The 1153433-nt window shown below is 47.6% G+C and overlaps 1 protein-coding gene and 2 long non-coding RNA genes across 8 annotated transcripts; 1 reads left to right on the top strand and 2 right to left on the bottom strand.

Annotated features, from left to right (window-relative positions):
- Window positions 1-209754: 209754 nt before the first annotated feature.
- On the bottom strand, window positions 209755-218126 carry LOC147712532 (uncharacterized). Of its 2 annotated transcripts, none has more exons than XR_015296003.1 (4): window positions 217993-218126; window positions 215845-216041; window positions 212725-215355; window positions 209755-209896 (listed from the first exon to the last, which is right to left on the bottom strand). It is a non-coding gene; the product is annotated as an uncharacterized LOC147712532 (long non-coding RNA). The 2 variants fall into 2 exon arrangements; XR_015296002.1 differs by having other exon boundaries at window positions 215845-216044; window positions 217993-218119.
- On the top strand, window positions 213530-790525 carry TCP11 (t-complex 11). 5 transcript variants are annotated; one of them, XM_086923232.1, is made up of 10 exons: window positions 213530-213597; window positions 224477-224601; window positions 304754-304886; window positions 374960-375080; window positions 437508-437728; window positions 502923-503059; window positions 531392-531594; window positions 531712-531893; window positions 722556-722728; window positions 786103-786677. In XM_086923232.1, exons 1-10 carry the CDS (start codon window positions 213530-213532, stop codon window positions 786333-786335), a joined length of 1596 nt encoding a protein of 531 aa, XP_086779358.1. In that variant the 3' UTR covers window positions 786336-786677. The 5 variants fall into 5 exon arrangements, with proteins under 5 accessions (XP_086779358.1, XP_086779356.1, XP_086779353.1 ...); XM_086923230.1 differs by lacking the exon at window positions 213530-213597 and adding an exon at window positions 218148-218196 and having other exon boundaries at window positions 786103-790525; XM_086923227.1 differs by lacking the exon at window positions 213530-213597 and adding an exon at window positions 218167-218255 and having other exon boundaries at window positions 786103-790525.
- Window positions 790526-997334: 206809 nt separating this feature from the next.
- LOC147712530 (uncharacterized) lies at window positions 997335-1150863 on the bottom strand. The gene is made up of 3 exons (XR_015295753.1): window positions 1150749-1150863; window positions 1137077-1137209; window positions 997335-997558 (listed from the first exon to the last, which is right to left on the bottom strand). It is a non-coding gene; the product is annotated as an uncharacterized LOC147712530 (long non-coding RNA).
- Between the last annotated feature and the right edge of the window lie 2570 nt (window positions 1150864-1153433).

Here is a 1153433-nt window from a genome sequence, read left to right as displayed (position 1 = left end):
CACCACCACCACCCCATCCACCACCACCACTGCATCCACCACCACCACCGCATCCACCACCACCACATCCACCGCATCCACCACCACATCCACCATCACCACCACATCCACCACCACATCCACCACCACATCCACCACCACATCCACTATCACATCCACTATCACCTCCACATCCACCATGACATCCACCGCCACATCCACCACCACATCCACCGCCACATCCACCACCACATCCACCACCACATCCATCACATCCACATCCACCGCATGCACCACCACCACATCCACCGCATTCACCACCACCACATCCACCACCACCACCACATCCACCACCACACCCACCACCACCACACCCACCACCACCACATCCACCACCACATCCACCACCACATCCACCACCACCGCATCCACCACCACTTCCACCACCACCACACCAACCACCGCATCCACCACCACCACATCCACCATCACCTCAACATCCACCATGACATCCACCGCCACATCCACCACCACATCCACCACATCCACATCCACCGCATCCACCACCACCACATCCACCACCACCACCACATCCACCACCACTTTCACCACATCCACCATCACATCCACCACCACACCCAACACATCCACCACCACTTCCACCACCACAGCATCCACCACCACCACATCCACCACCACCACCGCATCCACTAACACCACATCCACCACCACCACCACACCCACCACCACCACATCCACCACCACATCCACCACCACATCCACCCCCACATCCACCCCACATCCACCCCACATCCACCAACACATCCACCAACACTTCCACCACCACCACATCCACCACTGCATCCACCACCACCACATCCACCACCGCATCCACCACCACTGCATCCACCAACACCACATCCATGACCACCACCACATCCACCACCGCATCCACCACCACATCCACCATCACCATATCCCCCAGATCCACCACCACCACATCTATATATGTGTGTGTGTGTGTGTGTGTGTGGCTCTGTGTGTGTGTAGGTGCAAATGCAATGTTCTTGGATTTTCGTCACAATAAAATACACTGAACATAATCTTCACAAAAGTTATTTACAAACGTTTAAGGTATTGTAATTATAAATTACAATAACTTTTATTTAAGTATTAATTATTTACAAAATTAAAAGCCATTGTTATTTGTAATATCAATACATGTAAGTCACGTAAATACAACACACATTGCATTACAAATGCTATAGGTGTCACATTTGCAAAAGTTAAAACTATTGACATTGTAACTGACAAAGCTATTAATTTTGCTATTTTCAAAACCAACACATAAATAAAAAAGTGTCATTTACAATACCAATCGCTCAAACTTTCCTAATGCGAGACCTATTGCATTTCCAATGCTTGTTCTGTTTTAAGGCCATGTGAAAACAAAGGGCCAGGAGGGCGATGGTTTTTTACCTTCTCAGTAGAAAGTGGGAGGCAGGTATTCACAGATTTAGAGATCCAGTTATTAATCAGCTCCAGGTCTGTCATGGAGACCTGGTTGATGGAAGGGATGGTATTAACTAAAAGAGTATTAAAAAACTCCATGTCTAATTTCCCCCAATTCTTGGAGTTGAACTTATTACCTACAGCAGAATTAAAAAGGTTATTTAAATCTATTGTAACCTTAAAATCAACTAAAAAGTGGTCAGACCAAAGGACAGGGATAGCAGAGGAGCAGCATACGTTATGAAGGGTTGAAAAAATGGAATCTAATAAATGGCCAGCCACATGATTGGGACCATTATTATGAAGCGAGATATTCATAGCAGCTAGATCAGTGATTAAAGTAGTACTAACCGAGCATGTATGGTCATCAAAGTGAAGGTTAAGGTCCCCCACAATCGTAAAATTAGCTGCTCTTAACAAATAAGGGGCGATTAGATCTTGCAGAGAGGCGACCGAAAGGGCAGCCGGTCCAGGTGGGTGGTAAATTAACACCCCTGAAAGGGTGAAATGGGGGGTTAAGGCTAATTGAAAAGACATAGCCTCACATCCCTTAAAAATTATTTTGACAGATTTACATGTATACCGGTTATTAAAAATAATAGCAAGCCCACTACCCATTCGGTCTTCACGATCACATCTTAAAATGGAATAATCAGCAGGTAGCGCGGCCGCTACATCGGGGCCAGAACTCCCCTGAAGCCAGGTTTATTTATTTATTTATTTTGCGGGTTTATAGAGCGCTAGAATAAACTCCCGAGGGAGTATCTCCTCGCTATCTGACTGCTGAACCTGCAGGAGATCGAATTCCATGGCTCCAATCTAGTTCTTAAACTGTGTGGTTAGACCTGGAACAAGAACGTCTTCAGCTTTTTTCTGAAGGCCAGATGATTTTCAAGCTGCCTAAGCTGGAGAGGGAGACCGTTCCAAATCCTCGGTCCCCTCACAGACAGAGCCTTACCCCCTTGCCTAATCTTCTTGATGAAAATAGCGTCTGGTTGTGCGCTAGCCAATAAATCAAATATATATGCTCTGTGATTTGGAAGTGAACGACAATTCACGTTATAAAAGTTAAAAACAGAGCTAATAGAATTCAGACTACTAGAATACCGAGTTTTAGTATAATGCAGTGGGTCACAGAGGATTTGTTGAATCTTTTGGGGTTCAAAGTTCAAACTCAGGCTACACTTATCGCAACTATTCGGCATAGAATCAGCCATATCAAAATGCACTTGTACGCAGTCATCGTGCTGACAATTGCGGAGATCTAAGAGTTGGTTAAAGGAGTAAGTAAGCCGGCCGGTCTGAAAATGAACAGGGGCTGTGGCCCCTGGTCTTGGTTGGGCACGAACGGGCGCAGATGGGCTTGCCTTTGGCGCGCCATTGGCGCGCCCGCTGCGCGCGTCCGATCATTGGCCATTAAATAGGGATTATGACGGTACGGCGTGCAGCGACTGGAGCACTGACCACAATCAGCGTGTGGCTGAGCAAAGATGGCCGCCCTGACTCAGATGAGTCCCTTTTAGAACTAAGGAGTATAACACACTCCAATCGCACAAAGATTAATCAGCAAGAACAACGTTTTTTTAGTTGCGAGCCCCCCGAAAATGCTCATATAATAATTCCCACAGTACACAATTTTAAAACAAGGCCCCCAGTGGTCCTAGAACCATTTCCCACAAGCAATAATACAGAAATAAAATCTTTAAAGTTTCAAAAGTCGGAACCTCCTTGGTAGTAAGAGTTACATCTTGTGAAGTTACGGGAATAGACTATTTTTTAAATGAACGCGATGGATTAACAAAGCGGCTGTAATATGTTGCAAAGACACACTATACTAATTCCACCACAATAACACTGTGCAAAGAAAGGAGGGACTCTCCTATACTTCAACTCTTTATGATGATAAGCACAAAACCACAGAAATATTTTCAATACCTCTGACTTTCAATCAAATAAAAACATCTGAACTCATGTGGGACATGACTGAACATGCGAGGTATGACTAATGGCTCTATAGGAGATAATGCATATTTTTGAGCATGTCTCCTAAAAAACCCAAAATGAGGTGATTAAAAAATGCTAGGCAAGACGCAACCCACACTAAATTAAATAGATCCCTTTACTTCAAAAACCTAGCAATTTAACTGTAGATGTAAAAGCACAAAAAGCTCTCATTACCATGAACAGGCTCTGACTTGTGCTTTAATTAAATCGTGTGTGTTCTTAATGAGTGTGATTTCCTACTGTACAACAATTTGTCTCTATGATACCTAAACAACAGGTTCATCCTTTCCAAAAGTGTGATGAAAGTAATTTCCTGTTGAACTGCAGGTGAAGCAATCCACTATGTAGACTGCAGAGTCTACTGTTGTAAATAGGATGGTAAGTGATGACAGGATACTTCTAGTTGATTACATGTAGATTTATTGTAGGACACAGCTGAGCACACAACCTCGCCAGCTGACCAGACCATCAACTCACACTGATAGAACACACTGGTCAGGTTAGAACACACACAGGTATACAGGAAGGCTGAGAAGGTGAAAACACTAAGGAAGGACTAAAGACTACAGTCAGCCATATTACAAAAGAATCAATGTACAACACATCTCCCTCCTTACAGAAAAGAAATGAAACGAACATAAAAATAAAGCTAGATGCATGAGAGACAACAACAATAATAATAACAACAACAGAAAGGAGGTCTAAGACGACTTGAACTAATTTCTTAGTTCATGAAGGCAAAAGAGCATATTGGGGCAAAGAGTGTAAAAGTGAAGTGTGAGGCGAGACACAACACTTAAAACAACTAATAGGCATCACCACTACCTACTCCCCTTAGACTGACAAAACAGGAAAAAGATAGTGCTCTCCCTCCAAACTGTCTTTGACCAGCAAAACAGGAAGAGACAGTCCACTCTCTAAAAATCTGTTTCCGTCCAGCAACACTTTACGCTCTGAGTTGAAGTTAGAGAGTTTAACAAACGCCTTCATGCTTTATAGATACCACAATCTTACATAAACTTAGAAGATTCCAAACGTAGGTACTCCTGAAGATCACTAAGAGCTGTATCACAAGCGATGTAAAGAAAATCATTTTCCTTCTTGAAGCTTTCACTCCAAAAGATGGATTTGTCCATCCTTGCTGTAAATCTTGGAACCTTTGTCCCAAGTACGGGCTTACTGACTTTGTGTCCGTTGTGGACTTCATGTCCAAACTCGGACCTAGGACCACAGTTCCCGTTGTGGACTTTCTGTCCAGACACTCACTTGGAACTTTTGTCCCCGTTGTGGACTTACCGTCCAGAGTCACACGTGGATCCTCTGTCCCCATTGTGAACTCACTGTCCCGAGTCTCACCTGGAAACTCTGTCCCCGTTGTGGACTTACCGTCCAGAGTCTCACGTGGGACCGCTGTCCCCGTAATGAACCTATCACCGAGACTCTCACCTGGGATCACTGTCCCCATTATGGACTTACCGTCCAGAGACTCACATGGGACCAGGACCTTTGTCCCCGTTGTGAACTTACTATCCAGAGTCTCACTTGGGACCTCTGTCCCCGATGAGGACCTTCCGTCGAGACTCTCACCTGGGACCTTTGTCCCGGTTGTGAACATTATGTTCATCTTGCAAACTTGACTCTACTTGCAAGACCATTGTCCATGCTCTATTTCCATACTTTGCTTTCTTTTACTTCTGTCACCTCGCTTCCTTGGCTCAGATATGGACTAATTTTGCTGTGCTATGCCTTTGCCCCTTAATTGATTTGTGCTTCTCTTTCTTGTTCCTGGACGCTCTGTACCTTTTAATTAAAGGCTAGATCTGGCATTATCTTTACTCTGGTAATTTTCTGCACATTGATGTTAGACTAATTTTGATTCCCAGTTAGTAGTGAACAGCATAGGCATGGTGATCAAAATAACATTTGCTTCACGAAACACAGTATATTCTTTTATGCTTTCTCACTGACACGTTTCTTGTTTTCTGCCAGAATAGTAATAAATACAGAAAATATCCACTAGATGGCACACTTGTCCGGAATATATACACTGAGTATAGTATTTTATCACTCGTGAAGATCTACGCTGTATAAAAGATACACCTTAAATAACAGTCACGTCATGCTTTCAATGACATGTTTCATCCTCTGCAGACAGCATGAAACTAACATCACTCACCAAGCCGAAAATCGCCATATTACAAAAGAATCAATGTACAACATCTACTTTATGTCCACCACCTACATACACCTCTCACAGCCTAACGAAGTAAGGGCCGTCAGAAATTTGGCCCGGTATTTGCTCATTTTATTTAGATTGGGCGAACACACACATGACCAGTTTTCTTCATAAAGACAGTGAAAACTGTATATTGACCCCCCCACGCCATGTGAGAAAACTCTCATGGCAAGGGGCCATTGACTATTTTATTTTCAAAAACATTTATTGTTGAAAAAAAAGTTGACATATGGCTCTATTGTGTTGGCAGAGCGATCCGTCAAATTTTCAAAGTATTTACAGGACAGTGGTTCCTGTAAATGAAAGAGATATCCGCACAGCCGGCGAACATCTCTGAATTTGGCAGGTGGGTTCCCTCTCAGGATGACAAAGTACTTGCCTCCATTGCTCTAATGGAGTAAATTCCTGTCCGCCAAAATCTAAACAGGCCCAAAGTCACTTGAGCCACATGAAACTCTGTAAATATTTTTTAAAAAGGAATGCGCTTTCAGCCCATAGAACCACCCTGGCCTATCATAAATATAAAAAAAAGGGTAATGGGGAGGCGTGGCCGAGGCGCCTGTGTAGATGCCCGCCTAGAGTGGTTCCTCCGTCGCACCGAGACGAGTTTTGCTTTTTATATGCGCTTTCCGACATTCTTCCAGGCTCCTGTCACCTGTAACGCGCATCGGAATGTGTGGAGCATCCGGTGAGCCCTTTTTATGAGGATGAACGTCTGCCTGCTTTCACCCTGCCACAGCGGTCCGTTTTCCTCACAACGGTGACAGCAGCCACCATTTCAGACGCGCGCCGTCTGCATTCTTCCGTCTTTAGTATTGTCATGCTGCCGCCTGCTGTCTAATGTTTCTAGACTCCCGACGTTGTTGTCCTCATCAGGAATTGTGGCAATTGTCTTGGAGGAGCTTGCCACTAGCTCCATGTAGTTGTATTTGCTCTCATGTGGTTTCTACAATGGTTTCCTCATAACTCCACTATTTTAGAGGTACATCGACCTTTTCTTCATGATTAATGTGTCCTTACAGGGCTGCTTTCCTGCCTTATAGACAATTTTTGTGACACACAACTGCTGGAATGCTGACGTTTAATATCTCCCTCACTGGTGGTCTATTTGGAGGTTTCTTCTCTATCATCTGCTTCAGTTGCTTTGAAGTATTTCAGCACTACTTCTCATTGCCTGCCTTTGTCTCTCCAAGACTGCACCTTGCCATATACTAGACTGGATGTTGCTGTGCTTATGCTTATGATTTATATTCGCGCATATTGCCTTTCTCCTTGTGGTACGTCTTTCCCATACCGGATGCCAAATCAGATGTGCACATCTACAGTCTCTACAGCCTTGTGGATTTTATGCATATATGACATTGCCTTTCACAGTTTCTGAGGTTTCTGCTCATGGTTAAGCTTCCAACTTACCTTCTCTATAATTTTAGCACCGCTTACGGTTCTAGCCTACTGCCCACCGAATTGGACATACTTTCTTTCCTATGGTCAAGTTGCACATGCCAAAATTTGTTTTTGTGTCCTCTACAAGTGTTTCTTTAACAAAAGAGAGGGACCCAAACAATCCAAAGGGGTAGGGTACCAGAAGACAAACTGTCAATAAAGTTTCCCCTTTGGGTGAGCTTATAGGTTAACCACAGTTTTAAACTAAGCATACATACATACAGTTAATTCAATACCACAGACTAGGAGCAGCAAATGATAAACATGATAGTCATACAAAAAAAAATGTACATTTTATTTTGGTGTATTAAAAACAATATAAAAAGCAGTACATTATGATACACCATAAATTAATAACAGAAAAAATGGGACAATAAACAAGGAAAATAATTTGAATTAAAAACAGGAGAGTGGAAAGGGGCGACCACTCGGTCCCCCCGAACGTATGGCGGAGTACCTCGATCCCCCCGGGAAGCCATTTTTTGGCGGGAGGCGCGTCTCGGCTGGTATGCCCGTAGCGGCGTAGCCGGGGCGCGCCTTTTCCCGCCCTAGAGTGGGCTGGCCTAGACACCGACGCAGCCAGCCACGCCCTCGGGACAGGCAGGGGCGGGTTTACGCCCGCCCTGAAGACGGATAAAAAGGGATCCAAGATCAGAAGACGTCCTCTTGTTCTTGTGCTCTGAAGCTGCACCTCCTCGCTACACGTGAGCTCGGGACAGAACGAAGAGCCAATTTTGAGCGTTTTGATCTTTTTCTTTGTCTTCTAGATACTTCGTCGGAGAGATGCCCAAGAAAGGCGCAAAGAGAATGACGACCGACCAGATGGTGCGGGCCCTTTTCAAAGAGATGTCCGACATAAAGAAACGGTTGGCGGAGCGAGACGGGGAGGAGGGTTCGGGCCCTGCGCCGGCTGGAGGGAGACCTAAGAGGCCGAGAAGGGTTCCAGCCGGTGGAGACGTCCCGGTTCCCTCTGCCCCGCTCGAGGCGCCGACCCCAGTACCGATGGAGGGGAATCCAATCCCCGTTGTCGTCACCCCGACATCCAATGAAGATATGCCCCCCGAGCTGGCAGCACAGCTAGCAGCATGGTTGGGGGATAGTAGTGAGGGCGCCACGGCTGCCGAGGCACAGGCGCTGATAAAAGGGCTGCGTGAGAAGAGAGATGCAGCTAAAGTGACCGCGCCGTTGGCGGGGATAGACAAGCCGCAAGCGGCGGAAGCAGCGTCCGGTTCAGGTAAGCGGCCATTGCCGATCGCAAGGGACGAGTCAGCACCCTCTCGTAGAGAGAGATTGGGACAACATGTGCCTTTAGCAATAAAGGAAAAGATCTGGGCGGGGGAGTATGTGAATATTTTCTCCTTGCTTGTTGATCATTATGAGGTGGAGCATGTTAAGAGTCAGAAGGACCTAATGCATCCGAGTGTTTGGCGCGCAAAAATGGCCGCCTTTAAGGTAAATGAGAATATTGGCAACTGGGGCAATGCGTGGGGTATTTTTACATCCATTTTGGGGGAACGTAGGCCCGAGTTGCTTCCTGAGTTTCCCATTTATCAGTCACGAATTATGAGTTACTCGACAGCGTATCAGGGTAACCATTGGTTCTGTTATGACAACTTGTTTAGGAAAGAAAAGGAACATAACAAAGGTTTAACGTGGGATTGTTACGATTCTGTGACATGGGACAAAAATGAAAGAGTCAGGAATGTTGAAAATGCCGTTAGTGGGGAGCAATGTTGTTGATTACTCCCGCCAAAATGTGGGGACGCCCTTTCGGTCAGGTACGAGCACCGACGATTACCCGAGACCTGCCGGCAACACGGGGAAAAGGGGTTTCTGCTTCAATTTCAACAAGGGAAAATGTACCAGGCCTCCGGGATCGTGTAAATTCAAACACGAATGCAGCAACTGCGGGTCGTCCCATCCTGAGTCCTTGTGTAGAGCCAAAACGAGTGAGAATGGGGGTAAGGGAGGCGCCAAACAAGCCTAATATAGGCCGAGGGGCGCCTTTACCGACCCCGATTGATACTTTGGCGATGACTCCTTGGCTCAGCGAGTACCCAGATCGTATCTCTGCTGGGGTGCTGCGGAACGGTTTTTCATATGGTTTCCGCATCCCGGTGGGGGACTTTCAGGGTACCGGGACGTGCAGAAATCAACTTTCCGTCTTGCATCATACATCTGTAGTACAGGATAAGATCCAGAAAGAGGTTAGCAAGGGAAGGGTCGCCGGGCCGTTTATTGTACCCCCGGTACCGTATTTTGTCTGTTCTCCGTTAGGGGTGGTCCCCAAGAAGGACCCAGGTGAGTTTCGACTAATCCATAATCTGTCAGCCCCACGGGGTATTTCGGTAAACGATGCAATTGATCCAGAAGTATGTTCGGTGCGGTACGCATCATTCGATGAGGCAGTAGCCATTTTGAATCGCCTGGGGCCCGGGACGTTGATGGCAAAATCAGATATCGAGTCAGCTTTCCGGTTGCTCCCGGTACACCCTGATGACCAGCGTTTTCTGGGATTCATGTTTCAGGGATCATATTACATGGATAGATGTATGCCAATGGGATGCTCTATATCGTGTGCATATTTTGAAAAGTTTAGCACTTTTTTGCAATGGGTGTTCACGAAGAAAACGGGTTTCCGAAATGTGATGCATTACCTTGATGATTTTCTGTTTCTTGGACCCGCCGGAAATCCCGAATGTGCCCAGGCCTTGGCTGAATTCTGTGTGTTGATGGGTCAATTTGGCGTGCCATTGGCACCAGGAAAAACTGTGGGTCCCACGACTTGCCTCGAGTTTTTGGGGATCGAGTTGGACTCTAGTGAGGGCTGTTTCCGTCTACCAGCTAGCAAGGTGTCGAAATTCAGGGCAGCCCTGCAAGTATGTTTAAATGCATCTAAGGTTACACTGCATCAGTTGCAGCAATTGGTGGGGAAGTTGAACTTTGCCTTGAGGGTGATCCCAATGGCTCGCCCTTTTTCCCGTTCAATTGCCCAAGCGATGGTTGGCCTAAAGGAGGGTCATCATCGCACGAGGTTATCGGCTGAGGTCCGCCAGGACATGCGTATTTGGTTAGCATTTTTGGCGGACTTCAATGGTCGAGTCGTCTGGAACAAACCAGCCGTGTCCTCTGAAGAGCTTGGTCTATGGACAGATTCAGCGGGAAGCATAGGTTTTGGCGCCATCTTCGGCACACAATGGTCGGCACAAAGGTGGCCCCCATGGTGGCATGAGGAGGGGCTGACGAGTAATATTGCTTTCCTTGAACTGTTTCCCATTCTGGTGGCCCTGAGAACCTGGCCCGAAGGGTTCAAAGATCATTCTGTCGTGTTCTGGTCTGACAATATGACCGTTGTAGAATGCATCAATAGTCAGGCGGCCCGTTGTAAATTAATTTTGAGGCTGCTCAAAGAAATTGTCTTACTGTGTATGCAACTGAACGTGATATTCAGAGCAAAACATGTCCCAGGGGTGATGAATCAGGCTGCTGATGCACTATCTCATTTTCACATGCAGGCTTTCTCGGGTTTCCTTCCCTCAGCGGACCCAGAGCCGGCACCCTTCCCCGAAGCTCTCTGGTCTCTCGGTGCCCCGAACTTCGTCACCTCGTGGGAGAGAGTCTAGCACCCAGGACGAGGAAGGCATATGAAGGGGCGTTTCGGGCCTATTTAGCCTTTTTGGGGACTGAGAGAGGGGGACTTTGGGGTCAGGAGGAGTGGGTAGTACATTTTCTGATGTTCTTACGAAGGGCTGGGAAGTCGGTGGCTACGGCCCAAAGGCATCGTGCCGCCATTTCCTTTGTTGCCAGGGCCCATAATATCCAGGACCCGACGGCGTCTTTTGTAGTACAGAAGGCGCTGCGTGGGTGGCAACGCCTGGAGGGTCGCAGAGTAGATGAGAGACGACCGATAGGTCTGGATAGGTTGTCCCAGTTGATGGCCACACTCCCTACCACATGCTCGTCTCCTTTCGAGGCGTGTTTGTTCCGGGCTGCATTTACGCTGGCATTTCACGGGGCAATGAGGATAAGTGAGCTGGTTGCAAGGAACAAACGGGATGTGGTGGGGGGTTTGTGCCGGGAACACGTTCAGATAAGGGGTGAAAAGATGATTGTCTCCTTTGCCAGGTCCAAGACCGACCAAGATGGGATGGGAGACTGCACGATCATTCGAAGGATCCCCGGGTCCTCCATGTGTCCGGTACGGTGTTTAGAGGATTATCTAGCACGAAGGGTGGCATCATGGGGGGGGACATTGTTGAGACACGCAGACGCCACCCCACTGACGAAGTTTCAGTTTCAGCGGGTGCTTGCAATGTCCATTACCGCAGCGGGCTTGGACCCGGGCGAATTCGGGACCCATTCCTTTCGAATTGGGGCTGCCACCGAAGCTACAGCCGGGGGTCTTACTGTTGAACAAGTGAAACGAGTGGGGCGGTGGTCCTCCAATTGTTATAAGAGATATGTGCGATTGCACATGTTGTGAAGCTGTAATAATGTACTCACGCTTCTTGTCTTTTGTTTGGTTTTCAGTTGCGCAAGCCTACGAGGCGAGGCGGACTATGCAGTCGACCCAACACCAGGCCAGCGGTCAGACGTCACCGGCTGTGAGACAGGAGGTGTGGGTCGTGGGCCACTCATACGTGAGGCGTGCCGCAGACGTATTCGAAGCAGGTGACATGATTCACGTACCTGGGGAATACGGGTACAGAGTGTCCTTCTACGGAAGAGGCGGTCTCTGTATTGACCAGTTTCAAACATTCTTTGAGGGTTTGTTAGGGCGGACGAGGTCACCGCCGTCTGTAGTCATAGTACATTTAGGGGGCAATGATTTGGTCACCATCGGTAGACGACTTCTCCTAGAGGCAGTGCTTTCCACGGTAAGTTGGTTAGCAAGGAGAGTTCCGGGGTGCATAATCGCGTGGTCTCATATGATCCCACGTAAAGTGTGGCGGGGGGCTGTCTCGATTCCTGCTTTGAATCATTCTGTTAGAAAACTTAATAACAAAGTGAGTAGGTTGTTCCGTTCCAAGACACTGCATTCTATCTCGCATAGTTGTATTAACGATGACAGTATGTTTTTGGGGGATGGTGTGCATTTGTCACGGGTGGGGAATGAGTTACTCATAGGAGACTTCTTGGCTTGGTTAAAAACGTTGAAACATGACCTTTAGGTAGGAGTTTTGTGGGGGGTCCGGATAGCCGGTCAACTATCCGGACCTGTGGCGGTAAGGTCATGATCGGTGAGCACTAATTGGTAGATCCCTATGAGTGGGCGTCACCCAACACGGATGGGAGCGCTCGGGAGAGGTGGCCATTGGCCCCTCAATGGGGAGGCGGTCCCGTCTAAGGATGGGTCGCCGGAAGTAAAGGAAAGGCGGTCAAGGCCCCTTCCTTTGTAGGAGGGGTTACAGCCCCCTCCTGGTGAATTTCCCGGGGCCAGTGACATCTGCGACGGCAGATGCTGTAAGTTGTGTGGGGTGGGGGGAGGTCCACGATACCTTCTAGATACCTCACACGAGTTTTCGAACGACCTTTAAATGGCGTCGAGTTCTTAAGTGCCCCCGTCAAGTCAAGGGAAATTGTTAGTAGTTGCACTTGAGGTAAGCCTCTGTGCTGTCGCCCCTCCCAAGTGGGAGGGGTAAGTCTGGTTAGGGATCTTGACACCGGTTATGACCTTGCCGTTGGCCCTTAAACGTTAGGATGTACAATTTCAGTCATTTCAGAGAATGTTTTGTAGGATGCTAGTTCGGCTAGGAGAACCTCTGTATTAGAGAATATGTTAAGGTTAGCCAAACATCGCAATGTGGTAATGAAATTGTACATAACATGAAACGTTTAATGTTTTTAATTTGTTTTAATAAATACGGCCGGGAGGGTCACTCCCTCCCACTTCCAAAAACTTCAAGAACTGTTTCCGGTTTCCCTCCTTCCGGGTATTGTGTTGAGAGGGGGTGGCGGGTATCTCAGCCATATGGAAAGGGGCGACCACTCGGTCCCCCCGAACGTATGGCGGAGTACCTCGATCCCCCCGGGAAGCCATTTTTTGGCGGGAGGCGCGTCTCGGCTGGTATGCCCGTAGCGGCGTAGCCGGGGCGCGCCTTTTCCCGCCCTAGAGTGGGCTGGCCTAGACACCGACGCAGCCAGCCACGCCCTCGGGACAGGCAGGGGCGGGTTTACGCCCGCCCTGAAGACGGATAAAAAGGGATCCAAGATCAGAAGACGTCCTCTTGTTCTTGTGCTCTGAAGCTGCACCTCCTCGCTACACGTGAGCTCGGGACAGAACGAAGAGCCAATTTTGACCCACCCACCAGCCCCTGAGGACAGCAAGTTGTTTTTGTAATAAAGAGGATCTATGATTATGTTTTGCTGTTTTCGTTTACAGGTTGTGATGGTATCATGTTTGGGATTGACCATAATGAAGAATAGTGTATGTTGGGAAGGTTTTTCAATAAAATGATTCGATATAGTGTTGAAAATTTTAAGCATGCCTTTCGGTCGTAGCGACCAATGTTTTGTATGTTTGAGTAGCATTGTCGTATTTATTTTTGGTAGGCGGTAAGGTCATGATCGGTGAGCACTAATTGGTAGATCCCTATGAGTGGGCGTCACCCAACACGGATGGGAGCGCTCGGGAGAGGTGGCCATTGGCCCCTCAATGGGGAGGCGGTCCCGTCTAAGGATGGGTCGCCGGAAGTAAAGGAAAGGCGGTCAAGGCCCCTTCCTTTGTAGGAGGGGTTACAGCCCCCTCCTGGTGAATTTCCCGGGGCCAGTGACATCTGCGACGGCAGATGCTGTAAGTTGTGTGGGGTGGGGGGAGGTCCACGATACCTTCTAGATACCTCACACGAGTTTTCGAACGACCTTTAAATGGCGTCGAGTTCTTAAGTGCCCCCGTCAAGTCAAGGGAAATTGTTAGTAGTTGCACTTGAGGTAAGCCTCTGTGCTGTCGCCCCTCCCAAGTGGGAGGGGTAAGTCTGGTTAGGGATCTTGACACCGGTTATGACCTTGCCGTTGGCCCTTAAACGTTAGGATGTACAATTTCAGTCATTTCAGAGAATGTTTTGTAGGATGCTAGTTCGGCTAGGAGAACCTCTGTATTAGAGAATATGTTAAGGTTAGCCAAACATCGCAATGTGGTAATGAAATTGTACATAACATGAAACGTTTAATGTTTTTAATTTGTTTTAATAAATACGGCCGGGAGGGTCACTCCCTCCCACTTCCAAAAACTTCAAGAACTGTTTCCGGTTTCCCTCCTTCCGGGTATTGTGTTGAGAGGGGGTGGCGGGTATCTCAGCCATATACACTAGTTCAGACAAATTGTTGAATCCTACTCCAAGTTGTATATTTAAGTTCACAATCAGAGGAGTTTCTTTGTTCAATGGCTTAGTGTATCTCCACCCAACATTGCATCGACACGTTTCGGTTATGGCATATAGTTATTCAAAGCCAAAAACCTTCCTCAGGATTAAAAATAATAATATCCCACTTTACCAAAGAATCTGAAATAAAAAATACACAATATAAGATATACATCGCATAACCGCATAGACTGGGGCGGTCTGGCTGCTACGAGAACAGAAGGATCATTTCTGTCTCTGAAAAAATACGGCGTGGTCACAACGTTGGCGATTACGAAGTGCAGTGTATATTTACACGCATATCAAGCAATATATGAGGTGAATATAAAATCGAGAATGCCCCTCTTTTTTCCATAACTAGATGTATGAACAGATGGGCGGCTTTAGATTTATAGGTCGGGGAATGCGAGTTTCTTTTCATGTACATAAGAGTTCAATCCTTTTATAATGCAAGCTTAAGAGCCAATGTGGGCAGTGGCTAGTCTTATTAAATTGACTGCACACCTCCAAATCGTAAGTTTAATAGCTGATGTAGGTTTGATGTAGCCCTATAAAATTGGCTGCATCTTTATAAATTAATAGTGAGGCGGCTATTGAGCCCACAATATATTTAATATGAAGCATTATTACTGCAAGCCTAAGAGCGATTGTGGGTAGGCTCATTGCAAGCCTAAGAGCTATTGTGGGTAGACTTATTAAATCGGCTGCAGACCTTTATATCATAAGCTTAATAGCGGATTCAGGTATGATGCAGGTAGTATGTAGCCCCATATAATTGGCTGCATATTTATAATTCAATAGTGAGGCAGTTGTTGAGCCCACAATGTACCTAATATGAAGCATTACTATTATCATTAATTTTGGCTCACCTTTATAGGTACTGCCTGAAGGTAGCTGATCATAGCAGCACCGTCGAAACTGTTTACTCGTTGATCTAAAAGGTAAATACAATATGAACCTCTTTGTGAATCTAGTAGTGGTAAAAAAAAAATTCCCCAAATTACGAGTTCCCTAGATACTGGCTGATTTTATAACGGCCTTCTGTGGCTATACATTGTTAATTAGAAACTGTTTAGCTTTAAGATCTCTGTGTTTTTCTATTTGAGATTTTTTCGCCACTTAAACAGGTTGTGGGCGAGTTTGTGACAATGCCTTGCACATTATATATGTTGTTATTTTAGCAACATTTGACTAAATAAACCGCAGAAGAGTGTTGTAAATGAGTTGTGTGTGTAGGAGCAGAATTGTGTAATATGAAGATTGTATATTCTTTCTATGCGGTCATGCGATGTATATCTTATATTGTGTATTTTTTTATTTCAGATTCTTTGTTAAAGTGGGATATTATTATTTTTAATCCTGAGGAAGGTTTTTGGCTTTGAATAACTATATGCCATAACCGAAACGCGTTGATGCAATGTTGGGTGGAGATACACTAAGCCACTGAACAAAGAAACTCCTCTGCTTGTGAACTTAAATATACAACTTGGAGTAGGATTCAACAATTTGTCTGAACTAGTGTACTCTCCTCTTTTTAATTGGAATTATTTTCCTTGTGTATTGTCCCATTTTTTCTGTTATTAATTAATGGTGTATCATAATGTACTGTTTTTTATATTGTTTTTAATATACAAAAATGAAATGTACATTTTTTGTATGACTGTATCATGTTTATCATTTGCTGCTCCCAGTCTGTGGTATTGAAATAACTGTATGTATGTATGCTTAGTTTAAAACTGTGGTTAACCTATAAGTTCACCCAAAGAGGAAACTTTATTGACAGTTTGTCCTCTACAAGTGTTCAGGTGGCTACCTCCTCAACTTTACACACCTCTACTTCTGTGTTAGCAATGGCTGGAGCGGCACCTCACCGTTCTTCTGCTACGCAGTCTACTTCTAACAAATCCTCTCCTCCTACTACTTCAACTAAATGCCTAAAGCATGATCCTCCTTCTCCTGACAAGACTCCATCTCCTATTTCTATGTAGTTAATCTTGGAGGAAATACGCGCATTACGTCCATTTATAGAGGAAACTAACAAGGACATGCAACTCTTGAAAGAAAAATGGTCGACTATGGATACCCGGATTACTTCTGTTAAACAACAGGTCTCGGAGATACAAACCAATTCCCAGCGCATCTTCTCTTTAGAAAAATCAGTTCTCTCTCTTCAGCAACATACTGAGGACTTAGAAAATAGAAATAGAAGGAATAACCTCCAATTTGTGGTTTGCCAGAATCCCTGCAAGGTGATAACCCAGTGACTTTCTTCACATCTTTCCTGTCGCAGCTTTTGGACATGTCGCCGACCACCTCTATCAGTATCCAAAGAGCCCACAGACTTGGTCCTCGCTTAGCTGCTTTAACAAAACCACACAGAGTCATCATTCTCTTCTTGAAGTTTACGGATCTGCTCTCAGTCCTCTCCGCAGCTCGATACAAACAACAAGTTTACTGGCTTGGCCAAAGAGTATTCCTCTCTCAAGATGTTTCAGATGCCACTGCATCAAGAAGTAAAGAATTTCTGTCTCTTTGCCCCTCTTTGCGTTCCCTTGGGGCTCGATATGTTTTGTTTCATCCATGTATCTTCAAGGTCACTTACCAAAATCGAACATGGACTTTTCAGGATCCTGGAGAACTTAAGAACTTCATCCATCTTCAATCCAATAGTGGCATGGATACCGCCACTTCTCCTAGTGGCTGAATAAGTTGTCATTAATATTTGTCTGTTTTCTTGTTGTCTCTCTTCACAGCATTCCTGTTGGTTTTTCCGTATTCAAATTTATCTTATGTATTTTTGTATATGTTGCTATATGTATTAGTTTGTTACATTCCTTACATTGTATTCCTTATGTTACTTCTTTGTTCACATCTTTTTTCATTCCCTTCCATAGATTCGTGATGTTTGTTTCCTCCATCTTGTGGCTCCCTTCCTGTGGTTTTTGATGTCCTGGTGCGGTTGGATTCCTACTCTTCGAGCGGTCCATCTTGTTAAGTGTCGCCATTACCCCACTTCCCACTTGTATCTCCCCTTCAGGTATGCTTTTTGCAGTCGTCCTTTTGGATATGTACTGTCTCTTCTTTTTTCTCCTACTTTGCATTTATGCAATTTTCTCTTTTCTCCCTCTTTCAACTCTCCCCTCTATTTGAAGCTGTTTGCTACCTTTCCTTCCCTTTCTCTTTATTCGGCTATATGTTATATACATACTTTTTTGCACTTTTTGTTGTTATTACACTTATATCATTAAAAAATTTAGAGTTGTTTCCTGGAATGTAAAAGGTTTTATTAACCCCATTAAACGGCAGAGAGTACTTTCTCATTTATCTTCCTATACTCCTGATGTAGTCCTTCAACAGGAGACTCACCTTACTGAAATTGAATCCCTTAAATTGAAAAGAAACTGGGTCGGTACAGTCTTATTTTCCCCTTCTAACAACAAAAAAATGGAGTTGCCATTTTAGTTAATAAAAAATTGAAGTGTAAAGTTTTATCAGAAGAAAAAGATACTGATGGTAGATGGATTTTGGCTAAGCTACTAATTAATTTGATTCCTTTAACTGTTTTTAATATCCATGGTCCTACTCAACCTGATTGTTCATTTTGGCCCTTAATTACGAGCAAATGTACTCAACACAAAGATGACTTATTCCTTAATCTCCTTATGGAGATTGCAATCAGATTATGGATCCATTCCTTGACCGCAAATCCACAGTTCGCTTTATCCCTCACGAACCACATAAACAATTTTTGGATACCATTTTACAATCACGTCTTGCTGACTCTTGGAGACTCTTACACCCAGACACTTTGGATTATTCCTTTTTCTCTCCTCATGCTTCTTTCTCTCGACTAGACTATATTTTCTCTCTAAATCCTTATTTCAAAATGTACTGTCTTCTTCTTCAATCGAACCTATAGTTATTTCGGACCATGCCCCCATTGTAACGGATCTTGATTTACTTCCACCGCATCCCAAGCCTTCTCGTTGGCGCTTTAACTGTGCACTTCTCACTGATTCTAACTTGTCTTCTTCTTTTCCCTCTTTTACTAATGATTTATTTCAATTTAATTCCGATCCTAGTACTCCTTCTCATATCCTCTGGGCTTCCTTCAACGCTACTGCAAGGGGATTCATTATCGATTTTGTCTCTAAAAAAAACAAGCAATTTCTTCAGAAAAGTAAATTCTCCCGTGCACATATAAAAAATTGGAGTATCAATTTTACACCTCTTCAGATAAGTGTATGTCACCAGAGCTTTTGCAAGCAAAAATTGCTTTCAATAAACTCACCACTGATAATGCATCTTCAATTCTCAATTCGGAGTAGTGCACGTTATTATGGTGGTCATAACAAATCTGGAAAACTCTTAGCTAACTATCTTAAGTCTCGTAAAGAAAGCACTCTTATTGAATCCATTTATTCTTCTGACGATACCCTTCTTCATACAGATATAGACATACTTGATCAATTTCAATTGTTTTACCGACAGCTGTATACTCCAGAATCTCCTTCAACTCCCTCTCTTGGTCAGTCTTATTTTGAAAAATTGCCCAGACCCTCTACTTCTCATCTCAATTTTCCAGACCTTGAACTTGATCTCTCATTACATGAACTCTCTACGGCTTTCTCTTCCCTTACTAAAGGTAAAACACCTGGCCCGGATGGTTTTCCGGTTGAATTATACTTACATTTCTCTGATCTCTTATTGCCCAAACTTCTGTCGCTTTTCCAATCATTTTATTCTTCTGGTAAAGCGGATGGTTCCTTTCAGGATGCCACCATTTGCCTTATCCCAAAAGATGGTCATGACCCCAAATTTTGTAAAAATTATCATCCAATTTCATTAGTTAATGTACATTATAAGCTCTTTGCTAAACTAATTGCTTTACGTTGGGACCCATTTATGCCTCATCTTATTGGAAAGGAGCAGTGTGGTTTTGTTAAGGGTAGACTTACCTCCGACAATTCTCGGTTCTTTCTTAATGTCTTGAATAAAGCCTCATCTCTCTCAATTCCTTTGGCCGCTATCTCTGTGGATGCGGAGAAGGCCTTTGATAGAGTAGATTGGTCTTTTTTGTTTGCTTCACTACGATGGCATGGCTTTGGTCCCAAATTTATTTCTCGTATATCTTTGTTATACTCCGCGCCCAAGGCCCCAGTTCTCGTGAATGGTCAACTTTCCTCATCCTTTACCCTTCAAAGGGGAGTACGTCAAGGCTGCCCTCTTTCCCCACTTCTTTTTGTCTTAGCTCTTGAACCATTTCTATCCTCCATCCGTAGCAATACTTCCATCTCTGGTTTCCCATATGGTAATAATCAACTAAAACTTTCTGCATATGCAGACAATATCCTTTTGTTTATCTCCAACCCAGACCTGTCTATCTCCCCTTTACTTTCTGAATTTGACGCATTTTCCCTAGTCTCAGGATATAAGATTAACTCTGATAAAACAGAAATTCTTCCTTTGACCAAAACTTGTCTTTCTCATCTTTTTTCCTCGACTGGCTTTGCCTGGAACAGCACAAAGATCAAATATCTTGGTATTTGGTTTTCAAACTCTATTTCCTCTTCTATTAAATTAAATTAAATATGTCCGCAGTTTTGTCTCGAATTGATCAATTGTTTTTCCTCCTGGAATCCCCTTTTACTCTCCTGGTGGGGTCATCTCGACTCTATCAAAATTATGATTGCCCCTATTCTTATTTATATTTTTTCCATGTTACCTGTTCATGTTCCTGTCCTTTATTTCAAACGTATTGATTCTTCTCTCTCAAAATTCCTTTGGAAAAATAAAAAATCTAGAATTTCTCTTATAGCTCTTCGCAAAGCTAAATCGAATGGTGGCGTCAATTTTCCAGATTTTCGCCTATATCATAAATCCTTCTCTCTACATTAAGCATCACAATGGCTTTCGTCACAACCTTCCCCCTTTTCTCTTTGGCTCTGCATTGAACAATCTTTATTACTACCCTTTTCCTTTGAGGAGGTATTACGCTTTTCCACCAAATCTCCTTATACTTCTCTTCCTTTATTTAAATACACTCCTTCTCTTCTAAAGCCTTTGATCTTTCCGTCGGACAGTTCGTGGGATTAATTTCTACATACACCCATTTGGTATAATTCACTTATTCTTTTAAATAACAGACCCATTTGTTGGAGGTCTTGGAGGCTAAAATGTATTGTGTGGAAGCGCCACTGTGGTATCGTAGCGCTGAATATCGACTTGCATTATCTTCTATTTTGGCATTCTCAGTCATTTCTGATAAGCGCCCAGTTCCCTGCGTAGCGCTCCGCATTTGCCTAGTCAATTGCAGTAATTGTGTCCTACGTGCATTGCGCTATTACTGCAGCTGTCCCTTTCAGGCTTGATAATAATTGTTGCTGACCTGTGTGCATAGCGCTGCTGCTTTGAAACCTTGCATTTGCTTATCGTATTTAGTTTACCTTCGCATAGCGTCCTGCTGATTGTTTGTAAGCCCACCATTTTGTTGTGCCTGCAGACCGTCCCTCCCCCTTCGCTAACGCCTCCCAGCTCACCCTCCCACCCACGAAGGACTAGAAACTACTCTGCTCAGGAGCCCCTGTGACCAGCTGATCCCAGCTCACCCTCCCACGCTCCGCCCCCCTCCACTTCCCTACTTATGTCAGTAGGACCTACGCGCAGCGTTACCACGCAGCGATCGTGCCCAATCCGCCCGCCGAAGGTGCGCCAAAGGTAAGCCCGTCTACGCCCGTCCGCGCCTGGACCGCGCCCAGCGCCAGACCCCCTGTTCCTCGTACCTCCCACCTCCCCCGCATTACTTACGATGCCACCAGCCTCCTAGCCCTTAACCCCGGCCGTTCCCCCAACTGCGTCCAAGCCGCTCCTGGACACACCCATGGACCCTTCTCATGCAACTCCTGCAAGTTCGACGGCACCAAAACCAACTCCTCATCCACCGACACCAAGCAGAGACCTGACACCAACCACCTAAAATGTATCCTGCTCAACACCCGCTCGGTACACAGACACGCCATCGAACTTTGGAATCTACTAGACACCATCTCTCCCGACGTCGCCTTCCTGACAGAAACATGGATGAACGCCTCATCAGCCCCTGACATCACCATTGCCATCCCGGAAGGATACAAGATCATCCGTAAGGATCACATCGACCAAACAGGAGGAGGCATCGCTATCGTCCATAAGAACTCCATCCGCATCTCAACCAGTTCAGACGTCAACCTCGCTAGCGCCGAACACCTTCACTTCCAGATCCACACCGTCCCCAAGACCACACTCAGAGGCACTCTCCTCTACAGGCCTCCAGGACCACGTGCAAAATTCAGCGACGTTATCACCGACTTCATCACCCCACACGCCCTCCCCTCCGAGGAATACATCCTACTGGGAGACCTCAACTTTCACCTGGAAAAGAGCAATGATAGCAACACCACCTCCCTTCGGGACAACCTCGCCAACCTCGGACTCAAACAACTTGTCTCTACGCCCACCCACATCGCAGGTCACACAATCGACCCCATCTTCACCTCCAGCAAACATGTCTCCTTCTGTCACACCACTACCCTCCAGTGGACGGACCACAGCTGCGTACACTTTTTCTACAATAAAACCACCACTCACAACCGACCTCAACCCACCCTACGAAGAAACTGGAACAAAATCACCATCGACCAGATCTCCTCATCGCTTCTTCAAAACCCACCTGCCCACTCCTCAAACCCCGACCAAGCAGCGTTTAACCTCACCCAATGGCTATCCAACAGCGCCGACGTCCTAGCACCGCCGAAAAAACGTCAAATCAAACTTGGCAGCAAAAACGCCTCCTGGTTCAATGATGATCTTAAGAAATCCAAGAAACTCTGTCGCTCCCTGGAGAAGGCCTGGAAAAAAGACCCAAACGCCAGCACCAGGGACGCCTTCAAAAACGCCACCCGCATACACCACCAACTGATCCGGACTGCCAAGAAAGCCGCATTCAAAGACCAACTAGACAACAACGCCCACAACAGCAAGGAACTATTCAACATCGTCAAAGAATTCACCAACCCCTCAGCCAACTCCAAAGACATCACCCCCTCTCAAGCCCTCTGCGACTCCCTAGCCTCATTCTTCCACAACAAAATTGCAGACATCCACAACAGCTTTGACATCCAACCCGGAGACCATCCCACCCAATCTTCTGCCGTACCTGCACCCCCCTCGAACATCCTTAATAACTGGAACCCAATCTCCACCGAGGACACCATCCGCCTGATGAACTCCATCCAGTCAGGATCCCCCACAGACCCATGTCCTCACCACATTTTCAACAAAGCAGACTCCATCATAGCACCACACCTCCGAGACGTCATTAACTGCTCCCTCAACTCCGCCACCTTCCCGGAAAGCTGGAAACACGCCGAACTCAGCGCCCTTCTGAAAAAACCCACAGCGGACCCCACCAAACTCAAAAACTACCGCCCCATCTCGCTCCTACCATTCCCGGCCAAAGTCATCGAAAAAGCCGTCAACAACCAGCTCGCCGCCTTCCTCGAAAGCAACAAATCCCTCGACTCTTCACAGTCCGGCTTCCGAGCCAAACACAGCACGGAGACCGCTCTCATCGCAGCAACAGACGACATTCGAACTCTACTAGACAACGGAGACACAGTCGCCCTCATCCTCCTCGACCTCTCCGCAGCCTTCGACACAGTCTGCCATAGCACTCTCCTACAGCGCCTCAATAACACCGGGATCCAAGGAAAAGCTCTGGAATGGATCACCTCATTCCTTACCGGAAGAACCCAGAGAGTCCGCCTCCCACCATTCAAGTCCGAGGCCACTGAAGTCATCTGCGATGTACCCCAAGGCTCCTCACTCAGCCCCACCCTCTTCAACGTATACATGAGCCCCCTCGCGACCATCGCTCGCCAACACAACCTCAACATCATCTCCTATGCAGACGACACCCAACTGATCCTATCACTCACCAAAGACCCCAACACCGCCAAAACCAACCTACATGAAGGCATGAAAGAAGTAGCAGAGTGGATGAAGCACAGCCGTCTGAAACTGAACTCAGACAAAACAGAAGTCCTTATCTTAGGCACCTCCCCCTCCGCTTGGGATGACTCTTGGTGGCCAGAGGCCCTTGGAAAAGCACCCATCCCGACAGACCACGCACGAAACCTGGGCATCATCCTGAACTCCTCTCTCTCGATGAACAGACAAGTCAACGCAGTCTCATCTTCATGCTTCAACATCCTCCGCATGCTCAAAAACACATTTCGCTGGATCCCCACCGAAACCAGAAAGACAGTCACCCATGCACTGGTTACAAGTCGCCTGGACTACGGAAACACCCTATACGCCGGTATCACCGCAAAACTCCAGAAAAAACTCCAACGCATCCAGAACGCATCAGCCAGACTCATACTAGACATCCCACGCAAAGACCATATCTCTAGCCACCTGAAAAACCTCCACTGGCTCCCCGTCAATAAGAGGATTACTTTCCGACTCCTAACCCACGCTCACAAAGCACTCTACGAACTTGGACCCGAATGCCTCAACACACGACTTTCCTTCTACACCCCCCCTCGCCAGCTACGATCTTCCAACCAAGCCCTTGCTACCATTCCTCGCATCAATAAAACCACCATGGGAGGTAGATCCTTCTCCTACCTCACAGCTAAAACCTGGAACTCACTCCCCATCCACCTACGTCTCACACAGAACCACCTAGCATTCAGAAAGCAACTTAAAACCTGGTTATTCGACAAGTAACTCCCTTCCCCTCCTCAAGCACCTTGAGACCCTCTGGGTATGTAGCGCGCTATATACATTTTCTGACTTGACTTGACTTGACTTTGATGGCGTGTCGCCTCACTCTTTTCCCAATTGCAGCTTCAGTTCCGCTGTCCTCGCTCTTTTCTACAGAAATTTACTATTCTTCTGGAAATAATTCTTGACCGTTATTACTCTCTTCCTTCCTCGACTTCACTAACCTCCCCACCTCCTCTCCTTGCGGTACGCTCTACTCTTCCTAATTCCTTATTTATAAATTCTTCTCCTCTCCTAACCTTAACCCAGATCGTGTCAAGACTAAATTGGAGCTTTCTTGGGAAATGAATTTGGATTGTACTTGGTCCATTGCTCTCTGGGACAAGCTCTGGTCCAAAATTTTGAAAGTTTCTCGTTCTGCCTCTCTTACTCAATCTTTATTTTTTCTATATCATAAACTTTACCTTTCACCTCTTACTTTATCTCGCTTCACATCCTCTTCTGACTCTAAATGTTGGACTTGTGGTGCTTCCAATGCTGATCTTCTACATATGTTCTTCCTCTGTTCTGCTGTATCTGCTTTCTGGAAAAAAGTTTGGTCTTGTATTTCTCGTATTTTCACACTTTCCATTCCATGCTCAATCACTCTTCTTTTTCTGGGCAGTCTTTCAGATTCTTTAGATTTGCCTCCACATTCACATGGTCTTTATGATCTCATGCTTGCACTCGCCTTCCAGCACATTTCTTCTAATTGGAAATCCCTTACGAATATTTCCATACAAGGTTGGTGGAACTCTTTATGTCATTTTCACAGGCTTGATGTTGCCTTTGCCTCTTCCTGTAAACCAAGTCGTAATGTAGATCTTTACTGGCTGCCTCTTACCACATACCTAGACCAATTAGTTCAAAAGAAACCTATTCATAGCAATTCAGAAAATTTGAAACCTCCTTGAAGGATTTATACTCTCTCCTTCCTGTTTATTATTTGATATTGTTTGCAGTTTCCGATATTGCAAAGCTTTCACATACTGTATACTTTGTATTGTTGCTTGTACCATTTATTTATTTGCCGTTATTCTCTATAGTATTATTCTGTTCACTCTCCAAAAAGAAAAATTCTGGCACTCCGCTTGGTAATTTGAATCAGTTTATTCCACACACTGTGATCGCCTACGCGTTTCGAACATAACGTTCCTTCTCACGGCAGTGTCACACAGTTGTTTCTTTTCACTTTCCATATATATATACATTGGACATAGGTGATGCATTTCGGGACTTGTAGTTTATACATTTCATTATCGCTAACTTGCTAGCATACGTTTACCACTTCAATTGTATAGCATTTCACAATTGCGCTTTACTTGTTTTCATGCGGTTCACTGTGTTTACGTGATAGTCGCATTAGCAAACTAACATATTCTGTTATAGCATTATTTCTCATCCCTGTCCTCCCTCCCTTCCCTACTGCATTAAAACTTCCATAAAATGCTTTCATTTTTTAGTTACGACATTAGCAATGTTATTACTTCAGAAGAGGTTTGTTACATTTTTATCTTTTTGCTGATGTCTTATAAAGCTTCCAAACTTTAAAAAAAAAAGGGTAATGGTGGTAGGACTTGCAGTTCACTCACTGTTTTAGTTGATTAATGGTAGAATGGAAATGCCCCTTGCATGATTATTTTATGAGTTAATGCACTGTAAGTATCCACTGTATTTTAAGTTTTGCTGCCTAGCGCATGACAATCATGCAAGTATGCTGAGGGCTGTTAAGTGTAAAGGTGCTGAAAAAAGATATGGGCCGGGATGCCCGCCACCCCTTCCAACACCAATCCCCATGGGAGGAGACAGACACAGTTTTGAACTTTTGGAAGGCGGGGGGGGGCCTCACGACCCCACCGGCCGTATTTATTAAAATATGAAACAAAATGTAAAACTTTAAATTAAAACGTTTCATGTATCATGTACAAATTCAACTTCAATTGCATTTGATGAAGACAGGTATTCAGGCTAACCTTAACAAATCTCTAATACAAAGATTTCCTAGCCGAGTCTAACATCATGACAAATGCATTACATTCGAATTTGTACATCCTAACATTAAGGGCCAACGGCAAGGTCTTAACCGGTGTCAGATCCCTATCACCAAATTCCCGCCCTCACGTGTGAGTGGCGCATGCGCAGAGGACTTTACCCTCGCAGCCAACTGTAACTTCCCTTGTCGTGGGGGCCCCCTTTCACTCGACGCCATCTTAAGGTCGTCCGAGTTCCCGCGCGAGGTATCCGTAAGAAGGACAGCGTGGACTCCCCCCCCCCCCCCCCCCCCCTTCCCCGCACTCTCTTCCGCCGGAGCGGATATCCGGCCCCCGGGAAATTCTGGGGAGGGTCATATAGCCGTCTCCCCCTGGGAGGGGCCTATGGCCGTCTCCCCCTGGGCGACCCATCCGTAGTGGGTGCCGCCCCCCCCCCCCCGTGGGAGGGGCCAATGGCCGCCTCCCCCCCGGGCGCTCCCATCCATAGTGGGTGGCGCCCCCCTAGGGACCTTGAAATCACTGCTCACCGATCATGACCTTACCGCCCGACCGAAGACTAAATAAATACGACAATTAGTTACCTACTATGGGAAAGAAAAACTATGCTTACTCTTGTAAACAGCTTGATAAATCCACTGACTTCAACATTGCTACAAAGGAAAAAAGGTCCTAAAGCACAGAACAATCTTTATTGCATCCATTACTTAATATTTCTACGAAGGACAAAAAGGCCTATTAGCAAGTATTCAATTACATGCATACTTTTGTCATCAATTCGCGATGAAAGCAACGATTCCAATAAACATGTTTTATTACAATCAAATAGCAACATACGAGTTTATTCATTTCAAATATTTTGCAACAGGGGCTGGTGGGTGGGTCAAAAAACTGCAGCTTGTTCCCTTGAGGGCTCACGAGCGACGAGTGGTGCAGCCTTCAGAGCGCAGGAACAAGAGGACGCTTCCTTGGATTCCCGCGCCTTTTATCCAGCACCGGGAAGGCGGGGCCGCGCCCCCATCACGCCCATCGGTGCACGGACTTCCGGGCGGGTGTTTAGGACAACCCTTTTTTGGGCGGTAGGGGCGTGCTCCGGCCACACCGCTATGGGCATACCAGCCGGGACACGCCCCCCGCCCGCAACGGTTTCCCGGGGGATCGGGGCACCCATCCATACATTCGGGGTGACCGAGTAGTCTCCCCTTTCCATATGGGCCGGGATGCCCGCCACCCCTTCCAACACCAATCCCCATGGGAGGAGACAGACACAGTTTTGAACTTTTGGAAGCCGGGGGGGGGCCTCACGACCCCCCCGGCCGTATTTATTAAAATATGAAACAAAATTTAAAACTTTAAATTAAAACGTTTGATGTATCATGTACAAATTCAACTTCAATTACATTTGATGAAGACAGGTATTCAGGCTAACTTTAACAAATCTCTAATACAAAGATTTATTAGCCGAGTCTAACATCATGATAAATGCATTACATTCGACTTTGTACATCCTAACATTAAGGGCCAACGGCAAGGTCTTAACCGGTGTAAGATCCCTATCACCAAATTCCCGCCCTCACATGTGAGTGGCGCATGCGCAGAGCACTTTACCCTCGCAGCCAACTGTAACTTCCCTTGTCGTGGGGGCCCCCTTTCACTCGACGCCATCTTAAGGTCGTCCGAGTTCCCGTGCGAGGTATCCGTAAGAAGGACAGCGTGGACTCCCCCCCCCTCCCCCCCCCTTTCCCCGCACTCTCTTCCGCCGGAGCGGATATCCGCCCTCCGGGAAATTTTGGGGAGGGGCATATAGCTGTCTCCCCCTGGGAGGGGCCTATGGCCGTCTCCCCCTGGGCGACCCATCCGTAGTGGGTGCCGCCCCCCCGTGGGAGGGGCCAATGGCTGCCTCCCCCCGGGTGCTCCCATCTATAGGGGGGGGGGGGGCGCCCGCCCTAGGGACCTTGAAATCACTGCTCACCGATCATGACCTTACCGCCACAGGCCAGATAGTTGGCCGACTATCTGGCCCCCCCACACCTCCTATAGGTCATGTCTCCTCAAACCCACTAGCCAAGCTATCATGTCTCCTATCAGTAAGTCATTACCCACCCTGGACAGGTGTACCCCATCTTCAGAATAACAGTGATCGCCCCAGATGCACCCATGAGATATGCTTTGGAGATGAGCAGAGCGAATACATTTCTCCATTTTATTGTTGACCCTCTTTACCGAATGGTTCAACGCTGTCGTGGACAAACCACCCCGCCATACCCTCCTGGGAATCATGTGAGACCAGGCAATCGTACATCCCGGGAGACTTTTTGCTAACCAGCTAACTACAGAAAGTATGTGCTCCACTAAAGCTCGTCTGCCCAGTCTTACCAAGTCATTGCCCCCAATGTGCACTATGACTACAGATGGCGGTGACCTGTGCCGCCCTAATAATTCCTCCACAAAACTTTGCAGTCGGTCAATACACAGGCCGCCCTTCCCATGGAAGGACACCCTGAACCCATATTCCTCAGATGTGTGGATCGCATCACCTGTCTTGAATATGTCCCCGGCACGCCTCACGTATGAGTGGCCCACGACCCAGACCACCCGTCTTCCATTCTGTAATCCTGATGCGGTGGTTAGTTGATACTGGGCCAGTCCCAATTTCCGCCCTGCGTCACAGGCTCGTGAAACTGTAATCCAAACAAAAGACAACAAGCGTGAGTGCACTTCATCAGTAATTTACAACATGTGCAGTCGCACGTACCTCTTGAAACAATTCAAAGACCAACGGCCTAACTGCTTCACCTCGTCTGCCTGCAGACCTAGAGCCGTAGATTCTGTAGCGGCCCCTATCCTAAATGAATGAGTCCCAAAATCACTTGGGTTCAAGCCCGCTGCTGCAATCGTAATTGCCAGCACCCTCTGAAACTGAAAGCTTGTCAACAGGGTGCCGTCCGTATGTCGCAGCAAGGGCCCCCCCCCACGTTGTCAACCTTTGTTTTAGGTAGGCCTCAACATGCCTCACTGGACAACCGGGACTACCTGGAGCGCGCTGCAACACAACACTATTCCCCTGGGCCTCCTGGTCCGTCTTTGACCTGGCTATCGAGATCAGCAGAGAATCCCCCCTTACTTGGATGTGATCCCTGCGCCGACCTCCTTCCGTATGTCTTTTATTAGCCGCCACTAGTTCGCTCACCCGCAGGGCCCCATAGAACGCCAATGCGAACGCTGCCCGGAATAGTATTACCTCGCTAGGCGAGGAGCATGTCTCTTCTAGTTTAGCCAGCAAGGTGGTCAACTTATCAAATCCTATCGGGTGCCTGTTATCTTTTCTGCACCCTTCCAAGCGCCGCCAGCCGCGCAGAGCCTTCCTGACTAGAAAGGAGTCCGTCAGGTCCCTGATCCTATGGAGCTGTGCCATAAATGATATGGCGACCTTATACCGAATTGCGGTTGCCGCCGACCGGCCTTCTCCATGAAGTGCCACTAAAAATTGGACAAAGGACTCCTCCTGCCCCCATCTATGCTCCCCTGCTGGACCCAAAAAGGCGCAGTACGAGCGGAACGCCCCTTCATAAGCTTTCCTTGTCCTGGGCGCTAAACTGGCTGCCACGAGGTTTTGTAGTCCGGGGCACCGATTTGCCATAGTGCTTCGGGAAATGGTGCCGCCACTAGCTCCGCTGGGGGTAAACAATCCCTGAAAGCCTGCATTTTGAAACGAGAGAGCGCATTAGCTGCATTATTCAGTACCCCCGGCACATGTTTTGCCCTGAAATGTACGTTTAATCTCAAGCATCGTAACACAATTTCTTTCAACAATCTCAATATCCATTTGCAGCGTGCTGCCTGCTGATTAATGCACTCTACGACAGTCATGTTATCGGACTAAAATACCACCGAGCGGTCTCTGAAATCCCTCGGCCATGCCGACAGAGCCACCCAGATGGGGAAGAGTTCTAGAAAGCCAATGTTACTTGTCAAGCCGTTTGTTTGCCACCATGCCGGCCATCTTTGTGCCGACAAACGGTTTCCGAGGATTGCACCAAACCCCACGCTACCCGCCGAGTCGGTCCATAAGCCGAGTTCCGCCGATGAGGCTGGGGGTTTGTTCCAGACCACTCGGCCGTTGAAGTCCGCCAGGAATGCCAGCCAAATGAGCATGTCCTGGCGAACCTCCGCCGACAGTCTCGTGCGGTGGTGCCCTTCCCTGAGGCCTACCATGGACTGGGCAATGGATCGAGAGAAAGGGCGAGCCATCGGAATCACCCTTAATGCAAAGTTAAGCTGACCCACTGTCTGCTGTAATTGGTGCAATGTCACTTTCTCGGTCCGGAGACACTGCAACAAGGAAGCCCTAAATTTGGCGATCTTCTCCGCCGGCAGGCGGAAGCACCCCTCCACGGAGTCTAGTTCTATGCCCAAAAACTCCAGAGAGGTAGTCGGCCCCACTGTCTTACCTGGCGCCAATGGAACCCCGAAACCCCGCATGAGCACGCAGAAGTCCTGCAATGCCCGTGCACAGTCCCAAGTGCCCGCTGGGCCGAGAAAGAGGAAATCATCAAGATAATGCATCACATGTTGGTGCCCTGTGGCCTTTGCGAACACCCACTCCAGAAATGAGCTAAACATTTCAAAATAGGCACACGAAATTGAACAACCCATTGGCATGCACATATCCATGTAGTATTTCCCCTGAAACGTAAAACCCAACAAGCGCTGATCTTGGGGATGCACCGGAAGCAACCTGAATGCAGATTCAATGTCTGACTTTGCTAACAATGCACCGGGGCCTAAGCGATTCAACAGCACCACTGCGTCATCGAAAGATGCATACTTTACACTGCAAATCTCCGGGTCGATCGCCTCATTGACAGAAGCCCCCTTTGGTGCCGACAAATTATGAATGATACTGTACTCCCCCGGGTCCCTTTTTGGCACCACCCCTAATGGGGAGCATACAAAATCATCCGTTGGTGGGTCACAAAAAGGCCCTGCCACTCGCCCCAAGCTAACCTCCTTGACGATCTTTTTGGCGGCAACCGCCGGGTTGTGCTGAATGGACAGCTCGTTCTTACAAGAGGCGCTCCCTCGAAAATCACCCGCTGGGATCCTGAAGCCATATGAGAAGCCATCTCGCAGAATCCCGGCGGACGCATGATCAGGGTATCTGTTCAGCCAAGGGGTCAAAGCCAAGATATCTACGGGCGAAGATGTGGACTTCCGGGGCACCGTATCAATCCTGCTTGGTATCCCCTTTGCCTCCGGTGCCATTGGCCCTGGACCGGCAGCTAGTTTCAGGGTGTGAGGTGTTACCACAACCGGAGCACGCGTGCCTGAACCTACACGTTCCTTGCGGCCTGCTACACGTTCCCTTATTGAAACCCCAACACACCCCTCGCTTATTTCCGTTCCCGCCCGATCTAGGCTGAGACTCCCCCCGTAGTTCTGACGAAAGGGCTGTGACTGCCTCTGTGGAAATGCCCGGGGGCCATTCGTGCTTGACCCCGAATCCCCCGCTGCTCCTGGCAAGAGCTGCGCATGCCATTATACCGTAGCCAAACAATCCCAAGTCAATGCTTCGTTAAACTCTTTTGCTTTTCTAAAAGCCACGTCATACCCTTTCCACTCCTCACCTCCATACTTCTCATGGAAGTTCGTGATCCTGCTCTGATAACAAGCCAAGTCACTCAACTGTTCTGGTGTACGTTCAGCGATAATCGCCACAAAGATAGAAAAGGCCCTGATCCAGTTCATCAACGACTCCTCGACCCTGAATTCCGCCATTTTTGCCCGCCATACACTGGGGTGCCATAAATCTTTCTTGGTCTTGGCATATTCTAACTCTCGATGATCAGTCAACAGTGAAAACATATTAATGTATTTGTTGGCCCACACCATCTCTTTAGTAACCATGGGAACATGTTGCACCAAGCTTTCCCGCCTTGAGGGTACCGCGCCCTCCCCCATCATCGGTAGCGATCTCTTACCGGCTCCCGCCGCACTTCCAGCCGTGTCCGTCGCCTTATTCTGGTTATCTGCCGGGACCACCTTCGCCACCTGTGGGGAAATAGAAGGCACATTCGCTGCCCCAGCATCCCTTGTCTGCCGTAACTGTTCAATAATCAGTCTAGCTTCCTCGGCCGGGTCTTCCACAGCCGCGGATCCCCCCAGCTCCCTTTTTCAACCAGGGTAACACAGCCGCTAACTGAAGCGCTAATTCAGGAGGCATTTGATCGTCCTCCAGCGGTGTGATTACCACAGGGATTGGCAAACCCCCATTCGGTGTGGGTACCGGGCTGGCCGCTGGCGCTACTGGGATCGGTGGTACCTTCATCGGGACTGGGGCCTCGCTAGGACCCGCTTTCACCCTCCTCTTTTTCCCCGGGGTAACGTTTGGCAAAGCCGGCCCCATGACTCTTAGGTTGCCCTGAGGGGCCATCTTGAGCCTCAACTTGTTTCCTGAGGGCCGCTAAGCCGCGACCAAGCTGGTCTACTTTACCGAACTTTCGGTCCATCGCCGAAACCTGGTTCACCAATGTACGCAGCATACGTTCCATCTCGGAGCTCTTTCCAAACTTCTTGCCAGGCATGTCCACGTTCAACGTTGGCTCAGCCTGTCTTCCCGAAGTGACTCGAACTCCAGCTACGCCTTGATGACTGAAACAGAAAAACAACGATTACAAGTTCAAAAAACTGCAGCTTGTTCCCTTGAGGGCTCACGAGCGACGAGTGGTGCAGCCTTCAGAGCGCAGGAACAAGAGGACGCTTCCTTGGATTCCCGCGCCTTTTATCCAGCAGCGGGAAGGCGGAGCCGCGCCCCCATCACGCCCATCGGTGCACAGACTTCCGGGCGGGTGTTTAGGACAACCCTTTTTTGGGCGGTAGGGGTGTGCTCCGGCCACGCCGCTATGGGCATACCAGCCGGGACACGCCCCCCGCCCGCAACGGTTTCCCGGGGGATCGGGGCACCCATCCATACGTTCGGGGTGACCGAGTGGTCTCCCCTTTCCAGTATGGGGTCCTGGGGTGTGTGTGGAGGGGGCACTATGTTTGCCTTCCTTTTTACTTAGTACTACTGATCATGTACTGGCTCACCAACGCCTAGTGGTGGAGGAAACCTACAGTTTTTTTTTAATTCAGCACCAGGTAGACATTTTTCCTGAGGTTTGGACCAGCCTTGTACTCCAAGGTTGAGCTAAAGTAACATTCTAGCAGCCAGAGTGAATGAAACGTCTGCAAGCAGTGGCTGGTGACGTGTACAGTGAATTTGTATGGCATGCAAATGAGTGGTTATGAGACCAGTGGGGTCCATTTTGGCTTTATGCTAGTAAAGCATGCCATAAAATGGAAGCTGGTAACACGCCTCTCATAGGAGCAAACTGAACCTTTTATGAAGCACCATACATTAAGGTGTTGACAATGAAGGCAGGGCTCCATATAGAAATACGAAAAAGACCTTTCAGAAGTAGCCTACCTGACTGTTCCTTCCTGAGAACTCCCACTAGGGAAGGGGGAGCAGCATCCTTTCTAACTACAGGATTAACCACTCAGTTTTTAGGTCTCCACCAGGCACACACACCACTAGCCATCAGTACAAGCTTCCACCAGGCACACACACCACCAGCCATCAGTGCACGCTTCCGCTAGGCACACACACCACCAGCCGTCAGTGCACGCTTCGACCAGGCACACACACCACCAGCCGTCAGTGCACGCTTCCACCAGGCACACACCACCAGCTGTCAGTGCACGCTTCCACCAAGCAAGCACACCACCAGCTGTAAGTGCACGCTTCCACCAGGCACACATACAACCAGCCGCCAGTGCACACTTCCACCAGGCACACACAACCCAAGCCGGCAGTGCACGCTTCCACCAAGCAAGCACACCACCAGCTGTAAGTGCACGCTTCCACCAGGCACACATACAACCAGCCGCCAGTGCACACTTCCACCAGGCACACACAACCCAAGCCGGCAGTGCACGCTTCCACCAGGCACACACACCAGTAGCCATAAGTGCACGCTTCCACCAGGCATACGCACCACCAGTCGTCAGTGCACACTTTCACCAGGCACACACACTACCAGACGTCACACACTACCAGCCGTCGATGCACGCTTCCACCAGGCACACATCACCAGCCATCAGTGAACGCTTTCACCTGGCACATAAACCACCAGCCGTCGGTGCACACTTTCACTGGGCACACGCACCACCAGCCGCAAGTGCACGCTTTCACAAGGCACACACACCCCCAGCTGTCAGTGCACGCTTTCACCAGGCACATACACACCACTAGCCATCAGTGCACGCTTCCACGGGGCACACACACCACCAACCGTCAGTGCACAGTTCCTCCAGGCTCAAACACCACCAGCCATCAGTGCACGCTTTCACCAGGCACACACACCGCCACCCTTCAGTGCACACTTCCACCAGGCACACACACCATTAGCCATCAGTGCACGTTTTCACTAGGCACACACACCACCAGCCTTCAGTGCACGATTCCACCAGGCACACACACCACCAGCCATCAGTGCATGCTTCCACCAGGAACACACACCATCAGCCTTAAGTGCATGCGACGAAGCAGACATTTATATGATACCAAATACATATGTTTTCAGGCCTATAGTCTTCTTTGAACTACTAAAGAAAGACACCAGCAGAAATCCACAGAATGGTCGCACGCTCCATTCTGTGTGTCAAGCCAGTCTCAGTCAGCTGCAACATGCAGAGCAAACGCAAGGCTTCCGAGAAATGACATGCCAGCTTCCAGCTTTTAGCTTGCTATTGCTAAACCTCATATCTCCAGTAAAAGATGTCGACATGACCTGACCTAGCTGGTCAAGTACGTGCCAAAATCCACGTACACTAGAAACGCAGATTTCACCTTTAGGGAAAAACCCAAATCTGCTCTTGTAGATGACACGTGGGTAACAATATTAGGGTGTAGGCACACTTCAAGCCTTAAAAGGGTATCACACCATATGTGCACTTCACTGATTGGTCTAGCAGGTCATAGCCTGATCCAGATTACGTATGCTATGATGCCCATCCTGTGAGGGCTTATACCTATAAAATGTCTCTGCACGGTCATACCAATTGGGCACTCAGTGAGCTTTGCTGAGGCCTTCAGTGCACGATTCCACCAGGCACACACACCACCAGCCATCAGTGCATGCTTCCACCAGGAACACACACCATCAGCCTTAAGTGCATGCTTCCACCAGGCATACACACCACCAGCTGTCAGTGCACGCTTCCACCAGGCAAACACACCACCAGCCGTCAGTGCGCGCTTCCACCAGGCACACACACAACCAGCCGTCACACACTACCAGTCGTCTGTACACACTTCCACCAGGCACACACCACCAGCTGTCAGTGCACGCTTCCACCAGGGTCATACACCACCAGCCATCAGTGCACGCTTCCACCAGGCACACACACCACCAGCCGTCAGTGCACACTTCCACCAGGAACACACCATCAGCCTTAAGTGCATGCTTCCACCAGGCATACACACCACCAGCTGTCAGTGCACGCTTCTACAGGCAAACACACCCCCAGCTGTCAGTGCACGCTTCCACCAGGCACACATACCACCAGCCATCAGTGCACGCTTCCACCAGGCACACACACTACCAGTCGTCTGTGCACACTTCCACCAGGCACACACCACCAGCTGTCAGTGCACGCTTCCACCAGGCACATACACACCACTAGCAATCAGTGCACGCTTCCACCGGGCACACACACCACCAACCGTCAATACACGCTTTCACCAGGCACACACACCACCAGCCCTCAGTGCATGCTTCCAACAGGCACACACACCACTAGCCGTCAGTGCACACTTCCACCAAGCAAACACACCACCAGCAGTCAGTGCACAGTTCCACCAGGCTCAAACACCACCAGCCATCAGTGCACGCTTCCACCAGGCACACCCACCACCAGCCGTCAGTGCACGTTTCTACCAGACACACACACCACCAGCCTTCAGTGCACGCTTCCACCAGGCACACACACCACCAGCTGTCAGTGCACGCTTCCACCAAAAACACACACCATCAGCCTTAAGTGCATGCTTCCACCAGGCATACACACCGCCACCCTTCAGTGCACGCTTCCACCAGGCACACACACCACCAGCCGTCAGTGCACGTTTCCACCAGACACACACACCACCAGCCTTCAGTGCACGCTTCCACCAGGCACACACACCACCAGCTGTCAGTGCACGCTTCCACCAAAAACCCACACCATCAGCCTTAAGTGCATGCTTTCACCAGGCATACACACCACCAGCTGTCAGTGCATGCTTCCACCAGGCAAACACACCACCAGCTGTCAGTGCACGCTTCCACCAGGCACACATACCACCAGCCATCAGTGCACGCTTCCACCAGGCACACACAACCCCAGCCGACAGTGCACGCTTCCAACAGGCACACACACCACTAGCCGTCAGTGCACACTTCCACCAAGCAAACACACCACCAGCAGTCAGTGCACAGTTCCACCAGGCACACCCACCACCAGCTGTCAGTGCATGCTTCCACCAGGCACACAAGCTGCCAGAAGTCATACACTACCAGGCGTCGGTGCACGCTTCCACCAGGCACACACCACCAGCCATCAGTGCACGCTTTAACCAGGCACACACACTACCAGCCGTCGGTGCACGCTTTCACCGGGCACAGGCACCACCAGCTATCTGTGGACACTTTCACCTGGCACACACACCACCAGCCGTCAGTGCACACTTTCTGTTAGAAATGGGATCCCTGGCTGGCCAGGGCTTGCGCCAAAGTAAGTCAGAGACCACCACTCCTAAGTCAGGGCAAGGGAGTTACACGCCAAGATAACCCCTGCTCACCCTCTAGGTAACGTGGCGCGAGCAGCAAGGCTAAACTTGGAGGCGATGTGAGTTAAGTATTTGCGCACGCACCCCAGCAACAACACCCAAGGCCCACCACAAAGGAAACTCCACACAAGGTTATATGTAAAAATAGCCTTTGTATTACACCAAAACACACACTTTACAATGTGCCAACAGGCACTGGCAGAATTTACAGGGGATATATACAAGACAGGGCCACCTGGACCACTGTCAGGAATCAGCACTTTTAGAACTTAGCACTAGGTAGATTTAGCACTTGGAACATGGAATATAAATCACTGTAGCACAAAATAGAACATAAAGCACACAACCAGTAACTACTGGTAACCGGTAGGTACCACCTACGCAATCCTAACCACCTTAGGAACAGGTCACGCAGGGAACTAGGACCTCACTAGCACCACCTGTACTAGCAAGAACAACCACCTAAGTATCACAATACCTGTAGGGGTATAAGCACATAACACATTATGCATAACCTACATTCAGTGGTGTAAGGAAGGAAAACACATGATGGCTAAAAACATTCAGAGGTGTAGGAAATATCACAATTGCTCAAAAATCACATTAGTCACCACCTGTGACTGTCCCTAGGCCAACTGGCCTCTCTAGGGCTAGGACGCCCTGTGTCCCAAAGTCAGGGGCCTAAACGTGGCAGTTGCCCACAAAGTGCTGGGCAACTGGTGCAGACAATGATGGGGCCAATGTGGGTGCCTCCCAGGCTCTGAACAATTACACTGTCCCCCTGAGCCTCGCTGGGCTCGTAACAAAATGGGCCACGTGGAGCCTCTCAGGGCTCAAAACACTAAGCAATGGCCCTGAGCCTCGCAGGCTCTGAATCAAAGGAAATGCCCCCTAAAGCCTCTGGTAGATGGAGTCCCCCATCCAGGGACTCTGGAGAAATGTGCGCTTCGTTCCGAGTCCCTCTCATGGACTCAGTGACCAAATGGGGGGCTGGAGCTTCTCGGGGCTCTGAGGACAACTGTGCCGCCCGTTGGAGTCCTTCGCCTGGGACTCTAAATAACAAAAAATGTGCCCGGGGCCTTGGAGCCTCATGGGCTCTGCACCACTGAGGAAAGGGCCCCCTTGGGAGATCGCGCTACTGGGGTCTGGGGGGGCGGACACCGGCAATGTGTCCCGACGCCCCCCTCTCTTCTTTGAGCTCCCCCTGCACTCACCGGCTTGCTGTGCGGCGGCGGCTCTCTCGAGAGCTCCCGCTCCTCTGGGGCTCTCCGATGCTGCGGCCGGACTCCTCTCTCCTCGGGGCTCTCCCTTCACATGGGAGCCCCGGCAGGCAGCTTCCAGCTTCCTGGTCGTGGCAGGCCTGGTCCCGTCACGCTGCAATCTACCTGACTTTCTGTGCGGGGGCAGCCTATGGCAGCGCGGCGATTCTCCTCTGGGGCCGCCAATGGCAGCGTGGCCCTGGGGGTGGGGGGAGGCAGGACAGCGCCTCACAGAGGATCCCCTGGGCCGGCGGCGGTGATCTTCACGGCCGCAACACAATTTAAATATAAAGAGAGGTGGGCACTCGCTAGAGGGGCATGAAAATCGGCAAAATAGCGGAGTGGGCTCCCGCGCCGCTCCTCACGCAAAATGCGGGCCAAATAAATGCCGGGTGGGCACCGGCTCCAAAGAACAGCAAAGCGCTCCAGGCGCTATAAATTTGAATTTGAATTTAAAATATTTATATAGCGCAACGTTCACCGTGCGGTTTCTTGGCGCTATAAGCAGAAAAAAGCGCTATCAAGCGCCATGGGCCCCCAAAAAAGCGCTCCCAGCGCTGGACAGGCAATCTCAGCGCTCCCCAGTGCTGAAGGACAGGAGAGAGCGCCCTCGAGCACTCCAAGCAACAAAGTCCAGCAAGAGTCTGTAGGCAGGCAGGGGGGCAAGGCTGGGCCCAGAGCCAGCTCACTGGGTCTCCAGGCAGTGAGACAGTCCAAGTGGCGGTCCTCCGGCCCAGCAACAGCAGCAGCCCCCTCAGGATCCTGGAAGAGAACATTTTGTAAATTCCTTTGTCTGTAGGTGCAGCGTGGGGGAGGAACCAGTCGCAGCTGGTTTTGGAGCACCCTTGATGGCTCAACCACCCCTTTCATTCACTGGCAGGGCTAGGGTCATCAGTCGCACCACAGGGGGCGGAGCCAGCATTGTGTGGGGAAAACCCAGCCTCATTCAGGACATAGGTGCACTCCTCCCCTCATATCAGCATGCTAATCTCAGCACTCACCACTGGGTAGACCCATCCAGACATCCTGGAGCCTGGCATCCCAGCCAGCTCCAGCCAATCACACTCCAGCACCCTCACAGCACACGTACAGCCATGTCTAGAAGTGGCACTTCCCCACTAGACACATACACGCCGCACATACCATTGCGCAGCATTCACTCTCACGAGTTCGCACATACCAAACTTGAGCATGCACACCTCACACATCAGGAACTACCAGGGACACAGACATTCCCCATGCATTCCTATGGGAGGGCAGGCCAACCTCACGCCACGCACTCAGAGTGCGCACGCACTTTCCACTGGGACACAGTGAAAGTGCGCAGAAACCAAAAATCACTACCACCAGGTCACCATTAAAAGCAAAAAGTTCAGGGGTGAACCTGACAGAAGGGCCAAGTCCAACACTTTCACCAGGCATACACACTACCAGACATCACACACTACCAGCCGTCGACGCATGCTTCCACCAGGCACACACCACCAGCCATTAGTGCACGCTTTCACCAGGCACACGCACCACCAGCTTTTGGTGCAGACGCACCACCAGCCGCAAGTGCACGCTTTCACAAGGCACACACACCCCAAGCTGTCAGTGCATGCTTCCACCAGGCACATACACACCACTAGCAATCAGTGCATGATTCCACCCGGCACACACACCACCAACCGTCAGTGCACGCTTTCACCGGGCACAAACACCACCAGCCGTCAGTGCACGCTTCCACCAGGCACACACCCCACCAGCCCTCAGGGCATGCTTCCAACAGGCACACACACCACTAGCCGTCAGTGCACACTTCCACCAAGCACCCCCCCCCACCAGTCAGTGCACAGTTCCACCAGGCTCAAACACCACCAGCTGTCAGTGCATGCTTCCACAAGGCGCACACACCGCCACCCTTCAGTGCACGCTTCCACCAGGCACACACACCACCAGCCATCAGTGCACGTTTCCATCAGGCACACACACCAGCAGCCTTCAATGCACGCTTCCACCAGGCACACACACCACCAGCCGTCAGTGCACGCTTCCACAAGGAACACACACCATCAGCCTTAAGTGCATGCTTCCACCAGGCATACACACCACCAGCTGTCAGTGCCCGCTTCCACCAGGCAAACACACCAATAGCTGTCAGTGCACGCTTCCACCAGGCACACATACCACCAGCAATCATTGCACGCTTCCACCAGGCACACACAACCCCAGCCGACAGTGCAGGCTTCCACCAGGCACACTGTTGGAAGGCGGTGACCCCAGGGGTCAAGAGGACTCTCCTAACCACCCGGGACCTCCTCTCCCACAATTACTGCCGAGTCTTATCGAGGGGGAGTCCCCGCCGGGGAGGACTGATCGTATACACGGACGACACACCACACTTACGAACGGACACCACACCATGATTCTTTATCAAGTATGAACTTTATCAAGATAAAAGTAAGGAGCAATACAAAGCGATCTAGGGATCGCGAAAGTCTTGTAGCAACGGGGAACGGGGAAGCGGGACAGTCTTAGAGGGCCAGCTGGCACGCCATGTACCCTGCGCACAGTTCTCAATCCTCGAACTGGGGGGTACGGGGACTGGCGATGGGACTTGCTGTCCTACTCACTAAAAGTTCAGGTGGTCGTGAGGGTAGCGTTGCTGGCTCAGCCGGACCAGAGAGTTCTTCAAGCCGCGACGAGGTCAGCAGGGCTTGGTCAGGAGTACTTCGTCGTACTCGTAGGCAGGTGGAGCCGCGACAGCGTCCGCAGGGCTCTGGATGGTAACAAGTATCTCTTCTTCTTAAGAGTGGGCCGCAACGAGGTCAGCAGGGCTCCGGTGGTTCAGATCTTACTCTCAAGAGGGAGCCGTGACAGCGTCAGCAGGGCTCCGGTGGTACAGGTCTTTTTCTTCGAGAGAGAGAGCCGCGACAGCGTCAGCAGGGCTCGGTGGGTCAGAGTCTGTTCTCCTCAAGGTCAGCCCCGATCAGATCAGCAGGGCTTTCTTGTCCAAGATATAACTGCTGGCTAGATGGAAGGCAGGCTGTCTTATAGTCCAGGAGCTCTTTGATGTCCGGACCCTCGGAGGCAGGAGGCCGGAGGTCCGAGGGCCAGGCGCCTGCTTGTCTGGGCGGCGGTGTCTTTGGTGCTTTTGGACCATGCGTCCAAGGAATCCCAGACGCCCATCAAGGCCTGGAGCCAGCTCACTAGGGAGCCCAAAGGTGTGATCGAAACCAGCCCCCAGGGATGGCTCGGAGGTGTGAGGACAACCAGCTCCTCAGGGGGGGGCTGGAGGTGTGATGGAAGCCTTGGTTTCGGGTACTTGGGGAGTCGTTCACCCCCCTGGGCGAGTCGGGGCGCGCCGGACGCGCATGCCTGCTGCAGCCGGGAGCGGCCAGAGGCTGCCGAAAGGGAAGAAGGCGGCCGGCTGGCCGGGGTGGCCAAACATGGAGTCTGCCGGTCACGTGCATGGGTGAAGGCACGCGGTCTGGAGGTCGCTTCAGGTCCAATGTAGGAGTCTCGGGTATAGTTCTGGGTGGACGGGAATTAGTTCTGTCCGTTGTCCTGGGTTATGAGGGTCAGCGAGGGCCACGCCACGAGGCCGGGTCCAACATGCGTCCCCTCCAGCTGAAAGACGAGGAGAACTACCCATCTTCTTGGGGGTTCTCTTCGCTGAGGCGGAAGAAGCGGGACAGGCCATCGGCGTTGGCGGTGTCGGCACCAGGCCTGTGTTCCACAGTAAAATCCATCCCTTGGAGGGAGATGGACCAGCGTAGCAGTTTCAGGGTTCTCTCCTCTCATCTGCATGAGCCACCGGAGAGGACGGTGGTCGGTCTGGACCCGGAAGTGGGTACTGAACAGGTAGGGCCTCAGCTTCTTTAAGGCCCATACTACGGCGAAGGCCTCTTGCTCGATGTTGCTCCATCTCTGCTCCCGGGGTAGTAGCCTCCGGCTGATAAAGGCTACCGGATGATCAATCCCCTGGTCGTCCACCTGGGAGAGCACGGCTCTGATGCCATGTTCGGAGGTGTCTGTCTGGACCACAAACTCTCTGGAGTAGTCAGGGGCCTGTTGGACTGGAGCGGTGCACATGGACTGTTTCAATTCCTCGAACGCCTTCTGACAGGCGGGGGTCCAATTAACCTTCTTGGGGTTGGCCTTGGCTGTCAAATCGGTGAGGGGGCCTACAATACTCCCGTACCCCTTGATGAATCGACGGTAGTACCCTGTGAGTCCCAGGAAGGCCCGCACCTCGGTCTGGGTCGTGAGGTCTCCCAGGCATTGATAGCGTCTATCTTGGGTTGGAGGGGGGCTACGAGGCCACTTCCGACCTGGTGTCCGAGGTATACCACGGAGCTTTGTCCTATTTGGCACTTGCTAGCTTTAATGGTGAGCCCGGCTCGACGCAGGGCGTCCAACACCTCCCAGAGGTGGTGCAGGTGCTCGGACCAGTGGGCACTGAACACCGCAATATCGTCGAGATAGGCTGCGCTGAAACTTTCCAACCCGGCCAGGACCTGATTGACCAGTCGCTGGAAGGTGGCGGGGGCGTTTTTCATGCCGAAGGGCAATACTCTGAAGTGGAAATGGCCATCCGGAGTGGAGAAAGCAGACCTTTCTCGGGCCCTCTCCGTAAGGCCGATCTGCCAGTAGCCACTGGTAAGGTCGAAGGTACTGAGCCGACCCTAGGCGGTCAACGAGTTTGTCGGCTCGGGGGATGGGGTGAGCGTCGGTTCGGGTGACTGCGTTGAGTCCGCGGTAGTCTACGCAGAACCGCAGCTCAGGAACGATGCCGGGGCGGCTGCCTTCGGAACCAGGACCACGGGGCTAGCCCATGGGCTGTCGGAAGCTTCTACCACTCCGAGGTCCAACATTTTGTCGACTTCGGCCTTGATGCAGGCTTGAACTCGGTCAGGGACTCGGTAGGCTCTGTGCCGTACCGGAGGGCTGTCCCCGGTGTCCACATCGTGGACGCACCAACTGGTGACGCCGGGGGTGAGGGAGAAGAGGTCTGAGAATTGTCCCAACAAGTGGCAACATTCTTCACGCTGCACGGGGGTGAGGGCGGAGGAGAGACTCACTCCCTCTACGGAGCCATCTTGTTCCTTTGCACACAGGAGGTCTGGTAGAGGGTCCGTTTCCTCTTCCTCTCCGTCGTCGGCGGCAAGGATTAATCCCAACTCAGAACGAACAAAGTGGGGTTTGAGTCGGTTCACGAGTAAGACTTTCAGGGCAATCCTGGCTGATTGGGTATCAACGAGGTAGGTGACCTGGCTCTTGCGCTCTATCATCTTAAAGGGTCCAGTCCACTTGTCCTGGAAGGCACAAGGTTCCACTGGGGACATGACCCAAACCTGTTGGCCTGGTTGAAACTCGACCAGAGTGGCATTCTGGTCGTACCAGCGTTTCATTTCCTCTTGACTGGCCTCCAGGTTGGCCTCGGCCAGCTCGCGAAACTTCCGCGTCTGGTTCCGGAGGGCCAGGACGTAGAACACATCGGGGGGTGTGCTCGGGGGGGCTGTCTCCCAGCCTTCATTGACCAGGCTGAGGGGACCCCGGACGGGGTGCCCATAGAGCAGTTCGAAAGGGCTGAACCCCAAGGATTTCTGGGGAACTTCTCGGTATGCGAACAGGAGGCAGGGCAGGAGGACGTCCCACTTGCGTCGCAGGGGCTCCTCGAGCCCCATGATCATCCCTTTCAGGGTGCGGTTGAACCGCTCAACCAAGCCGTTACCCTGGGGATGGTATGGGGTGGTGAACCTGTACAACACCCCACACTGTTGCCAAAGGGATTTCATGTACCGGGAGAAAAAGTTTGTGCCTCGGTCGCTTACCACTTCTCGTGGAAATCCCACCCGAGAAAAGATCCCCATGAGGGCCCGGCCCACGACCGGGGCCGTCACGGTCCGGAGGGGGATGGCTTCGGGTATCGGGTGGCATGATCGACCAGAACCAAAATGAACCGGTGACCTAAGGAGGTCCGGGGGTCCAGGGGTCCGACGATGTCGATCCCCACCCTCTCAAAGGGGGTACTGACAACTGGAAAGGGCTGGAGGGGAGCCTTTCGCTTGCCTCCGCTTTTGCCGCTAGCCTGACACGTGGGGCAGGACTTACAGTGGTGTTCCACATCGGCCCGCATGCGGGGCCAGTAGAAATGTGTTACTAACCGTTGGAAGGTTTTATCTTGGCCCAGGTGTCCCGCATGGGGCACATCGTGGGCCAGGTTGAGGAGGAGGCCGCGGAAACGTAGGGGGTACCACCAGCACGCGGGCTGACCCTAGTTCGGCGGTCTTCTGTTCACTATAAAGTAGGCCGTTTTCCCAGTAAAGGTAATGGGAGCAGGACTGGTCTCCAGCGGCCTGGGCTGCGGCCTGTTGCCGGAGCCCCTCAAGGGCAGGGCAGGAGGTCTGCTCTTGGCAGAACTCCTCTCGGGACGGTCCTCCTTCTTGGCGCCACTGGGCCAACTCGGGGATTTCTGCTAGGGTGGGGTCTGGTCCAACGGCGGGTCCGAGGGGATCTTCGTCAGATTCGCTTCCTTCGATGGAGGGCTGGTCGAGGACCGTGGGGTGCTCGCTCCCCTCGGGGACATCAGGGACTGCACTGGTGAACTCTGGCTCTTCGGTCCCGGGGTTGGACGTTCTGGCGGTCATGGCTCGGGTGCTCACACAGGCCCATTGGGGTAGGCCCAACATTTCTAAATGTGTCCTTCTCTCTACCTCTTTCCACTGGCAACTCTCTAAGTCAATCCCCTGGAGGCAATCCACAGGCATGTCCGTGCGGACTGCTACCCGTAGATCGACCGAGACTCCCTCCCACTCAAACGGGACCTGTGCTATCCTGCAGGTGCGGACGGAATTATCAGCTGCTATCACTCTACAGGAAGTGTGGGGGATGATCATGGACTCGGGGACTAGCGTGTATCTAACAGACGTGATGCTGGCTCCGGTGTCCCTAAGGGCCCCTACGCTGCGCCCGTTAACCTTAACTGTTTGGCGATACTTTTCTGTGTTGTCGGGCAGGTAATCTCCGGGGATCATCTCGCTATTCCCCAGGGAGGCTAAGACCATGGCTGCGGGCTCCCATTCCCCCTGTTCTTCGATCTCTTCCTCTTCTAGGGCCACTGAGGATATCTGTCTGGTGTAGGGGCCAGTGGGAGTGGATTTCGGGGTCATGGGACATCGGGGATCACCGGCATAGTGTCCGGGTTGCTGACACTTGTAGCATGTGGAGCGGGGGCGGAGCCCCGGGGGTCCTGCACTCGGGGCGGCTCTCGTCGCGGGATGAGAGCGTGGAGCCTGGTTTCTGGGGGGACTACGCTGGGGCCCGGACTGGGATCCTTGCCGTTTGCCTCGACCTCCCCCACCTAGCTGGCGGGAAGATCCTTGGTCGTTCCGTGGGGGGTCTCCCCGGGCCCCTTCTAGACTCGGGTGGCCACCCAGCGATCGGCTTCGACAGCCAGTTTCCGGGGGTTGGCGAGCTTGCTGTCCCGGAGATGCTGTCTTAGTTCCACAAAGCAATTGGCGGACAGGTGCTCGTAAGCGACTAGGTCGACTAGGCCTTCGAAGGTGGTCACATTGCTGCCCTTGATCCACCCATCTAGGGCCCGGTTGTAGTAGTTAACATAGTCCACCCAGGTGGTGCCAGGAATCTTCTTGCACTCCCTAAACCGCTGGCGATACATTTCTGGCGTTAGGCCGTAGCGGAATAGGAGAGCGTCTTTCATGTGGGGATAGGCGTTCCTGTGTGCGGTCGGTAGGTCCAGCAGGGTGTCTCTTCCCTCGCTGAGGAAGCGGCTCCACAGGCCGGCCACCCAATCCTTCTCGGGGACCCGGTGGGCGGACATCGCAACCTCGTAGGCCTTGAACCACTGCTGGATGTCGTCCCCTTTGTAAAACTCCTTCACGACGTCTTTGGGGATGTGCACCTTTGTGTCTTTGGGGACCACCTGCTCTCCAAGTCCCAGTGATCCGGTTGCTTCTGATCTGGCTTTCAACTCTAGTTCTTTGAGGCTGCGCTCGTGCTCGTGCTCGAGCTGAAGTTTCCGACCTTCATGCTCCCTCTGGAGCTTCTTCTCCTCTAGCTCTCCCTGGAGCCGCAACTGCTCAACCGCCAAATTCTTCTCTGCAAGTTTGAGTTCGCCCTCCAATTTGAGGCGCGCCAGTTCGAGCTCATGGCTTCGGTCACGTTCTCGGTCAGCCATCTCTTCCGATTACCGATATCTCCCGGTTGCTTGGCTCCGGGTCGGTTGCTGGATTCTTTCACCGGCCGGTGTACCGGGTTCAGTCTGTGGCCTCCCTCCCTCGTCTTCGGTCGGGGGGAGAGGTGCTCCGGACTCTACCCAAGCGGTTAGCGCTTTCTGGAAATCTTCCTTAGTACTTAGTCCGGTACTCGGGATACTCAGTTCTCTGCAGAACTGCTTTAGCTCTCTATGGGTGTAGTCTTCCAAGAGGTCTTTGTCGAATGTGGTCTTCACACCAGATTCTGTGGTCGTCATTATTGCTCTTTCTTTCTCGTGCGTTTGCTGCGTGTGAGTTCAGGTAGTGGTCAGTGGTACGATCTTTAGATGTAGGTTCGTATCGCGTCGCTGCCACCAATGTTGGAAGCCGGTGACCCCAGGGGTCAAGAGGACTCTCCTAACCACCCGGGACCTCCTCTCCCACAATTACTGCCGAGTCTTATCGAGGGGGAGTCCCCGCCGGGGAGGACTGATCGTATACACGGACGACACACCACACTTACGAACGGACACCACACCGTGATTCTTTATCAAGTATGAACTTTATCAAGATAAAAGTAAGGAGCAATACAAAGCGATCGAGGGATCGCGAAAGTCTTGTAGCAACGGGGAACCGGGAAGCGGGACAGTCTTAGAGGGCCAGCTGGCACGCCACATACCCTGTGCACAGTTCTCAATCCTCGAACTGGGGTGTACGGGGACTGGCGATGGGACTTCCTGTCCTACTCACTTCAAGTTCAGGTGGTCGTGAGGGTAGCGTTGCTGGTTCAGCCGGACCAGAGAGTTCTTCAAGCAGCGACGAGGTCAGCAGGGCTTGGTCAGGAGTACTTTCTCGTACTCGTAGGCAGGTGGAGCCGCGACAGCGTCCGCAGGGCTCTGGATGGTAACAAGTGTCTCTTCTTCTTAAGAGTGGGCCGCAACGAGGAAAGCAAGGCTCCGGTGGTTCAGATCTTACTCTCGAGAGGGAGCCGCGACAGCGTCAGCAGGGCTCCGGTGGTACAGGTCTTTTTCTTCGAGAGAGAGAGAGAGCCGCGACAGCAGGGCTCGGTGGGTCAGAGTCTGTTCTCCTCAAGGTCAGCCGCGATCAGATCAGCAGGGCTTTCTTGTCCAAGATACAACTGCCGGCTAGATGGAAGGCAGGCTGTCTTATAGTCCAGGAGCTCTTTGATGTCCGGACCCTCAGAGGCAGGAGGCCGGAGGTCCGAGGGCCAGGCGCCTGCTTGTCTGGGCGGCGGTGTCTTTGGTGATTTTGGACCATGCGTCCAAGGAATCCCAGACGCCCATCAAGGCCTGGAGCCAGCTCACTAGGGAGCCCAAAGGTGTGATCGAAACCAGCCCCCAGGGATGGCTCGGAGGTGTGAGGACAACCAGCTCCTCGGGGGGGCCGGAGGTGTGATGGAAGCCTTGGTTTCGGGTACTTGGGGAGTCGTTCACCCCCCTGGGCAAGTCGGGGCGCGACGGACGCGCACGCCTGTTGCAGCTGGGAGCGGCCAGAGGCTGCCAAAAGGGAAGAAGGTGGCCGGCTGGCCGGGGTGGCCAAACATGGAGTCTGCCGGTCACGTGCATGGGTGCAGGCACGCAGTCTGGAGGTCGCTTCAGGTCCGATGTAGGAGTCTCGGGTATAGTTCTGGGTGGACGGGAATTAGTTCTGTCCGTTGTCCTGGGTTATGAGGGTCAGCGAGGGCCACGCCACGAGGCCGGGTCCAACACACACACACCACCAGTCGTCAGTGTACACTTTCACCAGGCAAACACACCACCAGCTGTCTGTGCACGCTTCCACCAGGCACACACACCACCAGATGTCAGTGCACGCTTTCACCAGGCACATACACACAACCAATGTGTATGTATCAAGGACCCCCTGAATTAACAAATTTTACAATTCCTAGGCCAGGGAAATAAGCACGAATGAAAAGTAACAACCTAGGACATTTGGCGGTACAAATCACATATAGATCAAAAAAATGTAAAAGTAAACTACAGCTAGCTAAAATAAAGGCTTTTATTAAACAATTAACACAATTAAAAAATTATTCATATAACATCAAATGAAAATTATAAAATCACATTATATACTTGACAATTACACATAATAAATTCATAAACAGTTTTTTTATATAAAATATAGGGATAAGTGGCATGAAAATTCGGTCTCTACGCGCGTTTCGGCGGCCAGCGCCTTCTTCCTGGAGCAGCCACACAATATCTATAAAGTCAAGACGCATAAAATATAAATTATATCAATTCCAACTCACAGATTAAAAACAAGTTTCTAAACATTCTCATTAAATAAAAAGAGGAGCTTTAAATTTTTAGCAGCTGTAGAGAAAAGAAAGGACAACTTAATAGTTTACATATGTCTTGTCATTTCCTTAAAGAATTAGTTCTGTCTATTTGTAGGTTGAAGAGTTTAGAGAAAAAGGTAAATGCTATTGATGGGCATTTGTGTAAAAATGTTTTCTCTGTAAGTTATCATTTATCATTGGCACATTCTGTATTAGTCTATGTTGGGATTTCTAGAGGTATTCAGGAGGTACAGAGTGGGGTAACCAATATCCAATATTACACAATAGATACAAGAAATTTTAATTTGATTAATGGTATTCCTATGTCTCAGACTGCAGGGGTAAGCTTTTATATTAGATGGTCTGATACTTACTAATGGTTCGTTTTATCAAAGAGCTGCTTTAAGATAAATTTTCGTTCTCTTATTCCACTACCAAAGTTTCCACCCTCGGACTCAGAAAAATAGCATCCCCTTTTCACAGTTCTTACGTGTTAGGTGTAATTGTACAAATATAAAAGACTTCGATAAACAAGCAGCAGTGATGAGAACTAAATTTATTGAGAGAGGCTACCCACACCGACTAATAAGAGAATCATATAAACGAGCCCGGTATTACGATAGGGACTGCTTACTCAGAACAAAAACCACTAAACCCAATGACCAAATAGTATGCATAACAAGGCATTCAACAATAAACGAAAAAATAAGACATGTCATAAATTCAAATTGGCATATATTAAATAGTAACTGTACAAATGATCAGAAACTGATTAAACCGATTTTTGCTCACAAAAGAAACAAAAATCTAAAAGAATTCATTGTTCACTCTCGCTTTGTGAATAGCTCCCAAAAAGATGCCCTAAACCAACGTTCAATTCTAACTAACCACCCATTAAAAGGAACTTTTCCATGCTCATCGTGCAACTCATGTAATAGCATCTTGTTAGGTGAAGAATTTGAGCACAATGGCCACAGAACCAAGGCAAAGGAAATGTGGAATTGTAAAACAAATAACGTAGTCTACTTCATACAATGTCCATGTCTCCAAGGATACATAGGTGAGACCTCGAGAGCTATTCAAACACGCCTAAATGAACATCGTTCGGCGATAAGAACCGGAAAAACTGTATGCCCAATGGTCAAACACTTCCTAGATAAAGGGCACAGCGCTATTGATTTTAAATGGAGAATTTTAGAGAAGATCCACGTTCCAGACTCAAAAGGAGGCACATCTATCCGCAAGAAACGAGAAGTTTTCTGGATTTTTGTCTTCAACACCTTTAGACAAGGCCTAAACAGCGAAATCCCGTGGGAACACGCAATTCTTTAAAGTAAATAACCCAAATATATAAGTGACACACATTTATGTCCATATAACTATAAGATAGTGCTCCGTTAGTTTAGTCACATAGGTTAAACAGTAGACCCCATATCCACCACATATTCATCATTTTTTCTTGAATCTCCTACATAGATTAACAACCATAGTCCCCCGAAAATATAACATACACCGGACTAATTTAGAAATCAAAACTGTAAATCATAATTACTAAGATAGAAGTAATCTAACCTTATTACCACAGTCTAAGTCAATATCTATGTGTAAGACTGAAATGTGGACAAAGACTTCCTTTATTGCATACTCCCACCATCTGAAAAGAAAAACAGCCCCGCTTTAACGCGACTTAGTACTAAGATCGAAAGGAAGACCTTACGCGAAATCACCCATTGTCGTCTAGTAGTGGTTTAATGTACATATATCTTTGTAACGCAACATAGATATCACATCTTCCACGATAGTTTTTAAAAAAAAAATTCTAAACAAAATCAGATATACCACATATAATTTAATATCGATATGTTAAAATAAGACATTGACAACAACTTCATCCAGTTCCCTAACCGACCACCCCGATAACAAAATAGTTCCACTTTAAACGCGAGCTTTGAAAAAGAATTGAAAATAGGATCTCACGCTGAACTATCGAGTCAACCATTAGTTCTTTAAAGCATATATCTCTTCACTGCCATCAATGTACCATACTTTCATGTTAGAGATATAAACCATAAAAACATTCACTAAAAGGAGCCATTCCGAACGCTCCTTTTGCAGATGCTTAGAAAAACAGCGCATATTATAACTTTGACAAAAATGTAAACATTGCTGTGCCTCTCAAACATGAGAATAACCAATTACAAGTACTGAACGAGCGTACGCCAATCAAATGCGAGTATACGAAACACCGCTTCCTTAGCAGACCCAATCAAATAAGAACTCTCTAAACTCCGCTACTTCTAAATTAAAACTCCGCAACTCCGCACCCTCACGTTCTGGCTACGTGATTGAGGTGCAAACAATTTAGAGTACTTAATGACTATATAAATACTAGCGATGTACCATACTTTCATGTTAGAGATATAAACCATAAAAACATTCACTAAAAGGAGCCATTCCGAACGCTCCTTCTTGCAGATGCTTAGAAAAACAGCGCATATTATAACTTTGACAAAAATGTAAACATTGCCGTGCCTCTCAAACATGAGAATAACCAATTACAAGTACTGAACGAGCGTACGCCAATCAAATGCGAGTATACGAAACTCCGCTTCCTTAGTAGACCCAATCAAATAAGAACTCTCTAAACTCCGCTACTTCTAAATTAAAACTCCGCAACTCCGCACCCTCACGTTCTGGCTACGTGATTGCAGGTGCAAACAATTTAGAGTACTTAATGACTATATAAATACTAGCGCTGGGAAACAGGCCACTGACCTTCATTTTTTCCCGCGCTTGCCGCTCATCAAGACGTCTCATCCCGCCACCGGACATAGGGAGCCTTGCCGACCAGTTACAGGTATGATCCTCACCACAAGCCCCTAAAAATAGATCACTTAAGAGAGGAGTAACAGTAGATGTTAGTAATTAACTTCTAGTGACACCTTTCTCCCTTTATTTTATTTTTTAAATCCATAGGCAGGGAGATCTTTTAAACTTTGCTCTGAACACACCTAAGGACTAACATCCTTCCTACACCTGAAACCTGAAAAAGACAAGCATCCTTCTTCTTTTTAGGTAAGACATGGTGTATTATTAGAAGGAACGTAGTTACCTCTATAGATACAACATATGTTTAACCACTGATCATAATATTCATGTACCTCCCCAGGTTATCAGATCCTTAAGAAAAATATACCAACAATAGACCAACTATCAATTTGAAGTCTATTTGACCAAACCCAAAGTAAACTAGATAAAGTCTAGGAGGTAAGAATAATAGCGTTAATCTATGCATTACAAATAATTATGTTAAACAATGAGATGGATCTTCTTTATATAAGAAAAGAAGCTGATAATAAATAAAACGCCTAAGCGTCCATTATGTTTATTCTCCCAACCATGACATCAATTGGGAATCCAGAAATACCCAAGAACGAATTTTATCCAAGACCATCATAAAAGGGTTCCGGTTGGCGGGATTAACTATCTAATCATCGAAAAAATCAGCTAAAATTATCACCGAAATACACACCTAATTTGGATTGCGAATTATAATTATCAGATAAACATAGTATTGTCCTTTCTATCCTCAGTTTTAATCTATTTACCATCAAAAGATTTCGAATAAGAGAACGAAAATGTATCTTAAAGCAACTCTTTGATAAAACGAACCATTAGTAAGTATCAGACCATCTAATATAAAAGCTTACCCCTGCAGTCTGAGACATAGGAATACCATTAATCAAATTAAAATTTCTTGTATCTATTGTGTAATATTGGATATTGGTTACCCCACTCTGTACCTCCTGAATACCTCTAGAAATCCCAACATAGACTAATACAGAATGTGCCAATGATAAATGATAACTTACAGAGAAAACATTTTTACACAAATGCCCATCAATAGCATTTACCTTTTTTTCTCTAAACTCTTCAACCTACAAATAGACAGAACTAATTCTTTAAGGAAATGACAAGACATATGTAAACTATTAAGTTGTCCTTTCTTTTCTCTACAGCTGCTAAAAATTTAAAGCTCCTCTTTTTATTTAATGAGAATGTTTAGAAACTTGTTTTTAATCTGTGAGTTGGAATTGATATAATTTATATTTTATGCATCTTGACTTTATAGATATTGTGTGGCTGCTCCAGGAAGAAGGCGCTGGCCGCCGAAACGCGCGTAGAGACCGAATTTTCATGCCACTTATCCCTATATTTTATATAAAAAAACTGTTTATGAATTTATTATGTGTAATTGTCAAGTATATAATGTGATTTTATAATTTTCATTTGATGTTATATGAATGATTTTTTAATTGTGTTAATTGTTTAATAAAAGCCTGTATTTTAGCTAGCTGTAGTTTACTTTTACTTCTTTTTTGATCTATATGTGATTTGTACCGCCAAATGTCCTAGGTTGTTACTTTTCATTCGTGCTTATTTCCCTGGCCTAGGAATTGTAAAATTCGTTAATTCAGGGGGTCCTTGATACATACACATTGATTTTCCCACAGCTTGTCTGTGCAGGGCGATTCCTCAGTATTATCTTAATACATCATATCCTTCTTCTTGTCATTTCCTTACTTAATCGCTGTCATTCAAATTTATTACTTATCAGATCCTAATTCGACATCAGTATGGCACTTCAAAAAACCTTCGGCTTTACAGACGAAGAATTTGAAACACTCGTAGGTATATCCTCTACGTTTGGAACTTCAACCTCAAACTCCAATCTACACAACGATGATACTAAAAAACTATTAGACCTAAAAAAGAAACTTAAAAGAATTGAAGCACATGGGGAATTTATGCTGGCCTATCTCAGGCTAGGCATTATCCCCATGGGCCTCAGGCTGAGAAACATCCCAGGTCTATTTGTCCATTATAAAGCCTTTTTAGATAAATGGAGCAGAATCGCTAGTAGATGCTCAAGGGACCTTATGATGCTCATCGTTGAGACCGCAAAAGAATTAGCAGCAGAAGTAAGGTCCGAGGTAGAAGAATTGGAAACCAAGCTCAAACAAATAGGTAACATAGAAGAAGCCAAAAAGAAAATAGAGGAATGTAATAAAGAAATAGAATCATTTACGAGCTATCTAGAAAAAAGAAAAAATGATAAATTGTTGAAGGACAAGAGATATGCCACCATTGAAAACACATACCCCTATTTAAGAACTGATTTCTACCAACAGAATCATTACACCACTGAAAATAATGAACACCAACAACAGAACCAACGGGTAAACACCTTTTCAGAAACTTCTGATTCTGAAAATGAAAGCAATGAAGGTTACTATGATTCTGATTTACTCTATAATCAAACATCCAATAGAGGGAATCGCAGGCAGCCTTTTTTAGGGAACCGCGGGGGACGTCGGGGACGCCCCAGAGTTCATTTCCAGGGTCAACCGAGAGGCAACTACCAACCGCAGCACCACCACCAACAGGAAGAACCCCAATTTGTCCGAGAAACCAGAAGCAGACAGTATTGGAAGCAGGGCATATAATTCCTATCTTTAACCTAGCCAAATTAGAGCTAGATGTACACAGTACAAATTTACTATCTAAAGGATTATCTTATGTCCCACACTCTACAGTCAATTTGTTTGAACTGTACTGCGATATTATTTCCTTCTTTCGTAAAATTCGCCTAAAAAAATTCTTTGCCTCAAATACTGCATTAGACGAGGAAAACTCCCCCGTCAAACCGCTTTGCCTCCCATCCACCTTCTGTCCAGGTCTTGAACAACTGGGGCCAGAAGTAGCCACCTTCGAATTAGTAGTCCTAAAAAAATTAGATCAAGCACTTAGATTCATTCCCAAACCTATTTACAACCTAGGGAAAGAAGAACATCAGGCTTTAATATCCCTTTCTAACAACAAAGACCTTACCATTAAAGGATGTGATAAAGGTGGAGGGATAGTAATTGTAGATACCCTAGAATACGAAGCCAATATGTTAAAAATGCTGAATGACCCCACATTCTATGTTCCTCTCAAATCTCACTCCACAATTAAAATATCTAAAAGAATTATGTCTCTAACCAAAACTGCTCAGGAAGATGGCTTAATCAGTGCGAAAGAATATGACTATCTGAACCATCACCAAGGAAAAATTGCCTGCATTTATGGTCTACTAAAGATCCATAAAGATGCTAACAATCCCCCATATAGACCCATAGTTTCTACAATAGGAACACCAACTGAGCCACTTTCCAAATACGTGGATAACTATTTACGTCCTTTTGTCCCCAAGATCGAATCCTACATTCGAGACACAGGACATATAATCCAAAAAATCGAAGGAATTCCCTTCAATTCAAATAACGAATTATTGGTCACAATGGACGTCGAGTCCCTGTATAGCAATATTCCCTTGACAGACGCACTAACAACCACAAGTTGGTTCATTGATCTTCACCAAATACCATGCCCAAAAGAATTCCTACTTAAATGTCTAGAAATTGTATTGACGGAGAATGTTTTCGAATTAGGCAATCATTTATACCGCCAAGTCAAGGGCGTAAGCATGGGGGCTTCAGTAGCCCCATCAGTAGCCAACATCTTTATGGCAGCATTTGAGAAAGAATTTATCCATAATGAAGTTGCCCCTTTCTATGAGTCTATCTCCCATTGGTCCAGATATATTGATGACATCTTTTTTGTCTGGACTGATGGGAGAGAGAATCTCCACGAATTCCTGCAATGGATAAATGGAGCGAATCCTAACTTAAACTTCACTTCTCATGTTAGCAACAAGAAAGTCGAATTTCTGGATATAGAAATTTTAGACAATGAAGGAACCCTGGAAGTAGACCTCCACATAAAGCCTACGGCAAGAAACACCCTACTCCACTACCAAAGTTTCCACCCTCGGACTCAGAAAAATAGCATCCCCTTTTCACAGTTCTTAGGTGTTAGGCGTAATTGTACAAATATAAAAGACTTCGATAAACAAGCAGCAGTGATGAGAACTAAATTTATTGAGAGAGGCTACCCACACCGACTAATAAGAGAATCATATAAACGAGCCCGGTATTACGATAGGGACTGCTTACTCAGAACAAAAACCACTAAACCCAATGACCAAATAGTATGCATAACAAGGCATTCAACAATAAACGAAAAAATAAGACATGTCATAAATTCAAATTGGCATATATTAAATAGTAACTGTACAAATGATCAGAAACTGATGAAACCGATTTTTGCTCACAAAAGAAACAAAAATCTAAAAGAATTCATTGTTCACTCTCGCTTTGTGAATAGCTCCCAAAAAGATGCCCTAAACCAACGTTCAATTCTAACTAACCACCCATTAAAAGGAACTTTTCCATGCTCATCGTGCAACTCATGTAATAGCATCTTGTTAGGTGAAGAATTTGAGCACAATGGCCACAGAACCAAGGCAAAGGAAATGTGGAATTGTAAAACAAATAACGTAGTCTACTTCATACAATGTCCATGTCTCCAAGGATACATAGGTGAGACCTCGAGAGCTATTCAAACACGCCTAAATGAACATCGTTCGGCGATAAGAACCGGAAAAACTGTATGCCCAATGGTCAAACACTTCCTAGATAAAGGGCACAGCGCTATTGATTTTAAATGGAGAATTTTAGAGAAGATCCACGTTCCAGACTCAAAAGGAGGCACATCTATCCGCAAGAAACGAGAAGTTTTCTGGATTTTTGTCTTCAACACCTTTAGACAAGGCCTAAACAGCGAAATCCCGTGGGAACACGCAATTCTTTAAAGTAAATAACCCAAATATATAAGTGACACACATTTATGTCCATATAACTATAAGATAGTGCTCCGTTAGTTTAGTCACATAGGTTAAACAGTAGACCCCATATCCACCACATATTCATCATTTTTTCTTGAATCTCCTACATAGATTAACAACCATAGTCCCCCGAAAATATAACATACACCGGACTAATTTAGAAATCAAAACTGTAAATCATAAATACTAAGATAGAAGTAATCTAACCTTATTACCACAGTCTAAGTCAATATCTATGTGTAAGACTGAAATGTTGACAAAGACTTCCTTTATTGCATACTCCCACCATCTGAAAAGAAAAACAGCCCCGCTTTAACGCGACTTAGTAATAAGATCGTAAGGAAGACCTTACGCGAAATCACCCATTGTCGTCTAGTAGTGGTTTAATGTACATATATCTTTGTAACGCAACATAGATATCACATCTTCCACGATAGATTTTTAAAAAAAAATTCTAAATAAAATCAGATATACCACATATAATTTAATATCGATATGTTAAAATAAGACATTGACAACAACTTCATCCAGTTCCCTAACCGACCACCCCGATAACAAAATAGTTCCACTTTAAACGCGAGCTTTGAAAAAGAATTGAAAATATGATCTCACGCTGAACTATCGAGTCAACCATTAGTTCTTTAAAGCATATATCTCTTCACTGCCATCAATGTACCATACTTTCATGTTAGAGATATAAACCATAAAAACATTCACTAAAAAGAGCCATTCCGAACGCTCCTTCTTGCAGATGCTTAGAAAAACAGCGCATATTATAACTTTGACAAAAATGTAAACATTGCCGTGCCTCTCAAACATGAGAATAACCAATTACAAGTACTGAACGAGCGTACGCCAATCAAATGCGAGTATACGAAACTCCGCTTCCTTAGTAGACCCAATCAAATAAGAACTCTCTAAACTCCGCTACTTCTAAATTAAAACTCCGCAACTCCGCACCCTCACGTTCTGGCTACGTGATTGCAGGTGCAAACAATTTAGAGTACTTAATGACTATATAAATACTAGCGCTGGGAAACAGGCCACTGACCTTCATTTTTTCCCGCGCTTGCCGCTCATCAAGACGTCTCATCCCGCCACCGGACATAGGGAGCCTTGCCGACCAGTTACAGGTATGATCCTCACCACAAGCCCCTAAAAATAGATCACTTAAGAGAGGAGTAACAGTAGATGTTAGTAATTAACTTCTAGTGACACCTTTCTCCCTTTATTTTATTTTTTAAATCCATAGGCAGGGAGATCTTTTAAACTTTGCTCTGAACACACCTAAGGACTAACATCCTTCCTACACCTGAAACCTGAAAAAGACAAGCATCCTTCTTCTTTTTAGGTAAGACATGGTGTATTATTAGAAGGAACGTAGTTACCTCTATAGATACAACATATGTTTAACCACTGATCATAATATTCATGTACCTCCCCAGGTTATCAGATCCTTAAGAAAAATATACCAACAATAGACCAACTATCAATTTGAAGTCTATTTGACCAAACCCAAAGTAAACTAGATAAAGTCTAGGAGGTAAGAATAATAGCGTTAATCTATGCATTACAAATAATTATGTTAAACAATGAGATGGATCTTCTTTATATAAGAAAAGAAGCTGATAATAAATAAAACGCCTAAGCGTCCATTATGTTTATTCTCCCAACCATGACATCAATTGGGAATCCAGAAATACCCAAGAACGAATTTTATCCAAGACCATCATAAAAGGGTTCCGGTTGGCGGGATTAACTATCTAATCATCGAAAAAATCAGGTAAAATTATCACCGAAATACACACCTAATTTGGATTGCGAATTATAATTATCAGATAAACATAGTATTGTCCTTTCTATCCTCAGTTTTAATCTATTTACCATCAAAAGATTTCGAATAAGAGAACGAAAATTTATCTTAAAGCAACTCTTTGATAAAACGAACCATTAGTAAGTATCAGACCATCTAATATAAAAGCTTACCCCTGCAGTCTGAGACATAGGAATACCATTAATCAAATTAAAATTTCTTGTATCTATTGTGTAATATTGGATATTGGTTACCCCACTCTGTACCTCCTGAATACCTCTAGAAATCCCAACATAGACTAATACAGAATGTGCCAATGATAAATGATAACTTACAGAGAAAACATTTTTACACAAATGCCCATCAATAGCATTTACCTTTTTCTCTAAACTCTTCAACCTACAAATAGACAGAACTAATTCTTTAAGGAAATGACAAGACATATGTAAACTATTAAGTTGTCCTTTCTTTTCTCTACAGCTGCTAAAAATTTAAAGCTCCTCTTTTTATTTAATGAGAATGTTTAGAAACTTGTTTTTAATCTGTGAGTTGGAATTGATATAATTTATATTTTATGCATTTTGACTTCATAGATATTGTGTGGCTGCTCCAGGAAGAAGGCGCTGGCCGCCGAAACGCGCGTAGAGACCGAATTTTCATGCCACTTATCCCTATATTTTATATAAAAAAACTGTTTATGAATTTATTATGTGTAATTGTCAAGTATATAATGTGATTTTATAATTTTCATTTGATGTTATATGAATGATTTTTTAATTGTGTTAATTGTTTAATAAAAGCCTGTATTTTAGCTAGCTGTAGTTTACTTTTACAACCTTTTTTGATCTATATGTGATTTGTACCGCCAAATGTCCTAGGTTGTTACTTTTCATACATACACACAACCAGCCATCGGTAAATGCTTTACCAGGCACACACACCACCAGCTGTCAGTACACGCTTCCACCAGGCAAACACACCACCAGCTGTCAGTGCACGCTTCCACCAGGCACACATACCACCAGCCGTCAGTGCACGCTTCCACCAGGCACACACATCCCCAACCGACAGTGCACGCTTCCACCAGACACACACACCACCAGCTGTCAGTGCACGCTTCCACCAGGCAAACACACCACCAGCTGTCAGTGCACGCTTCCACCAGGCACACATACCACCAGCCGTCAGTGCACGCTTCCACCAGGCACACACAACCCCAGCCAACAGTGCACGCTTCCACCAGGCACACACCCCCCCAGCCATCAGTGCACACTTCCACCAGGCACACACACCACCAGTCATCAGTGCACACTTTCACCAGGCACACACACTGCCAGACGTCACACACTACCAGCCGTCGATGCAAGCTTCCACCAGGCACACACCACCAGCCATCAGTGCACTCTTTCACCAGGCACACACACCACCAGCCGACGGTGCAGGCTTTCACTGGGCACACGCACCACCAGCCGCAAGTGCACGCTTTCACCAGGAACACACACCCCAAGTCATCAGTGCAGGCTTCCACCAGGCACATACACACAACTAGCCGTCAGTGCACGCTTCCACCAAGCACACACACCACCAGCCGTCAGTGCACACTTCCACCAGGCACACACACCACCAGCTGTCAGTGCACGGTTCCACCAGGCACACACAACACGAGCCATTAGTGCACGCTTCTAAATTCATGCTTCCGCCAGGCACACATACCACCAGCCATCAGTGCATGCTTCCCCAGGAACACACACTACCAGCCGTCAGTACGCGCTTCCACCAGGCACACACACAACCAGCAGTCACACACTACCAGTCGTCTGTGCACACTTCCACCAGGCACACACCACCAGCCGAGAGTGTATGCTTTCACCAGGCACACACACTACCAGATGTCACACACTACCAGCCGCCGATGCACGCTTCCACCAGGCACACACCACCAGTCATCAGTGCACGCTTTCACCAGGCACACGCACCACAAGCCATCGGTGCACACTTTCACTGGGCAAACGCACCACCAGCCGCAAGTGCACGCTTTTACAACACACACACACCCCAAGCTGTCAGTGCATGCTTCCACCAGGCGCATACACCACCAGCTGTCAGTGCACACTTTCACCAGGCACACACACTACCAGATGTCACACACTACCAGCCGCCGATGCACGCTTCCACCAGGCACACACCACCAGTCATCAGTGCACGCTTTCACCAGGCACACGCACCACAAGCCATCGGTGCACACTTTCACTGGGCAAACGCACCACCAGCCGCAAGTGCACGCTTTTACAACACACACACACCCCAAGCTGTCAGTGCATGCTTCCACCAGGCGCATACACACCACTAACCATCAGTGCACGCTTCCACCGGGCATACACACCACCAACTGTCAGTGCACGCTTTCACCGGGCACACACACCACCAGCCATCAGTACACAGTTCCACCAGGCTCAAACACCACCAGCCATCAGTGCATGCTTCCACCAGGCACACACACCACCAGCTGTCAGTGCACGAATCCACCAGGCACACACACCGCCACCCGTCAGTGCATGCTTCCACCAGGCACACACACCACCAGCTGTCAGTGCACGTTTCAACCAGGCACACACACCACCAGCCGTCACTGCATGCTACCACCAGGAACACACACCATCAGCCTTCAGTGCATGCTTCCACCAGGCACACACACCACCAGCAATCAGTGCACTCTTCCACCAGGCACACACACCACCAGCTGTCAGTGCACACTTTCACCAGGCACACACACTACCAGACGTCACACACTACCAGCCGCCGATGCACGCTTCCACCAGGCACACACCACCAGTCATCAGTGCACGCTTTCACCAGGCACACGCACCACAAGCCGTCGGTGCACACTTTCACTGGGCAAACGCACCACCAGCCGCAAGTGCACGCTTTTACAACACACACACACCCCAAGCTGTCAGTGCATGCTTCCACCAGGCCCATACACACCACTAACCATCAGTGCACGCTTCCACCGGGCACACACACCATCAACCGTCAGTGCACGCTTTCACCGGGCACACACACCACCAGCCATCAGTACACAGTTCCACCAGGCTCAAACACCACCAGCCATCAGTGCATGCTTCCACCAGGCACACACACCATCAGCTGTCAGTGCACAAATCCACCAGGCACACACACCGCCACCCGTCAGTGCATGCTTCCACCAGGCACACACACCACCAGCTGTCAGTGCACGTTTCAACCAGGCACACACACCACCAGCCATCGGTGCACACGCACCACCAGCCGCAAGTGCACGCTTTCACAAGGCACACACACCCCAAGCTGTCAGTGCACGCTTCCACCAGGCACACACCACCAGCCATTAGTGCATGCTTTCACCAGGCACACGCACCACCAGCCATCGGTGCACACGCACCACCAGCTGCAAGTGCACGCTTTCACAAGGCACACACACCCCAAGCTGTCAGTGCATGCCTCCACCAGGCACATACACACCACTAGCAATCAGTGCACGCTTCCACCGGGCACACACACAGCCAACCATCAGTGCACACTTTCACCGGGCACACACACCACCAGCCATCAGTGCACGCTTCCACTAGGCACACTCACCACCAGCCCTCAGTGCACGCTTCCATCAGGCACACACACCACCAGACGTCAGTGTACGCTTCCACCACGCACACACACCACCAGTCGTCAGTGCACGCTTCCACTAGGCACACACACCACCAGCCGTCAGTGCACGCTTCCACCTGGTACACACACCACCAGCCGTCAAACACTACCAGTCGTCTGGGCAGGGATCCAGAGCACACTATACGTATCCAAATGATATTCTCATCTTCAAGTATTCATTCATTCGGGATAGATCACACCAACCGTAAATTTTCAAACGTTTTATTCATCAACAGTGTCCACCTCTTGGGAATCACTGTACCTGTCACTCAAGCCTACACGTGTTTCATCACAGCATGTGGCTGTGACTCTTCAGGGCTATAAAGGATATAATAAAAATAAAATAAAAACATAAAAGGATAATACAGCACACGAAAAATACGTGTGACCAGAAGGGACACCAGTGAAGTGGAAACCAACACAGGAGGGGCGGGAGTAAAAACAAAGGTGACTTTTGCACTGAAATTGAAAAGAACATTTTCTCATATTTGTTATGAAATCTAAATCTGTGCAATAGAGTAATGTGTCGTGACATACGGCGCATATGAGGTTAAATAATCCTCCATTGAGTGAACCTATGTTCCTATCTTCAATAAACAAAAGGTGTGCTGTGAGGTGAATTACCAAAATTGACTGTCCTACTACAAAATATCTTGACTTGAAAAAACACACATTTTCTTCTTGAATGATATTCAGAGTATAAACAACTTAGTCCAAAAATTGTTAGCAGTATACTGTATGGTGATTCTCAATAATGCTCAAAATAGCCAAAGCAAATTATTTTAGAAGTTTTCAAAAAATGGTTCAGCGTAAATTTAAAACAATCAAAAGGTTGTTGAGCACTTGTTAAGCCACATTCCCTACTTCTAATTTCATTAGGACTATCAATGCTTCTAATTTCATTAAGACTATCAATACGGAAACTGTTTTTTGAAAATACACATAACTACCATTGATTTATAGAGAGTTAAAAATTAATTAAGTCACAAAATTCTTCGTTATCACACACACCTTGTTTACGTGAATACCCAGGTAGCCCTTGAATAATGTGCACAGTGTAAATCTAACCAAGTAATTGTCGGTTCCAAGCCTTAACTTAAGCCAACATTCTCAACATCTTCCTTCACATACAAGTCAAAAGGGTACCGCTCTACTTAATCATATGGTGAAAATGATACATCAAGCCGTGTCACTCACTGAGACAGTCCAACTGGACCAATAAATTCCGTTCGAAACATAATATCTAACCTTAATTGTGCAGGCAGCTTGGAACCGACAATTACTTGGTTAGATTTACACTGTGCACATTATTCAAGGGCTACCTGGGTATTCGCGTAAACAAGGTGTGTGTGATAACGAAGAATTTTGTGACTTAATTCATTTTTAACTCTCTATAAATCAATGGTAGTTATGTGTATTTTCAAAAAACAGTTTCCGTATTGATAGTCTTAATGAAATTAGAAGCATTGATAGTCCTAATGAAATTAGAAGTAGGGAATGTGGCTTAACAAGTGCTCAACAACCTTTTGATTGTTTTAAATTTACGCTGAACCATTTTTTGAAAACTTCTAAAATAATTTGCTTTGGCTATTTTGAGCATTATTGAGAAACACCATACAGTATACTGCTAACAATTTTTGGACTAGGTTGTTTATACTCTGAATATCATTCAAGAAGAAAATGTGTGTTTTTTCAAGTCAAGACATTTTTGTAGTAGGACAGTCAATTTTGGTAATTCACCTCACAGCACACCTTTTGTTTATTGAAGATAGGAACATAGGTTCACTCAATGGAGGATTATTTAACCTCATATGCGCCGAATACACGACACATTACTCTATTGCACAGATTTAGATTTCATAACAAATATGAGAAAATGTTCTTTTCAATTTCAGTGCAAAAGTCACCTTTGTTTTTACTCCCGCCCCTCCTGTGTTGGTTTCCACTTCACTGGTGTCCCTTCTGGTCACACGTATTTTTCGTGTGCTTGTATTATCCTTTTATGTTTTTATTTTATTTTTATTATATCCTTTATAGCCCTGAAGAGTCACAGCCACATGCTGTGATGAAACACGTGTAGGCTTGAGTGACAGGTACAGTGATTCCCAAGAGGTGGACACTGTTGATGAATAAAACTTTTGAAAATTTACGGTTGGTGTGATCTATCCCGAATGAATGAATACTTGAGGTTAAGGTTTTCCTCTGGCCAAGAAGCACCTACCTTGATACCACGACAAGCTAATACTTTACCGTGAGAAGTTGAGCGCCAAATTTCTGAACACTTAAAAAACCTACCCACAGACTTTACAACTACCAGTCGTCTGTGCACACTTCCACCAGACACACACCACCAGCTGTCAGTGCACGCTTCCACCAAGCAAACACACCACCAGCTGTAAGTGCACTCTTCCACCAGGCACACATACAACCACCTGCCAGTGCACACTTCGACCAGGCACACACAACCCCAGCCGGCAGTGCACGCTTCCACCAGGCACACACACCACTAGCCATAAGTACACGCTTCCACCAGGCATACACACCACCAGTCGTCAGTGCACACTTTCACCAGGCACACACACTACCAGACGTCACACATTACCAGCCGTCGATGCACGCTTCCACCAGGCACACACCACCAGCCATCAGTGAACGCTTTTACCAGGCACATGCACCACCAGCCGTCGGTGCACACTTTCACTGGGCACATGCACCACCAGCCGCAAGTGCACGCTTTCACAAGGCACACACACCCAAAGCTGTCAGTGCACGCTTCCACCAGGCACATACACACCACTAGCAATCAGTGCACGCTTCCACCGGGCACACACACAGCCAACCGTCAGTTCACGCTTTCACCGGGCACACACACCACCAGCCATCAGTGCACGCTTTTACCGGGCACAGACACCACTAGCCGTCAGTGCACGCTTCCACCAGGCACACACACCACCAGCCCTCAGGGCATGCTTCCAACAGGCACACACACCACTAGCCGTCAGTGTACACTTCGACCAAGCACCCCCACCCCCAACAGTCAGTGCACAGTTCCACCAGGCTCAAACACCACCAGCTGTCAGTGCACGCTTCCACCAGGCACATACACACCACTAGCCATCAGTGCACGCTTCCACCGGGCACACACACCACCAACAGTCAGTGCACGCTTTCATTGGGCACAGACACCACCAGCCGTCAGTGCACGCTTCCACCAGGCGCACACACCACCAGCCCTCGGGGCATGCTTCCAACAGGCACACACACCACTAGCCGTCAGTGCACACTTCCACCAAGCACCCCCACCCCCAACAGTCAGTGCACAGTTCCACCAGGCTCAAACACCACCAGCTGTCAGTGCATGCTTCCACCAGGCGCACACACCGCCACCCTTTAGTGCACGCTTCCACCAGGCACACACACCACCAGCCATCAGTGCAGATTTCCACCAGGCACACACACCAGCAGCCTTCAGTGCACGCTTCCACCAGGCACACACACCACCAGCCGTCAGTGCACACTTTCACCAGGAACACACATCATCACCCTTAAGTGCATGCTTCCACCAGGCATACTCACCACCAGCTGTCAGTGCACGCTTCCACCAGACAAACACACCACCAGCTGTCAGTGCACGCTTCCACCAGACACACATACCACCAGCCATCAGTGCACGCTTCCACCAGGCACACACAACTCTAGCCGACAGTGCACGCTTCCACCAGACACACACACCACCAGTCGTCAGTGCACACTTTCACCAGGCACACACTGCCAGAAGTCACACACTACCAGACGTCGGTGCACGCTTCCACCAGGCACACATCACAAGCCATCAGTGCACGCTTTAACCAGGCACACACACCACCAGCCGTCGGTGCATGATTTCACTGGGCACACACACCACAAGCCGCAAAAGCATGCTTTCACCAGGCACACACACCCCAAGCCGCCAGTGCACGCTTTGACCAGGCACACACACCACCAGCTGTCAGTGCATGCTTTCACCAGGCAAACACACCACCAGCTGTCAGTGCATGCTTCCACCAGGCACACACACCACCAGATGTCAGTGCACACTTTCACCAGGCACATACACACGACCAGCCATCGGTGCATGCTTTACCAGACACACACACCACCAGCTGTCAGTACACGCTTCCACCAGGCAAACACACCACCAGCTGTCAGTGCACGCTTCCACCAGGCACACATACCACCAGCCGTCAGTGCACGCTTCCACCAGGCACACACAACCCCAGCCGACAGTGCACGCTTCCACCAGGCACACACACCACCAGCTGTCAGTGCACGCTTCCACCAGGCAAACACACCACCAGCTGTCAGTGCACGCTTCCACCAGGCACACATACCACCAGCCGTCAGTGCACGCTTCCACCAGGCACACACAACCCCAGCCGACAATACACGCTTCCACCAGGCACACACACCACCAGCCATCAGTGCACACTTCCACCAGGCACACACACCACCAGTCATCAGTGCACACTTTCACCAGGCACACAAACTGCCAGACGTCACACACTACCAGCCGTCGATGCAAGCTTCCACCAGGCACACACCACCAGCCATCAGTGCACTCTTTCAGCAGGCACACACACCACCAGCCGACGGTGCAGGCTTTCACTGGGGGCAAGCACCACCAGCCGCAAGTGCATGCTTTCACCAGGCACACACCCCCAAGTCATCAGTGCAGGCTTCCACCAGGCACATACACACAACTAGCCGTCAGTGCACTCTTCCACCAAGCACACACACCACCAGCCGTCAGTGCACCCTTCCACCAGGCACACACACCACCAGCTGTCAGTGCACTCTTCCACCAGGCACACACAACACGAGCCATTAGTGCACGCTTCTACATTCATGCTTCCACCAGGCACACACACCACCAGCCGTCAGTGCATGCTTCCCCCAGGCACACACACCACAAGCCCTCAGTATGCGCTTCCACCAGGCACACACACAACCAGCCATCACACACTACCAGTCATCTGTGCACACTTCCACTAGGCACACACCACCAGCCGTCAGTGTATGCTTTCACCAGGCACACACACACACCACCTGCCGTCGGTGCACGCTTTCACCCGGCACACGCACCACCAGCCATCTGTGGGCACTTTCACCAGGCACACACACCACCAGCCATCAGTGCACGCTTCCACCAGGCACACACACCACCAGCTGTCAGTGCACACTTTCACCAGGCACACGCACCACCAGCCGTCGGTGCACACTTTCACTGGGCACAAGCACCACCAGCCGCAAGTGCACGCTTTCACAAGGCACACACACCCCAAGCTGTCAGTGCACGCTTCCACAAGGCGCATACACACCACTAACCATCAGTGCACGCTTCCACCGGGCACAAACACCACCAACCGTCAGTGCACGCTTTCACCGGGCACACACACCACCAGCCGTCAGTGCACAGTTCCACCCGGCTCAAACACCACCAGCCGTCAGTGCATGCTTTCACCAGGCACACACACCACCTGCCATCAGTGCACGCTTCCACCAGGCACACACACCACCAGCTGTCAGTGCACGCTTTCACCAGGCACACACACCACCAGCCGTCCGTGCATGCTTCCACCAGGCACACACACCACCAGCCTTCCGTGCACGCTTCCACCAGGCACACACACCACCAGCCGTCAGTGCACGCTTCCACCAGGCACACACATTGCCAGCCGTCAGTGCGCGCTTCAACCAGTCAAACAAACAACCAACCATCACACACTACCAGTCGTCTGTGCACAGTTCCACCAGGCACACACCACCAGCCGTCAGTGTATGGTTTCACCAGGCACACACACACCACCTGCCGTCGGTGCACGCTTTCACCGGGCACACGCACCACCAGCCATCCATGGACACTTTCACCAGGCACACACACCACCAGCCATCAGTGCACGCTTCCACCAGGCACACACACCACCAGCCGTCAGTGCACGCTTCCATCAGGCACACACACCACCAGCCCTCAGTGCATGCTTTCACCGACACACACACCACCAGCCGTCATTGAATGCTTCCACCAGGCACACACACCACCAGCCGTCAGTGCACACTTTCATCAGGCACTCACACTACCAGCCATCACACACTACCAGTTGTCGGTGCATGCTTCCACCAGGCACACACCACCAGACGTCAGTGCACGCTTTCACCAGGCACATACACACCACCAGCCATCAGTGCATGCTTTACCAGGCACACACACCACCAGCTGTCAGTGCATGCTTTCACCAGGCACACACACCACCTGCTGTCAGTGCACGCTTCCACCAGGCACCCACACCACCAGCCGTCAATGCACGCTTCCACTAGACACACAGATCACCAGCTGTCAGTCCATGCTTCCAGCAGGCACACACACCACCAGCCGTCAGTGCACGCTTCCACCAGGCACACACACCACCAGCGTCAGTGCACGCTTTCACCAAGCACACACACCATCAGCTGTCAGTGCACACTTTCACCGGGCACACACACGACCTGCCGTCAGTGCACAGTTCTACCAGGCACGCACACCACCAGCCGTCAGTGCATGCTTCCACCAGGCACACACACCACCAGCACACTTTCACCGGGCACTCACACTACCAGCCGTCATACACTACCAGTTGTTGGTGCATGCTTCCACCAGGCACACACCACCAGGCATCAGTGCATGCTTTTACCAGGCACACACACACCACCAGCCATCGGTGCATGCTTTACTGGGCACACACACCACCAGCCATCAGTGCATGCTTCCACCAGGCACACACACCACCAGCCGTCAGTGCACACTTCCACCAGGCACACACACCACCAGCTGTCAGTGCACGCTTCCACCAGGCACACACACCACGAGCCATTAGTGCACGCTTCTACATTCATGCTTCCACCAGGCACACACACCACCAGCCGTCAGTGCATGCTTCCCCCAGGCACACACACCACCAGCCGTCAGTGCATGCTTCCCCCAGGCACACACACCACCAGCTGTCAGTACGCGCTTCCACCAGGCACACACACTACCAGCCGTCACACACTACCAGTCGTCTGTGCACACTTCCACCAGGCACACACCACCAGCCCTCAGTGTATGCTTTCACCAGGCACACACACCACCTGCCGTTGGTGCACGCTTTCACCCGGCACACGCACCACCAGCCATCGGTGGACACTTTAACCAGGCACACACACCACCAGCCATCAGTGCACTCTTCCACCAAGCACACACACCACCAGCTGTCAGTGCACACTTTCACCAGGCACACACACTACCAGACGTCACACACTACCAGCCGTCGATGCACGCTTCCACCAGGCACACACCACCAGCCTCCAGTGCATGCTTCCACCAGGCATACACACCACCAGCTGTCAGTGCGCGCTTCCACCAGGCACACACCACCAGCCTCCAGTGCATGCTTCCACCAGGCACACATACCACCAGCCGTCAGTGCACGCTTCCACCAGGCACACACATCACCAGTCGTCAGTGCACACTTTCACCAGGCACATACACTGCCAGACGTCACACAATCCCAGCCGTCGGTGCACACTTCCACCAGGCACACACCACCAGCCATCAGTGCACGCTTTCACCAGGCACAAACACCACCAGCCGCCTGTGCACGATTTCACAAGGCACCCACACCCCAAGCCGTCAGTGTACGCTTCCAGCAGGCATATACACACCACTAGCCATCAGTGCACGCTTCCACCGGGCACACACATCACCAACCGTCAGTGCACGCTTTCACAAGGCACTCACACTACCAGCCGTCATACACTACCAGTTGTTGGTGCATGCTTCTACCAGGCACACACCACCAGGCGTCAGTGCATGCTTTCACCAGGCACACACACACCACTAGCCATCGGTGCATGCTTTACCGGGCACACACACCACCAGCCGTCAGTGCACGCTTCCACCAGGCACACACACCAGCAGCTGCCAATGCACGCTTCCACCAGGCACACACACCACCAGCTGTCAGTGCACGCTTTCACCAGGCACACACACCACCAGCCTTCAGTGCACGCTTCCACCAGGCACCCACACCACCAGCCGTCAGTGCATGTTTTCACTGGGCACACACACCACCAGCTGTCGGTGCACGCTTTCACCAGGCATACACACCATCAGCCTTCAGTGCATGCTTCAACCAGACACATACACCACCAGCCCTCAGTGCATGCTTCCATCAGGCACACACATCACCAGCCGTCAGTGCACGCTTTCACCAAGTACACACATCACCAGCTGTCAGTGCACCCTTTCACCGGCCACACACACGACCTGCCGTCAGTGCACGGTTCTACCAGGCACACACACCACCAGCCATCAGTGCATGCTTCAACCAGGCACACACACCACCAGCCGTCAGTGCACACTTTCACCGGGCACTCACACTGCCAGACATCACACAATCCCAGCCGTCGGTGCACACTTCCACCAGGCACACACCACCAGCCATCAGTGCACGCTTTCACCAGGCACAAACACCACCAGCCGTCGGTGCATGCTTTCACTGGGCACACGCACCACCAGCCGCCTGTGCACGATTTCACAAGGCACACACACCCCAAGCCGTCAGTGCACGCTTCCAGCAGGCACATACACACCACTAGCCATCAGTGCACGCTTCCACCGGGCACACACATCACCAACCGTCAGTGCACGCTTTCACCGGGCACTCACACTACCAGCCGTCATACACTACCAGTTGTTGGTGCATGCTTCCACCAGGCACACACCACCAGGCGTCAGTGCATGCTTTCACCAGGCACACACACACCACTAGCCATCGGTGCATGCTTTACCGGGCACACACACCACCAGCCGTCAGTGCACGCTTCCACCAGGCACACACACCAGCAGCTGCCAATGCACGCTTCCACCAGGCACACACACCACCAGCTGTCAGTGCACGCTTTCACCAGGCACACACACAACCAGCCGTCCGTGCATGCTTCCACCAGGCACACACACCACCAGCCTTCAGTGCACGCTTCCACCAGGCACACACACCACCAGCCGTCAGTGCATGTTTTCACTGGGCACACACACCACCAGCTGTCGGTGCACGCTTTCACCAGGCATACACACCACCAGCCTTCAGTGCATGCTTCAACCAGACACATACACCACCAGCCCTCAGTGCACGCTTCCATCAGGCACACACATCACCAGCCGTCAGTGCACGCTTTCACCAAGTACACACATCACCAGCTGTCAGTGCACCCTTTCACCGGCCACACACACGACCTGCCGTCAGTGCACGGTTCTACCAGGCATACACACCACCAGCCGTCAGTGCATGCTTCAACCAGGCACACACACCACCAGCCGTCAGTGCACACTTTCACCGGGCACTCACACTACCAGCCGTCATACACTACAAGTTGTTGGTGCATGCTTCCACCAGGCACACACCACCAGGTGTCAGTGCATGCTTTCACCAGGCACACACACACCACTAGCCATCGGTGCATGCTTTACCGGGCACACACACCACCAGCCATCAGTGCATGCTTCCACCAGGCACACACACCACCAGCCGTCAGTGCACGCTTCCACCAAGCACACACACACACACCACCAGCCGTTAGTGCACGCTTCCACCAGGCACACACACCACCAGTTGTCAGTGCACACTTCCACCAGGCACACACACCACCAGCCATTAGTGTACGCTTCCACATTCATGCTTCCACCAGGCACACACACCACCAGCAGTCAGTGCACGCTTCCACCAGGCACACACATTACCAGCCATCAGTGCGCGCTTCAACCAGTCACACAAACAACCAGCCATCACACACTACCAGTCGTCTGTGCACACTTCCACCAGGCACACACCACCAGCCGTCAGTGTATGGTTTCACTAGGCACACACACACTACCTGCCGTCGGTGCACGCTTTCACCGGGCACACGCACCACCAGCCATCCATGGACACTTCCACCAGGCACACACACCACCAGCTGTCAGTGCACGCTTCCACCTGGCACACACACCACCAGCCGTCAGTGCAAGCTTCCCCCAGACACACACACCACCAGCCCTCAGTGTATGCTTTCACCAGGCACACACACCACCTGCCATTGGTGCACGCTTTCACCCGGCACACGCACCACCAGCCATCTGTGGACACTTTCACCAGGCACACACACCACCAGCCATCAGTGCACTCTTCCACCAAGCACACACACCACCAGCTGTCAGTGCACACTTTCACCAGGCACACACACTACCAGACGTCACACACTACCAGCCGTCGATGCACGCTTCCACCAGGCACACACCACCAGCCATCAGTGCACTCTTTCACCAGGCACACGCACCACCAGCCGTCGGTGCACAATTTCACTGGGCACACGCACCACCAGCTGCAAGTGCACGCTTTCACAAGGCACACACACCCCAAGCTGTCAGTGCTTGCTTCCACCAGGCGCATACACACCACTAGCCATCAGTGCACCCTTCCACCGGGCACACACACCACCAACCATCAGTGCGCGCTTTCACCGGGCACACACACCACCAGCCGTTAGTGCACAGTTCCACCAGGCTCAAACACCACCAGCCATCAGTGCATGCTTCCACCAGGCACACACACCACCAGCTGTCAGTGCACGAATCCACCAGGCACACACACCGCCACACGTCAGTGCACGCTTCCACCAGGCACACACACCACCAGCCGTCAATGCACGCTTCCACCAGGAACACACACCATCAACCTTCAGTGCATGCTTCCACCAGGCATACACACCACCAGCTGTCAGTGCACGCTTCCACCAGGCAAACACACCACCAGCTGTCACTGCACGCTTCCACCAGGCACACATACCACTAGCCGTCAGTGCACGCTTCCACCAGGCACACACACCACCAGCCATTAGTGCACGCTTCCACATTCATGCTTCCACCAGGTACATACACCACCAGCCTTCAGGACACGCTTCCACCAGGCACACACACCACCAGTCGCCAGTGCGCGCTTCCACCAGGCACACACACAACCAGCCATCACACACTACCAGTCGTCTGTGCACACTTCCACCAGGCACACACCACCAGCCGTCAGTGTATGCTTGGACCAGGCACACACACACCACCTGCTGTCGGTGCACGCTTTCACAGGGAACACGCACCACCAGCCATCCATGGACACTTTCACCAGGCACACACACCACCAGCCGTCAGTGCACGCTTCCACCAGGCACACACACCACCAGCCACCAGTGCACGCTTCCACCAAGCACACATACCACCAGCCGTTAGTGCGCGCTTCCACCAGGCACACACACCACCAGCTGTCAGTGCACACTTCCACCAGGCATACACACCACCAGCCATTAGTGTACGCTTCAACATTCATGCTTCCACCAGGCACACACACCACCAGCCATCAGTGCGCGCTTCCACCAGGCACACACACCACCAGCCGTCAGTGCGCGCTTCAACCAGGCACACACACAACCAGCCATCACACACTACCAGTCGTCTGTGCACACTTCCACCAGACGCACACCACCAATCGTCAGTGTATGGTTTCACCAGGCACACACACACCACCTGCCGTCGGTGCACGCTTTCACCGGGCACACGCACCACCAGCCATCCATGGACACTTTCACCAGGCACACACACCACCAGCCATCAGTGCACGCTTCCATCAGGCACACACACCACCAGCCGTCAGTGCACTCTTCCACCAGGCACACACACCACCAGCCGTCAGTGCATGCTTTCACCGGCACACACACCACCAGCCGTCAGTGCACGCTTCCACCAGGCACACACACCACCAGCCGTCAGTGCACACTTCCATCAGGCACTCACACTACCAGCCGTCACACACTACCAGTTGTCGGTGCATGCTTCCACCAGGCACACACCACCAGACGTCAGTGCACGCTTTCACCAGCCACATACACACCACCAGCCATCGGTGCATGCTTTACAAGGCACACACACCACCAGCTGTCAGTGCATGCTTTCACCAGGCACACACCCCACCTGCTGTCAGTCCATGCTTCCAGCAGGCACACACACCACCAGCCATCAGTGCATGCTTCCACCAGGCACACACAACACCAGCCGCCAGTGCACGCTTTCACCAAGCACACACACCACCACCCATCAGTGCACACTTTCAGCGGGCACACACACAACCTGCCGTCAGTGCACGGATTTACCAGGCACACACACCACCAGCCGTCAGTGCATGCTTTCACCAGGCACACACACCACCAGCCGTCAGTGAACACTTTCACCGGGCACTCACACTACCAGTAGAACATACAGTTCTAGTTGTTGGTGCATGCTTCCACCAGGCACACACCACCAGGCGTCAGTGCATGCTTTCACCAGGCACACACACACCACCAGCCATCAGTGCATGCTTTACCGGGCACACACACCACCAGCCGTCAGTGCATGCTTTCACCAGGCACACACACCATCTGCCACCAGTGCAGGCTTCTACCAGGCACACACACCTCCAGCTGTCAATGCACGCTTCTGCCAGGCACACACACCACCAGCTGTCAGTGCACGCTTTCACCAGGCACACACACCACCAGCCACCAGTGCACCCTTCCACCAAGCATACACACCACCAGCCGTTAGTGCACGCTTCTACCAGGCACACACACCACCAGCTGTCAGTGCACACTTCCACCAGGCACACACACCACCAGCCATTAGTGTACGCTTCCACATTCATGCTTCCTCCAGGCACACACACCACCAGCCGTCAGTGCACACTTCCACCAGGCACACACACCACCAGCCGTCAGTGCGCGCTTCAACCAGGCACACACACAACCAGCCATCACTCACTACCAGTCGTCTGTGCACACTTCCACCAGGCACACACCATCAGCCGTCAGTGTATGGTTTCACCAGGCACACACACACCACCTGCCGTCGGTGCACGCTTTCACCGGGCACACGCACCACCAGCCGTCCATGGACACTTTCACCAGGCACACACACCACCAGCCGTCAGTGCACGCTTCCATCAGGTACACACGCCATCAGTGCTTGCTTCTATTAGGCACACACACCACCAGCCGTCAGTGCATGCTTTCACCGACACACACACCACCAGCCGTCAGTGCACGCTTCCACCAGGCACACACACCACCAGCCATCAGTGCACACGTCCTTCAGGCACTCACACTACCAGCCATCACACACTACCAGTTGTCGGTGCATGCTTCCACCAGGCACACACCACCAGACATCAGTGCACACTTTCACCAGGCACATACACACCACCAGCCATCGGTGCATGCTTTACAAGGCACACACACCACCAGCTGTCAGTGCATGCTTTCACCAGGCACACACACCACCTGCTGTCAGTGCACGCTTCCACCAGGCACCCACACCACCAGCCGCCAATGCACGCTTCCACTAGGCACACACACCACCAGCTGTCAGTCCATGCTTCCAGCAGGCACACACACCACCAGCCGTCAGTGCACGCTTCCACCACGCACACACACCACCAGCCGTCAGTGCATGCTTTCACCAAGCACACACACCACCAGCTGTCAGTGCACACTTTCACCGGGGACACACATGACCTGCCATCAGTGCACGGTTCTACCAGGCACACACACCACCAGCCGTCAGTGCATGCTTCCACCAGGCACACACACCACCAGCCGTCAGTGCACACTTTCACCGGGCACTCACACTACCAGCCGTCATACACTACCAGTTGTTGGTGCATGCTTCCACCAGGCACACACCACCAGGCGTCAGTGCATGCTTTCCCCAGGCACACACACACCATTTAGCCATCCGTGCATGCTTTACCGGGCACACACACCACCAGCAGTCAGTGCATGCTTTCACCAGGCAAACACACCACCTGCCATCAGTGCACGCTTCCACCAGGCACACACACCACCAGCTGTCAATACACACTTCCGCCAGGCACACACACCACCAGCCGTCAGTGCACGCTTTCACCAGGCACACACACCACCAGCCGCCAGTGCATGTTTCCACCAGGCACACACACCACCAGCCGTCAGTGCATGCTTCCACCAGGCACACTCACCACCAGCCTTCTGTGCACGCTTCCACCAGGCACACACACCACCAGCCGTCAGTGCATGTTTTTACTGGGCACACACACCACCAGCTGTCGGTGCACGCTTTCACCAGGCATACACACCACCAGCCATCAGTGCACGCTTCCACCAGTCACACACACCACCAGCCGTCAGTGCACGCTTCCACCAGGCACACACACCACCAGCCGTCAGTGCATGTTTTTACCGGGCACACACACCACCAGCAATCCGTGCACGCTTTCACCAGGCACACACACCAAAAGCCATCAGTGCAGCAGGCAGGCTCTTCTCAGAGTTTCTTGGTAAATATGTGTTCGATGCCTGGGAGGGAGTGGGGCAAGTTTCTTTAAACCATGCTGAGTATGCAGGTGCAGTGCATGAACTCCTGTGTGAGTGAGTCATGCTGTCTGGGGCTCACTCACTCCACACTTGTAAATTGCACATGCACAGGCTTTTTCTCATTTGCAAAGTTCGGTGCATGCACACAGCTAGGCAGCCCCACACCCCCGGGAATGACTGCTTCCTACAACCAGAAAGGAAACAACATTCAGAGCAATGAAAACAAGTTCATTTGATGCAAAGAACTGTTAACAAAAACCATGTCCAGCTATTGTAGATCTGGCAACTTAAACAAAACAGCAACACAAAACAAACAAACATTGGCATAGCCAATATGTCCTGTTTTTGGATCCTATAAGTATTTAGTTATGCAGCAGAATATCCTTGGTGCAACAACACCAAATGTTGCATGGCTAAACACTTATAAGGTCCCAAATGCGAGACCTATTGGCTATGCCAATGCTTGTTAATTTCTCTCCTGTGGTGCTACTCCAAAAAAGTTGATAGCAGGTAAGGCAGTTGGAAGGACGTCCCTCCTCACTGTGGTCTTGTTCTGGTGCTCCCTAGAGACTCCCCTCATCACTCCCAGCTGCAGGACTGTCACCTGAAGACAAAGACTGTCTGCTCTAGAGATGAGGGAAACACAACCTAAGCGAACTGTCTCAGTCCAATCAAGGGTCTCTCTCTCGATTAGCATTATGATTGAAAACTGAAAATTTCCTCAAATGGTTGCAGGTCCTCCCACCGAAGAGATGGAACTCCACCGAACTGGGTGTGACCCCTTCCCCAGCAGCGGAAATAAAAAACTTAGGAGTTTGGCTTGATCCGACCCTTAGCTTCATCTGCCATACCAAGAAAGTGGCCTCCTGCTATGGTATTATCAGAGGTTTAAGACCTATCATGAAATTTTTCGACGCACCCACTAGGCAACTAGTGGTTCAAGTGTCAGTGTTGTCCCGACTGGATTACGCTAGCTCGCTTTTGGCGGGGATTAATCAGTCGGAGCTCACCCGGCTGCAGCGAGTTCAAAATGCTGCAGCCAGAGTGGTGGTAGGTCTGCCTAGGCAGTGCTCGGTTTCTAATACGCTGCGCTCTCTTCACTGGCTCCCTGTGAACCAGAGGATTACATTCAAGGTTTTATGCCTTGCCTTTAAAATCCTCAAGGGTTCAGCCCCCCAAATTTTGGAGAATTTGGTGGTACCATATGTACTCTCACGAACCCTTAGATCTCTGGGCCAAAACCTGGCAGCTGTTCCGCGCTTCAGGCTGAGTAGATCCGGTGGCCGCTCTTTTCGGGTGTTAGCGGCGAAATGGTGGAACTCTCTTCCCCCTCACATTCGGGCTATGGAAGACTTGCTGCAATTTAGACGTGCCATTAAAACCATCTTATTCGTCTAGCCCTGATCTTCTGTATCCTACTGTCCCCTCCTTCTGGTTTTATTTATGTTGTGTTTTGTGTACCTTGTCTAGCGCCGGGACGCCCCTTTGCTGGGGCAGCTGTGCACGGTATAAGTTTGAATAACATAACATAACATAACACAGAATGCCTGGGAACCTCTTAAGATATAGGGCTGGCATTCGACCAGAGGTGAGTGGACATCACCCGAAAGTCTGCAATCACTTGCTGGAGGAGAGCTGTGGATCTGCCTTGCAAATTAGTTTACCTGGCCTGCTGGGAAAGGGAAGCCTACCGCATCCCTGCAGGAGTAGGCCCGCCCAGAAAAGAAGCCCAGCTGGGACCAGGAAGAGGGAACTTCTCAAACGTTCACACTAGCTGGATGGATATTGCAGTAGCTGACCCAAGTACTGGAGTGGGTATTTTTCTCATACTGTGCCCCCCACCACCCAAGAACTGTCACACATGCACACACCATGATTGAACGTTGCCCCACCCAGGACTCTGACACAATCACCAGTGACATGTGGGTGGGCTTTTATTACTGGTGAAGCAGTTGTTTTTACGTCCGACTGCACCACAAGAGAATACAGCCTCCCCTACTAAACATCAGTGGCATCTGCAGCTCCATCAGCAGCTTTGACAGAGCATGCAGGACCACAGGCAAATCGCATCGAGTGACGGGGGCCTTTTGCACAAGAAAAGGTAAACACTAACTGAACACTGCCCCAGAGATACACAGGACTTAGGAATTAAGCCAACGGTCTCAGCTCTAACCACTAAAAATCCATGTACCAGAGACCTTGCTGTGAGTCACAGACACCATAATCTGCATGCACTTCCGACTGTGAGTCTGCTCCTATACGTCTGCACCTGTGATTTACCTTCACAGATTGCTATTGTCATACCTCTTTATGGAACCATTCTTTTTATTAGGCGATCCTGGTGGTCTGATATTAGGTGCTTATCGTCTTTTTTGCAGACAAGCTACTTCTCGAAGATCGTGAGTGGGAGGCCTCTGCGTGATAACTCAGGGATGTAACCCAGTGTCTTAACTGTAGATAGTTAAAACCATCGGTCTGGGGAAGGTCATAGTGTAGTCTCAATTTCTCCGATGGAATGATTCCCTCTAGGTCAAACAATGAACCCACCCGCTTGCATCCCGACTCTCTCCGTCTCTGGAAGACCTCGGATTTGCAACCCGGGGGAAAATCAGGATTACCACTATCGGGGAAAGAAATGTCGTTAGGTCCCCCTTTCATGCTACAGCATCCCATACCTTTAAAGTAGCAGCGGTGACTGGGAAGGAGTACAGGCCCCAAGCTCTATGCTTGAGTGGGAGCCAAATCTCCTGCCAGATATTTACTCCAGCCATCGTTTGATCCATAAAGGACCAGTGCTTTTCGGAAAGCGGAGGTTCCTTTCCATTATATAGCTCGTTGCAGAGTGTGCATGGCCTTTGATGGTGGAACCAATGATAGTGTATGGAAAATATATAGAATACGCGGTAGCACCGTCATTTTTACCGCTTCTATACGACTGAACCATGCCAGCTTTAAACGTGACCACCCATCCAACGCCTTCGTTGTTTGGTCACGAGCGCTGAGTAATTTACCACAAGTGTCTTAGGCAGTGTCAGGGCTAGAAGGATGCCCAGATGTTATCAACTGCTTTGCCCATTGCAAATGGAATCTGTTCCGTAAGTTCTCTTCACACGCCAGGGTGGTGGACAGATTTAGACCCTGTGATTTGCTCAGGTTCACATTAAAGCCCAATACTTTCCCGAAGTATTCTAATTCGCCCAGGAGCGCTGGTAAGGAGGTAGGTGGGTTTGACAGCGATAAAATGTTGTCATCTGCATACAGACTGATTTTATGGACATCACCTCCGAATCGGAGACCCCCAATCTGCGGGTGGTCCCGCATCCTTTGGGCTTGTGGCTTCATATGCAAAGCAAAGAGGAGGGGAGGAAAGTGGACAATCCTGTCTCGTGGCGCGTGCTGTTGGGAACGTTTTTGATGATAACCCATTCACTCAAACAAATGCACGCGGGGCCCAGTAAATGCATCCAACCCATTTTATAAATCGATTGCCGAAGCAGCGCAGCGCATTAAAAAGTTAACTCCATCGTACTCTGTCAAACGTTTTCTCTGCGTCTATTGACAGGAACAGAGCTTCTTTGTGGGATCTGTGAACACTATCCATTAGATGGAGGAGTTGCTCAGTATTATCTCGTACCTGGCGCGTGGAAATAAATCCCGCCTGGTCGGGATCGATAAGACCCACTAATTAGTGGGTACAGTTGGACTGCAAGGATTCCGGCAAACATTTTTGCGTCTGTATTAAGCAGAGATATAGGGCGATGTGATCCACATTCGCTAGGGTCTTTAAGGGGCTTAGGAATCACAGATACTGATGCCTCCGTGTAGTAGCTTGGGTCCAGACTGAAGGTAGATTTTAGGTAGATTTATTAGCTTAAGTTACAAGCTGATACAAAGGAAGATGAAAGCCCCACCAGGAGTGCCTGGCTAGGAGCTCAGCCCAAGACCAACTGTGATCAATCCAAACATAACATTCTAAATGACATCACATTAACAGGATTGCACTGGTGGAGTCAAGGAAGAGATGTGAACATACTTATTAAGATATTACATATCCTCCTTTCTCAAAAGAACACAAAGAAAGAAACTCAGGTGAGAAAATAACACCACAGAAAAGCATAAGAGTGTACAGAACCAGAAGTAAAAACGTACAAAAAAGAATAAAAGAGAGCTGAAGAACCAGCAGTAAAAGTAAAGACAAAAGAAGAGAGATGAGGGAGCAAACTAAATACAAATAGAGATTCCATATTAAATCCCACAATAGACATATTACTCATCCTCCTCTCTAAACACGAAAAAGAAAGGAAAGTTAAAGAAAAGGCAGGAAAACCATCAATGGCAGTTCAAATCACACCTACTGGCCAGGTAAGCTAGAAAAGGACAACACAAACCAGGAGAAAACGAATAGACAGTGAAGGAAAAGAATAAACTCACTCAACCTTCACTATCACATATAAGAAGGAAAATAAACAGAAGAAAAATTCAAACTGGGCTAAAGTAGTAAACACCAAACAAGTATTAAGAATAAAACACCCAGAGTAAACTGACCCATGCAACAAGGTAAGAGAAACCATGCACCCACAGAGGGTAAAACAACTAACATGGGCAACCTCCGGAGAGATACTGACATGCGTAAAGTTAGTAACAACACAAACTCACACCAAAACCAAAAAGACGGAGGTGAGAGTAACTTAACAATACAACATGGATAAATATAGTGCACAAAATAAGAAAAAAAAATAGTACCAGGAAACAAATCTATCTCACTGGAGAGATTAAGAAAATGCACTGGATGAGACAGGACCAAGTCCACGCATACACCTCATATGGAGGTCAGACAGAATGTGCACCTTACATAGGGGCGAAAAGTCAAACAAATTATGCACATACAAAAACGTGGGAATAGTTCCACGCAACTAAAAATATAGATAATGGGGAAAACCCAAAACACACCTCGCGGAGAGGTAGCAACTTTGTGTACATGTGAGTGGGACGAAAGTCCACACAATGCTTAGTGAACTCAAGTACGAGAAAAGACAATATCCACCTCAGTAGAGGAAGAACCATAGTGCACTTGTGAGGTAAGTATGGAGTAAATGTGACTACTAAAATTGAAAACTCCACCATAAAAACAAATCCTCACTACCTTATAACAGAAAATAATGCACGCTAAACATAAGTTGCAGCATGTTGGAATGCATAGCATAACACGGCAATGATAAACAGGCGAAGTGTGAAGTTACCTTGAATACATTGAACTGAATGTCTTTCAAAATTACTAAAACTTGCAGTAGACATCATGTGTACAAAGAACATTCATAAGTTAAATAAAACGTTATACTGTCAACGTATTTAAAACCGAAGCAAATGCAAATAAAGGTGTGCCTGTCACCGGAAGGAGGCAGACAGGCAGAACTCAATTACTTGTAACACCACTACTCAAAGCAGCACCTCAAATCTTCACTTGATTCAGTTTGTGTGTCTTCACAGCGTTTCCTATTTACATGAAACAAGGAGTTGCACTTCCTTTTACAGTTACAAGTATGAGGTTTACAACATCAATCTATGAGGTTTACAACATCAATCTACAGACTTTTCAATTACCAGCTCGAGACATTTCATTTATGAACCCTGCGAACTTCAAAAGATTTTCGCACTGACATTGTGAGCAGACAGTCACTGTTATTTGATCTCCCCTGAATCAACTCTGTCCTGCTTCAGTCTTCAAAGTCAAGACCTCTATGTGTCAGGGACATAGCATCTTGCTCAATATTTTCGTGAGCCTGTGCATGTTTGGTGTCATTTTCAACATTTACTAAGAGCCTGTTTCTATCAGTGAGCAGTTTAGTTTTTTTTAAATTATTTTGAGCAAAGTCGTTTCGACTAGGCAGTTTATTCTCTGTAATTCAAAAGTCGTTTGAGCTCTACACCACGCGCACATTCTCAATGCGCGCTCCTCCCACTTTCATTTAGCTGCCTTCGTGTCTACATTTTTGCTTTGTTTTTGGACTCGGACTGATCGTGCGCTTGGAAGCGCAGTTCCCAATGTCCAAAAGTCACATCTATTTTACTCTTTTGTGTTATGCGACTGAAACTGGTTTAAACTGCCATATTTTTCTTCAAATACTTTGAAACGAGAGCGCGCTCCTCACCTTTTCTCTCGTGATGCCATTCATGACATCTTCCTTCTTGGCAAACATCACTGCTGCTGTTGGACGCCTCGCAGCTTGAGCGTGCCTCAAGCCACCCGGCATTCACGTCTAGGAGCGTGCCTCCATGTTGCCGCTGACGTTTCTTGTGTATCTTATCAGCAGCTTGTGGGCCCTGTCATCACCAGAGTTCGTTTTCTGATGTTCTAATTATATTACGATCCTGTGCAACTGTAAGTTTGGTAATCTTGATTTGCTGTTTGTTTTATTATTTATATTACTCGGGGGCATAGATCGAGCTCCAGCGTTATAATACGTGTGAAGAACATATTAGATTTAAGAACATATGACCTTGAGCCCCAGTGCTTTACTACTTTGTCTACTACATTCTATTAGTGGAATAGTGGGGTCCATTGTTGTCAAATTGAAATTTAGTTTGCCTGTATTTCTACTTAATTCATTACTGTTAGACGGGGACCCGGAGGGTCGGCCGAGTACAGGGGGAGAGGCCTCCGGTGAGGGCCGTCTCCGGCGATCGTACAGGCAAGTAACTTCCCCCCCACAAATGGACACCACACAAGGATGAGATCTGCACACTTTATATAGGGTTCTTGAGGCAAGGTTATCAACGATACAGTGGGGGCAGGACACGAGGATCCTCCAAATTCTAGTCTCTGTAGGGTAAGGGGTAGCGGGACAGTCTTGGTAACGGTCCGGTACAGGGGCGGCCAGAAGGAGCTCACAATCCTCGAGCTCAGGGGTCCGAGGCGGAAAAAGCGTGACAGGCCGTCCGCGTTGGCGTGGTCCTGGCCAGGACGATGCTCCACAGTGAAGTCCATCCCCTGCAAGGAGATGGACCATCGCAATAGTTTTGGGTTCTCCCCCCGCATTTGCATCAGCCACTGCAGGGGTCGGTGGTCTGTCTGTACCCGGAAATGGGTACCGAAGAGGTAGGGCCGGAGTTTCTTGAGGGCCCATACCACTGCGAAGGCCTCCCGCTCGATGGTGCTCCAGCGCTGTTCATCAGCCGACGCCTGCTGGCTCGAAGGCCACTGGCTGATCGACTCCCTCGGCGTTGAGTTGAGAGAGGACTGCTCCAACGCCATGATCTGAGGCGTCCGTCTGAACTATGAACTCCCGGCTGTAGTCGGGGGCCTGGAGCATAGGGGCGGTGCACATGGCGGCCTTCAACTTCTCGAAGGCCTCTTGACAGTACGGAGTCCACTTGACTGTTTTGGGTTTTTTCTTGGAAGTGAGTTCTGTGAGGGGCCCCACAATGCTGCCATAGTCCTTTACAAACCGCCGGTAGTATCCGGTGAGCCCCAGGAAGGCTCGGACCTCGGTTTGAGTGACAGGTGGTTGCCAGGACTGGATGGCAGCGATCTTGAGCTGAAGGGGGGCCACCAGACCGCTCCCCACTTGGTGTCCGAGGTAGGTCACGGATCCCTGGCCAATCTGGCATTTGCTGGCTTTGATGGTGAGGCCGGCCTGCTGGAGGGCGTGCAGGACTTCTCGGAGGTGGTGGAGGTGGTCTGCCCAGTGGCGACTGTACACAGCAATATCGTCCAGGTAGGCGACGCTGAATTCTTCGAGGCCCGCCAGTACCTGGTTCACGAGTCGTTGGAAGGTAGCTGGAGCGTTTTTCATGCCGAAGGGCATCACTTTGAAGTGGTAGTGGCCATCCGGGGTAGAGAAGGCGGATCGTTCTTGGGCCCCGGGGGTGAGGCCGATTTGCCAGTAGCCCGCTGTTAGATCGAAGATGCTCAGGTAGCGGGCGGCCCCCATGCGGTCAACTAGCTCATCTGCCCGGGGGATAGGGTGAGCGTCAGTTCTGGTAACGGCGTTCAGGCCCCGATAGTCCACACAGAACCGGAGCTCGGGGGCAACGCCCGGGGCGGCAGCCTTGGGGATCAGTACGACTGGGCTGGCCCAGGGGCTGTCAGATGGCTCGATCACTCCCAGAGCCAGCATTTTGGTGACTTCGTTCTGGATGCAGGCGCGCACCCGATCCAGCACCCGGTACGCCCTGTGTCGAATAGGTGGACTATCCCCGGTGTCCATGTCGTGAAGGCACCAGGGGGTGACCCCGGGGGTGAGGGAGAACAGGTTTGCAAATTGTAGCAGGAGAGCTCGACAGTCTTGGCGTTGCTCCGGGGACAAAGCATCGGAGAGTCTGACCCCTTCCACTGAGCCATCCTGCTCACGGGTCCTCAGTAGGTCAGGGAGGGGCTCGGAGTCTGCCTCTGTCCCACTATCTGTTGCCATCAGTAGGCTGAGTTCCGAGCGTACGAAGTGGGGTTTGAGTCTGTTGGCGTGGAGGACTCGTAGGGGGTTCCGGGAGGACTCCATGTCGATTAGGTAGGTGACGGGCCCCTTGCACTCTATCACCTTGAAGAGTCCTGTCCATTTGGCATGCTGATCGTACCATTTCTTCATGTCTTCCTGGCTGGCTTCAAGGTTGGCTTTGGCTAGCTCCCTGAATCGCCGGGTCTGGTTGCGGAGGGTCAGGAGATACTTATATACATCTGGAGGAGTCTTCTGGGAAGCCATCTCCCATCCTTCCTTGACCAGGCTGAGGGGACCCCGGACGGGGTGTCCGTACAGGAGCTCAAAGGGGCTGAAGCCTAGGGATTTCTGGGGGACTTCTCGATAGGCGAATAGGAGGCACGGGAGCAGCACGTCCCATTGGCGACGTAGGGGTTCTTCTAGGCCCATGATCATCCCCTTGAGAGTGCGGTTAAACCGCTCGACCAGTCCATTTCCTTGCGGGTGACAGGGGGTCGTGAATTTGTAGGTGACCCCGCACTGTTGCTAGAGAGACCTCATGTACTTCGAGATAAAGTTCGTGCCCCTGTCGCTGACGACTTCCCGGGGGAAGCCCACTCGAGAGAAGATCCCCATCAGGGCTCGGCCTACCACGGGCGCTGTCACGGTCCGAAGAGGAATGGCCTCGGGATAGCGGGTGGCGTGGTCCACCAGGACCAGGATGAATCGGTGCCCCTGTGCCGTTCGGGGGTCCAGGGGCCCCACAATGTCTATTCCCACCCGTTCGAACGGGGTGGTGATGACGGGAAAGGGTTGCAAGGGTGCTTTGATCTTTCGGCCGATCTTCCCGATGGCCTGGCAGGTGGGGCAGGCCCGGCAGTGGTTGGAGACATCATTTCGCATTTTGGGCCAGTAGAAATGGGTTACCAGGCGGTTGTACGTTTTGTCTTGCCCCAGGTGTCCAGCGAGAGGGACATCGTGTGCCAAGTTCAAGAAGAAGTCTCTGAAGCGGAGGGGTACCACCAGCACCCGACTGGCCCCCAGCTCAGCAATTCTTTGCTCACTGTAGAGCAGGTTATTGTCCCAATAAATCCAGTGGGCCCCTGAGGTGTCTCCTGCGCTCTGGGCGAGGGCTTGCTGCCGGAGTCCCTCGAGGGAGGGACATGTTCTCTGCTCCTGTCGGAATTGTTCCTGGGTGGGACCACCCTCTTGACGCCACTGGGCCAGTTCGGGAAGGTCCTGGAGCCGATCGGGCCCTTCTTCATTTTGTTCTGGAGGACTGGCTCCTAGGGTGGCTCCCTCTGGGACGATCGGGGGAGGAGGCTCTGGCCATTCGGGTTCTTCGGGACTGGGGATGGCGCGGGCGGCCATGGACCGGGTCGTTACGCAGGCCCATTCAGGGAGGCCCAACATCCCCAGGTGCTCTCTTCTTTCGACGGCTGCCCATGGGGAGCTTTCGAGGTCGTTCCCCAGGAGGCAGTCCACGGGTGCATCATCGCGGACAGTTACTTTCAGCATTCCGGACACTCCTCCCCACTCGAAGGGGACGCAGGCCATCCGACACAGGCTTTCTGAGTTGTCGGCTGACCGGACGGGGCAAAGGATGTTTGGCAAGATCTGGTCCGGGGTCACCAGATGACAGCGGACGGCGGTCTCACTGGCCCCGGTGTCGCGTAGGGCTTCAGCCCGGCGCCCATTAATGTTGACCCACTGGCTGTATTTCTGCGTGTTGGCGGGTAGGGGGGCCCGCGGGAGCATGTCTCTTTCCCCTAGGCAGACCAGGGACATGGCGGCTGGTTCCCACTCGGGCTGGTCGGCCTCGTACTCCTCAGGGTCTTCTGGGGTTTGTTCTTCCCCCAGGGCGGCGGCAGCGACCTGGCGGGGCATAGGGTTCTGGTTCTTCGGGCAATTGGGATCATTGGCGTAGTGGCCGGGTCGCTGGCATCGGTGGCAGGTAACGTTGGCCCGGAAGCCTGGACGCATCGGGGGGTTTCCCCTGCCGGCCGGGGGCGGGGCGTTGCTGGCGGGAGCCACCGGGACGGCGTCTCTGCCCCGACCCTGGCCTCCTCCTCCTCCTCGGGGGCGATGGGGACCTTGGGTGGTTCTGTTCGGTTCACTGGGCCCGTTTCGGGCAACTCGGGTGCTTTCCCATCGGTCAGCTTCGGAGGCAAGTTGCCGAGGTTCAGTCAATTTACTGTCGAGGAGGTGCTGCCTGAGCTCGACGAAGCAATTGTTAGAAAGGTGCTCCCACACAATAAGGTCAAAGAGTTGCTCGTAAGTGGTCACCTTGCTGCCCTTGATCCACCCCTCGAAGGCTCGGCTGAAGAAATTCACGTACTCCACCCAAGTCGTACCCGGGATCCGTTTGCAGTCGCGGAACCTCTGGCGGTACATCTCGGCGTGAGTCCGTATCGAGTGAGGAGGGCGGCTTTCATGTGGTCGTAGGAGGTCATCTGATGGTCCGGGAGTTGCAGCAGGGCGTCTCGCCCTTCATGGACGAACCTCCCCCATAACCCGGCTCCCCAGTCGCTCCGGGGAATCCGGTGGGAGGTCATGGCTACCTCATAGGCTTTGAACCATTGCTGGATATCATCGTTCCGGTAATACTCTCTGACGACATCCTTGGGGATGTGGACTTTAGGGTCTGTAGTGGCAGGAGTGTTTGGGCGCTCGGGAACCCCGAGATCTTTGTTCTGTTTCCGAAGCTCTATTTCTTTTAGGTTGCGCTCATGTTCGTAGGCTAGCTTTTTCTCTTCTAACTCTCTCTGTCTTTGTTTCTCTTCTCGCTCCTCTTGGAGCCGCAGGTGTTCTAACGTTATTTTTTGTTCTGCCAATTTAAGTTCTCCATCTAAACGAAGTCGAGCCAGTTCCAATTCATGGAGCCTGCTTTTTTCCCGTTCTCGGATCTCCTCCGGGGAGAGACCCGATCTTCTTTCTTCCGTCGGAGTGGTGCTCGTTTCCGGTGCCTCGAGGCTTTGGTTTTGGGGTATGGCCGTACCCGTCTCTGCCCAAGATTCCAGGGCCTTTTTGAAGTCTTCTTTCGTGCTCAGTCCTGTGGTAGCAATGCCTAGTTCTATGCAGAATTGTTTTAGTTCTCTGTGGTTGTACTCTTCTAGTTTCTCCATCTGGAATTTTTCTGTGGTTCCGCTCTCTTTTGTTGTCATTGTGGTTGAGTCGTGGGGTGAGTTACTCTCTGTACGATTACGCGTTGGTTCGGATCGCGCCGCTGGCCACCAATGTTAGACGGGGACCTGGAGGGTCGGCCGAGTACAGGGGGAGAGGCCTCCGGTGAGGGCCGTCTCCGGCGATCGTACAGGCAAGTAACTTCCCCCCCACAAATGGACACCACACAAGGATGAGATCTGCACACTTTATATAGGGTTCTTGAGGCAAGGTTATCAACGATACAGTGGGGGCAGGCACGAGGATCCTCCAAATTCTAGTCTCTGTAGGGTAAGGGGTAGCGGGACAGTCTTGGTACCGGTCCAGTACAGGGGCGGCCAGAAGGAGCTCACAATCCTCGAGCTCAGGGGTCCGCAAGGTCGGGCCGCGGCAGCGCCAGCAGGCTAGGATGATAGTTCTCGGCAAGGAGGGCCGCGGCAGCGCCAGCAGGCTAAGATGATAGTTCTCGGCAAGGAGGGCCGCGGCAGCGCCAGCAGGCCAGGATGAAGACTTTACGACGAGGAGGGCCGCGGCAGCGCCAGCAGGCTAAGATAATGGTTCACGTTGCAGAGGGCCGCGGCAGCGCCAGCAGGCTTCAGAGATGGTTCACAAGGCAGGGCTGCGGCAGCGCCAGCAGTCCGTCAAGTATGAGTTCTTCAAGGTGTCTCTCGACTCCAGGATACAACTGCCTTCCTGCTCTGGAGCTGCCCCAGTTATAGGTCTGGTCTCCTTTGATGTCCGGACCCTCGCTCTTGGATGTCGGGAGGTCCGGGATGAGGGAGTCCAGACACCCAGCAGGGGGGTGGAGCCAGCGCCCGGGGAGGCCGGGGGCGATCGACACCTGGCGGGGGAGAGCCATCGACACTCCTTTCTCCCATTGACCTGCCAAGTGGTCTCTTCACCTCCTGGGTGGATGGTGGTGCCTCGATGTCGGGGCCTGGCCAGGCCCAGGGTTGGGGTTGAGCCGGGGCCACGCGGCCTCGTGATGCAGTGTCCAAAGATGGCGGCTGGGCCGGGGCAATGGTGCTGACGGAGGCCCGGGCCAGCCGATACTGGGGTGTTCGGGAGCAGGCGTCCCGTTGGGGATGAGTTGCGGGTTGCCTCGGTGGGTTGCCAGGATGGTTCTTTCTGATGATACAGGGAGAGCCGGCGTCCGGGCTCTATCATGCGGGGAGGGAGCGGGCCTTTCACGAGGCCTGTCCAACAATTACTCTGTACCGTACTGCCATCTTCTGGTTCTAGTTAGTATTTTGTATTTTCAGTATGTCACTGTTTAGTATTTCATTGTATTTTATTGAGCACAATGTCTTTTGACCTTTTCAAGGCGTTTGTTGGTTTTCTCCAATTCTCTTGTGCTTATACTTTGACCTCCAGCGTACCTTCACACTGTCCAGATTGTTTTTATTCTACTCTACATAGGGTGTTGTGAGGTCTTTGTTCACAACATGGTGTACACAATGTTTTTACCTTCTCACAAGGTGTTTTTTTTTATTTGGGTACAAGTCCCATGTTTCTGTAGTGGGTGTCAGTCCCATCTACCTCGTTGTTATGGGTACAAGTCCCATGTTTCTGTAGTGGGTGTCAGTCCCATCTACCTCGTGTTATGGGTCCAAGTCCCATGTTTCTGTAGTGGGTGTCAGTCCCATCTACATTGTTCTTATGGGTACTAGTCCCATGTTTTTGTTTTAGTGGGTGTTAGTCCCATGCATTTCATGGTTCCTTTGGTCGAGGTACGTCCTCACACGGACATGACTTTACACATGCCATTTTATATTTTTCCTTTCACTACAGTGCACGTTGTAACCTTACTCAAGGTGTCTAGTGTGGGTTGTATGTTTTATTTCGACTATGCACAATAGTTTGATTCTCTCTTGTTAATACCTCTGCAAAATCATATTGTGCGTTTGTTTTTTGCAGTGGTCCATTTAAGACTGAGTGTAAGAGAGAAGTTTTGTTCACCAACACTCCCAGAGGGCTCAGTGACGTAATCAGTCACAAACAGAAGACGGCAGAAGAAGGATGGCTCCACACGGAAAATCCAACCGTCACTCAGCAGACTAACACAAGGTAAGAGAGAGAGTCCACATAGTAATCTCCTCAGCGTCCTACTCTTATTGGTCCAATGTTATCATGTAGAGAAAAGATTGATGTCAAGCTGGCATTCGGAGATCAGGTGATAATGAGTGAAAAATACGTCAAACTTGCATATGAAGATCGGGTGATAATGAGTGAAATATACGTACTCGATGTGAAGGCTGTAAGTGGATACCTAGCGTCTTGCTCTTTTCCTCTGGGGCATTTATTTTACAAAGACCACAGCGCTTCATTAGCTTTAAAACTGCTGAAAACTGGAGTGTATTGAACACAAATCGCACGCAAAATAAATTATTAAATTTGAGACCAGTAGATGGCAGTCATTCAATGAATCCCACAAAGCAGTCAAAACGATGATTGTAGAGAAACTGTCAGAAGAAACCTTGTGATCACATAGAAGCTAGGCTCAATTGATTTTTGGTACGTTGTTGACGCTGTGGATGAGTTAAAGAACCAGACGATGCGCAGCGATAAAATAGATTGACGTCAAAGTCACAATAAAGCGGTGAAATGAAAATTCAGGCAGTCTGTATATATTTAAACACAAAAAGCGCTGATACTTGAAGGTACAATAAAATGATGAAACAGGAACCAACTTGAAGTATGATGAGGGCGACCGGTGAACAGGTCACTGGTGGGGCTAATTTCTTGACAGTTGGTTCACAGCAGTGCAGGTAGATAAAGTTCCAGATAAGACCAATAGAAATAGGTAGAAGCGGGTTCTTAGGTCCAACTCGTCACCAAATAAATGTAGTAGCTTGGGTCCAGACTGAAGGTAGATTTTAGGTAGATTTATTAGCTTAAGTTACAAACTGATACAAAGGAAGATGAAAGCCCCACCAGAAGCGCCTGGCTAGGAGCTCAGCCCAAGACCAACTGTGATCAATCCAAACATAACATTCTAAATGACATCACATTAACAGGATTGCACTGGTGGAGTCAAGGAAGAGATGTGAACATACTTATTAAGATATTACACTCTGCCATGGAGTCAGTGATTGCGCCACTTTCAAGGAAGGAATTGAATAGACGCGTCAGCCATGGCGCCAACTCTTTGTAGAAGGCTTTATAGAACAGTGCTAGAAACCCGTTCGGGCCCGGGGGCTTTCTTCACCTTCAGGTGGGCAATAGCCGAGATGACTTCCTCGGGTCGTATTTGGTTATCAAGTCGGGTCGCAAGAGCATCTGGGAGGCGAGTGACCGTGCTCGACTCCAGGTAGGCAAGAGCTTTATGATGCTCCGAGTCGTCTTTGGCGTATAAAGTCTGATAAAAAGGTCTTGAAGTACTCAACTATTTGAGGATCCGTATACACTTCCTCGCCTGATGGCTGCGTGATTGAGGCGACCGCGACGGCTATAGTCTTGGCCCTGAGCCTTTGGGTGAGCATTTTCCCACATCTGTCACTGCTCAGGAAGAATTTATGGCGAAGTCTGAGCAGGGCATATTCCGCCCTATCCAGGTCTAGGCGTTTTAGAAGGAGCTGGTTCCTTTCCAGCTCCCTCCACACCTTCGGGGCTCCTGTGCGTTTGTGGATAGACTCCATCTTCTGAACCTCTCCCTCTATGCTTTCTCGTTTTTCCCAGCATTCTCAGTTTTCACCCGCCGACACTGCAATAAATTCTCCTCTCATTACGAGCTTCAACGTTTCCCAGATCGCACACAGGGGTGTGTCTTCCCTATCATTGTGCTGCAGGTAGTCTAAGAGCTTTGAGCGCATATCTAGTAAAACTTTCAGGGATTGCAAAAGGCTATCCCTTAGGCGTCATCTGGAAAGGCTAGGACGGTCATTGTGTGGTCTGAGAGGGATCTTGGCTCAATAGATGCGTTCCTCACCCAAGGGATCAGTGCTGTTGATGCTAGGAAATGGTCAGATCGTGCATATGATTTGGGTGCAGCAGAATAGTATGTATAGTCTCCTGACTCCAGATGTAGCTGACGCCAGATGTCCGCATACCGTTCTCCTCAAGCCACCGCCTGCCCTCAGGTGAAAATCCCCTAGTTTGTGTGGTCCGCTGGCAGGAACGGTCTAATGTATTGTCCATCACTAGACTAAAATCTCCCCCCACCAGTACTACTGCGTCGGAGGATGCCAAAACTTCTGTGAGGGTCCTAACAATGAAGGGTTCTTGCTGCACGTTAGGGATGTATATGTTGACTAGAGTGAAATGTGTGGAGCCCCACCAAATTTTAAGTGCGCGTAAACGGCTCTTTACTTAATAGAGTGTTTTAGCAGTGCCTGGGGACCAGTATTGGTGGGGGAAGCGCCGTGAGCGCATGCACGCTGTGTCTCTTGACAAGAGATGAGTCTCTTGCAACAGACAAATATCACAGCCAGAGTTCTCTAACAGGGAGAGAATTGCTGTACGTTTTACTGGGTGATTAAGACCACGTGCATTGAGACTTACAATCTTGGATTCTTGCCCTTGTTGTCTTGGGCAGTATTAGCACAGCAGTGTGGCGCATGTTCTGAGTGGGATGGAAATCAATAGATACCTAGAAACAGAAGGGAGACGCGTGTGTTACCCTAGCAAAAGCTGGGCATGAAACAACATAAACAAAGAGGGTTCTCCACAGGAATTGATTAACACAATACTTTAGTTAACACTAATATATTACTGGACTGGACATGCCATGATTTGTGGCACCAGAAGGTTATATATAACTGATTTGTTGGACACATATTACCTCACCCATATTACATATGCATATGTGTAAATTCGGCATTTTGCAAAAATTGTCAATCAAAATCATGAACATCAAATGTATTAATCGATATTCCATTAAAATGAAACTTGTTCGGGTATATTTCTATCAAAATCATGAACACTGAATGTATTAATCGATATTCCATTAAAATAAAACTTGTTCAGACCCTTTTTGTACAATGATTTTTTTTTTTAACAGCAGACGTCTACTATTGCTATGTCGTCAGTACTCAGACTGCACGGCCACCAGACCTCAATCAATCAGGCATTTGTTAAGTGCAACTACTCACCCATAAGGGTCTCAAGGCGCCTGGGGTGGGGTTTGGGGGGGTTAGCAGGCTCCAGTCAATCGGGGGGGGGGGGTCTGTCGAAGAGACAGGTTTTGAGTTTTCTTGCGAAGATGGGGAACGATGTTATCTGTCTGAGGTGGAGCGGAAAGGCGTTCCAGGCTCGGGCCGTGAGGAAGGAGAAGGAGCGGCCTCTTGATCTGATCTTTCCAGTGCGGGGGACCACAACGTAGGAGAGCTGGGCTGATCGTAGGGTCCTCTAGGGTGCGTGGAATTTGAGTCTGCTGTTCAGGTATGCTCGTCCGGTGTCGTGGAGGGCCTTGTGGGCGTGGGTGAGCATCTTGAAGGTGACTCTAGCTTCGATAGGGAGCCAGTGAAGTGTGCACAGGTGCTGGGAGATGTGGCAGTGTCTTGGCAGGCCGAGGACCGGTCTTGTGGCGGCGTTCTGGATGTTCTGTAGCTTGCGGTGAGGTTTTTGTTTATTCCGGCGTAGAGTGCGTTGCCATAGTCGAGTCTGCTGGTGACCAGGGCGTGAGTGACGGTCTTTCTGTGTTTGCGGGGGATCCATTTGAAGGGCTTACGTAGGAGGCGGAGGGTGTGGAAGCAGGAGGAGGAGACGGAGTTGATCTGGCGGTCCATTTTGAGCTCAGAGTCCAAGATGATTCCCAGGTTGCGTGCGTGGTCCGTGGAGGTGGGCGGGCTTCCGAGGGCGGGGGGCCACCAGGTGTTGTTCCATGAGTCGGGGTTTGGGCCTGATGCGTTTTATCTAGGACCCCGATCAATATTGTGACCTCATGCCCCTATACGGCTATAATCAATACATATCCCTATAATGGCATAAGAATCAGAGCCATATTTATGTAACTCGTCTCTGCAGCCCATGACACAGCAGAAGCCACTTCCTTAGATTCCTAGATAGCACACTGAGTTCTTTCGACATACCAAACCCCCAGCAACCTGGGAAAGCCCTGCTTGCTTTGTTTTGATTAGTAATAGAACTCCTGCGAGCACTGTAAGAACGACCAGTTCTTAGTGACCTCTTTATTGACGTCTTATGTCCAAAAACATACGTCAAACTCAGCACCTTTCAGTTATAAATATACCAACGTTGCCTTAAGCAAACACACGGTGGTGGTGAATACTGGAGAAGAACAGCTGTCCCCTTGCAGAGAGCACAGCAGATGCGAGAAGCCCACGGATGCTACCCCTCCTCCTTGACGCACTGAGAAAGACGCTGTCTTTTTTCCTGCCGAGAAAATCCAGCTCCGGCGTTTCCAGCCTACCCTTGCGGGTGACTGGGATATCGGGTCCTAAGAAGGAGATACCAGATCTCCTACATTCTATTCCAGAGGTACGGTGCTGACTAAACCCTTAGAGAGAATTCTTGAATCAAACTCTTGGCAAAACCAACTTAACTTAAACTACTACTTACTTACTCCCTCCCATGTATTAGGCTTAGGTCAGGTACATCGGGGTAGGCGTAGTTAGAAGCACCAGTTGAGGTCGTTAGCCAATGTATATATGAATATACATATTTTATTCATTTTAATTATCTTATGGCTAAGAAACCATATCAATGCTTTTACAGTATTATTTCCTAATACTCCTTTTACTGTACGCACTTTTCATAATAACAAGTCTTGCAATTGTGGCAATTCATTTCTCTTGCATGAGAAAGAAGACTGCTCAATAAATAATATCTTTTATTGAAAACGCCCGTCTCTCTATTCTCTGCACACTGGTGAAATTAAAACTACACAACTGACTGAGTGAAATAGCTGTCTATTGTTTCACACGACTCTAGAGATTGACTCTTATTCTGGGGAGCAAATTTGTCATGCTTATGCGGTTGTCGGAAGCTGAATCCCTTCTTGTCTGAGCCAGGGAAGCTAATCACTTCCTATTCAGTCAAGAAAGTTTCCAGTGACCTCTGAGCTAGCTGGCGCAAACCTACATTAAGTCTAACATAGTCAGTAGAGACCTAGAAGACCGCAGTCCTACGTCTACACTGCTGTTTATGTTATTCCAATGCGCAGGGCCTATAGGGAAAATAGGAACTACACTACAGGCCCATGATGAGTACTTCTGTTTTGTTGGTGTTTAGTTGTAGGCAGCTGATTTTCATCCATTTGGCGACGGCTTCCATGCCTTCTCGAAAATTGTGACTGGCGGTATTGGGTTCGTTGGATAGGTAGAGGATGAGTTGGGTGTCATCTGTGTATGACACAATGTTGAGTCTGTAGGTTCTGACGAGGGGGCAAGCGGAGCCATGTTGACGTTAAAGAGTGTAGGGCCGAGGGAGGACTTCGCAGGTGGTGGGTGTAGGGTCGGAGAGGAAAGGGAGGAGTCTTTCCCGCTGCGTTCTGCCAAAGAGGAAGGAGCGGATTCGGTTGAGGGCCTTGTCTTGGATCCCTGCGTCATGGAGTCTGCTTATTAGGGTGCGATAAGAGACTGTGTCGAACACAGCTGAGAGGTCGAGAAGGATGAGGGCTGCTGTTTCTCCTTTGTTCAGTAAGGTGCAGATGTCGTCTGTTGCAGCGAGGAGTGCGGTTTCCGTACTTTGTTTTTTTCTGAAGCTGGAATGGGAGGAGTCGAGGATGTTGTGCTTTTCGATGAATGTGGCGAGTTGGCTGTTGATGGCTTTCTCAATGACTTTCGCTGGGAACGGGAGCATGGAGATGGGTCTGTAGTTTTTGAGGTCGGTGGGATCCGCCTATAGGAGGGGGTTGACCTCGGCGTGTTTCCAGTCGTCGGGTAACGTTGCGGTTGCCAGGGAGCGGTTGATGGTGTGGCAGAGCATGGGTGCGATGGTGGCCCCGGATTGGATTGACTTCATTGTCTTCAGTGTGTCTTCGGTTGTGAGGGCTGTCTAGTTGTCGATCGCTGGCTTCAGGCTGTCGGTGTGGTTGGTGAGGGTTCAGTGTGTTGGTTGTCTTTGTCGAAGTTGCCGTAGATGCTCTTGATTTTGTGGTGGAAATAGGTGCTGATTTTGCCGCAGAGGTCTTGTGAGGGAGGGATGTCAGTGGACTCGCTGGTGGGTTGGGCGAACTCCTTGATGATGTTGAAAAGTTCTTTGCTGTTGTGTGCGTGAGTGGAGATTCTTTCTTCAATCACTTTTTTCCTAGTTTTTCTGATGAGTGGGTGGTGGGCGTTGGTGGTGGCTCTGAAGTTGTTGTAGGCTTCTGTGGATTTGGTGTTCCTCCAGGCCTTTTCGAGGTGGCGGTAAATGCGTCTGGACTCTCGAAGTTCTGTGGTAAACCGTCTGGCTTTCTTGGCGTGGGTGTTTTTGTTTTTATTGAATGGGGCATGTGTGTTGGCGCTGTCGGAGATCCATCTGTGCAGGGTTCGGGCTGCGGTGTTGGGGTCGTCGTTTTCCGCAATGGTTGGGGTAGAGTTGCTGAGTGATGAGGTTAGCTTGTCGTTGGTGATTCTGGTTCAGTTTCTTTGTGGGAGCAGGTGCAGGTGTTCTGAAGGTGAAGTGGACGCATTGGTTTTCAGTCCATGGGAGTTCGGTGGTGTGGCTGAAGGTGATGGAGTTACCTGTTGTGAAGAGGGGGTTGAGAGTGTGTCCTGCTGAGTGAGTGGGTTTGGTCATGATCTGGCAGAGTCCTATGTTGTGGAGGTTGTCCAGGAGGGATGTGGTGCTGGGCTCCAGTTGGTTGTCGAGGTGGAAGTTGAGGTCTCCCAGTAGGGTGTAGTTGGTGGAAGCGATGGCAAGCGGGGAGATGATGTCCGTGATGGAGTTTGCAAAAAATCAGTGGAGTCCAGGGGTGCGGTAGATGAGGGTTCCTCGGAGGGTGGTGGTAGGGCTGGGCAGTATCTTGAAGTGAAGATGTTCCATCAGATATGTGGGCTCGTCAGGGAGTGTGCTCAGGTGGAGGTTGGATTTGTGGATGATGGCGATTCCTCCTCCTGGGCGGGTGGGGCGGTCCTTCCTGGAGATCTTGTATCCTTGGGGAATGGAGTTGGCGATGTCCGGTCCTGAGGTGGTGTTGGTCTATGTTTCGGTGAAGAACGATACATTCGGGGTGGTGCTGTCGAGGAGGTCCCAGATTTCAGTGGCATGTTTGTGGAAGGTTCGTACGTTGCGGATGATGCATTGCAGGGTCTTTGGTTGGGTTGTGGCCTTGCGGGTGGGTTTCGCCGGGTCCGTGGTCCGGGACCGCCAGGAGCTGCAGGTGTCCGTGGCACACCTGCAGCTCCTGGCGGTGCTGCAGGTGTGCCGGCAGCGGTGGCAGCTGAAGGGTCCGTGGGTGTCGGCTGGTGATGCTAGCTTGCAGTCGTTGTTGCATCCTGGGTTAAGAGCGTGGAGTGCCGCTGGGTCATAGCGTTGGCGTTGCGGAAGTCCAGGGTTCCTGGCGCTGGTTGCGGACGGGTGCAAACGGGCTTGACTTTTGCGCACCTTCATTAAGTAGGGGTCGGGGAGGGCTGGACAGCTGGGAGTCGTGAGCGGGGAGGGGAGCTGGATTGGGCCGTTCACGTTGGTCGTGCTGGAGGGGGGATGGGCCACGAGGGCAGCAGCGGCAGGGAAAAACGGGCAGAAAAATGCAAAAAGAGAGTAAAGAGTGGAAATGAGGCAGTGAAAAGTGCAAGAAAAGTGGGGGAAAGACAGAGGAGAGTGAGAGGGGAAGATTAAATCAGTGAAAAACGAGTGAAAACTGAGGAAAAACACAGAAGGGGAGTGAAAGGGGAAGATTGAAACCAGTAAAAATGAGTGAAAACAGAGGAAAGACAGAAGGGGAGTGAAGGAGGAGATTAAAATCAGTAAAAGAACAAGTGAAAACGGAGGAAAGAAACAGAGGAAGTGAAAGGGGAAGATTGAAACCAGTAAAAAACAAGTGACAATGGAGGAAAGCAACAGAGGGGAAGTGAAGGGGGGGATTGAAATAAGTAAAAAAATAAGTGAAAACAGAGGAAAGATACAGAGGGGGAGTGAAAGGGGAGATTGAAATCAGTGAAAAACAAGTGAGAACGGAGGAAAGACACAGAGGGAGAGTGAAAGGGGGAGATTGAGATCAGTAAAAAGAGGGAAAATGGAGGAAAGACACAGAAGGAGAGTAAAAGGGGAGATTGAAATCAGTGAAAAACAAGTGAGAAAGGAGAGAAAGAGCAGAGCGAGAGAAAGGAGACAGAGATCTGATAGAGCGCCATGATATTTTGAAATTTGTAGGGGTGCACCATAATCACAGATAGTCAGCACCCACATATATTGAGGAATGGATTAACATGTGAGCCTTAGTAATGTGGTACTAAAAACAATATGTATTAGAGTGTATAGAAATGCAATTACGTTATTCATGTAAGATCAATGTTGTGTTTAACCGAAAATGTGTTTAGATGATGCACAATGAAGTAGTTCACGCATAAATGATGCATTAGATTTAAACGTGATTCCTATTAAGTTTGCATGTGTAGTTTTGCTTATTATGTATGCAGAGTAATGAAGTCAATGCTTAAAAGTGCTTTTAGAAATGTATGTGTAAACGTGTAAAGGCCTAGTTGATTTTCTATACTTTGCAGTGAGAAGGCCTGTCTGTGATTTCTTATGTAAGCCGAATATCGTAGGCTTGTAAGTATTTTTCCTTGGGAAGGCTCTTCTTAGTCGAATGTAGTAAATGGATTTTGTGTGCGTACAAGGCTGTTCTGTTCATATGCTTGTTTTAATGGTGCAAGGACATACATCTCGTTAGGCAGAATAACCCTTTGTTTTAGGAGTTAGGGTGGTAGGAGAAGCTGCCATGGAGTGTACAGGAATGCAGATGGGATACTTTCAGAGGAGAACGTGCCTGAGGAGTGTTCTACTGTTTTGTGATTTTGTATTAGGGACAGTGCCCCGAGGGAGGCAAGTCAGAACAAGAGAAGGAGAGACTGGGAAAAGGCAAGATAGGAGAAGGAGCATCTTAGAACAAGCTCAAGTGAGTGTACTTCTGAGGAAGTCCTCACTACTGACACCTTTTTTTACTCTCTTGTCTGGGACTAACAATGCTAAGTAGATATGTCATTTTAGCGATAGTGTAGGGACAGATTATAACTTTTCCTTTTAGGTTAATGAGTAACAGATTAGAGATCGGAGCTGTCATTGTTGCTTGATGCTTTTAGAACTGACTATTCTCCTCTTTCTGAGTCGGATGAGACTTCTGCGTAGGATTATGTTTGTATTAGTGCCCATTTATTTTCTTAACCTCGTGCTGAGGTGCCTGTATGTTCAGTTATTTTTGACTTTGTAATAAATTCCAAAAATGTATTTCGGAGTCAGTGGTTCTTGGGGTCTGGATTAATTTGGTCATATGAAAATTGCAAGAGAAATGGTTTTTCTCCCCTTTACACTTCTTAACAGATAAAAAGATCCCATTAATTGTGGATTCTTAAATTGGTAAGAACAGCATAAAGAATAGATAAGAATCCTGCTGTATCAGTTGGTAGCAGACACAGATTGTTATCTCTAGAGTAAGGGTGGATCTAGATTAGGATAAGGGGTTCCCAAGTCCACAGAGTTCAGGTGATTGTGGTCCAGCGGATCGTCGGCGGAGGACAGAGGCATTGAATGGAAACTGACGGAGAGTGACGGTGCGGCGAAGGCAGCAGTTCATGGGAGAGTGAGTATGAGCAGGGTTATGTGTTGTTATATTGAGGTGTTATTTTGATGGTGTGATGTTTTGCAGAGTTCGAGTGAGTGTTGAGTCATTGTGAGATCAGGCTGTGAGCGCGCGCAGCCCGGGAAATCTTAGACCAGATGAGTAGCTTGAGAGATTGTGGTGTAGAAGACACCCAGAGAGTAATTGTTGACCATTGATTGGGGCGTCGACCGATATCTGAGGGAGTGAATGAGTGAGAGTGTGAGTAACCAACGCTGGACGTAGGTTGCTGTATGTGGAACATCGAGCGTTTGAAACCTATCAGCTGAGGTGATTGTCCGGTTGGACGGGCAGTTACCAGATTGAGGTGACAATTACACAAGACTGTGGACGGACAGTCAGAGAAGTAACTTGTTTGGTCGTTTTGGGGACAAACAGTTATTTCAGCATATGAATGGGATGTGTGAGTGAGCACGAGTAAATTGTAAAGGAGGGGAACTGCTGCGAGCGGAGGAAAGGTGACATCAGAGGGTGCCGCGCTGCGATAGGCTGGTCGGTGTGAAGCCGGGATGGAATTGGTGGATTGTCCTCAGGAAGTAAGGTGCGCTGCGAAGGGAGGAAAGTGATTCCATCATGAAGTGTTTTAAGGTTTTACAAGACATGTGTAGAGGAGATAAAAGGGTGGTTACTCGAGGAGGAGAAGAAGCTCCGCCCGAGGATACCCCAGCTCATTAGATGGCTACGAATGAAGGGTTGCACACTATACTTTGGCTTGAGAATTGGTGCAAAATGACAGAAGGAAATAAAGAATTGACTTTTCCCCATTATGTTACCTTTAAATTGAAAGTGTTTTATCGTTTGGAAACTATTATGGCTTCTTTGCGACCTTTACCTAGACCAACCCAGTTCTAAGCATTACATGCATGGATTAGGGCAGCCCTTGAGATCAAGAGAGAGCGAAGTCAGGAAAGATTTAAAAGGTCAGTCAAGTATTTCAAGATGCAAGATGGGATGAATTGTCGAAAAGGTGGAGAGTAAAGACTATCGAGGGGGCTAAGTTGTTCCCATTGCGGGAAAAGACAGGGGATGTACAAAAGAAAAGTGTAGAGGAAAGTGATAGCAATACTGATGATAGCTTGATAGAAAGGTTGCTATCAGAGAGACCGCCTCCGTATAACCCAGCATCAGAAGAGGGAAAATCAGCCCCAACAGAGGGAGTGGGCGAATCGCAAGTTCCACCTAGTGCAGGAATAGTGGGGAAACTCAACTGGAGGGATGGGAACGCAGACCCCAGTGAGAACGGGAGTAAAGGAAGTCACAGATGTTAGGAGATTGCCGGAAAACTCTTACAGTACCGGTCACCATTGGTCCCGTAGTGTCGGTGTACGATCCAGATCAGGCAGGAAGTGGGAGTTCACCACAGTCAGTAGTAGTTGAAAGAATTAACTCTGGAGGGAATGGCATGGTGAGTAGGATGGTTCAGTCACCGAGGCCCATAGAATCGAGTACGCCATTGCCAGCTACTGAGGATTCATCAAGGGGACAGATGGAGACAAGGACGACAAGACCAAGATCCCTTGCGGATTCAAGATCAGATCTAAGAATGTGGGAGCCACCTGTGAGGAACAAGAATGACAGGATGACAGGAAGTTGGGATTGCAGAGATGAAGGGAGCAGACCAGCCCTTAGGAATGCAGTCGAAGGGTTATAGATGTAGAGAACTGAGCAGTAGAAGTGAAGAATTGAGTGATACATCTAGTCAAGGGTCTCTAAAAGCAGCTGTAAGGGCAAAGGTACTGGATGTAGTGCGACTGATGGCAGAGGTAGATGAGATAATAGAGGGAAACTTGACCCTGGAGAGAGTGGAACATTACGAACCAGATGAGCTACTGTTTGTAGCAAAGGATGTGAATCGTAAAGCAAAGTGGGCACATGAGAAACTGTCTGACTTAGCAAAGAGGTATGAGGTGGATTTGTCGGAAACGAAAATTTACAAGGGGGTCACAGGTTGCAGTACAGTGATCAGGAATTGGAAGAGAAGAGGGTCATTGGATTGAGGACTCACATTTGAGAATTGGTTGTAGGGATCCGAGCATGGAAAATGTCTAAGTGGGAAGAGAGATGGTCCAAAAGGAAGAGTGTTAAAAAGACTGTAGGAGACACACCACCTCCAGGAGGGGGAATGCTAGGAGTAGAGAACTACCCAGTGCAAGAGGTAGCTAGCGGAGGATATGTGCATGTGCCATGGAGTAGAGGTGACTTGGCAGCGTTCACAAACAACTTCCCTAAGTTGAGGGAGAAGCCGGTTAAATGGTACAAACAGGTTGATCGCTTTGTCAAGATTTCAAAGGTGTTGTGGGTTGATTTGAATACGCTGTTCGATATTGTAGTTCCAAGTGATTTGTGGGCAGCTTGTAAAGTTGTTATTGATTGGCCTACTTCTGAACCAGAAAGGGATCCTGTTACGAATGGTCCTCGACTACAGTTCAGGAACCGAAGGAGACGGTGCATGAGTACCATGAAAGACTTTTGCAAGTCTTTAAACAGTACAGTGGGCTGGATACATTGGACCCTAAGGATATGGGACAGTTTGTCTTGGGTTTGAGACTGGAGATTAGCCTCATTATTCAGCAGCATTTGATCTGTTGGCAAAACAAGCCAGTGGGTGAAATACTGAGATATGCTAGATACTGCAGTGATGAGGTAGACTCAAAACATATGAAGCTTAAAGATAAGCTGATGTTAGTCCAGATGCAAGCTACTGATAAGGGAATCCAGATACAGGCAAGTGGAGGGACGTAGACAGGGAGGAATTCAGAATGGTCAGGATCAGGGAAAGGGAAAATCGGGCGATAACAAAGCGGGAATAGATGTGGCGACACTGAAAAAGACCACAGCATGTAATCTTTGTTAACAGTTCGGGCACTGTAAACATGAGTGTCCATTGAACCCAATGAATCAGCTGCAGCAGGAGGTAGAGACAGTGCAGGTGCCTGAAATGGGTAGTACCGTGACAAGGCCAAGATCGATAAAAGGGGGGACTTTGTTCTACAAGCACAGGTTCCTCAGTCACCAAGAATCCTGCAAGGGACTCAGACGTACCAACAGATGCCTCTTTTTGACGGAACTGACGGTTTCAATCTTGACCCGTTGGTCTGACGGTGCCTGAGGGGGAGGAAAACTGCACTCTTGTGGCAGTCTTGTAGGTAGACCAGAGAGGACCGTTTGTAGAAGCAGAAGCTGACGGTCATCCTACCACTTTTCTGGTTGCTACTGGTTCTACCCGTTCTACTGTTAGATCTGCAGTAGTTCCCAACCTACCCCTCTCAGGACTATCAATACTAGTTGTAGGAGTCACGAACAAGAAAATGACAAGCCCGTTGACTGAGCCGATACCTATAAGAATAGGGACTTTCCGAGATAGACACCAGTTTGTGATATGTGACTCAAGTCCAGTCTGTTTGTAAGGAAGGGTCCTTTTGAGTAAACTCAATTGCACGATCTATTGCCTCCTAAGGGAGTGGAATTACAGACGAATGAAGATGATGCCACCTTTAAAATTGCAAATCAGCACTTGTGAATCAAAATGTACCCTGTGGTAACGGTGGAAGAGCTTCCACTTGACTTAAGAGATTCAGTCCCGTTGAAGGTGTGGGACTTCACAGGAGAGGATATCGGACTAATTAAAGGTTTTGAGCAAGTTAAGATCCAGGTTAAGCCAAATGTGGAGTTTCCAAGAACCCCCTCAGTATAACCTGTCATCAGAAACGATTGCATGGATAAAAGCTGTAATCGACTCAATGATTAAGCAGGGAATCCTGAAGGAGATAATGGGCAGTCATGTAACTCACCTATTATGGGATTACAGAAACCTAGTGGGAAATTTAGGATAGTACAAGACCTGCGAAAGGTCTTTTTTTTATTTTATTGAAGTTCATGGTGCAATGAGAATATACACAATTAACCACAAGCAAGGTATAAGAACATCTAATACAATTACATAATCACTCAGATATAAGCAGCTAAAAACACATTATTTGACGTGGGGATAAAAAAATACTACAGAGGATCTATCAATAAATATAACAATATAGTACATTTCAAGTTCTAATTCTGTCCTCCAGCCATTTCTTAACCGGGGCCCATAATCGTCTTCCCATCTCTCGTTTTTTAACACCTTTGAATTCATAAAGACAAGACTCGATATTATAAATGCCCAAAAATCTGGAGACCCACATTTGAAAAGAGGGGGCTGTAACATCCTTCCATCCGGCCGAGATTAAGATTCTAAGCACAGCGACCGACATAAAGACCAAAGCAGCCTCATCCTCTGATAAAACCAATTTAGAATCTGAGCCCAATAACATCAGTGTTGGGGATAGATCGATCTTATGACCTAGCAGCCCCTCCCAAAATTTTGTTATTCCATCCAGGACAGGGGCCAATCGCTCACAAGTAAAAAACATATGTAATAAGTCTGCTTGCCCCTTATTGCATCTCGGGCAGCAATCATCATTCCTAACACCCCAGGCAAATAGTTTGGCCGGTGTGTGATACAGATTAAAAACTGTTTTAAAATGTTGTGCCCGTTGGTTGGACGCCCGAAAGATCTTTTTATTTAACCATAATGCTAGGTCCAAATCTACATCCGGGTTTCCCAGTTTGTTTGCCCAGTCACTTTCTACTTTTCCTACATCCTCCTGTAATCTGGACACCAGCATATTATAAACCTCTTTTATCTTCCTACATCCTCTTCCAATGCCCTCAACCACAGGGAGGTCTACCAGGGGTTTACGTTTTGGCCTGCAAGCCTGTATGATGCACGAAATTTGGCCATATATAAGCCACTGATTTTCAGGGAGGCCATATCTTCTTTGCATGTCCCCAAACCCACTTATCTTGTCTCCTACCATTAGGTCTCCTATAGTCTTAACCCCTAAGCCCTTTTCAAATTTGTAGGTTCCCATCATTACTTAGCTGAGGAAAAAGACTCGAATTTTCCAAAAGAAGAGAAGGGTTAAATTTAGGGATATGAAAGAATTTTAAGATTGATTTCCATACTTGCCATGCCCCCAGTAGGGTCTTAAATCGTGCCTTCCTATAGAACCTATATTCTAGTTCCGTCAGCAATAGGCCCATTGCTTTCCCCCCCCCATCAGCATTTTAAAAATTGGAGGGGGACACTGACTGTCTACAATAGTCGCGCCAGTATCGCGTTGAAACAGAATTGGCATCTGGATCAGGAGAAAAGCCCAGTGGTACAATCTCAGGTTCGGGAGTGCCATCCCACCCCTTTCCCACGGAAGGGACATAAGGGTCATTGATCGTCTAACCTTACCATACTGCCATATGAATCTAATAAAGGCAGACTCTAATTTCTTCAGAATTTTCTCCTCAATATATAGGGGAATGGCTCTAAATAGATATAGCACCCTAGGAAACATCACCATTTTTAAGACGTTTACCCTCCCAACCAGAGAGAGATGAAGGACATCCATCCTTTTCAGTTCTATCTCTATGGATTTAATAAGGGGGGGGTAGTTCTCTTCCACTATCTTACCCACTGAAGCATTAATCTTTACCCCTAAATATATAGCAGAATCGACATACCTTAAGCCGGGTCTTGGTATATTCCTGGAGCAGATTATTTGGGTTTTGGATTCATTCAAAAGATATCCAGAGCCTTGACCGAAAACTTTAGCCATCTGTACCAATTCCGGGAGTGCCTGCTGCGGGTTTGTTGTGATTACCGCCAGGTCATCAGCGTAGGCTAAGATCTTGTTTTCGTAGCCATTATAGATCACTGGAGCTATTCTAGGGCACTCTAAGATTTCCTGAATAAGAGGGTTAATGTACAGAGCAAATAGTATGGGGGAGCAGGGGCAGCCCTGCCGTGTTGAGGAAAATTAAATTTTTAGTCATGTTATGTTCCCTAGCGCGTACCCCACCGACTCCATGTACCAGCTTAAAGTGCATGTAACTTCCCTCCTGTGCCAGCTATGAAGACGCAAATACATTTGCGTCCAACGTTAACTTGTCCTCTTTGTGGTCCGTTCCTAAGTATACTATGCCACCGTCTTTTTGTAGTACACTCTACATGTTTTTCCTGCTCTAGCAGAGTAGGCCCTGAATTTCTGCCATCGAAACCTCTTTTGTGGCTCCTGACTCTGGCAGCCTCTGCCCAGGCTACCTCTGTACCCGTGAACTCTGACTTACTTTCAGCGCGGCCCCTCGCGCTCAGCTCAGCCTGCTTTCTGCCAAGACTGACTATAACCTTCGAGTTATCTGTTCCGCTCCTCGAGAATGCATTCCTGCCTACTAGATCCTGTAAACATCCTCCCCAGCTGCAGAGCCAAAGGGCCGACCTGTCTCAATGCAAGTAATTCATAGCCTCTGTTGCCATGCTTCCACGGAAGGCCCCGTGCCCCACGCTTCACATGTAGATACTTAGGCGCTTATACACGCATCCACAGTTAGCATAGAATAGCCTCTGCCCTAGAGACCTTTCCGCCCAGATAGTATAGTTCCTAAACATCAGATATCAGATATGATAGAAGTACAAGTTGATCTGACATGCCAGACTTCTGTCTCTTTCCGTCAGTGTAAATGTCAAGTCCCCTGCACCCCGTCAATCACACGTCATGCAGCTGCGCGCGCATCCAAGCTTCCGATTTCTGCTGACACTGCAACAATTCTGTTAGCACCACCCCTTGGTGCCACCCACTTGCGTCACCTATCAGTGACGTTTCTAGCACACACCTCTGATTCACGCCTAGTTTACGCCTCTTGATCACGTACTAGTAACACGTGTATACTGTTATCTTGTCTTCTCTCAGCTGTTACGCCTCTTACATTGATTCTTATGGTATAAATCAAGTATATAAGCTATGTATTGTCAATAAACGAGAGCGCTCTATCCCTTCTGACACCCCTGTGGTGGTCAGAACATGATATCCTGATCAGACCATTCCTTTATGAGGAATAAAACCCTTAGAAACTCTAACACCACGGACTCTGTCTTTTTTCATTCCGATTGAGTTGTTATTGATTAAGTACTTACCTGCATAGAAATTAAGAGAGTAAATTAATTATTTACGTCATTTTGGCGCCCGAATAGGGACACCTCCCCCACCTCACGCGCCGGTTGGTGCGTTGCAAGCTATGTCCCCTGCCATCAGTTAGAAGGAACCTACGCGTACTGGCAGGATTTCCTGCATCTCCCTCTGACCCACGGAGGTGACGAAGACTGCGATCAGTGCCCAGACGAGGCGGTGAGGAGTGCGGAGGATCCCGACCAGAGCCTAGCCGAAAGAAGCAAGGTCCGAGGTGTTAAGAGGCCCACCAGGTTTTCGAAGTTTTCCGAAGTTTTCCGAAGTATTCCGAAGTACCGAGTCGAGTCCAGTCGAAGTTTTCCGAGGCCTTCTGTTTCCGTGCTTCCCGGTGAGTACCATTGCTGGGTCGTATCTAGACAGGTTTGGGTACGCAAGTCCGGTCTGCACTGTTTTAGGCAGTGTATCTGTACTGTTTAGCAGTATATCTAGTATTCCGAATTTCTGCACTGTTATACCAGTGTATCTGTACTGTTGAGCAGTACATCCAGTATAGGGGGGTAGTCATCTATGTCTTCAATGTTCTTATGTGATTAATGTTGTGGTATGAATGTGACTGTTTAAATGTGTATTATTGTGTTCCTCGTATAACCTAGCTGTCAAGAGTACTCAGGTATAAGGATTAAACATTCAGTAATAAGTAAGCAAAATGCCGTTTTTCAACAAGTTAAAGCAGATAGGAACTAGGAAAGGGATACTGGAGGAAGAAATTCCTATTCCCCCTAGGGACACTCCAGGCAATTTTATGTACCAGAAGCATGGCATTACGCCCCCAGATCATGTTCCGCCGGTACCGCGACAGACCTCCCCTGTTCCACCAGCTCCGCCACTTCCCGCACTCAAGACTGACCTACCGAAACAAGTCCTACCTGATCTTACTAAACGACAAATTCAAGTTCAGATACAGACTCCACGGAGAGATAATGCCCAAGCATCCGCCTCAGGAGGTGCGACTGCGGGTCCTCAGACCCCGCCACCGACACACAGATTCAATTTAAGGGACACGCAGAATCCTTTCCAGTCTCCCCACTCGTCGCGTCTTGACGCATTCAAAGAAAAGATGTCAGTTTGCAGATATGATCCAGTACCCGGAAGAAACGATCTAATGATATTGGCATCCCTACGGTTAAGATCTGCCACTGATAGCTTGCTATGCTATGTAGGAATGAAGGAACGCCTCGACAGACTATATGAGTTTATACAGACAGGGAAAGACCCTGACAGTGTCAAAGATGCCATGCATAAACAGAAAGTTGACATTCAAGCACAGATATTACGATTTTTCATAAATTGTGTAATAAGAGAACGAGACAGGCCCGAGACAGATCAAAGTGAATTAGACGCATTAAACAAGTGGGGTCAAAATATAGCCGATGGAAAACATGATAAGGGGACTTGCATAGCCAGTATGTCCCAGAAAATTAGAAAGGCAGTATTAACTGCACACCGGGAAGAGAATGATAAAGCTTCCTCCGAGGAGGAAGAAGAACTTACAGAACAAGGAAAGTCTACAGATACTATAGCGTATGTAGGTAAGGGAAACTACCTTAGGAAAGGTATCCGTCCGGAAAGCAAGAGAGTTCTTTTCTCTGCTTTAACAAATCCGAATTCTTCTGAACATCAGTTCCAGGAAACTGATAAAAGGCTTCGAGACCGAATGGGGTACCATGTACTCAATTCTATGGATGAACAGGAACTAGCCCGGTCAGCCGTGTTATGGGCCGAAAACCCAGACATATATAATGATGATACGTTAGTACAGACATTCTTGAACCTTTCCCCAGAAGAGCAGAAAATAGCAGGTGTATACATGATTCAGCACCTCCTCATCAAGTTCAGAAACCATCATTCTGATCCAGGTCCCTTACACGAAACATTAGAAGCACTACTCATGGATAGATGGAGAGGTTTCAGTACCAAATTAATACAAATAATTCTAGAACAACGACGTAAGTATAACACCTTCATAAGCTCTGAATATGTCCCCCCGCCGCCTCCAGAGAGGAAAACGTATTACATGCAATGCGGTAGTGGCATTGAAAGTCAGAACCCCTTACGAGAAGTACACCCAGTTATGGGTACGGATAACGTCCTGAAGCGTGTGTATGTTCACACACCACTGACTAAGTTAGAACTGTTAGAAATGAAGAAATTAGTTCCGTGTCATGATAAAGACCCTGCAGGTTTTCACAGAGAGCTCAAAGACATGTTACTGATGGGAGATTACACGTATGATGATATTATGAAAATGTTAAAAGTACTGTTGCCCACGGGCATCTACGAGAAATTAAAGGAAAAAGATTGGGAGGTGGGAGAGTCTAAGATAGCATGGGCAGAAATAGAAGACGAAGAAAGTAAACGGATCCCAGGGTTAGGCCTTGGGGATAGGACTAAAGCATTACCAGGTTTGATAGTACAGGTCTTGCCAAGATTATTGACAACTAGAAAGGAAGATTGGGACGCAATCTCGTCCTGTAAACAGAAACAAGATGAAGATACTAGTGACTTCTATTCCAGATTCGAGAAATGTTTCATTATAAATAGTGGCCTGCAACCTAGTAGCGAGTCATATCCACACCTTTTTGTATCCAAATTAGTCGAGAATTCCCTACCTCTAGTTAAAAATAGAGTGTACAAAGTTGAAAGTACTTGGCAGGCAAATATGCCATCCCAGATGTTACAAATGTTACAATATCATCAGAACAGAATTAGGGAAGAACAAGATCAGGAACAGAAACGTATGAAAGACACGAAAATGAAAATGCTAGTAGCTCAGACAATACCCGCTGACGGTCAAAGAAAAGGTGGGGCCCAGACCAATCATTCTGCAGCTCCCGTTAAAGGGACATGTAATTATTGCAAGCAGCCAGGTCATTACGTACATGAATGTCCAGTTCTGAAACACAACATCGCGACAGGTAAAACTAAAGAAAGACCGCATCCGCCTAGACACGATCATGGTCATCAACAGACCTCACAGAACGAACAGCCAATGCAGAATACACAGCCTATGCATGCTCCACCCCACCCAGCACAGACAGTAGCAGTACCGCAGCCACAGCCCATTGCCGCGACTCAGCAAGTCTCACAACAGATGTACCAGTACGCCCAATCTGCATATCCAGATTACCCCCGATACACATGAAACAGCCTAGAGAGGGAAAGTGGTTTGCCTCTTATTGAAATTCCCGTAGATCAAGAAGGTCCTTATGTACATAGTCACGTATTGGGAAAAGACAGAAAGTTTTTAATTGACACAGGGGCAAGTCGCACTACAATCAGTCACAATGAAGTCCCAGGGGCACCCCTCTCAGGCTCACAGAATGTATCCCTTGGTTTTTCAGGACAGCCTATTGTAAATGAAGTATCGGAACCAGTACCATTAGCTGTAGGTCCATTATCCCGAGTTACAGATTTGTTACTTACGAAATCATGTCCAGAAAATCTGTTAGGAATTAAAACACTGAAGGCTCTAGGAGCTATAATATGCTGTTCCCCGGAGGGAGTCAGACTCTTTCTACGGGATTTCAAGGGTCATTATGTTTTACGTGATTTTGATGTCAGATTGAAAAATGTACCAGATCACTTATGGGCAAAAGGCCCAGCTGATGTAGGTTGTATGCATATCACTCCATATCGTGTTACACTCAAGACAGGAGTTGTCCTACCCAGAATCAGACAATACAAGTTACCACCCGATGCTGTAGTGGCTTTACTGAAAATCATTGAAGAGCTTATTGCCCAGGGAGTGGTCGTAGAGACCGACTCCAATATCTGTAATTCACCCATCATTCCAATTCTTAAACGTACAGACTGCAATGCACCGCCAGTATATCGGCTGGTGATTGATCTTCGTGAGCTGAACAAATGCATTGTACCACAGTATCCTGTGGTCCCCGATATCTCCTCCCTATTGACTGCTATTGATTCAGAAGCAACGTTCTTTACTGTAATAGATCTCAAGAACGCTTTCTTCAGTGTACCTATTGATCCGGAGAGCCAATATCTCTTCGGATTCAGTTTAAATGGACGAAGTTTCAAATTTTCCCGCGCACCTCAAGGATTTACAGAAAGTCCCAGCATCTATAGTCAAGCACTGAAAAGACAACTAGATTGTATTCAAATGCCAGTTAATACCGCTTTACTGCAATACGTCGATGATCTGCTGGTCACCGCACGAAGTGAGCCCGAATGTGAACAAGCATCACTGACAGTTTTACATTTTCTGGCCGACAAGGGACACAAGGTGTCTCCTTCGAAGCTACAATTCTGTGTTCAGCAAGTTGTGTACTTGGGTCACTTGCTGTCCAAAGTGGGGAGACAGCTCACTCCCGATCGCATTCAGTTAATTGTAAATATGTCACGACCCCAGACACAAAAGGAAGTGCGGGCCTTCATAGGCCTCACCTCGTACTGCAGACAATGGATTCCTCAATATGCATTTCTAGCTAAACCACTCATCCAGTTAACGACGCAGGAGGCAGCGACTTCCATTGCCCTCCCTTGGACTCAGGAACACACACAAGCCTTTGAGGAATTAAAGAAAGCTTTATGCCAGGCACCAGTTTTAGCGACACCATGTTACAGCAAACCGTTTACACTTTTTGTTACAGAACGTGACGGTACAGCATTGTCTGTCCTCACTCAGGATCAATCAAGTTCACATAAGCCTTGCGCTTATTTTTCAAGTACATTGGATTCCGTAGCCCAGGCACTCCCTGCGTGCTTAAAGTCAGTAGCAGCAACAGCGTTAGCAATCAGACAAAGCGATTCAATTGTTCTAGGTCATCCGTTAACAGTACAAGTCCCACATTCTGTAGAGGTTCTGTTAAACAGAACCCAGACTCAACACTTGACTATAGCACGACTGACAGGTTACGAATTGACACTATTCCAGCCACACATAGAAATCAGACGCTGCAGTATCCTGAACCCAGCAACACTGTTACCTACAGTTATGACAGATCCAGCTCCGCATGATTGCATAGAGATCATTAATGCAGTAACAAAACCCCGACGAGATTTAACAGATGTTCCATTGACAAACCCAGACCTGACACTTTATGTGGACGGTTCATGCATGAGAACAAGTACAGGAGAATTAGTGGCCGCGTATGCAGTGACCACTGAAACTGAAGTTAAAGAAACACATCGTATTGATACACTGTCTGCTCAAGCGGCAGAGCTCATCGCTCTGACCCGAGCCTGTATTCTAGCCAAGAACAGAAATGTCAACATATACACAGATTCCCGTTATGCGTTCGGAGTCGTACACGACTTCGGCATGCTGTGGCAAGAACGAGGTTTTCTGACCTCTCATGGTGCCAAGATACAACACGGTCCTCTCATTCAAGCACTGTTAGAAGCAATACATCTGCCTTCAGCCATATCCGTCATGAAGTGTAAAGCACATACTAAAGTCACAGATTCTGTTTCCCAGGGTAACGACCTGGCAGATCAGACAGCAAAACATACAGCACTGACTCACACTGAGACAAATGATACGACAAAGACAACAGATCCGACAAACTGTATGACAGTCAGGGATCCCACACTAGATGTTATTGACATTCAGACACATGCTACTCCAGAAGAAATAAAGAAATGGATTGAACTAGGAGGGATCCAGACAGATCAAGGTTGGATGACGAAGGGAAAATCTACATGGTTTCTCCCCGACTCTATGGTTCAAGTCATAATAAATACAGCACATAGTCCTGCACATCTAGGAGAGAAAGCAATGTTAGACAGTTTGCAAAATCTCTGGAACAATAAACACTTACGAGCAGCCGCAAAACAGAAAGTGCGTACTTGCATGATCTGTTGTCAGTTCAATCCAGGTAAAAGCGTCCCTGTAGAGCAAGGTGGATTTCATCCTCCTGATCACCCTTTTGAAGTCCTCCAGATGGATTATATCCAGATGGACCGTTGTCGAGGATTTAAATATGTTCTCGTAGTTGTTTGTGCTCTGTCCCGCTGGACCGAAGCATACCCAGTCTCAGATTACACTGCTCCGACCACTGCCAAGCAGTTGGTTCGTGAATTCTTCCCACGATACGGCCTGCCTCGTGTCGTGTACTCAGATAACGGTCAGCCATTCTCATCTGCCTTAATGAAAGAAGTTTCCTTATTACTGGGATACCAGTGGAAGTTCCATTGTGTCCGCCATCCAGAAGCCGCAGGCCTTGTTGAGAGGCATAACCAGACACTAAAGATCCGCCTTGCTAAAATATGTCAGGAGAAAGGGGTCGACTGGATAGTCGCCCTGCCAGTGGCACTATTCTACATGAGAATGGTTGCCCATTCGAGATCAGGGCTATCTCCGTACGAGGTGGTCTTTGGAAGACCACCGAATATGTGGGGGACGCCCATTCCGAAAAAGATTACTGATGTTGATTCTAACATGTTGACAGATTACCTTGCCTCCTTGATGTCTGCACTCCAATCATGTCGTTCACAGGTTGCCGCAGCCTTCCCTGACAACACTGATGTAAAGCCACACGACGTCCGTCCTGGTGATACTGTACTCGTCCGAAACTTCGACAGAAAAAGTCCGCTGGAACCCCGCTGGAAGTCCCCGAAGACCGTTCTTCTAACAACGAGGACCGCAGTGAAACTGGAAGGAAGAAAGGGGTGGGTTCATTCGAGTCATATAAAAAAAAATTCTGGACTGAAACCTGAGCAAGACTCGTCCACCCCCACCAAAGACTGTGTCAAACAGAAAGACTTTACAGAATCTGAACGAGAAAAGACTCCTCAAGAACAATATCGCATGAAATTACGATCTAGCAAGTCAGACAGTTTAATTGTTTAAGTCCTCCCCTAGGTGAATCGGTTAAATAGTTTCTGACATGTATCCCCTAGATCGAGATAGAGAGAGAGAGAGAGAAGCAAAGAAACGTACATATTGTAAATGACTTCGTAGTCACTGCATAGTGACACTAATAATTATGTTTATTCTCAGTGTTTTAATTATCATTACTAGCATCCTATTGCCTATCTATCACCCTATTTTCAAGCGTGAACAATCTGCTTACAATGTATCTGCTGAACACACTTTTAGTGAGTTACCTCCTCACGAGCTTTCCTACAGACTTGCGCTGCGCAACAACACATTCATTAGTATGTTACATCATTCTCATCAAACTAACAATGCTACAAATTGCTGGATATGTGGCCGACTCCCTCCCTACCAGAATTACAAGGGAGCTCTGCCTCTCTTTCCGTACCCGTTCACTCACAATGGCTCCTGCGGAGCATGGTTTAAAATAATTAATTCTGTAGATCCTGATATTGCTGTTTTCGGTGGGGGTTGGGTTTGGGGAAACCTGAACTTGGTCCTGCTCGACGTCTGTTACCCAGATAAGGAGGGACTCCCCACTAGAATAGGAACTGATCTAGAAAATGAATTATATGGATTAGGTAATTATACAATTAGTCTTATGATTCTCACTGTCGAATCCGAAGCCACACCAGTTCTACCCATTATGTCAGTACTGCCAGTCACTGGTGAATTATGTATCAAGAAGAAAGGTTCAGTACACTTAGGTCATAGTAAATGCACTACTGTGGTCGAATTCAGTGATCATGGAAAATCGTCCTTTAAAGCTATCAGTCACTCTTACTTTGTTTGCGGTCATACCGCATACATTCGTCTACCTCCAGATTGGGATGGTACCTGTTACATTGCATTCCTTCTGCCACCTGTTTTTCTAGCTCCTCCTGATTACCATAGAAATACCAATCTAGTAAAGAATAGACCCAGAAGAGACATCCCACTTGTCGACTACACCGAAACGGCATGGGAACAGTACACCGATTTTAATAAAGGATTCTTTTTCTTTTTAGGCCCTGTCCAGAATAGTAAATTAATACGCAGATTAACTAGAACACTTGAAGCAGTAGTGAATTAAACTGCCTCCGCCTTAGGTAACCTAACAGAAGAGCAGTCCGCCATGCGGGTTGTTGTCCTTCAGAACCGTCTTGTAATTGACGTCATCTTGGCAGATAGAGGTGGAGCCTGTAAGGTCATCGGGTCAAGTTGCTGTGTTTTTATACCACAAAACGCACCATCTGTATATCAAGCTATCACCCGTCTTCATAAAATTGCAAATCAGATACATCAGAATCCAGGCACCTGGACTTGGTCCGGTTGGTTCTGGACAACATTAACAGCTTGGGGATGGAAGATCCTATCCTTCCTAGGCATTGGCCTAGTCCTAGTATTCAGTTGCTGCCTGTGCCTGCAGTGTGGGCCAGCGATTTGTGGACTGTGTGCCACTTCTTGTATTGAACACTCCAGTTTCCTCTCAAAAAGTAAACGAAAGAAAGAAGAACAAATGATGTTGCAAGAACAGACTGATCGATTCATGAGGATCGATATTTCATGAAGGGTCCGTAGGGAACAAGGAGGGAATGAGGAAAATTAAATTTTTAGTCATGTTATGTTCCCTAGCGCGTACCCCACCGACTCCATGTACCAGCTTAAAGTGCATGTAACTTCCCTCCTGTGCCAGCTATGAAGACGCAAATACATTTGCGTCCAACGTTAACTTGTCCTCTTTCAGATCCACCATGAATGGATTATGTGGTCCGTTCCTAAGTATACTATGCCACCGTCTTTTTGTAGTACACTCTACATGTTTTTCCTGCTCTAGCAGAGTAGGCCCTGAATTTCTGCCATCGAAACCTCTTTTGTGGCTCCTGACTCTGGCAGCCTCTGCCCAGGCTACCTCTGTACCCGTGAACTCTGACTTACTTTCAGCGCGGCCCCTCGCGCTCAGCTCAGCCTGCTTTCTGCCAAGACTGACTATAACCTTCGAGTTATCTGTTCCGCTCCTCGAGAATGCATTCCTGCCTACTAGATCCTGTAAACATCCTCCCCAGCTGCAGAGCCAAAGGGCCGACCTGTCTCAATGCAAGTAATTCATAGCCTCTGTTGCCATGCTTCCACGGAAGGCCCCGTGCCCCACGCTTCACATGTAGATACTTAGGCGCTTATACACGCATCCACAGTTAGCATAGAATAGCTTCTGCCCTAGAGACCTTTCCGCCCAGATAGTATAGTTCCTAAACATCAGATATCAGATATGATAGAAGTACAAGTTGATCTGACATGCCAGACTTCTGTCTCTTTCCGTCAGTGTAAATGTCAAGTCCCCTGCACCCCGTCAATCACACGTCATGCAGCTGCGCGCGCATCCAAGCTTCCGATTTCTGCTGACACTGCAACAATTCTGTTAGCACCACCCCTTGGTGCCACCCACTTGCGTCACCTATCAGTGACGTTTCTAGCACACACCTCTGATTCACGCCTAGTTTACGCCTCTTGATCACGTACTAGTAACACGTGTATACTGTTATCTTGTCTTCTCTCAGCTGTTACGCCTCTTACATTGATTCTTATGGTATAAATCAAGTATATAAGCTATGTATTGTCAATAAACGAGAGCGCTCTATCCCTTCTGACACCCCTGTGGTGGTCAGAACATGATATCCTGATCAGACCATTCCTTTATGAGGAATAAAACCCTTAGAAACTCTAACACCACGGACTCTGTCTTTTTTCATTCCGATTGAGTTGTTATTGATTAAGTACTTACCTGCATAGAAATTAAGAGAGTAAATTAATTATTTACGTCAGTGTCCCTCTACTTATCTTAAACTTATCTGATTTCTCCCCCATAATCGTAATTGTTGCCACTGGATCTATATACATAGCTTTGATAGCCCTGATGAAATTCGGACCAAAACCTCTCCCGGCCAAAATGCTCCAGAGAAAGCTCCACCCCACCCGATCAAAAGCTTTTTCTGCATCGAGCAGGATCATGGCTATCTCCCCCCCACGGCTTCCTGGGCATCAAACAAAGTTATCGCTCTACTGGTATGATCTGTCGTACCACGCCCAGCAACAAAACCATGCTGCCATGGGGAGACTAGACCGCCTATGATCCTGCCCAACCTCTTTGCCCAGATCTTTTTGTATAATTTAGTATCGCCATTCATTAAGGATATAGGCCGATATGACCCTGGTTTCTCGGCTGGTTTACCTTTCTTATGAAAGACTATAACATTAGTTTCTTTCCACGAGTCCGGGACCACCCCCGAATACAGTATCCCATTAAATAGATCTACTAAAAGAGGAACAATCACTTTTTCCATTACTTTATATACCTCCAAGGGGGGACCATCAGGGCCTGATGCTTTCCCTGCCGCTAACTCTCGCAGGGCAGATAAAACTTCATCATACGTTATATCCTTATCAAGGGTGGTTCTTGTTGAATCATCCAAACAAGGTCCATTGTCAATACATCCCTCCTCCTGATCATTATTGAAGGGATCCTCCTCATATAATTTCTGATAGTATTTTTTAAACACCAACAGAATATCCTTTATCTCTGTGTATGTTATCCCTTCCTCTTCTACACAATCACATTCTTTGATCTTTCCTGTCTAGTCCGAAGAGCAAGTGCTCTACCAGCTTGCTCCCCCGTTTCGTACCTCTTTGCCCTTGAGGATTGATATTCCCCAATTGCTTTATGTGTAACCACTTTCTGCAATGCCGCTTTTACTGCCAGCAGAACACCCTGACTAGCTTCACTATTACTGCCTGAAGCAATATCCTTTATATGTTGTTCTTCCGCCTTAACCAATTTATCCATTAATATCTCTACTGCGCTCCTATCTTCTCTTCTAAGCCTGGCGACACAGCTGATTGTTTCTCCTCTCAGCGCAGCTTTAAAAGCCTCCCAGACCCCGTTCCGAGATGTGCTGTATCTATTTGCCGCAAAAAATTCTCCAGCCCATATATTTAGTTGATCAACAAATCTACTATCTGCCAGCAGCCTTCTCTCAAAAGTCCAGTTTGTCTTAGACCGTTCTAACCCTCCCATAGCATAGTTTAGCAACAGAGGGTTATGATCTGAAATAACCCTTGGGAGTCTACATATCTTTACTTTTTCGGATTCCAAAACAGAGACAAAAAAATAATCCAATCTTGAGTATCTCTGAGCTGGATTAGAAAAGTAAGTATAGCCTGCATTTAGGCGTTCTTTAGCTCTCCATAGATCCTGAAGCCCATGAGAAGCTAACATTGCTTGTACCACCTTAAAAACTCTGGGTTTTCTCCCCTGATACGATATGCCCATCCCCCATTCAGATGAGATATTTAAATCTCCTGTGAAAACCAAAGGAGTGGGCCAATTTGCAAGCTCTGTTTCTAGAAAATCGTAAATTTCAGGGTCGTCCTCATTAGAACCATATACCGAACAGATAGTTAGACCTAATTCCATCTCGATAATCACCCACCTTCAATTGCTATCTACTTTCACTTTCCTCGCTTTCCCTAAGCTGCGAAAGGTCAACGTAATAGTTGTCCCATGTTGTCCGGTGGTACCGAATCTATCAGTAATACTGTTTCAGATTCCATGCAAAGCAGAGTGGTTCACAGTGAGTGATCTCCATGAGGAGAGCCAGTTTCTTTTTGCATTTAAGCTGCAAAATCGTGTGTTAACATGGTTAACAAGGAGTCTCCGAACAAATTACACTTCTGTCTGAGTGAGGTGCAATATTTCAGTCCCCAGATAGAGAAAGGCAAGAGAAAGGTGTCACCCGATCGAATTGAAGCCAGCATGAGAATGACTGTGCCTACCACCCAGAGGGAGGTCAGAATGTTCATAGGGGTGGTTGGCTACTGTTGCCAATGGATCCCCAACTTTTCTCTGAAGGCGAAGCCTTTGCAGAGGCTGACGCACAGGGATGTGAGTGATCCGGTACCATGGGACAATGACTGTATCACAAGGAACTAGACACACCGTATATAAGTGACCTGATTAGCGTAGTGGCCTTTGTATTGTGGCATCGAATTTGCACTAAAGAAGAAGCTCATCTTACTAAATAAATAATTTTAGATTGCCTCAAATTAGATCACCATAGGAACATACCTTGGCTGCGTTATATTAGTAGTCTCATGGCCGAGTGCAACATGGAAACTCATTTTAAAGACCCCGTGAGTATTCAAACTTATAGCAAAATTGAGCTCAAGAGAAGATTCCTTAAATGCAGAGAAACCAAGAGGTTAGCTGAACTTAGCATAAAATCAGGCATTAAATCTTACTGCGAAGGACCGCTTTTCTTTGGAACACAACCAAACCTACAGCACACATTTTACTTGACAAGATTAAGGTTGGGTACACTAAACTTCCAAGTAGCATTCCCAGAGATGGGTAACTCGAGTCGAAATTTACCTAAGTGCCCGTGTGACGGCAAAAGCCTGAGAGTATTTTGCATTTTATACTTTTTTGTAACTTTTACAGGAACATCAGAAAATTGATTTTTCGACCCCTTTTCATCACAAACAAATTGTATTTTTATAAGTCTGCTTTTTATCATGTCTGTAACTTGGAAAATTAATCAATATGTAATGCAGTGATCCTTTTTACCCAGATGGCACTTAAACAGAGAAAGGATCTCACTTATTTGGAATTGGTAAATTATGAGTCTGATTAGCCTGAATTTTCCTCATAAATTTTATTATCATATATTTCGATCTCAAGGTTTTTATAAATAATGTGCTGCTCTCGTTTTGAATTTTAAATTAAATCTGTATGTACTTTCTTGAGACCTGTGAAGCTCTATTTAACCCATATTGTGTATACTTTTAAGTTTTCAAGGATACTGTTGTCTACACTCCTGAAGAAATACTCTTCCTTGAAAATTTGCGATATTATTGCATTTTCTTCTAAATGTTATGATGGAATGCTTTTTTAATATATGTAGAATGCTTTTATGGTTATATATTTATATACCGAATAAAGCTTGTTTGTTTGTTTGTTTGACTGTATGAAGGTGTTTTTGGACTTGAGAGAGGACCTATGTTGCGTTCCGGCTCTGGGAATGCCTGACTACATTAGGCCTTTTTCATTACTCTGTTGTGACGAGAAGGTTGTGCATTATGAGTTTTGACTCAGGTTCATGGAGGTGTCCGTAGACCAGTTACCTATTTCTCAGGTACTTTAGTTCCAGTAGCTTCAGCGTTGCCCGGTTGTCTCAACGTTGCTGCAACAGGTGTCAGTATCGAAAGGTGTGAGAGCATTGTGATGGGGCATTCTTTAATTGTGTACGTTCCGCACTCTGTTGAATTGCTTATGACGAGGACCAAAACACAGCACCTGACCATCAGTAGACGTACACTCTACGAGCAAGTTATACTTGCTGCAGAGAATGTGACTCTGAGAAGGTGTTGTGTCCTAATCCCAGCTACATTGATGCCATTACTAAAACTGATTGAAGAAGATTGTGAGGACCATGACTGTCTTGATGTGACTGAACTCTGTACCAAACCGAGACCTGACATTGTTGATGAACCACTGTCTGACCCTTATGAGATTTTCCTTGTTGATGGTTCATGTTTAAGAGACAGTGTCGGTCAGTTGAGAGCAGCATGTGCTGTATGTACCATCACAGGAGTGATTAAAGCTGCTTGTATCGAAGGAGTACACTCCGCGCAGGTAGCCGAAATTGTGGCTTTGACTCGTGCCTGTCTGGCCGCTGATCAACTTCAAGTCACCATTTACACCGACAGCCAGTAGAGGTTTGGTGTTGTTCAAGACTTCAGACAGTTATGGTCACAGAGGGGCTACATGACATCGTCTGGATCTCCTATTCAGAAAGGGATTTTTGTGAGGTTACTATTGGAAACCTTGCAGCTCCCACAGGAAATAGCTGTGATGAAATGTGTTGCACATGGGAAGGTAACAAATTTTGTCTCTCTTGGAAATAAATATGCTGATGAAGTTACACGCTTTTGTGCTGAACAAGGTTGTATTTTCACTGGAGATTACACAGGAGAGAGCCAAGAATGAACCAAGTTCAACATGATGTTAGCCATGGCAGACACTTGGGATGAACTCAAGCGCCTGCAGGATGCTGTTTCTGAGCAGGAGAAGAACGTGTGGATTAAGTCTGGATACGAGAAAGGGGATGTTGACATTTGGGTGTCGAGTGATGGCCGAGCACTGTTACCTGATGATCTGTTGAACCCGATGGCAAGACAAATTCATGGTGCAGTACACATGGGTAAAGATGCAATGGTGCGAGTGTTCGGACAGACGTGGTACAATCCACGATCACGTGCAGTAGCAGAAGCTGTATGTCAGAGGTGTGTAACTTGCAAAGTGTACAGGAGCTAATGTGACTTGTAATTATTGCAAAAAGATAGAACACTTTGCAAAGGTCTGCATGAAACGTAAATATGCAAGAAAGTCTGTTGCCTGTGTTTTGGAGCCAGATCAAGAATCTGATACTGAAGTGGTTTCTGTTGTTTCTCTCCCACATGAATCTGTGTCCCGTATTGATGAGTCATGCAAATGTGTGGATCCTATTGTTGAAATTATTGTGGGAGGTAAACCATTTAATCTTCTTGTCGACTCAGGTGCAAGAATTACAATGGTTACGCATGAATTATTCTTTAAAACATGGGGAGAAAGATCACTTCAACCCCCTGATAGATCTCCAGTCTCGTATGAGGGACGGAAGATTGATCTCCTCGGGTATTTTGAAGATGATCTTATGTTTAAAAAAAAGAAAAATAAGTGGGAAAGTCTTCGTTGCTGTAAAGGGGCTGAACATTTTAGGATGGTATCATCAGGGTTTGTTCAAGATAATACTTACACTCGGGACATCTGAAGATGTTCTCATTATATCTGACGTTTAACATTTGTGTCAGTGGAATGAATGCTTTCCATCTGTCTTTGAAGGAGGGTTAGGAACCATAAAGGGTTCAAGCATAGAATTCTTGTTAAAGAGAGAGCCCTTCCGATTAAGCATAAGTTGAGAGGGGTACCTTTCAGTGTGAGAGACGATCTAGAAAGAGAGCTCAAGTCCTTGTGCGACCAAGGAATTATCAAACCCACTGAATCTTCACTGTGGCTTTCACCCTTGGGCGTTGTGCGCAAGAAATGTGGCAAACTGCGCGTCTGTGTGGACGTGAGATCTCTCAATAAGGAGATCTGGGTCGACTCTGACCCCCTACCGAAAATATGTGACCTGTTTGCAAGCGTTGGGGGGTCCAGATACTTTTCCAAGCTGGATCTAGCCAGCGCTTATCATCAGATTGAACTGGAACCTGCATCACGCTCCCTCACAGCTTTTGTGTCATCTTTAGGGACTTTTCAATACAGACAGATGCCCTTCGTGCTTGCCTCTGCAGCATCCGTTTTTCAATGTGTCATGCAAAGCATGTTGGGTGGGATTAGTGGTGTCCTTGTGTTTCAGGATGATCTGTTGATTCACTCCAAAGACATCCCAACACATAACTCCTTGCTTGAAAAAGTTCTGGGGATTTTCAAGGATCATGGGGTGGTTGTCAAGCCATAAAATGCATGATTCTCACTGAAGAGATAGAGTACCTTGGTCACCTGATCTCCCGTGAGGGAATGAAACCCAGGCAAGGACTGCTGGATGCAAACACTCAGGCGCCGGCTCCATCTGGCAAGAGTGGTGTCAAGTCTCTACTTGGTCTCCTAGAGTTTTATTCGAAATTTGTTCCCAATTATGCCACTCTTGTTCGGCCCATCAATTTTCTTCTTTGCAAGGGTTTGGTGTTCGAATGGTCTGATGAATGTGAGTCTACCTTGCAGTGTGTTAAGAGCTCCCTTTTTAATAGTGGTGCACTTAAACCGTTTAACCCGGAGTTATCTTCTTGCATAACTGTTGATGCGAGTCAAGTGGGGTAGGGGGCTGTGCTGCCACAAAATACTTCAAGAGGTGAAAACACAGTCTCATTCGCATCCCGGGTTTTGAGAAATGGGGAACTTCAGTACTCAGTCATCGAAAAGGAGCTTTTATCTTGTTTGTGGGCCATTAAAAAGTTTCAACCCTATATTTGGGCTAGGCGTTTCTTATTGAAAACTGATCATAAACCTCTCATTTCCATTCTTGGGGCTGGTACCGGGCAATGCTACCTACCTAGGATTCTACGTATGGTATCTCGCCTTATGCAGTACCAATTTGATGTTGTTCATGATTCTGGTGTCAGGAATGTCAGAGCAGATTATCTGTCACGTTTTCCCATTAATAATAACAAGGAAAGTAGGTTTCCTTCTGATGTTGGGGAGGAAGATTCTGATGATTGCATGGTGGCCTCACTCGACTTACCAGAGCATGGGCTTGATTCTGCGGACAGTTGGATTAAAGCTCTTACTGATGATGAGACCTTACAACGAGTATGTGGATTTGTTAAATCAGGATGGCCTAGGGAGCATTCCCTTCCTCATTGCATACAGCCTTTCTGAAAGGTGGAATCTGAGATTTCACTGGAAGACGGTGTATTATTACGAGGTGATAAGCTGATTGCCCCTCAGAGTATCAGAAAGAACATTATTGTCAAAGCCCATGAGGGTCATTTGGCATCCACGTTCACAAATCGACAGGTTTGCGAGTTTTTTGGGTGGCCCTCGATGGACTGTGATATTAATGATCTCGTTGATCCATGTTGTATCTGTAGTACCGCTGACAAAGGTTTAAAAGTTTCTTGTCCACCACTATTTCCTATTAAATGTCCCTCTGGGCCATGGTCCAGAGTAGGTGTCGATGTCATGGGACCTTTGGAGATTTTACCTGGAGGATGTTGTTTTGTTTTAGTGCTAATTGATTATACTTCAAAATGGCCTGAAATGAAACTTGTTAAGGAGGCTTCTACCAGTAACATCATTCTTTTTCTTAAGAATGTGTTTTTGAGGGAGGGGTTTCCTGACACTCTGGTGACGGATAATGGCACTCAATTTACGAGTGCTAAATTGGAAGCCTTTTTGAAATCTTGCAACATTCAACACGTTAAGAGTTTTTTTTATCACCCCAGTCCAATGGGCTGATTGAGCGAATGAACAGAGTTGTGGGGGACTGTATTAGGTGGGCTGGGTCTTATAACTGTGATATTATTAATTCTCTCAACAATTGCTTTGGGTCTATAGGACCAACCCTCACTCTACAACTAAAGTTTCTCCCTTTGAATTGTTGAAGGTGTGAAAGCCCAACACCAGCTTTAAGCCTGCATGGATAAACAAATGGATTACGTCTGTTCCTGATATTGACAGTTTCATGCATTTAGTTATAGAAAATGACTCCAGCTCCCAGTCCAAACAGAAGTCTTGGTTTGACAGTAAAAAAAGGGGCAAGAATGTTCCTGTTGTTGTTGGAGACCTTGTTCGTATTAAGTCTCCGGTACATGTGAAGAAGGGTATGAGCAAATTTGGCTCTCCCATTTCTGTCACCAGGGTTGGTAGAAATTCTGTACAAGTTGAAGGGGGAAATGGGTGAATGCTGGTAAGATTGTCAAAGTTAAAAATGTTTCTTCACATCCTGCTTCTGTTCCTCTTGGTCCGGAGGTTGGTGTTCCTTCAGATTTGTCTCTCAGAAGGAGTTCAAGATCTAGGATTGTTCCTAAGAGATACCACATGTAAAATGTTTAGAGTTTCTGCTTTATGCTCACTTACAAAGTATTCTTTAGTTATAATTTTTTTAGAGGTTCTTTTTTTGTTTCTGTTATCTTTATTTCTGATTTCTGTTTATTGAGCAAGGAGGATATGTTGTATTCTCATGATTTCATTGCTTGAGTGTTATATTCCATGATCCAGCTTGGGCTTCACCTTGTGGAATGTTGATGGGTTGCCTGGCTGCACTGTTGCTGGGTTCTGGGGATTCAAACTGGACTGAGAGCTGTTGGGGCTGGATGTATGCTCTCCTATCTGCTGTGTAATTTATCTACAATAAATCTCTACTGAACTCAACCCCGACTATGAGTGGTCTACTACAGTCTGGCAGCCTCAAGAAGGCAGACAGGTCGAAAGGTACACTTTAAGAGTGCCTAGAGCAGAGACCTGCTGGGCAAGATTGAAAATAAAGAGAAGGACTTGAGAGAGGGAAGAAGACAGGATCAATCGACCTTTCTGTATAACTTTTTACACCTTTTTGCCACCAGCAGGCATACTCTGTCTTTGTAGAGAGGCGCCTGGCTGCCAAAATAACATCACAGGCTTCTGGAAGAATGTTGAATGATTCAACTGCCACCGCTCAATCTCCACGTAAGAAGGCGTAGAGTTGACCGGTTCAAGTGGAAGACCCTCCCCTACTGGTGTGACAGAAGATACTCACAAAGGGGCAGCCTGATCAGGGGATCAATGCTCAGTTGGAGAAGCTTGCGATACCAGAATCTCAGTGTCCAGTCCGTAGCTACAAGATTGACTTAGGCCCGGTCGCTCCTGATCTTCTTGAGCACCCTGGACAGGAGTGTTATTGGCGGAAAGGTGCACAGGAGGTCTGAGCTCCACTCAAGACAAAATGGCCACCAAATGAGTGCCGTCTTGGAAACTCCAGCGCGCAAAACTGCTGACATTGTGCGTTCTTGGCGGAGAGTACATATCTAACCTAGGTTCTCCCCACTTCTGAAAGAGACCTTGCGCCACCTCCGGATAGAGACAGCAGTTGTGATCCTTTAGGCATCGACAGCTGAGTTAGCCCACCCTAACGTTCAGAAAATCTGCCAGGTGTTGAACTACAAGGGATATGCCCTGCTGTTCAAGCCATATCCAAAGACGCAGGCCTCTTAACAAAGGGTCCACAAGCCCTCCCTGCCCTGTTGCAGTACCACATGCGGATGTGCTGTCCGTGAACACCTGAACCGCATTCCCTTAAAGGAAGGAAGAAAAGCTTTGAAAGTCAAGTGAATTGCTCAGAGCTCCATCAAGTTGATGTGGATTCCAGATTCCGCCAGAGACCAGAGTCCTCTGATCTCGCCCTCTCCCAGATAGCTGCCCCATCCCACACATTCGTCACTACTGTGAGATCTGGTTGGGAAGGGAGAGGGGTATGCCTCTGACCCAATCACGGTCTGTTAGCCACCACTGCAGCAGTTTGCAGTTCTCTCCGAGATATGGACCATGTCAGAGAGATTCCCCTGATGCTGGGGCACTGGAGCTTCAAGTCCCACTACAGACCCCACATATGTCATGTTTCACTAGCAGGATGCAGGAGGTAATTGTAGGAAGCTGGTTCTGTATATACTATTCCAAAGTAAGGTATAGTGTGCACAGAGTCCAGGGAGTCCCCAGAAGTACAGCAGAGGCTAAATTAGGTAAGTACTAACAGCTCTCTTTGTAGTAGTGTGGCCAAGAAGTTAGGCCTATCCGGAGGATGTGTTAAACATTTATTGTATTCACTCACTCAAGGACTGATTACACACACTCATACAGAATCAAGACCAATTGAGTAAGTATAAAAAAAGATATACTTGTATTTTATTTCTAGAACCTAGCAGGACTTGGTACAGGTATGTATAATGTACTTTCAATTGTAAACCTTTACAGAGAAAAGCAATCAGTAATGGATATGCACGGTTTCACAGGTAAGTAAACGATCTTATAGATGTATGTCGTTACAACGCATGCTTTTTCCACGCATGCCTTTACAACGCAAGTCATTACAACGACTTGCACTGGGGGGCGCTGGATAGTGAATAGTTTAATTTACTATTCCAACTCCAGTCCCCGTGGATAGTAGGGAAGGTTTTGGATAGTAAATTAAACTATTCCCTATCCTACAGCGCCCTCCAACGCAAGTCGTTGTAACGACTTGTGTTGTAAATCCTGCGTTGTAAAGGTACTGCGTGGAAAAAGTTTCGTTGTAAAGGATGTTTCCCGATCTTACGAGTGGGAGTTTTGGGAGTTAGGATGAAAGTTCCCCAAGGTCCAGGTAGGCACTCAAGTTGCACCACCAGCGGTACTGGGGCGGCCGAGTGCAGAGTGCAGGGACCCAATGTTAGCCAACGGGGCTAAGGAGGCCTTCCGTCATGGACTGCTTACGAGCAGGGCACTTGGGTGTGGGAGTCAAGCTTAGCACTGCAGGGGCCAACAATCAGCACAAGAACTGCACCACCAGTGGCACAGGGGTGGCCAGGTGCAGTGTGCCTCGAAGATGTCAGGAACCCTGTGGTTTCCAATGGAGACCTTCAGTTCGGCAAAGTTGTTACAGGCTTGGGCAGGGGGACTTACTGAACGCGACCACCAGCTGGAGAGGTAAGTTGGCTTATTGGGGGGGTTGCCTGGAGACCGTCATTTGGGCCCCCCAAGGCTGTGGGTTGTCGGGTGCAGGGGTGTCTTCTGATGTCAGGTCTTCTTATCAGCTCCGGTCTTGGTCGGGGGGATCCTTCAGGTTGAGGCTGCAGGTGTCACCTTGAAGCTTGAGGCAGGTCAGGGATCACCAGATCCAAGGTCAGGATTGCTGGGGAGACCTCCTCATGGTGTTGGGCCACTCAAACTAGGGCTGTGGGCATTGGGTGCAGAATCGCTGAGACACCTGGATCCAGATTTTGGGGGTGAGTCTTTGCTTGAGCAAATCTGGTGCTCACAAGAGACAGAGTCTGTAAGATGGTTGCAGGGCAGGTCTCTGGGGGGCTGCTGGACACGCCGATTCCTTTGCTGTAGGACAGGCCGGTAGGGCTGGAGACAAAGCAGCAGGTGTCCTCTTCATCCGGTGTCAGCACAGCTTTTCTGTCCTTTTTCTTTCTTCCTCGAATCTGAGGAGGCAAGGTTCAGGGTCGCCCCTAAATTCAACATTTAGAAGCGTTAAAAAGGGGTGTGCTGGTCGGGACCAATAGGTCCCTTTCCTGGGTGGGTACACCCCATAGTATGCCACTGTCCAGTGAAAGGGGGGCATGAGCCTTTTCCTGATTGGTTGGGTCCCTTCATCTTTAAAATGGAGGGGACTGAGATGTGTGCTTCACCTCGCTTCCTCCACCTGAGGGCTGGGGTTGGCAAAGCTTGTTTTCCACGCCGATTCTCCTGCCCAAAGTGAGGAGCAGGACCAGTGGTGTCCAGCTGCTGGGGGCATCAAAAGGCAGGGACAGCTCACAAAGGCTTTGTGTATCCAGCCTATCCTGGGGGAAGGAGGCGTGACACCTCTGCCCAGGATAGGCTGTGTTTCTGGACCCAGAGAGTCCAGAAATCTGTCTGGTGGTGGCAAATGGCAGGCAGCAATCCAGGAACCGTTTTTCAGGGGGCATCTCTAAGATGCCCTCCGAGTGCATTGTACTTTCATTCCACACTGGTATCAACGTGGGTTTAATATGCTGAGAGGTTTACTACCAAACCTCCCATATTTTTGTTGAACCATTATGGAGCTGTCAAGTTCGTAATTGCCAACTCCTAGACCATATACTCGTTATGGCTTTACTACACTTACAATGTCTAAGAACGAACTTAGAAACTGTAGGGGTACAGGGCTCGTGCCACTGTACCCTTGTCTGAGGGCTAGGGCACCCTGCTAGAGGGGTGGTTTACCTAGGCCTCAGGCAGTGGGTTGCAGGTATGGCACACAGAGATGTGTACAAATGAGACTGATAGCTTGCACACCTTCTTATACTCGTTACTGTTCTGGCTGCTCGTGTCAATATTGGCCACAGGGATGTGTGCCATGTCGACTCTTCACTTTTCTCTATCCCAAAACATGCAGCCTGCAATGACAGTGTGTAGGTGTTAAGGTACAGAGCCTCTAAGGATAGCACAATAGGTGCTGCAGCCTTAGAGGCCTTCCCTGGTCACAGTGCCCTTGGTACTCAAAGTACCTTTTAACAAGGGGCTTACCTGTGGCCAGAGATGTGTAAATTGTGGGTACAGCAGTACAGCTTTGGGAAAGTACACAGGCCCTGGGAACCTGGATGGGAGAGGCCCAGAGCACACCAACTCATGTGTAAGGCAAAAGGAGGGGTGGGGGCAGGTAACCATGGAAAAAGGAACTTCAGAGTCAGTCTCACCAAAATGCAGGATAGAAGCTGAAACATTGGTATTGTATTCTGAATATCCTGGACTCGCCACTCAGGACGATAGGCCTGAAACTGCACTTTATCAAGAGCAGCTCTGATGAAAGGGAGTATCTGAGAGGGAGTCAGGTGTGACTTTGGCACGTTGATAGTGAACCCCAAGGAAAGCAGGAGGTTTGCTGTAGTCTGGAGGTGGGAGAGAACAGTCTGGGGCAAGCTTGCCTTCAACATCCAGTCGTCAAGACAGAGGAAGATTAGCTCCCTTGTTATGCGAAAATAAGCTGCGACTACCGCCATTACCTTGGTAAAAACTTGAGGGGTGCTGGTAAGGCCAAAGGGGGGCACCGTAAACTCAAAGTGCTCTTCGCCTACTATGAACCGCATGTAAAGCCAATGAGCAGGCAGGATGGGAATGTGAAAATAGGTTTCCTGCAAGCCCAATGCAACCATCCAGTTTCTGGTGTCCAGGGCAGGCAAGATTTGAGCCAGAGTGAGCATCTTGAACTTTTCCTTTTTGAGAACGTAGTTGAGGGCTTGCAGATCTAAGACAGAACGAAAGCCCTTGTCCTTTTTTGGGGCAAGAAAGTAGTGGTAATAGCAAACACAGCCTACTTCTGGTGCCTTGGCCAGCTGAGTCCTGACTTCCTCCTGAAGCAAGTTCAGGTGATCCTCCATCAGCCAGTCGTAAGATGGAGCCATGGAAGGAGGGGTAGTATCAAAGGGGAGGGGTAGCCCTTGCCAGTGGTGGAGGTGATGGCGGAACTTACTATCAACTGGACGCCCAAGATCTCGAAGGGCCAGACTAGGAAGATTTGGAACCCGCAGGAGGGAAGTGGACTGACCTCTGGCTGCCCGACTCATGGGATCGAAAGGAACAGAAGAGGTTGTTGAACCAGCCTGGTCTTGTGGTTGGGCTATGACTGGCATAGCTGAAAGCCCCTTCTGTGGCCATGACAAGGGCGAAAGGCATACAATGGAGGGGTGGCCACTGAAAGGCCAACGGACTTGGCCGTAGTCTATGAATCTTTAAAGAGCTCCAGGGCCATGTCTGCCTTGTCTCCTAAGCGAAGGGTGCTAGCAAAGGACATGTCCATAAGGGAAGCCTGGACATCCCCAGAAAAATAAGAACTTCCCAGCCAGGCGTGGCATCGAACAGCCACCGTCTATGACATCGCTCAGCAAGACGGTTGTGTCAAGCTCACAACGAATGGTGAACTTTGCTGCATCTCTCCCATCTGATACTGCTTGAGACAGAATGGCCCAGGCCTCCTCTGGGACCTGTGGCAGCATTTGTGCTACCGTTTCCCACAAGGAGTGAGAGTAACAACCCAATAGGCTAGCAGTATTCATCGAACACAATGCACAGCTAGCGGAAGAACTTTTTTCTTGCCCCAACTGTTCCACCTCTTGTATTCCCTGTCTGTTGATGTGGACAGGAACGCACCTTGTGGGGTATAGGCCTGGACCACCAAGCTCTTGAGAGTAGGGTGGTTGGTGAGACATTGAATGTTGCCCGGTGCAGGGCGATGGAGGCAGGAAATTGTTCCATTCACAGGAGCCCCTGTGTTGGGTTTGGACCAGATTCCCAGAACGACATCAGGCAAGGCCTCGTTGAAAGGCAGGAGGGGTCCAAAGGAGGAGACACCCAGCTGCAGGACCTCTGTCAAGATGTTCATCTTGACTTCCAGTAAAGGGAGTTGAAGGTCCAGGACCTCATCTGCCCTTTTCAACACCATAGCATATGAAGCTCCTTCCTCCGTAGCTATGGTAGGGGGAGAAAGCAGGCCAGAATCTGGAGAGGTATCCAATCCACTGGCCTCATCCATAACACTAGTCCATTTCATGCTCAGGCTGGTCTTGTAAAGGGTCCAGCGACCCCTCCCAATCCTTCTCTATTCCTAGCCCTTCAAAATAAGGATGAGGAACCGAACTAGGACCCAAGGGTGCTATCAGTGCCGGAATCGGCAATGGTAGGTGCCGATCCAGCTCCGGGTCGTCGGGGATAAGAATGGGGCACCCCCTGGTGGTGTTGGGAGACTCGTCATGGGGGCCAGAGAAGGTTGTAGTGGCAGAGGGCCAGTGCCCTCTGAGCCTCCAGGACCCAAAGGTGTGCCAGGATGGTCTGGTCGCCTAAATATGAGGCACATGGAGTCATAAAATTCCATAAGCTGAGTGGGGTTTGCTCTGGCTCCTGTAAAAGATAAAAAAAAGTTGGCCTATGCTGAACGACAATATTAAAGTGAACCGTAGTTTATATTAATTTCTGTCTGTAACCTGCTTGCAAATAAACAGATCCCACTAGTCTTAATGAAATGTTGCTCCATGGTGCACGGCTGGTGCACAGAGGGTTAAATTAAGTTGTCTGAAATTCAGCTGAAAACAGGAAAGAAAGGCAGGTGAGCTTGTGCGTGCCCATTCTGCTGAAGCTCCAAATTGTTTAATGATTCACTAGCCTTTACCTATGTACCAGAGGCAGTTCAGTCAGTTCAGCGAGCTTTTTCCAGGAATTGCCCGCTGACCTAGAATATGACAAATTCGGCCTGTCCTTGCCTTGTTGTCCTAAAGAGGCAAAGTGTGTGCCCAGCACAGATAGCAAGTGCGTCATTGTGTGAGAAAGCAGAAAACACGGGCCTCTGCCGATAAGTAGATCAACATTGCATATGTACATTTCAAGATAACCAACCAAGGCAAGGCTGACACGGGCCTCTGCCGATAAGTAGATCAACATTGCATATGTACATTTCAAGATAACCGGCCAAGGCAAGGCTGAAAAGTCAGGAGATGGTGGTTTAAAGATTAACCTGTAGCTGCATGGTCAGATGTGTCGCAAATAATGTAAAATGTGAACGTAGACATATTTTTGAAATGCACCTTGATACTGTAATGTACACGTGGATGTAGTTCTAGCATGGTCACACCATGATGTAATAGTTAATGAACAACCTGACAAGAGATTGTGAACATATATAAAGGCTGAACTCTCTCTGTGAAAATTAGATCACTTTGCACTTCTGCAAATTGTCTCAAGCTGCAGCTTTATTGGCAATAAAGCCACTATTCTTTTGAAAACCTTGTATGTGCCCTTCTTCATTGTCCCTATTAATAAATTGTGTGCTTTTACAGATGGTGCCAGTGACTCGTGGGGAACTGATGGTCTCTGCAGGGGATACAGAACTGCTGTCTTTGGATTCTTCAGGAGCCTTGATGTCTCGGTGTATTCTGCGCAGCTACTGAGAGGACTTGTTTCCTGACAGGCCCAGATGACAGGGCTCCCGTTGATAAGCCTTTGACAAAAGACACCACCAGCTTCCCTTGAGCCATCAGGTGATTTTGTTGCCACAGCAAAGAAGGACGCATACAACGGCATACTGAATGGTCTAATGTTCAGGTAGGCAGTGCTTAATCGCACTGAACTCAATATTGTCAATTGAAATAGTGTTTTTTCTACAATACATCAGAAAGTACAAACTGCGATCCATTAGGGGTCTCTAGGGGAGGTCTGAGGGCGCCTTTAAGATAGGTACCTGAGGAGGACTGTCCAACCTGTGAAAGATCTTAAGGATCCCAAGGACAGGAGAAAGGACCGTGGGTGGTCGCTTTTCTAAGAGGGACCATGGGTGGTCGCCTTTAGATAGAGCATGCTTCTAAAAGACGTCTGAAAATTAAAAATACATATGCATATTGTTGAAATAGGTCATACAACTGTATCTTGCACGAGTGTTGAAAAATACTATAAAAAGTGTGTAAAGTAGTGTACAATAGTGTATTTTAAGTGCATTTTAAAATAAAAAGAAATAAAAAAAGATAGAAGAGGAAAAATAATAAAATTAGTAAGTATATAAAATTCAAAATGCTTAGCAAACTATTTTTGAGCACAGCTAAAGGCCGCAGGACAGCCTTAGATGTCACTCAGCCAACACCTCCTCGTGGCACACCAGCATGGTACGTGGCACGGAAAAAAGGGTACCATACAGCTATTCACTTAGATCAATGGACTCATTATACCAGGAAAAATCCTGATCTACAGTTTCCAGAATATGGGACATTTGACAGAGATAAAATGCTTTATTTAGAAGATTGTTTAAGGGAACGTGAAAAGAAAGGGAAGAAAGTACGTTTATTACAATGGGATGCATTTCATGCATGGCGGTCATATGCCGCTAACAGATGGCCAGGGGAACCTAGGACAACGAAAGGAAAAGCTTTGGCACATGATAGGGAGAAGGCAAAAGAAAGATGTGTAACAAGTTGTAGGGAAAAAGAAATGGAAATGGATAAATGTCTTACAGTTCACAAGCCTATACCAGATGTGTACCCCACTCTACCTAATGCTCCCTTAGAACAGGAAGATACAGAAGATCCTGTAATAGAGGCTTTGTTAACAACTCCACCACCATACAGCCCACAAACAATGCAAACTACATCAGCACCACAGACACACACACCACAACATACATCATCAACTAGTAAGACAGTACCTGTAGCACTACAAGAAACACCTCTCTCTACCTCTGGTAGATCAGGGTTAAGGCCAAAAATAACAGACAAAGAACAGAAAATAATACACGAGTGGGTGATGGACGTTATGAAAAATGGTACTTCTACATGGCGTACTGCAAAAAGTAGCTTCCCCACAGATTTCACGCCTGCGCTTCAACGCAGTGCTTTGGAAAAATTAGACAAGAAAAGTTACAACTGGTTTAAAGACTGGGAAAAATATTGGCCTGAGGAAGACGGCTACCCCCAACCTGACAGATTGTCCCGTGCTCATAGCAACACAATATCAGCAGCAATAGATGATGTAGGGGCATCAAGCACAGATATATTAGAGGCTGTCCAGATATTAGCTGAATGGATAGATACTCTTCTGATGCTACAACAAAAATGTACAAAAAAGAAAAAAGGTAAACAGGAGGAAGATAGTACTCTTTCCACTTCTAGAGCCTTGCCATTAAGAGAAGTACCAGGAAATAAGGAAGGGAAGCCCACTATTAAAGTTCACACACCATGGTTAAATGTTGAATTGCATAGATTTGCACTTCAGTTTCCAGACATTAGACAAGACAGAGAAGAATGGTACAGACAGACAGAAATAATACTAAGAGTTGGCACTCTCACACTGGATGACATAGAACAAATGTTTTCTATAATCTTGCCACCAGACATTTGGGGAAAAATAAGGAGAGAGGATGATGAAGTATTAAAAATACAATGGGAAGATATTACTAAAGCAAAAAGGGAACAAGGAGAGGACATATCAGATGATGTTAGAGACTTACCAGCAAAAATAATGGCTAAAGTAAATACACTGGTCCCCAGAAAACAAATAGACTGGTCAAAATTAAATGCATGCATTCAAGACACTGAAGAAACAGTATCTGGGTTTTTTGCCAGAATACAGAAAGTCTTCACAGCTTCAAGTGGTTTAGATACTGAAAAGGAAGCAACACAAAGTGCACTTGTCTCTTGTTTTGTAAATAATTTAAAACCATCAATTAAAAAAGGGATTCTAGAGTACAACCCTACTTGGTCATGCAAACCACTAACAGAAGTTTTACAATTGGCACAGTATTACGAAATGCTAGGTAAAAAGGAGTTGGAAAGTAAAAATAACAAATTAAAAGACTTAAAAACTAAAGTTTTGATTCAGCAGGCAAACCAATATAGCGGCAGAGGACAAAGAAACAGGGGTAGAGGAAGAGGCCGTGGGGGCCCACAAAGGTCATTTTCTACTCCCCCTACACAGCATACCACCACAAATGAACAAGCACACACACAAGGATGCTTTAATTGTGGGGTCAGGATCACTGGAGAGCTCAATGCCCACACCCCGTCAAGCAGTCACAAAGAGGGGGTGGGATGGGAAGATCAAGAGGCCGGGGAAGGAGCATGGGAAGAGGTGGATATCAACAGCAAGGACGTGACTCACAGCATGGCCCTACAGAGTGTCCCCCCAACACAAATTTCTTTGATAATGAACAAATACCAAAAATGCAGGTGCATCACCCTTATGATGGAATATATCAGGAAGGGCCCCAAGGGGAATGGGACTATTATGCACAATAGGGGGGCCCGAGAGAGTTAATACAGAGGATGGTAATCCCTGTAGATCCCACTGGACCATATGTGAGGGGTAAGATTGAAGGTACACCTGTGGAATTACTAATAGATACAGGGGCCACCAATTCCTCCTTGACCAAGAAAAAGTTTCCAGATGTTCCTCTCTCGGGAAAAATAAATAAGTCAGTGGGATTCACCAACATACTTGTAGCAAGCCCAATTTCAGCACCCTTGAAATACAGCATAGGCCCAATTCAGGACACGCATTCATTCCTTATATCAGACAAATGTGCATTTAATTTGTTGGGATTGGACTTGCTAAAAAAGATGAATGCCACTATTAAGTGCACTGCAGACGGAGTTTTCTTGGAAGTAGATGGACCAATGACAGAGGAAATGGGCAACTGTTTCCTATCAATAGGAATACAAAATATTGCCGCACAAATAATGGATCAGATAGATTCAAGGATATGGGCAAAACACAAAAATGACACAGGGAAAATGAACATCACACCTGTCACTATTACAGTCAAACAGAATGTAAAATTACCAAGAATACCACAGTACAAAATTGCTCCAGAGGGTCTAAAGGGATTGCAGGATATAATAGCTGACTTACTAAAAGAAGGGATTGTTAAAGAAATATCAGGCAGTCCTTGTAACAGCCCTATTCTTCCGGTCTTAAAAAAGAGTGATGGAAATACTAATGAAAAAAGTTACAGATTCATTGTAGATCTAAGGGAAATTAATAAAATAGTGGTGCCACAGTTCCCGGTTGTCCCAAATGTAGTATCAATATTGTCAACACTGTCACCAGAAATGGCATATTTCTCTGTAGTGGATTTGAAGAATGCCTTCTTCTCAATTCCAATAGATGAGGGTAGTATGTACCTCTTTTCATTCTCTATAGGCGGGAGAAGCTTCTGCTTTTGTAGGATCCCTCAAGGGTTCACAGAAAGCCCGAGCATTTACAACCAGGCCTTGAAAAGAGAACTAGACACATTCAATTTATCACCTAACTCTGTGCTAATACAATATATTGATGACCTGCTACTTGGTAGCATCTCTGAGGCACAATGTACAACTGACACTATTAATTTGTTAAATTTCTTAGCTGAACGTGGTCACAAAGTTTCACCAGAAAAGATTCAATTTGTTCAACAGGAAGTATCCTACCTAGGACACATCCTGTCGAAAGGGCAGAGAAGATTGGATGATAAGCGCATTAAATTGATTCTACAGACACCAGTGCCACGCACCCAAAAACAGGTGCGAGCCTTTTTAGGTATGGCCAGTTATTGTCGACATTGGATTGCTAACTTCTCCTTGATTTCAAAACCTTTATTGGCCCTGACCCACAAGGACACGCCCGAACCCCTCCAGTGGTTGCCAGAACATGAACAAAGCTTCCTTGCCATTCGGCAAGCTCTCTGCTCTGCTCCTGCTTTAGGCCTACCAGACTATTCTAAGTGTTTCCAACTCTATGTTCATGAGTCTGACGGGAGTGCTCTTGGGCTTCTATGCCAGCAGTTTGGTGACCACAAAAGACCATGCGCATATTTCTCTGCCACCTTGGATACTGTAGCCAAGGCTTTACCTTCTTGTATACGTTCTGTTGCAGCAACCGCCTTAGCACTACAACGTGCAGAAAGCATAATAATGGGACATGAAGTTGATGTCTATGTTCCACATGCTGTAGAGCTAATACTAAATAAGACACGCACGCAGCACCTCACAAATGCCAGGCTCACACAGTATGAGATCTGTTTATTTGCAGCACATGTGACACTCCACAAATGCAATGTGCTTAACCCTGCCACTCTGTTACCTATTCCCACTGATGATCTAGTGGACACAGACCATGATTGTATTTTGTTAACTGAAGAGCAAACAAAAGGGAGAATAGATATGACTGACTTAGCCTATGCAGATGCAGAGGGAGAATTGTGGGTGGATGGTTCCTGCCTTAGAACAGAGGATGGAAATACATCAGCAGCCTATGCAGTTGTAACAAATAAAACTGTAGTTGAGTCCTGTAAGATACCCGAGTTGTCTGCACAAGCAGCAGAACTTGTGGCACTCACACGAGCTTGTGAATTATCTGAAGGAAGGTGTGTTAACATATATACAGACAGCCAATATGCCTTTAATGTGGCACATTCCTTTGGAAGACTCTGGAAGGAAAGAGGTTTCATTACCTCACAAGGCACAAAGATACAGCACGGAGTGCTTATCACCAAATTACTTAACTCCCTGGCACTTCCAAAGAAATTGGCCATAGTTAAATGCAGCGCCCACAGAAAAGTAACAGACAAGGTAGGCCAGGGAAATGCATTTGCTGACATAACAGCAAAAAAGAGAGCAAGAAATAATTCAGCACTAGTACTAACTGTCCAAGAATTACCAGATGAAGTGAAGTCACTAGATCTAACAAGTGAAGGTATAAGACTAATGCAACAAGGAGCAACCACAGAAGAACAGATGAGTTGGTCAAAGAATGGGTCATTTGTTCAAGGATGTTGGATGAATGACGCCAAGGATAAATATATGTTACCAGACAGGATGGTCTACTCTATGTGTTTGGCCATGCATGGCCCAGCACATATATGTAGAGATGCAATTGTAAATTGCATGGACAAGTTCTGGGTGAACAAGAACATAAGAAAAATAGCACAGGAGATATGTCAAACATGTATGGTATGTGCACAGTACAATGTGGGTAAGACTGCTCCAGTACCCAAAGGCCACTTTCAGAAACCAACAATGCCATTTGAAGCCCTGCAAATAGACTATGTGGAGATGCCCCCTACAAATAAGTATAGGTATATCCTGGTGGTGGTGTGCATGTATTCAAAGTGGATAGAGGCATATCCGGTGAAACACAATGATGCCATCTCAACAGCCAAGTGCTTGATAAAGGAACTGATCCCACGTTTTGGGGTCCCAAAAACAATATTTTCAGACAATGGCAGTCACTTCTGTAATGAACTAATAAAGCTGACATGCAAAGCCTTGGGAATACAGCAGAAGCTTCACTGCGCCTATCATCCAGAGGCCGCTGGTGCAGTAGAAAGAAAAAATGGCGTGCTCAAGGCCAAGATAGCAAAAATATGTGCTGACACAAAATTGACCTGGATGGATGCTTTACCTATTGCCCTAATGAGCATGAGGAGCACACCAGATGCCAAGACCAAACTCAGTGCACATGAAATTGTCACTGGGTTGCCAATGGTAGCTTGGGGAGTTCCAGACAAAAATGCTCTGCCTATGATGACGAATGAACTGTTGAATGATTACTGCATGTCACTTACACGTACTCTTGCTTCTATCAACCAGCACGTGAAGGGAGCCCTTCCAGAGCCGCTGCAGGTCGAGGGGCACAAGTTCAAGCCCGGTGACTGGGTGCTCATCAAAGCATTCCAGAGGTCCAACTGTCTCCAAGCTCGCTGGAAGGGACCACAACAGGTGCTGCTCGCAACAAAGACAGCAGTGAAGTGCACCAACAACAAATCTTGGATCCACGCCAGCCATATAAAACTGGCACCTCCTGAGACTGCATCCAGCCAAGACCCAGGTCAGCAGCACATGCCAACACCAGAACTGATCAAAGAAGAAAAAAGGTACAATTTGAGATCTACAAAGAAGAAGGAGATGAAATGTCAGTAATTCTGGTACCTGATCTTCTGCAGGAAATAGATGAAGTACTACTATTAGATATTATCCTGACAGATATCTTGACAACAATTTTTGACTTTGAGAATAGCAGTGAAGAAGACAACGAAGACGCACTTAGTTACCTTGAGGAAGTATTTAGTCAGCTAGAATACCAACTAATGCAAGATTTGAATAGTCTAGCATTACAAGAAGCCTTGAATAGAGTACTTGCTGACTGAGAAAAATAAACTAGGGTATATTGCACACTACCACCAGGAATAACAGCCTGTCTGCATAACAGGAAGAGACTACAACAATTCATCAGGGAAGTTCTTAGTAAAAAGTGGGCCAGTACAACGTTGAGTAGATGAACTGATCCAGGAGGTATTTGCGAGTCCTCCTGTAACTGCATAGTGCCCGTGCCACTGCAGTAATTAGTAGATGAACTGATCCAGAAGGTATTTGCGAGTCCTTCTGTCACTGCGAGCACCCGTGCTGCTGCAGCAACCAGCAAAGAACTTTTTTTCCAGATCATCAGGACAACCAGCTTCAGAAAGATACATTTGGAGTGAGGTATAGTGGACACTCCTGTAAATGTAAATGTGGTTGCACTAACAAGTGATATCTATGATCAAAGGGTCGTGTTTTACAAGAATTACATGCATATCTTTGGGAGGAGAGAAGTACAAAGAAATACTCAGAGACCATCTGAAATATTAATGAATAGCTGTTCGCAATATATTTTATACTACAGCCTCACCTTATATGTGTTTATGCTTTTTGTGTGTTTAGCCTATATTATAGTGAAGATTCATAGTGATAATTCACAACATAGTATCATCAATAGCACTACATCCAATTAAAGAAAGTATAAGAATAGATAGATAGATATGGATAGGGAAGATACAGTTGAAGACAAAATGGTACAAGTCTAAAATGTGCATATCTGGGGTGATATTCTGTCTGTTATTATTAGCATTAATTACTGTATATCTATTAGATGTGTTCTATCCCATGGAAAAGTTGATCTCAACGCCAACAACACCTGCTACAATACCTGCATACACTTTGTCACCTGAAGAAATAGCCCACAGAGAAGATATGCACCACAATTCCTTTGTGACTTTGATGCATCATACCAATAAGATATTAACAAGGGGAGATTGCTGGATATGTTTGCAATTCCCAGCTTCTGTAGACCAAAGTTTGCCCCTGGTTCAAGTCCCACTACCGTTTGCAGCATCCTGTTATGCCATTTACATAACAATAGTAAAAATAGAACTGATAGCTGTTTTGCAGAACTTAAAGAAAAGTACTGCTGGTGCAGGGGCAACTATGGCCCCACCAGCAGGAACATTATATAACAAATATATGGCAGATATTCTGACACTAGGGAACTGCACGGAAGTGGTAGAACCAAATGCAACATTTCCCCTGTCTGACATCTTTACCCCGCTCTTTCCAAATAAGAACTCAAGCATTAGGATAGCAGGCCCATCAAAAGAAGCAAATAAGAATATACCATTTTTAAAGTTAAAATTAAGAAAACACAACGCAATAGGGAGTATATGTATTAAGAGTAATGGGACCTATCAGGTAGGAAATAGTACAAATTGTAACATGACATTTGAAATGACGGCCGGAAATATATGCATTCCACTTTACGTAGGTGACTCAATTTATTTCATTTGTGGAGAGAAGGCTTATACATGGCTTCCAACAAATTGGGGTGGTTGTTGTCACCTAGGTTTTGTATTACCTGCTATAGCAATAAAAGACACAAAAGAAGTTCGAAGGGACATGCAAAGACATGCACCACGGCGAGGCAGGAGAAGTGTGGATGTGGATCAAAGAGATACAGCATCACAGATAGCGGGTGACATATTTAAAGGAGTGATACCATGGATTGGTCCAGCTATCAACTCCAGAGATATACGTAGATTATCCAGGCTACTAGAAGCAACAATAAATGAAACAACAAGTATACTTGAAAATATTACAGTAGAGCTTCAAGCTGTGAGATTAGTTTCATTACAAAATAGAATGATTCTCGACATGATGCTAGCAGAAAGGGGAGGAGTCTGTGCAATTATAGGGGCGTCCTGTTGCACCTATGTCCCGGACTCCTCTGTTACTGTCAGGGAAGCAATAAAAAGATTGCATCATATAGGTGTAGAAGCACATCAGGATTCTGGTACATGGGATATAGGAGGTTCACTTTGGAGTTGGTTGAGCGCATGGGGTTGGAAGATAGGAATGGTGTTCATAACAATTTTCCTACTAATAATAGGCTGTTGTCTATTAGTTAATTGCCTGCCAATGTGCTGTCAACTATTGGGACAGCTGACAAAATGCCAAGTGAGGAAATTAAAGGAAAAAGAAAGAATGCTGATGCAAACAGTCACTACAGAGTTAATGAACATAGACATTTCTGACGATGATAAGAATGAACAATATAATTATTAAATTGTGATATGCTGCGTGATGAAATTATTTTAAACTGAGGTTCAAAGGGTCGGTTTGTAAAAGATAAAAAAAAGTTGGCCTATGCTGAACGACAATATTAAAGTGAACCGTAGTTTATATTAATTTCTGTCTGTAACATGCTTGCAAATAAACAGATCCCACTAGTCTTAATGAAATGTTGCTCCATGGTGCACGGCTGGTGCACAGAGGGTTAAATTAAGTTGTCTGAAATTCAGCTGAAACCAGGAAAGAAAGGCCGGTGAGCTTGTGCGTGCCCATTCTGCTGAAGCTCCAAATTGTTTAATGATTCACTAGCCTTTACCTATGTACCAGAGGCAGTTCAGTCAGTTCAGCTAGCTTTTTCCAGGAATTGCTCGCTGACCTAGAATATGACAAATTCGGCCTGTCCTTGCCTTGTTGTCCTAAAGAGGCAAAGTGTGTGCCCAGCACAGATAGCAAGTGCGTCATTGTGTGAGAAAGCAGAAAACACGGGCCACTGCCGATAAGTAGATCAACATTGCATATGTACATTTCAAGATAACCGACCAAGGCAAGGCTGACACGGGCCTCTGCCGATAAGTAGATCAACATTGCATATGTACATTTCAAGATAACCGGCCAAGGCAAGGCTGAAAAGTCAGGAGATGGTGGTTTAAAGATTAACCTATAGCTGCATGGCCAGATGTGTCGCAAATAATGTAAAATGTGAACGTAGACATATTTTTGAAATGCACCTTGATACTGTAATGTACACGTGGATGTAGTTCTAGCATGGTCACACCATGATGTAATAGTTAATGAACAACCTGACAAGAGATTGTGAACATATATAAAGGCTGAACTCTCTCTGTGAAAATTAGATCACTTTGCACTCCTGCAAATTGTCTCAAGCTGCAGCTTTATTGGCAATAAAGCCACTATTCTTTTGAAAACCTTGTATGTGCCCTTCTTCATTGTCCCTATTAATAAATTGTGTGCTTTTACACTCCTGGAAAGGCAGGGAAGACCGGAGCTGACCCAGGTGTGGGTTCGGCAGAACGAGGCTTAGGGTGTGGAGACTCCGTCAAGTCGGCCAATGGACGGGTAGAAGTTGAAGCATGCTATGACTTCTTGTGTTTCTTATGCCTCTTATCGGACTGACCCAAAGATTTTGAGTGGGAGGATGAGGACTTAGGACTTATGGAGCGATGCCTGGATCTTCCTCTCAACCGGGACCGAGAACAAGACCTCCAGGACGATCGGCGTGGTGACGAGCGCTAGGTCACAAGCAAATTCGGAACTGCTCCCTCACAGCTTTCGGAGCCATGGCCCAGGCAGTCGGAGCACAACTTCAAGTCATGGCCGGGCTCCAGGCACTAGAGAAAAATTAAGTGTGGATCAGTCACTGACATGGCACGATGGCAGGTGCCACACAGTTTGAAACCAGAAGTATTCTTCTTCCCCCTGTTTGGAAAAAACCTACCCACCAAAATATTGTCGACAAAACGTCACGAAAATCCTGTCAAAAAGTGACAGATGGTAGCTGTCTTTACGGATCTGCGTTAGCTGGCGCGGAAAGAAAATAACTGACGTTAGCGTGCCAGGATGGTGCCTATATAGGTGGCGAAGACATCACTTCTGCCGCGGACGATGTGGACACCACGCAGAGAGCCAACTACTGGCACATAAGGGTATTGCTAAAAAGAAAAGTCTTTTGGCTCCCCTGATGGCTGGGAAATTCTAAAGTAAGGAATCTGAGGCTAGATATCCCTATCAGATTCAGCCTGTTTCCAACCTGCTTCATTCCTCACCCACTGTTCTGCCACCCTTCCAGCCTTCTAGAATTCAGAGACTACATATAACCTAGTATCCAGTCTTGTCCTAGTCTCATCCAGCAAGTCCTCTAACCCATATCCCTGCTAGTTCCCTGCTAGACCTGACAGATTGCAAAGCACATCCCGACAGATGGTGTCTCCCAGAAGGAGTTCCTGAGGAGGAAAAAGCCAGCACGCAAAAACCTCCTAATGGCAGATGAATGACTCCAGCAAATGGTACCAGAATATGGACCCAAGGCAGAGAGAAACACAGGAAAATCCGAGAAGTGGAGGAGCATTGAACAGGATTCACAGGAACATGAGTGGGGAACACACCCAAAGAAAGAAGTGATGCGACACACAAAGCAAAAGGAAAAACTGCCCTTTATACTGGTGAAACAGGAATTGCCCTAGAGGAATGTACAGCTGCCTTGATGGATGGTGAAGGACACTAATGGCATGGAGCCCCCATCTTTGATTGGATCATGTAAATACTCAGGAGTGAGGGTTCCGTGAAGAAGAAGAACTTGGAACAATATGGAGACGCTGACTGCATTCTTCCAACCAATTTCCCCAAGGAAAGGAATGGACTTGCGGGAGATGGTACTGGCGGGGCAGCAGCCATTAGCTAAGTGTGCAGGAGGAGTGATGCGGTGGCCCGCTGGTCTCTCCACCACAGCTCAGAAGCCACGTGTCCCACCTGCTCAGGACAAGAGTGGACAGAGCTGCCGGATAGGACGCCAACACAACAGTATGCCCCCCTTCTCAAGGCCCTGGGCTTGTATGGAAACTGTGAAGAAAGTGTCGAACTAGGGCATAGGCATGGATGGTAGCCTTTCCAGTGGATTAAAAACTGAAGCTTGTTCCTGAAAAGGCGTGAGTTACATATTTCCTGAAACCTCAGCTCAGGAGTACAATTCACAAAAATTGGTGGGAGTTGAATAAATAGGCGATGAAATGGATTACTGCAATAAGGTTGCAAATGTGAGGATTGAAATACTGGAGGGCCTTCCAAGACAAAGGCAACTGAACCTTGTAGGGAACAGGATGGTAATCCTGAACAGGCCATAAAAATGCAGTTTGAATTTATTTCGAGAAAGATGATCAGGTAAAAATCCAGAAGAGAGCCATGCTTTGTCCCTAGGATGGTAAGCAGGAGAAGGACACTGAAGGGCATCTGCAACAGACTCCATTTTCTGTTTAGCCTCACGTAGATTACAGAGAATCTGCCTACAATCCATCTGAAGGTGGCAAATAAAATTAGCAGATGCAGGAACAGAGAGAGGCACAGGGACTAGAAGGAAGGGATCTAGGATAAAGACATTACAGACAAAAGAAAGGTGTGAAATTAGTAGCACTACGGAGAGGGTTTTCGTAGGAAAACTCAGCCAAGAGCAGAAACTTGGACCAATCATTCTGGGTGGAATTACAGAAACAGAGATATTGTTCAAGTATCTGGTTAGACGTTCAGGTTGCCCATTAGTCTGTGGACGAAAGCCAGAGTATAGGGCTACATCAATCTGTAAGGATTTGCAAAAGAGTTTCCAAAAATGGGAAATGTACTGAGGAGCTTTGTCTGAAATGATAGCTTGAGGCATACCATACAGACGAAAAGCTATGAAATAGGTCATTTTTTAGAAGGAATCTACCATCACCATTATGACTTGGTTGCCAGATTAGGGGGGGGGGGAGTGCAGTGATGAAATTATGAAATTACTGGATATAGTATGCCAGGGGTCATAAATGTTGAAGTAACCCAGAAGGTCGAGTTTGGGAAGGCTTAATTTGAGGACAGACTGGACAGGAGTATGCTGGCAGATGCATCAACGTAGCCTTTTGCTATTCCTAAATAGCGATTTTTAAGGAATCGCTATTTAAGAATAGCAAAAGCATATGCATGTAGGAATCGCTTTTAAAATAGCGATTCCTAAACATTCCTTAATTGCTACTCGCAAATTGCTAGTCGCAATTAAGGAATGCTTTCCCATTCATTCCTAAGGGCCTACAGGCCCATAGGAATGTATTGGAGATTGCATGAGCAATTTCAAGGGTACAAGGGTGTCAAAATGACACCCTGTTGCACCCCTAAAATTCATCTCTGCACATATGTTGCACACACAAATGCCCTAAGGCACGGGTACTCATAGTACGGCCCGCGGGCCGCCAGCGGCCCGGCAAGCCTTCTCTGGCGGCCCGCGGACCTTGCAGACATAGTACCCGTGTTTTAGAATTTTTTTTAAGAGTGTCTTTAAACACTGAGGGTTTCAGCAGCGCAAGTCTGAGAGACTCTGCTGCGGGCCGGCCGGGCCGATTCCAGTGTTAGAGCGGAGCTGCAGGGGCCTAAGAAGAGGTGAAATGCAACAAAGCCCCATTAACATGCTAATGGTCTTTTAAAGACCTGTGGAGTGCTCGGGTGCGGCTGTGTGTGTGTGTGCCCGGAAGCTGTCTCAGCCCGGGCACACACATGCAGGCGGCCGAAAACGAACTGGGCGGAGCTGCTGCAATTGCGGAAGGCAATGCCCGGCAGGCACTCAGGGTCATGGGGAACCCAGTGGGAGTCCGACCCAGGAGTGGCTGGTAGGAGAGGTCCTTCGGGAGAAGATCGCCCGAGAAGTCTGGGGACTGTACGATGCAGATCCAGACCCCCTGCTGGCTGGTGAGGTGGCCCAGTCCTCTGTGCTGCTTCGTGATGCTGTGTAAGAAGCGAGGGTCGGGGGAGAATATGGAGCTCTAGGGTGCCCCCCCACCAAGATCAGTGAGCACGGAGGATAGTGCAGGGAGGCGGGTGGTTCCGAAGCAATTCCTGGCCAGAGAGCTCAGCTCGCGGCTGCACTCCGGGGAGCTGGACGGCATCTGAGTGGCGTGTCCTCCTCTAAAGCACCATTGACTGCATACAGTGGGCCAAGCTGAGCTGTACAAAAGAGCACAGGAACCGCTCAAACATTACAGTGAGCTAGGAAATAAGGCTGCCTTGCACGCAAAAGGCCAAGGGGCCCTGGAAAGACTTACATACATCGCAACCTTGCCAATCCTCGTCCAGTTTCACTTCGTCAATATAGCAATAGCCTGAGAATAGGCGGCCTGGGGGCTTAAAGGCAGTGATTCATCGCTCGTACCTGTGAAGCATGGGAAGGGGCCACACCAGCAACCTGAGGAGTGAGGAGGAGGGGGTTGCTACCTACCCCCACTAGACCAACAACACACAGGCGGGACCAGGGTGCGCAGTGGACACAAGTCCATTCAGCTGAGACCCAGATCTGTGCAACCCCCCGCCTGGTGCTCAGTGACATCACAAGCCTTGGAACCAACACAGAGCACAGGAGGACGACAGGGTAGGCGTTGTGAGGCGGCGTGTCCCAGACGGAGGGAGACAGAGGGAGGGAGGTAGACAGAGGGTGGGAGGGGGACAGAGGGAGGGTGACAGAGGGAGGAAGGGAGGGAGACAGAGGGAGGGAGGGAGACAGAGGGAGGGGGGTGACAGAGGGAGGGAGACATAGGGACGGAGATGGAGGGAGGGAGACAGAGAAAGGGAGAGGGACGGAGACAAACAGAGTGTGACAGAGGGAGGGTGACAGAGGGAGGGTGACAGAGGGAGGGAGACACAGGAACGGAGATGGAGAGAGGGAGACAGAGGGAGACGGAGGGAGGGAAACAGAGGGACGCAGATAGAGGAGGGCGACAGACAGAGGGAGGTAGTGAGACAGAGGGAGGGCGACAGACAGAGGGAGAGAGACAGACAGAGGGAGGAGAGAGACAGAGGGAGAGAGACAGACAGAGGGAGAGAGACAGACAGAGGGAGAGAGACAGAGGGAAGGAGACAGAGAGAGGGGGAGGGAGACAGAGAGAGAGAGAGAGAGAGAGAGAGAGAGGGAGACAAAGAGAGAGAGAGGGAGGGAGACAAGAGAGAGAGGGAGAGAGCGATCAAGAAAGAAAGAAAGCGAGAGAGAGAAAGAAAGAGAAAAAGAGATGTGTGTATGCCGGGTCTGGTAGCTCAGTGGACAAAGGCGTCCGCTGCGGAAACCTGTGTTCAACATCATGGTCACAGTTTTTAGCCCCACCCCCTACCCCACTGACCCCGCCCTCACTGGTGCGGCCCTCGGACACAAACCACACTGTATATTTGGCCCCCGAGAGAAAGTTTGTGAGTACCCATGCCCTAAGGGCATGTGTGTGCGCAACATGAAACTTTGAAAAATGCACAGAAATGCTTTTTTCAAAGTTTTAGCAAATTACCATGAAGTTCAACTTCATGGTAATTTGCTACTCCTATTAGCGAATTCGCTATTTTTTTTACTTTCATGCATTGCATTTAAGGAATCTCAATTTGGGATTCCTTAAATGCAATCGCAATTTAAGGAATCTCAATTTAGAGGTTCCTTAAATTGCGATTTTTGCATTTGGGATGATGCATCCCAAATGCAACAAACACTGGCGTTGCCAATAGGTCTCGCAGTAGGAAAGTTGGAGCTATTACAATTGCAAATAACAATGCCTTTTATTTTTGTTTTCATTTTAAAAACATAAAGGGCTTTGTCATTTACAAAACCAATAACTCCAACTTCCCGACTGCGAGACCTATTGGCAACGCCAGTGCTTGTTGTGCAAGGGGGTGTGTTCCGTGACTCTGCAGCCTCCTGGGAGTCCGGCTGTCTGTCGGGGATTGTAGTTCCACCTGGCGGATTCTGGGAAGTGTAGGCCAGCTGCGGCCATGCTTTCCATAGCTCACAAAGCGGCGTGCTGCAGACTGCTGCCGGGAAGAGGGCGAAGCATACCTCTTGTGATTCCCGTATACCCCCGCCCTTCATGCGGATTGCAATGAATCAAGCCTCTCGCCTAGGGTCTCTCCGCCCCTCACGTCCCTGATCGGAGTTTAATGTGTACCACCGTGTCAGTTCACCGGTTACACATGTGGTCTCACCGAGTTCCTCCTGTTTCAAGCACATGGCAGTGGGTTGTGCACGCTTCTTGCGAGCAGATCACACAGGACATGGCTCCATACATTAGATATTTCGAGATCCTTTATCCACACCTCCTATGGGGCACAACGCTGAGGAAAATAATATTTCAGTGGAATATTTCCCAAGGGGTTGATGAAGCCCCGACCCATTTGGAAGAAATTTTTTAATGCCCAAGTGTTGCATTTTTATCTCACCCCCAGTCGTCAGCGATGTAGCATAGATACGTGAAGCATCATTCAAAAGTTGCAATTTCCCCATCGAGACTAATCTACAAGCCAAAACGAATCATACTCTTGTGACTTCTCAGATATAGGCTTTATTTGAACGTCAAATATCTACATTTTGATTGCTTGCTCACTGAATTACTTTAGTCGGTGACTTATTAAGATTACTATTTTAAAGTATGTGTTTTTATGGACATGTATAGTTTGGCATTTCTGAGGAGGAAGTTTCTGGGAGATGTTTTTTTCTTTCGTCGAAAACCCACTTCTATCTTCCGTTGACATGAGCTAGCTGTTGGTTTAGTCAAGCTTACTCAGTCTTGTTCTGGAGCATGTGCTACGGAGTGTTGATCATTTTGCTGTTTGACTGGCAGTGGTGAATCTGAACTGCATGCTGATATTTCAGGCTGGGCCAGGGTACTCTTTTTCCGGTGGAACATGGCTGTTGGGACCCTGTAGGCAAAGGGCTCACAGTTTCTGTAGATTTGGGGATAAGAACGTTGGACTTTCTATTACCGATTGGAAATGGGCTGTAAATGAAGGCACAGAGAGCGATATCAGACTTTCATCCCGTTAGAAGCAAAGGTTTTTTTTTTCAGGGAAGTTGTAGATAAGAATAACCAAGAATGAACCAGGAAATGTGAAGGGAGTTGGTGTGGAGTGTGATAAGATTTTGCATATTAGACTACTTGAGGCAGCTTCTGCAGGGTTAAATGTTTGTATGAATCGCAAGTGTGGCAGGCGGAATGCCTGTGTGCGAAAGCGCGATGCGCTTGGAGAGAGGCCGGAGGGAAGCCGGATGGGGGCGGAAGAGCCTGGTGGGGGGGCGGGAATGCGAGGGAGGAGAAGTGTGGCAGGCGGAATGCCTGTGTGCGAAAGCGCGATGCGCTTGGAGAGAGGCCGGATGGGGGCGGGAGAAACTGAAAGTACGAGTAGGAGGGTAGGCAAAGGGCTCACAGTTTCTGTAGATTTGGGGATAAGAACGTTGGACTTTCTATTACCGATTGGAAATGGGCTGTAAATGAAGGCACAGAGGGCGATATCAGACTTTCATCCCGTTAGAAGCAAAGGGTTTTTTTTCAGGGAAGTAGTAGATAAGAATAACCAAGAATGAACCAGGAAATGTGAAGGGAGTTGGTGTGGAGTGTGATAAGATTTTGCATGTTAGACTACTTGAGGCAGCTTCTGCAGGGTTAAATGTTAGAATGAATCGCAAGTGTGGCAGGCGGAATACCTGTGTGCGAAAGCGCGATGCGCTTGGAGAGAGGCCGGAGGGAAGCCGGATGGGGGCGGGAGAGCCTGGTGGGGGGGCGGGAATGCGAGGGAGGAGAAGTGTGGCAGGCTGAATGCCTGTGTGCGACAGCGCGATGCGCTTGGAGAGAGGCCGGATGGGGGCGGGAGAAACTGAAAGTACGAGTAGGAGGGAGGGAGTGAGGCTGATGCGCGCGATGCGCTTGGAGAGAGGCTGGATGGGGCGGGAGAAACTGAAAGTACGAGTAGGAGGGAGGGAGGGAGGGAGGCTGATGCGCGTGCTTGTTTGGTCACGTGATTCACGTGAACTTAAAGAAAACCGTAGCAAAAAGCCCTTGGTTTGACGAGGATTTTGAGCACTTGAATTCTCGCACCGCTCAATGCGCTTGCGCGCATTGATAGGTCGCGAGACCTAAAAATACCTGGAGCAAAGGGGCAGATTCCAAGAATCTGCCCCTTTGCTCCCGGTATTTACTTTGATGCATATGCCTGTAAGTATCTTCACTGACAGAAGTCCACCAAAAGGAGCAGGACAGTAGTTCGATGTTAGGTAGATTTAACGCCGGTGTGACCAGCAACTGGAGAATTATGACACATGTTACGTGACTCAAGTCTAAGTTATAAAAATAGTTTTTCCCTTGAACAATAAGCTTTTCTTTTTTTAGAGTTGACCTAACACAGATTTCTTGTCTTTCTTAAAAATCTTAGAGTAGTTGGTTTTTACGCTATCTAAGAAGGATTGAACTACTCCAATAATTCCTTGTGGAGTGAGGACATTCTGTTTGAAAGAAAATAGTTACTCCGGATATCTGCAAGAGAAAGTATCTGCTAAAACGTTCTTAGTGCCAAGGATGTAGGTGATCAAAAACAGTCAGATTGATTGAAAAAATAAGCCCAGCGAGCTGGACGACTATTCCTGCATTGCATGTTCCGAAAACATTTGAGATTATGGTGATCGATCCATATTTCAAAGGGTTCCCTAGTTCCTATCAGAAATTGTATCCATTTGGTGCAGGCTGCTTTCATAGCTAAAAGATCTCGTTCCAGAAAACAGTTGTTCTTTTCTGATTCAGACAAAATATGTGAGAGATAGAAGATGGGATGTCCTAGACTAACGTTATCCTGTTGTTGAAGAAGCGAGCCCCTATGACATGATCAGATACATTGGTTTCTCAATGAACTTCATTGAAATATCAGGATGATCAAGCATTGGAGCCAAGTAAAGGCTAATTTTAGTTTGACACTGAAAACCATTACGAAGCTTCTCCTTTTTAAGGAGTCAAGTGATATAATTGGTTAAGAAGGCAAATTCCCCAATTAATAAATGGTAAAAATTGGCAAAGCCAAGGAAACACTGTTTCCTTGACAATGGATGGTGTTGTCCAGTCCAGGGTTGCAGATACCTTCTAATGATCCATGGCTATCCCTGTGGCATTTATCTGGAAGCCTAGGTATTCAATTTCAGAATGATCAAATTCACATGTCTCCAATTTGTAACACAACTGATTTCCGCTGAGACTTTCAAGAATCTAACAAATGCGATGATGGTTGTCTAAAAAGATCACTACAAAAATGGTTTAATATGTATGCAAAGATGGGGTCCATGAAATGTTGAAAGATAGCTGGGCATTACTCACTTCAAACAACATGACTTGATATTCAAAGTGTACCAGAGTCCTGAAGACGGTCTTCCATTTGTCTCCTTCCTTAATTCGCAGTAGATTATATGCTCTGCGAAGATCTGGTTTGGTGAAAATGTTGCCCTCCTGGACTGATTCTAGAATGGCTTTAATAAGGGGTAATGGATATCGATCTTTGATGGTAACTTTATTCAGTCGATACAAAGTCTCAGATCTATCGTCTTGTTGGGAACAAAAAACATAGATGCCCAAGCAGGTGAAGTGGATCAAGTCATAAGACTGTTCAGCAAATTCTCCAAGTGTTGTCTCAGGGCCTCCTTTTCTGATTCTGAAAGAGAATGAATCCAACCAAAGGGAACTACTGCTCCTGGTTCTGAAGGAATGGCCCAGTCGAATTTTCGTGGTGGTAAGGGCACCTCGTTAGGCTTTTGAAAAAGAGAATGGCACGCTTGGTAAGGAGCAGGAAGCCCTTGGAGGAGGATGATTGAACTGTTATCCTTTCCGGGACTCTTTGGTACTGCCTTGGGAGTCCAATAATCTTCAGTGTACAAACAGAAGCAGTGACAAAAATTGGTGGATAAAGATATATGTGGCACATGCATCAAGCTATTTAGTTAGATGTTAACTAATTAGCTGATGTTAATTTGCAATCCTTAGAAAATGCAAACAATTTCATTTTTCTAAGTGCCATGTGGCGCATACAAGGGTATTTGTGTGCGCCGCATGTGCACACATACCATTTTTGGAGGTACATCAGGGTGGCCTTTTGGCCCCCTAGCACCCTTGAAATTGCATTCACAATTACCTAAATGGCAATCGCAATTTGCGGATGCTGTCCCATTTATTCCTATTGACCTCAATTTCAAAGGCGTGGTCATCTCCGTAACTGGGCCAGATGTGTCCCATCCACGGTTTGAACTTGTTCTTGAGTATCTGTCAGGATCCGTCCGAGCCGCGCCTGCCTTATGAGTATTGGACTACAACTCCTGTGAAGCTCAGAAGGGAGAAAGTACTTCTGGCGAGGTCGCGCTGGAACTGATGCGCGTAATTCTGATAGGTGTTTCCCATGCGGCTGGCGAGCAAGGATAGCGTCCACTGTATGTTGCATTCCCTGTTCCCGATTTTGGGCTCTCTTTCTGGGGCCGAGTGTTATCCTTCCGACTCAGTGGCAAGATGAATCGGTAAGACAAATACTTTCTTGTATGGAGCGGAACGCGGTGGTGTGATGAACCACGCATTGACGTATTTCTTCCAGTGTTCCCCGGATTGAGTGTCTGTGAAGCAGAGCGCGGTGGTGGTGTCCATAACCACGCATTACCGTGTTCATTCAGTTTCTCTCCTGAGTTTGCTTGAGAAGCGGAGCGTCGTGGTATTCCACTACACGTTGACGGGTTCTCTTTTTTCTTGGATTACTAAAGCATTAATATTGCAAATTGCCTTGCCTTTACAGCGTCATGCGGTGGTGGAATCAACCACACATTGCTGTGTTTTCTTGGAGGTTCACAATAAGGACTTCTATACTATAGCAGAGCGTGGTGGTGAGGGTAACCGCACGTTGCCGTGTTTTCTTGTTTTTCTACTGTGGAACTTTGACTGGGTGGAAGACAGTGGTCCCTAATTGCCACGCCTTACCGTATCAGTAAACGTACTAAATTCAAGACATTTGTTTTATTTTACTATTAACTTCTAATAAATCTGGGAAGGAATCCGAACTTTACTAATATTATTCTTCAAGCTATTAGGGAGGCTTCCCTTATCGGAGTTTGATATGTGACTATTATTCTTGAATGCAATTACCTTTCTTATGGTATGTGAGAATGTGCTGAGCAATCTGGGTTGTGGTTATGTTTGCAGTAAATGTGTTAATAAGTATTCATGTACATCTCATGTGATTACAGATTTGTCCCTGGAGGAGAATGGTCTTGGATGTTCTGCTACATTGAAAGGGCAATCTGATATAAGACAGGCATTGCATAGTTTAGTGAGACCACTTGAGAGTAGCCTTCTATCACATGCCTTGTTTATAACATTGTCTTTATTTTGTTTCAGATTCTTTTCCCTGCTGTCCCCTTCCCTTTCCTGTCCCTCGCTTGATGGTTCGAACACCCTGTGTTTCCTCTTCAGGGTGTTGGTAACATCAGGAGGTGGACCCCTATTAGCGACAACTGGATCCTGCGGAGCACTCCACATCATCTTTGGTGATTTGGTGAATCTTCCTTTTCTAGGCCCAGCCTCAATCCAGATACGCTATCAAGAAGAGCCAAGATTTGCTCAACCTACTCTGTAGGGAGTTCCAAGTGCATGGGCAAAAGAAATAAGGAGGCTTTCATATCTCCTGAAAAACCAAACAAAGAGCTTGTAGATGTTCCTGTCCTTTTCCCTGTTAAAAAGGTTAGCATCTGGTATGTCCAAATCCTTTTGAGGTCAGACTGGACAGGCACATATTAAATGTTCAGGGGAACCACAGTACTATTGACACAACCCAAGTTTCTGGCGATGTTCTCTTTCCAACTCTGAGAGGGGATCACAGGCAAAGCCTATTTGCATACATTCTTCACTAGCAGACTCAGATGATTCATCTGGACTAGTCTCTGGTTTTCGGATCTGGATTCGAGCTCCCCCGGAAACAGAACATGGTAAAAATTGGTGTTCTTGTAGCCAGTGTTTAATGGTTAATGTTTAGTCAATCAGTACAGACATGGATGCAGCCCAAGCCGAAGACCTCTGTGAAACAGGATGACCCACGTCCGCTCATACCACCTGGTTTCTGGTGCCAACTGACGAAATTGAGTGATATAACTTAATATGACTTCATTGCCATGCTGAATGACATAAAGGACTCAAGGTTAGGTCTTTCGAACACTTGTGTTGTCAAGGTATTTTGAGTTATCAGACAGGTACCAAATTTGTGTTGCTACTAAAGGGTTTGCCCTTGCTATCGCTGGGCCAGATAGCACAGCACACCGATTAAATATTCAACTTTCCCCATATCAGGTGAAAATTCATCTGGGCGGAATACGAAATAAACTGTCAATAAGTTCAAAAATTCCTTTACCTTACTTGAATCCCCTAAAAAGCATGGTGTAACCATGGATACTATGGGAACATCAGACACTCTGGTAGCAAGGGCTTGGCGTAGGACTGAGTTCTCTTGACAAAGTTGTGCAACTGCCTGGACTGAGGATTGTGTTGAATGTAGTTGGACAGCCTGAGCAGTACCCATGGTGTCTGAATCAGGAGTAGTATTTGGGCATCGCAAAGTGTCGAATCTTTCTGTTGCTAAACGCTCTGAAGAACGCTCTTCGGCCAGACCTAGTGCCAGAGGTAAGGGCGACCCCTTACAGAAGCCACGATGCCACCAACACTATAAAAAGCACCTAAGCAAATGGTGCCTCTCAAAAGGAGTACCTGAAGAGAAAAAAGTACATATGCAAGCAAAAAAACCTCCTAATGGCAGACAGACAACACCAGCAAATGGTACCAGAATAAGGGCCCAAGGCAGACAAGCACAGGAAAATCAGGAGCACTGCACAGGATTCACAAGAACAGGAGAAAGGAAAACTTCCACAAGAAGAAGTGTTGCGACGTAGGGAGCAAAAGGAGAAATGGCCTTTTATACTTGTGAAACAGAAAGTGCATCATAGGAAGGTACAGCTGCCATGATGGATTGGGAAGGAACACTAAAGGCGGTAAAAGCCGCCATCTTGGATTGGGTCATGTAAATACTCAGGAGAATTCTGGGAAGAAGAACTTAAAATAATATGGAGATGCTGACTGCATTATTCCAACTAACTTCCCCAAAGAAAGGAAAGGATTTGCTGACCGCCGTGAGGTATGTGTGCAGGAGGAGTGACGCGGCTTCCAGCCAGCCTCTCCTCCCACTGTTTGGAAGCTGCATGTCCCATCTACTACGGACAAGAGCAGAGAGAACTGACAGGCATAACACAGACAAAACACTGATCCCTAAAAACAGGTAGCATTGGCTAATATCTGATTGGCAATCAATCAATCAGTGGTTTGAAAAGCACAGCTACTCACCTGTGAAAGTTTCAAGGCACTGGGGGAGTGGAGGACAGCTGAGCAGTCTGGGTGTGGCAGTTCAGTCAAAGAGCCAAGTCTAGAAGTCCTTACTGAACTGTGTCATTGACTCGGATTGCCTGAGGTGGAGGGGCAGGGTGTTCCAGGTCTTGGCAGCGAGGTAGGAGAAGGAAGATCTTCCTCCGGTTCTGGTCTTGTGGATCCGTAGGATGGAGGCCAGGGCGAGTTGGGCAGAGAGGAGTTGTCTGACGGGTGTGTGGAAGGTGAGGGGGTGGTTCAGATATTCTGAGCCTGCGTCGTGGAGAGCTTTGTAGGCATGTGTGAGGAGCTTGAAGGTGATTCTTTTGTTGATCAGGAGCCAGTGCAGTTGTCGGAGGCGTTGTCATGTGGTTGAGGCATGGGATGACCAGGATAAGTCTGGCTGCGGCGTTTTGGATGTTACGTAGTTTCCTGAGCTGTTTCTGGGTGATGGGGTCATAGAGTGCATAGCCCAGTCCACTGTTGATGAGTCCGTGAATGAGCATCTTTCTGTATTCTGTGAGGAGCCATCTGACAGTCTCTCGAAGTAAGCGTAGCTTGTGGAAACAGAATGAGGATACTGCCTTGATTTGGCGGTACATTGAAAGCGAAGAGACCGGTATGATGCCAAGGGTGCGTGTGTGATCCGTTGGGATGGGAGGAGTTCCTAGTACAACAAGCCACCAGGAGTCGTCCCCGACTGAGCGGGTGGGTCCCAGGATGAGTACTTCAGTTTTGTCAGAGTTGAGCTTGAGACAGCTGTCTTGCATCCAGGTAGCGGTGTGAAAGTTGGTTCTGGGCATACTTAACTTACCTATAAGCCCCTTGTATATGGTACTCTGTGTACCCAGGGCCTGTAAGATGAATATTATTAGTGTACTGCAGCACATGTTGTGCCACTTCTAAAGTGACAATGCAAGGCTTGTCTTCAGCCCTGCTTCTGCAGCATCAGTGTGCAGTTTTAAAACTGAAAATTCAACCAGGCAATATAAACCTTTTGACCGGTCTAAGCCTTCCTTTTTAATACTTATAGGTAGGCCCTAAACGCCCATAGGGCAAGGTGCATAGAATTTAAAAAGTACGACTTCTATACCTAAATTCTACATATTCTGGCAGTGAAAAATCTCCAAGTCATTTTTCACTGTGGCAAGGCTGGCTCTCCCATAGAAAACCAAAGGGTCACATTAGAACACCTTACAATGTACAACTTCAGTTGGGAACAGCTAGAACCATGATTCAAGGACTCAAATTGATAGAAATTCAAAATCCAATCAGTTAGTCAAGTTGGACTTTAATTACTATTTTGGAGGGAAACAAAAGGGCCTTGGCTGTGAGGACCTGTGGCTTCATACTCATAGTATGTGCACACCCACTGTCCTAGCTTCAAAGAGGCATCCCCTATTATAGGTAGATGTAACTCACAGCTAAGCCTTCCCCTGATGTTGTCCAAATAGCCAGAGTGGGAGCAATATCTGTGGGGGTAAACCTGCCCTAGAGTTGATTTTCTGGGGGATTTTCTCATCTTTCTAGACACACCTCAAGGGTGTGCCCAGCGGCACGAAGATTATGCCATATTTGATTTCGGCAGAGCAGGGCACTGTGGGATTGGTTAGGGCCAAACACCAGGAAATAATGTCAATTCGGAAAGGGTTGCCTCCGGGAACTTTCCTATTGGAGAGGATATTCCCTTCACTATCAAGCTACTGTTAGGTATAAAGGTGACACATTTGGATACCTTTTTGAGAACACTGATGGACCTGAAGAAGACAGAAGCATTGCACCTGCTGAAGCATTTGGTCTTCAGAAAGCTGCAAGAAGCCCACCTTCTTGAAGAGCCCAGCTGACCAATTCCAACTGGACTTGCCTTGGACCCTGTGTGTGGCTTCTCCTTGAAGGAGTACTGACCCCCTCAAGTGGGTCCTGAGGTCCTCGGGCCCGTGCATAAGTTTGAGAATATACACCTCCTGCCTAACCCTAAAAGCTGGGACTTCGAAACTTTTTCAAGGATTTTTCCCAAGAAAACCAGAGGCTACCAATGGACCACCATTTAGCAACAGTCATCGCACCGCCAGTCAGACTCAACTTGATGGTTTGCGTCACTGAAAGGATCCAGACTTCCCAAAAAGTTTCTAAGTCTGAAGGTAGGAATCGTCACCAGGTAAAGGTGCCAAAAGTGTTCGGCCAACGAGGGACATTCCTTGTGAATTTCACCTGATCAGAGTTTTCCTGCCAAAAAAATCAACAGCTCCACCTAAACTTCGTCCAACGGATAGCTTGTCTTGTGGAACTCATCTTGGCCACAGCCTGCTGCCTTGCCCCGCTGAAGATTTTCAACTTCTATTCCGAGTCAGAAGGTAAAACTTTCTACGGGACTGAACCTGGTCCCTGTATCGGAGCCACTCACCATTGTGCTTCGCCTTAGTTTTTGACTTTGACCCAGCCTAGCGCGACCAGGTACCCTAGGTTGTCGCACTGTGCATTTTGGCACTAATAACAGCTTAAACCTTGAGAAATCATATCTCTACATCTGATTTTTGTCATTTTGGGGTTTATTTACTTATTAACATTTTCTCTTTTTTTACAAACTGTAGTGGGATTTTTATTTTGTTGTATTTTCTATTTTATATCTGTTTTGCTACTGATAAATGTTGTACACATTTCTCCTAACGTAAGCCTGTGCACTCTGTGCTACAGCTACCAAGCTTTGAGCTCATGTTTAAATTTTGAGACCTAACTGGACCTAGTGAAGTATAGTGCCATTATTACTTGAAGAGAACTACCATCCAAATTAACTAGTGGTCTGCTTTCTAAAAAATACAAATTAAGTGACAACGCAACAACAGAAACAAAAGTTAAAGTATTATGCAGTGCTTATCAGTGTACCAAAAAATTAGATTTTTGACAAAACACAGAATTCCAGTGTGCAAAAAACTTTGAAGGCAATGCAACCATTTGCAAGTAAATAACAGAATACCAAGTGGTGCATTATGAGTTCTGTGTTAAACCGGATGCAGGAATGCAACATGGTAATTTTTGTGTATGGTATTACTACACATTTACAAGTTGTACCCCTTGTAATAAGGGAGTAAACGTGGAAATGGCAATCAGCGCATTGATTTCCACACACTGTTCCCTCATTATAGGAATGTTTCCTAGGAAATACACCATCTACTTTTCACTGGCGAAATGTGTCAGAGAAAAAACAGAATGATTCCCCTAAGACCACCATGTAAGAGACAGGTTCCCGTTTGTAAAAGATTTCCCGTCCAACCTCAATCTAGGTTATCATCTAATTTCTTTTGTGCAGCCCAAATTCCTTCATTAAACAAACAGCAGGCATACATTGTACTCTTTCAATTCCACATTGCAGTTTTATTTGCCATCCAATAGCATTCTCTATAAAAAAAATAAAAAAATATTGATTTTCTGTTGAAATAACATTCAACCACAACCTCACCCGGGGTGACCCAAGAGTGCTCACAATTCCACTTAACATTCATGTGCGCACAATTACATGGGTAGATATCGAACTGGTACACCAGAACAACTATAGCCATGCTTTGGACCACAGTCTACATAATTTTCAAGTGAATGATCAAGTTCGCAGAGGAGCCAGGATTTGGTTCACTAGCTCTCCCAAGCCTTCATCGACCTTAGCTTGCAGGTCAGTCATGGTTTCTGAAGTCTTTAACGGTCCTCACCCCTTCTCATATTTCTGCAAGCAGCCACGTGCCTAGCGGACCATTTCTTTTGCCTGCATGTTCGAGTCCATATTATGCATCCATTACCTTACCATAGGCAGCATCTTGCTACCCCACAGTCGAATTAAGTGTCTCTGGGCCACCATCAGTGTGACCTTACAAAGCAGCAGGGTGTGCATTGGTAGTGTGTGCTCTCCCCAAATTCCCAAACAAATCACTTGGCTATTCAAGACCAGTTCCATGTCCAAGACATTTGAGAGATGGCACTTAATGCCCCTGCAGGCATGGGCAGAACCACAGTGCATTAATAGCGCACCTTCCTGGTGTCATCTCCTCAGGCACTTATTGTTATTCAGCTTTCCCCATATAGTCGGGTTGAGGTATAAAATGCCTATGTACGATTTTTAGCTGTACCAGTCTAAGGCCTGTCCTAATGGCTATCTCCATTGGTTATTGGCAGGTGTCTGCCCAATAGGAATCCTCAATGCATCCAAGATCCCACTCCAGCCTTTCTCTAAGGCTGCTCAGGGGACACTGCAGTGTGCCAGAAGGTACAATATTGTGGGAGGAATGAGTGGAAACAGAAGCGAGGAGGATGTATAGGTGTAATATTTAGGTACCTTTATTCTAAGTAATGAATTAAGTTGAACAAGTATGTATTCATTGTCACTTTGTGTGTCTTTTTCTTTCTCTTCCAGACGTTCCGGCTCTCTGGAGGGGGCGCCGGAAGACAGGAGGACTGGAGCAAAAAAACAAAAGAAAAGGAACAGTAAGTATAAGGGCTATCTCGCGGAGGCTTGGCACAACAACATTCACCACACCTGGGTAGAGGAAAAAGTGTCACTAATAAAAAACATAAGAGAAAAGAGAGAGAAAAAAAACAATATGCTCTTTGTTTCGTGCCCAGGTCCTATTCCTCTGTTAGAACCTAATTATTATCATTAGGTCATTTTTTCCTCCTGTAAACTTCTCCTGTGAGATGCAACACTATCCTGTGAGATTGGTGCTCTGTGGTGAGGTGAGGGGGAGAGCTTTTGCATGCAACCTACTTCTCTCTAAAACAATCAAAGAAAATGAAAAACACAAAACCCCCAAAGACTGCGGAGAAGGTGCGGCACCCGCTATTCCCCACCCTTCCTCCCAAATGCCTCACCCTTCACCCTCCTCCTTACCACATACCACCTCAGTCACAACTCTCCTGAGTTGCTGTGTTTCTTGCGCATCCTCTCCGGGTGACCCCCCCTCCTCACTCCACTCATCTGAAGTTTCTTCGGCATCACTTTCCGGTGGTCTGGTTAAGTTTGGTCCTTCGTCTCTGCCAAATGCCTCTCTTCGCTCTGGGGACAGTTCCTTCTCCTCGGTGTCTCCCACATTGGAAACATCTCATATCCTCTCTCTTTTTGGCTCCTTTTCTTCTCCTCCAGGGGTTGTTGATTGGTCCACCCGCCACATGGCCTCCTTCCTTCCTGTGTAAACAACCGGTAGTCCATTTTTAACCCCTTGCATGCACAGTGGGCGTGTGCGGAGGACGTCTGGGGGCCGTCCGAACGCCACCCACTCATTATTTCCCAAGCACCACATTGGAATTTGCGCCACGGTCAAGGGGTTAAATGATTGCTTTGTTTTCCAGCCCCTATTGTCATCATTGGAACACGGGGAGTGGAGACCATAGCAGAGAGTCAGGAGGTAAGTCGGAGTTTTGTGTGGTGGTCTGGGGGTTTCCTCACATCCCCCTCCCCCAACTTTCTGGTCTACAAAAAAAGAATCCAAGGGGTACCTAGACAGGTAATCTGCGTTTGCTTGTTCTTTTCCTTTTCTATGTAAGCTAGTGAAACGGAAAGGTTGCAATGTTAAGAACCATTGTAGTATTTAATCTGCTGTTGTGTCCTTTATTTCGTGATAGCCATTCTAATGGGGCATGGTCTGTGTACAGCAGGAACTCTCTACCCTCCAGGTAGTATCTGAGTGATTCATTTAATAGCTAACGCTTCTTTCTCTATAACTGCATACTTGATTTCTCTGGGAAAGAGCTTGCGCCTAATATATATGATAGGTCTTTCTTGGTCTTGGTCATTTGTCTGTGACAATACAGCCCCAAGTCCGCTTTCAGATGCATCAGACTGTAGTAAAAATAGTTTACTATATTTGGGGCCAGTAGGAAAGGCTTTGGGGTGATGGTCTGTTTTAGATGTTGAAAGGCTTGTACCTCTGTAAGGGACAGTTGCCAAAGATGTTTTTTAGTTTGTACATTCTGTTTGAGGAGATCAGTTAAGGGATCAGCTATGTGTGAGAAGTTTGGGATAAACCTTCTGTAGTATCCCAACAGACCCAAGAAGGCCCAGAGGTCTTTTCTGAACTTAGGGAAAGGTATTTGAGAAATAGCGGCTACTTTTTCCTCTTGGGGTTTAATGTAACCCTCCCCTAGAAGATACTCCAGGTATTTAAGTAACGCTGCAGTTAAATGACTTTTGGCAGGGTTAATTGTCAGACCATTTTCCCCTAAAAACTATTACTCTAGTCAGGTGGTCTAAATGTTCTTTCCATGAGTACCTATAGATTATTACGTTATCTAAATAAGCTGCTGCGAATGCCTCGCAGGGTTGCAGCACTACATTCATAAGTCTTCAAAATGTCTCCTGTGCCCAGTGTTATCCGAAGGGGAGAACCCTGAACTGATACAGTCCCCCTGGTGTAGAGAAGGTGTTTTTTTTCTATTATTTTATCTTAACGGCACTTGCCAGTATCCTTTACATAAATTCAACATGCTTATATACTGTGCTTTCCCCAACCTCTCTATCAGCTCATCGACTCTTGGGAGGGGGTAAGCATCAAATTGGGATATCTTATTGATCTCTCGAAAATCTATACAAAATTGAGTGGATCCATCCGGTTTTGGAACAACTATTATAGGGGAATTCTACTCATTTTTAGATGGTTCTAATGACCCCTAGCTTTAACATTTGTTGGATTTCTTTTTCTATAGCTTCTCTTTGAGATTCTGGGATACGATAAGGGCGTAAACATTCCTTATACCATAGAAGGGTGTGTATTTCGTGTTCTACAATTGATGTCTCACTGGTAGTACGGAGAACACTTCCTGAAATGGTTGTAAGTGGTCCCTTAGTTCTTGTTTTTGAGGACTAGGCAACTCTACATCGATACATTGTTGGGCTAGTGATCAGGTGGCCCCATTAAGATAGGGCTTGGCACCTCCCATATTTTTACTAAGTTAATGTGGAACACTTGAGAATTTTTTCTAACTGGGTCCATTTCTAGTCTGCAGGTTACGGAGGTCACTTTTTCTATGATTTTATAGGGTCCCTGCCATTGGCCTAACAATTTATGTTTGGAGGTGGTCATCATAAGGAGTGCCATGTCCCCTAGGTTCAGAGTCCGTTCTTTTGTCTTTTTATCATACTGTTTCTTCTGGGATGTTTGGGGCTGTTCTAAGTTAGCTCTTACAATATACCTTACTTGATTTAGATGGGTCTTTAGACTGGTTACATAGTCTAAGAGGGGTCTCAACTTGTCTCTTTCTTCTTCCCACCCCGCCATGTCTAGCAAAGTATGGGGTTGTCTCCCATATAGTAGTTCAAAGGAAGAATATTCCAGACTTTTTGTTGTCCACAACGTATAGCAAATATCGCTAGGGGAAGCATATCTTCCCAATTCCGTGCTTGTAGGTTCAGTAGCTTTTTAGGGTGGTTTTCAATCTTGCATTGTACTACTTCACCAGGCAATCTGTTTATGGATGATATGCGGTGGTGCGGATTTGCTTGATGTTAAGCTGCTGGCAGACTTGTCGCATTAGTTTGGACGTAAATGGGGTCCCATAGTCAGTGAGGACTTCTTTTGCAATTCCAACCCGGGAAAAATAGCAATCATAGCCTTAGCCACCTGTTTTGTGTTGGGGTATCTTAAGGCCACTGCCTCTGGGAATCTTGTAGCGCAGTCCACAAGAACCAGCACATACCAACATCCACTGCGGGAGGGAAGAAGGGGCCCAAGTATGTCCATCCTAACCCTGGTGAAAGGTTCATCTATTATCGGGAACGGTCTCAAGGGGGCTCGCGGTGGTATTTGTCGGCTAGTTTTCTAGCAGATGGGACATTTCTTACAATACTTTCAAACTTGTTGGTACACCCCAGGCCAATAAAACCTGTCTCGGATGACTTTCTCTGTTTTTTCGGCCCAAAAGTGTCCACCCAAGAGATGACTATGTGCTAAAAACAAGATTTTTTTCCCAGAAGGGTTGAGGGACTAACAACTGGGTCAGAATGTTCCTCCCTCCTTTCCAGTACAATAACCCTGGTTGAACATAAAACTGGGGATTTACTTGATGGGGGTCTTCTTTTTCTGTGCTCGGCACCATGCTTCTCGCAGAGGAGGGTCCTCTCGATGGACAGAATGAAAGTTCCTATTGTGTTTCCGCAGATCATATCCAGTATTGGTTAAGACAACTTGAGTCCAATCTATCTTCTGTTTTCTTCTTTGCTTTCTGCTTTTCCGGTCTTTTCCTACGGTCCAGTCATGGACCTGTACCTGTGAAAAAGGAGCAGTTTCTCCACTCGGTTCCTTATTTCCAGTTTTTACTAAGTAGGTTATTCATATGAAGGTAATCAGTACCTAGGGCCATGGGTTCGGGCAGTTTTAGGATCAGTCCTACCCGCAAGGATACAGGGGGTGGAGGGTTGGTGTGGAATGGATACTTCCCTCATGGGATAAGTCTTGCTGTTCCCGTGGACGCACTGTATGTTAACGACTCGGGTCGTATGCTGGATTTCTCCCGGAACAGCTTGGGGGTCTCATAACGCTATGTTAACATCTAGTGTCAATTAAGGCTTTTTGCAGCTCCTCTTTAACTGACTGTCACTTGTTGATGATAAGGGAGGGTGTCTCCTGTGGTTGAGAAATAGAGGGCCCTGGTGTATCCAATACATACCCTCTGAGAGAATGAGCGGGCAATGTGGCCAAAAGCCCCACACCGAAAACATTGGGGTCCTAGGTTGGGTGGTGGCCGGGGAGGTAGTGGCAAGGGACCCGTAATCAGGGTTACGGTTTAGGGTTTTCTAGTGTTGGAAAGAAGTTTGGGAGGTCTAGAGGAAGCCCCTTCTGTATGCTTCTATGATCCTTCCTCCCGTCCTTTTTGTAGTTCCTGAGCTCTGTTAAAAGCACTGGCTATCTCCATGGCCCTCTTCAGAGTAAGGTGGGTATGCTGGCGGACCCACCTTGTATGGGAGAGTGTAAGGAGGTAAGAAACTGCTCCAGATATATCTTTTCCCATATTTCTTCCTTATAAGATGTTAAGGGTTTCAAACATCTCTCTATGCCATATCGCTCATCCTATAATAAAGGGCTATGGGGGTTTCCTGCGGTCCTTCTTTGATTTGTCTTAGCCTGATCGTGTACGTTTCCTCGTCTACCCCCATGCATTTCATAATGCTCCTTTTTATTTCGTCATATGGGGTGGTTCCAAGGGGGTTGGCCACCTGATAGGCTGTCTGAAGGTTACCCGCAGGAGCGGGACCCAATAATGTCCCCACTTGTCTTCGGGACACGTGGCAGCTCTTGTCATTCTCTCGAAATTTAAGTAGAAGAAATCAGGATCTTCTGCTGGAACATATTTCTGCATTACTACAGAGGGTAGGGTTGGGTGGCTTTTTGTGGTTAGCTGAGGACATCAGCGAATTCCCCTATTACAGATTCCTGCGTTTGGCCTTGCTCCGTTAGGATCCTATGCAGTTTTTCTCGATCCTCAGCTGCGACAGCCAGAAATTTTTCATAATTTTCTCAAGCCTCTCCTGCCCTTCCATCATCTTGGTTACAACAGTCTCCATTTACCTCGATCCCACTTCTGACACCACCTGTGGGAGTGATGAGCGGAAACAGAAGTGAGGAGGTCTTATAGGTGTAATATGGAGGTATCTTTATTCCAAGTAATTAATTAAGTTGAGCAAGTATGGATTCTTTGTCACGTTGTGCTTCTTCTTCTTTGTCTTCTAGACGTTCCGGTTCTCTGGAGGGGGCCAAGGGAGGCTTGAGATGGGGAGCAGAACAACAAAAGAAAAGGAAGGGTAAGTATAAGGGCTATCTCGCGGAGGATTGGGGCAAAAACCTTCACCACACCCGGGTGGAGGAAAAAGTGTGAATAATAAACAATAAAAAAATAAGGGAAAAAACAATTAGCTTGTGCACAGTTTCTGTTCCTTTATTATGACCTAATGATTAGCATTAGGTAATTCTTTCCTCCTGTACACTTCTCCTGTGACTTTTGACACTATCCTGTGAGGTTGGTGCTCTGTGGTGAGGTGAGGGGGAAGGCTCTTGCATGCAACCTACTTCTCTCTAAAACAAACAAACAAAGAAAATGAAAAACACACAACCCCCAAAGACCGTGGGTGCGACACCCGCTATTCCCCACCCTTCCTCCCAAACTCCTCACCCTTCACCCTCCTATGTACCACGTAACACCTCAGTCGCAACTCTCCTGAGTTGCTGTGTTTCCTGCGCATCCTCTCCGGGCGACCACCACCACTCCTCACTCCACTCATCAGTAGTTTCTTCGGCATTGCTTTCCGGTGGTCCGGTTAAGTTTGGTCCTTTGTCTCTGCCGAGACAAAGGATCAAACTTCCTTCTCCTCTGTGTCTCCCACATTGGAAACATTGGAAACCTCTCATATCCTCTCTCTCTTTGGCTCCTTTTCTTCTCCTCCTGAGGTTGCTGATTGGTCCACCTGCCACATGGCCTCCTTCCTTCCAGTGTAAACAACTGGTAGTCAATTTTTAATCCCTTGCATGCACAGTGGGCGTGTGCGGAGGACGTCCGGGGGCTGTCCGAACCCCACCCACTCATTATTTCCCAAGCACCGCAGCGGAATTTGCACCACGATCAAAGGAAATGAAAAACACAAAACCCCCAAAGAAAGCGGAGAAGGTGAAACACCCATTATTCTCCACCCTTAATCCCAACCTCCCCACCTTCACCCTCCTCTGTGCCACGTACCACCTCTGCCGCAACTCTCCCTTTGTTTCAGCAGCTCCTCCACGTCCTCTCCGGGTGACCACCATTCCTCACTCAATTAATGGGGAGTTTCCTCTGCCACGCTTTCCTGTGGTCCAGGTAGGTTGGGTCCTTCATCTTTCCCGAATACCTCTCTTCGCTCTGGGGACATTCCTTCTCTTCTTCGTCTCCCACGTTGAAAACCTCTCGTTTCCTCTTTCTCTTCGGCTCCTTTTCTCCTCCTCCTTGGGTTGCTGATTGGTCCAACTACCGCACGTCCTCGCTTCCTGATTGGTCAGTCCGCTGCACGTCCTCGCTTTCTTCCTGTTTAAACAAATGGTAGTCCGTTTTTAATGGTTGCTTTGTTTTCCAGCCCCTATTGTCGTCATCGGGACACGGAAGGAGTGCAGACCATTGCGGCGAGTCAGGAGGTAAGTCGGAGTTTGGTATGGGGTCTTGGGTGCTTCCTCACAAGTACATTTGTGATATCGTCTCGGGCGATACCAGCACCATGTATTCTAGTGGGGATTCCTCCAGCAGGTCCTGCAATTGGCTGGAGAATTTATGCAGTGCGAGACTCAGTTGTTATATTTATATTAATGTGAATATGCAAGTTGATAATATTTCTGTAAGTCCAGGAACAGGAACTACCCCCTGAGGAATCTAGATGTTGCCCAAGTGGCCGATCCCTGATAGATTCATTGTTTAAACCTGTCTACTTTTTTAAGCTTTGCAAGGGCATTCACCTACCAGAGGAAGGTTTCCATAGTCAGTCTCCCACGCCACCCCTTTCAAGCATTGCTTTCTGCCATATTTTAATGGCCACATTGACGGGCCATGCATCACCCCAGCATGCCCCACTCTATATAGCTCTCTCATGTAGCCTCCGTAAAGAATCACTCTCTTTTCTGCCAGCAAAGACGTCTCAGACTGGTCTGAAAATGCCCAATTATTTAACACTTGGAGATGTGTCCCCCAGTAGTAGAGTCGCCAGTCCGGCAACCCGATGCTCCCCTTGTACTTCCCCCTACTAAGTGTTACCAGTGCAATTCTTGTCACGCCTCCAGCCCACAATAACTAGCAGGTGACTGCATTAACTGCTGCGAAAATGAGTAGGGGACCTTGAATAATGTGTTCTGCAGCATATACAGGAACTTGGGCAACGCTATCATTTTATAGAGTGATGCCTTCCCCAACAATGATTGCAGGCGTTTATTCCACAGTCCTGTAGTGTAGTTTCTATTTTCCCTATAGGCCCTGCCCATTGGAATAACATAAACAGCAGTTTAGACGTAGGACTGAGGTCTTCTAGGTCTCTACTGACTATGTTAGACTTAATTTAGGTTTGCGCCAGCTAGCTCAGAGGTCACTGGAAACTTTCTTGACTGAATAGGAAGTGATCAGCTTCCCTGGCTCAGATAAGAAGGGATTCAGCTTCCGACAACCGCATAAACATAACAACTTTGCTCCCTCAGAATAAGAGTTAATCTCTAGAGTCGTGTGAAACAATAGACAGCTATTTCACTCAGTCAGTTGTGCATATTTAATTTCACCAGGGTGCAGAGAATAGAGAGACGGGCGTTTTCAATAAAAGGTATTATTTATTGAGCAGTCTTCCTTCTCATGCAAGAGAAATGAATTGCCACAATTGCAATACTTGTTATAAAGTAAATACGTACAGTAAAAGGAGTATTATGAAATAATACTGTAAAGGCATTGATATGGTTTCTTAGCCATAAGACACTTTTTAAAATGGATAAAATATATATACATATATATACATAGGCTAACGTGCCCAACTGGTGCTTCTAAAATACGCCTACCCCGGTGTACCTGACCTAAGCCTAATACGTGGGAAGGAGTAAGTAAGTAGCAGTTTAAGTTAAGTAGGTTTGTTGCCAAGGATCTGTTCAAGAATTCTCTCTAAGGGTTTAGTCAGCACTGTACCTTGGGAATAGAATGAAGGAGGTCTGGTATCTCCCTCTCAGGACCCGATATCCCAGTCACCCGCAAGGGTAGGCTGGAAACGCCGGAGCTGGATTTTCTCGGCAGGAGAAAAGACAGCGTCTTTCTCAGCGCGTCAAAGAGGAGGCGCAGCATCCGTCGGCTTCTCGCTTCTGCTGGGCTCTCGGAAAGTAGATTAGCTGCTCTGCTCCAGAATCACCACCGTGTGTATGCTTAAGGCAACGTTGGTATATTTATACCTGAAAGGTGCCGAGTTTGATGTTAGTTTTGGACATAAGACGTCAATAAAGATGTCACTAAGAACTGGTCGTTCTTACAGTGCTCGTAGGAGTTCTATTACAAAACAAAGCAAGCGGGGCTTTCCCAGGTTGCTGGGGGTTTGGTGTGTCGAAAGAACTCGGTGTGCTCTCTACGAATCTAAGGAAGTAGCTTCTGCTGTGTCATGGACTGCAGAGGCGATTTGCTGAAATATGGCTCTGATTATTATGCCATTATAGGGATATTTATTGATTATAGCTGTATCGGGCATAAGGTCACAATATTGAATCGGGTTCCTAGATAAAACACATCACCCACTCCACGATTTTATGTCCATCAATTACAAAAAACTTAAGCAATAAAGATGCATGTGTATTCCAACCCACCCCAAAATACATTTTGCATTCGAAATGGTGTATGCGAAATACACGGAACGTTATAGGTACTGTACGTTTTTTAAGCAGTGTAATCATTCAAAAAAAATGCATATATATTGAGTTGAACGATTTGCGAAAATTACACATGAAATGTCTCTTAATTTATAGAAAAGAAGGTCGAGACTATTTCATCACAAATAAATGAAATTGCTTGTGAGTGTGCTAGAGGCTGCGGTAACATATTGTCTCTAGATTTGCTAAAAATAGAAGCTCTGTTCTTTATGAATAGTTCTACTTCAAGCAGAGTACAAGTGCCAAAAAAAGGTAAATATTTTGGAATTTTATAAAAAATAATTTCTTTTCAGGGGAAAAAAAAGTTCCAAATGTTTTCAGTAGCTTTTGTTTTTCAAAGCTGAAGGCCGAATTCACAGTTCATGGGAACGCTGTGTGCCGGTTTGCTTAAAAAAGTTATTCTTTTGGTTCAGGGGAGAACATGACTTCAGATAGATGTGCAAAAAAACAGTCTACAGCTTCAGGTGAAAGTTCGACCGAGGATGATAATGCTGTAACCGGGCAATCGTGAGAATGATTGCTATCATCGATTTCAGGATCAGCAATGCTCACAGAAGTTCGTACCTGGGTGATGTTGCTCTCATTTCTTACTTCACTGCCACCACCTAATCGTAGTGCAGAAGCCTCAACGAATGGCGTCATCAGGATTGGTAACCGCTGCGGACAACGCGATGCATGAGCCGTTACTGGACTTAGCAAAGTATCGACATCCATTGGTACTGCTGATTGTAGTGTAAGACAGGTGTCTAACACGCATTCTTCTCCGCATAGCATACATCGAAGCACAGGTAAGATGCAGTTCTGCCATATAGGTCTGAATGAAAGAAACCAGGTCATATTCAGATCTCTCAGCCGGGCTAATCCAAGGACTTTAGTTATGCGGTCCCGGTAGCGTATTGCTAGGATCGTTTCTTCCATCCTTGCCGGAGTCATGTCTGTGTTTTGGCTTGCCATATCGGAGCAGAAGTGTCAAAAATAAGATTCCTGCTACGAGTCCCAAAAGTAGTGGTAGGCCACCAAAAACCGAATGGACAAAATTGGGAAAGATGCCCAGGACTGCTTCGAAGGGTGTTAACAGTCCCGAAAAAATTGTCTTAAATACATTTGAGATACCACTGGCATCTGACATATTTAGGATTTGGCTTAGCATTTCTGCGAAATGCACGGGGCAATTAGTTGATAAAAGTGTATGTATCTCTGCCGTTGTCCTTGCAACTTGAAGATCATATGTTTCTTTTGATGACGTGATGGGCACTGTTGTCTGTAAAAGCACAGACTTCATTCTGCTTAAAGTATCAATTCGTACAGAAGAGATATTCAACTGAGGCCAAATTGTCGCCTTTGAGTCTCCAGGGCCGTTAGGATACAATGCTTGCATACAGCAAGTGACCATGGAACTAACGCTTAAGAGATATGCTTTCCCTGGCACCATGCCACAACAGCTGTTGTCCGTTATTAGAACGTAACTCCCGTTAGAAAGTTGTCTAAAGAATGGCTCTATCTGTGTTGCAGGTGTGCCGTGCTGGTGGCATGAAAAGTTATTTGAAGTCCCCTCACAGGCCCCATGTAAATGAATACCTTGACACAGAAGTATACCGCTTAGTGATTGTTTACAAATATTACCACTAAGAAATACATTCTGGTTTTTGTCACTATAACATGTGTGTGTATAAGGTAAATTCCATGTTGACTTAATGTACCCTTTACCCAACCTTTCATACTGGCCTGCTGGTATATATATTCTTGGCATTTTTTAAATTGGAAAGTTGTTATCGGAATTGTGATAATCCCATGTATTATCCATTCAATGACAGGTCTTTCTGACATTGTCAATGGTAATCTCTCAAGTTTTTCAATGCTCAGAATCGTATAGTGTGCCAAACTGATTTGTTTATCAGTAAGGTTAAAGATAGAGAACAATGACGTTGTGTTGATTAAACGCCAAGGCACATAGCCTGAACGCAGGTTTTGCAACGTCCAGCCTAGCTGTACAATAGAACGTAATTGGGACTGGCCATGTTGTAACATTAGCAAGTCCTGATCTATTATATCTATAGCAGATGATACAATACTGCCCAGTGAATATATTCTGGAGGACAGAGTCATTAACCCGTTCTCCACAACAGAAAGTGATTTTTCCAAATTAATACGATTAATTTCTCGTATTTTCTCAGCTGTCTCAATTTGAGTCACTTTCCATGCCTCGTTGTAAGCAGTGTATATACTGGCCGCTAGGAAACGTTTTTGACGCTGTTTGCGTGGTCCCATTATGAAATCGCGCAAGTCAGCGCCATCTTTAAGTAAAGACAAGTGTTGCTTAATTTGTGCCAGTGTGGATGTTTGTTGCCATTCAAGGCATAGTTTCCCTACACTGTATGTTGTTACTATCCCTGGATGTTGTCTCTGGGAGAATCTAGGGTTTGGTCTGGTCATTTTTAACCCCTGTATTTTGTTCAGGAATCTATCTTGACATTTATTTGTGTCTGTTGGCCAGATTAACCACTTTTTCCAATCAGGATGTGTTCTATTTTGATGTAAAATTCTGGATAGGTCTATCTCAATATCTGTGGTTGTGTTATCAGGTATTGGCTTTGGAATAGACGGTTTATTTAAATCTTTGATTTTGGCTAGGCCAAAACAGGAAGTTTGTTGAATGGTGTCATTCAAGAACATTATTTGTTCTGGTATCATGCAGGCTCGAAACAATGCTTCTAGGCCTTGTACCTGCCATTCTTTTGTACCCCAGATGGAGAAATCAAAACCAAATGTAATCATTTTTTCATAAAATGTTTCCGAATAGATCAATTTTGTATTTGTCAGCATGGTTTTTGTCCCTGTTTTATCTAACAGCTTATAATAAAATGTTTCTGCATCACTGGTGTTAAACCCTGAGAAGTATTGGAATTTCTAAATAGAATGTTTTGAACTGCTTTTAGGTGGAGTTGCACAATGTTCCCATTGATTATATTTAAAAACATTTCTAGGTTGAGCAGATTTATGCAAATAGTGGTCTGCATAATGGGTATAACAATACATCTGTTCATAATTCGATGAACCTTGCAAATAATCATGTTCTGTAAATTTTGCTGACATAACTAAATCTGACATCATATTATTCATGCTTTCAAAGTCCCAATCATCAGAGAATGCACTTGGTTCTACAAAGTCACTTAATGAAACCTTAAACTGATGAGGATATTTCAAGAGTTTGACCGATCCATATATTTCGTAATCTGTTTTGTCCCAAACTACCCCGCCGGGTATTGGAATGGCTGTGACATTAACTGATGATAGTTCTCTTTTCTCAATGTGAGATGACTTGTGTGGCTTCAGAACTAAGTTGATGTTCTGACTTGCTGTGTCCATTGTACTGTATTTTCCCTCAATGAATTTTCCCAAACAAAGTACCATGATGAGCCAAAGCAGGAGGAAAAATACCCCTAGCACAATCCAAAATTCTAACCATGGAGAAATAAGATAGGTTTCTTTGAGTTGATGAAAGAGTACTATTGCTTTGTCTTTAAAAGTGTTTGTTGCTGGCGTTACTTCAGGCTTGCTTTGATCTTCAGAAAAGTTATCGAAATTGATGAAGTAGCCAGATGCAGTTCTGTCAATTGGTGGAATTGTTTTTTCAATTTGCCTTTCATTAGCACATTCTGATGCTACATCATTGTAGACTGGTGTTTTTTGACGAACTGTTTCAATATGGGTTTCAAGAGGCACAAGTTCCATGGCATTTCTGCATCGTCCTTTTTTATTCACTGCAGGTTTATCAAATGTGATTAGTCTCTCAGTTTGAACCTCTTGGATTGTAGCAAATTTTGGTATTCTGCTGTTTCTTGGGAGTCCACTGGGCCTACTACTTATTATTGGCCACATAATTGTGGTTTTACCAGGTCGATGGATACAACTCGGTTCTCCTTTTTACCAGCAAGGGGCGGTAGTACAACTGATCTTGATCCGTGGATTGCTAAGACAGGTACTGCTTTTCTGTAAGAAGGCCCAAATTCCTTCTTCACCGCTTTTTTCCCTCTGACCAGATCCCCAATCTTTGGAATCCAGACAGGTCTTGCTGGGACAGGTGGTGTGTCTTCAGTGGTTGTTGGCTGCTGTTTTAACTTTATGTTGCTCAGGGCTTTTCTTGTTTCATTTAAGTCCTGTAAAACAGCCAAACGATCTTTGATGTCAAAGCATTTTTTCTTATCTTCTACCACTGAAGCATGACTATCCAAGTCCTGAACATACATTCTAGTTCCGAACAATAGTTCGTACGGGCTGAAACCTTTTAGAGAATTTCTTGGCAGGTTATTAAGACTACGTTGGACACTTGTTAAATGCTGGACCCACCCATCACCCGAACCTAATACCTTTGCCGTTATAGATTGCTTTATGTCTCCTTTTTTTCTTTCCACAACCCTGTTTCCTTTAGGATGGAAGGGACAAGAGAACAGCAACCCAATGCCCATGCTGGTCATGGCCTCCTTATAGGCTCGAGAGCTAAAAGCAGGACCCTGGTCAGAATGAAGCATGGAAATTGCGTATGTGCCGATAAAGACTCGCAAATCTTTTATAACAGTTCTGTCGTCAGCCGAGCGCTGGGGCCACATTTTTAAGTGATTTTAGTCTTAAAAGGAATTAATAGGATGCTGGATTTTACGTATAGATAGCCTTATGCTAACTACAGAAAGGGCCATCGCAATACTCCGGTTGACTTGTTACTGCGGTCTCTGTTGCAGTCTGGACACCTCTTTGCAAATTTATATTGTTGCAGGCTCATCCCCGGCCACCAGTATTCTGATTGTAATTCTGTCAGAGGTTCCTTCATCTGTTTGTGCCTTGGACCTTCACCCATGTGTGCGTTTGATATTAATAAGACTCTCCGGTTTGTGTTTGGAATTACCCTATCCCCCACTCCAGGGATTCGAGCAAAAGGAACGGAGTTTGCGACAATTATGTATGTATAATTGAGTGGATAGTTCACGGGTAGTGCTGCACAGTTGCCTTTTGAAGACGTTTTTACCGCCAGCATGGTTTCCCCGTCTATGTATTTTTTCTGAACGCTTTTTTGTGGCTACGGAGGCCAGTTTAGTTGCTTCCGCTGTCGCTGTATTAGCCAATGAATTCCCTGCAACGTGAACCCCATCACGTTGATGACTCAGAGTGTGTATCACGTGAGTCTTTTGTAGTTCTTTCTGTAAAAGAACTACTTGTTTTCAAAGCATTTTATGCTTGATTGTGGCACCTGTGTCATCTTTGTAATCATTTTGAACCCAGTTCTGCATTTTCAAGCGCCATCTTTAAAGATCTGATTTCAGCTCTCTGAGCCGAACAGTTTCTCAGTGATTCAGTTTTTGTTATTTTCGGTCTGAATTTACCGCAGAGCCAGCGACCTTTAACAATCGCGCAGGCTGCATTGTAGGATTTATCATCTACATTGTAATGCTGTACAAATCTGTCTGTATAGATTATACAAGAGTATTGTTGGAGAGGCAGAAATTCGATTGGCAGAGGATATTCTTCTTCATATTTCAAATCATTCAGTTTTTTCATGTTCGGGACATAATAGTATGTCACTTTTTCTGTATCAAGAGAATTTTCCCACTGTATCCATTTTGGATCTAGTGCCACTGTTTTTAGATTTACTGGGCTGAAAAGCGCCTCGAAGGCTGATTCTGCTGTGAAAACAGTTATTCTTTTGCCTTGGGCTAGGGCTCGTTCTCTTGCTACAGCAGTTTGAACTGCCTTTACAGTATTTTCTGTAAGACTGAATGTTGTTTCTGCTTTGGTGTACAAATGTGATTTGTAAGCTATTGGTACCATTTCTCCCTCAATTAGAGGTCAGGTACGTAAACCCGCATCTTCCTGGGATGACTCGGATTACAAGGTTGCGTGTATTATCATGTGTTTCTAATTTTGTTTTAGCTAACATATCTGTTTGCAGTGATCTCAAAATTTCTGTGTGTTTTTGAGTCCAGTTGATTGGTTTAAAATCAGGTTTTATTAATTCATAGAGAGGTTTAACCCTCTCTGCATAATTTAGAATGTAAGTTCTTCCGAAATTCAGGAAGCCTAGAATCGATTGTAAATTCTTCAGCGTTTTTGGTGCTTGGAGTACAGCGCACTTCTCTAAGAAGTTGTAAGCTAGGCTTTTGCCTTCACTTGATAATTCGTATCCTAAAAATAGGACAGTTAGATGGGCAATTCGTGACTTTTTAAAGTTGAATTTGTAACCCTCTGCTGCGAACCCAAGTATTATGGTGTTCACTCTTTTCAAGTGAGTATCCAAGTCATCGTCTGTGAGATGGATGTCATCGACATAAGATAATGCTTCATCATCATACATTTGTAGTAACTCTGTTACTCTGCCTGAGAATAATCCTGGGCTGTTCTTGAATCCCTGTGGGAGCGAACAGAAGTTTTTCTGTGACCCCATTATTGAGAAAGGGGTCAAGTACCTGCTTTTCGGTGCAATATTTTGACAAAAGAATCCATTAGAAATGTCTAATATTGTTTTGTATTTTTTGCGAACTATGTTATTCATTAGTGCCGCACTGTGAAAATGTTGTACCACAAATGTTTTGCAACATGAGTTAAGGTGTCTGTAGTCCAAGACTAGACGATATGAATCGTCTGGTTTGGAGACAGGAAACAAAGGATTGTTCATTTGAGAGGTGCATGTTTCAATCACCCCTTGATATTGAAGTTGATCTAAAATCTCCCTGACTTGTTTTTTAGCTTCTTGCTTAATCGGGTACTGCCTTTGTGCAGTAGGTTGACATTTTAACTGGATTTTGGTAGGAGGAGAGTCCTCATCCCATCCTACACGATTCTTATATAATGCAGGTGCTTGGGCTACTGCCCATTTTCTTGCATATATATATTTTCTGTGAATTGGAATAAGATTTGAGAAGGCAGGCATAATCATTTCTTCGCCATGAGGGCACTCCCTGACAAACTCTGGGGGCCAATCTTTCTCAGCTAACAGGATGTCATAGCCTTTTGAGAGGTTATCCCAAAACAGACCCCTTATTTTCCTAGTCTTATCTCCCTCTATACGCAATGTTATTTCGTATATTTTATGAGGTTCGCTAACTCTGGTATCTGCAGTTTCTACTTGAATGTATTCATTCGTGTCCACTGTCTCCAGATGATTCATTAGGATCTTGCGAGCTATGGTCACTTCTGCTGCGTTGTCTAGCATTGTCTGTGCCCACTCTCTGTTTTTCAGCTGTGTCCTCAGTATTCTCGGCATGTTTGATTACTTTAATACTGGCTACCTTCTTTCTTGGAAATTGTAATTTTTTACTTTGAGCAGGTTCCTTGTCTTTGGACTTGGCGTGCTCTTCCCTGTGTTCTGACCGTCCTCTTCTTTCCGATTTCTGCCAAAAATATCGAGAGGGACGTGTATCAATATCTTGATATCTATCAGGCTTTTTCAAATTATCCCTATTATTAAGGTTGTATCTTTTTTCAGAGGGCTCCCTTTGGGGAGGCTGGTGTTCTCGATTCGGAGTTCTTTCTCTCCGCCGAGGAGACCTTCCTCTGGACTGGAAACCTTTTTCTTTGGGAGTGGATTGTTTATTTCCATCCCAGCTCTTTTTAGGAGCGTTTAGATTCTATGTCAGGAACGGAGGCTTCGGATTATGCCATTCTTTCATCGCTTTATTCTCTACAGCAGCAAGAAAAAATATATAACACAACTACTTTTCCCATGAACATTTGGGGGAAAGAATAAAGTCAAACATGAGTCCTATTACAGTGTCCATGTACAGGTGTCTCCCATCATGCTCCACTGTACTTGTCTCCTCCTCTTTCTTCGCTGCTCGCAGCAAGTTAAGTTGGTTTTTTCCTTCTCTCCTGGGTTTTGGGTTTCTGTGTGGTGCCTTCGGCCTTTGGGGCCGGTAGTCGGGTTTCTGTTTTTTCTCCACAGATTCCCTTGATTGGTCGCGGGACGCCTAGTGCGCTCCTTACGTTATGTTATGTTATAAAATATTTCTAGAGCGCACTAACACCGGTTGGTTGCTTGGCGCTGTGATCAGCAATAACATGAACATAGAGGGAAGAGGGTTATGAAAATGCTTGTCCTTACGCAATCTTTGCCCAGTAGTGTGCGGTGTGGTGGCGCAGCCACCAGGGGCCGGTGTCTCGTTTGCTGAAGGGGCGCTCCCAGAAGCTTCTAGAGTGTTCTGGCGCGCTCCGGTCACCAGCGGACCCGTGCCTAGCCTCCCGGCTCTGACACCCTGCGGGGTCGCAATTAGGTTTCCCCTTTGCTTGTGAACGCCCTTTGGGTTGTACTTTTGACGAACACCCTCTGGGGTCGTAATTGTGCTGTGGGAACGCTTTGCCGGGGGGCGCCCCGAGACTCTGTGGGCTGCAGCGTTTTCAGGGCTTTGCCCGTTCATTGTGTGCCTCTGGCCACCCATATCGCTGGGGCTCGCCAGACTATAGAGCGCCCTGAGGAGGGTCATTGGTCTTGTCTGCCATCCCAGTTGCTAGAGCCTAATTTAACTCACTATGCAGGGGAACGTGGACAATTATCCGGAGGAGGACCCCCTGAACTATGTCCCGTTGGACGAGGACTTTTATCAGGCGGTCGACGAGTCCATCTATCGTGCGGTCGACCAGGCTATGGTCCCCATGGAACAACGTCTTTCGGCGCGCCTGGACGAGGCCTATGCCAAGTTTGCCGCCTTGCTTCCAGCGCCGGTCCCGGCCTCCGGGCCTGATTCGTCCCCTACCCCGCCTCCTCCCAAGAAGCCTTGCACTGAGGGGGTTGATTCGGCAGCTTTTGACAGGGTAAAGAGTGCCTTCAAGGCCCTGGAGGACGCAAAAGCTCCTGCTTCTCTTCCTTCGGAAGCTCCGCCGCTTTCTCCACCTGCGATGTCTCCGGGCCCGCAGCGCGATGACGACGACTCCCCGGACTCGGAGGAAGAGGCCTGTTCTTCCAGGTCATGGCTCCCTTCTCAGCCCTCATCCTCCGCATGTCCGTCGGACATGCTGGACCCGGACGATATTGTCCATCCCCGTTCCTCAGAGTGGGTCCTGTGTGACAAGGTGGCCCAGTACGTCGCTAATAGGCTACGGAAGCCGGTGGACAAGGATGCTAGGAGCCGCCTGCGCGCGGAGTGTCCCCGGCCGTCGTTGGATGGCAAGGTGGCCATGACCCCGGACATCGATCCGAAGATGGCGACCTTCCTACAGAAATTTGTCAAGGATCCGCGGAAGGGTATCGACAGATCCTGGCGCACTTGCCAGGACAAGCTTCTGGATGCCGTCGGGCCCCTTACCAAGATCCTGGATATGGCGGAGGAGGCCAAGGTGTCGGGTGACGCGATTTCCCCGGAGGTTCTCTCCAACTGGGCCCAGAGGGCCATTATTTTCCTTGGCAACGCCAACTGCGCCCTCTCTACGGAGCGGAGGCGCCCCCTGCTTATCAAGGTGGATCCCAAGCTGGGCGACCTCGCTTCGTCAGAAGTGGGTGCTGTAGCCCAGGGGGGCTTGTTTGGTGACCCGTTCATCAAAGAACTGGGAAAGTTTGTGGCGACCTTCACGTCCCTGGATCGTGCCCAGTCCAATATAAAGAAGGTTTTCGCGCCCCGGGTTTTCGACAAGGCCGGACGAGGCAGGGGCCGCTCGTTCGGCCGGGGCGCCAGCTCAGATCGAGGTCAAGGCTCCGGATGTGGCCAATACCAAGACAGGGCCAAGTTCAATAATTTCTACCCCACGAGAGGGCAGAAGTTTGGAGGTCGTGGTGGTCAACGTGGCCAACAGCAAGGCGGTGGCCGAGGTGAGTGTTCTGCCTTCCGCGACTTTGAAAGTGGGGGGGGCGCTTGGCGCAGTTCCTTCCTGCATGGGCCTCCCTTACCAGCGATGCTTGGGTGCTGCAGACGGTTCAGGGCTTCCAAATGGAGTTCCATGGCCGTCCGTGCCAGCTACAGCGTCCTCGCCCCATTACCTTTTCCCAGCGCGATGCGGCTTTGGTGAGCGAAGAGGTCGCTGCCCTCCTCCAAAAAGGGGCGATTTGTTGCGCTTGCGAGCACCCCTCAGGTTTTATAAGCAATCTTTTCTTAGTAGACAAGGTAGATGGGGGCAGTCGCCCCGTGATCAATCTGAAGGAGTTCAACGAGTGGTTGGTATATCGGCTCTTCAAAATGGAAGGGATACATCTGCTGCGCGGCGTCTTGCGACAGTCCGACTGGATGGTCAGGCTGGACTTGAAAGACGCTTATCTAACGATTCCCATTTTTCCGCCTCATCGGCGTTTCCTCCAGTTCTGGTGGGACGGCCAGGTTTACGAGTTTACTACTCTTCCTTTCGGGCTCTCCTCAGCACCGTGGTGCTTCACAAAGGTGTTGCGGCCGGTGGTGGAAGCCTTGCGGGCTTAGGGGGTCAGGATGATTGTCTATCTAGACGACATGCTGCTCATGGATCAGTGTCCCGAGAGGCTGCGGTCACAGTTGCAGTCTGCGGTCAACCTTTTGCAAGGCCTGGGGTTCGTGATCAACGAGAAGAAGTCTCTCTTGGTTCCCATGCAATGTGCTACATTCCTCGGTTTCACCATAGACTCGGTGGCGGCCACCTTGAGCCTGCCGGCCAGGAAGATGGCGAGGATCAGGCACGAGTTGAGACAAACCCTAGCGAAGCGGATGATTTCCTTGCGCCACCTGGCAAGGCTAGTGGGCCTGTTGTCCTCTTCGATTCAGGCTATCTTCCCGGGGCCCCTTCATTACCGCGCCATGCAGCGCTTGAAGGCATACCACCTGCGGAGGGGCCTGACGTACTCTCAACTGATTCCTTTGTCGGAGGACGTGAGGGACGAAATGCAGTGGTGGCTTACGCACATGGAAGCCTGGAATGGCCGTGCGATTTTTGGTTCCGCCCCAGATATCGTGATAGAGTCGGACGCCAGCCGTTCCGGCTGGGGGCGCGGTGCGGAGATTTCTCCACAGGCGGCGCCTGGTCTGCTCTCGAACAGTCCTTGCATATCAACTGCTTGGAGTTGCTAGCCGGCTCCTTCGCGGTGCAATGTTGGACCAAGGACAGGGTGCAGTCCTGCATCCTTCTGCGGATGGACAACGTGTCGGCAGTCCGTTATATCAACCACCTGGGCGGTACCAGGTCCAAGATGTTAGCGGACCTGGCCAGGGATTTCTGGCACTTTTGTCTGGACCACCAGGTGTCGGTCACGGCAGAATATTTGCCGGGTCGTCAGAACGAGGTGGCAGATTGGCACTCGAGGAATATTCTGGACGCCAGCGTTTGGAAGCTGGATCCTACCCTGTTCGCGGAGCTCTCGGATCTTTGGGGCCCGTTTTCGGTGGACCTGTTCGCGTCCCGCTTGGACCACCAGCTCCCGCGGTATTTCAGCTGGCGCCCCGACCCTCTGGCGGAGGCGACGGATGCGTTCCTCCAAGACTGGTCGGGGATACAGGGCTATGCGTTTCCACCATTCTCAATGATAACGCGGGTGTCGGCGTTGTTACGCCGCCAGTCGGCAAAGGTAGTGCTGATCACTCCGTGGTGGAGGTCGCAAGTTTGGTTTCCGGTTCTTCTGGAACTTTCTTGGGATTTTCCGATCCTACTCCCCCAGTCTCCCCACATTCTGCTGAATCCGAAGGGAGCGCCCCACAGGTTAGTCCTGGAGGGCTCGTTGCGCCTGATGGCGTGGAGGCTCTCCGGCGACGCTGGACGTTGCCTGGCCTTTCGAGAACGGCAGAAGACTTGCTCTCCAAGGCTTGGGCCGACAGCACGACCAAACGCTACAGATCGGCTTGGCTCCGGTGGAGCCGTTGGTGTGTGCGACGGGGTTTGGATCCCGTGGGGGCACCTGTAGTGCGTGTATTGAATTTCTTGGCGGAACTGTCTGATCAGGGCCTGGCCTATCGATCGATCGATCAATACGTTCCGGTTGGCGGTGTCTGCGGGGCACGACCTGGTTCAAGGGTCCCCGGTTGGCGAACATCCCTTGGTCTGTAGACTCTTGCGGGGTATACTGTCAGGCTCCACGCTGCAGGATCCGATTAAAGTACATAGGGCTCCACCTCCCGACCACACCAACACACTGACGTAAAAGCACAGTGTGTTCGAGGGATAGGGCGAGGGAAAAAATATAGAACAAGGAGGGGACGGAAGGGGACTGCAGGGAAGGGATAGCTGAAAGACAAGAAAAAGGAACACACAGGTTAACGTTATTCACTACTCAACCTACTCTCATTTCATTCTCGCTAGAAGGTCAGCCATGTTCACCTTTGAGAGTAAAGTGTTCTCCTCCTATCCCTTTTACGACATTTCACGGATATCAGTATCTCTGGTTCCTAAATAACACAAGAAAACAGGTTATACTCTGGCAACAGAAAAGAACTCCACCTGGTATTTGTTGGTCTCCTATTAGAACATACCCCTCCTTGTATATGCTGATATCCTTATGCTGCATACATAACACACCGAATTCCCCCAGGGTAAATCAAGAAGAAGTGAAAAGCCAAAAAGTTCCTTTTTTAGAACAAGCAACAAAAACTCCAAGGTAGACACGGTAAGACGTAGCCTCCAACCACTGTCCTCCGCTCTCTTAAAGTATTTTCCACAAGATTCCAATTGGTTTCATCTCCAAATACGGCAAGGTGTAGGGCCCCCACCACCTTCCGCTTTGGCACTGAAAAGGACAGGACACTAGTGACCTTCTTCTGAACGGTAGCGTGTAGGAATGTCCTCCCACTACGCTCCGCTCTACCGCTGTTCTGAAACAAGAAAACCTGCACAGCCGTGCAAGTTCAAAAACCAATGGCTTCGTCTCAAAAGAATCTAAAATGTAAACAAGGCAAGTCCCAAGACACGCGTTAACACCACGCGCTGCCTTTTAACTATCGGGATTTGTTTAGAGTCCCAACTCCGCTTTTACTCACTGTCTCAGTTTCCTCGCGGTAGGGTTTGCCAGCCCAGAGTTCTTTATAAACAATCCTATCGTCGGAGGCGTCCCCGCTCGCTCGCTCAGCTTGCGATTAGTAACGCCAGCCGCTGTCTGGGCGGCGGGTCGTTTAAATAAACAAAGACGCTACCTCTCTCACTCGCCTCTGTTTTCCAGAATATGCTGCTCTTTGATACATCCAGCACAAGAACAAGAAGCTCTGCCTAAAACGAAGGACTCTGATTCTCAATTAACACAGATAGCACAAAATCACGAGCAATGTCATGTGGTTCCGCCCTGCCTTTTATAGCGCCACTCCCACCAATAGTACTTCTGGGAAATGTAGTCATAATTTTAGGTAGGCGCATTGCTAGCTCCTGACATATACGGCTTGCCTTGCCGCCGTAGCCTCGGTATTCCGCCCTGTGGGATGTGAACAGGGTGCTGAATTTGTTCCTTTCCTGGCAACCGAACAGGTTTTTAACGCGTAAGGAGTTGACGGCTAAGCTGGCCATGTTGTTGTGCCTGGTATCCTGCAGGCGTGTCTCGGATGTGCGGGCGTTGGATATAACGGCCAGGGTTTTTTCTCCTGAAGGAGTTTCCTTCACCGTCAGCAGACGGACCAAAACGCATACTAGGGTCATTTCGTACCCGGCTTTTCAGGACTCCCCTAAGCTGTGTGTAGTGCAGTGCCTCCGTGCTTATGAGGATATGACAGAGGATACTCGCCCTCCGGGTGAGCGGCAGTTGCTTATTGCCCTGCGTAAACCGTATAAGGCAGTGACTTCACCGACGATCGCCCGTTGGGTGCGTTGGATCATGCAGGAGGCGGGGATTGATACTAAACAGTTTGGGGCACACTCTACGCGAGGTGCCATGGCGTCTAAAGCTTTTGCCCTTGGGGCTCGGTTGGAGGATCTGATGAGAGCGGCCGATTGGTCCTCGGACTCCACGTTTAAGAGGTTCTATTTCAAGGCAGTTATTGATTTTTTTTTTTTTTTAATATATTTTTATTGCAGGAATCAGTAAAAAGTTACAAAGTGGACCAGCATTATAAGTTCAATCGAAGATAATAGAACACATCCCATCCCCTCTCAATAAGATATCCCGTTACACAGCCATTCAGCCCACAACCCGAGGGTCGGGCGGCGAGTACCAGTGAGGGCCCGATAGGAGGGCAAGGCCGGTCCGGATGATCCACAGTCCGTCATCTGCTTTTCTAAACCATCCTACAAAAAGGAAGCAAAAGTAAAAACCCCCCCAAAAACTCTATGAACTAAGCAGAACCCTCCCCAACCCCGCCATCAGTGTATGGTAAGAGATGCAGAAGGGATCATGGGAGAGTCTCCCGGGAACTCTACAGACATATAAAGTATAACTGTCTATCGGGACTCGGGCGAGCTGCATCCCCACTTTCAGAGTCGCTGGAAGCGCAATAATCCCTGAGGGCCTGAACTAATGTCTCCCATTCTAGCGCTGCCTCCTGCGCCTTCTCATTGTGTTGCCTCCTAGCTAGCTGGTATTGCAGCGTGCTTTCCCCTGCCGCCCATTTCAAAAGTTCGCTGTGCCACCGGACCCACGTAGGGCCAACCCTTGCCTTCCAGTTCCTGGTCACCTCCCGCTTAGCAAGGAGAAGCCCTAGATCGATGAATTTACTAGAAATTGTATTTTTGGGGGTATGTGGAAACCAGTGCAGGAGTCCCACCGCCGCATCAACCGATAAGGACCTCCCCGTCACCCTCTTCAGGGTGTCCCCCACCTCGAGCCAATAGGAGGACAATCCCGGGCAGGACCACAGCATGTGGCGGAGGTCTGCTCCAGGCGCGCGGCACCTGGGGCAGTCCGCAGAGTCCGTGGCAAAGTATTGTTGGATTTTCGCCGGGGTCAAATATGCTCTGTGGAGTACATAGAAGTGGACCAATTGAAAGCCGGCGTGGCGCGTGCCCTTCCAGGCCCGCCTCATGAGTTGTGACCAGGTCGTCTCTGGTATCTCCTTCCTTACGTCCGCCTCCCAGCCGGTTCTTAAGGTGGTGAGGGGGGTTAACCCCTCGTTGACCAGTCTGTTATACAGGCATGTGACCGCCTTGACCGTACCCGCGGACATCATGACATACTGGCATACCGGGGATGTAGGAGGTTCCTCCACTCCGTTCTTCCAGTGCGCTTGAATCGCTCGGACCAGGGCTGTGTGCAAAAGAAAGTCGCCACGAGGAACATCGAAGCGGTCAATGAGCTCCTGAAAGGGCAGTAGCGCCCCATCCTCGTAAAGGTCACCCACCAGCTGCAGACCCGCGTCTTCCCAATCCGCTAGTCGTGACCAATCACCGCCGTGAGGCAGGGCCGTCAACATACCCAGAGGTATTTCGGGTGCGTACGGCAGCCGCAACCGTCCCCGGGCGTGGGTGCGGTTCCAGCATAGTCGAATGGTCTTTTCTTCGAGCGTCCGGTCCTGCAAGGCCAGACGTTGACGCAGCGCAATGAAGGAGATAATATGCCTAGCCATCCCTATGCCCCTCTCGGTCTCTGGGCCTCGGAATTTCCTGGCGACTTCCTGAGTGAAGGTCTGTAGCTGCGCTGCCAAGTAATATTTCTCAAAGTCCGGTACCGCAAGACCACCCTCAGCTTTCGGCCTTGTCAGGGTCTTGAGGGCCACTCTCCGGCGGCCCGAGCCCCAGAGGAATCCCACCACCATTGATCGTAGCAGACGAAAGGTGGCCGGCGGGATCCAAACCGGCAGCGCACGGAAATAGTACAGCAGCCGAGGGAGCGCCACCATTTTTAGCAGAGCGATTCGCCCCGCCACCGAGAGCGGCAGGGTAGCCCAGAAATCCATGCTACCCCGCAGTGCGCGAGTGCTGCGAGCTATGTTCCCATCCAGGAGGTCAGTCGGGTCGTGGTAGATGTACACCCCCAGGTACTTGAAGCAGTCAGGTTCCCATCTAATCTCCCTACTGATATCGGGGCTGGGCGTGCCCCTGCGAACCGGGAACAGACAGGTCTTGGCCCAATTCACCCGAAGGCCCGAGATCTCCCCAAACGCCGTGAGCGTCGATGCAGCCCCATTCAAGGCATCTATCGGGTCCTCAAGGAAGAGCAACAGGTCATCGGCGTACAGCGAGACATAATGTGGGCCCGACGGTGTCCGCAAACCGTTAAAGTGGGCCCCGGATCGGAGCAGCAGCGCCAGTGGCTCCACCGCTAGCGCGAAGAGAAGCGGGGACAGTGAGCAACCCTGCCTCGTGCCTCTCTCCACCGGGTATTGTGAGGAAATCAGCGGGCCTGCGCGTACCCTGGCCGATGCCGAGGCATACAGTACCGTAGTCCACCTGACGAAGCCCTCACCTAGGCCGAACCGCAGTAAGACACTGCGCAGGTAGTCCCATTCCAGGCTGTCAAAGGCCTTTTCCAAATCCAGCGAAAGGACCACCGGGCACGGGGCGTCAACAAGCGGTTCTCCCAGCAATCGGAACAGCCTGCGGATGTTCATGGTCGTGTTCCGCTTGGGAATGAATCCGGCCTGGTCCTCGTGCACCAGAGAGCGCATGTGACCGAGCAGCCTCGATGCCAATATGCTGCTCAGTATCTTGTAATCGACCGTCAACATGGATAAAGGACGGTAGGACGCCGGGTCGGATGAATCCCTGCCCGGTTTGAGAAGGGAAACCACTAAGGCCTCACACATCGAGCCGGGGAGTCGACCCAGCCGCCTCGCCTCTCTGTAAACTATCAGCAGCCTTGGCGCCAGGAGGTCAACATAGGCGGAATAAAATTCAATTGGAAGGCCGTCTAGGCCCGGGGTCTTATTCCTCGCCATCTTTTTAATGGCGCTGCGGATTTCACCCAGTTCGATATCGGAGCCCAGAGCTTTCGCTACGTCCGGCTCCACCGCTGGGAGCTCTAGGGGTCGCAGGTAGTCCTCAATCTGGGAGGGGTCCCTGGCTGAGCAGCTGCGGTATAAGCGTTCATAGTAGCGCAGGTAACAACTCAAGATCTCAGGCTGAGTGTGCACTTCGGCCCCTTCCGCCGTGCGCATGGACGTCGTTAGGGAAATTTGGCGTGTGGGGTTAGCTAACCACGCCAGCAATGCGCCCGATCTGTCCCCCTCCGCGAGTGACCTAGCAGTATAGGCCTTATAGTCGAAGCAACACAACCGCTCGACCTCCGATGCCACCGCCTCTTTCGCCGCCGCCGTGCGCTCCTGAAGTTCAGGACGCCCGGGGCGGAGGAGTTCCAACTCACGGAGCTTCCGATCCGCCGCAGCCAAGTCATCAAGGATGACTCGCCGCATGCCCACCTTTTTAGCGATACAGTAGCCCCTGACCACCACCTTAAAGGCGTCCCATTCCAGCGCCCTCGATCCCGCAGTACCCCCATTGGACGCGAAATATTCCGAGATTTTATCTTCTAGGTCCGCCTTAAAAACTATGTCCTCCAAGATCTCCAGGCGCATTTTCCAGGTGGGCACAGCGGGAACCCCGGGAAACCAGCGAAGGTCCAGCAAGAGAGGGTTATGGTCTGAGATAGTCCTGGTCAAATATTCAGACCGGACCGCTGCTGAAGTCAACTCCACCGAGCCCAGAAACCCGTCTAATCGGACGTGCAATTCGTGCAGGCCCGAGAAGTAGGAGTAGTCTCTAGTATCGGGGTGCTGTGCCCTCCGGATGTCCGTGAGCCCCCAGTGCGTCTGCCATTCCCTCCTACCTTTAGCCACACGGTGAACCGGAGAGTCAGGGAGGGGGGGTGCGAGCGGTCGGCCTCCACGTCCACTATTGAATTGAAATCCCCTCCGAGCAGGAGGGGCCCGGAGAAGAAGTGGGCCAACGAGCCCGATAACCTGGAGAGGAAGGCGAGTTGGTCCACATTAGGCGCATAAACACAGCAAACGTTCAGGTCCCTCCCCCCCCAGTGTGCCTGAGATGGCTACGTAGCGACCCTCCGGGTCCACCACGGATTTCGTAACCTGGAATGGGACCCCAGCCCTGATCCAAATCAGCGCCTCCCTGGCATACGCTGAATACGAAGTACAGAAGACCTGCCCCCTCCACCTACGCTGTAGCTGCGCCCCTTCCGCCTTGTTGAGATGGGTCTCCTGCAGCAGCGCCATTTGCACCCCTCTACGCACTAAATAAGCGTGGACTTTGTGGCGTCTAGACATAGTGTGAAGCCCTCGTACGTTCCAAGTAATGCATTTCACATTAGCAACATCAGCCATTGTCCCATATCGTTTGTTCCGGGTCTCTCCACCTCGGTCCCAACAAAGAAAGACCAACAATCAACCCAACACTGATGGCGGCCATTTTCCCCAACCAAAAAACAACAACCCCCGTTCGGAACAAACCCCTGCCCACCCTCCCCAGAACAGGACCCAAATAGTACCATCTAGTTCCCATCCAAACCATACCCCTAACAATCCCACAATCCCCGACTAATCCTGCGGTCGCCACCGCAGGAAGGCCTTAAGGGCTAGGTGCGGGCTGGGCGCCGGTAATGGGCCCTCGACTCTCGGGCTACCGAGACTAAAGTGAGCCCAAAACAAAAGCTATGTCAGGAGCAGGGCACCCCTCCCCTATTCACCCCGGAGTTCATGAGCAATCGCCTACCCCTGCCACCCCCGCTGCAGACCCCCACCCAAATGGAAGTAGCTCACCCCGTCACCCCTGTCCATCCAAAAGGTCTTCAACCGAGTTAGGAGTGATCACCGGCATGTGGACACTGTCGGTCACCGATTCCTCCGAGTCCGTTGGCGCCCCCTCGTCTCCAGGGTCCGTTTCCTCAATAATGGGGCCCTCTCGCGAACCAGACAGCGTAGACAACATCTCCAACACTCCCTTCCGTTCCGCCGATGTCTCCACGGTCGAAGGTCTGCCCGTCTGGCCACGGCGACTCCGAAGCCTTTTGGACCGCCGTCGCTGTCCAAGTTCTGTTGCCAGCTGAGATGACGAGCTGAAACCATCTTTACCAGCCCTATAGAGTTCGAGCCAGTTGCAGACTTCCTCCGGGGAATCGAAGAACTGAGTCTTGTCATCAACGATTATGCGGAGCCTTGCGGGAAACAGGAGCGAGTATTGGATGCCCTCGCTCCGGAGCTCGCGCTTGATCGCCAGGAAAGAGGACCGTCTGCGCTGGGTCTCATACGTGTAGTCCAGAAAAATGTTCACCTGGCTATTCTCCACCTTGTAGGGGCCATTATGTCTGGCGGCATTAAGGATGAGGTCTCTGTCCCTAAAATGCAGCAAACGTGCCACCACCGGCCGTGGGGCGCGGCCCTGCTGCGGCGGCCTCGCTGGCACCCTGTGTGCTCGCTCCAGGGTGTAGAAGGAGGACAGGCCTTCCGGAGCCACCGTGTCCCAGAGCCAGGCTTCCAAGTAGGCCACCATATCGCCATCTTCAATCTTTTCCGGCAGGCCCACCACTCGAATGTTGTTTCGCCTATTACGTCCCTCCGCATCCTCCGCTCGCCGCTCCAGGGCCTCAATCCGGGATAGGGCATCCTTCATCGTCGCCGCCAGGGTCTTCTGCGCGGGCTCCAAGGTCTTCACCGAGCCCTCTACTTCCTTGACTCTATCCGAGAGCTTGCCATGGTCCGCTCTAAGGAGGCCCAGGCTCGTCGCAACCTGGGCAATGTCCTGCTGGAGGGCCGAGCGCGTGGTCGCTATCGCCTCCAGGACCCGGTCAAATTGTTGTTGCAAGTGAGGGCCTCCAGAGCTCTCCGGGTCCCCACGATCATCCTTGTCCGGCGCCTCCGAATCCGAGGCAGCTGGAGTGGTCCCTTTGGGTCCCCTCGGTTTTCCCATGGCGCTGGAGTCCCACGGTGGAAAATCAGTCAGAGGCACCACCGAGTGCGGGCGTCGACTATGCCCCTCCCGGCAAGTTGTCGTGGAGCCGAGGGTCGTCGATCTGTCTCCAGGGCTTGTTGGTCTTCCGCATCCCCGGGCCGCGCCACCACCGTGTCGCCGGAGGGCACCGAGAAGGAGGCGGGGACAATCGGCGCCAGGTCGGGTAGGCCTGCTTGGCCGATGAGGATCTAGAACGAGAGTCACCAACGCCGCCGGACACTTTGTGGCGCCAAGGCGCCGTGCTGCCCATGGAGTTCAATCACTCGGCGGGGTGCAGCCGGGTGCGGCACAGGGGGTCGGTTCCACACACAGGGTCGCCAGACGTCCGTGTTCCAAAGTCAACGATAGTCCGGACCTCAGGCCGTCCGGGATCGGTCACCGTGCTCAGATTCTGAGTAAAGCAACACCCAGACCATCACATCATAGGGAGATAGGAGGCAGAGGGTGCGCCGTGCCCAACGATGCTTCTCCGGATTAAGGGTCCCGGCCAAGGAGTCGAGAAGGTCCGGGCGCCATCTTGGGTCGCACTCCGCAGGTCCCCAAACTTCGATTTTCCGTCGGATCAACCGGTTCTCAAGTTTCACCGGGTGTCCCAGTGGGTCCCAATCAGTCCGATCGTCGGTTTGCGGGGACTAGGGTGCCCCATGGACTCCGATCAGCAGGATCAATGCGGGCTTAGTCCCGGAGCCGAGCTCCCAGGCGACCATCGCCATCGGCATCCAAGCCACGCCCCCCTTCAAGCCAGTTATTGATGTGGCCAGATTGGTGGTCGATAAGCTTTGAACTGGCATAATCCGAAGCCTCCGGTCCTGACATAGAATGCGAATTTGCCTAGCCTTGGTGCTGGTAAGTTCCAATTCTATTAAGGACTCGGAGGCGAGGATTATCCCTCCCAGTGACTTCATGGAAGTGTACCCTTCCCGTATGCAATGTAAGTAAAGCGTTTATGTTCTTTTTCGAATGTGCGCTTATGGCTCTGCGGTGTACTGCTCTTCCTGTTTTACAGCTGATGTCCTATTGGTATAGGATGGATCTGATGGTGTGTTCTTTTGCAGGTGCAGATAATTCTAAACAAGATGCGTGAGTGGACGGATGTTCTGGCTTCGCGCGAAGAAAGAGGAGGAGACAAGTACAGTGGAGCATGATGGGAGACACCTGTACATAGACACTGTAATAGGACTCATGTTTTACTTTATTCTTTCCCCCAAATGTTCATGGGAAAAGTAGTTGTGTTATATATTTTTTCTTGCTGCTGTAGAGAATAAAGCGATGAAAGAATGGCATAATCCTCGCCTCCGAGTCCTTAATAGAATTGGAACTTACCAGCACCAAGGCTAGGCAAATTCGCAATATTTTTAATAAATAATTTTTCAGGATTTTCAAGTAGTTGGGGTTTTACTGGTTTCCCACCCAAACTATCTCTACCTAGTTCTTCATAGCATTTTTCTATGATTCTGGCAAGCTCAATTGGTTGATCTGTTATATCTGTTTCTTTCAATTTTTGGCGGATCGCCACAGATGCTGCTTCTCCTTTTATGTTGGCTAATAATATAGCCGAGACCTGCTTGAAGTCTTTCAGTAATTTCATACCAAGAGTTAAAGCAGGTTCTGGACCGTATTCATTCTGAATCTGTTTTAGCACATCAGGTATTACCGCCATGGACGGAACACCATGTGTTTTTGTGTAAATGGAAGCAAAGACTGTTCCCCAAGTGTCACAGTCCTCCACATGTGGTGCGACCCCCATTGGAAGGCAGATAGTCAGAATTCTGTGTTTCTCAATAGGGGTAGTATTTGGGAATACTGCCTCTATCTGAGTTATTTTCTGTGCCAGCCAGAATGGAAATTGTTCCCGTTTTGCAGGTGTTTTTCCCAGACATGATTGCATGTTCTGTGGTGTAATTTTATTTGTGTTCCCCTGATGAGGGGTCAGCTGTGGAATATTAACAGCTGTTTGGACTGTTGCAGTCCGCATTACATATTGAACTAACTGTCTGTGTATTTTAATTAATAATTTTAGCTGTGCTAAAATGTTCTTCTCTTGACATTTTTTCAATGTCTGGATGTGGTGTGTAGCTGGCTAGAACAAGCCACGTTGCTCCTGGTCTACCTAGTGGACCGAGCCTGGTGATGTGATCATTATGTTTTAGGGCGCCTTTAAACCAGAGCAGGTTCTCTTGGTAATTTAATGGTATTTCAATATCCTCAAAAGGAGTATATTCTTCCGGTGGTTCCTCTATTTTGTAATAGTGGAATTCGTGTGTTGTGGCGTTTGCCGCTGGAAAGTTTATCCATGAATAGAATACCTCTGTCTGCCGATATTCGTGTGCCTCTATCACGAAAATGACTGTACCACCTCGTGATGACAGTCCGTTTTCTATAAGTTTTAAAGTTATAGTTTTTCTTATGTTGACCGGAATGAGGATAGCATTCCGGTCATTCTGTAGGAGACTCGTGTCATCCTCTAGGAGTTGATTTGCTAATCTTGCTGCCTCCCTTTCATCTTCACTGTCTGGCATTTTACTGTCAGAAAGGTTTTTTTGTTGCAGATCAGGTTTCAAGGAAACAAAAGATTGGGTGCACAATATTTTGGAACACTGTATCCTTCAACGTTGACTAAACCAGAAACTCTACATAGGAATCTCTTCCTACTAAGTTCCGGCGGATTTTAACCTTTCACCCACTCCAGACGTCTATTGGAGTATTTACGGGAGAAAGGGTCTGTGTGAAAAAGCACGACTGAGTTACTCTAACGTCTTGCGTTAGTTTTATCGCCTTACCAAACGTTGGGCGCCATGTAGTGTAGTTCCTATTTTCCCTATAGGCCCTGCGCATTGGAATAACATAAACAGCAGTTTAGACGTAGGACTGAGGTCTTCTAGGTCTCTACTGACTATGTTAGACTTAATTTAGGTTTGCGCCCGCTAGCTCAGAGGTCACTGGAAAAACTTTCTTGACTGAATAGGAAGTGATCAGCTTCCCTGGCTCAGACAAGAAGGGATTCAGCTTCCGACAACCGCATAAACATGACAACTTTGCTCCCTCAGAATAAGAGTCAATCTCTAGAGTCGAGTGAAACAATAGACAGCTATTTCACTCAGTCAGTTGTGCATATTTAATTTCACCAGTATGCAGAGAATAGAGAGACGGGCGTTTTCAATAAAAGGTATTATTTATTGAGCAGTCTTCCTTCTCATGCAAGAGAAATGAATTGCCACAATTGCAATACTTGTTATAAAGTAAAGTACGTACAGTAAAAGGAGTATTATGAAGTAATACTGTAAAAGCATTGATATGGTTTCTTAGCCATAAGACACTTTTTAAAATGGATAAAATATATATACATATATATACATAGGCTAACGTGCTCAACTGGTGCTTCTAAAATACGCCTACCCCGGTGTACCTGACCTAAGCCTAATACGTGGGAAGGAGTAAGTAAGTAGCAGTTTAAGTTAAGTAGGTTTGTTGCCAAGGATCTGTTCAAGAATTCTCTCTAAGGGTTTAGTCAGCACTGTACCTTGGGAATCGAATGTAGGAGGTCTGGTATCTCCCTCTCAGGACCCGATATCCCAGTCACCCGCAAGGGTAGGCTGGAAACGTCGGAGCTGGATTTTCTCGGCAGGAGAAAAGACAGCGTCTTTCTCAGCGTGTCAAAGAGGAAGGGCAGCGTCCGCGGGCTTCTCGCTTCTGCGGGGCTCTCGGAAAGTAGATTAGCTGCTTTGCTCCAGAATCACCACCGTGTGTTTGCTTAAGGCGACGTTGGTATATCTATACCTGAAAGGTGCTGAGTTTGACGTAAGATTTGGACATAAGACGTCAATAAAGATGTCACTAAGAACTGGTCGTTCTTACAGTGCTCGCAGGAGTTCTATTACAAATCAAAACAAAGCAAGCGGGCTTTCCCAGGTTGCTGGGGGTTTGGTGTGTCGAAAGAACTCGGTGTGCTCTCTAGGAATCTAAGGAAGTAGCTTCTGCTGTGTCATGGACTGCAGAGGCGATTTACTGAAATATGGCTCTGATTATTATGCCATTATAGGGATATTTATTGATTATAGCCGTATAGGGGCATAAGGTCACAATATTGAATCGGGTTCCTAGATAAAACACATCAGTCCGACATCAAATTTGTATTCGTCGAGGACACACCATACGTTGCACTGGAAGTCCTTGGGGATCTATATGTACATATATAATGACGAAACCCTAGTATTTAAACCCCTGTGTCAACCATTCCAGGTGTACTACCAGGCCCGCAGAGGGTTTCCATGCTGTGGGGAGTATGCCACCTATTTGTGCCAGTTGCTATGCACATCGGCATACTTTGCAAATGTGTTGAGTATGTGAATGATTCGTGGAGTAGAGCTCTCTGGGTCTGCCAGGTATAACAACATGTTAACTACATATAGTAAGGTTCTATCGTCCCAGCCTGTGTCCCAGCAGGGGCCTGCACCAGAGCATCTCTCCTCACTCATTAGCCTGTGGTTCAACCGCTAGGGCAAAGAGGAGGTGGAATAACATGCATCCCTGTAGTGTTCCTCGTCCCAGCCCACATTCCCGGGAGACGTTGCTATTAACTTACACCCTTGCCGTAGGGCAAGTACCCACATGCATACTCAAATGCTCAATCTAGGGTCACATTTATTTTCTTCAATTTATGAGAGAATGCCATTGATTGGTCAATCCCATAAATTATGTGCAGTGTCCCAATTCTCTGCCACTATATCTTGTTGAATGCAGAATTAAATCAAATTTATGACATCTGAGGCAGTGCACGCCTAGATGTTACATTGGCATCAAACCTTCTGACTTGCAAAACACATTTGATTAGAATGCAAGCTGAATCAAACTGTTCCAAAAAAAAGAATTATTGGCAAAGTCAATATGGCTTCGGGTACAAAATTAGACCTGTTGGTTTTAACAGCAAGTTGTGCACCAGGGTGTAAGCCACTCTCCTGGTGAGCTGTATTGAAACTAGCAGCCCGGGTTGAACCAGGGTCAAGAACTCAGTCTTACACTGTGTCGATCAGCCTGTGACTGTGCTTCTCTGACAAGGCACTTCCTGAATCTAGGCCAATCTGAGGATGACATCTACTGGACGATCATGGACAGGCCGAGATATGTAAAGGATATGGGCTCACATAAATCGGTTCTGTTCCGCAGGGAACAAAAGGTGGATATACAGCTTTAGATGCGACACCCAGGATCTTAATGAGATTCCCTGGCATAGTCTTGGTAGATGACTCCAGTCTGCTTGATGAAAATTAACCCCCCCCCCCCCCCCCCCCATTGTACATGCTTTTCACTTTTCCAACACATTCCAGTTATTCCACATTCACCTTTCAGGCGGATGACTGGACTCAGTTCCTGTTCCCCCCATGCTTCCAGTTCTCACTGTACATTATCAAGCACTTACCCTTGCTCTTCTGGTTTGTGTGTGCCTATTATGGTAGTTGCACAACAAACCCCTCCCACCATCCCCCCCTTTTTAATGGATTTACATCGCTGACAGTTCCTCTTGGCTGTATTCACATGGCCCCACCTAAAGTGCATCACCTTGTGCTTGACCACATAATTCGGCACCTCTATGGGGTTGTAGGGTAATGATGTAAACAATGTGGCTTCTAATCTGATACAAGGGACATACTTTCTTTTCCAGCCTGTCCTTCTGTAAGGATTGATAGAGATACAGGTGGTCTGTGAGACACTTTGGTTTTAACGGAGAGGGCCTTGAAGGATTTTATATTGAGATATTATTCTATGCATTTCCAGATATAAGTCGTTGCCCTATAAAGACTGGCTACATACATGACTATAGGAGATAGCGATCATTTATATGAAAGGCAAAGGACTGTTCTCTTCTTTTGTACAATCTAAATACCCATTTCTTGTTAATATATTGGCCACACAACAAATTGGAGACTGTTGAGAATGAAGCAGAACTAAAACTTGTGGTACAGTGGAGCATATCAAAAAGGTGTCAGTGGAGAAACATTGTGAGTTCCTCTGGGTTGAGCGATTGTGGTCGGATATCTGGCAAGTCCTGAGGAAGGTGGTGTCTATTTACACTTCAAGACACCGAAACGCGTCGACCTATGCTATTCTGATCCTGCTATATGCAGTAGCTTTTAATGGTCGTGGAGACCAAAAAACAATCTATTGTCTCCTATTTTCCAGATGTATGCAGTGATGAGTGTGGTGTGAATGCAGCGGAAGGGTTGTGCTGGAATGAAAGGTTGTTTGTTGTCTCTCTACCTGGGGTTATTTAATGTTCATATATGACAATGTTATTAGCTTGTAAGAATATGTGTACATATTGATTATAATAATTTTATGTGTAAAGTGGATAAAAGAAATGACAAAAATAATTTTGATAAAAGAAATGAAATAATAAAAAATTAATGTTAAGACGGATGAATATGTTGCTGTTTCTGCATTTTGTTTAAAAAAAATAGTTTAGCCCATTTTTGAATTTGTTCTGATTCTGAAAAAAGAAATTTAGGTCTTGAGGGAGGTTCCTTTTCTGCATTGATGTTTTCGCCCCTCTTCTCCCTGACCTTGTAAGTACTTTCTTAGAGGGGGTCCCCTTATTGATGCATAACTTCCTGAATCTAGACCACTTTTAGGATGACATCTACTGGACGATCATTGACAGGCCAAGATATGTAAAGGATATGGGCACACACGAATCGGTTATGTTCCGCAGGGAACAAAGGTGGATATACCGGTTTAGATGCGACACCCAGGATCTTAAACATGAGATTTCCTGGCATAGTCTAGGTAGACTCCAGCCTGCTTAATGAACATTAAAATTCCCCCCGAACCCCCCCCCCCCCCTGCTCAATTGTACATGCTTTTCACTTTTCCAACACATTCCAGTTATTCAACATTTACCTTTCAGGCGGACGACTGGACTCAGTGTCTGTTCCCCCGATGCTTCCACTTCTCGCTATACATTATCAAGCACTTACCCTTGCTCTTCTGGTTGGTATGCCCATTATCGCAGCTGCACAACAAACCCCTTCCACAATCCCACTCCCTTTTTAATGGGTTTATATCGCTGACAGCTCCTCTGGGTCGTATTTACATGGCCTACCTAAAGTGCATCACCCTGTGCTTGACCACATAGACCGGCACCTCTATCAGGTTGTAGGGTAATGATGTAAACCATGTGGCTTCAAGTCTGATACAAGGGGCACACTGTCTTTACCAGCCTGCCCTTCTGTAAGGGCTCACACCTCTATGTATATGCGATCGCTTCGCCCTTTACTCCTACAATGTTACCAGAGGTCCAGTCAAGACACAGCACAATTCCTTTGAATGGCTCATGTTTATTGTGGGATCTGTCTGAGGATTGGTTTTTACTATACAATATTCTTTTGTGTTTCATATCTATATTCATCAATTCCCTTTCTGCGCATCATTTTTGGAACCATCCCCCCTTTTCTTGTTTCTTTTTATCTCCATCCTTGAATTTCATGATTCTTTTGGTGGGTCTTTTCCATCATGCCAAATTTGTTGAGACACATCGAGCAATTTCATGCTCGAACATTGCTATATTTGCCTCGTTTTGAATATGACAATGGTGAACTCGGTGTATTTCAAATATTCGTACTATTCGGATTTGCTTTTTTTATTTCTAAGATTTCGATATCCCAAGATTATTCTTGTTATTCTATATATTTTATACATTTGAATTAATCGCACCAATACCTGAGTAGGCTGGAAGGCTTTGTTGTACTATTCTGAGCGACAATTGCTTTGCTATACCTTTTAAGATTTTTAGGTTCTTACCCACGTGATCTTCACCTGCCGGCTATTTAAATACCTCGCCGGATGTGAACTCGTTTGATATATGTGCACCATAGCCGTGAGGCGCCAACAGCTATCTCCTGTTTTGGCGTCTTTTTCCGTTAGACTCCGCCGTAAGCGAGGTGAGAGGTTTTTATTGAAATAACGAATAGTTCGTCAGAAACCGACTCCGATCTTGTTAATATTATTTAAATGTTTTTATTTTTAATATCTCTGGTTATTTATTTTTATTTTTATTCATTAGATCGGTGTTTATGACGCCAGCAGCTATCCTCTTTGTAACCGTTAGAGAGTGTCCTTAGCCGTTAGAATGGGCGTTCATGTTTAGTCGACTGGATGGCGTGGTAGATTTAAACAAACCATATATTTGTTTTACTCTCCTTGATTCGAATTCTTGTTTGCTCCATATTTATGTAGACTCGTGTGCCTGAAATCAATCAACGTTACAGCTTTTAAAGCAACACGATAAAACAATTTTATAAACGCAAGTCCCTCAACTCATACGGCGTTAATTTGGTAAGCGCTGGCGAATTACAGAATGTTTTTTTTGCTATCAAGCCTTTTCTGTAATTAGTATTTAGTATGTTTATTTATGATTTTTTCAGGAGTTTCTGGATATCGAATCCTTTACTTTGGGATCTTTTGGAAACAACATGGCATTAGGTGTGATCGTATCGCTTTGAATTTGTGAAACATTCCACTTTATTTTAAATATATCGAACAACCAACGCTTATCTTGTGCGGGAATGTTCCCATATATTTCTTCGTAAGTTGTCCTAGGCCAAGAATGAATTAAAATAGTATAGTAGGCTTGCCACTGGTATTGTAGCATGTTTATATAGAAACATATGTTCTATGATATATATTTCTCGTAGATATACTACGTGTGCAACTTTTGGAAATACGGTCCATTGAGATTCGAAATAGACACAAACAATATTATATTGCAATTGCTTGCTTAAAGATCACATTCCTACAAAGGGTGAACAGATTTGGTCACCTGACTAACGTTTAACTGTAGATTTGCAGTTGGTCTTCAGTGGTAAGACGTCTTGTATTTTACAAAGACAATTCTGAATGTGTTTTTTTTCTATCTTGCTAAATTTCCACTATTAAGGTGACCACTACCTGAGAAATTGTTAACGGTTTGTCCTCTAGATTGTGAGAACATGCATCATTAATTTGGGAATATTTGTTTTCTTTTACTATTAATATTTTTCTTGTCTCCTATATTTTTTAATAGGGAATACGACTGCTCTAATATTGTATTTTATTTAAATGTTATGTCAAATGTTCATTGGACACTTATTATTTGCACTGAAATAGGGTAAGGTTGGCAATTTAAAGTGGTTCCAAGTATTATACATGTAAATTGAATGAATTTTATGAAATGGTTTTAGTTTGTAATCAAATTTACATACATTGATATAATGAATTTTTGATTTGTTTTGTTATATTTCAGAACTGTTTGTGGCTCCTGATGAAGGTGTTTTCCTAACACCGAAACGTGCGTCGACTGTACCAATTGCCACTTTTTTAATTACATGTTTTAAGTTGATTTTCTGTATCTTTGTTGTTTGGTACAATAATGGTTTTAATCTAACTGTATAATTACAATATGTGTCAATAAATTGTATAGTTTATGAATGTAATATGAAGATGTATTAAAATACAAAACAAGGTTTTTAATAAAGTGTCCTCGCTTGTCTTACCTTATCCCCCCTCCCCCCCGCTTTTTTGCAACCTTTATCCCTAATTATTGTTATAATTGCCTAGGATTGTTATTTACAAACTGTTTGTGGGATCCCACCACCCCCGCAAACACCCACCCCCCCCCAGCCGCCTTTCTCTTGATGTACAGCCAGATGTACTGAACCCAGCATGATGGGTTCCCTGCGTGCTGACGTTTCCGGTAACCCCTTACCAGCTACTGGGGTTTCAATGATATAATAACATATTTACCAATTTGATAGAGCTCTACATCATCCACGATGCCGTACCTTAGGGTTATATGTCGGGCTAGATGCCCGCTACTGGGGTTTCACTGTGATACTAATACATTTACCGGATTCGTGGTGGACTACATCTCCCATGATGCTGTGCTTGGGAGCTATACGCGAGGCATCATGATATGCCCTCTGGCTCAAGTCCCTTATTACCTTGACAACAACCGTTGGGTGTGGGTGGGAGTTCCCTGAGATGTGCCTAAGTCTGCTGTACTCTTGTGACACGAGTTCCGTGTCACCATCACATGCGCCAAACTACAGTTCCCTTGATGCTGGGCGTTGGTTACGGATGTGATGTAATCTGTCATTTCCGCTTATTGTTCTTCCGTCTTTTTAAAAATGACAGCTTTACGGGACTTCTCCCTCTCGCCAGGACCCTGCTTTGCTCAGTACACTCAGCTGAGGACTGTGGTAGGTTAGCGAGCACTCTAGCTTTGTCACTCTCAATATTAGTATCTCGTGCCCGTGCTGGGGGACTAAATACCAGATCCCACTCACAGTTCACGTGTGCCACCGGAGGTAGATACGATTTCTTCCTCCGTGGTCACGATGCGCACATGAGCCATGCTCACACTTGGGCTTTGATTTAGCTCTGAGCTACCGACGCTGACTGAGGCATGCATTTTGCCCTATTTTCCACAAGGTTTTAAGAAATATGAAAGGGAGGATGACTGTGTCCCCCTTGTACATAATACTGTATTATAGCTGACTCTGGATGTGATAATTAGTGGAAGCTCACACAAGATGGAGGGGGCTATGTGGTTTGCACAGTTACTTTTTGGTATGTTAATATTGCCCCCCTTTTTCCTTGCTCTTCGGTCTTTTTGTGATGTCCAGTAGTTGGGTGTCAATTTGGTCTTGTTGTTCTGCATTTTTACACTTAATAGGAAATGATTATGAATGCCTCTCATTTCACTGCCATTGGTTTTCAATTAATTTTTCTTTTAGTTTTATGAGCCAAATCGGCCGCGGGGTACCTTGTGATTGTAAAGAGGCTAAGTGCATCTCCTCTAACAGGTAAACTGCATACCGATTTTTTGGCTTACAATACACCCTATGTTTTATGAAATGTCAATAGGGGGGATTGTGAATGTGCCTCGGAACAAGCCTTGTGCGACATAACTACTTAAGGCAATGTTTATTATGTTTTTTTTCTTTTGTTACAGATGGAGATGGTGTATTAAATACCCATAGATCATCAAATGGCTTACCCCACTTAACAGGGGATTCCTGTACTACAGGTACGGAGCAATCACTCCCAGTCTCAATCGATGGCGCCTGCGCCACTTGCTCATGTAATGATGCCACACCTTTCGGTCCCACACGTGTCCTGTCTTGGATGTACCATTTCCACTTAATCACGCTCGCCTCTTGAGCATGTCCAATTGGATGAGTTTTCGGCGAACTCAAAACCCACTGCATTATAGGAATCTCAGGTCTCAAAATCACATCATGCCCCAAAGTCAATTGCTCGGTATCCACCAGAGCCCAATAACATGCAAGCAATTGTTTCTCAAAAGGTGTATAACGCTCACCAGCATCGGGTAACTTCTTAGTCCAAAAACCTAATGGTACTTTATTTCTGCCTTGTTTTTGCCACAAACTCCAATTTGCATAAAGACCTTGCACGGACACATTCAAATCCACATCACCATCGCGCACAGGCCACAAATCCAAAGCATACTGAATTGCTTCTTTCGCCAAATCAAATGCATCCTGCTGCAGTTTACTCCATTCAAACACATTCTTTTTACGAGTAACTTTGTACAAAGGGGCCAATATCTGACTCAAATGTGGGATATGCTGACGCCAAAAGCCAAATAAGCCAATAGAGCTTGGAGCTTCTTTCCTGTTTCTTGGAACTGCAAAATCGAGAATTTTCTGTTTTACTTGTGGAATCACCTCTCTATGACCTTCATGCCAATTAATGCCTAAGAATTTCACACTTTGTGATGGACCTTGCAATTTTTCGGGATTGATTTCCCAACCTTTTTCACGTAAATGATCAATAACTTGGTCTAACTGGGTTTGAACTTGTCTCACCTTGAATCAAAATATCATCAATATAATGACACATCTGAATTTGTGGATTTACAGGTACTTCAGACAAATGTTCCGCCACCAGCCGGTGACAAATCGTAGGACTATGTACATAGCCTTGGGGAAGACTTCTAAACGTCATTTGACGTCCATTCCATGTAAAACTGAATTGTTCCTGACCCTCAGGGGCAATTGGGATTGAAAAGAAAGCATTGGCAATGTCAATAGACGCATACCATGTTCCTGGATGCTTTTGAATTCTTTCAATTAAAGTAATTATATCTGGTACTGCAACAGTCAAAGGGGGTGTGTGTTTATTCAATTCGCTGTAATCAACAGTCATACGCCAAGAATAATCACTCTTACGTACGGGCCAAACGGGATTGTTCCAAGCAGAAGTAACCGGAGTTATAACTCCTGCATCCACTAAATCTTGAATTGTAGCACTAATTTCTTCATGGCCACCTGGGATAAGATATTGCTTTTGGGAAACAACCTGCGTAGCCTGGGGAATTTTTATGGGGGGCATTCTTAAGCGACCAACTCGTACAGGTTTGGATGATATATAATTTATACTTCCAAATTGATAACAGCCGTCATCTAAATGCAATGTCATTCCTTTCAAAATGTCAATTCCGATTATGTATTCCAAAAGTAGCACAACTAAAACAGAATATTCTTTTCAGGGAATTCTACCTATTTTCATTTCAAGTGTAGTTTGCACTGCAGGAGTTTCCTTTCCACCTAAACCAGTAATTGTGAAAAATTGGCCTTTAAATTTCTTTGATTTTCCATGAATAAGAGTGGCCTCCGCTCCTGTATCTACCAATGCTCGGGCCCTTTGGATATTACGATGTTTCCAAAAAATTTCAATATCTACATAGGGTCTATTGTCTTTGTGAGCCCACCTGCGTACTGGAGCTTGACCTATTTCCTAGTAATTTTTATTGCGTTCTGATAACCAGGACAAATCAGGGTAAATGCTCTCAAGTTTTTTGGACGAAATAATGTAATGTTCATATCCATCCCTATTACGAAATGGATTCTTGTCGTCTGCATGGTATTGTGAATTTCGATCAGAAAATCTGTGTCGATCCTCCCTTCTCATCTCGGGGGACTGATCCCTTTCATCTCAATGTCTGCTGTTGACATGGTCATCTCTCCCCCTTTCTCTTTCCCCCTCACGCCCCCTCTCACTTTCACGCCGAGGGGACACATCACGATCATACCGTCGTCCATCACGACGATCAGAATCATCACGACGACTATCATCCCCACTATCATCAGAATGTAAACGATCACAGTCATTCTTTCGCACACGTCGAGCACCCTCCTTCCGATCCAAACCACGTTTGCGAAACATGTCCCACAAGCGATTATTGGGCTCACCATCAATATCCTCACTCTTCACACCATAAAAGCAGTAAAGCAAGAAACATATCACGTCGAGTGAACTTATAATTTCCAGCAGTACGACCCTCAGGTCTAGACTGCCTCTCAGGTTTAAGCCATTCGCCCAGCTCACCAAGCTGACGCACAGATTCAACCACCATAGACAAAGCATTGCCAGTCTGATTGATCAACAAAGTCATCATAACCTGCTTATAAGCAACAGGGGAAGAACGGATAATACGATTACGCACAGAAGATGTTAACAAACCATCCAACAATCTGTCAGATGTACTCAGAAAAATCGCAGTTTTCATCACCTCCTCTTTCAGCCGTTGCGCCGCATCGCGTAAGGTGTACCACGGCTTGTCATTCACGGGCCAATCAGATTCAGTAGGGTATTTGTGATTACAGCCATCAGTCGCTAATTGGAGCAGACTAATTTGACCGACAGCATTATAATTACGGAAATGATCTTGTACAGTGGAATCGGAACTCAGAGAACAAAATTTCAAGGCATCTCCTGCATCTAACATGACACCGGCAGCGCCTAACTCATAAAGGCGCACCATCCACGTAAGCAAGGCCTCACCAGGCCGTTGCCGAAATCGTTGCAAAATGTCACTAACTTCCTGCTGCGTAAAATCTTCCAAACTATCCAAAGGAATACCATTTGGATTACCAGGAGCTTGTTGTAATTTTCGTCGAAAAAACGGATGCGCAGAACCCTCAGGACGAGCAGCAGAAGAAGCCCGATCCTTAGATTTAGAGGCACAATCAGAACGAGAAATGTCATCAGATTTATTAGAAGAATTAGATTTACAATCACGTCCGGAGCGAGAAGACTTGCATCTGTCAGACTCCTCAGCCGAGGAACCAGAATCATTTGAGTCCCAGATATTACCATCCCATTCATCAGGATTCCAATCCAGTCCGGCTTTCTCCACGAGCAGACGCACTTTCCGATTACAAACACGACCACGACGATTCTTATATTTGTATTTTGCGATTCGAACAGCAGCCCTTTCGGCAACAGTCTGATAAGTTTCAAGTTTGTCGGCAAGCAATTTATTTTGACAACGCAAAAGAGTATGAGCATTTTGCACTTCAACAAACTTTTCTTCCATATCCACATATTGTTTCTGCAATTTTAAAACTCATGTACAATCCTGTACGCAGTTAAAACAATCCAACCTCTGCGTCCCAAAATAGGAAGCTCCTCACCCTTCACTACTGGCACTTTCTGCAAACAAGCAATCACATTAGCCGGCTCCGCCAGCTCCAAACAAGAACTCCAATTTTCACTCAAACCAGTAGAATCGGCCCACTCACGGGCCAAAGCCTCGTAAGTCGTTGATTCCCAGCCGGGGATTTCAACAGACAATTTAAAAGTAGATTTCGACTTTCGCAAAAACATTTTGACAAACCAAAAAGATATATGTAACTATAAACAAATAATATACAAAATAAACTTCGTACGAGCCGAGCGCAAACCAACAAGATAAAAACAATACAGCGCACACAGGCTTCGTCAACAGTTCGTGACGCCAGATGTAATGACCGGATTTTTGGATCAGATAGAATCAGCTTACCAAGATACCACTAACCCAGCCGAAACTTAACCACCTGCCGCCTTAGGACCTTTCTACAACAGGTATCTATGTTTCCTACCCAAGGATGGGGAATTAGCAATATACATGCTTGGATCTTCTATAATACCTTACTCATACAATATAGTCTCACGGCCACACGGACCCAGACTAATCTACCCTAGGGCAGTTCTGATAACTTACCATTACACACGGGCTACAACCAGTGCGCTTGCAAGCCACAATCCTGTGGGTATACGCACCAGTATCACCCCTGATGCTCTCACTTTCCTACAAGCCACAATCCTGTGGGTATATACACCAGTCTGCTCCCTGGTGCTCTCATTTTAACCTCCAAGCCACAATCCTGTGGGTATACGCACCAGTATCCCCCCTGGTGCTCTCATTAACGCCGCCTTACAACGACGATCACTTTCCTATGAATACCATTAGCTCTTCATGTTGGGGAATCTCTCACTATTCACTAGAGGTACAATACTACAATATTATGGATCACACAGGAAGGGCCGAATTACACGGTGTACAACTTATTCTCTAGTTCAAGGGCTCCTCTCTCCCTCATTATTCAGTTACCATTTACCTGATCGGGGGTAGCATCCGTTCATATAATAGTACCCGACTAGAAGAAAAGGTTAACTTTACTATATACGAACAAGATATACACACACACTGGTTCACTAAGAACTGGGGTATCTTTATTAATATAATAACAATATAATACTATACTATAACATATAGCCTGAAAAGGAAAGTGAAAGGTTAGAATGTGTGCACGCTAATAAGAAAGGGTCGACGTCACCGTATTAATATGAAGTCTGGACTCAGCAGTCATCTGGGTTCCCTTCCCGTCTGTGCCTTGGCTCGTCTTAGGGTCACACCTCTGCAGTCACAGATACACGTCTGCACCGCTATGCTCTGTCTCCTTTGCTTCTCTCCAAGTCACTGGAACCTTCCTCTCATCAGCTGCTTTCTCTCTGGCTGTTCTGCACTACTCAGCTTCGATCTTATAACTCAGTTTCTATCACTCCAATATTCGTTCCCTCAACTAACTGCTTCACTCCGTATGCTCTGATCTGATCTGATGTCAAAGCTCGCCAGTTATTCCAACTAAAATAACTTCAGTCTTTCTAAGAGAGTATCAGCTTCTCGGTCTTCCTTGAACTTCAAAATGGCGACTGTCTGCCTTATAATAATTAATTGCATTGATGCTAACGACTAGCTGCCGCCTACCAACTGACTCATTCACTGCCTCATACCTTCGCTAATATGGAAGCTTGTCCCTTCATGGAAAGTTACGGCCAGTAACCTGCCGCCCACCAAATTCTTGTACCTCCCCGTACCAAGGACACGTTCTCAGCCGGCCGGCCTGATGTTATGTCTTCGACACAGAGAAAAATACAGTCTTTCGATAAGGGCCAGCCTGAGCCGGTTCTCTCCAAGCAAACAACACCTCGTAACTAAAACATTACATTTGACCTAGAAGCATCTCAAGCTGCCGGGGCAGAAAGAAAGATGGAGTGTCTCCCGTTTGAGGCCTACAAGGCCCGAAATAAGCATAACTCCATCGAAAGTATACTAACACTCTTATAAAAGGACGGATTATCACTAATACTAATGAATCTATCCCTTAACATAGATTTATAAGCCCTGATCTAAGGAAAAGGGTACGGGATGGTGTCAAAACGCCTTGTGAATAGGCTCTATTTACGGTTCTGATCCTTCTATTAGAATGATAGCAGACTAAAGTCACCTCCAATCACCTTCCCTCAAGGAAGGGCCGAAAAAGTCGGTCAGAACAGCACCCCAGTCCGGAGCCTCGGGTGTTGCTCTTTCGTTCCAACGGTCCCCCGATCTTCGGCAGTGCTTCCCAGTTTCATACGGCTCACAGCACCCTCCGTAGAGGCACCGCTGCTTCTTCAGTGGCTCACATGCAGCAATGGTGCCAGCCCGCTCCGCTCTCCTACTGCCAACACTCGTGCCAAAACCGCCTATGCCCCCAGTGTTGACGGCAGTGCTAGAGTAGGGCTAGTCCTCACTTCGTGCTCTGAAAACCCCGGGGCCAGCGTCGGTCAAGTTGTGGGCCTCCTTGGAGCGCCCCAGCCAGGGCGTGGACTGCAGCTGAAGCAATCTCAGTAGTCCGAGTGAACAGCCTCCACTCCCCAGGTCGTGCCGGAGGGCACAGCTCCCAGAGTCCAGCTCTGAGAGGCACCAAAGATTCCCCTCCACTGTACAGTAGTCACCCAGCCAGCGGCAGGGAGTCTCAGAACCCCCCGGCCGTATGATTTTGGAGAAGTGATCGGCTGATGCGGAGCTCTCTACTCACGTGTCCGCCATCTTTCCCAGTCAAGCCACGCCCCCTCTACAGTGTTTGATATGGTGGGCGACAGGTCCTTTTTAGGTCTCGCCTAGCTATTGCTTGAGCGATCACTATGAGAGAGATTTAGTAAGGGGCACAAAGACCTTTGGAATGCAGTTTATGGCCAGTGCATGTGAGGCATTCAAAGCTGGCATCTGGCATCGGACTTGAAAGCAGCAGACTGCTTTCGCCAGCGTGAGCTCGGCCTCACTTCCTGCTCCCCCTCTTACAACAATTAACTTTAGTTATCCCTCACACCCCATATACTTGTTCCCTCCTACCCTTTCTTTGATGCCCGCTTTTCTTGTTGTATTCTTCTTCTGCCAAAAAAGAAAAATCTCCTCAAAAAGTGTTACTAAAGACACAAGCGATAGGTATAAATAAAAGTACCTGACCAGATTCAATGAATTTTTTTTTATTTGGTCTATGGAATAATTGTATCACAAACAGAGAGTGTGGGCACCTGTGGTTTTTGCTTTACTCTAGTATCAAAGCACTTACACTGCTGCACGCCTCACACTGCTGCATTACTCACACTGCTGCATTACTCACACTGCTGCATTACTCACACTGCTGCATGCTGCACACTGCTGCATGCTGCACACTGCTGCATGCCGCACAATGCTACATTACTCACACTGCTGCACGACACTGCTGCAAGCCACACACTGCTGCAAGCCACACACTGCTGCACGCCACACACTGCTGCACGCCACACACCGCTGCACGACACACACCGCACTGCTGCACGCCACACACCGCTGCACGACACACACCGCACTGCTGCACGACACACACCGCACTGCTGCACGACACACACCGCTGCACGACACACACCGCTGCACGACACACACCGCTGCACGACGCACACCGCTGCACGACGCACACCGCTGCACGACGCACACCGCTGCACGCCGCACACCGCACACCGCTGCACGCCGCACACCGCTGCACGCCGCACACCGCTGCACGACGCACACCGCTGCACGCCTCACACTGCTGCACGCCTCACACTGCTGCACGCCTCACACTGCTGCACGCCTCACACTGCTGCACGCCTCACACTGCTGCATGCCTCACACTGCTGCACGCCTAACGCCTCACACTGCTGCACGCCTAACGCCTCACACTGCTGCACGCCTCACAACACCACCACATCACTCTGGGACACCACATCACTCTGGGACACCACCACATCACTCTAGGACACCACCACATCACTCTAGGACACCACCACATCACTACTCAGCACCACAACCGCATCACTCAGCACCACAACAGCACTGTCCTTGCTTGCTACCAGCAAGCATTGCCATAGCTAATAGGACTCGCATTAGGAAAGTGTAAGCTATTGGCTTTGTGAATAACAATGCTATTAATTTATATATTTTCAAAGCCAACACATATTAAAAAGTATTGTCATTTACAATACCAATAGCTCACACTTTCCTAATGCGAGACCTATTGCATTGCAAATGCTTGTTTATTGGCCTGCTCGCCTCTGGAGAACAGTTTGGAGGAGAAGCTGTGCTGGTGAGTGTGTGGGTTGGTTTATTTTGGCTGTTTGTAGGCCTGTTTGGTCTAGTGTTCCTGATTGTACTGCTGATTTCCAGATATTACAACAAACGTTGCCTGAAGGATCATTAAATACAGTAATGGCACAAATGGAGGATACCACCTGAATTTTACTAAGGTTTCTGCTTGGTGATTGGCGTTCGTGATTGAGGGGGTCTTCGAAAGGTTAAAACCTCTCATAACAGTTGCAGAGAAAATAAAAGCAAGCTTTAGAAACTGAATTATTTTTGAATCTCTAATTCCTGCTCTGACAATATTCAAAGAAAACATGCTTGCAGCAGTGCAAACCAAATAAATTGCTTTGCCTGTATTACAGTATTGATGAGATATCGATTTGAATGTGTAATGACAAAAAACTTGTCAGTATTTTTGAAATAGAGTCTCATGAATTCTAAAGGAGGGAGGGGTGTAGTTTCTAATATTTATATGTTTCCCTCATCTTCATTGCTTGATTTTCCTAGCGAGAAAGTGTGACTCAGTCGTTGAAATGTCACTCGTAATTACAATGAAATTATGAAAATGTCACACATAGCTGCCAAGGTTTCAGATTGCTACGTGCTAGTTTATGAGTCAACACTGTGACTAGACAAAACAAGGATCTCTCCAGCAAGTGCATTAACCACCAGTTATCTTAACTTTATTGTTATTCCCTGAGATTTACCGGGCACACCAACTCCACACTCTAAACGGCCATCTATCTAATCCCCCAACCCATTCCATAGTCCTCTGTCCACGAAGACCAGCACAAGGACAGACCCCTCAATACTTTCATTAGAAACAGGCCCAACTACAGGAATTTTTACTTGGGTGGGCCAAGGGTGTATTCGGGTGGGCCAATGCGGCAGTCGCCGCTGGCATGACTCGGGTGGGGGAGTGGTGTGTTGGGCAGGGGATCATGCAGGGAGGTAAAGCGAGGGTGTTTAATTTAATAATATTAATTTTTTTTTTAAACAGGAAGCCAAGCTCCTCCCCTAAGACAATCACAACGCTGCAAGCAGCACTGTGATTGGTCAAGACACCGCCCAGCCAGGAGCTTATGTGTCCAAACAGTCTTTGCGCACTCAGAAGTGGGCACACCACTCCTTCTGATAGAGCGCCCAGGTCACCCGACTCAGATTACCATACTCACCTGGGTCCATAAACAACATATGATGAGATTTAATCAGATAACCTGTGCACTTACTCCAACAGTTATTTATAGATTTCATTTAGGACCTATACCATTGTCTTACCAATCTTTGTCATCGGTACCTAAAGTCCTAAGGGATAAAAGGTGTTAGAATAATAGGTAGAATAAGAACATTTGCATTCATAAAATAACCACAACTCGGGAAAGGTTTAAACTCTTTATCTAAAATCTTTAAAATGTCATAATCCAAGCATTGAACAATAGAAAATCCTCAATTAGGAAAATAACGATTAGAATGAAAATATGCAGAGTTTTTATAAAGCAGTCTTTACGCATTTGACATTAGAGGAGAAGAGAGAAGGAAACAATACAATGACATACCCACATTGAATATTTACCTAGAATGGTGTGAAGAACTAACCCTGGTCACGGGTCAGTTTAAAGGACAGAACCCCAAAAGTGCAGGCGCAATAAAGGCAAGCAGGTGCAGATCAGAACAGGTAAAGCCAAATTGGATCAGGACAGGACCACCACAGGCTAAGACCGGCACCGGCACTTAAAGTTGCAACGCCTACCTTACTCCCTCTCTGCAGCTAACAGCCAGAACCCGGTAAGAGTTATCGATTTCTCCGACAAAGTGCTTCGCCAACACTTCAGCTCTCAAACCCCGAAACGGGTTTTGAACCTTCTAACAGAGGTCTCCGCCAGCACCTCTGCTCCCGATCACCTATTGAGTGCGGTAGGTCAGCAGTTCGGACAAGTCAGACAAATTAACTAGCTACGCCTACCCTAGTTATACTATTTTCCAGGTCAGTGTACCACCCCCCAATGTTGCAAGTGTAATGATCCCCAATTTCGATTGGACAAAAGGATGAGTAGAGGTCATCACACCATACCAAAATGAAACTTTTACTTTTGAATATTCTATTAGCGTTCCCGCCCATCAAATTTTATTTTCCCATGCATCTTTATTCCACCCAACAATGGATGTTCTTATAGAAATACAAAGTTAACAATTTTTCTTCCGCTAAGGGTCAGTGGGTCAGGTTCCCAGGCGCATCTTCTAGTGTACTGTAAGCTTGGCTGTGGTTTAATGCCTAATGACTTAATCTCCTTCTGGAGTTTGACATGCACAGTGTGGGTTTTCAAAATGGAGTAATGGCACCTCCCAGGCCCAAGATTATCGCTACATGAAAAAAATAGAAACAATTTTAGAAAACAGAATAAATTAATGCACTGTATACCACCTATCTCTACTCTATTCTCATTACTATATATTTAACTATTGCGTTAGAGTTAAGCAGAACGAACAGCTTAGCAAAAGCAGCAGTGCAAGCTTCTTGCATGTGAGGACATAGAGCAGCCATCTTAGTTCTAATGCGCAGAAGCAAAAGATTCCCTCCAAAAGCAGAGTACGTCATGTCACATGAGTGTGACAGACGCATGCGCAGTAAGAAATCTCGCGTAGCAGCGGCCATATTCATGCAAGCGGATTATCGTTCGTAAAAGCACATATGCAAGCTTCACTTAGATGTCATGTAATGCAATATTAATTGGACAAACATGTTGATTAGTACATTAACGTTATGTCGAGAGGACTGAATACAAGCAAGTCGCATTACGGGCGAATACTTGCTCCATCACTTCCATACCATGCTCGCATGTACAAATGCTATTGTGCGAGACGGTATTAGAAAGGGGAAGGACATCTCTGTAGTGTGGAGGATAAACAAGTGTAGTCCAGAAGAAGTAGTTTCCAAGTTGTTTATTCAGTAATCAAGTATACAAGTAATGAACCCCACCAGGAGCAGCCTGTATCATGCTCAGCCTTTCAGTAACTGACTAAACTCCCTCACTAACATTCTAAATACAAACATTCTAGAGTGCAGTCACTATGCTGAGCATCAAATAACAAGGAAGATATAATTTAACATATTACAACATCTCCCTCCTATAAAATTGAAAAGAGAAACAACGCTAGGCAAAGTAGAAACAATGCTAGGCAAAGTACAAATGAAAATTAGAAACAAGTGAAAGCGTCAAGAGACTGATAGAGAAACATAGAATTAGAATAACAATAGAGAAAATAATACAAGAGGGCAGACAGAAAACAAAAGACAAAACAGACTCACATCAACTATCTCACACAAAAGAGTATACACACACTCCCTTTCTTCAACAACAAAAACAACTAAATACACAGTCCATGAAAACTGGCCAGGCTGACACGAATAGTGTAAAAAGTGCAAAAAGAAGAGAAAAAAATGAACAAAGTAGGTACTAAGATTTTGAGAAGAAAATGTACAGAGTATACAACAGTGTACGACAAGACTGAACAGATGTGAAACAAATGTCCACGCGAATGTAGGCAACCCACATTAGAACAGAGAAAGACCGAATGTGCTCAAAAAGAAAACTAAAATAGAGAATATACACCAAAAACAAATTCGAGTGTGAGATGTGCATAGAGGCACACGACACAGTGAACAACATGAGACTGTGAACTAATGTGTAGACAGACGTTCTCACACATGCGGGGAAAACCCACATAGAACAGAAAAAGATGTGGAGAAAGACCACATAGATATGTAGAATGACTACATGAAACAGTAAAACTGTGAAGTGGAGAAAGACCACTTGGGTATGGAGAACAACCACACGAAACATGAAGGTTCCACTCAAAACATGTTGTAATAAAACCAGTAAATACATGTGGAGAAAGACCACGTGGATGTGGGTAATAACCACATTGAAACATTCCTTAGAACATGTTTGGAAACTATGGACTAAAGTGGAAATGTACAGCAAAATACCCCCTAATATATAACAAAAATAAATATTCATTCATTCTTTTTAAATATGGCACTTAAACAATTCAAAATACAGTAGGAACATGTAAGAATAATCATGACTTTAAAGATTACTACATCTGCATAATATAACATATGCTAATGGAGCAAAGCTAACCATATCTTGAAGCTATGACGAAGTTAAGTCCCACAAAAAATAATAGAATAGTCACTATTAATTCCTATAGATGTGCAAACCAAATAAAACAACCATTAGATAGTGCTAATAGCACAATAAATTAATTGTTACACATGCTGAGGAAACACATTAGAATGCATTTTATGAGAGGGGTCATCCAAATTCAAAACACATAGGAAATAAATTAATTAGTACCTGCAAAAGATCCAACAAACCAATGCAAGGTCCCTGAGTAAAAACAAAATATAGGCATATCAAAGAACAGCAAGGTCCTGGAGTTAAAAACGAAATATAGGCACAGCAGACATTGGAAAACATGTCCATCATTGTAGAATAATAACACAGAACTGCGATAGGCAAACACAAAATAAACCGTGCCCATCGGTGTAAGAAATTGTAGTGTAATAAAGAACCGAAAAATAAAGCGTGCCTACCGCCCTGATGAAAATGCTGAAATGCATTATTTTCCCCTTGAAAAACAAACCAAAAGCTGCCTATCGCTGTAGAGAATGCTGGTCAAACAATAGGCACAATAATAACAAAGCGTGCCTATCGCTGTGGAAATTAAGTTGGAAATGGCAGCTGGAATGCCGAAGACTGCCCATGAGAAGATAAGTTGATGAAAGTCAATCAAAATGGCAGCAAGACGACGTGTGAAGTGCCGGGTGGCTCTCAGTGCCAGCGTGCCTCAAGGAACTCCGGCGGTGGCAGAAAGCTGTGGCAGAAGGCTGACTCACGTCACAGAAGATGACTGTGACACAGGAAGCAGGTAAGGAGGCATGCGCTGAGTGCGTGCGCTCGCTGTGAAGCTCGAGCGAAATTTAAATGTGGCAAGGCAGTTAAGGATTTGAATGTGGCAAGTCAGTTAATTAATTAAATGTTTAGCCATTAGGAAAGCTTGTCAAAATAAATTAAAAACGGAAATGTCACCGCAATTTGCCGTGATAACGTTGGTGCGAAGACACACACAATAGTTAGAAAACAGTGAGAGTTAAGTGGGCTCACCTGCGGTGCAGTTTAAATCAATAACTGTGCCCTACCTCCAAGTCCGATATGAAAGCGGCGGACTCCAGGCTGTCTCAAAAGAACTAAATATTCACAGGCTGCCAGCACTTCGAAAATGAAAGGTCGAGTATCTTGAAAAGCAGGAAAAGCGGCTGTCACACAATGCAGCTGACAGATCCGTAGTTCTGGGCAATGTCAGGGAACACGGATGAGAAGAGACTAGCAAGGTTAAATAAACAACACAGTCAGATATGAAAGTCGAGCGATGAGTAATCTGCTCTGTCTCAGGAACATGTAACACTCACCAGTCAGCAGAAGTAAAAGTGGAAAGAAAACAAACCGCAACTGGCAAATAAAAGTATAAGGCGATCGATGGTCGTCACTGGTGGGGTTCTTGTGCCAGTATGTTTGAATGCTTAGCAGAAAGTTTTCTTGTCCATATAAATCCTTAATTATTTTTTTTAAGATATCGTTCCGTTTCGTTTTTTGCTCCTTTTGAAAGTCTTCGAAAATCACGGGGAAGTTTACCCCACTCCTGGTACCAAATGTAGTACGGAGGATAAACGAGTGGAATCCAGAAGAAGTAGTTTCCAAGTTGTTTATTCAGTAATCAAGTATACAAGTAATGAACCCCACCAGGAGCAGCCTGTATCATGATCAGCCTTTCAGTAAGTGACTAAACTCCCTCAATAACATTCTAAATACAAACATTCTAGAGTGCAGTCACTATGCTGAGCATCAAATAACAAGGAAGATATAATTCAACATACTACAATCCCTCTTAATAGCGAGCCGCATTTGTAAGTATCATTAAAAATATAAGAAAACACCTTAAATTGCGTTCAATTAATGCCTTAACAATCACAGACTGATAATTAAAGTAAACAAAGACAGAAAAGCAATTCTGAAAATGAACACAAGCGATTTTAAATTAAGTTCTACATTCATGTCAGGTATTTTTCCCTGGGAAAGGTGGCTGGTAACCATAGTAGTGACAGCCAATACTAGTGTTATTGCTATATCTGTGGCCTACCCCGTTTTTTGGGGGGGGGGGAATGGGAATCAACAGGGTATGTGTCTTTTATTTTTTACAAAAACCTAAGTTAAAATGAAGAAATGAAATTTTAAATGTGGCCTATTAAGAGCATTTCGGATTGAATAAGGGGCTAAAATGTAGGGTCATGTGACTTTCTGCACAATAATTTAAAAAAAGTTAAATATATGGTGCTAAAAAGACACCGACCACAGGGAGTTAGAGAAGCGCAGAAATAAGGACACCAACTATTAATTTCCACAGCGTAGGATTCAGTTTATCATTAAACAGTTTTCTGTTCATGTGGTAGAAGACGGCTTTTCCGCGAATGTATTTTACCTGACATCTTGGTCAAGAAGGCACAAAATGGCGGTGACAAACTCTATCCCTGCAGTCTGTCCACACTATTAATAACGTTGTGTTCAGTCTTCTTATTACGACTTTACGTCTGACGCTCGCGCGCTTGGCAGCTGAGAAGGCCCCGCATCCTTTAGTTACCATGGAGAAAGGGGAGGTTTGTTTTCAAAACATGGCCTGCCTCTGTGGGCGGAGCAACCATTGTTTAAGGTAACTGTCAGACTGTACCATTCTATTTCATACATGGTGATTTTATTACTCCGACGTTCTTCAGTGCTCGCGAGGTGGAGGGTTAATGAAAACAGCACCCTACCTATCCTTCAAGTGCCGTTTCGTTCCGAAGCCTTCGCGCACTTAACCCACCCTTTCAAACACCCCTGTTTCGTATGACGATTAGTCGCGCCTGTGTTAAAGGGTTGTGTGGGGGTAAACAGAGCTTCGGAAGGTCCTGAATGTGAAGGCGAGTTCGAGGTTTGTGAGAGTTTAACGCAATCAGCGCGGAAGGAAAATGAAGCAGTTTTTCAGCGATTACACTAAAGTTACATGGAGAGAATGGGTTAATACTAGGGCTCAATGGACTGTTCCATTGCCACAAGTAGGGGAGTGTTTGGGACGCATGCTCTTTACATATAGTCAGTGTGGCTTAAAGGACAAGGGATAGAAGGGTTTGGAAAAAATGGGGAATATGACATACGTGGAACATGAGAATATTTAATTGTGGGAAAAGGGCAGAGGAATCCTTGGAGCATTGAGACGTTCCACTGTGGTAGACGGTCTGCGAAACGTCACCTACGAAAAATATGGGTTCTCAGTGACCTATATGAACAGGGGGCCAATTGAGTCATTTCATGTGCGCTATGGCACCTGCAAGACCAAAGTATCTGTCTCGTGATAAACAAACGAGTCTTGAAGAACAGCTGAAGTTTCTATAAATACTCTAGCATAGTGTTAGGGAGCAACTGAAAAGTCTTTATTTTGGCACGAGTGAATGAATCGCAGAGTGGTTGGGGTGCTTTTACTGGTGAGCAGGGTTGTTACCCATGTCAAAAAGGAAGATTATCCTGGAGTCATTCTGGACTCATCTGATGATTACAGTCAGGCTATTCCGGCAATTATCTGGGGAAGTCATCCCAAGCCATCCTGAAGTATGCATGTAGGACAAAAAATGTAAATGTGATGACGAACCTAGACTCATCACAAAAACTACAGTAGGATGGTGTTCTGATGACTTTTACTGGCAGGGAGTGATTACCTTTTACAACTCCACGAATACTAATTGACAACTTCCGGATGAGGGAGAATTATTCCAGGATGGGTTCTAGCTAATTTAAGGATGACTGTCAATTATTCCAGGATGATCCTATAACCACTCCAGGATGGAAGTGGATTACTCTGGAATGATCCCATGACAGCTTCAGGATGGCTATTGATTACATCAGAGTGGCCCCATTGTATTTTCAGAATGAGTGTTGATTACTCTGGGATGACGTGGTGAAAGGGGGGCATATTTTTGTCCTTGATATTTGGATTTAAGCGGGGACTCCAAGACAAGTTTATTTTCACGGTCTGATGCGTCATTTTTAGCTGTGGATTTTTGATGAAGGACACTAGCCACCCCTGCTAAAAGGGCCAGGTTTTCAAGTTTCTGCAAATTCATCAGCGAACTTGCATCACCAGGCTGAGAAGTTGTGCTTTCAGCATGAGCTTTGTTACCAACTCTTATATAATCCAGTCCACTATGCTTGGCTTTTTAGTGCTTGCATCTTTTCTCTGCAATTTCTTCCTCTTGTAGTTCGCGTAACACCCTCTTAAGTCTACCAGCGCTTCCCCGATTGCCACAGTCCATTAACATCTGCTTTTTCTCCAGTGCCCTTTGAAGTAACACCTGTTTTAGACCCTCTGTTGTGCCAGAAAAGCTTGCAATTATCTCTTGAAAAATATCCTGATTCATTAGATACTGTTTCTTCACTAAAAAAAAAAGCAAGAGAAAAAAATATATATTTACATATAAACTTCAAAACAGAAAAGAACACATTGACCACTTGCAATATATCTTCACGCTCTAGCCATAATATATAAATAAAGAGGTATTGATAATAAAGGACAAATGTACAATCTATCCATAACCAAGTAAGTAAGTTTTCCTTAATAGACAGTACACATTGTAAGACAGAACTTGAACCTCCTGAAAAAAAGTTGCCTAAATAAAAATAGTTTATCCAAAAATGGCTGCCTTATAGTAGTGCCACAAGCTAAACGTTTCAGTCCTTTTCATAAGTGTTACATTTGTCTCTGGAGAGCAATCCAAGGCATATGTGGGGACATGCATGTTCATTTTTACTGTCCATTATTGGATTAATTAATCACAAATGTAGGTTTTTACTGAAACAGGTTGGTAATTTGTACCGTTATCCTGCAGTTGCAAACTTATTATAAAGGTTTACTTATTGTGCTTACCAGATGATTGGAACAGAATCGTAGCTTTAAAATCTCTCTTCGGTGATTGGCCGACCAGCTTCATCTACATTTTCGACCAGCCATTTACAAAGAACTTCCCCGGGATTGTCCAAAAGCAGGAAGTCACCATCTTTTCGAACACACACAGAATGATCGCAAGTGAAAAACAGGACGTTGAATGAAGCCATGATTATGTTCTGCTAGATATAAAAATCAGGAATTAGTTTGTGTGTGGTTTAAGTTTCAGAGGTAAAATACAAAGCATATCAAACTGATTAACAGATTTAATTGGAGAAAAGCACCCCAAAAAGTACACTGACCTGGTGCAATTTCTAATATGCCTAGATTTTGGACTACAAAGAAGTGTTTGGGCATGCACTGAAGGCCATTGAAGAAATTACCTAATAATCAACTTTATTTTCGGAGAGCCAGAGTGTATGCTTAGGTCTTGCTGCTCAGGACAAATAGTAATAGCAAAGTAGAGGCATTATGAGAGAAATAGAAGATCAATAAGTGAACTTTCACACTGGGGTTTGTGACGGAAATCAAGTTACCTATCCCCACAGATGCATAGAGAGTCAGATGCCTGCTACCCTCTGCCCACCGGCACCCCCAACATGAAAGGACAAGCGTAAAAAATGCAATAGGTTTCACCTTTTATTAAGCTAAAGATATTAGCTTTGCTAGTAGTATTGTACGTTAATTGTGCAATATGTAATGGCTTTATAAATTAAACAAAAGGCATTACAATGGCAAACACATAAAGCATTGGCATAGCCAATAGGTCTCCCCTCTGGGACCTTATAAGTGTTTTGTCAGAGGTGTTTGGAAGTTTCGTAAGAGATGCAATTTAACATAAAGGGAGCCCATACCTCGTTGACACATGCAGTACCCGCAGTTCAAACGAGAAGAGGGCATGGGGAAACCTCTTATAAGATCTCAATCAATGGGGAAGGCACGCGTTACTGCAACTTGTGCGTGCTTTCACCTTAATGCTAGAAGCGAGAGAGCGCGCAAGGAGAGAGAGAGAAAGGAGAGAGAGAGAGAGAGAAATGTGATTTATCTCAGGGCTCGATCCCTCTGCACTTCAGCAGTAGGTCAGGTTGTAACTGGATAATATATGGCTGGGATCGATAGTGGCAGATGTAACAAGACCTGCTTCATTTTTACGGAGATCTTAGCGATCAAGGTAAATTAGCGCAAACAGGGAATACGTAATTGGCCCTGTCTCAATAATATATACAAACAAGTTAAAAACATTGTATGCACATGGAACGAAACCAGAATGATAGCCTGTTTTGCGAAAGTAGATATTGCAAGACGTTGGAATGCGTCGGACTATGTTTCCTAAATAGGGCGTAAACCTCAATTGCCACAGGCAACCAGGCCTTTCAATTACACAAATAGCAAACAAAATAAGGAACCAGCATTACAACGGCTAAGTTATTTGAAGCATTTATCCTTATGCTTTGAAACGCATCCATGAAAACTGCCAGTGTTTTAGAAGATGTGCTGCTCTGCACACTACACAGCTTGGGGAACGTGACCAGGATTCAACAATAGAGCACACATTCATTTAGTAATGAAAGCTCACTACAAGTTGCAAGGTCACAAGTAATGCTCAACAATATACATTAATCACATAAATAAATGAGTTTAGCCTTCTTTGATTGACAACTTTTCAGTAGATCGAAAACTGTTCCATTTGGTCGAGAATCTTGAATACACGCAGGTGCACCTGGAACCAACATGGGATCTACAATACACGGGCAGTAATTTATTTTTCCTTACGGCGAAGAACTTGCTGTAAAACACATTTTTTAGGCGTTTTGCAATTTTCCACAACTTACAAAAGCACGCACTACTTCACACATACACATGCTCAAACACAAAAGGTGCATATTAAACAAGCAGGCTGGCTGATACAGACAAACATCAAACACACATAATACACACACATTGCAACGCAGGCATTAACTATAACACGTACGAAGCACACACATGCAGGGAGCTGCGTCTGAATTTGCCCCCTTAATGAAAACTCGTGCTTTCCGAAAAACGAGGAAGCTGGTCTGGGACGGAAATTGAGCAGTTGGGACCGAGAGCGGAGTATCGATGCTGCTCTTTTTTAACAGCTGCAGCACTTACCTGAGTATACGCTGGGCTCGATGAAGGAAGTGGAGTTGGAAAAACAAAGAGACCGATGCCAATCCACCTGTCCCTTTAATGGCCATTGCCATTGCACTCACACTAGTCTTCGATCTTGCCGCAGAGCAATGACGTCACTTCCGGCGCTCCGGATGTGCGTAGGCTTTTGCTAGAGGAATCCACCGGCTTCCGGTATATGAAAAGGTGCGAGAGCTGCTGCGGTTCGAGTCCCAGCCAGCCGGTAGATTGATGGTTTACAGGAGGTGATTTTGTCATTGTGTCGAGGCAGCTCTGCTTTTTTAAAATGTATTTTTGTGTTGAAATTTTTTATTAAGAAGTATTGTGATGGAGTGAATTCGGCAGTCACCATGACGACAAAGCTTGTTTTCCTTTGCAAGACTCCAATCCTCGGGCCATGAGCAGGTCTGTCCGCCGTTGTTTAAAGAGTCTAACAATCGGATTCCACTAAACTATGTGTTTATGGAAATACTCTAGGAAGGAAGTGCAGCCTGGGGGTACAGAAAGTATCATATCACAGCAGCGCCTCCCGGCATTCCGCATTCATAAAAAGTTTGGGGGTTTGTAGGGCTTTTGGATTTTAGGGCGTACATGGTCATTTTAAGATTGAGGGTGGGTTTGTGTTTTGGGGGGCCAGGTGTAATTTAAGGGTTTAGAGCATGTTTGGGTTTGGGGTGCGAGGGTTCATTTTAGGGTTTAGGGTGTGTTTGGGTTTTAGGGTACAAGGGTTAATATTAGGGTTCAGGGTGTGTTTGTGTTTGGTGTGCAAGGGTTAATTTGGGGGTTCGGGGTGTGTTTGGGTTTTGGGGTGCAAGGGTTAACTTGGGGGTTCAGTTTGGGTTTTGGGGTGCCAGGGTTAGTGATGGGGTTTAGGGTGTGTTTGGGTTTTAGGGTACAAGGGTTAATATTCGGGTTTAGGGTGTGTTTGGGTTTGGTGTGCAAGGGTTAATTTGGGGGTTCAGGGTGTGTTTGGGTTTTGGGGTGTCAGGGTTAATTTTAGGGTTTAGGGGGTGTCAGGGTTAATTTGGGGGCTCAGGGTGTGTTTGGGTTTTGGGGTGCCAGGGTTAATTTTAGGGTTTAGGGTGTGTTTGGGTTTTGGGGTGCAATGGTTAATATTGGGGTTCAGGGTGTGTTTGGGTTTTGGGGTGCAAGGGTTAATTTGGGGGTTCAGGGTGTGTTTGGGTTTTGGGGTGCCATGGTTAAATTTAGGGTTTAGGGTGTGTTTGGGGTGCAAGGGTTAATTTGGGGGTTCAGGGTGTGTTTGGGTTTTGGGGTGTCAGGGTTAATTTTAGGGTATAGGGTATGTTTGGGTTTTGGGGTGCCCGGGTTAATTTTAGGGTTTAGGGTGTGTTTGGGTTTTGGGGTGCAAGGGTTAATTTGGGGGTTCAGGGTGTGTTTGGGTTTTGGGGTGCCAGGGTTAATATTGGGGTTCAGGGTGTGTTTGGGTTTTAGGGTGCAAGGGTTAATTTGGGGGTTCAGGGTGTGTTTGGGTTTTGGGGCTCCCAGCTGCAGGAGGTCAGACGTTTATCTGCAATTCATTGTGCAATCATCCAACAGTTTGCATTTTTCTGGAAAGCTGAAACCAAAGTGGTGGACTTGCTCTTTAACCTCTTCCATGCTCGTGACGGAACTGTTCCGTCACGAGCCACGGATGGGCTGTGCTGGTGACGGAACGGTTCCGTCACGGCCCTGCCGAAGCGCCTGCTCGGAGCAAATTCTGCGCCTGTGCTGACGTTCTAAAGAACGGGCGGGCCGTGACGGAACCGTTCCGTCACAAGCGCAGCTCACCCGCGAGCCGTAACGGAGCGGTTCCGTCACAAGCACGGAACCGGCTCGCGGCCGCCCCACCCCCTTAGGGCTGCGGCGGAATAGCCGCTGCAGCGACGGGGTTAAATAGACAAACAATTCCTGTTAAAATCACCAGACGCAAAAACATCTTATTGAAAACACAATAGTACCTTTGAAGTATTCAGATGCTTATTTTCAAATCACCCCAAAGTCATCAGGAACAATGTCATCTTGTAAAGTTATCGGAGAGTCGTTTACAAGTCATCCTCAGATCATCAGGAATAATGACACCTTCTGAAGTCAGTAGATACTAATTTTCAAGTCCTCCTTAACACCTTGGCTGCTAAGGCAATTTCCAGCCTGTGCTGGAAATTGCTATTTTACATTATTTATGACGAGCTCAGCTCGTCATCAGCACAGCTCCACTGTGCCTCAGGGTTAACACCTTGGCTGCTAAGGCAATTCCCCTCCTGTGCTGGAAATTGCTCTAGTCCATGCATCATGATGAGCTCAGCTCGTCATAAGCACAGCTCCAGTGTGCCTCATGACGAGCTGAGCTCGTCATGAGCAGCGATGGGGTTAAATCATCACGAATAATGACGCCTACTAGAGTCATCAGGTACTCCTTTTCAAGTCATCCTTTAATCATCACGAATGACACCTAAAGTCATCAGATACTCATTTTCAAGTCATCCTCAAATCATCAGGCTGAGCTTCTGCAGCTTGCTGATGACTTCAAGAGCTTCATGATGTCTGATGACGTGTAAATGACTTCTAAGGTAGTTGGATGATCATGCAATGACTCTGGGATGGCTTCTAAAGTAATCCTGTTTGACCTGGGTAACGAAGCTGGGAGGCCCAGTATTCTGGAGTGTAAATTGAGTTGTGCCACTTGTCTTAAGTTTAATGTGAGTCCAGGAGATGGTTGTACGTACCATGCACGCTTTGATAAATGGCTGTTCATGGAAATTGTTGTAAGTCACCTTTATTATCAGATGGTCTCGGATGCTCAAATTGAAATGTTAGGGCAAGCGAGTGGCATGTTTGCACAGAAGTCCTGAGAGGGGTTGGATGGTAAGTCAATGCAGGTTTTTCAACTCACTCGCAACATGCGAGTGTCTCTCCCAGGGGCACTGGAATTACGTGGCAGTAGAGAACCGAATTATGCGGCAGGGTTAAGTAAATTATGCCTCAAGAAAAGCCGAATAAAGGGGCTTATTTCAGTTTTAATCTCGATAAAGCTGTCTGGGCATTGATTGCACCTCATTAGTACCAGTTTAACACCCAAATGTAGCAATAAGCAAAAGAAAGGTGGCTATTCCAGTTTGGCAAAAGGCCTCCCACTGTGCAGAAACATGTGTCACTGCATTTTTAATAACTTTTGAACCTTTAGACTAGAGCAAGAAACAATATTTTTCAGCAGATGATGTATTATGTGTCAAATGCAGAACATTTATAATTATGTGAAAACTAGCCGTACAATCACATAATTCTAGTGGCCCTGGTCAATTACATTCAGGACTGTTCGCTACCATTCGATAAAGAAAACAGTGGTCCTAGACAATTGCCAAATGCACCCAATGCATGTCTGAAAAAGAGTATCCTATGCAATCAATTCATATAGGCGCAACATGTACAGTCTGAAAGCACATTAAAAAGCACATTAAAAAAACACAACACATCTTAAACTATGGGGCACCAAGATAGTTGTCATTAAATTGCAAAAGCCAGTTTTTGTCTGCTGAGTATCATTCATAAAATAATATGCATATTTAGAGGCATAAAACGCAGCATGTAATATTGACGTGGTTTAATATCGAGGGGAGAAAGGTGTGAAAGTAAGTGCTCATGTGGAGGATAGAAAATGGAGATAATCAAGAGGTATAAGGGAAAGTTTAAATATGTTGTAACAAAAGGAATCCAGCAACAATTCCTGACTGGGCCGGTATCCCTAAAGTATTGGGCCTACCCCTGCATTCAATTACAATTCCTGTTGATTGTTTAATAGTTCATATCACAGTGTGGCTTCATCTGGGATGAAGGGAGAAAATGTTGGGTGTAGGCCCTCTTTGGGAGATGTCGACATTTCAACCCTAACGCAAAAGGGTAAGTAGACTCCTCTGCTGCGGGTCTTCCTCAGGACCTGGAGTAGGGAGAGGGGGGACCAGACTGAAGGTTGTGGCGAGCTAATCTCATGAAATTACTTCATGGTCATGTAGTGAGTAATTCAAAGTATACATCTCCTGTAGATTCATCAGGGACAGGGATAACTCACCCCACAGTGCCGCCGGCTTGGAGCGGTGAGAGACCTTCTAGTCAAATACTGCAATACGAGCGTTCAAATTCTATTGTTACTGGATCTTGTCGAACAGAGAGGCGTGCCACATCCGTTGGCGCCTCAGAAGCTACTGGGATGATGCGCTCCCAGCCACTGGTTAAGAAGGCCAGCGTGCACTTTAGCTACCAATCAGCATTAAGGATTTTGGGCCTGACTCTGTTTCGTGACCTGTGTCACCGAAGAGATAGACTAAGGCAGTGGTTCTTAACCTATTGTCTGGGGACCCCTGTGGTCCGCAACGCCTACTCAGGGTGTCTGCCATGTCGTAGAAAATAATATTAGCAGACTAATACAATATATATAATGATGGACCATGTAAAATTCTTAAATGTTCTGTAAATGTTTAGGAATTTGATATTGGAGGATAAAAAATATGTCGATATCCTCAGATAGATTCATGAGAGCAGTGTACGTACATCAAACAGAGTATAGCATGGACAATAGGTAACCTCAATGGAATTTTTCTAACGCTCCTATCTTTCCATTATATTTAACATTGTTTTTTTTAAATATTTGTTTGAAAATATTTAATCATTAGTGTATTTGTGTGTATTGTTTTGTGCTGCATGTGGATGATGTCCTCTTGTTCCTTTCTAACCCTGAAACGAGCGGCTCTCGTTATTTTCAGCTCTTTGCTTAGCCATCTGGACTACATATTAACCCTGCCAAGTCAATACTGTTGGCGCTGTCACTGTTACATAGCTGTGTTGACTGGCAAACTAACATACCCATACGACAGCTGAGCTTCCGTCACCGTGGTATACAGGCGGCGCTGCGGTCCGTGATGACCTGGTCCCTTAACCTTACCCTGCTAGCACGTAGATTTAAGGCAGATCCGAAGAAATGGCCACCCCTTCTGCTTAATGTTATGGGCGGGATAGCCCTTTGTAAAATTACGGTGTTACCTAATTTTTAAACCTCTTTCAGAATTTTCTGCAAGTGATACCCCGCCAAAGTCTGTGCGATGGATTTACTTCGCTGGGGTTTAACCAGGTCATGGCCATATTATATGATGCTAGTGTCTCTAATGCCTTGCTGAAAGTGACCCGGGTGATCATTCTTGGGTGGTGGGCCGCACTACATCACACTGGGTGAAATATCAAACAGGCTCCTAACGGCAGGGCACATGGTTGAGTGCAGCGGCTGTACTGGAAGGCCTTTCCCGCTGGTATGTCATCAGCATTTCGCAATTGGGTGACGCTTGATCTGGAACACAGCTGTGCTCCTTTTAGGAACTTCAATCCACATATGCGCTGTCTTTGATGCAATTTCATAAATGCCTTCAACTTCGACACACACTGCATACAAACATTCCTCATGGCACACTTCTCCCTGAATTTAGCCCCCTAGAAGGTAAGATTTTGATGGGTGCACTGGGAAGGGGTGGTGTCTCACTGATATACCATACACTGATTATTAACGCCCCCGCCACCCAAGATCATCTGCGAGCTTGGTGGGAGGGATGGGTGGGATCGATAGAGGAGGAGGAGTACTGGCGCAATGCAATGATGGCCCCAGAGTCATCACAATCTCCTCCAGACTTCACTTGGTGCAAACGTATTATTTATATTGTGCTTATCTTACTCCAGACCACTTATATAAGGCGGGTATCCTTCCCAGTCCTACTTGTTTCTGCTGCTCTTGTGCCACTGCAGACTTCTACCACATGGTTTGGACCTGCCCTGATCTACCAAGATATTGGACTATTGTAGTTGAGGAGCTGTCAGCTGTACAGCGATGTCGAACGTTCATTGCGGATGCTGCTTTTGGGTATTCTCGAGGGTGTGGGAGGATTTAGGACTGACTGAACGCTTCAGGGGACAGCAGCCATGGTGGCTAAGCGCAACATAGTTGCCTGCTGGGAAGCTCTTGAGCCCCCAATGCTGACTCAGTGGTGCTCTGACATGGACTGGTGCGCCAAGCAGGAGAAGCCGATGTATGAGGCCAGAGGATGCCCTTCCAAACATGGCCAGATTTGGGGTAAATGGTGGGAACACTTTGGGCTGGGTCCGCCACTGTAACTGTATAAACGTATGATGGACGTCTATTTGCTCTGCTGGTTTCATTATGGATCTGTTGCCTTGTCTACACTCTGAATGTCATACTGCTGTTGTATTATACATATTGAAACTGATGTGGCTGCTGCTGTTGTATCAAAACCAATAAAAATCGTTGATCAAAATAGCGTTATAGAAGCGGCCATACCTTTGTGTTTTGGGTCTTTACTTTGGGAGAACATATGATGGTGTACTCTCCCCCCTCTCCTTTTGTGTTTTGAGTGTGTGTTTTCCCCTTAACTCTTCCTAATCTGCAATTTAATATATTTTCTTCGGTGGGTAGGATGGCAGACTCTGGAGATGAACCATCCTCATCTAATCAAAGAAGTAGTGACTGTGAACCTCTGGAAGGGGAGCAGCTTTCACACCATGATCTTCCAAGCCTCAATAAACCGGACCCACCTGCATGTGAGTCTACCTCTGCTTAGTTATCTATGTTGTTATTAGTGCTTAATTTGAGCTATTTGTGGACAATTTTAGGGCATTCAAATGTCCAAATTATTCTAAAACTAAAGCCAGGAAGTAAGGCTTCGATAGTGTGCGAAACATCCCTGCCAGATGTGAGGCTCCATATGTTTTCTAAAACTGTTTGCTGTTGCGGTGCTGTCTTTATGTAGGATATAAGAAACCTCACGGCAATTTAAAACACTAAAACGATAGTGCCCTATTTACATTTGTCAATGGATATCTATTATTGTGATCCAGCCACACAGTGATCTTAAAGTTAAGAATTTCTTGAACTTGTAAAAGGTCACCAATGTCAGATTACAAACCTTACCTGAGGTCATGTAGTCATTGTTATCAACAGCAATGTAATGGTAAAACGCAAGATTCTTAAAGCTTTGTAGTTCTGTATTAATTTTGCAATAAAGCATAACCGCCACCATCCTGAAAATAAAGTACCCCATTCTGGCGCCCTTTTATTTACTTTGGGATATTACATTTCTAAAAAATTTACATGCCATATGATTAAAGAGCAGTTTAGTCGCATAATATGGTATGTGTTGGCGGGCAGGGGGCTCGTACCTCCGTGATCTGAATGTTGGTGGAAGATGAGCAATTCCAAATGCACTTTCCACTCCAGTTGTAGTTTTTAGGTCTCGCCTAAGCCATCGCGTTAGCGATGCTTTGGCGAGATATTTAGTGGGGCTTTCAAACAGGCTCCCAAAGTCTGCAGGCGGATCGGGTACAGTGCATGGACGCCGGGCGCGCGCACCATTTGTCCGCTTGCTGGTTTTGGGAGGACTTTCGCGGCCGCTTTGATGTTCTCAGTGAGCCGCGCCGTCAATGAGAATAAACATCAAAGCGGCCGCGAAAGTGATCACCATTTGCCATCTGAAGCCCTCACTTTACTGCTTTGCTTGTTTTTATTGATATTTTGTTTATGAGATGTAACACGAGCCTGTGCGGAAAGCGATGCGAAGGGAGAGACGGCGGCCACGTGAGACAAGGTTGCTAGCAGCTCCGTTTTCATTCTCTACTAATTGCTGGCATTTTTCTAACTAAAGTCTTATAATTATGGACTGATCTTGGCTTTTTATTCAGTGCGCACAGCTGAAAACATAATGCAAGATGTTGCAGTCCTACATATGTAGATTTTACTTTTCTACTGGATGTAGCTATTTGTAGAAAGAAATTATTTATTTGCATCCGCAGCTCAGCAATCTGCATTTTTTACTGGACAGATTGCAATGGATGGTTTATGAGATGTAACACGAGCCTGTGGGAAAGTGATGCGAAGGGAGAGAAGGCGGCCACGTGAGAGAAGTTTGCTTGCAGCTCCGTTTTCATTCTCTACTAAATGCTGGCATTTTTCATAAGTAAAGTCTTATAATTATGGACAGATCTTGGCTTTTTTGTTGCTTGTAAGACACGATTCAAAGGGTTGAATATTCTTTTGTTCTTTTAAGCACCAGTAATAGCTTTGCCGTTCACAGTTCATTTGTATTGTGCGGAATATAAATGCTTCTTATTTGTATAATAGCACACATTCACCTACTATTATACAGGCTTGCGTGTAGGGCTCGCACAGACCTACCTCTATATCTGCATTCACAGCTTGATAAAGTAAAATAATTCAATGTGTAAGTTTATCTTTTGGTCACCTTGTGAAAGAGCAAGCAGAGCATATCTTTGTTGTCTCTGATTATTGGCTGAGTCTGGAGGCAATGTGTGGCAGAGGCTTTCGTTGCTCCCTTCGAAAACCAGGACACAACTCCGACTAAGGAATTCTTCAATGGAAGCTTTTGAACAGTGTTTGCTAGCCCACGGAAAATGTGGCACCAACGCTCCATGACGTAGGTAGGTTGCTGCTTGGCACAACACTGCACATGTAGAATGACCTTGAGCAACAGTAGCCACTATGCATCCTGATGTCGGCACATTGCACATGGAGACATTTAGAACAATTCACTGGGTCCGAGAACATGAATGCGTGCCAGAATCAACATTTATCCTGTGTGGGCTATTTGCCAACACTGTTATACTATAGAACAGAAAAAACAAGTTCTGGTTTACAATGGTCACGGCTGTCCGACAGAAGGTATTTATTTTCTTCCCTCTCCAGACATCTGCTGCCTGCTCCTGCTCTGTTTTCCTCCTACCCCCTCCTCGCTCATCAAGTCTGCAAAGCTACACAGTGTGTTATTCATGTAGCAGTACCCTATGGGGAGTATACCAACATCTGTTTGACTAGCTGCTGAGCTGTAAAGTATCCTGAGCACCGCATAGAAGAAGACGCTCGCGGCCAACCGAGTGTATTTATTTATCTTTGGCTTCTTTTCTTTCCTCACCAGACTTCCGCTGCTTGATCTCAGTTTCCCTCTCACCCCCTCCTCGCTCACCCCTCGCACACCATCCCTGCTCATCAGGTCTGCAAAGCTACGGCCAGCTGCTGGGCAGTAAGGTTTCCTCCCCAACCATGGGAAGACCCTCCAGTGAAAGCACCAAGGCATATAGGGGGTCAGCCCCTGATTTTCCACACTGTTCTCTATCAAAACGCCAATACTTATTGTGGGTTTTATTAACCTGCCAGCAAAATATTTGTTTTAGTAAAAGTTTCCATAACAATTATGCTGAGATTTAGTTTGTTATGCAAACACCAGGTATTAATTTCTGCCCTGTTTTCTGTGCCACAGTTTTTCTATTTTGCCACTATTTTATCTACGCCTGACCACTGCCACTGTTGCCGTGTTTCTCTTTTGCCTCTTTCTCCTTGTTCACTTTGCCCATATTTCTTTATCTTGCTTGACCAATTTCGCCAGTCTCTCATTTTTCATTTGCTGCATCTGAGTCTATAGCGTTTCTTTCACTATTGCTGCTCCCTTTTGCCTCCTCCCCACAACTCCTTACCAGCTCATTGCACCACTCGCCTTTCTGGCGCCCTTTTCCCATCCCCTGGCACCCTCTCCCTCCCATGACCTACTAATGGCAGCTGTGGCGTGGAGCAGCCATTAAGCAGTGGAACAGTCCTAGTCCTAGGACTTCCCTGTCTGCTCCCCTCTGTCAGTTCTCTATGATGTGGCATTAACCCAGGAGTTTGAGAATGGAAGAGAGGCCACACATAGGGCTAGGAAAAAGACACCTTTACATTGACTTTTTCTCTCCTATGTAGTCTGTGGCCAGTGCTTAATTTTAGCCGGTTGTTTCCAGGGCTAGGCACCAGCACCTAGATGGCAACATCGGTGGCGTGACGGTTTGCCACAAAGTGGCACTGTCTTGCTGATTTTAGAGATGAACACAACATGTAATTATTAATTCTATATACATTAAAAATGACAATTACCTGCTGCCCAAGCCATTCTAATAGCTCTGTGGGCTGAAGTAGTCCGATTTTGTCACACCTGTATCAGTGTGATGGTTAGTATTTGTGTTGTTGCTATCATTGACAGCATGGTAGGGGCAATGTGTAGTCAAGCTCGGTGTACTCCTGACGAGAGCCCTGGCACTCCTCCCAACCCCCAAAATTAATCACTGTCTGTGTCCTATTACCAGCCCCTCCCACTACCCCATAACCATCAGAAGGAAACAACCACTCAGTGACTCCTCGTATCAGACGAGTGCTCTGAGAACCTGTGCAGGTGAAGGTTTGTGTTTGCTGATGTACACCAGCATGCATTGGACACGTCATACAAAGCACTAGTAGACATGTAGAGTAGCGTTTTCTACTACTTGTTCCCCTAGATGAGTGGAGGCTATGGACTATTTCACTGCCCTATGGCTATATATAAACCCATATATATTCGTCCGGTTACAAAGGATGTTTCTGCCATATGGTGCAGAGACACACACCTAAATCAGGAGCTGAGGCTAGGTGGTGCAAGAGTGAATCTTTCACTGATGAGTATGGCAACCTCAGGGCATTTTAAAAAGTTATCCTGGCAAACAGAATGCACCACACCCTGACAGTGGTGTCCATTGGTCTGTTGTTGTGTCAGTTATGTTTTTATTCTACCCCCTACAGCTTACAACGTTGGGCAATAGTTCAGCCCACTTCAGTCATTACCTGCAGTGGCGGCTGGTGACATTTGTAAGTGGTGAGGCGTAAAAGTAGCGGGCGGCGCACTGTGGCGACCGAGCGTAACGTATCAAGGGGGGTTTGAGAAAATTTTGAAAAGAGTGGGCAAATGGTGCATTTTGTTCTAGGATATTTCAGGAAGCAAGAATGTTAATAAAGCAATTGGGAAAGTGTAGAAATTACATCAATAACGCTTTTTTTACATGTGGAAAAGTTAACCAGAATTCGATCATTCATATAATACTCTCTTTCTCTCTCTATATATAATATATATACACAAACAACATACACATTTGCAGAAAGCAGATCAACAGCTGCATATCCACTACGAGAACCCAAAAGACAAAGTAACTATTTTATGTTAAGTGCAGCATGTTCCTCGCACCTAAGAGCAGCAACACACTTTACAAAGAGGATTGTTATTGTAGCAGGGCATCTAAGCCTGCACATAGAACAGTATGGTGTGTGAGTCCAGTTGAGGCCGAGTTACAGAAAGCAAGATGTCACTGTGGTAGGGATGCTCCTGAACTATTTTACACATGTTTATAGATTCCGAGGTGGGCATTGTAACTTCTAGAGCACACCACAGAAAAATATCCAGACGTGTTTCCTATCATATGGCTCAAGAGCTGAGCATTTATTAATATTCCGCACTAGCATATATGTATTGACATGGCTAGATTTCAAGAAGTTATATATTTTGAAACAATATATAATCAATTTGTCAAAATTCACGAAGGGCGCATGCGCTGGACCGTTACTGAATTTCGACTAGAAGTGTATAATGGGACAAACAAAACTCCACGTTGTTACTAGCCAATTCAAGAATTGGGGGTGGGGGGGGGTGGAGAGGTTCGCTGGATCCACACTTCTAAGTTATCAAAGCTTTATCATACACAGCCATAGTAATAACTCCTCCTATTATAACAATAAGTTAAATGACATCCCTGAAAATTCAGTCCATGATTGCGCTGGTACGCATTCTGACTCGCATGAACATCGTACTGCCATCGGAGCCCTTAGTATGTGACTCAGAGGGTCAACTGGGGAGGAATTGCTGGACTTTCATGTCTGCTTTTCAAATTTTAGTTTGTAACTAAATAATTTTCGTACTGAGTTGTTGTCTTAATACAAAAAAACGCTACACATTCTAACAAACTTACTAAACAAGAAAAGAAGAGTCTGGCACCCAGGAGAGCACAGAAACATTTGTTAATGTGGTTTGACCGACAATCAACTTCCCAGTAATGAATGCCCAGCCTGATCCCAGTAACCTGCCATCGTAGTCTGTATATTTGGTCTTCGCAGTCAATCAATACATCACGTCAATAAAACACTTTCTCACGCAAGTTCCCAGCCTGGTCAAGAATGCTCCTCTCTGCAGTCCGCTATTCAGTGAAATTGCCGTTCTCTCCCCAGTGTCTGCCAACTGACAAACTCATGCTCTGCAAATGGTGCTATTCATTCTGAGACAACCCCTCTTAGAGGCAGAGCCCTCACGGGGGCTTCGGGTGTTCACAGCGGCGGACGGCATGCTCGAGGGAGGGGGGTCACGGATGGGGAATAATTAAAACAATTAAAATAAAACGTACCTACCTGAGTGCCGGGTACCTCACCGCCTCCGCTCCTGACCGGTCATGCTGTACTGGTGCAGCAGTGTCCTCGTGTTTCTCCAACAGGAACAGGAAGTAGCCAGCAGGCAGCTTCCCTCCCCATCGCAAGTCAATCACAACTAGGAGCAGCAGGAGAGCGCCCCAGCCGGGACATTTTCTCTGCATGGAGCCGACCAAACAGTCTGTACCCACAACAGTGGATAAGCCCCCCATTCCCCCCACTCCCCCCTGCACTCAAGCCGGACTGCCCACCCGCCCGCCCACAACCAGGCACAGAGGCACTTCTGCTTACTCGCAATGCGAGCAGGCAGGAACATAAATGGTAGTTTTTACCGTTTATGTTTCTGCCTTCTCGCACCGCGAGAAAGCAGTGGGGCAACGCCCCCACACCCAAATGGGAGAACCGCCACTGATTACCTGACACTTCACTATGATGACCATGTTTTTTTCCCTAGAAACGCATCTTAACGCAAATAACCTCCCATTATGCTGGAGGCTACAATGACAGAATGTGCTTTTTGAGTGTATATATCTATAATATGTGTATGTATATATGTATGTATATATGTATATATCACAAGAATGCCCCTCTCTGGGCCAGTAGAGAGGAGGTGCACTCTGCTGGCAGAGCTTGCCGGACAATTTAAGGAGTCCAAATGATGCAAGAAAAGCACACACTCAAGATGGTCATGATACAGTTAATTTAATGAATCTCGTAACGCGTTTAGTCTGCAGACAGTCTTGTCATTTCATCACTTCTTCTTTTCCTTTCCCTTACTCTGTTGCACAATTTGTGCTCTTGGTGGTTGGCATGACTTTTCAAGCATTTTCGCTTCAGCAGACTAGGGGAATGCACATGTGGTTTGGTACATATGTCTTTAAATTAATCTCTGTACACTATAATGTACAGGGGGCACTATTGCCATACCATCATTATGTACTACAAGACAGTGGTGTTTCATATTAACGTACATGTATATTTGTTACGCTGCATAAGTGTGTTCTTTTCCTTGATGCAAGATTTTGCATGTTACAAGACGGCCGCCATTCATAGATGGCGTGTTACGATCCACATGTAGTCCTTCATTCATGTTTAGACATGATATGTACAAGGGAATCTTTCTGTAATCTGTGTAAACAAGACAGTCCGCTGTCGAAATGCTTTCAGAGATACATTAAATTAACTGCATTGTGACCCTCCTGAGTGTGCGCTTTTATTGCATCGTTGCATAATTATTTATTTTCATAGTAACATTAACATCCCAAAGGTAATAAGTATATATACTTAAAGCCAAGGGCATGGCAATGATGGAAAATAAGAAGGGCTGGGTAAGCTAAAAGGCTGGGCCAATGCCAGACCAATTGCCTTTTCCAGTGGTTGTTTCTTTCGTGTACTCTGATTTAGGAACCCTTGTTATCAGAGGTCTTTACTTCAGGCCTCTTCCCTCGTGGGTTTCCTTTTAGATGGCAAGCCCTTCTCTCAGGAGCACATCACAACAGTAACAAGAGGGAGGATTAACATGGATGAGTCCACATAGTGTTGATATTGTAGAACTGAAATAATGCTCCATTCCCCTGACCAGGCCAGACCCTCTGGTTCACATCATGAAGTGCTGTGAACCTGGTGAAGCAGGCGGGTACCTTGCATAGAGCCAATGAGAAAAAGATGAGTAACGCTGCCTACCATGTTAGCACACAATTAGCCTAAATGCAGTGCATGATAACACTCAGATGGAAGTCTTAGTATTCAACATTTTTTGGTGCAGCCAGTGCTCAGTTCACCCCAGTGCATTTGATAAATGCAGTGCATGATAACACTTCAGTGACAGCCTTTAGTTTCTCACCCTTTTTGGTGCAGGCAGTGCTGTATATTTCTAGACACATGTTTTAGGATTGTTGTGCTTCTCAAGTATAGAGCAACACGTGGAAGTTGAGGTGCATAACCTCTTGCCATTGTAAAGATCAGGCCTTTTATTTATGTGTTTTGAAAACCTGCAAGTGGAGCATAACCATGTACTTTGTACTTATAGTCTTTGCTTATGAGAAGCACGGCTGGCAGCAACTGCGCCGCTTTTACTGCCAGCCTTGTTTCTGCTACTATAAGTACAAAGTGTGTGTTTGCGCACTGCTTGTTTCCGGTTGATGCCATGAAGATTTGGAAATAATGTGTTTCTTATTTAGTCGGAAGCTCTCACCTAAAAAATAAAAACGCGTCACCCCACGCTCTTTGTTGCCTTCTCCGGGTTATAAAATCTCTTCCGTGATTGTCTGCCCCAACGCCCCCGCCCCCAACCCCACACATACACACACATGCACGCACATTCCCTCCCTGGCCCATGTTGCTTTATCCTTCATGTGGTTCGCCCCAACCCCATGTAGATTTCCCCTTATCTGATGCTTTTACCCTACCACGCCCACTCCCTGTTGCTTCCCCACTCCCTCCTTTGTTGCTCCATCTCCATCTTCTTTTAAAAAAATAAAAATTCATCTTCACTCAAGCAAATTGTTGCGTGCACTTCTGGCTTTTGTGGAGTTTCTTTCTCATGGTTTTTAATTTACCAATCCATATCGGATCGATAAATACAACAAAAATGGTGAATGCATCATTTTGTAAAATACACTGTTTATTGGCAAATCCAATAGGTCTTAAAGGGAAAGCTTGAATTGCATGATGCTGGTGGAAAATAAAGTATTTCACATGCCCAGAGCAAAACAAGCATTTACAATGCAATAGGTCTCGCATTATTAAAGTTTGAGCTATTGACATTGTAAATGACAATGCCTTTTATTCATTTGTTTTTAAAACCTGCAATCGGTGCATAAACATGCACTTTGAACGTATAGTCCTTGCTTACGATGAGCAAGGCTGGCAGTAAAAGAGACTGCCAGCCTTGCTTCTCATAAGCATGGACTATAAGTACAAAGAGCTTGTTTACGCACTGATGCAAATGAATAAAAGGCATTGTCATTTACAATGCCAATAGCTCAAACTTTAATAATGCGGGCCTATTGCATTGTAAATGCTTGTTTTTCTTTCTTTTTGCTTGTATTTATGGTTACAACACTAACTTTGTTTTTATAGGGTCAAATGGCTATGTATGCCCTTGAAAAGTATGCTTTGTTTGGCGAGGGTGTCGTCAATACGAGCTAGTCTTTAACAAGATTTACAACGATGAAAAGCTATGCTGTCAAAATAATTTCATAAGGTTGAATCAACGGTATTTCTACCTTTCTTGCCTTTAATACAATCATTCAAACCTGTTGAGGTTATGCTCAAACCAGATCGTGGAAGCTTTTTTCTTCCCATTTAAGGGTATCAACTTGCCCTAACATTACCGTTATGTTTTGGCCATTATAATCAAGTGCAAACGGTTACTAAAGTTGATGTAGTAGGTGTCAATGGCACTTGTTACTTGATGATTTGCTAACATAGTGGAATGTTGGTGATTGTTAAATCAGGGAAGCCTTAACGGGAAGCCTTAACTGTGGGAGTAAGGCAGAGGTCTTCAAACTGTGGGGTGGGCCCCCCCTGGGGGGGGGGGGGGGGCATGGTTGCAATCCCAGGGGTGTGCGAATGCATCTCCAACTATTTGTAAACGAATTTTGTTCTATTTGCACACTTACAGGCGCTCTTCATTTACAGAAAGTGTCTGAACTGCGATCCTGAGTGTCATGGGGCAGGGTCAATAAGTGGGGTCAAAGAAGTGGCAAAAATGAGCAACATTTTCTGTAACTTTTTTTTCACTTTGTTGCAACACATAACATAACAGACACATGTTAAATGAAAAATAAATGCAAGTTAAACTAATAGATGAGAAAGTAACTATTTCAGGCTGTGAAATCTCATGTGGCTAATATGTTAAGTAATCGGACTATAGCACAGCACATTTTTATATTTCTGCATTAAAAGGACACACTGCTGAACTCACTTGGTAACACCGTTACATTACTTCTCAAGAAGTATAAATATTTGTCACCATGGATCTCGAAATGACTCCGCCAGTTAAAGTCTCTGTTGGCTCCCAACTACTCTTTATATTTAGTGATTAACCAATTGCACACTTTTACCTTTCAGTTAGTAGAGATTAAGGGCCAGATGTATCAAGATACACTTTTGCGATTCTCAAATAGCGATTTTTAAGGAATCACTATTTGAGAATTGCTAAATGGTATGTATGTAGAAATTCGCTCTTTTTTAGCGATTTCTTAAAATTCCTTGATTGCGATTAGCAAATTGCTAATCGCAATTAAGGAATAATTTCCCATTCATTTCTATGGGCCAGAAGGCCCATAGGAATGAATGTGAAATTATTCTCAATTTGCGATTTGCAATTTGCTAATCGCAAATAGAGAATAATTTCAAGGGTGCAAGGGTGTCCAAAGGACACCCTGTTGCACCCCTGAAATAAGCATGGGTGCACATGTGGTGCACATACATCCCCTAAGGGCATGTATGAGCATCACATTACACTTTGAAAAATGCAAAAATTAGCATTTTTCAAGAAATTCGCAAATTACCACCAACTTGAAGTTTGAGGTAATTTGCGATTCCTTAGGGACAATTAGCGGCGTTTGCGAACCCATTTGAGCTTCATACATCTGGCCCTAGATATTTTGTTCTACACAAAGGAACAGAAAGCCTACTTTGTGTCTCAGGCCTTTGAGTAATGGGCCCAGTGTCGTGGGCAGAGCAGCAAGGCTGCTTCGCAGAGTTGTAGGTATGATTGGTGCTGCGGTACCAGGTCCCAGAGGTATGAGGGGCCAGCTAAACCCCATGTCTGTTTAACTATTCTTTCTAATTTGCATTACGGCCCATTGGCCACTTGCTGTGGCAGTGTTGATTTGGGCCCCTGAGTAATGGTTCAGCAGTGGGGGAAATTGTAGCAGAGGAGATATCTTACTTCGGACATCAGAAAGATAACAGTAACTGGGATGGAGCAAAATGGGAGCTCATGTTTTTAACAAGCATTTACAATGCAATGGTTTCGCCTTTGGAAAAGTTAGAGTTATTGGCATTGCTCATGACATTTCTTTTTTTTTTACTTATAAATAAATGGCATTGTTATTTACATTGCCAACAGCTCTCACAGCCCACACAGCTCTCTCAGCCCACACAGCTCTCTCAGCCCAACACAGCCCACACAGCTCTCAGCCCAACACAGCCCACACAGCTCTCAGCCCAACACAGCTCTCAGCTCTCTCAGCCCACACAGCTCTCAGCTCTCTCAGCCCACACAGCCCTCACAGCCCACACAGCTCTCAGCCCAACACAGCTCTCAGCTCTCTCAGCCCACACAGCTCTCAGCTCTCTCAGCCCACACAGCTCTCAGCTCTCTCAGCCCACACAGCCCTCACAGCTCTCACAGCCCTCACCACACAGCCCACACAGCTCTCACAGCCCACACAGCTCTCACAGCCCACACAGCTCTCACAGCCCACACAGCTCTCACAGCCCACACAGCTCTCACAGCCCACACAGCTCTCACAGCTCTCACAGCCCACACAGCTCTCACAGCCCACACAGCTCTCACAGCCATCCGCCCACACAGCTGTCACAGCACAGCAGTTGCTCTCAGTGCAAGTGTGCACTGAAGCAGGTACTGTAGTAGAATTGGCCTATACCATGTACTGCACTGTGACATTTACACAGCACTTCATCCCCGGGCTGTGGAGCGCTCTGGTTTGCACGGAGATCCTAGGTGAAAAGGTTTAAGATGGCGTGGGTTCGAGCGTGACCAGTGCCTGTGATGCTGGGTGACGCGTGTGAGGTCTGGAGATGGGGACTCTGCGCAAGCGCAGATCGGCCCTCTTACGTGGCTGGTTATAATATACTACTTTGCACAAGCGCAGACATGCCCTGCCTCTTACATGGCTGCGCAGCCAAGTTTTAATGTGCTCCATTTTTTTTGCTGTTTGCAAAGTCCTCTTATTCCTGCTGGCACAGAGTGGTGCATCTTCGGCGTTTCACCCTGTGCGAGATTTGTTGAAGGAAGGAACAGATAGGAGAGGGGCTGCTCCATGACACTGTGGTTTCCTTGACAGTGGTTGCTCACTTTTTTTTGCTGGGGGAACGAACAGACAGGCTGACATTGCAGCACGCACACAGAAAGACGGACCTTAGACACTGCAGGCACACAGACAGACAGAGACTGCAGGCACACAGATAGACGGACACTGGAGGCACACAGACAGACAGACGGACCCCGGACACTGCAGACACACAGACAGGCTGACATTGCACGCACACAGACAGACGGACACTGCAGGCACACACACAGACAGACGGACCACGGACACTGCAGGCAGGCAGGCAGCCGATCACCGCAGGCACACAGATAGACGGACATTGCAATCAGACAGATGGACACTGCAGGCGCACAGACAGCGGGACACTACAGGCACACAGACAGATGGACACTACAGGCACACAGACAGACGGACACTACAGGCACACAGACAGACGGACACTACAGGCACACAGACAGATGGACACTACAGGCACACAGACAGACGGACACTACAGGCACACAGACAGATGGACACTACAGGCACACAGACAGATGGACACTACAGGCACACAGACAGGCACCGTATCCTGGCCGGTTGACATTGTAAACCTAGACACAAGGGTTGTTTCTTATTCCTGCTGGCACGGAGTGGCGCATCTTCGGCGTTTCACCCGGTGCGAGATTTGTTGAAGGAAGGAACAGATAGGAGAGGGGCTGCTCCATGACACTGTAGTTGCCTTGACAGTAGGTGCTCACTTTTTTTTGCTGGGGGAACGAACAGACAGGCTGACATTGCAGCACACACAAAGAAAGACGGACGTTAGACACTGCAGGCACACAGACAGACAGAGACTGCAGGCACACAGACAGACGGACCTCGGACACTGCACGCACACAGACAGACGGACACTGCAGGCACACACACAGACAGACGGACCACAGACACTGCAGGCAGGCAGACAGCCGATCACCGCAGGCACACAGACAGACGGACATTGCAATCTCACAATATGATTTGCATTGAATGCCCTTAGAAATCCAAGTTACTCTATACTGCTAATGCGCACCTGCAAAGCATTTCTATTCCAAATGACAAGGCTGCCAAAAATAGTAGATATAAAAAAAGCTAACTAAGAGTTTGCGCCCAATATTGCATAAAAAGGCAAGGCTAATCTACTTTAACCTGACATAATCGACGTGATGATGACTTTTACCAGTAATACTGAAGTAACACTCAATGAAATGAATGAAGTTACAACAACTCACTATGGAAATAGCCAAAGAATCTCGGGAACGCCCCCGTGTCTGGTCCGGCATTGACGGACGCCTCTCTGTTCCAATGGCTAGCCTCCATTTATGGAGCTAGCCAATGAAGCAGAGAGGCGTGTTCAAGTCACCCATACTAGAAACTACAGATTTCTCTGGAGGAGGAGCCTAACGTTAATTTTACATTATGCAGCAGCTTTCCTAACTCCCATTCCTACGCGCAATTTATGGATTTACACGCTCTCACTTGCAGCCCTTTACCCAAGCAATTTGTTTTCCAGCCAGCATTTTACAAATGTTTCCCCTCCCTCATATCCTATTTCCAATTTTCAGGTTCTCCAGCGCCACGAGGTCATAGAAATGCCAATAACACTATGCAAATATCATCACTCCACTGCATATAAAAAAAGTTTAAAAACATTGTCTTTTTCAACACCAAAAGTTGTAACTTTCACAAATGCAAGATCTATTGCATTGCTAATGCTTGTTTAATGTTACTAGTGTAAACATTCAAAGAGCTTGGACTGGCCACTGAGGTAGCCAGGTCTTTGCTCTGTAAAGAAGACTGTTGTACATTATAGGTGCGGGAAAATACCACAGGGCGTTCCTCCTTAACCGCTGCTAAGTGCTGTGTCTGTTGGTGTTTCAGTGAGGATTGTATTGAACTGGAGGTATGTGTGCTGCTGCCTGTCCTTTGCTTGACAGCCTGGAAAACTCTGAAGTTAAGGGTGAAGCTTGTGTGGAGTTGGATAGCTACTGAGACCAGATTGGAACACAGCTGTAAGTCTAAAGAAACAGACAGATCCATACATGTTTGCATGGTGCAAGACTTGGGAACAGATCCAATATGCTTGCAGTGGGTAGGAATGTGTTTTATTCTACAAAAGCCTCCGTATCAAGACTGATTTCCCTTTTGTCTCAACTGGGTAACCATCAGAGCACCGAAGGACTCTTGGTTTTAAGCAAACGAGTTACAACGGGTCTGGCACTGAACTTGCAGCCTTGTTTTTATAACTGGAAAGTGAGTGAAAAAGCTACCTTATACTCAACCGCAAAGACTGGGCTGGGAGCACAGAATATGAGAAGGAGGTTGAGGGGTTTTCCGACTGGCATAAAACAACCAGAGAGACTGTTTTCTGTGGACGTGCAAGCCAAAGATATCCCTACCTTAACAGACGCTTGGAAGCTGGAAACTGTGCTTAGCTGTACAAAACAACTGACTCCCATCTAGCCTTTCCAACATGAATGAAGGCTAAAGGCAGCTTGGAGTCGTGTTGTTTGACTGAACTGAGAAGACGCCTACAGTGCCCACTTGTGAGTACTGCACAGTAGCTTTCATCTACTGTCCATGCCGCACTGAGGAGCCATGTGGAAGCTATTTTTGCCATTTAGGCCTTATTTTAATCATAAAAGCTTTTTATTGGTCTGGGGGGCCTAACTAAGTTGTTTCTTGATGCAAATGTTGTGGCAGTACTGTTACCAATTAACACACACTCTCGGAAGTTGTCTTATGTCTAGGTCCTGCGCTACTAAGAGGTAGATGAGGCCGACTTAGAGAAGCAGTGGTTGCCTAACTAGAAGCTAATTTTGCACGTGGTGGTAGGATTTCGCCACTGGCTGGTAAATCTGGCTTCCTACAAACAGTATCTCCATGAAGACGTTAGCAAAACATTACTACCATCAAAGCAAAGGGTCCGAGTAACTATTAAAGAGAATAGGAACACATTTTAATGGCTTAATTTTAAATATGCACTCAACCATTTCTAAACTCTAGAGACTAGGTCCCAAATTACCAGATCCGTGGTGTCAGTGACTAACCATAAGACCCCACACCTCCAAGTATACTTGGTCCTAGGCAATCTTCTAGCAACACTCTCTCCCAGGTGAATGGCTGGATGTCACTTGACCACTTTAGGGTCAATGAATTTGCCATGGTCACCCCTCCCCCGTGCATAGTTCTCTAGTACGTTTTAACTCTTTAATTTGTGCTCTGACCATTAGGTGTGGGACAAACATCTTGGCTAGTTCCATTCCTACTGCAATTAGTTCGAAGTGCCTTCTGTGAGGCCCAAGAATACCTTCTCTGGTTCCTTCTCCAGCCTTCTTTATTATCGGTGTCCACTGCTCTCTTTCATATCCGCTCGATCAGGGGTGGACAGGTTGCCTCCTTCACGCCCTGCCCACCACCTCGCACCGCCGCTCTGAGCGTAGGGCATCTCTCCACACAGTGCTGTGTACATGGCTTTCCACGCACTTCGCCCTCCATCCCTGCCCCTCCCCCACCGCCGCACGCAGGGTCTGGGGCAAGGACGTCGCGCGCGGTTCGGACGCAGACTCACCATTTGTCCAGGCTGCCTCGGACTCCAGGAGCCGCACTGGCGAAGAGAGGGTCTGGGAGCGGCAGACAAGGGGACGTCTGGGGTCGGACCAGGGAGCAGAGTGGCTCAGCAGTCCTGTGTCATTGGCATTCACCAGACGGTAGAGCGGGCTCCACACACGGCTCCGAGACACCACTCTGCAGAAGAGAGCAGGCAGCGCTCAACGAAGCCCAACACCACTGCGCCCCCCACCCCCACCCCCACCCTCCGCCCCCCACCTTCCCGCTCCCGCGCAGCCCGCACCAGGCTTTAGTCTAAACTATTATATTCTGTGAGAAGGGGGGTTCACGAGACTGTTGACAGGCACTGAAGCGGGTCTACGACAGTCTTGTCTGGGCTCCCTCCCATCGCCATCGCGTCCAGGACCAGGTGATCCGTGCGCTGCAGCAGCCGTTGCACCCTGCGTGCGGAGCCACGCAACACAGCACTCACCGGGGGCGGAGGCGCGGGGCTGCAGCTGTCCTGCCCGGCAACGTCCTCCGCTTCTTCCGGGGCTCCCTCCAGGCAGGCCACGGGAGCCCCGCGTGGGCCGCCATACTTGTTGTGGGCCGCCGTCTTCCTTCTTCCCCTGGGCGGCGGGGGGCGGGCACTTCCGGCCGGCCGCGCTAGGATTGGCTGGCCGGCCGGCCGGCTGAAGAAACATCGCAGAAACCTCGGAGAGGACGAGGGGGGCGGGCGGGAGAGGACGAGGGGGGCGGGAGAGGACGAGGGGGGCGGGAAAGGACACGGACGTCGGGAGGGAGGAGGGAAACGTGGGGACGGCGGGAGGAGGGAGGACAGCAGCAAGCACGGCCGGCCGGACCAGACACGGGGGCGTTCCCGGCGTCCCGTGACGTCGGCAAAAGCCAAAGAATGTCGGGAACGCCCCCGTGTCTGGTCCGGCATTGACGGACAGGCCCCTCGTCCAATGGCTAGGCTCCGTTTATGGAGCTAGCCAATCGGACGGGGGGGCGTCTTCCATAGTGCTTACTATACTCATTAGATTTCTCTGGAGGCGGAGCCTAATCGGCTCCGCTCACCAGCGAAACCTAAAAAAAAAAGGGAAGAGGACATATCCCACTGTGCGAGGCAGTAGCTATCAACGGTGGAGCAGGTGCAGCAGCACTGGGGTCCAGATGTCTGACTGGCCCGCTGTATTACAATTATGTCTTTCTATAAAATAAACAAACATTAGCATAGCCAATAGGTCTGTCCTTTGGGATCTTGGAAGTGTTTAGCCAGAGATATTGACTTTGTCTATGTTTTAAGCTGTGCTGTACATTCGTTTGCCTGATGCTGCAAAGTTATAATAAAGAAGTTGTATGCATGTTTGTTACTTTATATATAACAGAAAGCATTACATACAAGTGGAAGACTGTATTAAAAAGTATTACCTCTAAATAATGTGTTGATTTAATTTTGTCGTTTGTACGCTGGCAACCTATTTCTGCGTGTGCCAATGTTTGCATCTTCTGTTTTTTTTGTTATGGGGGTATAAATAACAGAATGCTGAAGCTTGGGAAATAGTATGTGTGTAACAGTTAGTGAGATAGTTAGTGAGTTAATTAATTAATGAGAGAGTTAGTTATTTAGTTAGTGAGTGTAGGAGAGTAGGATCTGCTTCTTATAGTTACCCCCACTTTTTGCTGATGTTTCACTGTTTTCGACTTAGTCTGGCTGGGATCCTGCTATTCAGGACCCCAGCCTAGCTGCTTTCTTTTATAAACTGATTGCATGTATTTTAGGTACACTCCAGATTGGATTCTGGGGTACCCTTAGAAGTCCCAGGTGTATGGTATACTGTGTACCTAGGGCATAGGTACCCCAGAGGCTTCCCATGGGCTGCAGCATGTATTATGCCACCACTGAGAGGCCACTCAAATTGACACCATAGGTCTGCTACTGCAACCTGTGTAAGGTGGTGCATGCACCCCTTACTTAGATATAGGTTCACTTTATCTACCTTATTTTTTTTTTTTTTATTTATTTGCTTATATAGCGCTGGACTCGACCCCCGAAGGGGTATCTCCGCGCTTGATTCGCTGATGGTGCCAGATTCGGTGCCTTTAGTGGGTGTAAAAAGGGAGCTATGTCTCACAGAAGAGATATGTCTTGAGTGCTTTCCGGAATGATAGAAGATTAGCATTTTGTCTGATACCGATAGGGAGTTTATTCCAGATGGAGGGTCCTATGTATGAAAGTGCTCGGCCGCCCTGCCTGCTCTTCTTAATGGGGGGAATTTTTAGTAAGGATTGATTGCTTGAACGCAAGAGACGTTCCGGTTTATGGATTTGGAATTTCTGAGTCCGGTATTGGGGGCCTGATCCATAAAGGCTCTTATGTATGATGCAGCAAATCTTGAAGTTGATTCGCTGACGTATGGGCAACCAATGGAGCTGTTCCAGTAGGGGCCTAGATGGTGTTCTCGAGGGGACATTGAGGACCAGCCTAGCCGCAGTGTTTTGGGCCACTTGAAGACGGTTGAGTACGTATTCATTTGCTGGGGTGAAAAGACCATTGCAATAGTCCAATCGACTTATTACAAGGGCCTGGACAAGGGTCTTTCTATAAACGTCTGATAAGAAGGGAAAAACCCTTCTTAGGAGACCGATTGTCCGGAAACAGGATCCTGTCACTAAGTTCACATGTTCTTTTAGAACCAGGTCTTGATCCAGTCTTACTCCCAGATTTTTCACTGATTGCTTTGGGCAAGGGACGGGTCCTAGCTCTAAGGGCCACCAATCCGGTGACCATAGGAGATTGGCTTTCCCGAACAGCATGACTTCTGTCTTGCCGACATTACACTGGAGGCAGTTGGAAGCCATCCAGGTGGATACCGCTCTCATGCCCACGGCAAAGGAGTTCTTAATTTCCGAGGTAAGAGTCTTGAAGGGAAACAAGAGCTGGGTGTCGTCGGCATACGACACTGGAGTAAACCCGTATGCTCTCACAATGTCAGCAAGGGGGGCCACGTACACATTAAATAATGTGGGGCTTAGACATGAGCCCTGTGGAACCCCCTTGGTGAGCTCCCTAAAGGTGGAACAGTAGGAGCCCAGGCTGACACTTTGTGAGCGGCCAGTGAGAAAACTCTCCAACCAGGACAGAGCTACGCCTCTAATTCCAACTCTCTGCAAACGGCCGAGAAGGATCTCATGTGACACAGTGTCGAAGGCTGCAGACGGGTCTAACAGCACCAGAATCATGGAGCCTCCTCTATCCTGTGTCATCTTGATGTTATCTGCCACGGAGAGGAGCACGGATTCAGAGCTGTAGTTGGGTCTGAACCCTGATTGAGAATGGTCCAGACCCCCTGTGGCCTCGATGAATTTTGACACATGTGTGTTCACATGCTTCTCGGCCAGTTTGCTTAAGAGCGGCAATAGGGAAATGGGGCGAAGGTTGGAGCGGTCTGTCCATGGCAAGGCCGTGTTTTTACGGATAGGGTTAACTATTGCTTTTTTCCAGTCTTGTGGTATTTGTCCTTCTTTAAAGGAGAGATTAATAATTGTTTGTATCATTGGGCAAAGTAAACTGCTTAGTGAAGTCGTTATTTTGGCCGGGATAAGATCTAACGGAGAGCCTGTTTGGCTGCCTTATCACTGCACATATAAACCTATCAGTCACCCCTATGGCAGGCCTTATCAATCATGAAGGCAGGGTGCTGGGTTTTACGTGAGAGGGTGCCCATGCATGAGCAGGGCCTCTCTGCAGCCATCTGAATCTATTCTCCGGGGTTGTTCTGTGATGCAGTGTTAGACCTGTCTGGCTTTTTGGCGAAGTCCCTCCTAATTTTTATTTATTTTGTCCCCTTTTTGCCCCTCATACCCTTATTAATTTTTGTGTCTACTGGCTTTTTATAGGTGTTGGCCAGGGGGATAGGTGTTCCCTCTCCCCCTCATAGTTTTTTACCACAGGCCCAGAGGCCTGTTCTGACAGGAAAGTTGGCGCCACCTAAGATGGTGGCCACCAACTGCCCCAACTGTCACCAACAGAACCTGGCCATAGACCAGCATAGGGCATTCCAGAACCTTCTGGTCCATTCTGGACCACTGAAGGGCAGCCTATATAAGGCGGAATGCGGGGCAGCCATTTTGTCTACCTGTGAGAGTCAGCTGGAGGACAGGCTGTAGCTGAGGGTGGGAAGAGGTTGGATTTAGGATTGACCTCCTGGACTGGGAAGCTACCTTATAAGTCCAACCCACTAATCCCCTGTTGGTTACTTGTCTTGGCCCCGCTGTGGGAAGTTCCTGGAGACCCTGGGCGCCTGACTGACCCCTAGCTTCAACATAGTGGGGTGTGAACAGGAGAAGGAGACTGTGGTGCTGCGGAGCACAGTCCTCTGCCCAGTGGAAGGAATTCTGCTGTGATTCCCTAGAACTGTGGAGGGTTAATTCTGGTGGCCCCCACCCTTTTATTCAGCCCTCAAAATCATCCTGCCCTGGTTTTAGTGACTGTCCCTTCACTCAATTACCCCCATCGAGAGTTACTTCTCACCTGCTGTGGAGCTGTGGCCAGGAGAGATCGGCGCCGGATTGTGACTGGGACAGCACCGCCTCGGCCGGGTCCGGGACCCCTGGGGCACCGTTCGCGCATTAGACTAGCCCCCCCCCCGGGATCCACTGAGGCTGAGGAACCTTGCGAGGCTTCCTCTCGTGAGCGGGACCCCGGGGGCGCCTTCCGCGCTCCTGTTGTATGGCCGAGTGACAACCGGTTGTCAGGGGAAAGCCCGGTGAGACGCTTCTGGTCGGCGCCTTCGCGCATGCCTGGAAGTGGATTGTATTCCCCGGAAGGAGGGGCAGAGGAGTAGGCAGGCCCAGGAGTGAAGTGTCTGCTCTACGAGCGAGCGCAGAGAGAGAGGCGGCGCCAGCCGAGCGCTACAGCGCATGCCCGCGGAAGAAGTGTTCTTGAAGACCGGCGCTGAGGAGAGGCGCCACCGGTCTCCAGGGAGCGCCGAGTGATCTGCTCTTTCCCTCCTGCTCGAGCGCCACACTGAGGAGCTGGCCCGAGCAGGGAGGGAGTGGTTAGAGGCCCGAGAGGGGCTGGTGGAGCCTCGTGTAATTTGCCCCGGTTGTTCTCCGCTCGAGAGCCCCACTGAGGAGTCGGCCCGAGCGGGGAAGTGAGCATTGTGGAGCCTTCTGAGCTCTGAGGGCTTCTCCAGCTGCAATTCCCCGACCCCCCTTCGTTTGCTGTTCCCCTTGTGAGCCTGAAGTAGGACGAACCCAGCTTCGAGTATCAAGTAAGGAGGTAGACACGTGGGGGAGTGACTTCCACACAATTAACTGGTGCTATAAATTGAGATTCTGGCCTCTTGAGTACAGCGTCCAGGAGGAATCCCTGACAAGGTTGTATGGGAAGCTGAATTAAGTGGTATTTACCAATTTCATCTTTGATAAGATAAGGAGGAGAACTGTAAGGTTATTCATGTGAAGGACACTGTTTACCTGAGCTAAAATAAGGGCTGATCTTGCCAATGGTTAAAGTAATGCTGTAATGAGAGATGCATTAGAGGAAGCAAAGTACAGTAAATGCACCACTGAGCTATTGAGGTATAAGAATTACCTGCCAGTTTTGGTTAAAGAGATTTAACTATATATGTGATGTACTGCAAATGCTGGTTGTTAAAGTGATTGAGAACTTAAAAGTGGAGTTAATGTTTCCATGACAAACTGAAGTGCCTAAACTGTACATATTGAAACTGAAGAGAGAAGTATATTATTTTTATAAAGCAGTACTTATTTTTCCACATTTTTGGTGTAGTGTTTTTCTTTTTGAGTGCTATTGCGTGAAGTTACTTTTGGGTGGTCTGCAACCTTTACACTGTGCCTCTAAATGTTAGTCTTACCCTAGGCCAGGCTACCTTAATTCCAACATTTGGTGCCTAGCGGTGGGATTGCGGACTTGGTTGCAGCTACTTACTAGTAATTTGGCGTAATACACCCAACCTACACCAGGAGTTTTCTCCTTGCGGCCCTCCCAATTAGTCTTTTTGTTTTTTCTAAATTTATTCCTGGTGGTGGGTGGAGTTGGTTTTAGGTTACCCTCACCCCACTGAAATCTCTGGTGTGTATCCAGGTTTGCCAGACTCACAATGGAGTTTGCGGTGGAAAACCTGGAAGTCTATTCCGTGCCCCAATTGAGAATGTTCTGCCAGCAGATGGGGGTCTTCTTCAAACATGGTGCAAGGAAGGGGGAGCTCCAGACTAGCCTTAGGGCCTGGGTGGAGGCACACCAAGAGACAAAGGAGGAGGATGAAGAGGTTGACCGGGGCACAGAAGGGGGGGTGGAGGAGTTATTCCACCATGAGGGGGAAAACTTGCTCACCGGACCAGTGTCCTATTCCAGGAAGGGCAGTAGCATTTCTGGGAGAAGCCTAACAGAAGCTGAGCTCACCGACAGGAGGGAGAAAAGACAGCTAAAGTGGGAGCTGGCTAAGTTGGAACAGGAGAAAGAGGAGAGGAGGATGGTCCATGAGTTTAGGCTGAAGGAATTGGAGCTCCAAAGTCTACAGCGGGGGTCCTCTCCTGTTAGGAATGGTGGCAGCGAACCGAAAGAGTCAGCCAGGGAGGCCAAACCCTATATCCCAAAGGACCTGATAGCGAGCTTCAGTCAGGGGGATGATGTTGCTAAGTGGCTGGCCGCTTATGAGGTTTCTTTGAAAGTTCATGGTGTGCAGGAGAAGCACTGGGGGGGTAGTTTGTACAAGTACATGCCTCCTGCTGGTCGGGACACCTTGTTGGCCCTGGAGCCAGAGGAACAGACAAACTACCCCACCATGAAGCTGGCGTTATTGAGGAAGTTCGGGCTCACCCCAGAAAGGTACCGACAGAAGTTTAGGGGGAGCCACAAGATGGGAACTCAGAACTGGGTGGACTTCCTTGATTACGCCAGAAAGGCTTTAGAGGGTTGGGTCAAGGGCAGTGAGGTAAAAGATTGAGGGGCTGTATGATCTGTTTTTGAGAGAACACCTCCTCGAGAAATGTTTTCCCGAGCTGCGCCAACACCTGGTAGACAGCAAGCTGACCAATCCCCGGAAGCTTGCAGAGGAGGCGGACATCTGGACAAGTACCCGGGTGTCCACCAAGGGGACTGGAGGGGAATCTCAAAAAGCCGGACAGGGCGCCCCCCAGAAGAAAGAGGGGGGGGAGAAAAAGAAAGAGTTCTCTAAAGGTCCCCAAAATAACTTCCAAGGGAAGGGAGCAGGTTTCACCCCTAGGGCAAACCCGCCCCGGAACCCTCATCCTGGCCAGAGCCAGCAGCCCAGGGTTCTCCACTGTTTTGAATGCGGTGGCGTTGGACATTATAAGGGAGATGTCAGATGCCCAAAGAGACCACCCCCTCCCACCGGAGGAAAGTCACCGGGAGTAGCTAGTGTAGCGCTCGGGGAGGAGTTGCCCTTAGATAAGGGGGGTGAGTGGGCGGGTGTCACCTTAGTGTCCCTGGGAGAACGGGAGATGGTGCCAAAGATCCAGGTGCCCCCAAATACTACAAAGTATGGCCAATGGGTTACCATCAATGGCCAGAGAGGGGAGGCTCTGAGGGATACAGGAGCCAGCATGACTATGGTGAGAAGTCAGCTGGTGTCCCCAGAGCAGGTTGTTCCTAATGTACTCCACCCCGCCGCGATTGCTGACGGCAGAATGGGCCACTATCCAGTGGCTGAGGTTCCCTTTGAGTGGGAGGGGGTTGCAGGTTCACTTCGAGTTGCCGTAAGCCCTGCCGTGCCAGTCGATTGTCTGTTGGGTAATGACATGGAACACAATACTTGGAGAGAGGTGGAATACCGGACGCATTCTGCGATGCTGGGTACACCTGACTGGGCCTGTGTCAGCACACGGTCTGCGACTGCCCGGAGAGGGAGTTCGCCTGGGTTGGAGCCTGGAACAATGGCCCAACCCGCTGCTAAGAAGGGACAGACCCGGAGACAGAGAAAGCCTGCTCCGGCTTCCACACCCCATGAGACAGATCGGCCACCTGCGGTGGTGGACCAGGAGTCCGTGGAGGGGGAAGTAGACTCTCTGGAGGATTTGCCCATCCCTGCGGAGTGGCATGTGGAGGAAGGTCCTACCAGAGAGGAATTCTGTAAGGGGCAGAGGGAGTGCCCCACCCTTGAGGGACTGAGGCGACAGGCTGAAGCCCAAGCAGCAGGTGATGTTACGGGACATTACCATATTTACTGGGAGGATGGACTCCTCTACAGTGAACCCAAGGTACCCTCGCCTGGTTCATCGAGGGCCTTGGTAGTCCCGCAACAGTACCGAGCCTTCCTTTTGGAACTGGCTCATGCCATACCCCTGGCAGGACACTTAGGCCAGGACAAGACCTTTGCACGGCTTGTTCTCCACTTTTACTGGCCTCGAATGAAAGTGGCGTCCGACACATACTGTAGGACATGTGTAACCTGCCAGGCCAGTGGGAAAACAGGGGTGAAGCTAAAGGCTCCCCTGGAACCACTTCCAGTCGTTAGCACGCCCTTTGAGAGGGTGGGCATCGATATTGTAGGGCCTTTGGATCCACCAACAGCAGCTGGTCACAGGTTTATCCTGGTACTGGTGGATCATGCCACAAGGTACCCAGAGGCAATACCTCTGAGGACAGTCACTGCACCTGTAGTGGCAAGAGCCCTAATGGGAATCTTTACCCGAGTGGGATTTCCCAAGGAAGTTGTGTCCGACAGGGGGACCAACTTCCTGTCAGCTTACATGCGGGCAATGTGGAAGGAGTGTGGAGTGACCTACCGGTTCACCACTCCTTATCACCCCCAGTCAAATGGACTGGTGGAGAGGTTCAATAAGACCTTGAAGGGCATGATCAGAAGTCTGCCCGAGAGCCTGCGGAGGAAATGGGATGTCCTCCTACCCTGTTTACTTTTTTCCTACAGGGAAGTGCCCCAGAAGGGAGTGGGCTTCAGCCCCTTTGAGCTTCTGTATGGGCACCCTGTACGCGGTCCTCTCAGCCTGGTGAAGGATGGTTGGGAGAAATCTCCCAGGAAACCCCCCCAGGATGTGGTGAGCTACATGCTGGCCTTCAGGAGCCAAATGGCGAAGTTGTGGAAGCAAGCTTCTGACAACTTGGAGGCCAGCCAGGCAGTCATGAAGGAGTGGTACGACCACAACGCTCACCCGGTGGAACTGGAGCCTGGACAGAAAGTGTGGGTGATGGAGCCTGGAGAGCTTAGCGCCCTCCAGGATCGCTGGACAGGCCCCTTTGAGGTGTTGGAAAAGAAGGGTAAGGCCACATACCTGGTGGACCTTAAGACCCCTCGACAGCCCCTACGGGTGCTACACGCCAACAGACTCAAGCCCCACCATGAGAGGCCCGAAGTCATGCTGATGATGGTGACTGACGGGGGAGAGGAAGCGGAAAGTGAACCTCTCCCAGATCTCTTTTCATCCCAAGAGAAGGATGGGTCAGTGGAGGGAGTGAATCTCTCTCCTACTCTCACTCCTGAGCAACGGGAGGACTGCCGCCAGATACTGGAGCAGTACTCTTCGTTGTTCTCCCTTGTCCCGGGAAGGACCCACCTGTGTACCCATGATGTGGACACAGGAGACAGCCCACCAGTGAAATCCAAGACCTACCGGCTGTCTGACAAGGTGAAGGCTAGCATACATGGAGAAGTTGCCAAGATGCTAGAGCTGGGAGTAATTGAACCTTCCAACAGCCCTTGGTCCAGTCCGGTGGTGCTCGTGCCAAAAGCCGCACCACCAGGCACCACACCTGAACTGAGGTTCTGTGTGGATTACCGAGGACTGAATTCAGTGACAAGGACTGATGCTCATCCGATCCCTAGGGCGGATGAATTGATTGACCGGCTAGGAGCTGCCCAATATCTAAGTACCTTTGACCTCACTTCAGGGTACTGGCAGATCTCCTTGACAGATGGAGCAAGGGAAAGGTCAGCCTTCTCCACGCCTGAGGGACACTACCAGTTCTGTGTGATGCCCTTTGGGCTCAAGAACGCCCCTGCCACATTTCAGCGGCTGGTGAACCAGGTCCTCTCTGGATTGGAGAGTTTCTCTGCTGCCTACTTGGATGACATTGCTGTCTTCAGTAGCAGCTGGGAGGACCATCTGCAGCATTTGCAGGCCGTTCTCCAGGCCCTGAGACAAGCTGGATTGACCATCAAAGCCAGCAAATGCCAGATTGGGCAGGGGTCGGTTGTGTACCTTGGACACTTGGTGGGTAGGGGGACTGTGCAGCCCCTGCAGGCGAAGATTGAGGCAATCATGGCCTGGGAACCCCCCAAGACACAGACTGAGGTCCGAGCTTTCCTGGGCCTCACAGGTTACTACCGTCGCTTTGTGAAGGGGTATGGCACTATTGTTGCGCCCCTCACAGAGCTCACCTCCAAGAAACAACCTCGACGGGTAGTTTGGACCAAGGCTTGTCAGCAAGCCTTTGAAAAGTTGAAACAGGCAATGTGTGCGGCACCGGTCCTGAGGGCCCCAGACTTCTCCAAGGAGTTCATTGTCCAAACGGATGCATCAGAGCATGGCATTGGGGCAGTCCTATCGCAACTCAACGAAGAGGGCCTGGATCAACCTGTAGTCTTCTTATCCAGGAGGCTGCTTCCCCGGGAACAGAAGTGGAGTGCCATTGAGAGGGAAGCTTTTGCGGTGGTGTGGGCTCTGAAGAAGCTGCGGCCATACCTCTTTGGCTCGCACTTCCTGGTTCAGACCGACCACCGACCCCTTCGTTGGCTGATGCAAATGAAGGGGGAAAATCCCAAGTTGTTGAGGTGGTCCATCTCCCTACAGGGAATGGACTTCCGGGTGGAACATCAGCCTGGAGTGGACCACGCCAATGCAGATGGTCTCTCCAGGTATTTCCGCCTTAGTGATGAGGACTCCCAAGGGGTTGGGTAGTTCTCCCCACTTTCAGCTGGGGGGGACGCGTGTTAGACCTGTCTGGCTTTTTGGCGAAGTCCCTCCTAATTTTTATTTATTTTGTCCCCTTTTTGCCCCTCATACCCTTATTAATTTTTGTGTCTACTGGCTTTTTATAGGTGTTGGCCAGGGGGATAGGTGTTCCCTCTCCCCCTCATAGTTTTTTACCACAGGCCCAGAGGCCTGTTCTGACAGGAAAGTTGGCGCCACCTAAGATGGTGGCCACCAACTGCCCCAACTGTCACCAACAGAACCTGGCCATAGACCAGCATAGGGCATTCCAGAACCTTCTGGTCCATTCTGGACCACTGAAGGGCAGCCTATATAAGGCGGAATGCGGGGCAGCCATTTTGTCTACCTGTGAGAGTCAGCTGGAGGACAGGCTGTAGCTGAGGGTGGGAAGAGGTTGGATTTAGGATTGACCTCCTGGACTGGGAAGCTACCTTATAAGTCCAACCCACTAATCCCCTGTTGGTTACTTGTCTTGGCCCCGCTGTGGGAAGTTCCTGGAGACCCTGGGCGCCTGACTGACCCCTAGCTTCAACATAGTGGGGTGTGAACAGGAGAAGGAGACTGTGGTGCTGCGGAGCACAGTCCTCTGCCCAGTGGAAGGAATTCTGCTGTGATTCCCTAGAACTGTGGAGGGTTAATTCTGGTGGCCCCCACCCTTTTATTCAGCCCTCAAAATCATCCTGCCCTGGTTTTAGTGACTGTCCCTTCACTCAATTACCCCCATCGAGAGTTACTTCTCACCTGCTGTGGAGCTGTGGCCAGGAGAGATCGGCGCCGGATTGTGACTGGGACAGCACCGCCTCGGCCGGGTCCGGGACCCCTGGGGCACCGTTCGCGCATTAGACTAGCCCCCCCCCGGGATCCACTGAGGCTGAGGAACCTTGCGAGGCTTCCTCTCGTGAGCGGGACCCCGGGGGCGCCTTCCGCGCTCCTGTTGTATGGCCGAGTGACAACCGGTTGTCAGGGGAAAGCCCGGTGAGACGCTTCTGGTCGGCGCCTTCGCGCATGCCTGGAAGTGGATTGTATTCCCCGGAAGGAGGGGCAGAGGAGTAGGCAGGCCCAGGAGTGAAGTGTCTGCTCTACGAGCGAGCGCAGAGAGAGAGGCGGCGCCAGCCGAGCGCTACAGCGCATGCCCGCGGAAGAAGTGTTCTTGAAGACCGGCGCTGAGGAGAGGCGCCACCGGTCTCCAGGGAGCGCCGAGTGATCTGCTCTTTCCCTCCTGCTCGAGCGCCACACTGAGGAGCTGGCCCGAGCAGGGAGGGAGTGGTTAGAGGCCCGAGAGGGGCTGGTGGAGCCTCGTGTAATTTGCCCCGGTTGTTCTCCGCTCGAGAGCCCCACTGAGGAGTCGGCCCGAGCGGGGAAGTGAGCATTGTGGAGCCTTCTGAGCTCTGAGGGCTTCTCCAGCTGCAATTCCCCGACCCCCCTTCGTTTGCTGTTCCCCTTGTGAGCCTGAAGTAGGACGAACCCAGCTTCGAGTATCAAGTAAGGAGGTAGACACGTGGGGGAGTGACTTCCACACAATTAACTGGTGCTATAAATTGAGATTCTGGCCTCTTGAGTACAGCGTCCAGGAGGAATCCCTGACAAGGTTGTATGGGAAGCTGAATTAAGTGGTATTTACCAATTTCATCTTTGATAAGATAAGGAGGAGAACTGTAAGGTTATTCATGTGAAGGACACTGTTTACCTGAGCTAAAATAAGGGCTGATCTTGCCAATGGTTAAAGTAATGCTGTAATGAGAGATGCATTAGAGGAAGCAAAGTACAGTAAATGCACCACTGAGCTATTGAGGTATAAGAATTACCTGCCAGTTTTGGTTAAAGAGATTTAACTATATATGTGATGTACTGCAAATGCTGGTTGTTAAAGTGATTGAGAACTTAAAAGTGGAGTTAATGTTTCCATGACAAACTGAAGTGCCTAAACTGTACATATTGAAACTGAAGAGAGAAGTATATTATTTTTATAAAGCAGTACTTATTTTTCCACATTTTTGGTGTAGTGTTTTTCTTTTTGAGTGCTATTGCGTGAAGTTACTTTTGGGTGGTCTGCAACCTTTACACTGTGCCTCTAAATGTTAGTCTTACCCTAGGCCAGGCTACCTTAATTCCAACATGCAGCCATACCATATAACCTCGCAGTAAATTCTAACTTTAAAGCGGCTGCACAGAAAAATGTTGTGTTTGTGGTCAAAAGCCTTGGAATCATACCTCCACACTAGTAGCTGGTGTGGAAGGTATGATTCCACCATCCTAGAGGGAGAAATATGACCACTCCGGCACAACGGGTACCAGCTTTCTCGACCCTGGCATCACAAGATGGATGCTGCCAGCCACAGATACGCGGCTGCCCTGCTACTGGACGAAACTCCGGCAGGGGAGGCTGGACAATAGGTTTCCAGTCACAGGAAGGTGTGACCACCACCAAGACAGTCTTTAGTGTATTGGGGCTGGGTGGGCGCACTCCAAGAGTGCTTTGATGTCTGCACTTGGGCACATTTGGTGTCCCTGTGCATAGCCCAGCTCAAACCAGTTGCAGGTGTAGCTACCCCTCTGTTCTGACCCTCCTATAGGTGGGTCCCCAGATTTTATCCAACCCCTTCCTCGGGTATAAAGTAGCAACACCTGGCTACAGGACTTTAGATTTTACCTGGATGAAACTCTGCTACAGAAATCAAGTACTTTGACGATCTACTCTGTGCTAGATGACTGAAGAATCTCCCTTGGAGTAAAGGAGTTACTCCCCGACTAAGCTGGCACCAAAGGCGCATCTCACCGGTTTGCAACCCTGAAGCTCCTGAGGACTCCGAAGACTTTTGCAATAGAGAAGGTGGGTTTCCAAGTGTCCCCAAGGTCGACTAGTGGGCTCAGCAAACCTGAAACCTGTATCACTCGTGGGGACCGTGCAAACCGAACCCCTGGGCACCGTGTCCATTTGCAGAAGCATCTGCTTTCCGGTGACCCCATAAGCAGTAATTTGGGCTACTTGTAGTCCAGACCCCGAGCAGTGATTCCACCGAAGTTTACCGGCCTACACTCCACGAGTGTTCCGTGGGCTGGTATTTTGTGATTCCTCTCGAGGTCCCTTCTCGATCCCTGGTCCGTTTGCTTGTGGGTCCCTGTGAATGTAACTTTAACCTTCAGTGAGCTTACCTGATTTCTCCAGACGTGCCCTGACTCTCCATTGCTTGGGGAGTCCCCAGGACCTTGCTGGTCCTCACCAAAGCATCTTTTCTCTGATGCATGGGAGCAGTTGCCATGGCTTGGTGGTGTTCAATCCGGACACTGACCCCCCCCCCCCCCCCAGCCATCGACATCCTTCATGGGACAGCTCGCCTGCGGACTTTGGTAGTCGTCGACGTCTCATGGTTCCCGTGGCTGCAGAGTCAAGCTTCACCTCTTTGTATCTGAAACACCCGACATCGGTGGGCATTTGTCTACCGAGCCCCTGGTCAATGGCAAGTGACCCAGACTACAGACCTCTACTTTCAGGTTCTTCTCCGCTACGATCCAGGATTGGATCACACCGGACACTCTTCTACAGCACCTTGCAGCATCACGCCATTGAAAACGAGGAAGATTCCTGACACCATTTCACACCTATTCACCCGGCTTCCCTGGGTTAGGTAACACGAGTACTCCGGTGCTCACATGGGTGCTGGCCTTAGAACCTTTTAAGTCTGAAAGGGTTTGCTCAAATTCCTCTCCTAAGTGTCCTTAAACTTTAAAATTCCAACCGTGACTTTCCCATAGGATTGTATGGAACTCACAACTGTTCTCACACTGCATGCGTGCCCGTGGGTCCCCTGTGTCACTACTTTGGGTGGTTCCTTGGGGTCCCAGCGATTCTACGTACTCCAGGCACTGTGTATAGTCAAGTCGCGATTGTTCTACCACTTTCTTAGTACATGGTTCGGTCTCCCCCTGGAACCCGCTGTGTATTTTACTATTTACTGTTCTAGTACTGTAATATTGTGTGCTTTGTTCTCTAATCTCATAAAGAGATTAGTAGAGAGTGTTTAGTAATAAATACTTATATTTTCTATATATTTACCTTGTGTGGTTCTTCCTTCATTTTGTTATTCAGGAGGTTATAGACTGGTAAAACAAGCTGCTTTACATTCCTTCGAGACTTAGCCTGAAGGCTGCTCCCCATAACTACCACTAGGATAGCTTTCAATAAAGGCTGTCTTTAACCTAATCATCAATAAGGGTCGTTTGGACTGGTACAAGGTGCCCACTTTAATTAGTGTGGAGAGTCTTACAGTGGGTAAGAACTATCCCAGAGCACTCTGGATGCACAGAGTGTGCGTGGCTGGGTGTAAACTCAAGTAACTTGCGTAATCTTCAAAAGTTATTAGATAGTTTGTTTATTGCAATATTTCAGGTAGATCCAAACGATGTCAAATATAACATTTTCGCTTCATATGTTCATTGAACTTCAAATGTGGACAAATCCATTATAATCCATAACAAATATTCATCTCAAAGTGAATAGAAACCCCAATGCATTTCGTGCTGGGATTGCACTTCTTCAGGGGGATATATATCTACGAAGAAAAAATGAAACTCGATGTAGTTCGCTGATAAACAGGAGCGCGGACACATAGGCACAGCAAAATTACTGCCACTCCCCTACTTAGGAAATTGCACTGGCTCCCAGTCACTCAGCGCTGTGCCTTCAAAACTGGCTGTCTGATATTTAAATCTCTGCATTGCAAAAGCCCTAAATTCAAAGGTCTCTGGGCACCTTCCCATTGCCAATCAATGCTAAGGTGCAGGTGCTCTCTACTTCAAACATGGCTGCCACTGGCCCCTGCTACTGCAGCGTGGTCTTTTTCTAGTAGCACCCTAGTTGGCAGGAGCTGGCTGGGACTCCAAACTTTGTTGCAATGCCAGCCTTCCATCGCCTGCCCATAGATAGAGTGGGGAAGCTCCTGGAACCTTCCAGAATAGAGGCGGAGCCTATTTTTGCCACCTTAGAGAGTGGTCACCTGACCTGGGCATATATAAGGAAAGGAGGGAAACTTTTTAGTCAGTTGGGGCATCACTGACCTGGGGGACCCACGCAGGAGACTTAGGCGGTAGGGCCTAGTCAGGGACCTATGCCACTGGGAGTGACAGGGCTTAGGTGCTGCCTTCCAAGTAGAGTGAGGAATCCTGAACTAGTCCACTGATCTGGCCCGGCAGGAGGGGAACCCAGAGACCATCTGAAGTGACCTGCTGACAAGCCTTCAACTCAACACCCCCCCCCCCCCCCCCCCTGTAAGAAACCAGGAACCTGCTTCCACAGAAGGGCGCCAGAACCAACAAGCGCCGAGAAGAGACTCCCCTGCGCTAATCAGGGCTACTGGGGGATCAACCAGGTACTGGACTGTGCTGCACCTGCCCCCCCCCCCCCCTTCCTTCACCTGGGCCTGCGCTGTCCTCCCTAACCCCCCCCCTGACTGAATTGCCTGAAGTGCTGTCCTGCCGGACCTTATTTGGCTCCCCCATGGTAGCTCCCTGAGCTGACTGAACTGCCTGAGGCGCTGGGTTAATTGCCCCCTGTGAAGCGCTGAGAACCTAGAGTCTGTGGCCACCTAAAGCGCTGTGATCCTATTAATTGCCCCAAAGCGCTATACCTGCTCAGCGCTGTGTGTGTGCCTGGGAGCGCTGCCTCCTCGAAGCGCTAACTGCCCACAACTCACCGCCGCAGCCCAGGACGTCCGTGCAGCTGAGGCTGCCCTGTCAGGCGTGGTAACTCCCCACTCGGGCGGCCCTCGGTGCTAGGAGATGGCCACCGCGATCGTCTGAGCCTCCTGCCCCGTCGAGTGTCCCATTGCGGCGGCCCCCGGTGTCAGGAGAGGGCCGCCGGAATTCCTGTCAGACCGCGCTAGGCCTGACAGGGCCTGAAGGGCCTGAAGCCTTCCTCCCGCCGTCACGTGACTGGGGACGCGGCGTCCCTGGACACGCCCCCATCTGGCGCCGCTCAGCGATTGGCTGACGATGCCGCGCCTGCCTGCTGATTGGTTCCCGGGCCGCTCACGTCATCGCGAGCCCGGGAACAGGGAATCCTCTCACCGGAGGGCTCGGGGAGTGCTGAGAGCCCTCCCTCCCCCGCGAGAAGAAAGACTGAGCTGCCGCGGGGCCGGAGGGAGGCCTGAGAAGAGCGCTGGAGCAGCGCGGGCCTCCGCTGTCCGACCCCTCACCCCCCTGAGGCCTGCAAGTCACTGGAGGGCTCTCTGAAAAGAGCGAGAGCCTCCCGACCAAAGAGATCTACGCAAGGGGCCGGCGAGGCCTGAAGAAGAGAACCCTCGGGGAAGAGGGCGGGAGGCCGGAGAAGGCCCAGAGTTCGCCCCTCTCCTGGGGAAGTGTCACCGGGCCCCGTTGGTCCTAACTAACTGCCAGGAATTAAGTCAACCCCCCCCAGGGAGGCCCTGAGCTCGCCCCTCCTTGGGGAGAACTGGTGACTGGGCCCGTTGGCCCTAATTGGCCCCTGCGAGCACTCGCAACTGGGCCAAGACAGTAGTTAACCCCCGCCTGGGGTCAAGTTAAATGCCAGCTCACGTAGGCCCTGATGCCTGATTTGTTGTTGCTTAGGGAAGTGTTATTGCTGGATACATGGTTTATGTTTGCCTAATGCAAAACTCCTGGTTGCCTGATGCAGTGTTTATTCCTACAGAAATGGTGATGCATAATTAATGAAATGTTTGGTCCTGATACTGAGAGGTTCACTGCTAACAACTGAAACGCGTTACACTTACCTGATGCAATGGTTGTTGATACATGAGTTACTGAAATGCTCTAATGAAATGTGCTCATGAGTTCATGATACCCTGAATAATGAATTGCTCCCTTTGCTTCCCCCCTATGAAATATGCCCAAGAGTTATTGCTGCTGTGAACATTGATTGCCTTGATTTCAAGCCTATTTAAAAACTTATTGATTTGAATCAAACGTCATTGGTGTGGTCTAAGTCCGTGCGTGCACTTATTGTTTCAGTGGTTGTGTGTGCTGTGTAGTCTCTTAACACCTGAGCTTTCGGGTGCCTACCTGCTCGTGCCAGGCTACCCCCTTGGGAACTGGTGACCCCAGTTCCTACAGCCGCCATGAGGGGGGAAGCAGAAGAATGAGAAAGAAGAATGAAAGGGAGAGAGGGTGAACTCGGGAAGGAAAGTGATGCTTATGTGACCAAATATAGGGAGAGAGGCAGAGTCGAATTAAGAAATGGAGATAGAAAAGAAATTAGGCGCTACAAAAGAAAAGTGCTTTGCGTTTATTCTTCATGTCACAGTTTATCAGAATATATGCAGGATATGAAGGCTCTGCAATTGTCTCAATGTTTTGATAAAAGTTTATAGGGGAAGACAAAAAATAGGAGCTTTGTGAGAGCTCCTTAAATGTCTGGGGGCACTGGGGCTTGGAGCTGGCCTTATACGGGTGCATGTTGGGAGCCCTCTACAAGTATCGGTAATATGAAACCATGAAAAATGTGCAGTTTACACAATGTTACTGCTGTATTGCTCTTTCAAACAGATGGCTTACCTGCACTATTGCAGGGTATGTGTTCAACACGTATAATTGCTTGCTTACATTATTTTTGATAATCGTTCCGTCAGACACCTGTTAAAATTAAGCCCCTGAAAAGGGGGGGGGGTAGAGGCTAAGAGTGGGAGTGAAGAGAAGAGGCAGCTAGGGGAAAGAGCAGGAGAGATGGAAAGAAGGGTGAAGGGAAGCGTGGGAGAAGGAAGGCATGTGAAGAGGAGGATGGGCGTGCGACAGGAGGCAATAGACTGCTGGAGAGAAAAAGAACGGCAGAGGCAGGAAAAAAGAGGGGGATAGCGGGTGAGGAAAACAAGAGGGCATTAGAGAGGGGGCAGAACATGAACAAAGAGTGACGCAAAGGGAAGGAACGCGGAGCCACAAAACAATACAGTGGGGGAGGGGTGAGAGGAAGACAAACGGAAAGAGGAGGAATGTTATGTTATGTTATGTTATTAAGATATTTATTAAGTGCGCTATCACCGATTGGTTTCTTGGCGCTGAAGTCAACAGTAACATAAGCGTGGATGAGGGGTGGAGAGTTATTAAAGTGCTTTTCTGAAGAGCCAGGTCTTCAAGGCTTTCCGGAAGGAGAGAAGGTCTTGGCAGTTCCGAATCTCCAGAGGGAAGGTGTTCCATAGGCAACGGGCAAGTGTTGCGAACCTACTGCCTCCAGCGTGCTTAAGTTTGAAAGGAGGCGTCAGCAGGAGTCTCTCTTGGAGTGAGCGTAGGTTTCGCGGTGGTATGTATCTGGTGATTAGTTGGTCAATGAATTTAGGGCTTTTGCAATGCAGAGATTTAAATATCAGACAGCCAGTTTTGAAGGCACAGCGCTGAGTGACTGGGAGCCAGTGCAATTTCCTAAGTAGGGGAGTGGCTGCCTGCCGCCTCGGCTGATTTAGAATTAGCCTTGCGGCATAGTTCTGGACCATCTGGAGACGTTTAGATAAGTAGTTGGGAAGACCTAGATAAATGGCATTCGCATAATCCAAATGAAACAGAACGGTGGAGATCACGACCTGGGTGATTGCCTCTGGCGTGAGTAGGCGACGTACCTTCCGAATTTTTTTTAGCTGAAAAAAACACTTGGAGACCACCTGGCCTACTTGTGCTTTCAGTGAAAGTTCGCAGTCAACGATGACTCCGAGTGTTTTGGCCGATGAAGAGGGTGTTGGCGCTGGACCTAAATCCGAAGGCCAATAATATGGGCCCCAGTGCTTGACGCTGTCCCCAGTAAGAACCAACTCGATTTTTCCTGGGTACAGTTTCAGCTGGTTTTGGTCCCTCCAAGATTTGATGAATCGCATGGTTGACTGAAAATGCAGGATGGAGTTTTCAGTGTTTTTCAGTGTTGTCGATGGTGGAAAGTAGTTGTAAGTCATCGGCATAGTTGAAAACCCTCGCCTGTTCGTCTCTAAGGGTCTGAATCAGGGGAAGTATGTATAAGTTGAATAGGTGAGGTGATAAGGAGGAGCCCTGTGGCACTCCACATGTGATGGGTTGTTTGGCACCTATTAGGTCTCCAAGACGTACTGCTTGACTGTGGTTTCCAGAAAGGACCTCAACCAACGTGTCCCGTATGCCGGCCTGTCCGACACAATCGATCAAGATGTTGTGGTCGACCGTGTCGAATGCGGCCGACAATATAGAGGAGCAGTCGCGGCACGGGAGGGGCAGAGAGCAGGAGGGCAGACTGGGCTAGAGGTGCGGCGTGGCCTCAAGTTGAAAGGCCATATGCTCTAGACTATGTTTGACCTAGCCGTAGATTCACCAGTTTCACTAATACTTTTCGTCTGCACACTTACTTAACTGGCGAATGTGCACTTTGCGTATATTTCCAAGTACCAATATTTCGAGATTTCTAACACCGCATCTTTTTAGTTTGAAATTAATATTTGCAATTTACGGAGCTGGAATGAAAAAAGCTGCAAAGGACAAAAAAGAAATAATGAAAGATCAGCACAAATGAAAGAAAAACAGATGAAGAAAAAGGGAAAGGGACTCAGACTGCTAACGATTAATGAAGAGAGAAAAAGGGAGTTAAAGGGGAGCGACAATAAAAGGCGAGAGAGATAAAGAGGGCCGCCATGAGGGACGAAGCATAGAGATGAGGGAAGCAGAAGATTGAGAAAGAAGGATGAAAAGGAGAGAGAATTTGTGTTTATTCTTCATGTCACCGTTTATCAGAACATATGCAGGATATGAAGACTGCAATTGTCTCAATATTGTTTGGTCATGTGGACTGTGACTGGACAGAAAAATAAGGTTTCAGACGGGTGCGAGACTCACACAGCTTTTACCTTGCGGGAGCGAGTAGGGGCGCCATCTGTTTCGAAAACGTGAGCTCGATAATTGCAAACAGATGGCGCCGCTGCTTGCACCCGCAAGGTAAACACTGTCCATGCAGGAGTACTCATTGGAAACAGTGCAGTACATGCATGAGTTTCCAAGAAGGTACGGAGTGATTTCAAAAGATCACTCCAAAGCAACGCTTGCGCGCTACGTAGGCGAGACCTAAAAAGGTATGGAGGCTCATTTTCTTTGCTAGCATTAGGGTTGAGTACACTTTGCTGCAAAAAAGTGGGCTCCACATGGGGGCTCATTTTTTTCTGAAAGGGAGGAAATGTGGCCTAATGGTGAGAGCTGCTGATTTTGGAACTGGGGATCCAGGTTGAAGTCCCAGCGTTCACTCAACACCCTGTGATTCTTGACAAATCATCTAATATTCCTGAGCCTTAAAAAACAATCTCCCCTTGTGTAATGTAATTGGAGGAGACTCCTTGCTACTCAGGCCACCGTTCTCATTACTGCAGTTGGTGCAGTTGCATTGGGTCCAAGGAGAGTGACAGGCTCACAACATGTTTCTGTTTGGTGAATTTGCTCTTTTAGAAGTCTCACACTTATTGTCCATTATACAGCATATTCAATGGCTTTTTGAAAAATGGTAATATCTCTAGCAGTTTCCTTTTGCTCATCAGTCATGTTAAGCTCAAGTTCGGTGCATCTGTGATGAAAACCTGTTCACTGTTCCCAATAGCTATTCCGCTTATTTGAGGTCCTGATCTTTTAAGATTCAGGTGGTTATTGATCTCTCAGCAGCAGCTGGATGGTATCTATTGTGCAAATGTTTGTTGTCATGATTAATCTCGGTGACTGGAATGATGGAACTGGAGTATTCCCAGTAGTTGTATAGTCTGGTGAAATATAGCCTCATAAATTTACCATTATGTTGAAAGGAAACATCCTAATCATTTTCTCGCTGTAGGAGATCTCAGCCATATACATTTCCTGGCTGCTATATGAAGAATTTACTGTGTGGTAACCACTAAGAAGGGCTAGTTTTACAAATAGGTGGCTTGGCCCATAATCCTTGGCAAGCCCATGGTAGCAGTGACTAAACGCCTTAAGCACAAGACAGCTTCTAAGCTTGTGTTTATTTAAAAGTTTAAATTCTTTAGCTAGAAAGACCTAAAAGTCAAAATGGTATGTGTGAAAGAAAAATGTTTGGAGAAATAAACGGGACTTAAGTGTGAAAGTATTGAAAAATATTTACATTATAAGAATTCTTTCTGTTTAGTTAAAGTTGAGGAAAAATCCATGGTTGGGATAAAGATGATGGAAAACAATAGCGGTAACATTTTGGATAGAGTACGTTTTATATGCAGCATTGCTACGGTAAGGGGTGAGTGTTACAGTTATGCCTTTTCTAGTGATAGGGTGAGGGTCATGGTTAGGCTTAGGATAAGGGTCAAGGATGTGTTGGTGTTACTGCGAGGGTGTAGGAGTGAGGTATTTTACAGAAATTGGTATATTATGGGGTTAATGTTAAAAAAACTTTACAGAATGGATGAGCATCAAAACAAAACATTTGACAAAATGGAAATATGTTGGAACCTTTGACTATCAAACAGAGGCATAATCAAGGAAACCATATTCATTTTCAAACCTATGGTTCTTGCTTTCTATTTTAGAATTTTAGATTTTGAGACATTTAATTCAGAATTTTCACCACTCATACTCTGTAGCCTCCTTGTTTCTCCCTTGCAGTGGCGGCTGGTATTTAATGGCGGTGGGTGGGGGGGGGGGTGGTAGGGCAGGTCACAGGGGAAGGCAATGAAAAAATAAAATGTAAAACTTATTGTTGCCGCCACCGCCCTCATTCCTCTCCTCATAGCCAATCACAACGTTGCTGTGCAGCGTTGTGATTGGTCTGGTGTGAGTGCTGTGGTTCGGCGCTCAGCGAGAGAATGGGAGGCTGGGCATGTTCTGCACCCAGGCTGTATTCAGCCTGGGTACAGAACATGCAAAATGTGCATGACAGTTTGGGCGGCACGAGACGGCCAGCCAAAGCGCTTGCACACTTGGAGTGGACAAAACACTCCTGCCCTGCTCTGTGAGCAGAGCAGCCCCACCTGCCCCTACACAGCTGAGCAAGGATGGAAAAAAATGATAATAAGAATAAGTTAATATCACTGCATTTTTTCCTTGTTGGCCTGCTCAGTGGGGCGACGCTCCTCCTTTGGTATTGGTGGTGCAACACCAAGGGTACAGTCCAAAGGAGGGAGACCAATTAGAAGATTTGTCTAAGCTCATTTAATCATTGTGGCGGGGTGGAAGTAAGGGACCGGAGACCAGGTCTTGGTAAGTAAGGCTTTATTTTCTTAAAGATCTTTTTAGGGCGGGTACTGAGTCTTTCTCGTGTTGGCTGAGCCGGATCCGTGGCTGTAAGAGGGTCTGGGTGTCTGTTCTCCTTTTTCTAAGTCCTCATTGGGGTCCTTATAAACCTCGCTAGTGCATTCCAGAAGGAAAACAAGATGTCAGGAATGCCGTCCTCAACATCAGTTTAATTGCCCAGGGAACCGGGGAGTGCAAGGGTCACCGGTGCAAAGCTGTGCAATATGTTACAAGTGTAACTGAGTGCGAGAAATTCAGATGAGGGTTGGGGGGGGGGGGGATGGATATCGGGTCGGTGAATCGGTTTCCCGGGGTTTTTATAATCTGGAGTGAGATGCCCTAGAGCTAGCTCTACTCTGCCGGGCCTCCCCGGGCTGCAAGATGGCTGCATCTTGGTGAGGCTGTGCCAGTTGAGATTGCAATACAACATTAATCCTTGCATGAAGCCCCCAGCCCTAGTCTAAATTCATGATTACTGAGATGGTATTACACTATTCTTACAGCACTCTCGACCAACATCTCACCGATACTTTGGGAAGTCATTAAATTTGACTGTCTGACAGGGATAAACATAAACTGGGCTGAGTCGGTCATGTTCCCTCTTACAAAGATCACCAGCATGTTTTTCCCTGAATTCCTGCTGCGATGGTCGGACACCACTTTCAATTAATTAGGAATATGATTAAGTAGAGACCTAGATGATATCTGGCACAAGAATTATGGGAGGACACAGAGATGGTTGGAAGAGCGAGTGCCTGTTTGGTCCAAACCGCAGATATCAATAGCAGATAGAATCGCAATTGCCAAGATTGTAATTCTTTCTAAGTTCCTATAGCTTTTTGTTAGCATCCCTATCCCACTCACTAGATACTACTTCAACCATCTCATTAGTTTAGCGTTGTTGTGCAAGCAGCTTAGTCACTTAGGAGGTGATTATACTACAGTTTGAACAGGGACACTGTGCGCACTGGATTTGGAGTTATATTATTACTGAACTCTGTTGGCACCACCCCATGGTGTTTCCGGACTGGCCACTTTACCACTGCTAACCAGTTCTAAATTGCATGTGCTTTCTGCTTGAAACATGGTAACATTGGCTTATCCAAAATTGGCATATTTAATTTACTTGTAAGTCCCTAGTAAAGTGCACTACATGTCCCAGGGCCTGCATTACTGATTGTGCCACACACTAATAGTCCTTTAAACGTGTCAGGCCTGCCATTGCAGAGCCTGTGTGTACAGCTTAAACTGCCTTGTCGACCTGGCAAGTTAAACCTATTGTCCAGGCCCAACCCTTCCTTTTTAGGTCTCGTCTATTCTAAGTCTCCCCAAACAGCGGATTTAATACAGTTCATGTGAGCCAGGTGCGTGCACATCACATCACACACCATTTGTTAACAGCTTGTGAGCCTTTGCATCAGACTTCAAAGGATCCGCTCCCCTGCCCCCACGATCAGACTTCAAAGGAATCCACTCCTCTTCCCCCGCGTAATGCCAAGAGCTTGCTTTTCACTGCTCCGAGAGGCTTCTTTGTATCAGCCTGACTGCATGCTTGTTTAATGTGGTGGATACTCACTGCCATCTAGTGACCATGTTTTATTGTGAAAAGCTTCAGCCTCCTGCCCGTCCCCGAGCCTCGTCCTCCCCACGCGGCCTCAAGCGCCATCGCTCCAGGGCTTCTATCCAAAGTACGTCAACAAAAAAAGGGTCATATGTTTGTTTAATCACAGTGGGAAGGAGCCGCTCTCTTCCGATGCCCTCAGAGCTCAGTAGAAAGGCACCCACATCTCCAACTGGGCCATCACAATCAACACAGGTTTTAACAAGAAACGAATCTCCGCATCAACCACAACGGGACCATAAGTTTTAAAAACGCCTAGATCGGGTTTGGCGCATTCTACCCTGAAAGTATTTCTGGCAGCCATTTCCCGATTCCGTCAGGACGGATCGTACTCTTTGTATTCGTCAAGAATAGTCCAGCAATTTTTCAAGGGTTTGTTTCGCATGTTTCCTCCAATCCGTCGGCCACCTCCTGCTTGGAATTTGAATGTGGTGCTATCCCAACTCATGCGTCACCACTTTACCCGATACATAAAGTTGACCTTAAGTTTATCACTTGGAAGGTCTCCTTGTTATTGGCTTTAACATCGACTACGAGAAGGGTCAGTGACATTCAGGCTTTCACATCTAAGTCGCCTTTTTTGCCATTTACCTCTGATTCGGTGGTACTCCGTACCAATCCAAGGTACATGCCCAAGGTCCCATCAGACTTTCATTTAAATGAGCAGGTAGTCCTCAAGACATTTTTTCCAAATCCACAAACACCGGCTGAGAGAGCGTTGCACTCTCTGGACATTAAGAGGTGCCTAAAATGTTATCTTTCAAGGACATCAGCTTTACGCAAGACAGATCAGTTGTTTGTGGCCTATGGTAAATGTAAATGTAAATGTAGACGTATTTATAAAGCGCACTGATACCCCGGCAAGCAGTGTGTCCTGGCGCTGTACTCATACCGCTAGGGAACCCGTCCTGGCTTTTCCCCGTGAAATGTCCACTCCTGGGCATCCCCGGGGTGCAACCAGGCATCCCCAGCGCTGTAGGGGGCCGTTGTGGAGGCTAAGCAAGCTATTGCCCAGAGTTGCAGCGTGGGACTCCTGCTCAGAGTAGGCACCGAGGCGAGAAATCGTGTCCGAGGAATTATGAGCCCAAGAACCGCCAAGATCAGCCGAGATCAGCCTAGGCGGGATTTGAACCCTGGTCCCGACCAGACCTCTGAACCAGGGACTGCCGCTCTAAGCAGTGAGCCACACTCCTCCACTAGACTGCGTCAGGGCTGTGCAGTGTCCAAACAGACTATTGCTAGATGGGTCTCGTCAACAATTGGACTCTGTCATCAACAAGCAGGAAGACCCTTACAGGCCTTACCAAGAGCGCATTCTACAAGGGCAGTTTCCTCTTCCACTGCTCTGTTCGCTGGTGTGCCTCTTCACCAAATCTGCAGAGCTGCAACGTGGTCCAGCAGGCACACTTTTACGAGGCACTACTGTCTGGACTCAGCGAGTGATGCAGATGCTTCGGTGGGAAGAGCAGTTCTTCGCAATCTTTTCCAATAAGGTGAGCCTCTGTTCTCCCGCCTCCTCTATGCTCTTTTCTAGACGCTTTTCCATGTCTTTGCATTTTATCATTATGCATGTATACTGTGATACTGTTAGCGTCTATGAGCATTGGTTTAGGTGTACTGCTATCTATTCTGATTCAGGCATGTGAATCTATGAAAGACACCCCAAATACTGGAGAAGAACAATAGTTACTTACCTGTAATCTGTGGTTCTCCAGTATTGGTGTCTTTCATAGATTCACATGCAACCCGCCCACCTTCCCCTCAGAGGCTCCCTCAGGCAATTGTGATGGTCTCACTCCTGTGCGAGAAAATCTGAGAGCCTGAGCCTCTGGGGAGAACATTCTGGTGGGTGCTGTCGCCTGATTGGCTGCAGTTTGGTCTAACATATTGACTAGGATAGTCATGAGTGTGGGAGCTTTAGCTCCTGTAAGCTACGTCTACTTTACTTCCTGGTTGGTTATTACCAAGGTTTTTTGGTTATTACAGGCATATTATTGCTTTTTTATATACCGTAGGACTCCCACTCCGACGACGGGGAATGATTCAGGCATGTGAATCTATGAAAGACACCAATACTGGAGAACCACAGATTACAGGTAAGTAACTATTGCTCTTACTTTGTACGCTTTTGTAACCTGCACACGTAACTTTTTCCTCCTGTAATGCACCGTTTGGCTCACTTTTTTAATGCTCCGTTTGCTTCCTCTTGCTACATGCACACGTCATTTTTTCCTCCTATACCTCTATGTTTACTTTCTACGCTTTTGTAACCTGCACACGTAACTTTTTCCTCCTGTAATGCACCGTTTGGCTTACTTTTTTAATGCTCCGTTTGCTTCCTCTTGCTCACGATGTACGCTTTTGTAACCTGCACACGTAACTTTTTCCTCTTGTAATGCACCGTTTGGATCACTTTTGTAATGCTCCGTTTGTTTCCTCTTGCTCACGATTTTCATTTTTGCTTCATTTTTCCACCGCTCACCGCTCCTAAATGAATAAATAACTAACCTACCTCATCCACCGCTCACTGCTCCTTCCCGCCTGTCCGCCGCTCCTCGCCGCCTGTCCGCCGCTCTTCACCGCTCCTCCCCGCGCCATGTCAGCCGGACCTCCTCGCGCTCCTGGACGCCGCTCCTCCCCGCGCTCCTCACGTCCGGCACGCACGTCGCGGCCGGCGCTTCTTCGAAGGGACTACTTTTTTTTCGGGAAATTTTTTAAATAACGTATATTTATTACGTTTATATAGCCTATGTCCATCTGCGCACCCTGACGATTACAACAATGTATCGGGTGTGTGGATTGGCGCTGTGGCTCCCGAGTTTACCTGCCTCAAATGTTCAAAGTTCTTCCTTTATAATAGTAGTATAGATGTAACAAAAAGATGTTAATATTTCGCTTCTGTTCTTGGATTTTAGTCACAATAAAATACACTGAACATAATCTTCACAAAAGTTATTTACAAAAGTTTAAGCTATTGCCATTATAAATTACAATAACTTTTATTTAAGTATTAATTATAAAAAAATAAATAAAAGCCATTGTTATTTGTAATATCAATACATGTAAGTCATGTAAATACAAAACATATTGCATTACAAATGCTATAGGTGTCAATTTGAGAAAGTTATAACTATTGGCATTGTAAATGACATAGCTATTAATTTCGCTATTTTCAAAAACAAAACATAAATAAAAAATGTGTCATTTACAATACCAATAATTAAACAACAAGGGGTGGTGATGGACAGAGTTTCTGAATTAAGCAGAATACTCTCACCCAGTCAAGAGATCAGGGCTAGATCTAACACCGTTTTTTAGCTCACTGCACCATCCCAGCTCAGAACCTGGCTATATGAAAATTAGTCTGTTCCTGTCCCACTGCATGATGGGAACAGGGCAAACCAAACTACCAAGCCAATTCTTTCACTGGGAAGGAAACAAGCTTCCGGGGACCGGTTTCTGGCATTACAGCCGTCTTCGGCCCGGCTTGCCTGAATCCTGATGGTGCAATGAGCAAGGGACTCACATCTGAGTATACCCTTCCACGCTTATGGTGGACAAAATAATTAAACAACAAGGGGTGGTGATGGACAGAGTTTCTGAATTAAGCAGAATACTCTCACCCAGTCAAGAGATCAGGGCTAGATCCAACACCGTTTTTTAGCTCACTGCATCATCCCAGCTCAGAACCTGGCTATATGCAAATTAGTCTGTTCCTGTCCCAGTGCATGATGGGAACAGGGCAAACCAAACTACCAAGCCAATTGTTTCACTGGGAAGGAAACAAGCTTCCGGGGACCGGTTTCTGGCATTACAGCCGTCTTCGGCCCGGCTTGCCTGAATCCTGATGGTGCAATGAGCAAGGGACTCACATCTGAGTATACCCTTCCACGCTTATGGTGGACAAAAAAATTAAGATTTCAAGAGAGAGGGTACCCCACTTACACCAGGGAACAGGGCACAATGACAACAAGTCAGAGGGAAATCCCTGGAACACACTAGTTGGACTCGTATAGTAATACCATTACAGATACAATTGAACATTTTAAACAGCAGGACACTATGGGGTGAAGTTTAGTAATAATTTCCACAGAAAAGTAGGATTCGTTAACAATCTCCTTTTTAATAAAAATTTATACATTAAGCAATAAAAAAGCATAACAGTTAAAAATTTCAGAGAACTATTCCTTGAACAGTTAAAACACATGAAATCAATATCTTAAATGCACAATTGGACAATATAGCAAATAAAAATTACACGTCAAAGAAATACATGCACGACACATTTACAATTCATAAGCAGTTAGAAATACACAACACATTACAAAGTAATAAACCCCTGTTATGACTGTGGCTCTTAGATATTTTTACCACTATCGATTTTTAGATCCAAAGGCCTAGGAATGTATTCTCTATCGTAGACAGCTGTGACATAGATACATGTACATCCAGTGTGTACTAGGCTTCACTTGGATTCTTTACTTAAAGGATGCGTCGACGCGTTTCGGTGCAATACATTTAGTTCTGTGGCACTTTCCTCAGGACTTCTTGTTAGGGGTCAAAAGGATTTCAGATTTTGTTTTCTCCCCAATGAATATGGTAAGGGATCCAACAGGGCCTGTGCAGCGTGGCAATCACTTTCTGCAGACTCTTGCTGCTATGGCCTTATTATTTTCATTCGGAATTCTCATATTGGGGTTTCATTTTTCTCTTTTGCGGTCTCTTTGCTTTACCAGTGCGTATATCTTTAAAATTCATAAAAACCTCCTTGAACGGGCATAGGAAATCTGGAGTCCTCACGGGAACTGGATATGTTCTCCGTTATTGTGGCGCCGCGTCTCTGCCTCGTTCAAACCACTCTCGTGGTTTGAACGAGGCAGAGACCACACTCTGGTTTGAACGAGGCAGAGACGCGGCGCCACAATAACGGAGAACATATCCAGTTCCCGTGAGGACTCCAGATTTCCTATGCCCGTTCAAGGAGGTTTTTATGAATTTTAAAGATATACGCACTGGTAAAGCAAAGAGACCGCAAAAGAGAAAAATGAAACCCCAATATGAGAATTCCGAATGAAAATAATAAGGCCATAGCAGCAAGAGTCTGCAGAAAGTGATTGCCACGCTGCACAGGCCCTGTTGGATCCCTTACCATATTCATTGGGGAGAAAACAAAATCTGAAATCCTTTTGACCCCTAACAAGAAGTCCTGAGGAAGGTGCCACAGAACTAAATGTATTGCACCGAAACGCGTCGACGTATCCTTTAAGTAAAGAATCCAAGTGAAGCCTAGTACACACTGGATGTACATGTATCTATGTCACAGCTGTCTACGATAGAGAATACATTCCTAGGCCTTTGGATCTAAAAATCGATAGTGGTAAAAATATCTAATAGCCACAGTCATAACAGGGGTTTATTACTTTGTAATGTGTTGTGTATTTCTAACTGCTTATGAATTGTAAATGTGTCGTGCATGTATTTCTTTGACGTGTAATTTTTATTTGCTATATTGTCCAATTGTGCATTTAAGATATTGATTTTATGTGTTTTAACTGTTCAAGGAATAGTTCTTTGAAATTTTTAACTGTTATGCTTTTTTATTGCTTAATGTATAAATTTTTATTAAAAGGAGATTGTTAACGAATCCTACTTTTCTGTGGAAATTATTACTAAACTTCACCCCATAGTGTCCTGCTGTTTAAAATGTTCAATTGTATCTGTAATGGTATTGATATGAGTCCAACTAGTGTGTTCCAGGGATTTCCCTCTGACTTGTGGACAAAAAAATGAAACAACAAGGGGTGGTGATGGACAGTTTCTGAATTAAGCAGAATACTCTCACCCAGTCAAGAGATCAGGGCTAGATCCAACACCGTTTTTTAGCTCACTGCACCAGACGGCTGAAATGCCAGAAACCGGTCCCCGGTAGCTTGTCTCCTTTCAGGTGAAGAATTGGCTTGGTAGTTTAGTCTGCCCTGTTCCCATGATGCACTGGGCCAGGGACAGACTGATTTGCATATAGCCAGGTTCTGAGCTGGGATGGTGCAGTGAGATAAATAACTGTGATGGATCAAGCCGTGATCTTTGGACTGGGTAAGAGTGGTCTGCTTAATTCAGACACTATGTTCATCACCACCCCCTTTTCTGAATCGTTTTTGGCCACTATAGGTGTGGCAGGGTATACTCAGACATGAGTCCCTTTCTCACTGCACCATCCGGATTCAAGCAAGCCGGGCCGAAGACGGCTGAAATGCCAGAAACCGGTCCCCGGTAGCTTGTCTCCTTTCTGGTGAAGAATTGGCTTGGTAGTTTAGTCTGCCCTGTTCCCATGATGCACTGGGCCAGGGACAGACTGATTTGCATATAGCCAGGTTCTGAGCTGGGATGGTGCAGTGAGATAAATAACGGTGATGGATCAAGCCCTGATCTTTGGACTGGGTAAGAGTGGTCTTCTTAATTCAGACACTCTGTTCATCACCACCCCCTTTTCTGAATCATTTACAATACGAATAGCTCAAACTTTCCTAATGCATTACAAATGATTTTCAATGCATACTAGTCATCCCTAAGGTAGGCCCCGGACAGTCCAAGGTCATGGCACAGTATATTTAAAAAGTAGGACATGTACTTTTAAGTTTTACATGTCTTAGAAGTGAAAAACTCAAAAATTCATTTTTCACTACTGCAAGGCGATCTCTCCCATAGGATACACTGGGATTACCTTATTACATTTTATAAATGCAATTTCCAATTAGAAATAGATGGGACCCCCAAGTTTGGTGTCTCTTGAATCGCAATTTAAAATCACAACTAATGCTGAAGTCTGATTTTAAATTGTAATTCTGAAAATGCCCCTTTTAGAAAGTTGAAATTTTCTTACCTTAGCCATTTGGTGTCTGCTGCCTGTCTCTGAATACACCTCTGGGGTCGGTGACAACTGGGCTTTGTGCATTCCCTCTATATAACCATAAAAAGGGAGATACAGTGTGACTTGATGGGCCTTTCACACCCTGATGAACCATCCTGGGCTGGATGGGAGGGAGAAGCTGGAGACAGTCTTACACTTACACCTGAATAGGCCGTGTCCTGTCACCACACAAAGGGCAGAATGCTCCACTGTAGTGAGTGTGGAGCAAGGGCAGGGCCTCTGTGAACTTCAACTGCATCTCTTTGAAGTCTCCCCCACTTCAAATGCACTGTCTATAAGTAATAAACCACCAACGCCACCACTTCAGTACACTACTGGACCTGTGAAGAGTCTACCCGGAAGTAGAACTGCTGTGCTGCCTGCTGGAATGTTGCTTTGCCGGACTCCTGCCTTTCTCTGCTACCCTCCTGCCTGCTGTTCCCTGTCTGGGTGAGAAGGACTGGACCTGCATCACTTGAATCCAGAGTGACTCCAAAAGCTTGCTGGCTTGACTTCTGATCAAAGTCTCAGGGACAAAAAATGCTTCGATCTTACCTGCAGCTGCACCTGGACTATGAGCAGCCCTGCAAGTGGTACCACCTCAGTCCTGGACCCTTGGAAATGAGGACTAATGTGCTCCTTCAGCCAACCTACACATCCTCATCTGAGCTGGCGCATCGTCGCTGTTGCTGGGATCAGAACTGGTGCATCTTTGCTTTAGTGTGGATCAGAATCGGCACATCCTCTTCGCTGCGTGGACTGGTCCCGGCGCATCCCTATGGAACCAGCGCACCGCCCTTGGAGTCGATGCATCTTCTACTACAGGAGCAGAACGAACACAATGCATTCGGGACCTGTGCATCGCCCTCAGAACTGACGCATTGCCAACTTTGCGTGGAGAAACCCAACACATCTTCCTCTATTGCACAATTCGAATTGACGCATCGCTTCGGCTGCTCCCGCATCTTTCTCGTTGTCAATAACACGACTAAGGTACTTTTGCTGGTCCCTGTATTCGACCCCCGTTCCATCGCAGTCAGATTGAACTTTTGAATCTGACACTGTCTAGCGTGACTAGATAACCCCAGTTGGTGCTTTATGCTTTTGAGTATTACATTTCAGTTTATTCTTTCAAAATTCATAACTCTTGTTTTACTTATTGGATTTTTGTTGATTTGGTCTTGTATTCATTAAGTTAAGCTCTGTTTTTCTAACCAGGTGTGGTATCTTTTTGTGTGGTATTATTTTCACTGTTTTACTGTTTGAAGTTCTGCACAAATTCGTTACTCATTGCCTCTTGAGTTAAGTCTGTCTTCTCTGTGCCAGCTACCAGGGGGTGGGCACAGGTTAATTTAGGATGTGTTTGTGACTTATGCTGACTGGGAATGTGGTTCCTGCTTGGACAGGGTGCCAACCAGAAACCCAATTTCTAACATTTATGTATTAAAGTCAACTTTTCTGATATAATATTCAGAACTCCACTTTTAAGTAATCAAAGTATTGGCCATGGATATTTTTACTTGCAATTGAATTGTTCACAATTGCCGAATAATAAATATACTGGAGCCTAATCACAAAGGTATTTTGGAGTATCGAAAGTAATGCTCCGTTTTACTCTTTACTTACTGTTACATGCCTTCTTTATATTGACCCCAAGCATATAGAATGGGAATATTTAGGCAATATTCATATACAATGTGTACAATAGAAAGGACTGTGCCCTCTGCAATAACAGGGAGTTGGACATTTCGGGCCTATTCATAAAGGCATGTTGAAAAGTAAAGGAGCCCTTCAGTAGTACTACTTTTCGTTACCATAAAGGCTTTTGTGAGTCAGTCCCTTACTTGATACTGTACAAATTGCACTTGGTGATCAATGCCTGGATTACTTACTAGTGATTTTCATTGCACAGTCACATTCTTTCTAATTAAATGCCTTACAGGAGAAGTATTACTTGTGCACACACAAATTAACAGGCAAATAGAATGACATTTAAACATAATTCCACCCTAGTGGAGCCAGCCTATAAGATCCTATCCTCCCCTCCGCACCATCATAAACCCTTTATAAAAAGCCTGGACAGCCGTCCACCTAGAAGGTGTGGAGAAGTACATGACTGTAACAAATAGAGTAGTACTGTGTGTAATTAATTTTCTGGAACCCAGACATTCTATCCTCGCCCACTTTTCCTCGTCCCGGTTATTATAAATGAGGAATTGGCAAGCTAAGAGCAGGTACCCAGACCCCAAGATAAGAGTCGGACACAAAGTGTAGTTCTGGTTGGTACAGTAGGTCGATTCCCCTCCTACCTCCCCATATGTCCCTAGCCAAAGGAAAAACATAAATCAGTAGACTTCATAACAACTCAGTCCACGTCAAATAGACCTTCAATGCCCTGCCAACCACCAATAAATGTGAAAGTGAACAGCCTGTTTCGAATCCTCAGAAAACCAAATGGGAAAAAGAATGTCCTGAAAAAGATGAATATGAGACACAAATAATTGTTAAATTAAGAAATAGGCCATAACAACAAACCTTGCTAGGAGTCTCAGTTAGGACTGTTTATACATAAAAAAGCCTCCATCTCCACTAAACCTCTTGCAGATGTAGTAGCCCCGAAAAGATTATTTTTCAAGTCAAATATTTTATGGAATTTTTCTGAAAAGGAAGAGGAGTAGTGCTGGCTAAAGCCTTAAGTACCAAGGGAAGATCACAAGATGGAGTCACAGGCCTTACCCTGGGATGGGCCAAGTCAAAATCTTTTGAGAACTTAGGAGCATAAGCCTCAGTTGAAGACCAGGACCCCCAAGGTTTTTGAAATACTCTGACTGACAAATGGATATACAGAGAAGTGGTAGCCAATTTAAGCTCTCCTCTATTCCCCCCCCACCCCCCCCCTCCCCACAAAAATCAAAAACCCAGAAAGCTTCACACTGGTGGGTGGGCACATTGTGGACCTTGAACCTGAAACAGAAATTCTGAGATCCCAGCTCTGAGTGACTTAAAATGGAGGGGGGACTGACCGACTCTTTTCCCTGCATGAGTGGAGTCCGGCAGGGCTGCATTCTTGCCCCTTTTTTGTTCTCCCTTTATATTAACGACTTGGAGCAGCACTTGTTAGGTTTAAAGGCAGATTGCCCAAGGGTGGGGTCGCGTCAGATTCCTGTTCTGCTTTACGCAGATGACGCGGTCCTGATTGCATGCACACCCAGGAGCTTACAAATCGTGATCTATGGATTCGTTAAGTTCATGGGTGCCCTAGATCTCTCTGTCAACCTGGGCAAATCCTACGTGCTCCTGGCTGGCAAAAAAACTTCCTCTAAATTCACATACACAATAGGAAGCCATGTAGTAGAAGAGGTCAAAACGTTTCCTTATCTTGGTGTAACTTTTGATGGCGCCTTACAGTTTAATTCCCTGGCAGAGGAGCGTTGTAGTAAAATGATCGCTTCTAACGGGGCAATTGCAAGTTACGGCAGGAGGCTAGGCAGATGGAGCCCGGAACAGGTGATGAACCTGTACAGCTCCGTATCATGCTCTAAAGTAATCTATGGGGCAGAAGTATGGGGCTTTGTTAATACCATAAGAATTCAACGGGAAGAAAACAAATATCTAAAATCCATCCTGAAGGTACCCCCAAGTACTGCTGGCTTCGTAACACACAGGGAATTAGGGAGGCCACACCTAGAAGACTTGGTAAAACTCAGGCCAATTGTGGCCTGGCTAAAAATCTGGGTTAATCCTGATGCGTCTCTAAGCAGAGAAATTTTAACGGACTGTCTAGAGAGGGACAAATGTATGCGTATTCCCTGGCTCAATTATGTAAAGAACACCCTAGAGGAACTAGGCTTTGGGAATCTCTTCACTAACCCTGCAACAATTGTAGCCCAGCATAAGATGCAAGTAGGGAAAATTTCCTAGAGCTGAAAAGTCAATGCAGAGCTGAGGCTGAAGGGCTTAAAAAGACAGTGAGGGACCACAACCTGGTGAAGAGCGTGGAGGGTATGGAGCCATATTTGTACCTTATGCATAACGCACAGGATAGATTCTTGATGTGTCGTTTTAGATTGAACCTACTACCATTTATTTTGGCATCACCAGCAGGCTTCACAACATCAATTGAACAGAAGGGATCCTGCGGCTGCGACAATAGGTCTCCGCAGGATTCCCTTCACTTTGTTTTACTCTGTCCTTTTTTTACAATGCCCAGGCGCAGATTTCTTGTAAGTGTCTTAAAAAAAGCTAAAATAGAACATGCCAGGGAGGCATTAGTCTTTTTACAAAAAGCATCGGACCCCTTAACACTGTGTTGTATAATGAATTTTATCAAGGTAGCGGTCCGTTTAAGGCTAACTAGGGGAGATGAATGAAATGTTTCTGATTTTACCTTTTTAAAGTCTTATATTCTTTCCTGCTTGTGTTCAACATTAATACTAATACTTTGTATAAGGATCTTGAAAATGTTTAATGTTTTTTTTATTCATGTAAATATGTGTGTGCTTTTATGGTGTTTTTTAATCACCGAATAAAGATTCTTTGAATTGAATTGAAATTGACTTAAAATGTGTTAAACTAGGGGTTTGTAGTAAAGCCTGTCCCAGGGAACCTTAAATATGCCAGCTGCCATGTCCCTTTGGCCCTTGGGGTGGTAGGAACGCATGACCCACATAAGTAACAAAGAGTGTATCAATAATCTGCCTCTAAATTTCCACACAAATGATTGAAGTACTCTGCACAGTAACTCTGTATGACCTAGAGACCGGAGAAGAATACCTGTGTTCATCTCATGAAGTGTTAATAATATACTATGACCTCTCTTAAATTTACCCCAATAAATGCATTACCTTTCGTTTTCTTATGAGTTTGTATGTTTACCCGGACTTGAACATTGGGATCAGATGACATTACACCCTGACTTGGTTCAGGACAACTATCCTGTTGAGGCACTCCCTTTTTCAGGGCCTCTTTAAGCAGAGAATCCTTTGGCCAAGTGTTAAACTACCCTCTGGCTTTCTTAATCCACTGTCAACACTCTGGCATTGGACACAAAATCCTTCCACTCCTTCCAGAACTCAGAGGTGACCCCCAACTATTTTCCCCAGCACCCTCCCCCCAGTAGCCATGAAAACATATTCAGAACTCAGTTGAGGAGGATCATGCTGACTTTTGCACTGGCATATCTGCAATGCAGTTCTAGAATGGGAGGGGGAGGGAATACACGTGGTGGTTTGCACCAATGAGTGTAGAGGCGGGGTGGTTAACATTCATTTAAATTTGGGGGAACTAACAGGGTTGCCACTTAGAAACGATGAGCGTGTTAGAGGAGGTTTAATCACTGTGAATTCTACATGAGGTATGCACGGGGTTTGATGGGATGATAAACCTAACAGAGGGTTCTTTGGGAAGTTCTTTTAATCTGAAAGAAACACGTTAGTATTAGATTCCTTACCTTAGAATATCCCCAGGCGTCAGTCTGGATCCGGAAACTTTTGCGTAGCAGTACCCCTGCGCGTCGGTAGGCGTCGTCTGCAGGCGTCCCCTGCGGCTCCGCGTCAGTCGTTGGCGTCGTGCGCCGTGATGACGTCGCTGGAGTATATAGACGCCGCCTCCGCGCGCTGACGTCAGTTCTTCTTTTTTCCGCGCCAGTAAGCGCAGATCCGAAGAGCAGTACTCCGGTCTTTTGACCAAGTTTTTTAACTTTCTAATCTCTTTTGGTGCCTGGTAGGATGCCCGGTTTCAAGAATTGTGACGGTTGTGACCGCACGATGTCGGTCACGGACCATCACCGACTCTGTCTCCGGTGCCTGGGCCCCGACCACGACGTGGACGCCTGCGTCGACTGCCGGGCTCTCACTAACAAGGCTAGACGGGAGCGGTCCCGCAAGCTACTTGAGCTCCGGGTGTCGGCCCCGCGTCGGGAGCGGTCCCGGTCCGGTCGGAGGTCCAGGGAGCGTTCGAGGGAGCGGTCGCGGAGCCGCGCCGAGCGCTCCGGAAGTCGTCCCCATTCGTCGGGCTCTTCAGGTAAGAAACTGTAGGCGTGGGATTAGGGACGACCGTGACACCAAGCTGAGGGGTTAACGATGGCTTTATGTTTATCACCCTGGTAGGTTTAGACATTAAAGTCTTTCTGTTCCTCAGAGTCAGTCTTTCACGGGCAAACACGCTGGGGTCCGTGGCGGGGGTCTGTTTTCTCCTTTCCTTGGTCGCGGAAGGGGTTAAGGTGGTTCTGCCGTGGCTCCGGAAGATGGACGACTCTCCGTGGCTTCAGGCTCCGGTGCATGTAAGGGAACCAACAGAAAAGGGAGCCGTTAGGGTTCAATCCTCAATGAGGTCGCACCAGGGGGTCCGGGGGGTGTGAGGGAAACCCAGTGTACAGTGCCGCTTCACTCTACAGTGCTCTCGGTGCTCGTGAAGGGGAGGGGAGAATTAGGTAGAAGTAGGGGTGGGTAGGGGTGTGCGGAAGGGGAAGGAACACAAACACAGGGTAGGTACGAACTGGGGCTGTACACGATCTACACGTTCTCACTTCGCCTCCCCAGCCAAGCCGCCCAACGCCGCCGTACCTGTGACAGCCACACTCCTCCCTCGGGAGCGTGGCACGGCGGTCCGCAGGGTCGTTGGCCTCCTGGCTTCTCTCCGTCCTTTCCGGGTTGGTCGTCTGGGCTGGGCTTCTTCACGCTCTTCTCCTCACTCTGCTCCTCGCCGCCTCCGTCCTCCGTTCCGCTTACTTCCGCCTTTCTCTCCTCCTCCTCCGGGGTGCTTGCACACCCGACGAACAGGACTTCCCGGCTTTTCTCCAATCCCGTCGTCCTTACGTCACTCAGGGGCAGGTCCTCCTTATTCTCAGCATACGCCCAGTTAAAGGAGCCGCTGCTGTTGTCTTCTTCTTCCGGATAGCACCGTCCTTCGTTCCGCTGACCTGGCTGGAAAGAAGGAGTCGGTGGATGATCAGCATTGCGAGGGTCCCACCAGTCATGTAAGGTAGGCGCACCCACCACGTTACAGAAACACAAGAAGTCAGGGCGTCGTCATCGTACCCCCGACGCTCACGCGGCCTGGGGTTCGGGTGACCCCAAGCCCGCGGCTCCGCGAGAGTCGCCGGCGCGGCCTGCCCCATACCCTCCGGTCCCTGGGCAAGGTGCGACGCCTGAGGAGATTGAGGCGTTCCTCATGGCCATGAGGGCGCTCAGTTCTCCGACGGGGCCTACGGCGCCTTCGGGCCCAGTGCTACCGTCTGAGGACCCTAGCGGTTCGGGTGTCCCTGGCTCGACGCCATCGGGTGCTTCGGCCCCGGTGCCGTCGACGGCTCCGACCCCGGCGCCGCAAGGGTCTTCGGGGTTGACGCCGGCTGGTCTGCCGACCGCTCCGGCGCCGATTCCATCGGGGTTACCCCCGACGCCGTCCCCGCGCGGCACCGGGGCTCCGGCGCCGGCTCCGGGCGGCGCCGTCCCCATACCCTCCCCGAATCCGGACGCGGAGTCGGACCGACGTCGCTCGACGCCAGGCTCGACGCCGATGGGGCCTGTGAACCCCGAGGAGCCGGTCTACATCGTTGACTCCGAATATGGAGATGATGAAGAGTACGGGGAAGGTTGGGAGGGGTCTGAGGACCCTCTGTCACGTGAGTGCCAGTATGACGTGGACTGGACAGGTGAATTGGGGGATGCCAGTGGTCTGGACGACTCTCCTAACCCTGGCTTTGTCTCTCCTCCTTCCGTGGCGTCGGAGGAGGGAGCTGCTTATTCAGTGGTGCTGATGAGGGCTGGCAAGGCCTTACACCTTGAGCTCCCCGTCGCGGCCGTGAGGCTTAACATCCTCACTGAGGTCTTCAAACCGCAGTCATGCCCACAGGAGCCACTGCTGCCGTTTAACGAAGCCTTGTCAGATGTTCTGTTGGGCACGTGGTCCAGGCCCGCTTCAGGTTCGCCTGTTGATCGGAACGTGGCCAGACGCCACCGTCCTTGTCCGGACGACCCCAAGTTCCTGTCCACCCATCCCACCCCCGAGAGTCTGGTGATCCAGGCCTCAACCTCCCAGACCGCATTCCCGTCGGCCCCGCCCGACCGGGAATCTAAGAGGTATGACCAGTATGGCAAGAAGGTCTTCTCGTCCCTGAGTTTGGGACTGCGGTCTTGCAACACCGCTTGCCTCTTGGGCCGCTACACCCACTCTGTGTGGGATACGGTCGCGGAACTGCTGCCAGAATGCCCCATGGAGGTGCGGGCAAAACTCGGCAAGGCTGTGGCTGAGGGCCGAGATGCAGCAAAATATTCCATACGGTGTGGTCTTGATACGACCGAATCGCTAGGCAGAGCGATGTCCACGACGGTGGCGATTCGTCGCCACGCCTGGCTGAGATCCGCCAACTTTTCGGCAGATGTCCAGAATGCCTTGATGGACATGCCGTTCGATGGCTGTCGCCTGTTTGGTGACAAGGCGGACCACGCGCTGGAACGCTTCAAGGACTCCAGGGTCACGGCCAAGTCCTTGGGTCTCTCGACCCAGCGCCAGCAAACGGGTTCGTTTCGCTCCTTTCGTGGCCAAGGAAGGGGCGTCCCCACACGTGCTGCCAGCCACGCGCCGCAACAATCTTTTCAACGCGGTGGCGGCCGTGGAAACCGCCGTGGAGGCGGTCGGGGTCAACGGCGGGGTCAGGCCACACCTCCCCCCGCAGCATCTGCCTCCAAATCCTCCTAGTCCGTGCTTTCAGGCCCATGTGACGCCAGTGGATGGCAGGGTTCGCCATCACCACGCCCGCTGGCGCACAATCACATCGGACAGGTGGGTGCTGCAGCTCGTCCGAAGGGGCTACTCCCTCCCCTTCGAGACCACTCCTCCAGCCATGCCACCGCAGAACCACCGTGTGTCGGGGGACCACGGGACACTTCTGCAGGAGGAAGTTACGGCCCTCTTGGCCAAGGAGGCCATCGAGCGCGTTCCTGGGCCAGAAGTAGGGCGTGGTTGCTATTCCCACTACTTTCTGGTGCCCAAGAAGGACCAAGGGGGCCTACGTCCTATCTTGGATCTACGGAACGTCAACGGCTTCCTCCGGAAGGAGAAGTTCAAGATGTTGACATTAGCTCAGGTCTTGGCTGCTCTAGACCCGCAAGACTGGATGGTAGCGTTGGACTTGCAGGATGCGTATTTTCACATCCCCGTCCTGCCGGCCCACCGGCGTTACCTGCGGTTCACGGTAGGCCAGGAGCACTTTCAGTTTATCGTGCTCCCCTTCAGGCTTACCAGCGCCCCACGGGTGTTCACAAAGGTGATGGCGGTGGTCGCAGCCCATCTGCGCAGGTTAGGGGTTTCAGTCTTCCCCTACCTAGACGACTGGTTGTTGAAGGCGGGCTCGCCCCAGACAGTCGTCCACCACCTTCAGATGACGGCAGACCTCTTGCACGGCCTGGGGTTCTCCATCAATGTGCCGAAATCACACCTGTGTCCCTCTCAACAGCTCCTTTTCATCGGAGCGGTTCTGGACTCGGCGCAGTTTCGGGTTTATCCTCCGGAACGGCGGGTCCGGGATATACAGGCCTTGATTCCCATCTTTCGGCCGCTATCCCGGGTTTCGGTCAGGTTGACGCTGCGGCTGCTGGGGCTGATGGCTTCCTGCATCCTTCTGGTGCATCACGCCCGGTGGCGGATGCGGACTCTGCAGTGGGACCTGAAGTTTCAGTGGGCCCAGCATCAGGGCAACTTGTCCGACCACGTCTTGATCTCGGAGGGCACTGCGAGACAACTGCAGTGGTGGCTTACGGACCGCGATTGGGTCAGAGGCAGATCCCTCTCCCTTCCCCAACCGGAGCACGTTGTCGTGACGGACGCGTCCCTCCAGGGCTGGGGTGGCCACTTGGGAGAGGCAGAGATCAGAGGCATCTGGTCTCCGGCGGAGTCCCGGCTCCATATCAACCTGTTGGAGCTACGGGCGATTCGTCTAGCACTGAAGGCATTCCTCCCCTTTGTCAACGGGAGTGTAGTGCAGGTGTTCACAGACAACACCACCGCCATGTGGTACTGCAACAAACAGGGCGGGGTGGGGTAGTCGTGGACCCTTTGCCAGGAGGCTCTGCGCCTCTGGCAGTGGCTGGAACGTCAGGGCGTGACTTTGACGGTTCAACACCTGGCAGGTTCTCTGAACGCCAGGGCGGACGAACTCAGCCGTCGGTGCTCGATGGATCACGAATGGCGTCTGAACTCGGACGTGGCGCAAGGCCTCTTTCTGCAATGGGGAGAGCCTTGGTTAGATCTATTCGCCACAGAAGAGAACGCGCAATGTCATCAGTTCTGCGCGTTGGAGTTTCCAAGACGGCACTCGCACGGCGACGCCTTTCGGCGCGAGTGGAGTTGCGGTCTGTTATACGCCTTTCCGCCTATACCACTTCTGCCCAGAGTGCTGAAGAAGATCAGGCGCGACCGGGCCCAAGTTATCCTTGTGGCTCCGGACTGGGCTCCATGGTACTGGTATCCCGAGCTACTCAGCATGTCAGTCGGTCCCCCGATCCGCCTGCTCCTTCAGGAGGACCTTCTGTCGCAGCAGCAGGGGACGGTCCTCCACCCGAACCTGTCCAGTCTCCACCTCCATGCTTGGAGATTGAGCGGCGGCAGTTGAGGCCATTTGACTTGCCTCCTGAAGTCTGTGATGTAATTCTGGCAGCCAGGCGTCCCTCCACTAAGTCGGTATTTGCCTGTCGGTGGAACAGATTTGTGGCATGGTGCACAGCAAAGGCTGTGGATCCTCTCTCTGCCCCTCTTTCCGAGGTTCTTCTTTTTCTTCTCTCTTGCCCAGCAGGGCTCTGCTCTGGGCACTATCAAGGGCTACCTTTCGGACCTTTCAGCCTTTCTAAGGCTTCCTGATCAGCCTTCTTTGTTCAAGACCCCAATTGTAACGAGATTCTTGAAGGGCATCACACACATGTATCCACCTGTTCCGTTTGTGATGCCTCAGTGGGACTTGAACCTGGTTATAACCTTTTTGATGTGTGCTCCCTTTGAGCCCCTTCATTTTTGTCCTCTCCGTCTCCTGACTTTAAAGACGGCTTTCCTGGTTGCCATCACCTCTGCCAGGAGAGTGAGTGAGCTCCAGGCTCTGTCTGTCCAACCTCCTTTCCTGTCCATTCATCCTGACTAGGTGGTTCTAAGGACCAGACCTTCTTTCCTGCCCAAAGTAGTTTCTGCTTTTCACATCGGGCAGTCCATCACCCTCCCCTCCTTCTTCCCGCCTCCGCATCCCTCAAAGGATGAAGAGCGGCTCCATCGTCTGGACCCAAAACGTGCGCTTTCATTTTATGTGGATCGCACACGCCAGTTCCGGGTGGATGACCAACTGTTTGTTGGCTACGTGGGTGCGAAGAAGGGACGGGTTGTACATAAACGGATCATCTCTCGGTGGGTCGTTCTGTGCATCAAAGCGTGCTACTCTTTGGCTCGGAAGGAGCCTCCTGTTGGGCTGAGGGCCCATTCCACTCGGGCCACGGCCGCTACTACTGCCCTGGGCCGGGGAGTCCCCTTGCAGGACATTTGCCAGGCGGCTACGTGGGCCTCGCTGCACACCTTTGCGAGGCACTACTACCTGGACAGTCAAGTCCGGAGGGATGGCTTCTTTGGCGTTCTGTCCTCCAGGACTTTCTGGTGTAGGAATGTATTGGTTCGCAGACCCACCACCGGGGTTGGTATTGCTGGGGTATCTATTCTAAGGTAAGGAATCTAATACTAACGTGTTTCTTTCAGATGAACAAGTTACTTACCTTCGGTAACGATATATCTGTAAGAAACATTAGTTAGTATTAGATTCCTTACCGAACCCACCCATCCTCCACGTTCTGCGAACTGATACCTAGGGTTAAGGACATCCCTTTCAGGGCCCTAGTTTGAAATGGCACCAGTGTTGGTTCTCACATGGCTCTGCGTGTTCCCGGCGCGGAAAAGCTGTGTGCAAAGAACTGACGTCAGCGCGCGGAGGCGGCGTCTATATACTCCAGCGACGTCATCACGGCGCACGACGCCAACGACGGACGCGGAGCCGCAGGGGACGCCTGCAGACGACGCCTATCGACGCGCAGGGGTACTGCTACGCAAAAGTTTCCGGATCCAGACTGACGCCTGGGGATATTCTAAGGTAAGGAATCTAATACTAACTAATGTTTCTTACAGATATATCGTTACCGAAGGTAAGTAACTTGTTCGTTAAGTGGAGATGTTTTTGGGTTCACAAGGGTTGGTTGTTAGGACATTACGAAGTCAGCTGTGGTAGAGTGCACGGAGTTAGGAGTTTTTTTTAAAACTGGGATGTATATAATTTTCTTAAATCTGGATGCACGTTTACATTAGGGGGTAAATACGTCACATACACGGAATGGTTAGATCGGGGTAATGAGGTGGGAGTCACGGCACGAGGGATGGAATCGGGACATTGGCACTGTTTTTAATTAGTTGATAACAAAGCAAAATGTGAAATTATTTCATATCATGTGGGACGGTAATGCAATGTGACTGACATATACTTTTACAACTTGTAGATACTTCTGATGAAGGTTCTTTAACTGAAATGCATTGAGTAGGATGTGAAAAGAATGTGATGGAGGAAACTCGCAACATATTCATGCATAGGCCTGGATGGGCAATACATGGAACCAGCAACATGCTTAAAGTATAATATCGAATTTCACAGAAACTATGATGAAATATGAAGAAAATAAAATGGATTAAAATGGATTACTGAAGTGGAGGTAAATTAATTAATTTGAGATACCAATGTGCATACTGCTGTGCAACCTATCTTGACCTGCGAATGTGCGGGCCACCATACTTCAATATCTGCAATGCATCCATTATTCTTTTGGTAGGAAGCCTTGCAATGCCCTCTAAAATCTGATGGGAATTGTCGTTCGGAGAGAAGTTCCTGGCAGGGCTAGTTTTTGGGAGAGAAGCGCCTCCAAAAATTTTTGACTGTAGACATCTGACGAATGGGCTGATCCAGAGAACAGCAGGAACTGCTGATCTGGAGTCCTCCAGAGATAGAACAGAAAAGGGCCTTTAATGAGAGTGAAAAGAAGAATATGATGAGTGGCTGTGGACTGTGCGCCTCTTCTTAGAACGCTTGTGTTTAGACCCATGTCTCCCAGGCCTCTCAGTTTAGGCTGAGCCATGTTTGGTTATAGAACACCCTCCAGAAAACTCCGGCACTCAGCAACCCTCCAGCAGTTAGTACTTCACAGAAAAACACGACCGTAGCAGAGAGTAGAAATCAAAGGCAGCAACCCAGACATCAAAAGTAACAATAAGAGTTACAGCTGTCCAACCCCACCTTAAAGAAGCTCTTTCCTAGAAAATATAACAAATGAATGGGAAGGGGGCGTGGCCTGGCAGCTAAAGAAGATGGCCGCACACTAGGGGAGCAGCACAGCAAATCCTGTTGTAACACCCCACATCTGACATAAACAGACAGACTTGGTGGTACCTACTGCCTTGTATAGCTGGAGGGAAGCAGCGGACTGCCTCCGGTATCAGTGCAGATCTGCTGTCGGCATCCCTGGGCTGAATTGCAGGATCGCGGCCCGGGTGCCTTGCGGACTTGAAATGGCGCCCGCCGCGGCCGCGCTCTGAGGATGAGTCCTGGTGCCGCGAGGGAGACTCTGCGACGCGGCCGCTGGACGCAGTGAGCAGTGTTCTGCTTGGTTTTGCCCCCCACGGCCTGGAGCGGGTAGCGGCTCGGCTACCGTGGTGATCTGTGTTTGCGGCGGCGATCGGGCGGGGACAGGCGGCCATCCCTGAGACAGGGAGGTAAGAACCTGCTCAGCGGGAGCTGACGCGAGGCAGAGGAGGGCCGGGGGCGCTGGAAGCTGTTGCGCTGCGGCAGGCCCGCGTTGGCCCCGGGAGGAGTGGAGGACCTTGCACATATTAAGGTACAATAAGGTCGGCAAGTCCAAGGACTGAGGGGCAGTGAGCCATCACGCTGGTGTCTACCTGGGTGCCCGGAGCAGGCAGGCTGGGCCTGAGGAGCTGGGGCTCTGGTGGGACAGCACAGACCAGGGCCTGGTGCGAGCGGGAGGCGGGCTTAAGGCCCCAACATCGGCTGCAAACAGTGAGAGAGTGCACCCGCCAGTGCAGGTATGAGACAATAGTGCGGCCGGGAGCGGCAGGCTGCATCGAGCTGGGGGAGGACTGGTGCGGTTTGGCATTCTGGAAGCTGGTACCTTGGGGTGCACACAGGCCGGCCCACCTCTGAGGGGGGTCACTGAGCCAGCCGTAGGCCGCTTTTGATATCGGAGTTCAAGATCATCGCAGGGTGTCTCGTCGGCCGTGGTGGGCTCGCACGCCGGACCCTGGGCCCCCCTGGGGTCCTCGTGTAGATCAGTGAGAGACCCTACCCGGGGTACATCCGACCCCGCTCAGCTTGACAACTCCCACATGGAGTGTGAGCCGAAGAAGTAACGCCAGACGCCAGTCATCGTCGTGGAGCAGGCTGTGGACCGGTCGGGGAGTGGGGCCAAGCGAACAGCGGAGAGGGTCATACTGGACACCAACACCATAGGACGCAATTGGCCACTAACCCAGAGCCAGTCCAATCATATTGACAAATACACGGTCAATCTGGGCAGGAAGGAAGAACTGCAACGCGGACAACAGCAGGATGAGGCAACCGAGGACGGGTCTGACGCTTCGCTCAGGGACATAATGTTGGCCATACAGGAGAGGCGCGCGGTACCCTTAAGGATATGCACGCCACCATGGAACCCAAGCTGGATTCCGTTACAGAGGAAGTCAACCTACTATGCATGGACTTCTGCAAGATGTTTGACAAGGTCGCGCAGGCAGCGATCGACATCGGCAGCCTGCAATCTAAAACAAAGAGGCTTGAGGAACAAGTTGCAGCGCTTACGAAAAACCACGCTGATTTTTCCGCCTGTCTCGAGGATCAGGAGGGCCGGGCGAGGCGCAATAACATTCGTATAGTGGGGGTCCCGGAGGGCATGGAGGGCCCGTGCGCGGACTGTTTCGTGGAGGACCTCATACTCCAACATCTGAAGCCGAAGCACCTCTCCAATTTCTTTTCACTGGAACACGCCCACCGCACATTAGGGGGGAGCCAGGAGCACCCCTGCGCATGATAATCGCGCAGATTCTGAATTATCGGGACCGCAATGCTATAATGCAAGCGTCCAGGGTATCCGGTGACCTACAGATAGATAATGCCACAATTAGTTTCTTCCCGGATTTCACAATAAAGGTACAGTGCCAGCGCAGGTCATTTGACGGTGTTAAAAGAGCCCTCCGAGATCAAGGAGTCAAATACATGATGCTGTATCCTGCACGTTTGAAGGTCCTTGATGCGGAAAAGGCGTATTTCTTTGATTCACCGAAGGAAGCGAGCAATTGGATGGAGGGATGGCAGACCGCGGGCCGCCGGGGTGGATCGCGGCGGCTGACTCAACATCGCACAGGGCAAGAAAGCCAAACCAGCAGCACTCCCTCTCAAGCATCCCCACAGATAAAGAAGTCTTAGCTCAAGGGACTTTATGAGCTGTGCCGACATAGAGCGATCTGGACAAGGAAGGTAAGGCCTGGCCCCTCGGTATTTGGAGGGTTTAAGGCTGTGAGATGATGGACTAACATATTTCTGGGAGTCTCAGGCTGGAACTGTGCCCTTTGGTGAACATTTAGAGACTCCTGTACCAGTTTGCTGAAAGGTGGGGAGAGTTGAGGAGGGGGGGGGAGGGGATTGTTATTTAGGATCCCTCCAGGGGGTGTGTACTCCGTTCTTTCAGTATGGCTTCTTTTGCGGCTGCAGACTTACGTTCCCTAGTTTTGTTGCTGTTGTGATCAATGGGGCGACAGGCACTCTGCATGTTACAATGGTGGGTGGTTGGAGATCTTAGCAGGGAGGCAGGGCGGGGGGTGCGGGGAGAGGGGGGCCGGGGGAAGTTCTGGGGAAGTTCATGTTTAACTCATAGTGTCTCAGATGCACCAGCTCAAGTGCTATATATTGGATTTAAGCAGTGGCCAGGAGAAGATTGGACACAGTCCAGGCTCCTGTACTTGAATGGGTGACCAGACGCGCTTAAAGATATGGGCGTGGAATGTGAATGGGTTGGGTAGTAAAATTAAGCGAACACTTGTCCGGCAACACTTGAAACGCCATTCCCCCAACGTAGTGCTCCTTCAGGAGACCCATCTGCGAGGAAACAAATGTAGGGCTTTGGATCGGTTCGGATATAGGATGGTGGCCCAATCTGGTTTTCCACCGGTCTTCGGGGGTGGGAATACTAGTCCATAATGCCCTTCCTCTCACTGTCACAGGAACGTGGACGGAAGACTCCGGGTGTGTGGCAGCGGTGACGGCCAGGTGGGAGGGGCGCATGATAGTACTTAGCGCATGCTACATTCCACCCGGTCTACATACACAGACGTATGCGAAACTGGGGGCCCGTCTGACGGACCTTCCTCAGGGGACTCTAGTGTTTGGGGTGACACAAATGCAGTCATTGATGCTGACCTGACCGCTCTGGGGAGAGGTTGGGCAATAGAGGGGAACTGGGCCTGGAGGGTTCACAGCAGCAATGGGGCTTATGGACATATGGCGTGCACACAACCCCTCCCACAGACAGTATACCTTCTATTCTGCTAGACATGGATCCTTTTCTAGGGTAGATCATCTCTTCGTTCGAGTGGATCAGATAGGTGACTTCATGGACTCCTGTGTCATGGCCAGGGGTATTTCGAACCATTCACCGATGGGTGTCACTCTCAAGGGACCAATGAAAGTTAGGCCGGCCTTTCCTAGGATTGACCCTTGCCGTCTCAAAGACGACTCCATCGCTGATAAACAGAGGGAGAGCTCACAATTATATTTCGCTGAGAATAAGGGCTCGGTTGATTCCCCAATAATACTATGGGAAGCCTATAAAACTGTATTACGGGGACAGGCTCAGGCTTTAATTGGCGCCCTAAAAAAAGAGGAAGCACTCCAAATTAAACAGCTGGAGAGTGCAATTGAATCCCTGGAGAAAGACATTACCGGATCCCCCTCGATGGAGAGATGCCATGAGCTAGCCCTTAAGCAGAAGGAACTCCGGGCGTTGGCGGAGGGCGAGCCGCGTGCCTACTCCCTTGCCACGCAGCACAAGATTTATGATGCTGGAGACAAATGCATGAAGCTCCTGGCGTGGCTGGAACAGCGAGACAGGGAGCGGTCTTGGGTGGCTGAGGTGAAGGATAAGTCCGGGGGCTTGGCAACTACTAGCGTTGCCATAGCAGAGGCCTTTGCATCATATTACGGAGGGGTCTACACGCCTGTATATGTCAGGTCTGAATCGTACTGTGAGGAGTTTCTGCAGGATTTTACCTTGCCGACCCTGACTAGCGAACAAGCAGACATCCTAGAGGCAGAACTCACGAGGCTGGAACTAGGAGATGCCCTTAATTCCCTCCAGGTCGGGAAAGCTCAGGGGCCTAACGGGCTGCCAGTCGAAATCTAGAAGAGGCAAGCCAACGTTGTAATAGACTCCATGAGGGAGATGTTCCTCGAAGCGCAGAGGGTGGGACGGCTCCCGCCGGATCAGCGGGAAGCCACCCGTGTGGTCATCCACAAAGCCGGGAAGCCGCCTGACCAATGCTCGTCATATCGGCCTATATCACTCCTTAATGTAGAGGCCAAGGTTTTGGCCAAAGCATTGGCGTCAAGACTATTTTCGGTACTGCCAGACCTGGTGCACGTGTATCAGCCTGGGTTCATGCTGCACAGGAGCACCAGACTGAATCTGCGTTGGTTATATGGGGTCCTATATGTGACCGAGGGGGAGAATGACACCCCAACGGCATTGATGGCGCTGGACGCCTCAATGTCCTTTGACAGCATTGAATGGCCGTATCTGTTTAAGGTTCTGCAGAGCCTTGGCATCGGTCCAGTGTTTTGTAGTTGGGTGCGCCTCTTATACGAACAGCCAGTGGCTAGAGTGCGGGTGAGCGGAGCGACGTCTCGGGCATTCCCCCTGCGCAGAGGCACCAGGCAGGGATGTCCACTGCCTCCGCTTCTTTTTGCTCTGGCCCTGGAGTCGTTGGCCCACTGGATCCGGAGGGACAGGTCATTTTGGGGCCTGTCCCTCACGGATGAGTGGGAGGAGCGTATATCATTATACACCGACGATATTGTCCTCTATATGGCTCGCCCATATAACTCAATGGCACAGGCGCTCCATCTTTATGAACTTTTTGGCAGCTACTCCAGGTATACAATTAATTAGACCAAATCATTGATCTACCCCCTCTCTGTCCCCCCCCCAATTGGATCCCATCCCGATGCCCTGCCTCAATAGTCACCGAGGGATTTAAATACTTAGGGGTGTATGTTACCAGGGACAGGGCGGAGTTCTTTAACAAGAACCTGGAGCCCCACTTTGTGCGTTTGTCATCGGATGTTACCCATTGGCGAACCTTGCCTTTAACCCTGATGGTGCGCGGCACGCTTTTTAAGATGCTGGCACTGCCACGCCTGCTTTATATCCTGCAGAATTCGCCCTATCTGATCCCGGCAGGGGTGTTTAAGCGCATCGCCTCTTCACTGCGGACGCTGCTCTGGGAGGGGGGGAACCCAAGAATAGCAATACGGAAGCTCTCGAAAGGGGTATACGACCGGGGATGGCCCTCCTGGATGTGCAATTGTACTACTGGGCCTCACAGTTGTAGGTGGTTAATGACTGGGCCTACGCCTCGCGGTCAGAGGCTGCCTACAGGGTCGATAGGCATGTCATGCCTGGGGGCTGCTGTGAGACTCTATTATACGAGCGTAGGCAACGCAGAGATCTTCCGTCGCATACGCGAGTATTCTTGCAGTGCTGGAGGGACGCTAACAAATTCTTGGGTTGGGCGGGCACTCTAACGGGTAGGACTCCGCTCTGGTTCGGGGACCCCCTGGCCGAGGTCTCCAGACTAACTGGCTTCAAGGGCTGGAGGCTCATTGGGATTGACTACCTGGGCGATGTGTGGAAGGGGTACGCTCCCAGAAAGAATATCAACTGTGCGACTCCCAACGCTACCATTACCTGCGCCTCACACATGCCCTACGGACACACATACTCGCGGACTCCTCGCTCCCATAATACTCTCCCCTAGAGGACAGACTCCATCTAGACCCAATCCCTGAGAAACCCTTATCTACCATCTACCGCAAACTCATCAATAATTAGCCGGACCCCCTGACGACTCTGCAGGAATGATAGGGAGGGTGACATTGGTAGCCTTGAGGATGAGGATTGGCAGGATGCCCTGCAAAGCCCCTGTGAATAGCGATTAGAATCAGGTTCCACCTGGTGCAATTGAAAATCCTGCATCGGGTGTAATACACGCGTACCCACTTGTTCTCCTGGGGGAGGTGCCTGACTCGTTTGTGTGTGCGGGGTTGTCAGGAGGAGGGAACCTTTTTTCATATACTGTGGAGCTGTCCGTACATAGTGCCCTATTGGACGAAAGTAGCACAAACAATGGCAACTGTAGTGGGGTCGCTGGTACCGGTGGAGCCTAGGTGGCTATTGCTAATGATTAAAGGAGCCACTGACTGGTCCAGATACAACGAGATTTGGTTAGCAACAGCGGCAGGGGTGGCGAAAAAGAACAAAGCCAGTAGCAGTGACCGGCTGGGTCTAAATGATGATATACCCTGGCATGCTCAGAGCAGGTGACCTCTATGATTCATGACACTATGCGTTTACAGGAGACGTCTGCATATTTAAGCGTAATGCTGTATTCTGTTCCCTCGGAGCCTCACATATTAATGTTCCACCCACTCCACTTCCAGACCATCTAGGTTGAGTCAAGTGAGAATAATCATTATTGGGGGAGCCTCCACACAATTAATTTGAACAATAATTATGTGCACAAACCAGCTCATGTCTAGGAAGAGATACCCAGTCGCCTCAGTACATCCAGCTGGCACACAGCCGGAACTGAAACGCCTTGTGTAAACAGTACATTAACTAGCAATGGAGCATCTATGAGGTTCAGCGAAGGGTTATGAGAGTGTCCAGAAATATGATAGCGCTCTACAGGTAGTGGTTAGAGAGTAATAAAGAAAAAAAGGGGTTTGGGTGGTTGGTGCTTCTTGATCAGAGATAACCCTGGTCCCTGAGAAAGGGAGGGGTAGACAGACTCTCCCTCCTGTATAAATGTCCGCAAAGTCAAGCGCACACAACGTTGGTAAGTTCCTAGGTTAGGTTGTTGTATCATTAGATGAAAGGATAAGATCAAACTCCAACTATTTTTTGTTAGTGTTTGTTTTATTTATCCGGTGCGTATTTGTTTCATAAGAAAACCAGCCGACACTTGTTTCGTCAACAACGGGGTAGACCTGTGACTCTTCAGGGCTGTTAAGTAAGTAAGAAGACTGTATCGTGGGACCGGTGATAGTTCCAACCCGGTCCTTATCGGGTATGAATATCGGTAAGACGTGAGAGGAAAAAATTATCCATGCGTTTAAACAACTGTACGATGGCCAGGTCCGCCGCCGGTTGTGCGGTGGGTCATCAAGGGCAAGCAAATCCGCTTGTCCAAGTTAGTTGGCTTGAAGCCGTTTTGGGAGGACGGAAAGTGATCCGCAGGTTCTCCGGGTAAGCGAGACCTGCGGCTGGTTTTCTTATGAAACAAATACTCACCGGATAAATAAAACAAACACTAACAAAAAATAGTTGGAGTTTGATCTTATCCTTTCATCTAATGATACAACAACCTAACCTAGGAACTTACCAACGTTGTGTGCGCTTGACTTTGCTGACAATGGAGCATCTATACTTATTAGAGACTCTTGTTTATGGCATAGTACATTGAGAATCTTCTAAATTGTATTATTCTCTTTTCCTATTAAGTCCTGAAGGAGGTGCCAGTTATTTTGCCAAATAAATGCCTATCAATATTAATACGTTTATCCCCAGAGTAGAATATAATTGAATTGACTCATGCGGGTTAATCCATTTGGGGACTTTGTGCAGGATCGTCCTGACGGTGGCTGCGGGGCTGCTGTTGTGGGGTCCACTGATCGAGTGGGCACCGCCATGAATCTGTCAGGAAACAAAGAGTGCAGAAACTACAAATCCCGGCGGCCCGTGCATGTATTGACGTGTCCACGTGGGTACACACGTGATGGGGAGCCGGCCGGTAACAACAGACGAGATGCTTAAATGGCGCAGGGAACCTCACGCCGACATCTTCACGGCGGTTCAGGAAACGGGCACGAGTAGTGCTGGAGACACCATCAGAACAGTAAGAGGGGATTGGGGGCCCGGCTGGGTACTTTTACTCTGGCGTATTTTTGCCGGGCAAAATGCTACCCACGAAGGCTGGCTTTGGCGGTGGGGCTGTGAAAGACGAGACGGCATCTGCGACTCGCGTGTATTTGCCATTTAAGTACTTGAAATGGAGGGAGTCTTCTGAAAACGAGGGGTGCCATTTTCTGGTACAGGATATAACTCGTATACTGAGCATGTTATTTTTTCGAACACAGGTTGTGTTCTTTGGAGCTCCCCCCGCCTGACGCCAGTACGAGCCTAATTAAACAATAAACTTGGTAAGCCACTCGTGCACCAAAAAGATCCGGTCTGGGTGGTATGTACATCATGGGGCTGATAACGTTGACATGTTTCGATTGGGAATTTGGTGTTATTAAATGAGTAGGATATAGCAGCTTTCTTAAATCTTACGCTTTATCTTCTGCACATTCAGATATTCTTTTGACATGTGTCTTGTTTTAATATGAGAAGTCAAACTTTGACCAGGGGGCATTAATATACAAAAATAAATGGCTTCAGGGAATGCCCTTAAATACGAAGCTTGCATGTTTGAACCGATGGGAGAAAGGGGTTCTAAAAACTCTTAACAAAAATATGATTTGGGATACAGTTTCCCAATAAGATATGATATATTACACTATATTGCTAGAATGGCTTCTCTTCTCTCTTCCTTTTTAGGTCGAGCCTGGGAATACGCATCCGAAGGATGCGATCCAGGTGGAGAACTATAGCTAGCTGACTCGAGGGAATGAAGGACAAGAAACTGCCACGCGCTTCTCTCCGGCTGGATTTCACTGCGTGCACGCGCACCCACACTCACGCATGCGCACATACACATACACAGCCACACGCATACACAGCCACACGCATCCACAGGCCCCCCTGCCGCCGCACCTACACACACTAGCGCACCTGCACGCACACACAGAGACCCCCCCCCCCCACACACACACACCAGCTCACACACATCCCCCCCCACTCACCGGTCTCTTTCTGCGTGTTCCGTGTCTCTCTCTCCGTGTTCCGTGTCTCTCTCCCTCGGGAGCCAGTGGGCCAGTCTGAGCATGGGAGGTCCGCACTGGTATCCGCTGGTCTTCACCCGGGCCCCCTCCTGGGACCCGGGACTTCAGCTGCCACTTCGTTTTCGCTCCGGGGCTCGCTCCTAAAAAACGAAACTTTGGAACGACGCGCATGCGCAGGCAGCCCCCGCCCTCAGTTACAGCCCAGTACTGAGATGCTTTCGGTTTAGTTTCGTAGTCTTCCGTGTTCGCTGCGGTGGCTGCTGTTTTCTCCCTTTACAGTGCTTAATTTGTGCCGGTGCTTAGCACCGGCACTTAATAATCAGGGCCGGGTCTACAAGTGATTGATTTCTGATATGTTTAATTAATGGTATTTACCCCACTACTGGACTTGTCGTCCGGAGTAATGCCCGTCTGTCTCAACAATCAGAGTGAGTCCGTTCCAGCTAAGTGTGTTGTGAGCTGGGCAGCGCCTGTGCGAGTGAGCCTGTCCCTGGCTGTGCCAAGAGGAGAAAGGAGATTCTGTATGAATCTCAACATTCTCAACCTGATATTTTGAAGTTCCGGCCCAGTGTTCAGTGTTGCCAGGCCGGTGGGCGGGAGCGGGACACTGATTGGGCTGGATTTTGGTTTTGTGGGGGCTGGGGCAGCAGGCACAGTGCGCAGATTTTTCCAGACTGCATTGCCACGCCCATGCCTAGCCGCGCGCACGGCTGTTCCCCACCAACGAGTGACTCACTGTTAAAGCACTGGGTTCAACTCAGTGAGTGCCAGTGCAATCCTTCACCCGACAACGACTTTAAAGACTGGCAGGCCGCAGACAGCAGCGCAGCCGGAACTGGCGGCAGGCAACAGCTGCAGCATCAGGTGAGGCAGGCAGGCCTAATCAGTTTATGTCCGTGTTTTATAACGTGCAGAACATTTAGAAATGTCAACACATTGCGTTCAGCACGTGCCTGAATGTGTACAGTGACAAGTGGAATCATGGCCCATATAAGCGTGTGGCAGCAGCAGCGAGCGGTCAGAGCCTCGCACACAGGCCTGTACCAAGTCTGGAAGTGAGGGGGCTCGGTCATAACTGGAGCCAGAGGAGAGAAACACATTAAAACCCAGGTGGGAAAGTGGTGAACGCTCAGCCCGTGAAAAAGCGGCCTTGTTTGTCCGCCACAGAAACTGAAAGGAGTTCTAGGGGATTACTGTCCTCCCTGCCTTCTGCCCAGTTATCCCAGCGCCGCAGGGGCTGGCTGCGGGCTTCAGCTATGCACTAGATCTCATGTCTTTGGGGCGCAGTCTCAGAGACAGACTAAAACACAAATGCAATTTATATTTCATTACAAGGCAGACTGTACCAGGTATTGCACACGTGTGAGAGTGTGTGTGTGTGTGTGTACATGCATGTGTGTGAGAGTAAACATGCTGCCAGCCTTTCTCTTTCCACCCTCATCCTTTGGTAGAATGGAACGCTTCTCTGATTCTTCCTCTGGCTACAATCCCATGGAATATCGTATTCACACATCCAAAGGTTTTCAAGTGCTAAACTTTAAATTATACCAATACCTTGGACTGAGCATCACTCGAGTTGTCTTTCTGTCACCCCTTGATTCATCCAAGCTAGTCTAAGGCAGGCACCCGAGCATCAGGTGAGGGATGATGGGTTCTGATTGTTTGTCCAGCTGCTGTTTGCATTATAGAGCCTATTGTCTGTCTCTGAAATGTTTTTAGTTCAGGCATGTACTTTCGGAGAAACCAATTTGGAATTATGAGGAAAGTTTACTCCGCTCCCCAGTAAGCCAAACTTTGAGATTTGCTTTTCTGGTCCATGGTTACCAACCACTTACGTGCATGGCTCATTGAGGTCCGGAGGAATGAGTGAATGAATGAAATAATGAATTCAATCATGTTTATAGACCAAATCTCTGTTCCCTGTAGCTCTAGGGTTATGAAAAATGGTTTACACTTGTGCTTCGTGGACGGGAGCAGGCCAGGCAACTTCCCCCCCAGGGTGGTTTTGCTCTCCCGAGAAATGGGGCGAGCTGACTGTTGCCCTCTCAGAGGGGTCTCATTAAACTGCGCTTCAAAGACATGTGTTCATTGGCTCCATCTTAATTTATGTCCATAACCAAAAACATGGTATTTGTAAGTCACGTAAATACTACACATATTGCATTATAAATGCTATAGGTGTCACATTTGCAAAAGTTATAACTATTGGCATTGTAAATGACAAAGCTATTAATTTAGCTATTTTCAAAACCAACACATAAATAAAAAATTTGTCATTTACAATACCAATAGCTCAAACTTTCCTAATGCGAGACCTATTGCATTGCAAATGCTTGTTTTTTATTGTAATGACATTCCATGTTGATGGAACTACCCTCCACTTGGGTTTCCTCTATAATGCCAGATTGAGGTAGGAGGGGAATTAAGACTGGGATAGATAGATGTCCTGATGAAGACTGGCATTACCTATTAAATCGAGGGCACCTTAATACGATCGAAACATGTTGACCACCGCAGTCTAAGGAGGAGTGTTTTAGGAACTTGATTTCCTGCCTAAACACTTTTCATTCTTCGCTCATTTTAATCCTGACCTTGGAACCTACTAATAAAGGGCGAACAAGTATCCATGAGCCAGTTTTAACGAGCACTACCTAACTGCACCTTTTGTCTATTACTATACCCAGTCTTAAGGGTAACACTTTTTGTCGTGATCACGGTTAGTCACATTTGTGTGTGTCCCTGTTTATGTGTTTTGTGTCTCCCCCTCCTTATGCGGGGGCGTTTTGTAAGCAGACCCGATGACGACGCATGTCACACACATTTGTGTGTGAGTGAGGGCAGTTTTCAAAACACACATCCAGACCTGGACTGGTGCCAGAGGGGGGAGGACACTATTTATAAGTGGAGAGGATGTGTGAAGAAATCTAAAAAAGTGTGGGGCCCCTGGTGTAGATACCGGGCCGAGTGGGCAGGGGTGGGATAAGGAGGAGTGTATTAATTTCTCATTTCACTTTTGATGTGTCCTTTCAAGTAAATGCACTGTTGATTTTCTGTATGTCTTCTGATCACTGCTATGAATGGTATGAGACCTTGAGCACATTTAATAAAAAGATTTCCAAAAAAAGAAAATAATTTGAATGGGAAAACCACTTACCCTTCAATAAACCAACATAACACCAAATTAACAAGCATTTGCAATGCAATAGGTCTCGCAATTGCGAGATTTTTACTTATTGGCATTGTAAATGGCAATGCCATTTATTTATGTCTTTGAAAAACCTGCAATAATAAAAGGCACTGTCATTTACAATACCAATAGGTCATAGTTTCTAAAATGCGAGACCTCTTGCATTGCAAATGCTTGTTTCACCAAGCTCTCTAGCCCGTCCCTTTTGTGCCCATGGAAGATGGTTTCTGCAAAAGACAATACCCAAGTGGCAGTCATCTATGCATATCCCTTAGGTAAGCTGACAGAATTGCTTTGACAGAACCTATAGTTTTGTTTATTTTCATTCATCCTTATCCATCTGTTGCCATCAAGGTTAAGTATAACTTTTACTTAAATTTGGACATTGTTCTATCATCCATCTTCAGTGGCTGGAGCTCAGTTGCCATACCTCGATGGCGGTGAGGGTGTACTTGGATTGCACTGCCTCATTGCCTGGTTTCATTCTCTGTGTTTCTTATGGTCATGTGCATAATGGAGTATAACTTTCAACTACTATCCTCAGAGGGTCTGTGAAGCTGGTGATGTCCATAATGTAAAAGCAGGTCCTGATCCAACCTGTTATTGCCTATGGACATTTTATGAGTTGAGAAAAAGAAGAAAGTCTTTATTGTTGATTAATTAAAATCTTTACAAACAGCAGGTATTAAAAAAAAAGAAAAACATTAGATTGTGCGTGGACACAACAAGACATTATAACTTGAAAAGTAATATCGAAGATACACCATGTTTCAGTACAATAATCACAGCATATTTTATCAGCATTTTGAATATTTCTCCTCCAAATCCTAGTTTAAAGTGCTAATGCTAAAGTGCCCATTTATAAACGTTACGAATGTGTCAACCCTCTTGGGTTGACATTCAAATTCTAAAAGTAGAAATCAAACGTTTCGCACAAATAAATTACTACATTATATATGAATCTAATATTGAAAATATCTAAAAAAAATGTCAAAATGCCTTCACTACACCATGTTGTAAAATATACAGATTAAAAAAAAGTCAGTTAAAATGCCGTAGATGATGATCGTTGTACAAATCCTTTTCTTAAAGGAGCCTTTCACAAAGTCTTCAAGGAATTGCGTACACAGCCCCCTTTTGATTTCAGGAAATAAAGTGCCCTATATAAATACCATAGTTAAAGTGCCGCTGTACGAATCATTTAAAAGAATCCCTTCTCACGTTCGTAAAAATATAAACAGTTGTCAGATTAAGTTATAGTTGACAGTAGCATATTTAAGGCAGTATTGTTGAGCGAGCCAATTATTAATCACAAGCCCCTAACCTCTGGTGGCACTCTCAGCAGTTAACTTTTTTTCTGCAATGAAAATAAACTTTACAAACTGTGAGGTCAAATAAGCCGATTTCCCAAAGAGGCAAATTATAATTACTTGGCGACAGGTCCTCAACCCCATTTTCTTTAAATATAGATTTTAATAGCAGCTGGTGATGTCCATGGTGTAAAAGCAGGTCCTGATCCTACCTGTTATTGCATATGGACATTCTAGGAGTTTTACTGCAGATTCTTGGTTTAGTGCCATGGGGTGTCATGGAGGATATCAGTTGTACCTCATCCTATACCTTTACTTCCTCCTTCAGTATTTATGTGGAATCCTCTGCTGCCACTAGTCACCATCTACAGTGTCACCGTGGGATTAAACCTGATGCACCGGAATGCAGCCCGAGCACTTCCTAGTGTGTAAAATTAATTCAAGCATTCTTTCAATCACCTAGCTGTTTGTTACTGTACGAGCCTCGAGTGTGATGGGTATACCCAGATATGGGCCCCAAGCTCATTGTACCCCCAGACTCACCTAACATATAAGGCCTACGGAGGTGATTGCTTATTTTCCCATTAAGAGGGAAATTAGTCTGCACTGTTCCTACCGGAGCAGGACCGAGATTTACATATGACTGGTCTTTCTGCGGTGGAATTTTGGATGAAAAACAGATGATTGGAATGTGGCTCTAAGTGATTACCAGTGGTTAAAATACTTTAATCATTCATTCCTTCCTTCCTTCCATCGCCTTGTTGTTTGTTGCCACTTTTGACTGGTCGGTTAACAGGTCAGATACTTTGTCAATTCTTTGTTGCAACATTAAACATGGATGGTTGCAGCATCGTAGGATGTCCTTGTTTGTTTGTGAGAAAATTCTCGATCACTGCCTATTCAGTACTTTTATCATAAGAACTGGGACAAGGAAAAAGGATAAAGTGGTAATACCATGACTACCTATTTTCACACTTCCACTTCCTTCTTTCTTCCAGTGGCTGCCATCAAATTTTGTCGCTGGTGATACTGCAGTGGTTGATTATGCAAGTTGTGGTCATAGAAGAGGGCAGATGTTAGCCTCATCCAGGAAGGATAGGAGTTAAGGAAAAGAAAGAAAGAAAAACATAGAGTGGAAACAGTATTCAGGGTTTATTTTCTTATGTGTGAGTTTGCAACATTCTTTTCTCCAGGAGTTGGTTACCTGCAGAAAAGTTGATGAGAGGGATTTTTGCAAAAAGGGAAACCACTGCCAATCGCTCTGGATGTTACGTTTTATATATATATATATATATATATATATATATATGCTGTTTTGTAACACGCACAATTACTACCAGAGTATCCTGGCGCGGTATACCGCTGGAGAACCCGTCCTGGCTTTCCCTGTGGGATGGTCCCTACTGGGAGTCCCCAAGGTGGAGCCAGGCATCCCCGGCGTTGATGGGGCCGTTGTGGAGATTAGGCAAGCGAATGCCCAGAGTTGCCGAGTGGGACCCCTAGTTAGAGTAAGCACCGAGGCGAGAATTATCGAGTCCGCTGACCCTGGTCTTCGACCCTGCCGACCCTGCCGCGTCGGGAATTGAACCCTGGTCCCGGGCCGACTCCTGCTTCCGGGTCTGCTGCCTCTAACCAGTGAGCCACACCACTCCACTGGATAGCTTTTCAACCTTACTGAACAGCTCTAAATAGGCCAAAAAAGGTATAGAGTTGTTTGTACACCTGTTCAGATGTCACCTATTCTGTCAGTTTGGGCTGCACTGTTTCTATTGGGTCAGTAACAAAGTTGATTAGTGTACGGTCTGTGTGAGGTGGCATGCTGGGCAAAGACTGATGGATCCGATGCGGCCTGAGTAATTACAAAAGTGGTTGGGATTAATTCTAGCATTCCACTTATCAATTGTTTTGTTTTCTTTAGTGGACCGCCCGCATACAAGCGCCATTGTGAGGAGGAAGAGAAAGGAATTAGTACATTAATATGGCTTGCAGGTGTACGCTCACTCTTGAAGTCTCCTCATAAATCCAGACCTATTAATGCACCAGATTCACTGAAGCACACACCAGCATGCAGGATTGTGTAAAGCTTCACTTGCTTACTTTCTGGTGCTGCTAAGGCCATAGGCCACCCCTATAACACCAAACCACCACTAAAGCCAAAACTTTATGGCATCAAGTTCCTATGGTGATGTCGCAGCCTGGTATAAAGTCCAGCAGCGATGTACCAGTCTAATTAGAAAGTACAAACGTGGACGTCACTCATGTACAGCTGGAAATCATCCCAGGATCCTGCCGTCAGTCCTCCTGGTAGGTATGGGAGGCCATGTATAGTGGATCTAGAGATTTGCTAATGTAAGTTGCAAACAACACCTTTATCCTAAGACTGGCATTAAGCATACGTCACAACTATCTCACCCTAGAGTCTATATTTCTACTCCTGAGGTTAGCGAGCACCCGCCAATAAGATACAGACAGATCCTGACCATTTTCTGTAATGAGCCACTATCGCCACAGAAGATTCAGTGAAGAGTCCATAACACTGTGCAGATTACGAGAATACCATTTAAGAGAACGAAAAGCTAACGCCCGGTTTCAGCATAAAGACAAAATTATGCACAAAATAAACATAAACTTATATACTTACAGATATGCAAGGCTTGCACGGCAGCAGCTAAATGATGAAGCAGCAGTCTGACCCAGTAACTGGTAGATAGAAATGTCCTCACCATGGGCAGGTGCCGCACCTGCAATTGCAGTTAAGGGCGGACGTTGCACGCTCTGGTCACTGAGGGGCAGAACTCGGGTGACGGCTGCAAATGGACGAATGCAGCTCCCGAACAACAACCTTAATAATTGTGACCAATCTGTTCTTCTGTCGTGGCAGCAATCCAGGGCGTTTATCATTAGCCCTGAAACAATTCCTAGGCACATTTTGCCCGGTGGCTGGAAACACGTGTCTGGGATGCTTTGGTCTCTTGACTATTTGAGTGACAAATGCGCAGGGCAGGCGACACTACGGAGCGGTTTGTGGAGACAGATGACAGATGATTTCCTCCCTCGGTTCCGGTGTTTCAAGTTTCTGAATGCTCACTTTTCCGGGCAGCAAGTGCTTGGTTTCCAGTATATGGCACTTGGTGTCAGTGAACTTGCCCGCCTCGGAGGAAGGGCTGGCATGAAAATACCTGACACATGTTTTAACAAACTTTGGGACAGATGGGCAGAACTACCTTGAAAGAAAGAAATATACAGGAAATGAATTACTGAGTGTCATTGCGTGGATATCCATGCCCATCTGTCCATTTGGCAACCCAATGTTACACCTACAACGCTGACTCCCTGTGTGCCTGAGCAAGATTTTTCAAGTTCCTGATGTGGCTAGACGTCAGATGGTTACTGTAAATAGGGTGAGATAAGAGACTTGTTGGCAGGCACAGTTTTGAACAGGAGGGACTAGACTTGTTCCTGGCTAACCCTTGCTCATCGGCTTTAGCCCAGTACCTAATTTGTGCAGATGTTTGCAGGTGGTGGGGACCATAACTTATTTTTGCTTTTCCTGGCTTCGATCAAGAGCGGCACAGTGAAAGGCCGAAATGGGAGAAAGTAAAACACCAAAGGTAAAACAGTGACAAAACGGAACAAGGACCGCTGAGAGGGTGGCTGAAAGACTTCACAGAGTGTGATGTTAACGCGTGCGAGCGTTGGAAGCAGCTGATGTAAGCGCGCCGTGCCCTCACACCATAGGCGTGCACATCTCCTGTCTGGGCGCGTATGCTGCCGGTTACGATCTGCTGTGGAGCGGCGAGCCGTACACGAGGAGATGTGCACATCGCCTGTCCGGGCGTGTGCACATCTCCTATCCCCCTTTAGAAGCTAAACCCACAAAAATAGATCTCGCCAAGACGACCAGTGCCTGCGCTACGTCGCCAGGCGAGAACTAAAAAGCTGCCCAAATCAACAAACTCGCAGTTTTCACAATCTTACCAGTGTTGCTCCAAACAATGAATAACGCTGGCTTTTTTTCATATTGCTTCTCAGGTAAGGAAGGTAAAGCTCTTTGTGTACTGCAGCACAACCAACCGTTACACTTTTCAAAGCAGCTGTTTATAAGCTCGTAGGCAGAAGTTGCAGTTTTTGTCAAAAGTGATTTGCTACACCAGGCAGCAGCCCAGACTTGCAGGAGTCGTCTAAACACCCACTTCGAGCTAAAAGGTAATGGTTAAGTGGCATTTGCATGAATCTTCCTGTCCACCGGGGGAATCTTGACATAACACGACTCCACATCTCCGTCTGCTTTGCTCCTACAGCAACCCCGTCTTCTGACCAGTATGCCCAGAATATCCTGCACAAAGTGCAGTCAAAGTGATAAAAGTTGAAGTGCAAAGTAGAGCTAGTTAAGCTCTCAGGTCACACACAGGCAGGAGGAGGCCAACGACTTCAGATACCGTGGTTGGCCCAAGCACTCATAAAGTAAGACCAGTGGCATACACATCAAGACCTGCTTAGATAAAAAGAAAAACAACTTTAGAATAGCTAATCCTACCTGCTTGTAAGGGGCACATAATAAAATGGTAAGTGAGTAGGGGCATGTGGTCCCTTGTAGGTAGACTCTACACATGGTGACGTTATGTTTAAATCCCGTTCCATCTGCTTGTTATTTTATGTCTGTACACAAGGTAATAAATACCTCATAAGGACTGGCATAGGGAAGAGTGGACGACGGGGCAATTGCATCTGCTTTTCTGAAAGAGTAATTTGTTATTGTAATATGGTCTTGTTAAAATTCCACAACTAAAAGGAATGACCTTGTAAATGGTGGCACTAATTAGAATGCAAAATAAAAATGAAAGCTAATCTTAATATTACAAGCTAATTTGTTCAGGACAACATTTGTTGATAGACTAAGGTCCGTAGACTATTTCGTATCAGCATAACCTTATTTAAGTTACTGCCTATCCTTGCTTTACGTGCACAATTCTTTTTGTTTTCCCTTCTCACCTCATGTACTCGTTCAATTCAGTGATTTGGATCTTTTATTTTGTCTCATGTTTGGGGATGTTGGAATTATGCATGTATGAAAATGCCACGGTTTTGCCATGTTGGGGAGGCCTTGTTCTATGAAAGACCAAAGCAAAGGATCACAGTATTGATATATCGTGTTTTGAATTGTGTATACATTTTTGATTAGGTAAGAGATGGCATTTGCCCCTCTTAGGTCTGGAGAAAGCTTAATGTCAATAGAATGCAATTTGCCCTGTCCTGCTTGTGCCTGGACTCCAGCAACCACTAAAACAGAAAAGGAAACTTCAGTGCAAGGTCTTGTACTAACTCTAAAATCAAAGAAAAAAATAGACTTGGAATGCCCTGCCATTTTCCAAGATGTTGTGCTCAAATATACGGATAGTTTTCAATTAATTATTATTATTTTAATTTCCTTCCCACTATGTTACTTGCCACAGCGATGGTACTTAAGTATTTATTCGTATATGTTTTGGCCAGTTACTCAAATAAAGGACTACAACTACCATCATTTATTTCAACACCCGCCTCTGACAAAACTAGTTCGCTTTACATTCCCCTTACCTCTCATTTACACCTTTGACACGAATACCTTTTAATCGTGTAGAGTCTAAGGATCAGTAGCCCCAGCCTTTAATTGTCCACACGGTTTATTCTTTACCAGGGACATTACTTTAAGTTGCTTTGCATTGTTCCTTATCGACCATGGAAAGAATACTTGTGTTGTTGATATTTAGGCCCACTTGCTTTTGAAACAACTTAGTAGTAACGAAATAAAAAAAAACCAAGCAAATTCATTTTTGAATAGAACCAAATACACAGCGTCCCTTCCACCTCTTGCTTGCTCGTGCTCACTCTCTTTCTCCCTCTGTCTCTCATTGCCCCTCCATGTGCATACGCACTAATAATCTCTGCTATAGTTTATAATTTAACATCAAATTTTGGGATGCATTTTACAGAGCGTTTCATGGAGTCTTACAATGGACCTAATCTCAAGTTCTTGATCGAAATCGGCCCCTCTCATAATTCTATAGACACCAAGCTTCAGTACTTCACTGTCATCAGAGCTGTACAACCATGGCTGGAGCAAGACAATGTATTGAGATTGACTCACTCACCAAGCTACACTTCTCTGTGCAGTTTTTTCCCTTACTGTCTGCTCAGTAATATTCTTGCAGCTACCTCAGGCTTCAAGCATGCACATGTGCAGTTGACCATGCTCACTTACCGTATGTCTCCACCCTCTCTACATCAGCTGCATCGCCACAACCTATTTACGCCTGTCACAGCCCAGCCTGTAAGTTAACCTCTAAACAGCAGCCTTATTGGAGCATAGTAATGTAATACAACATTCTTTTGTTTCCTGCAGCGGATTCTACTCGGCTTATGTCAGCTAATGACCTAATGGAAATTGCCCAAGGAGTCTCAGATCTGACTATAGCTCATGAAATAATAATGAACCAAAACTTCCAGCTGAAAGAAATAGTCTTCCCTTCAGGCAGGTAAGTTCTAGAAACTCCATGTTCATCCTGCTTTCCAACATCTTTGTTTAGTTATTCATACATCATTTTAGAATGTGCTGTTGTCCGCTAGGTCACTTCTGAGCACCTCACTGGTCTTAACCAAGGCTTAAGTCTACATAGTCCATGGCAAAATGGAAGGTATTGAGCTTACACGGATACGATGATATAAAATAGGGATTAATAAAGAGGAAGTGTGTAGTTGGCCACAGGTGGCCTTCTTGCGACCTGTCCCAACTTTAAGTGAAGTTGAAAGAGTAAGACTTGAAACTCTTGTAAGAGAACCATATGGTGGATTTGCCCTAATAGTAGGGGGTTTGTGGAAGATGGTGGTACAGACTCCGGATGTACTCCCTGATAATGTTTGTTTAGGGTTCTTGTTTTCTCGAAGGGTGGCATTTCCAGACAGAGAATATGCTTTAGAGTTCCGCATATGATGAATTTCTGTGTTAAGTAGTTTGCTGATTTCCCATATGCATATCCTTATAGGTTATATGAAGCTACTTAAAGTGACCCTAAGGATTCTGGTGGCAGATCTTCCGACTGTGAAAAGCATGCAAGCAACACCATTGAAAGCTAATTTTTAATGAGCTAGGTTAATTTTTTCATGCCGTTCACTAGTAAGGTGTTGCCGTGAGCTAGTCTAAATTATATTTTAGAAGTCATCAGGAGGGATACAAAATGTAATTTCACTTAGGAATTTGAGGTCTTCATCTTCTTTAGTTAAAATATTGAGATGGGCGAGCAGATTCAGGCTATAGTCAAGAATGAGTCATTGGTGCAGGGCATAGCTCAGAACTGAGCGGCTATTTCCTGTCCGCTTCTCATCCACTCTGCGGATTTTGGGTGATTTCCCCTGACACTGAAGATCTTTAGCACCTCTGTGTAACATTGCTGGGTTGGTGAGGAGATTGTGGCTTCTCAGGTGTGATCCATAGTGCCAGAGATGCCTACCTCCTGATTAACGAATGATAGAAGCCATAGCTCCCCGGCATATCGGAGCCCTCTTAAGACCGCAGCTACACTCTGAACACACCATTGCTTCCCTCAAAAGAGAACTAGTCACGGGGAAGATTTGTGGTAGTGACCATGAGAAGTCAAAGCTGTGGACAATTGCCCAAGGGGAGATTCTGAGCGTCATGCATATACTTACCTGGTGGAGCAGTGAAATGCTCGAACATTTAAGGAATAGCTGGTGTGTCTAGAGTGATTCTGTGATTGATACTGCGCTCCCCACAAACTCTCTAATCCCTGGAGGCACTGTTTGGTGGAATCTGCGGAACCTCTTGGACTGCTTACTGTGAGGGACAATGCTGTGACCATAGGCACTGATGTCCATCTGAAAGTATTACTCTATACCTTTTCTTGGTTGACACTGTGAATTCTCTTGGTTGCTGATGTGTCTTATGGTGGCTACTCTTAGTATTGCTGTTTCCTTGACTTGAGTTCACTGGTCTGTGTCCTAGTCAATTCTGAGGGCATGGTTGCTATCGCCTGTCATTCATGCATGGTGTGATCTTCATAGAGCCAGACACTAATCTCCCCTTGGATGCCAGAAATGATAATCCTGCAGAAGGGCTTGCTGGGCTATTGGACACCAATGAGATAAACTAAATCAGTGGAGTGTCGTGCGAGGTCCTTTGGTACTTAGACATGTTCAGCCATATAGGAATCCATCATAGCTCTAACCAAAACAGGTCTTTGGCACTGTCAATTGAACTTTAAAAGAGCACTGCTAAAGGATCTCATCCTAGAAGGAATCTCTGAGATAGGACTTTGGATCAGGAGAGAGAATATATGAAAGAAGGACCCGAGGGTCCTGAACTAGAGTCGTTTATTGTGAGCATGTTATCGCTGTTGGAGGATGGGCAAGTGTACTATTGATTGGACCAAAGAGACAGGGTGGACTCAAAACGCCCAGTACATGACCAGGAGAGTGCGGGGATGTCTTAGTAAAATTCCATAATTACTTAAAGCAGTATTGAAAGCCATGTGAAAAGTCAGGGAGATCTCTGCCCAAGGAATTCTTGGGCATGCTCTTTGAGGACATTTCCACAGTGACCCTCCTAAGGAGAGGTTTGTAAAAGCCCATCAGACAAGCTTAAAGAGATTAAGATACAACATAAATATGCATTTCTCTTTTGAGACCACTTTTGAGGAGGATGATCAGACTCATCACTTTTGAAGTTAGAGTGGCGGCTGTCCAATTCCTGAAAACCTCACTACAGGACATTGGTCCTGCTGAAGTCTCAAGCTCATCTTGTCCCTGCCTTCTTTCACACAACCACAGTCTGTGTTCACTGCATGTGCCACGTCTTCAGGGACACAGTTTTAAGGATTCCTAAGCTCATATGCCCTCTTATTCACCAAATATCGAATGTATGTGAGATACAGTACCTCCAGATATAAAGCATAGGGATATCGTGAGTCGCAAAGCAGTTTGGAACAAGCTGGAAGTGAAACATCAGTTATCCAGTATTATGGGGGTCTTTCATAGATTCACATGCCTGAATCATTCCCCGTCGTCGAGACGGGAGTCTCCGGTATATAGAAAAGCAATGTCCTATAGACATATATAGAGAAAAGTAGGTCTAAGAGCCTTACCTTAGTAGCCTATCTATGCCATTTTGTAAAAAGGACCAAACTCTAGAAGAGAGCCAATCGGCTATCACCTCCCTCTAGAACCTTCCTGTGAGGAGCCTCAGTCCCTCAGTATTTCTACCGCACGTTGTGCTAAGGGAGTCTCCACCTGAGTTCCCCTCAGGTTTCTTTATTCAATCTTATCTCTTCACAATTTTGGATTATTTTAAGGAAAAAGTAGATATGGCTGATCCTCAGAAGAAGGCTCTATTCAGAGCATGTAGTTCTTGTGGTAAAAAGAGGTTACATGTTGAAGACCAGCACAAGACCTGCTTATATTGCCTGTATCCAGACCATTCACCAAAGGATTGCAAAATTTGTAGAACATTTTCTACAAAAACGCTTAAAGACCGAGAAGGACGTCTTTTACTCTGGCTTAGCAGGCTCAAGGACAGGGACAATTTGGAATCTTCAGAAGAAGGTGAGAATTCTTCAGTTTCCTCAAAACTGTCTTTAAAAACGCCAAGGGTGACTTCCCCTAGCCCTCCAGACACTCCTCCAAAGAAGGCTACAAAAAAGTCTTCAGAGGCCCAGTCATAAGCGTCTGACAAGGAGGTTCATACGTTCAAAAAGCCTGCGCCGTCGTCGACGACGACCTCGTCGACGCCGTCATCGGTGCAAAAGAAGGCTATGTCTCTCGTCTGCGTCTCAACATCGACGACAGTATCGACGACTACGGCTTCGTCGACGTTCACTTCATCGACGGCGGGTAAGCCCCTGTCGTCGATTATTGTTATTAAAAATCGTCGTTGACGCCCAAGATCTCGTCGACGACATCAGTGACGACGTCAGTGTCGACGACGAAGCCAGCACCGTCGATGTCTTTATCGTCGACGAGAACAACATCGTCGACGAGTGCGCCGTCGACTAAGACATCGACTATGAAGAAGGCACCGTCGATAGTAACATCATCGGCGAAGGCATCGTCGACGAAAGCGTCGACGACTAAGGACATACCGTCGACAGCCACTCCTTCGACGAAGATGTCGTCGACGACTCAGTGGAAAGAGTCGACGAGAAAGTTCCAAGAGCTACAATCTGGGGACAATATGTCGGCCACGATCCTGCCGTCGACGAGCCCTTCATTGACGACTGAAGCTGAGTCACAACCCGCTTCTCGAAGGGTAAAGATCTCAAAAATGACAGTCACACCGGAATTGACGTCCCTAAGCCGAGCGCAAGGTTTACCTCCAGCTTGTCTCCTACAAGATGAGGAGTCGGATGAGGAGGATATAATGCAGGCTCACAGCCCATCTGATCTGGTGGTCAAATGCCAGAGCTCTGACGAAGAAATTGCCCAGGAGCATACTGTTCAGATGCAGATTCAGACACAGGTTACGCCCATGGTCTGTCTACCAGCATCTATAGTGTCTGATTTGAGGTTTCTAATACAGGACTATAAACAAAGGTTCCCAGAGTCATCAGCTCCTCCAGCAACGGGGACTGTTCCGTCTCCACGGCCTAGACCACCATCCATAGTGCTCCAACGGGAAAGGGCACCATTGCCAGACCCTCAATCATCTGACGATGAGGAAGAACAACCAGAAGAGGGTGAGGTCCAGGATGACCAATCTAATCATGATGACAATGAAGATTACATAATTTCTTCTCCAGCATCCCCTGAGCCAGCTACTTCAGATTCTCCTCCTGTGTACATAGGTGGTTTCCACAATTTGGTGGAGAGGGTGGCAAAAAGGTTCCACATGACAATGGAGTCTCAGGAAAAAGACTGTTTCCTATATGACTTTAAGGAGCCGCTGAAGAAAACAGTGAGATCAATTCCGATAATCGATAATATATGGGATCAGGGTGTGCAGTTGATGCAGACTCCAGCCTCAGTCTCGGCAATTGTTCCAAGGCTGGACAAAAAATACAAGGTCCCAACAACGGCACCAGCCTGCCTTACAGGACACCCCAAACCGGACTCTGTGGTGACACAGGCGGCACAGAAAAATTCAAGGAATCCTTCCTCTCCGTTGACAGCTCCACCAGACAAGGAGGGCAGGAAACTGGACCAAGTAGGGAAGCGTTTTTCCTCCATGTCAGCAATGACAGTGAAAGTGGCAAATACTATTGCGCTTCTAGGAAGGTATAATAGGCAGCTGTGGGCAGATATTGCTCCATATTTATCTGAACTGCCAGACGCCACAAAGGGGGAAGTTCAATCTCTTCTTCTGGAGGGTCAAACTTTGTCATCTGAAATGATTGACTGTGCTATGGATGTAGCAATGACTGGATTCAAACAGCTGGCAGGAGCAGCGGTATTGCGAAGACAGGGATGGGTCAAGGCTACCTCATTTCGACAGGAGGTGCAATCTAAAGTCTTAGACATGCCGTATGATGGACAACACCTGTTTGGAGCCAAAATCGATGAAGCTCTTGAAGCAATAAAAAAGGACACGGCAAGAGCGCTGGGCACGCTACAATTTAAAAACCAGTCCTTTCGAGGGAACAGGGGCAGAGGATAATCCTCTTACAGGAGTAATTTTCAGAACAGATCCTAGTATTCTTACAACCAGGGTAAATCCCAATACCAGCAACGTCAACAACAACAAGGGCAGCAGTCCTCTTATGGGAAGTCCAACTTTAGAGGTAAAAACCAACGGAAGAACACTGGCGGACGTCAATGACCTATTCCTACAGCCAGTCCATCCCTCATCTACTTCTTTGAAAATTGTAGGAAAACTGACCCATTTCCTCAACTATTGGAGAAGAATTACAACGGACCGGTGGGTCCTTCAATTGATTCAATTTGGCCATTCCTTAGAATTCAAAAATATCCCTCCAAAAACTCCTCCTCGCCCAGTGTCACAAAAACCTGCGACTTCTTCAAGAAATCTCAATATGCGCAAGAAAGGAGCAATAGAGAGAGTACCGTCGGCTCAACAGGGGAGACGATTTTACTCCCGCTTCTTCCTGATTCAAAAGAAGGAGAAGAAATGGAGGCCCATTCTGGACCTCAGGGCGCTGAATGCATTCTTAAAGAGGCAGTCGTTCCGCATGGTCACGATTCAGGAGATCTTGGGTCTCCTAGAGGCGGGGGATTTCATGACATCTTTAGACCTACAAGACGCATACTTTCACATCCCAATCCACAGAGCTCACAGAAAATTCCTGAGATTTGCAGTGGCAGGCCAGCATTTTCAATTCTGTGTCCTACCTTTTGGCCTCAAGTCGGCGCCCCGCATCTTCACCAAGTGTCTTTCCCAGGTGGCAGCATTCCTCAGACAGCATGGCCACCAAGTCTTCCCATATTTAGACGACTGGCTGGTGAAGGCATCCTTGGCAGACGCAACCAAATCTTCCAACGCCTGTCTGAATCTCTTCAAACACTTGGGTCTTACACTCAGCAAAGAAAAATCCACTTTGCATCCCTCTCAGGTCATTACCTTTCTCGGAGCGAGACTGAATACAAAAGATGCAAAGGCCTTCCCATCTCAGGAGAGGAAACGCAAACTTGTCTCCCTGGCCGAATCAGTGGCTTCAAAGAAAACTTTGACAGTCCGTACCTTCAAATCCCTCTTGGGAATGATGTCCTTGTGCATCCTGCTCGTACCGCACTGTCGTCTTCGAATCCGTTCGCTTCAGGAGGCTTTGTCCAGACAGTAGACGCAAAGCACAGGATCGTTCGAAGATCGCATAGCGATAACAATGCAAATCACCAAGGCATTGCAGTGGTGGAGGTCAATCAAGAACCTCTTGCGGGGATTGCCGTTCCTGCTTCCAGCAGCTCCTCACGTCATTACAACGGACGCCTCCCTGGAGGGTTGGGGAGCAGTCCTACAGGAATTAAGGATCAGTGGCAGATGGCAGAAGCAGCTCCACATCAACCTGCTGGAGCTAAGGGCCGTTTTCCTAGCCTTGTAGTCCTTCTTGCCAAGGATCAAGAACTCCCTAGTGCTCGTCAGGACCGACAACACTATGACGATGCACTACCTGAACAAACAGGGAGGGACGCGTTCGCTAACACTCTCTCGTGAATCGCAAAAGATCTGGAATTGGCTCATTCTCCACAACGTACTGTTGAAAGCGGAGTACGTCCCGGGCAAGGACAATGTCATCGCAGACGCGCTGAGAAGGCAGAGGACTCTGTCGCACGAATGGGAGCTGGACCAGATGTCCATCGCTCAAATCTTTTCCAAGTGGGGATCGCCGCAAATCGATCTCTTTGTGACCAGGGAGAACGCCAAATGCCAAAACTTCGCAAGGTGGCACCCCTAGTCAGGGTCTCTCGGGAATGCATTTTCCATAGCATGGCGCAACGTCTTTGCGTACGCATTTCCGCCATTCCCAATGCTTCCCACAGTCCTCAGAAAGATGAAAGCGGAGCCTTGCACTTTAATTCTGATAGCCCCATTCTGGCCGAGACAACATGGAACTGCATCGTCTGTCGCTGAAGCCGCTGATCCATCTATGTCAACATCCATCTCTGCTCATGATGAACAACAAGCAGGTTCAACAACCGGATCTGAAATCTCTCAGGTTATCGGCCTGGCTCCTGATTAGAGAATTCAGCAGTTTAAACATTCCGCAGAATTGTAAGGATATTCTGGCCAAAGCAAGAGCGGACAGCACAAACAAGACGTCTTCCCTGAAGTGGAAGCGCTTTTGCATCTGGTGTGCGGACAGGGGTCTACGTCCTTTTTCCACCTCTCCAGAACAAATTTTACCCTACCTGCTAAATCTGGCGCAGTCAGGCCTTGCACACTCCTCCATAAAGGTACATCTGGTTCGATATCAAGATTTAAAAGATCCTCGAAAGGGCCCTCTCTCTCTCTGGTCCAGTAGACTAATAAAACAATTCCTTAAAGGTCTGTATAGATCTTTCCCTCAAGTACGGATGGTCCCTCCAACATTGCATCTCAATGTGGTTCTCAACCTACTGATGAAACACCCTTTTGAACCCATTTACAGGGCGGACATAAAGTACATCTCGTGGAAGACGGCTCTCCTCCTGGCGCTTACATCAGCAAGGAGGGTCAGTGAAATGCAGGCTTTTTCCATCCAAGATCTCTTCCTGCAGTTTAAGGACGACAGGGTGATTTTAAGAACCAATCCTAGGTTTATTCCTAAGGTCCTGTCGGACTTCCACTTAAATGAGCCTGTGATTCTCAGATCATTCTTTCCAAATCCCAGCACTGCAGCTGAGAGATCGCTGCATTCATTGGACCTTAAAAGATGTCTAAAGTTTTATATTGATAAGACCAAGAATTTCAGAAACTCTAATCAACTTTTCATAGCTTTCAGTAGACCTAGGCAGGGTCTACCCCTTACCAAACAAAGCATCTCCAGATGGATCTCTTCGGCGATTGCTTTTTGTCACGACAGAGCCAGACAGCATTTATATTCTAAAATCAGGGCTCACTCTACAAGAGCCATGTCTACATCTATGGCACTATTTGCAGGAGTGCAAGTTATCGACATCTGCAGGGCGGCAACATGGAAGTCGCCGCATACCTTCACCAGGCACTACTGCCGTGATACAGAGCTGATGAAGGATGCAGCAGTGGGACAAAGCAGTGCTATGCCATCTATTCCAGTAAGGTGAGCCTTCCTCCATCCCTCCATCCTTTTCTGGTATACACATTTCTTTGCTAATGTTTATTGTTGATGTCTATTGATGGTTCATAGTCGCACGATATGTATTATCTAAGACTGATATATACTGTTCCTTCAGAAATGTGCAAAATATATTGCTTGCTACTCTGATTCAGGAATGTGAATCTATGAAAGACACCCATAATACTGGATAAGAAATGCGTTACTTACCTGTAACTGCGTTATCCAGTATTGGTGTCTTTCATAGATTCACATGCAACCCTCCCGCCTTCCCTGGAAGGACTCACCTCTCTCTCTCTCTACCTACCAATGTCACGCCTACTTAGCTTAGTGTGTACGAAAATCTGAGGGACTGAGGCTCCTGACAGGAAGGTTCTAGAGGGAGGTGATAGCCGATTGTCTCTCTTCTAGAGTTTGGTCCTTTTTACAAAAGAACATAGATAGGCTTCTAAGGTAAGGCCCTTAGACCTACTTTTCTCTATATATGTCTATAGGACATTGCTTTTCTATATACCGGAGACTCCCGTCTCGACGACGGGGAATGATTCAGGCATGTGAATCTATGAAAGACACCAATACTGGATAACTGCAGTTACAGGTAAGTAACGCATTTCTTCTTGTCAGGCTCAAGTGGGCATAGTGGAGAGGCCGAAATAGCACTGGAGGTGGCAAGGGAAAGGAGTCTTTTTCTCAAGACAGATGATCTGTGGTTAAAACCATTCTTTTAGTTATTAGGTAGGGGTAAAACAGTTGGCTAATAGATGACATCTTGGAGTTGTTGGCGCATGAGGATTTTTGTTTTCCTTTTCTACGGCCCTAAAGTATTCTGATGTGATGCAGAGGATCTACGTCTTGTTGTATAATTGCGCTCTTTTTGCTAAGGAGGTGGGTGGGGTGTGTGGGTATGGTGAATGGCTGGACACATTGAGTCCTCTTCACCATTTCTTATGATTTTGTTGCTTTCAGACCAGCTTTGTGCAGTCTGGAATAACCATGACACTGACAGATGCAAACATTTCTTTTGCCATCTTCCTGGCCGTCCTCAGCACAATGTTGCAGTAGTTGTAATTTAAGACTTTGACAATGACGAGCTAGCCGTGGCTACTGAAGGGCTGTTTTCTCAATGATAAAACCCAATGATTGTTCCACTTTCAGCAGCCAGCTGTAGAGGCAGGACTCAACACTTGTCAAGGGTCCACACTTGTTCAGGGTTTTCATTGTCAAGATGGCTGATGCTTAGATCACTCCCCTGTGCATTCTAAACCCGCTCTTCAAGTGATTTGGACTTGGGGATATTTGCATTGCCACAGTACTCTTTTTGTTTGACCACACCTTGAAAGAAATCATCATTGCACTGTACCTTTTTGGAGTTTAACAATGTGGAGCGTCTTTAAAGGCTGCGACAACAATTATCAAGGCCCGAGCTGCCATCAACCCCACCATGAACCCCCCTCAGTGCTGGGGCTCTCCTCAGGAAGCATCTCTAACAGGAGAAATTTGCTGGTTCAAACTGCATCCTGACTAGAGACCCTGCACTTATAGTCTGGAGAAAACTTGTCCTAATGGCTAGAGCTGCCGATTTCGGAGATGGGAAACCGGGTTCGAGTCTCAGCGTGGCTAAACATCCTGTGATTATGGAGAAAATCGCTTGCCTTCCAAATAAGTGTGTCCCTATTTGGTACTTTAAGCCCTGGTGCTGAGGATTAGGTGCCGGTGCCGAGCACCGATAAGCACCAGCTGAAATTAAGCACAGCCCACCCCTCACCAAAAAGCCTCATCAACAGTCCTCTAGCAACTTGACTCTAGCCACGTGTACACACTGGTTGCTGGAGAAAGAAATACGAGTATTTCAAGAGCTGGTACGGCGGACCACCCCTTTTGGCACGACTAGAGGAACACTGGGTTTTACTGTACCAGTTCAATCCTCATTAATAAGGAATAAGGACCTTGTGTACTGAGAGTGGTTGTCAGTAAACACAAGGGTAATCTGAAATGGTTTCAATTGATATAAAATAGGATAAGTGGTAAGTTATAGGGGCTTCTTCTAAGGGACTCTCCTTTATATGTCTGAAGTATCAGCTCACCAGGCCATATCTGAAATTAATGTTCTTATAGTTTCTAACCCAAAGTATGTACTTTTTAGTTTGACTAATAAAAACTTTAGTGTAGTAATGTGAAATGTTGTTGACTTAATTTCTAATGATGTGAATCTTTTTCTGGATGGAAGACAGTCATTTTTTAAAATCTATTTTCTGCTTTTTGTATGGTGTGGGTGATCTGTGAATAATCTCAACACCTCCACTTAATTTGTCCCTCCCCTAGGTGAAAGATTAAGTTTCCCAGGGGGAAAGATTAGGTCTAGTATTGGAAAGGAGTCTATGAGCCAAGTTTCCATAAGGAAGTATGGTGTTTCAGTTTTTTGACTCTTGAGTCTGTAATTTCTAGACTGTTTAGCTGCTGACTTACAGTTGTAGAGTACACTTTCGGGAGGGAGTGTTTGTTTTGAGTAATGGGATAGAGAGAGGTAGGGACATTGTTTTTTTTGGACATTATGTATTATGTCGCTCATGATGATCGGAATCTCGGAAAGAGCTGTGAAATGTTCAGGAGACTCATGTGTTCCAAGATAAAATCTGATCATTGATGTTGTCCTCTGATAATGATTGTGGAAATCCTGAAGTGCAGTGCTCTTAATTATTTCAATCGCATGGTCATTAGATGTATCCTGGAAGAACAGCGCTGCTGGTGATATTGACACTATTTTCTAGAGAGCTCACATTTTATTGCTTTGAGGCCATGGGAGAATGCCAGGCATTTCATTTATGAAAGAAGTGTGTCTAGCTTCTTGGCAATAAAGTAGATTTCAAGTATCAAGAGTGTATTGTATTTATTGAGTTAGGTGTTGGGCTAGTGGAAAGGTTAGTTTTTGAATTCTGTTGGTGAGGAGATAAACACGTCAATTTGGCAACAACATCTGAGGCCTTATTTAGGAGGCCCAATACCGGTCAGTAACAGCCGAAATTACCGAAGTTCGGCCATTACCTACCGGTATTGGGCATTTGGAATGTAGGTGGCATGATTTTAGGATTCGGTATTTTACCGAATCGGTAACTTAAGAAATCGGTAAATTACCGAATCCTCAATGTAGGAAGCATTTAAGTGAGTGCTTTTCACATTTAGTGATTCCTTATTTACCACCAAATACAAGTTGGTGGTAAATAACGAAAACCGTTAAACAAGCATCTTTGTGCTTTTTTTAACAGTGCCATGTGGGAGACATACATACCCTAAGGGCATGTATGTGTGCCACATGTGCACCCATGCACTATTCAGGGGTGCAACAGGGTGTCAATGTGACACCCTGCCACTCTTGAAAGTCTACCCCCTATTACCGATTCGGTATTTACTGATTCAGTAATTCTCATTCATTCCTATGGGCCTCGAGGCCCATAGGAATGAATGGGGAATACCGAATTGGTAAATACCGAATTGGTATTTACCGAATTTTACCGATTCGGTAAAATGTACCCAATCATTGGCTACATACCATTTACCGATTTCTAAAATACCGAATCGGTAAAATTCAGTATTTTAGAATCGGTAAATGATATTTATCTACATCTGGCCCTTGATCCTTGAAGAATTTTTTGACTACAGGAGTTTGTCCTCTCCTCCCTTATGGGGCCTCTCACTCCTAATCTTGGGGAAATATCCTGAGACCTGGATATGTTTGAATATTATTGCATGAGGTTTGTTTTGTATGTGTTTTAAACTCGCTTGACTATCCAGTACGAGGCGAGACATATAGGGATCATCAGACTATTTCCTGTTCCAGGCACTTCCTAATTGATTTAAAATTTTTTCATCCGTCCAAGGATGCCAAGTGACAATAATCCTTTTGGAGGTGCTACAGGTCGGAGAGAACATGGCGCCTGCCGGCTGAGCAGACGCGAGCGCCGGTAACTTCTTGACTTGAGTGATACCGCGTTGACTGTATCACTCACCTTGTGATCTCTCTGTCTCCGATCTCCCTGTTTTGGCGTGCGGGCAAAGGATCACCAACTTTGTTGTTTGTTGCGGGGCACATGACTTGGAGCTTCGGCGCCCCCCGCGCTGGTGTGTTGCCGCCCTGGAGTTGAGGCTTGCTGCAGAGCGGCGGCCCGCAGCCTCCTCTGGGTCAATAGCGGCAGCGCCAACATCGGGCATTTCTTTGAAGCTGTGAGGGTGGAAACTGAAAGCAAAGACTGCGCCGAGAGTCTTTCAACAGCTTTAGCTTCCCCCACAGTCCCTCATACAGGCAATATGATTGTGTCCCAAGGGCTGGTGTTATCTTTCCTATCTGACGCCCAGACAGATCAGCATTGTCAATCTTCCTCACATTGTCAGGACGACGGCCAAGACGGTGGGAGGCTTCCAGCAAAAAGAGGCAACGCCACTACTAAGATAACAGAGAGGCAAGGTAAGAAAATTGGCAGAAGAGTGTCTGAAAGGAAAAAAAAGGGAAACCCAAGGAAAATGGAGAAGTGTGCGGTGATCAATCAGCGGGGGAGGGGGCCAAGAACATTACAACTATCCCTGCCACATCTAAGTCAACTATCCTGCTGTGTGATAATTCAGCATTTCAAACTTACCAAGTTAAAGGCAGGAGTATTAAAAGAGGGAAGAGCAAGGCCGTACCCAATATAGTAAAGGTCACCCCCTCATTAAGCTCCTTTTTAGGTATTGCACCTGCGACGCAGCGCGAAGTGCTGTCGCAATGCGAGACCTATAGTCGTCCACTATGCTTTCAAGGGCTCTCAAGGGAGACAGGATATGGGCACGGGCAGGCTACAGGCCGGACTGGGGCACGCGCAGGCTACAGGCCGGACTGGGAATGTGGACGCGCGCGCCGTGCGCATCTCCTGTCCCCCTTGAGAGGCAAGGCGCTTTCACTTTCCATGCCCAAGACGTGTCAGCCCACTGGCACGCCCCACTCACCGGGCTGCTGGGCAATGTGATGCTGAAACACACCCGCCTCTACACTTCACCCGGGCACCCTCCTGGGACCTGGGACTTCAATGGATTTCCACCGCTACTGCGGTGCTCTCCCTTCCTCATGGGAGCCCCGCATCAGCGAGCAACACCGGGCTCTTCCGACCGCGTCACAGGCCCTGCCCATATCACGGGCAAGGATGCCTTACTTCCTGGTTTCGCCCCCGCCCACAACAGTGATTTTGTGCTTGTTCTTCAATGTGGTGATCCTCGCTGCTGTGTCGATCTGTCCCTTCAATATGGCTTCTGGCCGCTCCTCAGTCTCCAAGAGCTACAGTCCCACCTAGTCCACATCACTTAAAAGTTTGACTCTTCTCGCGCTCAGGTTTGATGAAAAGTCTGCAAGGTCTTTGGTAAAGCCCGGCCTCAGTTTGTCACGCAGTTCAGTCTTGAAGGCATGGAGACTGTCCAAGAGGCCGAATTGGTGAGTGCCGTGGCAGAACCAGATTCTTTGGGCTCCAAGGTTGGGGGTTTTGGCTGAGGTCTATTCAGATATGCGAAAAGGCTGCTGCAGGAGGGCTTTGTCTGCTTGCGGGCCATGTAGATTACCCACCTCGCAGTGAGCCCAATTCGGTCTTGAGGGGGCCTGTTGGGCGCAGGGCAGTGTCCCCCACCCCGAAATATAATGTGCCTGGTGTGTGCAGCTGGCTCCCGTCTCTGCTTAACTCATAAAGAGGGGTCAACCTCCCATTGGTTCACACTGTAAAGGTTGCCTGCTGAAGTAGCGTAAAGGAAAGTGGGCGCTCTAGCATAAGTGCCACCACAAAGTTGCCGCTGTTTGCCCCATTCTATGCAGAGCATGCTGTGTTCTAAGAGGTTCATCAATCTCCAACGGCTGCCTGCATGCGGCCATTTTGGGCTCTCCAGTGTATGTTCCCTGGACCCTGCTCCTCTCAAGATGGAGTGACCTGTACTCAAAGCACCTAGGTGTCTCATCCGCGTGGGTCTGGGTTGCTAATCTGCCTACAGTCTGGGGAGCTCATAAGTACTGTTCCTGCAGGTCTGGCAGGTGCCGGCACCTCGGCAGCAATCCGTTGCCCATTTCTCCCTCCTCCACGTTCTCAGGCCCTTCTGGCATTGGGCCTCTTCAGCTGCTCTGCAGCCGTCTCTGGTGTCATCCTGTGACTTATGGCATGCAGGGTCAGGGAGAACTAGCATTGACTACCTGTTGCTCGCTTCTTCTCTAGCTGCCTTATCCTGCCTCTGTGTGGCCTGCGGCCGGGCACCACCTCCTCACTACGGGCTGAATCTAATGCGGTTCCTGGGCAAATAAGTCTGCCTCGGACTTCTGAGATGTTTCCCGTGGTCTTACATTCCTTGTTAGCAGTGGATGGACTTGCTAAAAGGTGAAATCATCTCGGCCTGCAAGAGCGACAGCAGGATATGTCTTGCCCCTCTGCCATATTGGCCAAATGGGCAGATGATCCAGAGAGGCAAATCTGGTATGTGTGGGGAACTTGCATAACTGTTTTCACATTTCCGTCCCACACTTAACATACGTGTTTCAGTATGTTGGAAGGTGGTTCTGTACCACTACCCCATCATAAGCTAGTTCTGTTATTCTATACTTTTGTACGTGTCCTGCAATTGTACATTTTGTCTATCTCTAACCATTACACTGTGTGTTGCAACTTGGTAGCCATGTAATACACTTCTTTAACTGGATGTGCTAGACCACCCATTCTCCACTCTAATCTTAGAGTCTCAAGCTTAATTCTGCTGCGTTTCCCAGGCAGTTTCAATGAGATTAGTAACTGATCTAAGATTTTGATGGTCTTCTACAGATTCGGCTAGAAGACCTGTAGAGCGCATAAGCATCGTGAGAGAAATGCCACCTTTGCTAGCAATACACAGTTTATTGCAGACAGTGATAGTATTTTCCAAGCTTCTACTGAAGCTTTCAGTCTTGTGATATCTCTGTCTATATTTAGCCTGCCTATTTTCTTGGAACTGGGCCTACTTTCATTTGTTACCCCCTTTATCCATGCGGCGGATACAATTTGATATATACTAGTTTGCTTTCAGCGCTGATGATGACCAATGAGACTAGATCTTTAAGATGTATTGGTTCATCATCTGCGTACATGGATGTAATGTTGCTGTAGCTCCTACTTTGATTCCCACAGTATTCCAGTGCTGTTCTAAGATGGCGTGCTAGTTACTGTACTTATGCATAAACTGTAGGAGGCAATAGGGGCGTTCCTGCCCTGCTCCTGGCTGTCCGAGACTATGCACCCTTTTATTTGATCATGTTGTATGTGCTAATTATAATAGTTTAATCCACTTCAGATGGATATATCCATTTGCTCCAATACCTCCCACATGCATGTCCATCCTACAGTGTCAGACACTTTCTCTATTTCTAATAGTGCTAGTGTGTAGTGGCTTTCTTTATCGTGGTTAATATAGAGCACGTATGTGAGTGAGATGCTAGTTCTCAAAGTGCTTCTTCGTGCTATAAAGCCACAGTGATAATGATACACTAGTTGCTCTAGCACATTTAATTGTCCTTTTGCCAGTACTTTGATAAATATTTTAATGTCAGCCACTGCACTTCCAAAGAGGACCGGTATATAGTTGTTGAGGCGAAGGACCGAGATTGCTGTTCAGTGTGGTTCAGGAGGGGACCTTTTGGCTTTTACAGTTGAGTTGCAGTGCATACCCCCTTCCACTGTTCCAGTGTGGTGAGCGCGCTTTGGGTATGGTGGGTCAGATGTTGGGTGGAAAGTGGTGGCTCACTCTGGGTATCTGTGAAGCATGCCTGTTGAGAGAACTGCTGACTGGCTTCAGCAGTGCCATATGCCCAATATCATGGAAGGCATCCATCACAGGGATGACCAGATGGATCCATGTGATTGCAGATTTGAGAGCATCTCTGTCAGAGCAGAGTAGGACTGTTTGTGCTGCATGTTCACCAGTGCCTGAAATACAAAGCCATGGCTGGAGAGAACAAGCATTTACAATGGAATAGGTCTCGCATTATTAAAGTTTGGGCTATTGGCATTGTAAATGACAATGCCTTTTATTCATTTTGTTTTTAAAACCTGCAATCGGTGCATCAACACGCACTTTGAACGTTTAGTCCTTGCTTATGATGAGCAAGGCTGGCAGTTAAAGAGACTGCCAGCCTTGCTTCTCATAAGCATGGACTATAAGTACAAAGTGCTTTTTTACGCACCGATGCAAAGGAGTAAAAGGCATTGTCATTTACAAGGCCAAACTCAAACTTTACTAATGCGAGACCTATTGCATTGTAAATGCTTGTTTAGGGTCCAGCCGGAGGTCTTACTGATTACAAAGCAGGGGGTTGTGCAGGCTGATATGCAGCCCACAGGTTTATCAGGGGCAGATTCTGAGCTACCCAAATTGGCTTCTATTTCTGGCACCGACTCGGTCCTAACTACAACATTTGTAATTCTCCCCCGCCATCGAAACCAACGCTGCTCTACTGCCACTGCCAGCCAGAATTTGGATGGAGCTGGGCTGGAAACCGAGTTAGATCTCAGAAGTTTAGAGCAGAGTGGGTCCCCTTCTTCTCTACTTCCTTTCTCACTGGAAGCTCTATTTGCATACCTAAAGGAAGATATAAAGCAAGGGTTTTCTTTATCAGCTGCCAATCAAGGGGAGATCAGGAGCTCCTGTGAGATTTTAAAAAAGAAAGTGGATCTCCTAAACACCAGAACAGAATCCCTTGAACATTCAGTCGCGGAGATAAAATCGGAACAGCAGAGGTAAAAATTCAAGAGCTACAAAAGGGCGAGGCGGCGTTGCGGAACAAGAATGGAAACGTTGGAAAATAACTCCCGTAGGACCAACCTCCGTATTTTTAATATCCCAGAAGGTAAAGAGGGCTCCGACTTAAGAAATGTCATGGTAAATCTACTAAAGGAAGCCCTCCCGTTTGATTCAGTAGATTCCTTGACAAAAGATATACAGAGAATCCACAGGGACCCTTTACGGTTAAATCCAAATTGGACTAAGCCCAGGAAAATTCTCATTAACTGATTTATGTTGTGAAAGAAAAATGTTGAACTTGGCACTAAAGATGAAAACAGTAACAGGCAAGGATTTCACTTTTGAAGTTTGCTCATACCTCTTTCAATTATATGGTGCACTTGAAAGACAATGGGAGCTCGGGAGAAGAATGGACAGTTTTAAGAACATCGGTGCCACGGTGCAACTTAATTTCACTGTCTTTTTGAAGGTAAGGCGAAACTATGTTCTATAGACGGAGGCGAGGGTTACTACCTTCGGCTTAAGAGTAATGGGGAAAAAAAGAAGAGTAACCAAAAATAAAAAGGGAGGAAGAGAATAAAGAGAGAGAGGGAAAAAAAGGAGATAATATTTTTATATGCACAAATAGTCAAAGGAGGAAATAAGGGAGAGAAAGAAAGGGAGAAAAGGCAAAAATAAACAATTAAATACAAATTAAAAAGGAGATTAAAGGAAAAGAAAGATTTACAAAAAAAAAGCTTTTTTAATAAAAGGGGGAAATGGGGGTATGATGCAAGGCATATTTTTTGCTTTTTTTTTCGCTTTTAGGTGGGTAAAACATGGGGGTAAATAGGTAGAGGAGAAGGAGATTACGGGCGCCACATCTGGACAACAACTAGTCTAGGTAAATAGGGGTTGGGTTCTCTAAGGGGGGTGGGGGATAGTGGATATGGGAGCACAGGGGCATAAAATATAATATTGTCTTATTTTAGGTTATGTTGACCAGAGTGTTTTAGTTAGGCTAGGATTGACTGATGGGCTAAAATCAAGGTGTTGCTGTTGCTTTTCTTCAAGGAGGGCCTGGAGGGTTGAGTATATCCCCAAATGAATTCCTTGCAGTTATCGTCCTGGAATGTTATTGGCTTGAGGGTGGGGTCGCGTAGAAGAAAAATTCTACAATATCTGAGAGACTCCCATGCCCAAATTTTGGTTATCCAGGAGACACATCTCCTTGAGGCAGAGATAAAAGATATATTAAGATCACAGAAGTGGGTGGAATCCTTTTAAAAAAATCAGCTAAAGCACAGATCTTACAATATAAAGGGGACCCAGGGGGGAGATGGTTAATAATGAAAGTCTCTGTTGGAGGGGTTCTTTTTACATTTGTCGGCTACTATGGTCCGAACTGTGACCACCCCTCTAACCTCCAAACCATCTTCTCGCATTTATTGGACTTTCCCGAGCCGTTGATATGGGCAGGGGACTTCAATATCTTTCTAGATCCTATATTGGATAAATCTTCCAATAGTAGAGCAAGCACCTACTTCGAGATCAAGGACAGCCCTCTTGACAATGACACAATTGACACAATTGGGTCTTAGTGATATCTGGAGAGAAAGGTCAGGGCAACAGATGGGTGTTTCGTTTAGGAATTTCAAGTACAAACCTAAATCACGCATTGATTACATACTGGTTAGCCATATTCTTAGTAATAAAGTAAAGGACATAACATATCTGCCATCGCATATGTCAGACCACTCCAGTATTTTATTGACGCTACAGAGCCCAGGTACTCAACAGGCCAGAGGGTGGTCCTTCGACCGTACACTCCTATTAGAAGAAAATGAGGTGAGTTTCCTTTCTCAGGAAACAAACCAATATTTAGAGATCAACTTGGGAACCGCCGACATTTCTATAGTTTGAGATGCTTTCAAGGCTTTTTTGAGGGGTACAATAACCAACAGAAATATAGAGAAGAGATCATGGGCCTGGAGGAAGATATGAGGAAGCTGGAAATAAAATTAAATGCTCAAGAGGGAATCGGATAGAAGGAAGATCGGGAATATAGTAGGAAATTGAAGGAACAAATGGAGTGGGACCTCCAGGGGATGCTTATGCGTAGGTGGGAAGCGAGCAAGATGGCCCACTTTGAGTATGGGGAAGGAGCTGGTAAATTACTTGCTGGAAAATCAAGGCAGACCAGCTCCGGAACCATATCAAGGAGATCTCAGTGGGCAATGGAGAACCCCCCCATTCTTTCAGAGGCAGGCATAAGAGAGGCTTTTCTGGACTATTTTCAGGAGATATATAAAGAGACCTCTACAGACGATAAATCTAAGGGTTGGCTGGAGAATATCGCTCTAACACCTATTAGCTTTAACAAACAACTGGATTTAGGGCAGCCCATTACGCAAGAAGTGAGGAAAGCAGTGGGAAAAGGGGTAAGGCGGCCGGTCCGGATGGGCTTCCACTAGAATTATATTGTGCACTTGGATAGAGTTTAATACCTATAATAATTCTTTTATTTAATAAAATCTTTATGAATTGAACTAGCCCTCTGGCAACGTGGAATGATGCTACTGTAGTCCTTATTTTGAAACCAGGAAAGGACCCCTCCAGCTGTGGGTCTTATCGGCCCATATCGCTCTTGAACACCAATTATAAAATGTATACAACTATTTTGGCTACTAGATTGGGGAAGTTGGTCGGAGATATTCACCCCGATCAAAAGGGGTTTGTGAAAGGGCGACAGTTAGCAGACCTCACTTATGATCTGGTTGGCGCAATAGATATCGCCTCTACATATTCGCTACCTCTTGCTGCCTTGACTCTAGACGCCACCAAGGCTTTCGATAGAGTAAATTGGATTTACCTATCGGAAGTCATGGAGAAATTCAACCTGTGCGTAACATTTTGCCGGGATATACAATCGATTTTATAAATCGCCATCGGCTAAGCTCCTGGTGAACAGTTGTCTTACAAAGCCATTTGGTATAACTAGAGGAACCCGACATAGCTGCCCTCTCTCTCCCTACATTCGATATGTATATTAAACCATTTGCTCAGAAATTAAGGGACAACCCTGATATCGAAACTTTTAGATATGGGGACCTTGGAGAGAAGGGTGACCCTGTACGCGGACGATATTTTGTTACTGTCAGCAGACCTAGACAGAACTCTCCTGGTAGTAATCAAACTGGCAGAGGAGTTCAGTAGGGTCTCTGGTTATGAGATAAACACTGGTAAGACAGAAGCTATGACTTGGAATATCCCGAAACCTGCATTCCAGACTAGTCGCGGTATGCGTTATTTTGGGATTACAATTACCCAGGAGATAAACAAATTGACAGACATCAATTCATCACGAACTCTTAGGGACTGCCACAAACAAATGAAATCATGGGTTTAACTCCCCTTATCCATTCTGGGGAGAGTTAACCTAGTCAAAATGTCTATACTGCCCAAGGTCACCTTTCTCTTTAATACAATACCTCTTCATTTCGACAAAGATATTATAGGAAAACTCCAGCGAGAAATCAACTCTTTTATCTGGGCATATCGATCTACCAGAATCGCATGGAAGAAACTAGGATATAGGAGAGAAAAAGGGGGGTTGGTGTTACCTGATTTACAATTCTATGCTTGGGCATTTCAACTCACTCACTCTCGTATGTTATTGAAAACGCCAAGTGACAAAGGGAGTGGAGCTATGTTTCTGGCCATGCTGAAAGGGGCGGGCTGCAAGTAGATGGGTTTATGTACAAGTTTGGTGACCAACATTTTTTTTTTAAATCAAGCTTAAGTTCCTGCAGTGGTTTGCCAGGATATGGGTATCATTGAGGAAGGCGACTTGTCTTAGTTATTTCTCCAAATTGGCACCACTCTGGGACTCTCCAGGTTCCCCAGAATGTCTTCGAGACAGACTGGCTACTCCACTTAGAGATGCTAGAATCAAAGTATGGGGAGATTTAGTCAGTAATAAAACTCTTATCCTATGGGAAGATCTAGAAAGGATAGTGAGTAGTGACCTTGCAAGATTCAAATGCATCCAGTTACATAGTTGGACACAATCCCAGCTCAAAAAAGGAAAAAATATAGGGGAAGGAAATAGTTTGGAGCAACAGCTCATGGAAAGGCCAGTAGGTAAAAAGGAAGTTCCCTACTGGTATTGGGCCATAGAACAGGAGATTGATGGTGAATTTAAGCTGGCCGACGAGCTGTGGGGTGGGACGTTTCCTAATGAACAGTGTGACCGTCTATGGCTGGAATCTTTTAAAATTCTTTTCAACATTGTTAAACCAGCATGGTTGAGGAGGAACCACTTATTTAAGGCCCATCATGCATACCTATCCCCTCTTAGATTATCAAGAATCAGTAAAGGTTCACAAGTTAGTTGTAAAAAAATGCGGATTGGTCGAGCCTCGGACCTTCACATGTTTAGAGACTGTCCCTACATCCAGATATTCTGGGAAGACGTACAAAGAACACTGGAGAGCATATTGGGAGTGACAATCGTAATAGACCTAAAATGAATAATCTTTGTCTTACATACACAGATACTAGGTCCAGCCAGACTCTTTCTATTTTACTCCATTCTACTGGCAAGAAGACAAATATGCAAACATTGGGTTGATTCTGCCCCCCCCGACTCACCCGGGCTGGTTGACTTCCTTGTATGAAACATCCAAAACAGACATGGCCAGAGTATGTAGCAGGAAAAAGATTGCATACTGGGACTTGTTGTTGCAGTGGAGATGAGGTTTTTTTTCTTCTTTTTTTGGGTCCTATGATTATGCCAAGTGGATACTCCCTGGACCAAATTAAATATGCCCATGGTTTATGGGGCATTGAGAGGGTCAATAGGATCTTTTGATCAATCTGGAGCGATACCTAATCTCCTCAAATCAATCGATGGGTAGTGCCCTTCTGTCTGAAAACATATACCTTCGGGCTTTGGGCTGATGGCATCGAGAGAATCCGAGGGAAGAGCCCACGTTATCCTAGCCCATCGAGAAAGTGTAATGTACAGACGGTCAGCACACTATAGATATTGACGAATGAGGACAAAAAAAAAAATCCTTTGGAGGTGTCTCCTCTAAATATGTTTAATATACTTCCAATATCCAGTGCTTTCCTTGATGCCCTTAAGAATACCAAAAGCTCCTATTCTCTTTGGTTGAGCTCATCCAGACAGGATTATGTCGGTATGTAGACTGATGTGATAATGAAGCATGCCGCAACATGTTTATGAAGGCTTTTTTAACAACTAGATTGAGCAATCAGAACATGCCCTAGTGAGAAACCCGTTCTTTGAGTTCCATAACTCAGCTTTACTGTTTTGTGAGTGAGTATAGCAGTGAGGAAAGTAAGAGCTGGTGATTGTTTCCTTACCTCTCCCTTCTTCTTTTGTGCAGCAAACATTCAGTAAGTTACCCAGGTGTGAGCGTGGGATTTTTGTGTAAGAGGTGTGAAGGATATGTGTGTCTTAACCTGGGAGAGATACAATTTCTGTATGGAACACATTTGATGCATGGGCTTGACCTTGTGCGAATTCTACTTGGAAATGAGTGGGTTGGATGAAGATATTTAGATACAGAGGGTGGGTCAGTTTGGCATTTGAAATGTGTAAGCTGGACAAGTGAGTACCTATAGTCTGGGAAACAAGAGGGATCTATACAGTCGAACTTCCAATTGGTGTAAACAAAGAGGGGCAAATTGAGATTGTGGTGCATTGGGAAGGAATAGTCAATGAGGTAAGAGGTTGAACAAGTGGGGAAATGGGAGAAGTCTGTGGTAGTTGAGGCAGAGGCGGTGTTCACCAGTGGTGAAAAGATTCTTCTGTAAAGAAGTTATATCCTACAATCCCTTTATAACCCAGGCACCAATATAATTTTCTGCTAATTGTTTTTCGCCTATCCCCTGCCCATTTAAGTTTCTAAGAATCACCTTCGTAATTATTTACTTAAGGTCTAGTCGGGATTGCCAAGGTAGTATTTGAAACTTTGGTTTAGTGAATCAGTGTTACCTGGTTTCAAAGCAGTGTCAGCCTCCAATCACAAACAGAACAGCACAGTTAGCAGTAAGTACATTCTTCCCTTGTCCTTGAGTATCTTGGAGTTCTCATATCAGAAGGGGTCAGAATGGTTAAACAATACATCAAGGATTGCTGGAGAACTAGTGGAACGGTGGGGTGAAGGCTGTGGGATCTAGATCGCTGGAAAGGGGTATGTATTACCACAGCATACTATGCATGAAACTCAATCTAAAGTTACACAGTACTAGAGACCACCCTTAGCGTATTGTGTCTAGTTCTGGAGTGTCATCTAGAGTATATGTCCATTTCTGCTGGTCATCCTTTGAGTGTTGTGTCCAGATCTGCCATATTGTATCCAGTTTCAGGGTACTCATCTAGAGAATTGTCTTCTGTTTATACCTGGACCCCACCTCTACCTTATGTCCACTTCTGAATTCCACAGCCCTAATTGTTGTGTGAAATTGTTTGTTTCAAATTTTTGGATGGATGGACGAGTGGTGGAGTGAGTAGGTGATTGATTGTATAGATGCACCAGACTGCTTCCACATGGAGCAGTATGCTAATAATGAAACGTCTTGTACAGTATCTATGCATTCACCAGCATCCGTGCAATAAAAGGAATTGAGCAAGCACAATGAAGCCAACCATATGGTAAACTCTGATAATGTCAGGTCTCATCATAATGGGTCTTACTCACAAGTACGCTATTGGTTCTAGCCCTGAGTTCTGTGCGTTTTCTCTGGATGCCGTGCTGCATATTCTGGTTGTCTTGGAAAGAGAGGGTAGACCTTAATCTATATGCAGTGGTGTATGAAGCCAACGCCTGCGCAGCGAAGTAGTTGCCACAGTTCAGATTCCATATATAAAAGTGCACACTGGACCACTAGCAACTATACACCTTCTTTCCATACTAGCTCTTTCTTCTGAGGGCAAGTGTTCAAATAATCACTGTTAAGCTCAATATACCTTGGCACATGCAGCTTGCACGAGTCCTTTTCTTCTGCCCACTTTGCAAGAAAATCTCTCCCAACCTCTGTTTTTCCACACATTATGAAATGGATGTTAACATGCAGAGGTAAAATGAGTGTGACAGATTAGGGGAGTGGGAAAAGCACCAGGAATGCATTAAACAATTTTGAGTTTTAGCCAACTGAAAGGAATTACTGGAATGTCCTGCAGAAATACATTTTGGTCATTAAATAGAAGAGGGATTACATCAGGACTGGTTTTTCAGCTGTTTTTATGTGAAACTAATGGCTTCTGCTTGCCTGTCCTGCTTCTTCCTGTGAAGCATTGATTTGCATTTATAAGCTTTTGTACACCATGCTTATAGCAGTGTGCACTACAGAGCACTCTTTGCTTGGAGGCAGAAAATGTGTTGCATGCTGTAAATTCTGATCCACTCCTTTAATACCAATTCGATTGTTTTCTCCTGACAAAGTTAAATGATCACTAAGTGAAAAAAATTTATTGTGTTTTTCAAACAACCACTATGCCCAACTTCCTGTAGAAATCAGCCACTGCTCAAACTAACCAACTAAGGAAATCAGTCCTTAACTTGTAACCTTTAGTAAGTCTACTGCTTTGGTTGAGACATAGCATGCTCTATGAACCCTAAACTCCAAACCCACATAATTTTCAGAAAATCGTAACCCTATTATAAATCCATTCTTTCAACCTTTCTCCTAAAAACCTTCTACTTCATGATAAGGAATTGTGTTGCTGATCTCTTGAGCCTTTATGTACCACAGTGTTACCCCTCAACAAAACACGGTACATTCTACCAAACCCCACTTGTAGTAAGAACTTCCACACTTTCCAAAAGACTATTGATGATTCTGACCAGTAATATATCTAGGACGTGCCAACCTTTCGACCGACCGCTGTGAGGGAAACGGGTTTATTCTGCACTCTGCACTTTTCTGCCCAGACCCTACCTGCGACACGGGGGTTAACTGCTTCGCCGTCTTACACCACACCGGCGTGAGGGAAACGGCCAGGCGGGTGCGGCCAGCGACTTCTACATCCAGCAGGCACTGCGGGGGGTCTCATTGAGGACGTCACCAGAGGGCGCCGGAGGCCCTCTGAGGCAGCGCAGCCCTCCCGTAGCGTGGGACGTGCGCGGGCGCTGCCGGGGCAAAACCCGGGCCAAGGGCAGTCCTATCCGCGCCCGTGAGAGGCCGGAAGAGGCTGGGCTGGGCAACCCGTCTGATATTTGCGATTTGGGAATTAACTGAAAGGTACTGTGGCAGTGGGCATTTTATTTATTGACATTTATGGAAGCACCTTAATGTAACTGCAGTTTGCACACTCCGACCCTCTTCTTCGCTGCTTTCCTGTCCGGACTCTGAACTAAGCACTTTGCACTCTGTAGCGTGGCATCCTGTGGCGCTCTCCAAGCGTGTACGCTTGGCCTACCTTGAATTCAACTGTATTTTATCTGGTTATACTTAAAAGGGGTTTTTAAGGGTTTAATGGACTTTCGATAAGATTGAAGGTATAATTGTTTAGCCAGGCTTAAAGGGGTGCACTTTTTAACGCAAAGGTCCTGCTAGCTATCAGGGGAGAAATATGAGGAAAAGGAAGCAGGCTGCGAGTCAGATATCTAAAGCGCCTAGCAAACCTAGTAAGATAAACATGACATTATTAAACTATCTAACTGGGGCTGTTGGAGATATTGAGTGACAGTCACCAGTGTAGAGGAAACAATAAATAATGAATCTGTAATTCCCCATTCTCCCCATCAACAAGACCAGGTGAGCGAATTGAGCACCGATACCTGTGGTATTACAGCGGTAGGGAAAGAGATATTAACACCTTGGCTGCTTGAGATATTTGTTTGCTGTGCTGGATCATAATAGAAATGGGTGTGTTCATGACGAGCTGAGCTAGTCATGAGCACACGAGCAGTGTGCCTCATGACGAGATGAGGTCGTCATGAGAACAGAAGGGGTTAATTGATGTTACTTGTACACAATCCTATAATGGATGCGTACAGGAAATCCCTTACAATATCCTAAATGCTTCCGTAGAAAATAATCAAATACCTTCTCACAAGAAAAGCTGTAATTCGCCAAAGTCCCTGGCAGTTAACAACCCCAGTAGAGACATTGCAATAGCCCAAACCCCAAGATCTTCTAAGACCCAGATAAAAAGGTCAAACGAGATCGGACAGGAGCGCAGGAGCAAAACACAAATGGACCAGGCCATTCTTTTTTGGAACATGACAGGTCTAAGGAATAAGGTTAACGACCAGGCTTGGCTGACTTTAATAAATAATTTCGACGTCCTGTGTCTCCAAGAGACCTGGGCAATAGAAAGTACCCATATAAATGGGTATAAGATGTTCCATACCCCTGCCATCCAATCATCTAGCGGTAGGCCCAAGGGAGGGCTATGTATGTACATCTCTAATCTACTGACCACACATAGGAGCAAGATGGTTAGCTCAGAAAACTTTTTTCAGACTGTCCTTTAACAGTTGGATTGTTATTGCTCCCTGTTACTTGTTAATTTTTATAATAATATTGAAACTGGGCATTTGGGCATCATATTAGAGAAGTTAAGTAAAGACATCGCCTACTCCGGGAAGTGTGGTTTAACTCTGGAAGACGATGACCCATCATTCCATTTCCAACATACCATCAAGGGAGAGTTGCTAAATGAAGTTATGTTTAAGAACGATCTGGGATTTTCAAACCGTCTGTGCATGCGCGCTGTGGATTTTGGTCATACATTTATAGGGAGAGGGACTAACACTACTATAGATTTTATTAGCACTCCAAATCGATTTGCAGGCCTCACGAAAGCCTACGCCACCCACCCAAACGATATGAGGGACCACTCGGCCCTGAGTGTGAATAGAACAGTCCCAAGCTGGTCTGTCGAAGAGAAATGGTAATAAATTAGCATGGTTACAGGATATTACACAGGGAAGGAAGAATGGGTATGCTGTGCGTTTGGATAGCAGGAACACAAAGAAATTGAGCACTGAAATAGTGGCCAAAGCATTAGATTCCATTTTGATATGCATAAGTGACAGCCCTATGCACAATGAGGTCTTAACAGCTTTTAATAATATCTCGGGTATTGTTAGAAACATTCTGTTTAAAGAATCCAAAGGCTCACCCAAAAAAATGAAAGGCTAGTTCGACAAAAATTGCACGCTAAGCTATAAAAACTTTAAAACTGTCCTACAGTGTGAGGTGAGAGACACGGTTAAAATAAGAGCTTGTAGGAAAACGTATAATGAAGCTAGGAAACACAGGATTTCAGAACTGAAAGATAAGGCATGGAAGGATCTTAGTGAAGCCGCAGAGTTCAATGATAGCGCGAAAGTTTCGGCTGCAGTAAATGCACCCTTTCTTGTGAATACAATGGACGCCCCAGCCATCGAGTTAGTGATATGTGAACAGACTTTGATCAATTTCTTCTCTAGTGTATACGCAAAGCAGAAGCCCAGCGAGGCTAATCTTGAGAGGCCAGAGCTAGTGAATGCTGACCAAACATTTATTCCAATTAAATTGGATATCTCGCTGCAGGACGTAAATGCCTCAGTTATTGCTAGCAAGAGTGGAAAGGCGGCCGGCCCTGCACGGAAACCGATTGGCATCTACAAGTCTAACTTGGAGGTTTGGGGCCCCATTTTAACGAGGGTACTGCAAGGATGCTGCGAGAGAGGATTCCTCAAATCATGGTCTGAATCTATTATAGTCCCCTTCTTCAAAAAGGTTTATCGAGATGATCCTGCCTGCTACCACCCGGTATCTTTGTTGGACTCCCTGATGAAGGTGGCAGGCAGGATTATCTTAGATCGATTGCAGGGATGGACAGAAGAACACAAGGTTTTAAGTGACGTCCAATAGGGTTTTAGGGCAAACGTACAAACGAGCAGATTTTAAATGTAAGCATTTTAATTAGCAATTATTCTAAGGCAAAAGTTGGCCGGTTTTATTTGGCCTTTGTAGACCTCTCTGCGGCTTTTGGCTGCGTTAGTCCATGAAAAGCATTGGGGGGGGGGGGGGTCCATGAAAAGCATTGGGGGGGGGGGGGGCTAAAGGAACTAAAAGTTGACCCTGTTTTAATTCAATTTTTAAGGCATCTATATACTGGAGCCACGGCGTAAGGCAGGGATGTGTGTTGGCACCACTCCTGTTCTCTCTATATACAAACGCCTTGGAGCAGGAGTTGGTGTCACACACTAGAGATCCGCCATATGTAAATTCCCGCCCTATCGCTTCCCTCCTTTATGCCGACGATGCTGTTCTTATGGCCTGCAGCCAATTGGGCCTACAGACGGCACTTTCTTTTTACTCTGTTTATATGGATAGGCTTGGCCTGAGATTGAATGCTAAGAAAAGCTATGTGATGTCCTGTGGGACAACCAAATATAAGATAAGAAAATTTCAGGCGGGGGAGCAAAGTTGAAATCACCCATTCATTTAGTTATTTGGGCGTGCTTTTTGACAGGACAGATTCCTGGGCACCAGTGGTTAAGGCCAGGAATTTATTTTGCCCAAGTATTGGAACTTTCATAGATTCCCATGCTTTTGTATCATTCCCCATCGTCGGAATGGAAGTCTCGGTATTAAAAATTAAATAGCAGTAGGTACAAAAGAGAAGAAAAAGGCCTAGGCCTCATTCCCTTTTGTAGCATATCCGCCTCTTTTTGTAAAAGAGACCAAACTAAGCATCAGCCAATCAGAAGAGCCTCACCCATAGATCCCTGCTGAAGAAACCTCAGAGCCTCAGATTTTCTACTGCACGTTATGCTTAGGGAGTCTCCTTTGAGCTCTGCTCAATCTCTACTCTTTTGAGGATTTTCTTCAGTTTTTTCTTCAGAATTGTTGGTTGTCCCTTCCAGGATGTCTGATAAGGATAGAAGAAGGCCCTTTTCAAGCCATGTTCCACCTGTTGCAAGAAAAGGTTTGTTGAGGACAGGCATAGTGTATTTATTGCATTTACCCAGATCATAAGGCTGCGGACTGCAAGATCTGCTGCACCTTTTCTACCAACACCCTCCGGGACCTGGCTCCAGAAACTGAAGTCCAGGAAAGACACAGTCTCCAGCGACAGCTTCATCTTCAAGAAGGTCAGTCAAAAGGGGTAGGGCTTCCCCTTCACCTTCTGTGGAGCGTCCATTTAAGGCCTCAAAAAAGACCCCCGCGAGTCTGAGAGCCAGGGTTCAGTCGAATCTCCTCACCACAGTGTAAAGGAGAGGGAGAGACCATCTACGCCGTCCACTGAGATGAAGACTGCTCCAGCTTTCAAAATCCATCTTCTCAGTCTTCTGAGAAGTCGTACAGGAGTTCCAAGTCGTCGACGACACAGCAGAAGGCTCCGTCGATGAAGGTGTCAGAGCCCAAGATTAAAGTGGTGCCGTCGACGGGCTCGCCGACGATCCAGTCGTGCCGACTGTACCGATCGTCGGCGTCGACTGAGTCGTCAACTGTGGTGACAACAACATTGACGAGGATGTCGATGGGAACATTGACGACGACAGCGACTACAAAGATTTCGTAGACGGTGGTGACGACGAGAGTGCTTCGACGACTACATTAACGACGGGAGGAGTGTCGATGGTCTCGTCGTCGACGGCGTCGATGACGCCCATCTCGTCGTCGACAGTTCGTCCGTTGACGGTACCTATTCCGTTGACAACGTCAACGACGGCAGGTCTACCTTTAACAGCTCCATCGTCGATGGGATCGTCGACGATACTGTCATCGACGGAGAAAATTGCTATTTCTTTGAAAATAATTACTCCAGACATGACACCTCCAGGGAGGGTTACCCCCTTGCCTCCCACTTTGTTGTTAAAGGAGGATGATGAAGATTCAGATGATGATCAGGAATCGTTTGGGTATGCACACAGTCCATCCCAACTGCTGGTGAAATGTCGGGAGACAGTTTCGGAAGGAGAATATCTTCAGGAATGTACTTAACATTCTTCTCTCCCACAGGGGATCACAAGCCAAGAGATGGTGTCTGTTCCAACTTCTCTCTTACAAGATCTCCATAGCATGTTGCAGGATTACAAATCAAGGTGCTCTCAACCTGCTGCTACTACGGCTAGTCAAGCCTTGCCTGCCCTACGACCCCTGTGATGATCTCTCCGGAGTTGCCGACTCAGGTGGTCTCTCTGGCGCAAACACCGGATCCACAGGTACCTTCAACGCCACTGGACATACAGGATGATTCCTCGGATGAGGATCAGAATCTCGATGACAGGCCTGATCATGGCTTAGAATGGGATGAGTATGTAATCCCGGATCCGGCGTCACTATGTCCAGACCCTGTGGACTCCCTGTGAGAAGGTGGCCTGATATGCAGTGCTCACTATTCTAGTGAACACTATGTATCAGTCCAGCAACCCTTATTGATGATTGGTTGTAAGTCAACCTTATAGACCAGCTATCCTAGTAGCGTGGATACGAGCAGTCTAAGGCTAAAGACTCGAGAGGGCGTGTTAAGCCAGCTGTTCACCACACATATACCCCTTGAATACCAAGTGAAAGGACACCACACAAGTGTTATGAAAATAAACAGTTATTTATTAAAGATCACAACAGCCCTGTACTCTTTATGAGGACAGGGTACTAAGCACAAACCAAAACTCTTACAAAAATACATAAGTTAGCACAGTATATACAAATGCCCGAGGGGCACGGAAAACCATATACTTGAAAAGTGGAATGCGAAATTACTAGCAGGTAAGTACAGTACTAATAGGCTTTGGAATCGCTAGGACTTGACTATAGAATCGTTAGATTACTTCTAGGAGACCCAGGGGACTCGGGTGCAGTGTGTGCACTCTCACGCGAGATGCGGGACAAAGTCTATGGTAGCTAGAAATTGCAAAGTTAGTGTTCTCGGGCGAACCCGACCTGGTAGGAGGAAAACGAAAGTAGATTCTGACCCTTGGATAGTGAGGCTAGGCTGGGGCACCGAAATGCCGAAGTTACCTAGCCCAGGGGCTGCCGCTGCATAGGACTCAAAAGACGTCGGGAATCCTCGTTGACGGACCAGGAGCCTGGAAGAAAGAAGTTGCTGGCAGGCGACCAGTGAAGAAAGTTCGGTGGATCCAAGCCTGGATCGATGGAAGATGACACCTGAAAGCAGAGGGGACCAAGTTCGAGACTACTAGCCAGTAGTCAGTGGGCACCAGGAGGGCACCGGATGGTAGCCACCTCGACTAGGTGAGTGGGTGACGCTGTGCTCGGAGATCTCACGGACCAGGAGGCGTTGTCGGCGACCAGGAAGGAGGATCGAGCTGTCCCACGAAGATAGAAGCTGTCGGCGTCGCTGGACCCAGGATTGGGCAACAAAGCCTTGGCAAATTCAAGCCCACGCGGTGGACCTAAAATGGCGTCTGGAGTGGACCAGGAGGGTCCGGGGTGCCTCTCTTGAAGAAGGAAGGAAGGGCCAGTCTGGAGCAACCAGACCAGCAGCAGTGATGTCGTCGGGCGTCGTTCAGAAGGCCACAAGCCAGCCGGCTAGTAGTCAAACAACGCGGTGCACGGCAAACAGCAGAAGGGCCCCACGCAGATCGTGGAGATGCAGGGAGGCTGATCTTGGATGCTGGAGCTGCGCAGGGTTGGGGCTTCTCGGACCCCAAAGCACTCACCAGTGGAAGACTCGGTGGGCTTGTTACAAAGAAGTCGTGCAGTCTTGGCGATCGTCGGTCCCTCGAGGTCTCGTCGCACTCACAGTTCTCAGCTTTGCTGTAGAGGTGAGTAGAGGTCAGAGGTGCCAGGGAAGCCGGGTCTCGTCGAGCTGGGTCGTCGGATTCGTGAAGAAGGACTTGCAGCAGACCGCAGTGTTCTTAGGATGGTGCCTGCGGATGCAGGGTGACTACTCCTTAGCCACAAGGGAGAATCTTGATGAAGAGATCTTGAAGTCCTTTCGCAGAAAGTCGTGTCTTGATTCCAAAGATGATCTAATTTGAACAGGGGGCCCGCTCCCGTCTTTATACTAAAAAAGGGGGCTGACCCAGTGACTAGGTCCTGCCTATAGGTGGGACCAGGAGGGGGGTGGTTACACCCCTTTGCCATGCCGGACTTCCCCAGGCCAGGGGCTGGTGTGCCCCTGGAACTGGTTCAGACCGGCCTATGCGTAGTGAGCACCGGGGTGCCACTCAGCAGTCACCTTCCTGAAAAGCCCTGCCTACCCAGGATACACAAAACCATGTCTGGGACGGTGCTAGCACCGCCCCGGACAGGAAACCCTTTGTCCAGGCCTCCCTCGCTGGAAGGACTCCCAGCAGCAGGAGGTCAGACTCGTGTCTGTGGTGGCAGCATCCATTTTGTGGAGCTGAGGCTTCAGTTAACTTTAACCGGGGTTCACAGTTACATACATGTCGTGTCCCTCTAGAAGGGTGGAATGCTAACCCCGTCGCCAGAATTGGCGAGGGGTTAGTATTCCAGTTCGTATGACACCTTACTCGACATGTTTTGATAAAGCAATACCAAAGTTAGCATTTAACCGCGAGGATTATAATGCACTTAAGAGTATATGGTATGCGATATCATGGAACAGCTATTAGGACTTGGTTCCGCAAGCTGCAGACAGGCTCAGCTCATGCCAGAGCACCATCTCACACGATTCCAAGCACTCTGCCTTCAGGATTGTCAAGGCCTGCCATAGGAGTGACTGATAGGAATCTGTGTGTCCATTTTAGGGTTAGGTATAGGTATACTACACCTACAGCAAAGGGTGATTACACGACTTTGCCCCAGCTGTCATGCAGCCAGTTGTGTCAAATTTAGGAGGCCAGCCAGGGGTGGCATAATACATGCTGCAGCCCCTAGCAGCCCTGGGTACACCTATGCCCTGAGTTACAGGGTCTGATAAGGTGGCCCAGTACCAATTGGTAAATGCACCTAGTGTACATGTTGTAATTCAGAAAGAGAACAGCCAGGCTGTGGGTCTGATTGGCAGGCCCACAGCCAGAGAAAGTCGTAAACCAGTGAAACAAAAGCAAAAAATCTGGGTGATCATAGGATTGCAGACCCTACTCTCCTACATGACCCCCCCCCCCCCCCCAAACTTTGGGACAATAAGCTAACCTTGACCAGGTGAGTCTTCTTGTTCTAAGTGGAAATATCTGGAGAGCCCATCGGCATTGCCATGATCAGTACCAGGTCTATGTTCCACTGTAAAGTCCATCCCCTGTAGGGAAATGGACCACCTAAGCAGTTTGGGGTTTTCACCCTTCATCTGATTTAGCCACAAGAGGGGCTTATGGTCGGTCTGAATCTTGAAGTGAGTGCCAAACAAGTATGGCCTCAGCTTCTTCAGGGCCCAAACCACAGTAAAGGCCTCCCTCTCAATAGCTGACCAATTCTTCTCTCTGGGGGTCAGCCTTCTGCTTATAAAAGCAATGGGCTGGTCTTGACCATCAAAATTCAGTTGAGAAAGAACAGCTCCCACACCCAACTCAGAAGCATCTGTTTGGACAATGAATGGTTTGGAGTAGTCTGGACTCTTAAGGATAGGTGCTGTGCACATGGCCTGCTTTAGGTCATCGAATGCTTTTTGACAGCCTGCTGTCCACTGAACCTTTTTTGGCATTTTCTTACTTGTCAGTTCATTTAATGGTGTCACAATTGAACCATAGTTCCTGACAAACTTTCTGTAGTATCCAGTCAGGCCCAAGAAAGCTCGAACCTGAGTCTGGGTGGTTGGAGGAGCCCAGTCCCTGATTGACTGTATTTTGCTCTCCAGTGGCTGAACCTGGCCTCCACCTACAAGGTGGCCCAGGTATACAACCTGTGTCTGCCCTATCTGGCACTTGGTGGCCTTGATAGTGAGGCCTGCTGCTTGCAGAGCCTCTAACACTTTCCTCAGGTGGACCAGGTGATCCTCCCAGGTGGAGCTAAAGACAGCAATATCATCAAGATATGCTGCACAGAAGTCATCCAGCCCAGTAAGGACTTGATTCACCAACCTTTGGAAGGTGGCAGGTGCATTTTTCGGACCAAAGGGCATTACCACAAATTGATAATGCCCACCAGGGGTTGAAAATGCTGTCTTGGGCTTAGCATCCTCAGCTAACCTGATTTGCCAATACCCAGCTGTTAAGTCAAATGTACTTAAGTAGTTGGCAGAAGCCAATCTATCTATAAGTTCATCTGCCCTTGGTATTGGGTGGGCATCAGTCTTAGTGACTGCATTGAGACCCCTGTAGTCTACGCAAAACCTCATCTCTCTCTTACCATCTTGGGTGTGAGGCTTTGGCACTAGAACTACTGGACTAGTCCAAGGGCTATCTGAGGGTTCAATGACTCCCAACTCCAACATTTTCTGCACTTCGGTTTTTATGCAGTCTCTAACATGATCAGGCTGCCTGTAGATTTTACTCTTGACAGGCAGGCTGTCACCAGTGTCAACCTCATGGGTGCACCAAGTGGTCTGACTGGGTGTCAGAGAGAACATATGTCTGAAAGACTGAAGAACCTGTTTACAGTCTTTCTGTTGATGTTCAGAGAGGCTGCCACAAAAGACAACACCATCTACTGACCCATCATCAGGATTCTGAGTGAGCAGGTCTGGGAGAGGGTCACTCTCTTCCTCCTGTCCCTCATCTATGGCCATGAGCAAGCTCATGTCCTTCCTGCCGACATATGCTTTGAGCCTGTTGACATGGAGCACCCTGTGGGGGCTCCTGGGAGTTCCAAGGTCCACCAGGTAGGTGACCTCTCCCTTTTGCTCAAGAATTGTGTGGGGCCCAGACCATTTGTCTTTGAGTGCTGCTGGGGCCACTGGCTCCAACACCCACACCTTCTGTCCAGGCTGGTAAACAGTCAGGACAGCCTTTTGGTCATGCCAAGCTTTTTGAAGTTCTTGACTGGCCTTACGGTTTTCAGATGCCTTCTCCATATACTCAGCCATCCTGGAGCGGAGACCAAGTACATAGTCCACTATGTTGGTTGCAGGCTTTTTGAGAGGTCTCTCCCATCCTTCCTTCACCAAACACAGGGGGCCTCTCACAGGATGCCCATACAAAAGTTCAAAAGGGCTGTAGCCAACCCCTTTTGTGGGACCTCTCTGTAAGCAAACAGAAGGCAGGGAATCAGGACATCCCATCTACGCCTGAGCTTTTCAGGTAGTCCATGAATCATCCCTTTTAGGGTCCTGTTGAACCTTTCAACAAGCCCATTGCATTGTGGATGATAGGGTGTAGTGAACTTGTAGTTGACACCACATTCCTTCCACATAGCAGTTAAGTAGCTTGACATGAAGTTTGCACCTCTGTCAGAGACAACCTCCTTAGGGAAGCCCACTCTGGAGAACACTCCAACTAGGGCCCTTGCCACCACAGGTGCTGTGGTGGTCCTAAGTGGAATAGCTTCAGGATACCTGGTGGCATGATCCACTACCACCAGTATAAACTTGTGCCCTGATGCTGTCTGGGGTTCCTCTTTCAAAGGGCACCCCCACCACAGGCATTGGTATAAGGGGGGCCTTTGTTGTGCCACCTGACTTACCACTGGCTTGGCAAGTGACACAGGAGCGACAAAACTCCTTGGTATCCTCATTCATGTGAGGCCAGTGAAAGTGTGAGACAAGCCTGTCCCAAGTCTTTGTCTGGCCTAAGTGACCTGCTAAGGGAATCTCATGGGCCAAGGTAAGTAGGAAACCTCTCTGAGACAAGGGTACAACCAGCCTCCTGGTCATGCCAGGCTTGGGGTCTCTTGACTCAGTGTACAGGAGTCCATCTTCCCAGTATACCTTGTGGGTACCTGTGGCGTTCCCAGCAGCCTCAGCAGCAGCCTGCTGTCTGAGGGGTTCAAGAGAAGGGCAGTCTAACTGGTCCTTCCCCAGGTCTTCCCTTGACGGTCCCCCTGAACCCAAGAATTCAACTTGATCAAGTTCAAACTCTCTAGGCTCAGTTTCCCTCAATTCCTGTAGGTCAGCCTCCTCTGAGACTTGATCCACAACCTGGGGCAAGGGGGAAGGCACAGCCTTAACCCTACTGCTCTTTTTCTTGGAAGGTGTCTGGTCCATAGTTCCAGGATCCAGCACCTGTTCAGTGGGGCATTTCCTGACCTGTGACCTGGTCACAGCAAACACATGTGCTGGCAAGCCTAACATTTCCATGTGAGTCCTCTGCTCCACTTCTGACCATTGTGATGACTCCAAATCATTGCCCAACAAACAATCCACTGGGAGGTCTGAACTAACTACAACCTTCTTTTGGCCAGTTACCCCTCCCCGGGAGAAAACTACAATTGCCATCCTGTGATTGGTAGTGACCTTGCTTGCATTGGTCACCAGGAATTCTGTACCTGGCATGATCTGTCCAGGGTCCACAAAGTTAGGTGTCACCATTGTGACACTGGCACAAGTGTCCCTATAGGCCTGAGCCATTTTTCCATTAATGAAAGGTGTCTGTCTGTATTTGCCCAAAGTATTGGGACTTATGTCAGGGGACATATCCATATTCCCTGTACTGACAAGGACAGCCTGAGTGAGTGTACCAACTAAGTTGTCACACCCCTCAGAACCCAGGGTTAACCCTACTAAACCCTTGGGAGGTGCACTACCACTGCTGGCTGTACTAGGGGGCACAGGTGCCTTAGGGGCTGCAGTGGCAGGAGTCTGCCCTCCTCCTTTCTTGGTGCACTCACTAAACCAGTGAGTTTTACTTTTGCAGTATTGGCACCACCTTTTAGATTGGCCTTCTTTCTTCTTTTGGGGAGCCTGACCCCCACCCTCTTTGGGTTGTTGGGGACCTGTCGAAGACTTCTGGTCATTTTGTTCCCCCTTAGAATCTTTACCCTTCTGGTCTGCTTTCTTCTGACCACCTTGATTCTGGCCCTGGTTCTGTTTAACTCTTGTTCTAACCCATCTGTCTGCCTTCTTTCCCAATTCTTGGGGAGAGGTCCGATCTGAGTCAACAAGATGCTGATGCAACAACTGGTTCTGACAATTGTTTAAAATTTGTTCTCTCATCATCAAATTATACAATCCTTTATAATCAGTAACCTTACTGCCCAGCAACCAGCCCTCAAAAGCCTTAGTGGCACAATCTACAAAGTCAGACCAATCTTGAGACTGAGTTTTCTGGGTATCCCTGAACAGCACCCTGTACTGTTCAGTGGTTAGGCCAAACCCTTCAACCAGTGTATTTTTCAAGATTTGGTCATTGTTAGCATCCTCTACTCTTGTAGTGAGGAGCTTATCTCTACCTTTGCCTTCAAAGGAGAGCCACAAGATAGCTGCCCACTGCGTCTGGGGAACACCCTGCACAGTGCAGGCCCTCTCCAGAGCAGTAATCCATTCGTGGATGTCATCCCCTTGTTTAAAGGGGGGCACTATCTTACCAAGGTGCTTTGTATCAAAACTCCTTTCCCTATTGCTAGGTACAATGCTGCCACCAGTGGGGACTACCCCACTTAACTGTTGCTCTCTAGCAAAGGCAAGCCTTTCTTTGGCCAGGGCAAGTTCTTCCCTTTCAATCCTCAGATTAGCTGCCCTTTCTTTAGCTTCATACACTCTCCTCTGAGGGGATGTCATCCCTCTTTGAGAAGAGTTGTGAGAGCCATTGGTTTGAAGGGATCTGCCAGAGCCTCTTGACAGAGATCTGGCTCGTCCATTCCCAATGTTGAGCTGACCTGATAGTGGCCCCAGGGGTCCCCCAGTACCACTGTCATGTTTGCTTAAGTTGGACCTGGTTAGTCTACTGACTTCTACCTGTCCCTTATCTGCCTCATCCCCAGAGGGATCCTCATCCTCATCCTCCTCTACATCTTCATTCTCAGTTGAGAGGTGGATTAGGTCAGGGTCTCCTCTGGTTCCCTCAAGGGGAGGCATGCCTCCTTCTGGATTAGAAGGGCTAAGAAGTCTCTCAGCCTTTCTGGCATCATAAGTCTCTAGGAGACCAATCAGAAAGGAGGTGTTGGGGTTAGCCCCTTGCTTAATCTTCCTAGAGGTACATACTTGTCGTAACTCATGGAAGCTAAGCACAGTATATCTTGAAGGGATGACCTGTGGAGGGTCAACTGACACAAGGGGAGACTCAGAGTTTCCTCCTTTGTCCGACATACTGTTTCTAGTGTGGTGTAGGTGATGCACCTACCTACACTATGTGTTTACCTACTGATCCCTTGCTAAGAGTTGCAGCCAAGGTGTGCTAGGCCTTGAGGAGCTGCAACAGCTGGTTCAGTAGAACTCAGAGTATTCTAAGCTTGGTTATATGTACTAACAGTACTTATGTGATCTTTCAACAAGATATTCTTAGGATACGTGTGGTAAAACAACAGCAAGCTCAAATCCCAACCGCTGCTCACCAATGTGAGAAGGTGGCCTGATATGCAGTGCTCACTATTCTAGTGAACACTATGTATCAGTCCAGCAACCCTTATTGATGATTGGTTGTAAGTCAACCTTATAGACCAGATATCCTAGTAGCGTGGATACGAGCAGTCTAAGGCTAAAGACTCGAGAGGGCGTGTTAAGCCAGCTGTTTACCACACATATACCCCTTGAATACCAAGTGAAAGGACACCACACAAGTGTTATGAAAATAAACAGTTATTTATTAAGATTCACAACAGCCCTGTACTCTTTATGAGGACAGGGTACTAAGCACAAACCAAAACTCTTACAAAAATACTTAAGTTAGCACAGTATATACAAATGCCCGAGGGGCACGGAAAACCATATACTTGAAAAGTGGAATGCGAAATTACTAGCAGGTAAGTACAGTACTAATAGGCTTTGGAATCGCTAGGACTTGACTATAGAATCGTTAGATTACTTCTAGGAGACCCAGGGGACTCGGGTGCAGTGTGTGCACTCTCACGCGAGATGCGGGACAAAGTCTATGGTAGCTAGAAATTGTAAAGTTAGTGTTCTCGGGCGAACCCGACCAGGTAGGAGGAAAACGAAAGTAGATTCTGACCCTTGGATAGTGAGGCTATGCTGGGGCACCGAAATGCCGAAGTTACCTAGCCCAGGGGTTGCAGCTGCATAGGACTCAAAAGACGTCGGGAATCCTCGTTGACGGACCAGGAGCCTGGAAGAAAGAAGTTGCTGGCAGGCGACCAGTGAAGAAAGTTCGGTGGATCCAAGCCTGGATCGATGGAAGATGACACCTGAAAGCAGAGGGGACCAAGTTCGAGACTACTAGCCAGTAGTCAGTGGGCACCAGGAGGGCACCGGATGGTAGCCACCTCGACTAGGTGAGTGGGTGACGCTGTGCTCGGAGATCTCACGGACCAGGAGGCGTTGTCGGCGACCAGGAAGGAGGATCGAGCTGTCCCACGAAGATAGAAGCTGTCGGTGTCGCTGGACCCAGGATTGGGCAACAAAGCCTTGGCAAATTCAAGCCCACGCGGTGGACCTAAAATGGCGTCTGGAGTGGACCAGGAGGGTCCGGGGTGCCTCTCTAGAAGAAGGAAGCAAGGGCCAGTCTGGAGCAACCAGACCAGCAGCAGTGATGTCGTCGGGCGTCGTTCAGAAGGCCACAAGCCAGCCGGCTAGTAGTCAAACAACGCGGTGCACGGCAAACAGCAGAAGGGCCCCACGCAGATCGTGGTGATGCAGGGAGGCTGATCTTGGATGCTGGAGCTGCGCAGGGTTGGGGCTTCTCGGACCCCAAAGCACTCACCAGTGGAAGACTCGGTGGGCTTGTTACAAAGAAGTCGTGCAGTCTTGGCGATCGTCGGTCCCTCGGTCTCGTCGCACTCACAGTTCTCAGCTTTGCTGTAGAGGTGAGTAGAGGTCAGAGGTGCCAGGGAAGCCGGGTCTCGTCGAGCTGGGTCGTCGGATTCGTGAAGAAGGACTTGCAGCAGACCGCAGTGTTCTTAGGATGGTGCCTGCGGATGCAGGGTGACTACTCCTTAGCCACAAGGGAGAATCTTGATGAAGAAATCTTGAAGTCCTTTCGCAGAAAGTCGTGTCTTGATTCCAAAGATGATCTAATTTGAACAGGGGGCCCGCTCCCGTCTTTATACTAAAAAAGGGGGCTGACCCGGTGACTAGGTCCTGCCTATGGGTGGGACCAGGAGGGGGGTGGTTACACCCCTCTGCCATGCCGGACTTCCCCAGGCCAGGGGCTGGTGTGCCCCTGGAACTGGTTCAGACCGGCCTATGCGTAGTGAGCACCGGGGTGCCACTCAGCAGTCACCTTCCTGAAAAGCCCTGCCTACCCAGGATACACAAAACCATGTCTGGGACGGTGCTAGCACCGCCCCGGACAGGAAACCCTTTGTCCAGGCCTCCCTCGCTGGAAGGACTCCCAGCAGCAGGAGGTCAGACTCGTGTCTGTGGTGGCAGCATCCATTTTGTGGAGCTGAGGCTTTAGTTAACTTTAACCGGGGTTCACAGTTACATACATGTCGTGTCCCTCTAGAAGGGTGGAATGCTAACCCCGTCACCAGAATTGGCGAGGGGTTAGTATTCCAATTCGTATGACCCCTTACTCGACATGTTTTGATAAAGCAATACCAAAGTTAGCATTTAACCGCGAGGATTATAATGCACTTAAGAGTATATGGTATGCGATATCATGGAACAGCTATTAGGACTTGGTTCCGCAAGCTGCAGACAGGCTCAGCTCATGCCAGAGCACCATCTCACACGATTCCAAGCACTCTGCCTTCAGGATTGTCAAGGCCTGCCATAGGAGTGACTGATAGGAATCTGTGTGTCCATTTTAGGGTTAGGTATAGGTATACTACACCTACAGCAAAGGGTGATTACACGACTTTGCCCCAGCTGTCATGCAGCCAGTTGTGTCAAATTTAGGAGGCCAGCCAGGGGTGGCATAATACATGCTGCAGCCCCTAGCAGCCCTGGGTACACCTATGCCCTGAGTTACAGGGTCTGATAAGGTGGCCCAGTACCAATTGGTAAATGCACCTAGGGTACATGTTGTAATTTAGAAAGAGAACAGCCAGGCTGTGGGTCTGATTGGCAGGCCCACAGCCAGAGAAAGTCGTAAACCAGTGAAACAAAAGCAAAAAATCTGGGTGATCATAGGATTGCAGACCCTACTCTCCTACACTCCCCTCCGATGGATATCGGGGGGGGGTTCCATGAGTTAATGGAAAGGGCATCTAGCAGATTCAAGCTACCTATGCCGTCTGTTGCCATGGAGTGTTTTCTATATGACTTTAAGGAGCCATATTAGAAGGTTACTAGATCTATCCCGATTGTACAACATGTATGGGAAGAAGGTCTGAAGGCTATGAAGAACCCGGCTACGGTGGTCCCTGTCCTACCGCGCCTGGAAAAGAAATATAAGGCGCCCGAGGATGGTCCGGCGGCTTTGACTGGGCACCCAAAACCAGACTCTGTGATTTCGCAGGCTGTGCAGAGGAAGTCCCGCAACCCGTCAGTTCCTTTGACTACTCCCCCTGATAAAGAAGGCAGGAGACTGGATAACGCTGGGAAAAGATTCTCTTCAATGGCTAGTCTTCTGGTGCGGGCAGCAAATGCCTTGGCGATACTGGGCAGGCAGATATGAGCGCCAGTTTTGGTGTGACATTTCGCCTTATTTAGATCAACTACCCCAGGAGGCGAAAGGTGACGCAAAGAAGATTCTACAGGAGGGGGAAGCAACATCAATGGAGATAATGGATTGTGCCGTGGACATCGCCACAACGGCTTTTCGCTCACTAGCTGGGGCAGCGGTTCTTCATCGCCAGGGATGGCTCAGAGCGACTTGGTTCAGGCCGGAGATCCAAAATAACATCTTGGATCTACCTTTCGATGGATAGATGTTGTTTGGAAAGCATATAGATGATACTCTCCAGGATATTAAGAAAGATACAGAGACGGCTAGGTCTCTTGGTACACTTGAATACCGAAAGGCTCCGTTCAAGGGTGCCAGAGGCAAGAGTACCACATACAGAGGCTCATACCAGCAGCAGCGGTACTCGTCATATGGGCCAGGTTCTCAACAATACCGACAGCCCTATCATCAGAAACCAGGTCAAACCTAGACTTTCTCAAGATCAAATACTAGAGGGAAACAGAATCGCCAGTGACGTGATACGTCCAAGAGGCAATAGCGGCGCCCTTGCTCTTCCTGCTGTGCCCACCTCCACAAGAACATCTGTAGGGGGAAGGGTATCTCAATACCTTCACAAGTGGTCCAAGATAACATCAGACCGTTGGGTGCTAAACATCATTCGAAAGGGCCATACTTTGGAATTCCCACAAATCCCACCATCCAAGCCCCCTGTTGCCATTCCGTCAAAACATCTGCGTCTCCTGCAGCTCGAGGTTCATCAGATGCTCTTAAAGGGAGCTGTGGAGCTGGTCCCCTTATCACAAAGAGGGGAGGGTTTCTATTCCAGGTTCTTCCTGGTAAAGAAGACACTGGAGAAATGGCGCCCTATTTTAGATCTCAGGGAGCTCAACACCTATCTCATTTCCCAATCCTTTTGGATGGTCTCGCTTCAAGACCTATTGCGTCTCATCAATCCAGGGGATTTCATGGCCAGCTCGATCTCGAGGATGCGTATTTTCACATACCCATTCACCCAGCACATAGGTTTCTACGGTTTACAGTAGCCAAGAGTCACTTTCAATTCAGGGTTTTACCCTTCAGACTTCGCTCGGCCCCAAGAATCTTCACCAAGGTGCTGGCACCGGTGGCAGCTTTTCTGCTAAAAAATCACTTTCAGATCTTCCCTTAACTGGACGACCGTCCAAGGAGGCTGCGAGGGAAGCAGTCAACGCATGTACAAACCTATTCCAGAATTTGGGTCTTACTCTCAACAAGGAGAAATCGTCTCTAATTCCGTCCAGGACAGCGCGCTTCTTGAGGGCCAATCAGTCTCCTCAGGTGGTGACAATGGATGCGTCACTGGACGGCTGGGGTGTAGTACTTCAGGATCTTCATGTCAGCGGGCTTTGGTCACCTGGCTCTTCAAGCATTTCTCCCTCGACTCCGAGATCGGAAGTTCTCATCCAAACGGACAAAACCACGGCCATGCATTACATAAACAAGGAAGGGGGAACCAGGTCTCTTCCCTTGTCTCAGGAAGCTCAGGAAATCTGGGCTATTCTTCACAGAATATCGCTGCAGGCGGAACATCTACCAGGGGTCCTAAACGAAAATGCTGACAGACTCAGCAGGCAATCCTCCGTCATCACGAATGGGAACTGAACCAAAGGGTTCTGGACGAAATTTTCCAACAGTGGGGCAAATCCTCAATAGATCTATTTGCCACCCCGGCCAACAAGAAATGCCGGTCTTATGCAAGTAGGCTTCACCATCGAGGGTCATTAGGGAATGCACTTTCGATAGCTTGGTCAAGAGCATTTGTATACGCCTTTCCCCCCATTCCAACGATCCTGAGGCTTCTCAGGAAGATCAAGGTGGAACAGTGCAAGATGATCTTGATAGCCCCTGCTTGGCCGAGACCGTTCTGGTTCACAGAGCTCCATCTTCTGTCTGTCGTCCCTCTTCTTCCTTTGCGGACGATTCCAGATCTTCTCACGATGTCCCACGGACAGATTTGGCATCCGGATCCAGATTCATAACACCTGACTGCATGGCTCCTGAGCAGCGAAAATCATGAACCGTCCCATCTCAAATGATATAAGAGAGGTTCTCTCCCAGCTAGAGCTCCTTCCACGAATAGGACTTACCATTTGAAATGGAAGAAATTTTGCATTTGGTGCAGGAAGGAAGGTGTTGACCCTTTCTCTTCTCAGCCTCATCAGCTTCTTCCTTATCTTTTGTCTTTGGCTAAGACAGGACTAGCTCATTCATCCATAAAGGTTTACTTGGCAGCGATTTCTCTATACAGACGTTCTGCATCTGGACCTTCTCTCTGGTCTTCAAGAATAATTAAATAGTTTCTCAAAGGATTGTTCCCCCAGTGAGGCCTCCGCCTCCTACTTGGCAGCTAAATTTGGTTCTCACACAGCTCATGAAGGACCCCTTTGAACAGATACATCGGACGGACATGAAATTTCTTTCATGGGTATTGGCTCTCCTCTTGCCCTCACATCGGCGAGATGCATTGGGGAGTTTCAGGCTCTCACTATACAGGAACCGTTTCTCCAGTTCAAGAGGAATACAGTAATCTTAAGAACAAATTTGAGGTTCATACCTAAGGTGCCTTCGGACTTTCACCTGAATGAACCAGTGATTCTTAAATCTTTCTTTCCTCACCCTTTCACACCAGCGGAAAGGCCACTGCATTCTCTGGACGTACAACGGTGCTTGAAATTTTATTTGGATCGCACCAAGGAATTTCGTAAATCTTCACAATTATTCATTGCTTTTGGTGGTCCTCGCAAGGTCCTCCCATTTTCGAAACGAAACCAAGTATTGCGAGATGGATTTCCAGTGCCATTCTGTATTGCCATTCAACAGCAGGTAAGCCTCTCACCAGTAGGATTAGAGCACATTCCACAAGATCTGTGGCTTCGTCGACAGCTCCTTTCGTGGGAGTGCACATCAGAGACTTTTGCAGGGCTGCAACTTGGAGCAGCGTGCACACCTTTACGAAGCATTACTGCTTGGAATCCTTGACGAAGGAGGACACGGCTGTGGGCCAGGCAGTCCTGAGGAACCTCTTCCACTGATTGGTGAGCTTTCCTTACTATCCCTCCTTCCTTTTCTACACATTTTGTACCGAATGTGAGTAATGGTGGCTATTGCAGTGTGTTTTTACTTATTCTCTTATGAAAGTATGCATACTGAGATATTTATATATATTTATGCCACAAAATGTGCTTTATTGCTTACTGCTAGGTACTCTGATACAAAAGCATGGGAATCTATGAAAGTTCCAATACTGGGTAAAGAAAACAAGTTACTTACCTGTAACTTTGGTTCCCCAGTATTGGTAACTTTCATAGATTCCCATGCGCCCACCCTCCTCCCCGAGGAAAGCTCAGCCTTCAACAGATGTGATTACTGTTACACAACGGCTACAAAAATCTGAGGCTCTGAGGTTCCTTCAGCAGGGTTCTATGGGGTGAGGCTCTTCTGATTGGATGATGCTTAGTTTGGTCTCTTTTACAAAAAGAGGCGGATATGCTACAAAAGGGAATGAGGCCTAGGCCTTTTTCGTCTCTTTTGTACCTACTGCTATGTTACTTTTGTTACCGAGACTCCCAGTCCGACGACGGGGAATGATACAAAAGCATGAGAATCTATGAAAGTTACCAATACTGGGGAACCAAAGTTACAGGTAAGTAACTTGTTTTCATATATGAAGTCCATAGGGGCCCTTTTTAGGTTTTGCCTGGCGAAAGCTGCGCTTTCTGCGCAGCTTTTTCGCGCAGGCGAAAACCTGATGAGAACTGTAGTGTGCTTTGGGTCGGCCCTCCTCATTCATTGGCTGGCTCCGTAAATGGAGCCTTGCCATTGGACGAGGGGCCTGTCCGTCAATGCCGGACCAGACACGGGGGCGTTCCCGACATTTTTTGGCTTTTGCCGACGTCACGCGACGCCGGGAACGCCCCCGAGTCTGGTCCGGCATTGCCGGCACTGTAGGGAACTGGACGGACATGGAGCTCTCGGCTGTTGGGGAGCGAGTGTTTGCAGCGGAGGCACTGCTCAAGCGTCTGGTGCGGAAGGTGAGCGAAATGTTTGCCGGTTCCCACCCCCTCTCCCGCTCTCCGTGTCTCCCCGGCCCTGTTCCCGCCCCCTACCGCTGCCTCGGCTCCCGTTCCCGCCCCCTACCGCTGCCTGGGCCGCCCTGTTCCCGCAGTGCCGTTTCTCCTGTGCCGTCCTCAGCTGCAGACATGGTGAAAGTGTCCTTCAACTCGGCTCTCGGCCAGAAAGACCCGCCAAAGGAGGAGAACAGCGAGGTGCTCATCATCCCCGAGCCCAAGGTGAGCCCCCGGGAGGCAGGGAGACGGAGGCAGCTGGCGGGAGGGGCAGCCTGCACTGTCCCCGGATTACAAGTGTGGGGGCAGGGAGGGTGTTTGAGGCCCTCAGCTATTTTTGGTTAATCCCAGAACAAGGACACATCTACAAAATGGCTGTTTTCGTTTTACCATGGCAGAGACCTGCAACGCGCATTTCCGTCTAATTAAATCTCTGCGCGTCTTCGCAGGAATGTACCTGGCCTCATATTCCTGAGAATGGTGTGTGTTCGAGCAGAGGATAGTGTTTACATCCGGCAATTGGGCCAGGGGCCACGGGAATACCAACCCTGTGCTTAAAATGGCTGATGCGCAGGCTCGCTTTCACTTCCGGTTTCAGTAAAAGCCAGGAGGTACTGGGGACTAGCTTCAGAGTCCAGACTGCCGACTCGCTGTTTGCCACGGCAGCGTTACTCCGAAATAAACAAACTGTCCATGTGCTGAAAGGTCCCGACTTAGTTCACATGGGCAAGAAATATGTCCTATCCCCCCAGGGTCCAGAATGTTATCCAGTCGTATTTTCCTCTTACAAGAAAGTAAAGGGAATCGGTGATAATATATTGGAACATGCAAACGGTGTGGCAGAATCACTTTTATGTAGCTAAGAACATGTACAATAACCTGCATCACCTGGTCTGGAGGAACTGACCCCTGGAGCTGGAGAAGGAGCTCAGCGCGCGGGAGCAGCTCACACGTGTGCGGCTCGGTGCCTCTGGTGGGTTTGTGCGAGTGTGGCACTGGCGGGGATGATGGCTCGATGCAAAGCAGTGGTGCGCGGGTGTCTGATGACTGCTGGTGTCCGCGGCTCCGCGCATCTTGGGAGGCACTTGCCTGGTTGGTACAGAGTTGGTCGGAGGGCCTGGGTGTGCAGCAGCAGTCTGTGAAGTGACTTACAGAGACGGGCAGTGGGGGTGCTGTGTGCAGACGTGTGTGTGTGTTAATGTGCAGCTGGCCTCGTGTGATCGACCAGCGCAGCCCTGCTCCGTGCGGCAGGGTGTGCGCTCCGCTGCTGTGTGTGTGGCAGGGGTGAGGTCTAGAGGTGCTCTGCATAGCTCAGGGAGTGGGGGTCAGATTGAGGCTTCTTTGTTTGGTGTCTGAGGCAGAGCCGCGCTGTGTTGGGACTCGGTGCACACCTGCTGCACGTGGGCGACAGGCTGCCTGGCACGCTGGTGCACAGCTGGGATGGTTGGGCGAATGGCGTCTGGTGAACAGCATGCTGCCTGCCACGCTGGTGCACAGCTGGGATGGATGGAAGGGTGGGTGTCTGACATAGAACAGTCTGGCACGCGGGGTGAACAGCTGGAGTGAGTGAGTGGGTGTCTGGTGTGGTGTACATCAGGCTGTTTGACTCACAGCTAACCCTGGGGTGGGTGTGTCCCCGGTGTAGAGCCAGCGAGAAGCCGGGTCCACAGCTGGGGTCGTGTGTGTCTAGCTTAGAGCAGTTTGAAAGAGAAGCCGGACGAACAGCTGGGAAGGGTGGGTCTCTAGTGTAGAACAGTTTGAAGGAGAGGTTGGGTGCACTCCTAGGGTGGGTGGGTGTCTGGTGTAGAGCGGGTTGTAAGAAAGGCTGGGTGCACAGTTGGGGTGGATGTCTGGTGTGGAACAGTTTGAAGGAGAGGTTGGGTGCACACCTAGGGTGGGTGGGTGTCTGGTGTAGAGCGGGTTGTAAGAAAGGCTGGGTGCACAGTTGGGGTGGATGTCTGGTGTGGAACAGTTTGAAGGAGAGGTTGGGTGCATACCTAGGGTGGGTGGGAGTCTGGTGTAGAGCGGGTTGTAAGAAAGGCTGGGTGCACAGTTGGGGTGGATGTCTGGTGTGGAACAGTTTGAAGGAGAGGTTGGGTGCACACCTAGGGTGGGTGGGTGTCTGGGGTAGAGCGGGTTGTAAGAAAGGCTGGGTGCACAGTTGGGGAGGATGTCTGGCGTAGAACAGTTTGGAAGAGGTTGGGTGCAAAGATACGGTGGTTCGTGGTTGGGTGACTGGTGTAGAGCAGTCTTGTTTGACAGGTGTCTAGTGTAGGGCAAGATGGGTGCACAGCGGATGGGGGAGGTCTGTTGTAGTTCTGCCTGTATGAGAGGCTGGGTGCTCAGCACCCTTGCCGTGTAATGCCTTGTACTACATCTGTGTTAGCAGTCGCCTCAGGCTGTTTTTTTTTATGCAGGGGACGGGATTTGATCATGCCCATTACGCCGTATTGCTTCTCAAAGGCAACTGTTGCAGAGCCAAGTGGGCTGTTGAAAATTGTGTTTTCTCCACCTGCCCCTGTTGCCTGCTTGTGCCTCCGTTTTCGTGCCTCCGTTTTCGTGCCCCTGTTGCCTGCTTGTGTCCCTGTTGCCCGCTTGTGCCTCCTTGTGCCCCTGTTGTCTGCCTGTGCCTCTGTGTGCCCCTGTTGTCTGCTTGTGCCTCTGTGTGCCCCTGTTGCCTGCTTGTGCCTCTGTGTGCCCCTGTTGCCTGCTTGTGCCTCTGTGTGCCCCTGCTTGTGCCTCTGTGTGCCCCTGTTGTCTGCTTGTGCCTCTGTGTGCCCCTGTTGTCTGCTTGTGCCTCTGTGTGCCCCTGTTGCCTGCTTGTGCCTCTGTGTGCCCCTGTTGCCTGCTTGTGCCTCTGTGTGCCCCTATTGCCTGCTTGTGCTCTGCTTGTGCCTCTGTGTGCCCCTGTTGCCTGCTTGTGCCTCTGTGTGCCCCTGTTGCCTGCTTGTGCCTCTGTGTGCCCCTGTTGCCTGCTTGTGCATCTGTGTGCCCCTGTTGCCTGCTTGTGCCTCTGTGTGCCCCTGTTGCCTGCTTGTGCCTCTGTGTGCCCCTGTTGCCTGCTTGTGCCTCCGTCTGCCCCTGTTGCCTGCTTGTGCCTCCGTCTGCCCCTGTTGCCTGCTTGTGCTGTGTTGGTGTGTGTGGAGGGCTCTGTGTGGCTGTGTGTGTAGGAAGCTTTGTGTGGCTGTGTGTGTGGAGGGCTCTGTGTGGCTGTGTGTGTGGGAGGCTCTGTGTGGCTGTGTGTGCGGGGCTCTGTGTGGGGGTGTGTGTGGGGCGGCTCTGTGTGTGAGAGAGAGAGATTTGTTTAAATACCAGGATAATTGCCGGCAGCAGCACCCTTGCCGTGTAATGCCTTATACTACATCTGTGTTAGCAGTCGCCTCAGGCTGTTGTTTTTTTTTATGCAGGGGACGGGATTTGATCATGCCCATTACGCCGTATTGCTTTTCAAAGGCAACTGTTGCAGAGCCAAGTGGGCTGTTGAAAATTGTGTTTTCTCCACCTGCCCCTGTTGCCTGCTTGTGCCTCCGTTTTCGTGCCCCTGTTGCCTGCTTGTGCCCCTGTTGCCCGCTTGTGCCTCCTTGTGCCCCTGTTGCCCGCTTGTGCCTCTGTGTGCCCCTGTTGTCTGCTTGTGCCTCTGTGTGCCCCTGTTGCCTGCTTGTGCCTCTGTGGGCCCCTGTTGCCTGCTTGTGCCTCTGTGGGCCCCTGTTGCCTGCTTGTGCCTCTGTGGGCCCCTGTTGCCTGCTTGTGCCTCTGTGGGCCCCTGTTGCCTGCTTGTGCCTCTGTGTGCCCCTGTTGCCTGCTTGTGCCTCCGTCTGCCCCTGTTGCCTGCTTGTGCCTCCGTCTGCCCCTGTTGCCTGCTTGTGCTGTGTTGGTGTGTGTGGAGGGCTCTGTGTGGCTGTGTGTGTAGGAAGCTTTGTTTGGCTGTGTGTGTGGAGGGCTCTGTGTGGCTGTGTGTGTGGGGGGCTCTGTGTGGCTGTGTGTGTGGGGGGCTGTGTGTGCGGGGCTCTGTGTGGGGGTGTGTGTGGGGCGGCTCTGTGTGTGTTTGTGTGTGTCATTTGCGATAGATAAAGCTAGTGGCATTGTAAATGACAATGCCATTTATTTATGTTAAAAAAACATAAATAAAAATAATGTCAAGAGCAATGCCAATAGCTCTAACTTTAACAAAGGCAAAACCATTGCATTGTAAATGCTTGTTAATTTTGCAAAAAAACTAGGGAAAAGCCTCTGGAAATCATGCTAAAGATCTATTGCGCGAAAAGCGTGAGCATAGCTCTTTACGGAGCGGGAATTTGGGGATTCCAAGACTGTACCCTAATCCAGCAAATGGAAAACGCTTTCTTGAGGTCCCTCTTAAGAGTCCCAAACAGTGCATCAGTGTTTAACTGTCATTCCGAGCTGGGAGTTACGCATATTTCTGACTTGATTAGCTCCCAGTCAGCTCTCCTATGGCATAGAATTTGGACTACTGACAGTGCCGCTCTTAACAGGGATATAATGAGGGATGCCATGAAATTAGATAATACCCGTAAAATTCTATGGCTGAAATATGTTGAGAACTTTATGCTGGACATTGGCCATCTCGAATATTTCTCCCTGCCTGACAGTTTGAACACCATTAAACGCAAAAAGTTCAAAGGAATCATTATGGCTCATCTAGAAGATAACCGGTTAGCTCTTGCCTTGAATAAACCTACAGTGATCTATCATGAACTGATTCTTACCACGTGTAATATGCAACCATACTTGCAATATGTCCGAGCAGATATGAAAGATAGCTCTTGACCAAATTTAGATTTGGGACTTTCCACCATTTAATTTCATACCCAAACATCAATGACTGGTTAAGAGAGTTAAATCAATGCCCGTGTGACAATGTATCACTACAAAGTACGATACATGTGGTTTTACTCTGTAAGGTTTATTCCCCAGAAAGGCAAATATGGTTAAAACCACTACTAAAAAAGGGAGGGTGGAGGCAAATCTGCCCTGCTTTTATTTATTTACAGATGTTGGACAGCTTTTACTGAATTGCCTCCATGGCGGGATTCTTAAAGAACATGATTAGGACAAGGAAAGCAAAGAACCAGTGAATTCCGGGAAGAGCCTAATAGATAATCTCTCCAAATGAAGAACTATATGATTAAAAGTACAGCATGAATTCACCAGTATAATTATAGCGGATTGTTGTATATAGATGTGTTTTTATTGTATTACTAAATGATGAACTACTTTTTATTTGTTGTATGCTTTTATGATTTTATTACTTGAAATCGAATAAAGCTTGATTGATTGATTGATCGATTGATTGATATCTAGCACCTCTGTTCTAGGTTCCAAGGCCTGGCTTCTCTTGCAGCCCAATAAGGCGTGCAGGGAGATGGCCCCACGCTAGTGCAGCTCCGCTGATCCAGGACGAAAATCCGGCAATTAAGACCGCAGACGGCACCGGCAATTATGCCATTTCTATGGAAAAAGGCATCGGAATATCGGTGCTATCGATCAAAACCTAAATGAACTAACTGATGAGCCTTTAAATGTTTAAAACCGTCTTTGCAGCCAATAGATCTGAGATCACCTCGCAAGCCAAGATGGTGTCTACCAGAGCGCTCTGAACGAGCGACAAACTCTACCAACACTGATCTGCCATCAGCTCCCCTACTGTCCGTGCTCGATGAGTGAGTGAGTGCAGCACTCTTCAGGCCCTATGGACATGCAACAACCTAATCCTGCCTCATTTTATGACCCGCATTGGTTACACACAGCGCCGAGTATACCGCGATAGAAAATGGCGACGCATATAACTTTATTAAGACACCGAGCCACAATATCGGTGATCGCTACAGAGTTGAGTTGTGGGCTGCAGAAAACACAGCCGTAAATACAATCAATCATAATTTTATTTGACAATTAAGTCATAAAAGCATTTAATAAAACATCCAATATTTACAAATAAAAACGGTAAGATAAATACCAAAGTAGATTTATATAAATATTAAAAATATGATTAAACTTCCACAAGACAACTGCCGAGTATGATCATTACGTAAACACAAGTCTATAATTTTAAAATCAAACAATTTCTCCTTTGTTATTCGATAGTTCATTCAGTTTAAGCTAATCTAGGGCGGTAAAGAAAGAGCATCATTACCTATGCAGAACTGCTGCTTGGAGCGAATAACCCAAGCCCATTTCAAAAACTTGGCTACAGCTATAGCAATAGGGGGACGTGGGTCTGTAGCTAAGATTCTCAGTGCCTCCCTATATCTGCGTGTTCCAATTAATCGGCATATAGGTTTCACCCACTTTTTTCTAGGTGCAGCATAGCTGGGACAAAAAAACAAGATCTGGCTTTCAGATTCTTGCTGGTCCCTGCACCACGGGCATTTATCGTCATCAGTTGTTCCTGCCAATTGTTCTGTAAACACCTTTATCGGGAGAGTACCTATCCTGAATTGAAAATAAAGCTTACGATCAATCGGGTTCTCTATAGCATTCCAGTATGGTTCCATCATTGGTCGAGCTTTGAGTTCAAGAAATCTACCTGTAAGGTGAGAGGAGATACCTTTTGTGAATGTTGTTGTAATAGTCATCTTTAGTAGCTGGCTTTCGAAAGCTTCTTAGAGGGAAATACTGCATTTGCGGGATCATCCCACAGTTCTCTCATTCCCAATCTTACTAACAGGTATTTAATTTCCTTCAGCCAGATTATTTTTTGGAGGGAGTCTATTTCAATAATATCTTTTAGACCCTGAGCATAATGTAAAAGTTCCTCAGTGGTCCATATTCTGCGCCAATACAATAATGGACGCAGAGTAGCTAGATCTTTAACTACTTTCCTCCCAAGATCCCACATCAGTGGTACTAATGGAGTACTTTGCGGGACACCTATGGCTTTTCTCAGGAACTCATTTTCTGCCAATGTCAGGCTTTTTAGCTTTTCGAATCCCCATAATTCGGATCCATAGAGGACCAAGCTTAATACCTTCGTACCATATATCTCGAGAAATGGACTTATAGGTTTCGTTATTGAGTTCATGAACTTTTTCAAGAGGAGACCTGACTGCTGCTGGTGCTTTAGTACAGCCAGATCGAGTTGGCTATTCCAGCGCATGTCCCGCTGCAGGGTCACCCCCAAATAAGTAAAGGCATCAACCTGCTCTAGTGGGCAATTATCCATATACATGCGTCCTTTATATAATTTAAAGGTCTTGGAGGGTTTACGATCATTGAGGGCCATAAACTTTGTTGTGCAGTGTTTATTTCCAGTCCGTGCAAACGACAAAATTCTCCAAACCGACAGAGTGCCCGCTGAAGGCCACTCTGTGTCTTGGAGACTATCAAGGTGTCGTCCGCAAACATGAGGATTGGGACACGATTACCCACCATTATAGGGGCATCGGTTGGTTCCAAGGAGAGGTAGTGCGCCACCCCGTTCACGAAGAGTGAGAACAGGGTGGGTGCCATGACACATCCCTGCCGCACTCCCCGCTCAACCGGGAAGGTTTCTTTCACCTCTCCTCTTAGCCCCAACCGGACCCGGGCGAAGTTGTCCTCGTGCCCTCGTGCAAACACACAACCAGAGTCAGCAATCCGGGGCCATCCCCAATCCCTCCAGGACTCGCCACAATTTTTGGCGCGGCATTAGGTCGAAGGCCGCCCTCAAGTCCACGAACACTGCATACAATGTCCCTTTCCCCAGGACCACCGTCCACCAATAGAGGATAACAAACCGAAATACCTGGTCAATCGTACTCGTCTTGGGGCGAAAACCGGCCTGGAGTGGGCTTAAGATGTTATTGTCCTCTATCCAGGCTTAAATGTTCCCCAAGACAAGACGGCCCATAATCTTCTGAATAGTGTCTATAAGGCTGATAGGCCTATAATTGCCTGCTTGAGCCTTGTCCCCTTTCTTATACACAGGCACAATTTGTGCTCCCTCCCAGGTGTGGGGAACAACCATCCCTTGAGCTATAGCATTTACTAAATAGAAAATGTATTTCCGCAAACGTTGCCTGTCGTTTAAGAACACGTCGGCGGGAATGCAGTCCATCCCCAGGGCTCGTCCCTCAGTTACTGAGTCTAATGCCCTATCTACGTCCCCTAGACTAAAAGCATCATCTTTATAAAAAATGAATGGGGGAATGCTTTCACTATCGCCACTGCCACTACATGCTTATTGCGGCCCAAAATAATTAACCCACGAATCTTGGGCAACATTGTTCTGCGGGCGATCCGGACACCCACCCCTATCCCATTTGAAAATGTCCCAGAAGGATTTCGAGTTTTTAACTGCGCGCGCTTCCTTGAGTTCCCTCCATTTACCCTCTTCCCATGCCTTTTTTGCAATGGCCTGAGTTTTCCTGTAGTTACCACGTGCCGCTCTTACTTTAATAGAATCCCTTGCTTTTAATGCAAGGCCCAACTTGACACGTGATTGCCTGCAGGCGGCATTATACCAGCTCTCAGGTTTCTTTATTTGTTTATTCCTAGCTGAGCCTGATTTACAAAAATATTTCCGGAGCTTAGCAAATAGATTAGTATGGGTTTCTAGAAGGGAGGGGTTCATTACCCCATTAAGTGCACCTGTCTCCAGGATTTCCAGTGCCCCATCGACATCCCTCCTAATAGCAGTCAAGGCATCTGCATTCTTGGTGACATTACACCACTTAAGGTGGCGTTCATCATTCGTCAGGGCGATTTCAGCGCCGTGTGCGCCCTGGGTTACTACTCCCCCTCCCTCTAGGCCCAACCTAAATTGAGAAGTCAAAGGATTATGGGCACTCTCAATGCGGTTTTTCACCTCCATATTCACATGAGAGTGCCACATTTGTAAATGGACAAGCAAATAATCTATTCGGCTAGACCTTGGGCCGTTATCGTAAGTTCTAGCTCCATACCTGTCCAAAGTTGTTCGGCCATTAGCTGCCCTTAGCTGATTACCAAGACATAGCCCTTTCAGTTGCATTGCGGACTCTGACCATCTATTTATGGGCTCCATCTCAAGTACAGGGACCCCCCACCTGGAGTCTTCCTCCTCCATTAGACTCAAGTTCTCGTGCCCTAGTGGCTCAAAAGTCGTATTAAACTCACCCGCTATCAGGGGCAATACATCACTAGGTAAAGCCTCAATTACAGCTTCTAAGGCTGTTACTACTTCCGATTTCTTTCCACCAGGTAGACCCCTTGCATAGACATTAAATATAGCAATGTTTTGGGTAGCAGAGAAGGTAAGGCGCACCACAAGAATGTCGCAATTTTGGACAGGAAAAGGCTGAATCCTACAGTTTAGGTTTTGTTTGACCCAAATCACCAGCCCTCCTACAGGACGGCTCTTTTGCTTCTTCACAGCCGGGACATAGAAATTAAGGTAGCCCACCCTGTGTACTGGCTCAACAGTCCAAGTCTCTTGAAAGAGACCGATATCAAAATTATCAATGAAATCTGACCAGTCTGGCGAGGCCACCTTTGACCCCATACCGTCCAGATTCCATGACATCAATGATGTCAAGCATATCTCACTGGGAGGGCTATTAATATACTCAGCCCCCTCAGTGTGGGGAACTTGACGTGGCAGTACATCCAATTCAGAATTTGGTTGGGGATTTTCCCTTCTCAGTACCTGGGGCAATAGGTCATCTTCAGCCTTCTCTGTGAGAGCTTTACTCAGACTGTCATTCTCAACCAGTGGATCTATACTCCCACAATCATGAATTTGCTGTCAGTCACAATCCTCCAACCCCGATACGACATCAAACCTATTAAATAACATTATGTTCCCCGGGGCCCTCCATTCCATTAGCCCCCCGTTTGGGAATTTTCCCCTATTCATGGGATAGGCTGGTGCATAGAAATGAGACAGTGGTAGCAAAGATTGGGGAGGCTGTATACCCTGGTGGCCAGGTACAAATGTATTCAACAGCATTTCTATCCCTAAAATTAATAACTATGCAGTCCCCTACAATGGACTTCGGCTGTTTCCCCACCCACCCAACTCTTCTAGCGAAGAGGATTTCTGCACTCATATGAGATGGTAATGAACGATTATTATTAAGCCAGAAAATACATTTATTCTTTAGGTCCATATACGTTTCCCTTTTCCCCTGATTCAGTGGAGGGACCCCTGCCAAAACTACCACATAGGGAGATGATTCTGGGGGAGCTCTATAGTTGGTAGACCAACTACAATATGGGCAGGATCTTGTTTCTAGGACACAGGTCCAGTAGGCACTGCTAGCTGTATTCTATCCTTTTGTGCTGGTTGCTCTGCCACTATCGGATTAAGTGGAATGGATGCAGAACAAGGCTCTGGGCAGGATCTTGTTTCTGGGACACAGGTCCACTAGGCACTGCTAGCTGTATTCTATCATTTTGTGCTGGTTGCTCTGCCACTATCGGATTAAGTGGAATGGATGCAGAACAAGGCTCTGGGCAGGATCTTGTTTGAGACACAGGTCCACTAGGCACTGCTAGCTGTATTCTATCCTTTTGTGCTGGTTGCTCTGCCACTATCGGATTAAGTGGAATGGATGCAGAACAAGGCTCCAAGGATTCAGACAAACCAGCATTATCACTCATTTTACAGGATGCTTTAGGGTCAATGACTACTGCACGTAGACCTGGGACACTACACTGCTTACTGTTCATCCCAATAACCCGATTTCCACCCCCCCCCTCGCCTGTACTAATGCAATTGAAAGTTCAAGGCACATTCAATGGAGTCCAGTCTGTCACACAATGGGAGGCAGGCCCTCTTAACGATACACTCTAATTTTGTCCAAAATGATGGGCCCATCTGACTTTGTATTTCATCCCTATCGCATGATGGAAAAGTATCCCCATCGGTAGCTAGTTCTGTTGTGGCGGAGGTAGAGGATTTATGGGAAGAGGCTGATATCAGAGACTCTTTAGGTAAAGCCTCATTAGGCAAAGTCTCTTTCCTTATTTTTGCTCTTCTCCCAGAAATTTGTGCTTGGGCCCCAGTGCGCTTCCTTTTGGTTGTCGGTCCCAATGACTGTTGAGGTCCGCCCGTTTAAATTTTTTTTTTTTTTTTTTTAAAGACCTTTATTAAAAATACTTGCATTGGTGTTAGACCTAGATCAGGGCCTACAACCCTCCGGGCCGGCCGTTGCATATACTTTGTCAGCATAAATGTTTGTATTTACACAGCCGTTCAGCCGACAACCCTGGGGTCCGGCGGCGTATCATGTCATTGTAACCTTTGTAATACACTCCCATTTTTGTTACAAATGTTTTGGTCTTTCATTTTATATTTTATGTCAATAACCGTAACTTGTAACTATGGTCAAGAAGGACAATCATATTCAGTTGCTAATACTGTGTCTGCGTCTTCCCGTTGGTTAGTGTTTCCTGTATATAGTGATGCGATCCTGAGTTATAACACGTGTATTTCAAGTCCTGGTTCTTCCATGAGCTACTTCCCCCACCCACGCCCTCTAGTCCTCTTCTCCCTCTTCATCTGAACCTACATCGTCATCTTCTGGCAAGGGGTCACACAACTCTCCTCTATACACATTCCAGGCTGACCACACTTTGTTCCACTTGCGGGGGCATGCCCTAAGTACATATACCGCCCTTTCCGTGAGCATTAAGTAATCCATGTTCCTACTCCACATAGACAATGCGGGTAGTTTTGAGGTGCCCCATTTCTGCGCAATGTCTCTTTTAGCCACCATTATAGCCAAGGTGGTCCATATGAGTCCATATCTAGTCGGATCATTCGGTTCCCAAATGTTCAATAGACATTTACGTGGTTCAGGTATGAGGGAGATTTGTAGTGTCTGTGAGATGGTACGTATGACTTGTCGCCAGAATTCCATTATGTGGGGGCAGTCCCAAAGTGTGTGGAACAGTGTGCCTTCCTCCCCGCAGCCGCGGAGACAAAAGGGGTGTGGCGCTCTATGTATCTTGTGTAGCATGCTTCGTGTATAATAGATGCGATGTAGGATTTTGAGTTGTATTAACCTACATTTTGCAGAAATGCCCACTTCTTTCGGGGACGCTAGGGCCTCGTTCCACTCCGAGTCATCAATATCTCCTACATCTCCTACCTATTTCTCCCGCAGTGTCAGTGTGGGGTCTTTCAAATTAGTGAGCAATTTCTTGTACGTGAGGGAGGTTGCAACTTGCTGCATATAGTCAGTAAGCAGCCTGTCTTCCAATGGCGAGGAGTCTGGTATTTCGGTGCCCAATGGTATCGCCTGCAGTAGTGCGTGCCTAATTTGTATCTATCTGTAAGTTTCGGTCGGGCCGAAACCGTATTGTTGCTGAAGTTGTGTGAATGTGACCACGTTGCCTTTCTCCCATAAATCGCCCACCGTGGAGATACCAATACTGTCCCATTGTGCAAATCCCTTACTGTGTCTTAGTCTTCCTAATGCTCTTGTGTCCCATAGTGGGGTCAGTTTGGTAATTTTTCCCTTCCGTCCTAGCCGTGCTTGTGCTGTGTGCCATAAGGTGGTTTGTGTTTTGTTGGTCCTATCATTCGTGAGACTTGTTGCTTATTGTATAGCGCGGTCAGCATGCAGTCTATCCCTAGCTGCGCCCAATCGGCTCTGTATGCTGGGTCATCTCTCGGTGCGTGGATCCATCGGTTTATAATCTTGAGTTGTGCTGCCCAATAATAGAATTGTATGTTTGGTAAGGCTATGCCTCCGTCGTACCAACTCCTGGTCAATTTGTCATGGGCGATGCGCGCCGTGACTTTAAACAAGTCACGCTGTGACTTGTTTAAAGTATCATGGCGCAATAAGATATGGCGTATTTTCCAGGTCATACAAAAATCTTGGAAGCGCCATCATTTTGTACAGAGCCGCGCGGCCAAGGAGGGTCAAAGGAAGGGTCGCCCAGTACTTCACGGTTGTCCGGAGACGTTCCAGTGGAGGTCTCAGGTTCTTATCAAAAAAATCTGGGGCGTTATTGGTGATATGTATGCCCAGATACTTAAAGGAGTCCGATGTCAGTGTGAGTGGGCAATCCGGCGCCAGCACCGGTCTCGGTCCCTTAAGTACATAAAGTACTGATTTTGACCAATTCAATGTGTAACCTGACGTTCCGTCCCGTGTGTGTCGCAGAGTGATAGGAGCGCCGGGACGCTTCTTTCGGGGTCCGTTAGGTAAATCAGCTTGTCATCTGCATAAAGGGTGTGTACTATGTCCTCCCAGCCTTCCGCCCATTCAATTCCTTTTAATAATGGTGCCATGCTTCTATGGGGCATGAAGCCCGATTGATCCGGGTGGATCAACAGTTGCAGGTGTTTCATCAGTCTGTTGGCCAGTAGTTTCGCTAATATTTTTGCTTCTACGTTGAGAAGAGATATGGGGCGATATGAGGAGCATTCTGATGGTGGTTTACCTGGTTTCGGTATCGCCACGATCGTCGCGGTACGCTGGTCCAGTAGGAGTTCTGCCTTTGCCAAGCTCTCTACGTACATTGTCAACAGGGGCTTGCTAAGGGCCTCTGACATAATTTTATACCATTCAATTGGTATCCCTTTGGGTCCTAGTGCTTTCCCGGATTGTATCGCCTGGATTGCGCCTTGAATTTCATCTCCCGTCAGATCTACCTCCAGTTCTTGGACTGCCTCCGGTGGGAGCGTGGGGATGTCTACGTTATCTAGGGAAGCTCTTGCTACCTGTGCTGTGACTTCCTGTTCTGGAGTATACACTTCCTGAAAGTGCAGATCCAGGGTGTGTACTATGTCCTCCCAGCCTTCCGCCCATTCAATTCCTTTTAATAATGGTGTCGTTCTGATCAATGTTGCTAGAGGTTCCAGCACTAAGGCAAAGAGCAAGGAGGACAAGGGGCAGCCCTGTCGTGTTCCCCGCGCCAGCGGGAAGGTCTGCGAGATGTGGCCGTTGGCGGTAACCTGGGCGACTGGGTTAGTGTAGAGGAGTCGAATCCAGGAAGTGTCTTTAGGTCCAAATCCCATACGGGCCAGGACTGCGAACAAGTATTCCCATTCCATTAAATCAAACGCCATTTTGGCATCTAAAGAGAGTATTACTGCCGCTTCCGACAGGGTGTGGGCTCGCGCTATCACCCCGTGGACCCGCCTGAGATTAAGGGCCGTGCTTCTATGGGGCATGAAGCCCGATTGATCCGGGTGGATCAACAGTTGCAGGTGTTTCATCAGTCTGTTGGCCAGTAGTTTCGCTAAAATTTTTGCTTCTACGTTGAGAAGAGATATGGGGCGATATGAGGAGTATTCTGATGGTGGTTTACCTGGTTTCGGTATCGCCACGATCGTCGCGGTACGCTGGTCCAGTGGGAGTTCTGCCTTTGCCAAGCTCTCTACGTACATTGTCAACAGGGGCTTGCTAAGGGCCTCTGACATAATTTTATACCATTCAATTGGTATCCCTTTGGGTCCTAGTGCTTTCCCGGATTGTATCGCCTGGATTGCGCCTTGAATTTCATCTCCCGTCAGATCTACCTCCAGTTCTTGGACTGCCTCCGGTGGGAGCGTGGGGATGTCTACGTTATCTAGGGAAGCTCTTGCTACCTGTGCTGTGACTTCCTGTTCTGGAGTATACACTTCCTGAAAGTGCAGATCCAGGGTGTGTACTATGTCCTCCGGATGTGACTGTAGCTGCCTCTCTTGGGTATGTATGCTGTGTATGCCTCTATTACCCCCTCCTCTCTTGTCCAGCCACGCCAGCATTTTCCCTGCCTTGTCGCCAATATCATAGATCCTATGCGTTGTGTTTGCTATGCTGTGTATAAGATTTTTTCAGATTTTGAATGGTCTTACTAACCCTGAATGTACTAAAACGTCGATTCCCCCTACGCAGACTCTCTGCGACAACCTTGCTCTGTTTTTTAAAGAAAAAATTGACACCATTATCCAAAATCTCAGAACCTCTCCCACTATGACTTGCTCCAGTAGTCCAGGAGATGGGGAGGCAGGGGATCGAGAGGGGAAACCTGGCGGGCTGTCTGCTGATCTCCTCTTGGAGTTTTCTCCTATTAAGGAGGAGGACCTAGGCAGGTAGGCTCGGGGGATCTCATCAGGCTCACCTCTTGACCCTATCCCTCATAAAATTTGGAAAGACTATGGAGAGGAACTTTTTCCTACCCTTTGTAGGATTTGCAATCAATCACTAGCGAGCGGTACTGTTCCAGCAACCTGGAAACAGGCTCTTGTATCCCCGCTATTAAAAAAACCTTCCCTTAATCCAGTGTCTTCAAAATTATAGACCAATCTCCTTGCTACCATTCCCTGCAAAAATTACTGAACGCTGGGTGAGCTCGCTTCTTTCTCAACATTTGGAGCAACATCAACTCCTGGCCGAAATCCAATTTGGTTTTCGCCCAGCCCATGGGACTGAAACGGCTCTGCTCACTGCCATGGAGGATCTCCGAATGCGTGCCAACAGAGGTCAGGCAGTGGCTTTGATCCTGCTTGGCCTGTCTGCCGCATTCGATACAGTAAATCATGGGATCCTCTTGGAAAGATTGCGTGAGGCCGGGGTAGGGGGTATCGCTCTTCAAGGGTTTTGCTCTTTCCTATTCAATAGGAAACAGGCGGTGTCCCTCCCCCCTTTTCAATCGGAGTTCACCCCGGTGTCTCAAGGGGTGCCGCAGGGCTCGGCAGTTAGTCCTATTTTATTTAACGTGTATCTGAAACCTCTGATCACGTTGATAAAATCTCATCATATCAACGCTAATAACTACGCAGATGATACCCAAATCATCTTGTCGTGGGAGGAATCAATCCCGCTGGAGACATTTCATGACTGCATGCGTGATACGGCGAGCTGGCTGCATAGTAACTCCCTGCAGTTCAACGCCAGCAAGACTGAGGTGCTGTTCTGTGCTGGGGGCCGGATTCCTCGTCCTTTCCCGGACAGTTTCTGGCCTCCAGAAACAATAACAAAAACTCAACCGATCACCACTGTTCGCAACCTGGGCGTCATGTTGGACAACAAATTGAGCATGGAAGCTCAGGTGGCGAAAACGGTGTCCACCTGCTTTGCCCTCTTTAGGCCTCTTCGAAAGATCCTACCTCTACTTCCCTTACAGGCCCGGGATTTGGTGGTCAGGTGCACCATATCGAGCAGACTCGACTATTGCAATGCCCTCCTGCTTGAGTCACCGGGTATGCTGCTAGACAGACTTCAACATTGCAGTCTGCCGCCGCCAAGCTTGCTCTGGGCTGGCCTAGAAGATCCTCTGCCTCGGTGGCGTTAGCTGAGCTTCATTGGCTCCCGCTGAGGCAGAGAATATCCTTCAAATCCCTCTGCCTTGTCTTTAAGGCTCTGCATGGACTTGGGCCTAGCTCTCTACAAGCCAAATTTGCCTGGTATATTCCTACCAGGGCACTACGCTCGGCAACTGCCTGTTTGGTGAAAGTACCCAGGTTTAAAAGGGTCAGGGCGGGGGGCAGATCTTTCGGAGTTGCTGCCGCTAAGCTCTGGAAGTCTGCCCCTGGAGATCCGTCAAACCGAGGAACTTCTTCTCTTTAGGAAATGTGTCAAAACCTGGCTGTTTCCGAAGGTTTAACCTGCTGGACCCCTTCCCCCTGCCACATTCTTGTCTGCCACTTTGGGAAGCTTAAGCGCCAGGATACCTGTAAGGTGATAGCTGCGCTCTACAAATTCTCTAAATAAATAATAAATAAATAAATAAATAACCTGTGATTTGAGGTGGTCCTGATGTCGCTGTTGGTGCAGCTTCAGCATGTGTGTAGATTCTATTGTGGGGTTCGCCATATGTGCCATGTTTGCTTCTTGGAGTGCATGTTCCAGCTCCGAGAGCTCTTGTTGATACGCTTGTTTGTGTCTTGATATTGATGCTATCGCTTGCCCCCGTAGGACCGTCTTATATGCCTCCCATAGAACCGAGGGTGAGGACACTGATGTTCCGAGGGTGAGGACACTGTTGTTGTGTTTTCTGCAAAATAATATTTGGTTGCAGACTTAAGGTCCTTTTTGATCTTGGGGATCGCCAAATAATTGGGGTATATGGGGTAAATTCTTGTGCTTCTTTTCTTTGGTGGTGAGGGAGAGTAATACAGGAGAATGGTCGGAGATTCCCCTTGGCAGTATGTCTATGCTGTCTATATCCCTCATCTCCTCCCCTAGGAGCAGAAAGTAGTCTATGCGTGACAGACTATTATGTACCAGAGAGTGATACGTGTATTGTTTCGCTGTGGGGTGGATATGGCGCCAGGCATCTGTCAGTCTCAGGGCCTCCATGAAGCCTGGTACAGCTGAGGAACCCTGCGTTCGTGTTCTAACGGGAAACGTGTCCAGCGTTGGGTCTGCTACTGCGTTGAAGTCCTTTCCTATGATCGTGTCTCCCGTCTGTAGACTCAAAAGAAACTCACCCAATGCAGGCAGTGCCATGGAGTGGAGTGCTGGAGGAATATAAACAGATACTACATTTAGGGGCTTACCCTCCCAGTGTCCATGAATAGCCGCAAAGCGGCCCTGGTCGTCCACCTTGTGCTGCAGAACAATAAAGGGGGAGGTTTTTTTGATCATTATACCCGTTCCCCGTGAGCCCGCTGTGAACTCCGCATGCGCTGCCATTTTATTATCTCGCCTATCGAGTGCCTTACTTGCTGTCCCCGTGAGGTGCGTCTCTTGCAATAACACTAGCGCTGGGCCCTGACGTTTCATTGCCTGCATAACCAACCCTCTCTTTATTTTGTCTCCCAGCCCTCTGACATTCCATGTAAGCAGTCGAAGGGGGGGTACTGGCACGGAGTGAGTCATGTCCTCAGTGGGTGCTGCGAGTGATTGTTGTGCCATCATGTGTTACTAAGAGCGTTTCTCACTGTCGTACTGATTGCGGTGACATGTGCATGCTACCCGTGGATCCGCAGGTGTAGGTCGTGACACGGTGTGTCATAGTGTGTACCTCTTGAGCCAACATCAACAAAACTACAACTAAGAGTAAGACTCCCCCCCCCCCCCTTCCCCCCTCCTGGCTTCCCTGCTCCACGGACATAACACCGCCCGCTTCCCCAACTTCGCAGAGTGCTTAATCCCAACCCAAACCACCTTACTTGCTTGTGGAGGTAAAGAGTCCCTCAGCGGCATCAGCTCCGCCCACCCTACTCAGCTTCACCCAGTCTTGGGTCCCAAGGTTCTCTTCCCGGCATCTGAAATGTTTGTGATAGTTGTCTTGGAGTATCAAAGCGTCCGGATTCCAGTGGGGTCTCATCCACTTCTGATCCTATTTCGGATGTCCTGTCTTGATCCATTGGGTCTTCTGTCTGAGCGTCTGTGTGGGATTCATTACGTTGCTTCCGATTTCCTCTGTTAGAACGGCGAGGTACCTCCGTCTGTCTCCAGCCGTCGAGCCATTCTTGCGCTACTTCAGGCGTGTCAAAGAACCATGTCTTCCCATCTGCCACCACTCGTAATTTCGCCGGGAACAACATTGAGTGTGGTAGCTCCCTCGCCCTCAGTGCTTTCTTGACCTCGAAGAAGGTTTTACGGCGCCGGCCCACTTCCGCTGTGTAGTCCCGAAAGGAGGCCAGTATTGAGTTTTGGAGTTTGATGGGGGGTGACACTCTTGCTGCTTGTAATATTACATCTCTGTCTCTGAAATTGAATAGCCGGGCCAGAACTGGTCGTGGTGCAGCACCCGGCTTCGGTGCTCCGCCGGGTACCCTATGTGCCCTCTCTACCGAAAAGAACTGCGATAGACCCTTAGGCTGCAGTTTAGTTTTGACAAGGTCTTCGACATAGAGGTCCATCGCTCTTTTCCTTTCAGTCTCTGGAATGCCCAGGATTCGCACATTGTTTCGTCGAGAGCGCCCTTCTTGATCATCCAGCTTTGCCTGCAGTTGTTTGGTTATAGTCTCCATGCGTTCCATTGCTATCTATAGTTCTGACGTGTCTTCAACGAGTGATTTCGTGACCACTTCTACTTGGGCCACTCTCTCCGTCATTTTATGGAAATCCGCACGCAGTAGGTTAATATCTGTGGAAATGGAACCCACCGTGGTCTGTACACTGGATAAGGTCTTCATGATATCCTCCAGTGTTCATTTCTTCCCTCCATCTGTCTCCTGATTCTTACCCGTGGAGGTGCGCCCCTCCGTGTGCGTTTGACTATGTTGTCCGTAGGCGTACTTGTCTAGCTTGGTCTGTGCAGTCATGTTCCTAGGTCCTCTGCCCGCCATGTCCTCCGGCGCGAGACAGTCCGTACGGCAGTGTCTGCATCAATGAGCGCGCTCTTGTTTCCGAGTCGTGTAGCGTCTTATGAGGCAAGTTTTGTGTGAGGACTGTATTCTCGCAGTTATAGGCTGTGAATAGAGTCGCTGGCCCTGGAGGCGGTGTTGTTAGCTGGTGTCAGGAGTTTTGCACAGTCTTGTTCCTAGGTCGGGTCTTCGCTTATCATTCAGTCACGCCCGGTGGGCAGACAGTCACTTCCACCCGGGGTCTGAGCACTTCGTTACACGTGGATCGCCTTGCGTTGCAGTGCACCACCTCTTAACCACTGTACCTTGGTGTCCACTTTGCAGTAGGTGTCCGCTCGGGACGGAGAGGCGGATACGGTCGCAATTGACCGGTCTGTGTTCGGCGGATTCTTTCCTCGTGTTTCCTCTGCGCGCCTCATATTGCATGTAGCCCACCGGTCCCTCCTTCAATAATGAATAGTGCTTCGCCCATCTGATCGCCACGCTGCTAAGGAAGGGAGGGGGGGTCCAGAGAGAGAGAGTCCTGCGGCAGGATTTGTCGTTAATGAACGCCCCCCCCCCCCTCCGCCACTGCTCGGCGCGGTGTCACCACTTCTGCCTTCAGAGCTCTGTACGATGTCGGGCCATACCTTCGTCTCGTGGCAACTGTGCTCGTAGTCTAGCAATTACGCCGCAGGCCTCGTACCTCAGATGGTGTGCTTGCATTCAGTTCTGTCCACGGCGTCTATACCGGTTGTCTCGGTGGATATGCGTCACCGATGGGTCGTTCTCACCTCGCTCACCGTCGCGGTCGTTCCGCCAGGCTGCTACAGTCTCTCTTTCACCAGGGGGTTTATTGCCAATTCTCTCCGCCCTTCCGGGTATCCACACCCGCAGCTATGCACGGCGCCGATGGTCGGGCTTCAGTAGGTCGCCATTTTGTGGCGTCAGCGGGCTTGAGTGTGCCTCGGTTAATTCCTCCGGTCCGCAAGTTACACAATGTCCGGATTGCCCCCCGGGCTGCCGCAGGTGCTGCCGCCGAAGTGCTATAGGATGTGGGCACTGCTCCGGTGGACCGGGAAATTTCCTGCGCTCTTTGCCAAATAGGTCGCACTTCCGCCGGGGCTCGCCAGGGACTAGAGGTCGGTGCCACAGCAGTGCAGTAGGCCGCTCTCCCGTTCCGTGTTGCTGAGCCCGTTTTCGGTTCCCGATTTTTATCAGGGTCTGACCAAACAATGCGGGTTGCTCCCAGGACTCGGGATCCGCTCCTTCAGGAGGGCTTTGGACGGATAATCAATGCGGATTAGTGAAAGAGCCGCGATGCTTAAGAGAGCTCACGCTACGCAGCCACCATGCTTGGCTGCTAGCCACGCCCCCCGAGGTCCGCCCGTTTTAACGTTACTGCTAGCTGACCGGGTCTTAATATTAGGCGAATGCACAGACCCTGCAGTAATAAGGGAGTTAGTCGCAGGTCTCATGTCCATTGAGATAGTGGGACAGTCTGTCTGGCATATTAAAGGCCCCTCAGGATGTAATGGTGTTTGACATCTCTCTCCCTCCCCCGGCGATGATGTTAAGTCATAGGTGTTAGGCTGTCGGGGGTCTGGGGACTGGGCTTTAGCCAGACTGCCCATTGAAGATCTCTTATCAAAGGCAATGTCCAGAGAAAATCTCTTTTCTGTTAACTCAATGTCCTGGGCTAAAGCTGTAGATACTCTTACCAGAAAATTATCCAGAGTACCCATTCGTGACCCTCCAGTAGATTTCCTAATATTGCCACCCGTAGTAGGTGAAGCAGACATGGTACGGCGAAAAATAGCTCAGTTGGTCAATAAATCCACAGCAGTACCAAGCAATACAAGGAAACACAGCCTCTCACTGACCTTGAATAATGATGTTAGAGGGGTGCCCCGTCCCTTCCCGTCCTTGACCGTGCTAGAACGGGCTAAAAGGGGCCCCCCTTTGGCGCGGACTTTGCCCGGCTCAACCCGCGAGCGTCCCGCGAAGCTTGGCACTGCGCTGGTTGAATGCGCCTCCTGGCGCTGCTGCGGCGTGGGTAGAGCGCGCCGCCGCAGAGGCTGCCGGGAATTGCAGTCCCGGGGCAGCGGCGCGAGTAGTGGCGTCCGATGACTCCTGCGGTGGCGGCAAAAGGTAGGGCTCTCACTCCGTACTGAAAGGCTCCCCCGCTTCGCCGGCCGCTACGCTGGCTAAATGCGCCTCCTGGCGCTGCTGCGGCTTGGGTAGAGCGCGCCACCGCAGAGGCTGCCGGGAATTGCAGTCCCGGGGAGGCGGCGCGAGTAGTGGCGTCCGATGACTCGTGGCGGCAAAAGGTAGGGCTCTCACTCCCTACTGAAAGGCTCCCCCTCTTCGCTGGCTGCTGCCTGGTTAAATGCGCCTCCTGGCGCTGCTGCGGCGTGGGTAGAGTGCGCCGCCGCAGAGGCTGCCGGGAATTGCAGTCCCGGGGCGGCGGTACGAGTAGTGGCGTCCGATGACTTCTGGCGGTGGCGGCAAAAGGTAGGGCTCTCACTCCCGACTGAAAGGCTCCCCCTCTTCGCCTGCCGCTGCGCTGGTTAAATGCCCCTTCCTGGCGCTGCTCCGGCGTGGGTAGAGTGCGCCGCCGCAGAGGCTGCCGGGAATTGCAGTCCCGGAGTGGCGGCGCGAGTAGTGGCGTCCGATGACTCGTGGCGGCAAAAGGTAGGGCTCTCACTCCCTACTGAAAGGCTCCCCCCATTTCTGAGCTGCAGTGAGTACAATAGAGTGAAACACGCTGCTCACCAGGAACAGTGAGACTGGGTGTCGTTGTTTCTCCGTTGCAGTCTCCTCCCTCGCCCTTCCTCCCGATCGGCCGAGGCAGAGAACAAAATGGCATACGGACTCACCCGGAGACCATGAAGCGACCGCGGACTTACAGCTACCAGCGGAGACGAGGCGTGTCACCGGTATATGGGGGGGTCTCTGCGGTGTCCTCATACTTGGTGGATTGCTATTGCCACATTATAAACGGGAGTGGCTCTCCAGTGGAAAAAGTGAATTGCACAATGCAACTAGGCAAGTGAAAGTGGGGAAAGCGCCTCACCTTGAGACCAGCCATAACACGAACGGTGAGAGGGGGATATGCATGAAGGGACTTTGTTGGGGGCTCTGAGGACATTTAGCGGGGGTACAATTTAAAGAAAAACTAAAATTACACAAAACAAAAAGAAGGAATAAGAAAGGACTTCACTGTCCAGAACTGTGAGTGTATAATTGTACACCCTGGGTCGATGACGATCTACCACAGAAGTGGAGTGGTTGCTGGTGAGTGGTGCATGCAGCGCATGGCGAATGAGGTGTTTCGTCACATAAATGCAGTAGATGGGAGCACTGAAACTACATCATTGTTTTGTATGCCCTTTGCTGTGGATCTAGTTATTCATGAAGTACATGAGGCGCTCCTGGTACGACATGGTTTGTGATGACGCTGGGACCCACAAATACATCAATCTGCTTGCCTCCTTGAAACCACGCACGCTGGGCTGCGCCCAAAAGTTTCAACTGGACATATGTTCAATTTGAAATAGTCTCTCGTGTATATCCTCCCTACACTCGGCCTGACTTAAAAATGGCGTCCACGCTCGAGACACAGGATAATGTTGCCTTAGGCCGAACATGAACTGTGATCATAAAAACTACTTTTTCCCATCATTCTGTCAGATTTTTACCGATTCCCCTTTTAACACCATGAATATTCAGGATACATGTCAACACTTAGTGAAAACATGAAGCGTTACCTGCACAAATGCCCAAACACTCAAACCGAGACATCCACTTCACCCCCCCCCCCCCCCCCCCCTCTTCTGACCCTTCTCAATAACCAGGTTGCACCAGCACGGTGCCGTGAGGCCGGCCCCGGGAGCTGTGGATTCCCTGCCCTTGATCTGTCTGGTTCTTTGTTGACTTTGTGACTCTATGGTGTTTAGTCGTTTTTGTTCACATGTTACAAAGCTATGTTTTTTTGTATTCTGGATACTGATGCAGTTCTGTACTATTGCTTGCTTATTGTGACTTTGCGATGTTCCCCCGATGTTCTTCCCCCCTGGCCTGTCTGCCTGACCCGATTTGCTAGGCCCTTTTATTTCCCCACCTCCCACTATGATCCATAGGACTGTTTCTATGTTTAGCTTCACCTTTGCATTCTCCACATTCAGCCTACGCTCTCTTCACCCTTTAACTCGCTGTTTACTGCTAGCTCTCCATTTTTAGACCATGAGGGTATCTGATTTCGATTAAGATATGTTCTTTTCGGCAGACTATTCATATTATTTTCTTGGCTTTTTCCTACTATCTTCTTCCCCATTCTACTGTATAGGTCCTCCCATACCGCTCTACTGTCCCTAAACGGCCTCCATGAATGTGCCCCTTGCAAAGCACTCCCTCTCCCCTTGTTGGGCAGGGATCTAGCATTTTTTCCCCAGAGTCTCGGATTCCCCTCTGAGAGATTCCACAGTGTTAAGGGATTCACACGTAGCGGAAAATGGCCTTTATTGTCCTCCTCTTAGGTGCCCCTTGCCGAAGCACTCCTTCTCCCCTTGTTGGGGAGGGACCCTGCATTTATGCCCTTGAGTCTCAGATATCCCTCTGAGAGTCCACAGTGTTAAGGGATTCACACATAGCGCTGGTTTGGGATTGTTCCATTATCGCTGGTAACTAAGCACCGCACACCGTGATAGGCGCTCTCTTTGAAACCTTTTTGATGACCTCCAGAGGCTGGTACTTTAACCCTCTGATGTACCTCGGCGACCAAGCAACCTTTGGCCGATGACCGGTGGAGTTGCCCTGCGCAACTATTGAGGAGTTTGGCTCTGGTTCCCCCCTTGCCCGGCACCTACCCTCCTGATCGTCAGACACTGTTTCTTTTCTCGTCACCCTGTTGTGTTCCCTTTCCCCTCCCTCACTCTTTATTCTTCCTCTTCTACTCCTTCCCTCTCTCCCCCAAATCTCTCTCCCCCTGCCTTATTTTTCTTCCCCACATCTGATCCATGCCTTTGTTACTCATGTATCCCCAGTAACTACGTACCTGAAACTGTTGTTATTATGGAAGCAATTCTACCTACTCATGTAAAGCGCTCATGTACCTCTAGGTGTAGCCAGCGCTATATAAAACTTTTCAAATAAAATAAATAAATGTTATTTTAACCTCCTGATTTTCCACCAAGTAAAATGAGTGCTGTGAAATCTGGGTTTGGGGAAAACCAGGGCATTGTGTATCTTCTCTGACAATTGTATTTCCTTGCCAGGGGATGTGAACATGTATTGTGTAAGATTCGAATGGTCTTTCTTTTTTCTTTTCAGTCTGGAACATAAAGTGAAGGAGATAGTGCACAAGCTATTCTGGGACAGACTTCGGGATCAGCTCTCGGCAAATCCTCCAGAGCATACTCAAGCAATCAAGCTTCTGGAAGAAATCAAGGAGGCAAGTGAAACCTGTTTGTATGTTGTGTTTCTATTTATGTGATTAAATACAGATATGTATATAATATATATATGTGGGTTTTTTTCCCACTGGTTTTGAACAAGTGAAATCTAAGCCTAACTTTAACATCCTTCTAACCTTTTGTTTTTTTCAGTGAATTTCTAAGGTTTTTTACATGTTCCTTCCAAACTGTAACATTCCATTAACCTTTGGTATTTTCAGTGAATTTCTATATTTTTTTACGTAGTAGTCACGTTCGCAGATTGTTGTTCCTGAGAGGTGGGCTTCTACCCAGCTCTCAGGAATCCTGGTGTGCTAGACTTTCTGGAGGTACCAGGAGGGCTTCTTGGCCCCAATGTCCCTCAGGAGTAAAGTGGACTTCATCCCCTAACCTGTAGTGCTCCTGGAGGCATGTTTGCAGAGTGGTGGAGAATTGAATTGAATTGAATTTGTAAAGCGCTACTGTCCCTCCCAAGGTAGCATCCTGGCGCTCAGTGGTATAGAAAAGTCAGAGGAAATAGTAACAAATAAGGCAGGGTCTAAGACTCTGGATCTGAGAATAGGCGTTTCAGCGTTCTTCAGATGACAGAATGACAGACTGGATCAGAGACCGTAAAAAGCCATTTCTTCAGCTGTTTCCGGTAGAGAGGTTCTGATGCAATATGTCTCGGCTCCGTGGGGAGTTGATTCCATGCCTTGGTCCCTAGAAACGTAAACACTCTGCCTTCTCTAGTCTTAAGCCTGAATTGAGGGGGTTTAAGGATATTCGCGGCTAAAGACCTCCGGGCCCCAGAAAGCGTATAATTGGTGAATCAAGCTGTGAGATACTTCGGACCCACGACTCTGTAGGCTCTAACAATAAACAGGATGATTTAAAAAGATACTCTCTTGTGAATTGGCAGCCAATGGTGGTCTTTTAAGGCTGCTGTGGGGGCGTGGCCCCTAAGACCTCTTGGCAATCCCACTGTGAGGGACTTACTGGAGGCAACAGGAGGGGTAGGTGCCTGAAGTACGTCCTTGGAGGTCCAACTACCCCCCATGTTGCCTCCAGTGAGTCTCACACAATAAGATTGCTGAGATGTTGTCAAAGTCCACGCCCCCTTTCTCCACCACTCTGCAAACTCGCCACCTGGCGCACCTCTACTAGTAGGGGTATGAATTCCCCATGGTTATTGAGGGTCATTAGGGGGCCAACTATCCCCCCAGTTAGCACCAGTAAACCCCACACACTGGGTTTGCTGAGAGGTTTTTTGGTGGCCACTCCCCCTTTCTCCACCACTGTAAAAATTCACCTCCTGACGCACTACTAGTTGGGTAATGAAGTCCGCTTGGCTCTTGAGGGTCCTTGAGGGGGGGGGGGCAACTACCCCTCCTGTTACCTCCAGTAAGACCCACACAGCTTAATTGCTGAGAAGTCGTCTGAGGCCACGTCCCCTTTCTCCACCACTCTGCAAACGTTCCGCCTGGCATAGTACGGGTTGAGGAAAGAAGTACACTTTAGTCCGGAGGCCCTCAGGAGCAAAGGGGAATTCATTCCCCAACCAGTAGTGTGCCAGGAAGCCCATTTGCGGAGTGGTGGAGAAAGGGGACATGGCATCCAAAGATCTCTCAGCAATTCCCCTGTGTGGGACTTACTGGAGGTAACAGCAGGACTTGTTGGACCCCCCAGGACCTTCTGGAGCCAAGGGGGCGTCACCCCCCAACCAGCAGCATGCCAGGAGGCACGTTTGCAAAGTGATGAAGAAAGGGAGGCAGGGCCTCGGAGTTGCCAGGCTTTTTACAAAATCTTTTCTTTTTTTAGAGAAGGGAAGCTACTAGACCCCCTCCCCAGGCCTATTTCGGCCCCAGGGACCCCATGCCCCGAGGCCTGGCCTTTCTTTTAAATTTTGTAAATTACTTTTTATTTTAAGGGAGGAGGGTCGCAGAGTCCCATTCCCTGGCCTTATTGGGGAACCCATCCACCAGTCCTGCCCCCTTTTTAAAAAATGTATTTATTTTAAAAAGGCTTGGGGGCCGTGCAGCCCCCCTCATAGGCTGATTTCAGCCCCGGGGCCCCATCTCCTGGTGCCAGGCCTCTACTGTGGGTGCCCTGGTCCCACTCAGGGCATCCTTTGTCCTCTGTTGGGGACCGCAGGGGAGCCTCAAGGCCCCTGCTGTCCCTGCCCGCATTTCTTTTGAACAGAGGGAGCTGCTAAACATGTAACTCTCTCTGACCAAAAGCAATTCTGCTCTGCTTCGAGTAAGCGAGAGCATTTTGCATGCTCTTGCTTACTCGAAGCAGAGCATAGTTTGCTATGGCTTGGCTGGATTGGTAATGTTCCCACCAAGCCATAGCAATCTGCAAGAGGTGACAATCGCCCTAGTATATAAATACCTTATCCAGTATTAGGGTATCTTGCATAGATTCACATGCCTGAATCATTCCCCGTTGTCGGGATGGGAGTCCCTGGTACATAAATAAAGTAATGTCTCATTAGACATATAGAGTAATAGGCCAAGGCCCTCACATTAGTAACATATTCATGTCCCTTTGTAAAAAGGACCAATCTTCGGAGAAGAGCCAATCAGCTATCACCACCCTCTGGAACCTTCCTGGAAGGAGCTCTAGTCCCTCAGATTTTCTACCGCACGTCGTGCTAAGGGAGTCTCCACTGAGCTCTACTCAGCTTTCCTTGTTTTCTTCAAAATTCCTTCATCTGTGTGGAGTTCTCAAGTTCTTCATGGCAGATAACCCTAAGAAAGGCCTTTTTAGGTCCTGCGCTTCCTGTGGTAAAAAGAAACTTCATGTGGATGACCAACACAAGGACTGTCTCTACTGCCTTTACCCAGATCACTCTTCAAAGGACTGTAAGGTATGTTGTAACTTTTCTTCAAAAACCCTTAATGATAGGGAGGGACGCCTCTTAATTTGGCTGCAGAAGCTTAAACATAAAGACCAAGCTGTGTCTTCTGGGGAGAGTGAATATTCCTCCATGTCTTCACATTCCTCTTAGAAAAGACCTAGAGTGGCCTCTCCAGGACCAGCCACCTCAAAAGAAAACGCACAAAAAGTCTTCAGAGGCACATCCTAAGGCTCTGCCGGCAAAGGTTTCTCCTCAGGAGGCTCTCCACACTTTCAAGAAGCCTGTTTCCACCTCATCGACGACAGCCTCGTCGACGGTGGCTTCAACAACGAGGAAATCTCCATCTTTGACAAACCTCGTCGACGACGACAGTCTCAACTTTTGTTGCGTCTTCAACTTTATTTACGTCGACAACTTCATCGTCGACGGCTGGTAGGTCTATCCTGTCGACGATAAAAATAAAGAAATCATCGTCTACGTCAAAACCGGCATCGACACTAAGATCCCAGACGAGCGTGTCAACACCTACGTCGATGAAGAGTATTCCGTCGACGTCTAACCAATCATCGACGAGGACTCCGTCGACGACGTCAACAGCGTCGACGACAGCTCTGTCGACGGGAGCTCCATCGCCGTTACCACCGGTGGTGCCCATCAACTTTTCGCCGTCGACGACTACTCCGTCGAAGGGCTCGTCGACGACAGCAGAACCCAAGCTACACAGTGTGTATGTCCACCTCAAGATTACAAAACGCACGCTGACACCGGCCTTGACTTCTCCTAGTAGGGTCCAACCTTTGCCACCTACTTACCTCTTGGAGGAGGAAGATTCTGACAATGGCAGTATGTTCAGAGCTGCAACAAGCCCATCTGAACTTCACGTTAATTCCCACGACAGCTCAGACTATAATGACCAAGAGCAGGAGGACCAGATGGATTATCCTGAAGCGTGCCATTCACCTCCACCTCCTATGGTTTGCCTTCCTGTGTCCCTGGTTTGCGACCTCCAATTTCTAATCACTGATTATAATCAGAGGTTTCCAACTTTGGCTACATCTCCAGCTCCTCCAGTAGCCTCTCCACCACCAAGACCACGGCCTTCGCCCCTGATTTTGCATCCTGGGCCTTCCACTTCACAGCCTCCACTTTACACTGATGATGGGGAGGAGGATCTACATGAGGAAGGGGAATTTCACGATTCCCAATCGACGCATGATGAGTGGGATGATTAAGTAATTCCCTGTGCAGCATCCCCGGGGTCTACTCAAGCTGACTCGCCTCCTGAGGATATTGGAGGTTTCCATGACATCCTAGAGAGAGCGGGACAGCAGTTCCAGATACCTATGCCTTCCCACCAAAAGGATTGCTTCCTTTATGACTTTAAGGAACCTTTCAAAAAATCTGTCAGGTCTATACCTATTATTGACTACATATGGGATCAGGGTGTAAAGATTATGCGCAACCCTTCTTCTCTACCCCCTGTGTTGCCTCGGCTGGACAAGAAATACAGGGCTCAGGACACCGCTCCATCATGCCTGACCGGACACCCCAAACCTGACTCAGTTATCACGCAAGCCTCTCAGAGGAAATCTAAAAAACCTTCAGCACTGCTGACCGCTCCTCCAGAAAAGGAAGGTAGAAGGCTTGATAATATTGAGAAACGTTTCTCGTCCATGTCAGCATTAACAGTGCATGCTTCCAACTCCTTCGCACTGTTAGGACACTATAACAGGCAGATGTGGGCAGACATTGCCCCATATCTTGGAACCTTTCCGGATGATTCAAAGGAAGAAGCAAAAAAGATCTTGCTGGAGGGCGAACGTTCGGCGTCCGAAATCATCGATTGTGCAATCGTTATCTCCTCTACTGGTTTTCACCAACTGGCCATTGCTGCGGTACTACAGCGCCAAGGTTGGCTGAAGGCCACAGCGTTCCGACCGCAAGTACAAACTAAAGTTCTTGACATGCCCTACGACGGTCAGCTTCTTTTCTGCACACATATCGCTGATGCTCTTCAGGGCATAAAAAAGGATGCCGATACAGCTACGGCTTTGAGTACCCTCCAATTCAAAAACCCTCTTTTTCGTGGCTCAAGGGGAAGGGGACAGTCTTCTACGAGAGGAGACTACCAGCACTACCGATCTTCCTATTCTTTCAATCAGCAATATCAGCCGCTGTACGAGTAGCGTCAACAGCAACAACAGTTGTCTTACTGTGAGTCCTCCTTTCGAGGAAAAGGTGGTCGACCGAAAGACGAAGTTCGGTGACAATGACTCTTCACTTCCACTGGTCTTCACTCCCTTTCCACCCTCCAGAGTTGGAGGAAGAATCTCTCATTTCTTACACAATTGGAAAAAGATAATATACCGCTGGGTCCTCCAGCTGGTTCAATTTGGACACTCGCTGGAATTCATACAAATTCCTCCTCAAACCCCTCCCCGACCTACGCTTCACAAGAACTTATGTCTTCTACTCCTAGAGCTTTCACTGATGCTCCGGAAGGGAGCTATAGAAAGATTCCTCCACGTCAATGGGGGAAGGGGTTTTACTCCCGTTGTTTTCTGGTGCGGAAAAAAGAGAAGAAATGGAGGCCAATCCTAGACTTGAGAAGACTCAACAAATTTTTTAAAAAGCAGTCGTTCCGCATGGTTACCATCCAAGAGGTGCTACAACTTCTCAACACAAACAACTGCATGGTGTCCTTAGATCTTGAAGACGCCTATTTTCACGTCCCTATCCACCGGAATCACCAAAAGTTCCTGAGGTTTGCTGTGGCGGGCAGGAACTGCCAATTTCGGGTCCTGCCTTTCGGACTCAAACCGGCGCCACACATTTTTACGAAATGCCTTTCTCCGGTACCCGCATATCTCAGACAGCAACACCATCAAGTCTTTCCATATCTGGACGACTTGCTCGTCAAAGCACCCTCTCTAGAAGGCGCAACCAGGTCTTCTGACGCCTGTCTACAGCTTTTCGATCGCTTGGGGCTCACTCTCAATCAGGACACGTCCGTCCTCCAGCCTTCCCGGCGTATAACTTTCCTGGGTGCTACTCTCGACACGACCCAGAAGAAAGTGTAGTGTAGTTCCTATATTCCCAATAGGCTCTGCGTATTGGAATAATATATCCTATAGATTAGACGTAGGACCGAGGTCGACTAGGTCTCTATCGAATATACTAGACTTAATTGTGTGTGCCAGCTAGCTCAGAGGTCACTAGAAACTTTCTCGAATTCACAAGAAGGGATTGGTCTCTGACAACCGCATAAACATGACAACTTTGTTTCCCCAAGATAAACATATCTTCAGAGTCGTGGAAACAATAGATAGATATTTCACTCAGTCAATCGTGCATGCTTCGTTTCACTAGAGGTGCAGAGAAAGTCAAAAGACGGGCGTTTTCAATAAATGGATTCATTGAACAGTCTTCTTTCTCAAGCATAAGAAATTAACTGCTACAATCGTAACACAGTTTGTAAAATATAATGCGTACAGTATAAATAGTGGAATAAAAAAATACTGTAAGAGCATTGTATGGTTCCTAAACAATATAGAAATACATACATAAATAACAGAGGCTAAAAGTGCTCAACTGGTGCTTCTAAAATACGCTTACCCCAGTGTACCTAACCTAAGCTTAGTACGAGGGAAGAAGTAATTGAGGTGTAGCATAAATGTAGTATTCTTTGCCAAGAATATGCACAAGATTTCTCTTAGGGTCTAATCAGCTCTGTACCTTAGTTTAGAATGGAGAAGGCTGGTCTCGGGACTCGATTTCCCAACAACCCGCAAGGGTAGCTTGGAAACACTGGAGCTAGATTTCTCAGCAGGAGAAAAGATAGCGTCTCTCTCAGTGCCTCTGCTGGAGGGTCGGCTTCCTTCGTCACTTGCTGTAGCAGGGCGCATCGGGCAAGTAGATAGTTCAACTGCTCCAAACCACTGTGTGTTTGCTTGGGCGAGTGTGGGCATATTTATACCTTGAAGGTGCCGAGTTTGACGTACAGATGGACATATTAACGTCATCAAAGAGTCTCAGTTCTTTGAAAACTCCATGAGTTCTTGGATAAATCAATACTCGAGTAAGGGAAAGTCCCTGACTGCTAAAGGCGGGTTTTTCCAATAATTTGTTGGATTTTCGGAACTAGTGGAAGTAGCCCTGCCATAATTGGACTGCATGAGCTATGCCTAATATGGTTATGATTTCTATGCCTATTATGTTCATCTAAGAGTAAATACTAAAACATATAATCTAGAGCATGTGTTTACAACCCCCAAAAAATCATATAAGATGCATTTGAAAATGGTTGCACACGAAAAAATTAGCATTTTTGTAGAGTACATATTTAAAGGAAATGACTTTATTGTAAGCATATGATGTGATATTAGCAAAGCGAACTGAATGAATCACGAAAATTACATTTATGAAATGGCTCTTAGTTACAGAAAAGAAAATTGTCAAGACCATCCCATAGCAGAATATACAAACTGTTTTGGTTTGTGGATTATGCTAATATTGTTTCTAGGAAGTGTTCAAAGAATTCTTGTTCTCTAAGAATAGTTCTACTTTAAGCAGATTACTTTTGTGCTAGAGTTCAAAGTTTGTAAAAAAGTCAAATCAAATCGTAGAAAAAATACAGTTCCCAAGTTAGAAGCTTTTGTTTTTGAAAAAAGTGAAGGTCAAATTTCAGAGTTCAAAAGAACGCTGTGTGCTTATTTTCAAAAGTTATTCTCAGTGTTAGGAGAAAACATTAAGTCATCAAGGCTGGCAAAGAAATTGTCTACCACAGTAGATGAAAGTTCGACTACTTCAATAAGAAGGTCAATTGTGCACATATGTGAAGCATCGCCGTCCGCGTCGGTTGCCGCGTTAGCAATGTTCATATCAGATAGTAACTGTGTGCCTGTTGATCCACGTATCTCATCTCCAGTTGGATTTGCCGGTAAGATCTCAATGAATGCTGTCATCAGGATTGGTAGCCGCTGAGGGCAACATAACACGTAAGCTGTTACCGGACCCAGTAATGCGTCAGCATCCGTTGGCATAACCGATGGTAGTGTTAGACAGACATCCAACACGCATTTCTCTCCACAAAGCAGGCATCGTAGAACAGGTAAGATGCAATCTTGCCAGATTGGTCTGAATGACAGGAACCATGTGGTATTCAGATCTCTCAAATGAGCCAAGCCAAGGATCTGTGTTATTCTGTCACTGTACTTCATAGCCTGCAGCGCATTTTCCAAGCTGACTTGGGTATCGCTGGTGGCCGGATGAGCCATAACGGAGCAGGAGGAATAAAAATAAGACCCCTGCCAAGAGTCCAAAATGAGAGGCAGGCCGCCGAACACAGAGTGCACCAAGTTAGAAAAAATGCCCAGGACTGCTTCAAAGGGTGCTAACAGTCCCGAAAAAATCGTCTTAAATACATGTGCAATACCGCTGGTATCAGACATGTTAAAGATACGACCTTACATTTCTACGAAATGTACTGGGCAGTTTGTTGATAATGCATGTATCTCTGCAGAAGTCCTTGCAAATTGCAGATCAGAAGTCTCTCTGGACGAGGTCAGTGGCACAGTTTATTTTGCAAAAGAATGGCTTTCATTCTGCTTAAAGTATCAATTCGTATAGAAGAGATGTTCAATGAAGGCCATAGTGGCGACTCCCTGTCTGTCTTGGTTTTAGGAAACAATACTTGCATACAACAAGTGACCCTGGCTGACACAGTAACGAGATAGCTTATTCCTGGCATCATTCCACAACAGCTGTGATCATTTAACATAACATAGCTACCATTGGAAAGCTGCCTGAAAATTGAATCTATCACCGCTGTGGGTGAACCCTGCAGGTGGCAAGAAAGGTTATTGGAAGAACCTTTGCAGGCTCCGTGTAAATTAATAACTTTACACAATAGTGTACCGCTTAGTGAGTTTTCACAATTTTTACCACTAAGAAATACTTCCTTTTCCAACCTCCAACATTTGTGTGTGTATGGTAAATCTCAGGTCGACTTAATGTAATCTTTACCCAAGCTTTCATACAGGCCTGCTGGTATGTGTTTTAAGCAAAACTGGAAAGTCGTCACTGTTATCGTGATGGTGCCATGTATTACCATTCAACTGATGGTTTCTCAGAAACGGTCAATGGTAATCTCTCCAGTTTTTCTATGCTCAGCAGCGTATAGTCTGCTCCCCTTTGTGCCAACGAGATTTGTTAATCTGTAAGGTTAAATTCAGTAAACAATGACTTAGGGCCAGATGTAGGTAATCCCAGATTACTGATTCTTAAATACCGAATCATACCGATTCGGTATTTAAGAACTGGCAATCGGGATGTAGGTATTTTTACCGATTTAATTAGCGAATCGGTATGATTCGGTAATTACCGAATCTGTATTTACCGATTCGGAATTGCCATTCATTCCTATGGGCTTTGAGGCCCATAGGAATGAATGTCAATTACCGAATCGGTAAATACCGATTCGGTTATTGGGGGAAACATTGAAGGGTGGCAGGGTGTCACTTTGACACCCTGTTGCACCCCTCAATTGTGCATGGGTGCACATGTTGCAGACATACATGCCTTTAGGGCATGTATGTCCGCAACATGGAACTGTTTAAAAAGCAAAAAAAATGCTTTTTAAAGAGTTTTCATTATTTACCACCAACTTCTAGTTGGTGGTAAATAACGAATTCTTAAACCCCTGTAGCACTGATTACAGTGCTACCTACATGTCAAAATACAGATTCGGTATTTTTACCGAATCAGTAAAATTACCGATTCGGTAAAAATACAGAATCTGTATTTTACCATGCCCCTACATCTCCATCTTCAAATACCGGTCGGTAACGGCCGAAATCGGCCGTTACCGACCGGTATTTGCCCTTCCTACATCTGGCCCATAGTGTTGATTAAACGCCAAGGCACATAGCCGGAACGAAGGTTTTGTAACGTCCAGCCTAGTAGCATTATAGAACGTAATTGAGACTGGCAATGTTGTAACATTAGCAAATCCTGTTCCATTATGTCTATGGCAGATGATACAATGCTGTCCAAAGAGTAAATTCTGGACGACAGAGTTGTTAACCCATTGTCAGCTACAGAGAGTGATTTCTCTAAATTAATACAAACGATTTCTTGTATTCTTTCAGCTGTTTCCATTTGCGTGACTTTCCAAGCTTGATTGTAAGCAGCGTACATACCGGCGTATATGAAACATTTATGACGTGGATTACGAGGTCCAAGTAAGAATTCTCGTAAATCAACGCCATCTTTAAGCAAAGATATGTGTTGTTTTATTTCCGGGAGTGTGGATTTCTGTAGCCATTCAAGGCATAGTTTTCCTACACTATAAGTTGTTATTATCCCTGGATGTTGTCTTTGGATATATCTTAGATCTGGCTGAGTTACTGTGAACCCTTGTGTCTTGTTCAGGAATCTATTTTGACAGTTATTCGTGTCTGTGGGCCAGATTAACCATTTTTTCCATTCAGGATTTGTTGTGTTCTGTTGTAAAATATGATTTACGTCGACCTCCTCATCTGAAGTTAAATTACTATCGGGTGCGGGCTTAGGTATGGACGGTTTGTTTAAATCTTTTATCTTAGCGATGCCAAGACAAGATGTCTGTTGAACAGGGTAATTTAGGAACATCATTTGTTCTGGGATGATGCAGGCTCTGAACAATGCTTCTAAACCTTGTACCTGCCAGTCTTTTGTGCCCCAAACTGTTTTTGTCTCAATGTTGTCTTTCCAAAATTCAAAACCTAAGGTGGACAATTGAGCATAAAAGGCAGCAGAATAAATGTGTTTAGTATTTGTCAACATACTTTTCATGCCCGTCTTATTGACATTTTTAAAGTAAAAACTTTCTGGGGTTGTAACATTAAAACCTTTGAAGAATGGAAATTTTCTAAAACGTTTTAGAACTACCTTTTGGAGGAGTCGGACAATGTTCCCATTGATTATAAGTTAAAACATTTCTAGGGTCTGCAGATTTATGCAAGTAATGATGGCCAAAATGATTAAAACAATACATTTCTTCATAATTTGATGAACCTTCTAAGTATTCATGTTATGTAAATTTTGCTGACATTTCTAAGTCTGCCATCATGTTATTAACAGTCTCAAAGTCCCAATCATCAGAAAATGTGCTAGGTGAGACGAAGTCACTCAAGGAAACCTTAAATTGATGAGGAATCTTTAGCAGCTCAACAGGGCCATAAATGTCATAATCAGTTGTATCCCATGCTATTCTACCAGGTAGAGGAACCGCTGTGATGTTCACTGATGACCGGTCTCGTTGTTCACGATGAGATGATTTATGTGGCTTCAGGAGCAAGTTGATGTTCTTACTTGCTGTGTCTATTTTAATGTGCTTTCTATCTATCAGCTTACTCAAACTTAACACAAGAATGAGACATAGCAGCAGCTAAAGTGCACCTAACACAATCCAAATTTCAACCCATGGTAAAACCAGATATGTATTTGTAAGCTCTTGAGCAAGTTCCTTTACTTTTTCCTTGAAAGTTTTGTTTGCTGGCGTAGTTTCTGGTTCACTGTGATCCTCGGAAAAGTTATAGAAGTTGATAAAATAGCCAGAGGCAGTTCTGTGAATTGTTGGTATTGCATCCGGATTCTTTGAAATTGCTGGAGTTGCTTGTTTCCTTGACATGTTTGTATAGTCAGAAGCTACATCATTATAGACGGCAGTTTCTTGACGAACTGTTATTTGGTTTTCAAGAGGCACAAGTTCCATGGCTTTATTGCATAGTCCTTCTTTTCTCACTGCAGGTTTATCAAAGTTGATAAGTCTTTAAGCTTGAACCTCTTGGATAGTAGCAGGATTTGGTCTTCTGCTACATCTTGGGAGTCCACTGGGCCTACTACTTATTATTGGCCACATGGCGTGGTTTTACCAGGACAATTGACACAGACCTGTTTTCCTTTTTTCTCCAGCAAGGGGTGGCAGTAGTACTGTTGTTGATCCGTGGATTGCTAGTACATGTACTGGTTTTCTGTAAGAAGGCCCAAATTCCTTATTGTCCGCCATTTTCTCTCTGACCAGATCCCCAATCTTTGGTATCCAGACAGGTCTTGCTGGGACAGGTGGTTTTTCTTCAGTGGTCGTTTGTTTTTCGCTGGTATTGCTTAGACTTCTTGTTTCATTTAAGTCCTGTAAAACAGCCAAACGATCTTTGATATCAAAGGGTTTTTGTTCCACCACTGAAGTTTGACGATTGAGATCTTCAACCAACAATCTAGTATGAAAAAGGATTTCATATGGAGTGATTCCACCCAGAGAATTTCTTGGCAGGTTATTAAGACTACGTTAGACATTTATTAATGTTCTCGAAGCAAGATGGCGGCTGTGTGAGGTAGCCGCGGATCAGCAGCGTGGGCGAGGCGCAGTAACCCCCCATCCCCCACAGAAGTAGCGGTTTACCTGGATGTTCTGACTGGGCGAAAGTGTGCTGATGTTGTGCACTCCCTAGCGGACCGGAGCAGTGGGCTTCGGAGCGAGGCAATTCGCGACTACAGACGGGATTTTGAGGCTGCTGGCTGCCGCTCTGGTGTTCTGGATCCGACGTCTGCAGCGCTGGGGGCGTGTCAGTAGCTAGTCGAAGCAGGCTGGGGGAGCCGAGGGAAGAGCTATGGGAGGAGCGGCTGTGCTGATCAGTTTCTTACAGCGGAGACTGCATCCAGTGGCTATCACACCGATAATGGCCCCGAAAACGGCAGCAGGAGTATCAGCAAAGGCTGCAGCAGCAGCAAAGAAGAAAACCCAGGCAGCACAAGCAGCACAGTCATCACAGGCAATGCAGGCAGCACAGGCGGCTCAAGCTTCAGCCCCAAGTTCAGAGCAAGCACAGCGCGAGCCAGCAGATATCCCTGTCCACAGGGTACCTAAATACAGGTGAACCTGGTGAAACGCCAGTACTACCCAAGAGAGGTAAACAGGTGGTACAGCGCCTACGGCAGTCCCCATGTATCTCGGAGCTGTTGGTTCGTGGAGGAAGGAGCCAGAAGAACGCTGTTGTGGAGGTGCCTCAACCCTCCGCCCAGGAGACAGCGACACAGGAAGCCAAGGAGACGAAAGAGTCAGGTACCAATCCCGCATCTACCCCCCTTCTGGACGAGGTAGAGGGGCTGGAGGATGCGACAACGTCAATTGTTGTGCTGGCAGAAGGTCTGGCTGAAACAGAAGGGCATGGGGCAGCTGAGGGATTCCTGGTTTTTACAGGTACTGATGAACAACCTGATGGGGCTGCATCTGATAGTGGGGGGACAATTGAAACCACCTCTTATCCCGTACAATCTGTAAATGTGCGTGTACAGCCAAGTAACCAGCTGGAGGCGGCTTCGGGGCGAGCTTTAGTGATTGGAGGGGATACGGGTAGAGTGAAGGAGAAAAGATTACACTATTGTGCCCTCCCTTGGCCCAGCTGACTCTTATGGATGAAAGGGATAAAGAACAAGAGAAGGAGAAAGATAGTAGTGAGTGTTTCTTCTCGTTGTCAGAGGATGCAGAATGGTCAGATGAGGAGAGGAGCTCCTCTCAGGAAGAGAGCATCTTGGGATCCGACAGTGATTTGGAACAGAACCACCCAAGCACGGCTAAAAGACCTGTCGCCCAGGGAAGCATCCTTGTACAACCCAATCGGGATTTGGCCTGGGACCACTCCTCAGCTACACCCCTTCAGGGAAGCCCCAATGCCGAGGCCCCAGTATCCTATCCTCTATTATTCGATGTCATATATCAGACCATCCTTATGCATAGGGAAGAAGCTAGACAGGACACCCGAAGTCACAGGCGGCAATGCGTAAGATGCAGGGTGTCGTTAGAAAACTGTCTAAAGCATACACTAATGTGGGGGATAGAGTCACCAACTTGGAGGAATGGATTGTGGCAACTGAAGCAGAAGCTGCTGTAGCATCATCTATGGTAGATTCCCAGAGTGCCCAGGTTGTTGACATCCAGTGGAAACTGGAGGACGTCGAAAATCGGTTAAGGCGCAATAACCTGTGAGTCCTGGGGGTTCATGAAGGGGCAGAGGGCTCAGACATCAGGGTCTTTATGATCAACTTCTTTAAGTCGGCATTCCCTGAACTATCTCAGTGGAACTGGGCGGCGGAAATGCAGAGAATACATCGCACTCCGTTTAGAGTTCGCCCGGGGGCTGGAAGCGGCGATAAGCCAAGGGCAGTTTTGATATTCTTTGGGAACTATGTCCTTCGACAGATCATTTCTGAAAAGGCTCGCCTCGATGCAAAAAGATCTAGCGAGGGAGTGACCTTTTTTGTGAGACCGGACTTTTGTCACGCAACAGTCGAGAGGCGGTGGAGACTCCGCCAACTGATCAAGCCCCTTCAGGATAAACATATCCGGGCCTACTTAGTGAACCCAGCGCAGCTTAAGATAGCCAAAGATGGAAGGACTCTCTACTTCTCGTCAGAAGTTAAGGCAAAGGAGTTTTTGGACTCTTTGTGAATCAAATAAGTTCGACTACCGGAGTGCTTAGTCTGGCGAGGGGTTTAAAACTCATAATGTGATTGCTGCTCTACTTATTTGATCTGCCTGGCTTAGTAGTATGACTTTTTCTCTTTTCCTTTTTTTGCTTATATAGCTGGTATTGGGTCCAGGTATATGGATTTAAGCTCTGTGTTGGATCTTTTCCCAGTTTAGATCTGGTCTTTCGGTTTCTTTTTTCTATCTGGGTTGTTTGAGGAGGTAATGGGGGGGTATGATATGGTTCACATGATTGTTTTGTTCTAATTAACAGCTGCGCCCATGCTCCACGCTGCTGCACTCAACCATCATAAGCCCAGACCAAGGTCTGAGTGCTTCCAGTGGGAGGGGGGTAGGAAGGGGGCAGGGTGGAGGGGAGGGGATCTCGACAGGGGGGTCACGGGCTGGGGGGATGAGGGGCGGGAAGCAAAATAAAATGAGAATTTATGGTATATTGTTTTTTTTTCTAGTTCTTGTGTTTTCAGGAAATGGTATATATGCTATGGAAAAAGTTTCTTTTCACTCTCTGATGACAAAAGTAAGGTGTTTTTTTAACAATAAGTATGGCGAGCCTTAGTGTATACTCAATAAACATAGGTGGGCTGAACGATTGGAGGAAGAGAGCAAGACTGGCACAGTTTGTCAAAACTGAACCTACCGATATTCTGTGCCTGCAGGAAACCCACCTACCATGGGCTAAGAAGCAGCTCCTCAGGGTTGGAGGGTTCAGTATTCTGGCATGTTCCTCCCAAACCTCAACAGTAAGGGGGGTAGTGATTTTGGGGAAAACTATGCTGGGGGGGGGGCGAAACGGGCCAAGTCTGATGCACTGGGTAGATGGGCCCTGGCGGAGTTGGAGTGTGGCCTTACAACCTGTGGCATTTATGGCTCAAATCGGGATGACCCAGAGGTTTTCGAAATATTGGCAGAGGAATTGGCAACATGGCCAGTTCCCATCCTGGTATGTGGGGACTTTAATATTTCCATAGATCTTTTTGCGGGAAGCCCGTATGCTGGCAGAAAACCAAGGGTATCTACGGCTCTCTGGTCTATGATGCTATCACATGGTCTAACTGATGTCTGGGGGGCAAAGGAGCCTAATGACTCAGGCTACACATACTATTCTTGCCCCCACCAGAGGTACAGCAAGTTGGACTATTTCCTTATATCGTCCACGGATATTAGCAAGATCAGCATTAGGAAACTTCCCAAGGTCCTCTCGGATCATAGCCCGCTGGCAATCACATACAATGGTATAGGATTAGTTAGGAACTGCAGGGCTTGGACATTCAATCGGAAACTCTTGACTGATGCACAGTTTGTGGGATATATGCAAAAATGGGCCCGCAAATTCTTTGATGCCAATCGTTATAGCGCATCAAGGAACTGTGTGTGGGACTCATTTAAAGCAGCATTTAGGGGGGAGGTCATTAGCTACACTGCTCAGGCCAGGACAAAGTACAAGCCAATAGGATCAAGCTTTTGGCAGATTTAGTTAAGGCAGAAGAACAGCACTGCCAAGATCTAACACAAGGAAGGGAAGGTAGAGAGAGTCAAACCAGTATCTGCCTAATTAAAGCAGAACTACAAAAACAACTGGCAGAGAAAGCGGCAGCGGAATACTGGACATATAAGAGGAGAGTGCATGAGACTGGGGAGCAGGCTGGGAAGGAACTAGTGCTAAGGGTCAGGCAAGGCTACATCAAAAACACAATAACAAGCATCCTTGAGAATGGATGTGATGTTGTGGAATCTCAGGGCATCCTCTCAGTTTTCGCAAACTTCTATCAAACCCTATATAAGGAAGAAACGGGTGGGGTGAGTCCACATGGCAGGTATCCGGATAATGGGCCCAGATTGGGATTAGCTGACAGGGCAAAATTGGAGCTGGATATAACGCTGGATGAGATCCGTGAGGCACTATCTGACCTGGCTACCGGAAAGGCCGCTGGGCCAGATAGCATTTCCCTCGAGGTGTATAAGTGTCTTTCGGCAGAGCTGGCTCCAATATTGTTGGACCTATTTAATGGCATCATCTGTATGGGCAAGATCCCGGAAACATGGAAAGACACCAACATCATAGTTTTCCATAAAAAGGGAAAGCCAAGGGAAAACCCTGGGTCCTACATGCCCATATCCTTGATCAATTCTGACAATAAGCTGTACGCAAAGATCCTGGCCGCACGGTTGGGGAGGGTCATTGGTGGGCTCGTCTCTCCCTGGCAGCATGGGTTCATCCCAGGTCGGGGAACGGCGGACCACGTTAGGAGAGCAATTTTACTGTTCGAGGCCTATGCTGCTGGGGGAGGGAGGGTCGCCATGATCCTCCTCGATGCGGAAAAGGCGTTCGATCACGTCGGGTGGCTATACCTGTGGGACGTCCTGATAGAGAGAGGTTTTGGCCCAAACATTCGGATGGCCATAGAGGCCATGTATCGCAACCCAATGGCCTGAATTCAGATGATGGGCCAGAGCTCAGATAGGATTAGGATAAGCAGGGGCACCCGCCAGGGTTGTCCCGCTCACCTATCCTGTTTGCACTGTACATCGACCCGCTGGTCAGGCAAATTCTGGGGAATGAGGGAATCCAGCCAGCATTAACTAATGGATTTGAAAGCAAAATATTGGCGTATGCCGATGAATTGGCAGTGATTACATCAGAGCCAGCTGAGACCATGCGGATATTGGTGGAAGTCACTAGGGAGTTTGATATGCACTCGGGGTATCGCCTGAATGAGTCAAAAACCCAGGTAATCTGCTCAAAGGAGGATGTTCAAGTCGATCAAAGATATGTTGATTCTGCGACTTATCTTGGGGTAGTAATTAACGCAGAAACAGGCTCTATTATTCAGGATAATTTTGCCCCACTCCTTAAAAAAAAAAAAAACGAGAATAGATACCCCAGCAATACCAACCCCGGTGGTGGGTCTGCGAACCAATAATCACACCAGAAAGTCCTGGAGGACGGAACGGCCAAAGAAGCCATCCCTCCGGATTTGAAGCGGATGGACTCATTACATCTATCTCTCATAGGGAGGACCGACGTGCTAAAGATGACTGTTACCCAAACTCCTTTACTTGTTTAGATGCATACCCTATTTAATAGAGGAAGGGATGTTAAAAAAGACCATCTGTAATAGCTTTCTCTGGCAGTATGGTAAAACCAGGCGGGCAGCAAGATATATGACTCCCACAGGAACGCGGAAGTCTAGCAGTCCCAAACATAAGATTCTACCACTGGGCCTGTTTGTTGACGCAGATGTCTATATTATTTGAACCAGTACCCAGTGGAAGATATTCATATGACCCGACCTCTGATCTATATGTTCCACCATCAATTTACGAACTATTGATGGGAAAGGAGGCCGTAGGGGCACCGCTGACAAAAACTAGCCGTAGATTTTTTTAAAAATCCCGGTATAAGGGGCCGCTTAGCGCCTGGGATCTGTGGAAAAATCTGCAGAAATTGCTTCATATCCCCAAGATCAATATGCATACCCCGCTGTGGAACTCACTTTACCAAACTTGGGTATGGATGGGGCCTGGAAATGCTGGGAACAGCTGGGTATTCGGACGGTTGGCGATGTGATGCTGAATGGTAGCATTATGAGTTTTAACTGGCTACAGGAGAAGTATGGTCTGTCCAGCGGCCAAATCTTTAAGTATCTCCAGGTTTCACAAACACTCAAAACTGTTATCTCGGATATCGTCCCCGACCCCTATTGTCCTGTGCTGGGATATTTGTTAAGAGGAGGCGATAGGATTAGGAGTATATATCAAGTTCTGATAGAAAGATTACCTGACGATCTTGAGAAGCACGAGGCTGCCTGGGCAGTCAGACTTCAAGACCCGGATACCGATCTTGATAAAGCTTTGGGTTTGGACAAGCAGGTACTACGATCCTCAAACCTGAAGGTCCAGCATTTCAAAACACTCTTCAATTTGTACTACACACTATCCAAGTTACACGATTGGGGTATGAGGATCGATAGTAACTGCCCTAGGTGCCAGAGAGGTCCTGGAGATCTCTTACATATTTTTTTTATTGCGAGAAGCTTAGCCTGATGAAAACTGAGATCAAGAAATTTTCGGAGGGACTGCTAGGCTTAAAGATCAGCCTATCCTTGACGGTGATGATCCTCGGGAGCGATAGTAAAACGGCTCTTATTAATAAGGAAACAGAGGCCTTTATTTTTCTGGCCGTCGCTGTATTAGGTATTTTACTTTCAGCCGCTTGGAAGGATCCAAATGCCCCAACCTTTCAAATGTGGCTGACCAGGCTTCTTGGTATTGATAATATCGAATCCACTTAATATCTCCATAAGGGTAAGAAAATGCGTGATTTTGGCAATAAGATATGGGACCCCCTAAAAAATTGGAGGGATGGGCAGTTATAATTAACTGGGGTTGGAGCCCCTTATATGTATATTTATATGTATGTGTAAACACCTATTTATATGTATATTTAACGAATGGATTTATCTATGTGGCTTCTCTGCTTATCGAAGTATATTACCACATAATGTTCTCCGCTAGGATTTTTGTATTTTTTGTAAAAACTTTCTATGCTGTATCTGTTTTGTATCAATGAATTCTCAAACAAAAAATAAATAAATAAAAAGACATTTATTAGAGGTTTGACCCACCCATCACCCAAACCTAATACCCTAGCTGTTATACATTGCTTTATGTCCCGTTTTTTTCTCTCCACAACCGAATTTCCCTCAGGATGGAATGGACTCGAAAATCGCAAGGCAAAGCCCAAGCTTGCCATGGCCTCCTTGTAAGCCCTAGAGCTTAAACGCAGGACCCTGGTCAGAATGTAGCATGCCGATATTGCGTATGTGCCGATAAAGACTTGCAAATCTTATATAACAGATCGGGCGTCAGCTGAGCGCTGAGGCCACATCCAAATGAATCTCGAGCATAAATGTAATTGTAAATGTATAGGCATTTATATAGCGCACTACTTACCCGGAGGGTCCCAAGGCGCTTCGACCGCTGCGAAACCCTTCCTGGCTTCCCTGAGAGATGGTCCCTTAATGGGTATCTCCAGGGTGAGACCAGGCATCCCTGGCGGTCTGGTGGGGCCGTTAGTGAAGATGAGGCAAGCTAATGCCCAGAGTTGCCGAGTGTGAACGCTGATCAGAGTGGGCACCGAGGCGAGAGAATTATCGAGTCCGCTGACCCTGGTCCAGAAACCTGCCGCGCCGGGAATCGAACCCTGGTCCCGGGCCGTCCTCTGCTCTCGGGTCTGCCGCCTCTAACCAGTGAGCCACACTACTTCACATCCACTGCGACCATGATATATTTATAGTTGCCATCCCTTTGTAAGGGACCACAGTGGTTCAGGTAAACACACGCTAGTGGTTTATCTGAAATCAGAAGGGGCATCTTTGCCGGGCGTTTTACTGTTGAAACTTTCATTTTCTGGCAGATTTCACATTCCAAAACATAGTTTCTGCGTTGTTTCCTCATGCGCGGCCACCAGTATTGCTGTTTTAATAATGATACTGTGGCCGAAACACCTGCATGTGCAGAGGGTAGCCCTTCATGTGTCGCTAAGATTAGTCCTAACGCACAAGTTACTACTTGTGTAACGATATATCTGTAAGAGACAGTTAGTGATAGATTCCTTACCTTAGAATATCCCCAGGCGTCAGACTGGATCCGGAAATTTTTGCGTAGCAATACCCCTGCGCGTCGGTAGGCGTCGTCTGCGGCTCCGCGTCTGTCGTCGGCGTCGTTAGCGCCGGAATGACGTCGTCGGAGTACTTAGACGCCGCCCATGCGCGCTGACGTCAGTTCTGATACACAGCTTTACCGCGCCAGATACGCAGAGCCATGATAGAACAAACACTGGTGCCATGAAACTAGGGCCCTGAAAGGGGATGACCTTAACCCTAGATATCGGTTCGCAAAACGTGGAGGATGGGTGGGTCGGTAAGGAATCTATCACTAACTAATGTCTCTTACAGATATATCGTTACACAAGTAGTAACTTGTGAATCTGAAAGAGACACGTTAGTGATAGATTCCTTACCTTAGAATAGATACCCCAGCAATACCAACCCCGGTGGTGGGTCTGCGAACCAATAATCACACCAGAGAGTCCTGGAGGACGGAACGGCCAAAGAAGCCATCCCTCCGGACTTGACTGTCTAGGCAGTAGTGTCTTGCGAAGGTGTGCAGCGAGGCCCACGTAGCTGCCTGGCAAATGTCCTGTAAGGGGACTCCTCGGCCCAAGGCAGTTGTTGTTGCCGTGGCTCGAGTGGAATGAGCCCGCAATCCAGCAGGGGGCTCCTTTTTGGCCATGGAGTAACATGCCTGAATACACAAGATGATCCACCGCGAAATGGTCCTCTTGTGTACCGCCTTTCCCTTCTTCGCGCCCACGTAACCAACAAAGAGTTGGTCATCCACCCGGAACTGGCGTGTGCGATCTAGGTAATAAGAGAGCGCACGTTTTGGGTCCAGACGGTGGAGCCTCTCTTCCTCTTTCGAGGGATGCGGAGGCGGAAAGAAGATGGGCAAGATAATGGACTACCCGATGTGGAAGGCCGTGACAACCTTGGGCAGAAAGGAAGGTCTTGTTCGCAACACCACCTTGTCCGGATGAACAGAGAGAAAAGGTGGAGTAGAAGAAAGAGCCTGGAGCTCACTCACTCTCCTGGCAGAGGTGATGGCAACCAGGAAAGCAGTCTTCAGGGTAAGAAGACGGAGAGGACAGTTATGGAGCGGCTCAAACGGAGCACATATTAGATAAGTGAGTACAAGATTCAAGTCCCACTGGGGCATCACGAAGGGAACAGGAGGGAACATGTGTGTGATGCCCTTTAGAAATCTGTTTACAATGGGGGACTTGAATAAGGAAGGCTGATCAGGTAGCCGTAAGAAGGCGGAAAGAGCAGAAAGGCACCCCTTAAGAGTGCCCAGAGCAGAGCCCTGCTGGGCAAGGGAAAGAAGGAAGAGTAGAACCTCAGAAAAGGGTGCAGAGAGAGGGTCCACAGCCTTTGCTGTGCACCATGCCACAAATCTGTTCCACCTGCAGGCGTATACCGACTTTGTGGAGGGACGCCTGGCTGCCAGAATGATATCACAGACTTCGGGAGGCAAGTCAAATGGCCTCAACTGCCGCCGCTCAATCTCCAAGCTTGTAGGTGGAGACTGGACAGGTTCGGGTGCAGGACCGTCCCCGGCTGCTGCGACAAAGTCCTCCCGAAGAGGCAGACGAAGCGGGGGATCGACTGACATGCTGAGTAGCTCGGGATACCAGTATCTTCGTGCCCAGTCCGGAGCCACAAGGATAACCCGGGCCCGGTCGCGCCTGATCTTCTTCAGCACTCTGGGCAGAAGTGGTATAGGCGGAAAGGCGTTCAATAGACAGCAACTCCACTCGCGACGAAAAGCGTCTCCAAACGAGTGCCGCCTTGGAAATTCCAACGCACAAAACTGATGACATTGCGCGTTCTCTTCTGTGGCGAATAGATCTAACCAAGGCTCTCCCCATTGCTGAAAGAGGCCTTGCACCACGTCCGAGTTCAGACGCCATTCGTGATCCATCATGTACCAACGGCTGAGTTTGTCCGCCCTGGCATTTAGAGAGCCTGCCAGGTTTTAAACCACCAGGGTCACACCCTGATGTTCCAGCCACTGCCAGAGGCGCAGAGCCTCCTGTCATAGGATCCACGACCCCATCCCGCCTTGTTTGTTGCAGTACCACATGGCGGTGGTGTTGTCTGTGAACACCTGCACTACACTCCCCCGGCCAGAGGGGAGGAATGCCTTCAGTGCTAGACGAATTGCCCGCAGCTCCAAAAGGTTGATATGGAGCCGGGACTCCGCCGGAGAGCAGAGGCCTCTGATCTCCGCCTCTCCCATGTGGCCTCCCCAGCCCTGGAGGGACGCGTCCGTCACAACCATGTGCTCCGGGTGGGGTAGGGAGAGGGATCTGCCACTGACCCAGTCGCGGTCCGTGAGCCACCACTGCAGTTGTCTCGCAGTGCCCTCCGAGATCAAGACATGATTGGACAGGTTGCCCTGCTGCTGGGCCCACTGAAACTTCAGGTCCCACTGCAGAGCCCGCATCCGCCACATCCGTCACCGGGCGTGATGCACCAGAAGGATGCAGGAGGCCATCGGCCCCAGAAGCCGCAGCGTCAACCTGACCGAGACTCGGGATAACGGCTGAAAGATGGGAATCAGAGCCTGTATATCCCGAACCCGCTGTTAGGGAGGGTAAACCCGAAACTGCGCCGGTGCGACTTCGGCACATTGATGGAGAACCCCAGCAAATGCAGGAGGTCGGCCGTAGTCTGGAGGTGGCTGACGACTGTCTGGGGCGAGCCCGCCTTCAACAACCAGTCGTCTACGTAGGGGAAGACTGACACCCCTAACCTGCGCAGATGAGCTGCGACCACCGCCATCATCTTCATGAACACCCGTGGGGCGCTGGTAAGGCCGAAGGGGAGCACGGTAAACTGAAAGTGCTCTTGGCCTACCGTGAACCGCAGGTAACGCCGGTGGGCCGGCAGGACGGGGTTGTGGAAATAAGCGTCCTGCAAGTCCAACTCTGCCAGCCGGTCTTCTGGGTCCAGGACAGCTAGGACCTGAGCCAAAGTCAGCATCTTGAACTTCTCCTTCCGGAGGAAGCCGTTGACGTTCCGCAGTTCCAAGATAGGGCATAGGCCCCCTTTGCCCTTCTTGGGTACCAGAAAGTAGTGGGAGTAACATCCACACCCTACTTCTGGCCCAGGAATGCACTCGATGGCCCCCTTGGCCAAGAGGGCCATGACTTCCTCTTGCAGAAGTTGCAAGTGATCCCCCGACACGTGGAGGCATTGCGGTGGCATGGATGGAGGGGTCGCCTTGAAGGGGAGGGAATAGCCCCTTCGGACGATCTGCAGCACCCACCTGTCCGACGTGATAGTGCGCCAGTGGGAGAGGTGATGGCGAACCCTGCCTCCCACAGGCATCACATGGGCCTGAAAACTCGGACTAGGAAGGTTTTGAGGCGGGTGCTGTGGAGGGAGGTGTGGACTGGCCTCGCCGTTGTCCCCGACCGCCGCCACGGCGGTTTCCACGAAAGGAGCGAAAGGCACCCGTTTGCTGGCGTGGGGCCGAGAGGCCCAAGGACTTGGCCGTAGCCCTGGAGTCCTTAAAACATTCCAGCGCATGGTCTGCCTTATCGCCGAAGAGGCGACGGCCATCGAACGGCATGTCCAGAAGTGTGGCCTGGACATCTTCCGGGAAGTTGGCGGACCTCAACCAGGCGTGGCGTCGAACTGCCACCGTCGTTGCCATTGCCCTGCCCAGTGAGTCCGTGCTATCCAGCCCACACCGGATGGAATAACGCGCTGCATCTCGGCCCTCCGCAAGGGTTTGGGCGAGTTTAGCCCGAACCTCCCCGGACATTGTGGCAGCACGTCCGCAACCTCGTCCCACAGAGTGTGGGTGTAGAGCCCTAAGCTTACAGACGAGAACACCTTCTTCCCGAACTGTTCGTATCGCTTGGATTTCCGGTCGGGCGGGGCCGACGGGAATGCGGTCTGGGAATTGGAGGCCTGGATAACCAAGCTCTCGGGGGTAGGATGGGTGGACAAAAAGCATGGGTCGCCCGGGGCAGGGCGGTAGCGTCTGGCCACGTTCCTATCCACAGGCGGACCTGTGGCGGGCTTGGACCAAGGGCCCACAAGAAAGTGACACAAGGCCTCATTGAACGGCAGCAGAGGCTCGCTGGAGCTTGACTGCGGTTTGAGGACCTCAGTGAGGAGGTTAGTCCTCACGGCCGCGACGGGGAGCTCAAGGTGTAAGGCCTTGGCCGCCCTCGTCAACACTACACTATATGTAGACCCCTCCTCCGACGCCACGGTCGGAGGGGAGACAAATGAAGTGTCAATACCACTGGCCTCCCCAAGCCCATATGCCCAGTCCTGTTGAGACTGGCACTCCAGTGCCAGAGGGTCCTCGGACCCCTCCCAATCCTCCTCGTCACCCGTTTCCTGTAAAACCGGATTAGTAGACTGGGCCTCCTCATGGAAATAAAAATCTCCAAAGGCCGTTGGAAGCGGCGCCCAGCGCCAGAGTCGGACCGTAGGGAACATTGGGGACGTCGTCCACAGTGGGCGCCGGGGGCGACACCCGTGGGGCCGGCCCCGGTGAGGTCGACCGGCGACGACCCGGATCCGGAAGCGGATCCAGTGAGGTCCTGCGGCGCCGGGACCGAAGTCGCCTGCGGCGTCGGGGACGAAGCACCCGACGGCGTCGGGCCGAAGCACCTGACCCGCTAGGGCCTCCAGTCGGGACTGTTGAGCCCGGAGACCTCACGGAACCCGACTGAGGAGGGAGGGACCTCATGGCCATGAGGTACCGCTCGATCTCCTCCGGCGTCGCGCCGTGCCCAAGGACCCGAAGGTGTGGGGCAGGCGGCGACGCTTGCGACTCCCACGGAGCCGCGTGGGCGGTGTCGCCCGAGCCCCCGGCCGCATCGTGCGAGCGTCGGGGTGGGCCGGAGGAACGATGACGTCTCTCCGACCTCTCATACCTCTTACCTGAGGACTTGGAGCCTGACGACCGGTGTCCACTCCCGGAGCTGCGATGACTCCGACCCCGCGACCTGTCCCTCGACCTCCCGTGGGACCAGGACCGGGACCTGGAGCGGCGCGGGACCGACTGCCGGAGCTCGAGCCGCTTGCGGGACCGCTCCCGCCTAGCCTTCGACGACAGGGCCCGGCAGTCGGAGCAGGTGCGGTCGTCGTGATCTAGGCCTAAGCACTTCAGGCACCGGCGATGGGGGTCTGTGACCGACATCAGTCGGTCGCACTTCGAGCAGGGTTTGAACCCGGGCATCCCTACCGGCACCAATAGAGTCGAAGACTCAAAGAAAGATAATTATCAAAAAGTTCAGTCAAAAAATGACTAGGGGTAGAGCTTCTCCGGATCTGCGCTAGCTGGCGCGGAAAAAAGAAGAACTGACGTCAGCGCGCATGGGCGGCGTCTAAGTACTCCGACGTCATTCCGGCGCTAACAACGCCGACGACGGACGCGGAGTCGCAGACGACGCCTACCGACGCGCAGGGGTATTGGTACGCAAAAAATTCCGGATCCAGTCTGACACCTGGGGATATTCTAAGCTAAGGAATCTATCACTAACGTGTCTCTTTCAGATCTGTGTTCCATGTTTGGGATTACTCTATCCCCCACTCCAGGGATTCGAGCAAAAGGAACATTATTCGTATCAGTTATATATGAGTACCTGAGTAGAAAGCCTTCTGTAGTGTTTTACCGCTGTCTTTTATTGAAGCAGTGACAGCTTGCATTATTTTGCAGTCTATTTTTGTTTTCAAGCAAGTAATTGCAGCTACGGAAGCCGTTTGCACAGCTGCCTTTGCGGCTTCATCAGCCAATGAATTCCCTTCAACATGAATGCCTTCACGCTGATGACTCAGTGTATGAATCACGTGAGTCTTTTGTAGTTCTTTCTGTAAAAGAACAACTTGTTCCCAAAGCATTTTATACTTGATTGTGCCACCTTTTGCGTCTTTAAAACCATTTTGAATCCAGGTCTGCAGATATTAATTGTAAGACTGGATGCAGTAATACGAATCGCACACTATGAGTGTGGGGAATTCGCGATCGGTATTTTCAAGCGCCATCTTGAATGCCTATAGTTCAGCTCGCTGAGCTGTACAGTCTCTGAGAGATTGAGTTTTTTGTGACCATAGGTCTAAATTTACCATTGTGCCAGCGACCTTTAACAATCGCGCACGCAGCACTATAGTCTTGTTTACCCCCAATTGCGGGCTGTGCTGATCCGTCCGTATATATTATACAGCCGTAATGTTCTAGAGGTAGAATTTCAGTAGGCAGAGGACATTCTTTTTCGTATTGGAGAAATTCTTGTGTCTTCAAGTAAGGGTCAAAAACGTATTTAACGTCTGTTGCAGCAAGAGAATTAACCCAGTGTATCCATCTTGGATGTAGAGCTTTTGCATTTGGAATGCTTGCCTTTGTCACTGCCTCTAATTTTAATGCGTTTACCCTGTGCGAGCGCTCTCTCCTTTGCTACAGCAGTCTGAACCGCTGTCAGAATTTTTTCTGTTGAAGTGAATTTCATTTCAACTTGTGTGTACAAGTGTGATTTGTATGCTATTGTTACCTTTTCTCCTTCATTAAAGGTTAGGTACATGAATCTGCATCTTCCTGGGATGATTCGGATAACAAGGTTGCGTATATTTTTGCGTGTTTGTAAGTGTGTTATTGCCAACATGTCTGTTTGTACAGAACGCAAAAATGTCTGTGTGTTTTTGAGTCCAATTAGTTGGTTTGAAATCAGGTTTGATTAGTTCGTAGAGAGGTTTAACCCTTTCTGCGTAATTCAGAACGTAAGTTCTTCCGAAGTTTAGGAATCCTAGAATTGACTGTAGGTTTTTCAGCGTTTTTGGAGTTTGGAGCAGCGCACATTTTTCTAAAAAGTTTGCTGCCAGGCTTTTGCCTTCACTCGAAAGTTCGTATCCCAAGAATAGGTTGTTGAGGTGGGCAATTCTGGTTTTTTTAAAGTTGAATTTATACCCTTCTGAGGCGAACCCAAGTATTATGGTGTTCACCCTGTTCAAGTGCCTGTCCAAATCATCATCTGTAAGATAGATGTCATGGACATAAGATAATGCCTCATCATCGTACATTTGTAGTAACTCTGTTACTCTGGTTGAAAATAATCCAGGACTGTTCTTGAATCCCTGGGGGAGACGACAGAAGTGTCGTTGTGTCCCCATTATTGAGAAAGCGTACAAATACCTGCTTTCTGGAGCAATGTTTTGCCAGAATAAACCGTTTGAAATGTCTAAAGTAGTTTTATATTTCTTCTGAACGATATTATTCATCAGTGCTGCACGGTGTGCATTTTGTACTGCAAAAGTTTTGCAACAAGAGCTTAAGTGTTTATAGTCCAAAAACTAGACGATATGTATTGTCTGGTTTGGAGACCAGAAACAAAGGATTCTTCATTGACTAGGTGCATGTTTCAATCACCCCTTGGTATTCAAGTTGATCTAAGAACTCCCTTTTATTTTTAGTTTCCTGCTTTACTGGATACTGCCTCTGAGCAGTAGGTTGATTTTTTTAACTGGATTTTATGGTGAGGAGAATCCTCATCCCATCCCACGTGATTTTTATATAATGCTGGAGCCTGGGCCACAGCCCATTTTCTAGCATAGGTGTATTTTTTATGAATAGGAATATGATTAGAAAAGGCTGGCATAATGGAAAGGGGCGACCACTCGGTCCCCCCGAACGTATGGCAGAGTGCCTCGATCCCCCCGGGAAGCCATTTTGGGCGGGAGGCGCGTCTCGGCTGGTATGCCCGAAGTGGCGTAGCCGGGGCGCGTTTTTTCCCGCCCTAGAGTGGGCTGGCCTAGACACTGACGCGGCCGGCCACGCCCTCGGGGCAGGCAGGGGCGGGTTTACGCCCGCCCTGAAGATGGATAAAAAGGGACGCAAGACCAGAAGACATCCTCTTGTTCCTGTGCTCTGAAGCTGCACCTCCTCGCTGCCCGTGAGCTCGAGACGGAACGAAGAGCCAATTTTGAGCGTTTTAATCGTTCTTGTTTGTTTTACAGTTACTCTGTTGGAGAATGCCGAAGAAGGTGGGAAAACGCATGACTACTGAACAGATGCTGCGTGTTCTCATGAAGGAGATGTCCGAACTAAAGAAGCGGGTGGATAAGAACGAGGAAGGGGGACCAAAACGTCCTTTGGCGGGAGCAGCCCCGGGAGGGAAAAACAAGAGGCCCAGGAGGGGAGCAGCGGGAGAAGACATCCCGGGTCCCAGTGCCCCGCTCGAGGCACCAACTCCCGTGCCGGAGGAGGGGAATCCGATTCCCGTTGTGGTCACCCCCGTGTCTGAGGATGATATGCCGCCCGAGCTGGCAGCACAATTGGCAGCGTGGTTGGGTAAAGGTAACGAGGGCGCCACGGCTGTCGACGCGCAGGCGCTGATAAAGCAATTGCGTGAGAAACGGGAGGCAGCCAAGGTGTCCGTGCCGGCTGCAGTAGTGGACAAGACACCAGGGGCGATTGCGACCACAGAGGCAGCGTCCGGTGCAGGTAAGCGGCCATTGCCGATTGCGAGGGATGAGTCAACACCCTCTCGTAGAGAAAAGTTGGGTCAACATGTTCCTTTGGCAATTAAGGAAAAGATTTGGGCGGGGGAGTATGTGAACATTTTCTCATTGCTTGTTGATCATTATGAGGTAGAGCATGTTAAGAGTCAGAAGGATCTAATGCATCCGAGTGTTTGGCGCGCAAAAATGGCCGCCTTTAAAGTGAATGAGAATATTGGCAATTGGGGCAATGCGTGGGGAATTTTTACGTCAATCTTGGGGGAACGTAGGCCTGAGTTGCTTTCCGAGTTTCCAATATATCAATCGCGAATCATGGGGTACTCGACATCACACCAGGGTAACCATTGGTTCTGTTACGATAATCTTTTCAGAAAGGCAAAGGAGCATAATAAAAGTTTAACCTGGGATTGTTATGATTCTTTGACTTGGGATAAAATGAAGGAGACAGGAATGTTAAAAATGCCGTTGGTAGGAAGTAATGTTGGCGAATCCTCCCGGCAATATGCGGGGACGCCCTTTCGATCAGGTACGGGTACTGACGATTACTCGAAACCTGCCGGCAATACTGGAAAAAGGGGTTTCTGCTTTAATTTCAACAGAGGTAAATGTACTAGACCCCAGGGATCGTGTAAATTCAAACATGAATGTAGTGGTTGCGGGTCGTCCCATCCTGAGTCCACGTGCAGAGCCAGAACGGGCGATAATGGGGGGAGAGGTGGCGCCAAACAGGTCTAACGTAGTCCGAGGGGCGCCTTTACCGACCCCGATTGATACCCTGGCGATGATTCCCTGGCTCAGTGAATACCCGGATCGTACTTCTGCTGGGGTGCTGCGGAACGGTTTTTCGTATGGTTTCCGCATCCCGGTAGGGGACTTTCAGGGTGTGGAGAAGTGCAAAAATCAACTTTCCGTCCTGCAGCATACGCACGTAGTACAGGATAAAATCCGTAAAGAGGTTGCCCGAGGTCGGGTCGCCGGCCCGTTTAGTGTACCCCCGGTTCAGAATTTTGTTTGTTCTCCCTTAGGGGTAGTCCCCAAGAAAGACCCAGGTGAATTCCGACTGATTCATAACTTGTCAGCTCCACGAGGTCTTTCTGTAAATGATGCAATCGATCCAGAAGTGTGTTCGGTGCGGTACGCATCCTTCGATGAGGCCGTAGCCATTTTTGATCGCCTGGGGCCCGGGGCGCTGATGGCGAAGTCAGATATCGAGTCAGCGTTCCGATTGCTCCCGGTACACCCAGACGACCAGCGTCTCCTGGGATTCATGTTTCAGGGTTGTTATTACATGGATAGGTGTATGCCGATGGGGTGCTCTATATCCTGTGCCTATTTCGAGAAATTCAGTAGTTTTCTACAATGGGTCTTCACAAAGAAAACGGGTTTCCGATATGTAATGCATTACCTTGATGACTTTCTGTTTCTTGGGGCAGCCGGGGATCTTGAATGTGGCCGGGCCTTGGCCGAATTTTGTGTGTTAATGAACCAGTTTGGTGTGCCATTGGCGCCGGGTAAAACAGTGGGTCCTACGACTTGCCTCGAGTTTCTGGGGATCGAGTTGGACTCCAGGGAGGGTTGTTTCCGTTTGCCAGCTGACAAAGTGTTGAAGTTCAGGGCTGCACTGCGAGTGTGTATAAATGCATCTAAAGTTACGCTGCAACAATTACAACAGTTGGTGGGACAGTTGAATTTTGCCCTGAGGGTGATACCAATGGCCCGCCCCTTTTCCCGTTCAATTGCCCAAGCTATGGTCGGCCTAAAAGAGGGCCATCATCGCACAAGACTATCGGCTGAGGTCCGCCAGGACATGCGTATTTGGTTAGCATTTCTGGCGGACTTTAATGGTCGAATCGTCTGGAATAAACCAGCCGTGTCCTCTGAAGAGCTGGGGCTATGGACAGATTCAGCAGGGAGCATAGGTTTTGGCGCCATCTTCGGCACAAAATGGTCGGCACAAAAATGGCCGACATGGTGGCACGAGAATGGTCTGACGAGTAATATTGCTTTCCTGGAACTGTTTCCCATCTTGGTGGCCTTGAGAACATGGCCCGATGGGTTCAAAGATCACTCTGTCATATTTTGGTCTGACAATATGACCGTGGTCGAGTGTATCAATAGTCAGGCAGCACGTTGTAAATTGATTTTAAGACTGCTCAAGGAAATTGTTTTACTGTGTATGCAATTGAACGTGCTATTCAGAGCAAAGCATGTCCCAGGGGTGATGAATCAGGCGGCTGACGCACTGTCTCGTTTTCAAATGCAGGCTTTCTCGGGTTTCCTCCCCTCAGCGGACCCAGAGCCGGCACCCTTTCCCGAAGCTCTCTGGTCTCTCGGTGCCCCGAACTTCGTCACCTCGTGGGAGAGAGTCTAGCACCAAGGACGAGGAAGGCATACGAAGGGGCGTTTCGGGCCTATTTAGCCTTTTTGGGGACTGATAGAGAGGGGCTTTGGGGCCACGAGGAATGGGTGGTGCATTTTCTGATGTCCTTGCGTAGGGCTGGGAAGTCGGTGGCTACGGCCCAGAGGCATCGTGCTGCCATTTCCTTTGTTGCCAGGGCTCATAATTTCCAGGACCCGACAGCGTCTTTCGTGGTACAGAAAGCGCTGCGAGGGTGGCAACGCCTTGAGGGTCGCAGAGTAGACGAGAGGCGCCCGATAGGTTTGGATAGGTTGGCCCAGTTGTTGGCCACACTCCCTGCCACATGCTCATCTCAGTTTCAGACAGCATTGTTCCGAGCCGCTTTTACGCTTGCATTTCACGGGGCGATGAGGGTGAGCGAACTGGTAGCAAGGAACAAAATGGATGTGGCGGGGGGTTTGTGCCAGGAACACGTTCAGATCAGAGGAGAGACGATGACTGTCTCCTTTGTCAGGTCCAAGACCGATCAAGATGGGATGGGTGACTGCATAATCATACGCAGGATTCCCGGGTCCTCCATGTGTCCGGTAACGTGTTTAGAAGACTACCTAGCACGAAGGGTGGCATCATGGGGGGGGACGTTGTTGAGACACGCGGACGCCACCCCACTGACGAAATTTCAGTTTCAGCGGGTGCTTGCGATGTCAATCGCCGCTGCGGGCTTGAACCCGGGCGAATTTGGGACCCATTCCTTTCGTATAGGGGCTGCTACAGAAGCTACAGCCAGGGGTCTTAATGTAGAACAAGTGAAACGAGTGGGGCGTTGGTCCTCTAATTGTTATAAGAGATATGTGCGGTTGCACATGTTGTGAAGCTGTCATAATGTACTCACGCTTCTTGTTTTTTCTTTGGTTTTCAGTTGCGCAAGCCTACGAGGCGGGCGGACTATGCAGTCGACCCAACACCGGGCCAGCGGTCAGACATCACCGACTGTGAAAAAGGAGGTGTGGGTCGTGGGCCACTCATACGTGAGGCGCGCCGCAGACGTATTCAAAGCAGGTGACATGATTCACGTAGCTGGGGAATACGGGTACAGGGTGTCCTTCTACGGAAGAGGCGGTCTCTGTATTGACCAGTTTAAAACATTTTTCGAGGGTTTGTTAGGGCGGACGAGGTCACCGCCGTCTATAGTTATAGTACATGTAGGGGGCAATGATTTGGTCACCACCGGTAGACGACTTCTCCTGGAGGCAATGCTTTCCACTGTAAGTTGGTTGGCGAGGAGAGTTGCGGGGTGCACAATTGCGTGGTCCCATTTGATTCCACGAAAAGTGTGGCGGGGGGCTATTTCTATTCCTGCTTTGAATCATTCTGTTAGAAAGCTTAACAACAAAGTGAGTAGGTTGTTCCGTTCCAGGACATTGCATTCTATTTTTCATGGCTGTATTAATGATGACAGTATGTATTTGGGGGATGGTGTGCATTTGTCTCGGGTGGGGAATGAGTTACTCATAGGAGACTTCTTAGCATGGTTGAAAACGTTGAAACATGACCTTTAGGTAGGAGTTTTGTGGGGGGTCCGGATAGCCGGTCAACTATCCGGCCTGTGGCGGTAAGGTCATGATCGGTGAGCACTAATTGGAAGATCCCTATGAGTGGGCGTCACCCAACACGGATGGGAGCGCTCGGGAGAGGTGGCCTTTGGCCCCTCAACGGGGAGGCGGTCCCTTCTAAGGATGGGTCGCCGAAAGAAAAGGAAAGGCGGTCAAGGCCCCTTCCTGTGTAGGAGGGGTTACAGCCCCCTCCTGGGGAATTTCCCGGGGCCAGTGACATCTGCGACGGCAGATGCGGTAAGTTGTGTGGGGTTGGGGGGAGGTCTACGATACCTTCTAGATACCTCACACGAGTCTTCGAACGACCTTTAACTGGCGTCGAGTTTATAGGTGCCCCCGTCAAGTCAAGGGAAATTGGTAGTAGTTGCACTTGAGTACGCCTCAGTGCTGTCGCCCCTCCCAAGTGGGGGGGGTATGTCTGGTTAGGGATCTTGACACCGGTTACGACCTTGCCGTTGGCCCTTAAACGTTAGGATGTACAATTTCAATATTTCAAGAAAATGTTTTGTAGGATGTTAGTTCGGCTAGGAGAACCTCTGTATTAGAGAATCTGTTAAGGTTAGCCAAACATCGCAATGTGGTAATGAAATTGTACATTAATATGAAACTGTTTAATGTTTTTAAATTTTGTTTTAATAAATACGGCCGGGAGGGTCACTCCCTCCCACTTCCAAAAAACTTCAAGAACTGTTTCCGGTTTCCCTCCTTTGGGGATTGTGTTGAGAGGGGGTGGCGGGTATCTCAGCCATATGATCTCTTCGCCATGTGGGCACTCCCTGACAAATTCTGGAGGCCAGTCTTTTTCAGTTAGAAGAATGTCATAACCCTTAGAGAGCTTCTCCCAAAAGAGCGCTTTTATTTTCCTGGGTATGTCCCCCTCCATCTGGAACGTTACTTCATGTAACTTATGGGGTACACTAACCCTAGTGTCAGCAGTTTCAACCTGAATGCATTCATTCAGATCCACTGTCTCCAGATGATCTTTCAGGATCCTGCGAGCTATCGTGACCTCTGCTGCGCTGTCCAGCATTGTCTGGGCCCACTCCCCGTTCTTGAGTTGTGTCCTCCATATCCACGGCATGTCTGATTTTAATACTTGCTACTTTCTTTTTGGAGAATTGAGTTTTCTTATTTTTTGGAACGTGTTGGTCGTCTTTGGATTTCACGCGTTCTTCTTTTTGTTCTGATCGTCCTCTTCTTTCGGATTTCTGTGAGGAAGTATGAAAGGTACGAGAGGATCGTGTATCAGTATCTTAATATCTATCATGTTTTCTTAAATTATCCCTATTTCTAAAGTTATATCTCTTTTCAGAGTGCTCCTTTTGAGGAGATCTACCTCTGGACTGAGAGTGCTTCTCTTTAGGAAGTGACTGTCTACTATTTTCCCATTTCTTTTTAGGAGTAGTTAGATTGTTTTTGATAAAAACTTTTTCAGGATTTTCTGTTTGTTTAGGCTTTACAGGTTTCCCTCCCAAACTATCTCTTCCTAGTTCTTCATAGGATTTTTCAATAATTCTAACAAGTTCATAAGATTGCTCAGTAATATCTAGTTCTTTTATTTTTTGGCGGATTGCCACTGATGCTGCTTCACCTTTAATGTTAGCTAATTAGATAGCTGAAACCTGTTTGAAATCTTTCAGTAATTTCATACCAAAATTCAAGGCCGGTTCTGGACCGTATTCATTTTGATTCTGTCTCAGAACGTCTGGTATTACCGCCATAGATGGGACACCATGTGTTTTTGTGTAGATTGAAGCAAAGACTGTACCCCAAGTGTCACAGTCCTCTACATGTGGTGCAATCCCCATTGGTAAAAAGATTGTTAAAATCCTGTGTTTCTCATGAGGTGTACTATTGGGAAATACTGCCACTATTTGAGTAATTTTGTGGGCTAACCAGAATGGAATTTGTTCCCTTTTTGCGGGCAACTTACTGATTACTGGCTGTATAGTCTGTGGTGTTATTTTGTTTGTCTTCCCCTGATGAGGGGTGTGCTGTGGAATTCTTATAGCAGGTTGGACTGTTAAAGTCCGCATGACATATTGTACCAATTGTCTATGTATTGTCATTAGTTGTTTTAGCTGAGCTAACAATTCTACATCTGACATTATTTCAATGTTAGGATGTGGTGTATAGCTGGCTAGTACCGGCCATGTAGCTCCTGGTCTACCTAGTGGACCGAGCCTGGTAATGTGATTTAGATGTTGTAGGGCGCCATTAAACCAGAGCTGATACTCTTGGTAAGTTAGTGGAATTTCAACGTCCTCGAAAGGAACGTATTCCGCTGGATGTTCCTCCATCTTGTAGAAGTGGAACACATGTGTTGTTGGATTTGCCTGTGGAAAGACAATCCATGAATAGACTACCTCGGTCTGCAGATATTCATGTGCCGCTATGACAAATAGAGTGATAGGCTATTTTCTATAATCTTTATAGCTATGGCCTTTCTCACGTTTTCCGGGATGATTATAGCATCCGGGTCATCTTGTTGGAGACCTGTAACGTCTAAAACCGGTTGGGCTGCAGTTCTTGCAGGTCCACCGCTCTCTTTGTTGCTATCTTGCATTTTGTTGCAAGTTTTGCAAAGAAGGTTTCAAGGAAATAAAGATAAGGTGCACAATATTTTGGAACACACTATCCTTCAACGTTGAACAAAACCCAAACCAATACAAAGCTTTTTCGTCCGACTCAGTTATGGCGGATATTTTATCCTTTAACCCACTCCAGACGTCTATTGGAGTTTTTTACGGGATAAAGGGGTCTCTGTGAAAAGCATGACTGAGTTACTCTAGTATCTAGCGTTAAGTAGTGCCTTACCAAATGTTGGGCGCCATGTAGTGTAGTTCCTATATTCCCAATAGGCTCTGCGCATTGGAATAATATATCCTATAGATTAGACGTAGGACTAGGGTCGACTAGGTCTTTATCGAATATACTAGACTTAATTGTGTGTGTCAGCTAGTTCAGAGGTCACTAGAAACTTTATCGAATTCACAAGAAGGGATTAATTTCTGACGCCGCATAAACATGACAAGTTTGTTTCCCCAAGATAAACGTATCTTCAGAGTCGTGGAAACAATAGATAGATATTTCACTCAGTCAATCGTGCATGCTTCGTTTCACTAGAGGTTCTTTCTCAAGCATAAGAAATGAACTGTTACAATCGTAACACAGTTTGTAAAATATAATTCGTACAGTATAAATAGTAGAAAAATAATACTGTAAGAGCATTGTATGGTTCCTAAACCATATAGAAATACATACATAAATAACAGAGGCTAAAAGTACTCCACTGGTGCTTCTAAAATACGCTTACCCCGGTGTACCTAACCTAAGCTTAGTACGAGGGAAGAAGTAAGTGAGGTCTAGCATATATGTAGTATTCTTTTGCCAAGAATCTGCACAAGATTTCTCTAAGGGTCTAATCGGCTCCGTACCTTAGTTTAGAATGGAGAAGGCTGGTCTCGGGACTAGATTTCCCAAAAACCCGCAAGGGTAGCTTGGAAACACTGGAGCTGGATTTCTCTGCAGGAGAAAAGACAGCGTCTCTCTCAGTGCTTCTGCTGGAGGGTCGGCTTCCTTCGGCACTTGCTGTAGCAGGGCGCGTCGGGCAAGTAGATAGTCGACTTGCTCCAAACCACCGTGTGTTTGCTTGGGGGAGTGTGGGCATATTTATACCTTGAAGGTGCTGAGTTTGACGTACAGTTGGACATAATAACGTCATCAAAGAGTCTCAGTTCTTTGAAAACTCAAACTCAAACTGGATTAATCAATACTCAAGCAAGGGGAAGTCCCTGACTGCTGAAGGCGGGTTTTTCCAAGAATTCGTAGTGGATTTTCGGAACTAGTGGAAGTAGCCCTGCCGTATTTGGACTGCATGAGCTATGCCTAATATGGTTATGATTTCTATGCCTATATAAGGATATGTTGATTTATACCTATATACGGGCATGAATCGGGAAACTTACAATAGGGTCCTAAAATAATACGTAACAAAAGCTTTTCCCTCAAAAGAATGACGAGACAGACTTTTTTCCTTGCAAATCGCATAAGATCCAAGAATTCTCTCACAGTGGGCCTTTTCAAATCCCTTCTCGGTTGATGTCTTCCTGCATTCTACTGGTTCCACACTGTCGCCTCCACATGTGCCCTCAGAGGCGCTATCGGCCTATGTACGGGGTCATTCGACGATGTCATCCGAGTGACCCCTCAGATGGTCAAGGCTCTAAGGTGGTGGATTCGCCCTCAGAACCGTTCTCAAGGCTTGCCTTTCTTCCTTTCAGCTTCTCTGCATACCTTCACAACAGATGCGTCCCTGAAAGGTTGGGCAGCTTTCCTCCAAGAGCTCCAGATCAGCGGAAAGTGGTCCCTTTCCGAGCAGAAACTTCACATAAATCTCCTTGAGCTGCGAGCTGTCTATCTAGCTCTTCTGGCATTCCTTCCAAGGATCAAAAATTCTCTAGTGCTTGTGCGGGCGGAAAATACCACGACAATGCGCTATCTAAACAAGCAGGGAGGGACTCGTTCTCTGACACTCTCTCAAAAAATCTGGATCTGGTTGCTTCATCACAACATTTCTCTTCGGGCAGAGTGCGTCCCAGGAACAATGTTCTTGCCGACTCATTAAGCAGACAACAAACAATGTGCCACGAATGGGAGTTGAACCAAACAGAAAGCCAAATGGCAACACTTCGCAAGCTGACGTCCCCAAAAGGGATCTCTAGGAATGCCTTTTCGATTGCATGGTTCAACGTCTTTGCGTACGGTTTTCCTCCATTTCCCCTGATTCCCAGGGTCCTCAGGAAGTTGAAAGCGGATTCTTGCACTCTCATCTTGTTAGCTCCAGCATGGCCACGCCAGCACTGGTTCACGGAGCTTCATCTTCTCTCCCTGGAACCGCCGATTCCATAGAAACCGTTTCCCTCTCTTCTCACAATGAGCCAGCAACAAGTCCAACATCCGGATCCAGCATCACTCAAATTATCAGCTTGGCTCCTGAGTTCAGCGAATTCCATGGCCTAGATATTCCTCTGGACTGCAGGGCAGTTCTGGCTCGGGCTCGAGCCGACAGTACCAACAAAACATATTCCTTAAAATGGAAGAGGTTCTGCATCTGGTGCAAGTCGAAAAAGATACACCCTCTTTCATCTTCTCTGGAACAAATATTGCCTAACCTTCTCCATCTGGCGAATTCAGGTCTTGCACATGCTTCCATTAAAGTTAACCTGGCAACAATATCCAGTTTCAGACGATCCTCTGCAGGCCCTTCTCTTTGGTCTAGTAGTTTGATTAAACAGTTTCTTTAAGGCCTATTCAGGACATTCCCTCCGGTAAAGACTTTACCTCCCACTTGGCAACTTAACACAGTTCTTGCCCAGCTTATGAAACACCCTTTTGAGCCGATACACAGAGCTGATCTTAAGTATCTCTCCTGGAAAACGGCGTTCCTTCTCGCCCTTTCCTCTGCAAGGTGAGTACGTGAATTTCATGCATTTTGAATTCAAGACCCTTTCCTTCAATTCAAACATGACAGGGTCATACTTCGCACGAATCCTAAATTTATGCCTAAGGTCCCGTCCGACTTTCATCTCAACTAGCCTATAGTATTGCGATCCTTTTGTCCAAACACTCAAATGGCGGCAGAAAGAACTCTACATTCTCCTGACCTTAAACGCTGCCTTAAATTTTACATTGACAGGACAAAGACATTTTGTAAATCCATCCAACTCTTTGTGGCTTTCAGTCGACCTAGGAAAGGTCTTCCGCTCACTAAGCAAAGTATCTCTCAATGGATCTCTGCAGCTATTATGTTCTGTCACCAGCAAGCGGGGGCAACCCCGGCATTCCAAGGTTCGAGCCCATTTCACTATGGCAATTTCTACCTTCTTGGAAGTTTTTGCAGGAGTGTCCATTACAGACATCTGTAGAGCGGCAACATGGAAGACGCCGCATATATTTACCAAGCATTACTGCTTGGATTCAGAACTCATGAAGGATGCGGCAGTGGGACAGGCTGTGCTCCGTCATCTATTTCATTAGAGGTGAGCCTTTTCTCTTCATCCCACCATCCTTTCTTCTGTACGCACATTTCTCTATTGTGTGCCTTACTATTTTCTTGCATTGCAGTTTGGTTTTTTCTATGTTTCACTTTGATATGTTATGATCTGGTGAATTTGTGATACTGTACCATCAGAAATGTGCTTATCATTGCTTACTACTCTGATTCAGGCATGTGAATCTCTGAAAGATACCCTAATACTGGATTAGGAATGCATTACTTACCTGTAACTGCAGTTATCCAGTATTGGTATCTTTCATAGATTCACAATCAACCCACCACCTCCCCTGGAAAGGCTCTCCTAGTCCTCTCAGTAATGCAACTACTTAGCACTGTGCTTACGAAAATCTTAGGGACTAGAGCTCCTTCCAGGAAGGTTCCAGAGGGTGGTGATAGCTGATTGGCTCTTCTCTGAAGTTTGGTCCTTTTTACAAAAGGACCTGGATAGGTTACTAATGTGAGGCTATTGGCCTATTACTCTATATGTCTAATGAGACATTACTTTATTTATGTACCGGGGACTCCCATCCCGACGACTGGGAATGATTCAGGCATGTGAATCTATGAAAGATACCAATACTGGATAACTGCAGTTACAGGTAAGTAACGCATTCCTTAGGAGGGGGCCCGTGTGCCTGCCATCTTTAATTATAATTTGACCATGCGCCAGGATTTGGCCCACCCAGAGGTCTCCTCATTAAGACATGTGGGAGCCCGTGCTTTGTTCTTTAACAAATATTGGCGGGAGTCTCGAATCTAGTGGGACTCCTGCTGAAAATGCTTTTCTGGCCCTGTGAGGTACCTGTGGGACCCCCCCTCACCAAGAGGCTTGGGGGTCAGGGTGTTTCTACCCAACACTCTTTTTAAATTTTTTTCAATGTTTTTTACTTTGACTCTGGTTAATTGAGCCACAAGATGGCTGCTAACACTTTCTAGTTTAAAGTGTTGGCAACAAATCAGATCTCAGCACGAGATCGGCAGGAATCATAGATCCTCCGCGTCCCTATATATACAACTGGACATTTCCTTAAATAACTCCGTAACTACAGAACGGATTTACACCGCTGAATAAAAAGGATACTTTCTGGATCAACAGCTACCTTTCTGCCAAATTTGGTGTCATTCTGTTCTTCAGTCCGGCATAACTGTGTCTAAAGTCAGTCCGACCATCCAGTGCCACCAGTTGCCAGTGGGTGGCAGGATCCGCCACACCACCCCCACTGACCAAACATCACTTTGGACAGGTGGGTTTTGCAAATTGTCCGTTCTCTTCGAGATTACCCCTCCCTTCATGCCACCATCCTTCCGTCGCATGTCAGAGGATCACTTGGCCCTTCTCCACCAGGAAGTTGCAGCTCTTCTGGCCAAGGGAGCTATCAAAAGGATCCCTGTGCCAGAAGTTGGTAGTGGTCCCACTACTTTCTGGTACCCAAGAAGGACAAAGGCCTGCATCCTATCTTGAGGTTAAGACCTCAGGGCCCTCAACCTCTTCCTCCAGAAGGAGAAGTTCAAGATGCTCACTTTGGCTCAGATCCTCTCTGCCCTCGACCCCGGAGACTGGATGTTAGCGTTGGTCTTGCAAAGGCGCCTACTTACATATCCCCTTCCTGCCTGCCCAAAGGCATTACCTACTGTTCACGGTAGTCCACGAGCTTTTTCAGTTTACCGTGCTTCCCTGCCCCTCGGGTGTTCATGAAAGTGATGGCGGTGGCTGCAGCTCATCTGCTCAGATCAGGGGTTACAGCCTTCCCCTATCTCGACGATTGGCTGTTGAAGGCTAGCTCGCCCCAGGCTGTCGTCCCTCACTTCCAGACTACAGCGGACCTCCTGCACTTGCTCGGGTTCACTATCAACGTGCCAAAGTCACACCTTACTCCCTCTCAGAAGCTCCTTTTCATCGGGGCAGTTCTAGATACAGCGTAGTTTCGGGCTTATCCTCCCGAGCAGCAAGTCGGGGATATTTGGGCTATGATACCGATGTTTCAGCCTCTATCCCGGATTTCTGTGAGAATGACACTGAGGCTGCTGGGCCTCATGGCCTCGTGCATCCAATTGGTGGATCATGCCAGATGGCATATGCAGGCTCTGCACCTGAAGTTCCAGTGGGCGCAGCATCAGGGAAATCTTTCCGATGTTCAGATCTCAGAGGGGTCTGAACGTCAATTGCAGTGGTGGCTCACGAAGCAAGATTGGGTCAGCCACAGATCCCTCTCCCTTCCCCAACCAATGCTCACAGTACTGACGGATGCATCACTCCTGGGATGGGGAGGCCCCCTAGGCGAGGCAGAGATCAGGTGTCTCTGGTCTCCTGCGGAGTCCGGTCTACATATCAACCTTTTGGCGCTCCGGGAGATCCGTCTGCACTGAATGCATTTCTTCCTTCTGTCAAGTGAAGAGTAGTGCAGGTGTTCACCGACAACACCACCGACATGTTGTACTGCAGCAAACAGGGCAGGGTCGAGTCGTGGACCCTACGTCAAGAGGCTCTTCGCCTTTGGACTTAGCTGGATCATCAGGGCATGTCTCTGGTGGTTCAACACCTGGCAGGTTGCCTGAACACCAGGGCGCACAAACTCAGCCACCGGTGCATGATGGATCGCGAATGGCATCTTCCCTCGGAGGTGGTGTAAGGTCTCTTTAGGCAGCGAGGAGAGCCTTGCTCAGATCTGTTCTCCACCAAAGACAACGCGCAATGTCAGCAATTCTGGTTGTTGGCGTTTCCAAGGCGGCACTCGCTCGCCGACCCTTTTAGTCGCGAGTGGAATTGCGGCCTCCTGTACACCTTTACGCCTGTACCACTTCTGCCTAGAGTACTGAAGAAGATCAAGCGCGACCAGGCCCAAGTCATTCTTGCGGCTCTGGACTGGGCACGGAAAGTGGTACCCCGAGCTCTTGAGCATGGTCATCGATCCTCCGATCAGTCTGCCTCTTCGGGAGGATCTCCTGTCGCAGCAGCAGGGGGTGGTCCTCTGCCCGAACCTGTCCAGCCTCCACCTCCTTGCGTGGAGTTTGAGCGGCAACAGTTGACCGCTTTTGACCTTCATCCTGAAGTCTGTAATGTCATCTTGGCAGCCAGGCGTCCCTCCACTGAAACGGCATACGCCTGTAGATTAAACAAATTTGTCACATGTTGCACAGCAATGGCTGTGGATCCCCTTTCTGCCCAGAGGTTCTCCTCTTCGTTGTCAGGGCTCTGCTCTGGGCACTCTTAAATGCTAGCTATCGGCCATCTCGGACTTTCTGCACCTTCCTGACCAGCCTTCCCTTTTCAAGTCTTCGATTGTAAATAGATTTCTAAAGGGCATTACACATCTCTTTTCTCCTTCTCCTTTCATAATGTCCCAGTGGGACTTGAATCTTGTTCTTACTTACATTGTGTGCTCCCTTCGAGCCACTACATAATTTTCCTCTTCGTCTTCTTACCTTGAAGACCGCTTTCCTGCTTGCCATCACATCTGCTCGCAGGGTGAGTGAGCTTCATACTCTTTTCTCTAAGCCTCCTTTTCTTGCAGTTCATTTAGACAAAGCGATCCTTCGCACTAGGCCCTCTTTTCTGCTCAAAGTGGTTACTTCTTTTCACATAGGTCAAACCATCACATTGCCTACCTTCTTCCTGCTCCGCACCCTTCCAAAGAGGAGGAGAGACTCCACCGTCTGGACCCAAAACGTGTGCTGTCCTTCTACCTTGACCGTACTAAAGATTTCCGGGTGGATGATCAACTCTTCGTGGGTTATGTGGGCGTTAAGAAGGGTCGAACCGTGCACAAACGTATCATCTCTCGATGGGTTGTCCTATGTATCAAAATGTGTTCTTCTTTGGCGAAAAAGCAACCTCCAGTAGGACTGCACGCCCATTTTGCTATGGCGACGGCAGCCACTACTGCTTGGAAACATGGAGTTCCGCTCATTGACATCTGCCAGGCAGCCATGTGGTCATCCTTGCACGCGTTCACCAAACATTATTTCCTGGATAGCCAAGTCTGTAGAGACGGCTATTTTGGCCGTTCTGTTCTCTAGGACTTTCTGGTGTAAACCTGGTTCTCAGACCCACCTCCTGGGTTGGCATTACTGGGGTATCTATTGTAAGGGAAGGAATCTATAACTAATGGTCCCTTTCAGATGAACAAGTTTCTTACCTTCTGTAAAAATGTACCTGTAAGAGACATACGTTAGTTATAGATTCCTTACCGTCCCACCTATCCTTCCCATTCTGCAAAATGACTTCTAGAGATAGGGACTCCCTCCCAGGCCCTAGTTTTGTGCCCCAGTGGTCAGTGTCTTGCATGGCTCTGCGCTTCTGGCGTGGTAAGTTGTGTCAGAACTGATGTCAGCGTGCAGGGGCTGCGTCCAAGTAGACACCAAGGCGTCATCACAGCGACCACGACGCGGACGATGGATGCGGTGTCGACCGACGCCACATACCAACGTGCTGGGGACCTGCTACAGAAAAATTCTCCCCATCTAGTCTTACACCTGGGGGTAATTCTAAGGTAAGGAATCTTTAACTAACGTATGTCTCTTACAGATACATTGTTACCAAAGGTAAGTAACTTGTTCATTAGTTTAGAAAATTTCTTGAGGATCCATCAAACAATGACAGTTATTGACAAATAAAAAAAATGCTCTTCCTATCGGAACTAGATCCTAACTATACCTACCTACCTATATATATCTATACTACTATTATAAAGAGAGAACACAAACCTTTGAGCCAGGTAAACTCGGGAACCACAGAGCCAATCCACATACTCGATACATCATAGAAATTGTCAGGGTGTGCAGATGGACATAGGCTATAAAAAATCTAAAATAAACGTGAATTTAAAAATATAAGTTTTTAAAAAAAGTAGTGCCCTGAAAGTAGCACTGGCCGCGACGCTGCGCTGGCCGCGACGTGCGTAATGACGAGGAGGAGCGGCGGACATGGAGCGGCAGTGAAGTGAGGAGTGCGGGGAGAAGCGGCGGCTCAGGTGCGTCATGACGAGGAGGAGCGGAGGACATTGAGCGGCAGTGAAGTGAGGAGCGCGGGGAGGAGCGGCGGCTCAGGTAAGGTAAAGGCACACATTGGAGTCAGGGCGGGAGGGGGTCGGGCGGGAGTGGGTGCGCACACAGGGATGGGCGGGAGCCCTTACTGCACGCAAGCCTCAAATGCTGACCCCAGCCCCCAACGGCGGCTAAGGTAAGGTAAAGGCACACATTGGAGTCGGGCGGGAGGAGGTCGGACGGGAGAGGGATGGCTGGGAGCCCTTAGTACACGCAAGCCTCAAATGCCGCCCCCAGCCCCGGGCAACGCTGGGGCGGGCTGCTAGTATATATATATATAAATATTAGATGCATATAGGCATAAGTAAAACACAGACTACAACAGTGTTTGGAATTGGCACTATGTTGCAAGTTCCACATAGAAATCCACAATATTGAGTATTTTTGTTTTAAAAACTTTAATTGCGATTTTGCAGGATTTGTTATGGGTTTCTAGTCTGTCCATGGCGTACGAGTAGCCTTACACAAAGTGAGATCAATCCAAAGTAATGGGTTTGTTTTGCTTCTGTGAATGAGGCGAAATAGAGACGATGTTGTAACAAGCTCCCAAGGTTAATTTTTTTTCTCTATCACTCACTTGTGACAGTATCACTTTGGTGGGGAAGTGTGAGCCACTAAAATCCACATCAGAAACTTCTTCTCCCCACCCACCTAGCAAGAGATTTGCAGGGTTGATTATCTCTGAAAAGATGTTCTAAAAATAATAATAATGTTAATCCTCATTAGCACATCAACATTGACGAACAAATGCAAAAACATGCACCCAAGCCCAATCAATTGGTAATGCATCCTAACCCTAGCTTACAAACTCTTCATCGGTTAGACTGCTCCCTCCTCTTCAAAGATAGTACTACTGCCACCTTATTCATGGATCAAACTACCATATATTTCAGTATTTACTGAGGAGGTAGAAGTTAATTTGTATAGATAACTCACTTAACTAGGATCCAAAGAGATCAGGCCTGTTATTAATGCCAGTTGTTGAACAAGAATAAAGCAAGTAAGCAAAAGAGAAGGAACACCCATAAATGACTACAATGAAAGGAAAAGCTTTCAGGTATGTTCCGTATTTTACTATCTTTTATTGCACCAAAGGTAGTGGTTTCAAAACCTTTATTTCATGGGACTAAGGTCATGTTGCCTGTAAATTGTGTTGTATATGTCACAGCAGCCACCTAATTCTTATGAATTGTAAATTCGATCCTTTGGGAGGTCCAGCTTTAGTCTGGTTTGTTCCCCCCAGCTAATTAGTCTCTAAGCATAACAATGTTTTCAGAAAGGACACTCAAGACTTTCCTGCTGAGCTTCACAAATTGTCCTTCATTAAATAAGCGTCTTTTCTGTGAATTAGTCTTAATTGTAATGAAGGCCCTTTGTTATTTGAATGTTGTAGACAGCCAAATCGTAGTTCTACACAAAGAATGTGATTTTCATCATAGCAGAGACTGAGGGGTGTAGACCGAAAGGTAGGGGCTGATCGAGCAGTGGGAGGGAGGGACAGACCAAGAGAGAGAAGCAGACTGAAAGGGACAGGCAGACTGAGAGGGGGAATGGCAACCAAGAGAGGGAAGGAGGAGCATCCCAAGAAACAAGGGGCAGAGACTCCGAGAGAAAGAAACGGGGAAGAAGCATAGAGACACAGAAACACTGAAGACTGGGTTGGGTTGAGAGAATGGCTTTGGAGGAAAGGCAGAAAGAAGTAAGAAATGCATCTTTGCTAAAAGACTAGCATATGTGTGTAAGTTCCACTTACACTTTGATAAATATATTACAGAGAAATACTATGTAAGCACTTTCCCACTGCTCATTTGTGTAGTTGTGAAAAATTTATATTTTTCAGCGTGAAGTTTTTCTGGATTCACAAGCTGTGCATTTTTCGGCCATCTAGTGGTTGGGTCTGGAACTCTCCTCTTGTAGTTTTCTTTCTCTCATTTCCTGATGACAGACTCCTGCCCTGAAAGCCCTTGTCCGTGGTCACCAAATTCATATTTTGTTTTCTGCTGTTGACTCTAGAAGCATCGCTGAAAGCTCTCCAAAATGTTGAAAGACAAAAGAAAGAAATCCATGGATCTTTGAAGCAAAATAGAAGTTCCATAGGTAAAAACATCACTGTGGCAGAATGGACGCAGTCTTGTTGAAGACATTCACAGATTTCCACCGAAAGACACCAAACTAAGGTGGCACGTGGTAAGCAGATGAGAAAAGGCTGGAGAATGTGTGAGTAGGGTGCCCTCCTGCTCTGATTGAAATGAAGGACACACCTTTCTGATTCTGCCCACACTGCCACCACATGTTTGCCAATAGAGACAGTCACCAGGTAGGTAGGTAGGTAGGTAGGTGTATGTGTGAGTGTGTGTGGGTGTGTGTGTATATGTGTGACCGACCGCTGCCTAACGGGAGACCACAATACAGAGGGCTGTGAGGCTTGGGCAGCGTTAAAGGCGAAAATGCTGAGAGTAAAGGAGAAGCAAAGGCAGGCACACTACACCATACAGGGGTAGTAGGAACTCTTTCATTAAGAGACCCCGGGCTGTTGAACAAGGAGGAGGAGGACACTATCGCCTAAGGAACTGAGGGAGAGGGCTCAGATGGCGAAAAAGAGCTCATTGACGTTAAGCAGGAGCACAAGAAAAGCAATGAAAAGCGTGGACTGGTAACGCTAATAAAACAAGGGCTAAGCGAGCCGATAACATCGGACTACAGAACCCTATATACAGTTTGGGTACTGAAAATCTTGCCGACGGAAGGCAAGTCGAGGTCATAAGAGCCCTTACTCCAGTATTGGAACTTTCATAGATTCACATGCCTGAATCATTCCCCGTCGTCGAGATGGGAGTCTCCGGTATATAAAAAAGCAGTGCTTAGTAGCATAGCAAACTGAAAAGAGGCCTAGGCCCATTTCCCTTTTGCAACCCATAGCCTTTGTTATGTAAAAAAGGCCCAAACTTTTCCCTGAACCAATCAGAGCTCCTCACCCTCTAGAACACTCCTGAGAGAACCTTCTGCCCCTCAGATTTTTCTACCGCACATTGTGCTAAAGAGTCTCCTTTGAGCTCTGCTCAAACTCATTACTTCAACAGTATTTTGACTAAGATTTGAGGTTTCTCATCATCTAATTTCATCTACTATGTCTGAGAAGGAGAAAAAGGGATTATTTAGAGCTTGTTCCTCCTGCTCTAAGAAAAGGCTTTATACAGATGACCCTCACAAAGATTGCATCTACTGCCTCTATCCAGACCATAAGGCAGCAGATTGTAAGGTATGTCGTACCTTTTCGAAAAAAACCTTGAGGGATCATGAGGGAAGGCTGCTGATCTGGCTCCAGAAGGTTAAACCCAGGAAAGAAATCCTCTCAAGTGAGAGTGAGGAGGAGTCTGTGGCGTCTAAGAGATCTCAGAAGAGAAGTAGATCTCCTCAGACACATTCCTCAGGAGAAAGACCTGAGAAGGCCCCAAAAAAGACCACCCTAGGGTCTTCAGGGTGCAGTCCCTCAAAATCCCCTTCAGTTAAAGCTAACGGGAAGAAAGGTTCTGCTTCTGAGGTGAAACAAGTGAAATCCGCCTCAGATCCACCAAAATCGTCTCAGAAAATCAAGATTACCATCAAACGGATTTCCTCTGCGCCTTCTGAGAAGAAAGGTAGTGTTTCAGCACTGTAGACGGGACCGTCAACGTAAAAGGTGTCATCGACGACGATATAAACACCTGCGTCGTCGACGAAGAAAGATGGTGTTAAAGATGGTGAGAAAACGGCGTTGACGATTTCAACGCCGATGAGGACAGCTGCGACGGTGACTACAACGTCGACGGTGGCGTCGACGACTATGACTTGGTCGACGACGTCGATGGGAATCTCGTCGACGGGCTCGTCGATGAGGGAAAAAACACCAGAGAAAAGATTGGTGCCTTGGAAAAAGCCTATAACACCAGAAGTTACATCTCCGAGCAAGGTCTCTCCATTGGTGCCATCTCACCTGCTTGAAGAGGAAGATTCGGAGGAGGAAGATGACGAGTATGGGTTTGCGAGTAGCCCATCGCAATTGCAGGTCAAGTACCAGGAGGTGGATTCTGAGGAAGAATATGGGGGTTTTCAGGAACATCCCCAAGAACAGCACCGATATCGCCAACAGCAACGTGAGGAGATGACAAATGTGCCATCCTCTTTGTTGAGGGACCTCCAGGGCATGTTGGAGGATTATAGGAGGAGATACCCAGTGACTCCAGCGACTCCGCAAGTCCCAGAGGTTAACCCGCGTCCACGGTCGGTACCAGGGACACCGGTACATAGGAGAGAGATTTTGCCGGAGCCTACTGCTAGGTCTCCACCACCGACGTCACATCGCGATACCTCGGTTAACGATCATGAGGATGGGGAGATTGCGGAACCAAGTGCAGAATGGAATGACTATCTCATCCCCTCACCTTCAACTCCTACGCCGAGGCCAGTAGATTCTCCACTAGAGGACATCGTGGTTTTCATAATTGGATGGAAAGAGCCACTAAGAGATTTGCACTGTCCATGACTGAGGAGAAAGCGGAATGCTTTTTATACGACTTCAAGGACTCGTATCGGAAATCTGTGCGATCCCTGCCTATAGTGTCTCATATTTGGGAGGAAGGATTAAAGGTCATGGAGACGCCAGCTACGGTGACGCCGGTTCTGGCCATACTAGATAAAAAGTATAAGGCAGCTACTAATGCTCCAGCTTGCCTTTTGGGTCATCCCAAACCGGATTCTGTGATTACTCAGGCGGCACAACAGAAATCCAGGAACCCATCTGCTCCGATCACAACACCTCCGGACAGAGAGGGCAGAAGGTTGGATAATGCAGGAAAACGGTTTTCCTTAATGTCGGCTCTGCTGGTGAAAGCAGCTAATGCCCTCGCTATCTTGGGAAGGTACGACAGGCCAATGTGGTGTGACCTGTCTCGAATACATTAACCAGGTGCCGGAACCAGAGAAGCAGGAGGTGAAGAAGATTCTCCTGGAAGGGGAGAGGACTTCTGCTAAAGTCATAGACTGCGCTTTGGATATAGCGACCACAGCTTTTAGATCCTTGGGAGGAGCAGCGGTCCTTCGCAGGCAAGGATGGCTGCGAGCAACGGAGTTTAGGCTGGAGGTGCAAAACAAGATTTTAGACCTCCCTTTCAATGGAGAAGATCTATTTGGGAAGCATATTGATGATACTCAGTATCAAGAAGGATACTGATACGGCAAAGGCTCTGGAGACACTGCAATACAGAAAACCTCCTTTTCGTGGCTCCAGGGGTAGAGGGCAGTCCTCGTATAGCGGAGGATATCAACAAGGGAGATATTCTTCTTATTCGGCCTCATCGCAGCCTTACCGTCAACAGTACAGTCAGCGACAATCAGGAGGATATACAAAATCAACTCCCAAGAGGACGGGGTGGCCGGGTGAAGGCAACACCCGTCGGCAATGACAACCTCCATCTTTCGCCTATGTCAGATGCTAACCTGGGTGGAAAGATTGCTCACTATCTTCACAATTGGCAGAAAATAACAACGGACCAATGGGTCCTCAAAATTGTTCAATTCGGTCACACACTAGAATTTCTTCAAACGCCCCCTTGTACGCCACCGATGCACCAGAGAGCCAACCATCTGCATCAACTCCGGCAGGAGATTCGGACAATGCTCCCAAAGGGAGCAATAGAACCAGTACCGAAAGCCCAGGAAAACAAGGGGTTTTACTCCCGGTTTTTTCTTGTCAAGAAAAACAAGCTCCATTGGCGCCCCATTCTGGATCTCCGATCCTTAAACACCTATCTCAAGAAACAATCTTTCAGGATGGTGTCTCTGCACGACATCCTTCCGTTATTGAACCCAGGAGATCATATGACTACATTAGACCTACAAGACGCGTATTTCCACGTGCCGATCCATCCTGCACACAGACAGTAGCTTCGGTTCTTAGTAGCCGGAAGACTTTACCAATTCAGGGTACTACCATTCGGCTTGAAGTCAGCGCAAGGGTATTCACGAAATGCCTGGCTCCAGTAGCGGCTGTGTTGAGGAAGCAAAAACATCAAATATTTCCTTACCTCGACGACTGGTTAGTCAAAGCACCATCAAAAGTACAGGCCAGAGCGTCCACACAGGCCTGCATAGACTTGTTCGCCGAACTGGGATTGACTCTCCACGAGGGAAAGTCAAACCTCCACCCAACAAAAGTGATCACATTTTAGGGGGCAATATTAGACACGGACTGCAACAAGGCGTTCCCCTCCGAAGAAAGGCAACTGAGGATTGTGTCCCTCTTCCAAGACTTTGTAAAAAGAAAGTATCTTTCAGTACCGCAGGTACAAATCCTTGCTGGGCATGTTGTCATCTTGTATTCCCCTGGTTTGCTGCAGGTTAAGGATGCGCCCATGGCAGGAGCAGATGGATCTCCAATGGCGTCAAGCGGAGGGATCCTTCGACGACACAATATGGGTGACACCAGTGATGGTACAGGCAGTGGAGTGGTGGACACAAAAAGGAAATGTGTCTCAAGGTCTGACGTTTCTGGCAAGAGCGGCTCCTCTACTGGTGACGACGGATGCGTCTCTAGAAGGATGGGGAGCTTTCCTTCAGGACCTTCAAGTCAGTGGTCGTTGGAAGGTGCACAAGCAGCAATTACCCATAAATCTGCTGGAGCTCAGAACGATCCGCTTGGCATTACAAGCTTTTCTACTAAGGGTAAGAGGTTTGCCGGTGTTGGTAAGAACAGACAACACTACGGCGATGCACTATGTACAAAAGCAAGGGGGAACAAGACCTCTCTCCCTGTCTCAGGAAGCCCAGGAGATATGGGAATGGGCTCTTCAGCAAGGAATATCATTGGCAGCAGAACACCTCCCGGGGGATCAAAACTTCAAGGCGGATACTCTCAGCAGGCTCAAATCCACCTGCCACGAATGGGAACTGGACCAGGGGATCCTGGACAGCATCTTTCGAAGATGGGGAACACCGATAGTGGACCTCTTCGCTACAAGGGAAAACAGGAAATGCCAGTACTTCGCAAGCTGGCTTCCCCAGAAGGGATCTTGGGGGAATTTGTTTTCAATTTCATGGTCCGGCGTCTTTGCCTACGTTTTTCCTCCAATTCCTCTTCTTCCCCGCGTACTGATGAAGATCAAGAAAGAACCGTGCAGGCTGATCCTAGTAGCCCCGTTGTGGCCCAGACAACACTGGTTCACGGAACTGCTGCTGCTGTCAGAGGACCGTCCAATTCGGTTGCATCCAATTCCATCGCTTCTGACAATGTCCAAGGGTCAGGTGCTCCATCCAGACCCGAAATCCTTGCGATTAGCAGCCTTTCTCCTGAACACTGTGAGTTTAGTCATCTGAACATCTCACACGAATATAGGGAGATCCTGTCCAAAGCCAGGGCGGAGAGTACAAACAAAACCTACTGGATGAAATGGAAGAGGTTTTGTCTGTTGTGTAAGAGACATAATGTTCACCCTCATACTGCTGCACCTCATCAAATTATACCTTACATTCTGATATTAGCAAAGTCAGGATAAGCACACGCTTCCATCAAGGTGCATTTGGCTGCGTTATCCCGCTACAGGAGGTCATCGTCAGGCCCGTCCTTATGGTCATCGAGGATCATCAAACAATTTATGAAGGGGATATTCAGGGTCTTTCCTCCAGGAAAGCCTCCACCACCACTATGGAATCTGAATATAGTACTCTCTCAATTGATGAAACCACCGTTTGAACCGATACACAGGGCGGACCTTAAGTTCTTGTCCTGGAAAGTGACGAACCCGAAGTTCATTCCTAAGGTACCAACTGATTTTCATCTGAATGAGCCGTTGGTGTTAAAACGTTTCTTTCCTCATCCGTCAACAGCAGCGGAAAGAGTGTTGCACTCACTGGACGTTCAAAGATGTATGAAGTTTTACTTGAAAGAAATTAAGGCTTTTCGCAAATCTTCTCAGTTATTCGTCGCTTTCAGCGCACCCATTAAAGGTTTCCCGCTGTCAAAGAGGGGAATTGCCAGATGGATTTCCAGTGCGATTATCTACTGTCATCAAGCCGCTGGAAAGCCTCTGAATGCACAAGTTCGTGCCCATTCCACGAGGGCAGTGGCCACATCCACTGCACGGTTTGGAGGAGTGCCAATCCAGGATATCTGCAGAGCAGCGACCTGGGCATCTACGCAAACCTTCACCAGGCACTACTGCTTGGAGGCAGCCGCAGAGTCGGATACGGCGGTGGGAGAGGCGGTACTGCGGAATATCATCCAGTAACGGTGAGCCTTTTTCCATCCCTCCATCCGTAATTTCTCTTGTTTTTACAAAGTCACATTTTCTATATGTGTATACATGTATGAGATTATGCTTCATTTTCAAATCGTATTGCATGATTATGAAATGTATCAGAGACATGTGCTTTGTATTTCACTGCTCACTATTCTGATTCAGGCATGTGAATCTATGAAATTTCCAATACTGGAGTAAGAAAACAAGTTACTTACCTGTAACTTTAGTTCTCCAGTATTGGAAGCTCACCAAGAATTTAGCACAAAAAGTGTGTTATATGCACAAGTGCGCGAACATCTGAGGGGCAGAAGGTTCTCTCAGGAGTGTTCTAGAGGGTGAGGAGCTCTGATTGGTTCAGGGAAAAGTTTGGGCCTTCTTTACATAACAAAGGCTATGGGTTGCAAAAGGGAAATGGGCCTAGGCCTCTTTTCAGTTTGCTATACTACTAAGCACTGCTTTTTTATATACCGGAGACTCCCGTCTTGACGTCGGGGAATGATTCATGCATTTGAATCTATGAAAGCTTCCAATACTGGATAACTAAAGTTACAGGTAAGTAACTTGTTTTCTTCTGGTCCCACACCAAGAACACCTAAGGAGGTTCAACCTCTGAAAAGACACTGCAGTCAAAGGACAACTGAAGTGAGAGTGGCCCAAAAAGATGGCAACTGAATTACCGGCATCCGAGACGCCGATTCTTAAAAAGAGGCCGGCGACCAATCTTGACCCCTAAGAATGCGCTCTCGAAATGAGGTGAAAAAAGAGAGGACTCCACTCTGAAATGGCAGTGACTCTTCAAAAGAAGGACTTCAGTGCCTCCCTACAGGAGTTCTATGTCCCGTCAAAACCTTAGACAGAAAACGTTTAAGAGGTGACTGACTCTGATGAATTGGAACCCCCAATGACTCCAGAGCCACAGAACTTCAAAGCCGATTTCCCAGAAGAGGGAGCAGGCACATATCCATTGACGCCTTTGCCTCTGGATGACATTGCCATGTACAACTAAATTGTCAAGAGAGCAGTAGACCGGTATAGGATCCATTTTGAGTAAGAAAAGAAGCACATATGTTGTCTGATGGAGGCACTCCTACCCTTACAAAACAAAAGCCAGAACCTGCCATTGCTTCTGAGCATTGGTGACCTGGGAAGAGAAGCCTTCAGAGAGACCGAAACCTGCAGGTTAGTTACACCCAGGGTCGGATAGAAATCTAAACATTCTTTGAAGGATCATGCTTACATATGGGGCAATCTGGCAGCAGGCTCTTATCATTGTGGCCACAGCTAGAAAAAGAGTGATTGTGCGAACTACTTCTGGGCCACTCCTGAATAAGAAAGCAAAAGAATGGAAAGGGTGGGGTGGAAGTTCGAAAGGGGGCGAGGGGGTATTTTGCAATGGCCTCTCACAAATTCTAATGATCTGCTCAACAGATATGCCCAGCAATACTGGGAAGAGATGGCAGAACAGATTAAACATCTGCCAGAGCAGTACCAAAAGAGGGCAAGCTCCCTTGTGGAGGAAGGAAAGAATGTCCCAAACACGTGCTTGGAATCGGCACTGGACGCTGCTGACAGCGAGCAGGAAACCATTATTTGGAACAACTTTGCGCTGACATTCCTGGCTGCAGGTTTCAGGGCTTCAAGCATGAATTCAGGCCAACATCATCAACACATCAATCAACAGGGAACACCTATTTGGCGGTGCAGTGGATGACACACTGCAGAACCTAAACAAGCATTAGCATAGCCAATAGGTCTCGCTTTTGGGACCTTATAAGTATTTAGTTATGCAGCACAATATCCTTGGTGCAACAACAATAACTGTTGCATGGTTAAACAAAAGGCGAGACCTATTGGCTATGCCAATGCTTTTTTTGCCAAAGTTAAAATGCCACAAAAAATCTGACCACCATTTGTAGCAAAAAAAGAATAACAGCAAATGCTGCAATAATAATAAAATACCTAATCTAACCATACAGTTATTGAGTCAAAACAGTTGTAGCACACTGTTTAGAAAGAATTTCATAGTGCAATGTTACTGTAAAAGAAAACTAGGATTGATGCTACACAATACAACCAAGCCGCCTGCTTAATAATGCAATGTGTAACCAAATGAACACAATCAGTGGTCATGTTGACAAAACATCTGTTAGGATGAAAATTTACTAATTCCTCCTACGTGAGGAAGTGAGAGAAAACTAGGGGTGTCAGTGTACTTACGTGAAATTTCAGCAAAGCTACGCAAAATCAAAATCTGATATTTCGCACTATTTTAGTACTAAATGCCTCCTTGCTTCCATTTTCGGTGCAAGGGCATTTAATAAAAGCCCTGAACAGCTGCTTGCATTCGGATCCCAGTAGAGTTTTACTGTGAATGTCAAGCAATTCAACGAAATGGCAAAATGGCGTGATTTTGAAAGTTGTATAACCAGAGCAACATGAAATTCCCAAAATTACACAGCGCAATTTACATTTTGCCCTGGCCTAGAGAATACTGACCAAATATTAAATCTGACATCACCTCTCGTCTTCAGTTTGACAATATATCCAGACATAAGGTTTGTGTGCGCTGCTATGTAAATTTTCAGAATTCAGAAAGCCACCATGCTTACGGCAACACTGTCAAATAAATAGAAGTACCCTGTATTCTTGTACGGGCTACAAACCCACCTACAATTCTCGAATCAAAAATCAGTTTACCTTAAATGAAAGATCTCCATACTCCAAATATGCCACACAATTTAGATGCTAAAGGAATCTTTGAAGTGCAGTGCTCCATGGTTTGTACCAGTTCAATTCATCCGTTGCAAGGAGCAAGTCCCTGATGGAATAAAGAGTACAACCCCTAGATTTGGGCGACTTGTGCAACTGTATAGAAACGCCCACTGCCTGAAGCAATTGAAAGACTTGTGTAGTACAAGAACGAGATAACACTATACTTCTCTACTGTTGGCATTTAGTTGGTGCTGGACTATTCTTAAGTGAAGAAGTGTGGCTTCTTCACTTCCCCTCCTCGGCGGGTCTTGGGCTCAAAAATTCCTCGGACCTGATAATTCTCGCCTCGGTGCCTGTTCCAATCATGGAGTCCAACTCTGCAACTCTGAGCAATAGCTTGCTTAATCTCCACAACGGCCCCCACAACGCTAAGGATGCCTGGCCTCCACCTTGGGGGTGCCTAGGAGTGGACGCCTCACAGGGAAAGCCAGGGTGGGTTCCACAGCGGTATTTGTACAAGCGCCTTGAGACCCTTGCGGGTGAGCAGTGCGCTGTACAAGTATCAATTTACATTTTTAAGTAGTCTGTTGAAATCTATAAAAAGAATGGGCACACTTTAATATAAACCACAAACGTATTGAGCAGAAGGGTATTTACATCCTTTAAAAAAAATCCACATTTATCAATCTTCAGATCCATTACATTGTTAACAATCTCATTTTCTGAGCACTCAGCTGAATCTTAAATGACTAGAAATAATGCTTTTTTCAAATCACCTGCCTTGACAACTCCAGACAAGAGACATTGATCATCATCTTTTGACATTAAATGTAAATGCATCTCGAAAGGTGTATGAACAGTGGGGATGTATGTTTATATGACTTAAAATAGGCAGTATCACATCAAGGAGTTTCCAATCGACCGTACTGAAGGGCCACCAGTCCTTTATTAAAACTAAAAAAAATCTGTTTGCATTTTTCAGCCACCAGGTGCATACTTCTTTGCAGGTGGAAGCACTAGGTACCATTGTTTTATACCGTACTAGACGGGCCCAAATTACACGCAATAAGATACCAGCAATCCTTTGCAAGCAGATAAAAATAAAATCCATGGATCAAAAAGTGTGTGGAAACACAGCATCACAATTCAGTGGGGTGGAGGAGGAAATGTAACAAAAAACCTCTCTGGAAATTGGTTCTACCTACGATAACAATATATGCTTACTATTCGACAAAGTACACGTGTTATACACATCCATTAGCCAACATTAAATGGCAACGTATAATACCAAGCTACCCAAAACCTAGTTTTTGGGGGGGCAGGAGGGAGTTTAAAATCAGCACAAACTATGGTTCAGAGTGGACTGACTATTCACGGATACAATTCTGGAGACAAACTATGGCAGCAAAGTGCTTATTCCTAATTACCTCCGAGGTCTTCTGTAGTGTGCTGAGCAGTGGTGGTAAGTACAGTCCAATACATTTTCTATTTGATGTCGCCAACAGGATATATTCCTCCTGATATGCTAGGTGGATCAGCATGTACAGCAGATAAGGAAGACAAGGAGTTTAAATTTACAGTCACTGAAACACATCACAGCTCAAAATCTGAGAAACTTGCCTTATCTGAAAGTTAGAAGCATGTTCCGAGCACTAATAACCATGACCTGTACATTGTTGCGCACAGATTTTGTTCCCAAAAATTGGTATAATATTACCTACTGATATACAAGACTGCACATCTAACAACGGAGGCCCAACAAACGCCTGCTATGCGGAAAAAGTGAAATCAGCAAGCCCGCGAGTTGTGCGTGCGCAAAAATGAAAAAAAAGCACGCGAGGCACGGCCGTAAAAGTAACGCCGTGGAAAAACACACACAAAAACACACACACAAAAACACACACACAAAAACACACACACAAAAACACACACACAAAAACACACACACAAAAACACACACACAAAAACACACACACACACAAACACACACACAAAAACACACACACACACCCACACACACAAAAACACACACACACACCCACACACACACACACACACACACACACACACTCACTCACTCACTCACTCACTTACACACACACACACACACTCTCTCTCACACACACACACACACACACTCACACACACTCACTCACACTCACTCACTCACACTGACTCTGTAGGCCGGCCATGATAGCACTTTTTGAAGCCAGACCAACGCATGCCCTGGGTTTGGCGAGACCTAAAAAGGGCAACACAGCAAAGTTGATGGTAGTCCTCCAGTTTAAAGGCCAACAGAGAAGGGGAGTTACCTCCACAAGAAGACCAATGAGAAGAGGGTCTTCCAAGCCGTCACACCACACCAGGCCTTTCAGCACAGAAGGCGTGCACAGTTACCAATGAAGCAATGGTAATACAAAACACCACAGAGGCGGCCTTTTTACTGACGAGTGAGGAGCAGGGAACGGCCACGTGGAGGAGTGGCACCAGCAAGCCAATTACTTGTAAAGATAGAGGTTCCCCTCCAACCACCCCCCCACCCACCCCCAGCCATACAGACACATGCACGCACGCACACAACACTTGTGGGGGGGGGGGGGGGGTGGCGGATAGGAGCATTCATTCAGGAGTGGAGGGAGGTCTCGTCGGATAGATGGATACTCAACATCATCCAATACAGCCATTGCATAGAACAAGTAAAACACATGCCAATCAGGGTCCAAGGAAAACAACCAATACAAAGTAAGAAAAACATTCCTATGGCAAGAAGTGAGAAAATTATTACAATAAAGAAAGTACCTCTGAAGGAGATCAACTAAACAACATATTTCCTAGTACCAAAACCAAATAAAACGCTACAGCCTTTGCTAGACCTCTGTTTCCTAAACAAGTTCATAAAGCCACAGAACATCAAGACAACAACGCTACAAGAGGGTATCCACAATTTTAGGATGAGGATTACATGGCAATCATAGACTAGAAAGATGCCTATTTGCACATCTCAATAAAACACATCCACAAGAAGTTTTTCTGCTTCATAGTAGACAAGACGCACTACTTAGGGTACTACCATTAAGACTAAAATAAGCCCCCAGGGTATTCACAATAAGCTTATGTGCCATAGCAGCACATCTAAGAAGGGAAATACACATGTATTCGTATCTAGACAACTCTCTGGTAAAGGTGAGTTCCTTCTACAAATGTAGAGACAGCATAAGAACAGTGATGGAATCACTCCACAGACAGGGGTTCTCCATAAACACCAAAGTTATCACCCCTACCAGAATGAGAGTAGCTCTGGGGAGCAAGAATCCATACAACGCAAGCAAGAACATTTCCCTGTGAAAAGAGTACTGGCCATAACTGTAGGAGGCTGGCTTAGTATGATGGTGAACACGTATGTAAGGGTAGCACCCTGCTTTATTCCAGACACCCCTTGTGGTGATTTTAGTGGTCTTAGACAACCTTAGAAAGCTCTCGAAGTGGTATCTTTCGCGAGGAGCCTTCAGGCTAAGTCCAGAAGGAGTGTAAAGCAGCTTGTTTCACCAGTCCTTAATCTTATGGTGTAGATTAATTGAAAAAGAACCACACAGTGTAGTTATAAAAAATATGTATTTAATATAAACACTCACTTACGCATTGCAATATCTCCTACCCAGAGATTTAATCACAATACTTTGATAATAGAACACATACGTAGCGCACATACACAGTGATCCCCAAGGGGAGACCAAACCATATACTAAAATAGTGGAATGCGAACTACGACCCAAGTCGAGACTGGACCCAGAACACTACAAGAGTCGGGGACCCAAGTAACCTCACAAGGTAAGTACCCCGGAACCCAACTGTGTGCAGAGTGGGAACACGACCGCAGACTCAATACAAGGCAATGAGTAAGTTGTGGTTGCAGTTTTAAAGAGGAAGGACCCTGGAACCAGGATACCTACACCAGGGAAGCAGAGTACATGTGTGCGAAGTGACATCGGAAACTGATGTAGACCACAGTGGAAGACTTCAGTGAAGATGCTGCTGGTGAAGAAGGTGAAAGAGTCCAGTGGAACCCAAAGGTGGTTTCAAGATGAGCGGTACCTGCAAGCAGAGGGGATGGTCTATGCCACTCAGGAGGCACGGGAGACGAATGCCCACCGATGTCGGAGACGCAGGAGAGTTGATGGTACCCTAAAAGTTGCAGCTGTGCAGACTAGGCGATGATGTGAAAGACCAGGAGCCGTTTACAAGCTGTCCCACATCGGATGTCAAGAGCCAGGGGGTTGGTGTCTGTCGGAAGCACCAACTAGCCTTGGCAACGGCAACCAACATAGTATGCGGAAAAAGGTGCAGTGTCGGGACCAGCAAGGTCCAAGTGACTTACCACGAGCAGGTAAGTCAATGCAGGCCCAACCAAGCAGGGGAGCCCACTGGAGCCAAAGCAGACCCTCAAGAGCACCCAGTGGCCGAAGCCACAGGGGTTGCAAGAGGACCTCGAGCAGCTCACCAAAGGATGAAGGACGATGTGGTGCAGGTGAAGGCTCCAGCCCCAAGCAGGAAATGCTTGGAGCTGGAGCTTCTTGGAACCTGCAGATTTGTGGTGAAGAGTCAACAAGCCTTGGCAACCCAAGTCGACTCAGTGCACAGGGGTACTGCTTCAGCAGTTCTGATGAGGGATACTGGCTTCAAACTTGCTATGAAGACCATGCAGGCCTCGCAGGAGATGCAGAACCACCAGCTGTGTTGCTGAACCATTCGGTGTCCGTAAGAGCTCAGGAACAGCAGAACTGTCCGCTTAGTTGTGGTGCCTGCAGTTGCAGGGAAGTGACTCCTTCTTTTCAAGGGAGATTCCTTTGGATGTCTTGGATGTCCACAGGCCGGGAGAAGAACATGTATGCAGCACTGGCACAGACAACGCAGAAGACTGGCAGGACGACTAGACCAGGAGCAGCAGGCGTCTTCCCAGTTGCAATCTTTGTTCCCAAAGCGAAGTCCAAAGTGCCCAGATGGTTGAAGATGAAGTGGTTTTGGATCTGAATCTTGTCCCACGACCCATCTAAGAACCCACCCATAAGTAAGCCCTTCAGTACCCTAAGGAAATGGTCGGGACGATTCAGAGGACCCTCCCACGGGAAGGGCGTGACAGTGGGGAGGATACTCCCATGTCCTTTGTCCAGTTTCACACCAGAGCGGGAGCCGATGGCTCCCTGATTTGGTTCCATCTGGAGTAATAATGGAGGGCACCAGATGTGCACTTCAAAGCAGTCTACTGGCGCTGACAAGCGCCTCACCCTGTCCCAATATACTAAGTACTGTCTGGGAGGTGGTCACACCTCCTTGTGACGGGAAACCTATTGTCCTGTCTTCCCCTACTCGAGCTTGGCTCAGTTGCAGGAGGGTAGAATTGTGTCTCTGGTCAGCAGCCATAGTATGCTGTCCGGGTCTAGAAGACTGGTACCCGGAGCACTGAGGACCTCCAGGAAGAGCTTTACAGTGCATGGAATCACACTGTTTACAGTGTTTGTGTATGATTCCAACATGTTTGATACCAAACACGACCGGGTTCGCATAAACACGCATAGCCATTCTGTTTATCATAATGGTTGACGCAATTGCAACACGGGTAGAATGCTCTCCGTAGGTTGTAGGGGTGTCCTGCTCATGCAGGTGCACCTTCATACTTAGAACCGAGCACTCTGCCTTCAGGATTGAAAGGCCTGCCTTAGGATGACTTATAGGTTTTAAGTGCAATGGCCCCAGATATAAGAAAACTTATATTTGTCTTAAGTGGTGCTAGCACCAGCCTACACAGGCTGGAATGGTAGGCCTGTAGTCACAATTTGTGTGGTCTCCCATTTGTGGCATAATACATGCTTCAGCCCATGGTGGGGACCCCTGGTGTACCTATGCCCTGATTACCTTAGTACCATACACTAGGGTCTTATAAGGATACATCAGTAGGCAATCTGGGGGGTACCTAAGTACTCACCATGTCCAATTTAGAGAAGAAGCACAGAGACTGGGGTCTTAATTTGCAGGATCCCACTCGAATTAATCAGTAAAACATAATGACACCAGCAAAAAGGGGGGGGGGGGGGTGACCATTAAAGCAGATCCCACTTTACTACAATAACACAAAAAGTTTGCCGCTAATAGAAGGATCAGCCTCTGACAGTGATGACTGATGGGAAGTTGCTGAGAATGATGGCCTCCTACTTACCACTATTCCCACATGTGAGGCTACACATGAAACTGATCTAGGACTGGATCCTGAACCAATGGTCACAAGTGATGCGGAGTTGGGTAAAACTGGTGGGTGCGATGCAAAAAGTACAGGAGAAGATGGTGTGGTGAAACAGAGAAAATATAGCAGTAGGAAGACCCTTTATGCTACCAACTCCTACAGTAAACATCACCACAGATACCTCTCACATGGGATGAAGACCACATATTGGAAGCTCAACATTAAACGACTCTGGAAGTCAGAGGATGCGGTAAAACACATAAATTACTAGAACTATGCCCAAAGGACGCCTCCTCCTACCAGTGCACCAACACCCATGTGGAACCTAAATGTGGTGCTTGCACAACTGATGAAGGAACCAGTTGAACCACTCTCCAGGTCAACATTAAAATGTATCATGCTTAAGATAGCGTTTCTAATTGCAATGTCATTGCTTCACAGGGTAAGTGAGCCACAAGTACTCAATATACAGTAGCCATGCTTCCAAAAACCAAGGACAGGGCTGTCATGAATATCAACCCACACTTCCTGCAAAAGGTCATATCTCACTTTCACATAAACCAAATAATCCAGATACCTAGTTCTTTCAAGAACCAAAAACTCATGCCAAAAGAGCTCCATTTGCACTGGACTCACGCATGGCAAAAATGTACTACCTGCAGAGAACAAAACCAATCACAAAAGGGAAACAGTTCTTTGTATCATTTGCACACAATAACAAAGGAATGGCAGTTAGTAACCACACCATCGCAAGCTCAGACACTCCAAATGTGTTACAAGAAACCTGGCATACAGTGGGAAACCAAACCAAAAAGAAGAGTTGACCAGAAAGAAGGGAGCCACCATGTCCTTTCCTGGCTAAGATCCCTCTGGACAACATGTGTATGGCAGGCTCATGGTTGTCACTTCACAAAACACTACTGCATTGAAATTCAGGCGGACGGAAGGCACCAATGGGTCAGAGAGTACTGAAGCATTTATGGGCTAGCTCAGTCTCATTTACAACCCATCCACCACAGTGAGGAAACCAGGATGAAATTCACAGCATGTGATTCAATAAAAGATTCACACTGTAAAACAAAATGATTACTTACTGGTAGAAGTAGTTTTGCAGCTTGAAAAGTTTTCTGGATTCACACACGACCCACCCACCTCACCAGGAAATAAGGTAAGAAAAAGCTAACAAGAGCAAAAGGGAGTAAAAGCCAAGAGGAAACCTATGGGGCACTAAAATACAGTCAACGAAAAAAGAATCTTAAGATGGAGTCCACTCACAGGGGCGTCCAGTGTGGGCGTCTTATGTCAGGAGAAGGTTGGACTAGGCACCAAATGGTGAAAACCGTTAACACCCAACAACAACAAAGAAGAGAAAGAAAAGAGACTATTACAAGAGGAGAGTTTGAGTCTCAACCACTAGGTGGCAGAATAAGGTACAGCATGTGAATACAGAAGCTGCAAACTACTCATACCGGTAAGTAACCATTTAGTTCTTTGCAAAGTTAGACAATTGGGAGCGGCCTCAACTTTGGTACTAGAAAAAAATTGATAGACACACCTCTAATAACAGTATGAATTGGCTTTGACACATCCTTGTGACCACGCCAATGTAGGCATTTTGCTTTTTTAAATATTAAAAGTTAAGCATTTACTTTTTTTTTCTTTCAGGCACTGCTCTCAGTTTTGCTGCCCAGTCATGGCCGTCTGAAGGCCCTTATCGAGGAAGTGCTGGATATGGAGTTGATCCACCAACGAGCTGAGCATGGGGCAATGGATGTACCTCAACTGGTGCTTTTCATCCTGGACATGATGGCAATGCTATGTGCTCCCATCCGAGATAAAGAGGTGCAGAGGCTCAGAAGTCTGACTGATACAGTGGAACTCTTCAAGTGAGTTTTAATGTATGTATGATGTAGAGATGGGTCCTTGTAAACCAGGTAGCTGTTGAAGATGTTGATGATGGTTTGAGTCTAATACACTCCTATCCAACATTGTATCTTTTATATATTCACAGGCTTGAATCATTCCCTGTCGTCAGGCTGGGAATCCCTGGTACATTAAAATAGCAGTGTACTGTCTAAAAATGTACAACATATAGTATATAATGCAAAAAAGCTATAGGCATGAATGAACCTAGTATGTTTAGTAACACATCCACCTCATCTGAATGAACCAAAACTTCAGCCAATGAGGTGGAAGATTATGCACCCCTTCTGCCCGAGAGGCCACCATAGGTCACATATCTACTGCACGTCCTGTGTGAGGGAATCCCCTGTAAGAACTCTGCTCTAACCTTTTAGTGAACCTGAAGATGTTTCCATTTTTGATCTGCCCTGGATTTGAACCAGCCCTTTCATCAGCTCTACTGTTCTGTGAGATGTTTTTAGGAAAAGATTGTTTTCCTTTTCTGGACCTGTGTGATCTTTGGTCTGACAAGCAACTGTCACCATGGCTGTAAGAAAGTTTACACTGATGACCCACACTCTGTGTATTTATTGTCTCTATCATATACATACGTCTGTGGATTGCAAGATTTGTGAGTCTTTCTCCACTAAGACTATTGAGGGCAAAGAAAGGAGGATGCATAATTTCTGATGAATAAAGAGAATTTTCCCCCTCTAAAGCAGATGCTACCTCTTCGGGGGACGATTCGCTGAGAAATGCCCCCAAGCACTTCCATGAAGGAAGTGCAAAAGAGGAGGCTTGTTCAGTTTCCTGAACATGATTTATTTAAAACAACATTTGCAGCCACCTCCTCTGCTGATAAACAAGAGTCTAAGCTCTACAGAGACTCGCCTGTAATAAAGGAGAAGAAATCTTCACAGGAAATCTCCCCAACGGCAAACTCTTTGGCTTCATAGTTGACATTGAAGATGTTGACAATGACCGCAACGACAGCACTGTCGATGTTGAGCAATCTGCCAGTGAAGGGACCGGCGGCAACGATCATTCCATCGACCCTACTGTCGACCACAATGGCCATACCATCGACGCCATTACTGTTGGGATCCACGCAATCAATGAAAAACATGGAAGGAGATGTTGTTCCACTTTTAAGGGTGAGGGATGTGCCTCCAGTGCAGATATTGCAGTCAGATCAAGTAGAGGCTAGAGATTGTGCCTCACTGACATGTTACAGCCCAACACAATTGGATGTGAGATATGTCCCAGACTCTGAAGAGGATGTAATGGATGATGAGGAGTCCTACAGTGGATGTGTGTGTCAACAGGATTGCAAGTCTGGAAATACTCAAATAGATTTAAGCTAGAAGCCGTGTGAATATTACAGAGAGGCAGATTTGGAGCAAGTGCCAATGTAATGCTAATGCAAAAAGTGATGGATACTTTTACTAAATAATTGCTGCAGCAACCATCTAATAATCCTAATATGGGGTTACCTGCTGCTCCTGCACCTCCTCCACGTGCCCCTTTACCAATTTCTCCGCTAGGCAGCCTTCACCACTACTTCCTCCTCCAACGCCAAAAGGCTCGATCCATGGAGAAGACCTTGATGATGTTTACTCTAATGGTTCTACCTATTCTAATGTAGAAGGAGCGGAAGGTGAGCTACCACCAGATTGTGATAGAAGGGATGATGATGGCTGTGATGTTATTTTCCCTAGTGGAAACGATGGGCGAATTCCAACAAGATGCTACAGATGATATCTCTAAATTTTATTTGTTGCTTGAAAGAGCTGTCAAGAAATTCAACCTACCAATGACCTCTGTAGATCAACCATGTTTTCTGTAGGAGTTTAAAGAGCAACTACATAAATATATATTAAATCTATACATATTCTTGAATATATCTGGTGAGAAGGTCTCAAATGAATGAAGACACCTGCTACTGTTCCAGCTGTGATACCTCGCCTGGAAAAGAAATACAGAGCCCCAGATTCAGTTCCACCTTGCCTCACCAGTCATACCAGACTGTATTCAGTAATTGCTTCAGCAGCTCTGAGAAGAATCAAGACCCTAATAACTCTATCATCAGCAATATGGGTCGGAGAATTTCTTCTATGGCAGCACCCTCAATTAAGACTGCCAATTGCCCTGGCGATTTTAGGTCGTAACGATCGCCAGCTGTGCCATGACATAGCTCCATTACTGGATCTTCTCCCTAAGGATATGAGGGGAACTAGGAGAGCTATTGTAAAGGAAGTAAAATTAACCTCTTCTTTCAATATTGATTCGGTGATCAATGCTTCAAAAACAGGTTTTTTCCATTAGGCAGGAGGCACTGTACTAGGGATGTAAGGCTGGTTAAAATCCACAGCTTTCCATACTGATGTCCAATCTAAAATCGTAGACACGCCCTTTGATGGGCTCACTCTTTTTAGCAAACATGTTGATGAATCTCTGCAAGGCCTTAAACCGGACACTGATACAGCAAGGGTGTTAGGACTGTTTGCAGTATTACCAATTTGGGGCATCGACTTTTTGTCACTCACGGAAATCACAACACTTTAGAGCAGGATTCAACCAGTATGGAGATCAAGGATGCCCTTATCCTCAAAGACAGGGTGGATACAATCAAGGATACTCCTTTAATGGAAAACAAAGGCAAACTTATGGAAGGGCTGCAAGAAGGAAAAGAGGTTTCTCACAAGCACAAAACAATGATAATCAGAAAAGAGCCTGAATCTCCGCTAGCAACTCCTTTTCCATCTCGTCTTCAAAAGCTGGGAGGAGAGTTTCCCTTTTTCCTCCCTCATGGAAGCATATAACATCAGTCAAATGAGTTTTACAAATAGTCCAGTCAGGCCATACATTGGAGTTCATCCAGAAATCACCAAGAAAGTAACATAATCTACATTTGAAGGTGCTGCAAATGGAAATTCTATCCTTCGTTCCAAAGGAGCCATAGCAATTGTACTCCAGTCTCAAAGGAATCAAGGCTTCTATTCCAGGTTCTTCCAAAGAAAAACCAGGTCAATGGAGGCCGATATCAGACCTCAGATAGATGAATAAGTTTCTAAAGACAGTAATCTCTGATACTTACTCTGTAAGAAGTCATCCTGATGATGCAGGAAAGTTTTTTCTTTTTTTACCTCCCTGGACCTTTGGGATGCTTACTTCCACATACCTATTCACTGAAAACACAGAAAGTACACTTGATTCTCAGTAGCGGGTTAGCACTACCAGTACAAGGTGCTCCCTTTTGGGCTCAAAGCGTCGCTGAGAATATTTAACAAATGTCTCGCTCCAGTTGCCGTTTTTCCAAGGTGAGAAGGTCGCCAGGTGTTCCCATACCTGGATGACTGGTTAGTCAGAGCGCCATTCAGAGACCAAGTAGAAGCATCCATGAATGCTTACATCAATTTCTTCCAGAGATTAAGCCTCACTTTGAATAAGGAGAAATCTAAGTAGGTGCCCCAAACAAAGTTCCAATAAAAAAAATACTCAACACTCCGTTGGAGCAAGTCTTTCCATCATCAGAAAGAATAAGAAAGTAACAGACATTGTCAAAGACTATTGCTGGTAAGCAATCAAAGTGAGGCAATGCAAGTCCAAAATGGGTATGACTGCATCATGTATAAGTCTTATTCCGTTTTGCCGGCTTCGTAAGAGACCTATTCAGCAGGTGCTGGATTTGCAATGGAAACCGGTAGATGACTCAAAGGGTGATACGGTCTGCATCACAAGGCATTTGAAAAAAGCTTTGATCTAGTGGAAAATTCCAGAAAACCTTACTGGAGGTCTTTAGGTTACTACCAGTAATAGAAAGCCTATTACTCACATCGGATTCATCCCCAGACAGATAGGGAACTCGCCTGCAAGATCTTTTAACCAGCGGTCTTTGGTCAGATGCAGAAAAGAAGCTACACATCAATGTTTTGTAACTCTGCTCCATAAGACTGAGTTTACAAGCGTTCCTTCCCCGATTAGCAGGTTAGCCGGTCCTAGTCAGAATAGACAATACAACAACTGTCTTCTACATAGTCAAGCCAGGAGGAACGTGGTTCATGATCCTTTCAGAAGAATCTCAGCTGCTGTAGAACTGGGCCATTTCTCACAGGATAGATTGCCGTGGAACATCTGCTAGGACGATCTGGCGGATGCACTCAGTGGGCAAATGACAGATTGTCACGAGTGGGAATTAGAACAGAGGCAGGTGGATTATCTCTTCAATCCTTGGCGTTGCCCTCAATGGATCCATTTGCTACTCTGAACAACAAAAAATGGCAGTGCTTAACAAGCGGGTTTTGGCATTCAGGGATGATGGCAAATGTTTTTTCGATCCGTTGGTCCAAGATATTTGCCTACATCTTTTCACCTTCTCCAGGGTGTTGAAGAAAGCGAACATAGACCATTGCAATCTGATTCTCATTGCTCCAGCGTGGCCTCGCCAGTACTGGTGCAGCGAGCTGCTGAAGTTGTCAGCACGTCTAGCCATTTCTTTGAAGGTGCTCTCCTGGATATTGTCCAGAAGACATCAAGGAGAGAATCTTCACCACAATCCCAAGTCTCTGAGCTTGACAGCATGGTATCTGACCACCTAGAATTTGGCCATCTGGATCGCCCACAATAGTGTAACAGATTCTGGTGCAAGCTCATGCTCCAACTACCAATCAGACTTACAAAGATAAGTGGAAGTGTTTCTGTGTTTGGTGAAGGAATAATGGTCAACATCCGCTTCAAACAAAGCCTTCTCGGATCTTGCCATATTTGTTACATTTGGCCTAAAGTGGTCTCAAATATTCTTCAGTTGGGGTCAAGCTTTCTGCAGTTCCAGTTTTAGAAGGACTGACTGTTTGACATCCACTCTGTTTTCCCAAGCAATCATTAAAAAATGTATGCAAGGTCTGTCCTGGCTCTGACATCTGCTAGGAGAGTGGAAGAGATTTAGGCTTTCACCATTAGAGAACCTTTTCTCTGGTTCACTGAGGACACAGTGATACTCTGAATAAATTTCAAGGACTCTACTGATTTCCATTTGAATGAGCCTGCTATTCTTAGATCCTTCTTTCCTAATCCATCTCCACCAGCCGAAAGATCATTACTCTTTAGACTTGGTTTTGTCCACATAGAACTTGGGACATCTACGCAAGGACATACAGATATCAGACCGGCTACTTGTGTCATTTTCACAACCACAAAAAGGTCAACACCTGTCCAAACCGGGGATAGAACGCTGGCTCTTAACCTGAATTGCTTTCTGTTATGCCAAAGCCGATCGTCCTCTCCAGGGAGGAGTGAGGGCGCATTCTTCCAAGGGCATGGCTTCAACTGCAGCACTCTATGCTGGGGTGTCTTTGAGAGACATCTGCCATGCAGCCACCTGGAGAACCAGGCATATGTTCATGAAGCATTACTGCATAGATGTTGTTGCAGAGGTGTGTCAGGCAGTCCTTAGAAACTTATTTAACTAAAGGTGAGGCTGCTTCTCACTTTTTTGTATTTCATAGTGTTCTGCTTGCTCATTTTGATTCAAGCAGTGGGAGGGGGCATATCCCTAGGCCTGATTGGAGGGGTCTCCCTATCTTTAAGAATTAGCAGGACTGAAAGATGTGATTCACCTCACCTCCCCCACCTTAGGGGTGGAGTTCGAAGAGGTGGGCACACCTCCTATTCTTCTTAGGTTTTCCTGCCGGTTTTCCTGCCCTAAGTGGTGCTCTCAGAAGTGCAGGACTCACTATCAAGGCAAGCAAGTGCAAGATACAACTAGGAAGGGTTGTAAGCTAGGCCACCTGGTAGGTGAAGACCATGTTCAATCACTCCAATCCAAGATCCAGACGATTCTGGACTGGGAAGCACCATAAACACAGACCCAAGCCAGGGCATTCCTTGGCTTGAGTGGGTATTGCAGGAGGTTTGTGTGGGGATATGGGTACATAGTGACCCCCCCCCCCCCCCCCCCTCACAGAACTCCCCTCAAAGAAGATGCCAAAGAAAGTTAACTTGACGGTAAGCTGTCAAAAGGCTTTTGACACTTTAAAGGATGCAGTATGCTCTGCCCCAGTCCTGAAAGCTCCAGATTACTCCAAGCAGTTCATTTTGCAGACATTGCCACGGAGCATGGGATAGGTCCAGTCCTAGCCAAAACAAATGATGAGGGACATTACCAACCTGTTTCATAAGCGGGAAACTACTCCCAGAGAGCATCTTTGTCCTGCCTTAGAGAGGGAAGCCTTTGCAGTGGTCAGGGCTCTGATGAAGTTGAGGCCATACCTGTTTGGCACTCACTTCCTAGTTCAGACAGACCACATGCCTCTCGGGTGGTTACAACAGATGAAAGGTGAAAACCAGAAACCGCTACAGTGGTCCATCTCCCTACAAGGAATGGACTTTACAGTGGAACACAGACTTGGCACTGTCCATGCCAATGCAGATGGCCTTTCTAGGTTCTTTCACTTAGAAGATGAAGACTCTCAGGAAGACTCAGGGGAAGGTTAGTTTCATCCTCTTTCATTGAGGGAAAAAGAGGGGGGGGGGTCATGTTTGACATGGCTAGCCCCCACTTTTTGCCTGGTATTTAATGTGATTTTGATAGTAGTGCACACAGTGTACCTGTCAACCAAACCTGTCCCTAAAACTATTTCACAATTGGCCTTTCAGACCCCATGTAAGTTGTAGTAAATGGTAACTGGGTACCTAGGGCATTGGGACTGAAGAGGGTCCCCTAGGGACGCTTCACTTAGGCCCTGCAGAGTGCCACTGGAGCATGCTGGGCCTGGTCCAGACAAAACAACAAAGTCGACATGGCACACTGCCTGTGGCCAGGCCAACTTGCATTGCCTAAGGTATGGGTAACCATTTGAGTGTTATTTTAAGATTAAGATCTTTATAAAAAAAGGAAGTACTTTTTTCAAGAAAAAAACTTTTGTTTTTTAAAAGTCAACAATTTTCAAATAGTTTAATGTAATCCTATGGAGAAAAACAACAATGTAAAACAACAAGGGTATGTTCGAGCCTTCATGGGTTAAGGTCAGCAGAGGGCAAAGTTTATGTAAGCACAAAGTCTGCACCATCAGTTGCACATGGGTGGCCTGGTGCAGAGGTCACATTCGGGACATAGGCAAAATGCGTTTCAATGTAGAGTGAGGGTGCTTGGAGCCACACTGCAGGTAGGTAAATCGGTTGCAGAGGCCTAGCTTAGGGTGGAGGGGGTTGGAGCAAGCACTGGGGGGGCACAAAGCAGCACCAGGCATACACCACCAGCGGCACTGGGGCGACCAGGTGCAGGGCGCAAATACAGCGTCTGGCGCACAGTGCACTTCATTGGAGAAACTCGACTGGCGTCGCACCGAAGGCTGCAGGAGGGAGACCAGCGACAGCAGAGGTAAGTAGCGGCACAGTGCATCAGTTCCGCTCACTAAGGCCCCTGGACCTTCGGGTGCAGGGTGTCCTTTGATGTCAAAATCCTGTTACCAGAGCCAGTCGCTGTCAGGGGGAGCCTCTGGATTCAGTCTGCCGGTGGCGTAATGGAGTCCAGGAGGGGTCCGTCAAAGCTGGACTTTGGGTCAGGATCGCTAGGGAACCTGTTCTGGATTGGTGGGCCACCTGGACAAGGGGCGGAGGCGTCCGGTGTAGAGTGGGCTGGGTCTATGCATCCGGAGGGTACCGGAGTCCTTTGTGTAGGTTTCCTGGGGTTAGATCTGCTGTCCTTGAGAGTCTCTGGTCTTTCTCGAAGGGCGAGCAGGCTTCCTCGTGTTCTGGAAGTCGCTGGCTGCAGGACAGGCATAGTCTTTTTTTGCTGGGTCTTTAAAACTGGATACAAGCCAGTAGGGCTGGAAGCCAAGTCTCTGGGGAGAGGATGTAGCCTTATGGCTAGAGTGGTCAACCCTCGAAGCTGGGGAACCCGGTTTGAGTCTCGGCAACGACGCTCAACATCCTGTGATTCTGAGCAAATCATTTAATCTTCCCGTGCCTAACAAAAATTAATGTGTCCTTGTTTAACGACACTGGTGCTCATGTAAAGTGCTCTGATACCCAATATCTGCAGTTCTAGTTTGCAATAAAAACATTAAACAAATACATTTAAAAAAGTAGACTTCTTCAGGCTTCACTGCACGGCGTCATCTTCATCCTTCTTAAGTCGCAGGAAACTAGTTTCATGGTCTGAGGGAGCCTTCTAAATACTAGATTTAGGGGGCATTTTAAGGGAGTAACAGGTAGGGCCAATGGGCACCAACCCTTGGGTGACAACAGCCTCTTTCATGCCACCCTCCTGTGGGAGGGGGCATAATCCTAGCCCTGGTTGGGAGAGTTCCCTCATCTTCAAGATAGAGGGGACTGAAAAGTGTGCTTAACTTCACCTCTTCCACTGGTTTTCCTGCACAAAGTGGGGATGTACTCTGGGGGCTGCCATATGCTGCTAGCAGGAGAGGCTGGGGGTCGCACTACAAAGGCGTCAGGCCTTTGAAGCTTCCCTCTCAAGCACTGTGCCCATCCTGGGTGAAGAGGTGTGACCCCCCTCCACCCAGGATTTGCATTACCTGTCTGTGACCACACCAGGTTGGTAGATTTTCAGGGGGCACCCCTGAAGTGCCCACTGAGTACACGGTTCAATAAATCCAACACTGGCATCAGTGTGGGTTTTTTGAAAGGAGTAGTTTAGTACCAAACACTCCTGGTTTCAGAGAAGCCATTATGGTGCTGAGGAAATCGAGGTGTCTGGTTTCCAGCCAATGTACTCTCTATGCTTCCCTGGCACTTATAATATCTAAGAATGGACTTAAATATTGTAGGGGCATATCTACTCCGGCAGATAAGCCCAGACATATGGTATATTGCACCCTGCCTTAGGGTTGGAAGGCCTGCTAGAGCAGTGACTTACCTGTACTTTAGGGAAAGAAAGCAAAAGAAACACAGATGATGGACAGAATGCAGAGCAAATCAATCATTCATCCCCAGTCAGTAGATCTGGGTTAAATCTACAGTTCTTTGGCTCACCATACCTCCCCAGGTTAGACCCAGCCATATGCAAATCAGTCTTGACCCTGTTGGGGCGTGGCTTGACACCGATGTAGAAGGACACAGACCTCGGAGCTCCTCCGTGGGCTCCCTCCTGTGCAATTGATCCTGGCTAGCTGTGGGGGCCCTCTACGGCTTAATCGGTGGCGGAATACCTGGTGCTGCTGTGGGGTGACTACCAGCGAGTGCAACGGCAGCGGAGCAGAGTAATTTGTTAATTCCCCCTTGGTGTTCCGACGGCGGCGACCTAAGATGGGGGCCGCGAGTTGCTGAAGCGACCTCTGCGGACTGTGGCACTGCGGATGCGGCAGCCTGCTACTGGGCAGTGGTGACGAGCTTCGGACCTGCTCACGAGCTGGAGAGTGCGCAGATTGGGGACAATACAGGCGATGGTAGGACACCCTGCGGGGACTGTGTGTCAGGACCCGGCGCTGGGAAGTGACCCCAAGATGGCGGATATGTGGACGGGGAGAGAGGCCTGGTGAGTGCGTAAACGGCCGGAGACTGTGGCGCTGAACTGGGGTTGGCTGCGGCTAAGCGGGTGACATATTGTGCCCATGGTGCTGCCTTAGACTGTTGTGGAGCGGCAGATAGAAGGCACCTGAGGCGGTGAGACTGGCTGCTACTGGGAGCTTAGATCTGCACAAACAGATTTGAATTGGAGGGGACCTCAAAATGGCGGCCCTGACCGGCGGCGAGAGAACTGGCTGAGGCGGATGGTGAGACTACTGGTGCTCTTGCTGGAGGGGCAGTAACTGGTAGGGCAGCGGCTGAGACGTGCAGGTGGTCCCGCTGTGCAAGACGATAAGAAGATGTGCGGGCGTTTGGGACTCCCCGGGCCTCATGTGTGCTGCTGCCTGACCCCAAGATGGCAGACCTGGGACACTCGCCCACGTAGTGGTGAGGCCGCGTAGCTCCGGGGCGCGCCTTCCACACGGAACGCGCACAGAGGAGTACCGGAGCTCTGCCGGAGTGCCTGGGTTGGTTGCAGGCACCCAAGGACAGTAAACTGAGGGGAGGTGGATGGTCCTGGCACCTGGAGTTGCAAGGGACTGGCTGAGCAGGGGAGCAGTGGAGCGAACGGAGTGAAGTGAGCGCTGCAGATTAGGAGTGCAGCAAGACTAGAGTGGCTTTCTGAGGAGAAGATATAAATGCAGGCACATGGAGGAGGTGCAATCGCATAGAGGCAGGGGCGGCGGATAGCTGGGGCCGCGCGCGGGGGGGGGGGGGGGGTGCTTGACTGCCCGGCACTGGGAGGACTACAGGAGTGACAAGGCATCAGGTGGCATTGGTGGACAAGGTGCAGCCCTTCCGTACCAGAACCTTGCTGCAAGGCTACACGAAAGGAGTAGTGTGAGAACTGACGTGGCAGACTACCTGGGAGTGCGATGTGGCGGACTACAAGACTGGCGCACATTCTGGATCACTGAGCCGTGAGCTTACTTACTGAGAGATACATGGGGCACAATCCCCTCTGACAAAGTTTGTATATAGGGTCGCTTGACCAGGGGACTTGAGTGGAGCAAACAGCACCAACTGGGAGAGGCTGCTGGACCAGTCAGGGGCAGGGTGTCAAAGAAAAATGGGTTTGAGGTGCTACGCTTGGACGACTCTGAGCAGCACACAGAAGACGAGGATGGTAACGTTGGGAGAAGGAGACCGGGACGATCTGGGGACCCTACACTGGGAGAAATGTTTGCGGGAGGCACTAGAGAAGAGGATGGACGCCATTGGCTCGGATCACACCCTACTAAAGGGCGATCACCGGAAGCTCAAGGAGAGATTGGCAACCCACGAAACCAATATGAAAGACATCCCGGATACCGTGGCTGCCTTGTGACAATCTTTGAATGAGGTAACGCATAGTCAAAGTGCTGGAAGTATGAGTAGAGGATAGTGAAAGACGCTCCTGGCGCAATAATCTCTGCATAGTGGGAGTCCCGGAGCGTGAGGAGGGGGCAGATGTGGTTTTTAGAAGCATGGCTGAAAACAGAGGTAGCACTGGAGGGTCTATCCCCATTTTTTGCACTGGAGCGAGCGCACAGGGTCCCGACTCGCCCGCCTAAACATGAAGCTCCACCTCAGCCAATGGTGGTGAGACTGTTACATTATTGCGACCGGGACTTTCTGCTACAGAGGGCTCGAGAGCAACAGAATTTGCAGATAGGGAACAGCAAGTGTCGATATTCCCGGATTACACCAGGGAGGTCCAGCGTCAAAGGTCATCCTTCCTGGCTGTTAAACAAAAGTTGCGTCAGCTCCATCTCCCCTACACCATGCTATTTCTGGCTCGCCTGCGGTTGACTGCAGATCAGAAAACGCACTTCTTTCTTACGCCGCAGGCGGCGTGGGACTGGCTGGAGGGCTGCGCGCACCCGTCGTGCAACCCTCGTGCACCCCTCGTGCAGCCTCGCCGCGAGAACGACTGACGGACACACTGCCGAAGCGGAGGCCTACCTCTCCAGTGGATCAGCGCCAGGAGTGAGACAGTGCAGTTCAGGCGGTGGCGGCCATCAGCCGGGGCGTAGTTAGTCCGGCCAATAATGATACGGACGTGGAGAGGAGCGGTACGAGATCAAGCTGCGCCCACGGACTCTCGGACATGGAACTGCCGGATGTCACCCCGCAGACAGCAGATGGGATGTTTGGGTGATGGGGCTGCAGAGGGTATGCAGGAAAATAGGTACAATGTCTGTTGCGCTGGCTGGGCTTAGGGGCCAGCTCAATGTGGGGCAGCATGGCGGGAGATGACTCACCACGAATGCAGGGGGCCAGAGCGGCCATACATGTTCCTAGGGAGGGGGGGGCAGGGGTTCGGGGGGCATTGTGCGCGAGTTACACGTTACCTCCTAGTTACGGTTCTTTGTGCGAATAACTTGGTTTGGATGGGGATCTGGTCTTATGTGACTGGCGTGGGAGTTGGGTAAAGGTTGCAGGTTGGGAGGGATTGGGAGCGTCAGACATGTCGCTTGGGGGATTTTAGAAGAGAGCGTGCACAAGTTGGATCCATGGGCACCTCCATAGGTCTTAAAGTTATGTCTTTGAATGTAAGGGGATCCACACTATGTCGACGACACAAAATACATGCCTACCTAGTATGGAGAGGAGTGCAAATTGCACTACTACGAGAAACTCACTTGATGAAGGCGGAGGGGATGGCACTACAGCGTCATTGGAGGGGACAGGTGTTCCACACTACCTACTCGGCCTATGACAGGGGGACCTTAATATAGGCAGGGGTTCCATTCCAATCTGTTAGGCAGGTGATTGATACGAATGGCAGATTTACGGTGGTAACGGGCGGCTTGATGGGCGGAACATCACACTAGGAAGCAATTATGCCACCAATGTTGAACAATCTACCTTTCTTGCACAGTTATGACAGAAATTGGCGGGGGAGTTAACGGGTCCTGTTCTTCTAGGGGGTGACTTTAATGGTGTGACCTACATAGATCTGGACCGCTCCCATCCTCAGCTCCCTGATGCCCCTACACACAGGGTTGCAGAGTTTAGACGGGACTGGCAACAGAGCTGGGGACTGACAGACACCTGGAGGGCTCACCATCCTGGGAACTAAGACTACTCTTATTTTTCAGCTGTACATGAGTTGCATTTCCGGCGAGAAGCTGTATTGTGCTCCCCTGATGTCCACATGATGATCACGATGAGTGAGTACCTGGCTAGGCCAACCTCTGACCATAACCCTCTCTTGGTGTCCCTGAACTGGGTTCGACTCAGAACGGCGATCCCTAACTGGCGTCTCCGAACGGAGGTATTAGAAGACCAGGTCTTCCACACCACCATAGGCACTGTCATAGAAGATTATTTTAGGCAAAACACCAACACATCCTCTAGTCTGCATAATGAGTGGGACGCATTCTAGGTGGTAATACACAGGCGGTGCATTGGGGAAGCTGTGGGAGTTCGTAGAACGCTATTGAATGAGGTACAACGGGCAGAGCGGCGGCTCAGGGAGAAAGAAAGGGAGAGACCTGGGCGGGAGGATACACAAGAAGAGCTGTTGAGGGCGAAGGAAGAATTGGCATCACAGGTAGAGAGGCTGAGATGTTTTGGTTACAGGGCCTACACGATGCGATTGCATGCTGAAAGAGATAAAGCTGGGGCGTAACTAGCTTGGTTGGCAAATCCGGCGCGCAGAGGCACACCGATTCTTGAACTACGGAATACTATACTACCTTATATTGCAGCAGGTTGGACCCCAGAGAACTGGAGGAAGGGGATTTCCTAGATATAGATTCCCCTCAGATTGAGACGGAGAGTGCGGAGAGCCTTGGGCGACCAGTGGAATTGGGCGAGGTCAGGAGAGCTATAAAGCGTACGGTCAAGAACAAAACACCGGGTACTGATGGGTTTCCATCCGAGTTCAATGTAACATATGTAGATATACTGGCCCCACACCCTGGTGACCCTTTATAATCAGTCGAAACAGAATGGATATCTACCTAGCTCAACAAGGGAGACAGTGATCGTACCTCTCCTTAAACCGGGCAGGCCGGAGTGGGACCGCACGGCGTATCTCCCCCTGGCGATGTTAAACATTGACTATAAGATCTTGAGCATTATCTTGACTGGTCGCCTGATGGCACATATGACAACTCTGGTGCATGGGTACCAGGCTGGGTTTATCCCTACCCGGAACACGGCCATGAACATCCGGAGACTGTGTCAATTGCTGCACGAGACGGCGGCAGAGGGAGATGAGGCGTGTGTCCTATCGATAGACATTGAAAAAGCTTTTAACAGCTTAGAGTGGCCATATCTGTTCTGAGGACCTTTGGCCTAGGTGAAAGGATTTGTGACCTGGACAAGGATTCTGTATAATCGCTCGACGGCCAGGGTTCTGACGGGGGTGGGGGGGTGAGTGATTTCAGCGGCTTGCGATGTAGGCCGGGGGACGAGACAGGGCTGCCAGCTGTCTCCTCTCCTGTTTGCCCTGGCAATGGAGCCTCGAGCCTCTAGCGGCGCATGCTTTATTAATGTTTCTGGCCAATGTTGCGGACGAGTTTTGAGGTGCTCGGGAATTGCTGGAGAGACTTGGGCAAGTGGCGGGCCTCAAAGCCAATTGGGCTACTACCTGTCTATTCCCGGTACGAGGGGGAAGGGGAGATCCTCCTGAGGGACTTGATGTGTGCTGGGAAGGCAGATGCTTGCCTTCTGGTCACCTGAAAACCTCCATTGGCTCCCCGTCAATAAGAGGATAACTTTCCGCCTCCTCACCCACGCACACAAAGCTCTTTACGAACTTGGACCCGAATGCCTCAATACACGTCTTTCCTTCTACCCCCCCCCCGCCAGCTGCGCTCTTCCAACCAAGCCCTCGCTGCTGTTCCCCGCGTCAACAAAACCACCATGGGAGGAAGATCATTCTCCTACCTAGCGGCCAAAACCTGGAACTCACTTCCCATGCACCTTCGCCTTACTCAAAACCACCTAGCATTCAGAAAGCAACTTAAAACCTGGATATTCGAGAAGTAATTCCCCACCCCTCTTCAAGCGCCTTGAGACCCTCTGGGTATGTAGCGCGCTATAGAAATTTATTGACTTGACTTGACTAATTTAGGGGTCCGAATTTATCATGAGGCTGCTGATTTATTTGAGGGAAACGTAGGGCGGGCCCTGCGGATTACCAAGAGTAGTCTTGATTTCTGGGGGTCTCTACCTTTATCGGTTGCAGGACGAGTGGCATTGCTAAAAATGATAACCTGCCTCGCCTGCTTTACTACTTTGGTACACTACAACTTTGGGTGCCTGGGAAATACTTTGCTCAACTAAACTCAATGGTTACGAGCTTTTTGTGGGGCTCAGGAAGGTGTAGAGTGGCTTTGAATACTATGATGCGCCCTAGACAGGAGGGGGGCTTTGCAGTACCTGATTTTTGAGGCTTATTATCATGCGGCTCAGTTCCAATTGTTCGCGCAGCAGATGGTGGGGAAACTAGGAGTAGAGGTGGACCAGAGAGCTGTGAGAACTTATAAATCGGGCGGACTGTGAAGGGACTCTCCGGCTTCAGATGGCTCGGAGAACTGACAATGATAGATTATTGGACACGGCAAGAGCCTGGGTGGCGATGGTGGATCTTCTTAAAAACCTGACTAATGACGATGACTGATCTCCCCAGGTGTGGGGGACTCCCTTCAATGAATGGGAAAACAACCACAGGCGAAAGAGTGGGAGAGTAGATGAAGGGACGACTGCAGTGGGTGCATCCTCCTAGATGGGACATTGATTACGGCCTTTGGGAATCCAACGAAAGTGATAGGAATACATTTTGTGCAACAAGTGCGCTGTTAGGGAGAGCGACATGTCTGAGGGGAGGGGAGGGGGAGGTGAGGTTAATGGGGGGAGACCAGGGGAGGGAGGGAGTGGGATGGGGGGGTTTGTGGTCTTAGTTGTTTGGTAAGGCGGATTGGTGCAGACAGTAAACGCATAATCCTGGGGCAGAATGGATCGGCCCCTCCAAAAGACGATACAAGTCGGATGAGATGTGACTCCTGCACCTGGTGAATAATTCTCCTAGTGTAGAAGGGGACAAAGACATGGAAGATCTAGTAGGTTGCGGGACTAGGATTTGTTATAGTCCCACGGGGCTGCATGGTTGTGCGAATATATATATATATATATATATATATATATATATATATATATATATATATATATATATATATATATATATATAGAAAAGCTGTGGCAGACGCGTTTCAGCATAGGCTTTCTTCAGTGCCTCGTTTCTGTTGCAGTTCTCACACCACAGGCTTTGCATCTTTTCAGAATGGTTCCGTAGCCACTCCCACGGCGAGATTGTTATCAGGTGCGCTTGGTGTTCATGTATAGACCAAGTAGCTGGATCTTTGGTCACCGACACCCCCTCTCGGTCTGGAGTGACACAGCCAACCAGCATCTCTGTGGACTGCGTACTTGGAAGGTACAGCGTGTCACCCCCCCAAGCGGAGACATAGCATAGCCACTGTGCCATGTCATCTATTTTGGGGAGAGAGCGATGTAGTTTATCTACTGGGGAAAACAACTGGCTTCAAGTTAAAAACTGTTTTCCTGGAACCCGAAGCCGAGGTGAAGAAAGTTGTAAGAATGCCACTAGGTGTTAAGGTAATACCCTTCACTGTATGGGTTGCCAAGTCGCACTACATTCACCAGAATGCAACGGGACCCAGGACAGCGCGAGAACCCATGCAGCGCACCTGATAACAATCTCGCCGTGGGAGTGGCTACGGAACCATTCTGAAAAGATGCAAAGCCCGTGGTGTGAGAACTGCAACAGAAACGAGGCACTGAAGAAAGCCTATGCTGAAACGCGTCTGCCACAGCGTTTCTAAATACCTGCAACCACGCGCTGCCAAGACTCTCTGAAATAAATCCAGTTTTGAATTTTCCTGGCGTGTCGGGCTCAGTTTTATGGAAGTGAGCGTTTGGTGTTCATATATATATATATATATATATATATAGATAGATAGATAGATAGATAGATAGCATGGTTGTGCGAATATATATATATATATATATATATATATATATATATATATATATATATATATATATATATTGCCCTACAGGTACATGACAATGAAATGTGAAAAATGAATAAAATCTGTTTTAAAAAAAAAATATCAGTCTTGGCCCTGTGCCTCAAGGGAACAGTGCAGCCCGAAACGCCAAGCCAGGTAATTCCTGGACTGGAAACAAGCACTGTGGGACCGGTTTCAGCGCATTACCCCTCATCAGACAGGTTTGCTTGAATCCAGTGGCACAATGAGCCCGGGGTCCACATCTGGGCATGCCCGGCACACAAAGGCCAAGAAAGCAAACGACACACAGATGATGGACGGAATGCAAAGCAAATCAAACATTCACCCCCAGTCCATAGATCTGGGTTAAATCCATCATTATTTTGCCCACCATGCCTCCCCAGTTTATACACAGCCGTATGCAAATCAGTCTTTACCCTGTGCCTCATGGGAACAGTCCAGCCAGAGCTGGCAAGCCAGGTCCTCCCTGGACTAGAAACAAGCATCCTGGGAATGGTTTCAGGGCATCACCCCTCATCAGCCAGGCCAGCTTGAATCCATTGGTACAGTGAGCCTGGGACATTGTTCTGCATTCTCCATCATTTGTTCTTATGACATTGTTCGACATTCTGTCCATCATTTGTTCTTTTTGCATTTGTCACCCCGAGTGAGACAGGTATGCCCAGACATGGGTCCCATGCTCTCCATGCCACTGGAGTCAAGCTATCCTGGCTGATGAGGGTGAAACCCCGAAACCGGTCCTAGGATGCTTGTTTCCAGTCCAGGGAGGATGTGGCCTGGCAGTTCGGGCTGGACTGTACCCACTGGGCTCAGGGTCAAGACTGATTTGCATATGGCTTGCTTCAAATTGGAATAGCATGGGAAGCAAAGAAACAACGGATTTAGGCCTTGGTCTCTGTACAGGGGTGAATGTATGACATTGTTCTGCATTCTGTTAATCATTTATTCTTTTTGCATTTACCTATACCTTAGACAGTGCAAGTTGGCATGGCACAACGGCATGTTGACTTTGTCATTTTGTCTGCACCAGGCCATGCATGCAGAAGTGGTACAAAAGGGGGTGGTGATGGACGGAGCATCTGAACCAATCAAACACTCCCACCCAGTCAACAGATCTGGGTTTAATCCATCACCGTTCTTTAGCCCACTCTGCCACCCCAGTTCAGACATGGCCATATGCAAATCAGTCTGACCCTGTGCCTCATAGGAACAGTCCAGCCCGAACTGCCAAGCCATGCCTTCTCTGGACCGGAAACAAGTTTCTGAGGACCGGTTTCTGGCATTTCAGCCGTCTTCAGCCCGGCTTGCTTGAATCCAGTGGCAAAGTGAGCAAGGGTCTCACGTCTGAGCATACCCTGCCAACTTATGGCGAACAAAGCGGTACAAAAGGGGGTGGTGATGGACGGAGCATCTGAACCAATCAAACACTCACACCCAGTCAACAGATCTGGGTTTAATCCATCACCGTTCTTTAGCTCACTCTGCCACCCCAGTTCAGACATGGCCATATGCAAATCAGTCTGACCCTGTGCCTCATAGGAACAGTCCAGCCCGAACTGCCAAGCCATGCCTTCCCTGGACCAGAAACTAGCTTCCGAGGACCAGTTTCTGGCATCTTCAGCCATGTTTGCTTGAATCCAGTGGCAAAGTGAGCAAGGGACTCACGTCTGAGCATACCCTGCCAACTAAGTGGGCTAAAGAACGGTGACGGATTAAACCCAGATCTGTTGACTGGGTGTGAGTGTTTGATTGGTTCAGATGCTCCGTCCATCACCACCCCCTTTTGTACCGCCATGCATGCAGAAGTGGCAGGCAGCAGGGCCTAGGTGAGGGGTCACTAGGGGGACCCTCTTCAGTCCCAATGCACTAGGGGCCAGATGTAGGTCGGTCGGTAACGGCCGAAAATCGGTATTTTCGGCCGTTACCGACCGGTATACATGATTTGGCATGTAGGGGCACAATTTTACAGAATCGGTAACTTTACCGATTGGGTAAAGTTACCGATTCTGTAAAATACCGAATCGGTATTTTTACCGATTCGGTAAATCTCTGATGTAGGTGGGACTCTTCTGAGTCCCAAAGGCCCTACAAAATCGGTATTTTACCACACAATCCTATTGTGTGGTAAAATACCGATTTCAGGTGTGCATGCACGTGTGCATGCACACCTAGCCATGTGACAGACAGACATGCCCTTAGGGCATGTCTGTGTGCCACATGGCGCACATGCCTATTTGTGGGGTGCCAGAGGGTGTCAAAGTGACACCCCCTGCACCCTTGCAAAATTCGGTATTTACCGATTCTGTAAATACAGAATCGGTATTTCCCATTGATTCCTATGGGCTTTGAAGCCCATAGGAATCAATGGTAAATACCGATTCTGTATTTACAGAATCGGTAAATACCGAATGTGACAGATTCGGTATTTACACATCTGAAAATACCTACATGTCCACCACATTGATTTACCGATTTTCAATTACCGAATCGGTAAAATTCGGTAATTGAAAATCGGTAAATCAATTTTACCTACATCGGGCCCTAGGTTCCCAGGTACCATTTACTAGGGACTTACAGGGGGGGCCTGAAGGGCCAATTGTGAAATAGTTTTTGGGATTAAGCACTGGCTTAGGTGGCCTGGTTGCAGGTACCCTGGCAATACAATCAAAACCACATCAAATACCAGGCAGAAAGTGGTTGTAACTGTGTCAAAAGAGTCACTTTCTCACAAGCAGGTCTACTGTTTTCTGCAACTATTAATTTAGACGTTGGTGTACATCGTTAGCAGCAAGAGGTTGTTTTCATAATGAAGACTATCTTAGTGCGAACGAGCAGCTTCTTGTCAGTTTTCCATCCAACTTTCTCTTCGCTGACTCTCCATTGCCAGTAGTTTTGCCAGTTCAGTCTACGGTTATCTTGTAGTTGAATATGTCCCTTCAATCTTCAGAATTAATACTACAGGATACAGTCGTTACGTAAGGTGAAAAAAAAGTTAAGAGCAGCATAAGTAGCCTATGGAGCCTTTTTGAGCTTGTGAGAAAGAAGGTGATGATAAGCAGGCTACAAGCCCAGGTCCGTTGCATTTTTAATTTTTACCATGCCCATTGTGTGAGGAGCCCACCTTTCCACACGTGAGACATGAGACTCGTTATATGCAGTTCCTATTGAGCACGAGTCATGATTATGGAAGGCCCATCTTCACCAATCTTTGCCCCAATGGTACAAGTACCCACCAACTTCCTAGCATCTCTGCAACAGGTAGTGCTGGTGTTTGATGCACATTATCCACTGCAGTGGCTACAAAATCAACCTAAAGTCGTATGCCAGTAACAGAAAAGTGCAGGATCCTGTAGGAACTGTCTGCATTCTCAAGAGGTGCAGTTATGTACTTAACCAACAAAGCACAACAGAACCAGTTTTTCAGGAAATTGAAGATATAAGGCAAGAGATGACAATGCCTATGACACTGATGATGATTCCATTGGTTACTCTGACTATGATCAGTATAAACAGGATGAGCTGGAAACAGTTGGTTTTCAGTTACCAGATGCTAGTCAAAGTTCAGAATGAGATTACTTTTATCTTCTGATGATGTAAGCTAAGAACCCGCACCAACAGAATCCCCTCTAGATTATTAGCTTCAAACTAATTCACTCTTCTGATCCCTGTGACTGAGACGGCACGCTTACTAAAGAAGTTCAAAGAGAAGTCCTCAAAAACAATTTGCCCATATTAGACCATTTACATGAGGAAGTAATGCAGCATATAAAAAAATATCAAATATTCCTCTTTGAGTAGTGCACCTTTGCAGAAAAAATATGGCACAAACCATGACACCGGCATGTATGTTGAATCACTGCTGGACAGTGGGTTATTTGTGGTGGGCAAGCGTCCACCTAAAAAGACAAAGCCACTACCTTTCTAGCTGTCAAACAAATAAAATAAAATAAAACTGTGCTCAAACCCCATTAATATGACACAAAGCAGTCAGGCTTAAATCACAGTTATTTGTAACTTATTTAAGTAGGGCATATACACAAAACACAATAAAATCAGACAAATAATTTTAAAACAAAGAGGGGAATTGTATGAGTACAATATGACTAAAACAAGAAAAAATTAAATAAGGGGGAGGCAGGGATATGAATTTTAAAAAATAAGTGAAATTAGTGCCATAAGGCGTAACGTGCTGATATTAGTATATGGATGTGGTAGACCGGGACCTTGGGACAAATTGAGACCGACCACAATGGAGCCCTGTTTGAATACACCTAGTGGATTTGTCTTGGTGAAAATTTGGAAATCAAAAAGTTTGAAAAAATTTCAAAGCCCTAACCCAACATTTTCTTTTTTGTTTAAAGAAAAAATTGTCTATCCGCTGGACAAATCTGTAATTGTGTTAGTTGCAGTGGAAACATCGGTTGGATACCTGCTGCAGGTTGGTCTTGCTAGGCCTCTGGAATCTCTTGAGGTTTTTGCCTGAAAAAGTTCTAGAACAAAAAATAATTTTCGCATTTTTTCAGAGATGCTGGAGACTTTGAGAAACAAATCTAAATTTCAATCCGATGCCATAGAATTGGAGGTTGGGTACTTTTTGCTGTAGGTCGCCATGGTCCTGGAGCAAAAGTTCCCAAACTTTTTCCTGCTGCCAAAGCAGCCACAAATGTATGCATCTAAGCTCCCGTGCTCCTTACAAGGAGGGTTGGTGACCCCTAGAGACTTACAGGGTGCCGGGCAGAGGCCACAAACACAGTCTAAGTTCCATTTACCACTGGTCAGCTGTGAATTTTGATAGGTCCTTTGGCAGCTTTTTTTGTATACCTGTAGCCAACTTCCATTTAATTCACAAGCAGGGAGGAACAAAATTGCTTATATTGTTGAGGGAGGCTCAGAAGCCATGCTGTGGGCTGTAAAGCCTAAACACTAAACACATTCTAGAAATTTACAAGAATGTGGTGGGCTGTCTGAGGAGGCAGTACTGGGAAATGGGAAATGGACAGAAAGCAATTAAATCTAGTATTCTGGTGATGGGGTGCTCTCAAGTGGGTCATATTTGCAACAGACCAAAACTCCAATTGCCCCAAGTTTGCAAATAGATGGTACTTCCCAGTGTTGAGGAGAGCCTTTCACAATGAACTAGGCCAAAAAATGTCTGTATACATTGACACCTCTTCCTCATTTCCAAGATTGCTGTGCAAAATCAAAAGAGAGCCTTGTAAGGTGATCATGGTGGGCCTGCGTGGCAGCGTAAATGTTGGTATTTGGAGTTGTGCATCAAGTCCATTTAAAGTCCATTACAGTACATACCAGACATGTGACTGCTTTCAAGAAATAAGAGACAAATGCTTCATCACTACCCTCAATTCTGTCAGCAGACAGTCTGGCTCTTCAAGCCTTAGAGTTTGGGCACTGGAACATCCCCCAAGAATGCAGACAGATTCTTAAGCGGCTAAAGTAGCATTCACTATCAAAACATGCAATATAAATGGAAATATTTTCTGTTCGAGGCATGTGAGATGCTGAATTCATATCTTGTGCATAGATCGCCGCCTAGTGTTGGGTCCGGATGATTGCACTTTCTTGTCTTGGAAGAGTCTTTGTAGTATCACGAGATAGGTGACTCCTCCCTTGGACTACAGTGTGCATGGGCATCTTCTCCATCCTCAGATTGTTTTTTTACGCCATTGGGTTCGGATGCTAACTTATATACTCCCAACTTTGGAATCAAAAACAAAACTTTTCTAAAGGCCAAAAGGCCTTCGATTCAACGGTATTGTTCTCGCTCGGTACCTCTCTACTCGATCCAGACTTCCATCTCGAATCGGTCATTGACGCAGGCCGTTGGGCCTTTTCGACGCCACTTGAATCGACCGTCGATGGAAAGAAGCCCGTGTAAAAGGTGCCCACAATGCCACTCCAAGTTCCCACATACTGATAAGCAATCAGTATGCAAGAAGTGCCTTTCCCCAGACCATAAGGAAGAAACCTGTCCAGCCTGCGCACAGTTTCGATCAAAGAAAACTATTCGAAACCGACGGGCCGCTAGGCAAGAAATGCAGCGACAGGCACCAGACCCGGACAACATCTTCGATAATGACCAGGAACTTCAGGAAGCTCCAGACTCGGACCTGGAAATCGTCACCGTTGAGGACTACTCGGACTCTGATGACGACATCCCACGGGGCAAATCGTGAGTACCCTGCCCCCGACACCAAGTACCCCGTTACCAAAGGCTCCGGTCAAGGCATCGCCAAAAGGCCTTAGCCAAGATCAGGAAAAAGTTTTGCAAGGCCCGCCATCCGGCTTGGCTCCGAAATCGAAACCGAAACCTTCAGAGACCCCAGGGCCCAGTACCATCGTCCCGAAGAAGGTTCCAGAGCCAAAGAAGGTCGTCGACCTGAAGGGCGTCGATCCGAAAACGGCTGTACAGCCAAACAGCGACGAGCCGAAAAAGACTGTCGACCCCAAAAAGGCCGCACAGCCCAAAATTGTCGAGCCAAGAGTGGTTGTCGAACCGAACAAGGGCACACAAACAAAGGGCGCCAAACCAAAAAAGGTCAACGACCCGAGCAAACCTTCGGCCCCAAAATCCGACGACCCGGCAAAAGGCGCCATACCAAAAGCCGCGCCAAGGCCAGAAAAACCTGTCGACCCGAAAACACCGGCTCCAAAAACTCCAGTCGATCCAAAAAATACCATCGACTCGACAAAAGACACTCCTCTAAAGAAGCCTACGGAGCACAAAAAACACGTCGAACCGGCAAAAGGCGCCATACCAAAAGCCGCGCCAAGGCCAGAAAAACCTGTCGACCCGAAAACACCGGATCCAAAAACTCCAGTCGATCCAAAAAATACCATCGACTCGACAAAAGACACTCCTCCAAAGAAGCCTACGGAGCACAAAAAACACGTCGACCCGAAAAAAGGCCCCGAGCCGAAAAAATCTGTTACTAAGCCAAAAGTCGTCGAAAAACCAAAGTCGAACAGTCAACCCAGGACTGTAGAGGAAGATCTCTTCCGCCCAGATCCCTCTGACGACCAGGCAAAAATATACATTAATCCAGAGACTGGTAAAGTTACCATCCTGCATGGGAAAATGAGGCCTTTGGACTTTGAACTTCAGTCCCCTATTCCATTAAAGAAAAAAGGCCTTTGGGACTTCTGCCTCTAGACCCTTCATTCTTTTTCAGCCTATCATGCCTACTACTCCTTTTATACTCTACTCTCCTTATTCTCCTTCTCAACATGGGGACAATGAAGTTAACACAGGGGATGAGCCACAGCCTCAATATGATTTCCCACAAGATCCTGAACAACAAGAGGAACCATGGGAAGAGCAAACAGACCCTTACAACACCCATCCCATCCCTGATATACCCTCTTATCCTACTAAGCCGTCACCTACTGATGACACCGTAGTCTTTAATCAACTCATAGACAGGGCAGCACAATTCCACAATGTAGATATGCATAACGACCCTGTGGAGGAAGACTTCTTGTTTGACACCTTCCCTTCATCAGACAAATGTGTCAAAACACTTCCCATGTTAAAGGGAGTTCTAAAACATGCACCTGACATATTTAAGGATACAGCCAGGGCATGGGTAATCAACCCCAGAATAGAAAAAAAGTATAGGGCAGCTCCTACAGACACTACTTACATCAGAGGGCAGTTACCACTTGACTCCCTGGTAGTGGCCAACGCACGGAAAAGAACCAACTCCCAAACAACTGGGGAAGCACCTCCCCCCGACAAGGAGTCAAAAATACTAGAAGCATCAGGCAAAAGGGTAGCAGCACAAGCCTCCAGCTCATGGAGGATCGCTAATACACAAGCCCTACTGGCTTGTTACGACAGGGCGCATTACGATCAGCTAAAAAACATAATGCAACACCTACCTGAGCCTTTCAAAGCACAAGCCCAGGATCTTATACAAGAGGGAAAATTCATAACAAATGCCTACATCAAATGCGCGCTTGATGCAGCAGATACTGCAGCTAGGTCAATCAACACTGTAAATAAATGTAAATGTATTTGAGCTTATATAGCGCACAGCTACCCACAAAGGGTTTCCCGGCGCTTGCTTAGGGAACCCGTCCTGGTATTCCCCTGTGAGATAACCCTGGCAGGGTATCCACAAGGTGAAAGCCAGGCATCCCGCCACTAGCGTCCTATTACGCAGACATGCATGGCTGCGTATTTCTGGTTTTAAAAATGAGGTCCAGTCCACCATTCTTAACCAGCCTGTTAATCAGGATTTTCTGTTTGTCCCTGCTGTCGACACCATTTTGGATAAAATGAAATAGGACACAGAGACCGCAAAATCAATGGGGGCATTGCAATTTCAGCAACATAGAGGCTCCTTTCGTCGCTCCTCATATAGAGCTACTTCACGAGGAAATACCTCACAAACATCTGCCTCATACAAAAGTAACACACAAGGTTCCTTTAACAAGAACACTACCAGAGGAGGTTACAGAGGTAACAATAATAAGGGAAGAGGACGTGGAGGCAATAACACCAGAACCTCCACTGCCACAAAACAGTGACTTCATTACGCTGCCTCCAGACCACTTGACACCGGTCGGAGGCAGACTCCTCCCTGTCTGGAACGCAATTACCACAGACAGGTGGGTGAGAGAAGTTATCCAGTCTGGCTATTGCCTAGAACTGACTTCCACACCACCAAATATACCACCCAGACACCGTCCTATGTCCAAGGAGCATATCTGCCTGCTACAACAAGAGGTAAAATGCATGCTGGAAAAGGGGGCCATAGAGCCAGTCCCTTTCCAACACCAAGGGACAGGAGTATACTCACTATACTTACTTATTCCCAAAAAGGACGGTTCCCTCAGACCAATATTGGACCTCAGACGCCTAAACCAATACATACTATCGGAGCACTTTCATATGATCACAATACAACAAGTGCTCCCGTTGCTACAACAAGGAGATTTTCTAGCAACACTAGACCTGAAAGATGCGTATTTTCACATACCCATCGACCCAGCCCACAGAAAATACCTCAGGTTTACAATAGAAGGTCAACACTACCAATTCAAGGTTTTGCCCTTCGGGGTTACCACGGCTCCAAGGGTGTTTACGAAATGCTTAGTGACATTAGCAGCACATCAGAGAAGGCAACACGTCCATGTGTACCCTATCTGGACGATTGGCTCATACAAGCAAAATCGTAGCAACAGTGTGCAGCACACACGTCTCAAACAATCCAGTTGCTACACAGCTTAGGCTTTTCAATCAACTACACAAAATCACATCTGCAACCGTCCCACACACAGCAGTATCTGGGACCCACTATAGACACCTCAGTGGCAAAGGCATATCCGAACTCAGCAAGGATAGCCAGTATGCAGACACTCATTCACAAATTCAGGCCAAAGCATGCTCTGCCAGCTCAAGTATTCATGCAGCTCATAGTCATGATGGCCTCCTGCATATTCATTGTCCCCCATGCCAGACTTCAAATGCGCCCATTACAGGAATGCCTAGCACGGCAATGGAACCAGGCTCAAGGGCAACTAAAAGACCTAGTGTTGGTAGACAGTCGCACTCCCAACACTCTGCAGTGGTGGAACCCACAAAACCTTTCCAAGGGGCGACTGTTCCAAGAGCCGGTTCCACAACTAGTACTGACAGCGGACGCATCACTAACAGGCTGGGGAGCCCATCTCCTTCAATACACAGTACAAGGGCTATGGACAAACAAACAAAGAAAGCTGCATATCACCCAACTCGAATTGCTAGCAATATTCCTAGCCCTAAAAGCATTTCAGACATACTTGTACAGCAAGACGGTGTTGATCCGGACGGACAACATGACCGCAATGTACTATATCCAAAAACAGGGAGGAACGCACTCTCCACAGCTGTCCAATCTGGCACAAAGCATATTGAAGTGGGTGATTCCGAAAAACATTTTTCTCCTAGCAGAACACCTTCTAGAGAAGGACAATCAGGTTGCCAACCTGCTCAGCAGGCACAGCCAACAACTACACGAACGGGAGATTCACCCCCAGGTTCTCCAGCCATTCTTCGAGGAGTGGGGTCGCCCAGAAATAGACCTATTCACCACAAAAGAAAACTCCAAATGCCAGTACTTTGCCGCCAGTTCCCACATCCATTGTCACAGGGCAATGCGATATGGATGAATGTATCTAGGACCCTAATTAGATATTCCCGATTTATGCCCTTGTGTGGTTATAATAAATCATATCCCTATAAAGGCATTAGAATCATATCCATATTAAGTCATAGCCAATGCAGTCCAAATACGGCAAGGCTACTCCCATAGACTCCTAGAAAGTACAACTCATTGTTAAACAAACCAAGCCTCCAGCAGCTCGGGAATTTCCCCAACTTCTGTTTTGATTTGCCCTAGAACTCCTGAGAGTCCTGAAAGAACTGCTAGTTCTTAGTGATGTCTTATGCCCAACATTACGTCAAACTTGGCACCTTCCAGGTATAAATATACCAGCATCTGCCTTAAGCAACACACAGTGGTTTGGAGCAGATCGGCTATCTACTTGCCCGACACCCTGCTGATGCGAGTGCCGAAGGAAGCCGACCCTCCCTGCTGACGCACTGAGAGAGACACTGTCTTTTCTCCTGCTGAGAAATCCGGCTCCAGTGTTTTCTGGTCACCCTTGCGGGTTTTTGGGAGATCGAGTCCTGAGAGAGAGATACAAGACCTCCTTCATTCTATACCTAAGGTACGGAGCGGATTAGACCCATAGAGAATTCTTGATTCAGATTCTTGGCTAAAAACTGTAACTCATCTACTCCTTCCCACGTACTAGGCTTAGGTTAGGTACACTGGGGTAGGCGTATCTTAGAAACACCGGTTGATTACGTTTAGTCATTATTCTATCATTGTATGTATTTTATCCATTTTAAGTATCATATGGCTTAGAAACCATATAAATGCTTTTCCAGTATTATTTCATAATACTCCTTTTACTGTACGCACTTTACTTTTGACAAGTATTGCAATTGTGGCAATTCATTTCTCTTGCATGAGAAAGAAGACTGCTCAATAAATAACCGTTTTATTGAAAACGCCTGTCTCTCTATTTCTCTGCATTTCTGGTGAAACGAAGCATGCACGATTGACTGAGTAAAATAGCTATCTATTGTTTTCGCGACTCTAGAGATATATTCCTTATTGCAGGGGGAACAAAGTTATCATGTGATATGGTTGTCAGAAGCTAATCCCTTCTTGTCTATTCAGGAAAGCTAAACGCCTTCTTGTTTACTCGAAAGTTTCTAGTGACCTCTGAGTTAGCTGGCACACACAATTAAGTCTAACATATTCAATAGAGACCTAGTCGACCTCCGTCCTACGTCTAAGCTTTCGTTTATGTTATTCCAATGCGCAGAGCCTATTGGGAATATAGGAACTACACTACATGGCTTCCAACGTTTGGTAAGGCGATAATTTAACGCTAGATACTAGAGTAACTCAGTCGTGCTTTTCACGCAGCCCCTTTTTTCCGTAAAAACTCCAATAGATGTCTGGAGTGGGTAAAAGGCTAATATCCGCCAAAACTTAGTAGGAAGAGATTCCTATGTATTTGTTTTTGATTTATTCAACGTTGAAGGATACAGTGTTCCAAAATATTGTGCACCTAATCTTTGTTTCCTTGAAACGTGCTCTGCTAACTTTCTGTCAGCAAAATGACAGAGAGTGACGACGAAAGGGATAGAGCTAGACTAGCAGTTCAACTTTTGATGGAAGACACAAGTCTCCAACAAGATCAACCGGATGCCATTTTCATCCCGGTAAATGTAAGGAAAACCTTAACTATAAAACTCATAGAAAATGCTGTATCATCAAGAGGTGGTACAGTCATATTTGTTGTCGAGGCACATGAATATCGGCAGACAGAGGTATTCTATTCATGCATAACTTTTCCAGCAGCAAATGCTGTAACACACAAGTTCCACTACTACAAAGTAGGGAACCTCCAGCGGAATACACGCCTTTCGAGGAAGTTGAAATTCCACTAACTTACCAAGAGCATGAGCTCTGGTTCAATGGCGCCCTAAAACATCAAAATCACATTACCAGGCTCGGTCCGCTAGGTAGACCAGGAGCCACATGGCCGGTTCTAGCCAGCTATACACCACATCCTGACATTGAAAAAATGTCTTGCGAAGAACTTTTAGTTCAAATAAAAGAATTAACAAAAGCATATAGACAGTTAGTTCAATTGACAATTGACGGTACAACAATCCGCAAAAACTAAAAGAAACAGATATTGTAGACCAACCTTTTGAACATGCCAGAATAATTGAAAAATCCTATGAAGAATTAGGTAGAGACAGTTTAGGTGGTAAACCACAACTAACTGAAAATCCTGAAAAAACTTTCATTAAAAATAATCTCAATTCTCAAAAGAAGAAGTGGGAGGGTAATAAGCAAACCCCTCCCAGAGAAAAAAAATTCCAGTCCAGAGGAAAGTCGCCCCAATGGAGAGATAGATTTCCAAAAGAGGGGGGGGGAGTCTCCACAACGGGAGCCCTCTGAAAAAAGATATAACCTTAGAAATAGGGACAATTCGAGAAAACCTGACAGATATCAAGATATTGAACACGTCCCTCTCAATCTTTTCAGACTTCCTCACAGAAATCGGAAAGAAGAGGACGGTCCGAGCATACAGAAGAGCGCGTCAAGTCCAAAGACAAAGAAGCTGCTCATCAAAGTAAAAAATTACATTTCCCAAAAAGAAGGTATCCAGTATTAAAGTAAAACATGCCGAGGATCCTGAGGACACAACTCAAGAATGGAGAGTGGGCCCAAACAATGCTAGACAGCGCAGCAGAAGTGACAATAACTCGCAAAATCCTGATGAATCTTCTGGAGACAGTGGACACGAATGAATACATTCAGGTGGAAACTGCAGACACAAGAGTTAGCGTGCCCCATAAACTATATGAAATAACATTACGTATATAGGGGGACAAAACTAGGAAAATAAGAGGTCTCTTCTGGGAAAACCTATCTAAAAGCTATGATATCCTTCTAGCAGAGAAAGACTGGCCACCAGAGTTTGTCAGGGAGTGCCCACATGGCGAAGAAATGATTATGCCTGCCTTCTCAAATCACATTCCAATACATAAAAAAAATACACATATGCGAGAAAATGGGCAGTGGCCCAAGCTCCTGCATTATATAAAAATCATGTAGGATGGGATGAGGATTCTCCTCACCATAAAATCCAGTTAAAAAATCAACCTACTGCAAAAAGGCAGTATCCTGTTAAGCAAGAAGTTAAAAAACAAGTCAAAGAGATCTTAGATCAACTTGAGTACCAGGGGGTGATTGAAACATGCACCTCACAAATGAACAAACCTTTGTTTCCTGTCTCCAAACCAGACGATTCATATGGTCTAGTTTTGGACTACAGACACCTAAACTCTTGTTGCAAAACATTTGCAGTACAAAACTCACACAGTACAGCACTAATGAATAATATTGTGCGCAAAAAATTTAAAACAACATTAGATATTTCAAATGGTTTTTTCTGTCAAAACATTGCACCAGAAAGCAGGTATTTGACCGCTTTCTCCAGCATGGGGGCCCAAAAGCAATTTTGTCATCTCCCACAGGGTTCCAAGAATAGCCCAGGATTATTTTCAGCCAGGGTAACAGAGTTACTACAAATATATGATGATGAGGCATTATCCTATGTCGATGACATCTATCTTACAGACAATAAACTGGAGACACACTTGAAAAGAGTGAACACCATCATAGTTGGGTTCGCATTGAAGGGTACAAATTTAACTTTAAAAAATCACGAATTGCCCACCAGACAGTCCTATTTTTAGGATATGAATTATCAAGTGAAGGCAAAAGCCTAGCAGACAACTTCTTAGAGAAGTGTGCAGTACTCCAAGCTCCAAAAACGCTGAAAAACTTACAATCAATTCTAGGTTTCTTGAACTTCGAAAGAACTTACATTCTAAATTATGCAGAGAGGGTTAAACTACTCTACGAATTAATAAAACCTGATTTCAAACCAACTAATTGGACTCAGAAACATACAGAAATGTTAAGATCATTACAAACAGACATGTTAACTAAAACAAAACTGCAAACGCACAAACAAACGCAACCTTGTAATCCAAGTCATTTACATACCTGACCTCTAATGAGGGAGAAACAGTACCAATAGCTTACAAATCACACTTGTACACACAAACTGAAATGAAATTCAGTTCTACTGAAAAAATTCTAACTGCGGTACAAACTGCTGTAGCAAAAGAAAGCGCCCTCGCACAAGGTAAACGTATAATAATTGTTACACCAGTACCTGGTTTAGAAGCAGTAACGAGCAAGCATTCCAAATGCTAAAGCATTACATCCAAGATGGATACACTCTTGCTGCACCAGACGTAGTATACGAATTTGATCCTAACCTAAAAAAGCTAGAACATCTTGAATACGAAAAAGAATGTCCTCTGTCGATCGAAATTCTGCCTCTGGAACAGTACACCTGTGTAATATACGCAGATAGATTTGCACAGCACTACGTTGTGGATAAAAAGGTTTACAATTCAGCATGTGCGATTGTTAAAGGTCGCTGGCGCTTAGGTAAATTCAGACCAATGGTCACTAAAACTGAATCAATTGGAAACTGTAAAGCTCAGCGAGCTGAACTACGAACTTTGAAGACGGTGCTTGAAAATGCAGATCGCGAATTCCCCACACTAATAGTGTGCGACTCGCATTACTGCGTCGAATCTTATAATAATTCCATGCAGACCTGTATTAAAAATGGTTACAAAGATTAAAGAGGTGGCACAATAAAGCATAAAAAACTTTGGGAACAAGTAGTTATTTTGCAGAAAGAACTACAAAAGACTCACGTGATACATACGCAGAGTCTTCAACGTGATGGCGTTCACGTTGCAGGGAATTCATTGGCTAATAAAGCCACAGCGGCAGCTGGTCACTCTGCTTCCGTAGCTACAAAAAAGCGTTCTAAAAAACAAATAGATGGTGAAACGCTGCTTGCAGTAAAAGCCTCCATGGAAGGCAATTATGCGGTGTTACCTCTGAATTATCTACTCGGAAATACATACATAATTGATGCGAACTCCGTTCCTTTTGCTCAAATCCCTGGAGTGGGGGATAGAGTAATTCCAAACACGAACCGGAGGGTCTTCTTGATTCAAGAAGCACACATGGGATTGGGTCTGAGGCACCAAGAGATCCTGAAATCTCTAATAGAATTACAATCACGATACTGGTGGCCGGGAATGAGCGTGCAAGTTTATAACTTTGCAATGGAGTGTCAGGACTGCAATAGAGATCGCAGTTATGAACCGGACCAGATATCTGACTCTATCACAATTAGACCAGCCCAGACACCCCTGTTAGACAGCATTAGACTATCTACATGCAGGCGTCCGACCGGACAAATGCGATCCCTTAAATATTAAGACGAGATTCATTTGGATGTGACCCCAGCGCTCGGCTGACGCCAGAACTGTTATAAAAGATTTGCGAGTCTTTATCGGCACATACGCAATTGGCATGCTGCATTCTGATCAGGGTCCTGCGTTTAGCTCTCGAGCTTACAAGGAGGCAATGGCCAGCATGGGCATTGCATTGCGGTACTCTAGTCCATTCCATCCTGAGGGAAATGCGGTAGTGGAGAGAAAAAAACGTGACATAAAGCAATCTATAACAGCGAGGGTATTAGGTTCGGGTGATGGGTGGGTCAAACATCTAATAAGTGTCCAACGTAGTCTTAACAATCTGCCAAGAAATTCTCTGGGTGGAATCCCTCCGTATGAACTTTTGTTTGGTACAAGAATGATAATCGAAGATCTCGATTGTCAGACTTCAGTGGTGAAACAAAAAGCTTTTGATATCAAAGATCGTTTGGCTGTTTTACAGGACTTGCATGAAACAAGAAGAAGAATTCTAAGTAACACAAAGCTAAAGCCAACTGCCACTGAAGAGATACCACCTGTCCCAGCAAGACCTGTCTGGATTCCAAAGATTGGGGATCTGGTCAGAGAAAAGATCGCGGTGAAGAAGGAATTTGGGCCTTCTTACAGAAAAGCAGTACCTGTCTTAGTTATCAGCAGAACAAGATCAGGAGTACTACCGCCCCTTGCGGGTAAAAAGGAGAACCGAGTTGTATCAATCGACCTGGTAAAACCACAACCATGTGGCCAATAATAAGTAGTAGGCCCAGTGGACTCCCAAGAAGTAGCAGAAGACCAAACCTTGTTACAATCCAAGAGGTTCAAACTGAGAGACTAATCACATTTGATAAACCTGCAGTGAATAAAAAAGGACTATGCAACAAAGCCATGGAACTTGTGCCTCTTGAAACCCAAATTGCAGAAACACCTGTCTACAATGATGTAGCCTCGGACTACTCTAATATGAAAAAGGAAGAAGCAACTGCAAAGATTAATAACAATCCTGATGCCATCCAAACAATTGACAGAACTGCATCTGGCTATTTTATCAATTTCGATGACTTTTCCCCGATGATCCAAGTGAACATGGAGACAAGCCAGCAAACAAAACTTTCAAAGACAACATTACAGAACTCTTTCATCAACTTGGAGAAACATATCTGATTACACCCTGGATTGAACTGTGGATTGTGTTAGGTGTACTTTTCCTCCTGCTCTGGCTCATCTTAGTTTTAAGCTTGGGAAGAATGATTGATGGAAAATACAGTACAATGGACACAGCAAGTCAGAACATCAACTTGGTTCTAAAACCTCACAGATCCTCTCATGTTGAAAAAAGAGAACTATCATCAGTGAACATTACAGCCATTCCTATACCTGGTGGTGTAGCATGGGACAATACTGATTACGAAATCTATGGCCCGGTTGAACTCTTGAAATATCCACATCAGTTCAAGATTTCTTTAAGTAACTTTGTATCACCAAGTACTTTCTCTGATGATTGGGACTTTGAAAATATTAATAATATGGGGTCAGATTTAGAAATGTCAGCAAAATTTCTAGAACATGATTATTTACAGGGTTCATCGAATTATGAAGAAATGTATTGCTTCAATCATTTTGGGCATCATTATTTGCATAAATCTGCTAATCCTAGAAATGTGTTAAATTATAATCAATGGGAACATTGTCCAACTAATCCAAAAGGTAGTTCGAAAACATTTTATGAGAAATGTCCATACTTCTCAGGGTTTAATGTCACTGATCCAGAAACGTTTTATTTTAAAATTATGAATAAGACAGGAATGAAAAACATGTTGACAAATACTAAACTGATTTATTCTGAAAAAGTTTATGAAAAAATGTCTACATTTGGCTTGAATTTTGGAAAAACAACATTGAGACAAAAACTGTCTGGGGTACAAAAGAATGGCAGGTACAAGGTTTAGAATCATTATTCAGAGCCTGCATGATCCCAGAACAAATAATGTCCCTGAATGACACCATTCAACAAACAACCTGTCTTGGTCTAGCCAAGATAAAAGATGTAAACAACCCGTCTATACCAAAACCTATGCCTGATAGAAATAACACTACAGATGAGGGGTTAGACGTTTCCTATATTTTAAAACAAAACAGAACAAATATAATTGGAACAAATGGTTGATCTGGCCCACAGACACTAATAACTGTCAAGATAGATTCCTGAACAAAATACAGGGGTTCAAACAGAATAGGCCGGACCCAAGATATTCCCAGAGACAACATCCAGGGATAATTACAACATACAGTGTAGAAAAACTATGCCTCGAATGGCTACAGAAATCCACACTACCCGAAATTAAGCAACACTTAACTTTACCTAAAGAAGGTGCTGACTTGCAAGATTTCTTACAGGGACCTCGCAAACAATGTCAAAAACTTTTCATTTACGCCGGTAGATACGCAGCTTACAATGAAGCGTGGAAAATAACACAAATTGACACTGCAGAAAAAATACGAGATATTGATAGTATTAATTTGGAAAAATCACTTTCTGTAGTGGACAATGGGTTAACGACTCTGTCCTCCAGAATGTATTCACTGGACAGCATTGTATCTTCTGCTATTGATATAATAGAACTGGATATGCTAATGTTACAACATGGCCAGTCCCAATTACGTTCTATTGTACAGTTAGGATGGACGTTCACAAATTTGCGTTCAGGCAACGTGCCATGGCGTCTAATCAACACAAGGTCATTATTTTCTATCTATAACCTTACTGATAGACAAATCTCTTTGGCAAAGAGAGGGGCAGACTATACGGTGCTGAGCATTGAAAAACTAGAAAAATTGCCATTGACAATGTCAGAACGACCGGTCATTGAATGGATAATACATGACACCATTACAATCCAGATAACAACGTTTCAGTTTCAATACTGCCAAAAGTATATACCAGCAGGCCTGTATGAAAGGTTGGGTAAAGGATACATCAAGTCAACCTGGAATTTGCCTTATACACATAGATGTTCGAGTGGGGGCAAGAAAGAAGTATTTCTTAGTGGTAACAACTGTAAAAAGTCACTACGCGGTACACTTCTGTGTCAAGGAATTAACTTGCATGGAGCCTGCGAAGGTTCATTAAATAACCTTTCATGTCACCTGCACGGCACCCCTGCTACACAGATAGAGCCTTTTTTCAGACAGCTTTCCAACGGCAGCTACGTTATAATAAGTGACCACAGCTGTTGTGGCATGGTGTCAGGAAAAGCCTATGTTCGAGGCATGTGGGCTGCTGAATTCATATCTGTGCATAGATCACCGCCTAGTGTTGGGTCCGGATGATTGCACATTGTTGTCCTGGAAGAGTCTTCGAAGTATCACGAGATAGGTGGCTCCTCCCCTGGACTACAGTGCGCATGGGCATCCTCTCCATCCTCATATTGTTTTTTTCCGCCATTGGGTTCGGATGTTATTATCTTAGCTCAAGTTAGGAAAACTTTCTGTAAAGGCCAAAAGGCTTTCGGTAGCGTCGGTATCGTTTCGTTCGGTATCGGTGCCTTTGCTTAGAGGACATCGAGGACTCTCCAGGTTTTTTCTTTCCACACTCTACCTGATCTTAGATCTGAAATGGAAAGGTGTCCGTTCAAGCGGTGCCCCCTTTGCAATGCAAAATACCCGCACATCGATGTCCACCCGGTGTGCAATAAGTGCCTATCCCCAGACCATAACGAAGACAACTGTATGGCCTGTGCCCGCTTCAGGTTGAAGAAAACCCTCAAGATTTGACGCGCGACTCGACTGGAGTCGAAGAAGTCAGCGCCTGTTCCCGTGAACATCTTCGGGACTGAAGACGAGGAGGTTGTTGATCTGGAGGATCAGGAACACTGCTCCGATCCGGCTTCAGGCCATGACTCCGAGTATGACGCCGAAGACGAGGAGGTACAAGACGAAGATGAGGACGTCGTCGAGAAGGTAGGAGACGACGTGGAGGCCCTTGGGGCTGTAGAAGATAGCTCAGGCGAAGAGCTAGGCCAACCCGGCCGCACAGAGGCAGAAGATGACGCACTCAGTAAGGCTCAGGACGAGGGATCGCCACTAGGCCTTACCCAAGATCCACAATCGCATTCTACAGCCCCGCATAAAGGCCCGGCTTCGAACATTTCTAAAGAGCCTGCGGTTTCGAAACCGCCATCAGTCGATACAAAGAAATCGAAACCGACAGCGTCTTTGCAGAAACCGAAAGTGCTTGTGCCTCTCGTCGGCTCCAAGGCCTCAAACCCCTCGGAGCCGAAGAAAACTAAAATGGCCGTCTATGTCGGAAAACTCAAAAAGGTCGTCGAGCCACTGGTTGGGGCGCCGAAGACCAAGGTCAAGGCCGTCGAGCCATCGAAGCCGACGCCGAAGGGTGTCGATTCTCACAAAAGACCCGCACCTAAATTCGGGACCGATCCTAGGTCGAGGCCTACGGACAAGTCAAAGACTGGCTCCAAGGACCCTGTCGAGTCGACAAAGCCCACTCCGTTCATAGCCAAAGAAGTGTCGGAGTCGCTCCAACGCATCAAGGAGAAGGGTACATCGGTCGGACCGAAGAGGGCCCCGACGCCGAAGCTTGTCGAACAAGTTCAGGCTACGTCGACACCTATCAAGTTTGGGTTACCACCATCGGTGCGCCCGAAGATGTTCGAGCCGAAAAAATCTGTCGGCGCCGCAACACATGTGTCGACGGAAATGGAGGCTACGGAAAAGCCTGAAGACCAGGACCCGAGACAATTCATCGACTCGGACACTGGGAGACTGTCCATATACAAACGAAAGTTGATGCCAGAGACTCCCATGGAATCCTATAAGATTCCCTTGAAGAAAAAGAGACTTTCCACAACTTCTCTAGCTGTTCTCCAGTGTTTTCCGGTCACCCTTGCGGGTTTCTGGGAGATAGAGTCCTGAGAGAGAGACACAAGACCTCCTTCATTCTATGCCTAAGGTACGGAGCTGATTAGACCCATAGAGAATTCTTGATTCAGATTCTTGGCTAAAAACTGTAACTCATCTACTCCTTCCCACGTACTAGGCTTAGGTTAGGTACACTGGGGTAGGCGTATCTTAGAAACACCAGTTGAGTACGTTTAATCATTATTTTATCATTGTATTTATTTTATCCATTTTAAGTATCATATTGGCTTAGAAACCATGTAAATGCTTTTACAGTATTATTTCATAATACTCCTTTTTACTGTACGCACTTTACTTTAGGACAAGTATTGCAATTGTGACAATTCATTTCTCTTGCATGAGAAAGAAGACTGCTCAATAAAAAACCCTTTTATTGAAAACGCCTGTCTCTCTATTTCTCTGCATTTCTGGTGAAACGAAGCATGCACGATTGACTGAGTAAAATAGCTATCTATTGTTTCCGCGACTCTAGAGATATATTCCTCATTTCAGGGGGAACAAAGTTGTCATGTGATATGGGTGTCGGAAGCAAATCCCTTCTTGTCTATTCAGGAAAGCTAAACACCTTCTTGTTTACTCAAGAAAGTTTCTAGTGACCTCTGAGCTAGCTGGCACACACAATTAAGTCTAACATATTCAATAGAGACCTAGTCAACCTCAGTCCTACGTCTAAGCTATCGTTTGTTATTCCAATGCACAGAGCCTATTGGGAATATAGGAACTACTCTACAAGGCAGATTTGTTTACGCTTTTCCCCCAGCACCACTGATCCCGCTGGTGGCACGCAAACTGCGGCAACACTCCCTCACACTCATCCTAGTTGCTCCCACATGGGCGAGACAACCGTGGTACACATCGTTCCTAGAACTCTCTGTAGTTCCTCATCAAAGACTGCACCTTGCACCTCATCTTCTAACTCAGAACCATGGAGAAATCAGACACCCAGATCCCAATCAAATGAACCTAGCGATCTGGCTCCTGAGGTCTTAGAGTTTGGATACCTTAACTTGCCCCCAGATTGCATGAACATCATTAGGGAGGCAAGAAAACCAACCACACGAGCGTGCTATGCAGCTAAATGGAAGAGATTTGTTATTTACTGCAACAATAATCAAATCAACCCCTTAGACGCTTCAATACAAAACATCATATGTTACCTGCTGCATCTACAAAGATGTAAAACTTGGCATATTCTTCAATATGACTACTCCTTGCTGCTATAGCAGCATACCTTCAAAACGGGCAACACCTTTCACTGTTTATAGTACCAGCAATCAAAGCCTTCATGGAGGGTTTAAAAAGGGTGATTCCTCCTAGGCACCCCCCTTCCCCAATCTGGAATCTAAATATAGTGCTTACCAAACTCCTGGGCCCTCCTTTCGAACCTCTACATTCATGCGAACTACAATTCTTAACGTGAAAGGTTGCATTCTTGGTTGCCATTACCTCACTCAGAAGAGTGAGCGAATTACAAGCACTAACAATTCAAGAACCTTTCATGCAGGTACATGCCAACAGGGTGGTTCTTAAAACAAACCCTAAAATCATGCCTAAGGTCGTATCCAATTTCTATATTAACCAATCAATAGAACTGCCAGTGTTCTTTCAAAATCCACAGTCAGTAGCTGAAAGAGCCCTGCACACATTAGACTTGAAAAGAGCTCTACTTTACTATGTGGACAGAACTAAATCCTTTAGGAAGACAAAACAACTGTTTGTTGCTTTCGCACCACAACACAAAGGGAATCCAAATTCAAAATCAGGAATAGCCAGATGGATAGTTAAGTGCATTCAAATATGCTATCAAAAGGCAAAACGCACTTTAACCGTCCCCCTAAGAGCACACTCCAAAAGAAAAATGGGGGCATCTATGGCTTTCCTAGGAAATATTCCTCTTGAAGATATCTGTAAGGCAGCCACATGGACCACCATACACACTTTCACGAAACACTACTGTGTAGACGTGCAAGCAAAACAGCAAGCTGCTGTAGTCCAGGCTGTCCTCAAAACTCTTTTTCAAACTGCTGCAGCTGGCACAGGCAGCCACCGCTAGAGGAGATACTGCTATACAGTCTATGCACAAGATATGAATTCAGCAGCCCACATGCCTCGAACGGAATATGCTACTTACCAGTATGTATCTGTTCTTGGCATGTAGAGCTGCTGACATTCATATCGCCCGCCCTCCTCCCCGGTGCCTGTAGCAGCTGCAGCATTAACTCTGGCATGGCCATCTCTAACTTTACTATCTCCATCTCTGCCACAATGGCGAAAAACAATCTGAGGATGGAGAAGATGCCCATGCGCACTGTAGTCCAAGGGAGGAGTCACCTATCTCGTGATACTTCGAAGACTCTTCCAAGACAACAAAGTGCAATCATCCGGACCCAACACTATGCGGCGATCTATGCACAAGATATGAATGTCAGCAGCCCTACATGCCAAGAACAGATGCATACTGATAAGTAGCATATTCCTTTATGGGAAAGAAAAGAAAACCTGAATCTTCATAATTTTTCGCTGTGCTAGTTTCTGCCTTACTTTCTAAAATTAGCTAATTTAGGCCTCACACTTCAATTAAAGTACACCTTGCAGAAATCTCAAGATTTCTGAGAACATTTAACAAGCCTGCCCTATTGTAAGAAAGTCTCATGAAGGATTTGATTATGTTTATTTGGATCCTTTCCCCCAAAAACTAAACTGTTGCCAGTTCATTGAGTTTCTTTTCAATATCTTTCATGGAACACTGGGTGCTTACTAGCAAAACATTTGCTAGAAGAAGTGAGTTGGAGGCTGCGTCTTGTAGGAAGCATATTTGCTTTACTTTTCAATATACGAGCAAGGAAGAAAGTGGTTGTGGTGTAGAATTGCTTAGGAGCCTCTTTCTATAAGGTAAGCCTCATTCCTACCTTAAATGCTGCTTTGATCATTTTAATCCAAACATGTTAAGCCGGGTCTGTGGCTTTGTGGCAAATACCTGTGTTTGGCCTCATGGTCACAGGTTCATATCCCGGGAAGTCCACTCCGCCTTTTATCCTTCGGAGGTTGATATAATGAGTACCATTGAATTGGGTAACCATAAACATCTGTTATTTGGCCTTAAAATAGCCTTCTGGGTGAGCATGCACTATACAAATTCCCACGTTATGTTATGAATCTATGAAACATCCAATGCTGGAAAAGAAAGTTACCCATAACTGCGGTTCGCCAGTATTTATACCTTTCATGGTTTCATACTAAACCAGACTCCTCCACTTTCATGAGCCTTTTGCTAGATCAATGACACACTGCACAAGCTAGAATATCTGGCAGCTGGAAGCCTCTGTCAGGGAAAGGGCTGTGGATCTTTGCAGCTTATTGGCTGAAGTTTAGGTTATCCAGTATTATGGCTGTCTTTCATAGATTCACATGCCTGACGGGAGTCTCCGGTATATAGAAAAGTAATGTTCTATGGACATATATAGAGTAAAGTAGGCCTAAGGGCCTCACCTTAGTAGCCTATCTGTGTCCTTATGTAAAAAGGAAAAAACTCCAGAAGAGAGCCAATCAGCTAACACCTCCCTCTAGAACCTTCCTGTCAGGAGCCTCAGTCTCTCAGATTTTCTACCGCACGTTGTGCTAGGGAGTCTCCACCTGAGTTCCCCTCACGTTTACTAGTTTTAAGCTATTTCTTCACAAATTTGGACTTTCTTCAAAGTCTGACTATGGCTGACCCTCAGAAGAGGGGTCTCTTCAGAGCTTGTGCTTCTTGTAATAAGTAGAGATTACATATTGAGGATCAGCACAAGACATGTCTATACTGTCTGTATCCGGACCATTCGCCAAAGGAATGCAAAATTTGTAGAACATTCTCTACAAAAACGCTTAAGGACAGAGAAGGACGACTTTTACTCTGGCTGAACAAACTTAAGACCAGGGACAACTTGGAGTCTTCAGAGGACGGTGAGATTGCTTCTGTCTCTTCTAAATTATCCTTGAAGAGGCCAAGGGTTGCTTCCCCTAGCCCTACAGACGCTCCTCCTAAGAAGGCTGCTAAAAAGTCTTCAGAGGCTAGATCTTCAGCGTCTGACAAGGAAGTTCCTGCCTTCAGGAAACTAGCGCCGTAGTCGACGACGCTATCGTCAGAGCAAAAGAAGGCTGTGTCTCCTGTCCATGTTTCCACTTCGACGACAGTGTCAACGACGACGGCGTCGTCGGCGTTTTCATCGTCGACGACTACTACTCCATCGTCGACGGCGGGTAAGCCTGTGTCGTCGATTATTCTCATTAAAAACGTCGACGCTTAAAATCTCTTCGACGTCTTCGACGAAGCCAAGGACGTCGACCCCTTTGCCGTCAACGAGGATTCTCTTGTCGACGGGTGTGCCGTCGACGAAGGCATCGACAATGAAGAAGACACCGTCGACGGTGGCGCCGCCGCCGAAGGTTGCATCGGGGAAGTTTTCGTCGAAGTGGACGCCGACGACGACATCGTCGACGATACTGTGGAAGCAGTCAGAGATGGTTCCACCGTCGACGGGAAGTGTGGCTACTATGCCGTTGACGACCCTGCTGTCGTCAGCTCCGGCATTGACAGATGGGGATGGTCTACAACAAACCTCTCAAAGGGTAAAGACCGTAAAAAAGGCGCTTACACCAGACTTAACATCTCTGAGTAGAGTGCAAAAATTGCCACCATCTTGTCTTCTACAGGATGAAGACTCAGATGAGGAACAGGACATGCAGGCTACGAGTCCATCTCACCTGGTGGTGAAGTGCCAAAGCACTGACGATGAGGTTGATGAGGTGGAAATTACTCAAGAACATACGGTTCAATCACAGGTCCAGACACAAATCACACCGATGGTATGTCTACCAGCGTCCATAGTATCAGACTTAAGGTTTTTGATCCAGGACTACAAACAACGATTTCCAGATTCTTCCACCCACCGGCAGCAGGACCGGTTCCATCAACAACTAGAGTGACTGCGTCTTAACGTGCTAGACCATCGCCCTTAGTGTCCCGTCACGAAAGGGAGCCAGTACAAGATCTTCCGTCATCTGACGATGAGAAGGTAGAACAAGAAGAGGGTGAGGTCCAATCCGATTACGGGGACGATGTGGACTATATAGCTTCTTCTCCAGCCTCGCCTGAACCCGCAAGCTCAGATTCACCACCTGCAGACATAGGAGGGTTTCACAATCTGGTAGAGAGAGTGGCCAAAATGTTCCATATGACTATGGAATCTCATGAAACTGACTGGTTTCTTAATGATTTTAAGGAGCCGATTAAGAAGACAACCAGATCCATTCCCATTATCAACCACATATGGGAGCAGGGTCTACAATTAATGCAGACACCAGCCTCCGTATCGGTTGTTGTACCAAGGCTGGATAAGAAGTACAAAGCCCCAACAACGGCACCAGCCTGCCTTACAAGTCACCCCAAGCCGAATTCTGTGGTCACTCAGGCGGCGCAGAAAAATTCTAGGAACCCATCCTCGCAGGTGACGGCTCCACCGGACAAGGAGGACAGGAAGCTGGACAGCATCGGAAAACGGTTCTCTACCCCCTCAGCCATGACAGTGAAAGTGGCAAACTCAATTGCACTGTTAGGGCGGTATAGTAGGCAGTTGTGGGCTGACATTGCTCCATATCTATCCGAGCTACCAGACGACACGAAAGAGGAGGTTCAATCCCTACTCAAGGAGGGTCAAACATCGGCTTCTGAACTGATCGACTGTGCTATGGATATAGCAATGACTGGTTTTAGACAGCTGGCAGGGGCAGAAGCATTGCGAAGGCAGGGGTGGCTCAAAGCTACCTAGTTTCAGCAGGAGGTACAATCTAAAGTCCTCGACATGCCTTACGATGGCCAACACCTATTTGGGGAAAAAATTGATGAGGCCCTGCAAGCGATAAAAAAGGATACAGACACGGCAAGAGCACTGGGCACACTTCAATTCAGGAATCAGTCCTTTCGAGGGAACAAGGGCAGAGGCGAATCCTTTTACAGAGGAAATTATCACAACAGGTCCTCATATTCCTATAATCACGGCCGGTCACAATTCCAGTTGCGACAGCAGCAGCAAGGTTGGCAGACCTCTTATGGAAAATCCAACTATAGAGGGAAAAACCAAAAGAAGACCACTGGCGGACGCCAATGACCTTTTCCAGCAGCCTGTCCCTCCACCATCTCATTCTTTCAAAATTTGAGAAAACCTGACCCACTACCTCCACAATTGGAAAGCAATTACAACCGACCGATGGTGGCTGCAATTGATTCATTTTGGACACTCCATAGAATTCAAAACAATTCCCCCGACAACCCCTCCTCGTATAATGCAACACAAGAACATGCGATTGCTTCTTCAAGAAATCTCCTCTATGTTAAAGAAAGGGGCAATAGAGCGAGTACCATCAGCTCACAAAGGGAAGGAATTTTACTCCTGCTTCTTCCTGATTCAAAAGAAGGAGAAGAAATGGAGGCCCATATTAGATCTCAGGGCACTAAACACATTCTTGAAGAGTCAATCGTTTCGCATGGTGACGATCCAGGAGATCTTGGGACTCTTAGAGGAGGGGGATTTCATGACGTCTTTAGATCTACAAGACGCATACTTTCACATCCCTATCCACAAACATTACAGGAAATTCCTCAGATTTGCAGTGGCAGGTCAGCGCTACCAATTCTGTGTCCAACCGTTTGGCCTCAAGTCTGCACCCAGGATTTTCACCAAATGCCTCTCCCTGGTTGCAGCATTCCTCCGGCAGCAGGGACACCAAGTCTTCCCATATTTGGACGACTGGCTGGTAAAGGCACCATCTCTGGCAGACGCAACCGCATCCTCCAACGCATGTCTGAATCTCTTGAGGCATTTGGGTCTGACTCTCAACCACGAGAAATCTACTTTGCAGCCCACTCGAGTCATTACCTTTCTCGGGGTGACATTAAATACGGAGAATGCGAAGGCATTCCCATCTCAGGAGAGGAAACACAAGCTTGTCTCTCTGGCCACATCAGTGGCTTCAAAGAAGACTTTACCAGTCTGTACCTTCAAATCACTCTTAGGGATGATGTCCTCGTGCATCCTGCTTATACCGCACTGTCGCCTCAGGATGCGTCTGCTGCAAGAGGCTCTGTCCAGTCAGTGGACTCAATGCTCGGGATCCTTCGAGGACCGCATCGCGATCCCACAGCAAATGACCAAGGCATTGCAGTGGTGGAGGTCGCTCAAGAACCTCTCACAGGGGTTGCCATTCCTGCTCCCTGCAGCTCCACACGTACTAACAACGGACGCTTCTCTGGAGGGTTGGGGAGCAGTCCTTCAGGAATTACAGATCAGTGGCAGAGAGCGGTTTTCCTAGCCCTGCAGTCTTTCATACCACGGATCAAGAACTCCCCAGTGCTCATCAGGACCGACAACACTACGACGATGCACTACTTGAACAAACCGGGAGAAACAGGTTCACTCACACTATTTTGCGAATCGCAGAAGATCTGGAATTGGCTTGTTCTCCACAACATCTCGTTAAAAGCGGAGTACGTCCCAGGCAAGGACAATGTCATAGCAGATGCACTGAGCAGGCAGAGGTCTCTGTCCCATGAATGGGAGCTTGACATGGAAACGGTAGCTCACATCTTTTCAGCGTGGGGAACACCGCAGATCGACCTGTTCGCGACCAGGGAGAACACCAAATGCTAAAACTTCGCAAGTTGGCATCCCCAGTCAAGGTCCCTCGGAAATGCATTTTCCATCGCATGGTGCAATGTATTTGCGTACGCATTTCCGCCATTTCCTATTATTCCCAGGGTCCTCAGGAAGATGAAGGCGGAGCCTTTCACTTTGATTCTGATTGCCCCATTCTGGCTGAGACAGCACTGGTTTACGGACCTTCATCGCCTCTCACTATAGCCGCCAATCCGTCTGCGTCAGCATCCTTTTTTTTTTTTTATAAAATTTTTTATTTGCAAACTGATGAGGAAGACATAACAATGTTCATATAGTAAAAAGAAAAAAAAATACATAAAATACAGAGTAAATGTAACACGATCATAACAAAAGCTAGTTTCAGTTTCCACTTGGAACACATTACAAAGTAATTCATTTTGTACATACATGAATAATGTCGGAGCCACGAGAAGAATGTGAATCAGTTTAACAGCAAAATAACTATCCGTTGAAGAAAAAGAGAAAAGAAACATGTATATCTCTTTTCTCCTTTTCTCCACCTTTAAGCAAACACACGGCTATCGATAGTCGCCCCATATTTTCTCAAATATTTTTAGTGAGCGAGCTCCTCTAAGGTTAGCTAACCCGAATGCCATAGAGCGAATTTCGTTAACTAATGATCACCATTCCCAGATGTTAGGAGGTTTGGGACAGATCCATGATCTGGCCAGTGTAAGTTTAGCACAGGATATAAGAATCGTTATCAGGGCGGATTGAGGTAGGGAAATAGGAAATAAATCAAGTAGTACAATTGATGCGGTAAGGGTAGGTAGAAATATCTTTTTGATTTTCAGAACTTTGATTATTTCCCCCCAAAAATCTTTTAGAGTTGGACAGGAGAACAGCATATGTTCTAGGTCTGCAGCGTAAGCAAGGCATTTGGGACATTTGGTGCGGTCCCCTTGAATGTTATTGAGGGACCACTTTGAGATCTTTTCCGGTGTATAATATAGCATACAAACTGTGCGAAACTGTTGTAGTCTTAGGCTAGATGAACGTACAGCATTGTTGATGTTAGATAAAGAGCATATAATTTGCTTAGACGTTATGTTTAAACCAGTTTTACTGCTCCATTTTTGAGCTAATTTTGAGCAGTCATCGACTTTAACAGCACAGAAGTATTTGTATGCCTCACTTATCACTGATTTGTTTTTAGTGGAGTATAGAAAATTCCAAATATCAGAATCTAGGATATTAAGTAGCTGTTTCTTTCTGATTAGGAAATCGTGTATTTGTATGTATTTAAACCTCATGGTTTCCGTCAGATTGTAAAGGGTTTGTAGAGTGTTAAAGTCTAGAAACCCTTGTACGCCATATAGGTCCCCAAAGTATTAATACCATGAGTTGACCATCTGCAGGCCATTCCATCGTTGAATATTCCCGGAAGACCAGGGTTGCCCCAAAGCTGGAATTTCGGGTGGTAAAAGGAGGTTTTGCAATAGGCCAGAATGTTAGCCCATTGTCTGTACTATTTTTAAGAACCTTCAGCGATCTTCTGGCTTTTTTGTATCCCCAAATGAAGCTGCTAAAAATCCCGTCAAGCTGTTTAAAAAAGGAATTATTTAGAGCAAGTGGGATAGAGCAAAATAAGTATAAGAATTTGGGAAGTATCTTCATTTTAATGAGGTTGATTCTGCCGATTAAGTTCAGAGGTAGTCTATGCCACTTTTTTAATGTAGCGATGGTAGATTTAATTAGTTCGTTGTAGTTAGGGTTGTTTATTTCTCGTATTTTTGAAGTAATTTTTACACCTAAATAAGTAGCAGTCTTACATATCTCAGGGACATTTGCAGCTGGTAAATGATTAGCTATAATTTGTGTTTTATTTGAGTTTAGTTTATAACCAGATACTTTGCCAAATTTAAGGGCCTCTATGTTAATTCCTTCTAGGGTCTGGATAATGTCAGAAGAATATATGGCAATGTCGTCGGCGTATGCCGTAATTTTCAGCACCTGTTCATTAGACTTAAAAGGTATCATTTTGGGTTGTGTTTGAAGGGAATGTAAAAATGGTTCAAGTGAAAGGGCAAATAATAACGGTGATAGAGGGCAGCCTTGACGGGTGCCCCGCGATATCAGAAAATCTGTAGAGGTCAGTCCCCCGTAGCTAATGCAGGCTGAGGGGTTATCATATAGCGCCTGTATCCACTTTTGCAAAATATCCATTAAACCCCATTTTAGTCATAACACGCCATAAGTAGTCCCACCCCACTCGTTCAAAGGCCTTCTCGGCATCCAGTAATATCATACCGAGTGGGGTGGACTCAATCTCAGCCACGTCAAACGCTGTGATAGCCATATTAACGTGTGTGGTAGTGTCCCTCCTAGTAACAAACCCGTGTTGCTGAGGGTTAACCATTTTGAGCATAAGGGGAGCCAGCCTAGTAGCTAAGATTTTTGCAAATATTTTTGCGTCTGTGTTGATCAGGGAGATGGGTCTATATGACCCTCTCTCTTCTTTTGGTTTGCCTTTTTTAAGAAAAAATATTATTTTAGCTCTGTTCCATGACTTGGGGGCCTTTCCGGTCTCCCCAATCGATTGCATTACCCGTAATAATAGAGGTGCAAGTTCCTCTAAACAGATTTTATAAATCTCTAGGGGGATGGTGTCTTCTCCTGAAGCCTTTCCTGAGGGTAGAGCAGCGATAGCTTGGCGTAATTCTTCTCCAGTAATGTTTTCCGACAAAAGATCTGTTTCTAGTTGACTAAGTAAGGCTAAAGGAAGCTCATCTAGGTAATTCTGTATTATAATTTCGTTCAGGATGGATTCTGGAGTATATAAGGTCCTATAAAAGTCTGCGAATTGTTCCAGTATGTCATAAGGTTGATCGTGTAGTAGATTATCAGACCCCCGAATGTTAGCAATTATGGTACAGGCTCTGTCCTCCGCTGCTTTATATGCCAAGATTTTTCCAATTTTATCCCTGCCCTCATATTGTTCAATCTTGTATTTGTGTATATTAATACTATTTTTTTAATAAGTATTGCTTTTATTTCTGATTTCAATTGATTTAATTTAAGACCTATTTCTACTGCTGTTGGCAGGTTTAACCGTAGTGCAGTAGACAACTGTACTTCTTGAGCAGAGATACTAAAGATCAGAGATTCGTTACGTTTTTGACGTTCAAAATTTTGTCTGAGCACATACCCCTGCGTGAATCCCCGGATGCTTGCCTTGCAAGCGTCCCAAACTGTATTACAAGTGGCAGAATTTTGGTTGATTTCTATAAAATCAATGAGATGGGTTATTAGCTGTGAGATATAAGCGAGATCTGTTATCAGATGTCTAGGAAAGGAAAATGGTCTGGGGCGAGTGTTTATATGTGAAGTGTCAAAAGTAAGCATTATAGGATTATGGTCGGATGAGATTCGGGGGCATACCTCCATTAGACAAGTGTTTAAAAAGTTAGAATTAGCGAGAGCCATGTCCAACCGGGAGCAGAGTTTATGAGGTGCGGAGTAATATGTATAGCCTGGAGAGTTTGAGTGTAAATATCGCCATGCATCTTTAATATTATGAGTGCGGCATAGATCTAAAATTGAGGCTCTAGTTTTGCGCATTCGTTGAAAACTCCCTGGCCTAGTAGTGTTTAATTGGTAATCCATGATGCAATTAAAATCCCCCATTATAATAAGTTCCCCATCCCAGTCCAAGAGTTTTATATTCAGATCATCAAAAATCCTAGGTTCATCTTGGTTCGAGGCATACACCGCGCAAATGACATGTTTATGGTTTTCAATATTCATTTGAGCTATTACCCATCTACCATCTTTGTCGTAAGCAGTTTGTAGGATTTCGGCTTTAAATCGTTTATCTTTGAGGATCGCAACCCCTCTTATTGATGCCCCAAATATAGTACAACTAACAATATCATAGCCTAATTGACAGAGTAGTTTTTAGGTCAAGGGACTGTAGGCTTGGCCGAAGGCCAAGACCGGAAGTCAGGAGAATTAATGCTACTTGGAGTGGCTCCTTTATCCCACCTCTCTTTTCGTCTCATCTCCCATTGGCTGGCTTCCTAAAAGGAGGCCAGCCATTGAAGGAGAGAGCCGTCCATCCAAAGAAGCTCCGTCTTTTTCGGATTCGGGGGCGTGATTTTTTGCATTCTTTAGCCCTGTGACGTCGTCTGTCACTCAGGGCGCAAAAACACGCCCCCGAATCCGAAAATGGCCGTGCGTTTCTCCGAGACATTGTCTACTTGCCTCGGAGAGACGTGGTCGTGTTTTCGTAGTTGCTCGCCTCCCTTCCCTGCTGCTTTTAGCAGCTGCTCGACTCCGCTCGCCTCCCCCCTCCCTCTGCCCTCCTCCGTTGTGCTCTCGCCCCCCCCCCCCCCTCTGCTGCAGCTCTTGGCCCCCACCCCTTCCTCCCCCCGCTTGTTTGATTTAGTGAGCGGAGACAGCCACATCCTGATGCGCGAAGCCGACCCGGCCTTCCTCGGAGGTCCAGCAGCAACAGGAGCCCGGGTGAGCCTGAGGATTGGGCTGTCGGGCCCTGCTGGGCCTGCCACTGCATCACAAATCGCATCAGGTAGTTGGTCCTTGATGTTGTCTGTGTTTTTGGGCTCCTGATCCAGCGCTGCTGAGACCGAACACTGACCAGCCTCGCTTCCGGGGTGGCCTAGCTGAGACTGGGCTGGGTGGCGCCATGGCTTTCCATTAGCGACCGTGCAGCGAGGAGACACAGTGAGGTTTCCCCCCCGTCAGAGACATCCTTTGCCCTGTAGTAGGGTGCGACGGGGGTTCAAGTTCAGGGCTGCGGGTGAGTTTCTCCATACCTTTAGGAGATCCCAGGCTATATTATCCTGCGGCCTTGGTCGGGCCACCACTTGCTGCCTGTGCGTTGCCTGCAGCTCTAGTGTGCTACCGCCCTAAGACCCCTGCTTCTCTCGGGGGTCTGGATACCCTGCGCTGGGCATTGCTGTTTCCCCTCTGGGGGCGCGGTGGGGGGGTGGGGGGGGTGAGCCCCCAGCCCCCAGCTGTGCTGGAGCGCTTCTAGCCACATCGTACTCGCCACTCTGGGCCCTGCTTATTGGGAGCATACTGGCCCAGCTTCCACACATTAAAACCCCTGCATCACCTGGGAGCCGGACAATAAAACAAACCTCTGCCTACCAGACCCGTCTCCCTGGTCCACGTACCTACATTCCTGAACTGCATTAGAGGCTCCTTGGGGGACAATGCGCCACACGTGCTGGATCACTCCCACTCTAACGCACTTTGCCAGCCAGTGCCTTCGTGGTGCCCCTTTTTTGACCACGATGAACTGCTGTGTGTGGGGCGCTTCAATCCAGTGCCTCGAACTGGGCCTGTACACCTCCTCCTCTGCAAAAGCCTCTGCTAATCATCCCCTATTGCCACCATGGGGAGGGGGGATCCTAAACAATGTAAGCTCCCATTTGAGAGAGACAAACAGTCTGATAAAGCGAAGATCATGTAAGACTCCTAGGAGCAAGTGTCTGATCATGGAGCTGTGAAGCAATTAACAAGGACAAATGCCATCATGGCAGAGTTGCGGGCTGGATTCTACTCAACAGATGCTATTTCAAAACATTAACCAGCCGCCTAGATCGCATGGGAGAAGGAATTGAACATCACAGCACTCACTTTATGGGGCGGAGGAGCGTATCGCAGGCCTGGAGGATAGCACTACCTTCCTTAATAAATGTCTGGATAAGGTGGAATGACTTCTCAAAGCAGTTGCTGCTAAGAACGAAAGTCTGCCTGTTGAACTTTGGGGCCAGAGATACAGTGCTCCGTCTTGCTCACGAGTGGGGCCCATTACAGTATCTGCCAGATCCTTATATCAAGATGTCAAACCTCTCCTGTGCACAAAAGGCTTCAAATATGGTATGTTATACCCTGCTTGGCTCTGGGTGGATGTAGACTTAAAGGCTAGGTTCTTTGATTCCCCAGCTGAATAACTTTCCTTCTGTTAGGACCTTCCATCTAGCAGTGCCCGGTCGCCGCTATCCACTCCATATCGTGTCTTGGCAGATTTGCAGGACTTGCAGAGTGTGGGCCTTTTCCCCCTGGCTGAGATGCTTGTACTCAGTTTCTAAATAGTGTTATTCTTGGATGATCATCTGCTGAGCAGTCTCTTACACTCACCTTCACAGTAATGTCTTAGACAGGACAATCACACATATGCCTGTCGCCATATAATGTATCACATCAGATGTTTATTCTTGTGGGCTCCGTTTCGTAGAGTTGTCCACTCTTGTGAATACCATACCATAATTTGTGTGTTTTTTATTTGCTTGTTGGTTTATTCGGGATCTACCTAGCAGTTTGGTATTCATTTTACTTGTAGATTGTTGTTGTCTTTTGTTTTTGCACTTAACAAATGCCTGGAATGAATTACTCTCGCTGTTTTATTATGCAAATCATACATATTCCATTACAACTGTGACTTCAAAAGGGCGATCTTCTTTTGCTGAGATAACATTTCTGGCTTGGAATGTCAGAGGCTTAAATAAACACCGCAAAAGCAAGCAAGTATTGGCTTATCTCAATAGACATCGGTCAAAAATTACTTTCTTGCAGGAGACACAGCTCCCTCCACAGGACTCCCCCGGATTTACAAAAACCTTGGGATCTCACAGATATTTTTCTAGCTACAGTACTTATTCACAGGGGTGAGGGGTGTACATTCATAAAAGCATCCCCTCCAGCCTTATCAATAACTTCATTGATAAGGAGGTCCGTTATGTTGTCCTTGCTGGTCATTTGGCTGACCACTGTGTACTACCAGTGAATGTGTATGTCCCTAATGTGGATACCCCTGATTTCTTTCACACGCTCTCATCCATACTGGGACATTTTGACGCTGCCCCTTTTAGACTGGGAGGACCACAACAGGGTGCAGAGCAGTGAGTGCAGGTGCAGAGTGCTGTGTGCTGTTGAGTGCTGTGTGCTGTTGAGTGCTGTGTGCTGTTGAGTGCTGTGTGCTGTTGAGTGCAGAGTGCTGTTGAGTGCAGAGTGCTGTGTATTGGCAATGTAAATGACAATGCCATTTATTTGTGATTTAAAGAAAAAAAAAGAAATGTCGTCGTCCTGCTCTGCCCCCCCCTCCCTCCGCCCGCAGCTCCGTCGTCCTGCTCTGCCCCCCCCTTCCCTCCGCCCGCAGCTCCGTCGTCCTGCTCTGCCCCCCCCTTCCCTCCCCCCGCAGCTCCGTCGTCCTGCTCTGCCCCCCTTCCCTCCGCCCGCAGCTCCGTTGTCCTGCTCTGCCCCCCCTTCCCTCCGCAGCTCCGTCGTCCTGCTCTGCCCCCCCCTTGGAGTAATGTCATGCTAGCTGCTCTCAACTAAACACGTTCAAGAAAGTAGTTGCCAACACTGAGAAGTGATTACACAAATTAAGCACTTGCTATTGACAGTTGTTGGGATTTGCAGATGGCATAATCAACTCGGCCTTTCATCCTTCCAAGGCACATAAATTAACTGCTTTAAATACTTGCGGCAATAGTAAGACGTGTCATTTACAGCTCTTGAAAATGACTCAAAACTGTGAACTAGCGCATTACATAAAAGTAAGGAGATCTTGCAAGATAGGGCAGTGGAACCTACAAAAGTGTTCCGAAGTGAGGTCAAAATATTAATTTTGTTTCATTTGGTTGCAAAAATATTGTCAAAACCAGGTGAGTACAGGGCCGGTGGTAAATTTTCCATCCACGCAAGGTTTACTAAGCTTCAAGCTCAAAATGACAAACCTCACACTCTTGGTTGATGGGTTCGCTGGAGTGCTAGGTAGTTACTGCCGGAACAGGGGAGGTTGCCCAGATCTAATGCCCCTACCTGAAATGTAAATAACCAGGAGACAACACTAAGAGGAGGAATTTTCACTATCTTTGACAACCTAAACCATACCTCATAGCACTATCTCTTAGGTATTTGTGACTTTCTAGAAACACACACGGGTCGTAAGTGGATTAAGGGGCGTGGCTACATTTTTTTACAAAATCACTTCTCTTGCCAATTGATTAGGCGTCACAAGATCAAGCGGGTCAATAGGTGACAAGCTCATGGTAGGATCTGCCCTTTACGCTTCCAAACATGTATACCTCCCATTGTCACCAGAATTTCTTGATTAGATCCTAAGATTGACATTCCAGCTCTCTTCCATACAGATCCTGCTCTCAAATACTCGGAGTATGCTAACCGTTGTAGGAGACTTCAATAATACGTTTTCACAGTCCAGCTCTGTCCTTCCCTCCGCACGCAGCTCCGTCCAGCTCTGCCCCCCTCCCCCATCACTCCGCCCGCAGCCCTTCTTCGCCCCGGTCCCGCTCCCCCCCTCCCTCCGCCCGCAGCTCCTTCGTCCTGCTCTGCCCCCCCCCCTCACTCTGCCCGCAGCTCCGTCGTCCTGCTCTGCCCCCCCCTTCCCTCCGCCCGCAGCTCCGTCGTCCTGCTCTGCCCCCCCCTTCCCTCCGCCCGCAGCTCCGTCGTCCTGCTCTGCCCCCCCTTCCCTCCCCCCGCAGCTCCGTCGTCCTGCTCTGCCCCCCTTCCCTCCGCCCGCAGCTCCGTCGTCCTGCTCTGCCCCCCCTTCCCTCCGCCCGCAGCTCCGTCGTCCTGCTCTGCCCCCCCCTTGGAGTAATGTCATGCTAGCTGCTCTCAACTAAACACGTTCAAGAAAGTAGTTGCCAACACTGAGAAGTGATTACACAAATTAAGCACTTGCTATTGACAGTTGTTGGGATTTGCAGATGGCATAATCAACTCGGCCTTTCATCCTTCCAAGGCACATAAATTAAATGCTTTAAATGCTTGCGGCAATAGTAAGACGTGTCATTTACAGCTCTTGAAAATGACTCAACTGTGAACTAGCGCATTACATAAAAGTAAGGAGATCTTGCAAGATAGGGCAGTGGAACCTACAAAAGTGTTCCGAAGTGAGGTCAAAATATCAATTTTGTGTCATTTGGTTGCAAAAATATTGTCAAAACCAGGTGAGTACAGGGCCGGTGGTAAATTTTCCATCCACGCAAGGTTTACTAAGCTTCAAGCTCAAAATGACAAACCTCACACTCTTGGTTGATGGGTTCGCTGGAGTGCTAGGTAGTTACTGCTGGAACAGGGGAGGGTGCCCAGATCTAATGCCCCTACCTGAAATGTAAATAACCAGGAGACAACACTAAGAGGAGGAATTTTCACTATCTTTGACGACCTAAACCATACCTCATAGCACTATCTCTTAGGTATTTGTGACTTTCTAGAAACACACACAGGTCGTAAGTGGATTAAGGGGCGTGGCTACGTTTTTTTACAAAATCACTTCTCTTGCCAATTGATTAGGCGTCACAAGATCAAGCGGGTCAATAGGTGACAAGCTCATGGTAGGATCTGCCCTTTACGCTTCCAAACATGTATACCTCCCATTGTCACCAGAATTTCTTGATTAGATCCTAAGATTGACATTCCAGCTCTCTTCCATACAGATCCTGCTCTCAAATACTCGGAGTATGCTAACCGTTGTAGGAGACTTCAATAATAAGTTTTCACAAGTCTAATCCTTGGAAGACTAGAGGAAATGTGACCGGTACTTGGGAACCCCACAGAGATAGTACCTTTCTCTGAGCCAGTCGACTTAAAGAATGTGTGAAATGATCACAACTAACGAAATCCTGTTTTGCTTTTGTCCAGACATACACTCAGGCTTGACCCGTTATTTCTACCAGAAACAAAACACGGGCTAGTCGGTATGCATTTCTGCAGGGAAAATGCATGCTAGTTGGTAAGGCTTATTACTTAAGGGAAAAAGTCTTGGATCATATAGTACTTGTAATGCCTACGACTTAATCGATCCACATGTATGAAAACTTCTAGGTCTTGTGGCAAGAGACGATTTCACCTCCTATGGTGTAGAGTAGACAGAGTATGGAAAGTGGTAATGACCAAGAGGGTAGAAACTGAAGCATTTCTTATAATTAGGAGCACCCTTCTTGTATTGAACACCAGAGACCTGGATGAAAGTCTAATGATTTGGGGGATCTATATATCACTAGAGGGAATTCTCACTGGAATGAAGATTATAGGAACAATTCCCCTGAAACATATGAATATCCAAGCAAGTCCAGGAATCAAATGGCATAGCTGGACAGGCACCAGACTGGCAAGGTTCACAAATGATTGAGAAATCAAATCTATTTTCGCAATATTTTATAAATCTGCATATGTTCAGAGCAGTGTGTTGAGGCATATCATGACTCTAAGAGAATTAACCCCTTATGAAAATCAGATTCCAGGACAAAGACCTAGTCAAAGCTGCAGTTTAATGTACGAAAAATGGTACCAGCTATGATATTGGTTGTTTCCCAAAAAGCAGCACTCAGATGATGGTGCCTAACTGATATTCATGGTACTTAGATAAAATGAAGCTAAGGTACATGCAAGGAAGCTATCAAATGGAATTCTGAGGTTCGTGTCTAAACTTTTTGGATGAGATTAACTGTTAGCTAGATGTTGGGTCAACTGACCCCGAGAATATCCCATTGATTACTGTTCTGATTCCAAAAGATTGGTAATTCATTGATCGTAGTATCCTTGAACTCAGAGATCGCCTCCCACTCCATTGTGTTTGGAATACATGCTGAGAAAATGTGAGCTAGATGTTCAAAACATGTCCAAAATTCCACTTAGCGTTCTAGTCTAAGCATTTCTGTGTGGTGCTCTATCAGCAGGGGGAAGAGGATGCAGTGTAGATGGAAGGCTGCATTCTTTGTTGCATTGTTTACCTGTAGGCAAAATAAACAGAGTCTACGTTTATCCTGGGATTACTAGCCTAACTGGCTGGTGCTCCAGACTATATTGTTAGTGTACATGCTGAGCTTCTTCACCACACCTGGCACGTGTCACCTGCAGGTCACAAGACGACCCCCGCAACAGGCACATCAACACTCGGAGCTGCTTCACGTTGTTTCAAACGTGGTACCAGAGCAAGTCCATTAACGCTGGACATACCTCCCCAGTACAGTGCCCGGAAGCTTACTGCAGCTAGACTAGATCTGTGCAACAGGTCCCTTAACCCTGTCATCTATCTACAAAGCAGTCTGTTGGTGACGAACAAACTGAGCCACGAATGCGTTACTATAAGTTCCCCTTTGTTTTCAGATTATTTCTGCAGAGTTTATATAAAGTCAGACAATCAGGCGGCAATACTGTGGCTCATATAGGAATGCATTACAACCACTGCATTACAACCAGGGCTGCTTTATCCCTCCCTCTTTTTGGCTCACAACTACCTCACAACTTTACTCTCTATCTCACTCTCTCTCTATCTCACTAGCTCACTCTATTTCTATCTCAATCTCACTCTCACTACCTCAGTATATCACGACTCACTCCCTCAAAAATTCACTACATCACTCCCTCACTAACTCACTCTATCTCACTACCTCACAACTTCACTCTCTCTCTATCTCACTACCTCACTCTCTCTTTCTATCTCACTAAGTCACTTTCACTTTCTTTCACTACCTCACTCTCTCTCTATCTCACTACCTCACAAACTCACTCCCTGTTTCTATCTCACTACCTCAGAACATCCCTCTACCTCACTCTTTCACTACCTCAGTCTCTGTCTCTCACTACCTCACTCTATCTACCTCTCTCTCATTACATAACTCTCTCTACCTCACTACACCACTCTATCTCACTACCTCACTATCTCACAACTTCTCTCTCTCAAAACATCACTACCTCACTCTCTTACTACCTCACTCTCTTACTACCTCACCCTCTAGCTCACAACTTCACTCTCTCTCTCTCTAACTCACTACCTCAATCACTCTCTATCTCACTACCTCACTCTTTCTATCTCACTAACTCGCCATGAAACCCCTGGGTGTCTGTGCGCTTAAAAAGTTTAGAATAACATAACTCACTTTCACTCTTTCACTACCTCTCTCTCTCTCACTACATCACTCTATGCTTATACCACTACCTCACAACATCCCTCTCCCTCCCTCACTCTTTCACTCCCTCACTCTCTATCTACCTCACTCTCTCTCACTACCTCACTCTCTCTCTATTTCAATACCTCTCTCTCTCTCTCACTACCTCACTCTCTCTCTGCTAATGCAATAGGTATCACATATGCAAAAAAAGCTAATGCCGATAGAAATGACAATGCCATTTATTTAGGGATACAAAAAAGATAAAAAAAATAATGAGCAATACCAATAGCTCTACCTATAATATTGCCGAGACCATTGCATTGTAAATGCTTGTTTATCTTTGCCAGCTATGTGCGTTTCAGAAAGCAGTATGAGATGGGGATTGTGTAGTCTTAATTCTTCAGACACAAGGCGTCGCTTATTTTTGCTATTTAGCCCCGCAACATTCCAGGCAAGACATTTTATTTTATACATTTATAAACAAAACAACCAACATAATAATAAACCAAGTGGTAATTTTCAGTTCTAAAGCCATGCATAAATGAATATTTACTTATATTTTTGTCGTTTGTTGCAAGTCTCCCTCTCAGGTTGCAAACACATTTTTTCAGTTTTTTACCCCCCCACCCCGCGGAGAGTCAAAGAACCCCTCCCTCCACCCCCCTGTCACCCACCCGCAACGGGAAGGGACCACCCTTCAAGTTCTGCTGCCGTTGGAGAGACAGCTTCTGCAGCAGACTGCCTGAAGAGCCCCACCACCACCCCCTCCGAGAAACATTATGTCTCCTAGAACTTAGTTTCCTTAGCTATAGCCTATTAAATTTGCTCTCTTTGTTCTTTTGGATTAGGGGTAAACGGTGTGCTCGTTGGATTTGGGAATCCCAGTCCCAATCTGCTAACTCCGGGAAAGCTTTTTGTAGTAGGCCAACAAGAAACGCTCTCGAGTCTGACCCTTCTGATCCTTCCGGCACCCCAAAGAGTCTCAAATTTGATCTTCTCTGCCTATTTTCTAAATCCTCAACTTTAAGTTGAAGTGCAATTATCTGAGTGTCATGCTGGTTTACTACTAAATGTGTGCGTGTTGTTACTTCTTCCACCCCTGCTACTCGGTGCTGCAGCTCTTCGATATCCTGCGAAACCCCACTAAGGTTGGAGGTTAGCTCTGATAAAGAGGACTGGAGTTTATTGTTATCTTCACGCAATTGTAAATAGTGTTCTTGTGCTTCAGCACGTTGATTAGTTAGTATTTGGAGTATTATGTCAAGTTGGGTAGAATTAGGTTCTTGCTTGTCTTCCTCTTCTGGGTCTTGAGAGGAGATATTTTTCGTAGTCGTGGAGAGGGATGCAGCGGCCGAGGTTGGGGCGGTAAGCAAAGCTAAGGTGTTATCATCGACAGTCGAGTCGGTAGTGCTACCTCTCCTCTCTCCATCTGTAGCTGGCAGCCTTGCCTTGGTTGATGTCAGAGAACCACTAGCTAATATAGTTACTGAGATAGGTTGTAACAAAGGTGGAGACGTATCTTGTTCAGCTATGACATTGGGTGATGCATTGAGTGGTTCACTTATAGTATTATTATCTGAGAGAATTGAGCTGCCTAACAGACCGGAGGTTGGGTCAGGGTCCGTAGGGCTTGTCCCAGATAGCCTTAATGACATATTTTCTACCAGCCCCTTAGCCTCTATCCATTTCCTAAGAGGGCTTTTATCGACCAGAATTTTCTTGGTGGTCGCAATGTTGTTGGTAATGGTTCGGTTTAAGGTGAAGCTAGCTTTCCCCCCTTTTTAGGTTTTGCCTGGCGAAAGCGCAGCTTTTTCGCGCAGGCGAAAACCTGATGAGAACTGTAGTGTGGCTTTGGGTCGGCCCTCGTCATTCATTGGCTGGCTCCATAAATGGAGCCTAGCCATTGGACGAGGGGCCTGTCCGTCAATGCCGGACCAGACACGGGGGCGTTCCCGACATTCTTTGGCTTTTGCCGACGTCACGCGACGCCGGGAACGCCCCCGAATCTGTCCCGGCATTGAGCCGGCACCCTTTCCTGCTTGCGTGAGTGCTTTGCCGTCCGTGTCCCCTCCCGCCCCCCGCCCCCCGTAGAGTCCGTAGCTCCCTGCTCCGGCAGGCTCCCTCTCGGCGCTTCTCCACTCGCTCCCAGCTCTCCGCCCTCTCCCTCTCTCTGCCTTCCGTCTCCCCTCCCGTCCCCTGCAGTCTCCGTCGCCGGCCTCCTCTGCTCCGGCAGGCTCCCTCTCGGCGCTTCTCCACTCGCTCCCAGCTCTCCGCCCTCTCCCTCTCTCTGCCTTCCGTCTCCCCTCCCGTCCCCTGCAGTCTCCGTCGCCGGCCTCCAGTCTCCTCCTCCCCGCAGCGCCCCCCGCGCTCCCGTCAGCCGGATGGTTGTCTCCGGGGCCGGCGGAGGCGGGCCCAGCATGTTCCAGGGATGATGCTGGGCTCCGGGCAGGCTCCGGACAGCAGCAGGTTCCCGCTGCATCACCTGGTCTGGAGGAACCGACCCCTGGAGCTGGAGAAGGAGCTCAGCGCGCGGCAGGTGGGTGAGCGCGAGGGGAGGGCGGGGCGCGGCCACAAGCCGCTCGACCTCCCGAGTATGCTACAGGACATATTACCTTGCCGCCCGTTCTTTTATTGTCCAAACGGACGCGAGTTTCGGGTCCTAAACAGGATTAGGCTGTTGGCTACGGGGTTAGAGGCTAGTACCCTCTCTGCGTAATCCCGCCCTTCCGCTCTTGCAAACGGATATAGTTATTAGTTATTCGTATGGTCACGTACTGGTCGAGTGGGATACGGTGAGGGCATGTTCTTGTGGGGGGTTTGCAGTTAAATGGGGCTTGTTTGTTTAAAACGGGGGTAAGGAATGGTGAAGGTTCCTGCATGGAAACCGACTGTGGGCATCATGGGATTTGTAGTCTGTCCTCAAGTACCTTGTTAAGACGCGGGCAGTTTGTAAAAAAAAAAAAAACTGACCTTTTCTGCTCGCGTATTTACTAAGTCCACATTGGTTACTCAATACTTTCTAGATCTTTATATTCGTCGGAAAGTAAGGCAGGACGTTTCCTAATCAACGCAGATCCCATAACTTCCGCATCACACCGGTGCGAAGTGGAAACTGGATCACGTTTTGTCCACAGGATGTTTCATACCGGGGTGAATAAACGTATATTTTATACGAATGGCGAACCTCTAGTATTTATTTGTTCTTTAAACGGCACAAAAGCAACTCTACTTCCGGGTTGATTCTTAATATTCGTGTATACTTTACGTGGATTTTTCGTGTGGAAATGGACGGGTGTCACTGGGTGGGTACTTGGGCTCAACTGTGCAGATGCAGAGCGTAATATTTCAAATCGATCCAGTATCTTTGCATTTACATAATGTCTTTTCTAGGTATGGTGACTTGAAACTAAAATAAACGTGATCCGAATTAAGGGTCTGTATACATTTTGTGGCTCAAGATAATTGGGCTGTCAGCTTGTGGGTGTCTTTTGCACGTGTGTGGCCCTGTTGTCTGCTTGTGCCTCTGTGTGCCCCTGTTGTCTGCTTGTGCCTCTGTGTGCCCCTGTTGCCTGCTTGTGCCTCTGTGTGCCCCTGTTGCCTGCTTGTGCCTCTGTGTGCCCCTGCTTGTGCCTCTGTGTGCCCCTGTTGTCTGCTTGTGCCTCTGTGTGCCCCTGTTGTCTGCTTGTGCCTCTGTGTGCCCCTGTTGTCTGCTTGTGCCTCTGTGTGCCCCTGTTGCCTGCTTGTGCCTCTGTGTGCCCCTGTTGCCTGCTTGTGCCTCTGTGTGCCCCTGCTTGTGCCTCTGTGTGCCCCTGTTGCCTGCTTGTGCCTCTGTGTGCCCCTGTTGCCTGCTTGTGCTCTGTGTGCCCCTGTTGCCTGCTTGTGCCTCCGTCTGCCCCTGTTGCCTGCTTGTGCCTCCGTCTGCCCCTGTTGCCTGCTTGTGCTGTGTTGGTGTGTGTGGAGGGCTCTGTGTGGCTGTGTGTGTAGGAAGCTTTGTGTGGCTGTGTGTGTGGAGGGCTCTGTGTGGCTGTGTGTGTGGGGGGCTCTGTGTGGCTGTGTGTGCGGGGCTCTGTGTGGGGGTGTGTGTGGGGCGGCTCTGTGTGTGAGAGAGAGAGATTTGTTTAAATACCAGGATAATTGCCGGCAGCAGCACCCTTGCCGTGTAATGCCTTGTACAACATCTGTGTTAGCAGTCGCCTCAGGCTGTTGTTTTTTTTTATGCAGGGGACGGGATTTGATCATGCCCATTACGCCGTATTGCTTTTCAAAGGCAACCGTTGCAGAGCCAAGTGGGCTGTTGAAAATTGTGTTTTCTCCACCTGCCCCGTTGCCTGCTTGTGCCTCCGTTTTCGTGCCCCTGTTGCCTGCTTGTGCCCCTGTTGCCCGCTTGTGCCTCCTTGTGCCCCTGTTGCCTGCTTGTGCCTCTGTGTGCCCCTGTTGTCTGCTTGTGCCTCTGTGTGCCCCTGTTGCCTGCTTGTGCCTCTGTGGGCCCCTGTTGCCTGCTTGTGCCTCTGTGGGCCCCTGTTGCCTGCTTGTGCCTCTGTGGGCCCCTGTTGCCTGCTTGTGCCTCTGTGTGCCCCTGTTGCCTGCTTGTGCCTCTGTCTGCCCCTGTTGCCTGCTTGTGCCTCAGTCTGCCCCTGTTGCCTGCTTGTGCCTCAGTCTGCCCCTGTTGCCTGCTTGTGCTGTGTTGGTGTGTGTGGAGGGCTCTGTGTGGCTGTGTGTGTAGGAAGCTTTGTGTGGCTGTGTGTGTGGAGGGCTCTGTGTGGCTGTGTGTGTGGGGGGCTCTGTGTGGCTGTGTGTGTGGGGGGCTGTGTGTGCGGGGCTCTGTGTGGGGGTGTGTGTGGGGCGGCTCTGTGTGTGTTTGTGTGTGTCATTTGCGATAGATAAAGCTAGTGGCATTGTAAATGACAATGCCATTTATTTATGTTAAAAAACATAAATAAAAATAATGTCAAGAGCAATGCCAATAGCTCTAACTTTAACAAAGGCAAAACCATTGCATTGTAAATGCTTGTTTAGTCATGAGTTTGCTTTTTGTTTTGCGTCTTCTAGTCGCCAAGGGTTTTGTTAAGTTTTCAGATGGGTCAGCCAATTCTTCTTCCGTTTCCATTTCATATTCATCATGGGGGCCCAAGTCTGCATTTTATTCGTCTGTCACCACTAAAGCATTATTATTCTCTTTATGTTGTGATCGTATACTGCTGAGTCCTGCATCAGCTAAGTCAGGTGCTGACCAGGAATCAAAAGTTGGTGGCAATTCAATGGATTGCGTGAAGTATGGTTGAGTGCCCTACCCTCGTCAGTAGCTCGAATATTTGAAATTATACTTTCATTTGTAGTTTCCTTTGGTGGTTTGTTTGTTGTCTCTTGATCGTTTGGTGATGTATCGTTTAGGTCACCATTTACAACTATGACTTCCGGGGTTACTTTTGCAGACACATCAGACACATCGGTTGGGCTAGCGGGGGTGTTTGTACAATAGAGAATGCATCAGTTTTGGCCCCATCGCTTCCTATCAAAGAACCCACTGGAGCCCCCATCTTAGCTTTTTGTTTGGCAGCATTTGTGGCGTTTTTTTTAGTGAGGAAGTGTTCATATCAGTCAGCACTGGGGGACATATTAAAGGCTTACCAGGAGCTGGTCTTTAAGTGCCTTTACCCGTATTCTTGTCAGCCAGCGCCGCCGTCGCCGTAGTAGAAAGATTTTCTTTGAAACTGCGCATCCCGGTCTCTCCCCCTGAAGCCTCAGGGACCGGGAGAGCTGCAAGATCCGGAGGCTTGGTTGCTGGGTCCGTAGCTCCTTTCGTCAGTGTGAGGTTGGAGATGGGAGGTGCCGAAGCTGCAGTGTTCTCCATGATTGCCGCAGTTGCTGTAATTGTGATCCCCGCCCCCGTACCTGTTGAGGTTAGGGAAGGTGCTGCCATGGCTGCCGTGGTTGTTGTGCTTGTGGTCCCCGTATCCGTGGAAGAAGAAGCGGCGGCAGCTTTGGTGTTCCGTGTAGTACGCAGCGGGTTCTTAGGAGACATTACGAGTGACCAGCAGGTGCGGCCAGGTTGAAAACCTATCCAGCCGACCTCCTATCCAGAGAACAGGCAGTGGATCTGTCTGATTGAGTGCCTAACGGTCCGGGAGAGATTCAAGAGCCAGAGCATCGGTGAGTGTTTTGAAAAAGTCGATTTACAATCCGCTGTACAATCCGTGTTTCCTACTCATACTCTGAGGGTTTCGGTTCGGAAACAACTGCCTTTCAGTCTCGTTTCGGAGGGGGTGAGAATCTCCAGGATTAGCTGCCGCTGGCTCGCGTCCTCACTCCGCCATCTTGGACCACGAGCGTCCCGTCTGCGTCAGCATCCATCTCTGCTCACGATGAGCAGCAAGCAGGTTCAACATCCGGATTCGAAATCTCTCAGGTTATCGGCTTGGCTCCTGAGTACCGAGAGTTCAGTAAGCTAAGCATTCCGCAGGAGTGTAAAGACGTCCTAGCCAAGGCAAGAGCGGACAGCCCTAACAAGACCTATTCCCTGAAGTGGAAACGCTTTTGTATATGGTGTGCGGACAATGGTCTACGTCCCTTCCACACCTCCCCGGAACAAATATTACCCTATCTGCTACATCTGGCGCAGTCGGGCTTGGCCCATGCATCCATTAGAGTTCATCTGGCTGAGTTTTCAAGATTTAAAAGAACATTGAAAGGACCCTCCCTCTGGTCTAATAGATTGATAAAACAGTTCCTCAAAGGACTTTACAGATCCTTTCCTCGACCACGAATAATTCCTCCAACATGGCATCTCAATGTGGTCCTTAACCAATTGATGAAACAGCCTTTTGAACCCAATAGGGCGGACATCAAATATATTTCGTGGAAGACACCCCTCCTACTAGCGCTTACCTCAGCAAGGAGGGTCAGTGAATTACAGGCTCTTTCCATACAAGACCCCTTCATGCAGTTTAAGGGTGACAGAGTTGTTCTCAGAACTAATCCTCGGTTTATTCCTAAAGTCCTGTCGGACTTCCACTTAAATGAGCCAGTGATCCTCAGGTCTTTTTCCCCAAATCCCAGCACTGCAGCCGAAAGATCTCTGCACTCGTTGGACCTTAGGAGGTGTCTGAAGTTTTATATTGACAAAACCAACAATTTCAGGAAATCAACTCAGCTATTCATATCCTTCAGTAGACCACAGAAGATAATGCCGCTTTCCAAACAAAGTATTTCAAGATGGATATCTTCGGCAATTGCCTTTTGTCATGACAGAGCTTCATGGCCATTTCCGGGCAAAAGTCAGGGCTCACTCTACAAGCTATGTCCACTTCTGCAGCACTATTTGCAGGGGTGCCAGTTCTTGATATCTGCAGAGCGGCAACATGGAAGTCGCCGCATACCTTCACCAGGCACTACTGCCTGGATACAGAGCTGATGAAGGATGCAGCTGTGGGACAAGCAGTGTTACGCCATCTGTTTCAGTAAGGTGAGCCTTCCTCTATCCCTCCATCCTTTGCTGGTATGCACATTTTATTATAATGCTTCTGGTTAATGGATATTGATGATTCATAGTCGCATGATATGTATTATCTGATGACTTGTATGTGATATTCCACCAGAAATGTGCACAATGTATTGCTTGCTACTCTGATTCAGGCATGTGAATCTATGAAAGACACCCATAATACTGGATAAGGAATGTGTTACTTACCTGTATCTGCAGTTATCCAGTATTGGTGTCTTTCATAGATTCACATGCAACCCTCCCGCCTCCCCTGGAAGGACTCACCTATCTCTCTATCAGTATTACGCCTATCTAGCTTGGTGCGTACGAAAATCTGAGAGACTGAGGCTCCTGACAGGAAGGTTCTAGAGGGAGGTGTTAGCTGATTGGCTCTCTTCTGGAGTTTGGTCCTTTTTACATAAGGACACAGATAGGCTACTAAGGTGAGGCCCTTAGGCCTACTTTTCTCTATATATGTCCAAAGAACATTACTTTTCTATATACCAGAGACTCCCGTCTCGACGACGGGGAAAGATTCAGGCATGTGAATCTATGAAAGACACCAATACTGGATAACTGCAGTTACAGGTAAGTAACACATTCCTCACACACAAAGATGTAGATGAGATGTATGTGTTTTATGAATATTTAGTGTTATGGGGTGTAATGGTACACTGCTGTGAAGACATTGACTACTAACTTTTTCTAGCCTGACGATGGAGAATAATTCAAACGTGAACTATGAAAGATCCAGTACTGGAGAACTAAAGTTACTAATGAGTAGGTCTTTCTGTCGGATGAACCTGAATTATGTAGTTTTTTTTGCCCTGATAAAGAGAAGCACAAGGGTTGTCTTATTTAGAAAGATGGCAAAATCTGTAGCAGGCAGTGACTACACGACAAATGTTAACTCTTGTAATGAATTGTCCATAATTTTTCTTCAAATGTTATCTGTGTTTTGTAACTTGGAAATGTTTAGAATCTGGGTGAACTAGTTCCTAGATTGAAACCAGTGGTTTGGGGAGGTTCAGCAGGAGATATAGCGCAAAACAATGGTCAAGTATTAATGGCGGTTATTTCCTGTCTCCCTGCACCCTCTCCCCGCCACTGACCCATATAGGGAGATTTTCCACGTGCTGGACCTAATGAAACTTGACATGGCCAACTTTGCTATCTTCAGTCTGCGGCCCCACCTGCAGCACCAGTCTGTGGAATTTGAGAGAGGAAAGTTCCAGGAGCTGCTTGACAGACAGCCAGGTAGGTGGTCCATAAAACATCTTAAATGGGCAAGGGAAATGCATCTTTTTTACCCAATTATTGAAGAATTCTCTTTTAGGGGATCCTTATCAAAGTCATAAGCACAGAATTGTCCAGCCCATATGCATGGAATACCATAGACTTTGTTGCCTAAAGAAGGCTAATCATTTTAAAAATATCTCCAATTACAGGAAAATATTCACTACATCTAAAGTAGCTAGAAATATCACTCACAAACCTCTTTAAATAAACAAAGGGGGGGGGGGGATAAAGGGAATGTATGTCAATGCTAGCAGAAAGGCAGCACAAGTAAAGCAGAAAAACTGGCACTGTGCCTCTAGGTCATTTAATTTGTTCTCCTTACTCGACATCCCTCAGAATGAGAGCATATTTTCCTCTAACTTCAGACTGGAATCTTTTTTTTTTTTTGAGCGAGAATGTTTTCACTTTTGTTACCTGCTCTGCTCCATGACATCTGTATTGTATGCCTTCCAGAGGATCACCATCCTTCAAGACTGGGAACATTGTAAAAACAAATTTCAGGGAGGGCCCTGAAGGATAGACAAAATATCAGGCTGTGCAACCTGCAAGAGAGATTTTAGTTGGCAAGTTCAGGATGTCTAAAGGTTTAAGGAGAAGTTTTCCCTTCTATCTTGCCCCCACCCCTCATCGCTCTTATGACTACCCAAGGGGTAAATATAAAGAGCGTATAAAGTAAGAAAAAAGACTTATCCAGTTTTGGGGTATCTTTCATAGATTCACATGCCTGAATCATTCCCCGTCGCCGAGGCGGGAGTCCCACGGTACATAAAAAAGTAGTGCCAAAGTAAATTATAGTAGAAGGCCCTAAATACAGGCCTAAGGCCTAGATTGTAGTAGCCTATCTACCTCATTATGCTGAAAAGACCCAAGTCTTTGTCACAGCCAATCAACTGTCAGAACCCTCTCTGCAGAGCCAGTTCTCCTCAGATTTTCACCGCACGTCGTGTGGAAGGGAGTCTCCCTGAGTGCCTACTCAGTTTTTCCTTCAGAATGTCAGACAAGAAGGCCTTGTTCAGACCTTGCAGGACATGCGACAAAAAGAGAGTCCATGTTGATGATCAACATAAGGACTGTATATATTGCCTCTATCCTACTCATGAGGCCCAAAATTGTAAGATTTGCCGAACCTTCCCTTCCAAAACCTTAAGGGATAGGGAGGCTAGAGTCTCTTGTTATGGCTCAAATCTTCTAAAGCTGATGAGGATGATGGAGCTTCTACATCAAGCAAAAGGGCAAGATCTCAGGAGAGTACATCAAGTGAGGGGAGAAAACAATTGAAAACCTCCCACTCCACTCCTGGTAGTATTCAAAGATCTCCTTTAGCTTCTTCAGGACCTACTGCTCCTAAAGAGTCTAAGAAGCATAAAACCGTGAGTAAAAGGTGCTCTGTCTCTTCAGCTTTCTCTATCTCTACAATATCATCCTCAGCTCCTTCGTCGACGGCTACTGTGTCTACTACACTAGGATTTCCATCGTCACTAAAAAGACCATCGTCGACGAGAACCTCGTCGTCGAAGCATTCGTCGAAGAGAACACCGTCGACGACATCTTCTTCGTCGATGATACCATCATCTATGCCGAGGACCACGACTGCCCCGTCGATGAAGAAGTCAAGCCCGTCGACGACGACCCCGTTGACGACGATCCCGTCGACGTCGAGTCCTCCGTCGACGACGAGTTCGTCGATGATGCCTCCGTCGACGAAGAAAAAGACGAGTTCAGGGACGGATGTACCATCCACAGCACTGGCATCTATACCAGCAATGCAGACTTTTTCAACACCTATTGCATCCAAGAGTTTCCAGCTCCGATCTTTCCAGAGGCAGGAATACTCGCCACTTACACCTTCTCACCTCTTGGACACTTATGATCAGGACGAAGAAGGAGACTATGAGGATGATGAAAATGAAGGAGATTTCGGAGTAGCCCGCCATCCTTCTGACTTGATTATAAAATGTCAAGATGACGATGAGGAGGATTACGTTCAACATTACTATCAAGAGAACACTATGGTTCTTCACCATGCAAGTTATCCAAGAGCAGCAGATACCAGCCATCTGCCTCCTACTCTCATTCAAGACCTGCAGGCCATGGTAGCTGATTACAGACAGCGATTTCCACTGCAACAGGTCATTTCTCCGCCTGTTTCTGCAGCAGGAACAGACCCTGTGCCTCAGCCTCAGCCTCAACCTTCAGCGCCCAGGTCTCTAATCACGGACCAGCCTGCACCATCTCCTCTCACCCCTGATACGTCCTCGGACGAAGAGGTAGAAGGAGAGCTTCCTGAGAATCCTCCTTCTGACCCGTGGGATTCATATGTTATTCCATTACCATCTCTGCCAACTCCACAACCATCTGACTCTCCACCGGAGGATATAGGTGGATTCCACAATCTCAAGCAAAGGGCTCCGAACAGATTCAAGCTTCCGGACACAGTGGAACAATCTGATTGTTTCCTACATGATTTTAAAGAAGACACTAGAAAGATTTCTAGAGCAATTCCGATAATTGATTACATCTGGAAGGAAGGCATAAAGATCATGAAGAATCCTGCTTCCACACCAGCCGGACTGCCAAGGATTGATAAGAAGTATCGAGCTCCATTTGACAGTCCATCTTGCCTTGTGGGTCACCCGAGGCCAGACTCGGTTATTTCTCAAGCGGCACAAGAGTTCAAAGAATCCAGCTACACCCATCACTACTCCTCTGGATAAGGAGGGACGTTGCCTTGACCTTATCGGGAAGAAGTTCTCGACCATGGCGGCCGCCTCTATCCGAGCAGCTAATTCATTGGCGATCATAGGGCGCTATGATCGCCAAATGTGGTCAGATATGACAGCCTTCATTAATTTGATCCCAGAAGACAACAGAGCAGAAGCTCGAAAAATGTTAAGAGAAGGAGAATGCGCAGCATCGGAAACGTTTGACTGCGCCCTGGATATTGCCAACACAAATTTCAGGCAATTGGCTGGAGCGGCCGTCCTCAGGCGTCAATGTTGGCTTAAAGCTACCACTTTCAGACCAGAAGTTCAGCTAAACATCTTAGACATGGCCTATGACGTCGAGTCTCTTTTTGGTAAGCACATTGACGAGGCCCTCCAAGCGATCAAGACGGACACTGATACCGTTTGGTAGTTAGGTTCCCTGCAATTCAAACGAGGTTCTTACAGAGGCGCTAGAGGACGTGGCTACTCTTCCAGAGGAAGTTACCATCAGCAGGGCAGACAGTACCAATCCCACTACCGCCAGGACTATAACTCATCTTACCGTCAATCAAACACGGCTGGTTTCACTCGCCATGGGGGCCGCAGACGCTCCAACAATCAACGGCGAGATACTCACAAGAACAAGTGAGTTCAACCGGGCACCATCCACATCTTGGGGAATCCAAGTTTTCCCGTACTTGGACGATTGGTTACTCAATGGCCCTTCAATAAACGGTGTACAAGACGCCTTGATAAGCTGTCGTGCTCTCTTTGCTTCTCTGGGTCTGACTGTAAATCTAAGCAAATCTCAACTACAACCAAGACAAGTCCTGCCTTTCTTAGGTGCACATCTGGGCACAATACAATGCAAAGCGTTGCTATCACAGGAGAGACAACTATGTTTGCAAAAATTGGCAATTCAAATCTCAAAAAGAAAGTCACTTTCGGTCCGACTGTTTGCTTTCCTCTTGGGAATATGTTCGTCAGCCATAAATCTCATCCCATTAGCACGCCTCAAGATGCGACCTCTGCAGGAAGAGCTGCATCATCAATGGAAGCAGGCAACAGGTTCATTCAAGGACATGATCAAGGTCACTCCGCACATGGTAAAAGCTCTGCGGTGGTGGTCACAGTTGCACAATCTGAAGCAAGGACTTTCATTCATGCAGACGCCTCCAGACTTCATACTTAAAACAAATGCGTCTATGGAGGGATGGGGAGGCCATCTCCAAGATCTGCAAGTCCAAGGCAGGTGGACTCAAGATTACAGACACAACAGTCTGGAGCTGAAGGCCATCTTCCTTTCTTTACAAGCTTTTCTCCCCTGAATAGCGGGATCCTTGGTGTTGGTACGAACCAACAATACCACCAGCATGTTCAATGTGAACAAACAGGGAGGAACAAGATCTATGACACTGTCGCAGGAAGCTCAAGAGTTATGGGACTGGGTTACAATTCATAACACAACTCTCAGAGCAGAGCATGTCAAAGGCCTCCAGAATACACTAGCGGACAAGCTAAGCAGGTCCCTGTCAGATTGCCACGAGTGCGAGTTAGATCAAACTCAACTGCACAAAGTTTTCCAGACTTGGGGCAAACCACAGTTGGATTTGTTTGCGACACAGCAGAACAAAAAATGCTGACTTTACGCCAGCAGGTATCCTCAAAAGGGGTCAAGGGGGAATGCCCTGTCCATGCGATGGTCAGGGATTTATTCTTATGCTTTTCCCCCGATTCCGTTGAACCAAGTGTGTTGCGCAAAATGAAGTTCGAGAGTTGACGATTGATACTAATTGCGCCAAGATGGCCACGCCAGTATTGGTTTCAGGAGCTCATGTTGTTATCTCAGGATCATCCAATTCGCCTCCTTCCGTCTCCAACACTACTGTCACGGAACGAGGGACAGGTTCTTCATCCAGCTCCGCAATCTCTGAAATTGCACGCATGGCTCCTGATTTCTTAGAGTTTGAGCACCTTCAAATTCCACAAGACTGCAGAGATATTTTAAGGAAATCTCAAGCTCAAAGTACTTTGAAAACTTACAGGCTAAAATGGAAAAGGTTCTGCTCCTGGTGTGTATCCAATAATGTCCACCCGATTAATGCACCGGCAGAAGAGGTTCTTCCTTACCTGCTACACTTAGCTCGGTCTGGCCTCTCCTTTTCATCAATCAAGATTCACTTGGCGGCCATGTCCAGATTCAGGAAGGTGTCTAACGTTCCTTCACTATGTTCGTCATCTTTAATCAAACAGTTCATGAGAGGACTTTTCCGAGCTTATCCTCCGATTCGGCATCCCCCACCGGAGTGGGAACTCAATACAGTTCTTTCTCGGCTTATGAAGCATCCATTTGAACCTATCCATAAGGCCGAGACCAAATACCTAACATGGAAAGTTGCCTTACTTCTAGCTTTGACATCAGCTAGAAGAGTGAGTGAGATACAAGCTTTCACCATTAAAGAACCCTTCCTACATTTTTCACAGGATTGCGTCACTCTCAGAACGAACCCTTCATTTATACCTAAGGTTCCATCTCAATCCCATTTAAATGAACCTGTCCGTCTGAAAGTCTTCTTTCCAAATCCGGCTACGCCAGCAGAAAGAACACTACATTCCTTAGACATCAAACGCTGTCTGAAGTTCTACTTACAGAGGACAAAGAACTTCAGAAAATCTGATCAACTGTTCGTAGCTTATGGACAGACCACGTTGGGAACAGCTGTCACCAAGGCTACAATTTCCAGATGGATAGTTTCAGCGATCCAATTCTGCCATACCAAATCTAACAGACCACTGACAAGAAATGTCAGGGCGTATTCTACGAGGGCTGTAACGGCATCTACAGTGTTATTCGCAGGGGTGAAGCTCGAGGACATCTGTCGTGCTGCGACATGGAAAAATGTCCACACATTCATCAGACACTACTGCCTGCAATCGATGAGCCGGCGAGATGCAGCAGTTGGACAAGCCGTCTTACGACACCTGTTTGTTTAAAGAAAACCCCAGGTAAAATATACCTGACTTGATGTTTTCATTTATGTTCTTTTGTAAATGACGTAATTTTAATGTGATTGCAAACATGTTTATATGATATATTTGCTCTAAATCTTTAAAATGCATTTATAAGCTTGTATTCATATTTGTCAGTGACAATAAGAGGTGAAGCATTTGTTAAGTGACTAATGATGGTTTAATGGGAGTGTTTTCAGTACAAGTCTCCCACCATCCGCAACCGACTATTACCTGATTTACTGCTTGCTATTCTGATTTAGGCATGTGAATCTATGAAAGATACCCCAATACTGGATAAGAAAACTTTACTTACCTGTAACTTCAGTTATCCAGTATTGGTATCTTTCATAGATTCACATGCACCCACCCTCCTCCCTGGAGAGTCAGTTCTCTAGAATTGGGATACTTATTCGCCACTTGTGCTAACGAAAATCTGAGGAGAACTGGCTCTGCCGAGAGGGTTCTGGAGGGTGCTGTCCGCTGATTGGCTGTGACAAAGGCTTGGGTCTTTTCAGCATAATGAGGTAGTTAGGCTACTACAATCTAGGCCTTAGGCCTGTATTTAAGGCCTACTACTATAATTTACTTTTGGCACTGATTTTTTTATGTACCGTGGGACTCCCGCCTCGGCGACGCGGAATGATTCAGGCATGTGAATCTATGAAAGATACCAATACTGGATAACTGAAGTTACAGGTAAGGAACTTGTTTTCATCCTCCTCATTTTGCATCGAGGACTTCAACTTGGAGAAGCGGTTCTCTGGCAACATGCTCGCGATCGAGACATGGTACATCCATAAGCTCGAGAAGTCACATTAAGTCAAGACCACCGCCTGTGACGTTGGTGCTACCTCCAATGACACTTAGGAGACCCTCTCCACCGACATTATGACCATCAACAAGATGAACTCCTGCATCTCCTCACAGAAGCCTTCTGTGGATTGGATCCGTTGCTTTAAAAGGGGACGAGTACCATGTTCTTCAGACTCTTGTGTATTCACCCACCAGAGAAGGAACAACTGAGGTCAGATTCTCCTTCAACATGAAGGTCTCCCTCTCCATATTTTTCTCCGTTACCATCTGCTATTTCTCTGCCTTTAAAGTCAGCTCAGCGACTAAAGTCACCAGTGGTTCCTCAGGTGCACCTAAACCTGCTCCCTAAGTTGACCCCACAAAAAAGGCGAACACACTCTTAATCTCCTCCTAGGCACCGTAGAAGCTGTGGTGAAAGGTCAAGTTTCATAAGCACCTTTAGAAGATGTGGCGCTCTCCTTCATGTTCCTTACACTTCAGACCACTCCTCCATCGGAAACTACTCCCCAATTTTATCTGACTCACCTCTGGTAAGAGTATCATTGATTGATTAGATCACTACTAGTGAATGGCAAAGCTAAACATACCTATCCCAACTCCTACCAATACTACGTTGGTGATCTCTGAGACACTACATCATAGTGCATCATCTAGACCCTTATTTTCCTTGGTTCCACATCTGTTGGAACCTGAAAGGCGCTTTTTTTTTTTTTACAGCTTCTGCAAGATCTGCTCCTGTTAGACTGCTGAAAAAATAGAAATCGCCATATCGAAACCCTCTCTTCCTTTGGTTTGATCCTCCTGTGCATTTTATCATTGTATCAGTGGCGAGAAAATCTCATGCCATCGCACCTTCCTTCGCTGTTCCTACAGATAGAGAGGAAGCAGATGGAGTTAGTGGGAAGAAAATTGTGTGACACAGCAGCTGCAAGCATGAAAACAGCAAGTGCCACATCCTTGCTAGGCCAGTACGATGGATCCCTTTGGGATTTATTACAGAGCTTTATAGAAAAGCTACCAGTGGAGGACAGACAGGATTTTCAGTAAATCTTTCAGGAAATAATACTGGTGTCCAATCAAGTTGCATGTAAGTTGCAAGCACTGCACAAGATTCCTCAGACGTACCTGTTCATTGGTATTGCCACAGAATGTATGTTAAGTGCAAAGCCTGGTTGTTGTTTACGGGCATAAAACCAGAAGCCACTACAGAATTCTTAACTTTACATTTTCAGGCACTTCACTTTTCAACTGTCATGCAGATTAAGAGATGGCGCTCATGAAGTAAAAAATTGAAATTTTGAAAACCTCAAGAAGAAGAAGAAGAAATTCAAGTGACACAATGGTTTATGGATATTTGCTCAAGCTTATGTTTTCACCTACTATACCATCAAACACATTTTTCCAACATTATCAAGATTTGCTTAGAAAGAAAGCGAACACCTCAGATTAAAAAAAAAAGTGGTGGAAAGTATCTTCTTACCAAAAGGGAACAGGAATTTATTGCTGTTACTTTCTGATATAGCAGAAAGGACCAAATCATGAATTAAGACCAATTCTCGATATAAGAATCTAAGGTTTAGAAAGTTGGCCTTCTTCTAGATCCCCAATTACATGAAAGTGACTACTGTTTGCAATAGGTCTACAAGATGCATATTTCCATATTCTGCTTGAAGGAATTCCAGTAAGTTACTAAGGTTCCTGGTAGGAAAAAAATGTCATTACCAATCAGACTAAAGTCAGCTCCCCACAGTAGCTGCTTACCCCTGAAATGTAAACATCATTTACCGATACCTGGACGATTGGTCAATAAAAAACATATTTTCCAGACCTAGTAATGGGGCACATGAAACCATATTGCAAAGTCGTACTTTAAAAAGCAACTTTCAGAAGTCTACAAGTCTTCCAGTGCAAAGGATCAACTATTTTGGGAGTGACATTAGACACAATTGTTGCAAAAGTGTGCTCTGGAGGAGAGCATCAAATCGATCCAACAGAAATGTTGCTGTCTGAAACAAACATTCCATCCAACTGCTTGATGGATTTCCTCATTACTAGGGTTCATGAAATAGTTCATTTTTCTAATTACAAATTCTACACTCCACATGAGGGCAATTTAGCAAGTTGGAAGACCAATGGTACCAGAAATTGGAGCGCTGAGAGAGCAGGGCAACTTCATCACAAGAGGACCAATCATTCTCTTGAAGGGAGTACCTTTTCATCAGGACATCCATGTTAGGGAAGATGGTCGGGGAGTAAGAAGTTCTACCATATCAACCTATTGGAGTCGGGAGCTTTAATCTGCCTCAGAAGTAATTCTTCCGATCATTCACGACGTGTTCCTACAGACAATAAAGCTACAATGTATTTGAGTAAGCATGTGGGAACACACTCAAGCCCATTGTCCCTCGAAACCCAAACCATTTGGAGATGGATGTTCGCCAGTGGTCTGACTATTTCAGCAGTCCATGTACCCGGGATTCAAAATGAACAAACTGATACCCTCAGTCGACTAATGCAAGAAAATCACAACTGGATCCTTATAAAGAAGTGCTGCGAGGCATCTACGAAAAATTTGATTATCCACAAGTAGACCTGTATATGCTAACAACAATAAATGCCCAAACTTGATATTACTAAATGGATTCCATTGAGAATGCTCTTTTGATCATCAACTGGTTAGGGAAGTGTCTCTACGCTTTTCCTCACATCCCACTGATCCCAGCATGGTTGATCAAGCTGAAATATTTCACAGCAAGAATGATTCTTTAAGCCCTGGAATAGCCAAGTCAGTGGTGATTCACAGACCCTCTGGCCACTGCACAGCAACATGCAGTGAATAGTGAGCTGATGCCACATAAGTTGAGCCAGGCTCCCAAACGAGGCATGAAGTAGGTCCAGGGCCCTTGTGGATTGTCTCATGGGTGAGTTAAGTGGTTTGCATCGGCCCACATATTTCTCAGTAGGAGCATATGTCACAGAGAAGAGCTTAGTGGTGGGGCTGCACCTATACTATTGGACACCACAGGGCAGCAAAGGGTGCTCTATTTCATGGGGCAGTGACTGGCAGAATTTTCTTCAAAGAAGGGACAGTGTTTCTATCAGTTCTAGAGAGAGACCAACTTCTAAATTAATATCATAGGCAACCATGACAGTCAGAAAATTCAAAGCTGTTGGACAGCATGTTGTTATGTGTACTGCTGCTTCCTCAGTTTTGCCTCTGCAGGAAAACATATAATGAGAAACTGAACGTATAATGGTAGCAAGTGAGCTGAGAATGGGATTATATGATCTTGGTTATGCTCCATATGAAGCAAGTGTTGTAGTGGTGAAATATCAGCAATAACATCAGGAGGATGTAGGAAAGTGCCCCTTTTTGACATGGTCACCCCACCTTTTGCCTGGTATTCGGTGCAATTATTGACTGGAAGTGCACTGGGTCCTTTCTAGCCGGGTTCTTGCTAGCCAGGTCCCAAGTTCCAGCACCCCCTGTAAGCCTCTAGTGAATGGTACCCCTGGTACCTAGGGCACGGAGGCTAAATAGGGTCCCTAAGGGTGGCAGCATGTATTATACTACCCTAAGGGAACCCTCACCAAGTCCATGCAAACTGACATTGCAGGCTGCACGTCTTGGTGCTGACAAAAGTGACATTGCAACATGGCACACAGCCTGTGTGCTATGCCACCAGACACAGCATGCACTATAGATACATCACCCCTACAGCAGGCCTTACAGACCTAAGAGAGGGTGTACTATACATGTGTGGACATATTTGCATGAGCAGATATGCCCCTGTGCTCGTCAGTTCAGTTACTGCCAGAACAAGTGATCAGGGAAGGCATTTTAAGTACATGTCCTGGGCACTGGTCAAAATCGAGTTCCATAGCTACATGATGGCTTCACTGAAACCATAGATGTTTGGTATCAAACATCTTATATTAATAAACACCCACTAATTCCACTGATGGATTTATTAATACGTGCACCCAGAGGGCACCTTAGAGGTGCCCCCTACCAACTACTACTGTGCTGGCTGGTTCTGACCAGCCTGCCGCCACAATCAAGTTTGTGACCCCCAGGGGTGAGAGCCCACACACTCAGGTCAGGAACAAAGTCTGTCCAGCAGAGGGTGAAGAGCCCACTGCCTTTGGTATGCAAATCTGGCTTCCCTCAGAGGTGAGGGGATGCTGATCGCCCCCCCCCCCCCCCCCCCCCAACCCAAGGCCCATTTGGCACCTGGACTGGCACCACAATTAGTAGTCAGGGAGGCGTGTTCACCCTCAGGCTAGTTCTGTCCCTAATGTGGGCTAACCTGATGTAGACATGAAAAGTCTGTCATCTTGGTGATGACAGAAGTAGGAACTCTGGGACAAGGTTATGCCTACTTCCCACAGGAAGTGGTCATATATAATGCATAGTGACCCTAGAGGTAAGTAGCCCATTGGTTGCTACCCTACACTCTCCTAATGCCCCTAAATTTGGTATTTAGGGGAGCCCCTGGCACCAGGAAATTACATCCTGCTGACCTGAAAGAAGAAAACAGACACTGAAGAGATGCAAGAACAGAAGACCAGCAACTGACTTGGCGCCATCCCTGCCGGCCTGTCTGCTGTCCTCGACAATCGCACCAATGATGACCTGTCCTGCAGCTGCCTGTGCTTCCAAAAGCCTCAGACGATTTCCTGCTTTCACCCAAGACTCAGGAACTCTTGTGGTGTAGCGCAGCTGCTCCCCTGCATCCTGCAGGCACCCCAGAAGTGCTGCGAGGACTCTGAACCACCAAAATCCCAAGGCCGGACAGCACCGATGCCCCCGTGCTCCTTAGCCCTAGTCGAAGTGGGCCAATGGTGTTGGTGTGGTCCCCATAGCTGAAGCCCACCTTGGGTTTGCCAACTGTGGACTTTCATGTGCCACATGCAGCCTATTTGTGCTGGCCTCCTCTACCCCAAGTGCCTCCGGTGTAAAAAACCTGATGCCTCAGGACACCTCTGCACTGGTCTGCCCCGGCCCAGTGAGAAGAGGACCAATGGTGTCCCCACATACCCAAACATTGTGATACCCAACCCCCCCTGTTGGTTCAACCAGACTTACCTCCACCCCTCATCCAAACCTGCAGCCTCTTTGTAACCGTACCGATCCCCATTGACTTCAACAAGGCACACAACGCTTAATTGCACTAATGCACCCAAACGTCTCAGTACTTGCTGAGGTGATCTGTTGGTGCTGCCTTGGGTCATGCCCCATACTCATCTTATGTCCATAAGCTTGGTTCTGTAAGTCGCTGTAAAGTACCTGTATGCAGTATACTCCTTTCTTCCCATTTCTAACTCAAAACATACTTACTTGATCGTGATGATTTTGGTACCTAAATGTTTATAAAGATATGTGTTATAAATTGGTGTGGATCTCCTTATTGAGTCATGTATATCATTTATTGACTATGTGTATGCAGTAGATGTCTAACAACCCTCTCTGATGAACCTAAGGCTGCTCGACCAGACTACCCCCTACAAGAGCACCTTTGAATTGCTAGAGCAAGCCCCTGTCCACTTATGAGGGATATCTGGGCTCTTTGCACAGCATACCTCTTTTTGGTAAAAGAGCCAGCTTCCTATAGATGGTGATTGAATTGCTCATACTTTCTTGCCAAGGACCATACTTGTGAGTCTTTATGGACAAGGTGAATTTAACTACTTGGGTGCATCCTAAGGCTTATAGTGTATTTCATTTAAATTGGAATATTTATTTACCAACATTCTTTCTACATCTTCACACTGGCTCACGCAAGAATGAACTGATCACTTTCTGAAATTGTTATAGAGCATCCCATGAGAAGTGTTGCTGGAGTATCCTGAAAAGAAATCTGCAGAGCAGCAATGTGAAGAACAGTCCATACTTTCATGAAGCATTACTGCATCAATGTTCAGACCAGGAATGAGTTGGTAGTGAGACTAGCAGTGTTCCAGTACATCTTTTCACTCACCCTCCACCCCTTATATGAGGTTCTAATTTCACTTATTTTTTTTGTTTTTTGGCATTTGCAAGTCTTGAAAGCAACAAATACATCACGAGATCAAGTGAAATGCACAATAGGCACGTGTAATGCGGCGATGTTGCTTGATAATACAAAAGGGATGCAATTTTCTTTTTTAACATTGCTAACAATAACATAGGTGTTCGTCAGTGTGATCATTAATGAAATCAATCTTAGCAGCAGTAGTTTGAGAAAAACATAAATACAACATTGCGCTCTGTCAGGTCCAGAATAGCAATCAGGCAGGGCCTGAGGGAGGACTGCAACTCAATTCGTGTAGTGACCACTGGTGCCACAGGGTTACGCACTAGAAATCTCGATTACCCCGGCATCTATACAAGCCGCGACATTGTTCGGCAGACACATTAAAGCATTGACAGAAGCATAACATCAGGTTAGGAGTGCACAGCCGGGCTCCCAGGAGCAGTCACTGGTGGAGACGGTCTGTCACGTGACCATTGCAGGAAGGGTTCCCAAATGTCTCTCGGGCGTGCATTGGACGGCATCAATTACCAGTAGGAGCCCAGCTATGCATGTCCGTATGTCACATCAGACAGCCAGTCGTTGAACTTCGGTTTAGTTTTACACCCCCAGGTAATGGCAACCCGCCTCTTGGCATATAGCAGCAGCAGTGCATGGAGCTTTCGGCTCCTAGGTGCAGTGTCCGCGACCCAGCCTAGAACCCCCAGTAGCGGTGATGGGGCATCAGCCCTGCCAAGGATTTGATTAATAGCATCAAATATTTCAATCCAGTACTCAAAGAGCGCCGGGCAGTGCCAGGCCACGTGTAAAAATGAAGCTCCCTCAGCACCACACTTCCAACACTTGTCATCTTCTCCGAAGCCCATGCGGTGTAGAGAGGTCGGGGTGCGGTAGAATCTATGTAGGAAGTGTACAAGTCTAAGTTTATAGTTTGGGGATAGCGCCAGCAGCTGCCCACAGCAGAAAGACCACTGCTAGTCAGTCAGAGGCAATTCTAGCTCGCCACTCCATAATTGCTGCGACCTGGGCACCACCAAGGGGGACTGCTCCTGCATGGAGTTGTACAGCCTGGACACAAGTTTTTTGCTGGAAGCTCTAGCTAGTATGTTTTGCAGCGCCAGCAACTGTGGTGGCTCCTCAGGGAAGCGACCCCAGAGTGCCCTGCATGCAGCTTTGAGCTTGTGGTGTGTAAACTTGTCAGCAAAAGACACCGGGTTTTCTACTGTCTCCGCGGGCAACTCCAGGAATGTACCTTCCGGGTATATGTCTGCAAATGTGCGCAAGGTGGTGCCAGTAATGGAGATATCGCCGCCGCTGACCTCTAAGCATGGAAACATGGGGTTCTGTTTTAGGGGGACCGCGGGCGCATACAGCAGGGTAATGGAGGACCGTTTCAATATCTCTCTCCAGGACCAGTGGAGCATATCCGCTGTGTTGATATCCTGTGATGGCCTAGGAGCTTTGTGGTATAGGGCCACATTGAGCGGAAGCGGAGAGACCATGTCAATCTCCACCGCCACATGCGGCTGGTAAGGCGTAGGGTAGGCCCAAAAATGTACGTATTGGGCCTGTGCGCAGAGTGCGTATAAATGCATGTCTGGTGCTCCCAAACCTCCCTGTCGCAGCGGAAGTGTTAGCAGTGCCCATGATACTCTGGCCTGACCCCCTGCCCAAACAAGTGCCAACAAATTGGAGCGTAAGCGCGCAAAAAAGTGTTGCGTCAGTGGAATTGGCACAACTAGCAAATAAGTAGAGGAACTTTGGCAACACAATCATTTTTGCAAGTGCAATTCTACCCGCTAAAGAGAGGGGATGCTTGGCCAAATCGCTACTTTGCCTTCCAGCCAGGTAACCGCTCTGCCAAAGTTAAGGTTCCAGATCTCCTGTATCTTTCTGCTGATCCAAACCCCCAAGTATTTCACTTTGTCTGCCTCCCATCGGAGGGGATAGTCTGAGTAGACCTCTGTGGTGTTATCAGTGAGAGGAAATATAACCGACTTAGACCAGTTTATGGAGACGCCGGATAGACCCCCAAATTTAACAAACTCTTGCAGTAGCGGATTGAGGTTCTCATTTGGGTTTTTTACATACAAGGTCACATCATCAGCGTATAGGGAGATGAGTAGGATACGCGAGCTGAATGCAATGCCCCTTGCTGTGTGGTGCTGTCTAATCCTAGCAGCAAGTGGCTCCATAGCAATGGCGTATAGGAGGGGGGACAATGGGCAGCCCTGTCTAGTCCCTCTGGAGATTGGAAATGGGTCAGAAATCATGCCATTTAGTCTTATCCTGGCTCTAGGGGCGGTATATAGTAAGCGAATCAGATTTATGAATAGTGGACTGAATCCCATGCGCGTCAGTACGGTGAACAGGAACGACGACTCAAGGGAATCAAAGGCTTTTGTTGCATCGAGAAACACCACAGCCGCCTGTGTGCCCGAGTGGAGGTAGTGTAGTGCTGAAAAAAACGTACACAAATTATGTGTGGTAGAGCGGCCCGGTATGAACCCCGACTGATCTGGCATGGCCACATGCGGGAGCAAAGGCTGGAGGCGATCAGCTATTATCTTAGCGTAGATCTTGACATCCACATTAATTAAAGATAGGGGGCGATAAGAGTCCATGCATTTATCATCTTTGTCAGGTTTAAGCAGTGTGACAATAAGGGCCTTCCTCGTCGAGTCTGGCAGTATCCCTACTTCTTGCGCTTCAACAAACACAGCGTGTAGGCGAGGAGCTAGCTCCTCTGCATATGTTTTATAAAAGGCTGCCGTTAGTCCATCCGGTCCCGGCGCCTTGTTTAGTGGTAGAGCTTTGATGGTGGTTGTGATCTCCTGCACTGTTACGGGGCGGTCCATATATTGCCTGTGTGCGTTGTTAAACCACACAAGCGCTATAGATTCCAAAAAGGCCTCAAGGGCCTCCTCTGATGAGCTATGTGTGGATTTGTACAGTGTAGCATAGTAAGTGGCGAAGGACTGAAGTATTTCCCGCTGGTCTGTCAGTGTCTTTCCTGTGCTGTCAACTACAGTGTGCACTTGTGTGGGAGGGGGGGTGGATTTAATCATCCTTGCTAGCGTGCGGCTCGGTCTATCTCCTTCGCCATATCTGCGGGCCTCAGCTTGTTTCCCCAGAAATTTCAGTTCGCGCTGCGCCTCTTCAGCAAAATCTAGTAACTTGGCCTTAATCTGCACCGCCAGTGCAGGTGTCGGAGTCTCACAAAATGACCGCTCAAGGACCTTCAGTTCACCCTCCATCGCTGCCAGTGTGTTCCTGATAGACTTCAGGACCCCAGCCCTGCGCGCCATACATTGCCCCCGTATCACCACCTTAAATGCGTCCCAGAGGACAGCATCAGTCTTGACCGAGCCAGTGTTAGTAGCAAAATAGTCAATAATGTCTTGTCTGATCTCTTCAGTGAAAGCGGCATCTTGGAATGCATCTGGTGGAAGGCGCCAAGAGAAGGCACTGCTCGGGATGCCTGGAATGTCTAGCTCTAGTAAACAGGGGGCATGGTCAGACAGGGACCGGGCCAGTATATCTACTCGTGTGGTCCAAGTGGCTACAACCGCTGAGACCAACCAATAGTCCAATCTGGACCAGGCAGCATGGTGAGCGGATATACATGTGTTCGAGGCATGTGGGCTGCTGAATTCATATCTGTGCATAGATCGCCGCCTAGTGTTGGGTCCGGATGATTGCACATTGTTGTCCTGGAAGAGTCTTCGAAGTATCACGAGATAGGTGGCTCCTCCCCTGGACTACAGTGCGCATGGGCATCGCCTCCATCCGCAGATTGTTTTTTTCCGCCATTGGGTTCGGATGTGTTTCGGTTCCCTCTGTCGGAACCAATAGTTGTTCAACTTCTACTCGAGACCAAAAGGTCTTTAGGCTGAGCGTCGGTATAGTTGCGTTCGGGTTTCTTGTCTGACTCTCAGCTCCGATCTCTGCTGCCCTTCCACGTGCTTTCGGCGCGGACGGGCCTACATTACACTTCGGCTATGGAGCGAACACCGTTTAAGAAGTGCCCGGTGTGTAACTCGAAATATTCACACCTCGACGTGCACCCTGTGTGCAATACATGCTTGTCACCGGACCACAACGAAGACAGCTGCATGGCGTGTTCGAAATTCCGGTGCAAAAAGACTCTGAAGATTCGTCGGGCCAATAGGCTCCAGGCTAAGCTATCGGCTACTGCGGCGCCCCCACCAGACGACATATTCCAGGAATCTGTTGAAGGCGAAGACGACGTGCAAGGTTCGGACTCTAGTCCCGCGTCCGAAGGGGAGACCTACGACGCGGGTGAGGAGAACTTTGATGAAGTCGCCGACGAGGTAGGGGACGACGATCGGGCTTTTGCCACTGTGGGGGATAGCTCAGAGGAGGAGCATCCCCAACCAGACTTAGGGGTTATTCCCCTTCATACGGCCCAGGTCGAGGGATCGCCTTCGGGCCTTACCCAAGATCTACTTATGAGTCCTACGTCCCCGCCTCCGGGCCCGGTCACGGACATTTATGAGAAGCCACTAACATTGAAGAAAACGAAAGTGAAGCCGTCTGGTCACGCACCCTCGGATGCGAAACCGAAAGTGAAAGTTGCGCTGGTGCAGAAGGTTCTGGAGGCGTCAACTTCCAAAAAATTCAAGATGGCCGACTTGAAGAGCCACGCCAAGATGGCCGACCTGAAGCCCTCTGGGTCGGCGCAGAAGGCGAAGTCGTCCGACGCGGCTGCGTCGGTTCCGAAAGGGGTCGTGGACCCGAAGACGGCTCCGAAGAAGCGTCAGGGCGACGACGCGCATAGGCATGGGGCGTCGGCCCCGAAGACAGTGCCTGCAGGCGATCAGGCTCTCGACGCAGAGAGGTCGCTGGAGCCGGTCAAGCCCTCTCCGGCCTTGAAGAAGAAGGTAGCGGAATCCCTGCAGCGGATTCGAAAGGACAGTGTGGTTCCCGCTCAGGACACTGACGCCTAAGCTCACGCCTAAGCCTGCGAAGGAGCAAACGCCTATCAGTTTTACCCTCCCGCCCAAGTCGGCGCCGAAGGCCTTCGCGCCGAAGCAGGGCGGACCCTCGAAGGAGGTGTTGACACCGAAAGCTGCCTTGGTGGTGTCGAAGCTTCGGCTCCAGCCGCTTGCTGATGAGGAACGTCGTGAGGTAATCATCGACGCCAACACCGGGAAACTGTCTCTCCTCAAGAGGAAAATCACTACGGAGCCGGCGTTGGAGCATTTTAAGATCCCTCTAAAAAACAAAAGGGACTCTGCGGACTCTTCGGCTCTGGTGGAACCTGTGTCCCCACAAGCCCTAGGACACTCGCCAACGCATTCCGCCGCAGGCGATGCGGACGAGGAAGACGACGAGTACAACTATCCGGCGTACTCGGATCCGGAGGAGGAGCAAGAACCTTGGTCTGCCGGAGGCGACCCAGAGGGCCCGCAGTCGGGCCAGGACGCGCTACTTTTTGCGGCCAAAACGTCCCCGACGGAGGACTCGGCGGCCTTTAACGCTCTGATCGAGAGAGCTGCGGCTAACCACGACGTCGAGCTGCACTCGGACCCCGTGGATGTGGACTTCTTATTTGACACTTTCTCAGTAGCCGAAAAGTCAGTCAAAACGCTGCCGATGCTTAAAGGGGTGCTTAAACATGCAACGGAGGTCTTCAAGGAGCCCACCCGGGCGCGTGTGGTCAACCCTCGCATCGACAGGAAATATAAGGCAGCGCCCTCGGATCCAACATATATCAAGGGACACTTGCCATTGGACTCATTGGTTGTTTCCAACGCTCGGAAGAGGGCGAACTCGCAAACTACTGGTGACGCTCCTCCCCCAGACAAAGAGTCCAAGATCTTTGAGGCCTCAGGCAAACGGATTGCTGCACAGGCAGCTAATATCTGGAGAATATCTAACACACAAGCCCTACTTGCATGCTATGATAGGGCTCATTATGACACCTTAGAGGCAATACTGCAACACTTACCTGACCAGTACAAGGAGGCAGGAGAAATGCTGATTCAGGAAGGAAAGCTCATTACAAATGCATCCATAAAATGTGCACTAGATGTGGCAGAAACAGCCTCCAGGGCGATCAATACCAGTGTGTTACTTAGACGGCATGCCTGGCTTAGAATTTCAGGGTTCAAACCCGACATCCAAACTACAATACTGAATCAAACAGTTAATCCTGACCACCTGTTTGGCCCTGAGGTGGATGCGACACTGGAAAAGATGAAAAAAGATACGGAAACTGCCAAGTCTATGGGGGCCCTACAGAGTCAGCAGTTTCGGAGTGGTTCCTTTCGCCGCTCCACTTCCAGAGGCACCTCAAGGGGTCAGGCATCGCAGTCCACTCAGTATTACAAAAGTAACACCCAGACCTCGTACAACAACAAGGGTAGAGGGGGTTACAGAGGCAATAACGTCAAGGGCAGGGGACATGGAAACAACAGCTCCAGGTCCACCACCGCCAACAAGCAGTGACGCCTTGTCACTGCCCCCCGACCATACAACACCGGTCGGGGGGAGACTCCAGCAGTTCCTGCCAGCGTGGAAATCCATCACCACGGACAGGTGGGTCAAGTCACTTATCCAGTACGGGTACTGTCTGGAACTTACTTCCATTCCACCAAACATACCCCCAAGGAGCCGTCCTATGTCCGGCGAGCACTTGACCTTGTTGCAGCAAGAAGTTCTAGTCATGCTGCAAAAAGGGGCGATAGAGCTCGTTCCATTGCAAGAGCGGGGAACAGGGGTTTACTCCCTGTATTTTCTGATCCCCAAAAAGGACGGATCCCTCAGACCCATCCTGGACCTCAGACCCTTAAACTGGTACATCCTCTCGGAGCACTTCCATATGCTCACGTTACAGCAAGTGCTTCCCCTGCTTCAGCAAGGGGTCTTCCTGGCTACGCTGGATCTGAAAGATGCCTATTTTCATATCCCCCTGCATCCTTCCCACAGGAAGTATCTCAGATTCACAATTCTAGACCAGCATTACCAGTTCAGGGTTCTGCCGTTCGGGGTCACCACGGCGCCGAGGGTATTTACAAAATGCCTAGCGACTGTGGCGGCGCATCTCCGTCGCCAGAACGTCCACGTCTACCCCTACTTGGACGACTGGCTCATTCAGGCAAAGACAGAACAGCAGTGCGTCGACCACGTGTCACGCACCATTCATCTCCTGCACGATCTGGGATTCTCTCTGAACTACCCAAAGTCCCATCTCCAGCCCGCCCACGTGCGACAGTATCTGGGCGCGACAATCAACACTCTGGCAACCACTGCGCAGCCAAATTCAGTGAGAATCGCCAGTATCCAGACGCTGATCCAACGATTCAGACCTCAGCACTCGCTTCCAGCGAAGGTGTTCATGCAGTTGATAGGCATGATGGCCTCCTGCATCTCCATTGTCCCGCACGCGAGACTACATATGCGTCCGCTTCAGGAGTGCCTAGCACGTCAGTGGACTCAGGCTCATGGGCAACTGACAGACCTAGTGTTGGTGAGCGGTCGGGCATACAACTCTCTGCATTGGTGGAATCCACAAAACCTTTGCAAGGGCCGACCATTCCAAGAGCCTGTGCCACAGATTATCCTAACGACGGACGCCTCTCTCCAGGGATGGGGAGCGCATGTACTCCAGTACACAGTGCAGGGACTATGGACACTACAGCAAAGGAAGATGCACATCAATGTGTTGGAACTGATGGCAATCTTCATGGCCTTGAAGGCGTTCAAAGTACATCTGTGCAACAAGGTCGTGTTGATCCGGACGGACAACATGACAGCCATGTACTACATTCAGAAGCAGGGAGGCACACACTCTCCGCAGCTGTCTCATCTGGCTCAGAGCATGTGGAAGTGGGCCATTCAGAGGAACATCTTCCTCATGGCAGAGCATCTCCCGGGCAAGGACAACCAGATGGCGGACCTGCTCAGCAGGCACAGCCATCAAATGCACGAGTGGGAGATACATCCATCAGTACTCCAACCGTACTTCCAAAGGTGGGGTCATCCAGAGATAGACCTGTTCGCCACAAAGGAGAACGCAAAATGCCAAAGCTTCGCCGCCAGGTTCCCACACCCGCAATCACAGGGCAATGCGATGTGGATGAACTGGTCAGGCAGATTTGCGTACGCTTTTCCCCCAGCACCTCTGATACCGCTGGTGGCACGCAAGCTCAGGCAGCACTCGATGACTCTCATCCTGGTTGCTCCAACGTGGGCTCGCCAACCGTGGTACACCACGTTTCTGGAACTCTCCGTGGTACCGCATCAAAGGCTTCATCTCACTCCCAGCCTTCTGACGCAGAGCCATGGCGACATTCAGCACCCAGATCCGCAACAGCTCAACCTGGCGATCTGGCTCCTGAAGTCCTAGAGTTTGGCTACCCCAATCTTCCTCCCGATTGCATGAACATCATTCGGGAGGCAAGGAAGCCCACCACTAGAGCTTGTTATGCGGCTAAATGGAAGAGGTTTGTCATTTACTGTGTTAACCACGATATTGACCCGCTAGATGCTTCCATTCAAAACATCATTTGTTACCTGTTCCACCTGTACCAATGCAATCTGGCGTACTCTTCCATCCGCATTCACCTGTCTGCTATGGCAGCATACCTCCAGAATAGGCAACACCTGTCACTTTTTAAGGTCCCTGCTATCAAGGCTTTTCTGGAAGGACTCAAGAGAGTCATTCCACCAAGGACCCCACCAGCTCCAGAATGGAACCTCAATGTGGTTCTTACAAGGCTGATGGGTCCTCCCTTCGAGCCACTGCACTCTTGTGAGCTTCAGTTTTTGACTTGGAAGGTTGCGTTCTTAGTAGCAATTACATCGCTACGGAGGGTTAGCGAACTGCAGGCGCTTACCATCCAAGAACCTTTCTTCCAAGTACATGCTAACAGGGTGGTGCTCCGCACTAACCCTAAATTCCTACCCAAGGTGGTATCTCAATTCCACATAAACCAGACAATTGAGTTGCCGGTGTTTTTCCAAAACCCAGAGACGCTGGCGGAGCGGATGCTCCACACCCTTGATGTTAAGAGAACCTTGATGTACTATGTAGACAGGACAAAAGATTTTCGCAAAACCAAACAGCTTTTTGTTGCTTTTGCCACACACCACAAGGGAAACGCTATCTCCAAAGCTGGGATCGCTAGGTGGATGGTGAAATGCATTCAGATCTGTTACGCTAAAGCTAAGCGCACTCTCACTATCCCCCCAAGGGCCCACTCCACCAGGAAGTTGGGGGCCTCTATGGCTTTCCTAGGTAACATTCCCTTAGAAGATATCTGTAGAGCAGCCACATGGTCTACCACACATACTTTCACTAAACACTACTGTGTAGACGTGCATTCCAAACAGCAGGCAGCTGTTGGTCAGGCTGTTCTCAAAACACTTTTTCAGACTGCTGCAGCTGGCACGGGCGGCCGCCGCTAATGGAGGGACTGCTATGTATTCTATGCACAGATATGAATTCAGCAGCCCACATGCCTCGAACTGCAAATGCTACTTACCAGTATGCATCTGTTCTTGGCATGTAGGGCTGCTGACATTCATATCGCCCACCCTCCTCCCCGGCGCCTGTAGCAGCTGCAGTATTTCATTCATATGTATATATGTATATGCTCATAGCATGGTCATCACTCACATACTTCACTCCATCTCTGCCAATGGCTAAAAACAATCTGGGGATGGAGGCGATGCCCATGCGCACTGTAGTCCAGGGGAGGAGCCACCTATCTCGTGATACTTCGAAGACTCTTCAAGGACAACAATGTGCAATCATCCGGACCCAACACTAGGCGGCGATCTATGCACAGATATGAATGTCAGCAGCCCTACATGCCAAGAACAGATGCATACTGGTAAGTAGCATTTGCAACCCACTCTTGCATCCGCGTTGCGGGCCCTCCATACATCAATAAGGGAACCCTCACATATGACATCAGTCAGTGCCCGGCACGCCTGTGGGTGCAGTTGTCTAGATGCGCCCTTTCTATCAAGTGTGTCCTCAAGCAATACGTTAGTCTCCACCCCATATGATAGTGGAACAGCCAGCAACATCAATCTTCGCCCAAACTTCTCTGAAAAACTCCGGGTCGTCAACATTTGGACCGTATATAGCAACCATCACCACCTCTTTGCCCATCAAAACCCCGTGCAGTACGACATACCTGCCCGCCTCGTCCATTAGTGCAGATTCCTCCCTCCAATCCATGCCGCGGCACAGAACAATGGCTACACCTCAGGCACAGTTGGAATAAATGACCGAATACACAGAGCCCCACCTTGAGTGTTTCAGCCTGGGAGAGCATGAGGAGTTGTTGTGCGTTTCTTGTAGGAAACAAATATCTATGTTATGTCTGAGTAGGTAGCTGTGCATGAGTCTGGATTTTCTGTGGTCACCTAGGCCCCTTATGTTCCATGTTAAGAATCTGGTCACCCCCATTGAATGCAATAACCAAGCACATGCCTTTCTACCACACGACCCTGAACGCGCATTCTGATTGTCAATATAACATGCTGAGTACAATACATCTTACGATACACCAAAGAACTCCCGGCCCAACACCACCCACCACCCACATCAACCCCCCAAACAGGTTGTGTCAAAACACCCCCTAATGCGCCAAGGGTGCACAAACAACAGAACAATGTGGATATGGGAGACACCCCTTGGAGGCGGGACATCTCGAGCGTACACCCCTGCTCACACAGGGTGACTGCATATAGGAATGTTTTTCCCAAACAGACAAAGTGCAGTCAAAATGCAGGTTAACTGTGCAACCAGGTAGTTTGTCTATTACTGCTGCGGCCCGAGGACCTCACTCAACGTCACTCATTTGATTCTCAGTTTCCGCTCCAATGATAGGTTGTTTTTTGGCCCTGGGATGACAGATGTGTTTTGCAAATTTTAAGGCCGATCTTGCATCCAGAAAGTGATGAGTCGTGCCATCATGCACAACACGCAGTTTAGCTGGGTACATGAGGGAGTATGGGATCTGAGCCTGGAGTAACAAGTAACAGTTTCTTAGCTGGCAAAAACTCCTTGCGTGCGGCTTGTACAAGCGGTGTGAAATCTGGAAAGAAGGATATGTTGTCCCCTTTGTGCGTTATCTTTCCTTTCTCCCTTGCCAATCGAAGAGCTAAATCCCTGTCTTGATAGTTGAGGAGTTTAGCAAGAATTGGTCTAGGTGGAGTGCCCAGCGGGGACTTCTTTCCCAGGGATCTGTGTGCACGCTCCACAGTGAATACTGGGGACAGGTGTGGGTTCAAGAGTTCATGTAGAACAAGCTCAGTATTACCTAGCACCCACTGAATACTTTCGGTACCTACAGATCACACACGCCCTACAGGCCGCCTTTCCGGACTTCACCTCCATACCTGCAACCTTCCCTTTGGAGGATAGGCTGTTGTCGGAACCTCTCCCTGAAAAGGCCATATCCCTGACCTACCGTAAGCTCTGCAACAACCTTCCTGACTCCTTCTTGCCGCTGCGGGCCAAGTGGGAAGCTGACCTCGGTCCTTTGGGGGACGATGAGTGGCGTTCGCCGCTAATGACCCCGAAGGAGTCGGCCATATGCCACAGGTTTCGATTAATCCAGCTCAAAGTGCTACACCGAGCGTACATGTCTGCCCTCACCCTGGCCAGAATCGGTCGGCGACCCGACACATTGTGCCTGCGGGGCTGCGGTCTCCCTGGGACCTTCTACCGTATCCTGTGGGACTGCCCCGTGATACAGCAGTTCCGGTCGGCTGCGTTGCGTAAAATGAGCAGCTCCTTGGGCAAACCACTTTCCGCATCACCCAGGGAATGTGTCCTCAATGTTTGGGGGCCGAACGACCTCACTGCCGCTGAACTGCGGTGGGCGGCACTAGGGTTCCTGCTGATCAAGCGCTCCATAGCGATGGGAGGGGGCTCCCCGTCAGGCCACTGGTGGTGAGATGGGTGGCCGCAATGGACCAATGCATGCTAGCCAAGAAAACCGTATACAAGCTGAGGGGCTGCCCCAGGGCGTGGGACCAGAGGTGGGGACACTGGAATGCTTTCCTGGGCGACCTATGTGATTCTCCGACGATAGAACTGGCGATGCCTCGTAGGGGACCCGGGAGAGAGGGTGTGGGCTGAGTTAGTTTCGACTGGTTTCTACTCCTTTCTCCCCCTATTCCCCTGGCGCAATGTGAGATGTTCTTATCATCCTGCTTTACATCATTAGGGCCTAGGACGATGTTACGTCACTGGTGTGCACTGGACCACTAGGGTGGATTGTGGGCTGTCTTGACTTTCTCTGCTGGATTTGTTTCTTTGAGCAATGTTCTGTTAAATGAAAATAGTGGTGCGACTATTTTGTTTGTGTCCTAGGCTGATATTGCTGTATTTTTTATGGCTCTGCTCTACTCTGACGCCGTCCGACCTCCGGGTTGTGGACTGAAGGGCTGTGTAATATTCCTCTACCTGTTTCATGCCCTTTATTATCGCCTGTATGGACGCAATAGTGCTTTTGCATCTACGTTTTAATGATACACCACAATAAAAAAAAGTAAAAAAAAAAAAAAAAGAGTTCATGTAGAAGATCAGTCACAAAGGCCTCCATTTTCCCCATCGCCGTTGTTTCCGGTATGCCCGTAATACGGACATTACATCTCTGGGAACGTGCTTCAAGGTCATCTGCTTTTGAACTAAGTGTCTCAATGGTTTTTTCCAGGTTGGCTATGTGGGCTTTCGTGCCCTGCTGAAACTCACAGCATTCCGTGTGTCTGTTCTCGAGGCTGTCTAGGCGGGTTTCATGGGCAGCCACCTGTGTTCTCACCCCCTCCAGCTGGGCAGCCATGTTGTCTAGTTTTGCGTCTATGCTTTTCAGGCTGGAGCGCACCTCCAGCAACAGGGCCGCTACATCAATGTCCGGAGTTACCTGCTGTTGCGTTCCGCCAGGTGCCCCGGTGTCCAGCTCGGCCTGCTTTGATGCCTTTTTTTTTTTTTATATCAAACGTGAGCCTTGGTTGGCGGGCGTCGCCTTTTCCCATGGTTAGGCGCACGCCGCCAGTCTAGGTTCAGAAGTCCCAAAACCTTCCCCTCAGATATCAGGCAAACGGGAACACTCACAAATGCACGCAGGTTTTGGGAGGAGGGACCCACTGAGCGCCCCCAGGCCCCCAACAATGGTCTATGTACAAGAAGAAATATATGTATCCTTAGGATAGCGGCACCTCAGTCTGCGACCCGGTGTAGGCTGCATGATGGGTGGAAAGTAGCCGGCGGCCCTCTCAAGCCTTGGTGCCGAAACCGCCTAACCTCGGCGATCTGGTCATGGCAGGTCAACAGGGGCCCAGTGCCTCACCCTTACTCAGCTGACCTTCAGGATGACTCTAGGCCGGGGGCGCACATCGACAGTTCATCCGAGAAGTAGGCATTAATGCAGGACGTGCAGCGGGGGGCCAGCAATGCACCGAAGCATGTCAGTGCGCCCGGGGCCACACCGAGAGATAGCCCCCTGCAGGCGCGCTCCTATCCCGGTGCTGTGCAGGAGGATATCGGACAATCTTGAGGCGGGCTCCGCCGGGTCAGCCTGTAGGGCAGTGTTCGCCCGATCCAAAATGGCGGCCGCCGACGGGATCGTTTTTGGCTGTGTATGGTCTCCACTATGCACGCGCCGTCGCCTCAAACCCCCTTATCGAGTTATTCACAGTGTTCCCTTAAGCGGCGTCTTACCCCACCAACAGCCGTGAGTGCATCGGGGCTTCTCGCACTACGTCGCACACACATGGTCGGGCCTCTGGAGCCGCGGCCTCACGTAGCTGTCATCTCCCGCCTTGCCCTCCGGCGTCGCCTGGGGACAGCTCGGGCTCCCTCCGGTCAGCAAATCCGGCTCAATTACTGTGCGAACCGAGCGTACACGGGGACCAGGATTTCGAGTGACGGTACCCCAGGACTTCCAACCCCCCCCACTTTTGTACACTTCAGTATGCTTGGAAATCTGGGAACTGGATGGCTCTGGGGGGGGGGAAGGGTTCTCAGTTGTATTACCTGAAGTTTTAGTCTCATGAGGTTGACTACTTACAGTCTACTGCTATTTTACATTTTATTGATTGTACATCTACACTTCTATTTTACGTTGACTGCTGAGTCTTCTCAGAGCCTGACAACATGAAATAATTCAAGCATGTGAATCGATGTAATATACAAATATTAGAGATTCACAGTTGCAGGTATGTAACTTTTTAATTACTTGTAATCCCTGTAATCCATTTTAGGTATTTGCATTCCTAAACCTCCCACTTTCTTACCCATCAACCAGGAAAGTAGAATAAAGTTAACGAAGCGATCCTGTCACATGTCTATCAAGTAAAAATTAAAAGGCTAAATGATCTTGCAAGGTAATATGGCACTGTGCAGGTTTTGAAATTCCTAGTGGAATGGGGACAACATTATTTTCAAGGTTTAACAAAAGCATTACCCATCGCACCTACTGCTTGTTTTTTTCTCTCTGTAGAAAAGATTATAAACAATTTTTCCACCCAAATGTTATTTATAGTATTACGTTTCATTTTGCCCCATTCTTAGCAAAAATAAATCTAAAAATAAGTTTTTTTCCCAATTGAAAACGAGATCTAGAACATTACAAGTTTGGTCCAAATATTGTAGTGCTAATGAAGCTAAAAAGAAATTAACATGATGGAGCATCCCAATTAATAACCATTTTTGTACACATGGCAGGTGAAAGTTTTACTCTTGGAAAGTAAAAAAAGCCAGATGAAAGTGTGCCTCCTATTTTATTTACTCTGTGTGAACATGTTTATCCAGCTAAATGAAAAAAAAGGTCTGAAGCAATAATCTTGAAATTCCATTGAAACAGAGAGAGGAACAGTTTTCCAACATCAGGCCCTTACATTTGCTCCTAATAGAATAATTCTCTGCTATTGGGTGGTTTCTTTATACTTGATAATGGATTATACCGAATATGTACATAAAAATACCATCCTGGTGACCCATTGTGATTAAGGGGTAGATGTATGACCATTGGAAATTGCGACTCGCAAATTGCACCAAATTGCGAGTTGCAATTTTCAATCTACAGCAGTGTCTGAGACACTGTTTGCGATTCCCAGTGGGCTCGCAAATTGCATGCATTATGCATATTGATGTAGCTATCGCAATTTGCGACCCCATTGGAAATGGCTGGCACTCCCAGGGATGGTGGCCTGCTGGGTGGGGTCAGCAGACCTCCATGTCTGGGACTTCTTTTAAATGGAGCAGTTTTTTGTAAATGCAGGCCGGTTTCCTTAAAGGAAAAAAGGATGCATTAAAAAAAAAATGAAACTTTTTTGTTAAATTTTTTAAGGGCAGTTAGTGGTCCCTGGGACCTCTGCCTGCTCTGAAAAAATGTTTGGGCACCCATTCACAAAGGGGAAGTGGTTCCTTGGGGACACCTTCCCATTTGGGAATGGCTCCCACCCTCTTGAAGAGGGTGGTAAACTGCAAATTTTTTGCGCCCGCAATTGAGGTCGCAAAACATTCTTACATATGTGTTGGACTCGCTCTTAGGAACTCCCCTTCCTAAAACCGAGTCGCTAACCCTATTTAATTAGCGACTCGCAAAATAAGGTTAGTACATGGGTCACAGGTTTTTTGCATGCGCAAACAGGTCTAAAACCCATTTGCGCGTGCCGCAAACCGTCTTACACGTGGCCCTAAGTTTCGAACTTTTGCATGTCTTCACCCTCAAGCTCTTTCTTTGCCTGGGTTTCAGGATCCCTGGATGACACTACAGTGTGGCTTCAAAAGGCGGCAGCAGAGTTGAACATTGTCAAAAACTCCACATCGACAGAAATCAATGGGTTGTCAACATCACCAGCTAAAGGGAACATGATGGTGCCAAGTCCGACTATGGTATTAAACCACGCCTACATGAATTTGCTTCGCTGGAACAGCGAAGATGACAAATATCCAGAGGTATGCAAGGAATGACAAGCTGCCTAGAGCCTAACATTTATTTTTGTACACATTTAAAATTGCTTGTAATTTTCACCATGACTTCAAGACCGGCTGTTCTCCCTCGCTGTTTTGCAGACTCTTCTACTTGACCGTGGTCGACTGCAGGAGATTCAAATCCAGCTCTCCCAGCTGGGAGTCATAGCACCTATACTCCTAGTCACTGGCAGTGTGTGTGGGAGCACAATATTCAGATGCGAGGGGTTTGTAGACCGCTTGAAGCGACTAACTAAAGTCCTTTTGGAAGGTCTTGACCTAAGGTAGGTGACAATTTTTTTTTCTACAGTTAAAGTCTGAAAATTATTGAAAATCCATGATAACGTTGTTTAAAAATAAAAACGGGACCCCAGTTGATTATAGTAGAGAGAAGATGACATAAAGTCTCTAAAAGATTCTGTTACGTTATATATTTGTAAAGGGACCCCAATGAAGCTTTTTTTATTTCAAGGACTTGCCTGTTCTCCTAGCGTAGGCTATCCCTGACCCAGTCCTGAGGCGGAAGCCGGGAGCTGGAGGTACGAATCAGACCTTGCAACCATCGTGTTTTTAAAATTGTGTGGTGTCACTGATTGATTTACTTTGTGATCATTACTGTTCCTGCCACTAACAGTAAAAGCCTCTTGTAACTTACAGCGGTGCAAACGCTGTCGCGCTATTGTTTTGATAAAGCGGCCGCCATTAGACCAGGCGCGCTCGCCGACCACGCCCATTAGAGGCCACGCCCCTTTTAAACCTACTTAAACGCTGATCGAAAGCGCAACGTTTCTATCCCTGACCCAGTCCTGAGGCGGAAGCCGGGAGCTGGAGGTACGAATCAGACCTTGCAACCATCGTGTTTTTAAAATTGTGTGGTGTCACTGATTGATTTACTTTGTGATCATTACTGTTCCTGCCACTAACAGTAAAAGCCTCTTGTAACTTACAGCGGTGCAAACGCTGTCGCGCTATTGTTTTGATAAAGCGGCCGCCATTAGACCAGGCGCGCTCGCCGACCACGCCCACTAGAGGCCACGCCCCTTTTAAACCTACTTAAACGCTGATCGAAAGCGCAAAGTTTCTATCCCTACCCAGTCCTGAGGCAGAAGCCGGGAGCTGGAGGTACGAATCAGACCTTGCAACCATCGTGTTTTTAAAATTGTGTGGTGTCACTGATTGATTTACTTTGTGATCATTACTGTTCCTGCCACTAACAGTAAAAGCCTCTTGTAACTTACAGCGGTGCAAACGCTATCGCGCTATTGTTTTGATATAGCGGCCGCCATTAGACCAGGCGCGCTCGCCGACCACGCCCACTAGAGGCCACGCCCCTTTTAAACCTACTTAAACGCTGATCGAAAGCGCAACGTTTCTATCCCTGACCCAGTCCTGAGGCGGAAGCCGGGAGCTGGAGGTACGAATCAGACCTTGCAACCATCGTGTTTTTAAAATTGTGTGGTGTCACTGATTGATTTACTTTGTGATCATTACTGTTCCTGCCACTAACAGTAAAAGCCTCTTGTAACTTACAGCGGTGCAAACGCTGTCGCGCTATTGTTTTGATAAAGCGGCCGCCATTAGACCAGGCGCGCTCGCCGACCACGCCCACTAGAGGCCACGCCCCTTTTAAACCTACTTAAACGCTGATCGAAAGCGCAACGTTTCTATCCCTGACCCAGTCCTGAGGCGGAAGCCGGGAGCTGGAGGTACGAATCAGACCTTGCAACCATCGTGTTTTTAAAATTGTGTGGTGTCACTGATTGATTTACTTTGTGATCATTACTGTTCCTGCCACTAACAGTAAAAGCCTCTTGTAACTTACAGCGGTGCAAACGCTGTCGCGCTATTGTTTTGATAAAGCGGCCGCCATTAGACCAGGCGCGCTCGCCGACCACGCCCACTAGAGGCCACGCCCCTTTTAAACCTACTTAAACGCTGATCGAAAGCGTAACGTTTCTATCCCTGACCCAGTCCTGAGGCGGAAGCCGGGAGCTGGAGGTACGAATCAGACCTTGCAACCATCGTGTTTTTAAAATTGTGTGGTGTCACTGATTGATTTACTTTGTGATCATTACTGTTCCTGCCACTAACAGTAAAAGCCTCTTGTAACTTACAGCGGTGTAAACGCTGTCGCGCTATTGTTTTGATAAAGCGGCCGCCATTAGACCAGGCGCGCTCGCCGACTACGCCCACTAGAGGCCACGCCCACCCTCCCTAGAAATGTGCATGCATAGGAAGCGCAGCGGGAGCGCCTAAGGCAAGCCCGTCTGCGCCCGTCCGCGCCAAGACCGCGCCAGGCGCAGGAACCCCTGCCCTAATTCCTCCCATAATCAGGTATGCTCCTAATGACCTCCACCAACTCCGAGGCGGACTCGGTTGTCCCTGTAAACTTGACCTATCAAAAGTACTAGGTCCCACCAGCTGTTACAAATGTCGCTGGACACTCAACTTCGATGCCGAGCGTCACACCCCCCCTAAAATCCTGCGACCTTTCTTTACAGGTGGCCTGATAAACGCCAGGTCGATGTGTAAACATAGTCAGGATATTCACGATCTCATCATTGACCATGACCTGGATTGTCTCATGATCACTGAGACTTGGCTCACTGAAGACAGTAACCCAGACATTGCCGTTGCCCTCCCCCCGGGTTATTCCTTCCACAGACAGGATAGACTGAAAGGTAGAGGAGGAGGTGTTGCATTTATCCTAAAGAACTCCTTTAGCTGCCACACCTTCTGCCTTGACCCTCTTACTGACGCAGAGGGACTAGTTTTCTGCATCAAACTCAGTCAAGCTCTCTCCTTTTCCGGTGGCCTGATCTACCGCCCACCTGGAAATGCTGCTAAATTTCTTGACTCCCTAAACGATGCTCTTGGACACTTCCTACTCCGTTACCCACATTTTACCCTCCTGGGAGATTTCAACCTACACCTCGAGACCTTAGCCGACTCTCACACCAGAAACTTCCTGCAGTCATTGGATATCTTTAATCTACAACAAAGCGTCAAGCTGCCTACCCACTCACTTGGCCATACCTTGGACGGTGTTTGCTCCAATTTCCCGTCCATCTCCACCCTGTCCCCCATTCCCCAGATCTGGACTGATCATTGTCTGATCCCCTTCAATATCTCTAGCTGTCACCCCCCTACCTGCAAGAAATGCACGCGTCAACTCGTTCACTCCATTAATTGGAAAACGGTCCAGAAAAATCTAATTCTTCATCCCTTTTCCCCTACCAATGCCCCCTCTTCCTCTGGTAACATCGATAGAGATGCAGTTTGTCTCAATAACTGGCTCTCTCAAGAAATGACAAAACGATGCCCACCCAATCAACAGGGCATTACTTTGAAGAAAACTAAAATCAAAGCCCCCTGGTACACGCCTGACCTAACTGCCGCACACCTCCTCTGCAGGAAAGCGGAACGAAAATGGCGCAGAACCTATGAAAATGGCGATCGTAGCAATTACATTCTACAGAGGAAAAACTATCTTTCAACCATCAAATCAGCTAAAAAAACTTACTATGTTAACGCTATTAAGGATGCCAGCCAAAAGCAAAAAAACCCTCTTTTCAATAGTAAAATCCTTCACCAAACCCAAAGCCCTCCAACCAGAAATCCCCCCATCTCAAGAACTATGTGACAAGATTTCCGACTACTTTGATAATAAAATTACCTCAATCCATAAAAACTCCCCCCCCCCCCTCCTGTTCACTCAATCCCGGAACTGGATCAACCGTGCCTGACTGCCAACAGACTCAAAAGCTTTACCCCAGTGACTCTGTCTCAGACCAGAGAAGCGATCCTCTCCTGCAAATCTGGCTCCCCCTCAGACCCTTGTCCACCTAAGATTCTTCACCTCATCATTGATGAAATCAACCCCGTCATCAATGAAATAATCAATCTATCCCTTAATTCTGGCTCTGTCCCCCTCTCTTGGAAAAAAGGTGTGGTGAAGCCACTCATGAAAAAGGCGAACAAACCACCTTCGGATTTGACCAACCTCCGCCCCATCACCCTGCTACCCGCGTTGGGTAAAATAACTGAACAGTTAGTCCACAAGGAGCTCAAGACCTTTCTGGATTCCCACAACCTACTTTACCCACAGCAATCCGGGTTCCGGTCTAAACATTCTACAGAAACTGCCTTGATTGAACTGACCGACACCATCAAAATCCTTCAAGATCAAAGGAAGGCCATTTTGATCCTTCTTGACCTCACGGCAGCTTTCGACACTATTTCCCACTCCATTCTGATTAATAGACTCAGGGACATCGGCGTTACCAACTCTGCCCTATATTGGATTAGTTCTTTTCTCAGCGACAGGTACCAAACTGTCACCCTTGGCCCCTTCCAATCTAATGAGAAAAAGGTGTCCTGTGGAGTTCCCCAGGGTTCCATTCTAAGTCCCCTCCTCTTCAATATCTATCTTATCCCTCTTCTTACCCTTATAGAATCGTTCGGCATAACCGTCACCTCTTATGCCGACGATACTCAGCTTATCATCCCCCTAGACGACAATTCCAATACGGCAGAGCTCAATCTGAAACGCTGCCTGACAGCAGTTTTCCAATGGATGGACGCTAACCACCTCCGCTGCAACTCGAATAAAACCGAGATCCTTCCCATCGGAAAGAATGCTTCTTTCTGCCCTGCCCTGTGGTGGCCTGACAATTCTGCTGCCCCACCTCAGACAGTTTCATCGGCCAGAAACCTCGGGGTCCTCTTCGACTCTGAGCTCTCTTTCGATCTCCACGTTTCGACCGTAGCAGGAAAATGCTTCGGCATAATTAAGTCCCTGAGAAAGTTTTTTGATTTCCTCCCGCTCGACTCCAGAAAGACTGTGGCGGTAGCCCTTATACTCTCTCGAGTAGATTACTGCAATGGTCTTCTGGCAGGGACCAAAAAGTCCACTCTTTCGAAACTTCAAAGTGTCCTGCACACTGCCGCTCGTCTTGTCCTAAAACTTCCACGCAAATCCTCTATTTCTACAGCCCTTAAAACCCTACATTGGCTCCCCTTGCACAAGAGAATACTCTTCAAAATTCTCATTGTTGCCTTCAGAGCCTTCAACAAATCCGGTCCGTCCTACTTGTCTAGACGCATCCCTCACTATACTCCGTGCCGCTCCCTCGGATCCTCTCAAGAAAACTTTATGACCCCCACTAAATTCAATCTGAAGTCCAAAGGCGGAAAAACTCTCAGCACCCTGGCTATTAGAGCCTGGAACAGCATGCCAAGGCATCTCAGACTTCAGACACTCGAGAAGCCTTTTAGGAAGCTCCTCAAAACGTGGATTTTTAATCTTTCCGATGATTGGACTAAAGCTGCCATCTAGCCCCCCCCTCCTTTCCACTCTGTGAACTGGTTACAAGATTTACAGCGCCATGATGCTCCTTCCGGAGCGAACGTCTGCGCTCTAGAAATACCCCTCCAAATATCCAAATATCCAAAAACCATCCATTTCAGACCAATTCGTGGTTTTTCTGTTAACATCAGCTGGACATAGAGAAAGTCTCCTGATGCTCTTTATAGAGCAACTCATGCATGTGTGAGTGCAGCTTTGCTGCTGGTTTCAATGGTAAACTGAGAAATACAATTTGTCATGTATTTGTTGCCTCATGGTGGGGAATATGGAAGCAAAGGTGAGTTTGAGAACAACACTAATGCTAGAAAACTATACTTGTTGGCAAGTATTTTCTCTTACTTTTAGTATTTCGTTTCTGCCTACCAGACAGCTTTTAGTTATCTGGTTTTGAAAGTCTGCTTGTAGGCCATATCAGAAACGTACAGTGGGCATAGTGTCCACCAATTGATTAACATTGGTTGGCTTTCGGTCACTGTATGTATGATATATCATAAAGAGATAGAATGTGTAAAGAGTCCAAGGGTTCCCTTATGAGTGGACAGGGGAGCTTGCTCTGGCAATCTTAAGGTGCTCTGTTAGGAGGTTGTGTGGTCGAGCAGCCTTAGGCTTAACCCCTTCCATGCTCATGACAAGCTCAGCTTGTCATGCAGTACAGTGCTCCAGTGCTCATGACGAGCTGAGCTAGTCATGACCACACCCGTTTTCATTGCTGTCCAGCACAGCAGAGGGATTTGTAAAGCAGCGATGTGGTTAACACGGAGGAGTGCAAGACATCTGAAAATGCACACGATGGTCAATAAATGAGAGACACAACTCAAGAGGAAGATCCACACCAATTTATAAAACTAGCAAGTATTGTTATTTTTGATTAGGCATCAGAAGAAAATTGTTCAGATAAGTACTTTCTTAAATATGAATTCTTTTCATTTCAAAAATTCGCACTTTCTGAGTTCTGCAAGATTAGCCTATGGGAGGAAAATCGTCTGCGGTTTACCAGTTCTTGTCAGCAATTTATGGAACCCTTCTCCAGTAGTTAAGTGAGTGGTGGGCAAGATCCAAGGCAGCACCAGCAGAACACCAGCAGCAGCACTAGGGTGCAAAATAGCATCAGGTGCTGAATGTTATCCTATGGAGAACGGTAGCGGTAGAAAGAGGCTGCAGGAGGGAACTGTGAGACCAAACCGGTGAAACCAAGAGTCTTTGGTTCTTGCAATCTTGGAGGTTGTGGGGACACCTTTGTCCTCTTCTCATTGTAACGGGGTGTCCAGGTGCAAAGGGTCTTTGAGGTGTCCGGTTTTTCCCTTTCACTCGACGTCTTTTGACTTCAAAGTGTAGTTGCTGCCTTTTTTGTGTTACAGAAAAGGTTTATTTTTTGTCAAAAATGCCTTCCCTTTTCTACCCTTGCCCTTCCTGTGGCAAGAAGAAGGCCAGGACTGATACACACCCTGTGTGTATCCTCTGTCTTCCTGAGACACATTCTTCAGACAGCTGTCATCATTGCAATAACTTGTCAAGGAGAACCCTTAAGGAAAGAGAGAGAATTCGTATTTATGGCCTCTCTGAAAGAGGTAGGTCTCCTAAAAGGCAGCAGAAGAACAGAACCCGTCTCAGTCGGGATCGGCGTCGAGGCTGCCTTTGACGACGAAAACAACATTGAAGACTTTGATGACGGCGCATCATCACTCGACGGCGAAGACTTCGCCGTCGAAGGAATCGGTTCCTCCGTTGACGTCAACCAGGCGGCGTTCAACGTCGAGAGGCAGGTCTCCGTCGCCGCCAGGTGGGCATACGACGTCGAGACAGATGACTCCGTAGTCTCCACAGCGATCGACATCGAGGCACAGCGCTCCGTCGTCACACCGCCGATCGACGTCGAGGCACAGAGGTCCGTCGACTCCTCATCGCCGGTGTTCGAGGTCGAAGCAGGTTACTCCGTCGCCGTCTCACCGGCGTTCGACGTTGAGTCACAGGTCTCCACTGAGATCAGTTCACCAGTCTTCGGCGTCAAGGCACAAGACACCTCCTTCGGCATCGAGGCAGCAGCAGCATGGTTCCTCGACCTCGAGGCAGAAGACGCCTACGAGAACGACGTTGAGATTGAGAACTCCATCACCGGCCCATTACTCGTCGATGTCGAGACAGAAATCTGGTGAAACAACGTTGAGGAAGGAGGCGGCATCGGCGTCAGAGAGGTGTTTGAAGACCAGGGGACGTTCTACGGTACGTTCAAGCCCCCCTTCTAAGAAGAGGAGGTCTTCATCGAGGCAGATGTCTCCGTCAGGATCCCAGGCAGCATATAGACGCTCCAGATCTCCGTGTGCCCTTCCGGAGAGACCTCTCTTCCAGTGAGCCTATTGTCATCGCCTTCAGGCTTTCATTATTCACACCGAGGGTCAACATCCAGATCCCCGGAGGTGGTGATCTCGTCTTCTGACAACTCAGTGTCAAGACATTCACCAGCAAGGTCATTGCATGAAGAGGTAAACCCATCCCCTCCAGCACAATCTCCTGAGAGGAGAGAAGGGGAGAAGTCGCCAACCATCAGGTTGGCACCTAGATGGTATAGACCATTGAATCACTGGCCTACTGAGAAGGACACAACAGCGCGGGAGTACTCCAGTCCCCAACACAGGTCTCCATTGGTTCGTGTGATCCTGGCAGCGGATCAGGATCAATCCCCTTCAAGAGCCAGAGAACGGACCTGCAACCCGGTGCGTTCACGCAGAGTAAGATCCAGATCAAGGAGCAGGAGGAGAGTGAACAGTTCTCCTTATCTTCTACTCACACTTCACATAGAGACTATTCTCCAACTCTGACGGACAGTCCACCGTTGAGAATCTCTCCAGTGGATGACATCTACACATTTCTGGACATTCTGGGCAGAGGGGCATATAAGCTGGGTATTCCCATGCCAGCTCGCCAAAGCAAGTCTTCAGTGATATTTGAAACCCTGCATCACAAGACAGCAGCTAAACCTCTGCTTCCCTTGGTTCTGGGCATCTTAGAACCGGTCATGGAAATCTTCCTCACCCCAGCGACTGTTAAATCCGCTCCAGCGAGGATTCTTAAAAAAAATGTTTGGGATGGTGCTCTCTTCCTCAGACAAGGAGAGCAAGACACAAGATTCCTGGGGACGGAGGGTGTGTGGCACTTCAGCCTCCTTGCAAAAAGTATCCAACGCGGAGGTGCTCCTGGGCCGCTACGATAGATCCCTGTGAGATTCTCTACAACGCTTCACTGAAAAACTTCCTCAGGAGAATCGCAGGGATTTTGAAGAAATCCTTACGGAGGGCAGCCAGGTTTCCAATCAGATCATTAGCGCTGCAGCTGACGGAGCTACCCTATTGGCACATGGATATGCTCATGGGGTATGCGCACGGAGATCATCTTGGCTGCGACTCACATCGCTCAAGCCAGAAGCGCAGTCACGCATCCTCAACCTGCCTTTCTCTGAGTCATCCTTGTTTGGTTCACATACTCACAAGGAAATGCAATGTATGAAAACGGAACTGGACACACTAAAGGCTGTTGGCCTGGAAAAGAAAAAAGAGTTCCGTAAGAGATTAGGTCCATACAATCGGCGATCTTCCCAACATAGGGTTCAAACCCCTCAGTGGCAGAAGAATCAAGATTAACAGGGGCAACAAAAGTCACAATACAGAGGCAGGTGCTCCTCAAGAGGTGGAGGAAATCAGCGTCAAAGCAACAACTCACACAAGACGCAATCCAAGCAATGAGTTCTTCCTTCCCCCAGTGCCGTTGACCACTCCAGTTGGGGGGAAGTGTCACAAATCATATCGAAGAGTGGCGAGCCATCACAAAATATCGCTGGGTGTTAGCTACACTTCAGAATGGATACTCTCTTAGTTTTCAACATTGACCTCCTTCAATCCTTCCAATGCCAACATCGGGTCACCAGTTAAAACTCCTGCAAAAAGAAGTGGCCACCCTTCTCAAAAAGTTAGCCATCAAGAGGGTACCAGTATCTCAAAGAGGGTAAGGAGTTTACTCAAGATTCTTCCTGGTCAAGAAAAAGGGCCAAAAAGCAGAGTACAGACCCATTCTGGATTTGCGGACCCTCAACCTGTACATCAAGAAGGAAAGGCTTTGCATGTTGGCGCTTCATCAAATATATCCACATCTCAGGCAGGAGGATTGGATGTGTTTTTTGGATCTACAAGATGCATACTTCCACGTCCCGATCACTCAACGTCACAGACCATTACTGAGGTTCTGGGTGGGGTCCGCTCATTACTAGTTCAAAGTCCTCCCATTCAGGTTCGAGTCAGCCCCCCCTCCCCCCTAGAGTGTTCACAAAGTGCATAGCGGTGATGGCAGCCATTCTGCGCCGCAGGGGTGTCTTTGTATACTCCTACTTGGACTACTGGCTGTTGAAGGGTCCCTCCTCGGACAGTGTAAGGAACCATTTCCTGAGATGCATCGACCTATGTCACCGGCAGGGTCTACATGTGTATTTCTGCAAGTCAACTTCAAAACCGACTCAGAAAATACGTTTCTCAGGAGCTCTGTTAGACTCCGAGGTAGGAAACGTGTTTCTTTCGGAAGAGAGACAGTGTTCCATCATTCAGAAATGCCAACTGGTTCTGCACAACAAGAAGTTGCCGTGCGACGGATTGCCTCCCAGCTAGGGTCAATGGCATCCTGCATATTCCTGGTCCCCAATGCCAGACTACGGATGCGTCCTCTCCAGCAGGATCTGGAGGACAAGTGGGACCAGCAGTCCGCTCGCTGGGACGATAAAATAACCTGGTCAAACGCAGCTCAAGAGTCCATACCTTGGTGGATAAAATACAAAATATGCAAGTCAGAATTCCGTTCCATCAACCTCCGCCTGCCCAGACACTGATCGCAGATGCCTCGCTACAAGGTTGGGGTGCACACATGGGACATCTCAAGACACAAGGACTGTGGTTGGTCTCCCAAAGAGCGTTCCTACCACATTAACATGTTGGAGCTGAGGGCAGCCCATCTAGCCCTCAAAGCTTTCTTACCCTCTATTCAAGCAACATCAGTGTTAGTACAAACGGACAACACCACCACCATGTACTACTTGAACAAACAGGGAGGAACACGTTCAGGCACCCTTTCCCTGCAGGCACAAAATCTGTGGCATTGGCTCCTGGCTCGGAATCTGTCAGTCACAGCAGTCCATCTGCCAGGAGAGCAGAACGTGAGAGCGGACGTTCTCAGCTGTAATTTTGAAGACCGAGCTGACTGGGTTCTCAACTACGAGGTCGTCTAAGACCTCTTCCAGTCATGGGGTCGTCCCACAATAGATCTCTTCGCGGATGACAAATACCAAATGCCGAGACTTCGCCTCACGGTTCTACCGATCAGGATCAAAAGGGAATGCCCTTTTGATAGACTGGTCAGTGGCATTTGTGTACGCCTTTACACCCCTTCCGCTGATCCCGAAGGTGGTGAACAAGCTAGCTCATTCATCTACGAGGATGATTCTCATTGCCCTAGACTGGCCGAGACAGTGGTGGTACCCGGACCTTCTACATCTATCAGAGTGTCCTCACAGGAAGCTGCCATGCAGGCCGGACCTGCTATCCAAGATGAACGTGAGGATTTATCATCTCAACCTTCCCTCACTGAACTTGGCTGCATGGCTCCTAAGGTCCTACAATACGGCCACCTAGGACTACCGCAGGACTGCTTGTTCATTTTGAAAGAAGCAAGAAGACCTTCCACAAGGTATTCTTATGCATGCAAGTTGAAGCGTTTTTACTTGTGGTGTATGCAGAACAATTGTAATCCTATCAAGGGTCAGGAAGAGGTAATTCTCCCTTACCTACTTGATCTGGCGAAAGCAGGGTTGAGGTTTAATTCCATTAAGGTGCATTTGGTGGCTATAACGGCTTATAGACGCTCACCCTCTCAACCTTCTTTTTAGGTCTTGCTGAGCCAATTGCGCATTGCTCCGGCGAGATTATAGTAAGGGGAAAAGAACAGTCTGCCAAAACGGTGGATTAGACACCGTTCATGTGAGACCGGCGCGTGCACTAGGCCAGCCACGTCACACACCATTCAAAGGCTGCCGCTCCCCCCAATCACACTTCAAAGGCTGCTGCTCCCCTGCCCCCGCGTGCACATCGCAAACCACCACTTCCCACGGCCGCTCTTCCCATTCACGCGCTCTGCAGGTCACCATTTGCCAGTATGCGGCCGCTAGCGCTTTAATCCCTATCACTCCCCCCTCTCCTACTTTCCCTCCCACCTCCCAAACAGCATTGAGCCGCAAAGACTTGTTTAATGTTTATTTCTATCTTCGTCCCACTTGTCTGCCCGCGGCAAGTGTAGTTCCCGTTTCACTCCACAAGGAGGCAGTGTTAGCCCACACTTTTATATTCACAAACCAGCGCCCCGCCCCTTCAGCTCCAAAATTAAAGGTAATACCAAAGACACTTGAAGAATCTGGGTATTCGGTTCATAGAAGGTGTCATTTTCACAACCAACCATATACAAGTCCCAATGAGAATACACGTTCTCGCGGGAACTTGTGACGCAAGCGTCCATAGGCCAGGGACTGATAGTACACGCCGCGCGCAGGACTCTGGTACTCACTCGTCTCTTTGTGACATTGGTGCTTTCCCGTCTCTTTGACTCGTCACCTCTTCTTTAAAACTTACTGCTGCACCTCTGAGTGTGTCTGCTTGTGCTCCATCTTGCTGTTTGACACGCCTCTTCTCTGGTTTATAAGCTTGTGACGTGCGTGTGCATGCTGTTGGAATCTGGTGTGTCACTCTTCTTTTAAAATTTTCCAACCTGTGTCTGCTCCTATTTCCATACTTGTGTTTCCGTTGCATTTAACATGTGCCTGCAGCTCCCTGTACATTAAACATGTGCCTGCATTATACATGTGCCTGCTCCTCCCTTCTCTTTGAAATGCCCCAGCTCCTTCAAACCTGTGCCTGTTCCTCCCTTCTCTATGAAATACCCCAGTTCCCTGTGCATTAAACATGTGACTGTAGCACCCTTCTCCTTAAAATGCCTCTTTCCTTGTGCATTAAATACGTGCCTTCTCCTCCCTTCTCCTTGAAATACCCCAGTTCCCTGTGCATTAAACATGTGGCTGCTTCTCCCTTCTCTTTGAAATACCCCAGCTCCATTAAACATGTGCCTGTTCCTCCCTTCTCTTTGAAATACCCCAGCTCCCTGTGCATTAAACATGTGCCTGCTGTTCCCTAGGCATTGAACACGTACCTACACATCCCTTCTCTTTGAATTACCCCAGCTCCCTGCGCATTAAACATGGGCCTGCTGTTCCCTGTGCATTAAACACGTGCCTGCTCCTCCCTTCTCTTTGGAATCCCCCAGTTTCCTGTCCATTAAACATGTGCTTGCTGCTCTGTTGAAGAACACACACCTGTAAAAAGATATTTCTTTTTTTATAAAGTCTGCTGAAAGCTTTTTATTTAACAACCTCTGTAACGATTAGCTGGATGTTAATTACAGGTTATAGGTAATCCTCCATTGATGGTGGGGGTGTCAAGCACAGTTCAAGGGCGCTCCGGGCACCACCACATCACTCAGGGACACCACCACATCACTCAGGGACACCACCACATCACTCAGGGACACCACCACGTCACTCGGGGACACCACCACGTCACTCGGGGACACCACCACGTCACTCGGGGACACCACCACGTCACTCGGGGACACCACCACGTCACTCGGGGACACCACCACGTCACTCGGGGACACCACCACATCACTCGGGGACACCACCACATCACTCGGGGACACCACCACATCACTCGGGGACACCACCACATCACTCGGGGACACCACCATATCACACGGGGACACCACCACATCACACGGGGACAACACCACATCACTCGTGGACACCACCACATCACTCGTGGACACCACCACATCACTCGTGGACACCACCACATCACTCGTGGACACCACCACATCACTCGTGGACACCATCACATCACTCGTGGACACCACCACATCACTCGTGGACACCACCACATCACTCGTGGACACCACCACATCACTCGTGGACACCACCACATCACTCGTGGACACCACCACATCACTCGTGGACACCACCACATCACTCGTGGACACCACCACATCACTCTGGGACACCACCACATCACTCTGGGACACCACCACATCACTCTGGGACACCACCACATCATTCTGGGACACCACCTCATCACACAGGGACACCACACCATAACTCGGGAACACCACCACATCACTCGGGGACACCACCACATCACTCGGGGACACCACCACATCACTCGGGGACACCACCACATCACTCGGGGACACCACCACATCACTCGGGGACACCACCACATCACTCTGGGACACCACCTCATCACACAGGGACACCACCTCATCACACAGGGACACCACACCATAACTCGGGAACACCACCACATCACTCGGGGACACCACCACATCACTCGGGGACACCACCACATCACTCGGGGACACCACCACATCACTCGGGGACACCACCACATCACTCGGGGACACCACCACATCACTCGGGGACACCACCACATCACTCGGGGACACCACCACATCACTCGGGGACACCACCACATCACTCGGGGACACCACCACATCACTCGGGGACACCACCACATCACTCAGGGGCACCACTCAGGGGCACCACCACATCACTCAGGGGCACCACCACATCACTCAGGGGCACCACCACATCACTCAGGGGCACCACCACATCACTCAGGGACACCACCACATCACTCAGGGGCACCACCACATCACTCAGGGGCACCACCACATCACTCAGGGGCACCACCACATCACTCAGGGGCACCACCACATCACTCAGGGGCACCACCACATCACTCAGGGGCACCACCACATCACTCAGGGGCACCACCACATCACTCAGGGACACCACCACATCACTCAGGGACACCACCACATCACTCAGGGACACCACCACATCACTCAGGGACACCACCACATCACTCACGGACACCACCACATCACTCACGGACACCACCACATCACTCAGGGGCACTGTTGGACAGGCCCAGTGAAAGGCTTGCTCCCTCCCCGCATGACCAGGCCCGAGCCCGGCCCTCCAGGTGTTACACGCAACAACCACCCGTTTCCCGTCCCATATGGGACCCCTGCCCCTGGACATCTCCACATCATGGGCCCGAATCACTACCGGCCCCCTCGCCCGGCCTGGGCGCCATCTTGGACACAGCACCACGAGGCCGCGTGGCCTCCGATCGACCCTAACCCTGGGCCTGGCCAGGCCCCGACATCCCGGCACCACCATCCACCCAGGAGGTGAGCGGACTACTTGGCAGGTCAATGGGAGAAAGAGGTGTCGATGGCTCTCCCCCGCCAGGTGCCGATCGCCCCCAGCTCCCCAGGCGCTGGCTCCACCCCCCTGCTGGGTGTCTGGACTCCCTCATCCCGGACCTCCCGACCTCCAAGTGCGAGGGTCCGGACATCAAAGGGCGCCAGACCTATAACTGGGTCAGCTCCAGAGCAGGAAGGCAGTTGTATCCTGGAGTCGAGAGACGCAGTGAAGAACTCATCCTTGACGGACTACTGGCGCTGCCGTAGCCCTGCCTTGCGAACTATCGTCCTGCCTGCTGGCGCTGCCGCAACCTTCTGAAACCTTCATCGTCGTCGGGACCTGCTGGCGTGGCCGCGGACCGTTTGTAACTACCACCTTCATCGGGACCTGCTGGCTTCGCCGCGGACGGTCGCTACCTTCAACCATCTCGGGACCTGCTGGCTCCGCCGCGGCCCGATCATCTAGAACGCCGAGCTCGAGGATTGTGAGCTATCCATCTATCACCGCACCTACCAGATTGGTAACAAGACTGTCCCGCTACCCCTTTTCCCAACCAAGAGACTAGAACCGAGGGGACCCCTGAGTCCAGACCTCCTTGTACCATTTCACCGTACTTAAAGAATTGCTTATAAAGAACGTTAAACCTTATCCTTGTGTGGTGTACATCTGTGGGGGGGAAGTTACTCGTCTGTACGATCGCTGGAGACGGCTCTCCCCGGAGACCTCTCCCCTTATTCTCGGCCGACCCTTCCGGTCCGTCTAACATTGGTGGCCAGCGGCGCGATTCGAATCAACGCGTAATCGTACAGAGAGTAGCTCACCCCACGACGAAACCACAATGACAACCAAAGAGAGCGGATCCACCGAGAAATTTCAGATGGAGAAATTGGAGGAGTACAGCCATCGTGAGTTGAAACAATTCTGCATTGAACTAGGTATCGCGACCACCGGTCTGAGTACTAAAGACGATTTCAAGCACGCCATTGAGTCATGGGCGGAAACCGGGGCCATCAGACCCCCGGACCAAAATGTCGCAGCAGCAGAGAAGAACACCACGGCTTCCGAGGAGCGAAGAACGGGTCTCTCGCAAGATGAGATCCAAGAACGAGAAAGAAACAGACTACATGAACTAGAAATGGCCCGGCTCAAAATGGATGGCGAACTCAAATTAGCCGAACAAAAACTGAACCTGGAACATCTGCGGCTCCGAGAAGAACGGGAAGAGAAACAGAGACAAAGAGAGCTCGAAGAGAAGAGACTGGCGTATGAACACGAGCGCAAACTAGCAGAGATAGACTTACGTAAGCAGAACAAAGAATTAGGGGTGCCCGAGCAACCGCGCACCCCGGGAGCAACAGAAAAGAAAGTACACATCCCCAAGGATGTCGTTCGAGAATATTTCCGAGATGACGACATACAACAATGGTTCAAGGCCTACGAGATCGCTATGACCTCCCACCGGATCGATCGAAGCGACTGGGGAGCCGGGTTTTGGGGGAGGTTCGTCAATGAGGGCCGCGATGCCCTGTTACAGCTCCCAGACCATCTGATGACCTTCTATGACCACATGAAAGCTACCCTCCTCACCCGCTATGGGCTCACACCCGAAATGTACCGCCAGAGGTTCCGAGACTGCACCCGGATCCCGGGTACAACTTGGGTGGAGTACGTGAACTATTTCAGCCGAGCCTTCGAGGGTTGGATCAAGGGAAGCAATGTAACGACCTACGAGCAACTCTTCAATCTCATGGTATGGGAGCATCTATCTAACAACTGCTTCGTCGAGCTCAGGCAGCACCTCCTCGACAGTAAATTGACTGATCCACGGCAGCTCGCCGCCGAGGCTGACCGGTGGGAAATTACCCGAGTGGGCCGGAAAGGGTCACATGAACAGAACCGGAACAACCAAGGTCAGCACCGTCCCCGAGGAGGAGGAGGGGGCCAGGGACGAGGAAGAGACAACGCCCCGGCCGCTCCCGCCGCCAGCACCCCACCCCCGGCCAACCGGGGCAACACCCCGGCGCGCCCGGGGTACAGAGCCAATGTCACGTGTCACCGATGCCAGCGAGTCGGCCACTACGCAAATGACCCGAATTGTCCACAGAGCCAGACTCCGAGACCCCGCCAGATGGCTGCCGCCGCCCTGGGGGAAGAACAAATCTCCGAAGAACACGAGGAATGTGAGCAAGAACACCAAGAATGGGAACCAGCCGCCATGGTTCTAGCGTGCCTAGGGGGGAAAGACATGGTCCCGCGGGCCCCCCTACCCGCCAACACCCGGAAGTACAGTCAGTGGGTGAACATTAATGGACGCAGGGCCGAAGCCCTACGTGACACCGGGGCCAGTGTAACAGCTGTCCCCTGTCACCTGGTGACCCCAGAACAGATCCTGCCGAACGTTCTCTGCCCTGTCCGTTCAGCCGACAATTCGGAGAGTCTATGTCGGATGGCCTGCGTCCCCTTCGAGTGGGGAGGAGTCTCCGGCATGTTGAAGGTGACGGTCCGAGATGATGCCCCCGTAGACTGTCTCCTGGGAAATGATCTTGAGAGTTCCCCGTGGGCCGCCGTAGAGAGAAGAGAGCACCTGGGGATGTTGGGCCTCCCGGACTGGGCGTGCGTAACCACCCGGTCCATGGCTGCCCGTACCATCCCCCGACCCGAAGAACCTGAATGGCCGGCACCTCCTCCCCCGGTCGCTCCAGTAGAAGACACCGACCGTGCCGTCCCCCCAGAGCAAACTCCTGAGGGGCTCGCTCAGCCTCAGGACCTTCCCGACCTGGCTCAGTGGCGTCAGGAGGGGGGGGCCCACCCAGGAACAGTTTCGCCACGAGCAGAAGACCTGTCCCTCCCTCGAGGGACTCCGCCAACAAGCCCTCGCCCAGAGCGCAGGGGATACCTCCGGAACCCATTGGGTCTATTGGGACAACGACCTGTTGTAATGCGAACAGAGAATCGCGGAGTCAGGGGCCAGTCGAGTGCTAGTGGTGCCCCTCCGCTTTAGAGACTTCTTGCTAAACCTGGCCCACGATGTCCCCCTGGCTGGTCACCTGGGTCAGGACAAAACCTACAGTCGCCTGGTGACCCACTTTTTCTGGCCCAAGATGAGGAACGACGTACTCCAGCACTGCCGGTCTTGCCCCACGTGCCAGGCCAGCGGGAAGAGCGGCCGCAAGCTTAAGGCACCTCTGCAACCTTTCCCAGTTGTCACCACCCCGTTCGAGAGGGTGGGGATAGATATTGTGGGGCCCCTGGACCCCCGTACAGCCCAAGGACATCGGTTCATCCTGGTACTGGTGGACCACGCCACCCGCTACCCCGAGGCTGTTCCCCTGCGAACTGTGACAGCCCCGGTAGTCGGCCGGGCCTTGATGGGGATCTTCTCCCGGGTGGGCTTCCCCCGAGAAGTCGTCAGCGACCGGGGCACGAACTTTATTTCAAAATACATGAAGTCCCTCTGGCAACAGTGTGGGGTCACCTACCGATTCACGACCCCCTATCACCCTCAAGGAAACGGACTAGTTGAGCGGTTCAACCGCACGCTCAAAGGGATGATTGGGGGGTTGGAAGAGCCCCTCCATCGCCAGTGGGATGTGCTACTGCCGTGCCTCCTCTTTGCCTATCGAGAAGTCCCCCAGAAGTCCCTCGGCTTCAGCCCGTTCAAACTCTTATATGGACACCCTGTGCGAGGGCCGCTCAGCCTAGTCAAAGAAGGTTGGGAAATGCCCCCTCTGAAGAACCCTCCAGATGTTTTCAAGTACCTCCTGACCCTATGCAACCAGACCAGACGGTTCAGAGAAATGGCAAAAGCAAACTTGGAGGCCAGTCAGGAAGACATGAAAAGGTGGTACGATCAAAATGCCTCCTCCATCGAATTTGAACCAGGCCAACAAGTGTGGGTGATGTCCCCCACCGAACCATGCGCCTTGCAAGACAAGTGGACAGGGCCCTTCAAAGTGGTCGAGCGCAAGAGCCCTGTCACCTATCTCATCGATATGGAATCTTCACGGAACCCCCTTAGGGTCCTCCACGCCAATAGACTAAAACCCCACTTTGTGCGCTCGGAACTCAGCCTCCTGATGGCAACGGACAGCGGAGCCGAGGAGGATTCCGAGCCACTCCCTGACCTCCTACGGACTCGGGAGAAGGACGGCTCCGTGGACGGGGTCCGACTCTCGGAGGCCCTCACCCCGGAACAGCGCCAAGGCTGCCGAGACCTCCTTCTGCAGTTCGCCACCCTGTTCTCCCTCACCCCAGGGGTCACCCCCTGGTGCTTGCACGACGTGGACACTGGAGACAGTCCCCCTATCCGACATCGGGCCTACCGCGTACCAGATCGGGTACGGGCCTGCATCCAAGAGGAGGTGTCAAAGATGCTCACGCTCGGGGTCCTCGAGCCCTCTGACAGCCCCTGGGCCAGCCCAGTGGTACTGGTCCCCAAAGCTGCCGCCCCCGGCACCACTCCTGAGCTCCGATTCTGCGTCGACTACCGGGGCTTGAATGCGGTCACCAGAACCGACGCACATCCCATCCCCCGAGCAGATGAACTAATCGACCGCATGGGAGCTGCCCGCTACCTCAGCATCTTCGACCTGACAGCGGGCTACTGGCAGATCGGTCTCACACCCCGGGCCCAAGAACGATCTGCCTTCTCCACCCCTGATGGCCACTACCACTTCAAGGTCATGCCATTCGGCATGAAGAATGCTCCAGCAACATTTCAGCGGCTAGTAAACCAGGTCCTGGGGGGACTCGAAGAATTCAGCGCCGCCTACCTGGTCGATATCGCTGTGTACAGCCGCCACTGGTCCGACCACCTCAACCACCTCCGAGAGGTTCTGCAGGCCCTCCAACGAGCCGGCCTCACGATCAAGGCCAGCAAATGCCAAATTGGCCAGGGGTCCGTGACCTATCTCGGGCACCAGGTGGGAAGCGGTCTGGTGGCCCCGCTGCAGCTCAAGATCGCTGCCATCCAGTCTTGGCAGCCCTCCGTCACCCAGACCGAGGTCCGCGCCTTCTTGGGACTCACAGGCTATTACCGGCGATTCGTGAGGGACTATGGCAGCATTGTGGGGCCCCTCACGGAACTCGCATCCAAAAACCAACCAAAGAAGGTCAACTGGACCCCAGACTGTCAAGCGGCCTTCGAGAAGCTGAAGGCCGCCATGTGCTCCGCCCCTGTGCTCCAGGCCCCCGACTACAGTCGGGAATTTATCGTCCAAACGGATGCCTCCGACCATGGCATTGGGGCAGTCCTCTCCCAGCTGAACCCCGAAGGACTTGACCAACCAGTGGCTTTCATCAGCAGACGTCTCCTGGCCCGAGAGCAACGCTGGAGCACCATCGAGAGGGAGGCCTTCGCAGTGGTGTGGGCCCTCAAAAAGCTCCGGCCTTATCTCTTCGGTACCCACTTCCGGGTACAGACCGATCATCGGCCCCTGCAGTGGCTAATGCAGATGCGGGGGGAAAACCCGAAACTATTGCGTTGGTCCATCTCCCTGCAGGGGATGGACTTCACTGTGGAACATCGACCCGGGCAAGACCACGCCAACGCAGATGGCCTGTCACGCTTTTTCCGCCTCGACGAAGAGAGTCCCCAAGAGGATGGGTGACTCTCCCCGCCTTCAGCTGGGGGGGACGCATGTTGGACAGGCCCCGTGAAAGGCTTGCTCCCTCCCCGCATGACCAGGCCCGAGCCCGGCCCTCCAGGTGTTACACGCAACAACCACCCGTTTCCCGTCCCATGTGGGACCCCTGCCCCTGGACATCTCCACATCATGGGCCCGAATCACTACCGGCCCCCTCGCCCGGCCTGGGCGCCATCTTGGACACAGCACCACGAGGCCGCGTGGCCTCCGATCGACCCTAACCCTGGGCCTGGCCAGGCCCCGACATCCCGGCACCACCATCCACCCAGGAGGTGAGCGGACTACTTGGCAGGTCAATGGGAGAAAGAGGTGTCGATGGCTCTCCCCCGCCAGGTGCCGATCGCCCCCAGCTCCCCCAGGCGCTGGCTCCACCCCCCTGCTGGGTGTCTGGACTCCCTCATCCCGGACCTCCCGACCTCCAAGTGCGAGGGTCCGGACATCAAAGGGCGCCAGACCTATAACTGGGGCAGCTCCAGAGCAGGAAGGCAGTTGTATCCTGGAGTCGAGAGACGCAGTGAAGAACTCATCCTTGACGGACTACTGGCGCTGCCGTAGCCCTGCCTTGCGAACTATCGTCCTGCCTGCTGGCGCTGCCGCAACCTTCTGAAACCTTCATCGTCGTCTGGACCTGCTGGCGTGGCCGCGGACCGTTTTTAACTACCACCTTCATCGGGACCTGCTGGCTTCGCCGCGGACCGTCGCTACCTTCAACCATCTCGGGACCTGCTGGCTCCGCCGCGGCCCGATCATCTAGAACGCCGAGCTCGAGGATTGTGAGCTATCCATCTATCACCGCACCTACCAGATTGGTAACAAGACTGTCCCGCTACCCCTTTTCCCAACCAAGAGACTAGAACCGAGGGGACCCCTGAGTCCAGACCTCCTTGTACCATTTCACCGTACTTAAAGAATTGCTTATAAAGAACGTTAAACCTTATCCTTGTGTGGTGTACATCTGTGGGGGGGAAGTTACTCGTCTGTACGATCGCTGGAGACGGCTCTCCCCGGAGACCTCTCCCCTTATTCTCGCCCGACCCTCCCGGTCCGTCTAACAGGCACCACTCGGGGGCACCACCACATCACTCCGGGGCACCACCACATCACTCCGGGGCACCACCACATCACTCCGGGGCCAACACCACATCACTCCTGGGACACCACCACTTCACTCGGGGACACCACCACTTCACTCGGGGACACCACCACATCACTCGGGGACACCACCACATCACTCGGGGCCAACACCACATCACTCTGGGACACTAGCACATCACTCTGGGACACTAGCACATCACTCTTGGACACTAGCACATCACTCTGGGACACCACCACATCACTCAGGGACACCACCACATCACTCAGGGGCACCACTCGGGGGCACCACCACATCACTCCGGGGCACCACCACATCACTCGGGGACACCACTCAGGGGCACCACCACATCACTCGGGGACACACCAAATCACTCAGGGACACCACCACATCACTCAGGGGCACCACCACATCACTCAGGGGCACCACTCGGGGGCACCACCACATCACTCCGGGGCACCACCACATCACTCCGGGGCACCACCACATCACTCCGGGGCACCACCACATCACTCCGGGGCACCACCACATCACTTCGGGGCACCACCACATCAGTTCGGGGCACCACCACATCACTTCGGGGCACCACCACATCACTTCGGGGCACCACCACATCACTTCGGGGCACCACCACATCACTTCGGGGCACCACCACATCACTCCGGGGCACCACCACATCACTCGGGGACACCACCACATCACTCGGGGACACCACCACATCACTCGGGGACACCACCACATCACTCTGGGGCCAACACCACATCACTCGGGGACACCACCACATCACTCGGGGCCAACACCACATCACTCTGGGACACTAGCACATCACTCTAGGACACCACCACATCACTCAGGGACACCACCACATCACTCAGGGGCACCACCACATCACTCAGGGGCACCACCACATCACTCAGGGGCACCGCCACATCACTCAGGGGCACCGCCACATCACTCGGGGGCACCACCACATCACTCGGGGGCACCACCACATCACTCGGGGGCACCACCACATCACTCGGGGGCACCACCACATCACTCGGGGGCACCACCACATCACTCGGGGGCACCACCACATCACTCGGGGGCACCACCACATCACTCGGGGGCACCACCACATCACTCGGGGGCACCACCACATCACTCGGGGGCACCACCACATCACTCGGGGACACCACCACATCACTCGGGACACCACCACATCACTCGGGACACCACCACATCACTCGGGGGCATCACTCGGGGGCATCACTCAGGGGCATCACTCAGGGGCACCACCACATCACTCAGGGGCACCACTCAGGGGCACCACCACATCACTCAGCCCAACCCCATCATCCCTCAGCACCATAACAGCACTGTCTTTGCTTGCCACCAATAACCATTGCCATAGCCAATAGGACTCGCATTAGGAAAGTGTAAGCTATTGGCTTTGTGAATAACAATGCTATTAATTTATATATTTTTATAGCCAATACATTTTTAAAAAATGTGTCATTTACAATACCAATAGCTCACACTTTCCTAATGCGAGACCTATTGCATTGCAAATGCTTGTTTCCAGTTGCAAGCTGTTAAGGATTTTCTGCAGGGTTTGAAAAAGTCTACCCTCCGGTACGACCTCCGTCGCCACCCTGGGAGCAAAACCTGGTGGTACCGAAATTGATGGGTCCACCTTTCGAGCCCATACACAAAGCAACCTTGCAACATATTTCTTGGAAGGCTGCGTTTTTGGTAGCAATCACGTCAGCTCGCAGGGTGAGCGAGATACAGGCACTCTGTTCCAAAGAGAGCCCTATACAGTTTTCCATCTAAATAGGGTGGTGTTGAGGACACATCCCTCGTTTCTTCCTAAGGTGGTGTCAGATTTTCATGTGAACCAGACCATCTCTCTACCCACCTTTTTTCCCAATCCCTCTACTCCAGCTGAGAGGCTTGGCATTCTCTGGACCTGAAAAGGGTTTTAAATTTCTATCTAGATCGGTCCAAATCTATAAGAAAATCTGATCAACTGTGTGTCAACTATGAAACGATCAGATCTAGTTGTGCAGCTTCGAAACGTTCCATTTCCCGATTGATAGTTTCATGTATCAAACTTACTTACCAATTGGCGCAAAAACCCCTGGGCTTTTCTCCCAAAACACATTCCACCAGAGGAAAAGCGGCTACTACAGCTTTTCTCCAGAATGTGCCCATTTCTGAAATCTGTAAGGCGGTCCGTCCATGAGTTTACCAGACACTATTGTCTGGAGTCAGACACCAGAGCAGACACCCAAGTAGGCCAGGGCTCCTTGCGGAATCAGTTCAACAGCTGATTTTGGCTGTTGCATTTTGTTGTGACATGGTTTTTCTAATTTACCTGCAGGTGGTTGATGGGCTTGCTAGTCTATTCAGTGCTTATGACTATTGATGAGGATTCTCTGGAAGAGAATGATAAGTTACTTACCTGTAATCCTAGTTCTCTTCCACTGTATCCTCATCAAAGTCATAAGCAACCCACCCACCTCCCCAGGTAAATGAGACACTGTCTAAGTGTTAATGGATAATGTTGAGCCCTGATCTTCTGGGTTATACAAAGAACAACTGACCTAACTGTCACCCCTGAGGCATGATGGGAAGCCCAGGGTCATGGCTGCCTTAAATGCACAGTGCCAGTTTTGTTGAAAATGCTTTCATTTTCTATGCTTTTGGTTTGCAATGCAGCCTGTAGGCTAACAATTTGTACTTTATTTGCAGTTTTCATGATATGAGTGTTTGGCTCATTAAAAAAAAACAGTTCAAGTGTTACTTGCCCTCATGTGTTTTTTATATGTTTGCAAATAATCTTTATATGGGTAATTCCATTGTTTAGCCTCCTTTGGGGAGCTGCATTGTTATGAGAAAAAAATGATATATGTACATACATATATGTAGAGCTGTTTATATATGTGATTTCCATATATAATTTTTATATTATTTCCGGGGTCCCCGCACATGGGCAGGAATATTCAGTGCTTATGACTTTGATGAGGATACCTCTGGAAGAGAACTAGGATTACAGGTAAGTAACTTATCCTTCCTGGGCGAAAGCTGGCAGGTCTGCTGGGTTTTGGGGACTCCGCAGCTGCAGGACAAGTCCACTTTTGCTGCAATAGGCGAAGTCAGCAGGCAGGGTTGGCACCAAGTCAGTTGGTGTGCCTTGTGTTCTTGCTTTGCGACTCTTATTGTCTGTCTTCTGTCTTCAGTTCATCAGGATCTGCTCTTCTGGTGCCAGGGGCACCTCTAAATACTTAATTTAGTCGTCTTAGGGGAGTGTAGGGTAGTAGCCAATGGGCTACTTATTCTTGGGGTCACTGTGCCCGCTATATGACCACTTCCTGTTGGAAGTGGGCATAACCCTGTCCCTGGGAGTGGCAAGCCTACCTCACTAGTTAATTCTCCCACCTGTCCAGGTGTCAAAGGGGCTCTGGACAAGGGGGTCGGCTTCTTCTCCTTTGAGGGGGAGCCAGAGCATCCCCTACCCAGCTTCGTACATTTTACGAAGCCTTCCACTCCATCTTTGGGCAGCCCAACTCTGCCGGCGCGCCTTCAAGCCCTGCAGACTCTGCTGGGGGCTTTCATGCAGGCTGCTCCAGTCTCGGCGCCGCAGGGCCCCCAGGGATCCAGGCCTGGATACGATCGGTGCCGGTCGACCTTGATACACCTCTGACGACGCCTCTGCCACCTCCGACGCTGGTTGTTTCCCCTGCCAGCGTCGACCCCGGCCTCCCCTTGGTACTTTTGTACCTTTGTTCTACCCTGGCATTCCTTTTCGCCCTGAGCGGCAGCCAGAGGAGGGTGTGGAGGACTGTAAGGGGTCTGTTTACTCTCTGGCAGACCAGCTTGAAGAGCCAGACTGGAGAGAGGAGTTTGGTTAGGCCATTGGTCTGGATTTCTCCCCAGAACTTTGTATGCTTTCTCCCCCTACCGTGGCCATGGAGGAGGGAGCCTCCTACACTGTGGGGTTGGGTAGGGCGGCTGAGGCCTTGGGCCTTGAGCACCTACGGTGGCAGTCAGGACTAACCTCCTGACTGAGGTGCTTCAGCCGGCAGCGGCCTCTTCGGAGCCCCTGCTGTTGTTCAATGAGGTCCTCACAGACATCTTTCTGAGCACTTGGTCCAAGCCCAGCACAGGGGCCCTCTGGATAGGATGATTGCCCAATGCCACTGCCCAGCCCTGGGCGACTCAATTTTTCTCTCCCAACACCCTACCCTCGAGGGCTTTGTGGTCCAAGCCTCAACATCCAAAGGCGCTTTCCCCACTGCTCCCTCAGATAAGGAATTCAATAAGCTGGACCATTTTGGTAAGAAGATATTTTCTTCCATCACTTTAGGATTGTGGATGTTGAACACCGCATGTCTCTTGGGCCAGTACATCCACTCTGTGTGGGACACGGTTGCGCAGATGCTGCCCCAGTGCCTGGAGGAGGCCCGGGCTGTACTCTCCCATGCGGTCGCAGCTTGTAGAGATGCAGCAAAGTTCGCCATTCAATGTGGGCTGGATAGGGTCGACTCGCTGGGTAGAACAGGTTCTAAGTATATAGCCTTGAGGCGCCATGCCAGGCTGAGGTCCACTGGCTTCACCGGGGATGTCCATCAACCCTCTTAGATATGCCCTTTAATGGGCAGAGCCTGTTTGGCGTCAAGACAGACAATGCACTTGATTGCTTCAAGGACTCTAGAGCTACGGCCAGATCCTGGGGCCTCGCTGCCACCTCTTGCCCCATTCAGTCTGCCTTTCGCCCCTTTCATTGCTACGGAAGGGGTGCTCCACCACGTTCCACAAGGGGCCACAGGCCTGCTCATACCTAGCCTCTGTGCAGCCAGGGACGTGGGACTCTGGTTTGAGGGCCAGCAGGCGGGCCAGTCACCAATGCCCCCTCTGCAGCAGCCTCCAAACCTTCATAGTCTGACCTTTCAGGGCCACCAGTTCCAAGTGGGAGTCGGGATCCGCCATCACCTCCCCCACTGGCACAACATCACGTCAGACAGGTGGGTTTTGCAGATAGTCCAAAGGGCCTACTCCCTTCCCATCGTGACCATCACTCCATCCATGCCACCAACACTCCATCGCATGTCGAGGATCACTTGGCCCCTCTCCATCAGGAAGTTTTGGTTCTCTTGGCCAAGGGAGCTATCCAGCTAGACCCTGTCCTAGAAGTAGGTTGTGGTTGTTACTCCCGCTACTTCCTGGTACCCAAGAAGGGCAAAGGCCTGCGTCCTATCTTGGATCTCAGGGACATCAACCCCTGCCTCCGGAAGTAGAAGTTCAAAATGTTAACATTAGCTCAGGTCCTGTCTGCCCTCGACTGGATGGTAGGTAGATCTCGGAGGGCACTGCACACTAATTGCAGTGGTGGCTAGCGAACTAGAATTGGGTCAACAGCAGATCCCTCTCCCTTCTCCAACCCCAGTTCACAGTGGTGACAGAATATTCACTCCTGGGACGGGGCGGCTACATGGGGGAGGCGGAGATCAGGGTCCTCTGGTCTTCGGCGGAGTTTGGACTCCACATCATTCTTCTGGAGCTCTGGACGATTCGTCTTGCACTGGCAGCATTCCTTCCTTCTGTCAGAGGAAGGGTAGTGTAGGTGTTCACGGACAACACCACAGCCATGTGATACTGCAACAAACCGAGCCGGGTAGGATCGTGGAACGTTTGTCAGGAGACTCTTCGCCTTTGGATGTGGCTGGACCTTTAGGGCATGTCCCTGGTGGTTTAAAACCTGGCAGGTTCTCTGAACGCCAGGGCGGACGAACTCAGCTGCAGGTGCATGATGGATCACGAATGGCGTCTTCACTCGGAGTTGGTGCAAGGTCTCTTTCAGCAGTGGGGAGAGCCTTGGTTATATATGTTTGCCACCAAAGACAATGCGCAATGTCAGCAGTTCTGCATGTTGGCATTTCCAAGTTGGCACTCGCTCGGCAACGCTTTTCGTCGCGAGTGGAATTACGATCTTCTATACGCCTTCCCACCTATACCACTTCTGCCCAGAGTGCTGAAGATCAAGCGCAACCGGGCCTGATTCATTCTTTTTTTTTTATAAATCTTTTTTTATTAGGTAAACAAAATAAAGGCAGCATAAACAAAGAATAATAAAGTGTGGTGCCGTGTATTCATCATTATATTTCAACAGTATCCATTGCTTTGGTACAGCAATTATTGTGGCAAGTCTGCGGAATTAGAACACGGTCACATGTTACATATATGATATCTAATCAGACATTATTCAACATCGTGGTCGGCTGACCCTGGGGGAGCGTCATTGGGCCCCAAGTCACCTTGTGGCTCCAGACTGGGCACGAAGAGTCTGTTATTCCGAGCTCTTGAACATGGCCATTGATCCTCCGATCAGACTGCCTCTTCGGGAGGATCTTCTGTCGCAGCAGTAGGGGGCGTCCTCCACCTGAACCTGTCCAGCCTCCACCCTCCCTCCGTGGAGATTGAGCTGCGACAGTTGACCGCTTTTGACCTTCCTCCCGAATTCTGTAATGTCATCTTGGCAGCCAGGCGTCCCTCCACTAAAATGGTTAACGCCTGTAGATCGAACAAAGTTGTGGCATGGTGCACACCACAGGCTGTAGCTCCCCTTTCTGTCCCTCTTTCAGAGGTTCTCCTCTTCATTCTATCTTTAGCCCAGCAGGGTTCTCCTCTGGGCACCCTTAGAGGCTATATTTCGGTATTTCTTCGCCTTCCCTATCAACCTTCTCTTTTCAAGTCCCATACTGTAAAAAGGTTTCTTAGGGGCATTACTCACCTCTTTCCTACTATTCCTTTTGTAATGCCCCAGTAGGACTTGAATCTGGTCTTAACTTACCTTATGTGTGCTCCTTTCGAGCCACTATATAATTGTCCTCTCAGACTTTAAAGACTGCTTTTCTGGTTGCCATCACCTCTGCTCCCAAAGTGAGTGAGCTTCAGGCTCTATCTTCTAAACCTCCTTTCCTTGCTGTCCATCCAGACAAGGTTGTCCTCGAACTAGACCTTCTTTTCTTCCCAAAGTGGTTACCTCTTTCCACATGGGACAGACCATCAGTTTGTCCACCTTCTTCCTGCCATGGCATCCTTCCAAGGAGGTGGAGAGACTCCACCTTCTGGATCCAAAACGTGCGTTATCATTTTATCTGGATCGTACAAAACAATTTTGGGTGGACAATCTACTCTTTGTTGGCTATGTGGGCACCAAGAAAGATTGGGCCATGCAAATACGGACAATCTCTCAATGGGTCGTCCTTTGCATTAAAATCTGCTATTCCTTGGCGAGAAAGGAGCCTCCGGTAGAACTGCGTGCCCATTCCACCAGGGAACGGTAGCCACTACTGCTTTGGGACTTGGAGTTCCCCTCAGGATAGTCCGGAGAGACGGCTTCTTTGGCCATTCAGTTCTCCAGGACTTTCTGGTGTGAACTTGGTTTGCAGACCCTCCTCCAGAGTTGGAATTTCTGAGGTATATATTCTAAGGTAAGAGATCTATAACTAAAAGTCTCTTTCAGATGAACAAGGTACTTATCCAGTATTATGGGTGTCTTTCATAGATTCACATGCCTGAATTATTTCCCGTCGTCGGGATGGGAGTCCCCCGTACATAAATAAAGTAATGTCCTATAGACCTATAGAGAAAATAGGCCCATAGGCCTTACATTAGTAACATATCCATGTCCTTTTGTAAAAAGGACCAAACTCTAGAAGAGAGCCAATCAGCTGTCACCTCCCTCTATAACCTTCCTGGAAGGAGCCACAGTCCCTCAGATTTTCTACCGCACGTTGTGCTAGGGAGTCTCCTTTGAGCTCTGCTCAAATTCTGTGTTTTTTCACTTCATTAAATAACATTGTTGTCAGGAATTCTACTGGATTCATTTCTGCTTTGGATTATCTTCAAATACATTATTTAACCGCATGCGCGCTAGCGGAATTCCGCTCGCACGCTGGGTTTTTAAAAAACGCACTTTACGTGACGAGCTGGGCTCGTCATCAGCGTGCGAGGAGGCTACGCCATGACGAGCCCAGCTCGTCATCAGCGTCGAAGGGGTTAAAGAGGAGAATAAAGGATTATTTAGAGCCTGTGCAACTTGTTCCAAGAGGTTGCTCTACACTGATGATCCTCACACTGACTGCATTTATTGTCTATACCGCAGGCCAAAGACTGCAAGGTATGTCGCACTTTCTCAAGTAAGTGTCTGAGAGGTTGTGAAGGGCGACTTTTAATATGGTGTCAAACGCTAGACCAGAAAGGGTTTTTTTTATTTTCTCCAGTGACAGTGATGGGGCGGTCCTCAACATCTAGGAGATCTCAAAAGAGAAGAAAATCTCCTCAAACTCATTCCTCAAGGGAACGTCCTGAGAAGGCCCTCAAAAAGACCACTCTTGGGTCTTCTGGGCGCAGTCCTTCAAAATCTCCTCACTCTGTGGTAAAGGAGAGTAAAGGACTTGCTTTTGGAGAAAAATCATGTGAAAAGACGACTTCTGAGCTGTCAAAATCACCTCCTCTGGTCATAGAACCCTTCAGGAAGCCGTCTTCTATACCTCCTGAGGTAAAGACTAAGAAACCAACATCGTCAACGGGATCGTCGACGAAGAAACCGTCATCATTGCCTATTACAGCCTCTCCGTCGACGACAGCCTCGTCTACGACGGCCTCATCTACTACGGCCTCATCTACGACGGCTCGTCTACGATGGCTCGCCGAAGACGGCTTGTCGACAACGGCTCGACTACGATGGCTTGTCTACGACGCCTCGTCTACGACAGTTCCTCTACGGCGTCGACGACAGCGTCGTCCACGATGGCCTCGTCTATGACGGCGTCGCCGAGGACAGCCTCGTCTATGGCTGCTCGTCTACGACGGCCTATCTATGGCGTCGACGATGGCCTCGTCTACGATGGGCTCGTCTACGACGGCTCGTCCACGATGGCTCGCCTACAATGGCTCGTCGACAACGGCGGCTCGTCTACGATGGCTCGTCTACAGCAACGGCCTCGTCTACGACTGCATCGTAGACGATGGCCTCGTCTATGACCGCTCGTCTACGATGGCCTGCCTACGCGTCGACGATGGCCTCGTCTACGATGGCCTCATCTACGATGGCCTTTTCTACGATGGCCTTGTCTATGACGGCCTCATCTTCGACGCCTCGTCTACGACGGATCGTCTACGACTGAACGTCTAAGGCGGTGTCTATGACGGCCTCGTCTACAGCTGCTCGTCTATGACGGCATAGTCTATGCCGGCGATCTCGTCGACAGGCTTGTTGACGAGGAAAATTCCAAAATTAGAAATCATCAGGAACTCACCTACTTGAAGAGTAGAATTCATAGGAAGAGGAGCAATAACTTAGGCTGACAACTCCTCAAATAATACACCACCAGAATCCGGTCACCACGGATGATAATGACCAGGAAGAGGGAGAAATAACAGATCCCAACAAAAAATAGGATGATTACTTGAATCATTCTCCAGCATCTCCCTCACCAGGACCGGTAGATTCTCTGCATTTTTCCATAATATAATGGAGAGAGCTGCGAGAGGTTCCAGCTTCCTATGGCGACAATACAAACAGAATGCTTCCTATACGATTTCAAGGAGCCATTCCAAAAATCAGTCCAGGCTATCCCCAATTGTTAACCATGTGTGGGAAGAAGGTTTCAAAGTGATGAAGACACCGGCGACAGTTACGCCTGTGCTCGCTAGGTTGGAGGAACAATATAAAGGTCCTTTAGACGCACCAGCCTGTTTACTGGGCCATCCAAAACCTGATTCCGTGTTTTCGCAAGCGGTGCAACAAAAATTTAAGAATCCCTCTGCGCCTATATCAATACCTCCTGAAGAAGGGAGATGCTTGAACAACGCAGGAAAAAGATTCTCATCCATGTGTGCTCTTTTAGTCAAAGCAGATAATGCTCTTGCTATTCTGGGCAGATAAGACAGGCATATGTGGTGCGATATGGCACCAAACATGGACCTCTTCCCAGAGGACAATAGAGAGGAGGCGAGCGGCGGTGCTAAGGCGTCAGGGGTGGTTAAGTGCCACTGCCTTTAGACTGGAAGTCCAATAAAATTGAGATCCTGAATCTCCCCTTCGATGGAGAAGTTTTATTGGGAAACAAGTGAATGAGGCATTTCAAGGTATCAAGAAAGATAGTTATCCAGTATTATTATTGAAAGATTTCCCACTTTTTACAAAATTGGAAAAAGATTACTACGGACCGTTGGGTCTTTCAATTAGTACGATTCGCCACTCTATGGAATTCATACAAATCCCTCCACAGACTCCGCCCCGCCCAATGCATCACAAAAATCTACAGTTGCTTCTACAAGAGATATTGATTATGCTGCAGAAAGGAGCAATCGAGAGAGTACCTCCATCTCAAAGGGGAAAAGGATTTTTTTCCCGCTTCTTTTTGAACCAGAAAAACAAAAGTGGAGACCAATCTTGGACCTCAGGACCCTCAACAAATTCCTAAAAAAGCAGTCGTTTCGCATGGTAACGATCCAGGAGGTCTTGCAACTACTGGAAGAACGAGATTTTATGGCGTCCCTAGACCTCCAGGACGCTTACTTCCATATCCCAATTCACAGGAATCAAAAAAAGTATTTGCGATTTGCAGTAGTGGGCAGAGACTTTCAGTTTTGCGTTCTGCCCTTCGGGCTCAAGTCTGCACCTCGCATATTCACGAAATATCTTTACCCGGTGGCGGCATATCTCATACAGTGCCATCACCGAGTCTTTCCGTATCTGGACGGCTGATCAAGGCTCTATCCTTAGAAGACACGTCCAGGTCTTCTAACGCCTGTTTGAGGCTTTTCGATTGCTTGGGTCTCACACTCCATTAGGAAAAATCGGTCCTACAACCTTCTCAGTGTATCAGTTTCCTAGGTGCAACCCTGGACAGATATTCAGCAAAAGCTTTCCCATCCGGAGAGAGGATGAACAAGCTCCTGGCACTAGCTGCTATAGTAGCCTCAAAGAAGACAGTCTGCCTCTTCAAATCCCTTCTGGGGATGATGTCATCGTGTTTCCTCCTGATTCCTCACTGTCGTCTACGGATGCGACCTCTACAGGAGGCGCTCTCGAAGCACAGGGTCATTCGAAGACCACATAAAAGTGAATCCTCGAATGGTCAAAGCCCTGCAATGGTGGATGTCATCTCGAAACCTTTCTCAAGGCTTGACATTCCTGCTCCCAGCTGCTCCTCATATTATCACAACAGACGCCTCCCTTGGAAGATTGAGTAGCTTTTCTGCAAGAGCTCCGGATAAGCGGGATGTGGTCTCCTATGGAGAAGAAACTTCATATCAATCTGCTCGAACTGCGGGCGGTCTTCCTGGCCTTCAGGCTTTCCTGCCAAAGATCAAAAATTCCCTTGTGCTCGTCCAGACAGACAATACCACGACGATGCACTACCTCAACAAGCAGGGAGGGACACGCTCGCTGACACTCTCTCGCGAGTCGCAGAGAATCTGGAACGGGCTAATCTCAAACAAGATATCGCTTAGGGCAGAGTATGTCCCAGGCATGTACAATGTACTCGCCGACTCCTTGAGCAGACCGAAAACAGCATCTCACGAGTGGGAACTGGATCAGAAGATTCTCGACCAAATCTTCTCGAGATGGGGCACTCCACATGCCAAATGCCCACACTTCGCAAGTTGGCATCCCCAGTCAGGGTCTCTAGGGAATGCATTTTCGATCGCATGGCGCAACGTCTTTGCCTACGCCTTTCCGCCATTCCCGATGCTTCCCAGAGTCCTCAGAAAAATGAAAGCGGAACCTTGTACTCTCATTTTAATAGCCCCAACTTGGCCACAACAGCATTGGTTCACAGAACTCCAACGCCTATCTCTGGAGCCACCGATCCGTTTGAAGCAGTGTCCGTCTCTACTCACAATGAGCAACCGGCAAGTCCAACATCAGAATCTACCATCTCTCAGGTTAGCCGCCTGGCTCCTGAGTTCCGAGAGCTTCGATATTTGAATATTTCAGCTGACTGTAATGCCATCCTAGCTCCAGAAGTTACTTTCTATAAACTGTATATACATGTTGCAGTTTTGTAATGTTAATCCCCTGACGAAGGGTTCAGGTTGAACCCGAAATGCATTGGGAATGATTATCATATACCTTTCAGTTGTTAAAAAAATGTCACTGGATTTAATTGCTTTAAAACATCCTTTGTGGAATTGATTTTATCTTTTCCATTAAAGAATGAACTTTTGCAGATTAACAATGATCAGTATTTTTCATATATTTGTGACATAAAAAGAAAATATGTTGAAAAAGTTATTTGAGTACGTTTGAAGTAAATATGACATAGAATTTGTCTACACTAATCGTAGGTTAATTAGGCTTACTTTCAGCCTGTGGAGCTGTGCGACACGTAGCCTTTGGTTTCCAAAGACTCATTTCACACAGGGATATGTGACATGCAGTTTTTAGGTCTCACCTGAACCAGCGCGCATGCGCTGCTCTAGGAGGCATTTTGTAATGGCTTTTAAATTCTAAACACACGCTTGTGCGTGTGCTTGGAATTTATCACTTGCTATTGGGCTTTGCGTGCTGTCTTTCTAAGAAAGACAGCACGCAATTGGCCCAAGGGGGTGCATGTCCCACCTTCACTTTTCTGTGGCTATGGTCCCCTGGAGCGAGCATGAGCGCCATATGTTTCCATTATTGCGTAGCGTCTCGCAGTCATGTTAATTGGAAACAGATGGACAAACTCAGCTCTTTAACTTTCACTGCAGCAGGCACAAGCACGCTGTTGTGATCACCACTTCCAGGCTTGTCTTGTTCCTGCTTGGAATCTGGTTGTGTGCGAGAGGGTTGAACTCGAAGGAATATGCTGTATTTTTCAGGCAGGCCGTGGCCTTTCTTTCTTTTAAGCGTCTGTGGGTATTTTGTTGACGCTTTTTATATTGACGAATGTTAAACTAATTATCCCAGGTGCGGGCGATTTTTCTAGAGAAGAAATAATAATTGCATGTTTTCAAAAGTTCCAATAGCCCAAAAAGCCTCCTAAGCAGGGCCGACTAATTTTTATCTCGCCCACCTCCCTGACACAAGGACAATGATGCCACCTCCGTGCCCATTGACGGCAACACACAACAACAGCAAAGGCTGACAAACGTATGACAGGGCAAACGAGCATCTTAGCTCAGAGGCCAGTGAGAGTCGTCAGCCATGGGCTCGCTGCCTTTTCGCCTGCTTCCTATACGTGCAGGCTCATGTTCACAAGGCTCTGCCCTGAACTCAAACAATATGCAGGCACCGCTGGCCAACAAAGCATACTGCAACACCGCAGGGAAGAAACCAAAGGTGTAGGGTGTGAGCACCCCGCCCACAACCCGGCAGATCCACCTGACTGGTCGCGTCCCTCTGGCTCTGCACTTACAGAGCAGAGTGCCTGTGCAGCGCCTCGCAGTGACCTGCTAGCGAGCCTCGCTGCCGGGCCATGGGGGACACCGAGCGAATCGTGCAGGTGAGACCCGAATAGATACGCAACAGCGCCATGTGATAAAAAGTGCAGTTTACTCTTCAGTCTCAGTCCCCTGCGCTTTGATTTATTTTGGGGAGGAGTCCTTGTGGGTATTACAATAAGACTTGCCTTTTGAAACAGTTCTGAGGTCACAAACTGCGGTCTCCCTTGCTATTTGAGTTGCGCAGTGGCTGTGGGATGGCTTAGTAGTGAGTTAAGAATTTACTATGATGCTAAAAACTTGTGTAATTAGCGGTCGCAGGCTCGTCACTGACTTGGTAAGTTTTCAGAAATGCTACGAAGTGGCAGAACTAGTACCTGGATCTACTTTAAGTTTTATTAGCAGGATGGACTTTGTTTTCTGTAGCTTGAATATAACCTAATGTTCGAGGCATATGAGCTGCAGATTGTACACTTAGCATTAGATCGCCACCTGGTGTTGGGCTCGGATGATTGCATGTTGTTGTCTTCTTGGAAGAAGTCTTTGTAGTCACGAGATAGGTGACTTCTCCTTTGGACAATAGTGCACATAGGCATCTGCTCCATCCAGTTTTTTCCACCACTAGGTTCGGATGCAACTTTTCCGCTCCGGTTAAAAAATCTACTTTTCAAAGACTTCGACGCGCAAAACTTTCTAAAAGCAAACTTCAACTTCAATATACATAGACTCCACCTCATCACTTCGATTCCGGTCGTCGACGCGGGCCGTCGGGCCTACCCATGTGGTGAGGCCTACACCTCATGGAAAGGACACCATTCAAAACATACCCCAAGTGTGAAGCAAAATTTCCACACAGCGACCATCGCGAGGTGGGTAACCTGTGTTTATCACCGGAACACGACGAGTCGAGCTGCACAGCCTGTGCGTCATTTCGATCCAAGAAGACCATTCGAGATCGGAGGGCCCGTCGACGCGACATGCAGAGATCAGCTCCGGAACCGGTGGATATCTTCGACAAAGGTCCATGTGTCCCCGAGGAAGATTCCGATGATCTCCAGATCGTATCTGAGGCAGACGACTTCGATGACTCCATACCATCAGGTCAACGTGTGAGTAAGACTGCCCCTACCCCAGCCCCAACACCTAAACCAAAGCTAAGGTCCCAGTCGAGACCGAGACATTGCTTCGAAAGCCCCGCCATCGAGCTCGGCACCGAAGAAAATATTAAAGCCTTCCGGTAGCTCCATACCGAGCAAACCGCACGTGCCGATACGACCAGCTCCCTCGGCACCGAAACCGAAAGAAGTCCCGGTTCCGAAAAAGACCCAGAAACCGTCGACTTTTAAAGACAATACGGCACCGAAACCAATGAAGCCTGTTTCCGACGCTTCCAAGCTGACCAAAACAGCTTCCAGTCCAAAATCTTCGGTGCCGAAACCTACAAAGCCTCCTACCGATGACTCCAAGCCCTCGTACCAAGCCTCGACGCCGAAAATGATACCTTCGGTGCTGAAAACTATGCCAAAGGACTATACAACAACTCCTAATGCTAAAGACAAGCAGAATCCAGGCCCGGAGCAGAAAAAATCGGCACCGAAAGCAATTTCTGAAGATGAAGAGCTTTTTAGACCTGATCCTTTGCAAAAAAAGGATATACATAGACCCAGAAACAGGACATGTTTCCACCACACCACACAGGAAGAGGAAGTCCGATACAGCACCTACGCCTCCAGTGCCTGTCAAGAAGAAGAACTCTGCCACATCTCCTATGCACCCTTCTTCTCCTGTATCTCCCTCTCCTGCTGTCCCTTTAAAATTTTCACCTCAAAATTCTCCTCTTCATTCTCCACAACATACACCTCCTCAGGATGCTGATGATGATCAGTATAGCATGGGGGGGGAGAGAAAGACCCAGTTGACCTTTTCCCTACCCAACAGGTTCACCAGACTGGGAGTATCCAAACCCACAGGATATACCAGATATTGCTGACCCACATATATATCCATCTAAACCTTCTCCTCCAGAAGACAATGTTGGGTTTGGACACTTGATTAATAGGGCTGCCATCTATCACAATGTCCCCATGCATTCAGATGAGGCAGAAGAGGACTTTTTACTAGACATTTTGAACATTCCCAAAAAATCTGTGCAAATACTGCCAATGATTAAAGGAGTTATTAAACATGCCCAGAAGTGTTTAAAGATCCTTTACTGGCTAGAATAATACCCCCAAGGATAGAAAAAAAGTACAGAGCAGCTCCTGGGGATCCTGCTTACATTAAGGGACAGCTACCCTTAGACTCCCTAGTAGTTTCAAACGCTAGGAAATGAGAAAATTCACAAACATCAGGAGAAGCACCACCTCCTGATAAAGAATCCAAAATCATAGATGCTTCAGGGAAAAGAATAGCTGTCCAAGCTAGTAATGCATGGCGCATTCTAACACACAGGCCCTCCTCGCAAGATAGGATAGGGCTCACTATGATCAGCTAGAGAAACTACTACAACATTTACCTGACCAATATAAGGCAAAAGCAGATGACCTCATACAGGAGGGTAAGCTGATATCTAACATCTCCATTAAATGCGCACTAGATGTAGCAGACACGGCATCCAGGGCAATAAACACCAGTGTCCTTCTTAGACGTCACACGTGGCTACGCATTTCAGGATTTAAGCAAGAGGTACAGAATACTATCTTAAATCAACCATTCAACCAACACCAGTTGTTTGGTCCATAAGTAGACACAGCTCTTGAAAAAATGAAAAAAGACACCGACACAGCCAAGTCTATGATAGCTTTGCAGTCCACCCAAGCAAGAGGCTCCTTTCGCCGCTCCTTTTACAAGCCAGGCTCCAAACAAGCTGGAGCAGAGAATTCAGCTTCCTTTAAAACTAATACACACGCATCCTCTAATAAAGGATACTTTAGAGGGGGCTACAGAGGCAATAACAATAAGGGAAGAGGTCGAGGTAACGACAACAATCGATCCTCTTCCACCACTAAACAGTGACTTCCTTCAGCTCCCCCAACAGCATACCACTCCTGTAGGGGGGAGATTAACACAGTTCCTACCTGTCTGGAATTCCATCACAACAGACAAGTGGGTAAGACAGATTTTTCAGTATGGTTACTGCCTCGAGCTTACAGCTACCCTTCCAAATATGCCACCCAGACAGCGTCCAATGTCCACAGAACATCTAATGCTGCTCCAACAAGAGGTCCTCTCATTGTCTCATTGCTACAAAAAGATGCAACATCAAGGAACAGGGGTCTATTCACTCTACTTCCTAATACCCAAAAAGGATGGGACACTAAGACCAATTCTAGATTTGAGGCCTCTCAATCTGTATATACACTCGGCTCATTTTCACATGATCACTTTACAACAAGTGCTCCCATTATTGCATCAAGGCGATTTCCTCACTACACTAGACCTCAAAGACGCCTACTTTCACATTCCCATACATCCTTCTCACAGCAAGTATCTCAGGTTTGTGCTAGAATGACAATACTATCAATATAACGTCCTTCCATTCGGGGTAACAACAGCACCAAGAGTGTTCACAAAGTGCTTAGCAGTAGTAGCAGCACATCTCAGAAGACAACATATCCATTCCTTCCCTTACTTAGACGAATGGCTCATAAAAGCCAAGTCATTCAACCAGTGTGTTCAAAACACATCCCAAACAATTCAGACACTGCACAACTTGGGGTTTACAATAAACCACACCAGTCACATCTACAGCCCTCTCATGTATATCAATACCTAGGGGCTACCATAAACACCAATACAGCTCTAGCTTATCCTAGTCCAGCCAGGATACAGAGCATTCAAGCCTTAGTCACAAAGTTTCAAAACCAACACTCTCTCCCAGCCAGAGTGTTTTTTTTTTTTAAAACAGATCTTTATTGACAGTAAAGCCTTCGACATCACCAGCATTATCACTGAGGCATAAATATACACCAAGATCAACATCATATACACAGAGTCAAGTAGGCGTCAGTAGTACACAGCCTTAGTGCCAGCATCCCGGAGGCCTGGCGGCAAAGTAGAATGGAAGTAGTGCAACAATGCCAATCAAGGACTCTCAGTGCAAGTGGTGTACTGTAGTGGTGTGTCAACTGGCAATCCACTTGACCGTATGCTAGACTGCGATCCAACGTCCAGGTTACCCTAAGAGATTAAACAGCCCCAACCAAACCCCCCCCCCCGTCCGCGTGTGTGTGACAGTGCGCCTGCCCAACCCATCCCGTCTATACCACCTCCCGAGTGTTCCTACCCCGTGTCCCCACTCCGTCCCCCCCATAAACCTACTCTCGTACCACTACCCATCAGCAGCTCGTCAACTGGTGCTCACAGCTACCCTCAGTCAACCAGGGGCCTCCCCCTTCCCACCTCCCCTGTGTCTCCGATTCCAGAATGGGCCTCGAGTTCCACCACTCTATCTTGCAGTTCCGCCTCCTCAGCGGAGTCAGAGTCTTCCTCTTCGCTTCTTTGCTTGTAGTCTTTGTAGAGGTCCCAGAAATTCTTGGGCCTACTTCTGGGCGGAAGAAGGTCGCTATACAGTTCCGTCTGGGTACAACAGAACTGCAGGTCTCGTAGCCATGCAGCTTTGGTGGGGAGGGGCCCCCTCATCCAGCACGCCGCCACCACTCGTCTAGCAAGGAGCAGCGCCAGGTCCACCAGACGGCGCAGTCCCGGGGCCAGCGGTTTCGAGTAACCCAGTAGCGCCAAGGCAGGGGCTCGAGACAACGGCTCCCCTAGTATTTGATCGAGTTCCGCAAAGACTTCAGCCCAGAATGCCTGCACTCCAGGGCACAGCCATGCCAGATGGAAAAAATCGGCTATCTGAGTCCGGCAGCGCTCGCACTCGGCCGATGTGCGAAGGCCATAGCGATGTAGGCGAGCAGGGGTGTAATACACTCGTTGTAAATATTTGAAATGCACCAGACGGTGCCGACCATTAAGAGAGATCTTGCGCGTGCTTGTGCAGCAGTAGCGCCACATTCCATCGTCTATGGGGGATTGCAGGTCTACCTGCCAGGCCTCTCTGGCCTTCGACGGTTGCAGACTTTGCTGTGCCACACCAAGCTTGTTAAGTTGTGTGACGAGTTTCGCCGCAGAGGTGGACTTCAAGATATAAGTCAGTTCCGGGATCTCCACAGGTTCCTCCAACTCCGGCCCCAGTAGTTCACGAAAGGCCGAGCGGAGCCTATGGTATTGGAATTTTTGTAAGAGAGTGTGTCTCTCCTCGGCCACTGGTAGCTGGTCCCATGTTTTGAGTACGCCGCTCTCAAACAGGTCTTCCATCCTATTGACGCCAAGAGAACTCAGCGCCTTGATTACTCCCTTCTCGCCAAGCGGGTCGAGCCAAAGGGCCCACCCCACCGGTAACAGTGGGGAGTAGAGTAGTGTGCAGCTCCGTGCGTGCATCAGGCAATTCCAGGCGTGGTTGGTCGCCTTCAACGAGACCATTCGGCCCGTTGCGCGGTCCGTGGGCAGGCAGACAGTGGCAGGTAGAGGGAGCGGGGCTGCGAACAGCCGTTCCAGTATAAGGTGCGGGGTCCGCGAGTCACCATGTATCCAGGAGTATAGGTGCGACGCCTGGGCGACCCTGTAGTACCGTTCTAGGTCCGGTGCTCCCAGTCCCCCCATTTCGCAGGGTAGAGTCAAAGTCTTCCAGCTAACCCGTGGTTGTTTCCCCCCCCAAGCCAGTTTCACCAGCACCGAGGTGAGTTGTCGAAAGAAGGTTTTAGATAAAACCACCGGCAAATTCAGAAAGAGGAACAGGAACCTGGGGAGTACCACCATTTTTATCAGTGCAATCCTACCCGAGAGGGAAAGTGGGAGACGAACCCACTTATCTACATCGTCCACTAGTTTGTTATAGGCCACTCCGTAGTTATCTCGAATAAGGATTTCCGGGTCCGCATGAAGTTGGATGCCCAGGTAGCGAACTGAGTCGGTGGACCATTGCAGTGGATAGTCCATGTCGAATTGCCGCGTCACCGGAGTGAGCAGGAATGCGATCGACTTGTCCCAGTTCACCTTCAGGCCCGATAGCGAGCCAAAACGGACCACTTCTCGGAGGACTGCAGGCAAATTGACTTCCGGTTCTCTAACGTACAGCAGCGTGTCGTCTGCGTAGGTTGATATCCCTATCTTATACGTGGGGAAGCTAACCCCCTCTAGGCTGTGGTACTCCCGCATGGCGCTCGCCAGGGGTTCCGCCACCAGAGCGTAGAGCAGCGGCGACAAAGGGCAGCCTTGTCGGGTGCCTCTGCTTATGTCTATCGGGTCCGTTACTCTGTCTCCCAGGCGGAGCCGAGCGAAGGGACGATGATACAGAGCGCCAACCTGCTGAAGGAACTGTTCGCCCAGACCTAACTTGCGCAACACCCGAACCATGAAGGGCCATTCAACCGAGTCGAACGCCTTCTCCATGTCTAAAAATATCGCCAAGGCGCTATTATTCTGCTTAATATGCTGCATCACGCCCAACACTGTTCTGATATTGTAGGTCAAGTTCCTGCATGGGACAAAACCTGACTGTTCCGGGGCGACCAGCTCAGGTATTAATAGGGCCAGACGAGTAGCCAGGACCTTTGCATAGATTTTGGCGTCCACATTTAGTAGACTAAGGGGTCTGTACGATCCGCATAGATCGGGGGGTTTACCGGGCTTGGGGATGGTGATGAGCAGCGCCTCGCGCATGGTGGTCGGCATTTCCCCGTACTCGCAGACGGTGTCGAACAGTGTGATGAAGTGTGGCAACAGCAGGTCCTTAAATGCCTTATAAAACTCAACCGTTAGGCCGTCCGAACCCGGTGCGCTACACGAGCGCATGCTCGCCAGCGCCTCTAATATCTCGTCTTGGTGGAAGGGGGCCATTAAGAATTCCCTGTCCGAGTTCTTGAGGAACGGCATGGCTAAATGGTCTAGGTAGTCTTCCATCTCACCCTCCACTCCCCGTGTTTTCGTACGGTATAGCTCCACGTAGTAGCTCCTGAATGTCTGGAGGATCTGCTCCTCGTCAGTCACCGTGTCCCCCTCCGGAGTCTTCAGCCCCTCTACGACTAGTGGGCGTCTGGTGTTACGGGCCATACGTGCAAGGAGCGCTCCAGGCCTCTCACCCTCCCCATATTGTCTCGCCGTGGCATATTTGCCCATGTAAAGGACCTCCGAATCCGCCAACGTTTGAAACTCAGACAGGAGTTGGGACAGGGCTCCGTTCCCTGCCTTGCCGCCCAGCCGCAGCTGTTCTGCCTCCAAAGCAGCCATCTTCGTCTCCAGAGTGGTGAGGTCCCTGCGTATGGATCGCAGCACGCCAGAATGTTTCGATATCGCCACCCCCCTGATGTACACCTTGAATGCCTCCCATACCGTGAAGAAGTCATCTACTGTGCCTATATTTTCAGTAAAGAACTGTTCTATGGCCTCCGCCAGTTCCCCCCTGAAGGCCTCGTCTAGCAGTGCAAAAGGCGGGAACCGCCATGTGAAGGCCGGGACCCCCTTCCTGGGTGTTGCGAGGTGGAGGAGAATAGGGGCGTGATCTGAGAGCGTGCGTGGGAGGACTGTACATGTGCGAATATTATTAAGTACCAGGGGAGTTGCCAGCCAGTAGTCTATCCTGGTGTGAATGTCGTGGAATGCAGAGTAGTGCGTAAACCCGCCCGCCCCCGGGTGTTTTTCCCTCCAGACATCTAGCAAGTCAGATTTGATCGTTCGAGGCATGTGGGCTGCTGAATTCATATCTGTGCATAGTCCGCCACCTAGTGTTGGGTCCGGATGATTGCACATTGTTGTCCTGGAAGAGTCTTCGAAGTATCACGAGATAGGTGGCTCCTCCCCTGGACTACAGTGCGCATGGGCATCGCCTCCATCCCCAGATTGTTTTTTTCCGCCATAGGGTTCGGATGTGTTTTCGGTTCCCTCCTTCGGAACCGATAGTTGTTAGATTTTACTTGAGACCAAAAGGTCTTTAGGCTGGGCGTCGGTATAGTTGCGTCGGGGTTTTCTTACTGACTCTCAGCTCCAATATCCTACTGCCCTTCCACGTGCTTCGACGCGGACGGGCCTACACTACGCATTTGCGATGGAGCGGACTCCATTCAAGAAGTGTCCGCTATGTCACTCGAAATATTCGCACCTTGACGTGCACCCTGTGTGCAACACATGCTTGTCACCGGATCACCGTGAAGACACCTGCATGGCTTGTTCAAAGTTTAGGAGTAAGAAAACTTTGAAAATTCGCCGGGCTAATCGACTCCAGGCACAGTTGTCGGCTTCGGCACCCCCACCTGATGACATCTTTCAGGAATCGGGCGAGGAGGAGGCCGGCGTACAAGAGTCGGACTCTGGCCCCGCGTCCGAGGAAGAGGCCTACGACGCGGACGAGGAGGCCTGCGACGAAGTCTCCGGTGAGGTAGGGGACGACGAACTGATTTGTGCCGCGATGGGAGATAGCTCAGAGGAAGAGCATCCCCAAACAGACTCCGGGGTTTCCCCCCGTCATACGGCCCAGGTCGAGGGATCGCCTTCGGGCCTTACCCGAGATCTTCCTAGAAGTCCTACGTCCCCGCCTCCGGGCCCGGTCACGGACATTTCTGGCAAGAAACCGAAAGTGAAGCCAACCGGTCCCGCACCCTCGGATGCGAAACCGAAACCGAAACTGGCGTTGGTAAAGAAGGTTCTGGAGGCGTCGACTTCCACGAAACCCAAAATGGCCGACTCGAAGAGCCACGCCAAGATGGCCGACCACAAAAGTCGCGCCAAAATGGCCGACCCGAAGTCTTCTGGATCGGCACCGAAGGTGAAGACTTCCGACGCGGCTGCGTCGGCATCGAAAGGGGTCGCGGACCCGAAGACGGCTTCGAAGAAGCGTCACGCCGACGGTGCGACAGGCCAGGGGGCGTCGGCACCGAAGAAGAGGCCTGCCGGCGACCGGGCTCTCGGAGACGAAGAGTCGCTCGAGACAGTTCAGCCCTCGGCATCCCTTACTAAGAAGGTGGGAGAATCCTTGAAGCGGATCCAACAGTCCACTGTGGTTCCCAGCCCGGACAATGTCGTGCCTAGGCCCACGCCGAAGTCTGCCAAGGAACAAACGCCCATCCGTTTTACCCTTCCTCCCAAGTCGGCGCCGAAGGCCTTCGCGCCTAAGCAGAGCGGACATTCTCAGGAGGTATTGACGCCGAAAGCTGCCTTGGTGGTATCGAAGCTTCGGCTCCAACCGCTCGCGGTGGAGGAACGTCGAGAGGTTACAATCGACGCCAACACCGGAAAGTTGTCGCTCCTCAAACGAAAGATTACGTCGGAGCCGCCATTGGAACCCTTTAGAATTCCACTTAAGAGCAAGAAGTACTCTGCGGACTCTTCGGCTCTGATGGAACCTCTCTCTCCACAAGCCATGGACCGTTCGCCGGCCCATTCCCCAGTGCCTGAGGTGGACGTGGAGCACGACGAGTACAACTATCCTGCGTACTCGGATCCGGACGAGGAGCAGGTGCCCTGGACGGCAGGAGGCGACACGGACGACCTGCAGTCAGGTCAGGACACTCAACTTTTCGCCGCAAAGACGTCCCCGACGGAGGACTCGGCGGCGTTTAATGCATTAATAGAGAGAGCTGCAGCGAACCATGACGTCGAACTGCACTCGGACCCTGTGGATGCGGACTTCTTGGTCGACACCTTCTCGGTAGCCGAAAAGCAAGTCAAGACGCTACCTATGCTCAAAGGGGTGCTGAAGCATGCACAGGAGGTATTCAAGGAGCCCACCCGGGCACGGGTGGTCAATCCTCGCATCGACAGGAAGTATAAGGCGGCGCCCTCGGATCCCACGTATATTAAGGGACATTTGCCATTGGACTCCCTGGTGGTGTCCAACGCTCGGAAGAGGGCGAATTCGCAGACTACTGGTGATGCTCCTCCCCCAGACAAAGAGTCAAAGATCTTTGAGGCATCAGGCAAACGCATTGCTGCACAGGCAGCAAACATCTGGAGGATCTCTAACACCCAAGCCCTGCTTGCACGTTATGATAGGGCCCACTATGACACATTAGAGGCCATCCTACAACACTTGCCTGACCAATACAAGGAGGCGGGGGAGATGCTCATTCAGGAGGGTAAACTAATTACTAATGCATCCATCAAATGTGCCCTAGATGTAGCAGACACTGCCTCCAGGGCTATCAATACAAGCGTGTTACTCAGACGCCATGCCTGGCTTCGGATTTCTGGGTTCAAGCCCGACATACAGACCACATTACTGGGTCAGACGGTGAACCCAGACCATCTGTTCGGCCCTGAGGTGGATGCCTCCCTCGAAAAAATGAAGAAAGATACCGAAACTGCCAAGTCTATGGGGGCTTTACAAAGTCAGCAGTTTCGGGGTGGTTCTTTTCGCCGCTCCAATTCAAGAGGCACCTCAAGAGGCCAGGCACCCCAGACCACACAATACTACAAGGGTAACACCCAGTCCTCGTATAACAACAACAAGGGCAGGGGTGGCTACAGAGGCAATAATATCAAGGGCAGAGGACGTGGAAACAATGCCTCCAGGTCCACCGCCTCCAACAAGCAGTGACGTCTTGTCACTTCCCCCCGATCACACAACACCTGTCGGGGGGAGACTACAGCAGTTCCTGCCGGTGTGGAGGTCCATCACCACGGACAGGTGGGTGAGATCTCTTATCCAGTACGGGTACTGTCTAGAACTTACGTCCATTCCACCGGACATACCGCCAAGAGGCCGTGCTATGTCCGACGAGCACTTGACCTTGTTGCAGCAAGAAGTACTAATCATGCTGCAAAAAGGGGCGATAGAGCTCGTTCCATTGCAAGAACAAGGAACAGGGGTTTACTCCCTGTATTTCCTAATCCCCAAAAAGGACGGATCACTCAGGCCGATCCTGGACCTCAGGCCCCTGAACTGGTACATCAACTCAGAGCACTTCCATATGCTCACATTGCAACAGGTGCTTCCCCTGCTTCAACGGGGGGACTTCCTAGCAACGCTGGATCTGAAGGATGCCTATTTCCATATTCCCCTGCATCCTTCACACAGGAAGTATCTCAGATTCAAGATCTTAGACCAGCATTACCAGTTCAGAGTCCTGCCGTTCGGGGTCACCACGGCACCGAGAGTTTTCACCAAATGCCTAGCGACTGTAGCAGCGCATCTCCGTCGCCAGCACGTCCATGTCTTTCCATACTTAGACGACTGGCTTATTCAGGCAAAGACGGAACAGCAGTGCGTAGACCACGTGTCACGCACCATTCACCTCCTGCACGATCTGGGATTCTCTCTGAACTACCCGAAGTCCCATCTCCAGCCCGCCCACGTGCGACAGTATCTGGGCGCGACAATCAACACTCTGGCGGCCACTGCGCAGCCGAGTTCAGTGAGAATCGCCGGTATCCAAGCGCTGATCCAACGATTCAGACCCCAGACCTCGCTTCCAGCGAGGGTGTTCATGCAGTTGATAGGCATGATGGCCTCCTGCATCTCCATTGTCCCGCACGCGAGACTACATATGCGTCCGCTTCAGGAGTGCCTGGCACGTCAGTGGACTCAGGCTCATGGGCAACTAACAGACCTAGTGTTGGTGAGCGGTCGGGCGTACAACTCTCTGCATTGGTGGAATCCACAAAACCTTTGCAAGGGCCGACCATTCCAAGAGCCTGTCCCACAGATCATCCTGACAACGGACGCCTCTCTCCAGGGATGGGGAGCTCATGTACTCCATTACACAGTGCAGGGGCTATGGACACTTCAGCAAAGGAAGATGCACATCAATGTGTTGGAACTGATGGCAATCTTCATGGCCTTAAAGGCGTTCAAAGTACATCTGTGCAACAAGGTCGTGTTGATCCGGACGGACAACATGACAGCCATGTACTACATCCAGAAGCAGGGGGGAACACACTCTCCACAGTTGTCTCATCTGGCTCAGAGCATGTGGAAGTGGGCCATTCAGAGGAACATCTTCCTCATGGCAGAACATCTCCCAGGCAAGGACAACCAGATGGCGGATCTGCTCAGCAGACACAGCCATCAGATGCACGAGTGGGAGTTACATCCATCAGTACTCCAACCGTACTTCCAAAGGTGGGGTCATCCAGACATAGACCTGTTCGCCACAAAGGAGAACGCAAAATGCCAAAGCTTCGCCGCCAGGTTCCCACACCCCCAATCACAGGGCAATGCGATGTGGATGAACTGGTCAGGCAGATTTGCGTACGCTTTTCCCCCAGCACCTCTGATACCGCTGGTGGCGCGCAAGCTCAGGCAGCACTCGATGACACTCATCCTGGTTGCTCCAACGTGGGCTCGCCAACCATGGTACACCACGTTTCTGGAACTCTCCGTGGTACCGCATCAAAGGCTTCATCTCACTCCCAGCCTTCTGACGCAGAGCCATGGCGACATTCAGCACCCAGATCCGCAACAGCTCAACCTGGCGATCTGGCTCCTGAAGTCCTAGAGTTTGGCTACCTCAATCTTCCTCCCGATTGCATGGACATCATTCGGGAAGCGAGAAAGCCCACTACTAGAGCTTGTTATGCGGCTAAATGGAAGAGGTTTGTCGTCTACTGCGTGGAGCACAGCATTGACCCGCTAGACGCTTCCATTCAAAACATCATATGTTACCTCTTTCACCTGTATAGATGTAATCTAGCGTACTCTTCCATCCGCATTCACCTGTCTGCTATGGCAGCATACCTTCAGAATAGGCAGCACCTGTCACTCTTTAAGGTCCCTGCTATCAAGGCCTTTCTGGAAGGACTCAAGAGGGTCATTCCACCAAGGACCCCACCAGCTCCGGAATGGAACCTCAATGTGGTTCTTACAAGGCTGATGGGTCCTCCCTTTGAGCCACTGCACTCCTGTGAGCTCCAGTTTCTAACTTGGAAGGTTGCGTTCTTAGTAGCTATTACATCGCTACGGAGGGTTAGCGAGCTACAGGCGCTCACCATCCAAGAACCTTTCTTCCAGGTACATGCCAACAGGGTGGTGCTCCGCACTAACCCTAAATTCTTGCCCAAAGTAGTCTCACAGTTCCACATGAACCAAACTATTGAATTGCCAGTGTTCTTCCAAAACCCAGAGACGCTGGCGGAGCGGATGCTCCACACTCTCGATGTAAAGAGGGCCTTGATGTATTATGTGGACAGGACAAAAGATTTCCGCAAAACCAAACAACTTTTTGTTGCTTTTGCCACTCAACACAAGGGAAACGCAATCTCCAAAGCAGGAATAGCTAGATGGATAGTAAAGTGCATTCAGATCTGCTACGCTAAAGCAAAGCGCACTCTCACTATACCACCGAGGGCCCACTCCACTAGGAAGTTGGGGGCCTCTATGGCGTTCTTAGGTAACATTCCCTTAGAAGACATCTGTAGAGCAGCCACATGGTCTACCACTCATACTTTCACCAAGCACTACTGTGTAGACGTGCATTCAAAACAACAGGCAGCTGTTGGTCAGGCTGTTCTAAAAACGCTTTTTCAGACTGCTGCAGCTGGCACGGGCGGCCGCCGCTAATGGAGGGACTGCTATGTATTCTATGCACAGATATGAATTCAGCAGCCCACATGCCTCGAACTGCAAATGCTACTTACCAGTATGCATCTGTTCTTGGCATGTAGGGCTGCTGACATTCATATCGCCCACCCTCCTCCCCGGCGCCTGTAGCAGCTGCAGTATGTATTCATATACAAACATATGCTCATAGCATGGTCATCACTCACTTCTTCACTCCATCTCTGCCTATGGCTAAAAACAATCTGGGGATGGAGGCGATGCCCATGCGCACTGTAGTCCAGGGGAGGAGCCACCTATCTCGTGATACTTCGAAGACTCTTCCAGGACAACAATGTGCAATCATCCGGACCCAACACTAGGTGGCGGACTATGCACAGATATGAATGTCAGCAGCCCTACATGCCAAGAACAGATGCATACTGGTAAGTAGCATTTGCAATCTCAGCCGCCATGTACGTGGCCGAGGCAACAGGTCTGCGGGCAGGACCCGCTGAGCGGTCCAGGGTTGGATCGAACACAAAGTTAAAGTCCCCGCCCCACAGTACCCAAGGCTGTGCGTGTGTCCGTACAATAGCTGCCAGGGTCTTGTAGAATTCAGGGTGGTCATAGTTCGGGCCGTAGACATTCACTACCAGCATGTCTAACCCCTTACCCACACATCTCGCCAGTACATATCTACCGTCTGGATCCGAGTGCACCAGTGTAAGCTGCAGTTGTGACTTCGGGTTGGCCCAAATTAGCACCCCTCGGGCATGTGTAGTGAAGCCCGCCGCCACAGTGTTCCCCGACAACCCCCTGGATCTAAGCATTCTGCTGGATAGTGGTAGGTGTGTCTCCTGTAGTAGAGCTATGTCAATGTGGTGCCTGTTAAGATAGTGGAGAACCTTCCGCACTTTGCGGAAGTCATTCAGACCCCGCACATTCCATGTCATTAAATTCAGCCCACTGCGGGCATGTGTATGCGAAGTCGGTGTTGTATCAGCCATTGTCAGGCGGAGTCAGAGCGTGGACCAGTAAATGGGATAAATGGGATAAAGCAGGGCACAGTAGGACACCCCCCCCCCATGAGCGCCCTCCGGCGCTCGCAGACAAGGACAGCAAGGCATTTCAATGCACACACATCACCGGCAAACCCCGTCAACAACCCCAACCAAACATTTCCCTTCCCCTCCCCGAGGACGTCTCCCACCCCAAGCACAGCGACCCACCCACAGCCGACCTCCCCCAACCTGGCCAGGCAGACCCCACACTCCCCCCCCATGAACCCCAAATCGGTGTGGTGTCAAATAGTCCGACACCCACCCCTCAGTGATCAAAAAACCAACCAAAAGCTCGAGGGCAGAGCGCACCAATGCAATTCGCCTCTAACTGTTTCAAAAGTCTGCGAGTTCTGCCCTCCCTCAGCTCCATTCAAATGTCAGTGCTCAAGGCTGGTTGAAAAGTGTCTCTCAGCACCCCTTTGACCAGCTCCCCCGGCCTAGTGTTACTGCAACGATGCGCACCCCTCCTTACCAGCACCATAGGGAACCAGGTTGTTCGTCTCTGAATCTTGGATCAGGCGCTGTGTCTAGGCCGGGGCATCACCAATGTCCGGGACCGTGTTCCGATTCATGCTTTTAGGGTCGATCCCAACCTCGGTCGCCATTCAGTCCTGTTCTTCCAGGGATACCTCCTCCTCGTCCTCTCGGCCACTCCGGTTCTCCTTCTTTTCCCGCATCCAGGTCTTCAGGGACTTGTGCAGTTCCTTCGGGTCCGTGAAGAAGTATGACTTCCCTCCAGTATTGATCCGAAGTTTGGCTGGGTACAACATGGCGTAGTCCAGGCCCAGCGTTCTGAGCTGCTTCTTGTATGGCGCGAACTGCCGCCGTTCCTCTTGCACTTTGGCTGTGAAGTCCGGGTAGAGGGAGATATTCATGCCCTCATGCTGAAGGTTGCCCTTCTCTCGCGCCACTCTCAGGGCAGTGTCCCGGTCTCGGTAGTTGAGCAATTTTGCAATTATGGGGCGAGGCGGCAAGCCAGGCTGGGGCTGCGGGCCTAGCGTGCGGTGGGCGCGTTCCACAATGAACATGGGGGAAAAAACTTCCTCTCCCAGGAGCGCTTTCAGGAGTTTCTCCACATACAGTTCCATTTTCCCCGTTTGCGTGGATTCCGCCACTACCGTGATTCGTATGTTGGATCTGCGGGAACGCGCTTCCAGGTCCTCCGTCTTGTCCCTGATGACGGTCAGGAGTCTGTCGAATTGCTTGCGCTCCTTGTCCCATTCCATCTGGGCCTCCTCGGCCTCAGTGAGCCGGCGTTCCGCCATGTCTAGGCGCTCCGCGTGTTTGTCCACACGCTCTGCCATACGGTCCATTCTGTAGGACAGAGCGTCGATTTTGGTGCCCACCGCCGCAATACTGTCCTGGATGCCTTTCTCCATGGCCGCCAACATGTCTCGGAGCTCTGTTGGGGCCTGGGCCGGCGCCGCCGCCGCACCCTTCGGCGATGAGTCCGGTGCCGGAACCTCCGAACCTTTCGGACGGCGCCGTTCAAAGGAGATCTTCCCCTGGTTCACGTCGTTCTTCCCCATCTTATTCACAGTGCGCGGCAGCGCCGTGCCAGGGAGTGCGCCGCACAGGCCGTACAGGAGTCTACCACCGTCTCCAATACCTCCGCGCTAGCAGTCAGGCGTCCGAAGCGTAGAAAATGGCGGCCACAATGGCAGGCAGCGCCTCTCCGCCCGTAGTGTCCAGAGCGGCTCAGTGCCAGGTGGGAGTTGGTCTCTTTCAGCTTTCTCAAGTGTGCAGTCTCTCCGCAGGAGGCGAAGTCTCCCGTGTACTGTGCAGGCGAGCAGGGTTGCTACGTCGGGCCCGATGCCGCCATACCACGTGGCGTGGTGCCGCAGTTTAGGTGCTCCGCCGCTCCTCTGCACCACCAGTCCCTTCACCTACCAGGGCAGCGCCGTGCAGGAATGTAGGGGGTTCCACCAGCTAGTGTTCGTGCCAGATATGTCCCGGTCTGCACAGTATGCGGCGGTCGCCGTAGTTATGGCCGCACGTACAGTGACGTCGCCCGGCCTCCTCACTAGGATAGTCCGCTGCTCTCGGCCTAGTCCGCTCCGAACGAGCCTCCAGGCACAGTGCCCCAGGGTGTGCAGGAATTCACGCTCCGCCACCAGCCGAGAGGGTCTTCAAGGGTCGCCCGGGGTGCCAGCAGATAGTCCCCGGCAAGCTATAGCCAATTCGAGCGTATTAAGGATGTTTAAGCAGGATAATTCTGGAGCTTTGCGAGGAGCCGAGGGCTCACGCGTCCGCCATCGACGCCGGCTAGCTCCGCCCCCCCTCCCAGCCAGAGTGTTCATGTTACTAATAGGCATGATGACATCTTACATTTTTATTGTACCATATGCAAGACTGCAAATGAGATTTTCCTGGCACTAATGTCCTTCCAAGTTACCATGCAGAACAAAGCTGTCTTAATCCGGAAGGACAACATGACAGCCATGTACTACATACTGAAACAAGGAGGCACACATTCCCTGCAACTGTCCCAGCTTGCACAAAACATTTGGAGATGGGCCATTCCACAAAAGATATATCTGCTTGCAGAACACCTTCCAGGAGTTCACAAGCAGATAACCGATCTGTTAAGTCGACAAACACAACAGATTCACGAATGGGAACTACATCTGCAAGTTCTTCAACCATTCTTTCACAAGTGGGGCCATCCAGACATAGACCTGTTTGCCACACACGAAAACACAAAATGCCCAACCTTTGCCACCGGGTTTCCACACCCATTGTCCAAGGGCAATGCGTTATGGATGAACTGGTCAGGCAGATTTACGTACACTTTTCCGCCAACCCCACTAATACGACTAGTGGTACGCCAGCTCAGACAACAGTCTCTCAAACTGATTCTGGTAGCTCCCACATGGGCACGCCAACCGTGGTTCACCGCACTGCTAGAACTCTCTCTAGTTCCACACCAAAAACTGTCTCTCACACAATCGATGTTAACGCAGATCCATGGAGACATCAGGCATCCAGATCCAAATCAACTGAATCTGGCGATCTGGCTCCCGAAGTCTTAGTTTGGTTACCTTAACCTGCCACCAGACTGTATGAATATCATTAAGGAAGCCAGAAGACCTACTACTAGAGCTTGCTATGCTGTTAAATGGAAAAGATTTTCCATTTACTGCAACAATAATCAAATTGATCCCTTAGATGCTTCCATCCAAAAGTTTATCTGTTACCTTCTACATTTACAAAGATGTAATCTAGCTTATTCATCTATACGTTTACATCTTGCAGCCTTTGCCGCATATCTGCAAAACAGACAACATATGTCGTTGTTTAGAGTACCAGCAATAAAAGCTCTTATGGAAGGATTAAAAAGAATGATTCCTCCTAGGTTACCACCCTCTCCAGAGTGGAACCTAAACATTGTTCTTACAAGGCTCATGGGACCCCCATTTGAACCTTTACACAAATGTGAACTACAATTTCTCACATGGAAAACAGCTGTCCTTGTTGCTATTACCTCTCTTAGAAGAGTTAGTGAAATTCAAGCTTTCGCTATCCCAAGAACCTTTCTTACAATTACACTGTAACAAAGTGGCTCTAAGAACTAATCCTAAATTCCTTCCTAAAGTAATTACTCCTTTTCATCTAAACCAATCAGTTGAGTTACCAGTTTTTTTTCAAAACTCAGACTCGGTAGCAGAAAGAGCTCTACACACACTAGATGTCAAAAGAGCTCTTCTCTATTACATCAATAGGGCCAAATCCTTTCGCAAAACAAAGCAACTATTTGTAGCCTTCTCTCCACCACATAAAGGCAATCCCATTTCCAAATCAGGCATTGCAAGGTGGATTGTTAAATGTATACAAATATGCTATCACAAAGCAAAACGCACATCAACAATTCCTCCTAGAGCGCACTCCACACGCAAACTAGGAGCCTCTATGGCTTTCTTAGGAAACATTCCTCTAAAAGACATATGCAAGGCAGCAACATGGTCTACAACACACACCTTCACTAAACACTATTGTGTTGATGTGCAAGCCAAGCAGCAAGCTGCAGTAGGCCATGCTGTCCTTAAAACTCTCTTTCAGACTACTGCAACAGACACAGGTGACCACCGCTGGGGGAGACACTGCTGCACAATCGATGCTTAGTGTACAATCTGCAGCTCATATGCCTCGAACGGAAAATGCTACTTACCAGTATGCATCTGTTCTTGGCATGTAGAGCATTTTCCTTGCTAGCAGGTGTTCGGAATGAGAGTGCCACAACTGGTTCCACTGGATGAATGGTGAACTGGAGTGTCCACTGGGAGGGAAGGGTAGACGGCGCGAGCTGTTCAGTACCTCTGATCTGTGGGATGCACCCTACCGGTGCCTGGTTACATGGGGAGGATTACTCTGAGCTCTCCAGACTGCATCTGATTTTATTGTGTGAGTGTCTATTTAGCTTTCACTATTGTTGTCCTGGAATAGTTGCCTTTTTCCAGACATTTGCATCAACTGATCACACTTTCCAGTGAATGCCTCGCTTTAGAACCTGTCGCACAGTAGACATGTTTTTTTTATAACTGATCAGTGGAAGCAAATGTTAGTGCAAACTGTATCAGCAGCAGTGAACTTATTTCATCCTGTCCAAACATGATTTTTTTTTTTTTACAGAATCTTGTTACTTCCTAGCACTGCACCTCCCATTTGTACCTTTTATCTAACTAAAAGCGACTGCTTTAGAACCTGTCACACAGTAGACATGTTGTTTTTTCACTGATCAGTGGAAGCAAATGTTAGTGTAAACGGTATCGGCAGCAGTGAATTTATTTCATCCTGTCCAAACATTATTTGTTTTTGTTTTTGTTTTTGTATTTTACAGATTTCTGTAACTTCCTAGCACTGCACTTGCAATTTGTACCTATTATTTAACTAAAAGCAACTATTTGCAGGCCCAAGCCCCCTATCACGCTGGGCCAAACCCAGGAGTGAACATTCCAGGAGACACGAGTGCCACTGGAGAGATCAGGTCCCCTCTAGAAATTCTAAAGAGATATGTTACAATAGGTTGTGATCGTAAAACAGGTAGGAAGAAGTTGCCAGCAATGCAAGTACAAGAAAAAACTAGAAGACATTTTCGAAGTTAAAATCTTTTTTCAATCCGGTTTTTTAGTTTTATATAATGTCGTCTTTGTTTGTATAAAGGTAACAAAAATACTTAACACTTTTTAGTATTACTTTTCTACATAACGCACAGCAGCCACAATGCTCTACAACACAGCCATTGCCATTTTTTAGCTTGATTCCAGTATGCTAGTGCATTATGTACCCTGCATAACCCTCAGGATTAAAGCCTTGCAGGGACTGCTGCAGGCAGATGTCTGTCAGATCCCCACTTGGTGTGTCTCTGGTGCCTTGAGTCAGGACACGACCCCCAAGGACTGCGCAGAGTGAAAGTCTGTGCACCCAAAGCCAATTTGAGAGTGGGCAATTAAGCTCATGGCAAAAGAAGGCTCCCTGCCGCTCTCGCTGAAGATCCCTCGGATGTTCCCAGAATCAATCCCTCGGTCGAATGTCTTCCTAACCAAAAATCTCATTGTCAAATTTAGGTAGCCGACATCAGGCTTTAAGATCCCACTCTTGCACATCACCAGCTGAGCCGCCGTCAGTACCCGCACCGCTTCCCTCAGTGTCCGGGTGCTGTAATAACACTCGTCCAACTCAAATCAATTTATGATGCCATCTCAGAGCCACCAACTCCCTCTGGAGCCCATTCGGGCCCCACGTCACAGAGAGATGCCCCTACTGGGTTCACCCAAGACGCCAGCTGAGCCCTCTGGATCCACCCCTAGATCTGGACCAAGACTGCCAGCTGTGCTTCCTTCCACTACTGCCCTGTCACTTCTGGTGACCTACCCAGCAGCGACACTTGACAATGAGTCTTTTATCATGCCCGACCTAGCTTTATGTAGAAGCCAGTGCCATCTTGGCCTTAACATCCCCTGGACTTTCCACCCTAAGACGGCCTTACTTTAATGAAGGGGGAGATAAGGAAGATGTAAGGTCCTATGGAGAACCCTGATGGTGACAACAGCTGGTATGAGGAGTGATGCCAGAGACCTGGAGACCTCCCCACGCCTTTTGAGAGATCCACCTGAAGGTTGTCTGAGATTGTAAACTCTTTTTAACCAAGTAATTATGTGTAAGCTTTGTTTTTATCTGCAATCCACGGTTGCCATGCTTTCTAGTAGCAGTTTATCAGCTTGGTAATAATGATAACAGTACTTTGGAGGTCAAGTTGGAAGTATACATCTTGACCTCTATTATAAAAGAGAGATAGATCTTTCCTTTAATAATCAACTTTCAACAATAAGTTCCATCCTCACAGTACTCCGATTCGGCAATATCTTATCACACTATAACCTAGGAAGGTTAGGCAGCTTTTCAAGTGCTTTCATTAAATTGCCAGCCTGTTAATTCTTAGGTTTGATTTTGTAGCATTATCAATTTATCTTGGATATATATATATATATATAAAAATACAGATGGAAAGAAATACTCCGAGTTGTATTCATGTTATGTTAGTCTGTCAGCGCCTGTGTCTACTGCCAAAGAATAGGTGAGACATGAGGAAGTGCCCACATGCTGGCAGGGAAGCAGGCCAACACCTTTCCAGCCAGATACTTCTGGATTGTATAATAGAAGGTCGACGTTCGACCTGTGGTACACAGCTGTGCTGTGGCTCACTCACAACCTCAGAACCTCCCCAGACTCTGAAATAATTACCCCTTCGGGTCATGTATTGGAGGAATTCACAACTTTTGCTTTTGTGACGCGCAGGGCGGCAGAGGTTCTCAATCTCCAGCTGCCGGCTAGCGATGTTAAGATCACTGTCTTCTGAACTAACTGATTGACCATCGGAACTGTCCCGCCCTGGAGACCACACATTTCTCTCTCAGAACCTCTCACCTGAGAGCCAGGTGGTACAGGATTCAACAGCGAAGGTAGCTGCAAGAGTGATCTCCACCACACCACTGGATAGGGAATCTAAGAGGCTGGACAACCTTCTGAAGTGCACCTTTTCTGACACCAGGCTTGCCCTGCGGTCGATGACCCCGCATGTCCCTTAGGCTGATATTTCCATACATTGTGGGATTCGGTTGCTCAGCTGTTTCTCTTACTGCCTGACGAAGGCTGACTCATCCTCAACCAGACTTTGGTAGATGGCAGAGATGCAGAGAAGTTCACAATCCGGTGCGGACTGCACACCACTCACTCTCTGGGTTGAACCATGGCTTCTACAGTTGCGCTGCTTCCCCACGTCTGGTTACGGTCCACTGGGTTCTCACGAATGTTCAATTTTAATAGATTGACATGCCCATTAATGGCTCCTGCCTATTTGGCGACAAGGTCAATGCGGCTCTCAAGCGCTTTCGCAAGAGCAGCGTCACTGCCAGATCATTTGGCCTTATCTTTTTTTTAAAACTTTTTTATTACCATTTTCCATTAATTGGTAAATATTACTGCATACTGTGGTATAAAAATAACGCATGACGTTACGAATAGTTTTATACACATTGGTTACATCTTCATGTTCTTCAACACAGTTTCCCCTCACGTTTTGTAGTAACGCTGCAATGTGAATTGACGGAGACAGCCTAGCCCTCTCTATCTGTAAAATTATTCACTAAGATCAGATACCGACTCAACCCTAGGCGGATCGCAAATGTTGCCTCTGAAGGCATTCCATTTTCTGCATACCCTTGTCAATTTCTTGAGGCATCCTCTATGTATATATACCACTTTCGCTGAAATCATTGCGCCAACCATGTCACAGCGCCACTGGTGATATATGAGAATTAGTCTCGCTCCCAAGTGTTGGGCTCTGTTCCGCTTTGCTATCGACATGCCCAACGTCACCCAATTTTGGGCCATTTGATTGAGGTCTATCGGCTCCCCGATATTTAAAAGACAGCGCTTGGGTTCCGGTTCAACAGCAGCTCCTCCCACCGACAAATGGTGCGCATGACTGCTTCCTAATATGGCAATACCAAAGGGGATGATGGACTGAGCGCTTGAGCAAATCAAACACTCACCCCAATCAACTGATCTGGGTTTAATCCATCATCATTCTTTAGCTCACTCCACCACCCCATTTCAGACATGGCCTTATGCAAATCAGTCTGACCCTGTGCCTCATGGGAACAGTCCAGGCTGAACTGCCAAGCCATGTCTTCCCTTTGGTTTCGCCCTCCTTCCTAATATGGTTTGATCTCTGGGCAATCCCACAGTATGTGGTAAAAGGTACCTAACTCCCCACACTGCCATAGACAGGATGGTGTGTCAGCGCGTCCCATGAGGCGCATAGTCGTTCGTGTGTAGTAGATGTAATGGAGAATTTTAAGTTGCACTAACTTTAATCTAGAGGGAATTGCTACCTCTTTCGGGGAGGACAGTGCCTCCTGCCAGTCTGTCTCCTCGAGTTCCCCTATGTCGGTCTGCCATCTGTCCCTGAGGATTTTTGTGGGGTCTGGTTGGTTGTTCACAATTTTACGGTGCGTTAGGGTAAATAACTTTTTTCGTCATGTGGTCTGTCAATAATCTATCCTCTAGTGGTGAGGCCTCCGGGCGATCACTGTCAGGCAGGATGAGGTTCGTAAGATCGTGGCTAACCTGCATGTAATGGAAGGTTTCCGTCTGTTCCATCCCATATGTTTCTTGGAGCTGGGTGAATGGAAGATCTTACCCCTCGTCCATAAATCCCCAACCTGAGAGATGCCAATTAAGTCCCATTGTTTATGGTTTAAATCTTTTATTGAATTTTCACAGGAAACAAAAACATGAAGGCTTTGCTTTATCCCACCTCCGTAGCATACCCAAAGATAATGTGCAATCGATACATCTGAGGAGCTCCGGTCAGGGCTGTTTAACTGCAGAAAGCGCTCAAAGTCTTAAAACAATACAAAAAAACCCTCCCCCCTCCCTCCCCCTTGTCCACCAGAAAAAACAGCTCCAGCATAATCTATAGGCAGAGGTAAGAAAACATTCATTTGGGCTTGTGTGTCCGCACTCGCTTGGGTGCCTGTGGGCCTGGTAGCGGTGTATTAGCCAACCGTAAAAGGTGGAGATATCTAGGGCAACTTAATTCACGGAATTCCCCAGTGAGTAGTGTCAAAAAGGGGCGCCACAGCTCCGGCAATTCTTTCCCCCTCCCGGCCTGCACCAGCGATAGCTTTTCCTTTCCTAGCACCATCCACAACCTGTGCAACCAACCCACGTGGGGGGGCTATGCGGTGATCTCCAGTGTGCTACAATATTTTGGGTGGCCGCCCCTAGGGCTATAGCGATGAGACGTCCCCTTCGGGACTTCAGTGGGTACATTAGGGCGTTGGGGAGGCCTAGTAGAATGTAAGCAGGCAACCGGGGCAGTTGTGTATCCAAGTGAGAGTCTACCTCATCTATAATTGTGTTCCAGTATTCTCATATGTGTTTGCAACTCCAGAGTAGATGTTCTAATGTGCCTAGTTCCCCACACCCCCTCCAACAGCGGTCACTGACGTGGGGGTCTGCTCGGTGTAGTCGCTCAGGAGTATAATACCAGTATTTAGCTACTTTGGTCAGTGTTTCAGTGAGGCCAGAGTGGTATGCGGAGGGCCGTGCCCTGTGGTAGATTCCCCTCCACTCCTTGTGTGTGAACGCCCTTCCCAGGTCCCGTTCCCTTCGGCATCTACCTGCATTGTACGTGTGCACGTTCGTAAGAAGCAAATGTTGATACAGGTCTGATATTAGCTTTTTCTCTGATGTGCGGGTGACCAGCCACTTCTCGGACGCGGTGAGGAGGCGCTGTGCTCCGGGTTTCACATCAGGGTGAAGGGCCCAGTGTCGCACTTGCAGATACGCTAACATATCCTTCTCCGCGATGGCGTAGTCCTCTCTCAGCTGCTGGAAGGAAAGGATGCCTTCCAGGTCAAATAGATGGCCAAGTGCTTTGCAGGGAGAACATCGCCAACTCGCAAAGGCTGTCGGGTCGAGACCTGGGGTAAAATCCGGATTGGCAAATAGGGGCGTCAAGGGGGAAGGGAAGGTAGTTAATTCATGCTTGATAGCTACTTTATCCCATACCTCCATGACTGTGCCAGTTATCTGGGATGCGTACAGGTTCTCATCCAGGGGATACTCATCAATAGTCATAATCTATGAATAACCCCCGCCCATGTGCGGGATCCCCGAGCATATAGAAAATACATATAAATATATATGTATATATATGTGAAAACATATATTTGCAGCCTAAAACATTTCCCAACTGGCAAAATTGCCGCAAAATTACATAAATTAGCATACATACAGTAGTACTCTCCCAACCCCTAAGGAAGAAAGAGAGCAGGAAAACATTTGTATACAACAATGCTTTATTGCCATAGGAAAAACCTGTAATTGCAGGCATTTGCCAGTAGGCTGCAGTAGAGTATAGAGCAACAAAGAAAAACTGACACCTTGCCTTTAAGGCATTAGAGTAGGGGTACCGTGCCTTTAAGACCTGAAGGCAACCCCCTGCTCCCATGATGCACCACAGGTGACAGTTGGGTCGGTTCTTTTTTCCGGCTCCTTCTGTGAGGATCCTGGAGCTTGAGCTCTTCAGTTTTCAACTGAAATTGTGTTTTTGAGAGAATTTTCTCTTATATTTCGACATTTTTTGGATTAATAAGGCATTGGATTTATTTTTCTGTGGTAACCCACAAGAATTTCCTGTCAGAATGACTGCTCTGTTCCGGAAATGTTCTTCTTGTGACAGGAAGATGGCGCTGGCTGACCCACATTCTGTGTGTATTGTGTGCCTACCATCTGCACACAACCCTGATCAGTGCCATCACTGTCAAAAGTTTACTAGCCGAACTCTTCGCGACAGGGAGAGAATTCGACTTCATGCCTTGCAGGAGATAGACAAAAGTCACCAGGTGGGTGCTTCTACAGTCCCCAGATCTTCTCCTACAAGCAAGCAAGGCCAAAAACGGCGTCATTCCACTTCTCCTGTCCCCAGGAAGAGGAAGGAAGGTCGGAGAACTCCGTCGAGGTCGCCGTCGAAGAGGACCAGATCATCTTCACGACGTCGAAGATCTCCGCCGCAGTCGAGTAAGTCGGCGTCGAGGCGCCATGCTTTGGGCTCGAAGTCCATGGCTTCTACTACATCTAAGTCTCCGTCGACGTTGAAGCTTCCGTCGACGTCGAGACACTCTCCGCCGCCCCGGAGGGGATCGGCGTCGAGAGCTAGGACGGCATCCAGGCCGCCGCCGGTTGGCGGGCTGCCGTCGAGAGGGACTGTCACATCCCATCCTTCGACGTCAAGGAGGTCCACGCCAGGAAAGGTCGCCGCGACGACGAAGGTCATCGTCCACACGACGTCGAGAGTCGTCGTCGATACGGCGTCATGGAGCATCTCCATCTGTTCGACGTCGAGGGAGATCGACGTCGAAGTCTCCGGATCGACGTCGAGATTCTCAGTCGAGCCTCTCTCTACGAGGTCGATCCGCTCTACGCCACTAGTCACCCAGACGTCTTCAACATCGAGGCTTTCGCCGTCGAGGGATCAAGTGACGGTAGTGGTGGAGTCCCCTGGTTCCGGATCTTCAGGAGGCAAGTCATCATCTCCTGGTTTAAATATTGTGGAGATCTCCCCGGAACCTTCACCCAGATCTGCGGACAGGTCACTCAGTTTGGTGCCTCACCATCCTCAAGGGGCTGTATCTGGAGGTCAGAGTAGCCCGGGCTCGGGTTACTCCCGCACATATTCTCCGTCTACGGCAAGAACGCCGGCCAGACCGTCTAGGTCTCCTTGGAGTCCCAGGATTTCACCCAGGCCAAGATCTCGGATCAGATCACGTTCTCCAGTACGGCCAAGAACACCTGTTAGGCCAAGTTCTCCAATCCGCCCAAGACCGAGGTCTCCATCAAGACATCGCTCTAGGTCCAGGGACCGTCACAGCAGGAATCGTGACAGGCCCCATAACAGACGGCGTACAAGATCTTCCACACGGTCGTCTTCGACTAGGTCGCCTTACCGAGATTACTCTCCAACCTTCTCATCTACGCCTCCTTCCTGAGTCTCTCCAATAGACGACATCGCGACTTTCTCCGATGTTCTGGGCAGGGGAGCAAAAAAGGTGAACATTACGCTGCATACTCCAGTGGTTACCACTTCTGTGATTTTTGATACCCTTCATCATCGCACAGCGCCTAGGCCTCTACTGCCCCTGGTCCCTGGCCTCCTAGAACCGGCTATGGCTACTTTCCTCACACCAGCAGTGGTGGGATCTGTTCCATCTCGGATAGCCAAGACGTTCAAGGCCCCTGCAGAGGATCCCTTGTTCCTCAGGTCTGATCCTCCTGCGGACTCCATTATTGTGGCGACTGCCATGAAGTCCCGTGCAGGCTCTACGTCTTCCTCAGTACCATCTGAAAAAGACAGTAAACTTATGGACTCTTTTGATAGGAAGGTATGCAACACCTCCTCTTCATTTATGAAGGTGGCTTGCGCCTCTGCCTTGCTTGGAAGGTACGACAGGTCCCTTTGGGACTCCCTGACTCGCTTTACAGACAAGCTCCCCAAGGAAGATAGTCAAGATTTACTGGTGATTATACAGGAGAGAGGCCTTGTAGCCAATCAGGTTATTAGCGCCACAGTGGATGCCTCTGACCTTGCTGCCCATGGCTATTCCAATGGTATTTGTTCCCGTCATTCGGCCTGGCTCTGCCTGACAGGGCTCAAGCCAGACGCCCAGAAGAAGATTTTGAATCTGCCATTCAATGGGAAATCTCTGTTTGGACCACACGCTGACAACGAAATGTCCAAAATAAAAGCGGAGATGTACACCGTCAAAGCGGTGGGATTAGAAAAGCACAAGGAATTCAAGAAACGCTTTCGCCAGGGAGACAGGAGGTCTTTTCAGCAGAGGGTTCAAACCCCTCAGTGGCAATACCAGTCTCAGCAGAAAACGCAGTTCCAGCAGCGGCTTCCTGGCAGAGGAAGAGGTGGCAATAAAAAGCAGCAGTCTTCCTCCAAGCAACCTCCTAAGCCCTGAGCCAATGCTTCTTCCACGTCTGTTCGCCACTCCGGTGGGAGGGAGTGTTTCTCATCATCTGGTAGAGTGGGAATCCATTACAAAAGACAGATGGGTGCTGACTATTGTGCAGCATGGTTACTTGCTGAGGTTCAAATCTCCTCCTCCGCAAGTCCTCCCTCAGGTGAACACCTTCCCTGTTTCCAAAGTCAATTGCTACAAGACGAAGTCTCCATGCTCCTAAAGAAGATGGCCATAGAGGAGGTTCCCTCTATTCACAGAAATCAAGGAGTGTACTCCCGGTATTTCTTGGTTCAAAAACGAGGAACTGTCAAAGAATACAGGCCCATTCTGGATCTTCGTATGCTGAACAAATTCATACGAAAAGGAAAGTTTCGCATGCTCGCCCTGCACCAGATCTTCCCGCATCTTTATCAGGGAGACTGGATGTGTGCCCTCGACTTGCAGGACGCCTACTTCCATATACCAGTGTCAGTCAAGCATCGGAAATTTCTAAGGTTTCAGATTGGACGCCGTCACTACCAGTATCGAGTGCTGCCTTTTGGCCTGAAATCTGCACCTCAGACATTCTCCAAGTGCATGGCGGTGGTGGCTGCTTTTCTTCGCAAAAGAAAGATCTTCGTCTATCCGTATCTAGACGATTGGCTGTTGAAAAGTTCCACTCCGAGGCTGCTTCAAAACCATCTGTCGTTTTGCCTCAAACTGATGGACTCGTTGGGTCTTCAAGTCAATCTGAAAAAGTCAGTTCTCAACCCTTCCCAACGGATCCACTACCTGGGTGCTTCTCTGGACTCACTACAGGCAAGCGTGTGTCCTTCGGAGGAGAGGTTGTCATCTATGCTCCTGAAGGGTCGCCTTCTTCTGGACACTCACGCCCCTACAGCCAGACAAGTGTCCTCTCTTCTGGGATCGCTGGCCTCGTGCATTTACATTGTGCCCAATGCTCGCCTTCACATGAGGCCTCTATAACAAGCCCTCGAGGATCAGTGGTCTTCGAGATCGGATCAGTGGGAAGACCGGGTCTTGCTTCCTCAAGAAGCCAGGGACTCGATCAGATGGTGGTTGAAACGGTCCAATCTCCTTCAGGGAGTTCCATTCCATCGTCCTCCTCCATCCCAGTCATTTGTCACGGATGCCTCCCTTCAAGGCTGGGGCGCTCACATGGACCGACTCCAAGTTCAAGGCCTCTGGTCCGAGGTAGAGCAATGTAATATGTAATGTAATGTAATATGCTGTTTTGTAGTGCGCTCAATTACTACCAGAGTATCCTGGCGCGGAAGACCGCTGGGGAACCCGTCCTGGCTTTCCCTGTGAGATTGTCCCTTTCTGGGTATCTCCAAGGTGAAACCAGGCATCCCCGGCGTCTGTGGGGGGGCCGTTGTAGAGATGAGGCAAGCTTAATACTCAGAGTTGCAGAGTGTGATCCCTGGTTAGAGTAGGCACCGAGGCGAGAATTATCGAGTACGTTGACCCTGGTCCACGACCCTGCCGCGTCAGGAATTGAACCCTGGTCCCGGGCCGTTCTCTGCTTCCGGGTCTGCCGCCTCTAACCAGTGAGCCACACCACTCCACCCGCCTCTAACCAGTGAGCCACACCACTCCACAGCAAGGCTACCATATCAACTTCCTGGAGCTTCAAGCAGTTCATCTGGCTCTCAAGTCTCTTTATCCTTCTCTGCGCACCAAGTACCTCCAGGTTCAGACGGACAACACGACAACTATGTTCTATCTGAACAAACAGGGAGGCACGAGGTCAAGAGTCTTGTCTCTGGAAGCTCAAGCCATCTGGCACTGGCTCCTAGCAAAGGGCCTGTCCATCGTGGCGGTTCATCTACCAAGAGTTCAAAACGTTCAAGCAGACTGCCTAAGCAGGGTCTTCGTAGAAGCGCACAATTGGGTGCTCAACGAGGAAGTCGCGCAAGAGGTTTTTCGGTGCTGGGGCGTACCGGATGTAGACCTGTTCGCAGACGCGGCCAATGCAAAATGTCCCGTCTTCGCGTCCAGGTTTCCCCAACAGGGATCTTTGGAGAACGGTCTTTTGATCAGCTGGTCGCAGACATTACTCTACGCCTTTCCTCCCCTGCCTCTGATCCCGGCGGTGATCCAGAAGTTCTACAGGACCAACACCAGGATGATCCTGATAGCACCAGAGTGGCCACGCCAGTGGTGGTACCCCGATCTTCACCAGCTGTCGGAAGTTCCGCACCAGCGCCTACCATGCCGTCCAGACTTGTTGACCAAAGACCAGGGGAAGGTGTTTCACCCCAACCTTCCTTCCCTTCGCTTGACGGCATGGCTCCTGAGGTCATCCAGTATGGACATTTAGACCTCCCAGCAGACTGCATGACTATTCTTAAAGAATCAAAACGATCCTCCACTAGGAAGTCCTATGCTTTCAAGTGGAAGAGGTTCTTCTTATGATGTCATGAGCACTCTCTTGACCCGGTACATGGCCAAGAGCAGGTGATTCTTCCATATCTATTGCATTTAGCGAGATCAGGCCTGAAATACCCCTCCATCATGGGTTCATTTAGCTGCAATCACAGCATATAGGAAGACTCCTAATCAGACATCTTTCTTCCTTATGCCTGTAGTGAAAGATTTCCTAGAAGGTCTTAAGAAAGTCTTCCCACCTGTGAGGTCCCCCTCCCCTCCCTGGGAGCTTAATATCGTCCTGACTAAGCTGATGAGTGCTCCTTTCGAGCCTATACATAAGGCCTCTTTGCAGCACTTGACCTGGAAAGCTGCTTTTTTAGTGGCGATTACCTCGGCCCGTAGGGTCAGCGAAATCCAGGCCTTGTGTTGTAAGGAACCTTACACAGTTTTTCATGCCAACAGGGTAGTCTTAAGAACGCACCCAAGTTTTCTGCCTAAGGTAGTTTCAGACTTTCACATCAACCATTCAATTACCTTACCTACCTTTTTTCCTAAACCTTCCACTCCCCCGGAGAGGTCATTACACTCTCTAGATCTCCGGAGGGTCCTGAAGTTCTACTTGTCAAAAACCCTTCCTCTTAGAAAGTCTGATCCGGCTTTTTGTTAATTATGGCAGTACTAATACTGGCCTGTCAGCTTCCAAAAGGTTCATTTTTCGCTGGATTGTCTCCTGTATAGCTGTAGCTTATCAACTAGCTAACAAGACCTTGCAGGGTAGACCACATGTACATTCTACTAGAGGGAAAGCTTCCACTACAGCTCTCCTTCGTAATGTTCCTATTTCTGAAATTTGTAATGCGGCAACTTGCCGGTCTGTCCATATCTTTACCCGCCATTATTGCCTGGACTCAGATACTGAGGCCGATGCCAGAGTAGGGCAGGCCTCTTTAAGGAACTTATTTGCATAAGATGTATTTGAAATATATGTCTTAGTCATTCTGTGAAGTTTTTTACTTCTTGCTCGTCCGCGAGACTTTGGGTATGAGCTTGCTAATCTATCCATAGATTATGACTATTGATGAGTATCCACTGGATGAGAAGGATTAGTTACTTACCTGTAATCCTAGTTCTCATCCAGGGGTATACTCATCAAAGTCATAAGCTCCCGCCCACCTCCCCGGACGAGCAGAGTTACAGAGTTGTGAGATGTTTTATTGTGGATCTCCTCAGGTGTTTTGCACCTCCAAAAAGAACTAACCCAGCTGTCACCTGTGGTGCATCATGGGAGCAGGGGATTGCCTTCAGGTCTTAAAGGCACGGTACCCCTACTCTAATGCCTTAAAGGCAAGGTGTCAGTTTTTCTTTGTTGCTTTATACTCTACTGCAGACTACTGGCAAATGCCTGCAATTACAGGTTTATCCTATGGCAATAAAGCATTGTTGTATACAAATGTTTTCCTGCTCTCTTTCTTCCTTAGGGGTTGGGAGAGTACTACTGTATGTATGCTAATTTATGTAATTTTGCGGCAATTTTGCCAGTTGGGAAATGTTTTAGGCTGCAAATATATGTTTTCACATATATATACATATATATTTATATGTATTTTCTATATGCTCCGGGATCCCGCACATGGGCGGGGATTATTCATAGCTTATGACTTTGATGAGTATACCCCTGGATGAGAACTAGGATTACAGGTAAGTAACTAATCCTTATGCGGCCTGTGTCGCTGCGGGAGGAAAGGAACACCCTGAAGGGGCATCCCTGCTGCCACCTGAACCTGGAAGAGCCAGTTCTTGCTTGATTCCAGCTGGTACCACTCCACTAGGCTCCGCAGTTGCGCCGCATAAAAGTAGAGCTGGAGGTCTGAGACCTCCACTCCACCGTGAGCAGGTGGGAGGATGGCGATGTCATGTTTGAATCGCGGGCGGCGACCCTGCCAAATGTAGCGGGCCAGGTCAGACTGCATCTGCTGTATCCAACCTTGAGGTGGGCACAGGGGAAGGGTCTGAAACAGGTAGATGATTTGTGGCAGGAGCGTCTTCTTGGTGGCTGCTATTCTCCCAGGCCAAGAGAGGGAGTGACGCTTCCACCTTCTCAGTTCCTCACGTAGCTGTGTACGGAGTCTATTGTAGTTCGCCTCTGCCGTAGCAGGGATCGTGGGGCCCAGCAGGACTCCCAGGTACGGCACCGTGGTCTCCGACCACTGTATATCATGTTCTTCTCGTATCTCCGACAGGGTCTCTGGCGTCAAAGAGATGTTGAGAGCGATCGATTTGTCCGTCTTGACTTTGAACCCTGAAGCAAGCGCAAATCTATGGAGCACTGTGAAGAGTGCACTAAGGGAGGGGACCGGATCTGTAATGGAGAGCAGGATGTAGGCTGATCTTATGAATATCGGCCCCAAATTTAATGCCTTTAATGAGAGCCTGCTGTCTAATTCTCTGCGTCAGAGGTTCCATGTAGAGGGCGAACAGGATTGGGGAGAGAGGGCCTCCCTGCCTGGTCCCTCTACCGATCTGGAAGCGGAAGGAGGTGTGACCATTAACGCGCACCGTAGCATTGGGTTGCTTATAGCAGTTTAAGATGCGGGTGCAAAGAGTGGCTCCCAAGCCAAAGTGTTGCAATACCTGCTCTAGGTATGGCCAGTGCACTCTATCGAATGCTTTCTCCGCATCGATGGTAAGCAGCATGCAGCCTGATCGCGTCCGCTACCCGGCTTCAATGAGATGTAGAACGCGTTTGGTGTTGTCGCTAGTCTGTCGCTGAGGGATAAACCCTGCCTGGTCAGGTTCCACTAGTTACTGCATGTATGGCGCGAGCCGACTGGCTAGGATACCTGTGTAAAGCTTAAAGTCAATATTCAATAAGGAAATCGGCCAGTATGAGCCACAGCGGGTTCTATCTTTGCCCGGCTTGGGGATCACCGAGATCGACGCCTCCAGAAGATCAGCGGGGATCTCGCCTGGTTGGTCAAAGGAATTGAATAGGTCCCGGAGGAGGGGGGCTAGTTGTTGGCAAAACGTCTTGTGAAAAACGGCTGGGTACCCGTCCGGGCCAGGGGATTTCCCCAACTTCAGGCGGGATATTGCCGAGATAACCTCCTCCAGAGCGATAGGCCTATCTAGGAACTCTGCTTGGGCTGTGTTTAGGGATGGTAACCGTGCTTCACCCAGGTATGCCTGACCCATCTGAAGATCGAGGGTGTCCCCCGCATAAAGGGATTGATAAAACGCCCCGAAGGTCTCCGCTACGTCGGCGTCCTCAGTGACCAACTCACCCCTCTCTGATTGCAGATCCTGTACTCCCTGTCTCACGCGTTGATCCCGTAGTTTGGACGCTAGGAGCCGCCCACAGCGATTTCCCCCCCATGTAATATGCGTGCCGGAGGCGTAGTGCTGCATATTCCGCCTCATCTTGGTCGAGAGCGGCCAGCATTTTCCGTTCAGCGCAAGGCTGACGCCAGGCTCTCCGTGCCCCGGTGCAATTGCTCCAGTTCCGCCACTCGCTGGGTGAGCTCAGCTCGTTTCTGTTCCCTCTCCTTATTGTTGACTGTGGCCACAGAGATGAACTCACCCCGTAGGACCGCCTTCAGGGCCGACCACTGAGTCGCTCGTGTGGTATCTGTATTATCATTGTGGATCAAAAATTGTGTGATGGCGTTTTTGATCAGTTCCACCGTTGCGCGAGTTCGAAGAAGGGACTCTCGGAGGTGCCAGTGCCGACGTAGGGCCGGCATTGCCTGCAGGAGGAAAGTGGCCACCACCGGTGAATGATCTGATACCGAGGCCGGGAGTACCGCAACATCTTGCGCCAACGCGACCATGGGGGATGCGCCGAGAAAGTAATCCAGCCTAGCATAGGTTCTATGGGCCCCGGAATGGTAGGTTTATGCCGTGTCCCGTGGGTGAAAGTGCCGCCATAGATCAGTGAGACCGGGTTCCTGCAGGTATGCGTGTCCTGACTCGGAAAAGGCTCCCACTTGTCCCGTGCGCTGAGCGGAGCGGTCTGCTGTATTGTGGAAAACTAAATTGAGGTCACCTCCAATAAGCAGGTGTCGGTCTGTGTTGGCTGTCGCTGCTGCTAGCGCTGTGCGAAGGAATGCTTCTTGTTTCTCATTGGGGGAGTAGACTGAGCCGATCAGTAATGTCATGCCTGCTATCAGGAAGCGGTACACCAACAGTCGCCCCTTCAGTTCCGTCTCCCGCTGAAGCACTTTTCCTCTAAATGATTTGGATACCAGTATCGCCACCCCGGCTGCTTTTTTAGATGCGGAGGAGAAAAGCTGTATAGGGAAGGCCCAAGATTTCAACCTGTGGTGGTCCCTGGGTAGGAGGTAGAAGGCAGATGTCAGCCGCGGAGTGTTCCAGCTGGGACAGGACTGCCCTGCGCTTTATGGGTTTGTTCAGTCCCCGCACATTTAAGGAAAGTACTATGAGTTTAGTGTGTGTCATCGATCAACAGGATGGGTTTCCAGGCTATGAAGCGCGCTTGTGAGGGCTAACAAAACCCTGTGTGGACAGTGGGAACCCTCCCTGAACAACTCCCCCTCCCCCCCCACCCCACCCCCCCTCTGCCTCCCCAACTGTCTCACCCGGATCCCTCCCTAACCCCAACTTGAAACCCCGCAATGAACAAAATTGTCCTGGGCCAGTCACAGCCTAGTTCAGGCCCATGGGAGAAGTCAGTAGTGGGAAACGTGGCACCGGCAACCCTCGCAGCCCCCAACCAGCCCCTGGCAGACCCGGTGAAAAAGTAGAGCTATAAAAGGGAAATCCCCTCCTCTTGTATGTAGTTTGCTGATAAGTCTCACTCTGAAGCTGCAGTGTCTCTGGATACCTCTTGAATGGCAGCCGCTTGCTCCTGTGCTACCGTGGCTGGGTCCGGCTTCGGGGGCGCTCTCGACGATCGCCTGCGTCGTATACGTTGCCATCCGTCCCCTGTGGAGCGGGAGGATCTGTCTTGCGATGGGCCATTCAGGCCGGCACTGCTTGCAGAGTCCTCCTCCAGGTCAATTCCTAGAAGAGCACACGTGTCTTTCAGGGATCGGAGCTGCTGTAAAACAAAGCGAAAGGGATGGCCCCAAGAGTACTGAATCCCCTGGTCCTGTAAGAAAGCTGTGACGGTCTTGAAGGTTCTCCTTTTCTGTAGGGTGATCGCCGAGAGGTCTTGAAACAATGCCACCGGTTGTCCTTGGTAGCAGAGCGGCTGCTTCTGGCGTGCCTCCTTCATGATGCGTTCCTTCATCGGGAAGTCGGGGAGAAACGCCAAAATGTCTGGGGGGAGGGGCAGGTTCCCTGCGAGCAAGGCCCACTCTGTGTGCTCTATCAATGCGAATGGCAAAGTCCTCACTTTCCCCCAAAACATCCCTGAAGAGGCCTTGTAGGTATCCAGTAATGTCTTCCCCTTCCGTTTTGGACGGCACTCCTTGGACCCCTTTGTTATTGCGCGGTTTTCGAGGTCTTCCGCGTGGGCCTGTAAGTCCAGTTGTTGTTCCTGCAGTCGGAGCACCTCCTGCTGCAAATGTTCCACCTCTTCACTGCGCGATTGCCCTGCCTCCTCGACCGCTGCTACTCTTTCCCCCAGGCCGTCCACATCTCGCCGCAGTTCTCAATGTTCACCCGCCATTTCCTGCTTCAGAGTCTGGATGTCCTCTCGCAGCGAGTTGAAAGAGGGCCTCCATGAAGGCTTTGGTGACTGTTGTACTTTCATCCTCGCGCTCTGTGGGGCCCTTGGCTGCTGCTGTTCCCGACGGGCTCCTCTCCCCCTTGGCGGGCCCCTTTGCCAGTGTAGGAAGGTACCTCCTGACTATGGTTGCCCCCAACTTTTTGCCCTGTGTTTTAGCTGGTTTTGGACATAGTCGACCTGGGACCCTGCCAATCAGGACCCCAGGCCTACTGCTCTCTCTGTAAAATGGATTCCATGTACCCTAGGTACATTTCCAATTGGGACTGGGCCACCTTATCAGACCCTGTAACTCAGGGCATAGGTGTACCCAGGGCTGCCAGGGGCTGAAGCATGTATTATGCCACCCCTGGCTGGCCTCCTAAATTTGACACAACTGGCTGCATGACAGCTGGGGCAAAGTCGTGTAATCACCCTTTGCTGTAGGTGTAGTATACCTATACCTAACCCTAAAATGGACACACAGATTCCTATCAGTCACTCCTATGGCAGGCCTTGACAATCTTGAAGGCAGAGTGCTTGGAATCGTGTGAGATGGTGCCCTGGCATGAGCTGAGCCTGTCTGCAGCTTGCGGAACCAAGTCCTAATAGCTGTTCCATGATATCGCATACCATATACTCTTAAGTGCATTATAAACCTCGCGGTTAAATGCTAACTTTGGTATTGCTTTATCAAAACATGTCGAGTAAGGTGTCATACGAATTGGAATACTAACCCCTCGCCAATTCTGGCGACGGGGTTAGCATTCCACCCTTCTAGAGGGACACGACATGTATGTAACTGTGAACCCCGGTTAAAGTTAACTAAAGCCTCAGCTCCACAAAATGGATGCTGCCACCACAGACACGAGTCTGACCTCCTGCTGCTGGGAGTCCTTCCAGCGAGGGAGGCTTGGACAAAGGGTTTCCTGTCCGGGGCGGTGCTAGCACCATCCCAGACATGGTTTTGTGTATCCTGGGTAGGCAGGGCTTTTCAGGAAGGTGACTGCTGAGTGGCACCCCGGTGCTCACTACGCATAGGCCGGTCTGAACCAGTTCCAGGGGCACACCAGCCCCTGGCCTGGGGAAGTCTGGCATGGCAGAGGGGTGTAACCACCCCCCTCCTGGTCCCACCCATAGGCAGGACCTAGTCACCGGGTCAGCCCCCTTTTTTAGTATAAAGATAGGAGCGGGCCCCCTGTTCAAATTAGATCATCTTTGGAATCAAGACACGACTTTCTGCGAAAGGACTTCACGATTTCTTCATCAAGATTCTCCCTTGTGGCTAAGGAGTAGTCACCCTGCATCCGCAGGCACCATCCTAAAGAACACTGCGGTCTTCTGCAAGTCCTTCATCACGAATCCGACGACCCAGCTCGACGAGACCCGGCTTCCCTGGCACCTCTGACCTCTACTCACCTCTACAGCAAAGCTGAGAACCGTGAGTGCGACGAGACCTCGAGGGACCGACGATCGCCAAGACTGCACGACATCTTTACTGCAAGCCCACCGTGTCCTCCACGGGTGAGTGCTTTGGGGTCCGAGAAGCCCCGACCCTGTGCAGCTCCAGCACCCAAGGTCAGCCTCCCTGCATCTCCACGATCTGCGTGGGGCCCTTCTGCTGTTTGCTGTGCACCGCGTTGTTTGGCTACTAGCCGGCTGGCTTGTGGCCTTCTGAACGACGCCCGACGACATCACTGCTGCTGGTCTGGTTGCTCCAGGCTGGCCCTTGCTTCCTTCTTGAAGAGAGGCACCCCGGACCCTCCTGGTCCACTCCAGACGCCATTTTAGGTCCACCGCGTGGGCTTGAATTTGCCAAGGCTTTGTTGCCCAATCCTGGGTCCAGCGACGCCGACAGCTTCTATCTTCGTGGGACAGCTCGATCCTCCTTCCTGGTCGCCGACAACGCCTCCTGGTCCGTGAGATCTTCGAGCCCAGCGTCACCCACACGCCTTGTCGAGGTGGCTACCATCCGGTGCCCTCCTGATGCCCACTGACTACTGGCTAGTAGTCTCGAACTTGGTCCCCTCTGCTTTCAGGTGTCATCTTCCATCGATCCAGGCTTGGATCCACCGAACTTTCTTCACTGGTCGCCTGCCAGCAACTTCTTTCTTCCAGGCTCCTGGTCCGTCAACGAGGATTCCCGACGTCTTTTGAGTCCTATGCAGCTGCAGCCCCTGGGCTAGGTAACTTCGGCATTTCGGTGCCCCAGCATAGCCTCACTATCCAAGGGTCAGAATCTACTTTCGTTTTCTCCCTACCAGGTCGGGTTCGCCCGAGAACACTAACTTTGCAATTTCTAGCTACCATAGACTTTGTCCCGCATCTCGCGTGAGAGTGCACACACTGCACCCGAGTCCCCTGGGTCTCCTAGAAGTAATCTAACGATTCTATAGTCAAGTCCTAGCGATTCCAAAGCCTATTAGTACTGTACTTACCTGCTAGTAATTTCGCATTCCACTTTTCAAGTATATGGTTTTCCGTGCCCCTCGGGCATTTGTATATACTGTGCTAACTTATGTATTTTTGTAAGAGTTTTGGTTTGTGCTTAGTACCCTGTCCTCATAAAGAGTACAGGGCTGTTGTGATTCTTAATAAATAGCTGTTTATTTTCATAACACTTGTGTGGTGTCCTTTCACTTGGTGTTCAAGGGGTATATGTGGTATAACAGCTGGCTTAACACTCCCTCTCGAGTCTTTAGCCTTAGACTGCTCCTATCCACGCTACTAGGATAGCTGGTCTATAAGGTTGACTTACAACCAATCATCAATAAGGGTTGCTGGACTGATACATAGTGTTCACTAGAATAGTGACCACTGCATATCAGGCCACCTTCTCACAGCCAGCATCTCCGGGATAGTGCGGCCACCCTGCCTCTGGGATCCCGACATGGCTAGGTGCAAAATGGAGGGTCTGGGTATGCAGTTGTGTGGCAGTCCCTTGGAATGAATGAGGCTTCCTCACCAGCTTTAGGATTGGGTGCACCAAGAGGCCGCAGATCCCCGCCTTCTCTTGAGACCACTCCGGTCTGCGTTGGGTCCCACCGGAGGGTCGTGCTCACGTTCTGCCGTTGTTCCCCGGCTGTTCGCTCCTCTGTTTCCTCACCCCTGGATTCACGATGACCGGGCCGTCGCCTCCAGACCGGGGGCCCTCCGGGCTATGCAGTCACCTCTGTTCTTCTGCGATCCTCTCCACCGCCTCTGACCCCCAGAGCCCAGGGTCTCTCATCTAGGGGCTAAGGCCTTGATGCTGAGGCGGGCCGACTTCAGGTCGCAGCAGGCCTCCTGCGCTTTCAGGCGCGGGCGCCGTGAGGCCCTTCCGCGGTGCGGCCCAGGCTCGGAGTGGGGTATCCTGTGGGCCCTGGCCGTGTCTCGGGGGTTGGAGCCGTGTTCCCTATGCCGGCTCCCCATGCCGTTCTCGACTATGCGTGAACACCAAACACGCCGCTCTGATTGCTCCCTCAGCAGGTGAGAGCCGCAGGGCCGGGCCTCGATTTTCGTGAGGGCCGACCGTCACTGGCTCGTCTTCAGCTCCTTGCACCACCTCCTCGCCTATCCTCCTGGCCTTCCGTGCACCACTGCACGCTTTAAGGGTCTCCCGTCCGCCTCCCAGGGGGTCCCGCCGATCGGCTGCTTTTCTGACCGCACTGCTCAGGGGGTAGGCCCCGAAGCCTGGGCCTCGATTTCGGCGCTCCCGGCAGCTGCTTCACTGTTGATCGGCAGCACGCTCCCCTCGCTCCCCTCCGTCTGCTGTGCCACTGATGCAGCCTCCCGCTGTCTCCGAGGTTCCGGAAACTCGCCGCCACTCTTTCCCCTGACTCGTTCACTCCCCGGGGCCGGGTGCGCCCCCTCCAAGGATGTGGTGCTCGGCGACCGTTGGCGCCGCCGGGAGTATGGCCGTCGTGGGGGGGTATGCTCGGCTGGGAGGTAGCTGCCAGTCTCTCTGCGTTATCAAGGCGATTGCCGCAGCCCCCGGAGTCAGGGCCCCAAAAGGCTGTTGCAGGAGAGGGGATTTGTGCTTATTTGGGGCTAGCGTCTGGAGCCTCACAGACGCACGTCTGCTCCGGTCGCCATCTTGGCCACGCACCCCCAGTCCGATTGTTTAAATCCCTTGGGTTTGCGCAGTTTGCCTAAGCGTCGGGTTTCGCACAGCGGAGTTGCTTGTGTCAGTACCCCCTCCCAACCAAGCACGCGGAGTGCAGTGAACCATATTTGTACGGTGTGCGCCGCTGGCCCTATGAGGCTAGGTCCCGATGTTTATTATACAGCGCTCCCATGCCTCTCCGAACCCCCTCCCCCCCCCCTTTCTTCCTTCTTCCTACCGAGGAAATACCGGTCCATACGGAACGCCGGTTCCTCTTGTGGAGCATAAAGCAATTGTTTTATCACGGTGAGTTGTGATGCCCAAAGTATACGTTTATGTTTGGAAGGGCGATTCCACCATCGTACCAGCTCTTCACCGATTTATGCATTGCTATACAGGCGGGCTTCCAGTCCCAAAGGAGATTGCTGACTTTGGTTTCAATGGCTTTAAAATAGTTAGAGGGAACCGCTAAGTGGGTGTTGGACAGGCCACATGAAGGGCCGCTCTCCCCCGGCCCGACCAGGCCCGAGCCCGGTCACGCAGGTACCACACACCACCATTACACGTCCTCCGTCCCCTCAGGGACCCCTACCCTCGAACATGTCGACCTCGTGGGCCCGATCCACTGCCGGCCTGCGCGCCTTCCTGGGCGCCATCTTGGACACTCCACCACGAGGCCGCCTGGCCCCCGATCGACCTCAACCCTGGGCCTGGCCAGGCCTCAGACATCCCGGCACCACCATCCACCCAGGAGGTGAGCGGGCTACTTGGCAAGTCAATGGGAGAAAGAGGTGTCGATGGCTCTCCCCCGCCAAGTGCCGCTCGCCCATCGCCTCCCCGGGCGCTGGCTCCACCCCCCTGCTGGGTGTCTGGACTCCCTCATCCCGGACCTCCCGACCTCCAAGTGCGAGGGTCCGGACATCAAAGAACACCAGCCCTATAACTGGGGCAGCTCCAGAGCAGGAAGGCAGTTGTATCTTGGAGTCGAGAGACGCAGAGAAGAACTCATCCTTGACGGACTACTGGCGCTGCCATAGCTCTGTCTCGTGCACCATCGTCTTGCCTGCTGGCGCTGCCGCAACCTTCGTAACCTTCATATCCTTCATCGTCGTCGGGACCTGCTGGCGTGGCCGCGGACCGTTTGTAACCATCATCTTCATCGGGACCTGCTGGCTCCGCCGCGGACCGTCGTTTCCTTCGTCCATCTCGGGACCTGCTGGCTCCGCCGCGGCCCGATCATCTAGAACGCCGAGCTCGAGGATTGAGAGCTATTTCCATCTTTTTGGTAACAAGACTGTCCCGCTACCCTTTTCCTAAACCAGAGACCAGAATCGAGGGGACCCCTGAGTCCAGACCTCCTTGTACCATTCTATCGTAAACTTAAAGAATTGCCTATAAAGTCTCGTTGAACTTCAACCTTGTGTGGTGTCCGTCTGTGGGGGGGAAGTTACTTGTCTGTACGAGCGCTGGAGACGGCTCTCCCCGGAGACCTCTCCCCTTATCCTCGGCCGACCCTCCCGGTCCGTCTAACAGTGGGTATTTTGCAAGGCATATAGGAACCTAGGGAGTGCCTTCATTTTTAAGAGGGCCGCTCTTCTCAGCAGCGGCAGCGGCAGAGATCGCCAGTGCTTCACATCCCGTCGGAACCTACCCAAGGGTTCCAGAAGTTTTTTTCCCAGAATTGCTTGGGGTGCGTTGTTATATGCAAGCCTAGATATTTAAACCCATTATCAGCAATCTGTATCTCAAAGTGTCTAGATAGTCGCAGAGGACGGCCGTTGAGCACTTACAGCAGTGATTTTCCACAATTAATGGTGTATCCTGAAACTGTAACATATGCAGCGCAAATGTCTAGAAGGCAATTTATGGAGCCCGCGGGGGATGCCAAGTACAATAACACATCATCCGCATATAAGGAAATATGCTCCTCCCTTCCCTCCACCCACTTGAGCCCTCTAATGACCGGATCTTGTCTTATCTAAGCCGCCAATGGCTCGAGCACCAGCGGAAACAATAGCGGCGTCAGCGGGGAGCCATGTCTGGTCCCCCTGGCCAATGGGAAGTCCGGCGAGATGCGGCCATTCACCACTACATGTGCCAAGTGTTTCGTGTAGAGTAGTTCGACCCACGCACAAAACCAGGGGCCAAACCCCAGCTGGCGGAGGACTACAAAAATAAAGGGCCATTCGACTAAATCAAATGCCATACGTGCATCCTGGGAGAAGATGACAGTGTCCTCCTTAATGAGTGGTATACAGGCAATGATGCCATGTAGTCGCCTCAGGTTAAGTGCAGTGTTACGACCTGGCATGAACCCTGATTGGTCGGGGTGCACCAATTATGTGAGCTAGGGTGGCAGTCTGGTGGCCAGCATTTTAGCCAATATTTTGGCTTCCGCGTCTAGCGATAAAAATCTGCTGGTGAGATGTACAGTCCTGTGGTGGTTTCTCTGTTTTATGTATTGCCACTATTGTCGCTAAGCATTGATCCCTGGGAAGTTCCTCTTTGTTTAAACTACCTGTATACATTTCCAGAGGGTGTGGCGCTAGTTGATTCGCAGCTTTCTTATACATTTCTATAGGTATCCCATTGGGACCCAGAGCCTTCCCAGTGTGTAGCGCACCGATTGCCAGTGTCAATTCCTCCGCCATTAAATCTGCCTCTAGGTCCTGCCTTTCATTAGGGGCAATTGTAGGCATCTGAATATCTTAGAGAAATGCGAGATTGTCATCTATTGTGGCTGTGGCGGTAGGTGTGTATACCGTCTCATAGTGGAGCGCTAACGCGTCAACTATCTGCTGTGGATCTGTCGTGTTGGTTCGGTTATCTAGTCTCAACTTTGTCACCCAATGATCAGCAGTCTCCTATTCATCCAACCAGGCTATAAGCTTGCCCGCCTTATCTCCAACCTCATAGATAGTGTGCAGTGTTTTGGTGTGCCTAATCTTCACCGCCTCCCACACGTAGTCCTTGTATTCCTTCTTGGCCAGATTCAGTTTATGTGCTGTGGTGTCAATGTCGTCCGATGCATGATCTACTTCCGCATGGCCCACCTCCCTCTATAGAGCCTCTATGTGACTTGATTGTTCCTGTTTATGGCATGTGATTAATGAGACAGCTTGACCCCTCTATACCGTCTTGTAGGCCTCCAACAGGTTCGTCGGGGATTGTTCATTTTCCTCAAAGTACTGTTTCGTGGTTGTAAGCAGACCCTTCCATATCTTAGGGTTTTGTAGGAACCCAGGGTAGACTGGAAAGATACGTCTTCGCCCCAGGGTATGAGATGTGTTTTTGAGTAGAACAAGAGAGTGATCGGAAATGCCCCATGGCAAATGGGATACCTCTAGTACCCTCTTTAGGCCTGTCGCTAATGTGAAGATGAAATCTATTCTTGATAGACTGTCGTGTACCCCTGAACGGAAGGTGTATTGTCTCTCTTGTGGAAACCGCAAATGCCAAGCATCCACTGGACCGAAAGAGTCAAGGAATTCAGATAACCGGAGGTTGATCCCTGGGGGGCCATCAATCTATGGAGGCATCCACTGTGGCATTGAAGTCACCCCCTATTACCAATTCACCCTGTGTGAGTGTAAGTAGGAATTTACCCAGGGCAGGAAAGGTCACCCAATGCAGAGCCGGTGGGATGTATACTGACACTAGATTATACGGACGTCCCTCCTACTGACACGCTACAGCTGCAAAACATCCCTGAGTGTCGGACCATGACCCTGTTATAATAATGGGAAAGCGTTTATTGATCAGGACGCCTACCTCTTTGAGAGCAGGTGTAGAATTCGGAGTGCGCCACCATTTTGAAACCCCATCTATCTAAGGCTTTGCAAGCCGAGCCCTCCAGGTGAGATTCTTGGATCAGGGCCACTGCTGGTGCCTTGCGTTTAAGATATTTTAGGACTAGCCCTCTCTTTATCTTATCTCCAAGGCCCATCACAATCCAGGATAAAATCGAGAGAGGGGGGCCGCTTCTCCTCACTCTACGCGGAACGAGCATGTCTCCGCCACCTTGCAGTCATCCGTTATTGTGCAGGTCGCACGCTGCCATGAAGAGTCTCGATCGGCCCACTTCCACCCAATCGCGCCGTCCATCTCCGCCCAAACTGCTCGTGGGTGTCTGGTTATGCAACGCCCCGGCTTTGCCGAGTGTTGCAGGCCGCGTCTCTTCCTCACAACGTCGGCTGTGCTTTTAGAATGCGCTCAGAGCTCAAGAGCCAATTACCAAGTTTCTTAATTTTTCGGACACTGTATATGGTGTATTTCAATCCTCCTGCGCCGTTGGATCTATTATCTGATAGTTGGGAGGCCGCCTCGATCGAGGATTCTCTCTGGGCGGCGGCCATTTGCTTCGGCTACTAGCCACGCCCCCCTGACCTTTCCTTCTTGACCTAGCCGCAACAGCAGTTCTTTTGCCACTCCTGCGGACGTGGAAGGGCCACTCTAGGTGTCCGTAGTGTCAACTATACCCAGTCCAACAGCTTGCCCATTCTATATGTAGAAGGGTTCGCAGATCCTAAATAGGAGGCAAGAGCCAGTGAAGACCCGCCTGACTTTTAATTTGCGGTGCTACAACTTCATATTATTTACAACTTAACTCTCTTTTACTGGTATGTTGGAGAGGTGCATTCCTGTCTTTCGTTGCCCACTCTAAGACCTTCTTTAACAATAGGTTCTTTGTTGACTTCTACATCTCTTGCTCATTTGTAAAGCTAAAACGTGTCCGCGATGCCGCCCTGCCTGGTGATTGACGACACAAGACTTCTGGCGTAACTCTCACCCAGCGTTTTAACCTCAAGATGGCGCCTGTGAAGAAAAGGACCTGCTTTCTGAATGCCTCGCAGCAGATCCATGGGAACTTTTTACCGAACTACCTACCCCCTTCCCCTCCCTACTCTACTCCTCTCCTCTTTTCTGTTACTATCCTTTGCCCCCAACTGTCCTTGCCCTAGTCCCCACCCTGTTTACCTGTGAATTTCCCGCGTCATTTGAGAGCTAGCTATTTTGTCTGATGCCCGATTGAGCTTCCTGGTTTAGCTATAGGGGAAAAAACCCTGTCTTACGGACGTAAGTTATGTCGGTAGATTTTATAACAGACCAGTCAAATAGTCCTGATCACTGTTATGCTCCCCTATATATCTTATTTTGTTTCGGGGATGTTTACTGCACTCGTCCATAGTTTTAAGAATAAAAAAGAGAGAGAACCTATTGGCCAACAGTTCTTGACAGTCACATAGAACAAAAATAGACAACTGTCTGAAACCTTAATCAATACCAAGTATCTACCACATAGGATTGAAAACAGGCAGAGTTCTACTCAAAAAATATGTGAAGAACCGAATGACACCTCACGGGAACACCACCCTCGGGGCAACTGGCATGTAATCTCCAGACTGGGCCCCTTTCTCATCATTGGTCGTCATGCAGTTCAAAAGAAAATGTGTCCAAACAACAAACCAAAAAGTGCAAGAAAACGTGGTGGCAGAAAAAATCTGCTTGTGACAACCAAAAGTGCTTAAAATCAGCAGGGCCACCACTCCGCAAATTTATTCATAGAAAATGGGTGTGTACTGTTGAATTAAAAAGGCTGGTAGCTATTCTCGCAAACCATTACCTATCACCGACATGTTTCTCTGCCGTAATGTCTTTGGCAGATTCATCAGGGCTACACACCTTGCTGCCACACCACTATTGGACACTTGTTCTATGTCAACTGCCAAAAAAGAGGCACAATAGAAATGTTAAAAACCCCGTAAGCCACACTTAGAAAATGTATGTGTGATGTTGTATTATCAGTATTTACCTTCAAGCAGCCTGCTTTGCTCATACCAGCTGCCGAGGGCTCCAGAGAATACAATGATACTCCAAAGGTGAGTTTCTGTAGTCACAACGATTGCAATCATCAATGTAGGAACCCAGAAAGATCACACATAGACAAACACACAATAATGTCAGCAGTGTTCAATTGACAAGCCCCTAGTGCTATCTAATTTAAAAGAACAGGGTCTGCCTATCTAAGGTCTGCCACTGTATATCAGCTTAAGTTTTTACTCCAACATGTAATGATCTAAAAAATCTCGTATATCCATGATGTACGGAGTGCAGGACATCGTTACTAAAATTACGATATACACAACAGCTCTCACGTGGCTTAAAGAAATCTCAAACTCTTTTTTTTTTTTTTTTTAAATATATTTTTATTGAAAAACAAAAAAGTGTTTTTTTTGGCACACATAATACAGAACACACAGTACGAAAAACAACGAATACATATAATAAATCAAATAAGACAGGATTTCTAGCGATGAAGACAGCATAATACTAAGCATACACTTCAAATCATAAAGAAGAAAAAAGGTGAAAATAAGACCAGTAATCACATTAATAATACATCAAGGAACATTGACATTTAACCTTTCCTTCCATCTGTGTACCGGTTCCCAGATTTTCCTTCCCCATCTTTTAATCCTTTTACCTTTTTTCCTGAATATACCTTTTTCAAGGTTAAAAGTCCCTAATAGTAAAGCAATCCACTGCTGTAATCCCGGAGGAAGGGGGTCCAGCCAGACTCTAGCGATCAGCAACCTGAAAACTGCCATTGCTACAAATATGAATTCGCTGTGTTCACCTTCACAGTCCCGAACTCCCAGCATAATTACTGTTGGCGTTAAATTCACATTTAAGGCAAGTGTACGGGCCAAAAAAACCTCAATGTCCTTTAATAGGGGGCTTAATTTAGGACAAGTCGCAAAGATATGTACACTATCTGCGGCAGTAGCGTTACAACGCCAACAATTAATCCCTGTAGTTGCGCCCCACTGCGCTATGCGATCTGGAGTATGGTAAAGTTGATACAGCGTTTTGTAGTGCTGCGATTGTAATGGGGCAGAATAAAATACTGAACCTCCTAACTCCAAAGACTTCATGAAGAACTCGCTCGAGATCCCTAGTTTCCCCTCCCATTTATTACCAAATCTAACAGTATCGTCCTTCTTCGTCTCAGCCAACTGAGCATAGAAATACCCAATGGAGCAGACCCCGCTTTGTGCTATAGCTTCCATGATGTTGTTTTTATTAAATCCACCTGCCCCACCTTTTTTCTTAGAGAGGAAGCTCCTAGTCTGTAAAAACTTGAAGAAGCTATGTCTTCCTATATTAAATTTGGCCATCAGATCTGAAAATTGAAGTATGTTACCGTCTGAGTTTAACATATCTCCTATATTTTTAATACCTTTGCTGTTCCAATCTGCCATAATGATATCCGCAAAGATTAAAGGTGGTAAAGACTTATTCATATATAAATTAGTATATCTATTAAATCTCCCTAGTCCGAGATTTTTTGCTACTGCAGACCATACATTATAGGCTGCGGCCACAGTCTTAAATCGTGTACGTTTGTAATACGATGAATCTGTACAATTTAGGAAGGCATTTGCGGAATCTTTACCCAGAACAATTGAATAGATCATAGTTGAGGCAGCTTTGACTTTCGGATCCCCTTCATTTGCTCCGATTAAACCTTGAATATATTGTAATACCGATGCCCAGTAGTAGAACCTGAAATCAGGAACCCCCCAACCTCCCCTGTCCCTTGGCAGAGTCATGTACTTATATGCCCGTCTTGTCTTCCCATATGACCAAATAAATCTATTAAGAATCGACTCTAACATCCCTGACAATAAAACGCACGAGGTGCTCCCCCCCCCGAGGAAGACCGCACACGACTAGCGGCGGTAGTACTCCGCCGACGACCGGAGACACGGGGAAGTGGAGCCCGGCACACCAGTGGCAGACGGAGCGGAGGCACTACAGCGCCAGCCCCATACAACACGACCCGCAATTTTAATAGGGCAAGGGAGGGGTGAACGTGGGAGCAGGAACCTGGTGGACAAGCGGGACAGCACCAGAGATCAGTGTGACCGGGCAGAGGACCTTCGAGACTGCTCTGCTAGGGCGGGATACACACGGCCAAGGTCGGACACAGACCCACGCTGACCACCATGGGGAAAAAGGACCCGCCGCCCAAACCATTGCCAAAAGGCCCCATGGATAGCTTTGCTGCACCTCGACAGGCCAAGGGAAACCAAGACACAGCGGCGGATGGGCACATAGACACCGGGGCACTGCTCGCGGCAATCCAGGCCTCGAGAGCGGATATCCAAGAATCACGGGCGGCACTGGAAGTGAAAATCGGAGAGGTGGGATCTGAAGTCACCCTCCTGCGCCAGGATTTCAGGAACCTCTCGGCCAGAGTGACGGAGACGGAATCGCGAATCGGGGAGGCAGAGGATTCGATTACAACGATTCGGAGAGACATGGCAGAACTCCAAGCGTCCCACAGGCAGCTGCTGTGGAAGGTCGATGATGCCGAAAATAGGGCGCGTCGCAACAACCTGCGTTTTGTAGGATTTCGGGAAGGAATTGAAGGAAACAACATGGCGACATTCCTGCACACGTGGCTCAAAGAGACTTTCCCGGAGGCACAATTCTCGACATGCTTTGTCATTGAGAGAGCCCACCGAGCACTGCTGGCGAAACCCCCGGAGGGTGCGAGACCTAGGCCTGTGATAGCTCGTTTCCTCAACTTCGCAGATAGGGACCTGATTCTACGCGAGGCACGGAGGCTTGGTGTCATAAGGCTAGAGAACACACACATAATGATTTTCCCGGACTATAGCCAGGAGGTGCAGAAGCAGAGACGGTCCTTCGATTCAGTGAAAACCAAGCTCAGATCTATGAACATTACCTACATGCTTCTCTTCCCGGCTAAACTTAAAGTTATATACAAGGAAAAGTCTATCTTCTTCAACCACCCGGAGGAGGCTTGGCAATGGCTCGAAGAGAGACCGATACTCAACAGCAGGGAAGGGGCGGGGCGAGAGGCAATGGACAGAACTGTGCGGGAAAAGACACAATGGAATCTCCCAAAACCACAACGGCAAAAATCCAGGAGGGTGCACTCGCGTGCCACAGGAACTCCCTATCGAACACGCACAGCGACGGGAAGTAGGAGGGGGAGGTCGGAGTCGCCAGGAACCTCCGGCGCGGCAGACCTACTTGGGCAGGGGTCACACACACATGCCTGTTCGGAAGGGGATGGTGAGGATGAGGCTGAAACTAGAGACTCGGAACCGGAGGTCGATGTAAGAGACACGCATCAGAGCTCCATCCACCCCTTAGTAAATGTGATACGTGACATGGAACAAGACCACTCAGACAGATGCAGTGGGTCAGACACGGCGACACAAGACTCACACTCTTGAACACGGCTGAAGTGGACTAGATCAGAGGTCGGCCGGAACGCACAATAGCACGCAAGTTGTCACTACCCCCAGTTTTTGTTTTCCTTTATCACTGTCTTCCTATTCTTTTTTTTTTTTTTGGGAAGTTGTTCGCAGTTTGAAATTCTCTTTAAGTTTCAAAATACCTAAATAAAGGGCGGTTGTGGGTGGGCGACAGACCGACTCCTACTGAAAGCTCGGTCCTTGGCGGGGATGAGTCTGGATGGGGAAGGAGGTGGGGAGGGGGCGGGACCGCTGGGGGGAAACAGTTTCACAAGTTGGGGTTGGGGAGGGAGGCGGGGGGGACGACAGCCACAATCGGAGGGGTTGCAGTACAGCCATTGGTGTCCAGCACAGACTCAAACAGAACATGAACTCCACCCCACACCATGGCAGGTACACTGACGACACCGCAACAAGACAGCAGGGGGGTTTCGATCCTTACGTGGAATGTGAATGGCCTGGGTTCTAGGATAAAGAGGGGTCTAGTTAATGCATATATTAGGAGGGTGGCGCCGGACTTTGCCCTCTTGCAGGAGACGCACCTCAGGGGCGAAAAATGTGACTTCATAGCCAGAGGCAGGTATGCGGTCCTAGCCCATGCGGGGTACACACAAGATTCTAGGGGAGTTGCTATACTGGTAAACAAAGCATTCCCGTTTACAACAACACGTACTTGGAGCGACCCTCAAGGGACATATGCAGGAGTACAGGGAGTATGGAGGGGGCAAAGATACACAATACTCTCAGTCTACGCCCCACCGAAACTACAGGCACGCACATACAAGGCGATAGCTACGATCCTCATGAACACTGCCGACACCATACAAATAGTGGGAGGTGACTTCAATGACGTTATGTCGGAGGAGCTAGACCGCACGGGGCCAACACGTAGGGGAGGGGCGGAGACGACGCTATCACAACACATGGCCAACCTGGGTCTTACGGATGTATGGCGCTGGCGCCACCCCACACATAGGGAGTATTCCTTTTACTCCGGGGCACATAGAGTGTTCTCGAGACTGGACTATATCTTCATGGCCAGGCAATATCTCACCACTGGGGACAAGGCGGAGTATAAGGCACGGGGGATCTCGGACCACTCCCCATTGTACGCTAAGGTGGGGGCTGACAGAGGAAGGACAGGCTCAGACTGGCGACTGGCAGCGTGGGATCTCCAGAAGCCAGACGTGATACGAGGTCTCAGGGCGGACGTCAAAGTATACATAGCAGAAAATGAAGGCACGGTTGCTTCTGGAGTGACCTTTTGGGAGGCCATGAAAGCGGTTCTGAGAGACAGGGCACAGAGTAGGCTGCGGGAGGATCGTAGGGCACAACAGGCAGTAATAGTGGAACTGGAGGCCGAAATACTACGTTTAGAGGGAGAATACCAGACACACAAGGAGGACAGCACACTACGACTCTTGATAGACAAGCAGAGGGAATACAAAGAGATTGTCTCGAACGAGGCGCGGACGCAATCACTAGCCACCCTGCACCGGCTCTATGACGTGGGCGACAAATCGGGCAAGCTACTAGCGTGGCTGAGTAGGAAGGAGAGGGCAGCCAGATGGGTGGAACGGGTTAGGCGGACAGATGACGTCATGGTGTGCACCGAACAGGAGATAGCCGATACCTTTGCGGCGCACTATGAAAGCTTCTATGCGGCAAGGGACCTCGGGACGGTAGAGGACGCACTACAATACATGGAGGGAGTAGATCTGCCGGCTCTAGACACTGAATCCAGTTCGGCTCTGGAGACAGATATCTCGCTAGACGAGATCTCCGAGGCCATCAATAAGCTCAAAACAGGGAAAACGCCGGGGCCCAATGGATTCCCTGCGGAATTTTTTAAACGTACAGCGGATTTGCTGACGCGCCACCTGAAAGCCCTCTACACTGACTCCTATCGGGTAGGACGCCTCCCACCCGACCTTTCGTTGGCCACCATTGTACCGATTCACAAAAAGGGCAAACCCGCTGACGACTGTGCTTCGTATCGCCCCATTTCACTCCTTAACATGGAAGTGAAGATCTTGGCTACGGTACTGGCGACGCGCCTGAGGTCGGTGATTCCAGATCTCATCCACACAGATCAGTCAGGTTTCCTGCCAGACAGAGCGACTAAACTAAACCTGAGACGCACACATAATTGGTTGCAGGAAGTCAAGGACAGAACGGAACCCCACTGGTTTCTTTCCCTAGATGCAGAGAAAGCGTTCGACGCTGTGCACTGGCCATTCCTCTTGGCAACACTACAGCGGTTTGGCCTTGGCCCAAAATTTCAGGGGTGGATAGAGTTACTGTATACAGCTCCGACAGCGCGTGTGCGAGTCAATGGCAGAATGTCCAGAGAATTTAGGGTATTCAGAGGCACGAGACAGGGGTGCCCACTGTCCCCCTTACTATTCACGCTCACAATCGAGGTCCTGGCCTCCAGGATTAGACAAAACCCCGGTATCCACGGCTTCTCTGGGGAGACATCCTGGGAAACACAGGAAAAAATCTCGCTGTATGCAGACGACGTGCTGCTCTACATAACGGAACCGCAGGTTTCGGTCCCGGAGTTATTCAGGGTATTGGAGGGCTTTGGCGCAAGAGCGGGTCATACCATCAATTGGAACAAATCAATACTCTATGACCCGCAAGGAGCGGATAGGTGGGGGGCCCTACCTGACCAACTGCTCACCACTACAGAGGGGTTTCAATATCTGGGGGTCTATGTTACATTGGACAGGGCGCTCTCGTTCAACAGAAATGTGGAGCGAGTCATGGCCGAGGCGGTAGTGGACATGAATAGATGGAGACAACTGCCGCTCACCCTGTTAGGAAGGGCTGCGATGTACAAAATGATTACCCTCCCCAAGTTCCTTTATGCCCTCCAAAACGAATACTACCCGCTCCCGGCCGCCACGCTACCCAAGGTACACGCGGACCTGCGCTCCTTTCTGTGGCTGGGGAAACAACCGCGTATTGCACTTCAGACGCTCCAGCGACACCAATACAGTGGGGGGATTTCCCTGCCTAACCTAGAGGCGTACTATTGGGCGGAACACCTAACGCCAATAAACGAGTGGATCCATGCCCCGGCTGACCACCCGACGTACGCACTGGAACGGCTAAAGCTGTCGCCTCACAATGTATACCACTATCTCTACGGGGGTAGGATAAGGAGGTCGCTCCTACCGGCGACACAGCTCACACTATGGGCGTGGACGCGAGCGACAAAACGGATGGGGTGGAAGGGGAGACCAACTAGACAGACGCCGTTGTGGCACTGCCATTGGCTCACAGAACTCAAAAAGCTGAAAGGTTTCCAAAGATGGGACGACATAGGTATTTCACATATTGGCGATGTCATATATAGGGGGGAACTGAAGTCGTTCGACAGGCTACAAATGGACTATGGACTACACCGCTCTCAACTTTTCAAGCACACACAATTGGCGCATGCGTGGAGAGCCCAAAACATCTCTCTCACGGATTTGCCAGAATACGCCCCGCTAGAAGGTAGGCTTCTGCAGGAACAGATAACGCATCAGGCGGTCTCGCTCACATACAAGACACTGACTAACACTATGCTGGGGGACTTAACGAAACTTAGGAGACTATGGGAGGCGGACGTAGGCGAGATGGAGGATTTGGACTGGGAGATAGTCTTGATGCACCCACGCGAGGTGGCGATTAAGTCACGGTTGAGGCTCATTCAGCTACACGTGCTACACAGGACTTACTTTGATAGGGTACGTCTCCTCAAAACGGGAAAAATAACGGACCCCCGGTGTCTCAGATGTCAACAACACCCAGGTGACTTCTACCACACAATATGGTCGTGCGATAAAATACGCATATACTGGACACACATTTTTACGGAACTGGGGGAAGTCCTGGGGATAGAGTTAGAGCAGGACCCAAAACTGGCGTTGTTGGGCATGACGAACGAAGTAGACTTACCACGCTACCAACTCATATTTTTAGTACTGGCGCTAGTAGTGGCCAAGAGGGACATCGCAAAATATTGGGGGGCCGCGGAGACACCAGACATGGAGGAATGGAGAAGGGGCCTAGATCTCTACATGGCTGCAGAAAGGGTGACGTATAAGGCGAGGGGATGCCCTAAAAAGTTTCGGAGGGTCTGGGCGAAATGGAGACACTACCATGGTTTGGAGGGAGGACAGTGAGGTACGCCAGGTCAAACACGGGGGACCTACAAATGGGAGTGGGGATCTAATTTGGAACTGCAGAGCCATGAGCGGGGTGGTATGTACTACCGAGGAGAAATTTTTGAAAGAAAAGACTGGAAAGGTACTGTTCTGGGGGGAAGTGCTGGGATGGGGGAGGAGGTCGAGGGCGAATCTGTGACCATAGGGAAGTTGCACCGAATGTTGGGGGATACGAGGAACTGATGTGGCAATGAGCTTGTTGGGGTTTGTTATTCAGTCACAATGACTATAGTTGGGGGTTGGGGGGGAGGGTGTTTTTGTATGAAAAATGCAGGATATCGACTTGACATGGATGACCCGCACTGCTGCTGACTATTTAAGGTTCGGTTGATTGACTGCAGCTGCGCCGCCCGGCCTCCGGGATGTGGGCTGATGGGCCGTGTCTACAACTGTATTCTAGATTAGTACACGATTAATAGTGTGGGAATGCAGCCCACTGACGGAGAAAATATGTGTCTCGTACCTGCAACAAAAATAAAGTTTAAAAAAAAAAAAAAAAAAAAAAGAATCGACTCTAACTTGTTAAACCAAATAGAATCAAAAAGAAGAGGGATTGTACGAAAAAAATAAAGAAATTTAGGAAGAATGAGCATTTTAATAATATTAGTACGACCCACTAACGTAAGCCTAAGATTATTTATCCTCAGCAAGTCTGAATTAACTTTCTTTAATAGAGGCGAGATGTTCTGTTCAACTATTGTTCCTAAGTTAGAAGAGATTTCAACCCCAAGATAAACTGCTGCAGGGACTACTCGTGGGTCAACACATTGGGTTGCTGTATTTTTAATAATCTGTGTTTTGGCGCTATTAAGCTTGTAACCGGAAATATTGCCAAATTTTAAAGCTTCTTGTTCTATTTCACCTATTGCCAGTTCTGGATCAGGGGTAATTATCGCGACATCGTCAGCATATGCCAATACTTTAAGCACTAACTCGTTTACGCATATAGGAGGAATACGTGGATTAAAATCAAGATTACGTAGATAGGGATCCATATACAGTGCAAACAAGAGAGGAGAGCTAGGGCAACCTTGCCTTGTTCCTCTCTTGATCTGCACTGCTAATGTTAATTCCCGATTGATTTTAATTCTAGCTATTGGGTCCCTATAGAGCACCTGGATTGCCTTTATAAAATTGTCACCAAACCCCATAATTCTCATTAACACCCACAGATATCCCCAGTCAACCCTATCAAAGGCCTTCTCGGCATCTAAAAATAAAGCCGAGACCGGGCCACCAGAGACCTCCATAGCGTCAAAACAGGTGATCACCGTTCTGACGTGTTCAGTAGTCCCTTTCCCCGGGATGAATCCATGTTGGACTGGTGCGACTAATTTTTCAACAACAGCCGACAGCCTTGTAGCCAAAATTTTCGAATAAAGCTTTACGTCAGTATTCATTAAAGCTATAGGTCTATATGACCCCGGATTTGTGGCGGATTTACCCTTTTTCAAGATGACTATAATTTCAGTCTCGCCCCATGATTTAGGAATTGAGATATCTCTCTGGGCTTGAATAAGTGTATCCAGTAGTTCCGCTCTAAAAACTGATATAAAGGTTTTATAAAATTCGATCGGTATCAGATCAGGACCCGCAGCCTTAGAGGATGGGAGGTCTGATAGAGCAAGAGACATTTCTTCAAGCGTTATAGGGGCATCAAGTATCCTTTTTTCCACCGTGTCTAATTTCCCAAGTTGAATGTCTCCTAAATATTCCCTGATTTTATCTATATCAACCTCGATCTCTGTCATATAAACCAGTATAAAATTTCCAAAATTCATTCCTTATACCGACAGAATCAGAGATCAAATTGCCTGAATCATCAGCTATACTTTTAATGTCCCCTGCGTTCGCTTTTTGTCTAGATCTAACAGCAAGAATGTGCCCAACCCGCTCGCTAAGCTCACAGGCCTGCTCCTTCTTTGCTAAATAACTGGCTACTGTCCTGTTAGTGATTCTTTCCGCTATCTCTGCTTTTAAGACCGTAATTTCCAGCAATTGTTGATCCAGTGGGACCCCCCTCATAATTAACCTGCTTAGCTCAGCCTCCCCATCCAGAAGGGAGTTAACCTGCTGATCAAACATGTCTCTTTCTTTTTTCCGCCTATGTGCTGAAAAACGAATTGTCTCTCCCCTGACGCCTGCTTTAAAAGCATCCCAAATGTAAGCACTACTAGTGCTCCCCAGATTATTGAGCCAAAACTCGCTGATCCATTTTTCCATATGAGTACAATATCCCTCATCGAGTAACAAAGCACGCTCAAATGTCCAATTATAAGGTTTCCTGCCCAGCCCAATTATACTTAATGTTAATAACAGTGGGTTATGGTCCGAAACCAACCGGGGTAACTTCTTAATCTGCGTGTTAGATATCAGCGTATTGGAGATTAAAAAATAGTCCAGCCTTACTGTTATATTGTGAGGGGCAGAAAAGAATGTATCACCATCCATCTGTGGGTGTAAATTAGCCCAAACATCTGAGAGAGCATTATGACGTGCTATATCTACTATCGCCCTGTGCACCTTTTTCTTCCTCCCCATATAGGAATCGCTCAATTGTAACTCCATATTTGCTGGCCGGCTAATATTAAAATCTCCGCAGCAAACAATTGGCTCCGCCCAGGTTGAGAGCTCGTGATCCAAGAATTGAAATATATCTGGGTCATCACATGTTGAACCATAAACTGAGACTAGTGTGAACCTAACACCTCTAAAACCTATTTCTATAATTACCCATCTTCCCCAGATATCCTCTTTGCTCCTAAGTACTGTACAATCTGCTCCTCTCCCAAGAATCGCCACCCCACGGGTTTTGGAGGCTTGTCTGGTATAAGCTAAGACTTTATAGCCAGCCTGTTCTAGCAGAAATCCTTTCCCACCCTCCACATGGGTTTCCTGTAGACAAATGAGGTCAGGAGACATTGATTTACAAAAAGCAGAAACTCGCAGCCTTTTTTGAAGATCATTAAGGCCGCAGACATTAAATGACAAAATACGACAAGTCATCAAAAAACATCAAATATTAGCGCCACCTTCGGATTCCAACTTTTACCAAACCCTGCCTCAACTTTTTCCCTCCATTCCCTCCATTCCCTCCATACCCTCCATTCCCTCCATTTGAACAAATGCAGCAGCTGCCTCAAACTGTAATTCACTGTGTATGCTGTGTATGCTGTGTGCCATTTTTCCCCCCCCGCTTCCCCCTCAACCCGCCCGCCTCCCTCACCCCCCCCAGACATCCCCTCCCCCCTCCCCCCCTACAGGCAAATAGGTCACAAATGACCTATATGTGGGCGCCAAGGAAGCAGCAGCCGCTACTCCTCCCCACCGCCAGCCACCAAGTCAGGCATATACAAAATTTAAATCCACTAATTGTTTTCCTTATATCCCAAAACTTCCACCATGTATGCCTTCACCTTAATCTCTGAGTAAAAGAATTTGAAATGGCCCTTAGTCACAATTTTCAATTTTTGCCGGGTATAACAAATAAGCTTCAGAGCCCAGAGCCTGGATAAGTGGTATCATTTGCCTCAGCCTCCACCTACGTTCGACTGTGGCGTGACAAAAGTCTGGTCTAGCAAAAAACGAGACATTATTATAGGTACGCCTTGACTCTGGCTTTGCCTTGTCCAAGATCAACTGCCTGAGAAGAAAGTTCCCGACAAATATTAGCAAAGCCCTTGGTCGACTAGCCTGAGCGCCAGTGTGAGGCTGCCCCCTTTTGAGAAAAAATGGAAAACGATGGGCCCTTTGAATTTCAGTTTCCCACTGCCAACTAGCTAACTCCGGAAAAGCCCCTTTTAGCAATTTCACCACGAACATTCTGGGGTCCTCCCCTTCAAGACCTTCCTCCACGCCTAGCAGTCTAATATTATTGCGGCGTTGCCTGTTCTCAAAATCTTCCAGCTTCCAATTAACGTCCTCAGCCACCTTTTGATGCTCTTCCTTATATGATTTCAAGAACTCGTATAGAAATCTCAAACTCTTAAGTCAGTACTTTTGTGTGTAGGTTCTGGAAAGATACTATCCAAATGCCTGTGCATTGTATAGGAACATGGCAGGGCACACGAACACGAAGCGTAATGAAATCCCGCTTCCGTCTGAACCAAACAGCCACACAAAATAGACAAACTTCAACTGCTTCTCGAATGCCCAGATATTCTACGTCTCACCGTTTGGTTTCAGGACGAGCGCCTTGCCTCTTTCTCGTATATCAACGCCATTCTGCCACAATAAAGAAGGTTTGTTGAACGTTCAGACGCTGCTGCGTGAGAAACACGTGGTACCGCGTCTACAAGCGTGGCGGCCATCTTAAGCTAGTCACAAAAAGCACTAGTGGAGCCCTTTTGGAGAAATGTGACAACAATTAACAAAAAAGCCACGATAAAGAGGTAAAATCACTTGGGAAAATAATCATAACACTGTATCCCAACATAGTTTCCTTGTCAAATTCACAATTTGAAAGAGTAAACCCCTCTGGATAACAATGATGCCACTGTGTCCCAACACAGATTCCTCAGCAACTTCACAGTCTTTAACCGCATCGCTGCGGCGGTTATTTTTCCGCTGTGCTGCTTTTTTCAAAAAGCCGCGTTATATGACGAGCTCAGCTCGTCATCAGCAGCGAAGGGGTTAAGGAAATGTCATCAAGATTATATAATCTACGCATATGACTCAGTGTGTAAAAATACACTAACGTACAGAACACCCCTCCATGCAAATTACAGTACAAGGTATATAAGGACTCAGTATTAATTAGTCTCTTTCAATAATTCAAGGAGCAGTGAGGGCCAAATATATTTCACCAGAGCCCTGGTGATACCAAAGAGCAAAGAAACGGAGACCCACCGAGTTAGAGTCTTATCCTGTTCCACACTCCAGATGGTCAGTCTTCTCTCTATAAATCCAGCGTGCTTCTTTGGATAGCAGGACATTCTCGATATTTTGTGGGGTCCCCTTCACCTTTTCTAGGACCATCCAAGTGAAGGAATGTTTTTCACTGAAACAATGCTGCACCAATTTTGTTGTCAGTTTTCCTGCCTTTATGGTGCTTAGATGTTCTTGCACCCTGACCTTGATTTTGCGTGAAGTCAGCCCAATATATTGCAGGCCACATTGACAAAGTAATCTATACACCACATGAGTTGTGTTGCAGGTGCTACATTGATTTAGAAACCATTCTTTGCCAGATGCTAACATGTCGCTGGTGCTTTTTTTTGTTGTTGTTGATAGTTTTTTTTGGGTTTTTTTGTTGATAGTTTTTGAGTGGAGGGCAACCCTGTGCCTTCTTTCCCTCTGAGCTCCTTTTTTGTGATAGTTAGCTATAGGGGAGACAGGTTGGTGATTCCCTCCTTGGACGTCACCTACCAAGTCGGTCTTTAGCCAGACTTCTTTTGGTCTCTCCTGTCGTCTCTTCCCGCTTTCCCCCTCTATTTATATCTCTACTTCTCCCCTCTCTCAATGTATTGAGACTGAACTTTTTTGTCTGATGCCCAATAGAGCTACCTGGTTTTGCTATAGGTGAGATGGGCCATGGATTCCCTCCTTGGTCGTCACCTACCCAGTCGGCCTTTAGACCGATTTCATTTCGTCTCTCCTTGTTGTCTCTTCCCATATCCTCCCTTTCTCACCTTCCCTTTTCCCTCCGTTCTACACTCCATTTATTTTTCCCTCCATGTTATTTAATGTTTCTCATTGAGACCTAGCTATTTGGCCAAAGCCCGGTGGAGCTACATGATAGCTATAGAGGAGATGGGTTTTCGGATTTCCCCCTCGACCGTCACCTACCCAGCCGGTCTCCGGACAGACTTTCCTTCGTCTTTCTGCCGTATCTTCCTCCCATCCTGTTTTTATGCGATCCTCTTCCCTCAACACTTGAGACCAAACTACTTTGTCTGATGCCCGATGGAGCTACCTGGTTTAGCTATAGGGTAGATGAGCCGTGGATTCCCTCCTTGGTTGTCACCTACCCAGTCGGTCTTTAGACAGACTTCCTCTCGTCTCTTTGGTTGTCTCTTCCCTTATCCTCACATTCTCCCCTCACCTACCCCCCACTTCCTTTCTCTCTCCTTTGTCTCCTCTCCTAATGTATTGCTGATTGTCTGATGTAATGTTGTAATTGTTGATCTTTTTCTGTTACAATGTTAAACCACATTGTTGCTCTTCCTTTCGTCCCTCCTGTCGTCTCCTCCCTCATCCTCCCTCTATTTATGTCTCTCCTTCTCCCCTCTCTCAAAGTATTGAGACAGAACTTTTTTGTCTGATGCCAGATGGAGCTTCCTGGTTTAGCTATAGGTGAGATGGGCCGTGGATTCCTCCTGGGTCCTCACCTACCCAGTCAGTCTTTACTCGGTCTTTAGACAGACTTTCTTTTCGTCTCTCCTTATTGTCTCTTCCCTTATCCTCTCTTTCTCACCTCCCCTGCCCCCTCCACTACTTTTCTCTCTCCTCTCTCACCTCTCCTAATTGTATTGCTTATTTTTCTGGGATTTATGGTGTAATTGTTGAACTTTTTCTATTATATTGTTGATTATCATGTAAAGCGCTCTGATACCTCCGGGTCTAGCCAGCGCTATATAAAACTCTTTAAATAAATAAATAAAGGGTAACTCAATCTCTGCTACCATCCCCGGAACAGTTGACTAGGGACCATCTCTAAGTCTGTCATGAGCTTCAGGCTCTTTTGGCCAAAGAAGCCATGAAGAGGGTTCCCGCGCCGGAAGTGGGGAGTGGTTGTCATTGCGGCTGCTTTCTGGTGCCGAAAAAGGACGGAGGTCTCTGCCCTATACTAGATCTGTGCCCTCTCAATGCCTTCCTGAAAAAGGAGAAACTCAATATGATCATGTTGGCTCAGGTTCTGTCTGCTCTTGATCCCCTTCCTGCTGGCTCACATGTGTTACCTGCACTTCACAGTGGGTCACAAGCATTTCCAGTTCGCTTTGCTCCATTGAGGTGAGACTGACTCTGAGGCTGATGGGCCTCCTAGCCTTCTGTATCCTGCTGGTACCACATGTCCAATGGCATATGCCGGTTCTGCAGTAGCACTTGAAGTCCCAGTTGGTGCTGTATTAGGGAATCTTTCCAACCTAGTCCAGATATCAGAGGAAGCTGCACACGAACTCCAGTGGTGACTGACTAACCGCGATTTGGGCACCTGTGTTTATCACCGGAACACGACGAGTCGAGCTGCACAGCTTGTGTGTCCTTTCAATCCAAGAAAACCATTCGAGATCTAAGGGCCCGTCGACGCGACATGCAGAGATCAGCTCCGGAACCGGTGGATATCTTCGACAAAGGTCCATGTGTCCCCGAGGAAGATTCCGATGATCTCCAGATCGTATCTGAGGCAGGCGACTCCGATGACTGCATACCATCAGGTCAACGTGTGAGTACGACTGCCCCTACCCCAGCCCCAACACCTAAACCAAAGGCTAAGGTCCCAGTCGAGACCAAGACATTGCTTCCAAAGCCCCGCCATCGAGCTCGGCTCCGAAGAAAATATTAAAGCCTTCCGGTAGCTCCATACCGAGCAAACCGCACGTGCCGATACGACCAGCTCCCTCGGCACCAAAAGCGAAAGAAGTCCTGGTTCCGAAAAAGACCCAGAAACCGTCGACTTTTAAAGACAATACGGCACCAAAACCAATGAAGCCTGTTTCCGACGCTTCCAGGCTGACCAAAACAGCTTCCAGTCCAAAATCTTCGGTGCCGAAACCTACAAAGCCTGCTACCGATGCCTCCAAGCCCTTGAACCAGGCCTCAACACCGAAAACGATACATTTGGTGCCGCAAACTACGCCAAAGGACTATACAACAACTCCTAGGGCTAAAGACGAGCAGAATTCAGGCCCGGAGCCGAAAAAATCAGCGCCGAAAGCAATTTCTGAAGAAGAAGAGCTTTTTAGACCTGATCCTTTGCAAAAAAGGATATACATAGATCCAGAAACAGGACATGTTTCCACCACACCAGGAAGAGGAAGTCAGATACAGCACCTACACCTCCAGTGCCTGTCCAGAAGAAGGACTCTGCCACATCTCCTATGCACCTTTTTTCTCCTGTATGTCCCTCTCCTGCTGTCCCTTTAAACATTTCACCTCAAAATTCTCTTCTTCATTCTCCACAACATACACCTCCTCAGGATGCTGATGATGATCAGTATAGCATGGGAGGGGGGAAAGACCCAGTTGACCCTTGAACCTACCCAACAGGTTCATTAGACTGGGAGTATCCAAACCCACAGGATATACCAGATATTCCTGACCCACATACATTTCCATCTAAACCTTCTCCTCCAGAAGACAATATTGGGTTTAGACACTTGATTAATAGGGCTGCCATCTATCACAATGTCACCATGCATTCAGATGAGGCAAAAGAGGACTTTTTACTAGACACTTTTGAACATTCCCAAAAATCTGTGCAAATAATGCCAATAATTAAAGGAGTTATTAAACATGCCCCAGAAGTGTTTAAAGACCCTGTACAGGCTAGTATAATAACCCCACGGATAGAACAAGAATTTACAATGCAATGGTTTCGCCTTTGGAAAAGTTAGTTATTGGCATTGTAAATGACAACATTTGTATTTATGTGTTGGTTTTGAAAACAGATAAATACATGGCATTGTCATTTACATTGCCATTAGCTTAACCTCTGCAGTCATTCTGCACTCTCTAGCACTCCCTACTCACTCTGCACTCTCTAGCACTCCCTACTCACTCTGCACTCCCTAGCACTCCTTAGCACTCCCTACTCACTCTGCACTCTCTAGCACTCCCTAGCACTCCCTACTCACTCTGCACTCTCTTGCACTCCCTACTCACTCTGCACTCTCTAGCACTCTCTAGCACTCCCTACTCACTCTGCACTCTGCACTCATGTTGGACAGGCCACATGAAGGGCCGCTCTCCCCCGGCCCGACCAGGTCCGAGCCCGGTCACGCAGGTACCACACACCACCATTACACGTCCTCCGTCCCCTCAGGGACCCCTACCCTCGAACATGTCGACCTCGTGGGCCCGACCCACTGCCGGCCTGCGCGCCATCCTGGGCGCCATCTTGGACACTCCACCACGAGGCCGCCTGGCCCCCGATCGACCTCAACCCTGGGCCTGGCCAGACCTCAGACATCCCGGCACCACCATCCACCAAGGAGGTGAGCGGGCTACTTGGCAAGTCAATGGGAGAAAGAGGTGTCGATGGCTCTCCCCCGCCAAGTGCCGCTCGCCCATCGCCTCCCCGGGCGCTGGCTCCACCCCCCTGCTGGGTGTCTGGACTCCCTCATCCCGGACCTCCCGACCTCCAGGTGCGAGGGTCCGGACATCAAAGAATATCAGCCCTATAACTGGGACAGCTCCAGAGCAGGAAGGCAGTTGTATCTTGGAGTCGAGAGACGCAGAGAAGAACTCATCCTTGACGGACTACTGGCGCTGCCATAGCTCTGTCTTGTGCACCATCGTCTTGCCTGCTGGCGCTGCCGCAACCTTCGTAACCTTCATATCCTTCATTGTCGTCGGGACCTGCTGGCGTGGCCGCGGACCGTTTGTAACCATCGCCTTCATCGGGACCTGCTGGCTCCGCCGCGGACCGTCGTTTCCTTCGTCCATCTCGGGACCTGCTGGCTCCGCCGCGGCCCGATCATCTAGAACGCCGAGCTCGAGGATTGAGAGCTATTTCCATCTTTTTGGTAACAAGACTGTCCCGCTACCCTTTTCCTAAACCAGAAACCAGAATCGAGGGGACCCCTGGGTCCAGACCTCCTTGTACCATTCCATCGTAAACTTAAAGAATAACCTATAAAGTCTCGTTGAACTTTAACCTTGTGTGGTGTCCGTCTGTGGGGGGGGAAGTTACTTGTCTGTACGAGCGCTGGAGACGGCTCTCCCCGGAGACCTCTCCCCTTATCCTCGGCCGACCCTCCCGGTCCGTCTAACATTGGTGGCAGCGGTGGGATCCGAATCACCGCATAACCGTACAGAGAGTAGCTCACCCCACTGCGAATCACGATGACAACTAAAGAAAGCGGATCAACGGAGAAATTCCAGATGGAGAAATTGGACGAGTACAGCCATCGTGAACTAAAGCAGTTCTGCATCGAACTAGGTATCGCTACCACCGGACTAAGTACCAAAGACGATTTTAAGCATGCCCTAGAATCTTGGGCAGAAACCGGGGCTGCCGGAACCCCCGATCAAAGCATCGCAGCAAAAACCACCACGGCCCCTGAAGAGCGAAGAACGGGTCTCTCGCAAGACGAGATCCAGGAACGAGAAAAAACCCGACTACACGAGCTGGAAATGGCCCGGCTCAAAATGGACGTTGAACTGAAGTTGGCCGAACAAAAAATCAACTTAGAGCACCTGCGTCTCCGAGAAGAAAGAGAGGAGAAACAGAGACAAAGGGAGCTCGAGGAAAAGAAACTGGCATATGAACATGAGCGGAAACTAGCTGAGATCGACCTACGCAAACAGAATAAAGAAGTAGGGGTGTCCGAGCAACCCCACACCCCAGGGGCAACAGAGAAAAAGGTACACATCCCCAAGGATGTCGTTCGAGAATACTTCCGAGAGGACGACATCCAGCAATGGTTTAAGGCCTATGAAATCGCTATGACTGCACACCGGATCGATAGAAGCGATTGGGGAGCCGGTCTATGGGGGAGATTCCTCAATGAGGGCCGCGACGCCCTGCTGCAACTCCCGGACCACCAGATGACCTCCTATGACCATATGAAAGCTGCACTCCTCACCCGCTATGGCCTCACACCCGAGATGTACCGTCAGAGGTTCCGAGACTGCACCCGCATCCCGGGTACAACTTGGGTGGACTATGTAAACTACTTTAGCCGAGCCTTCGAGGGCTGGATCAAAGGAAGCAAGGTCACAACCTACGAACAACTGTTCAATCTTATGGTATGGGAGCATCTGTCGAACAATTGCTTCATTGAACTCCGCCAACACCTCCTCGACAGCAAGTTAACGGATCCCCGGCAGCTCGCAGCCGAAGCTGACCGGTGGGAAATCACCAGAGTGGGCCGAAATGGGTCCTACGAACAGAACCGGAAGAACAATGGTCAGCACCGTCCCCGAGGAGGAGGAGGAGGCCAAGGACGCGGAAGGGACAACGCTCCGGTCGCCCCCGCTACCAGCACCACCCCCCCGGCCAACCGGGGCAGCACCCCGGCGCGACCGGGATACCGAGCCAATGTTACGTGCCATCGATGCCAACGAGTCGGCCACTATGCAAACGACCCAAGCTGCCCCCAGTACCAGAGCCCAAGACCCCGCCAAGTAGCCGCTGCTGCTCTGGGGGAGGAACAGATCTCAGAGGAACAAGAAGAATATGAACAGGAACACCAAGAATGGGAGCCAGCCGCCATGGGTCTTGCCGGCTTAGGGGGGAGAGACATGGTCCCGCGGGTCCCCCTACCCGCTAACACCCAGAAGTACAGCCAATGGGTGAGCATCAATGGACGCCGGGCCGAAGCCCTTCGTGACACCGGGGCCAGTGTAACAGCCGTCCGCTGTCACCTGGTGACCCCAGAACAATATCTACCAAACATTCTCTGCCCTGTACGTTCAGCCGATAACTCGGAAAGTCTGTGTCGGATGGCCTGCGTCCCCTTCGAATGGGGAGGGGTCTCCGGCATGCTGAAGGTAACGGTCCGAGACGATGCCCCCGTAGACTGCCTCCTGGGGAATGACCTTGAAAGCTCTCCGTGGGCAGCCGTAGAACGAAGGGAACACCTGGGGATGTTAGGCGTCCCGGATTGGGCGTGCGTCACCACCCGGTCCATGGCCGCCCGTGCCAACCCCCGCCCAGAGGAACCCGAATGGCCGGCGCCACCGCCTCCGGTCGCACCAGCCGAAACCACCGACCGTGACGTCCCCCCAGAACCAGCTCAACCTCCAGACCTCGCTAACCTCGACCAGTGGCCTCAAGAGGGGGGGCCCACGCAAGAACAATTTCGCCAAGAACAGAAGACCTGTCCCTCCCTCGAGGGACTCCGCCAGCAAGCGCTCGCCCAAAGCGCAGGGGATACCTCCGGAACTCACTGGGTCTACTGGGACAATGATCTGCTGTACAGTGAGCAAAGAATCGCGGAGCTGGGGGCCAGCCGAGTACTAGTGGTGCCCCTCCGTTTTAGAGACTTTCTGCTAAACCTGGCCCACGATGTCCCCCTGGCGGGACACCTGGGTCAAGATAAAACCTACAGTCGTCTGGTGACCCACTTCTTCTGGCCCAAAATGAGGAACGATGTACACCAGCATTGCCGATCTTGCCCCACGTGCCAAGCCAGTGGAAAGAGCGGCCGCAAACTAAAAGCCCCCCTGCAACCTTTTCCCGTGGTCACCACCCCGTTCGAGAGGGTCGGGATAGACATCGTGGGGCCCCTGGACCCGCGCACAAAACAAGGCCATCGATTCATCCTGGTGCTAGTGGACCACGCCACCCGCTACCCCGAGGCTGTTCCCCTGCGAACTGTGACAGCCCCGGTAGTCGGCCGGGCTCTAATGGGGATCTTCTCCCGCGTGGGCTTCCCCCGAGAAGTCGTCAGCGACAGAGGCACGAACTTTATTTCTAAATATATGAAGTCCCTCTGGCAACAGTGCGGGGTTACCTACCGATTCACGACCCCCTATCACCCTCAAGGAAACTGACTCGTTGAGCGGTTCAACCGCACGCTCAAAGGGATGATCGGGGGGTTGGAAGAGCCCCTCCGTCGCCAGTGGGACGTGCTGCTGCCGTGCCTCCTCTTCGCATATCGAGAGGTTCCCCAGAAGTCCCTGGGCTTCAGCCCGTTTGAACTGCTATATGGACACCCAGTGCGGGGGCCGCTCAGCCTAGTCAAAGAAGGCTGGGAGATGCCCCCTCTAAAGAACCCACCAGATGTCTTCCGGTACCTCCTAACCCTCCGCAACCAGACCCGGCGGTTCAGAGAGCTGGCAAAAGCCAACCTAGAGGCCAGTCAAGAGGACATGAAAAAGTGGTATGACCGGAATGCCTCCTCCATCGAATTTGAACCTGGGCAACAGGTATGGGTGATGTCCCCCACCGAACCCTGCGCCCTGCAAGACAAGTGGACAGGGCCCTTCAAGGTAGTCGAGCGCAAGGGTCCTGCCACCTATCTCATCGACATGGAATCTTCCCGGAACCCCCTCCGGGTCCTCCACGCTAACAGACTGAAACCCCACTTTGTGCGTTCAGAACTCAGCCTCCTGATGGCCACAGACAATGGGGCTGAAGAGGACTCCGAGCCCCTCCCTGACCTCCTACGGACTCGGGAGAAAGACGGCTCCGTGGATGGGGTCCGACTCTCGGAGGCCCTCACCCGAGAGCAACGCCAGGAGTGTCGAGTCCTCCTGTCACAGTTCGCCAGCCTGTTCTCCCTCGCCCCAGGTGTCACCTCCTGGTGTGTGCACGATGTGGACACGGGGGACAGCCCCCCTATCCGCCACCGGGCCTACCGCGTGCCAGATCGGGTACGGGCCTGCATCCAGGAAGAGGTAGCAAAAATGCTCACGCTCGGGGTCATCGAGCCCTCAGACAGCCCCTGGGCCAGTCCTGTAGTACTGGTCCCCAAAGCGGCCGCCCCTGGCACCACACCGGAACTCCGGTTCTGCGTCGACTACCGGGGCTTGAATGCGGTCACCAGAACAGACGCACATCCCATCCCCCGGGCAGATGAACTAATCGACCGCATGGGAGCTGCCCGCTACCTCAGTATTTTCGACCTGACGGCGGGCTACTGGCAAATCGGCCTCACACCCCGGGCCCAAGAACGTTCTGCCTTTTCCACCCCCGATGGCCATTACCATTTCAAGGTCATGCCCTTCGGCATGAAGAATGCCCCAGCAACATTTCAGCGGCTCGTCAATCAGGTCCTGGCGGGGCTCGAAGGGTTCAGCGCCGCCTACCTAGACGACATCGCTGTATACAGCCATCATTGGTCCGAACACCTCCACCACCTCCGAGCAGTGCTACAAGCCCTTCAGCGAGCTGGCCTCACGATCAAGGCCAGCAAATGTCAAATTGGTCAAGGGTCTGTAACCTACCTCGGGCACCAGGTGGGAAGCGGCCTGGTGGCCCCTCTGCAGCTCAAAATTGCCGCCATCCAGTCCTGGCAGCCCCCCATCACCCAGACCGCGGTACGAGCCTTCCTGGGCCTCACGGGCTACTACCGAAGGTTCGTGAAAGACTATGGTACTATAGTGGGGCCCCTCACAGAACTCACGTCAAAAAATCAACCCAAGAAAGTCAACTGGACCCCGGAGTGTCAAACAGCATTCGAGCAATTGAAAGCCGCCATGTGTTCCGCCCCTGTGCTCCAGGCCCCCGACTACAGCCGGGAGTTCGTCGTCCAGACGGATGCCTCCGACCATGGCATTGGGGCAGTCCTGTCTCAAGTGAACACCGAAGGCCTTGATCAGCCAGTGGCCTTCATCAGCAGGCGACTCCTACCAAGAGAACAACGCTGGAGCACCATCGAGAGGGAGGCCTTTGCCGTGGTATGGGCCCTCAAGAAACTCCGGCCCTACCTCTTTGGCACACACTTTCGGGTGCAGACCGACCACCGACCCCTGCAGTGGCTGATGCAGATGCGGGGGGAAAACCCGAAGTTACTACGTTGGTCCATCTCCCTTCAAGGGATGGACTTCACGGTTGAACACCGGCCTGGGCCAGATCACGCCAACGCGGATGGCCTGTCCCGGTTCTTCCGCCTCGACGAGGAGAGTCCCCAAGAGGATGGGTAACTCTCCCCGCCTTCAGCTGGGGGGGACGCATGTTGGACAGGCCACATGAAGGGCCGCTCTCCCCCGGCCCGACCAGGTCCGAGCCCGGTCACGCAGGTACCACACACCACCATTACACGTCCTCCGTCCCCTCAGGGACCCCTACCCTCGAACATGTCGACCTCGTGGGCCCGACCCACTGCCGGCCTGCGCGCCATCCTGGGCGCCATCTTGGACACTCCACCACGAGGCCGCCTGGCCCCCGATCGACCTCAACCCTGGGCCTGGCCAGGCCTCAGACATCCCGGCACCACCATCCACCCAGGAGGTGAGCGGGCTACTTGGCAAGTCAATGGGAGAAAGAGCTGTCGATGGCTCTCCCCCACCAAGTGCCGCTCGCCCATCGCCTCCCCGGGCGCTGGCTCCACCCCCCTGCTGGGTGTCTGGACTCCCTTATCCCGGACCTCCCGACCTCCAGGTGCGAGGGTCCGGACATCAAAGAATATCAGCCCTATAACTGGGGCAGCTCCAGAGCAGGAAGGCAGTTGTATCTTGGAGTCGAGAGACGCAGAGAAGAACTCATCCTTGACGGACTACTGGCGCTGCCATAGCTCTGTCTTGTGCACCATCGTCTTGCCTGCTGGCGCTGCCGCAACCTTCGTAACCTTCATATCCTTCATCGTCGTCGGGACCTGCTGGCGTGGCCGCGGACCGTTTGTAACCATCGCCTTCATCGGGACCTGCTGGCTCCGCCGCGGACCGTCGTTTCCTTCGTCCATCTCGGGACCTGCTGGCTCCGCCGCGGCCCGATCATCTAGAACGCCGAGCTCGAGGATTGAGAGCTATTTCCATCTTTTTGGTAACAAGACTGTCCCGCTACCCTTTTCCTAAACCAGAAACCAGAATCGAGGGGACCCCTGGGTCCAGACCTCCTTGAACCATTCCATCGTAAACTTAAAGAATAACCTATAAAGTCTCGTTGAACTTTAACCTTGTGTGGTGTCCGTCTGTGGGGGGGGAAGTTACTTGTCTGTACGAGCGCTGGAGACGGCTCTCCCCGGAGACCTCTCCCCTTATCCTCGGCATACCCTCCCGGTCCGTATAACAACTCCCTATGCACTCTGCACTCCCTATGCACTCTGCACTCCCTATGCACTCTGCACTCCCTATGCACTCTGCACTCCCTATGCACTCTGCACTCCCTATGCACTCTGCACTCCCTATGCACTCTGCACTCCCTATGCACTCTGCACTCCCTCTGCACTCTGCACTCCCTCTGCACTCCCTATGCACTCTGCACTCCCTATGCACTCTGCACTCCCTATGCACTCTGCACTCCCTATGCACTCTGCACTCCCTATGCACTCTGCACTCCCTATGCACTCTGCACTCCCTATGCACTCTGCACTCCCTATGCACTCTGCACTCCCTATGCACTCTGCACTCCCTATGCACTCATCACTCCCTATGCACTCCCTCTGCACTCTGCACTCCCTCTGCACTCTGCACTACCTCTGCACTCTGCACTCCCTATGCACTCTGCACTCCCTATGCACTCTGCACTCCCTCTGCACTCTGCACTCCCTCTGCACTCTGCACTCCCTCTGTACTCTGCACACCCTCTGCACTCCCTATGCACTCTGCACTCCCTATGCACTCTGCACTCCCTATGCACTCTGCACTCCCTATGCACTCTGCACTCCCTGTGCACTCTCCACTCCCTATGCACTCTCCACTCTCCACTCCCTATGCACTCTCCACTCTCCACTCCCTATGCACTCTCCACTCTCCACTCCCTATGCACTCTCCACTCTCCACTCCCTATGCACTCTGCACTCCCTATGCACTCTGCACTCCCTATGCACTCTGCACTCCCTATGCACTCTGCACTCCCTATGCACTCTGCACTCCCTATGCACTCTGCACTCCCTATGCACTCTCCACTCCCTATGCACTCTCCACTCCCTATGCACTCTCCACTCCCTATGCACTCTGCACTCCCTATGCACTCTGCACCCTGCACCCCTATGCACCCTGCACCCCTATGCACCCTGCACCCCTATGCACTCTGCACCCCTATGCACTCTGCACCCCTATGCACTCTGCACCCCTATGCACTCTGCACCCCTATGCACTCTCCACTCCCTATGTACTCTCCACTCTCCACTCCCTATGCACTCTCCACTCCCTATGCACTCTGCACTCCCTATGCACTCTGCACCCCTATGCACTCCCTATGCACTCTGCACCCCTATGCACTCCCTATGCACTCTGCACCCCTATGCACTCTCCACTCCCTATGTACTCTCCACTCTCCACTCCCTATGCACTCTCCACTCCCTATGCACTCTCCACTCCCTATGCACTCTGCACTCCCTATGCACTCTGCACTCCCTATGCACTCTACACTCCCTATGCACTCTGCACTGTTATGTTATGTTAATTTTGTGCTTCTATAGCGCACGGCCACTCCACGGAGCATCCCGGCGCTTTAACGAAGGTACCCACCAAAAGGGAGCAACATAACAACTGAAGGGAACATAAAAACAGAAAAAAGCCAGTTAAGGGAAAAGCCATGTTTTGAGGGCCTTTCGGAAGGAGAGAAGGCTGGAAACCTGTCTTAAGAAAATCTGAAGGTCATTCCAGGCACGGGGAGCTAAATAGCGAAAGGACCGGCCTCCTGCTCTGGCGCGCCTGATAGGAACGGTCATTTTGGATAAGGAGGAAGATCTAAGGGACCTAGAGGGCTGGTACCAAGAAAGTCGTTTTGCAATGTATTTAGGGCTTATGCCATGTAAGGCCTTAAAGGTCGTGGTCAAGGTTTTAAAAAGGATCCTTTTGGCGATGGGTAGCCAATGTAGAGTTGAAAGAAGATCAGCAGCTCCGGCCCTTCTTGGGAGACCAAAAATGGCTCGGGCCGCTGAGTTCTGGACAATTTGTAAGCGTCTAACCAGATATTTAGGAAGTCCCATAAATAAAACATTTGCATAGTCCAGCCTAGATCCCACTAGCGCCTGGACGATGATTTTCCTGTGCTGGATGGACACTAGGGGAAGGAATTTACGAAGCATCCGAAGGATGCCAAAGCATTTCCCGGTTAGACAAGAGATGTGTGGTCCGAAAGATAGATCACTGTCGATAATGACTCCCAGATTTTTGGCCTTCAAGGACACACTGACAGGAGGGGACATGTCCTGCGGCCACCAGGGTTTCCAGTCTGGCTCGGAGGTGCAGCCAAAGAAGAGCAACTCCGACTTGTCGGAGTTGCACTTCAGTCCATGACATCCAAACCACTCAAAGACCGCACTCAGACAGCCCCTAACCTGGGCGTCATCAAACAACCCACCCCTGTCACTCGCGAACGAGTTGGGTGTCATCGGCGTAGGAAACAATCCGAGCGCCGAATGACTCCGCCACCACCGCCAGAGGAGCCATAAAGATGTTGAAAAGGAGGGGGCTCAAGATGGAACCTTGGGGAACCCCCACTTCTAGCGGTGACATCTCGGCGGAGTAAGGAGGCGCCCAGATCGTTTGTCGGCGGTCGGCTAGAAAGGATTTGAGCCAACTCCACACCGTTCCCCGCAGACCAAAGTCCCAGAGTCTAGAAAGGAGAAGCGTGTGGGGAACGGTGTCGAATGCCGCCGACAGGTCAAGCATTACCAACATAGCTTTTCTTCCCGCGTCTAACTCCTCCCTGATGGCGTCCGTGACTTCAAGGAGGGCAGTCTCCGTGCTAAAATTAGCACGGAAACCCGATTGAGTACTGTGCAACAGGCCATTTTCCTCGATGAAATTAGAAATTGACCTGTGCACAAACCTCTCGGTCACTTTCGCCAGAGCAGGGAGTAGGGAGATAGGTCTATAGTTGGCATGGACCAAAAGGGTCGAGTGCTGGTTTCTTCAGAAGTGGCAGGATCATGGCGCTTTTCCAAGCCCAAGGAACTACCCCGGATGATAGCGACAGATTCAAAATGGGATTAATCAGGTCATTTAGAACTGGTGCCATATTTGCTAAACACTTGGCAGGACAAGGGTCAAGTGGGGATCCAGATCTAAGATTTGCCAAGATGTCTAGTGAACTCTCCCGATCAAGTGGGGGGAAGTCACACAAGAGAGGGCCATGGTGTAGTAGGGGGCACCCCAAACTCACAGTATGCTGCTGAAAAGTGGACAGGAGAGAGTCTTGAATGGTTGTGATTTTATCTACAAAATAAACAACCAATTCCCTCAGCCAGGATTCAGAATGGGCATGGATGGGGGTACAGGCAGATGGGGATGTAAAGTCTTTCACCACCCTAAAAATTTCTTTACACGAATGCTCCGCCTCATTTATTCCAAGTTCCAGATAAGATTTTTTTCCTTCCCAGATTGATTTATGGTATGCTCGGGTCAATGCCTTAAAATTCTGCCTCTCAGAATGATCAGAAGTTCGCCTCCATGCTCTTTCAGCTTTCTTGAGGTCTTGTCGTGATTTTTTTAACTGGGGGGTAAACCATGGGGCTGATGTCCTTCTTTCGGCTGAATTTTGTTTCTTAACCGGGACAAGGCTCTCCAAACAGTCTGTGAGCCATTTATGGAAGAGGGCAATGTTCTCCTCTAAATTGTCAGAAATAGGACACGGAGAGTTAGTCAGGGCGTTCGATAGCATATCTCTGGTAAGAAGATGGAAAGATTTAGAGACATGCTTCGCCGTCCCAGCAGGTTTAGTCCGTGTTGAATCAGTAACGGGAAAAGAAAAAGAAATTAAAAAGTGGACCGACCACAACACTGGCAGAGGAGAACGTACACAGATAGGAAGAGTGGAAAAAATCTGATCAAGCGTATGGCCTTTGTTGTGAGAGGGTCCTATCACATACGGAGATAATCCGAGCACGGAAGTGATATCCAAAAGTTTTTGAGTGTCCGGGTCTAAACTATTGTCCATATGGATATTTAGGTCACCCAATAGAAGGCAGCACTCCCTATGCCCTCTGCACTCCCTATGCCCTCTGCACTCCCTATGCCCTCTGCACTCCCTATGCCCTCTGCACTCCCTATGCACTCTGCACTCCCTATGCACTCTGCACTCCCTATGCACTCTCCACTCTCCACTCCCTATGCACTCTGCACCCCCTATGCACTCTCCATGCACTCTGCACTCCCTATGCACTCTCCACTCTCCACTCCCTATGCACTTTCCACTCCCTATGCACTTTCCACTCCCTATGCACTTTCCACTCCCTATGCACTTTCCACTCCCTATGCACTCTCCACTCCCTATGCACTCTCCACTCCCTATGCACTCTCCACTCCCTATGCACTCTCCACTCCCTATGCACTCTCCACTCCCTATGCACTCTCCACTCCCTATGCACTCTGCACTCCCTATGCACTCTGCACTCCCTATGCACTCTCCACTCCACTCCCTATGCACTCTCCACGCATTCTCCACTCACCACTCCCTATGCACTCTGCACTCCCTATGCACTCTCCACTCTGCACTACCTATGCACTCTGCACTCCCCATGCACTCTCCACTCTGCACTCCCCACGCACTCTCCACTCCCCACGCACTCTCCACTCCCCACGCACTCTCCACTCCCCACGCACTCTCCACTCCCCACGCACTCTCCACTCCCCACGCACTCTCCACTCCCTATGCACTCTCCACTCCCTATGCACTCTCCACTCCCTATGCACTCTGCACTCCCTATGCACTCTGCACTCCCTATGCACTCTCCACTCTGCACTCCCTATGCACTCTCCACTCTGCACTCCCTATGCACTCTGCACTCCCTATGCACTCTGCACTCCCCATGCACTCTCCAATCTGCAATCCCCACGCACTCTCCACTCCCCACGCACTCTCCACTCCCCACGCACTCTCCACTCCCCACGCACTCTCCACTCCCCACGCACTCTCCACTCCCTATGCACTCTGCACTCCCTATGCACTCTGCACTCCCTATTGTTGGACAGGCCACATGAAGGGCCGCTCCCCCCTCGGCCCGACCAGGCCCGAGCCCGGTCACACAAGGGCCACACACCACCACTGCTCGTCTTCCGTCCCCTCCGGGACCCCGGCCCCTGAACATATCGACCTCGTGGGCCCGACCCACTACTGGCCCGCGCGCCCAGCCTGGGCGCCATCTTGGACACTCCACCACGAGGCCGCCTGGCCCCCGGCCGACCTCAACCCTGGGCCTAGCCAGGCCTCAGACATCCCGGCACCACCATCCACCCAGGAGGTGAGCGGGCTACTTGGCAAGTCAATGGGAGAAAGAGGCGTCGATGGTTCTCCCCCGCCAAGTGCCGCTCGCCCATCGCCTCCCCGGGCGCTGGCTCCACCCCCCTGCTGGGTGTCTGGACTCCCTCATCCCGGACCTCCCGACCTCCAAGTGCGAGGGTCCGGACATCAAAGGGCACCAGCCCTATAACTGGGGCAGCTCCAGAGCAGGAAGGCAGTTGTATCCTGGAGTCGAGAGACGCAGAGAAGAACTCATCCTTGACGGACTACTGGCGCTGCCGTAGCTCTGCCTTGCGCATCATCGTCCTGCCTGCTGGCGCTGCCGCAACCTTCGTAACCTTCGTAATCCTTCATCGTCGTCGGGACCTGCTGGCGTGGCCGCGGACCGTTTGTAACTACCATCTTCATCGGGACCTGCTGGCTCCGCCGCGGACCGTCGCTTCCTTCGTCCATCTCGGGACCTGCTGGCTCCGCCGCGGCCCGATCATCTAGAACGCCGAGCTCGAGGATTGAGAGCTATTTCCATCTTTCGGTAACAAGACTGTCCCGCTACCCTTTTCCCAATCCAGAGACCAGAATCGAGGGGACCCCTGAGTCCAGACCTCCTTGTACCATTCATCGTACTTAAAGAATTGCCTATAAAGTATCGTTGAACTTTGCCCTTGTGTGGTGTCCGTCTGTGGGGGGGAAGTTACTTGTCTGTACGATCGTCGGAGACGGCTCTCCCCGGAGACCTCTCCCCTTATCCTCGGCCGACCCTCCCGGTCCGTCTAACACCTATGCACTCTCCACTCTGCACTCCCTATGCACTCTCCACTCTGCACTCCCTATGCACTCTGCACTCCCTATGCACTCTGCACTCCCTATGCACTCTCCACTCTGCACTCCCTATGCACACTGCACTCTCTATGCACTCTCCACTCTGCACTCCCTATGCACTCTTGTTAGACGGGGACCCGGAGGGTCGGCCGAGGACAGGGGAGAGGCCTCCGGTGAGGGCCGTCTCCAGCGATCGTACAGACGAGTAACTTCCCCCCCCACAGATGGACACCACACAAGGATGAGGTTAACACTCTTTATATACGATTCTTGAAGCAAGGTTATCAGCGATACAGTGAGATCAGGACACGAGGGTCCTCTTAATTCTAGTCTCTGAAGGGGAAAGGGTAGCGGGACAGTCTTGGTACCGGTCTGGTACGGGGTGGCAAGATGGGTAGCTCACAATCCTCGAGCTCGGAGTTCTGGAAGGTCGGGCCGCGGCAGCGCCAGCAGGCTAGGATGATAAGTCTCACTTGAGAAATGCCGCGGCAGCGCCAGCAGGCAAAGGCGATGGTTCACACAAGGATGGGCCGCGGCAGCGCCAGCAGGTCCCGACGAAGGTGTAGGTTGCAAAGGGCCGCGGCAGCGCCAGCAGGCAGGAACGATGGTTCACAAGGATGGGCCGCGGCAGCGCCAGCAGGTCCCGACGACGGTGTAGGTTGCAGAGGGCCGCGGCAGCGCCAGCAGGCAGGAACGATGATTCACAAGGCAGGGCTGTGGCAGCGCCAGCAGTCCGTCAAGGATGAGTTCTTCTAGGTGTCTCTCGACTCCAGGATACAACTGCCTTCTTGCTCTGGAGCTGCCCCAGTTATAGGTCTGGCCTCCTTTGATGTCCGGACCCTCGCTCTTGGAGGTCGGGAGGTCCGGGATGAGGGAGTCCAGACACCCAGCAGGGGGGTGGAGCCAGCGCCGGGGGAGGCTGGGGGCGATCGGCACCTGGCGGGGGAGAGCCATCGACACTCCTCTCTCCCATTGACCTGCCAAGTGGTCCGTTCACCTCCTGGGTGGATGGTGGTGCCTCGATGTCGGGGCCTGGCCAGGCCCAGGGTTGGGGTCGAGCTGAGGCCACGCGGCCTCGTGGTGCAGTGTCCAAGATGGCGGCTGGGCCGGTGCAATGCTGCTGATGGTGGCCCGGGCCGGCCGATGTGGTGTTCGGGAGCAGGCGTCCCGTTGGGGACGGGTTGCTTCTGTGGGTTGCCGGGGTGGTTCTTCTGGTGACACTGGGAGAGCCGGTGTTCGGGTTTTATTATGCGGGGAGGGAGCGGCCCCTTCACGAGGCCTGTCCAACATGCGTCCCCCCCAGCTGAAGGCAGGGAGAGTCACCCATCTTCTTGGGTACTCTCTTCGCCGAGGCGGAAAAAGCGTGACAGGCCGTCCGCGTTGGCGTGGTCTTGGCCAGGGCGATGCTCCACAGTGAAGTCCATCCCCTGCAAGGAGATGGACCATCGCAACAGTTTTGGGTTCTCCCCCCGCATCTGCATCAGCCATTGCAGGGGTCTATGGTCTGTTTGTACCCTGAAATGGGTACCGAAGAGGTAGGGCCGGAGTTTCTTGAGGGCCCATACTACTGCGAAGGCCTGCCGCTCGATGGTGCTCCAGCGCTGCTCTTGGGCCAGCAGGCGTCGGCTGATGAAGGCCACTGGTTGATCGACTCCCTCGGCGTTGAGTTGAGAGAGTACTGCCCCAATGCCATGATCTGAGGCGTCTGTCTGGACGATGAATTCCCGGCTGTAGTCGGGGGCCTGGAGCAGGGGGGCGGTGCACCTGGCGGCCTTCAACTTCTCGAAGGCCGCTTGACAGTCCGGAGTCCAGTTGACGGTTTTGGGGTTTTTCTTGGAGGTGAGTTCTGTGAGGGGCCCCACAATGCTGCCATAGTCCTTTACAAACCGCCGGTAGTATCCAGTGAGCCCTAGGAAGGCTCGGACCTCGGTTTGGGTGACAGGAGGTTGCCAGGACTGGATGGCAGCGATCTTGAGCTGAAGGGGGGCCACCAGACCGCTCCCCACTTGGTGTCCGAGATAGGTCACGGACCCCTGGCCAATCTGACATTTGCTGGCTTTGATGGTGAGGCCGGCCTGCTGGAGGGCGTGCAGGACTTCTCGGAGGTGGTGAAGGTGGTCTGCCCAGTGACGACTGTACACAGCGATATCGTCCAGGTAGGCGGCGCTGAATTCTTCGAGGCCCGCCAATACCTGGTTCACAAGTCGTTGGAAAGTAGCTGGAGGGTTTTTCATGCCGAATGGCATCACTTTGAAGTGGTAGTGGCCATCCGGGGTAGAGAAGGCGGATCCTTCTTGGGCCCTGGGGGTGAGGCCGATCTGCCAGTAGCCTGCAGTTAGATCGAAGATGCTCAGATAGCGGGCAGCCCCCATGCGGTCAACCCGCTCATCCGCCCGGGGGATGGGGTGAGCGTCGGTTCGGGTAACAGCGTTCAGGCCCCGATAGTCTACACAGAACCGGAGCTCGGGGGCGACGCCCGGGGCGGCAGCCTTGGGGACCAGTACGACTGGGCTGGCCCAGGGGCTTTCGGATGGCTCGATCACTCCTAGAGCCAGCATTTTGGAGACTTCGTCCTGGATGCAGGTGCGCACCCGATCTGGCACTCGGTACGCCCTGTGTCGAATAGGTGGACTATCCCCAGTGTCCACGTCGTGAAGGCACCAGGGGGTGACCCCTGGGGTGAGGGAGAACAGATTCGCAAATTGTAGCAGGAGAGCCCGGCAGTCTTGGCGTTGTTCCGGGGACAAGGCCTCGGAGAGTCTGACCCCTTCCACTGAGCCATCTTTTTCACGGGTCCTCAGTAGGTCAGGGAGGGGCTCGGAGTCTTCTTCCGTCCCACTATCTCTTGCCATTAGTAGGCTGAGCTCCGAGCGTACGAAGTGGGGTTTGAGTCTGTTGGCGTGGAGGACTCGGAGTGGTTTCCGGGGGGACTCCATGTCTATTAGGTAGGTGACAGGGCCCTTGCGCTCTATCACCTTGAAGGGTCCTGTCCATCTGTCCTGCAGGGCACAAGGTTCGACTGGAGACATCACCCATACTTGCTGGCCTGGTTCGAACTCGATGGAGGATGCATGTTGATCGTACCATTTCTTCATGTCCTCCTGACTGGCCTCAAGGTTGGCTTTGGCGAGTTCCCTGAATCGCCGGGTCTGGTTGCGGAGGGTCAGGAGATACTTATATACGTCCGGAGGGGTCTTCTGGGGGGCCATCTCCCATCCTTCCTTGACCAGGCTGAGGGGGCCCCGGACGGGGTGTCCGTACAGGAGCTCGAAGGGGCTGAAGCCGAGGGATTTCTGGGGAACTTCTCGATAGGCGAAGAGGAGGCACGGGAGCAGCACGTCCCATTGGCGACGTAGGGGTTCTTCCAGGCCCATGATCATTCCCTTGAGAGTACGGTTAAACCGCTCGACCAGTCCGTTTCCTTGTGGGTGATAAGGGGTCGTGAACCGGTAGGTGACCCCGCACTGCTGCCAGAGAGACCTCATGTACTTTGAGATAAAGTTCGTGCCTGTTAGACGGACCGGGAGGGTCGGCCGAGGACAAGGGGAGAGGTCTCCGGGGAGAGCCGTCTCCAGCGATCGTACAGACGAGTAACTTCCCCCCCACAGATGTACACCACACCAAGATAAGGTTTAACGTTCTTTATAAGCAATCTTTAAGTACGGTAGGATGGTACAAGGAGGTCTGGACTCAGGGGTCCCCTCGATTCTAGTCTCTTAGATGGGAAGGGGGTAGCGGGACAGTCTTGTTACCAATCTGGTAGATGCGATGATATGATGGATAGCTCTCAATCCTCGAGCTCGGCGTTCTAGATGGACGGGCCGCGGCAGCACCGGCAGGTCCCGAGATGATCGAAGGTAGCGACGGTCCGCTGCGGCGCCAGCAGGTCCCGGTGAAGGTGGTAGTTACAACGGTCCGCGGCAGCGCCAGCAGGTCCCGACGAGGATGGAGGATGCAGAAGGTTGCGGCAGCGCCAGCAGGAAAGACATTAGTTCGCAAGGCAGGGCTACGGCAGCGCCAGTAGTCCGTCAAGGATGAGTTCTTCGCGGTGTCTCTCGACTCCAGGATACAACTGCCTTCCTGCTCTGGAGCTGCCCCAGTTATAGGTCTTGTTGGACAGGCCACATGAAGGGCCGCTCTCCCCTGGCTCAACCAGGCCCGAGGCCAGTCACGCAAGAACCACACACCACCATTGCACGTCCTCCGTCCCCTCAGGGACCCCTGCCCTCGAACATGTTAACCTCGTGGGTCCGATCCTCTGCCGGCCCACGCGCCCAGCCCGGGCCGCCATCTTGGACACTTCACCACGAGGCCGCCTGGCCCCCGATCGACCTCAACCCTGGGCCTAGCCCGGCCTCAGACATTCCGGCACCACCCTCCACCCAGGAGGTGAGCGGGCTACTTGGCAAGTCAATGGGAGAAAGAGGTGCCGATGGCTCTCCCCCGCCCAGTGCCGCTCGCCCATCGCCTCCCTGGGCGCTGGCTCCACCCCCCTGCTGGGTGTCTGGACTCCCTCATCCCGGACCTCCCGACCTCCAAGTGCGAGGGTCCGGACATCAAAGCACACCAGCCCTATAACTAGGGCAGCTCCAGAGCAGGAAGGCAGTTGTATCTTGGAGTCGAGAGACGTAAAGAGGAACTCATCCTGGACGGACTACTGGCGCTGCCGTAGCTCTGTCCTGTGCACCATCGTCCTGCCTGTTGGCGCTGCCACAGCCGTCGTAACCTTCATCTTTCATCGTCGTTGGGATCTGCTGGCGTGGCCGCGGACCGTTGTAACCGTCATCTTTCACCGGGACCTGCAGGCTCCGCCGCGGACCGTCGTCCTTCCTTCATCCATCTCGGGACCTGCTTGGCTCCTCCACGGCCCGATCATCTACAACGCCGAGCTCGAGGATTGAGAGCAATTTTTTACTCATTGGTAACTAAGACTGTCCCGCTACCCTTTTCCTCAGCCCGAATTCAGAACCGAGGGGACCCCTGAGTCCAGACCTCCTTGTATCATACTATCGTAACCTAAGAATTGCATATAAAGTCTCGTTAACCTTCAACCTTGTGTGGTGTCCGTCTGTGGGGGGGAAGTTACTCGTCTGTACAGTCGTTGGAGACGGCTCTCCCTGGAGACCTCTCCCCGTAATCTCGGCCGACCCTCCCGGTCCGTCTAACATTGGTGGCAGCGGTGGGATCCGAATCACCGCATAACGTACAGAGAGTAGCTCACCCCACAACGATCCACAATGACAACTAAAGAAAGCGGATCAACTGAGAAGTTCCAAATGGAAAAACTAGAGGAGTACAGCCATCGTGAACTAAAGCAGTTCTGCATCGAACTAGGTATCGCTACCACCGGACTAAGCACCAAGGACGATTTTAAGCATGCCCTAGAATCTTGGGCAGAGACCGGGGATGTCGAAGCCCCCGAGCAAAGCACCGCGAAAAATACCAACACGGCCCCGGAGGGGCAAAGAACCAGTCTCTCGAAAGACGAGATTCAAGAGAGAGAAAAAACCCGACTACACGAACTAGAAATGGCCCGACTCAAGATGGACGTAGAACTCAAGTTGGCCGAACAAAAAATAAACTTAGAGCACCTGCGTCTCCGAGAAGAAAGAGAGGAGAAACAGAGGCAAAGGGAGCTCGAGGAAAAGAAACTGGCGTACGAGCACAAGAACGTTCTGCCTTCTCCACCCCCGATGGCCACTATCATTTTACGGTCATGCCCTTCGGCATGAAAAATGCCCCAGCAACTTTCCAACGGCTCGTCAATCAGGTCCTGGCGGGGCTCGAAGAGTTCAGCGCCGCCTACCTGGACGACATCGCTGTGTACAGCCACCATTGGACCGAGCACCTCCACCACCTCCGAGCAGTACTGCAAGCCCTTCAGCGAGCTGGCCTTACGATCAAGGCCAGCAAATGCCAAATTGGACAAGGGTCTGTGACCTACCTCGGACACCAGGTGGGAAGCGGCCTAGTGGCCCCTCTACAGCTGAAAATTGCCGCCATCCAGAACTGGCAGCCCCCTATCACCCAAACCGAGGTGCGAGCCTTCCTGGGCCTCACGGGCTACTACCGAAGGTTCGTGAAAGACTATGGTACCATAGTGGGGCCTCTCACCGAGCTCACGTCAAAGAATCAGCCCAAGAAGGTGAACTGGACCCCAGAGTGTCAAGCGGCATTCGAACAGTTGAAGGCCGCCATGTGTTCCGCTCCTGTGCTCCAGGCCCCAGACTACAGCCGGGAGTTCGTCGTCCAGACGGACGCCTCTGACCAGGGCATTGGGGCAGTGCTGTCTCAAGTGAACACCGAAGGCCTTGATCAACCGGTGGCCTTCATCAGCCGGAGACTCCTACCACGGGAGCAACGCTGGAGCACCATAGAGAGGGAAGCCTTCGCTGTGGTATGGGCCCTCAAGAAACTCCGGCCCTACCTTTTTGGTACCCACTTTCGGGTACAGACTGACCACCGACCCCTGCAGTGGTTGATGCATATGCGGGGGGAAAACCCAAAATTGCTACGCTGGTCCATCTCCTTGCAAGGTATGGACTTCACAGTCGAACACCGGCCTGGGTCAGACCACGCCAACGCGGATGGCCTGTCCCGGTTTTTCCGCCTCGACGAGGAGAGTCCCCAAGAGGATGGGTAACTCTCCCCGCCTTCAGCTGGGGGGGACGCATGTTGGACAGGCCACATGAAGGGCCGCTCTCCCCTGGCTCAACCAGGCCCGAGGCCAGTCACGCAAGAACCACACACCACCATTGCACGTCCTCCGTCCCCTCAGGGACCCCTGCCCTCGAACATGTTAACCTCGTGGGTCCGATCCTCTGCCGGCCCACGCGCCCAGCCCGGGCCGCCATCTTGGACACTTCACCACGAGGCCGCCTGGCCCCCGATCGACCTCAACCCTGGGCCTAGCCCGGCCTCAGACATTCCGGCACCACCCTCCACCCAGGAGGTGAGCGGGCTACTTGGCAAGTCAATGGGAGAAAGAGGTGCCGATGGCTCTCCCCCGCCCAGTGCCGCTCGCCCATCGCCTCCCTGGGCGCTGGCTCCACCCCCCTGCTGGGTGTCTGGACTCCCTCATCCCGGACCTCCCGACCTCCAAGTGCGAGGGTCCGGACATCAAAGCACACCAGCCCTATAACTAGGGCAGCTCCAGAGCAGGAAGGCAGTTGTATCTTGGAGTCGAGAGACGTAAAGAGGAACTCATCCTGGACGGACTACTGGCGCTGCCGTAGCTCTGTCCTGTGCACCATCGTCCTGCCTGTTGGCGCTGCCACAGCCGTCGTAACCTTCATCTTTCATCGTCGTTGGGATCTGCTGGCGTGGCCGCGGACCGTTGTAACCGTCATCTTTCACCGGGACCTGCAGGCTCCGCCGCGGACCGTCGTCCTTCCTTCATCCATCTCGGGACCTGCTTGGCTCCTCCACGGCCCGATCATCTACAACGCCGAGCTCGAGGATTGAGAGCTATTTTGTACTCATTGGTAACTAAGACTGTCCCGCTACCCTTTTCCTCAGCCCGAATTCAGAACCGAGGGGACCCCTGAGTCCAGACCTCCTTGTATCATACTATCGTAACCTAAGAATTGCATATAAAGTCTCGTTAACCTTCAACCTTGTGTGGTGTCCGTCTGTGGGGGGGAAGTTACTCGTCTGTACAGTCGTTGGAGACGGCTCTCCCTGGAGACCTCTCCCCGTAATCTCGGCCGACCCTCCCGGTCCGTCTAACAGGTCTGGTCCCCTTTGATGTCCGGCTCCTCGCACTTGGAGGTCGGGAGGTCCGGGATGAGGGAGTCCAGACACCCAGCAGGGGGGTGGAGCCAGCGCCCGGGGGAGCTGGGGGGCGATCGGCACCTGGCGGGGGAGAGCCATCGACACTTCTTTCTCCCATTGACCTGCCAAGTGGTCCGTTCACCTCCTGGGTAGATGGTGGTGCCGGGATGTCGGGGCCTGGCCAGGCCCAGGGTTAGGGTCGATCTGAGGCCACGCGGCCTCGTGGTGCAGTGTCCAAGATGGCGGCCGGGCCGGGCGAGGGAGCCGGTAGTGATTCGGCCCCATGATGCAGAGATGTCCGGGGGCAGGAGTCCCGTATGAGACGGGGTGCGGGTTGCTTCTGTGGGTAACACCTGGAGGGCCGGGGCTCGGGCCCTGTCATGCGGCGAGGAAGCAAGCCCTTCATGTGGCCTGTCCAACATGCGTCCCCCCCCAGCTGAAGGCGGGGGGAGTCACCCATCCTCTTGGGGACTCTCCTCGTCGAGGCGGAAAAAGCGTGACAGGCCATCTGCGTTGGCGTGGTCTTGGCCAGGTCGATGTTCCACAGTGAAGTCCTTCCCCTGCAGGGAGATGGACCAACGCAACAGTTTTGGGTTTTCCCCCCGCATCTGCATTAGCCACTGCAGGGGCCGATGATCTGTCTGCACCCGGAAGTGGGTACCGAAGAGATAAGGCCGGAGCTTTTTGAGGGCCCACACCACTGCGAAGGCCTCCCTCTTGATGGTGCTCCAGCGTTGTTCTCGGGCCAGGAGACGTCTGCTGATGAAGGCCACTGGTTGGTCAAGTCCTTCGGGGTTCAACTGGGAGAGGACCGCCCCAATGCCATGGTCGGAGGCATCCGTTTGTATGATGAATTCCCGACTGTTGTCGGGGGCCTGGAGCACAGGGGCAGTGAACATGGCGGCCTTCAGCTTCTCGAAGGCCGCTTGACAGTCTGGGGTCCAGTTGACCTTCTTCGGGTGGTTTTTGGATGTGAGTTCCGTGAGGGGCCCCACAATGCTGCCATAGTCCCTCACGAACTGCCGTTAGTAGCCTGTGAGCCCCAAGAAGGCTCGGACCTCGGTCTGCGTGACGGGGGGCTGCCAGGGCTGGATGGCAGCGATCTTGAGTTGAAGAGGGGCCACCAGACCGCTTCCCACCTGGTGTCCGAGATAGGTCACGGACCCCTGACTAATTTGGCATTTGCTGGCCTTGATTGTGAGGCCGGCCCGTTGGAGGGCCTGCAGGACCTCTCGGAGGTGGTGGAGGTGGTCGGACCAGTGGCGGCTGTACACAGCGATATCGTCCAGGTAGGCGGCGCTGAACTCCTCGAGTCCCGCCAAGACCTGGTTCACCAGTCGCTGAAAAGTAGCTGGAGCATTCTTCATGCCGAATGGCATGACCTTGAAGTGGTAGTGGCCATCAGGGGTGGAAAAGGCGGATCGTTCTCGAGCCCGGGGTGTGAGACCGATCTGCCAGTAGCCCGCTGTCAGGTCGAAGATGCTGAGGTAGCGGGCAGCCCCCATGCGGTCGATCAGTTCATCTGCTCGGGGGATGGGATGAGCGTCGGTTCGGGTGACAGCGTTCAAGCCCCGATAGTCGACGCAGAATCGGAGCTCAGGGGTGGTGCCGGGGGCCGCAGCTTTGGGGACCAGCACGACCGGGCTGGCCCAGGGGCTGTCCAAAGGCTCGATGACCCCGAGCGTGAGCATCTTTGACACCTCCTCTTGGATGCAGGCCCGTACCCGATCTGGTACGCGGTACGCCCGATGTCTGATAGGGGAACTGTCACCAGTGTCCACGTCGTGCAAGCACCAGGGGGTGACCCCTGGGGTGAGGGAAAACAGGGTCGCAAACTGCATCAGGAGGTCCCGGCAGCCTTGGCGCTGTTCCGGGGTGAGGGCATCTGAGAGTCGGACCCCGTCCACGGAACCATCTTTCTCCCGGGTCTTTAGGAGATCAGGGAGAGGCTCGGAGTCGTCTTCCGCTCCGCTGTCTGTAGCCATCAGGAGGCTGAGCTCCGAGCGCACAAAGTGGGGTTTGAGTCTATTGGCGTGGAGGACCCGGAGGGGGTTCCGGGAAGATTCCATATCGATGAGATAGGTGACGGGGCTCTTGCGCTCGACCACTTTGAAGGGCCCCGTCCACTTGTCCTGCAAGGCACATGGTTCGATGGGGGACATCCCCCACACTTGTTGGCCAGGTTCGAATTCGATGGAGGAGGCATTTTGATCGTACCATTTCTTCATGTCCTCCTGACTGGCCTCAAGGTTCGCTTTCGCCATTTCTCTGAATCGCCTGGTCTGATTGCGTAGGGTCAGGAGGTACTTGAAGACATCTGGAGGAGTCTTTAGGGGGGGCATCTCCCAACCTTCTTTGACTAGGCTGAGGGGCCCCCGCACAGGGTGTCCGTACAAGAGTTCGAACGGGCTGAAGCCGAGGGACTTCTGGGGGACTTCTCGATATGCGAAGAGGAGGCACGGCAGTAGCACATCCCACTGGCGACGGAGGGGCTCTTCCAACCCCCCAATCATCCCTTTGAGCGTGCGGTTGAACCGCTCGACTAGTCCGTTTCTTTGAGGGTGATAGGGGGTCGTGAATCGGTAGGTGACCCCGCACTGTTGCCAGAGGGACTTCATATATTTTGAAATAAAGTTTGTGCCTCTGTCGCTGACGACTTCTCGGGGAAAGCCCACCCGGGAGAAGATCCCCATTAAGGCCCGGCCGACCACCGGGGCTGTTACAGTTCGCAGGGGAACAGCCTCGGGGTAGCGGGTGGCGTGGTCCACCAGTACCAGGATGAACCGATGTCCTTGTGCTGTACGGGGGTCCAGGGGCCCCACAATGTCTATTTCCACCCTCTCGAACGGGGTGGTGACAACTGGGAAGGGTTGCAGAGGTGCTTTAAGTTTGCGGCCGCTCTTCCCGCTGGCCTGGCACGTGGGGCAGGACCGGCAGTGATTGAGGACGTCGTTTCTCATCTTGGGCCAGAAAAAATGGGTCACCAGGCGACTGTAGGTTTTGTCCTGACCCAGGTGTCCAGCCAGGGGGACATTGTGGGCCAAATTTAACAAGAAGTCTCTAAAGCGGAGGGGCACCACCAGCACTCGACTGGCCCCTAACTCCGCCATTCTCTGTTCACTGTACAACAGGTCGTTGTCCCAATAGATCCAATGGGCTCCGGAGGTGTCCCCTGCGCTCTGGGCGAGGGCTTGCTGGCGGAGTCCCTCGAGGGAGGGACAGGTCTTCTGCTCTTGACGGAACTGTTCCTGGGTGGGCCCCCCCTCCTGACGCCACTGAGCCAGGCCGGGAAGGTCCTGGGGCTGAGCGAGCCCTTCGGGGGTTTGCTCTGGGGGGTCGGTATGGTCGGTGTCTTCTACTGGAGCGATCGGGGGAGGAGGTGCTGGCCATTCAGGTTCTTCTGGTCGAGGAATGGTACGGGCGGCCATGGACCGGGTGGTTACGCACGCCCAGTCCGGGAGGCTCAACATCCCCAGGTGCTCTCTTCTCTCTACGGCGGCCCACGGGGAACTCTCAAGATCATTGATTATATTTAATAGATATTCATATTAAAAGCAGCATGTCTTGCAAAATCAACAAAACATAACAATCAATAAAACATACATAATTATACATAAATATCACAAAATTTATAAAATTAAACCCAAAGATTTTATCAAAAGAAGAACAAGAAGTGGCAAACAGAATATTTTTCCGACGCGCGTTTCGGCGTTTCAAAGACGCCTTCTTCAGGAGCCACAAGTATGTCTGTAAAAATATATGGGAAACAGCATATACACATAATCAGTAACATCTAATGACACATTTTAAAACGTAATCTTTTTATCACCTTTTCGATCTAAACATTTTTAAACATTATTTGTACAACCAGTATCAGGCAACAAACATTGCTTGGCAATTTCCCTGAAAAGCACAAGTTCCCTCTTTACTACAATAATGCAAGCAAATAACAGAACACATTATAGTCATGATAAAGTTATATTTGAGCAGTCGTTATCAAAAAGATTCTTTTGAAAAAGGCAGAGGATCAAAGGCCCTCCCACCATTAGGTTGACAAGAATTATGGCGGGGAGAGAGAATGGCAGGGCAGTCTAGATTGACAATTAATGTATAAATAGAAATAGGATTGTATTCATGCTAGGGCATCTTACTTCTATCATTAGATTTAGAACTGGCCATCTAATTAATCCAAATGCTTCCTATCACAGCACAATAATGTTATCAGATTCGGTGTTCCTAGCACAGGAGTGCTCTCTAGTCTAGGAATCTGTTATAGAACTGGTATATCCTTTCTTATCACAGTCTGTTAAACTGCACACTCTATAGTTAATGTTTATCTACATAAAAATGCGACTGATATTAGTAGTACAGACAGATAGGAGTAAAGGCTATTGGCCTGTTATGATAAATACCATGTATCGCTTTATAACCCCAAGATCTACTCACTTGTTAAAAACGTGAAGTGGTACAAAGTAGCAAGTGGATGCCAATTTTACATCAGTGCCGTTTTCTTTAATGTATACAGCTTCTTATTTCTGTTTGTAATTAAATAATCAGGGGAAAATAGAAGAACAACAAGTAACAAATCGATTATTCTTTATTTCTATTCTGATTATTCATGTCACTGACTATCTCATTTTCGAATTTAATAGGTCGAGAAAATGATAAACTCACGATGAATGCGCTGTTCAATAGAGTAGTCAAGTCTTATGAAATTCAAACTGGCCTTGGAAACTTGTTTTCAGTAATTATTATCTGTTTAGGCACTCAATATCTGCATGAGGAGAGAAGAGCCAATAGCGGTATTATGACAACGTATCCTCTATGATTTTAAAACTCCACCGATATGTTAGTTGATGAATTATGATCTTAACTAACTAACTAACTAACTAGCATTATCGTTTGATTAGAAACTGAAACGACACGTTTGTAAACACATGATGATCCTAGTTAACGTTTAAACCATGTTAATCGTGCCGTGTTTTATCAGCTAGAATGAAGACGCTACTATTCACAATCGAAAGCCTGTCAAGAGATCAGATACATATTATCTTTTTTACATGTAGCCTTACCGACATTCGTTTGAGTTATTTCATTAGTATTTCCAGGCTACAAATTACTGCCATACTCTATGTCAATTCCAGCTTCTTTTTAAAAGAATAAGCAGGCGGCAAATATCTAAGGAGAGGCAGAGAGAAGAATAAAGGGAAATGTAATTAATTAAAATGTGTGCCTGCAGGAAAACTTCCTTGCTGTTAGAAGGCAGGTCACAATGGTTCCATTTTATCGAGTTATATGGTCTTACCGATATATATTGCCGAAGAGTAGGTGTATAGAACACTCTGCCGTCTAAAACACACTTGGATGGAACTTCCGAAATAATTATGGAAATACCGGGTTTCTGAAAGATACATTTTGGAATAACTAAGAATGTGTACCGGCAGAAAAAACTTTCTTATTAAAAGGAGATAAATCACATTGATTTCAGTTTATCATTCACTCTTACCGATATGTGATGCCGAACAGTAGGTGTGTATAACACTCTGCCGTTTAAAGCGCACTTGGATAGGGCTTCAGATATTTTTATAAAGATATCGGGTTTCTGGAAGATACAATGTGGAAATGTTGGTTAGATACTAGGTTTATAAGAAAAAGGGTCTTGAGTAGCTCGCAGAGCTAGTCTATGGATACGCTGAATAACTCACCGGTAATAATGGATCGAAAAGAATATCGACGGCATTCGGCGCGCTGAACGATGTTGGCGTCTCACGACCGTTGGGAATCGTATCAACTGTTGAGAGGCAAGGGGCTGTCTATATGTGCTAGCCTACCGGATCACGTGGGGTTGATTTGTTATACTCAGCGATATTTAAAGGGATATCCTGATAGTCTGACAACAGCGTTGGCTACAGATGGCTAGTAAAAGCGCCGATATTGGTTGATGATTACTCATAACATTAATAACGTATTGTAGCGGATGTTGCAAAAACGGAAAGATAATTAACGCACTAAATCCGGCCTGTATGAATTACAAGAGGGATTTAAGGGCATCCCCTTCATATGTGTAATCGGGCACTTAAACAATGGCATCTAGCATCCTTATAATGACAAAAAATAGATGTTTACTAAGCTGTGATGAAATATTTTAACAAAAAGAGATGTCATTAGGTGTCAGAACTAGTGTGCTGCAAGCTGCTTGATTTGGAAATCAACACCGTGCAAGCCACTATTTGTCAGGTCTAATGTTTTGAAAAACAGTCTAATTTCGAAATCAACCGCGTACCTTGCGCGGGCAGGTGTCTCAGTAATTAGCAGCTTATGGCGTTTTCCCATGGAATTTCGCTGTTCAACCCTTTCTTGAAGGTATTGAGCACAAAAATCCAGTAGACCTCTCTTTTCTTTCTAATGGCGTGATGCAGAGATGTCCGGGGGCAGGAGTCCCGTATGAGACGAGGTGCGGGTTGCTTCTGTGGGTAACACCTGGAGGGCCGGGGCTCGGGCCCTGTCATGCGGGGAGGAAGCAAGCCCTTCATGTGGCCTGTCCAACAGTGCCCCTGTCGCTGACGACCTCCCGGGGGAAACCCACTCGAGAGAAGATCCCCATCAGGGCTCGGCCCACCACGGGTGCTGTCACGGTCCGAAGAGGAATGGCCTCGGGGTACCGGGTGGCGTGGTCCACCAGGACTAGGATGAACCGGTGCCCCTGGGCCGTTCGGGGGTCTAGGGGCCCCACAATGTCTATTCCCACCCGTTCGAACGGGGTGGTGACGACGGGAAAGGGTTGCAAGGGTGCTTTGATCTTTCGGCCGCTCTTCCCGCTGGCCTGGCAGGTGGGGCAGGCCCGGCAGTGGTTGGAGACATCATTTCGCATTTTGGGCCAGTAAAAGTGTGTTACCAGGCGGTTGTAGGTTTTGTCTTGTCCCAAGTGTCCAGCAAGGGGGACATCGTGCGCTAAGTTCAAAAGGAAGTCTCTGAAGCGGAGGGGCACCACCAGCACCCGACTGGCCCCCAGCTCAGCAATTCTTTGCTCGCTGTAGAGCAGGTCATTGTTCCAATAAATCCAGTGGGCCCCTGCGGTGTCTCCTGCGCTCTGGGCGAGGGCTTGCTGCCTGAGTCCCTCGAGGGAGGGACAGGACTTCTGTTCTTGTCGGAATTGTTCCTGGGCGGGACCACCCTCTTGACGCCACTGGGCCAGTTTGGGAATGTCCTGGAGTTGAACGGGCCATTCGTTTTGCCCTGGGGGATTGGCACTTAGGGCGTCTCCCTCCGGGACGATCGGCGGAGGAGGTTCTGGCCATTCGGGTTCTTCGGGACTGGAGATGGCGCGGGCGGCCATGGACCGGGTCGTTATGCAGGCCCATTCAGGGAGGCCCAACATCCCCAGGTGCTCTCTTCTTTCAACGGCTGCCCAGGGGGAACTTTCGAGGTCGTTTCCCAGGAGGCAGTCCACTGGGGCATCATCGCGGACAGTCACCTTCAGCATTCCGGACACTCCTCCCCACTCGAAGGGGACGCAGGCCATCCGACACAGGCTTTCTGAGTTGTCGGCTGATCGGACGGGGCAAAGGACGTTTGGCAAGATCTGCTCCGGGGTTACCAGATGACAGCGGACTGCCGTCACACTGGCCCCGGTGTCGCGTAGGGCTTCAGCCTTGCGCCCATTTATGTTTACCCACTGGCTGTATTTTCTCGTATTGGCGGGTAGGGGAGCCCGCGGAATCATGTCTCTTTCCCCTAGGCAGACCAGGGACATGGCGGCTGGTTCCCACTCGGGCTGTTCCTGCTCGTATTCTTCATAACCCTCTGGGGCTTGCTCTTCTTCCAGAGCGGCGGCAGCGACCTGGCGGGGCATAGGATTCTGGTTCTTCGGGCAATTAGGGTCGTTGGCATAGTTGCCGGTCCGTTGGCACCGGTGGCAAGTAACGTTGGCTCGGAACCCCGGACGCATCGGAGGGTTTCCCCTGCCGGCCGGGGGCGGGGTGTTGCTGGCGGGAGCCGCCGGGACGGCGTCTCTGCCCCGACCCTGGCCTCCTCCTCCTCGGGGGCGATGGGGACCTTGGTTGGTTCTGTTTGGCTCGCTGGGCCCGCTTCGAGCAACTCGAGTGCTTTCCCATCGGTCAGCTTCGGCGGCGAGTTGCCGAGGTTCAGTCAGTTTACTGTCGAGGAGGTGCTGCCTGAGCTCGACGAAGCAATTGTTGGAGAGGTGCTCCCACACAATGAGGTTAAAGAGTTGTTCGTAGGTGGTTACCTGGCTGCCCTTGATCCACCCCTCGAATGCTCTGCTGAAAAAGTTCACGTACTCCACCCAAGTTGTACCCGGGATCCGTTTGCAGTCGCGGAACCGCTGGCGGTACATCTCGGGCGTGAGTCCGTATCGAGTGAGGAGGGCGGCCTTCATGTGGTCGTAGGACGTCATCTGATGGTCCGGGAGTTGCAGCAGGGCGTCGCGCCCTTCGTTGACGAACCTCCCCCATAACCCGGCTCCCCAGTCACTTCGAGAAATCCGGTGGGAGGTCATAGCTATCTCGTAGGCCTTGAACCATTGCTGGATATCGTCGTTCCGATAATACTCTGACGACATCCTTGGGGATGTGGACTTTAGGGTCTGTAGTGCCAGGAGTGTTCGGGCGCTCGGGCACCCCGAGATCTTTATTCTGTTTCCGAAGCTCTATTTCTGCTAGATTGCGCTCATGTTCGTAGGCCAGTTTTTTCTCTTCTAACTCCCTCTGCCTTTGCTTCTCTTCTAACTCCCTCTGCCTTTGCTTCTCTTCCCGCTCCTCTCGGAGCCGCAAGTGTTCCAATGTTATCTTTTGTTCCGCCAATTTCAGTTCTCCGTCCAACCGAAGTCGTGCCAGCTCTAATTCATGGAGTCTGCTTTTCTCTCGTTCTCGGATCTCTTCTGGGAAGAGACCCGATCTCCTTCCTTCTGTCTGAGTGGTGCTCGTTTCTGGCGCCTCGAGGTTTTGGTTTTGGGGTGCGGTCGTACCCGTCTCCGCCCAAGACTCTAGGGCCTTTTTGAAGTCTTCTTTCGTGCTTAGTCCTGTGGTAGCAATGCCTAGTTCTATGCAAAATTGTTTTAGCTCTCTGTGGTTGTACTCTTCTAATTTCTCCATCTGGAATTTTTCTGTGGATCCGCTCTTTGGTTGTCATTGTGGTTGAGTCGTGGGGTGAGTTACTCTCTGTACGATTACGCGTTGGTTCGGATCCCGCCGCTGCCACCAATGTTAGACGGGGACCCGGAGGGTCGGCCGAGGACAGGGGAGAGGCCTCCGGTGAGGGCCGTCTCCAGCGATCGTACAGACGAGTAACTTCCCCCCCCCCCCCCCACAGATGGACACCACACAAGGATGAGGTTAACACTCTTTATATACGATTCTTGAAGCAAGGTTATCAGCGATACAGTGAGATCAGGACACGAGGGTCCTCTTAATTCTAGTCTCTGAAGGGGAAAGGGTAGGACAGTCTTGGTACCGGTCTGGTACGGGGTAGCAAGATGGGTAGCTCACAATCCTCGAGCTCGGAGTTCTGGAAGGTCGGGCCGCGGCAGCGCCAGCAGGCAAAGGCGATTGTTCACACAAGGATGGGCCGCGGCAGCGCCAGCAGGTCCCGACGAAGGTGTAGGTTGCAGAGGGCAGCGCCAGCAGGCAGGGACGATGGTTCACAAGGATGGGCCGCGGCAGCGCCAGCAGGTCCCAACGAAGGTGTAGGTTGCAGAGGGCAGCGCCAGCAGGCAGGGACGATGGTTCACAAGGATGGGCCGCGGCAGCGCCAGCAGGTCCCGACGAAGGTGTAGGTTGCAAAGGGCCGCGGCAGCGCCAGCAGGCAGGAACGATGGTTCACAAGGATGGGCCGCGGCAGCGCCAGCAGGTCCAGACGACGGTGTAGGTTGCACAGGGCCGCGGTAGCGCCAGCAGGCAGGAACGATGATTCACAAGGCAGGGCTGTGGCAGCGCCAGCAGTCCGTCAAGGATGAGTTCTTCTAGGTGTCTCTCGACTCCAGGATACAACTGCCTTCCTGCTCTGGAGCTGCCCCAGTTATAGGTCTGGCCTCCTTTGATGTCCGGACCCTCGCTCTTGGAGGTCGGGAGGTCCGGGATAAGGGAGTCCAGACACCCAGCAGGGGGGTGGAGCCAGCGCCTCGGGAGGCTGGGGGCGATCGGCACCTGGCGGGGGAGAGCCATCGACACTCCTCTCTCCCATTGACCTGCCAAGTGGTCCGTTCACCTCCTGGGTGGATGGTGGTGCCTCGATGTCGGGGCCTAGCCAGGCCCAGGGTTGGGGTCGAGCTGAGGCCACGCGGCCTCGTGGTGCAGTGTCCAAGATGGCGGCTGGGCCGGGGCAATGCTGCTGATGGTGGCCCGGGCCGGCCGATGTCGTGGTGTTCGGGAGCAGGCATCCCGTTGGGGACGGGTTGCGGGCTGCTTCTGTGGGTTGCCGGGGTGGTTCTTCTGGTGACACTGGGAGAGCCGGTGTTCGGGTTTTATTATGCGGGGAGGGAGCGGCCCCTTCACGAGGCCTGTCCAACAACTCTGCACTCCCTATGCACTGTTGTTGGACAGGCCACATGAAGGGCCGCTCTCCCCTGGCTCAACCAGGCCCGAGGCCAGTCACGCAAGAACCACACACCACCATTGCACGTCCTCCGTCCCCTCAGGGACCCCTGCCCTCGAACATGTTAACCTCGTGGGTCCGATCCTCTGCCGGCCCACGCGCCCAGCCCGGGCCGCCATCTTGGACACTTCACCACGAGGCCGCCTGGCCCCCGATCGACCTCAACCCTGGGCCTAGCCCGGCCTCAGACATTCCGGCACCACCCTCCACCCAGGAGGTGAGCGGGCTACTTGGCAAGTCAATGGGAGAAAGAGGTGCCGATGGCTCTCCCCCGCCCAGTGCCGCTCGCCCATCGCCTCCCTGGGCGCTGGCTCCACCCCCCTGCTGGGTGTCTGGACTCCCTCATCCCGGACCTCCCGACCTCCAAGTGCGAGGGTCCGGACATCAAAGCACACCAGCCCTATAACTAGGGCAGCTCCAGAGCAGGAAGGCAGTTGTATCTTGGAGTCGAGAGACGTAAAGAGGAACTCATCCTGGACGGACTACTGGCGCTGCCGTAGCTCTGTCCTGTGCACCATCGTCCTGCCTGTTGGCGCTGCCACAGCCGTCGTAACCTTCATCTTTCATCGTCGTTGGGATCTGCTGGCGTGGCCGCGGACCGTTGTAACCGTCATCTTTCACCGGGACCTGCAGGCTCCGCCGCGGACCGTCGTCCTTCCTTCATCCATCTCGGGACCTGCTTGGCTCCTCCACGGCCCGATCATCTACAACGCCGAGTGTTAGACGGACCGGGAGGGTCGGCCGAGATTACGGGGAGAGGTCTCCAGGGAGAGCCGTCTCCAACGACTGTACAGATAAGTAACTTCCCCCCCACAGACGGACACCACACAAGATTGAAGGTTAACGAGACTTTATATGCACTTCTTAGGTTACGTTGATATAATACAAGGAGGTCTGGACTCAGGGGTCCCCTCGGTTCTGATCTCTGGTTGAGGAAAAGGGTAGCGGGACAGTCTTAGTTACCAATGAGTTCAATAGCTCTCAATCCTCGAGCTCGGCGTGGTTGCTGATCGGGCCGTGGAGGAGCCAAGCAGGTCCCGAGATGGATGAAGGGTGGTCGGCGGGCCGTGGAGAAGCCAAGCAGGTCCCGATATGGATGAAGGATGGTCGACGGGCCGTGGAGAAGCCAAGCAGGTCCCGATGCAGATGACAGTTACAACGGTCCGCGGCCTCGCCAGCAGATCCGGACGACGGTGAAGGATGAAGGTTACGACGGCTGTGGCAGCGCCAACAGGCAGGATGATGGTGCACAGGACAGAGCTACGGCAGCGCCAGTAGTCCGTCCAGGATGAGTTCTTCTTTCGTCTCTCGACTCCAAGATACAACTGCCTTCCTGTTCTGGAGCTGCCCCAGTTATAGGGCTGGCGTGCTTTGATGTCCGGACCCTCGCACTTGGAGGTCGGGAGGTCCGGGATGAGGGAGTCCAGACACCCAGCAGGGGGGTGGAGCCAGCGCCCGGGGAGGCGATGGGCGAGCGGCACTGGCCGGGGGAGAACCATCGACACCTCTTTCTCCCATTGACTGGCCAAGTAGCTCGCTCGCCTCCTGGGTGGAGGGTGGTGCCGGAATGTCTGAGGCCGGGCTAGGCCCAGGGTTGAGGTCGATCGGGGGCCAGGCGGCCTCGTGGCGAAGTGTCCAAGATGGCGGCCCGGGCTGGGCGCGTGGGTCGGCCGTGGATCGGACCCACGAGGTTATCATGCTCGAGGGCAGGTGTCCCTGAGGGGACGTAGGACGTGCAATGGTGGTGTGTGGTGCTTGTATGACTGGCTCGGGCTTGGTCGAGCCGGGGGAGAGCGGCCCGTCATGTGGCCTGTCCAACATGCGTCCCCCCCAGCTGAAGGCGGGGAGAGTTACCCATCCTCTTGGGGACTCTCTTCGTCGAGGCGGAAAAACCGGGACAGGCCATCCGCGTTGGCGTGGTCAGACCCAGGCCGGTGTTCAACGGTAAAGTCCATACCTTGCAAGGAGATGGACCAGCGTAGCAGTTTTGGGTTTTCCCCCCGCATATGCATCAACCACTGCAGGGGTCGGTGGTCAGTCTGCACCCGGAAGTGGGTGCCAAAAAGGTAGGGTCGGAGCTTCTTGAGGGCCCATACCACAGCGAAGGCTTCCCTCTCTATGGTGCTCCAGCGTTGCTCCCGTGGTAGGAGTCTCCGGCTGATGAAGGCCACCGGTTGATCAAGGCCTTCGGTGTTCACCTGGGACAGGACCGCCCCAATGCCCTGGTCGGAGGCATCCGTCTGGACGACGAACTCCCGGCTGTAGTCTGGGGGCTGGAGTACAGGAGCGGAACACATGGCGGCCTTTAGCTGTTCGAAGGCCGCTTGACACTCTGGGGTCCAGTTCACCTTCTTGGGCTGATTTTTCGACGTGAGTTCGGTGAGAGGCCCCACGATGGTACCATAGTCTTTCACGAACCTTCGGTAGTAGCCCGTGAGGCCCAGGAAGGCTCGCACCTCAGTTTGAGTGTTAGGGGGTTGCCAGTTCTGGATGGCGGCAATTTTCAGTTGAAGAGGGGCCACTAGACCGCTTCCCACTTGGTGTCCGAGGTAGGTCACTGACCCTTGTCCAATTTGACATTTGCTGGCCTTGATCGTGAGGCCAGCTCGCTGAAGGGCTTGCAACACTGCTTGGAGGTGGTGGAGGTGCTCGGTCCAGTGGTGGCTGTACACAGCGATGTCGTCCAGGTAGGCGGCGCTGAACTCTTCGAGCCCCGCCAGGACCTGATTGACGAGCCGTTGGAACGTCGCTGGGGCATTTTTCATGCCGAAGGGCATGACCGTGAAGTGATAGTGGCCATCGGGGGTGGAGAAGGCAGAACGTTCTTGTGCTCGGGGTGTGAGGCCGATCTGCCAATATCCTGCCGTTAGATCGAAGATGCTGAGGTAGCGGGCAGCGCCCATTCGGTCGACCAGTTCATCTGCCCGGGGGATGGGGTGTGCGTCCGTTCTGGTGACTTCATTCAGGCCCCGGTAGTCGACACAGAACCGGAGTTCGGGTGTGGTTCCGGGGGCGGCTGCTTTGGGGACTAGTACGACCGGGCTGGCCCATGGACTGTCGGAGGGCTCGATGACCCCGAGCGTGAGCATCTTAGTTACTTCCGCCTGGATGCAGGCCCGTACCCGATCAGGTACGCGGTAGGCCCGGTGGCGGATAGGAGGGCTGTCTCCGGTGTCCACATCGTGCACACACCAGGAAGTGACACCTGGGGTGAGGGAGAACAGGCTGGCAAACCGTGATAGGAGGGCTTGGCACTCTTGGCGTTGTTCCTGGGAGAGGGTCTCCGAGAGTCGGACCCCATCCACGGAGCCGTCTTGCTCCTGGGTCCGCAAGAGGTCAGGGAGAGGCTCGGAGTCGTCCTCAACCCCGTTGTCTGTGGCCATCAAGAGGCTGAGTTCTGTTCGTGCAAAGTGGGGTTTCAGTCTGTTGGTGTGGAGGACTCGGAGCGGATTCCGGGCGGACTCCATATCGATCAGATAGGTGGCGGGTCCCTTGCGCTCGATTACTTTGAAGGGTCCCGTCCATTTGTCTTGGAGAGCGCACGGTTCTGTGGGGGACATTACCCAGACCTGTTGCCCCGGCTCGAATTCAATAGATGAGGCGTTCTGGTCATACCATCTCTTCATGTCCTCTTGACTGGCCTCTAGGTTGGCTTTCGCTAGGTCTCTGAACCGCTGGGACTGGTTGCGGAGGGTGAGGAGGTACCGGAAGACATCTGGAGGACTCTTGGCCGGAGGCAACTCCCAGCCTTCTTTGATCAGGCTGAGTGGCCCCCGTACTGGGTGCCCATAGAGCAGCTCGAATGGGCTGAAGCCTAGGGACTTCTGTGGGACCTCCCGGTAGGCGAAGAGGAGGCACGGCAGCAGCACGTCCCACTGGCGACGGAGGGGTTCTTCCAATCCCCCGATCATCCCTTTTAGAGTGCGATTGAACCGCTCAACAAGTCCGTTTCCTTGGGGGTGATAGGGGGTCGTGAAGCGGTAGGTGACCCCACACTGTTGCCAGAGGGACTTCATGTATTTGGAAATAAAGTTCGTGCCTCTGTCACTGACGACTTCTCGGGGGAACCCCACACGGGAGAAGATCCCCATCAGGGCCCTGCCGACCACTGGGGCTGTGACGGTCCGGAGAGGAATAGCCTCAGGGTAGCGGGTGGCGTGGTCCACTAGTACTAGGATGAAGCGATGGCCTTGTCTTGTACGTGGGTCTAGGGGTCCCACAATGTCTATTCCGACCCTCTCAAATGGGGTCGTGACTACGGGAAAGGGTTGCAGGGGGGCCTTTAATTTGCGGCCGCTCTTCCCACTGGCTTGGCACGTGGGGCAAGATCGGCAATGCTGGTGCACATCGTTTCTCATTTTTGGCCAGAAGAAGTGGGTCACTAGGCGGCTGTAGGTTTTATCTTGTCCCAGGTGCCCTGCCAGGGGGACATCGTGGGCCAGATTTAGCAGGAAGTCTCTAAAGCGGAGTGGCACCACTAGTACTCGGTTGGCCCCCAGCTCGGCGATTCGTTGCTCGCTGTACAGTAGGTCATTGTCCCAGTAGACCCAATGAGTTCCGGAGGTATCCCCTGCGCTTTGGGCGAGCGCTTGTTGTCGGAGTCCCTCAAGGGAGGGACAGGTCTTCTGCTCCTGACGAAATTGTTCTTGTGTGGGCCCCCCTTCTTGAGCCCACTGGTCGAGATTAGCAAGGTCGGAAGGTTGAGCAGGTTCGAGGGGGATGCCCTGGTCGGGGGTCTCGGCGGGGGCGACCGGAGGCGGAGGCGCCGGCCATTCTGGTTCTTCCGGGTGATGGTTGGCACGGGTGGCCATAGACCGGGTGGTGACGCACGCCCAGTCTGGGACGCCCAACATCCCCAAGTGTTCTTTTCGCTCCACGGCTGCCCACGGGGAGCTTTCCAGGTCATTTCCGAGGAGGCAGTCCACGGGGGCGTCGTCTCGGACCGTTACTTTCAACATGCCGGAGACCCCTCCCCACTCAAAGGGGACGCAGGCCATCCGACACAGACTCTCCGAGTTGTCGGCTGATCGTACAGGGCAGAGAATGTTCGGTAGATATTGTTCTGGGGTCACCAGATGACAGCGGACGGCTGTCACACTGGCCCCGGTGTCTCGAAGGGCTTCGGCCCGTTGTCCATTGATGCTCACCCATTGGCTGTACTTCTGGGTGTTAGCGGGTAGGGGGACCCGCGGGACCATGTCTCTTCCCCCTAAGCACGCGAGAGTCATGGCGGCTGGCTCCCACCCTTGATACTCTTGCTCGTCTGTTTCTGGTTCCTCGGAGATCTGTTCTTCCCCTAGTGCCGCGGCGGCCACCTGGCGGGGTCTTGGGCTCGGATACTGCGGGCAGCTTGGGTCATTTGCATAGTGGCCTACTCGTTGGCATCGGTGACATGTAACATTGGCTCTGTATCCCGGTCGCGCCGGGGTGCTGCCCCGGTTGGCCGGGGGGGTGGTGCTGGTAGTGGGGGCGGCCGGAGTGTTGTCTCTTCCTCGTCCTTGGCCCCCTCCTCCTCCTCTGGATCGGTGGTGACCATTGTTGTTCCTGTTCTGCTCGTAGGACCCATTCCGGCCCACTCGGGTGATCTCCCACCGGTCAGCTTCGGCTGCGAGCTGCCGGGGATCGGTTAACTTGCTGTCGAGGAGGTGTTGGCGTAGTTCAATGAAGCAGTTGTTGGACAGATGCTCCCATACCATCAGATTGAACAACTGCTCGTAGGTCGTGACGTTGTTCCCTCTGATCCAGCCTTCGAAGGCTCGGCTGAAGTACGTTACATAGTCCACCCAAGTTGTACCTGGAATGCGTGTGCAGTCTCGGAACCTCTGACGGTACATCTCGGGCGTGAGGCCATAGCGAGTGAGGAGGGCCGCTTTCATATGGTCGTAGGAGGTCATCTGGTGGTCTGGGAGCTGTAACAGAGTATCGCGGCCCTCATTGAGGAATTTGCCCCATAGGCCGGCTCCCCAGTCGGCTCTATCGATCCGGTGCGCAGTCATCGCGATTTCATATGCCTTAAACCATTGCTGGATGTCGTCTTCTCGAAAATATTCTCGGACCACATCCTTGGGGATGTGCACTTTTTTGTCCGTGGTCCCGGGGGTGGACGGTCTGTCGGGCACCCCTAATTCTTTATTCTGTTTGCGCAGGTTGATCTCGGCTAGGTTCCGCTCGTGCTCGTACGTTAGTCTTTTTTCCTCGAGCTCCCTTTGCCTCTGTTTCTCCTCTCTTTCTTCTCGGAGGCGAAGGTGCTCTAAGTTTATTTTTTGCTCGGCCAATTTGAGTTCTATGTCCATCTTGAGTCGGGCCATTTCAAGTTCGTGTAGTCGGGCTTTTTCTCTTTCTTGGATCTCGTCTTGCGAGAGACCCGTTCTTTGCTCTTCAGGGGCCGTGTTGGTCTTTTTCGCGGTGCTTTGCTCCGGGGCTTCGACATCCCCGGTCTCTGCCCAAGATTCTAGGGCATGCTTAAAATCGTCCTTGGTACTTAGTCCGGTGGTAGCGATACCTAGTTCGATGCAGAACTGCTTTAGTTCACGCTGGCTGTATTCCTCTAGCTTTTCCATTTGGAACTTCTCAGTTGATCCGCTCTCTTTAGTCGACATTGTTGTTCGTTGTGGGGTGAGCTACTCTCTGTACGTTATGCGGTGATTCGGATCGCGCCGCTGGCCACCAATGTTAGACGGACCGGGAGGGTCGGCCGAGATTACGGGGAGAGGTCTCCAGGGAGAGCCGTCTCCAACGACTGTACAGATAAGTAACTTCCCCCCCACAGACGGACACCACACAAGATTGAAGGTTAACGAGACTTTATATGCACTTCTTAGGTTACGTTGATATAATACAAGGAGGTCTGGACTCAGGGGTCCCCTCGGTTCTGATCTCTGGTTGAGGAAAAGGGTAGCGGGACAGTCTTAGTTACCAATGAGTTCAATAGCTCTCAATCCTCGAGCTCGGCGTGGTTGCTGATCGGGCCGTGGAGGAGCCAAGCAGGTCCCGAGATGGATGAAGGGTGGTCGGCGGGCCGTGGAGAAGCCAAGCAGGTCCCGATATGGATGAAGGATGGTCGACGGGCCGTGGAGAAGCCAAGCAGGTCCCGATGCAGATGACAGTTACAACGGTCCGCGGCCTCGCCAGCAGATCCGGACGACGGTGAAGGATGAAGGTTACGACGGCTGTGGCAGCGCCAACAGGCAGGATGATGGTGCACAGGACAGAGCTACGGCAGCGCCAGTAGTCCGTCCAGGATGAGTTCTTCTTTCGTCTCTCGACTCCAAGATACAACTGCCTTCCTGTTCTGGAGCTGCCCCAGTTATAGGGCTGGCGTGCTTTGATGTCCGGACCCTCGCACTTGGAGGTCGGGAGGTCCGGGATGAGGGAGTCCAGACACCCAGCAGGGGGGTGGAGCCAGCGCCCGGGGAGGCGATGGGCGAGCGGCACTGGCCGGGGGAGAACCATCGACACCTCTTTCTCCCATTGACTGGCCAAGTAGCTCGCTCGCCTCCTGGGTGGAGGGTGGTGCCGGAATGTCTGAGGCCGGGCTAGGCCCAGGGTTGAGGTCGATCGGGGGCCAGGCGGCCTCGTGGCGAAGTGTCCAAGATGGCGGCCCGGGCTGGGCGCGTGGGTCGGCCGTGGATCGGACCCACGAGGTTATCATGCTCGAGGGCAGGTGTCCCTGAGGGGACGTAGGACGTGCAATGGTGGTGTGTGGTGCTTGTATGACTGGCTCGGGCTTGGTCGAGCCGGGGGAGAGCGGCCCGTCATGTGGCCTGTCCAACACCGAGCTCGAGGATTGAGAGCTATTTTGTACTCATTGGTAACTAAGACTGTCCCGCTACCCTTTTCCTCAGCCCGAATTCAGAACCGAGGGGACCCCTGAGTCCAGACCTCCTTGTATCATACTATCGTAACCTAAGAATTGCATATAAAGTCTCGTTAACCTTCAACCTTGTGTGGTGTCCGTCTGTGGGGGGGAAGTTACTCGTCTGTACAGTCGTTGGAGACGGCTCTCCCTGGAGACCTCTCCCCGTAATCTCGGCCGACCCTTCCGGTCCGTCTAACATTGGTGGCCAGCGGCGCGATCCGAATCACCGCATAACGTACAGAGAGTAGCTCACCCCACAACGATCCACAATGACAACTAAAGAAAGCGGATCAACTGAGAAGTTCCAAATGGAAAAACTAGAGGAGTACAGCCATCGTGAACTAAAGCAGTTCTGCATCGAACTAGGTATCGCTACCACCGGACTAAGCACCAAGGACGATTTTAAGCATGCCCTAGAATCTTGGGCAGAGACCGGGGATGTCGAAGCCCCCGAGCAAAGCACCGCGAAAAATACCAACACGGCCCCGGAGGGGCAAAGAACCAGTCTCTCGCAAGACGAGATTCAAGAGAGAGAAAAAACCCGACTACACGAACTAGAAATGGCCCGACTCAAGATGGACGTAGAACTCAAGTTGGCCGAACAAAAAATAAACTTAGAGCACCTGCGTCTCCGAGAAGAAAGAGAGGAGAAACAGAGGCAAAGGGAGCTCGAGGAAAAGAAACTGGCGTACGAGCACGAACGGAACCTAGCCGAGATCAACCTGCGCAAGCAGAATAAAGAGTTAGGGGTGTCCGACAGACCACACACCCCAGGGACCACGGAGAAAAAAGTACACATCCCCAAGGATGTTGTCCGAGAATATTTTCGAGAAGACGACATCCAGCAATGGTTTAAGGCCTATGAAATCGCAATGACTGCGCACCGGATCGATAGAAATGATTGGGGAGCCGGCCTATGGGGCAAATTCCTCAATGAGGGTCGCGATACCCTGTTACAGCTCCCAGACCACCAGATGACCTCCTACGACCATATGAAAGCGGCCCTCCTCACCCGCTATGGCCTCACGCCCGAGATGTACCGTCAGAGGTTCCGAGACTGCACACGCATCCCGGGTACAACTTGGGTGGACTATGTAACGTACTTTAGCCGAGCCTTCGAAGGCTGGATCAGAGGGAACAACGTCACGACCTACGAGCAGCTGTTCAATCTGATGGTATGGGAGCACCTGTCCAACAATTGCTTCATTGAACTTCGCCAACACCTCCTCGACAGCAAGTTAACCGATCCCCGGCAGCTCGCAGCCGAAGCTGACCGGTGGGAGATCACCAGAGTGGGCCGGAATGGGTCCTACGAGCAGAACCGGAACAACAATGGTCACCACCGACCCAGAGGAGGAGGAGGGGGCCAAGGACGAGGAAGAGACAACACTCCGGCCGCCCCCGCTACCAGCACCACCCCCCCGGCCAACCGGGGCAGCACCCCGGCGCGACCGGGGTACAGAGCCAATGTTACATGTCACCGATGCCAACGAGTCGGCCACTATGCAAACGACCCAAGCTGCCCGCAGTATCAGAGTCCGAAACCCCGCCATGTGGCCGCCGCGGCACTAGGGGAAGAACAGATCTCCGAGGAACAAGAAACAGACGAGCAAGAGTATCAAGAGCGGGAGCCAGCCGCCATGACTCTCGCGTGCTTAGGGGGAAGAGACATGGTCCCGCGGGTCCCCCTACCCGCTAACACCCAGAAGTACAGCCAATGGGTGAGCATCAATGGACAACGGGCTGAAGCCCTTCGGGACACCGGGGCCAGCGTGACAGCCGTCCGCTGTCATCTGGTGACCCCAGAACAATATCTACCGAACATTCTCTGCCCTGTGCGATCAGCCGACAACTCGGAAAGTCTGTGTCGGATGGCCTGCGTCCCCTTTGAGTGGGGAGGGGTCTCCGGCATGTTGAAAGTGACGGTCCGAGACGACGCCCCCGTGGACTGCCTCCTCGGAAATGACCTGGAAAGCTCCCCGTGGGCAGCCGTGGAGCGAAAAGAACACTTGGGGATGTTGGGCGTCCCAGACTGGGCGTGCGTCACCACCCGGTCCATGGCCGCCCGTGCCAACCATCACCCGGAAGAACCAGAATGGCCGGCGCCACCGCCTCCGGTCGCCCCAGCCGAGACCTCCGACCATGACATCCCCCTCGAACTTGCTCAACCTTCCGACCTCGCTAACCTTGACCAGTGGGCTCAAGAAGGGGGACCCACACAAGAACAATTTCGTCAGGAACAGAAGACCTGTCCCTCCCTCGAGGGACTCCGACAACAAGCGCTCGCCCAAAGCGCAGGGGATACCTCCGGAACTCATTGGGTCTACTGGGACAATGATCTGTTGTACAGCGAGCAACGAATCGCCGAGCTGGGGGCCAACCGAGTACTAGTAGTGCCCCTCCGCTTCAGAGACTTCCTGCTGAATCTGGCCCACGATGTCCCCCTGGCAGGGCACCTGGGACAGGATAAAACCTACAGCCGCCTAGTGACCCACTTCTTCTGGCCCAAAATGAGAAACGATGTGCACCAGCATTGCCGATCTTGCCCCACGTGCCAAGCCAGTGGAAAGAGCGGCCGCAAACTAAAGGCCCCCCTGCAACCCTTTCCAGTAGTCACGACCCCATTTGAGAGGGTCGGGATAGACATTGTGGGACCCCTGGACCCGCGTACAAGACAAGGCCATCGCTTCATCCTGGTACTAGTGGACCACGCCACCCGCTACCCTGAGGCTATTCCTCTCCGGACCGTGACAGCCCCAGTGGTCGGCCGGGCCCTGATGGGGATCTTCTCCCGTGTGGGGTTCCCCCGAGAAGTCGTCAGCGACAGAGGCACGAACTTTATCTCTAAATACATGAAGTCCCTCTGGCAACAGTGTGGGGTCACCTACCGCTTCACGACCCCCTATCACCCCCAAGGAAACGGACTTGTTGAGCGGTTCAATCGCACGCTAAAAGGGATGATCGGGGGATTGGAAGAGCCCCTCCGTCGCCAGTGGGACGTGCTGCTGCCGTGCCTCCTCTTCGCCTACCGGGAGGTCCCACAGAAATCCTTAGGCTTCCGCCCCTTCGAACTGCTGTATGGGCACCCAGTGCGGGGGCCGCTCAGCCTGATCAAAGAAGGCTGGGAGATGCCTCCGGCCAAGAGTCCTCCAGATGTCTTCCGGTACCTCCTCACCCTCCGCAACCAGTCCCGGCGGTTCAGAGACCTAGCAAAAGCCAACCTCGAGGCCAGTCAAGAGGACATGAAGAAATGGTATGACCAGAACGCCTCATCCATTGAATTCGAGCCGGGGCAACAGGTATGGGTAATGTCCCCCACAGAGCCATGCGCTCTCCAAGACAAATGGACGGGACCCTTCAAAGTAATCGAGCGCAAGGGTCCTGCCACCTATCTGATCGATATGGAGTCCTCCCGGAATCCACTCCGAGTCCTCCCCACCAACAGACTGAAGCCCCACTTTGCACGAACAGAACTCAGCCTACTGATGGCCACAGACAATGGGGTTGAAGACGACTCCGAGCCTCTCCCTGACCTCTTGCGGGCCCAAGAGCAAGACGGCTCCGTGGATGGGGTCCGACTCTCGGAGACCCTCACCAGAGAACAACGCCAAGAGTGCCAAGCCCTCCTGTCACGGTTCGCCAGTCTGTTCTCCCTCACCCCAGGTGTCACTTCTTGGTGTGTGCACGATGTGGACACCGGAGACAGCCCTCCTATCCGCCACCGGGCCTACCGCGTACCTGATCGGGTACGGGCCTGCATCCAGGCGGAAGTAGCTAAGATGCTCACGCTCGGGGTCATCGAGCCCTCAGACAGTCCATGGGCCAGCCCGGTCGTACTGGTCCCCAAAGCAGCCGCCCCCGGAACCACACCAGAACTCCGGTTCTGCGTCGACTACCGGGGCCTGAATGAAGTCACCAGAACGGACGCACATCCTATCCCCCGGGCAGATGAACTGGTCGACCGAATGGGAGCTGCCCGCTACCTCAGCATCTTCGACCTGACAGCAGGTTATTGGCAGATCGGCCTCACACCCCGAGCACAAGAACGTTCTGCCTTCTCCACCCCCGATGGCCACTATCATTTTACGGTCATGCCCTTCGGCATGAAAAATGCCCCAGCAACTTTCCAACGGCTCGTCAATCAGGTCCTGGCGGGGCTCGAAGAGTTCAGCGCCGCCTACCTGGACGACATCGCTGTGTACAGCCACCATTGGACCGAGCACCTCCACCACCTCCGAGCAGTACTGCAAGCCCTTCAGCGAGCTGGCCTTACGATCAAGGCCAGCAAATGCCAAATTGGACAAGGGTCTGTGACCTACCTCGGACACCAGGTGGGAAGCGGCCTAGTGGCCCCTCTACAGCTGAAAATTGCCGCCATCCAGAACTGGCAGCCCCCTATCACCCAAACCGAGGTGCGAGCCTTCCTGGGCCTCACGGGCTACTACCGAAGGTTCGTGAAAGACTATGGTACCATAGTGGGGCCTCTCACCGAGCTCACGTCAAAGAATCAGCCCAAGAAGGTGAACTGGACCCCAGAGTGTCAAGCGGCATTCGAACAGTTGAAGGCCGCCATGTGTTCCGCTCCTGTGCTCCAGGCCCCAGACTACAGCCGGGAGTTCGTCGTCCAGACGGACGCCTCTGACCAGGGCATTGGGGCAGTGCTGTCTCAAGTGAACACCGAAGGCCTTGATCAACCGGTGGCCTTCATCAGCCGGAGACTCCTACCACGGGAGCAACGCTGGAGCACCATAGAGAGGGAAGCCTTCGCTGTGGTATGGGCCCTCAAGAAACTCCGGCCCTACCTTTTTGGTACCCACTTTCGGGTACAGACTGACCACCGACCCCTGCAGTGGTTGATGCATATGCGGGGGGAAAACCCAAAATTGCTACGCTGGTCCATCTCCTTGCAAGGTATGGACTTCACAGTCGAACACCGGCCTGGGTCAGACCACGCCAACGCGGATGGCCTGTCCCGGTTTTTCCGCCTCGACGAGGAGAGTCCCCAAGAGGATGGGTAACTCTCCCCGCCTTCAGCTGGGGGGGACGCATGTTGGACAGGCCACATGAAGGGCCGCTCTCCCCTGGCTCAACCAGGCCCGAGGCCAGTCACGCAAGAACCACACACCACCATTGCACGTCCTCCGTCCCCTCAGGGACCCCTGCCCTCGAACATGTTAACCTCGTGGGTCCGATCCTCTGCCGGCCCACGCGCCCAGCCCGGGCCGCCATCTTGGACACTTCACCACGAGGCCGCCTGGCCCCCGATCGACCTCAACCCTGGGCCTAGCCCGGCCTCAGACATTCCGGCACCACCCTCCACCCAGGAGGTGAGCGGGCTACTTGGCAAGTCAATGGGAGAAAGAGGTGCCGATGGCTCTCCCCCGCCCAGTGCCGCTCGCCCATCGCCTCCCTGGGCGCTGGCTCCACCCCCCTGCTGGGTGTCTGGACTCCCTCATCCCGGACCTCCCGACCTCCAAGTGCGAGGGTCCGGACATCAAAGCACACCAGCCCTATAACTAGGGCAGCTCCAGAGCAGGAAGGCAGTTGTATCTTGGAGTCGAGAGACGTAAAGAGGAACTCATCCTGGACGGACTACTGGCGCTGCCGTAGCTCTGTCCTGTGCACCATCGTCCTGCCTGTTGGCGCTGCCACAGCCGTCGTAACCTTCATCTTTCATCGTCGTTGGGATCTGCTGGCGTGGCCGCGGACCGTTGTAACCGTCATCTTTCACCGGGACCTGCAGGCTCCGCCGCGGACCGTCGTCCTTCCTTCATCCATCTCGGGACCTGCTTGGCTCCTCCACGGCCCGATCATCTACAACGCCGAGCTCGAGGATTGAGAGCTATTTTGTACTCATTGGTAACTAAGACTGTCCCGCTACCCTTTTCCTCAGCCCGAATTCAGAACCGAGGGGACCCCAGAGTCCAGACCTCCTTGTATCATACTATCGTAACCTAAGAATTGCATATAAAGTCTCGTTAACCTTCAACCTTGTGTGGTGTCCGTCTGTGGGGGGGAAGTTACTCGTCTGTACAGTCGTTGGAGACGGCTCTCCCTGGAGACCTCTCCCCGTAATCTCGGCCGACCCTTCCGGTCCGTCTAACAACTGTGCACTCCCTATGCACTCTGCACTCCCTATGCACTCTGCACTCCCTATGCCCTCTGCACTCCCTATGCCCTCTGCACTCCCTATGCCCTCTGCACTCCCTATGCCCTCTGCACTCCCTATGCCCTCTGCACTCCCTATGCCCTCTGCACTCCCTATGCCCTCTGCACTCCCTATGCACTCTGCACTCCCTATGCACACTGCACTCCCTATGCACTCTGCACTCCCTATGCACTCTCCACTTTATACTCCCTATGCCCTCTTCACTCCCTATGCACTCTCCACTCTGCACTCCCTATGCACTCTGCACTCCCTATGCACTCTGCACTCCCTATGCACTCTGCACTCCCTATGCACTCTGCACTCCCTATGCACTCTGCACTCCCTATGCACTCTCCACTCCCTATGCACTCTCCACTCCCTATGCACTCTGCACTCCCTATGCACTCTGCACTCCCTATGCACTCTGCACTCCCTATGCACTCTGCACTCCCTATGCACTCTCCACTCCCTATGCACTCTGCACTCCCTATGCACTCTGCACTCCCTATGCACTCCCTATGCACTCTGCACTCTCCACTCCCTATGCACTCTCCACTCTGCACTCCCTATGCACTTTCCACTCTGCACTCTGCACTCCCTATGCACTCTCCACTCTGCACTCCCTATGCACTCTACACTCTGCACTCCCTATGCACTCTCCACTCTGCACTCCCTATGCACTCTCCACTCTGCACTCCCTATGCACTCTCCACTCTGCACTCCCTATGCACTCTCCACTCCCTATGCACTCTCCACTCCCTATGCACTCCCCACTCCCTATGCACTCTCCACTCCCTATGCACTCTCCACTCCCTATGCACTCTCCACTCCCTATGCACTCTCCACTCCCTATGCACTCTCCACGCCCTATGCACTCTCCACTCCCTATGCACTCTCCACTCCCTATGCACTCTCCACTCCCTATGCACTCTCCACTCCCTATGCACTCTCCACTCCCTATGCACTCTCCACTCCCTATGCACTCTCCACTCCCTATGCACTCTCCACTCCCTATGCACTCCCTATGCACTCCCTATGCACTCCCTATGCACTCTCCACTCCCTATGCACTCTCCACTCTCTATGCACTCTCCACTCTCCACTCTGCACTCCCTATGCACTCTCCACTCTGCACTCCCTATGCACTCTGCACTCCCTATGCACTTCCTATGCACTCTGCACTCCCTATGTACTCTGCACTCCCAATGCACTCCCCACTCTGCACTCCCTATGCACTCTGCACTCCCTATGCACTCTGCACTCCCTATGCACTCTGCACTCCCTATGCACTCTGCACTCCCTATGCACTCTGCACTCCCTATGCACTCTGCACTCCCTATGCACTCTGCACTCCCTATGCACTCCCTATGCACTCTGCACTCCCTATGCACTCCCTATGCACTCTGCACTCCCTATGCACTCTCCACTCCCTATGCACTCTCCACTCCCTTTGCACTCTCCACTCCCTATGCACTCTCCACTCTCCACTCCCTATGCACTCTCCACTCCCTATGCACTCTCCACTCCCTATGCACTCTGCACTACCTATGCACTCTCCACTCTGCACTCCCTATGCACTCTGCACTCCCTATGCACTCTGCACTCCCTATGCACTCTGCACTCCCTATGCACTCTGCACTCCCTATGCACTCTGCACTCCCTATGCACACTGCACTCCCTATGCACTCTCCACTCCATATGCACTCTCCACTCCATATGCACTCTCCATGCACTCTGCACTCCCTATGCACTCTCCACTCTGCACTCCCTATGCACTCTCCACTCTCCACTCCCTATGCACTCTGCACTCCCTATGCACTCTCCACTCTGCACTCCCTATGCACTCTCCACTCTGCACTCCCTATGCACTCTCCACTCTGCACTCCCTATGCACTCTCCACTCCCTATGCACTCTGCACTCCCTATGCACTCTCCACTCCCTATGCACTCTGCACTCCCTATGCACTCCCTATGCACTCTCCACTCCCTTTGCACTCTCCACTCCCTATGCACTCTCCACTCTGCACTCCCTATGCACTCTCCACTCCCTATGTACTCTCCACTCTGCAATCCCTATGCACTCTGCACTCCCTATGCACTCCCCACTCTGCACTCCCTATGCACTCTGCACCCCCGATGCACTCTGCACCCCCGATGCACTCTGCACCCCCGATGCACTCTGCACCCCCGATGCACTCTGCACCCCCGATGCACTCTGCACTCCCTATGCACTATGCACTCTCCACTCTGCACTCCCTATGCACTCTCCACTCTGCACTCCCTATGCACTCTCCACTCTGCACTCCCTATGCACTCTCCACTCTGCACTCTGACCAGTCACAAGGCTCTATTGCGAGAATTGAGATTTTCCTTTTTAGAGATTATCCAGTCTAATGTTGCCCCCTTCGAGTGTGTTGGTTGTAGGCAAGCTTGGGATAGGTTTAGTTCGGTTAAGAAGTCTCTCAGCGTGTTGACCTGTTTGTCGTTGTTGTCGTTCCAGTGTAGATTAAAATCGCCTAAAAATATGTTATTAGCTTCGGTGTTAGTGTAAGCCGTGATTATCTCCATTAACTGTTCAATGAAGGTCGAATTGTTGTTTCCCGGAGGGTGGTATAGTGCATGTAGAATGCAATTTGGTTTGTTAGCTGATCTTATATTGAGACCTAGGTATTCGTAAGCCTCTAAAGGGTCGGATTGAATTTCGCTAATTTCTAAGTCCGATCTATGTATGCAGGCTATTCCACCTCCTATCCACTTTTGCCTGTCCAGTCTCACAATGTTGTAGTGGGGGGGTACCAAGAGGTCCATGACTGGGGACGACGATTCAGATAGCCATGTTTCCGTGAGGATTGTTATGTCTATTTCCTGGTTAATGATGATGTCGGCTATGTCAGATGCATGTTTAGCTGCAGATCGACAGTTGAGCAGAAAGCATTTGAAGGATTTTTCTGTTGTACATGAGATATTATTTTGCGATTCGGTGATCAGTTGGACTTTTTGCAGGTTGTTATGATTAGGTTTCCTTCCATTCAGCTTTGGCATTCTATTGGCATCTATCGGAACTCTTTTGATTTCCTCCCCTCTAGTGTGGTCAATATGCTCATAGTCACAGATTAAGGCTTGGGTCTCTTCTTCGGTTAAACCGTTCTGAATCCTATTTGGTCTGTTTTGTCTTTCTGAAATTGGCATTGCCTTCTTTTTGCCCTTACCTTGAGATGTATATAATAATTTTCGGATGTGCTCGACTTCTGTGTGGGTATTTCCCGTGATATCCCGCAGTCTTTCTATTCCTATGAGGGTGCTTAGTAAATCCTGTGACAGTTTGTTCATTTGTGTTTGGAGCTCTGTGATCTTTCTTCTCATGAACCCGGGAGACGTATTGGGATTGATCATCCGCTCATTTCGAGGTTCACAACTTCTGTTCCTCAGTTTACGTTTTGAGCTTTTCACTTGGTTCTTGTTCTGTATGCCCTTATGTAGTTTGTCTATTTTACCATTGTTTGCCTTGTTTGAGTCTTTATCTTTGTTCTGTGTTCCTAAGGTCTTGATTGAGGAGCTTACAGCTCTAGGAGAGCTTAGTGTAGACATATTTTGGGGTATAGAAAGGGCGGCTCTTTCCGGGTTAGCTATTTCTAGGTTTTCATTTTGTAATATGCTCCTATAATATGTTTGGTCATTGCTGTGCGGCATCATTTCTTCCCACTGGGAAATGTCTGTCAAAGACGCCTACTTTCACATTCCCATACATCCTTCCCACAGGAAGTATCTCAGGTTTGTGCTAGAAGGACAACGCTATCAATTCAAAGTCCTTCCATTCGGGGTAACAACAGCACCAAGAGTGTTCACAAAGTTCTTAGCAGTAGTAGCAGCACATCTCAGAAGACAACATATCCATGTCTTCCCTTATTTAGACGATTGGCTCATAAAGGCCAAGTCCTTCAACCAGTGTGTTCAACACACATCCCACACAATTCAGACACTGCATAACTTGGGGTTTACAATAAACCACACCAAGTCAAATCTACAGCCCTCTCATGTACATCAATACCTAGGGGCTACCATAAACACCAATGCAGCTCTAGCTTATCCCAGTCCAGTCAGGATACAGAGCATTCAAGCCTTAGTCACAAAGTTTCAAAACCAACACTCTCTCCCAGCCAGTTCATGTTACTAATAGGCATGATGGCATCTTGCAATTATATTGTACCATATGCATGACTGCAAATGCGTCCATTGCAGGAATGTCTAGCACATCAGTGGAATTAGGCACAAGGACAACTGACAGACCTGGTGTTGGTAGACAGCCGCACACTTCGCTCTCTGCAGTGGTGGAACACCAAAAACTTGTCCAGAGGGCGGCCGCTCCTCAATCCTGTTCCACAATTAGTACTGACAACAGACACATCCCTGACAGGATGGGGAGCACATCTGCTCCACCACACAACTCGGGAAAGATGGACTGCTCAACAAAAGGTGCTTCACATCAATCACCTAGAGTTGCTGGCGATTTTCCTGGCACTAATGTCCTTCCAAGTGCACATACAGAACAAAGCTGTCTTAATCCGGACGGACAACATGACAGCCATGTACTACATATAGAAACAAGCAGGCACAGATTCCCTGCAACTGTCCCAGCTTGCACAAAACATTTGGACATGGGCCATTCCACAAAAGATATATCTGCTTGCAGAACACCTTCCAGGGTTCACATTCAGATAGCCGATCTGTTAAGTCGACAAACACAACAGATTCACGAATGGGAACTACATCTGCAAGTTCAACCATTCTTTCACAAGTGGGGTCATCCAGACATAGACCTGTTTGCCACACACGAAAACGCAAAATGCCCAACCTTAGCCACCAGGTTTCCACACCTGTTGTCCAAGGGCAATGCGATAGGGATGAACTGGTCAGGCAGATTTGCGTACGCTTTTCCGCCAACCCCACTAATACCACTAGTGGTACGCAAGCTCAGACTACAGTCTCTCAAACTGATTCTGGTAGCTCCCACATGGGCAGGCCAACCGTGGTTCACCACACTGCTAGAACTCTCTAGTTCCACACCAAAAACTGTCTCTCACACCATCGATGTTAACGCAGAACCATGGAGACATCAGGCATCCAGATCCAAATCAACGGAATCTGGCGATCTGGCTCTTGAAGTCTTCGTTTGGTTACCTTAACCTGCCACCAGACTGTATGAATATCATTAACGAAGCCAGAAGACCTGCTACTAGAGCTTGCTAAGCTGCTAAATGGAAAAGATTTGCAATAATAATCAAATTGATCCCTTAGATGCTTCCATTCAAAATATTATCTGTTTCATTCTACATTTACAAAGATGTAATCTAGCTTATTCATCTATACGTTTACATCTTGCAGCCTTTGCCGGATATCTGCAAAACAGACAACATATGTCGTTGTTTAGAGTACCAGCAATAAAAGCTCTAATGGAAGGGTTAAAAAGAATTATTCCTCCTAGGTTACTACCCTCTCCAGAGTGGAACCTAAACATTGTTCTTACAAGGCTCATGGGACCCCCATTTGAACCTTTACACAAATGTGAACTACAATTTCTCACATGGAAAACAGCTTTCCTTGTTGCTATTACCTCTCTTAGAAGAGTTAGGGAATTTCAAGCTTTCACTATCCAAGAACCTTTCTTACAATTACACCGTAACTAAGTGGTCCTAATAACTAATCCTAAATTCCTTCCTAAAGTAATTACTCCTTTTCATCTAAACCAATCAGTTGAGTTACCAGTGTTTTTTCAAAACCCAGACTCGGTAGCCGAAAGAGCTCTTCACACACTAGATGTCAAGAGAGCTCTTCTCTATTACATCAATAGGGCCAAATCCTTTCGCAAAACAAAGCAACTATTTGTAGCCTTCTCTCCACCACATAAAGGCAATCCCTTTTCAAAATCAGGCATTGCACCGTGGATTGTTAAATGTATATAAATATGCTATCACAAAGCAAAACGCACATTAACAGTTCCTCCTAGAGCGCAAACTACGAGCCTCTATGACTTTCTTAGGAAACATTCCTCTAGAAGACATATGCAAGGCAGCAACATGGTCTACAACACATACCTTCACTAAACACTATTGTGTTGATGTGCAAGCCAAGCAGCAAGCTGCAGTAGGCCAAGCTGTCCTTAAAACTATCTTTCAAACTACTGCAACAGACACAGGTGACCGCCACTAGGGGAGACACTGCTGCACAATCGATGCTTAGTGTACAATCTGCAGCTCTTATGCTTTGAACAGAAAATGCTACTTACCAGTATGCATCTGTTCTTGGCATGTAGAGCTGCAGAGTTGTACATGCCCTCCTGTCTCCCCGGAACCTGTGTCTGTTCCAGTTTTATCTTGACTAGCTATACACGCATGGACATACTTTCTTCTTTCTACTAACTCCATCATTTCCCATCATGGCGGAAAACAATCTAAGGATGGAGTTGATGCCCATGCGCACCATCATCCAAATGAGGAGTCACCTATCTCGTGACTACAAAGACTTCTTCCAAGACGACAACAACATGCAATCATCCGAGCCCAACACCAGGTGGCGGTCTAATGCGAAGTGTACTACTCTGCAGCTCTACATGCCAAGAACAGATGCATACTGGTAAGTATCATTTTCCTTGCTAGCAGGTGTTCAGGAATGAGAGTGCCACAACTGGTTCCACTGGATGAATGGTGAACTGAAATGTCCACTGGGAGGGAAAGGGTAGACGGGCGAGCTGTTCAGTACCGCTGATTTGTGGGATGCACCCTACTGGTGCCTGGTTACATGGGGCGGATTACTCTAAACTCTCCAGACTGCATCGGATTTTATTGAGTGGGTGTCTATTTAGCTTTCCCTATTGTTATCCTGGAATAGGTGCCTTTTTCCAGACATTTGCATCAACTTATCACACTTTCCAGTGCCTCGCTTTAGAACCTGTCGCACAGTAGACCTGTTTTTATAACTGATCAGTGGAAGCAAATGTTAGTGCAAACTGTATCAGCAGCAGTGAATTTATTTCATGCCGTCCAAACATTATTTGTATTGTTTTTTTTACAGAATCTTGTAACTTCCTAGTATTGCACCTGCCATTTGTACCTTTTATCTAACTAAAAGCGACTGCTTTAGAACCTGTCACACAGTAGACATGTTGTTTTTGCACTGATCAGTGGAAGCAAATGTTAGTGCAAACGGTATCTGCAGCAGTGAATTTATTTAGTATTACTTTTCTACATAATGCACAGCAGCCACAATGCTCTACAACACAGCCATTGGCATTTTTTAGCTCGATTCCAGTATGCTAGTGCATCATGTACTCTGCATAACCCTCAGGATTAAAGCCTTGCAGAGACTGCTGCAGGCAGATGTCTCTGTCAGATCCCCACTTGGTGTGTCTCTGGCGCCTTGAATCAGGACACAACCCCCAAGACCTGCGCAGAGTGAAAGTTGGTGCACCCAAAGCCAATTTGAGAGTGGGCAAGTAAGCTCATGGCAGTAGAAGGCTCCCTGCAGCTCTCGCTGAAGATCCCTCGGCTGTTCCCAGAATCAATCCCTCGGTCGAATGTCTTCCTAACCAAAAACCTCATTGTCAAATTCAGGTAGCCGACATCAGGCTTAAAGGTCCCACTCTTGCACATCACCAGCTGAGCCGGCGTCGGTACCCGCACTGCTTCCCTCAGTGTCTGGGTGCTGTAATAACACTCGTCCAACTCAAATCAATTTATGATGCCATCTTAGAGCCACCAACTCCCTCTGGAGCCCATTCGGGCCCCACGTCACAGAGAGATGCCCCTACTGGGTTCACCCAAGACGCCAGCTGAGCCCTCTGGATCCACCCCTAGATCTGGACCAAGACTGCCAGCTGTGCTTCCTTCCACTACTGCTCTGTCCCTTCTGGTGACATACCCAGCAGCGACACTTGACAATGAGTCTTTTATCATGCCCGACCTAGCTTTATGTAGAAGCCAGTGCCATCTTGGCCTTCACATCCCCTGGACTTTCCACCCTATGACGGGCCTTACTTTCCTGAAGGGGGAGACAAGGAAGATGTAAGGTCCCATGGAGAATCCTCATGGTGACAACAGCTGGTATGAGGAGTGATGCCAGAGACTTGGAGACCTCCCCTCCCCTCCCGTCTGCGATTGTAAACTCTTTTTAACTAAGTAATTATGCGTAAACTTTGTTTTTATCCGCACTCCTCGGTTGCCATGCTTTCTAGTAGCAGTTTATCAGCTTGGTGAAAATTATAACAGCACTTTGGAAGTATACACTTTGGAGGTCAAGTTGGAAGTATACATCTTGACCTCTGTTATAAACAAGAGATATATCTTTCCTTTAATAATCAACTTTCGACAATAAGTTCCATCCTCACAGTACTCCGATTCGGCAATATGTTATCACACTATAACCTAAGAAGGTTAGGCAGCTTTTCAAGTGCTTTCATTAAATTCCCAGCCTGTTAATTCTTAGGTTTGATTTTGTAGCATTATCAATTTATCCATTCAGATTAGCTCAGGACGCAGTCTTGGGGATATATATATATATATATATATCTATATATCTCTCTATATATATATATATATCTATATATCCGCTCCAGGTTGTCCACCTCTTGAGTAGCACACGAGCAGCAGCTTAATTTATGTGTAGGTGAGGACGGGGATCCGCTTGTAGATGCCGCTCCGTAATGGATCTGCCCGACGCGTTTCGAAGCTCCATCTGCTTCTCTTCAGGGGCTTTAACGGAAGCGGTGTGCGCACCCGCTGACACACTTCTCCAATTTCCATGTGACACACCCGCCGATGGGAGGCTCCGATGAGACTGTGCATTATGGCAAGTGTGGTGCGGAAAGCACACAATCAAGTCCTGTATGGACCCCACAAGTGGGCCCGTCTTCGATCCCATGTACGGCTGCTGTTTCACTTCCGTGACCCCCAAGGGTAACGGGGTGGTGCATACTCCGCGGCTGGACTGCCGCGTGTAAATTGTCGCTCCAGGTTGTCCACCTCTTGACTAGCACACAAGCAGCAGCTTAATTTATGTGTAGGTGAGGACGGGGATCCGCTTGTAGATGCCGCTCCGTAATGGATCTGCCCGACGCGTTTCGAAGCTCCATCTGCTTCTCTTCAGGGGCTTTAACGGAAGCGGTGTGCGCACCCGCGGACACACTTCTCCAATTTCCTTTTTGCACACCCGCCGATGGGAGGCTCTGATGAGACTGTGCATTATGGGAAGTGTGGTGCGGAAAGCACACAATCAAGTCCTGCATGGACCCCACAAGTGGGCCCGTCCTCGATCCCATGCACGGCTGCTGTTTCACTTCCGTGACCCCCAAGGGTAATGGGGTGGTGCATACTCCGCGGCTGGACTGCCGCGTGTAAATTGTCGCTCCAGGTTGTCCACCTCTTGAGTAGCACACGAGCGGCAGCTTAATTTATGTGTAGGCGTCTGGCAGATCCCGTACGGAGCGGCGTCTACGAGTGGATCTCCACCCTCACCTATACATAAACGAAGCTGCTGTTCGCGTGCTACTCAAAGGTGGACACCTTCGAGCATTGATTTATACGCGGCCGTCCAGCCGCGGAGTATGCAACAACCCGGTACCCTGGGGTTCACTACAGTGAAGCAGCAGTCGTACTTGGAATCGAGGACGGGCCCACTTGTGGAGTCCATACAGGACTTGATTGTGTGCTTCCCGGACCACACTTCCCAGAATGCACAGTCTCATTTGAGCCTCCCATCGGTGGGTGTGTTATATATTAAATGGGGAAGTGGGTCGGCAGGTTGCGCACACAGCTTCCGTTAAAGCCCCTGAAGAGAAGCAAATGGAGCTTCGAAACGCGTCGGGCAGATCCCGTACGGAGCTGCGTCTACGAGTGGATCCCCGCCCTCACCTATACATAAACCAAACTGCTGTTCGCGTGCTACTCAAAGGTGGACACCTTCGAGCATTGATTTATACGCGGCCGTCCAGCCGCGGAGTATGCACCACCCCGGTACCCTGGGGGTCACTACAGTGAAGCAGCAGTCGTACTTGGAATCGAGGACGGGCCCACTTGTGGAGTCCATACAGGACTTGATTGTGTGCTTCCCGGACCACACTTCCCAGAATGCACAGTCTCATTTGAGCCTCCCATCGATGGGTGTGTTATATATTAAATGGGGAAGTGGGTCGGCAGGTTGCGCACACCGCTTCCGTTAAACCTGAAGATAAGCAAATGGAGCTTCGAAACGCGTCGGGCAGATCCCGTACGGAGCGGCGTCTACGAGTGGATCCCCGCCCTCACCTATACATAAACCAAGCTGCTGTTCGCGTGCTACTCAAAGGTGGATACCTTCGAGCATTGAGATATATATATATATATATATATATATATATATATATATATATATACAGATCAAAAGAAATATTCAGAGTTGTATTCATGTTATGTGAGTCTGTCAGGGCCTGTTTAAATTCAAAAATGGAATATTATCCCGGTGCACTCGTTTTTGATATGTTTCGACACAGTTCATTAACTCTTAAGGCGGTGCTCAAGTCGTCGCACGTAGTCTGAACGTGCCTTGCAAATGTCAACAATTATTGAGGATAGAACCCACTATCCTCGAGGCTGAGCACTCTTTTTACGAAGAAAACAAGTTTCTACTCCAAGTTTTTCTTTTTCAAGTTCATCAATTTTATTTGCATGATTCAAATCGTAGTCGTTGAAACGTTGTATATTTATAAGCAAAAATTCATAGCGAACATAATTCCATTCTTATGTCGTCATAAACTGATTCTCAAGGAAGTTTCCATTCACCCAATGCATTTCGGGTCCACAACAATATGACCCTTAGTCAGGGGTCTGAAAATTAAGCGCAAACAGGACCAAATTAGTCACTCTTACGGTATACTACAACATTAAACATAACACTTTGTCACAACGTGATATCGAGAACTCATCAAGTGATAACTCCATGAAAATTAAACCATGAATCACAAACATTTAAAGTCGACTAGCGGCTACATTTAACTCTGACGACTAAAACTCAAAAATTGCATTTTAAAACACTAAATCAAACACTTTATCACTTACGAGTAACGGGACGCGGCAGCGTCTTCACGGTTGGGATTCAAATTCCGCGTGTGTGAACGGAAGTTCTGATCACGAGGTTTAAATCACCTGATCGGGCCCGCGGCCAATGACGGCCCAGTGACTCCGATCATGTGAGAAACAATTCGAATATATCAGCAAAAAGGAAATAAACCAACGGTTGCACGCAACCACACTAATACATTACCACAAAAATCAAAGGATTCCCCGGGGACTCAGAATAGCCCTTAAGCCAATGCTATGCAAAAACAGCAAAAATTCCTTGAAAAATGGTATCAGATTTTAAATAAATGTTCTTTGGATCTCATTTTATTGATTGTGGAAGAACTCTCAAAAGTTTTGGTGGAACTTGAAGAAGAAATAAAAACAATCAAAGATGAACTCAACAAAATTCCCGATTTAGACAAAACTCTGGAAGAGGTCAATCAGAAACTAGACCGCTACGCAAAAGAAGTTAATGAGAGAAAAATCCGAAAGTACCGACGGCACACTTTGGATTACAAGCTCGAAGAAGTATACACGTGGGCTGAAATATATAACCAAAAGAAATGGCAGTCTCAACCCCAAAAAAAGTCTGACACGGCATCGTCGCAAGAAAGTGTTGTTTCTGATTCAGATATCTCACAAAATCGACCACCAATCACCAAAGCAGTGAAACAAGCAGCCAAACCTTCAACTAGTTCAACTAACGTTCAACAACAGTCTTTTTTAGACATAAGTCCGGCAGCAAATGCACCTCCGACGACAAGCCACGTACAAGAAGGTCAAAAAGAAAAAGAAACAGAGGAGGAAGTGGCCAGGAGGACACAGAGTCAATTACAGAAAGCAACCTAGTAATCAACATATCATCCAAACAGCTAACTAAAATGCAAATATCAGTGTTGAATAAAGGAACCACGTTCGTACCAACATATAGAACAAACGCAGGTGAAACAGAAATATCACTTTTCAAATTTTTTCACATCCTGAAACTGCGGTATTTCTTCAAGGATACGGAACCGATTCATACACCAGAACCATGGGACCATGAGTTTAAACCGCCCAGTGTATTTTGTGCGCCAACAACTCACAAAACCATTGAAGCATTTGAAAAGGCTGTATCATCTGACATACAGAAACTTGCTTTTGCCAAACCTAAGAAAAACAATTTAACTACCAAAGAATGGAACACACTGAAAAACCTCACCCAAGACAAAAGCCTCGTTTTACAAAAAGCTGATAAGGGCGGCGCCCTTATCGTGATGGATAGAGAATTCTACCAAATGAGTGTGGAGGACCACGTTCACAATCAAGACATTTATTTACCATTAGCTGGAGATCCAACTCAAGAGTATCAAAAAGTGTTACAACAAATCTTGGAACATGCACTTACCATGAAATGGATCAGTCAAAAAACATATGCGTTTTTCCAATTGCAACACCCTAGAAGGCCAAAACTGTATATGTTGCCTAAGATACATAAGGATCCTGTTAAACCGCCATTTAGACCCATTGTCTCGGCCTGCGGGTCAATCTCGGAACCTTTAGGGAAATTTGTAGACAAATTTCTGCAACCCCGAGTTCAACAGGGTGAGACATACTTCAAAGACACAACGGCTTTCTTAAACATGCTCAACCAAGTCAAGCTAAACCTTGAAGAAACTTATTTGTTATTGTTAGACGGACCGGGAGGGTCGGCCGAGGACAAGGGGAGAGGTCTCCGGGGAGAGCCGTCTCTAGCGATCGTACAGACAAGTAACTTCCCCCCCACAGACGGACACCACACCAGGATAAGGTTCAACGATACTTTATCAGCAATTCTTTAGGTACGGTAAAATTATACAAGGAGGTCTGGACTCAGGGGTCCCCTCGATTCTGGTCTCTGGATTGGGAAAAGGGTAGCGGGACAGTCTTGTTACCAATAGATGAAAATAGCTCTCAATCCTCGAGCTCGGCGTTCTAGATGATCGGGCCGCGGCGGAGCCAGGCAGGTCCCGAGATGGATGAAGGAAGCGACGGTCCGCGGCGGAGCCAGCAGGTCCCGATGAAGATGGTGGTTACAAACGGTCCGCGGCCACGCCAGCAGGTCCCGACGACGATGAAGGTTACGAAGGTTGCGGCAGCGCCAGCAGGCAGGACGATGGTTCGCAAGGCAGGGCTACGGCAGCGCCAGTAGTCCGTCAAGGATGAGTTCTTCACTGCGTCTCTCGACTCCAGGATACAACTGCCTTCCTGCTCTGGAGCTGCCCCAGTTATAGGGCTGGTGCCCTTTGATGTCCGGACCCTCGCACTTGGAGGTTGGGGGGTCCGGGATGAAGGGGTCCAGACACCCAGCAGGGGGGTGGAGCCAGCGCCCGGGGAGGTTGTGGCGAGCGGCACCTGGCGAGGGAGAACCATCGACACCTCTTTCTCCCATTGACCTGCCAAGTAGTCCGCTCACCTCCTGGGTGGATGGTGGTGCCGGGATGTCTGAGGCCTGGCCAGGCCCAGGGTTGTGGTCGATCGGGGGCCACGCGGCCTCGTGGCGGAGTGTCCAAGATGGCGCCCGGGCTGGGCGCGCGGGCCAGTAATGGATCGGGCCCACGAGGTCGATATGTTCAGAGGCAAGGGTCCCGGAGGGGACGGAAAACGTGAAGTGGTGGTGTGTGACACTTGAGGGACCGGGCTCGGGCCTGGTCGGGCAGAGGGGGAGCGGCCCTTCACGTGGCCTGTCCAACATGCGTCCCCCCCAGCTGAAGGCGGGGAGAGTCACCCATCCTCTTGGGGACTCTCCTCGTCGAGGCGGAAAAACCGGGACAGGCCATCTGCGTTGGCGTGATCTGGCCCCGGCCGGTGTTCAACAGTGAAGTCCATCCCTTGTAGGGAGATGGACCAATGTAGTAGTTTTGGGTTTTCCCCCCGCATCTGCATCAGCCACTGCAGGGGTCGATGGTCGGTCTGCACCCGGAAGTGTGTGCCAAAGAGGTAGGGCCGGAGCTTTTTTGAGGGCCCATACCACGGCGAAGGCCTCCCTCTCGATGGTGCTCCAGCGTTGTTCTCGAGGTAGGAGTCGCCTGCTGATGAAGGCCACTGGCTGATCAAGGCCTTCGGTGTTCAATTGAGACAGGACCGCCCCAATGCCGTGGTCGGAGGCATCCGTCTGGACGACGAATTCCCGGCTGTAGTCGGGGGCCTGGAGCACAGGGGCGGAGCACATGGCGGCCTTCAGTTGTTCGAAGGCTGTTTGACAATCTGGGGTCCAGTTGACCTTCTTGGGTTGATTTTTGGACGTGAGCTCTGTGAGGGGCCCCACTATGGTACCATAGTCTTTCACGAACCGTCTGTAATAGCCCGTGAGTCCCAAAAAGGCGCGGACCTCGGTCTGGGTGATGGGGGGCTGCCAGGACTGGATGGCGGCAATCTTGAGCTGCAGAGGGGCCACCAGGCCGCTTCCCACCTGGTGTCCGAGGTAGGTTACGGACCCCTGACCAATTTGGCATTTGCTGGCCTTGATCGTGAGGCCAGCTTGCTGAAGGGCCTGTAGCACCGCTCGGAGGTGGTGGAGGTGGTCGGACCAGTGGTGGCTGTACACAGCGATGTCGTCTAGGTAGGCGGCGCTGAATCCTTCGAGCCCGGCCACGACCTGGTTGACTAGCCGCTGAAATGTTGCGGGGGCATTCTTCATGCCGAAGGGCATGACCTTGAAATGGTAATGGCCATCAGGAGTGGAAAATGCAGATCGTTCTTGGGCCCGGGGTGTGAGGCCGATCTGCCAGTAGCCCGCCGTCAAGTCGAAAATGCTGAGGTAGCGGGCAGCTCCCATGCGGTCGATTAGTTCATCCGCCCGGGGGATGGGATGTGCATCTGTTCTGGTGACCGCATTCAAGCCCCGGTAGTCGACGCAGAACCGGAGTTCCGGTGTGGTGCCGGGAGCGGCTGCTTTGGGGACCAGTACTACTGGGCTGGCCCAGGGGCTGTCTGAGGGCTCAATGACCCCGAGGGTGAGCATTTTGGTTACTTCTTCCTGGATGCAAGCCCGTACCCGATCTGGTACGCGGTAGGCCCGGTGGCGGATAGGGGGGCTGTCCCCCGTGTCCACGGCGTGCACACACCAGGAAGTGACACCTGGGGTGAGGGAAAACAGGTCGGCGAACTGCAACAGAAGGTCTCGACATTCCTGGCGTTGGTCCAGGGTGAGGGCTCCCGAGAGCCGGACCCCATCCACGGAGCCATCTTTCTCCCGAGTCCGTAGGAGGTCAGGAAGGGGTTCGGAGTCTTCCTCGGCTCCATTGTCTTTGGCCATCAGGAGGCTGAGTTCTGAACGCACAAAGTGGGGTTTCAGCCTATTAGCGTGGAGGACTCGGAGGGGGTTCCGTGAAGATTCCATGTCGATGAGATAGGTGACAGGACCCTTACGCTCGACTACTTTGAAGGGCCCCGTCCACTTGTCTTGCAGGGCGCAGGGCTCGGTGGGGGACATCACCCATACCTGTTGTCCGGGTTCAAATTCGATGGAGGAGGCATTTTGGTCATACCACTTTTTCATGTCCTCTTGACTGGCCTCCAAGTTTGCTTTTGCCAGCTCTCTGAACCGTCGGGTCTGGTTGCGGAGGGTTAGGAGGTATTTGAAGACATCTGGGGGGTTCTTTAGAGGGGGCATTTCCCAGCCTTCCTTGACTAGACTGAGAGGCCCCCGTACGGGGTGTCCATACAATAACTCAAACGGGCTGAAGCCGAGGGACTTCTGGGGGACCTCCCGATATGCGAAGAGGAGGCACGGCAGCAGCACATCCCACTGGCGACGGAGGGGCTCTTCCAACCCCCCAATCATCCCTTTGAGCGTGCGGTTGAACCGCTCAACGAGTCCGTTTCCTTGAGGGTGATAGGGGGTCGTGAATCGGTAGGTGACCCCACACTGTTGCCAGAGGGACTTCATATATTTGGAAATAAAGTTTGTGCCCCTGTCGCTGACGACTTCTCTGGGGAAGCCCACACGGGAGAAGATCCCCATCAGGGCCCGGCCGACCACCGGGGCTGTCACAGTTCGCAGGGGAACAGCCTCGGGGTAGCGGGTGGCGTGGTCCACTAGTACCAGGATGAACCGATGTCCTTGTTTTGTACGGGGGTCCAGGGGCCCCACAATGTCTATCCCGACCCTCTCGAACGGGGTGGTGACCACGGGAAATGGTTGCAGGGGGGCCTTTAGTTTGCGGCCGCTCTTTCCACTGGCTTGGCACGTGGGGCAAGATCGGCAATGCTGGAGTACATCATTCCTCATTTTAGGCCAGAAGAAGTGGGTTACTAGGCGGCTGTAGGTTTTATCCTGACCCAGGTGTCCAGCCAGGGGGACATCGTGGGCCAGGTTTAGCAAGAAGTCCCTAAAACGGAGGGGCACCACTAGCACTCGGCTGGCCCCCAACTCCGCGATCCTTTGTTCACTGTATAGCAGATCATTGTCCCAGTAGATCCAATGTGTTCCGGAGGTATCTCCTGCGCTCTGGGCGAGGGCTTGTTGGCGGAGTCCCTCGAGGGAGGGACAGGTCTTTTGCTCTTGGCGAAACTGTTCCTGTGTGGGTCCCCCCTCTTGATGCCACTGGTCGAGGCCAGCGAGGTCCGGAGGTTGAGCTGGTTCTGGGGGGACGGCACGGTCGGTGTCTTCGACTGGGGCGACCGGGGGAGGAGGCGCCGGCCATTCGGGTTCCTCTTGTCGGGGATTGGCACGGGCGACCATGGACCGGGTGGTGACGCACGCCCAGTCCGGGACGCCCAACATCCCCAGGTGTTCTCTTCGTTCTACGGCTGCCCAGGGCGAGCTTTCAAGGTCATTCCCCAGGAGACAGTCTACGGGAGCATCATCTCGGACCGTTACTTTCAACATGCCGGAGACCCCTCCCCATTCGAAAGGGACGCAGGCCATCCGACACAGACTTTCCGAGTTATCGGCTGAACGGACAGGGCAGAGAATGTTTGGTATGAACTGTTCTGGGGTCACCAGGTGACAGCGGACGGCTGTTACACTGGCCCCGGTGTCACGGAGGGCTTCGGCCTGGCGTCCATTGATGCTCACCCATTGGCTGTACTTCCGGGTGTTAGCGGGTAGGGGGACCCGCGGGACCATGTCTTTCCCCCCTAAGCATGCTAAAGTCATGGCGGCTGGCTCCCATTCTTGATGCTCTTGTTCGTATTCTTCCTGCTCCTCGGAGATCTGTTCTTCCCCTAGGGCAGCAGCGGCCACTTGGCGGGGTCTTGGGCTCTGGTACTGCGGGCAATTTGGGTCGTTTGCATAGTGGCCGACTCGTTGGCATCGGTGACACGTGACATTGGCTCTGTATCCCGGTCGCGCCGGGGTGCTGCCCCGGTTGGCCGGGGGGGTGGTGCTGGTAGCGGGGGCGACCGGAGCGTTGTCTCTTCCTCGCCCTTGGCCCCCCCCTCCTCCTCGGGGACGGTGCTGACCGTTGTTGTTCCGGTTCTGTTCATAGGACCCATTTCGGCCCACTCTGGTGATTTCCCACCGGTCAGCCTCGGCTGCGAGCTGCCGTGGATCAGTCAATTTGCTGTCGAGGAGGTGCTGCCGGAGCTCAATGAAGCAATTGTTTGATAGATGCTCCCACACCATGAGGTTGAAGAGTTGTTCGTACGTTGTGACATTGCTTCCTTTGATCCAGCCCTCGAAGGCTCGGCTAAAGTAGTTCACGTAGTCCACCCAAGTTGTACCCGGGATGCGGGTGCAGTCTCGGAACCTCTGACGGTACATCTCGGGTGTGAGCCCATAGCGGGTGAGGAGGGCAGCTTTCATGTGGTCATAGGAGGTCATCTGATGGTCCGGGAGCTGTAGCAGGGCATCGCGGCCCTCATTGAGGAATCTCCCCCATAGACCGGCTCCCCAATCGCTTCGATCGATCCGGTGGGCGGTCATAGCGATTTCGTAGGCCTTGAACCATTGCTGGATGTCGTCCTCTCGGAAGTATTCTCGAACGACATCCTTGGGGATGTGTACCTTTTTTTCTGTTGCCCCTGGGTCGCGGGGTTGCTCGGGCACCCCTAATTCTCTGTTCTGCTTGCGTAAGTCTATCTCAGCTAGTTTGCGCTCGTGTTCATACGCCAGCCTCTTTTCCTCGAGCTCCCTTTGTCTCTGTTTTTCCTCTCTTTCTTCACGGAGACGCAGGTGCTCTAAGCTTATTTTTTGTTAGGCCAGTTTAAGTTCAACATCCATTTTGAGCCGGGCCATTTCTAGTTCATGTAGTCGTGTTTTTTCTCGTTCCTGGATCTCGTCTTGCGAGAGACCCGTTCTTTGCTCCTCGGGGGCCGTGGTGTTTTTTCCTACTGCTGCGATGTTTTGGTTGGTGGTTCCCACGGCCCCGGTTTCTGCCCAGGACTCTAGGGCATGCTTGAAATCGTCTTTGGTACTTAGACCGGTGGTAGCGATACCTAGTTCGATGCAGAATTGTTTTAGTTCACGATGGCTGTACTCGTCCAATTTCTCCATTTGAAATTTCTCGGTGGATCCGCTTTCTTTGGTTGTCATTGTGATTTCGTCGTGGGGTGAGCTACTCTCTGTACGATTATGCGGTGATTCGGATCGCGCCGCTGGCCACCAATGTTAGACGGACCGGGAGGGTCGGCCGAGGACAAGGGGAGAGGTCTCCGGGGAGAGCCATCTCTAGCGATCGTACAGACAAGTAACTTCCCCCCCACAGACGGACACCACACCAGGATAAGGTTCAACGATACTTTATCAGCAATTCTTTAGGTACGGTAAAATTATACAAGGAGGTCTGGACTCAGGGGTCCCCTCGATTCTGGTCTCTGGATTGGGAAAAGGGTAGCGGGACAGTCTTGTTACCAATAGATGAAAATAGCTCTCAATCCTCGAGCTCGGCGTTCTAGATGATCGGGCCGCGGCGGAGCCAGGCAGGTCCCGAGATGGATGAAGGAAGCGACGGTCCGCGGCGGAGCCAGCAGGTCCCGATGAAGATGGTGGTTACAAACGGTCCGCGGCCACGCCAGCAGGTCCCGACGACGATGAAGGTTACGAAGGTTGCGGCAGCGCCAGCAGGCAGGACGATGGTTCGCAAGGCAGGGCTACGGCAGCGCCAGTAGTCCGTCAAGGATGAGTTCTTCACTGCGTCTCTCGACTCCAGGATACAACTGCCTTCCTGCTCTGGAGCTGCCCCAGTTATAGGGCTGGTGCCCTTTGATGTCCGGACCCTCGCACTTGGAGGTTGGGGGGTCCGGGATGAAGGGGTCCAGACACCCAGCAGGGGGGTGGAGCCAGCGCCCGGGGAGGTTGTGGCGAGCGGCACCTGGCGAGGGAGAACCATCGACACCTCTTTCCCCCATTGACCTGCCAAGTAGTCCGCTCACCTCCTGGGTGGATGGTGGTGCCGGGATGTCTGAGGCCTGGCCAGGCCCAGGGTTGGGGTCGATCGGGGGCCACGCGGCCTCGTGGCGGAGTGTCCAAGATGGCGCCCGGGCTGGGCGCGCGGGCCAGTAATGGATCGGGCCCACGAGGTCGATATGTTCAGAGGCAAGGGTCCCGGAGGGGACGGAAAACATGAAGTGGTGGTGTGTGACACTTGAGGGACCGGGCTCGGGCCTGGTCGGGCAGAGGGGGAGCGGCCCTTCACGTGGCCTGTCCAACAGTTATGCACCATAGACGTGGTTGCGTTATACACTTCCATCCCACATAAAGATGGTATTGAAGCCTTAGAGTGGAGTTTGCTCAACAGCGATCTAGAGGAGCACCAACAAATCCTGATCCTACAATTGATGCAATTCGCATTATATCACAGCCATTTCGAGTGGAATGGTCAGTTTTTCAATCAATCAAACGGAACCTCGATGGGTTTTGGGGGAGCACCCTCCTATGCAACCATTTTCATGCAAAAATTTGAGAAAGATCACATTCTGAGCAATCAAACCTGGACAGATGGCTTGATTTTATTCAAGCGCTTCATCGACGATATCTTTTTGATATGGCATGGGTCTAAAGAATCTCTCGAGTCAAACATCATCAAACTCAACACTCACAATGAAAGGATCAAGTTCACCTACACAATTTCAAACGCAACCATAGCATTTTTGGATGTTCAAATCACTTTGAATAACAATGTCATCAGCACCAAAGTTTTCCATAAATCTACAGACAGAAACGCCAGTTTGCTATTTACGAGCTTTCATCCTGAACCCTTAAAGAAACATCTGCCTACCTCCCAATACATCAGATTGAAAAGAATCAATTCAGATGAACAGGAATCAAAAACAGCCATACAGAAACAAACAGAAAATTACAAGTTGAGAGGTTATCCCGTTGATATTTTGGAAAAAGCATCAACTAAAGTTGAGAAAATGAAGAGAAGTGATCTATTGGCTACCAAGATCAAACAACAACAACGGAAAACTATTTGTGTGTTAAAATATTCTTCAGATTCCCGCAAAATTCAAAACATTCTAAATAAACATTGGCATTTGATCAAAACTGAACCGGATCTTAACACCTTGTTCGACAAGAAAATCACGTTCGCCTTTCAAAGGTCAAAAAACCTGAAAGAATTGTTGAACACTCCGACCAAACCCAAAACAGCTTGGAAAGGCATGTCCAAATGTTTCAATTGCATTTATTGCAATAATGTTATTACGGGTAGAACAATCAGTCATCCGACAAAAGGTTTTCCAATCAATTTGTATCACTCCAGTACATGTGATACCGCCAACTGCATTTACCTAATGAAATGCCCATGCGGAAAAATCTACATTGGCCAAACAGAGCGTAAGATCAAGGTCCGCATCACGGAGCATAAAAGCAATATCAGACTGAGCAACGTGAAATCAGTGTTGGCAAGCCATTGGAAAGAAATGGGTCACCAAATTTCTCAATTAAAATTCATGGTTATCGAGAGCATCCAGCAACGCCTAGACATGGATCCTGTGAAACAGAGACTAAGGGCAGAATTTCATTGGATAAAAAAACTGAATTCAACCCAGCCCTTCGGGCTAAATGACCGGATTGAACATGCATGTTTTTTATGATTTGGAACTTTAGCGTTGACTTTTGACATTTTCTGATCCCCGCACATTTTCCCAGTATCTCGATGGTTGAATTGTCTGTTGATTATAACAAGCATTCCAGTAATTGTTTAGCACAACACAATGTGATATATTTAAAGTTTTGAGATTCAAATTCTGAACTTTCTTTCAACTAATGGCTCGGAAAACGGAAAAGGTTTCTCACATGATCGGAGTCACTGGGCCGTCATTGGCCGCGGGCCCGATCAGGTGATTTAAACCTCGTGATCAGAACTTCCGTTCACACACGCGGAATTTGAATCCCAACCGTGAAGACGCTGCCGCGTCCCGTTACTCGTAAGTGATAAAGTGTTTGATTTAGTGTTTTAAAATGCAATTTTTGAGTTTTAGTCGTCAGAGTTAAATGTAGCCGCTAGTCGACTTTAAATGTTTGTGATTCATGGTTTAATTTTCATGGAGTTATCACTTGATGAGTTCTCGATATCACGTTGTGACAAAGTGTTATGTTTAATGTTGTAGTATACCGTAAGAGTGACTAATTTGGTCCTGTTTGCGCTTAATTTTCAGACCCCTGACGAAGGGTCATGTTGTTGTGGACCCGAAATGCATTGGGTGAATGGAAACTTCCTTGAGAATCAGTTTATGACGACATAAGAATGGAATTATGTTCACTATGAATTTTTGCTTATAAATATACAACGTTTCAACGACTACGATTTGAATCATGCAAATAAAATTGATGAACTTGAAAAAGAAAAACTTGGAGTAGAAACTTGTTTTCTTCGTAAAAAGAGTGCTCAGCCTCGAGGATAGTGGGTTCTACCCTCAATAATTGTTGACATCTGTCAGGGCCTGTGTCAGCTGCCAAAGTGCCAAAGAATAGGTTAGACGTGAAGAAGTGCCCACATGCTGGCAGGGAACCTGGCCAACACCTGGCCAGCCAGATACTGCTGAATTGTATAATTGAAGGTCGACGTTCGACCTGTGGTACACAGCTGTGCTGTGGCTCACTCACAACCTCAGAACCTCCCCAGACTCTGGCATAATTACCTCTTTGGGTCATGTATTGGAGGAATTCACAACTTTTGCTTTTGTGACGCGCAGGGCGGCAGAGGTTCTCAATCTCCAGGTGCCGGCTAGCAATGTTAAGATCACTGTCTTCTGAACTAACTGATTGACCCTCGGAACTGTTCCGCCCTGGAGACCACACATTCCTCTCTCAGCACCTCTCACCTGAGAGCCTGGTGGTACAGGCTGACCCATCCTCAACCAGACTTTGGTAGATGGCAGAGATGCAGAGAAGTTCTCAATCAGGTGCGGACTGCACACCACTCACTCTCTGGGTAGAACCATGGCTTCTACAGTTGCGCTGCTTCCCCACGTCTGGTTGCGGTCCACTGGGTTCTCGGGGATGTTCAATTTTCATAGATTGACATGCTCATTAATGGCTCCTGCCTATTTGGCGACAAGGTCAATGCGGCTCGCAAGCGCTTTCGCAAGAGCAGCGTCACTGCCAGATAATTTGGCCTTATCTTCTTTTTTGTTTTTTTACTTTTTTATTACCATTTTCCATTAATTAGTACACATTACTGCATACTGTGGTATAGAAATACGCATGACGTTACGAATAGTCTTATACACATTGGTTACATCTACATGTTCTTCAACACAGTTTCCCCTCACGTTTCTAGTAACGCTGCAATGTGAATTGACAGAGACAGCCTAGCCCTCTCGATCTGTAAAATTATTCACTAACATCAGATACCGACTCAACCCTAGGCAGATCGCAAATGTTGCCTCTGAAGGCATTCCACTTTCTCCATTCCCTTGTCCATTTCTTGGGGCACCCTCTATGTACATATACCACTTTCGCTGCAATCATTGCATCAACCATGCCACAGCGCCGCTGGTGATATGTGGGAATTAGTGTCGCTTCCCAGTGTTGGGCTATGTTTCGGTTTGCTATCGTCATGCCCAACGTCACCCAATTTTGGGCCATTTGATTGAGATCTGTCGGCTGCCCGATATTTAAAAGACTTGGGTTCGGGTTCAACAGCAGCTCAGCCCACCAGACAGATGATGCTCATGACTGCTTCCTAATATGGCGATACCAAAGGGGATGATGGACTGAGCGCTTGAGCAAATCAAACACTCACCCCCAATCAACTGATCTGGGTTTAATCCATCATCATTCTTTAGCTCACTCCACCAGTTCAGACATGGCCATAAGCAACTCAGTCTGTACCTGTGCCTCATGGTAACAGTCCAGCCCGAACTGCCAAGGCATGTCTTCCTTGGACCGGAAACAAGCATCCTGGGACTGGTTTCTGGCTATTCAGCCTTCATCAGCCAGGCTAGCTTGAATCCAGTGGCAAAGTGAGCAAGGGACCCACGTCTGGGCATACCCTGCCAACTTAGGGCGAACAAAGCAATACCAAAGGGGATGATGGACGAAGCGCTTGAGCAAATCAAATACTCTCCCTTCCATTCAACTGATCTGGGTTTAATCCATCATCATTCTTTAGCTCACTCCACCACCCCAGTTCAGACATGGCCATATGCAAATCAGTCTGACCCTGTGCCTCATGGGAACAGTTCAGCCTGAACTGCCAAACCATGTCTTCCCTTTGGTTTCGCCCTCCCTCCTAATATGGTTTGATCTCTGGGCAATCCCACAGTATGTGGTAAAAGGTACCTAACCCCCCACACTGCCATAGACAGGATGGCGTGTCAGCGCGTCCCATGCAGCGCATAGTCGTTCATGTGTAGTAGATGTGATGGAGAATTTTAAGTTGCACTAACTTTAATCTAGAGGAAATTGCTACCTCTTTCGGGGAGGACAGTGCCTCCTGCCTGCCTGCCTGTCTGTCTGTCTCCTCGAGTTCCCCTATGTCGGTCTGCCATCTGTCCCTGAGGGTTTTTGTGGTGTCTGGTTGGTTGTTCACAATTTACGGTACGTTAGGGAAATCGCTTTTTTCGTCATGTGGTCGGTCAATAATCTATCCTCTAGTGGTGAGGCCTCCGGGAGCTCAGTGTCAGGCAGTCTGCTGCTCCGGCCCTCAAAGCGCTTCACTGGCTCCCCGTGAAGGAGCGGGTGAAATTTAAAGCGCTATGTACAGCCCACAAAATTTTACATGGCAAAGGCCCCCCCATCCTTGCTAACATGGCCCGTCCTTACAAACCCCCACGTCTGCTGCGCTCGGACCAAAAACACCTTTTGCAGTTAGCGAGAGTAAGAAGAGCTCGTTCTGGGGGCAGGCGTTTCTCTGTACAAGTGGCCTCTCTTTGGAACTCTCTGCCCTTCAAGATTCGCTCAGAGCCCAAGATCCTACCATTCAGGAAACTTCTTAAGACCCACTTGTTTCCATAGTAGTGATCAGCTTAGTCTCTCCTTCTGGTCTGTTGCGCCGGGATGCCCCCGGGTAAGCTGAGCGCATTATAAATTTCATATTATTATTATTATTATTATTAGGATGAGGTTCATAAGATCGTGGCTAACCTGCATGTAACGGAAAGTTTCCGCCTGTGCCATTCCATGTGTTTCTTGGAACAGGGTGAATGGAATGATCTTACCCCTCTTCCATAAATTTCCAACCTGAGAAATACCAATTAAGTCCCATTGTTTAAATCCCTTGGTGTTGCGCAGTTTGCCTAAGCGTCGGGTTTCCCACAGCAGAGCGGCTTGTGTCAGTACGCCTACGCCCTCCCAACCAAGCACACGGAGTGCCGTGAACCATATTTGTACGGTGTACGCTGCTGGCACTATGAGGCTAGGTCCCGATGTTTATTATATAACGCTCCCATGCCTCTCCCTCTCTCCCCTCTCCCCCCCCCCCCTTCCTTCCTACTGAGGACATATCTGCCCATACGGAACGCTGGTTCCTCTTTTAGAGCATGAAGCCATTAGTTTATCACGGTGAGTTGTGATGCCCAATAGTATACGTTTATGTTTGGAAGGGCGATTCCACCATCGTACCAGCTCTTCACCAATTTATGCATTGCTATTCAGGCGGGCGTCCAGTCCCAAAGGAGATTGCTGACTTAGGTTTCAATGGCTTTAAAATAGTTGGGGGAACCGCAAAGGTTTTTTTTTGCAGGGCATATAGGAACCTAGGGAGCGCCTTCATTTTGAAGAGGGCCGCTCTTCTCAGCCGCGTCAGCGGCAGGGATCGCCAGTGCTTCACATCCCGTCGGAACCTACCCACGGGTTCCAGGAGTTTTTTTCCCAGAATTGCTTGGGGTGCGTTGTTATATGCAATCCTAGATATTTAAACCCATTATCAGCAATCTGTATCTCACAGTGTCTAGGTAGTCGCAGAGGACGGCCCTGGAGCACATACAGCAGTGATTTTCCACAATTAATGGTGTATCCTGAAACTGTACCATATGCAGCGCAAATGTATAGAAGGCAATTTATGGAGCGCGCGGGGAATGCCAAGTACAATAACACATCATTTGCATATAAGGAAATACGCTCCTCCCATTCCTCCATCCACTTGAGCCCTCTAATGACCGGATCTTGTCTTATCTAAGCCGCCAATGTCTCATGCACCGGCGCAAACAATAGCAGAGACGGGGGGCAGCCCTGTCTGGTCCCCCTGCCCAATGGGAAGTCCGGCGAGATGCGGCCATTCACCACTACATGTGCCAAGGGTTTTGTGTAGAGTAGTTGGACTCACGCACAAAACCAGGGGCCAAAGCTCAGGTGGCGGAGGACTACAAAAAGAAAGGGCCATTCGACTAAATCAAATTCCATACGTGCATCCTGGGAGAAGATGACAGTGTCCTCCTCAATGAGTGGTATACAGGCCATGACGCCATGTAGTCGCCTCAGGTTAAGTGCCGTGTTACGACCTGGCATGAACCCTGATTGGTCCAGGTGCACCAATTATATAAGATAGGGTAGCAGTCTGGTGACCAGCATTTTAGCCAATATTCTGGCTTCCGTGTCTAGCAATGAAATCTGCCGGTGAGATGTCCAGTCCTGCGGTGGTTTCCTTGTTTTATGTTTTGCCACTATTATCGCTAAGCGTTGATCCCTGGGAAGTTCCCCTTTGTTCAAACTACCTGTATACATTTCCAGCAGGTGTGGCGCTAGTAGATTCGCTTTCTTATACATTTCTATAGGTATCCCATTGGGACCCAGAGCCTTCCCTGTGTGTAGCACGCCGATTGCCAGTGTCAATTCCACCGCCGTTAAATCTGCGTCTAGGTCCTGCCTTTCATTAGGGGCAATTGTAGGCTTCTGAATATCTTTGAGAAATGCGAGATTGTCATCTATCTTGGCTGTGGCGGTAGGTGTGTATACTGTCTCATAGTGGAGCGCTAACGCGTCATCTATCTGCTGTGGATCTGTTGTGTTGGTTCTGTTATCTAGTCTCAACTGTGTCACCCAATGATCAGCAGTCTCCTGTTCATCCAGCCAGGCTATGAGCTTGCCCGCCTTATCTCCAACCTCATAGATAGTGTGCAGTGTTTTGGTGTGCCTAATCTTCGCCTCCTCCCACACGTAGTCCTTGTATTCCTTCTTCCGCATGGCCTACCTCCCTCTACAGAGCCTCTATGTGACTCGATTGTTCCTGTTTATGGCATGCGATTAATGAGATAGCTTGACCCCTCAATACCGTCTTGTAGGCCTCCAACAGTGTCCAACAGTGTCATCGGAGATGTAACTGAGTGTTCATTTTCCTCAAAGTACTGTTTCGTGGTTGTAAGCAGACCCTTCCATATCCTAGGGTTTTGGAGGAACCCAGGGTAGACGAGAAAGATGCGTCTTCGCCCGAGGGTATGAGATGTGTATTTGAGTAGAACAAGGGAGTGATCGGAAATGCCCCTGGGCAAATATGATACCTCCAGTATCCTCTTTAGGCATTGTCGCTAATGTGAAGATGAAATCTATTCTTTTTTTTAAGTTCAAATCTTTTTTTTTATTGAGCAATAACAAAAATTATAAAGGCAATAAAGCATCAGTAGAATTACAATCGTATTGGAGTGATGCCGCAATCAAGCATGGATCAGTACATATAAAACAATACATACATACAGTAAAGGAAAGTAAAGTATATTGAAAACAAGAAATTAAACATCAGTCCGGATCTGTAAAAGAGATGAGATGAATGAACCCCTGAACGGAAGGTGTATTGTCTCTCTTGTGGAAACCGCGAATGCCAAGCATCCTCTGGACCGAAAGCGTCAAGGAGTTCAAATAACCGGGGGCCGTCGATCTATGGAGGCATCCACTGTGGCATTGAAGTCACCCCTTATTACCAATTCACCCTGTGTGAGTGTAAGTAGGAATTTACCCAGGGCAGGAAAGGTCACCCAATGCAAAGCTGGCGGGATGTATACTGACACTAGATTATACGGACGTCCCTCCCATTGACGTTAAAGCTGCAAAACATTCCTAAGTGTCGGACCATGACCCTGTTATAATAATGGGAAAGCCTTTATTGATCTGGACGCCTACCTCTTTGAGAGCCGGTGGAGAGTTCGGAGTGCGCCACCATTTTGAAACCCCATCTATCTAAGGCTTTGCAAGCCGAACCCACCAGGTGAGATTCTTGGATCAGGGCCACTGCTGGTGCCTTGCGTTTATGATGTTTTAGGACTAGCCCTCTCTTTATCTTATCTCCAAGGCCCATCACATTCCAGGATATAATCGAGAGAGGGGGGCCGCTTCTCCTCACTCTACGCAGACCGAGCAAGTCTCCGCCACCTTACAGTCATCAGTTATTGTGCAGGTCGCCCGCTGCCATGAAGTGTCTCGATCGGCTCACTTCCACCCGATCGCGCCGTCCATCTCCGCCCAAGCTGCTCGTGAGTGTCTGGTTACGCAACGCCCCGGCTTCGCCGAGTGTTGCAGGCCGCATCTCTTCCTCACGACGTCGGCAATGCTTTTAGTATGCACTCAGACTCAGGAGCCAATTACCAAGTTTCTTAATTTTTCGGACACCGTATTCGGTGTATTTCAATCGTCCTGTGCCATCGGATCTATTATCGGATCAGTGGGGAGGCCGCCTCGATCGAGGAGCCTCTCTGGGCAGCTGCCATTTGCTTCGGCTGCTAGCCACGCCCCCCCTGGCCTTTCCTTCTTGACCTAGCCGCAACAGCAGTTCTTTTGCCCCTCCTGCGGACATGGAAGGGCCACTCTAGGTGTCCGTAGTGTCAACTATACCAAGTCCAACAGCCTGCCCATTCTACATGTAGACGGGTTCGCAGATCCTAAATAGGAGGCCCAGCCTCCTGCTGCTGCAGCCTCCAAGCCCCTTTAGCATGTGCATGACATCAGACAATGGGTGCTTCAGATCACACAGAAAGGTTAACTCAATCTCTGATACCATCCCCGGAATAGCTGACTAGGGACCATCTCTTATGCTGTCATGAGCTTCAGGCTCTTTTGGCCAAAGTAGCCATGAAGAGGGTTCCCGCCCCGGAAGTAGTGAGTGGCGGTTGTTCCGGCTGCTTTCTGGTGCCGAAAAAGGATGGAGGTCTCTGCCCTATACTAGATCTGTGCCCTCTCAATGAATTCCTGAAAAAAGAGAAACTCACTATGATCATGTTGGCTCAGGTTCTGTCTGCTCTTGATCCCCTCCCTGCTGGCTCACATGTGTTACCTGCGCTTCACAGTGGGTCACTAGCATTTCCAGTTCGCTTTGCTCCATTGAGGTGAGACTGACTCTGAGGCTGATGGGCCTCCTAGCCTTCTGTATCCTGCTGGTACCACACGTCCAATGGCATATTCCGGTTCTGCAGTGGCACTTGAAATCCCAGTTGGTGCTGCATTAGGGAATCTTTCCAACCTGGTCCAGATATCAGAGGAAACGGCACAAGAACTCCAGTGGTGACTGACTAACCGCGATTTGGGCAGCGGCAGACCACTTTCTAGAGGTGGACGAGTCAACAAATTAACAGGGAGAGCTGTGCTGAGCCAGAGCAGAGCCAAAGGTCTGGATCAAATATTAGAGCCAATGCACGAGCCGAGCCCTGAACATGTTAGGTATGTAAATCACCCAATAAATATTACTTAAAATATAACAGATCCTCAAAATTGAAAAAACTTTATTTCTTTAAAATGTGGAAGCTTTGACAATATTATGTCTCCTTATAGCACTTCACTGAGTTTTTAAATATGAACCGTTAGTGAACTAAGAGGTAAGACTATTATCATGTAAACCCTGTATGTGGCCCAGATTATTATAGAGCAATGTTAGTCTATTTAATTAAACACAATAGATTTTTGTACAACTCGTATTCTGAACTCATATATTTAAGTGTTTTCTTCATACAGGGTAATGGAGAAAAAAAGAGTGTTCGATGCTGTAGATGCACATGCTCTGTATACTCCTGCCATCTAGTGTTGAGTTTGGAGTTGTACAAGTTGGTTTTTCATCAAAGAATATTTTCAAGTCATGAGGTAGAGTGACTCCTTCTTTCAGTGATAGTGCGCATGGGCATCGACTCCTTTATTAGTTTTCTCTACGTCATCTGGTTCAGATGTGTGTGTCTCTCCTCCATGTTCAACTACCATTTGGTACAACTTTTCGGTCCTATCCTGTCTGCGACGGTATAGTTCTTTCGATCAAGCTTTTTAATTTATGCGTCGCTTTAAAATCCTCGGTCCGGTTATCGACCGATCTCATCCCTGGGTGCTGCCAGTCTCTGGCCTACTCTCCGCATGCACAGTGTTGGCACTGAAAATTAGTTTCTTATGGAATGGATACCTTTTCGATTTTGCCCCCAGTGAAGTACCTGCACTCTGACCTTATGTGAAATCTCTGCCTTTCGTCCGATCATCTTTAAGCCAAGATTGAAGCCAACAAGTCTTACCGCTCGATAAAGACACTCCGGGATTGGAGGGCGCATCAGCTGGAAATGTCTTGTCACTCAGAAGACAACACTCCCAACATTTTTGGAGAAGAGCTTGCCCAGGAAAACATGCTGTAGAGGAAGAAGAACCTTTGTTTATCAGGAGACTTCCGGCTCCAACGTGGAGAACTAATTGGAGTACAACCTGCCACTCAGGCAGCTTGTGAGTACCATTGACCCTTACCCTGTCCCTCCACCTCAAAGACTTCCAAATCTTCACCATTTCCATTACTAGATGTCGCAGCCTGACACGGCCATCTGGATACGGTCGGATCCAAAAAGACACTTTGGCTACCCCACCCTTGGGTCTGGCACCAAAACTACCTACCAAGGTTAAATCCTCTGTGTCAACCTCGGATCGGGCAACAACCTTGGTGTCCTCCCAATCTTTGGAACTGACCCTGCCTCTGACTGCTTCTGCCTCAGTGCTGACCAAGAAATAGTTTTTCACTCAATCTTCGGTTCCGAAACCAGACAAAACTAAATCCTCAAACCAATCTTTGGTTTCCAAATCATCGAAGACAAAAATTTCAAAACATTCCATAGTTTATGATGTCTCCTGTTAAACCTATGCTCGAAACCATGGATATTCGACAAAGAAAAATCCAGATTCAACAAGGTCTCTACTCCACCAAACAGACAATTGACTTTTGAGGAGGATTTGAAGACTACTGTGCCACAAAAGAAGAGGTCAGTGGGCACTCCTTAGAGTCCTACTCATCATCCTCGCCAACCTCCTCCACCACTTGACCCATCTCCATCGCCGGGTATCTAGAGGGGGGTTTACCCAAAACAAGTCACTGGGACCTGGGTCATATTGTTACTAAGAGGGAAGGGGTCCCAGTGAAAATTAAATGATTATCACAAGTTAAATCAAATTAGGAAACACTTAATGAGTCTACAATGTTTTATTCACACTATAGACCAAACCAGGATATAGTATCCAACATAACTCATTTGAAAAGGTTGAATAGTGCCCCTGGGAGTAAGGAAGAAGTGATAAAGTGAGGGTAGTGCAGGTAGGGAATAGTGACAATAAAATCAGATATGTATCTGACGCATTTGTAAATCAATTCAAATGTACAAAACGGTCATGGATCCAAATGCATCACTTAAACAAACGCATGCCCCACGTAATACATTATATGTAACAATTGCGAATGGGGGGCTGGAGCAGAGAGGAGAGTTGTCGACGTTTCGACCCACAGACGATGCAGGAATCAGTGGAACCCTTGCGGCGGGGTCTTCATCAGGACAAATAGGGGACTAGCAACCTAGTTAATCGGTGCTCATCGTCATACAATCATATTGAAAAACCTCCGCATGAAGACCATGAAGTCAAATTAGTTGTAGACACTGGCGTTAAGGCAGGATTCCTAAACCGGCCCGGGGTCGCTGGGCACTGGGAATCTGACGAGTTATCAGGAAGTTTCAAATGAATTGCGGTCGTCCCCATGTAATGTTCAGGCGCTGCGTGTGAATCAAGAGTCGCCCGCAAATTTTCGTTCAACCGGCGTCTTCACGGCAGGGTCGGTGCCCAGCATCTACAACTAATTTGACTTCATGGTCTTCACGCGGAGGTTTTTCAATATGATTGTATGACGATGAGCACTGATTAACTAGGTTGCTAGTCCCCTAATTTGATTTAACTTGTGATAATCATTTAATTTTCACTGGGACCCCTTCCATCTCCATCGCCATCATCTCCAAATCATGATAAAAATTGATGCTACACTTCCAGGTTCACCTAGATCACACTTGGGGTATGGGGGACCCATTAGGAGAGCCAGACCCATCAGACACTTATGATACTGATCCCATAATACCTAATGAATGAAATACCAGATTTATATCCAGCTGGACCCTCCCCTCATGAGGATGCTGGTACCTACCAACAGGTTATTGCAGGGCAGCTGCCTTCCATGATGTTCCACTACATAAAGAATCCTTAGAGGAAGACCTCCTTTTTGACACCCTATCTTCTACACACAAGGATACAGAGTATTTACCTATGCTCCCTGGTATGCTGCACCACACTGAGCATATTTTCAAAGAACTCTCCTATGCCAAGGTCATTGCCCCACGTGTGGATAAAAAATATAAACCAGCCCCATCAGACCCTCTGATACGTGGTTAAGTTCCACAAGACTATATTTTCCATCACTACTCATAAAAGAGCTAATAGTCAAGCATCTGGAGATATGACCCCCTTGAAAAAGAGAGCACAGGTATCAAAGCAGCAGGCAAATGCGTAGCGGCTCAAGCAGCTAACCACTGGCGTATTGCCAACTCTCGGGCCCTCTTAGAGCACTATAATAGGGCCCAATGGGATGAAATGGAAGAGTTGTTACAACATCTCCTTGAGTATCATAAAAAGGGGCAGCATACTGTGACAGAGGGTCAGACCATCACTAATAACTCTATCAGATGTGCGTTAGATGCAGCAGACACAGCCACACGAGGAATATACACCAGTGTCCTCCTCAGGCGTCACACTTGGCTCAAGTGTTCCGGCTTTAAGTCAGAAGTACAACAAGCGGGCATTAATATGCCCGTTGACCAGAAACATCTTTTTGGTCCTCAGGTGGACGCCACCATAGATAAAATGTAGAAAGATACAAAGACAGCTATGGCCATGGGTGCCTTGAAGACTAATACATCCAGAGGTTCCTTCTGTCTCTGAGTACAGGAGCGGATATAAATCCTCAAAAACTGATGCCTTCACTTCCCAACAGAAGCTGCACCAATCAACCTTCTCCAAAGGTTTTCTCAAGGGCTCCTTTGTTATGTTATGGTATATGCTGTTTTATACCGCGCTCAATTACTACCGAAGTATCCTGGCGCGAATAGACCGCTGGGGAACCCGTCCTGGCTTTCCCTGTGAGATGGTCCCTACTGGGTATCTCCAAGGTGAAACCAGGCATCCCCGGCGTATGTGGGGGGCTGTTGTGGAGATGAGGCAAGCTAATGCCCAGAGTTGCCAAGTGTGATCCCTGGTTAGAGTAGGCACCGAGGTGAGAATTATCGAGTCCGCTGACCCTGGTCCACGACCCTGCCGCGTCGGGAATTGAACCCTGGTCCCGGGCCAACCTCTACTCCCGGGTCTGCCGTCTCTAACCAGTGAGCCGCACCACTCCACATGGAAAGGTGGTGGTAAGTGGTGCTTCCACCTGTGGAGCAACCTCCACTACTAAACAGTGACTGCCTCACCCTTCCCCACACAACACCTGGCAGGGGAAGACTTCAGTTTTTTCAATTGGTCTAGGAATCCGTCACCACAGACTAATAGGTACTAGCCATTATCCAACATGGTTATTTTCAGGAGCTCATTACATGCCACCCAACATCCCACCTCATACTCACAGGTTATCACAGGATCATCTAGCACTTCTCAAACAAGAAGTCCGAAGAGGCAATAGAACCAGTCCCTATTCACCAACAGGGCACAGGAGTGTACTCCTTATATTTTCTCCTTCCAAAAAAGGATTAGTCCTTAAGACCAGTCTTAAATCTCAGGCACATCAATTATTATATCCTCTCAGAACATGTTTACATGGTCACAATGCAGAATATCATTCCCTTTTTAAAACAGGGCTACTTTATGGCCACCCTGGACCTAACGTACGCTTACTTTCACATACCCATACACCCTGCTCATCACAAGTACCCTTAGGCTTGTCATAGCAGGAAAACATTACCAATTCAGATTTCTTCCATTTGGAGTCCCTACCCCTCCTTGCGTCTTCACACAGTGCTTGGCAGTATTGACAGCACTCTTAAAATAACAAAAGTTGTGTATTCCCATACCTTGAAGACTGTCTCAAAGCCATCACTCATCACCAGTGTCAGCAACACATTCAGTGGATCTACTCCACATCTTGGGGTTCACCATCACTGTCCACAAATCTCACCTTCAACTTTTTCCGATTAATTCATACTTAGGGGCAACACTAAAAACACAGTTGTGGTTAGCGTATCCCAATCCAGCTCAGATACAAAATTTTCAAACCTCTTTATCACTTCCAGCCGAATAAAACTCTCACATTTTGAACTGTCATGCGTCTACAGGATCTAGTGTTGAGACAACTGCCATGCTCACCGTTCTCTGCAATGGTGGAATACCAACAATCTATTGAAGAGGTGGCCTGTTGGGCCCAGTGCATCAAATCATTCTAACCACACATCAGAAACAGGCTGAGGTGCACATCTCCAACACCTAACAATACAAGGTCAGTGGGATGCCAGACTGCAATCCCATCACATCAATCACTTGTAACTTCAGGCTGTCTTCCTAGCACTGAAAGCTTTCCTTCCTTCCTCATCTCTCACACATGGTTGTCCTAGTCTTTAGTGACAATATTACAGCCATGTACTGTAACTGTAAAAGTGTATGTAGGCAAGACGGAAAGGAAAATAAAAATACGTATCACAGAGCACAAGTCAAACATTCGTACATGCAACATGAAATCATCAGTTGCGACTCATTCTTTGGAGGAGCACCATAACATCTCGCAACTGAAATTTATTGCATTGGAATGCATTGAAAGAAAGGAGGGGAGAGACAATGATAAATATTTACTTCAGCGTGAAAACGTTTAGATACAGAGACTGAGACTGAGTTCAAGCAGACCGAATGGTCTTAATGACCGGATAGAATTAGCCTGTTATTTGTAAATACTAAGCATAGTGGACTTGATGTTACACAGGTTGCCTGTAACCTTGGTTCATCTTCGTGCATACTGCATTTGTGGCACCAATTACTGACATGTATCATGTGTATTAATGCCATCATACATTTTGTTGATACCTTGATTGTTTACATCACACTTCACACTACACTCGTTTTTTAATTATCGCGTTATTTTCAGATTCTCATCTCCCATCTCTATTCGTATTCACCAACGCTTGTTTGTTTATGCCAGATTGTAATTTTTACGTCTGATCGTGAATTGTTTACATTTTTGAATTAGGGGCTTTCTTTTTCGCACAGGCGCGAAAGAGTCTGTTTTTCATTTTTCCATTGACACGCATCACGTGACTATTGAGATAACCAATCGCGCAAACTCTGCCCATAAAACACGGAAACGCCGAGAGCGTTCCAGTAAGCCTAATGATCGTGTCGGATATTAAGTTTGTGAAATAAGGTTAGTAATCTAGCTACCCGAATTCGGAACGTAACTTTGAGCGCATACATGTTGGGCATTGATTGTTCACACTCTGATCTTTTTCTTCAGAGACGCGAATACATGTAAAGGCAAGACATGTAAGCCTCGTTTTTTTTTTGCCGGCACCTTACCGGGTTACTTTTGTTTCACATGCACGGGCTTAATATGGATTTTTGGCACCAGCGGGCACGCGTGTCATAACACAGTCACATTTCACTACAAAAACTGTTTATACAAACAACGTTTTGTTAACACATGATACATTGATGTGATTATGTTTTTTCTGAATTATATTTTTTCTGAATTAAGAGTGATGCTCCCTGAGGAAGGGCTGTTCATTGCCCGAAATGCATAGGAGCTAACAAAGCAGCAATGTTATGAAAAAAAATGATGTTTAAACTCAATGGAATGACAAACTAATTTTATTAAGGAGAGTACTCGTGAACTCATAACTTCATTAATAAAAGAAAGATCGTAGAACTCTTTGATCTGTGTGGAGTCCTCAGTTTGTTGGAGAAACCTATGTTTTGAGTGCTCAAAGGGGATGCAACTAATGATCCATTAGGAGCATGCTTCGTTTGTTTTGAATAGGACTTCTTGGACGGAAGACGCCACCCTTGGGAGCACCACATAACTAGTTTATCCCTTTATTCAATTTTATGTTGGAACAGCAAATAATAAGGCAGTGCACTTGCATCAAATATTTTTTCCACTCAAACTCGGGCCGTAGGCAACCGGTGCAGTGGTGGTGATTTCTCAGCAGGCTCAGTCAGTCTCAGGAGTTTTCTTTTGAACAGAGCTGCTGTTCACAGGAGATCCTGTCTTTGTTGGAGGCAGTCAGTCCTCCCAGGGCTCTGGAGGTCGCTGCCTGCAGAACAAGTTGACTTTTGGCATAGGATCGCTGGAAACTGCAGACGGGCCAGTAGGGCTGTGGCCAAGACAGTTGTTCTCTGCAGTCTCCTCTGCTGGGCATTGTTTTTCCTTCTTAGGTTGCGGTAATCTGCTTTCTTGGTACAGGGCCGCCCCCTAAATACTGTATTTAGGGTGCGTTTTAGGGGTCTGGCGGTCAGTAGCCAATGGGCTACTGACCTTAGGGTGACTACACCCTTGGTGTGCTCACCCCGCGTGGGGGAGTGAGCACAATCCCTAATCCTGATTGAGGAGTGCCTGCCATCTGCAAGATAGCGGGCACTGAAGAGTGGGCTTCACCTCTCCTCCCCCACCTGAGTGGTGGGGTTGGCAGAGGTAGGCACACCTTCTGGGCTGGCTAATTTTTCCCACCTGTCTTCCTGCTGAAAAGGAAGGGAGACAGGAAGGGCGCCTGCTAATGATAGCAGGAGAGGCTGGGGGTCGCATTACACAGGCTGCAAGGCCTTTGAAGCTCCCCTGCCACGGATGGATCTTCCTGGCCTGGGGGAAGTGTGAACACCTCCACCCAGGAAAGGCTTTGTTTCTGGGCTTGGGGAGCGAAGGCTCCCACCCCAGGGTCCAAAAACATGTCTCGTGGTGGGAGGCTGGGGTGTAACAGTCAGGGAACCCACTAGAGGCTGGTCATTATTCAGGGGGCATCTATAAGATGCCCTCTGAGTGCAGTTTTCATTAAATCCCACACTGGTATCAGTGTGGGTTTAATGTGCTGAGAAGTTTGATACCAAACGTCTCCTTTTTCACAGTAGCCATTATGGTGCTGTGGAGGTCGTGATGACAACCTTCCAGCACCAAATACTCTGAATGGCAGCACTGCACTTACAATGTCTAAGAATGGACTTAGGCAATGTAGGGGTACAGGGCTCATGAACCTCTACCCTCACCACTGGTATGATGCACCAAGCTAGAGGGGTGGCTTGCTATGCCAGGGTAGTGGTTTGTATGCATGGCACATAGGGATGTGTGTCATGTCGACGCTTCACTATGTTTTGTACCAAAACATGCAGCCTGCAAAGGCAGAGTGTAAAGGTAAAGGGCCTCTAAGGATGGCACAATTAGTGCTGCAGCCCTTAGAGGCCTTCCCTGGTCACAGTGCCCTAGGTGCTTGGGGTACCATTTACCAGGGGGTGGCCAGGGTGCCAATTAGGTTTGGTACAGTTTTGGGGAAAGAACACAGGCCCTGAGAACCTGATTGGCAGGGACCCAGGGCACGTCAAGTCAAAGTGCATTAGTAGTTCTGGAAAAAAGTGTGTGTTGGGGGTGGGGGGGGGTAACTGCAACAGAAACCCAGCTTCTGACAACATTCTTGCGGATCTGCTCAGCACGACCCACCAGCAAACCCATGAGTGGGAACTCAACCGCAAGTTCTCCTTACATACTTTCAAAAGTAAGAATTTCCTCAAATACACTTATTTGCCACAGCTGGAAACGTAAAATGCCAAAACTTTACCTCACAGTTACCACATCCCCTATCCAAGGGCAACGCACTATGGATGAGTTGGTCAGGGATATTTGCCAATGCTTTTCCACCTCTCTCTTTCATTCCATTTCTGGTTCAGAAACTTGGGCAAACAGCATCCCAAATGATCCGTGTAGCTCCCACCTGGGAAAGCCAACCCTCGCTCACAGCTTTACTAGATTACTTACTAGTCCCACATGAGAAGCTCGCCAACAGGCCGGACCTTTTCACTCTGGCAGATCAGACATCCAGACCTGATGATGTTCGATCTAGTGATCTAGCACCTGAGGTCTTGAATTTGGCTACCTAAACTTGCCAACAGAAGTATGGACATTCTTGAGCAAGCACACAGACCAACAACTAGAGCTTGTTATGCTTCAAAATTGAAACATTTTGTTTATTATGGTCTTCCTAAACAAATAAATCCTCTCATAGCCACAGTACAGGATATTATTTATTTGCTTCATTTCCAGAAAGTCAATTTAGCATACACGTCTTTGGATTGTATCTAGCTGCCATAGAGGCCTATCTACAAAATAGACAGCCTCTATCTTCAGGAGTCCAGTCATTAAACCATTCATGGAAGGACTTAAACAAGTTACTCTACCTCATGTTTCTCCAGCACCCTCTTGGAACGTAAATATTGTACTTGCAAAGCTCACTGGTCCTACTTTTGAGCCTTGGCATTCATGCCCTCTTTAATTTCTAATTCCCGCTCGATGAACCTTCGACCAGCCCATCTAGCGTGTCTAGCCACTCACAAAACCCTCTAAGGTTTTCCAACACTGACCATCCTAACAACCCCAGCACGTCTCCCGGCCCTGCCAACAGAATCGTCCGTAGACCTTTGGTCTCCTCCCAACTAGCTCCCCAAGTCGACTGTGTCACTAATACGCCTCCAAAGACCTACGATATAGGTCGAGCTAGCCCTTCCAGCCCTCAAACCAACCCGCTAAGGGGCTCTAATACAGTTCATCCTAACCCCTCTATCACATCTCCCGGCCTTGCCAGCAAAAACACCCCAAGACCATTGCCCCTCCCCGCTAGCTCCCCACCTGGACTGGGAGACTGGTTCACCTCCAATGATCTACGATACAGGTCGAGCTAGGCCTTCCACCCTTTGACCTACACGTGCCGATAGAACTTCTCCTAAACCACTTCCCCCCTGCCCTTTAGCACCTCCATCTTATATGGACCTCGAATCCCTGCACTCCAGAGCTGCCAAACTAACCCAGAGCATTCATATTTCCATTCTGGACCTAATTAACCTCCTTCACCTCGCTGAACTCTTTCGCCAACCTCATGCCCTGCCAAACTCCACCACCCCGCATACCACAGAGTTCACTAAACAGCCTCTTCCGCTACCTTTGAGACATCTCGCTCCCGCATGCAACCTTACCACCTCTCAGAGGAGTAAACCTTTGCTCTTGTCCTCTCCTACAACTCTACTCTTGCCATTCCTAGTCTGCTTGACCTCACTGAAATGGAAATCCTTGCCATCCTCCAAAACTACAACTCTACCCCAGCTACCCATTATCCTCTTGCCGTGGAGGCCGAACATGCTATCCGCACGATCACTATCAACCCCAACAGACCAGCAACCCTCCACAACAGAAATGTGTTCAAAAGTAATCCAGCGACTGTTCACCTGTCTGCCCAGTCTCCTGAAACTCCCTCCAAATCTGCTGTGTCTGGTCTCTTAATCAACTGCTGATCGGCAGTTAAGCACGCTGCCGATATTGCAGGCCTTATCCTGTACAAAAATGTAGACTTAGCAATCCTAACAGAATCTTGGCTCAACGAATCCTCATCTCCATGCCTGGAGCTCCTAGTCCCTCCCAGCTACAACATTGCAAGGCTGGATAGGCAATCTAACAAGAAAGGAGGAGGCATCGCCTGCATCTACCGCTCTAACCTTCTGGTCACAGAACTTCTGGCAGAGACCACCGAATCCTGCAAATACCTCGCCCTCGATATCCGGAGCAACTCCACCCCACTGTGTAACCTCTTTTACCACTCCCCAGGCATGAACGACTCCTTCACCGACCACCTAATGGAAATCATCACAGCTAAGATCTCCACTAACACTAAAGATATTTTCCTTGGTGATTTTAACTTGCACTGGAATGATCCCAAGGATCCGCAACGCCATAAAAGACCTCCTGACTGATCAAGCCCTGACCCAAGCCTGCTCACTCCCAACTCACTCAAAAGGGAGCATTCTTGACTGGATCATCTCTAAAAAAAATCAACAGTCAAGCTTATCTCTATAGACCCATGTGACTGGTCTGACCACCACGCCATCACCTTCCTCCTACCTGGCACCAACAAGACAAGGGCACAGCAACCAATGATTCCTAAATGCTGGATCAGAGACACCAAGAACCTGAACCTCAGGGAACTTGAGACTCGCTGCAAATCACTCGCATATCACAACAGTCAGTGGCCTCAACGATCACTACTTTGCGACAATATTTAACATCCTGGATGATCTAGCCCCACTAACACTTAAAAGAGCCCAAATCAAAGTCAGAAACTCCTGGTTCCCAGGATCCCTCAACAATGAGATCCCACCGGCAATCGGAAAGAATATGGAGGCAGCACCCCTCTGCTGCACGTCTAAAACTTCTCCACGAGGCCAGAAATGTCTATAACAGGAACACCCTCAATTCAAAAAAAGAATAAGAGAAGGCCAAGAACAGACACCACAAGCTCTTCGAACTGGTCAAACACCAATCTAATAAACTGGCCAAAACATCGAAAGAAACCCCCATGTCTCTTATATCCTCCGAGGAATTCTCCTCTTTCTTCGCTGACCAAATCAAACCCCATGGAATCGAACTCCGCTCTGCCACATACTCTCAACCCCTTCCTGACCTGCCTCCTCCTGCTGTGACGCCCCTACAGGCTCCACCTAAAAAACAAGCTCTCTGGACCGACTTCTAAGTCTATGACAAAGACTCAGTCTCTAAAATCTTATCTTCCTTAAAACCGAATTACCATTTTAATGACCCGCTCCCTTCCAACTGTCTAGCTGCCGTCGCCCAATCCATTATTCCTAGCTGGACTGCAATAATTAACGCCTCTCTCCGGCAGGGTTCGATGCCTAACTCTCTAAAAGCCGGCCAAGTCCTCCCCATTTTGAAAAAGCCGTCGCTGACTCCAGCTTCCCCTGACAACTTCAGACCCATCTCCAACATCCCCCTCCTAGCCAAAGTTCTGGAGAAGGGTGTGCAACAGCAGCTAAGTCAAGACATCAACAACTTCCACCTACTCGATGACTTCCTATCCGGATTTAGACCTGGGCACAGCACTGAAACCACCATGCTCCACATCATTGATGATGCCCTCCAAGCCCTTGACCAAGGCAAAACATGCCTCCTAATCTATCCTCGGCCTTCGACACGGTCAACCATGAAAAACTACTTGAGTGCCTCAAACTCAGGATAGGATTGGATGACACTGTTCTAGAATGGTTTATGTCCTTCCTCCTAAACCAATCACAGCGATTCCTAATCAACGGCAAACTGTCTGCACCCTCCCCGGTCACGGTTGGAGTCCCTCAAGGTTCAACTCTGTCCCCCACCCTCTTAATCCTTTACCTAGAACCGCTGGCCGAAGTGCTACGCATCGCAAATATCTCCTACCATATGTATGCTGATGACACTCAGATCTACATCAGAGCCTCATCTCGAAGAGATTCTCTCCCTGAACGAAGCCCTGAAACTCACTGTCCAATGGCTCGCCTCCAATCATCTGAAACTCAACGCTAAGAAAACTGAATATCTCCTCATTTCCCCTCCTAATACCAACCGCGAGATTCAATAATGGATTAACACTATCACAGCCTTAAATTGCCCCCCGACCATCATGGACTGTGCCAAATCCCTGGGAATTACCCTTGACAGCAACCTGAACATGCGGGACCACATCAATTCGATGGGCAAATCAGCCAGATTCCACCTGAGCTACCTTCGGAAACTGAAATCCTTCCTTGAAAATGGCTGTCCAAGCACTCATCTCTAGACTGGAATATGGCTGCTCTACCCTCTCAGGTTTACCCAAAATCTCCCTGGCACCTTTAAAGGCATGTCTCAATGAGGCAGCCAGACTACTTAACGGCTCAAGGAAATTCAACCATATTTCCCCACACCTAAAGCTCTGAACTGGCTTCCCTTTGAAGCAAGAATACAGCTCAAGCTAGCATGCATCACACACAAGGCTCTATACTCAAACTCCCCTCCATATCTTGCATGGAAACTTGTAATTTCCGGAGAAATCAGAAACTCGCGGGTTGCCAGAGACCTCTTGCTCCAATCTGCACGCTTTCGGGAAAAAAAACATTCAATCAGGCTTTCTCTGGAGCCTCTCCAAGAATATGGAACTCTCTTCCACCTGACACCAGAAAAATCCCTTCTCTGGCCCACTTCAAAAAGGACGCCAAGACCTTTCTTATGAGTAAATTCCTTGTTTAAACTTTGCCCTCAACCACCGCTATGGCCCTGATCTATGTCTGTCTATTGCCTCTTCTCAGATTACCTAGTCACCTCACCCTGTAAAGCGCTCTGTTACCCTAACGGGTCAAGTGTTCGCTCTATAAAACACAGTAATAAAAACAGATTTGAACAAAACACAGTAATAAATAAATAAATAATAAATAAAATATTTGCTAAAGATTACCCAATTTAAGTGGGGAAGCCACGATTTGTCCACGTTGTCAGGTTTCACTTAGTACAAATCAGTGAGTAAATAGGTATTGATTTGTCCTACAAATGAAGAGCGGGAGGAATACGGGCAACTGCCGCAATATTAGAATCCGGGAATCCCGCATTGATTGTATAGATACTTTTTCTTAACTAGGTGTCCTATTTGATAAAGACCTATCATGGAGCCCCGCAATAAAGACTAGGACACTGCTTTTTAGAAGAGCCTATATGTCTCTGTGTAAATTCACCATAAGATTAGGTATAAACCCGCCACAAGAAATGCTTACTATTTATAGGGAAAAAGGTGTAAGCAAAGCTCTATATGGCGCTGGTATATGGGGCTATGTAAATTGCACTACAATACAATCAGTGGAAAATGAGTTCCTAAGGTACCTGCTTGCCCTACCTTAAATCTGCTTCAACCTTTGTGTGTCACGCAAAGTTGGGGGTATCTGTTCTTGTTGATCAAATTAGAATCCAACCAATTCTGCTGTGGCATAAGGTATGGTCATCAGAGCATACTGCTTTTCAACCAGCTCGTGATCAGGGATTCTCTAAGGTCAACCCTTTACTCTAAAATCCCATGGCTAAGATATATAGAATGTTTCTGTCAGGATCTGCGGCGTCCTGAATAATATACTAGTCCTGAACGTCTGGCCGAATTAAGTAGGAAAGATCTGAAGGCTAATTGCCTAATGCATCAGGAGAGTGTTAGGATCGCCGTAGAATTGTTAAAACTAACTGTTTTAAGGAACTAGCTCATTTTAACAAGTTACAATATGCAATTAGACCTGAGATCTGTACCTCATCAAAAACATAGGCATATACTAACTTGTTTTAGATTGGATATTATCCACCGTTTGGTCACTTTCCCTGAACAAAATTATTGGTCCTCTAACCAGTCAAAATGCCCTTGTGATAATGTTTCAACACAGACTACAATGCACGTGGTATTCTTTTGTAAATTTTATAAAAAGTGGAGGAAATTTTATATATTAAGCTTTTTAAAACATTGTGGATTCACTGATTATCCCCCGGCATACCTTTTTTTGCTGTCTCTGCCCACAGTAGATATCTGTATAAGAATGTCATCTTTTTTATGGAGTGTTTGTTATGCAAGGAAGACCATATTATTATAGGGTATAGATACTGTGGGAAACAACTGCTAAAGAACTTGCGAGTAATTTGACGTGTTGTGTTACTTTTATTACGGTTTTATATATAATTTTAGCAACATATACTATAGTAAACAAACAAATATAGAATTGTATGGTGACCCAGATATGAGGTTTTTATGTTCCCGTACTTTCTAATATGTTTACATTGTCAGAATCCTCCTTGTAATGGACATAAGTCAGCGCATGAAGGGACATTGAATGAACTGGTTCTACATATGATACATGATTTTAAATGTATTTGCATTCCTTCAAATATTATATGTGTACATTTTAGTGATAGTGAAATATTAATGAAACTGGATTAAAAATGTACTGTTTTCTTCTTATATGTGCTTGTTATTGCCAAATGTGCTTTTATGGTCTAATATATTTTTGACCGAATAAAGATGAAGAACGAATGATTTGTCCAACCTTATGTTAAGGCTTTGTTTTTAACTTTTGGTGCATTTTTTATCAGTTTTTATATAGCGCAAACTCTACCTGGGAGATTAAGTGCTTTACCCAGAATCACAGGATGTTGGGCAGAGTCTTGAACCTGGTTAATGAGTTCCATAAGTCAACAGCTCTGGCCATAATGCCACATCAGGCAGAAGCCACATGAAGGCTCAGCTTGTTATGGGATCGAGGTACCAACAGGACCTCAAGCTGAGCCAGAGCCAGGCTTCAGGATCAAGCCTGGCTCGAGCTTTCAGTGGCTTGCCCATTTTTAGTTCTGTGGCATCTACATCTGTGTATCTATGCGGCAGACCCTTCTCCACCCAAAGCTCACTGTGGTGACAGACGTGACCCTCCTGGGTTGGAGTGGTCATCCAGGAGAGGTGGCGATCAGAGTACTTCGGTCTCAGGAGGTAGCTCTTCTTCACATCATCTTTATGGCATTGAGAGCTATCCGCTTGGTATTGAAAGCCTTCCTCCCATCCATCAAAGGAGGTCTTTTTAAGTTGTTCACAGCCATGTGGTATTGCAACAAATAGGGTGTAGTGGGGTTTTGGATCCGGTGTCAGGAGGCTTTTCGCCTCTGCGCTTGGCTGTAGTGTCAAGACATCTTCCTGGTCGTGCAACACCTGATAGGCTCTCTGAACACCAGGGTGAACAAACTCAAGCTGTTGTCTTGTGGATCACAAATGGAGTCTACAGCCAGAGGAGGCACAAGGTTTTTTTGGTGTATGGCATGAACATTGGCTAGACTGTTTGCCTCTGCTGGGAATGCCCAATGTCAGCACTTTTGATCATTGGACTTTCTAAAGCAGTTCTCCCTCAGAGACTCATTTAGTCTTGAGTAGTGTTTAGGACTCCTGTACGCTTTTCCACCCATACCACTCCTGACCCAAGTTCTCAAAAAGATCAGGACAGACCGGGGAAATTCATCCTAGTGGCTCTGGATTGATTGAGCACGGCGAGTATGGTATCCAGAACTCCTGAGCAACTGTCTTCCTGTCACACTGTCCCTTGATGAGGGTCCCCCATGCATCAGAGCAGGGTACTGCTCCCAAACCTGTGCACACTCCACCTTTATGCATGGAAATTGAGCAGAGACGGTTGTGAGTTTTTGATCTCCCTTCTGAAGTTTGTGATGTTGTCTTGGCTGCCGGCAATCCTTCCACTAAAACTATTGATACCTGCTGTTGTGATATGTTCGTGGCTTGGTGTTTCAAAGGCCATGTAGAGCCCGTTTCTGCACCTCTTGCAGTGGTTCTGTTCATGTTTTGTTTAGCCCAAAGAGGTCTTGCTCTGGGCACCATTAATGGTTATTTGTCAGCCATTTTAGCTTTCTTGCGGCTGACTGGTCAACCCACCCTATTTAAATTACCTGTTGTAACTCTGTTCTTGAGAGGTTTACAACACTTTTTCCACCTAATTCTTTTGTGATGCCCAAATGAAATCTCAATTTGGTTCTTAACTTTCTTTTGTGTTCTCCCTTTGGACCCCTGCATAGCTGTCCTTTGCAGGTATTGACTGAACAGTGTTCCTGGTGGCTATTACATCACCCAGGAGAGCCCGTGAGCTTCAGCCTTTGTCGACCAAACCGTCATACTCCAACTTATTATCTGGCAAACTGATCCTTTGGACGCATTCCTCTTTCCTCCAGAAAATGGTCACTCCCTTTCTGATTGGCAAGAGCATCACTCTGCTGGTGTTCTGCCTCATCTGTCCAAGGAGGAGGAAAGAGCTGTGTAATTCTAGATTCATCACACCAAAGATCATCAGGTGGACGATCAGCTCTTAATTGGTTTCACTGTAGCGAAGAAGGGCAGAGCTGTGCAGAAACAAGCCATCTCCAGATGGATAGTACTCTGCATAAAAACAACACCCTGAGGTCTTTCGGGCTCACTCCACCAGGGCCAAAGCTACAACTACTTCATTGGAATGTGGGTGTACCTGTCCTGGACGTCTCTCCATATGTTTACAAAGCACTACTGCTTGGACGACTGACCATCGTGATGGCGTTTCACTTGTTCGGTCATTCAGGACTTTTTGGTCTAGGCTAGTTCGCAAACTCGCCTCCAAAAGGTATTTCTTGGGTATCTATTCTACGATGAGAAACCTGCTGTTTGAGGCCTCTATCATAAAGAACAAGTTACCTTCAGTAACACCTTTTCTGGTTGAGACTATCGAACTGCAGATTCCTCGCGCCCCTTCCTGATATACTAACTGGGCTCTTTTCACAAAATATCTCTTTAAACAGTGCACACTGGTCAAATCAGTAATGTTGCTTTTTACGTGGCTCTGTAGTTTTGGTGCTGAACTAGTCACAAAAGAAACGGATGTCTGCATGCCAGGGTGGTGTGTATATGGCACCCCAATGTCACTTTGAACACAGCTTTCACAGGGCTGAACGATGCCAGCTCCCAGTGCACATAGGTACTGCTCAAGATTTTCTGGATCCAGTCTGATGGCTGGGGAATATTCTTAGATGAGGAATCTGAAATTAGTCTCTATCAGAAAAGGTATCACCGAAGGTAACTTGTTCTTCTCAGCAATTCATGACATTGCATGTGTTTTCTAACTCTAATCCGTTCACATCTACCTCTCTACAAACACCCACCTTGTGAGCACACTTTGTTGCTCCCTCATTCCCCACCTCCTAAGCTCATCAATTGTTTTCCTCTCCCTTTCCTTGCTTTTCTATTCTTTCATTTTTTTAAACCTTTTCTCTCCAAGCATCAAATGCCTTCTTTGCTCCCTTGCGCCCCGCTCACACTCTCTTGTTTTCCCGCAACCACTCATCCATTGCCCTCCCCCACCCCCATCCCTCTCAGTCCTTTTAAAATAATTTATTTCGAATATATGATTTTTGGAGCGCCCGTTGCTGCTATTTAAAGATGAAGAACGAATGATTTGTCCAACCTTATGTTAAGGCTTTGTTTTTAACTTTTGGTGCATTTTTTATCAGTTTTTATATAGCGCAAACTCTACCTGGGAGATTAAGTGATTTACCCAGAATCACAGGATGTTGGGCAGAGTCTTGAACCTGGTTAATGAGTTCCATAAGTCAACAGCTCTGGCCATAATGCCACATTAGGCAGAAGCCACATGAAGTTTACTCAAAATAATGTTTCACCTAGAATTCAATCATATAAACTTTGTAGTTAAGCAAAGAAATGTATTCTAATAATACAGCTGATTTAGTAAAATTTCTAATATACTCTAGACTTATGGGTGCTTGGGTGCTTTTAATTAAACCAGAAAAGAATAGTAACTACATACACAGTGTAATAATTTGTAGGCCACATAGAAATTGTACAAATGTCACATGCAAGATGCACTAAGCAGACAAATGTGAATCAATGAAATGGCTAATTATTTTGAACCAGCGATAATTGGTGTGTTGCTTTGTTGTCAAAGACGTTTCGAACTCATTAGAAATGTCAATTTGTCTTCATGACAATTAAATAACAGGACACCTGATTAAAAGGTAGCGACAAGTGTGTTTTTGATTGGATGAAAGAACCAGGATGTGCAAGATTTCCATTGACACTTAGACTGTGATAGAAAAATGTGCTCACTCTGACCGGCCAGTGCAGAATCCAGGCTGCCGGAATTCTCACTGCTGTAAATAGTGGCAGTTCACTGTCCTCCCACTTCCTGCCTTTGGACTGATGTAGCCAGCGGCAGCCTAGATTATACTCTGGCCTCTCGCTGCATGTATTAATTACTAAGAGGACATTTGTTCCCTACTAGCTGACCCACAGGGTCGAAGTGCACGTCAGTTGCCCATGGTGACACCATTCGTTGCAGGCACAACCGAGAGAGTACATTTTATCTATAGCTCAGCACTTGGGACACTTCATACTTGTTGATTTGTCTGCTTATTGCACCTTGTATGTACCATTTGTATGATTTTTATGTGGTCTTCAAATTACTACACTTTTCTGGTTTAATGAAAAGCACCAATAAGGCTAGAGTGTATTAGTGGTTTTACTATATTAATTGTATACTTAAAATATATTTCTTTGCTTATCTACCAAATTTGTATGAATGATTTTCAGGTGAACCATTGTTTTGAGTACATACTGAATGTACAGGTTCTACTAACATAAGACCTGCTACTTTCATTTACTGCTGGTCACTCTGCATTTCCAAATGTGCCTTTGTGCAAGTAAAATGCAATTCTTTATATGTACTGATCCAAATGGCATCCACTATGCTGGATTAGTAAATAAAAAGCAAATGAAAATGTTGCCCATGTGATTCTGTAGACAGGTGCATACATTATCCTGCATGTGTGTGCCTGTGGAATGACACAGCCACACCATTGCAACTTTTTGTTTTCATCCCCCAAATCACTCCCCAACTCAAATAGTGTCAGAAAAAAGAATTGGCAAGTCCAGTGGGTTAAAAAGGAGAGATCTTTTGGCTTTGCCTATTATTGTTGTCATTGATCATTTTCTCACAGCTGTTTTTCTCTTACCTACTTATTTCAGTATTTCTGACCTACACTGGCTTTGACAAAAACGCTCTAGTAATAAGACTGCTCTACATAGTTAATAATTACCGTAAGGATAGGGTTTGATGGTGTCCAGAATCTGCTCCTGCGGCTTCTATTCAGAGTTTAATGCCTTGCTGTGTTGTACACCCACATGTATTGATTATGAAAATGGAAGCAAGCAGTTGCATGACAAAGCTATCAGATTTAAGTTCATTAATTTTTCCTTGAAGAACGAAACTGCGTGGCGCAAGTGAAACCATGCTTTATTTTTTGAGATTCGGGGACTTTGCTGAGATTTTTTTCTCTTTTGAAACTCTTATGTTTATAGATGTTCCAAGCTGGAAGAGGCTTTGCAGGACATTGGCGAACAAGTGCAGCAGGAAGTGGGACGTACTCTTTCTAACCTCGGCTACAGCACCTGGAGCTGTGAGAAAGCTGCTTCACTGAAAGGGCAGATAGCAGACATTGCAGAAGAGGGTAATCCAGTCCGAGCAATAACCGGTATGAATCTTGTGTAGAAAGTGCTGCAGCTATGCAATTAAAACTATAGTGGGTGTGACATAGAGAAACATTGTGAACTCGAAAAAGTATGAACTAAGTCTGCTTAGGATGAACAACAATATAGGCAAACCAAAATTGTAAAAATAACAAAAACTAATTTCAAAAGGAGTGAATATGAACAGAAGAAACCCACGGGGCAGTAGGGATGAGCACTTGGTTAGAACTGACATGCAGCAGATTATGTGTTACTTAATGTATAGGTTGTCAGCTGGGATTCTTCTTTCTTTTGTGGTTCACATATGCTAGTAATTCCTTCTCAGTAAAGCATAGCAGGTGCCATTCATTTGTCTCTCCTTGCATGGCTTCACTCATCCATGCATGACTAGTGGATCTAAATGCTGATGCCAGTCAGAACATAGGCCTTTGGCTCTATGATGGATTTTGATAACAGGCAAGAATACCTAAACGCAAAAACAACAGTTGATGGACAGAATGCAGAACAATGTCATACATTTACCCCAGTACAGAGATCTGGGCCTAAATCTATCGTTTTTTTGCACTCCACACCACCCCAGTTCAGACATGGCCATATGCAAATCAGCCTTGACCCTGTGCCTCATGGGAACAGTCCAGCCAGAACTGCCAAGCCATGTCTTTACTGGACCGGAATCAAGCATCCTAGGACCGGTTTCTGGCTATCAGCCGTCTTCAGCCAGGATAGCTTGACTCCAGTGGTGTGGAGAGCATGGGACTCACGTCTGAGCATACCCATCCCCTATAGAAGCTCTCTGTAGATTATTAGGCCCGGTGCGGGACTGGAGAATTGGAGCTTGTTTTCCTCGTTGTCCTTGAACGGAAAAAATGAAATGGGTTTGTGGGCCCTCGGGTGCGGAAGTCCGGACCCGGAACCAGATTCGCGAGCCGATTGCTGAGAAAGACGTCTCCTTTCTTCCACCTCCCCGCACCGGGGCAAGGAACACGCTGTGAGCCTCCGCACCCGAGTGCCCACAAACCCATTTCATTTTTTCCGTTCAAGGACAACGGAATTATCACCGGCCTAGCGACCTAAAACACATCATTCTAGCCTTTTTTCAGCCCTGATGAGTCCCACAATTTAACATTCCTGTGACGAAACACGTGTCGGCTGGCAATCAAGACTATATTAAATGAAGACTTAGCTACAAATACAACTGTTTCTCTGACGGCTATAATTGGTTTTCTGTGTGTCTATTAAGACTGAGAATTTCTATACTTTTGTACTCTGGGTGTGTGCAATAGGCATTCAATTTGCAACTTTGAAGTACCAAATTTAATATCAAATATTATCTCGTATTAATTAGTCAATAAAATACAGAATATAGAGGATGAGCAAGCTGATCACTTAGAAGCAGATATAACAGTAGGAGAAATACAGGCAGCTATTAACTCCCTAGCACTGGGAAAAGCTGCAGGCGAAGATTCAATCCCCCTAGAACTTTATAAAAAATGCATGGAAGAATTAATTCCTCTCCTGATTATGGTTATCAAAGCTATTGGTAAAGGAGAACAAGCTCCAAAATCCTGGAATCGCACTCAAATTATATTTTTTCTTAAGAAGGGGAAACCCCCACAAGAGAGAGGGTCTTATAGACCTATATCATTAATTAATGCTGATGCAAAGATATTTGCAAAAATACTAGCAACAAGGCTTGCGTTACTAATGCCACAGATGGTTTCACCATTTCAACACAGGTTTATCCCCAAACGGGATACTACCGCTCACATTAATACTGCTATATCGGCATTTGATGTTGCAGGACGTGTCCCACCCCACTCGGAATGATCCTTTTAGATGCGGAAAAGGCATTCGATCGCGTGGGGTGGGACTTCCTCTGGGCAGCTTTGGTTGCATTCGGCATAAAAGGTCAGTACTTGAAATGGGTTAAATCCCTATATGATCAACCAAGGGGTAAAGTATGCTACTCAGGACAATGCTCACCTATCTTTCCAATTGAACGTGGCACTCGACAAGGGTGCCCTCTGTCTCCTCTGTTATTTGCTTTAGCAATAGAACCCTTCTTGATTGCATTGCACAAGCAAGAGATGATTGTACCGTTTAAAAATGGCCTTAATGCACTAAAAATAACTGCTTATGCAGATGATGTAGCGGTTTTCTCTACAAATGTCCCTGAAGCGATATCAGGTATAGGTATCGAAGCAGATAAATATGGTATGGCATCAGGGTATAGGTTAAATATCAGCAAAACGCAAATAATTACAAATTTTACTTCACTAACACCAATAGATGGAGTATGTAATGTGGCAACATACCTCGGGGTAAAAATCTCTTCTAATCTTGATTCAATAATTGCACTCAACTATGAACCTTTATTAAAAGAAACTTCTCTTCTTCTTAAGAAATGGCACAAACTTCCAATGGGGATCTTGGGGCGAATTAACTTAATCAAAATGAAGATCTTACCTAGATTTCTATATCTTTTCCGGTCTATACCCTTAAGAGTATGTAATACTTACTTTAGCAGACTGGAGGGTATCATTAGCAGCTTCATATGGGGGTATAAGAAAGCACGACGGGCGATATCTCTGCTTAAACTCCCCTATGACCAAGGTTGACTTGGGTTACCAGACTTTAAATTATATTATTGGGCTGCTTTTTTAACTCGCTTTCGCAGCCTACTTATTTCTGACAAATGTCTTTATTTTCACAAATTCATATTAGGGGATGAGGCTATTATGTTTTTGTACAGACTCAATGACCCCAACTACTTTAAACGAGTACGGTTCAAGACGATTCGAGACACAGTAAATATCTGGCGATCTATCCTTGTTAGGAATAACATCTCCCTATTTCATGCCAAAACACCACTCTGGTATAATCCAGGGTTACCAGGTGTTTTTCACGATCCAGCTACTTTTATGCTCTCGGATAATGGCATAAATAATTTGGGAGATTTGTATGACCATACTGGATTTTCTACTTTTGAAAAGCTAAAGATGATGTATAAATTACCAGAAAGGGCTTGGTTTAAATACAATCAGATCAAGGATTATATTATCCGTAGAACAGGCCTTGATAGTATATCTGAATCCGAAATCTGGAGCTGTATGTATAGGGATTCTGACAAGGCACTGATCAGTTGTGGTTATAAGACTTTCTCTATCTTACACAAGGATGATATTAGTAAGGTGGCAGAAAAGTGGAGTACAAAGTTGGATGTGAATGTAACACCAGATATGATAACCTCCTCACTAAATAGCCTAAATAATGCAGTTCAATCGTCTAGTCTGAAACTACAGCTGTTTAGAACTTTGTTTCAACTGTATTATTCACCAGACAGGATTCTAAAATGGGCTTTTAATAATGAATTGAACGAATCGAATGATCGTACAAAATGTCCTAAATGTGCACTCAAGGGGGCAAACATTGTTCATATGTTTTTTTCATGCCCCGAGCTATCCATTTTCTGGAAGGATGTAGCTGGTGTTATCTCGACCAAATTGGCTAGGCCAATTATACTCACGCAATTGGATATTTTGATTGGAGTTGTTGGGGTAAACAATAGATCTCGTGAACTGATGAATATACTTTTTACATGTGCCAGATTAACTATTGCCAGGGCCTGGATACAAAGTCATCCCCCCACGGTCATGGAATGGTGGCTTTTGGTTAAAGACATTTATAATATAGAAAACTCTTTAGCGATGACTAAGGGACTGAGGCAAAAACGGAAGATACAAGAAATTTGGGGAGTAATTATGTCTTAATGATCTAACAGAAATATTGATTTTCAGTATTGTTTTTGATTGATGCCTTATCTTATATGAGTTGTCTGACATTGTATATATATGTATTTGATGTTACTCATGATGCTAATAAAAAAATAAAAAAAATAAAAATAATTAGTCAATAAAATTCAAGATGATCAATCTAAAAACGAATACATAAATAAAAAGTAGAGCTAACACATAAGACATTCAAATCTGTCATAAAATTGTATTAATTTCTAGGAGTCCATACAAGTGGGGTATTACTTGTAACACCCCATTCCTGAGAGCTTCGTGGTCCAAGCTTCGACTTCCAAGGGCGCAATCCCTACCGCAACACCTGATATGGAATCCAGGAAGCTGGACCACCTTGGGAAGAAGATGTTTTCTTCCTCCAGCTTGAAACTGCGTTCGGTGAACACCAACATGTATCTTGGGCTTTTACTCCCACTTGGGTGGGACTCGGTTGCACAGGTGCTGCCACAGTGCCCGGGCCGTGTTCTCCTCTGCAGTTGCCGAAGGGAGAGACGCAGCCAAGTTCACCATAAGATGTGGACTGGACACCGCCGAGTCACTAGGCAGGACGATTTCAACGTCAGTAGCCCTGAGACGCTACGCCTGGCTGAGGTCCACTGGCTTTTCAGGTGATGTCCAAGCAACACTTTAGGACATGCCCTTTGATGGTCGTCGCTTGTTTGGCGACAAGGCAGACAACGCGCTCAATCGCTTTAAGGATTCCAGGGCTACACACAGATCCTTTGGCCTTATTCCACCTCACGCCCAGGCAGTCTGCTTTATGCCCCTTTTGTGGCTACGGAAGGGGTGCCCCGTCATGTCCCACCCAGAGCCACAGGCCTGCGCAGGCTGTCCAGCCTCTGGGTGGCCGGGGACGTGGGTCCCACCGTGGTAGGTGTGGGGGCCAGCGGGGCACCAGTCCACCAGCGTCTGCAGCAGCCTCCAAGCCCTCTTAGTCCGACCTTTCAGGGCCACCATTTGCCAGTGGGTGGCAGGATTCACATCGCCTCCCCCACTTGCTCAACATCACGTCAGACAGGTGGGTTTTGCAGATAGTAATAAGGGCCTACCCCCTCCCCTTCAAGACTACCCCTCCATTTATGCCACCTCAATTCCATCGCATGTCGGAGGATCACTTGGCCCTTCTCCAACCGGAAGTTACGGCTCTCTTGGCCAAGGGAGCCATTGAGCAAGTTCCTGTCCCAGAAGTAGGTCATGGTTGTTATTCCTCCACTACTTTCTGGTGCCCAAGAAGAACAAGGGCCTAGGTCCTATTTTGGATCTCAGGAACGTCAACTGCTTCCTCCAGAAGGAGAAGTTCAAAATGTTGACACTGGCTCAGGTCCTGTCTGCCCTCGACTCTGGAGACTGGATGGCAATGTTGGACATGCAGGACGCTTATTTTCACATCCCTGTCCTGCCGGCCCATCTGCGTTACCTACAGGTCACAGTAGGCCACAAGCACTTTAGTTTATCGTGCTTCCCTTTGGCATTAGCAGCACCCCTTGGGTGTTCACGAAAGTGGTGGTGGTGGTTGCAGCTCATCTGCGCAGATCAGGTGTTCCAGTCTTCCCCTATCTCGACGACTGACTGTTGAAGGCGGGCTCGCCCCAGGCTGTCATCTCCCACCTCCAACTACGACCGACCTCGTGCATTCGCTGGGGTTCACCATCAACCTGCCAAAGTCACACCTGATTCCCTTTCCGAAGCTCCTTTTCATCGGAGCGGTTCTGGCCACAGCACAGTTTCGGGCTTATTCTCCTGAGCAGCGAGTCTGGGATATTCGGGCTATGACTCCGATCTTTCAGCATCTATCCCTTGTTGCAGTCAAAATGACCCTGAGGCTGTTGGGCCTCATGGCCTCCTGCATCTTGCTGGTGGACTATGCCAGGTGGCATATGCAGGCTCTGCAGTGGGACCTGAAGTTCCAGTGGGCACAGCATATGGGGAATCTTTCAGATTACGTCCAGATCTCGGAGGGCACTGGACACCAATTTCAGTGGTGGCTAACGAACCAGGATTGGGTCAACAGCAGATCCCTTTCCCTTCCCCAACCAGAGTTCACAGTGGTGACAGATGCATCACTTTTGGGGTGGGGCGACCACATGAGAGAGGTGGAGATCAGATGCCTCTGGTCTCTGGCTGAGTCCGGGCTCCACATCAACGTTCTGGAGCTTCGGGCGATCCATCTTGCACTGAAGGCATTTCTTCCTTCTGTCAAAGGGAGAGTAGTGCAGGTGTTCACGGACAACACCACCGCCATGGGGTACTGCAACAAACAGGGTGGGGTGGGGTTGTGGACCCTATGTCAGAAGGCACTTCATCTCTGGAAGTGGTTGGAACATCAGGACATGTCCCTGGTGGTTCAACACTGAACGCCAGGGCGGACGAACTCAGCCGCCGGTGCATGATGGATCACGAATGGCATCTTCACCCGGTAGGTGGTGCAAGGTCTCTTTCAGTCGTGGGGAGATCCTTGGTTAGATCAATTTGCCACCGAAGAGAACGCGCAATGTCAGCAATTCTGTGTGCTGGAATTTCCAAGGCGGCACACGCTAACCAATGCTTTTCATCACAAGTGGAGTTGCGGTCTTCTATACGCCTTTCCGCCTATACCACTTCTGCCCAGGGTGCTGAAGAAGATCAAGCCCAACTGGGCCCAAGTCATTCTTGTGGCCCCGGACTGGGCTTGAAGAGTATGGTATCCCGAGCTTTTACACTTGGCCATTGATCCTCCGATCAGACTGCCCCTTCGGGAGGATCTTTTGTCACAGCAGTAGGGGAGGGTCCTCCACCTGAACCTGTCCAGCCTTCACCTCCTTGGACAGTTGACAGGTTTCGACCTTCCTCCCGAAGTCTGTAATGTTATCTTGGCAGCCAGGTGTCCCTCCACCAAAACGGCATACACTGTAGATGGGACAAGTTTGTGGCATTGTGTCCAGCAAAGGCTGTGAATCCCCTTTCTGCCACCCTTTCAGAGGTTCTCCCCTTCCTCCTTTTTTTGGCACAGCAGGGCTCTGCTCTGGAGCACTTTAAAAGGCTATCTTTCGGCCATTTTGGCCTTCCTTCGGCATCCTAACCAACCTTCTCTTTTAAAGTCCCCTATTGTAAATCAATTCCTTAAGGGCGTTACTCACTTGCATCATCCCATTCCTTTTGTAATGCGCCAGTGGGACTTGAACCTATTTCTGACCTATCTTATGTGCGCTCCTTTGTAACTGCTTCATAACGGTCGTCTCCGACTACTGACACTTAAAACTGCCTTTTTGGTTGCCATCACCTCTGTTCGCAGGGTGAGTGAGCTTCAGTCTCTTTCTTCCAAACTTCCTTTTCTGGCTGTTCTTCCAGACAAAGTTGTCTTTTCGCACTAGGCCTTCTTTGCTTCCAAAAGTGGTTACCTCTTTCCACATAGGACAGACCATCACTTTGCCCACCTTTTTCCCGTACCCGCATCCTTCTAAAGAGGAGAGGATCCACCGTCTGGATCCAAAACATGCGCTTTCAATCTATCTGTATCGCACAAAACAATTCAGGGTGGATGACCAGCTCTTTGTTGGCTATGTGGGCATCAAGAAAGGTCGGGCCGTGCAAAAACGAACCATCTCCTGATTGGTCGTTCTTTGCATCAAAATCTGCTATTCCTTAGTGCAAAAGGAACCTCCAGTGGGGTTGCGGGCCCATTCCACCAGGGCGACGACAGCCACTACTGCTTTGGGATGTGTAGTCCCCCTTCATGACATCTGACAGCCAAATCCGTAGAGACGGCTTCTTTGGCAGTTCTCCAGGACTTTCTGGTGTGAACTTGGTTCACCAACCCACCTCCGGGATTGGTATTGCTGGGGTATCTATTCTAAGTTGAGGAATCCATAAATAATTGCCTCTTTCAGATGAACAAGTTACTTACCTTCGGTAACAATATATCTGCAAGAGACATAGATTAGTTATGGTTTCCTCACCACCCCACCCATCCTCGCAGGGGTGGAGTCTAAGTAGATACCGCAACGTCATACCGGCGACCACGATGCCAACAACAAACGTGGAGTCGACCAACGTGCAGGGGTACTGCTGAAGAAAAATTCTACGGATCCAGTCTGACATTTGGGGGTAATTCTAAGGTGAGGAATCCATAACTAATCTATGTCTCTTACAGATATATTGTTACCGAAGGTAAATAACTTGTTCTTCCACAGTTTTGTTCCCTCTACTGCCCTCACATCTTTCTTTTCAATTGAAAAGCTGCACTGAGTGCCAACAAGGAGGCTCCATCCTGGTGCTCCGCCGAGATCCTCGTGGTGCTAATATTGCACTATAAAGACTGTGATCTGATCTTGATAGAGGATCACAAACTAGTCGATCTGGCAGTGGCTGATGCACATGTGATAATGTTTCCTGAGTATATGCTGACAGTGCAACGTCCTTGCTTTCAAATGCAGACTTTGGGAATCTAACATTAAATGCTCTCTTCCATTCTCCGCATGGCTTCGGGTGGTGATGGATGGCTCGTTGCTTTTTTTCAGGGATTGAAAGACAACTGTGCATAGTGGCATCTGATTGCGGACTTTGTTGCATCCTAGCCACAGACGTACTTGCAGGAGGGCTCCGGTAGGAACCGCCGGCGGCAGCAGCTGTCATAATAATCACGTTTGCCCAACCTCGAGCAGGTTATACAGGAAAGACAACAGACACCGCGAGCAGCTGCAGCATTACAAGAGACTGCTCTGTCCTCGGCCCCTGCTGGAAATGGCTGCAAACATCCAGTACCGCATAATCCTCAACATCATGCTTTCTTCCACTGTGATCCATCATACCACCTACTGTGACTCCTCAAACACAATATTCTTTAAACTCTTTCTTGGGAGGAACGTCTTCAAGATTATCTCACCTTTAAGTATGCCCTCTGTGTGATGAACATTACCATTTTTCTTTCCTATCAGCAGGTCTTTCTCTCCTTCGTAAGGGATGGACCACTACATACATGTCTATCCAATTTGGTACCTGTTGCATGTGCTGAAATAGTTAGTGTTTGCAAGCCTGCCCACTAGATGGTGTGTTATGTTGCATGAAGCTTGTTCTGTAGTAGGGGATCTCTGTGTATAGTCATAATCTAGTGAAAAGTCCCGCCCATATGCGTGGACCCCGGCAATCAAAAAGAATCTCTTCACGCCAGACCTGTAGCATTCCTTACATGAATATCTTTCTCCACCGGGGAGGAGGGTGGGTGCTTATGACTATAACAGAGATACACCTACTACAGAACTGGAGTTACAGGACAGAAACTACTCCTTCTGTAGTAGGGTATCTCTGTGTATAGTCATAATCTAGTGAATAGAATGGCAAGCCCATCCCCCACACCAAAGCGGCGGTGGAGAGAAGAAAATTAACACCACTATTGTGCGAACAAATTCCGCAGCGAAGCCTGCACAACCTGAGCATCTGCCCTGGCATCAGTGTCCAGACAGTAATGCTTAGCAAAGGTATGAACCGACTTCCAAGTGGCCATCTTGCAGATCTCTGCAATCGGAACATTACGGAGTAAAGCTGTTGTGGCAGCTTTTCCCCTGGTGGAATGAGCCTTAGGTTTACCCCCTAAGGTCATATTAGCTTTTTGGTAACACAACTGTATGCAGGACACAATCCACTTAGAGATGGACTGCTTAGAGGTAGCAAGACCTGTCCTGACCGATCCATAATTGACAAATAATTGGTCTGACCTACGAATATCTTTGGTTTTATCCAGATACAATTTCAACACCCTCCTAACATCCAGGGAATGTAGAGACCTTTCCGCTGGAGATGAAGGATTCTGAAAAAAACGTATGCAACGTTATGGTCTGGTTGACATGAAAATCAGAAATAACCTTGGGAAGAAATTTAGGGTGAGTACGCATAACAACCTTAGCAGCATGAAATACAGTATAAGGTTCTTGGCAACACAACGCCTAAATTTCACTCACCCTGCGGGCCGATGTATGGCCACGAGGAACGCCGCCTTCCAGGACAGGTGCTGCAACGAAGCCTTATGAATAGGTTCAAAAGGCTCCTTCATCAATCTGGACAGCACCACATTCAATTGCCATGAAGGCGAAGGAAGCCTGACAGGAGGGAACACTTTCTTCAAGCCTTCCAAAAAATCTTTGATCACAGGGATCTGGAAGAAGAAGAAGACTCGTCTGTCTTCACTGACAGCTCTTCCGAAGCACCTCAACCCAACGCACTTCAGCACAGCCCTGGAAGGCCCCTCCCCTAAGCATGTCACTCTGAATGCCCCGTCCCCTAAGCATGTCACTCTGAAGGCCCCGCCCCCTAAGCATGTACCTGTGTGCACAATACATCAATGGCTGTGTGTGAGCCTCTTGTGAGACACAGTTATGTAATAACGTTCCCTGTCTGCAAAAACTAATACAAATAAAGTCGCGGCATCACATGTGTGTCAGGACATGATATTCCGACATAGCCTAAATAGTGTTTCCTGAATATCTTGTAGAATAATATGACCCACTGGACCTCGATTCTCTGTTATTAACTACTATGGGGCGATGTTTTTGCTAATTACACTTAGGACACGATATTTGTCAGGCGATAATCTGTGGTTTTACATCTGTTCTCTTTATGATATGGGCTCCCGGTTCTATGGTATTTTATTTTTTTGACATTTCCATCTGTATTCAGCTGTATTTATTTTTTGATCATTTTAGCTGTATTTAGCAATATTTATTTTCGATTTTGTGAACAAATGAAGCTCCAATTTTTATACATATACCTTTATTTAACAAATAAATATGCACTCATGCCTGGCCTTGCACGTTTCAGTGATAAACACACTTGGATGATAAAATATGCACTTATAGGAAAACATACAAATGTTAGTATCAAGGTTGTGCATATGCACTGTTGTTAAAGGCTCTTTGCTAAAGTTCCTTTTTAGGTCTCAGCCTCCATCGCACTGCATAAGCAGTGGGCAGAGTCAGAGATTTTTTGTTTTGGCAGTATGGGGGCTTGAACCCGCCCCTCTTCTCCATTGGCTGGCTCCCTAAATGGAGGCCAGCCATTGGAGGAGAGGGGCGTCGCTCTGTTCAAGCCCCGTCTTTTTGCGATTCGGGGTGTGTATTTTGCAGTTTTTAACCCCTTAAGTGCTGCTGACGGCCAATGGTCGTCAGCAGTGCTACCTCCCCAGTGCTGCGCACGACCATTGAACGTCCATTCAGCACTAGTTCTAATGGACAGCGCAGCACTGGGGAGGAATGTGTAATAGCAGCTATGGAGTTAAGCTGTGACGTCATCCGTCACTCAACTTCTAAAAACACGCCCCCGAATCTCAAAATGGCCGTGTGTTTCTCCGAGGCATTTCTGCCTCGATTCGGAGAAAGATGGTGGTGTCCTCTGTTCCCTGCTTGTGCGCGTATGTTCCTTAGCCCACGCACACATGCATACAGTGTGTTGTCTCTATGACATAATAAATAACTGATCATTCATTACACCTACGCCCCAAATCGCCTGGTTTGCACATCACCGCCGCTGCCCGGGACAAAGAACAGCTGAAGAACCTCACTGCCATCAGCCCCGGGGCGCTGATACCACCGAAGAGGCCGCGCTGCCATTGGTCCACCGCGAGAGGAATTCGCGCTGTGGTTGGGCCCGGCCGAAAAAAGAGTCACGTGGTCGCGGGGCTAGTCGACATTGAAATACTTTCATTTTGGTGGCCGTCGTGCTCTTCTGTGGAAGGGATAGCCATTGTGTTCTGTGCAAAGAAAGAGTCTTATCTTCCAGCGCAGCAGTTGAGCTATCTCACCCAAACGCTTATCAGCTTTTGACTCGGTGCCAGGAGAGTCACAAGGACCCAGCTTCCTCGGCCATGCAGCGGGTTTCGAAAGCGAGGGCACTAATGGGGGAGAAAAAAAAACCAATACATTTTTGTCAGTGCCTTGGTCTGTGCGCTTTCCCTCTGAAATTTAGCGTGGTTTTGTCTACATTTAGAAGGGTAGCGTGTTCCAGAACGTCCATTTGTTTGATCACGGCCGGTTGTGTTGCGAATTCCAGAACGTCTCTTTGGTTGTTCCGTGTTACAGATCGTCCATGTATGATGAAGACCGATTAAGTTGTAGAATCAAGAATGCCCCTTTGCCTTCTAATCTTACGCTGGGTTTTGGGACTCCTGAATTTCCCTTTGGTTCCTGATGCCTGGTTGGTTCTTTGATTCAAGAATGCCCTCTTCGTTTCATGACGTCTGATTCAGTTTCGAGACCTAGCCTGACAACACTTTCTCAAGCAAAACTCATTATTGGTGGTCCCTGTCAGCGCAGGAGCTCGGCCACGCCCCTCACACTTATTCACAATGTCTTCTCATCTCTACCAGAAGTCGCATCTAAGAACTCGCTCAAACCATTGTCCTGAAAAGAAGCTGTGAAACAACCAGTGCTGTGCGGTTCAAGCAGCCTCCCTGTGACAACGTGTGATCCTCGCATCCACTGTGTGTTACGGTTCGATGCAGCCTCCCCATGACAGCGTGCGCTCCTCGCATCCACTGTGTTACGGTTCGCGTCCGCCTCCCCATGACAGCGTGCGCTCCTCGCATCCACCGAGTGTTACGGTTCTATGCAGCCTCCCCATGACGGCGTGCGCTCCTCGCATCCACCGTGTGTTGCGGTTCAAGCAGCCTCCCCATGACAGCGTGCGCTCCTCGCATCCACCGTGTGTTACGGTTCTATGCAGCCTCCCCATGACAGCGTGCGCTCCTCGCATCCACCGTGTGTTGCGGTTCAAGCAGCCTCCCCGTGACAACGTGTGATCCTCGCATCCACAGTGTGTTAAGGTTCTATGCAGCCCCCCCATGACAGCGTGCGCTCCTCGCATCCACCGTGTGTTGCGGTACTATGCAGCCTCCCCATGTCAGCGTGTGCTCCTCGCATCCACCGTGTGTTACGGTTTTTCATCTGAATACAGATAGCTTCAGAGGTTGTGTAGTTTTCCTTGAGCCACATCCTCTTTTTTGTTTGCCTCAATGTTTCTGAGGCTTGGAAAGTGGCCACGGTGTAGAGGCGACGTCACTTCAATGGGTGCGCAAAGCTCTCAGACACTCTCAAGAACCAGAGACACGAGTGGGTGCACAGACCATTACTACACATACTTTCAAGGGCGCTGGTGAGAGTGAGAGGGAAATGACACAAGCCCTGTCCCCACCCAGACCTGATAATCTAGGAAGAGGGGTGGGGTGACCGCATTAATACACACCGTTTTACAAATAGTACTGATTATAGTGGACCCTGCAGCTCCCTGCTAACATCTGCTGTAGTGGTGCACATGGAGTCCTCGCCTCTTGGCACCCGGGAGAAGGCTCGAGCCAAGGACAGTGGCCAGGTAGCATATAAAGGTGCTCAGCACGAGCCTGCAGGCAGCTTGCATCACAATAGGTCTCTGTTCTAGGGATAAACTAGCCGTGCAGCTGACTGTGCACGGGGTGTGCACTGTTGTGCGTGCGAAAATATATGCATGTACATAAATGGGCAAGCGTGCGTGTAACGCATGTCCTTGCATATCCTACCTACATGAACATGTGTGTATGCGCCGCCACAAATGTATGTACTTGTGTTCACCTATGTGTACATGTACGTTTGCGCCTGGATGTATGCATGTTCATGCGTGTGCACATCTGTGTGTTTGCGGGTATGCACGTGTGATTCCTTTTGATGTCTGCACGCACATAGGTGGGAGTGAGAGAGTGCGAGTGGCGTTGACCAGTGCCCACGTTACTGATATTTTTTTACAAACAACACAATCTACTATATAAAGAGCACACACTGCACAAGACTCCACCGTCATAGGCATAGTGCAGGGTGTCCCCCCTGTGTAGTGAAGAAATTCTCACAATGCCTGTGCTGCACACTTCAGCCGCAGCACAGATCTACGCCCGGACCCTTCTTCTGCTGGCAAATGACTATTGCTGTCCTGCCTGCCTGTCTGTGTGTGGCTCTGTGTGGCTCTGTCTGTCTGTGTGTGTGTGGCTCTGTGTGGGTAGCTTTTTTTGTAGGTGGCTATGTGTGTGTGTGGGGGTGGGTGGCTCTGTGTGTGGGTGGCTCTGTGTGTGTGTGTGTGGGTGGCTCTGTATGTGTGTGGGTGGCTCTGTATGTGTGTGGGTGGCTGTGTGTGAATGACTGTGTGGGTGGCTCTGTATGTGTGAGTGGCTTTGTGTGTGTGGCTCTGTGGGTGCAAATGCAATAGGTCTCGCATTTGCGAGCAATTAAGCTATTGGCATTGTAAATGACAAAGCCATTTATTGATGTTTTTTCTAAAAAAAACATAAATAAAAATAATGTCACCAGCAATGCCAATAGCTCTAACTTTAAGAATGCCGAGACCATTGCATTGTAAATGCTTGTTTCCTAATCACCTTACATTTCAATCCGCATTGCTATTGGCCAGGTAGTTGTGATTGACGGCATTTAGAATTACTCAAAAACAACCCAATTTCCCTTTTAGCACATTTATAATTAAATACAGACAGAAAAATAAATGGCTTGCTGTCTGTATTTATCTGTAAAAAAGAAAAATTAAAACGGAAATTAGGGAGCCTTATTTATAACGCAATAGGCGGGCCAGTATTTGCCCGGACAGGGACAGTTTTTGGACGCATGTTCCGGTGTCTCGATAGCTTTCTCCAAAGTGAACAGATGTCCCGGTTTTGCACTTGAAAAGCAAAAAAATCCGATCCTCTTTTGTGAATAGTCTTATAGCACCTTCGAAAGATAAGCATCGCTTTTCCCGAAACAAGCGCTCCCTTCTGCCAACTTCATTCTGAGAGAAGGGTTTGCTGCCACATGTATGTAACATGTCACATGCCACACAGCATGCCTGAGTTTTATGTCATGTGCCATTTTAAAACGTAAGGTAAAATCAAATGTGGTTTTACTGTTACCAAGCTGCCATTTTGCACCGTACCGTCAATTAGGCCAGGGCAGTAAATTCCCTTCCACTCGCGGAATTTGGGTAATTTCGCGTTCTGCAGAGAACGCGGAATTGGCAAAAATTCCACGATCCGCGGCTTAGCAGAATTTTTTGCTTGTTCGCACTTTCAAAATAGGTGTTTGTGAGATATTTCTCCCCGAGCACCCAAACAGCGTTTCCGAACAGGAAAAACATTGTGAATGGGCAGAACAAGCAATTCCGCGTGTTTGCAGAACTTTTGCGTGCTTGCGGAGATTTTTTACCGTTTCGCGGACCTTTGCGTATCGCGCGACTATGCAAATTCCACTCACCCCTACCGTCAATGACGAGTATCCCGTGCAGTGTTATTGCATACACTTACCCTCTGCTCGGAGGGAGGGGTGATGGCCTATGTGGGCCTTTCAGGGAGAAGTTGAGGGGAGTCTTGAAGAGGAAAGGAAGCTTTTTTCTAGCAGCAAAAAAGTGTAGTGAAGCTTGGAAGCTGCAACCAAAGTGTCATGCATCATTTACTGACCAAAAGCCTCGTATTTAGCTCTCCCACACCGAGTAAAACTGGCTGGGGAAAAACAAACAATGTATAATATGGTGGAGCTAAATAAAAGCATGTGGTGATGTCACTCTGCCTAATTTATGCACACGGCCTATGCAGAAAAGGGCTGTAAGTATAGTCCTACGTCTGTCTCGATGGAATGTCTCGGTTTTTGGTTTGGAAAATCTGTTCACTCTATAACGCGGCCACTCAAGGCAGCGTAGTGCACCGAGTAGCAGGGGCCCTGCACAGAACAAGGCTGTCAGGGGGCCAAGGTATTTGGCATTAAAGGTCAGCGGTCACTAGCCTGCTGGTTAGTCTTACAAATGACGTGCCATGCACCTGTGTTAAAACCCACCCAACATCACTCTGTTTCAAGGGCATGCATTCAATGTCTCTCACCGGAGGAGTGTCCCCGGAAGTCTCAGACGCCGTGTGATATCTGTAATATTAATACATTGTTAATACCTTCAATATTAACCGCATCGCTGCGGCGGTTATTTTTCCGCTGTGCGGCTTTTTTCAAAAAGCCGCGTTAGATGACGAGCTCAGCTCGTCATCCACACACGACCACCGTGGCTGATGAGCTGAGCTCGTCATCAGCAGCGAAGGGGTTAATATATTGTTAGACTCTATAATATTAATACATGGTTGGTATCTGCAATACGAATACATTGTTGGTATCTTCAATATTAATACATTGTTAGAAGTGTGGCTCAAGTGGTTGGAGCAGCAGACTCTGATGCAGAGGTCTGGCCCGGACCAGGGTTCAATTCCCCGCCTCGGCGGCTCTTGGGCTCAAATTTCCCCGGACCTGACAATTCTCGCATCGGTGCCTATTCCAATCATAGAGTCCCACTCTGCAACTCTGGGCAATAGCTTGCTTAATCTCCACGACGGCCCCTCGCAGCGGGATGCCTGGCTTTCACCTTGGGGATGCCCAGTAATGGGTTATCTAACAGGGGAATACCAGGACGGGTTCCCTAAGCAAGCGCTTAGAAACCGGTCGGTGATACAGCGCTATATAAATGAATCTACATTTACATTTACATATTAATACATTGTTAGAATCTGTAATATTATTGAATTCTTAGCACCTGTAATATTGATGTATTGTTAGAGTTGCCGTGACTTCCACAGAGCTTTGGTCTCAACAATGGTTTGTTTTTAAACCGTGCATCTGCCGGGCTGAAAATCTGTAAATGACAAAATCCACTATCGTGACGTAATGGCGTGCACGTCATGTGTCTCAGAATTAAGGATTCTGTGGGACCCGCTGGTATTCATTCATTCATGCATGTATTTATTAACGGTACTCCTCTGCCCACCCCCTGCCCGGTGTGAGGGCCCCGGGCCGACCTGCCCTCGGCTGCAGCCGGACGGCAGAGGAGGCCCGGAACAGCAGAGCCTGGGAGCGAGGGGTGGGCACGGGATTACTGTGCACAGGGCGCCATCTCCTGGCCACTAGTTGCATTGGTATATTTATGTATCCGGTCTAATATTTTTTTCGGTTATTATCTCTCGCTATTTATTCAAAAGGGGATGTCACTTGACATTGTTGGAGTGATTAACAATTAAAACTTTCGAGAGTTCGATAGTAGTTTAAACAGAACCGCGGTAAGACAGAGCGCTGTCTAGCACGCATAGACACAGGGAATTATACAGCAAGGAAACAACAAGCATTTGCAGTGCAATAGGTCTCGCATTAGGAAAGTTTGAGCTATTGGTATTGTAAATGACAAATTTTTTATTTATGTTTTGTTTTTGAAAATAGCGAAATTAATAGCTTTGTCATTTACAATGCCAATAGTTATAACTTTTGCAAATGTGACACCTATAGCATTTGTAATGTAATATGTGTTGTATTTACGTGACTTACATGTATTTATATTACAAATAACAAAGGCTTTAAATTTTTTTTAAATAATTAATACTTAAATAAAAGTTATTGTAATTTATAATGGCAATAGCATAAAGTTTTGTTAATAACTTTTGTGAAGATTATGTTCAGTGTATTCTATTGTGACGAAAATCCAAGAACAGAAGTGAAATATTAACATCTTTTTGTTACCTTTGTAATAAAGCTTGAAACATTGAGAGAACATATTTGAACCAGGTGTTGTTGAATGGTTGCACAAATTATATAAGCAGTGCAACTCAAAAACTATGTCACAATAAAAAGGGGAAAATATTCTCTTTATCAATGACATAATATACAGAGTGCCAGAAGGAATGAGGGAAGGCCGTTTTTAGACTGCAGTGGACCTGGGGATTTCTTAGGAGGCTGGAGGCTGATCAAAGTGTTTTCAGGGCTGGAGAGACTGCCTGCCTCACAGCAGCCTTGTAGCAGTAGTTGTCTCTGCCTATGAACCCCTGCCAGCAACCCTACCTCTCATCGAGATGCAGTTCTCCATCCCCAAAGAGGCGTCCCCCATGGCTAAAGATCCAATGGTTTAAGAGGAACAGGTAAGAGGGACAGGAGCATAGGCAGGTGGTGCGCGGCACAAGGCTGTAATAATCTCTTTCCTCCCATTTCTATTGCAATTCTCTAACGAGTGCACCTAGGACAGAGCTCTGCACAAGCTCAAATGCAGATGTTCTAAAACATCATTCTTGCTGTACTTGTCAGTTTTTCTGTACCCATGCAGGCCAAAAGGGAAAAGGGAAAACCGGGAGCGATGAGGACCAAAAAGTACTGAGCAAGAAAGTGCAAAGGAGAAAGGGGTAAGAGAAAGCAATAGCAGGAAAACAAAACAGGATAAAAAAGAACGAAGAATTAAGCTAGAAATGGGGCTGGAAAATCAGGTAAAAGCAGAGGGCAGACCAAACAACAAGAAAAATAAAACAAAAAACACACAAGGTTGAAAATTGAAAGGAAATACTGCAGAGAACAGAGCACTTACATGACATGTAGAACATAAAATAAGAGTAAAAGAATGACGGGAGAAAAGAACAGAGCACTTTCATGACATGTAGAACATAAAATAAGAGTAAAAGAATGACGGGAGAAATCAGATGAACAAAAAACAGCTGAACATGAACACAGGGCAGAAAAAAGAACAAGAGTTTGAAAAGAGGAACTAAGGAAAATGAAGTGGAAAAACACAAATATGAACTATATGCACTATATGTTGTGAGCTAGAATGTGATATTACCAAACTGAAACCAAACCATTATTATAGCATAATCTTTCTCTGTCCACTCAGCACTCCCTTTCCATGACAACTAAGTTAAAGGGCGTGTGTTAAGGGTAAAGACGAGAGCTGATGTGGAAAGAAGATATCCGAGTCTTTAGACAGGTAGGTAATCTAGGCAGATCTACAGATAATGAAATCTTTCTTGAGACATAAGCAGTTGCTGGCAATGGCATTCAGGCTTGTTCAGGTTACATTCATGGATAGCTAAATGTTGTACATTCTGGGGTGATCTGTACATTTAACTTCTATTACAAACTGCTTTTTGTCTGTCTCTCAGAAGTTGACCATAGTACCTAACGTGCCTGAAGCACTATGTGAACACACAATTCATGTATCCATTTTGTCAAATCAAGCGCACGGATGCGCGTCGAAGTTAAAGGTTCATAAACTGGCCGGGGACAGCCAATTAACACATTCAGCCTTGAATGTGACATGAAGTTATGATGGGTTGTGGTGCCCACCTAATCGCGCACTGTTCACTTGGTGCTACGCACCTTATGTTTTTAGATTTTATACGTACTGTGAATCAACTCTTTCATGTGTCAACAATTTAACATTTAATCATATTTTTAATTGTCAACATTTCATGTTGTTTTTCGTTTGTATTCATGACATCATATATTCAAACTCAATCTTTGATTTATGAACATTTAAATTCCACATCATTTCAACATAGTTCAAAAAAACATTTCAACAATTTTCACGATGAAGCCCAATGCATTTCGGCACCATTGTGGCGCCTTCATCAGGGGAAGTTCTGAAAAAGTAAAAATACATGGTGTAAGTGTCTGATCTTACAATTTGAATGGGGTTTCACTGTTGTTTCTGGTGTGTAGGTTCACATACCTGAGTGTTTCTGTATTGTGACGTATGTGTTCGAGGAATCACCTCTTATCGACCTAAGTCTGTCAAAATGAAACATAAATACTGCTTTAGCCCGCTAATACCTTAAAGGCTTCAATCTAATCGGTCTCTCATAGATTAGCTACATACCTCGTGATCTTTGCCGTTGCACTCTGTAACAACAAATGTAAACAACCTTAAATCCTGCTATGCTCTCCAAGAGTCTCTAAATGAATGAAACAAACCCAAGTAATCAATCAAAAAAATCGCCACTCCATACCTTATCTTCTCTTTAACTGGCGTCTACAGGACCGGAATAAAAATAATGAAAAGTTACCGTCTGGTTATATACGCTACGGCTCGGCTAGATATCAATGTTACTCCTACCTGTGAGTTCTACTTTATCTCCTTGAACAATCACCGTCCCGCAACTACTTTCATGTCTCCTCCGCTGTGGGTTCACTAGTTATATTAACTCCGCGAACGCCGTGAGAGTTGCGTAGTTGAAAAGTAAAACTAAAAAACGGACTTGCTTATTGTTCACGATATAAAGTAATTCAAAACTGACGCCATCTTATGATGGTAAAACTATCCTTTACAAGAGCAAACCTTACCGTTGCCTGATCGATTAACCAAGAGACATCAAATGAATAAATTGTTCGTGTTGTCACTTTATGTGTGTTATTGTTGCTACTGCCTGTGTATGGATGCCTACCTGTTCTACTCTGACTTCCGGTGATGTTTAACAAATGTGTGTGGCCATGTTGGATTGTTTCCGTGTCACATTGATTTCAAGATTACTTTCCACCTTTCGGATGTTACAATAAAATACAATAGGACCTTGGTAGATACATTTTTACAATGGATCATGTGCATTGTTATTTAGCAGTGCTCTGTAAAAGTTTTTATACTTTTGTGTTAATATTGTGCATGAATCTAATCTCCACATATTAATTGGACCAATTAGCTAAAGGTAACACACTAAGTCATATTTGTCATTAAGGCCTGTGGGAACCATAGTATTAAGGTATTTAATCCAAAACAACTCTCGTTGTAGTAATTTCTGATGGTTGTTAATCCCTGGCTTTACTTGCACTTGTTCTAGGACTAGAAATCTGAGTTGCGGGATACTATGCTTCTCTAGGCTCCAGTGTTGTACTAACGGTGAGGTTAAGTTTTGATTGCGAATTCGGCTTTTATGTTCTGTAATCCGAACTTTTATTTTTCTCTCCGTTTTACCGATATACATTTTGCCACACGGGCATTTGATACCGTACACAACGTTCTGCGCATTGCAGTCACTGGTATGTTTTAATTGTATCTGTTTTCCTGAGGTTGGGTGCGTACAAACATTGCCAAGTATCACATTGTTGCAATTTGTACAGTTGAGACACTGAATTGTTCCTTTGTATGTTGCTGTCGGTGGTGGTTGATGCTTGTGACAGCTAGAGACTCTTGGAGAGCATAGCAGGATTTAAGGTTGTTTACATTTGTTGTTACATAGTGCAACGGCAAAGATCACGAGGTATGTAGCTAATCTATGAGAGACCGATTAGATTGAAGCCATTAAGGTATTAGCGGGCTAAAGCAGTATTTATGTTTCATTTTGACAGACTTAGGTCGATAAGAGGTGATTCCTCGAACACATACGTCACAATACAGAAACACTCAGGTATGTGAACCTACACACCAGAAACAACAGTGAACCCCCATTCAAATTGTAAGATCAGACACTTGCACCATGTATTTTTACTTTTTCAGAACTGCCCCTGATGAAGGCGCCACAATGGTGCCGAAATGCATTGGGCTTCATCGTGAAAATTGTTGAAATGTTTTTTTGAACTATGTTTTTGAACTATGTTGAAATGATGTGGAATTTAAATGTTCATAAATCAAATATTGAGTTTCAATATATGATGTCATGAATACAAACGAAAAACAATATGAAATGTTGACAATGAAAAATATGATTAAATGTTAAATTGTTGACACATGAAAGAGAGTTGATTCACAGTACGTATAAAATCTAAAAACATAAGGTGCGGAGCACCAAGTGAACAGTGCGCGATTAGGTGGGCACCACAACCCATCATAACTTCATACTTACCACGAGGAGTGACTATCCTCAATAATCGCGGCACCATTTGATTACAATTTAAATAAGGTTTAAAACGGAGTGCTCCTCACGAACCCAATTTACAAATTTGAATGTGACACAGACATAAACGGCGACAGGAAACCAATACGTCTGTTTGTCACAAAACTGCTTCGCCAGTCCTATGGGAAATTGGGTTTTTTAGTCTGTGTTCAGAAAATCTGTATCAAACATTTCTTCCTGTGCATCGTGTCTGTAAAACTATTAGCACAAGTGTAAGCCAGATGAAAGCCAATCAATTGGCGGAGAGGATTTGGCATAACGGCTAGGGCGGTCAACCTCAAATCTTGGAAGCAACATATTTTAACAGCTGTGATCAATGGTGCATGTTGAGGATAGCAATACAACGCTGTACGAAGTATGGTGGCTCAGCAGACTAATGTTGGACTTCATGGGAACAGGTAGATAAAATGAGCGGCATTTAGTTGGCTAACAATAAACATTGGAAATTTCACTTGCAAGAAATCCAAAGGCGAACGTACCCTGTACAAGTAAAGGTGATGTTGACATAGTATAAAATCGTTGAGTTTTCACGACAATACTAAACAAGCAAACTCACCGCCGCAGCCCGGCTTTAATAGGAAGCCAGGCAACCTTTGTTGGGACGGGGGCGGGGCCGGACACACGACCGGAGCTTCCCAGGAGGCAGGCTGCAGTGGCTGGCGCAAGGCTCCGGTGCAGAGAGAGGAGAGCCCTGCGTGCAGCCGGCGTCCGCCCGGGAAGCCAAGGAGCGGAGTGCCGGTGTCCCTGTGCCCGTTGACGCCGGAGGGAGCAGCCCCGGAGCGGGACCTGACTGGGCACGTTGTCTCCCCGGAAGAGTCCTGCGGAGTAGAGGTCCCGGTGAGTGGGGCTCCGTGCTTGCGTTTCTGGGGACAGGAGGTACTCGGAGCAGTGTGGGACTCCAACAATAGTGCCGGCATCTCTCCAGAGCCAGAGTGCTGCGGCGGCATGTGTAGGCGTGCGTGTCTGTGTGTGTGCAGGGGGGGTGGGGGCGGCAGTGTGTGTATGTGTGCGTGTGTATGTGCGTGCATGCAGAGGGGTGGGGGCTGGCTGTGTCTGTGTGTGAGCAGGGGCTGTGAGTTACTCTGCGCAAACGCGGCTCAGACGCGCGCTCCCGCGGTCAAAACTGAGACTGCAAAAGCGCACGTCTGAGTCGTGTCTTCATTCCTAAATACGGATAACAATAGGTCTAAAGCAGACACCTTCAATGCTTACGCATTGAATGTAGGTCTACTCGACCTAAAAAAAACGCGTGGTAAACCAGGCAAAATATGTGACGTGTTATGCAAATAAAAACAGCTTATATGCACATTCTATCATAAATAATATCTAGCGATTTTGGTATTTTAACACACATCGGTAGTACGGTACAAAACGATTTCCAACGCTAAAAATAATACGTAGGCTTGTTTGCCAAGAAAAAAAAAAACATTGCATGCATTCGGCAGATTTGACTCAAAATGTTGTTCGGCCACACAGAATAATTTTGACGTTAATCGAAGTGCAGAAACACCATTTTATTAGCACTGACCCCATAGAAAACAAGCACTGGAAATGCAATAGGTCTCGCATTAGAAAAGTTAGAGCTATTGGTTTTGTAAATGACAATTTTATTTTATGTGTTGGGCTTGAAAATAGTCAAGCAAAGATGCAAGCACAGTGTGAGGATGAGGGGGCAACGCAGGGGGCAGAATTACAAACGCCACGGGAGAGGGGAGAGCAATTGGAGTGCAGCGGAAGCATCAAAGGGCTGGAAATGCGTGGGGGGAATGGGGCACAACACGGTGACATGGAGCAAGCTGGCACTGCGCGCGTTCAAGCTTGCAGCCAGGGAAAACAGGGGTAGCAATTTGAAAAGCCCCTGTACAAAATGTCGAGCAAGCTCGACCTATAAAGATGAGGCAAATTAGTATGCTGCCGCCATGACTATGAAGCAGTACAAAAGGGATTGGTGATGGACGGAGCTTCTGAATCAATCAGACACTCATACCCAGTCAAGAGATCTGGGTTTAATCCATCACCGTTCTTTAGCCCACTCTGCCACCCCAGTTCAGACATGGCTATATGCAAATCAGTCTGACCCTGTGCCTCATGGGAACAGTGCAGCCCGAACTGCCAAGCCATGTCTTCCCTGGACCGGAAACAAGCTTCCGAGGACCGGTTTCTGGCATTCCAGCCGTCTTCAGCCCGGCTTGCTTGAATCCAGTGGCAAAGTGAGCAAGGGACTCACGTCTGAGTATACCCTGCCACACTTGTGGCGGCCAAAAGCGGTACATAAGGGGTTGGTGATGGACGGAGCTTCTGAATCAATCAGACACTCACACCCAGTCAAGAGATCTGGGTTTAATCCATCACCGTTCTTTAGCCCACTCTGCCACCCCAGTTCAGACATGGCTATATGCAAATCAGTCTGACCCTGTGCCTCATGGGAACAGTGCAGCCAGAACTGCCAAGCCATTTAGGCCCAGATCCTTGTACTGGGGTGAATGTAAGACATTGTTCTACATTCTGTCCATCAACTGTGTTTTTTGCAATTTTCACCCTGAGTGTGCTGGGTATACTCAGGCGTGAGTCCCAGGCTCTCCACACCACTGGAGTCAATCTATCCAGGCTGATGAAGGCTGATAGCCAGAAACCGGTCCTTGGATACTTGATTCCGGTCTGGGAAAGACATGGCTTGGTAGTTCGGACTGGACTGTTCCCATGAGGCACAGGGTCAGAGCTGATTTGCATATAGCCAGTGTCTAACCCAGGGTGGTGTGGAGTGCAAAAAACGATGGATTTAGGCCCAGATCTTTGTACTGGGGTGAATGTATGACATTGTTCTACATTCTGTCCATCAACTGTGTTTTTTGCAATTATGAAGCAGGGGCCGCCATGCTTGTGCCGGGTGCGGCTGGCTGAGTGGTGGAGAAAGTAGATATGGGTGAGCCCCGCAGAACCAAAGAAAGGCACAAGACTGCCATTGTAAAAGTTAAAACCTGGCATGGCGCTGGGAGGTCGCGGTCATATGATGTTTTTGCTGCACGCCGACTGGTGATACATCTCGGTGTACTGTGTGTGTGCGCAGTGTTTCTGCTCCTACCTGGCGTAGACACACGCTCTAAGGTGGTGGGGGATGGGGAGGTGAGGCGAGGCACCCAGAATGGCCATCACGTGCATGCAACAGCTATGAAGAGCGTGCAAGGGATAAATCCTAATCTTAATGGTGGAGAAAGTTGATTTGCGCAAGCCGGCCAGAACCAGAGAAAGGCACGCAGCCGCCATTGTAAAAGTTAAAGCCTGGCATGGCGCTGGGAGCTCGCAGGTCACATGATGTTTTCACTGCATTGCAACTGTTAATGATGTCGGGAGCAAAACAGCAGTGACCTCGGAAGGGTGGTGGGGGCTTGGAGCAGGATTGTAAAAGTTAAAGCCTGGCATGGCGCAGGGAGGCCACGGCTCACATGATGTTTTTGTCACATAGCAACTGTTAATTATGTTGGGACAAAACAGCAGTCACCGCGGTGGGGACGGAAACATGCTAGAAATGACGAGCAGTTAGAGAATAAAACAGATATGGAGAAGAGAAGGTGTTTACGCAGAAAGAGGGGAAGTAGGACGAAACAGGAGGTAATGAAAAACACACGCTGGGCGCACACAGGGCAAGTGCTTCGTTTGACAGACCACAAAGATAACCCATTAAAAAAAAAAAACAGCAAATTAGGGTTTCTGGGCCATAAAAGGTTCGAGTTCCCACCAAGGGCGTGTAGCACTGAAGCCACAAAAGGACTGCAGGAATGAAAGTCGGCGAATGTAAGAGAACATCTATGGAAAACGCAGGGCTGCTCTTGGAGGGGGAGGGGAAAGCACACTGCTGCTACAGCTCAGACCCAAAGGAAGAGAGCGAGCTTTCAAAACAAGAGACGGGCGGCAGCGACGCAGGTAGGAGGGGAGGGGAGGGCATACGCTGCTCACAGAAAGAATACAAAACAGCAGCTGGCGCAGATACCAGGGGATTTGTGGGGAAGAAGACCGCAATGCCACCAACTTAGATAAGAGTACACAATAAGAAAATGGGGAGTATAGATGTCTTCGAGCCGGAGGATGGGGCACAGCGCTCTCAGCAACCTCAAAATCTCTGGAAATATAAACATGTATTAAGGAGAGGGAAACTAATGTATACAAAACTGCAACCAAGATGCATGCAATGGGAAACAATGCATTTAGGGCCTCTGGGCATGCTAGAACATTACTCTCAGACGTCCTAAGAAGGGCTGCGACAGTGAACAATGTAAAGATCCCAAGCTGAACCACTGGTGTGATTGAGCCACAGCAGGTCAGGGGAGGGGGGCTGCTTTGAAATCTCATGGGGTGCGCCTTATGATGGGCTTCATGTGTATTTGGAGGAAGAGTAGATCAAGAACTTGTGATAACACTCAATATGCACTGAGGCAAAAATGAATCATGATGAAAACAAGCCAGCTCTTGGCATTGTTGTGGGGATGGGGGAAGGGGGAGGAGAAACGAGAGACACGGCCTGGCGGTCGTGAAAGTGAAAGTACGGCCGGCCGGCCGGCCGTGAATAATTAGGGGAGGAGAAATGCCTGTTACAAGAGGCTAATTCGGGGAGAGTGCGAGGACAAGCATGAAAAACAAGCTCTTGGCATCACAAAATGAGACAGAGGGCATTGCTGTGGGGAGGGGGGAGGAGAAATGCGACACGGCCTGGCGGCCGTGAAAAGTGCGAAATGATCCCTTTCAAGTGAAGCTGCTGGCGGCAGATGGCTGGCTTTCGTGTGCACGCGCTTTTCAGGTCAATGCGCTTGCGCATTGAGATTGCTTTTCACGGGCACAGCATGAAATCGCCCGATGGTTAAGCTCTCGTTAAGCCCCTATATTCTCGCAAGCTCAATGCGCAAGCGCATTGACAGGCGAGACCTAAAAATGCGATCTTGACCGCGCCCAGTGCCAGGGCCCCTGGCCCCCGCAGACACCAGCCCACCCGCCGGACCTACGACGCCACCGAACTCAACGCACTCAACACCTGCCGATCCCCGGGATGCCACCGAGTCACTCCGAGACGCACCCACGGACCCTTCAGCTGCCACTCCTGCAAGTTCACCTGCAACCGGACCTACACTACACCAGCACCCAACAAACCGAACTCCAGCAGCAACCACCTGAAGTGCATCCTGCTCAACACCCGCTCCGTCCACAGACACACCATCGAACTCTGGAACCTCCTCGACACCACATCTCCAGACGTTGCCTTCCTCACTGAAACCTGGATGAACGCCTCCTCAGCGCCCGACATCGCCATCCCGGACGGATACAAGATCACCCGGAGGGAACGCACCAACCAGACGGGAGGAGGCATCGCCATCATCCATAGGAACACCATCCGCATCAAGACCAACACATTCGACACCCTCACAACCGCCGAACACCTGCACTTCCAGATCCACACCGACCCCAAGACCACCCTCAGAGGCACCCTCATCTACAGACCCCCGGGACCTCGCACACAATTCAGCGAAGACATCGCCAACTTCATCAGCCCGCACGCCCTCCCCTCCGCTGACTACATCCTCCTCGGGGACCTCAACTTCCACTTGGAGAACAACAACGACCGCAACACCGCCACCCTGCTGGACAACCTCGACAACCTCGGTCTCAAGCAGCTGGTGTCCACCCCCACCCACTACGCCGGACACACACTCGACGCCGTCTTCTCATCCAGCAAGGACATCGTCTTCAGCCACGCCACCGGACTCCACTGGACGGACCACAGTTGCGTCCACTTCAGCTTCAGAAGAACCACGATCCACCACCACCAACAGGTTGCACGCAGAAGCTGGAACAAGATCACAGCCGACCAGCTCGCCGCATCCCTGAGCCAGCACCCATCCACCAGCTCAGCGAACCCCAGCCAGGCCGCCAACAACCTCACGAAGTGGATCAGCAACTGCGCAGACGACCTCGCCCCACTGAGGACCCCTCCCAGCAGACCCGGCAGCAAGAAAGCACCCTGGTTCACCGACGAACTCAAGAGCTCCAAGAAGAACTGGCGAGCCCTCGAGAAAGCATGGCGCAAAGACCCGACACCAGACAACATGACCACCCTCAAGCTCGCCACCCGAAAACACCACCAACTGATCCACGTCACCAAGAAAACTGCATTCAAGGCACGACTGGACAACAACGCACACAACAGCAAGGAACTCTTCAACATCGTCAAAGAGCTCACCAACCCCAACGCCGGAAACGACGACATCACCCCTTCTCAAGACCTCTGCAACTCCCTCGCCTCCTACTTCCACAACAAGATCGCAGACATACACAACAGCTTCAGCACACAACCGACGCACCCCACGACCGCACCAACGCCCCCCGCCACCACCGTCTGCGCCTGGACCCCGATCAGCACCGAAGACACCATCCGTACGATGAACTCCATCCACTCCGGATCTCCAACCGACCCCTGCCCTCACCACGTCTTCAACAAAGCCGACGCTGTCATCGCACCCCATCTGCAGGACATCATCAACACCTCCTTTGACACCGCCACCTTCCCAGAGCTGGAAGCCCGCCGAACTCAGCGCTCTACTGATGAAACCATCAGCGGACCCCACCGAACTCAAAAACTACCGCTCCATCTCGCTCCTCCCGTTTCCGGCCAAAGGCATCGAGAAGGCCGTCAACAAGCAGATGGCCGCCTTTCTCGAGACGAACGGATCCCTTGACCTCTCGCAGTCTGGCTTCCGGGCCAACCACAGCACCGAAACCGCCCTCATCGCAGCCACGGCCGACATCCGAGCCCTGCTGGACAACGGGGAAACAGCGGCCCTCATCCTCCTGGACCTCTCCGCGGCGTTGGACACTGTCTGCCACCGCACCCTAGTGCAGCGCCTCAGCAACGTCGGAATCCAGGAGAAGGCACTAGAATGGATCATCTCCTTCCTCGCCGGAAGGACACAGAGAGTCCGCCTACCCCGTTCAGATCAGAAGCCACCGAAGTCATCTGCGGCGTTCCTCAAGGCTCCTCGCTCAGCCCCACCCTCTTCAATGTCTACATGAGCCCCCTGGTGACCATCGCACGCCAACGCAACCTCAACATCATCTCCTACGCCACCCAGCTGATCCTCTCCCTCACCAACGACCCCGCCACCGCCAGAACCAACCTACACGAAGGGATGAAAGACGTAGCCGAGTGGATGATGAACAGCCGCCTGAAACTGAACTCAGACAAGACGGAAGTTCTCATCCTGGGCTCCTCGCCCTCCGCCTGGGACGACTCCTGGTGGCCCCCCGCCCTGGGCAGCGCACCCAAACCAACAGACCACGCACGCAACCTGGGCTTCATCCTGGACTCCTCCCTCTCCATGACCAGACAAGTCAACGCCGTCTCCTCGTCTTGCTTCAACATCCTACGCATGCTACACAAGATCTTCCGGTGGATCGCCACCGAGACCAGGAAGACGGTCACCCAGGCCCTCGTCACCAGCCGACTGGACTACGGCAACTCCCTCTACGCCGGAACTACCGCCAAGCTCCAGAAGAGACTCCAGCGGATCCAGAACGCCTCAGCAAGACTCATCCTCGACATCCCCCGACACAGCCACATCTCCGGACACCTGAGAAACCTGCACTGGCTCCCGGTCAACAAGAGAATCACCTTCCGTCTCCTCGCCCACGCACACAAAGCCCTACACAACCAAGGCCCAGGATACCTCAACAGCCACCTCAACTTCTACACTCCCACTCGCCAGCTTCGATCTACCAGCCATATCCTCGCCGCCGTCCCCCGCATCCGAAGAGCCACCACAGGAGGAAGGTCCTTCTCCTTCCTGGCCGCCAAGACCTGGAACTCCCTCCCGACCCACCTCCGCCTGACCCAAGACGACCTCGCCTTCAGGAAGCAGCTCAAGACCTGGCTGATCGAGCAGTAGCGGACCCCCCTCCCCAAGCGCCTTGAGACCCTCCGGGTGAGTAGTGCGCTATATAAATGTTTTGATTTATTGATTGATCTAATTCCTTCAGACGTTTGACAAGGACTTCCGTCATGTCACTGTGGTATATGAAAAACACTTGCTGCTCTCATTCAAGTAGAAGGAAATAGTTGGCCGGTCCAAAATTCACTTCAGTGGATGTGTGGCTCATTTCAGCACATAATTGGTCCAAGGAGTCTAGATTTTCTTGGCAACAGGTTAAGGATGTGGTCTGAGTCTATGGTAAATCTGAGCAAATTTGCATTTGTTGTAGTTGTGGCACCAACATGCCCTGACTGAAATTGTAAAGTTATTACTGGATTTAGGTATGTCAATCACTGTTGGGCGAGGATCATGGCTACATACTCATCCTGGTCGCTATAAGTTTTACACAGGCAACTTGTATTCAGGTGTGGTTAACAGGTGACCTCTGACTCAATCAACATTATGTATTAAAACTTCAGACTACAGGTGCGTGGCTAGAATAATTATAAGATAATTTCCGTTTGTATAGTGCTTACTACCCCAGACAAGAGCATTGAAATAGTCACACCCCACTCCTGAACACAATATTAGTGGTTAAACCCAGTGGTTAATTTATTAAAGTGTAGTATTGTGCTCTAGCGGAAAGCATTCCATGCATTTACTCCAATTTCGTTTGTGGCGTTATATGACATTATTAGTGGGGTCTTTCTGGCATTCTCAAATGACTGGTGGGATGAATAGAGGCTAGGAAAAGATTAGGTATTTATTTGGTTTAAGAAGAGATTGTAATCTATGAAATGATTTGTAGGAACTGCGGAAATACATAAAATAATGACTAATGGTCTATCTAGATTCTAAAGCGGCGTTGCATGGTGTTGACGATTCTTGAGTTCATGATTTGCAAAAAAAGGCTGACTGATTCCTTGTACAAGCTGAAAAACTCAGGAATATTTAAAGGTGTCTTTGGACTACCCACACGGCCATAAATTGTGGTCCTTTTGAAATGCTATCGAGAAAACTTGGCGGCAAGCAATGTGGTAAGATGGGAACAAGTTTACCTTGGTGGAAGTAATATTCACAAGTTTTAAAAGAATGTCTTAAAGCTTGGTGTTAAGCAACTTCACAGGCTTAGTGGTCTAGCACTATGTGAGGGGGGACGATGTCGCACATGTCTTCAATGAAAAGGGAGCGGTGGTTGTCTGTGCTGTAGAGTTAGCTAAGGCAGACGTACAGTTGTGCAAAATATTTGTCGCATCAACCTGCTTGTGAATGGTGAGCACCAATTCAATTTAGGTCACATCCATCACACTGCTGTTATATTTACCAATTGCAAACCAAAAACTGATCATAATGAAGTGAAGCAAACCTAAGATGCTTATATACGCTGGTGCTGATGTAAAAGCAAAGCTTGTTATTGTAACCGCACTTGCTGCCCATGCCCGATGTGGAAATTGATGTATGTGAACAGCCGCATATAACGTTTGAAAACCAATAAAGTGGTTTGAAAAAGTAAAGCAAACTACCAATAAAAAACTAATAACTGAATCAGCATTAAAATGTCATGTATGTGTTGGACGGCAAGCATGGCGGACGCAGCCTAGTTGAGCTCCGTCCCCGCCTGCCGATTATCCGTCGATATATCCTTCTCTTCCCCATTTCATCGCGGCCCGAGGGTTGCGCTTACTGCGGGGGCCGCGGAGCCCACTTCAACAAACTTTGGGCCGGTTCGGCGCCGCTGGAGACGAGCGGGGGCAGGCGGACGCGGTGCGGCCTGGGCGGCCTCCGAGAGCCAGGGAGCTCGAGTTTCGCGACCCGGATTGACACCCTGCGGAGGCGTCCGGAGCTCGGCTGACAGGCGGCGGACCGGTGGCGACTGACGGCCACGCCTGGCTTTGGACGTCTGGGGGAAGCTTCGGCTCTGCATCGGGAGGCACAGGTCTCACTCGGCGGCCCTACAGGAGGCAGCCGAGCAACGCGACCCGCTCGGAAGGCGGAAACCACGCTGGCGGAGCAGAACGGCCAGGCGAGTGCCCCTCCTCCTTCTCTGGGCCCCGGGCGGTGACGAGCAAAGTCTGGGAGTGATCCAGCGGCAGCGCAGAGGCCTGGAGCGGCAGCGGTAGACCGGGGCCTCGATTTTCATGACACCCAGCAGTGCGTCTGTGCAAGGGATCGGGCCTGGCAGTAGAGGACACCGACCGCCTGCCATCGTGGGTTCGGACGAGCTCAGCTACCAACACTGAGAGCCCCTGCGGAGCGGCTGGGAAGTGAGGAACGAACGCCCAGCCCTGAGGTAGCGGACAGGGGGGGACCCCTTGGCAGCAGCGGGACGACAAGCGCCACACATGTAGGTCTGGGGTGGCTGAGATCTGCTTGAGAGACGGGGGACCCTGGTGGCGCAGGCCGCGGCAGGACTTTGACCCTGAGTGGCCACTAGACATAGAGGTGGAGTGCCTGGCCTGACTATTTGGCGGTCAATTCGGTCCGCGGTGGGGGGACCCCCCCTGACTGGTGGCATAGGGAGTGGTAACCCGACGAGTGCCTGCTAGGCTGCCCCTGATCTAAGTGCAGCACACTCATCATGACCCGCGGGGCAGGTGGAGGCGGAGGGGGCCCTAAGCAGGGGCCCATCGACACGTTCACAGGGCCGGGCGGCAGTGCGGGGGCCTCCGGTGGATCCCAGACGACCGGGCCAGACAATGCGGCACTGATGGCAGCCATTACCCAGTCCCGAGACGCGTTGGACGCCAAAATTGGGGCAGTGGGATCAGAAGTTACACTCCTTCGCCAGGACCTGCGGAACGCGGTCTCCCGCATCACGGAAGCCGAAACTCCGATATCTGGGGTGAAGGATGATGTGGTGACTCTCAAACGCAAAGTGGCTGCCCTGGAATCCACTAAGAAGGGCCTGGCGCTCCGGGTGGAGGACGCAGAAGGGCGCGCCGGGCGCAACAACCTCCGTTTTGTAGGACTACCGGAAGGATGCGAGAAGGGAGATATGGAGGGCTTCCTGGCACAGTAGCTTGGAAGCTGGGTTTCACCCGGGGCCCTCTCCAGTTGTTTTGTGATAGAAAGGGCGCACCGGGCCCTGGTGCAAAAAGCGCCAGAGGGAGCGAGTCCGGGGCCGGTGATTGCGAAGCTTCTCAATTACCATGGCAGAGATGTGATCCTCTGGCCAGAGCGAAAGAACCACTGCGATATGAAAATCACACGATCCTGATCTTTCCTGACTACACCCGCTTAGTACAACAGCGGCGCCAGTCCTTTACGGCGGCCAAGGCACGTTTACGCGATCTGAAAATACAATATGCGCTTCTTTATCCAGCCCGCCTAAGAGTTATCTTCCAATCTCGCACTCACTTCTTTGATTCCCCGGAGGAAGTGTTTCAATGGACAGATGAAATCAGACCTGTGAAGGCGCACACTCCCCCGGGACGGGACTCAGACTCTTCACACGATGATACGCAGACACGATCCTCCCGACTTAAGGACAATTGGAGATCCCGATCCCGACAGCGGTCGGTGTCAAGCACGGCTTCGGAGACTGCGACTGGAGCGCCCGAGAAACAGAAGAAGGGCACGTGAGGGCGCTCAGACATATTGCGGACAGCTTGTCTTAATTCCCTCTTTTCTAGGGAGCGTGCATGGGGGTAGAGCGAGGTGCCTGTGCCTTGTGTGTGACCGAATGTACGGATGAGGGGCGATGGTGGATGGGGTGGGAGTATATGGGTGGGCGGGAGGGTTCCTTTCAGGCGAGGGTGGAAGGGAGTAGGTGTTGGGTGAGTTAACTGCAGTTATGGGGATCCATTGGTGGGGTGGGCTGTCTGTCTCATGTTGGGGGCCGAAGCCATGCTGCACCGCGACAGATACTTCATCGTTCCTTGAGGTATGGGGTGGGGGGGGGGGGGAGTTCTGGGAAGTTGGTGGATGTTGGATGGGGGGGGACTGCACGGTTCGGATGCGATCGAGATGGTGGCTGGAAGCAAACGCAGATGGTATGCGCCATGGATACTGGCTGCGAAGGGTCTATGATGTCGAACCTGGATAGAGAGGCCGCTGGGCCTGGGGCCACACTTCGGGTCCTTCGTTAGAACATGAGAGGGATGCTAGACAAGATCAAGCGGGGAGCGATTCTGAAACCGGCTAAAAGAGCGGGGGCGGATGTTGTTATTCTACAGGAAACACATCTTCTGGGGACTAAAACACTATGCCTTCAGCGCTTTGGTACAGTCAGGTTTTCCATGCAGGTTTTGCCAGGGGGTCCAGAGGCGTGGCCATTTTAGTACACCGCAGGGTCCCATACGTGCACTCCACTCATTGGCAAGACCCACAAAGTAGATACGTATTTATTCAAGGTACGCTTGGAGACGAAGGTGTAGTGTTTGGCTGCGTGTACGCCCCACCCCCCTTGCAGTGGTCCCTGGTTGAAAAGATCTTGACAGTGTGGGCGACTATTCCAGATGTGTTGGCTTTCATTGGGGGTGATTGGAACGATGTGATTGATCAGACGCATGACAGGTACAGGCCTGGGGGGGACAGTAGTATCCGGGCATACCAAATTGCATGATATGATCAGAAATCTGGGTTGGGTAGACACATGGAGATAAATGCATGGCACACAGCGTGAATACACCTTCCTCTCGGCAGTACACCGCTCATTCTCTAGTCTGGACTACATCTTTGTCCCCCTGGCGGCTCAGGGTAGGGTGGAGGTCGTGGATATTTTGCCATGGGAGCTGTCGGACCATTCTCCGGTGGCGGTCACTATGACATTGGACCGGAGGCAACAGCAGTTTCGTTGGCGCCTGTCAGTGTGGCACCTACAGCTTGGGGATTACCAGGCCCACATGCGGAAAGCCATAGCGCAGTACTTGGCTGAAAATACTGGGTCGGTGGCGACTAAGGCGGCGCTCTGGGAAGCCATGAAGCCCACATTGAAAGGCATAGATATAGCGTGGTGTGTGGCGGCCAAGAAACGGCGCAGGGAGACTCTTGATCAAGCAGAGGTGGCCATACGGGACTTAGAGCAGCGTAGTAGTTCGGGTGGGGAAGACCGGGTGCTGGAGCTAGCGCAACAGTCCTACGCCTCGTTGCTACTTGATGAGGCGCGGCAGATGTGGCTGGCGACCCGGAGCAGGGTGTACTAATGGGGGGACAAATCTGGGACGATGTTGCACAGGTTGTGTCAGGGCCAGTTTCAAACCCAGACTCCTCCGGGAATACAAGATGAGTCCGGCACCCTGATAACTGATCCCAGGTCGCTCTCGGAAGGCTTTGCAACCTACTATGCCGACCTATACTCCCCGCATGAATGCATCAGTGAGGCTTTGATAGACAAGTTTATAGCGGATTTACCGCCACGGGCACTATCAGATGAAGCCCGTGATCGCCTGGATAAACCTTTGACTGAGGAAAAGCTAGGAACCGCTCTTGGGGAACTTAAGACGGGGAAGGCCCCCGGTCCCAACGGCTTCCCCAGTGAATTCTTAAAGAAATTTCATCTCCAGTTAGGAACCCAGTACAGAGCGGTAGTGGAGGAGGCACAGGAACTGGGATGCATGCCCCAAGACTGGAGACATGCTGAGGTGGTCGTCTTTCATAAACCTGGTCGGCCCCCCGAGTACTACGCGTCATATCGCCCGATTTCCTTACTGAACGTGGAGGCCAAGGTGTTAGCTAAGGCTCTGGCCAATAGATTTCTGCCATACATTTTCGATCTCATACATCCGGACCAAGCCGGCTTTATGCCCAAGCGGGCGGCGCGGCACAATATCAGGCGGGCCAACGTCGCAGTCGCAGCAATTCAGTCCTCCGGGGTGCAGGCGGCGCTTTTTTTGGCGGACATGGACAGGGCGTTCGACTCACTCAGCTGGACGTACCTCTTCTCACTGCTGCCGCGGCTGAACCTGGGGCTGGTGTTCCTGTCCTATGTGAAATTGCTTTATACTAACCTTACGGCCTCGGTTCGGGTAGCGGGGGTGGCGTCCTCAACCTTTCCCATCCGGAGGGGCACCAGACAGGGTTGTCCCCTCGCGACCTTCTTATTTGCCCTAGCCATGGAACCCCTGGCTGCCTGGGTCCGCATTGACGCGCAGATGAAGGGCTTTGAGTGGACTGGTGACCTGTCTGACCGCATCGCACTTCATGCTGACGACATATTTTTTTTCCTCAAGGAACTTAATAAGTCCGGGCCCTGCCTCATGCGCATTCTACAGATCTTTGGGGAGACATCGGGCCGGTACGTGAATCCACGTAAATCCACTCTCTGGGTGTTGGGAAGGGGTCCGCCGGTCGGAGACTGGGCCGCAGAGCTCCAGCAGGCCCCAGGAGGAATTAAATATCTTGGGGTGTTTCTTACCGAGATCCCAGCGGTTGCTTGGGAGCGCAATGTGGTGCCGGTTTGGGAACGGACTCAGGCCGACATTAAGGTGTGGTCTCGTATGCCGTTGACCATCTATGGCAGGTCGGCCATATTTAAGATGGTGGCCCTGCCCAGGCTGCTATATCAATTGCAGAACCATCAATACCCGATTCCGCCCGTGTGGTTTAAGCGCGTAAACTCGGTCCTGGGACAGTTCCTCTGGGAGGGGGGCTCCGTCAGGGTGGCACTGCGCACATGTTTTCGATCCACATACGGGGGGGGGACTGGCGACCTCGGATGTACTGTCCTATTACCAGGCGTCTCATCTTCTCGCCCTAAATGACTGGTGGTATGGGGACAGGGGAGACCCGGCCTATGCGCTGGAGAGACTACTAATGGAGCCACACACATTACACACGCTGCTCCACGTGCCAAAGGTGCGCATGGCCTTGCCGACGGTGACGCAGGTTGTTTTCGACGTCTGGCGGCGGGCGCTGAGGCGGATGGGTTGGTGGCGAACCTTGACCGAGGAGGCTCCACTCTGGCACAATGGCCGCCTCCTGGGCCTTGCTACCCTGGAGGAATTTGCAGGTTGGGATGCCATCGGCATCCCTAGGTTGGGTGATGTTATGGCTGGGACGACGCTTAAATCGTTTCAGGAGTTGAGAGTGGAATGACATGCCCAGCACGCAATTTTTCCGCTACTTGCAATTTCGCCATGCCCTGACTCCGGATCTGGAGGGTCTGACTTCACTCCCTGAGTTTAGCCCGCTGGAGGCCCGAGTCTTCATTGGGGAGTTGGATACCCAAACAATTTCTCGCATATATCAATCTCTGATCATACATTGCTCCTCTGACTTATGTTCACTTAAGGAGAAATGGGAGGAGGACGTGGGGCTACTGGAGGAAGAGGATTGGAATGAGGCGCTGGCGAGTTCTCGAGGCGCGGCCATCTCGATTCACCTCCGGCTGATTTAATTTAAATACTTTCACAGAGTGTACTACACACGACAGAGGCTATGGAGGGCAGGACTCATTGCATCCCCAGTGTGTACTCGGTGTGGGAGCGAGGAAGGTACGTTCCTTCATACAGTGTGTACTCGTTGTGGGCGCCTGGAGAGGTTCTGGTGTGGTGTCTGGAGTGGTCTGGATGAGGCGCTCGGATGGGTGCTCCCGCGCTTGGGTTTACTGCATGTGCTGGAGGGAGTGGGGGCAATCTGTACAAGAGACACCTATTACTACTGGGACTAACAATAGCCAAGCGCGACATAGCTAGGGCCTGGAAGGATCCGCAGCCCCCATCACTTCTCACTTGAAAGAGAGGTCTGGACTTCTGTATGGGGATGGAGAGGCCCATATTTCTGGCCCGCGGCTGCCCTAGCAAACACTAAAAGATATGGAAGAGGTGGGACGACTACAGGGGACTTTGGCTAGAGCCCCCGGTAGTGCAGGATCCGGATCCAGATATATGAATGAGTGCGACGACCGGATGGATGTGTGTGAATGGCTTGATCGACCGAATGCCGTGCGGGGGGAGGGTCCTGGGTGGGTTAGGAGGGGGGGGGTAGTTGGGGATGGGGTTAGGGGTAACGGGTGGGGGGACTTGTTTCTTGTGATTGTTGGCAACACATCACATTTGTCCTTAGCGCACATCTAAATGGTTATCATGTATGCTAATATTAGTGATTCCACCAATGTAAAAAGAATGTGGTAGGGTCCCAACAGAAGAGCCCAATTATAAAAGTTCTTCTTCAGCTAGTCTCCACTAAATGTTGCTGCAAGCCTAACATGGTTCATACTTATAATAAAGCGCTCACCATACAGTCAGGCCATCCTAATAATAGACATCAGGATCCCAATAAAATAAAAAGCACAGAGAATAATGTCTCTGTAACTACTAAGCATTTGGTAAAACGTACACAGCCAAGATTTATAGATACTCAAGGAGTTAAGTAAAAGCGTCATGCGGATGGTTTACAACTGTTTGATAATGCTGGAAATACAACTACGTTTTGCCTAAAATACCAGGACCTAACTGCCAAGTGATTATCCACAACAGTGGGTAATATTAAAAGGATGCAAGCGTTTATTCGCAAAAAGGTTAAGCAAAATTGCTAAGAATGACAACCCTGCAGCCAACTCAAAACTCATGGCAGGAACGAGTGGATTAGTGTTGAACCAGCCAGTGACTTTCAGTACAAAGAGATTAGTGATGACCTCGTGGTCGAAACTTAACAGTTTCGAAACATGTCCCCACCAAGTTGAAATTCGACACGTGTAGTCTGTGCTGGCAAAGGATGACAGAAAATAATATAAACCACACGGAGACATTAAAAATATAAACACTACTTTATCGAAGGCATGGATTGAAGTGATGCTACATTCAGAAGGCAATTGTAGCTGGACTCCAGCTAACGCAGTTAAATAGTTTTGAGGGAAAAACGTACCTGTACGACAAATTGTCCTAGGTCAAAATTATATGGCATTTTTTTTAACCTTTAACTACAAAATGCTTAAGTATGACACGATCATGTACCCGGAGCACAACTCAAAGTATATAAGCGCCAACCTGGAAAAAAGGCGTAAAGATAGAAACAGGGACTCTTCCTAACCACTGCGACTTGAAGAATTGTCACAATAATGGGTGACAAAGGGCAAACATTAATGTCTCGATTCTACATAAAAAAAAACCTGATGGCTATGCGCACTGAACGACAAATGTTCTTAATATACTTAGAAAATATGTTCGAAGAGCCAAGAGTACACAAGAAGCCGCCAACAGGTAAATATTTTGGAAACAGAGCAAGGCTGCGTGCAAGGCCTGTTGAAAGGCTATCACAAAGGCAGGACCAAAAAAACAAGCTCTTGGCATTGCTGTGGGGAGGGGGAAGGAGAAATGTGTGTCACGGCTCCAGGCCGTGAAGTGTGAAGCAGTGGGCGGGGAAGCAGATCCCTTTGAAACTGCTGGGCAGAAATGCGAGTTAGGCCTGGCGGCCGTGAAGTGTGAAGCAGTGGGCGGGTGAGGCAGGAGCAAATGGTTAGGGGAGATTTTGAAAAGCAAGGCAGGGGGATAGAAGCGCTTTCACGAGCACGTGCACTTCTACAAATCCTCAGCTTTCTGGTTTGACTGCAATAGGTCTCTCTACGAGACCTAAAAATGGGGATCTCTTGTCTTTATGGGGCCATGTGTTTCTAACACATGGACCCATAAAGAGAAAAGAAAGTGCTTTGCGACAGACGCAAAACAGACCACCCAGTCCAGCTCGGATGCCAAAGGGCGTCCACCAAAAACCCTAATTTCCAATGGCAGGTAACCGCTTACCATAAACGGTGACGCCAGGCAATGGAAATGAGGGTCGGGGCTTAAAAGCCTTTTCTAAAACTACTCATTAATAATAACGCTTGCCGAGCGAACTGCACATGTGCGCAGCAACACTAGGCGAGACGGAAAAAGCAGACCTTGTTAGCCCATAGGCTGCATTGTAACAGAGATAACCTAGAAAATGAAAGCAAATGCAGAGCATCAAAAAATTTGCACTGTGCCGGTAAGGCAGCCATGACCCCTAGCTTCCCATCATCCCTCAGGGGTGACAGTTAGGTCAGTTGTTCTTTCCGGCTCTTTCAGTCAGTACCCTTGTTAATCAGCTCCTCAGGTTTTTGACTTTTCAGTAAGAAATTGTATTCCTTTTTCAACTAAATCTTTATACTTTGACATTTTACACCTGTTGTACTATTTCTTTACCTTTTTTTCTTCAAGAGTTTGGTGCTTTTTTACCTGAAATGCCTTCCCTGTTTGATCCATGCCCTTCCTGTGGCAAGAAGATGGCCAAAACAGAATCCCACTCTGTCTGTATTCTTTGCCTTCCGGATTCTCATGCTCCTGAGACTTGTCAACACTGCCAGTCTTTGTCAAGACGGACTCTCATGGAGAGGGAAAGGATTTGTCTTTATGGACTCTCTGAAAAAGGTAAAGCTTCTACCTCTAGAGGCTGGTCTCCCGTGAGGCAGAAAAAGAATAGACCTAGATCATCTTCCAGAAGCAAGGTAACAGCCTGCTTTTCATCGGCATCTGGCCCGGCACCGAGAATGCCTCCACCGGTGAAGAAAACGTCGACAACACTCCCATCGACGGCGAGAACATCAGTCATTGTCGAAGTCTTCCAGACATAGAAGTACGTCAACGACGGTCCCTCTGCTACCTCAACCTGGTGGCGGTCGGCGTCAAGGAGTCGTTCTCCATTGATGCGAGACCGCCTAGCATCGAGGCACCGCACTCCGTTTTCGCAGTCTATACGGCGTTCGATGTCGAGGCACAGCCCTCTGTTGCTGTCAACCAGGCAGAGGTCAACGCCGAGGCCTAGACTGTCAACGACGTCTAAGGATTCGACTGCAAAGCAGATCCCTCTGTCACAGCCATCAAGACGCTCGACGTTGAGGTCAAGATCATCAGCAACGAGAAAAGACTCGGCGTCGAGAAAGACTCCTAAGTTGCAGCCCACAAGACGGCGCTCAACGTCGAGGCCAAGATCGACTGCGTCAAGAGGGTCAATGCCGAGCAGGTTTTCTCCAACATCTACCCCACGTTTGATGCCGAGACATGGTACGTTGTTGGGTACTACTCTTCCAACGTCAAAGCACAAGTCTACAACAACGGAATGTCGGTCGACGTCGAAGCATGCACAACCGACGCCAAGGGAGAAATCTCCTTCATTGGACTCACAGGTCTTAGTGGCTCATAGTCGATCGACGTTGAGACATTTATTGTCGACGTCACACCATTTGACCTCAAGAAAATGCCATTCTTCTTCAAAAGACCGTTCAGAACCATCAGTTTCGGCTGCAGGATCACCCAAGTCATCTCAACATTGAGAAGTTCATCTTCTCCATCCCCACAGCGGAGGGTAAAGAAATCTACCCCCCAGATCACGACTCCACCTACGCAACACAAGGAAGTGCACAGATCTCCCACAGTACATTTCTCGCCTGGGTGGCTAATCCCGGTTCAGCATTGGCAGAAAGAATCTTCACAGGTTCAACAGACCTTGGACTATTCAAGCCCTCTGTATAGATCCCCTCTGGCCGGCTGGTGCAGACAATTGATCACCAACAACTCCATCCAGGGGCTGCCAGAGAGATAAATCTCCTCCACGAAGATCCTCTTCTCATCTTCATAGGAGACGAAGATCACCTTCCTGGTTTTCTTCCTCAACCCATTCCTCCAAGAGGGATTATTCTCCCACTCTGACGGACACTCCACCCTCCAGAGTTTCACCTGTTGACGACATCAACACCTTTCATGATGTTGTTTCTAGAGGGACACAAAAATTGAATAAAGAAATGTCTACACCTCAGACATCGTCATCTATTATTTTTGAGACTCTACATCAGAAATCTGCATCAAGACCTTTGCTGCCATTACTTCCTGGTCTTCTGCAACTTGTCATGGATGTTTTTCTTACTCCTGTAACAGTCAAAACAGCCACAGCAAGAATCTTAAAGAAGTACAAACCTGCAGAACAAGATCCCCTGTTTCTCAGGTCAGATGCTCCACCAGATTCTGTGATAATTGCGGCTGCTAGGAAGTCCCATGCAGTGACTTCATCTTCCACAGTCCCTCCGGATATAGAAAGCAGAGCCCAATGCGTCAGCTCTGTTGGGCCGTTATGATAGAGCGTATGGGACTCTCTGGAACGCTTCAAAGACCAGCTACCAAACGAAGACCGCCAAGACTTTGGAGAGATTGAAGGCATCCTTAGCTGCTCATTCATATTCGCATGGGGTATGCGCAAGAATACCCTTCTGGCTACGGCTTACAGCATTAAAACCGGAGGCTCAACAACGCATCCTGAACCTTATTTTTACCAGAAATTTGCTGTTCGGCTCTCACACTGACGAGGAGATGGCCCGCATGAAGCATGAACTAGACACTCTCGGTTTGGAGAAAAAGAAAGAGTTTAGACGTCGGTACAGGCCTTACGATCGTAGAGCTTACCATCGGAGAGCTCAAACCCCTCAATGATCCCAAAGTCAGTACCATCAGAACCAACCTCAGTATCAAGGACGTCGCCCTTTTAGAGGTAGAGGAACATCCCGACAGTCCTTCTCAACTGCTAAGAACACCCGCAAACAATGAGGGTTCACTTCCTCCATCGCCATTACCCACTTCAGTGGTAGGAAGTATCTATAGACATGTAAAAGAGTGGCGCGAAATAACAAACAATCAATGGATGCTAAATACACTGATGCATGGCTATGCACTATGATTTTGTGCCCCCACCAAGTACATTCCGCCAGGGAAACCAACAGTTCACCAGCTGTTACTCTTGCATTAAAATGTTGCCATAATTGCCACCACAAGTACTCACAGAAGGACCAACATTCAGTCTGCAACCTCTGCCTGCCAATCGACCACTAAAGCAAGGATTGCAATGACTGCTCGGCTTTCACCCCCAAGACCCTCAGAGTGAGGGAGAGACAGAGGATAGCGAACTACAACATGCAGGGGCAAGGATATCCCCCGTCGCTCCGGGACTTGGGCCTTGTAGGAAATGGGATCCCCGGCCGGCCAGGGCTTGCGCCACAGCCAGTCAGCGACCGCCACTCCTATGAAAAGTCGACCCCTGCTCGCCCTCTAGGTAACGCGGCGCGGGCAGCCAGGCCTATCTCGGAGGACATGTGAAGCATTTGCGCACGCACCCACCAACAACAACATCCCCGGCCTCCCACAAAAGGAACTCCACACCAAATATATATATGAAAATAGTCTTTGTATTAAGCAGGACACATAGGAACACACATTGTACAAGGTGCCAGGGGCACGGGCAGGGGCTACAGGGAAGAAGGTACAGCACAGGGCCAAGGGACCACTGCCAGGAATCACATACCGGGGACATCTGGTATTCAGGGGGGGGGGGGGAAGTAGGACAAGGTACACAACATACAGGAGCACCCGTAGAGGTGCAACATAGAATACTTGTAGGGATCACCTTAGTCTTAGTCCATAGCCATCCACAGGCCAGCGGGCCTTCCTGGGGCAAGGGGCCCAGGAGTCTCGATGTTCATGGCAGGGAGCCCGGGGCAAACCTAAACGTAGCAGTTGCCCACTAAGTGCTGGGCAACTGAGGGACATCGTGTGAGCCTCGCCGGCCCTGGGGACAAAGGGTGCCAACTGGTGGAGCCACTCGGGCTCGAGAACGAGGGGGCATTGGCACGGTGGAGCCTCTCGGGGCTCTGGGGGTAATGACACGGTGGAGCCTCTCGGGCTCTGGGGTTGAGGGGGGCCACAGGTGGAGCCTCACAGGGCTCAGACCACTGGTGGGTCAGGCGGAGTCCCTCCCGGGGGACTCGGCTTCGTGGGAGGCCTCACGGGCCTCAGGAGAGTGAGGGGCCAAAGGTGGAGCCTCACCGGGCTCGAGAGATGAAGGGGGCCCAAGGCAGAGCCTCGCCGGGCTCGGAGGTAAAGGGGGCCCAAGGGGGAGCCTCGCCGGGCTCGGAGGTAAGGGGGGGCCAAGAGGGAGCCTCTCTGGGGCTCACGGAAGGAGGAGCCGAATGCAGAGCATCGTGGGAGTCCTTCCCGGACTCTGGGACCCAGGGAGGAGGCCTCGCGGACCCATAGCACTCCCCCGGGCAGAGGAGCGTCCGCACTCACCGGCTGTTAGAGGCGGCGGCTCTACGGGGTCTCAGCTCCTCTCCTCTAGGCTCCTTGGTGCGTCGATGGCAGCGCTCCTTCCTCGGGAAGATCGATAGACTGCCGGGGGCGCCTGGGGAAGCCCTCCGGGCCGGGCCAATCCCTGCGCAGCCCAGCAATGACGTCGCCGGAGTCCCGGCGGCCGGGACCAATGAGCATGCAGCCTGCTTTCTCCGGGGCCGCCAATGGCAGCGCGGCCCTGGATAGGGAGGCGGGCGCCGTGCCTCACAGGCAGATCCGGCAGCGGCGGGGACGATCTCGGAGCAATGCCGGGTGGGCACCGGTTCGGGTAGAAGGGACGGAAATCGAGGTGGGCACTCAATGGCCACAGTGCAGAGTCCCTGTGCAGGGTAGGCACCTGTCAGGGGGGTATGATCAGCAAGTAGCGGCAGGGACCGTCGGGGAAAGAAGAATAAGGCGCTACCCCAAGCGCTAGGTCAAGATGACATGCTCCCACGCGCTCGCCGGTCCGAACCAGCGCTCCCAGTGCAGGTAGCGGGAATACAGCGTCCTTAAGCACCACAGGTCAGAGAGACAGCAAGGTCCAGCAAAGAGTCCAGGAACTCAGGGGGAGCACAGCAGCTCCTGGCAGGGAAAAGGCCATCAGCAGTCCAGGAGTAGGGCAGGGCTCAGGGAGGCAAGCCAACCCTGAGCCCAAGCAGCAGCAGCCCCTGGTAGATTCAAGTTGAGAACAAGAACAAGTCCAGAGTGTCACAGCACCCTTTTTATACACACATTCTTGGTCTGAAGGGGCAGGCAGGGGGAGAACCAGCTGGAACTGGTTATGGGGGGATTCTTTACACTGGCCAGGCTAGGAACATCAGCCGCACCCCAGGGGGTGGAGCCAGCATTGTCTGGGGAAAACCCAGCCTCATTCATGACACTCAAACCAGACAGTCAATCCACAAGCAGACCCAGGCTCACTCCTCCCCTCACATTAGTATGCTAAACACTCCATTCACCACCGGGGCAGACCCTCCCAGATCCTGGGAGCCAGGCTCACCAGCCAGCCCCGGCCAATCATACGCCAGGCACATATTCCACAAATATGCCAACTTCCAAAAGGGGGACTTCTACACTAGACACACTCATACCTCATATACCGTTGTGCAGCATTCAATCTCACGAGTTCATACATACCAGACTTGACCCTGCACACCCTACGCACCGGGAACTACCGAGGACTCATCCATTCCCCATGTATTCCTATGGAAGGTTAGGTCGCTCTCTCCTCACACTCACTCAGAGGGGGAATCACCATCCCCAGGTTACATATACCATAAAAACTTCAGGGGCGGACCTGCCAGATGGGCCACGTCCAACACATGCCCCTCCCAGCCCAAACGCAGGGTAGACCAATCACTACCGTGATGGACTTCCCTGCTGCAGGGCGATAGAACATGGACGTGGCTCGCGCTACCGAGCCACCCTCCAGTTCGACGCCTACCTGGACCGATAGACACACACAACCTAAAAATTAAGAAAAATAAAAAAAAGATAAAAAAATCATAAAGACATAGGCCCAACCAGGCTACCCCACTGGCACGCCTTAGTTGTCCGTGACTAGGACCAGGCCCTAGGCCACCCAGATACCACTGGTCCCTGCGAATCCGAAGTGGGGGGTGGTAACCCCGGGCCCACAATAGCCCTTCTCCACTCCCTTTCTTAGGGTAGCCACGACTACCACTGTTCCTTCCACCTAGGGTCCACACCCTCAGGCTTGCCAGAGGTCACGGGCAAGAATGCCCCACCCTACCTCTACTTCTGAGGTTCCGCGTTCTCCCAGGAGAAACACCCTCAGAACACACTTTCCTATCAGTCTTGGAACTTCCTCCCTCCACTGGTCTTCCACCTGGGAACTAAGTGTTCAGCTCTCCCCAAGGCAAGCTGCGGCCGCGCCAGCAGGTCTTCCTTGTCTGGGATACAACTAACATGAATTCAACAAAACGAGCCGCGGCAGCACTAGCCGGTCTCACGGTTCAGCTCTCCCCAAGGCAAGCCGCGGCCGAGCCAGCAGGTCTTCCTTGTCCGGGATACAACTACCATAACTTTAACAAAACAAGCTGCAGCAGCGCCAGCAGGTCTCAAGGTTCAGCTCTCCCCAAGGTAAGCCGCGGCCGAGCCAGCAGGTCTTCCTTGTCCGGGATACAACTACCATAACTTTAACAAAACGAGCTGCAGCAGCGCCAGCAGGTCTCAAGGTTCAGCTCTCCCCAAGGCAAGCCGCGGCAGCGCCAGCAGGTCTTCCTTGTCCGGGATACAACTTAACATAAATTCAGCCAGGGCGACACCTGACGCCTAAACCACATTCAGCGGGGTACGGAACGCATGATGCATCAAACACAATTAGCAGGGCAAAAAAGGGGGGGGGACACCTGACGCATCAAACACATTCAGCGGTGCACGGAACCCATGATGCCTCCAACACATTCATCGGGGTAAGGAAGGACAAGATTAACGTTGATTCAGCAAGCTCCCCATCCCAGAGAACTTTATAATCCATTACTCAGCATACCTCAACATTCATGCACATACCGTTCCCTAGACTGGTAGGACAGTTTTCCACCGCCCCTGATTCCTCAACCTGACCCTCGGGGCACAGGTACCATTACTCTAGGGCAGGGATAAGGACCATACATATTTGAACACAATTTTGCAACCACCACTGGATCCCACCCTTCTGGTGAATCCAGAAAACCATATTACACTAGGGAGATGATTTACCCTCCCAAGCTAGGGACACCTAACTCTCAGTTATACATGTACATTTTTTTCTACAGAACAGATATTTAAGTAACCCTTAAAACTTTCCACAGGACGGGTATTTCTAACAATCTTTAACATTTTTCACAGACATTTTTAGCAACCTGACCTGACCCTATGTGGCACAGGTACCATTATTCCAGGGAAGGGACAGGGACCATATACATTGAACATAATTATGCTGCCACCACTGGATCCCACCCTTCCGGTGAGTCCAGAAAACACATTGTACTAGGGAGTTGATCTACCCACCCTAGCTAGGGCCACCTAACCAGAACACATCTTTCACAGAACGGACATTTACGTAAACTCTTAAAACAATAATCTCCTTTCTTTGCGACCATTTACAATACAGAGTTTTGTAGGGAGGCCAGTTATCGTTGTGGTACTGCGCAACACAAGTCCGGATCCCACCGCTAGCCACCAGTGTAGGAAATGGGATCCCCGGCCGGCCAGGGCTTGCGCCACAGCCAGTCAGCGACCGCCACTCCTATGAAAAGTCGACCCCTGCTCGCCCTCTAGGTAACGCGGTGCGGGCAGCCAGGCCTATCTCGGAGGACATGTGAAGCATTTGCGCACGCACCCACCAACAACAACATCCCCGGCCTCCCACAAAAGGAACTCCACACCAAATATATATATGAAAATAGTCTTTGTATTAAGCAGGACACATAGGAACACACATTGTACAAGGTGCCAGGGGCACGGGCAGGGGCTACAGGGAAGAAGGTACAGCACAGGGCCAAGGGACCACTGCCAGGAATCCCATACCGGGGACATCTGGTATTCAGGGGGGGGGGGGGAGTAGGACAAGGTACACAACATACAGGAGCACCCGTAGAGGTGCAACATAGAATACTTGTAGGGATCACCTTAGTCTTAGTCCATAGCCATCCACAGGCCAGCGGGCCTTCCTGGGGCAAGGGGCCCAGGAGTCTCGATGTTCATGGCAGGGAGCCCGGGGCAAACCTAAACGTAGCAGTTGCCCACTAAGTGCTGGGCAACTGAGGGACATCGTGTGAGCCTCGCCGGCCCTGGGGACAAAGGGTGCCAACTGGTGGAGCCACTCGGGCTCGAGAACGAGGGGGCATTGGCACGGTGGAGCCTCTCGGGGCTCTGGGGGTAATGACACGGTGGAGCCTCTCGGGCTCTGGGGTTGAGGGGGGCCACAGGTGGAGCCTCGCAGGGCTCAGACCACTGGTGGGGCAGGCGGAGTCCCTCCCGGGGGACTCGGCTTCGTGGGAGGCCTCACGGGCCTCAGGAGAGTGAGGGGCCAAAGGTGGAGCCTCGCCGGGCTCGAGAGATGAAGGGGGCCCAAGGCGGAGCCTCGCCGGGCTCGGAGGTAAAGGGGGCCCAAGGGGGAGCCTCGCCGGGCTCGGAGGTAAGGGGGGGCCAAGAGGGAGCCTCTCTGGGGCTCACGGAAGGAGGAGCCGAAAGCAGAGCATCGTGGGAGTCCTTCCCGGACTCTGGGACCCAGGGAGGAGGCCTCGCGGACCCATAGCACTCCCCCGGGCAGAGGAGCGTCCGCACTCACCGGCTGTTAGAGGCGGCGGCTCTACGGGGTCTCAGCTCCTCTCCTCTAGGCTCCTTGGTGCGTCGATGGCAGCGCTCCTTCCTCGGGAAGATCGATAGACTGCCGGGGGCGCCTGGGGAAGCCCTCCGGGCCGGGCCAATCCCTGCGCAGCCCAGCAATCGCGTCGCCGGAGTCCCGGCGGCCGGGACCAATGAGCATGCAGCCTGCTTTCTCCGGGGCCGCCAATGGCAGCGCGGCCCTGGATAGGGAGGCGGGCGCCGTGCCTCACAGGCAGATCCGGCAGCGGCGGGGACGATCTCGGAGCAATGCCGGGTGGGCACCGGTTCGGGTAGAAGGGACGGAAATCGAGGTGGGCACTCAATGGCCACAGTGCAGAGTCCCTGTGCAGGGTAGGCACCTGTCAGGGGGGTATGATCAGCAAGTAGCGGCAGGGACCGTCGGGGAAAGAAGAATAAGGCGCTACCCCAAGCGCTAGGTCAAGATGACATGCTCCCACGCGCTCGCCGGTCCGAACCAGCGCTCCCAGTGCAGGTAGCGGGAATACAGCGTCCTTAAGCACCACAGGTCAGAGAGACAGCAAGGTCCAGCAAAGAGTCCAGGAACTCAGGGGGAGCACAGCAGGTCCTGGCAGGGAAAAGGCCATCAGCAGTCCAGGAGTAGGGCAGGGCTCAGGGAGGCAAGCCAACCCTGAGCCCAAGCAGCAGCAGCCCCTGGTAGATTCAAGTTGAGAACAAGAACAAGTCCAGAGTGTCACAGCACCCTTTTTATACACACATTCTTGGTCTGAAGGGGCAGGCAGGGGGAGAACCAGCTGGAACTGGTTATGGGGGGATTCTTTACACTGGCCAGGCTAGGAACATCAGCCGCACCCCAGGGGGTGGAGCCAGCATTGTCTGGGGAAAACCCAGCCTCATTCATGACACTCAAACCAGACAGTCAATCCACAAGCAGACCCAGGCTCACTCCTCCCCTCACATTAGTATGCTAAACACTCCATTCACCACCGGGGCAGACCCTCCCAGATCCTGGGAGCCAGGCTCACCAGCCAGCCCCGGCCAATCATACGCCAGGCACATATTCCACAAATATGCCAACTTCCAAAAGGGGGACTTCTACACTAGACACACTCATACCTCAGATACCGTTGTGCAGCATTCAATCTCACGAGTTCATACATACCAGACTTGACCCTGCACACCCTACGCACCGGGAACTACCGAGGACTCATCCATTCCCCATGTATTCCTATGGAAGGGTAGGTCGCTCTCTCCTCACACTCACTCAGAGGGGGAATCACCATCCCCAGGTTACATATACCATAAAAACTTCAGGGGCGGACCTGCCAGATGGGCCACGTCCAACAGGCCTCTCCAGTGGAGAAGGACATCGCCGAGAGACCAGAAGACTACACGGTCGCAGAGACCGATAAGAAGTCGACAGGAGGTAAGAGAGACGTCGACCCCTAAGACCCGACAGACTCTCGAAAAACTGAGCCAAAGTCCTCGAAAGGAGCACTGGCGTCTAAGCAATCGACATCCACAGCTGCGTCCACGGACAAACAGCCTAGCAGATCCTTCGAAAAGGACTCCCAGGTGGCGAAAGCTCATGAAAAATCTAGGTCGTCGAAGCACGCCCCCGAAAAGGCACGCTCGATGCCGAAGGAAAAAGACCCAAAGGCAACTTCGACGTCAACATCGACGTCATTGAAGAGAAACGCCGACATTCAAGACGCCGAACAAGCGGCCAAAATGGAGAGGAAGAAAAGAAGGCTCGAGGCCGAAATGGACAGTATCCTCCAGAGAAAGAAGGATTTCGACGAATGGATGAGCAGATACACCTTCCCTTCGAAGCAGAAGTGGAAGAGGAGTTCGACGCTGCCGACCCGCCGAAAACTCCAGAGCCAGCAGAACAACAGGACGATGAGGGCCTGTATTATTAAGAGGGAGAAGGCAAGGAAGCTCGAGAAACAAACTTTGAATCAACTTCCTCGGTGGCGCAGGACCTGGATTGGCAAGACCTTGACGCTGAAAGCCCAAAAGAAGCCGTAGAGGCATATCTGTCGAGGCCTTAGCCGCCAGACGACATTGGCATCTACAACATGGTCATCAAGAATGCTGCAGCAACTTATGGGGTACAATTGGAGGAAGAGAAACCAAAGGCTTGCTTCCTCTTAGAGACTCTGCTCCCCACTCAAACTAGGAGCCAATTCCTACCCATGCTTCTAAGTGTACTGGACCAGGGCAGGGAAGCTTTCAAGGAACCATCAACCTGCAGGTCGGTCACCCCTAGAACAGAGAAGAAATATAAGCATTCCTCAAAGGACCCAGCATATATCCAGGGATCCGTGCTAGCTGACTCTATTATTACAGCAACAGCCAGAAAGAGGGCCAACATTCCCACAAACTCAGTGCCACCTCCAGACAAAGAGAGTAAGAGGATAGACCTCACAGGGAGGAAAATAGAAAGGAATGTACCAATTCACTGGCGCATTGCAAACTCCAATGCCCTAATAAACAGACATACGTACCAACATTGGGGGAAGGTCGGACACCTGCTCAAACATCTCCCGGAACAGTACCAGCAGAGGACAACACATATGGTGGAGGAAGACAAGAACATGGCCAACACCTGCCTGGATGCGGCAGACACATCCAGCAGGCTTACGATGATTGGAGTGACAGAGAGGAGGCGTGCCTGGCTGAGGATTTCAGGTTTCAAGCCAGAAGTCCAGAACAATATTCTGAACACACCCTTCAATGGGAAACAACTGTTCGACACGCCAGTGGACGGGAAGCTAACAAAGCTCAAAAAGGATAATGAAACTGCAAGGGCCATGGGAGCCCTGCAGTTCAGAGGAATGTAAAGGAGCACCCCCTCAAGGAGGCCGAACGAACGGCAAAGGGGAAAACCAGCCAGGAACGTCGCAACAGACCTTCCAGCAAACCTACCAGGGTAACAACCAGGTGCAGCAAGGTCAGCAACCGCAAAACTGGCAGTATCAACCTTCGGCCCTGACCTTTCAAGGGTGACCGAAAGGACGGGGACAAACAAGAGGAGTGGGGCAGCAACCCACCTCCAAGTGACTCTGCTGTATCGAACGTGCACACCCACACAACATCTCTGCATGGGTGGCACAACAAAGGACCCAAAAAACAATTAGGCACACACAAAAGAAAAATCAGCGAACATGTAACACTGGTAGGAGGCAGACTAAGACACTTCTTCCAGGAGTGTAAGAAAATAACAGACAAATAGATACTGAACATCATACAGTTCGGATACTGTATAGAACTGGAAAAAAGGCCACCAAACAGGAGGCCAAACAACAAAACGTGCTCAGCAAAAGAGCGCGCGCCCCTAACGCAGGAAGCACAAGAACTCCTCCACAAGGAGGCAATAGAAAAAGTGCTGTTCAAAGAAAGAAACAAGGGAGTGTACTCCAACTCTTTCCTCGTACCAAAAGCAGACAAAACGTTAAGGCCGATCCTGGACCTACGGTTCCTAAACCCATACATAAAAACTCAAAAATTCAAGATGACGTCCCTACAAGAAGTTATACCACAAATAAGGGACACTATAGACTTCAAGGATGCCTACCTACACATTCCCATGAACCGAAAACACAAACATCTGTTGATGGCAAATCTCAGTAGAGCGCACTGCCGGGGGTCGGAGCTTTCCGCCGAGCGAGATGGGCGCGTTCTAGGCGAGCTCCTTGCTAATGCCCGAAACATCCTTCATAATCCTGCACATCGAAACTTTTTTGATTCCACAGAGGTGCACCTGAACGCCACGGACAGCCGAGTGTCTACTGGTGCAGGAATGCGGTAGTTCCAGACCCCCTGACCAAGTAATAATGGACCGAGATTCCAGTCCCTGGGGCAGTGAAACCGAAACCAACAGCGGTGGCCTGTAGCAGTGTAAAGAGCCGGGGCGCAGAGCACGTATGGCGGCCTTAACAGCAGCCTTAGCCCGGTGAGGTCGGATGGCTCGGCGGTTGAATACTGGCGGCAGCCGAAGACGTAGCGTGGTGAGCACTGCATTGTGGGGAAGCGGAGTCGGAAACTGCCCGATTTGATTGCGGTGGAGAGCCGTGACCTGCCAGACTCTCGTGGTAGGCAAAGAAGCGCGACTGTCACAGACAAGGAACTGCCAGAGAAGCGAGCGGGCGGGTGAGCAGCTGAAATCAGACCCACACAGTGAGGAGTGCTTGCGCAAGACGCTGTGCAGGCTGGACATTGCTCGGCAAAAGAGAGAGGTGAGCGCTGCACCCTTGGAAAGACCGTGTCATATAGATCTAACACTCACCACATAATCATTTACCATTAATAAATTCACATTGATACCAATAAGTCATTTTTTGAAAAAAATTTCTATGCATTTATTGGTGCATAGTCGGTATTAACGCACTAGTGTTAGTTGCGAAATATTGACTTAAATCAAATAATGTGAAACACATAGAGGTACTTTAAATGCAATTGTATAAGCATTACATTTCAGAGTGCTCTCAATAGAAAGGGAAGGGAAAGTGTGAGGGTTGTGAGGGACCGGGTAAAGGTGGTGTGACTTGTTTGGAACATCACGTTAAAATCCAAAACGCCTTTACAATCAGCATATACAAGGTTCCAACATTGCATCAAACATAGGTTAAATCAATCAATTTCTTTGTGTCCTATGGTGTGCTGGAATGGCGTAGTCTACGTTTCGACCCCCGAAGTACGCTAGAAGGCCTACCTGAACCCCAGCGGTCGGATCACAGGCGCAGCGCCCTACGCGTGCAAGGATTGACAACAGCAGGACTTATGCCTGAAGAAATGTATCCACTCGTGTAAGGAACTGTCTCCAAATTCTCTTGGAGCCCGACTCGGCCCACCAATAGACGGCACAGATGTCTACCGTCTTTTAATGCTCTCAATCCACATTGTCCTGATGAAGACCCCAACATGAGGCAGCAATCACCCTTCTAGCGTACTTCGGGGGTCGAAACGTAGACTACGCCATTCCAGCACACAGCCTATATATAGCACATGAGTTGCACATGAACTCGGACCACTGCTTTTTTGTATTGACATTTGGACCCCGGTCCTGGAGTTCTCAGGGTCTACCCCTTTATTACTCCTACCCTTGGAAAGACCAGCACTTCAATTAAGGGCACTTTTCTCCCGACGTTGAGACCCTAGTGTAAATGCATGGCACATGACTGAAAAACGCCACCTAACTGAGATCCTGAGCTTTTCACACAAATGGTAGTACCAGGGCTTGACTGGGAGCCAAAGTTAAATTCTTCACTGGCCCTGATATAACCTGTGGGGGATACCTACTAACTGCACTGGGCAGGCCTGAAACACATGGCCCAACAGCACAATCTGTTTAACGCACCCCAGAGGCGGGCATTAACAGCCCGGTCTTGCTGCCAGGACACATGTGGCCAGAGACCAGGCTTATCACCCACCTTCGCACAGTGTAGACAGGCACCCTCTATCATCTGTTTGCCTGGCAATTCCTGGACTGTCAGAACCTGGACAACAACTGAACTACTCAGACTCCAGCGGAGACAACACACTGGATGGACCTACTTACAAGTTAGTAGTGAGCCACGCCGGCCCCTAAGATAGATGCTATAAACCAGCGATATCCACCAGGCTACTAACACAGAACCCCCACACCACCTACGCATGACCGGAAAAAACAGACGTGCCATCACTACGCAAGTGAAGACGAGGATACCCATCCCAGACTCCCCCCCCCCCCCCCCCCCCCCCCCCCCCATTCACAAAGATGTTGAGACGGGAGCTGGCCAGAAGCTGGAAATATGGGCAAGCTGGACAGAACCCAGCCTAAAATAACGTTTGAACACACCAAGAAACAATTGGATCGGGGGACGGAAGAGCAACCTCACCAACAGGAGGAGACGGGAGCTAGTAGCGGAGTAACAAATGTCGAAGTGCAGGCAATGTTCACTACTCTACAGGCTGCTCTCACCAAAATAGATGGGAAAATAGACTCTCTCACATACTCGGGTGCAGATGCAATTTTTAAATGTCAAACAAAGAACTGTAAACCTGAGATGATGGGAGTATTATTGCCGAACTATGCGGAGATGTACAATTTGTTGTCCGCCTAGAATGCAGGAAACTAAAGCAATTGATCATTGTAAGTAGTATGTTCACAGCTGTCATGTGGTATACCTTGTAACAAACAACAGTCTAGTGTGTATGGCTTACATTGTTGACCAGACCAAATAAACAAATTTATAATTTTTTTTTTAAAAACAGCGCACTACTAGTTCACGGCCCTAGCCTTTGGACTAAATTCCGCACCAAGGGACTTCACAAAATGCCTAGCTGTGGTTGCGGTGCACTTACGAAGGCAGGGAGTACAGGTATATCCCTACCTAGACGACTGGTTGGTAAAGGCCAATTCCTACAACCAATGCAAACTACATGCTCAGTGGATCACGCACACGCTGACAGAACTAGGGCTCTCGATACACTGGGGGAAGTCCTCAATAGAACCAAAATACATGTATATCCCTACCTAGACGACTGGTTGGTAAAGGCCAATTCCTACAACCAATGTAAACTACATGCTCAGTGGGTCACGCACACGCTGACAGAACTAGGGCTCTCGATACACTGGGGGAAGTCCTCAATAGAACCGGAACAGGTGAAGATCTTCCTGGGCGCACAGATCAACACCATTCAGGGCAGGGTGCTTCCCAGCAAGAACCTTCGCACTGCTGAAGGAGACACATCATGACCGGGGGGGTCAACATCTGACAGTGAGGACAGTGAGCAAACTCATGGGGATGATGGCGTCCTGCATACACCTAGTCCCCAATATCCAACTCCACATGAGACCATGGCTACAGCAGCAATGGTCACAGGGAGTTGGGAGGATCTAGCGGTTGTAACGCACGCAGTACAAGAGGACATCACATGGTGGAACAAAAAGAACATAACAAAGGGGAAACCATTTACACCACCAACTCCAACAGTGACCATCACAACAGACGCATCCCAAATGGGATGGGGGGCGCACATGAGCCAGCTCAAAGTGAGGGGTTTGTGGACACAAACGGATGCGATCAGACACATCAACTACCTGGAACTAAAGACTGTGTTCCAACCCTAAAAGCCTTCCAGAGACAACTGTATGGACAGAGGGTGTTGATACAAACCGACAACACCACAAAGATGTTCTACATCAACAAGCAGGGAGGTACACAATCTGTGGCGCTATCAAGCCTAGCGCAGGAGATATGGAAGTGGGCCATCCCACTACAAATAGACCTCCTGGCGATACATCTACCAGGGAAGGAAAATGTGGAAGCAGACAGACGCAGCAGACAGACATCAGCATCCCACGAGTGGACGCTCAATACACAGGAGACGCAAAAGCTATTCAAAAAGTGGGGGACCCCACAAATGGAACTGTTTGCTACACACCAGAAAGCAACATGCCAAAACTTCGCATCCAGACAGCCAGGACAGCAATCCCAAGGAAATGCCCTATGGATAAGCTGGTCGAAGACATTTGCCTACGCTTTTCCCCCAATACCACTGATGTACAAGGTGCAGAACAAGCAAAATGACACTGATACTGGTAGCACCACAGTGGGCCAGGCAGTCCTGGTTCTCACAGATAGTGGAAATGGCGCAGGGGCCACCACACAAGTTCCCACACAAGAAGAGAATCGGAGATCCTCAGTCTAGCAGCTTGGCTCCTGAAGACTTAGAGTTTGCACACCTAAAGCTCCCATGGAGCACGCTGGCGGTGCTGCGGGAGGCAAGGAGACCTACCACACGGAAGTGTTACGTAGCAAAATGGAAAAGGTTCATCCAATGGTGCATCAAGGGAAAGCTACAGAAGAAAATCACCAGGGAATCAACAGTGCTAAGATATTTAACACACTTGCTAAAGAGCAACCTAAGCTACTCCTCGCTAATGGTACACCTAGCAGCAATAGTAGCCTACACAAGAGGGGAAACGGGAAAAGTTTCTTTACATCCCAGGTGGTTAAAAGATTTCTGGAAGGGGCCAAAAGAATCGCCCCCTAAAAAATGGTACCACCACCAGCTTGGAACCTCAATGTAGTTCTCACGCAACTTATGAAGACGCCCTTCGAACCCATTCACAAAGCCTATCTACATATGCTCACCATAAAAACAGCCTTTCTGGTAGCAATCACCTTGCTACGCAGGGTAAGTGAACTGCAAGCGCTAACACTACAAGAACCCTACATTCAAATTCACAATGAAAGGGTGGTAATGAGAAGGGACCCACACTTTATGCCAAAGGGAGTGTCTAGGTTCCACTTAAGCCAGACAATACAGATACCAAGTTTCTTCTAGAAACCATCCACAAGCGCAGAAAGAGCACTGCACACGCTGGACGCTAGAAGAGCATTGATGCATTACATTGAGAGAACTAAAGATTGTAGGAAAACAAAAGCAATTCTTTGTGTCTTTCGCAAGCAGTTTCTTGGGAAGACCGGTAACAAAAAGCACCATTGCACAATGGATCGCACAGACAATACAATTCTGCCACAAGCAGGCAGGTCAAGAATTACAAGTAGCGGCACAAGCCCACTCTACCAGGAAAAAGGGAGCAACAATAGCCTTCCTGGCAAACACACCCATCCAAGACATTTGCCTGGCGGTAACATTGGCTTCAGTGCACACGTTCACTAATCACTACTGCGTGGATAAACAGATGAACAAGGAAGTACAAGTAGGAGAACAGGTGCTTCAACATATATTCAACAACCAACGCTCATCTTCCACCCAGCCGCCCAAAACTTAGCAAACCGGTACAAAGTCTATGCAAAGCATAGTGAGTCCAGAAAGAGCCGAATAGTTTCTTACCTGTTGGTGTAGTTTTGCAGCTTGTAGACTTTCTGGATTCATTAGCGAACCCACCCACCTCCGCCAGAAAGATGACAGGAGGAGAGGGATTAAAAATGGAAAAAGACTTTGAAAAAAGAAGAGGAAAATCAAGAATAGCACAAAAGAAGAAAAAAGAAATCCGAAGATGACGCCCAAAGGTGGGAGCTTCAGGAGGAAGCACGCTGACGTCACGGAAGGACACCAAATGGCGGATGTCGACGCCCACCTGGGTCACGAAAAGAGAAAAAATACCACGATTACGGACCCAACCACTAGACTGCAGAATAATGCACAGCATAGTTAATCCAGAAAGTCTTCAAGCTGCAAAACTACACCGACAGGTAAGAAACTATTCATTATTCTTCCATCTGTGAAGTCAGACCCATTTCAGCTTCAAAAGGAATAGGAAGTGCCAGACTTTTCCCAAGTAAGTATTTTGCTCCAGATCCGGTGATAGTCTTGGGGTCAAGGAAGCCTCAAGCTGTTGCACATTACTCCAGTTTATACTGACAAGGAGACTACACACATTCATTTGGTAGGTGGGATGATGTGTAGCATTTCAGCAGCTAGCATGAAGATAGCAAGTGCCACAGTGTGTTTGGGCTGTGTGGATGGGTCTCTCTAAGCCACATTGAGATTTAGAGATAAATTACCATGAGAAGACTGACGAGGCTTCCAAGAGGTTCTTCAATAAAGGATGCTCATGTCGAACTAGGTGACAGCACAGCAGTAGTGTGTAGAACTTTCTGCTCATACGTAGTATTTGTCTTCTAAGGCAAATCTCGGTCTGAGCGTATGCTAATTTTGAGATGGCTTGTTCGAAATCTGAGATGAATACCTTGAAGGTGATGGGCCTGAAAAGGAATATAGAAGGCATTACAGACCTTATGATAGACCATTTTTTTCTAACTGAAGGTTAAAACACTCCAAGGCTACAGCAACAGCAGCTGAAACTGAGACAATGTTAGGAGCACTGACGATTTGCCAAAGGGAATGAAAGCAGCAACTTTCTACAGCTGCAGAAAAGCCACCGCCAAAGCAGTACCTCTCTCTCCCACCTGACCTCCCCCCTCGCTGTCTGTCATTTTTGTAGAGGGGAAGTATTGCAAACATCTGAAAGAGTGACAACTAATAACAAAAGACTAATCCGTCTTGACTATTTCTCAGAACAGCTATCCACTCAAATTCAAGGTTACTACACCTATTGTACCACCAAAGAAATCTTGCTAACAGCATCAAGACTAGCTTTGGGAAAATGTAAACACTATTCCAAAAGCAGGCAGTAGAGAGATCCATTATGCTCCAAAAAAAGTAACAGGAATCGATTCCCATTACTTTATGGTTTGAAAAAAAGGACAAAAGTGATAATTGAGACCCATACTGTTATTTCAGATTAAGAAACAGAGGGATAAGAAAAATAAAATTCAGAATACTGATGTTGCACCAGATTAACCCTCAATGTCCTCAGGTAGACTGGATGTTCTCCTTGATTTACAAGATGACTTTCTTACCATTCCCATCATGAGTCTCAAATGTTTCAAGCATTTGTAGCATGCAAGAACAAATTCCAATTCAAGGTTCTTTCTTTTGGCCTGGAGTTGGGTCCTCACATTTTCTCAGAGTGCATAGCAGTGGAAGTGTCTCATCTGAGAAAACAAGAAATCTTCTTCCACCCATATTCAGATGACTGGTCTCAAGGGCATGTAATAAATCATTTATATCAAGCTGCAGACATCCTGTGATGTCTAGATGTTCACCTCAATATGCAGAAGTGCAATTGATTCACTGCTTAGGAGCATCTTTTGACACCTAGTTCGTAATGCGTATACTTTCGAGTGGAGACTTGCATCTATCCGTCTGAAATGGTGCATCTTTTATGAACATCTCACCTGGCTCCTCTCCATATTTCCTCTTTACTAGTCTTGAAGGCATCATGCATCTTTCTAGTCTCACTTGCCATGCTTCACGAGACCTTTACATTAGTGTCCAGAAGACTAATGGAATCAGGCTTCTGGTAGGTGTAAGAATAAGTTGACACTGACTTGGTAAGCAATTTAATTGTTGCTTGCTGATGTCAATCAACCAGTCTCTTAAAGGGGGTTCCATTCCATCAGGAGAACGCAAAGCAGAACATAATAACATTTGCTTCCCTTAAGGGTATCTACAGATACAAGGAACATGGTCAAAGTAGTTGGAATCATACCATATTAATCTGTTGGAGCTGAAGACGGCCATCTGCCCTGAAGTCCTTCCTCCCATCATTTAAATAAAAAATCCTTCTTGTTCAGACAGACCACACAGCAACATCGTATTGTATTACCAAGCGGGGTAAGTGAGGCACACTCTAAACCTCTGTCCCTCAAACTGCAAGCAATATAGAAATGGCCATTAGCGAGGGGTCCAAGCATCACAACAGGCCACGTACCAGGTTTCCAGAACACACATGCATACTCTTGAGTATTCAGAGAAAACTACAAGTGAGTTCCCATCAACGTCGTGCTTTAGAGCATCCTTGGAGAATGGGGCTATCTACAAATAAACTAATTTGTGGACACCAACAACAACACATGTCCAAGCTTTGCCTAACAACCAGGTTCCATTAGGAAAGCCTTTTTAAAAGACTGATCAGGGAAATTTCTCTACACTTTACTCCCATTCCATTGATACCAACTGCAGTGATCCTGTGTACCACTGCAAGACCAGAATGATATTGGTAGCCTCAGAATTTTGTTGCATCTAAATTTTCTATAAAACCACCCCCCCAATCCCCGTCTCCTATGGTCTCGAATCTGGGACGGCTGGAACACTTACTGCGGAAACCATTGCGAACCCCCACTTGTTGAATCGCTATCAGAAATGAGTGACTGATGCGCCTAAATGTAAAAGACTGGCCACATGACAAACTATATGCCTCTGACACACGGGATAAAGTTGATACAATTATCACCCACTATGATGTATCTACTAATACACTGATGTATGCCTTATTGTGTCAACTATTTATACCATTGCAGGGGTGTGGAATTTAATAAAATATCTACTTGTCCATGGGGCAGGTTGGTTCATAAATCTACTTGCCCTGTAACAAAATCCACTTGTCCCTTTTGTGCCATGTAATGCGGCAACAAATTACTGCAGCAATCTCATTATATAAGAGTTATGATATTACCTCTCTTATTATGCCAGGGCACGTACCATAGTAGGATTGCATACTAGCAATTCCCTTATGCTGCCACGTTTCTGCAGGTCTGCATACTGCACTGAAGGTATTGGTAAGAAATAGTTCAAGGGTTGGAATGCCCTTTTGAGTCTGTGCAAACCTACTAACATGCGTGTTGGGTTGCACCAACTCTTTTCTAATATTTTCCTGTACTGAAAAAGGTTGGAAATTTACTCTTGACAGTCGCAGGTGTAAAACTTCTTCCAGGGTTGGGCAAAAAGTGGTTGGAGGAAAAGTGAACTTGAAACATTAAGATTTTCACATGAGACAATCTACACATGCACATGTGCTCATGCTAAAATGCAGTTCACAAATAATTTCTAGGAGTACTATTTCTTGGCCTACTTCTGTAAATTCTTGTGAATTCATGGAAACTGTATATATGCACTTAATGCAAGGATATACCATGGATACACTTTTGAGACTTTCGTTAATAATTGGGCTTCTAATTAGGCCCGGCGTTAACGATGAACTAATTTGTTTAATAAAATTCTGTCTCTCTCTCGCTCTCTTTTTCTCTCCGGCTTCACTGTCAGTGACAGTATTCTGCTCTTTGACAAGGAGCATATTGGCACACAAAGTAGTTTTGTTCAGTGCCCGGAACTGCTGTGGCAATGTGTGCTTTTTGAGACCAAAAACACATTTTGCTTTTGCCAATGCTTGTTAGAATGGTGAGGGCCCAGCAGCTCCCACACGGATACGGTTTCACAGAAACCATGCCTGAACAAGTCACGCATTGACAAAACCAAAAGGCCGACCACCAATTTCAGACCTACTGGCTTTGACAATGCTTGTTTATTTTTGTGTCCGATAATCGTATTTAAACTGGTTACACTGATTTTCCATTATGAATATGTTTCGGGAAATATAAGCATACATCAACATGTTGCTAAATGATGCAAAGATATGGTACCTAAAATCTTACAGTAGCAAAATGTTTTTTTTTCTACTTGCATTTTTTTTAAACATTTTATTTTGAAAGCAAAGAATCATCACTCTTGCTTTGAAGCTTCGGCAAATATTTGCACATAATCAGAGAGCATTCTGGGAGCATTATACCTGGCCTCAGATTACTAAACTTTGAAAACGTGTATACACATTTATACTGAAACCACCGTCAGTAGTGCTGGCAGAGTTTACAGTATTTACTTTTAGTGCTCACCCTAATAATAAAGGCTTTGCATTAATGAACCATAAATACAAGCTTGAACAGCATTTAACACATGGACACAAATATTACCTTAACAGCAGACATTGCCCTTTCCAGATCCATAAAGTGATACTGTAAACTGGCAGCCAAAGGGTTTGTGCTGTAGGGGGTTGGGCCTACTAGTCCCAAGGACAAAATACACTTGAAAACTTGTTGCCCTTGACCCCAAACAATATGTCCCGGGAGTCGGGCTGTAGGAATTCCACATCCCTGCATTGATTAATGCTAAAATGTGTCCAACTGTTTTATCACTCAAAATAACAATAAAATATTTTATTACCCCCACGCCAAGATATAGTGATTTCATACCTTCTACATCTTGCAAGGTTTAGGCTTTGAAATAAATCAATAAAGGTACAACTTGAAACGATTGCTGCTTATAGGAAATTTCCTTTACAGACCTCTTAATTTAAGGTGCCTGCATTGAAAGGTTCCTAGGAGGGAATTAAGCCGGTATTTCTTCCCATTGGAATTCCTTTTCTATCTTGGAAATTGAATATTTTGCTATCAAAATTAATAGGTTTACAATTTGAACCAATACACAAGGCAACACTACAACATTTAGTATAGAAGGCTTGTACCCCTTCTATTTACGGAATAAGCAAAATTCAGGCTCGATGTTCTCAAGAGCCACACATGTTTTTATGGGGAACAGGATGAGAATGAGAACTCATCGGAATTTCCTACAAACTGTAATATTGTATTTCCATGTAAATCAAACTATCTCTTTACCAACCTTTTTTCCTAACCCTTCCACTACAGCAAAAGAAATGGCTATTTACTAAATAGCGGAGGATTGCGCTAGCACTGTACAGTGCTAGTGTCACAAAGGGCACTGATTTCTGATGTGCTGGGTTTACCAGCAAGTTTTGAGCAATAAAGTTTTCAACAACTTCAATTTACTGTTCACTAAATAGACCTTAACATTTCTAAAATTCTGTCTGGAAAGGGTAACGGATGCAAGGCAATCTGTCCACTTACTTGTAAATGATGTTGCTGTAAGGAAAGGCTTCTTTACAAAGAAACAATCCATTGGATAGTTTGTAGGCGTTGTCAGCCAACAAATCAACTCCTTTCCAGGAGGACATATGCTTTGAAAAGGCTGCTACCTCAGCTCTAAGAAATGCCCTTGTTTCAGGAATATATAAATTTGCTAACTGGCGATCCATTGATAAGTTTACCAAATACTATAGTTTGGCTTTGGACTTCAAGGCAGAAGCTCAAGTAGGTCAAGCCTCTGAGGAATTTCTTTGGGTGAGGAAGAGTGTTGCTTTTCTTTCTTATTCACAATTTCTACTGGCTTGGGCTTGCTTCTCTATTTACTGATTACGACTATTTATGAGGATCCCTGGAAGAGAAGTTAATTAACAATAATCCTAGTTCTCTTCAAAGGGAATCCTCTTCAAATTCATGAGCTACTCCCACACCCCCCTCAACAAGAAAGTATAAAACATGTTGTCCATGCAGCCAGAATCCTCTACAGTCTGAAAAAAGTGAAATAACCTGTGAGGCATAATGGGGCACAGGAGGAGGGACACGGCCCTTAACCCCTTCCATGCGGCCGCGATTCCCCTGGTGTGCTGTAAACAACACGAACAGGGGCGGGCCGTGACGAACCCCAGCCGTCATCAGCACATGAGCACCGTAGTGCATGCCGGCTGGGGTTCGTCATCAGCATGGAAGGGGTTAAAGGAACAGTGCTATTGTTTATTGTTGTTTTTTTTTTTTTTGTTGCTTTCATGCATAGTACAGCCTATCTGCTAACATTGCTCTCCATGGCCTTTCTTTATCCTCTTAACAAAAAAGTTTAACAAAAGTGACGGAAAACGTTTTTCATAATGTAGTGACTATTCACTTAGTTTCATTTGATGCCTTTTTTAAATTAAAAAAAAATTAAAATGTGATAATTTTTAGCCTTTAATCGGCTGCAATGACATTTGCTTTTTCTACTGGAAAGCCTTGCAAAGGTGTACATATGTACATTATGATATATATTTTTAGGAAAGTGCTCTGGGATCCTGCACATGGTCAGGACAATTCAGGGCTTATGATTCTGATGAGGATTCCCGTGGAACAGAACTAGAATTACAAGTAGGTAACTTTTCCTTATGATTCAGACAAAGTGTGCTCCATCTACCTTAAATATCAAATAATGTTGTGCAGCTATCCTGACCAGTTGGCAGTGATCAGTAACAAACTGAAGAAGGGAAATAGAGTGGATGGGTGGTTGTACATGTGTGCTAGATCGAGGTGCATGGGTGACTAACCACTATTACCTTAAAGTTAATTGCCGTTTCTGGTGTTTCATCATATACAGGTCAAAGGATCATGTCTTTTCTGGAGAGCTGTCTCTCACCCCAGAACCAAAAAACTGTTCAAAATCCTGCTGGGGGCCTTGCTTTGATTCAGGAGGAGCTGAAAGACATTGGCCGGCACTTTACTGCGGTGATTCAGCATAACCGGTTGGTTTTTGGGCCTTACTACTCAAGAATTCTAAAGAAACTGCTTCTGCCTGAGATGGAGGCTGAGACAGGGATAGATTCCCGCTAGAACTTGCTCTGATGGAATCTTCCACATGGTTTTCCTTCCTAACCAAGAAAGACAACAACTTTCTGGTGTGCCCTGTGGCTGGGGACATTAAAGACGTCTTCATCAGTTTAGTGGCATTGTCAGTATTTATACAGGCCACAAAGTGATATCTCCTCACCACTCCTTGTGCCAGTGTTCCAATACCTTGCTAGTCAAATTTTGACATTTGTATCTCTTTTTAAGTGAAATTACTAAATGGGAATTGTTTTGCTTCAGAATGGATGAGTCCCTATTTGTAACTGCTGATTTATTGCTGAAGTGTTGTTTACCTGAACATATTTAAACCTTGATAATGATTCTAAATATCCCCATAATTGGATCTAATTTGTGGTAATCCTGCACCATTGAAATTCTGTATACGCTTTGTTGCTGTATTCTTGTGATCTCATTAGATGGTTTGAGATGGAAGGCCTTTTTCCCATGCTTGTTGCTGCATAGTATGGATGGTTTGCAAAAATGCAGGTACCACAGCTGTGTGGACTGGTATGATAGGAGATGTAACAGACAACCATGTATTATGACTCCACAGTAGCAATCTAGTCTACAGTGCCATAATAGCTAGTGGTGACCTAAGTCCCTAGAACCATCACCATTCCCTCCTCTAGGCCCTTCCCCAAATATGGATATATAGAACCATAGCATACATTTCCCATTATGCATTTGTTTTGTAGTACATGCTTATCATTAGTTGAAAATGCATAATTCACGAGAATGACCTTTCCATAATTGAGGTAATTGTGAGGTTTTTGTTTTGAAGACACTTTGTTAAAACACACTTGTCAAACCTCTTAATATCTATATTATCCATGGACATCCTGTTTTCACTTCTTTCCTATATTCTGAGAACCCGGTCTGCTTTTCAGGCAGGCTTGCCCTGGAGAAAAAAAGCTAGATTTTAAGTTAAAATTATCTCAGTGACAATGAGATAATTCCACTGCCATGTCCCGAGCCTAGGGCCACCCCCCCCCCCCCCGGCCTAAATACTTCTGACTCTACACACTCAAGGATCAGCTACGATACCAATTATTTAACATCGTTTAATATTAATAAAGCTTCCTGTTCCCCGATTAACTTACATACTTTAGATTATGCTCCATATACCTGTCCTTTTTGCTCTCTTCACATTATGGAACACCCTCACTTACAAAATCCTGTTGTCACCTCTCACAACAAATCCTCTCCTATTATCAAACTAGCCCTTTTAAACGCTCGATCACTCCCTAAACACAGGTATGAAATCGCTCAATTCATTGACAGTGGGCAGTTGGACATTTTATTACTCACTGAAACGTGGGGAGACCAAGCCTCGGACCCTGACTTCACTTCAGCCACTCCAGAAGGATTCTCCAATATCAGGCTTGATAGGTCACTAAATAAAAAAGGTGGGGGAGTGGCGATTATTTTTCGCGACACCTTTCGTCTACGTACGGAACCCCTAAAAATTAATACATGCGAAGCTTTGAACTTCACTTTTGTCACTCCTTATTCTACCTCCTTTCGAGGTATTTTGCTTTATCGCCCCCCTGGCCTCCGTTCCGCTTTTTTGTCCTCTTTGAGCCACATTTTAGAACCAATTCCTGGAGAAAACAATTTCACAATTCTGGGCGATTTTAATTTTCACTTGGAGAAGAAGGAAGATCCTGATACTCATTCCCTCCTTACGGAAATTAATGCAGCAGGTCTTGCGCAACTGGTTCATTCACCTACACATCTAGCGGGACATACACTGGACGGAGTCTTTTCCAATCTTGACTCCTTAACCTTAGAGCACATACTACCTCTCACATGGACAGACCATTCTGCTGTCTGTTTCAATATTCTTCCTCTGACACCGATTCTCACAAAATCCTGTAAACCAGGCACTTTTAAATCCTGGAAAAATATCAATGTTCCTGAATACACCAACAACCTAGACGCCTTGAAAGAAATTGACACTGCTGATCCAGAAGCCGCAGCCATTTACTATACCAGATGTATTAAGACCGCAATTGATACCTCTGTTCCCATTAAAAAACGCTCTTCTAACAGGTTGTCAAATTCTGCCCCATGGTTCACTGAAGCACTTAGGTTAGAAAAGCAAAGCTGTAGACGCCAGGAACGCAAGTGGCGTTCTAACTACGACCCTTACGAGAAAAGTTGTTATAAAGAGAAACTAAAAAATTACAAATTATCAATCATTAGTCAGAAAAGTATTTTCTTTAATAATCAAATCGAATCAGCTCAAGATTCAACTAAACAACTTTTTCAGGTCGTTTCTCATCTCTGGACATGATAAACCTTCCACTGCAGAAGCCTCCCAATCTATGTGCAATGCACTTTCCACCTACTTTCAAGAAAAAGTGTGCGATATCTATTCCAATTTTAACAAGTCCACTAACCATGCACATCAGACCGATTTCCACATCACGCCCAACTCGACTCCCCTTAATTCTTCTACAACTCCCAATCATTCCAATTTCTCATTTAGTCACATTTCGCCTGAGATGATCCTCAAACTAATGATGTCGACCAATTCTGGCTCACCTGATGATCCTTGCCCACCTTCAGTTTTTAAAATAGCTCCAGAGAAGATTTCTATTGCTCTCGCAAACATCTTTAATGCTATGATCTCATCTTGCATCTATCCTACTATATGGAAAAAAACAGTTACTAAGCCTCGTCTCAAGAAAACTACGTTGGGTCCTTCCAAAGTAACCAGTTACAGACCGATAGCATGTATTCCCTATCCATCCAAGATCATTGAAAAAATCATGAACATTCAATTATCCGAATATATAGACTCCAACAACTGTCTAGATGCCTCCCAATTTGGCTTCAGGAGGGGACATGGGACCGAGACAGCATTAATAAAAGCCTCAGATGAGATACGAATGATCCTTGACAAAGGAGGCGCCACGGTGCTCATACTACTGGATCTGTCCGCGGCTTTCGACACGGTCGATCACGCTATTTTGATCGACCGTGTCGGAAAAGCTGGAATATCATCTGATGCTCTCTCGCTCCTGGCATCCTTCCTGACAGACCGAGAGCAATCAGTCTCTATGGGCTCATTCTCTACTGACTCCTTTACACTACCTTGTGGAGTCCCCCAGGGATCCTCGCTAAGCCCAACGCTTTTTAACATTTATGTGACAGACTTAGCGAGGATCATCAAAGCTCATCGTCTAGCAGTTACATCGTATGCAGACGATACACAACTTGTCCTGGCCATTAATAACAATGGTATGGAGGTTGCCAATAACTTCCAAAAAGGAATGAGTGCCATATGTAATTGGATGCACTTGAATTGTCTGAAACTCAACTCGGACAAAACCGAGGTAATGGTGTTTGGGAAACTCACTCCTGCATGGTCTTCTATATGGTGGCCACAAGATCTTGGCCCCCCGCCCAATCCGGTTACTAAGGTTAGAAATCTTGGCGTTATCTTTGATAACAAACTCTCATTTAATCAGCATGCCAACTCTATAGTTTCGGCTTCATTTTTCATACTTAAAATGATAAAAAAAAATCAGCCCTATCTTCCATTAAACACCATAAATACCTTGATCTCTACCTTATTAATGTCCCGAGTTGACTACTGCAATGCTCTCATGCTTAATGCCCAAGAACAAGTAGTCAACAAACTTCAACTAGTTCAAAATGCAGCCGCTCGACTTGTCACAGGTACACCAAAATTTAAGCCAATTTCCAATACCATCCGTAATCTCCACTGGTTGCCAATTAGACAACGTATTTAATTCAAAGCCCTCTGCATTGCCTTCAAGAGCATTCATGAAAAATCACCTGCCTTTCTTAAAGACGCTCTCCATCCCTACCGACCTTCACGCAATCTTAGATCTGCTGATGCTAATCTCCTGGAAGTAATCAAAACTAGGAAAGCTACTTGGGGAGATAGATCTTTTGCAGTAGCTACAGCTAAATTATGGAACTCCATGCCAAGACATCTAAAAAATGCTCCTACATTACTATCATTCAGGAAGCAACTGAAGACGTGGTTGTTCAATTATTAATCTCCCTGACTCCTGGGCCCAACCTTCGATTTCTGTCTATCAAAGCGCCAAGACACCCTTGGGTAATCGTGCGCTCAATAAATCGCATAAAATAAATAAAATAATAAAAATGTCTGAGGACTCATGAGAGTGCCTTGCTCATTTGCCTTTTCATGATTTTAATCTTTCCTTTTCAGTATTTCCTACATTTTCTTAGCCCCTGGAAGTAAATACCAATGTAGGATAAATATGAGTCTGCTGTAATGTCTCGTTGTGAGGAGCTCTAAAAGCTCCAGGTTCTGACTAATGCAAAATCATTGTAGCAACATATTTTGTGTTGCATTGTAGAGGATTGTTTTGCTGGAAAATGTGTTCTTTTCATTTTTAATACATATATGAGGAAAGTACTTCATATCTTATATTGAGGGGGAACTGGTATCCAATAGAACCCTTTCTGTTTTTGAGTGTGGATCTCTTCTAGATTCACATATGGTGATTAGTTTTCTATCTAGTGGATGGGACCAGAAGATCAGGGGAGGGTTAGAAAATGCATTTACTGAAACTTTCAGAGCAGTTATAGGATCTTCATTGATAGTCATAAGCACTGAATAATTCCCCCGCTGCCTGTGGGGACCCCGGAACACCTTTGAAAATATAGTCTTTAAAGGAATCAACATTGCAGAATGGTCTCTATCCTAAATAATTTCTATGAAAATCTAATGTTAGAATACCAGAGATGTTATTTACTTTCTGAATGCTAGTAAATCTTGATGAAGATGAAAAAACATTTGAGTTTACATCACAAGTCGTGGAAAAAGGCTGCCTTTTGAAATACAAAGCGTAAAGATAAAATGCAGCATGATAGACTAACATTGAAATAGGAGAAAAAGGAGACTCACTGTCCCATGAAGAATTTACCAAAAATGCCTTGCACTGACAATTGCCAGTGATGGGTTTTTTTTCTGGCTCCTCCAGACAAGATTTCTGGTGCTTTTCACACATCTGAAAAATCTTTTTTTCGATTTCAAAACATTTTTGCTCTACATATTTCCAGCTCTTCCTTCAAGTAAACCTCCTCTGTCAGAATGCCTTGTCGGTTTAGCAACTGTCCTACTTGTGCAAGGAAGAAGGCATTTTGTGATGCACACTAATTCTGTGTGGTATGCCCATCATTATCGCATCTGGCAAAAGGATGTTGACAGTTGTAGCCAAATATATAAAAGGACTCTTATGGACAGAGAGGGCCTCAGATTAAGATAATGCCGGATAGGAGTGCAGAAGAAAAGAAAATAATTCCATTGGAAAGATCTGCCTTCTGCCCTTTCCTTGGTAAAATTCACAGAACTGGTAAAGAATACAGACACAAAGTAACCTTCAAGATCAAGACAACACTGTAATTCTCATCAAACTGATTGTCTGAATATTCTTAAAGAATTTTAGTGCCCTTCCAAATGATCAAGTCATGCAGCGAAGTGGAAAATATTTTTTTATCTGGTGTTAGAACAATGGGCATAATCCTATTACTGGCCAAGAATATGTCATTCTTCCATATCTACTTCATTTGGGCAAATCTAACATACGGTTCTCATCAATAAAAGTTAACTTCGTAGCCAGTACTGCATACAGGATATCACCTCAGCAACCACCCTTCTCCCAAAACCCTGTAATACAATATTTTCTCAAAGGACTTAGGAAAGTTTCCCTCCAATTAAAAGACCTTCGCTGCCATGGGTACTAAATCTAGTGCTTTTGAAACTGATGGGAGGACCTTTCGAACTGTCCATAAAGCATCCCTACAACATCCGTCATATGAAGACTGCCTTTTTGATAGCTTTTACCTCTGCGTGCAGAGTTGGTGAACAACAAGCACTTTCAGCAGTAGAACATTTTACTGTCTTTCATCAAAATAGAGTGGCATTGCTTACTCATCCCTCTTTCTTGCCAAAGGTAGTATCTGATTTTCACCTTGATCAATCTACAACATTACCTACATTCTCTAGAAATTAAAAGGTTTCTCTGTTTCTACTTCCACAAATCAAAAGATGTTAGAAAAACTCATCAACTCTTTGCAAGCTATGGCAATCTACGTCAAGGTTTAGCAACTTCAAAACAGACCATTGCAAGATGGATTGTTTCATGTACTTCATTATGCTACCAATTAGTCAAAAATTCTCTTCCTGGTAAACCTAGGGTAGCTCACAAGAGGCAAATCAGCAACATCATGACTTTGATGTGTGCTTATTCTAGACATTTGTAAATCAGCACCTGAAAGTCTATAAATACTTTTACAAGACACCACTGTGTAAGCACAAACGCTGCTCCTGAGTTACAGGAATCACGAGAAGCCCTCCAAAGGTTGGAAGAGGACGCAGCAGAGAGATTTACTATCAACCTCGGGGCAGGAGTAAGTAGTAAAGTAAGTTCAACCATGGTGGATGAACCGGGGGGTGTTTGTATGACTGGGGGGAGTCTGGTGACTCTGGAGGGCAAAACAGGTGGCAGACCTACAGGGATAAAGTCTGGGGGGCAAACTAGATATGCATTGAGAAGAGCAAGTCTTAACCCGTCTAACGTAAACTTGCAAATTTGTGACAGCATTCGAAAACAGGGGGTTTGATTTGATAAGAAACCTATTAAAGCGTCACTCTCTCAGAATAAGGTAACAACTGGGGAATGGGTCACTTTGAAAAATAGAAAGTAAAAAAAAAAACGAAACACCCCTCCCTGAAGCAACATAATCCAAAACGTACTCCCTCACTAAGGAGTAATTTTAAGGTTGCACCCTGCACCTTAATACTAAAACCAATAGGTTCTATTTCTGTTAGCAACCCCATAGAGTTATCTGAATTCTCAGAAGGCATATTAAGTCAAAATAGGTTTCAACCACTCGCAAGCCAGAATCACTAGAAGTAGAGGTCACAAGAGAATCGGTAATGGCAGACAAAAGAGCTAAAGTTTCAGATATGACAAAACTGAGTGATCTGGTTTCTCTGAGTGAGAACCGGGCAGGGCAAACTGGTGAAACTGGCTCTGAGTTAGCGGCAACCCAAAGAGGGAACGCTGCAGACCAGACTCTTTCCACGATCAATCTCGGATCTCTTGCAAATGCTGACAAAAGAAGTCAGAGACAGATTTGTGGTCTCAGAAAAAAAACAAGGCGATATTAAAGTGTTGTGGGAAAAAATGGATGACAAACTGGATTCACTAGCAGCCAGGACCACAGCTCTGGAACTTAGTGTAGCGGAGCTAGCTTCTCACTCGGAAGAAAACGCAAGAGATGTAACTTTATTGAAAGAAAGGGAAATGGGTTTCCAGGACAAGTTAGAATCTCTTGAAAATTCCCAAAAAAGGAATAACATTCGCCTGCTTACAATTCCTGAGGGGGGCTAGGGGAGCAATCTTAAGCAGTATGTAGTTGAACTAATTAAACAAGCTACTCAAATTGACACTTCAGAGCAAGCTGTTATGGCCGATATTCAGAGGGTACATAGGGACCCATTCAGGTTGAACTCAAATAATACTAGACCCCGGAAGATCCTAGTTCATTTTTTAACATACAATTTGAAGGATGAAATCTTAAACAAAGCTTTAAAGATGAGTTTGTTAAGTACAGAAGGTATCATCTTCCAAATACGATTAGACGTCTCATTAATTACAGCAACCAGGCAGTGGGAGCTGGGGAAGCTATTAGATCCCTTCAGAAAGCAGGGCGCGACAGCACAGCTTAAATTTCCTGGCACGCTGAAAGTGATGTATAACAATAAAATGCAGTCATTTAGGTGGGTTGAGGAAGCTGAATATTTTTTGCAGTCTATCTCAGGGGGTTTAGAGGGAGTGAGAAGCTAAACAGAAGCTTTGCATACCACTCAGTCTTCCCTGTCGCATTGGCTAAAGGTTTAAAGTAGAATGAGGAACATATAAAGATCACTAGATTTATCATATAAACTCTCCCAGGATAATATTCAGTAACTAGTGTTAAAACTCCTGACTCAACGAGGGCGGGGCATTGAAAGGGAAAGAGGGGGTTCTCCGGGGGAGGAATCGCGAGGGAGAAAGGGGAGGGAGAGGGTGGGGAGCACTGGGCAAAAAAAATGTCCAAGTCGCCTAAGTAGGGCTCTTAAATGTTTTTTTTTTTTTTTTGCAAATAGAGAGATTGCCCAGCCAATAGAGGATCATAATATTCTTTTAAGGGTATTGTGATGGAATCTGAATTGCTTAAGAGCAAAGTACAGGATAGAGAAGATCTTTAAATATTTGAGAGGTGCCCCAGAACACATTCTCATACTTCGGGAGACACATCTAACAAAGACCCAGTTGATAAATATGTGTAAGTCCAGGAATTGGATTCAAGATGTGGTCGGCACAACACAACAAATTTAAACAAGGGCATAGCCACAGTTATCAAAAAGAAACCCAGCTATCTCTTTAGAATACAGTAGAGCGGATAAGATGGGGAGAAGGGCCATAGCTAAAATTAGGTCATTCTGGCAGGTGACTTTAATGTGGTCTTAGACCCAGCCAGGGACAGGTCATTAAAAAGCAGAGCAATTCAGAATTCCAAAATGAGATCTACAATTAAAAACGCTATGAAGCAGTTAGCTTGGTTTGATGTTTGGAGAGACAAAATGGGGAACAGGAGAGGGTAAGCTTTTCATAACAAGAAATATGGCCATAAGTCCAGGTTAGATCTTTTTCTTAGTGAGCCTGGATTTAAAAAGGATGGGTGCAGGCTATAAAACATCTGGGGGAACATCTCTAAGATCACTCGGCAGTAAGTTTATCCTTCAAGATACCTGTAAAGCCGACCTACAGAAGATGGACCCTAGATCGTTCCATTCTCTTGGAGGAAGATGTAATTGAGAACCGAATTGTAGACACAAAAGCTTTTTTTTTAACCAATATGGAAACTGCCCCAATAGAAGTCGTGTGGGACACGTATAAAACTTTTTTGAGAGGATACATGCCGTCACTCCAAATTGCTAGACAGAAAAAATAGAGCTGAAGTGGAAGAGATAGAGCGTAAAATTCAAAAGGCAGAGCACAACCTTATTACTCATGAGAGCAATCTGTCGGACAAAAATATCTCAGCAAACCTGCAGTCTCTTAAATCAGATCTGACCGGGGTTATTGATTCTAGGTTAAAAAATAGGCGGCAAGCCAGTGAGCTTGCTCACTTTGAGTATGGGAAAGGCTGTGGAAAGCTCCTGGAGTGATAGACCAAACAAGATATTGCAAGAGGGAATATCAAAGAAGTAAATTGTGACACCTCAGAGACTCTACTTAAGAGCCCTGTAGAAATTGAAGAGGCTTTTCACAAACATTTTGAAGAGGTATATCGAGAGGACTTAATTGTCCAGGAGGAAGCAATTAGGGCCTGGTTGTGCCAAGATCTCCTAAATAAAATCACTGAGAATGAATCTCGTAACTTGAATAGTCCGATAACAAGTAATGAGGTTAAGAAAGCCTTAGCAGCAGGAAAACCTAGAAAAGCAGCATGGCTAGATAGCCTGCCGGTGGAGCTATAAAAGGTGCTAATGGAGGCTCTTATTCCTGTTATGGAGAAGCTATTTTTCTTTTTTTTTTAAAGGGCGGGAATCCTGCAATCTTGGAATGAAGCTACAGTAGCTTTGCTTCTTAAACCTTCAAAGTCTACTCGCTCTTGCGATTCATACCGACCTATCTCTCTGTTCAATCTTAACTATAAGATTTTTACCAGGATTTCAGCAGAGAGGTTGAAAGGAGTGATAGGGGGTCTATTGCATAGGGATCAAAAAGGCTTTGTCCGGGGGAGAGGAATTCAAGACCTTACTTATAACTTGATTGGGCAGTTGATTTAGCAACACTTCATAAAACACCATTGGCTGTCATTACGTTTGATGCCACAAAGGCATTCGTCAGAGTCAACTGGGACTATTTAAAGCATATATTGAGATTATGTAATCAGGGGGAAAACTTTTGTTGGACAGTTAGTTTGATCTACAAAACTCCTACAGCCAGAATTTTAGTGAACGGGAACCTGTCTGCTCCAGTTAAAATCCAAAGGAGCACAAGGCAGGGCTGCCCGCTATCTCCGTTGCTTTTTAATCTATATATTGAGCCCCTAGCTGGAAAGATTAGAAGCCATCCTAGAATACCTCCTTTTAAATAGAAGACCTGGGAAAGGAAGGTGGATTTATATGCAGATGATTTGATGGTATACACATCAGATTTAAACACTGCAATACTAATCATTTACAAGGAGGCACAATAGTTTGGTCAGGTATCTGGTTATGAAATTAATGCATCACAGACGGAGTGTATGGCCTGGAACCTAGATACAAACGCACATTTAACGAAAAAAGTGATAAGGTATCTAGGCATAATGATCACACAAATTTTTGAAGATATTATAGATATGAATTTTCAAAAAGTAGTAAAGAAATATATAATTCCCTACTGAGCTGGGCATATCTACCTTTAACACTAATATGTAGAGTTAATTCAGTAAAAATGATGGTTCTACCTAAACTTAGTGGGATTGAAAAAACTCCTGACAAAAATAAAAAGTTTTATATGGGTTTTGTATGGGTCTCTAAAGGTATTAGGATATCATGGAAGAAACTATGCAGAAAGAAAACAAGCATTTGCAATACAATAGGTCTCGCATTAGGCAAGTTTGAGCTATTGGCATTGTAAATGACATTTTTTTTATTTATGTGTTGGTTTTGAAAGTAGCGAAATTAATAGCTTTGTCATTTACAATGCCAATAGTTTTAACTTTTTGCAAATGTGACACCATAGCATTTGTAATGCAATATGTGTTGTATTTACGTGACTTAGATGTATTTATACTACAAATAACAATGGCTATATTTTTTTTAAATAATGAATACTTAAAAGTTATTGTAATTTATAATGGCAATAGTTAAAACTATTTCCAGATATGTTACAAAACCTTCTGTGTTAAATGTAATAAACTATAATGTTCATGTATAATAGAAACCTAAGCCACCCAAAGAGCTACATAACTGACATGCCTCTTAGCTCTCTATTGGCATACCTTACTAGGTGGAGCAAAAGAATGAAGGTTTAAAAATTATCACGTTAAAAAAAAATAGTTATCATTGCACTGATACAATCTGATGTACTAAGGTGAAACTGTTCTGCGTGTTAATGGAAAGCACTTTTTCAATTTTGAAAAGGCTGAAAGTGTCTTTACAAATGGAGGTATTTCAAATATTTAGCCATGCATGAAATCCTAGTTCCTTCCTTTTTTAGCTTCAATTAACCTTTAAATAAATTCTTGCTCGTTAATTTAACAATGTGTATGTTATTGTTGAGTAAACAGCATCCAAGTGGTGCTGTTGACCAGGCGGGCACATGTAAATGTTAGGAGGGCCGCACTTTGACGATCACTGGCCTAGATCTGCAGCTATGACACATTTGACCAACAGCTTCATGCTCCTCTGTAACCTGGCATTTCCAGAGACTTGCTTCTACAATGACAACATAGGAACGTGGGTAGGCTTCTCCGAGTAGCTTGTGACCTACTGGTAGCGCTCCAGCTATCTGTAAGTAGCTCTCCTGTGTGCTGCCCAGCCTACTCGATTTGAAGCTTTTGGTTGGTTGAATATGTGGAAACCAAAATTAACCTTTATTTGAGACAAAAATGTGTGTATTTTCAGAACCCATAAGCTGATAGCTGGAGTAAATGGTTGGGGTTCCAAATATAGTTAAAGCCGATGTTTGAGTGATAAATCATGGGACAATTGGGAGACATATTACTGACAGTTTTACGTTGATGATCCGACATTGCAGCTATGTCGGTTATGTATTAGCTATGTAAAAGCGTTCCAAATGGACAATTTTTTTTTATTTTTTATAATACTGCTGGCAACCCTCTTGATGCATGAAGTGATCACTGTTGGTAAGCTTGCATAGGGTGGCCCCTAAAGTAATCCTATCTGATGGGGTCACTGTGACAAAATTATTAAGAGCTCACGATGATTTTCATGTAACAAAAGTAGGTTTTGCTACAGAATAGGTTGGAGACCCCTGGAGCAAGACTTTTCTGTCTCGCCCCCGGTTCTCGCTCTGTAGAGGCGGAGAGGTGCCATGTATAAATCTTGGCATGCAATAACAGCAGCAGAGTGTAAGTAGGCCCCGCCGGGACTAAGATTCCAAGAAGGTGACGCCCTCTAAGTGACGGCGAGTTGACCGGCTGTGAGTATAAGGTTAGGGTGAGGCCTGCACAGAAGGACTGAATGAGTTCAGTTGAACGGGCCATATAGGCAGCGGCGGAATGGGTTCACCAGGGTCTAAAACAACATCACAGCGGCGCAGGGGTCAATATTACAAGTACCGTGAATTATTGAGGTTCAAGTGCCTGGAATAGACGGAGGTTAATATGAAGACATGGCCACCTCCAGTTCACAGACTCTAAGCGACGTGCCCCTCCCTTCCGAGGGGCATCACTTTTTCAACCAGAGACCGACTGAGGTCACACTTATTCGGGAAAGGGTTACGACAGCCAAAATTGAAACTTGCTTTAAAAAGAAAATCAAAAAATGGTATACGAATACGTATTTTTAAACTAAGATACCTACAGTCACTTTGGTAAGCTTTTTGCCGAAATAAAAACCGTTGGGCGACACTTCCCCTTTAATGTGTCAAGTGCCCTGTCACTCCACCGAGGGAAGTCTGCTCACCAGGAAAGCTTCAACTAGTCGCTAGAACTCCGGATTTGCATAAAATGCAGAGTAGCTGCCCAGGAATCACCAGCGGCACTCAACGTTGAAAGGGCCTGTATGCAAACACCGGACGATTCTATTCCTAAAATAAACACGAGCAGTCAGTTGAATGCATGCATTGAACTAGGAAATCCATGACCGTCTCATTGGGGGGGGGGGGGGGGGGGGGCAGAGGAGGGGGCTGGTTACATTTATCTATTTGATCAACTAGTGAAACTGGTTACACAGGTGTGGGAATGCTCCAACTGGTGAAATGGCTAAGGGGGTTCGTCGAACTGCTGCAAATCTATCAAGGGGCTAGCAGTAGAGATATACACGAGGCCTGCACTTTACGGGTTCCAAACATAGAAACAGCACTTACCACTAAGATGGATGTGTACTGCGGAGATCTGCCTTTGTATGTGAATTCATTGTAATTGCAATAAGGTAGCTCAGCTTGTCCCTGCAAAAATATGGCTTTAGTCTGCAGGTCAAAAGGTTCCACTCCCGCTAAGAACGCTCTCTGAGTGGATGTACGTGCTTCAGAGATTAGTGACCCGCAGACCTTTAACCCGCCTGCTACCTTGCTACAACGTACGTGCCCTAAGGTTCAACATATTTTCTGCAATAATTTTTTCCACGGTAATAGTCACATGTAATTAATCATTGTTAAGTTCTGACCCCAAGGTTAGAGGGAGGGGTGAAGAAGTTAGTAATGTCTCATCGATGCTGCGTGTCTCTCAGACTACATGTTATGAAGCACTGACTATAGCAGTTTCAGCAACAAATCGTCCTTAAAAACAAGGTATTCCCGTAGTAAATATTTAGCTTGACGTTTTTGTTTATGTAATTAGAGCGTTACGTTTTTTGATGTAGCGTTGCGTTTGGCGTGCGTCAGCTGGGAATTTCCCAGATCTTCCAGAATCTTCGGACGCGGAAGGCGTGTTGTGCTTCCTGTGCTGTTGCTGCGTCATTTGACATGTAAGTGACAACTTTTTTTGTGTTTCCCTATGTTTTCGGATTCTATAATTGAATATGTGTTTAATTTACTGTTAATTTTCCATAGTTTTTATGGTATTTAGACAAAAAAAAATTCGCGAGTGTTTCCGGTTTCGCATCTTTATTTGTTTTCTTATGTTTTCAATGTTTAAAATGATGATGTCCTATGTAAATGTTTTTGTGAAATGTCTCCATTGTATTTTCTTGCTTGTATGCGACGGCGTGTTGTGTTTCTAGTTCTGTTGCAGCGTCGTTTGACAGGTAACCGATCATTTTATTTGTATAATTGTACTAATGTGAATGTAGTAGTGATGGTGTGTATTTATATGGTAAATGTAGCCGCGTCGAAAAGAAGACACCAGACTATTAGGGACTGCAACATTTGGGATTTTCCATGTTAGACGGACCGGGAGGGTCGGCCGAGGAGAGAAGGAGAGGTCTCCGGGGAGAGCCGTCTCCAGCGATCGTACAGACAAGTAACTTCCCCCCCACAGACGTACACCACACAAGGATAAGGTTCAACGTTACTTTATAAGCAATTCATCTGAAAGAAACACGTTAGTGTTAGATTCCTTACCTTAGAATATCCCCAGGCGTCAGTCTGGATCCGGAAACTTTTGCGTAGCAGTACCCCTGCGCGTCGGTAGGCGTCGTCTGCAGGCGTCCCCTGCGGCTCCGCGTCCGTCGTCGGCGTCGTGCGCCGTGATGACGTCGCTGGAGTACATAGACGCCGCCTCCGCGCGCTGACGTCAGTTCTTCTTTTTTCCGCGCCAGTGGACGCAGATCTGAAGAGCAGTACTCCGGTCTTTGACCAAGTTTTTCGATTGTTTTTTCTCTATTGTGCCTGATAGGATGCCTGGGTTTAAGAATTGCGATGACTGTGAGCGCACGATGTCGGTCACAGACCATCACCGCCTCTGTCTCCGGTGTCTGGGCCCCGACCACGACGTGGACTCCTGCGTCGACTGCCGGGCCCTTACCAACAAGGCTAGGCGGGAGCGGTCCCGCAAGCTACTGGAGCTCCGGGTGTCGGCCCCACGTCGGGACCGGGAGCGGTCCCGGTCCGGCCGGAGGTCGGGAGAGCGTTCGAGGGAGCGGTCGCGGAGCCGCGCCGGGCGCTCCGGAAGTCGACACCACTCGTCAGGCTCGTCAGGTAGGAAGCACAAGAAGTCGGGGCGTCGTCATCGTACCCCCGACTCCCCCGCGATGCGGCCGGGGGCTCGGGTGACCCCAACCCCGCGGCTCCGCGAGAGTCGCCGGCGCGGCCTGCCTCATACCCTCCGGTCCCTGGGCATGGCGCGACGCCTGAGGAGATCGAGGCGTTCCTCATGGCCATGAGGGCGCTCGCTTCTCCGACGGGGCCTACGGCGCCTTCGGGCCCAGTGCTACCGTCTGGGGGCCCTGGCGGCTCGGGTGTCCCTGCCTCGGCGCCGTCGGGTGCTCCGGCCCCGGCGCCGCCGACGGCTCCGACCCCGGCGCCGCAGGGGCCTTCGGGATCGGCGCCGGCTGGTCTTCCGGCCTCCCCGGCGCCGTTGCCTTCGGGGTTACCCCCGACGCCGCCCCCGCGCGGCGCCGGTTCTCCGCTGCCGGTTCCGGCCGGCGGTGGGGTTCCGACGCCGGCTCCGGGCGGCGCCGTCCCCTTACCTTCTCCGACGCCGGATGCGGCGCCGGACGGGCGTCGCTCGACGCCGGTCCCGGCGCCGATGGGGCCCATGAACCCCGAGGAGCCGGTCTTCATCATTGACTCCGAATACGGAGAGGATGAGGAGTACGGTGAAGGTTGGGAGGGGTCCGAGGACCCTCTGGCTCGCGAGTGCCAGTATGACCCGGACTGGACAGGTGACTTGGGGGATGCCAGTGGTTTGGACGACTCTCCTAACCCTGGTTTGATCTCTCCTCCAACCGTGGCATCGGTGGAGGGAGCTGCCTATTCTGTGGTGCTGATGAGGGCTGCCAAGGCCTTAAACCTTGAGCTCCCCGTCGCGGCCGTGAGGCCTAACATCCTCACCGAGGTCTTCAAACCGCAGTCATGCCCACTGGAGCCACTGCTGCCGTTTAATGAAGCCTTGTCTGACGTTCTGTTGGGCACGTGGTCCAGGCCCGCTTCAGGTGCGCCTGTTGATCGGAACGTGGCCAGGCGCCACCGTCCTTGTCCGGACGACCCCAAGTACCTGTCTACCCACCCCACTCCTGAGAGTCTGGTGATCCAGGCCTCGACCTCCCAGTCCGCATTCCCGTCGGCCCCGCCCGACCGGGAATCCAAGAGGTATGACCAGTTTGGCAAAAAGGTCTTCTCGTCCATTAGTTTGGGCCTGCGGTCTTGCAACACCGCCTGCCTCTTGGGCCGCTACACCCACTCTGTGTGGGATACGGTCGCGGAGCTGCTGCCAGAATGCCCCATGGAGGTGCGGGCAAAGCTCGGTCAGGCTGTGGCTGAGGGCCGAGATGCAGCGAAATATTCCATTCGGTGTGGTCTTGATACGACCGACTCGCTGGGCAGAGCTATGTCTACGACGGTGGCGATTCGTCGCCACGCCTGGCTGAGATCCGCCAATTTTTCGGCTGATGTCCAGAATACCCTGATGGACATGCCGTTTGATGGCTGTCACCTGTTCGGTGACAAAGCGGACCACGCGCTGGAACGCTTCAAGGACTCCAGGGTCACGGCCAAGTCCTTGGGTCTCTCGACCCAGCGTCAGCAACCGGGTTCGTTTCGTCCCTTTCGTGGCCAAGGAAGGGGCGCCCCCACACGTGCTGCCAGCCACGCGCCGCAACAATCCTTCCAACGCGGTGGCGGCCGTGGAAACCGCCGTGGTGGCGGTCGGGGACAACGGCGGGGTCAGACCACACCTTCCACCGCAGCATCTACCCTTAAAATCCTCCTAGTCCGTGCTTTCGGCCCCATGTGACGCCAGTGGGTGGCAGGGTTCGCCATCACCACGCTCACTGGCGCACGATCACTTCGGACAGGTGGGTGCTGCAAATCGTCCGAAGGGGCTACTCCCTCCCCTTCGAGACCTCTCCTCCAGCCATGCCACCGCAGAACCACCGTGTGTCGGGGGACCACTTGACACTTCTGCAGGAGGAAGTTACGGCCCTCTTGGCCAAGGGGGCCATCGAGCGCGTTCCTGGGCCAGAAGTAGGGCGTGGTTGCTATTCCCACTACTTTCTGGTGCCCAAGAAGGACAAGGGGGGCCTACGTCCTATCTTGGATCTAAGGAACGTCAACGGCTTCCTCCGGAAGGAGAAGTTCAAGATGTTGACGTTAGCTCAGGTCTTGGCTGCTCTAGACCCACAAGACTGGATGGTAGCGTTGGACTTGCAGGACGCCTATTTTCACATTCCCGTCCTGCCGGCCCACCGGCGTTACCTGCGGTTCACGGTAGGCCTGGAGCACTTTCAGTTTATCGTGCTCCCCTTCGGCCTTACCAGCGCCCCACGGGTGTTCACAAAGGTGATGGCGGTGGTCGCAGCCCATCTGCGCAGGTTGGGGGTTTCAGTCTTCCCCTACCTAGACGATTGGTTGTTGAAGGCGGGCTCGCCCCAAACAGTCGTCCACCACCTTCAGATGACGGCAGACCTCTTGCACGACCTGGGGTTCTCCATCAACGTGCCGAAATCACACCTGTGTCCCTCTCAAAAGCTCCTTTTCATCGGAGCGGTTCTGGACTCGGCGCAGTTTCGGGTTTATCCTCCGGAACGGCGGGTTCGGGATATTCAGGCTTTGATTCCCATCTTTCAGCCGCTATCCCGAGTTTCGGTCAGGTTGACGCTGCGGCTGCTGGGACTGATGGCTTCCTGCATCCTACTGGTGCATCACGCCCGGTGGCGGATGCGGGCTCTGCAGTGGGACCTGAAGTTTCAGTGGGCCCAGCATCAGGGCAACTTGTCCGACCACGTCTTGATCTCGGAGGGCACTGCGAGACAACTGCAGTGGTGGCTTACGGACCGCGATTGGGTCAGGGGCAAGTCCCTCTCCCTTCCCCAACCGGAGCACGTTGTCGTGACGGACGCGTCCCTCCAGGGCTGGGGTGGCCACTTGGGAGAGGCAGAGATCAGAGGCATCTGGTCTCCGGCGGAGTCCCGGCTCCATATCAATCTGTTGGAGCTGCGGGCGATTCGTCTGGCACTGAAGGCATTCCTCCCCTTTGTCAACAGGAGTGTAGTGCAGGTGTTCACCGACAACACCACCGCCATGTGGTACTGCAACAAACAGGGCGGAGTGGGGTCGTGGACCCTTTGCCAGGAGGCTCTGCGCCTCTGGCAATGGCTGGAACGTCAGGGCGTGACTCTGATGGTTCAACACCTGGCAGGTTCTCTGAACGCCAGGGCGGACGAACTCAGCCGTCGGTGCTCGATGGATCACGAATGGCGTCTGAACTCGGACGTGGCGCGAGGCATCTTTCTGCAATGGGGAGAGCCTTGGTAAGATCTATTCGCCACAGAAGAGAACGCGCAATGTCATCAGTTCTGCGCGTTGGAGTTTCCAAGACGGCACTCGCACGGCGACGCCTTTCGGCGCGAGTGGAGTTGCGGTCTGTTATACGCCTTTCCGCCTATACCACTTCTGCCCAGAGTGCTGAAGAAGATCAGGCGCGACCGGGCCCAAGTTATCCTTGTGGCTCCGGACTGGGTTCGAAGGTACTGGTATCCCGAGCTACTCAGCATGTCAGTCGGTCCCCCGATCCGCCTGCCCCTTCAGGAGGACCTTCTGTCGCAGCAGCAGGGGACGGTCCTCCACCCGAACCTGTCCAGTCTCCACCTCCATGCTTGGAGATTGAGCGGCGGCAGTTGAGGCCATTTGACTTGCCTCCTGAAGTCTGTGATGTTATTCTGGCAGCCAGGCGTCCCTCCACTAAGTCGGTATACGCCTGTCGGTGGAACAGATTTGTGGCATGGTGCACAGCAAAGGCTGTGGACCCTCTTTCTGCCCCTCTTTCGGAGGTTCTTCTGTTTCTTCTTTCTCTTGCCCAGCAGGGCTCTGCTCTGGGCACTATCAAGGGCTACCTTTCTGCCCTTTCAGCCTTCTTGAGGCTTCCTGATCAGCCTTCTTTGTTCAAATCCCCGATTGTAACTCGATTCTTGAAGGGCATCACTCACATGTTTCCACCTGTTCCGTTTGTGATGCCTCAGTGGGATTTGAACCTGGTTCTGACTTTCCTGATGTGTGCGCCCTTTGAGCCCCTTCATTCTTGTCCTCTCCGTCTCCTGACTTTAAAGACGGCTTTCCTGGTTGCCATCACCTCTGCCAGGAGGGTGAGTGAGCTCCAGGCTCTTTCTGTCCAACCTCCTTTCCTGTCCATTCATCCTGACAAGGTGGTTCTGAGGACTAGACCTTCTTTCCTGCCCAAGGTTGTTTCGGCCTTTCACATCGGGCAGTCCATCACCCTCCCTTCCTTCTTCCCGCCTCCGCATCCTTCAAAGGATGAAGAGCGGCTCCATCGTCTGGACCCAAAACGTGCGCTTTCATTTTACATGGATCGCACACGCCAGTTCCGGGTGGATGACCAACTGTTTGTTGGCTACGTGGGTGCGAAGAAGGGACGGGCGGTCTGTAAACGAACCATCTCTCGATGGGTCGTCCTCTGCATCAAAGCGTGCTACTCTTTGGCTCGGAAGGAGCCTCCTGTTGGGCTGAGGGCCCATTCCACTCTGGCCACGGCGGCTACTACTGCCCTGGGCCGGGGAGTCCCCTTGCAGGACATTTGCCAAGCAGCTACGTGGGCCTCGCTGCACACCTTTGCGAGGCACTACTGCCTGGACAGTCCAGTCCGGAGGGATGGCTTCTTTGGCCGTTCTGTCCTCCAGGACTTTCTGGTGTAGTTTTGTATTGGTTCGCAGACCCGCCACCGGGGTTGGTATTGCTGGGGTATGTATTCTAAGGTAAGGAATCTAACACTAACGTGTTTCTTTCAGATGAACAAGTTACTTACCTTCGGTAACGATATATCTGTAAGAAACATTAGTTAGTGTTAGATTCCTTACCGAACCCACCCATCCTCCCCGTTCTGCGAACTGATACCTAGGGTTAAGGTCATCCCTTTCAGGGCCCTAGTTTTTACATGGCACCAGTGTTGGTTCTCTCATGGCTCTGCGTCTCCTGGCGCGGAAACGCTGTGTGCAAAGAACTGACGTCAGCGCGCGGAGGCGGCGTCTATGTACTCCAGCGACGTCATCACGGCGCACGACGCCGACGACGGACGCGGAGCCGCAGGGGACGCCTGCAGACGACGCCTACCGACGCGCAGGGGTACTGCTACGCAAAAGTTTCCGGATCCAGACTGACGCCTGGGGATATTCTAAGGTAAGGAATCTAACACTAACTAATGTTTCTTACAGATATATCGTTACCGAAGGTAAGTAACTTGTTCTTTAGGTACGGTGAAATGGTACAAGGAGGTCTGGACTCCGGGGTCCCCTCTAGTTTAGTCTCTTGGTTGGGTAAGGGGGTAGCGGGACAGTCTCGTTACCAATCTGGTGGATATGGTGGTAGATGAAATAGCTCACAATCCTCGAGCTCGGCGTTCTAGATGATCGGGCCGCGGCGGAGCCAGCAGGTCCCGATGAAGGTGGAGGTTACAAACGGTCCGCGGCCACGCCAGCAGGTCCCGACGACGATGAAGGTTTCAGAAGGTTGCGGCAGCGCCAGCAGGCAGGACGATAGTTCGCAAGGCAGGGCTACGGCAGCGCCAGTAGTCCGTCAAGGATGAGTTCTTCACTGCGTCTCTCGACTCCAGGATACAACTGCCTTCCTGCTCTGAAGCTGCCCCAGTTATAGGTCTGGCGCCCTTTGATGTCCGGACCCTCGCACTTGGAGGTCGGGAGGTCCGGGATGAGGGAGTCCAGACACCCAGCAGGGGGGTGGAGCCAGCGCCTGGGGGAGCTGGGGGCGATCGGCACTTGGCGGGGGAGAGCCATCGACACCTCTCTCTCCCATTGACCTGCCAAGTAGTCCGCTCACCTCCTGGGTGGATGGTGGTGCCGGGATGTCGGGGCCTGGCCAGGCCCAGGGTTAGGGTCGATCGGAGGCCACGCGGCCTCGTGGTGCTGTGTCCAAGATGGCGCCCAGGCCGGGCGAGAGGGCCGGTAGGGGATCGGGCCCATGAGGTGGAGATGTTCGGGGGCAGGGGTCCCATAGGAGACGGGAAACGGGTAGTGGTTGCGTGTAACACCTGAGGAGCCGGGCTCGGGCCTGGTCGTGCGGGGAGGGAGCAAGCCCTTCATGTGGCCTGTCCAACATTCCATATGTGAGTAAAACAACCTAGAAAACGGTTCTACAAACTGCTAGAGAGTTATTGGCTAGGAATGGCGTTGTTTTGCTTTGGTTTCCAGATAAACATCTTGTATTGGATGATGTTCACTCAGTTGCATGCTTGCCGACCCTTTCATAGAAGCTAGGTCGGGGAACTGCTCGGCCTGACACCTGGTCACTCCGCCATATGCATAATATGTTTTGTGGATTCTGGTTGGTGTGAATCAACTGTTGGCTGTTGAGGATGAGCAGATTTCTTTGTGGTGGCATTGAGTGTGCTTTCACTTCTCGGCCTGCCCCCTTGTTTTATCTCTCCTCTCCTCGGCTTCCCCCTCTGCTTTAATTGATATTGGTAATTGACAGTATTTTCTTACATGGTTCATACTGTAACAAACGGGCCTGCTGTTATCAAAATCTGTGCCATTTCTTCTGTGAAATTGCTCAGTAAAACCAGTTTAAATCATTAATGTATATCTCATGCATAAGAGCTAGGTGACTTTGCGACCTATGCAGTTCAAATTGTGATGTTCAGAATGTGATCTCGGGAACGATTAGAGCTTTCGCTGCACCTCTTTCTCGCCCATCACAGCCTCCCACACGCACAGTTGGTTGCAGCACTTAACTGTTGTCATGTCTTAGGCCCGGAAGCAGGGACGTGGGTTTCACATGGCAGTGAAACGGATCATGTGGGAGCGTGTTCGTGTTTTTGTGTAGAATCCAACAGCGATTCAGTTTGAAGCCTGTGGCATGCTTTCCTTCTTTTCATTTGGCTTTTGTGAAATATGTACGTGCTCGATGTGGCTGTGGATAGAATGAGTAAGCGTACCCTACTGCATATCCTCCACTTTCTCTTCAGAGTTTTGTGGTTAATTTTCTCCTACGCATGTAGATGTACTGCATAATAAGTGACAATAGCTGCTGCAAAGTAAGTACTTCAAGGCCGCCCCTCCCCGTGCAGAAGCTGTGGAGAGAGGTGCAATAGTTGGTTTAAAAGGTAGGGAGAGTGTGAGAGAGATGTTTTTTAGAAAAGAGAAATTGTTTGGCGTGATGTGAGAACATTTAAACAGCACCAAGAGTTGGGTAGGAAATGTTGTAGTAGTCTCCAAGTAGTTAGTTGGTCTGAAAAAAGCAGGGTGTGGTTGAATGGTTGTATGCCATCACTTTATATAGATCTATTTTCTAGTTATTTAGCATTAAATGACACAGGGGTCAGTTCAGATCACATTACTGGTCAAGTGGCTCTTCTAGAAATTTAAATTCTTATCCCATGACTATCAGTCTCAATTATTCCCCGCCTCAAAATCCCAGCATACAAGAACAAGGTATTCCCGTAGTAAATATTTAGCTTGACGTTTTGTTTATGTAATTAGAGCGTTACGTTTTTTGACGTAGCGTTGCATTTGGCGTGCGTCAGCTGGGAATTTCCCAGATCTTCTAGAATCTTCGGACGCGGAAGGCGTGTTGTGCTTCCTGTGCTGTTGCTGCGTCATTTGACATGTAAGTGACAACTTTTTTTGTGTTTCCCTATGTTTTCGGATTCTATAATTGAATATGTGTTTAATTTACTGTTAATTTTCCATAGTTTGTATGGTATTTAGACAAAAAAAAATTCGCGAGTGTTTCCGGTTTCGCATCTTTATTTGTTTTCTTTTGTTTTCAATGTTTAAAATGATGATGTCCTATGTAAATGTTTTTGTGAAATGTTTCCATTGTATTTTCTTGCTTGTATGCAACGGCGTGTTGTGTTTCTAGTTCTGTTGCAGCGTTGTTTGACAGGTAAGCAATCATTTTATTTGTATAATTGTAATAATGTGAATGTAGTATTGATGGTGTGTATTTATATGGTAAATGTTTATTACTGAGTTTAAGTTTTCGCGACTGTTTAATTTTTAGTATTTATCCATAATATGTATTTTTTGTAATATTTGAAATGATGACGTTGTGTGTAAATGTTTAACTGAAATGTTTAGATAATATTTTCATGCTTGTATGCGACGTTTCAACATTTCTTTCTTTTCAAAACTTTGCAAATGTACTTTGTTCCTATGTATTTTGTTTTCGATTTTTTATGCTTTAATATTTGTTGACTTTAATATATTCGAATATGTTAATTGCTTTCATTGTATTTAAAAAATATTATGACATTTATATTATGTGTGCATATACGTTTACTTTTATTTTCAAAATGTATAACGTTATTTATCCAGTATTGGGGTATCTTTCATAGATTCACATGCCTGAATCATTCCCCGTCGTCGAGGCGGGAGTCCCACGGTAAATAAAAAAGCAGTGCCAAAAGCACTTTGTAGTAGTAGGCCCTAGAAAAGGCCTGAGGCCTATATTATAGTAGCCTATCTACATCATTATGCTAAAAAGACCAAAGTCTTTGCTCCAACCAATCAGCTTACAGCACCCTCTAGAACCTTCCCTGCAGAGCCAGCTCTCCTCAGATTTTCACTGCACGTCGTGGGTGAAGGGAGTCTCGCTGAGCTCTGCTCAGTTTTTTCTTCAGTTTTACTTCTTTTTGGAGTTCCAGATCATACTTCATTTCTCTGACCCTGTTAAGGCAGTAATATGGCAGAATGGCAGTAAACAAGGTAATAGACTATATTTTATGTCTAACCTTTTCCTCAATAGCTCTCACGTTCTGAGAGATGAGGCTATTATGGGTCAGAGACTTCAACCTGCCACTTCTGATGAGGATGATGAGAGGTCAAAGGGAGAAGTCGCGCCAGGAGCCTACTGAGGGCGCGCATAAAAGCCATAAGATTCGCCTTGAGTCTTTATAGGCACTTCTCGCAGAGGATTCAACTCCCTTTTCTTCCCTGACACTGCATCAGGGAAGTCCACTTGACCTGACATTAGGAGTATATAACGTAACTCCATGTCTACTATTACTGCCTTACCTTTATAATCCTCATCTATTATGATCGTCGACGACTGCCTTATCTTCGATGGTCGTCTACGATGACCTCTTCTACGAGATGGCCTCATCTACGATGGTCGTCGACGACCGCCTCATCAACGGTGGTTGTCGACGACGGCCTCGTCTACGACGGTCGTCGACGACGGCCTCGTCTACGATGGTCGTCGACGACGGGCCTCGTCTATGACGGTCGTCGACGACGGGCCTCGTCTACGATGGTCGTCTACGATGGTCGTCGACGACGGGCCTCGTCTACGACGGTCGTCGACGACGGGCCTCGTCTACGAGGGTCGTCGAGGACGGGCCTCGTCTACGACGGTCGTCGACGACGGGCCTCGTCTACGAGGGTCGTCGACGACGGGCCTCGTCTACGACGGTCGTCGACGATGACAAAATTCGTCTATGACGGACGGTCGTTGACGAGGGCCTCATCTAAGGTGATCGTCTATGCCTGATCTTTGATAGTGTCATCTACAATGGCAATGCCTAGCTACGATGGTCGTCTATGACTGCCTTATCAAGGTAGCCTCATATACATATGACCTCATTTGTGAATGGCCTATACTACACATGGCACCATCTATGAATAGTATCACCTATGGCTGGCCATCATTTTATTGCCTCATCTATGAGTGCCTCATCTACGGATGTTATCACTTATGTTAACCTCATCTATGATGGTATCGCTATGACTGTCTTCAATGACAGCATCATTCTCTAGCAATGGCCTACTCTAACAATGGCCTACTCTAACAATGGCCTAGTCTACCACTGGCCTAGTCTACCACTGGCCTAGTCTACCACTGGCCTAGTCTACCACTGGCCTAGTCTACCACTGGCCTAGTCTACCACTGGCCTAGTCTACCAATGGCCTCATTTACCAATGGCCTCATTTACCAATGGCCTCGTTGACCAATGGCCTCGTTGACCAATGGCCTCGTTTACGGATGGCTTCGTCCATCAATGGCCTACTCTAACCATGGCATTGTATATCAATGGCCTTGTCTTTCAATGGCCTCGTCTACCAATGGCCTCATCCGCCGATGGCCTGATCTACCAATGGCCTCATCCACCGATGGCCTGATCTACCAATGGCCTCATCTACCGATGGCCTGTTCTACCAATGGTCTCACATTTGTGTTACCCTCATCTACGGATGCCCTCACTTATGATTGCCTCATCCTCGATGGCATTGTATATGGCTGTCGTTTATGACAGCCTCGTCTAGGATGGTTGCTCATGATGGTTATCTTTGACGTCGTTCTAGTCTGCATTAACCTGGCCTACATAACCATGTCTACGACAAAGTCTATGATGCGATTGGCTGCGATGGCTTCAGCGGTAACAGCATTATATATATATTTTTTAATGTAGTGGGCAGCAGCTAGAGTTTGACTGCCAGTTACAGGCGAGCAAACAGAATATCTCCTTCATGGTTTTGAGAAGGTATGCAGGAAGTTTACGAGAGTAGTACCTATTATAGACTAAGTCTATTCCAGTGTTTCTGCGCATAGAACAGAAATGATGTGTACCTACTAACAGCCCATCCGGTCTGATAGGCAACTGTTCGACCAAATTCAGTAATTTCACAGCCCGCTCAACAGCAATCTAAAATCCTGCAATGCCTATTACCACACCGCCTGACAAAGAAGGGTGTCGTCTGGACCTTATGGGGAAAAATTCTCTACTTTGGCAGCAGCCTCTAGTAGAGCTGGCAATCCTTTATCCATGATCGGTTGTTATGACTGTCGAATATGGTTGGACATAACGAGTTTCAATGACCTCATTACTGAGGACCGAAGGCGGGATGCAGGAAAGATTCTGTTGGAAGGTGAACATGCCGCATCAAAACTTTAGATTGCGCCTTGAACATCGACAACAACAACCTCCGTCATTTAGCAGGGGAGGCAGGGCTTAGACGTCAGGGATGGCTTAAAGCCGCTACCTTAAGCCCTGAGCAAAGATTCTTGGCATGGCCTATGATGAAGAGTTTTTGGTTGGGTAAACATTTTAAAGAAGCCCTTTTAGTTATAAAACCTGGCTCTGATACTGCACGATCATTAAGCACCCTTCAATATGGGCGCAGATCTTTCTGAGGAGCGAGATGAAGAGGTTTTCATCAAGAGGAGGAGCAGTATCAATCTCGGTACAGCCTTGCAGCCAGGCATCTTGCTGTAGATAGTCTGTCTAGTTTCTCCCGTCAGGGTGGTCGAAAGAGATTTAAGTATCAAGGCTGAGACGCTAACAGGAAGCCATGATCCCCACAGGGCTCCAATCATTTTACCCTTTTCTCGCGTGGGCCCGAAGATTTCAGGTTTTTGTTTACAAGTGACAAAGAACTATGTCAGACCAATGGGTTCTATACCTAGTAACCAATGGCCACTCCCTGGAAGTTATCAAACAACCATATACTACTCCGCCCAGGGGTCCCCATCGTTTTCACAACAAATAAGTTATTTAAACGAATATTTTATGGCCTCTCTGGATGGAGAGGATGCAAATTTCTACATACCTGTCCACCCCAAACAGCACAAATATTTTCGCTTTCACGTGGCTGGCGCCCATTATAGGTGCGGAGTGCTCCCGTTTGGGCTGAAATCGTCACCAAGAGCCATTCACGAAGTACTTGGTACCAGTGGCAGCAGCATTGAGATCTTGAGGAATGCAAGTATTCCCCTATCTAGAAGAATGACTGCTCAGAGGTCCTTCAGAACACGAAACCAAGATTGCCACAGTAGATGTACCCATCTCGTCTTGTATCTGGGGCGGATCCTCAACGACAGCATCAAATGTTTGCTTCGTTCCTGAAGATGTGCTCTTCAACAATACATCTCATACCCTTAGCGTGGCTCAAAATGGGACCTTTTCAGGAAGACAAACAATGGGTTCGTTCGACGATACCATCAAGGTTACGCTGTGCATGATAAATTAGGTATATTGCTGGTCGCAGACAGAGAATATAACCCAGGGTCGCACGTTCCTGCAAACCATTCCAGGGTTAGTTTTAACGACTGATGCCTCCATGAAAGGATGGGGAGGTCATCGGCAGGATTTGCAGAATTCAAGGAAAATGGTCTCAAAGACAACAGCAGATCAACAGGCTTGATCTCCACAACGCTGTTCTGTTCCCCCAAGCATTCCTTCTGAGGATTGAGAATTCCTCTGTGCTAGTCCAAACCGACAATATCATCAGCATGTATTATATCAATAAACAAGGAGGAACTGAATCGGCTACACTCTCGCAAAAGGTTCAGGAATTGTGAGAAGGTGTCGCATTTCACAAGATTTCGAGAGCTGAACACGTCAGGGCTCTCCACAATGCTCTGAGCATGTCTCAGTCGGACTGTCACGAGTGGAAGCTGGGAAAGGGACAGGTGAACCCAGTATTCCAAGTTTGGGTTAAGCCGGCACGGGATCTATTTGCGTTCAAAGAGAACAAGGAAGGCCGATATGATGCCAGCAGGTTCCCTTAACAGGGATCAAGAAGGAATGCCCTGTCCATGCAATGGTCAGAAGTTTGTGCATACGCTTTTTCCCCAATGCCATTGGTTCCGAAGGTGTTTTGCAAGATGAAGCTGAAAGGTTACCATCTGATTCCGATTGCGCCCCGTTGGCCTAAATTGGTTCTCGGAACTTCTGCTATTGTTTACAGGCAAGCCCATTCGGCTACGGCCTGAGCTTACGATGTTGTCAGGGGACGGAGGCCAAGTGGTTCGTCCGGACCCACAGTCACTACACTTGCACGCACAGCTTATCATTTGTTAGAGTTCAAGGGCATCAACGTTTCAAGGAACTATTGTGAAACTTTGGCCAAATCTCGTACCCAAGGTACAATCAGGGCTTATCGCCTCAAATGGAAGCGATTTTGCGGTTGGTGTGAGGTGAATGCCATTCCCTCAATTAGTTACTGCAGAACAAGTTCTCCATTATCTGCTCTTCTAGCCAAGTGTGGGCTTAGTTTTTTCATCGAACAAAATGCGTCTTCCAGATTTAGGAAATGTTTAAAGTTTCTTTTTTCTGCTCTTCGGCACTTGTCAAACAGTTTATGAAAGGGCTTTTCCAAGCCTTCTCTCCAGGCGAGCACCCTCCCAGAGTGGGAACTCGGCATTGCTAGTGCAGTTAATGCAGTGTACATTGGAGCTTAACCAGTAACCAGATCTCAAATTCCTCACCTAGAAAATTACCCTTTTACTGGCTCTTACCTCTGGAAAAAAGGGTTCGTGAGATCCAAGCTTTCACTATAAAGGAACACCTCAATTTTACATTTTCCTCGGAACTATGTAACCCTTTGGACAAATCCCAGGTCCATTCCTAGGGTACCAACACAATTTCAGTCTAACGAACCGGTAAGATTAAAGACATTCTTTCCGGATCCGTCTCCTCCAGCTGAAAGAGTAATACACTCGCTGGAGGTTTAACGCTGTTTAAGATTCTAACTACAGAAAACTAAGGATATCAGATGATCCAGCCAGCTGTTCGTGGCTTATGGTCAAGCTACTCTTAGAACGGCTGTAACAAAGGCAAGAATAGCCAGATGATTAGCATCTTTTCTGCCATGACAAGACTAACAAACCTTTGCAGAGGAAGGTCAAAGCTCTTTCCGACTAGAACAGTATCAACATTCACAGCTGTGTAGGCTGGAGTAATTCCAGAAGATATGTGGAACTGTGACATGGAAAAATGTCCACACGTTCACGAGACATTACTGCCTTTAGTCTACATGTCAAGAGGGTTCGGCACTTGGACAGGTGGTCCAACGCTACCTTTTTTCGTTAATACCAGTTTCTGTTACCCTTTGGCTTTTTAAATATTATCTATGCTTGCCTTTATTCATGATATGCATGAGGTTATGCGATTTTAACATATTATATTTATATGTACTTTAGTTGATATATTGGATGTGTATGAGATTTACATATCCATGTTTGGACTTTATTATGCATGTCTCTTTAGTTCGTATAAATCATGTTTTAACTTTGAAGGTTTGCATTATCAAGCCTCTGGTAACAAATAATGGATGCATCTGGGAGTTTATCAGCACACGTCTCCCACCATCCGCAACCGACTGTATACTTGGTATACTGCTTGCTATTCTGATTCAGGCATGTGAATCTATGAAAGATACCCCAATACTGGATAAGAAAACAAGTTACTTACCTGTAACTTCAGTTATCCAGTATTGGTATCTTTCATAGATTCACATGCACCCACCCTCCTCCCCGGAGAGTCAGTTCTCTAAGTTCGGGATACTTGTTCCCACTTGTGCTACGAAAATCTGAGGAGAGCTGGCTCTGCAGGGAAGGTTCTAGAGGGTGCTGTAAGCTGATTGGTTGGAGCAAAGACTTTGGTCTTTTTAGCATAATGATGTAGATAGGCTACTATAATATAGGCCTCAGGCCTTTTCTAGGGCCTACTACTACAAAGTGCTTTTGGCACTGCTTTTTTATTTACCGTGGGACTCCCGCCTCGACGACGGGGAATGATTCAGGCATGTGAATCTATGAAAGATACCAATACTGGATAACTGAAGTTACAGGTAAGTAACTTGTTTTCATATTAATGTCTTAATGAATGCACATTGTTTATATGTATGTTTATAAAAAAAAAAGAATTTTTGCGAAAGTGTTACCTATATCTATTTATGTTGTATTTAATGTTTTTGTATTTGTGATGCACCAATTTGAAACAACACAAATTGTACTAACTTTGTGTTTCCAGTATCGTTTTAGTTGTAGTGGCTGGTTATTTCCGGATATTTAGCGATGGTTTTTTCTTTTGTTAATTTAGATATGTGTTTGGGTAGCCTTCCTTAAAGGTGTGGTTTTTTGATATTGTCTCGTTTGGTTTGTGTATTTGGTGCTCGTGTATATTTATTGTATTTGGGTTTTAAATGAGTCTTTTGCATTTGTTGTTTAACCTAATGTTATTTGAGACCTTTTCTGAGGTATTTTGTTTTAGTTTTTGGTCATTTTTGCTGGTGGTGTGTTATAGCTGTATTTTTGTTAGGTCTGTGTGCACTTAGTGTGGTCTTTGTGCACTGAGTGTGGGCTGTATGCACTGAGTGAGGCCTGTGTGTAGTGTGAGTGATGGCTGTGTGCCCTGCAAGTGAGGCTTGTGTGCAGTGTGATTGAGGGGTGTGTGCACTGAGTGAGCTCCGTGTGCAGTGTGATTGAGGGCTGTGTGCACTGATTGCGGGCCATGTGCACATTGCGTGATGGCTATGTGCACTGAGTGAGGGCTGTGTGCACTGAGTGAGGGCTGTGTGCACTGAGTGAGGGCTGTGTGCACTGAGTGAGGGCTGTGTGCACTGAGTGAGGGCTGTGTGCACTGAGCGAGGGCTGTGTGCACTGAGTGAGGGCTGTGTGCACTGAGTGAGGGCTGTGTGCACTGAGTGAGGGCTGTGTGCACTGAGTGAGGGCTGTGTGCACTGAGTGAGGGCTGTGTGCACTGAGTGAGGGCTGTGTGCACTCTGATTGAGGGCTGTGTGCACTCTGATTGAGGGCTGTGTGCACTCTGATTGAGGGCTGTGTGCACTGAGTGAGGGCTGTGTGCACTGAGTGAGGGCTGTGTGCACTCTGATTGAGGGCTGTGTGCACTCTGATTGAGGGCTGTGTGCACTGAGTGAGGGCTGTGTGCACTGAGTGAGGGCTGTGTGCACTGAGTGAGGGCTGTGTGCACTCTGATTGAGGGCTGTGTGCACTCTGATTGAGGGCTGTGTGCACTCTGATTGAGGGCTGTGTGCACTGAGTGAGGGCTGTGTGCACTGAGTGAGGGCTGTGTGCACTCTGATTGAGGGCTGTGTGCACTCTGATTGAGGGCTGTGTGCACTGAGTGAGGGCTGTGTGCACTGAGTGAGGGCTGTGTGCACTGAGTGAGGGCTGTGTGCACTGAGTGAGGGCTGTGTGCACTGAGTGAGGGCTGTGTGTACTGAGTGAGGGCTGTGTGCACTCTGATTGAGGGCTGTGTGCACTCTGATTGAGGGCTGTGTGCACTCTGATTGAGGGTTGTGTGCACTGAGTGATGGCTGTGTTTACTGATTGAGGGCTGTGTTTACTGAGTGAGGGCTGTGTTTACTGAGTGAGGGCTATGTTTACTGAGTGAGGGCTGTGTGCACTCTGAGTGAGGGCTGTGTGCACTCTGAGTGAGGGCTGTGTGCACTCTGAGTGAGGGCTGTGTGCACTCTGAGTGAGGGCTGTGTGCACTCTGAGTGAGGGCTGTGTGCACTCTGAGTGAGGGCTGTGTGCACTCTGATTGAGGGCTGTGTACACTGAGTGAGGGCTGTGTGCACTGAGTGAGGGCTGTGTGCACTGAGTGAGGGCTGTGTGCACTGAGTGAGGGCTGTGTGCACTGAGTGAGGGCTGTGTGCACTGAGTGAGGGCTGTGTGCACTGAGTGAGGGCTGTGTGCACTGAGTGAGGGCTGTGTGCACTGAGTGAGGGCTGTGTGCACTGAGTGAGGGCTGTGTGCACTGAGTGAGGGCTGTGTGCACTGAGTGAGGGCTGTGTGCACTGAGTGAGGGCTGTGTGCACTGAGTGAGGGCTGTGTGCACTCTGTTTGAGGGCTGTGTGCACTGAGTGATGGCTGTGTGCACTGAGTGATGGCTGTGTGCACTGAGTGAGGGCTGTGTGCACTGAGTGAGGGCTGTGTGCACTGAGTGAGGGCTGTGTGCACTGAGTGAGGGCTGTGTGCACTGAGTGAGGGCTGTGTGCACTGAGTGAGGGCTGTGTGCACTGAGTGAGGGCTGTGTGCACTGAGTGAGGGCTGTGTGCACTGAGTGAGGGCTGTGTGCACTGAGTGAGGGCTGTGTGCACTGAGTGAGGGCTGTGTGCACTGAGTGAGGGCTGTGTGCACTGAGTGAGGGCTGTGTGCACTGAGTGAGGGCTGCGTGCACTCTGATTGAGGGCTGCGTGCACTCTGATTGAGGGCTGCGTGCACTCTGATTGAGGGCTGCGTGCACTCTGATTGAGGGCTGCGTGCACTCTGATTGAGGGCTGCGTGCACTGAGTGAGGGCTGCGTGCACTGAGTGAGGGCTGCGTGCACTGAGTGAGGGCTGCGTGCACTGAGTGAGGGCTGCGTGCACTGAGTGAGGGCTGCGTGCACTGAGTGAGGGCTGCGTGCACTGAGTGAGGGCTGCGTGCACTGAGTGAGGGCTGCGTGCACTGAGTGAGGGCTGCGTGCACTGAGTGACAGCTGTGTGCACTGATTGAGGCCTGTATGCAGTGCGAGTGAGGGCTGTCTGCACTGGAGTGAGGCCTTTGTGCAGTGTGAGTGAGGGCTGTGTGCAGTGTGATTGAGGGCTGTGTGCAGTGTGATTGAGGGCTGTGTGCACTACGTGTGTACTGTATGCACTGAGTGAGGCATGTGTGCAGTTTGAGTGAGGCCTTTCTGCAGTGCGAGTGAGGAATGTGTGCACTGTGAGTTAGGGCTGTGTGCACTGAGTGACGGCTGTATGCACTGAGTGACGGCTGTATGCAGTGCGATCGAAGACTTTGTGCAGTGTGAGTGAGGGCTGTGTGCAGTGTGAGTGAGGGCTGTGTGCAGTGTGAGTGAGGGCTGTGTAGAGTTCCACAATATTTGGAATTTGTGTTCACTATTGAGGTTTGCAAAACATGGCGATAAAAAGTGTGAGTAAGTGTTAAAGGAGCACTCGCACCACAAATATACAAATACAAAATTGTTTCGCGTAATCCTAGTACTCATTTTTGTGTCATACTAAATGTGGTATTTTTCTTAATCCGCACACTTAAAATTTCTAGGCATTTACAGTGTTGATGTGTGTGCATGGCCTATGCAGGGACTGACGGCTGGTGTTATGCGTATCTGGTGTGTAACTTTGCACTAACAAACGTAAGAATAATAAACAAGCAAGGACAGTGCTGTTGTGGTGCTGAGTGATGATGTGGTTGGGCTGAGTGATGTGGTGGTGTCCCAGAGTGATGTGGTGGTGTCCCAGAGTGATGTGGTGGTGTCCCAGAGTGATGTGGTTGTGTCCCAGAGTGATGTGGTGGTGTCCCAGAGTGATGTGGTGGTGTCCCCCAAGTGATGTGGTGGTGTCCCCGAGTGATGTGGTGGTGTCCCTGAGTGATGTGGTGGTGTTCCTGAGTGATGTGGTGGGGTCCCCGAGTGATGTGGTGGAGTGATGTGGAGGTGTCCATGATTGATGTGGAGGTGTCCCTGAGTGATGTGGTGGTGTCCCTGAGTGATGTGGTGGTGTCCCCGGGTGATGTGGTGGTGTCCCCGGGTGATATGGTGGTGTCCTCGGGTGATATGGTGGTGTCCCCAGGTGATGTGGTGGTGTCCCTGAGTGATGTGGTGGTGTCCCTGAGTGATGTGGTGGTGTCCCTGAGTGATGTGGTGGTGTCCCTGAGTGATGTGGTGGTGTCCCTGAGTGATGTGGTGGTGCCCCTGATTGATGTGGTGGTGCCCCTGATTGATGTGGTGGTGCCCCTGAGTGATGTGGTGGTGTTCCTGAGTGATGTGGTGTTGTCCCCGAGTGTTGTGGTGGTGTCCCCGAGTGATGTGGTGGTGTCCCCGAGTGATGTGGTGGTGTCCCCGAGTGATGTGGTGGTGTCCCCGAGTGATGTTTTGGTGTTCCCGAGTGATGTGGTGGTGTGCCCGAGTGATGTGATGGTGTTCCCGAGTGATGTGATGGTGTTCCCGAGTGATGTGGTGGTGTTCCTGAGTGATGTGGTGGTGTCCCTGAGTGATGTGGTGGTGTCCCTGAGTGATGTGGTGGTGCATTGGAAAGGCAGGCAGGATGGAGTGTAGTTGCTATCGCTAGTACACAATTCAACAAACGGTGAAAATAAAACCCAGGAACATAAGCAGCACGTGAATGTAGATTTAAAATGTAATTGCCGTTGTGGATTAAAAAAAACACGAAGGGAGATTGTGAAGTTTACAAAGACAGTGAGTCAGAGTGTGGGGGGCGGGCAGGTTGTGGAGAGTTACTGAAATTCTGTGATAGGGGTGTGTATTTATTTACAGTGGTCGAAGTGGGAAAAAACAGGGTGAAAAAGAGACAGAGAAAAGGAGGCAACGGAAGAGGGGAAAAGGTGGAAGAAGAAGGAGACGGAAAATCAGTATCACAGCGTGCAACGTACTTTGAGCCTGAGGTTGCTCTGTGGTGGGGGAGAGGGAGGGGCAGGTGTGAGAGGCAGGAAAAGCAGATGGCCACAAAGGAATGTAGGAAAAGCAGATGGCCGAGTGAGGCCAAGCGCGGGTGGTGGCTAAAAGAACATGAATGGAGATTTGTTGGTGGGAGTTTAGAGAAAAATAATGGCCAGGATTGGTGTTTTTTTTTAATTACAAATAACACAGATGACAAAAAGCGCCACATGCCTGGGTTGATATCAGAAGCATGTGGGAGACTGAACAGTGGAGCACATAGGGGGTAGCAAAAGAAGGACACAGTTAAAACGTAAGACAAAGGCCTGGGGTGGGGGTTTCTTGAATCTTAGTGGGGGGCTGTTTCACGATGACCACTTTGAAATGGCACAGCTTGTACCTCAAACGGAAACCAATATAAAGTGCGCAGAGTGGTTTCCAGTGTGTTGTTGGGCCCAAGTGCAATGAAGGGAATGGGCCCCTTGGTTCCTACCTAGTGTAAAATAAAGAAATTATTTGATTTCATGGATCTCTGAGGCCTGTGTCCCGGTGCCACTACACCTGCTGCACGAACGGAAAGCGTGTCTCTGAAAGAGTGGGTGCAAGGGAGGGGAGAGGCATGGTGAGCTGTGGTTGGTGTTTACTCAGAAGGACCCTGTAGGACGTTGTAGGTGACAGCGCAAGTCACCACAAAATATATATTTAAAAAAAATACGCAGTGGCATAGTCAATGTGTCATGGGCTGCATGTAGTGCAGGGAAGGAAATGGGCTCTTGTGTCTGTTTGAATTATGAAATAAAGCGGTAATCTGGATTCAGTGGATTTTTGGTGCACAGGGCCACTGCTTCTGCTGCACATAAGGAAGGTTCGGCCCAGGAAGTGCAGTTGAATAGGCTTCGGCTTAGGGATGGGGAAAGGGGAACCGGAAGTTATGTTTAGGGGGGGAAGGCTGCGAAGAACACATCTTGCCCGGGGATGTAAGGAAAGGACACAGCTGTGAAGGAGCATACTTGGTAATTTCGAACGGGTTGGAAAGGCAGGCAGGATGGAGTGTAGTTGCTATCGTTAGTACACAATTCAACAAACGGTGAAAATAAAACCCAGGAACATTAGCAGCACGTGAATGTAGATTTAAAATTTAATTGTAGTTGTGGGTTAAACAAGCTCTCGGTATTGTTGTGGCGGAAGGGGGGCGGTCGAAAAGCACGGATTTAAAAACAAGTTCTGCAGGACACTTTGCATTGTTCTATCAGATGTAGGGAGGGGGTGGGCAGGCTGATTAGCTGCGGAGCGGATCTCTTTGAAGTAGCTCACGGCCTTGAGGCCGTGAAAATTAAAGCAATTAGGGGGGAGGTGGGAGGGAGGCTGATAGGCAGAAGGCTCGGGGCAGATGCGAGATTAGAGGGAGGGGGTGGGCTGCCTGCAACTCGAGCGACCATATGGAGAGGGAGGGGGTGGGCTGCCTGCTGGGAGAAGCTTGTGTGAGGGAGACTGGGCTGCCTTTGATGATCGAATGCAAGCTCGTTCACGAGGAGCTTGTGGTCACGTGATTCACGTGAACTGTTGGAAATCCTCATTGTAAAAAGTCAGTTTTGTGGTTTGGTTGCAATAGGTCTCTCTGCGAGACCTAACAAGAGTGGGTTGTGCCTGCCAGACTTGGTTTCTTACGCGTAGATATTCTTAATGAGGGCCCGGAAAATGCTCATGAATGAACCAGACAGCTCAGACATTGGTATCATGTTCAAGGAGTTGCTGTTAGACCTAAAGGGAGGGGACCAGGGTTTCATATATACATTTGGTGACCAAGGATTTTTTTAAAAGGTTTGCTTAAAGATCTTAAATGGTTTAGCCTCTACATGGTTCAAGGTAAGGAAGTTATTGAAAATCAGCTATTACAGAGTATTGGCGCCCATTTGGGATGCTCCAGGCTCGCCCGAATGGACTAAGGACTCTCTGGTAAACCCTTTGAAAATAGCTGGAATATTACGCTGGGAACAACTTGCTCTCTGCTTTCCTGGGAATCTTTGAGCACACTTACGGACAATGAATTATCCAAATTTAAGGATTGGCAAATCAAGAGCTGGCATCAAGTGGTCGGTACGATAGTTGACTTGTCTAACGAACTGGAGAAGACCCTGAGCAATAAAGTTGCGAAAAAGAAAGAGGTGGCGAGTCTATATTGGCTTTTGGTAGACCTAGCAGAGGGCGAATTTAAACTTTCATCGGAGCTGTGGAGAGAGTGCTTGCTGGCGCCCATCAAGAAGAACTGTGGCAAGTATCTTATAACATTTTGTATACCACAGTTCAAGCAGCAAACCTAAGGAGAAATCACATCTTGCCCCAGAATTGGAACTTTCATAGATTCCCATGCTTTGTATCATTCCACCGTCGTCGGAATGGGAGCCTCGGTAAATAGAAAATACCTTAGCAGGAAGTACAAAAGAGAAAACTAGGCCTAGGCCTCATTTTGTAGCTTATCCACCTCTTTTTGTAAAAGAGACCAAACATTTTGCAACAACCAATCAGAAGAGCCTCACCCCTTAGAACCTTCCTGAGAGAGCCTCAGATTTTCTACCGCACGTTGTGCTAATGGAGTCTCCTCTGAGCTCTGCTCAGTTCTTCTTTCTACAGCTTTAGAAAACCTATTTTCTTCAAGATGTCGGATAAAGAAAAGAAAGCCTTGTTCAAGGCTTGTGCTACCTGCTCTAAGAAGCGTCTGTATGTAGATGACAAGCATGCAGATTGCATTTACTGCTTATACCCGGATTACAAGGCTACAGACTGTAAAATCTGCAGGACCTTCTCTACTAAAACTCTGAGGGACAGAGAAGGAAGACTTCTAACCTGGCTCCAAAAGATGAAGTCTAAAAAGGAGGTTGTTTCCAGCGATAGTGAAGGTTCCTCTTCGGCTTCCTCTTCAACAAGATCAAAAAAGAGGGGTAGGTCTTCCCCTTCAACATCTATTGAACCTCCTTCCAAGACCTCTCAAAAGGCCTCTGATAGGCCTGGTAGGTCTAGTCCCCTAAAATCTCCTCACCAAGGTGTAAAGGAGAAAGTGGGATTGACTTCTGAGGTAGTTTCTTCTCAGAAGGGTTTACAAGAGCCTTCTGTAACCTCTCCACCTACTGGAAAACCAAAAGGTTTAAAAAAAACGGTTTCCTTACCTCAGGAGTAAAAGACTGACAAGAAATCCCGCTCGTCAACGGCGTGAACAGCAGGTACGTCGACAACGACGACGAAAGTCAAGCAAATGATAATTTCTACCTCGTCGACGGGCTCGTCGACGACTGCGTTGACGACATCGACGACGACCGCTTCGACGTCGATGGCTGGACAGGGTTTGGCTTCTGCGTCAACGAGATTAATTTCCTCTACGTCGACGATGACGACGCCGACAGTGGTGTCGACGACGACGAAGACTACGTCGACGACGACGAGGGCAATGTCGTTGATGACTTTGATGATGACGAGCTCATCGACGATCCTGTCGACGATCCCGTCGACGGTTCCTCCGTCGACGATGGTTATCTCCCCGTCGACGGCGCTCTCGTCGACGACGACGACTGTCGACGATGATCCCGGACTCAGATGACGACTATGAGGAGGTGCGGCAACCTCCTCCCAGAGAGAGGATTCAGGAACATTCTCAACAGGGTATGGTGGCCATGTCCTCCTCTCTGATATCGGACCTGCAGTTAATGCCTAATGGACTACAGGAAAAGATTTCCATCCCAAACTCCTGATAATGTGCAAACGCCCCCTCCTACATCGGTTCCTTCCTCTGCAGCGGAGGTTCAGCCAAGGGAACAAGAACCTACTGAGGTGCGTCAGAGTATGGCATCAAGTCAAGTCTATGGGGACAATGGGGGCGTGGCTTAGCCGAGCAGCGGAATGGCCGTCTGCTGAAGCGGCTCCGCCGGCCAAAGCCCATAAATCCAAAATATATCCGTTCATTTGGCTGCTGTGCTCCTCCCCAGCCCGGGACCTGACTGCGGGCGACCTATGGCTCCTGGTCGTGCGGTTTGGTGGTCCCCCCCGGCCGCGAAATTACTGAACCCGCAACTGGCCCTGTGCCCGGAACTGAGGCCCGGCAGCAGCACTGGAGCCGGGGCCTCGGGTGATGCGAGATACGAGGGAGTGGCCCCATTGACGGACTGCTGCTGCACACGACACTGGGGGGCGAGGCGACTGGACCCTGCTGCGCCTACCTGGACATCGCGGGTGCAGCAGAGACGTCCTGCGCCCCCCCCCCCCCCGGAGAGCCGAAATTGCTGCCGTTGGCCCCGAACCGCCGCGGAGGTGGAGTGACGCGGCTACCCTGGACGGGCCTGCTCCCTGATGGTGCGGGGCCGGAGGACGATCGGAAACATAGCCCTGAGGTAGGCTGGAGACCCGACAGCTGGAAAAGGCACACTGAGGCCCGGGGTGTCCGCATTTAAGATTACTCAGAGATCAGAGCGGAGGCCCGGCTGCGCCGCCAATTTATAGGGGGACTGAGGCCTGATCACAGAGACCCAAGTCATAGTCTGCATACACGGAGATCCTGTAGGAGGCAGCAGGGGAGCTGCTAAAGCAGAGAGCCTATGGACAACTAAGCTTGTGGATCGCCTGAAGGGGGTCCCCCCTGAATGTAGGGGAATATTGCGCAGATATAGGAGGCGGCGGCCGCACAGAAACCACGACTTTGGGCCCGTGGGACAGGCAGATTCCACTTGTTTAGGCATCGGTTGGATGAGTGTGACCTGGGTGGCGGTTGACACAATTCCTGACAGGAATAGCGCATTTGGGCGGCAGGAAAGCATGCTGGCTGCTCCCTTCACTGCACTATATCGTCTGTAGGAAGCAAGAGTAGCTAAGTGGCATAGGGGCACGCACAGTTGGCCATCACTGCCTGCTACCCCTACATTCATCGAGGGTGTAATTTGCTGCGATCCCTGTCAGGGGGAGACAGGAAACCTGCCTGACCAGACAAGTTGACATTGTGGCTCCTGGATCAGAGGCGCCATGGGGAAGCCAGACACGCGCCAACCCCGCATAAACTTTGAAGGGGGAAAAAGGGGGCCAAGCCCACAGAGGCTGAAGCGGGAGATCGCCAGCAAGCTGAGGGGGACGCGGCGAGACAATTGCCAGCAGACGATGTTAAGGCAATGTTCCAAGAGCTGAAAGCCGGGTTGAAAGGGATAGACTCCAAAATGGATGTATTGGCTGACAGGATGGATAAAATCACCTAGCGATTGGATAAACAAGAGGGCCGGGTGAGTGTCCTTGAGACAAGAGTGACAGAGACTGAAGAGGGGCAGACGGAAGTGGAAAAGAAGCTCAGGGGCATGGATATGGTACTGGAGCTAATATGATTGGATACCAACAGACACACGGGCGCTCTCCAGTTTTTAGTGATGAATCTAAATTGAGTGTCCAAATGGGTGCTACAAGGAAAGAGGTGTGGATCCAACACCTACTATGTTCCACCGAAGTAGAAATTATAACAAATCAAAAATCTCTCCGAGCACTCAAAATTATCTTAATTCAAATCCTGTTAAAGTTCAATTAGGTGACATCAATACAATCAATTGGCAAGTGTCACTGTCCAAATCCGTAATTCACAAATCCAAATCCTTGGGTTCAGAGTTCATCTGTCTTTATTTTCAGTTTTCTTCATACATCATGGATTATCTGTACATCAGCCAACACGTTTTTCGTCATGTCGCTATCTAACACTTTGACTTCATCAGGGCTGCAAATAAAACAGTACCCATGAGTCATTATACTCTCCAAATATCCCACACTTTAGGAGTGTAAAGAGGTACATACACACCGTAGTGAAAAATTGTGTATAGCCGTAAGATGTTGGACTATATAGAGAAAAGTAGGAAAAAATAGTAAACCATATCCCATTCACATCACACCAATTGTGCGTGGAATTAGTGATAACCTCAAGCCAGGTAGTAAGAACTGTAGAAGAGCAGCATATCTATTCGTGCACTACAAACATAATCAAAAATCACCTATAAGTATTAGATCTGGCTCCCAATTGTTATCCTCTCAGTATCGATCCTCCATTCAATTCTGGAACAATAATCACCAACAACAATTACATATTCATATTTGAATATGTTAATCCTCAAATTCAATCTGTATCTATAGTAAAGTTAAAGGAATAATAGCTCCAGACAGTAGACACTGCCACCATGCAGTGGCCCTCAGTCTAGATAAATAAAAACATCAATTTTTAAAATGGATACTCAGACTCATTTAGAAGTACAGTTCGCAACCGCTATTTAGATCGCAAACTTACTGATGTACACTGATGTTACTTCTCTGCTCATCCTCTACTCTGTTACTGCTGAACAAACATATAATCTCTATATACACGCTTTTATCCAAACATCGACTTCCAGAAGATTCACAAGACACATATTATAGCACAACCTCGACATTACCTATATCCGGCTCAACTATCCTCAACAGAATCCGCTCACTCCGTTTATATAAGATTTCAGGTGCGGAAGTGTACTTCCTTCGTTTCAATTCCCTCTAGCTTTAGATTCTGGGAAAACAAAATAGTGTACAGATCCATATTTTTCTCATTGTCCCTTTCACTCGATTCATATTCAACTGTAATAAAAAGTTCTTTCACAGTTAACTCACCCCAGTTTTAACGTAATCCACAGTATCGGATTTTCGTTCTTCTATCTCATAGCATATCAGCTAGAATTAAAAAGGACGAGAATATATAAAATATCAACTTATTTTTGACGGGTGTGTGCAAAGTTCTAGCAAGCCCAAATCTAGCTCTCACCTCCCATCTCACAATACATTGCTCAGACTATCGTTTGGCGTTCCGCACGGCCGCCATCTTTGAACGATTATTTATACTCTATATATTTCTGCGCCATCTTGTAGTTGAGTGCCCACTACATCGCGGTAATTTAATAGAATTCATCCGACAATTAGCGGCGAATTCAATCAATCAGCAAGACAGAGTATAGTTCATGCATTAGTGCAGTCTCATCAAGTATAGAATTAAAAAGGACGAGAATATATAAAATATCATCTTATTTTTGTCGGGTGTGCGTAAAGTTCTAGCAAGCCCAAATCTAGCTCTTACCTCCCATCTCACAATACATTGCTCGGACTATCGTTTGGCGTTCCGCACGGCCGCCATCTTTGAACGACTATTTATACTCTATATATTTCGGCGCCATCTTGTAGTGGAGTCCCCACTACATCGCCGTAGTATAATTGAATTCATTCGACAGTTAGCGGCAAATTCAATCAATCAGCAAGGCAGAGAATAGATCATGCATTAGTGCGATCTCATCAAGTACAGATAAACTTACGCTTCCATCAAAGTGTAACCAGTTGTCGCGTCTATAATACACTACCCTACGATATTATCGTCGCCATTACAGAGTGGTTATCTCATTCACTCTGGAATCCTCTGTTTCTTGTTATTACAAATTAATCGTTATTATTCTTATGATGCTGGAGTCAACACGTTTCAGTTCTCAAAAAACTATTTAACCCCTTCGCTGCTGATGACGAGCTCAGCTTGTCATCAGCCACGGTGGTCGTGTGCGGAAGACGAGCTGAGCTCGTCATGTAACGCAGCTTTTTAATAATTGCCGCACACAGCGGGAAAAGCCGCCGCAGCGATGCGGTTAAACTAATCACTTTCCGCTATTCAGCGTAAATGTACGAGGTTCTTTAACTGTTCTCAAATTATATTAATCTTAAGTCCTCTATTAAATCTCCCAAAATGGTGTGGTGTTACTGCAGTTCAAGAGTTAAGATTGTAGATTATTGAGTTCAGATCTCAGAAAATATAGTTCAAGAAAAGGTATTAAGAAAATTAAGGTTAGAACTTCATTAGATCCAAATAATCAATGAATAAGAACAGTGATTATTTGGAGATTCAGATCGCATGCAGATCACATATAAAGATCTTGGCCCCTCTTTACCCTAAGTTTACCTCATAGTTTACTTATTCTATCTCATAGTTATATTACAGGAACTCATTAAATGGGCTAAGTACATAACAGTAAAGAGGTTCTTATTCATATTAATTCATAACATAAATTCATAGCCTTTAACTTACAAGTACAAGATTTTCCGGTCAATGTGCACAGTTAAACCTCGATCAGTACAAAATATCAATAATTGGACATGAATTCAATATTCATAAATCAATACCACATGTAGCAGTCAGTAATACTGGACAAATACTCTCTTATTGCTACCAGTGTTTTCTGATTACATTACTGTATCTAATCATGTCCAATTATGCATATTTTGTACTGATCGAGGTTTAACTGTGCACATTGACCCGAAAATCTTGTACTTGTAAGTTAAAGGCTATGAATTTATGTTATGAATTAGCCCCTTAAGTGCTGCGTCGGGGCGTTGGCCGACGGCAGCACTACCTCCCCAGTGCTGCGCACGACCATTGGACGTCCATTCAGCACTAGTTCCAATGGACAGCGCAGCACTGGGGAGGGATGTTTACGAGCATCTATGAGGTTAATATGAATATGAATATGAACCTCTTTACTGTTATGTACTTAGCCCATTTAATGAGTTCCTGTAATAGAACTATGAGATAGAATAAGTAAACTATGAGGTAATCTTAGGATAAAGATGGGCCAGGATCTTTATATGTGATCTGCATGCGATCTGAATCTCCAAATAATCACTGTTCTTATTCATTGATTATATGGATCTAATGAAGTTCTAACCTTAATTTTCTTCATACCTTTTCTTCAACTATATTTTCTGAGATCTGAACTCAATAATCTACTCTATCTTAACTCTTGAACTGCAGTAACACTACACCATTTTGGGAGATTTAATAGAGGACTGAAGATTAATATAATTTGAGAACAGTTAAAGAACCTCGTACATTTACTCTGAATAGCGGAAAGTGATTAGTTTAAATAGTTTTTTGAGAACTGAAAACGTGTTGACTCCAGCATCATAAGAATAATAACGATTAATTTGTAATAACAAGAAACAGAGGATTCCAGAGTGAATGAGATAACCACTCTGTAATGGCGTCAATAATATCGTAGGACTATAGAAGAGTGTATTATAGACGCGACAACTGGTTACGCTTTGATGAAAGCGTAACTTTATCTGTACTTGATGAGACCGCACTAATGCATGATCTATTCTCTGCCTTGCTGATTGATTGAATTTGCCGCTAACTGTCGAATGAATTCACTTATACTACCGCGATGTAGTGGGGACTCCACTACAAGATGGCGCCGAGATATATAGAGTATAAATAGTCGTTCAAAGATGGCGGCCGTGGGAGGAGCCAAGATGGCGATCGGCATAGAAGTGTAGGCTCCCGGCTCCGTAAGCTTCCGAGCCCCGCAAGGCAATCCTGCCCAAGATCCTGGCATTGCATGGCAGCGGGGCGACGGTGAAAGCGCGCAGATACCGATTGCGCAATCCCGGCGCCTCTACCGGCCTCACAGACGGAGATATTCGCGAAATCGATTGATGGCCTCAAACGACCCTGAGCCGAGACCTCGACTGGTAAACATGGCCGGGCGCTGACTCATCGGCGGCGGCCAGCTGGACCTGGGCGGAGTCGGCCCACCGGGACGCAGCAACTCCAGAGAGATATTTTCTGAAGGTGCCCTGGTTGTCACACGGTGCGGCTGGAGTGCATCCTCGACATGAAGGCTCGGTGGAACTGCTACTGATTGCGGAAGGTGAGCCTGTCGGCTTTGTCTTTGATCCTGCCCGGTTTTCGCGGGCCGCTCCCGAATTTGTGACTGGTGCTGAGTCGGAGAGGGGATGGCCACTGCCGTAGATTGCTTTTCAGGCTTATACTCTGGAAGCCCCCGGAATTCCAGCTGTAGTCTGCCTGAGCCGGACTTGTCCCTGCCCTGCCTTTGTTCTCCCGACCAGTTGAAAACGCCAGATGGGTGCCTGAATAAGAAGAAGTACAATACCCTGCCTACTGAAGTGCTGTGTGAGGGTGAGTGCGAATCACCGAGTAATTCAGTGATGGGGAAAATACAGCCTGTGCTGTCTCGCAGTGATCTTCTTGCTGCCTTGCGTGACTTCCACTCCACTTGGAGGGATGGCTCCCGAGCGCTTGGTGGAAAGCTGGACGATATTGCGCTCACACTGGGGCGGCTGCGCCCGGATGGCCCCCAGGCACGCGAGGAATTCCCCCCACCTCCGTTTGAGGAGGGCACTGTGGTTATACTTGGACGCGGAGGGGAATGAATGATCCCGGACGGTATGGGTGCCTGTGACAGAATGCCCACACGTCTCTATTGTGCTGAAGGATGCCTTTCCCAGCATTTGATAGTGGCCTCGTCCATTGTAGCGCCGCTGAAGACTCGGACACTGGTTCAGCTACTGTTGCCTCCTGTGACTGCTTCCTCTTTCCTCGCACCTGTACTTCTGCTGTGGACTGCGTCCCCTGAATCGGAACTGGGTGTGCTGGTCTTCAGTGAAGGAGACTCTGTCGGTGGTCGGCGACGTCCATTTTGTATTCGCAAGTTGCGCCTCTGCCGTGCGTGGACATTTTGTCTTTCTATGTCTGCTGAGACGGGATCTCCTCTGCGGGTATGCCACGGGGGACTTACAAGAACGGGCCAGGGCTAAGTGGTTCTCTCTAATATTTGATGTCTGTGTGGCTGGTGGGGAAGCGGGTTGGCGAGTTCTTAAGATACACTTAATAGCGCAATACGTGATGATTCACCCCCATTTTTATTGCACTAAGTGATTGCTGCTTTGACTGTTGCTTCTGGGGTGGAGAATACATTCATGGAAGGGGAGACCGGGAGCTTGTTGGGATGGCCCTCCTCCGGTATTATATAACTTTTTTCTTTTCCCTTTCTCCTTTCTGTACCTAAATTTCGGGCTCCTGTTTTCCGGGCGACAGGCACACTGCTAGGGGGGGGGGGGGTAGGCCGTAGCCTCTGCATGCGTGCAGGGTGGGGGTTTGGGGGGCGGGGTTTTTTGTTTTGTCATAGTTCCTATGGGCCTTATTTTTTTCTTTTCTCTTTCTTTGTTCCTTTCTCTTTTTCTTCCTTCTTTTGGGTCAGTATGGTGACTAGGTGTAGCGTTGCTTATCGTTTCTGTTGTTAGTGTTACCGCTAACATTAGTTAGGATGTTCCACGTTCATGGGGTGGGTAATGACCAGTATGTACTGTGAATACATGTTTTTTATCCTGATAAGCGTTTTTTGTGCCGATCTTCCAATTGTGACTCTTAGCTTCGTTGGTAACCTGCTGTGTTCATTGCCCACTATGTGCTTTCGGCGGATTGAATGGCGACTGATCCTTCTTATTTTATAATTTAAAAATTAACCTAATTCATCCCGTACTAGAGGTCGCTTTTCCCATATGTGATATTTCGAATACTTGCTGCTTTTCATCTCTAGGGACTGCTGAGCTGTTCTATGGTTGTTTTTGTGCTACAAACTGATTTCGAGGCCGGCCAGACTGGTTGTAGGCCCGTACCTGTATGATGCTGTTGCACAATAAAGGTTTCCAAAAAAACAAAAAAAAAGATGGCGGTCGTGCGGAACGCCAAACGATAGTCCGAGCAATGTATTGTGAGATGGGAGGTAAGAGCTAGATTTGGGCTTGCTAGAACTTTACCCACACCCGACAAAAATAAGTTGATATTTTATATATTCTCGTCCTTTTTAATTCTATACTTGATGAGACCGCACTAATGCATGAACTATTCTCTGTCTTGCTGATTGATTGAATTCGCCGCTAATTTTCGGATGATTTTCTATTATATTACCGCGATGTAGTGGGCACTCCACTACAAGATGGCGCCGAAATATATAGAGTATAAATAATCGTTCAAAGATGGCGGCCTTGCGGAACGCCAAACGATAGTCCGAGCAATGTATTGTGAGATGGGAGGTGAGAGCTAGATGTGGGCTTGCTAGAACTTTGCGCACACCCGTCAAAAATAAGTTGATATTTTATATATTCTCGTCCTTTTTAATTCTAGCTGATATGCTATGAGATAGAAGAACGAAAATCCGATACTGTGGATTACGTTAAAACTGGGGTGAGTTAACTGTGCAAGAACTTTTTATTACAGTTGAATATGAATCGAGTGAAAGGGCCAATGAGAAAAATATGGATCTGTACACTATTTATTCCCAGAATCTAAAGCTAGAGGGAATTGAAACGAAGGAAGTACACTTCCGCACCTGAAATCTTATATAAACGGAGTGAGCGGATTCTGTTGAGGATAGTTGAGCCGGATATAGGTAATGTCGAGGTTGTGCTATAATATGTGTCTTGTGAATCTTCTGGAAGTCGATGTTTGGATAAAAGCGTTTATATAGAGATTATATGTTTGTTCAGCAGTAACAGAGGAGAGGATGAGCAGAGCAGTAATATCAGTGTACATCAATAAGTTTGCGATCTAAATAGCGGTTGCGAACTGTACTTATAAATGAGTCTGAGTATCCATTTTAAAAATGGATTTATTCATTTTTCTAGACTGAGGGCCACTGCATGGTGGCAGTGTCTACTGCCTGGAGCTAATATTCCTTTAACTTTACTATAGATACAGATTGAATTTGAGGATTAACATTTTCAAATATTAATATGTAATTGTTGTTGGTGATTATTGTCCCAGAATTGAATGGAGGATCGATACTGAGAGGATAACAATTGGGAGCCAGATCTAATACTTATAGGTGATTTTTGATTATGTTTGTAGTGCACGAATAGATATGCTGTTCTTCTACAGTTCTTACTATCTGGCTTGAGGTTATCACTAATTCCACGCACAATTGTTGTGATGTGAATGGGATATGGTTTACTATTTTTCCTACTTTTCTCTATATAGTCTAACATCTTACGGATGTACACAATATTTCACTACGGTGTGTATGTACCTCTTTACACTCCTAAAGTGTGGGATATTTGGAGAGTATAATGACTCATGGGTACTGTTTTATTTGCAGCCCTGATGAAGTTGAAGTGTTAGATAGCGACATGACGAAAAACGTGTTGGCTGATGTACAGATAATCCATGATGTATGAAGAAAACTGAAAATAAAGACAGATGAACTCTGAACCCAAGGATTTGGATTTGTGAATTACGGATTTGGACAGTGACACTTGCCAATTGATTGTATTGAAGTCACCTAATTGAACTTTAACAGGATTTGAATTAAGATAATTTTGAGTGCTCTGAGACATTTTTGATAAGGTACTGGAGCTCATACATCAAAAGAATGTTACGCATAACGAGGGCTCGGTAGACTCTCCTGGGGTGCTATGGGAAGCCTTCAAGGCTCTAACGAGGGGAGACTGTATCGCCTTGAAAACTGGGGTACTAAGCGATATCCGTAATACGTTCCAGAGACTAGAGCGAGATATTGGGGAGCTTGAGATGCAGCAGATGAGCAGGCCTTCACACGACACGGCTGCTAGTATATGGACTAAACTCACTGAGTTTCAGAGTGAGGCTGAGAGAGAGAGAGACAGCATATCTGCATAAATATGCACAAGCGAGGCGCAATGGGGAAAGCGATCGGCCTGACAAGACACTGGCGAGCCTGCTTAGAACGCCTAGGGAAGCCTCCTACATATCTGAACTCCACACAGCGGAGGGAACAGTACTTTATACACCTCCTGATATATTGGAGGAATTTGCTCAATTTTATTCAGAGCTGTATACCTCCAGGGTGGCTCAGTCGCAAACGGATTTAATCAATTATTTAGATGAGATATGCCTGGCATGGTTTAATGATGGAGCTCGGCAATACATGGAGCTGCCCATCACAGTAGAAGATGTGAGACGAGTAATTAGTGCCATGCCGGGAGATAAGGCCCCAGGGGCGGACAGTCTGACAGCAGCCTTCTATAAGGAATATGTTGCCATATTAGCGCCTCGGTTGCTACAGATGTACCAGGAGGCCATGGAGACTGGGACGCTGCCGCCCATACTGCGAGAGGCAACCATTTTCACAATCTTGAAGCCAGACAAGGACCCCACCAAGAGGGACTCGTACCGTCCTCTTTCCCTCATCAATCTACCGTATTTTCCGGCGTATAAGACGACCTTTTAACCCCTTAAAATTTTCTGGAAAGTCGGGGGTCGTCTTATACGCCGGGTACAAAATTTTATGGTATTTTTTCATGCGCTTTTTCATAGCGAGAACTTCACTCGAAGGTGTCAGACCGCTTCACAATACAAAATAACAAGAAACAACACACCTTATGTTAAAAAATACAGCCACCGACCCTGGCAACGTCCAAAAATACAGCCACCGACCCTGGCAACGTCCACACCCAGGCCCCGCGCCATGAATTGTGCAAGTATCGAAAGCGAGCGTGTTTTTGTCATAGCGAGGACTTCACTCGAAGGTGTCAGACCGCTTCACAATAGGAAATAACCAGAAACAACACACCTTATGTCAAAAAATACAGCCACCGACCCTGGCAGCGTCCACACCCAGGCCCCGCGCCATGAAGTATCGAAAGCGAGCGTTTTTTTCATAGCAAGGACTTCACTCGAAGGTGTCAAACCGCTTCACAAGCGAGCAAATGGCGCCATGAGTCTTACCTCGACTGCCGCTGCCGCTGTACACGCGCCTCCAACCGCTTGCACATCCCCAGGCAGACGAGGCAGCAGGACGAGGCAGCAGGACGTCCGAAACACGGTACATGGTAATGGGCAGCCAACGCCGAAGATGGCAGCGCCCGGTGTGTTGACACGTTTGGCACGTTTGGCACGTTTTGGCACGCTCACCTCTCCCCTTGGCATGGGCGTGGCATAGAAAGGGGACTGTACAATGTTCCCAAATGTTCCCGAAGGCAGTAGAGCACTTGCCGTGATTGGCTGGTTGTTGCTAAGAGGAAAAACAGTCTCGTGACCAGATAGCGTATTTGCCGTACCGTACGTGTGGTGTTGAAGACAGTCTCTGCACCTGTCCATTCTGTACAGCACCAGTACCGTACATCGAGTGCAAATGGCTGACAGTCAAGAACCCGGCAAGGCTCCAGCAGCACATTCCGTGCAAACGGCAGACAGCGAAGAACCCGGCAAGGCTCCAGCAGCGCATCCAGAGCAAATGGCTGGCAGTCTAGAACTCAGCAAGGCTCCAGCAGTGGCAAGGAGAAGAAAATATGAAGCCAGCTACAAACTCAAAGTTGTGGCTTTTGCCACGGAACATAATAACTGTGCTGCTGCTAGGCAATATGGAGTGACAGAGAAGATGGTTCGGGCCTGGAGAGCAAATGAGCAAGCATTGCGGAGTATGCCAAGGGGCAAGTGTGCACTAAGAAGATGCACCGCACATTGGCCAGAACTGGAAAAGCATGTAGCAGACATGGTGGCCGAGCATCGGCAAAGCGGGTATGTCGTGACCCGAAATAAAATCCGCTTGGTTGCACTTCAGTGGGCCAAATCTAATCCCGATCTCAGCCACAGATTTAAGGCCACTGTGTCCTGGTGTACCAGATTCTTGGGAAGGCATAATCTGGTATTGCGGCAAAAGACAAAAATTGCCCAGAAATTACCAGCGGATCTTGATGCCAAAATGCATAGCTTCCATCGCTACGTCATTAGGCTGCGCAATGAACATGTGTATGTGCTAAGTAGCATCGGAAACATGGATGAAACTCCGATGAATTTTGATATGATCGCCAACAAAACTGTCCATCAAAAAGGCGAAAAGACAATTTTAATAAAAACAACAGGACATGAGAAGTCCAGTTTCACTGTGGTACTTGCATGCACAGCTGATGGTGGCAAACTGAGGCCAATGGTTATTTTTAAAAGGAAAACAATGCCGAAACTCAAGTTTCCTGCTGGTTGTTTTGTGCATGTTAATGAGAAAGGATGGATGGATGAAGAAGGGGTAAAGCTATGGCTTGATAACGTATGGAGCAGGCGACCAGGTGGACTTCTACAAAGGCGTAGTCTACTGGTGTGGGATATGTTCAGGGCTCATTTAACTCCCAGCACCAAGCAAAGGCTGGCAAGACTGAAAACGGATGCTGCTGTTATACCTGGAGGACTGACATCGTTGGTGCAGCCACTGGATGTGTGCCTAAACAAGCCATTTAAAGATCGCATCCGAGAACAGTGGAATGAGTGGATGGTTAGCGGTGAAAAAACATTCACAAAAGGAGGAAACATGCGTGCGCCACAGTTGGATGTTTTGTGCAACTTTGTCATAAAGGCCTGGAACGACATCGATGCAGAAACAGTCATAAAGTCTTTCAAGAAGTGTGGCATATCGAACTCATTAGATGGTATGGAGGACGACTATCTGTGGGAAGGTGAAGAGGATGCCGAAGAAGAGACCACATCATCTGATACGGAATTGGTACAAGATCCATACGATGACTGCCTTACAGATGTACCACAAGATCTCATAGACTTACTTATGAGATCAGATGACGAAGAGGAGGATTTTGAAGGTTTTTAAAGGGAACGTTATAAATCCTGTAGAAATCGCTTGGATTTATGGGAAGTTATGGAACGTTTAATGCACTTGCACTGTTTCATGCACTACGTTATTTATGTTTGCCGTTATTCAGAAGTGACAGTTTTTGATATGGTTTTAAATAAAATGTTTCCGAGTAAAGCAAGATTGTTTCTACAACCAATTTCTTTGCGTTCAGTCTTTCAGTTTGTAAAATAAACGCTTATAGGTACCCACTGCCCACTGATAAAGCCTTACTGCTCACCCACAGGGAGGAGGACTAGACTAATACGGTAAGTTCAAAATACCGGTACATACTCGGAATGGCTATGCTGCGCTGGAAGTGGGGGGTCGTCTTATACGGCGAGTATAGCACTAAACCTAAAATTTTTCTGCCAAAGTCGGGGGTCGTCTTATACGCCGGGTCGTCTTATACGCCGGAAAATACGGTAGATGTGAAGATCTATGCCAAATTGATTGCGGACAGGCTACAGCCTATGCTACCACAAATCGCACTGTCAGACCAGTTGGGTTTCATACCGGGCCGATCCACGGCCCATAATCTACGTACCATCTTTGGAGTACTCCACTATCTGGCACCGCATGTACAAGCTTCGGCAGCCCTTCTAGATGCCACAAAGGCGTTCGACTCCTTAGAGTGGAACTTCCTATTTACAATACTCTCTCGCCTAGGCCTCAGACCGCTATTTATTAAACAAATTCAGGTCCTCTACACTGGGCCAACGGCCAGAGTTCGGGTAAATGGCCAGACTTCCAAGCCTTTTTCCATCACCAGAGGCACTAGGCAGGGATGCCCATTAATTCCCTTACTGTTTGCTATTGCCACGGAGCCTCTAGCGGCAAAGCTCCGGCAACACCATGCGAGCAAGAGTATAGGATTCACCATGCGGGGAATCCTTGTCTCACTGTATGCGGACGACATCAATATTTATTTGACTAATCCCCGTGAAAATTTCGATACATTAATGAGGGAATTCATAAGGTATGGAGGGCTCACTGGAGTTCAATTAAACTGGGCTATGTCGACAATGATGCCACTGACTGACGAGACCACTCCTTTTGTGTCGGAGTTTCCGATCGAATGGGCGGAAGCTGCAGTGCGCTATCTAGGCATCCACATAAGCAGAACGTTGCAAGAGCTGTGGACGACAAACTATGGCAGGGTCATGGAATGGATAGAGGGTAAGATAGCAAGGTGGAGGTGTCTCCCCTTGTCCTTGACAGGGCGCATAGCCATCACAAAGATGATACTCCTCCCTAAATTACTGTATTTATTTGTGAACATACCCATGCCGCAAAATTCACATTTTTTCAAACGTTTACGTACCAACGTGTTAGACCTGGTATGGGCTGGCAAACAGCCCAGAGTTTTGTGGCAGAGACTGACTTTGCCCTTTTCGCAGGGGAGCCTGGGGGCCCCAGATTTTGAACTCTATGCATACAGCGCACAAGCTCAGTTTTTACATTATTGGCAACACCCTACTCTGTTTCAGCCTCACGTGGCGATAGAAATAGATAGGGTTGCGCCTCTTCCCCTAAATGCAGCTGTTTTCCAGCCGTATAAGCGCCCACGACAAGACATCGATACTGTTGAAAGTGTACGATGGGCCTGGGGAAAGATCCCGAAGAGGGCACACCTAAAGATACTCTATGCTCCATCCATGCCTTTGAGTGGAAACCCACTGCTCAAACCTCCTTTAGATGGGGCCATAGCGCGAAGGGCGCATGCACACGAGCTACACACGGGAAGCGATCTGTATCCGGCCGGAGAATTCTTAACGCTACAGGAAATGTGTGACTCACAGGCCCCCACAGCATCTGATACGCTACTTTACTACCATCTGCGAGCGGCTTGCAGAGCCACCTATAAGGACTTCCCAAGCGAACCCCCTATGTTGCCAGCTCTGGAAAACGTGCTGGCTAACCCATCGCCCCGAAAGCTTATAACACGCATCTATAGCATAACACAAAAGGAGAACCCTCTCACTGGTACCAGATCACGGGAGGCACGGGGAGAGGAAGCAGATTTGGCCATAACTGAGGAGCAATAGCTGTACTGCTGCACCCAGCTAGAATACCTGTCGCCCAACTACCGACTGCGGCTTATACATTTTAATTACTTACACCACCTATATCGCACTCCTTCACAAATGCACCGCATGGGAGTTCAGGCGGATACCAAATGTTGGCGGTGCAGTGCACAAGATGCTACATTCACACACACATGGCCTGGTCCTGTCCCCCGGTGGCACGATACTGGTTGGACATATTTAAACATATTGCACACATAACAGGAGGCACCTTAGATAGGTCGATCATGCTGGCTTTGCTGGGATTTGTGCGAGATGTTCCAGTGTTGCACCTCAGGCTTACTGCGATGCTGCTGCTGATGGCTAAGAGACAGGTGGCGATACACTGGAGGAAGCAGAGACCACCTGCAGTAGCCGACTGTATCAAGGCAGTCACGTATTGTAAAGACCAGCTAGAGATATTCTGGGAACAGATTCCCAGAGGTTCTAGACCTGTGGATATTTGGGCCCCATTTGCTGACTGGCTGAGTAAGGGAGGTGTGGACTATCAGTCAGACTAAATGTAAATGTAGTATACTTGTAAAGCGCACAGCTGCCCCAGCAACGAGGTGTCCCGGCGCTGTGGAACCCTTCCTGGCTCTCCCTGTGAGATGCCCCTCCTGGGCATCCCAGTGTTGTTGGGGCCGTTGTGAAGAGCAAGCTATTGCCCAGAGTTGCAGCGTGGGACCCATGATTAGAGTAGGCGCCGAGGCGAGAATTATCGAGTCTGCGGACATTGAGCCCAAGACCCTGCCGCGTCGGGCCTTGAACCCTGGTCCCGGGCCTGATCTCTGCTTCAGGGTCTGCCGCTCTAACCAGTGAGCCACACTTCTCCACTAATCACTTTAACATAGTATATTGATAATGTGGTTTGTGTCGAGGGAAGGAGGGATGCAGGAGGGACCTCGTGCTTCCATGTGAGTGTAATGGGACGGCAGCGTCGTGGTAACACTGTCCTGTTTGGGATTGGGCTTGCACATTTCCTTGGGACTACGTCTGAAAACTGGCGAACATCATGTCCGGACTCTGGAACGACAAGGGGGGTGGTACTGGGTGTGGGGGGGGGGGGATTGGGTTATTCTTTGTTCTTATTGAAATTCATAATGACACTTCGATAAAGTACATTGACACTATTTAACATGATCTGGCGGAGAGTAGTGCGCTGCCTGCCCCTGAGGTTGTTGGCAAATCCAGCTGTGCAAAAATTATCCTCGTCCGATAGCCGCCGGCCTCCGGGTTGTAGGCATGAGGCAGTGTACTGTTTGATTCTTCAATAAAATGCTTTAAAAACCAAAAAAAAAAAAAGTCTATGGGAACAATGATGATAATTCCTCAGATGATGGGCAGAACGTGACTGAGGTCCCCGACCCTGATAGGGAATGGGACGAATACGTTATCCCGGATCCACCTTCTCCTTCACCGGAACCGGTAGATTCACCACCAGTTGACATCGGTGGTTTCCATAATCTCATGGAAAGAGCTGCAAAGAGGTTTGGCATGCCAGTTCTGATGACCCAATCGGACTGTTTTCTGTACGATTTCAAAAAGCCATACAAGAAATCTGTCTGCTCTATTCCCATCATAGACCATGTTTGGTCCGAGGGAGTAAAAGTCATGCAATCTCCAGCAATCGTCATCCCGGTCCTACCGCGGCTGGAGAAGAAGTACAGGGCCCCTGATGGTAGTCCCGCTTGCCTGGTTGGACAACCGAAGCCGGACTCCGTGATCTCCCAGGTGGCACAAAGGAAATCGAAGAATCCTTCAGCTCCTCTGGCCTCTCCACCTGATAAAGAGGGTAGACGCTTGGATAATGTGGGGAAGAGATTCTCATCAATGTCTAGTCTCCTAGTTCGTTCCTTCAATGCTCTTGCGATCTTAGGTCGTTACGATCGCCAAATGTGGTGCGATATGTCGCCATTTGTGAACCAATTACCAGACACGGCGAAGGCGGGGACTAGGAAGATCGTAGATGAGGGGGAACGATCTTCCCCAAAAATTATTGACTGTGCCATGGATATCGCCACAACTGCTTTTAGAGCTCTAGCAGGTTCGGCGGTCCTCAGAAGACAGGGCTGGCTCAGGGCTACTTGGTTTTGCCCTGAAGTACAAAACAAAATATTGGATTTACCTTTTGATGGGCATATGCTTTTCGGAAAGCACATAGATGATGCCTTACAGGATATCAAAAAGGACACAAACAGCTAATTCCATAGGCACTCTTCAATATCGTAAAGTGCCATTCCGAGGAGCAAAGGGAAAGAGTTATGCCAACAGAGGAGGATACCAACAACGTTATTCCTCGTATTCTCAGCCGTCACAATCCTACAGACCACAATATTCACAGAGGCAAAGCCAATCTGCTTCTTTCTCTTGGCAGCAAGGGAGAGGCCGTCGACGTCGCCGGGGCAGAGAGTCATCTAAACGTCAATAGCGGCCTCCTGGCTCTTTCTACGGTTCCTACCCCTCCGATAACATCAGTGGGAGGCAGGATTTCTCATTGTCTCCGCAGCTGGAAGGTCGTTACATCAGACCAGTGGGTCTTGAATATCATTCGGTGTGGCCACACCTTGGAGTTTCAACAGCTTCCTCCTACCAGAGCTCCGGGCGCCAACGAGTCAAAACATCTTCGACTTCTACGTCTCGAAGCCAACCAACTCTTCATCAAGGGGGCTATAGAACCTGTACCTCACTCACAAAGAGGGAAATGTTTTTATTCCAGGTTCTTCCTGGTTCGCAAGACAGAGGAGAAGTGACATCCAATATTAGATCTAAGGGAGCTCAACACCTATCTCATAAAGCTATCATTCAGGATGGTCACCGTTCACGATATTCTACGTCTACTGAATCCAGGGGACTACATGGCGTCTCTGGATTTAGAGGACGCATACTTCCATGTACCGATCCACCCAGCTCACAGGCAATACCTACGCTTCACAGTAGGCAAGAGCCACTTTCAATTTAAAGTGCTTCCTTTTGGTCTCAGGTTCGCACCACGGATATTTACAAAAGTACTTGCTCCAGTGGCGGCGTTTCTCAGAAAGCAATCTCTAGAGGTCTTTCCCTACCTAGACAATTGGCTGGTAAAAGCTCCATCCTTCCAGGCAGCTTCCAGGGCGGTCACAAGCTGCATTCGACTCTTCAACCAACTGGGCCTTCAACTCAACAAGGAGAAATCGGTCCTTCTCCCATCCAGGTCAGCAAGGTTTCTAGGGTCTATCTTGGACACGAATCGCTGCAAGGCTTTTCCATCGGAGGAACGTCACAGCAAGCTTATTCTGTCAGCTTGTCTCTTGCAAAAGAGGAAATCGCTGTCGGTCCATCTCTACAAGCCCCTGCTAGGATCGATCTTTTCCTGCATACCATTGATTTCGCACTGCAGGCTTCAAATGCGTCCACTGCAAGAGCAACTGGACAAGCAGTGGTACCAGGCGGAAGGCTCTTTCGACGACAGGATAACGGTGACATCAGCAATGAAAAGGGCGAGCAACTGGTGGCTGATAAAGGACAACATCTCAAAGGGTTTAACCTTCACGCTTCCTCCATCTCCCATGGTTCTAACCAGAGACCTCTCACTAGAAGGCTGGGGAGCAGTGCTACAAGAATTGCATGTGAGCGGCCATTGGGACCCAGGTCAACGCAAGTTCCACATCAATCTATTGAAACTCAAAGCTATTCGCTTGGCCCTACAGGCCTTTCTTCCAAGGATTCAGAATCGCACAGTGCTGGTTCGCACGGACAACACAATGGCCATGCACTGTATAAACAAACAGGGCGGTACAAGATCCCGGGCTCTTTCAAAAGAAGCTCAGGAAATTTGGAACTGGGCGATTCTCCACAACATTACTCTTACGGCAGAGCACCTCGCAGGTTCGCTCAATACAACAGCGGATGCGCTGAGTCGCCAAAGATCGATCAGTCACGAGTGGGAATTAGACCAGACCATTCTCGAGGATGTCTTCTCAATTTGGGGAACCCCAACCATAGACCTGTTTGCAACCCAAGAAAACACCAAATGCCAGTTCTACGGAAGCAGGGATCACCATCTGGGGTCATTGGGGAATGCGCTTTCGATAGCTTGGTGCGGCGCATTTGTCTACGCCTTTCCTCCAATACCCCTAATCCCGAGACTGATCAGGAAACTCAAAGCGGAACCTTGCAAAATGATTTTAATTGCACCAGCGTGGCCCCGACAGTTCTGGTACACGGAACTCCTCCTGCTTTCTCAAGATCAACCAATTCACCTGCAGCCTTTTCCGTCTCTGTTGACAATGTCTCAGGGTGAAGTGCTCCATCCAGATCCGAGCTCACTCCAATTGACAGCGTGGCTCCTGAGTACAGAGAATTCCAGGATTTGAACCTCACTAAGGAGTGTAACGATATTCTGTCTCAGGCCCGAGCTCCAAGTACAAATAAGACTTACCGGGCGAAATGGAAAAGGTTCAGTCTCTGGTGTTAGAGGCAGAATCTTCATCCATACACTTCAGCTCCGCATCAGATTTTGCCATATATTCTTTCTCTGGTTAAATCAGGTTTGGCTCATTCCTCTGTCAAAGTACATCTGGCAGCCCTCTCTAGATTCAGGCGGACGTCTTCAGGTCCTTCATTTTGGTCTGCGAGGATTATCAAACAATTCCTAAAGGGCCTTTTCAGGCCGTTTCCTCCAGCCCGGCCTCCACCACCTGTCTGGCAGCTTAATTTGGTTTTGGCTCATCTGATGAGAACCCCGTTTGAGCCCATTCACAGGCCAGATCTTAAATTTCTGTCATGGAAGCTGGCTCTTCTATTAGCCTTAACATCAGCTAGGAGGATTAGTGAGCTCCAAGCGCTCACGATCGTGGAACCCTTTCTGCAGTTCAAGAAGGATGTTCTGATTCTAAGACGAATCCAAAATTCATCCCGAAGGTCCCATCCGAATTCCATCTGAATGAGCCTGTAATTTTAAAATCTTTTTTCCCACGACCTACTACACCAGCGGAAAGGTCTCTGCATTCTTTGGATGTCTCTTATAGTGCCCCGCGGAAGGGACTTCTGCTTTCAAAGCACAGTATTTCACGTTGGATCTCTAATGCAATTCAGTTTTGCCATCAAGAAGCGGGCAAACCGCTTGAAAGACGAGTTTGTGCTCATTCAACGAGATCTGTTGCATCATCGGTGGCTCTATTCTCAGGAGTCCCTATCAAGGACATCTGTAGAGCAGCTACGTGGAGCAGTACCCACACCTTCACGAAGCACTACTGCTTGGATTCTTCCATGAAGAACGATGCAGCGGTAGGACAAGCAGTCCTGAGAAATCTTTTTCAATGAGAGGTGAGCTTTCCCTACAATCCCTCCTTCCTGTATTGCACATTTTGTATCAGTTATTGTATTCCTTTCTATGGTAACATTTTATGATTTGTTTCCTGTGAGTATAACTATGTTGTTATGTAATGATATTCATGTAACAAAATGTGCTTTTATGGCTTACTGCTAGCTACTCTGATACAAAGCATGGGAATCTATGAAAGTTCCAATACTGGGGCAAGAAAACGAGTTACTTACCTGTAACTTTGGTTCCCCAGTATTGGTAACTTTAATAGATTCCCATGCGCCCATCCTCCTCTCCTGGGAAAGGTCGGCCTTTTTACTGAGATGGTTGCTGTTTCACAACAGCTACGAAAATCTGCGGCTCTAAGGCTCTCTCAGGAAGGTTCTAAGGGGTGAGGCTCTTCTGATTGGTTGTTGCTAAATTTTTGGTCTCTTTTTACAAAAAGAGGTGGATAAGCTACACAATGAGATGAGGCCTAGGCCTAGTTTTCTCTTTTGTACTTACTGCTATGGTATTTTTTATTTACAGGGGCTCCCATTCCGACGACGGGGGAATGACATAGCATGGGAATCTATGAAAGTTACCAATACTGGGGAACCAAAGTTACAGGTAAGTAACTTGTTTTCTTTTGTCTCCACGGGGTGTACTGGTCTCCCTTAAAGCTATCCAAATTCACAAAGGGTCCTACTCCAAAATGTCTGAAATGTTTCTAGGTTAAAGCTGAGGATGTCCATATGTTTTTAACTTTTCCAATGTTATACCATTTTTGGATCTCTGTAAGTAGAGGCATAGAAGCCATGTTTGGGCCTGGTATCCAGGTGAGCACAATTTTGGTATTTTTTGGGGTGTCACCATACCATAAGTCAATGTCCCTGGAGGAGAACAAGTAATTCTTTTAATTAATTTAACTTGCACGGAGAGAAATATGTAAATTTTGGGTTAAAAGTACATCTCCGACGTTTTTAGAGTAGTTAATCTCTATTAAATATACGATGAAGCTTGATAGAGCCTTACTAAAAAAGAAGGGCAAGAAAAAAGACTTTTGGGCACCATGTGAGTAATGGTTGAGCACTTTTGAACATCAGGGAGTTACTTTACCCCTCTGGTTGTTCTGCAAGCTGCCCAGAGGGAAGAACAGAACAGACCGAAATTTAGATGCAGCACTCTTCAGTCGGTGCCAATCTAGTGGGGGGCCGCGGAGCATTCTAAATTGCTCTGGGTTTATCTGATGGCGAATGAGGACAAAAAAAAGACACCATTGTGTAGACACAGATATGGAAACTAGAGCAAAAGTTGGTCAAGAAACACTCAGTAATCTTTTTAAGTGATTCTTTTATCATTCTTGGGAAACTAAGCATATTCTCTGAATTGTTTTTCTCCAATGAATATGTTTTTTTATCATATCATGGGAATGACAACCTCAAAATTAATTTCCTTTTTAGCTTGCTACTCTAGTCAGCATTTATGATTATCAGTGAAGATGCTACAGTGCAGAAGGAAAGGTTCCATACTTGTGGTCCTAGTTCTGCATTGTTGGAATCTTAATTGAAGTCCTGAATGACCCACCCTCCTCCCTGGCTGTCTATTCGCACAATTTATTCTATCCGCAAAAAAGAACTGACTCTCACAGGCAACATTCAGTACAAGGCATTGTGGGTAGAATCTTCTTAGATTCATAAAAGGGTAGTCTTTTTTTCTCCTATTTCAATGAAATTTTATCAGGCTGCAGTCTCTCTGAATGCTTTACATGTTAAAAGGTAGCCTCTTTCCATGACAGATGATGTCAACTCGAGTTTTTTCATCGTCCTCTAGATTTACCAGCATCTAGAAATAAAATAACATGTCTGACAACTTGACTTTGGATTTTCATTGGAAATTAACTTGGATTTCGAACATTATACAAAGTTAATTCCATTTAAGACTATTTAAAAAGTGTTCTTGGGTCATAGCAGGCAGCATGGAATTAATCAGAGTGTATTACTTCAATGAAGATTCCTATGATGCAGAACTTGGACAACATGTATGTGACATTTCCTTTCTACCATTCGCATTCCTGGGAGTACTCCAGGGCATCAACATGCATCTCGGTCTCACTCCCATCTCCATCGGAGCCAATTCTCAAACTAGTCCAGATGCACCCTGATTTTCCAGTACCAGTGGTGACATCATAGCGAATAGATGCCTTTAGGGAGGCTGCGCTGCATTTATTTGGCACTTTACTGGCTCCCTCTAAAGTGCCTTTAGGTCCCAAGGATCTGCTGGGGCCTCCAGTCAAACTTCCCCGTTCATGATTCAGCAGCAAATCTGGTGCTGAATCCGATTCCAATGCCATCCCTTGTGCCAATCCCGCTGCATTGAAATCAACGCCAGATGAGGATTTACAGCCTATTTTTATTTCTGACTCTGTAATAGGTCCGCCACAACCTTATGCAAAGTCACGCCTGGAAACCCATTCAATTCTGATACTTGCCCTTGCCACAAGGTGGGGCCCAGATTTTACATAATTTATTTGGTATGGATACTGACAATTACAAAAAGGGGGGGGGGCGTGATTATGTTCACTAATATGATCATGACATTTGGCATGAGGATGCCAGTGAGCTTTACACTTTTCCTGGACTTGTGTCTTCACCAGGACCACTTTCATGGTCATGATGCAAAGTGCTTTTCCACCCCTCCTCTCAAGCGTGAGTCCAAAAAAGAGATGTTTGGCAAAAGAAATAATCTCCTCCACAAGCTTTGCTCTAAAATCAGTAAGATCCAGCTGTCTTGTCAGCTGTTACCCTCGTGCCCCTTGGGGCACAGCTTAAGTTTTACCAGCAGTTCCGGACCACCTTCAGGCATGTCTTACTGAGGCGATAGCAGCTACAAAAAACATCGCCACAGATGACCCCGGCAACTAATGCTAATGATATGCAGAGTAGGTGTTCCTGTGCAAAAAGCAGCGACAACACCACGTCACAACATTCTCAACGACCAGACAGATCGGCGTTAAGATCACAAAACCGGAGAGGAGGAGCTACGCGGGCATCCAAGATGGTCGCGTGAGCAGAGAGCTCCCGAGACCCGCGCCGCCCTTCTTTATCTATCCTTCACTTATCCTGATCATTTTGACGGGCTTTTGCAGCGCTATCTTCACTGATGCTAATGATCATTTTTTGGTCGAAATCGGACCCTGGGGACCGTTTTTCTGTCATCGGCAACTTTTTGGCCTGCCCACGGGCGCGACCGGGGACTCGGCTACCTACTGTGGCCGACCCGTAATTCAACAACAGCGGCTGCCTGGCATCTGGCCCACCGGAGGTGTACAGCTTTCACTTTCGGTTTCCAGCCTCATTGTTCTTGTCTCCTCCTACTCTGCCTTCGCCTGCTGCCCTCACAGTCCGCACTTTCCTCCATAGGACTGGCAAGGAGGCCGCGATACTCCCACTTCACTGGCACGTCGGAGTTTCTGGATTTTTTCTCCTTCTCTCCGCTTCTCCTGGCTACTCGGCCAACATTGAATGCGACATGGCAACAAAATCGGAGGCCGAAAAACGCAGGAAGGCTGCGACCCGGGGGGGATCGATCCAGTCCAATATGATCGAACGCTACACCCAGCCGAGAGGCTCCCCCGGTGTCACAAGCGTGGGTGCTGAAGGACCTCAAACGGACATGCCGTCTTCTTCGGAAGTATCGCTCCAAGATCTGTTGGCTGCCATCTCTGGACTTAAGGCCGATATGAGTCAGCAATTCGAAGCCGTGGTGTCCAAAATAGACACGGTGGCTGTGGATGTAACTCTTATTCGGGCCGACTTAGCCAAAACAAATGAGCGGGTGAAGGCTCTGGATCTTAAAGCGTCGAGTCTGGTGACGGACATGGCGGAGGCGCAGTCTGAGATTGGTAATCTGCGTGCCTCGCACGATCTGCTGCTCAAGCGTATGGAGGACTATGACAACAGGGCCAGGCGGAACAACATACGCCTAGTCGGAGTGCCGGAATGTGATGGTGCTGCATCGATCGACTTGTTGGTCGAGGAACTTATTGTTGCTAAACTTGCTCCGGCCGGACTAAGTAAGTTCTTTGCCGTAGAGCGCGCCTATCGTTTTCCAGGAGGACAAGTGAAGCCGGGAAGCCCACCGAGGCCTATCATTGCAAGACTCTTTCACTACCGGGACAGGGACGCTATCCTCCAGGCCTCCCGTAAACACGGCCCGTTGAAATACGACAATAACTCTGTCTCCATCTATCCTGATTTCACTCCCCAAGTGCAGCGACAAAGATCAGGTTTCCTTGGAGTGAAGCGTCGCTTGAGAGATCGGGGACTGAAATACGCCATGCTGTTTCCGGCCCGACTACGGATTGAATTTCGAGAACGTGCCTACTTTTTTGATCAGCCTGACCGTGCTGCCGACTGGTTGGACTCGTTGCCGGCAGATGACTCTGGGAGTGGAGGCCCTGGTGGTGCGGAAGGTGGTGCAACGGCCCAGGAGTAATATGGGGCCCCGGAGGTTCTGACTGAGACTACGCACTGTACTGTGTATATTAACTTTGTGCTTTGTGGTACTGCCCGTGGCGGTGCGGGAACGGGTGATTTCTCCCTTCCTCCTCGGGGGGTTCTTTGTGTAGATAAGATGGGGCGACAGGCACACTGCAGTTGGGGGTGGCTTTTTAGTCAGCAGGGGTGCAGGGAGGGGGGTGTTGTAACGGGTTTCAGTTTTGGGGTTGGTTTCTGGGGACTGGGTTGTGTTTCGTTTAGTCTGTTCCGTCTCTGTTTTCATGGTATTTCACATTTTGCAATTATTGTGAACTGTGGGTTGTGCAGGGGGGTGGGGGTGGAATGTTTTTGTCGCAATGGGGGAGGGGGTGAAATGCGGGTTCTTTCTTGGAACGTAAACGGATTGGGTGATAGGATCAAGCGGGGCATTGTACTGCAATTCTTGAGGCGCCATACCCCAGATGTTGTATTCCTTCAGGAGACCCACTTAATTGGAAATGCTTGCAAGGCCCTAGACCGCCGGGGTTATCGCCTGGTTGCACATGCTGGTTTCACTTCGGGGTCCCGGGGCGTGGGTATCATGGTAAAGTCTTCCCTTGCTCTTGCTATTGACGAGGTTATCCTTGACGACCGTGGGCGGTATGCTGCTGTCTCTGGGAGGTGGGAGGGTAAACAGATCGTGTTTGTTGTTGTCTATATCCCCCCGGGACTGCAGGCTACCACTTATGCCGATCTTGGCAGGACTCTCCTTGGGCTTCCGGATGGATTGTTAATCCTGGGCGGGGACTTCAATTCTGTTATGTCCGGTGAATGTGATCGACTTCCCCCTAGGGTATTGTTGCCGTCCCAGATGTGGCTCAGTGAGATGGCTGATACTTTTGGCTTGGTAGATGTCTGGCGCTCACTACACCCCACACTCCAGCACTACACTTTTCACTCTGGTGCACATGGCAGCCTCTCCCGTATCGATTATTTTTTTATGTTAGCCTCCACTCTGTCCACTGTTCGGGAGGTACGGCATCTTCCCCGGGGTATCTCGGACCACTCCCCCTTGCTGCTTACGATTTCTGTGGGTGGTCTACTTGGCAACAGGGTCCCCCCGATTCCTCCCTGGCATTTCCGAAACCCCCGGCTCCGCTCAGATTTGATTAAGGCAATTGATTGCTACTTCAATGAGAATGTGGGCTCGGTCACTTCCCCCACTGTTCTTTGGGAGGCCTTCAAGACGGTTATTAGGGGCTCCGCCCTATCATTCATTGCTGCAGAGCGTAGGGTAAAGAGGGAGGCTGTTTTGGCTCTCGAAACCGAAATTACTGCGCTTGAAAGTGAGTTGGGTGGGAATGACACGCCTGCACTGCTGCACACTCTGGAATTGAAGCAAGCAGACTATAAAGCCTGTGTCACGGATGCTGCTAAACTGTTGCGAGCGAATCAACTAGGCCGACTGTATGATGTGGGTGACAAGGCTAGCAAGCTCCTTGCGTGGCTGGATAAGACTGAACGTGCGAGTCGTGTTGTACCTGCCATTGTTCGTGAATCTGGTGAGAGTGTCTCTGATCCGGGTGAAATTGTTGATTGCTTTGTGGACCACTTCCGGAAGGTTTACACGCCTGTGAGTGATCGCGATGAGGCCGATTCCAGGCTACTATTGCGAGACATTGCCCTACCCACTGTTTCGGATGAGGATGGTCCTGCCCTGGAGGCCCCTTTTACTGTTGATGAGATTGCCCTCGCTATCCGATCCTTGCGCTCGGGAAAGGCGATGGGCCCCAATGGACTCCCCATTGAGCTCTACAAACTTTGTCCGGACAAGATGGTCGCCCACCTGCGTCACATGTTTCTCGAGGCGGTTGAGGCTGGATGCCTCCCCCTTGAGCAGCGCCTCGCTACTATAGTAGTCATTTATAAGGACGGCAAACCTCGTGACCGCTGCGCCTCGTACCGCCCCATTTCTCTCCTTAACGCGGAACCTAAAATCCTTGCCAAGGTACTGGCCAATCGGTTGCTTAAGGTGATTTGCGACCTGGTCCACCCGGATCAATCCGGTTTCATCCCCCATAGGAACACTGCCCTTAATCTGCGTAGGCTCCACAGCGTTCTCGCGAGAGCTCCAATTCTCGCCGAGCCGGCAGTGGTCGCTTCCCTGGACGCCACAATGGCTTTTGACACTATCGAATGGCCCTACCTATGGGCGGCCCTCGCTAAATTTGGCTTTGGCCCTAATTTTATCGCATGGGTCAAGCTCCTTTACGAGCGGCCACTGGCCCAGGTCGCGGTAAATGGTAGATGCTCGGACCCCTTCCCCTTAGGCCGTGGCACGCGCCAGGGCTGTCCGCTCTCCCCGCTTCTATTCGCATTGGCGCTCGAGCCCCTTGCCGCATGGCTTCGCTGGGAACCCTCTATTAAAGGGATCCGATGGTCCCCAGACCTCGAGGATCGTGTCTCCTTGTACGCGGATGATATCCTCCTTTATCTCACCTCCCCTCAGAAGTCGCTTAACTTTCTCTTCGACGTTCTCACGTCCTTCGGTAAGAACTCGGGACTTATCATCAACTGGACCAAGTCCTGTGTCTACGTCATAGCTGGGACTCTGCCGCCTCTACCCCGCAGGTTTCCCATTCTGGTAGCGACCGACGGCTTTAAGTATTTGGGGATCTATGTATCCATGACCTCCTCGGTCCGCTACGAGCGAAACTTGTACGCTCCGCTTCGTAGACTTAAGCAAGACGTTCGACGGTGGCGCGATTTGCCTTTATCTCCATTGGGCCGAGCGGCACTCTTTAAAATGATGTCGCTCCCCCGATTTCTTTACGCCCTGCAAAAAGTTTTCGACCCTGTCCCAGCTCGCTACTTTCGTGAAGTTGAGAGCTTACAGCGCCAACTGATTTGGGATGGCCGTGCCCGCATTGCTTTGTCCAAGCTCACGCTCTCCTGGTATGATGGTGGTATTGCGTTGCCGAACATTAGACTGTATTACTGGGCCTCGCACCTGAGCGCTATCAACCATGCGACCTACGCTCCGGAGCCCGCTCCCGCCTTTGCCTTGGATAAACTATTGTTACCCGGTGGCAATTTCAATAGGGCTCTGTATTCAAAGGCACCCTTTCGACTCCTTACGGGCCCGACGAAATGTGCGGTGCGGGCATGGAGGGACGCTACCGTGGCCACGGGCTGGGGCGGTAGGCTGACACGTATGACGCCACTGTATGATTCGGAACGGTTGGGCAACCTGTGGAAGACGAAAGGATTTGAGAAATGGGACATGATTGGGATCAGCACGGTGGAGGATCTATGGGCACGGGGCGCGGTTAAATCCTTTGAGTTATTGAAATTGGAATACCGGCTCGATGATAGAGAGCACTTCCGGTATTTGCAGGTGAGGCATGCCTTGTCTTCCGTCTTTCCATCTGGTACCGACATTCCGCAGTCCTCCCCTTTGGAGGATCGAGTTCTAGACGGCCACGTCCCCGATAGTACCATCTCCTTAATCTACAAAAAGCTTATTAACAACAGGGCTGACCAACTTGAGAAGCTCCGGGCTTCCTGGACGGCAGACGGACTCGAATTGGACGACGAGGACTGGCAGTCAGCTGTGTCCTCCCCTAAGGAGGTGGCTATTCCGGCTCGGCTTCGCTTTGTCCAGTTGAAGATCCTCCACCGTGTGTATCTGACTGGAGTGCGTCTGGTGCGAATGGGTTTGGTTTCGGATGGACGATGCAGGCGTGGGTGTGGGATGGATGATACCTTTCTTCATGTTCTGTGGGAATGCCCGATGATTGCAGCTTATTGGTCCAGGGTGCATGATGTTATGAGTCGTGTCACTGGGATCCCACTCCTTCCCGAAGCACGACGTTGTCTGTTAAATGTGTGGGAACCGTCTGATTGTAATGCTGCCCAGACACTTTGGGTTACCCTGGGCAACATGGTCGCAAAGAGAGACATCGCGCAGCTCTGGGGCTCCCCTAGATTACCATTGCTCAGTGCCTGGAAAGAGAACATGGACTGGTCCATGTTCCGAGAGAAGACGGTGTATGAGGCTCGGGGGCGTCCAGGGAAATGGTCCAGAGTCTGGGCTCAGTGGAATACTTATCGCGGAGATATCTGTTCTCCTCCGCTTGACTATGAGGTCCCTCTCCCCTCCTCTCCATGATTTACGTTCCTCCTCCAATTTCACTACATGCATTGTTTTCCCTCTCGTGCTCACCCCCCCCCCTTGCCAGGTGTCCTTCTTTACTAAGTCACTTTCTCCCCCCACCTCCAGCGACCCTTGCCACTATGATACCATGTGTTTGTGTTTTGTTGTTCTTTTCGACAAAAACATAAAATGAAACCTTTCTTATCCTATTGTATGATGCTATGCTCTAACCGATAATGTGGACTTGAAAGTTTGCTTCAGCAACGTACTGTCTCATAATCTACTTTTCACTCAGCCTGTTTATGTCATAGCGGCCGGCCCTGCGGGGTTGTAGGCAGACGCTGTGTATTGTGCATTCGTAAATAAAGGTTTTAAAAAAAAAAAAAAAAAAAAAGATCACAAAACCGGGGACAAGGCGCGTTAGCAGCAGGGATTTAGCATCTGCTTTTACCTGGTGTAAAGTCGGACGACAACCTGCACTATAAAAAGGAGCCCATCCCTGAGCCACACCTGAAGAGCAAAAAATGCCATGGAGCCATTGATCATGCAGCCCGGACACCCAAGAAGGCCACAACACCCACTGCCGCCACCCCCAGGACCCCCCCGCATCCCACCGGACCAAGATATTGCACATCAATTTCACGAATTCATTAGAGTTTAAGAAAAACTTTATTGGGTACAAGAATGCAATGAAATAAAAAAATACAATATTGATATTCAAATAACAATGCAAGTAAAATCTATATGGAGAGGGAAGAAGAAAACGAGAAAGAAAGAGATGAAGAAAAGGAAAAAAGGGGGGAAAGAGAAGAAAAAAGGAAACTCAGCAAAGAAATTACAATATCAATATTTGAAATGCAACATGTTGAAAGAAAACTTGCAATAATCCAAAGAAAAAATTGTATAAAAATAAGGAAAAATGCATACATAGGAACAGAAGCATAGGAATAAACAAGAACACATCATGGGGGTTTGGGTACTTCCTCAGTACGGGGTGAATGAAGCGTGGAGGATTTGGCTGAGGAATCTAAGAAAGTAGTAATGGGTAACCACAACAAATCACGCTTGATAGCGATCGTAACAGGATAAACATATGCTCTATCTAATCTATGATTAAAACAAACACCATACCACCAGGCCTGAAAGGAGATGGACGACGTATCGTTCCATGCTTTAGAAATTTGTTGGAACGCTACTGCTAGGAGAAGGTCAACAATAGAAGTGTTAAACTCAGAGGAGGACCATATATCAGAAAGGCTGCCCAGGAAAATATGAGTAAAGGAAAAGGGGAAATCAGTTGGAAAGATTGTATTTAGTTGTTGCCAAACTTTAGACCAAAAAACACGAACCAGTAGGCATAAAAAGAGCATATGTTTCAAATCTGCCCGTAGTTCCGAGCAGGACCAACATTTGGAGGGAAGAGAAGAATTTATTGTGTTCAATCTGGCCGGAGTGAGCATAAGGCGATTATAAATAAAAAATAACGTTTGGGTAGTATTGGCTGCTGTAGAAGACTTCCGTATCTTATTCCATATATCTTGCCACAAAGAGACCGGAAAAGATTCTCCCAAATTCAATTCCCACGCCAGTTCCACTACCAACTTATCTCTGTCATCAGAAGATCCATGCAATTTTTTATATATCTGTGAGGCAGATGAAGAGGATGATAAAAAGGATAAGGTGAGAGTAGAAGAGGAAGAATTACAAGAGACGGAAGAAGCGAGAGAATCATAAGTGGTTTGAACAGCAGCTAACAATAAATTGTATTTGGAGAGAAAGGACAAAGGAAGAGAAAAACGAGCTTGAAGGATAGAGAAGGGATTAATAGTACAGTGAGAAAAAAGTTGTTGAACCCAAAAAAGGCCCCGAGTATACCAGGCCGCCAGAAAAGAGTTTTATTATTGATTTTGATAAGAGGATTATACCAAAGAGGAGACTGTAAGAATCGTGTAGGATCATCAAGACCAGTCAGAAACATTGGAAGGAAAAGTTTCCTAGAGTTCTGTAGAATAGGTAAAGACATCTGCTTAGGGACACGAGGTAATGAAACAAACTCCTTAAAGGAAAAAGGATGAAAAAAGGAGGATTGAATGTCAACCCATAGGGGAAAAGAAGCAGTATCTAATAGTGACTCAGACAAAAAGGAAACAGAATGAGAGAGAAAAAAGGAAGTATGATATGATGAAAAATCTGGAAAATTAACTCCTCCCAAATGTTTGGGACGTCTAAGCTTAGAGAAAGACATTCTGGCTCGTTTATTTTGCCATAAAAAACGAGATAAAATAGCATAAATAGATTTATAGCAAGACTTTGGAATATTAATAGGAAGATTAGAAAGGAAAAATAAAATAATAGGAACTAACATCATTTTAATAGAATCTAGTCTCCCCCACCAGGATAGAAACAAAGGATTCCATCTCGTTGTAGAATCTGTGAGAGTGGTGTGTAAATGTTTAATATTAAGGGCCACAGTTTCTTTGATTGAAGGAGCAAACCAGAGACCCAAATACTTGATTTTGGACGGGTTCCAATGAAAAGAAGAAACCAAAAAATCAGCATGAAAACAAAATTTATTAAGAGGAAGAATCTCACATTTATCGACATTCAATTTATAACCTGACACAACCGCAAAATCAGAAACTTCAGAAAGAAAAGCAGGGACAGAAATTTGAGGGTTAGAAATGAAGAGGAGTATGTCATCAGCATAAGCAGATAACTTTATTTGCTTTTCTCTATACGAAAACCCAGAAATATTGTTATTAAGCCGAATCTTTGTTAGAAACGGTTCTAAAGCAAGAATTAAAAGAAGGGGCGAGAGAGGACAACCCTGACGGACTCCACAAAACAAAAGGAAGGAGAGATAAGACCATTAGCAAAAATAAAGGATCTAGGAAAAGAATACAATAATGAAACATACGAAAGAAATTTAGATCCAAAACCGAACCATTTAAGAGAAGACAAAAGAAAAGGCCAATTAACCCTGTCAAAAGCCTTCTCCGCATCTAAGGCTATAGCAGCCAAAGAGTTAGGCAAAGTTTGTGACTTACTTAGGACATTGAAGAATAACCGAGTATTATCTGAGAGATGACGACCCTTGATGAAACCGCATTGTTCTTTCCCTATCAGTTGGGGCAAAATTTTGTCTAAACGTAAAGCAAGAATTTTTGCAAAAATCTTATAATCAAGATTAATCAAAGAAATAGGCCTATAATTTTTACAGAGGGTGTGGTCTTTATTGTCTTTGGGAAGAAGACAAATCAACGCCTCTTGAAAGGAGCCGTCAGATTTTTGAGAAGAAATAAAGAAAGAGAAAAGTTGATATAACTTAGGGACAGGAAAAGAAGAAAAATGAGAATAGAACTCAATAGAGAAATCATCTGGACCAGGAGCTTTTCCTTTTTTAAGAACGCGAATAGCTTCTAAAATATCTGCAGAGCTAATATCTTTGTCCAAGGAAGAGAAATCAACATCAGAAGTTGAGGGAGAAGGAATGGAAGATATTTATCGATCAATGGCTGAAGACAGAGGGGGAGATTCAGGAGTGTAAAGAGACTGGTAAAAATTGGAAAACTCACCCAAAATATCCTCATCTTTTTGAAGGATGGTATTTGAGGAGGAGACAATCGACTCAATTTTCATACGTTCTTTTTTAACCTTAAGAGATAGTTCGCCAACATATTTCCAGCTTTGTTTTGTGAGGAATAATATTTAGCACTGGATTTAAGTAAAATTAAATTAGCAGATTTGGTGGATATCTTATTGAAGGAAAGTTCGGCATTGATAAGATTATTAAGGTCAGACTGAGATTTAGATGAGTAATATACATGTTCCAGGTGTTTAATGCGGGAAGTAAGATAGGACATAGATTGCGTGGCTAAACGTCTCTTTTTGGCGACATAAAAAATAATGAAGTCTCTAGAAGCAGCTTTAAAAGTGTCCCAAACTAATTGAGGGGATGTTTGAGGGGATTCATTGTCCGTAAAGAAAAGGGAAGCAAAATTAAGAAAAGCAGCCGAGAAGGAAGTATCCAGGAGTAAGGAATTGTTGAATCTCCATCTCCTATTACCTTTACTAGGAGGAAGTAAATCAAGTTGAAGCGAAACTGCGGCATGATCTGAAATTTAAATGGAACCTATGTCGGAGTGGGTGATGAGTTGTGTAAGGGCTTTGGAAATAAAAAGATAATCTATACGGGATTGAGAAGAGTGGACTGGGGAGAAATATGTATATTCCTGCAGGGTAGGATTGCAAAGCCTCCATGAATCAACTAGGGATCTTTGAGAAATAACTGAGGTGAATAGAGCATGTGTTTGGGAAGGAGAAAATCGGGAATTGGAATTACGGTCAAGAAAAGGGTCCATAATCATGTTACAATCCCCGCCCAAAATAAAATAATCATCTGTGCATTGCATCGTGGAAGCAAGAATTTGGGGCCAGAACAATTTATCAGGAACAGTAGGAGCATAGACATTAAAAATAGTCAAAGGAATTTTGTTGACCAACAATGATACAACAACCCACCTACCCTCTGTATCATTATCTTGTTTAACAAGCTGAACATTCAAACGTTTATGACAAAGAATAGCAACACCATTGCGTTTTCCAGTCCCTGGTGAAGCAAAAACCTGAACCACCCAATTACGGCGTAGTTTAGAGACCTCAACATCTTTGATATGAATTTCTTGTAATAATACTATATCTCCTTTCAGGTGAGCTAAGTGGGAAAGAACACGTTGTCTCTTAATGGGAGAACCCAAACCTTTAACATTCCAAGAAATTACATTAATAGGCATTTAAAATTCTAAGAGAAAATCGAAACATATGAGCAATAATCAACAAAACAATCGCACAACGAGTGATAAATGGAAGAAAGGCAAGTATATAAGGAAATAGAAAAAAGAAGACATAAGAGAGAAAATATGAAGAAGTCCTGAAAAAAGTATAGAGAAATGGAAAAAAGTGAGAGCTGAGTATAAGGAAAGGGAGAAACAGGAAAATAGGGTACAGAAAGAAGACAGAAATAGAAATTCAATATAGAAACAAAACACATACCGTAACAATACAAAAGTATTGGGGATGGAGGAACCATAAAGGAAGACAGCACAACTGACTGAAGACCTCCACGAAGACGCGGCAAGGGGAGGAACCACCAGGCAATTGAGGAGGAACAAATGAAAAACAACTTCAGGGGTCACAACACCAGCAACTAAAAGAATACAAGGGAGAAAAATAACAAATACGTCAAGCAAAACATGAAATTAAGACATTGCAGCTATACAACATAACATCTGCACGAAACAATCAACATTAGGGGCAGGGCAAACAACTAGAAAGGGGATTACAATAATAGACAGTAAGACCAACAATAATCATGGCTGTGGTACTTCCATCGATTCGGCGTGACAGGAATCCAGGAACTGCTGCAAGCGAACAGGATCTTCGTAAGATGTAGTCTTGTTATTATAAGTGACCCTAAATATGCAAGGATGAAATAATCCATAGAGGGCATTTAGGGCTCGTAAGGCTGGTCTCATGTCCAAAAATCTCTTACGGCGATCTGCAGTAGCTTTGGCATAGTCTTGAGCAAAGAAAAGATTAGAGCCATTATATGAAATTTTTCCTTTCTGTTTGGCTGCATGAAGAACTCAAAGAAGATCCGTATACTCTAGAAAGTACAGAATAACACCCCTAGGTTTCATGGATGAAGTGGAAGATGACGATGATAAACGAGATGAGCACGCTGTATATTCAAAGGAGGTGAAGGTGGAAGATTGAGAAGAGTGGGAAGAAAAGATTGAAAAAACGAGATTGGATTTGACCCTTCAAGATTTTCCGCAAGGCCATAAATACGTAGGTTATTACGCCTTTTTCGATTTTCCAAACCTTCAATTTGCTGTTTGAGCAAAGCAATTTCTTTCTGCATAGCAGGAACCTGCACAATGACAGTTTGAGCTGAAGCCAAAGATCCCTCAAGATCCACCACTCTCTGCTGTGTATGAGACCAATTATCTTCAAGGCTCTGAAGACGGGAATTTGTCTCTGACATATAGGGTTTAAGAGCTCGGATCTCCTCCAATATAAGTTCCATAGAAATAGTATTCGACATGCCAGTAGGAGATGGAGGATTAGCTTTAGGTCTCTTCCCTGAATTAGCATTCGGAGACGGGGAGGAAGATTTGGAAAGGGATTTCGTAGAACGCGAACCAGGAGTAGCAGACCCTTGAAGGCAACGTTGTCCGATTGTGAATCATCGAACGAATCTTGCAGAACGCTAAAAGGGTTATTATCTTCCAAAGGCACATGAGAAACAGTGCGTTGAGGAAGGGCAGCAGAACGGTTGGTACGTGAAGTAGCCATCGTATGGAGAGATCAACTGCTAAACGTACTGCATCAAAAAGAGAAACCAGCACAAGATTTGAGGTCGAAGTGAGGAAAATATCAAAATGGCGGCCACATCCTGAGGAGAACTGAAAATATGCTATTCAATCAGCATTAGAGGCTCAGAAATAGGAAAGCGTAGCAAAAGTCGACCACATTCCAAAAGTCACTAAAGAGAAGTAAATATCCAACATGTCCAAAGTTGAGGGACTCCAGTAGAACAAAAGCGGTAGAAGACGGCAAAGGAATGTAATCAAAATGGCGGCTGCGGTTCAAACGCGAGCCGACCGAAACTTGAAAGTGCAAAATATCGGTAAGGACAGCGTCTTGTGGGCTGGAAAGCACATGTAGGTGTGCCGCGTACCTTCCGCCACACTTCAATACAGGTCCGGTAAACCAAGAAGGAAGAAGTCGCCTGGAGGAGATCCCGTCACCTCACGTCGAAACGGAGCTCTCCGGATCTGCGGCCATCTTCTTTGGCGCCGTAGCCACGCCCCAACTTCACGAATTCATGAACAAAATAATTTGCCTGATGTCGCACAATTGCAACAATTAACATTCATGTGTGGTCAGAAAAGGAAGAATCATTCATTCACCATTGAAAGTTCAAACAAAATATCACAATCAAATTCGACTCTTAACAACTATTTGGAAGAGCCATGGCAGGTCATCCCTGGACAATCTGTAAGTCACAGTCTGCAAGACAAAATTCGAGATAAAAAGGTGTGTTGTGCACTCATCAAAGGACAGAGAACGTTTTAAGTAATTGCATCCCAATATGCAAATTACACACTTTCTATAACTCCCCCCAGGGGAAAATCTCTCCTTCATTGAACAATTACTATAAATCATCTCCAGTAATGTCGATTTTGCAGTTCCCCAAATCTTCCTGGTGATTTCAACCTTCATTGGTCTAGCCCAATGACCAAGCTGCTACATGCCTTAAATCCTTTTTAGATGATCATGAGCTGACCCAATACTGCGACAGGCCAACACATAATAAAGGAGAAATCCTGGATCTCATCATCTCCAAAGGAAACACCATCTCTCTGGATAACATCTCCCCTTCTGACCATCACATCATCCTCTTTTACATTAACCGTGAGGTGTCCGCGAGTAAGCCTCAATCGAAGAAGCTAAACGTATGGAAAAGGGACCTTAAACTTATCAATACAGCTGAACTAGCAACCCAATGTAAACTTGCCCTTTCTGCCCAAGTTGTCAAGCCTGAGGTTCACTTACTCACGGACTTTTACAACTCTACTATTTCAAGTATCATGGACTCCATTGCACCGATCCAACAAAAAACGGCATCAACAAAAATCTCGAAACCATGGTTTAACGACAACTTAAACTCCGAACGACGTAAGCTAAGGGCGACTGAACGATCTTGGCAATCCAACCCTTCCTCGGAACTGCTAAAAGCCCTCAGAACAGTAAGGAGCTCCTATAACAAACAAATCAAGAGCGGCAAGGCCGACTACCTCAGATCTCAACGTAACCAAGACTCTAATCATCCCAGGAAACTTTTTGAAATTGTTAACCAACATTCGTGTGACGCACCCACTCGGTCTGACCCAGGACACAGCCCACCCTCTTGCGATGTTTTTGCTACGTTTTTCTCTGAGAAATCGAGACTCATCAATATCGAACTGGAATCTAAAAAGGCCTCTCTACCATCTTATTGCCTTGCGCACCCCTCATCCCCCTCTGAACAGCCCGATCCAGTTAGTTTGAGCACCAAAAACAATGCCTCTTGGGACACTTTCACCCCTTTTAGCGAAAGGGACATCAACAAAATTCTTCAGAATATCAACCCATCCAATCACTTTAATGACCCGCTACCACCCTCCGTTTTCAAAGAAATGAAGAAGTCCTCACCCCCCTCTGGACAAAGATTGTCAATGCCTCTCTGTCTCAAGGTATGATCCCTGACTGCCTAAAAGCAGCTCAGGTTTCCCCTATCTTAAAAAACCGAATGCTAATAGTGCAGACCTTAACAACTTCCGCCCTATCTCCAACATCACTGCTCTAGCCAAACTACTTGCAAAATGTGTCCAAACTCAACTTTGTACTCACATTAAAAATGTACAACTCCTAGACCAACACCAATCTGGTTTTCGGAGTGGACTCAGCACTAAATCAGCTCTTATTCATGTTTTCGATGACATTCTAAAAATGCTCGACCACAACAATCCTGCCTCCTGATCCTCCTTGACCTGTCTTCTGCATTTGACACTGTAAATCACCACAATCTACTATCCGTTCTGGAACACTGGATGGCCCTCTATGGTCTGGTGCTGCAATGGTTCTCGTTCTTCCTATACCACAGATTCCAAAGAATAAAGGCGAACCACTCCCTATCTCAGCCCACGCCTGTATCCATGGGGGTCCCACAAGGGTCTGCTTTATCCCCCATACTATTAAACCTATTCATGGAACCTCTTGCAAATGCACTAAACACAATGGACATTCTCTTCCGCATGTACGCAGATGACACGCAACATTACATGAAAATCTCCTCCCCTGACAATCTCACATCACTCAACACTACCCTCCTGAACACTCAAAACTGGCTACGGGGAACCACCTCCTACTCAACACTTCCAAAACCGAATTCTTGCTCATTTCTCCTCCGAATCATACCCCCAAGGTAGACCTCTGGTTGAACCATCTCACTGCTTTCAACTGCCCTCCGCCGTCATCATTGATTCAGCCAAGTCGCTCGGAATTACCCTGGACAAACACTTTTATTTGAAGAACCACATTGGGAAGGTTTGTAAGGGAGCGAATCACCAGATGAGACTACTCAGGAATCTCAAACCTTTCCTTCCACAAGCTGACTTCAAGCAGGTTGTTCAAGCACTGGTTTTGCCGAGGCTAGACTATGGCAGTGCTACACTATGTGGCCTCCCAAAATATACCTTGGCCCCGCTTAAAGCTGTATTGAATGCGGTGGCCAGACTGATTATGGGCACTAAAAGATCTGCACACATTTTCCCAGTCCCAAAATCTCTATATTGGCTGCCTTTTGAAGCAAGAAAACAGCTAAAGATCGCCTGCCTGACTCACAAAGCTCTCCATCTCAAAACCCCCAAATACCTATGCCAAAAACTAGAACTATCAGGAGGTGGTAGACCCTCAAGAAGCGCTATCACCTTCCTTATGAACCACAGATATTTCGAAAAAAGAGAACTTGTCAAAGAGCTTTCTCCGGCTCCAGCTCCACGGATCCGGAACTCTCTCCCTCCTGAAATTTGCAGTCTCACCTCCACGGTAGCCTTCAAACTTGAAGTAAAACAATCCCTTATGTGCAAGTTCTTACCTTAATTGGGCTCTGATCTTTGGCTTACTGGACTTACTCCCTCATCCATTGTACTTCCTGTGATGTGCTGCACCCTTTGTAACTGTTTACTTTATGTATTTGATGCCTGCCTAACCTTGACCATCAGTAATTGTGAAGTGCTCCGATATCCCTCGGGATCATGTTTGCGCTATATAAAACTTTATAGATAAAAATATATAAATAAAAGAGAGAGAAGGAGAGAGAGAAAGATTGTACAAGGAGCGCAAGACCAATCGGGCACTTGGCTCATACATGCCAACTGTTGTGTGTGTGTCGCTTATGGTGCACCATAAGTCTAACGCCTGGCATCAATTGCAGCGTGAAGGCCACATCACATTTAAAAAAGGCAAGCAGTAGTGAGACTAACATTAGGTATGAAAGCGCCTTTGTCTGAATACATAAGGCCGAAGGACATCTGAACCTCTGACCTAAGTCTTGAATGCGGCTGGCACCCCCTGAGAGATTTACCATACCAGATTTTGACAACTCCCACACATAAACTGCGCTAATGAGAGACCAACGTGTTCACACCCCACACACAGTTGGCCCTGCTTGAGGTACACCTGCATGGGATGCCCTTGACACATAAGTAAAAAGCAACCCATACGTCCAAACGTTGCACACACATATGACTCATTGCTCCGAGCTGTGGCATATCATCGACATAACTGCCGCTGGTCTGAAGAGTGCCGGTTCTACGAGACCAACAAACCCAAAGGCAGGCCATTCCGATACATGCACAAACCCTGTCACGTGGAACTGTACCATGCACGTATGCTGCATCTGTTGGGATCACGGCCACTGGCAGTGTTGCGCATCAGTTACCGTCTGTGCTTCCGTCTTGCGTACGTCACCTGTGTCCAGCCCTGGTTTGACTGTCGATCATGCACATTCGAGTGGCCCATGGATGTCTGCCTATCGAACACAAAGGTAGCTGAACTGGATTATGAATTGTCTGTTCGCCCTCCGTTAGCCCACGACCAGGAGTGCAACCGTTACACCTGTGCATGGGATGCCTTGATATTTGGCGTATGTGCTGGCATTTGGGGATGGGAGATTGCACAAGTCAACGTGTGCAGTGACCACATCGAGGCGCTCCCCTATTGGGCTGTGTTGCGGTTTGGTGAAACAGCGTGGATGAAGCACAGCTGTCCGGACCAGTTAATGGATTGGCTCTCCCTCGTGTTCGTTGAACTCGACAATGACGTACTCTTGGAACTGATTGCCCATGAAGCTGCGCTCGCATTTATGGACGAGTAACTACATTCCTGCAGCCACAACTGATTGTAACCCAGTGCACCGGTCCCAACAACTTATTGCATCTTGGAGGAATGGTCACATATCCCACCACAACAGTGGACATGTCTGCATTCACCTCGACTCAGAATGCATGTGGGTGCACCTACGCGTGTTGACACACACCTGTGCAAGGTGATGCTGTCCCATGGGCGGAGCTGCACAGCGTTGTTTGACAACGTTCCTAAATCTGACATACTGGTGGAGGGAGAATACACACATGGCAATGTAGTATGACATATGACATTGTTGGACCCTTTCACCTGCTCACTGTCAGCAGAGCACACAGTCGGCACAGTCTGGTGGTACAGCACTATGCAGATCCCATGGGCTGTGTGTCGTGTCCCCTGACACGGGGCAAGGAGCAGACGCCAAACATCACATGACTCATCCAGCAAGGCAAGTTGTTCTGAGCGCGTTGCCATCCGTAATGATTTGTGTTCATTTTTCCCTCCCCATTGCTTGCACCTCAAAGTGTTCCTCTGCCGCCTGTAAGGGTCTTAAGCATTTGCCTGCACGTTGTGGCCCTTGTCTTGCCCGTACTGGCAGGCACATGCTAATAAAGTCCACGCAACTTCTCTAGTGTTCAACTGTGATGAATGTTGAATAGTATGACAAATTGTGTGCCTCAATGAGCATTGTCCGTACTGACTGACGCATTTCACTTGAGGGTGAGTCCCTATTGACCGCTCCGCCTCTGTGAGCCAGACAGTGTGGTTGGGATAGTTGCTGGTTTACCTGTGCTCTTACGTGTCTTCAGCAATGTGAGTATGGTGTCCATCTTCTTGCCATGTGGATCAATGTGATCCATCAAACAGGGCTGTGTCCATGCAGATGTGTATGAGTAGGTATGCGAAGAGATGTTCTGTTGTCACCTGTGATGGGGGACACTACTTCTGGCCTGCTACCGAATTTGAAATTTTTACACACAGCCCTATTTAATACATGGACGTGGGGCTATGTACGTTGGGGGGTTGCGAGATTGTTGTTCATGTGCAATGAAGCCACAGCTCGTTCACACCTTCACAGTCATCTAATTGGCCATGTGGGTCAGGGTCAAACATGCTGATGTTATTTCCCAGGATGTATCTTTTAGTGCAATCAATGTCACTACATTCATCCGTTCTTATATACTTGATTTAACATAGATATGACACATCTGTGTGATTTGGAATGTTTTATTCACATTCTGTGAAGCGTCTGAGCTGGAGCAGTACATGGCCATGCCAAGCACACGTTACATGGTTGCCTAGTGGAGGGCCAACTATAGTCCTTGGTGGAATGAAAAGTTAATCGGAAGTGGAAGAGTTCAGTCCGCAGCCGGATTGCTGTGTCATTGGTAACCAGAGCAGATATGGCAGTCCATGTCGGGGTCCAGGTGAATGTCGCAGAGTGTTTCGGGGACAGTGGGAGGTGTTGTTGCAGGTCATGATGCATAGAGCTGAACCAGGCAGGGACAGGCCATATGGCGGGGATGGATGCTACGACCTCCTTCATCACACAGTCATTACCATCCACATTTATTTATTTAGAAGTTTGTTAAGCGCACAGCTACCTCCGGGGGTGTCCCGGCGCTGAAGACAAAATCTAGTGAGGTTCAGTGAAGTTCAGGGGGATAAAGAATGGGCTAGATCAAGGAGAAGAGCCAGGTCTTACGTTTCTTTCGAAACAGAGGCTCTGAAGTCAGAAATCTCAGTTCCAATGGCAGATGATTCCACAGTCTGGAGGTGGCCACTGCAAAGGCCCTTCCTCCCGTACTCGCTAGACGAAAACGGGGGCAGAGGATTAGGCGAAGATGGTTAGATCTGAGATTCCGAGATGCTTGTGAGATCTTCAGTCTTCTAGGCGGGGCCTCGACCATTAAGAGCTCTAAAAGCAAGGGTCAGGGATTTGAACTGAATACGTAGTCTCACTGGGAGCCAATGGAGTTTGATCAGGTGAGGTGAAATGGAATGACGGTAGGGAACATTACAGATCAACCTGGCCGCTGAATTCTGTACTGTCTGCAATCGATTAATGAGATACACCGGGGCTCCAACGTACAGACTATTTTGTAGTCCAAATGAGATGTTATGAGGGCGTGGACTACTGTCTTGCGTGAATCTAATGGTAGGAAAGGGATGATTTTTTTGATCATAACTTTGTTAATTTGGGTTTTGCAGGAGAGGGCAGTGTCAAATTGGAAGCCCAGATTGCGGGCAGCTTGGACAGGTACAGGGGGAGGATCTAATTCAGCCGGCCACCAGAGGCTAGTAGAGATGGGGGATTTCTGATTAAAAAATAAGACTTCCGTCTTATCCGTATTCAGTTTTAAATTATTTAGGACATCCAAGAGGCGATATTCACCATGCAGTGGCGAAAATTTAGCAAAGAGCTTTCAGAGTGATCTTTGAAGGAAAACACCAGCTGAGTATCGTAAGCATAAAAGATCACTCTGACGCCCCATGATTCCACCACTTTTGCCAAAGGCTTCAGGTATACGTTGAACAGGAGCGGGCTGAGGGCAGATCCCTGTGGAACCCCCCATGTCAACGGTTTCTTGGTGGAAAAGAAAGAGCCCAGCATCACTTGTTGGAATCGATCCGTAAGGAATAATTTGACCCAGGCGAGTGGGATCCCGCCAACTCCCACCTCCTGAAGGCGTGTTAGGAGAGTTTCATGGGAGATGGTGTCGAATGCTGCGGATAGGTTGAGGAGGACCAGCATGGCCTCCTCTCCCCTATCCGTGCACACGCGAATCGACTCGGACACTTCTAGTAGAGCTGATTCTGTACTGAAGTCCGGCCTGAATCCTGACTGAGAGTCATGGGGCAGCAAGTTTGACTCAAGATAGTCGGACAGTTGTTCTTGTACCGCCTTCTCGAGCACTTTGGCTGGCTTGGGTAGGAGTGAAATCGGTCGGTAGTTGCTCAAACACATTGGGTTGACACCAGCTTTTTTATTTAATAGGGATTAGCAACGCGTGTTTCCATAAGGAAGGGACAACACCTGAATATAGGGAGGAGTTCCAGATTTCAAGCAGGGGGTTAATTACTAGCGGGGCAATCTCATTCAGGATCAGTGCCGGGGCTGGATCAAGCGGTGAGCCTGATTTACATTTTAAAAATAGAGTCAGGGCTTACTCTTTAATAAGTGGTTTAAAAGAAGTAAATACTTTGGTACAGGTGGTGTCAAGATCTGAGGTTACTTCTGTACGATTCTGAAGGATTGTTGCCGTGATATTAGCAATTTTTTCAGAAAAGAAGTCAGATAGGCCTTCACTAAGTGCTTGGCTGGGGGTAACGGGAACGGACTGGGCAGTAGGATTAGTAAACTCTTTAACGATGTTGAAGAGGGCCTTAGTGGAGTTTTTTGCGTTAACTATAGTTTCTGCAAAGTATGAACTCATGGTATTACGTTTGAGTTTATGAAACTCTTTGAGGGCCTGTCTGTAAAGAGATTTGGTTGCCGGGTCATAGGTCCGGCGCCATAGGCGCTCCAGTTTTTTGCAACTGCTTCTGTTTTCCCTTAATTCGTGGGTGAACCAGGGAGCTGACGGTTTTGATCTGCGGGAGGTGAGGGTCTGTAAGGGCGCGACTTTCTCAATGGCGGTCGTGAGATCTTTATTAAATATAGATACCACATCCTACTCCTCTTCTGTGTAAGGTGTGTGTGGTGGTGTTATGGCTGCATCACTGTGTGCCAATGAAACATCAGGGGGCAAAGGTAGTAGGGCTGCATCACTGTGTGCCAATGACACATCAGGGGGCGGAGATGTGTGTGTCGAAGTTCCTGCAGCAGTCATCTGGGACAGGCTCTGTGGCAGCAATGGCAAGATGAGAATCTGCAGGTTATGGAAGATCCCAGCTACATCTCGCTGGTGTTCAGCTTTGGCCGCCATACTTCCAACCTGCATTGGCTCCATGGTCTCCATTGTCCTTCGCAGCTGTGCCAACCCAGTGCTGTCATCGCTGGAGCCTGTCTGACTACACAGTTCTTGTATCCGAGTAATGGCCCCAGCGATATCAGCCAAGGATTGTTGGAGAGCATGGAGCGGGCAGTGGGTGTCCGTTAGGGACTGTAAGTGGTCCCTGATAGGACTTAGACACTCACGTATGGCATCTAGTTTGGCCCACATGAGGTTGAACCCCACCCGCAGCTGATCAGCCATCTTCTCCTGGCACCCTAACACACGGCGTTGGAATGCCATGTGTTGGTTGTGGGGGTCCTGTGAGCCAGCCTTGGTGGTGTGTGCTTCCTGCTGTGTGGTCTGTGCTGGGAGTGGGGTCACCTCGATGCAGCTGGGCTGACCTGCTCCTGGAGGTGGGGTGCGGAGGCTGTCTAGGAGCCATTGGAGGGTGTCGTAGCAGATGGCCAGGGGGTCCCCTTCATCATCACTGAAGAGATGTCTGCTCTGCTCTGCAGGAGGTGTTGATTGTCCCTCTGCAATGTAAAGGGGAGATGCATGTTAACAGTGTGTTTCATATATGTTGACACATTGTACATGTTTACAGACAGACAGCATGACAATGTACATTGTGATTGTTTTGTAGGAGCAGGCTATTTGATAAGTATGGGTGAATTTTGCAGATCTGCGGTCAGCGAATTCGCAAAAAAGTCCGCGAATTTGCGGATTTTCCTGCGAAATCGTGGATTTTTTTGCGATTTCCATCTACTCAACTGGAGTACTTTCTACTGGCTAATCCAGCAAGTGCTACCTCGCTGGGTAAGTGTGAAGTGCTTTTCCTACACAGCAGCTGCGTAAAGGGCCAGAAGATTTGTCTCCACTGACCATGTGTGCCTGTAACTTTGCCACCGCGCCAAAAGGCGCCGAGGTCCCTTGAGTGAGCTGTCCATCATAGTTGGGAAAGGGCGGGAAGACGTTTGATACCACTAGTGTGTGGTGCGGGCCTTCTATGCGTGTCAACATGCCTCTTGTGTATAAAGGGTCAGAGAGCGAGCAGGGCAGCAGGTGAGGAGAAAGCAGCCTCCGGGTCACAGGAACTACACGGGGATTGCGCTTGAGAAACACATGGATTCAACGACCTCCCTCGAGTATTACAGATAATTTTCGACGGCCGATATGGTGTTAAAGCACACTTGCCCAGCCTCGACCGTGCTCACTAATGTTTTGGGCTGATTAAAACGTTACTGAATTTGAGCTTCAACTCGGGAACCTGCTTTATTTATATCTGTAAGTGCTTCCTGTTGAGGTTTAATTTTTGTGACAGGAGCCTCTTGCCAGAATGAATCCTGCCCTGCGTAGTTATCCACGCAGATGCCACCGTTTTGTGCAATACCTCTACTCAACTGGAGTACTTTCTACTGGCTAATCAGTAAGTGCTACCTCGTTGGGTAAATGATAGTGCTTTTCCTACACTGCAGCTGCGTTAAGAGGCAGAAGATTTGTCTCCACTGACCATGTGTACCTGTAACTTGCCACCGCGCCAAAATGCGCACAGGTCCCTTGAGTGAGCTGTCCATCATAGTTGGGATTGGGAAAGGGCGGGAAGACGTTTGATACCGCAAGTGTGTGGTGCAAGGCTTCTATGCGTGTTCACATGCCTCTTGTATAAAGGGTGTGAGAAAGCGAGCAGGGCAGCAGGTGAGGAGAAAGCAGCCTCCCGGTCACAGGAACTGGAATTGTGCTCGAGAAACTCAGGGATGCAAAGACCTCCCTCAGGTATTACAGATAATTTTCGACGGCAGATATGGGGTTAAAGCACACTTGCCCAGCCTCGACCGTGCTCACTAATGTTTTGGGCTGTATAAAACGTTACTGAATTTGAGCTTCAACTCGGGCACCTGCTTTATTTATATCTGTAAGTGCTTCCTGTAGAGGTTTAATTTTTGTGACAGGAGCCTCGTGCCAGAATGAATCCTGACCTGCATAGTTATCCACGAAGATGCCACCGTTTTGTGCAATACCTCTACTCAACTGGAGTACTTTCTACTGGCTAATCCACTAAGTGCTACTTCGTTGGGTAAATAATAATGCTTTTCCTACGCTGCAGCTGCGTAGGGCCAGAAGATTTGTCTCCACTGACCATTTGTGCCTGTAACTTTGCCACAGCTCCAAAAGGCGCCGAGGTCCCTTGAGTGAGCTGTCCATTATAGTTGGGAAAGGGCAGGAAGACGTTTGATACCGCTAGTGTGTGGTGCGGGGCTTCTATGCGTGTCAACATGCCTCTTGTATAAAGGGTGTGAGAAAGCGAGCAGGGCAGCAGGTGAGGAGAAAGCAGCCTCCCGGTCACAGGAACTGGAATTGTGCTCGAGAAACTCAGGGATGCAAAGACCTCCCTCAGGTATTACAGATAATTTTCGACGGCAGATATGGGGTTAAAGCACACTTGCCCAGCCTCGACCGTGCTCACTAATGTTTTGGGCTGTATAAAACGTTACTGAATTTGAGCTTCAACTCGGGCACCTGCTTTTTTTTATATCTGTAAGTGCTTCCTGTTGAGGTTTAATTTTTGGCTCACAGGAAGCACTTACAGAGTTAAGGCAGGTGCTAACTTTGAATGGCACCAGCAAGCACTCGGGCAGCTTGCCGGTGCCATTCTAAAATGGTTACAAAGTTAGCTTCAACTCGAGCACCTGCCTTAACTGTGCTTCCTGTGGGCCAAACAAATAAATCCGCCCGCTCGCGAATTCGCGAATTTTTCGGAAATGTCGCGAGATTGGCGGATCGCGAAATTGCAGAAAATTTGCAAATTTCGCATGCGGAGCGGATTTTACACCCATACTTACTATTTGATGGGAAACAGTGGATATTTCGACTTCATGACATATGTGAGTTTGTACTCGTACATTATCATCTCAATTTCCTGCAATGCCAGATGTGATTGGCCAGTTTCTACGCACATGCAGCACCAGTTGTGTCCTCTGTCCTGTATTGTAAGTGTTGCACTTTGTATCACATTGTCGTCAATGTTGATGTGCTGTGATTGCTACGTGTGTGTGCTGCATTGTGGGAGAGACGCCCTTGAAGCTCTGATTTAGCGGCCCCTTAACCCTTTGAGGCAGTATGCCTTTGACTTGTGTGCTTTTAGGGTGCTGAGATGTTGGCGACTTGGGTCATTTGTGCTCTTGGGTGGTTTTTGTACTCTTGTGCATTGTTTGTCTGCAAATGTGTTGTTGACGTCAGGGGTTGTATGTGCATATGGATGTGTCAGAGTGTGACCTGCTACTTTGAGGATGTAATCCACACTGGGCCATGTCATGTATTTGGCTGCTGCCATGCTATCGGTCATGTAGTGTTACTTGCATTGTCAGTGTGGCTCACTGAGCCGCTTCTTTGCTGGACTCAGCACCTGTACATGGGAAGGTTGTGGGATTGGTGATAGGGAGGGGGGCTCCTTTATGCACATAGTGGATGGGGGCCTACTTGGTGTTTCTATGTGTGCTGCAGTGTGCCAAGGGTATCAGGGACATGTTCCACATTCATTGTGCGCGTGCAGTGTGCTACACATGATTGTGCATGTGTGCCATTGTGCCTATCTCCCTCCGTCCCCCCAGTCACTGGTCGTTACTCACCCTGTTGCTGTTAGGTCAGGTCATATCGAGCTGTGTCTGGGCTCCCAAATCTTTGCACCGTCTCCACACTGATGACTGTCACCAGTATTTCCTCCAGCTCATCCAGCTCCTCATGCGGCGCAGGAGTCCCACCTCCTGTCGCCTTTGCTGCCTTCCTGTTGGTAGTGAGTTTGTGTTTGGTTTAGCTTTGCACATCATGCCAGCGCCTCTTGACCTCCTCCATTGACCTTCTCAACACTCCGACTGCATTCACGTTGTTCACAATGGACTGCCATATTTCCGTTTGTGTTGCCAGTGACGCAGTGGAGGTGATAATTGTTGTTGGTAGTGTTCTATCACCTCAGTGACGATGATCCAGTCTTCCTTCGTATTGAATCCCGTCTTCCTCTTCTTCTTGCCCTTCCCCGAACACGGGGTTCCTGGCTGGTTTTCCGTGGTGGCTTGTGGGGTTCGGGTTGTCCTCTGCACTCGATCTGGGTGCATCCATGGTGCTACGCAGTTTGATTTGCTTTTGGTGTTGTTTATTTGTTGCTTTTATAGTGCATTTTCCGCATGACGTGTGGGAATTGCAGGCCTGTCGCTAATTTATCGCTGATTTTTGTATCACGATTTGGGGCATCACAACTTTTTTCCCTTTTGCGGTTCGCATTTTTGGCTGTCGCGTTGATTTATATGCGGTCATTTGGCGCGTTATCATGATACTATTGCATGGTGCCACCTGGTTGAGAGTGTGTTAACACGGTGTTATTTTGTCACGATAGACTGCGATGTGCAAAGTTGCGTTAAGCTAATTTTGCGATAATTATCACACGTTCTTGAGAATATCCCCCTGAATGTACTAATGTGCCTCAGATACATTTAGCGATTTCCAATGGGGTCGCAAATTACCTGCCTCATAAATATTCACGAGGCAGGTCACAATTTGCGCTCTCAGTGGGAATCCCCAGCACTCACATGGAGTTTGGCATGCTAGGGTCAGCAGACCACCATGTCTGTGACTTCTTTTTAAATAAGAAGTTTTATTTTTTTTAAATGCAGTCCGTTTTCCCTAAAGCAAAATGGGCTGCATTTAAAGAAGAACAATTTAACGTCTGGTTCATTTTTTAGGAGTAGGCAGTGAACTGTGGGATCACTGCCTGCTCTTAAAAAATATTTTCGCTGCCCAACAAAAAGGGTTGCGGCTGACTATCACCTACTTATTTTTTATTTATTTTTATTTATAAAATGTTATGTATACGCAAACATGATTCAGAGGGATATCAGAGCGCTTGAAGTAGGTGGTAACTGCAATTGTTTTGTGACTGCAGAGTAGGCAGAACTCGCGGATCCAGAGGGCACCAGAGTTTTGTGTTGGTTTCTTGGTGACAGATTCGCTGTTCTCTGGAGTATCTGGACTTTGTCGAAGGGCAGGCAGTCTTCCTCAGGTTCTGGAAGGCGCTGGCTGCACAACAGGCATTGTCTTCTTTTGCAGGATCTTTGAAGCTGGAGACAGACCTGTAGGGCTTGGGCCAAGTCAGATGGCGTTTTCAGGCTTTGCTGCACGGTGTCTTCTTAGTCCCTTTTCTAAGGTCGTCAGGAACTGGTTTCCAGGTCTGGGGGAGCCACCTAAATGCTAAAGATAGGGGCGTTTTTTAGGAGAGTAGCATGTAGGGCCAATGGGTCCCTTACCTGGGGTGACTACACCCTCAATTATGCCTCCCTTCTAATGGGAGGGGGCATAGTTCTAGCCCTGATTGGAGGAGTCTCCCCATCTTCAAGATGGTGGGGACTTAAAGGTGTGCTTCACCTCCCCTACCTTAGGGGTGGAGTTTACAGAGGTGGGTACACCACCTAACCTTCTTAGACACCGGTTTTCCTGCCCTAAGTGGGGGTTTAAACTGGGGGCTGCCATCTGCTAGCATTAGAGGCTGGGGATCGCGGCAAACATCCTGAACAACGACTCCGGAACAACGATTTCCGGAGTCACGAAAGCCGAACAACGACTTGCCCGAACAACGACTCAGCCTTAACCACGCATGTGCGTGGTTAAGGCTGAGTGTTCGAAGAATGTGGGCGTCGAAGTATGTGAAGCACGCCGAGAAGTTGATGTCTGTTCGGAACAAGACACTACTGCGAGCGCCCACTGGTAGTATTAACTGACTAATAATACTCATCAGTAATAATATTAGTAATAATACTTGTTTACCTTTACACCTTGTTCCAAATGGTAATTGCTGTTAATGCTGAAATATCTATTGTTTTTATTAACATGTAACTTTCTACATAAGACTGGTCCCCGTGATACTAATATTTTAGCATAATATATGGAGACACGGGGGGGCGGAGGGGGGATGCGGAGTAAGGTTCCAGTCGTGGCGTCGGTGCAACATCATGTGATTCTGGGCAAATCACTTAATCAAATTGTGCCTACTAAAAATCAATGTGTCCTCGTGTAATGTAAATGGTGTTCGTGTAGAAGCGCTTCAATTCCTTCGTGTCGAGTTCGCGAAATATAACGAAAAACTGCAAAATGCAAAAAAACAAGGATATCCCTGACCTCTATTACATTATAGTTTACGCATCTCTGGGGTGTTGTTTGTCAGCGTCAGACACTGAGTGATGCTTGATCTAGGCACAGAACACAGAGGTCACTTTTGAAAACCTTCAGATATTTTTCAATAAAGGTACATTATTCTCTAAATCGCCAGAATGGTAATGTGTCACACGCATGAAGCATTAACCTCCTGCTTTGACTAGCTGTTTTTTTTGTGCAAGTAGGTCTGTGCACTAATTATGTGAACCCGTTTATATTTCTTCATGTGTGCTTCTTTTTTTCATGATTATAGCAAGTTATATGGACAGTGCATGCACAGCGCTTGACTTCAGATTCTGGTGGTGAGGGCCGGGTGAGCGGTTGAAAGTTACAAGGTTTAGACTGAGATAGTTGGGGGTTCGTGTGAACGGTTGTGAAATGCATTTGACGCTGCCCTCTTATTTAAAAATAGAAAACGTAGCACCGTTTGGGGGCCAGACGTGGAGGTTTTTTATCAAGTAATCTGGAGGCGAGAAGTGTGACAAAAGATCTGACTGGTTTTGTTTTAATCTCTCCATTACGCTGTCACTGTACAAAGGGTACAATGCACAACAGCGCATACGATTTATCTTGACGGATGTATTTTAATAACTGTGGTCATTTTAGGGTGGGTGTAATTACTTTTAATAGGGTGAAATAGATTGAAAGAATAGATTGAAAGAATTTTTTTAACACGCATTCTTTTACCACGAAAAAACGTGGTAAATGAATGTGTGATAAAAAAAGTCGTGGTTTAGACGAGGTCGTGGTTGCGACCTCGTTGTTAGTGAAGTCGTGGTTCTGGAACTCGTTGTTCCAACATACAACCGGGGATCGCATTACTAAGGCAGCAGGCCTTTGAAGCTTCCCTCTCAAGTAGTTTGGTACCAAACACTCCTGGGTTCAGAAAAGCTATCATGGTGCTAGGGAACTTGAGTTGTCGAGTTTCCAGCCCATACTCTCTGTGGCTTCCCTGGCGCTTATAATATCTACGAATGGACTTGGATATTGTAGGGACAGATCTGCTCATGCAGATATGCCTACACCTGTGGTATAAGGCACCCTGCCTTAGGGCTGTGAGGCCTTCTAGAGGGGTGACTTACTTATACATTAGGTAATGCTAGTTTGCATGGCACACAGGCAGTGTGCCATGTCAACTTTGTTTGCAACAGGTCAAGTATGCTGCGTGGCAATCTGCCTGGCCTAGGTGAGGGGATCTTAGTGCATTGGTTCCCAAGTACTATTTACTAGAGACTTACAGGGGACCTAAAGGGCCAACTGTGGAAAGGTTTTAGGGAAGAAGCACTAGCACAGGGGACCTGATTGGCAAGGACCCGGTGCACTACAATTGAAATCACATTAATGTCTAGGCAAAAAGTAAGAGCTAACCATGTCAAAAGAGGCCTTTTCTCACACTTCCCCGCCAGCCCAACAGGCTTTACTGCCTTTTGGAGAAAGTTCGCTGCTGTCAAAGACTCACAGGACAGCGGGAACAGTGTGTTGCTTATACCCCTGCAAAAGTGAAACAACTTGAGGATGTCCTTACCGGCACACACGTGGTGAAGGGAGGATCTGATATATTCTCCAAGGTTGACAAGCCATTGTGACAGACAAGTGGATCCTCCAAATTGGCTATCTGAGCTATGTTCTCCCATTCCTGTCTATTCCCCCCTCCCCCCCACCCACCCACCAACCCCCTACAACTCAGGGCGGCTCATAGAGGACCATCTGTCTGTCTTAATGCAGGCCCTTTTGGCCAAAGGGACCATAGAGAGGATTCCAGCCTCGAAAGTAGGAACTGGGTTTTAATCTTTTTGCTTCCTTGTGATGAAGGAGAACGGAAACCTTTGTCTTATTTCAGATCTCAGTGGACAGATCAAGAAAATCTATTAGACCATATCCAGATTTTGGAGGATGCTGAAAAAGATCTGTAAGGTTGACTGCTGTACCATATTTGGATTCAATGTCTGGCCCCTCTACATACCTCACCGAGAGCTGATGGTAGACTTAGATGAATCACTGGTGGGTTGAGTGAAGTCATTTGAGAGGGTGGAGATCAGAGGCCTTTGGTCTCCGGTTAAGGCTTGACTCCCCATCACTTTGTTGGAGTTGAGGGAGATTCACTTGTTAAAGGCCTTCCTGCCCACCATTTAAGGAAGGCTGCTGTAGGTGACCACTGACAACACCTCTGCCATGTTATACTGCAACAAACAGGGTGGGTTGATGAACCAGGAGGCCTTATACCTCCGGCAATTACTGGACCAGCAAGGTGCCTTCCTGGTGGTGAACCATCTGGTGGGCTCACTGAACTCAGCTGTCGGCACCTAGTGGATCATGAGTGACAGTTACACCAAGAGGTAAAGCAAAATCTCCCCTGCAAATAGGGAGCACCTTGGCTAGATTTATTCGCCACCGCGAAGAAAGCACAATGTTACCACTTCTTTGCGTTGGAATTTCCCAGGTGTATCTTTCTCAGAGATGAGTTCCACCTTTAGTGGAACTCTAGTCTCCTGGTTGCCTTTCCACCGATACTCCTGTCCAGAGTTCTCAAACAATCATTACAGACTGGGACAAAGTCATCCTAGTGCCTCCAAACTGGGCAGAGAGAATATGATATCCAGAACTCCTGGACATGAGCATATATCATCCGATCAGTCTGACCCTCTGGAAGGATCTGCTGTTGTGGCAGAATGGTCGGGTTCTCCTCCCCAGACTTCCCAATCACCACCGTTGTGCGTTTGACACCTTCGACCTTCTTCCGAAGGTGGTTGATGTCATCTTGGCAGCCAGGTGTCCCTCAATGAAAACTGTATATGTCTATTGCTGGGACAAAATTGTGGTTAGGTGCAGGGCTCGCCAGATTGACCCCCTTTGCAAGACCTTTTGGCCCTCTCAGCCTTCCTATGGTTGTCTGATTAGCCTTCTTTATTTAAATCACCTGTTGTAGTATTATTTTTTTAAATAGCTGGAGCATATGTTTCTCCCGTCCTCGTTTGTGATGCTCCAATGGGACCTCAGTCTTGTTCTCATGCATCTGATGGGTAATCCATTTGAACTGCTTCATAGTTGTTCTTTATGGCCTCTGATCATTAGAACCATGTTCCTAGTCACTATCACTTCAGCATTGCATATGAGTGAGCTTCAGGCTTTTGTTTATCCTCCTTACACCACCTTCTTCCATCAAAGGCTGGTTTGCATACTAGGGCATCCTTCTCCTGAAAGTTGTGATGCCGTTCCATGTTGGCCAATCCATCACTTTGCCATTATTCTATGGAGACCATGGAGCTGACTCAGGCGGAAAGAGCGGCTGCCACAGCTGCACACCAGCGAGAGGTAGCTGGGTTTCTCAGTGACCTCAGGACCATCCTCATGGCATTGCTGCCACAAGGCCTGGCGCTGATGCATGCTGCTGCTAACACTAAATGTATTTGAGCTTATGTATTTGAGCTTATATAGCGCACAGCTACCCGCAGTGGGTTTCCCGGCGCTTGCTTAGGGAACCCGTCCTGGTATTCCCCTGTGAGATAACCCCGGCAGGGTATCCACAAGGTGAAAGCCAGGCATCCCGCCACGAGGGGCCGTTGTGGAGATTAAGCAAGCTATTGCCCAGAGTCGCAAAGTGTGAACCCGTGAGTCGAGAAGGCACCGGAGTGAGAATTATCAAGTCCGTGGAATTTTTGAGCCCAAGACCCACCGAGCCGGGAATTGAACCCCGGTCCAGGGCCGATCTCAGCGTCCGGGTCTGCCGCCTCTAACCTCCACATCTCCGCCCCCTGAAGTACCAGTGCCTCACAGTGCGGCAGACATTCCACCTCCGGCCCCTGAGGTATTGTAGCAGGGTTTCCGTTCTCCCACAGAACTGTGCATAGAGATCTAGAACCTCAGTGAGTTAGGATGATCCAAAAACTCATCTCAGTGTCAGAAATCTCCTTACCTAGCTAGCTACAGTGTCTCATGGATCATTATGGAATGATCCATGTCTTAGACAAACCAGAACATGATCTTTAGAATACCTCAGGAGTCGTGGAACACATGAACACTCTTTCGTTATATAATCATTTCAAACCAAAACTGAGAGTCAAAGAACACAAGTGCAAGTTTGAAATATTTATTATTCAATGCAAAGTTCTCAAACGCAGTATCTTGTATAATACCAAAATGCAGATTATAAAAATCAGAGTCAGCAGCATAGTCACTAATCCATAGTAAGCAAAAGGTGCTAGCATGTTATAATGCAATTTCTATAGAAATCTATATCACCTATATTTCGCGCACCCTATCTAGCATATTATATTATATCTAAGAAGGTCTCATTTGGGCTTTAACAGGGCGGCCCCATACCTCTCAATGTCAGTAGGAGCAGTTCACATCAACAGCTACCAGCTCTCTTCATGCGCAGCACCAAGTGTCTACGTTCATTCCGTGTAACTCTATCTTAAACCCGCGTAGAGCCCAAAATGTTGGCATCAACATTATTTGTGTTATGTCTAATGTGGTGCGAGGATCAAGCCTCCCAGCAACCTTGTGTTAGGTTAATTTTAGAGTGTGCAGCTCTCAGTGTGCAGACAGTTGTACCAAGTGTACCAGGCAAAGCTGATAGCATAGAAATAACATATTATTCTCAAATAAACCACCTCACCGCTTCTAGGGTGAAGGCGACAACAACAAGTATGTGTCGTGTGCAAAACTGAAGCCGAAGGAAAAAAGGCTGTTTAAACATGTAATGCACTCATGCTAACTTAACGCAATATATGTAACGAAGTATCCATATGACAGTATCACTGCCACACAGAGATGGAGACAGAACACCACCACCCACACGTGAGGCACATGAAACAACAGAGGACAAAAATGTAGATGAAACCGCCTTACTGGTAAGTCGAAAACTGTTGCATTCATCTCCGCCATATGACCGGTTTCTATTTGGTTCTGTCCTCTGCATCATCACCTTCCACTGTACCCCGATACACTCTGCGACACTCACCTCCTACCTCGAAATGGACTGCCATATTCCGTTTGATCGCCAATGACACCGCAATCAGACTGCGGACTGAATTCTTCCTCTTCCTTTGGACTTGTCATTCCCTGAAGGACTCTGTCTGGCCTTCCACGGGCCAACATTGTAAAGTGGGGTTTGCATGGCCCTGTACTGCTCCAGCTGCAACACTCCACTGAATGTACATTAAATAAAATCACATAGATGTGTCATGTCTATGATCTTTCAAGTGTGGAAGTATGGATGAATGTAGGCTCAGTGATTCCTCCTTACGTCCATGTTGCGCATGTTGTCGTTGGACTTTGTGACAGGGTGACACATTACCAAATGCGGTCCGGGCGGCGCCGACACAACAACAGGGACTCACGCATTAGTTGCTTCCTTGTCCATCCCAGTATGAAACCACCCTCAGAGCCCCAAGGTCATCGTTCAAACCCTTACACTGGACTTGTATACTTTTCGCTCGGCGGAGGACGCGTGCCACGGCACAGCCTTCGGATCGGCACCACCGGGTTGGCACTCAGCTGGATAGAGTCCTTTCTTACTGGACGCACGTTCCAGGTCTGGGACGGTGAATTCCACTCGTCCACACTTCCACTTACCAGCGGGGTTCCTCAGGGCTCCTCCCTGAGCCCCACACTTTTTAATGTGTATATGGCCCCTTTGGAAGATGTGGTTTCACCATTCGGGATAAAAATCGTGAGCTACGCTGACGACACACAACTGGTCGTCTCCCTATCCCAACTAGACGACCACCCAGACAAATTACCAAACTGTCTCACCGAAATTCACGGGTGGATGTGCGAATCGTCATTGAAACTCAACGGTTCCAAAACCGAAGTGATGCTCATGGGCAAACAATGGGCGACCATCCCCCCGGCGATCTGGCCAGACGTGTTCGGGGAAATCCCCACCCCGAAACACGAAATCAAGACCCTCGGAGTCTGGCTAGAACCCGACCTCTCAATGAAGACCCAAGCAGCCAAAACGGCCGGGACCTGTCTTGGGCTTCTGCGGACTATCCGCAAAATCTTCCCCCTCCTACCGCCCGTGTCCAGGAAACTACTAGTTCAGGGCCTCATAATGTCACGGTTAGACTACAGCAATATGGTCTACCTAGGTGCGCCGGAAGCTACCTTAGCGAGACTGCAAAGAGCCCAGAATGCAGCAGCTCGCCTAATCATGAGCGTACCTCCTAGATTATCCGCCAAACCCGCTATTAAGGCTCTGCACTGGCTCCCAGTCCGCCAAAGGGTGGAATTTAAAGCCATGTGCACGGCCCATAAACTAATCAATGGATCGGGACCTGCGATTCTCAGCGGCTTGGTCACCCCCTACATAGCACCGAGAGCCCTACGGTCTGAGAACGAGCACCTGGCCAACATCCCCAAATTCAAGAGAACACGTACCGGAGGCCGACGTTTCTCTGTAAAAGCGTCCACTGGTTGGAACTCCCTCCCACGCTCCCTCAGACTGGAGCCCAACTACCTGACGTTCAGGAAAAAACTTAAAACCCTCCTGTTTCCTAAATAAACCCTTCGCCCTTATCCCCCTCAGCAGGTTTTAATCTTCACAGCGCGGGGATGCCCTCGGGTCACCAGGCGCTTTATAAGCTGCTAAAATAAAAAAAAATAAAAAAAATCGGCAATATCCTGCTGACTATCAACACCTTGCCACCGGGATTAACTTCCGTGGGATTCAACCATCACCACCTGGGTTCTGGCATCTTTCTACCCCAGTTACAGGCCCTTGAGATTTTACTAATAAGGGAGTGCATTCTACCCATAGCAGTTTATCATTTTCTGCTACCACTCTCCCCTAGAGCACTTTCTACATCGTCACATATTTATACCCACACTACCTAGGATGTACCCATTTTTCAACTGTTTGATCTAGAAGACGCCTAGAAATCAAGCATACATCGCTGAGTCATATTTTTAAGGTCACCATTGAAATTTTCAAAATCTTCATTCAGACGAATGGCATCATTGTGACTCGATATTCATTTTTTAGGTATTTTATTAGGAGTGAGGGCTGAATCCTTTACCTGCTTTTGAAGATATCACCTTTCCTGTTGTATGACTATGAAATATAGTCTCATTTATATACCATCGATTACTCCTGAAGAAGGCGTTTTCTGCCGAAACGCGCGTCAAGTTTTTCTAATGTTTCTCAGTAATTTTGGCATTGATTTTATGTACTTTTAATTAGATTATATAACCTGTGTATACATGCTGCTATTTATTTATGTATAGGTCTAATTTTGTGTATATATGTGTTATCATATAGTCTGATTTTTGTTCAGTTTCTATATGATTTTTTAATATGACTATTAAAAACATGTTTTTTATGTAACTTTGTATTCCCTTGATTGTTCCCTATACGACTGGTACAGGTTTATTGTTCACCACATTAGTTCACGGCCTAGGTTTTACTCACATATGTTATTACCCTGCCCTAGGAGTTTGGATTACTACCCAGGGGGTCCTTGTTTGCTTCATATACTTGTATACACAAGGCCAGCCCACTCCGCTCACAAGGGGGGACGAAAACGCTACATGTCCCATGTCTTCGATGTAGTGATCTGCTGATCACAGGTCTAGGTGTCAGCATGCCACAGCCACTCCCTCACAGCTGGTTTACACCCACACCACACCCATCCAGCAAACGCGTCACAGGACATATGACCCTACCAATAAAAAGGGCCGGGCGAACGTGCTCGATGCCATTTCCACTCTCTATCTGGGTGTATCCGTGTGGTGTTAATGTAAGCAAGAGGGCCTAGGGCCCTGCAACATCACATTCCTCAGGGCCAGAAGTGACATGATGGCGTCCGCACCACGATACTCAATCATAAAGGGTCCATGACTTGAGGGGCACAGACTTGGTGGCACCGGATATACGGCGGCCGGCACAGGTACACCGCCACGGGACGGTGATTTTGGGTGCACTGAGGTCGGGGAACCTTCAGTGCTGAGCAGGTGTGCAGCCGAAGATGATGCCTGGCGGTCCGGACTGGTGACGATCGTTGTAAGCCCTGCTGGACCACAGTGTGGGCCTGAGCCAGCATGCAATGCATGCCTACCACCACGTGGCGTTGCCATGTTCGCGGGCCCTGGGCTTGGGGTTTGCATGTGGTGGGCCCTCATTACAACACACCAGTGGCGGAAGGTGAGCAGTGAGGCCTGATTGCACAGGGGCGGGCATGCACCGCTGAGTGGTGGCAGGGGCTGGGGTGCAGCTGCCTGGGTGCGCAGGAGCGGACATGCACTGCTGGGCGGCAGGGGGGGCTGGGGTACAGCTGTCTGGGTGCGCAGGGGCGGACATGTGATGAAGGCATGTGCAATTGTATGTACTTTGCCATTCATGTATCTGGACTCTGTTTCAGATTAGGGATCTGTTTCAGATGAGGGACCTGGTGAACTGCAGTACGTACCGGCACATGGTTGGAGACACACCAGTGGCAGCAGGTGAGCAGTGAGGCTTGGGTGCGCAGTGTCGGCACTCTCTCTCCCTGTCCCTCTCTTCTTTTGTCTGTCTCCCTCTCCCTCTGTCTTCCTCTCCCTCCCTCTCTTTCTGTCTTCCTCTCTCTCTCTCCCTCTCTCTTTCTGTATCTCTCTCTCCTTCGCTCTCGCTCTCTCTCTGTCCTTTGATGAGCGCATGACACACCTTCTTATCTGGATTTTTGTCTTGCAGGCTGTGACCTACAGATTGTCATGAGGAGAGCCGCCATGAGTCTTCATTAATGTTCTTTTGAGTTTTTTTAAATCAATTTTCGTTTGGTAATTCGAAGGTGAATGTGTGATGCTCATTTTTGTTACGATGAGTTGGGATTGTGCGACATCAGGCAGATTCTTTGGTACATGATTTTGTGAAGTTGATGTGACATGTCTTTGCCTGGGGGGGGGGGGTTTGGGGCGGTGGGTGTTAAGGCACTGTTGGGGCTCCAAGCTGCATGATTGTTGGCTCCATGGCACCTGTTGCCCTTCAGGTGTGGCTCTGGCCTGGGCTCCCTTTTCTGGTGCAGGCTGTTATCCGACTTTACACCAGGTCAGGGCAGGTGTTGCTTTCTAGATGCTAAAGCGCCTTATCACCTGTTGTGGGTTCTTATCGCCGATCTGGCTGGTCGTTGAAAATGTTGCAGAGTGGTGTTGTCGTAGCTTTTGGCACAGGAACGCCTACTCTGAATCTCATTAGCGATAGTTGCCGGGGTGATCTGTGGTGATGTTTTTCACGGCTGCTATCGCAGGTAAACTGGTGTTATGGGCTGTTTGTACCAGCTTGTGAATGGGGTGATAAATGTATTACCTCTTAGGCTGCAATAAAGTGCTGATAACTCGGCGATAGTTCCTTGAGAATATGCCCCTATGTCTGTTAAAGGACTAATAGATCCTAAGGCAAGGCGTATGAAGCTATGTTGCCCAGAACTTTAAAAGTATTGAAAAAATGATTCTGGTCACATGCCATGGCAATGAAAAATCCGTTCTCACTGAAAAACCTAAAACTTTACGATAAAGAGAGAAGGACTAAAGACGCTCATTGCGAGTAGCTGAGCTCTGATGTCAAACATTCAACATCGTTTTTTGCAGACCGTGAGAACATTACGAGAACAGTGCTGGACAAATTGCTTATAATGCAGAGGAACCATATGTCTGCAGTCCCTCAGACACGTCATGAGTCAAAACGCTTCATAATTCTCCTCCCTTGGAGTGACTGCCTTCTTGGTTGCAATTTTTCTGAAAGCCGGCCTCCCCTGCTGTGTACGAACTGGCAGCATTGGAAGGATTTGGATCCTTTCTGGGGTGGTAGGTGTTTCTAGAAGGAAGCAGGAAACTCCTCTTCCTCCACTTGTACAAGATAGGTGTCTGCTGCCCTCTTCACCAATGCGGAGTCCAAGGAGATATATCTGTGAGGATGACCTCGATGGATAAGAGTCAACCTCTTCTTGTGGGGGAGTGTCTCTACATTTTTACCAAATGTCTTTGTCCTGGTTTTCCTTCTCTAGGGTGACCTCTTGACTCGTCTTCAAACAAATACTGCGGGCTTTGCCTTTGGCTCAGCAGTTGACGGGGCTAATTCTTCCTCTTATTCTAGCACTGTCTCTTCCCTAGGTCATTTGCTTTACTGGAAGTTTTCAATACCATAACTATCTCTTCAAAATCTTTTTTTTCTTTGTGAGCAGTGCTGACATTTCAGCCTAAAGACTTTTATTTTTCGACCTCTACTGTCTTATCTCTCTTCTTGACATTGCACGTCTGCTTAGATTTTCCCTGGCGGAAGTTGCTGTGAACCCTTCCAACTGAGGTACTAAGTTTTTACCAATGATCTTGACCTCTTTCTGGAGTCTAGTATGAGTATGAAGCTTTGTTCGAGCTAGTGTCTTTCAACTTCAGTCCAGGGGGTTTCTTGCCTTTTGGCACTGAATGAACTGCTCAGCGTTTCAACATCAATGGCTGTTTACCAGTATTTGATTACAATAGTTCCTCAGGACCCGCCATGCATAAAAATGAATGTGCTGTGCTGACAAATTCCCTGATAGTTGACACTGCTTAAAAAATAGTTGAAGCACAGTCTTCCATTGGTGCCTCCTTGAAACAGACAGCAAGTGGTTGGAGGCCGTTGGTAGAAAGATGAAGAAAACAACAGAATAGAGACTATCTACAATGCTTTACTCAGCAGGTATTTCCACAGCAGTGGTTAGAAATTGGAGAAATCATACAGAACTCCTAGAGAACTCCAAAGCAATAATATGATTTAAACTTAGCTCCGGCAACAAAGAACAAATGTGAAAATTATCTAAATACAGCCCGAAAGAATGGCCCTAGCAAAAAGGGCAGTGTAAAGAAAAGAAAGCTTTTGAGAATAACTCCAGTCCATTTAAATTGTTTTGCAAAATATATGTTATACAGAACAAATTGTAACATTTTAAATGCATAACATTCTGTCAAGTACGGATTGTAAGTGTTACACAAAAATAAAAACCTTTCTCTTGCTTTCTGTCCAAACACTTGCTTATTTGAAGTACATATACTATAATATTCTACAGGCATTAATAATTCATGTAATCTGTGCTCCAGAAATAAAATACCAACTTAAAAGTACATTGCAAAACAATCATGTTTTTGTGCCAAGTTCTTCTTGCACATATCATGCTGAAAGAAGCTCTAAATAATAGACAATGAAAACACTCACTTATGCCAACACGCTATAGCCTCTCACTTTAATTGGTAAATCTGATTTTCTACGGAAAGAAATAGAGACCAGCAATGACCAGGCAGATGATTTCTATATGACAATTTTTTTTATTTTACAGGTAATGAAACTTGTGTATATTTATGTTGTGCAGGTTTTTAAAGGCCTACAGTTAACAATACAAAAGGGATGGCAAGTAAATCTTTTTATTTCATTGGCTTTTTCTATTCTTCCTCTAATAATTATAAATGATCACATCATCACCATAACCATACAATCATACAATATTGTTATCAGCGTATCTGACCCTCTAGATTCTTTTTACATTTATCAATCTAGCATATTCTGCAGCTCTTTTTCGAACCAGTTCAATTTCTTCTTTGGTTATTCTTCTTGTTGTCTTTCTTTTCTTCGACAATGACAGGCCATTCCATACTATACCATACTTTACAAAGGTAGGCCACCCCATACTATAAAATGACGGGCCATACCTTACCATACATTGTCAGGCCATACCATACTTATACAATGACACCCCATACCAAACAATGCTATACTATATGACAGCCCATACCATACTACATAGTATTAGGCCACAGAAGAGCATTCAGTACATAACATACAGTGACAGACCATACCATAGTACACAATACCATGCTATATAATGACAGGACACTCAATACAATATAATGACAGGGTATACCTTGTCAGACCATATAATGGCAGGCCATACCATATCATTCCATTCAATGACAGGCTATACCATACCATATTATACATTGACGGGCCATGCAATACTAGGACCAGGCTATACCAAAAAATTCAATGACAGGCCATACTATACTGTGTAATTATGTACCATACCATACTATGCAATAGCAGGCCATACTATACCATAGGACTATACAATGACAGGCCATATCAAACCATACAATTGACATACCATACTATGCAATTACAGGCCATACAACAGCAGACACTACTACACTATACACGGGCAAGCCATGCCATACCATGCTACACATTGAGAGCATATTGAGAGCATATTCCTTACTATTTAGTGACATGACCTAGTATACCAGACCATATAAAGACAGGCCATACTACACCATACTATTCAATGACAGCACCATACTCAAATTACTTTCATATTTTTATCATACTAATTCACCACTAATCCTTTCTGGTTTCCGGAGGAGTGTGCAACTCGACGATAAAGCCTTGACGCCTCACCAGGGGTAGTAGGCGCTATGTAAATGAAATTACAATACAATATCATATTATACAATAACCGGTCATACCATACTATGCTATAAAATGATAGGCCCTACCATGTTATAGAATGACAACAAATACCATACCATATAGTGACAACCATATCGTAGTGTACGAGAATAGACCATACCACACCATAGTATGCAATGACAAGTAACACATACTATACAATGAGAAGCCATACCATACCGTACAATTGTATACCACACCACACTATACTATAGAATGAACAAGCCATACCATTCCATCCTATACAATAATAGTCCAGCCCATTCCATAATATACAATGATAATCCATTGCATACTACACTATGTAATAACATGCCATACCATAACATACCATACAATGACAGGCTATAATATACAATGTCATACTATACAGTCAAAGACCATACTGTACCAAACAATACAATGACATACCATACAATGAAAGAAGATACCTTACCAATCCATATTATATAATGACAGGTCATACCATATTATACAATGGCCGGGCACACCATGCTATACAATGGTAGGCCATACTATACAATGACCGACAATGCAATGTCAGGCCATGCCATACAAAGCTATACTATACAATACTGGGCCATACTAAATAGTACCATGCCATAGTATACAATCACAGGTCATACCATACAATGTTATAAATTGATAGGCTATACCATGTTATAGGATGACAGCAAATGCCATACCATACAATGACAAACCATACCATATCATAAAATACAATGATAGGCCTACCATACCACACCATGCAATGACAATCCAGAGAGCCACCGGAGGAGGCACGAGAATCAACGAGAACCACTCCTGCTAAGGGGCATCTTCCTCTCACATTTGTCTCTTTGTCAACAATGCAGTGTTTGGATAGCAAGAGTCAATGTCCCATTACTCAGGTCATTCTCTGGGATAAACATGCAGCAGGACGCACCAATCCGGGCACACACCCCTCTCACCTTCGCAGTCATTAAGTCTAATACATGCCGCAGCTGCATCACCATGAGACAAATTGCTTTCAGTTCTTTCTTGATTGAAATAAGGTCAAGCTTAGTGCTGTTCATCATTTTAAGCATTTCCCATCCAGTGATCTGAAGCCAGTGGGCATTGGCTTTTGTCTGCATGGTGAAGAAGGGTCTAGACCCTCCGCCAATACTTTTTGGCCCAAGAACAGTCTAGATTCCTGTGGAATGGCTTTGTACTGCGCCCAGCCGAAACAATCAGCAGTTCTTTTTTCATGAGCCTGATGCAGCAAGGTTTGTCTTCTTTCTTAGTCGGTGCTGGTACAAATCTGCTTGTTCTTCTCTGGAAATGACCAGGGTAGGGGTGTGTATGGGGACGAGAGAGCAAATGTCATGCTTGCCAGCTTCGATCCCGGCGAACTACAAAAATGGCTGGTCTTGCTACCGCGCATGCGCGGAAACCGGCAACAGAGCTTAAAATCTCTATGATCCCGAGCTGAGATGCTCTGCGTTCCAGCTTTGGGATTCGGAGCATTCCTTTTCCAGCTCCTTACCTTGCCTTCCGGGTCTCCAGTTTGCTGAATCCCTTATTGGGTCTCCTGCATCCTGCTTCCTTCTTGCTTCTTCGTCCTCTCCAGCTCCGACGTCCTGCTTCCTTCGTCGTTGTCTCCAGAGTCCTGCTTCCTGTGTCGTTGTCTCCAGCTCCGGCGTCCTACCTCCACGAATATCTAGTCCGTAGCGTCCTCCTCATCTTCCTCAGTCTCTTGGCCGCTTCTCCTGCTCGTGACGTCCTGCACTTCTGATACTCCTATAAAGAAATAAGAAAACAAGAACGCTGCATACATTGTTTACGGTAACAGCGCTTTTAGCGCTGAACATACTAATTATGTTTTATTTACATTAATACTTATCTGATGTGGAGCCCGTGTCCTTGAAAGTCTGTCTTTTTCTTGCGTTTTGATTACGCAAAGAAAATTCCGGAACTCAAATGAATTTCTATTAGGTATACCTGACGATAGATTTTATTTTAGTAGTTTTACAACTACCTTATGTTAACTTTACATATGAATATAGGGTTTGGAATTACAAACCCCTTCATCGCGGGCCAATAAGTGGGTTTCAGTGCTCTCTTCTATTCTTTTTTTATATTTCATGTTTTCAGAATTCTTTATTTACGCTCTTTTCTTTTTCTTTGTTTTTTAGACCACATGCATACCCCCCCACTTGAACAATTTATCAACACTAATGGAAGAATTGAACTTTTCAGGTAGTTAGAAATTCACACATGATCCTGTATAGACTTATAGGACCAGTATTTCCCTATATACTTACATTCTCTATCTTTTACTCAACAGATTTTTTTCCTGGCTGCTTGGTTCTGTCCTAGAGTGGGGGACGTTATGGGACATTGTTGCGGGGATTCTGCGCTTATACAGAACTATGCGCAGGAAACCAGGACCTCAGTAGATAGTGGTGTACCAACCTATCCCCTCAGTACCCAAAATCGACTAGCAATAGTGTCTCATTACTTCTCCGACTAACAGCGGAGCTACCAATGATTAGACAACCCAGAACACAACACTCTCGACTCTCTCCGGAATTGCGTGAGCAAAACCACTCTTTCATTCACTCACTCATACTTGTCCACAATAAGAGTAATCAGAGTCACAGTATAGTTTAAAATGTTTATTTTAACTAACGCGCTCTATGGTACAGAACACGTGCCATTACTGGCACCAAAATATTGTCAGCATTGTCAAAAATCCATAGAATACAAACGGGCATATCATTTGACGGAGGGAGCGGAAAGGGAGGCGGGGATCGGTTCCACAACTGCATGAGCTCTATTTCCACCTGGATGTCGTCCAATTGTTTAAAACTCAACTGAGGTGCTAAAATTTGGCAATAATCCCCGGGACTGGACACCGGATGGTTGCCGAAGGATCTGGGATTTTGCCCAAGACCCTTCAGGAAAGCCAAGAATTTAGGAGTCATGGTGGATACCAAACTCACTATGGGGGAACCAAGTGAATCGGGTGACTTCAGCATACTTCATGGTCCTCAGAATAATAAAAAAAATTAAGTTCTTCCTGTCGGCGAGCAACCTAAGGACGGTTGTCGCTGCACTCATTATGTCCCGCCTGGACTATTGCAACAGTCTCTATCTCAATGTTCAGAAACAACATATGAACAAGTTGCAATTGGTCCAGAACGCGGCAGCGAGAATGCTGACGAGAACACCCAGGTTTGACTCGGTCGAAGAAGAACTTAAGAAACTGCATTGGCTCTCAGTTCCACTTAGGTCACGCTTCAAGGCACTCTGTGTCGTCTTCAAGGCGGTTAATGGGATTGACCAGGAGTTTCATGAAACCAGACTTACATGGAACGTCCCAAGCAGAACCCTGCGTTCCTCTGGCTCCAAATTAGTCCAAACGTCCACCTTCAAGAAAACTAAGTGGGGAGGCAGAAGCTTTTTCCACAGTGCCTCCAAAGCATGGAATGAACTCCTGTTCCATCTCAGAAATGCTCCAGATCTCATCTCTTTTCGCAAAGGTTTAAAAACATGGTTCTTCTCTAAACAGCTCGATGCTCCCCAGGTCACCAATACTCAGCTCCAGGACACCCCAGGGTAGCAGTGCACTTTACAAGTACAAATAACCAAACACAACATTTTATAAAGACAGTGGAAAAGGCCTGCAGTGCCTAGCCACCCTCCCCATGCTAAGATATAGTTTATTATAAAAAAAGAAGACCTCTGGGCTTTGTCAGCAGACCCCATACCTCAAGACCTAGATGAAAGGTTTACATCTCAGGACAAGCACAGCTCTTCTCTCTGGAAAGGTTTCTCTCCAGGTGTGTGAACAACATGCTTAGCTTGCAATAGTAAAGCATATGATTTTCAGTAGTGCAGCTGTGTGTCTTGTTTTGCCTAGGTGCGAGGGACTGACCAGAAAAGAATAACAAGGGGCATTGTTGATCGACCTTGTACATCGTGTGCAGACTAAACCTCAGAGCACAGCACAGAACTCGAACGGCAGACAGTGCTCATGTGAAAAGGGCAGAAACAAAGTTTTTCAAAATATATGTATGTGGTGCCGTGCGCAAAAGCAGTCTAATGGCAGCGCAGCTCATGCTAACTTAGCTCTGTCGACAATGAACCCTCCCTCTGGTAAGTCCATAGTATGTAGATATAGGACGAAAACAGAGTTCAATGCAGTACGGGCTGAGTTCAAAAGTGCCCTTATTTGTAAAAGATCTATAAGCAAGAGGGGAAAGAAGGGGGGGGGGGACCGTTTATGGAGAAAAAAATATTTTGAAGACAAACATCCGAATTGTAAGAACCGGCGACTTGAATCCATCAGAGTATGAGCTAAAAAATGCAACACCCTCCAAAAGGAAATCATTGTTGTTGGTAGATGCCATCCAATTCAGCAAGCTAAATTAACAAGCATGTTACTCATAGTCTGTTGCCTCCATGAGCATTGCCGGATAACTTGCATGGAATTCGATGTAACTTTGAAAAAGGAGATTCTGTGTTGCCTCACAGATATCCTATTGAGCCAAGACTCCAAGTGCAGCCGCACATGCCATAAGGCCAATCCCAGAACAGTCCTGCTCATAAGCCACTAAGGGACCCATCAACTGGTTGAACATGATGTATTGGAGAGGCAGAAATTCAATGCCCATGTGAACAGACATCGTAAGCATGAAAAGACAGGTTGCACACAAGTGAAGTAGGCAAAGCGGAAGGACAACTGATTAGACACACTGAGAGTTGCAAATGGTAATGTACTGAAGCATCCATGCTTACGGTCACGGAGCAATTGCAGCCGGCCCGGTCTGTGCAACACCACCAGAGGAGCAGCCATTGCACAGCGGGCACAGTAGAAGCAGGATTCCAGCAGCTAATACCAGTATTAAAGAGAATCCACCAAAGGCGCTCGAAAAGATAGAATGAATGAATGCCGGTATTAGACCAAATATTGTCTTAAAAGAAGACACAAGGCTAGAGCAGACAGCTTTAAAAAAAATGTGCAAGGCCTTGAGTACTAGACGCATTAAAAATGCGGTGTATTAGCTCCCCAAAATGTAGTGGGAGGTTAGTGTTCAAAAGCGTTTGAATTTCGCGAGCAGTGCTCGCGACCTGCAGATTAAAGGTCTCACGTGCGGAAGTAAGGGGGACTTCTTGTTGGAATAAAAGCGCCTTTAGTCTGCTCAACTTGTTGAGATCTGCTTTCAAAGTTGGTATGGAAGGTCAAATTGAGCTATCGAGCTTCCCACGCGGGGGAGGAAAATGCGCATTTTTACAGCAAACAACGCGATGTGAAACTGTTACAATGCACGGTATTCCAGTGAGCAAACCGCTGCTTTCTTGATTATTTAAAATAAGATAACTACTGTTAGTAAGCCGATTGAATGTGGGAGTTATTGCAGAAATTAGAATACCTTTTAATACACAAGCACAATTCGGAGCAGACACATTACAAGCTCCGTGCAACTTTGTTTTTACAAACAAGGGAATGACCTACTGTAGAGTCACAGTCTTCCCCTGTAAGATATACCTCCTTGCCATCCAACAAGCATCTATATGTGAAAGGCAAAGACCACAATTGATGCAGAACAGCACTAACCACTGTTTTCAAAGTGGCCTAGCGGGTAATGTTTCATACAAGAGCTGAATTGAAACAAAGAGAAAGGTAAATATATAACTCCATGAATCAGCCAAAAAGCAGAGTCAGTTCCAGCCACAGAGAAGGGTAAAGGGTCTATTTTTCTATATGTAGCAGAAAGTAAATTGCATCTTTCAGGAACATAAACTGTTGTTTGTCTGTCAGGTTAAATGGCAAAAACAAAGCAGACACATTTAAATAATCCCATGGTACTTTCCCATTTTTAAAATTTGTAAAGTCCATGCAAACTGCAATCAATCAATCAATCAATCAGAGTACTTGTAGAGCTCGCTACTTACCTGTGAGGGTCTCAAGGCGCTGAGGGGAGGGGGGTGCCGCGACAGCTCGAACAGCCAGGTCTTGAGGAGTCTTCTGAAGGCGAGTAGGTCTTGGGTCTGCCGTAGGTGGGTAGGGAGGGTGTTCCAGGTCTTGGCGGCGAGGTAGGAGAAGGATCTGCCGCCGGAGGTCATTAGTTGGATGCGGGGGACAGTGACGAGGGCGAGGCTGGCGGAGCGAAGCTGATGGGTGGGGGTGTGGAACCTGAGTCTGCTGTTCAGGTAGGCTGGTCCGGCGTTGTGGAGTGCTTTGTGTGCGTGGGTGAGGAGCTTGAAGGTAATCCTCTTGTCAACGAGGAGCCAGTGTAGGTCTCTCAGGTAAGGGGTGATGTGGCTGCGGCGGGGGACGTTGACGATCAGTCGGGTAGAGGCATTTTGGATGCGTTGTAGTTGTCGTAGGTGTTTGGCTGGGATTCCTGCGTAGAGTGCGTTGCCGTAGTCCAGTCTGCTGCTGACGAGGGCCTGTGTCACCGTTCTTCTTGCCTCTATCGGGATCCACTTGTAGATCGTGCGGAGGGTGTTGTAGCAGGAGGAGAAAACGGCGTTGACCTGCTTAGACATGGAGAGGGAAGAGTCGAGGATGAATCCTAGGTTGCGTGCATGGTCGGTGGGTGTCGGTGCTGTTCCCAGTGTGGACGGCCACCAGGAGTCGTCCCAGGCTGAGGGGGTGGGTCCGAGTATGAGGACCTCCGTCTTGTCCGAGTTCAGTTTCAGCCTTCATTCCCTCGTGGAGGTTTGTTTTGGCGGTGTGTGGGTCCTTGGTGAGGGAGAGGATGAGCTGGGTTTCGTCGGCATAGGAGATGATGTTGAGATCGTGATAGCGGGCCACTTGTGTGAGCGGGGCCATGTAGGCATTGAACAGCGTTGGGCTGAGGGATGAGCCCAGGGGGACGCCGCAGATGATGTTGGTGGCTTCTGATCGGAAGGGTGGGAGGCGGACGCTCTGGGTTCTGCCGGAGAGGAAGGACGTGGTCCAGTCAAGGGCCTTCTCTTGGATTCCGTCTTCATGAAGGCGTGTCTTTAGAGTGCGATGGCAGACGGTGTCGAAGGCGGCTGACCGGTCCAGGAGGATGAGGGCTGATGTTTCGCCGTTGTCTAGTTGGCGCCTGATGTCGTCTGTGGGAGTGATGATGGCTGTCTCGGTGCAGTGGTTCCGTCTGAATCTGGACTGGGACGGGTCCAAGATGGTGCTTTCTTAGAGGATGGCCGGCCAATTGCATGTTGACGATTTTCTCGATGACCTTCGCGGGGAACGGGAGCAGGGAAATGGGCCGGAAGTTCTTGAGGTCCTTGGGGTCCGCCTTGGGCTTCTTGAGGAGGGCGTGGATTTCGGCGTGCTTCCAGCTTTCTGGGAATGTCGCTATTTTGAAGGAGATTTTGATGACCTTCCGTAGTTGGGGTGCGATGGCTGCGTCTGCTTTGTTGAATACGTCGTTTGAGCACGGGTCTGACGGAGATCCTGGGTGGATGGAGTTCATGACCTTGCGTGTCTCGTCTTCGTTGACGTTGGACCAGGTGGTCATGCGGTTGGCGCTGCTGGTGTTCGCAGGGGAGGTGGAGTCTGGCGTAGTCGGGGCGGCCGTGGTGTTGAAGCTGTCGTGGATGTCAGCGATCTTGCGGTGGAAGAAGATGGCCAGTGAGTCACACAGTTCTTGTGAGGGCGGGATGTCGTTGGCGCTGGGGTTGGAGAGTTCTTTTACGATGCTGAAGAGCTCTTTGCTGTTGTGTGCGTTGTTATCCAGGCTGTCTTTAAAGGAGGATCTCTTGGCAATTCTGATGAGGTGGTGATGTCTACGGGTGGCATCCTTGTGGGCTGCGTGGTTGTCCAGTGTGCGTTTGTGGAGCCATTTCCTCTCCAGTTTCCGGCATGCGCGTTTGGAGGTCTGGAGCTCCGCGGTAAACCAGGTGGCTCTCTTGCTGGCGTGGCTGTTGGAGGGTTTCTTGAGTGGGGCGAGGGTGTTGGTGCAGTCGTCGATCCACTGAGGTTGCGGGCTGCGGCATCTGGGTTTGTGGGGTCGGTGGGTGGGTTCTGGGTGAGTGTGGTGATCAGCTGGTCTTCTGTGACTTTGCTCCAGCAGCGGCAAGGCAGCTGTTGGGTGCGGTGGTGCTTGGTTGGTTTCTTGAAGGTGAAATGGATGCAGCGGTGGTTGGTCCAGTGGAGTTCAGTGGTGTGGTCGAAGGCGACGTGGGTGCTTGTGGAGAAGATGGGGTCCAGCGTGTGGCCGGCGGCGTGGGTGGGTGTGGTGGTGAGTTGTCTGAGGCTGAGGTTGGAGAGGTTGTCTGTCAGCGTGGCGGAGTTGGCGTTGTCGTTCTCGAGGTGGAAGTTCAGGTCATCGAGGAGGATGTAGTCCGTGGAGGCGAGTGCGTGGGTGCCTGCGAGGTCGGCGATGCAGTCGCTGAACTGAGCCCGGGGGGGGGTCTGTAGACGAGTGTTCCTCTGAGGGTGGTGTTGGGGTTGGTGTGGATCTGGAAGTGCAGGTGTTCGGCGGTGTTGAGGGTGTCGTCTGAGTGGGTGGTGATCTTGAGGGTGGACTTGTGGACGATGGCTATTCATTCTCCGATTCCGTTACTGCAATCCCTGCGGGTGATCTTGTAGCCGTCTGGGATGGCTATGGCGATGTCGGGCGCCGAGGAGCCATTCCACAACGTCTCGGTTAGGAAGACCATGTCTGGGGCGGAGGTTTCGAGCAGATCCCAGAGCTCGACTGCATGTTTGCGTGCGGAGCGGGTGTCGAGGAGTGTGCAGCGGAGGTGTTTGGGTCCAGCCCTTGGAGGTTTGGTGGCTCTGTCGCAGGTGAAGCTGCAGGTGCGGCAGGAAAAGGGTCCGTGGGTCTGTTTCGGGGCGGCCTGGAAGCCGGTGTGGTTTCATCCGGCGTTGAGTGCGTGGAGGGTGCTGGCGTAGTAGCAGAGTCTGGTGTTGCGGGGTCCAGGGGTTCTGGCGCTGGACGCGGTCCAGGCGCGAATGGGCGCAGACGGGCTTGCCGTAGGCGCGACAGCGGCGAGCCCGCTGCGCGCAGCCGCGCAGCATCCGGCATATATGGGGAGGTGGGAGGGAGGAGCAGCTGGGAGGCGGGAGCAGCTGGGAGGCGGGAGCAGCGAGTGGGCAGGGGGTGGGGAAACAGTGGGACAGAAGCAGAATGGGGCACAAAGAGGGGGAAAGCAGTGGCACAGAGGTCCTAAACGGGGCACAACAGAGGGGAAAACCAGTGGCACAGAAGCAAAAACGGGGCACACATAGGGGGAAAAACAGTTGCACAGAGTTAAAAAAACGGGGAACAGAGGGTAAAAAACGAGTGGCACAGAAGCAAAAACGTGGCACAAAGAGGGGGAAAAACAGTGGCACAGAGGTCAAGAAATGGGGCACAACAGAGGGGAAAAACGAGTGGCACAGAAGCAAAAATGGGGCACACAGAGGGGGGAAAAACAGTGGCATAGAGGGCACAAACGGGGCACAAAAACGGGGGTGGAGCACACTTACCAGCGGGTACTCGGCAGCAGGGGCGCACAGGTGGAGCTGCGTGGAGGGGGAGCAACCTACCAGGAGGGTCAGGGGTCACTGCATCACAGAATGCAATTGATTTTGACCATAATGTTGATAAAATACATCTTCAAAATTGGCAGAATTTAAATACAAATCTTCAGCATTAAAAGTAGCATAATACTTCAAATCCGAAAGCAATTATTGTATTGCATACACATCCCATTCGTCTGAACAGATGTCCAGTGTTACCACATCACCCATAGAGACACGGAAGACATATGGTATGTTAATTATTTCAGTCTGGCCATGGACCTGAAAATCCACTTTATCCCAAACAATGCTATCTGAAACTGGAAAAGTTGAAATGTTAACAAGAGTCTGGTCACGCTTCATGATGTTGGAAAATGAGTGGGGGGCCAAAATACCATCAACCAAGTTCACAGCAGAGCGTTCTGGTAAGTAGTGACCATTGCTGAGTAGGAAAAATACAGTTACAAAACCATTTGACATGAAGGATGAGGATCACCCAGATGTATTTCCAAGTAGGTACCAAATAAGTCTGTTTAAACCAGGAGACGAAAATAGTAAATTTGGTAGGGCTAATTCAGGTGGTGGAGGACGAGTCATAAGAAAAACTGCCATGGTGTAATGGACTTTCGGGCAATCTGTGCAAAGACTTACTCATGGGATAAGCATATTCCACTTCCTCGTTGCAGTAGGAAGCATGTGGGACAGGCAAATGGTCAACAATAGGGTCCATCTTGATGACAGTGTCAGTAGGTGAGTTGAATGATGCACCAACCCCAGGATTCCTCGAAATTGTGGGGCCCAAAACAACAGGCATCACACGATTCAGAATCGGCCAGATGTTGTAGCTTGATATTGTCAATTGAGATGTATCTGTTGTCTTTGCGAGCAGGAAGCGGTGGTAAAATTACTGTACCCTTCAAGCCAAGCACTGGAACCGGTGCACGATAAGAGGGACCAAATTCTTTTTTGTTCTCCAACTTCTCTCGAACGAGATCACAAACTTTCGGAAGCCAGCCGGCCACCGGAAACACCAGTGCAGCATCAGAAGCAGAGGGCAAATGTTCAGTTGCAAGACTGTCACAGGTCTCTCGTAAGTCCTGTAACATAGTAGAATGATTATCTAAGTCAAAGGTTGCGGCAGCCACTGCAACGTCTAGACCATCAAGTTCTTGCATAAACATTTTTATGCCAAATATCATCTTGTATGGGATCTGCCCACCCAGAGGTCTTCTAGGGAGATTATTTGGTGCACTTTGAACCCCATACAAATGGGCTAGCCAGTTCCTGCCAGTACCTCAATCTCTAGCTGTCAAGGATTGCTCTAAGTCACGGTTCATCCGCTCCACAACCTAATTGCCATCAGGCCTGTATGGAGATGAAAACTGCACTAGCCCCCCAAAGACTTCAATCCGTCCTTGTACACCTTAGAGGCGAACGCTGGACCTCGGACTGAATGGAAGGTGCCACCGGCAAAAATCCCTACAAAAACACGCAAATCCCTGATGACATTTCGAGCAATAAGCACTGCGTTGTGGCCATACCCAAAGGAATCTAGTGCACAAATCAACTGCAACCAAAAGATATTTATATGCAGTATCTGAAGAAAATGGACTGCAGTGATCAAGATAGACACAACCAAAAGGCCTATTAGAAATGCATAGCTGTGTTTGTGGTGGGCGTGTCACCGTAGAAGGCTTACTTTGCTGTCAGATGTCACAAAAAAGTACATAATTACGGGCCACCAGTAACGTTGCTGCAAGATAGGAAGTGTTGCAGACACGTCGGCATGGGATGAAGCCAAACCTTCATGTGCGGCTTTGATCAAAGCGCATCTGCTGTCCGCGTTGGAATCAGCCGATCACCAACGTCTGGTAGTCTTGCAATGGGAACTTGTTCGGGAGTTAGCTGTTAAGAATACTTTGGAGGGAAACCTTGCGGGTAATCAGTGCCCTTCGTTGTAGCAGCTATAGCTGCCAAAATCTCATTATAAATCTTATTCATGGACCTTGTAACAGCTGCTACTGAACACGTGGCTACTGCAGATTTTGCCGTTTTATCAGCCAATGAATTATTGAAAGCATGTGCTCCCACACGCTGATGGCCAAGAGTATGTATAATATGTGTGGGGGGCAGACGTTGTTCAAGGTCTGCCACTCGAACCCAAAGCTTTTTATGCTTAATTGTGCTGCCTTTAGAATCTCGATTTATCAAATTAAAGACTGAACACAGTAATAAGAATCACACATAATTAGAGTAGATTTATTCGGATCTGCAACCTCGAGAGCAAGAACTAGAGCGCGTAGCTGGGCCAATTGGGCGGTACTGTCTCCTAGTGCCTGTGTATGCACTGCATTAGACTTGAACTATCCATTCACCATTGTACCAGCCATAATAGCACAAGCCGCTAAATAAGCATGTTTAGAGCCGGTGGGCGGTTGCGCCGAGCCATTGGTGTAAATAATACATGTATACTCCTCCAAAGGGAGCAAAGACAGAGGAGGTCGATGAACGCGTTCATACTGCAAGAAATCCTGTGTCTGAAGAGATGGGTCAAAGATAAACATGACATTAGGAGACGTCAAAGAAGTAGCCCATTGTATCCAACGGGGATGTAATGGTTTAGAGTTTGGTACATTTGCCTTTGTCACCGCTTCTAAGTCAGGGTAAGAAGTAACCACCAAAATGCTTTTCCCCTGCGGCGTTCCTTCAGGTCCGCCATCTGCACAGCCGTTAAAACTTTTTCAACAGTGAAAAACCGGATTTCGGCTGAAGTGTACAAATGAGATTTGTATGCAATAGGTACTGTGTTGCCTTCATTGTACGTCAAGTAAGTGAAACCTACTGCGCCGGGCACTATTCGTATCACCAGGTTTGTGTGGTTGTCACATGTTAACAAGTACTTAGATTCAAGTAGATCAGACTCCAAAGATTGCGGAATAGCAGAATGTTCCGTTAGCCAGCTGGCTTTGGAAAATGTAGGTTGTATCAAAGCATAAAGAGGCATGATACGCTGGGCATAATCGGGAATGTTAGTCCTCCCTCAGCTCAGGCTTGCGCATTCCTCCAGAAAGTGGGGTGCCAAGCCCCTACCTTCATTATTGAGCTAATAAGTTATCATTGAAAGACTGAATGAATAATGTGAGACTTAGCAAAGTTAAATTTGTAACCGTACTCCGCAAACATAAGTATGATGCGGTCAACATGGCATAGATGGGGCCAACGTTCTTCATCCGTCCGATAAATATCATCATTGTACGAGTATGCATCAGGGTCAATGATGTCTAACAAAGAGACAACACGGGCAGCGAAAACCCCAGGGCTATTCTTATACCCCATAGGTAAATGCCAAATTCTTTCCTGTTTTTCTCCGGCCGTGAATGCTGTCCATTGACTGCATTCAGGGGACAGGTTATGGCTATAGAAGCCATTGGAAATGTCAAGTGTTGTTTTATATTTCTTATGAACCAGACTGTCTACAAGAACAGAGCTATGGGTATTCTGTACTGCAAAAGTACGACAATGAGAGTTCAAATGCAGGTAATCTAAAACTACGCGATAAGACCCATCAGGTTTGGATACAGTAAAAAGAGGATTATTCATTTGTGACACACACGTCTCAATCACCCCTTGATACTCCAACTCAGTTAGAACATCAGAAATGAGAATTTTAGCTGCCCGCTGGATGGGATATTGGGGTTGAACTATAGACCGCAATGGAATCTGGTGTGGTGGAGAATCTTTATACCAGCCCACTTGATTACGGTACACCGCCGGTGCAAGGGCCAGAACCCTCTCAACTGCAAAAGCCTCTGCATGCTCCTTGGGACATAACACGAAAAACTCGGAAGTATCACGTCCTCCCCTCTTGCCAGAACAAACGGTGGGAGCTAATCCGCCTCTGCCAACAAAATATCGTAAGAGTTCAGATTCTCCCAAAAAATCCCTGTGATTACACGCTTCAATTTGAAAAACTATATTACACAGTGTATCGGGGGGCAACTCGGGTGTCAGCTGTCTCTACTATAATGAAAGTTTCAGTTGCTGTCACCTCCAGACAAGGACGCAGTGCCTCCTGCACTATGGTAACTTCCGCTGCGCTGTCGAGCAGAGTCACCGCCCAAGTTCAATCCAGCAGTCCTGTTCTCACCATCTGAGGCATACCTCGCTGTTAAAGCGGCAACTTTTTTCTTTTGAAAAGGAGGTCGAAAACGAGGTTGATCGTCTTGTTTTCCTTTAACGTCGAACTGACTAGGCTGATCTAGTCTCTGTGGCGCAGGATGACTCTTGCCACCATCTTAGCGATCCCCATCACCGACTTGAGAGCCAGATGTGTCCTGTGAAGAACAAGGAGAACGCTGATCAGCGACTTGAAACCTACCAGGAGTCTTAATTTTCGCGCTGTCGCGCAAGTCATAAGTACGCTCAGAAGAGTCAGGTGTCGGTGAACCAGCACGTGAACCCTGCTTCTATTGTTGCTGCCCCTATTTTTAATTTTTCCAGTTCTTTTTAGGAAAGACTGGACGCCCGTCGTTATCAGACTGAGCTTTTGGTTGTGTTTGAGATTGAGTTTGTGTTTGAGTAAAAGGCTTAACTGCCAAACTATTGCGGCCTACGGTCTCATAAGCCTTTGCAATAATCTTTGGTAATTCATGTGGTTTGTCTGCATCAGGGACGGCCTCCAAGCAGTTTGCCACTTGAAAGCTTACTGCATCGCCCATGACATTGGCAAGGATCATATCAGCAACCACTTCGAACACCCCCACCAGCCGCATCCCCAGCTCTACAGCCGCTTCGGCTCCGTGTTCATCTTGAACACGTTTAATCACGGTGGGGAGTACAGTCATGGAGGGAGTGCCGAAGCACTTCGAATATAATGCTGCGAACACCTTACCCCAGGTGTTACAATCAGTCAACTCAGGAAGTAAGTCTTTAGGCAAACTAATAGTCAATATCCTGTGTTTCTCCACAGGAGAGGTATTAGGAAAAACAGCTTTGAGCTGGCCAAAATTTTCAGCAAGCCAATAAGGCAATTCGCTTGTCCATTACTGAATTAACCTTAATAGGACTGACCATCACACCCCCAGGTCCAGCTGATTGCACAGCAACGCCAGTTGGTCCCACCTGGATGTTCTGCATCACTTACTGAAGAACAGCTATATACACGTGCATCAAAGACATGTGCAAGATACGTAGGTCTGCAATTTGAAGAGTGAAATAACGTGGGTGTACCCAGCCAAAACGGGCCAAGTGGCCCCATCAATTTTTAAAGGCCCTAAACGGACCGGTGATACTGGGTGAGGAAGGGAGCCATTAAACCAAATATGGTGTTGCCAAGCTGAAAGTGGAACTTCCAGAGCCCTATAAGGCTGATAAATGTGAGGAAGGGCTGTGGCAGTGCATGTATGAAACAGATCATCCGTCCCATTCACCGCCGGAAAGGTGACCCAAGAATAAAATACCTCAAAGTGGTAAGCTAGGTTCGCTTCCACAACGAATATGCGCTCCACACCCTCATTAGGCACTACATAACAAGCCAGATATGTATTCAGGGCTGTACGGCTGTGAGGCGGAATATCAACCGCCAACACGGAAAACAAAAGGTAACAACTTAAAAGGTGGCATCGAAATAAAGGGTTAACAATATAGAGAAAATCCTTTTTTTAAAACCTCAAGCTTGAAAGAACCTATAAAAACATCCATATAGGGGGGGCGAAGCTAACCGGCGTTGATGGCAGACGTCTAGGAGCAGAGCTCCGTGCCATTACCCATATTAATCCTGTTTAATATCCTCTATTGCCTGAGTCACCCGGAGCCCGAAAGAGGTTTCGACCCATGGGACCTTGCTGACACCAACTGAGGCTCTTCCCGGCACCTTACGGCACCCAGAGACAAGATTTTGGCCTGACTTGGTATCACCGCGGACCAGGCCGTGATCCCGATCTCTCCTGGAGAGCAGCCCGGTTGACGTAACAGTGCGTGCGGCCGACGGGGCGGTGGCGGACCCGGCCTTACCGGGACACTTACATCAAGTAAGAAACTAAGGCCAGGCGTCGAGTGCCCTGGCTGAGGGGGGTAAGAACAATCAATGTGCAGAGCAAACCTGGACACATATGCTTCCCCGGCCACCATTCACCGAGGGATCACTAGCGAGGGCCTAGCCGTTGGCGGCACGCTAGTTTGTGATAACCCTGCTTGCCCGCCTTGAAGTTCCCCGAGGCCACGAGACTACAGGCCGGATCCGCCCCGGTGTTGCCCCGGCTCACCCTGCTTGCAGTGGAGTCCCTACACAGCGACGACGTGGGCCATTGGAAACTGCGTGTGGCAACTGCTGGGAGGCGGGGACGCTCCCGGGTGGGTGCTTTCGACCTCCAGCTTCTATAAACTCGATACAGGACAGGAGCCCAGGTGCACAGGTGTCGGAGCGGGCGCTGGCGCCCTAATAGTAGGGGCGCGAGGACCTGGGGCTGTGAAGAGTTAGCGATCCTCGTCTCTATCGGTACTGAGCCCCTCCCCCCTCGCCGCCATCCTGGGAAGCTCTCCTGGCGGAATGGCGCAGCGACCAGCAGCAGAGTGGAGTGCATACTGATCGACGAGTGTGGAGTGTTTCAGGGAGGTTTGCTGGAGTGGTATCCCTGTATTTGCCTTAGTCCAGGTGTGGCGTGGTTGGGGGTGCTCCCCTGACTTGTACGACCTGTCTGCTCAGCATGGGTAAGACCGACAAGACCCAGTCCAAGCAAACATTTGATCACCGGAGAGCAAAGGGTCCGGAGACCCAGATATCTGAAGCATCGCCCCGGGGTGGCACCCCTGAGATCTCGCTGTGTGCAGACATTAGAGAAATGCTGGTGTCCATGGAGAAGGGCCTACAGGACAGCATGGCGTCCATCGGCTCCAAACTTGATGCCCTCACGTACCGTATGGACCGTATGTCAGAGCGGCTAGACAGACACGCGGAGCGTCTTGACATGTCCGAAAGGAGTATAACTGAAGTAGAAGAAGCCCAGACGGAATGGGACAAAGACCGCAAACAGTTTGGCAGGCTCCTTCAGGTTATCCAAGACAAGTCGGAAGACTTGGAAGCCCGCTCAAGGCGCTCGAACATTCGTATAACAGGAGTTGCGGAGACGACACAAACCGGAAAAATGGAACTCTTTGTGGAAAAACTCCTCATCACTCTTTTGGGAGAAGGTGTGTTCTCACTGATGTTCATTGTGGAAAGAGCACACCGCAGGGGCACCACCAAGGCCGATAATAGCAAAACTATTGAACTACAAGGATAGAGAGTGGCCAGAGACAAAGGGAAATTACAATTTGAAGGCATGGACATTTCCCTGTACCCTGACTTCACTGCGAAAGTACAGGAGGAAAGACTGCACTTTGCCCCATACAAGACACAACTCCGTGAACTGGGTCTGGACTACGCGATGATGTACCCGGCGAAACTGCGGATCAATAGACAGGGTCACTCACATTACTTTACGGACCCCAGGGAACTTCAGAAATCCTTAAAGGAATGGTCTAAAGAACAGAGAAATCGAGAAGTATGTTTATGTTTATGTTATGGGTTTTATAGAGCGCGCAGCTGCTCCAGCAAAGGGGCGTCCCGGCGCTGATCCTAAACAAAACACAACAGACACAGAAAACCGGAATTTTTAAGGAAACAGAAAAGTTTTGATGGCCTTCCTAAATTGGTACAGATCATTAATTTCTCGCAAGTTGGAAGGGAGGGCATTCCAGAGCTTGGCTGCCAGATAACGGAAAGAGCGTCCCCCAGCTCTAGCACGATTGAAACGGGGGATTTCAACCAGATTCTGGTTGGCTGAGCAAAGGGCTCGCGTAGGCACATACATCCTTAGGAGGGGTTTTAACATTTTAGGATTAGGATGTTTTAAGATTTTAAAGGAGATGCATAGCGCTTTAAATTGTATTTGTTGGGCTACTGGGAGCCAGTGTAGCTTACGAATAGTGTTAGAGGTAGAACTAAAGCAGGGCAGGCCTACTACAGCTCTTGCAGCTGCGTTCTGGACGCGCTGGAGGCGAGCCGTTTCTGCTTTATTAGTCCCAAGGAGCAAAGAGGACGCATAGTCCAATCTAGACAATATCATTGACTGAACGATAAGTTGTCTGGTATCAGAGTTAAAAAATTTCAAAATGGTTCTTAAGCTCCGTAGAATACCGAAACATACGGCGGCCACCTTTTTAGTTTGGGTAATAAAACTAAGGGAAGGGTCTATTTAGACTCCCAGGTTTTTAACTTCAAGTTTCGGTTTAGGAGTCACTCCCAAGTTGGAGGGCCACCAATGATCTCCCCATCGTTCTGGATTTTTTCCCACCAGTAGTACCTCCGTCTTAGAGGCATTGAGCTGTAGAGAGTTGGCCGTGAGCCATGCTGCTACAGCCACCAGGCCTGAACTGAATTTGAGAGGGTCCCTTTCGTTTCCATCCGATAAGGCAACGGCTAGCTGCGTATCGTCAGCGTAGGACACAATGTTAAGGTCCCACGCTTTGGCGACAGCGGCCAGCGGCTGAACATAAAGATTGAACAGGGTGGGGCTTAGGGCAGAGCCCTGTGGAACCCCCTGTCCAATAGAGTGCGCCTTTGAAAGGAAAGGTGGAGTTGACACTCGAAAGGACCTGCCGGTTAAAAAGGAACGAAACCAGGCAAGGGCCATATCAGTAACCCCAGCTTCTTCAAGCCGGCGAAGCAGGATCTGATGAGACACGGTGTCAAACGCGGCACTCAGGTCTAATAGGATGACTGCCGCTGTTTGACCACGGGCAAGGGAGTCCCGAAGGTGCTCTATCATAGCCAGGAGCGCGGTCTCTGTGCTATGGCCAGCACGGAAGCCGTGCTGAGTGTCATTCAGAATGTTGTTGATGTTAAGGACACTGGTAAGAGTGGTGTTAACTTGGGCCTCCGCGATCTTCGTGGCCCAGGGGAGCAATGATATGTGCCTATAATTTTCGGGCTTCTGGGGATCTAAGGTGGGCTTTTTTAGTATGGGGGAAACCCATGCCTGTTTCCATTTGTCAGGCACAATTCCGGTGGAAAAGGAGGCGTTGATGATATCACGTAAAGGATCAAAACAGTGCAAGGAGGAGTCGCGGAATTGAGCTGGCTTCAGAGGGTCCATCGGGGAGCCTGATTTAATAAGTTTAGTAAGTTGGTCAAATCTTTCAGTGGATATTTCAGGGATAATAGATAGACTTGACACAGAGCAGGGAGTAACCTCTACTCCATTGCTGAGCTGGATTTCAGCATTAAAGGCTGAATAAATGGTCTGGATTTTTTCCACAAAGAAGGAGGCAATTTTCTCACATTGGACTGCTGAGGTAGTTGTGTTGCCAGAGGATTTCTTTGTACTAAGTGTAGGAGAGTAGGGTCTGCAATCCTATGATCACCCAGATTTTTTGCTTTTGTTTCACTGGTTTACGACTTTCTCTGGCTGTGGGCCTGCTAATCAGACCCACAGCCTGGCTGTTCTCTTTCTAAATTACAATATGTACCCTAGGTGCATTTACCAATTGGTACTGGGCCACCTTATCAGACCCTGTAACTCAGGGCATAGGTGTACCCAGGGCCGTCAGGGGCTGCAGCATGTATTATGCCACCCCTGGCTGGCCTCCTAAATTTGACACAACTGGCTGCATGACAGCTGGGGCGAAGTCGTGTAATCACACTTTGCTTTAGATATAGTAGCCCTATATCTAACCATACAATGGACACTCGAGTTCCTATCAGTCACTCCTATGGCAGGCCTTGACAATCCTGAAGGCAGAGTGCATGGGCTCGTGTGAACTAGGTTCTGGCCCGAGCCGAGCCCGGTTGCAGCTTGCGGAATCAAGACCCAATGGCTGTTCCATGATAACGCGTACCACATCGGTAACTTCGGTGTCGCGTTATCAAGACATGTCGAGTAAGGTGTCATACGAATCGGGATGCTGCCCTCTCACCAACTCTGGCGACGAGGTTAGCATTCCGCCCTTCTAGAGGGACACGACATGTACGTAACTGTGAACCCCGGTTAAAGTTAACTAAAGCCTCAGCTCCACAAAATGGATGCTGCCACCACAGACACGAGTCTGACCTCCTGCTGCTGGGAGTCCTTCCAGCGAGGAGAGCTTGGACAAAGGGTTTCCTGTCGAGGGCGGTGTTCGCACCGTCCCAGACAGGGTTTGTGTATTCTGGGTAGGTAGGGCTTTTGCGAGAAGGTGACTGCGGAGTGGCACCCCGGTGCTCACTACGCATCTGCCGGTCAGAACCAGTTCCAGGGGCACCAGCCCTGGCCTGGGGAAAGTCCGGCAGGGGAGAGGGGTGTAACTACCTCCCTTCCTGGTCCCACCCTTAGGGCAGGACCTAGTCATGTACCCACCCCTTTCTTTAGAATAAAGGCCGGAGCGGGGACCCTTCCAAATTAGATCATCTTTGAATCAAGAACTACTTTCTACGAAAGGACACTCAAGACTCTTCTCAAGATTTCTCCCATGTGACTAAGGAGTAGTCACCCTGCATCAGCGGGCACCATCTAAGAACTCTGCGGTTTGCTGCAAGTCCTTCCTCAAGGATCCGACGGCCCAGCTCGACGAGAACCGGCTTCCCTGGCACCTCTGACCTCTACCCGCGTCATCAGCTCAGCTGTGATCTGTGGGTGCGACGAGACCTCGAGGGACCGGCCATCATCAGAACCTGCACGCTCTTAACCAGCACGACCATCGAAGCGATTCCCTGGTGAGTGCTCTGGGGTCCGAGAAGCCCCGACCCTGAGCCGCTCCAGCACCGAAGTGCAGTCTCCCAGCATCTCCACGATCTGCGTGGGGCCCTTCTGCTCGCTGCTCAGCACGTTGTCTGGTCACTAGCCGCTGGCTTGTGCCCTTCTGTGACGACATCCGACAATCAACACTGCTGGTCTGGTTGCTCCAGACTGGCCCTTGCTTCCATCTTTGCGAGAAGCACCCCGGACCCTCCTGGTCCACTCAAGACGCCATCTTAGGCCCACCACGTGGCCCTGAGATCTGCCAAGGCTTGTTGCCCCATCCTGGGCCCAGCGACGCCGACAGCATCATCCTTCGTGGGACAGCTCGCACCTCCGCCGTGGTCGCCGACAACGCCTCCTGGTCCGTGAGACTGCAGAGCCTAGCGTCGCCCACTCACCTGGTCGAGGTGACGGCCAACCGGTGCCATCCTGGTACCCTCTGACTACTGGCTAGTAGTACGAACTTGGTCCCCTCTGCTTTCAGGTATCAACAATCTCTGATCCAGGCTTGGATCTCTACAAACTATTCATCACTGGTCGCCGGCCAGCAACTCCTTTCCTTCCGGCTCCTGGCTCGTCAGCGAAGACCCCGACGCCTGTAAGACTTGTGCAGCCGCAGCCCTCGTGGCTAGGTAACTCGGCATTTCGGTGCCTGCATAGCCTCTTTACTCTAGGGTCCCGAGTCCCTCGCTTCCGACTTGCCTTATCGGGTCCGCCCGAAACCTTAAACTTTCCGTGTCCTCGGACACTTGTTTTAATTGTGCACTTGAAGTATTTTCCTAAGAGATTTGGTTTGTGCTTAGTACCCTGTCCTCATAAAGAGTCGAGGGCTGTTGTGAATCTTAATAAATATCCTGTTTATTTTCATAACACTTGTGTGGTGTCCTTTCACTGGGTGTTCAAGGGGTACATGTGTGGTAAACAGCTGGCTTAACGCGCCCTCTCGAGTCTTTAGCCTTAGACTGCTCGTATCCACGCTACTAGGATAGCTGGTCTATAGGTTGACTTACAACCAAACACCATAAGGGTCGTTGGAACGATACATAGCGGTCGCTAGAATAGCGAACGTTGCATATCGGGCCAACTTCTCACACTAAGGTCTTTTAAAATTCTAAAAATCTCTTTCGCAGGATTGGGGTTAGTTTTTATCTCAGTGGCATAGTATGCTGCTCGAGTTCTACAGATAGCTTTGTGATAGATTTTAAGCTGTATGAGATATTCAGCTTTTTTTTCAGGGCAGTATTCTTTCCTCCAATTACGTTCATGACGTTTACAGGTCTTTTTAAGGCCTGCCAAATTAGCGTCATACCGAGGATTGGCGTCCTGAGTTCGTTTTGTACACAAAGTTTCAGGAATGAGCTTGTCAAGGGCTTGGGTAAGCCAGGAACAAAACGAGTCATATCCTGAATTAGCATCAGAAAAGGCGTTAAAAGAATCACTTTCTAGAAGGGAGTGAAATTCTGAGAGGCGAAGTTTGCGCCATGGTCTCTTGCGTATGACTGTCTGGGGTTTATGGTTATTGGAGGTAGATATGGAGAGAGATAGTGTAACCATTAGGTGGTCCGACCAGGCAATAGGCATTGGAGCAGGGCAATGGGGCGAGTCAATATTAGTAAAAATAGGGTCTAGCGTATGGCCACCAACGTGCGTGGGGCCTATCACTAGTTGAGTAAGCTGGAAGGCAGCCAGGTCCGCCAGCAGGGTGCGGATCATTGGTTCATTTTCCAACTCAAAATGGAGGTTGAGGTCACCCACTATGTTAAAATTGGCAGATCTCATAGCGCAGGCTTCCACAATCTCCAAAAGGGACGTATTAAAGCCACCCAGGGGGCCTATAAATAAGTAACCCTGAGAGAGTAAAGTGTGCATTAATAGAAATGTTAAAGTAGCCACATTCCGCCCCTTTAAGATTAAGTTTCTCGAAAGTAAAGAGGGGAACAAGGCGAAGACACTCAACTGGATGAGCAGGCCGAGTGACGCTGTAACGACGTTCTCGGACCCCCTCCACGGGCTCTGTACCTTGGACCGGATCGCGTAGAGTTGCGGATCCTAAGGGCGCTGTTGTGGAACCTGTGCTGCCATGGCCTGGTGAGTCCTATTACATAGGGGTTCCCCAAAAGTCATGTTAACCTGTCCACTGGTGAAAGACTTGGATGCAGAGTGTACTATATTGATGATACTGGGCGAACTTTAATACCAATGGGCGGAAGGTAGTGTCCAGAAGAAGACGCCCACCGTAGAACTTTGTAGGAAGGGGGTCGACGCAGGTTAATAGACACTCATAGGGTAATGGTGCAGGGGCGGCTTTGTAAAGCACAATGAGGTTGCACCTATATTTGCTTTTTCTGGTTACCTCTGCCCTTGCGCTTTTGGCCCAAATAGTCTCCAATGGGACAGGTTCAGGTTTTGTTCATGGGGAGTGTAGGGGGGGGTATGGGGGGTGTGCACAAGGACTGTCTGGCCAGGTTGGGGGTGGTCGGCTGTGGGTTGGGGGGAGTGTGTTCTGGGGAAGGGACGGGTTCTGGGGGAGGGTGTTTAAGGGTTTGCCAAGCAATGTGTTTCCTAGTTCTACCTACTGTATGCTAGCAGCGATGGATTCGGAGCTGCCGGTGATAACTTGCAGAGCTGACACAACACTGTCTGCCACCTATCAAACTCTCTGCTGGGATGGTTGATACAAGTGAAGTGACCACAGTATATGATTTGCAGACATTGAATACGCTATCATGGAATGTGAGGGGGCTAAATGATTACTGTAAGCTCAGGAAAGTGTTAAATTATTTAAACAGACATCAAGTCGATCTTGCTCTGCTTCAAGAAACCCATCTTCCACTTAACAGTAGGATGCTGTTGACTAAGGGGTTTGGGGGACATAGTGTGGTGGCGGGGTTCACAACGCACTCCAGAGGGGTGGCCACATGAGTCAATCCTAAATTCAAACTAAAACTAACGCTCCTCATGGTGGACCCGGAAGGCCGTTATGTTATTGCCAGGTGCATCGGTAAAGGGCACGATCTTGTTGTGGTGAATGTTTATGGGCCTAACTATGATAACCCTGAGTTTTATGCTGCACTGGCAGCGCATTGCAGAGCTCATGTCAATTCCAGAATGCTGTGGGGGGGTGATTTCAATTTTGTATTTGACCCGGATCTGGATAGGTCGGCTGCACCGGCCCGAAGGCCAGCGGCCTCTGCCTTACATATGCAGGCTGAACTGGTTAAATTAGATCTAGTTGACGTATGGCGATATAAGCACCCCACAAAAGGCGGATACACACATTACTCGGCCTATCATAATGTCCACACAAGAATAGACTATTGGCTAGCATCCCAGGCATTGCTTAATAGTATAAAGAGGTGCATGATACTACCCCGCACCCTCTCTGACCACTCCCCTATACTCCTGGTACTAGCGGTCCCGGCGAAAAAAATCCCCCCATTCACCTGGCGGTTCCCTCCTTACTCTCTACTAGATGATGTGTTCAGGGGAGAACTAGCGGAAGATATAGACACCTTCTTTGAAACGAACTTGGGATCCGTAGATAGCTTTTAGACAGTATGGGACACATTTAAGGTCTATATCTGCCTTGCTGGAAACACCTCAAACGAAGATTCTAACCTGTGCAGAGCGGTCATACCGCCCTGCGCGCTAAAAGAGAAGTATTGTGCTTGAATTACAAGGGTTTTTAATAATTCCTCGTTTTTTATTTATTTTAGCTTTTAATTTATTTTTCCCCTGTTTTTAAGGGCTGCTCCCCTATACTTGCATAATAATTGGTTTTGCACCGAGTTTTGCGGGTCCCTGATCCCTTTCTTTCTGCCCCTTGGCAGTTGAATTGTTTGGCGGCCATCTTTGGTGAGGGTAGCTCGACCCCCTCATAAGGAGAGTAAACTCAGAGCTCTGCCTTGCTGGAAACACCTCAAACGAAGATTCTAACCTGTGCAGAGCGGTCATACCGCCCTGCACGCTAAAAGAGAAGTATTGTGCTTGAATTACAAGGGTTTTTAATAATTCCTTGTTTTTTATTTAATTTAGCTTTTAATTTATTTTTCCCCTGTTTTTAAGGGCTGCTCCCTATACTTGCATAATAATTGGTTTTGCACCGCGTTTTGCGGGTCCCTGATCCTTTTCCTTCTGCCCCTCGGCAGTTGAATTGTTTGGCGGCCATCTTTGGTGAGGGTAGCTCGACCCCCTCATAAAGGAGATCATGCTGACGCGCAGCGGTCACTCGCAGCAGGAATGCCGGATTACTGCCGGAGTCATGCCAGAGTCCAGCCCGTCTGCGCCCGTCCGCGCTGAGGACGGGCTGCAGGACGGGCTGCCCATCGACATTTTGCATTCCAACTCAGGTCGGTTAAATCATGATCTTGTTCCCATTCGTCTAACATCCTCCGCATTTATTTTAATATCCTTGCAACCACGTACTCCTGTTTCTTGTACTATTTGTACTCTACCTATCCATTATTTTACTTGTGCAGGTTGTGGCTTCTCTACCGGTAAAATGTCGCTTTCTAAGACGCAAACTGCTAAGGCACATCACCGGGGTAAATGGAAGGCCACTAAGATTCTTCTGCCTTCCCTTCCTCTCCAATTTTGGAGTATTAACTGCAGATCGCTCCCCAAAAACAAATTAAATTTGTTTGATTTCATAAATGAAGAGTTACCAGACGCTTTGTTTTTAACCGAGACCTGGCTTCACGAAAGCTCTGGACCTGACATTGCTTTAGCCGTTCCTAATGGCTATGTGATGGTACGTCAGGACAGGGTTTCCGGGAAGGGTGGGGGGATCGCTATTATTTTTAAATCAATCTACCAATGTAAGTTGGAGTCGTTTTCCCTCCCTGGATGTGAGGCCGCTCTATTTAAATTAACGATCGGTCCTCAACTAACGCTTACTGGTCTTCTAATATATCGCCCTCCGGGCAAGACTGGCCCTTGGATATCGTCTTTGGCCGATATTATATCCCCTATATTACTTAAATCGGCTAATTTCACCATTCTTGGTGACCTCAACATCCATCTTGAGGACGCTGAAGGTACCCTCAGTCAGTCGTTACTGTCAGATCTCGAAGTCTTCAATCTTTCACTTCGAAACTCTGGGGCTACCCATTCAGCAGGTCACCTGTTAGACCCAATCATTTCTAACTTACCCTATGACTGCTCCCAAAGGGCCCGCCCACTAGAATGGACTGACCATTTTGCGGTACATCTTGGTCCAAGGATGTGGAATGCTCTTCCGCCAGCTCTGAAAGCCGAGACTGATCTCCTCTCATTTCGGAAAAAATTAAAGACTCTTTTGTTTAATTGATCCTTCTGCACTGTCTGTTCTGTTTGGGCTTTTTGTCTGTCCCTGGCGCCGGGAAACCCATTGAGGGTAGCTGTGCGCAATACAAGTTTAGATAAATAAATACAAATAAATAAATATCAGGGGTATGGCAATGTCCAAACATTCGAGTGTACTTAAAACTATACGGAAAAGACTAGCTAGAGGCCCAACTGTCGGATATGGACGGACGCTTGCAGAATGACCCTGATACTGACAATGCATCGAAAATCAAACTATCACTCGCTGAATATCACGAGGAGGCAGATAGGGAAGTACAGCATATGGGCAAGTACGCCACGGCCCGAACGTACGGTGAGGGAGAGAGGCCTGGCTCTCTTTTGGCAAGAATGATGCGTAGTCATTTGCTGCATTAGCGCAGGTCGCGCTGCCAGTGCGCTGCACTTTTTATTCAGCCTTTATTGTATTTTAGTTCTCTTAGGTTGCTGTATCCCCTGCTTTTAACTTACCGCTTTTGTGTGGCTCAGTCCCCTTACTTGCACATAATTTCTGGAACGCTCACCGCTGTTTGGCGGGTCCGGGTCCCGGGGTTGATTTCTGTGGGCGCCATTTTGGATTGGGTGAGTACTACTTCCTGCGGGCGCCATCTTGGAGCGTCCCCACGCTCGAGATGTACTTTTAGACGCCTATTTAAAGTCGTCCTCTCCCGCGCAGTGGGACGCCGTCGCTTAGCCGGAGTCGTGCCAGAGTCCTGCCCGTCTGCGCTCGTCCGCGTCGAGGTAGCGGGTGCGGGCACAGGACTCTGGCTTCCTGCTCTCATCTCACCATGGATTTCATCGCGCCGATCAGGTACAACCGCGCCAATCTCCTCTCCATTAGGGACGGTCTTTTGGCGTGTACACATGATTTGGTGTTCCCACTTTCGGGACCTTATGACTGTCCTTGTGGCAGCTTCTCTCTAGATCCCCCCATTGGGGTGCGCTCTATAGAAAAACCTACCCTAGGTACTCGTATAGACAACACTGAGCGAGCACTTAGTATATGGAGCCTTAATGTAAGATCATTGGTCAAGCACCATCAGTCCCTTCGTGACATGATTGACAAGGACTCACCTGACCTCATTTTTCTCACTGAGACATGGTTACAGGACGCCGACTCTGCCATAATAAATCTGGCTTTTCCTTCCACCTATACGGTATTTACTCTGAATCGCACTTCTAGGCGAGGAGGCATAGCCATGGCGACAAAATCTTGCTTTCCGGCGGATTGGAAAGCTCTTGATCTGCCGATGTGCGAGAGCGCCTCTTTCAATGTTACTGTCAGTCATCAGTTCACACTTAGTGGCCTGCTTATTTATCGCCCTCCAGGGAATGACACGGTTTTCAAGGCCGCTCTCGTTGACATGGTCAATTCGTTAGCTCCTAGATGTGCTAACTTTAACATCGTAGGTGATCTGAATATACATCTCGATCAGACGTCCTCCCTACCCATCAGTTCTTTGATAGCGGACATTGAAGCCATGCAACTGAACCAACTAGTCACCGCCCCCACCCATATAGGAGGTCATATCCTTGACCCCTTCTTTACCACCTTGGCTCGGGCTAGGGCATCTGACCCCATGGCGGTGGGTTGGACTGATCATCTGTTAGCTAAAGTGTCATGTCCCTTGGATGACCCTCAATTTAAACCGGTGGACAGACTGACCCTTAAAAAAAAACTGGTGTAAGCTCAAAATGGGGGAGTTCGTTAAAATCTTGGAGGCACAGCCCTTGGGCAACCTGTCGAATGTGGAACAGGGATATGAACAGTTCTGTAACTGGGTCCGTACTGCTCTTGATTCTCTTATACCAATGCGCTGGTCGAAATGTCATGCTAAAACGCGCAGCCCATGGTATAATGAGACCCTTGCCGAGCTCAAGAGAACATGCCGGCAAGCTGAGAGGGCGTGGAGGAAATCCTTCGACCCTACATTAAAATCATTGTACTTCACCCAGCTTAAGATCTATCACAGAGCTATCTGTCAAGCCCGGGCGGCATATTATGCCTCTGAGTTCTCAAACAGCCCTAACCCATCTAAATTAATATTTAAGGTGCTCAAAGATCTGATGGGAAAACGGGCCACCTCGCTAGAAATCTGCACGGACTCTCACTGTGAAAGCTTGGCATCCTTTTTCGTGGAGAAGGTGCAGGTAATCTACCGAGGGTTCATGCCTTCTGTGCCCAGTGATGAGCCCAGGGCTGATAGGGCTCTGGACTGCGAACCGCTGTCCTCCCTACCTGTTTTGTCGGTTGAGGCTTTTGATACTCTGAGCCTTAAAATTAAATCTGGTTCTCCTCTAGACCCTTTGAAGCCAGAGTTTATTACTCTTCTCCCGCCCCTATGCCGTGAGCCCATACTGGACCTGATCAATCTCTCACTCGCTGAGGGCGTGGTTCCTGCCTCCTGGAAGCAAGCAGTGGTCAGCCCCATTTTGAAGAAGCCTAATCTCGACCCTCTGCTACCCGAGAACTACCGCCCCATCTCCCTCCTGCCCTGGACCGCCAAGGTCACGGAGACACACGTGAACTCCATCGTGTCTGCCCATCTCTCTCGCAATAATATTCTTGACGAGAGCCAGAATGGTTTTCGCGCACAACACAGCACCGAAACTGCTCTGCTCTTTATGAGCGAACATCTTCGTTCGGTGCTGGATGCGGGGCAGACAGCGGCGCTCCTCTTGTTAGACCTGAGCGCCGCATTCGACACGGTGTCTCATGACATTTTGATGCGGCGGCTGGAGGAAGTGGGAATTGAGGGGAAAGCTCTTCAATGGTTCCGCTCTTTCCTCTCGGACCGGTTTTTTAAAGTGGCCATTCCACCTGGTCAGTCCTCTTTCCATCCTCTGGGTCTAGGAGTCCCTCAGGGCTCTGCGTTGAGCCCCACTTTGTTCAACTTGTATGTGAAACCGCTGGCTGCTGTCGTCAGACAAAGTGGCTTAACCATGACATCGTACGCCGATGACACGCAGCTGGCGGTGACACTCAGTGGGGACCCTGAGGTGACTGCCCCCAGGTTTCGCGCAGGGCTTTTAGCCGTGGCGAACTGGATGCGTATTAACTGCTTACAGTTAAACGCCAAGAAAACCGAAGTCCTGATCTTAGGAAAGCAAGCGGAATTGTGGGGAGATCAATGGTGGCCTCCTGAATTGGGGGTGATTCCCATCCCAGCGGCCGAAGTGAAGAACTTGGGGGTCTGGCTGGATTCTAACCTCTCTTTTACCAGCCATACAAAGAAGATTGCAGCTACCTGCTATGGTATTCTGCGAGGACTGAGACCAGTCCTCAAATTCTTCGACCCTCCTACTCGGCAACTGGTGGTCCAAGCCTCTATCCTTTCTCGGCTGGACTATGGGAGTGCTCTGCTGCTTGGTGTCAATCAGGCCGAGGCCACCAGACTGCAGAGGGTGCAGAATGCCGCTGCGCGGGCCATTGTGGGCCTCCCGAGACGGTGCTCTGTCTCTGCAGTTCTGACCTCCCTTCACTGGCTGCCGGTCAGACAGAGAATCAAATTCAAGGCTCTCTGTCTGACATTCAAGATCCTGAAATTCTCGTCACCTCCTGCCCTGACGGGCCTTGTTTCCCCGTATGTCCCCAGGCGGTCTCTTAGGTCGGAATCTCTTCATCTAGCAAGTATGCCTAGGTTCAGATTGAGTAGGATAGGAGGTCGTTCATTTCGAGTTATGGCGGCTGGATTATGGAACTCTCTTCCTGTCCATATCCGTGCCCTTAACAGCCTGACTCTCTTCAGACGTGCGATAAAAACTCATTTGTTCACCTCTGTTAACTGATCTCCTCTCTTTTCAGCGGCGATTTGTTGTGTTGTGGTACTTGATCAGGCGCCAGGACGCCCCTTCGCTGGGGCAGCTGTGCGCTGAATAAAAGTTATTAACATAACGTTATTAACATAGTGATAGGCGACCACTGGTGATTGAAGAACTGACTACACCTGCAGGGGAGATTATTTCTGACGAGGAGGAGATCCTCCAAAAGTTTAGAGAGTATTATGCTGATCACTATAAATCTAGATCGTTACAGGTTGAGGAGGAAATTGATGATTACCTCAGCTACATCAAAATGCCCTTCTTGCCCAACTCGGAGAGAGAATTTTTAATGACGCCCATACAGGAGGATGAGATCTTGGAAGCATTGGAGGGTATGCGAGCTGGTAGTGCACCGGGGGCAGACGGGCTGACTGTGGGCTTCTATAAAGCATTTAAAGACAAACTTGTCCCACACTTGATAACTTTATTCGATGACATCTGTGAGGTGGGTAGTATGCCTGCTTCTATGAGGAAGGCGCTACTTATCACCATCTTAAAACCTGGGAAACCCCCTAATGCATGTAGTTCTTATAGACCACTCTCGTTGATAAATGTGGATGCCAAAATATTTGCTAAGATTCTGGCCACGCGCCTGGCGCTGCTTGTGCCGGAACTTGTGGCGCGGGAACAGGCTGGATTTGTCCCCAATAGAAATCTAACGTACAATATTCGTTCGGTCCTGGGGACTATGCAGCATGTGCGCCAGGAAAATACTGCGTTAGCTATTTTTCTCGACATGGAGAAGGCCTTCGACTCTGTGGAGTGGCCATTCATGCTCAGAGTCCTAAGGAAGCTGGGGCTGGGTGAGCCTTTCCTCCAGATGCTGGGGGCATTGTACTACAAACCCACAGCGAGCCTGAGGATAGGAGACAAAGTCACAGACTCCTTTGACATAAGTAGGGGAACTAGACAAGGGTGCCCTCTCTCACCCCTCCTATACGCGCTTGTGACGGAACCTCTGGCATGTGCGATTAGGGAATACCATAGCCTGGAGGGTATTAGCTTTCCAACATATAAAATTGGTATCTCTTCATGCCCTGACGACACACTCCTCTACATCCGTGACCCAGAAACGAACCTCTCGTCTGTACTGAGAGAAGTTGTCCGATTTGGTGCCCTCTCAGGGCTGAAAGTGAATTGGGCCAAATCAGTTGCGTTTCCATTAACACCTGTAACTTTGCCGTTTGATATGGAATACCCATTGCAATGGACAACTGACTCGGTCAGGTATCTAGGGATACAACTTCACACTGACCCAGAAATACTAGTTAGGGAAAACTATGGGGTTGCATACACAAAACTAGTTGAGGATGTGGACGCATGGTGCAAGTTCCCATTGTCTTTAATGGGCAGGATAGCCATTATGAAGATGGTGGTCCTACCAAGATTCCTGTTCCTATTTAATAATATCCCAGTGGTTCTATCCAAGGCTTTTTTCAAACAGCTGACGCAGGTGCTTATTAAGCTGGCATGGAGGGGCAAACAACCCAGAGTTCAGTGGAAAGTCTTAATGCTTCCCTACGAAATGGGGGGTTTGGGTGCTCCAGATATGGAGAGATACTACAGAGTGGCACAAGCAGCTCACCTGCACACATGGATACATGGAGACCCTCGCATTCCTCATGTAACCCTTGAACGATTGTTTGCGGACCCCTCCCCCTTACCAGCACTACCTGTTTTCCGGTTGACCGCACCATTGGTCAACTTGACTCCATCAAGGCCACGAATAATGCTTGGCATGCGTTATTACAGGCACAGAACTGTGAGCTTCTGTACTCCCCACTAATGCAGACACACTGGGCAGTATGGCTAGCACTGTTGAAAGAAAAAGGAGTCACGAGGGCGCTGCATGCACTGGGAATCATGAACATTGAGGACTTATTCATAGATGGGGTGGTTAAAACCTGGGAACAGGTCCCCCCCTGCAGACAGAAGCTTCGCTTTTATTGCGTTTCCAATTCCACAGGGTTCGAAGTGCGTTACTAGACCTCATAGGCCCTGATATGGCGGAACCACCAGAAGTCCCTGAGCTTACATACGTAATTAAAACGTCGTCATCACACAAACTGGATACCAATCTTAATAAATTAAGTGTCAAACACAAACAGTTCCAGTACTCCAAGGCTAGGACAGAATGGCAGCGTGACCTGCAAATACAAATAGATGATGAGATGTGGAAGTATTGCTGCACTAGCACATGGAAACTGATACTTAACGGAAGACACAGATTGGTACATTTCAAATTTATGCAATGTGTTTACTACACACCAGAGAGATTACACCGGTACGGGCTTAGACGAACAGCGGAGTGTGAACGCTGTCATGTGCAGATTGCAGATTTTATTCATATGGCATGGGACTGCCCGGGTGTTAACAAGTTTTGGAACAAAGTTTTTTCGGAAATTAGTTTAATATTGGGTTCAGAGATACCTGCCAAACAGGAACTGGCGCTACTGGGATACTCCAAACCATTACCGGTTGCCCAGCGACGACTTGTAGATATGGCCCTTCTAATAGCCAGGAGGGTGGTTGCCATGTGTTGGATGAGAGGTCCGTTACCAACCAAGAGATGGGCTGGGGACCTGCTATATTGTTGTACCCAATCGGAAATATACAGTGAGCTGCTCCCACCTAAGAGTCGTCCTAAAAACTTCTGGGGTCTATATCAGACTTATGTACACTCAGGGGAAGAGGAGGAGATAGAGCAAGATGAGACATTAGATGCACTAGAATCCCTTGAGGAGCAGGCTGAGCAGGAGTAATAGGGGTCTTTGTCACAGGAATGGAATATACCTAGCGCCATGGAACTAGGAAAAGTACGGTGCCAACTTAAAGAGGAAGATAGGAGCCGGGAATACTTACATTCCTAACGACCCAGATAGGGAGATTGAACGGAGGACAGATCTGAACAGCAATGCATTTATGTCACAATAGGTTAGAACGCGAAGGAGGAGCAAGTTTTTTCCTGTTAGTAGGTTGTTGGAGGGGGTTGCTAATAGCACACTCCCAGGTACAATAGTTGGGAGCACAATAGCTGGCACGCTGTTGGGGGGGGGGGGGGGTAGTTGGGGGTAGGTTGTACTTTAGGATTAAGAACTGTATAATGATACGACTTTCGGTATGTGACTCACTGAGACTGCCATGATGATTGTACATGCATGTAAATACGTATTGGTTTAGGATATTTGAGACACGTATAATGCTTTGTACCTAAATATGAGACCTGTGGTTCCTGCTTAACATGCTAACTGATTGCCGCCGGGCCTCCGGGATGCCGGCTAAATGGCTGTGTAGGAAGTGACCACAATGTACAGATAAGCAGGATTTCACCAGATGCTTACACCAGTGCTGTGCGCTACATGGCGTGTATAATGCTTTATGAATGAATAAAGGTTTTTGGAAATTAAAAAAAAAAAAACATCAATATAGGAGGTTACACCATCACAGCTGTCTCCGGAAACAGAAGTGAGGAGATTGTGGACAAGCACAGGCACTACTCAAGCGTCTTGCAGATAAGAACCAGACCAAACGTTGGAGACGCCATGTTGCAGGGATTCTGCACATATACAGAACTATGTGCAGGAAACCATGATCTTGGAAGATAGGGGTCAACCTGTCCCCTCAGTATCCAAAAACTGACTAGCAATAGTGTCTCATTCGTTCTCCGACTAACAGCGAAGCCACCAATGATTAGACAACCCAGAACACGACACTCCAGACTCTTTCAGGAATCGCAGGAGCAAGACAACTCTTTCGCTCACTCACTCATACTTGTCCACAATAAGAGTAATCAGAGTCACGGTATAGTTTAAAATGTTTATGTTAACTAACACGCTTTATGGTAGAGTACATGCGCCATTACTAGCAGCAAAATGCATAGAAACAATATTGTTAGCATTGTCACAATTCCATTCAATTCCCAAATACAAAGGGGGATATAATTTTATAAAAACAGTGGAAAAGAGCTTCAGTTCCTAACCACCCTCCCCGTGCTAAGATATAGTTTATTATAAAAAAGAAGACCTCTGGGCTTTGTCAACAGACCCCGTACCTCAAGGCCTTGATGAAAGGTTTACAACTCAGGACAAGCACCGCTTTTCTCTCCGGAAAGGTTTCTCTCCAAGTGCTTGAACAACATGCATAGCTTGCAACATTAAAGCATACGATTTTCAGTAGTGCAGCTGTGTGTTATGTTATGTCTAGGTGAAGGGACTGACCAGAACAGAATAACAAGGGGCATTGTTGATCAACCTTGTACATCGTGTGCAGACTAAACCTCAGAGCACAGCAGAGAACGCGAAAGGCAGACAGCTCTCCTGTGAAAAGGGCACAAACAAAGTCTTGCAAAATATATGTATGTGGTGCTGTGCGCAAAAGCAGCCTAATGGCAGCAAAGCTCATGCTAACTTAGCACTGTCGACCATGAACCCGCTATCCATACTACAACATATCTTCTCTTCCTATTTTTTCCCCTTCTTCCCCTGGTCTCTGTTGACACTTTCACATTGTTGGCTGCGATACGTGATCAGGAGAGGTTGGGACCTTTCATCTTTTACATAGTGTTCCTGCAGAAACCTGAGTACAGATTCTGACAGCAAACACCACATCTTCTGTGGGTGAGCTGAGAGTATGCAAACTCACTGCACTGCTAGTACAAATCAATCAGTGCGAAGGTGCCTCATTGCATATCCGGAATGTGCAGGACTGTGCCACAGCTTTCATTCATGCCCAGTTGAAGCGGTCCTTTACCTCTGAAACATAAGGAATACAGTGTAAGTTTCTGTACAATTAAGGATTGTGCCTTCCCTTCTAGCCAAGTGTATCCACCCACCTCGGTATCCGAGATTTCCTGATATAGGGTGCCTGTGCTTTCATTCATCTGTCCCCTATGACACACGTTTTCCTTCGTATCATTGAGCTGGATGGCCCTACACAGGAACTCCATGTCAGGGGTCCATTTGTTGTTAAAGAAGACTGCCCCGGATATGCTAAGGACCTTCCTCGGACCACAAATGAAGGCAGGAGCGGTTGTTTTTGTGCACTGAGTTGGGGGTTTTGCTACCTCCAATAATCTCTTCTCTGTAAAGTCCTGGTGCCAAACAATATCCTCCCCTATGGTGGTTTTCCAGCACATCCTGTCTAGCTCAGTTTGAGGATCGCTAGGGCTGCTGAAAAGGTATAGCGCTATTGGGTTAGTCTCTTATTGGGTCAGATTCACTACTGTTCTGTGGGGTTCTACCTTGTTGGGCTGGATTTTGGCCTTGATTCTGCATAGGTATAAGTGCTAAAGGCATTTTGCTTTTTCAGGGGCTACCTTTTAGGACAAGTAAAGTCTATCTGTGCCCTAATGCATGCAGTATCAGCAAACAGACGTAACGTAACCTGGCTGATGTCTTGGACCCCACAGCGGTCATGGGCTGATACCACATGTTGTGTAAATGGGCTCACTGTAGTGCATGTGGATGATAGTTTCTGAACAGACTCCATTTGGCCAGGTGGCTCCTTGGCAGCGAATAGGTGCGGCAGCAACCAAACTAGACAGAGAGAACATAGAAGTGCAAAAATACATAACTTGCGATTGAGCATTGCAGGTTTCTGATATGGATCCTGGGGAGATGTCGGTGAACCTCTAGTTATCAGGTATTTTCGTTCATCAGTTCAATCAAAATAGTTCACAGTGCAGTTCGTAAGTTTGATCCACACACTTTTGATCCGCGTTGGGGTGATGACATGCAGCTGAAGGGTAGTGCACTTGGTGGTTCGATTGCAGACCAGTTGGATAAGACCTTGGTTCATTTGTTAAATTAGGAAAACATTGCATGTGCGCTGTTGTTAATGATTGTTTCTTCAAATTCCTGTATTTCCCTCAGGGTTGTATTCGCCACACTCCATTTACTCCACTTTTTTATGTTGTTGTGGGGCACTAGAATGTGGCCCCAGTCGTATCTTTTTGATGGTTAAGAGCTAAAAGGTGGCTTATGGGTAATAAGGGATTCATTTATTTTATGAGTCCTTGTACTTTACTGGGTCCACGGATTCATGTTTTAGAGAGTGTTATTGTGATTATAGGGATGGATCTATCATTTGTTATGTAGGGATTTATTTAGACATTGCCAGTTTCCTCGAGATCCTGTCTCTCCTGATATGTGCCTGGCGGTGCCATGAGTGTGGGTGACTTTCAACCTACACATGCACAGAACTGTACGAGGAGAGGTCATGTCATTGTTAAGTGTTGTTGATGGTTGCAACGTGCCCCAAGATCACAAATCTCTTGGCATGCGGCCTGCACAACAAACCCCTCCCTTCTGGTTCCAGATAGCTCGTTTCCACATATTCGCTAGAGGCTTCTCTTTTTGGGCTACTTGTGTTGGCATTTGCACAATTCCCTGGATCTCGCGCTATCTGCTATTTCACTTATGAGGCAGAAGGGTTTGGAAAGTCGTTCAGTGGCTCCCATGTACCGCTGATCGCTGTCTTGTGGTGATGGAGGTCTGGCTTACTGCTTTCTCTGGATGGTGTATGTTGGACCTGGTGTGTTGGTCAATTGCTAAGCCTGACAAAGGGGTGAGCGCATTCTGTGTTCTATTCTTGCTGTGATGGACTTGGCGGCCTCCCCTCTCCAAAGCACCACCCTCTACCTCGGACCACGTCTCCGCAGTTGTGCTTGAATCTGCGGTCCTGGCTTGGGGCTATGGAGTTCCAACAAGTGGGTGTACTCCTGTCGCTTATTTTGGAGGGGTGTAGCATGGTGACCAGAACCCGCCTATCGGAAAACCCAAAGTAAAGAGCAGAAAACATTGCAAAATCATAAGGACATGGGGAGCCCGGGCCAAGACTAGGAATCTTCGCCAAACTTTGCCTAGGGCTGATGACTGGACAAGAACTGTCTCGTAACTCTGGGGATGTCTGGCTAACCTGGCGAATCTTTCATCCGACACAGCACAATGCAGGTGCCTCGTACCTTGACTCTTGTGCGTGTCCTGTGGAGGTTGTGGGATCTTCACCATCCTTGGCGTACAGGAATCCCGAATCCCGCATTTTGAGGACAGCTTTGTTTTAAAACTGAAAGGAGGTGTCCGTCTGGCTGGAGGCTTCTAGTTTTTGGGGATGCTGTTGGAACTACATGCCATACAGGAAACCGGGGTCCCGGGCCGAATGCCCGAGAATGGGGACCTTTTGCCTGGTTATTGGAACCTATCCCATTTGACTTTGGACGCGGGGACCTGGGTGCCAGCTTTTTAATTCTTGGTCTGGGAGCTGCACCCTCATCCGACTGCCCTCTCTCTGAGGTGTGGTCTGCCAACACCATCCCTAGGGGATCAGCAGCAGAGTGGGCATTGACTTCCACAGGCACCCTTAATGGCAGATTTTAGTGAGGATACCCGATCGACAGAACACATGTAGCAACCCTGAATCCCCAGTTAATTTTTGGGAAATGGGTGATATTTTGTTCTGGGGTTTTAATCTTAATGCACATTTGGACTCTGTGTTTGTTTGAAGGCATTACTTCACCAGACAGTTACGCCACCCTGCCGAAGCTGTGGCCCCGGTCCCTGTTGGGCTGATTTCCCTGTCTCCGGTTGCCACATGTTTATACAATTACCTGATCGCTGTAATGGGGGTGAGGCAGCCAACTGTCCTCCCTGCCGATGAATGTTAGGTGTATTCGGATTTCCCTGTGCTTGGGTGTGTGGATTACGATTTTGTGGTGGCAGACCCTGGCTCATAGATCTCAGTTTGTAGTGTGCTTTTAACCGGCATCGGTCTGCCATGTGGCTCATCCTGTGGCAATAGTAACATTCCCTAAAGTCTGTTTGCTGCCAACCTCCCTGGCCTCTGCTGCTATGTCTGGGTCGAAACCCTCTGGAGTTTTGCAGTGGAGCTCCCTTTAAAACTGGTGTAATTTGCACATTTGTGGCCAATGCGGCTTTCTCAAAGGCAGTCTTTTTCAATTTGTGTTGGACCAATTTAGCAGTGTCTCTCCAGGGGTTGCTCCTGTTTGTGGATCATCCTTGTGGGTCGCCGAGTGGGGTGTGTGTCTGCCTGCTTGTTTCATACTCCTTTCTTTCCCTGTATTCAGTTAGGAAATGTCCTCAATGTGGGTTTTTGTCTTCCTTGTGTGCAGCATTCTTTACAATAGCTAAGTGTTCAGGTATTACATTTGTTAGCTGAGAGGGGTCCTTCAGCAGGAAGGACGCACCCCATCTTGCTAGGCAACCTTGTCTCTATTGCACCCAGGCACGTGGAGGTGACGTGGCTGCAGCATTGTCTGAGCTTGGTGTCTCTAAAAGTTCATGAGATCTAGCGATTGCAGCCATTGCCCCCCAATTGCCTTACACCCTTTTCTCGCTTGGTCCCATGGGACACAGTATTCACCTGTGTAGTGTAATCGCAACTCTCATCTACCCTATTAGTTGCAAAAGGTTTTGTCTGTTTAGCCGTCTCAACTAGGAGGTGGTGCACATGATCTGTTCTCTGCCAAGTGAGTTAGCTGACACCCAGGAGTCCTCCCATGTATGCCAAGACCGCCTCAATGAAGGTGGTCTGGTTGGTAGGTGGTATCATTGCTGGTATACTTGTGATGAGGGGGTGTTTCAATGCAGCGGATCTTAGGATGGGAGCCTCTGAGGAAGAGCAGGCCATGGTCGCATTATTGGTTAACCGGATGGTTATTTTCAGTATGGCTAGCAGATTATGTCCTAATAGATTAGTCAGGGAGGAGGGGGAATATGATAACTGTCCTCTCACTCGAATCCCTCCTACCTTTTGGTTTAGGGGTTTTGTAAAGGGTAACCTTGACATCTTACCCGGAAATCCCTGTGTAACCATGGTATCTTTCAATTGGGGGCCATCCCTTCCCTTAGGCATGACCTTGCCGCTCCTGTGTCTATTTCAAAGTTGTATGCTATATTGTTAAGTGCCATGACTACTGGTTCTTCCTCGGGTCGGCTAATGGTTGACAGCAAGCAGCGGGTGTCATTGTGTGCCCCTTCTGCCTTGAGCATCGGCTCTCATCTTTCTCCCTTGGTTGAATGGGCAAGTCCTGTGGTCTCACCATTGTCATCTGATCCTGGGGGATTGGGCCCCCTTCCTCACTCCCGCAATCACTGTGCGGGCAACACACGTTCAACAGAGGAGAACACAGCGCAGAATAAAACACAAGTCAGTGACCGATCTTGTGCACAGATACACCTCCGTCGTCTTCACAGATGGCAGCAGTGATGCACCAAAGCACATCTAAATATGAGGAAACAGTCACAGGCGAAACCACGCACAAGAATGTATACAAAACAACCAATTTGGAACTCACAACAGAACCCTGCAAAACACGATAAAGGAGAGCAAAGAAACGCTTGAGAAAACAAGCTAAATCCAACAAACAACGGAATCGGGCAAAGGAATTACAGCTGGGCCTGAGAGAACCAGATGGCCCTCAGAGCCAAAAAAATGCACGCAAAAAAGGTTCTCATATCAAAGAACTCAGAGCCACAGAAATTCTATCCGATTTTTCAAAAGGAAAGTCTTAGTGCTAGGCCAGGAAACGGCCAGCCAAACAACATAACTCCTAAAACAATTACAAATTCACATATTAATGAGAGATTGTCACACAAGATGGAAGAGCAGATCTATTTCGCACCAGAAGTGCCATCACAAACAGTCAGCACTGGTAGCTTTCCTGTGAAGCAGCACCAAGAAAGTAACAAGTGGGAAGTTCGGCCCCACGCCACGGGCAGAGAAATTACAGCCCCCCCCGCTACTGAACCACAATGAGCCCCGGGGGATCAAAGTTGCCCAGAAAGACACCAGAGCAACCATAACAAACGCACAAGACCTGGCCACATATTTCACCGACGAATGCCAAAAGGCACAAGGGCAAATGGAAGCAGAGAATAACATCACAATCTTCACTCCTGAATATACCTCACAGAGAAGTTCCGACATTTTAAACAGGTCCAATATTTTACAAATTTTTCAACACATTCCAGAGCTCGCCTCGATCGTGACCGAAGATCTCATCCAAGTTCAATTCAAGCCACTGGGTAACAATATAACAAGAGAGTCATCAATATTAAAATGGAAAAATTACGCCATACCACAATAAATCATGATAGAAAAGGATTGATTTGCAATTTGGGGCATCAAGGTACACATTCCTAAAGAGGAGAGATACCCATTCGTGTTAAAAGTCGGTACAAACATAAAAAAAACACAGAGCTTAAGAAAGTCTTTCTTAAGAGGGACAAACTACGTCGCTCTTACTACAGCATTCCCCAACTAAAGAATACAGCTTTCACCCAATTCCACTCAAACAAGGCACACGTACACAGAAAGTGTAAAAATGGACCTTGAAAGAAAAAACAATAAGGGAACAGCAATAACCTGACCATCGTCAAGAACAAATTGCTGCTAGCATACAAAGAAACGGTTGTCAGAACAATGGATTGAGTGATACTTTCTTCAGTCCGAGGGCCTGTTATGTCTTCAAGAAACTTGGCTGTTAAACTCAGCGGTCATTCAAGGCTTTACGAAATTTCAGCAGCCAGCAAAAAAGCACAACATATTCGGAAGACCGTCGGGGGGGTTTATCAATATACATACGAATCAGCAGCAACATAAAAGCTCACCCCTATTAAACAAAGACATGGCCCAAGCTACTCTTCTACAAGGCTTGAAATTGACTGATTGTCCTATAAAGATTGTACTTTTGAACATTCACTTCAACAGTTATGACTTGCCAAGATCCAGTGTCATGAGAGCTTTAGTGGACACCCTTGAAGTGCTACTAAGTAGTCAGCTAAACTGGGATTATAATCGCCAGGGATTTCAACACTCGATACCTAGGTACTGCACGAGATGAAGCACTACCAATGGACACGGCCGGAATGCTAATGAACACTTTTCTAAACACATACAGATTAAAATTGCTCTACTCTCCCAAGGCTGTTTTGAATATAGAACTAGTGGGGAAAATCGAAACCACGATTGACTACATCTTCGTGTGTAATCGCTTGCATGGACAAGTGTCAGAATCCCAAAGACATATGTTCCAGACTAGTGACCATCTCCCACTGGCCACTGATTACACTACAAATGGCCAGTCACCCGCTCATTGCCCCTGTGGGTCATACTAAGGGGGAGGAAATCCATGCTTTACGGAGGAGAATAAAGTGGAATATAATCGTCACATCAGCCTTATGTGAGTGGAAAAGCAACTGGCCCAGACTTGCCCAAGACTTTACAGCATGCAATGTTTGCGAAAATTGGACGAAACTGGCGACAGAGGTGTACGACTTTTTGATAGGCAGACCAAACACCGTTGAGCCCCAGGAGAAAGGATTTGCTGCCAACTACAACCCTGGTGTGTAAAACTGGGGTAAAGCAAGCGGGCCTTGAGAACAGCCATCTGCACCCACAAGTGAGGGAAAAGATAAAACATCTCAGGATCAACTCCTAGCAAGGAAAACTCATAGGCAAAACATATGCGACTGCAAAAGACAATAGCAAGACTACCAATGGTTGCACATTCATAACCTGCTGACTCCAAACATGCAGAATTTTGGTCCTACATCAATAGGCTTTCAGGGCTCGGCGACGATCGGCGCTAAGTGGTTGCTAGTCGCACATGGATTGCCCATGTGGCTACATTGTATTGTTGCACGCCAAGTCAGTCTCAACTGTATCAGCAATGTCTCTCTATTACCAACAGTTTGCGAAATACTCTCCCAACACCCATCGAAGGAACATCTGAACCGCCCGTTATAGGGAATCTCCCATCTAGCGAAGAAAAATCAGAGCATCACATCGCAGTTAACCGTGCAACATTAATCCTAAAAAGCATCAGAAAAGACGGGACACCGGTTCCCAATGGCCTACCAGGACACCTCTTCAAAGAAGATTGCGATTTCTGGGGTATCACACTTACAGTAAAAAAAAGGAAGAAATCCCTTGGTGGCACCACTCGAACTGATCAATTAGTGTAGTGTAGTTCCTATTTTCCCAATAGGCTCTGCGCATTGGAATAATATAAACAGCAGTGTAGACGTAGGACTGAGGTCATCTAGGTCTCTACTGACTATGTTAAACTTCATTTAGGTTTGCGCCAGCTAGCTCAGAGGTCACTGGAAACTTTCTTGAATAGGGAGGGACAAGCTCCCCTGGCTCAGACAAGAAGGGATTCAGTTTCCGACAACCGCATAAACATGACAACTTTGCTCCCTCAGAATAAAAGTATATCACTAGAGTCATGTGAAAACAATAGACAGCTATTTCACTCAGTCAGCAGTGCATACTTAGTTTCACCAGAATGCAGAGAAATAGAGAGACGGGCGTTTTCAATAAAAAAGGTGTTATATATTGAGCAGTCTTCTTTCTCATGCAAGAGAAGTGAATTGCCACAATTGCAATACTTAAAGTAAAGTAAAGTGCATACAGTAAAAGTAGTATTATGAAATAATACTGTAAAGGCATTGATACGGTTTCTTAGCCATATGATACTTTAAAATGGATAAAATATATACATACATAAATACATTGACTAAAGTACTCAACTGGTGCTTCTAACTAAGCCTACCCCGGTGTACCTGACCTAAGCCTAATACTTGGGAAGGGATGAGTAAGTAGCAGTTTTAAGTTAAGTTGGTTAAGATAATTTTGCCAAGAATCTGCATCAAGAATTCTCTTAAGGGTTTAGTCAGCTCTGTACCTTGGTAATAGAATGTGGGAGGTCTGGTATCTCTTTCCTCAGGACTCGATATCCCAGCAACCTGCAAGGGTAGGCTGGAAACACCGGAGCTGGATTTTCTCGGCTGGAGAAAAAGACAGCGTCTCTCTCAGTGCGTCAAACAGGAGGGGCGGCTTCCGTGGGCACTCGCATCAGCTGGGCTCTCGGGCAAGTAGGTGGCCGCTCTGCTCCAAACCACTGTGTGTTTGCTTAAGGCAACTGTTGGTATTTTATACCTGAAAGGTGCCGGGTTTGACATAAGACTTCACCAAGAACTAACAGTTCTTGCTGAACTTCAGGAGTTCTTGTTCAAATCAAAACAAAAGCAGGGGGGGGGTTCCGGGCTGCTGGAGGCTTGGTTTGTTTAAAGAACGCGTTGTGCTTTCTAGGAGTCTATGGGAATAGCTCTGCTGTGCTTTGGATTGCATGGGCTATTACTGAATATGAATCTGATTCTTATGCCTTTATCAGGATATTATTGATTATAACCTCACAAGGTAATAAATCGGGAATATAGAATTAGGGTCCTAGATATGAACACGACACCCACTCACCGGATTGATGTCCATCATTACTAAAAACTAAGCAATAGTAAACATTCAGTGATGCATGTGTTTTTTCCGACCCACCCCAAAATACATTTTTCGCATTTGAAATGGTATAAGGTAAATACACAAAAAATGAGTGTTTGTACTGTACGCTTTTCAAGCAGTGTCATCATTCAGATAAAAGCATATATATATCAGCATTGCGAAAATCACACATGAAATGGCTCTAAATACAGAAAAGAAGGTCGAGACCATTTCATCACATATTTATACAAATTGCTGTATATGTGCTAGAGGCTGAGGTAAGATATTGTCTCTAGTATCCTAAAATAAAAGCTCTGTTCTCTAAGAATAGTTCTACTTTAAGCAGAGTACCATGTGCCAAAAAAGGTAAATATTTTGAAAATATGGTCAAAAACAATTTCGCTTTCAGGGGAAAAGTTCCAAATATTTTCTGTAGCTTTGTTTATAAAAAACTGAAGGCTGAATTCAGAGTTCAGGGAACGCTGTGTGCTCATTGTTTTTATTTAGGAGTTATTCTCATTGATGGGAGAGAACATTATTTCAGACAGACCTGCAAAAAATTGGTCTACCACATCAGGTGAAAGTTCGGCTAAGTTCGAAAATATTGCTACTGCGCAGTTCTCTGTGTGAGTGCTATCATCGATGGTTGGATCAGCAATGCTCACAGAAGGCTGTACCTGTTCGGTGCTGCTTTCCTCTCTTACCTCACCGCCACCTACTCGTAGTGGTGAAGTCTCAACGAATGCCGTCATCAGAATCGGTAGCCGCTGGGGACAACATGATGCATGAGTCGTTACCGGACCTAGCAAATTATCGATATCCATTGGTACTGCTGATTGTAGTGTAAGACAGATATCCAGCACGCATTCTTCTCCGCATAGCAGACATCGAAGCACAGGTATGATGCAATCTTGCCAGATCGGTCTGAATGAAAGAAACCAGGTTGTACTTAGATCTCTTAGCCGGGCCAATCCGTGGTCCTTAGTGATACAGTCCCGGTATCGTACTGCTAGGATCGTTTCTTCCATCGTTGCTAGAGTCTTGCCTGTGGATTGGCTTGCCATATCGGAGCAGAAGGAGCAAATATAAAACTCCGGCCACGAGTCCCAAGATTAAGGGTAGGCCACCGAAGACAGAATGGACAAAATTCGGGAAGATGCCCAGAACTGTTTTAAAGGGTGCTAACAGTCCCGAAAAAATTGTCTTAAATACATGTGCAATGCCACTGGTATCAGACATGTTTAAGATTTGGCTCAACACTTCTACGAAATGTACGGGGCAATTTGTTGATAAAAGGGTATGTATCTCTGCTGCTGTACTTGCAACTTGTAGATCATATGTTTCTTTTGATGACGTTAGAGGCACAGTTGTTTGTAAAAGAATAGACTTCATTCTGTTTAAAGTATCAATTCGAATAGAAGAGATATTCAACCGAGGCCATAACGCAGCCCCCAGATCTGGATTGCTGTGTGGATACAATACTTGCATACAGCAAATGGCCCTGGAAGTTACGGTTGTCAGATAGCTTTTTCCTGGCAGCATGCCACAACAGCTGTGGCCACTTATTAAAATGTAACTACCGTTTGAAAGTGGTCTAAAAAATGGCTCTATCCGTTTTGCAGGCGTGCCATGCAGGTGACATGAAAGGTTGTTTGAAGACCCTTCGCAGGCTCCATGCAAATTAATTCCTTGACACAGAAGTGTACCGCTTAGTGATTTTTTACAATTTTTACCACCAAGAAATACCTCTTTGTCTCCTTCACTATAACATCTGTGTGTATAAGGAACATCCCAGGTTGATTTGATGTATTCTTTACCCAACCTTTCATACTGGCCTGCTGATATATACTCTTGACAGTATTTGAACTGGAAAGTTGTTATCGGAATTTTAATCGTTCAATGTATTATCCATTCAATGACAGGTCTCTCTGACATTGTCAATGGTAATCTCTTGAGTTTTTCAATGCTCAGAATCGTATAGTCTGCTCCTTTTTTTTTTTTTTAAAGTTTTATTTTTGTTGTTGCTAGCACAAGGTATAAAACGACAGTTATACATTCAGCTGGGCAGCCTCAACATTCAGCTGCCACCGATCAATAGAGCAACTTTTACATTTTACCCCCCCCCAACTTAAAACTTGCTACTTCAAGGGTCAAAGTTCACGATCCGGCACAGTAGTCCAGTATAACATTGGTGTGGCCATGGGGCCCTTAATAGCTCTTACATTCTTGCCTGGGTTGTGGTGCCCAAGTCTTTGTGGCAGGTCCCTTGCCTGGGTTCCCTCCCTCCCTCCCCCCCACTACTCCAGATCCACCTCGTCCCCAGAGCTGTCCTCATCCTCCTCCTCAGGAAGAGGCTCACAAATGTCCCCCCTATATGTGTTCCACGGTGTCCAAATTCTATTCCATTTGCGTGGATTAAGTCTTTGTTGATACACAGCCCTCTCTGTCACCATAAGCACATCCATGTTTCTGCACCACTGCGCCAGTGTTGGCGCCTCCCGTGCCCCCCAGTTTTTTGCAATATCACGCTTTGCCATCATTACACCAATGACCACCCAACTCTTCGCATGAAGTGACAGGTCTGTCGGGCCCCACACATTTAGGAGGCAGACTCTAGGATCGGGAGTGAACGGGTTCTGGAGGGTTTGGCCGATCGTGCGAGTTACACACCTCCAATAGTTCTGTATGGTTGGACAGGTCCAGATAGTGTGGAACAGTGTACCCTCCTCCCCACAATCTCTCAGACAGTGCGGGTGGTCTGCTCTGTGTATTTTGTGTAGTGTCGTGCGGGTGTAGTAGACCCTGTGGAGTATTTTAAATTGGACCAATCTGAATCGGGTGGAAACACCTGCCTCTCTGGGAGATGCCAGAGCTGCGTTCCAGTCTGCCTCGTCCAGGTCCCCAACCTAGTCTTCCCAATATTCCTTCAATTTTCCGAGGGGATCCGGCAGATTGTTCAGCAGTTTGCGGTAGGTGAGGGAGGTTGCGCTGGACTCCATGTAGTCCGTGAGTAACCGGTCCTCTAACGGAGCCGATTCCGGGGGTGTCATGCCTGGGTCCATCACTGACAAGAGTGCGTGTCTAATTTGTATGTATCTATATGTTTCTGTCACCTCAAGGTTGTATTGCTCCCTTAGGGTCGCAAAGGAGAGCACGCCGTCCCTCGTCCACAGGTCGCCCACCGTAGAAATCCCGATGGTGTCCCATTGTTCAAACCCTTTTGAACTGCGCAGGTTACCGAGGGCTTTAGAATCCCATAGTGGCGTAAGTTTAGTAATCACTCCCTCCCATGCCAGCCGCCTTTGCGCTTTGTGCCAGATGGCTACTGTGTGTTTGGTGGGTCCCTCCAACTTCCTTGCTATGCCTTTGTTGTAAAGTGGGGCTAGGAGGGTGGACGTACCCAGTTGGAGTCGATCTGCCTCATACGCGGGATCGTCCTGTGCTGCATGGACCCACTGGTTGATCACCTTGAGGTGTGAGGCCCAGTAGTACAGTTCGAGGTTGGGGAGGGCTATCCCCCCACTATACCAATCCCTGGTTAATTTCACCTGCGCCACCCTGGCTGGTTTGTCTCCCCACAGAAGGCCGGACAGTTGTGCCGACACCTGGCGGAAGAATGTTACGGGGATCGTCGCTGGCGTATTCTCTAAAACATAGAGGAAGCGGGGTAGCGCCATCATTTTGAAGAGCGCAGCTCTGCCTAGGAGTGTTAAGGGGAGAGTTTTCCAGTGGCGCACATCTGATTTTAGTCTGTCCAGCTGGGGCTTAAGATTTAGTTCAAGGAAGGTGGAGTGGTCCATCGTTATCCGTATCCCTAGGTATTTAAAGGAGAAACGTTCTATGAGCAGTTGGCAATCTTCCGGCAGGGCTGGAAGTTCGCCCTGTATCATATAGAGGACGGACTTGGACCAGTTGATTTTGTATCCCGAAGCCGCACCGTGGCGTTCGCACAGTGCCAATAGTACCGGGATACTGTTCACGAGGTCCGTGAGGTAGACGAGCAGGTCGTCTGCGTACAGGGATATCCTATCCTCCCATCCGCCTCCCCACTGTATGCCTTTCAGCAGCTGGGTGGTTCTGATAATCGTGGCCAGGGGTTCCAGCACTAGGGCGAACAGTAGCGGTGAGAGTGGGCATCCTTGTCTCGTGCCCCTCGCCAGCGGAAACTCTCTAGAAATATGTCCGTTCGCGGTTACCCGCGCCACGGGTTCGGTGTATAGTAGTCCGACCCACGATATGAACGTCGGGCCGAAACCCATGTGTTCCAGGACCGCAAAGAGATAGCGCCACTCCACCATGTCAAACGCCATTTTGGCGTCCAGTGACAGTACCGCTGCCGGTTCCTCCAGCTGCGGGGCGCGGGCCAGCACTCCATGCAGCCGCCTCAGGTTCAGCGCCGTGCTCCGGTGTGGCATGAAGCCTGACTGGTCAGGGTGTATTAGATGTGTTAGGTGGGACATCAACCTGGTGGCCAATAGTTTCGCAAGTATTTTACTTTCGGCGTTAAGGAGGGAAATCGGGCGGTATGATCCGCATTCCTCAGGGGGCTTGCCGGGCTTAGGTATCGCGACAATTGTGGCCGTGCGTTGGTCAGGAGGCAATCGGCCTTGCACCCGACACTCCCGGAACATATCGAGTAATGGTGCGGACAACGTTTCGGACATGGTTTTGTACCACTCTATCGGTACACCATTGGGGCCCAGCGCCTTCCCTGGGTGTAGCGCGGATATGGCCATTTGTATTTCTTCCGCCGTCAGGTCGGATTCAAGCTCATCCCGTTGGTCTGGGGAGAGGGTGCGGACCGGTACCCCTATGAGAGATCTCTCTGCCAAGTCTCGTGTGACCATATAGTCAGGGGAGTACACGGAGTGGAAATGGTCTGCCAGGAGTTCCACTATCCGCGCCGGGCTGGACTGTGTTTCACCACTAGGGTCCTTCAGTTGGAGTATGGCCCTTTGACCCCCCCGCGCCTTCTCCAGCCACGCCAGAAGCCTCCCGGCTTTGTCGCCCACATCATACACCCTGCTCGCAGTCGCTGACATATTGTCTTTCACTCTGCGACGCAGAAAGCCAGTGTGATGCTGCTGAGCCAGCTGGAGCGCATGCTTGGCATCCCCAGTCGGATTACTTTTGTGTTCCTGTGTTGCCTTGTCTAGCTGGTCCTCTAGGCCCCTCAGTTCCTGACGTTGTGTGTGTTTGTGCTGCGTGATCACTGAAATCGCCTGTCCGCGGAGTACTGTTTTGTAGGCTTCCCACAGGATTGTAGGCGAATCCACTGATCCCACATTCTCGGCGAGGTAGGATCGTGTGGTTCTTTTCAAAGCCTTAGCTATACCTGGTTCCCTGAGGTAACCCGGGTAGATGGGGTAAGCTCGCCTGTACGCCCGTTCCTGGTTGGACAGTGTCAGCGGGGAATGGTCGGAGACTCCCCGTGGTTTAATCTGGGAATCAGTGAAGGCAAGGGGACCCCCTCCCAACGTCAAGAAATAGTCAATCCGCGATAGGCTATCGTGGACTGCCGAGTAGTATGTGTACTGCCGATCGTTTGGGTGGAGTCGCCTCCATATGTCCACTAAGCCCTGTGCCTCCATGAAGTCAAGTAGTTTGGAGTGCCCCGGTGTTTGTGTACGCGTTGGGTGCCGGTCTAGGGAGTCTTGTGCCACTGCATTGAAATCATCACCCAATATCAGGTCCCCTTCTGGAAGGCCTAGTAAGAATTTCCCCAGTTCCGGGAAGGCTATGGTGTGTAACGCCGGCGGAACATACACCGACACCACGTTGAGCGGTTTTCCCTCCCACTGCCCATGTACCGCTGCGAAGCGTCCTTGTGTGTCAACTGCCGTTGATTGGGTTATAAACCTGGAGGAACGGTGAATCAATATCCCGGTGCCCCGGGATCCCTTCGTGAACTCAGAATGGACTAGCATACTATAGCCTTTCCTGTCTAGGGCCTTTGTGGCCGTGCCGGTGCGGTGCGTTTCTTGTAGCAGGACCAGGGCGGGGTTCAATCTTCTAATGCTTTGTAGGACCAGGCCTCGCTTAATTTTATCACCCAACCCCCTCACGTTCCAGGACATGAGGCGCAGTGGGGCCCCCTGTCCTATGTCAGTGCCCTCCCCCACCATGGCCGGGTATGTGGATGGATGACTTCCGTGCATGGAGGACCAGGAGGCCCGTGTATCTTAACCTCACCATTCTGTGTGTGTGTGCCCTATCGTAGCTAACATGACCCTGTGTAAAAACTAAGAACCAGAACCCCTTCCCCCCCCCAACTCCCCCCCTCCCTGCCCCCCTGCTCAACGGACTCCAAACTGCCCGCCCCCCAAACTTAGCAGAGTGCTTGATCCCAACCCATAACATAGTACTTGCTCGCTGGGGTGAAGGTTTCTCCGTGGTCAGCGGCTCCCTTCCTCAGCTGCGGAGGCCCTTCCGCCCAGTGTCCATGGCGGCCTTGCAGTTTTCCTTTCTCCATCGGTTCCACAAATAATTGCCGTGTTTCATTGTTCTCCGTCTGCACTGTCCTCTTGATGTTCGGCCATCGGGGACTGGAGTTCTGTATCTTCGTCGTTGGTTTGCGAGTCCTGTCGGGAGCCTGTAGCACGGTGTTTATTATGTCTGTTGGAGCGACGAGGGAGGCCCGCTGACCTCCATCCCTCCAGCCAGTCCCTCGCCGTTTCCGGGGAATCAAAGAACCAAGTCTTGTTGTCAGCTACGACTCGAAGCTTGGCTGGGAAAAGCATAGAGTATGGGATTTCTCTGGCTCTCAGTTCTTTTTTAACTTCAAAGAAGGTTCTCCTCCTCCGTGCAACCTCGGCCGTGAAATCAGGAAAGAATGCAAGTGTCGCTTTCTGTATCTTGATGGGGGGCGAGTTCCTCGCCGCCTGTAAGATGGCGTCTCGATCCCTGAAGTTGAAGAGTCTTGCTATTATCGGTCTGGGGTTAGCTCCAGTCTTAGGGCGCCCGCCCGGTACCCGGTGCGCCCTTTCCACCGTGAAGAAGGCAGAGAGTCCTTTGGGTTTCAGAGTCTCTTTGATTAGGTTCTCCACATAGAGGTCCATTGCCCTTGTGTCTTCCGATTCTGGCACACCTACGATACGTATGTTGTTCCGTCTCGAGCGCCCTTCTTGGTCATCGAGCTTGTCGCGCAGTTCCCTGTTTTCTTTCGAGATACGTTCCATGCTGATTTGCAGCTCCGACACGTCCTCGACCAAGGATTTGGTTACCACCTCCATATGTTCACTTTTTCCGTCATCTTGTGAAAGTCCGCCCTTATAAGTGTGATCTCGGCTGAGATTGATCCCACCGTGGCTTGTACCTGTGTGAGGGCACGCATGACGTCGTCAATGGTCGCTTTCTTGCCACCGGTCGCTTCGGCCGTCTTGCCCGATTGTGGTTTGGCTTCCTGCGAGGGTGAGCCTGGCTTTTCGTACGCGAACCGGTCCAGGCGCGTCTGCGCCGCCGCGTTTTTAGGCCCCTTGCCAGCCATCTCTACGTGACTCGGGCTGGCTGAACTGTAGGTTGGCGCCGCTCCTTCCTATCCTCCACACCCTGCCACCCGGGGGGTTTTCCTGGGGCACGCGCTGGGTGTCGGGGCGAGGTGTAGCGCCTGAGAGGTGCTTTGGTTGCTGCGTCCAGTAGTGAAATCAGGCAGGACGGGGCATTTGCTGTATGGTGGCGTGGGGTTGCCAATCAAGTCCTAGGCTGGCGTGTGGGGTATGCTACCGGGGACTACTGCCTTCCGCCCTCCTGCAGTTTCACGTGTGCCTAGTCTGCTCCTTTTTGTGCCAAACTGATTTGTTTATCAGTAAGGTTAAAGATACCGAATAATGACGTTGTGTTGATTAAACGCCATGGTACGTAGCCTGAACGCAGATTTTGCAACGTCCAGCCAAGCTGTACAATAGAACGTAATTGAGACTGACCATGTTGTAACATTAGTAAGTACTGTTCTATTATATCAAAGGCAGATGATACAATGCTGTCCAGTGAATATATTCTGGAAGACAGAGTCGTTAACCCATTGTCCACAACAGAAAGTGATTTTTCCAAATGTATACGATCAATTTCTCGGATCTTTTCTGCTGTCTCAATTTGCATTACTTTCCATGCTTCGTTGTATGCAGCGTATATACCGGCCGCTATGAAACGTTTTTGGCGCTGTTTGCGTGGTCCCATTATGAAATCACGCAAGTCAGCACCGTCTTTAAGTAAAGTCAAGTGTTGCTTAATTTCAGCCAGTGTGGATTTCTGTAGCCACTCAAGGCATAGTTTCCCTACACTGTATGTTGTAACTATCCCTGGATGTTGTCTCTGGGAATATCTAGGGTCTGGTCTGGTCATTTTGAACCCCTGTGTTTTGTTCAGGAATCTATCTTGACAGTTATTCGTGTCTGTTGGCCAGATCAACCACTTTTTCCAATCAGTATGTGTTCTGTTTTTGTTTAAAATATTAGAAACGTCTTTCTCCACATCAGTAGTGCTGTCACTATCAGGCATGGGTTTCGGAATAGACGGTGTATTCAAGTCTTTTATCTTAGCTAGGCCAAGACAAGTACTTTGTTGAATTGTGTCATTAAAGAATATCATTTGTTCTGGGATCATGCAGGCCCTAAACAGTGCTTCTAGGCCTTGTACTTGGAACCCCAGATTGTTTTTGTTTCAATGGTGCTTTTCCAAAATTCGAAACCTAATGTAGACATCTTGTCATAAAATATTTCTGAATAAATCAATTTAGTATTTGTCAACATTGTTTTCATTCCTGTTCTATTTAACATTTTAAAATAAAACGTTCTTGGATCACTGTTATTAAACCCTGAGAAGTATTGGTATTTCTCAAAAAATGTTTTCGAACTGCCTTTTGGTGGAGTTGGACAGTGTTCCCACTGGTTAAAAGATAAATCTGAAAGAGACACGTTAGTGATCGATTCCTTACCTTAGAATATCCAAAGGCGTCAGACTGGATCCGGAAATTTTTGCGCAGCAATACCCCAGCGCGTCGGTAGGCGTCGTCTGCGGCTCCGCGTCCGTCGTCGGCGTCGTTAGCGCCGGAATGACGTTGTCGGAGTACTTAGACGCCGCCCATGCGCGCTGACGTCAGTTCTTCTTTTTTCCGCGCCAGCTAGCGCAGATCCGGAGAAGCTCTACCCCCAGTCAATTTTTGACTGAACTTTTTGATCTTTTGATCACTCTTTTCTGTCGAGTCTTCGACTCTATCGGTGCCGGTAGGGATGCCCGGGTTCAAGCCCTGCTCGAAGTGCGATCGACTGATGTCGGTCACGGACCCTCATCGCCGGTGCCTGAAGTGCTTAGGCCTCGACCATGACGATCGAAACTGCTCCGACTGCCGGGTCTTGACGTCGAAGGCTAGGCGGGAGCGGTCCCGCAAGCGACTCGAGCTGAGGCAGTCGGCCCCGCGCCGCTCCAGGTCCCGGTCCCGGTCCAATGGGAGGTCGAGGGACAGGTCGCGAGGTCGGAGTCATCGAAGCTCCGGGAGTGGACACCGGTCGTCAGGTTCCAAGTCCTCAGGTAAGAGGCATGAGAGATCGGAGCGACGCCATCGGTCCTCCGACCCACCCCGACGCTCGCACGATGCGGCCGGGGGCTCGGGCGACACCGCCCACGCGGCTCCGCGGGAGTCGCTAGCGTCGCCGCCTGCCCCACACCTTCGGGTCCCTGGGCACGGCGCGACGCCGGAGGAGATCGAGCGGTACCTCATGGCCATGAGGGCCCTCCCTCCTCAGTCGGTTCCCGTGATGCCTTCGGGCCCAACAGTTCCGTCTGGAGGTCCTAACGGGTCGGGTGCTTCGGCCCGACGCCGTCGGGTGCTTCGGCGCCACCGGCGACTTCGGTCTCGGTGCCGCAGGACCTCACCGGATCCGGCTCCGGATCCGGAGCGTCGCCGGTCGACCTTACGACCTCACCGGCGCCGTCCCCACAGGTGTCGCCCCCGGCGCCCACTGCGGGTGCCGTCCCCAATGTTTCCTGCGGTCCGACTCGGGCGTGGGAACGGCGCCGCTGGGCGCCGATTCCGTCGGCCTTTGGAGATTTTTATCTCCACGAGGAGGCCCTGTCTACTAATCCTTGTTTACAGGACACAGGTGACGAGGAAGATTGGGAGGGGTCCGAGGCCCTCTGGCACTGGATTGCCAGTCTCAACAGGACTGGACATATGAGCTTGGGGAGGCCAGTGGTTTTGACACTTCGCCAGACACTGGATTTAGCTCCCCTCCGACTGTGGCTTCGGAGGCGGGCTCTACATATAGCGTAGTGTTGACGAAGGCAGCTAAGGCCTTAAACCTTAAGCTCCCCGTCACGGCCGTGAGGACTAACCTCCTCACAGAGGTCCTCAAACCGCAGTCAAGCTCCAGTGAGCCTCTGCTGCCGTTCAATGAGGCCTTGTGTGACGTTTTTGTGGGCACTTGGTCCAAGCCCGCCACAGGTCCGTCTGTGGATAGGAACGTGGCCAGACGCTACCGCCCGGCCCAGGGCGATCCATGCTTTTTGTCCACCCACCCCCCCCCCCCCGAGAGTCTGGTCATCCAGGCCTTCAACTCCCAGACCGCATTCCCGTCGGCCCCACCCGACAGGGAATCCAAGAGATACGAACAGTTCGGGAAGAAAGTGTTCTCGTCTGTTAGCTTAGGGCTGCGGTCTGTGACTACCGCCTGTCTCTTGGGTCGCTAACCCACATTCTGTGGGACACGGTTGCGGAGGTGCTGCCACAATGCCCGGAAGAGGTCCAGGCTAAACTCGGCCAAGCCCTTGCGGAGGGCCGAGATGCAGCACGTTTTTCTATCCGGTGTGGGCTGGATACAACAAACTCACTGGGCAGGGCGATGGCAACGACAGTGGCGGTTCGACGCCACGCCTGGTTGAGGTCCGCCAACTTCTCGGCCGATGTCCAGGCCACCCTCCTGGACATGCCGTTTGATGGCCGTCGCCTCTTCGGCGACAAGGCAGACCATGCGCTGGAACGTTTTAAGGACTCCAGGGCTACGGCCAAGTCCTTGGGCCTCACGGCTCCACGCCAGCAATCGGGTGCCTTTCGCTCCTTTCGTGGCCACGGAAGGGGCGCCCCCCCCCCACGTACTGCCAGCCACGCGCCGCAGAATGTTCAACAGCGCGGTGGCGGACGTGGAACCACGGCGAGGCCAGTCCACACCTCCCTCAGCAGCACCCGCCTTAAAACCTTCCTAGTCCGAGTTTTCAGGACCATGTGACGCCTGTGGGAGGCAGGGTTCGCCATCACCTCTCCCACTGGCACACAGTCACTTCGGACAGGTGGGTGCTGCAGATCGCCCGAAGGGGCTACTCCCTCCCCTTCGAGGTGTCCCCTCCATCCATGCCACTGCAATGCCACCGCATGTCGGGGGATCACTTGCAACTTATGCAAGAGGAAGTCACGGCCCTCTTGGCCAAGGGGGCCATCGAGCGCGTTCCTGGGCCAGAAGTAGGGTGTGGATGTTACTTCCACTACTTCCTGGTACCCAAGAAGGGCAAAGGGGGCCTATGCCCTATCTTGGACCTGCGGAACGTCAACGGCTTCCTCCGGAAGGAGAAGTTCAAGATGCTGACTTTGGCTCAGGTCCTGGCTGCCCTGGACCCGGAAGACTGGATGGTAGCGTTGGACCTGCAGGACGCTTATTTCCACATCCCCGTCCTGCCGGCCCACCGGCGTTACCTGCGGTTCACGATAGGCCAAGAGCACTTTCAGTTTACCGTGCTCCCCTTCGGCCTTACCAGCGCCCCACGGGTGTTCACGAAGGTGATGGCGGTGGCCGCAGCTCATCTGCGCAGGCAAGGCGTGTCAGTCTTCCCCTACCTCGACGACTGGTTGTTGAAGGCGGGCTCGCCCCAGACAGTCGTCAGCCACCTCCAGACTACGGCCGACCTCCTGCATTTGCTACGGTTTTCCATCAATGTGCCGAAGTCGCACCTGTGCCCCTCTCAGAAGCTCCTCTTCATCGGAGCGGTTCTCGACTCGGCGCAGTTTCGGGTTTACCCTCCCGAGCAGCGGGTTCGGGATATACTGGCTCTGATTCCAATCTTCCAGCCGTTATCCCGAGTCTTGGTCAGGTTGACGCTGCGGCTTCTGGGGCTGATGGCCTCCTCCATCCTTCTGGTGCATCACGCCCGGTGGCGGATGCGGGCTCTACAGTGGGACCTGAAGTTTCAGTTGGCCCAGCATCAGGGCAACCTGTCCGATCATGTCTTGATCTCGGAGGGCACTGCGAGGCAACTGCAGTGGTGGCTCACGGACCGCAACTGGGTCAGTGGCAGATCCCTCTCCCTACCCCACCCGGAGCACGTGGTTGTGACGGACGCGTCCCTCCAGGGCTGGGGAGTCCACATGGGAGAGGCGGAGATCAGAGGCCTCTGGTCTCCAGCGGAGTCCCGGCTCCATAACAACCTTTTGGAGCTGCGGGCGATTCGTCTAGCACTGAAGGCATTCCTCCCCTCTGTCCGGGGGAGTGTAGTGCAGGTGTTCACCGACAACACCACCGCCATGTGGTACTGCAACAAACAGGGCAGGGTGGGGTCGTGGACCCTATGCCAGGAGGCTCTGCGCCTCTGGCAGTGGCTGGAACATCCGGGCGTGACCCTGGTGGTTCAACACCTGGCAGGCTCTCTGAATTCCAGGGCGGACGAACTCAGCCGTCGGTGCATGATGGATCACGAATGGTGTCTGAACTCGGACGTGGCGCAAGGCCTCTTTCAGCAATGGGGAGAGCCTTGGTTAGATCTATTCGCCACAGAAGAGAACGCGCAATGTCATCAGTTCTGCGCGTTGGAATTTCCACGGCGGCACTCGCTCGGAGACGCTTTTCGTCGCGAGTGGAGTTGCGGTCTATTTTACGCCTTTCTGTCTATACCACTTCTGCCCAGAGTGCTGAAGAAGATCAGGCGCGACCGGGCCCAGGTTATCCTTGTGGCTCCGGACTGGGCACGAAGATACTGGTATCCCGAGCTACTCAGCATGTCAGTCGATCCCCCGATTCGTCTGCCTCTTCGGGAGGACCTTCTGTCGCAGCAGCAGGGGACGGTCCTGCACCCGAACCTGTCTAGTCTCCACCTACAAGCTTGGAGATTGAGTGGCGACAGTTGAGGCCATTTGACTTGCCTCCTGAAGTCTGTGATATCATTCTGGCAGCCAGGCGTCCCTCCACAAAGTCGGTATACGCCTGCAGGTGGAACAGATTTGTGGCATGGTTCACACCAAAGGCTGTGGATCCTCTCTCTGCACCCCTTTCTGAAGTTCTGCTCTTCCTTCTTTCCCTTGCCCAGTAGGGCTCTGCTCTGGGCACTCTTAAGGGGTACCTTTCTGCTCTTTCCGCCTTCTTGCGGCTACCTGATCAGCCTTCCTTATTCAAGTCCCCCATTATAAATAGATTTCTGAAGGGCATCACACACATGTTTCCTCCTGTTCCCTTCGTGATGCCCCAGTGGGACTTGAATCGTGTTCTCACTTATCTGATGTGTGCTACCTTTGAGCCGCTCCATAACTGTCCTCTCCGTCTTCTCACATTGAAGACTGCTTTCCTGGTCGCCATCACCTCTGCCAGGAGGGTGAGTGAGCTCCAGGCTCTTTCTTCTACCCCACCTTTCCTATCTGTTCATCCGGACAAGGTGGTGTTGCGTACACGACTCTGCCCAAGGTTGTCACAGCCTTCCACATCGGGCAGTCCATTACTTTGCCCACCTTCTTTCCACCTCCGCATCCTTCGAAAGAGGAAGAGATGCTCCACCGTCTGGATCCAAAACGTGCGCTCTCCTATTACCTAGATCGCACACGCCAGTTCCGGGTGGATGACCAACTCTTTGTTGGTTACGTGGGAGCGAAGAAGGGAAAGGCAGTACACAAGAGGACCATTTCGCAGTAGATCATCTTGTGTATTCAGGCATGTTACTCCATGGCGAAAAAGGAGCCCCCTGCTGGATTGCGGGCTCATTCCACTCGTGCCACGGCAACATCTACCCTGGGCCGAGGAGTCCCCTTGCAGGACATTTGCCAGGCAAGGGATGGCTTCTTTGGCTGTTCCGTCCTCCAGGACTTTCTGGTGTGATATTGGTTCGCAGACCCACCACCGGGGTTGGTATTGCTGGGGTATCTATTCTAAGGTAAGGAATCCATCACTAACGTGTCTCTTTCAGATGCACAAGTTACTACTTGTGTAACGATATATCTGTAAGAGACATTAGTTAGTGATAGATTCCTTACTGACTCACCCATCCTCCCCGTTCTGCGAACCGATATCTAGGGTTAAGGTCATCCCCTTTTAGGGCCCTAGTTTCATGGCACCAGTGTTAGTTCTATCATGGCTCTGCGTATCTGGCGCGGAAAAGCTGTGTATCAGAACTGACGTCAGCGCGCATGGGCGGCGTCTAAGTACGACGACGTCATTCCGGCGCTAACGACGCCGACGACTGACGCGGAGCCGCAGACGACGCCTACCGACGCGCAGGGGTATTGCTACGCAAAAATTTCCGGATCCAGTCTGACGCCTGGGGATATTCTAAGGTAAGGAATCTATCACTAACTAATGTCTCTTACAGATATATCGTTACACAAGTAGTAACTTGTGCAACATTTCTAGGCTGAGCAGTTTTATGCAAATAGTGATCACCATAATGGTTGTAGAAGTATAGCTCTTCAGAATTGGATGAACCCTGCAAGTAATCTTGTTCTGTAATTTTGGCTGACATTACTAAATCTGACATCATATTATTAATGTTTTCAAAGTCCCAGTCATCAGAGAAGGTACTAGGTGTCACAAAATCACTTAATGAAATCTTGAGCTGGTGAGGATACTTCAAGAGCTCGACCGGGCCAAGAATGTCATAATCAGTTCTGTCCCAAGCTACCCCACCGGGTATTGGAATGGCTGTGATGTTCACTGATGACAGTTCTCTTTTCTCGATGTGAGAGGATGTGTGTGGCTTTAGGACCAAGTGGATGTTCTGACTTGCTGTGTCCATTGTACTATATTGTCCCTCAATGAATTTTCCCAAACATAGAACCATGATGAGCCAATGCAGGAGAGTAAGTACACCTAACACAATCCAAAATTCAATCCATGGTGAAATTAGATATGTCTCTTTCAGTTGGTGAAAAAGTTCAATTACTTTGTTTTTAAAAGTTATTGTAAGAGGCATTTCTTCATGCTCGCTTGGGTCTTCAGAGAAATTGTCGAAATTGATGAAGTAGCCTGATGCAGTTCTGTCAATTGTTGGAATTGCTTCCGGATTTTCATTTGCTTTTGCATTTTTCTTTGTTTCATTAGAATACTCTGAGGCTACATCATTGTAGATTGGTGTTTCTTGACAAACTGTTACTATTTGGGTTTCAAGAGGCACAAGTTCCATGCCATTATTGCATAGTCCTTTTTTATTCATTGCAGATTTTTCAATTTTGATTAGTCTCTCAGCATGAGCCTCTCGGATTGTAGCAAACTTCGGTATTCTGCTATTCCTTGGGAGTCCACTTGGCCTACTACTCATTATTGGCCACATGATTGTGGTTTTACCAGGTCGATGGATACAACTCGGTTCTCCTTTTTACCAGCAAGGGGCGGTAGTACTACTGATCTTGTTCCGTTGATAGCTAAGACAGGTACTGCTTTTCTGTACGAAGGCCCAAATTCCTTCTTTACCGCGATCTTTTCTCTGACCAGATCCCCAATCTTTGGAATCCAGACAGGTCTTGCTGGGACAGGTAGTTTTTCTTCAGTGGCTGTCGACTGTTGTTTCAACTTTGTTACTCAGGTTTTTTCTTTTTTCATTTAAATCCTGTAAAACAGCCAAACGATCTTTGATATCAAAGGTTTTTTCTTCTACCACTGAAGTGTGACTATCAAGGTCCTGAATATGCACTCTAGTTCCGAACAATAGTTCGTATGGAGTGAGACCTTTTAGAGAGTTTCTCGGCAGATTATTAAGACTACGTTGGACACTTATTAAATGTTTGACCCACCCATCACCCGAACCTAATACCCTCGCAGTTATAGATTGCTTTATGTCCCGGTTTTTTCTTTCCACAACCACATTTCCCTCAGGATGGAAGGGAGAAGAATACCGCAATGCGATGCCCATACTGTTCATGGCCTCTTTGTAAACTCCAGAGCTAAACGCAGGACCCTCATCAGAATGTAGCATGCCAATTGCGTATGTGCCGATAAAGACTCGCAAATCTTTTATAACAGTTCTGGCGTCAGCCGAGCGCTGGGGCCACATCCAAATGAATCTCGTACAGGAATCCACTGCGACCCTGATATATTTATAGTTGCCATCGATTTGTAAGGGACCACAGTGGTTCAGGTAAACACATGCTAATGGTTTATCTGAGATTAGAAGGGGCGTCTGTGCTGGTCGTTTCACTGTTGATACTTTCATTCTTTGGCATATTTCGCATTCTAGAACATAGTTCTTAGTTTGCTTCCTAATACCCGGCCACCAATATCTCTGTTTTAATAATGATGTTGTGGCGGAAATACCAGCATGTGCAGATGCTAACCCTTCGTGTGCCGCTGAAATTATTCCTAATCTGTGTTCCATGTTTGGAATCGCTCTATCCCCCACTCCAGGGATTCGAGCAAATGGAACATTATTTGCATCAGTTATGTATGAGTACTTTACTGGAAAGCCTTTCGGGAGTGTTTTTCTGTCATCTTTTACTGACGCACTGACAGCTTGTAGTATGTTGCTGTCTATTTTTGTTTTTGACACGGTGATAGCAGCTACGGAAGCCGTTTGCACAGCTGCCTTTGCGGCTTCATCAGCCAATGAATTCCCTGCAACGTGAACGCCATCACGTTGATGACTCAGTGTATGTATCACATGAGTCTTTTGTAGTTCTTTCTGTAAAAGAACTATTTGTTCCCAAAGCATTTTATGCTTGATTGTGCCACCTTTTGCATCTTTGAAGCCATTTTGAACCCAGTTCTGCAAGTATTCATTATTAGACTGAACGCAATAATATGAATCGCACACTATGAGTGTGGGGAATTCGCGATCGGTATTTTCAAGCGCCATCTTGAATGCTAGTAGTTCAGCTCGCTGAGCTGTACAATCTCCTAGAGATTGAGTTTTAGTGACCGTTGGTCTAAATTTCCCTTCATGCCATCGCCCTTTAACGATCGCGCATGCTGCACTATATGCTTGTTTACCCCCAACTGCGGGTTGTGATGATCCGTCTGTATATATTATACATCCGTAATGATCCAGAGGCAGGACTTCAGCTGGCATAGGACATTCATATTCATATTGCAGAAATTCTTGTGTTTTTAAATTAGGATCAAATTTGTATACTACGTCTGTAGCAGCAAGAGAATTAACCCATTGTATCCATCTCGGATGTAATGCTTTGGCATTTGGTATGCTTGCTTTTGTCCCTGCTTCTAAGGTAGGTATCGGTGTAACGATTATTATTCGTTTACTTTGTGCTAGGGCTCTTTCTTTTGCTACAGCAGTTTGAACCGCAGTTAGAATTTTCTCTGTGGAGCTGAATTTCATTTCAGCTTGAGTGTACAAATGTGATTTGTAAGCTATAGGTACCGTTTCTCCCTCATTAGAGGTCAGGTATGTGAATCCGCATCTTCCTGGGATGACTCGGATAACAAGATTGCGTGTGTTCTCACGTGTTTGCAATTTTGTTTTAGTTTAATGTCTGTTTGTAGTGATCTCAAAATTTCTGTGTGTTTCTGAGTCCAATTGGTTTGTTTGAAATCTGGTTTTATTAATTCACAGAGAGGTTTAACCCTCTCCGCATAATTTAAAATGTATGTTCTTCCGAAATTCAGGAAAGCAAGTAGTGATTGTAAATTCTTCAGCGTTTTTGGTGCTTGGAGTACAGCACATTTCTCTAAGAAATTGTCTGCCAGGCTTTTGCCTTCACTTGATAATTCATATCCTAAAAATAGGACAGTTAGATGGGCAATTCGTGACTTTTTAAAGTTGAATTTGTAACCCTCTGAGGCGAGTCCAAGTATTATGGTGTTCACCCTTTTTAAGTGAGTCTCTAGGTCATCTTCTGTGAGATAGATGTCATCGACATATGATAATGCTTCATCATCATATATCTGTAGTAACTCTGTTACCCTTGCTGAGAATAATCCTGGGCTATTCTTGAATCCCTGTGGGAGTCGGCAAAATTGTTTTTGCGATCCAAATATTGAGAAAGCAGTCAAATACCTTCTTACAGGTGCAATGTTGTGACAGAAGAATCCATTAGAGATGTCTAATGCCGTTTTGTATTTCTTGCGCACAATGTTATTCATTAGTGCTGCACTATGTGAGTTTTGTACTGCAAATGTTTTACAACAGGAGTTAAGGTGTCTGTAGTCCAAAACTAGACGATATGAATCATCTGGCTTGGAGACCGGAAACAAAGGATTATTCATTTGAGAGGTGCATGTTTCGATCACCCCTTGGTATTCAAGTTGATCTAAGATCTTCCTGACTTGTTTTTTAGCTTCTTGTTTAACTGGGTACTGCCTTTGTGCAGTGGGCTGATTTTTTAACTGGATTTTGTGGTGAGGTGAGTCCTCATCCCATCCTACATGATTTTTGTATAAAGCAGGAGCTTGGGCCACTGCCCATTTTCTTGCCTATGTGTATTTTTTTATGAATCGGGATATGATTCGAGAAGGCAGGCATAAACATTTCTTCGCCATGAGGGCACTCCCTGACAAACTCTGGTGGCCAGTCTTTCTCAGCTAACAGAATGTCATAGCCTTTTGAAAGTTTTTCCAAAAGAGATTTTTTATTTTCCTGGTTTTATCTCCCTCTATACGTAATGTTATTTCATATAGCTTATGGGGCACGCTAACTCATGTGCCTGCAGTTTCCACTTGAATTTACTCATTCGTGTCCACTGTCTCCAGAAGATTCATCAGGGTCTTGTGAGCTATGGTCACTTCTGCTCCGCTGTCTAGCATTGTCTGGGCCCACTCTCCGTTTTTCAGCTGTTTCCTCAGAATTCTCAGCATGTTTAATCTTGATACTTGCTACCTTCTTTCTAGGAAATTGTAATTTTTTACTTTGATAAGCAGGTTCCTTGTCTTTGGACTTGACGTGCTCTTCTCTGTGTTCTGACCGTCCTCTTCTTTCCGATTTCTGTGAGGAAGATCGAGAAAGATTCAGCGAGAAGGATCTAGAGGGACGTGTATCAACATCTTGATATCTGTCTGGTTTTCTTATTTTATCCCTATCTCTAAGGTTGTATCTTTTTTCAGAGGGTTCCCTTTGGGGAGACTTGTCTTCTCGGCCTGGAGATCTCTCTCTACGCTGAGGAGACCTTCCTCAGGACTGGAAACATTTTTCCCTGGGAATGGTTTGTTTATTACCTTCCCAAATCTTTTTTTGGAGTCTTTAAATTATTTTTAATAATTTTTTTTTCAGGATTTTCAGTTAGTTGGGGTTTTACCGGTTTCCCACCCAAACTATCTCTTCCTAGCTCTTCATAGGATTTTTCTATGATTCTGGCAAGTTCCAAAGGTTGGTCTGCTATATCTGTTTCCTTCAATGTCTGGAGGTTCTTTATATCATCCCTTGCTAATTGAACTAATTCTCTATATGCCTTTGTTAATTCTTTTAGTTTAACTAGGAGTTGTTCGCTTGACACTATTACGTAGTCTTGGTGTGTTGCATAGTTGCATAGGACCGGCCCTGTTTCTTCTGGTCTTTCTAGTGGACCGAGCCTGGTGATGTGATTATTATGTTTTAGGGCGCCTTTAAACCAGAGCAGGTGCTCTTGGTATTTTAGTGGGATTTCAATCTCGTCGAAAGGAGCGTATTCATCCGGAGGTTCCTCTATTTTGTAATAGTGGAAGTCTTTTGTCGTAGGGTGTGCTGCTGGAAAATGTATCCATGAATAGAATACCTCTGTCTGCCGGTATTCATGTGCCTCTATCACGAATATGACTGTACCACCTCGTGCTGTCAGTCCATTTTCTATAAGTTTTAGAGTTATAGTTCTTCTTACATTGACTGGAGTGAGTATTGCATCCGGGTCGGTTTCATGAAGACTTGCGTCTTCCTCTAAGAGTCGAGCTGCTATTCTTGCTTGCTCCCTTTCTTCGTCCCTTTCTGTCATTTTAACTGACTGAAAGTTTTCTGTTGCAGATCGAGTTTCAAAGAAACAAAGATTAGGTGCACAATATTTTGGAACACTGTATCCTTCAACGTTGATCAAACCAAAAACTAATACATAGGATTCTCATCCTACTAAGTTCCGGCGGATATTAACCTTTCACCAACTCCAGACGTCTATTGGAGTTTTTACGGGGAAACCGTTCTGTGTGAAAAAGCACGACTGAGTTACTCTAGTGTCTTGCGTTAGATTATCGCCTTACCAAACGTTGGGCGCCATGTAGTGTAGTTCCTATTTTCCCAATAGGCTCTGCGTATTGGAATAACATAAACAGCAGTGTAGACGTAGGACTGAGGTCATCTAGGTCTCTACTGACTATGTTAAACTTAATTTAGGTTTGTGCCAGCTAGCTCAGAGGTCACTGCAAACTTTCTTGAATGAAATAGGGAGGGACAAGCTCCCCTGGCTCAGACAAGAAGGGATTCAGTTTCCGACAACCGCATAAACATGACAACTTTGCTCCCTCAGAATAAGAGTATATCTCTAGAGTCATGTGAAAACAATAGACAGCTATTTCACTCATACTTAGTTTCACCAGAATGCAGCAGTGCATACTTAGTTTCACCAGAATGCAGAGAAATAGAGAGACGGGAGTTTTCAATAAAAAGGTGTTATTTATTGAGCAGTCTTCTTTCTCATGCAAGAGAAGTGAATTGCCACAATTGCAATACTTAGAGTAAAGTAAAGTGCGTACAGTAAAAGTAGTATTATGAAATAATACTGTAAAAGCATTGATACGGTTTCTTAGCCATATGATACTTTAAAATGGATAAAATATATACATACATAAATACATTGACTAAAGTACTCAACTGGTGCTTCTAACTAAGCCTACCCCGGTGTACCTGACCTAAGCCTAATACTTGGGAAGGGATGAGTAAGTAGCAGTTTTAAGTTAAGTTGGTTAAGATAATTTTGCAAGAATCTGCATCAAGAATTCTCTTACGTGTTTAGTCAGCTCCGTACCTTGGTAATAGAATGTGGGAGGTCTGGTATCTCTTTCCTCAGGACTCGATATCCCAGCAACCTGCAAGGGTAGGCTGGAAACACCGGAGCTGGATTTTCTTGGCTGGAGAAAAAGACAGCATCTCTCTCAGTGCGCCAAACAGGAGGGGCGGCTTCCGTGGGCACTCGCATCAGCTGGGCTCTCGGGCAAGTAGATGGCCACTCTGCTCCAAACCACTATGTATTTGCTTAAGGCAACTGTTGGTATTTTATACCTGAAAGATGCCGGGTTTGACGTAAGCTTGGACATAAGACGTCACCAAGAACTAACAGTTCTTGCTGAACTTCAGGAGTTCTTGTTCAAATCAAAACAAAAGCAGGGGGTTTCCCAGGCTGCTGGAGGCTTGGTTTGTTTAAAGAACGTGTTGTGCTTTCTAGGAGTCAATGGGAATAGCCGTGCTGTGCTTTGGATTGCATGGGCTATTACTGAATTTGAATCTGATTCTTATGCCTTTATCAGGATATTATTGATTATAACCTCACAAGGGCATAAATCAGGAATATAGAATTAGGGTCCTAGATATGAACACGACATTAGTGTACAGTTTACACCAGTATAGCCCATGTATTAGAAGTGATCACTAGCATGAGACAATACACAATCAGTAGATTCTATAGTTTTCTTTTTTTTTGGTTTAAAACAATTCCTAGATATTACAAATTCTAAAAGCAGTACATTCCAATTGCATTGAAAACGTGTACATTAGCACCACATTTATATCTATACTTCATTAAGACAACAATAAAAATTATACTAAAAATATTTCTAAACAATATGTAATCAAAAAGAGAGACACGCAACAGACAGTCCTATTTGTCATTTATATACAAATCAGGGAACCCAATTTTTAAAAAGCTAATCCTGGACACACTCAATTTATCATGTCTACAGAAAAGACTCTGTCCCTTAATTGTGTGGATCTGGGCGTTGACGCGTTTCGATGGTTTTAATTAGAATAGACCATCTTTTTCAAGACTAATTTGATACCTCTCTCCTATAAAGGGCACTGGATGGTTGCCACTTTCAAAGGAATCCTGCAGGTAAACATATTTGTATAAGTATTGTGTAAAAATGACACAGTTATTTGATCTAGTACATTGCAATTCTATTATAATACTAGACATTCATAATCATTTGTGAACAGGTTATAAACAATCTATTAGGATTTTTTTCTTTATGCGTAGTCTCAAATCTTCATACTACTGCATTTTTTGCAATTTATATCAATCATATTATTTTATCTGTCATACGTTGTTATCTATTCATTATATTATCCAGTTTCCATTTTCATTTCTGATATATGGGCTCTGGTACTACCTTCACTCTTGCCCTCAGGCCAATTTGTGGAAAAATTATATGCATACATAAGCCTTGCCCTGATACACCTACTTTCGACCTTTATCTTGATGTGTCGAGGTTTCCCCCCGCATACCTCCCATTGGATTAGGATGCCTTAATCCATGGACTGTTTTAACCCTCTATTGTCTACCTGAATTTAGATCATGTCTAAGAAGAGGGTCCCATATACTACCTCTCCACTCAGAAGCATTTATACAGTCTAACCTGCCAAATCGTCTAGCTGTCTTTAGCCAAGCTACACAAGACGGTGGACTACTAGAAATCCAGTTAATACAGATCTCCCTGCGTGCAATAATAATAAAAATTAGTAACAGCTGCTCAAACAATTTCTTGTTCTTCCCGGTAAAACTATGATTATCCAGAGTCCCCAAAATAAGCAAAGATAAGCTTACCTCTGTTCTTTTTCAGTATATCTGTTAGTGTCTTACCCACATCTAGCCAATAAGTGTTTACACCAGGACATTGCCAAAACATAAGCACATCGTCTGCCTTTTGGAGTCCACATTTCGGGCCACATCTTATTTCCCCTCTTATTCTGGACAGCTTCTTTGGGGACCAGTAGACCCTGTGCAAAGTAAATAAATGGTTCTTCCTTAAAGGAGCGTATTTGACACAAGCAAAGTGTGTTTATTGATACTTGCCACAAAGTTGTTAAGTCAGCGTCTGGAATGGCCGCTTTCCACTTTTCCATCTGTGGCATCATATTGGAGTCTCCCTCTTGGACTAGCATCCAGTACCATTTGGCAGTTTCTTTTTTCTGTACAGGGTTACCATATAAAACTGTTTCACATTCGTTCAAGGCTCCTAGAGATGGTTGACTTTGAGCCCAGCTTGTTAGTTGCAAGTATTTAAATCTAGACAGTAGATTGTTAGTTTTTCCTGATAAGTAGTCCCACGAGATTTGATTCTGCCCATCTATTAGTTGGCCCCATTTTTCACTTTCAGCATCCATAAGTGGTATAGATAAGGAATCTTGTAAACATGAAGGTGTCCCGGGCGATTTCCAAATAGGGGCCAGTTGACTTTAGTAGGGGAACTTCAGTATTCTCCTAACCTGAATACAAAGTCTACATGCCGCGCTCAAAACCTTCAAACGAATTTTCTTGAAAAATTTGGGATGTCCATATTTAAACAAAAAATAGTTGCCTTGTTCTGCTAAATCACTAACTAGTGCTCCAAAACAAGGTTGAAGTAGCTGGACACGCTTGGTTAAAAGTGCCCTAAAGTTTTTTAACTGGAAAGCCCAGCAATACAACAAAATGTCTGGTAGGGCAAGCCCTCTGTCTGTCTTTTTTTTACAGAGTTTTTTCCAGCCAATTCTTGGGCTCTTATTAGCCCATATAAAGCTTGTCAGGTCACCTTGCAATTGTGTAAACCATTGTGGCTCAAAGTATAATGGTAAAGCATTGAATATAAACGTAAACTTTGGCAAAATCATATTTTTTTTTATCAGGTTTACCCTGCCGGTAATTGATAATGGTAAGGTAGACCAGGTTTGATGCAACCTTTTAGTTTCTTTCATAAGTTTTAAAAGGTTTACCTGCGACATTTCTTCCAGGAATTTAACTACCTGAACTCCTAGGTATCTTATATCTTTCTTAACGTTTTTCTTAAAAGTGGGGTCTGTTGTGTATTCCAGGTCATTATCTCAGTTTTTTCTTTGTTTACCTGTTACCCAGCTATCTTACCAAAGTCGTTTAGTAAGTCCATTAAAACTGTAAATGATTCTGTAGGGTTTTGTGTGTATATTATTAGGTCATCAGTGTAAAGCGCCTCTTTCTTAACCCAACTTAGATGTTGAAAGGGTTGGATCAGCTGTTCCTTCCTAATCCTCCATGCTAAGGGCTCGATGTACAGGTTAAACCGCAAAGGGGATGGGGGCAACCCTGCTGTGTACGTCTACCTATTCTTAATTGCTGAGTAAGTGAACCATTAATTAAAATCCTTGCAAATGGGCATGTATAAACGTTTTTATAGCATTAACGAAGTTTCTCACTAGCCCATTATGGGATAAATCAGTATAAAGAAAGGACCAGCTAACCCTGTCAAATGCCTTAGCGGCAATAACAGTCAGGATGGCTATGGGGAGATTTTTATCTGTGGCCAAATCTATAGCTCATACCAGGTCGTGCGTAAGATCACTTAACTCTGTTTTTCATAAACCCTTTTTGCGAAATTCCTATTAAATCTCCCAAAACTTTATCTAGCCTTTTTGCCAATATACTCATGAATATTTTGAAGTCGTTGTTGAGTAAAGATATTGAGCGATAGGACTCACATTTTTTAGCATTCTTATGGGGTTTTAATATGAGTTATTGTGGCTGCGTTCCACGATTCTGGAACGTCTTCATTATTTATGTAGACAGCGTTAAATAATGAGGTTAGTAAATGAGTGATTTCCTCCACTAATTTCATATAGAGTTTATTTATTTATTTATTTATTAATAACATTTCTAAAGCGCGAACAAAGGCCCATAGGCGTCTCGGCGCTAAGATATCTGCAATATTTAACCAGAGAGGGGAGATGTAAGTTTACTGGTTAAAAAGCCAGGTCTTGAGTTGTTTGCGAAAGGACCAGAGTGAGGGGCTTGATTTAATCGAGTGAGGAAGAGTATTCCATAACTTAGGGGCTGACACCAGGAATCTTCTATCTCCCCAGGAAACAAATTTGGTGCGAGGGACGACCAGATCGTTTTGACTGGAGGAGCGTAGTGTTCTGGATGGACAGTAAGGGGTCAGATTTTGAATGAGAAAAACTGGTCCCATGTTGTGCAAGGACTTGTACACTATACAGAGAGCTTTGAATTTTATCCTATTTCTGATGGATAACCAGTGTAACTCTCTGATAGTTTCCGAAGCAGATTGATATTTGGGGATTCTTCCCAGAAGCCTAGCGGCGGAATTTAGGATAATTTGCATTTTATTTAAGACTCCTTCTTGTGCTTTCAGAAACAGTGCATTGCAATAATCCAAGGTGGACAATACCAGGGAAGTTACCAAGGTTTTGCCAGCTGTATCGGGAAGGAAGGGAAGGATTTTCTTGATGAGTCTCAGTTTGTGGAAGGCGGAGGACGTAATCTGGTTGGCATGTGGGAGAAAAGTAAGGTGGTCATCAAAAATGACTCCCAGATTTCTCACCTTTCGAACAGGCTCAGGGGGAGGGCCTAGTGATGAGGGCCACCAACGGGAGGACCATTCCGGGGTCAGGTGACCGAAGATGACAACTTCCGTCTTGTCGGAATTTAATTTTAGGCAATTGGAAGCCATCCAGTTCCCAATTGCCAGCATGCCTAGTTTGAGATCATCAGCTATTTTATGGCCATCATTCTTGATGGCAAGGTCCAACTGAGTGTCGTCTGCATAGGAGGTAAGGCTCTTCCCATGTGCACGAATGATATTAGCTAGGTCCGACACATAGATGTTGAAAAGTGTCGGACTTAGGGATGAGCCTTGAGGAACTCCACATGGCAGAGACAGGGTGGCAGAGTGGAAAGACCCCATTGTAACCACCTGAGTCCTATCAGCCAGAAAGGAGGCCAATAGTTTCTTGGCATTGTATTGAACACCCATGTTTTCGACACGGTCGATCAAAATGGCATGATCGACGGTGTCAAAAGGCGCCGACAAATCAAGCAGTATTAGAACTGCTGTCCCCCCGGCGTCACGGATGGATCTAACGTCATCCGCGGCTTTAATCAATGCCGTCTCCGTCCCATGAAATTGGCGAAAGCCAAACTGGGATTCGTCAAGTAGACGATGATCCTCTATGAAGGCCGAGAGTTGTGAGTTCAATGCTTTTTCGGCTATTTTTGCCAGAACTGGAAGGCTAGCGATTGGACGGTAGCTCTTAAGTTATTCCATGTCAAGATGTGGCTTCTTTAACAATGGTTTAATGAGAGTCTTTTTCAGAATGACTGGGTAGACGCCTGTTCTGAACATGGAGTTGCAGATGGCAGTAATGGCAGGAAGAACCACTTCAATAACAGGTAGTAGTACTTTGAGAGGACATGGGTCAAGTGCAGAGCCCGATCTTATAGTGGGTATAATGTCCGCGATCTGGGAACTGGAAACATCTGCGAACTGAGAAAGAATAGGACCAGTCCGGGAGGTGGTCGGCGGATTAGAGGGGGTTTTGGTGTTCTTGGCAAAGGCGGAGTAGATGTTGTTAACCTTACTATAAAAGAAGTTGTCCAGGGCGTCGCAAAGAGATTGGGAGGGAGGTGGAGTCAGTTTGGGGGCGTAACCCGCTAGCTGCTTGGTGGTTTCATACAGTGCCTTGTTGGAATTTTTGGCTGATTCTATTCTATCGCTAAAGAACTTTTTCTTAGCCTCGCTAATCATGATTTTATATTTAGCTACCGATTCTTTATACTTAGTTTTGGCCTGCGAAACCCATCGGGTCCAGGTGCTTTCCCATTCTTCAAAGTTTCTTATTGCTGAAGATACCTCTTCAGATGTAATGGGTTATTGAGCAGAGATTCCTTGTCTAATGAGAGTTTTGGAGTAGGATCACCTAAAAGCCAATTAGTTAACTGTTCATTTGATAATTAAATCTCTTCCTTGTATAAGCTTTGGGAGAAGTCAGTAAAAGCGGTCCCGATGTCATTATCATGAGTGCAACTTTCATCTGACCCTTCCAAAGTTGTCTCTTTTATTGAATTCCTCACTAGGTCTCCCCTAGTTTGCCATGCCAATAACCTTCCACACCCATCACCATACTCACAGTGTTCCAACTTACTAGCAAACCACTTTTTCTGAACTATACCTTCCATATGTTCCTCAAGCTCTTTCTTCCCCTCATCAATTTATTTGAATCTTGCTCACTGCTGTTGAGTCTCCTGCAACATAAAGATCCTTTTGCAAGAGATTATTTTCTTCTCTATCATTTCAATCTTTTTGTCATTTTCTTTCTTTCTATGCATAGCATAACTGATTATTTTCCCTCTCATATAGGCTTTATATGCAACCCATATAACCCGTAATGAAGTGGAGCCCAAAATAAATTAAAAATAGTTTAATTTATCTTGTATTTTCAAATCTCCTAATAAAAACCTGTCCGTTTTCCATTTGATTTCAGGCCCCTTTCATTCTATAGATATCTCTAAGCTAACTGCTGAGTGATCAGACAAATGGGCTGAATGATGAATTACTGCTTTGATCTCATTACTTAATCTGGAGTCGATAAGATAATTGTCTATACGGGAAGCATGACCATATTTTTTATTTTGATGGGTAAATTCCTTCTTTCTACCGGCCCTTAGCCTCCAAGGGTCTATTAGTCCCAAATTCTTCATAAAGTTTTGTATAAAATCTCACATTTTTGGAGCATTACTGTTGGCCTGGTGGTCGATTTATCTAATTCAGGATGTAATAGAGCATTAAAATTCCCAGCCATTATGATAGGGTAATAGTCATTCAAGATTTGTTGAAATAGGTCATGTAATGGTGATGGGTCGTCTATATTTGGGCCATATTAGCTGATCATAGAGTAGTTCTGACTGTATATCCTTACTGTCACATTGACCCATCTTCCTTTAGGATCTGAAACTACTTTAATTATTTTTGCATGGGCTGAATTCTTAAACAGTATAGCGACCCCTTTAATATTGCGATTCTGATTGGTACATACAAACTGGTGTATCCACTTATGCCCTTTAAGTATTGGCTCCCATTCTTTTTGTTGTAGGTAAGTTTCTTGCACTATTATAATGTCACTCTTGGATTGTCTAAGAAGTTGTAAAATTCGCCTTCATCTATCTGCTACTCTGAACCCATTTATGTTCCTACTGAGTATCTTCAAGGTGGACTTATTATCTGTGTTAACCATGTTCTAAGGACTTTTCCTGTTGTCTAAAGGATTTTCGCATATGAGGACATTTTATTTTTGGGGCGGGGGGGTTTTCCCAATGCTCCCATCCCCGTCTGTAAGTTGTGAAATATATACAGTGCATTTTACCCAATTCTCATGCAGCCCCACCCACCCTCCCAGGGAAACCCTCCCTTTAACCAATGGGGGCATAAAGAAAAGAAAACTGCCCAACGTCCTTCATCTCTCCAGCTTAATACTAAATGTGTGTGCATGGACTCATTCCATTTTTATTTTAAGTTTTTATCTGCTTGATGAAGCTTTCCACTTCCTCTGGTCTCTGGGAATACCCTGCATGTAATTCCAGAAATAACTTTACAGCAACTGACCACTCTTATTAACAAAATGAAGACCGGTTCCCCCAACGACTTGATTCCTGCTAAAATGATTTCTTCCCTGACAGAATCTCTAGGCCCCTCTATTCAAAAACTAATAAATCTCTCCTTTGCCAAAGGACAACTCCCACAACATTGGAAAGAAGCGGTTGTGAACCCCATACGCAAAAATACCACCTTACCCTGGTCAGAGCTCTCCAACCTCCGCCCTATTTCCCTCCTCCCTTTCATTAGCAAACTGGCTGAGAAACACGTTAATACCATCATTTCCAGCTTTATCGAGGCGACAGGGGGTCTGGACCAATCACAATCTGGGTTCAGGCCCAACCACAGCACTGAATCAGCCCTCCTCTCGGTGACTGACAAGATCAAAATGTCACAGGATAGAGGGGGTTCCATGATTCTAGTGCTGTTGGATCTGTCTGCGGCCTTTGATACCGTGTCCCATAACATCCTTCTCAGCCGTTTGCAGGGAGTGGGGATTAGCATTATCCTGGCTGGAGAGCTTCCTTTCCGGGAGGTCGCAATCTATCAGCCTGGGCCCCTATTGTTCCATCTCGAGGGTGCTCACGAAGGGGGTGCCACAGGGCTCATGCCTTAGCCCTACATTGTTCAATGTTTATGTGGCCCACCTCGCTGAGATTGTGCGGAAGTACGGGTTCACACCGGTCTCCTACGCTGATGACACCCAGCTCCTCTACCCTTTTAGCTCCCTTGGCCCCAAAGTCAAGGAAAACTTTGCTGAGGGTATGAGGGCAGTGGCACATTGGATGGCCGCAAACTGCCTCCAATGTAACGTTGCAAAAACAGAGGTCATGCTCTTCGGCAAAGCAAGTCTTCTGTGGTCTCCTGATTGGTGGCCGCTGGATCTGGGTCCAGTTCCAACATCAAAGCCACATGTCAAAAACTTAGGGGTAAAAATTGACCAAAAACTGACCCTTAAGGAACATACCAACCATATTGCAGGACTGTGCTTCCATACCATCGGCCTCTTAAGACGAGTCTTCCCGTATCTTCCTGATACCTACAGGAAGACACTCGTACAGGCCTTGGTTACTAGCCGCCTGGACTACTGCAACGGCCTGCTGACACTTGCTAATGCAGATGCAGTGGGCCGTTTGCAGGTAGTCCAGAATACGGCGGCTAGACTGGTCATGAGTGCACCAGCTAGGACTCCCTCTAAGCCCTTGTTGGAGGAGCTGCATTGGCTCCCTATACGGCAGCGAATCAGCTTTAAAATGTGTTGCACGGTCCACAAGTGCTTATATGGCGATAGTCCTAAATATCTCTCTCAATCACTGGAGCTGTATCAACCTAGCCGGTCACTTCGCTCAAGCAATCAAGCCCTTTTGAAACCACCTGTTACAAAAAAATCCAGACAGGGAGACCGAGCATTTTCTTCAGTCGGCCCCGCTCTGTGGAACAAGCTTCCCACTGATTTGAGAATGACTACCAACCATCTATCCTTTAGAAAGTCACTAAAAACCCTCCTCTTCCGGGAAGCATTCCAACTCCACTAATCACCTTCACTGTATCTGCTAATGTTTCTGGTGAGCAAAGCGCGGAGATACCCTTACGGGATTGATTCCTGCGCGATATAAGAAATTAAAATAAAATAAATAAAATAAAAATGTGCATGTTGTTATTCCTTGAAAAACAAGGAAATGGGCTTGTGTAGTCCGAAAGGGACAGAGCACCAGTAACAATATTGTTAAAAAGAATTTACCCTTTGGACTCTATATGAATATACTCATCAACCCCAATCACTCAACTTTCATACTACTGGAACAACTTCAAAGGCCAGTCCTATGTATATAACATAAAAATTTATTCAGTGCAAAACATGTAATATTAAAAATGATTATTCAATCATGGTAAATTACAAACCACTATTAAAAATAAACAGAAACAAAATTGCTAAAGATAATCAGTAACTTCCCTTCTCATATCTTCTGAAGACATTTCTAAATTTCTAATCTCATCAGTCACATCTTTGAGTTTCTTCACGAGGTTCTCACAGGCATCACAGATTTTTACATGATTTGCTTCTTTCATAGCGAATCTGTTTTTAATTTCCTCTGACAATGTTTGCAATAATGTCTCAATATTCTCCTGCCTTGGATGTAGTGCAGTCGCTCCCTCTACCACTGAGGACTCAGGTCACGCCAATAGTACAGATGGTGCAGATGATATGGGTACATTTTCCTTCTGACTGCCTAGTAAAGTTTCCACGGGTAATGCATCCATCTCTAGGAATTGAATCTATTAACCAGGGGTAGACTAGAGATTTGCTGTAATTCTCCCACTGTTTTTTGATTCATAGTGTTAATAACACCCGGGGAATCTGACTCCCTTGTGACGAAAGTTGATGGGTTGACACTCCCTCTGACCTTGAAAAAGGATCTTAATTATTGGGTTATTTTGAGTCTAGATTTCCCCCCCCCCCCTCCACCCCTATTTAAGCAGTAATGTTAGTTTCTTGCTTTTTTTAAACAAGTTTGTTTAGGGGTGCCATTTTTACGAGGTACTGCTACTAAGGCATCTGGAAACTGGGGGGAGAGAACTGGTCGAGACACTTTTTGCCCTAAATAGGTCTCATCAACATCTATACATTTATTTCCTAGTGTGTACCTGTTAGTTTGTTGTGTTCATGACTCAATAGATGTTGTGGGTAGCTTCCCCACTTGTTTCCCCCTCTGAGATGATTTAACGTTGGAGATCTGCTTCCCTGGTATTTTCGGGTCTTTACCCAACACAGGCGCTTTTTTGGGGCTCATGTGCCAGGATAGACCAAGCTCCAGCCAGTTTAGTAAGTCTTCTGGCGCCTTTGTACAAGTGTATTGTAGGTGCACATGTATATAAATAACCCTTTTTGCCCCCGCAGAGAAATTCTTGCTGCAGCCCTTCGACAATGACTAAGTTGGAGGGCAGTTAGGCATCATGGGATCCCGCCTATGGCTGACAGCACCATACGTTACCCTTAGCAGCACCCAGCTCCACAAAAATATAGCAGTGGATCAAACAAGAAGTCTGGGTCACACCAGAAACACCAGGCACAAAAAAAAGGAGAAGTAATCCCCAACTGCCGCCGAAAGTCTCGGGTTGCGGAAAGAAGGCTTGTTAATAGCAACAGAGATCAACCAAGATCAACAGAGATCGAGACTTTGCTCAGCCCACATACCACGGTCCCCCTGAAGCGGAGGAATACAGAGATCAAGGTGCCTGAACCAGCGAGCACCCGACCGTGCTCCTGCGGTTTCACCAGATGCAGCCGCCGCCGCCGTCAATCCGCCCGACCTGTACCTGCATCTGCAGGGGAAATTGCAGCGAGGGAAACAGGAGGAATGCAGAGATCAGGGTGCCTGGGCCAGCGAGCACCCCACCACGCTCCTGTGGTTTCACCAAACGCAGCCACCGCCACAGCCGTCAATCTGCCCCACCCATGCCTGAGTCACGAGGGAGACCGAGGCCGGGAGAGAGCAAAGCAGCCCTGAGGCGTGCAGTCCAGAGGCGTGCATGTGCGGAGTTTCTACTGGTTTTTTTTTTGTAGTTATTACAGCCACCGGGAGAGTGGTTAAAGCATATCTTCAGGAGCTCACATGATTTTAAGTCCAAGTCTCAATGGAAAGTTAATGCTGGAGCGAGTTTAGGCATGCAGACGATTCACTAGCCAGTCGCCATGTTCCCCCAACCACCATCATAAAAAAAAACATTCTTTGTGAAAGGAAACAATTCGTGGACCAATGGCTTGCACACTGCCTGCACTGAACTACACCTCAACATGACCAATTGTCAGGATTTTATTTATCAGACCTATTCTCCAGCAGCAACATCAGGATACTTGCTAGCTCCTATGAAGACCGCTTAAGGCATCCATATCTTGCTGCCTCTCTAAACAAGTCAATTTTAAAGCGATAAAAGACATTAAAATACGCTGGAAATCTTTAGAGGCGGTCAGTACTTGCAGACTTTGCCAACAGTATGAGGAATCCATGGCTCGCCTGGTTTGCATATGCCATTGCCTGGTACAGGCACGTGGCACTTTACTAAAACCATTGTTTTTAAAATACGGAACACGCACATGCCAAGATGCAATAATAACTTCTTTTTAACTTGGACATTGCAATGGAGCTGGCAAGATTTGCTAAATTTGCTCCCAAGGCGAAATAACTTTTAGACAATGCCTGGCACGCCGCACTTTACTGAAATCTCTGCGGTTAAAATATTGACTATGTATCCACATAGACGCCACAAATCCTTTTTCTTGGACCTGTATAGATGAGCGAAACTTTGCCCATTAGTGAAAAATCTTTAAGCCAACGCCTTAATCAGGGATTAGAACTAATTGAAGGCTTTGATATTTGATCTTTTGCACCGCTTTTATTCATTTTGTATTTTCAAACGCAGTATTTTTAGATCTATTTTATTCATGTATCAGACAGGCGTATTCGAACGGTTAAATATGTATCTATTATAACTGAAGTAACTAAGTGCTAGAATATCTTTGTTTGATCTTCATTGTAACAATTTTAATTAATTGACACAATAACATTTATTCATTCATTCCTTCATTCCCACAAGCTGTATTACTGTCTGGAACCACTACAAACCTCCCTCTCACTCGTGTGTGCTTTCCTAAATCTGTGAGGGTGCATGTTCTCTGCGTCGCTGGGGTTCTATGTGTCGGGCACGACGGATGGGGGGGTTGAAGTTCTAGGAGCTCTTGCACTGGACTGCGGTTGCTCTGTGACTGCTTGGGTCTGCTGGCCTGTTAGTCTCTCATGTTGGGCCTAACTGCTTGTTGTTCGGTGAAGGGCCAGCCAACTTCTTCGATTCGCAGATTAGAGTATTCTAATGTATGGAGAGCAGGTTGGAGCACTTTCATACCTGCACACGGTGGGGGAAGGTGCTGACACCTTGTTTGTATTTGTAGTGCAGGACTGTCGATCTGGGCCTCCTCAAAGATGGCCCATAGTTCTAATAATGCCTCTAGCTTATCTTTCTTTTGACCAGTGTATTTTGCTTGTATGTATGTTCCCATTTGTTCAAGTATGTTAGTGTCGAAAGTTCCCTCTTTTAGCCAAGGAAATGTATGTGCCTTCTTGTTTGCATGCCATTCTTAGTAAACCTTTCTTTTAGCCTGTGTTTGGAACCAGGATTGGCATGTGTTTTTAAGGGTGCCGCCATGATAGGTTTGGTAGTTTAAGGAGACAAGATACCTTGGCTTCTTTGTTTTATGGACTCTCTGGTTTCAATCTGGATTGTGAGGAAAATATGCACAGGGTTTACTGCTTCTAATTACGTAACTACGAGCTCAGGACTATGTACAGATGCATCAACAATTCAACATGAGTATTTCATAAGGAGAAATAGCAATGCATATGAAGGGTTGGAACATATATGAAGTGTTTTTGCCAATGAAAACAGTATCTGAATGATATTGGCTTCTGGTATCAACAACAATTGGGGAAAATAGCAGTATCTTCATATGAAACAATGGGTCATCGACAAAAACACAATACTTAGGACAAAACACAGTTTGCAGTAATTTAACAGCTTCACAACATCACACATACCTCACATCAACAATTGCACCCTGTATTACACCCAGTGGCTAACCAAACCATCTGTATCACACCCGGCAGTCCAAGCGACCAACACCAAAAAAAACTGACAGAAAAAAAGATTATGACTTAGTCAAAAAGAAAATGCTTAGCCCGCTCCTAGCTCATGCCATCCTGTACCAGGGGAAGCTCTGTACATGCGACTAAGTGAGCGTGATAGTCTGTTAATATCAGCTCCGGGACAAAAATAATAACAATAGTTTGTAGGAAAAAGGATTAGCTTGAGAACCATTGGCCGCCTTTGGCCAAATCTAAGGTACACTTAATCTCCCAGGTACAAATTGTTTTCCTTGAAGGCAGAATCGCACCCTGTATCACACCCCGGGGCTAAGCTTACCAGGGGTCCAAGCATACCGACTGTATCACACCCAGCAAAAATAGTGTACTATCTGTGCTAAGCCCAGAGATCGAAGTGACCAACGCCTCTCACTTCTTTCAGATACCAAAGGCGTTGAAAAACCGGTGGCACTTTGAAACCCTTTTAGACTGAAAAATTAGATTGAGGTGCCAATTCTGACAATAAGTATTCACCTTTCCTAGTGTGCTATTGAAAAAAAGTGATTCTTGCGGGATCGTATCGGAGGCCACCTTGCAACTACTCTACTAGGACATATAAAATAGGTAATATACCAGATTTCTGTCAGTAGCAGGGAGCTCAGGTTATCTTTGTGCACTTCTCCCTAGTTTGACATAAACCACATGCTTTGCTATGGTTCTGATGTAGTCTGTGACGGCTGCTTCAGGATGGACCTCCACCACATGTATTCAGCAGAACTTCCAATGACTTGTGGTGTCTGCTCACCATCCTTGTTGTGCAAAAGTGAATCCGTCTAGGCGGGGTCCTCTTCCTTTGGCAGCAGTTGGGTTCGAGGTAACATTCCCGCTCCAATGGTGGCTCACCAAAATGTTGCTTGAACATGAATTACCTTGAAAAAACAAGAGACGAGGCATTTGCAAAACAGGAATGGTTCATTGAATTAAACAATGCAGCAGGGAACACAGTAACAGGCATAGGGTCTGAGGACGGTCTCAATTTACAATCTGTTTAACATAGACTTTTATACAGTTCGTTGAATGTAATAAAAGTTTCCAACAAACCTCTTTTGGTAAAGAATGTTTACCTCTGTCTTTGGAACCATAAATTAAGGTATTGGGTGAGGAATCCAGGTGGGCCTCTACCTTGCATGGACATAATGCGGCCAGTGGGTAACATGTCCAGATCTCCAGCATGGGGAGCACTTGATCACTGTGTATACTGTGTATGCTGTGTCTTGATTTGCTAAGTGTTCCTAACTGTGTGTGGCATCTGACTTCATGGTGTTTTTAGAACACATGCCCCCCGATGATGTATGCTTTTTTGGGACCAAACTCCCTGGATCATTGTGGTATCGCTGCACCTATCTGTTGGATCGATCTGGGATTTCCTTTTCACACGTTTGTCTGCTGGCTATGAGTTGGGGTTGACAATGGAGTTCACAATGGGCAAATTTGTCAAAGTTTCGATTTCATTTTTATGCACGAATGCATTGTTATTCGTATCCACATCGATTTTTTTCAATATTAACAATAATAACCAGCCATATCATACCATACCATTCAACGATAGGCCGTACCGTACTATACAATGAAAGGCCATGCCATACCACACTATACAATGACAAGCCATACCAAACCATACCATTGTGTACCATACAGTGACAGGCCAAACCTAAGCACAGCATACAATCCAATGATAAACAATTACATACTATACAATGACAAACTATGCTATACTATCAAATGACAGGCCATCACATACCTTACATTGAACATGCCATACCATTCCATACCAAACAATGACAGGCCAAACCATATAACACTATACACTTGCAAGGCATACAATACTATAGAATGAGTGGCCATACCATGCCATCCTATACAATGACAGACTATACCATACCATACTTTATAACGAAAGGCCATACCATAGCACACCATGCCATACTGTACCTTGACATGCCATACCATACTATATCATACCATTTAAAACGACATGCCATACAATATCATAGTATAAAATGACCGCCCATACCATACCATGCAATACAATGCAAGGGAATACCATACTACAAAATTATCGGCCATACCTTGCTATATAATGACAGGCCATACTATACAATGACAGACCATACCATACAATACTGTACAGTAACAGGCCATACCATATTATACAATGATAGACCATGCCAAACAATACAGTACTATCCCATACAATGACAGGTCATGCCATACCATGCTATATAATAACAGGGCATATTATACCATGTAGTGCCAGGACATATTATACCATGCCAAATGAGGACAGGCCTTACCATACTATTCAATGACAGGTCATACCATATTATACAATGGCAGGCCATACCATACTAAGTCATACTATACAATGACAAGCCAGATCATACCATACAGAAACAGGCCATACTGTACCATACTTTGCAATGATAGGCCATGCCATACCTTACTATAAAATGACATACCGTACCAAACTATACAATAACGGGTCATGCCAAACAATGGCAGACCATACCATTCAATGACATATCATCCCTTACCATACAATGACCGACCATACAATACAATGATGTGCTATACAATACCATATCATAACATAACAGGCCATACCATACTATACAATGACACATCATATCATACTGTTTAACGCCAGGCCATACCATACAATGAAGAGGCCATACAATACTTTACCACCCAATAACATGCCATACCATAATATACAATTACACACCATACCATACGAAACCATGCTATACAATTGCAGACCATGCCATACCATACTAAACAATGACAAGCCATATCATACAATTACAGGCCAGGCAATACCATACCATGCTATACTATTCAATGACAGGCCATACCAATACCTTTTAGCAATCTTCACTATGTGCTAGTGGGTACGTTTTCATTTTGTGCCAATTCTTAGACATAATGGCCTTGCTCATTGGTCTTGTCCACAACACAAGGCTAAAGTGACTGTAAATCCATAAAGTGAAGATAATTGCAGAATCTCACAAAGGATAGAGCCTTTCCAGACTCTACTCCACAGAAGACCATTTTTTCAGATGCATCACTGGCAGGGTGAGGTTTAAAAAAAAAGTTAGATTTTTTTGTGGGAAGATCTTCCTTGCTATATATATTTATTTAGTGTTGAGAGTTTTTTTTATAACCTATTGATAAGATGGATTTGTTTAAAACATTCGGATTCAGTGAGGACCAGTTTAACAAAATTATCAATATGAACACTAAGAGTAGTAATAAAGTAACAATACTCTCTAGTGATAGTGATAAATGGGGTAAGATTCTTAACCTAAAGAAAAAATTGATAACAACAGAATTGCACGCTGACTTTTTAGTCAAATATGTGAAGTCAGATGTGATCCTCATTGGGTTACAAGTTAAGAATGGACCTAAATTGTTATTGAGAATAATACAAATTTAGAAACCTGGACCCACATTACAAACAGGTGCAGTAGGGATTGGATATTTGACCAATACAGGGGGGAACAAGGCGGCCGGAAGCTAACGGCCGTAGGCGGAGCTCCAGAGATGTGTGGCGTCTTTGTTCCACGCTGGAAGTGCTAGCTAGCGGCTCAGAGTTCTTCATTGGATTACACCTGGCTTCTTCGTTTTTCCGTTTTCCTCGTCTTTTTTTTTCCCTTCGCCCTTCACATTTTACATTTCATCTTGAAGGCGCGTAACGGTACGGGCTACCCGGATGGTGAGAGACACCGGTAGAGCGCCGGAGGACCTGCCGGGTTGCTGCTTACTAGACGCCGCAAAAGAATGGAAGTGGCGGGTTCCTGGAGCTCCCAGACGGCTTTCTTAGCCCGGCACAATTTCGGCAGTAGCTCCCGCTCCCTGTTGTAAGGGAGGAAGAGGTACTTCGGAGTCCATTGATTCCTGGGGCAGTAAAATAGGAGCAGGGGAGGAGTGTGGGGGAAGCAACGAGTGTGGTAAGAGCCTCCATTTTTATTTTTTCAGCGTCTTCAATAGCGATTACCCCTGGAAGAGACGGGGGGCTTGGGCGTCAGGTGCTGGGGTGGTGGACTGGGAGGCTTTCAGGGAGATTTCAGAGCTTCACGATCTCGCCAGTAACAGCGACAGTAACAGTGATAGCAGTAATAACAGTAATAACTACAACAATAACCGAAGACTGCAGTGTATGGAGAATAGGGAAGATTGCGAGTTGGAGTGCAGTCTGTTAAATACTAAGGCTGCTATTTCTTCTAAAACTGCGGTCGGGCGCTATACGCTACGCAATAGAGCCCTGGTTAACCTCCCAGTCCAGTCTAAATCAAAGGAAGACCCGCCACCAATAGTGGAAGTAAAGGCCAGTATAAGGCAATCAAGAGATACCAGCACCCTGAAAGAGGCCCCACAAGATACTCCCCCAGGCAAGAGAAGGCGCAAGAGCAAACAAGCGAAGAAAGCCTGTCTTTCCTCAAAGTTAAAAATTACTCCATCGTTAAAATCTTTTTATAAGATTTTTAGTACTACCTCCACCTCTACCTCAGCCTCGGCTTCTAAACAAGGTTTGGCCGCTAAGGGGGCTCCGGCCTTGGCTGTCCTCAATCCTCTTGTTCCAAACTCTACTGGCTTGGACATTAGGGTGCAAACTACCCTCCTCTAATACTTCCTATGATATGTCGGGGCACCCTCCAGCACAAGAATGCCTAATAGAAGTGCACCCATCGGTGGAACTCTCAAATAGTTTCTCAGCCCTAGACATACAAAATTCAGGCCTGGAGGGCACGCTCGTTACTTCTTCAGAGAGGGGGGCAGAGGCAAAAGTATCAATTGAAATCGCAATTAGCCGGGCTCTTGGCTACCTCCATAACTATTCATTCTAAAACTCTTCCTGGTATATCTCAGCCACCTCATGCTCCTATCCCTGGGACGCGGGCTGATATTTTTTGAGTTTGAGGGATGACATTGGTAGGAGATTCACAACTTCAGTGGCTAATCAAGAGGCCATTCAAGCCACATGTGTTATTTTGGCGTCAAAGATCGAGGAGGTCTCACAGAGAACTGATGCGCTCGAAGCTGAGATACCAAAGATTAAGGCGTCTATAAGTGCTTCCTCCCTCACGATGAATAAGCTGATCCAGCAGAATCAGGAATTAAAAGATGATATTGAGCGGCTTGAAAATCATTCAGGAAAAATAACTTGATATTATTGAATGTTCCGGAAGATCTCGAGGGAAGCGATATTAAGAACTTTGTAGTCTCCGTTTTGAAGACACATGTATTAAAACCTTCAGATGAAGATTTGGATCTGTTTGCTGATATTCAAAGGGTCCATTGCGACCCATTTAGAAGATCTCCTGGAAGAGGCCGCCCTAGGAAAATACTTGTAAATTTTCTAACCTATTTCGTCAAAGAGGGGATTTTATCCCTTGCCCTGAAAGCTGGTCAACTGGAATGTAACTCGACCTCCACTCCATTTTTTTTTCCCCATCTGGTCTGATGTATCCCATAGTACATCTACAAGGCAGTGGGAACTGGGCAAAAGGATGGCTAAACTGAACCAACTAGGCGCCAAGACTCAATTAAGTATTCCTGCATCTCTTCGTATTATGTGGGACAACCATATGCATAATATGCGCCAATTGGATGAGGTGGATTCTTTAATAGATAAGATCAGAAAGGGAGGAGGCGGAGGGGAGGACGTAGATCGTGGCAGAGGTGGAGGAGGGGTGGTTAGTAAAGTATAACTTCGTTGGGGTACATAGACCTCTAATAGGGTAATCTAACTCTCTATTTTTATGAGCAGAGAGCTGGGGCTGGCACTCCTTAGCGTGGTTCAGTATATCATATTTTCTTTTTTCTTTGGGTGTGGCCACACACCGGGAGGGAACTCCGACCAAGGGTGTATGCCCAAGAGAAAAGGGAGGGTTCCCCAGGGGTATAGAGGGTTGAAGGGGTCACAATGGGTTACAGGGTGGGGAAGGGTTGGCGGGTGCACGGGTGGGGTTGCAGTGGGAAAGAAATGGAAAAATAATGTCCTCATATCCTGTCTGTTTCTTTGTAAAATTAAAGATGTTTGCCCTGGCCATTAGACCTGGGAAGGAGAAAGGGTAGGCAGTAAAAAATTACTCTCATAAGGACAAATTTTATCTCATGGAATGTTAACGGGCTACGATGCAGCAGAAGACGCGGCTGGTTATGAAATATCTTGAACAGTCGTCTGCAAAGGTATTTCTTTTACAAGAAACACATCTAAGTTATTTAGAGGCCAGGGATGTCTTTAGCATATATAAATGGATAGAGCACTTTCTTTGTTCACAACATACAACATACAACACATAATAAGGGGGTAGCTGTTTTGATCATAATGGGAGTTAGTAGCATCGTTAAGTCTTTTTTAACTGACTGTTATGGTACAGGGATCCTGGTATGGGCGGTCTTGGGGAGGACCGAACTTGTTTGGTATCATATAGATGATCCCACTTGCCTTCTCAAAGTACAGGCCAATCTGATAGAAGTTACAATCCCAGTAATAATCGGGGGTGATTTTAATGTACTTCTTAATCCCGCTCAAGACAGGTATAATTATAGTAAATACGTGGTTGCACCGCATACACGGCGAGTGATAATCAATATGATCCATGATCTCGGTTTGGTGGATGTTTGGGGAGTCAAGGAGGGAATGGGATATGGGTTCACCTATTTCAGTAAAAAACACGGTCATTCTTCGAGACTTGACTTTATACTCACTGACAGAGCGGGCTTGGAAAATGTGGTAGATATTTCTATTCTTCCATGTATCCTTTCGGACCATGCCCCAATAACTTTTTTTTATGTCGTTAGTAAATCTGAGCCCCCTCCTAGGTGGACGCTAAAAAGGGATATATTGCTTAATCAGGAAGTAACTAGCAGGTTTTGTTTAGATAACGTAGGCTCAACCTCTCCTGACTATGTATGGGATGCCTTTAAGGCTTACATCCGGGGGGGGGTGTTCCACAGTCTGATATCATCTAAAAACAAGGAAGACAGGTTGAATTTCCAAAAAATGGAAATTCAGATATCCAGACTGGAAAATGCAAGGATGCAAAGTCAACCCGAGGTAGTCCCTTTAATCCTTAAGGACCTAGATCAAGTTCGCTCTGAGTATAGAACTAAGCTGGATGAAAAAGTCAGGGCCCGATGGTAGGTACATAGAATGCAGAACTACGAATAGGGGGATAGAGCAAGCGCCACCTTAGCCTGGAAGATAAAAGTCAATAGAGCAAATAATAATATCAATAAGTTATATCGATGAGTCTGGTGCAACTTCAAGTAATCAGGAAGATATGCAGCAGTGTCTTCTTTCTTTATTTTCCCAATTACATAAAGAGGATGTTGTACCAGATATTGACCTTATTCAAGCGTGGTTAAAAAATAAAGCTCTACCAGTGCTGATTAAGGATTGCCAAGAGATGTTAGAAAGGCCGATCACCGAAGAAGAAATTAGGCTCCACATTAAAAAGATTAAGGACAATAAGGCTGCAGGGACGGATGCTCTACCAGGAGAAGTCTATAACATTTTGGATGAGACAATCATACCCAGATTACATGAGCTGTTCAATTACATCTATATTTCAGAGGGGGGAATCCCTCCGTCTTGGAAAGAAGCAACAATCGTGCTTATATTAAAACCTGGAAAGGACCCACTCAAGGCAGATTCCTATAGACCAATCTCCCTGCTAAATGCAGATTATAAGATCTTCACTAGCATTTTAGCAGGGAGATTGGTCAGGGTTGTACTTCAGGTAATAGGTATAGATCAAAAGGGGTTCACTCCAGGACAATATATACAAGAACAGACCCTACAATTAATAGGATTTATAGACCTAGCAGTAGCACGGGCGGAGCCCGCATACGAGGCAGCCAAGGCGTTCGATTGCGTCAGTTGGATTTTCCTTTGGGAAACCCTTAGAGCAATGGGCTTTAGCCCATTATTTATAAGAACTTTAGTTAAATGCTATGAAGGTGCTTCAGCCACTATTCTTCTTAATGGGATATTAACACAGAGGTTTAAAATTCAGAGGGGTACACGACAGGGGTGTCCTATTTCACCCCTGTTGTTTAACATATATATTGAACCCCTGGCTCAAGTTCTTAGACTCGATGCTCGAATCACCCCTTTTCGAGTTCAAGAATTTAGCATTAAACTCGCTCTGTATGCAGATGATCTGCTAGTTTATACAAGCAACCCAACAGAGGTATTTCCTAAAGTTGAAAATATCTTAAATGAGTTTAGCCTGTACTCTGGGTATGTAGTTAACCCTTCCAAAACCGAGATAATGTGTTGGGGGATTGAAGGCTGGGAGAGGAGCAGCAGTATAGAATTTAAATACCTGGGGATCACTATAGTGCAGGACCTGGCGAACATTCCCTTGATTAATCTGAGGAGAGTTTAGAAGGAAATCAACCATCTTTTTCTTAGGTGGAGGAGTTTACCACTTACAATATATGGTTGGGTAAACCTAGTTAAAGTGGTCATTTTAGGGGGCGTGGCCAAGGTAGCCAACATGGTGGACGCGGCTTAGAAGAGCTCCGCCCCGCCGTTCCACAGTCCATCAAAATATCCTGCTTCTCCCTCACCCAAAAGTGTCCAGACGAGGTGCCCAGCTGCAGAAGGTGGCCGGTGGGCCCCGACCGAATTTGGGCTCGATCCGAGGTGCGGAAGGCGGTGACATGCATCCGGAGGTGGAGCGGCCTACGCCGAGACGAGGCGCCGGGGACCTCGAGTTTGGCAGGTCCCGGCGGCAGCGATAGTTTGGCGGCGAGCGGAGGTGGGCGGCGCAGAGCAGCCGGGATCTGAATTTTGGCGACTGGATTGCCGGAGACGGAGGCAGCTTCCGTGCGGCGTGGCTGGATCACGGAGGTTCCCCCAGCAGGTGAGCCTACCTGAGGAGCGCTGGGTGGCGGCCCATTGGAGCAGCAGAAGTGGTGGGGGGATCGGCAGGACCCCAGCGGTCATATCGGACCACGGCGGGAGTGTCGGCGGCAGCTGTGGGATCCGTGGCTGCTGGCGCTGCCTGCTCTGGGTCACCCAAAAACACCCCCCTGGTCCCTCGGGGGTGTGGGAGATTCCCTGAACTGGGCTGGGATTGCATCTGGGGCCCCAACGCTGAACTCTGGGGCTACCGTGGTGGGTCTGGGACGCCTCCCATTCGGCAGTCGAGTCGGGCCACGGCGGATGCCTGCGGGAAGGCTGGCACCGGGTGTGGATGTCGCTGAAATGGGCCAGGCCTGGAAAGCCGAGGCAGTGGTGAGGCCCCTGGGCCTCGAGAAGTGGTTTCATCCTCACAGGCCTGGAGCCGAGCTTTCGTGGGGCGCAGAGATAGGCTCAGCATGATTACATGGGCGGGCGGAGCAGACGGCTTGGGAGGCCATACGATCCTTAGAGTGGGCGTTGAGCTGCAGCCGTGCCTACGCATACCGCTGGGTGAAGAAGTTGTGGCGCTGCGGGCGATAGTGGCTGCTGACCGGGACAACATCACGGGGCAGAGAGTTACTGAACGCAGTTTTGGTAGTGCGGCTGACAAGCGTTGGTGAGCGGTCATCCTCTGGTAGTCTTGCATAGAGAGTCAGGAGACACACACTGTGGGCCCCAGAGTGAGAACCCCGGCTGCAACCAAGTATGACCAGAGGCGGAAGTGGCGGAGGGGCCTCGAAGCAGGGGCCCATAGACAAGTTCACGGGCCGAGTGGGGGAGCGGGTGCCTCGGGAAGCCATCAAGCATCAGGGCCGGACAATGCGGCTCTCATGGCACCAATTACACAATCAAGGGATATGCTGGATGCGAAGATTGGGGCAGTTGGGCGGACGTCACACTACTGCGCCAGGACTTGCGGAATGCCGTGACCCGTATCACTGAAGCTAAAACCAGAATCTCAGGAGTGGAAGACGATGTGGCAATCTTGAAGAATAAGGTGGCCAGCATGGAAGGGATTCAGATGGGCCTTGCCCTCCGAGTGGAGGACGCGGAAGGGCGGGCTCGACGGAACAATCTGCGATTTGTAGGCTTCCCAGAAGGCTGCGAGAAGGGCGACATGGAGGCATTCCTGACCCGGTGGCTGGAGGGATGGCTCCCGCCGAAATCCCTCTCCCGCTACTTCGTAATTGAACTGGCACATAGAGCACTTATCCAGAAGCCGCCTGTCGGTGCTCGCCCCCGACCGGTGATAGCCAGGCTGCTAAACTATCATGACGAGGACACTATCCTGCGGCAGGCGCGAGTGAAGGAGCCCCTTATGTGCGACAATCAGAAAATCCTAATTTTCCCAGACTATACCAGGCTGGTGCAGTAACAGCTGCAATCCTTTACAGCGGCCAAGGCACGCCTACGAGACCTTAAGATCTCATATGCCTTGCTCTACCCTGCCTGCCTGCGAGTGGAATATCAGTCCCGCACCCTCTTCTTCAACACTCCAGAAGAGGTTTTCTCCTGGACCGATGAGACTGTCAGAATCAGGGCACACACCCCGCCGGGCTGAGACTCAGATTCATCCTCGGCAGCGGCGCCGCCGCGGACTTCCCGCCGCTCGCGGAGCAGGAGCAACTGAAGATCCTGTCCCCGGAGATGCTCTTCTTCCAAGGAGGTAGTGGCTGAGACGGAAGATACACCCAACGCTCCGCAGCCAGATCCGTGAAGGCTTGCTTTGTACTGATTAGAACCTTAGCGCACTGGTTCACATTGGGGGCCTGAGAGGTCAAGCGATGTCCTACTGAGAGCTGATAAAGACTTTGGGACGCACCATCATAGTAATGTGGTTGACAATGGATTTGTGGATATGGGACATGCATGGGTGGGGGAGTGCGGTGTGGAAGGCGGACGCATTCCCCGAGTTCCGAAGAGTTCATTTCTGAGGGGGGGCTGTAGGTTGGGGATTGGGTAGGTAGTTCATGGGGATCCATTGGGATAGTTGCTCTCCAGCTTCTCGTTGGGGGTCGGCGACGACTTATGCCGCGACAGGTACTTCAACGTTACTGAGGTATGGGGGGGGAGTTTTGGGGAGGGTGGGGGGGTGTGGGGACTGGAGTTTTGGGGAGGGTGGAGGGTGGGGCGAGGGGAGGGGGGTTGAGTTGTGTTGCACAATGTTGTTGCGGTTCTCATTTTTTAAAATGTATTTATTTAAAGAGTTTTATATAGCGCTGGCTAGACCCGGAGGTATCAGAGCGCTTTACATGAGAATTAACAATATAATAGAAAAAGTTCAACAATTACACCATAAATCCCAGAAAAATAAGCAATACAATTAGGAGAGGTGAGAGAGGAGAGAGAAAAGTAGTGGAGGGGGCAGGGGATGTGAGAAAGAGAGGATAAGGGAAGAGACAATAAGGAGAGACGAAAAGAAAGTCTGTCTAAAGACCGACTAAAGACTGACTGGGTAGGTGAGGACCCAGGAGGAATCCACGGCCCATCTCACCTATAGCTAAACCAGGAAGCTCCATCGGGCATCAGACAAAAAAGTTCTGTCTCAATACTTTGAGAGAGGGGAGAAGGAGAGACATAAATAGAGGGAGGATGCGGGAGGAGACGACAGGAGGGACGAAAGGAAGTGCAACAATGTGGTTTAACAGTGTAACAGAAAAAGATCAACAATTACAACATTACATCAGACAATCAGCAATACATTAGGAGAGGAGACAAAGGAGAGAGAAAGGAAGTGGCGGGTAGGTGAGGGGAGAATGTGAGGATTAGGGAAGAGACATCCGAAGAGACGAGAGGAAGTCTGTCTAAAGACCGACTTTGTAGGTGACAACCAAGGAGGGAATCCACGGTTCATCTACCCTATAGCTAAACCAGGTAGCTCCATCGGGCATCAGACAAAGTAGTTCGGTCTCAAGTGTCGAGGGAAGAGGATCGCAGAAAAACAGGATGGGAGGGAGATACGGCAGAAAGACGAAGGAAAGTCTGTCCAGAGACCGGCTGGGTAGGTAACGGTCGAGGGGGAAATCCCAAAACCCATCTCCTCTATAGCTATCATGTAGCTCCACCGGGCGTTGGCCAAATAGCTAGGTCTCAATGAGAAATATTAAATAACATGGAGGGGAAAATAAATGGAGCGTAGAACGGAGGGACAGGGAAGGTGAGAAAGGGAGGATATGGGAAGAGACAACAAGGAGAGACGAAATTAAATCTGTCTAAAGGCCGACTGGGTAGGTGACGACCAACGAGGGAATCCATGGCCCTTCTCACCTATAGCAAAACCAGGTAGCTCCATCGGGCATCAGACGTTGTGGTCATGCCCTTCATGCCCGTCACTGGGCCCTGTGATATGTTTGTGCTTGGATGGTGGTTGAAGGTCCCGGACCGATGACCCCTAGGGCCTCCTTGCGAGTTTTGAGTTGGAATGTGCGGGGGATGCTGGATAAGATTAAGAGGGGTGTCGTTTTGAGACTGGGGAAAAAGGAAAAAACAGACATTCTGTTTTTGCAGGAGACACAATTGTTAGGCAATAAAACACTTAGCCTGAAGAGATACGGATATGACCAGGTGTACCACGCTGGGTTGGTGAGGGGGTCCCGACGGGTGGCCATTTTGGTCCACCGTCGATTGTCCTATGTCCACTCGACACAATGGGTTGATCCACAAGGTAGATATGTGTTTATCAAAGGAATGATTGGTGCGGAATCGATTGTGGTTGGGAGTGTGTACGCTCTACCCCCATTGCAGTGGCCATTGGTCGAGAAGTTATTCACGGTGTGGGCAGAGATCCCGGAGGGACTGGCTGTGATTGGGGGCGATTGGAACAATGTTATGCATTGCCGAATGGATCGCTGTCGACCCGGAGGTGGACAAGTTGCAGACACGCCCACTAAGCTGGGAAACATGGTGCAGGGAATGGGTTGGGTTAATGCATGGCGTTAACTGCATACACATAGTTGGGAGTATACCGATGTTTCAGCGGTCCATAAATAATTTTCTAGACTTGACTATATATTTGTCCTTACTGCAGTGATAGGGAGAGTCGACTCGGCGTCTATTTTGCCGCGGGGGCTATCCGATAACTCACTGGTCACGGTAGACGTTACACTGGATAAAGGGAGTCAGCCATTTTGATGGCGCCTATCAACGTGTAACCTGCAACAAGACGAATACCAGACTCACATGGGGAGGCCATCGCTCATTATTGGGAGGATAACGTTGGCTCAGTGACGGATTTGGTGACGCTCTGGGTGGCCCACAAGCCCACGCTCCGCTGCGGCTCGTAGGAAGCGTAAGGAGGAGTTAGTGAAGGCTGCGGCAGCTGTGGAGTTGCTTGAGACCCAATGTGGAGTGGATCGAGATAGAAGGGAGGTGGGGCAGTGGCTCTTGGCACAGCAGTCTTATGCATCCTTGCTGCTCGACGAGGCCCGACAAGTGTGACTGGCGACACGGAGCAGAATCTATCAATGGGGCGACAAATCGAGTACAATGCTGCATAGACTCTGCCAAAACACGTTTCAGGCGCAGGCATTGCCGGGTCTCAGGGATGACCATGGAGCCTCGATCTCGGCCCCACAGAAGCAGGCGGACAGCTTCGCCAGTACTATGCGACCCAGTACGTCCCGCGGGAATGTCTCTCTTTGCTGGATATCAATAGATTTATTGCAGACCTCCCACCACGCGCAATACCGGAGGACGTGTGAGAGTGCCTCGAACTACGCTATCGGCCGAGAAGCTGGGCACGCCCTTAGGAGAGCTTAATACCAGTAAGGCCCCTGGGCCTAATGGGTTTCCGAGCAAGTTTTTCAAGAAATTCCATCTCCAGTTAGGGTTGCACTATAAGAAAGCCCTGGAGACGGCGAGGGAGACCGGGCTCCTGCCGGCAGATTGGAGGCACGCTGAAATTGTAGTATTTTGCGAACTCGGACGACACGAGTCATACAGACCGATTTCTCTTCTTAACATCGAGGCAAAGATACTAGCCAAGGCGCTCGCGAACCGGCTCCTCCCCTATATAACTGACCTGATCCACCCAGACCAGGCCGGGTTTATGCCCGGTAGGGCGACAAGGCACAACATCAGATGCGCTCATGTAGCGGTGGAGGCTAATTGGGGGTACTGGGGTTCAGGCGGCGGTGTTGCTGGCTGACATCGACAGGGCCTTTGACTCCCTGAGCTGGCTTTACCTCTTTGCACTTCTTCCTCGTCTCAACTTCGGGCCACACTTTATGTCATACTTTAAGCTGTTGTACACGGATTTGACAGCCTCTGTGAGGATGGCAGGTGCCATGTCTGCAGCCTTCCCTATAGGGCAAGGCACCCGGCAGGGGTGCCCCAACTCGCCGTATCGGTTTGCTCTTGCTATGGAGCCGCTGGCGGTGTGGGTTCGGATCGACGCACAACTACGGGGCTTTGAGTGGGATGCAGGACCGTCGGACATAATCGCACTGTATGTGGACAACGTCCTATCCTTCCTCACGGAGCTTCATAGGTCGAGCCCAAGAGTCTTGGAGATTATGAGAATATTCGGTGAGGTGTCGGGACTGTATCTAAACCCCGCGTAAATCGACCCTTTGGGTGCTGGGTGATCGAGCAGGGCTTGGTTCGTGGGCATCGACACTGCAGGTGGCGACGGGGTACTCAAGTATTTGGGTGTGTTTGTGACGGCGTCGCCCATTATATCCTGGGAGCGTAACATTGTCCCGGTCTGGGACAGAGTCCGGACGGAGATGAAAACTTGGTCCCGTATGCCCCAAATTATTTACAGCAGATCGGCTATATTCAAAATGATTGCCCTCCCGCGCCTGCTGTACCAGCTGCAGAATCACCCATACTCTATCTTGTCGCAATGGTTTTGTCAGGTTTACTCGGCTCTGGGCCAGTTCCTGTGGGTTGGAGGCGCTGTACGAGTGGCCCTGCGCACGTGTTCTTTGTCCACATACTGTGGAGGGCTGGCAACGTCGGACATTCTGTCATACTACCAGGCGTCCCACCTCCTAGTTCTGAATGAATGATGGTATGGGGATAGGGGGGACCCGGCATATGCCCTTGAGAGGTACCTCATGGACCCTGACACGATCCACACTATCTTATACTCCGCACGGTTGAGGAAGGGGTTACCCAGGGTTACCCAGGTGGTCTTCAGGATTTGGCGACAGGCGTTACATTGCATGGGTTGGTGGGGAAGGCTGACTGAGGAGACTCCGCTCTGGCAGAATGGGCGGCTGCCGGCGCTGGCGTCCCTGCAGGGCTTTCGGGGCTGGGATTCTATTGGAATTTCAACACTGGGACACGTTCGGAAGGGAACTGCACTTAAATCCTTTCAGGAGCTCAGCGAGGAGTTTTGCATGCCCCGGACACAGTTCTTTAGGTATTTGCAATTTCGTCATGCCATTCTACCGACCCTGGAGGGACTGGACTCCTTACCAGAATTTAGCACAATAGAGGCGAAAACATTCATGGGCGATTTAAAAGAGAAAAAGATTTCCCGCATCTACCAGACACTGGTCACACATTGCTGTCTTCATTACAGAACTTGCGGGACTCCTGGGAAAGGGATGTAGGGGCGCTAGAGGAAGAAGATTGGCGAGAAGCCCTCGAGGCCCCAAGAGGAGCGGCTATTGCCATGCGCCTGCGCTTCATCCAATTCAAGTATTTACATAGAGCTTACTACACCAGAGAGAGATTGTGGCAGGCTGGTTTGATTGAATCCCCTGAATGCTTGAGATGCGGTCGTGAGGTAGGCACCCTCCTACATACGGTGTGGAGTTGTAGTAACTTGGCTAGGTTTTGGATGGGGGTGTGGGCTTGCCTCTCCGAAGTATTGGGCTGAGACCTTCCTCGCACTCTCAAACTAGGGCTGCTTCACGTCCTGGAAGGGGTAGGGGGCAATATATATAAAAGGCAGCTGCTCCTGCTGGGTTTGACCGTTGCGAAGAGGGATGTGGCTCAGGCTTGGAAAGACCCCCCGGGCACCCAAGGTGGTGGGGTGGAAAAAGGGCCTTGATTTTTGTATGGGGTTGGAGCAGCCTATTTTTGAAGCCAGGGTCTGCCCTAGGAAACATTACAAAATATGGAAACGATGGGCGGACTACAGGGGTCTATGGCTGGAACCGCCAGCGCTGCTACGAGACGCCGAGGGGCTGGTGTGATGGAGCCATGGGGGCGATTTATTGAACACTGCTTCACTTTTGTAACTGTTTTTTTTGCGGGAACGACACGACATTGTGCAGGGGGACAGGGGGGATCCGGGCTGGGGGGGCGTTGGCAAGAGGGTGGGGTAGGCGGGCGGGGGGCTAGAGATGGTACATTAAGGTGGTGTATGGATCGCTGTTTATGCTATACTTGCTTGTTCGCAGTTCCTCCGGGGTATGGAGTGCTGCACCTTCTGTGCGATCTATTAATAAAAAGAGCTGTTAAAAAAAAATAATTGTAATTTTACCTAAATTGACTTACCTGTTTAGCGTTAAACAATAAGGGGGGTGTTTTAAGGGAAATTTTTATTGACCTGGCATTGCTACAATCCCTACATACAATGAAAAAACAAGTAGTGGCAATGGGTCAGGGATGACTAAAGCTATCTAAAGAAACTGTGTATTAATATCAGGATACAATCAAGGAATCCAAGGTATTCGTGGTGAAAAATTGTGTTCCCATCAGATACCCATCCTGTACCGCCCTACATCATTTGGGATCCTTCACCCGAAGGAAGTGGAAGCATGTCCACTATGGATTAGGTAGATTGTAGCCTAATCGTCTTGAAGGATACAGGGATGTGATCAAGGAAAAGTAGTATCAGGGGGTAAACTGACTAGCAGTGCAAAGAAATTATTGAAAGTGCTATGTGCAAAAAATAGGTGAATGAATTAATATTGGGTTGCGGGAATGGAAAATGAATTTTAATAGGATCCTACCCACACCCAAGGATAAAAACAGTGCAAAGTAGTGTAACAAATAACTACTTAGATGTAATCGAGGTCGACATGTTTCTGCAGTGTAATAGGGTCAAAAGATCCCTTCCTGCTTCATCAGGACCTTAACAAGGAATGCTACTGCTGGTGTGTGAATTGTAGTGATTTAAAAATTGAAATCATATCACCTGAAAAGCGCCCATGGAGATGATCCGGATGGTCATGGAATCATATTGGACGAACAAACACACAAAGAATACACAGTTAATAACGATAGCTTGTAAGGAAAGACACATGTCTCGTGAGGAATTTATAATGCCAATTAGTATTGGTCAGCGGTTGCTTAATAATCAACCTATTAAGTCAAATCCATATGTTGATATGAAAAAACGGATAACACTGTATCCACTCACCCACTATATGGGGAATTCGCTCTCCACCTCACCCGGCTACAGCTCAGGTAGAAATGGAGCACCGCTCTATTGGAAGAAAAGAAAAGAAATACTGCAGAAAGAGGAAGAACTAAAGAGCTTTAGCTAGACAAGCCCTGTCTCAGAAGGTAGAAGGGTAAAATTGCCTTCAAGGGACTTATTCAGTCTATATTTGTTAGTTGAAATTATTCTAGAAAGGATCAATGGATCATCCTTGGGGTGAATTAATCAAAACTGATCAATTTATATTATCAACATATAACATATAAACAAAGACACAAGGTGTATACGAAAAGGTTTTTATCAAATAGTTCATTAAATCAACTTCATATACAGATAAATAAACAAATAAGATTTTAGGACTGTGGGTACACATATAAATAAATTGCTAAGTGACTCAACAGAACCTAAAAAACACCTATCCCAAAACACATTGAGTAAAACAAAGAGGGGGATGAGATGTATTGTCGACGTTTCGGTTTCTTAATAATGATTTGATGAAACCATCCTCAGGACCATTATCAGTGCTGATCTGTATAGAAATATTGTAATCTAGTGGATGTGGAAAGCACTCATCAAGGCTGGATATGAAGTCAAATCTTCACTCCCATGCATGTATATATAACGCAGAAATCGCCCGGTGTCACCCGCAGCAGCTTAAATATATGCGTAGTCTGTCTCACGGCCAACCTGCTCAGAGCACGCGCTTCATAATATCAGTAGAAGGAAGGTGAATGTAATGTAAAAACGTTTCATGTTGGCATTGTATGTGAAAAAATAGTCGACAAATGAAACCTTCCCTATACTTTAAGCCACGCTGGGTAGGCGCATATGAATGTTGCAGAATGTAATGCCACATCTTCTAAAAATTAATGACCCTTCTGAGACAGGGCGTGTCTAGCTAAAGCTCTTTAGTTCTTCCTCTTTCTGCAGTATTTCTTTTCTTTTCTTCCAATAGAGCGGTGCTCCATTTCTACCTGAGCTGTAGCCGAGTGAGGTGGAGAGCGAATTCCCCATATAGTGGGTGAGTGGATACAGTGTTATCCGTTTTTTCATATCAACATATGGATTTGACTTAATAGGTTGATTATTAAGCAACCGCTGACCAATACTAATTGGCATTATAAATTCCGCACGAGACATGTGATTTTCCTTACAAGCTATCGTTATTAACTGTGTATTCTTTGTGTGTTTGTTCGTCCAATATGATTCCATGACCATCCGGATCATCTCCATGGGCGCTTTTTAGGTGATATGATTTCAATTTTTAAATCACTACAATTCACACACCAGCAGTAGCATTCCTTGTTAAGGTCCTGATGAAGCAGGAAGGGATCTTTTGACCCTATTACACTGCAGAAACATGTCGACCTCGATTACATCTAAGTAGTTATTTGTTACACTACTTTGCACTGTTTTTATCCTTGGGTGTGGGTAGGATCCTATTAAAATTCATTTTCCATTCCCGCAACCCAATATTAATTCATTCACCTATTTTTTGCACATAGCACTTTCAATAATTTCTTTGCACTGCTAGTCAGTTTACCCCCTGATACTACTTTTCCTTCATCACATCCCTGTATCCTTCAAGAAGATTAGGCTACAATCTACCTAATCCATAGTGGACATGCTTCCACTTCCTTCGGGTGAAGGATCCCAAATGATGTAGGGCGGTACAGGATGGGATAGCTTTAGTCATCCCTGACCCATTGCCACTACTTGTTTTTTCATTACCTGTTTAGCGCCATCCCCTTAGACAAAGTCAATTCTGGGGCATTTCTCCACTCACCAACTTCCTGATCTTTGCCCTGCTTCCACTGCTGGCTTCTGCAGTCTCCCTTCCGCCGCCGCAGCACCATAACATCGCGGCTGCCGAGAGGAGGGAAACTACACTCCCCAGGCTCCCTTGCGCTACTGCCGGTTTCGCGCCCGGAGGCGCTTGAAAAGAGAGCTCCGCCCCGGTGGAGCGGGCGCTGACAAAGTCACTTCTGGGGCATTTCTCCACTCACCAGCTTCCTGATCTTTGCCCTGCTTCCAACGCTGGTTCCTGCAGTCTCCCTCCCGCCGCCGCAGCACCTTAAAATCGCGGCTGCCAAGAGGAGGGAAACTACACTCCCCAGGCTCCCTTGCGCTTCTGCCGGTTTCGCGCCCGGAGGTGCTTGAAAAGAGAGCTCAGCCCCGGTGGAGCGGGCGCTGACAAAGTCACTTCTGAGGCATTTCTCCACTCACCAGCTTCCTGATCTTTGCCCTGCTTCCAACGCTGGTTCCTGCAGTCTCCCTCCCGCCGCCGCAGCACCTTAACATCGCGGCTGCCGAGAGGAGGGAAACTACACTCCCCAGGCTCCCTTGCGCTACTGCCGGTTTCGCGCCCGGAGGCGCTTGAAAAGAGAGCTCAACCCCCGCGTCACGGGATCGCGCGCGGGCAGCGCCGGGAGAAGCCCGGGACAAGGGCGGGACCGTCTGTGGCTGTCCGGGGCAAGACGAGGCTGGGCTGGGCCCCCCCCTTTTTAGTTTTGCCTACCCAGCCTGATGGACTTATAAACATTTACTTGGATAATTCAAACCTAGTGGACTTTGTGGTAAGCCAGTCGAGTGGGAGTTGGTCCTTCTTATGTGTGTTTCTGTACTGTTGTTATAAGTCCTCTTGTTAAAATGGGGAGAAAGAGAATACAGCCAATCCAGGTGGATACTAGTAACACTATAGATAACTATTTAGTGAAAGCTGTGAGTGCCCTGGTCGATGAAATTGATCGGACGGAAAGACGTCTCTCACTGGGGTTAAGTACAGCATCGAATGAGATAATGAATCCAAGCCCTATTATGAGAGTAAGCACTGTTGCCACCCCAGGTTCTGATCGAGAAGTGGGCTCGGAAGACAATAGTTCTTGCATGTCAAGGACCCCCATTTTGGTTTCAGATAACACCCCTGTTACCACGGTTGTGCCTGCCGTTATAGGAAAGCTAAAGAATCAAAAAAGAGGGGGCTCGAAAAATGCTAAAAATGCGAGAGTGAATACGGTTATTAGCAAGCCCCACCAAGGCAATATGGTGACAACTAGGTCAAAGCCCACCAGTCCGGCACCCTCAAGTACTATAGATCCAGAGGATGTCTATAGTAAATTAATTGAGTTAATGAAACCCATCCACGATAAAATTGACAATATGGCTAGGGAGGTACATAAACTTAGAAACCAGATAGAGAAATCCAATACAGCAGCCCATCTGGATGCCCTCATGCTAGCCCAAAATAGGGATATTATACCGGATATGTAGCGCAAGAATAGTACGAGTGCACCCAGTCAGGTAATTGTCCATCACCCTACCCCCAAGGAAAGCCTCCAAAAAGAAACTGCTCGTAGAGGCCAGGGACAATTCGCCCAGACTCCATCCCCAAAAAATTACCTTCTAATGATTCCACTAACGTTACAGGGCAGACAGTATTACAAGAGCGCAATAAGCAAGGTAATTTAGTACCTAAGAATGCAGCTAGACCAGAGTCTGCTGGCCGAAATCAAAATGCAATCCCTGCTGTCATCAATTTACCCCTAGAATGTGGCTCTTAAGTCGCTGTCCTTGCTAATATTCCAAATTTGAAGCCCACACAATTTGAAAGCCGTCAAATGCTTAAAAAATAAAACTCTGCACTGGCTTTCTAAGTACTGCGGGTTCCCTATGTATGGGGATAATCAGATCATTATGACCCAGAGAGTAGATTGGTTGGGCCCCCTGGAAAAGAAATTTGAGGGTGACTGTGTGATCATCAATTACAGAACACCAGATTGGGCAAGGGATTGTATTCTGAATGCACTGCCACCTTCCAAATGGGAGTATAATACAACTCCATTTCCCATTAGAATTTTTCTATGGACAGCAGCCAGGTAAACATAGTAATGTACAAACAAATGACTATCCCAGAGCTACTTACCACACTAATGCCTATACTGCATTTGCCCAACTAAAATTTCAAGATGGTTTTTCCATTCCAACTTCTAACAGATACCAGCTCTTTCGGTCAATGGAGGATAACGACTGGCTCATGGATCACATCATTCAAGAGCATACCACTAACATCGGAAAACCGATAAGGGGACCTAAAGATCAGGCGGATATAACTAACCGAGTAGAGTCATTGTTACTACCTATTATAGAAACCGACCCTAATGCGGTCACCTCTAATAGTATAGGTAGTAGACAATGTGGTGCGGCCCTAGATAATAATACACTGGAGGTTGGAGCACTGGTACAACACAACAACACGCCAGTAGCTGACATCAGTCTACCCGATAATTTAATAACATCACTTTCACAACATCCTTCATATGATAACACGGAAGAAGGACTTAATATCATTATTTGGAATATAGCGGGTATAAATGGGAAACTCACTACCCCTTTTTGGAAGGATTTTACTACACAAGGGTACGATATAATTTGTCTCCAAGAGACATGGCGTAGATACCCAATCCATGTCGAAGGTTACACATCTTTTTGTGTAGAAGCAGTGAACTCCGCTGCAGGTAGGGCAAAGGGTGGTCTGCTGACTTTGATATCTACCAGGCTAACAGAATTTAAAATAGAAAGATGCCTCAAGGTTGGGCCATACGCACAGTTATTAAGCCTGGAGCATCATAACGCCAAGGACCTGGTTATTGTTAACTTCTATAATAATATCTTCGATGCTAGCAGGGGATCTATAGTACAGGATATAGGAAGAGCAATAGATGAAACCCTTGCACAATATAAAGACTCCCCGGTTATTTTCTGGGCAGGAGACTTTAATTTACCGGCTTGTAGAGATGTCCAGAAGGGGATTTGCGGCATTTTGTCTGACCATGACGGCAGAGGTAACATTATACATAATCATTTTCCTCATGACACATATGGAACAGCGTTGAACAGTTTAGCCGCTAAATTGGATTTAGAATTACTAGACTGCACTAAAAAAAGGGGTAACATTAAGTGCCCAACCTTTAAAGGAATGGACTCTAATATTGATCACATACTTGTTTCTTGTGGTATGGCCTATTCTAATCTATGGATAGTCGAGCAGGCCGTGAGCGACCATAACAGTATTTCCTTGATAGTACTGGGCTGGGGTTGCAAATCCCAAGCTTATAGTAAACCAATTCGGGATATCACTGCAGTAAGTCCAAATGGACCGAGAATCAAGTGGGCCAAAGTTAATCCTGACAAGCTCCTAGCGGACGTTAAAGTCAAATGCGGAGCAGAAATTAGTTATTGTATAAGTGATGAGGTGACCCCGGCCACTGTTCTCTCTATGTTTAATAAGATAAACATAACAATAAAGGGTCTACTGACAGGCAGGAGCCGCAAACAGAGGACTACACAAACCGGATGGTTTGCTAAAGATTGACCCAAGCTTTGTCCACACTAAAATTGGCTTTAGCGGCAAAACTAAGAGATGTGGTACATATTAGGGAAAAGCGCCACAATTACAAGATCACCCTAGAGGCACGGAAAAAAGAACTACAAAATGAAGCTTGGTATAATTTAGATATGGCTGTGACCACAAAAAATAACAAACTATTTTGGGAGATTATTAACTGCCCGTTTTTAAAACATGATAACATACCCGTAATAACTTCCCATGTTAACTGCAATGCATGGATAGATCATTTTTCAAAGGGTTTTAATTTGGATGGGCTGATTTTAGATTCCGAAATGGACCCTAATGGTAAATGGACGATTATTCTGCTATCTATTGGTTTGGATGAGGTCCAGGAGGGTTTAGAAAAGAGCAATGGTGGCAAAGCCCCGTGCCCCGATGGTGTGCCCGTGGACTTATACAAGCATGAGATGAACCTATATGCACCCATTCTAACACGCTTTTTCAATGCTGCAATTGAAGTGAACCTTCCACTCACTTGGGGCCAATCTATTATTATAACCCTTTTTAAAATAGGCTCCAGGACAGAGGCATGCAATTATCGTCCCATCTCCCTTCTTGACTCGTTGATTAAAGTATCTGAAAGAGACACGTTAGTGATAGATTCCTTACCTTAGAATATCCCCAGGCGTCAGACTGGATCCGGAAATTTTTGCGTAGCAATACCCCTGCGCGTCGGTAGGCGTCTTCTGCGGCTCCGCGTCCGTCGTCGGCGTCGTTAGCGCTGGAATGACGTCGTCGGAGTACTTAGACGCCACCCATGCGCGCTGACGTCAGTTCTTCTTTTTTCCGCGCCAGCTAGCGCAGATCCAGAGAAGCTCTACCCCAGTCACTTTTTGACTGAACTTTTTGATCTTTTGATCACTCTTTTTCTTCGAGTCTTCGACTCTATCGGTGCCGGTAGGGATGCCCGGGTTCAAGCCCTGCTCGAAGTGCGATCGACTGATGTCGGTCACGGACCCCTATCGCCGGTGCCTGAAGTGCTTAGGCCTCGATCATGACGATCGAACCTGCTCCGACTGCCGGGCCCTGACGTCGAAGGCTAGGTGGGAGCGGTCCTGCAAGCGTCTCGAGCTGAGGCAGTCGGCCCGCGCCGCTCCAGGTCCGGGTCCCGGTCCCACGGGAGGTAGAGGGACAGGTCGCGAGGTCAGAGTCATCGAAGCTCCGGGAGTGGACACCGGCCGTCAGGTTCCAAGTCCTCAGGTAAGAGGCATGAGAGGTCGGAGCGACGTCATCGTTTCTCCGACCCACCCCGATGCTCGCACGAAGCGGCCGGGGGCTCGGGCGACACCGCCCACGCGGCTCCGCCGGAGTCGCAAGCGTCGCCGCCTGCCCCACACCTTCGGGTCCCTGTGCACGGTGCGACGCCGGAGGAGATCGAGCGGTACCTCATGGCCATGAGGACCCTCCCTCCTCAGTCGGTTCCCGTGGCGCCTTCGGGCCCAACGGTTCCGTCTGGAGGTTCTAACAGGTCGGGTGCTTCGGCCCCGACGCTGTTGGGTGCTTCGGCCCCGGCGCCGCCGGCGACTTCGGTCTCGGCGCCGCAGGACCTCACCGGATCTGGCTCCGGATCCGGGGCGTCGCCGGTCGACCTTACGACCTCACCAGCGCTGTGCCCACAGGTGTCGCCCCCGGCGCCCACTGCGGGTGCCGTCACCAATGTTTCCTGCGGTCCGACTCAGGCGTCGGAACGGCACCGCTGGGCGCCGATTCCGTCGGCCTTTGGAGATTTTTATCTCCATGAGGAGGCCCTGTCTACTAATCCTGGTTTACAGGACACAGGTGACGAGGAGGATTGGGAGGGGTCCGAGGACCCTCTGGCACAGGAGTGCCAGTCTCAACAGGACTGGACATATGAGCTTGGGGAGGCCAGTGGTATTGACACATCACCAGACACTGGATTTGTTTCCCCTCCGACTGTGGCTTCGGAGGAGGGATCAAGATATAGCGTAGTGTTGACGAAGGCAGCCAAGGCCTTAAACCTTGAGCTCCCCGTCGCGGCCGTGAGGACTAACCTCCTCACTGAGGTCCTCAAACAGCAGTCAAGCTCGGCCGAGCCTCTGCTGCCGTTCAATGAGGCCTTGTGTGACGTTCTTGTGGGCACTTGGTCCAAGCCCGCCACGGGTCGGCCTGTGGATAAGAACGTGGCCAGACGCTACCGCCCCGCCCCGGGCGACCCATGCTTTTTTGTCCACTCACCCCACCCCCGAGAGCCTGGTCATCCAGGCCTCCAATTCCCAGACCGCATTCCCGTCGGCCCCGCCCGACAGGGAATCCAAGAGATATGAACAGTTCGGGAAGAAGGTGTTCTTGTCTGTTAGCCTAGGGCTGCGGTCTGTTAATACCGCCTGTCTCTTGGGCTGCTACACCCACACTTTGTGGGACACGGTTGCGGACGTGCTGCCACAATGCCCGGAGGAGGTCCGGGCTAAACTCGCCCAAACCCTTGCGGAGGGGCGAGATGCGGCGCGTTATTCCATTCGGTGTGGGCTGGATACAACGGACTCACTGGGCAGGGCGATGGCAACGACGGTGGCGGTTCGACGCCACGCCTGGTTGAGGTCCGCCAACTTCTCGGCCGATGTCCAGGCCACTCTTCTGGACATGCCGTTCGATGGCCGTCGCCTCTTCGGCGACAAGGCAGACCATGCGCTGGAACGTTTCAAGGACTCCAGGGCTACGGCCAAGTCCTTGGGCCTCTCGGCCCCACGCCAGCAATCGGGTGCCTTTCGCTCCTTTCGTGGCCACGGAAGGGGCGCCCCCACACGTGTTGCCAGCCACGCGCCGCAGAATATCCAACAGCGCGGTGGCGGCCCTGGGAACCGCCGTGGCGGTCGAGGCCAGTCCACACCTCCCTTCACAGCACCCGCCTCAAAACCTTCCTAGTCCGAGTTTTCAGGCCCATGTGACGCCTGTGGGAGACAGGGTCGCCATCACCTCTCCCACTGGCGCACTATCACATTGGACAGGTGGGTGCTGCAGATCGTCCGGAGGGGCTACTCCCTCCCCTTCGAGGCGACCCCTCCATCCATGCCACCGCAATGCCACCGCGTGTCGGGGGATCACTTGCAACTTCTGCAAGAGGAAGTCACGGCCCTCTTGACCAAGGGGGCCATCGAGCGTGTTTCTGGGCCAGAAGTAGAGTGTGGATGTTACTCCCACTACTTTCTGGTACCTAAGAAGGGCAAAGGGGGCCTACGCCCTATCTTGGACCTGCGGAACGTCAACGGCTTCCTCCGGAAGGAGAAGTTCAAGATGCTGACTTTGGCTCAGGTCCTAGCTGCCCTGGACCCGGAAGACTGGCTGGTAGCGTTGGACTTGCAGGACGCTTATTTCCACATCCCCGTCCTGCCGGCCCACCGGCGTTACCTGCGGTTCACGGTAGGCCAAGAGCACTTTCAGTTTACCCTGCTCCCATTCGGCCTTACCAGCGCCCCACGAGTGTTCACGAAGGTGATGGCGGTGGTCGCAGCTCATCTGCGCAGGTTAGGGGTGTCAGTCTTTCCCTACCTAGACAACTGGTTGTTGAAGGCGGGCTCGCCCCAGGTAGTCGTCAACCAACTATGGCCGACCTCCTGTACTTGCTGGGGTTCTCCATCAATGTGCCAAAGTCACACCTGTGTCCCTCTCAGAAGCTCCTCTTCATCGGAGCGGTTCTCGACTCGGCGCAGTTTCGGGTTTACCCGCCCGAACAGCGGGTTCAGGATATACAGGCTCTGATTCCCATCTTCCAGCCGTTATCCCGAGTCTCGGTCAGGTTGACGCTGCGGCTTCTGGGGCTGATGGCCTCCTGCATCCTTCTGGTGCATCACGCCAGGTGGCGGATGCGGGCTCTGCAGTGGGACCTAAAGTTTCAGTGGGCCCAGCATCAGGGCAACCTGTCCGATCATGTCTTGATCTCGGAGGGCAGTGGTGGCTCACGGACCGCGACTGGATCAGTGGCAGATCCCTCTCCCTACCCCACCCGGAGCACGTGGTTGTGACGGACGCGTCCCTCCAGGGCTGGGGAGGCCATATGGGAGAGGCGGAGATCAGAGGCCTCTGGTCTCCGGCGGAGTCCCGGCTCCATATCAACATGTTGGAGCTGCGGGCGATTCGTCTAGCACTGAAGGCATTCCTCCCCTCTGTCCGGGGGAGTGTAGTGCAAGTGTTCACCGACAACACCACCGCCATGTGGTACTGCAACAAACAAGGCGGAGTGGGGTCGTGGACCCTATGCCAGGAGGCTCTGCGCCTATGGCAATGGCTGGAACATCAGGGCGTGACCCAGGTGGTTCAACACCTGGCAGGCTCTCTGAATGCCAGGGCAGACGAACTCAGCCATCGGTGCATGATGGATCACGAATGGCGTCTGAACTCGGACGTGGCGCAAGGTCTCTTTCAGCAATGGGGAGAGCCTTGGTTAGATCTATTCGCCACAGAAGAGAACGCGCAATGTCATCAGTTCTGCGCGTTGGAATTTCCAAGGCGGCACTCGCTTGGAGACGCTTTTCGTCGCGAGGAGTTGCGGTCTATTGTACGCCTTTCCGCCTATACCACTTCTGCCCAGAGTGCTGAAGAAGATCAGGCGTGACCGGGCCCAGGTTATCCTTGTGGCTCCGGACTGGGCACGAAGATACTGGTATCCCGAGCTACTCAGCATGTCAGTCGATCCCCCGATTTGTCTGCCTCTTCGGGAGGACCTTCTGTCGCAGCAGCAGGGGACGGTGCTGCACCCGAACCTGTCCAGTCTCCACCTACAAGCTTGGAGATTGAGCAGCGACAGTTGAGGCCATTTGACTTGCCTCCTGAAGTCTGTGATATCATTCTGGCAGCCAGGCGTCCCTCCACAAAGTCGGCATACGCCTGCAGGTGGAACAGATTTGTGGCATGGTGCACAGCAAAGGCTGTGGATCCTCTCTTTGCACCCCTTTCTGAAGTGCTGCTCTTCCTTCTTTCCCTTGCCCAGCAGGGCTCTGCTCTGGGCACTCTTAAAGGGTACCTTTCTGCTCTTTCCGCCTTCTTAAGGCTACTTGATCAGCCTTCCTTATTCAAGTCCCCCATTGTAAATAGATTTCTGAAGGGCATCACACACATGTTCCCTCCTGTTCCCTTTGTGATGCCCCAGTGGGACTTGAATCTTGTTCTCACTTATCTGATGTGTGCTCCCTTTGAGCCGCTCCATAACTGTCCTCTCCGTCTTCTCACATTGAAGACTGCTTTCCTGGTCGCCATCACCTCTGCCAGGAGGGTGAGTGAGCTCCAGGCTCTTTCTTCTACTCCACCTTCCTTATCTGTTCATCCAGACAAGGTGGTGTGCGTACACGACCTTCCTTTCTGCCCAAGGTTGTCACAGCCTTCCACATCGGGCAGTCCATTACTTTGCCCACCTTCTTTCCGCCTCCGCATCCCTTGAAAGAGGAAGAGAGGCTCCACCGTCTAGATCCAAAACGTGCGCTCTCCTATTACCTAGATCGCACACGCCAATTCCGGGTGGATGACCAATTCTTTATTGGTTACATGGGCGCGAAGAAGGGAAAGGCAGTACACAAGAGGACCATTTCACGGTGGATCATCTTGTGTATTCAGGCATGTTACTCCAAGGCCAAAAAGGAGCCCCCTGCTGGATTACGGGGTCATTCGCCTCGTGCCACGGCAACAACAACTGCCCTGGGCCGAGGAGTCCCCTTACAGGACATTTGCCAGGCAGCGACGTGGGCCTCGCTGCACACGTTCGCAAGACACTACTGCCTGGACAGTCAAGTCCGGAGGGATGGCTTCTTTGGTCGTTCGGTCCTCCAGGACTTTCTGGTGTGATATTGGTTCGCAGACCCACCACCGGGGTTGATATTGCTGAGGTATCTATTCTAAGGTAAGAAATCTATCACTAACGTGTCTCTTTCAGATGCACAAGTTACTACTTGTGTAACGATATATCTGTAAGAGACATTAGTTAGTGATAGATTCCTTACCGACCTACCCATCCTCCCCGTTGTGCGAACCGATATCTAGGGTTAAGGTCATCCCCTTTCAGGGCCCTAGTTTCATGGCACCAGTGTTGGTTCTATCATGGCTCTCCGTATCTGGCGCAGAAAAGCTGTGTATCAGAACGGACGTCAGCGCGCATGGGCGGCGTCTAAGTACTCCGACGACGTCATTCTGGCGCTAACGACGCCGATGACGGGCGCGGAGCCGCAGACGACGCCTACCGACGCGCAGGGGTATTGCTACGCAAACATTTCCGGATCCAGTCTGACGCCTGGGGATATTCTAAGGTAAGGAATCTAACACTAACTAATGTCTCTTACAGATATATCGTTACACAAGTAGTAACTTGTGACTAAGTAGAATCCTCTTAGATAGATTAGAAATATGGGCAGAGGAGGAAACCATTTTATCGCTGGTACAGTACGGGTTCAGAAGGGGGATGGGTACAATGGAGCAATGCATAAACCTTGATCTCATTATTAACAAATACACAATAGTAAAGGAAGGAAACCTTTGTTTATGTTTTGCGGATTTAATTTCTGCTTTTGATTTAGTTGAACATTCACTTTTATGGCCTATTTTATTGGAAATGGGTGCACCAAAGGAGGTTATATATTTCCTGGCAAGATTGTACGAAAGATTGACGTGTAAAGTGCGCTTCGGCCCTGCCGGTGAGTGCACCCCGTTTTTTAAAGTCAAAAGAGGCATTAGGCAAGGTTGCGTTTTAGCACTGCTTTTATTTTCTTTCTTTATTAATCAGATAGATTCAATTCTCAGAATGACCGCAGCGGACGCACCCCTAATTGATGACAAGCCTATCCCAATCCTGTTGTACGTAGACTATGCTGTCCTTCTATCACGCACCCAAAACGCCTCATTGATAAATTTCAGATGTTTATAGCCAGCAGGAAATTGCTAATTAACAAAGATAAAACTTTTATAATGTCATGTGGGAAGAAGACAAAGCAAAATGGGACCTTCTATTTAGAAAACGTAAAGTTAGAAACTGTTAAGAAATTCTGCTATCTTGGCATTACATTTTCTGGAGACGGGGGCTGGACAAACTAGCAAGAGAGTGTACGGCTAAAACTGGTCAGGAATACTAATATTGTTTTTAGATTTGCCACCAAATTGGGGAGTCGTAGAATAAAGGATATGCTTTATATTTATAACACAAGGTGTCTGACTTCTGCACTATATGGGGCAGGCGTATGGGGGCATCACACCCACAGCGGTAAGATGATCCAACACCAAGAGAATTTATTTTTGAACCGCCTGCTGTGCACCCCTGCATCTGCCTCCATTGAGCTCATTCACAGGGAAGTAAGCCTACATCACATCAGGGATTTAGCAGGCCTGCGTCCGCTGACTTTACGCGGTCTATATGTGTAGGAAGGTGGATATCTGACTATGGTTACCCCCAAACTTTTTGCCTGGTGTTTAGCTGGTTTTTTACTTAGTTGGCCTGGGATCCTGCTATTCAGGGCCCCAGGCTGATTGCTCTCTCCTTAAAATGGACTCCTTATGAGCCCCTGTAGTAGAGTACCATAGGTACCCAGGGCATAGGTGTAGCCAAGGCCTACCAGGGGCTGCAGCATGTATTGTGCCACCCCTGGCCTGGCCTCCATATTTGACACAACTGGCTGATCACTCAGCTGGGGTAAGTTGGTGTAATCACCTCTTACTTAGGTACAGTATGCCTGTGCCTAACCCTAAACTGGACACATATGTTCCTATCAGCCACTCCTATGGAAGGCCTCATCAATCCTGGAGGCAGAGTGCTTGGAAATATGTGAGATGGTGCTCTAGCATGAGCTGAGCCTGTCTGCAGCTGTCGGGAACCACTCCCTAAGCTGTTCCGGGATATTGCCATACCATATACTCTTAAGTGCATTATAATCCTCGCGGTTAAATGCTATCTTTGGTTTGGCTTTATCAAAACATGTCGAGTAAGGTGTCATACGAATTGGAATACTATCCCCTCGCCAGTTCTGGCGACGGGATAGCATTCCACCCTTCTAGAGGGACACGACATGTGTGTAGCCTTAACCCCGGTTAAAGTTAAACAGAGCCTCAGCATCACAAAATGGATGCTGCCACCACAGACACATGTCTGACCTCCTGCTGCTGGGAGTCCTTCCAGCGAGGAGGGCCTGGACAAAGGGTTTCCTGCCTGGGGAGGTGCGAGCACCACCCCAGACAGGGTTTTGTGTTTTGGGTAGGACAGGGCTAAATAGATTGAGACATGCCTGGGGCACACAAGGTGTCCCTGTGCATAAGCCAGCCCAAACCGGTTCTGGGGCTTTCCAGCCCCAGTCCTGGCGAGGAGCTGGACAAAGGAGAGGGGGTGTAACCACCCCCCTTCCTGGTCCCACCCATAGGGGAGGGACCTAGCAGGAGATCCACCCCTCAGATTGGAATAAGAGTGGGAGCAGTGCCATTGCACAGCAGATCATCCTGAAATCAACTTGAAACAAAGAAGAAGACTGGACTTCGACATTCTGCTGCTCAGAAGACTGAAGAGAATCTCCCTTGTGGCCTAGGAGTGGCCACCCTGTGAACACAGGTATCACCCAGCACCTCGACGTCTGCTTTGCCGCCGCCTCCCGCCGGAGCCCGAGTGCAGAGCCTGACAAGACCCAGCTTCCCAGACTTCTCTCAGCCCGATCCACAGTCCCTGCAAAGAAGGGACCCGTGGAGGCACCGAGAGACGTGGGAGTGGCCATCTTGAAAGACCCCCGAGACGCTGACTGCGCAGCACCCGAGGCACCCTCGACTCTGTGCTTTGGGGTTTAAGAAGCCCTGCAACCGGGCAGCATTTGCACCAAAGATCAGCCCTCCAGCATCTCCACGATCTGCGTGGGGCCCTTTTGTTTTGTGCCACTCGACTCGCCATCCCGGCCGCTTGTCACGTGGTTAGCGGCCATCTTGGCGACGAAACCTACGATTTACACCGTGGGTCTGGTTGCTCCAGACCTGCCCTCGCTCCTGTAGAAAGGGGTACCCGCTCTGACCTTGCTGGTCCGAGTAATAAGCCTTTTTCACTTTCCCCGTGGCTTGCATTAGCCAAGGCTTGTTTGCTTCAATCGAGTTGCCGGCACCACCATCAGCTAGAGCCTTCGAGGGACAGTTGGTGATCGACTCCTGGACGTCCTTGACCTCTTCGTGTCCACGCAGCTGCAGAGAGAAGCAACCCCTGATCACCTGTTTGCACCCGACTTTGCCTGGTTCCAATCTGGTTCCACGGTGGTCACTGGTCAGTGACTTTGAACATTGTCCCTTCTGCTTTCAGGTCTTCACCACTTCAGATCCACCCTTGGATCCACCGGACACTTCTCCTTCACATCGCCTGCAGCATCTTCAGCTTCAAGCGCCAAGAACCTGCGTGTCAAAACCCGACGCCACTTCGACCCTGTGCACCCACTTCCTGTGGGTGAGGTAACATTGCAACGCCGGTGTCCCTACACTGGTACACACCTCTAGGGTCTGTGTCTTAAGTTTTGTTCCTCTAGGTTCAGCGGAAGTGCCCTTAAACTAACTTTGTGTAACTTTTACGCACCATTGACTTTACATTGGAAAGTGCGTGCACTTTGAACACTGCACCCGAGTCCCGCGGGCCTTTCTCGACTTAGTCACTGTTAGTCTCGAATAGCTCCAGCGATTCCCGAGGCCCTAGGCCTGTTCCCTTTCCATTTGGTATCTCTTATACCACTTTCTTAGTATATGGTTTAGGTGGCCCCTAGGGCTCATCCATATTGTGCCACTTTTGTGTATTTTAAACTGTCTTGTGATTTAACGCTTGTGCTTCTGTGCTCATAAAGAGTCCAGGGGATTTTATAGTTAATAAATCAATATATATTTTCAATATATATCTGTGTGGTGTCCCTTTCATTTGGTATTCAAGGGGGTTGTGTATGGTATAACAGCTGGCTTCACATGCCTTTCAGAGTTTAGCCTAAGACTGCTTTGTCCACGTTACCACTAGGATAACTGGTCTACAAGGTTGAATTACAACCATCATCATAAGGGTTGCTTGGCATGGTACAAAGTGATCACTAAGAATTAGTGAGCATTATATACCAGGCCAACTTCTCACAATATGGTCCGAAACCAAAACTAAATTCACACAAAATGTAATTAAAGTCTGTCTAAAGCTTGAGTATTGTATGCGCATTCCATGGCTTTAGACATATTTGGTTTTGGTACAAGTTACTTTTTGATCTAGATCCCTTCCTTGGAAATGGAACAGGGTGCCCCCATATCCAAAAAAGAGCTTAAGGATTCCTTTTTAGAACATACAGGGAAGGTCAGGGCTGACGAATACGCAAAACAACGCACCTTTGTTTTCTACCGGGAGCATAATGTAAGCGAAGATTTCCAGCCATACCTGACAGAAGTCACAAGAAGCTCTCATCGCTTTGTACTGACACGGTTAAGAATAGGCACTGTGCATCATCTTGTGGCCTTCCCTTATACCAGACGGAACAGTATTTCACCTTGTCCTTGTGACGGCATATCCAAACAGAGTTGTTGTCATTTTATGCTGGTTTGTAAATTTTATATCTTTTTAAGGAAATTATATTTAAAGCCCATTCTTTTAAAGTACAAAATAAGAACAATTAAGGATGCACTGCAGATAATGTTTGAACTGAGAAGTACGGATGTATGTTTTTATGTAGCTACATATATTTTAAAATGTGTATCTGTAAGGAAATCAATCATTATATAATTATGAATTACTAGGTTCCACCTTATGATACTTTTAGTATGAGAAATGAGCCCATAGTGCTGTTTATTAGCATAAGCCACTTTAATATTGCAATTTTTTGCACATGCATTACTGCGGAAACTGCATTTTATTATTGCGAGTTTTGCACATGTGTTTTTCAGGAATTCGTATATATTCATTTTTAGGTTGGCACAAATCACTTTATTGCGAATTTTGCACATGTATTCAAATGTTTTTTTAAATTTCATACTCGCTTTTTCCCGGAAAAATTGCCTTATGCTTACGTACAGACACTGTAAGGCCTATCTTACTACTGAAAATTTTATTTTATTCTCTATATGTACTGTAATGTAAAGTTCTATGCCTTGTTTTCTATATGGTTATATATATATATACCGAATAAAGCATTTTTTAAAATTTGAATTGAATCGAAATTTGCCTAGCATAGTAACGGTAAGTTTCAATTCTAATAAGGACACGGAGGCGAGGATTATGCTTTTCCTTCTTCGCTGTTTATTATATTACCAAACACAGCAGCCCAGAAAAGCTCCACAAAAAATGCTTATATGTCCCAAACACAGGAAAAAGCATTTAATCTCAGAAATCAAACATGGTTTTAACATAACCAGACTACAAATCCCATCAGTCCATCGTATCCAGAGTAGTAACAGTCCTTTCACAGTGTTCATGGCGACTAGATAGGGTGTCCATCTTGTGTACTCTCCCTCTTTCTTCGCGCGAGTCATGCCGACTTCTCCTCAGTCCTGCTTGGAACCTTCATTCCCTAGCGGAAGAGACACAATAGCGTAAGCGTTGTAACCGAAACTACACGCTCAAACAAACGAGATTCAGTCTCACTTGAACAGTTCAAAATCAACTGCAAAATTAATGACCACCAAAAGAACGCAGCGCATTACAGAAACCAAAACCTGGTTACTTACTGCAGTACGGGCGGGAATCTTACCCCAGAAAGTTCTGGGAGGGATAATCCTTGCCTCCGTGTCCTTAATAGAATTGAAACTTACCGTTACTATGCTAGGCAAATTTCGATTCTATGTCAGGACCAGAGGCTTCAGATTATGCTAGTTCAAAGCTTACTTACGACCAAATGCGCAATGTCCACCACCGGCTTGAAATAAAACCTCTTAAAAGTAGAATCCGAGGACCAGTCTGCCGCACGCATCAGGTCCTCCAGGCGAGCACCTAAAGAAAAAGCCTTCGAAGCCATCGCTCCCCTAGCTGAGTGAGCTCCAAATTGCTTCTCGTCAATGCCTGCTTCTTGTAAGACCCAACGCACCCACCTAGCAATAGTGGGGGAGGATACAGCCTTGTGTGGCTTTCGCAAAGCAATGAGTAATTGTCTCTCGCCCGGAGGGCGAAGTTCTGTTGTCATCTCCTCATACGCCTTGAGGCATTGCACTACGCACAACTTGGGTGTATCTACAAAGGCAAGATAAGAGATCGTCCGAGATGCGGACTTAGTTCGACGGCCCACTGTAAAGGTCACACCGTCCGGAGCAAAAACTCTTGCTGAAATGTCGAGGGCCCGCACATCCGAGACCCTCCGACAAGACACCAAACACAAAAGCATGGCTAGTTTCGCCGACAATTCTTTCAAAGAAAGATACTTGTTAGGCTGAAATGAAAGGAAGAGATGTAGAACGACATTGACGCCCCAAAGAACTGAATATCGTGGTTCCGGGGGTAATGAAAGCCGAATCCCGAGGGGGGCGTGGCCAAGCACGCGATGTAGAAAGACGTGCCCGGGCTGAGCTCCGAGCGAAGCTCCCCTGCCACGGGCAATTTATCCTGAATTCCTGGCGGAACCAAGCCCAAACTCGGACCGAGTGTACCCGGACACCCGACCCACCTCCAGGGCGATTTTCGGGCGCATCGGAGCAACTGACCCTCCGACCGGCAGCGGCCCTGACGACTGGCTGCCTGGAGTGCACTTCCGGTCGGCGGCCCAACTACCTGAGGCCGGGGATCCGGCCCTGTGGGGTAGGCCGCAAAGCGAGTGCCCTGCAACGCGCGGTCCAGCGGAGGAACAGGACCGCGTCCCACAAACCGGACACCCACCTGTGACCAGGCTCTGCAGGGGCCTCGGAAAATTCAACACCCAGGCCCGCGGTAGGCCGCGAGACCAACACACCTCGCCCGCCACCGCTGGGGGCATCCCGCCGAGCTCCGAGACCACCAGGGGGTGAGTGCGCGAGCCTGGCTGGAGACCCACATTGGCGCCACTGCCCCAGGGCCCTGCCGGCCCACGACGCACACAGGGAACCCGCGACACGGTACCAGAGGTCCCCGGCGACCCGGCCACTTGAGGGCCCTCAGCGCTGCGAACACCCACACAGAGCCGGCCCGTGGCGGTCTGTGTCACCGCCCCTCCGCACCTGCCGGCACTGGAGTTACCCGAACCGGCTGAACAGACACCAGTGAGCAGCCAAGCTGGGCCACCACGAGGCCCACACAGACACCGTCACCACCAAGGCCAGCGGACCACCGCCGGAGACTGCACGGCCCTATCCTACCAGGCCTCTGCACCTGCCCGTCTCATAAAAGACGACACGGATCGGCATCGGACCCTCCTGGCGCCGAGAGGCCTAAATCTCGCCACTCGCGAACTGTGGCCGCGTTGCACCGGCCCCGCTGATACCCAGCCCAACGCTGAGAGACTCTCCCGCCCTGGCGCCACGAAGCCTGCGCAGCTCGCACGCCCCACATCCACCGGACTTGTACCAGACGATGTAGACCCACATGCGGTGCTTGATGTCGCCTAGCATCATCCGGCAGAGCGCGTCCTCCCAGGCTCAGCGGACGGACGCATCGGGGGAGACCCACCACTCCGACCTGCCGGACCGCCACGTGGCACAGACGGGAGGCGAACGGCAGCCAGGACTTCCGCGGTGCTGACCGCCACGATCGGGAGTCCTCACAACAGCCGCCACGCAACCACCCTGTCCTCCCTAGACGGCCACGTAATACGGAACCCCGGAACCCAGCGGTGGGACGGTCCTCCCCCCCGCCTACGGCCACGCGACATACACAACAGGTAACACAGAGAACCTGACCGAGAGACTCACGTGCTCTGGCCCCTCCGCCACGCATTGCGAGAATATACCCACCCGCCTGACCGGCCGCAAAGGCCTCCCACATGTCAGGGGGGACCAGGGCAAAGACTGGCACAGGAGGGACCCTCGGCAAAGGGGAAATGGTGAAAAACACAGAGGCTGACCAGACTGCTTCCAAGCTGGACACCATGCTGGCGGCCATGGAGCGCCTGGAGGATCTGACACTCCTCCAGGCAGACCACAAGAAACTGTCTGACCGCACCACAACTCTGGAGCATACGATGGCGGAGGCCACTCCTAAACTAGCGCAGACGGACAAGCACGTCCAGGACCTGCTCAACCGGGTGGAGTTCCTTGAGGATAGGGCGGAGGACGCGAAGGGACGGGCCAGAAGGAACAACGTGCGCATAGTGGGCCTGCCGGAACGTTGGGAACGGAGAGAGACAGCGGAACACATGGAGACCTGGCTCAGAGAATTATTACCAGAGGGCACACTGTCGCCACACATTGTAGTGGAGCGGGCACACAGAGTACCAACCCGCCCACCCCCGGAAGGTTCCAACCCAAGGCCGATGCTCATGCGGGTATTGAACTACCGCGACCGAGATGCCATCCTCCGCGAGACGCGGAAACTATCAAATATACAGATAGACAACGCCAAGGTGATGTTCTTCCCCGATTATACCATACAAGTTCAGCGACGACGTCAATCCTTTCTCGAGGTGAAGCACCGGCTCAGACGCTTGGCTTTCAAATACTCGCTGTTGTTTCTGGCACGCCTCAGAGTGGTGGCATTAGACAAGACCCACTTCTTCGACACCCCAGAGGCGGCAATGGCCTGGCTGGATTCGGAAGTGGACACGAACCCCGAGCCCGCGCCGAGAGAACAACGCCGGAATCGAGGCACACGCAGACGGAGGCAGCGACACACCTCGAGGGCCGGGTCGCCGACCGTGGAAACGGAAATCGGCCCAACCCCGGAGCAAATACAGAATGAACAATTGGAAGCCGTCCGCATAACAGCTGTGATCAGCGGGTCACAATCACCTCTACTGCTTTCCAACGCCAGCCCGCGTTCGCGCGGGAGCGAGGACGACGACTACATGTACGGTCTACCAGACGACTCGAACCCAGGGGGCCTGCCAGACGTCACCCCCCAAACATCAGATCTGATATCATAAGTACTCCTCCCCAACCCAGCCCTGGCTGGACCAACGCGACTCGCACAGAGGAACAGTCAGCTCCTCCCCATCGATGGCCCGATCGGGGACTCACATAGATACTTCTGGAGGCCTTGACGGCCACGGCTGCCGCCTTCTCCGAGACCTGTGCTTTGCTACCGAACCCCGCCTTCCGGATTGCCACGGAGCTACAGTGGCACCGGGTGGGGGGCCGGGGCTCTCCTGCTGGAACGTCACCGGGACCTTGACTTTGGAGGGGTGGACGGACCCCTAGAGGTGAGTGCCCCTCCCCCGGGGGAATGAAAGATGGGGCCCCGCCGTGGGACCAATTGTCTGGGTCAAGTGACACTGGGAACCCTAAACTGGCCACAGACACTATCACTGACTCTTGGCGCTCTTCTGGCCCACTGCCCGTGGAGGGGAGCCGCTTCGGCTCTTTCGGCATAACGAACTACCTTGTTTACTTTCAGTGCTGTACTTAGTCAACCCCCCATTGAACTCACGGATTGATTGAGCTCGATAGAGCGTTTGGGCGACGACTTGTTTTTGTTGTTGCCCTTTTGGTATTATGTTTATGTTCAAGTTCTTTCTTTTGAGACTAGTGTTGGTACTGACTTGCTATTGCGTGCATCCTTGGGTCTGTGGGGGGGGGCGTGAGGTAAAAATGCTCACTATTCGCCGCTGCTGTGCAAGTGTGGGCGGGGCGGGTGGGGGTCCAGGGGGGGGGGAGGTGGACACTTGGCTGCAATCAACACTGTGATGGCTACGTTTAAATTTTGTACCTGGAATGTCAGGGGCATGCACACACCCTCACGTAGATACCAGGTATATTCCTATCTTAAAAGGCATCAGATCCAGATTGCACTACTACAGGAGACACACCTAGTTGCCACTGAGGTAGCCACGCTTCGCCGTAAATGGAGGGGACAGATATTTGCCACAACCTTCTCAGCGTTTGCGAGGGGGACCCTGATCTGGGTCCGGCCCGGGGTCCCGTTTGCGCTAACACACAGCAATATTGACACTGAGGGACGCTACATCTTCATACAGGGCAGACTTGACGGGCAGCAGATTGTCATAGCCTCCATATACGCACCTAATGTAGAACAGGGGAAATTCTTCACACGACTGTCGACAGCGATAGCGACATGGCCGGACGTGCCCCTGATGGTGGGCGGGGATTATAATTGCGTGTTGAATGCCTCCCTTGATCGCTCGTCTCTCCCAGCGGCAATCGCCCCGGTACAGGCGACCTCCAAGGCCCTCCTTGACTGGGCAACGCAGTGGAACTTACAGGATGCCTGGCGCGTCAGAAACCCCACCGCCCGGGTGTATTCTTACTACTCGGGAGCCCACTCACTACATATCAGGCTGGACAGATTCATGCTGTCCCGTGACCTGCTCCCCTCTGTGTCCGACACTGACTACCTGGGTCGGACCCACTCGGACCATAACCCGCACACGCTGGTATATGGATGGAAGCGTCCACACCCGCCCGTACCAACGTGGCGCCTGCAACCGGACCTCCTGCTCGACACCCCATTCCGAGAGGAAATCTCCGGGAAGATCTTACAGTACTTCGAGGACAATGTAGACTCGACCTCCTCCCCGAGAATCGAGTGGGACGCCTTTAAGACGGTGACCCGGGGAAGTTGCCTCAGTGTACAAGCGGGCCTGCGTAGGCAAGTAGAGCGAGACCTGGTACAGGCGGAAAAGGCACTGCTGGGTAAAGAGCGGGGGGCAATGGAGGGCGATGACTCCCAACTCGTCTCGGCCAGAGCGGTCCACGTTGCTTTGATGGAGCGCCTCAAGAATATCAACTTCGCTGCGCACTCCGCGTGCACCCACAGCACGGGAGATAAGCCTGGCAGGCTCCTGTCGTGGTTGGTGCGACAAGACACGCAATCCGCATCGGTCCTATCCATCCGCACAGCCCAGGGCGTTGAGGTCTATACCCAGCAACAAATCCATGATGCGTTCACATCGCATTACAAATCCCTGTACAGCTCACGACTACGAGCCACGGTAGCGGAGATCGCGGACTACCTGGCGGCACTGCAGCTCCCGACCGCTACTGCTGCCCAACAAGCAGAGCTGGGAGCCACGCTCACTGGTGAGGAACTGCGAGAGGTGATTTTCTCCCTCTCCAATTGCAAGGCGCCGGGCCCCGACGGGCTCCCGGCGGAGTTCTACAAAGCCTACTCTCTGGTGTTAATACCGGAACTGCTGAAAATGTACAAGGCGGCGCTGGAAGACACTGAACTCCCGGCGTCCCTGAACGAAGCAAACGTGGTCTCCCTGCTGAAACCAGGTAAAGAAGCGAACGAACTCGGCTCGTACCGGCCGTTAGCGCTCCTCAATACCGATTACAAGATACTTGCAGCAGCCCTGGCCCGGAGGCTTGCACCACTGGTCCCCACTCTGGTACACTCTGATCAGAATGGCTTCGTACCCACACGGAGCACGTCCCACAACCTACGCCGGTTTTTTAGGGTCCAACGTTATGCGACCCCGGCCTGGCCACGCTCGGGATGCATCGTGCTTGACTTGGAAAAGGCATTCGACTCAGTGGAGTGGCCGTATCTCCTCCGGGTCCTTGAGAAGTACGAGCTGGGGGATACCTACGTCCAGATGGTGGGGCTCCTCTATCAAGCACCCGAGGTCCGGGTCCGGACCGGACGGTTGTTCTCGGACAGGATCCGTATTGGGAGAGGTACCAGACAGGGCTGCCCCCTGTCCCCCATCTTATTCGCCTTGGCGATGGAGCCGTTGGCGGAGATGCTCCGCACTTCCGGAGACACCTGGGGCATTCCGCTGGCGGACGGCATTCACTCGGTGTCTCTGTACGCCGACAACTTGTTATTATTTGTCAGAGACCTCACGCGCATACCAGCGGCGCTCTCGGACACCTTTCGGACGTTTGGAGACATGTCGGGGCTCCATGTCAACTGGGCCAAATCAGGGACCTACGCATTCGATGGCGAGATGCCACAGTGCGATGTGCGTATGATGGGGGAGACACTCCGATGGCACCCAACGGTATTTAGGTACCTAAGGATCTTAATATACCGAGACCCTATGGATCTCCTGGAGGGGAACCTAGTGAGGGCCATCTCCTCGCTCACGGCCCAGGTCACATTCTGGAACTCCCTCCCTTTAAATGTGCCAGCCAGAGTGGCCCTGACCAAGATGATAATGCTACCCCGGCTTCTCTATTATTATACTAATTTGCCAGTGTATGTACCGGTGCGCATATTTAAGGAGCTGGACACCCTCACCAGACGCCTCATCTGGAATAAGGGGAGACCCCGGGTTGCGCTAAAGACCCTGTATGCACCCACAGACGCTGGAGGCCTAGCGGTTCCCAATCAGGAGCTTTATTACTTAGCAGCGCAGCTGCAGTGGGTTGCCTATTGGCTGAGCGGTAAGAACCTAGCGGACACGGCCACGGCCGATACCATCCTATCCCCCGTACAGGCGCTCACACTCTTCCACCCACTGACGCTGGGCCGGCCCCCCACGCAGGTCCATGTAGCAGTGGCAAAGCGGTGCTTCGCACGGAGCCTCCGGCTCACCAGACATACGGTGCCCTATGCTCCAAACCTAACCTTGCTGGGGACACCTCTGGGCGCAGGCACACTGTCCGCGGCCGAGCTGCGCAGCTGGACTGCAGCAGACCTGGATGACCTGGGCGGCCTGTACAGCGACGGAGAGCTGCTGCCCTTCGAGACCTTGGCCGCGGACACAGAGCTACGGGTGGGTCAATTCCTGACACACGCCAGACTCCTTCATGAGCTGGCAAGGGCGTGGGGTGACCTTAGCCACGAGCCGTCCACTCACCTACTCATCCAATACCTGCATGTGATGGGAGACGGGTCCCACATTGTGCACTGGCTCGCACAAGCCTTACACAGCCATACGCAATTTTCTTCCCAGAAATTGAGGGAAAAATGGGCGACCGACCATGGCTCAGACTGGACGGACAAACAATGGAATGCTATTTTAGCAGGCGCAAGGGTCATTCCCCGTAACGCACGATTCAAGATTATCCAATACTACATCATCCACCGTGCATATCTGTCTCCGGACAAACTGAACCGCTACTTCGGGCTCACTTCATCGGCATGTCCCAGATGCGGCCTCCTGGACTCGGACTTCCTGCACGCACTCTGGAGCTGCGCTCATCTTACCTCGTACTGGTCTGCGATCACGGGTATGCTAACAGCGGCCACGGGCGAAACCCTCCCCACGACGTGGGAAGTATGCCTATTGGGACTCTACAAGAGAACCAAGCAGACCAAGCTACGGGCACGCTTCTGGGACTTGGGCCTTATTACGGCCAAGCGTCTCATTACACGATGATGGAAGAGTCCCACCCCGCCGCTCCCTGCAGACTGGCGTCGCTCTTTTGCCAACTGGGCCTGTGCGGAGAGTGTGTCGCTCCATAGAGAGGAAACCGCGGGCCTACGGAAATACCCGATCGCCCAAGACTGGGACGCTGCCCTGATTACATATCACCGCACGTGCACCCAAGCCGGCATAGAGTACCGACTCGACGCAGAACAGGGAGGGCCCACCTGATTGCTGTCCGCACCTGGCACAGACTCCACCACCCCTCTCCCCCCCCCTCCCCTCCCCCCGTCCCCCCCCGTCCCGCGCGCTTCCCTACCTCCCCTACCCCCCCGATAATTGGGGTCTTGCGCGATGGAGATGTCCCCTGCCGCTATCGCCCCCCCCGCCGCTCAGCCCCCCCCTATTGCCCTACAGCCGCGGCGACGCCGCCTCCTCCATTGTCTCTGCCCCTGCACGACCCACACAGGATGCACCACACACAGCTAGGATCCTAGATGCACTACCACACACACGAATACTAGTCTAACGGTTATTGAAATGTTCCTCCTCCCCCCCCTGTTTTCGGCTACCCAGTTTATTCTTTTGGTTGACACAGAGGCCGTTCATACTATGCTCTTGATAACGCCCGACCACCCTTCCTCGTCTGCATCTCATATAAAGCTGCTTAGATGTGCCCAGAACTAGGAAGCGGGCACCCAGCGACCCACTAGACACCGGAGGGTATGATGCCCCCTCTATCCCCTGCTACATTGACCAGGGAACTCCATTTCAAACAATGACTGTTGGCTTTTCGTTTTGAACACGCTAGTTCCTTGTTGCAGTGCTATGAACCGTAGGCACTGCACCATGTGACATTTCCTGACACCGTCATTTATGAACTGATGCACTTCCACCAGCAACTGTTTGTTTTCACTCATGTGTAACTGATATGTCGACATGTACTATCTGCTGGGTTAATGTTTGTAGCAATAATCCGTTGTTCTGACACTGTATGAATAACTACTGGCTTATTTGTGAAACTGAATAAAGTTTGGGACCGTTGGTCTTAAAAAAAAAAAAAAATGAAAGCCGAATCCCGCGCAAGAGCCTGCATATGAAAGGGTGCCCCCCAACTGGGGCCCCTTCCACCGGCTCATGAGCTGCTGAGATGGCAGAACGCATTGCATTAATGGTGCGGTATTCTAGACCGTCAGAGGCCATTTCTGCCAAAAAATTCTGAATTGGCACGATTCCCGCGACCAAGGGATCCAAGTCCCGTAGAAAACACCAACGCACCCACTTGGTCCAAGCGATCGATATCTCTTTGTGGTACTGGGTGCCCACGCCTTTGACAAGAGATCCTCAGCCGATCTCGAAAGGCCTGGGAGCGACCAACATCGCCTGAAAGCCGCCACACCATGAGGCGGAGAGTTCCCTGCGTTAGTAGGTGGTGTGGTTCCCCTTCCGGATTGAGAAGAAGGTGGGGAAACTGGGGGAGTAGGATTGGAGAATCCCAAGAAAGTTCCAGAAGAACTGGAAACCAAACTTGATATCTCCAAACGGGCGTCACCGCCACCACCTCCGCTGCCTGGCGGCGAAGTTGGGCCGCCATCTGCACGATCATTGCAAAGGGCGGGAACGCGTACGCCCTCTCTTGACTCCAATCTTGGAGAAAAGCGTCCGTGGCCTCCACGAGAGGATCCGGCCTCCAGCTGAAAAACCGCGGGATCTGATAATCCAAACGGGATGCAAAAAGGTCCGCCGAGAACGGACCCCAAAGATCGGTCAGTCGTTGGAAGATTCGAACATCCAGTTTCCAAACACTGGAGTCCAAGAGATGTCTGGAGTGCCAATCGGCCACCTGATTGGCCCGGCCCGGTAAGTATTCCGCTGTCACGGATACATGATGGGCGAGACAATAGTCCCAAAAATCTTTTGCGAGATTCGCCAATGCTCTCGACCGTGGACCGCCCAAGTGATTGACATATCGGACGGCTGAAACATTGTCCATCCGCAGGAGAACACACGAGCTCGCCAAGTCCCTGGTCCAGCAGCTCCAAGCAATTTATGTGCAACTCCTACTCTGCGAATGACCAAGCGCCGCCTGTGGAGAATTCCCCGCAGCGGGCGCCCCAGCCCAACCTGCTGGCGTCGGACTCTATCACCAGGTCCGGAGCCGAACCGAAGATCGCCTGAACGTTCCAGGCCTCCATATGAGTGAGCCACCAGGCCATTTCCCCTTTCACTTCTTCCATAAGGGGAACCAACTGATCGTAAGACACGCCTCTTCTGAGATGGTGCGCTTTGAGGCGTTGAAGGGCCCGGTAATGGAGGTGCCCCGGAAAAATCGCCTGAATGGAAGAAGACAGGAGTCCCACAACCCTTGCGATCTGACGCAGGGAAGTGTGTGATTTTGCCATTGTTTGTCGCAAGACATGCCGAATCTTGGCTACTTTCCTGGACGGAAGACTCAAGGAGGCTTTGAGCGAGTCCACGACGAGTCCGAGGAACACCATGCTCTGGGACGGAGATAACACTGATTTGTCTTTGTTGGTGACGAAACCTAGCTCCTGTAGTAAGGATACCGTTTTTGAAGCTGAAGTCTGAGCTTCTCGGGGCACTGAGCCATCAAGAGGATGTCGTCCAAATACACGATCATCCTGATACCTTGGCTCCGCAGGACCTCTACCACCGGGTGTAGGAGCTTGGTAAAACACCACGGGTGGAGGAAAGTCCGAATGGAAAGGCGGTGAACTCGAACACCTGACCGTTCCAAACGAACTGAAGAAACCGGCGGAGGATGAATAGGAACCACTAGGTAGGCGTCCTTCAGGACCATCCAATCGTTCTGGAGGAGTACATCCCGAAGAAGATGGATCCCCTCCATCTTGAAATGCCGGTACGTCAACCAGCCATTGAATTCCCTGAGGTTGATGACCGGCCGTTTGCCCCCATCCGTTTTCTCCACAAGAAAGATATTGCTGAGGTACCCCGAGGGATGACGAGTTGATCGACAAATGGCCCCCCTCGACGATCAACTGCGCATCGGCCAAAGAAAAAACTATTGGGCGAGGAGGGTTCATCTGTTGGGGTTGATCGTAGAACTCTATATGAAACCCTCGCACGGTCTGAAGGACCCATGTGTCTGCAGTAATTGCTGCCCAAGCCTCTGGGAAAGCCGCTAGCCGGCCGCCAATTTGAACCTGGTCCGTCGATATAAGACTTACCGTTGGAATTATTGTTGCCGGCGTTGTTCTTGTAACCGCCTCGCCCCCTGAAGCGATGGCCTCTCGTCGGGTAGAAGTTTGTAAAGTTGGCTGGGGTATTATATTGACCTCGTCCGGAGCCTTGCCCCTTGTTGGCAAAATTTTTACCTCCGCGGCCGGTCACGTGGCCCCTACCGCGACCGCCCCCCCGGAAAAACGTTGCTGAAATACCCGCTTGATGCTGGACTGGGCCTCATCAAGGGATGTGAAGGTTGAAACAAACTTGCCCAATTCTTTTATGAACGGATCCCCAAACAAGCCCCCTTGGGCTACTGCCCCTGCCTCCGAGGAGGCCAAATCACCAAGCTTCGAGTCCAACTTTATCAAGAGGGAACGCCGACGTTTAGTCGAGAGGGCGCAATTGGCATTCCCCAAGAAGATGACAACCCTTTGCGCCCAATTTGACAGAACGTCGGGAGATATGGCTGCCCCTGACACCTTTGCCTCCTCCGCCATGTCCAGAATCTTAGTTATAGGACCTATGGCGTCCAGCAACTTGCCCTGACAGCTGCGCCAGGACCGCTCTATGCCCTTGCGCGGATCCCTGACAAATTTAGCCATAAACGTAGCCATCTTGGCATCCAGTTCTGGTGTCAGAGCGACCTTCCCCTCTAACGTGGGCCGTGGGCACTCTCCCCGCAGACAGCTTCTTGCTTCCTTCTCTAAGGGTTTCCGGACACGCCCCGCCACAAACATCGCCACCTTGTCCCCAGGTACCCAGGCAGCCGACCGCGGATGAATAATCTCATCCGGGTCCAACATGCCCGAGCTGTCCTGGGGCAACTCGACAGCAGAGCCGGACGGCCGCCAAGACCGAACAGAACCCTCATCGTCGTCTGAATCATCCGGAGACATTTCCCCCGGGGATGAAGGAGCTGTTCCCAAAGACACCGACTGAGCTGATGCCGGTGGCGGCGCAGGGGTGGGGTTGGTTGCCTTTGCCAAAAAAGCGTCACACAGACTCTCAAAGGCATCCCTATCCACACTCTGCACCCCCCCAGAGTCCCCCTCCTTGCAAGGTCTCTTGGGAGCAGGTGGGTCACCTCCAGAGGAGCTCGGGTCAGAACCTGGGGCACCTACATGCGCTTGGGATAACTTGGCACACTCTTCCACTATACGTGTGGAGAGGCGCTCTTCCATAGGGCCTACAATGTCAGTAACGCAGCTGTAGATAGAACTATCCACTGCGTTATAGAATTCCTCATCATTAAGATACTGATGAGATACCTCCTCCTCTTCGTAGTATTCCCCCTCCATGCCTATAGATACCCTAAAGCCCTGATAGGAGATGAGGGAGGAGGGCAGTGCTGCAAACCTTAGCACCAGTGTATGGGCAGGCGGGAGGCTCGCAGATATCACAGGCTGGTTGGAAACCAGAATAGGGCAGCACCAACCCTTCAGCGCACAGACCCTCAACTAATGACTGGGTCTCGGCCGCCCCCCCCCCTTTTTGCGCTCCCCCATTGCCCCATTACTATGCCTGACACTCATGGCCCAAACCCGGTGAAAAAAAACAACGCAACTAAGTGTTTCAAATACGCCCGCAGGCGGCAGCGCGGTATTACCGCAATACAGACCCTTGCGGGCATGGAGTAAATCGGGGCAATACAGACCCCCACAGGGAGGGCGTACGGGTGAGGCAGCGGGGCAAGGCACCGAAGCGTGTCTCTCCTCAGCGCGGCTTCCGAATTGACGCAAGGGCTCCCCCTGGTGGACGAATTAAAGCACCACAGCTGTCAATGGGAGATCGCGAAAGGGACGGAGAAACGTCCCCGCGATCGTAAAGGGCTCTGAAAAGGAAAAACGGCACAAATGTCCACAACACAACACAATGTCCACAACCCACATCAGAGCCCTCCCCAGAAAGGTATTAACAAAGGTACAGCTATGAAAATACCATAAACATCAAGTATAGGCACAAAGTTATGCAGAGCGAAATAAGAAACACTTAACTGGCTGCGAAGCAGCGAAGAAAGAGGGAGACTACACAAGATGGACACCCTATCTAGTCGCCATGGACACTGTGAAAGGACTGTTACTACTCTGGATACGATGGACTGATGGGATTTGTAGTCTGGTTATGTTGAAACCATGTTTGATTTCTGAGATTAAAATGCTTTTTCCTGTGTTTGGGACATATAAGCATTTTTTGTGGAACTTTTCTGGGCTGCTGTGTTTGGTAATATAATAAACAGCGAAGTAGGAAAAGCATAATCTGAAGCCTCCGGTCCTGACATAGAATTGACTTCCCTGGTAAACTCCTCGGCAAAATCCAGAGCAAGATCGGGAGCTTTATTTGGGCCAACAAGAGCTCCAGACTTTCCTGGAAGAAGCTAAAAAGAAGGCTACTTAAGGGGGGTTTAGCTTTACCTGACATACTGTGTTACTGTCTCGCCTTTCAGTTTAAAAATATATGCTGTCTACTTGCTAGCCCCACAGATAACAACTGGGGGAAGACCCTAAATGCCATGGTCAATCAAGAGGTGGGGGGGCCTGGATTTCTGTATAAGTTTGGGGCTCCCAGGTTCTTTAAGAAAGTCCCCTTAAAGGTGATTAGATCGGCCCTTAATACTTGGCATACTCTCAAAGCAAGGTGGGGGATAAAATACTATTCCGACTTTGCCTCAATCTGGGACTCCCTGGGGCTTCCTGCTTGTTTGAAGGATAGCTTGGCTGTTCCAATCGAGCGCGCAGGAACTCTGATATGGTCTGATTTAATTTCTTCAGACGAAATTCACCCCTGGGCGGTTCTAAAAGCAAAGATTGGGGATTCCTTTTCCCGATTTAAGTTTATACAACTTTGCTCATGGTATGCGGCAGAGAAGGCAAACATAGGCGGAAATTGGGAGGTGGAACATAAGCTCCAAAACCCAACTCCCATTAAAAAGGAAGTTGGGATATGGTCTAGGAGCTTACTTGATAGGGAGGATATTGAGCTTCCTTCACGACACCTAATTTGGAATTCATCTATATTAGAAAATAGTTCTGTAGAGCTTTATTTTTTCTCTCTTAAAAACCTATATACGTTTGTTAAGTCTGCCTCCCTGAAGAAGAATCATTTTTTTACTATCAATAGGTTGTACTATACGCCTAAAAAAATCGCAAAGTTTGCCTCAGATCCACCCCCTCGATGCCCTAAATGTGGTTTGATAGAAACAGATGATCTCCACATGTTCTTTGAGTGCATTCAGCTGAAGGGCTATTGGCAGAATGTGGAGCTTGCACTGACGGGAATTTTTAATTTTATGGTCAATCTCGATCCAGCTCTAGTCATATTTGGTATAAGTGCTGATCTTGTAAATCGTATATCTAGCCTACAAACTGGTCTATTTCTATGTTTGATTGTGTTAGCCCGAAGGGAAATTTGTAAATTATGGAACGACCCTGCTTCCCCTTCTTATGAGAAGTGGGCTCGGGCTGCACTGAATATGGCCAGATTGGACCAAAGGGAGGCAACATTTGGCTACCTCTGCTATGTTGGGGCACGAAATTGTGGTTGGTTTAAGATGGTCCTATGATTACACCAAGCCTCGTACAAAAAGAAGCTGGCCTGGTGGGCCCGAAAGTGAATGCAGGAACATGGACCCAGGGTGCGTAGGATCGATGGGGTCTATTATGTTACAATTGCAGATGCTTAAGGTGGTATGAGGACTTAAAAAAAATTTAAAAAGATATTTGACCAATACAAATGCCATAATACCAGCAATATATGGTCTGCAAAAGATCCATAATAATGAAAAAAAATCCCCCTCTTAGATCTATTGTTAGCTGTATAGGTTTACCATTGGAACTGTTAAGTAAATATATTGATACTTTTTTAAAACCCCATGTGCAGATACAAAAATCATATGTGAAAGACTCAGCACATATGATCAGTATCATCGAAGGTCTCGGTTTCGATTATCAAACACAATTGCTTGTAACACTTGATATTGAAGCTTTATATACAAACATTCCCTAGGATGATACCTTAATTACCATCAAGAACATCTTGGGCCTTGGGGAATGCAGAGGGGCCAATTCAGAATTCATTATGAATTGTATCAGACTGGTATTAAAACACAATATGTTTTTATTTAAAAACAATCTATATTTACAATGTAAAGGGACCAGCATGAGGGCCACCTGTGCCCCCAGTGTGGCCTGTATCTACGTAGGCCAATTTGAAACTGCACCATTCTTTGAGAATGTCACCAAGTGGTGCAGGTTCATTGACAATATTTTTTCATCTGGAGAGGTTCCGTAGAAACTCTGCAAGAATATTTAGAATGGTTCAATCTGGGAGATGAAAATTTTAAATTCACCTCCCAGTAATGAATCTGTAAGCTTCTTGGATCTTAATATCAAAGATGTAGTTGGCCACTTCGAGGGGAATACAAGAGTGGTCCGTAACCAATACTTTGAAAGATAAATAAATTATAAATAAGATTCTGTATTGTATGTGGACTACAATACTGATAGTTAATATCAAACCAGGTGTAGCGAACATATGCACTCAATTCACAATTTAATGAGTACACATATTCAAAGTGACCACAATAGAAAAGCGCCTCGATCCATGGAGCAGTCATGAGCACTGAGAAGCTCCGTCCTTCGAATTTCACCCATAGGTATTGACCTTGGTGATGTTAAGATGTCATTGGAAACCGCACTTAACCCCTACAGCAGCACATGAGGCGACTTGGAGCCCCCAGCTGCATCTTCTTGGAATCCTCCTGTGTAGCCACTCTGGCAACAGGATTAGGTTGCCCTTTTCTCTGTCCTGAAGAAGACTCGCCGCTGAGGTTGTAATCCACCCTCTTAGCACCAGTCGAGTCGAAACGTCGACGCCTTCCCACCTTAAAGACCTGCACCACCATTCCCCAGACTGATCCATGATAATGCATTGTATGCAGGATGTTTAAATTTACAGATTACATGTAAATTAAGAAGTGTGTATTGGACAGGTCTTGTCTGACTGGATTGTAGTACCAGTTTTTGGAAAATTCCGATTGATAGTGTTTTGTATCCTTCTTTGACTCATACTTTTCCTATTTACCACCACTTTTCTTACCTTCCCCTTTTTCTTTGCAACTTTTGATGTTCTTAAATTGTGTAAAAAAATTACGTATAAGCAATGGCAGAATCGCCTTAGCGCTTTCTATTGTGGTCACTTTGAATATGTGTACTCCTTAAATTGTGAATTGAGTGCATATGTTTGCTACACCTGGTTTGATATTAACTATCAGTATTGTAGTCCACACACAATACAGACTCTTCTTTATAATTAATTTATCTTTCAAAGTATTGGTTACGGACCACTCTTGTATTTCCGTATTGCACCGAAGGTCCGGTTGACTTTTTGGGTTACCCCATCATTTGTAACGGTGGCCACTTAGAAGTAGAACTTTTCACAAAACCTACTGATAAAAATACTTTACTACATTATACAAGTTACCACCCCAAAGCCCAAAAAGACAATATCCCATTTGGTCAGTTCCTTCGGCTCCAAAGGAACTGTTCCACATTAGATGTGTTTTTATAAACCCACAGAGAACCTCAAAACAAAGTTAAAATACAGAGGCTATCCTAAAAAATTGATAAATCATTCACTGAAACATGCTCGGTTTTACGATTGGGACAGCATGTTGACAAATGCGAGCAAAAAGAAACAAGAGAAGAAGGACATGCAAAAGATAGTCTTTGTAAGTCAGTTCTCTGGGGTCAGTCATAAAAAAACATCATTAACTTCCATTGGAGTATCCTTAATGATAATGAACCAAACATTTTAGAAAAACCCTTGTTTGCGTTTAAACGCAATAATAACTTGAGGAGGGAACTAGTTCATACCTACAGAGAAAGTTCAGGTATTGGACAACACACCATCATGGGCAACAAAGCCTTGGATAATTACAAGTGTGGAAGTTGCATGATTTGCGACCAATGTATAATAGCCAAAACTATGACTTACAATAAACATACTTTAGTAGCTAAGGATTTGAATATCTGTAGGATTAGCAATCTTGTTTACTTACTCTTATGCCCATGTAACTTGGGGTATGTTGGTGAAACAGCCAGAGAGCTACGAGTTCAACTATCAGAACATAAATCAGCTATAAAAATAATAAAGAAAATGCCCCTTTAGTGGATCATTACAAACAGGTTGGGCATACTCATATGGATTTGAAATGGTTTACCATTGAAAAAATCAAGGGCAACATGAGAGGAGGCGACCTTACCACAAAGTGCAAAAATTGTGAACTGTGGTATTTATGAATTCTAGACACTGTTAAATCAGGTTTGAACACAAAAGAAGATTGGGTGCACTTAATAAAATAAAAGATAGAGGTAGTATATTTGATCTGAACTAGACTATTTAGATTTCGGATACCAATCTGCTAAAATCATTGAAGAATTCTTTACGAATCTGCATGGTTTGTCGGTTCATTTGCGCGTGTTCTAGTGATGGGTCTCGTACGGGCAGTGTCCCTATTACATTACTTGCGCAATTGAGGTTGTACACTATCAGGGGACTTCATAGACCAGACTGTAATAGGCCATGTTTTTGTGAATTGTTGCCATTATTGTTTACATTCCCAGGAATGTACTCTCTTAAAAACAACATTCCTTCAGTAATAGTTCATTGACCATTTTTCAATAGGCCATAACATCGGGTCGTTTTTACGGAAAAAAAGGGAAAAACCTTGTTTTAGAGCATGGGTACTCACAAACTTTCTCTCGGGGGCCAAATTTACAGTGTGGTTTGTGTCCAAGGGCCGCACCAGTGAGGGCGGGGTCAGTGGGGGAGGGGGTGGGGCTAGAGCAACAAAAAAAACTGTGATCATGAGGTTGATCACAGATCCCTGCAGTGGACGCCTTCGTCCACTGAGCCACCAGACCCGGAATACACACATCTCTCTCTCTCTCGTTCTTTCTCTGTCTCTCTCTCTCTCTCTCTCTCTCTCTCTGTCTCCCTCCCTCCCTCTCTCCCTCCCTCTCTCTACCTCTCTCTCCCTCTGTCTCACTCGCTCTGACTGTCTCACTCCCTCGCACTCCCTCTCTCCCTCAGTCTCACTCACTCTGACTGTCTCACTCCCTCTGTCTCACTCACTCTGACTGTCTCACTCTCTCTCTGTCTCCCTCTCTCTGTTTCCCTCTCCCTCTCTCTGTTTTCCTCTCCCTCACTCTGCTTCCCTCTCCCTCCTTCCCTCTCCCTCACTCTGAGGTCTCCCTCCCTAGCTCTTTCTCCCTCCTTTGCTCTCCCTAGCTCTCCCTCACTCTCCCTCTGTCTGCCTCTGTCTCCCTCCCTCGCTCTCCCTCGCTCTCCCTCTGTCTTCCTCTGTCTCCCTCCCTCGCTCTCCCTCGCTCTCCCTCGCTCTTCCTCGCTCTCCCTCTGTCTGCCTCTGTCTCCCTCCCTCGCTCTCCCTCTGTCTGCCTCTGTCTCCCTCCCTCGCTCTCCCTCTGTCTGCCTCTGTCTCCCTCCCTCGCTCTCCCTCGCTCTGCCTCGCTCGCCATCGCTCTCCCTCTGTCTGCCTCTGTCTCCCTCCCTCGCTCTCCCTCACTCTGCCTCTGTCTCCCTCCCTCGCTCTCCCTCCCTCACTCTCCTTCGCTCTGCCTCTGTCTCCCTCTCTCGCTCTCCCTCACTCTGCCTCTGTCTCGCTCTCCCTCGCTCTGCCTCTGTCTCCCTCCCTCGCTCTCCCTCGCTCTCCTTTGCTCTCCCTCTCTCTGTCTCCCTCCCTCCCTCTCCCTCGCTCTGCCTCTGTCTCCCTCCCTCGCTCTTCCTCGGTCTCCCTCCCTCGCTCTCCCTCGCTCTGCCTCTGTCTCCCTCCCTTGCTCTCCCTCACTCTTCCTGCCTCCCTCGCTCTCCCTCCCTCGCTCTCCCTCCCTCGCTCTCCCTCTGTCTGCCTCCCTCGCTCTGCCTCGCTCTCCCTCGCTCTCCCTCTGTCTGACTCTGTCTCCCTCCCTTTCCTTCCCTCTACCTCCCTCCCTCTTCCTCTGTCACCCTCTTCATTTTACCCTGCCTGTGTGTGCCCGGGCTGAGACAGCTTCCGGGCACACACATACACAGTCGCATCTCAGCACTTCACAGGTCTTTAAAAGACCATTCACATTTTAATGAGGCTTTGCTCACCTTTTAGAGCCCCTGCAGCCCCACTCTGACTATGGCAGGAATCGCCCGCCCCCCACAGAGCAGCAGAGTCTCTGAGTCGCGCTGACGGGGTATTTGCTGACACTCTTCAAAAAACATTTTTTTAAAACACGGGTACGATGTATGCATGGTCCGCGGGCTGCCAGGGAAGGCTTGCCGAGCCGTTGGAGGCCCGCGGGCCGTACTATAAGTACCCGTGTTTTAGAGCTACCCTTTAAGGATGCCCATGTAATATTTGCCATTCTGCTGAATCCTGATGACGTCGGGTCTATCAGTGATTGTAATACGACTTCCGGTCACTCTCTGATGATGTTGGAAGGCATGATTGGGTGATGAAGTCTTGGCGCCACCTTTGTGCACATATAAACCCACGAGAAATTGTCTTCTCTGCTTTCCGATTGCGGCGCGAAACTAATAATACCGCTGCACAGAGTTTTCCTTTTTAACGAAAGGTGAGGAATTAGAAGCATGGTGTAACATTCCATAAAATAAAGATGACTCCTTTGTTGCTGTATTCCAGATGTAGATTTATTGTTGATATGAAGTCATGGGATAAATAGACACAGCATATAATCAAGATAGTAGAAACCAGTAAAAGGCCAAGGTAAAAGGCCTCACCGGGAGCAGCTGCCCTGCTGCCCAGCCTCCAAGGTAACTGACAGTACACTCAAACATACACAGATAGAACTAAGGATCACATCATAGAGACAGGCTGAGGATCAGAGAACAGGACACTAAGAAAGGACAAAGAGGAGGGAAAGCAGGGACACAACACATGGGTTATTGGTTTTAAGTTTAAAAGGCTGGGGGAAGTTTGAGGGTTGCGGTCTTTACACTGCTTTATGATTACCAGGGTATGTTGAGCTCACTTTGACTAACGGTTTGGGTGAGGATTCTTATCTGATCAACGCTATGTAGTTTTGTGACTTACTAATAGCTATATGGTACATAAAAACAAATTCCTTAAAAAAATCTTTGTTTTTTATATATTTTTCCAGAAAGGTCTCACAATAGTGGAATTTTACCCTGTCGGGGAGAAAAGGGCTTGGGACTATTTTTTATGAATAATTGCTCCCACATTTAAATAAAATGGAGGATTATTGATCCGTTTACCTTACCGGTTCTGCCGACGCTAATTACAAGGGGAGGTAGGTTGAAGTAGGTTAAGTCTCCAACGTGAGGTACATGTTGATAAGGTTATCATATGTGAATTAAGCCTTATATCCATGATTTTTCATATAAAAATGTGTTTAGGACAACCAAGTACAACGTTCTGGTGATCCAGCCAAACCTCTTTAACCATTCATTCTATAATTACGAATAACACTGGAGATGGGTTAGATTCATGTTGTAATAAGATATCATCCCGTTATATATATTTTTTAAATTTAAATCATGATACTTATATTTCTCTTCACTAGAAAACCTCTTTATTTTATACTGATTGGAAAATTATTCAAATTCTGGAAATCTGTCAATATAATTAAAACAGCTAAATATTCAGGTACATTATATAAACTTTATGATTTTTGATGTAGTGGGATTTAATCTTTATGATCTTAGATAAAATAGGATCTAATCTATGTATGATATAAGAAGTCATAATAATGACCGCCTTAATTCTATCCCCTAATCATTAGGTGGGGTACTGAACCTGTGTGAGAGATAGCCCCTTGAAGACGGAGAGCTTTCATTTATACCTCCTTTGATGACCTATACATCAATAAGAATACAATATAAATGAGAGGATGATTTATGTGCGAGATAGTCCTTAGGGGTATGTATGGGTTGTATGAAATACGAGTGAGGCCAGAAACCGGTTATAAATTGTAACAGGGTTGTAATTTTATGTGTTTTAATAAAGAAAGAAAACATTTTCTTTAAGGAAAAGTTTTTTTAATGAGGTTTTATATGTGATTATGTATATTATGCATCTGTATAAGATAAAATGATAATGTGATAATGTTTATATATTGATACATTTTTGTTTTTCAACAGGCATTATTAATATGTGGCTACCACAAGAGAGACAATAGAAATATAAAGTCCTGAAGAAGGTGGTGTTAAATTTCTCAGTCCACCGAAATGCGTCAACGCATTGTTTTTATTGTTAAATTCAAGGAAAATTTGAGTCTAACCACTTATGGATTGATAGACATATGAATTTGATTCAATCGAATAAACTGATTTTATGATGATTTTAATTTATGTCACTTGTTGTGTCTCTTATTTATATTGAATGAAACAATCTGTTAACTCTTCTGTGGAATTTGGTAATAGTTGTGTACATTTATGAATTGTTTTTATACATTTTATGGATCACTAAACATTTTTAAATAATTTTTTTATTAAAGAAATATATTTCAGAATCACACTTGTTTGATGTTGAATTTATAATTGTTTATGGGCTTCTTGAATGTTTTCATACTTAGCAGAATGACATGTGAATGACTGTGTGATGATACCAAGAGAAAACTTCTATTTCTACATATTCTGAGGTGTAAAGCGGCATAGCATCCAAAGATATGTGCATGCTGTTGGCTAAGTTAAACCGTTTTGAATAACAGCACATGCCAGAAAACAGTGCACCAAAACAAGCTCACAGTTAAACACCTTGTTTAATGCTCACTAGTGCCTAAACAATTTGAAACATTAATAAATGCCATTCCATCTGCACCTGACAGCAGTTGTAGATTATCTTCAACATTGGAAACATTTCCATATTCAGATTGCCAATAATTAGAGTATTTATGGAAGTTTTGAAGAGACTAATCCTGCCATGTGCTGTACTAGTTTAAAATAAGCTTTTTGACGTGGTTCTTACGTACTCTAAGAGTTACCCTTTTTGATCATCTCACCTCCTTAGAGAATGTCAGTGATTCATTTTCCACCTAGTTTGCAGGACCCAGTCCACTTAAGTCAAAGTTGCATCTCATTCCAGACAAAAAGTGTGGCAGGGGGTACTGCAACAAAAATGCAGTTTACTAATACTACAAATGGCAACATGGTAGTATGTGTATGTATATGCGTGGCTGCTACAAAATGAAATAATTACTTGTATGCTAATGCAAGGAATGTGTGCTCACCATATTTATTACTTTACTCCTAATTCAGCATCTCCAATGCACTACTCTGTTTCTCACCCTATACCTCTCTCAATATACCCCTTAAATCCTCTCTCATCCCAAACCCCATTCTACTAGTATGATCCCCAAAATAATCCTTTCTAGACTCTTCCCTCTTCTAGCCCTCCTTGCATCATCTCCAACCTCTTTTATTATTCAGATCACACAAACAAGCCTTTCTAAACCCTTTGTTTTGACTCTTCCCCCCTCTATTCATCCCAAACCTTCTCCTGCTGCTATAATTTCCAAATAAATATTCTCTAGACTCTTCCCTCTACTATTCCTCCACTCTTTTTTCCAATCCACCTAACAGACTCACATGCCCACCGCTCAAATGAATTTCATATTTCCCTATATTAAGTCACCACTAATCCTGTTTGGGTTCCGGAGTAGTGTGCTACTCGCCGAAAAGCACTTTGACGCCTCATCAGGGGTACCAAGCACTCTATAAATGCAAACCCTTCCTTCCCTCTTCTATCCCTCCTCTATCCTGTTTCAATCCAAATAACTCGTCCACCACTCAAATGAATTTTTATATTTTCCAATACTAATTCACTACTAATTCTTGTTGGGCTCCCGAGTAGTGTGCTACTTGCTGAAAAGCACTTTGATGCCACGTCAAGGGTAGTAAGAGCTATATAAATGCAATTACAATGACATTATTATATCATGCTATACAATGACAGACCATACCATACCATACTACACAATGACAGGTCATACTATACAGTACTATACCATACATTGACAGGCCACATCATACTATTCTTTCCAATGAGGGGACATGCCATACTATACCATACCATACCATATAATAACAAGACATTCCAAACAATATAATGACAAGCCATACCACACCATATTGCATAATGACAGGCCATACCATACGTAGTACACAATGCATACCTTACCGTACCATACCTTACCCACTTTACTACGCAATGACAGGCCATACCATATAATACAATGACATACCATACATTACCATAGCACACTATACAATGACAGGTCATACCATACCATACAATATCATGCCATGCCATATTATAAAATCACAGGTGACACTGTACCATACCATAACATACCAAACAATGATGGACTATACAATACAGTGACAGACCATACTATACTACACAATGACAGGCCAGACTATACAATAGCAAGCTATACCATACCACACTATACAATGAAAGGACACATCATACTATACTGTACAATGACAGTCCATACAATACTATACAATATCAGGCCGTGCCATACAAAGCTATACAATGACATGCCATGCCAAACAGTACCATACCATAGTAAACAATGACAGGCCATACTATGCTATAAAATTATAGGCCATGCCATACCATGGTATAGGATGACAGAAAGTACCATACCATATTGTGACAAACCATACCATATCAGATTATACCGTGATGGAACAGACCATACCACACCACACCATACTATGCAATGACAGGTGATGCCATACCATACTATGCAATTGCATACCATATGCTATACAATGAGAAGCCATGCCATACTGTACAATGATATATCACACTATACTATACAAACGGCAGGCCATAACATACCATTCCATCCTATACAATATTAGTCCAGCCCATACTATACTATTCAATGAGAAGCCATTCCATGCCATACTATAAAATAAGGGGCCATATCATTCCATAATACACCATGACAGGCCATACCAAACCATACCATAATATACCACACGCTATAACATGCAATATCATACTATACAATGACATAACTTACTATATAATACAATTTCAGGCCAAAGAATACCATGCCACACTGTACCAAACTATGCAATGACATATCAAACACTATCATACCATACCACACCAATCCATATTATACTGGCCATGCTATACTATATTATACAATGACAGGACACACCATACTATAAATTGATGAACCACAAAATATACAAAGACAGGCCATACAATAACAGGCAATACCATACTATACAACAGTCCACACCATGCCATACCATTCTATATAATAAATGAAACTCATTCCATTGCAAACCATACTATACCATGATAGGCCAAATCATAGTCATGCCATGTTCTACATCCAAATGCCATACCATAATATACAATGGCAGGCCATACCATGCCATTCCATTCAAAACAATGACATTCAATACAATATCATAGTATATAATAATCAACCATACCATACCTTGTTATACAGTGCAAGAAAAAACCATACTATAAAATGACTGGCCATACATGCTATACAATGACAGACCATACCATACTTTACAAAGACATGCCATACTATACTGTACAATGACAGGCCATACCAAACTATGCAATGATAGGCGATGCCATACTGTACAATCAGAGTCAGTTCCATAGCATACTATACGACTGACTATACCATACTATACTACACTATACTATACTACACAATGACCGGCCAAACAATATTGCACAATGACAGGCCTTGCCATACCATACTATATAATGACCAACCATACCATACTATCCAATGGAAGGCCATACCTAGGCTGTCCGGTTTTAGGTTTAAAACTATAATAACTGATAAAACCTTATCGAAAGGGAAATAGCCCTCACCAGTGTAATCATATAAACACTGAAAAAAACCTGCACACCCACAAACTAAATGTATTTCAAAGAAAGGCAAAGGGGAGTGAAGGAGTCATTTGCATTACTTCCTGAATGGGTGAATACAATAAAACTTTATTATATAAGGTAACAGTAAAAAAAGACTAATATTATTCTGCTTGAGTTTCTTCATCCGTTTTCAGTTTTGTGGTCTTTGGTCTAAAGATACAGGGGTTAGAAGCATGTTTTAGGTATTTATTTATTTTATAAATTGTAGAGAATCAGGAAATGTCTAAATTATATTAGATTTTTTGCCTATGTTTGAGTCTTTCACTGATAGGAAAAATGTAGGTTTCATAAGAATCCCAATATGTACTATCACATTTACCCACAGAGAATGGGGGTAAAAACCCTTGATACATCAGCACCTTTTTCTAGAGAGTCGGTATTTGAGTAGGTGAATTGACAAACATTCCAGGCTTTAAACATTCAATGAAAGGTATAGTGACAGGTATATGTGATAAGAGTGCAGTCACAAAGCATCTGGGATACTGAAGAAAACATGACACCAGACATTTGGAAAACATGGAATGCAGTGTCACTTGGAATGCTGCTGCAAAAAGTTGTTACCAAGTTCAACAAAGATTGGAGTGATATTGTTTGTATTTGCAGTGATTCAGCTACGTATATGAAAAGGTTGTGGGTTGACCTGTCAAAATCGATACCTGAGCTTAAGCGCTACCCTGTAAGAGATCCTTGCCACATGATAGATGGCAATCTGAACACATCTTTACAATCTTCAGAGTTAATGAAGAATGCTATTGAATTTTTAGTCCATTCTGGTGCACTGTTTTGTTATGCGTGGGAACTAAAACATAAATATTTCTTCAACCAGGGCATTTGAAGCCAATGAAGCCTCACTGTGGTACTCTGCACAAGTTATAGATCCCTTCCATATAGGGAGATTTTTTTCCGGAGTTTCAAAAGTGCTGCCTCATTTTTGATTGCTTCAATAACTCTGTGGGCATATGCGCCCAGTTCAACGCATATGTTGCAGAACCTGTTGCAGAGAATCACAATCTTCAGGTGCACCAGTATTGGCATGGAAAGCTATGCCCGTGGCCAGAGTTAGCAAATTGTGTACTGGCTATTTTGGCGTTGCCTGTCACAAGTGCCAGTGTTGTTGAGAGGGCTTTTTCACAGATAAAAGTTTACATGAGAAGGAAAGAGTGAGCGTGCATGACCAAAGACTCACTGAAGATGTATTGTATGATGCACTATGATAAGTTTGATTGGTAATGTATTTGGATCTCATATACACTGTACGTACACTGTCTATATACCATGCACTATCAGTGCAGATGCAAGCAATAATAAAAGCAAAATGTTCCATAAACAGCGGAAAAACACTGTTTCTGTTGTTTTTAATGGGGTGAAAATGTTTAACCACTGTTTGTTTAATGGTGCCATTATTCGCAACCAATTCATATGGTGTCCGTAATCACTTGGATGTTCACAGCGTGTTCGTTCTCCCTCGGTCACAGTCTTGAGTTTTTAGTTCTACAAACTCGAGACTGTGACCGAGGTTGCGAATAATGGCACCATTCTGATGGCTCACCAACTAAGATGAACACCCAATGTGAAGAATTGAGTAGTCTCATTTAGAACAAGGCTATTATTGCCACGTATACTCGAAGCTCTGAACACAAAAAATTCTGGAGAGAAAAAAAAAACTTCTGACACATTCTCAATATTTTTCGCCCTGAAGAAGTCCTTCGGACGAAACGCGTTGGCTACGCTTTGTATGAAGATTTTGAATAAAGCAAGAAAGAAAACTTTAAGTTCTACTGAATTGATTCTTTTATATTATTGATTTGACCACTATGGTCACTATGTATTGTGTGGGGTGCTGAACCATTGTGTTTTATTGCAAAAGCGTTTTGGGCATTGTTCTTGGGAGTCTAGGGGTATATGACTTCAGGTTCTTGGCACCCACAAAAATAACTAGACCGTAAAACATTGGACTAAGTGCAGTCATGTTTTGCCCTATACCCCTGTTCTAGTGTTGTTAAAGACTGAACAGGAGTTGATATGCCCCTCTCCGGCCCTCAGAGAACCATTCTTTCAGCTAAAACACGCCCTCACTTCCCGACTGGTCCTGTTCAGTCATGATTATTCTCGGCCTTTTGTGTTGCAAACGGACGCATCGGGTGCCGGCCTGGGCGTGACGCAGTATTGTCTCAACTCGATTCACAGGGACACGAGAGACCTATTTTATACATAAGCAGGAAATTGTTTCCACAGGAAAAAAGATACGCAGTTGTGGAAAAAGAGGCCCTTGCCATCAAATGGGCAGTAAATTCCCTTAGATACTACTTGGACGGACAAGAGTTCACCTTGTATACAGATCATGCCCCCCTAGAGTGGTTGGCAAGGATTAAAGCACACAATGACAGGATACTGTGGTAGTTCTTGGCACTCCAACCCTACCGGTTCCAGACATGTCACCGAAAGGGAAAGGAACAAACAAACGCTGACTTTCTATCTTGATACCCCTACGATCCTTTTCTTGCTAGCAAGAAAGTTAGGGAAGGGGGGTGTGAGGAGGAGCCTGCTTCCACCCCCGTAGTTGATCCTTACTGTGGCTCTCGGGACGTAAGAATGGCTGACATGTCGCTTAACCCCGATAGGCAAGGGTTAATTCACCCGACCTGCTCTTCCCCGCAGGAAGGCCCAGAGGAGGGCCACAGCCAATGGGAGGATGCCCAGGACGGTAGAAAGAAGAAGCGGGCGGATGAGGGGGGGGCCGGAAGACGCCAGCAGCACGGAGGACGGAGCACGGAGACCGAACGAAAGAAACACGGAGACTCTGCACAGGAGGACTGCTGACTCTGAAGAGGATTGGAACGAGGACCATACCCAGCCCGCAGATGACAAAGACGACATTCCCGCGGAGGTCGAGACTTGGTCAGAAGACTGGTGGACGCCCCTGGAGGACGCCTGTATGCCGCCGTAACAATACCATAGTATACAATAACAGGCTATACCATATGATACTATTGAATGACAGGCCATACCATACTACAGAATGACCGGCCATACTATGCAATACAATGACATGCCATACTATACAATGACAGACCATACCATAACATTCTTAACAATGACAGGACAAGGATAGGTCATGCCATACTATACGACAGGCCATAGCATAGCACACCATATCAGACTGTACATGGACATGCTATATCATATTATACATACCATACCATTCAAAACAATAACATGCCATACAATATCGTGTAAAATGACCGACCATACCATACCATGCTATATAATGCCAGGGAATACCACACTATACTATGACCAGGTATACCATACCATACTATACAATGCAGGGGTAGCTGGTGACATTTGAAATTGGTGAGGCATAAAATGATAATCATACTGCACCGTAGCAAGCAAGCGCAGCGAGCGAGCCTTAACCCCTTAAGGAGGGTTCGGGGGGAATTCCCCCCTTGAGAAAATTTTGAAAAAAGCGTGGACAAATATGGTGCATTTTCAAGCAAATTTGAGAAAGCAGGTTTATAAAGCAATTGTGAAAGTGCAGTTATTATATTACTAGGTGTCATAACATAGGTAGCTGCTTATTCAGTATAACCACAGAGCTTCATACTATTACGCTTCTGATTTCAGACTAAAAGACTTTCATTAAAATCTCAGCTCTAAGGGTAGCAGAAGTTGCACAGCAGTTGGGAAACAGCCATACAAAGCTTTGGGAACCACGCATTACCTTTACCACTAAACCATTAAAACGCATGTGACTTTATCACGCATGTCTTTCCACACAGTTTATAGTGTTTAGGTGCTACAGAATGTACTTAATATTATGCCATTTGATCAGTAAAATCTGTTTAGTCCCCAAGTAGAACAAACACTAGAAAACTTTTAAAAACAGAGAAAACATTTCTGAGTACCTCACTCACAGTATTTTTATTTATTTTACAAACAAGTAGCAGCATTCACTTTTTGTAAAGTAAATCAGCACGTCTCTCTTTCATTGTAGCAAACTTGTCAATAACTTTTTTGTTGAAGTCCGGTATTTTTTGGACTAGCTTGCTCTCTACAGAGAGCATCGCCAAAGCATTGAGTCTTTCTTCTAGCATGGTGTTCCTGAGGAATGTCTTAATGCGCTTTAAGGCTGAAAAACATCGTTCAGCTTCGGCTGTTGTCATTGGAGTGGTAATGACAATTTTTCGTAAACACACTGTCTCTGTAAGTGACTTTTCCATATGCAGTTTATGTATTAAAGTCAGCAAAGTCAAGGCACTTTTGGCCTTCCGGTAGACAGGCATTCCGTACAGTACAGTCAACTCAGTTCTCAGCTGCTCTTTTTTGAGCATAGGATATGCTTCCACAGCCTGATTCAGAGCACGCTCCGGGAAGGATTCATCATATTGTGCAAACTCTTGACTTTGCAATAATGTGGCACTCACCAAATGTTTAGTGATTGAAAAACTTTCTTGTGCCTGCACAATTACAATGTCACATATCTCCTTTGCAATTTGAACCAAAGAGGTGATGTTTTGCCTGCGGATTGCAAAAGTAGAATGCTCCGGCAGTTTGCTCTCTAAATCGTCAACCCCATCTCTCACTTTCCTTATGCTTTGTATAACTGTAGTGGTAGAGTCTTTCACAAAGACAGAATCTATGTCTTTTCGTTGTAACTGATCGTATAACACATCAACATCACGCATTATTTCATGAAATAAAAACAGTAAGAACTGAAACTCTTTGTCTTGTAGTGTTCTAATAAAGCCATGGGCTTCATTCTGACTTGTGCGATCAAAGTCTTCACTGGCTTCTATGGCGACAAAACATTTCTCAAGGCCCTCCCAATTTTCAAAGAATAAGTTGACTGTACGAATGTGAAAGTTCCAACGAGTTGAGGATCCCATTGGAACACTTTTGTCCACAATCTTATGAAGGGCTTCTGTTCTTTTGGGGGAACGTGAGAAGAATGTTGCTATGCCTCCTATATCCTGAAAGAAAACTCGTGTCTCTCTGATCTTTGATACTGCCTGTTGCATAATAAGATTGAGTTGGTGGGCGTAACAGTGCACAAAATGAGCATTAGGGTACACATCTCGAATTTGTTTCTGTACTCCACCAAGGCTTCCACTCATTACGGACGCACCATCATAGCTTTGTGCGATATGTTTTTGTTTTTGAGGCAGGTCCGGAAAAATTAAGTTCAGTTGACACAGTATAGCTTCAGTAATGGTTGCTGCACTAGAGTCTCTTAAATGTGTGAAACCATAGAACCTCTCCACAACGTTTCTGTCACTGTCAAGGTACTGAAACACTAAGACGGACTGTGTTTTAGTGGCCACATCAGTGGTGTCATCAGCCTGAATAGCCACAAAGTCTGTGTTTCGCAACTCTTGCACAATATGGCGTCTTATAATTTCGAGCATACACTCAAGGAGTTCATTTTGTATTGTTTTAGAGATGCCCTTAAAGACTGTAGCACATGCTAAATGTGTTTCCAAATCCTTGTCTATGGTTGCCATTAAATCCACTAGATAGATAGATAGATATCCTTATTGTTTGATTAATTAATATCTTACAATAAAACAATTCATACAGTAAACAGTTATATACAATTTGGTTAGCAGCAATTCCTTAAAATTCTGTACGTCTTTTCAGTAAAATTTGTGACAGTAAAATGTAAATCAAAAAGGATAAAAAAAAGGGAAAAATATAGGGGTTTTTAGTTCGCCGTTTCTTGGACCTCTAATTTTTTCCAGACTTTTGTTAAAAATTTTACCAAAGCAGAATTCATAATTATATCATCTGAAGAAAGACATAGGATCAATGCCTGTCTGCATGTTCAAACCCCTCTTTTGTTAAATAGTCTCTTTAATACAGTTGCTCTTTCATTTCTCATTTCAGAACAGAGACACAATAGATGGATAATGTTCTCCTCCCCAGATTTACACAGCCTACATACAGTGTCCTTTTCATACCTTTTCCATGGTGGTAAATGGCATAGTCCCGGCAATATAACAAATCATGCTTTAATAAATATTTGTTTGTTGTTCAGTGACCATGGCGTATTCAAGTATTGCTGTGCTTTCTTTTTTGAGTATCCATTAATTATAGGCCAGGCATGTTTTCTTTTTGCAAACATTGATTTGTCACTTATCAACAACAAGTGATCTGTTATCTTATTAATAATTTTCTTAAATAACTCCTGAGTTATGGGAGAATCCCAAAACGACCTAGCCTCAAATTCATCTAAAGCTGCATCCAGATATTGCCAAGCTGGTGATTTGCTATTGCCATTAATTTCTTTCCATATTAACTGGGAAATTAGATTGACTTGATCATTTTTTACTCTGTTCCAGACTTTAATTGCATGTCCCTTCTGTGCGTACAGCTGGTTATTTAAACCGAATTCCAGTCTAACTTCTGCTTGTGATGCATTCATAGATAAATGGAAGAGGATTTTAAAGAACTTTGCAGTAGCGTTGTTGAGGGAAGCAGTTTAGCAGAAATCACTTTTAGGAATGGACGATAAGTTAGTTGGCTGATTGATTTTTGGATAGTCCTGAACGCGGCTGTCAAAGCATTTGCCTTCCTAAGGGCCTCAAGTTTTTGCAGAAGAAAATTTCCTTTATCATTAAATATAACACCCAAATATCTATAGGTTTCTACCGGTTCTAATTGCAAGTTCCCCAGAAACCATTTAGATTTGTATTTCCATCGTGCGTTTTTTGCTACCACCATGACTTTGGATTTTGATTAATTTATTATCATCATATTTTCCTTTGAATACTCAGATATTCGTGCTATTAGGCACTGTAGTACCACTTTTGTATTGCTTAAAAGAACAACATTATCCGCATATAGGAGGTTTGATATATGTTTATCAGCAAGTTTAGGTGGATGGGCATTTGTATCATTCAGTGCCGCCGTTAGATCTGCTAAAAACAGGTTGAATAACAATGGGGCAAGTACGTACCCTTGCTTTAGGCCTCCGGATGTCGGTATTTCCTTAGTTAATGACCGGCTGTCCCCCATCCGCACTCTGACCCAAGTATGAGTGTGGAGGAGACAAATCAACGGTAGTAGTTGGGGTGAGATGCCTTGCAGTCATAACTTTTCCCACAGTAATTCACTATCCACACAGTCGAAAGCTGATTTAAAATCAACAAAGCATAAATACAAAGGTTGTTTTATTGTAATTGCTTTGTCGATTAGTACTGATAGGGCTAAGATGTTTGTTGCTGTTCCTAGGCCTTTGGTAAAGCCTGTTTGATTAGGTGGGAGAATATTATTGTCATTTACCCATTCTGATAAATTTGACAACAAAATCCCTGCGAACAGTTTTGCGTCCGTGTCTTGCAGCGTAATTAAACGGTAGTGGTAGTGTTTTAGTGGCCACATCAGTGGTGTCATCAGCCTGAATAGCCACAAAGTCTGTATTTCGCAACTCTTGCACAATATGGCTTCTTATAATTTCGAGCATACACTCAAGGAGTTCATTTTGTATTGTTTTAGAGATGCCCTTAAAGACTGTAGCACGTGCTAAATGTGTTTCCAAATCCTTGTCTATGGTTGCCATTAAATCCACTAGATAGATAGATAGATATCCTTTATTGTTTGATTAATTAAAATCTTACAATAAAACAATTCATACAGTAAACAGTTATATACAATTTGATTAGCAGCAATTCCTTAAAATTCTGTACGTCTTTTCAGTAAAATTTGTGACAGTAAAATGTAAATCAAAAAGGATTAAAAAAAAGGGAAAAATATAGGGGTTTTTAGTTCGCCGTTTCTTTGACCTCTAATTTTTTCCAGACTTTTGTTAAAAATTTTACCAAAGCAGAATTCATAATTATATCATCTTAAGAAAGACATAGGATCAATGCCTGTCTGCATGTTCGAACCCCTCTTTCGTTAAATAGTCTCTTTAATACAGTTGCTCTTTCATTTCTCATTTCAGAACAGAGACACAATAGATGGATAATGTTCTCCTCCCCAGATTTACACAGCCTACATACAGTGTCCTTTTCATACCTTTTCCATGGTGGTAAATGGCATAGTCCCGCCAATATAACAAATGTTGCTTTAATAAATATTTGTTTGTTGTTCAGTGACCATGGCGTATTCAAGTATTGCTGTGCTTTCTTTTATGAGTATCCATTAATTATAGGCCAGGCATGTTTTTTTTGCAAACATTGATTTGTCACTTATCAACAACAAGTGATCTGTTATCTTTTTTTTTTTTTGTCCTCATATATGCCACCAGTAGATGTTAGCTCTAAATAGACATTCTTCAAGCCACTGACACAAACCTTCCTTTCCAGCCCTGATATTTGTGGATAGCCAGTGAAGATTGCCCAGAGGTAGGGTTATTTCCCATCCAACTCCCACTTGCGAAGTTTCTTGCTACATTGGGAGGACCGGACCACTTAACCTCTGGCATAATCATTGGACTATTAGTTATTATTTATCACTCCAGATTTTTAACGCAGACCACAATTTAACAGACTTCGCCTCTCCACAAAGTGTATCAAATTTACTCACCGCCATGATGTTTTTAAGACATTCTGAAAATTTTGGGGGAAGTTCCGACTTCCACTCTTTACAGATCTCTCTTCTGGCGATGATGACCACATAAAAAATAAACTGTGATATATAGCTGTTAATGTCATAATCAGATTAAAGACCAAAGAAGACTAATCTGGGGGTACATATGAATGGAAATAACAGTACCTCTTCCAAGAAACAACACACTTGTCTCCAGTAGTTAACTATTTCAGGACATTCAAGAAACATGTGAGTGTCATTAGCTTCAGGAAGCTTACATCTAGGACAAGTATATTGTACTGTTGACATTTTAGAAAGTTTCGCCGGAGTCCAATAAGCCCTGTACATTGTAAATAGGTGATTTCTTCTCAAGTTTGAAGGTTTTATGGTATTTTGAGACATTGTAAAGGAATCTATCCAAGCTTTCACTAAATTATCTGAGTTCTGAACTATGGTAGTCTCCCATAATTTGATAATTTCTGTTTCAAGGTTATCCTTACTTCCCACTAAAATGTTATACCATACCGCAGTCTCACCCTTCCTTCCCGTATTACTGCTTATTAGTTCCAACAGAGGGCTCACCTCTTCTGTACTCCACTTTTGACTCCCCCACGAGGCAGACAGTTGGTAAAACTTGAACCTCGTGAGGGTACCCCCGGTTAAACTCACTAGGGATTCCCAACTTAATAGTGTTGAGGCATTACAGAGGTCCCCCCATTTCGTAAGACCGGCTCTCCTCAATGGAAGAGCTAATTGATCCATTAAGCACTCCGGGGTGCCGGGGGAGTCCCAAATTGGGGCTTGAGAGTGGTAATAAGGAATACCTAATATTTTGCGGATCTGTTGCCAATTATCTAGGGCGGCCCTTAACAGTTTCAGGCGAATTAAAAAAAAATACATTTTGGTCACCAAACTTAAACAAAAAGAAATCTGCACTATGTGGAGGGTCTCATAACATAGCCTGAAAAAGTCTGCCATGTGAGGTAAAGTCCTGTTTATTGGCTAGAAGTCTAAAATTTTTAAATTGGAAGGCATAGCAATAGAAAAGTAAGTCTGGAAGTGCCAAACCACCAAGTTTTAATCCTCTCCTCAACTTCTTCCAGGCTATTCTGGGAGATTTTGTAGCCCAAATAAAAGAGCCTATCCTTCCTTGCAGGTTGAGAATATCTTTTTTGTTAAAGATTAAGGGAATGGAGTTGAAGAGAAACGTTACTTTTGGCAGGATTATCATTTTAATTAAATTCACCCTGCCGTAGATGTTTAAGGGCAGGGAGTTCCACCTAGTCAGGAGTCTTTTCACCTCTTTTATTACAATTGCCCAGCTGGTCTTAGGGGTATCTTCCAGGTTTTGAGTGAGTTGGATCCCAAGATATCTGATTTTAAATTTTGCTTCTGGGATAGGGACAGGATTATTCCAGCACATTATATCAGTTTTATCTCTGTTAATGCCATATCCTGATACTGTACCAAAATCCTCTGCCAGTTCAAATAATCTTGGTATTGCTTCCACTGGGTTCGATGTATAGAGGAGGAGGTCGTCTGCATATAGGGCTGTCTTAAGTATTAAATCACCAATTTTAAATGGTTTGATTACTGGATCATGTCTTAGGGAACAAAAAAAAGGTTCAATATAAATATCAAACAAGAGAGGAGATAGGGGACAGCCCTGCCTTGTCCCTCTAAAAATGTTCAACCAGTCAGACAGACTACCATTTACTAAGATCTTAGCTCTCGGGCTCCTATACAGAGTTTCAATTCCCTTAACAAAAATCTCCGGGAAGCCAAATTTTATCATTGTTTTCCATAGAAAGAGCCAGTTCACTTGGTCAAATGCTTTAGCCGCGTCTATTGCTACAATAGTGAGCGGCATCTTCTTCTCAATAGCGGTATCTATGGCTCCAGTTACTTGAAAGGTAAGTTCATTTAGTTGACGGCCTGGTATAAATCCCCTCTGGTCTGGGTGGATGATTGTTTTAATAACTTTGACAAGCCTGGACGCCAAGATACCCGAGTATATCTTTAGATCTGAGTTCAAAAGCGAGATAGGACGGTATGACTCTATTTTTTCTGGATCTTTGTTTGGTTTGGCTATCAAGGAGATTGTAGCATCTAGCCAAGAAGATGGAATTTGTTCTCCATGAATGAATATTTTGTTAAAGAGTCTGTAATGGGGCTAGAATTTGTCAACAATGTCTTTATAAACCTCAATCGGAAGTCCATCAGGGCCGGAAGCCTTATTTCTAGCCATCTTTTTCAATTGTGATCTAATCTCTCCCTCTGTTATCTCCTTAACCAAGGAGGCCTTATCTGTATCACTCAACTGAGGCAATTCTCTTAAGGTCCACCAGTTCTCCAGTTCTCCCACCGACCGATTGGTCCTCTCTTGATATAGTTCTTCATAAAAAATTCTGGCTTCCCTTTTAATCTCTATGTCTTCTGTTAAGGTTACTCCGGTCCCACGCTGTATCAATGATTTAATATTGTTCCTGCTCCTTTCCATCCTGGCCTTCCATGCTAACAACGCCCCACATTTCTCTCCATATTCAAAATTGCGTAGCTTACTTACTTCCCATTTATCTTTAAGTATTTTTTCAGTTCTTGTTCTGAAGTTTATTTGTAGTTCCAATAATTCCTTCTCAAGTTTTGGAATACTGGCTCTATCATCCAAGGCAGCAGAGTGAAGTTGCTGTTCTTTTATTTTGATTAAGACGAGCTCTTGAATATCTTTTTCTTTTTTAAGCTTTCTGTTTAGAGTCATTTGGGAGCCATATATTCCTCTTATATAAGACTTAAATGTGTCCCATACGATATAGTCTGAGGCGGTATTATCATTAAACCTAAAGAATTCCATAGAATTTTCCTTAATTTTATCCCTGAACTCTTCATTTAATAAGATGGTCCTGTCAAGTGTCCACCTATAGTCTAAGATATTATTTTTGAAATTCATTTTTAACTCAACTACAGAGTGATCGGATACACCAACTTGAATGTAAGAAATAGAAGAAATATTTGCTAAGAAAGACTGGTCTAATAAAAAGAAGTCTATTCTTGAAAACTGACGATACTTTTTACTGTAAAAGGAGTATTCTCTTTGGGTACCATGTTTAACTCTCCAGGCATCACGTAATGCATAGTCCTTCATGATATTTTTTAAGACAAGAAGGGATTTTTTGGGAGGGTTATATTTAGTTTTTGAAGTGCGATCTATTTGGGGATCTAGCAATAAATAAAGTCACCCCCCAGTATGACTGGAATTGTATGCTGTAACATATATTTTTCTAACTTTTGTAGGAAGCAAGCATTGTCTTCATTAGGACCATAATATACCCCACATAAAACTTTAACATTACCAATTGAGAGCACTGCAGCCAGCCATCTACCTGACTGATCAGTACTCCAGTCATGAACTCTAATCCCTTTATTGGCACTTATTAACAATGCTACCCCTCTAGTGACACCGGTTTGTTTTGAACACAATATTTCCTGAACCCATTTATACCTTAGAAATATTCTCTTACATTCCTCTGCTTCTAAATGTGTTTCCTGTAGAAGAAATATACATGCTCCAGTATTTTTCAAAAAGCTACAAATATTTTGTTGTTTCTTACGACTTCCCAACCCATTCAAATTCCAGGAAAGGATATTGCTACAACTAGACGAAATCATCATATAATAGAACTACCCCATCACCTACCTCTAGTTGTGACCTGTAATTACATTCAGATTTAAAAGAATAAAGATTTATGGCAATTGAGGACATTTTTATAAGTTTTTTCCCCTCACCCCTGGGTGCCCTCCCCACCCACCCCCCAAGGAACCCAACCCTCCTGTTTGGCGTAAATACGCCTTAGGAGGCCCTTTACCCTTGACACCCCGCTTATGTGCAACTAATAATTGGTCTTTTTTTTTTTTCCTTTTCCCTTCTTACTGTTTTTTCATGTATAATTCTCTCAAGCCTCTATTCCCCCCTTTTTTTTTTTTGTTCGATCACCTCACCCCCTTTTTTTCCCCCTTCCCTTCCACATTCTTTATTTGTTTATTATTTTCCCCTTGTTACTCCCCTTGTTATTTAACCATTCTTTAAGGATTTAATTCTAGAAAAAGAAGTGGTTATCTAGCCTTTCATTTTAGCTAGTATATCGTCCACTTCTTCTGGGAAGTGACAGGTAAACATTTTATTGTTCCAAATTATTTTGAGGAGGGCTGGAAATTTAATTTGTACCTGTGCCCCCATTGAACGCAATTCTGGCATCCTAGAGCCAAGTTCCCACTGTCTTTGAGCGGTTTTCCCACCTATATCTGATCTTATCTGATAGGGGTTGGCTCGAAAATGTAAAGAAGTATGTGACAGACTTCTGCTGAGGATCAATTCTTTGACACTGTAAGTCTGGAAATATACCAGAATCTTCCTGGGTGCCTTACGATCAGGGTGTAACCTGAATGGATCCCTGTGTACTCGCTGGATCTCAGCTTCCAAATTAATATCAGGTCGGTCCTTTAAGATATCCTCACGAAACAATCTGCACACGAACCCCTTTATGTCCTCCACTTCTACTCCTTCAGGAATTTTAAGGATCCTCAGATTATTACGTCGACTTTGGGTTTCCAACCTTTCCAAGTCCATTGTTAACGTACGATTTTGCACTTTTAAAGCTTCTATATCCTTAGAGTTTCCTTAAGAAGTCTCTGAGAGGGCTGTCACTTTACCCTATAGTACACTAGTTCTAGAGTTGATACCTTCAATTTTAGCCTCCGGGAGGTCAAATCTATCATGTAAACCCCTCTGATTCTTCTCAGAGATCTCAAACTTTCCCAGTAAATCGTCCCTCAAAGTGTGCAGCAGAGAGACAAGTCTATCCTCTTCTTTTTCCGCTTCATATAGTCCGCACGCCCCATCAGGGTGGGGGATTGGGCCATGTTTTCCCAGATCTGAGTAGTGAGTAGGTAGAGGTGTTTTAACAATACTGTTTATAGGAATTTCTGCAGGATTTAAAGTGACTGACTCTTCCAGAGAAGGGGGAACAATTTGTACAGTATGTGTGTCATCATTCGGTGGAATACCTGCGTCTGACACTGGATTCTGGCTTGGGGATTCCTGAACCACCACCTCCGGTCCACCCCCTGCATGGGTTAAATCCAAGATAGCGTACTTGTTACTTAAAGGAAATGTAGATGGAGCCAGGGGGCTGATGCTGTAGTAGATTTAGAAATTTCGTCCATTATGGGCTCCTCAACTACATTTGAGCTTGTGTCCACCCCCACCGTTCCTATAGCGCTCTCCTTGGAGTTCAAGGCCAGTTCCATTATCTTAAAGTAGCTTTTTAACGAGTGAGTCCATCTAGACACTTGCGTTTGCTTTACCCCTTTGGATGATCTACCTCTTTTTGCTCCCCCTTTCCTGTTTTGTTTGAGAGACGAGATGGGTATCGGGCCTCTACTCTCAGTAGGATCAATGGAATTCAGAACCCCCTTCTTCTTGAGTTCTTGTTTTGAGCGTAACTGATATCGACTCTTTACTTCACCTCGTTTCTCTTTGTCTTTGAAAGTGGTATCCTGTTTTATGGTTTGTTCTATGAGGTGATCAACAGAGGCGGCCCCCTCTGTAGTTTCCCCTTTCTTGGTGAGATCTATTACGTTGACACTCTCGTTTTGGGGGACTATTGTGAGATTGTCTGCCTCCATACAGTCTCCCCCCTTAAATGCCACTACGCCGTTTTTTGGTGCAACAGCAAAAATACCCCGGCACACTGGAACACTCGCTCGATACAAAAATGCTATTTCTGACCGCAGCCATAAATCTGCGGCGAAACGGCTTACCCGGGGCTTACTGGGTTCAGCTCCTTTTCCAAGAAACAAACAGTCGCTGCCACCGACCTGTTTCTGCGGCTCGACACCTTCGGCGTTTGAGATCAGATGCAGCTGCCCAGTTTCCAGCTCTGTCGCGTAGCGCCGCTCTTGCATCACGGCAGAGCCCAGGCGCAGGGTCCTAGTGCTCCCGTGTTTGCCGCAATTCCGCGGTTCCGACCTCCAGCTCCTGCCTCTAAACGGGGAAAACTCAGCGGCACACACCAAGAACGGTAACAACATAAAAATCCGCCTCACCAGTTGTTTAACCGCAGTTGTCCATATTTCTTGAGATGTAAAGACCGGCAAAAAGACTCGTAACGGGGGTGCTTAGGTGCAGAGCCTCGCAGCAGCCATTAGCCTGCCGCCATGTTCCTTCCAAGCTCAAGTGATCTGTTATCTTATTAATAATTTTCTTAAATGACTCCTGAGTTATGGGAGAATCCCAAAACGACCCAGCCTCAAATTCGTCTAAAGCTGCATCCAGATATTGCCAAGCTGGTGATTTGCTATTGCCATTAATTTCTTTCCATATTAACTGGGAAATTAGATTGACTTGATCATTTTTTACTCTGTTCCAGACTTTATTTGCATGTCCCTTCTGTGCGTACAGCTGGTTATTTAAACCAAATTCCAGTCTAACTTGTGCTTGTGATGCATTCATAGGTAAATGGAAGAGGATTTTAAAGAACTTTGCAGTAGCGTTGTTGAGGGAAGCAGTTTAGCAGAAATCACTTTTAGGAATGGACGATAAGTTAGTTGGCTGATTGATTTTTGGATAGTCCTGAACGCGGCTGTCAAAGCATTTGCCTTCCTAAGGGCCTCAAGTTTTTGCAGAAAAAAATTTCTGTTATCATTAAATATAACACCCAAATATCTATAGGTTTCTACCTGTTCTAATTGCGAGTTCCCCAGAAACCATTTAGATTTGTATTTCCATCGTGCGTTTTTTGCTACCATCATGACTTTGGATTTTGATTCATTTATTATCATCATATTTTCCTTTGAATACTCAGATATTCGTGCTATTAGGCACTGTAGTACCACTTTTGTATTGCTTAAAAGAACAACATTATCCGCATATAGGAGGTTTGATATATGTTTATCAGCAAGTTTAGGTGGATGGGCATTTGTATCATTCAGTGCCGCCGTTAGATCTGCTAAAAACAGGTTGAATAACAATGGGGCAAGTACGTACCCTTGCTTTAGGCCTCCGGATGTCGGTATTTCCTTAGTTAATGACCGGCTGTCCCCCATCCGCACTCTGACCCAAGTATGAGTGTGGAGGAGACAAATCAACTGTAGTAGTTGGGGTGGGATGCCTTGCAGTCATAACTTTTCCCACAGTAATTCACTATCCACACAGTCGAAAGCTGATTTAAAATCAACAAAGCATAAATACAAAGGTTGTTTTATTGTAATTGCTTTGTCGATTAGTACTGATAGGGCTAAGATGTTTGTTGCTGTTCCTAGGCCTTTGGTAAAGCCTGTTTGATTAGGTGGGAGAATATTATTGTCATTTACCCATTCTGATAAATTTGACAACAAAATCCCTGCGAACAGTTTTGCGTCCGTGTCTTGCAGCGTAATTAAACGGTAGTGGTAGTGTTTTAGTGGCCACATCAGTGGTGTCATCAGCCTGAATAGCCACAAAGTCTGTATTTCGCAACTCTTGCACAATATGGCTTCTTATAATTTCGAGCATACACTCAAGGAGTTCATTTTGTATTGTTTTAGAGATGCCCTTAAAGACTGTAGCACGTGCTAAATGTGTTTCCAAATCCTTGTCTATGGTTGCCATTAAATCCACTAGATAGATAGATAGATATCCTTTATTGTTTGATTAATTAAAATCTTACAATATAACAATTCATACAGTAAACAGTTATATACAATTTGATTAGCAGCAATTCCTTAAAATTCTGTACGTCTTTTCAGTAAAATTTGTGACAGTAAAATGTAAATCAAAAAGGATTAAAAAAAGGGAAAAATATAGGGGTTTTTAGTTCGCCGTTTCTTTGACCTCTAATTTTTTCCAGACTTTTGTTAAAAAATTTTACCAAAGCAGAATTCATAATTATATCATCTTAAGAAAGACACAGGATCAATGCCTGTCTGCATGTTCGAACCCCTCTTTCGTTAAATAGTCTCTTTAATACAGTTGCTCTTTCATTTCTCATTTCAGAACAGAGACACAATAGATGGATAATGTTCTCCTCCCCAGATTTACACAGCCTACATACAGTGTCCTTTTCATACCTTTTCCATGGTGGTAAATGGCATAGTCCCGCCAATATAACAAATGTTGCTTTAATAAATATTTGTTTGTTGTTCAGTGACCATGACGTATTCAAGTATTGCTGTGCTTTCTTTTATGAGTATCCATTAATTATAGGCCAGGCATGTTTTTTTTTTGCAAACATTGATTTGTCACTTATCAACAACAAGTGATCTGTTATCTTTTGTTTTTTTTGTCCTCATATATGCCACCAGTAGATGTTAGCTCTAAATAGACATTCTTCAAGCCACTGACACAAACCTTCCTTTCCAGCCCTGATATTTGTGGATAGCCAGTGAAGATTGCCCAGAGGTAGGGTTATTTCCCATCCAACTCCCACTTGCGAAGTTTCTTGCTACATTGGGAGGACCGGACCACTTAACCTCTGGCATAATCATTGGACTATTAGTTATTATTTATCACTCCAGATTTTTAACGCAGACCACAATTTAACAGACTTCGCCTCTCCACAAAGTGTATCAAATTTACTCACCGCCATGATGTTTTTAAGACATTCTGAAAATTTTGGGGGAAGTTCCGACTTCCACTCTTTACAGATCTCTCTTCTGGCGATGACGACCACATAAAAAATAAACTGTGATATATAACTGTTAATGTCATAATCAGATTGAAGACCAAAGAAGACTAATCTGGGGGTACATATGAATGGAAATAACAGTACCTCTTCCAAGAAACAACACACTTGTCTCCAGTAGTTAACTATTTCAGGACATTCAAGAAACATGTGAGTGTCATTAGCTTCAGGAAGCTTACATCTAGGACAAGTATATTGTACTGTTGACATTTTAGAAAGTTTCGCCGGAGTCCAATAAGCCCTGTACATTGTAAATAGGTGATTTCTTCTCAAGTTTGAAGGTTTTATGGTATTTTGAGACATTGTAAAGGAATCTATCCAAGCTTTCACTAAATTATCTGAGTTCTGAACTATGGTAGTCTCCCATAATTTGATAATTTCTGTTTCAAGGTTATCCTTACTTCCCACTAAAATTTTATACCATACCGCAGTCTCACCCTTCCTTCCCGTATTACTGCTTAATAGTTCCAACAGAGGGCTCACCTCTTCTGTACTCCACTTTTGACTCCCCCACCAGGCAGACAGTTGGTAAAACTTGAACCTCGTGAGGGTACCCCCGGTTAAACTCACTAGGGATTCCCAACTTAATAGTGTTGAGGCATTACAGAGGTCCCCCCATTTCGTAAGACCGGCTCTCCTCAATGGAAGAGCTAATTGATCCATTAAGCACTCCGGGGTGCCGGGGGAGTCCCAAATTGGGGCTTGAGAGTGGTAATAAGGAATACCTAATATTTTGCGGATCTGTTGCCAATTATCTAGGGCGGCCCTTAACAGTTTCAGGCGAATTTAAAAAAAATAAATTTTGGTCACCAAACTTAAACAAAAAGAAATCTGCACTATGTGGAGGGTCTCATAACATAGCCTGAAAAAGTCTGCCATGTGAGGTAAAGTCCTGTTTATTGGCTAGAAGTCTAAAATTTTTAAATTGGAAGGCATAGCAATAGAAAAGTAAGTCTGGAAGTGCCAAACCACCAAGTTTTAATCCTCTCCTCAACTTCTTCCAGGCTATTCTGGGAGATTTTGTAGCCCAAATAAAAGAGCCTATCCTTCCTTGCAGGTTGAGAATATCTTTTTTGTTAAAGATTAAGGGAATGGAGTTGAAGAGAAACGTTACTTTTGGCAGGATTATCATTTTAATTAAATTCACCGTGCCGTAGATGTTTAAGGGCAGGGTGTTCCACCTAGTCAGGAGTTTTTTCACCTCTTTTATTACAATTGCCCAGCTGGTCTTAGGGGTATCTTCCAGGTTTTGAGTGAGTTGGATCCCAAGATATCTGATTTTAAATTTTGCTTCTGGGATAGGGACAGGATTATTCCAGCACATTATATCAGTTTTATCTCTGTTAATGCCATATCCTGATACTGTACCAAAATCCTCTGCCAGTTCAAATAATCTTGGTATTGCTTCCACTGGGTTCGATGTATAGAGGAGGAGGTCGTCTGCATATAGGGCTGTCTTAAGTATTAAATCACCAATTTTAAATGGTTTGATTACTGGATCCTGTCTTAGGGAACAAAAAAAAGGTTCAATATAAATATCAAACAAGAGAGGAGATAGGGGACAGCCCTGCCTTGTCCCTCTAAAAATGTTCAACCAGTCAGACAGACTACCATTTACTAAGATTTTAGCTCTCGGGCTCCTATACAGAGTTTCAATTCCCTTAACAAAAATCTCCGGGAAGCCAAATTTTATCATTGTTTTCCATAGAAAGAGCCAGTTCACTTGGTCAAATGCTTTAGTCGCGTCTATTGCTACAATAGTGAGCGGCATCTTCTTCTCAATAGCGGTATCTATGGCTCCAGTTACTTGAAAGGTAAGTTCATTTAGTTGACGGCCTGGTATAAATCCCCTCTGGTCTGGGTGGATGATTGTTTTAATAACTTTGACAAGCCTGGACGCCAAGATACCTGAGTATATCTTTAGATCTGAGTTCAAAAGCGAGATAGGACGGTATGACTCTATTTTTTCTGGATCTTTGTTTGGTTTGGCTATCAAGGAGATTGTAGCATCTAGCCAAGAAGATGGAATTTGTTCTCCATGAATGAATATTTTGTTAAAGAGTCTGTAATGGGGCTAGAATTTGTCAACAATGTCTTTATAAACCTCAATCGGAAGTCCATCAGGGCCGGAAGCCTTATTTCTAGCCATCTTTTTCAATTGTGATCTAATCTCTCCCTCTGTTATCTCCTTAACCAAGGAGGCCTTATCTGTATCACTCAACTGAGGCAATTCTCTTAAGGTCCACCAGTTCTCCAGTTCTCCCACCGACCGATTGGTCCTCTCTTGATATAGTTCTTCATAAAAAATTCTGGCTTCCCTTTTAATCTCTATGTCTTCTGTTAAGGTTACTCCGGTCCCACGCTGTATCAATGATTTAATATTGTTCCTGCTCCTTTCCATCCTGGCCTTCCATGCTAACAACGCCCCACATTTCTCTCCATATTCAAAATTGCGTAGCTTACTTACTTCCCATTTATCTTTAAGTATTTTTTCAGTTCTTGTTCTGAAGTTTATTTGTAGTTCCAATAATTCCTTCTCAAGTTTTGGAATACTGGCTCTATCATCCAAGGCAGCAGAGTGAAGTTGCTGTTCTTTTATTTTGATTAAGTTGAGCTCTTGAATATCTTTTTCTTTTTTAAGCTTTCTGTTTAGAGTCATTTGGGAGCCATATATTCCTCTTATATAAGACTTAAATGTGTCCCATACGATATAGTCTGAGGCGGTATTATCATTAAACCTAAAGAATTCCATAGAATTTTCCTTAATTTTATTCCTGAACTCTTCATTTAATAAGATGGTCCTGTCAAGTGTCCACCTATAGTCTAAGATATTATTTTTGAAATTCATTTTTAACTCAACTACAGAGTGATCTGATACACCAACTGGAATGTAAGAAATAGAAGAAATATTTGCTAAGAAAGACTGGTCTAATAAAAAGAAGTCTATTCTTGAAAACTGACGATACTTTTTACTGTAAAAGGAGTATTCTCTTTGGGTACCATGTTTAACTCTCCAGGCATCACGTAATGCATAGTCCTTCATGATATTTTTTAAGACAAGAAGGGATTTTTTGGGAGGGTTATATTTAGTTTTTGAAGTGCGATCTATTTGGGGATCTAGCAATAAATAAAGTCACCCCCCAGTATGACTGGAATTGTATGCTGTAACATATATTTTTCTAACTTTTGTAGGAAGCAAGCATTGTCTTCATTAGGACCATAATATACCCCACATAAAACTTTAACATTACCAATTGAGAGCACTGCAGCCAGCCATCTACCTGACTGATCAGTACTCCAGTCATGAACTCTAATCCCTTTATTGGCACTTATTAACAATGCTACCCCTCTAGTGACACCGGTTTGTTTTGAACACAATATTTCCTGAACCCATTTATACCTTAGAAATATTCTCTTACATTCCTCTGCTTCTAAATGTGTTTCCTGTAGAAGAAATATACATGCTCCAGTATTTTTCAAAAAGCTACAAATATTTTGTTGTTTCTTACGACTTCCCAACCCATTCAAATTCCAGGAAAGGATATTGCTACAACTAGACGAAATCATCATATAATAGAACTACCCCATCACCTACCTCTAGTTGTGACCTGTAATTACATTCAGATTTAAAAGAATAAAGATTTATGGCAATTGAGGACATTTTTATAAGTTTTTTCCCCTCACCCCTGGGTGCCCTCCCCACCCACCCCCCAAGGAACCCAACCCTCCTGTTTGGCGTAAATACGCCTTAGGAGGCCCTTTACCCTTGACACCCCGCTTATGTGCAACTAATAATTGGTCTTTTTTTTTTTTCCTTTTCCCTTCTTACTGTTTTTTCATGTATAATTCTCTCAAGCCTCTATTCCCCCCTTTTTTTTTTTTGTTCGATCACCTCACCCCCTTTTTTTCCCCCTTCCCTTCCACATTCTTTATTTGTTTATTATTTTCCCCTTGTTACTCCCCTTGTTATTTAACCATTCTTTAAGGATTTAATTCTAGAAAAAGAAGTGGTTATCTAGCCTTTCATTTTAGCTAGTATATCGTCCACTTCTTCTGGGAAGTGACAGGTAAACATTTTATTGTTCCAAATTATTTTGAGGAGGGCTGGAAATTTAATTTGTACCTGTGCCCCCATTGAACGCAATTCTGGCATCCTAGAGCCAAGTTCCCACTGTCTTTGAGCGGTTTTCCCACCTATATCTGATCTTATCTGATAGGGGTTGGCTCGAAAATGTAAAGAAGTATGTGACAGACTTCTGCTGAGGATCAATTCTTTGACACTGTAAGTCTGGAAATATACCAGAATCTTCCTGGGTGCCTTACGATCAGGGTGTAACCTGAATGGATCCCTGTGTACTCGCTGGATCTCAGCTTCCAAATTAATATCAGGTCGGTCCTTTAAGATATCCTCACGAAACAATCTGCACACGAACCCCTTTATGTCCTCCACTTCTACTCCTTCAGGAATTTTAAGGATCCTCAGATTATTACGTCGACTTTGGGTTTCCAACCTTTCCAAGTCCATTGTTAACGTACGATTTTGCACTTTTAAAGCTTCTATATCCTTAGAGTTTCCTTAAGAAGTCTCTGAGAGGGCTGTCACTTTACCCTATAGTACACTAGTTCTAGAGTTGATACCTTCAATTTTAGCCTCCGGGAGGTCAAATCTATCATGTAAACCCCTCTGATTCTTCTCAGAGATCTCAAACTTTCCCAGTAAATCGTCCCTCAAAGTGTGCAGCAGAGAGACAAGTCTATCCTCTTCTTTTTCCGCTTCATATAGTCCGCACGCCCCATCAGGGTGGGGGATTGGGCCATGTTTTCCCAGATCTGAGTAGTGAGTAGGTAGAGGTGTTTTAACAATACTGTTTATAGGAATTTCTGCAGGATTTAAAGTGACTGACTCTTCCAGAGAAGGGGGAACAATTTGTACAGTATGTGTGTCATCATTCGGTGGAATACCTGCGTCTGACACTGGATTCTGGCTTGGGGATTCCTGAACCACCACCTCCGGTCCACCCCCTGCATGGGTTAAATCCAAGATAGCGTACTTGTTACTTAAAGGAAATGTAGATGGAGCCAGGGGGCTGATGCTGTAGTAGATTTAGAAATTTCGTCCATTATGGGCTCCTCAACTACATTTGAGCTTGTGTCCACCCCCACCGTTCCTATAGCGCTCTCCTTGGAGTTCAAGGCCAGTTCCATTATCTTAAAGTAGCTTTTTAACGAGTGAGTCCATCTAGACACTTGCGTTTGCTTTACCCCTTTGGATGATCTACCTCTTTTTGCTCCCCCTTTCCTGTTTTGTTTGAGAGACGAGATGGGTATCGGGCCTCTACTCTCAGTAGGATCAATGGAATTCAGAACCCCCTTCTTCTTGAGTTCTTGTTTTGAGCGTAACTGATATCGACTCTTTACTTCACCTCGTTTCTCTTTGTCTTTGAAAGTGGTATCCTGTTTTATGGTTTGTTCTATGAGGTGATCAACAGAGGCGGCCCCCTCTGTAGTTTCCCCTTTCTTGGTGAGATCTATTACGTTGACACTCTCGTTTTGGGGGACTATTGTGAGATTGTCTGCCTCCATACAGTCTCCCCCCTTAAATGCCACTACGCCGTTTTTTGGTGCAACAGCAAAAATACCCCGGCACACTGGAACACTCGCTCGATACAAAAATGCTATTTCTGACCGCAGCCATAAATCTGCGGCGAAACGGCTTACCCGGGGCTTACTGGGTTCAGCTCCTTTTCCAAGAAACAAACAGTCGCTGCCAACGACCTGTTTCTGCGGCTCGACACCTTCGGCGTTTGAGATCAGATGCAGCTGCCCAGTTTCCAGCTCCGTCGCGTAGCGCCGCTCTTGCATCACGGCAGAGCCCAGGCGCAGGGTCCTAGTGCTCCCGTGTTTGCCGCAATTCCGCGGTTCCGACCTCCAGCTCCTGCCTCTAAACGGGGAAAACTCAGCGGCACACACCAAGAACGGTAACAACATAAAAATCCGCCTCACCAGTTGTTTAACCGCAGTTGTCCATATTTCTTGAGATGTAAAGACCGGCAAAAAGACTCGTAACGGGGGTGCTTAGGTGCAGAGCCTCGCAGCAGCCATTAGCCTGCCGCCATGTTCCTTCCAAGCTCAAGTGATCTGTTATCTTATTAATAATTTTCTTAAATGACTCCTGAGTTATGGGAGAATCCCAAAACGACCCAGCCTCAAATTCGTCTAAAGCTGCATCCAGATATTGCCAAGCTGGTGATTTGCTATTGCCATTAATTTCTTTCCATATTAACTGGGAAATTAGATTGACTTGATCATTTTTTACTCTGTTCCAGACTTTATTTGCATGTCCCTTCTGTGCGTACAGCTGGTTATTTAAACCAAATTCCAGTCTAACTTGTGCTTGTGATGCATTCATAGGTAAATGGAAGAGGATTTTAAAGAACTTTGCAGTAGCGTTGTTGAGGGAAGCAGTTTAGCAGAAATCACTTTTAGGAATGGACGATAAGTTAGTTGGCTGATTGATTTTTGGATAGTCCTGAACGCGGCTGTCAAAGCATTTGCCTTCCTAAGGGCCTCAAGTTTTTGCAGAAAAAAATTTCTGTTATCATTAAATATAACACCCAAATATCTATAGGTTTCTACCTGTTCTAATTGCGAGTTCCCCAGAAACCATTTAGATTTGTATTTCCATCGTGCGTTTTTTGCTACCATCATGACTTTGGATTTTGATTCATTTATTATCATCATATTTTCCTTTGAATACTCAGATATTCGTGCTATTAGGCACTGTAGTACCACTTTTGTATTGCTTAAAAGAACAACATTATCCGCATATAGGAGGTTTGATATATGTTTATCAGCAAGTTTAGGTGGATGGGCATTTGTATCATTCAGTGCCGCCGTTAGATCTGCTAAAAACAGGTTGAATAACAATGGGGCAAGTACGTACCCTTGCTTTAGGCCTCCGGATGTCGGTATTTCCTTAGTTAATGACCGGCTGTCCCCCATCCGCACTCTGACCCAAGTATGAGTGTGGAGGAGACAAATCAACTGTAGTAGTTGGGGTGGGATGCCTTGCAGTCATAACTTTTCCCACAGTAATTCACTATCCACACAGTCGAAAGCTGATTTAAAATCAACAAAGCATAAATACAAAGGTTGTTTTATTGTAATTGCTTTGTCGATTAGTACTGATAGGGCTAAGATGTTTGTTGCTGTTCCTAGGCCTTTGGTAAAGCCTGTTTGATTAGGTGGGAGAATATTATTGTCATTTACCCATTCTGATAAATTTGACAACAAAATCCCTGCGAACAGTTTTGCGTCCGTGTCTTGCAGCGTAATTAAACGGTAGTGGTAGTGTTTTAGTGGCCACATCAGTGGTGTCATCAGCCTGAATAGCCACAAAGTCTGTATTTCGCAACTCTTGCACAATATGGCTTCTTATAATTTCGAGCATACACTCAAGGAGTTCATTTTGTATTGTTTTAGAGATGCCCTTAAAGACTGTAGCACGTGCTAAATGTGTTTCCAAATCCTTGTCTATGGTTGCCATTAAATCCACTAGATAGATAGATAGATATCCTTTATTGTTTGATTAATTAAAATCTTACAATATAACAATTCATACAGTAAACAGTTATATACAATTTGATTAGCAGCAATTCCTTAAAATTCTGTACGTCTTTTCAGTAAAATTTGTGACAGTAAAATGTAAATCAAAAAGGATTAAAAAAAGGGAAAAATATAGGGGTTTTTAGTTCGCCGTTTCTTTGACCTCTAATTTTTTCCAGACTTTTGTTAAAAAATTTTACCAAAGCAGAATTCATAATTATATCATCTTAAGAAAGACACAGGATCAATGCCTGTCTGCATGTTCGAACCCCTCTTTCGTTAAATAGTCTCTTTAATACAGTTGCTCTTTCATTTCTCATTTCAGAACAGAGACACAATAGATGGATAATGTTCTCCTCCCCAGATTTACACAGCCTACATACAGTGTCCTTTTCATACCTTTTCCATGGTGGTAAATGGCATAGTCCCGCCAATATAACAAATGTTGCTTTAATAAATATTTGTTTGTTGTTCAGTGACCATGACGTATTCAAGTATTGCTGTGCTTTCTTTTATGAGTATCCATTAATTATAGGCCAGGCATGTTTTTTTTTTGCAAACATTGATTTGTCACTTATCAACAACAAGTGATCTGTTATCTTTTGTTTTTTTTGTCCTCATATATGCCACCAGTAGATGTTAGCTCTAAATAGACATTCTTCAAGCCACTGACACAAACCTTCCTTTCCAGCCCTGATATTTGTGGATAGCCAGTGAAGATTGCCCAGAGGTAGGGTTATTTCCCATCCAACTCCCACTTGCGAAGTTTCTTGCTACATTGGGAGGACCGGACCACTTAACCTCTGGCATAATCATTGGACTATTAGTTATTATTTATCACTCCAGATTTTTAACGCAGACCACAATTTAACAGACTTCGCCTCTCCACAAAGTGTATCAAATTTACTCACCGCCATGATGTTTTTAAGACATTCTGAAAATTTTGGGGGAAGTTCCGACTTCCACTCTTTACAGATCTCTCTTCTGGCGATGACGACCACATAAAAAATAAACTGTGATATATAACTGTTAATGTCATAATCAGATTGAAGACCAAAGAAGACTAATCTGGGGGTACATATGAATGGAAATAACAGTACCTCTTCCAAGAAACAACACACTTGTCTCCAGTAGTTAACTATTTCAGGACATTCAAGAAACATGTGAGTGTCATTAGCTTCAGGAAGCTTACATCTAGGACAAGTATATTGTACTGTTGACATTTTAGAAAGTTTCGCCGGAGTCCAATAAGCCCTGTACATTGTAAATAGGTGATTTCTTCTCAAGTTTGAAGGTTTTATGGTATTTTGAGACATTGTAAAGGAATCTATCCAAGCTTTCACTAAATTATCTGAGTTCTGAACTATGGTAGTCTCCCATAATTTGATAATTTCTGTTTCAAGGTTATCCTTACTTCCCACTAAAATTTTATACCATACCGCAGTCTCACCCTTCCTTCCCGTATTACTGCTTAATAGTTCCAACAGAGGGCTCACCTCTTCTGTACTCCACTTTTGACTCCCCCACCAGGCAGACAGTTGGTAAAACTTGAACCTCGTGAGGGTACCCCCGGTTAAACTCACTAGGGATTCCCAACTTAATAGTGTTGAGGCATTACAGAGGTCCCCCCATTTCGTAAGACCGGCTCTCCTCAATGGAAGAGCTAATTGATCCATTAAGCACTCCGGGGTGCCGGGGGAGTCCCAAATTGGGGCTTGAGAGTGGTAATAAGGAATACCTAATATTTTGCGGATCTGTTGCCAATTATCTAGGGCGGCCCTTAACAGTTTCAGGCGAATTTAAAAAAAATAAATTTTGGTCACCAAACTTAAACAAAAAGAAATCTGCACTATGTGGAGGGTCTCATAACATAGCCTGAAAAAGTCTGCCATGTGAGGTAAAGTCCTGTTTATTGGCTAGAAGTCTAAAATTTTTAAATTGGAAGGCATAGCAATAGAAAAGTAAGTCTGGAAGTGCCAAACCACCAAGTTTTAATCCTCTCCTCAACTTCTTCCAGGCTATTCTGGGAGATTTTGTAGCCCAAATAAAAGAGCCTATCCTTCCTTGCAGGTTGAGAATATCTTTTTTGTTAAAGATTAAGGGAATGGAGTTGAAGAGAAACGTTACTTTTGGCAGGATTATCATTTTAATTAAATTCACCGTGCCGTAGATGTTTAAGGGCAGGGTGTTCCACCTAGTCAGGAGTTTTTTCACCTCTTTTATTACAATTGCCCAGCTGGTCTTAGGGGTATCTTCCAGGTTTTGAGTGAGTTGGATCCCAAGATATCTGATTTTAAATTTTGCTTCTGGGATAGGGACAGGATTATTCCAGCACATTATATCAGTTTTATCTCTGTTAATGCCATATCCTGATACTGTACCAAAATCCTCTGCCAGTTCAAATAATCTTGGTATTGCTTCCACTGGGTTCGATGTATAGAGGAGGAGGTCGTCTGCATATAGGGCTGTCTTAAGTATTAAATCACCAATTTTAAATGGTTTGATTACTGGATCCTGTCTTAGGGAACAAAAAAAAGGTTCAATATAAATATCAAACAAGAGAGGAGATAGGGGACAGCCCTGCCTTGTCCCTCTAAAAATGTTCAACCAGTCAGACAGACTACCATTTACTAAGATTTTAGCTCTCGGGCTCCTATACAGAGTTTCAATTCCCTTAACAAAAATCTCCGGGAAGCCAAATTTTATCATTGTTTTCCATAGAAAGAGCCAGTTCACTTGGTCAAATGCTTTAGTCGCGTCTATTGCTACAATAGTGAGCGGCATCTTCTTCTCAATAGCGGTATCTATGGCTCCAGTTACTTGAAAGGTAAGTTCATTTAGTTGACGGCCTGGTATAAATCCCCTCTGGTCTGGGTGGATGATTGTTTTAATAACTTTGACAAGCCTGGACGCCAAGATACCTGAGTATATCTTTAGATCTGAGTTCAAAAGCGAGATAGGACGGTATGACTCTATTTTTTCTGGATCTTTGTTTGGTTTGGCTATCAAGGAGATTGTAGCATCTAGCCAAGAAGATGGAATTTGTTCTCCATGAATGAATATTTTGTTAAAGAGTCTGTAATGGGGCTAGAATTTGTCAACAATGTCTTTATAAACCTCAATCGGAAGTCCATCAGGGCCGGAAGCCTTATTTCTAGCCATCTTTTTCAATTGTGATCTAATCTCTCCCTCTGTTATCTCCTTAACCAAGGAGGCCTTATCTGTATCACTCAACTGAGGCAATTCTCTTAAGGTCCACCAGTTCTCCAGTTCTCCCACCGACCGATTGGTCCTCTCTTGATATAGTTCTTCATAAAAAATTCTGGCTTCCCTTTTAATCTCTATGTCTTCTGTTAAGGTTACTCCGGTCCCACGCTGTATCAATGATTTAATATTGTTCCTGCTCCTTTCCATCCTGGCCTTCCATGCTAACAACGCCCCACATTTCTCTCCATATTCAAAATTGCGTAGCTTACTTACTTCCCATTTATCTTTAAGTATTTTTTCAGTTCTTGTTCTGAAGTTTATTTGTAGTTCCAATAATTCCTTCTCAAGTTTTGGAATACTGGCTCTATCATCCAAGGCAGCAGAGTGAAGTTGCTGTTCTTTTATTTTGATTAAGTTGAGCTCTTGAATATCTTTTTCTTTTTTAAGCTTTCTGTTTAGAGTCATTTGGGAGCCATATATTCCTCTTATATAAGACTTAAATGTGTCCCATACGATATAGTCTGAGGCGGTATTATCATTAAACCTAAAGAATTCCATAGAATTTTCCTTAATTTTATTCCTGAACTCTTCATTTAATAAGATGGTCCTGTCAAGTGTCCACCTATAGTCTAAGATATTATTTTTGAAATTCATTTTTAACTCAACTACAGAGTGATCTGATACACCAACTGGAATGTAAGAAATAGAAGAAATATTTGCTAAGAAAGACTGGTCTAATAAAAAGAAGTCTATTCTTGAAAACTGACGATACTTTTTACTGTAAAAGGAGTATTCTCTTTGGGTACCATGTTTAACTCTCCAGGCATCACGTAATGCATAGTCCTTCATGATATTTTTTAAGACAAGAAGGGATTTTTTTGGAGGGTTATATTTAGTTTTTGAAGTGCGATCTATTTGGGGATCTAGCAATAAATAAAGTCACCTCCCAGTATGACTGGAATTGTATGCTGTAACATATATTTTTCTAACTTTTGTAGGAAGCAAGCATTGTCTTCATTAGGACCATAATATACCCCACATAAAACTTTAACATTACCAATTGAGAACACTGCAGCCAGCCATCTACCTGACTGATCAGTACTCCAGTCATGAACTCTAATCCCTTTATTGGCACTTATTAACAATGCTACCCCTCTAGTGACACCGGTTTGTTTTGAACACAATATTTCCTGAACCCATTTATACCTTAGAAATATTCTCTTACATTCCTCTGCTTCTAAATGTGTTTCCTGTAGAAGAAATATACATGCTCCAGTATTTTTCAAAAACTACAAATATTTTGTTGTTTCTTACGACTTCCCAACCCATTCAAATTCCAGGAAAGGATATTGCTACAACTAGACGAAATCATCATATAATAGAACTACCCCATCACCTACCTCTAGTTGTGACCTGTAATTACATGCAGATTTAAAAGAATAAAGATTTATGGCAATTGAGGACATTTTTATAAGTTTTTTCCCCTCACCCCTGGGTGCCCTCCCCACCCACCCCCCAAGGAACCCAACCCTCCTGTTTGGCGTAAATACGCCTTAGGATGCCCTTTACCCTTGACACCCCGCTTATGTGCAACTAATAATTGGTCTTTTTTTTTTTTCCTTTTCCCTTCTTTTTTTCTTTATTTTTTTCCCTCTTTTTTTTATCCTATAGTGATTACTGTTTTTTCATATATAATTCTCTCAAGCCTCTATTCCCCCCCCCCTTTTTTTTTTGTTCGATCTCCTCACCCCCTTTTTTTTTCCCCTTCCCTCCCACATTCTTTATTTATTTATTATTTTCCCCTTGTTACTCCCCTTGTTATTTAACCATTCTTTAAGGATTTAATTCTAGAAAAAGAAGTGGTTATCTAGCCTTTCATTTTAGCTAGTATATCGTCCACTTCTTCTGGGAAGTGACAGGTAAACATTTTATTGTTCCACATTATTTTGAGGAGGGCTGGAAATTTAATTTGTACCTGTGCCCCCATTGAACGCAATTCTGGCATCCTAGAGCCAAGTTCCCACTGTCTTTGAGCGGTTTTCCCACCTATATCTGATCTTATCTGATAGGGGTTGGCTCGAAAATGTAAAGAAGTACGTGACAGACTTCTGCTGAGGATCAATTCTTTGACACTGTAAGTCTGGAAATATACCAGAATCTTCCTGGGTGCTTTACGATCAGGGTGTAACCTGAATGGATCCCTGTGTACTCGCTGGATCTCAGCTTCCAAATTAATATCAGGTCGGTCCTTTAAGATATCCTCACGAAACAATCTGCACACGAACCCCTTTATGTCCTCCACTTCTACTCCTTCAGGAATTTTAAGGATCCTCAGATTATTACGTCGACTTTGGGTTTCCAACCTTTCCAAGTCCATTGTTTTTTTTTTTTTTTTTTTTTTTTTGGTGTAAGACATTTATTCTTGACCAAGGATAGAGAAGATGTACACTGCGTCACGCCAACAACCCGGAGGCAGGCCGCTATCAGGAAGGTCATACAGAGATTACTGAGAGACAGACTGGAGGCCATCACCCAGCCGGTTGAAACATATAGATGTAATCATGAAATACAATAAAATGTTGAGCGTATGCGGTACAACTTCAGCAAGTAAACGGTCTTACTTTTCGCACAGTGCTGTCGACATTTGAAAGATATTTAAAAGCAATAATGCCGCTCCTAAGTAAGTAGCGGTCAATCACCCGCCACAGCGGTCAATGAAAAGGATGTGCCTGTCAGCACCATTTTTCTCCCAACAGACCCCCCCAACAAGCCAAACCAGAAGCAACAAACATTGGTGCAAGTACATGGAAAAAACATCCACACAACATGTCAGTCCACAAAGAGGTCATATGGGCCAGCCTCAGGTCATGTAGAGAAAGGGCTAGCGATATCCAGGGCGAGAGCGTAAAGTTACCTTGTCTGCTCACGTATAGGCGAGGGGTGGGTGGGCGGTGGGGGGGGAGGGGGGCAGGGCGAATGACTAGGTCACAAGACTACCAGTGGGGCGCGGGGGGCCAGGGATTCGATCCGGGTCAGCGTGGGCAGCAGTCGCACAATGTGCGTCCGGGCAGGGTTTGTCAGTGTTAGCGCAGGATTGCGGGATCACCTCAATTTACTTACGCATCGCGCACCTTCAGCCCATGTCGTCTGAAACACTCGTATCACGCGAGGTACCTGGGGTGTCTGAGCTCGTGCGTGCTGTGGTCCACTGTATAAACGGGCCCCATATGTCAGCGGGTCTGGAAGCGGTGGGCATGGTCTCCCAATAATGCGTCAATTGCGTGTGGCCGTAAGTCACGTCTCTGATCCAGCTCTCAAGAGAGGGGGGGGCCGGTCTGCCCCATTGCAGTGCTATCTGTCTCTTGGCGTATAAGAGGAGTAATGCATGTAGTTTCCTGTCACAGGGCTCAGTAGCCTTAACATACCCCAGCAGACCCAGCAGTGGGGAAGGTGAATCCTCCCTTCGGGTGATTTGATTTATAGCCGTGAAGATCTCTGACCAGTATGTAGTCAATTTGGGGCAGTTCCAGGCCATATGGATAAAGGACGCTTCTACACCCCCGCATCTCCAGCAAGAGGCATCCTCGCGGATGCCCATTCGGTGTAATAATGTCGGAGTGCGGTAGTATCTGTGTAGGAATTTGAAGTGGATAAGCCGCAGACGATAGTTCGGGGATAGGGCTGTGAGCTGTGTACAGCAATACTCCCATGCGTCGTCCGGCAGTTCGTCCCCTAGGTCCGCAGCCCAGGCGGTCCCGGCCGTGGCCACTGTCACTGGGGCCTGTTCCTGCATGCAATTATATAATCTGGACACCAGCTTTTTGGGGGAGGGCCGTGAAAGCAAGTTTTGGAGGGCAGCCAGTGTGCAGGGCTCTTCCGGGAAGCACGGCCCCATTTTCTTGCAGGACTCTCTAAGGGAATGATATAGCAAATTGTCAGCAAATGTGTAGGGTTGGTCTACTCCAGCGGCAGGCATCTCAAGGAAAGTACCATCTGGATATAAGTCAGCAAAGGTGAGAAGCCGATTCCCAAAGACAGTGAGGACGTCGCCTCTGGTCGTCAGACACGGCAGCATCGGGTTGCCCCTCAGGGGGACAGCTGGCGCATAAAGCAGGGAGAGACCGGCTCGCTTCTGAAGTTCGCGCCAGGACCAGCGGACCATTTCCACTGTATCTACCTCGCGCGACGGGCATGTAACCTTACCATACAATGCCACTCGTAATGGCAAGGGGGCGACCACGGCCAGTTCCACCGCCACATGTGGCTGGTAAGGGGTGGGGAACGCCCAGAAATGTAGGAACTGGGCTTGCGCACAAAGTGCGTAAAGCTTCAAGTCTGGGGCACCCAGTCCCCCTTGACGTAGCGGAAGCGTGAGTAGGTCCCAGGAGACTCTGGCCTGACCTCCAGCCCACACCAGCTTAAGCAGCAGTGAGCGGACCCGGGCGTGGAAGTGAGCTGTCATAGGCAGTGGCACATTTACGAACAAGTACAAGAATTTGGGAAGGACCACCATTTTAGCTAATGCAATTCTCGCGACCAGGGACAGCGGTAGTCTATTCCAGACCTCGACCTTCCCTTCCAACCAGTCCACCGCCCTACCAAAATTCATCGACCACAGCTCCTGCACATCTCGGCAGATCCAGATGCCCAAATATTTGACAGCTTCCGTTTCCCATCTGAGGGGGTAGTCAGGGGTAGGTCGTTCAGTGCTCTCCGTCAGGGGGAAGGCCACCGACTTCGTCCAATTAATGGATATCCCCGCCAGGCCCTCAAATCGTACAAATTCCCGGAGTAGCGGGCTCAGGTTATCTTTAGGATTCAGGACATACAGGGTGACATCGTCCGCGTATAGCGAGATTAGTAAGCTTCTAGCACTAAATCCGATGCCCCTGGCGGTGTGGTGTTGTCTGACTCTGGCCGCCAGCGGCTCCATCGCAATCGCAAAGAGGAGCGGCGACAGAGGACAGCCCTGTCTAGTGCCTCGTGAAATACTGAATGGCTTGGAGACGAGACCATTAACGCTCACCCGGGCTTTTTGTTCCATGTAAAGGAGCTTTATCAGAGTCATGAAGTTCTGACTGAATCCCATCCGCCTTAATACACTGAAGAGGTAGGGCCACTCTAATGAGTCGAAGGCTTTGGTGGCGTCCAGAAATACCACTGCCGCCTGTACTGACGGGTGTAAATAATGAAGGACCAAAAAGATCGTTCTGAGATTGTGTGATGTCGCGCGGCCAGGGATGAAGCCTGATTGATCTGGGAGCGCTATCATAGGCAACATCGGTTGTAGCCTATCTGCGATGATTTTTGCGTATATTTTAGCATCAACGTTTATAAGGGACAGGGGCCTATAGGAGTCCAGCTGCTGTTCATCTTTATCCGGCTTGAGGAGTGTAATAATTAGAGCTTCACGCATAGAGTCTGGAAGGGAATTCGATTCGAGAGCCTCGACAAATACAGAGTGTAGTCTCGGCGCTAGTTCAGTAACGTATGTTTTATAGAAGGAGGTGGTCAGGCCATCTGGGCCAGGAGCTTTATTAGCCGGCATACTCTTAATCACCTGGGCAATGTCTTGTGCTGTGACAGTGAGGTCCATGTATTGTCTATGGTTGTTGTTGAACCATACGAGTGCTATGGAGTCAAGAAAGTCTCGCAGCGATGCCGGTGCAGTGGGTTGTCGTGAGGTGTACAGGGTAGCGTAGAAGTCTGCGAAGGCGCCCAACACCGCCTCCTGGCCTATCACAAGTTGTCCGGTGGTATCATAAATAGTGTGTATATAATGTGATTGTGCGCGGGGAGCAATCAGTCTGGCAAGGGTCCTGCTCGGTCTATCCCCTTCCCCATACCTGCGCGCCTCTGCTTGTTTCCCTAGAAATTTCACCTCTCGCTCCGCCTCCTCATTAAAGGCCAGCAATTTGGCTTTTAGAGCGCCTGCAGTCACCAACGACGGGTCCGAGCTAAACGCAACATCTAGGGCTTTCAGTTCCCCCTCAATTTTAGCTAGCTCATCCCTTATGGTACGCAGTACCCCTGCTTTGCGTGCTATACATTGACCCCTGATGACAGCCTTAAATGCATCCCACACAATGGCCTCAGATGTGGCAGACCCAGCATTCTCAGCAAAGTAGTTATTTATGTCTTCTCTTATCTCTTCTACGAACACAGGGTCTGTGAGCACGTGTGGGGGGAGGCGCCATTGGAAAGCCCTATGTGTAGCTCCTGGGGGGTGCAGTTCCAACATGCATGGAGCATGGTCTGACAATGATCTAGCCATGATATCAACACTCGATACCCATGTCGCAACTTCGGGAGACACCAACCAGAAGTCTAGCCGCGACCATGCATCCTTATGGCAGGTGTAACAGGTCCCCAGTTGTGCTCCCGGGTTTCTAGCTCGCCATACATCAGACAGCAGTCCCTCACTCATGATATCAGATATCGCCTGACGCGCTCTTTCCAAGTCCATTGTTAACGTACGATTTTGCACTTTTAAAGCTTCTATATCCTTAGAGTTTCCTTAAGAAGTCTCTGAGAGGGCTGTCACTTTACCCTCTAGTACACTAGTTCTAGAGTTGATACCTTCAAGTTTAGCCTCCGGGAGGTCAAATCTATCATGTAAACCCCTCTGATTCTTCTCAGAGATCTCATACTTTCCCAGTAAATCGTCCCTCAAAGTGTGCAGCAGAGAGACAAGTCTATCCTCTTCTTTTTCCGCTTCATATAGTCCGCACGCCCCATCAGGGTGGGGGATTGGGCCATGTTTTCCCAGATCTGAGTAGTGAGTAGGTAGAGGTGTTTTAACAATACTGTTTATAGGAATTTCTGCAGGATTTAAAGTGACTGACTCTTCCAGAGAAGGGGGAACAATTTGTACAGTATGTGTGTCATCATTCGGTGGAATACCTGCGTCTGACACTGGATTCTGGCTTGGGGATTCCTGAACCACCACCTCCGGTCCACCCCCTGCATGGGTTAAATCCAAGATAGCGTACTTGTTACTTAAAGGAAATGTAGATGGAGCCAGGGGGCTGATGCTGTAGTAGATTTAGAAATTTCGTCAATTATGGGCTCCTCAACTACATTTGAGCTTGTGTCCACCCCCACTGTTCCTATAGCGCTCTCCTTGGAGTTCAAGGCCAGTTCCATTATCTTAAAGTAGCTTTTTAACGAGTGAGTCCATCTAGACACTTGCGTTTGCTTTACCCCTTTGGATGATCTACCTCTTTTTGCTCCCCCTTTCCTGTTTTGTTTGAGAGGCGAGATGGGTATCGGGCCTCTACTCTCCGTAGGATCAATGGAATTCAGAACCCCCTTCTTCTTGAGTTCTTGTTTTGAGCGTAACTGATATCGACTCTTTACTTCACCTCGTTTCTCTTTGTCTTTGAAAGTGGTATCCTGTTTTATGGTTTGTTCTATGAGGTGATCAACAGAGGCGGCCCCCTCTGTAGTTTCCCCTTTCTTGGTGAGATCTATTACGTTGACACTCTCGTTTTGGGGGACTATTGTGAGATTGTCTGCCTCCATACAGTCTCCCCCCTTAAATGCCACTACGCCGTTTTTTGGTGCAACAGCAAAAATACCCCGGCACACTGGAACACTCGCTCGATACAAAAATGCTATTTCTGACCGCAGCCATAAATCTGCGGCGAAACGGCTTACCCGGGGCTTACTGGGTTCAGCTCCTTTTCCAAGAAACAAACAGTCGCTGCCACCGACCTGTTTCTGCGGCTCGACACCTTCGGCGTTTGAGATCAGATGCAGCTGCCCAGTTTCCAGCTCCGTCGCGTAGCGCCGCTCTTGCATCACGGCAGAGCCCAGGCGCAGGGTCCTAGTGCTCCCGTGTTTGCCGCAATTCCGCGGTTCCGACCTCCAGCTCCTGCCTCTAAACGGGGAAAACTCAGCGGCACACACCAAGAACGGTAACAACATAAAAATCCGCCTCACCAGTTGTTTAACCGCAGTTGTCCATATTTCTTGAGATGTAAAGACCGGCAAAAAGACTCGTAACGGGGGTGCTTAGGTGCAGAGCCTCGCAGCAGCCATTAGCCTGCCGCCGCCATGTTCCTTCCAAGCTCAAGTGATCTGTTATCTTATTAATAATTTTCTTAAATGACTCCTGAGTTATGGGAGAATCCCAAAACGACCCAGCCTCAAATTCGTCTAAAGCTGCATCCAGATATTGCCAAGCTGGTGATTTGCTATTGCCATTAATTTCTTTCCATATTAACTGGGAAATTAGATTGACTTGATCATTTTTTACTCTGTTCCAGACTTTAATTGCATGTCCCTTCTGTGCGTACAGCTGGTTATTTAAACCAATTCCAGTCTAACTTGTGCTTGTGATGCATTCATAGGTAAATGGAAGAGGATTTTAAAGAACTTTGCAGTAGCGTTGTTGAGGGAAGCAGTTTAGCAGAAATTACTTTTAGGAATGGACGATAAGTTAGTTGGCTGATTGATTTTTGGATAGTCCTGAACGCGGCTGTCAAAGCATTTGCCTTCCTAAGGGCCTCAAGTTTTTGCAGAAGAAAATTTCTGTTATCATTAAATATAACACCCAAATATCTATAGGTTTCTACCTGTTCTAATTGCGAGTTCCCCAGAAACCATTTAGATTTGTATTTCCATTGTGCGTTTTTTGCTACCATCATGACTTTGGATTTTTATTCATTTATTATCATCATATTTTCCTTTGAATACTCAGATATTCGTGCTATTAGGCGCTGTAGTACCACTTTTGTATTGCTTAAAAGAACAACATTATCCGCATATAGGAGGTTTGATATATGTTTATCAGCAAGTTTAGGTGGATGGGCATTTGTATCATTCAGTGCCGCCGTTAGATCTGCTAAAAACAGGTTGAATAACAATGGGGCAAGAACGCACCCTTGCTTTAGGCCTCCGGATGTCGGTATTTCCTTAGTTAATGACCGGCCGTCCCCCATCCGCACTCTGACCCAAGTATGAGTGTGGAGGAGACAAATCAACTGTAGTAGTTGGGGTGGGATGCCTTGCAGTGATAACTTTTCCCACAGTAATTCCCTATCCACACAGTCGAAAGCTGATTTAAAATCAACAAAGCATAAATACAAAGGTTGTTTTATTGTAATTGCTTTGTCCATTAGTACTGATAGGGCTAAGATGTTTGTTGCTGTTCCTAGGCCTTTGGTAAAGCCTGTTTGATTAGGTGGGAGAATATTATTGTCATTTACCCATTCTGATAAATTTGACAACAAAATCCCTGCGAACAGTTTTGCGTCCGTGTCTTGCAGCGTAATTAAACGGTAGTTCTCTGGCCGGGCCCAATTTCCCTTTTTAAATGTTAAATGTCGTATACTTGTAAAGCGCACAGCTGCCCCAGCAAAGGGGCGTCCTGGCGCTGTATACTGCTGGGGAACCCGTCCTGGCTTTCCTTGTGGGAGGGTCCCTACTGGGAATTCCCAAGGTGAAGCCAGGCATCCCCGGCGTTGATGGGGCCGTTGTGGAGATTAGGCAAGCTAATGCCCAGAGTTGCCGAGTGGGACCCCAGGTTAGATTAGGCACCGAGGCGAGAATTGTGGAGTCCGCTGACCCTGGTCCACGACCCTGCCGCGTCGGGAATTGAACCCTGGTCCCGGGCCGACTTCTGCTCTCGGGTCTGCCGCCTCTAACCAGTGAGCCACACCACACCACTTTTAAAGATGGGGGATATTAATGACCCTCTCCAGAATTCAGGGATCTCCCCACTCCGTACTACTTCATTGAAGACCTGAGTTAGGTATTCTGCCCATAAGGCTGGGTCCTCCTTATACAGGGCAAAGGGGATACCGTTAGAGCCCGGGGCCCCGTCTTTTTGCTTTTTTATTAGCTTATGCACTTGATCTTGTGATATTTCGATTTCAGTATACAATTCTGGGTTTGATGTTTTCCTCCTTTTGTGGTGATATCCGTTTTTAGTTGTTTTGCGGTCCGGGTTTAGATGGTTCACCAAAAAATTAACCCATTCAGTCTCAGTTAATATAGATAACAGTTTTATCTGGTCTTGTTAAGCTGTTAACCATTTTCCAAAATTCCCTCGAGTTTGTTTGATTACTAGCATAGAAGATTTTCGCCCAAAGTTCATGATTGGCTTTGTTTTTTTCATTCCAGATTGGTTTCCTCAGGTTTTGATTTAATGTTTTTATTCTGACTATTATTTCTTTGTTGTTTGGGAGCTTAGATAGCTCTTTCCTGAGTTTATTTCGAGACTGTTTAATTTTACTGACCTTATATGACAAATTAATTTTTGTTTCCATTTTTTCTTTCCGCAATATATTTTTATTCCTAATTCCAGTCGGGGGTACTGGGATTCCACTATTTTTCGTGTAAAGCGAACCCAATGATCAATTGCGGACACAGAGGTTTTTTCTTGAAAGCATTCGATAACCACTTTTTGAGCTAGTTCACCGGTGCGATCTTTGGTGTTCGGTTTCCAGATTAGTTTCCTGTAATTTATGGTTCCGATCTGACCTGGCATTGACAAATACAATTGTGGTTTCATGTTTTTAAATGAGGTGGTAATTATTTGCTGGCTATGATCGCTCTCAGGGAGCTTCCTTAAACAAAACGAAGTAAAGTTGTTAAAAATGCTCACTGACGCCATCGTATAATCAATTCTTTTTTTTTTTTTTTAATTTTTGGAAACCTTTATTGTGCAACATAAGCTTACAGATACGGGCCCACAACCATTCAGGCCGGCCTCGAAATCAAGTGATAGCACAATAGGCAAAATCAAAACAGCCCAGCAGTCCCATAGACGAGAAGCAGCAATTATTCAAAACAGCACATATTGGAAAAGGGGGGGACCACTGGGTAAAGGATAAATGAGGTTAATTTTTAAAAAGTTTTAAGTAAGAAGGATCAGACGCATTCACTTCACCGAAAACACATGGCGGGCAGTGGTCCCAGCAGATCAGTAAAAAGCTAAGCGGTACGCATAGGATCATCAGAAAAACATCCGAGGAACATACCAAACATTGCAATACATACTGTTCAGCACCCGCCCAATGATCATGAAACATTCTGACTAGCGTTAGTGGAGAGACTAAATACAGAACAGGGAGCAACGCTACACCTAGCCACCAAGCTGACCCAAAGGAAAGGAGAAAAAGTAGGGAGAATCAAGAAAAAAGGAGAAAAATAAGGCCCATAGAACTAAAACGAAACAAAAAAACCCCACCCCCAAACCCCCCACCCCGCATGCATGCAGAGGCTATGGCCTACCCCCCCCTCTAGCAGTGTGCCTGTCGCCCAATAACCAAGTCCCGAAATATAGACTTAGAGAAGGGAAAAAGAAAGGAAAAAAAAGGAAAATGTATAAAACAGTGGAGGAGGGAGACCATCAACAAATGTAGTCCCGGCCGCCCACCCCCAACCCCGCAACCGATATGACACCAACGATCTATTCGAACAGTGTCCCGCTTATCCCACCTGGTCCCAGCAATATACGCAGTAGCGATACAAGAAGCGTCCCTAGCCCTGTCCCTCGCGATCAAGTTGGTCAATGAAGTCCAGTAACCCAGCCGGCGCCACGGATGGTTGAGGCACCCGGGATAGGCCACACAGGATGGAAGGTCGTCCACAAAAGTCAACAAAAACCACTGCTGCTTGCCCGAGGATGTTACAGTAGGGATCAAAGCAAAACAGAAGTCCAACTGAAGCAGCAGGCCAGATCAAGAGCACCAGGTCCAGGAAGGAACGAAGAGGCACGCCACCAGAACACAGAGGAGATGGAAAACATGGCGTCCGAGGACGATGCACCAACCACTGCAGGAAACCACAGTCGCCAGACCTCTTCCGACCCACTGCGGTCAGCACTTCAGCAGAATTAGATGCTTTTTCAGCCAACGCCTCCATATGCACCTGGGTAGGTAATCCACTGTGGTCAGGTGTAGGGTGTGGCGTAGTGTGCACCACTTGGGGGCAATCACGGCCAACAGGAGAAATAGCGTCGAGCCGGCTTCCCAAATCTCAGGCATTATCGTAAAAAGCAGTTCTTAGAGCCTTCAGAGCGCCCAAAACATCATAGATCCCCAGCGGTGTCTCGGGAAGAGAGGATGCAGCAGTGTCCCTCACCCAGGACTCACGGACGCGGAGCAGTTCTGGAAGCAGGTCGCCATTGTCACTCATCGACCGCCAGCCATTTCGCCGATGATCTGCTAAGCACCGCTGGGACAAAGACATGAGGGCAACTGATTTCACTGCAGCTCCAACTGATACAATTTCAGCGAGCATCAGGCCCCCCAAACGAGCTGAGGACACCACTGTCAGGCGCCGGGTGCGCGATGCAGAAGATGGCGTCCGTTATAGGGGAAGAGCAACAAAGAAGCTGTCCGGGCCACCGCCAAGCCGGGTGAGGATACAATGTATTCACCGCAGGCACAATGTATCCGAGCGCGTAGAGTCGCCGAGCGGAAGAAAGCGCTGCGGCGAGAAGCCCAGCGCAGCAATACATCACCAGCCAATCGGCTCCTCCTCCTCTGCTGTGGCCGCTGTTGTTGTGACCGCGTCCGGCCGTCACCCACAAGCAAGGACCCGGCTGCGATAACTCTAAGGGCCGGTAAAAGAACAAGGACGCTTCTCCGCCGATAGCGCTCGGAATGCGCCGGGAAACACACCAACGTGTTCAGGATCGCTCCCCGAGTTCACTCGCTGGGTCGAAGCACAGGATATATTTCAGGATGATGAAGGAAAACGCAAAGGTCGACGGAGGCGAGAGTCTAGGCGGCCATCTTGGCTGCGGGCTGTATAATCAATTCTTGATTTTGCATTTTGGGTATAAAATGACCATGCTGGGGGAGAGTCCGTCTGGAATCGTCCGTTTAGTATTCGTAGCCCCAAAGCTTCTATATCTTTCACAAAATGTAGGCCTGTTTTAGTATGCTTGGTTTTTATTTTAGTGTCCATTGATTGCTCTGGTATAAGCCATTGTTGATATTGTGACTGTGTGAGATCGTCTCTTGTAAATGGTACTAATAGATTTAAATTCAAGTCACCCATAACTATAAAATCTACAAAGGGATCATCCACCATTTGTTCGAGTAGATAACTGGTAAGAGTAGCACACTAGCGGGTAGATGCATCAACGTTGTCATTTGCGATTCCTTATTTGCGAAAAATAAGGAATCGCAAATAAGGAATCGCAAATGGCAATGCATCATTTATTTCGCAATTTTATTGAGATTCGGTAAAAATCGCTATTTTTACCGAATCGCAATAAAATTGCGAGTTTCAAATAGCGAATTCGCAATTCCCATTCATTCCAATGGGCTGAAATGCCCATAGGAATGAATGGGAATTGCGAATTCGCAATTTGAAAATCGGAATTCAACAAAGCATTTCAAGGGTGGAGAGGGGGGTCCAAAGGACCCCCCCTGCACCCATGAAATGCACTTTTACATGTAAGTTACATACACACATGTCCTAAGGACATGTGTGTATGTAAATTAACAGTTTAAAAAATGCATTTTTGTGCTTTTTTAAACAATTTTGCAAATTACCACGAGGTTCAAACTCGTGGTAATTTGCACTTGCAATTTTAAAATTCGCAAATTTTTTAACAATGATGTATTCCATTTAAAGAATCGCACAATTGCGATTCCTTAAATGCAATCGCATTTAAGAAATTCACAAAATTAGCGAATTTGAACAAAAACTAATGATGCCTATCAAAAAGCATTTTTGGAGTCGCAAACGGCCGATTTTAAGGAATCGCACCGTTTGCGACTCCAAAAATGCTTGATGCATCTGGGCATTAGTCTTCCTTGAGATCAATGTAGGGGGAATACATATATTAACCAGCTGTAAGGATTTTTCATGGTCATGGGTTTTATATTTTAAGATTACCGTTTGAAGATTACAATTGTTCGTAACCAGTTGCTTATGTTCTGCTTTCAAGTCAATTGATATAAATATTGCTAGCCTCCACAAGGGCGACTGTGTTTGTTTTGCTTAATCGCAGGTTGAAAGTATTCTTTATATCCATGTAGAATAAAAGGGTCCATTGCCTAAGTCTCTTGCAAGAGTATGATCTGATAGGTATTAGATATAAAAGTTTGGTTGATGTAATCTAGCTTTTTACTTATTCCATTAATGTTCCATGAGCAGATTGTTAGTATTTCACTTTCATAGCTTAGTTTTTTGTGCATCTCTTGTTGGTTGTTTCGTCATTGTTTATCGTCACCATGCAAGGCAATTGTTAACCATTTCTCATTTAACCCTCTTGTCTTCTCTATCTTTTTGACCATCAGTTGTTTTTCTACTTCTTAGTTAGATTTTCCTAACGAATTTTTTAATACAGAGAAGACCTGGGTGCCATTTTTCCCTTTTTCACCTATTAATAGATTTTCGGTTTTTAGAAGTGGAGTGGGATATACCTTTGGAGTAACTTTATTAATTATTATACCCCAACTGCGGAAAATGTCTTGTTCCTTCATAATTTGTTCAGCTATAAAGTGGGATGCTACGGTTATTAGTGCAAACGGCTGTGCACCTTCTGGATTTTGTGAAAAATCAACACATTTAATGTCGCTAGTTGATACGTTGGCTAATGATGGAATCGATTTGAAGAGGCACAGAAGATTACCTCTATTCAACGTGTCTTGCTTCCCTCGGGAGTCATATACAGGTTTAAAAGATAATTGTGCTGATCCCTCAACCGGCAGTTCCCTTACATAGTTGTTTTCCAATTCTAGCTCGGTTGTGTGTATGACTCGTTTGTTCTCGCCATATTTTACTATAACTAAATGGTCCCAGTTTGTTATGTGGTTTTTTTCCTCTATTTGATCTCTCTGTTCAATGAGTTTCACAGGTTCCTGGTTTCCTTTATTATGTGTTTGTATCCCAAGTGCTACGGCGGGATTGCAGGCTGATTGTTTTGAGCTCCAGTTTGGATTTGGGACTGAGTTGCACTCTCTTTGAGGGGATTTTTGAGCTGGGAAAATGCTCTTTATTTGTTCTGCATCCGTTATAGCAACCAGGCCTTTAGCTTTTTCCAGGTTAAACAAACTCATTTTTTGCTCACCCTTTTTTTGTGGTGTACTTTGGTCTTTATCCCTGGCCGATTTTTCCTCGCGGCTGTTTCCCTGCTGGCCAAGAATAATCTTCTCTGGTAGTGTTTGGTTCCACACATTGGTGGGTTTGTGAGGGGAAGCTCTATGGGATCACTAAGGGTTATTTCACTTTTATGGTTGATCTTTTTCGTAACTTTTTGATCGATCAGGGTTTTGCCTGATTTCGTAAAGATATCACAAAGTACTGGGTATTTACTGATGTTGCTGATATAGCCTGGTCCCTACATATATTGGGGTTTTGTCTCCCTATTGCTTCTTCCAGATGGTGTTTTACCTTATTTAGGGCCTCATTATGATGGAGGATTTTCCGACTCCTCCGGGCTGGGGGAAGCCACCTCCGGCCAGGAGGAGGCGGAAAATCCTCTGCGGACTCACCAAAGACCAACCGCCGCATGAATGAATGAGGAGATTCTTGTATCGCGCGTACTTAGCCCAGTGGGCGTCAAGGCGCCTAGATTAAATACAGCAACTTAAGACCCTACCTAGTCCTATTTAATCATGAGTAGGCCTTCTTAAAGAAATACGTTTTTAGAGCCTTTTTGAAAGAGTCGATGGAAGGGAGAGTTTTTATCTCCATGGGGAGGGAGTTCCACAATTGCGGAGCGACGACGGAAAAGGCTCTGGCTCCCCATCTGACAAATTTGATGCGGGGGACAGCCATTACGATTACGACCCAACAGCCATTACGATGGCTGTTGGGTCTTGGTTACTGTCCGCTGCTTTTCCGCCGCGGTCAGATTACAACCACAGCGGAAAAGCTCTCATTTGGCTGGCAGTGTCTATCAGACACCGCCAGCCAAATTAGGAAGCATTTGTAAACATGCTTTTACGCGGCGGTTTTTCCGCCGTGGAAAAGCATGTGTACTTTTGATTTTGGGGGCCCGTTGCGGGCCCCCAGGGTGTTGGCGGGTGGGGGGTGCACATGGGGGGTACCTATGGTACCCCCCAGCATTTACTTGCACAAAGCGGCAGGCACCGCGTGGTGCCTGCCGCTTTGTGCATGTAAATGTTAAACATGCACTTTTAACATTGCGGCGGGTGCTGCTTGAAGCAGCACCCACCGCAATGTTAAATATCCAGGATGTGACCGCCAGGGTGGCGGTCACATCCTAATCGCACATGAGGGAACGCAGCTGCCCATGCGGACGTTCCCTCATCCTCTGGGGTCGCGGACGGACGCAAGTCCATCCGCGATCCTAATGAGGCCCTTAGTGTGGTGGACGGCATTTCCTCTTGAGAGTGTGTCTTTATTTCGTTCTCCCTCTTGGCTTTATATCTAGCTTTGCGCAATTCTTTTCTCTGTCTTTTTGTCAATGTGAACGACGTCAAGTCCACTTCCTTGTCATCTTGTACTATAGATGTTTGTCTCATGTTTCATTATTATTATCCGGTAGCTTATCCCCGGTTATTAGAGGAGGTGATCCGTCTTGGGCATCTAGATCCGTTTGAGCGATTAGCTCCTCCGTTATTGTAGAGTTGCTTTCTATTTCTAAGCCTATAACTTGTTTATTTTTTGTTTTTTTGTCTTTTCCTTGAAGACTTACTTTTACATCCTCCAGTATACTGTTAATAACTTCGGGTATTGAAGCTAGTTTTTAATAATTGGTACACAGTGGCATTCCAAATAAGAAGTTGAAGTATCGGTTTGTGCTCTAGTAATCAGACTGTTTAAGTCCGCTAGTTTATGATCTATTCCAGTAACTGCATTTGCCATTGTGCCCAATATTTCAATTTGGATATTCATTTTGTTGGACTGGAGTGACAATGCTTCAAGTGTTAGTGATGAAGTTTGATAAAAGATGTCCCAGATAGATCCCAGGTCATGATTGTCTATAGTTTTGGACATTCGGTCCCTCTCCAGTTCCTGTTTAATATTGAGAAAATTATTAGGAATCGAGTCAGTGTTTACTGAGATGTTGCAATATTCCTTTGTACCGGCCTCTATATTATATTTCATCCTCTTATCACTGTCAGATTGAGCAATATCCAATTTTTTATTTGAAATACCGCCTGGAGCTTGTGTGTAATCTTCGCTTATTCCGTTTACCCGTTTATAAATTAGTGGTATTTTTTGTTGCCTGACTGGTCGACTGAGTAATAGATTAGGTGATTCAATTCTCAGTTTAGACTGTCCTGAACAAATTATTTCCGGATTTGTGCCTTCATCGTTTTCTAACGTCATTGTATGCTCTGGGAAAGAAGAAGTTAGTTCTTTTATTATAAATTGGTTTTCCCGTCTGACATTGTCTGAGTTTTCATGTAAATATTCTCTTGTAGATCCTTCAGTCGTCAGATTGTCAGCTGTCTGGGCCATGCTTTGAATGTTAATTTTTTGTATTTCGACCTTCACCTCAATTGGTAAAATAGTGGTTGTTGTTATTTTTCCGGGTAACGTAGACCTTTCTTCAAGCGACATCTCAGTGTTTGAATCCTCAACGGTCTCCAGTTCTTTTTGTACCATTTGACGATTGACCTTTGTCGTAGGGCAATATAACAATAATTCAAAGTCGGACACTTCAGTAAACATTTGATCCATTGTTTGCATTGTTGTGTTGACCTCTACATCCCTCTTGTTTGATATCCTGTCACATACTTGCTTTTGCACAATTGGTAGTGAGATTGCTTTCACATTACTAATAGGCTTGATAGGGGCCTGTAGAGTACTAATTTCTGGTTCAATTTGACCTGACATCATAGCCCCAGTAGGGCCTCTCAAGAAATCAAATTTATGCAGGATTTTTAAGGATTTTTCGAACATCCGTGCTATTGGTGATATTAGGGTCTGGTTTGTTTCTTTTATTTGAGCTTTGGCTTTTTTTTACTACCCTTGGTGCTTGAGCTTTTCTTGATCGTCGTATCGGAGGTCCAGTTGCCCTTTCCCTTCCTGAGCGCATGCTTAAAATCACTTGTTGTTACTTAGAGTACTGTTGCAGTGATTGGGGCCCTCTGCGGGCTAAAGATGTTCCCACCCCCTTCAGCACAGCTCAACACGTTCAACACGTTCTAGGTAGCTTTTTAGTCACCCCCCGAGTAATCCTCTATTAAACCAGCTCTTATGAGGTTCAACAAATTAGATTTTTTACTCGGAGCTCCAAGCATCCAATGATGTAGGAGGGGCTTTTAGATCCGGACCACACTTCAATCCCGGCTATCTCTGCAGCTTCCGTTGTAAGTGCTGACCCTATTAATGTCCACTGTTCATTGTAGAATGCTTGCACGAATCAAGATCAAGCCATAAGGAAGAAATAGTGACCTTGTGTGCTTTTTTGTGGTTTAAGTGTAATAATAGCAGTGCAACTTTTTTAAAGAAAGCAGAAGGTGTTACACTGCCACTGCAAGCCCGTAACAGGCTAAGCAACGAACAGGAAGTCTTTTAGTGCCTGCTGGCACTCAGCAGCTCTGCTGCACCACTGCTGGAATTCAAACAGAAAGGCAACTCAGCTCTCCCCCCAGCTCTGCCCTCTGTATGGATAATACATGGCACCATCAGTTTCAGTATTGCTTAAAACACATACCAGCAGGCCTATATGAAAGGTTGGGTAAAGAATACATTAAGTCGGCCTGGGATTTATCATACACACACAAATGTTGGAGTGGGGGAAAGGAAGTATTTCTTAGTGGTAAAAATTGTGAAAACTCACTAAGCGGTACACTATTGTGTCAAGGTATTAATTTACACAGAGCATGCAAAGGTTCTTCCAATAACCTTTCTTGCCACCTGTAGGGTTTGCCCACAGCAGTGATAGATCCAATTTTCAGGCAGCTTTCCAATGGTAGCTACATTATGTTAAATGATCACCGCTGTTGTGGAATGATGCCAGGAATAAGCTATCTTGTTACTGTGTCAGCCAGGGTCCTTCTTTTCTCACTGCAGGTTTATCAAAGGTGATAAGTCTTTCAGTTTGAACCTCTTGGATAGTAGCAAGATTTGGTCGTCTGCTACATCTTGGGAGTCCACTGGGCCTACTACTTATTATCGCCCACATGGTGTGGTTATACCAGGTCAATTGACACAGACAGGTTCTCCTTTTTTCCAGCAAGGGTCGGCAGTAGTACTGTTCTTGATCCGTGGATTGCTAGTACAGGTACTGGTTTTCTGTAAGAAGGCCCAAATTCCTTCTTGTCTGCTATTTTCTCCCTGACCAGATCCCCAATCTTTGGCATCCAGGCAGGTCTTGCTGGGACAGGTGGTTTTTCTTCAGTGGTCGTTGGCTTTTCGCTGGTATTGCTTAGACTTCTTCTTGTTTCATTTAAGTCCTGTAAAACAGTCAAACGATCTTTGATATCAAAGGGTTTTTGTTCCACCACTGAAGTGTGACGATCGAGGTCTTCAACCAACATTCTAGTACCAAAAAGGATTTCATATGGAGTGATTCCACCCAGAGAATTTCTTGGCAGGTTATTAAGACTACGTTGGACATTTATTAGATGTTTTACCCACCCATCACCCGATCCTAATACCCTAGCTGTTATAGATTACTTTATGTCACGGTTTTTTCTCTCCACAACCAAATTTCCCTCAGGATGGAATGGACTCAAAAATCGCAATGCAACGCCAAGCTGGCCATGGCCTTCTTGTAAGACCTAGAGCTAAACGCAGGACCCTGCTCAAAATGTAGCGTGCCGATTGCATATGTGCCGATAAACACTCGCAAATCTTTTATAACAGTTTGGGAGTCAGCTGAGCGCTGAGGCCACATCCAAATGATTCTCGTCTTAATATTTGTGGGACTTCATCAGTCCATTCGGACGTCCGCATGTAGATAGCTTTATGCTGTCTAACAGTGGTGTCTGTAATGGGCTTGCTATGCTGCAGTCAGGACTCTGGTGGTGTTCAAAGCTGTGGTATTTGTAACAGTCATCGCAATTAATTCCGAATTCGTATACGTGAGCTTTCATCCCTGGCCACCAGTACATCTCTTCTAATTCGACTAGAGATTTAGAGATCCCCTGATGTATCAGACCCTCTCCCATGTGTGCTTCAAAAATGAGAGCACCTCTCCTGTTCCTGTTTGGAATTACCCTATCCCCCACTGCAGGGATTCGAGGAAAAGGAACCGAGTTTGTATCAATTATGTATTTGTATTCGAGTGGATAATTTAGAGGTAACGCGGCTCCACTGCCTTTGCTCGTGGCATTGACAGCGAGCATGGTTTCACCGTCTATCGTTGTTTTCGAACGATTGATTGTAGTTACGGAAGCCGTTTGCACAGATGCCTTTGCGGCTTCATCAGCCAATGAATTCCCTTCAACATGAACGCCATAACACTGATAACTCAGTGTATGGATCATGTGAGTCTTTTGTAGTTCTTTCTGTAAAAGAACTACTTGTTTCGAAAGCTTTTTATGCTTGATTGTGCCACCTTTTGTGTTTTTAAAACCATTCTGAACCCAGGTCTGCAGATATTCATTGTAATTCCGGACGCTGTTATACGAATTGCACACTATGAGTGTGGGGAATTCACGATGGGTATTTTCAAGCGCCATCTTGAATGCCTGTAGTTCAGCTCGCTGAGCTGTACAGTCTCCTAGTGGCTGAGTTTTTTTTTACCATAGGTCTGAATTTACCATCGTGCCAGTGACCTTTAACAATTTCGCACGCAGCACTGTAAGCTTGTTTACCCCCAATCGCTGGCTGTGCTCATCCGTCTGTATATATTATACAGCCGTAATGTTATAGAGGTAGAATTTCAGTAGGCAGAGGACATTCTTGTTCGTATTGAAGAAATTCTTGTGTCTTCAAGTAAGGGTAAAAAACGTATTCAACATCTGTTGCAGCAAGAGAATTAACCCATTGTATCCATCTTGGATGTAGAGCTTTTGCATTTGGAATGCTTCCCTTTGTCACTTCCCCTAAGGCAGGTACAGGTGTAATGATTTTAATGCGTTTACCCTGTGCGAAGGCGCTCTCCTTTGCTACAACAGTCTGAACCGCTGTCAGAATTTTTTCTGTTGAAGTGAATTTCATTTCAGCTTGTGTGTACAAGTATGATTTGTAAGCTATTGGTACCTTTTGAGCTTCGTTAAAGGTTAGATATGTGAATCCGCATCTCCCTGGGATGATTCGGATTACAAGGTTGCGTACATTGTCGCATATTTGTAAGTGTGTGGTTGCCAACATGTCTGTATGTACTGAACGCAAAATTTCTGTGTGTTTTTTAGTCCAATTTGTTGAAATCAGGTTTGATTCGTTTGTAGAGAGGTTTAACCCTTTCTGCGTAATTCAGAATGTAAGTTCTTCCAAAGTTTAGGAATCCTAGAATTTACTAAGTTTTTCAGCGTTTTCGGAGGTTGGAGCAGCGCACATTTTTCTAAAAAGTTTGCTGCCAGGCTTTTGCCTTCACTCAAAAGTTCGTATCCCAAGAATAGGACGTTGAGGTGGGCAATTCTTGATTTTTTAAAGTTGAATTTATACCCTTCAGAGGCGAATCCAAGTATTATGGTGTTCACCCTGTTCAAGTGCCTGTCCAAATCATCATCTGTAAGATAGATGTCATCAACATAGGATAATGCCTCATCATCGTACATTACTAGTAACTCTGTTACTCTGGCTGAAAATAATCCAGGACTGTTCTTGAATCTCTGGGGGAGACGACAGAAGTGTTGTTATGTCCCCATTATTGAGAAAGCGGTCAGGTACCTGCTTTCTGGTGCAATGTTTTGACTGAAGAAACCGTTTTGAATATCTAAAGTAGTTTTATATTTCTTCTGAACTTTATTATTCATCAGTGCTGATCTGTGTGAATTTTGTACTGGAAAAGTTTTGCAACAAGAGTTTAAATGTCTGTAATCCAAAACTAGACGATATGTTTGGTCTGGTTTGGAGACAGGAAACAAAGTATTGTTCATTGAAGAAGTGCATGTTTCAATCACCCCTTGGTATTCAAGTTGATCTAAGATCTCCCTGACTTGCTTTTTAGCTTCCTGCTTTACTGGATACTGCCTCTGAGCAGTAGGTTGTTTTTTTATCTGTATTTTATGGTGAGGAGAATCTTCATCCCATCCCACGTGATTTTTATATAATGCTGGAGCCTGGGCAACAGCCCATTTTCTGGCATAGGTGTATTTTTTATGAATAGGAATATGATTAGAGAAGGTTGGCATAATGATCTCTTCGCTATGTGGGCACTCCCTGACAAATTCAGGTAGCCAGTCTTTTTCAGCTAGAAGGATGTCATAACCTTTAGATAATTTTTCCAAAAAGTGTGCTTTTATTTTTTTGGTTATATCCCCTTCTATTCGGAGTGCTACTTCATATAACTTAAGGGGTACACTAACCCTGGTGTCGGCAGTTTCAGCCTCAATGCATTCATTCAGATTCAGATGATCTTTCAGGATCCTGCAAGCTATGGTGACCTCTGCTGCGCTGTCCAGCATTGTCTGGGCCCACTCCCCGTTCTTGAGTTGTGTCCTCAAGATCCTCGGCATGTCTTATTTTAATACTTGCTACCTTCTTTTTGGAGAATTGCTTTTTCTTAATTTTTGGATCGTGTTGTTTGTCTTTGGACTTCACGCGTTCTTCTTTTGTGTTCTGATCGTCATCTTCTTTTGGATTTCTGCGAGGAAGTCTGAAAGGTACGAGAGGATTGTGTATCAGTATCTTGATATCTATCAGGTTTTCTCATATTATCCCTATTCCTAAGGTTATATCTCTTTTCAGAGTGCTCCTTTTGAGGAGATCTACCTCTGGATTGAGAACGCTTCTCTTTAGGAAGTGACTGTCTACTATTTTCCCATTTCTTTTTAAGAGTAGTTAGATTGTTTTTGATAAAAACCTTTTCAGGATTTTCTGTTAGCTCAAGCTTTACAGGTTTCCCTCCCAAACTAACTCTTTCTAGTTCTTCATAGGATTTTTCAATAATTCTGGCAAGTTCATACGGTTGCTCAGTAATATCAAGTTCTTTTAATTTTTGGCGGATTGCCACTGATACTGCTTCACCTTTAATGTTAGCTAATAAGATAGCTGAGACCTGTTTGAAATCTTTCAGTAATTTCATACCTCGATTCAAGGCCGGTTCTGGACTGTATTCATTTTGAATCTGTCTCAGGACGTCTGGTATTACTGCCATAGACAGGACACCATGTGTTTTTGTGTAGATTGAAGCAAAGACTGTACCCCAAGTGTCACAGTCCTCCACGTGTGGTGCAATCCCCATTGGTAAACAGATTGTTAGAATCCTGTGTTTCTCATGAGGTGTACTATCGGGAAATACTGCCTCTATTTGAGTAATTTTCTGGGTTAACCAGAATGGAATTTGTTCCCTTTTTGCGGGCAACTTACCGATTACTGACTGTATAGTCTGTGGTGTGATTTTGTTTGTGTTCCCCTGATGAGGGGTCTGCTGTGGAATTCTAATAGCAGGTTGGACTGTTACGGTCCGCATGACATATTGTACCAATTGTCTTTGTATTTTAATTCATTGTTTTAGCTGAGCTAAGAGTTCTACATCTGACATTCTTTCAATGTTAGATGTGAGGTATAGCTGGCTAGTACCGGCCATGTGGCTCCTGGTATACCTAGTGGACCGAGCCTGGTAATGTGATTTTGGGGTTGTAGGGTGCCATTAAACCAGAGCTGATGCTCTTGTTAAGTTAGTGGAATTTCAACGTCCTCGAAAGGAACGTATTCCGCTAGATGTTCCTCCATCTTGTAGAAGTGGAACTCATGTGTTACTGGATTTGCTTGTGGAAAGACAATCCATGAATAGAATACCTCTGTCTGACGATATTCATGTGCCTCTTTTACAAAGATTACCTTACCACCTCTCGATGATTCTCCATTATTTATGAGTTTGTATGTTATAATTTCTTCTTACATTTGCCGGGATGTGTATAACATCCGGGTCATTTTCATTAAAACCTGTAGTATCTAGGTTTTGTGCAAGTGCTGCACCTGCAGCTCTAGCCAACTCTACATCACTCTCCGTCATTTTCCATGAAGGTTTGCAGAGCAAGTTTCAAGGAAATAAAGATAAGGTGCACAATATTTTGGAACATTGTATCCTTCAGCAAACCAAAAACTAATACATAAGATTTTCGTCCTACTCAGTTATGGCAGATTTTTTATCCTTTAACCCACTCCAGACGTCTATTGGAGTATTCACGGGAAAAAAGGGGTCTCTGTGAAAAGCACGACTGAGTTACTCTATCTAGCATTAAATTAGTGCCTTACCAAACTTTGGGCTATATGTAGTGTCATTCCTATATTCCCAATAGGCTCTACGCATTGGAATAATATATCCCATAGATTAGACGTAGGACTTAGGTTGACTAGGTCTCTATCGAATATACTAGACTAAATTGTGCGTGCCAGCTAGCTCAGAGGTCACTAGAAACTTTCTCGAATTCACAAGAAGGGATTAGTCTCTAACAACCACATAAACATGACAACTTTGTTTCCCCAAGATAAAACGTATCTTCAGAGTCGTGGAAACAATAGATAGATATTTCACTCAGTCAATCGTGCATGCTTTGTTTCACTAGAGGTGCAGAAAAAGTAAAAAGATGCGCGTTTTCAATAAAAGGATTTATTGAACAGTCTTCTTTCTCAAGCATAAGAAATGAACTGCTCCAATAGTAAAATTTTTGTAAAATATAATGCGTACAGTATAAATAGTAGTATAAAATAATACTGTAAGAGCATTGTATGGTTCCTAAGCCATATATAAATACATACATAAATAACAGAGGATAAAAGTACTCAACCGGTGCTTCTAAAATACGCCTACCCCGGCGTACCTTACCTAAGCTTAGAACGAGGGAAGAAGTAAGTGAAGTGTAGCATAAATGTAGTATTCTTTTGCCAAGAATCTTCTCAAGGTTTTTCTAAGGGTCTAATCAGCTCCGTACGTTAGTTTAGAATGGAGAAGGTCAGTCTCGGGACTCGATTTCCCAACAACCTGCAAGGGTAGTTTGGAAACACTGGAGCTGGATTTCTCGGCAGGAGAAAAGACAGCTTCTCTCTCAGTGCATCTGCTGGAGAATCGTCTTCCTTCGGCACTTGCTGTAGCAGGGCGCGTCGAGCAAGTAGATAGTCGAACTGCTCCAAACCACCTTGTGTCTGCTTGGGGGAGTGTGGGCATATTTATACCGTGAAGGTGCCAAGTTTGACGTAAAGGTGGACACAATAACGTCATTAAAGACTTTTGGTTCTTTGAAAACTTCATGAGTTCTTGGACAAGTCAGTTCTCGAGCAAGGGAAAGTCCCTATCTGCTGAAGCTGAGTTTTCCAAGAAATCGTTGTAGATTTTCGGAACTAGTGGAAGTAGCCCTGCTGTATTTGGACTGCATGAGCTATGCCTAAATATGGTTATGATTTCTAAGCCTATATAAGGATATGGTGATTTATACCTATATAAGGGCATGAATCGGGAAAATTACAATAGTGTCCTAAAATGGTTCACAACAATACCATGCAATGATAGGTCATACCATACTATACAACCATAGACTATACCATACATTATTATACAATGAAGGCCATGCCATTCTATACAATGACAGGACAATGACAGGCCATACCATGCCATACCATACTATACAATGACTGGCCATACCACCTCTACTACACAATGCCAGGGTATACCAAATTATACAATGACGGGCCATACCATAGCATACTATACAATTACGGGCCATACCGTAGCATACTATACAATTACAGGCCATATCATACTATACAATTACAGGCTATACCATACTATACAATGACTGTCCATACTATACTATACAATTACAGGCAATGCTAAACCATACCATACTTTGTAATGACAGGCCATAGAAAACCATACTGCACAATAACAGTCCAATATCATACCATGGTTGTATGTTTGAACCAACACAGGCATTTACCATGCCTGCCTTAACAGTGTGGTCCGAACCAACCACAAATGTGTCTTTACAATGCAAGTCATTGCCTTAGGGAAAGCGATGAACTTTGGAATAGTATATTTAGTATTCCAATTCTAGTCTGCGCAACAACAGGGAAAGTGTTGGACATAAAGTCCAACATCAGTCCAACAACACTTCCCTTACGGCAAGTGGTTGTCATAACTTGTGTGGTAAAGAAATGCATTGTAAAGACGCATTCGGGTTTTGTTAAGGCACAGCGTAGTTTGAACTGTGATGTAAAGGCTGTTTCCCCATACCATACCATATAATGACCGGCTACACCATCCCATCCGATACTATACAGAGACAGTGCATATAATATCATACAATACAATGACAGGCAGGAGGAGCAAGATTGCATCTGTGTGATCCAGAAGCTTCACGCAGCTCCATCTGACATGGCGTGAGCAACCCCAAGGTGGTTGTGGTGGCAACTGATGATTTTGGCTGTTTATGGATTCAGGAGAGATATTTACCTTGGCTCCTGGGAGCGACCAGGCAGCTGGCAGTACAGGTCTTGGTGTGCCGGTAGAGGTGGCTTGAGAATTGGCAGCCAGTGTGAAAAATTAAAGAGATGATGGTACCTTAAACAGTCAAGTGAAAGAGACCCCGTAGTAATGGTGCTGGCCTTTAGATTAGAAGTTCAGAGAGAGCACAGGTGAGGTAACAGGACTCACAAAGGGCACGACAAGAGGTGGGAAGGCTACACGAGCATGGAGACCATTAACAAATCGAAGCCTCAGGTAGCTATGGAGATTGCCCAGGTCCCTCAGGTTTCTAAGGACACAGTAGGAAGACTGAAGAGATCAGTAGCTGCCTCTTTTATAGGGTTGGTGGCTGGGTGCACTGCCCCCTGTACTGTAGTTGATCGCAGCATTTCGGGTACCCAGTATACCATTAAGGACATGATAAATAAGCACTATTTGATTACAGATGCAAGAGGAGTGGGTAACAGCAACAGAAAAATACAGCACTGCATACCCCGGGTAATAAGGTTGGCACCCAGCACAGCGTACACATCGCAAGGAAGACCGAGACCCCCAAGCCCATAATGGCAGCCATCTCTGTGGAGCCTAACATAGCCTGGAGAGAACAGGAACTCAATACAAAAGAAGGTATATTGAGAATGCCAACAAAAATCAACAGAAGGGCACTTTGAACAAGGAGCATGTACCACAGGACATCTCTAACAAAACTATAGGTCAGTGACGATAATGCTCAGGATAATGTGCTGGGAAAATCAGGGCTGGGTGTACCTTATCTACCTCTGCTGAGTTTAGAATGAAGGGACCATGACCCTCGGAACAGTACACTGCTCAATGTATGGGGCATGTAGGACTTACCCCAGAAAGGAATGTTCCGGGACTGTGTTGAATCAAGGGTTGTATCTGTGGACTCGGGTTCTGTAGAGGGGTTAAGCTGTGAAGCGACTCTTGTGAACCCAACCGGGCCTGGTTCAGATAACGAGGTAGTAGAGCCATTATTTTCTCTGTCTGATTTGTACAGGGCAAAATCAGAGGGGCACTTGGAAGAGGAGGCCAATGTTAGACTTTCTTCAGATGTCACTGACTCTGAAGGTGAGGATTGGGTCGGGTCTTCAGGAGCCACTATCTGTAAGGGAAATTCAAAGACTATATAGATAAGAGTATCAAGCAGTGACCTGAAGTTGGATTACTCTGGGACACAAGGCCTTACTAAAGTTAACTAGAAAAAAGGGGATACTAGCAGTCTCAGGGCGCTCCTCACTAAGTATCAGGGATAATATATATTATATTATTAGTCTAAGTAGGGTGCATCTAGAGGAGGGGCGTTTATCCTACACCCCAAATTTTCCGTTATACACAGAAATCAACAGTTCAAAATACCTCTGAGCACTCAATTGCTATACATTTTGGTCTAGTGTACCGAAATAATGTACTTATACTCCAGATTACTCAGCAGTCCACAATATTCAAAATAGTTGCAAGTCCATTCTTCCAAAGTAATAGTCTCTTATACGTCTTCACAAGTTTATTCCAAAGTTCCAAGTTAATTCCAAAGTTCCAATTATAAATCTTCAATACATCAATTTCAGTGAGGATAATACAGCTGCCATACATCTGCCAACACGTGTTTCGTCGTGTGTGAATCTAACACATAGACTTCCTCAGGGCTCGAATTAGTAATCCTCTCATGTAAGTATGACCTCCTCTTCCTGTTAACCAGGCAAAGCGTCTAAAAAGAACGAGAATACCAATATTCTTCATATAAGGTATGCCACTCTCTAATTCGAATAACCTTAGTTTGTGCTGGGGGTTGCGTAAATATTATTACTTATAGTGTAGCTAATAAATAATCGGATCATCGATCTGAATCAACACCATCCGTATGTGTTGTGGTATGAGGAATCTCCACATAGTAAACGTTGCTTATTCAAACGTAGTCACATTAATTACAGAGAACCAAATGGTAATCATATTCAGTCCTATCCGTCGGACAGCGAGGATACTTGCCGCTGTTACTCGGGATGAACGTATTGGAGTTGGATAGGACTGAATATGATTACCATTTGGTACTCTGTAATTAATGTGATTACGTTTGAATAAGCGACGTTTACTATGTGGAGAGGAGTCAATTGGGGACATTGAAATATTAGTACAATCTAATGTACATGTCCTCATACCACAACACACACGGATGATGTTGGTTCAGATCGATGATCCGATTATTTATTAGCCACACTATGAGTACTAATATTTACGCAACCCCCAGCACAAACTAAGGTTATTCGAATTAGAGAGTGGCATACCTTATCTGAAGAATATTGGTATTCTCGTTCTTTTTAGACGCTTTGCCTGGTTAACGGGAAGAGGAGGTCATACTTACATGAGAGGATTACTAATTCGAGCCCTGAGGAAGTCTATGTGTTAGATTCACACACGACGAAACACGTGTTGGCAGATGTATGGCAGCTGTATTATCCTCATTGAAATTGATGTATTGAAGATTTATAATTGGAACTTTGGAATTAACTTGGAACTTTGGAATAAACTTGTGAAGACGTATAAGAGACTATTACTTTGGAAGAATGGACTTGCAACTATTTTGAATATTGTGGACTGCTGAGTAATCTGGAGTATAAGTGCCTTACTAAAGTTATTTTGGTTCTTATGGAAGGACCAGGAAAGAGCTTGTCAAAGAGAGTGGCGCTCCTACCCAGGAGAATATATATCCAGAGATAATGGTTGAACAGGATGAGCCTCAGGTTCATAGCCAGAGGGTGAATGCGGCCTCTAGGAAGCGTCAGGGCAGAATACGGAGAATCTCCAAAACTTGTACAGAGAGATTGGAGAGGATTGGCAGTGGAGGAGCAGACTACTGTGTTAGAAACAGACATCGCCTCTATGAAAGAACAATCGCAGGCCCAATAGCCCGACTGGTGGATGTCCAATGGAAGCAGGAAGATTTTGAAAATCAATAGCGTCATAATATTTTAAGGATCTTGCGATTTATGGAAGGGGCAGAGGGCCAGGACATGAGGGGGTTCATTGTCAAAATGTTTCAAGGTGCATTTCCAGAGTTGGAGGGTTTGGTTTGGAAATAAGAGATATAAAGGCTCATAGGTTTCCTTTTTTGCTGCGTTCATCTATGAGGAAGGGTTCTTCTCCTGACCCCAGGCCAAGGGCCATCCTGGTGTTCTTCTGCAACTTTCTGTTGAAACAACTAGTTTTTGAGAAAGCACACCATGAGGCCCAATGTTGTTTTAATGGTCATGAGTTTCAGTGAGGTCTGATTATTCTCGCATAACAGTGGAGCTACAATGGAGGCAAATGATTAAACTTTGTCATGATAAAAGAGTTCGGGCTTATCTCTTTAATACTTCTAGACTCAAAGGGCCAGATGTAGGAAGCCAAATAGCGACCACAAACGCCGAAATGTAAGTAGCACAAAAGAAAGTGCACTTTAGCCTTAATGAATCGCTAATTACCACCAACTTCAAGTTGGTGGTAATTAGCAATTTCCTTTAAAAAAGCACTTTCTTTGGCATGGCACGTATGTGCGCCACATGTGCACACATGCACATTTCAGGGGTGCAACAGGGTGTCCTTTTGGAACCCTTGCACCCTTGAAATTGAGCCAGGAATTTGCTAATGCCTCTTGGTTACTCGCAAAGCAGGCGCAAATCCTATTCATTCCTATGGGCCTCTTGACCCATAGGAATGAATTGGATGGTATTCCTTGATTGCGAATCTGAATTTGCGATTCACAATTAAGGAATATTAAGGAATCGCAAATATTTTTGCGATTCCTACCTACATTCAATTTAGCGAGTCCTTAATAGCGATTTGATAAAAATCACTATTAAGGACTTGCTAAATTAAATTTACCTACTTCTGGCCCAAAGTTACTTATAAAGAGAAAACCTATACGTTTTCTTCAGAGATAAAAGTTATGGAATTTCTGGATGGGCTGAAATGATAGTTATCTCTAGATGACAGTTTAGTAAAAGGGTTACACTGTCGAGGATTTATTATTTAATGTATAATTGACCTATCCTCCTTTTGTTGATCTCCAAGGAGTCAACAGTATCTTACCTTCTGCGGATGGTGGGGGATGAGTGCATAAAGTGTTAATTGGCCTCGACTACATGGGGAAATTAGTTTTTCTTTTTCTTTTCCTGTGCTCTGACATGGGGGTGCATCTCACTGTCAGGCCTCTGTATGAAGGGTCTGCTTGCTTCTCAAAGGAGGTGGGGATGCAACGGTGGGGTCCAGGTGAGGGTGTTGAGGGGCAAAAGGTTGGTGGACAGGGATAACGGGATGTTATGGGTTTATGGGAAGGGGAGAGGAAAGTTGTGGGAGAAAAAGAAAAATGAGGAAAGTATTAAGTAGTTTTAAAAAGTTTGGGTGGAGAATGGAGGTTGATTGTCATGGTGTTATGTTTCATAGGGTACCCCAATATAGGCTTGAGTAGTCCCCTAACCCTTCACCTACATTTACCGTACCATTACACTGACATTTTACCTAGTTAAGTGCTGCATAGATGTCTTGTGGTTTTCCCCGAAAACTAGCCTCAATAATTATGCATGTAGATTCTCAGGATCACAGCAGGATTGCCATCTTCTGCATAATAACTATATATAAGGGTCTTCCCTTCTGTCATCCACGACCGACATGACACAGCCCCTGAAGATACCTTTTGGGTATATATACACACCATATCTGTGCCAGGGCAGGCAGATGAGAAAGAATTCCATGCTGATACACTGAAGCAAGATGTTGAGGTTCTTCCACGCAGACACTCCAGCTCAAAGTGGTCTGACATCCCTTGCGAGGTGTCCATCTCAAGATCAGATGGGGTCCCACAGTCTCTCACTTCAGGTAATGGAGCTAGCTTCAGCCTAGGGGGATTCTTGGTTCTACACCTGCATACATGCTAGGTACACTTAGGTACATCTAGTTAGGGTTGCATCGTAGGACTATGCCTTATTATTGTCATGTATTTTTATACCAGCCTGTATTCATTGGTTTGGCTTTATGGTAGGAATCTACCTTCCATTTACCTTGTTGCTACTTATAATCATTTATATCTGTTTCTGTCTTATGGCTGTTTCAGCACAACTATTTTACACTAGAATGACACGCTTTCAATAAATGCTTATTGAAAACGTTCCCACTGTTTATTCTGTGTTTCTCTCCTAGATAAAGTGAGCACGACTGACTGAGCGAAAACCATTACACTGTTTCCATGATCCCTGATGGGACAGGGTTGTCATGTTCGATAGTTTCCAAGAACTATTCTCTCCTTGGTAAGAGGAGTTTACAGTGGAACTGTGAGCTAGCTGGTATACAGGTAAACATACCTAGTGGGGGTGTCTGGAATCAGTCTGGACACCAATCCCACAGTCTATGTTGTCTAAACGCTCAGATCCTATATAAGTTTATAGACACTACACAACAATGGTTTTTTTCCTGCTTGACAGTGGGTTGGGGAATGGCTCATATCTGATGTGATGTATTGTCCCACTTGTGCTGGTCTTTCTTGGGATTACTTTGCTTTCCTATGTTTCTATCTTACCCGTGATGGATAAGATTCATATAGTCTCAGCTAATGTCCAGGGTCTAAATGTTTGTGATAAGCATGCCAAGGAAGTGGAGTGGCTGTAGATAATGAAGGCTGATATTGTCTGACTTTAATTAAATGAATATGTTCGAGGCATATGAGCTGCAGATTCAACACTTGCATTAGATCGCCACCTGGTGTTGGGCTCGGATGATTGCATGTTGTTGTCATCTTGGAAGAAGTCTTTGTAGTCACGAGATAGGTGACTCCTCCCTTGAACGATAGTGCGCATGGGCATCGGCTCCATCCTTTGTTTTTTTCCGCCACTGGGTTCGGATGAAACCTTTCCGCTCCGGTTCGAAATGTACTTTTCAAGTACTTCGACGTGTATAAATTTCTTCAAACTTCACCAAACAACTTTCGATACCAATAAACCTCGACTAGACTTCGTCAGCTCGATTCCGGTCGACGGCGCGGGCCGTTGGGCCTACCCACGCCGTGAGGCCTACACCTCATGGAAAGGACGCCATTCAAAAGATTCCCCGAGTGTGGAGCAAAATTTCCACACAGTGACCATCACGAGGTCTGTAACCTGTGCTTATCGCCAGACAACGACGAATCCAGCTGCACAGCCTGTGCATCCTTTCGATTGAAAAAGACCATTCGGGATCGGAGGGCCCGTTGACGCGACATGCAGAGATCAGCGCCGAAACCAGTGGATATCTTTGACGAAGGTCCATGTGTCCCAGAGGAAGATTCCGATGATCTCCAGATCGTATCTGAGGCAAATGACTCCGATGACACCATACCTTCGGGTCTACGTGTGAGTACCACTGCCCCTACCCCAGCCCAAACACCAAAATCAAAGGCAGAAGTCAACACTCCTTCTGCGGGGCCCAGTCGAGACCGAAAAAACACTTCGAAAGCCCCGCCATCAAGCCCGGCTCTGAAGAAATATAATGAAGCCTTCCGGTAGCTCCATACCGAGTAAACCGCATATGCCAATACTACCTGCTCCCTCGGCACCGAAACAAAAAGAAGTCCCGGTCCCGAAAGACACTCCGAAACCGTCGACTCGGAGAGACAAAGCAGCTCCGAAAACAACAAAGCCTGTTTCCAATGCCTCGAAAACAGTTTCCACTCCGAAGCCGATACCCTCGATGCTGAAACAAACAAAGCCTGCTTCTGATCCTTCCAAGTCCATGAAACAGCCTTTGGCTCCAAAGACAATACCTTTGGTGCCACAATCTACGCCAAAGGACTCAACATCAGCTCCTAAGGCTAAAGATAAGCAACAAACAGGTTTGTAACCGAAAAGATTGGCGCCGAAGGCTGTGCCTCAAGAAGAGGAGCTTTTCCAACCAGATCCTTTACAAAAAAGGATCTACATTGATCCAGAAACAGGACATGTTTCCAACACACCACACAGGAAGAGGAAGTCATATACAGCACCTACACCTCCAGTGCCTGTCAAGAAAAAGGACTCTGCCAAATCTCCTATGCACCCTTCTTCTCCTGTATCTCCTTCACCTGCTCTTCCTTTAAACATTTCACCTCAAAATTCTCCTCATTCTCCACAACATCCTCAGGATGTTGATGATGACGAGTATAGCATGGAGGGGAGAGACCCAGATGACCCTTTTCCCTATCCAACATGTTCACCAAACTGGGAGTATCCAAACCCACACAAGTTACCAGATATTCCTTACCAACATATATATCCATCTAAACCTTCTCCTCCAGAAGACAAGATTGGGTTTGGACACTTAATTAATAGGGCTGCCATCTATCACAATATCACCATGCATTCCGATGAGGCAGAGGAAGATTCTTTACTAGACACTTTGGAACACTCTCAAAAATCTGTGCAAATACTTCCAAATGATTAAAGGAGTCATTAAACATGCACCAGAAGTGTTTAAAGATCCTGTAAGAGCTAGAATTATAAACCCAAGGATAGAGAAAAAGTACAGAGCAGCTCCTGGGGATCCTGCCTACATTAAAGGACAGCTACACTTAGACTCCCTAGTAGTTTCAAACGCTAGGAAAAGAGCAAATTCCCAAACATCAGGTGAAGAACCACCTCCCGATAAAGAATCAAAGATCATAGATGCTTCAGGAAAAAGAATAGCTGCCCAAGCTAGCAATGTATGGCGCATCGCTAACACACAGGCCCTCCTCGGAAGATACGACAGGGCTCACTATGATCAGCTAGAGAAGCTCTTACAACATCTACCTGACCAATATAAGGCACAAGCAGATGCCCTCATACAATAGGGTAGCTTATATCAAATGACTACATTAAATGTGCACTAGATGTAGCAGACAATGCATCCAGAGCAATAAACAGCAGTGTCCTCCTTAGACGTCACGGGTGGCTACGCATTTCAGGATTTAAGCAAGAGGTGCAAACTACTATCTTAAATCAACCATTCAACCAACAACAATTGTTTGGTCCAGAGATAGACACAACACTTGAAAAAATGAAGAAAGACACTGATACAGCGAAGTATATGGGAGCTCTGCAGTCCACCCAAGCAAGAGGCTCCTTTCGTCGCTCCTTCTACAGAGGAGGCTCCAAACAAGCTGGAACAGATAATTCAACTTCTTTTAAAACAAATACACAAACATTCTCTAATAAAGGATACTTTAGAGGGGGCTACAGAGGCAACAACAAGGGAAGAGGTCAAGGAAATAACAATAATCGAACCTTTCCCAACACAAAACAGTGACTTCCTTCTGCTCCCCCAACAGCATTCCACTCCTGTAGGGGACAGACTAACACAGTTCCTACCTGTCTGGAATTCCATCACAACAGACAAGTGGGTAGGACAAATTATCCAGTATGGTTACTGCCTAGAGCTTACAGCTACCCCAACACATATACCAACCAGACAGCGTCCAATGTCCACAGAACATCTAACGCTGCTCCAACAAGAGGTTCTCTCATTGCTACAAAAAAATGCAATGCAATATAGCTAGTTCCGTTAAAACATCAAGGAACAGGGGTTTACTCCCTCTATTTCCTAATACCCAAAAAGGACGGAACACTAAGACCAATTCTAGACCTAAGGCATCTCAATCTGAATATACACTCAGATCATTTTCACATGATCACTTTACAACAAGTGCTCCCATTGTTGCAACAAGGCGATTTCCTAACCACACTAGACCTCAAGGACGCCTACTTCCACATTCCCATACATCCTTCTCACAGAAAGTATCTCAGATTTGTACTAGAAGGACAACACTATCAGTTCAAAGTCCTTCCATTCGGGGTCACAACTGCACCACAAGTGTTTACAAAGTGCCTAGCAGTAGTAGCAGCACATCTCAGAAGACAACATATCCATGTCTTCCCATACTGAGACTATTTACTCATAAAAGCCAAGTCATTCAACCAGTGTGTCCAACACACATCTCAAACGATTCAAACACTGCACGACTTAGTGTTTACAATCAACTACACCAAGTCACATCTCCAGCCCTCTCATGTACATCAATACCTAGGGGCTACCATAAACACCAATACAGCTCTAGCTTATCCCAGTCCAGCCAGGATACAGAGCATTCAAGCCTTATTTACAAGATTTCAAAACCAACATTCTCTCCCAGCCAGAGTGTTCATGCAGTTAAAAGGCATGATGGGATCTTGCATTTTTATTGTACCATATGCAAGACTGCAAATGCGCCCATTGCAGGAATGTCTGGCACCTAAGTGGAATCAGGCACAAGGACAACTAACAGACCTGGTGTTGGTGGACAGCCACACACATCACTCTCTGCAGTGGTGGAACACCAAAAACTGGTCCAAAGGATGGGCGTTCCTCGAGCCAGTTCCACAGATAGTACTGACAACAGACGCATCCCAGACAGGATGGGGGGGCACATCTGCTACACCACACAACTCAGGGAAGATGGACCACTCAGCAAAAGGTGCTTCACATCAATCACCTAGAGTTGCTGGCATTTTTCATAGCACTGAAGTCCTTCCAAAAGCACATACAGAACAAAGCTGTCTTAATCAGGACAGACAACATGACAGCCATGTACTACATACAAAAACAAGGAGGCACACATTCCCTGCAACTGTCCCAGCTCGCACAAAACATTTGGAGATGGGCCATTCCACAAAAGATATATCTGCTCGCAGAACACCTTCCAGGAGTTCACAATCAGATAGCCGATCTGTTAAGTCGACAGACAACAGATTCACGAATGGGAACTACATCTGCAAGTTCTTCAACCCTTCTTTTACAAGTGGGGTCATCCAGACATAGACCTGTTTGCCACATTAGAAAACGCAAAATGCCCAACCTTCGCTGCCAGGTTTCCACACCCGTTGTCCCAGGGCAATGCGATTTAGATAAACTGGTCAGGCAGATTTGCGCACGCCTTTCCGCCAATCCCACTAATACCACTAGTGGTACGCAAACTCAGGCAACAGTCGCTCAAAATGATCTTAGTAGCTCCCACATGTGCATGCCAACCATGGTTCACCACACTGCTAGAACTCTCTCTAGTTCCACACCAAAAACTGTCTCTGAAACCAACCATGCTAACGCAGAACCATGGAGACATCAGGCATCCAGATCCAAGTCAACTGAATCTGTCAATCTGGCTCCTGAAGTCTTAGAGTTTGGTTACCTTAACCTGCCACCAGACTGTATGAATATCATTAAAGAAGACAGAAGACCTACTACTAAATCTTGCTATGCTGCTAAATGGAAAAGATTTGCCATTTACTGCAGTAATAATCAAATTGATCCTTTAGATGCTTCCATCCAAAATATTATCTGTTACCTTCTCCATTTACAGAGATGTAATCTAGCATATTCATCTATACGCTTACATCTTGCAGCCATTGCGACATATCTACAAAACAGACAACATATGTTGTTGTTTAGAGTAACAGCAATAAAAGCTTTTATAGAAGGATTAGAAAGAATTATTCCTCCTAGGTTACCACCCTCTCCAGAGTGGAACCTAAACATTGTTCTTACCAGGCTCATGGAACCCCCTTTTGAACCTTTACACAAATGTGAACTGCAATTTCCCACATGGAAAAAAGCTGTCCTCATTGCTATTACCTTTCTTAGAAGAGTTAGTGAGATTCAAGCTTTCACTATACAAGAACCATTCTTACAATTACACCGTAACAAAGTGGTTCTAAGGACTAATCCTACATTCCTTCCTAAAGTAATTACTCCTTTTCATCTCAACCAATCAGTGGAGTTACCAGTGTTTTTTCAAAACGCAGACTCTGTAGCAGAGAGAGCTCTACACACACTAGATGTCAAAAGAGCTCTTCTCTATTACATCAATAGGACCAAATCCGTTCGCAAAACAAAGCAACTATTTGTAGCTTTCTCTCCACCACATAAAAGCAACCCCATTTCTGAATCAGGAATTGCTAGGTGGATTGTTAAATGTATACAAATATGCTATCACAAGGCAAAACGCACATTAACAGAGCACACTCCACACGCAAACTAGGAGCCTCCATGGCTTTCTTAGGGAACATTCCCCTAGAAGACATCTGCAAGGCAGCAACATGGTCTACAACACACACCTTCACTAAACACTATTGTGTTGATGTGCAAGCAAAGCAGCAAGCTGAAGTAGGCTAAGCTGTCCTCAAAACTCTCTTTCAAACTACTGCAATGGCTACAGGTGACCACCGCTAAGGGAGACACTGCGTCACAATCAATGCAAAGTGTAGAATCTGCAGCTCATATGCCTCGAACTGAAAATGCTACTTACCAGTATGCATCTGTTCTTGGCATGTAGAGCTGCAGATTTCTACACGCCGTCCCGCCTCCCCGGGACCTGTATCTGTTCCAGTTTTATCTTAATTAGATATACACGCATGGACATCCCTTCTTTCTTTCTACTAACTCCATCATTTCCCATCAAACAATGTAAGGATGGAGCCGATGCCCTTGCGCACTATCGTCCAAGGGAGGAGTCACCTATCTCGTGACTACAAAGACTTCTTCCAAGACGACAACAACATGCAATCATCCGAGCCCAACACCGGGTGGCGATCTAATGCAAAGTGTAGAAATCTGCAGCTCTACATGCCAAGAACAGATGCATACTGGTAAGTAGCATTTTCCTTATGCAGATAGGAAGTGGGGGCTCAGAAAGGTACTGTAAGGGTGGTAGCCTTATTAGCTAGAGAAGGTCTATGTGATGTGAGTAGGACTAATATATGACGTTATTCCGCATACTAAAATACCATTTATAACAACGCATGAGCCATTACTCCGCAGTACTATTACTCCTCAATCTTTTACCCCGCATATAACTTTACCACACATGCCTTTACAATGCAAAGGCATGTGTGGTGAAGTTATATGCTGGGTAAACTTAGTAAATGTACTTACCACATATATATATATATATATATATATATATATATATATATATATATATATATATATATATATATATATATATATATATATATATATATATATATATATATATATATATATATATATATATATATATATATATATCAAACAAACGCAAGTTACCATGATAACTCACAAACGACCACTCCTTCGTGCTGGTGTCAAATCTTTTTAATGGAGACAGCATAACGCGTTTCGCCAACATGGCTTAATCATATGCAGCTTTCATCTGGGATGGGTTCGTTTAGCATTTTGTTTAAAAAAACGTAACTTTATAGACATTGAGGACGGACTGATTCCCAATAGTTCTTGTTTTTAAAGTGGCAGCAGGTTGATTCTAATGGGTTGTGAAGGGCGCAGTGTCCGTAAGTACTCAGCAGTCACATTAGGAAAAGTTCCATTGAAATTAAGTAATTTCATCATACCTGTCTGCAGACACTGTATCATTGCTGGTTTGTTGCTGTGTCCATCAAACCACAGTCCCCACAATGCACCCTTGTTGCCACGTTTTTGCTGTTTGTTTCCTCCCATGTCGATCTTGGCAAAAAAATATTGTTTTGGAATGACTCGCAGCCACTTTATAAAAATGCCTTTAAAAGAAAAAGTTCTGTATGTGGCTTTTATTCCCTGGCCGCCGCTCAATCCAAAATTATTTCTTGCTACCATCCGGGTTCAAAACAGATTGTCCTCGTCATCCAGCAAGCATTTTACCAGCACGACGGGCGTAGAGAAATCCCTTACGCCAACTCTGGCTGTTGACCTTGTTCATCCTCGCAGTCGAGGCGGGCCCTTCGCAAAGGCCACTTCCATCTTTCTGTCGTAGAGTCACAGTTAAACAGCCGGTGGGCGCTTCAAACACTGGATTCACTCCAACTTCACGAACTGACAATGAAGCGCCTCTCCCTGCGAGTCGGGGTCGTCTACTAAGGTGTGTCAGACACCTTTGTAACACCAAACAAACGCAAGTTACCATGATAACTCACAAACGACCACTCCTTCGTGCTGGTGTCAAATCTTTTTAATGGAGACAGCATAACGCGTTTCGCCAACATGGCTTAATCATATGCAGCTTTCATCTGGGATGGGTTGATGAAATTACTTAATTTCAATGGAACTTTTCCTAATGTGACTGCTGAGTACTTACGGACACTGCGCCCTTCACAACCCATTAGAATCAACCTGCTGCCACTTTAAAAACAAGAACTATTGGGAATCAGTCCGTCCTCAATGTCTATAAAGTTACGTTTTTTTAAACAAAATGCTAAACGAACCCATCCCAGATGAAAGCTGCATATGATTAAGCCATGTTGGCGAAACGCGTTATGCTGTCTCCATTAAAAAGATATATATATATATATATATATATATATATATATATATATATTCACTGAAAATATAGAAAAGGCACTTCTGCGTACCAGTCCCTACAATTTTGCCAAGTTTGGTGTAATTCCGTTCAGCCGTTTGGGCTGTAGCCGTGTCTAATCGTCCTATGGAAATTAACATGGGGAAAACACGTTTTGGGACCCCCCTTTTTTCTCGGCCCCCGCATGACGAATCCCCCCAAAACATCCAGGGAAGGAGCGGATTGGAGCTGGCCTAAATTTTGGAAAATTACACGCAAATTCCTCAACTGGCGCCAAAGTTATTCCCAATAGAATGTCGCGGATTACCTATGGTAGCTAGGTTCTAACTATATATACCTACTGGCTATCGCCAGTAGGTTTATATATATATATATATATATATATAATAATATATATATATATTACCTACTGGCGATAGCCAGTAGGTATATATAGTTAGGATTTTTTCTCTATGGAACTTTTGAAAATTCTATGTCTAATAACTTTGGCGTTTGTGGACGGAATCGGCTGAAATTTTCAGGAAAATGGCACATTTTGTTTCTGAGCAGCCCCTGAAAATTTGGGGGGGGTTCCGTAAAGGGGGGGCCGAGAAAAAAGGGGGGTCCCAAAACGCGTTTTTCCCATTCATTTTTCCATAGGGCCTTTGGCCTCACTTTTAGCTTGAACGGCTGAATGGATTTGCACGAAACTTGGCAAAATTGTAGGGACTGTTAGCCCGATGTGCCTTTGTTGGGTCTCAATATATGTGCTCCAGTGGATTTCGAGAAATTAACGTTTAAAAAAACAGATATATCTGTGACAGCGTCCCGGGTAGTGCTCCAGATCGCGTACTTTTCGCGTAACGGAGCTTTGCAAAGCGAAGCTGATTGGCTCTCCGGTGTCTGTCAACATTCTAAACAGTCCGGTGCGGCCGCCATCTTGTCTCTCGGTAGGATCGAGAGACAAGAGGAGGAGAAAAACGAAGGGGGAATTTAATGAAAGGGGGCAAGGTAGACCCCTCTTGACCCCCTAGGAATTATGTTGGGGTTATTAAAGGGTCCCGTGGGGCAAATAAAAAAAATTTGATTTTTCGCGGTAGAAGCGCTTCTCGGTTCGCGAACCGCGTCGCAAACTGGTAGCGAAACGTGAATTCGCCATTTTGTGTTTCAATTTAATTAAATTTCTAGATGGAGGAAAAGCAATGTGAGTATTGGGTATAAGGGGGTATGGGAGACGTATCTTGACCCCCTATGTTTTCTGAGGGTGGTTGAGGAGGCTCATATATGTTGATACTTGTCTTCCAGCGGTTGCGCGTGAGCGTTTTTTTTGCCGCTTGACTTCTGTTAACGTTCGATTCGAAGGAAATTAGGAAGTGTTGATCGCCATTTTGACACTGCGAGTAAATATATTGTTAAAAATAATTGTTATAAATTAATCCGTATTGATAAACATTGTCTGCGCCATCTTGCTTTTTTTCCAATGCCACACTTTTGTCGTGCACGGCAGCCATTTTAGATGCCTTGACCAGACCCACTCTCTGCACGCCGCCGATCCTCAGCATGGCTCCCCACCCTCGCAAGCATCTCCCCCACGCACTGGTCACCCCTGCTCTCTCTCTCATGCATGGGCCATAAACTGCCCCCCATCTGCGCTGCTCTTCCCTGAGTATCACACCCTGTGCCCGCCCGACACCTCCCTTTCACCCTATTCACTACCGCACCCTCTGACACTCCTCTTCCTCTGTGTCTGATTGTCCAGGCCGGTCCCAGGCTATCACCTAGCCCCGCGGATGTAGTTTATGGCCCCAACTGTAAAGAATCACCCCTGTTCAAAGGAGTTACAGTAGATCAAGGTCGCCACCTCATGAGATCCGTCACACCACACGTGTTCCTACTATCTGATAACGATCCTGTATTGTGATTGGGGAGGGGATTCTCACTGTAAGGGTGTGTGGGACCGAGCCTGAAGCGGAAGATTCCAGGGATGCCTTTTTGTACATCAAAGTCTTCACGATTATGTGTCACATTAAAAATATATAGCACTCCAACAAAGTAGTAGGATTATAACACTTTAATAACTTATAAATATATACAACGCTCCAACAAAGTAAACACGTTAAAAAAAAACTTTTTAAACAACTATTTATATAACATTGCTTTAACCAGGATAGACAAAGAAATGACACAGTGATGTAAAAGTTTCTGAAAGAAATGCCAAGAACGTCCCATGTGAAAGTGAAATTTATCTGGCAATTTTTTTATTTTCCTTCTCATGAAAAGAAAGTTAATGCCAGGTTCGTTACCTGCCTCATCTGCAAAAAAAAAAACTCTCGAGAGGGACCGAAAAAAAATACAGCTATGGTAATCATAACATGCATCGGCACATGGAGAGGTGGCACCCTCCTAATTATTCTAAAGCACAACTTCGAGATTTGGTGGATAACCCCCGACCGGCAAAAACATCCATCAGTGACTTAGCAATAAGTGAGTCAGAGGCAAGGGAAACGGTCCCAAATCTGCAAAAGAACTTTGGGCAGATGAGATTGACTTGTGTAGCATGTGGAAAATGTATTTCATGCGGAGAGATGAGTATTACTTTAATAAATAGATCATATGAAAATCATCAATGTCCAAAACGTCCTAGAAAGTAATTTTTGTCATTTTTGAGGAAGTGGTACGGGGTCGTTTTCGTTCGTACTAGGGGGGCCAGGTGACATTCCTTCGGGGTGGCTTAGGGGCATTTAAAACAACTTCCCTGATACAGGTAGCATATAAAGTAGAGGCTAAATACCAGGATCTTTATCGATTGCTTTATGCTGTACAAAAATGAAAAACACACAACAAACCTGGATCATTCATATTTTCAATGTTTCTGCGTACTATACTTTTTAACCCTTAACTAATGGAGCTGCTTCATTTCACCTGCTTTTTTTTTTTTTTAAATCGGAAACAGTGGCCTTTTATTCGAAACTTACCAATCTACGCGTTACAACTACGTTTGCTTTTTCAAAAACCTTTAATAAAAATGTTGGTGCCCAAATACGGGCCTACAACCCCGTGGGCCGGCCACGGAGCAGGCTGGAACTGTAAATGGGGGGTATTTATTTGTGGAAAACATAACAGAGAGTCAGTGGTCGTTGATTTCATAGTAAAAAGTGCAACAAGTGCAACAAAATCATATCGATAATTCATTGTGAGCAAGTACCAAAAGTGTCGACAATTCGAACCTTCAATAATAAATACAGTAATCAATGATGCATTAGAACTTAATATCAATTCATTGTTCGAACGTGTAATCAGTACCCGTCCCATGTCAATTCATTGTTCGAACGTATAATCAATACCCATCCCGGATCAATTCATTGTCCGAACATATAATCAGTCTTATCCCATGTCAATTCATGTGCTAAAAACTGCATACATATCTCATGATATCAAGGCTGAGCAATCCGGCACAACAAGGAGTTGAGAGTTTCATTTGTACCGGCGCCATTTTGGGTGAGGTCAGGAAGGTCCAAGTATAGTCAAAATGTCTCCACCAACTCGTGGTTGGACCGGGACCTCTTTCGGCAGTCCAAAAGTTTTCGTTGAAGGGTAGCAGAGGGGACTGCCGACATGAACCATCAGTCAAAGTGGGGTGGGAGGCAACAATCTCTCCTACCGGGTCATACTGGTGTCCCACCGGAAGTGATCAAGTTGGTAGTCTTGCAGGATTTTGGTCATTTCAAGACTGAGGCCGGCGCCGGCATGAGCGCGCCGACGTCCCGCGGCTACGTCGTGGTCGTTCCGTGGGTGATCATGGCAGTCATTCCCCATCGGGGGTCGGGGGCCCCCGTGGCTCTTATAGAATCTTCAAAGTTGAGGAGAACGTTTCTGGACGCAGGACTCATTTTCTAGTTGAACTCAGAAGCGCCGTTGCACCGCAACAGTGGACGAGACCCCCGCTGGGTGAGCGGAGCATCATTGCCTCGCAATAGTGGACGAGACCTTTTGTTGGGTGAGTGGAGCGTTGGGGGTGCTGAGGGGCCCCCACCTGTGGGGGTGGGAGAGGCTCGTTCGAGCCGCCTCTCCCTCCCAGCACACCCCACGCCGACACCTGGCGTTGATATCCGTGATGTCCGGACCAGGCGATAAGAGGGGGGGGGGTCAGAGGCAGAGGCAAGACATCCCCCCGCGTGGCCTGCAGGGCGCCGCTTCAGGCCCGAACGGGGAGCTCATATCAAGCACACGTGGGAAGCGGTTCAGCGAGCCCGTCTAGAAGAACACCCTCCGGCCTGGCGGACTGAAACTTCATGGACTCACGCCAGGAATTCAAGGCAGCGAGCACGTCGCCAAGTGTAGGAACACCCTTACAGTATTCAGCAAACGCGCCGTGCGGTAGGCCAGTGTCCCCGTCAACAACGAGTCCAGGATACAGGGTGCTGGCCGCCATTTTGTCAGCCCGGCGGGGCCACAGCACTCTCCGGTATCGATCCAGCCGCCAGCAGCGTTCAGGGAGAGCCAGCCCGGGACCACCAACGGCACCAACGATGCAGGGAGGCGGGCCACCAAAGCAGTGGAGGTAGTCAGCGCTTCCGGCCCATGGGCACAGACCACCGAGTGCAAGACATCCCCCCCCAGTGTTGTTACAGCCATAATTGAAGAAAGAAGAAGATACCGTCGGCCTCGGCTCCTCTCCTGGTGCACCTTACGTGACGACCCTTTTGTTGGGTGAGTGGAGCGTTGGGGGTGCAGCTGAGAGGCCCCCACCTGGGGGGATGGGAGAGGCTCGTTCGCGCCGCCTCTCCCTCCCAGCGCACCCCACGCCGACACCTGGCGTTGATATCCGTGATGTCCGGACCAGGCGATAAGAGGGGGGGGGGTCGGAGGCAGAGGCAAGACATCCCCCGTGGCCTGCAGGGCGCCAGAAGAGAAAGGGAGGACCAGCACATTCCGGGCCGACCATCCCACGACTTCTCCGGCTGATGGCGGCTAGTCGGGCCCCGCCCTGCACGTGTCGAGGCCTCATCTTCCGGATGGGCGTAACCGTGGACCTGTTGCACTTCGGGAGTTTCCGGAATGGGGGTAGGTATCTGCTGATTTGTATCTATTTCATGTTACCGTTATTGGGCGTGGCGGGCGGTGGGACAGACATGCTTGGAGCAGTGGGGGGGGTGGCGGAGGTTAGCTACCTCGTGGCTGCCGTAACGTCAAGCTTGGCTTCTCTCACCACTTCCATGTTTCTTATTTCTAGCGAAGTCAAAAACTCATCAGTGGCCTACTGATTTTGTTCAATTTCTTTCCCTTCTTTTTCAAGTGTGTTTCATTGTAAAGTTTCTGTTTAACAGGATACAGTGTTTACTTCGTATTTTACATATGTCTTCTTTATTAGGGGTACTCTCCGGTTGAGCCAGATTATGTACCTCTAATAAATGGTCCGGGTGGAACTAGTTTCTCAATCAGTGGGGAGTAGATGGGCATGACAGATTACAACGGGGGACAAAGGTCCGCATTACCCACCCTTCACTACTTGCAAAGACTAGACAGAATATTTCTATTCCACGTTATTTGCAAACAGAGAATACCTCGTTAGAACTATTACTTGAACAATAAATGTCCAGCCAATCAATCAATCAGTGGGGAGAAAAACAGGCATGACGGATTACAACGGGGGACAAAAGTCCGCATTACCTATCCTTCACTATCTGCAAAGGGAGACAGAATATTCCTATTCTTCTCTCTTTGTAGACAGGGAATATCTCAAAGAGCAATAATCAATAAAAAATTTACAACTTTAAGGTAAATACTCACAATATGACTACTCAACGAAGTTAAAAAGTAACGGATATAGGTACTTGAGAGGTTTTCGGTGGCAGATAATCTACAATATACACTTGTACATATGAGTCTGATACAGGGCGGATCTCTGTATAACTATGGATAATTAGATATTAGGATGGCATACAAAGCTCCCAACCTTCTTACTATTTCTCTTAAAGGGTTTCAAATTGGGGACAAATATTAGGCTGTGCTCTAGAGGTTGACGGTGTTGCTCCACTGGTACTCGGGCCTTCTCATGAAGCAGAAGCAATCTCCTTAACTCTTCCCTTGCAAAGTTGACCGGATTCTTAGTCTGCAACTGATTCAGCATACTTGCAGTTCCACACAAGTCCTTTTTATTGGGGTCTCCTCTTGAAAGCAGTCTTGCATATGCGGCAAGTAACTTTTCTTGCATTCACCTTTTTTAAGACTTGTGAAAATTAATTTCAAAACATTCAATAAATACGGTGTTACTATGCATTGTGTCAAATGCTTTATTAAAAATATGCAGAAAATGTTCCCTTTATTTGTAGTTAAGGTCTTTACAAGAGAATTTGAAAGGAGAAAGTAGGAGATGAATAACACATGTAGGACGTTATATCTCAAACTGCAAAAATTGATAAAGAGGGTGGACCAAAGTCTACATGATGAATGCCAGTGGAAGCGTTTCAGGCACACTGCGAAGATTTTACAAAATATAAATATTGTCAAGTTTTACTTTGACTTGTGATGTTTGATCTCATTTAGTCACTTCAATCTAATTTTAAACACTAATTTTCTTTTGTTTTGCAGATTAACTACAATACTTATTTTGGACTCCATATTATATGTTGTTTATTATATTGTTTTGTTACTTATAGTTCTAGTTATTTATTGTAGTGTTATCTTTTAGTTATAGTTCTGGTTATTGTTTTAATAAAAGCTAATTAAAAAAGTACATACGTCTGTTTTTTTGTGGGGGTAGCAGTCATCAATAGAAATGATATTTATAATTTGAAGTATAATGCTGAAGCTCACTCATTAGCAACATATTGTGGTGAAATTTTAACCTATGTGCTGACGTAAGTGTTCCATAAACTACTACTATGGTAACAGGCAAAATACTGTTTGGGGTAGGGTATAATACGCAGGAATGCTGTAAAAATAAATGGGCAAGGGCTGTTTTGTTTTCCACTGTTGCAACATAAAGTGATCGATAAAAATCCGATAAACAGGCCTATCAGCGACTAAGACAGCAGGCCGAGTCTCTTTTGCTCAACGGCTCCCTCATGGGATGAAGAAACGCCCTTTTTCACGAAATAGGAATATTTTACTTGCAGGACAGTTGTTAATTTCCCGTGAAAATACATTAGCCTGGAACATAGTTAGTGATAAACTGTAAATGCAACTGGGCCCTTTGCTTAAAAAAAAAATATAAAATATATTTGTGAATTAGAATAAGAATATATGTTACAGCTATAGATATTTGCTATTAAAAAACCATTGAAATTCACTGAAAAAAACCATAGGTTTCAGGCCATATATAGTTAGGGATTAGCATTTACAAAACCTTAATTTACTCGCACTAAACCATTGAAATTCGCATATATAGTTAGATGCAATACCTATATATTGCGCACCCGCAATCCACTGCTGATGATGTCACATATTACATCATTCATGACATGGTCAGTGACATCACTGATGACATCACTGATGACAACTCAAATGACATCACTGATGACAACTCAAATGACATCACTGACAACATCACTGATGACATCAATCATGTGATAATACGATCAACCTCTTCAGACTCTAATATAACCTTAGATACACTCAGAGTAAACAGACACTCACAGACTGTCACTCATCCATGGAGTTACTCACACACCTAGTCAGTCATGCACTGAATCAATCACACCTCCATTTCATCAACTATACAGTTATACACACCTTACTTATTCAAACATATACTAACACATATTTACTCTCTTATACAATTCCTGATACAAGTTTTCAATGATCCATTCAGCCACTCACACATTCACTGGCTCTTATACACAGTAATTTATATATGTGAACTCTCACATGTACTGTGTTTTACATATGTACTTACTTTGACATGTAGCACTGAGATATCCATTCACTCACCAATACACTCGTACACAGTCAACCACCCATACAGCTGTTTCCACATGCAGTTTTGAACCCATAGATCTAGTGAATCAACTGTTCACACATGTATGCACAGAGTCACACACCTCCCAGCCACCCCCACACACACTCTCACTCTCCCATACAAATACTTGGGCAACCAATCAATAACCCATATAGTTACTCATATAGCTACTGATCAACACATGCAGCAGTTCATAGAACAACAGATATAATGATGCACAAATTAAGACAGTTTAGTCACTAACCCATGCACTCAGTGAGACACATTTAATCACTCTCTCATACAGTCAGTCATGCACCTACTAAATCCTTCATCCAGACACTTATACATCCACTCATTCTTCAATATGTAAGACATATTTTAACTTTACAGAAACATACAGTCACTGGATGATGTCATCAGTGATGTCATCAGTGATGTCACTGACCATGTCATAAATGATGTAATATGTGACATCATCAGCAGTGGATTGCGGGTGCGCGATATATAGTTATTGCATCTAACTATATATGTGAATTTCAATGGTTTTGTGCGAGTAAATTAAGGTTTTGTAAATGCTAATCCCTAACTATATATGGCCTAAAACCTATGGTTTTTTCAGTGAATATATATATATATATATATATATATATATATATATATATATGTATGTATATATATATGTATATACATATATATATATATATATATATATATATATATATATATATATATACTTAATAATGCATATGTATATAAATATATATATATTTTACAATTATATCTTTTTTTACAAATATTTTTTTTAATATATATATATATATATATATATATATATATATATATATATATATATATAGATAATATTTTTAAAATTACTCTTTTCACCCTAAAAATTAATTCCACCCTGCTCCCTTAAAATACCACAGCACCCCAAATCCTAACCCACCCTTACTCCTTAAAATACCCCAGCACCCTTAAACACTAACCCATTCTGACCCTAGAAATACCCCAGTACCCAAAATTCTAGCCCTGAACCCTAAAATTACCCCTATACCCCAAAACTCAATCATACCCCTGAAGCCTAAAAATACCCATGTACCCCAAAACCCAAACCTAGCCCTGAACTCTAAAATTACCCCTGTACCCCAAACCCCAAACCTACCCCTGAATCCTAAAAATACCCCTGTACCCCAAAACCCAAACCTAGCCCTGAACCCCAATAATACCCCTGTACCCCAAAACCCAAACATACCCCTGAACCCTAAAAATACCCCTTTAGCCCAAAACCCAAACCTAGCCCTGAACCCTAAAAATACCCCTGTACCCCAAAACCCAAACCTAGCCATGAAGCCTAAAAATACCCCTATCCCCCAATACCCTAACCTATCCCTTAACCCTTAAATACCCCTGTACCCCATAACCCAAATCCACCCTTAAAATACCCCTAAAACATATACCCCAACACACCCAAACTAAAACCATATACTTACCTTACACTTAAATATTAAAAACATATGCTTTTACCATTCATGCTTTTACAACGAATTTCGTAAAAGTACTTGCGTTGTAATGTTATGAGGAGTGAAGGTATGCGGAGTGAAATTTGCGGAGTGAAGGTGTTTTACCTCCTTAGCTAGACCGAATAGATGGATTATAGCGGAGTGTCAAGTTAGGGGGTTTCGGTTCACAGTCTGCTTAATTATGGGTCCAATCTTGATGAGGTGTTAGAATTTGAAAACCTTTTGTATTGTGAGTAGACCTTAACTGTCATATGGGTCTGATACATACTTATAGTTCAGGGTATTTGGGGAGACAACCCAAGGTCTATCATGCCTTATGACAGCTGATGGAGTCCCATGGGCTGAAGTATGGTCAATGTTAGAAACCCCTGATCCAGAGTTTAGGTATTACTCTTATCCCCATAAAAAACATGTACGAATGGATTACTTCTTGTTATCATCTACTTTATTGAGCTGGGCTAGTATACAGAAATACCCAGGAGTCTTTTCGGAGCATAACCCTCTGATGCTGAAAATGCACCATGTTCCCAGAGTATGATGAAGAAGCATGTGGTCATTTAACAGGGCACTTTTGTAAAATCCAGATTATATCAGGCATATGAAAGAGTGGCTGATTGACTTTGTAAATATAAATAGAGAAGGTGCTTCAAATACTGTAGTATTAGACACTTTGAAGGCTGGGATAAGGGGGGGGACAATTAGTTTCAGCTTTAACAGTCAGAGTGTCAGATAAAATAGAATTAAGGAATTACAAGAAGAACTAAGCAGATTGAAAGGGGATCTCGTTAATGAAAGCTTTACTGGGCAGGCAGAGGGAGAGCCAGAAGATGGGATTTTTCTTATCAGGAGGGCTGCCGAGAAGTATCAGGCACAAAGGAGAAAGCTATGAACATAGTGATAATGTAGGGAGACAGCTTGCCCTGAAGCAAATGCAGTGTAGAATTTCAAGGATAGACAAGGTATTGGACCTCACCCTTTCTACAGGGTTATCCCTAAACCTTTTGCCTTCCTCCTTCCTTTTTTCTGACCTTTTTGTTGAGTTTATGATTGGTTTACACCTGTTTGTCATATTTGATTTACTTGTAAGGCCTTTGTAAAGTGGTATACCATATACCCAATGCATGTACATTAAATGCTACTAGTGGGCCTACAGCACTGCCAGCCACAAAAGTAGCCTTTGCAACCTGACTCAGGTCCGCCACTAAACAGCTTCTTGAATGCACAGAGGAGAAAATTAAACCCTGAATCATGGTCTAATACTAATTTAGTCATATTTTCAGAAGGGGAAGCCCTGGCTCATACAGGCCAATATCATTAATCAATTGTGATGCTAAGATTTAATCAAATGTGTTGGTGACTTGGATGATTGGAGTTATTGCCAGACTGGTTTCCTCTTGGCAACATTGTTTATTCCAGAAAGCAACATAACAGATCATATCAGATGAACTATAACTTTTTTTGATATAGCAGAAACAAGCAAGACCCCTATAGCAAGGATCCTGCGTGATACCGTAAAAGCCTTTGATTGGGTAGCATGGTCATATCTGTGGGAATTACTAGAGAGAGTGGGAGTTGGGTACGGGTGTCTGGGCGTTATTAGCACAATGTATAAAAATCCCAAAGCTAAATAAAATTGATGGGCCTGGAATACGAAAGTATTAAGATTACTAGGGGGACGCGACAGGGCTGCCCATGCTCTCCCTTACTGTTGCTCTATATATTAAACCATTTTCTGGACAAGCTAATCAATAACATATCTTTAAGTTCTGTGGTGGTCAATGGATTTGCACACAAAGTATTGGTGTATGCAGATGATGTGGCCATATAACTACAGACCAGGCCCGGCCCGTGCAGGGCGTTATACCGGGGCGGTGACCTCAGGCGGGGGAGGGGCAGGGTCTGGGGTTTCAAAATGCGGAATATGGACCATTACAGGTAAGTAACGAAAAAAATAAATAAAACAAATTTAGTTGCCTACGCTGCATCACATTTGGCGATAATGGTCCATATCCCGCATTTTAAACCCCCCCACCCTGCCCCTCCCCCGCCTGACGTCACCGCCCCAGTATAACGCCCTGCACGGGCCGGGCCTGCTACAGACCCCAATGGTCCGGTTAAAGAAATTTAGAGACAGGCTGCCAGATTTGGGCCGATATCTGGGTATCTCCTTAACAGGGGAAAGATTCAAACTATTTGCAATGAAAATACTCCCATAGATGATGATCAGAAGATTGACAGGGCGATTTATTTGGGAGTGGCATTAACTCCTGTTATGCGGGCTATCATACCATCAAAATTACGACCCTTTGTTAACCAACATTAACAAAAACGATGAATTAACAACCTCCACGTGACGATGATAGGTCGATCTAACGGTATCAAGATGACAGTGGCCCACAGGTTCACCAACAACAGATACTCCACTACCACATACTCACCTGGGCCCATAAAGCTCACAGTGGTTAAACCGCTGGTGGGGGGTTTCAAGTTTTATATAATTTCACAAACTGTTTAGGATTAGTTTATTCAATACTTCTGTTCAATTTACAACTAACCCTTCGCAGATCAACAAGTTCTTTCATCAGGTCGATGGACCATTAGTTGAATCTAGTTGATGGCGATAATTAACATAAACTAACTTTTCTATACTTTAGGTAAATCACCACAGACTCACCACACCACACCACAGATATTTTCAAATCTTTATCTACATTTTTAGATGCACATGAACTATCTCAATACAGTGCAGTCACCATCATTCATAGGAGAGAAAATTCAATTAATTAACATAATGCACTTAACTCTGACTCACTCAATAATTGATGCCGGAAAGGGAGAGGACAGAGAGAAAAGAAGAAAAAAAACATTAGCAAATAACAGAAAATTATATTTACCAAGGATGGTGTGGAAGACCCACCCTGTGGCCAAAGGGCTGGTGGGGGTCCCCTGAGATAGATTCAGGAGACAAAGACTTCAGGACAGGAATCAGGACAGTATAGTTACCCTCTCTAAGATACAGACGGTTGGCTGCACCTCTCTCTGACACTCTCGAGATTCTTCCGCAATCTTCAGATCTAGCCCAATTAAATTAAGATAGAGATGTCTGCTTCAGGTTCTGCAATCAGTTCTTCATCAGTTACTCAGCATCTCACAGCATCAGCTTCTCTCCACAGCATTCTTAGGTCTTCGCTCTGACTAACTAACTAAAACTATCTTAATTATACCTTTCATTCTGCATGTTCCACCCATTAATGTTTCAATATTGGGAAAATATGAAATTTGATTGGTCCGGCAAAGGGAGGTCTTCATTACACCATGCTTACAAGTCACAAAATGCAGTTAAAACATTGTCTGTAAACCAAACCCCTTACTTTTTATTCATAAATGTTATTCCCATATACTACATGTATCAATATTGAAACATTAAGACATTATGATGAATAGAACTTTTCCCAGGCTATAGCACTCAATATTGGCTCCCTTTCAACTGCTGTTTCATTGACCTTCATGGCTTCACTCAATGGGCGTGCGCAAACTTCGCAGCATTCAGCTCAGTCAGTTATGCGAGAAAGACCCAAATACGCACGAATGATAAAAGTCAAAAGACAGGTGTTAATTTCTCAAAATAAGTTTGCACTGTATACCACCCACCTCAACTCTATACCATTTTATTCATTAGACTTATACCCGCGTTAGCATTAGTAAAGAGCTTGCTTTAATTTCAGATAAGCAGGTGCCATGCATGCGAGTTTCCAAGCCGCCATGTTAATAGGTTCTGTGCCAGAATTTACCTCGTCATACCACGTAGATGTGGTTGAGGCATGGGCAAAACAGATTTCCTGTTTAAAGCGATATTACTCCTTCTTGTTATTGTTATTGTTAATAGGAATGTATTAAGCGCGCGTACAACCGAGGGTTTCATGCCGCTGGTTACTGAAATCAAGTGCGGTCAGGGCCTTTAGGCATACGCCTGCTTAAATAGCAGTGTCTTCAAGGATTTCCTGAAGCAGAGGAGGTCGCTGCAGCTTCTCAGAGCTAGAGGAAAAGAGTTTCACAGTCTTGGGGCAAGGTGAGAAAAGCTACACCCTCCCTGACGTTTCAGTCTGAAAGAAGGAGTGTTAAACAAAAGATGATGAGCTGAACAGAGGCTACGCCGGGGAGAGTATTTGGTGAGAGTGCGACTAATGAATCTGGGGCTCTTTCCATGAAAGGCTTTAAAAGCCGACAGCCTGTCTTGAAAGAGATCCGATGAGCTATCGGAAGCCAATAAAGTTGAACCAGGTAGTGTCTAACAGAAGACCATTTAGGTTGTTTATAAATAAGTCTAACAGCCTGGTTTTGAACCATCTGAAGCCTTTTTTGCAAACCAAGTGGGAGACCAAGGTAGATCGAGTTGGAAAAGTCGAGTCATGAAAGGACAAGGGCAATCACCACCTGAATTAAAGCAGAATGGGTTAACAGATGAGTAATTTTCCTAATTTTCCGCATTTGATGGACACTGGAAGAGATCACGGAACCGACTTGTCCACGAAGTCATAGGTCAGCATTGATAGTGATGCCAAGGCTTTTGTGGGAGTAGGGGGAGGGCCAAGTTCAGGCGGCCAAAATTGCGTACTCCAGCTGTTCCTGCTATTCCCAGGCAGAACTAACTCTGTTTTGCCCGGGTTGAGCTTCAAATGATTCACATCCATCCAGCGTTGGATATGAAGCATTGTAGTTTGGAAGTCACTCATGGCACTAGGGGAGCTGAGGGAGAAAATAATCTGAAGATCGTCTGCATAATTGAATACTGTAATATTTCTGTTTTTTAAAGAATGAATCAGAGGTCTTATATATAGGTTGAAAAGCAGGGGGGACAGCGCAGGCAGTGGAGAGTTTAGGGAAACAAAAGGGGATGATGGACGGAGTGTTTGAGCAAACCAAACACTCACCCCCAGTCAACTGATCGGGGTTTGATCCATCACCATTCTTTAGCTCACTCAGCCACCCCAGTTCAGACATGGCCATATGCAAATCAGTCTGACCCTGTGCCTCATGGGAACAGTCCAGCCCGAACTGCCAAGCCATGTCTTTCCTGGACCAGAAAAAAGCATCCTGGGACCGGTTTCGGATTCATAATCCTCATCAGCCAGGCTATCTTGAATCCAGTGGCCAAGTGAGCAAGGGACTCACGTCTAAGCATACCCTGCCAACTTAGGGCCAGAAAGCTTTCCTAGTCTGACCCCCTGGGTGCGGTCGGCGAGGAAGTATTTAATCCATTCCAGAGCGGGGCCCCGCAGGCCGGCCTGCTCGACGCGGTTCGACAAGATAGTGTGGTCGACCGTGTCGAACGCGGCCGACAGGTCCAGGAGTACTAGGGCTTGATGGTCACCCCTGTCAGCATTGACTCTGAGGGTATCCAGTACCGCCAGGATAACAGCCTCCGTGGAATGACCCGCAAGGAAGCGGGCTTGGTTAGGTTCAAGTTACTCAGAGTCTTCGATGAAGTTGGACAGGCTGCTGGGCTACATGGGCCTCCAGGATTTTTGCAAAAAAGGGAAGAAGGGAGATGGGGCGGTAGTTCACAGGGTTAGCAAGGTCTGCCCCCGGCTTTTTTATAAGGGGAACTACTGTGGCATGTTTAAAAGCCATAGGGATCTTGCCTTGTAATAGTGACTCATTTAAGAGGGGAAGCACGCACTGAGGTAAGGCGGTGAATATCTCTTTAAGAACATGCGGTGGGCAACAGTCCGTAGGCGAACCTGACTTGACATGGGTCGCAAGTGAAGACAAGGGTTTTCTTCATAAAGGTGGAAAGGAGTTTAAGACCCTTTGGTTGATGGTGATGTCTTCCAGCGATTCCCAATTAAGGGTGTTAGGGAGACTACTTTTAATGGACAATATTTTATCAAGAAAAAATTGATTTAAAGAATTGCAGAGTTCCTTGGTGGGAGTCTGAATCAAGGAGGTTCTGGTGTCATTACATAGATCATTGACAATTTTAAAGATCTCTTTAGATTTGTTGGTAGCGTTAAGAAGTTTAGAAGAAAAGTAGGCTGATTTAGTGGTAACAATGGCAGTCTTATAGCCCCTACGGGCATTTGCAAAAAGTATCCTATCATCATTTAAGTAATTTAATCTCCATTTCCTCTCGGCTTTGCGCAAATCAAGTTTGTTTTAAGTTCAGAGGAGAACCATTTATGTGCCTCAAAATGATGGGCGCGAGAGAATTTAACAATAGGAGCATGGATATTAGTGGCTGAAGATAGCCATTCTGTGATTTCTCCCATTATAATGTTAACATCATGGCCGGGGGTCGGTGCCGAGTTCTCCAGGGTTTCGATAAACTCAGATCTATTTAAGGAGTTCCACTTCCTAGTATCGCCCTCTACTAAGGGAGGGTGTTTTCCTCGGGTATGAAGTGGAACAGTAACGTTTATCACATGATGTTCGGACCAGATACATGGCATAATCACAGGAGTCGATGGGAAGATGTTATATGACCAGATATGATCCAGGATGTGTCCATTTTTATGAGTGGGATTGTGTACATGTTGGAGTAGATTAAGATTAGATAAAAGTTTGGATAGCTCAACAGCCTGTGGGCCTCCTGTGATGTCATTAAAACAGTAGTTGAGATCCCCAACCAGGATCACCTTGTCATAGTTGATCACCAGCAAAGCCAATTGCTCACTTAGGTTAATAGGAAAAGTAGGCATTGGCTTGGAGGGGGCGATAGATAAGGACTAACACCAGGGAGCCAGTATTTCTGTTAAGTTGTACAACCAAATTCTCAACTTCAGGGAGTGCAAGGGGGGGTCAGGGTGATGAATTTGAAATTTTTATTGATAATGGCCGCGACTCCTCCTCCTGCCTTTCCCGATGCTCGTATGGCCAATAAGATGTAGTAATCAGACGGGAGAGCGGCTAGAATGTCAGGCAGAGAGTCCTGAGTGAGCCCAGTTTCGGTCAGGAGGACGTCGGGTTTATCCGACGTGAGCAGTAGAAAAATATCCAATTGGTGTTTTACTAAAGAGCGCGTATTAAGGTAAATGATGTGGAGGGCAATTTGTTTGTTACCAACAGTGCTTGTCGCTGCCAGGGGATAGTGACTGGGGGCGACAGAAGTCCTGTCATTTGTGAGGGGCAGAGAAATACCATTTTTCATAATTCGTCCAAGGGTGACAGGAGCTAGGGAGGGACAGAGTTCGCATGGGGGTCTCAGAGATTTTAACATTTCCGACGAATAACTGACCATTTGGCTATAATCCATGGCCCCTGGGCCCGGCTGTGCGCGGAGGGGCGCAGACGGGCTTATCTTTGACGCGCCGCCGGCGCGCCCGCTGCGCACGACTGCTCCGCGTTCTGGGTAAGTGCCTGTTTTTATACTCCCATGATACTAAGGGGGATGTAACTGAGAGAAACATGGCAGAGGGGGCATGTCTCGCTCCACTGGTCCGCCCTCCACAACAAACAGCAACAGCCGCGGTGGACCGGGGCCGGAGCGGGAGACGAACGCGAGGAGGCAGGCAAGAATTCAAAGTTAAAAGAGGTTCCTGAACAAAGCAAGAGTGAGTTTTTAAAATCTGCACATAGCGTTTGGCGCAGCCACCAGTACAAAAACTCGCAATACTTCAATGTTATTTGCGTTAGTACATCCATACGCAAGCTTCGCTAACGCAAAAGTGTTAGTGTAAATGCGTATTAGTTTCCATAAAACTTTATTAATAACTTGTTAGTGAATTAAACGAGCGGATTGCTCCGAGCAAGTCTCTTCTCTCCGAGACCTTGCTCCATCATTCCCCTGTCTGGTGGCATTTTTGAGCCATCACATAATTGCCCATCTCGACCAGATGCCAACATCAACAATTCTTAATTATTCTCCTTTCCTTTTCTATTTTCATCTTTTACTTATTTCCTTCTAATTCTTTCATTCTTTTATATATTTTCCCTTTCATCTCTTCTAGTTGGATTTCCTCATATTCTCTCTTTCTTTTATTTCCTTTCCAATTGTGTATTCTCCTTTTCCCTTTACCATTGCAACACTTGCATGTGATCATTATCATTAACATTATTGTCACGAGTACAACTACTGTACTATTCAATTAAGCTTTATTCAATTTAAAAAATATAAATCATAAAAGCATACAGATTATTAAAAACAGTCACAATAATTACATCTCGCTAAAAATAATTATTTACACAGTTAAAAAGAAACAGTTTTTTACAAAGTTTAGCATCAAATCAGTTAGGGGTTTCCCCTGTATAAATTAATGTATTCGGGGCAAAAAATGGTTTGAAGACGGCATTTTATAACCATATTGTACGTATACATTTCTGACCGTCTGATGGTTACTCTCTACTATTGGTCTTGACGGGGTGTGATAACACGCCGTAGGGTAAAAGTCATGTAATTGCCATGTGGATATAGGGCCATCTCCCAGTTGGGGCTGCCAGGATTGTAGATAGGGGACAACATTTTCATTTCTAAATCTTACCAGGACAAGGTCCCCTTTAATGTCCTTAGGGAGCGGTCCCAACCAACCCACCCTTCTGACGCTTACTATCGAGCCGTCAATATTAGGTGGCAAGGGTCTATTTTTCGTTAGCCAAAAGATGACTTTATTTCTTAAGTCGTGCTGTCTCTCAGGTATTCCTTTCTTAAGTACTGGGACGCCCGAGAGAACACATACAAAAGGGGCGGCTATAGGGGGTAAATTTATATGGTCACCTCTGCCGGAGTTGATACCTTTGCTGTCGACTATGACAGTGTGAGGAATTGGGGCTAATGTCGACCTTACTTTGGGGCTGAGCCTCTGGGTTGTAGTAGTTATAACGGATCGGCTATCTGCATTTAGATTTTTCCAATTTGCCCTATGTTCAGCCTTTGTTTTATTCCCACAGTTATTGCTTTGAGTAGCCGATTTGTGTGCCACAGTGGCAGGTAGAACGGGTTCCTGGCTGGATTCTGCCACGTTCTTTATTAGTGATGCACTGGAACTAATCTTCGTCTCAATCTCACTGAGCTTTTCTCCCAGACTATTTATTCTTACTATCAGTGGGGATATAATAGAAGTAACAAGCCGTTCTATGAAGTCCAATAAAATTGCCTGGGAGGTAGGAGCAGGAGAATCTAAACTATTATGTCTCTTAGCCGCTGACGGGGTAGGTGTAGTCGTTGCTAGGGAGCTTGGACACAGTTTTCGTTGTTTGGCTCCATCCCCCAAGCGTATAGTCCCGTATTGCTTCCTTTTGGCTGGTGGGATATGAAGTGGCTCTGCATGATTACTGTTAACTTTTACAGACGGAGATGGGGAAAGAGCATCTGATGTGTTACAGTCTATCAATAATGGCGTAGTGGATTGGGCATTTGGGGTTACTGAGGGGCTAACCAGGGCATGGAGTGTCTCGGTTACATAGTCTACAGCAACATACTTGGTCTTACAAAGGGCATTCAGTTCGTCAAGCAAGGTGGATACGTATACTACATCAGCCGTCTGTGTTGCGGGGAGATTGCATAACACGTTATCTGTGGGCAAGCGTTGCTCTAATCTGTCTAATTCATGAGTGATAGTTGAGGTTACCCTTTCTAGATAGCAATCCATGGGCCCAGTGACATCGCTCCTCTGCATACCACAGCTCTTAGAAGGCAGCTTAGGTGACATGTTGGTAGTAGATCCACAGGACAGTCTTTAAATGCAATAAACAAATAGATAGCGAGGGCTTTGAAATGACTAAGTGACACCTTTTACCTTACAGTCAAAAACCAAGGGGACAGGCCCGGTCCGGTCTCCTCAGGCCTCTGAGGGCCACAGAGGGCCCGCCCTTTGCCCGGGCTTAGCCCGGCGTCCCGCTCGCATCGAGCGAGGGAGGGCTGACGAAAGTTTAAAGCGCCTCCTGGCGCTACGATTCCTCACGTGGTTCACTGGGTTGCTGGGGCTTGTAGTTTCCCTGTCCTGCACTCACGCAAAGGCCAGCGCTTCCCCAGATGGTAGTGGGAGCGGGCAGCGTGAGGCAGGCAGGCGGCAGGCAGGCGGCAATCCCCGTGGGTCTAAGGGGTCAGCACTCCTCCACCCGGGCTCCCGACGGCAGCAGCAGGCAAGTTCCCGAATGCTACTGATATTATTATCTGACCTAGGAAACTCTTTCCAAAGTCAGAAAACCAGTTCCCTATTGCAGTAATACTTTTTGTTAGTCTTTCCCATACACCGTCAACCTCCAGATGGGTCAAATCTTCATGAATTCTTGTAATATTCTTAATAAATCCTTTAATTTCCTTAATTTTAACAGGTATGTAAGTGCAACAATGTTGAATTTTAAACAATCGACAGACTCGTCCTTCTTTTTCCAATTATATATCAAGAGCAAGACGATTTTGTAAAACCATAGATCTCATTGCAACCATTTCTGTATTAATCATCAAGAATCGTCCAGCAGTATCGACAATTTATGAATTTTGTGCAAATTCAGAATGACTCCAACTGAGGGTATCAGGGCACCAAATATATCACCCACTATTTCAGAAAAACTAGCCGTCTTAATTCGTGTTAGTCCATTAGATATTTCATTGATTCCATTGATTCTGTCCATGCAATACATTTTTGGAAATACAATTCCAAAGTAACAGCTACCATACCACCTGGCAGGTAATCTATAATAAGCATTATTTCTTCATACATATTAGATGCCTGGAAATACAGGATCAGTTCCCCCTTTTAGTCCCATCCCCCTATGATAAGGAAGTTGTGTTCACATTCACTGGAACCAATGAAAATGTTATTATACTCTGTCCTTAACGTATGGAGACAACATTTCCCCTTCACAAAATCTAGGGACATCACAGCATGAGCCTCGCTCTTTGCATAAATTCCCTCTTTCCCAACCAATGGAGGTTCATGGGTTTTCTGTTCAGCAGCTTTCTTTGTTAAATCCTGTCTCTTTCTTCAACTAAATTAAGAAACTCCCTTTTCTTCTTCACTTAATATACATGTTAGATTTCTTGTGTGCCTGTACTATATCTATTGGGCTCATTGTTAAAAAGAAATCACCCATGAACTGTGCATCCTTACTACTAAGTACTGGATTCATATTCTTTTAAACATGAAATTCTGAAAATACTACATCTATATTAGAATAGAATACTGCAACTTTCCGATTACATAAAATAAACTTGATAATACACTACATGACACACCATATGTTAATGGAATATGGTGATACGTTACCCCTTCTGATACTGATGTGGGTAATTTCATACAGACATAACAATCACTAATCTCCATTGTATCTACATACTGAAACAACAACTTAATAAACAGATTTAAAGATGAATCATTATTAGATCCATCATGAAGATACATAGCTTCATCTACTTGTTCTAATCCTGTTTTAGTACTTTCTATGTTGGTATCTATTCTCTCATTAGTGACTGTGTTATTTCTATTATTTGTTATAATTAATAAAGGTACTACCACTGTAAGAAATAACCACGTAAATATTACGAATGAAATACTACATAAACAAGCTCTAAAACATTTTCGTTTCCAACCTCGTTTCATTTGTTCAGAGACATTAACTTCTGCCATTTTCAATCAAAGGAAATATCCTTTTCCTCTTTTCTTTTCTTAATCAGTTTAAAGGATGAATGGGATCTTTGTTTAAGAGTGGCTTTAATTTGCTTTCATCAATCTGACTGACAGAGGCTCTCTGATTCTTCACGCAAATCTAAATTTTCAAACTCTTCAAGTATGATGTAGGTCCACTTAGGAGCCTTATTTTTTCTGTTCAAAAGTCTCAATCTTGGGCTTCTTTGTGTGGATTTTGCTAATTACTTCTTTGGTTCTGTTTGACCTGAAACCTCATTTACTTGCTCGGGGTTCTTCCTTGTTTTTTTAAATAATATTTTAATCTTTTAACTCCACTTGGCCAATTGTCACCTTTTCTAACTCTTTTGACCTGTACTGCACTTTCACATTCTCCATCTTTTTCTAAGGTTCTTTTATTTTCACTTTGTCTAGGCACAATTTGCTCTTGTTCCCTTTCACTTTCTGTTTGTCTTTGTTCTGTATTTTCTGTATTTTGTTCTCCTTCCACTTGTTCCTGTACTTGTTCCTCGACATTTAATCGGTCCTGTTCAGGTCTTTCTGTAGTTTGTTTTCATTCTGCCTGAACCTGTTCTTCTACCCCTATCTGATCCGGTTCAGGTCTTATTTCAGTTTGCTTTTCTTCCGCCTGAACTTCTTCTTCTTCTTCTTTTTGTTCCTGCTCAGGATTCTCAATAGCTTTGTTTATTTTTCCCTGAGTGTGTTCTTCTTTCCCTGTCTTTTTCTTTCTACTTTCCCGTCTCTCTAGATTATTTATTCTTCTTGTTTTTATAACAACTTAAGGTATTTTGATCAATGGTATCCAGTCTTCTTGACTTGAACTGGGTTGCTCTTCATCTATTTGTCCGTCGGAATCTATCCCTCTAGATTTTTCAGCTTCACCACCTTCCGCTTCTGTCTTTTCAGCAAGTTCTGTCAGTTGTTGCTCTTGCTGTTCAGGTGAACTTAGTACTCTTCTGGTATGACTAGCATGAATCCAATTGGGTAAACTTGCACACTTCACTGCTGTTGTAGTGACCAGTATGACCTGTTGTGGTTTATCCCACCTGGTGGCTAGACACGATTTTCTGGTGTATTTCTACACTAACACCCAATCTCCAGGATTCAAATCATGCGCTTGACTTGGCTGCCTTGTAACTGCGTCTTCTCCAAACTGACGAGAGACAGAACGCACCAGATCCGCCAATCCTTTGCAATAGTCCAATACATTTGAAAAACTTTATTCGATTCTTGTGAATCATAAAAGTACATGTTACAATAATAAAACAAAGCTTAAAAAAAATTCTTCCATATTACATATTTCACATACTAAGTATGACCAACTAATATATAACATTTCAGAGCAGGGTTTTCCGTAAACCGCCATTTTCTTTATATCAGTCCAAGGGTATCAGAATAAATAAATAACTTTAAATTACTTGAGGCCCTATTTCCCAATTTCCCTATCACAATTCATATCTTTTCCTGATTTGCAGAGCAGTTCTAATAAAATTTAACACAGCACAACAAATAACGGCATTGGGTAAAGATCATAAATGATTAAAACCATCCTGGTATGAACAAGGTGCAATTTCCCTCAGGATGGGCCTAATAAAACGTGCCTTATATCTTTATATAAAGTGCAAAACAGCATAAGGTGAATTGTGCTTTGTTTGGCTGAGTTGTTACAAGGACTGGGAGTCAGTCTCTCACACCAACTCACCTGGATAGGAAAAGCCACAAGAAAGTGCAATGTGCAGAGGCGGAACCTCATCAGAAGGAAGCGGGAATGTGTAGGAGTGCTAAAAGATAGATAAAATTGTTGAAGATTTGGCTACCCATGGGATGGGGTCTCATCACTCAGGTTAGATGTAACTAACTCATTATAATATGCATTTTTAAACATTGGTTTTATATTAGATGGTATGCCATCAAGATTATCAAAATAATTTCCTAGGCCAATGATACTTAAAGCATTTTTGAGATAACAGAGCCAGGGAATGGACGATGTGTTTTCTAAACTTAAACAATCCCTTAAAATCGCGCTGGTAAATGATAATTCTTCCGATGACCACACTTTCCCCCATAGGATCAGGGGCGCGATGTTGACTCTATCTTCAACAAAATCCAATCCCAGTTCAGAATGACAAAATTTTGTAGGAGAGCTAATGGGAACCATGAGCATAAATTTGTTTTACAAAATTTGCAATTGACTTGTTTTTTGACTTCCCCATACTCCTGCCCCACAAGTTGTATCTGACCGACATTTTGATTTATATAAGGTAAGAATTTCTACCACTGGCTTATGTCCCAATTTGCACGCAAAGCGAAACAAGCCCTCTATAATTCTACTGGTCTGTTGGGCCCTAGTAGCAATCAAGTTGCCCCAGTTCAATTTATTGTTAAAAACATTCCCTAAATATGTAAAAAAGGTACCTTTTCAATGGTTCTACCGTTAACCACAAATGTCCTTGTTCTTGTATTTTTAGGGCCTCTGACCATGATAAAAGACTTATTAAAATTGACCTTAATTTCCAAATCAGTCATAAAATCAGTAAAAGCGATCAGGGCTTTTTGAAGACTATTGGCTGTTAAGGTCATCAATACGGTGTCATCCGCGTATGATAACAAGGGAACCAGGTTTCCTCCTACAGTCGGATAGTCCAAGTGCTGCTATATTAGGAAGTTCTCCACCCCATTTGTATATAAAAGGAATAAAAAGGGGGCCAAAATGCATCCCTCTCGTACGCCCTCTGTAGATGCGATGGACCTGGATTTCTCTCCTCCTGGTCCATAACGTATAGAAACAGAGGTAGATGAATGCATCCTCCGTAGAAGGGTAATAAGTGTCTCCTCAAAGCCCATCGTTTCCATGAGTAGCCACAGCTTCCCCCATTAACTGTGTCAAATGCACTGGATAAGTCCATGAAGGCCGTGTGGATCGATCCTCTCTTGGCCTTTATATACTTATCCGTGACTAAGGACAAATTGACGACGTGCTGCTTTATTTGTTTAGGAAAACGCCCGGCGGCAGAATTTATTTGTAGGCTCCGCCGTCTCCAATTACCAAAGCCACGGATTGTGTTTATCAACGCCATGTAATCTCCCGGGTGAACGACAATCACGCCAATACCGGGTCATTAAAGCCAACATCTAAAAGAGTGAAGACATGTTCACACCTGACTGTGCCTCCATACACAGGAGAATTAAGAAATCGTGTTTGGTCCGGAGGAGAACCCCGTCACTAGGGGGTTCGAAACGCGTCGACCTTGTAGGTCCAGTGTCAGTTAAAAGTTCAAAGTACTGAGCCAAAAACATTATATGATCTGTTTTGATTAAATTACTGGTGTTATCTACATTATAAATGACAAATGTTAATTGTATCATATAATTCAATGAAATATTGACACGGACCCATATCTCAGTGGTATTTGTTTTTGTTGTAGAAATATAAGTGGTATGCTTGGGGTGTGAAAGTATCAGTGTGGATGTGTTATATAGTCGTTTATGACGTTTTTTGGAAATATTTGTAAAAAGTTTGTATCTAGTTGTATATTTTGTATATATTTGTGATATGCACAAGAAATTTTGTTTGAAAAATATGAAAAACTTCTGAAAAATTATTTGAATAAATCAGTAACAAATGTTACAACAGACTGCTATGCTTTATTCATAACAGATCTTTTTGCTATTACAAATGAAGTTAGTCCAGTACTGGCATTTGTATTGTTAGTTTAAGGACAAATTGAGGCATTGTTCGTTCGTACCCTTCCCCTTTCGGAAGCCGTATTGTGAGTGGGTTATCAGGCCAGACCCTTTAACCCAAAGCTTGAGACGGGCAAGAATTACCCTCCTCAAGACTTTACATGTTGCGTCAATAAGGGAAATAGGCCTGTAACATGTGGGATCATTCCTACTGCCCTTCATATATATTGAGACCACCACAGCTTCTTAGGGATGCGGCCCACTATTACTGATTTTAAAACGTTTGCCAGTAATGGTGTCCATATTAGGGGATTACCTTTAAACAGATCTAGAGGGACACCGTCTGGCCCTGGGGCTTTTGCAGAAATGCCCTTCAGCAATGCATCTTCAACCTCAACCAATCATAGTGGACAAACTCAATTGGTTCGCAGTTGCTAGATTAACGGCTATGTCTTCTTTTTGATCTTGCAATGATACACACTTGGGATTAAATATTTTAGAAAAATTAACTACCCATGCGTCTTCAGTTATTAACGATTCTATGTTCCTAAACTCGTTTGTAAAAAGGGGGCAATTTATGACTTCCCAGAAGCCTCTGGAATCCTTGAGGGCACCGGTTCTCTCCTGGTCATCCCAAGCAAGGCTTCTTAACTCTTCTTTTCTCTTCCCAATTACTAGTTTATAAGTTTGTCTTGCTTTCCTAATTAAATCCCCAGCACGGGGGACCATATGCAGGGCTTTTTTAGGTATTTTTGGGCCTTAGAGCATGCAGCATTAAACCATTTTACATCCTATGGTTCTTTTCTCTTCATAGAACTAGTCAAATTACTAGCCACGTACAAATATCTTCAAAGCTCTGTATGACCACCTCCGGACTGGGAACGTCGGATAGACATGTCATAACCTTATCAATATTAGATTGTATGATATTCTCTTCAAATTCGACAGGGTTTATTTTACTCCACTTTAATCTCACCCCCTGGTTAGAGTTATAATTTATGGGGAGATCGTCACTGTTACCCTTTAATACCTTAATTTGCAAACTGACAACCAGTGGGTTATGATCACTGGTGGGGTTGGGTTCCACCGCAAAATTATTCACCAGGTGGGAAAATTTCCTAGAAATCAATATAAAGTCTATAGTACTTGCCATACCCCCACCCTGGAATGTTGGATACTGTTTAAGTCGAGTACAGACCAGAGTATCAGCAAAACATAAGTCGTTAGTTATAATAATATCATTTAAAGCTTCACGCTGCACAGTATGTTTAAAGTTTGGAAGTGGTTGGTTTTCAGTATCTAGCACCCCACAAATCATATGCAAGCTATACTGACATAAGGTGCAATTGAAATCCCCCAACCAAATTATACAAACAGGAAAACCTTTAACTACAGCCTTGTTTATCTCCACTTTTAAATTAACATTCATTATAGTCAAAAATGTTATAATACCAATTGATTAGTAAAATTGGGCCATCCGTTAGGTATGAGATCAAAATAATCTGAAACCAAGGGGAGTCCATAATATTCTCGATCTTTATCATTCCGTATTTTAAAGAGATTAGGGTAGCTAAACCACCCTCTGCCCTCCCTACAGCAGATGGAATTGCATGGGCGTTAGATGAACAGAAACCATCAATGACCACCTCATCCCTGCTCCAAGTTTCTTGGAGATAAATTATGTCAAACATCTTAACATATTTTAGCCAGGCCTCATCTGAAGTTCTCATTCTAATGCCCACAATGTTCTGAGGCCACTCTTAGGACGTGTGCATTTTGAGTGGGTATATCTATTTCTCCCACACCAGCGTCAGCATCAGGATGTTTTAATAACAAAGTGTTCATTTCCCCATTGTGCTTCTCACACACTTCAGGTGAGGGATGATCAAAACTATCTACCTGATCAATTACATGTGAACAAACCGCTGTGCCATTAGGGGATCAGAAGCTATCCTAAGGTTACTATTTTTAATTTCCAATTTCTGCGGGCCACTAATGCAAAAAACCAGTCAGTCTACATCCGCAAGATCACTCAATGGCTCATATCGATGTTGGTTACTTTGTCTTAGTCTCGCCCTTTCTATGTCAGACCCCAGGTCTCTCAGTGGCTGATAAAAGAAACCCAATGGTAAAATGGAGACTCCCTTTGGGCACAAGGACCCGGTGTTAGACCTTTCCAATATGGATTTAACTAATCCTAGGGATCTAAAGGATAGGACAACACAGTCTCCTTGGAATTTCTTGATGAATTTCCCAACCTACCCAAAATGTTGAAATCTGTAAACAGTTAGTCATCCATCGCCGTCTTCTCCCTCAAGAAGTAGAGTGATTTGTTCCTCAATGAAGACCAGTGCTCAAAAGCACCTGGTAGCAATGGAGGAACATTGGCTAATATTACTGTATAGTGGGTGACTTTGGGAGGTAAATTGAGTTTTGTAGGTGCACCCTCAAAAGATTTTTGCTTTCCTCCTATTGAGCTTGGGATATGATGTCATTCGCTCCCTAGCTGGTTACCACTTGGGGGATTTACTACCCGAGCATGAGTGAGGGCTAGATTCCTTTCATATGAAGTGTCCTCCACTCTATGCTGTAACAGCCCACCCCCTGTGCATGACAGACTGTTCTGGTTATTAACAGTATTAGCAGCTGTAACTTTGTCCATATTTCTATTAATAACAAAAATCTCCCCCCCTATTTGAAGTAGTCATGGTCATGGTACTGTTTGTCATAGTTCTTTCAAGGTCCGACAATCTAGTTTCAATAGCCAACAGCTTTTGAATCAGCGGATCTAGAAGTGCTGTTACCGTAGTTTCAAACTTTTTCCAGTAATCAACCTCTATGGAAAGTGGCCCCCCTGGATCAGCATCAGCGTTGGCTATATTTGTCTCATGAATAAGCTCCTTGTTAGTGGATTTGTTCTTCTGAAGCTTAGGTGGCGGTAGATGTTGTTTACCCACAAATTGGCCTTTTCTCTTCTTTGAGGGTGGCGCAAAGCTATTCACATGGTTAGTTTTAGATATGGCTTTTTGACCCCGGGTAACCACATTAGACTTGGATGGAGAGCTAGAACTATCAACATCATCCTGTGTTTTATGGGTTTCTATGATCTTGTGTCTTGGTCTATTATGACTAAACTATTGCTTTGGGTTGCAGGTGCCTCCTGGGTTGAACATGAGATGGGGGCAATAGAAGCAGTAGAGGCTTGGCCTGTAGTTTCAGATCTATTATCAGTATTTTTTGCAGGTTCAAGGGAAAGTCTCTGCTCGGTTAATTCAATTTGGAGCATCAGTATCAACTCAGCCCTTAATAAAAATGCGTCCATCGTCCCCACAACCCCCTGTCCATTTCCAGGCCTGAACCTACTCATGATAACCAGACCTTTCAGACTACGATACTAATTTTTAAATGGCTTAATACCTTTCGTTAGCTGAGAGTCCGCTGTCCGCAAGCGAAAGTAGATGTTAGTGCTATGGCCCAGCCCAGCCTCGATCAGTCTCGGACGGGCTCAGACGAGCTCCACCTTGGTCCGGGCTTCGTTCAGGCGCTCTCAGTGTGCACGACCCGCGTTGCGGGAATCGGTCTGCGCTTATCAGGTGCTACTTGACGCTGGTAGGTGACGTGGCAGCCATGCGCAGCCGAAGGCAAGCTGGTGATTGTGGTCCCCCCGGACCAGAACAAGCACAACTGACGTAGGCAGAAACAGGAACCTGCGCTGCAGGAGTTCGTGTGCACTTATCAGGCGTTTCCTGGCGCTGGTTGGTGATGTGTCGGCTGTGCGCGGCCGAAAGCAGGTTGGTGATTGTGGTCCCCCCAGACCAGAACAAGCACAACTGGCGTAGGCAGAAACAAATTGAAAAGTTGGGTAATACTCAAAGTAAAGGGGTCAATACCCATGTGAGGTGACAATACCAGATCATCAGTTATATTCATCAATTTATTTCCAGGAATTAATGCTTGTCTCATTGCCCTTCCCATCAGTATTTTGTGTGGACTCAATCCAGTTTTTCTGTCATGGATGCTTCTGAGACCCATCAGTACAAGTGGTAGTGCATCTATCAATTTCAACATTGTGGATGCACACACCTTCCCTAATCTTGATTTAATTGTGCCATTAAGCTGTTAAACTACTCCAGAAGCCTCTGGGCGATAAGCACAGTGCAGTTTTTTTTCAATGTTAAATGCAGCACAGATTAATCGGATTATCTCATTATTAAAATGAGGTCCTCAATCCGATTCCAAAGTCACTGGAAAACTGAATTTCTGTATCAAATGCCTCAGCAATAATTTTGCAACTGTCATTTCTTCTAGTGGGGTATGCCTCCACCCATCTTGAAAACAAACACACTATGACCAGTACATATTTTAATCAGTTGCATGGTGATAACTCGATAAAATCTCATTATAACCTGGTAAATGGTCCTTCTACTTTTCCAATTTTACCCCAGCTAACCACTGTCTTCCTACCTGGGTTTTGCTGCTGACAGATTAAGCATAGTTGGCAAAGGCTCTCTGCAGCTACCCTAAACTTTGGATTATACCAATTCTGTCTGAAATGTATGATCATTGCATCCCTGGCTATATGTGTTGCTCCATGATATACTCTTGCCATTTGGGAGAGCAGGCAGTCTGGCATGACTGGTCTGCCATCTGAGTACACCCACACTTCATCTTCTGTCCTTTTTGTGCAACCTGACCTTATCCAGATTTCTTTCTCTCTCTCTCTTCAGCTTCTTCCAGCGTCTGACCTCTTCCCATGTTTCTGAGAAAAACATCAGTTGGCAGCTGGTTTCATAATTTCCACTTTTTTATTGATTGCCGATTCGTTTCTTGCACAACATTGAGCAATTTGGTCGGCATATCTATTGCCCGCATTCACAAAGTCATTTCCTGACTGGTGTGCAGCACATTTGACCACTGCTATTTCTTTTGGCAATTGTAATGCTTACAACAATTCTTTCACATTTTTACTGTTTCTGATAGGAGATGCTGAGAAGTCAGAAATCCCCTCTGCATCCAGAGCTGGCCGAAGTCATGCACAACCCCAAACCCGTACTGGCTGTCCGTAAATATTGTTACTCTTCAATTTTTCCCAATTTTACATGTCTTTTTTAAGGCCACCAATTCAGCTACTTGTGCAGACTTGACTCCTCGTAAACAGGATGCTTCAATAACTCCTGAACATTTACATACAGCATATGCAGGACTTAGGCCTCCTTTTTCTGTCCTCAAACATGACCCAACCAGAAATAATACATGATCTGATTCCGTCAAGGGCACTTCTTTTATGTCTGGATGAGGTTTTTTACACATTTCAGTCACATCCAAACAATCATGATCTGTTCCATCGTTCACCTCTTCACAACAAGGATCTGGTAACAAGGTGGCTGGATTCATCATTGTGCACCTTATCACTGTCACATTTTGTGCTCCCAAAATCACTCTTTCATACTTAGTCATCCGACCAGGAGTGAGGTGTTGTGTTCAAGTTCTTGTTAAAAGAATCTCAACTGAGTGTGGCACATAAACCTTAATGGGGATGTCCCATTACAATCGATTCACTTTGCCTCAGACTCACACAAGTAGCAGCTACTGTCTTTAAGCAGCCTGGTAAAGCTGAAGCCACTGGATCCAAAGTGGCAGAAAAATACGCCACTGGACGTCGGCTCAGTCCATGTCTCTGTGTCAAAACTGAAAGTGCGCAACTCTCTCTTTCACAACAGAATAATGCAAATTCTTTTGTATAATCTGGCATTTCCAAGGCTGGCGCCTCACACAGACAATTTCGCAACTTTACAGATGCTTCCAAACATTCATCATCCCAATCAATCGGATCTTTTGCTCTTTTCCGAGTCAGTTGTATCCATCGCTTTGCCAGCAGGGAAAATCCATTGATCAACTGCCTGCAATACCCAACCACTCCCAGAACCATTCTCATCTTCTTTTGTGTCTGAGATAATTACATTTGTTTGATTATTTTTATTTTTCTGGGGTCACCTTTCCAACTCCTCTTTCTATTTTATGCCCTAAATACTTAACTTGTTGTTGCCAAAACTGCAATTTCTCTGGAGACACCTTGTGTCCTCCTTCGGCCAAATGGTTCAGTAATGCAATTATGTCAGTGACACAATCCTCTCGGGTCTTTGAAGCCACCAATAAGTCATCAATATACTGAACCAAAACAGATTTTCTGGGCATTACTAATGACTCTAGGCACTTTTCAAAATCTGATTGAAAATCGAGGGACTCTCTGTGTACCCTTGAGGAACTTGGCACCATGCCAACACATGTTCTCCAAACCGGAAAGCGAAGAGATACTGGCTATCCGTGTGCAAAGGTATAGAAAGAATGCTTGACTCAAATCAATCACTGTATACCAAATTGCATTCCATGGTATCTGATTAAGGATCACTGCTGTATTTGGTACTACCGGACAACAAGGCATTACAATCTTATTCATCTTTTGCAAATCCTGCACTATTCTGTACTTGCCACTGGGCTTTTTAAGTCCCATAATTGGCAAATTACATGGACTACCTACTATTTCTTTCAAAATTCCTTGTTCAATCATTTGTTCGATCACTGGAGCAACACCTGCTTTCACTTCTGGACTCATTTTGTACGGTTTTGTGTTTAGATAAACTGCACCTTCTTTCACTACTACTTCTTTCACTTTTACTGGATAAACATTCGTCATTAACCCTATCTCTTTTCCTGAAAAATGTCCCACACGGCTGGATTTACTGTGGTTTTCAATTCTTCCGGCAAGTCATTTTCAGTCATTAATGAAAACATATCATCTACTTCTGTCCCTTGCTTAGCTAGCAACATCTTGTAAACAATATCCTCATCAGGTCAGGTGTTTGGAAAGCAACATTATCAGGAGTACAATAGATTATGCAGTTCATCTTGCACAATAGGCATCTCCCTAGCAAATTCACTGGACTTGAATCACACACCACAAATCGATGCATATCCTAAAAATGACCGAAATATGTACTTCCATTGATCTTGTAACTGGGCTTCTAATCTGTTTGTTTTTTGATACTCCTACAATTTGGATAGTCTCTACTGAGAGGGGTTGGTTAGGATGTCTGCTGTTCTCAAAGTAGACCAGGTAGCACCAGTTTGCACTATAAAAGTGATATCACTACCTTCAACTTTCCCATCAATAAATGGACCTGTCTGATCTGCCGGCAAGAATGCGCCAAGCACACACTTCTCTTCCTCCCCCCTCAGGCACCGTCATTGCGCATAGTCTGAGTCATCTTCATCATTCTGTAAAACATATTTTGAAACTACATGGTTTTTCTTACAAATTTCTCAGTTAAATCCGGTGTTCGCACTGTAATTTTGAATGTTCACATGGTTTGGCATAGGAGCTTGTGGCACCTGATACTGTGGAGTAACTACTTGTTGCTGGTTCACAACCACTTCATTCTGTATCTGCAGATTTAAATTTTGATTTGCCCCATTATTATTCTGAAAATTCTTACATTCGTTCTTCCAATGTCCATGCTTTCTGCACACATGACAAGGAATTTTCTTCCTTGCTTACTCTTTTCTCATTCGTACCCTTTCTTTATAACCGTTCGTCATTTGTTCACTCTGACTCTGCTCTTTCATCTGATTTTCAGCTTGGGAAACCAAATTCGCTTCTTGCTGTTCTGCCAACTTCACTTGTGCCCACATAATTTTCTCTTTTAATTTTCAGTGTTTTGCCTCAATGTCATCGCTGCAATATTTTGCATTTTCAATATCTTATCAATTGACTTGCTTTGCCAACACAACATGTGTTGCTGAATCATCTGACTAACCTCTGGTTTCAAACCAGGTACAAACCAATACACAAAATGTCCCATATCTTTATCACCAATATTTTCAAACCCACTATACTGCTTAAACACCTTTAACAACCTCTCATAATAGGCATGCACACACTCCTTAGGTTCTTGGGTCGTTTTGTCTATTTTCACCCAATCTGTTTCTTTAGGAGGGATCTTCCCTTTTAAGAAAGTAATCATTTGGTGATACTTCTTCATCACCTCTTCTGACGGTGCTCCTGTTTTAGGATCTCTTGCATACTCTTTACTTGGCCAATCGATTGTAATCTTACACTCTGTCCATAAATCAGCAGGAACCACAATGTCAAATAAACCATCCACATATTTCAACAATACCTTTGAAACTTTCACAAACCTTTTCACTTGCTTGTACCATTCAACAGGTTTCTCTCTCAATCTGGGAAAATCATTTGTAAATGACAAAATATCCTGTCTGCTCCATGGAATATGAACATATCCACCACCAGGTACCTCCCTCATGAGACATACCCTTTCAATCTTTTCTGACTCCCTATACATTTTAACTTTGTTCACCCCGGTTTCCCTGAATCGCATCTCTGCAGATAGGAAACACAACTGCCCTAGGTGTGGCGCGCAGAAGGCGGGATTTTTCCATCTAGCGTGGGAGTGTCCTCGGGTCAGTGCCTTTTGGAGGGAGGTGGTGGACCATATTGGTCGAGCCACAAAACTCAGGATGGCGCTGGATCCACTCCATTGTCTTTTGGCCCTGGTAACCAAACCTAAAAAGAAGAACTTGTCCTATAAGTTCCTACAATTACTACTGGTCTTGGCAAGGCGGCGCATAGCTATAACCTGGATGGGTCAGAGGGCCCCCGAGGTGTCCCTCTGGCTGCGAGACGCTAGAGAATGGTCACTAGCTGAAGAGAAGCATATGCAGCGCACTCGCCGAGATGCGCAGCTACAAGATGACCTCCTTGCCTGGAGAATTATGTGTTTGGAGGGGCTGACGGAGGATGATTCAGACGCCACTAGCGCTGAACTGTTTACCTCTGATGAGTCTGGGCCCGGGAGTGACGGGGAGGGAGTCGGGTTGGGGGACCCGGATCAGGTGTAGTGCCCCACTAGCTGCACACTAATGTTCCTTGTTATATATATGTTTAACTGTGATCCCTAAAGGTCTTCTCCTAGATATAATGACCGCACCTTCTTGGGCCTCACATGGATAACCTGATTCTATAAAGTAACTTATTGATGATGCCACGCACAGGGGTTTGGTTTTTTGTTCTATGTTACCATAGTGTTTTGTTGTGAACAATAGAGAAACATTCTTCCCCACGGGGATAGTACTGGGATTACATGAAGGACATAGGGAGAGGAGTATATTGTAAAAACAGCGAATACAATGATATATACGTATCTTCAATGCAAGGCTAAGTTTCCCTGACACATGCTCCAATTCTACGCCGCCCAGCCTCCTGGATGTGGGCCTACATGGCTTGGTACTGTCCTGTAAAATGCGTGTAACTGATCTTGCCTTTGATTGCCCTGCAAAGATATAAATTCCTGTGCCTTCTATGTTTTGCAATAAACATATTTTTCAAAAAAATCTTTTCTGACTCCCTTATTGGAAATGCAGACAATGCTTCTTTAGCTTATGCTTCCTCTTTCTTTCTTATCCATCTAGTTCTCCATTTATCAATGTCTCCCCATTTTCTCAAAATGTTCATCAATTCCTTTATCTGCAGTCTTTTACTAGAAGTATTTATACTTTCTAAATCCTTTTCAGTGAACTCCACTGGATATGGTTTCTGTAATAACTTCTTTCTCTCTATATCTATTCCAATCTCTGAAGCAACCTCTGTTAACTTCTCATGGAACATCTTTGCTCTTCTAGTTATGCCTTTACACAAAAACAACAATTCTTCTTCACTATAAATGTTCAATCTTTCTGTGCTTACATTACCAGCTATCATTTCTTCCAAATCCACTTTTAACCTGCTAATATCTAAAAACTTTGGTTGCGAATTTCGGTTTTCTATTCCTTGTGCCCATCTCTCTCTTAATCCTCAGGAGTAACCATCATTGAGCCTCCTGATCCACTAGGGGTTGTAGACACCTTTTCTTTCGCCTTTTCAGATGTAACTTTGGACTCTCAGTTAAGGGTTCCATAATTGGAAGATCCATTAATGAATTAACCAAGTCACTCTCACTGGTCCGATTATCAGACATCACTATTTCTGTTCTAAAATTACCTAAGGAAACTGTTACAGTTTGTGGATTCGGACTACTCTTTTTATCTCCATACAATGGGATCACGGGACCAATAGTCACTGGTACTGTCAAAGCTTCAAATTCAACTGACTTATTTTCTGAACCAACTCTTTTCTAGTTTTGTTCAAAGCTTCTATCTCACTGTCTTATAACATCCTAGCATTTGATGTATCATGAAGAATCTGTGGAACCAATGGTGTTCCCAACACTGGAGCTTTCCCGGTGACCCTACTAGGTATCTCTAGACACGGTGGAGGGTTTTTAATCAAAATATCCTCCGATAACTCATCAGAATATCCATACCCTGACACATTCATGTGCCTTGTTTTTTCCTTACACTTGCCCCCGGCTGCTCCCATTAACACTGGATATAAACCCTCTGATACCATAGCTCTTCTCCATTGTTTCATCTGATCCTCACGTGACTCATATGGATATCTAGGTAAAAATCCTCTAAATCTCTTACCACCTCTTAATTTCTCTCATTCAAATGCCTCAGTATCCCATTCTTTCAAAGCCTCATACTGAGTTAACCTAAGCCTTGGTTCTAAATCATTCATTCTGGTTCTCAAATTTTGAAGAGTTCTTCCATTAAACATATCGTGGTCTGCAAAAGCTCTGGGAAAGTTCTGCGACACCATCACCTTTTGTATATTCCACCCAATTCTCCAACCATACGCAAGTATGATATTCTCTTTCCATCATCATAAATGAAGCAGGCATTGGGGGCGCTAAAGGAGGCATTAAAGGATGGCTGCCTCGTGAGACGGCTCCGCCGGCCAGGTTCAACTACTGGCAATAAAACCCTCATTGCGGACTTCAAATGGAATTCTGTTGACTTTTATCTTAATCGGAACGGTTTGTCCCCAAGATGAATACAAGGAATGACCTGTAGCCCGCTGCTGGACCCAGAAAATCTACTTTGGAAGATTGGCGGCTGGTGAGGTCCAGAGCGCGCAAGATGGCGGCGCCCTGAGGCTGCGATACTGCACCACGGAGCGTACAATGCGGTACATTTTGCTTACAAATAGCTCCCCAGAACGAAGGATGGCTGTACCCCCCACTGGAGCGATCTATAGGTGTTGGCAAAGGCATCATAAGGCATAATCAGCGAGCTGAATGGTATACACCTGCAAAATGGCGGACCGCAGAAATGGCTAAACTCCCCAGCTCCTAAATGCATGAAAGTAACAGCGCTGTTCTAAAATATTGTTCAGTCTGCCAATCAACAGTGAACTTCACTATACAGAACCAACTGTGTAAATGTGTATTCAATGCTGGCACATATTGTGGTGTTACCGCGCGAAATAAACTAGCGGCGGTGTGCTGTTGAAGTGCAGCTTAGATACGAGAGTTGGCAAAAACCATACATACTGCTGCGTGCTGCCGTTTATACACAGACTTATCCTAAGATATAAAGGGTGCTGTGATCCATAGTACCTGGTAATGCTATGGATGGATATGAAGCCTATGTTGTGAAATATATCGCAATGATCGTCCCAACTACACATAATGTGATACGCTCTGCAGAGATGCAATGACTGCCGGCCTGGTCTGATTGCAGCGAAGATAACGGAACATATGGAGTGCAGGCAATGTGAGGGAGCGTATATAGGGAAATCATTCGATACTCTGCATCCACGAAGTGGCTGAACAGACCTGCAAAAACAAAATATTGTGTGCTGTCTCCCATTATCGCTACAGGCTGACTGCGCCCAGCGCAGTGGAGTTGGCGCTATTGGTCTGTCTGCGGGGCCAAGGCCGAGCCTGTGCTGATCGGGGTACGACATAACCACGGAATGCTAGATTAATTCTGACGCCATATACATCATTGTATATACCCATCAGCAGTGTAGTCAAGTATAAAAATGGGCAAGACAGATAGACAGCAATCAAAATTGACATTTGAAATGAAACGGCAGACCAAGGGTACAACTGCACATTCTGAGACTGAATTGGAAGCAGAGACTGCGACAGGTAACGTCATGGAAAATGCTCTTCAGGTCATACAACAAAGTCTGCAAGATGTCAATGGGAAACTAGACTCCCTTGCTCAACGCATTGACAACATGTCGGCAAAACTAGACAAACAGGGAGAACGTCTGGATGAGGCAGAGAATCGGATAACTGCAGACGAGGACGAATCACATGCGTGTGCGGACATGGCAAAAATACGGGAGGTAATTAAAAGCAAGGCATAGGATTTGGAAGCCAGATCCCATCGTAATAACATCAGAATAACAGGAGTCCCTGAATCCACAAACACCGGGCGGATGGAGACCTATGTAGAGGACATGCTTCGTGAAGTATTTGACTCCAATAATTTTTCATCGGTCCTGATAGTGGAGTGTGCGCATCGATCCTTGGCCCCACGGCCGCCACCGGGCGCCGCTCGGAGACCTATTGTCGCCCGTGTACTCAATTATAGGGATCGTGACGTAGTATTGAGGATGGCATGAGAGAAGCAGCAAGTCAACTACCAGGGCAACATGCTAGCATTCTACCCGAATTTTACAATGTCAGTCCAAATAGCACGAAAGGACTTCAACCCTCCGAAAAAGAAACTTTGTGACCTAGGTATTGACTATGCAATGCTCTACCCAGCCAGGCTGAAGGTAACATGGGATGGTCGTTCTACCATCCTCCTGACACTGAAGGCGGCACAAGACTTCCTTAAGAAAATAGCCAGCAAGCGTAAAGAGCAACAGCAAACTGAACAACAGCAGGATTCAGAGTGAGTTGGATTTGGATGTGAGACAATCTGTGTGTTATTCTTAATATGGACTGTTGGGAGATATGTTTCACCTATGGCAACGTACAACACCGTGGGAACACTCATGTCGCCCATTATGTACATTGAACTAGAAGTAGTTGGTTGGTCACGAGAAATTACTGCTGGGAATGTAAGATGTCTATTCTACGTACGGACAAATGTAGATGCATGGCAGACATGTGACTGGGCAGCAACTTGATGATAGCGTGTGGCAACACAGATTACACAAGGTGGTAATGTATGAACTATGCATATATTGTCCTGCTACAAGAGGCGACCATGGACAGTGAGTTTCTGTTCATCGATGGAAGAGAGTCGTATTTACTGAACTCTGTAGACAATAGTTATAATGCCATTGGACCATGATGTGTTAGAAGCTTGTATAGGGTAGGAACGTATTGATATTAGGAGAAGAAATGTGCACTAAGAATTCCATTGCTGGGGGGAGGAGCCAAGATGGCGCTCGGAGCGGACGTGTAGTCCCTCGGCTCCGGGGACCGTCTCCGCCTTCAAGCCTCTCCTGCCAGATATCCTGCACCGCAGTGGCTGATGCCGACAGCAGACGCACTTCGCTGACCCACCGCGAAATCCCGAAGCTTTTGCTCCGTGGCAAGTCGGAGAAACGCTTGGACGCAGCTGGCGGCCCGCATCGGCGTGCAGACCGGGGCCTCGCGTGTCTATCGAGGCCGGTCATCAGACGCGCTCCCCCGGGTTTAGTGGAGGTGAGAACCCGATTGGAAGCTATCACCGGCCAGCGGACCCTGTATCCACGTCCCGCTGCACGGATGGCTCTGCGGCGACTGCACCAGTTTATAACTTTAACGCTACGGTCACTTGCACTGTGATTTGTTTGCTTATTGCCTGCATTCCGTCCCGCTATTGGCGATGGGCTTCCGACCTGGCCAGGCACTTGAAACCAAGCGGAACGACTACTGGACGAACTACACTACTGTCTGCACCCAGGCTCAGGCATCTGACTTCGCAGCACGCCCGGTTGTCCTTCTGGGGTGCGCTGCCTGTTCCTACCTGGGGTCTCCCTGCCTGATGTTATGGCGGACATGCTGCTGTGTGTCATGACTAAATGGCCGTGATTGGTGTTTTTGGACTCGCTGAGTGGAGAAACATGCCTGATACATTGTGTGCTCCCTCTTACAGCTATGGGAGCATTTTGGAAGCGGTCCTCTCCTTCCGATCTGAGGCTCTACGTTCTGGCTATGCCCTGCTGGACAAGATGGATGGCGTCCTCAGTGCTTCAACTCGCCCCAAGATGGCCGACTCGCAGAGACTCGCGCCGCTCTTTGTTCCACCTTCGCCTGTGCTCCGGTGGTGCCCTCTGGAGTCGGTGGCACCCTCGTGACCCCAAGCCTGTCACTGCCATCAGTCACGGGAGAGTGGCTCCCGAAATCGTATGATCTGGAACCTTCGCCACGACGCGAGCCCTCCCTCCTTGCCATGTTCGCGGACCCCCGAGACTCGCTCCGAGAGGAGATGTACACAGCGGTTTCCCTCCCTGCCCTGGCTACACTCGGAGAGTGTAAGTTGGCACACTCGGCGCTCTCTTTGGTACTCCTGGATTTAACTGCCCTACATGCACCGGGTCACCTGCACCGTGATGTCTTCCCGGGATTGCTGTCTGTACCTACATCAACCGTGCGGGTCTGCAGTGGTAAGGAGAGAACGGGACAAGGATAGAAGCTTCCAGTAATGGACTGGTGGATTTCTGGTTACTGATCGTGACGGAGGGGGACATATTGTCGGTACTCTGTTTATTGTTATCGCCGCTGTGCTCCACTCTGTGCTCTGGGACTGTGTTATGGCCATCGGGCTACTGACTCCTACTTTTGAGCCATTATTGTGGGTGGGACGGCGAGGGACCTAGTCTCTTTGAGGGACCCGAACTTGTATCGGTAGGGACAGAAGATTGTAGCGGGGGCTTGCGCTTGGACTGGGTGTTGTTGCTTTACAAATATTGCGCGCTGCTGCTGCAACTCCAACTTCTCGGCATATTGGGCATATTATAATTGTTGGGCGCCAGACCACTGTAGGAACTGTTGGTATGAGACGGCGGAGCTGGGGGACGGGTAGTGGGCTCCTCCCCACTCTTCTTTATTTCTGAGAGTTTTAGGATTCTATCCTTTTCTTACTCTCTATATTTCGGGACTCCTTTCTCGGGCGACAGGCACACTGCTAGGGGGGGTCAGGCCGTAGCCAGCTGCAGGGGTGCAGGGTGGGGGTACTTGGGGGGTGGGGCTGCTTTCTTTTTGTTTTTCTTTTTGTTCTATGGGCCTTCTATTCTTTCCCCTTTTTTCCTTCCCTGGGCTTTAGACGCGTCTTTCCTGGGTGCTGCGCAGCGACTCTGGTGTTTTCTTATGCTCCAAGGTTGTCTATCCTGATTGTTTTACACCAGTATTGCCTGTTACATCACGTTATCCTGATCATGTCTATCCTACAAGGAAAACTTTTAAAATTAGACCTCAGTCCTTCTGTAACGAATCCTTTGTGCTTTAGTAATTTGTAATGTACCGTATGGGTGAGCCCCAGGGCTCCTGCTGATTTGTAATTGCCTTCTTTATCAATAAAGGTCTTCCAAAAATCTTTAAAAAAAAAAAAAGAATTCCATTGCTGCTCTATTGGTATCAACAAGCGGGTGGAGTTGGATATAGCTTTTTTACATTCTCCTTTCTTTAGGCCTTCAGGTTGAATGGTTTGTTATACTGTAAGACATGGGCGGGGGGACTGGCGCTTCCTGATTTCATATACTACCAAGATGTGCTTATTATATGTACAGGCTATGTGATAATTGTTTTGTTCTGGTAATATTAGATCTGCATTACTAATGTATACCTGACCACATCCACTACGATGGATGTAGTTGTGTGCACCTGGCGAACCCCCTAGGTGAGAGTGCCCTAAGAAAGGTTTCCGTTATGCTGTTCTTTCAACTAAGGGAATGGCTTTGGCATGGTTGAGATGCTGAAGTGGGTGAGGGGTGGGAGGGAAAATGTTTGGAAAATGTTGTGCAGACTTGGTACTTGAGAGACATCGCGGATATCCAGGTTCACTCCACAATGATTAATGTCGCTGGACTTCTATTATGGAACGCTATATGCACAAACCACGTAGATAGCAAAATACATCACGCTATATGTCAATAACTAAGAATGGCTACTACTAAACTACGCCCATTACACCTAAATGTAATCACTTGGAATTTCAGGGGGCTTAGCAACCCGAAAACAATTTGTCGAATATTTACGTACTTCGACAGGCATCATATTGCCCTCCTCTAGGAAACACACCTTGCACCTACTTGCAAAAGTAACATTCAGCATAAATGGGCAGAGTCCATGTACACTTCGTCATACTCTTCATACTCTAGGGGGGGGTAATGATTTTGGTCAAAAAAGGGACGCAATTTCATGTAGACAATATTATCACAGATGACCTGGGGTGCAATATTATTATCACGGGGAAACTAAGGGGGCAGCGGCTAGCGTTGATCAATGTCTATGACCCCAACATAGACAACCCAGATTTCTATCACACAATCTGGCATAAAATCAATGACTTATCTGACATGACTGTAATCTGGAGGGGCGATTTCAATGTTGCACTAAATGACAATCTAGACAGGTCAGGTACTACAACAGAACCACACCGGAATGCAGTAGAAATGTTACAGGACATTATGTCTGAAACACACCTCCATGACATTTGAAGAGCACATAATCCTGGACGTATGGAGGCTACGCATTCTTCAGCAGTGCACAGCAGTTGGTCTCGTATAGACTGCTGGTTGGGTACCAAAGATGTAGTGCTATGGACACGTAATATATGTCATCTACCCAAAACATTATCGGATCATAATCCTGTATTGCTGTCCATAATAGTACCACATTATGTACCGCCCCCTTATGAATGGAGATTCAATGCAAAAGCGTTATTAGATCAGGTGTATACTGAAGCTATTAGTCAGGCTATCAGTGATTACTTTGAATTTAATAAACCCGCCACTGAGGACTCTGGCATACTCTGGGAAGCCTTTAAGGCTACCATTGCGGAGTATGTATAAGCCCCAACACGGGTATATTAAAGGACATATGTAAGCAACTCAGCATGCGAGAGGCCACACTAACCAAACTGGAACGTGAACATGAGCGCACACAGGACGCAAAGATATTGGGTGACATAAGGGTTGTAATGACCGAATATAAGACAAACGCGGAGGATGAGCTTAACTATATCTTAAAACGACAGATGGCAAGGTCCTATAGTGAGGGGGGCCGACCAGGTATGGTATTAGCTTCCAAGATTTTATGAGTCATCCACCACAAGTAGTTCTAGCTGTCAGGGATGCCAATGGGTAGGTACAGCGTGATGCATAGGGGATACTGCGCAAATGTATGAGAACATATAGTGAATTATATACGTCACAACCCACTGCACAGCCCTCTGAAATCATGGAATATCTGGACGATGTGGCAATAGCATGGCTCTCAGACACGCAAAGAAACTACTTGTCCCTGCCAGTAACAGTGGAAGAGCAAACTGAAATTATCAGATCGCTCCCAAACAGTAAAGCACTGATGGCTTCACCTGTGAATTTTATAAAGCATTTGTAGACCAGTTAGCCCCCCATTTGGTTCAAATGTACGGTGATGCCCATTACCAGCAAATATTACTGCCCACCATTGCTCTCTTGAAGCCCAAAAAAGGCCCAGAATGTTGCGAATCATATCGACCGCTGTCCCTAATTAATGTAGATACAAAGATTTTGGCCAAAATCCTAGCTGTTCGACTACAACCACTGATGACTAATCTCATCTTACCGGATCAATCTGGGTTCATACCTTCTCGAGCGACAAATCATAACACCAGAACACTATTCACATTATCACATTATTTCACCCCCAACACAAAAGCAGTTGCAGTTCTCTTAGATGCTGCAAAAGCATTTGATTCTATTGAATGGTCATATCTCCACACTGTTTTACGATGGATGGGCTTTCCACCCATCTTCTTACAATGGGTGCAAATCCTATATACTGAACCTCCATCGTGTATTAAGGTTAACAACTACATATCAGATGCCATTCCAATTGCGAGGGGAACAAGGCAGAGATGCCCACTGTCCCCCTTGTTGTTTGTGATAGCCCTTGAACCGCATACATGTAAGATCCGTCAAAAACATCACTATTCAGCATTTCAATTTCAGCATAGACCGCTGCATACATCTTTATATGCGGATGATATGATGCTATACCTGCGGGATTCTGAGACTCACTTGGCCCCCCTACTTAGGGAATATATTAAATTCGAACGACAATCTGGTCTTCAAATTAATTGGTCCAAATCTCTCATATCATTAACAGACAACACACCCACACCCGACTGAATTCCCACTAGAATGGCAATCAAAACCTGTAAAATACTTATGGGTGTAGTATCATCGGGACCCAGAAGTAGTGATCCGCACAAACTATGGCAGGGAGATTAGTATCATGGCGGACAAAATAGGGCTTTGGACTCAATTACCCGTAACGTTGGCTGATCGTCTGGCCATTGTCAAGATGGTAATTTTACCCAAATTTCTGTATCTTTTTAGCAATATCCCTATTACTCCCCCAGCAGCGGTATTTCACAGGCTATCTGCAATTGTGAATCGACTAATATGGGCATGCAAGCAGGCCCGTATTGAATAGCGTGCTCTCACACTACCTTAATCACGCGGGGGTTTTAAAGTCCCGGATTTTCTTTTGTATTTTTTGTGTGCGCAAGCACAATACGCACATTATTGTTATCACACAGTCCCTTATCTCACTCATGTGGCCATTGAGGAAGGGGATGCACTCCCAATACCATTGACTGCTGTCATAACGCATCGTAGACCCCCATTGCATAGCCGTGATATAAATACTATAGATATGAACAATGCAGCCTGGCGTAAGATGGGTGAACTGGCGCATAAACTCCCGTTATATACCCCTACATTACCATTACACCATCACCCAGAGCTTTCAGTTACCCAGGAAGAGGTAGGCATGGGTCTACTGAAACAAGTGGGAATTGACACTGTAGGAGAACTGTACCAGGATGGCACTTTTAGAACACCCAATGAACTTGCATAGATTAGCAAGCAGACACTACTGTTTCGCTTCACATATTAGAGACTGCATGGAGCGGTCAAGAAATTATACCCTTAGTACCCTGCGAAGCCATCACAATTGTTGGTACTACAGTTGATTCTTACCGAACCTCGCAACACAAATATGGTCTCTAAACTTCATGCCACATTGCAAGAAGATATAGCTGAGACCACACATAAAACACTAAGGAAATGGAATGTGGTACTAGACGACCCACTCACAGAGGAGGAATGGACTGTACCTTGTTCTCTAACTGGTATGCTAACACCCAATGGAAACCTACGTATGGTGCACTATAAGTATCTGCATCAAACATACTATACCCCGGCAAGGCTTTATAAATATGGCCTGCGCACAGATGCAAACTGTCAACGCTGTAAAGCCGATATGGCAGATTTTATACATTTAGCGTGGTACTGCACAGCTGTAAATGAGTATTGGGTGAAAATTGTGGAGATTCTGAGTGTTATGTTGGAATTTAACCTTGTGTGCAATATTTGTACGTGTTTACTAGGTATTGTTCCAGGTGTGCGTGCTACTAAGCGCAAATTTTGCATAATTGCTCTACTCCTAGCTAAACGCAGATTATCGCTATGTTGGGGAAGTAGAAAGATTAAAAAAATCAAACAGTGGATTCAGGATATGACGTACTGCAAGGACGCTCTGCAAACATATGAGGAGGAATTGCCCGCTGGCTCCAAACTCAGAGACTACTGGAAATACCTGATTGAATATTTATACTTGTACCATGTTGAATAATTTTGCATAATAGCTATACTATGCCAGGAGATATCTTAAGGTGACATTGTCAAATTGCAATATACTGGATGATGGATGTTGTTTTACTATGGTCTGTATGTTGTTTACATGTTAGACATTGTATGTATTTGAAAATGCTAATTTAAAAAATACATAAATAAATGAAGCAGGCGTTTTCGTTGGTGGAATAGAAATTCCTTCTTTAGTCAACACAGGCTTATCTGTCATAAAGAAATTCTTAATTTTCTTTATTAACGACATCTTCCTCTTTTCTCCATACATTTTAGACGAACGATATACGTAAGAGTCTTCCGTAAACCCTTGAACTCTGTTACCTACCTCTCGTACTATTTGAGCTCGACTCACACCATCAACCAAATCAGAATTCAACATACAATTTCTTTTTAACCAATCCTAGCAAACCTTCTATCTAGCTACCAATCAAAGCTCAGGCTTGCGCTGCTCGTCTAACCAATACTAGCGCAGCCATTTTGTGACGTCAGTATTGCTCCTTACTACTGATGCTCCCTTCTCACGCCTGCTGCTTTGACTAATCCCAGCATGGCTCTCTGTGATGTCAGTATAACTCCTGGGACTGACCCTCCCTTCACAAGGTAATACGATAACTTATTTCTTCATCTTTTCTTAATAAAAATTAATTAGTAACAACATAAAACCGCGCTACTCTGTCTGCTCCACTAAACAAAAGATAGATTCAACTTATTCCGAAGTAAATAAGTACTTCTTCTCATTGCGAGTAACACCACTGTTTACCCTTCATTCATGCTCGGGAGTACCTGTTTCTACTTCAGCGATACCCCTTTTGGGAAATAAGGCTTAGGTCCCTCTGGTAACAACCTCTGCTATCATTCGCACTCTACTTTTATACGATATAGTCCCTAATGTAACACTGCCAGTCCTCCGTAGCGTCTCAGAATTACAACAATAGACGAGTAACCTTCTGCAGTGTGGCTTCTCTCACCTCCCGCTATTCAAAATTCAATTCCTGGGATGCCCAGGTATCCACTGCACTGTGCTTCTAGACAACATAAAACAAGATGCTAACTCTTTTGTTAAATATAAATCGATAATTAATACTTATCCCCAAACTAGTCAATAATAACCATAGCTCTGCTACCGGAAAACTGATCCAGAGGTTCACCAACAGCAGATACTCCACTACCACATATTCACCTGGGCCCATAAAACTCCCAGTGGTTAAACCGCTGCTGGGGGGGTTCAAGTTATATATATTTTCTCAAACTGTTTAGGATTAGTTTATTCAATACTTCTGTTCAATTTTCAACTAACCCTTCGCAGATCAATAAGTTCTTTCCTCTGGTCGATGGACCATTAGTTGAATCTAGTTGATGGTGATAATTAACATAAACTAACTTTTCTATACTTTAGGTAAATCACCACAGACTCAAAAAGTGTTCAAATCTTTATCTAACTTTTTAGATGCACCTGAAAAATCGCAATACAGTGCAGTCACCATCATTCATAGGAGAGAAAATTCAATTAATAAACTCAATGCATTTAACTCTGACTCACGCAATAATTGATGCCGGAAAGGGAGCGGACAGAGAGAAAAGATTAAAAATAAATAGCAAATAACAGAAACTTATGTGTACCAAGGGTGGTATTGAAGACCAACCCCCTGGCCAAAGGGCTGGTGGGGGTCCCCTGAGATAGATTCAGGAGACAAAGACGTCAGGACAGTAAAGTTACCCTCTCTAAGATACCGACGGTTGCGCCACACCCCTCTCTGACACTCTCTTCCTCCTCGCGATTCTTCCGTAATCTTCAGAACTAACCCAATTAAATTAGGATAGAAATTTCTGCTTCAGGTTCTGCGATCAGTTCTTCATCAGCAACTCAGCATCTCATAGCATCAGCTTCTCTCCCTTGCATTCTCAGGTCTCCGCTCTGACTGACTAACTAAAGCCATCCTAATTATACCTTTCGTTCTGCATGTTCCACCCATTAATGTTTTAATATCGGGAAAATACAAAATTTGATTGGTCCGGCAAAAGGAGGTCTTCATCACACCATTCTTACAGGTCACAAAATTCAGGTAAACTATTGTCCGTAAACCCAACCCCTTACTTTTTATTCATACATTTTATTCCCATATTCTACATGTAACAATATTGAAACATTAAGACATTATGATAAACTTTTCACTGTTGAACTCTGCACCATCCGTACCCAGGCTGTAGCACTCGATCTTGGCTCCCTTTCAACTGCTGTGTCATTGATCTTCATGGCTTCACTCAGTGGGCATGTTCAGACTTTGAGTCATTCAGCTCATTTAGTTACGCAAGAAAGGCCCAAATACGCACTAATGATAAAAGTCAAAAGACAGGTGTTAATATCTCCAAATAAGTGTTTGCACTGTATACCACCCACCTCTACTCTATCTCATTTTATTTATTAGACTTATCCCCGCGTTAGCATTAGTAAATAGCTTGCTATCATTTCAGATAAGCAGGTGCCATGCATGCAAGTCTTCATTCGCCATGTTAATAGCCATGTTAATAGCTCATGCACCAGAATTTCCCTCCAAGTATTACCTCGTCATACTACGTAGATGTAGTTGGTGCATGCGCAAAACAGATTTCCAGTTTAAAGCGATATTAGTCCTTCTTCAATGTTCTCTGCGTTAGTACATCCATACCCAAGCTTTGCTAACCCAAAAGTGTTCGCCTAAATGAGTATTAGTTTCCACAAAACTTTATTATAAACTTGTTAGTGAGTTTAACAAGTGGATTGCTCCGAGAAAGTTTCTTCTCTCCGAGACATTGCTCCATCAACAGTACTTCCTAAGGTTTTCTATTTATTCAGGGACATTCCATTAGGAGTAGCTGATGATTGACTAAACAAGCTGGACCGTATATACAATAATTTCATCTGGGGATATAGGAGAGTGAGAAGGGCTTTGACGTTCTTAGGTCTCCCACTGGATAGAGGCAGTTGGGCCATACCCTGCTTTAAGTACTACCTCTCGCCTGCTATGATGCAATTCATTGAACCGTTAATAATGGGCAGCAGTGGGTGGCATTATGAATCGGGGATCGTGACGAGCATCTTTGAATTAACACTGGAAAAGGAATCTAAAGGGTATTTGTTAAGAATCATGGTGCCTAGTTACTATAAGAAAAAGTTTGATTCAAGACAGTTTAGGTAGCATATAGAATCAGGACTACCCTGAACTGCAAACTTGGGATATTCTGGTATATTGCCTATACTCCACTCTGGGAGTCCTCTCAGTTATCGAAAGTGTTCCAAGATGAACACCGTTTGGTATGGAGGAAAGCAGGGATTCAGAAGTTAGGGGGTCGCTTTTCAGATGGCCAAATAGCACTTATGCAGCCCTGAAGGCTAAATATGGAATACTGCGGCGAAGTTTCTTTAAATATCTACAAATAAGAGTATTTATCTTAAAATTGAAAAAGGAAATGATATTACTGGATAAAATAGCAGCTGTGGAGTCTTTAAAGGCAGAATTAAAATCTGGGCTATATACAGTTTATTAATGTCATGTAATTCAGACGACTTAACTGCCCAACAAGGTAAATGGGGCAGTAGATTAGGTCTTGCTTCAAGGATATATGCTTTTAATAAGCTCAAAGTATGGGGCATGAGTTGTTGTTGAGTGCCAGGTTGAAAAGCCAGTACTACACGACGTAGTATCATTTATATTATACTCCTCAGAAATTGCATAGCTGGGGTAAAAGAAATGTTCACGATGAGGAGATACTGATGCAGATTTTGTTTAAATGCTTTTTTCTTGTGGGAAATTAGGTGAGTTCTGGAACAAAATCTGTACATTTTTAGGTGGGATTCTGAATATTCCGGTTAACTTATGCCCTGGCAGGCGCTATTAGGAGTTGACATTTAATATGTGAATGATAGCTGCATAGTTTATTCCACATTTGTAAATGTAGCTGTCATAAGGGTATATATTGCACAGCATGGTTGGCCCCAGAACCCCGCTCTTTTTAGTAGTGGATTGCTAGGTTTCTTGCAATAAATTATTTAGAAGAGAGTTTATATCTCTGCAAATGTAGGAGAGCAAGAGGAGCTGTTATCCTGATCAGCAGTGAATAGGTGGGTGAATATTGCACAGTGTTTATGTCGAGGGGGGGTACAGGACAAGGAGTGTAGTATTTCCAGCATGGAGGTTATTTTCAGATAGTAGGATCAATATAAACAATCTTATTTAAAGGTTTTCATAAATAATTAAATATTATGAGAAAGCGCATTGGGATTGGAATTTAACTAAGTAATTTAACTAAGCAATTATGTAATGAAATATGGATGATGAGATTTAAAGGTTGTATTCTCAATTGTAGAAAACGCGGGTGTCCCAATTCTTCTGTGTCTGTATTAGTATTGGTTTCTATTATGCTCTTTTTCCCTTTCTTTCCTCAATAGAAAAAAGGACCACTATACCATACTATTCAGTGGTCGACCATATTATACAATAACATGCTATACAATGGCAGGCCATACCATAGTCATGCCAAACCATATCACACTATGCAATGGCGAGGCAAACAATACCATACAATGACAGTCTATACCGTAGTACACAGTGACAGTCCATACCATACTGTAACATACAATACAATAACAGGTCATAATATACCATATTATACAATGACAGGCCACATCATACCATACTATTCAATGACAGGGCATACCATACAATGAAAGGCCATATCATATCCTACCATACTATACAATGACAAGCCATACCATAGTCATACCATACCGTGCTATACAAGGACCTACCATACCATACTAAACATTGACAACCCACAACCTACTACATATGGTTTTATATAAAACTTACATTCTCTTTATAAAGCAATGACATGTTTATTCAGAAAAAAAAATGTAAGACTTTCGTTTACGAAAGACCTCCTGTGGACCATACGAAAACCCTATTGTGGACTTAGAACACGCTAATTATTATGTTGCTTGGTTGCTTCTTATTAGGTCTCGCCAGAGACAGTTCAAGCACTGTTGATTGCAAGACATTTTGCTAGCTAAAAGAGGGCTTAGAGCCCCCCAATTGCTAACCATTGGTTCACTTCATCATTAGTCTTAATTGCTGGCTCATGTTTGGGCAGCGCATGTGGGCTTCACTTTCTCTTTATGTGTTTCTCCCTCCCCTGGAGCATAGCTCAAGTACGGCTTCTCCTTTTTGTGAGTGTCATCCTGTCCCTCACACCTTCTGGGTGGGCTATTTTTTTCTTCTGCTTGCAGCATTCAATAAGAGTGCATGTGTTTGGAGGTGTCTTCCCATCCCTCTCCGCATCATTGCTTGCCCAGTACCCCTACCCCATTATTGCCCAGTCATCCCTGCTTGGGATATCACCCTCCTGTGTTGTTGCTTGACCTGTGCCTCCTGTTCATTTGGTCCCGCTCCTTCATTGTTGACCTGCCATTGTTGCATGTCCCAACACCTCCCACATTGTTGCTTTGCCCATTCCTCTCTTCCGACCTCTCCCTTTCGTTGCTTCATCCCCCACCTCCTCCCTTTTTGTTGCTTGCCCCTTCTCCCTCTGCCCCCTCCTGCCAAAATAAACAAGCACTGCACAGCCAATAAGTCTTGCCTATACAAGATGTATTGGCTTTGTCAGTGATTGTTGTCCATGTTGTACGACAGCGCAGCTGCTGTTCATAATAGCTGAAAATAATAATAGTGGTATGACATGGCCAACGCTGGCCTCATCATAGCGCTGCGGTACAACCTGGCTAAAAAAAACACGCTGACAATGCCAATAGATGTTACATAGGCGACACCTATTGGCTTTGTCAATGCTTGTTTATTTCTTCCGCCCTGCTTGCACTTTTTGATAAGTGTCCGAAGCTGGCAAAGAAATATGACTATGTCTATGTATTTGTTTTGCCGACTCTCCTATATTAAGGACTGTGAACATGTTGTACAGAAGCCTGAGAAGTAGCCTGTTTCCCTCAGTGGCAAACCATCTGGATAAAGGAATGTTTCTGCTGCTCCTACTTTGACAGGGGGAGGCGAGGGATGCTTTCTTCGTTCTCAAAGCAAACTGCTTCTGCAGGCGAATGGTTAGCTTAGTGTCCACTGTTCCCACCAAGGAGGTGATCCCCGAGTCATTGAGCGTTGCATCACTTGCATTGTCTGTGAGAGGGCATCTCTTGCCACCAAGAGCTCTTTCAGTGCCGGGGTGTTCCCAGACAACTCAAACCTCTACTTTAGAATCAATGGCTTTCTCTCCTGTTGTCTGGAAGTCACGGAGAAACCCACTTTGACAACACCGAAGCCTCCATGCCTCTTACATTTTTTGTGATCCCGAACTCAGAGAATGGTGCTTCTTCGATGCCTCCAATCTTCTGTCTGTCTTTGGGGTTGGTGCCCTATCCTCCTATGAATGATGTCCCCTCCCAGTCTTCCAGCTGCACGTAGACAACTACAGATGAAGAGCTATCAACCAACTGGAGTGCTCTAACACCTGTGTCTCTGTACCCTATCTCTTTAAATGTTTATTGCATTTTTACATCATAGCACATAAAACACAAGTATATATGTGTATATATGTGTATATATATATATATATACATATACACATACATATATATACTTGTGTTTTATGTGCTATGATGTAAAAATGCAATAAACATTATATATATATATATATATATATATACATATACATATACACATACATATATATACTTGTGTTTTATGTGCTGTGATGTAAAAATGCAATAAACATGTTATATATATATATAATTATTTGCTGTGGAAAGTTTAGAAACATTGATAGTATTTCTTCTGTTTCTAACCCATGTGATGGCACATTGCACTTTAAAAGGGTGATCAGCCCTCGTGACGTTGTCATGTGATCAAGGCTATCTCTAGCCGAAACGCGTCATGGCGGACTGGTGCGGGCTAAAATACTAAAATAAAAATATTTGCACCAAACTACGGGTCTTGCTGGTTCCTGTGTCTTCTGATCGGCTGAATGCTGTGAGTTGCCTAAGGAGCGCCACGTACCTCGTATCTCAGCTGGGAAGCTTCCCTGGCTTGTTGCGAGACCCCTCCTCGTGTTGGGCGAAGTTGCAGCGAGAAGCAACCTTCCTTTCAGGAAATTTCGCAAGCTCCGTGTACGGAGAAGCTGCCACGCCCCAGGATTCGTTGGATCTGAGTGCTGCCGCGTTCGTGAGGAAAACCCGGAAGTGGTTCGGAGGTTTCAAGACCAGCGTCGGTTGGTCCGGACATCCTGAGCCTGCTGAGTGAGTACCAGGAGCGGCTGCCAAACGGACTACACTATTGCCCTGTGAGGAGTTCCAGAAGCGCTTCTTCCACGGACTACCGGTAGGACGTGCTTTTGAGTGTGCTTGCTGTTTCTATTGCCCGAGAACACCATGTCCGCGGACACGTTAAGGGGGCGCATGGAGGCGTCTAAGGGTATGTTTACGGACCCCCCGGCTGGGGAGTCCGTTGTGCATCCCAGTTCCATTGCTGCACCGGAGCACAGCCCCGGGCTTAAAGAACTTTTCAAAAAACTGGAAAAGTGTAGCAAAAGTGAGCAGTCGAAGTGGTGGGAGCATACATCGCTGTCGGGTTACCTAGAGGTGGGACGGGTGCCGAGGGGCCTGCGAATCTTATTAGCCCCATCGTATGAGAAACCGGACCCCCAGATGTTAACCGACTGGGCACAGTGTAACTTAGAAAATTCGAAACGCTTGATGGGGATCCTAATACAATACGCTGAAAGCGATAGGGTCAAATTGTTGGAGGAAATCGACACCATTAACGCTGAAATTGACAAATTTCCCCCGTCTGCCGAGATAACTAGATACAGAGAGGAAATGGCAGTAAGGCTTAAACGTGAGGAGGAAATAATAAAGAAGCGGAAGGCATACAAATTCCAGCGTGATCGGCTGGACTACCAGAATGGCCAAATTTTCACGTTTGCCAAACGATATGATAAAATCAAGCAGCGACATGGTAAAGAACTTTCTAACACTGCCGCCACCACTAAGGCTGATAAAAATGCAATTTGAACAACACGACAAGATGAAGTATCTTCTGTTTCTGGTGAGAGTTCACAGTACGAGAGCGAGTCTGAAACGGAAATCAGACGTCAACAGATGTCGGGGTTTTGCAAATTTACCCCAGGGCAGGAAATGGAGATGGTAACCCAAGACCGAAAACTCACTCTCCGCTCGGGGACACAATCGGCCGGCGCCAGCGCAAAAATAGGAAACGCGCAGAAAGGCGGGCCTGCAACAAACGCCGCAAATGTAACTGGCAAACCGCGAAAACAGCGCGCGAAAAAGCAGTGGAACAAACCACCGGTAGCCCAACAACAGTAGCTACCCTAGAGACTCCACAAGTGAATTCACAGGCGGTTATCAACCTTTCAGATGTGAACCTATCACCTGAGGAAATTTCTATACTCTCGTTGGGATTATCGTATAGTCCAAAGGCTAATTTTGACTATGCAACCACTAAAATTGATGTTTTTAAGTTTGTCCGGAAGCTGAAGCTACGGAAACACTTCGCATCCCGGACTAGCTCCAGTGGGAATCTTGAGAATATCAGTGAGGTGACTGCACCTACCACCAATCTAACTGGTAGTGAAGCTGATACCACTGTGTTGGGTGCAGCCTTAACGCAAGAACTTTTGGAACTGCATCAAATTGAGTTTGGTACCAACACCGAGAGTCAAGAGGCATTGGGGGGCGAACCATTGCCAACATCGTGTGCAACTAATTTTAAATTAAAGTCGAAATTTTGCCCTTTAATGCTCAAGGATAATATAGATATCTTCCACGATCGTGTTGTTTCACAACTCAAGGAACTACAAATCAGAACTGCAAACCAAACCAAACGATATGACCACAGAGACAAGGAATACCATACCTTAATCAAAAAACTGAAAGCCAACAAGAACCTGGTGATCAGACAATCAGACAAAGGGGGTAACGTGGTCCTCTGGCCACGTAAAATGTACTTAGAGGAAGCCCACAAACAACTCAACGACAAGGAGTGCTACCGTCGTATCTCCATGCAAGAGGCATCCAATTCGAGGAACGAAATTTACCTCAAATTATCCGCTTGGAGAAGCAAGGGCCTCATCACGATGGATGAATATAAGTTCCTGAAAAAAGACCATCCGGTGACTCCGGTGATATATTTCATCCCTAAAGTGCATAAAAGCGTACATAAACCCCCTGGCAGGCCCATAATATCTGCTTGCAACAGCTTACTGGAGAACATGAGCAGATATATTGACTTTTTTCTCCAGGAACATGTGAAGGGCCTGCCGTCTTTCATTCTTGATACCAGTGACTTGTTGAGTAAGATTCAAGACTTCATATGGAGCCCCAATTATATCCTTGTATCAATGGATGTAACCTCGCTGTATACCAGCATATTCCACATTGATGGTTTGAGGGCTGTGCAGCATTTTTTGGAAAGACGTAATCAGTGTTTCCATGATCACTCTAAAATGTTGCTAGACATGATTAATATTTGTCTTGAGAACAACATCTTTCTTTTCGCTAATCAGTTGTTTATCCAGACCAGGGGAGTGGCAATGGGGGCCTGCTTCTCTCCCAGTTACGCCTGTCTACACATGGGGTACTGGGAGGAGCAGGTCCTGAGGAAGCAATATGCCACCGTCATGAACACCAAAGTTAAACTTTGGTTAAGATACATAGATGACCTGGTTTTTGTATGGGATGGATCTGAGTCAGAGGTGACCCTGTTTATAGAGGAATTGAATAATAACAACCTGAACATACAATTCACGAATACCGTGAGTAAAGAATCCATTGTATTCCTAGATGTGGAACTATATGTTTGTGACAAAAGATTGCATACTAGACTATTCCGTAAACCAACGGCAGGAAACACACTGCTACATGCTGGAAGCCATCACCCAGCACATCTGATACGCAGCATCCCTTATGGGGAGATGCTGCGTATCAGACGGATTTGTAGCAGTGAGGATGAATGCCGATTGGCACAATCAGCATGCAGGGCCAGATTTGTTGAGCGGGGCTACAAAACAGACACGATAGATAATGCCACTATTAGAGCTAATAGGATTGATAGAACTGCACTCCTGGGCTCAGGAAAGGCACAAACCAACTCTGTAACTGATAACACCAACAGTGAGACTAGACTCATTATGGCTTACAATAAACAACATAAATGTATCCATAAAATAATTAAAGATAATTGGTCCCTAGTCTCTTGTGATCCTGTGATTGGACCACTTATTAGTAGAAATCCTAGCATTACCTATCGTAAAGCACACTCCATGAAGGATAGTCTAGTATCCAGCAGTCCTGAAGTGGTTTCAGGCACATGGTTAAATGACAGTAAAGGCTTTAAAAGATGCACAAGCTGCAAAGCTTGTAAACACGGCATCAGTAAGACTGAGGTATCTACCCCTCTCTCACCCTTTCCAATAAAAATCCAACAACAATTAAACTGTAAGTCAGAATTTGTTGTGTATGTCTTGGAGTGCCCATGTGGCCTAAGATATGTTGGTAGCACCAGGCCACAAGTGCATAAGCGCATACTTCAACATCTGCGAGCGATTATTCATGCAGATCAGGCTTACCCAGTAGCCAGGCACTTCGAGAGTAACCATGGAAAGGATGTGTCTTTACTGAAATATTTTGCGATAGATTGTGTTCCTCCCCAAAGGAGAGGCGGTGATAGAGAGTCACTTTTAAGAAAACTGGAGACTCGCTATATAATCCTTTTAGATTCCAAGGCACCGTCTGGTCTTAACACAGGGGAGGATTGCCACACCTATCTAAGATTTTGTTTGTAAATATGTAAGACCTGTTAAACCTGTCATCCATGAAAATTTAAGTTGAGTTGTTCAAGAAAAATAACTGTATCTCTAGTAATTGTATTTTGATTAGAAACTGTGGATTTTTCATTCTGCACTGATACACTTTATCCCCTTTTTCCCTCCATGACCTACTGACATTTCTTAATTTTGATTTTATTTAATTATCATGCACTGGTAGCACTTTTATGCCATCATCTAAATGTTGCACATTAAGCAGATTTTGCACAATATTGAGTATACATCTTAGGCTATGGGACTTGCCCACTGGGGCATTATTGCACTTTAGGTTTGATCCATGGTATTAATATAGCACACCTGGATCAATTGTGTAGATATATGAATTATAATTTTAGTTATATTTTATATGTATATAACTATTTATGGGCTTTTAACTTTTATATGAATTTTAAAAGTTTCTATTACCTGTGCCTGAGTTTGTATTTGTATTTAAACATGTATTTTTGTACTCTAATATTGTGCAGAGTTTTACAGTGTTTCTGATAGTAATAAGAAAATATGCTGCTTTTTATTGTGTAACTTATGAAATATACGGGCATTCATGCCGTAATTATTTGCTGTGGAAAGTTTAGAAACATTGATAGTATTTCTTCTGTTTCTAACCCATGTGATGGCACATTGCACTTTAAAAGGGTGATCAGCCCTCGTGACGTTGTCATGTGATCAAGGCTATCTCTAGCCGAAACGCGTCATGGCGGACTGGTGCGGGCTAAAATACTAAAATAAAAATATTTGCACCAAACTACGGGTCTTGCTGGTTCCTGTGTCTTCTGATCGGCTGAATGCTGTGAGTTGCCTAAGGAGCGCCACGTACCTCATATATATATATATATATATATATATATATATATATATATATATATATATATATATATATATATATTTATATATATATATATATATATATATATATATATTCCACAATCCTGAAGCAACGCTGGTAATGCAAAAATCAGGTACAGACCTTTCAGTAGGTTCATTAAAGAAGCAGTGGTTTATTTTCCAACAACATCAGAATGACGCGTTTCGACCGGGTAAACTCGGTCTTGATATATATATATATATATATATATATATATATATATATAGTGAATTTTGGGGCGCACTGGTGACAGGGTTACACATCGTTGCCTATTTATATATATATATATTCTCCCAGACCACGTGGAGGAAGTCGACCACTGATTCCAGGGTCTCATATGTGCGAATGATCTCCCGGCCTGGATACTCTGGCAAATGTATGCAGTGTGAGATCGGTTGTATGTAGATAATCTAACAGAATCATTTACACCTAGCTTGACTACATATCTTTTTGATCTATTCACATGATTTATTTAAGTCCCATACGTCAGCGTGTATGCGCATAACCTCCTATCCCATGCTTCCGTGCCGGGGCCTCCCCGTCTCCTGCATTATTGTTGCATATATGGAGCCTCATTTACTATATTTTGATGCACAGCTGCGCAGCAAGCCTTCCTGCTGTGCTACGGTGGTTAAAATTAAAGGGGAGGAATTCACCCTAACTACAAGATAGTGTATGGGTGCATGTGTTGCAGAGATGATTGTTGTTATGCAGGAAGGGACAGCTTCCTGCACAAAAACAATCATTAATGGCGTTTTGCTCTTAGTATGTGTGCTGCATAGAAAGAGCAAACAAAAAGGAAAAATAAAAGCCTTTCTTCTCATCGCACCTCTTCTAAGCGTAGGATTCTGATGCATTCCAAGGTTACGATACTTTGTAAATCTGGAAGTGTATCAGGTTCCATGGATGTTGCGTGAGAACACCCACAGCAAACCCCATGGAAAGCCCCTTTCACGCATAGTAATGCGTGAAACGGGCCCATATTTACAAGGCCATAAAAAGTCATGCAGGGTGATTTTACATGGCCATGTAAATATGCGCAGGCACACTGCGCCGCCGGTGCGTCCAAAAGAGTGACGCACCGGCGGCGCAATGGGACTATAAATAACCCCCTTGTTCTTTACGAGTCTTCTCTCCTCTCCGACTCAGCTTTATCGATACTGTGTTAGTGGTGGCTGAAGCGCCCAGAAATGTCCCCCGCTAGGCACGCCAAGGTAGGATGGTGAAAAAACTGACCCCAGCCAACACAAAATGCTTGAAGCACTTCTGAAAAGGTGATGAATCTTCTATTTAGATCTAAATCTCCCAAATTACTTACTTAGCACCCTCCATCCTAACCTCCGTAAACCAAAATCTCCTGCTTTACGGTTTTAAAGGGTTTGGCATCATAGCGGCATGTCTAGCGCAAGCGGTAAATTCCTCAGGACAAACTACCTGTAGATATCAAACAGAGCTGCAAGATATATTTCGGTGTCTCTTGCAGTACGTTCAAAACCGTTCAAGTGAAACAGCAACATAGGCTTTAGGTGCTTCATGTGCCTGGTCGCATAGAACCTGAATCTGTAATAGATGCTTTCCTTTTTTAGGTCAAAGCCTACTAGACAGCGCAACTGCATGGTTGCAAAGACGTATTGGGTACACTCTAATAGCTTACATAGGAATGCCTTCCACTCATTGCAAACCATTGGCTTTTAGTTTTGTTACTCACAGTTGCTTTCTTTCTATTTGCGGGCTCTATTTGTTTAAGCCTGTCCAGCCTGTCCTTGACCCTCCCACAGAGCATAACCTCTTTACTACCTCGCTGATTGGCTACTTCCTTTATTCGACCAGTGCTTACTTTTCGGAAACTCTTTTCGAGGTTTTGGATAGTGTCCAAGCATGGATGTAATTTGTGAGCATAGTGAGAAGCAGCAGTAAAACTATCAAAGAGAATGGGCATTGCACTTGAACAGAGTTGTAAGGCAGACTCTTCTTTTCTCCCCTTGATGGCTGCTGCTGCTGCCAGCGGGGCAGGAGTAGGACCAGAGACAAGCTCAGGGTAAGTGTCTGTTGAACCATTAATGCTCAGTAGCCTCCGCTTGCTTGGAGCTCTGCAGATTGGAGAAAGAAATACGTAAACCTGTTTACACAACGAAGGCAGCTTTGTGTTTGTATTGCAGGATACAGGGACTCACCATCTAGAATCCTACAAAATAAATTGTCATTAAAAGACTAATGTTTTAATGGATTTAGGATGTTTGACCCTGTATAGAAGGCACGATAAGTTTGTTGTTATCCCAGCATCCACTCTACTAGTGGCATACATCATCATCGGGTCTTATCCTAGTCTATAAAAACCAGGATGCGCTCAATCAAGTTTTAGAGAGCACTTTGGATAATTTCCTACTGGGGTCTTAAAAGGAATTATTATACCTTAGAACACCTAGGTATTCCTTTAATAACGGTGTTCCTGGTATGTTTAACAATGCTGTTAGTGGAGTGTTATGGGAATAATTGCTCTGTAAAGTCGACATGGTTTAGCCCCAAAAATTCATAGTCCAGAGAGCCCAGGGCTTTTATCAGGACTATGAAATCAATGCCGCAGAATTGCTATTCCTGCCATAACTACTCATGCCTTTCTCCTCCCAATTGCGCCAAAAGATGGGGCACAAGTAGGTACAGCAGGGCCCTCTTTGAGTTCTGTCACCTCTGCTGTTTCAGCGCCGGGACGCCTCTTTGCTGGGGCAGCTGTTGCGCTTTATAAAACCCGGTAACATAACATAACATGGCATCCTTGAGTAATGTGTGACTACAGTGGCATGCTTCCCCCCTTGCTACTCAACACAAATGTACCCAAGATAAGAGACCCAAGGCAACTAGGTCGTTGGAGAAGGGTGATTCAGCCCTGTGTAAGTTGCATGTTTTACATGTTGCATGTTTTGTCTATCTCCTGACAGAACTGAATTAGGTAAGCTGAGCTGACTGACATGTTGCCAGTATGCTACCAGCCCCTCCTTCCCTCTGTTGTTTTGTGCTTTCTCCCGGCCTCTCTTTCCCACCATCTGTTGTCAGTGTCGCCTCCCAAACCACCCACAGTTCCCTCCCACCTTACAATAAACAACAAGCCTTTGCAATTCAATAGGTCTTGCGAGAGTTTAAGCTATTGGCATTGTAAATGACAATGCCTTTTATCTGTTTTTTTTTAAATTTGTTTATTGAATTTTACATTTTGGTACAATTTAACAAGCATCATCACATGTCACATGCATGTGCACACTGTGTAAAAAAAAAGGAAAAAGGATGCAGCCCCTGGTTAGGGGTTGTCCCCTGGTGCACAGCGTTGAAAAACAAAGTAATGTTTGTATCCTGTCTTCAATTAAGTCACAAATTTAAAACAAACGGTCCGTTTTCAAACAGGTTTAATGATCTCTTCACTTCAATGATCATTGGTCTTTCAAACTTTATGATTTTCACAAAATTATCATTCGAATATCTCTCAGTTAGATCTCCAAATTAAATCCATAATCCCAATGCATTTCGGGCATCGGAGTTGCCCTTCATCAGGGGATAAATCTACAAACAAAACAGATAGTAATGGGCTCTTAGTAGGAAGAATCTCGGAATGGCTGTTACATATAAGAAAGTGACTATTCATGCGTTATGGAGGATGTGATAGGTTAAAAACGCTTGTCAATCATCAACTGTGGTGCTTCTGGTGATTTAGAATATCTGCGGTGGCGCATGTGAACTCATATTGTTGTTGGTAATGCTAGTTTGCAGCGTCAATGAAGGATGGTGATGCAAAATGCATACATAGGTGTGCGGTGAGATTGCAGCGCATCAAAACGAGAGTGTTGGGTTCAACTCGTAAAGTGTGCATATAAGGTGAATAATAAATTACTCGGGCGGTGAGAAAGAGTGCCACTAATAAAGTTCACAAAATGTATACACTACACGTGTCATACAAAGTGAAAAACTTGAACTATGGTGTGACTGTGAACAAGGTAACGAGAAGGTTCTCACGTGGTCATAGGATCAATGTGGATGAAACATTCTGTAAACAAATGACATACGGAATGTGCTGTTAAAGAAATCGTCCGAGTCAGGTGGACGTATACTAAACGGGACGTCCACAGGAAGCGGTACTTACGAGAGTGAAGGTCGGGGAGTATAAATATCGTCCAGTCCTCCGCATAATGGTACAGCTGTGGGTTGTGTTGGGGAGCTAACGAACGGGTGACACTCGCGTGGCGAGATGAAGTTAGTTCGTAATGGGTGCGCCAAAATAGAAGATGGACTTATACCACACAAGGAAGCGTGGGCGCCATCTTAGAATGGGGTAAAACGTGCATCAGGAGATGGAGAAATAGGAGTGTATGGCCTAGAGGGTGTGAGGAATAAAAACAATGGGAAATGAAAGCATAAAACGTGATACATTACACCATCCTGATAATGGAAAGATAAATGAAAACGTGCAATAATAAAGAACTGCAAGTTAATCGCCCAGAATAAGGGTGGCAATATGTTAGACGGGGACCCGGAGGGTCGGCCGAGCAAGGGGGAGAGGCCTCCTGGCGAGGGCCCTCTCCGGTAATCGTACGGACGAGTAACTTCCCCCCCACAGATGGACACCACACCAAGATAGGTTACGTATACTTTTATAGGTATTCTTAAGCAGGTTAACTTGACGATACAGTGGGGACCAGGATCCGAGGATTCCGTCAATTCTAGTCTCTTTGGGGAAAGGGGTAGCGGGACAGTCTGAGTACCGGTCCGGTATGGGAGTAGCAGGGGTGGAGCTCACAATCCTCGAGCTGGAGGATTCGCAAGGAGGGACCGCGGCAGCTCCAGCAGGCCTTCAAGATGGTTCACGAAGAGGATGAGCCGCAGCAGCGCCAGCAGGCCTTCAAGTTGGTTCACGAAGAGGATGAGCCGCGGCAGCGCCAGCAGGCCTTCAAGATGGTTCACGAAGAGGATGAGCCGCGGCAGCGCCAGCAGGCCTTCAAGATGGTTCACGAAGAGGATGAGCCGCGGCAGCGCCAGCAGGCCTTCAAGATGGTTCACGAAGAGGATGAGCCGCGGCAGCGCCAGCAGGCCTCCAAGGATGAGTTTGTCTCGGTGTCTCTCGACTCCAGGATACAACTGCCTTCCTGCTCTGGAGCTACCCCAGTTATAGGTCTGGCGCCCTTTGATGTCCGGACCCTCGCACTTGGAGGTCGGGAGGTCCGGGATGAGGGAGTCCAGACACCCAGCAGGGGGGTGGAGCCAGCGCCCAGGGAGGCCGAGGGTGATCGAAACCGGGCGGAGGGGAGCCATCGACACTCCTTCGCCCATTGACTTGCCAAGTGGTCTCTCTACCCCCTGGGTGGATGGTGGTGCCTCGATGTCGGGCCTGGCTGGGCCCGAGGCCGAGGTCGACCCGAGGCCACGAGGCCTGGTCGTGGAGTGTCCAAAATGGCAGCTGGGCCGGAGACCGTGGTTCGGGAAGGGACCCGGGCCAGCCGAGACTGTTGTGTTCATGAGCCAAGGTTCCGTCGGGGAAAGGGCCGTGGGTTGACCCGACGGGTTGCAGGAGTTGTTCTTGTCCGGGAAACAGGGGTAGCAGGGTTCCGCGACCCGCCATGCGGGGAGGGGTCGGGCATGCCACGAGGCCTGTCCAACATGCGTCCCCCCCAGCTGAAGGCAGGGAGAGTCACCCATCCTCTTGGATAATCTCCTCGCCGAGGCGGAAGAAGCGGGACAGGCCGTCTGCGTTGGTGTGGTCTTGGCCTGGGCGATGCTCCATAGTGAAGTCCATCCCTTGCAGGGAGATGGACCAACGTAACAGCTTCGGATTCTCTCCCCGCATCTGCATCAGCCATTGCAGGGGTCGGTGGTCTGTTTGCACCCGGAAGTGGGTACCGAAGAGATAGGGCCGGAGCTTCTTGAGGGCCCACACCACGGCGAAGGCCTCTCGCTCTATGGTGCTCCAGCGCTGTTCTCGGGCCAGCAGGCGTCGGCTGATGAAGGCCACTGGCTGATCCACCCCCTCGGTGTTGAGTTGGGAGAGGACGGCCCCAACGCCATGATCGGAGGTATCCGTCTGTACTATGAATTCCGGGCTGTAGTCGGGGGCTTGGAGCACGGGGGCGGTGCACATGGCGGACTTGAGTTTCTCGAAGGCCGCCTGACTGCTGCCATAGTCTTTTACGAAGCGCCGGTAGTACCGGGTGAGCCCCAGGAAGGCTCGGACCTCTGTTTGGGTGACCGGGGGTTCCCACGCTTGAATGGCGGCGATCTTGAGTTGGAGGGGGGCCATTTATTTATTTTATTTAGCAATTTGTATAGCGCCTGGTGACCCGAGGGCATCCCCGCGCTGTTAACATTGAGTCCTACTGAGGGGGAGAGAGGTGGAGGGTTTATTTAGGGAACAAAAGGGTTTTAAGTTTTTTCCTGAATGTCAGGTGGTTGGGCTCCAGTCTGAGGGAGCGTGGGAGAGAGTTCCAACCAGCGGACGCTTTGACAGAGAAACGTCGGCCTCCAGTGCGTGTTCTCTTGAATTTAGGGATGTTGGCCAGGTGCTCGTTCTCAGACCGTAGGGCCCTTGGTGCAATGTAGGGGGTGACCATACCACTGAGAATCGCAGGTCCCGATCCGTTGATTAGTTTATGGGCCGTGCACATGGCCTTAAACTCCACCCTTTGGCGGACTGGCAGCCAGTGCAGCGCCTTAATGGCGGGTTTGGCGGATACTCTAGGAGGTACGCTCATGATTAGGCGGGCTGCAGCGTTCTGGGTTCTTTGCAGTCTTGCTAAGGTGGCTTCCGGCGCACCTAGGTAGACCAAATTGCTGTAGT

Source organism: Lissotriton vulgaris, chromosome 5 (assembly GCF_964263255.1).
Source record: "Lissotriton vulgaris chromosome 5, aLisVul1.2, whole genome shotgun sequence".
Lineage (NCBI taxonomy): Eukaryota > Metazoa > Chordata > Amphibia > Caudata > Salamandridae > Lissotriton > Lissotriton vulgaris.
The sequence above is the reverse complement of the archived record's forward strand: the minus strand, read 5'-3'. Positions and strand labels throughout refer to the sequence as shown.

Bases quoted from the DNA above. Each gene is read 5' to 3' on its own strand.
- TCP11 (XM_086923232.1), top strand. From the start codon at position 213,530: ATGGAGAAAGGGGAGGTTTGTTTTCAAAACATGGCCTGCCTCTGTGGG. The intron at 503,060-531,391 runs GTAGGTGGTCCA...CCTGGGTTTCAG, and splicing joins GCTGCTTGACAGACAGCCAG to GATCCCTGGATGACACTACA. The intron at 531,894-722,555 runs GTAGGTGACAAT...TTATGTTTATAG, and splicing joins TTGGAAGGTCTTGACCTAAG to ATGTTCCAAGCTGGAAGAGG.